The sequence below is a fragment of the Panthera leo genome, chromosome B3 (genome assembly GCF_018350215.1).
Source record: "Panthera leo isolate Ple1 chromosome B3, P.leo_Ple1_pat1.1, whole genome shotgun sequence".
Lineage (NCBI taxonomy): Eukaryota > Metazoa > Chordata > Mammalia > Carnivora > Felidae > Panthera > Panthera leo.
The window spans coordinates 33,586,291-34,615,778 of NC_056684.1; the positions used below are offsets into that span (position 1 = coordinate 33,586,291).

A 1,029,488-nucleotide genomic window follows, 5' to 3' on the forward strand; every position below is an offset into this window, starting at 1 on the left:
TAAAATGCAACATAGTCTAGCACTGGCCAGATCACTGACACCTCCACCCCCCACTGTTGTTCACCACTGTTTTTAGTTCGTCCTTAGCTCAGGGCCAACCAACTTCCCATCTACAACCAAGGGGACCAGCAAAGGCTTCCGGAAGAAATTAAAGGATTCTGTGGCAAACAAAAACGCACTTTTAGGCTGTCACTTTCTGGTCCCAGCTTATCTGAACTAACAGGAAAGCGGAATGGAAGGCCTTTGATTCAGGGCAAGGCAGGTGTCTGCCTGATCAAGTCACATCCATTGTCTAGTTTTCCAGGAAAAGGAAAGACCCTAAGAGAATATGGTCTTAACGATTTTTAATGAGGCAGCGTTGTATCTGTTCTCAAAACTTGGCTTCATGAAGGCAAGAATTAACAGCTGTTTCATTGATAAACTGCCTTCATCATTGGTTGTTGACTAGCCCTCGGAAAGTCGGAAAATACCTTGGAGAAAAATGTAAGAAAAGCTCTAACAATATTGATTTAAATATATGAGGTTGAAAACAAAAGTGCTGATTCCTGCAGTTTATCAACTCTAACACTCTGACTTGATATTTCCTGATGGTCACTTCTACACTAATATTAATGCCTTCTATTCGCTTTCTACTCTCAGGCCTTCGCTCTGCAGGATCCTAGCCCCAACTAAAGTATTCACCTGGCCCCCAAATAGTCCTTTCTTGTAGCCCTAAGAACACAAAGGCCTCGCGCTCCCGCTCCACGCACACTCCGCCCTCCCCAGTCGTCCCTAACCCCGCTCCATTGCGGGAGCCCTTCCGAAGGCGACCTCCAACCGTCCCAGGAGTCTCTATCTCTCCGCACCTTCTGATCCCATCTCGGGCTCCCTAACTGCCTGTGCGGCACGGTTTCCGAGGTGTGTGCTGGGGCGGGCACCCGGAGGGATGGGGAGTCGCAGGACAGGGCTGGGGGAATGCTGCCGAGGATCCATAAATCTCGCACTGCCCGGTTAGGCCAGGACAGCTGGGGCAGCCTGGGCCGAGGGTCAAGAGAAGAGCCCTCGTCCAGCACTCCAAGCTGGCAGCAACAGGTGGTGGCCCCGGGGGTCTGGGAGGGAGGTCCCCGGAGCTCCCGGGGCGGGCCCCGCTGCCTCGCCACTTCCTCATTGGCCTGCGCAGAGCGTTCCTGCCGAGACTTTTATGTAACGTGTCCTTCCGCCACGGAATGTAGTCCTCCCCTAAAGGGCAACCTGGCAGCGCGTTGGGTGCCGCGGCACTTCCTCCTGAAGGTGACTGCGCCCCGCGAGGAAGCGGAGGGGCGGGGCCCGGCGAGCCGGGAGCCAGGATTGGGTGCGGGGCGGGGCGGCGGAGGGATTGCGGCGGCTGCAGCCTGGATAACCTTGGGGCTCAAGCGGCCAACTCCCGCACAGCAGCGTCGCGTCGCGAGCGTCCAGACCTTTCTGCAGCCGCACTGCAGCTCGAGCGGGACCGCGCCGGAGGTGAGCGGGGCAGAGGCTGGGCCATCCGTTCCCACCAGGGTTCCGTGCACCCGGCTAGTGCGGACTCCCGGCCGTCTGCGCACTCAGGGCACTTACACTGGGGCCGGCGCAGGGTCCTGGGCATCTTGCACCCGGTTGAAGTCGGGAGAGGGAGCCATCTCGCGCCTAGGGTCTGCTCGTCAGAGCCCCCAGACCCCCAGCTCTTGTTTGTTCCACAGCCGGCCCTCCCCTGCCCCAGTGCTCCCCCCCATTCTGGTCCCATCCTCGCCTCCCTCTTCTCGATCTGCTTCCATCCTCGCCTTCCTTCCAGTATTCCCTCCTCGGATTCCTTCCTTTCCTCCCTTACCCCCTGCTCATCTGCTCGCCTCCTCCCCTGGCCCCTTAATACTGTACCATTCCCCCTCCCTGGGCCCTCAGCCCGGCCCTGCCCCCCTCATTCGGATGCTTTCCTTGTAATCTCTCCTCGAAACCCGTTCCCCAGCTCCCCCCCCTCCCCCGTGCCGTCTCCATTCAGCTTCGCGTGCTCTTCCCGCGTCCTTGTCCCCCCTCGTGCCTGCCCCTTCCCCCATTCATGCCCTGGTCCCGCCCCTCCCCCTCCATTCTGGTCACGTCCGCTCCTTCGCATCCCTCTCCTCCGCTCTCTGATTCGCTCAGCCCGGGTCCTCGCCCCTCCCCTCTGTTCTGGTCACGTCCGCCTGCACCCCCCCCCCCCCTCGCCACCCCGCTTTCTCGCCTGGTTCCTGGAGCCCCGGGCCCGTATCCCCAGCTCACGGCCCTAATCGCAGTGGTCTGCGGATGGGCTGGGCCGGCTCCCGTGCCGCCGGGGGATGCAGCGGCGGCCCGCGGCCCATTTGGAAGGTTATGTAACCCTCGGCCTTCCCGCTGCATGGGGAGGAAAGGGTGGTTGCCCCTGTGGCGCATTCTTGTTTGGGGCCGCCCAGATTCGCCGCGCTGGCTCCGAGGGGGGTCCCGGCGCTCCCTCCTGCCGCTGCGGGGCTGCATGTAGCGGACCGGGACCCGCCCCGCCCCTCCGCAGGACCGGTGCAGCCTCGCCTCTGCCTCACCTCGCTGAACACATACTCCCCGGTTTCAGAACACAGAGATCTCGGGCTGGGTGGGAGCAGGTTATGGTCAGAATAGAAATATGTCAAGAGCTTGACGCCACGTACCGCGTTCACTCAATAAAATCTCTGTGTGCTAAGCTGTTTTTCTATGACCAGAAAGGTCATAGCCCACAAAGCTCATAATGTGATTAGGGAACCAACAGTGGTAACTGCTGCGAGGAAGGGATCGCTTCCTGTTGGGTGAGGGATGGAGAAAGGCCACACGAGGTGGCATCACAAACTGGGTTTGAAGCAGAAAAGTACCTTCCAGTAGTAAGGTTATTTAAAAGTCCAGTCATGGAAAGGCATCCCTTGGTTTTTATCTGTATTCTTCAAACCTAGGACATTGATCCTCTCCTGTCCACGTGAGCCTGATGGGTAAAGTCCAGGCATGATGGACAGAGGCATTGGGAAGTTAATGGGCTTTTAGAATCGGGTTCGACTCATTAACATCTGGAATGAGAGAGAGAATTCAGCCCCAGAACCTCAGTTTCCCATGTATAAACTGGGAGTAACATTTTCCTCCTAATGGTTGAAAGGATTGGTCACTATATACCCAGTTACATGAATATATGGTGAATACTCCGCTCAGTGTCTGATCTCTAGTGAGATGTCCAGGAGAAATGCCTTCCAATGTATTCTTCGTTCGCTGAGCACAATTACTTAAACCGTAATTGAGCATGAGGGATCATCTTCTCCATGCCATACCCAAACACGTATTCCTAGTTAATCTTTGGAGCCATGATTAAAATGCAGACATCTCCTGGAAACCAATCCCTTAAGGCATCTTGGTACAGTGTTTACAAAGTAACTAATAATGTTACCTTGCAGCTCTCTACTTGCTGCAGTGGCTCTTTGATCTCCTGAGAATAGGGACCTGCAGAGGAAGGAAGGCAAGGAGGCAGAATTTCAGCAATTGATGTTTGGCTAGGAGAGTAGAAACAAACTTATAAACTGAAATCTTCACTGTTATCCCCACCTACGCCAGGTGGAGTTCTAGGGTTTGCTTTACCAGCTGGTGAGTGGAGGTTAGGATCCCAGGCAGGGACTGCAGCCTCCTGTTGGCAGTACTGAGGGTGTGGTCACTCCTGGGGTACAGAGGCTAGCCTAGGTCAGGACTTCTGCTCTGCAGCATTATTAGCAAATAATTCACTCTCCTGTTGGCCTGAGGATGCTGTTGGGAAATGCAGTGGGGCTGTTCTGAGGGGAAGGTATGTAACCCAGCACCAGGTCTGTGGTGGAGGGGGGTCCTCTGTGGGGAAGATGACTCAACCTTTCAACTTATCTGCTTTTGAGAGAATTCTCTTCATTGGGTGAGTGGGAAACTGCACTGTGGTCTTCACAGGTTTAAAAAGTCCCTTCTCCCTATTCAGTGAGTCAAACAGTGAAGCATGTGTTTCCCCCAAGTTAAAAATGGTTTCGACTAAATGAAAAATAGTTGTCCAGGTCCCCCGGCTCTCTGTACTGCCCTAAGACCTTAGGGTGCAGCATGGCAGAACCCCGGGCCCAAGTAACGTGGCCTGTGTCCCTGCATTCCTGAGACTACTCTGGGGCCATGGCTCCCTTTGTGGGAGGAGGGCTGTAATGGTCATGAATAATGATGACTGAAAGAATGTCCTTGAACTCACTTCTGAGTGAAGTTACACTTCTAAGTACTGCATTAGAATTTTAGTGTTGAATTCATAGTGTAGCAAAAAGCATTATTGGGTCTCTGAGACCCAATAATTTGCCAGTGACTTGGCAAATTTGGTAGCTGGGACTCCAAACAGCTAGCACCTTGTAGGGAGTTGCTTCTGTGCCTTGAATGTTGTGACATTAATGGGGGTGGGGGTGGGGGTGTCACAGGAAAAGTCATTTTATTTCTTAAAGCCGTTTCTTAATGTTGAGGCAATGGAAGAAATGAGGAAATGACTATGAGCTAGAAAGTATAAAAAACGCAACCCGTGCATTATCAACTCACCCTAAACTGGTTCTAATTTATTTTGCTTCAGCTTGTGTGAAGACATGTCAGGATGTGTTATTTTAGCCAAGAGCTAAGACCGCTCTAGGTAGGGGAAAATGACTCATTTGACATTTAATTTCTGAATCATTCCAAATGTCCACAGTCAAATCTCAGTTGGTTGTTACATCACAAGAATGAGTTGCCAGTGTGAGCAGAGTTTTCTTGCAACCTTGTCGAGGGTCTTGTGAGATGTTTAAGTGATTTGGTAAAAGGTCTTACAGGAGGGGTGCCTGGCTGGCTTAGTAGAGCATGCAACTCTTGATCTTGGGGTCGTGAGTTTGAGCCCCATGTTGGGCATAGAGATTACTTAAAAAATATATATAAATATATATATGTGTGTGTGTGTGTGTGTGTCTATGTATATACGTATATATGTATATATATGTGTGTGTGTATATATGTATATACACACATACATATATATTTTGGTCTTACAGGACCCTGAGTCATCATTTTAACCTCAATTCTGGTACAGATAGGAACAGAGCTAAGGGAAGACTCTTCTTAATACTAGCATACTTTCTGGGAACTTGGATTTTTCACCAAAAGCCAGTCTTAGGCTAGATAAATGAATAGTCTGATTATTTGGGGCTTTGTTAGAGAAGCTGTTTTGGGGACAGTGAGCCAGGGTGCGTAGTGGATGGTGCCATGCAACCTCTGTTGGGCCTTTTTGCCTCCCGGTCTGACTGCTCAGTTCAGAAGGTTGGCAGGGCCACCAAGCAGCGTGGCCCCGCCCCTGCAGTGGTTTGTGCTGGTCTGCACGTAGGAGGGCAAGCCAGGCTGCAGTACCTCCGGTGGCCTCTGAGACTTACCTCCTCCACTTCTGTCCATAGGAGAAGCTTTTGGGGAGCTCTAACTAAGCCTCTCTCTCCTGATGCCAGCAAGCCTTGTTTTGGATGTTAGGCAGGGGCTCTGGGGTGGAGATGCCAAGACCAGCTATGATAGCACCCAGCTTAGCTGATGCAGTCCAAAAAGTTCTGTGAAAAGGCCCCCGTTCCTTCCAAGCCTTTGAAATCAACCTACAGCTAGTATTTATTTAATTTTAGACAGTTGGTGTCTTCCTGGTTTCCAGTGATGAGTGCAAGAGAATTGCCCAGTAAGTGAGTCAGTCATGGTATAGGAGACAAAATCATGGACACTTTTGGAAGAGCCCTGGGAGCTTTGATCTAGTTAGAGGTAGGGAAGTAGAGACTTTGGATATCTGGTATCCCTCTTTTGTTACTACATTAGAAAGCAGGTTAATAAACCTATCTCATGGATGGACATTTTAAAGCTCTCACAATATTGAATGTTGGGCAGAGGTATAAGAGGGCAGGAGCTCACATTACTGGTTGGTTGTAAATGGAGAGCAGTTCAACGATATTTAGTAAAAGAGAAAATAAACATACCCCGTGACTCATAAATTCCATTTGTGGAAATACAGAGAGAGGAGTTCACATTTGCACAAGGAACCATGTACTAGGATAGAGTTGTCTTTATACTGATTAATGGTGGAAAAATTGATTCAGTGGGAGGAGGAGGATGGCCAACCAGTAAGAGAATACATAATACATAAGTAAATGATCTAGTCATGTAGTGGACTAGGACAGCAGTTCATATGAATTCACCAGATCTTATGTACCCACCAGATAGGTCTTAAATGTGCTGAAAAATGCAAGTTGTTTGTTTGTAACAGTATACTACTTAGAACATTGTAGAAAACAATATCATGGGGGTTGGTATAGATATAGTGACACTTAAATGAATTAGAAGGATAGAAAATTCCTGACAGTAGTTGGGTGTCAGAGTTCGTGACAGGCTGTGGAAGGGTTGGAGGGGTGTGGGGGTGGAGGGAAAATGAACTCTACAAAATGCATTTTTTTTTTTTAAGCCTAAAATTCTGGCTGTTAGTAGTCAGTTCTGGGTGGTAGAAATACAGCTGTTAATTATTTTTTTTCCTTAGTTCAAAATAAAATAGAAGCAAATCTGTGAAGGTCACTGTAGGAAGACCAGTCATACAAACTAGGTCAGTGCTCTTAGAGAGCTGGTCCTGCCATTCCTCCTCCCATCTCCCCTTTCCCCCTTCTCCTCCCTCCAACTGTGATGCAGGGCAGCTCTTCCTTTAAATGCTGAGCTAATGCCTCCCTCTGGAGGCTGTCACCCGTCCTGGTTGTCCCTGACTTGGGCCCTAAACTACAGGGTTCCAGGTCCCTTGCTGCTTCCAGAGTATGAATATCATGCCCTAAAACACTGCCTCATTATTTTAAGCCTAGTAAGGAGACATCATAACACAGGACAACAAAAGCTTCCTCCGGACTTCCTCCTTCAGGCTGAAACCAGTTCTCTGCTCTGAGCATCTGTGGTCAAACGAGGACGTGGGATGTTTCTCTGACTTGGGACTTAGCTGCCCTGGAGTTGAGTGGTCCTTTGGGGGGTGGGCCCATTTTGTGTCTGCCTTAGTGCCCTCTTTACACTCAAGTTTGAAATAGAACCTTAGGCCCCTGCTTGTAAAGTATAAGTCCCTTAGTTGTAGCCCTGAATAAATAAAAGCAAGGGAATTTTACTTGAACCTGCAAGGGGGCTCCTTTTTGTTTTATGTAAGTAACCAGGTAAACTAGACTTGGCTTTCTATTACTGGGCTTGCTGAGGGTAGATTGGACTTGAGATTCACATCTCTTAGCTAGAAATGTCTTTTCCTCCATATCCTACTCCGTATGTAAATACATGATATCATTACTGTAAGTGAATATAAGGACAAACAGCCATTCAGTCTAGACCTTACTAGGTTCTGTAGGTGGCCCGGCACCTATTTTGATGTCGGTGTTGTCATAGTCAGATTAGGGCCAGTCCTGGGATTTCTATTGCTCTGGCATCTAGGAAGAGAGCTCCTAGAGAGCAGGCTGGCCTGGACACCTTGTCTGAAGATTGGGGAATTGAAAGGCCTTTGTCATGCTGACCTGGAGGTGCATTTAGCAAATTGATGTCAGAGCAGGGAACACAATCGGGGGCACCAGGTGCCATCATAATTGGGTTACTCTGTGTGGTGAGGTTTGGCATCAGGACACACTTGGTGCAGAGTGCCCCGGCTGGTTAAAAATTGGGTTATGCACATACAGGCCCATGGGCCAGGCTGGTTTACTAGGGCAGAATGATTTGGGCCTTTGTGAAAGAATTGGCGAAGCGTGAAGCCTTCCCGGCACAACTCGCCAACAGTACTGGCTCTAAGAAGAGGCATGTCGTATTTTTTGGATGCTCCTTCCTGCTCTGGTTTCTGGATAGCGGCCAAAGAATCGTTTCTGGCACGAATGAAGCTAGAGAACCAGGAGCTGCTGGAGACGAGAAGAAGGAGAGGTGGGAGGAGGGGTGCATGGAGCTGAGCTGTGAGCGTAGCTACTCCAGCCCCTCAGCCTGCACTGAGGCTCTGACGCTGTCTCCTTTCTCACAGAGGAGAAATGGCTGTGAGGAAGATCCTACTGCAGGGGCTCGTGCTCACGAGTAAGGTTCCCGCACCCGAGCACAGCATTTGCCACCATCAGTGGGTACGCCGGGCTTCCACTGCTGGCTGGAGGTTGGCTGCGCATGTGTCTGCCTCCCAAGGAGGAGGATGCAGTAGTGAGTCAGACGGGCACTGGCCTGGCTGCATGTCCTGGCGGGCACTGTCCAGCCTGAGGGGCGGGGAGCTCTTCCCAGAGGCCCGCCCCGAGAAACCGGGCTGGGGCTGCCATCCTGGGGCTAGGGGACAGTCGAAGGGTGTTTAGGAAGAACTCCGGTTAGGTGGTTGGCAGGGTGGGCAGCTTGCGCTCAAGAGAGGCTCATGGAGGACCTTGGCAGCAGAGCCCTGACCCTCCGCCAAAGGAGGCTCTGGGGCAGAGCCTGAGGCAGGAGACCTGCCGGTGACCTGGGGATGAGACCTGAGTTCTCTGGTTTGGTAGGGGTCTTTAAGGACATGTTGAGATACCGCACAGGAGTCTGGACAAGCAGGCTTTCTTTTTTTTTTATTGCTGGCATGTAAATGCGCTAAAATGCCAAACAGATTTTCATTTATTTTTTGTGTGTTTAATAGCCTGGGTGAGCAAAAGATCAGAGCTTGCAAAAGCTCAGATTTAACTTGACATGGTGACATAAGATTATTGTTTGAGCCCAATATAATTGTATCTGCTCCTGGCCTTGGAGACAGCCCTTCTGTACCAGAACATCCCTGTCACAAAGATTTTGCCGTAAAGATTGAGGACAGACTGAACAGGAAAAAAAGTTTGCTGGAATTGGGTGCGTGACTAATAGGTTTTTTTGCATAGAATTGTCCTGCGGACTTTATTAACTTAGGGCCTAAGCTGTGTTATCTCACCTCTGCCCCGTTTAAGCAGAGTATTCCTGAAATGCATAGAGCAGTGGTTGATTAATAAAACCAGAAGCTTCTAACCCTTTTAATTCCAACACTTTTACCAGGAAACTTGTAAATGTTATCATTTTCAGGAGAGGTACAGTTGCCATTTTTCTTAATATGGAAATATTTCATTACGGGTAAATTAGTAAAAGGAAGACAAAAATTTGCTGTAATCCTATCACCAGCTGATGTGCTGTTAATATTTTGGTAGATATTTTTCCAGTTAAATGTATGTTTATTTTATTTTATTTTTTAATTTTTTTTAACGTTTATTTATTAATTTTTTTTTCAACGTTTTTTATTTATTTTTGGGACAGAGAGAGACAGAGCATGAACGGGGGAGGGGCAGAGAGAGAGGGAGACACAGAATCGGAAACAGGCTCCAGGCTTCGAGCCATCAGCCCAGAGCCTGACGCGGGGCTCGAACTCATGGACTGCAAGATCGTGACCTGGCTGAAGTCGGACGCTTAACCGACTGCGCCACCCAGGCGCCCCAAACGTTTATTTATTTTTGAGACAGAGAGAGACAGAGCGTGAATGGGGGAGGGTCAGAGAGAGAGGGAGACACAGAATCCGAAACAGGTTCCAGGCTCTGAGCCATCAGCACAGAGCCTGACACGGGGCTTGAACTCACGAACTGCGAGATCATGACCTGAGCCAAAGTCGGACGCTTAACCGACTGAGCTACCCAGGTGCCCCAAATGTATGTTTATTTTAAAGTTTGTTTATTTTGAGAGAGAGAGAGCGCGCCCCAGTGCAAGTGGGGGAGGGGCAGAGGGAGAGGAAGAGAAAGAATCCCAAGCAGCACCCGTGCTGGCAGTGCAGAGCGCAGTGTGGGGCTCAGTCTCACGAACCATGAGATCAAGTCCTGAGCCAAAACCAACCAGGTTCTTATATAGAATAGTGAAATGTTAGTAAACCCCCAGGCTTAAAGAAAATTTAGAGGGAAGGTAATCTGGTCTCCACTAGGAGATAAAGCATCACAGAGGAGCCAGTAAGCACTTAACTTTTACCTGCAAAGTTTCTGTTACCAGTTTCTTGGTATTTCCTCTGTAACATAGCTGAACCTCTGGGAGCAGCTACCACCTGGCTACCTGGTTACTAAGGTAATTTTTTCCATTGCCCCAAAGAACTTTAGTTACACTCAGCTTCTGCCTTGATCCTTGTACAGCTCTGCAGAGCAAACTTTACTCAGCTCCGAGCGATCTTTGCAAGTGGGGCCAAGGAGCCACCCTGAGCCAAAAAAAGAGCATTATGTCATCGGAAGCCCAAGCCCAGAGAACACAAGGTATGACCCAATAACCAGTGGCCCCAGCCAGGTCCTTGCAAGGAAACCCTGATGTCTCGGGTCTAGAGAAGAGGCAGCTGATGCTGATGATTTTTTGATTTTTTTGGTGGTGGGGGGGGGGGGGGGGGGGAAGGAGGGTTGGTTTTTGTTTTTGACAGCTGATGGTTTTTAAGAAGATTGGGGTTAGTTACTCCAACCCATTCATTCAGGTCTTATTTGGTTCATGATACAGTCCTCAAACTGGATGGTGACTCCACTTGGAGGCCACAGCAAGGCCTTTGTGTTCCAACTGGGTTCGTGTGCCCCCTGGTGCCATCTCTTCAGTAGTGTTCCCTTCACAGCCAGACTTAGCTAAGCCCCACCCGCTGTGTGCTCTGCAGGCAGCAACCCTGACTCCCCATGAGTGCAGGTAAAGGAACCCTGCCTGCCCAGGCAGTACCTTCAGTAATTCCTCAGTGCTTCAGATTCAGGGAAGGAGGGGAAGGGGGGTAGAACTTTGACTTCGGCAAAGAGGTGTTAAGATACACTGAAAGGTCATTCAACAGACACTGGAATACCTCCTAGTATTAGATGTTAACAGATATAAAACCAAATAGGTCATGGAGGAGAAGGTTGATGTTTTCATTTTGCTGCCTGGTATGTTGTATTAGAGAGTTAGGAAATGCACACTGAAGGGAACAGTGCATTTGTCATGTGGAATAGTTAGCCAATGTCTTACTTCCCCAGTTTTAAAGTTTTGGCTTCTGTAGTTGAGGACTGGTGGTAGCCATTTGTTTTCTTTCTTTCTTTCTTTCTTTCTTTCTTTCTTTCTTTCTTCAAAGGTTTATTTATTTTTGAGAGAGAGACACACACAGAGTGTGAATGGGGGAGGGGCAGAGAGAGAGGGAGACACAGAATCCGAAGCAGCCTCCAGGCTCCGAGCTGTCAGCACAGAGCCCGACGCGGGGCTGGAACTCACAAACTGTGAGATCATGACCTAAGCCGAAGTCAGATGCTTAACCCGCTGAGCCACCCAGGCGCCCCTCCCTCCCCCTTTTTTTTAAAATGTGGCAACCATCCATTTTCAGTAGCTGACAGGTTTGCTCATACCTGGTCACAAAGCTTCTTGGGCTTTTATCACAATTCTCGAAGGTAGCAGAGGTAGGTTTAGATGCATGGTCTACTCGAACTACCCAGAGAGGCCACCAAGTCAAGGATGGAGAAGGAGAAAGATTGTAAGAGTGATATGATATATCAGGGTGCCTTAGATTTATAGGAAGAGGAGGGACAGGGCTGAAGAGGGGCTTGTTCCAGAGCCTGGCCTGAAGCCTCTAGGCTCAAGGGTTTTAGAAGGAGTAGCCCTTGGTCTGAGAACTTGAGAGGGACAGCCTTCTGATGAGGAGTGTCCAGCTCTGGCTCGCATCCTTACCTGATGGTTCTTAAGACACTGCCCGGAAACTTCTCAAGTCTTTGTAATCAGCTAACTAACCGGCTGAGTGAGTTTAGTTGTAAGTCAGTAATGAAGAAAGCAAAGGTCGGGACGGTTGTCAGGATTGTGACCTGGCCTGGTTAATTACCTGAAACACAGATGGTCTTTGTTACTGAGGGTGGTGTACTTGTCAGAAAGTTGAACTGGGATGGTGCATCAGAAAATCAGTTGGGAAAAGGATTTGGCAAGCAATCTTAATTTCCTCATGTTGTGACTGTCCTGTTAAAGTTGCTGTACTAATTTTAGAATGAGACCAGTGCCCTTTGGGGTTATCCTTGAATTTATGCAAATTACTTTGTGTGTCCTAAAGTGCTGCTGACCAAAAGTAGATGTAGTTTTTAGGTAGACTCCTGGGACAAAAGATTCTGCATTCAGCGTTTTGGATCAACTTTGCTTCCTGTCTAGGGACTGGTTTCTACTGTCTGTCTGTGAGCTCTCCTGCTAGCGTGAGTCGAGGAATGAACTTGATGTGTGCCCCGTGTTGGTGAAAATCTAGTATCCCAGAGCTCAACGGACTGCCTGGTTGGTGGCTGTCTTTACAACCAGGAAACTCACTTTGCGTTTGGGTGGGGATTGTTAAAAGCCAATGTGGATGCCCTGCCCTGTAGCAGACATTTATAGCTTTGAGATAGCTTTTCATACAAAGATCTAGATTCGCCAAGGTACTAAACTGGGATTCCATTCTTTACCTCACTGGAAGATCAGTTACAATTTTCTTTTGGGGAAGCTCTTTCCATGCCTGTGACATGTTGTTTGTAGGATGGACAAGAAAGCTGTCAAGGTAGATATGAGCTGTTGTAAGGGGGGGTCTGCTTATAGCAGGTACTTGGGAAGTACACACATTGGGTACGAGGTTTTAAACTGTTCTTTGAGGTCCTTCCCACTTGCTCACGGCCGTGTGAACCCTATGCCTGACTTGAGGAGCACCCACATGGCCAGAGCGTGGCAGGGCTCCCTGTGGCTTGTGTGCAAAGTGTGCTTATTGAGTTAATGTGTAAGCAGGAAACAGCCTCATGTGCCAAGTGGTATATTAACTACCTGGGCTTCTCAGACTGATACTCTCTCTTCAGTTCTCCTGGACCCAGGACCTCAGCAGCCATGTCAAAGCCCCATAGTGATGTCGGGACTGCCTTCATTCAGACCCAGCAGCTGCACGCAGCCATGGCTGACACGTTCTTGGAGCACATGTGCCGCCTGGACATTGACTCGCCACCCATCACGGCCCGTAACACGGGCATCATCTGTACCATCGGTGAGTGAGTGTGCCCCTCAAAACGAGGGCCTGTTATGACAGTGATCTTTTCTCTCCTGAAAAGACAAAATAAATGTAGCAAACCTGGTTGCTGAGCGAGAGGCTACACAGATTCTTGTGGGAACTCAGGTCATAGGAAGTTGCAGTAAGGAATTAGTATGCTCTGTTTTTGCTACTAAAGGCGAAATTTAGACGATGTCTTCCTTAGCACCTCTTTTAGGAGCATCTCAGAAATCTTAGGAAGATCTTTTTTTTTTTTTTTAAGATTTTAAAAAATGTTTTAGTTTTGAGAGAGAGGGAGAGAGCAGTGGAGGGGCAGAGAGAGAAAGAAGAAGACCAAGGATCCAAAGCGGGCTCTGCACTGACAGCAGAGAGCCCGATGTGGGGCTCAAACTCATGAACCATGAAATCATGATCTGAGCCGAAGTCGGATGCTTAACCGATTGAGCCACCCAGGTGCCCCTCTTGGGAAGACCTTTTTGACATGGCTCTGTGCAACCACACTTCTGTGGTTGGACATCTGGCTAGCCTTCAGGGAGAGCAGAGAGGGCTGGCCAAGTCTTACTTAGGCTTTCCTAGTTAGATAGGAGCCTGTAGAATTTGAAGGAAATAGGAAAAGTGACCCCTTAAATCAAGAAAGTGGGCAAACACAGTAACAGCTATGTATATGCTTTTGAAAGAATTTTGAGCTTTTTGCAGGAGGGAAATTTAGGGAAAAAGAATATCCAGCGTTCTTCAAACTCAAGTGTTCTTCCTACTTTGAATAACACTTAGGCTTTAAAATTTTTTTCACTAGGTCCGGCTTCCCGATCTGTGGAGATATTGAAAGAGATGATTAAATCTGGAATGAATGTGGCTCGTCTGAACTTCTCTCATGGAACTCATGAGGTGAGCCTCAGCTGGACAGTTTGGCCACTGGGAGAGCATGTAGGAAATTGGGTGGGAGTGCGGTATTCATTTAACCACAGTGGATCAGGCAAGAAAGAATCTGGGGTTTACAGCCAATGGGGAGATCATCTTCACTAGCCTATCCCTACTCTTTCTTTCCCCATCTCCTGCTATCTCAACTGGCCAAGTCTCCTTCCACAAAGAAGATTTGTTTTGTTATTGGCCGTGGTTATCCCACACACCTGTGTTCACAAGAGTGTGGAAGGTTTGGGGTGCCTGACTGGCTCAGTCAGAGGAACATGCGACTCTTGATCTTGGGGTTGTGGGTTTGGGCCCCAAGTTGGGTATAAAGATTGCTGGGAAAAATAAACTTTAAAAAAAAAAGTGTGGAAGGGTTCTACTGGAAAACCTTGTAAGCCATTAGGTATCATGGCCACAGTGCTTGACACCTCCTTACCCTTGGGTTTCTGTAACAGTTCATACTGAGGTGATGAGCCAAAAGGTCACCCTGCAGATTGAATTCTGGCCTAGGTTAGACCAAGATAACTGAGCAGGTACAGGAGAAGTCCTTATTGCAAGTTAAGGACTGAGTCTCATGCACTAACACTTCTTGGCATATAATACCCCCTTTCATCAGCATTGTGTTCCTGGCCTGTGTCTTCCCAGGGGCTCTGGTACATTAAAATAAAGTCTGCACACTTCTCCAGCAGCGTGGTAGGAATGTATTTGTGCTGAGGCTGTTTATGAGCTGACTTGACCTGTGGACAGAGGCTTTACCTAGCTACTGGGAAGTGCTCCATTCCTGCCTGCTTCTGTTCCCGAACTCATTTTGAGGGAGGAGTTGAGGTTCCCTGACATACAGTTCCTTTTAAAAACCATCAGCCTTACTCATAAGCCATGAGATTTCATACTGGCATTGGTACGAAAGTAATGGATGGGTCAAACTCCCCTCACTCTTCTGTTTAGAAAAAGGAAAATGCTACCCTGTAAGGGCAAGTGGTAAGGGGTTGCCCTCTGGCATTTGGAAGCTGGTGTTAAGTTTAGACTAAAAATAAAGCCTCAGGAAGTACAGTCCAAGAGGCGAATTTCTCCTTTCTGGAAACGTGAGACTCTCCATCGTGAGTTCCGTAGCCCGTGTTCCATAAACAGCCTATGGCCTGGCAGGCGGCCAGCTTCCAAATGTCATGGAGGCCTGACCAAGTTCAGAGGAACTGTGCTCAGCCGGCACTTTAGGCAGGTTAAGACAGGTCTGTGGTGACATTCTGTAATTTTCCGATGTCGGGGTCCTTGGCGGAAGTCCCTGGGAATTCCTGCAAGTGTTAGCTTAGCCCAAAGACAGAGCTAAAGATACCAGTGGGGATTGGTTCACTATTGATCCCTGCTCCTGGACCGTGCCAGGGTCTCCTCTGTGTAGCAGAAGAAGCAGAAATAGATTTTAAGAAGTTGACCTTTAACTAGGCTTGTGGCCTCTTCCATCCAGTAAAATAACACCACTGCAGCTCTGAAATGGCAAGGCTGCGTGCTGTCTACTGCACCTGCTGGACGGGGGCTGGCTCAGGGATTTTGGTCTTTTTAAACTACAAGACGCATTTAGAGATAACCTCTGCTTTGACTCTTATTCCTAAGTTAGAATTGGGACTTAAAAAAAACCCAGCAACAACAAAACACCCCCCAAGTCTCTCTAGTGGGTTTATTCTGCGGTTTTTGACCAGGATAAGGTTGTCTCTGGGATCAGGGTTTTGGCTCATCTGAAATTGTTCTAATATTATATATATTTATATAATTTAATATTACATAATGTAACGTGAACAGTTTTAGTTTTGACTGCATGTCAGAGCTCTTACTTCACATGCAAGTTTGACTAGATGCTATAGCATGCTTTCCCAGCTCTTGACAGTTTTTAAGTACTCTTTTAAAACGGAACACTGAAATTGTTTTCTCTCCCTCTAACAGACGGCCATCTACTATCTGCATCTTACCTTTTTGCCAGTCTCCCTAACCCCACTTGTAGCAGTTCACCTGGGCAAGATGTGTTCTTACTGAACATGTGGTCCCAGTGATACTGACATTTAAACAACCTAAATTTAGAATCTTCCACAAGGACAGTATTAACTGATGGACTTCTTTACCACTTGTTACCATCCAGCAAAACCACAGCCCTAGCGGAAGACTTCAGTACACCTTCCAGCAGTGTACCAAAAGATAACTGTAGATATATAAGACCTAATAATCTTATTGGTATGTATATAAATAGATGACTTTCTGTCCACTCAAGACCAAAACACATATTTATTTAAAATGCTTAGGATTTTAAAATTTATAAGGCCACCAAAACCCACCCCTCAAGTTCCATAAAATGGAAATTATATAGGCCATATCCTCTGGCATATTTTTTTGTGGAAACTTTAAGTCTTAACACAGACTTAAATGTACTTACCAGAAAACAAAAGTCCTAATGAAAGTAAATGAAATAGTTAAAATACTAGTAACCAAATAATCTAAAAAGGGTGAACGGAAAGCATTGATTTAAAACCATAACTTCATGAAATAAAAACTAAATTTGACAAACCAAAACACCCCTGTAGCACAGAAACTTCTGGAAAACCTGGTCCGGAATCAGGATGCACAAATAAAAAAGAGTAGGAGAAGGGAATATTTCCTATGTATTAGAAGAGAGTTTGAAAGTCATAAAAAGACTTCTACTTTAATTTCTATACATTGAGATGAACTTGACTCTTTTCCAAGAAAAGGTAATATCCAAGATTTAGAAAATATAAATAGATGAACAGCCTGAAGAAATTGAAAATGTGGCCATTAGCTCTAGCTCTGGTTCAGAACACAGGCCTAAATGACTTTGATGACTTCCTCCTGACTGCCTTGAAGGAGCAGTTAGATCTTCTGTCACACTGTCCCAGAGCCTAGAGAAGTACAGAAGTCTTCCCAGTATGTTCTTTGAAATCAGCACGCCCTGACAGTAAGATGAGCCAAGGACAGTACCCGAATCAGACAGGTTAGCACACGAGGCTTGTTCCCTTAGAGGCAGAAAGCACAAATAAAACTTCACAGCCAAATCCAGTTGTCTACTAAAAGAATGCCCTGCCTCATGACCAAACACAAAGTGCATATTGGATGAAATAGAATGGTCAATAGAAGATGATGGTAATGCTAGGTAACAATTATTAAGTGATTACTGTTGTTCATCTCTGTTCTAAATACTTCATGGATTCTTTTACGCCTCACATCAGCTCCGAGGAAAAGGGATTTGACCATATGAAACACCCATTTCTTTGAAAAGTTATCTCTATATTCCATTCTCTACTGTTTTTATTGTGAGTCAGCAATAGAAAGAAATTTTTATAACTTAGAATAAGGGCCTCTGCCCCCAGAAAACAGCCGTTGGTCCTCATTAGATAGTATAATTAGAAGCTGAAGATTTTCAGACACAAGCTTCTGGCAGCACTGTCCTTGTTCCGGCTCCCCTGCAGCCTCCTTGTGGGTGCTACTCTCCTGGACCGGGTGGCTGAAGGACAAGGCCTGCAAAGTGCTGAATTGGGTGCTTCTGTTATTAGCAGTGTCCTGTTGATTATACTAAGCACTTTTGACATCTTGGCTTTGAGTCTCCTTTTAGTCAGATGGTAGCAACAATTGGAAAAAAGAAAGGGCTTAGGAAAAAGATGGAAGCCAGGGCATTTAGTTCAGAGAGAGGCATATTCCCACCTTTCCCTAGACTGCTCCGGAAAGTGATTGTAAAAACCAGGTCTGCCGGACCTTAGCAATGAGTTGTGTAGCTTGGCCATTGTAAGCTTAAGTAAATAACTCTGGAGTTTGAATTGTACTTGGAATCAGTAGAGGAAAAAGCTCAGAATTGCCAAATCTATCAGAATCTGACACTGATTGCCGGACCAGCACTGTGCACACATAAATGCAAGGTCTTTTATTCCAGTTGCCTGTTTTATTTGCCGAGGGAGAGTAATTCCTAGGTCCTAGAGAAAATAAGACACGCTTCTTTTTATGTTGAGATGTGTTTACACCATACCTGTAGTGGGTTTGGTGGCAGTGTTCTAAACTAAGATTTGCTCATGAGCGAGTTAGTGCTGTGGAAGAAGTGGGCAGAAACCAAGGGGATTGAGATAAGGTTGAGGGTGCTCAGTGAATGGATGACACTGAGGCTAGCCAAAGAAGGCAGGGGTCTGGAACATCCAAGGCTTTTCCTTGAGGGATCAACTTCAGTTCTGGGGCTAGCTCCTCATGTGGGAGGACACCCATCATTCTCCTTCCTTACCCCCAGTACCATGCTGAGACCATCAAGAATGTGCGTGCGGCCACGGAAAGCTTTGCTTCTGACCCCATTCGTTACCGGCCAGTTGCTGTGGCCCTGGACACCAAAGGACCTGAGATCCGAACTGGGCTCATCAAGGGCGTAAGTATCACCGGGAGTGGGGACAGGGAAGGTACAGGGGGCGGTGGGCTCTGGAGGGCCGTGTCTGTGCCCTGCTCGGAGGCCATGTTCCTTAGTTTAGATCTAGAAAGGAGAGTTCTATTCACTGTAAACGATGTTGATTTGATGTACTTTGCTAAGAAATGATACCAGAGAGGAAGCTTTTTTACTCTAAAAACCTAGTTCCAAGCCTCTCTTCATCCCTTTTCCCCTGTCATTAAATAGTGTGACTAAAACGTTGTAGGTTTTTCCTGGATGACTTCTTTGAGATAAGTTTGAGAAGAAGATCATTTATTCCCAAAACCAGACGCTTTATTGTACTTCTGGCTGAGATTTGAGCGTTTTTCCCAGGAGGGAAGAACTTTACTTTTCCTGCCATGAGGGCTGGACTCATGGCAGTAAACTGTTTTGTCTGTAGAGTGGCACCGCAGAGGTGGAGCTGAAGAAAGGAGCCACTCTCAAGATCACCTTGGACAATGCCTACATGGAAAAATGTGATGAGAACGTCCTGTGGCTGGACTACAAGAACATTTGCAAGGTGGTGGAAGTGGGCAGCAAGGTCTACGTGGACGATGGGCTTATCTCTCTGTTGGTGAAGGAGAAAGGTACTGGAGTCAGCATCTCATTGTCTAAAACCATCTCCCATTCTTTAAATTTCCTTTAACACAAGGAACACGGGAAGTTTGTTTGGCTGACAGCAAGATTAAGTCTATTCTCAGGAATTCCTCTTTTTTTTTTCCTAAGTTATTTATTTTGTGAGAGAGAGCAAGTGGGGAGGGGCAGACAGACAGACAGACAGAATCCCAAGCAGGCTCCACGCTGTCAGAGCCCGATGCAGGGGTTGAACTCACAAACCATGAGATCATCACCACCTGAACCAAAGTTGGACGCTTAATCGGCTGAGCCACCCAGGTTCCTCTATAATTCCTTATGTTGTTTTTTAAAACAGACTTCAACTTAATCGTGCTTTTAGGAGATACGAGATTTTTTTTTTAATCCATCCTCACTGTTAGAAAGCCTTTCTGCTTTCTGTCTTCCGTCAATATGATATGTGCAGGACTCTAGTATACTTGGGAATGATAGCTGATATTTAAGTGTCCGGCACTGGTCCTAAGCATTTTACACGATAATTTGTGTAAATTTTAAAACAGTCTTATGAGTATCAGATACTATTATCGCTATATAACAGGTGAGGAAACTGAGGCACAGAGAGGTTAGTTGACTTGCCCAAGATTATACAATTAGTGAGGTGGTATTTGACTTCTGGACATATGGCTCCAGTGCCCACAATGTACTGCTTTCAGTTCCCTATACTGGGGAGAGCCTGCTTCCTGTTGAGGATGTTGTGCCCTCATTGCTCTGCCCCCCCCCCCCCCCCCCTCTGTTTTACACAGGTGCTGACTTCCTGGTGACAGAGGTGGAGAATGGTGGCTCCCTGGGGAGCAAGAAGGGTGTAAACCTTCCTGGGGCTGCTGTGGACTTGCCTGCTGTGTCAGAAAAGGACATCCAGGATCTGAAATTTGGGGTAGAGCAGGATGTAGATATGGTGTTTGCATCTTTCATCCGCAAGGCATCTGATGTCCATGAAGTTAGAAAGGTCCTGGGAGAAAAAGGGAAGAACATCAAGATAATCAGCAAAATCGAGAATCATGAGGGAGTTCGGAGGTAAGTGCCCCCCCCCTTCTGTCTCCTGCCTCCTTCAGCCCCACTCCCCCCCCGCCCCCCCCACCCCCCGCACTTTCCAAAAAGGGTATATCCTGTGAATATCCAGTTCCCAAACCTGGTGACCAGCCTATCAGAATGCAGACTCCCTAGCTTAGGCCAGACCCATGGAGTCCGTCTTAAGCGGGGAGAATGAAAGGCGTTGGTTATTTTTATTCATGCATGTAATACAGTCTCTACACCCAGCTTGGGGCTCAAACCCACAACCCTGAGACCAAGAGTCGCACGGCTCTTCAGACTGAGTCCGAAGGTGCCCCAAGGCATTGGTATTTAAAAAAAAATACATATATATCTTCCCGGGTGATGGGCATGCTGGTGCTTCCCAGTGGTGATTGATACTGTTCCACAGGCCCAGGGACCAGCGTTGGGAGTGGACAGGGTCACTGCTCACAGGTCAAGGGCCATTATGCTGTCCTAATAAGGAGCACTACCTATGTTTGCCGGAATAAGGGGACATTGCCCCTCCACCCCCCCACCTACACCACCATTTTTTCACAACAGAAGGAAGATAGCAGGCCCTTAGGAAGGGGCCCTTTTTAGCCCCTCACTTGGGAGGCATGTGGAAGCTCGTGATGTCCTTATCTTCGCTTAGAAAGCAGCTGGCCTGATGTTTGGGCTCTGGAATGTTACCAGCTTCCTGGAGGAAAGCATGTGCCTCTCCAGGTGTATTAGATGGTCCCATCTCCGTTTCACCACCTCCCCAGTATTCCCCAGGTTGAGCCGAGTGGGTATGACCAGCTCCGTGACCTCTGTTCCTCTCCAGCTCCCTGCTAGGAACATAAGCCGGCACAGCTAAAACCCTAGATCTACTTGTGTGGATTAGGCATGTACTTGGGGAGGGTGGGTGGAGTGGCCCCGCCCACTGTTTGACCTTGCCATCCTTAACTTTGCATAGACGTCCTTTGTACTGGGATCCTGCCATCCTGATGAGCCACGGGTGCTCGCTGACCCTGGCCACAGACCAGGCAGAGCCACAGCTATTCTTGCCTTCAGCACGTTGGGAGGGGGCCACCTCAAGGAGCAGCCCTTCTGGCCAAGGACCTTTATGTCGTGAGCAGTCAGTTGGCCTCGGGTTCTCTTTCTGCCTTGGAAGTGCTAGCTAGAGTGGAGACGGTAGAGAGATGCCTTAAGAGGGGGCCTTGAGGTGCAGATGGAGAGGAAATGAGCCTACAGGGCTTTGGAGGAAACCTTGCTCTCCTCCCTGCCCCTTCAGTGAAGTTCTCATGCTAGTGCTGAAGAAGCCAGGGCAAGTGTTCGCCTAGTTTGGGGGGCGGCTAAGGTAGCTGGAACACCCCGTCGCCTCTTTATATGCGTGATGAGGTCATAGAACCCAGGAGAACTTCCTGTGTGCAGTAATTAATGCAGTTGTGGCCTTGTTCCATGTAACCTCTCTCTCTGTCAGGTTTGATGAAATCCTGGAAGCCAGCGATGGGATCATGGTGGCTCGTGGTGATCTAGGCATTGAGATTCCTGCAGAGAAGGTCTTCCTTGCTCAGAAGATGATGATTGGGAGGTGCAACCGAGCTGGGAAGCCTGTCATCTGTGCGACGCAGGCATGTGCCTCTCCCTGCTCTCATACGCTTACAGGGAGGCCACCTGGGCTCTCCCCAGGGCCTGCCCCATGTCTCTCAAGCACACACACACCCTTCCTTCCCCTCATGTGCAGACACGTATCCAGGGGGTTAGCTGGTAGACCTTCATCTCTGAAGACTGCCGAGGCTGCATCTCACTCATGCCCTGTCCCCCTCCCAGATGCTGGAGAGCATGATCAAGAAGCCCCGTCCCACCAGGGCTGAGGGCAGTGATGTGGCCAATGCGGTCTTGGATGGAGCCGACTGTATCATGCTTTCTGGAGAGACCGCCAAAGGGGACTACCCCCTGGAGGCTGTTCGCATGCAGCACCTGGTGAGTTTTCGAGTCTCCCCACCTCCGCAGGCTCAGGCCGGGCCCAGGGTGGAGGCAAGCTCTGGTACAGAGTGACACCTTTGAGGCGTCTGGGCCCTCGGTCTTTGATGATCCTCTCTAAGTCACAATAAGAGTGAGGAGGTGTGTGCTGGGGAGAGGGGTACGTTGGGTTTTTTCCTCCTCTGCCTTCCCTGCCCACACTCCCTCCTCTTTCCTCTGCTCTGGAGGCGTCCTCCATTAAAGCGCACTTCACTTCTGGCTTCAAGGCTGTGAGTCCGTCCCTTGGTTCAAGTACTAAGATTACTTGTAGTTTTCCTCTGGACAGCCCGAAGGACCCCTGAGTATCTCTGTCCCATTCTGGAAAAAGCCATAGGCTCCTGTTCTCAGCCGATCTGTTTGGGGTCCATTTGATTCCCCACCTGTTCCACATCAGGTGCCACCCCCTCCCCACCCCCGGGGCCCCGGGTGTGCTTGGGGGTGGTGACCGAGCTCTCCTTGCATGGCGCCTGCAGCCGGGCCTGCTTTGCTGAGCTGCTGCACATGCCTCAGGCTAAAATGTGGGTTTTAGTGACTGGCAGCAGGTCCACAAATACAGGCAGGAGGAGGGCTGGGCCTATTGGGCCTGCATCGAGCATCCGGAGGAGTCCTGGACGCGGCTCTTCTTTGAGCTAGCTCTTCAAGGCTCTTTGGCTCGGCCATGACCCGCTGCTGGGCTGCTTCTCCGTTCCTCTGCCTTGTCTGGTCCAGCTCTAGACTTGCTCAAGAGTCCGCCCAGGCTTCAGTTACCAGGGCTCCTCAGGCCAGGGAGAACCGAGTGTTGTAGGTTCACTTTCTCAACAACAGCCCCATGTCAGTGCTCATGATGTGTGTGGAGCTCAGCGAACTTGCCTCTAATTCTGAAGTGGGTTTTTTTTTTTAACCTTCCTGTCAGCAAAGGATCCTCATGCCCTTTGTGTGACACACCCTCCCCTGCACCAAATTTAAGCAACACCCCTCCAAAAAACCTTCCTTTCCTCCTTCCTGTGTGTCTAGTTATTAGGTAGTATGGATTGATGGAGTCTTCATATCCTCTGTGTGATAGATGTCAGCCCAGCTGATAGATGAGGATTGCATGATGATAAAGCCTCAGTTTGTATCCAGATCTGCTGTCTCCAGAGCCAGTGTTCTCCTGCATTGCAGTGCTTTATCTAGCAGGAGATAAAGCCATGTCTCTATTAGGGGCCTGTATTGGGGGCAGAGGCTAAGAATCAGGCTCTGGCCTCTGAATTCCAGTTCTGCTTTTCCATACCCCCAGTCTTCCCTGTGAACAGACAGACACCGTAGAGGGAACCGCAGGGCTTGGATGGCACTGCTCAGAAGATGAGTTATGGGGTCTGGGCTAAGTGGTGCAGGCTTCTCCTTTCCATGTCCTCAGTTAACACTGGCTAATAGCTTCTTGCAGCTGCTCACTGCTTTCTCTTGTGTCTGAGGCAATGAATGACCCATGACTAAGGGCTAGGCAGTACCAGGTATGGTTCTGTTTCCTGTTCATGTCTCCTCGTCTTTGGGCTGCATGCACCCAATTCTCAGAGAAATAAAACCTGTAACCTAGTAAATCCTGCCACATGCCTGCTTATACATACTGTCCAATTAATGAGATGTTATTACTGATTCTCCCCTCCCGCATCATTCTCTAAGATGCTGCTGGTTGCATCATAATCTTCTGAAGCTTAAATTTTCTAATTTTTGATGTTATCTGAGCAGGTGGTCTGTGAATAACTGAATGGCTTTCTCATGACTGTGGTAATCCTTACATGTTAATAATCAAATGTCATCTTAAACTTACCTGTGTGCTTCCACAGGCCATCTGTCTCTTCACATGGCTGTTCAGTGTGACCCTCACAAATCTGCCATTTCTCCACCTTCGTGCTTGGAACACGGTTAAGCTGTGTGGCTTTGGCTCTGTCTGACCCCAGCTTTCCCACGGTGTTCAGCGTGCAGGGCATTTGGAAAGGCTCGTAGCAGCAGCCCTGTGCCTGAAGCCAAGCAAATGCTCCGTGTGTGCATGGAAGCCCATGGAGGAGCCTTGTGGTAACCAGACAGCCATGTGAGGAGGGAGGGCCTGTTTCTTCCCATAAGCTGTGTCATGAGGCAGCATGGTCAAGTCCTGCCAGGGAGTGGCGTGGGCCCAGCCTGGGCATGTTTCTGTGCCGAGGTGCTAGAGCCTGCCGCCATGTTGTCTCTCTCTACCCCCACCCCCACTGAACAAATCCTTCCAGAATGGAAGAACCGATTTTTCCTCTCTTGGAGGGGAAGCAGCAGCAATTGGTGCTAGAATTCTCCACCCATCCCTGAGCAGTTGGGCTTTCATCATGCTGCCTCTTTGCGTCTGCCTGAAGGACAGATTTAGCCAATTAACCTAAGGTTACCTTCCTCTGATTAATTCCCCATTCTGTCTTTCCATGTGTTGTCTCTCGTTTTTTTCCCTCCTCCTTCCCTCTTCCTTGCCTCTCCTCCCCCCCTAAACCTTACAGATAGCTCGTGAGGCTGAGGCAGCCATGTTCCACCGCAAGCTGTTTGAAGAACTTGTGCGAGGCTCAAGCCACTCCACAGACCTCATGGAAGCCATGGCCATGGGCAGCGTGGAGGCTTCTTATAAGTGTTTAGCAGCAGCTTTGATAGTTCTGACGGAGTCTGGCAGGTAGGGCCCCAAGGGCAGGTAACTCTGTAGGATAACCAGCCTCTCGCTCCAGCCGATCTGGAAGACCGCTAGGGCCCAGCCCTCTTCTCGTCTGCAGGAAGCCAGCCAGGGAGGTCAGGGCAGGGCAGGATCAAAGGGTCCTTTGGCTCAGTAGGCACAGTGGATGTCACAGGCACCTGGCGAAGGACTAGTTCCTGTGAGTCTTGATGTCGCTCGGCTCAGCTTCTCTAGTAGTTGGGCTCCTCTTGGCCTCGCATCCAGGGACACGTTCCTCACCAGCTGTCTGTGCGACTCTTCCTCACCCTCTCCTGTTGTGACACAGCTCTGACAAAGCTCTGTCCCCCTCTCGTCCCTCTGGACGGATGTTGCTCCCCTAGATTGCCCGTGAGGCAGAGGCTGCCATCTACCACTTGCAATTATTTGAGGAACTCCGCCGCCTGGCGCCCATTACCAGCGACCCCACCGAAGCCGCCGCCGTGGGCGCCGTGGAGGCCTCGTTCAAGTGCTGCAGTGGGGCCATAATCGTCCTCACCAAGTCTGGCAGGTAGGAGGTGGTGGCGGTGCCCTGGGGATGCCCTGCTCGGGGACACCTCTCTTGGGTGTCCTGAGAGCAGCGCATTGAACAGGGCTCAGATGGCACTGAGCCAAGGTAAGACCCCTCTGCCTGCCACCAGGGCCCAGAGGATTCCAGGCAGCCCTCCTAAGTGACGTTGGATCATTTGGATCCAAAGCAAGTTTACCTCCTCCAGAGAAACCAGAGACTTAATCATAGAACTACAGATAGACCGACTACAAGTGGTTCTTTCATATCTAAAAGCTAATCTTTTAAAAAAGTAGATGGCCATTTTGTTCATTCCAATTACTGTGTACTCTTTAAAAGGTCAGTTTGGAAAATTAGTGCTGTTCGCTGATATGCTGTTTGGTTGGTGCACCTGTCCCTGTCGGTCTTTGAGCCCCAAAGGCAAGTGGGTTCAGCACCAGGAAAGGTCACCGTGATGTCTTGCTAGCTCTCTGGTGCCGTGCAGCCATGCAGAGGCCTGTGTTTGGCCTTGGCCTTGGGATCTTTTCCTAGTCCGGGAGATTGAATTAGCCTGTGTCACTGCCCCAGTCTGGGAGTGTGCTCCCCATCCCTGACCTTAGGGCCACGAGGGTTTTTTGGAGGGCGGGGGGGGTAGAGGGGAGCAGATCAGGCGGTCCCCGTGCACTGAGGAGTGGCAGGTGGGGCTTTCTGTAGAAGCAGGACATGAGATCTGGGCAGACTCCCTTGGCAGAGGGCTTGGGATAAACAGCTCCAACCATTAGGGTTGACCTTTGTGAAAAGGTCCATCCTTTGCTATTTGGCTATTTTTAGCTCCAGTCTTCTGGGATTTCACCCTTACTAGTCCCGACTTCAGCACTTGCTCCTCTGAAAGCCTTGTATGGGGGCCAGGTCTTTAGCAGGGCATTCTCTGCTGTGACATGGCTTAAGTTTCCTGGACACCTGTTGAGTGTCCTTACAGTTTGCCCTCTGAGGCCCAGTGCCTCCTGCAAGCAGGCCCACCTCAACTCCTGAGAGACATCTGCAGCCCAAGTGTGCAGTGTCCGTGTTCCAGGAAGCACCTGGCCCCGGGGCTCAGGGGGCCCCCCAGCCCTCCATAGCCTTCACAGGCAGACCCACTGGCACTAACCTTCCCATCTCCTGGTCTTGCCTCCTGGGTAACACCCAGATTTCTAAGCCTTGCTGACATACTCCGGGTTGGCTCTAGAGCCCAGTTGCTGGGACTGTTTCAGGGACTTGGGGGCCATGTGGGCTGGGGAAAGGGCACAGCAGTAGGGAAGGCTTATGTTGCAGAGTCCCAGGGGGGATGGTGGGCTCTGCTCCTGTTCTTTGCAGATGTCAAGAGTCAGGTGCTATTCACATGCTGCTTGGCTTATAGCTGTTGTTGGCAGCGAGAGGAATGGGTGCTGGTGAGGTTGGGCAGCGCTGTATCTGTGCCAGAATGGAAAAGTTCAGAGGAGGGGGTTCTGCCAGCTATGGGGCATGTCGGGTGATAGGGTGAGACTGACCATGCTGGGCTGGTATGACCCTGGGGCCCGAGGAAGGCAAGTGGGTAGCAAAGCTAGAGATGTCGTAGTAGAAGCGTAGTACGTGCTGTGGAAGATACAGGATGAGGGTCTGCCCGGCTTTGGGAGCAGATGCTAAAATGGTAGGGTCACAGGCTGGCAATAGTGAGTTGGATTAGAGGGTGAGCTGTTGCTGAAGGCTCTCCAGGGCTTCCTGGGAGGCTCCCGGAACACTGTTTAATGGTCTCTCTTGCCCGTCCATCATCCTGTCTCAGGTCTGCTCACCAGGTGGCCAGATACCGCCCCCGCGCCCCCATCATTGCTGTGACTCGGAATCACCAGACTGCCCGCCAGGCCCACCTGTACCGCGGCATCTTCCCTGTGGTGTGTAAGGACCCAGTGCAGGAGGCCTGGGCTGAGGATGTGGACCTTCGGGTGAACTTGGCCATGAATGTTGGTGCGTGGCTGGGAGCAAGGGCTAGAGCTTGGAGGGGTGGGGAGGATGCTTGAGCGCTGGTCTCCCTGGGATCCTATAGAAAGGGGAACATGCTGACCTTAGGGTGTGCAAGAACCCTAGCTGTCTTCTTGGGAATGTTCTCTGAACCCTCCATCCCATTCCCTCAAGTTCTGGGCCGAGCCCAGGAGGGAAGAGGAGCCTTTTGAGTTTTGGGGCTCAGTTGCCCACTGCCTCTCACTGTCTTCCAGCGTGGGGCCCAAAGCAAAGGATCCTGGATAGTCAGGGTTGTCTGCTCTTTGGCATCTGCTTATTACTGAGGGCTAAAAAAAAATTAGAGCTCATACACTGCTGGGTGTCATACACACAGATTATGTACTCATGACCTTTGTCCCTGATAAAAGTAAGATGTCAGTGGATGAGCGGAAGCAACTAGCTCTGACTTTGGGGAAGGCTCTCCACCCTCTGGAGTATAAAATGAGTGATGTCCAAAGGTCCCTGCCAACTCCGATTGATAAGGAAATATCTGGGCCTCCCTCATGCATCCCCTTTGCCTGGGCTGTGATGCTTGCGCCACCTTGTGGTGTAAGGAAGTAATGATGAGCCAGCCCTGCTTGCTCCCCCTCTGGCTGCGGGGTAGTCAGCCAGGTGCACATCTGCCTGGCTTGGCTTTTACTGACCAACCTTTCTTCTCTTCCTTTAGGCAAGGCCCGAGGCTTCTTCAAGAAGGGAGATGTGGTCATTGTGCTGACCGGGTGGCGCCCTGGCTCCGGCTTCACCAATACCATGCGTGTAGTGCCTGTGCCATGACAGGCCCCAAGAGCCCCTTCTCCAGCCCCGTCCCATCCCCTTCCCCCAACCCATCCATTAGGCCAGCAATGCTTGTAGTGCTCACTTGGGGGTTGTAATGTGGCACTGGTGGGCTGGGATGCTAGGGAAGAAGATTAACGCCTCTGAAACATGACTTTTTTTAAGACCCTGTTCGGGTGAGGTAACCCAGAGCTGGGTTGCACATCATGTGACCCCACCCAAGCCAGGGATGAAGGGAGTTTGCAGGACTGGAAGCCCCAGAGCTTAACAGAGGGCAACCGCTCCTGCATCTCCTTTTTGTGTATTCCATTCAGTTCCTATAGAAAATGGATACCCAGACAACTCCCACCCCTGGCCTGGCATCGAGAGACCGCCAGCAAGAGTTGTGGCACAGGGCAGTGGTTCCAGTTTAAGGAGACTGGCCCGGGCCCTTCCTTGCTCCCCCATCCCCCTCAGGCTCCCCTTTTGTCGTGCATTGTGCACTTGTGTTCCTACACTCCACTCAGCTGTTGCAGGCAAACGCCCCCCACCCGCCATTTTCCCCACTACTGCAGCCACCTCCCAGCCTATTGCTATAGAGCCTACCTGTGTCAATAAACAACAGCTGAAGTACCGGTTTCCTCTCTTTTCTGATGGGGGTGGGGTGGGTGGGGTATGTGTGTGAGGGTGAAAATGGTAAGGGCCTTGCGCCCTGATGGTTGCTCCTGTGTGATGACCCAGGTCACCTGCCATCTTCTCTGCGGGATGCAGAGGTGCTGGGAAGGCAGTAGCTGTCGAGGATACAGGTTACCCCTTATCCTCAGGCACCCTGAGGAAGTGGTGGTAGCTGGGTTTCTAAAAACTGCAGCTGGGGACATTTTACTGGCTTATTTGGACCAAAGAGTAGACCAAAGGCAGCAACAAGGGCCCCTCCCTCCTGCTCTGGTGGGTAAACTGAGTGATGTGGCCATTGCCCTGCACCTCCCCTTATGTCTTGTGCAGCAGAGGCCTCTAATGTAAGGGTACTGTAGGGAGACACCAGCTACGGCTCCCAGTTTCCAGAATATTTACCTCTGGGTTCCCTTTGTCCCCTTCTGTTTGCCAATGTCTTACCCCCTTGACAAAGCACTGAGGGGTGGAGACGGGTTTGGAAATGGGACTGAATCTTATCTCTCCAGACCACTTCTAAGAACCAAGCCCTACCTAGTGGGAGGAGGGTAGGGTGCTGCAGGCCAGGTAAGATGGGATAGGGCTTTGGCCCCATTCCCAAGGCCCAGGTAACTGTCACATCGCCCCACTCTGTCTTGCTTCCCCACTTGATTTCTGGCCATCTTCAGTCCCTCCGTAGGACCCAACTCTGGGAAAAGCATGAAAGCTCCCTGACTGCCCCACTATGCGGTTCAAACAGTTCAAAATACCTCGTTCCCTACTCCTGTCCCTTAGCTGCTGTGGGGAGACGCTGAAACCTGCCCTGGAGCTCAGAGTCGGGAGGATTTGGAGGAGGTCGGGAGGAGGTTGCTGCAGAGGGCACCGAGCTCCGAGACGGGTAGGGCCGAAGAGGAAGAGCCTGGAGGGGACCCAAGGCCTGTGCTCTGAGGAGCAGAAGGTGCAAACCGAGGCCTGGCCCCCGAGACTTGCAGGTCGGGAAGTGGGAGCCTTAGAATCTGCGCAAAGCTCGCGGCGTTCAGGAGGGAGTAACGGCCAATGGGCGGGGCGGTCCCGCCCAACAGCCAATGGGCGGGCGGAGGCGGGCCCTCGGGGCGGAGGCGGGCCCTCGGGGCGGAGGCGGGCAGGCAGGCGCCGGATCTGGCCGCGCGGTCCCCGGCTCGCGCTGGAGGCGCCGCGATGACCGCTCTGAGCCGGGGTGAGGCCGCCGAGGCGGGCAGGTAAGGGGCTGGGGCCAGCGGGCTGGGCTCGGGGCTCCGGAGACCGCCGCGAGGGAACGCTTCCCCGCGGGGCGAAGCGGCCGTGGGGAGCCCCTGCTCCTGGGTGCCTTCTTCCCGCGGGGCAGGCACTTCCCGGCCACCGGAATTTGGGCTCCGCTCCCGAGCTGCGCTGCGCGGGCCCGGGCGCCTCCGGGGGGCTGCGAGGTGTTGGCTAGGGGACAGATGCCCCTGCTGTCTGCGCTCCGTACCTGGGGGATGAGCGAAGTCCCGGCGGCATCAGGATGGTGGAAGGCACCCTCCTTGGGACGCCTCTTACCGCGTCTCCGACACCACAGCTATTCATTCATTCGTGTGTTCGTTCATTCATTTACTCATTCATTCATTCCCCAGCCAGATCGATTCCCTAGTCCTGACTGCCCCTCACCCAAAGTCTGGTGCTTCCCTGCTGGCCCTCGGAGGGGTCAGCCTCTCTCCTTTCCCAGCCTGGTCTGCAATTGTAATGGCCCGAGGCGGCCCAGGCGGCAGCGTGGAGCTGTCCCAGCACGACTCGGCCGCACCCGTGCGCCAGGCGCGCTGGGGCCGGTCTCTTAGCCTGGAGATCTGATCCAAAGTCGCTTTGGGAGGAAGGAAAGTTCTTGGAGCTGGGGAAGGAGCAAGGAGGCTGGGCAGGCTGGGGATGGCGTTTCAGGTGACAGCAAGAATTGTGGCCTCTGCCCCTGGAGGTCTTGGGGTGCTGCGGGCTGAGATTATTTAGGGAAGACAGAGGCAGTGAATGAAGCTGTAAGTTCCTGCCCTTGCCCAGGTCCCAAGCCCCACAATCTGAGCTCTGGAGGACAGTCTGCTAGCTGGCCAGCTAGCAATGGGGAAGGTAGGGTGAATGTGTGAATCCTGTGCCCACCCCACACAGATTTTTGGAACTGGCTGAATACTTTGGGGCTCCCTCCGTCCTGTTTTCAACCTCTGTTTTCAGAGGTTGATGCGTCTCTACCCAGCTGTAATTTGCCCTTATTTGCTTTGCTGTCTCCCCTGTCCTCGTGATTGTTTAAGGGTGCCCCATCCCTGCAGGGATCAGGTTCCTAGAGAATAAGAGAGCGCCCTGACAATCTGTGATGTCTTTGTCCCATGTACACCTCTAGCTGGCTCTGAAGTCCAGCTTCTTTCAAAGATTTGTGGGGTTGCAGGGAGAGGTGGAGTAGAGGGTGTCCCTCCCACCCTGCAGTGAGGGGCCAATATACCTCCCTCCACAGTCCTCTGATTATGGTGGCTAGAATCCAGTCCATGCTGACAGACACTCTTAGGTTTGAGGTTACAGTTCAACAAGGCCACATAAGCAGTGAGCATCTCTGGAGCAAATGGGCAGGTCTGGGAGCAAAGCTGACAGACGCTGCCACTGAGCTTCAGGAGAGTTTCTGTTGGGACCAAATCCAAGCTCTTCCTGACTTGCCTTAGGGAGAAATTTCTGAATACCCTAGAGGCAACAGCCTGGGCCCGATCCACGCCTTGATGTTGCAGGTTACTTTCAAGTTTCTGAACTTGGGCAAGTCCTCAAAAGGCTTAATGCAGACCAGAAAGACCTGTGTGCCAATTCATCCACCTAAGACAACCAACCTGAGGTTGAAAGTCAGCAGTACCTGAGACGGGTTTATGCCAGCCATCCTCCCTGAAGCTCTTCCCAGTGCCTACTTGGGTGGCTCCACCCCATCCTTAACCTGGTTAAGCTGTAGTTTTGGCCCCTGAATGCCATATTTATCAGACCAGCATGAAGACTCTTGCTCTGGGAATCAGAAGTGAGTTCTAAGCCTCATGCTGTTCCTATTTTGCTAATACTTGGGGAAAAGTCAGACCCCTTCTCTGGGTCTGCTTTGCTATCATCATAAGGTCAGGAGATTGGACTGTAGGCTCCCTGAGGGCCTTCTCTATGCTGTCATTCAGTGGTTCTGCTAATTAACCTCAATTTCCCCTCAATTTCCGGAGGTATTTTATGTCTTCACATAATTTCTTCTTTGCTATGACTACCTATGGAGCATGTGACTCTTGATCTCAGTCATGAGTTTAAGCCCCATGTTGGGCTTAGAACTTACTTAATAAACACACACACACACACACATACACACATACACACACACACACACACACACACACACACACACACACACGCGAGAGCCCATGAAATAAAAAATGGTACAGCATTCCACTTTGTTGTCCTGTGTCTGAGTTTGGACACCAGAAAATAACTTGCTTTTCTCTTTTCTTAAAAAGTGAAAATAAGCCCTACAATTCTGCAGCCATCTCTGGTGCCAAGTGTAAGTTTGGCATGAAGTCAGGCTTGGCCACTGTGCTGCTATTCACCTGGGTTGCAGGGCATCAAGCTGTCACCACCTGTTATCACCAACCTTTGAAGCTTTGATTAATCCCCCAAGTATTTACTAATATGGGAAAGGAAGGAGGAGGGGAGGGCAGAAGCCCCTGGGAATGGAGCTTCCTATTTGATAAGAAGTAACTACGCCCCCTTCCCTGCATACCCCCCCCACACACACACCCCAAGGAGTACCTGCCTGCTACAGCACAGATTCCAGAAGGAAGGCTTTTTTCCCTAAGAATATAAGCCTCTACAGGGTACACTGGTTCCTCCCTTCTCTCTACCACAGCTAAACATTTTTATTGGTTTAGAAATGCTTGGTCATAAATTAGGACTGGAATTTTAATAACCCATGGAGGTTAGGGCACCTGGGTGGTTCAGTCGGTTAAGCAGCCAACTCTTGATTTGGGCTCAGGTCATGATCTCACAGTTGGTAGGATTGAAACCCTGCATTGGGCTCTGTGCTGACAGCAAGGATCCTGCTTGGGATTCTCTCTTTCCTTCTCTCTCCACCTCTCCCATGCTCGCTCTTTCTCAAAATAAATAAATAAATAAACCCTAAAAAAATCCTATTAATAACCCACGGAGGTTATTAATATACTCTTCAAGTCCTAGTCCTAAAAGAGTGTTTCCTTGTGGGCTACCTGGGTGGCTCAGTCAGTTGAGCGTTCAACTCTTGATTTCTGCTCAGATCATGGCTCAGGTCATGATCCCAGGGTTGTGGGATCCAGCCCCACATCGAGCTCCTGGCTGAGCATGGACCCTGCTTGGGATTCTCTCTTTCTGCTCCTCCTCCCCACTCACACACTCACTCTCTCTCTCCATCTCTCTCTCTCTCTCTCTCTCTCTCTCAAAGAAATAAAATGAAAACAAAACAAAACAAACAGTGTTCCCTAATATCCACTGGAAAATCACATAGTGAATTTTTAATTTAATTTTATATTTTGTATTTTGTGGGGTTTTTTGATATAATTTATTGTCAAATCGGCTTATATATAATACCCAGTGCTCATCCCAACAAGTGCCCTCCTCAATGCCCAACACCCATTTTCCCCTCTCCTCCACCCTCCATCAACCCTCAGTTTGTTCTCTGTATTTAAGAGTCTCTTATGATTTGCCACATAGTGAATTGTTTTTAACAGATGTCAATTTCTGGTTGGCACTATTTCTTTTTTAATCTGAACTAAGAAGCACATAAAGAATTAGTTTAAATCAAACATGAATTTCTTTGCCTCCTAACGGGTTGACATGGCACATCAATGGTATATTAAATAATTGTCAAAATCGTACTGTATGTCATTTCATTGGCATCCCTTTTGTCTCTGACTTAGGGTCGGAGCAGCAGTGTGGGTAGTATGCCTGAGCAAATAACTGTAACCAATTATACAGATTTTTTTTCTCTCTTCTGTAGAAAAAAGTTTAAATATTTCTACTATGTGTTAACATTAATTGGATTACTCAAAACTTGCCCATACCAACCCAGGCCACACAAAATGCTATTTAAAAATAGTTATATATATATTATATATATAATATATATATAATATATATAAAATATATATATTATATATATATTATATATAATATATATAATATATATATTTTATATATAATATATATAATATATATAAAATATATATATACTTTATATATATAAAATATATATTATATATATAATATATATATTTTATATATACATTATATATATAAAATATATACTTTATATATATAATATATATATTATATATATTATATATATATTATATATATATAATATATATATTATATATATATAATATATATATATTATATATATTATATATATATATAATATATATAAGGGACACGCCCATCACCCAGCTTCAACAATTAACCAGGTTATGGGGCAACCTTATTTCATTATTTCATATATACCTTTCCCCTCTCTCACTCCTAGATTATTTTGAAGCAAATCTAAGATATTATTTCATCTACAACTGTTTCAGTGTGTATCTATAAAAGATAAACCCTTTAAAAAATATAACTATAGGGGCGCACCTGGGTGGCTCAGTGAACTGAGTGACTGACTCTTCATTTTGGCTCAGGTCATGATCTCACAATTTGTGAGATTGAGCTCCGTGTCTGGTTTTGTGCTGATAGTGTGAGGCCTGCTTGGGATTTTCTCTCTCTCTCTCTCTCTCTCTCTCTCTGTCTCAAAATAAATAGATAAACTTAATATATATGAGATATATATATATATATATATATATATATATATATATTTTTTTTTTTTTTTTTTTTTTTTTTTTTTGAGAGAGAGAGAGAGAGGCAGAGGGAGAGAGAGAGAATCCCAAGCACACTTCATGCTCAGTGAGGAGCCCGATGTGGGGCTCAATCCCATGACCCTGGGATCATGACCTGAGCCAAAATCAAGAGTTGGTCGCTCAACCAACTGAGCCACCCAGATGCCCCAGAGTCTATATTTTCAACACATTTTGGTGCTGATCAAACTAAAGTTACGTTGCCTATCATTTTGAAAATCATAGGCTACATTAAAAATGTAATAAAAGTGAAATGCTGTCTTTCCAGAAACATGTCCCTTTGTTCAGACACAACAATTTTGCCCCAAACCCCAGGAATTCACAGACCCTCCCTGCAAGCCTTGCCTGGAATCCAGGATCCATTAGACTGTCACTGGGGCCCATAATGATGGAAGAAGACTTGGGAGGACTAGAAATAACCATTTTGCCCCATATGAATGTAGCAAGTAGGGACAGCTAATGGGTCTTGTAATATGAGACCCAGGAGAAGAGAGGTCAGGAGTGGTCATGGCATAGTCTCTGCCCTGGTCACACCTACAGTGGAGATCTAGTTTTACCAAACTAAGATGACAAAGGTCTGTTCCTTGGTGAAGGATCACTTGTTAGAATGAGGACCATTTGGGTGTTGAAAAGAACTTTCCAGCAGAACTTTCTGCATGACACGCCTGATGGATGATATTCACATGTAGGTACACATTTTTAAATTCCTTGTGCCTGATTGCAACTTTACCTTTTTTTTTTTTTAAATTTTTTTTTAACATTTATTTATTTTTGAGACAGAGAGAGACAGAGCATGAACGGGGGAGGGGCAGAGAGAGAGGGAGACACAGAATCCGAAGCAGGCTCCAGGCTGTGAGCCATCAGCCCAGAGCCTGACGCGGGGCTCGAACCCACGGACTGCGAGATCGCGACCTGAGCTGAAGTCGGATGCTCAACCGACTGAGCCACCCAGGCGCCCCACCTTTTTTTTTTTACTCACTGGACTATTTATTTCCTTATACCCAGTTTCTTGATATGGGTAACACTGAATAGTTTTCTTTTTTCTTTTAAGTCATTCCCAGATATGTAGTCACTGTGATAGAATGATAGGAAGGGGCTGAGCCAAAGACCTGGATTCAAATCCTTTCTCCACTGCTGAATTACTACTGGTTCTGAGCCTCCCTGTCTTCATCCATAAAACAGAGTCATATCTGGCCCACTTCAAATGTTCTCAGGCTGTGTAATGGCCTGAGACACAGTAGGTTCTCACCAAAAATTAGTTTCTCTGCAATGCTTCCAGCTTTGAGAATCTGAGACCACACCTCTGATGATCCAGTCCCAGCTTTGAGAAATCTTGGTCTGTTTTCCTTTTAAAAAATTTTTTTTAAACATTTATTTATTTTTGAGACAGAGAGAGAGAGAGAGAGCATGAACAGAGAAAGAGGGAGACACAGAATCTGAAACAGGCTCCAGGCTCCGAGCTGTTAGCACAGAGCCCGACACGGGGCTCGAACCCACAGATCGCGAGATCATGACCTGAGCCGAAATCGGACGCTTAACCGACTGAGCCACCCAGGCGCCCCTCTGTTTTCCTTTTAAAGGTGCAAACTTTATTTTTCTGAAATGAACTTTATACTTGGTGATAATTGTAGATTCACATGGTCTCATGTACCTTTCACCAATTTCTTCCAGTGGTAACTTCCTGCATAACAAGAGCACCATAACACAACCAGAAAACTGACATTGACAGAACCCATTGGCCTTATTCAGATTTCACCAGTTTTACATGCACTCGTGCGTGTGTGTGCGTTTAGTTTTGTGCAGTTTTATCACATGTGGGGATTTGGCAAAGTTCATTTTTAACATTTATTTATTTTTGAGAGAGACCGAGATAGTGTGAGCGGGGGAGGGGCAGAGAGAGAGGAAGACACAGAATCTGAAGCAGGCTCCAGGATTGAGCTGTCAGCACAGGGCCTGACGTGGAACTTGAACCCATGAGCTGTGAGATCGTGACCTGAGCTGAAGTTGGACACTCAACCAACTGAGCCACCCAGGTGATCCTAATAAGTAAGTTTTTAAAAGTATATTTATTTTGAGAGAGAGGGGGAGGGGGGAGGGGCAGAGAGAGAGGGAAAGAGAGAATCCCAAGCAGGTTCCATGCTGTCAGCGCAGAGCCCAACAGGGGGCTCAGTCTCACAAACTGAGATCATGACCTGAGTCAAAATTAAGAGACAGACATTTAACTGACTGAGCCTCCCAGGCACCCCAATAAATAAGTTTTAATAAATAACTGGATAAATATCATTTTTAAGGGGTGCCTGGGTAGCTCAGTCAGTTAAGTGTCTGACTCTTGGTTTTGGCTCAGGCCATGCCCTCGTGGTTGGTGGGTTCAAGCAACAAGTCAGGCTCCAAGGTGACGGCACCGAGCCTGCCTGGGACTCTCTCTCTCTCCCTCTCTCTCTCTGCTCCTCCTTCCACTGGTGCGCTTGCACTTTCTCTCTCAAAATAAATAAATAAACTTAAAAAAAAAAAACATTTTAATTGTCACATAGCCTTCCCTTCCATGAATAAACCACAATTTCTTCATGCCCTATTGTTTTTTTCCTCTAACTACACTTCATTGAACATTCTTATACATTTAAATTTGTGTCCAGTTATTTCCTAAGAGTAAATTGTTAGAGGTGGAGTTTATGGGTCTGACGGGTATCTACTTATAAATGTATGTACCTTTTCTTTTATTGGTGTAGAAAATATTTGGATGTTTAATCTTGGAATTTATTTTTGTGAATTGTGTAAGATAGCCAATTGCCCCAATACCATTTATTGGACAATCCATTCTTACTTACTTGAAATACCTTCTTTATCATGTAGTAAATCCTTAGATACCCATAGATCATGTTCTGGACTCCCTGGTAGGACTCTCTGTTGGGATCTGTTAATCTTTCCTAAGCCAGTAAAAGCATGGTATTTTGATTGCTCTAGCTTTGTAGTTTCTTCTGACATCTGGTAAGGCAAGCCCTTGCATTAAATTTGAGATAAATTAGCTTCTTTAAAACTTTGAATCTTCCCACTCAAGAACATTTATTCGAGTCTCCTTTTTTTTTTTTTTCTTCGTGCAAGTCTTCTTTTACGTCATTCAAAAAAGTGTTTGTTGTTTTCTTCTCCTGGACTTTCTACATTTTAAAAGTTATTTTGGGGGCACCTGAGTGGCTCAGTCAGTTAAGCATCAGACTTCAGCTCAGGTCATGATCTTGTGGTCAGTGGGTTCGAGCCCCACTTCGGGCTCTGTGCTGACAGCTCAGAGCCTGGAGCTTTGGATTCTGTGTCCCCCTCTTTCCTCTCTGCCATTCCCCTGTTCATGCTCTGTCTCTGTCTCAAAAATAAATAAAGATTAAAAAATAAATAAAAGTTTATTCTTGGGTTTGTTTTTTTTTTTTAATGTTTATTTTTGAGAGACAGAGAGAGACAGCAAGAGCAGGAGAGGGCAGAGAGAGAGAGTGGGAGACCCAGAATCGGAAGCAGGCTCCAGGCTCAGAGCTGTCAGCACAGAGCCCAATGAGGGGCTTGAACTCACGAACCATAAGATCATAACCTGAGCCGAAGTCGGACGCTCAACCGACTGAGCCACCCAGGCACCCCTTGGGTTTTTTTGTTGTTGTTGTTACATTTATTTATTTTTGAGAAACAGTGAGACAAAGCATGAGCGGGGGAGGGGCAGAGAGAGAAGGAGACACAGGATCTGAAGCAGGCTCCAGGCTCTGAGCAAGCGGTCAGCACAGAGCCTGATGCAGGGCTCGAACCCACGAACTGGGAGATCATGACCTGAGCCAAAGTTGGACACTCAACCGACTGAGCCACCCAGGTGCCCCTATTCTTGGGTATTTTATTTTATATATATATATATATATATATATATATATATATATATATATGGTAGGTCTACAGAGAAATGATTGACTTTTATGTTCATCCTGTAATAATGGATAGAATAATAAACTCCATAAGAGTTCAGTATGTGTCTATTCCCACCACAGCTCTGCCTGGTCCAGCCCCCAAGTATAAGAATATCTGGGCCACTTTCTTATGTTTTTTTTTTTTTTTTTTTTTTTTTTTTTTTTCAGTTGATTACATGTCCTCAAGACAGTTTATCTTACCATCTTTCAAATAAAAATTCTCTCTTTTTGAGGGGGGGCGACTGGCTGGCCAAGTGGGTGGAGCATGAAAGTCTTGATTTCCAGATGGTGAGTTCAACCCCACGTTGGGCGGAGAGTTTATTTAAAAAATAAAAAAAATTAAATAAAAATTAAATTCTTTTTAGTGTCCAAACCTTTTCTTATGTTTTCTTGCCTTTGTGCAATGGCTAGGACCTCCAGAACACTGTTGAATAATAGGGGCGAGAGCAGGCATTCCTAGGGGGTTTCCACCAGTTAGACAATCTGAAGTTCTCCCTAGAGGAAGAGGTCCCAGGACCCAGCAAGCTCCTTAAGACTAGGTCATCGCTCAGGAATCCCACTTAGCGGCAGCACAGCCGAGTTGTTCAGAGCCCGCAGCGGGGCACCAGCCAGACCCCGCTTCGGAGCGTCCCAAATCCAGGCCAGCGGCCGAGTTTCGTCGCGGTCACCGACCCAAGAGGGGGATCTCGGGTGGGCCGCTGGATCCTTTGACAGGGAGGCCAGGAGGTGCCGGCGCAGCGGCTGCACTCCCGGCAGCGCCCCCCGGTCGGTGTAAGCGTTTGCTCTTACGCCCAAGGGCCCATCAGCTCCCTCAAAAGTTGGGTCTGGCCGGCAGGCGGGGTCTCTGGCGCCAGGCCGCCGCCGTGGGGAGCTGGCGCGAAGTGCGGGGCTGGAATTCTGGGTGTGGCTGCCCTCCCGCGGCGCCGGGTGACCCTGGGCCTCTCAGCTCTTGCTGAGGCAGGCGCCGTAATGGACCAGTGGTTCTCGCCTGGGGTGGAGGAGCAGCAGGTGAGGGTGCTGGGGAGGGGTGGACCCGGGAGGAAGGTTGCGGGCCACGGCAGCCCCCCTCCCCCCAGGGCACCAGGATGGGGGATGTGCAATCCCTTCTCCTCCCCTCCTCCAGCGTCTCTGCCGTCTTTCACTGGTGGGAAGGCGGGATCTGACCTGTGCGGAACAACATCCTCACTTGTAGTCACAGGCCTGTCCTCACGCTACATCCCTAGGATGCAGTCACCACCCTGGGAGGGAGGGAGGAAGGAGGAGCAGGCCTTTAGCACCCGAGTCCGGATTCATACCCCCCTACCCCGCCAAGATTGTCCCTGGCTGGAGTTACCTATCTTGTCCTCGGCTGCTGAAGTGACTGCCTTCACTCTTCCTCCTCCTTGCCTCTCAGCAAACTTCACAGATTCCCATTCCTCCTTTTGAAACAACACTCCTGCGGCCTCCACTGACAGCCTCCATCCCTGGCTTTCTTTCTACCTCTTGGCTCACTCTCTCCTAGTCTCCTCCTCCCGGGGACACTCTCTTCCACACAGTGGAAGTGTTGTGCTTCTTCAGATCCCAGATTTATCTCCTCCCTCTCCCCCTCCTTGAGATGCAATTCCCATGCCATAAAATTCATGCTTTTAAAGTGTACAATTCAGTGGCTTTTAATGTGTTCACCAAGTTGTGCAGCCATCACCACTGTCTAATTCCAGAACAGTCTCATCACTCCAAAAAGAAACCCTGTGCACATTAGTCACTTCCCATTTCCCCTTCCCCCGGCACCTTGGCAACCACTAATCTACTTTCTGTTTCTATGGATTTGTCAGTTCTCGACATTTCCCGTACATGGACTCATAACAGTACGTGGACTTTTGTAACCGGCTTCTTTCACTTAGCAGAATGTTTTCAAGGTTCATTCAGATTGCAGCTTGTATCGATACTTCACTCCTTTTTATGGCTCCATAATATTCCATTGTGTGGCTCTGCCACAGTTTATCTGTTCATCAGTTGATGGGTATTTGGGTTGTTTCTATCTTTTGGCTAATTATCATAACGCTGTGAGCATTCTTGTATGAGATTTTGTGTGGACATGTTTTCAGTTCTCTCAGGGTGTATACCTGGGAGTGCTATAGTAACTCTGTGGTTAACCATTTGAGGAACCACCAAACTGTTTTCCAAAGCCGCTGTTCCATTTCACATTCCCACCAGCAACATATGAGGGTTCCGATTTCTCCACATCCTCACCAGCATCTAATATCGACTATGATCTCCTAGTGTGTGTGAGGTGGTATCTAATTGTGGTCTTGATTTTGCATTTCCCTGATGGCTAAGGATGTTGAGCATCTTTTCATGTACTTTTTCGTCATTTGACATCACCTTTGGAAAAATGTTTATTCAAATATTTGCCCATTTTTAGTTGGGTTATTTGTCTTTATTGTTCAGTTTTAAGAGTTCTTTTTTAAAAAATTTATTTTAATTGTGGTCAAGAAAAGCACATAAGATTTACCATCTTAACCGTTTGTAAATGCATTTGTGCAGTTCAGTAGGTGTTAAGCATATTCATATTGTTGTGCAACCAGTCTCCAGAACTTTTTCATCTTGCAAAACTGAGATACCCATTAAATACCTCTCCATCTTCCCCTCTCTCCAGCCCCTGGCAACCACCATTCCGCTTCCTGTTTCTTGGATTTCGATACTCTAGATACTTCATATAAGTGGAATCATATAGTTTTGTCTTTGGTAACTGGCTTATGTCACTTAGTATAATATTTTCAAGATTGTAGGAGTTATTTAATTTTCTGGATATTAGTCACTTATCAGATACATGACCTGCAAATGTTTTCTCCTATTCTGTGGGTTGTCTTCACTTTCTTGGTATCATTAGCTGCACAAAATTTTGCAGTTTTGGTGAGGCTCAATTTATCTTTTCTTCTGTCTTCTGCTTTCTGTGTTATATCTTAGGAAAAGGTTGCCTAATCAAAGAACACAAAGATTTACACTTGTTTTCTTTTTTTTTTTTTAAATGTTTTAATTTATTTTTGAGAGAGAAACACAGAGTGCAAGTGGGGGAGGGGCAGAGAGAGAGGGAGACATTAAAAGTCTGTGTTAGCTCTAACATTTTTGAGCTTATTTTTATATATGCTGTGCAATAGGGGTCCATGTTAATTCTTTTGCATGTGAATATCCAGTTGTCCCAGCACCGTTTGTTGAAGAGACTAATTTTTCTCCTATTGACTTGGTTTTGGCACCCTTGTTGATTCTCTTCTTTGTGTATCCACTTTCCCTGGGGGATCTTGTATTCATTCATGGGCCGATAACTCAGGAATTTATCCCTTTAGTCTTGACCTTTCTCCTGAGCTCCTTACTCACGTATAGCTTGACATCTTCACTTAAATGTTTCTCACACATCTTCAAGACTGAACTCATGATTGTTTCCTTCAAATATGCTCTTTTTACAATATGTTTTTCCCTGTTTCATCTTAGCAAGGCAGAGTAGTATTCTACTTGCTTAAGCCAGAAATCTACAGTAATATTTGGCACTTTTTCCCTTATACCCCATATCCAATGGATCACCAAGTCAGGTTGATTTTTATTCAGAAATATATATCCTGAATCCATCCCTGGCCCTCCATCACCACTGCCACCAAGTCTGAGACATCATCTCTCTGCTGGAATACAGTCTGCTAGCTGATTTGTCTCCACGGAAAATTTTCAACATATACAAAAGAGGAGAGATTGCAGGGTGGGTACCCATGTATCCATCACCCAGCTACAATACCCATCAACAGAAGATTGCCCCTCTTTCATCAATATTCACCTCTACTCCCCCTTTCCCACCTCCTTTGGGTTACTTTGAAGCAAATCTGTGTGTCAGAGTGACTTTTTTTTTTTAATTTAAGTAATCTCTGCACCCTACGTGGGGCTCAGACTCACCACCCTGAGATCAACAGTCACGTGTTCTTCTGACTTATCCAGCCAGGTGCCCCTCAGAGTGATTGTTTAAGATACAAAGTTGATTGTGTATTTCCCCATTTAAATCCCTTTATTGATTCCCTGTTGCTTTTAAGAAAATAATAGAAACCCTTACTGGGGTCCACAGGACCCTGCATGATCTAGCCCTGCCACCCTCTCCAGCTTCATTGCTCATCACTTCAGTACTTCCACCCTCCAGACACAAAGGCTCTGTTTATGTTCCTCATACATGTTACACACCTCTGGCCTCAGGGCCTTTGCACATCCATCATAAACCCTCTACAATGACCCCTCTGTCACTCTCTCATTTTGGCTATCAGCTCAAAATGCTACTGCTTCTTAGGGAAATCTTCCCTGTTTTCCACAATTGAGTCTGGACTCCCTGATAGAGGTCCTCTTAGGACGCTGTGCCCTCCTTTTATAGCATATATTACACAGTTATAATTATGTATTGATTTATGTAAATATTTGCTTCATGTCTGCCTCTCCCACCAGGCATTTTGGGGATAGTAGCTTGCCTTATCCCTCTTAGTATACACAGCACTTACACAGAACTGAGCGAATAGCAGACATTTAATTGATGTTTGTAGGAGTGAGGCAGAGAGGCTGGTGGCCTTTGAGGACTGTTATCCTGCCAGCCTCTCCTAGGATAGGGGTTCTTCTGATCACAGAAGGGTCAGTGGCCATTTGCAGTTCACCCAGTTCCTGGCTCTGCTTTGTTTTTCCCTCAGACAACATTTGCTTGCCTTCCTGGGGTGAGGCTTTATCGCCCTTTTGTAGAGAGTAACTAGGTCCAGAGATAGAGTGTGTCTTCTCCAAGGCCCCTCAACAGTGAGAGGTACTTCTAGGCCTGCCTCTCTGTCTTCCTGCCCCCAAACCCAGGCTCTTTCAGGACCCTAAGTCTCCTTCAAACCTGCCTGTGTCCTGAGGAGAGCCTGGAGGATGCACAAAGCCAGAGGGATTCTGAGGTGGCTGTGAGGATGGTTGGAATGGGGTGCGTTGGATGGCATCCATGGATGGACAGAGCAGACTTGTCCCAAGGATAGCCACGCCCCCTGGCAGCCTTGAGTGGGGGCGTCTGAGCAGCTGAGGCTGCCTGTGGGCCCTCCCACAGCAAGCCCGGCGGAGGGTGGCCACCAGGAGCACAGGGGTGCTCTGTTTCTTAATGAATGCAAGTCTGTTTTTAGACCTGAATGACCAGCTTCTTGTCTGGAAATGGCCAGGCCCTAACTGGCTGGCCCAGAAAAAGTGGTCTGTGACCAGGTCCAGGGATGCCAGCTCAAACAGATGCTGCTGTAGCAGTGGGCACTATGGGATGAGGCCAGCTACAGGCAGATTACTCTCTGCAGAACCAGCTGCTTGCTCCATGGTGGCCTGGGTTTCATGAGAAATCCTGGACATCCCCAGGAGCAAAGCTTCCGTGTTTTAGCTGTTTGTCCCGTATGTCTCCCTGGTGACTGTTCTTACTCTGTAGGCCTTTGAGCTCTGGCCAGGAAGGGGGCAGCAACTCCTGGCCTCAAAGCCTTGGTGGAAGGAGGGTGGGGGAGGGATGCTGAACAGGGTTGGGCCTGAGTTGTGAGAGAGCCTCCAGCACTGCCCCCCAACCCCCTCTCCCCAGCCCCCCCCCCCCCCCGGGTGGGAGCAGTTATTGGGTGTGGCACAGGTGCAAAGAGGGCCCTGCCCATGGAGGCTCTCTGGCTGAAGTCCCAAGGAAAAGATTCAGTCATGCAGAACATGTGTGGAGCTTCAGGGTGCAGTTTGGGGCCTGGCAGTGCACCGTCTCTGCAGCTACACCTCTCGACATCCTTCAAGGGACATGACGGGATGCAGAGCTCTTAGTGGGGCTGGCAGGGGGTTGGAGGCTCAGTGGACAAGGCTGTGAGGACCGGTCCCCTCCTTGGGGCTAGGCCATGACCTCTCAGATCCCCACAGCAGCCCTGAAGATTTTCAGGTCAACAAGGGGATTTTCCCCATTTTATAAGGGAGCAGACCCAGAGGAAGGGGACTGGAGGCCACCTAGGAGGTCAAGGGCAGCCAGAAGCAAACTCAAGTGACTTGCTCTCACTCCAGCTCTTGTGTTTATGTTCCAAGGTCCCAGTGTGGCTGAACAAACTACACAAAGGAGCTTTTCAGCAGGGAGTGTTTGTTTATTCAGTACACAGATATTGAGCACTTACTGTATGCCTGAAGCTGTGTGTGGCCCCAGGGTGAGAGATGAATAAGAAAGATAGTCTAGTGGGGAGACAACCACATAAACAGGTGATACAACAGTGAAGATATCTGAGCAGACGGTGAGTAGAGACAAGGTGGGAGGGGTCTGCTCTCCCAGCCTACCAGCTGGCTAGGCTTCAGGGAAGTGTTGGGGGATGAGAGAGAGAGGGTCTCCATCTTGGGCAGGAGCAGGTTAGCTAAGCAGGACCCAGGCAGAGCTGGGAGGGCAGCTCATTAGCACTCCTCCTGAATGCCCAAGAGGAGTCAGCCTGAGCACTTTGATCCTGAATTCCATCCCTGTAAGGACCTGGGCCTTTCTAGTGTGCTGGGAGAGCCCACACCATGGGGGAGAGTTCTAGGAGCAGGGGAGAGTGGGATTGGAGCCCTTTAACAATTTAACCTCTAATTAGGGCTTGGCTAACTAGCTCTGGGCTCCACAGAGAGACCTGGGCAGTGGGCAGCATCTTGGCTGCCAAGAGTGGGAGATAGAGCCAGCCTTGCTCTCGGCCCTCCCAGCTCCCACTGGGTGGAGGGCCCAGAGGGTTCTGAGATCCCTGTAGGTAGGAGTTCTTGTAGGCACCAGAGCTCAAAGGGGTCCTTGTTCAGGCTGGATGCAGCCACCTCCAGAGGGCTATGCTAGCTCATATCTCCTCCTGAACAACTAGCTCTCCCAGTTTGTTTGGTTCTTTGAGCAGAGAAGATAAAGGCTTGGAGAGGGGTGGGAGGGTGGGAAGGGTTCTGGTCTAGGGAATCCTACTTCTCAGAGGGGCCCCTGCATGGCCATCTCAGCCCAAGAGACCCCCTTCAGTCTCCCCTTTTCCCTGTCTACTGGAGAAGCTTCAGGAGAGGCAGTGCTGGGGCACTGGCTGCAGAAGTGAAAATTAATGGGCTGAAAGGGGGGCAGACCTTCTTTGCTCTCTCCCAGCCCATGCACCCCTGCTGGTCTCTGCTCTCTGCTCCCTTTTCCCTTGTTCTAGACCCAGCTCCAGGGGCACCCGGAGGTTCTGCTCCAGGGTCCCTGCAGTATACCTCCCTCCTGCCTGTTTACTGCCTCTGGCTGCACACCTCCTATCTCTTATGTCCCCATTGGGATCCATTAGAAATGGAATCGTATGGGCCAAAGTTCATCTTTTCCTCCAAAGAGGCTGCTGGTCAGCTTACAGATGGCTTTGTGTGGGTCTAGAGCACACCATGGTTCTGCTGGTGGCAGCCAGGGTCATTTGGTACAGACTGTGGCATCTTGGGAAGCAGGATGCCTGGCCCTCCACATCCCCTTTCATTTCAAAGCTGCCACAGTGAGTAAAAGGGAACTAAGCACATTGCTGACCCAGGTGTTCTCAGACCTGCCCGTGGGAGGCAGGGTTTGTGCCTGCGCTGGGTGCCTGTCCCTCCTGAGTCCTTGGCCAGGGCTGCTGAGTGGGACAGCTGGATTGGGACCCAGTGTGTGGCCCCCAATTCACTGAACGCCACCCCCTTACACAGGATTCTTTCCCCATTTCTTGTCAGCAGAGACAGCAAAGCAGTGGTCCTACATAAGGAATATTTGCTTAGAAAATAAAGTGAGAGGCAGCTTCTGTGTAAAAATAACAGAATTATTTTTTGCAAAAGATTACCTTTTATCTTCATTTTATTTATTTTTAAAATTTATTTATTTGTTTTGAGTGAGAGAGAGAGAGAGGGCATGAACTCGGGAGCAACAGAGAGAGAGGGAGAGACAGAATCCCAAGCAGGCTCCTCACCATCAGCGTAGAGTCTGATGCAGGGCTCAAACTCACGAACCACAAGATCGTGACCTGAGCCGAAATCAAGAGTTGGATGCTCGACCAACTGAGCCACCTATGTGCCCCAAGTTTTATTTATTTTTTAAAAATAATTTTTTCAACATTTATTTATTTTTGAGAGAGAGAAAGAGAGAGAGAGAAAGAATGTGAGTGGGGGAGGGGCAGAGAGAGGGAGACAGAGGATATGAAGCAGGCTCCACACTGTGAGAGCAGAGCCTGACTCCGGGCTCAAACTCACAAACCCACCGTGAGATCATGACCTGAACCGAAATCAAGAGTCGTCGGCTGCTTAACCGACTGAGCCATCCAGACGCCCTATCTTCAAGTTTTGGAGTACTGATGATAAGCCTGACTCTATTGACATTATTCCAGTTTCCTTTCGGCAGAGCTCTTTTCAACTGGTTTCTGGGCTGTGTGTCAGGACTGTGGCCCTGGGAGGACGTAGGGAGGCTTTCGGGAAGGACACAGAGCCAGCCTCTGCCGCACGGAAAGCTGCTCTTACTTCCTTGGCACGAGCTAGTAAATGTGCTCTGTGACCTTAACAGATGAAGGAAATCTCTATTAACAATGTGATTCCTGTCTTGCCAAGGGTGTTCCTGGAACTTTAGAGGGGCAGGGTGAAGGCATAGGAGGGTCAGGGCCCTAGATCCAGAGCCCAGGCAAGAGGATTGGCCCTGAATTCCAGGAGCCATGCTTCTCCCTCTGAGCCACAAAAAAAGGAGAGAAGTGGGGGCAGGATTCATGCACAGCAGTTTCTTAACACTGGCTGCATGTTTAAAATCACCTGAGGGGCGCCTGAGTGGCTCATACAGTTAAGTGTCCAACTTCAGCTTAGCTCATGATCTCACAGTTTGTGGGTTCAAGCCCCACATCAGGCTCTGTGCTGAGCCTGGAGCCTACTTCAGATTCTGTGTCTCCCTCTCTCTCTGCCCCTCCCCCACTCATGCTGTCTCCTCTCTCTCTCTCTCTCTCTCTCTCTCTCTCTCTCTCTCTCAAAAATAAACAAACATTAAAAAAATTTTTTTTTAATAAAATCACCTGAGATCCTTTAAAAGCCTGAAACTGAACATATGCCTAACTTATGACCCAGCAATTGAAATCCTAAGTGTTTGCCCACAGAAATGAATACTTGTGTCCACACTACAGGTGCTGGAATGTTCCTGGCCACACTTTCATAACAGGCAAAAACTGGAAATTTCCCAGAGGCCCATCTATAGTAAAATTAACAAATAAGTTGTAGTATGTCCGTGTAATGGAATTCTAAACATTGGTGAAAATGCACAATAGCTACACACAACACTGTGGACGAATCCCACAGATGCATTGCTGGGTAAAAGGAGCCACATAAAAGGGTATGTATGGTATGATTCCGTTCATAGAAAGTCCACAAAGAAGAGGCAGAGGCAACCTGTGCTGTGGAAACCAGGGTGATGGTTATTCTTGTGGATTGTGGGTTGTGGGTGGCAGGTTGGGGGTGGTGGTGAGACTGAAAGAGGCAGGAGGGGCTTCTGGGGGCTGGTTTCGAAGTGTGTTCTATTTGTGAAATGCATTGAATTGTACATTTATTTTATGTACTCTTTTTTTTTTTAAGTTTATTTAGTGTGTGTGTGTGTGTGTGTGTGTGTGTGTGAGAGAGAGAGAGAGAGAGAGAGTGTGCAAGCAGGGGAGGGACAGAGAGAGAATCCCAAGCAGGCTCTGAGCTGTCAGCCCAGAGCCTGACATCGGGCTCAATCTCACAAACTGTGAGATCATGACCTGAGCCGAAATCAAGAGTCAGACATTTAGCCACCCAGGCATCTCTCCTACATATACTTTTCTATGTGTAAACTATACTTCAATAAGAAGTTGAAAATATATAGCTACCTACATGCTACTCCCAGAGATTCTGATTTAATTGGTCTGAGACAGGGCTCAGGCATCATTTTTTTGTTTGTTTTCTTAAAAAGCTCTACATGTTGGGGCGCCTGGGTGGCTCAGTCGGTTAAACGTCCGACTTCAGCTCAGGTCATGATCTCGCGGTCTGTGAGTTCGAGCCCCGTGTCGGGCTCTGTGCTGACAGCTCAGAGCCTGGAGCCTGTTTCAGATTCTGTGTCTCCCTCTCTCTCTGACCCTCCCCCATTCATGCTCTGTCTCTCTCTGTCTCAAAAATAAATAAACATTTAAAAAAAAAAAAAAAAAGCTCTACATGTGATGCTAATGTGTACTCAACAGGCTGCACATTAGACTTGACCGGATGGTCTCTCTTCTCCATGACGAAGGCGGTGAGCTGTGTGCTAAGCAAGAGGTCAAGGTAGAGATGGGCCATCTTTGTGGTCTGTGGGTTTGTGTTTTCAGGAACGTGTTGCTAAGGTGTGTTTTTTGTTTGGAGGAGCTCTCTTCTTGGAGGTTACGGGGCCCGGCGTCCTGGCCAGCTGCTGAAGGGGTGGAGCTGTTGCTGGGCCCGGCCTTGAGAAGGGCTGGCAGGTCCCACGTGATGCTCTAGTATCTCAAATGTCCATGAGAAGTCAACGTGGTAGACTCCCCCAAGTTGTCCCGGGGGACCCGCCTGTGACCTTGCAGACCCAGCCTGGCTTTCTGCTTCAGCATGGCCTGGGTGCTGCTCCTGCCAGGCTTGGAGGAGCCTGAAAGGAGGTTTCCCCTGGGGCTAGGGAGGCTTGAGTGTGGGCACAGGACAGTCCAGGAGCATGCCAGTCCAGTGAACACAGCAGTGGAGGCCTGAAGGGTCCGGCTTGTGCTTTCCCCAAATACCACATTGCATCCCTTCTGAGCCACACTATCCTTTTTCTTTTGTCTCTCCCTCCCACCCGAGCTCCCCCTTTGATCAGTCAGCCAGCATGGACTGAGTGCCTGGTAGTGCTGGGTCAGTGCTGACTGCCTGCTTCACGGGCAAGGCTCCTGGAAGGGACCGGTCTGCAGGTGACCCCCATTGCTCCATTCTATGTGCCTTTCCCTTCTACTGCCTTGATTTATCCCTCCCCTCTTCCCTCTTGGAGTGTCACCATCTCTCTTTCTCTGTCTGCTTCCCTCACAGTAGCAAACACTGGGTGCCTGCTGTGTGCTGGGGATACAGAGATGTATAAGACACACCCCTGGTGGAGCTCAGAGGCCACTGGGGGCAGCTGGATGTGTAAACAGACAAGGACAGTCTGGTGTGGTAAGTGCTGGGACAGCACAGCAGGACAGAGGGGACAGGGGACCACAGAGGAGGACTGACCAGCTCTGCAGGGGGGAGACCAGGGAGGGCTTCACAGAGGAGGTGACATTTGAACTGGGACTTGAAAGATAAGTGGAATTCTCCAGGTAGACAAGCATGGGAAGGAATTGCAGGTAGGGAAGATGTGCAGGTGCGGAGGGCTGCGGCAACAAGGAAGCTGGGCTCAGGTGAGCCTCAGGAGTGAGGCTGGGAAGGGAAGCAGGAAGCTCAGGAAGGCCAGCTGAGGAGGCATGAGGGAGGTAAGGTCAGCAGCAGAGTGGCAGGATCAGTTCTGGGCCCCAGGTGGCTCTGCTGGTGGTGCAGATGTGGGGGAGGGCCAGGCATGGTGAGGAGGCTGCTGCCAACATCAGGGAAAGGATGATGGTGATCAGGGCTGGCAGGTGCAGCAGGAATGGAGTAGGTGGTGTCCTGGTGTCATAGGTTCAGCTGGGGGAAGGCTCTTGGGCCTTTGGGGATTGAGTGCTGTGGGGGGTGGGGAGGAGAAGGAGGTGAGGCTTCTGCCTTGGGTAACCATGGAGGAAGGAGCCTTTCAGGGATATTGGGTGCTCAGAAGGAAGCAGATTTGGGGGGATGACACTGAGCTCACCTTGATGGATACATCCAGATGGCTGAAGCTCAGGAGGAGAGGAGGTGTCAAGGTTAGAGATTTAGAGATTTCGATTTGGGAGTATCTGCCTGGTGGGTGTATTCTGAGCCTGGAGGAAGCTTCCAGAGCAGAGTGTACACATGTCAGGTGTCCCGTGAGGCCTGGTGCATGGGTTCTGCAGGAGGCAGCTCGACTCTTGGACCTCTGGGTTCCCTCCTTATTGTCTCTCTCTCCCTCTCCTACCCTCTCTGTGTTCCCCCCCACACCTTTCTTGACTGGCCTGGCTCCTCTGCTGACACCCCCAGTGCTAGCTCCCCCCCCCCCACCCCACTGCTCTTTCAGCAGCCCCGAGTGGCAGGCTGCACCCTGGGCTCCTGGTGTGATAAGCTCAGTGAGTATTTGGAGAGGGAATGAAGGAAGGCTTGCAGGTAGGGCAAGCAGCTGTTGTGTCCACTGGAGAGGCATCCTGCCCCGGGATCGGGCTCAGCAGGGCGAAAGGGACTCATCTGAGGAGTTCCCCAACCTTTTCTACCTCCTCTAATGTCCAAAATATTGGGCCTCCCCTGCTGCATCCCCTTGATAACAAGAATATTTTTTTGTGGCTCTGATGGAAAAAACAGACATGGCTTTGAGGACCCCTGATACTACCCCACAGTCTGCAGGTGGAGGTAGGAGTGGGACTTGATGGGCAAGGGGGTTAGTTCACAACCCACAGAGTAGGGGCAACTGGCTTGAGGAGGTCTGTGTGGGAACGCACAGAGGCTGCCAGGAGAGTGGGGGCACCCAGGCTGGTCCCCATTCTCCAGCTTCCTGCTCTTGAAGCCTCCTTCCTGACCTTGTGCAGCAGGGCCCAGTTGGTCCTTGGGTGCTCCCCACTTTTTGGTTCTGTGGTGACCACTCTGCCCCAGACCTACCCTTGTATCTGATTTTGCTCCCATTTCTTTATTTTTACTCACTTAAATACTGTAGACTAATTAGTAGAAAATCTGACTTGATGGTTTTGCAAACCATGCATTTCGGCCACAGGCAGAGTCTCTGTATCAAGAGCATTATGAGGACAGCCAGGAGGGACTGGCCTTAACAGATGGACAGGTGGGAATGGCTTGTAACCATCTTGTTCATCATGCATAAAGGAGTTGCTTTTAAGTTTAAAGATACTTGAAAGTCATTTCCCCCACCCCCAGTGACTGTGTTTTACCACTGTTCTTTTCTTCCTGGAGATGCTGTGGGGAGAGCGAGTGCACCGCCTTCTTTTGTTTTTCTCATGGTCCGTCGCTCCTCCAGCCTTGCTTACTGACCCCACACTGTCATTCCTCAAACATATCGCGTGTGCCTGCTGCATGCTGGCCTTTCACCCAGCTTGTGACCTTCAGGGAAGGAGGAGGCAGAGTCCCTGCCATCTTGGAGCCCCCGGAGATGAGCAGTTCCAGCACTGACCCAGTGTGAAAAGTGCTAAGAGGGAGGCCAGGATTGGGGTGTTGTGAGTGTCTGCAGGGGGGGCTCCTCACTAGGTTGGGGGAGGGCTGAGGGCAGGCTCCTGTCCCTGAGCAAGACACACTGGACCTAAGGATGACTTCAGTTTAGAAGCCATGCAGAGGAATGATCATGAACGCAAAGTTAGATTATGGAACTTTTGCAGGATGACAGTCTTACCCAGGTGGTAGGGTTGGGATTCCTTTTCTCTAGGAGCCTTTCTGTGACTCTCACTCTGTCTGCCTTCTGGGCTCCTGCAGCCCTGATAGCTCGAATCACCCTTCCCAATGCCCGAATGACAGGCTCCCTGCCTCTGTGACCATGGCCAAAGTCCTTCCTGGGGTTTCACTCTATCCATGGGCCTCCAGGTTAGAGTGTGCTCCTTAGAGCAGGCCCCATTTCCTTCTCTTTCCTTGTGGCCCAGTATGCTCACAAGCTGCAGGGTCTAAGCTCCCCAAGGACTCAGTGGCTTGACTTGTACAGTCTCTACCTCAGGGGCCTCTCCAACCAAAGCACTCAAACCAAGTGAGGAATCAAGAGATAGAAGACCTAGATGGAATTTGCCACACAAAAACTGAATAGTACCACAGCAAAACTAAAAGGCAAATGACAAACTGGGGGAGATGTTTGCAAAAATGAGAAATTAAGGATTAATATTCTCAAAAAAATTTAATACAAATCAATAAGAAAAACGTAAAGACCCTCACAGACAATTCACAGATGAAATTCTGGTGGTTAATGTGTATATATGGGAAATATTGTTGAACCTATCAGGAAGCAGAAATAGAAAATAGCATACTTCCATGTATCAAACTTGCAAAAGTGAGAAAAAGATAATAGGCAGTGGATGTAGCCCAGATGTAGGTAAGCCGGTACCCTCATGTAGTGCTGATGGCTGTGGTCACCAGTAGAACATATGGAAGCACTTTGGGAGTGAGTCTAAAGAGCCCAGGAAACGAGCATTCTCCACCCACTAATCACACTTCTGAGACTCTGTCTCAGCCATGGACAGTGACATGGGGAATTTCTCATGAAATCATGTTAAGCAACAAAAGTAGAACATACATATTATAATGTATACTTCTACTTACATGAATTCTATATTTATGCATAAATCTTTTCTTTGGGTGATGTTTTAAGGGCATTTGCTTCTTGGTGATTTTGATCATCATATTTTGTTTTTCTCACATTTTCTGTAATGAGAGGAACAAAAGTCAAAAGGGGGGGAACCCTCTTGAAATATGAAATGAGGGGACCAAATAAATATAGAAATTAACTTTGGGAGTCAACAGGGTCAAATCACTAGCAAAACTTGTCACTTTGCAAGATTCAGGAAACATATGTTGATGTGTATTTACCAAAATTCTCCAGAAGACTAAGGGCAGAGGCAGAAATCACCAGGCCACATGGCTGTGGATGGGCTGATTTTGTGCGTGAGGTTACCCGGCTCTTCACTGTGTGATACTAGGTACAGCCTGTCCCTTGGCAGGGGTCAGTTTCCTACTCTTTACACAGTATATTAGGGGGTCAGACTAAATGACTCTGAGGGTCTTTGGCAGATCTCGGCCAACTCTGTTCTTGAAGAAGAGAACTTTGACTTGCACCCACAACAAAACTGAGAAGGACCAAGGGTTGGTATTTGCAGGCCTCGGGTTCCAGCTCCTTATCTGCCCAGAACCTTGTTTCCTGTTTGTGACCACCATGATGCCCTGCCTTGGCCCCGCTTCTTGGCCACCTTCTCTTCCTGTCAGCTTCTGGGCCCATTGAGTTGGGGGCTAGTTTGAATGCTCAGGCTTTATTGATTCCTAGCCTGTGTGTTGGAGGGGCAGGAAGGGGGAAACCCTATACTTTGGAGCTGTTTAGTAGAGGCATGAATTCAAAAGCCACTGGAGAGCCCCACTTGCCCAGGGAGATGGTGTCTCCTCCCTCCAGGGCCCTCTCTCTGGCACATTTTTGAGACAGTATGGCTCTCAGGGCCAAGGTGCCCTGATTGTCTGAAGGCCACCAAAGCCACTTCATGGTGTGGGGCTGCTCCTCCCCTCCCAGCCCACGGTCACCTGTGGGTTGACTAGAGCCCCTCCCACACCATTAGTGGCCCCAGATCCTCAGCTCTGCTAAGGCCTCCTGTGCTCAGCATCCTTTCCTTAGCATCCTAGGATTGCGCTGAGAGCTTATGGTAATGCTGCCCGGGCACCTCAGGCACTATGGTTTCAGCCATGAGCAAGTCTTAGAGTCCTTCATCCGGATGTGCTTTCTCAGGGGTGGGGCCTAGGGCTTAACCTCCTGGTGCTCCACTAAGGCAGGCTGATTTTCCTTCCCGCCCAGGAATAAACAGATCTGCAGGCTTCCAGGAAGGATGGCGTGTGAGATTGTCCCTTCTGTCAGGGAGCACAGGACTCCTGCCTGAGCTGCTGCCTCTGGACTCTGACAGCTTCAGCCTCACCCTGAACAGCAGGGCTGGTCTTGGGTGGGGGTGGAGGAGCTGCCCTGGGGATGGTGATGCTGGTCGGGAAAGGTGTCCCCATAGAGCCACCCTTCCTGATGCAGGCCTGTTTCTGCTTAGCAACCAGCAGATGCATGGAAAGACAGCTTCTCTGAAGAGCCCTGTGTCCTGCACAGAGAAACTAGCCAGGGTTCAGGCACCCCTGAACTCCAGGTGAGGCCCTTTCCACTGGTCAGGTATACATACCGATTAGGGGTGGGAAGCCCTCAGGAGGACCTCAGAGACCAGAGCAAATAAAAAATAATGAAATCTTGCCATTTGCAATGACATAGATGGAGCTAGGGTGTATTACGCTAAGCAAAATAAGTCAGTCAGAGAAAGACAAATACCATATGATTTCACTCATATGTGGAATTTAAGAAACAAAACAAACGAACAAGGGGGGAAAGAAAAGAGAGAGACCGAGAAAGAGAGAGGCAAACCAAGACACCAACCCTTAACTACAGAGAACAAACATCAGTTTGTTACCAGAGGAGAGGGGGCTGGGGGGATGGGAGAAATAGGTGATGGGGATTAAGGAGCGCAGTTGTGATGAGCACCGGGGGATGTATGGAAGTGCTGAATCACTGTATTGTACACCTGAAGCTAATAGTACACTGTGCTCACTAACGGGAATGTAAATTTAAAAACTTTAAAAAAATAAAAAAAGGGACAAAAGGGTTAAAGAAAAGTTAGAAAGGGGACCTTGCGTCAGGTGTTAGTTTGGGCACAGGCTGCTCCCGGCCCCTTCCTCCCATTCCCAGGACTGTCCCAGCACACAGGGACCTAGCAGAGTCTAGGCTTCTCAGGTTACCAGCCTCCTCCCTGCCCACCTGTCCTCAGGCCAACCTGGCCAGGGCAAAGGTTTGCGTTCCAGCACCACCCCTCTCCCTCAGCCTTGGTAGCCTCCATCAGGTCAGGTGAGTCTGCTGAGCTCCAGGCTGCCAGGAGGAGGCTTCCAGAAGGGCATTCCTGCTGGGATCATGGCCCATAGCCAGGCCCCGGAGCTGTGAGTCTGACATCTCCACCTCACCCACTCCCCAAGCTGGTCCCCATCCTTGTGTCTCCTACTCATTTGTCCCTGGGTCTTCTCCTCTGCTTATCCTTTGGCCAGAGAAGTGGGAGAGGGTTTTTGACACTTGGGGGTGGGAGGCTCCTAAGCACCTCCAGGAGGCGGAGGCTCAGGCTAAGCGAACCTCCTGGGGAGCCACTGCCCACAGCTGTCTGGGAGGAGGGCTTGTAGCCTGCAGGGTCAAGCTACATACTTGCTGTTGCTTATCACTTTGCTGTGGCTCCTAGAGAAGGGCCTCAGTCTCCAATCTCTGCTCTAAGCTTCTGGCTTGAAGCCAGGGCAGACCTGGCCCTGAGGATGTATGGGCAGAACTCAAGGGTTCCTTGTCCCTGGAATGGAATGTCTCCTTTGCAGTCTGCACTGGCCAGAAGGCTTGAAGAGTGAAGAGATCAAGAAGTGTGGCCGAGAAGGGGTAAGTGTGTGGAGGCTGACTTTTCACTGCCCACCAAGGGAGGGGCCCAGGGCTGCCTGAATTTAGTGACTGTTGGTTCCTTGGCCACCAGGCTTGTCACCAGGGGAAACCCAAGTGAGTGTCCCCCTCCTGGGTGGGGGTGGTGTGTCCCCCTCCAGTCATAGGCTGCCCATTAGGATCTACTGTCACCGAGAGATATGCTGTGCTTGGAACTCAGCCTTTCACCCCCACTGGCTGCTTACTGACTGCTTCATACCAGAGGCCCTGCCCCTGTGGCATTATTTCCTGGTGGCTGGTGCAGGGCCCCTTTAGTGGTCTGATCCCCCAGGACTTCTCAGCCCCAGCTCGTGTGTTTGCAGACACTACTGAGTAAATACAACCAGCAATACCACAAGCTGTTTAAGGACATCCCTTTGGAGGAGGTTGTTCTCAAAGGTGAGCTATCTCCCTGGTGTGGCTGGACAGGTGCCTAGAGTGCCTGAGGCCCAGGTCCTCTCCTCCAGAGCCTCCAAGGCACAATTTCGATACGGGAACTAACTGCCCTTTGGATGTGGTTGGGCCTGTTTTCTTCAAAAGTATGAGAAGACTGGGTAGATTTGGGACATGAAATGGAATTTATGAACGTTTTCTTGAGGCAGTATCAGGGCTTCCAAATCTTATTTTTGTTCTGCTCTTATCAATGACTGCTCTTCCCTGCTCTCAGTGAGGCCTCTCAGTGAGCAAGTTGGAGCATTTGCACAATCGAGGCTCTCTCTCCAGGGCAGGGCTGAGCAGGGCAGGGCAGGGCAGGGTAGGGCAGGGAGTTTTGCCTGAGGGAGCAAGAATCCAGGCTTGGGGAACCCTGTGAGACATGAGTGGCGAAGGAGGGAACCTCTAGCAGTTTGGTGGGGTAGGGTGGGGCAGTCAGGACTCTCAGGAAGGACTCTGGGTTCTGGTGGAATGGGTGGTTTGGGGCCTGGGGTCAGGAAGTGGGATTCTGAGGAAGGCAGTCCCTGAGGCTGGGCTCTGGACTCCTGAGTGTAGGACCCAGGCCGTGGAGCTTCAGGGTTGGCCTTGCTCATGGCAATCTTCTTTCCCGTGACTTCCCAGTGTGTTCCTGTGCCCTCCAGAGAGACCTTCTTCTCCAGGGCCGGCTCTACATCTCCCCCAACTGGCTCTGTTTCCATGCTAGCCTCTTTGGCAAGGATATCAAGGTAGTAATAAGTGGTAAGGCCTGCAATGGGCCCATGAGGTCCCAGCCAGGGAAGATATAGGCCCCTCCCGTGCAGGCATGCAGGCCTGTCACTACAAGGCATCCTACCTGGTGTCTGGGGAGGGCCCCCAATCTAGACTCCCCATCTGGCCTGAGCCGACCTGAACAGCTCATAGCAAATTTATTCTGCCTATGGGTGCCTCTGAAATGCCTTCAGAATCAGAGCGGGATGCCACATTTAGAGGGAGCCATAATTGTGGCCAGGTGGTAGCTCAGGGGACTCCATTACTGGAGTATGGGATTCACCAGAGCAGCCGTCCTTGGCCTCCTGGATAATAGGATGAGAGCCCAGAGTGGTGTGTGCTGTCAGAGCTGGGGCAGGTTGGTAGAGCTGGAAGCGGAGCCTGCATGAGAAAGTGGATGGTTCAGATATTCTTCAGCATAGGGCCAGGCTTCTGCATGGTGTCTATGCTTGGCTGATTGCCAGTTGTGGCTGGGGCCCTATGCAGGAAGCAAAGGGACCATGTCCTTTGGGGTGGATCCTAAGAGAAGCACTCCTCTTCCCACTCAGGTGGTCATTCCTGTGGTGTCTGTGCAAATGATCAAAAAACACAAAATGGCCCGGCTCCTTCCCAATGGCCTGGCCATCACCACCAATACCAGCCAAAAGGTCAGTGAGTCTCTGGGCCAGCCATCCCTTGTTAATTTCCCCAACCCAGCCCCAGGATCCTGACTCTGGCACTCACCCCAATCTGTTCTTACCCCACCCTTTTCTGTTTTCTTTCTCTGTCCCAGTATGTCTTTGTGTCACTGCTTTCCCGGGACAGTGTCTATGACATGCTGAGGAGGGTCTGCACACACCTGCAGGTATGGAGCTCAGGGGCAGGAGCTGGCCCAGGGAGGCTGCTCAGGTCTGGACTGAGGTCTTGGGGCAAGGCTGTTGGAAGTGGTTGGCCCATCTCTCCAACACAGGGACCAAGCGCAGGGAGAGGGGAGTAATAGGCTCAGGTCCAGCGTATCTGAACTTAGTCCTTGGACTGGGTGTTTATGCTTGTGAGCATGTCCCTTTGAGGCCATTGGCCCTTGTGTATCCCCTGTATATGGCCTCATTGGGCTTCCTCGATGTACAGACAGAAGCTTGTGGCTGCTTCCCAGTGTGCCTACAGCTCTCTCTGGCCCACGGTAAGGAAGTGGGGGAGGGGCAGGAGCTAGGGGAAGTATGTTGCCTTGGATTTGTGCTCTGCTCCAGCATTAGCCCCTGCAAACTCTGGGAGTGAGGCTCCATCTGACCCAAGGTGGCTTATGTGGAGGTAAAGCTCTCTTGGAGAGTACTAACACCTCTTCACCCCTGACCTTGGGTGTTCCAATGGACAAGTGACCCCTGTTCCCTTTCTTCCTTAGCCTTCCAGCAAGAAGAGCCTGAGTGTAAGAGAATTTCCAGAGGAACCTGAGTGCGAGTCTCTGGTGAGAGCTGAGGCTGGCAGGAACAGTTGCTGGCATGAGGGAGCCTATGCCTCTGAGGCTTCAGGGCCTCCCAGGAGGGTCTACAATGCAGAACTTGGGCTCCAGGTTCAAGAGCCAGTGGCCACGCTCTGCCAGGGGGTCCCCTAGACCCACCATGCTCCATACCATGTAGAGCCACTAGGTCCTGGGCAGCTCTGTGGACTTTCTGAGCAGAACAGATGTCCAGCCCCCAGAACACCACCCAGGTTGGATCCCACTTCTGTATAGACAGAGAGCCAGTGACCCACCCTCTTTCCTTTAGCAGGATCAAGAGGGCCTTCCAGGGGATAGAGATATCCACAGGGAAGAACTTCAAAGGCTATCGCTGTAGAACCCAGACAGACTCATTTGAGATTTGCTGCAGCCCCAGCAGTCTCCTTTGCTGCTGGGGTTGTGGGTAGGCAGAGCTGAGTTTCTAGAACAGTGATGCGGATGGAAATGACCCCAGGGTGTTTAAAGCCTCCTTCATTAATCATTAAGCGTTTAGCCAAGCATACGATATGCACACTTCTATGCAGGGGATAGAAGGTGATGTTCCCATTTTTGTTGATGGGAATCCTAAGTATCCCCTGCTAAGGTCAGTGATGTCCTTAGGGTTAGAGTCCAGATTAGAAGGACTTATCCCATCAAAATTATATTGTGCTGAACTTTCTTGGACTCAGCAGATCTGAACATATACCTGGGTTAGCTCGAGTCTTAGATCCCATTCTGGTTCTGTACTAGCAGTCTTCGGAGACATTGTTCCCTGGAAGAATGGCTGGTCACAGCAAGGGAGCAGATACGAGAGACATGTGGTTGCTATGGTAATGGTTTCTCCCCTTGTGGGTACCTGACATCATGCTCACTAGGATTCCATATTGGTAATATCTGGAGAAGATGTGATAAACCTAGTGTGGGCCCTTAGGACAAGTAAGATCCCAAGGGTCATAGATGATTTCTCCCGCCTTCTCTGCAGGAAGTCCTCATCCCTGAGATGAAGTGGAGAAAGGTGTGCCCTGCCTCCAGGTCCCTGTCCCTTCCAGACAACATCCCTTGTATCCCTCAGGCATCCATGGACTCCACCGACAGCTTCTTTCCCTCCAGGAAGCCTCCAGGCTCTGGTGAGCTCAGGGGGCTTGTCCATGATCACATTTGTAAAGACCAGGCTTTTATTCCCCCTACTTCTGCAAAAAGGAAAAGTCACAACTAGCTCTTCCTAAAGCTGTTTCTTACTTTCTTCAAATCTATAAGGGAAAGCAGCGTCCAAGGAGCTTCAGAAAATGGGGGGGTGGGGGGGCGGGGGGGAGGTGGGCATGCTCCTTGCTGGCTGGGCTCCTGCCTCCTGCCCCCAGAAGATGCCTAATTGCTCCCCTATCACAGAGAATGCTGTCTGTGAGAAGGAGAAACTGAAGGAGTTGCCCAGGAGCGACGGGGAGCTGAGGCTCTGGGATTGCCAGCTCCTCAAGGTCATCTTCGTGCTGTAGGTGACTATATTGGGCGGGGGTGGGGGGGGGTGTCAAGCTCACCTGGGTGTCTGGCAGGGGCCTCTGTGTGTGGGGAGTTCCCAGGTCAACTGAAAGTCCTGGGCGGAGCCTGGAGGCTACATGGCAGGCCCTTCTGAAGCAAGACAAAATATCTCCAGTTTTTATTCATACAACCCTGTAATTTAGGATGAAGTCTGGCAGGATATGAAACTGTTGAATAAAAGTTGCACAGGACTGGGGAGGGGGAGGGCTGACCGAATTGGAGAGGGCCATCAGATAGACTAGGGGAGAGCCACAGCTTTCCTGCTACCTACCTTTAGAGCAGTTTTTGGAACCCCAGACGTGTCTGTAATTTGGCCTGAGGGCCAGGAGAGCGGTGAGTATGGTGGGGTGTTTCATGAACAGCCAGCCCCTGGCTTCCCCTCACCTTACCTCATGACCTTCCTCTGGTTCTGCTGGCTGAGTTCTGACTGTCAGCTTCAGCACTTGCTGGGGGAATGTGGACCTGCCTCCTTAGGGGATGATCTCTGTGGTCTTGAAAAGGAAGCACGGGATCAAGGTGGCCAGTCAGAGGGAGGGTGGGCTCAGTTTAAGGACCTAGAATTCTTGCTGGGCTTTGAGGACACCTCCATGGGGATGAGTCTCAGGACCCCCACGTGGCCTCTCAGAACAAACATGTCCAGGCCTGAATGTAGCTAAAGGGCAAGAGTTCTCTAATTCCTCCAAGTACAACTGGAAGTAGCTTAGTCCCCACTCCTATTTCTAGTGAGCCTCTAATAATGCCCTTTTCCTAGATAAGATATCCTTCTTATCTCTCTTTCTCCAGGATCTGCTTCTTGGTCATGTCCTCATCGTATCTGGCATTCCGCATCTCCCGGCTGGAACAGCAATTATGCTCCCTGAATTGGGATGGCCCAATCCCTGGGCACAGGTGATGCCCTGTCTCTTGCTAATGCCTCTGGGATTGAGGGTAAAGGATAGGAGCCAATTGCTATGGCCGGGCTGCGTGTTATCCTGGTTGGACTTGGCCCTGCCCTTGCGCTGGCTTGATGGCCCTAAGCAAGGTTGGACAGAGTGTGCAGGGTGCACAGATCCCACCCTGACTCACTCTTGTGGGGCAAGAAAGGTTCTACTGATCTGTCTGTCTGCCTTTTAGGCCCTTTCTCTGATGTGGGCATCTCCTGTGTACAGGTAACAGCCACCTGGCCTTTGTCCCTACTTCTCCATGAAGAATGCTGTGCGTGCTAAGGTTCCACCAGTGATCGCCGTGGTTTATGCTGCTGCTGCGCTGAGACTGAGTATGAAGGAACATAGTCCAGATCCTTCCTCCTCCCCCTCTTATCTCTCCTGTTTACAAAGCTCCTACAATTTGGGGACTCGGACAAAGAGCCAGATTCTTGGAACAGCTGAGAAATTCTGTATACTAAGCTTCAGCAAGCACTTCAGTGAAAAAAGAAAATTAACTTGTTCCTTGGAAACAGCCTGGCACAGGTGCAGAGCACTAGGAGCCACCGGAGGGACAAAGGCCATGCTTTGGTTCCTGGAATGTACCTCTCTAACTGTCACGCGGCTCACTGCCTCAGTGGGACAGAGGCTCTAACCCAAACCACCAGTGGGGCTCTGCTCTCTCCCAACATACTGTGCACTCACTTGCGCCCCTGAGTCTCTGTTCCGGGAGCCAGGCCCCTGTCAGGCCAAGGGCAGACTGGGGGAGAGGAGGGGGAGGGGGAAGCTATGAACAAGGAGAGGAGGACGTGTGGCTATGATTCCAGCTAGAGAGGAACGTTTGTGCCCTGTGCTGAGGCTCTATCCTGGCCCTTCACAAAGAGGCTGGCTGAATCTGGAGGACAGTACTTGCAGCAGAGGATGGTGGCAGGGGCTGTGAAGGAGAGCAGAGGTCCAGGATTCTGTGTCCTGAGCTGCCACTTCCTGGTGAGACAGGCGGAGCGGGGCCTTTGATCACTGTGGTCACAGACCTGGTACTGTGTCTTCCCCTCGTGTGCTCAAACAGTTCTAAGGTCCCCCAGGCGGGGAGTAGGGGCTGGGGCTGGGGTGGGTGGGAAGGTTGGTGGCTTTGATTTGAGATTTTGCTTTGTACTCCCTGGCCGACTGCCTGAGAGGCCATGACCCATAGCAACCTGTCGGGAGGTGAGGCTGGGCAGTTGGGCACAATGGTATAGGGCCACTGCAGGGCAAAGCTCACTCATGTCACCAGAAATAAGTATGTTGTGGGCCATGGGGGGAGGCTTCTCCATTCTATGAATAAGGTAGAGGTGTCCAAGGTGGGCCTGGTACAGTGCAGGGACCAGGCCAAGGGGTTCTGTCTGATATATCTGGGGACAAGAGAAGTAGGGGATGAGAAGAGTAGACACAGTGGTAGCTTTCTCTTAGAGATTCCTCCACTTCTGCCTGTTTTCTAAACAGCTTGTCTATGCCTCAGAACTCTGCCTGCTCTTCCTGGGACTCCCATCTGCTAAGACAGTGCCTTTGGAGGTTCTAGAGGGGCCTCAGTGAAGAGGTCAGAGGTATCAAAGGAAAGTCACTGGTGATGGGGTGAGTGGTGTCAGAAATAGCCACTGTTTTTCCTCCTTCGGACACCTGAAAGGTTAATCAGGGAGAAATCCAAGCAGAAATTATTTATTGCGGGGCCATGATTGTCCTATTAGGACAAACCCAAACAAGAATTGGAGGGACTGACTGCAGGTGACAAGTCCCAAAGCTCAGACTAGCAGTCTCTTCATCCTCACCCCATTGCAGGTTCTAGGATTATGCTTAGAGCCTGGGGGGGTTGCTTGCACCTCATCTGTATGTATCAGGTGAAACTCATTCCATTCTCCCCATAGCACCACAGTGGGGAAAACCCCATCCTTTTTTTGGAACCAGCTTCATCACTGGTTTCCTTCATCACTTCTTTCCATCACGTCTTCAGGGAAATACTTGCCCCAGTGTCTTCCGGCCCTGGTCCTTGCCGAAGGGCGGGGAGAATAGGTCCATTCTCTGAGCCTTGCCAGGTTGAGCCAGGGGCTCATCAGGGGCCAGCAGAGGTGCCAAGTCATGGGTAACGGTGCCAAAGTGCTGGTGAATCTAGTCTCCACCTGTGCCGCAGGCTCAGAAAGGGCTAGAGGCATGCTGTAGGGTGGGGTGGCTCTGGAGGCCCTCTTGGGTCCAGGGATTTCAGTGGTATGAGTGTGCCTGTCGCTTTGGAGGGCCCTGTCTCTGTTTCTCCCTTTGATTCCCCAGCCTGGTCCTCTGGGGCCAATGTCCCTTTGGTTGTGCTCATTTGTAAACTGTGTATTTGTACAGACCTGCTTGCACTGGCTGATACTCCTTTAATTCCCTGAGAGATTGGTTCAACTATCCTTGGGTTGTTCCACCATAGCATTAGCCTTTGAAAATATTTTAAAATACAAAAATTTGATTTTTCTAGTGTCCTGTGGTATGGAAAGTTCGTTTTTTATCTTTTGACTACTCACGAAGGGTATCCTACTGACACATTTAGCACTCAAGAGACTGATGGAGCCCAAGTCATTCCCGGAATCCTCAGTACTCTGCAAATCTCACACGACTTTAGCTGAGCTGCCTCATACTTCAGGCATAATGGGAAGGGGAAGAGTGGCCACAGCAAGCCTCCACAGCCTTCTGCCTCTGTTGGGTGGACACTGAGAATGCTTCCCCACTTCTCTGGGGCAAATCCCAAGCAATGTCCCTGGTTCAAATAGTCCTGTGCTTTTTTCTGACTCAGCAATTGAAGTGCAGAACTCAGAACCAGAAAATTCCTGTGTCCTTTTCTGTGACTTTGAGCCTTGATCAGGGAGGTTAAACTCCATTTTGGGCCACATCACTTTTTCCCTAGGATGCCCCCTCTAGTAGTGATTCATTCATTCAGTAAATATTAAAAAAAAATTTTTTTTAACGTTTATTTATTTTTGAGACACAGAAAGAGCATGAATGGGGGAGGGGCAGAGAGAGAGGGAGACACAGAATCAGAAGCAGGCTCCAGGCTCTGAGCCATCAGCCCAGAGCCTGACGCGGGGCTCGAACTCACGGACCACGAGATCGTGACCTGAGCTGAAGTCGGACGCCCAACCGACTGAGCCACCCAGGCGCCCCTTCAGTAAATATTAAGCGCAGACTATGAGCCAGGTACCATGTGAGGGACTGGGGATAGAGCAGTGAACACGTCAGGCAATGTCCCTGTGTGCCTGTGGCACCTATGTTCCATGTGGACATAAGTTCCAGGTAAATATGTAAATAAACAAAGTAACTACAGATTGTGAGTAGGTTCCATGAAGGAAAGAAACAGTGATATGAGAGTAAATAGGGAGTTGGCTGTGGATGGCTGGTCAAGAAAGGTTCTCGGAAGTGCCATTTAGGCTGGTGAAAGGGCCAGCTGTGGGAGGAGAAAAGAGAATTTCCCAGAAAATGGATCAATAGCTGCAAAATGTAGGAAAGATGTATATGTCCCTGCACAGACTGTCCACATGACTCTGGGTACTAATCAGGTGGAAGAGTGATGTGAAAGAGGTTGGAGAGGTCAATGCCAACAAGACATACAACCAAGTAAAAATAGGTAAACAAACAAACTTGAATAGACATTTCTCTAAAGAAGAGACACAGATGGCCAACAGGCACATGAAAAGATGCTAAACATCACTAGTCAATAGGGAAATGCAAATCAGAACAATAATCAGATACACTTCATACACGTTAGGATGACTACTCTCAAACAGGATACTAGTGTTGGTGAGGAGGTGGGGAAATTGGAGCCCTTATGCACTGTTAGTAGGAATGTAACTTGCTGCAGCCACTGTGCAAAACAGAATGTGCAAAACAGGTTTTCAAAACATGAAAAGCAATTACTTATCCAGTAATACCACTTCTGGCTATATACCCAGAAGAACTAAAAGCAGGGTCTTGAAGAGTTATCTATCTACACCCATGTTCAGAGCAGCATTATTGATAACAGCCGAAAGGTGGAAGCAACGCAGATGTCTATTAGCCAATGAATGGATAAACAAAATGTGGTATATACATACCATGGAATGTTATTCAGCCTCAAAAAGGAAGAAAATTCTGACACACGCTGCAACGTGGATGGACTTTGAGGACATTCTGCTAAATGAAATAACCCAGTCACAAAAAGACAAACACTGTATGATTCCACTTCTGAGAGGTTCCTAGAATAGTCACAGTCATAGAGACAGAAAGTAGAATGGTGGTTGCCAGGGGCTGGGGGGAAGGGAAGTGAAAGCTATTGTTTAATAGGCATAGAGTTTCAGTTTTACAAGACGGACGGAGTTCTGGAGACAGTGATGATGGTTGCACAATAATGGGAATATACTTGACACTATGGGAATATACACTTAAAAAGTATCAAGATGGTAAATTTTATGTGTATTTTACCACATGTGTGTGGGCATGTGCACACACACACACACACACACAGAGGTTGGAGAGGTAGGCAGGAGAAGGGAGTTTGGATTTTATACAATTCCTCAGTACTGCCAACTGAGATCTGAAAGTTTGGAGCTCATAGGCTCGGTGGTCCTTGAAACCAAGTGCTTTCTTTTGCTAGAGGAAATAAACCCATGGATATAATATGCAGAAAAATATGGCTGATAATCTACATGGTAATATACCCCCTATTCATTATTCTCAGGCTGGCTCATAGCAGCATCACAGAGAGGGCAAATAATCTTCATATTTTTTAAAGTTGAAATGAGCTAACTATAAGGAAGAAACAGCTGCCTTAAATTTGGAGAAATTGAGGGAAATATATAATGCAGGGTTTTGCAACATGCGTGTAGCCAAACGAGAGAAGGTCATGAAAGGAGCAGGGGCTCTGGTGAAAAGGGCATTCAGGAATGAGGGGACTTCTGGCAGAACTGCACCCCACCAGGGCCTCCTGTAAGACTGCCCACCCTCCTGCTCCCAGCACCCAGCCAGCTAGCCTCGGCCTTCCTACCTGGCATTAGGACACCTGTCGAGCTGGGTGAGGTCATGAACCTATGCAGCTCCTCTCTCCTGGCTGCTGGGCGTCAGAAGCAGGGCGTCCTAGGGTAGAGAATCTTCTCAGGGCTCTTCTGTTTGCCTCAGGCGGGGACAGAAGCCAGATCCCCAGGCTGGGCTCTTTGAAGGGGAAGAGATGCCTTCTGGACCACTAGGTGGCAGCAAAGTCCAGCAGGAACTGGAGCCAAGGAGGAGAGGAATAAACTTCAGTTTCCTTTGTTCCCTTGCGGGTGAAAATGGGCCAGGACTGTCCAAGTCCAGTGCACATTGTCTATTCAGTGGCAGAAGGGAAGCTCCTGTGGCCATTTCTCTATGGTCCCCTTTGGTCCTTTCGCTTCTCCTTTCATAGCAGGATGGGGGTGGGGTGGAGTGGACCGCATTCCCAAGGGCTCTCCAGACCTTCAGTAAGGCCAGTATAGAGGCAGAACTGGCAGGTGTGAAGAATAAGCATGTCTTGTTTGGGGGATGGGGGGAGTGAGGGTGCAGGAAAGGGAGAGAGGGCAGCTCTGCTTCTCTTCCAACAAGGACATAGAAATCCCAGGCTTTCCCCCTGACCTGCCCTTGTTGTAGGTAGCCTCTTAGGGCACAGAATTACAGAAATCTGGCTCCAGCAATGTACGATTTCAGGAGGCCATAACACTCTTTCTCCTCCTACCTTCATTTGGAGAGAAGGGGCTAGACCCCAGGGGAAACAGAGGTTTAACACTGCTTTGTCCATCTAAAGTGAGAGGGAAGGAGGGGTTTAAGCCTCTGAAATGATAATCCAGAGAAACCCGAGTGCATCTGCCTGCGTGCCTGACCTCCACAGAGCCAAGGAGCACCTGGCGCCCAGCAGGCCCAGCTTGCTGGGCAGCCTTTGTGTTGGCAGGGCTCCTTGCCTTCCCGGAATGTGTTCCTTCTTGTTTGCCACTCAGTGCTTGGCCCAAAGCCAAACCTGGGCTGCTCAGAATACCATGACCCACTCTCTCCTCTCATAGGATCTGAGACAAGGCTCTCTTCCATTTGGGGAAAGGCCAGGACCTCTCTGCAGCCTCATCCCACTGGTGCCGACTTCTCTAGGGATATCAGACCCCCCAGCTGCTAAGAGCAGAATCACTTAGGGAGGATACAGCTGGGACCCCAGCAAAGCAGAATGTGGCATACTGATATCCTATCCTATTGGCAGCCTTCTAAATAGGGCCAGAGTGGGCAAAGTGTTACTCATAAGCTATTCATTAACTTGTTAAATGCAAAAGGTTGGCTTAGGCACCACTTTGAGAAAATGTGACACCCACTGCTCTTGGATTCACTCTAGCATGAAGGCGTGTTAATTGGTGTAGAATTTCTGATGCAAGTTTTTCTTTGCTGTTGGTTCCAAATACCAGGCTAGTCTGTATGCATGCTCTCTCTAGTACATAAATACTATTAAAAGATTTATTAAGCATGTTCTATGGGTTCCCGATTGTATGCTTCTATAGATGCTATAGTTTTCTGAGCAAGCACTTAACTGGGTGCAAGGCCCTGTACAAGGTACTTTTTATATTTATCTCATTTGACTCTTGATACAAGAAACTCTCAATACAACAATACAGTTTTCACACCTTAAACTGAGACGGAAAGACCAGAAATATAATATGGAACCCTTTAGGGAGGTTATTGAGGAAACAAGATAGAGGGAAGAGCCATATAACAGTGAGCCCACAATAAGTACTAAAGGTAGTGGTACAAAAGGAGACCAACTCATTGGCAGAGGGGTGTGCAGCATGTGTGGGCTTCAAAGAATGAGTAAGATTTGGATCAGAGGAGAGATGTGGGGAGGATCCTCACAAGGTACATGTTTGGGGGTAACATCGGTAAAAGCATGTGTGTGGAAGATGGTGCAGATGAAAGCTTGGGAAAAGCTGAGTTCCTGTTGGGGAATGAGTACATAAGTGGGCAAAATCCCTCAGGATTTAAATGCCAGGATGAGAAGGAAAGACTTGGTCTTTCAGGCAATGGGGAGCTACTGGATCTTAGGAGTGAAGGATACATTTGTTGGTTTAGGAATCCTGGTTTGGCAATGGAGTATAAAGCAGACAAAAAGTATAGCAGCATAGTCTAGATCATGGCTTCCCAACCTCAGTACTACTGATATTTTGGGCTGCATAGTTCTTTGTTACAGGGGTTATTCTGTGCATTCTGATTGTCTACATGGCAGGAGATTAGGGTTTGGGCCTCAGAATATTGGCAGATAGTTTTATAACCAACTGCGTCAACCTATTGACTTTTAGAATAGCTGACAAAAATAAAAATGGTTTCTTTGCCACAGGAAATTCATCATCAATGCTTGCCAAAGAACTTAATGGCCTAGAGAAAAGAGGTCTCAGAAGTAGATCATTCTGCATATTAGAAATCTCTAGAGGACACTCCCAAGCTACAGATAATGTGTTCTATACTCATTAGTGAGAAAGAGGCTGATGTCAGGATTTTTCTCCCTACCCCCCACCTCCAAGTCACGTATTGCTCAATGGCCACTTTGAGTAAGGAATGCCCAATCTGCTGCAGACAGAGAAGCTACTGATCTGTAATTCTGCTAGGTTTGCATTCACCTTTCCAAAATTTTGTTTTTGGCAATTGATAACGTAGATGAATGCAGTTTAGCCTGCCAATGAAGAGCTATGATTTACCAAGATATATCTTTGTCTAAAGGAGAATCAGTGAAGTACAGCCCACTGGTTGGCTGCTTATTTTTGTAAATAGTTTTATTGGAACACAGTCATGCCCATTTATTTATACACAGTCTCTGGCTACCCTGGAGCTCCAAAGGCATAGGTTGAGTAGTTACCACAGAGACCATATGACCTATAAGCCTATAATATTTAATCATATTTAAGAAAAAGTTTGCTGATCCCTGGTCTAAAAGAAAATGCCTATGTTGTACAAAATTGTGGACTTAGATTCTCATTCTGTTGCTGGGGATGACAGATTTCCTTTTTTTTTATTCCAATAATTATCATTAAGTGAGTTAGGCATTGAGTGACTTAGGCACAATGCTAAGTGCTTGGGGTATATTAGTGAACAAGGTTCATAAAGATCTTTACCTTCATTGAGCTTATATATTATAGTGGTGAGTGAGGGAGATAAGACAATAACAATAAATTACATAGTATGCAAGAAGGTGATTAAGTGCTAAGGGAAAAAGAAAAAGTGTAAGGCAAGAAAACTGGGATTGGAAATACTGATGAGATATTGCAATTCAAAGAGGATGATGGTTATGCACTGTTGGTGGGAATGCAGACTGGTACAACCACTGTGGAAAACAGTATGGGGTTTCCTCAAAAAATTAAAAATAAAATTACCATATGATCCAGTAATTCCACTATGGGGTATTCACCCAAAGAATATGAAAACACTAATTCATAAAGATATATGCATCCCTATGTTTATAGAAGCATTATTTACAATAGTCAAAATGTGGAAGCAGCCCAAGTGTCCAATGATAGATGAATGGATAAAGAAGAAATGGTGTGTGTGTGTGTGCGTGCGTGCATGTGTGTGTGTGTGTGTAACAGAATATTAGCCATAAAAAAGAATGAAATCTTACCATTTGCAACAACGTGGATGAATCTGGAGGGAATAGTGCTAAGTGAAATAAGTCAGAGAAAGACAAATACCAAATGATTTCACTCATCTGTGGAATTTAAGAAGTAAACGAACAAAGAAAAATAGAGACAAAGCAAAAAACAGACTCTTAATAATGGAGAATAAACTGATGGTTACCAAAGGGGAGGTGGGTATGGGTTAAATAGATTTAGAGGATTAAGAGCATACTTACCACAATGAACACGGAGTAATGTATAGACTTGTTGAATCACTATATTGTACACATGAAACAAATATAACAGTGTATGTTAACTATACTGGAATTAAAATAAAAAAAAAGAGGATGATGGTTGGGGAAGGTCTGATGTTTAAGAAAAGATGTAAAAGAAGTGAGAGAATATGCTTTGTGGGACATTCCAGGAAGAGTCAATAGCCAATGAAAAAGTTCTCAGGTGCCTGACTGTTCAGTAACAGCAAGGATGCAGGTGTAGCTGAAGAGAGACAACAAGAGGACAGGACTAGGAAGTGAGGTCAAAGAGGTAACGGTGGGGCAGTGCAGGGTGGCGGGGGACAGGGAGATCACAGAAGACTGCTGTAAGAACTTTGGCTTTTACTATGAATGAAATGGGAAGTAGAGGAGTGAATAACAAGTTTTTACTATACAGGTTTTAAAAGGATCACCCTTAGCTGCTAGCAGGGTAAAGGTGGAAGCAGGGAGGTCTGTTAGAGACTATTATGGCAGTCCAGGTGAGAGATGATGGTGGCTCTGATGAGAGTGGTAGAAAAACAAGTGGTAGAAATGGGCAGATTCTGGATATATCCTGAGGGCAAAAACAACAGACTTCCCTGTTATACTAGAGATGGAATATAACAGAAAAAGAGTTATAAAGGATGACTCTGTGTTTTAGCTTGAAAGGACGGATGGAGTTGCCATCCACTGAGATGGAGAAAGCTATGAGTGTTGCAGTTTGAGGAAGGAATATCAGAAATGTAATACTGGGTGTGCTGAGTTTGAGATGAGCTTTGGATATCCACGTGGGGAATGTCAAGTGGGATATATGGGTTTGGAGCTCTGGAGAGAGGTCTGGGAGATAAATTTGGGAACTGTTGACAAAGGGATGATATCTAGAAGCATGGAACCGGGTGAAATATCATCAGGGACTGAGTATCTGTGCACAGAGGAGAGGATGGAGGACCGCGCCCTATAGCACATCATTGTAAGAGATAAGGAAGCTAATGACCATATATCAAGGAGGTGGCTGATAAATGCTAATAAATCATTTTTCTTTTACTGTGGCTCAACAAAAGTACTTTTTCCCTTGAATGTGGCCCAAAAGTTTACAGTCTGGAAACTCCAAACGATTTAATGTTTAAAGGTCAATCTTTCAATACAAAAATGGCCCCTGTCTCATATCCGACCACTTTGGGAAGTCCTGAGACTTCAGTTTCTCCGAGTTGATTCTCTATCTCCTGGGTCAGACTGTGATGCAGTCTTCTTGTCTCCTGTTCCTTTGGCTATCGCCCTCTTGCCCGTAATGTGCCAGTCCTCTCCCTTCATTCCTCCAAATGGCCCACCACCAAGATGGTTGGGTGTATCCAAATTGCACACAAGTTTTAGAGTTAATGGAAGGCTACAGCACAGAGCAGAAAACAACTCCAAATTCAATGCACACATAGAAATGGAAAGCTCATAGAAATGGAAATCCATTCTCCACTATTTTGGAAACTTCTCACTGGCCATCTCCAATAGGCCCCTGCCTCCTGCTATGTTTCTGGCAAACATCCCATCTCAGTTCTTTTCATCCACTCCCCCCCCCCCCCCCCCCCCCCCGCTTCTTTCTTACCAAGGCCTCATTCTCTTTTTCTAGGGCATCCTATGAAAATTCATATTTCTTTCATTTTATTATTTGGAGTAACTGATCTTTCTTTGTGTCCCCCTGGCCCACTCAAGCTAACCCCAGGGAGTTGACTTTTCTCAACCCCAAAAGGTCCATCTAGATATTTAGCTCAACAAACAACAAGCTCTCTAGCAATACATTATGCCATACTCCTGAAATCAGAAAAGTTATTCCTTTTGATAAAATAAAACAGAAAAAAAAAACCCCACTATCACTAACAAGCATTATGGTGGTTAAGAGTTCAGGTTCTGGAATCAGTACATCTACATTTAAACCTCATCAATTTACTTAACTTGGGCAGTGCTAAGCCTTAGTTTTCTCTTTTCTAAAAGGGAGATGGTAATGGTATCTACATTACAGGTTTATGTGATTATTGAATGGGAAAATTCATGCCAAATCCTTAGAAATCCCCAGTGTATAGAAAGAGCTCAATAAAAGTTATTATCTTTTAAACTTCAAGAAATAAATTTAAACAAAGATAAAACTCAATGTTGGAAGGGCTACATGGGATTAGTTTTTATGTTATATATTTTTAATGGTACTAAACATTGATTCTTATGAGAACTCTCTGGCTATCTATATGAAGGGATAAAAATTGCTCATATACTTTGCTGGTCCAATTCCACTTTAGCATTCCTCAAGGAGATAATCTGACGTGAAAAAGTTACTTATGAAGAGTTTGTAGCACTACTATTCATAACAATATCAGAACTAACCAAAAAGCCTAGCAGTGGAGAAAGCTAAGAAAATCATGACCTATTAACTTGATGTAATCCCGAGTTACCTTTAAACATAACAAGTTGACAATGATTTAGGGTGGACATTTGTAAAAAAGCAGAATTAAAAGTGCTTACGCATGAGGTGTCTGGCTGGCTCAGCTGGTAGAACATGCAACTCTTCTTTAGGGGTTGTGAGTTCAAGCCCAACGTTGGATGTAGAGCTTACTTAAAAAAAAAAAAAAGGAAAAAGTGCTTATGCAGGGATTACAACTATGTAAAATGTGAAAACTTCAAATCAGCAGAGAAGTTGAAGAGATGTGCATATTAGAGTTACATGTTTAGTGAGTTTCTCTTATTTTCTGTCAGGTTGCTTAAGTTCATCAACCTCCCTACCCCCACAATAGTTTGCTCTTATACAAGCATGAGATATTATGCTGATAGCATGGTATTTTGATTCCGGCTGCAATGCCATGGTAGAATGATGGGCTGTTTCTGATAAATTGCTTCTATATTTGCATCCTTTCATTCTACAAATAACACCCAGTGTCTATGTGCCAGGCACTATATTAAGCAGCAGGGATTCAATGATGAAAAAATCAGATATGGTCCCTAGCCTCTAGGGCATCGACAGTTTAGTGCGAAGAGAGATATAACACCAAAAATTATATGTGATTTGGGCACATTGAAAGCAAATTAGTCTGGTGCATTAGGGAAGATTTCCCTGAGGAAGAGATTACATGGGAATTTCCCTGAGGAAGAGCGTGGGGGAGTTAAAGGGGGAGAGAACAGCAGGTAGGAAGGCTTTAAGGGGAGAAAAGAATGGGTTGTGTTGGAGGAACTATAAGAAGGTCTGCAGAGTTGGAGTATAGTCAAGTAGGGCAAGGGTGGTCTAGCTCATAAAGAGCAAGAAAAGCAGGAAGGGGCCAGATTATGCTGAGCTTTAATATATGGGCAGAATATAAAATGGACTGAGGGATGGAAAGTATGCATGAATACTGGAGACTACCCTAGAAGCCATTGTGGCAGTCCAGATGAAAGCTGGCGGTTGTTTGGACTGGAGTGGTGGCATTGGCAATAGAGAGAAATACACATATTTAAAAGATATTTAAGATATGGAATGAACATCACTTGGAGATTGATAGATGTGGAATCTGAGAGAGACGCACACATCAGGGACGACTCCTAGATTTCTGGGTAGAACTGGGTGAGTAGTGGTGTCATTTTCTGAGGTAGAGAATACTGATAAAGTAGGTTTGGTGATGGGGGAAGAGGAGTTGAGCTTTAGGATTGGCTGGGTTCAAGTTGCTTATGAAATATCCAAGGGAGATGTCCAGTAAAAGGATATACAGGTAGAATTTTGGAAAAGTTCAGGAGAGAAGTGTCCAACTCTATCATTAGCCTGGTGAATGGCTGGGAGAGCCTAAACCCTGAGAATCTCTAACAAGTTGAGAAGAAACTGGCAAATAAGAAAGAGTGGTCAGTGAAGTATTAGGAAAACTAGGTGTCACATCAATTAAAGGAAGAGTGGTTTGAAAAGGAGGGTTTAATGTTGCTAGGAAGACTAGTCAAATAAGAACCGTAAGTGATCTTATTGAGAAGTTTTTGTACAGTGGTGGGAACAGAATCTAGATTAAAGTGGTTTGAGAAGTGGGAGGGAGGTGAGAAATTGTGACACTTTAGATTTGGCTGTTAAAGAGGAGGAAAGCAAAAGGTCAATATCTAGAGGGAGACATGAGGTTATGCTTTTATTTATTTTTAAAGATGGAGAGATTTAATACATCTATACATCCAGGTGCTATTGGAAAGTAGCCAGCAGAGAAGAGTGGAGATGATGATGATGGTGTGTGTGTGTGTACGTGTGTGTGTGCCGTTTGCACAAGGTCCTGTGTACAGGTTAAGGGATTAGCCTTTTCCTTATGAGAGTCACTGCAATAGGAGTGAAGAATGCTCAAAAGTGGTATAGATACAGGTAGGTTCATAGATTTGGAGTCAGGAACGTTGAAGGGGTACATGGTAGTTCCTGTTTTCTTTCTGAAGTTGCAGAGTGAAGGAGGAGGTAAGGGCTTTGCAGCCTTGTGGAATGTAGACTGAGGTGGCAGCAGCGGAGAGCCAGAGTGTGAGCTGGCTGGGGAAGCACAGCCCAGTGCAGAAAACTTTGACCCAGCTTGTGTCATGGGGAGAGGGTTCCAAACAGGTTTCTTCATTTGGGTATCTAGAAGGAAAAGAGGCACAAAGTAATCCTTCTCTCTTGTCTTTTAGCACAAACCACAGGATCTAATTATTTTTTTCTAGTTTCCTGATAACTCTTCCTACTGCTGACACTGAAGTTGGCTTCCATTTCCTTTGACACTCTGACATGTTAGCTTTTCCCTACATAAGAAAACTTCATTTACGTGCATTTAGCACCAGATTTTTCCTTAGTGGAATTTCTTTTGTCTCATTTTCCCCACTTGCGTACAGAGTGCTCCATCTTTGCTTAGTTTTATTTGTTGGTTTTTTAAAAAAATTTTGTTTACATTTATTCATTTTTGAGAGACAGAGAACAAGCGGGGGAGAGGAGAGAGAGAGGGAGACAGAATCAGAAGCAGGCTCCAGGCTCTGAGCTGTCAGCACAGAGCCCCATGCGGGGCTCAAACTCACAAACCACAAAATCATGACCTGAGCCAAAGTCGGACGCTTAACCGACTGAGCCACCCAGGTGCCTCTTTGCTCAGTTTTACTTGTATAAAATGAAATTCCTTTAAGCTCTTTTTTATGAGATACCCAAGGCTGCTGTTCTCTTTCTACCTCCCATCTTTCATATGCATGGAATGTGAAAGGAAGTACAATGTAGGGCTTTTAAAATGCATTAGATCGGTAGATCAATGTCAGGAGCTGATCCAAACATGACCTAACATATAAAGCAAAGCCAGTTATATAGGTTCTGCTACCCAGCAGTTAATTGAGATGACAATTTCTCAATATTGCTGTCTGTAATATACCAGCTGAATTTATGAAATGTATAAAGTGAGAGATTACTTAAAATGTTCAAGTAAGGAGTTCTGGTCACTCTCAATCATGTGACTGAACTTCTCTGAGTTTGTTTCTTATCTATGACTAGAATAATGATACCTGGCAAAACATGACAATTAAGTGAGATTATATAATTATAATATCTAGTAACATAAAGTAACTTGTACATTATAAAGTGATAGGAAGATTAGTTGTTGCCATTTACAATCCTTGACTAAGTTTTTAACTATCAGGCCATTTTTTATACAGCTGTTTAGTTACAATATAACTAAGTTTTCAGGTGCACCTGGTTGGCTCATTTGGTGGGAGTGTGTGACTCTTTAATCTCAGGGTTGTGAGTTTGAGCCCCACATTGGGTGTAGAGATTACTTAAATAAAATCTTAAAAAAACAACTAATTTTTTGAACTTGTTGCTAGACTTAAAATGGAACTCGGTAGTGAGATAGATGGCAATAGGTTTATTTTAGTGTCTACTGTATGCTTTACCTATAATATTTAATCCTTATAGCACTTGCTTAAACACACTACTACTTTCATTTTGCAAATGAGGCTACTTAACCTTTTTTTTTTTAAGTTTATTTGTGAGAGAGAGTGAGAGAGAGAAAGAGTGCAAGTGGGGGAGAGGGGCAGAGGGAGAAAGAGAGTATCCCAAGCAGGTTCCACACTAAGACTTGATTTCAAGAGTTGAAATCAAGAGTTGGCTGCTTACCAGACTGAGCCACCCAAGCACCCCAAGGCTATTCAATCTTAAACCTGCCTGAGGCTGTACATTTATAACAGATGGGGCTTGAATTTGATTAAAACACACATGTTCTTTCCCATAAGCACAGCATGTAAATTTTTGTATTTTCTCCTTTTCTATTTTAAGTGATGGAAGAAAAAAACTTCAGTATCAGTAGATAACCAAGACTAAGAAATTCTACTTTGTCATTTTAATGAAATATATATTATTAAAACATATGGTTAATATGGAGATAGTAAAATTTATAGTAAAAATAATAAGGTATTCTGATTATATCAGAAATATAATCCACTTGTGGTTTTTTCATTATTCTGATCCAGTTAGGACTAGTGTTTAGGAACTTTAACAGCCATCTAACAATAGAGGAGAAATATTTATGATTTGAACGGTATTAAATATCTGTATTAATATTAATCTGTATTAATATTATTATCACTGTATACCTAAAACTAATGTAACATTATGTGTCAGCTATACTCAAATAAAGAAAAAAGCCCATTGATAATTTTTTATTTTTGACCACCATCTATAGCTGGGTTTATAAGTGGTAACTTTTCTAAATTCCAGGAGACATGGGTTGGACAAGTATGAATATACTTTTGGAGCAATACATCAGGGTATTTGAAAGCAGGGAAGTTCAGTGTAACAATTGCTCAATCCAGTTCTAAAAATCTTGCTTTCCTTTTGAATATTTTGAAGCTGCGTTTTGCAGACTGGATTCTTTTGACTCTGAGAAAAGGAAACAATACCACAAAAGATCTTTTCCCTATTTTGTATCACATAGCATCAATGGTGTATGGTCAAGCAAGTACATGACCTATGGCTATTAAAGTATCTAGTGAAATGTTACAAGTCAACTCTTAAAGTCTCCTGTCACTTATAATGCTAATACTTAAAAATGCCATACTCAAAAGTTTTATAGAAGACTAACTTGTAGCACAGTCCAATCACGTTATTGATTTGGAAAAGGAGACCTTAGATTTTTTTTTTAAGACTTTACTAGTTTAGTTCAAAATGTAATTTATTTCTGGTATGACTTTTAGGGAGTCAGGAAAGATTGCTCTCATATGTATTAACTTATAAGAGGGAGACAATCTGACATTTAAACAGACATACTTTGCATTATAGAAACAACTTTTCCCAGAGAGCATTTGCCTTTTTCATAGTCTAGACTAGATACCTAAGTCAACAGTTACTAAAATAATATTGTCTTCTTATCTTTATCTACAATCATGGCTACAGCATTCCATGTCACTTCTCTTACTCCCCTTCCCTCCCTATTTCACCTCGATGGCTGATTGCCAGTTCCTAATCTTTTTTTTTTGCCTGTTCCCATCTTCATTAGGTCTCCTTTTTATCCAAAACATACTGACTTGAAATGGAAACTTTTTCTGTAGCTTTCTCAGACTTTCAGTTTCAACTCATGTTCACTTGGGCCTGCTATGTAACCTGTATTACTTACACTGTGGTTTCCCCCCACTCCCCTGACTAAAAAGAATGGAGTTACTGCCTTTGTGGTTACTGAGTGGTGAGATTATTTTGGGCTATGAGGGCTGGGGGCAAGGTTAGGTTGGGGAGGGAGGTGAAATAAATTTCACAGCTGAAACTAATCTTTGGTTTTTAAGTCTCGTAAGCACTGCAATCTAGTTTTCATTAGGAATAGAATTAATGTGTGTACCCAACATATCGGGTTGTTAATTATTTGAAACAACTCAGAAAAAAACACATCAATGATTTAGGAGGGATAGCATTTCTTTTTATTCTTGGTTCCATATTTTAAAAATTACATTGTCTGCATTTTGAATTAAGTGAAAGGGTTGAGAAAGCTCACTTTATCTGCCTTATAACTGTAAAAAAAAAAAACAAGCCAACTTTCAGTTTGCAAGTTTCAGATATGATAATAGTCCTGAAATCACCATGGTTGAAAACAATTCTGCCAGATTATGGATAAAGAGGAAAGGAAAAACTATGACTATTAGAAAGCAGCAATATTTATTAGAAATAACAGGCAACCTTGGGAAGTTATTGGCTATGAGTTTTAAAACCACAGAACTTTGGATATAAAAGGAAGGAGTGTTGCATGGCTAACAGACAAGGTGAAGAAAAGCTGTTATCAATGCAGAGTAGCAAGTCAACCCATTCACTGAGCAAACTAAAAGGTCCAACAGCCATTTATTTTAATGAAGTTAAAGATTCCCCCTTTCTTAAAACATTCCAGGAATAGAGTGGGGGAAGATGGGCTAACATCATCTTTATCAAATATCTGCAAAGGTTACAAAGATAGCTGGGAAAGCCTCTGCATGGAGAATGGAAGAGGTATCACAGAACTGAATAACTGATCCTTAGAATATTTAGATCTTGAATTAGGTTAGATCTTGACCTGCTTCTAGCCAGTTGATCTCTTTAAATATGCAGGGCTGTGCAATAAGTTTTTGATTCTTCTATAATGTTCTTCTTGCATTCTTCTGGATATGACATACACTTGGTTTCTTTAAAGATCACTGCTTTTCCTTTGAATAAGCCAATAGGAATAAGGGAGACAAAAAGGGAAATAATAAATGTTCAGACAGCGTGATTTTAAGGTTTTGATGCATAACTTCAAGACATTTTCACAGAGCATATTGCTCTCAAGTTAGGGTTAAAGTGATCCATGTGGATAATGCAGAAGATGACATTCTTCCAGGGAAAAATAAGATACCAGGCATCTTCCTTCAGGCACTGAGATTACAGCCATCCAATAGATGGGGATGGGCAGAAAGAGGAGACTTCAACAGCCGCAAATATTCTTTGATAGCTAATTTTTGGCAAGTCTGGCAATGAGATCTTTCCATTCCCCCCTTTTCTTTGTGATGTATGTAGGAGTGAGTAGCTGCAGTAGTGATTCTGGCTGTTGCCTAAAGAAGTTCTGACACAAGGCCTCAGTGTTACATATCACATACATCCCACAGTCATAGCTGTTTTGTTGAGCAGGGGCTCTCTCTTCCACAAAGGCTAGTTTGTCTCCTTTTCTGCCCAAGAAAGCCTCCAGTTTCTCTGCTACCTGCTTTGCATGGACTGAGTTGCTTCTGCTATGGGAATCATAATGAAGAAAGCTATTTTTATCTTGGACATAAACCAACAAACTCCAATGGGTTCCCCCAGCTGCCTCATTGGAATTATCATTGATGGCTAAAAATACAACTCTCTTGTTGGGGAGGTCTAGGGGTTCAAGGAACATGGCAATCTCTGCTTGGTTGCTAGTGCACTTGATGAACTGGGTAACTTCGGGACTGATGAAGCAGACATGGTCAGAGCAGTCATGAAACTGACTGTTGGCAAAGTACTCAAAGGCAAATCCAATAATATGGTCATTGAGCCAGCTTGGAGGATCCAACAGCGAGACATCTGATTGCCGCAGTAGACTGTCCATGTAACTCAAAACTACAGGGTCCATCTTGTCCTGACCAGGGCTGATCAGAAATTCCAGTAGCTGAAGGAGAGGCAGAAGATAAAATTTACTGCTGAATATGATACCTTGCTGTAAAATCGGGATCATAAATAGTAGCTACTCTTACAGGTTTTTTTAAAGATTAAATACAATTGTAAAGTTTTTAGCAATAATGCCTGCCTGAGAGTAAACATTCAACAAACTCTATCTTCTGGATTGTGTGTTAACAATTAATTAAAATGAAAACTTTGGAAAATTTTCATGCTGAAACAGTAAGCATGAATTTTTATCTTCCTCTTTAAATGCAGAGATTGGTTAAAATTATAACAGACATTTATCAAACTTCCTAGCATTAACCCTATATTTGGTCCTTTAATGAATATGCATGATAACAATGGCAAGTTATTTTTACATTAAAGTGAATTTTCAAAGAGTCTGAAGAAAAATGTTGCTTATTAACAAGGGAAATAGTTTCCATTTCAACATTTATTTTTGAGATAAGATAAAAATATTGCTTCCTCATTCCATAATGGAAAGTGACAGTGATTAGAGCTGTAGTTAAAAGGAACTACAGGGGTGCCTGGATGGCTCAGTCGGTTAAGCGTCTAACTTTGGCTCAGGTCATGATCTCATAGTTCATGGGTTTGAGCCCTGCGTCGGACCCTGCACTAAGAGCTCAGAGCCTGGAGCCTGCTTCAGGTTCTGTGTCTCCCTCTCTCTGTCTGCCCTTTCCCTGCTTATGCTTTCTGTCTCTTTCAAAAATAAATAAATAAACTTGAAAAAAAGATAAATGAAAGAACATTTCAAGAACAGAAAATCATGAGTTTTACAAATGAAAATCATTCCTGATTCTGCTCGGTTTTGAGTATGAGTGATCTAGTTTTCCTCATCCATTTCTCATCTTTAACTTCAAGGGGTAAGATAAAGATTATGTAATGTTTATAAGTTAGAAATTTTTATCACTGAAAGGTAGTTAGGCACAGGAATCAGAAGACCTGGATCTAGCCCTAGTTTTATCACAAAATTTAAATGATTTTGTCTTTGCTTTGTTGTCTGTAAAAAGGGCATATATCTGCTTACATGCCTCAGTGAGTTGCAGAAAGGCCAAATAATTTTACTTGAAGTTATTAAAAGAACATAAAATGTTGTTCCAATAGCATTTATATTATTAATTAAATGGTATTAGTAAGATGATCAGAACATCTACATAGCGCTCCACACCAGTGAAAGCAAATGAAGTTTGGAAGCAAATATCTCTTCATATTATCTTTTGCAAACAAAAGCATGACTTAGAGTACAGCAACACAAAGTATATGATAAGATTAATATGCTCATGATCACCGAAGGTAAGGTGCTAACAAAGACAAGAAGTCTGATAAATGTGCAAGATAACATAATATTTAAGCCAGAGAGAGTTAACTGCTGTGCATTGACCTGACAGCATTACAACATCACTAAAAATCCAAAGCAATAAAAGGTCACATGCAGACTGAGAGTATAAAACAAAGCATATTATAATAATATCATTTCTGTGAAAGACTGGGCTAGAATAATCAATTAATTCTAGCCATTAATAATCAATTCTGGCCATCAGACCAGGTATTTTACCATTTGATTACACTACTAAAATAATAAAATTTTGTGGCACAGACATTTTTCTGTAATCAAAAGTCTGAAAAACCTGTAAGAAAAAATAAATATACCCCTCAAGAAAAAAGACCCTAAAGTAAGTGAGGTAATTAAGAAGCACCAAAGATGGTTTTATGTGCATATAGTATATAATAATCTGAACTATTTCAGAAACAATATAGGGCTGTTTATGAGAAATATATGTATATACACATACATATTAATATAAATATACAACATAAGATCGAATGAAAATATCTTTTTTTTTTTTTTAACGTTTATTTATTTTTGAGACAGAGAGAGAGAGACAGAGCATGAACGGGGGAGGGTCAGAGAGAGGGAGACACAGAATCCGAAACAGGCTCCAGGCTCCGAGCTGTCAGCACAGAGCCCGACGCGGGGCTTGAACTCACGGACCGTGAGATCATGACCTGAGCTGAAGTCGGCCGCACAACCGACTGAGCCACCCAGGCGCCCCCGAATGAAAATATCTTAAGATTTTCTTTTCTTTAAAAAAAGGTTTTTTTAAAATGTTTATTTTTGAGAGACAGAGTGCAAGTGGGGGAGGGGCAGAGAGAGGAGACACAGAATCCAAAGCAGGGTCCAGGCTCTGAGCTGTCAACACACAGCCAGATGCAGGGCTCAAACCCATGAACCATAAGATCATGCCCTGAGCTGAAGTTGGATGTTTAACCGACTGAGCCACCCAGGTGCCCCAAATCTTAAGATTTTCTTGAGAAAAGAGAATAACTTCAGGAGAGACATAAACTAGAGACTGGAACAAAGTTTAACGAGGCATAGAGCACATTTGCTATGGGTGGGCCACAAATTTGGCTCTAAGATTTTTGGCAGCTAACCAGAGACTATAAAGTTAAACATTCACAATGTCCGTAAGGTAAAAATAAAGCAATTGCTCAGGAGAGGTAAAAGCATTCTTTGTATTAAGGTTAGGCAGGTTTTTTTTTCAAGCAATTTTCATAAAAGACAAGGTGTATCATAATGAATAATGTCCCTCAATATTCTTATGATAGATGAAGTTGTTTCTTATAACGATCCTTCATATCCAGTCTGATGGCAAATGAATTAACAGCAGTCTAGTAAAAACAAGTCTATGGAGGCTAGGTTCTCAGCTTGCTGCTGATGTGACTTAAGAGTAAATTAATATGAAAATGGAATGACTGCTTGTGCATCAAGCAAAGCTCCCCCAATCTCTTCCCCCTGCTCTCAATGAATACTATGTAGTGGTGAGTACCAGATTTTACTGCCTGGCAAATACCTGGAGACCTACTCTCTACACTGAAATCAGACCCACATATTAATAGCCAACCCAACAAGGGATAGAAGCCTACAAGGAGAAGAGTTCCTGAAAAGACAGGCATCTCACCTTGGAAGGAGTGACATAAGTGGCCAAGATTTCCTTCAGAATATATAGTTCTTTTTTTTTTAAGGGCTTAAATTTTTTTTTTTAAGGTTTATTATTTATTTTTGAGAGAGACAGAAACAGCACAAGTGGAGGAGGGGCAGAGAGAGAGGGAGACACGGCATCTGAAGCAGGCTCCAGGCTCTGAGGTGTCAGCACAGAGCCCAACACGGGGCTTGAACCCACAAACTGTAAGATCATGACCTGAGCTGAAGTCGGACGCTTAGCCGACTGAGCCACCCAGGCACCCTCAGAAAATGGTTTTAGTGTTCTGTTTGATTTTGAAAATATCCAACATCCAGACAATGGGTCAGTCAAGGATCTAGGTCTATTCCACCCAGCATGGTAGCAATAGTTTAACCCCAACAATTCTAAAGCAAATGGAACCAAAGGAGCCTTTGGCCAAAGCATTGTTAGCGAAGAAAAACTCTAAACTTAGCATCTGAAGACTTGAATTTTAGACTCAATTCTGTTACTCATTGGCCGTATGATCATAAATAAACTACTCAATTTCTTTAAGCCTCAGTATCCTCTTCTGTAAAGTGAGAATATTAATACATGACCTTTATCCTGGAGTATTTGTCAATATAAAATGAAGAAACATTGGTAACTAATATTTTAAAAAATATAACATAAAGTAGTATTTCCAGACATCATTGTGTCTCAAGGAAATTTATATCCCAATAACTGATAACTGTGATGTATTTCATTTAACAAATGTTTACTGAGTGTTTCCTTTGTGCTAGGGGTTGAAAATACAGAATGGGAATGAAATAGTCATAGTTCCTACCCTGACTGAGCATAAGCCTATTATGTTATAATGAATACATAGTGAATATACAATTCTTTTTACTCAATAAGCACCTACTGAGTACCTAATAGCTGTTGTGGGAGATACCAAGATGTATAAGATGGCTTATAGTCAATAAGATCAGAAACCCACAAGGGGCAGAAATAAAATGTATGGGAATTCAGAAGAGTGAACAATCACCTCTGGCTAAGAAAGGGAAGGAGACTTGAGATCAGGAAAGACTTCCAGGAAAAAGTGGCATAAAAGCTGGCTCTTGAAAGGCATATAGAATTAGATGCATGGAGAAAGGCATTAAGAAGGTAAGAGAGGCAAGGGAAGTGCCCCTAGAGGCTCATTCCAGTCTGGCTGGAATGAAGTAGGAATAGGGGTACAGATGAAGGTCAGAGGCAATTATTAGAAGCTAAATGGTAACAGACTGAAGTCCAGGTGAAAGAATTTGGAATTTATACTGAGGAAATGGGAATCCATTAATGGCAAGGCTGGTGCTTTAGGAAGTTTAATAATTCAGCCATAGTACATAGGATTAATTGGTAGGGAGAGCAACTGGAGGAAGAGATCAAGTAGATTTTTATTGAAAGTGAAAGTAGGAGGAAATGGCCTAAATCAGGGGAAATGGTAGAAATGGGGAGGCAAGGAGGAAAGGTATTGTAGACAGAGACTCAATAAGTGATTAGAGAACAGTTGGGTAAAAGAGAATCATTAGGAAATTGTCTGTGGGTTTTAGTTAGGGTGACCATAAAGGATGACGATCCCATTACTAATGGGGTGGGGGAAAAGGAGACAGAAGGGGATCCAGCAAAAGAACCAAGAACCATCTAGAACTCTCCTAGGGATATTTCCTTTCTATACAGGGAGTACTGTGCTTGGCACATCTGAGGTACAATAAATATTTGCCAGATGAATGAAACATTTCAAAAAAGGAATCAGAAAATATAGATTAGGGGTAAAAAGAGAAATAAGTCCTCTTAAGACGTTTGCATTGTTTGTAACATCCCCCTTTCTGCTTTGGTTTTGTGTTTTGTCTTTTCTCCTCTTCACTTAATAGTAAACTCCTTCAGAAATAAGAAGACCTATGTACTTGGCCTTGGTGGATGGTAAGGAAGACTGAAGAGTGAACTGGGGAGACAATAACCTCCTCATAGTTGTATTTGTAAAGTTCTACAAAATATATTTTAGTTCTACATTTTGGGGCTAGGAGGCTTTGGGTCCAGGCTCTACTTTGCCACTTGCCTATCTGTGTGAATCTGGGCAAGTTATTTATTCTCTTTCTGGGCCTCATTTTCCTCATCTGTAAAATGAGGTAATAATAACACCTGCCTCATAGACTGTTACACAAAATAAAAACATAAGTGAAAACACTCAGCATGTCATCTGACATATATAGCGGACTCAAAAAGAGTTGTCTTCCCTGCTCCCTATATTTAGGGTGGTAATAATGGGCCTTAGAGATTTCTTGAAAATAAAGCACATCTGTCTTTTTTATAAGGCCACAAAGTCATCAAAGATAGATTTAGCTAGGGCATGACTCTGCTCTGTGCTTTACCTTTGGCAGAAGAAGGGTGAATGCTAACTCCAGAGAAAATTGTTCTCTCGACCTGAGTGGAGCAATGATGTTAATTGTGTATTGTCAGTATACACAAACCCTGCAGTAACAGTTTGTAACATCTTCCGACTTCTGTAGCTAAATGAAGCTAATATTGAATTCATAGTATAGAACAATTCCTAAACGAAGGCTTAATTTTAGCAAAAGGAAGAGACTACTTTTTCATCTTAATCTTGAAATCCTTAAAATGTATATTACTGGAATATTTGTTGTAAAAAACAACAAGGTAATTACATAAAAGGTAATAAAAACTACCTTAAAGGGAAAATTTACAATTCAATGGAAGCCAATCTGATACAAGTAAGGGAAGAAGCTGCTGGTTCAGTAGAAAACCAATAGGTTGGGAGTCAGTTTCAATGAACTGTGTTCTAAAAGAGTGCTGTCCAATAGTACTTTTGATGATAATGGAAATGTTCCTTATTGGCAATGTCCAATACAGTAGTCACTTGCTACATGTGGCTACTGAGCACTTGAAATGTGGCTCATAAGGCTGTGGAACTGAATATTTAATTTTTAATTAAACTTAAATCTAAATATCTACATGTGGCTATTGGCTACTATTTTGGACAGTACACTTCCACAGATTTCAAAGGTATTTCTTGAAAGAAAAAAAATAAGATTATATGGTTAAATAAGTTAGGGAAATGCTTCATCCTAAAAGTCCTCATTGGAGGTTCATAATGCACACAATCAAATTAGAGGCTAGAAGTTTTGTAATAAGGAAATGTAACTTTTCTTGGTCTTATTTTTTCCCCCAAACTCATTTGACCATGAGACACTTTTTTTTTCCTTTTAAACAGAATATCTATTAACACCTTATTGGCTGTGCAGTGAAGTTTGGGACGTGCTTGCTGAGTTACTTAATAAATGGCAGTGAGGCAACATGTTAATCATTTGATAAAAAAAAAAAAAAAAAAGAAGTTAGATCTCCGCCTCATACCTTATATGAACTCATATTTTAAGCGGAATAACATTTAAATGTTAAGAAAAGAAACAAAAATATTAGAAGAAAATGGAGCTTAATACATTTATGTGGCCAATAAATGCATGAAAAGATACTCAACACTTTACTAGTAATCAAAGGAAATCAAGTTAAAGCAAGATTTAATTTTTTACCTATCAAATTAGCAAAGATGAGGAAAACAGGTAATAACTAGCATTGCTGAGAGACCATGGGAAAAACAAGCATTCTCATTGTTGACAGGAGTATATAAACATATGCAAGCTTTTTGAAGGGTAATTTGCCATTATATTTTAATTCTTAAGAAATGTCTATGTGAAGGTATGACACTTTCAGAAATTTATCTTAAGGGAAATATTAAGGATGTGTGCAAAAATTTATGAAGGATGTTCATCACAGCAATATTTATAAAAGAACTACTGAAACAATCTGAAAGTTCAAAAGAGGACTGATTAAATAATAGATTTTCATACAATGAAATATTTTCAGTCATTAAAAAATAAAGTTGTAGATACCAATGTATTGACATGGAAATATGTTTATGATATGCTACGAAAAGGAAGTTTATATAAAAATTTATACAAGAAAAATATACACGAAAAAAATCAAGAATGATAGCCAAAGTTTAAATATAGTTTTAAAAAGAGAATTATTAATGCTTCTTAGCACTTTTTTCCTTCTACCTTTTAATGCTGTTTGCTTTATATTTTTCCCCTTTCTTTTTATAATAAGCATATAACCAATAAATACAGCTATTTCCATTCAGGAAAAAAAAGGATATACCATCTCCCACTCTTACACTGACCTAAAATATGTCTGTTCTTTCAACTCACTGGTCTCTTCTGTCCTCTGGAAAGAAAAGAAAAAACAAAACAGAGAAAGTCTAATATCTCTTCTATAAATATTCAAACACAAAGATGTAAAATTAGATTATGTCCAACTTCTAATGTATGATTCCATTTGCAATTTCACAAAAAGAATCAAATCCAAAGACCAAATGTGCTTTTCATGGCAGCATAAGCAGAAATATTTTCAGGAAGGAAGTTCAAACTTTTTTTCTTGGTTTCAATTTCCCCCTGTTAAACGTTTCCTTTTAATGCTAGCCTAAACCTAAATATATGTATAAAGTAGAATGTAAAAATTACCATCAAGATTTATATATCCCTCTTGAGGGCAGAAATTATTAGATTTTATGCATCCCCGTTTCTTTAGTGCTTGACAAACTGGAGAAAATTTAATAAATGTTTCTCCTGAATAAAATATAGAAGTAAAATACATTTTGAAAAACTCCTAAAAACACAAAATTGTTATAAACAGGAAGATTTCTCAATTGTATAAATTATTTATAAATTGAACAATATTCCTCTTGACATCAATATTTTACAAATAGAGGAATTCAGCTCTCAAAGTAGAAAAACTACTTGGTATGATGATGATGCCTGTTAACTCTCCTACCAGAATATTTAACTTTAAAGTATTTTAAGTATAAATTCCATTTGGTCCTGCCTTGGGCCAGGAAGATAAACTAGAAGACTTTCTAGAATTTCTTCTAGCACCAAGGTTCTCTATTTACTGTTCTGTTACTAGGCATGGCTATCAATGGCTAAGATGTCATTGACCATGAAAATAATTTTATTTTCAGTCTACTGTTTCTAACTCAAAGTTCCATTTCTAATTGTACTACAATTTTTTTTCCTTACTATAAACTTGATGTAAACACCAGCCTTTCCTTAAGCTGTGTTTTGCTTAAAATCTTCCGAGAAATGACTTTGTACAAATGCAAAATTTGAAATACCTGGGGTTGTAAAGACAGTGTGTAGGGAGGCCAATAGGTTCAATGAGGGGTTTGAGCAAGATAACATTTTATGAAGGAGTGGACAGAATTTTATCATATGTATAAACAAATTAAAGCTAATAAGGTGTGATCAAGCTGAAGTTATGATCTGCCTGATTTCATAAATAACCACTGTGTTCAGCACACAATAGCTATATGCAAACACAGTTTGAAAGAGTATGAAAAACTCATCAGGTTTTAATCTTATTTGTCCTGTAGATTTCAAAGCCTGGTAAAGTATTTTTTTCATAGATAGTTAAGAGGTAAATTGTTATTACAAACTCCTAATTAATGAGTTTCAAAAATGTGCTTGGCACATAGTAGGGGCTCAATGAAAGTTTTTAAAAGTTTTTTTATATATTGCTCAGAGACAGAGCAAGTGGGGGAGGGGCAGAGAGCGAGAGAAAGAATCCCAAGCAGGCTCCACAACTGCTAGTGCAGAGCCTGACTTGGGGCTGGAACCCATGAGGCTGAGAGATCATGACCTGAGCTGAAACCAAGAGTCAGCTTGGTTAACTGACTGAGCCACTCAGGGGTTCAACAAATAATGAATGAATGAAAAAAATAATGAATTTATGTTTTACTGTATTGTGCTGATAGGAAAGCAGGATCTGAAGGGATCCAATAACACATAGAGAATTTTCTGTCTTAGCAATTTGTCTTTAAATGTTAATTAATACAAAATATTTGTGAACTACCTAACCAAATTTTAATTATATGCTATTAAGTAGGGCTAAACATTTCCAGCAACTATTTATTTTAGCTGCTAATGTAAAGTATCAAGTTGCTACAACAAATAGTAGTGAGAAAATTAGAGCCAACTAAGGTCAGAAATCTCCAAGCTATTGCTTTGATGGAGGACTTGAACCTACCACTCTACTATGAGAGAGTATTTATTTATTCACTGGCCATAAGGGAAGGAAGTCCTCAAGTTTTTTAACCTGTAATCTAGACGCTCGAAAATAATAATTGTAAATGGGACAATTTTTTTCAGTATCAGGACTGTGTTTGGTGCTTTCATAACAGATAAAGGTGTGGAAGGGGTAGTAGCTGCTTAATCAGAAGCCAGAGAAAGGAAATTTCTGAGATCTTTTGTAATAAAAATTCTTAAAAAGCTTCAAAAATTTCCAGTATTCTTTCTGCTTTCAGATAGACCTGTTTCCTGGTTCCCCTAAAAAGGAGACAGATAGATGAACCTTAGCCTCTACATAAACTTGATTTTCAGTCTGTTAAACCATATTGCTGTCCAAATGTTCTCCAAAAGTTAGACGGACAAGATCAATATAGCTAGTCATGCTGAAGAAAGTAGTCTCTCAGAGAATCTGGTTCAGAAAGTTAACTTCACATTACTTATTTGGATTAGTAATATTTGGACCCCATAATTAATTTTTTGAATATATTTAAAAAAGCACACAAGTTGGGAACTAGGTGGAATTTGGGCAGTAAATTTCACATAGTTTGGTATTGATCAATTTCTAATGAGACAGGTTATCTGGGCTTCAAGGACTTCCTTCTTGTTTGCTAATGCATTTTACTCATCCAAGAGGTTTAAGGGATTGACAAGGAGACAGAAATCTTGACCTTAAAAAGTCAGAAATGTAGGATTTAACACGTGTAGATGGAATTTAACTAAGAAAGGCCTTAGCAACACCTGGGAACCTATATATGTGGTAAAGCCACTGCCTATCAAAAGTACTAACATTATCACTTATAATACAAAAGAATGGGCTGGCCTCTTGACATGTAAAATGCTAATGGACCTCCACACTGGTAAGCACATCTCTGTAGAAAGGTATGTAATTTAGTTCAATCTATGTTTCTTTAGACTGGTCAGTCACACTGGGGAAACAAAGTAACTTAACAGACCCTTTAGAGATCACTTTATACTAAAATTTAGTTAAAGATTATTTATTGGTCTAGTCTCTTCATTCCTATCTTCTGACAATCCAACCTACACATTACTTCTAGATTAATTTTTCAAACAGAACTCTAATAATTACATTATTCTACTCCAAAGATTTTAACATCTCTCCATTATCTACCAAATTAAGTACAAATTACACCTTGACATTCAATGATTTCCACAAAAAGAGCCCCAGCCTATCTTTCCCAATTTATTTCCTAGTACTGCTCCTACATACATAGGCACAAGTACAGTACTCTTGCAGGCCCAAATTATTAGTCAACAGTGGATTAATTAGTACTGGTTGCTGCCCCTACCGTATAAGAGGAGAAGAAAATAGCCAGTTCCCTACTTCCACAGAGAGGCTGGGAAGTGAAAACTACTCTAGTATTTTTCTGAAACAGAGAAGTGATCTATCATGCTCTTGTTTAAAAAAACTATTACAGTCAGCTTTTTATAAATCTAGGGTCCATGGGCCAGGATGCAGCTAGAATTAGGGTTCCATGAACTTGGACTGGGAAAAAAATTGCATTCTGGATTTTTACTAATCTCTAGCTGAAATTTAGCATTTTCTTCAATAAGTATAGGCAATAATCCACAGCAGTATTAGCAGTCCCTATGTCTTTGTCACCAATAGAAATATGATATTTTAATATCACATTGAAGTTACTATGAGTATCTCAAAATATAATTTATATGCATCACTATTTTGAAATTACATAATTAGGCCTGCTGCCAGATATTATTTAATGCATAAAGAAGCACATATGTAACTACATCATACAGTTGTTTGAATATTTTAAAACTTCCAATAAAATTGATTTTATTTCTATGCATTTTATTTTATATATTTAAAAATATTATTCTGAGATAGGGTTCATAGGCCAGGCTGCCAAAGAAGTCTGTGGTGTAAAAAAGGTTATTTTATCTTTGTTTTTTATACCTATTAATTGCTTATAGATTATCTAAACACTTTAGCATGGAATTCAAGGCTCTTCATAATCTATTCACACCCACTTTATCGCCTTTATCTCTGCCCCACCCCTACTCTCCATATTAAGCCCTAGTCATACCAGACAACAGTAACTGTCTTTTATCTGGAGGCAGATAGACTGGTTTTTGAATTAGCCCTAGTTAATAGTCAGTAGCCTTGCACTCACTGGCTTTGGCATTGCCTTATACAGACCTCTCTGCTTGCCAAGTGAATTATTCATTTTAAAGGTTTGTTTTCCCTAATACTATGAGGTCTTAATAGGGCTATATCTTTAAAAATTTTTAATGTTTATTTATTTTTGAGAGAGAGGGAGGGACAGGACAGAGCAGGGGAAGGGGCAGAGAGAGAGGGAGGCACAGAATCCAAAGCAGGCTCCAGGCTCTGAGCTGTCAGCACAGAGCCCGATGCGGGGGTCAAACTCACAAACCGTGAGATCATGACCTGAGCCGAAGTCAGACACCCAACCGACTGAGCCACCCAGGTGCCCCTGAATAGGGCTATATCTTAACTATCTTTATATCTTATTCCTTAAATGATTGATGAAATGAATAATAAAAGATTCTAAATTGGCAAGGCACTGTATGCAGTAATTTCCAGGGGAGTAAAGTTAGTCTTTGAATCTCAAATTGACTTAGCGCTGATCTTTTTTGAGGACATAAATAAAGATACCCTTGATTCAGCCCTAACGTTGGATCCCCAGCTGATAAATGCTGGATGGTAGGGAAAGGGAGAGTAAAGAGAGCCCTAACTGAGGTGGACTTCATTTTACATCCTCAGATTGAGGGATGTAACTGTGTTGAAGGGAAAGGCAAAAATGACATCTTTTTTCCCATTTCCCAGAGTGGTTACCCAAAACTTCCATCACTCTGCTCAAGCTTCTCATTCCAGCCCCAACTCTTTCATCAAATAACTCCCACCTTAATGTTACAGAGCCAACACCATCAACTTCCTGCCCCTCCTTACTTTCCCATCCTTTATTGGTTCTCAACCGTCAGCGTTAGTCACCTCAGAAACTTTTTTTTTAAATACTGATGGCCTGGGCCCTAGTCCCGGTTTATTCAATTGGTCTTGGGTGGAGCAACAGTATTTTTTTTTTTTTTAAACTTCTCAGGTTATTCTAACATGCATACAAGGTTGAGTTCCACTAGTGTTCCTGAAGCTATCAATCAGCCACCCTTATCCATGAATTGTCCACTTCGGGTTCCACGGTGGACCACTTCTATGCCTAAGTCTCCCATCTTTAAAGAAAGCATTCTTGCGGCCCACATTCTCGCCCCTTAACTTTCTCACAATCTTACTATGATGCTTCTTTTTAAAGGGTAATCTACATAGCTTCCACCAGCTATATTCTATTCCTCTTTTTACTCTTAACAGCCAATACTATGATTGGCTTTTGTGCCCGTCATTCTCTCTGCTTGTCTCATGTTTCTCTGACCAGCTACTGCTCACTGGCCTTTTAACACAAGAGTGGCCAAAAGGTCACCTTGGAAAAGATTTCCCCAAGTCGTTCCACACAAGCAGGGGCCCCTCTTCTATGCTCAAAGAGGACCCTGTGCCTTTTTTTTTTTTTTCTATTATAATTTTACTTTATTACCACTGCGGATTCTCTCAAAGTCTCCCATGTAACACAGCACTTCAGAAAGCTGAAATGGTTTCATTTGCTTCTGACTTCCTGGAGTCTAAAGCACCAGAAAGCACTCAGTGAAAAAGTCTGAGGAATGAATGGAAAGCGAGACTAGGAAACGGAGGTCGGGGGCGGGGAAATGCGAGGGGAGAGGGCGTGTGTGTGGGAAGGGGCGGGGGCTAAGAGGGGCGGCGCTGAGAATCCTGCGCCAGAACGGGGGAGGGGGCAAGGACACGTTAAGTCGGCTAGGGCCGCAAAGCAGCTCCCTGACGGGACACACCGCCTTACCAACCAAAGTAGGGAGGCGGCTTCTTACCTGCCTCGGGCCTCACCACCCCAACCAACCTTCAGGCACCTCAGTATTGGCCGGAAAGCGAGAGCTACAGTCGTAAACTCAGAGTTTTCTACCCCAACCTTGCGACATTCCTCTCTAGTAGAGTGAGAATCCGAGGCAGCGTTCCGAGCTCTGCCGTAAGGTGAGGAAGAAAAGTTTGGGCGGGGCCGCCTGGGGCGGACGAATGGGGCGTGCCCGCGCAAGCGCCAGCCGTTCTCTCCGGCGGCGTCACGTGCGGGGGCAGGGCCGGCAGGCTGGCCGGCTCCGGCAGGCGGTAGGGGGCGTGGGAGGTAAGTGCGCGCGCGCCTGCTCGTCTGCAGCCGAGGAGTCGCTCGGGGCGGGGCCGCGTGCGCGGGGTCGGGGGCGCGCGGGCCTGAGCGGACGAGGGACGCGGCGGCGGTTGGCGGTGGCTGCTGAGGGTACCGCAAGGACTGTGAGAGGCGGCGGAGGAGGCATCCGCGGCACCGGCAGAGGCGGCGACAGCGGCTGAGGCGACGGTCCGACGCGTGCTCTCTGGGCGGGGTGCGGCGGGGGATGTGCCCTCGCGGGCCGGGCGGAGTCTCTCTGACAGGGCGGGGGATGCGCGGCGGCCGCTCTCCCGGACCCTGAGGCAGCTGGGCCCACCCTCCTGGAACCGTTTGACTCTTGGTGGCCTCAGCCTCTGCGGTCTCCGGCGCCCTGACCCTGGGGCCGCGGGTAGGAGGTGGCGTTTCCCGAAGAGGAGGGGGCTGCAGTGGCCACCGCGGCGGAGCCCGAGGTAAGACCCGCCCAAGCCGCCCAGAGGCCCTGCCGCCCGGCCCGGCCCACGTCTCGGTCTCGCTCTTTGGCTCCTTTGGGGCAGCCCCGCCCCAGCGGAGACGCCCCGTGAGCGGGTCTGCCTAGGAGCCTCCCAGACACCGGATCGCTGCGCTGGGTCCCCGGTAGACCCCACCCATCGTATCTTCCATTGGTCAGACACCACTCCGGCCCGCCAGCTCCCGGACGGTTCTGTCACGGCCCCCCATCCCCAGCACAGCCCGTTAGAACCCCCTTCGGACTCTCTTAGGACTCCTCGTGGAGCCTCCAGACTCCGTTACGGCCTCCCGTAAGCTGACCCGGTCACAGTTCCTCTGACACCCAGGCGCGGCCGCCCCCTAACCCAGAGCGACCTTGCAGCCCACCCCCTGCCTGCGGACCCCTCCCAGCTCGCTTCCCGTCAACCCTACCCTCCTCGCCTTGCGGGTAGTCTGTTCTTGATGCTCTCTCCTCCCAGTGGATCTGGTGTCAGCCCCTCTGTAGACACCATCAGACAGCAGCCTCTCCCCCAGTCCTCTCAGGCAGACCTTGTTATCTTTCCCTTTTCTTTGGTTGGAAGAGTTTTGCCTTTAAATCCTGGAGGGGTGTTTGCTTAACCTAGTGTACTCCCTACTCCCCCCACCCCGCCCTCCCCCCCGTGGGACCTAAGGGGACTAACTGATACCCAAAGGAGGGAGGGACAGGGAAGAGTGCGGGCCCAGGGCAGGGGTGTGTGTGCTAATATAAGGTCATACAGCCTGCTTCTCATCTTGTCTCTTCTGCAGAACGTGTGAGGTAGTCCAGTCTGACATTTAGGGACCTCTATAAGAATTAAATCACATTACATTAAGGGATGTGACTGTGTCTCCATGTAGTATCATTTGCTTCCCTTTCTGGAAGATTTTTACACATTTTTTGTTTTGTTTTTGAGTGACACAAGGGGATTGTTTTTTTTTTTTTTTTTTAACGTGTTTTTTGAATTTTCCGGAAAAATAAGACTTGTAGCTTTCCTTAATCCCTGAAGATTTTAATGTCAATTTAGTAATAAATTTCTGCTACCTGGTGCTGCTCCTTTTCCAAGGAGCAAGTACAGTTATCATGCAGTGTTGACTGATGTCATTACCAACAGCCTTCTCAGCAGTAGTGAAATAGTGAATAAAATCTTGTTTGTGGAAGTTGAACTCCTGAGTTTTCAAGAAGGAAACGTAATGATGCACTAAGTGATCAGTACCTAGGGATGAAGTATATAGTGAGGTTTTTGTAGTTAGTACTTTAAAATTTTTTCTTTTGTGTGTGTGAAACTGAAGCGGGAGAAAATCATATTAAAATTACAGGTAATAACTAGACATAGTATACAAGTCAAAAGGTTCTAAAGAGTATGCAGCAAAAAGTTTCTCTTCCCCCTTTATCCTCCAACCACCTGTTTTTACTTTTTAGAGGCAACTACTATTTCCATCTTTATGTGGGTCCTTCCTGTGATTTTTAAATTTATATTCTCAAATATATTCTTAAAATGCACCACAAATGCTTGCAATACTATACACTCTATACCTCCCCTCACTGCCCCTCACTTGATAGTAGAGCCTAGAGCTCATTCAATTAGAGTACATATGGACATGCCACATTCATGGGCTGTATAGTATTCTCTTTTTATGATCTTGACATTATTTTTAGTCTTTGCTTTTACAAACGGTCTCATTTGCTTTTCTTTTAGTGTATCAGCTGTTACATGTATGTTGTAAATAATTATCAGGATTTAAAAAAATTTCCTGGTGATTCTTTTGTATTGAACCTACAAAAAAGGATATAACTATAGTTCTCATTGAACCTCCGAGCTTTCACGGAGTGATTCATTAGCTTTGATGGTGATTATAATATTTATCAAATAAGTTATTGAAGGATATAAAGTCGGGGACTGAAATGATCAGATTTGCATTTTTAAAAGGTCACTGGCTGCAGTGAGGAGGGTGGATTAAAGGGTAGTCTAAGGCTAAGGGCAGGAATATTAGGCAAATGATGATAGGGAGTCTGGATTTGGGTATTGGGAGTAGAGAGGACTTGGTGATTTCATTGGGTTTGGAATTAGGGAGAAGGTTCATAGAAGATTTAGGTTTCTAGCTTGTGCCTTTCACTGAAGTGGGAATTGATAGAAGGGAGGAATGGGATTTTTATTTTTGTCAAAAAAGAATTTGTGACAGGTTGGATTTGGGTGATTATATTTCTGTCAGATACTGACGGCCAGGAGGCAGCTGGATTTGTGTCTTAAGCTCATTATCAAATTCTGGATTGATAGTAATAGATTTGGGGGCAAAAGGTATAAATGAGAGGAGAAAAGATTATAGGACAGAAATCCAACATTTACATTACAGATAGAAGTTGAATGTCTAAAGCTAGTAAAGTAAGTGATTAATTTTTTTTAAGTTTGTTTATTTTGAGAGAGAGAGCCCACAAGCAAGGGAGTGGCAGAGAGAGAGATAGAGGGTGACATAGAATCTGAAGCAGGCTCCAGGCTCTGAGCTGTTAGCATAGAGCCAGATGCTGGACCCGGCTTGAACTCGCGAACTGTGTGAGATCGTGACCTGAGCCAAAGTCAGATGCTCAACTGACTTGAGCCACCCAGGTGCCCCAAGTGATTAAGTTCTTTAAAAAATCTTATTAGGGTTTACGTATCAATAGTGAGGTTCACAGTCTAATGTGATTTAATAGTTTTTTCCCTTAGTTAACAATAATGCCTTAGTTTATGAGGGAAATGGGAGTAAAATTAGATTTTTTTAAAAAGTAAAACCTCCGTAGAAATTAGTACTATAAACCCATCTTTTCTAATCATTTGAATTTTACTATTGTAGATGTTTGTTCAGTCTTCTTTGTTTGTAGAGAAGTGTAGGATATTTGAAAATATGGTTTACCAAGAATAGTGTTTCCTAGTTTGCATGATTTTTTAGTTGTATTAACTTAATTTAAAATAAATATTAGTCAAAAAATTTTGGTTCATGTTTAAAAAAATTTTTTTTAATGTCTATTTATTTTTGAGACAGACAGAGCGTGAATGGGGGAGGGTTAGAGAAAGGGAGACAAAGAATCTGAAGAAGGCTCCAGGCTCCAAGCTGTCAGCACAGAGCCTGATGCGGGGCTCGAACTCATGGACTGTGAGATCATGACCTGAGCCGAAGTCGGATGCTTAACCGACTGAGCCACCCAGGCACCCCTGGTGGTTTATGTTTTAAAAATCTAACATTGACTTTTTTTTTTTTAATGTTTGTTTATTTTTGAGAGAGACAGTGACAGTGTGAGTGGGAGAGGGGCAGAGAGAAAGGGAGACACAGAATGCCAAGCAGGCTCCAGGCTCTGAACTGTCAGCACAGAGCCCGACGTAGGACTAAACCCATGAACTGTGGGATCTCACATGAACTGTGAGATCATGACCTGAGCTGAAGTCAGACATTCAACCGACTGAGCCACCCAGGTGCCCCCCCCCCCCCCCCCCCCCGATTCTATGTATTTCTAAGTTTAGAGCTGCTGTATAGATCTCTAACTTTTCCTTATGAATCACTGCTAATGGATATCTCCTCTTGGATTCACATTTCACAAGCACTTCAAATGTGTGCAAAATAAAAACTCTTCTCTGCTTCTCTTTCTTCCAAAAAGGAGAGGGGAGAGGGAGACAAACTGCAACAAAAATTTTTGTTTTTGATTTCCTATCTTGGTGAATGGCGCCACTCTCTCCTGGAGAAGTCTTCAGGAACCTGTGAATCATTGTCCACTCTGTACCTTACTACCAACGTCACTAAGTGCTCCACATTCTCCCTCATGATAATTTCATATTTATTGTTGTTTTTGTTGTTTCTATTTTATTTTAACCAGGAATGTCTCTGGTGCTCCTGTAATGTGTTCTAAGCAGTCTTGTTGCTTTCTCTTTTCTGCCTCTTGTTTTGTCTTACCCTCCAATTCATTCTCTGCACTGCTGCCAGATTAGGTGTTCTAAAATGCTCTTTTAGTTAGAGTCTTTCATTTGCAAAGAGACTCAAGTTACAGTAAGTAGTGGAGTGCTTTTTAAAAGGAAACATGCAGAAGGGAACCTAGGAAAAGTTGAACACCTTGGTCTCAAGAAGAACAGGAGTTTAATAAAACTAAAAGCAGAAAAATACATATTTCACTCCTAGTGCTCTGTGGTTAATGTGTCTTAGATACTTTTACGATTTCTCTTTTTTTCTCCCTACTCCAGTTTTTCCTCTCACAGCTTCCCTTTATTCCCAATTTATGCCTCCTTATAACTACTGTGTTACTCCTGTGCCAACATTTTGCCTCCTGGATGCTGGCATTTTAACTTGAGCTGTTTGTTAACTTCTTCCTTTTCCCTAGGATTTTCTGGTTTGAATTTCTAAGAAACCATCTCTTGGGCTCAGCTCTTTTTCTCATGGGCTACTAGTAAGCCTGTGTACTTGGGACATGTGATCAGTCCTGGCCATTTAGTGTTGGCCATGTGTTTATTTGTGCATGTGGGTGTGGGGCAGGATCATAATGGTGAAAAGCACAGGGCAGTGTGTGGGCTAATTTCTCACAAAATGGGATTGCAAGCATGGCAGACACTATAGTTGACATTTGTAGTACAAATACAAATCTGATCATGTCCTTTCCTATTGAAAGATCTTCAGTGTCTTCTCATTGCTTTCAGGATAAAGCTTAATTGTAGCATGGCATATATGTGAGATTCTTTATGACCTATTACTTTTCTAGGCTTTCCTCCCATGCTCTCTTCCTTAAATTCTTTGATCCACCCTTATTGAACTTAGGCTTCCGCCCAGATAAGGTGCTTTTTTCTCTTGTCTTTGCATCTCTCTTCCTTTCCTGTCTTTCCCTTCACCCATTCTTTGCTTGGCTAATTCCTATCTGACCTACAGGATTTCTTTCAGGTATATCTTCAGGAAGATTTCTTTTACTTCTTCTAGATTGAGTTAGATGCCACTCCTGTGTGCTCCTCCTTAGTGCTTATGTCTATCATAGCTCTCAAATGAAATTCCTAATTACTTGTGTATTTAACTTCTTTTTTTATCCCTACTATATAGGAAGGAAGACTTAGATTGGGGATTAAAAAAAATATGTATGTGTGTGTGTGTATAATGTTTTTTTTATAAATTTTAAAGTATACAAAAAAGTACACAGATCCTAAGTGAATTTTCACCAAGTAAACACACCAGTGTAACCAACACCCATGGTAAAATGCAGAATATTTCTACATCTCCGTAAGCTACCTCATGCCCTTTTCTAGTTACTAATCCAGTTCAAAGAGGGTTTAATTTTAAATGGGAAAACTCTTTTAATGTTTTTTTCTACATATTTTGTGTGTATCTTTAGACATACGAGAGACAGGTATCGGGATTGTGATCCTGTAGAACGAATATAATTTGTTATATTACAGAAATGTAATTTTCGCATACTTACATGCAACAGACAAATTTGAAATCACATTCTACTAATATTCTAATATTCAGTTGTGGGATGTTTATATTTAAGTAGATTTTCTTGTTTATAAGTTTAATATTTCAGAGTGGTAGAAAATAATATGATAGATCAAAGAATATTTGTTGAAAATAGCCTATTAATTTTGAATGGTGAACTTGATGAAGATGTGTATAGTAAACATGTAAAACACTTTCCAAATGGCGTTTGGCCTCTGAGTTTTAATGTGAATTATGTTGCTAGCATATTTTGGCAGTGGGGTCATCCAGCGGGCAACCGGAGTGTAATTTTACATGTACAGTGAGGAAAGTACTAGCTGTCCTATGTCATAGACAGCTGGCTTGCTAAGAATTTTTTTTTTTTTTTTTACAACCAGCAATCATTTTAGAGTGTATTTTTTCTTTTTCTCAGTTTTGATTTTTCTTTGACATTATGTAGCTCTTTGAATATGAAGGTATTCTTTTAAACATACTTTTTCCTTAGATGGGCTTTTCTGTCTGCAAATATTAATTTAAGTCCATTAAGGCCAATCAAGTAGAAAGAATATGGACTTTCAAACCTGGATTTCCAACAACCTCAATTCAGTTTCCAGCCTCATCATTTATAAGCTGTCATTTATAGGCAAGTCACTTAACATTTCTGAGCTTTAAGAATGTGCATCTCTCAAATTGGAAATACTTACCTGACACAAGATTATCATTTAGAGTTAAAAAAACTTTGTGTAAAGCACTAGGCACATAGTTGATATTCAACAAATTTTCCTTTTCTCCTGAAAATATGTCTATTTCTTGTTATATTTAAATATGAGGTCAGGAATTTAAAGAATTCATTGTGTGGCGTTTAGAATAAATGGCTAATCAAAATTTGTTGCTAATAGAAGTAAATCGTAGAAAGTCGGCTAGCTGTCTTTCAACTGTGATAATATTTTTGAATTCAAGAAGTTTCAAAGAAATGCTTTTCTTGATTTCTTACTATATAAGTTTAATGGATGTTAGAATGTATTTTGATTCAATGTGTTATGATACTTCAATTGAGGTATCATAAGACAATGTTCTGTTTGCCAATGACAAACATTCCTTAAATCATTGACAGATTGTAGTACTACTGCTATTTGTAATGTGTAAGTATTTGTTTGAAATCTGTTTACTTATATTGATCAGATGATAGTGGGTTGAGTAATCTCTGGATTTTTTTTCTTTAAAAAAATTTTTTTTAATGTTTATTTTTGAGAGAGAGCGAGAGAGAGGGAGAGAGAGAGAGAGAGCGCGCATGCACGCTACTTGGGAAGGGGCAGAGAGAGACGGAGACACAGAATCTGAAGCAGGCTCCAGGCTCTGAGCTGTCAGCACAGAGCCTTTGGGAGGCTTGAGGTCATATCACGATCTGAGCCGAAGTTGGATGCTTAACAAGACTGAGCCACCCAGGTGCCCCTTTTTCTTTTTAAATATAAAGAAGAAAGTTCTTCAGATGACTGTGTGGATATGTGTTCATAAATGATTTTTAGATCGTATTTTTTCCTTACTTTCTTTTGAAACTCTACCTTCTTTTGGTTCTCTTCTAGCCTCTCCCCTACTTTTTTTTTAATAATAAAAAAACTTAGAAAATAATGAAAAAATTGAATGATTAGGACAAAGAACATTGATATGTCTGCCACCTAGATTCAGGTTATCAATGGCCCATCCGTATTTGCTTTATTGTTCTTTATACGTATGGACATGTGTATACTTTCACTGAGCCTTTTGAAAGCTGTGACTATTATGATGTTTATCTCAAAATACTTCAGCATATATCTCCTAAGAAAATAAATATTCTTGGGGTGCCTGGCTGGCTCAGTTGGAAGAGCATGTGACTGACTCTTGATCTTTGGTTTGAGAGCCCCATGTTGGGTGTAGAGATTATTTAGATAAAACTTAAAAAAAAAAAAAAAAAAAAAAGATATTCTGTACATCACCACAGTGCCATTACCAACACCTAGAAAAATAAGTCATTTCCTAATAGCATTTAATATTCAGTCTATATTTAAAATTTTCCCATTTGTCCCATAAAATGATTTTTTCAAACCAGAATTCAGTCAAGATTTTTGTATTGCATTTGATTATCTTTTTAGTCTCTTTTAATCTAGAAAATTTCCTTCCTCCACTCCTGTTTCTCTCATGATTGACATTTCTTTGAGAAGACGAGATCATTCTTGTAGAATGGCCTGTTTTCTAGAGTTACCTGATTGTTTCTTTGTGCTTTTGTTTAACTTATTCCTTTGTTCACTGTCTATTTTGTAAATTGGAAGTTATATTTTAAAGGCTTGAGTTAGATGCATATTAAAAAAGTTTTGGCAAGAATACTTCATAGGTGATGTTATATTTCATGTTGCATATTATGGGAGGTACATAATGTCACTATTAGTAATCTAAGTTTTATGAAGTTTAAAGTTGGTGTTTGCTGACTCTCCATTGTAGAAGTGTATTTTTCCTACTGTGATCAAATACAATAATTTGTGGGGGTGATACTTTGGTACCATAAAAAATTCCATTATTCAGTGTGCCTTACCTCATAATTTTAGCATCCTTTGTTGAACCTTAGGCAATTCAGTTATTTAATTGAAACTTGAAAATTAGTGATTTTTCTAATTCTATTATTTTTTTTTACACTTACTAGCTATCATTCTTCAGTTAACAAGAGCTTTATAACCTTCCAGCAACTGGGAATGAACTATAGTTCTTCCTAAAGGGCAGAGTAAATAAATGCTTAATTCTTTCTCATCTAATTTTCAGAATGAGAAGTTGGTCTATGAGTTATTACAATGGTAACAAATGAATGTTGTTATGATCTCTTGGATTTTTCTTTGTTGAATTACAATAAGTTACAGACATTATTCTTTTTGGTGCTCAAATGGTCTCAAATAAGGGCATTGGGAGCCCCTCCAAGCATAGCCCTCAGTTCTTTTTGCATAAATGCATTATTAGTCATTGAATGAGTCCTTACTTTTGAGTATTAGATACCTTGGCTCACCATGGACTTTTCCTGCTTTAGATTTCAATTAGCAGTTTCTCTTCAGGAGCTCTGTCTCCTTATAATGGAGGATGATATTTAGAAACCAATATCTGGATGCTAAATATGCTCCTTTTTATGGGGATGTCACTACTTCTAGGCCTTGCCTTGTCTGGAGGGGAAAAAAAGCATGAGGTCATATTGATAATTCTAATTCAAATTTAACTCTGTGGGTATTTCTTTCCTTTTTTTTTTTTTTTTTTAAGTTTAATCTCTTTTACATTGAAAACCTTAGTTTTTCTTAACCTTTATGTATATGTATATATTTAAAGTACACCTTAAATAGTTTCAAGATAAATAAACCTACTCAGTGAAGCTTAAAATTTTTTTGCATTTCATTTTGTCCTTAGAATGTATCCCAATAAGGATATACTTATTGTTAGTACTATATTTAAAAGTCACTTGAAATCATTATTTTCTCGGTGTGATTGTTACCAATTTGATAGGTATGTAGTTAGATCCATTTGTTTTTCATTTTAGGGTTTGCTCCCCCCCCCTTTTTTTGTTTTGTTTTGTTTGTTTAATATTACTCTTTGAATATATGAAACACTTACATAGTTCAAAGGAGAAATCAAATGAAAAGGCATATATAGAAATCTCATTTTTATCCCTGTCTCTTCTATTCTGTTTCCTCCTTGCTCCTGTAAAGGTAACATTTTTGTGAGTTTTTGATCAGTCATTCCGGTATTTTTTCTCTTTGAAAAATAAGATGTATGTGTGTATTCTCCCTTCATATGCCAAAGGTGTGTGTGTGTGTGTGTGTGTGTGTGTGTGTGTGCACATGCATGCGTGCATGAGCAATATCTATATATACTGTTCTGTAGCTTTATTTTTCTCCACTTAATATATTCTGGAGAGCACTCCATATTGGTACATTCGGATCTTTCTCATGGAGGCATAATATTCTGCTGTGCCATAATTTTAATGAATCTGGATCTGATGGATATTTGTGTTTAATTTTTTGGACTGTAAGTAATACATATGGAATAAATTAATTAAAAAAAAAGTGTCTTCCCCAAGTAATTGAGAAGGAGTTGATTTGTTCCAGAGAGCTATAGTTTGAGTGGGCTTTGTTGTGTTTTGTTGTTGTTGTTGTGAAGAGAATTTCATGGTATGTTTTGGGACATAGTATACTTTCTTCCCCTTGTATATTAGGTCATTGGTGTTAATGTTAATCTGCTTTTATTGTTGTATGATACGAGGGTCAGACAATAGATGATTCACTTGCTTTTTCTTCCTCTGCTTCTTGGCTTCTTTAAAGCATTGGAACTAAAAACCTGATGTCCTGGGTGTTTTCATGTAAGGATAACTCAAGTTTGTCTTCACTTTTTTTCTACAACTTCCCCCTCCCTCACTTTAGCCTTTCTTCTTCTTTTCTGCCTTAAATCTCTCAGATTTTGGGATTCCAAGCATTTTGTGACAGTTGCGTATAGTCTGATGTATAATAAGATGTATACTATGAGTATAAATAAAAAGTAAGAGATCAAGAATACCAAAGGGAAAGGGAAGGGCACCTGTTAGGATAGAAGGAATTCAAGCTATGGGGCTTGTGAAATAGAAATTGGAAGTTAGGGAACCTAGCCATTCAGATCTAAATTGTCTTTTACTCCAGTGCTTGAAAGTAATGTTTCGTTTATTGTTTTTTTTTTAAAATGGAAGTATAGTTAATATGCAATGTTGTATTAGTTACAGCTGTACAGCGTAGGTGATCCACAATTCTATGCAGTTACCCATTAGGCAGTGTTCACCATGCTAAGTGTGTTTATCATCTGAATTTGTTTCATTTACTGAACAAAATTTTTCAGTATCTACCATAAGCAACTTTGGGGAAATACTAAAAATTATATAATTATAGTAGCCTTTTTTTTTTTTTTTGAATGCGCACTAGGTACCAGACTTACATAGGTTGCTTTATTGTTTTTTTTAATTCTTTAAATGTGTTATTTATTTTTGAGAGAGAGAGAGACAGAAAGTGAGCAGGGGGAGGGGCAGAGAGAGAGGGAGGCACAGATTTGGAAACAGGCTCAAGGCTCTGAACTGTCAGCACAGAGCTCCGTGTGGGGCTGAAACTCAGGAGCGGTGAGATCATGACCTGAGCTGAAGTCAGATGCTTAACCGACTGAGCCACCCAGGTAACCCTGTGCCCCATAGGTTGCTTTATTGTATTAAATTACTATAGCAATGGTATGCAGTTTACTTTTCCTTTTATTCATATATATAGGAGAGTGAATAAAACTTGCAATTTAAAGAAAATTTTGAAGTAAATATTTGTGTTGTCATCACCCAGGCCAACAAATCAGGATTGCCTCTCCCTTCCCTTTTTAAAAAAAAATTTTTTTTTAATGTTTTATTTATTTTTGAGACAGAGAGAGACAGTGTGTGAGCAGGGGAGGGGCAGAGAGAGAGCGAGACGAATCCAAGGCAGGCTCCAGACTCTGAGCTGTCAGCACAGAGCCTGATGCAGGGCTCGAACTCACGGACTGTGAGATCATGACCTGAGCTGAGATCAGGAGTTGGACGTTTAACTGACTGAGCCACCCAAGTGCCCCTATTCATTCTATTTTTGATGGACATTTGAGTTGATTTCATTTTCTTGCTGTTATACAAATAATTTGGTGGTAAGTGCTCTTCTACCTGTTTCATATTTTCAAGTGTATAAATGTTTCTCTAGAATTTATAGGAATGGAACTGCTAAGTTGTGAGGTATGCACATGTTCAACTTTGATAATGGCAACGTGTTTTTCAGAATTATTTTAATTTATACTTTCTCCAACACAGTATATAAGTTCCCATTGCTCTGTTGTTGTTGTTTTTTTTTAAAGATTTTATTTTTAAGTAATCTCTACACCCAGTGTAGGGCTTGACCCATAGCCCCAAGATCAAGAGTTGCATGCTCCACTGACTAAGCCAGCAAGTTGCCCCTCCATTGCTCTACATTTTTAACACTTGGTATTGTCAGACTCTTAATTTTTGCCAGTGTGAAGGGTGTGATGGTATGCCATAATTTTAATTTGCATTTCCATGATGGCTCATTAAGTTGAACATCTTTTCATAGATTTGAGTTTTCTTTCTCTCTCTTCTCTTTTTCTTTTTAAAGTTTATTTTGAGGGTGGGGAGGGACAGAGAGAGAGGGAGAGAGACTCCCAAGCAGAATCTGTGCTGTCAGCATGGAGCCCCACATGGGGCTCGAATCCACGAACCGTGAGATCATGCCCTGAGCCAAAATCACGAGCCAGATGCTTAACTGACTGGGCCACCCAGACACCCCCATTTGAGTTTTCTTCATATGATGTGCCTGTTCAAGTTGTTTGCCCAGTTTTTTTCTGCTTTTCTTACTGATTTTTAGGAATTCTGTATGTGTTTTGGAGACTGGTCCTTCAGTTATACCTGTTACAAGTTATGTTTTTGACTTGTTGGTGCTTGTTGATCAACAGAATTTCTCAGTGTTAACATAGTTGAATTTATCAACTTTGGCTAGTACTTATTGAATCTTTTTAAAGAAACCCTTTTCTAGGCTATGTTAAAGATGTTCTTGAATATGATCTACTAAGAGCTTTCAAGTTTTAACCTTTCACAGATTTGCTCTTTATTTGGGATAGACTTCATGTATAATGGGAGGTCCCATCCCAAATGGATACTTCCCATTCTTTCCCATCCCAAATGGATACTTGATTGTCCTAGCACTGATTTTGAACATTTCATCTTTTCTATACTGATCTCAATGCCACATCTGACCTATATCAAGTATCCATATTTGTGTAGGTCTGTTTCTGGCCTTGTTCCTCTGTTCTATTGGTCTGTTCCTGTACTTGTAACATACTCTTTTTTTTTTTTATTCAAATTGAAATGCTTTTATTAGAATACTAATAATTGAAGATAGAAGAAAACCATACACACGGAAAAAGGAAAATACTCAGAAATGCTATTACAGATTAAGCAAATTACAGAAAATTTCTTCAGTGTATGCAAAATGTAAACATTTTCCCTGGGATTCCTCATAGATGGCACAGTCCACAAAGACTTATTTGGAACAAGAATCTATCAAGTAGTCTACAGTATAGCCTCTAAAATGTTTCTTAACTTCCTACATTAAACTTAAAGTTCCTAGCACACCCAAAATTTTCTATGCAAAAAACTAAATGGCTCCCAATCATGTAGCATACTCTTTTTTTTTTTTTTTGTAATTTAACTTTATTTTTTATTTTTAAAAATTTACATCCAAATTAGTATATAGTGAAGCAATGCTTTCAGGAGTAGATTCCTTAATGCCCCTTACCCATTTAGCCCAACCCCCCTCCCACAGCCCCTCCAGCAACCCTCAGTTTGTTCTCCATATTTATGAGTCTCTTTTGTTTTGTCCCCCTCCCTGTTTTTATATTATTTTTGTTTCCCTTCCCTTGTGTTCATCTGTTTTGTCTCTTAAAGTCCTCATATGAGTGAAGTCATATGATGTTTGTCTTTCTCTGACTGCCTAATTTCACTTAGCATAATACTCTCCAGTTCCATCCACATAGTTGCACATGGCAAGATTTCATTCTTTTTGATTGCCGACTAATACTCCATTGTATATATATACCACATTTTCTTTCTCCATTCATCCATCGATGGACATTTGGGCTCTTTCCATACTTTAGATATTGTTGATAGTGCTGCTATAAACATTGGGGTGCACATGCCCTTAGAAACAGCACACCTGTATCCCTTGGATAAATGCCTAGTAGTGCAATTGCTGAGTTGTAGGGTAGTTCTATTTTTAATTTTTTGAGGAACCTCCATACTGTTTTCCAGAGTGGCTGCACCAGCTTGCATTCCCACCAACAGTGCAAAAGAGATCCTCTTTCTCTGCATCCTCGCCAACATCTGTTGTCGCCTGAGTTGTTAATGTTAGTCATTCTGACAGGTGTGAGGTGGTATCTCATTGTGGTTTTGATTTGTATTTCCCTGATGATGAGTGATGTTGAGCATTTTTTCATGTGTTGGTTGGCCATCTGGATGTCTTCTTTGGAGAAGTGTCTATGCCTGTCTTTTGCCCATTTCTTCACTGGATTATTTGTTTTTTGGGTGTTGAGTTTGATAAGTTCTTTATAGATGTTGGTTACTAACCCTTTATCTGATATGTCATTTGCAAATATCTTCTCCCATTCTGTTGGTTGCCTTTTAGTTTTGCTGATTGTTTCCTTCACTGTGCAGAAGCTTTTTATGTTGATAAGGTCCCAGTAGTTCATTTTTGCTTTTGTTTCCCTTGCCTCTGGAGACGTGTTGAGTAAGAAGTTGTTGGGGCCACAGTCAAAGAGGTTTTTGCCTGCTTTCATCTTGAGGATTTTGATGGCTTCCTGTCTTACATTTAGGTCTTTGATCCATTTTGAGTTTGTTTTTGTGTATGGTATAAGAAAGTGGTCCAGGTTCATTCTTCTGCATGTCACTGTCCAGTTTTCCCAGCACCACTTGCTGAAGAGACTGTCTTTATTCCATTGGATATTCTTTCCTGCTTTGTCAAAGATTAGTTGGCCATATGTTTGTGGGTCCATTTCTGGGTTCTCTATTCTGTTCCGTTGGTCTGCGTGTCTGTTTTTGTACCACAGTTTTGTTTTGTATTTCTAAACTCTGTTTCTTGGTTCTATTCCTTGTTGGTAATGCCTTTTATTATTTTCTTCTTGGTTTCCTATTTTGCTTAGGATCACCAGTATAATGTTGATAGAAGTAGATAATGGCCATCCTTATTTTGTTCCTGATACCAGAGGAGAAATGTTTAGGCTTTCCCTGTTAAGTATGCTGAAGGTTTTTGTAGGTACCTTGTATCAAATTAAGGAAGTTTTCTTCAATTTCTAGTTTACAAAGACTCCTTTTGAGACATGAATAAATATTGAATTTTTATGGATTTCTTGAAGCATGGTTGATTATATTAACTGGCTATCTGATATTAATATTGGATTTGTCTTTGCTTTCCTGGGATATGCCTAACTTGATGACAGCATATTATGATGCTGGTTTTTGTTTGCCAGTATTTGTTTTTAATTTTTGCATACCAGTTCAGGGGTAAGATTGGCTTAAGATTTCTCTTTCTAGTCTGGTCCTTACCAGGATTTTTGGTTTCAGAGTTATGCCAGCTTCATAAAAAGAATTGGGAAGAATTTATTTAAGATTCCTTGAGTATTTGGGAGAACTTGCTGGTAAAGCTCTGGAGTTTTCTTTGTGGGAAGATTTTTTTTTTTTTTTTTTTTTTTTTAGAGTCATTGTGTTTTGTTTTTTAATGGGACCATTTAAATTTTCTGTCTTCTTGAGTAAGTTTTGCTGAGTTAAATATATTTCTAGGATATTTTTTCAATTTCATCTGTATTAAAAAAAAATCCTCTTACTGTTGTAATGTTTGCAGCATTGGTAGTTTTTGTCCCTGTTGTCATTTCTGATCCCTTTCCCTTTCTTTTACTCAGCATTCTTGCCAGAGGTTTGGCAACTTATAGTTTTTACAGAGACCCAACTTCTGGCTTTGTTGGACCTTTCCAATATATATTTTATTTTATTTCTCATTTCTATTATTTTCCCATACTTGTTGTAGGTTTATTTTGCTATTCTTTTCCTATTTTCTTGAATAGACAATTCCTAATTATTTTTTTTTGTTATACCTATTTAGGGTTATAAATATCCCTGTCAAATATTGCTTTAGCTGCATCTCATAAGTATCTTGTTACAGTCTAGTCCAAAATATTTTCTATTTAGTTATTTGTCACATGGTTTATTTAGGACTGTTTTATTTTTTATTATTAAAATTTTTTTTAATGTTTATTTATTTTTGAGAGAGAAGGAGACACAGAGTGTGAGTGGGAGAGAGGCAGAGAGAGAGGGAGACACAGAATCCGCAGCAGGCTCCAGGCTCTGAGTTGTCAGCACAGAGCCGGATGCGGGGCTCGAACTCAAACTGAGAGGTCATGACCTGAGCCGAAGTCAGATGCTCAATCCACTGAGCCACCCAGGTGCCCCAGGACTGTGTTTTAAAATTTACAACTCTTCTGAGGATTTCCTTTGTATGTTAATTATCTGTTGTGGCATAACAAGTTAAGCCCAGAGCGTAGTTACCTGTTTACAGTTTTTGTGTGTCAGGAATTCAGGAGCAGTTCAGTTTGGCAGTTCTGCCTCAGTTCCTTTCCATGTGGATTTTTCCATGGAGCTTTTAAAATGTTGTTATAGTATGACCACTGGAATTCCTGAGGAAGAAAATGCTAGGTAGCAGCCATGTTACTGTTTTTGAATTAATCTCAGAAGTCACACAGCCTTACTTTGTTGCATTTTGTTGATGGAGACAGTTACAAAGGTCCATCCAAGTTCAATGGGGAAAGAACATAGGGAAGAGTGTGAACATTACATTGTAGAAGGATATGTGGGATGGGATATATATTGGTGTGAAGGATACCATTTGTTACTCCTAGTCATCTTTTTATTACTGGCTTCTATTTGAAAAGAACATGATATTACAATTTCAATACTCTTTTCTTTTCTGGATCTCCAATTTACTTGTCTATTAACTTTTTTTCTTACGTGATCTTTTTAAAAATATTTTTTTTCTTTTATTATGGGTAATTTCTTCTTCACTGTTCCAGTTAGTTTCAACTGTGTTTTACAATTTTATAAGCTGTTTTCTGTATTTTCCAAGTCATTTTGTATAGTCCTTGTTCCTTTCAAATATTTTCAGGCATGTTTATTGCTTTCAGCATTAGTAAGCGGTTATTTTATGTTTTGTGTATGATCATTTACAATATCTGATATTTTTGTACATCTGGGTTTTTTTGATGAGAATATTAACTTTGTTGGTTTTTTTTTTAATATAATTTGTTGACAAATTGGTTTCCATACAACACCCAGTGCTCATCCCAACAAGTGCTCTCCTCATTGCCCATTACCCACATTCCTCTCTCCCCCACCCTGTAGATCTGTTTCTAACCTTTGTTTGCTTATTGTTCATGGTGTTTTGCTTTCTTTGTGCTTGGTCTAAGTAATGCCCTTTCTTGGGACATTATTTGTGACATTTGCACAGGCATGTTCTAGATGCCTATAACCTGTTTTTTTGTTTGTTTTTTTTTTTTTTTTTGGGTCATACAAGTGATGTGAATTAGGGCCACAAATCTGTGTGTGTAGTCTAGTGGTGCCTTAGATGGTGGTGTGTCTTATGGTTACAACCCAAGGCAGACTGTGCTCTGTGCCACCTGGTTTTTGTAAGGTTGAAAGCTAAGAATGGTTTTTACATTTTAAATGATTGGCAAAAAAAGAATAATATTTTGTGACGTGAAAATTATATGAAACTCAAAATTTCAGTGCCCATAAATAAAGTGTTATTGGAATGTAACATGCTCATTTGTTTCTGTATCGTTTGTGGCTGTTTTCAAGCTACAACAAAGGAGTTTGAGTGGTTGTAGCCTCCAAAGCCTAAAGTACTTACATCTGGTCCTTTACTGAAGAAGTTATAACTTGACAGGAACTCTGCTTTCCCCTTTTCTGTTACAGTTCAGTGCCAAAGCAACTTTCTTTGCAGTTTTAAGGGGATGGGTTAGAATGGAACAGGTTTTCTTTGGTTGATTTAATGGGTTCCAGTTGTATGGTGTAGGGTGTCCTGTCAGACTTACTGCCTTGGGTGGGCCCTGGGCTACTATCTTTATGAGACTGTGATAATCAAAGTCCAAGTTTGGTTTTGATTAGCGGCTAACCTGGCTTTAGCACTCTGCTTTCTTCTCTGAATTCCTGCCCTTTCTTATGTTTTGACCTTATGGTTCCCTACTATCTTGTCACTTTTTGATACTTTTACGAATATGTGTTTTCTGTTTTATTTAGTTTTGAAAATCTCATTGCTTTGTTCCAAATAACTGGCCACATTATTGGAGATTGATGTTATTTTTTGTTTATTTTTTGGCTTATTTTGAGAGAGAGATAGCAAATGGGAGAGGGGCAGAGAGAGGGTGACCGAATCTCAAGCAGGCTCTGCACTGTCAGCACAAAGCCCAATGGAGGGCTTGAACTCATGAATTGTGAGATCATGATCAGAGCCGAAATCAGGGATCAGATGCTTAACTGAATGAACCATCTAGATGCTTCAATATTATTTTTTGAGTATGAAGAAATTAAGGCTCAGAGAGCTAGACTAGCTTGCTTCAAAATTATATTACTAGTAAGTAGCGGACAGAGACTTTGACTTTAGAAAGCTTATTTGTGATCTAGAGTGTGAACACTTAGGTTTGTACATTCTTTTCCATGTTCCCAGTACGGTCTTAGGGATTTCAGCTGCTTGGGCCATGCAGGAGAAGTCTCAGTTATAGAGGACAAGAAAGGCATAAAATACTCAAAAGCTGTTTGGTGGGAGAAACTAACACCATATGTAGATATACAGAACTTAAAAATATTGAAAAAGAAATGGAAAATTTTGTTGGCTGTACAAAAGGTGATAAAATTCAGCAAATATGCCACATTAACTTCTGTAAATCAAAGATGAAAGTACACCTTTTAATTGTGCACCTACTTTGTAAGAGTCATTGTGTTTTTTTTGTGAAATTTTTTTTTTTTTAATGTTTATTTATTTTTGAGACAGAGACAGAGGATGAACGGGGCAGGGTCAGAGAGAGAGAGGGAGACATGGAATCTGAAACAGGCTCCAGGCTCTGAGCTGTCAGCACAGAGCCTGACACGGGGCTCGAACTCACGAGCCGTGAGATCATGACCTGAGCCGAAGTCGGACGCTTAACTGACTGAGCCACCCAGGTGCCCCGAGTCATTGTTTTTTTTATGTCTAGTATCACATTTAACTTCATAGCAACTGTGAATTAGGTGATCGTGGTGATTTCTTTTAACTGCATGCAAACTTTTAGGGAAGATGGCTTATTATTTACCTAGGACTGTACAACTAGTAAGTGCTAAAAGTAGGATCTGAACCCCTGTGTGACTATAAAGCCCATATTTCCCCCATAAAATTATTTTGGAAAAAGTCTCTAAATGGTTAATGGAGATTTCATGAAATCTATGGTTAACATTTCTGTACTTGTGTGACAATCCCTTAGGCTTTCATTTAGAGGTTAGTCTTATTTTAGACAATTCAAATAAGTATTTGGTTTCTAAGGCCGCATGGATTAGAAGCAGCAGTGAGAACAGAGGGGCATTTGTAGGTTGTTAGGCTGAAAGCATGAAAAGCTTTTCTATAAACTAAAAGTAAGCCAATCTGTTGATACTGAGATAGGGACAGAGAACTTTGCTTACGTGTGTCAGTAGTTTTTATGAATATCACTATCATATAAAAATTGACATTTACTACAAGATTCCAGATTCTTAAGAAATGTGTGAATTATATTCAGTATACTCTGCTTTAAAAGATATAAAGTTAGAAATATGTTGTGGAGGGGTGTCTGTGTGGCTCGGTCGGTTGAGCATCCAACTTTGTCTTAGGTCGTGATCTCACGGTTTGTGGGTTTGAGTACTGCATCAGGGTCTGTGCTGACAACTTAGAGCCTGGAGCCTGCTTCAGATTCTGTGTCTCTCTCTCCCTCTCCCTCTCCCTCTGTCCCTCCTGTGCTCGTGCTTTGTCTTTCTCTCAAAAATAAACATTAAAAAAAATATGTTGTGGAAATAATTTCATCCAGAGTATTTGAAAACAACTTCTAGTGCTTAATTAAAGAGCTGAAATTCCAGTGTTGGAAAAGTTGGATTTCTAGAATGACTTCTCTAAAAATTCAGAATAGCTGAGATTTTATTGATGTACTGGTAAATAATTTGTGACTCGCTATATGTCTAATTGCCATGCAGTAAAATAATGATTAACTTGAACTTTTATTTTTACATAAAACTGTTAACTTACCATGAATACTTATTCCTTATAAGTTATTAATTTAGAATTGTTATCTCACAGCATAAAAAAAAAAAGAATCCCACTTGGGTCATTGGCACAATATGGTTTTTGACACATAGTGAATGAAGGCACCCTTTTAATAGGATCAAAACCTAAGAAAACTTTTAAGATTAAACTTTTTTTTTAATGTTTATTATTTTTGAGAGAGAGAGAGAGAGAGATGGAGCAGGAGCAGGGGAAGGGCAGAGAGAGAGGGTGACACAGAATCTGAAGCAGGCTCCAGGCTCTGAGCTGTCAGCACAGAGCCCGACACAGGGCTTGAACTCATGGACCATGAGATTATGACCTGAGCTGAAGACGGAAGCTTAACCGACTGAACCACCCAGTTCTGCAAGATTAAACTTTTCTATAAATGATCTGGCAGTACTGTGTTGATAAAAGTCAAGATCTTGAAGGAATAAAAATGATACATTTTTCCGTAATGTTTGACTTTTGAGGCAATAAGGCAATATTTGATGAGTGCGTATTTTGAAGTATTAACTTAGTTGTTTGCTGTACTACTGTTCTAATGAGAACAAAATTTTAGGCTTTATTCTTGAGCAAGTTGGTAAGGGATGCTCTTATCTGAACGTACTTGTATTTTTGGAATGCTATTTCTTTGTAGAAAGGCACCACATTGGTCAGAGAAGGGAGACTGGATAGCTATGGATAAATGAGCACAGAGCTATCAATGTAAGTAGAAAAATCAACTTGTAGCACATGTTTTGTTGATGGAAACCAATACAGCTAGTCTCTTTGTAGATAATATTTGAAGAGCAGAGTTTTTCACTTTAATAAGCTTACATAGAGTTAAACATTTGAATTTTCCCAACTCAAGGAGCAGTTGCAACACTCAGAGATAATAGCCTACTGGTGTGGGCAAAAAGATAAATAATAGAAAGCACCATGTTATTGTTTTGTTCATGGACCAGAAGTGCTCTCATTGGTCAGTGATGCTTCTGAATGCCTTATGTCAGTAGTGCCAAGGCTGAGAAGTGTATGTGATGCAGATTGTAAAGGGCTGGGTGAGAGAGGGGAAAAGGTGTCAGAGTGGCAAGTGACAAATATGTCAGGTTACATTTTTGAGTGTGTTGGAAAGGAGATGCCTGACTGTGGTAAATAAGAGTAGAAATCAGAAATTATCACAGTTGAAGGGATGGAAGAGAAAGGAGGTTGTGTATATTTCAAGCTCTGATGGAAAAAGAAAGCCATGCATATACTAGGCACAGAGGGATGGCATTGTATTTCTTAGGCAATGGCAGAAAACTAGAGTAAGTATCCTATAGAGTTCATTATAATACAGTGTGAAGTTTTAAGGTGTATTGGTAATTGTATATCAAAAACTGCTGTATAGTTGTACTAGTTTGCTAGGGCTGCCATAACAAAATCCCACAGACTGGGTGGCTTAAATAACAGAAATTTATTTTCTCACAGTTCTGGAGGCTGAAGGTCCAAGATCAAGGTGTTGACAGGTTTGGTTTCTCCTGAGGTCTCCTAAGCTTGCAGATGTCCACCTTTTCATCGTGTCCTTTTTTTTTTTTTTTTTTTGGTGTCTCTTCTTTTTTTAATAAGGATGCCAGTCCTATTGGATGATCTCATTTAACCCTAGTTACCTCTTTAAACATCCTATCTCCAAATATAGCCACATTGGGGGTTAGGGCTTCAGCATATACATTTTAGGGGGATACAAGTCAGCCCATAATAGTAGTGTAAATCCAAATATCAGAACAGAATAGAAGCTAAATCTTGTCTAGAGAAAGCCATAGTGGAAAAGAGTATAAGAAAGAGAAGACAAGTATAGGATAGTTTTGATGGATTGGTATATTAGTTTATTCATGTCATAATATCAATTTTTTGCATATTCAGAAATAATGGATGCTGTTGAATAGATTCACTATTGTCTCTCAGGGTGTCAGACTCTATACTAGGTTTCTTTGTGGGGTTTTTTTTTTTTTTTTGAGGGGGTATCTAGGAATCAGCTAAGTAGTGAAAGAGGAGGGTGCAATGGAAATACCATAAACATTGTAAGGATAAAATTATTGATAAACAGAAATCAGCAAATAGTGGTTTTCTTTGCCCAATCACAGTTGAGCAACTTAAAATTTCTTATAGGTATGAAAATATTTGCAGATAAAGATGTATGTCTAATGTTAATTTATGCCATGGCTGTGTATTGCTAAAGGTTTAGAAAACATTTTGAAATTATGTTTGTTTTCTTCATTTGTACAGATTGAAAAGGTGGTATCCTATTAAAAAAAAAGTTTATTTATTTTTAGAAAGCTAGTGAAAGTGCATGCACACGTGGGTAAGGGGCAGAGAGAGGGAGAGCGAGAATCCCAAGCATGAGGTGCTCTATCCTACCAACCGTGAGACTGTGAACTGAGCCGAAATTGGGAGTTTGCTGCTCCTCTTAACCTACTGAGCAACCCAGGCACCCCTCTATTAATTAATAGTATTAACAAGTTTATTGGTGTGGCTATGTGCCTTTGCTTTCATTCTCATTTCTAGTGAAGAGGACATAAACTATATGGAACATGATTAATTTTTTATTATTGTACAGGAATGTCTAGTCAAATCTAAATTTTCATTAGTTAATTTTGGATTTCAGCTTTTATGAGTAAAGGGCAGGTGATATGAGGGTAAGTTTTTATTTACAGTTGTTTTTGGGCTACAAGGGCAGAGTTGGGTAGTTGGGAAAGAAACCATAGGACCTGCAAAGTTTAACATACTTACTGTCTGGCCTTTTACAGAAAAAAATTGTGGACCTCTGCACAGACCATGATTAAATGCCAATGAATAATATTGTGAGTTAAATAATTTGTACAGGTCACACAGCTACTTTATTTTTGGCTATCCTTTTTCTTAACTTTTTGGAGAGCTTTTTAATTTCAGCAGACTGTGGTACCAAATTTACATATTATTTGTCATTGTTGGCATTTCCAGTTTGTTGCTTTCTGTTAGAAAGCACCTCAATTCCATCTGTAAAAGGTCACCAAAATAGAGGAAGATTATATCAGTGCTGGGTTGTGTTTGTTTTTCAGGCTCCGTAGGGAGCTTTTTCTATAAAATCAATGCCGTGCTAGACTCTTGCTAAACAGCTAATCCCAGCTATAGTTTATGTATTTATTTGTTTCAATCAAGTGATTTCTTTGTCTTTTCCTCATCTAAATTTCTTTTTTCAGTTTTTATGAGACTGTCATTGATATTTTAATTTAGATTCCCTTGAGATATGAATAAAAGTGATACGTTGGCTCTGTGGAATAAATTTAGAAGAGCAGGGGTATGCTTAGATCTAATGACTGTAGCCAAATGCATGACTTGGCTGTGCTTTTTTGATGTTCCATGGATCCTTATTGCAGTGGTAGTTGGTTGAGGTAGGTATACTTTCTAATTGATTCATCATTGATTTTTAATTATCTGTGGTAAATGTTGCAAGTTGTTGATCTTGATATAGGTACCTCTTTAGAGGTAAATACAAATTTATGTAAGGTCACTCTTGTTGGGTGGTTAGTAGTGGCTTAGCTTTAACTTCTGGGAACAAATGGTTTGCTCTATCTCCATAACGTCTTAAATATTTATATTATTGGAGAATGATCCTATAAAAATAGATTACTAACCATGAATGATTTATAATAGGAAAGATGAGTTGTCTGTTTATAGGTAGGTAATGGAATACTCAACAATAACTTATTTATCTTTCACACCTCACCCCATGAGGAGATTGGGGTACATGCCCAGATGCAACTAGTCACAAACATCAATCAGATCTAGAATGGTCACAGATGATTTCCATGGTTTCAAATCCATAGGTCATTTCTCTATTCAACTTCATTTGCTGCTGCTTGAAATACTTTTCCTTCATGAGCCTTCATTTTTCTGGTGGTTTTCCTCTGCTTCGATATACCATCTAAAGCATGTTGTTTATCTGCTGTTCTTCAGTTTCTTCATTTGAAAATTGTGATAATAGTGCTGTTTAGCTCCACAAAATTGTTCTAAGATTGAATGACTCAAATGAATAGTTTGGCACATATCAAGTATTGTTGTTGTTGTTTTTTTTAATTAAAAAAAATTTCTTTTAACGTTCATTTCTGAGAGACTGAGAGAGAGCCCAAGTAGGGGAGGGGCAGAGAGAGAGGGAGACACAGAACCTGAAGCAGGCTCCAGGCTCTGCGTGCACTGTCAGCACAGAGCCCGACGTGGGGCTAGAAGTCACATGCCGTTAGATCATGAACTGAGCCGAAGTCAGACACTTAATCAACTGAGCCACCCAGGTGCCCCACATATTAAATATTCTAAGGGTTAACCATTATTATTATTATTACTACTACTGCTGTTATTACTGTGTGTTTTTAAGTCATTAGCTGCTCTATTTTTGACTCTCATTCTTCTCTGCAGGACCCCTAACCGCTGATGACCCACAGGGCTTAGTCATAGTTCTTCTCTATCTGCTGTGTGTTTGTACGTGAGTTCATCTACTCTGATTGCCTAAAGTGCCATCTATATGCTGATGGTTAGCAGATGTGCCTTATCTTTAGCCCTTTCCTCATTTGTTTTCCAGACTTGTCTATCTAGTTGCTTTCATAATATTTTCACTTGCATATCCTGTTAGAGTCCTAGACTTAACATGGCCAAAGACATACCACAGCCCCCAGCCCCTAACAGCAACAAACACACCAACAACAAATGAACATGAACAAACCTGTTTTTTCCCCAGGTTTCTATTTCTATTTTAGTAAATAGAACCACTGTTTACCTGGTCCCTTTCAGTCAGATGAACCTAAGTGTTGTCTTTGTTCCCACACCTAATCAATTCATCATTGAGTACAGAATACATACCCAATCTGTCCACTTCTTTCTATCCCCAGCTGCTACTATTTTATTCAACAACCATTACCTTTTGCCTAGACTGCTATAATAGTCTCTTAACTGGTCTCCCTTCTTCTACTCCTTCTTCCCTCCCTCCTCTAATCCATTCTCTTTCAAGTAACTGGAGTAACCTTTTAAAAACATAAATCAGGTTATATTATTCCTTGTATATAAACAATAAAATAAAACAATACCCAGAGGCTAGTACATTAGAATGAAATCCCAGACTGTGAGGTACGATCAAACTCCTTTCTATCTCTGACCTCAACTTTCTCACCATTTTCCTTGTGGAATACTTTGTTTCAGCCATACTACCCTAACCTCCTTTCTGTTCTGCAACCATACCAAGTTTGTTTCTGATTTAAACATTTTGCATTACGTATTCCTCTTAGCCTGGAGTATTTCTCACATATGTTATCATAGTTGGCTTCTTCATTTCATACAGGTTTGTTACCACCTCCCTGAGGCTTCACTGCCTGCTACTGATAACTAAAATAGCATACGTAAGTCTTCTAGTATAATGATAGACAAACTGCTGTCCACAGGCCAGATCCGGCAGGTGGCCTGTTTTTGTTCTGTCTGAGAGCTAAATATGGTTTTTACATTTTTAAACATTTAAAAGAGTAAGACAAAACAAAAACTCCAAATATGTGATCCACAAAGCCTAAAATATTTATACTCTGGCTCTCTATAGAAAAAGACCATACGGTTATCCAAAATTAGTTTGTTCATTTGTTTCTTTGTTTTTGTTATTTATTTATTTATTTATTTATTGTTTTGTCCTCAGGATGCTTAATTGTTGAAGAGTTTTAGAACATTGGTTAAATTATCTGGAATGGAGGAATTGAGCAATAGTTAATACAAGGAACATTAGTATTATTGAAGAGTAGAAAAACAGGGCAAATAAAAAATGTAGTAGGGACAAAGACTAAAGAGACTGTGGGACATCTCCCAAAGTGGACAAGAAGAGATGATCTGTAAGAAGGGTCTCCTGCTCACACGACTCTGAAAGCCTCTCAGAATCATTCATACAGAGGATTCAAATCTGAGTTTAAAGTATGCCTGTAAAACTACTCAAGTGATTAAGAGTATGGTTATCTGAAAAGTCATTCACTACCTGAAAGATGTCATATTATAGAAGTGTGTTTCATAAACAGAGTAGTAGGGTTGAAAGATACCCCTAGGCCCACCCTTATAAATAAATGCTGAATTCTTATTCCTCAAGCTTAAGAATGTGGAAAGTGAGGCTGAATCGCAGCATTTTGTATTTTATAGTCATTGAGCTTATCTATCTTGTCAACAAGACCTTCAAAATATTTGGACATTTATGGAGTTTGTAAGTGGATCAACTCCCCAAGTCTCTAATTCTTATTGAAAATTAAAGGAAGAAGTGCTCAGAAGAAGGTTATCTTAACTGAAGGGATAAAAATTTATGAATGTGTAAATTAAGAAAAAAAAGTCTCTCTGCTTTGTTCTCATATTTACTACTGGGTATAAATAACATATGTTGCTATTGTCTTATATGTTTCTATTGTCTATCACTACCTTTCCCTGCTTTTTTTTCTACTTCAACAGCCTGGTAAGTGGTTTATCACAAATTGTAAAATTGCTTCCGAATCTGTTTTATATTATTGATTCTATTGATAGTGGCTATTGTGAGGTAAAACACTTTATAATAGTTTCACATATCTATTCAACAAACATTTTTTGAGTACCAAACATTGTGTAGCAGATATAAAGACAAATACTCTTCTTCAGCAAGCCTGTAGACTGGTAGGGGAGACCACCAAATATGGACTAAGCAGTTGACAACACAATTTGGGAGTTCAGTGGTAAGGCTAAACTCAAACATCACTATTGCAAAGAAGCCTTCCTTCGGACCCCAGTGTGCCTCCTAGTCTCCCTTTATTATTACCAGTTCCTGTGCTAAATAAAAGCTAATGTTGAGCTGCAGTGGGGTCAGAATTGATCTCTGCTCCATAAAAAGCTTATGATTTCATAGAGGAAATATGATGTGTAGCTTTTCAACTACAACATGAAGCAGTTTATGAAAGGCAAAGTAGCATAGTGTTTAAGAGCACCAAGTCTAGGGCTAGACCACTGAGGTCCAAATCTTGGCTTTGCTGTGTAACTAGCCGGTAACCTGAGACGAGTGTCAATCTTCATGTGCTTCAGTTTCTTGATTCGTAAAATGAGGATAGTAATATACATTTGATTACGATTGTTATGAAGATTAAATGACTTAAGCACAGAGTAAATGCTGAGTGTGTTGCCATTGTTGTCATCATCATGTTTCTTATTTGTGCTAAGTGTAGCATATTGGTTAAGAAATTGGGACCTGGTTTCTTTTTTTTTTTCTTCAATATATGAAATTTATTGTCAAATTGGTTTCCATACAACAGCCAGTGCTCATCCCAAAAGGTGCCCTCCTCAAAACCCATCACGCACCCTCCCCTCCCTCTCACCCCCCATCAACCCTCAGTTTGTTCTCAGTTTTTAAGAGTCTCTTAGGCTTTGGCTCTCTCCCACTCTAACCTCTTTTTTTTTTTTTTTTTCCTTCCCCTCCCCCATGGGTTTCTGTTAAGTTTCTCAGGATCCACGTAAGAGTGAAAACATACGGTGTCTGTTTTTCTCTGTATGGCTTATTTCGCTTAGCATAATACTCTCCAGTTCCATCCACGTTGCTACAAAGGGCCATATTTCATTCTTTCTCATTGCCACGTAGTACTCCATTGTGTATATAAGCCACAATTTCTTTATCCATTCATCAGTTGATGGACATTTAGGCTCTTTCCATAATTTGGCTATTGTTGAGAGTGCTGCTATAAACATTGGGGTACAAGTGTCCCTATGCATTAGTACACCTGTATCCCTTGGGTAAATTCCTAGCAGTGCTACTGCTGGGTTATAGGGTAGGTCTATTTTTAATTTTTTGAGGAACCTCCACACTGTTTTCCAGAGTGGCTGCACCAATTTGCATTCCCACCAACAGTGCAAGAGAGTTCCCGTTTCTCCACATCCTCTCCAGCATCTATAGTCGGGACCTGGTTTCTAACCCCAGATCATCTGTATCATCTTGGGAACATCACATAACCTTTCTGAGCTGGTTTCTTCATCTTTAAATGAGGATAATAGCACACGTTTCTTATTAAATGGGGTAATGCATATCAAGCATATAGCATAGTGTCTAACTATATATTATCAATAAAAAGGCGTTAGTCTTCCTAAAGCTGTGAATGAAAATGTTGTCGACTTTTAAAGAAATGAAGTGCTGCTGAGATGTAGCACATTCCTGAGCTCGTAAGAGTCATTAAGTGTGTGTTCACTTAAAACATTAATTATTTAGAGATTGGGAGCCTAGAGAGAAAGCTGTTTGATGTACAGTTTTCTTTCTGTGAGGACTGTGGAAGGGTAATTTGATAATCTTATAGGCAAATATCATTGAGCTAGTAAAATAAAATCTATGAATAAATGATCTGGATAAAAAGCAGGTATAGGGGCGCCTGGGTGGCTCAGTCTGTTAAGCGTCCGACTTCGGCTCAGGTCACGATCTCGCGGTTTGTGAGTTTGAGCCCCGCGTTGGGCTCTGTGCTGACTGCTCAGAGCCTGGAGCCTGTTTCAGATTCTGTGTCTCCCTCTCTCTCTGACCCTCCCCCGTTCATGCTCTGTCTCTCTCTGTCTCAAAAATAAATAAACGTTAAAAAAAATAAAAAAATAAAAAGCATGTATAGTTTTTTTTTCTAATTACAAATAGAATTTTTTTTTTCCAGAAAGAAAGAGTGCAAGTAGGGGAGGGGCTGAGAGAAAGAGAGAGAGAGAGAGAGAGAGAGAGAGACAGGGGGAGAATCTTAAGCAGGCTCCACACCCAGCATGGAGCCCCGTGCGGGACTCAATCTCCCGACTGTGAGATCATGATTTGAGCCGAAATCAAGTTGGATGCTTAACTAACTGAGCCACCCAGGCACCCACAAATATAATTTTTTGTATTTTCATTAAGAATTCTAAAGAATTGTAAGGTTCTTTTTCTGTAAAACTTTGTGCATCATATTGTAATTTTGAGTCAACTAGTTGGGTTTTCTCAGAGCAGAAACTTTGCTGTGTAAAACTATATACAATTTTTTTTGTAGCCTTAAAAGATTTTTATTAGAATGAATAAACATTTTGAAGCTTTTGGAATTTTGTTAAGTGGATAAAAGCACAGAAACATCATAATTATGTCATCCATATTGGTGTATTAAGAAAAAAATCTGAAACTAAAAATAGAACTACCCTATAATCCAGCAATTGCACTATTAGGTATTTACCCAAAGGCTACAAAAATACAGATTCAAAGGGGTACACTATGGAGAGAGCCCAAGTGTCCTCTGACTGATGAATGGATAAAGAAAATGTGGTATAGGGGCGCCTGGGTGGCTTAGTCAAGCATTCGACTTTGCCTCAGGTCATGATCTAATGGCTTGTGGGTTTGAGCCCCATGTTGGGCTCTGTGCTGACAGCTCAGAACCTGGAGTCTGCTTCAGATTCTGTGTCTTCCTTTCTCTGCCCCTCCCCTGCTTGTACTCTGCCTCTCTTTCTCTGTCAAAAATAAACAAACATCAAAAACAAAAGAAGATGTGGTATATATGTATATACAATGGAATATTACTCAGCAATGAAAAAGAATGAAACCTTGCCATTTGCAGTGATGTGGATTAGCTAGAGTATATTATGCTAAGCAAAATAAGTCAATCAGAGAAAGACAAATACCATATGATTTCACTTATATGTGGAATTTAAGAAACAAAACAGATGAGCATATGGGAAGGTAGGGGAAGAGAAGAGAGGGAAACAAATCATAAGAGACTCTTAATGATAGAGAACAAACTATGGGTTGATGGAGGGAGATTGGGGGGAGATGGGCTAGATGGGTGTTGGGTACTAAGGAGGGCACTTGTTCTGATGGGCACTGGGTGTTGTATGTAAGTAATGAATCACTGAATTCTAATCTCCTGAAACTAATATTGCATGGTATGTTAACTAAAATTTAAATAAATTTATTACTTTTTTACATTTATTTATTTTTGAGAGAGAGTGGGGAAGGGGCAGAGTTTAGAAAGGGAGACAGAGGATCTGAAGCAGACTCTGCTGACAGTAGCAGGGCTTGAACTCAATGCAGAGCTTGAACTCAAGAACCATGAGATCAGGGGGTACCTGGGTAGGTCAGTTGGTTAAGTGACTGACTTTGGCTCAGGTCGTGATCTCATGGTTTATGGGTTTAAGCCCTGTATCAGGCTCTGCACTGACAGCTCAGAGCCTGGAGCCTGCTTTGGATTCTGTGTCTCCCTCTCTCTCTGCCCCTCCCTTGCTTATGCTCTCTCTCTCTCAAAAATAAATAAACTTAAAAAAAAAAAAAGTGTGAGATTATCACCTGAGTGGGGCTTGAACTCATGAACCGGGACATCGTTACCTGATCCAAAGTCAGATGCTTAACCAACTGAGCCACTCAGGTGCCCCAAGAAAAAAATACTATTTACAAACACTGGAGAGCTATCTTATAGAGGGAGTGATTTTAAGTTATTTATGTTTTGGTCATAGTCTGGTCTCTGCATGGAGTCTTAATTGAATGGCAAATGATTAGTGTTTTTTTGAAGCTGTTAAAATAATGTAATTAAAAGAATAAATCTTTGGATTAATATTTAAACTAGATGCTAGTTTTTATACTTTCCCCAGGTATTTAATGATTATAGTAAAGTTTAATTTTGAAATATTCTTAAGTTATATAGTAAATTATAATACTGGACTGATAATATTTATTACATGGAATACCACTTTAGCTTCAAATAACCAATCTCATTAGTTATACTAAAGTTTTTCCTTTTTATTATTGAGATATACAGTGAAGTGCAAAAGTCTTCAGTGTTCACAGTTTAAATATTAAATACCTGCTTATCCAACACTCAGATCAAGATAAAGAGTGTTTATAAAACTCTATGAGGATTCCTTTTGTGCTCTGCCTCCCACTCCTGAAGGAAACCATGCTTCTGAAGTTTATAACCATAGTTTTATCGGTGAACTTAATATAAGTGGGATAATTTTGTTTATATCTTTCTGTATCTGGCTTTTTTCACTCAATATTTTGTCTGTGAGATTAATTGTTGTTTGTATCAGCAGTTTGTTCTTTTTTATTGCTGTATTGTATTCCATTAATTAATTTTATTGTTGATAGGATTTTGACTGTTTTTATTTCTTTGGTTATTTTTGAATGAAGTAGCAGTGAACATTCTTGTATGTAGCTTTTAGTGGACATAGCCAATTTTGCTAGAGGTTTGGTAATATCCCATTGTGGTTTTTATTCTCATTTCTCAGATGACTAATGATGTTATATTAGTCAACTGATAATCCTAAACAGACAATTTGAAAATTGCCAGTGGTGTACAATAATATTTATTTGTTGGTCATGATTTTGTGGGTCTCCTGGCATAGCTCTTCTTGTGTATCTCATCTTCCTACTGGGAGTAGTAGGCTAGATAATGCATATTCTCATAGTGGTGGCACAAATGCAAGAAGGCATACCTAACTGGGCAAGCATATTTTAAGATCATCACGTCTCCTGACCTCTCACTCTTGAAATTAAGTCATGTGGCTTAGTTCAGTTCAAGGGATGAGGAGGTATACTTGACTGGACTTGAGGATAGGTAGTGAATAATTTTTTTTTTTTTTTTTTTAAAGAAGCCTCCACACCCAGCACAGAACCCAGCGTGGGGCTTGAACTCACAACCCTGAGAGCAAGACCTGAGCTGAGATCAAGAGTTGGACACTTAATCGACTGAGTCACCCAGGCACCCCAGGTAGTGAATTTTTTGAACAATAATCTAATTCACTGCAGATGTTGAATTCTTTTTCATATCTTTATTGGCCATTTAGGTATTCTCTTAAGAGCCATCTTCTTTTTTTTTTTTAATGTTTGTTTATTTTTGAAAGAGCACAAGCGGGGGAGGGGCAGAGAGAGGGGGACAGAGGATCCGTAGTGGGTTCTGCTCTGACAGCAATGAGGCCAATGTGGGGCTCGAACTCACAAACTGTGAGATCATGACTTGAGCCAAAGTAGGATGGTCAATTGACTGAGCCACCCAGGTGCCCCAAGAGCCACCTTCTACATATATTACTAGGCACACTTACTCTATCAGCAACATTGATTAACTCCTTAGGAAAGAAATTTGATACTCATTTAAATTTTTAAATTTTATTTATTTATTAAATATTTTATTTTTTAAGTAATCTCTATACCCAACGTGGGGCTTGAACTTACAGCCCCGAGATCAAGAGTCTCCTGTTCTACCAACTGAGCCAGCTAGGTGCTCCTGCTTGCTCATTTTTAAGGCCAGATATTGTTGAGAACAGCTCTTACAGGAAGTTAAATAAAGTGGTGTATATAGATGAAAATAGATGAGAAGGTAGGAAAAAGGGAAAACAAACTATTAATAAAATGACTGCCTTAAGCAGTAAAAATGATTTCTAAAACACATGAATTAATGCGTATGTGGATTTATTTCTTTAACAAATATATTTTTGAGCTGTGGATACCTATGAAGAAAAAGACAAAAACGTTTTAGTGGGGAAGTCTTCCAATAGACAAAAAAACAAATAAATAGTAATATAATTCTAGGTAGTGTATCAAGTTCTATGATTAAAAATAGATCAGGACAAGGAGAATATAGCAGGGAAAGGGGGTTATTTTACATAGGTTAGGAAAGAAAATCCTCTCTGAGGAGTTGGCATTTGAGCAGACACCTCAGTGAATGAAAGAAGGTCCAGGTAGAGGGGGCAGGAAAGAAGTGTAAAGGTCCTAAAGCAGGAATAAGCTTAAATTCAAAAAAAGACCAGTGAGGGTAGAGGTGGAGTAGAGTGAGGGAAAGATGAAGTTAGGCTACAGTAAGAGGTTACAGTTTTATTCAATTGTGTTATGGAGAGACATTGAAAGTTTTGGTAAGAGAGTGACGTGATCTGATTTACCTTTAAGAAGGGTTGACTCCCCTGTTAGGTGTAAACTAGACTGTAGTGGAGCAATGGATACAGGCATATCACACTCTTTCACTAATTCAGATGAGAGAATGATAAGGGGCTTGAACTAGGTGGTATAGATGGGAATGGCAAAAATGGTTAGATTCGGGATATATTTTACTGGCAGACCAATAGTGCTTATTGTTGGATTGGATATTGAAGAATTTCCTTATGGGGGAAGTTAGAGCATTTCTTTAGTAATGCGTTAGTCAGGGTAGACTAACTGCTATTACTAAACAGCCTCCAAATATCAGTGATTCTACACAATAAAATTTTATTTCTTTTTCCATCATAGTCCAATGTAGATGGGTGAGGATGGGGTGATGGTGGGTGTTCTTTGTGTGGTCATTTGGGATCAGGGTTCTTCCATCTAGTGGCTCTGTATCCCATAGGACTTTAGAGCTTTCCCCTGGATCCTTTCCATTTTCTAGTAGACAAGGAAAGGCAGGCCCTCCCACCCCCTTTATTTAGGGGCTCTTATTGGCTCAGCCTGAAAGGACATCACCCCTGCCCACTTACCATTGGCCAAGGATTCAGTTGCATGGTCCCATATAATTAACTGCAAGGAAGGTTGGGAAATGCAGTCTAGCTGTGTGCCCAGGAAGAGGAGGAAATGGGTTTGTAAAAAGAGTACAGACTTTTGAAAAAAAAGAGTATTATAAAACACATAGTTGGCAAAGTTTAAAAATATAAATATTTACATATTTAAGTAAGTTATGTATTTACTTGTGAATTCAGTTTTTTTAATTAAGTTACGTATTTACTTGTAAATTCAGTTTTAAGTACTAAAATACGAAGAAACATGAATATTAGCTCTTGAACACTTCCTCCAAATTATTTTTCTAAAATAAACTCAAAATATTTAATAGCTTTCTCCCCATGACATTTACAACTGTATACAAATCAGTATTGTTTTCTCGAATGGACCCTGCCTTGATAGTAGAATGTTCTCCTTTTAATATCTACTGGTGAGATTTTTGCTTTGAGTTATTTTCTCTGTAGTGAAGCTAGATTTTTATTTTTTAGATATGAATTTGCCTGATTTCATTCTTCTCATGTTACTGAATGTTAGTGTATGATCTTACTAACATTCATTTGTAGATCCCTGTGATAAAGTAAATATAAAGAGAAAGGATACTTCTTTTTTTTCTTTTTGGAAAATGACCTTGAGAACTTGGTAAAGAAGTAAAAGCAGCTATAAAAATTTTTTGAAAATTAAATTTTATTAGTACACAGATGCAAAATATGACATTAAAAATCTTTAGTTACTTCTTTTTTTTAAATGAACTTCTAATTTAAAGGAAGCTCTGTATTCCCTATTTTCATTCTTCACCACAGTTTTCCTCTATAATTAGTTTCTTCTCAGACCACTGAATAACAGCATAAGCTGGCCTATTCTGAACCACACCCTACTGACCACAGCAACTGTCTGACCGCATTGTTTCCCTCTGTTAGCATATACTTTTGAAATATTACTTTGGGATAGGGAAAAAACATATTAAATAATTTTATTTATAACTGGTACAGCTATGTGTAATTGTTCCATAAGTGCCAGTAAAGTGCTTAATTCTTTATATGCATAATATAAGTTATTTTATTCTCTCAATCAGTCATTTATCCATACTCTTTTTATCTGCTGGTTTGAAATGCTATCTTTATCATAAGGTAAATTTACATAGACTTTTTTGCTCTGTAAGCCTTAATTTTCTAATTTGACAGGTATTAACTTGTTACCTGTCTCAGAGATTTCCTGTTCAACTCAAATGAGGTAATGCACATCAAACTTATTTTTGATGAAAACTATAAAAAGGAATTTTGAAGATTACTCAAAAGTCTAATATATTTGTCCTTATTTAATATATATATGCCTTTATATATAGTTTTATATTTTAAGTTTTTTCAGTTGACATCATATTATACATCCCTTGCCATGTTTCTTTTGCATGACTGGCATTATAGGTATCATTCACCATCTAAATCTGTTTTACCCAATCTTTAGTTTGGATAGGGAATTTGGATGTCAGGGGGTGCTGCCCTATTTGAATCTATTTGGTTCCCCAAGTTTGGATAGCAAATAGCATGATTGTGAAGTAAGCACCTAAAAGTTTATTCAAATATATTTGGTTCCGGAGCTTAGACTGTGAAATTTAAATTAAAAAAATTTTTTTTAATGTTTATTTATTTTTGAGAGAGAGACAGAGACAGAGCACACACGGGGAAGGGGCAGAGAGAGAGAGAGAGGGACACAGAATCTGAAGCAAGCTCCAGGCTCCGAGCTGTCAGCACAGAGCCTGACATGGGACTCGAACTCACGAACTGCGAGGTCATGACCTGAGCTGAAGTCAGATAATTAACGGACTGAGCCACCCAGGCGCCCCTATTTAAATTTTTTTTTTAATGTTTACTTTTGAGAGAGACACAGTGTGAGCAGGGGAGGGGCAGAGAGAGAGGGAGACACAGAACTCCACGTGTGCTTCAGGCTCTGCACTATCCACACAGAGCCTGATGCGGGCTCAAACTCACAAACTGTGAGATCCTGACTTGAGCCGAAATTGGATGCTTGACCAACTGAGCCATTCAAATGCCCCTAGACTGTGACATTTTTAGATATCAGTAATTTGGATAACAAGAGATACCTAAATTGTGAAAGGGTATTGCACTGAAGTGTTACCTATTAAAGTGAGTTCCTTTGATTGCAGAGAACAGAAACCCAGCTCAAAGTAGCTCAGGGTAAAAGGGAATTGATTGTCACACTTAAGGAAGTTTAGTGGTGGTGTTTATTTGAGGCACAGCTAGCTCCAGTAGCCCAAACAATGTTGATTAGGTTTTGCTGTATGTATTTGTTCATTTTCTTTTACTGGGTAAGGACTTCTGTGCATTCAGGAAAGATGGCTGCAAACAGTTTTAGATTTACATATTTCTGGATAACCAGCCCAGCAGAAAAGAAAATGCAGCAAAGTTCCAATATGGAATCTCTATGAGCAGCCGCTGTTGCCAGGGGGAATGGAATAATTGATTAGCTGGGTCTGGGTCATGACTAATACCACCCTTCCTCCCCTAGCTAGGGGATGAGGTTGGTCTATTCAAAGTGTGCTGTGTCAAATGGCAAGGGAGGGGTAGTAGTTCTTCAAAGGCAAATGCAGTACTGTACTTTCATTAGAAGGGCCGGATGACCTACTGCACAGATGAAACCGGTTAGCTGTCCATGTACCTATCTATAGTGTGTCATCTGATAACTAATTTATTCCATCACCTTTTCTTTAGTTGAAATATTACAAAATGTATTTTCTTTCAGCACTCAATTTGGCTTTTACTTGGCATTGACCTACTATAAGTAAAACTGGGCTCCTATGTGCTATCTAGTTGTGAAGATGAGCTAACATGCACATTTGTCACATCTTACCTAAAAAGCTTTTTCTCAATCTTTTTTTTTCTTTAAATTCTTTAAGGAAAAGAAAAGAGTATGTTTTTACTTTCTGAGAGATGCACCTGTCCATCTTTGACCTAAATCTCATTCTCATTTAGTTTGTCTTATTGAAGAACCTTGGCTCATCAGATAGACCTTCATTTTCTTAAGTTTTCAGTTTCTGCTTCTCTACTTGATTCTATTTATAACCATAAAGATGTGCTCCCAAGCCCCCTAACAAATGATTCACTCATACTTCTCCCTTTTTTCTTTATAGCAGATTTGACCAATGTCTGCTAATTTACTTGCCAATCTGTCTTCTCCCACTTCTTCCTTAACTTCTTACTTCCTACTTTTCAGAGTCCCCAGTAATATCCAGAGACCTTCATTTCAGGCCTAAACCTAGAATTACAGTATGTAAGGGCTAAAAGGGACCTAAGAGATATTTAACTCAACTTTCTTTTTTTATTTTGCTTGATGTTATTTTGATTGTACTGACTTTTTTTTTTTTGTCTAGAATTTAGATGGTATATGGAATTTTTTTAAACTTTCAGATCTTGATCAGATCATAAATGCGTGTTTATTAAAAACAATATAGTTGGATTTTAAAAATCTCTTGGTAATCTTTTTCTTTTAAGTGGAGCATTTCCATTTAATGTAGTTATTGATACATTTAGTTTGCTTTCCATTTGTTCCATCTGTTCTGACTCCACCCAGGACCCCCTTCCTTTTTGCCTTCCTTTGAATTGATTATTTTTTAATCATTCCATTTTTTTCACAGTGTTAGTTGGGAAGTTATACCTTTTTTCTAATTTTTTTAGGGGTTAGCCTAGAATAGAAGTTGGCAAACTTTTTTTTTTTTTTAAGTTTATTTATATATTTTTGAGAGCGAGCTTGGGGGAGGGGCAGAGAGAGAGAATCCCAAGCAGTCTCCATGCTGTCAGTATGGAGCCTGATGCGGGGCTCAATCTCATAAACTGTGAGATCACAACCTGAGCTGAAACCAACAGTTGGTTGCTCAACCGACTGAGCCATCCAGGCACCCCAACCTGTTTCATTTAAGGGCCATATAGTAAACATTTTTGGCTTTGTGGACCATATGGTCACTGTCATTGTAGTGCAGAAGCATCCATTGATAACAGGTAGTGGTATAAATTACAGACAGTGGATTAGATAAAGTCATTTAGATAGAAGAGCACTGGGTTGAGACCAGAAACTGGGAGATTTTTTTGTTGTTGTTGGTATTTTTTTTTTGAAATTGAGGTCATGGACAAGAAGCTCTGAGAGTGAATCAGAAAAAGAGTGAGCCTATCAGGAAGATTACAAGAAAAATAATTATCATGTGAGGGCAGTTTCAAGAATGAGAAGATGGCTTTCTTAGTCAAATGCTATAGAGTGCCGTGTTAAGATGAGGATTCAGAAGAGGCCGTTGGATTTGGCAACTTTATGGTAATTGGTGACATTTTCAAAGAATATTGGCAGAGCTTGCTATGTGGGAAGAGTGGTAAAGGAGTGGAGAGTGGAAACATAAACCATTGATTGTCAAATACTATTTTTTGGACCAGCAGCAACAGAAGTGCCTAGATTTCCCAATCTCAGAACCATTATTGGGCTTAGAAATGTATATTTTTAAAACATTGCCCAGATGATTTTGATAAACGCTAATGGCTTGCTGTCAAGATGTATTTGTTAGTGATATTTTGAGGCAAACCCTCTTTTCCAAACACAAAGCTATGACTGATGAAGCAAAAAGAAAAATCAAGTTGATATAAATGGGGTGCAGAAAAGGTAAACATTCCTATGTTTCAGAAAGGCAGTAGAACACAAAGCAGTGAGTAGGGCTGTGGCTGGGACCTTGCAGGTACAGAAGCTGAGGTTTGAGTTTCTTTGAGTGTAGGACATATCTTCTGATTTGAACAGACCGCTGGTAAGAAACATTTATGAGATAATGGGAAATTGAACATTGACCAGTAATATTAAAAATTGTTAATTTTTAAAGGTGTGATTAATGGTATTGTGGTTATATTAAAACAAAGTAGTAAATAGTAGGTTCTCAGTAAATGTTTATATGAAAAACAAAAAAAAATTTCCATCAGAAAGTACACCCGTACATCTAAATTTTCAAACAAATTAGCCATCTAGTGCCGAGAATGATATGAAATAAATCTGAAGAGCAGTTTACTCTGGATGACATTAAAATGCTTCACTGAAAAAAATAAAATCTTATATTTAGTATTTTCAAGAAGATGAGTGAGTAATATCCCTTAAATTAAAACAATTATGGGGCGCCTGGGTGACTCAGTCGGTTAAGCGGCCGACTTCGGCTCGGGTCACTATCTTGCGGTCCGTGAGTTCGAGCCCCGCATCGGGCTCTGTGCTGACAGCTTGGAGCCTGGGGCCTGTTTCGGATTCTGTGTCTCCCTCTCTCTGACCCTCCCCCGTTCATGCTCTGTCTCTCTCTGTCTCAAAAATAAATAAATGTTAAAAAAAAAAAAAAAAAACAACAATTATGGGGGCAATGGGGGGGGGTGCTCGGTTGAGCATCTGACTTGATTTTGGCTCAGGTTATGATTCCAGGGTTGTGGGATTGAGCCCTGATTCAGGCTCTGTGCTGAGTGTGAAGTCTGCTTGGAATTCTGTCTCTCCTCCTTTACCCCTCTCCCCCACTTACGCTCTTTCTCTTTCTAAAATAAGCCAAACAAAGCAAAAAAACCCAGTTATGACACTTAAGGTAGAAAACAGATCAGGTGGATATGAAAATGACAAACTTTAGAAGTGAAAGCTAGTGTAAAAAAAATAACAGCGTGATTTTCATGAAAGGGAAGTCAATAGGATGTCTGTTTTCCCAGTATTAATCTATGAAATCAGTGTAATGTCAGTCAAAATATCAGAAGGTTTTGGGGGTGCCTGGGTGTCTCAGTCGGTTAAGTGTCTGATTTTAGCTTAGGTCGTGATCTCACAGTTCATGAGTTCCAGTACCATGTCGAGCTCTCTGCTGTCAGCACGGAGCCTGGAGCCCCTGCTTCAGATTCTGTGTCTCCCTCTCTCTGCCTCTCCCCAGCTTGTGCATGTGCGTGCTCTCTCTCTCAAAAAAATAAACATCAAAAAATGTCAGAAGGTTTTTTTTTTTCGTGGTAGTGGACATGCTGATCTTAAAATTCTTATGGTAAAGAGCCAAAGTAACATTAAAGAAGAACAAATTGAAATGATATGCCTTCCATCAAAACTTATTATAGAGCTATAGTAATTAAGATAGATTCAGGGATGGACAGATAGACTACTGGAAGAGAATACAGAGCCCAGAACACCTTGATATTTATATGGAATTAGCTACATGACAGAGGTGGCATTATAAATCAAGGGAGAGATTGGACTCTTCATTGAGGTGCTGATTAAATTGCTAATCTGATTTGGCATGAAAATAAGAGCGCTATGGAAATAAATTCTGTGTGGATTAAGTACATAAATGAGAAAAGAAAAACCTTAGGCCTTTTCGAAGAAAATGCAGGATGGATAACTTTATGTCTTCAGGATGAGGAGGGATTTTTAAAAACTATGCCAGGAGATAATGCCATGTAGGTTTTAGAGCCAGACTAACTGCTTCAAATATCAACTTTATCACATGCTAGTTATGACTTTGGGCAAGTTATGTAATCTTTCTTGTTTTCTCATTTGTAAAATGAGGATGATAATGGTAAAAACAGCCCTCAGGAATTGTGAGAAATAAAATGTGAAATGCTTAGAAAAATGACTGGTATAAATAAACACACAATAAGAGTTAACTACAATTGTTGTTACTGTAATTTACTAAAAAAGAAACAAATCATAACCTGTAAAGGATTGATAAATTTGACTATTAAAAACTCTATGACAAAAGGCATTGTGAATAAAATAGAAAGCTAAGGCACTAATAGGTAGGAGATAATTATCACACATTTAACTGAAAATTGATTAGTATCCAGGCTATATGAAAAACTCATTTAAACCAATAAAGAAAAGACAACTCAAAAAACAGAAATGAATAAGCAACATAGTCCAAATGGCAAATGGTAAGTGTTGCTCATCCTCATTCTAGTAAACAGGGAAATGCAAATTAAAGTAATGAGATACCTTTTTACACTTATACTGGCAGAAACTCAAGTCTGACAATACTTTTATTGGTAAGGAGGCAGAGAAACTTGAGCCCTTCCTACACTTGCTGTGAAATAGTTGGTACAACTACTTTGGAGAGTGTTTTGTTAATATCTAGTAAAGTTGAATGTGCTTAAAACCCAACAATTCTAGGTGTAAAGCCCAGAGAAATTCTAGGAAAGACATACGAAGAGACATGTATGAGATCTGCAGCATTGTTTTAATAGTGTAATATTGGAAACATTCCAAGTGTTCACTAGAAGGACAGTGGATTGATAAATTGTGGTATAAATCATCCAATGGGATTTAAAAACAAAGACCTTGCTTTTAAGAGCAGTTTTAGGTTAGGTTCACAGCAAATTTGAACAGAAGATCCAGACCCCCCCAACATCCCCCCATACATACATACTCTCCCCCAATATCTACATCCCCCCCCACCCCAGTACATTTGTAACAATTAATAAACATTAATTGGCATATTATTTGGCAGTTAATGAACTTTTACTTGTATCAGCACTTATAAATAGAAAAGACAATGTTAACGTGAGATGCAGACAATTAAGTATGGTATGACACCATTTTTTTAAAGGCTAAAAGAGTGAAACAGTACTATCTATAATTCATGGAGACCCACATGTGTAATAAAAATATAGAAACAGGACAGTGGTTCTCTCTGCAGAGCAAAAGAAGGAGCTTTATCTCTAATATGTTGTTTGTAAACTGATCTGGAGTAATTACAGCAGTTTTCAAACTTGTTGAATTCGATGGTAGCTATATGACTGCTTTTTATATGTTCCATAATATTCTCTGTGTTTGAAAGGTCATCTAGGAAAAAACAAAACAGAGTTTCTTCATTTGAGAACTTTTACAAATATATAATATTATGAGAGAGAAGTAACTGAAGGTATTTTAAAAAAATAACAGCATCTTTGTATGTTAAAGGATGAAATAAAAAAGGAAAGTGGTAACATGTGAGGATGATTCTCTGATGGGGCAAGTTTGATGGAGATGATAAGAAATAGGTTTTGTTAACCCTGGAAAGGACATGGGATATATTTTCTTTGTAGACTAGAATGGAAAAACTAAGATGAGATGAAAATAGGGATACATTTTGAGTTGGAGAATGCTATTTTCTCAGTGGGATGCCAAAGTTGAAATCATTCTGGAGGTGTTATGTATATGGGGTTTGAGAATATTGGAAGGATATGCAGAATACGTGTAAGAAATGAAATAAGGTTAGATAAAAAGGTAACCTTGAAGGAAAAGGGAAGGTTGAATAAAAGTTATAATAGTATCATCTATATAATTTTATCAGCGAGCCGGGGGCAGGATCTTTTTGTTGTTAGGAGAGGTAGAGAGAGAGCCCAAAAGTCCTTGAAAATATATCTATTCTATAGCAGGTTTCTCTCATATTTTCTTAGTTATAATTTCATCTAGTTTGATTTTTTTATTTAATCTCATCTTCTTACTGTTTTTTTTCAAGCTTTTATTTAAATTCCAGTTAGTTAACATACAGTATAATATTAATTTCAGGTGTAGCTTTTTGTGATTCAGTTCAATACCTAGTGCTTATCACAAGTGTCCTCCTTGATTCCTATCACCTATTTAATCCATCCTCCCCACCCATCTGTTTTCTGGTAACAATCAGTCTATTCTCTATAGTTTAGAGTCTGTTTCTTGGTTTTCCTCTCTCCCCTACATGTTCCTTTGTTTTGTTTCTTAAATTCCACTTATGAGTGAAATCATATGGTATTTGTCTTTCTCTGACTTATTTCACTTAGCATAATACACTAGTTCCATCCACATTGTTGGAAATGGCAAGATTTCATTCTTTTTTTATGGCCGAGTAATATTCCATTGTGTGTATGCACGTGCGTGCGTGTGTGTGTATCTCACATCTTTATCCATTCATCAGTTGATAGATATTTGGGCTCTTACCATAATTTGGCTATTGCTGATAATGCTGCTGCAAACATTGAGGTGCATGTATCCCTTTGAATTAGTATTTTTTTATCCTTTGGGTAAATAGTAGTGCTGGATCATAGCGAAGTTCTATTTTTAACTTTTTGAGGAACTTCCATACTGTTTTCCAGAGTGACTGCACCAGTTTGTATTCCCACCAACAGTGTTAGAGCGTTCCCCTTTCTCCACATCCTCTCCAACACCTATTATTTCCTGTGTTGTTAATATCATCTTCTTACTGTTTTTAATTTCACAAAAATTTGGCTTCATTGATGGCATTGTTTTGTGTTTTTGCTTTATCCATAAGAGCTTTTGGGTGCAGGGTGATCTGTATGATTATTCTGCCCTTTTTAATCTAGTCTTTGGCAAGTCTCTTTAAATATAAAGAAAGAACTTGACTCTAATCTCAGGTACTTTGGAAACATTTGAGATAGAGTACAAAATAATTTTTATTTGCACTCTGGATTTTGCATTATTAGTATGCTAAAACATGGAAAAATCTTTGGCAAGTTGCTTTTGGAGAAAGTGTCCAGATTTGGGCAATAAAATGTAATATTACGTGGTCTCAATGAGACTGTTTTCAAGACTTTCTAGACTAAGAATTAGGATCTTATGTTCTAAAAGATGTAATCAACATGATTTAAGCCTTTCTTGAGCATCAGAAGGTAAAGATTGTTTATATGATTTCTAAATGTTTCACATCTTTTATGTTACAGTTCTTTTGCCATGAAAATGGTTTGCAGGGTCTTGGACACATACTATCCATGCTGATGGGACAGGATCCAATATGAATATAAATGATGGAGGAAGACGACGCTTTGAGGATAATGAACATACGTTACATATATATCCTGGGACAATTTCAGAAGGGACTATCTACTGTCCAATTCCTGCCAGAAAAAACTCCACAGCTGCTGAGGTGATTGACTCTCTTATAAACAGACTTCATCTTGACAAAACAAAATGTTATGTTCTTGCAGAAGTAAAGGAATTTGGTGGAGAAGAATGGATACTCAATCCAACAGACTGTCCAGTTCAGCGAATGATGTTGTGGCCCCGAATGGCTCTGGAAAATCGCCTGAGTGGAGAGGACTATCGCTTTCTTCTGAGAGAAAAAAACCTTGACGGATCAATCCATTATGGTAGTCTGCAGTCATGGCTACGGGTAACAGAAGAACGTCGTAGGATGATGGAGCGGGGTTTTCTTCCACAGCCTCAACAAAAAGACTTTGATGATTTATGTAGCTTACCTGATTTGAATGAGAAAACTCTCTTAGAAAACCTACGAAATCGCTTTAAGCATGAAAAAATTTATACCTATGTTGGCAGTATTCTAATAGTTATTAACCCATTCAAGTTTCTTCCTATTTATAATCCCAAATATGTCAAAATGTATGATAACCACCAATTGGGAAAACTGGAGCCCCACATTTATGCTGTGGCTGATGTAGCTTATCATGCCATGCTTCAGCGCAAAAAGAATCAGTGCATTGTGATTTCAGGAGAGAGTGGTTCTGGGAAGACTCAAAGCACAAACTTTCTTATACACCACCTTACTGCACTCAGTCAGAAAGGATTTGCCAGTGGAGTGGAACAAATTATTCTTGGAGCTGGACCAGTACTTGAGGTAAGTGTGTAGAAATACTTTTCTTACTCTTAAACATGTCTTTGAAAAAATTTTTTGTAAATGTGAGAAAATGTAATGAAACCACAAGTATAGATATCATTTTTAGTTACCAAGGAAAACTGGAAGACGGGAAAGCAAAAAAGGCAGCGTGGAAGATTAAAGGGTATGACAGTGGCAGTATATTTTTCAAAGGTGTTTTTGGGTCATAGTGATGAAGTAAGAGATGATTGGAGTCGTATGTATCCCCCTGTAAAGGGAAATAGCCAGCACAGGACTCCTGTCTGTAATTGGGTTGTGGAATTAGGTGTTGGGGAAAATATTCTCATCAATCTATTTGTATCTTTGCAACTTTATCATGTGTGCCTAGTATTGAATTCTAAGGGTTCAGTTTTGAAAATGTAGAGAATATGGGAAAAAAAGTTTTAGTTCTATAATGTTTTAGAAGTAATAGTACCAAAGGTAGAAAGGAAAAAGAATACACTTTTTGTTTTAGAGTTGAAAGGAAAAGGTAGTATTACCTATTTTTTTTATTAAAAAATTTTTTTTATGTTTATTTTTGAGACAGAGAGAAACAGAGCATGAGTGGGGGAGGGGCAGAGAGAGAAGGAGACCCAGAATCTGACGCAGGCTCCAGGCTGGGCTGTCAGCACAGAGCCCGACGCCAGGCTTGAACCCATGAACCGTGAGTTCATGACCTGAGCTGAAGTTGGTTGCCCAACCAACTGAGCCACCCAGGCGCCCCAATATTACCTATTTTTTAAAAGAGATTTTGTGAGGTATAACTGGGATACAGCAAACTGCACATATTGGAAATGTACAATTCGATAAAATTTGACATGTATATATACTAATTAAGCCACTGTCACAGTCAAGATACCGAATACATCCATTATTGCCAAAGTTTCTTTGTGATTCACAAAGTATAAGTATAGTGTAAGAAACCACTTACACACTTACACTATAGATTAGTTTGTGATTTCTATAATTTTGTATAAATGGAATCATATACCATGTACTCTTTTATGTTTGACTTCTCTTGGTATAATTATTTCAAGATTCATCCAGGTTGTATGTGTCAGTAATTCATTCCTTTTGCTAAGGTAGAATTCCACTGCATGGGTGCATGATGCTTTGCATTTATCCATTTACCTGGTAATGGACTTTTAGATTATTGCTAGTTATTCACTGTTACACATAAAGCTTTATACAAGTCTTTGTGTGGACATACACTTTACTTTGGGTGAATACCTAGGAGTGGAATGACTGGGTTATATGATAGGTATATGCTTAACTTTTTAAGAAACTGCCAACTTTTTCTACAGTGTTTATACTTACATTTTATATTCCCACCAGGCAGTGTGTGACAGTTCCAGTTACTCCATATTCCTGCTAACCCTTGATATAGTCATTCTTTTAAATTTTAGCCATTCAAATATATATACAGTGGTATCTTACTGAGGTTTTAATTTGCATTCTATAATGACTAATGCTGTGAGCACATTTTCATGTGTTTATTTGCCTTCTATATATCTTCTTTGGTGGAGTATCTGTCAAAATTTATTGCCTAATTTTTTATTGGATTTTCTTAAATTTTTTTTAATGTTTATAATTTTTGAGACAGACAGATGCCAGTTGGGGAGGGACAGAGAGAGAGGGAAACCCAGAATCCGAAGCAGGCTTCCAGCTCTGAGCTGTCAGCACAGAGCTCAGTGCATGAGATCATGACCTGAGCCAAAGTCAGATGCTTAACTGACTGAGCCACCCAGGCACCCCTCTTGTGTTTTTGATTTTAGCCATTCTGATAGGTGTAAGGTAATACCTCATGGTGGTTTTGATTTGTATTTCCCTGATGATGACTGATGTTGAGCTGGATTTGATTTGTATTTCCCTGATGATGACTGATGTTGAGCATCTTTTCATGGCCATTTGTATGTCTTCTTTGGACAAATAAAATGGGTCCTCTGCCCATTTTAATTTTATTTTTGGCTTTTTTTTTGTGTGTTGATTTATATATGTTTTTAAATATATTTTAGATATTACCTTATTGATATATTATTTGCAGATATTTTCTCCCCCTCAGTAGGTTGTCTTTTTGTTTGTTGTTGGTTTCCTTCACTGTACAAAAGCTTTGAAAAAAAAAATTTTTTTTTATTGGTGTGGTCCCAATTGCTTATTTTTGCTTTTGTTTTCCTTGCCTTATGAGACATATCTAGAAAAATGTCACTTTGGCTGATGCCAGAGAAATTACTACTTGTGTTCTATTTTAGGATTTTTATGGTTTCAGGTGTCACATTTAGGTTTAATTCAGTTTGAGTCTATTTTTGTGTATGGTGTCACAAGGTGGTTCAATTTCATTCTTCTGCATGTAGCTGTCCAGTTTTTCCAGCACTATTTATTGAAGAGAATGTCTCTCATTATATATTCTTGCTTCCTTTGTCATAGATTAATTGACCATATAAATGTTGGTTTATTTCTCGGTGCTCTATTCTGTGCCATTGATCTGTGTGTCTGTTTTTGTGCCAGTACTGTACTGTTTTGATTATTACACCTTAGTAGTATATCTTGGAATGTGGAATTGTGATACCTCTAGCTTTGTTTTTCTTTGTCAAGATTGCTCTGGTTATTCCAGGTCTTTTTTGATTCTGAAGAGATTTTACTATTATTTGTTCTAGGTTTTAAAAAAAATCCTGTTGGTATTTTGATAGAGATTGCATTGTATGTATAGATTGCTTTGGGTAGTATAGACATTTCAACAATATGAATTCTTCCAGTCCATGAGCCTGGAATATCTTTCCATTTGTTTGTGTCATCTTCAGTTTCTTCAATCAGTTATTTTGTAGTTTTTGAGTATAGGTCTTGCACTTCTTTGGTTAAGTTTATTCTTAGGTACTTTATTATTCTTTTTGGTGCACTAGTAAATGGTCTTGTTTTCTTAATTTCTCTATGTGCTGCTCTGTTATTAGTGTATAGAAATGCTACCAATTTCTGAATATTAACTTTGTATCATGCATCTTTACCAAATTCATTTATTATTTCGAATTGCTTTTTGGTGGAGTCTTTAGGATTTTCTATGTGTAGTATCATGTCATCTGCAAATAGCGATAGTGTAACTTCTTTACCAGTGTGGTGCCTCTTCTTTTTCTTGTCTGATTGTTGTGGACAGGACTTTGAGTACTGTGTTGAATAAAAGTGGCAAGAGTGGACATATTTGTCTTGTTCCTGATCTTAGAGGAAAAGCTCTTTGTTTCACCATTGAGTGTGATGTTAGCTGTGGGTTTTTCATGTATATAGTCTTTCTTATATAGATGTATGTGCTCTCTAACCCCACTTTGTTTAGAGTTTTTACCATGAATGGAATTTAAATTTTGTCAGATGGGTTTTGTTTTCTGCACCTATTGAGATGATGATATGATTTTTATCCTTTGTTTTGTTGATGCTGTGTATCACATTGATTTGCAAATCTTGAGCCATTCTTACATCCATGGAGTAAGTCTTACTTGATTGTGGTGAATGATCTTTCTGATGTATTGTTGTATGTGGTTTGCTAATATTTTGTTGAGGAATTTTGCATCTATGTTTATCAAGGATATTGGCCTGTAGGGGTGTGTGTGTGTGTGTGTGTGTGTGTGTGTGTTGTTTTTTGATTTTTATCATCAGAGTAATGCCTTGTGAATTTATTTGGAAGCTTTCCTTCCTCTTGTATTTTTTGGTATAGTTTGATGAGAATAGGTATTAACTCTTTTCTAAATGTTTGGTAAAATTCGTCTGTGAATCTGTCCTGGACTTTTATTTTTTGGTAGTTTTACTTGTAATTGGCCTCAGATTTTCTATTTCTCTTTTGTTCAGTTTTGGAAGATTATATGTTTCTAGTAATTTATAGACTTCTAGGCTGTCTAGCTTGTTAGTATATAATTTTTTGTAGTATTCTCATAATTCTTTACATTTCTGTGATAGTTGTTACTTCTCTTTCATTTCTGCTATTACTTATTTGGGTCCTTCCTCTTTTTTTCTTGATGAGTCTGGCTAAGTGTTTTTCAATTTTGTTTACCTTTTCAAAGAACCAGCTCTTGGTTTTATTGATTAAAAAAATTTTTTTAATGTTTATTTATTTTTGAGAGAGAGGGAGACAGACAGCACAAGCAGGGGAGGGACAGAGAGAGACAGAGACACAGAGTTTGAAGCAGTCTCCAAGCTCTGAGCTGTCAGCACAGAGCCTGACGTGGGGCTCGAACTCACAAACCATGAGATCATGACGTGATGCTTAACGACTGAGTCCCTCAGGCGCCCCTACTGATTTTTTTTCTATTGCTGTTTTTAGTCTTAATGTCATTCATTTCTGCTCTGGTCTTCATTATTTCCTTCATTCTATTTACCTTGGGCTTTATTTGTTGTTCTTTTTTTTTCTGGTTCCTTTAGTTGTTAATGTAGATTGTTTGAGCTTTTTCCTTTTTCTTGAGTTAGGCCTGTGTTGCTATATAATTCTCTCCCTTTCTCTCTTTCTCTGTCTCAAGAACCAGCTCTTGGTTTTATTGATTTAAAAAGATTTTTTTTTAATGTTTATTCTTGAGAGAGAGAGAGAGAGAGTGAGTGGGGGAGAAGGGCATAGGGAGAGAGAGAATTTCAAGCAAGTTCCTCAATGCAGAGCCTGATGTGGGGCTCTATCCAATGATCCCAGTATCATGACCCAAACTGAAGTCAAAAGTCTGATGCTCAACCAACTGAGCCACCTAGGTATCCCTAATTTTAAAAAATGGTATTCATCAGGCACTTATAAATATTTGTAGATTGCTTTGGGGTAGTGAGGACATTTTAACAATGTGAATTCTTCCGTGAGCACATAATGTATTTCAATTTATTTGTGTCGTCAGTTTTTGTCATTAATACCTTTTGGTTTTCATTGTACAGATCTTTAACCTCCTTGGTGAAATTTCTCTCAAATATAACCATCTCTCAGTAGTACCTTTTGAAGAGCAGAATTTTAAATTTTGATGAAATCCAATTTAACCATTTTTTTTTCTCTTATGGATTGTGTTTTTGGTGTCATATTTAAGAAAACTTTGACTAAACCGTGGTTGCAAAAGTGTTCTATGTTTTGTTTTGTTTTTTCATTAGTTTTGTAGTTTCAGTTTTGCATTCAGGTCTATGATTAATTTTGAGTTTATTTTGTATATGGTGTATAGATCCAGTGTTTTCCTATGAGTATCTAATTGTTTCAAAACTATTTTTTGTTGAAAGACTATTTTTCCTTTACCTCGTTTGCCTTTGTGTCTTTGTCAAAAAAATGGTACATATATATGTGGGTTTATTTCAGCATTCTGTCTCCTGTTGATTCGTTTTTCTTCATGACAATGCCATGCTACTTTCATTATGCAGCTTTATAATAATTTTGAAATTAGGTAGTATTAATCCTTCTTTTGCTTATTTTGGATATTCGAGGTCTTTGCATTTCCATATGAATTTTAGAACTAAATTGTCAGTTTTTCTATAAAAGTTTTTTGGGACTTTGGGATAGTGTTAAATCTATAGTTTAATTTTTAGAAAAGTGATATGGTAACAATATTAAGTCATCTGACCCATGAACAAGTTTATTTCTCTACTTATGAAGATCATCTTTAATTTCTCTGAGCAATATTCTGTTGTTTTTAATGTATAGGGCTTGAACATGTATAGTAAGATATATTTGTCAGTATTTATTGATGCTTTTATAAACAGTATTTAACATTTTTCAATTGTTTCCTAGTATATAGGGATACAGTTGAAATTGGTACTTTGATCTTGTATTGTACAAGCTGGCTAGGTACAAATATTAATTTCAATTTTTTTAAATTTTTATTGGATTATCCACATAAGAAGTCATATTTGTGAACAAAAAGGCAGTTTTATTTACTTTCTTCCAGTTGGAATTTTTTTTCCTGCAGATTTCACTAGTTACTCCAGTATGAAGAGATGCAGTGAAAGTAACATTCTTGTCTTGGGGGAAAGCATTTAGCCTTAAACATTAACTGTGATGATAGCTGTTGGTTTTGTGTAGATGTTCTTTATTAGATTGAGGTCCATTCCCTTTCATTCTTACTTTGTTTAGAGTTTTTATCAGGAAAGGTTGGATTTTGTCAAATGCTTTTTCTGTGTCTATTTGAGATGGTCATATGGTTTAAAAAAGAATAGTTTGTTAATATGGTAAATTATATTGATGGATTTTTTAAATTTAATTTATTTTTTAAAATTTATATCCAAGTTAGTTAGCATATAGTGCAACAGTGATTTCAGGGGTAGATTCCTTAATGTCCCTTACCCATTTAGCCCATCCCCCCTCCCACAACCCCTCCAGCAACCCTCAGTTTGTTCTCCATATTTATGAGTCTCTTATGTTTTGCCCCCTCCCTGTTTTTATATTAGTTTTGCTTCCCTTCCCTTATGTTCATCCGTTTTGTATCTTAAAGTCCTCATATGAGTGAAGTCATATGATGTTTGTCTTTCTCTGATTTTGCTTAGCATAATACTCTCTAGTTCTATCCACGTAGTTGCAAATGGCAAGATTTCATTCTTTTTGATTGCTGAGTAATACTCCATTGTATATATATACCACATCTTTATCCATTCATCAGTCAATGTGCACTTGGGCTCTTTCCATACTTTGGCTATTGTCGATAGTGCTGCTATAAACATGGGGGTGCCTGTGTCCCTTTGAAACAGCACACCTGTATCCCTTGGATAAATACCTAGTAGTGCAATTGCTGGGTCATAGGGTAGTTCTATTTTTAATTTTTTGAGGAACCTCCATACTGTTTTCCAGAGTGGCTGCACCGGTTTGCGTTCCCACCAGCAGTGCAAAAGAGATCCTCTTTCTCTGCATCCTTGCCAACATCTGTTGTTGCCCGAGTTGTTAATGTTAGCCATTCTGACAGGTGTGAGGTGGTATCTCATTGTGGTTTTGATTTGTATTTCCCTGATGATGAGTGATGTTGAGCATTTTTTCATGTGTTGGTTGGCCATCTGGATGTCTTCTTTGGAGAAGTGTTTATGCCTGTCTTTTGCCCATTTCTTCACTGGATTATTTGTTTTTTGGGTGTTGAGTTTGATAAGTTCTTTATAGATGTTGGTTACTAACCCTTTATCTGATATGTCGTTTGCAAATATCTTCTCCCATTCTGTCGGTTGCCTTTTAGTTTTGCTGATTGTTTCCTTCACTGTGCAGAAGCTTTTTATGTTGATAAGGTCCCAGTAGTTCATTTTTGCTTTTGTTTCCCTTGCCTCTGGAGATGTATTGAGTAAGAAGTTGTTGTGGCCACAAAGAGGTTTTTGCCTGCTTTCTCCTCAAGGATTTTGATGGCTTCCTGTCTAATGTTTAGGTCTTTGATCCATTTTGAGTTTGTTTTTGTGTATGGTGTAAGAAAGTGGTCCAGGTTCATTCTTCTGCATGTCACTGTCCAGTTTTCCCAGCACCACTTGCTGAAGAGACTGTCTTTATTCCATTGGATATTTTTTCCTGCTTCGTCAAAGATTAGTTGGCCATATGTTTGTGGGTCCATTTCTGGGTTCTCTGTTCTCTTCCACTGATCTGAGTGTCTGTTTTTGTGCCAGTAACACACTGTCTTGATGCTTACAGCTTTGTAATACAGCTTGAAGTCTGGGGTTGTGATGCCTCCTGCTTTGGTTTTCTTTTTCAAGATTGCTTTGGCTATTTGGGGTCTTTTGTGGTTCCATACAAGTTTTAGGATTGTTTGTTCTAGCTCTGTGAAGAATGCTGGTGTTATTTTGATAGGTATTGCATTGAATATGTAGATTGCTTTGGGTAGTGTTGACATTTTAGCAGTATTTGTTCTTCCTGTATATTGATGGATTTTTGATTGGTAAACCATTTTGGCATTCTGGGGATAAACACCAATTGTCATGATACATTATCCTTTAATGTATTGCTGGATTTGGTTTGCTAAAATTTTGTTTAGAATTACTGATATGTGGTCATGAGAAATATTGTTTTCTTTAATGCTTTTTTTTTTTTTTTAAATCAGGATGATTCTGGCCATATGGGAATGAGTTGGGGTGTTTTATATTTTTGGAAGAGTTTGTGTAGAACTTCTTTTTTCCTTCTACTATCAGTGTTAGGATTGATATGATGGAATCCAGGCCTGGTGTTTTCTTTGTAAGAAAGTTTTATGTATTTATGTATGTATGTAATTATCTATTTAGAGAGAGAGAGCAGGGAAGGGGGACAAAGGGAGCAAGAGAAAGAATCGTAAGCAGGCTCCACACTCAGCATAGGGCTCCATGCGGGTCTTGATCTCACAATCCTCGGATATATTGGAAATTCAACTTACTGAACCATTCAGGTACCCTGCAGTAAAGTTTTAAACAAAGTTTGAATTTTTAAAGTAGATACAGATCTACTTTGAACCTGTTTGTGTCTTTGCACCTGAAGTATGTCTCTTGGGGAAAGCATGGAGTTGGATCATTTAAAAAAAGAAACATCTTTTCTGCCAGTTACTTGCTTTTTGACTGGAATGTTTAAGCCATTTACAGTTAATGTAATTACTAATGTAGGATTTGTGTCTGCCATTTGATTTTTAAGGATTTGTGTCTGCCATTTGATTTTTAATAATTTTTTTAATGTTCTTGTATTCTTCCATTATTATCTTCTGTTATGTTAAGGAGATGTTTTCTAGCATACCATTTTAATTTTGTTATCACTTGTTTGTTTGTTTTAGCAGTATTCATGAGCATTCCAATTAACATAACAATTCAGTTTGGATTACTACCAACATGTGTTCTTTTTTTCTTCATATAGATTTGCTTTATTAAGTGTCCTTTCATTTCAGCTTATATTACTTCATTTAGTATTGCTTTGTAAGGACCATTTGCTGCCTAATGAATTCTTTTGGTTTTTGTTCATTTAAATATCTCAATTTCTCCTTTAATTTTTTTTTTTTTTTTTTTTTAACGTTTATTTATTTTTGAGACAGAGAGAGACAGAGCATGAACGGGGGAGGAGCAGAGAGAGAGGGAGACACAGAATCGGAAGCAGGCTCCAGGCTCTGGGCCATCAGCCCAGAGCCCGATGTGGGGCTCGAACTCACGGACCGTGAGATTGTGACCTAAGTTGAAGTCGGATGCTTAACCGACTGAGCCACCCAGGCGCCCCTCTCCTTTAATTTTTAAAGACGGTTTTATGGGACACAGAATTCTTGGTTGACCGGCTTGTCTCAGTGCTTTGAATATATAGCTCCACTCTCTTCTATTCTTGATGTTTTATTTGGAGAAATTCGATGTTATGCTTATTGAGGAACCTATATATGGTATGTGTTGCATCTCTCTCACTGCTTTTAAGAAACACTTTTTGTCATTCAACAGTTTGATCATTATTTGTCTAAGTACTTATTCTTCATACTTTGAATTTGTGAAGGTTGTTAGATATATAGATTAGTGTTTTTCATGAAATTTTGGAAGTTTTGGGCTATTCATTGTTAAAATATTGATTCTGTGTTTTCCTCTCTATCCTCTCCTTCTGGTGTTCCCATTATATACATATATTGGCATGTTTGATGGTGATCCACCCGTGTCTGAAGCTTGCTCTGTTCATTTCTTGTTTATCTCCCCCCTGCTATTCCTTAGGTATCATCTCAATTGATCAGTGTTCAAGTTTCGTGATTTCTTCTACTTGTTCATATCTCTACTTGAGCCTCTTCAGTGCATTTTTTATCTTAGTTAATTACTTTTCAGTACTGGAATTTTTATAATTTCTCTGCCTTCACTAATATTCTCTATTGTTAAGGCATCTTTGTCATATTTTCCTATAATTGTTTGCAAGTATTTAAAACAGTGATATAAAGTTTTGGCTTTGGAGGTCCAACATCTCGGCTTTTTCAGAGACAATTTCTGGTTATTATGTTTATAAAATTTTTTTGTGTCCCTACTTTCTTTCTTTTTTGCATGTCTTATAATGTTTTGGTGAAAAGTGGGCATTTTTATTAATACAATGTGGCAGTTTTGGAAATGGGGTATTTACCTCCTCCCAGGATTTGTGGTGGTTGTTTTGTTATTGCTGTTTGGTTGTCCATGACTTCTTTGAAATTAGTCTGTGAGGTCTGTTCTTTTTTTCTGTGAGGGCTTTACATTCTCTCTTCATTTAGCTTAGTGGTCAGGTAATAATTGGACAAAGATTTTAAAAAAATATCCTGAAGCAATAAGGTTTCCAGTTTTTGTGTGTGTGTGAAGTTCTTAAGTTGTTTGGTTACCTCATTTTTTGCCCCATTCTCCTATTTGTACCTTAGGCAGTTGCAGTGTTCTAATCAATTGCCTCTGATTGATTTTAACAAATATACATGGGTGAAAAGGCTGTTCCCTGTGAGTGCTTTCCAAGTCATTTCAAGTAAAGATAACCCTTTGAGTGAGGTTTTCCAGTGAAATACCATGTAGCTCAAATTCTGACAGTTACTTGTGGGATGGGGCTTTGGCTATAATTCTGTTTTGATCCTTCAATGGCTTTTAGGCTGCCTTTGAAACAGACTGTAATTATAGGGCATTGCTTTTCTCTTCAGCATGGAGCTAGGGAGAGGGAGATGGTAATTGGCTAAGTTAAAATGCCACAATGCCTTTTTTCTTACTGAGATTCATCTGTTTTCCCCTCAAAGGATTATTGCAAGCCTTTGGTTAATTTCTAGAGTTGTCAAAAAGTTGAAGTGGATAATTTTTTTGGTTTTATTTCTCATATGAAAAAGAGGATTTTCAGAGTTATCATTTCTCTGACCTTACTTTCAATGATCTTTTCAGGAGATTTAAGTAATAAAAAATTCTTTCTATATTTACCTTTCTGGTTACCATTTCTGCTGTTCTCCATTCCTTCCATATGTTGATCCATATTTGAATATGATATTTTCCTTTTGCATTAAGGACTTCCTTTAATGTTCCTTTTAATGTGGTTTGGCCTACGATGAGTATTTTCAGATTTAGATGTCAGAAATGGTCTTTCTTTGGCCTTTAAAATTAAAAGAATAACCTTATAGTAAAATTGTATGAATTTTAAAACCTGTTAATTTTTGTAACCATCTGTATACAATCTGAGTACCCATTACCTCTTGAAACTCCCTCACACTATTCTTTATCTTCAAACCCTCTGACTTCCCTCCAATACTCCCATAATCCGTGAAGACTACGTGTCCCCTGTTGTTGTTTTGAAAATGTCACAGAAATGGAATCACACGCTAAGTACAGTTTTGGGACTAGCTTCTCTCATTCAGCATTATGTCTTAAAGATTCATTCAAGTTGTTGAATATGTGAATTCAACCAGGGATTATTTCTTTTAAATTTAAATTTTAATAAATTTTATTGGGATGTAACTTAGAATAAAATGTAGCCATTTAAAATTTATACTTCAGTGATTTTTGATAAATGTGTATACACTTAACGTAACCATCATTATTACACAATGAAGCTGTAGAATATTTTCATTACTCCTTGTGCCCTTTTGTAGACATTGCCTAACCACACCCTCATTCCCAGACAACTCTGATCTTCTTCCCATTACTGTTTTGCCTTTTCTAAAATTTCATATTACAATATGTACTCTTGAGTCTGATTTCTTCTACGTGGCGTAATGTTTTGATATTCATCAGTGTTGAAGTATCATCTTTATTGCTGGGTAATATTCACTGCATTGTGTATACTTTGGTAACAATATATTCTTTTATAAATAGTACTATAACTTTATTTTAAGTTGATGTAATAACGTGCAATACATTATGTAGTGAAACCTTATTTCATTTATACTATTCCAAAATTGCGATTATTTTTTTTAAATGTTTATTTATTTTGAGAGAGAGAACACACGTGAGCAGGGGAGGGGCAAAGAGAGAGAGGCAGAGAGAGAATCCCAAGCAGGCTCTGTGCTGCCTCTGAGCTCAGAGCCCAGCATAGGGCTCTATCTCATGAACCATGAGATGATGATCTGAACTGAAATCAAGAGTGGCCACTTAACCGATTGAGCAATCTAGGCACCCCTGAAGTTGTAATTATTTTGATGTAATTATTCTGCTTCTATCTCCTTGTTATTTAATTTAGTAATATCTAAAAAATTATATATTGAAATATAGTAAGAAAGTTTCCTGGCTCTGGGATGTAAAAGTTAATTTTAAGGAGTGTTAAATCTTTATAATTAAAATTTATTTATTAAACTTAAAAAAAATAATTTATATAATTTATATATATAATATATATATTTATTATATATTATAATATATATATTATATATATAATTTATTTTTGAGAGAGCATGAGCTGGGGAGGGGTAGAGAGAGAGGGAGACAGAATTCGAAGCAGGCTCCAGGTTATCAGCACAGAGGCTGACATGGGGCTCAAACTCTTGGACTGTGAGATCTTGACCTGAGCCAAAGTCTGACAATTAGCCGACTGAGCCACCCAGGCACAATTAAGATTTATTTTACTGAAAAGCATAAAATACTTGTTTTTTCAAAAATTTTTTTCAACATGTATTTATTTTTGAGAGACAGAGCATGAATAGGGGAGGGGCAGAAAGAGAGGGAGACACAGAATGTGAAGCAGGCTCCAGGCTGTCAGCACAGAGCCTGACATGGGACTCAAACTTGTAAACCGTGAGACATGACCTGAGCTGCAGTTGGACACTTAACCAACTGAGCCACCCAGGTGCCACTCTTCCTACTTGGTTTTATTTCAACTATTAGTTTTTCTCTTTTACTTTACCTAAACCATAGGAGTCTGAAGTTAAAGAAAATTGCTTTTCTACTGTCTATTGCATTTTGTATCTTTGAGCTGACCTAAGTAAGATTTTCCATTTTTAAAATGAAATTAACAAGAACTATTTATTTTGACAGGCCTTTGGAAATGCAAAGACAGCTCATAATAACAATTCAAGTCGTTTTGGCAAGTTTATTCAAGTAAATTACCAAGAAACTGGCACTGTACTTGGGTAAGTAGCAGTAATAGGCTTTGGAGTATGTTTGTATTTTTACCATTGTCTCTTCATAATCCGTAGATTATTCATTTACTCTTAATGAGCATAGTGAAACTGGTGTCTACTAAGTTTTTTCTTCTAAACTTTTTTTTGTTTTGGAAAAGTTCAAGCCTGAGAAAAGTTCAAAGAATTATATACCTTTTTTTAAAAAAAATATAACTTATTGTCAAATTGGCTTACATACAGCACCCAGTGCTCATCCCAAGTGCCCTCCTCAATGCCCATTACCCATTTTCCCCTCTCCCCCACCTCCCCACCCACCCTCAGTTTGTTCTCTGTATTTTAGAGTCTCTTGTGGTGTGCCTCCCTCCCTCTGTGTTTGTAATATTTTTTTCCCCTTCCCTTCCCCCATGGTCTTCTGTTAAGTTTCTCAAGATCCATATATGAGTGAAAACATATGATACCTGTCATTCTCTGACTTACTTCTTTCACTCAGCATAATACCTTCCAGTTCCATCTACGTTGCTGCAAATGGCATGATTTCATTCTTTGTCATTAGCACTTACATATCCTTAATGTAGATTTATTAATTATCAACAATTTGCTGCATTTGTTTTATCTCAGTGTGTTATGCATACATTCATTTTTTAAAATTGTTTTTGAGTAAGTTGGGCATATAATTTGACCCCACACAGGAATCACAGCCACATTTTCCTATATAATACTTTTTAAGAAATTAAATATGTTACAATAACATTAAAAAAATTTTTTTGTAATGTTTGTTTATTTTTGAGAGAGAGAGAGAGAGCCAGAGTGCAAGCTGAGGAGGGACAGAGAGAGAGGGAGACACAGAATCCGAAGTAGGCTCCAGTCTCTGAGCTGTCAGCACAGAGTCTGATGTGGGGCTTGAACTCAGGAAATGTGAGATCATCACCTGAGCCGAAGTTGGACGCTTAACTGAGTGAGCCACCCAGGTGCCCCTCCAGTAACATTTCTTATATAGTGTGTAATCAGAGTACCTCTGGTTGTGTCAGCAATATACTTCCTAACTTTAAAATAACTAATAAGTTGGGGCGCCTGGGTGGCGCAGTCGGTTAAGCGTCCGACTTCAGCCAGGTCACAATCTCGCGGTCCGTGAGTTCGAGCCCCGCGTCAGACTCTGGGCTGATGGCTCGGAGCCTGGAGCCTGTTTCCGATTCTGTGTCTCCCTCTCTCTCTGCCCCTCCCCCGTTCATGCTCTGTCTCTCTCTGTCCCAAAAATAAATAAAAAACGTTGAAAAAAAAAAAAAAAAAAAAAAACTAATAAGCTTTATTTTTAGAGCAGTTTTAGGGTCACAGCAGAAATAAGTAAAAAGTACAGAGTTCCCATATACCTCTTTACTCTATCCTCCAGTTTCCCATGTTAAGAACATCTTGCATTGGTGTGTTCCATTTGTGTTGTATATTCTGTGGATTTTGACAATTGTATAAAGACATGTATTCACCATTACAGTATCATATGGAGTAGCTTTACTGCCCTAAAAATCCTGTGTGTTTTGCTTGTTCATCCCTTTTTACTCACTAACCTTTGGCAACCACTTATATTTTTATAGTACCCCTATGTTTTGCCTTTTTCAGAATGTCATATAGTTGGAATCATATAGTGTATGGTCTTTACAGTTTGGATTCTCTGCCTTAGTACTTAAAAAAAATTTTTTTTAAATGTTTATTTTTGAGAGAGAGACAGAGAGAGAGGGTGGAGCCGGGGGGGGGGGGTGGGCAGAGTGTGAGAGGGGGAGGAGCAGAGAGAGGAAGACACAGATTCCAAAGCAGGGTGTAGGCTCTGAGCTGTCAGCACAGAGCCTGACGCAGGGCTCAAACTCATGAACCTTGAGATCATGACTTGAGCCTAAGTCGGATGCTCAACTGACTGAGCCACCCAGGCACCCCCTTTGCCTTAGCACTTTGTATTAAAGTTTCTTCCACACCTTTCATGGCTTGATTTTATTGGGCTAATGTTAAATGTATGTATTAATTTGGAGATAATTGACATCTTGGGCTATTTAGAAATGCTTTTAAGTTTTTGTATTTCTTATTTATTCCTAAGTATTTTAATGTTTTGTTGTTATTAAAAGTGTGATTTTTCTCTTGCATTATATCTTCTAGTTGTTTGAAGATATATATGAAAGTTACTGATTTTTATATTCGTATCTTATTATCTTAGTTATTTTATTTTTTGCATTTTACTGTCATATCTCTTACCTTTTCTTGGTATATATGCAAAAATAGATATTTTTACCTTTTTTTCTGCTCTTACATCTTTAGTAATTTTCTCTCTTGTCTGATTCCAAGTAATTTTGTTTCAGACCTTTATATGAATGACTTTACTTTTTTCCACTAAGTAAAATACTGGTTTTAGGACATTTTATCACATTAATGGATTAGTATCAATTTAAATTTTCTGTGAGTGGTTTTCTGAGTAACAAAATGATATTGCATTTTATCAAATGCATTTTTCACATTTGTGGAGATTAGCATAATCTTCATTCTGAGATATATCAGTGTTATCATTATTTTCCTAATATTGAATCATTTTGTGTTCCTGGGAAAACAGTCCCACTTGGTCAGTACAAAAAGATACGTACACACACACTCACATACATACGTACACAAACATATTTTTGTAGACACATATAAATTGGTTCTATTCTGTTTTCTAGTTTTTATGAGTTTTGCGTCCATATTAATAAGTGAGATTGGTCTTTTTCTTTTTTAGGCTATTTTAATTATGCTTACTATTTTACTTATTTTGATTTTAAAATTTTGACCAAAACTATGTGCATTCTCCCCCTGCCAACAAAAACAAAACAAGAAGGATAAATCCTTCTTCAGTGATAAGTTTCATAACTTATTTCCTTTCTTATTAAAACTATGTTTCCAAAGGTACAGTTGGTACTTCTACTAATAAAAATGGGATGTAGTCAAGTTGTCAAGTTGTACTTTTCTAGTATTTATGATTGTGATGCAGGAGAGGTTGATAATAGGTACAGTAGTATGTATTGCTTTGTAACTTACAAAATATCATTATATATATTCATTGATTCTTAAGACAATTTCATGAAGTAGGAATGGCAGATGTTTATTTTCCCATTTTATGAATGAAATCCTGGCTCTTACATGTTAAGTGATTACCTAAAATGGTTAATCTTTTCTCTTACAACAGTGATGAACAAAAATCTTTATCTTGAGTAGTAAGTTAACAGATACATATTGAAAAAATTTTTTTTCATTTCAAAAATTTCTAACTCTTAGCAAATATGTGTTAAGCATTTTTCTTTCATTTTATCATTCATTGGGCAAACATTTATGGAATTCATTTCTATATGTGCCAAGTGTTGAGGACAAAAAAAAATATATACACTTGTCCTCTGCCATTAAAATTCTCATAGTCTTTTTGGGAAGACGTGTTTACATAAGAGGATTACAGTAAGTGAGGTAAGTACAGTGATTAAAGCACGCGTCTGGGAGAGTTCACAAAAAAGGATTTTTATCTTGGGTCTTGAAAAATTGCTAAGAAGAAAAAGTGGTAAATCACATTATTGATTGAGGAAATGAATGGAATCATAACAAGAGCTTGGTGTACTTGAGGAGCAAGTTCAGAGGCTATAATGGTCAATTGGTTTCAGATTCTGAATAAAGCTCCAATGTTTATAATTTATCCTTTTGACATTGGGAAGGAGATTTTAAAAATTTTATTATATAAAATGTCAAACATAGAAGTAAAGAGAATAGTAAAAGGAATGCCCATGCCATATATACTTCCATCTATTTTTTTCTTTTTCTATGCTGATGTATTTTAAAAAACAGTCCCAGGTAGATATAACATCAGTTTACCCATACATACTTTAGTATGAGCAACAGTGAATGAGGAATAAAATGAGTAGATCTTATTTTATAGGTAAATAACTCTCAGAGCAGTATAACTTATGGATTGGAGGGGAGGAAGGAGAGATGTCTAGGAGTATGTTGGTATAGCTGAAAGAGAGAGGCTTTTAGTTAAAATAGATCTGGTATCCAGTCATAGTTCTGCTGTTTACTAGCTGCATGATCTTAATATCTTTGAGCATCAGTTTCTCCACTTATGAAATAGGCAGTAATATTTGCCATGCAGAGTGGGTGTAAGGATTTCATATACTATGTAGAATCTAAAACACAAATGAGTAAACAGAAAGCAGATTTATAGCTATAAACACACAGAACAAATTGATGGTTGCCAGAGGGGAGGAGGATGGTGGAATGGGCAAAATGAGTGAAGGCTGCCAGTTATGATTGAATAAGTAAGTCATGGGAATAAAAGGCATTGCATAGGGAATATAGTCAATGATACTGTAGTAGTGAGGAACCGTAGCTACACTTGTGGTGAGCATAGTATAATGTATAAACTTGTTGAATCACTATGTTGTACACCTGAACACCTGAAACTAATGTAACATTGTCAACTAAATGTTGACATAGTCAAATAAAATAAAAGAATTTAACATACTAGTTTATGTTAGTTCCCTTTGTCCCATCTTATACAGATAAGACCCTGTTTTAGTAGTTTAGAGGTGATGATGTTTATTCAGAGGAAATGATGCATTTTAATTGCTGGTAGTGGTAGTGATAATGGGCTTACAAAGAAGGCACATTTGAGCTTCATTTTCATTTTCATTTCCATCCAATGGATGGAACCTATTGGATAGAGAGTGGGTATAGACTGTAGAATTAAAAGTGGAAAGAAGAGCATGAACAATGCAGTCAGGAGTGAATGGTGTGCTTGTGGAAATAACCTGTATGTGGGAGTGACTGAAATACTGAGCATGCAGTGGGAGGGAACTGATGGCAATAAAAGCTCCAAAGTCAGATTTTGACCCCACAGAGGTTTGTGCTAAGTAATTTGGATTTAGTAGGCTAAAGCTTTTAAATTTCAGACCATAGGAGCCTCTTTTGCAGTGGAAGCTTAACTAATTGCTTCAGTTTGGTAATAGGTATTGAAGACTTGAAGTGGTGGGGTACAGGCTGGATAAAGAGAATAACGTATCAGATGTTTATGTTTCAGTTTCTCATTACTTTTAGGATAAAATCCATTCTTCTGGCATATGGTATATTGGTTCTTCTTGATCCACTCCACTTGTCTGTCTCATTCTTTAGCCATGTTAACTAATTATCTTCCTTGATGTTAAGTACCCTCCTTTTATGCGTTTATACAGTGCAGTTCTCCTTGCCTTCTTCTGGTCAGTCTTTCAGATTTTAGAGTCATTTAGTCAGTCATCAAATAGTTTTTGTGAATGTTTACTATGTGCTGGGAACTCACCTCTATATGAATTGTTCCTTATGTAATTTTTTCCTTCTTGGATTGAGTCTTACCTATCTCTCTTGGTATATCCATAATATCGTGGTCATTGCTCTATAATAAACCCTATACCAACTCAGTATGATAGCTCCTTGTTTACATATTTCCTCCACTAGTTTGTAAGCCTCTTGAGAATAGATAGTACATCAGTATTTTCATATTTGAACAGTGCTTAGTACAGTGCCCAATTAATGAATACTTACTGAGTAAATAATAAATGAATAGATTCCAGAATGTGGTAGTAGCATGAGTATGTTAACAAATGTGTCTGAGCCTTATTTAGGCATCTGACGAAAGTATAATATCTGAAAGAATGTGCAGTGGCGTGGTATCTGGGTGGCTGAGTCAGTTAAGTGTCTGATGTCAGCTCAGGTCATGATTTCACGGTTCGTGAGTTCGAGCTCTGCATTGGGCTGTCTGCCGTCAGCACAGAGCCCGCTTTGGATCCTTGGTCTCCTCTCTTTCTGCCTACCCCCTTCCCTGCTCACACTCAAGTGCGTGTTCTATCTCTCTGTCTCTGTCTCTGTCTCTCAAAAAATAAACATTAAAAAAAACACAAAGGGTTGCCTGGGTGGCTCAGTCAGTTAAGCATCCCGACTCCTGGTTTGGGCTCCCGTCATGATCTCACATTGGTGAGTTCGAGCCCCATATCAGACTCCATGCTGAGAATGTGGAGCCTGCTTCAGATTCTCTTTCTCTGCCCTTCCCTTGCTCATGCTCTCTCTCTCTCTCTCAAAATAAATAAACTTTAAAATATTTTGAAAAGAATGTGTAGTGGTATATGAACCTGGAAAGAAAGTCTATGCCATGGGTGGGTCTTCTGTGCCATGTTTTGAACTTGTGACTTTATTTTGATTTATTGACTCCCCTCTGCCGAAGACTTAACGAGTTTATGAATTTAACGCAGATAACATTGCCAGCATTTATAAAACAGTTGTAATGGTAAATGTACTAAAATGATATGGATAGTATTCTTTGTACTTTTGCATCTTCTATGAAACAGTATTTATCTACCTTAAGCTTTATTGTTTATATCAACCAATTTTATTTTTCTTCTAGTGCCTATGTTGAAAAATATCTACTGGAGAAGTCCAGACTCGTTTATCAAGAGCATAATGAACGGTACAGATTTTTATTAGTATAATTTAATTAAGTTAACATTTGTATTATGCGGATCAACTTTTAGGATGTTTGTATATTATGACTTTTAATTCAGTTTATACTGTGTAATCCCTTTATGTATAATTGCTGTTACTATCACTGGCAGAACATTGCACTTTTTCAGAGGCTGCTAGGAGTTGTTTTTAACGGGTACAAGCATACCTTGTTTTATTGCACTTCATAGATACTGTGATTTTTACAAATATGTGGCAACCCTGTGTTGAGCAAGTCTTTTGGCACCATTTTCCCAATAGCATTTGATCACTTTGTATCTCTGTCTCAAATTTTGGTAATTCTTGGAATATTTCAAACTCTTACATTGTTATTATATTTGTTACCATGATCTGTGATCCATGATTACAACTAGCTGAAAGCTTGGATGATGGTTAGCATTTTTTTTTTTTTTAAGCAATGCAGTGCTTTTAAATTAAGGTATGTACATTGTTTTTTAGACATAATGCTATTGCATACTGAAAAGACTATAGTGTAGTGTAAACATAACTGTTATATGTACTGGGAAACAAAAAAAAAATTATTTGCCTCATGTTATTTTGATATTTGCTTTATTGTATGTAGTGGTCTGGAACTGAAACCCACAAACAATTATCTTCAAGATGTGCCTGCACGTGGAGCTGTTGCCCTTTCTAAATTCTAGGCAAACTGTCCAAACAGGAAAACAGTGGTATCTCAGATTATTGCTTTTTGTGAGCATTGTGCCTTTGGGCTTTTCCCCATGTCTTAGTGTTCTATTTCTAATTTGAGAAAATTTTTAATAAGGCACTTAATTTTGTTATAATATATGAAGTATACGGGCCTTCAGAGATGATATCTGTAACTTTGTACGGATGAAGAAACCAAATGTCAGGGGAAAGAAAGACCCCAAATGTAAGAGCAGTAAATAATTTGCTTCATGCTACAATGAGCCAAAATAAAGTTAAGAATCAGAGTTTGAAGTTAAAGAGACCTACATTCAGGGGCACCTGGGTGGCTCAGTCGGTTAAGCATCTGACTTCAGCCCAGGTCATGATCTCACAGTTCGTGAGTTAGAGCCCCGCGTTGGGCTCTGTGCTGACAGTTCAGAGCCTGGAGCCTGCTTCAGATTCTGTTTCTCCCTCTCTCTCTCTCTCTGCTCCTCCTCTACTCATGCTCTGTCCCCCTTCTCTTTCAAAAATAAATAAACATAAAAAAAAAAAAGAGGCCTACATTCGAATATTGACTATGCCTTTGGCATCTGTTTCTTTGATATTTATTCCCATTATACAGATAGAAGACAAGAGTTATTTGGAGGAGTAAATGAAATAACATTTATAAAGTGTTTAGGAGCAGCTTGGTGGCTAAGTCAGTTGAGCGTCTGACTCTTGATTTTGGCTCAGGTCATGATCCCAGGGTTGTGGTATTGAGCCCTGCATCAGGCTCCGTGCTGAGCATGGAGCCTGCTTGGGTTCTTTCTCTCTCTCTATCCCTCACTTGAGCTTGCTGTCTCTCTAAAAGTAAAAATAGGGGCGTGTGGGTGGCTCAGTCAGTTGAACGTCCGACTTCACCTCAGGTCATGATCTCATGGTTCCTGAGTTCAAGCCCCACATCTGGCTCACTGCTGTCAATGCAGAGCCTGCTTCAGATCCTCTGTATACCTCTCTCTGCCCCTCTGCCACTCTCTCAAAAATAAATAAATGAAACATAAAATAAAATAATTAAAAAAAATTTAAAAAGTAAAGTGCTTAGTGTGGTCCTTATATATAATTAAAGTTCAGTAATTAATAGCTAAAATTATTGTAATGAATACCTTCCAGGTTAGGACTAGAACTCAAGACTGTTAATTTTTCTGTGGCTAGCAGATGAGGAAATTTAAATTAGAAGTTTTTTGAAATGAGGGGAAGGGAGTTTTAGGAAGGGAATAGCTTCATAAAGATTTGTAGAGCTAAAAGATACTGCCATGAGAAGATTATTAGTAACTTTTTCTAACACATTTTAATGGAATGGTAGGGATATAGCATGGTTTCAACAATGGGAGGGAGATAAATAAGATCCAGAGTTTATAAACTAATTCACTATTATTTTTCTGGATTCTATTTGTGGATAGATGTATAATCTTTATTATGTGTTGCTGCGTTTGGGTTGCTAGTATTTTGTTGAGGATTTTTTTACGTCTGTATTCATAAGGGATATTGCTGTAAGTTTTTTTGTTTTTCTCCTGATGTCTTTGGTTTTGGTATCAAGATAATACTGTGTCATAAAATGAGATGGGAAAAGTTTGGGAAGGATTGGGTTAATACTGTTTTAAATGATTGGTAGAATTTACTAGCGAAGCCATCTGGTTCTGGGGTTTTGGGGGAAGTTTTGATTATTAATTCAAACACTTTAGTTATTATAAGTCTCTGTAGATTTTTTGTTTCCGTTTTAGCCAGGTTTTAAGGTTTTTATCTGTCAAGGAATTTGTCTGTTTCATTTAGTTCATCTAATTTGTTGACAAAAAAAAATTATAGTATTCCCTCATAATATTTTTTATTTCTAAAAGACTAGTAATAATGTTTCCCCTTTTCTTCTTGAATTTGAGGTTTACTCCTATCTTTGTTTGGGCTGCTATAATAAAATACCTCAACGTGGGAAGGTTATAAACAATAGGAATTTATTTCTTAGAGTTCTGGAAGCTGAGAAGTCAATGATCAAGGTGACAGCATGGTTGCATTCTGGTTAGAGTTCTTCCTGGTTCATTACTCATACCTTCTTGCTTGGTCCTCATGTGGTGGAATGGGATAGGGAACTCTGTAGGACCTCTTTTATAACATTACTAATCCCATTCATTAGGGCTCTACCTGTCATGACCTAATCAACCCCAAAGGCCCTACTTCCTAATACCATTACCTTTTGGGGTTAAGATTTCAAGATAGGACTTTGAGGCGCACACATTCAGACCATAGCAATCTCCCCCACCTTTTGGGTCAGTTTAGATAAGAGTTTGTCAATCTTGTTGATTTTTTGAAAGGACCAAGTTTTGGTTGATTTTTCTCAGTTTCCTGTTGCCTATTTTATTTCCCTTCTCATGCTTATCACTTTGTTCTGCTTGCTTTGGATTCATTTGCTCCTCTTTAAATTAAAAAAAAAATTTTTTTAAGCTTCTTAAGGTGAATGGTTAGATTTGAGTTCTTTCTTCTGTTTTAATATGGGTTTACAGCTAGCTATAAAGACCCACTGAACATTGCTTCAGTGGTTCCCATGTTTTGGCATGTTGTATTTTTGTTTTCATGCATCTCGGTGTATTTTCTAATTTCCTATGTGATTTCTTCTTTGAACCCATTGTGATGTAGGAGTGTGTTTGTGAATTTCCTTCTGTATTTTTGAATTTTGGAAATTTGTTATTGGTTTTTGATTTCATTGTAAGGTCGTTAGAGAACATAGTTTGTATGATTTCAGTTTCCTTACGTTTAAACTTTATTAAAAATTTTTTTAAGGTTTTTTATTTTTAAGAGACAGAAACAGCACGAGTGGGGGAGGGACAGAGCGAGGAGACACAGAATCCTAAGTAGGCTTCAGGCACAGAGCATGATGTGGGGCTCAAACTCACAAGGTGCAAGATCATGACCTGAGCTGAAGTCGGACGCTTAACTGACTGAGCCACCCAGGCACCCCTATTTAAACTTTATTTATTTATTTTGAGAGAGAGAAAGAGAGGGAGGGAGAGAGACAGAATCCTAAACGGGCTTTGCATTGTCAGCGCAGAGCCTGATGTGGGGGGCTCAAACTCATGAACTGTGAGATCATGACCTGAGCCAGAATCAAGAGTCAGACACTTAATGAGCCACCCAGATGCTACAGTCCCCTTACATTTATTGAGACTTGTTTTATAGTGTAACATTTTTTTTTTTTAAGTTTATTTATCTTAGAGAGAGTGAGTGCACAAGCACGCTTGGGCACAGAAACAGGGAAGAGCAGAGAAAGCGGGAGACACAGAATCTGAAGCAGGCTTCAGGCTCCAATCTGGCAGTACAGAGCCTGACCTGGAGCTTGAACTCACAAACTGTGAGATCATGATCTGAGCCGAAGTTGGACACTTTAACTGACTGAGCCACCCAGGCACCCCAGATAGTCTAACATTTTCTAACCTGGAGAATGTTTCATGGGTAATTATCCTGCTGTTGTTAGATGGAGTATTCTATAGATGGCTGTTAGGTCTGGTTGGTTGTTAGTATTTTTCAAGTTTTCTTTTTCCTTGTTGATCTTTTGTCTTGTTCTGTTTATTATTGAAAGTGAGATGTTGGAATATCTCAGTACTATGTTGAATTGTTTTTTTTTTTTTTCCTCTTTTTTCAGTTCTTTCAGTTTTTGCTTTATGTATTTTGAAGCTTGTTTTTATATGTATTTATATTTAGAATTGTTACATCTTTTTGACCAATTGACCCTTTTGTCACTATAAAATGTCCTTTGCAGCTAGTAATAATTTTTGTCTTAAGGTCTATTGTATCAGATGTTAATATAGACATTTCAGCTTTCTTTCACTTATTTTTTTTGCATGGTATTTTTTCCATCCTTTTTACTTTAAGCCTTTTTGTATCTTTTAATCTATAGTGTGTCGGTTGTAGATAGCATATAGTTGATTTTACTCATCTTTGGACTCGAGTGTTTAATTAATTTATACTTAATATAATTGCTAAGATAGGATTTATGAATGTTATTTTGCTATTTGTTTTATATATTTTTATGATGTTTTAGTTCTTCTATTCTCCAGTTACTGCTGTGTTTTGGATAAATAGATGTTTTCTGTGTACTGTTGGCATCTCTTATTACATATTTCTTAAGTTATTTTATTTAAAAAAAATTTTTTTTACATTTATTTATTTTTGAGAGACAGAGAGAGAGAGAGAGCACAAGTTGGGGAGTGGCAGAGAGAGAAGGAGACACAGAATCCAAAGTAGGCTCTAGGCTCTGAGCTGTCAGCACAGAGCCTGACGTGGGGTCTGAACTCATGAACCGTGAGATCATGACCTGAGCCGAAGTTGGATGCCCAACCGACTGAGCCACCCAGGCGCCCCTTAAGTTATTTTCTTAATGCTTCCCCTGGCAATTACAGTTAACATTTTATCAATCTTCTTTGGAGTAATAACTTAATTTTGATAATGCACAAATAACTTTGCTCCTGTGTAGCTCTGTTCCTTTCCCTCTCCTTTGTACTATTATTATCATATAAATTACATCTTTATAATGGTAGATCCATCAATACAGATTGGTCATTGTTTTTTGGCTGGTGTCTTTGAGATCTAATAGGTGGGAAAAGAGTTACAGACAAAAACCTTAAATACATGCTATCTTTTATATTTACTTACATAGTTGCCTTTACTAGTGCTGTTTATTTCTTCACATTTAATTGAAAATTGTCTGGTCTCCTTTCATTTCAGCTAGAAAAAGGCCCTGTAGCATTTCTTATGGGACCCATCTGCTAGCTATAAAGTCTCTTAATTTTTGTTTATCTGGGACTATCCTAACATCTCCTTTATTTTTGTAGGATAGTTTTGTTGGACATATAATTTTTGATTGGTAGTGTTTTTAGTCTCAGTACTTAAAAGTGTGTTATTCTTCTGGTGCCATGGTTCCTGATGAGAAATCTTTTATTAGGATTCCTTGATTAGCATATCTTCTCATGGTGCTTTGAAAATTTGTCTTTGTGTTTAAATAGTTTTAATTTGTCTAAATGTTAATCTCTTCAAGTTTTTTTCCCTGGAGTTTGTTGAGTTTCTTGGATGTGCAGTTGTTTTTTCATCACATTTGGAGAGTTTTTGATCATTAGTTTATCAGATATTCTTTTTGCTCTTTTCCTCTCTTTTTGGGACTCCTATTATGCGTGTGTTGGTGTCTGCTTAATGGTGTCCCACAGATATCTGAAGCTCTGTTCAATTTTCTTCATTAATTTTTCTTTCTCTTTAGACTAGTTTCAAATGACCTGTCTTCAGGTTCACTGATGCCTTCTGCCCACTCAGGTCTGCTGTTGAGTGCTTTTAAGTAGTTTTTCATTTTAGTTATTATATTTTTCAATTCCAATTCCTTTTTGATTATTTTTTTAAGTTCTATATATTTATTGATAGGCTCTATTTGATGAGACACTATTCTACTTTCCTTTAGTTCTTTCACATGGTTTCCTTCAGTTCTTGGAACGTATTTAAAATAGTTGATTAAAAATCTTGTGTACCAAGGCTTCCTCAAGGACTGTTATTATTGATTGTGTTTTTTCTTTTGTATGTGCTATACTTTGTTTCTTTACATGCCTCATACATTTATTTGAAAATTGGACATTTCAAATAATAATTGGACATTTAAAATAATTGTGTGGCAGCTCTCGAAATGAGATTCTCCTGTTCCTACTGTTTGTGGTTGTTTTTATGTTTGTATCGTGACTTTTTGAACTAATTTCATGAAGTCTCTAAGTGTGGCCATTCAAGTATCTGCTTGGTTAGCTTAGTTGTCAGCTAGTGATTTGATTAAATGCTTAGAAACTGTAAATCTCTTAGTCTTTGCCTCAGGGAATTCTGTTTGTATTGATTCGTTCCTTTAATACTCAGGCATTTTTTTTTTTTTTTGATATCAAAATAGATTTTATTTTTTTATTTTAATTTTTTAAAATTAATTTTTTAAAATTTACATCCAAATTAGCATATAGTGCAACAATGATTTCAGGAGTAGATTCCTTAATGCCCCTTACCCATTTAGCCCATCCCCCCTCCCACAACCCCTCCAGTAACCCTCAGTTTGTTCTCCATATTTATGAGTCTCATCTGTTTTGTCCCGCTCCCTGTTTTTATATTATTTTTGTTTCCTTTCCCTTGTGTTCATCTGTTTTGTCTCTTAAAGTCCTCATATGAGTGAAGCCATATGATTTTTGTCTTTCTCTGACTCACTAATTTCACTTAGCATAATACCCTCTAGTTCCATCCACATAGTTGCAAATGGCAAGATTTCATTCTTTTTGATTGCCGACTAATACTTCATTGTGTATATATATACCACATCTTCTTTATCCATTCATCCATCGATGGACATTTGGGCTCTTTCCATACTTTGGCTATTGTCGATAGTGCTGCTATAAACATGGGGGTGGCATGTGTCCCTTTGAAACAGCACACCTGTATCCCTTGGATAAATGCCTGGTAGTGCAATTGCTGGGTCATAGGGTAGTTCTATTTTTAGTTTTTTTGAGGAACCTCCATACTGTTTTCCAGAGTGGCTGCACCAATTTGCATTCCCACCAGCAGTGCAAAAGAGATCCTCTTTCTCCACATCCTCGCCAACATCTGTTATTACCTGAGTTGTTAATGTTAGCCATTCTGACAGGTGTGAGGTGGTATCTCATTGTGGTTTTGATTTGTATTTTCCTGATGATGTACACTCAGGCATTTTATAATTCTGCCTTTGCCGTTACTTCCTGCATGTGTATCCCTTCAAGGTTAGCCAGAGGTGAGAGTTCAGTACCCTCTTTGGTCTTTGCCAAGAAGACATGAAGCCCTGGGCATGTGCACAGCCTTACGTATGTGCATGGCCTTCTCGATTCCTAGGAATGTAGAATTAGAATTAGAATATAGAATTAGAATATTAGAATATAGAATTAATTCCAATTTTAATTGGAATTAAAAGCTGGTGTGGAGATCATATTTCCCTTTAAATTTTTGTTAACCTGTTGTTTGTCCCAGCATTTATTCATTGTTTAATGTAGCTGATATGTTTCAAAAAATTGCCTATAATTTTCTACCAATGCCCCTGGGGAAAAGGTTTTCACACTGGGCTAAGTGTGAGTAATGTCAATAAAGGCAGTTTTGAACTGTCTGGCTTCTTCCAGGGAACCACCAGATAGTTTAAATAATGATATTTCTCAGAGAATGAGGCTTTTCAATGAGCTCTAACTCTGTTCTGCTCTCTTTTGAAAGCTGCCAGGCTATTGGTGTCCATCACCATTATAAGCTAGTGGTTTTGAAGGCTACCATGGATCTGGTGAACAGGAGATGGAATAGGGCAAGTTAAAAGGCTACAAAGGTTGGATTTTTTACTGAGATTGGGCTGTTTTTCTTATGTAAACACTCCTTGGATTGCTTTAAGCTTTGAGGTATTTTCTAGAGTTCTGAAAAAGTTGATTCTGACAAATTTGCCAGTTTTCTAATTGGTTTTATGAAGGAGAGAATTTTCAGGTCTTAACCTTTGCCATATAGCTGCCTTCACCCCTCTCTTTTGAATTTAGCATCCAAAACATCATTTATTTTGTAATACTTAAAATATTGAACTTACCACTTTTGCATTAAAAAATGAGGCAAAGTCCAGGGCGCCTGGATGGCTCAGTCAGTTAAGCGGCCGACTTCGGCTCAGGTCATGATCTGACAGTTAGTGAGTTTGAGCCCTGCATCAGGCTCTGTGCTGACAGCTCGGAACCTAGAACCTGCTTCAGATTGTCTCCTTTCTCTCTGCTCCTTCCCCGCTTTCATTCTGTCTCTCTCTCTCTAAAAAATAAATAAACACTAAAAAAATTTTTTTAAAAATGAGGCAAAGTTGAAACATTTTATTAACATTTGCTCTTTTTTTCTGATAAATGACGACTATAGATCATGTCCATTCTAAAGCCATACTCTGTTTCCAACAGGAATTATCATGTATTTTATTACCTCCTGGCAGGAGCAAATGAAGAAGAAAGATTAGCATTCCATCTTAAACGACCGGAAGAGTATCATTATCTAAATCAGGTGAGGATTCATGAAAAGTATTTTGAATGTTGGGCATTATTAAATTTTAGCTCTTGAGAAAAGTTTTCTTCTTAATACTTTGTTCTCTGAACCTGGTAATAGACATTAACTAGCATTTTCATACATGCTGTCTAAAAGTTTATGTGATGCGCTTCTCAAATTTAAAAATTATTATTATTTTCAGTTGTAAGAAGTTAGTTATATGTGTGCCCTTTGCTTTTTGTGAGACTCTTTCAGAGAATAATAAACTGTTTATATACATACTTACACCTTAATAAAATGGGTTGGTCTTTTCCAAGTTGGTAAATCACTTGATTTACCTTTTATTGACAAGAGCATGCTAAATGTCACTAATAATTAATGTTTGTCCTTTGCATGGGATTACTTGAAACTTTTTTGTATGTTTTGAAGTCTAATACATATGCCTCTTTGCATGATATTAAGCTACTAACTTAAAGTATGATTTTTTTTTAATTTAGTGAATGATCCTATTTAGTATGAAATTCATCAAAAAGAATGACTTACAGAATTTGTATCTTTCTCTGAAACTCAAAAATTCACCCCTAATTAGGGAGTAATTTCTCCCAGTTTTTCATTACAGTAGTTTCTCCAATTTTATTACTTCTCATATTAACAAAAATCCTAGAACCAAAATCAATGAAATTGGTATGACAGTAGATCACTTAACAGAAAGACATTCCTTGTTTTTTTGGATCAAGACAAGATGTAATATCCTTGGAAATAAATGTCTTTATGGTAATTTAAAAAATGTTTGTGGAGCTTTTGTAAAGAAATTGACATTTGATGATAGTTTGTAGTAAGGTTATGAAATGAGTATCCTAGACTTTTCCCAAGATACACAGCATGCTGTGTAATGATACTTCTTAGTTTTGAAACTACCTATTTTATATAAGCTAATATAGCTTTGTTATCAAATATATCAATTTCAAGATGATTTAAAATTTCACTTCTTGATATAAATACTAAACATTTCCACTGTATAAAAATTAAGTAGATTTAAAAAGTTACTGATTTAGCTTCTGACCTTTTTCTTTTCCCTGTTTAAACAATTTGCATATATTTGGGTGATTAAATATTTTCTTTTTAAAAACTAATAATTACCCATAAATGAGCTGATAGTATTATAGAAACCCAGAGCTTATTAATTCTTCTTCCAGATTTTTTTTTTTATCGGTGTCCATACCACACATATTCTTGTCCTAAAGGGGTCAGTATTCATAGAATGTAAGATTGATCAATTAATACAAATCTCAGAGTTGCTGGACAACAGCATGTATGGATTCGTTGTAATGATATATGATCTCCCAGAATCTGAATGTTCACCTAGTTGTTTCTTGTTTTATGCTGCTACACAAAATAACTTTCTTTGGGTAGCAGCAGTGGTAACTGAATATTATTTCTAAGAGATAATTAGAGAAGAGTAATAACCATTACTTCTACCTAACTAATCTGCCTTACTTTCAGATAACAAAGAAACCCCTCAGACAGAGCTGGGATGATTATTGCTATGACTCTGAGCCGGTCAGTACAAGTACCTAAATATTCTGTGTTCCTGTTAAAGGACCCTCACTCACCTTGCTCATTTGCATCTATCTCATGACTTAGAAAGAAAATCAGCTGAAATACAAAGACTCTAGGAAAGAAGAGAAATTAATGTTTAATTTCTTTGAATTGATTTATTTGTATGTGTATAGTGTGTGGATTAAAAACCAGTCAATTTACTTTTTAAAACTTTATTCTTTTGCTGCTCATGTTTAGTCTATATTTATTTTGACAATAAATTGATTTGCATTCCTGATTTCAACATTGATGTGGATTCTTATGAACTACAGGGTGTTTTTCCTTGAGATATATTTTTTCAGTATTTTTTTTAGTGATTTCATTACTCACATGTTGTGAGTAGTATGTATTGTTTATTTTAAAAAGTTATAGTCTTCCTGTTTTATGTGTCAGTTAACAGTCTTTTCACATGATGGATGCATGTACATTTTTCTTTGAATTTTTTTTAATAGCAAGAGAGGCTATCATTTTCCAAATATTAAGAATTGAAATTCTTATAAATAAGATAAATAATATGTTTAAATTAAGTGATTTAAGGGCATATATGATGTAGGGCATATATGATGTATGATTTAAGGGCATAAAATGAGTAGGTAAATTTAATTTTATTTGTTACATTTTATAAAGGCAAGTTTGTAATTATAAAGAGAACATAAAAAATCTTTTTCCTGACATTCCCTTTGTAATGAGGTCAGATATAAAAGGCTGAGAATCTGCACTCGTCTATATCTATTAACTAATGAACTAATTTATTAACTATTCCTTCTGGAAACATATCTTTGTCCTTGCTTTAAATAACCATGACTTTAATTTTCACTGCATGTGTTTACAACCTCCAGTAATTATACAACTGTTTCAGAGAGTTGGGAAGGATCAGGAATTATGGACATTAATTTTTTCCTTCATACAAAGTTTAATTGCATTACCTTTTCATTATATATCAATTAATTTATGGTTTCAGATTTAACATTATGGAAAATTAAATTTAGACATTTAAATTTATAGATTCTGATAAATTTTAGTAGGAAAAATTATGCTGTTTTGCCACTCTTGAGAAGTTTCCACCTTTCACCTATTACATCAAGTGACTGATCTGTTGGGAAGTAGGTAGGAGACTGGTAGACTCATATAGTAAATGTAAGACTTGATTGCCTGTAAAGAGCTTATTGTGACGTTATGAACTGATCTGCTGTTATTTAGTCTGAGTCATGCTTCGGGATTTGGGCTCTGAAGCAGACAGACTTGCCTTGATGACTGGCTTACCCATTTACTAGATTTGAGAACCTGAGCAGGTCACGTAACTCTTTTGTTTCCATCGTCTGTCTAAAGGGATAACAATGTTCTTTAACTTTTGTGAGTATTAAATTAGTGCAGGAGTGCCTGGGTGTTTCAGTTGGTTGAGCGTCCAACTTTGGCTCAGGTCGTGATCTTGTGATCTGTGAGTTCGAGCCCTGCGTCAGGCTCTGTGCTGACAGCTCAAAACCTGGAGCCTGCTTCCGATTCTGTCCCTCTCTCTCTGCCCCTCCCCTGCTCACACTCTGTCTCTCTCTCCCTCTGAAAAATAAACATTAAAAAAAATTAAGAAATAAATAAATTAGTGCATCTAATAAACAGCTTGATAGAGTGCTTATTAGTACTTCATAAATGTACAGTACATGTTCCCAATGTTGCTGCCACCTTTGAGATCATCATTATCTCCATCTTTTCTTTTTAGAATTTTATACCCAAATTCTTCTACTCCTTTTATACCTTTCTTTTTTTTTTTAATTTTTTTTTAATGTTTATTTATTTTTGAGACAGAGAGAGACAGAGCATGAACAGGGGAGGGTCAGAGAGAGAGGGAGACACAGAATCTGAAACAGGCTCCAGGCTCTGAGCTGTCAGCACAGAGCCCGACGCAGGGCCCGAACTCACGGACCGTGAGATCATGACCTGAGCCGGAGTCGGACGTTTAACTGAGCCACCCAGGCGCCCCTATCCTTTTATACCTTTCCTCACTAGCCTGTTGCTGATGTTTTCAGTCTATTATAGTTTGAATAATTTCTGTTGCTTTTTCTTACAAGTTAATTGATGAAAGCAAGCAGTCAATCTGAGAATCTTTTGGTTTATCTTCCTAGCCCTCCTCAGAGTATATTTGGGGCCAAACTAAACTTTGTGTCCCTCTGAGTTATGAGAACTTATGTGACTTAGCATTATAAGAAGAGAGATGTTTTTTTTTTTTTTAAATGTCTTATTTATTTTTGAGAGAGCGCGAGTGGGGCAGGGGCAGAGAGGGAGGGAGACGGAGGACCCAAGGCGGGGCTCTGTGCTGACAGCAGTGAGGCCGATGTGGGGCTCCAACTGGCAGAATCATGAAATCATGACCTGAGCTGAAGCTGGACACTCAACTGACTGAGCCACCCAGGTGTCCCGAGAAGAGAGGATTGTTAAGGATTGTTTTGTAATGTGTTCTGTATTATCATACATGTAATGGAGTAGTACAAATGATCCTGAGGAGAACTGTGATGAGAAAATTGCTTTTAACAAGGGACCAGTTGTTGCCCATTTTATGTTGGTTTAATTCCTATTAAGAGGTATCTTATTAAATAAGCTCAAGCAACTGGTGTTGCATGAGGGAGTGCAGAGGATTTAGAACTGGATAGATTTTCATTTGGCCACTCCTGTCATTTAGGTGAATTATTTAATCTCTGAGCCTGTTTTCTTCCCAATTGAATGTATATACCCCTAATTGCCTCCTTGTGTTTATATTTTAAACTATATCTAGTTTAACTCATTCTTACAGGGTTGAAAGGGTATACATGCTAGATACTTGATAGTCTAAAAATAATAAATGAGTACTTTCTCAAAAAGGAATATTTCATCTAATTCAGTACTTGTTCAGTAATTCACTGACTATATATTTACCTTAATGATTATCCACTTTTTTCTTGGCACTGACTTGATGCTAGAGATCTTCAGTGAATAAAACAGATTAACAGTTAATGCATGTATTGAGAACTTGATGCAACCTTCTACAGTATCTTCAAAAAGTAAATATGTGTGAGGAGGTGTTTGAAAATGTAGGTGTAAGGGAATGTGAGCAAAAACAGTAAAGGGCTCTAAAAACCTATTTGTTATTTTAAAGATACAGATTATGTATATGTTTGACTTTTTTGGTAACTGAAATGCAAGGATTACCCGACAAAAGTAGTATTTTTTTATTTGGTAGTTCACAGCTATTTTTATGCACTAATATGTATTCTTTGCACATTTTTAATTTTCACGTATACTTTTTTTGCTGATTGATAATCACATTTATATTATTTCATTAGGAACTATTTTTATATCTAATACTGATATAAACATCTTTATATAAAACTAGGCTTCATTTCTCAACTAAATTACTGCCTCTTCTAAAATTTATTTTTGTGTCTCAGGATCTTGTTTAGCATCTTGCATAGGGATAGGTATTTATTAAATATTTGTTGATTAAATAACATTTGTTTGTGGAATTGAGCTCTCTTAAATGCTTCGGATCTTCAGGACTCTTCACCATTCAAAATCAAACTTGGTATCAGAACATTTTATATTGCTAGCTCTTTATCTTAAGTTGCTTTGAGATCCTTGTCTTGGTGATTTGTGAAAGGAAGAAAAAAAGGTGACTTAATTGTTATTTTGGTAGGTATGTGTTGAGTTTGCAAACCTGTCATAAGAGTTCTAATGAATTTGGCTGTGTCTAAATATTTCACCAGCTCTAATTTTTATACACAGGTATACTTACCTAAGTTACTATTATTTCTGAGTGGCCTACCTTATATTTCAATAGGTAATCTTGATTTCTTCCCCTTTTTTCTTTAATAAGCAGGATTGCTTCTCCGTAGAGGGGGAAGATTTGAGGCATGACTTTGAACGCTTACAACTGGCCATGGAAATGGTAGGATTTCTTCCCAAGACACGAAGACAGTGAGTTTATTTATTGTACTCTATACCATTGGTAGAGAACAAATCACAATGTATGGTTAAGAAGTTCCTCTTCCTTGGTCCTTTGAAAGAATTTTCTAATGGATATTGCTGAGCTAGTGCTTCCTTCTCCCTTGTTAAGCATTACTTAAAAGACCTGTTATGAATTGCTTTTTTAATTATAAATTCTTTGAAAATCTCTTAAAAGTTGGAGCTCTTCTTCCTGTAAAATGTGCATCCATAAATATTTGCATGCAATTGTGGGAATTCATGGTGCTCCTAAAGCCTGTCCATGGACCTTATTTAAAAACTTGCTTTAGGGGCGCCTGGGTGGCGCAGTCGGTTAAGCGTCCGACTTCAGCCAGGTCACGATCTTGCGGTCTGTGAGTTCGAGCCCCGCATCAGGCTCTGGGCTGATGGCTCGGAGCCTGGAGCCTGTTTCCGATTCTGTGTCTCCCTCTCTCTCTGCCCCTCCCCCGTTCATGCTCTGTCTCTCTCTGTCCCAAAAATAAATAAAAAACGTTGAAAAAAAAAAAATTAAAAAAAAAAAACAACTTGCTTTATAATGCTATTTTTATAGTTTCTTATTTTCTGCGTCATTGAGCTCTAATCCTAAGGCATGTGTACCTCTCAATAAAATATAATTTCCCTGTTTTTCCTCTGTAAATTTATTTCTGTACTATTGTACTAAACATATTTTGTTCATTATAAACAAAATAGCAATGTAAAAAGGTTGAAATAAAGATGAAGCAAATTATATTTAAAATAAAACAAACTTTTTAAAATTAAAGACAAATAACCTCTCACCAGAAAAAAAAAAGTAACAGAACTATTTTTTTGAGACAGGAATTGAATTAGTTATGTCAGATGTGATTATATTGTCAACTTTTAATCTTATACTAAAAGTAGAATAACAGCTCTGCTGTTTTCTTGTTTACTTGTGATTACATCATTAGTATGATCTTCAGTTAGATTATTTGCCAAAATGATTTTTTGCCAAATAGTACAATATGTAAATATGCAAGCCAATTTAATTAGTCACATAAACTGCATTTCACTGAAAGTTACTAAGTAAATGAGAGTACCACTATAGTTCCTCCATGCTATATTATATTCGTCCCTCAACATACCTCATGTGATACCTGATTGACATATATGGACCAAAGTGTCAGTCTATATATTAAATAATAGTGAAACTGAATTTCATTTTTTTAAAGGTAACATACATTGGAAATAAAATATTTCTCATACACCAAGGGATTGTGTGTCTTTTACACTTTCTGATATCACTGTGTTTCATATTGGAAAACACTGGAAAAAGTATGTTCTTAGTAGCCTGGCCTTAATTTGACCTTTCTTTATCTTTTAGTATTATCTTCAGATACTCCCTAACACAAGTTTTGCATTTTAACTAGGCTGATGGTGTGTCCTAAAACAGTATGTTGTATTCTGAATGTTCAGTATTTTCCCAATTCCTTGAAGGACCCACTTAAAAATTTTTTTTCTTCATTTTATTTTAATAATAATAATAATAATAATAGTTATGTTTATTTATTTTGGGAGAGAGAGAGAGAGTAGGTGGGGCAGAGAGAGAGGGAGAGAGAATCCCAAGCAGGCTCTAAGCTGTCATCGTGGAGCCTGATGGGGGGCTCGATCCCACAAACTGTGAGATCATGACCCGAGTGAAATTGAGAGTCAGATGCTTGATTGACTGAGCCACCCAGGTGCCCCTTCATTTATTTAATTTAGAGAGAGAAAGAGAGAGAGAGAGAGAGGGAGGGAGAAAACAAGCTGGGGGAGAGGGACGGAGGGAAAGAGAATTCCAAGCAGACTCTGTGCTGAGCACAGAGCCCAATGTGGGGCTCTTATCCTATGACCCCAGGATCGTGACCTGAGCCAAAATCAAGAGTTGGATGCTCAACCAACTGAGCCATCCAAGTGCCCTGAAGGACACATCTTTATCTCTTTTTCAGTCATTCACATACTTTCAGTTCTTTTTTTGATAACATATCATATGTACTGCTATTCCCCTCTCCTGTGACCATGATTAATTATCTGCTGATAATTCACAAAATTCTTTTCCACTGCACTCAGATCTAATCCAGAATTATTCTTTTTTTTTTATCAGCAGCTTTTTTTTTTTTTTTTTTTTTTAACGTTTATTTATTTTTGAGAGAGAGACAGAATGCGAGTGGGTTAGGGGCAGAGAGGGAGGGAGACACAGAATCCGAAGCAGGCTCCAGGCTCTGAGCTGTCAGCACAGAGCCTGACATGGGGCTTGAACTCATGAGCTGTGAGATCATGACCTGAGCCGAAGTTGGTTGCTCAACCAACTGATACACCCAGGCGCCCCCAGAATTATTCTTAACACAGCCCTGTAGGCAGCCCAAAATTTGGTATATTAATTGAAACCTGTTTGCTTTAGAGTACTGTACATGTCTTCCCTTTTTGTTTAAGTAATTTCTATACCCAGTGTGAGGCTCAAACTCATGGTCTTGAGATCAAGAGTCACACACTCTTCCTACTGAGCCAGCCAGTCACCCCATGTCCTGTCTCTTTAGTGAAATTTTTCTTAATTGTGTATTGTTTCTGCCTTCAGTATTTTAGTATACCCTGCCTTACAGTTTTTGAGTCTGTGTTTTCTCCTATTGCAAGATTATAAGCTTTCTGAGAACAGGGATTCTTATTCATATTTGTAAATCTTTTTTGTGTTTAATCATTGTACATGAGATTGTTATGTAACATTTATTATTGGAGACTATGCATTATGTATTTGTGTGTGAGAAAACATTAATGTGCAGATTATTGAACCCCATATTCTGAAACAATGTAATTAGCAACTACATAAACTCCTACTAAAAATAGTTTTTAATAAATGGCCCATGAATTTGTGTTTTTATATATTTTGGCTTCCATTAGTCTGTATAATGATTCAGTTGATACTGAATTTCCTCTCTAACCCAGAGTACTTTTATAAATTATTCCTTTATAATTGGCCTGTGTTTTATTTGAGTCGTATTAATGATTCAGACATTTAAATTTTTAAACTTTATTTATTTTTGAGTGAGAGACTGAGAGAGTGAGCAGGGGAGGGGCAGAGAGAGAGGGAGAGAGAAAATGTCAAGCAGGCTCCATGCTGTCAGCACAGAGCCCGATGTAGGGCTCGAACTCACAAACCACGAGATCATGATCTGAGCCAAAACCAAGAGTCGGATGCTTAACCATCTGAGCCACTCAGGTGCCCCTCAAACATTTAAAATTTTAAATTGTTTGAAAAATTAGATCAATTAGTTGTTGATTCAGGGATTTTGAATGTATAGGTTAGATTCCTAAAGCAGTATCTTTATTTTATTTAGAACACTTAGTAATTTTTGGAAAACACACTAGTTAAAATTTTACAGGTAGGACAGGTTTATTATAAGGAAACAATGGGACAAGCCAGAAAGATGTGTATATATGTATGGATTTCTAGGAAGGGCTTTTAGATGGAAGGTTCAGCTATGTTAAATGCCTTTGAGGGATCAGGTAAGTTAGGACACAATATACTTTTCGTGGTTTAATGGAGGTCATTGGTAGCTTCAATGAGATATTTTAATGGAGTCAGATGCCAGAATGTGATAGTAAACAGGGAATGACAAAGTGAAGACAAGTGTGTAAGTTAACAGTTTAAAAAGCCTGTTTGTGAAGGGAAGGAGAAGATGTAGGATCTAGGATGGGTTATTTAAAGAGAAAAGTGAACATGATATTATTTTGGTAGAAAGTTCTTGTAGGTTCAGGTAAGATATAGGAAATAGGTATAATAAAATTAATGAGTCAACTGGAGTTCCCAGGATGCAGAGCACAAGTAGAGGTTTAGTTGTTGACTGGAGAAGGGTCGTGTGTTCCTCTTAGATGTGAGGGAAGAATGGAAAGGAGTGTCCAGATGTAGATGCTGTTTTTATAAGAGGGGCCTGATATCAGGTAATTTACCCTAATGCCCTCATAGTGTATGTTTTAAAAGCATTTATCAAGGGCACCTTAGTATGATGTAGGAAAACATTTCAAAGATGTAACTAATAATGAAAGATCACCTAAGCTACTTAGTTAAAAAAATACAGATTCCAAGGACTTGCCTTTAAAGTTTCTGATGCAGTAGATCTGAAATATACAATGTAGGGAAAGGATACAATTCCAGGCAGGATGAAAAACATTTAGAGAGGTATGGATTTTGAAACACTATAGCAGATTCAGGCAATAGCAAGTCCTCTTCTAACAACTATGTTTGAAAAGTGATATAGTACTGAAAGTAAGGTTATGTAAAGCACTTTGTGAAGTACCTGACATAATATACATAATTTTTATTATTTTAATTAGTATTCCTATATTTTTTTATTTTTATAATGATTAGATACTTCATATTTGTAGTGGTTAATGTGCTTGATTAGAATTTTGCAGTGAAGTAAGTGTAGAGAATGCACATAAGCAAGCTGTAATTTATGTTTTTATTTTCACAGGATTTTCTCTCTTCTCTCAGCAATACTACATTTGGGTAATATCTGTTATAAAAAGAAGACATATCGGGATGACTCCATAGATATCTGTAATCCTGAAGTTCTGCCTATTGTCTCAGAATTATTAGAAGTGAGTGATTATATTTTCAGTTGTCATTTCTCAAATACTGGGGTAACTGCTCACTTTTAATTTTGTGTAACTATTTGGTTAGGTGTAAATGGGTTAATGCTTTTTATTATGGTGTTTCTTGGAAAGATGGAATTTTTGCTATTACCAGAATCTCTAAAAGGCTTGGGTTTTCTTGCCTGTCTCCCTTTGGCCAGATATCCATAATCCCTCAATTTGCTGGATAGGATCAGTATTTCGCTCTAGACTGTATCATGTTCTAAGCCATTAATAGTGTTTCTCCCTCTATATTTGAGATTTGTTTCTTATACTAAGATTTTGGTTAGATTATTTATTTGAAGATGGAATATCTGGATGAGTGAAGAGAAAAGGGTACTTACCTTTTTTCTATTCATGTCTAAATAGGAGCCAAAGGTCTTAATTTCCTACCATGCTTCTTCCTATAATCAAGGTCTTTATTGCCTCATTCTTCCGGGAGTGATGATTTCCCATGTTTTCCCAGCTCACTTCTCATCTTGCCAGATTCATCTCAAAATCATTTTACAGGCCTTCTCGTTTGACAGAGCAAGGAAATACATGTGTGTTTACTAATCCATGTATAGTCACATACTACAAATGTTTTTATATATCCATGTATATCTATATAAAGGTAAACCTGAGGTCATACTGATGTTTCTAACTAATACATTATCACATGTATCATCCTAGCCTTCTTCCCTTATATAGAAACTCCCACTTTAACAATAAGGAAGCTATCTCCTACCATCTGCCATTCATTTATTTAATTATTCAATTTCAGTATACAGTTGACCCTTGAACAATGCAGTGGTTAGGGATGCCAGCTCTCCTGGGCAGTAAAAAAATCTGTGTATAACTTTTTTAAAAAAATTTTTTATTTTTAAAAATTTACATCCAAATTAGCATATAGTGCAACAATGATTTCAGGAGTAGATTCCTTAATGTCCCTTACCCATTTAGCCCATCCCCCCTCCCACAACCCCTCCAGTAACCCTCAGTTTGTTCTCCATATTTATGAGTCTCTTCTGTTTTGTCCCCCTCCCTGTTTTTATATTATTTTTGTTTCCCTTCCCATATGTTCATCTGTTTTGTCTCTTAAAGTCCTCATATGAGTGAAGTCATATGATTTTTGTCTTTCTCTGATTGACTAATTTCACTTAGCATAATACCCTCCAGTTCTATCCATGTAGTTGCAAATGGCAAGATTTCATTATTTTTGATTGCTGAGTAATACTCCATTGTGCATATGTATATATATATATATACACACGCACACACACACACACACATGTATATACACATATATACATATACATGTATATATATATACACACACACACACACACACACACATATACATACACACACACACCACATCTTCTTTATCCATTCATCCATCGATGGACATTTGGGCTCTTTCCATACTTTGGCTGTTGTCGATAGTGCTGCTATAAACATGGGGGTGCACGTGTCCCTTTGAAACAGCACACCTGTATCCCTTGGATAAATACCTAGTAGTGCAATTGCTGGGTTGTAGGGTAGTTCTATTTTTAGTTTTTTGAGGAACCTCCATACTGTTTTCCAGAGTGGCTGCACCAGCTTGCATTCCCATCTGTGTATAACTTTTAACTCCCCCAAAATGTAATAGCCTGTTGTTGACCAGAAGCCTTATTAAACAGTTGGTTAATACATATTTTGTATGTTAGATCTATCATATACTGTATTCTTACAGTAAAGTAAGCAAGGGAAAAGAAAATGTTAAAACCATAAGGAAGAGAAAATACATTTACAGTATTGTATTTATTGAAAAACACCCGCATGTTAAGTAGACCCATGTAGTTCAAATCCACGTTAAGTGTCAACTGTCCATGTATGGGAATGTACATATATGTATGTACACATACACTGATACGGGAAATGACTATCAACTAGAGTATGGTGTTCCTTCTGCTTTTAGTTTTTCTGACTCCATTCATCCAGAATTAATTTAGGTTAGCACCTTTTTCTCCCACTCCCTTCATTTAGGTTGTTTCATATATTTGTCATACAGTTAGATTTTCTTGTCATGGTCTGCATTCTTTCCTAGGATCCCTCAGTGTCTGAAATAATTTTCTAAAAAATTTGTTCTTTGTACTTCATGGGTTATGGCAAATGCATAATGTCGTGTTCTTCCATTATGTTACTATTGGTATAGAATAGTTTCATTCCTAAAAGCCTCTTGTATTTCACCTGTTCAACCTCTCTCCCCAAACTCCTAGCAACCACTGATCTTTTTACTATGCCTGTAGATTTGCCTTTTTCAGAATGTAACATAATTGAAATTATATAGAATGCAGCCTTTTCAGACTGATTTGCTTCACTTAGCAGTATGCATTTAAGATTCATTCATATCTTTTTTGTGACTCGCTAGCTCATTTCTCTTTATTGCTGGGTAATATGCCATTGTATGCATGTACCATAATTTGTTTATTCATTCACCTATTGAAGGACATCTTGGTTGTTTACATTTTTTTGCAGGTATAAATAGCCTGCTTTTTTATGTTAAAATATTACTTATCTTTCAAATTTTGGTTCATTTGCCTCTTCATAGAGATTAACCTTATTAAATGCTGTAAGCTGACTCCATCAGGATAGAACATTTGTGTCTGCTTAGCCTAATTTAATTTTGGTTTTGTAGCAGAAAGTTATTTAGTGGTTTGTGTTCATTATAAGGCGGCAGTGCTTTTTGAGGGCAATGGATGCCTCTTTCTTATTTATCTAACCTTAGAGTGCTTATTTTGCACGTGCCTGGGTGTTGCTTATTAACTTAAGTGAAATTAGTTAGTCTGGCAGAAGGGGCAGAAGAGGATACACGGAGTTGAAACTAGACTCATTCATTGAAAGAAGTTTTACTAGGATGTGGAGTGTGGTATCTGAAGGTGGTAATTTTGAAAGTCATGAGGTTGACAATAGGTGAATGAATAAACAATTTCAGTCAGGCATTTTAGGTGATATTTTAGTCAACATGTAGTCAATAAAAACACTTAGTATGGTGCTAATATAGTGCATGGCAGCTAGTGGGTTTACTTGTAAGTTCAGGCATTCAGCAAGTACCAAGGCTTATTGTCCTAGTGCGGTATTCCTTCTTTGGTTAGAGACTGGCAAGAGCAATTCAGGTAATTCAAAAAGGAGCCCAGGTATTGGTGAAAAGGAGAAATCCCATTCTGAGAATGAGGCTTACCAGTGTCAAAGTTAGACTAACTCCAAATGTGATTTGATAGGAAATCTCCCATTTGAACCCAAGCTTCTTAACCATCCTCTTGTTACATATAGTTTGAACAGGTTCTAAGAATGGAGGGTTGGTAGTAAGTAGGAAGAAGTTATCTTCAAAGTTTGAGGAGCTATAGAAGTACTGACAGGACCTACCATAGTATCATGCCTGTATTTAGTTCTTAGAAATTATTTTTAAGATGATTTCCTGTAATTGGTTAAAATTGGTAATAATAATTGCAACCTTAAGGCTTTTGTTGAGATAGAATTCAAAGATAGGAACAGTAACTGGTTTAATTAAAATATAAACTCTTTAGTTAAGATTTTAATTTAATTCTTCTCCTCACAGTGGTTCAGTTCAATGATAACTTTAGATTTATTTATTTTTTTTAACTATTAATGTTTATTTATTTTGAGAGAGAGAGAGAGATGGAGAGGGTACAGAGAAAGAGGGAGAGAGACTTTTAAGCAGGTTCCATACTCAAGCTGGAACCTGAGGCGGGGCTTGATCCCATGAACCATGAGATCATGACTTGTGCTGAAATCAAGAGTTGTACGCTTAACTGTCTGCGCCACCCAGGCACCCCTATATTTATTTCTTTGGAGGAAATGTTTCTGAAATAATGATTTAATTTTATTTTTTTAATTATTTTTTTGTAGTTGCCTCAGGCAGCAATGAATATTTTCAGTCGTCTGTTTACTAAATTCTATTTGGGATATATACTTGTGAAATTATTGAAAGGTGAACAAGCTCCAGTAGATTAATTGTAGAGCATATTTTTGTTGCATATTTTGGAGCACATTAGAACAATCATCATTATCAAAAACTGTTCAGTTTTTAGCAGGTTTATGTGTTTTGAATATGTTTTAACATCTGTTAAAACAATATAAAGAATGGGTTTTTAACACACGTATCAGTTTCTCAATTATGTGAATATGAGAAACATTGTAGACTAGATATTGAGCTATCCGTAGTTATTTTGTGTTAATAAAACTAATTTTTTAAATTAAAAGTCATATGTACAATTAAGGATATTTGGGAAATTACAGAGATGGCTGATTAAAATACCGTGAATTCAGTCATTTTCTTCAGGATGTTTATCAAACATAAGCAAGATTTGTGTGTTTTGTGTGATTGTGCATATGTGTCTAGATCTGTGTACGATCATTATTATTACTAGGTTTTAGTGCCAGTATTAAGCCAGCTCCTTAAAGTGAATTGTGTAGTTTTTTATCCTTTCAAAATGTTTTCTGCACTTAAAAGAAGAATAATTAGCCAAGAATAATATGTTCCTTAAAAATTTGAGAGATATCAACCCTGTATTTGTGATCAACAATATTTGTGTCCTTCCTGTTTGTTTTTCATTAATTTTTTAGGATGTGTTTTTCTAGGAAATCATATGTTGATTAAATGTTTAAAATTTTATTTTGCATTCTTTGTAAGTATTCTGTTAATGTTTAAAAACATTTTCTCTATTGTGTTAGGTTTCTGTTTGTATTTCTTTTTATAATTTTTTTTTAAGTTTATTAACACTGAGAGACAGAGATAGCATGAGTGGGGGAGGGGCAGAGAAAGAGGGAGAAAAATAATTCCAAACAGGCTCCATGCTGCCAGTGCAGAGCCTGATGTGGGGCTTGAACTCATGAAACTGCAAGATCATGACCTGAGCTGAAACCAATAGTGAAATGCTTAACTGACTGAGCCACCCAGGCGCCCCTCTGTATTTCTTAATGTTTTTTTGATTTGGTAAAAGTTGTCTTTCATTTCTTATTTTGAAATAATTGGCCTTTAGATTTATTACTTCTGCCATTTTACTTATTATGTATTAATTTCTGTTTTAATATATCTTCTTCATTTTTCTCTGTTAAATTATGAATGGTTTTCTATACACAATATAATAAATACCTGTGTACTCACAACCGTACCCATGTAATAAAATACTGCATATAATTGTAGCTCACTTTGTACTCTGCCACACCATAAGTAAACACTGTTATGAATTTGGTGTTTATAATTCTCAGTTTTGTTTTTATATTTTCAGAATAGATGGATGTTTACATAAAGAATATATAGTTTTTAGGGCACCTGGGTGGCTCAGTCAGTTAAGCGTCTGACTTGGGCTCAGGTCATAATCTCACGGTTCGTGGGTTTGAACCCTGCGTCAGGCTGTCTGCTGTTAGCTCAGAGCCTGGTGCTGCTTCGGAATCTGTGTCTCCCTCTCTCTCTCTGCCCCTCCCCCACTAACGCTCTCTCAAAAATAAATAAACATAATAAAAATTAAAAAAAGAATAGTTTTGTTCTACATATTTTTGTCCTTTATATATATATAAATGTTTTAATGTATCATTCTAAAACTTGACTTTCTCATTTTATATCCTGTTTTTGAGAGTTTTCAATACTGATTTAAATATTCTAAATGATTCTTTTTAGTTGCTTTATAAAATTTCATTATATGAGTAAAACATCTTTTTTAGTGGAGATTGAGATTTGTAATTTTTCATTTATAGATTGTATTATGATAGACATTTTTGTACATGTCTCCTTGTTAACATGTGTGGGAATTATTCTAGAGTATAGTCCAAGGAGTATAATTTTTGGGTTGTGGTATACTCACATATATAGTTTACTGATACTGACAGATTATTTCTATAGTGGTTGTACCAGTTTATACAAGTGTATGGAACTGACTTTTGCTCCACATTGTTGCCAGCTTATGTTTGTTTGTTCTTTTAAAAAAATTTCTTGAGTCTACTGCCTAGATCATTTATTTAATAATACTCACTTTTAGTAATAACTGCTTAACCTTACCAAACAACAGTGGTTTTTATCACATACGTTTTTTTTCTTAGTTTTATTAGTTTTGTCATATTTGTGTAATCTGGCATTGTTTAATTTTTGTTTTTCAAAATATTGTAAATATAGCTAAAAGCTTGAGGTCTTTTATTTAAACTTTGGTTATTTATTTGTAGTTTTTCTGCATTTTGTAAAGATAATGGTCCTCAAATTTTTTCCAATTTGTTTTGAATTTGAAGATTGAGCAGTGGATGCTCCAAAAGAAGGTATATTTCCTTTATGGTATCATCGCATTAAAAAAAAAAAAACGATTGATCTATCATGACTTGCTGGTGGTAGGGTAATGCTTCACTCTATTGTTTTGTAACTCAGTTTCTCTTTATAATCAAATCTTTTTTGCTTGATATACTTTATATCATACTGTCTACATAAAATTTTGTGAGTGTTTTATCTTTTTTATGTGTGGATGCTTTTATAAAACGCCCTTGTTTTGCCATTTCATGATCTCAGTGTGGCAAAAATCAGCAGTCTGATAATACCAAGTATAGTCAAGGTTTGAAGAAATAGGAATGCTCATTGCTGATGAGAGAACAAATTGGTGAAAACCACATGCAATAGTTTGGCAATATCCTTTAAAGATGAAAATGTGTATGCTACAACCTAGTAATTCCCCTTTTAGGCTTGTACTTCAGAGAAACTCTTGAACTCATATGCAAGAGTATTCACTTCAGTTTACTTCCTAATAGTGCAAAATGGTGGATATTGTAAACTCCTACACGTAGGATAATGGGTTAAACACTGTAGTAATTTATATACTGGGAATCTGTACAGCAGTTAAAATGAATAAGCTTGATGTAAATTATTAACATAGATTCAAAAACTTATGGGCAGTATGATGCCATAGATTTAAGAGTTAAATAAACTTGGCAGTATAATGTATTTACGAATACATCTAATATATATAACGTCAACTGAACTGAATGATACTGAACTTAAATGATGACATGTCAAATTCATGATCATATTTGCTTCTAGAAAGAATGAGAACAAAGGAAGCATTAACTTTCTTTTAAAGTTTAAATGTGCAATAAATATCAAACCTCTGAAACATAAATAAGTACTCACTGTAATGCTTTTCGAATTCAAGAGGTGTTCTCACTTTTTAGTCCTTGCTTGCAAGTTGTGGCATTATTGTTGACCATCTTAAAATGTTCTTTTGCACTATTCTGTATTTTCCATATTCTGCACAAAGAAACATGTTTTTCCATTATGGTCAGAAAGAAAACTTTAAAAAGACACATCTGTCTTACGCCCCTTCTCTTTTTGGAGGTGGGCACTGGGAAGTGGGGTGAGTGGAAAATTTAACTTTTACCATGGCCAATATTTAAATTGCCCAATGTATTGTCTTTGTTTTTTCGATTGTATATTTGCTAATCTCATTAAGCATTTTTTTTCTTTATTTGGCTTTTCAATAAATACATTGTCATAAATCTTATACATTTAATTTACTTTTCTGTTGTATAGGTTAAAGAAGAGATGCTATTTGAAGCATTAGTTACAAGGAAGACTGTGACAGTGGGAGAAAAACTTATTTTGCCATACAAGCTGGCAGAGGTATGAAAAGATTTTCTTCTCCTTTTTTTTCTATTTTTTCTTTTCTTTTTTTTTTTTAATTTGAGAGAGAGTGTGAGTGGGGGAGAGGGAAAGAGAGACAGACAGACAGACAGACAGACAGACAGACTGGGAATCTTAAATGGGCTCCATGTTCAGTGCAGAGCTGTCCTTATGATCCTGGGATTATGATCTGAGCCAAAATCAAGAGTTAGAAGCTCAACCAACTGAGCCATCCAGGTGCCCTTGAATAGATTTTCTTGAGATCAGAGTACTCTGAACAGTTTTAGAAGTTTGAGTTTGTACTTTGTTTTAACAGAATGAAAATAACAAAAAAGAGTATTGATTGAAGTATCTTCTGAGCCCTTGAAATTTGGTTGTGAATTTTCCCTTAACTTGAAAACTTACTTGAATGTGATTTTAAGCAGTAGGCTTATATTTTTCTCCAGAGATCTTAATTTGTTCACCATTCTTAAGTTTTATATTATTAATATAGGGTGAACTAGATAGAGTTACAAATGAGCAGTATTTGATCCAGTTGATTATTTCTTCTTCAAGTAGTTTCTTATCTTCTAGTACATCATACTTTTCTGGTTCACTTTTTCATTGTTGGCCACTCATTTGTAATTCTTTTTGTTTGCTGTTTCTTTTCCACCTGACTTCTAAAAGATGTAGTGCTCCCTACACAGTCCTTGTCTTTTATTCTCTATATTCCTTATCTAGGTTCTCTCACCTAGTCCCATGGCTTTAAGTATCATCTGTATGCTGAGTATTGCTGTCTTTGCCATTATAATTATAATAATATACTATTCAGGTGTGTATGAGTGGGAAAATTATTGAAAAGCCTACTATTTTATAGTACAATTTAATGAAAATGATGAGAAATGAAACTATGACAGTTATTATAAAAATAGGACAGGAATGTGAGATTAGAAGACACAGAGGTGGGGAAATAGTGATAGAACTATTTCTATCTAGAGAATGCTTTTTAGGCTGACATTGATCTATTTATACCATCTTTTTGGGTCCTTCTAAATGTACCCTCAAGTCTGTATTTCTTCATTATGTCATGTATCTTATGTCATAGTCTCCCAACTTTTAGAGCTCTTTTCTTTTTCTTTTTTTTAATTTTTTTTAATGTTTATTTACTTTTGAGAGAGAGAGAGAGAAAGCAGGGGAAGGGCAGAGAGAGAGGGAGACACAGAATCTGAAACAGGCCCCAGGCTCCAAGCTGTCAACACAGAGCCTGACACGGGGCTTGAATTTGCGGACTGTGAGATGCGGACCTGAGGTGAAGTTGGATGCTTAACCGACTGAGCCACCCAGGTGCCCCCAAAAGCCAGACCTTTTACAGGGTTTTGCCCTTTTTTTTGCATAAAGGTTTAGTACTTTTATATTTTGTTTTACAACTTTTTTCAATATAAAATATTTCCTTATGTTTATTTACATTTTTAACTGAAAATTGAACTTTCTCAGATAATTTTTATAGCTCCTGACTTATTTTTGTTTGCATTTGTTTAGTGTATTTATTTATTTAGTAAATATTTGAAAACCATATTTGTGTCCAGAAATGTATTAGGCATTAAAGGTAAAATTAAGGAGCAGTTCTTAAGAATTTGTGTATTTTAAGGGGCAGCTGGTGGCTCAGTCAGTTGAGCATCCGACTTCGGCTCAAGTCATGATCTCACGGTTTGTGAGTTTGAGCCCCACGTGGGGCTCTGTGCTGACAGCTCAGAGCCTGGAGCCTGCTTCGAGTTCTGTGTCTCCCTCTCTCTCTGCCCCTCCCCGCCCCTGCTTACACTCTGCTTTCTCTCTCTCTCAAAAATAAATAAACATTAAAAAAAAAAAAAAAGAATTTTTGTATTTTAAGAGCAATGGAAAGTTCTTAAAATGTTATCAGCAAAAAAGGTGTCTTTGATTATTTTTTTAAAGGATCAGTCTCACAACAGTTCAAAGAATTAGAGGAGAGTGTATTGGTTTTCTATAATTTTGTAACAATCTTAGCAACTTAATGCAACACAGATTTATTTTCTGACAGTTTCCATGGATTGGCAATCTGGGCACAGGTTTGTTTTGTCCTCTGCTCATGGTTTCACCAGGCTGAAGTCAAGATGTCTGAAAAGGCTGTGATCTCATCTGTGACTCAGCATCCTAGTTCACAGGTTGTTGACAGGATTCAGTTCCTTGCAGTTATAGGATTGAGAGCCCTAATTTCTTGTTGACTGTCAGGAGCCATGCTCATCAGAGTCTACTTGTGGTCCTGTATACAGTATAGCAGTTTGCTACTTCAGAGGCCAGCAAGGGAATCTCAGATGGAAAGGCTCAGTCTCTTTTAGGAGATTTTGCTGGATACTTTCTTTGATTAATAAAAAAAATCAGCTGATTTTGGGCCATAATTATGTCTTTTAAATCCTTTTGTCGTGTAACAAGATAGTTACTGGAGTGAAATTCATCATATTTACAGTCCTGCCCATGCCTAACAGGAGAGGGTTATTCAGAACGTGTACACAAGGGGATGGGAATCTTGAGGACCATTTTAGAATTCTAACACAGAGGACAAGAGTGAATGTGGAAAGATGAGTTGAGGAGAAAGAGGTTTATTGCTTTGTCTAAAATGGTGATATATTGATAGGGAGAAATGGATATTTAAAAAGAAAGAAATTTAGATGGTAAAATCAACAGCATCTGGTAGTGATTTGCTTAATGGGAAGCAAGGAGAAAGAAGGAGATGTTAAGGATAAATCCTAATTTTCTCGTTCACACAACTGTAAGAGTATTGGTACCATTCACTGAGATAGGAAACACTCAATGAGATCTTGTTTGGGTTGGAAAATGTTAATTGGCATATGGGTTTATTGAGATTAAGCTGTGAAAGGACCACATTTCAGAGAAAAAGGGCTAAAAGTATAATATTGGGAGTTATGGGGTAAATAAGTATTATGTTGGTATAATTTGGTATATCTGGATTCTGTCTGTTACTTTATAAAAATAGTGGCTGTTTAATGTAAACCATAAGTGAGTTGTAGTTTTTAATTTAATATGAAGGTCTGTCTTCTCACTAAAAAATTCAACCCATTTGTATATTTTATGCTAATATGTTTTCTTATTCTGTGTTTTTGTGACTTATGCTTGTGTATGTAGTTTTAAATCTTTTGGGGTGCCTGGGTGGCTCAGTCGGTTATCTCGCAGTTTGTAAGTTTCAGTCCCACATTGGGCTCTCTGCTGTCAGCAACAGAGCCCACTTTGGATCTTCTGTGCACCCTCCCACCCTCCCCCCCCCCCCCCCCCCCCCCCCCCGCCCTTCCTTCACTTGTGCTCTCTCTCAAAAATAAATAAACATTAAAAAAAAATAAAACTTTTTACTTTTGCTAAGCTAGATCAGATTGTCTTCATTTTGCACCCTGGGAAAAATTGAATGGTTATTCTCTCTGTATATTCTATTTGATTTTTTTGAATTTTAAAGATAACTTGCCTAAGTGTAGAATTCTAGGGTCACAGTCCTTTTTCTTTCAGAACTTATAAATGTTTTCCAAGTATTTTCAAGTTTCTGGTGTTAAAGGTAGAGAATTTGATAGCCATCTTTTCTTTGCAGGTAATGGTTTAGGTAGTTATTTTTTGGTCTAGAAACTTGAAACTTGTTTTTTTATTCACCAAAACTGAGAAATTAATTCATCATTTCATGTGGTAGATTGTAGTATTATCTACATTTTACAAATGCATAAGCTGTAGCTTAAGAGTTTCAAGTATCTTGGTCAAGGTTACACAGCTAGAATAAGTAGAGAAACTGGGATTGGATGATAGCCTAGCTTTTAATCATTATTCTCTATTTCCTCTAAAGGTTAGGACAGATATATAAATATGTACCTGATTCAGCTTCAAAATAAGTCCCTAGATAGCAAATATATGTTATTAGGACTTATATTCTTCTAACTACTAGGACTCAATTCTCTATGATATGTGTCCTTCCTTTTTAGCCTGTAGTGCTTTCTAAATGTTGAATTTTTTTTTTAACTAATAGATGTTATTTTTTTACAGCAATTTTGGACTTACAGAAAAATTGAGCAGATAGTACAGAGGGTTTCCATAAACTGGGGAAAGTTTGAAGTGAGGGGAAATATAAATTGTATTACTCCATAATGAAACCATTACTCTGGTGATGGAGAAACCCTAAAAAGGTTAAAATGGATGACAAGTTGAAGACGACTAGGAATATCATTGTTTTGATTATGTTTTAAGAGTCTGACTCCGACTAGGATTCCACAGATAACTATAACTGATGCCTGTTTTCCAACAGATTTATTCCTCTGCTTGGAATAGTCTTCCCCACTTCAGCTGGCAAAGTTCATTTGTTTGTAAACTTCCTATAATACCTTCTTTACTAGATAAAATGTATACCCCAATTTTCAGTAAAACTGTTTAGAACTGACCTATATTTTGTTTCTTGTACCTTTTAGTCTACTTTACCTGAGTTGGACTAGGTAAATGAGTATATGTATATGGAAAACTTCAATTATAGGCTATTTATGTTGACAGAAAATTAAATTTCTTATTCAGGATAAGAATTCTTGGATATTTCTTGATTGATCGAGAGAAAAACACACTTTGTTATAGTATCTTAGATTATTGCCATTTTCATTTGTTCTCCAACCCTTTTTCTTTTTTTTCAGGCTGTGACAGTGAGGAACTCCATGGCTAAGTCTTTATATAGTGCCCTATTTGACTGGATAGTTTTTCGGATTAATCATGCACTTCTGAATAGTAAAGATTTGGAGCAAAATACGAAGGTAGACATACACTACATTATTATATATTTTTCTTGGAAACCTATTTTAATAAAATAATTAAAAGATGAAATTTAAAAACACAGAATTATGTAGAGTAATAAGTAAGAATCTGTGTTTATATGTATTCCCTGCTCTTTCCTCTTTATGTCTGTTTTTTTTTTTTTAATTTTTTTTTTTTTTTTTTCAACGTTTTTTATTTATTTTTGGGACAGAGAGAGACAGAGCATGAACGGGGGAGGGGCAGAGAGAGAGGGAGACACAGAATCGGAAACAGGCTCCAGGCTCCGAGCCATCAGCCCAGAGCCTGACGCGGGGCTCGAACTCACGGACCGCGAGATCGTGACCTGGCTGAAGTCGGACGCTTAACCGACTGCGCCACCCAGGCGCCCCACTTTATGTCTGTTTTTATAGACATATAAACCCTGTTCAAGGAAACTACTGTTCTGTTGTCTTTCCAGACCTTTTTCTTATGTACATTTCTACGGATATAGACTATACAGAGTTGCTTTTCAACATAAAAATAGAATTATGCTATCTGTATTGTATCTAACTTGTATTTTTTTTACCTGGTATGTCTTGAAATATATCTGGACCTTATTATTTTTAATAACTTTGTAATATTATATAGTATGTGTACCTGTATACCATAAATTTCCCCATAAAAACGTTGCTTTTTTTTATTGTTAGAAATGATGGTGTAACAAATATTCTTTGTGCACATTTCTCTAGGATAAAATCCTTAAAGTAAATTGCTGGATTAAAGAATATACATTTTCAATTTTTGGTAGCTACTGCTAAATTGCTTTTCAAAAAAGACTACACTCCACTGGTAGTGTATGAAACTGCCTGTTTCCCTACACCTTTACTCATATTGGATATTATCAGTCATTTCATCTATGCATCTGATTAGGAGGAGTATCCCATTTTATTGTCTGTTTTTTCAATGATAGATTAAAATTGAGCATCTTCTCATGTTTTTTCATTATTTCATTATATATTTAGCCTTTTTGTTACTCCTTTTTTGGAGTCATTGTGGATATTGCAGAGACTTATAGTTTGATATATATTACAAATATTTTCTCTTAACTTTTATGTTATGTTTATGTTATATATCTGGGCCTGTATTTTTTTTTTTTTTTCTTTTTAGAGAGCGAGTGGCCAGGAGGTAGGGAGAGGGAGAAGGAGAGAAGGGGAGGGAGAGAATCTTAAGCAGGCTCCACACCCAGGGTAGGAGTTCAACGCTGGACTCAGTCTCACAACCCTGAGATCATGACATGAACCAAAATCAAGAGTCGGATGCACAACTGACTGAACCACTTACGTGCCCCTGGCCCATATGTTTTAAGTTTTTGTGCAGTTAATTCTGTCATTCTTTTCCCTTATTTTCCAGAGTTGTATTTATTTTTCTTACATAAGAATGCATCTTTCACCCCAAGATTATAAAAATATTTATTCTCATACTTTTAGAATTTAATTTTTTATATTCAGGTTATTTATCTGGTTGAAATTTATTTATTTATGTATTTTTTAAGATTTTATTTTTAAGTAATCTCTACACCCAATGTGGGCTCAACCTCAACCCTGAGATTAAGAATCACCTGCTCCACCAACTGAGCCAGCCAGGTGCCCTTGGAATTTATTTTTTAATATGGCAGATTTTAGATATTCAAATTATTTTAAATCCATTTTTATTTCTCAGCAACTTTATGGAATAGTCTGCATATTCAGGGTAATTAAAAATATCATCTTTATTACTTAATTCTCCTGTCTTAAATGTGTAATTGCTTTTATATTAACTTTTTATGATTTGAGTAAGCCCACAGCCATAAAATTAATTGTAATAGTAATCTAATTTACCAAATTGACATATTTTTAAAGTTCATTACTTTCACTGTTTTTCATAAGGGCTTAGAATTAGAATCAAAGAAAATACTTTTTTTTAAGAGAGAGAGAGAGAGCATGAGTAAGGGAGAGGGGCAGAGGGGAAGACAGAGAATCTTAAGCAGGCTCCATGCTCAGCGCTGAGCCTGGTAAAGGGCTCGATCCCATGACCCTGGGATCATGACCTGAGCCAAAATCAAGAGTCGGATGCTCAGCTGACTGAGCCACTCAGTTACCCCAAAGGAAATATTCTTAATGGAGACTTAAATAAATCTCTCACTATTTATCACTCATGACATTAGTTTGCCCAGTGTCTGTCTTAGCAGCGGTGGAGAAAAGTTGTTTTTATTTAACCAAAATTGTCTTGCAACTCTATTTTAAGAATGAGGTGAGGTGGTGAGAAAAATGTTGGTTTGGGGGCATTAGAGCTGAATCCCTATTATCCATAGTAAGAAGTTAGAATATAATTTGTAGAAATAAAATATCAAGACATAGATGAATGAGCACTTGTATACTGTACTGTACTATTTTATACCAAATAGCTAAAAGATTTGAGTGTGTGGATTTTAGGGAGCAGAAGTTGACATTGAAGAAGGGATTGCTATTTTTTGTTACAACCTTTTAGAACTTTTTAATATCATGAACCTTGTATAATTTTTTTGATGAAAACTAAAATTTGAAAAAACCATATTCTGATACCCAGTTTCATTTTTAGTTTGCACAAGGCTGATTAAACATACTTCTTAGTTTGGTTTGTGAAGCAGAATTCTGTTAGGCTTTAGAAGTCAAAATAGAACTTGCATGGTGTTCTTTGCATAAACATGAATAATCACGAGCAACCTAGCTTTAGGTTATTTTTTATTTCCCCATTGGTGGTTCTTTCTATTTCCTTGTCTCTTGGAGTTTATGAATTTCTGAGATTGAGGTAACAGGTCACTAACCCTGCTTCAAGCATTTCTGTAAAGTAATCAATGTATTACATGTGTTAAAATTTTGTATGTATTTTTATAATTGGGATAAAAAAAAAATGAAGATAAAGAGAACTAAGATGCCCTTTATTTTTGGACTATTTTGGTTGAACATTGGCCCCCCAGAATTTCCTCTCCACTGCTCTAGAAGAACTTTGAACATTTTGTTACTTATTTTGTGGATATTATTCATGAAATAAATTTGAGCATATTTTTTTTCCTGTTTTATAGACTTTGTCCATTGGTGTTCTTGATATTTTTGGGTTTGAAGATTATGAAAATAATAGCTTTGAACAGTTCTGTATTAATTTTGCTAATGAACGTTTACAACACTACTTCAATCAGCATATCTTTAAGTTGGAGCAAGTGAGTACCTAAATGCATGTATGCTTGTCTTAACCACTTAACCTTCACTCACGTGTATACACATAACATTTTTGAGTCATAGTTACAGGCATTTTAAGTCTTGTACTTTCATGCAGATATTACAGTCTTCACATAAGTGTCAGCAAATTAATACTCAGAGCATAGTTTTTGAGCCATGTGATACAGGGTTTCCTATTTTTTTTTATAAACCTCAAGTAGATTCAATAATATGTGCTTGCTTAAGTATACCTTTCAATATAAAGATGCTTGGGTTTGGTTTGGTTTGGGTTTCTCTTGATTTTTAATTGTTGCCATGTGCTTGGCCAATTTGTGTAATGCTAAATATGCTTGTTTGATTGCTTTGGTCTCTTAGTTTCAACGCAGTTGCTTGCTTTGGTCTCTTATTTCTTTATCTGTGGGGTGGAGGAGCTTATTAATAGAATCTTGAATCAATTTAGAGTATGGATACAGAGAAATGGGATAGTTTACAGAGACCAAAATAGGTAACTAGATATTTCTTGTGAAACACTCAAATTGATTTAGAGTTAAAGTGCGATCCATCAGTTTCCCTGAGAATACTTAGAATAAATACAGGGTCAGAGAAAACGTGGGCTCTTTCTCCAAGCCAGATTTCAAGTTAGTAACGAGTTGAGTTGTGGCCAACAATTTCAGTTTGTATAGGAAGATACAAGCAGAAGCAGGGTTCACTTTGAAATGCTGAAGAAATGAAATGGACAAGAGGATGACAACACGTCTACAAAACAGAAAGAATCTTTCTGTCATTGAGGCTTTTTACACTGGGTCCTAGCTTTAAGCACATTTACCTTCTTAAAGGGTTAGGACAGTTGCACAAGCAGCACTAGTCCTGGCCATCTTGATGGTGCTTAAAATGTTTAGCATATTCAACCTTTTAGCTAGACTCTCTGATGGAGCTGTTAAAAGATAGTACAGTATTATTTGTTACAATGTTAGCTAACATTTATGTAGTACTTACTATTTATCAGGCAGATACTATTTTTATTCTAGTTGTGTAGGTGATACCTAAGCCTAGTATTCAAACCTTAACACTCTGGCTCTATAATTCTTGCTTTTAAAAAGCTGAGCTGGGATTGATCTACTAGACTCAGTCTAGTGTTCTTTTAACTAGATCATGCTAAATTAGTTTTTAAATGGATATATGTATTGGAGGGGTAGAGAAATGTGTTTTGTTGACTATGTGCTGTATTTTACAAAGCAAAGCATCAGTTGCTCTCTGGATCATTGAACAGAAGAGTAAGTAAATTGCTTTTGAAGAAAAAAGGTATTCTCTTACAATTATTGAAATTATTCTTACCTTTTCTAGAAGTGTAGGTTAGACATGGAGGAGCCACAAGAAATACTTTGACTAGAAACATGTATAAAAACATGCCTCACAGTTCATGGAAAATGTTTTTGGGACTACTTGGCTGGGGGTGATCTTTATGTATTTGCTACTCTGAATATCATAGTTTTGGGCAATGTGGTGGAATTATGGATCAGAAGATTTAGATTCAAAGATACAGCTTTTTCCTTTCAATTTTTAATATTCCCTTTTGTGATTTAGTGTAATGGGTATACTTTTGCTATAATTTATAGAAAGTTTGGAGACCTTACACCTCTTTGCCATCTCATCTATTTTATTCTTCCTTTCTCTCCCTTCTGAGGTTTTTCCACTTAAAATGGATCTGCTGGGCCATAAGAGATTTAAGGCAGTTTAAATATTGAGTGTTTTGTTCATTTGTGTATCATTGGTACCTAGAATGAGATGGGTACACAGTGACTGTTTGTTAAATTCAATTGAATACAACATCAGTTAAGTAGATAAAATTTGTTGAAAATGAGGATAGAAGTAAAAAGCTATCAAATATGCTTAGGGAGTAAACATCTGTACTGAAGTAAATTTTGTCTAAAAATTGTGTATGGACACATAGAATGGGAGACAGGTATAATAACTGCCCTGTAGGATGGGAAGTGTGAAAATCAGATAGAAGGTTAAAGTAGTGATATAAAGGATGAAGTTGATTAGAACTTCATGAAAGTCTACAAACATTTCCCAGGGGTGATTTGGGAATATAGTTTTGAATAGAAGATTGAGTTTACCAGATTGTCAATGGGGAAAAGATATTTTAAACAAAGGTAACAAGATCTTTAAAACTGTGAGGCATAAAACAGCATGGCACTTTAGAGGAACTGAAAATAGTTCAGTGTAAGCTAAAATACAGGATATAAGGATAGAGACAGGGAGGAAGATTAGTTTATGAAATAAAGGGTCATATAGTTGTGAGCTTTATATGTCATGCAGAGAAGATTGGAATTTTTCTTTTGGAAAATTAGGAGGTATTTGAAGTATATTTAGCAGAGGATTTGAACTGTGTAAGATAGACTGGTGGAAGTGAAATGGAGGGAAGGACGTAATCCTTGAGTTAAAGTAGTGTGAGTGTGATTGAGTTCTGAATCAAGTTATATGTAAAGATAATATGGAGTAGGAGACCAGAAAAAGTTTCTGTGATTTGAAAATATACTTACAGTTGTCATTTATAATACTGTTCTCTTATTTCCGTTACTTGCTCAGAATTATCCTTGAAGTCATTGGCTCATCACTAAATTGAGTAACAGTTGTGTGTCACGCATTGTGCTAGCCACTGAAGACAGCAAATTTAGAGCACAGGGATCTTATCTGAGGAATTTATAATCTAGAGAGTTTTTCTCATCTCTGTCGCTTCTGGGGATATCAAACTAGGAAATTTGCCTTTGTAGAACACCTAAAAAAAAATGAACAAAATATATTTAAAGGCATTGAGTTACATTTAAATAAGTGAAGTTCTACAGGGCTTATTATATCTGCAAGAGGGAAACCCAGAGAGATGAGACCAGCATTTTTGGACAGCTTTGCCTCTAAAGATATTTTTCTATTCTGGTAGAGGGCTGCCCAGCCTTAAGAATCTGAGAAGCTGAACAGAGTTTCTTCAGATTTAAGAACAAGGAAGATACTCCTGGTAATTCCTACAGGCTTTATGCTTGAGACCTTAAGGATTATGTCTTAGAAGTAAAGATAAACCAGAAATAGATCATGCATCATAGGGACTGAAGCCCAGTTTAAGATATTCTTAGTTCCAGTTTGGTTGAAAGAGTATAGAATTCCTAATGTTCTCAGCCACGTGCAAAGAGCAAATTCACTCTCCAGTGGAGGAAGAGATCATCCTAGTGCTAAAATTATCTGTATGATTTTTCATATACAGGAACAAGAATTCAGTTTTTTTTAACTGAGAATTCGTTTTTTAAAAACATACAAGGAGAGAAACCAACATGAATAAAAAACAAGAGAATGAATAGATTATTCCACAGGAGATCCAGGAAATGATGTTATCTGACATGATCTTTAAAGTAATAATGGTTTCAAGAAATTTTTTTTTAAAAGCAATATTTTTATTGAAGAACTACAAAGAGATCCCAAGTTTAGGAAAATCTAGAACTAAAAGGGAGAGTGAAATTAAGAACATAATGATAGTTTTTAACAGTTAGATATAGCTTAAGAAAAGGTTAGTGATTTGGAAGGTAGGCCAGAAGAAGATACCTAGTCTGATGAAAAAATAAAATACAAGTAATAAAAGGGACATATGGGGTACAGTGAAAAGGTTTAACATAAGTGTAAGAGGAATTCTGGAAAGATGTACATGAGGAAAGAGAGAATATGGTAGGTGCTATATTTGAAAAGATAATGGTTGAGAATTTTTCCAAAACTCAAAACAAAAAACAAAAAAAATCCAGTAAGTGCACATTTGAAAAACTCTAAGAATTCAAAGTATGGCAAGTATAAAGACAGTCATATAGTAAACCAAAGACAATGAAAACATCTGAGAGGCAGTCAGGGGTTGAGGGCCAGGCATTAAATGCCAAGCGATAGAAGATTTTTTTTTTTTCCTCCCTCTGTTAAACATTGTTAAGTAAAGATATGTATTATGATTTTAGGATAACCACCAAATAGTAAATGAATATAAAATTGTCAAGTTAATATAGGGAACAAGTAAAAACTCCAGTAATCCAAAAGAAAGCAAGAAAGAAGAATAAAAGCAATACTGAAGCAGGACAGATAGCATATGGTAAAATGGCTGATTTAATCCCACAATTATCAGTGATTGTGTTAAATATACATGGATTTATTACTCCAAGTAGAAGTGAAATAGTGTCATACTAGATAGAAAACAAAGGTAAATTGCTGCCTATAAGAGAGATTCTTTAAATATAAACATATTAAAAAGTTAAAAATAAAAGGATGGAAAAAGCTTTAATAAACCTGAACAAAAAAGCTAGTAGGTAAGTATATTAATATCATGCTTTAAGCATTGCCGGAGATCAAAAAGAATATTTGATAATGCAAAAGGACGAGTTCATCAGGAAGTATACAATTCCAAATTTATAGGTTACTGATAACATAAATTCAAAGTATATAAAACAAAAATTAAAAGTAAAAAAGAAACATGTAACAGACCTTCCTGAATAGCTAACAGAATAAGCACACAAAAGAAAAAACCAGTCAGGGTATAGACTATTTAAAGCACCCAGAGGATGTGGCAGATGCTTTTGTGGGTGCTCAGCCCTTCTTGCCTTTAGGTTTGAATGCCAGTTTACTTGGGCCTGTATCAAATAAGGATATATAAGGTTTTTTGTTTTTATTTTTGTTTTACTTTTGGATATGGAAGATTTTTAAAGCAAATACTTATTTGACATGGATAGTTAACTAACTGCAAATTTACAAAATGTATAAAATTTGTCATTGTACTGGACCATAATAACAAAGGTCAAGTTTTGGGATTGAAATCACACACATTTTAGTTCCATACAGAAATTATGCCCGAAACCAACAACCAAAAGATAACTGGAAAATCCTTTTATGGGTAAAAATTAAGAAATGTCCTTCTGCATAGACTAGAAGTTGAAGAAAATAGAAAATATATTGAACTGAGTGAGCATGTTGCATACTAAAACTTGTGGGATGTAACCAAAGGTGTATTTAGGGAAAATTTTATAGCTGTTAGAAGATTTTAAGATTGAAGAGCGATGATAAAAGTATCCCTCCCAACAAATTGGAAAAAGATATAAAGGAAGTATAAACCAAAGGAAAGTATAAAGAAATAATAAAGATAAAAGAGGAAATTAAATAAGAGTGAAAACAAATATGCCATGGAGGAAGGTCAACAAAGTCAAAAGTAATATATTGAAATGATGAATTAAGACCCCTCAGAGGGGTGCCTGGGTGGCTCAGTCAGTTAAGCGTCCTACTTCAGCTCAGGTGATGATCTCATGGTTCATGGGTTTGAGCCCTGCATCGGGCTCTGTGCTGACAGTTCAGAGCCTGAAGCCTGCTTCAGATTCCGTGTCTCCCTCTCTCTGCTCCTCCCCCGCTTGCACTCTGTCTCTCTCAAAAATAAATAAAAACATTAAAAATGTTTAAAAAAAAAAACCCTCAGAAATTCATCCAAGGGAGTGACAGAAAAAGAGAGGGATATAAATAATCAGAATTCCAGTTTATAAAGAGGACATCACCATGGATCCTACACACATTAAAAAGATAATAGGGTACACTAAACAACTTTATGTCCGTAAGTAGACTTATCAAATGATATGAAAAAAAAAAATTTCAAAACTGACACAGAAGAAATGCAAAATCTGATTCTTATAACTATGAAAAAATTTCAATATGTAATTGAAAGCCTTTCCATAAAGAACATTGTAAGCCACATTGGCTGCAGTGGTAAATTCTGCCAATACTGAAAAAATTAGTATCAGTTTGACATAAATTCTTCTGTGGAGTAGAAAAAGAGACAATTCACAATCCGTTTGAGGGGCCCAAGATCTGTCCAGATCCAGATCTGTCAACGATATTATTAGAAGTGGAAATTAAAGTGAATTTCACTCATAAACATAGATTCAAAAATTTTAAACAAATATTATGAAATGAAATCCAGCAGGATACACAAAAGGATAATATAGAACCAAGTGGAGTTTTTTCCTGGTGTGTGTTACATCTAACCATCAATTGATTTGATTCATCTATAAACAAAACAAGAAAAAAAAACTTATGGTGATCTCACTAAAAGTATAAAAATCAGTTGATAAAATTACATAACCATTCATGTTAAAAAAAAGTCCTTAGCAAATTAATTGTAGAGGGCATTTACAGAAACCTGTAGTTAATATTATACTTAATGGAAATAGGCTGAATGCTTTCCCCTAAGGCATCTCCTAAGGTAGTTTTCCTCAGAGTTTTTTATTATGAATGTAGGCATGTGAGGACATCCAAATGGACTGACTGTAAACATAAGAAAAGATTTTTCACTTATTATCAGGGAATTAAAATTAAAACCACAGTCAGATACCCCTATGCATTCATCAGAATGACTATAATGAAGCAGACTGATAATACAAGTATTAGAGATACTGTGCATGGGGGAAAGTCCCATTTACAGGTGGTGGTTACATAAATTAGTACATCTGCTTTAGCAAGCTGTTTGGCAGTATCTGCTGAGGTTATACATGTGTAGTTTATAAGCCTGTGTTTTCACTCTCAAAATGCATATACACATACCAAAAGTTTTGTGCGTAAATGTTAACAATGGTTAAAAACTAGAAATAACTGTAATGTCTATCAGTAGTGCAGTGGGTGAATAAATTGTATGTAAATACTTTACAGCCAATCAAAAGACAAGGTATCAGAATGGGTAAAAAATCAAGGTTCATCTATATCCTACTTACAAGAGACTCACTTTAGACCTAAAGACACCTACAGATTCAAAGTGAAGGGATGGAGAGCCATATATCATGCTACATGTTAATGGATGTTAAAAGAAAGCTGGAGTAGCCATATTTATATCAAACTAGATTTTAAAACAAAGACCGTAACAGATGGAGAAGGGCATTATATCATAATTATGGGGTGCCTCCATCAGGAAGATCTAACAGTTGTAAATATTTATGTCCCCAACTAGGGATCATCCAGGTATTTACATCAATTAGTAACAAAAAGAAACAAACTTACTGATAATACCATTAAAGTAGGAGACTTTAAAACCCCACTTACAACAATGGACATATCATCTAAGCAAAAATAAACAAGGAAACAATGGCTTTGATGACACACTGGACCAGATGGACTTAACAGATACACTGAGAACATTTCATCCTAAAGCAGCAAAATACAAATTCTTATCAAGTGCACATGGAACATTCTCCAGAAAAGATCACATACTCGGTCACAAATCAGCCCTCCGCAGGTACAAAAAGATCGAGATTATACCATGCATATTTTCAGATCACAACACTATGAAACTTGAAGTCAACCCCAAGAAAAGATTTGGAAAGCCCTCAATATATGGAGGTTAGATAGCATCCTACTAAAAATGAATGGGTTAACCAGGAAATTAAATAATTTTTTTTAATGTTTATTTTTGAGAGAGTGAGAGAGAGAGCACAAGCAGGGGAGTGGCAGAGACAGAGGGAGACACAGAATCCAAAGTAGGCTCCAGGCTCTGAGCTGTCAGCGCAGAGCCTGACGCAGGGCTTAAACCCACAAACCATGAGGTCATGACCTGAGCCGAAGTCGGATGCTTAACTGACTGAGCCATCTAGGCACCCCTGTATGGTTCTATTTATATTTGTAAACATATGAATCTTAAGTGGTATGAAAAGTTAGGAAAATGGTTAAATTTGGCAAGGGGTTTCTGAATTGTAATTGGGAAGAGGAGATGGGAAGGATTTTGGACTGCTATTAATGTGTGTAAGAATCCATATGTTCCTGTTAGGTAGCGTGCTTGTTAACCATGCTACAAAAGAGAAGAAACAGAATCATACAACTCCTTGGGGGTGACCTTCATTTAGCAATTACTTCCTTGTGAAATTATTAATTAAAAGGAAATAATAAATTATCTTTTCAGATTTGCATGTCATCCTTGCACATGTGCCATGCTAATCTTCTCTGTATCATTCGAATTTTAGTATATGTGCTGCTGAAGTGAGCATAAGCATATGCCTTTCCCAATTAGCATAACTATCACTTATACACTACCATTCTTCTTTACAGGTTAATTATAATAATAATAATAATAATACCCAAAGAATGATAAAAATCACAAAATCACCAATTTGCAAAACCACCATATTTGCAGAGAAGTGTGTGAATGTTATCAGTGTATTTCCTTGGTGCCTAAATACTGCTGTGTAGAAACTTATTCGGGGGCCTCATTTTGAAAAACAGTTTAAAAGCAAATATTTCCCAGTATAGAGAAAAAGTTAAAAACTTTTAACTTTTTATTAGGGGCTTAATGACATCGTTTTAGTTGCTCAAGGCCTGCGCTTTGACTTTTTTAAGTCTTGAAATTTGAAACTATTTTTTTTAACGTATTGTAGGAGTTCCCTCCCCCCCCACAACTCCACCAAGGGTTTTATTTTACCAAAGTACAGTGTGTATGAATTCCATATGATATCAGTGAATACTGTAGGTGATGGTTTTTTTCTTTTCCCAGACATTGCTTCATTAAATTCATTGTTGATAATCCAACAAATACTCAGTTCTTTTTGATGATTTAGGGTAATGTGGGAGAAATTAGGCTTCTTCATTTTGCATTTTTCCTTGGTGCAGTCCACAGATAAGGTGGCTAAAACAAATTCAGCCCTAAATTTTCACCTGAATGGTATTACAAATAGCATTCTAACAAAAAAATTTGGTTACATGTATGTTTTAATGAAAACAGACATAGACTGTATGAAGGTTTTATACCACCGAAATTAAACATTCTTCTATTGTGTAGATTAGCAATTTAAAAAAGAAAAGTTTAGAAAGTTCTTTTAAGCCTGGCAAAAGCTTTCCAGTCTTTATTATATACCAATTATTTTCTGCGAGATGAATAAATTATGAATTTATTTCCTAGGAGGAGTATAGAACTGAAGGTATCAGCTGGCACAATATAGATTATATTGATAATACCTGTTGCATCAATCTTATTAGCAAGAAACCAACAGGACTGCTCCATCTTTTGGATGAAGAAAGCAAGTGAGTATGATTCTTTCAATTTTGCTGTTGGCCATTTGGGATTTTCATGTCTTTTTATTAACTGTGAAGTTTTCTTCTTACATAATGAAATAATGAGCCAAAGTTTCCCTTGTATGCATTTTATTATGTGTGTGTGTTTCTAGGAAAATTGGATGCACTTCAGCATTGAATGCATTCTTTCCTTGAGTTTTTCCAGATTTCTTCTACTGAGTTTCTTTGACGTTAAATTTGTTAGCATATTTTTTGTTGTTTTCCATGTTCTTCTCTTCCTGAATTGGGTTTTATATAAGATATGTTTGTAGTTTTCATGTTTATCAGCAAAGAATATCATGATAGATTAGTGATGTCTGTCACAGCTGTGCAACTGTAAATAGCAATATAGGCCAAGTATTTGACATCCTTTTTACCACTGTGTAGTATACCAAACTTATATATAAGCTTCAGAAATAAAACTTCATATAGCATCCTCCACAGTGTTTTCAGTGCTCTATAAGATATTATCTAAAGTAAAATTTTCTTATGAGATGGCGAATCTAGAACTGGAGAAACTGAAGTGATGGGGAGTATTTAAGTTTTCTGTCACTTTTCAGTAAAATGTTTAGTAATTAGGTCACCTGATGTCTAGCTTAGCTTAACATTACACCCATTGAACTAAGATATAAAATATTGGGCATTCACTATCATAGGTGGGATGACTATACATCATCAGGCTTGAATAGGACAATCTGAAGTTTATGCCTGTTGTCCAGTTTAGTTATTAAAGGTGCCTACTTTTACTTACAGATATCCTGGTTTGTATGGTAGGTTGTAGGTCACGCTACTAATATGCCATAAACATTCAGAATTGCTCTCTACCAATCTCATGGTCTTTAGATTGAGCCTGTGTCAGCCTCCAGGCTGAGCGTGTAACTTGTTAGGGATTCTCTATCCTCCTCTCTCTGCCTCTCTCCGCCTCTCTCCTGCAACTACGTGCTCTCTCTCTCAAGATAAACATTAAAAAAAAAAAAAAAAGAATTGATACCCAAAAATATAAAGTAATACAGCAGATTGCAAAATAAATTGAAAAGGAGAATGTTACCAGTTACACCTTCCTACTTTATCACTAGTCTGTTTCTATTAATTTAAATGAATTAAAATACAATTAACACAAAAATATTTTATATCCAAAGTTGTGTAAAAGTTTTTTGTATTGTTCTATATGTCCTGAAACATATACTATCTTTTATAAAATTGTAAGGTCAGTGGTTCTTAGTTGTGCTCACATACCTTACCTCTGGTGTATTTTATTTTGGAAAGCTTCATAGGTGATTTTGATATTCGGTGTTGAGAACTACTGTGGTTGATGTTAAAATGCAGTTCTTTTTTTGAGGTATTTTATGATAACAAAAAGAACAAAGTGTAAGCAATTCTAGAAAAAGATTATACAGGTATCAAATGATGGATTTGAGATTCAGATACTCCAGGTATTTCTAACTAATTAGCTTGTGCTTTTAAGTATTGTCCTATAAAGCTTCTTCATAATGCTCAGGCTGTAGAGTCAGAATTTCGAGGTTGCATTCCATCTCTATTAACTGCCTTTGGCAAATCTCTGAATGTTCTTGGTCCTTGTTTTTTTTCATGTAAAAAGCAGATGATGATGAGAAATGATAATGCTATGTGCTATATATCCTAAGGTGGTTGTAAGTAGCAGTTGAGATAGTGTATAATTAAAACATGAATGGAGAAAAGGGTTGTTGTCTGGCCTATCATTCTTTACTCAAAATATTTTGAGTTCATATCTTTACAAAGACTGTATTTTCCTGGTCAGTTGCTACCTCCCATAGATATAAATATTACCCAATAAGAGACTGTCAACTCTTTGCCATTACTCAAAAGTTCCTGGGTGTAAGCCATGTGGCCAGAAATTACAGAGAGACAGATTTTGGCTCAATGTAAGGAAGAACTTACTAGTCAGTAGAGCTGATTAGCAGCTGCTTTATAAAGTAATAAAATTTCCCAAAATCATAATTATTTTGCATCATCTGTAGTTGGGAGACTGGACTGAATAACCTCTTAATTGTCCCTTCAGCTATACTTCTATATTCAGTCCTCCACAAAATTTTTTTATAAACCCTAGTATAATTTTCTTCATTTCTCTGTCAGTCCTGTTGTTCTTACCTCCTTTTGTAAATGGACCACTTTGTCTCTATGTGTTAACATCCCAGAAGATGCAAAGGCATGAAATGTTTTCTCTCTGCCAAAATGGGTTGAAAACAGTCACATTTAAGAAGAGCTATTTGGGGACCACTTTATAAAGTAGTTTTCTTCTAAGAACTGTTTTGTTCTATAGGGAGTGTATAACTTGAAATCTATCCTTAGTGGTGTTTCTCCTTCATTCAGTGTTATTTTACTGCTTTAGGTGAATGGGTTTGAAGTCAGAAGTCTTGTTTAATTTTGTCTTGCTATCTCTGGGCTGTTTGACCTGGGCGAGTTATTTAAGCTTGATTGTAAAGGATGCAGTGCGAAGTTTAGAAAGAAGGAGTAGAATAAGCAAAGTTAGGTATGAGCAGGATGTTAGGAGTGTTACCAGTCTTTCCTACAGTATTCAAAGTGTGATCTGTTGATGGCAGGACTCGCAGCACCTTGAAGCTTGTTAGAAATGCAGAATCTGAGACTTCGACCCCAGACTCTTTTAACAAAATGAAGTTAAGATCAGAGCATTCATTTAGGACAGCATTTCATGAGTCTTGCCTGCTCATAAGAATTACCTGGAGAACTTGGAAGTAGTACTGATCATCACCACCCTAGCGTCAGTTCAGTAGAATCACAGGAATGGGGTCTAGGCCTTGGTATTTTTGCAAGCTAAAGACACAGAGAGGCACTAAGGCTATCCTGGCAGATAGCCTTTGGGGAACACTAGATGGAAGAGCTTTGACATGCACAATAATGTATGATATTTGTCTCTGTTCCAAGCTCTTTTGCTTGATATTGTAGTGTGTATCCATAGGTGTGTATTGAATGCAGAAAATATGGAGAGCTTCCCTTTCTATCTTTCCTTGTTTGGAATAAAAACTGTTTTCATGTATGTTTTCCTTTGAAATTTTTTTTTCTCCATTTAAAAGTAGGAAAAAAATCATAAGCTTTTTGATTACCCAGGGGATTATCCAGAGACCATGAGGTGTGAGTATCCTTTCTGAAGAAAAGCATCCTGTGCTATGGATAGTGAAGCATTAAGTTTGCAGAGTTTGAGTTTGTCTAGGGTTAGGAGCTTGGATTCTGTCTCTTTGCCTTGGTGATCCATAAATTTTCCTGAGTAGGGGAGGCACATGATTAAAGCAGTATTCTAGGAAAATTTGTTATTTTGGTTTGGTGACTTGAAACAAAGTTTAAAGTCACTGACACTTGTAGAGGCTGTTGCTGTACTCTCTGTTTGAAATTGTAAAAGTTATAGTCCATTCTAGAATGGCTTTAGAGTTCTAGAATGGACAGGAAGAGGTGGACGGTGGAGATGTTTTGAGGAAGGGTTGGTATTGAATGCAAAACCAGGCCTAGGTGGATAGAAAAATGGCAGTGTTGGCAACTTAAGAAATGAGGTGACATTTGTGTCCTTCCTATAGGATGCCAGCTAGTGTTGGATGTTTTTACTAGTTTTATTTGATTCTGCTAACACTGTGATACCTCATTGTACTCATTTGTGGAAGCTAGCTGGTTCTTGAAGCTTACTGAATTCAGGTCACTGACAGAACTGGTAATCTAAACAATGACTAACACCAAAGGCCATTCTCCTTCTTCATTTTAATACATTTACATAATTATTTTCCTTATAATTTTGGAATCCTTTTTACACATTAGATTTTGTATTCATCATCTTTACAACCTCATGTCACATTATTTCTCATTACTTCAGCTACTATTAAATGAAACTATTCTCTGAAAGATACTTGCTTTTTCTGTTTTGTCAGTGATATTTCCTTTATTAATAAACTCCACCTTTAACATTTAGCTCATAATTGCCTCGTGTATCTTCGTTAAACCTTTCCATTATTTCCAACCACTAGTGATTTTTTCCTCTTCTGAGCTTTTATATTCTTGTATTTGCTATCATGTATTTATTTCCTTTTCTTTTTCTTTTTTTTAATTTAATGTTTATTTATTTTTGAAAGAAGAGAGAGAGAGTACGAGTGAGGGAGAGGCAGAGAGAGAGGGAGACACAGAATTTGAAACAGGCTCCAGGCTCTGAACTGTCAGCACAGAGCCTGACGCAGGGCTTGAACTCTCGAACCGCAAGATCATGACCTGAGCTGAAGTCAGACGCTTAACTGACTGAGCCACCCAGGTGCCCCTATCATGTAATTATTTTTAATAGGTATCATTTGAATGATCCCTAGATATGAAATGCTCATCAGTGAGTATAAACCCATTGATGTATATTTGAAATAATAATAGATATAGTATAAAATTATATAGTAACTGATATAGGTATGAAAATTGCTACTTAATTTATATATCAAGAAATAGGAAAACAGAAAATGACTTATGGATTTAAAGGATCTATCAAAACTGGGAGATCATTTTGTTTTTGGAAGTTCTTGGCCCCAAACAGTGGATCATTTGAGTTTTATTTGGTGAGTTTAATGGTAGTGTCACACAATGCAACCTAAGCTAAAAGTTTAAAGACTTGAGTTTATTTCTCAGTTCTGCTACTTGCCAAGTGTGAGTTTGGGCAAATCATAAATTTTGATCCCTCATCTATAAAACATCAATCCTTGTTACATTCACTTTTTAGCTTGTTATAAGAATCAGATTAGAGAATATAATTTGCTCTTTGTAATTCGCTAAATGTGTTAGATGGCAATGTAATTATAAGGGTTTTTTTTTTTTTTTTAAGATTATTAACTGTTGCATCTTTCTTTAGTATTTTTGCTTTTGTTTTTAATTCAGCTTTCCACAGGCTACAAATCAAACATTGCTAGATAAATTTAAGCATCAACATGAAGAGAATTCTTACATTGAATTTCCAGCTGTGATGGAGCCTGCTTTCATTATAAAGCATTATGCCGGGAAAGTAAAATATGGGGTAAAGGTCAGTAAATTTCTCATTAAAATGCCTTCAGGGTAAAAGTGTGTTTACTGTATTATCATTCCTGTCACACTGCTTTCTTTGTAGTTTATGGAACTCTTGATCAGTAACAATTAGAGACATTTTGTAAGAATACTACTAACCCTCGTATCCTACCTTGCAATATATTACTGTCTTATGTGATATTTTTCTTGGCTTCTTCCTATAGATAAACTTGATATCAGTCCCTTCAAATAGTTTTCTGAATATAAAAGAATAGGTAGCATAAATATCTCTTAAACCCACTATTTCATTAAGTGGTTTGATGAATTTTTCTCTTCCCTACATCCATGAAGCTTGACAGAAGATTTTGTCTTCATGCACCATTAGGTATTTGTGAGTTTGCATTCCTAATGCATATATTGAAACTCTTAACTCCTGCAGAGGGGAACCTTCATAATTGTGTCCATTTCCTGTTTGTAATTAGTGAGCCCATTACCCTTCAACCACTTGATGTTTAAGCCTACCATTTAAGATAATTTCCCAGGCAAGGCAATGATGTTTTGGAGAAAAGTGGAGCAATAAGCTTTCTCTTGGGTCTTGAGATTAGAGTCACAACTGAGATCACTCATTGATTCATCAATGATTCACTTATTTAGGAAGTGTCTGTTAAATACAGGCTGTGTGTCAGACACTGTCCCTGGTGTTTGGAATGGCTTAGTGATAAACTAGACAGACCTGTTCTTGGCTCATGCGTGTGTGTGTGTGTGTGTGTGTGTGTGTGTGTGTGTGTGTAATATAGATAAATGGGTATTGCTATAAATAAATGAATGAGTTCTATGAGAACTAGTAGTCAAATAGTGGATTTTGAATTTGGAGATCCATGAATACCTCTCTGAAAACTTAAATATTGAGAGTTAACCTGAAACAAGCATTACCTTGGTGAGGAGTTGAGATGATGAATATTCTAGGACATGAGGTGGGAAAGAATTAGTATGTTAAAATAATTGAAAACAGGCTAGTGTTACTAGATTATGGTAAGCAAGGGAGATAGTGACATGAAATGAATTTAGAGAATGGACAGCAAGTTAATTCATAGCTTTTAGGACAAGTGAAAGGTGTTTGTTTTTTGTTGAACTTATTATGGGGAGCAATGAAAAGATTTTAAACAGGATGTGATTCGTGTTTTTTAAAGATTGCTTTGATTCCTTTGAGGAGAAGGAATAGCAGAGGATGAGAGAGGAAGCTGGGAGATCAGTTAGGAGCTTTTTTAAATAGTTGAGGTGAAATGTTAAGGTAAACTGAACCACCAGGGTGACAGTAGAGATGTAGGAGATCTAGATGATTAAGAAAAAATTTTGGAGGTGTAATCAGTAAAACCTGATTGATTTATTCTAACCTATCAGATAGGTTGAAAGTAAGTGACTTCTGACTGTAACTGATGGGTGAATTTGAGGTGCTGTTTCCTGAGATGGAAAAGACAGGAAGGAACAGATTTTAGAACAAACATAAAGAATAACAGAATAGGGGTGCCTGGGTGGCTCAGTTGGTTAAGCACCTGACTTCGGCTTAGGTTATGATCTCACAGTTCGTGAGTTCAAGCGCTGCGTGGGGCTCTGTGCTGACAGCTCAGAGCCTGGAACCTACTTGGGATTCTGTGTCTCCCTCTCTCTCTGTCCCTCCCCTGCTCACACTGTGTCTCTAAAAATAAATAAATATTGAAAAAAAAAAAAAAAAAAAAAGAGTAACAGAATTGAGTGGTGGCTACCAGGGCTGGGGGATGGAGGAATTGAGATGTTGGACAAAGGATACAGACTTGTAGTTAGAAGATGAATAAGTTCTGGAGCCCTGATGCACAGCATTGCAATTATAATTAACATTGTAATAATAGCATTGTCTTCAAAGTTGTTAAGAGACCAGATTTTAGATGGTCTCACCATAGAAAAGAAATGATAAATTACATGACCTGATGGAAGTGTTAAGTAATGCTATAGTGGTAATCAAACTGCAGTGTATAAATGTATCAAATTAACATATTATATACCTTAAACATTACATGTCAGTTTTATCTTATGTAAAAAAAAGATTTTAAAAATACAGTTTAAAACAAAAACCAGAAATCTTGAGCTATATATAGTGAGGTGCATAAAATACATAAATCTAAAGTATACAGATTTCTATCAGGCCCCTCCCCAGCTCATTCTCCCCCACTTAGAGGTAACCACTATCCTCATTTTTTATCCTTTGTTTTACTTGTTATTAAATTTCATATAAATGGAATTATATATACACTTGTATGGATTGTTCATCCATATTATCAGATAGGTTGAAATTAAAAGTATGGAAAAATATATACCACACAAACCCTAACTAAAAGAAAGCTGATGTATAATTATGTTATTATCAAAGTAGACTTTAAAGCAAGAAGTATTACTAAAGATAAAGAGGCACATTTCATAACAATAAAAGGGGCCAGTTTGACAGGAAGACACAATCATCAAAAGCTGCATGTACCTAATGATTTGATTCGATACATAAAAACCAAAGTGAGAAAAAAAGTAGAACTAGAAAAATCCATCTGGTTGTAGATTTTTATACATATCTCTTAGTAACAGAATAAGCAGACACAAAATCAGTAAAAACAGAAAAATTGAAAAACATTGTTAAAAACTGACCTGCTTGGTATATTATAAGGATAAGTAGGCAGTCTTTGGGTGTTCAGAAATTAAGCACAGTCCTTCTATGTAACCCATGAGTCAAAAAAGAAATTACAATATAATACTAAGTTCAAACTGAGCATGAATGAAAATACAACATATCAAAATTTGCAGATTTGATAGTAATTGGTAGGATGCATTTAAAGCAGTGATTTATAACTTTAAATGCATATATTAGGAAGAATGATTGAAAGTAATTAACGTTCCGTTTCAAGAAACTAAAAAAAGAACAGGAAATTAACCCTACTGCTCCAAATTAGAAGGAAATAATAAAGGGAAGATCAGAAATCAATGCAGTAGAGAACAAACATACAAGAGAGAAATTACCAAAGCCAAAAATTAGTTTCTTAAAAAGATAACAGAAAATAATCTAAGTAAAAGGTAATAGAAAATAACTGATAACAGAAAAATATTTAAAAATTACAAATATCAGAAAAGAAAAAGAGGACTTAACTACATACTCAACAGATATTAAAAAGATCTGAACATATTTTGCCAATAAACTTGTTAACATGAAAATGGAAAATTCCGTGGGAAACACACATCATCAAAACTGACACTAAAAATACAGGCAAACCCGGGATTCCCACTTCTGTTAAACAATTTAAATCAGTAGTTTAAATCTTTCCCACAAAGGAAATTCCAGGCCCACATGATTTTACTGGTGAATGCTTACAAACATTTAAGTAATACTAGTCTTGCTCATTCTCTTTCAAGTTTGAGATCCCTTTAAGATGTATAAGTGGATCTCAAACAAGAAAGATCTGAGGTAGAAATACAGATTTGGGCCTCATCATATAGATAATGTTTAAGGTCATTATTATGGTTGAGATCAATCACCTTACATCAGATAAGAATTTCAAAAATGGAACCAGCAGTAGGGACTGAGAATGCACAGCACAAAAGGTAAGTAGTAAATCACAAGATGTGTTGTTATAGAAACCAAGAAGAAAATGTCAAGAATGATATGATCAGTTTATGAAATGTACTTAGAAATCTGGAACTCTGAAGACATAGGAGACCATTGCATTTGGAAAATGACGGTCTCCCATCAATATTTAACAGTCATTGTGGAAAAGATTTCTAGAATTTTATGTTGTACCATATAGTTGTTAATAGGATGGGATGGTCTTTGGTATAGAACAGACTAGTGTTTCAGTTCCTGTAGTTTGACCTTCTTTATCTTTCTATTTACTTATCAGTAAAGTATGGTTTATAATTATTCTGTGTTATTAAGTACTTGTTAGAATTGAATAAGTTATGTATAGTCCTTAACTTAGTGCCTGGCATCTTGTCTCCCATTGTAGGTATTAGCTGCTGCTGGTGGTGGTGGTGATTTGAATTTGTAAATTCTAACTCAGTTTTACTAACTTTTATAATATATACTTCTGCTCAAAAGATGGTTAGGGGAAAGCCAAGGACCAAGATTTCTGGCTTGTTTTCCCTGTTCTATTCTCAAGAGAACAAAGAACAGGAAAAGAAACCCCTAAAAGTTAATAGGATGAGTCCACACTGCCTTCTAGAAAACATCATACTAGGCGTGCTCCTCGTAGAAGTCTGAGTTAGAGCTGTTCTGTGAAGTTGCACCAACTCCAGGTGATTTACTCACCAAGCTTTAATCCTTTAATCTGGGTGTGTTGGACTATACATATCAGTCTAGAACCTTCTTCCATGAGTATAAGCTTTTTGTCCTCTTTATCTTTGTGTGGAGTATTTTAACCCATTTTCTTCTGATATTCCCTCCGACCTCCATTGGCAGGTGGTTTTTACTGCCTGTTTATGCTCTTTAGGTAAAAACTCTGTGGATAATGATATCCATATGTATTTTCTGAAGTCTGTATAGGATTCGTAGATGCATATATTCATCTGCCTACTTGATGTCTGTATGCAGACATAGTACAGTGGTTATGAGTGGTTGTCTTTGAATCCCTGTTCTACTTACTGTGTGATAGGGACCAAGATAGTTAACCTCTTTGTGACTAAGATTCTTCATCTATAAAATAGGAATAATAGTAATATTCTCTATCTTAAGGAGTTGTTAGGTGGATGAAATGAGCTTAAATGAGATAGCACATGTAAAATGCTCAGAGGAGTGCCATGTACATAATAACCATTCAATAAATGTTACTTACTGCTATCTTTATCCTCACCATCTCAGACTTCACTTGTACAAAACTAATCTCTTGGTCTCATTTCCTTTCCCTAAACCTTCTCTTTTCTCTGTGCTTATCCATATCAATATGGCACCTCTATCCACCTAGTTACTTAAACCCAAAATATAGGTGTTACGCTTATTGCCTCATTTTCTCACTGGGGCCTAATCCACCAGCAAATTACCAGCCTTACTTCCAAAACATATCCCAAATGCAATAACTATTTTCTCTTTACAGTATTACCACCAATGTAGTCTAAAGTCACAATTAGCTCTTACCTGGAATATTGTAGTAGCTGTTCTCCTTTTTTTAATTCTTTGCACAAATTCATTCCCTCTGCAACATCCAGTGTTGTTTATAAAACAACATTTAGCTTATGTTATTAGCCTTCCATTGGCTTTCCTTTACACTTGAATAAAACCCAAACTCCCAACTCAGGCTTACGTAACCTATTTATTTGCCAAATCTTCCACCACTCTCACCCTTGCCCAGAATGCTCCAGCCCCTGGTTTTACTGGTTATCTCCTAACTGGTCCAGTTCATCACCACCTATGGGTAGTAGGTGTTTCCTTTGCTTAGAACACTGTTCCTTGTCTTATGTCTGCCTCCTTTTTATTGTTCAACTCTCTGGTCATTTTATATAATACCCCTTCAGAGAGGCTCAATGTTTAACAAGCTGCAATAAAATAATTGAATATTCACTCTAAATGAAATGTATTATAGAATTCAGTAGTTTTAGGGTTGGATGGGACTTTATAGAAGGTATCTGATCCAGTTAGTTACCTAGAACAGAAATCACTTCTATAGTCCTTATTTAGCCACTTTTCAGACATGTCACCCATTGTCTTCTTGGTTTCATATTTTTTTCAGAAATAACATTGGTACTTTTTTCATGTAGGATTTCCGGGAAAAAAATACAGATCATATGCGCCCTGACATTGTAGCTCTTCTGAGAAGTAGCAAGAATGCATTTATCTCTGGGATGATTGGAATTGATCCTGTAGCGGTTTTCCGATGGGCAGTTCTCAGAGCTTTTTTCAGAGCCATGGTTGCTTTCAGGGAAGCTGGGAAAAGACACGTTCAGAGAAAAACTGGTAAGCAGTAGATATTAGTATTCTACCATATTTCATCTTTTAATTTTTTACCTTTTTAAAATAGAGATATCATAATTTTGTTCTCTTCTGTTTTCTTACCATATCCTAACATCATTTTCAGATCTTATTAGTTCTAGTGAACTTTATATGATTAAGTGGATATATGGTGTTTGTGTGTATATATGTGTTGGTACATTTTTATTAATAAATCCTGAGAGGAGTAATGTATGTAAGACACCTGGTATTTAATAGGCATTTAGTAAAACATTGGTAAAATTTTTCAAGAAAAAAACAAAATGATACTTACCATTATTTATATAGAATTAAATATTGATACCTTTTTCTATTTTCTTCTTAGGCCATAGTTTTTACTCCAAATGAAACATAATTTAATGTGGAAGAATAAATCAGGAGATAGAAAAATTGGGATAGAGGTAGGGTAGTCTAGTTAGAGATAACCTGGCTTCAGTAATCAGTCAAGTGTCATTTCTTCTCTTGAAGAAGGTTTTGTGACTATTTGAAGAAGTTTTTCTTCAAAATATTGCCTTCAAAATTGCGGGGTAAAGTCAGATAATAATGATACATATAAAATATCTGTTTACAAATGTTACATTTCTTTTCTTCCCACCCTTTAGTTCATTGAATTTTACTTTGAAATTTAGAAATGAATGAAGCAGGATACTTTTTCTGTGTCTTTTCCCCTTAAATCATAAATGCCATATTTCACATTCTTCGGGAGGACATCTTCATAAGCACTTGCCACTTAATGGAAACCACACTGTTGTTTGCTGTAGCTCTAGCCTTAGATAGACCATTGCTGCATAGTGAGGATTTTCTAATATATATGTAGTGATTTAAAATAAGTTTTTCTGCCCAGAGAAGCTTCAGTAGAAGTTCTCTAGGACACATCTGTGCTTTCAGGACCCCCAGACTTACATATATGGCTTTTTGGTATGTGTACTAGCAGTAAAACTTTTAGGTTCAGCTTTTATATATTTCAGGTGAATACATATATTTGGGAGATTGTATTTCTAAAATGAGAGAAAAATGCTAATTGAGCTTAGCTTCTGTTTTTCAAATTATAATATGTGCAAACTGGCCTTTGTAGGTAGAGAGAAATACAGTTTTTTGGAAAATAAAAGGACTATCTTAAACCTGCTTTGTCTTTTACAAAATTATTTTTAAGAGGCTCTCTTTGAAAAAAGCTTTAAGGAAAGATTTTTTTTCCTTTAAGATATGTTCTTATTTATTACAATTGATTTATTAATTTTGAAAATTTTAAAAATTGGTAAGTATCCTGCTAAGGTATAACTAAGCGAAGAGACTTTTCTTGTATTTACTATTGAAAATATTGCTTTCTGTAAACATTATTCACATTGTTTGTATGTTCCTTTGGCATTTAAAATATTATTTGTGAAAGCTGATTGTAGGTTTATTATTATCAATTTGTACAAAGATATGTAATGTTATTAATGATCAGCAAAATGATACTGTGTTATTTCTACTTTGATCATTTCTAAATTCTTCTTATTTTTTAATCTATTTTTCCTTTCTGGCCAGCACAGAGCTTCCATATAATAAACTTTTTGAAAGCTCTTTTATTTTGGGATATAACATGCATGCATACCGAAAAGTGTGCCCCCCAAAATGTATAGCTCAATGAATTATCACAAAGTGAAAACACCCCTGGAACTACCACCTAGATTAAGAAGTAGAATATTACCAACAACCCAGAAATCGCATTCGATTAACTTCTTAAATTTCATTTTTTCTCAAGAAAAAGAAATTCCATAGTTCATTTGTATTTTGAGGCAATGATGGAACAGACTTGTTACAGGAAATAATTGTATTACAGTATATTAGTGTCAGTGCAAGTATTTAGCTTTTTTGCTCCTTCCACATCTCTCACCACTTACTGTTCTCTGATGGGTTTAGGATAAAAGGATGCCATTAAATTAGAACATTGTAGCATTGCAAAATGAAAACTATTGGAATAACTGAAAATGGATTAGTAGTAGATTCAGAACTTTTATAATGACCATAAATAGTGTGCAGACATGTGAAAATGAAATAGGAATTAGAGATTATTTAAGTAGAAGTGGAATATATGGATGGCAGAAGGTAATCAAGTTCAGATTTTGAATAAGAGGTCAAAGATAATAATACTTTAATGAAGAAAGAAGATGTAGACTGCAGAAGTACAATATATTTTTCACTTCCTTTGAGAGTATCTGTATAAAAAAATTTTAGTGACTCTTAGCTAAACTGGCAACAGTTTAACTTGATTGCCAACAATAGTTGATGGTAAACTAAAAAATTTTGGATTTTCTTATGGAAATCCCTGACATCCTTTTTCATCATCAAGCAAACCAAACACAAATGAGAATATCAAATTAAAATCTACTTTTTGACTATTGTATACAGACTTCCAAATGAAAGGACACAGTGCTATTTGTTTAATACTTTTAAATAATAACTAATTCAATTTAACTATTCTTTTCAAGGATAAATTTGTTAAAATTGTGTAATGTATATTATGCTAATCAGGAAACCATAAAATGTCCTTAATGGAGTCTATAAGTAGGCCATCTGAGTAAAGGTACATGTTGGCCCTGAGAAATAGTAATGATTTGTCTGGTCAGCAGTGAGGTATGAGAGAACAGACATTCCAGTAGTGTCATTCACCTTGCCTCTTCCTGAATAAGAAAGATTCTGGAAGAGAATAGGAGAGATCATAACTTGACCATGAATTATGCAGTATGTAGAAGCGAGTGCAGTGATGTTTTATGTAGCTCTTTTGGAGAATTTTAATCAATCTAAAACAGCTAGACAGAAATGGGGAGTTCAGTTGTGGTATAGGGAAAAGAGGCAAGAACAAGAGAGTTCAAAGTGTAAGTTTTTTCTTCATCTACAGGAGAGAAGCTGAAGTCATTCATATAGTTTTCACAGAGAGCTATAATGGTTTCCACATAACCTGCCCCACATAACCTGTTCCTTTTCCCCACCCACTCAGTGGATTGCATGACTCTAATGTGCTATCATTTCTTTCTAAGTGGGAGAAGGGTAAGGGTTCCATGGACCATCTATTTCCAGAAATGACCAGGTACTAAAACTGATTTTGATATCACCAAGGGTCTAGGATCTCTATGCAGTACTCTGTCCACAGTTCTTTCCCAAATTTAAATGTACCCTTAATTTAAGACAATTAAATGGATTTTTATGAACAAAATAAACTCTGAATATTTTTTATAAATCACTTCTGTATCAGGCACTGTAGTATGGTGGTTTAAGAGTAGTGTCTTAGATGGAATGTCAGTGAAATGGTAGAATAGGAACCTCTTCCATAAAAGCAACAAAAATACTTGCAGAAAATGTCAGAATAACTTTGTCAGAACTCAGGAAATTTATCAAAGGCCTGTAGTAATCTAGAAAGTGTTTATGCAAGAAAAAAGGCTGAATATTGGTAAAGACAATGCACTTTGTAGCCTTTTAATTTACACTGTTTGCATTCTTCCCTCCCCAGCTCCCCATGATAGCCTTGAAAACCAATAGGTCAGAAACACATTGAATATCATCAGTTTGACAGCCATTACAGGTAGTAGATGGAGGCTGGAGGTCCTTCAAAAGCCCCATTTCCAGAGAATTATATTCAGCATATTAGGTGGTTCCCTGGAAAACCTGACACCCACTTGCTTCTTTAACCTGACTCAGAGCTTGCCCAGTGTGAATAGCCTTTTATGTAGGGGTGATGTCCAAAAATAATCAGAAGTACTTGTTGAACAGTGCAACTCCCTGCTAGTAGTAGATAGCAGTTGGGGCAAAAACTAAAAAACTTAAAAGGAAAAGCTGGGAAATGAGGTCTCCATAGTAATGGCTTTGAAAATTTCCTGTATCTTCATGGAAATCTAGATAGTCGTGTACATACATAGGGCTGTGTACATGCCCAGTCCTATGCATATGCTCAGGAAAGACCCAGGAAGATCCTTCTCTCTCACTTCTATGACCTTCAGGCTCTGTGCAAGCAGGAAGTAAAGGTGAGATCATATAAGACAGTTGTAAACTGCCTAGCAGATTAGCAGGGTGTTGAAGGTGTGCCCCAAAACACATGCACAGTGAACTTTGACAAAGACGGGGAGGTTTATTGCTTCCAGGCATGTAGAAATATCTGCCTTCAGTAATTAGCTGAGCACCAAGCAGACTGATGAGAGATTTCTCTGTGGTCATATATGACAAAGAATACAAACTTTACAGAATTGATTCAGGAAAGTCCCAGACGATAGCAACAGTTACATGAAACATTAAATCCTGGGAAGAAGGGAGAATCTGATTTCCAGAATTGCCGTGTTGTATTTTTAAAAATATTTGTGTTCCTACTCTTAAAAGTGTGAAGATATAAAAATATGAAATTTGTTATAAATTTGTTGCAAATTAAATGTTTTAATAAAACTCACAAAAATAATTCCTGTTCCTTGAGTGACATGTAAATGTGAAAAGAAGACCTTGAATTATTAAGTAAATAATTAAAAATATTGTTTAAAAAAATAAAGATGTTGTTCCACTCTCAAAAAAAATATCTGGTGTTCTATACACAATTATGGGATGTGCAAAGAAAAAATATGACTATTTTAAATATGTTCAAAGGCAACCATGTCTGAAGACTAATGCAAATTTTGAGAACAATGACCAAATATAAAATATTAATTTATGTATGTATGAGAAATTCACTAGATTCAGCAACAGATTTGAACAGGCAGAGGCCAGAATCTGTGAACTTGAAGACAGATCAGTTGAGATGATCTGTTCTAAGGAACAGAAAGAAAAAAGAATGAATAAGAATGAGAAGAGCTATGGGACACCAGAAAGTACATTGATTTCTGGTAGTCCAGAAAGATAAGAGGGGCAGTAAACATTTCAAGAAATAATGCCAAAAACTCCTCAAATTTGATGAGAAAACTAATCTATATATCCAAGAGGTTCAAACTACAATGGTGAATTCAAAGAGATCCAAACTTAGATACATCATAATTGAATTGTCCTGAGAGAAAATATTGAGAGCAGCAAGAGAGAAGTAATTCATCATGTACAAAGTATTCTCAGTGAGAGTGACAGTTGATTCATCATCAGGAACCATTGAAGCTAGAGGGCGGTGGCTTGATATATTCAAAGTGCTGAAAGATAAAAGAGAGTCAGTCAAGAATTCTGTATTCAGCAAAATTGCCCTTCAAAGTGATGGTGAAATTAGGACATTCCTGGATAAACAAATCCTGAGCTACTGTTACTATCAGATCTGCCTCACAGGAGATACTACAGTGGGTTCTTCTGGTGGAAATGAAAGGAAACTAGACAGTAACATGAAATACTAAAGAGCACATTAAAGACAACTATAGAGTTAAATAAAAAATATAGTAAAAGTATATTTTTTACATTTTGTAACTCCCCCCCCCCCCCCCAGTCTGATTTAAAAGACTGGTACAAAGCAATAATTATAAATCTCTGTTGATGGGCAGGACATTTAAAGGTGTAAATTTGTATGATAATAGCATAAAGGAGGAGGAAGGGAATGGAACTATATAGGGGAAACATTTTAAAAAATCAATCAATTAATTATTTTTGAGAGATAGAGCATGAGCAGGGGAGGCTCAGAGAGAGAAAGACAGAATCCCCAGCAGGCTGACTCAGCATAGAGCCCAGCACAGCGCTCAATTCCACAGCCATGAGATCATGACTTGAGTGGAAACTAAAGAGTCAGAAGCTTAACCAACTGAGCCACCCTGGTGCACCCTGGGAAACATTTTTATATACTACTGAAATTAAGTGGTTTTTAATCCAGACTTGATTGTTATAAGATGCTAATTCTATATTCCCTTGGCATTTGTTAAGAAAATAACTAAAAAATGATGGTAAAATAAATGACAAAAAAGTAAGAATATACTAGAAAACATCTGTTTAATACAAAAGAAGATAGTAATGAGAGAAGAGGAGTGCAAATAATATGTCGTAAGACATATCTGGAGGGGCACCTGTGTGGCTCAGTAAGTTAAGTGTTTGACTTTGGCTCAGGTCATGATCTTATGGTTCATGAGTTTGAGCCCTGTATCAGGCTCTGTGCTGACAACTCCGAGCCTGGAGCCTGCTTCAGATTCTGTGTCTCCCTCTCTCTCTGGCCCTCCTCAACTCACACTCTGCCTTCCTCTCTCTCAAAAATAAATAAACATTAAAAAAAAGACATATGGAAACTCAACAGCACACTTCTAAAAGTTTATTTTTATTTTGAGAGAGAGCACATGAGTTGGGGAGAGGGACAGAGAGAAAAGAATCCCAAGCAAGTTCTACAGAGCTGGATACAGGGCTCAAACTTACGAACTGTGAAATCATGATCTGAGTTGAAATCAAGAGTCAGACGCTTAACTGACTGAGCCACCCAGGAGCCCCAAAGGAAGAGTTCTTTTTTTCTTTTTCTTTTTAAAGTTTTATTTTGAGACGGGTGGGGGGGGGGGGCAGAAAGAGAAGGAAGGAGAGAATCCCAACCAGGCTCTGCAGTGTCAGTGTGCCACTTGAACCTACGAACTTATGATCATGAGCTGAAATCGAGAGTCTGACGCTTAACTGACTGAACCACTCAGGTGCCCCAGGGTTGTTGTTGTTTTTATATTTATTTTGAGAGAGTGTGTTAGCAGGAGATTGGGGAGGAAGGGAGAGAAGGAATCCCAAGCAGGCTCTGTGTTGTTGGCACAGACATGGGGCTCGATCTCACGAACTGTGATCTCACTTCTTAATTACCAGTGGGTCAAGGAAGAAATCACAAAGGTAATTAGAAAACAGTTTGATGGTTATATGCTAACTAATTTGGATGTTAATTAAGGGTGCCTGGGTGGCTCAGTCGAGCGTCCGACTTCAGCTCAGGTCATGATCTCTCGGTCTGTGGGTTCGAGCCCCGTGTTGGGCTCCGTGCTGACAGCTCAGATCCTGGAGCCTGCTTCGGATTCTGTGTCTCCTTCTCTCTCTGCCCCTCCTCTGCTCATGCTCTGTCTCTCTCTGCCTCTCAAAAATAAAGAAACGTAATAAAAAAAAAATTTGGATGTAAATTTGAAAAAAGAAAGAAAGAAAACAGTTTGATGGGGTGCCTGGGTGACTCAGTTGTTTGAGCGTCCCACTCTTGATATTGGCTCGGGTCATGATCTTGCAGTCTGTGGGTTTGAGTCCTGTGTCAGACTCTGCGCTGGTAGCACGGATCCTGCTTGGGATTCTTCCTCTTTCTCTGCCCTGCCCCTGCTTGCACTCTCTCTGTCTCTCAAAATAAGTAAAAACTTAAAATATTTTGAGATGAATGGAAGAAAATATACACCAAAACTTACTGGGATGCTGCTGAAACAATGCTTAGAGGTAAATTTATAGCTTCAAATATCTCTTAAAAAAGAAGAGGGGTGCCTCTTAATTTAACAGCTCCCAGTTGGAAACACTCAAATATCCATCAGTGGAAGAAAGGATAACCCATATTGTGATACATTTCTACCATGTAACATTATTCCTCAGTAAAAAAGAACAAACTACTCATACTCATAATGAGTCACAAAAACTGAGCAAAAAAAGCCAGGATATAACGCATATGATTTTGTTTAGTTTAAGAACAGGCAAAATAGTACATAGTGATAGAAACAATAACTTGATTGTTTCTGGGAGGACAAGAGTGGTATTGATTGGAAGGGGATGAAATAATGGAAATATGGATAATAGAAATCCTTAAAAAAATTTTTTTAATGTTTATTTTTGAGAGAGACAGAGACAGAGACAGAGTACAAGCAGGGGAGGGGCAGAGAGAGAAAGAGGGAGACTTAGAATCTAGAGGCTCCAGGCTCTGAGTTGTCAGCACAGAGCCTGATGTGGGGCTTGAACTCATGAACTGTGAGATCATGACCTAAGCCAAAGTCGGACACTTAACTGACCGAGCCACCCAAGCGCCCCTGGAAATCCTCTTGATTGAGGATTACATGGAAGTAAATATTTGTTTAAGCTTATCAAATTTAAACTTGAGATTGGTGGATTTTACTGTGTATGAGATATACCTTTATTATGGCCATAAGGCCCAGGAGCTGGTATTACAGAAACTACTTTAGGATCAGAGATATGGCTTCAGATTTGAACGATTAGCTAGGATTGAGTTCCCATTATGTGGTAGTATCTTAGAAGAGCATGGACTTTTCTGTCGCTGAAAAGATAATTGAAAAATTCTGTCCATTGGCCTTGAGCATAGAAACAAGAAGGACCTTAGCAATCTGTGTTAGGCTTTAGATAAGATTTTTCTTTTTCTTTTTTTTTTTTTTTCAATGTTTTTATTTTATTATTTTTGAGACAGAGACAGAGCACGAGCAGGGGAGGAGCAGAGAGAGAGGGAGACACAGAATCCGAAGCAGGCTCCAGGCTCTGAGCTGTCAGCACAGAGCCCAATGCGGGGCTCGAACTCACAGACTGTGAGATCATGACCTGAGCTGAAGCTGAAGTCGGATGCTTAACCGACTTAGCCACCTAGGCACCCCTAGATAAGATTTTTCTTAAATTACCTGTAAAAAAATCAGTGCCTATGTCTTTACCATGCACAGGTATGGGATCTGAATTTATGCTGTGTTTTTGATGCATGATCTCAAGCTAAGAAATTATCAAAATTAGACCAGGAACTAGCGTACACCAACATTAATAAACATCTTTTAAGAGTTTATGGGACTCCTTAGACAAGAAGACTCACTGAAAATGTATTTCTATACTTATCCTAGGAAGCCTAACCACCTTAACAGGGAGTTGTTACACACAGCAAACAAGAGGAAGGTCAGCTTAAGGTTTCGAAATAGTATTATAGTCTAAAACAAGAGTTAAAGCATAGAAAGCAGAATGAAAGAAGTTTAAAAAAAAAATAAGGTAGGTATGATGGTGAGACATAAACCTGTCACAATTATAAAATTAACGACATTGCTACAATTGAATTAGATAAAAGAGTGCGCTGGCTGTAGTAATGTCAAGTGATTTCTTCAAACTGCTTACTAATTTAGTATATTTAATACCTGAACTTTTACATAAAATGCTTTAATACCGTAATCTCCTTAAAACTATTTTTGACTGGCAGATTATTAAGATTGCTATTGAAAGGCCTAAAAGTCTAGTGATAACTTTTTAAAATTACAGTTTGGAGGGAGTATAAATAGAACTCACCACGTGTTTGTTTCTCCCCCCCCCCGCCCCCCCAAATGGTCCCCTTCAACTGATACTTACCTTCTATCACCAGCAACTAACCAAGTACAGGCTAGTCTCTTTGCCTAAGCATTCTTTCTTCATGTAGCCCATCAAACGTGGTGGGGAGGATTATTGGTAAAGTACAGGCTAGTCTGAACCTAAGCATTCTTTCTTCAAGTAGCCCATCAAACACAGAGGGGAGAATTATTGGTAATGAGTGTAGAATATTTTTACTGAGGTATTCTTTGACCTAGAAATGATAGATAACTTGATAATATTTGTCTCTTTTTGAAACATTGAACATTTGCAGCTGTGGGCTCTCCACAGTGGATGAGAGAGTGTTTTATTCGTTTACTCTTTTAATATTGGATGTGAAAATAATTTTCACATCTCTTTCATTTTTAAAAGCCTGCTATTTATGTGTTTATTCTTATATAATGTATGATAAGATTCCATGTCTTTAGCTAAAATGTAGATGCCTTTTCTCTGGATCCAGTTTAAGGAATTATGGTTAGACTGAACCATGCTTTGCCAACTTGTTTGAACTACTCTGCCTCTGTTTAACTTTTTAAGTGATCCTGTGTTGAGAACTGTTCCTACATAGTATCTCATTCCAAATTATAGAGTAAATATGCACTAATGAAACTTTAGTTCATTGTGTTGCTTACTTTGCCTCTGTTGTTAAACCATTCCCTTTTCTCCCCCCTTTTGTTTTTTAAAGGCAAACCTACACAAATTTGAATATAACGTCTTATCTCTAGAGATGTTCTTTGAGTAAATGATACTCAACACCACCTCCCAAAACTGGCGGTGCCTATTCTCTTTTAAATCCGTCTGTTGCTAATATTAATGGTACTGACATCCCCCAAATCCTCATCATTGCTAGAGTGACTCATGGTTTCAGTAGCACTAATCTGGGGCTTTGGTCCTTATGTGAACATGCTCTCTTCCGTTTCCCACCAGTAGTTGATCCTGTCTCACTTGACTAAGAAGTGGTGGTGAGGTACATTTTCCAACTTTCTTTTCAGATTTATAAATACCAAAGTGCTGCTGGGTTTTCCTGCTCTGTTTTGCTTTTCTTCCCGCTCTTTAAACATTGACACACTTGTTGGAATTCCTACAAGTGTGGTTTATTGCAAGATTTGTGAAAGAATTGTTTAACTTTTGGTAAATTGTTTTGGGTATGTTTCTCTTTGGTGTTCCATCATTGTTCCTTGCATTGTTGCCAACTATATGCTAATTATATTTCAGACCTGATAAAAATGGGTCAGTTAAAAAAATAGCTAAATCATACAAATTGTTTTGAAATTTCCCTAATATTTTAAATTAGAAATTTTCAGTGTGATGTTATCTCACAACACTTTGAATACTGATAAGGATACTTTGAATATCTAAAAAATACCTTTATGTTTTCCTTTTATTTTTGTGTAATTTCCACAAATCAATTTAGAAAAATTACTCACATTTAACTCCTATTACTTGATACACTTATATATATTCTTAAGATAGTTGGCAGCATTGTCCTTGAATCTCTATTGGTTTGGGCTTATGTAATCTTTTTCTTTTCTCCATTTTTTGTTTTTCTTTTGCTTCCTAAGGACATGATGATACAGCGCCATGTGCAATTTTGAAAAGTATGGATAGTTTTAGCTTTCTCCAACACCCAGTCCACCAGAGGAGCTTAGAGATTCTGCAGAGGTGCAAGGAAGAGAAGTACAGTAAGGCTGCAAATCCTGATAAACTGTGTGTCATCACATATCTGTTTGGAAATGGAAACCAGGAGCATTTTGCACCAGGGTGGGACATAAATTGCATAGGCAATATGACCTCCATAATCGTTTGACCAGTCTCAGGATACTTCCATTGAGACTTAAGTTCTTTCTTTTGAAAAAGTTGATATACCTCTTCTTTGAACTTGGACGACTCTTTGCCTGTGATCCATGAGTTGTTAATTATACTTGGTTATAGACTCTGAATTTGTTTCCACTTTTGTCTTTAAAGTAGCTGAGTGATGGGTAAAAATGAATAATGATTTTTTCCCTGCTAATTTTTAAAAAATGCTTTATTGAAATCTAGTCGAGATAAAATTGCATGCAAAAGCATAGAGTTTGGTAAATTTTGACATATATATGCACTTGTGAAATCATTAACATGATATAGATAATTACTATATCCAACACTACCAAAAGTTTCCTCTGCCTCTTTCCAATTTTTGGCTGATTGTTATGCTTGCTTATGCTTGAATTTCAACATCAGCAGTGTTGCTTTTGTATATCATTGCTTAATCCACTTAGTTTGATTGCAGTTCTCCTATCAGACTTTTCTGTGTCTGGTTTAGAGAAAAACCACCATATTAATGTTTTGGATTAAGGAAGAATGATAGAATCATAGTGGATATTTCTTTTTTTTCTTTCTCTTCTATTTCTTTCTTTTTCTTTTTTATAAAATTGGTGTGAAAAGATGCCCGTGGTCTCCATTTCCTCCTTTCTATTTGTTATACTCATTCTGAATGAAAATAGATTGTTTTGCTTATTGTGGGATTATAGTTATTTTGCTACTGCTATAGTGAGAATAAAGAGATCCTTCAGAATACTCAAATACTCAAACCCCAACTTAGCAGTTTCCATATAATGGACCTAAATTACTTACAGATTCTGAGCTTTTTACAAATTACCACAGATTTACTTTGTTGATTTTACAGTTTTGTGATTGAAATTCCATGAAATTTTAGTAAGAATTTGTAAAAGCAAAATGTTGTGGATTCTTTTTTCAGTTCTTACTTTTGCTGTCTTGGTATAAGGAAATGTGTAATGCATTTTGAAAAATACTATTAAAAATGCTTTCTCATTTTAGAAAGAACAAAGGTAAGTATTTCATTTTAAACAGACCATCCTTAAGAGTTACAATGAATTAATTGCTATTGTTTCTAAAAGGTTTACAATAAGTTTTATTTCAATTACCCATCTTCCTTTTTAAATCTTTTAATCCATGGGACATTATTTAAACCAGTTTACAAATCTTTTTGGGAGTTTAATTCTTTTTAACTTTTAAATAGTTGCAAGTGGTTTATTTGCTTTGTTGATTTTCATCATGTTCTGACAACCCTAGGCCTGATTGTATTCCAGTTTAGTATATATGGGTTCGGAATAGGAAGGCACCATGTACAGTATAGGCTGCGTGAGGAAATTGTACATTTGTTCTGTGTTTACATGCAAATTGATTTTTACATTTATGGAAGTTGGAGCTTTTCCATTATTTTAAGAAGTTTATTCCATTTTATATTATAGTACCACCAATAATTAGAATTTTATACTCTATAAAATTACAAATTCAATTTTGGGAGATTGTTGTTAAAAAAACAGGGGACTACCAGCTTTAGGTAATGGATAATTGGCAAGGTGAATGAACCCTTCCACAGGTAACAATGATAAAACCTGGAAAAATTTTTATTTTATTTATTATTTTTTTTTCCTATGTAAAACTTTTTTTTTTCAGTATATGAAATTTATTGTCAAATTGGTTTCCATACAACACCCAGTGCTCATCCCAAAAGGTGCCCTCAATACTCATCACCCACCCTCCCCTCCCTCCCACCCCCATCAACCCTCAGTTTGTTCTCAGTTGTTTTTTTAAATTTTATATTATTTATTTTGTTTTCAATATATGAAATTTATTGTCAAATTGGTTTCCATACAACACCCAGTGCTCATCCCAAAAGGTGTCCTCCTCAATACCCATCACCCACCCGCCTCTCCCTCCCACCCCCCATCAACCCTCAGTTTGTTCTCAGTTTTTAAGAGTCTCTTATGCTTTGGCTCTCTCCCACTCTAACATCTTTTTTTTTTTTTTTCCTCCCCCTCCCCCATGGGTTCCTGTTAAGTTTCTCAGGATCCACCTAAGAGGGAAAACATATGGTATCTGTCTTTCTCTGTATGGCTTATTTCACTTAGCATAACACTCTCCAGTTCCATCCACATTGCTACAAAGGGCCATATTTCATTCTTTCTCATTGCCACATAGTACTCCATTGTGTATGTAAACCACAATTTCTTTATCCATTCATCAGTTGATGGACATTTAGGCTCTTTCCATTATTTGGCTATTGTTGAGAGTGCTGCTATAAACATTGGGGTACAAGTGCCCCTATGCATCAGTACTCCTGTATCCCTTGGGTAAATTCCTAGCAGTGCTATTGCTGGGTCTTAGGGTAGGTCTATTTTTAATTTTTTGAGGAACCTCCACACTGTTTTCCAGAGTGGCTGCACCAATTTGCATTACCTGGAAAAATTTTTAAAATAACAAAATGATTTGAAAGCATTGGAAAAAGACCAAAAAAAACCCCACTAAAATACCATAAAGAAGCAGAAACCAGAGGAGAGTTTATTCTTTGAAGTAAGAAAATTAGTGGATAAGAATTGTGAATCTGTGGATTTTTGTACAAGGTCCTTCCCCACTCTCATAGCCCCAGAGACGGAAAACCACAACCATACTGACTTGAGGTATCAGAGAACAAAGTTGAGGACCGGCAAAACAACTTGGAATTTAGGAGGAAAATCTGAAACTGAGAAAGCTGCCAGAGGGCTAAAACCCAAAGTTAGAGTATGAATTCTACCAGCCGTACCTGGCTGACAACTATGAGTACACAGGGAAGCCTGTCAGCAAAGCAGTGCAAACCAAATAGGAGACAAACTTCGAAACACACAACTGTAGTAGGTGAGATTTGCAAGTTTGCTGCTTTTTTGACACACACTTTTTGTATCTGTGTGTAGCTCCTGTGGGAGAAAAGCTGAATTCTTCCTGCCTTAGTTGGAATCCCATAAGTAGAGGGGGGGGAAGAAAGAAGCAGAGGAATATTTGAAGAAATAATGGCTGAAAACTTTTTATATTTGTTAGAAACCTGGCTTAGAGATCCAAGAAGATTAATGATCTCCAAGTAGAATAAATACAAAAGAAAACCATAATTAGGCACATTGTAGACAAACTGCTAAATGTCAAAGACAAAGAGAAAATCTTGAGAACAGTGAAGAGAAAATATGGCCTATCAAATACAGGGGAATAATGATATGATTAACACCTGACTTATTAAAGCAATGGAGATGGAAAGATGTTGAAAAATCATAATTAAAATCTCGCCCTGGCCCAAAATAAACCAGAACACAGCTGTTTCCTACCTCCCAAACAAATCCCAACTTTCAGGCAAAATTTCTATATTTTTAGTTTGGGTCCAGACAAGTTAACTATCTGCTGAAAGAAAAATCAACAGTCTTCAGAGGAACATAACAGAATTTAGTGTTGGCACAATGTATTATCCATAATGTTAAGCTATCAGCAAAAATATTCTTAATATAAATGAACCTTAAATAAATATGTTTTCAGATAAAAAGTATCTGAGAGAATTTGCCACCATAATGTGTATTCTATGAGAAATAATAATGGAAGTTCTATAAGCTAAAGGGAAATGGCACCAGGGTGCTTGGGTGGCTCAGTTGGTTAAGCGTCTGTTGATTTGCACTCAGGTCATGATCTCATGGTTCATGAGTCTGAGACCTGCGTCGGGCTATGCACTGACAGTGCAGAGCCTGCTTGGGATTCTCTCTCTGCCTCCCGCTCTGCCCCTGTTCCACTTGAGTGTGCATGTGCTTGTTCTCTCTCTCTCAAAAACAAATCAACCAACTTAAAAAAGTAAAATAAAGAGAAATGGCACCAGATGGTAATGTGGATGTGTAGTAAGTGTTGGTAAACTTTCTGCAAAGGGCTGGAAAGTAAATATTTTAGCCTCTGTGGGTCTTATGGTCTCTGTTGAAACAACTCAGTTCTACTGTGAAAGGAACCATAGATAATACATAAATAAATGAACATGGCTATGTTCCAATAAAACTTTACTATGGGCACTGAAATTTAAATTTCATATAATTTTCACATTTCACAAAATTATTTTTCTATTGCTATTTTTTTCCTTAACCATTTAAAAATGTAGGGGGCACCTGAGTGCCTCTGTTGGTTAAGTATCCGACTTTGGCTCAGATCATGATCTCATGGTTCGTGGGTTTGGGCACTGCATTGGGCTCTGTGCTGACAGCTTAGAGCCTGGAGCCTGCTTGGGATTCTCTCTCTCCCTCCCTCTGATACACCTCACCTTGCTGACAGTGCTTACCTTAAAGTCCCTGACCTCAGGCCCACAAATGTGTGGGGTCCCACAAATGATTGAAAATTTAATCTGGCCAAATACAATTAATGGAATTCCATTGTGGAATTTCAAATGAAATTTAAGTCTTACAAAAATGGAGTTAAAATAGAAATAAGTAATAGATATCTGAGAAATACAAGTATATTTCTTAACTAATCTCTACACCCAGTGTGGAGCTTGAACTCACAGCCCTGAGATTAAAAGTCACATGCTCTTCTGACTGAGCCAGCCAGGCACCCCTCAAGAAATCCTCAAATATTTTGAAAATAAACAACATGTATAAATGACTCATGAGTTAAAGAAAAATTTATAAGGGCAACTTGAAACTACTTCGATCTGAATGAGAATAGAAATAACATAACTTGCATAATGCAACTAAAGAAGTACCTAGAAGAAAATTGATAGCTTTAAGTCCTTATGTTAGGAAAAAAGGTCAAAAGTCAAGGATTTAAGCTTTTACCTTATGAAGCTACAACAAGAAGAGCGCATTAGACCCAAAATAAGTAGAAGTGACGAACTACAATCCATGAATACAAAGCAGACCAACAGTAGAGAGTATCAGTGGAAACCAAAAGCTGATTTTTCTTTTTTTCCAGTTTTAGAGGGAGAGAGAGAGACCACACATGTGCATGAGTAGGGGAGAGATGCATAGGGAGAGAGAGAATCATAAGCAGGCTCTACACTTAGTGCGGAGCCCGATGTGAGGCTTTATCCCAATTCCCTGGATCATGACCTGAGCCAAAATCAAGAAATGGAATGCTTAATCAACTGAGCCATCCAGGTGCCCCCAAAAGCTATTTTTTCAAAAAGAGCAATGAAATTTATAAAGCTCTGGGTCAGTCCATTAGAACTTTCTATAAAGATGAAAATGTTCTCCAACCATGCTATCTAAAAGCCACATATGGCTGTTAAGCACCTGAAATTTATTTAAAATTGAGAAACTGAAGTTTTAATTTGATTCAGTCAAATCAAATTTGAAAGCCACATGTGGCTAGTGACTGCGGTATTAGTGCAGTTCTAGCCATTCTGATCAAGAAATAAGAGAGAAGAAGACACAAATACTGTTATCTGGAATGAGAAAGGGACACAGTTATATATGATAGAGACCTCAAAAGACTGAGGAGAGATTATGTCAATAAATTAAGCAACTTAGATGAAATGGACAAATTCCTTGAATGTCAATCAAAATTGACCCAAGGAAAAATAGAAAGTTTGATCACTCCTATAAATGATATTGACTTCATAAGTAAAATCTTCCCCCCACAAAAAAGTGTAGGCCTACATAGCTTCCATAGTAAATTTGATTTAAGAGATGTTTAAGAAAAGAATAATACCAGTTCTCTTCAACTATTTCAGAAAATATAGGAGCAGGTAACCTTGTACAAATCTTATGAGGCCAGTATTATTACTCTAATACCAAAAGCATACAAAAACATTACAAGAAAACTATGGACCTCACAATGATGGGTGTAAAAAGGCTTAACAACATAAGGGCTAACTGAATTCAGCAGTATAATAAAGGATAATACATGAAGCCCAGTGGAATTTAAGGTTGAATGAATGAATGAAAGGAATGAAAGTTTGGTTTGATAATAGAAAATCAATCATTATAATTCACTATATTATCCTTCTAAAAAAGAAAAAGCATATGATACCTCAGTAGTTGGAGAAAAAGATTTTTTCATAATTTTTCACTCATTTAAACACCTTTAGGAGCCTTGGAATAAAAGGTAGCCTTCCTCAATTTTATAAAGAACATGCATGAAAATCCTACGGCAGACTTCATATGTAATGATGAAAGATTGAACACTTCTCTGACATTGAGACAAGGCAAAGATACCTGCTTTTGACACTGATATTTAACATTGTACTGAAAGTCATACACAGTGCTATAAGGCAAGAAAAAGAAGTAAAAGGTGCATAGCTTGAAAAGGAAGATGTAAACAACATATGGTCCTCTATATATGAAGTGTTAAGGAGTTTGATATATGCTCTTTGATCTAGGAAGTAGATTCAACAGCCTCTCATGATACCAGGTAAACTTACAAAATTATACTATTTTAGCCATGAAGACATAGAAAATTAAATTTATGAATTTTATGTATACATCTTTGGCAGCCAGTCTCCTAGATATTCTTGGTATCCCCATATTATGGTATTCACAACCTTGTATAGTCTTCTGCATTTTTCCTGTCTTGGTCTGTGAGACTTATAGGACATGGCAGGAGTGATAGTATGTCAATTCCTAAATTAAGTTATGAAAGACTGCAGTTTTCATCTTAGGTAATTTCTTACTTGGTAGCTCTATCTCAGATCACTGTCTCTAGGAGAAAGAAGCAAACTGTCATCTGTGAGTCGCCCTGTTGAGAATCCCACTGAAGCCACTGGTCAACAGGTAGTGAGAAAATGATCTTTGCCACTAACTACATGAATGAACTTGGAAGCAAATCCTTCAGTTCCATTCCAGTCTTTTTTTTTTTTTTTTTTTTAAATTCAAGGTAGTTAACATATAGTATAGTATTGATTTCAGGAGTAAAACCCAGTGATTCATCACTAACATATAACACCAAGTGCTCATCCCAGCAGATGTCCTCCTTAATGCCCATCACCATTTACCCCATTGCCCCACCTGCCTCTCCTCTAGCAACCCCCAGTTTGTTCTGTGTATGTAAGAAGCTCTTATGGTTTGCCTTCCTCTCTGCCTTTATTCTTACTTTTCCTTCCCTTCCCTCTATATTCATCTCTTGTTTCTTAAATTCCACAAACGAATGAAATCATATGATATTTGTCTTTCTCTGACTTATTTCACTTAGTATAAACACTCTAGTTCTATCCATGTTGTTGCAGATGATAAAATTTGATTCTTCTTGCCCCTGAGTAGTATTCCATTGTATATTTATACCACATCTTCTTTATACATTCATTAGTTGATGGACATTTGGGCTCTTTCCATAATTTGGCTATTACTATAAAATAATAGCATTATTGATAAACATTGGGGCGCATGTGCCCCTTTGAATCAGCATTTTTATATCTTTTGGATAAATACCTAGTAGTATAATTGTTGGGTTGTGGGGTAGTTCTATTTTTAATTTTTTGAGGAACATCCATACTGTTTTCCAGAGTGGCTGCACCAGTTTGCATTCCCACCAACAATGCAAAAGTGTTCCCCTTTCTCTGCATCCTTGCCAACATCTATTGTTGCCTGAGTTGTTAATTTTAGCTATTCTGACAGGTGTGAGATTGTATCTCATCGTGCTTTTGATTTGTATTTCCCTACAGTGAGTGATGTTGAGCATTTTTTCATGTGTCTGTTTGCCATCTGGATGTCTTGGAAAAGTGTTTATTCATGTCTTCGGCCCATTTTGTAACTGGCTTATTTGTTTTTTGGATGTTGAGTTTGATAAGTTCTTTATAGATTTTGGAAACTAACCCTTTATCAGATATGTCATTTGCAAATATCTTCTCCCATTCTGTCAGTTGCTTTTAGTTTTGTTGGTTGTTTCCTTCGCTGTGCAGCAGCTTTTTATCTTGAAGTCCCAGTACATTTTTGCTTTTGTTTCCCTTACCGCTGGAGACGTGTTGAGTAAGAAGTTGCTGCGGCCAAGGTCAAAGAAGTTTTTGCCTGCTTTCTCCTTGAGGATTTTGATGGCTTCCTGTCTTGTGTTTAGGTCTTTGATCCATTTTGAATTTATTTTTGTGTATGGTGAAAGTAAGTGGTCCAAGTTCATTCTTCTGCATGTCACTGTCCAGTTTTCCCAGCACCACTTGCTGAAGAGACTGTCTTGATTCCATTGGATATTCTTTCCTGCTTTGTCAAGGATTAGTTGGCCATATGTTTGTGGGTCCATTTCTGGGTTCTCTATTCTGTTCCATTGATCTGAGTGTCTGTGTCAAATTCCTTGATTCTCTTTCTGCGTTTCCATTATTGATATATATAAATGCAACCAATTGCTGTGTGTTGACTTTATATCCTGCAACTTCGCAGATTTTTTGTATCATTCTAGCAGTTTTTTGGTGGAGTCTTGTGGATTTTCCACGTACTATCCTGTCATCTGTGAAGAGTAAAAGTTTGACTTCTTTGCCAGCTTGTATGCCTTTTATTTCTTTTTGTTATCTGATTGCTGAGGCTAGGACTTCCAGTACTATGTTGAACAACATTGGTGAGAGTGGACATCCCTGTCGTGTTCCTGACCTTAGAGGAAAAGCTCTCATTTTTTCCCTGTTGAGAATGATATTATCTGTAGGCCCTTCATATATGTCTTTTATGATATTGAGGTATGTTCCTTCTATCCCTATTTTCTTGAGGATTTTTATCACGAAAGGATGCTTTTGTCAAATCCTTTTTCTGCATCTACTGAAAGAATCATGTTTCTTATCTTTTATTAATGTGGTGTATCACACGGATTAATTTGCAAATATTGAACCAGCCCTTGGCCCAGGAATAAATCCCACTTGATCATGGTGAATAATTCTTATTTTTAAAAATTTTTTTAAGTTTATTCATTTTTGTGAGAGAGAGAGAGAGAGAGAGAGAGAGAGAGAGACATAGTGACATAGCACGAGGGGGTGGGAGGGGAAGAGAGGGTGGGAGACACAGAGCAGGGTCCAGGCTCTGAGCCGTCAGCACAGAGCCCAACACGGGGCTCGAACCCATGAACCACGAGATCATGACTTAAGCCGAAGTTGGATGCTTAACTGACTGAGCCACCCAGGAGCCCCAGTGAATAATTCTTTTAATGTACTATTGAATTAGATTTGCTAGTATCTTGTTGAGAAATTTTACATCCAGATTCATCATGGATATTGGTCTGTAATTCTCCTTTTTAGTGAGACTTTTTTGTGTGTGTGTGTGGTTTTCGAGCCAAGCTGGCTTCATAGAATGAGTTTAGAAGCTTCCCTTCCATTTCTATTTTTGGAACAGTTTGAGAAGAATAGGTATTAAACTCTTCTTTAAATGTCTGTTAGAATTCCCCTGGGAAGCCATCTACACCACCCCCCCCCTCCCCGGACACTTATTTGTTGGGAAACTTAAAGAAAAAAAAATTCTTTTTAACATTTATTTATTTTTGAGAGACAGAGACAGAGTATGAGTGGGGGAGGGCAGAGAGAGAGGGAGACACAGAATCTGAAGCAGTCTTCAGGCCCTGAGCTGTCAGCACAGAGCCTGATGTGGGGTTGAACCCATGAACCATGACATCATGACTTGAGCTGAAGTCAGATGCTTAACCGACCTAGCCACCCAGATGTGTCTATTGGGAAATTCTTGATTACTGATTCACTTTTTTTGCTGGTTATGGTCCAGCATTTTCTGTTTCTTCCTGTTTGAGTTTTAGTAATGTGTGCCTGTCTAGAAATTTGTCCATTTTGTCCAGATTGTCCAATTTGTTGGCATACAATATTCATAGTATTCTCTAATAATGGTTTGTATTTCTGTGGCGTTGGTTGTGATCTCTCCTCTTTCATTCGTGATTTTATCTATTTGGGTTAGAGCTCTCTCTTTTTGAGAAGTCTGGCCAAGGGTTTATTGGTTTTCTTTATTCCTTAAAAAAAAACCTGCTTTTAGTTTCATTGGTATGTTCTATACCGTATTTTTTGTTTCTATATCATTTATTTCTGCTCTAATCTTTATTATTCCCTTGTTCTGCTGGCTTTGGGCTTTATTTGCTGCTCCTTTTCTACCTCCTTTAGGTGTCTTACTTCTTGAGATAGGCCTGAATTACAATATACTTTCCTCTTTGGACTGCCATTGCCATATCCCAAAGGGTTTGGACTGTCGTGTTTTCATTTACATTGGCTTCTATGTATTTTTTTTTTTTTTATTTCTTCTTTAATATCCTGGTTAACCCATGCATTCTTTAGTAGGATGTTATTTAACCTCCATGTATTTGAAGGCTTTCCAAATTTTTTCTTGTGGTTAATTTCAAGTTTCATAGTGTTGTATTCTGAAAATATGCATAGTATGATCTTGATCTTTTTGTACCTGTTGAAGGCTGATTTGTCACCCAATATGTGATCTATTCTGGGCAATGTTCCATGTGTACTCAAGAAGAATGTGGATTTTGCTGCTTTAGGATGAAATGTTCTGAATATATCTGTTAAGTCCATTTTGGTACAGTGTGTCATTCAAAGCCATTGTTTCCTTGTTTATTTTCTGCTTAGATGATCTGTCCATTGCTATAATTGAGGTATTAATGTCTCCTACTATTATGGTATTATTATCAATAAGTTTGTGCTTGTGATTAATTGATTTTTATATTTGGGTGCTTCCACATTGGCATAAATATTTATAATTGTTAGGTTTTTTTTTAAGTTTATTTATTTATTTTGAGAGAAACAGACCACAAGTAGAGGAAGCCAGAGAGAGATGGGGGCAGGGGATCTGAAGCAGGCTCTGTGTTGATAACAGAGAGCCTGATGCAGTGCTCACACTCATGAATCATGAGATTATGACCTGAGCCAAAGTCGGATACTTAACCGACTGAGCCATCCAGGCACCCCAATTGTTAGATCTCCTTGATGGATAGACCCCTTAATTATGATATAATGCCCTTCTTAGTCTCTTATTATAGTCTTTGTTTTAAAATCTAGTTTATTTGATATAAATATGGCTTCTCCAGCTTTCTTTTGAGGTCCATTATTATGGTAGATGGTTCTCCATCCCCTCACTTTCAATCTGCATGTGTCCTTAGGTGTAATATGAGTCTCTTATAGTAAGTATATGGATGGATCTTGTTTTTTAAATCTGTTCTGCTACCCTGTGTGTTTTGATTGGAGCATTTAGTCCATTTACATTCAGAGTGATTATTGAAAGATACGAATTTAGTGCCATTGTGTTAACCTATAGAATTGGTGTTATTGTTCTTTGGTCCATTATAGTCTTTGCTGTTTCCTTTTTTTTCTCCACTCAGAGAGCCCCCCTTAGAATTTCTTGCAGGGCTTTTTTTTTTGTGGTCACAAACTCCTTTAGTTTTTATTTGTCTGGAAAAACCTTTTTCTCTCCTATTCTGAATGTCAGCCTTGCTGGATAAAGGATTCTTGGCTGCTTGTTTTTCCTATTCAGCACATTGAATATTTCCCTTCTAGCCTGTGTAGTTTCAATGGACAGGTCTGCTACTAACCTTATGTGTCTACCCTTGTAGATTAAGGACTATTTATTCTTAGCTACTTTCAAAATTCTGTGTTTATCCTTGTATTTTGCAAGTTTCACCATGATATGTCATGGTGTTGACTTGTTTTTATTGATTTTGAAGGGAGTTCTCTGTGCCTCTTGGACTTGGATGCATGTTACCTTCTCTAGATAAGAGTTTTCAGCTATAATTTGTTCAAATCCATCTACTGCCCTTTTTTATCACTCCTCTTCTTCTGGGACCCCTATGATACAGATATTGTTTTGTTTTATAGAATCAGTACTCTAAATCTCTCCTCATGATCTAGTAACATCCTTTTCTTCTTTTTTTCAGTTTCTTTATTTCCCATAATTTTATCTTCTATTTCACCTATTCTATTCTCTGCTTTTTCAGTCCTCACTATCACTGTATCTAGTTTGTTTTGCATCTCAGGTATAGCATTTTTAAATTCATCCTGACTAGTTCCTAGATCTTGGATCTCTGCAGAGATCTCTGCTTTGATCTCTGGTGTCTTCTCTGTGTTTTTCAAGGCCAGCTAGTAGTCTTATAACTGTTGTTCTAAATTCCATTTTAAATATATTGTTTTTATCTGTTTTGAGCATGTCCTTGGCTGTGATTTCTTCCTGAACTTTCTTTTGGGAAGAATTCCTCCATCTTGTCATTTTGGCTAAGTTTCTGTCTGTTGCATGTTTTAAAAGCTTGTTATGTTTCCTGCACTTGAGAGTACTACTATATTAAAAAGGGGTCATACGTTGTTCAGGGCCTGAGGGACACCTGGGTGGCTCAGTTGGTTAAGCATCTGACTTCAACTCAGGTTACGATCTCATGGTTTGTGGGTTCGAGCCCTGTATTGGGCTCTGTGCTGACAGCTCAGAGCCTGGAGCCTGCTTCGGATTCCGTGTCTCCCTCTCTTTCTGCCCCTCTCCTGCTTACACTCCGTCTCTCTCAAAAAATAAATAAACATTAAAAAAAAAATTAACATTGTTCAGGGCCTCACACTCCAGGAAGTGTTTCTGGTGTATGCTGTGTCCACTCTGCTGTTGTGTTTTGTCTGCTTTTTCCCACTGGTCAGTCATTTGCAGAGCTCCTCCTTGCTTGCAGTGGTGGAGTGTTTGGACCTTTAACTACATACACTTTGATTTGTTTGTTGAAGTAATCCTGGAATAAATCTAGAATCAGTGGTAGGCCTGATTCTAGAAAAAGAGAAAAAAGAACAGGAACAGAAAAAAAACCAAACAATCAAAAAACTATCTTGCTGATTCCAAGGAAAAACAAAGTGGGGAAAAAAAGAGAGAGAGGAAAAAAGGCAGAAGCAAAGGGAAAAGAAGAAAAAAGAAAGGAATAAAAAAGCCTGATTAAAAAAAAGATGATGAAAGGAAATGACAAAAAATAAATCAGAAACTATGAGCCTGATTCCAGAAGTAAAGAAGACTGGTAAAAAGGAAAGAAAGAAAAAAGCATTATTTATGTCTTAGTGCCTGGGGGTGGAGGTAGTTGTGCTTGTTTGGAGGAGAGGCCATCTGTGTTGTCTCAGTGTGAGTCTTGCCCCAGTAAATAAGCATTTGCAGGCACAGAGGGGCAGGGTTTGGTGTCAGCAGGTCTTGCCCACTGGGCGCTCTGTGTTGGTCTCTGAAGTCCCTCCTGTTGGTGTTGGGGAAAAATGGTGCCACCCCAACCCCTCGTCCTCCAACTGGGGATCTCAACCCCTGTTGTTCAGGCAGCCCTCAAGGATTAGTGAGGGAAGCTCACCCTGCGCCAAAACTCTCTTGCATTTTTTTCTTTGGTGCACGGCTGGGATTCAAAACCCAAAGTTTTAAAGGACCTGGCACTTGGCACGCAGCTGGGATTCAAAACCCAAAGTCTTAAAGGCCTGGCCTGGCACAGAGCCTCTCCTTTCCTCCGGAGTAGAGCCCCTTCACCCTGATCATGAAAGGCCTTTGGCTGGCACTTGCAGGGTCTTTTGTACTTAGGGAGGCAATAAACCTTCTTCAGAAGTACTCCAGGAAGGGAACTTTCTCTCCCAGTGCGCCCTGGAGATTGCTACACCACACTAAGGACTCTCGGGGCCAGGTCCCTCTTCCCCAGGAGCGTGCACCATGGCTCTGCTTTGCAGAAAGTCATATACTTCCAAAACCTCAGGGTTTTAGCCCCAAAAGATCCAACCACTTCACATCTGCCAAGCTGTCTCCCTTCAACTTTGGAGATCCTTCTATGTCTCTACAGATCGATTTCCTGGGTGTTCCAAGTAATCTGACCTCAACATAGCTGTGTTTGAGGGATGAGCAATACCTGGGGTTCCCCTACTTCTCTGCCATCTTAACTCCTCCCCAGTTCCATTCCAGTCTTGAGATGACCATAGCCTTGGCCAACAGGTTGAATACAACCTTATGAGAAACCCTATCGGAACCTCCAAGCTAAGCAGCTTTTGAAACCTGTCTGTCTAGAAAGTCTGTGATTATGATAACTGTTAAAGTGCTAGGTTTTGAAGTGCTTTAATATGCAATGGGTAATAATACACCAAATCATGAAATATATAGGGATAACTTTAATGAAATACATGTTAGACCTGTATACAACCAAGGGGAATTGAAAAATAAATAAATGGAGATACATGTTTTTCTTTTTCTTCTTCATTTTCTTTTTCTTTCTTTCTTTTTTTTTTTTGAGATACATGTGTTTCTATTGTTGAGATGTCAGTTCTTCCCCAGTTGGATCAATAGTTTGAATGCAATTCTGATGAATATCACAGCAGATTTTTTGTAGAAATTCATGAGCTTATAACTAAGATTTATATAGAAATATAGAATACCTAGGATGACAAAACAATTTTGAAAAAGAGCAGTTAAGCTGGAGAACTTATACAATACGATTTCAAGACTAAAATAATTATGACATTGTTCTCTTATTCTTAAGATCAAGATATCACTAGAACCAAATAAAAATCCAGGAAAAGATGTACACATAGAAGTCAATTGATTTTCTGCAAAGATGTTGAGATAATCCAGTGGGGTTGACTATAGTCTTTTGAATAAATCACATTGGAACAACTGGGTATCTGTATGTAACAAGAAGACTTTTACCTTATATTATACATAAGATTGAACTCAAAGTGGGTCATACAGCTTTTCATAAAGAGGAGAACTATTAAATTTGTAGAAGAAAACCTGAGGAAAGTCTTTGCAGTCAGGCAAAATCTTTTGCCAGGCAAAAGTTTCTTAGATCGGACATAAGAGCATAAACTGTTAAAAAAAAAAAAAAAAAAAAAAGATGGAGTTCACCAAATTGAAAATTTCTACTTTGAAATAGATCTTAAGAAAGCTAAAAGCATACCACACCCTGGGAAACAATATTTGTGTAATAATTTATGATACTAATAACTGATAATGGATTTGAAAACAATATTTTCAAAACCCCTGTAGTTAATAGGATCAACAGTTCAGTTAAAAATAGCCTAAAGATTTGAACATGTGCTTTAAAAAAAAGAAGATCTATGAATGATCCTTAGGCTAATTAAAATTATCAGTTTCATTCATCATTAGGGAAATGCAAGTTATAATCACAATGAGGTCATATTAACACCCTGTGACATGGCTAAACTTTAAGAAGTTGACAGTACTAACTGATGCTGAAGATGTGGAGCAACTGGGGGTACTTATTTACTGCAGTGTAAAATAGTATAATTGTTTTGGGAAACAGTTTTGAATAAAGGTGCGCATGTACTTCCCATATGTTCCATTAATACCGATCCCTGGTATTTACCTGAGAGAAATGAAAATATGTGTTCATGGAAATATTTTTATAGATCAATTATTAAAATAGTATGCTGAGTTAAACCTTACACAAAAGAGAACATACTGTGTTACATTCCATTTATGTCAAATTCTAGAATATGCAAACCAGTCTATATGCATAGCAGATAAGTGGTTTCCTTGATCCAGGAAAGGGGTTGTAGGGGTTGTCTAAGAAAGGGTATGAGGGAACTTTTGGGCAATGATGCAGATATTCTCTGTCTTCTTTTGGTGGTGGTTTTATCTAATCTTACACAACCATATACTTAAAAATGCATGGATTCTATATGTAAATTTTACCACAATAAAAATCACATATCATGAAGCCTGACAAAAGTCACAAATGTATAGAAAAGACTATTTTGCATGGAATTAAGAATATAAAAAATAAAAAAGTGTATGATCAGAATTCCTGTTTGAAAATGAATAGAAACATGCAGGAAGTGCTAGAGTGTTACTTTGTTGAAGCTTGCAGGGAAGTCAGGAAGCTATCTTTTTCTTGAATTGGTAGAATATAGATATTTATCAAAGTTGGTAAATCAGTATGGGTAAATAAACATGAATGTGTGCTTTATAGGCAACTACAATAGTAAAAAAATAGAAACAAGTTTATCTTTTACAGTAGCTTAAGAAACCTTTAACAAATGAAACCAAAAAAGAGAAAAAAATGAGTTTGAGTGAGATAAATGAAAAATATGAAATAAAATACAAGAAACAAGTACTGCTACTTATAATTACTAAAAACAGATTAACCTCATCACTTAAATTCCCAAAATGAATTTTTCAAGAAGTTCAATTAAAGATTCTTAAAATGATGAACATAGAAGGGTGGACAAAGATAGACCATGCAAAGATGAACAATTGTAATAAAGTTAGATAGTAATCTGAAGCTCTACACTGATAGAACTTACAAAATGGTTTAGTTGAGAAAGACAAAACCTGACCTCACTGGCAAGTTTTGAGATCTGATAAAGAAATATTAAATAAGTGTATAAATCTAAGTAAATATTTACTTTACAAAACTTAGTAGTAAAGCTTAATTTCTTGATTCATGGGAAGAAAACAAGGTAAAAATAAGTACAGGGTAACAACATCTGAGATGGGAAGGGGATAGCTAGAATCGGACCTTTCAGAAATTCTTATACTCTTTTTAGGGGAACCTGGTGGCTCAGTTTGGTTGAGTGTCAGACTTCAGCTCAGGTTATGACCTCAATGTTTGTGAGCTGGAGCCCCACATGTGGCTTCCTGCTAGCAGCCTGTCAGTGCACAGCCTACTTTGAAGTCTCTGTCCCCTTCTTTCTGCCCCTCCCCCACTTGCATTTTCTCAAAAATAAGTATATTAAAAAAAGTTTCTGTACTTTTTAGAAAAAGGGAAGAGAGAATTTAGTTTAGAATTCATGGATATGTTAAAAATTCAAGGATAATCAAAGAAGAGAGTATAACTTCCAAAACAAAAGAAATCAGAATATAAAGAAAATAATTCAGTAGAAGTCTGGATAAAAACATATAATAATTAGGGCGTAGAAGGCATAAAATAAGTTAATAAAAATAGAAATAACAGTAATATTATGTTGGGCCAAACTAAATAGTTAAAAAACAGATTATGCAGTTAAGAAAAAGAAAACTCGGGGCGTCTGGGTTCAACTTTGGCTCAGGTTGTGATCTCACAGTTCATGAGTTCAAGCATTATATCTGCTGTCAGCATAGAGCCTGCTTCAGATCCTGTCTCTTTCTCTCTCTGTCTCTCTCTCAAAAATAAACATTTAAAAAGAAAAAAAAAGTAATTATAAGATGTTTATACAAGAAAAACCTAAAACATGAACACGAAAAGATTCAAAATGAAATACTAGAATAAAGTTGTATCAGAAAATTTGTTCTTGCTTTCTTGTATATTTTCCCACCACCTTTAGGCAACTCATGTTAAGATTTGTTACTATAGTTTTGCCTTTCCTAAAAATTTACAGAAATGGAATAATTCAGTTTGTATTCTTTTGCGTTCTGATTCTCTTATGCAATATAATGGTAAACATTCATCTATGTTGTTTCATATTTAAGTAATTTGTTGCAGAGTTATATAGGTATAAACAATTGTATATCATTCGTTTCTTGATGGATATTAGGGTTATAATACTGTTTTGAGCTGTTGTGAGAAGCCCTGCTATAAACATTCAAGTCATTTTGTGTACTGCATATGTTCATTCCTCAGGTAAAACTTACGGGTTGTTACTGTGTCATAAAGTAGACATGTTTAATGTCATTAGGAACTATCAATCTTTCAGCACTTTAAAGATACTTCATTCTGAGGGTGCCTAGGTGGCCTAGTCGGTTAAGTGTCTGACTTTGGCTCAGGTCATGATCTCACAGTTCGTGGGTTTGAGCCCCATGTTGGACTCTGCTAACAGCTCAGAGCCTGGAGCCTGCTTTGGATTCTGTCTGTGTCTCTCTTTGCCCCTCCCCTGTTCACACACACACATACTGTCTCTCTCTCTCTTTCAAAAAATAAACATTAAAAGTATATACTTCATTTTCTCCTTGTTATGTATTATTTGTGATGATCAATTCAGATGTCATCCTGTTGTCATTCTTTCATGCCTAATGGACCTTTTTTCCTCTGGCTGCTTGACATTTTCTCTTTGTTTTCTGGTTTTCAGTAATTGTGATTTCCTAGATATGATTTATTTTTATATTTATCCTGTTGGGGATTTGCTGTAGCTTTTGGACCTGTGCTTCAATTGTTTTTTATCAAATTTAGGAAATTTTTGGCTAATATTTAAATTTTTTTTTTCTGCTGCAATTTATTTTCTTTCTGGATGTCAGTTACATGTTTTTAGCATATTTGATATTCTCTCAGATTCCTCATACTCTGTTCATTTTTCTTTTATCTTCTTTCATTCTTCAGGTTGGGTAATTTTTATTTATCAATTTCAAGTTCATTGTGCTGTTTAAAGTCTTCTCTTAAACCCATAAGATGAATTTTTAATTTTAGTTTTTAGTTCCAGAATATCCATTTAGTTCCTTTTTACGGTTCCCTATTGTTCCTTGAGATTTGCTGTCTGTTAACTCATAAGACAATCTTCAATGTGAAGTTATTGAATATTATGATAGCTATTATAGTGTTTTGTGTTGTTTTTTTTTTTTTGTGCTAATCCTGACAAGTAGGCAATGGTGGGACCTGAAGCTGTTGTGATGGGATCAGGAGAGAGGTGCACAGGCCTTCATTTTCTGAGTGATCAGTTGCCAGTGTTCAGTGTATTATCCCTTTTAATGTTAAACTATTTAATAATTGATGTTGAAAAATCATCATACAGAGGGAAATAAGAAAGTGAGTTAATATGCATAAAAGAACGACCCTCAAAGATATGCCCTATTGTGTTTACAGGGAAGATACTCCAAGAAAGAGAAAGAGATTTCCTGTGAGTACTTTATAGTTTAGAAGCATTTAATAACATGAATCCAGTAAAGCAGCAGTACAAATTTGAGAGTATAAAATACCAGAATGATACTGAAAATAGGTATTGAACTACTAAAGCACACAGAGGCATAAAGCTAAATCTGTATGAGTTCAAAAAATAGGGGAAATAGCTGAAAATTGAATTACTGATATTGAAGAAAGTTCTGGGATTATTATGTTTCAATACACAAAAGAAAATAATAAATATGGAGGATAGAAAGGGAGAATTTGTCATAGGGATAATTGGTGCCTATAACTAAACAACTGATTAAATAAAACAAAAACAATGAATTCAAATATATAAGAAAATAAAGTCATTCAAAGTTCTAAGAATTTGTTGATCTCAGGATATATTTCCAGTAATAATTTATTGGAAATTCTCCTGGGGATTTACTTAGGAGTAGAATTGCTGGGTCATATGGTAATCTTATGTTTATTTTTTTGATGAACTGCTCGAGTGTTTTCCAAGGTGTCTGTATCATTTCACATTTCAACAGTGTATAAAGGTTCCAATTTTTTCGTGTCCTTGGGAGCACTTATTATCTGTCTTTTTGATTATAGCCATCCTGGTGGTTGTGACGTGGTATCTCATTGTAGTTTTGATTTTCATTTCTCTGATTACTAATGATGTTGAGCACCATTTTGTGTACTTATTAGCCATTTGCATGTCTTCTTTGGAAAAATATTTATTCATATACTTTGTTCATTTTTAAATTGGGTTGTCTTTTTATTGTTCAGTTGTAAGAGTTCTTTTTATTTTCTGGATTCAAGTTCCTTATCAGATATTTGATTTACAGACATTTTCTACCATTCTGTGGGTTGTCTTCCTACTTTCTTGATATGGTGTCTTTTGAAGCATAATAGTTTTACATTTTGATGATGTCTTTTTATCCATTTTTTTTCTTTTGTTGCTTATGCTTTTGGTGACATATCTAAGTAATTTTATTGTCTACTTCAGTGTCAGAAAAATTTACTTCTGTATTTTCTTTCAAGAGTTTTATAATTTCAGGACTTATATTTTGATTTTTGGTCCCAACTTCATTCTTTTGCATAAGGATATCTAGTTTTCCCAGCACCATTATTGAAAAGATTATTCTTTTCCCATTGAATATCTTGACACCGTTGTCAAAATTCAATAGATCTTAAATGTAAAGGTCTGATTTGTATTCTCAGTTCCTTTCCATTGATTTATTTGTCTTTGTTTATGTCAGTACCATAATGTCTCAGTTACTCTGTCTTTGTAGTAAGTTTTGAATTCAGGAAGTGTGAGTCCTCCAATCATGTTCTTCTTTTTCAGCATTGTTCAGGTGGTCTGGGTCTTTTGCATTTCCATATTAATTTTAGGGTCAGTTTATTCATTTCTGCAAAAAAAAAATGCCTCTGGAATTTTAATAGAGATTGCATCAGTCTGCAGGTAAATTTAGGGAACATTGCCTTCTTAACAGTATTAAATTTTCCAACCAATAAGTTTGAAAGGCATTCCATTTATTTAGGTTTTCTTTTAATGTTTTGTAGTTTTCAGTGTAGACACTTTATACTTTTTAAAATTTATTGTTTAATATTATTTTGGTCTTATTAATGGAATTGTATTCTTAATTTTATTTTCTGATTGTTTATTACCATTGTATAGAAATAAAATTGACTTTTAAGTATTGATCTTATATTTTATAATTGTTCTGAACTCTTTTATTAGTCCTAATAATTTTTTGTGAGTTACTTAGGATTTTCTACATTTAAGATTGTTATCTTGAATAGATACTTTTATTTCCTTTCCATTGTATTTTACCTATATTAAATGTGTGTTGAAAATTCGTGGCCTTATGTGTATAGAGCTTCAGTGTTTATCATATGATTTAAAGTAAATTATAACTTAAAAAATATCGGTAAAGGAAGTAATTTATTGTTTTTGTTTCTCAGTGTCTATACATAAGATTAATTGATCTCTAAAATCTATGGTCCATGTCAGCAATATAATTATTGCTGAAAAATGATGCAAAGGAATAATTAGGAATTTTTTGAATATTAAAATAAATGAGCATATACATTTCTAGACCTTCAGCCCAGTTACCCTTGATTTTCTGATAATGTTTAAATGAGAGAACAATTAAAAAGATTTATTATTTAATTCCCTAATTGGGTTCATTGTTGATTAAGTCAGATTTGTAAGTAACAGTCATGTGCCTTGGTTCACATTCTTATTTTGATATTTCTGACATGTTTAGCAAATATTTACTATCGAAGTACATTAATTTCATTTGCCCTTAGAAAAATTGTTTTATGTGTAGTTTCTTTTAGCATTGATTTGAAAATATCTGCTTTTTATATGTTAGGTATAACCCGGAAAAATCCCAGAACACCTCTTTCTGATCTCCAGGGCATGAATACTCTAAATGAAAAAAATCAACAGTAAGTATGTTTGGTTTGTGTTTTCAAAGAGGTATAGAAGAAATAGTTAGAATTCTTATTAATACTTATGTGGCTTTAAAAATATGAAGCAAGGTGTAGTTTGTTTTTCTTTCTTGAAGCTTTTATAAATGGTATAATAAGGTTTGAAACTGGACTAAATATGTGTAACTAGTCATAGTACTCTTTGCAACAGCAGTAGCTATAAGAGGTTAAGACTGAGAGGATTTGAAATGGTGTATAGTAAGTATGATATACATGTTTAATGGGAAGCTCCTATTCCGTCTTTATACATTAATGTAGACTTTGCTATAAGAGAATATGCAAACACTCATATAATTAGGAAGCACACAAACAAAATGAACCTACCACCCAAGTTCAGAACTAGAAGATTATTAATATTGCTACAGCTACTTTTATATTATCTGATCATTCCCTTCCTCCCACCCCTCAGATAACTGCTATGTAGAATTTTATGTTTACCATTACTGTACTCTTAAAAAAAGTTTTACAGGGGCATCTTGGTGGCTCAGTTGGTTGAGTGTCTGACTCTTGATTTCAGCGCAGGTCATGGTCTCACAGTTGTGAGATGGAGCCCTGCATTCGGCTCCATGCTGGGCATGGAGCCTGCTTAAAATTCTCTCCCCACTACTCCTCCCCCTCTCATACACGTTTGCACTCTCTCTCAAAAAAGTTTTATCATAAATGTATGTTTTTTCTAAGCCATAAATTGTCTTTGCTTGTTTTTAAGTTATACAGAAATATTAGTATATAGTATGCTGTCTTCTATGATTTTTTCCCTTCAGCAATATTCATCTAAGATTCATCCATCTTGTTGCATACAGTTTATTCTTTTTAGTTGCTGTATAATATTGTATGCTATTGGGGGGGGGATAGGGAATTCCTGTTTAATGGATGCAACGTTTCAGTTTGGCTAAAAATTCTGAAGATGGATAGTGGTGATGGTTGTAGAGCAATGTGAATGTACTCATGCCAATATACTCATATACAATGTACACTGAAAATATTAAAATGGAGAGAGAACAGATTGGTGGTTGCCCATGGCCTGAGTAGGGGGTGGGTGAAATGGGTGAAGGTGGTCAAAAGGTACAAACTCCCAATTACAAAATAAATAAGTTCTGGGAAGTAACAGATAGTATGTATAGTTGCCATAGTTAATAATACTGTATTGTGTATTTAGAAGTTACTAAGAGAGTAGATCTCAAAAGTTCTCATCACAGAAAAAAATTTGTAACTGCGTATGGTGACAGATATTAACCATAGTTATTGTGGTGATCATTTGGCAGTATATATAAGTACTCAGTCAGTATGTTGTAATATAATGTGATGTGTCAATTATTTCTCAATAAAAAAGTAATAGTTAAAATGGTAAGTTTTGTGTTATGTATTTTTTATCAGTAAAAGAAAATATTTTATCACATTAAAAAAATTATTGTGACACTAATATACCATAATTGATTTGTCTCTCAGTGGATATATGAGTGATTCTTTTACTATTAGAAATGGTGCTACTTTAGGGGTGCCCGGGTGGCTCAATTGGTTGGGTGTCCGACCTTGGCTCAGGTCATGATCTCATGGTTTGTGGGTTTGAGCCCCGCATCTGGCTCTGTGCTGACCACTCAGAACCTGGAGCCTGCTTTGGATTCTGTGTTTCCTTCTCTCTTTGCCCTTCCCATGCTCATGCTGTATTGCTCTCTGTGTCAATAATAAATGTTAAAAAAAAAAAATTAAAGAAATGGTGCTACTTTATTATTAAAAATTTTTTAATTAAAAAAAATTTTTTTTAAATGTTTATTCACTTTTTGAGAGACTGAGACAGAGTGCGAGCAGGGCAGGGGCAGAGAGAGGGGGAGACACAGAATCCAAAGCAGGCTCCAGGCTCTGAGCTGTCAGCACAGAGCCTGACGCGGGGCTCAAATTCACAAACCGTGAGATCATGACCTGAGCCTAAGTCAGATGCTTAACTGACTGAGCCACTCAGGCACCCCATATAATTTTTAATTTTTTAATGTTTATTTTGAGAGAGAGAGCAGGTGTGTACACATGTGTGTTGGGGGGATGGTGGGAAGAGAAAGGGGAGAGAGAGAGAAGCCAAGCAGGCTCCGTGCTGTCAGCCGAAGCCCAATGTGGGCTTGGTCTCATGAACCGTGAAATCATGACCTAAGCCGAAATCAAGAATCAGATGCTTAACCAACTGAGCCATGTAGGCACCCTGACTAATGGTGTTATTTTAAACATGCTCATACCAGTCTTCTGGTTCACCTATTATTACATTGCTAGGATATTTACTTATTAATGGAACTGTTAATTCAGTGGGATATGTGCATGATAGTTTTATAAGATAATCCCCAGTTTTTCCCCCAAAGGAGTTGTACTAATGTACACTAAAAGTGGCAGCTAAAAGTTCCCTTTGCTTCGTTCCTTGCCAGCACAACTCAGCTGACTGTCTTCTTAACTTTTGATAATCTGGTGGTTATAAAATGCTATTTTAGGATTTGCTTTTCCCTGCTTATTAATGTTGTTGAACAATTTTTATATATTTTATGGCTATTCATGTATTTTGAAATATCATTTCTTTGTCCATATCTTTTTTAAAAAGTATTCGTTATAAATTTTATGTACTGGTGCCATTTCACTTATGTTTCAAATGTATTCCCCCAATTTGTAACTTATCTTTTTACTTTCACCATTTTTAGCAATCTACGCATGTCCATATATAGACTTTTGCAATTGTATCCCATATATACAATTATGTAATCAATGCCACAGTCAAGATACATACCTTTTTCATAATCACAAAAGAATTCACTAATGCTGCCTATTTGTATTTACCCCTCTCCTTCCCTGTCCTGTCCTCTAGCAACCTGTGGGCCTCTAGGGCCTGTGAATTAAATTATGAAAGACAGATTAACAGGAGAAAAAGTATATAATTTTTATTAATGTTTTACATGCATGAGTATTCACAGAAAAGAAGTGAAACTTAAAGAAGTGGTGTCATACTTGGGGGCTCATATACTCTTTTTTTAAAGGAAAGATGTTTTCGGCTTTAAAAGGGATTATAAAATGTGGGGTAGTGACTAGGGAATAGATGGGGGAACTAATGGAAGATGAGGGTTATTTTAGTAAGGTTTATTTAAGCAAACTCCTTTCAGTTCCTAGTCTCTTATTTCAGGTGATAAAAGCTGCTCTTCTCTTCCTTATAGGGGAGAGGGGGACACTTTTCACAAAGGGAAATTTATGCCCTACTTTTAGGAAGTTCAGGGGACGGGAGAGAACTGACTCTTCCTGTGTCTGTTGATTCTTATTTCCCTTATGTAGTGTAATTTGGGGTGACATGTCCTAATCCCCTTCATAACTTTGAGATTAGCTCTTTAACGTTAAAAGTGGTGCTTAATTCATTAGGTTATTAAATGTATCAGTAGTTCATTTCTTTTTATTTCTTGAGTAATCTGTTTTTTAGTTGGGTTGTCTTATTATCAGGTTGTAAGAGTTATTTATATATTCTAGATCTAGGTCCCTTATCAGATACATGATTTCAAATGTGTTATTGGAAGTGTGAAGGTTTTAATTTTGAAGAAGTCTAATTTATCTATTTTTATTTTTTGCTATACTTTTGTTGTATTTAAGAAATCATTAAGCCTAAGTCACAAAGGTTTACTCTGTTTTCTTTTAAGAATTTTATAGTTTTAGCTTTTAAATTTACATCTGTAATTGATTTTGAGTTGTTTTGTATATGCTAAGAGATAAAGATCCAGTTTCCTTCTTTCCCATGTGGATATTCAGTCACCTCAGTACCATTGGTTGAAAATACTGTTATTTCCCTGTTGAATTGTCTTGATACCTTTGTCAAAACTCATTTGACCATAAATAGAATTGTTTATTTCTGGATTCTCAATTTTATTCTATTGATATGTATGTATTTCCTTATGCCAGTTCCATGTTGTCTTAATTACTATAGCTTTATAATCAGTTTACAAATCAGGAACTGTAATTCTTCCAGCTTTGTTTTTTTCAACATTGTTTTGGCTATTCTAGATTCTTTGCATTTCCGTATGAATTTTAGGATTATCTTGTCATTTCTGCAAAAAAAAAAAAAAATCAGCTAGGATTTCGCTAGAGGTTATATTGAATCTATAGATTAATTTGAGGAATATTGTCATGGAATATCTTTTCACTTCTTTAGATCTTTAATTCTTTTAACAATATTTTTTAGTTTTTAGTGTACAAGCCTTACACTTCTTTTCTCAAATTTACTCCTAAGTATTATTTTTCATGCTTTTATAAATGAAAAATTTTTTGCTTTCATTGTCAATTGTTCATTGCTGTTATATAAAAATTTAATTGAATATTTTAACCTTGCTTAACTCATAAGTTCTCATAGTTTTTTAGTGGATTCCTTAGAATTCTCTATATGTAAGATCATGTCATATGTGAATAAATATAATTTTACTTCTTCCTTTTCAACTTGGATGTCTTTTATTTCTTTCTCTTACTTACTGCCCTGGCTAGAAACTTCAGTACAGTGTTGAATCAGTGTGGCAAGAGCTCACATCCTTGTCTTATTCCTGATATTAGTGAGAAATCTTCCAGTGTTTTTTTTTTTTTTAATCATGAAGCATGATGTTGACTGTAGGGTTTTTTTTTTTTAGATGCCCTTTCTCTGATTCTTTTTTTTTAAAGCTTACTTATTTATTTAATTTATTTAATTTTTAAAAGTCTTTTGATGTTAATTTATTTTTGAGAGAGAGAGAGGAAGATTGTGAGCAGGGGCAGGGCAGAGAGTGAGGGAGACACAGAATTTGAAGCGGGCTCCAGGTTCCGGGCTGTCAGCACAGAGCCCCATGTGGGGCTCGAACTCATAGACTGCAAGATCATGACCTGAGCCGAAGCCAGATGCCCAACTGACTGAGCCACCTAGGCGCCCCAAGTTTGTTTATTTATTTTGAGAGCGAGACAAAGTACACGAGTGGAGGAGGGGAAGAGAGAAAGGAAGAGAGAGAGAGAATCCCAAGCAGGCTTTGCCCCACCAGCACAGAGCCTGAAGTGGGGCTCAAACCCACGAACTGTGAGATCATGACCTGAGCCAAAATCAAGAGTTGGACGCTTAACCAACTGAGCCATCCAGGTGCACCTGATTCTTGAGCCTTTGTAATACAAGTGACATCTCTCCTCTGTACTTAAGTACCAGAATTTTGTATGATCTGTCTAGAAACTCTTTTGTTAAGTTTTGAGTCTACTTGATTGATCTATTTTGTTAATGATTTTTCATGTTGTTTTGCTTTATAAGTGATTTCTTCCACTTCCTTATCTCTAAGTCTTTTCTTACTGGTTTAAAATCTTGAAGTCATCCTTAATTCCCTCTGTCTCAGACACTCCCCATTCAATCCATCAGCAAGTTACATTGGCTGTATCTTAAAATGATATCCTGAATCTCACCATTTCTTACTACTTCCACTGCTATTGCCCTGGCATAGATTATTATAATAGCTTCCTAAAGTAATGTCCCTGCTTTTGTCCTTGGCCCCTCAAGCAGTATTCAATATAGAAACCAGATCATTTTAATATAATATGTAAATATATGTAATATAAAATACATTAAAAAAAAATTTTTTTTTTTAACGTTTATTTATTTTTGAGACAGAGAGAGACAGAGCATGAACGGGGGAGGGTCACAGAGAGAGGGAGACACAGAATCTGAAACAGGCTCCAGGCTCTGAGCTGTCAGCACAGAGCCCGGCGCGGGGCTCGAACCCACGGACCGTGAGATCATGACCTGAGCCGAAGTCGGATGCTTAACCGACCGAGCCACCTAGGCACCCCTAAAATACATTTTAATATAAAAAAGCTGATTCATGTTTTGCTGAAAATCCTTCTTTGTCTTTCTTTCTCATTCTCATTAAAACCCCAAAATTCTTACATTTCCTAGAGGGTATATGTGACATGGTTTCCTCCTTCCTAACTCTGACTTGATCTACCATTTTTCCCCTGTTTACTCCACTCCAGCCTTGCTGATTTATTTAATATATCTCAGACTCATCAACAAAATTCCTGCCTCCCAAACTGTGTGTTTGCTCTTCTCTCTGAGTAGAGTGCTCTTCTTTCAGATAATTGCTTGAATTGCTTTTTATCTCCCTTAGATCTCTGTTTAAATGAAATCTTCTCCATCATGCATCTCCTTGACTTCCCTATTAAAAAGCCTAGTGTCCTGGCATTCTTCTTCTATGTTTAAAATTTTTCCTTGGCACCTATTATCTGACATACAATGTGTTTTTTTATGTGTTTGTTTTCTTCCATTTGAATTTAAGTAATATGAAGATGCTAGAAAAAATTGACACTATTTGGTGCTCAATAAATACTTTTGAATGAATAAGTATATTCTGCATTTTTATTGGTGTTACATCTTTAATTTTTAGGACATTTTTGTTACTTTGTTTTCTCAATTTTTTAATTTTTCACAGCATCTTATTTTATAGATGCAATATTTTCTCTCTTCTCTAAGAATATTACTGAGGGCTTAAAACTTTTTTTTTTCCGCCTGCCTGATCTTTTTTTCCTTTAAGTTGTTTATGTCATGATAGTTTGTTTTGGTCTCTGTTTTATGCTCATGGCTTTACTCAGATGTCTGATGAACCTTGGTTGACTGTTAATATTCATTACTGAAACACTGAAAGACTAATTGCAATCTGATTAATTGGGTGTGTTGGCAATGTATAGAACATATTGGTATCTTTGGGTCTTTCTTCCTGGGATGGCCACCTTGCACACAAAAGTTTATTCTGATTTTCTCCCTGAAGGATATAGTCTTAGCTGCTAGCATTCTGGAGCCAGTGGGGTAAGAGGGTTGAGAATCTATTTTCAGTATTACCTTTGACTTCTATATAGTATACTCATCCTCTGTTGTGCCTGGTGCTGCCTAGTCCATGGTTCATGGACTCCTCTTTCATCCTCTTGCTTAGGTAAGGGATGGCTATCAGGCTTCATGGAGTTCTAAATGCTTCTTTACACACACACACACACACACACACACACACACACACACGTATATGTATACATATATATATAATTTATTGTCAAATTGGTTTCCATATAACACCCCGTGCTCATCCCAGCAGGTGCCCTCCTCAATGCCCATCACCCAATTTCCCCTCTCCCCCACCCTCATCAACCCTCAGTTTGTTCTCAGTATTTAAGAGTCTCTTATGGTTTGCCTCCCTCCCTCTCTGTAATTTTTTTCTCCTTCCCCTCCCCCATGGTCTTCTGTTAAGTTTCTCAGGATCCACATATGAGTGAAAACATATGGTATCTGTCTTTCTCTTCCTGACTTATTTCACTTAGCATAATACCCTCCAGTTCCATCCACATTGCTACAAATGGCCAGATTTCATTCTTTCTCATTGCCAAGTAGTATTCCATTGTATATATAAACCACATCTTCTTTATCCATTCATCTAACTGCTTCTTAAACTGACTTTCAACTAGTGCTCTTGTTTTTAACCCACCTTCCCCACCACTTCCACAGGTACTTGATGGAACTCCAGAAACTCTGGAGCCTTTGAGAGTTCTGTAAATACAGATGCTTCTCATTCTTCCTCGTAGCCAGTTTAAGATTGCTTTCTGTATTCCTCTGTTTTCCATATTTCAAAACTGTGTTACTCTTGTCTCTTAGTATATTTTCTTTATTCCTAAGTGTTTATTCCTTTAAAAGTTATTTTATTAATGTTTTTATGGGTTTCTGGAGGAATCAAAAAATGTGGTCAATTTGCTGCTTTACCTGGAAAGCCCTCTATTAACTCCTCATATTGTAATCACTGATAATTTTATCTGTTTTGTTCACTCCTCTATCTCCAGTGGCTAGAATATTGCTCAGCCTATAGAAGATACTTAGTAACTTTGGTGGATGTGTGTGTAGTGAGTGAATGTGTGAATAAGACCTCCCAGGAAGAAATTAAATATTCCATAGAATGGGACAGCCTATTAGGATTGTAAGTTCCTTCAATAATATTTGGAAGTTCTAAAATCTAACAAAGACAAAAACCATTATGTTACTATAATAACCTTTTATTATTTACTGATTGTAAATAGTTAATGGATTAGATTTAAAGATATTAGCTGTATGATGTGCTCATCTACATGCACATTTGTATGTGAATGTGCCAGAATCCATAGAAATTCTTTGTTCTGAATGAGGAAAAGATTAGATTGATTGGTAATCTCTGTGCTAAAACCATTTTTTGCTGGGTTAGCTCTTTTTGTAAATTTTAACTTCAGTGTTGAAAGTTTTAAAATTTACTTATTTAAGCAATGTGGGGAGTATTGTAGATGTCTCAGTTAACTAAAGCAAATTATACCGTATTTAACTTTTTACAGTGATACATTTGATATTGCCTGGAATGGCAGAACTGGGATTCGCCAGAGCAGACTGTCAAGTAGCACCTCCTTGCTTGATAAAGATGGGATATTTGCTAATTCAGCTAGCAGCAAACTCTTGGAAAGAGCGCATGGAATTCTCACGTTAGTATTGATCAGAAATGTGGATTGGTTTTTATGACTGGTTTAAAATTTCTGGCTAAAAAAAGAAGAGGGGTGATGGTGAATCATTATTTTCATGAGGAGAATTTTGAGTGAAACAAGTGAATCAAAAATAGTATTGAGAGCTGTGAATCTCCTGCATTAAGAAGCTTGGCGGTTTGTTTGTTTTCATCTCCCCAGGAGAATCATGGTTGGATGTACTTACGGAGATAATTCTTCATTAGTCTTTGACAGACCCTACATACAAATAGAGTAAAACTGTTCACACTTTTTATGATTCTCAGTCTTGAATTGCACTTGTCCTTTAATTTTGACAGTCCTAACAAATTGGGCAGTAAAATCCCCTATGAAATGGGGACTGAGACTATACATAGTGATATATAACCTTTATCCAGCCTGCCATTCTTCATTACCTAATTATAGGACTGCTTTGAGGGTATAGGTTTAACTATGCAAGGTGGACCAGTAAAAAGTTCTTAGCTACCTGTATCCATGTATTTCAGGCATTATTTCAAAACATATTTTTTGACCACTAGCTGGTGTGACTGAATTGGATTCCTTAATCCCTAAGTCATCACTTAACACTGCTAATAGGCTCAATTTATTTAAGTTCCGCGATGCTTCAGAATTATAAATTAACTCATTTAATCCTCACAACAACCAAGAGGTTGGTGGTATTATGATCTTCATTTTACATTATTACATTCTACATTATCTTACATTATCACATTAGTGAAACCAAGACTTAGAGAAGTTAAAACTCCTACACTAGTAAGTGCTAGAGTTTTAGATTCAAGCTTTGGTCTTTCTGACTCCCCAGCTTATGCTCATGAGCTCTGGGCATTATTCCTTTTATTTCTTTAGCCGTTAAAAAAAAGTCTTGATGTGAATATAATATTGGGTTATAAAGAAGAAAAAGAGCAGAAGAGAATTTTTAATTCAAAAGGGAAAGATAAGAATTTTTTGATACGTACATTTTAAAAATCTATGAAATTAGACATCTCTTTAAAGTCTTAAAATGACAGAAACAAAGTTTCTGTAGGTATAGGAAAGCAGAATTCTATTAACGTCCAAAAGGAAACAATTTTAGTTTTGAATGTATAACATTATGTTACTGATTATCAGGCTTGAATCTGTTTATACCTATATTGTAGAGCAGGTATCTCTTGTTCCTTTTCCCTGCTTATATTTCATTCCTAAAGGTGCCTGCTTAGTTGAACTAGACAGTGTTTTCATATAGAGGACCAGTATCTTGGAAATGGGTATATAATCTATTGTTTTACCAGAGACCTGGAAAGGATTCATCTGTACTGTCATTATTTCTAATATATGATCTGTCTTATAGGAGAAGCAAAAACTTCAAACCCAAGCCTGGACTTCCAAAGGTGAGTATTATGAAAAAGAATTTTTCTGTTTGTGCCCTATTCTGTAATATTTTTTTTTATTCATGCAAACAATCTTTAATAATCCCAGATAAGCAGTACCTTATTTGTACCCAAAGTAGGGATTAATTTTGTATATTCAGTTAAATCTGTTTTAGAAATAACACTGGATGTTAGGAAATGGCCAGGCTTAATGGTTCAGGTAAATATTTGTGATATATCTCATATTTCAGTGTTTGAAAGGCTTTTGAATTACAAATGTTTTTTGTTGAGTAATTGCATCTTTACATTAGATCTTTTCATTTATCCTTAAGCCAGGCTAAGGTCAAATTTTGAATTTTACCTGATTTTAAATAGTTTCCAATTAGGGGCACCTGGGTGGCTCAGTTGGTTGAGTGTCCGACTTCAGCTCAGGTCATGATCTTGCGGTCCGTGAGTTTAAGCCCCGCATCGGGCTCTGTGCTGACAGCTCGGAGCCTGGAGCCTGTTTCGGATTCTGTGTCTCCCTCTCTCTCTGACCCTCCCCCGTTCATGCTCTGTCTCTCTCTGTCTCAAAAATAAATAAACGTTAAAAAAAAAATTAAAAAAAATAGTTTTAATTAGTGTTTGTCTAGCTTATCATCATTAGCATTAGTTAGCCAAGTTTTTCTATAAAGGCCCAGATAGGCTGCAGGTCTATGTTGTAACTACTTAGCTATGCTATGGTAGCACAAATGCAGCTATAGACAATATGGAACTGAATAAGTGTTACTATATTTCAATAAAACTTTATTTTTAGACACTGAAATTTGAATTTCATATAATTTTACACATGCCCTTAAGTATTATTTTAATGTTCTTTTAACCATATAAAATCAGTGAACAGGATTTGGCCCATGGCTGTAATTTGCCCACCCTGATCTACAAAGTTTATGCTGAGATGGCATTCCAAAAGTATTTACTTAATTTACTAAAGAAAGAAAAATCTTACTCTTTCTTCCTCTTGTACCCCCCTAAAGAAGTTCTGTCACTTGTAACCTTTTTGGTGAATTTCAAAATTTTAAAAGAACTGAGAAAGAGCTATTTATCCTCAGATTTTCTAGTTCAAAAAACAAAAAACAAAAAAATGAAGTTATTATTTCCTTCTACTTAAGCCTCTGTGGCTTCTAGAGAAAAGGTAATGCAATGCTTCTGTGGTTTCTGGTAGTGGTAAATAGTTTTAAAGCACAAAGAAAATTTATGTTAAGTGGTTTGTACTTTGTTCTTATCATGAAAAGATTTTATGTAGAGAAAAAGGCTACCACTTTCATTATCAAACATCTTTATCTGTTCATTTGTGTTTTCTTTTTCCTTCATTGTCTCTTTAGCCATTTAGTATTTTGTTTTTGTTTCAAGTTTTTATTTAAATTCTAGTTAATTGACATATAGTGTAATAGTTGTTTTAGGAAAAGAATTTAGTGATCCATCACTTACATAGAACACCCAGTGCTCATCATAACAAGTGCCCTCCTTAATACCCATCACCCATTTAGCCCATCCCCTGCTTCCCTCCACTCCAGCAACCCTGTTTGTTTTCTATAGTTAATCTTATGGTTTGCCTCCCTCTCTTTTTTTCCCTTCCTTCCCCAATGTTCATCTGTTTTGTTTCTTAAATTACATGTATGAGTGCAATCATATGGTATTTGTCTTTCTCTGACTGAATGACTTCACTTGGCATAATACACTCTACTCTAGCTCCATCCATGTCATTGCAAATGGCAAGATCTCATTCTTTTTGATGGCTGAGTAATATTCCAGTGTCTGTGTACACATACACATATATACAAGATTTATATATATACATACATATATATGTACAGTGTGTGTATAAATATGTAAGTATATATATATTATATATAAATGTATATATATACATTGTGTGTGTGTGTATGTGTATATGTATGTACTTTAGTATTTTGAATGCCAGCACTGAGTCTAGCTATTTGTACCATTCTTTTTACTCTCCTCAAATGGATAACCTCTCTTTAAACTTCATATGGTTTAAAAATATTCATGTTGGCTACACCTGAAATAATTCTATTCAACTATCAGTGACGGGAATCCCATCTATTTCTCTATTTTTATTTATTTATTTTTATTGGCGTATATACAGTGTTATATTAGTTTCAGGTGTACAACATATTGATTAATTGATTCTACACATTACTCAGTGCTCACAACCTGTCACCAACAATGTTATTACAGAATTACTGACTATATTCTTTATGCTGTACTTTTCATCTGTGTGACTTTTATTTTATAACTGGAAGTTTATATTTCTTAATCCCCTTTATCTATTTTACCCCTCCCCTCCAGCAACTATCACTTTCTTTTTTTTTTTTTTTTTCTGTATTTGAGTCTGTTTTTCATTCATCTGTTTTGTTTTCTGGATTCCACCTATACATGAAATCATGTGGTATTCGTGTTTCTCTATCTTACTTCACTTGACATAATACCCTCTAGGTCTATCTGTGTTGTCACAAATGGCAAGATCTCATTCTTTTCTATGGCTAAGTAGTAGTCCCATTGTGTGTATATGTGTGTGTTTGTATACACACACCCCACATCTGTATTCATTCATCTGTTGATAGACACTTGGATTGCTTGCATTATCTTGGCTGTTGTAAATAATGTTGCAGTAAACACAGGGATGCAAACATCTTTTCAAATTAGTGTTTTCATTTTCTTTGTGAAAATACCCAGTGGTGGAATTATTGGATCATATGGTATATCTGTTTTTAATTTTTTGAGGAACCTCCATACTATTTTTCTTAGTGGCTGTACCAATTTAGATTCCCACCAACAGTGTGTAAAGGTTCCTTTTTCTCCACCACTTTGCTAAATATTCACTTGTTATTTCTTGTCTTTCTAATGCTAGCCATTCTTATAGGTGTAAATCAAAACCTCATTGTGGTTTTGATTTGTGTTTCCCTGATAATGAGTGATGTTGAGCCATCTTTTAATGTGTCTGTTGACCGTCTGTATGTCTTCTTTGGAAAAATGTCTCTTTGGTTTTCTGCCCATGTTTTAATTGGATCACTTATTTTTTGGCATTGGGTTGTAGAAATTCTTTTTACTAACCCCTTATTGGATATATCATTTGCAGATATCTTCTCCCATTCAGTTTGTTGCCTTTTCATTCTGTTTGTGGCTTCCTTTGCTGTGCAAAAGCTTTTTATTTTGATCTCCCAGTAGTTTATTTTTGCTTTTGTTTCCCTTTCTTGAAGAAACCTATCTAGAAAAATGTTATTATGGCTGATATCAGAGAAATTACTGCTTGTGCTGTCTTCAAGGATTTTTATGGATTCAGGTCTTACATTTAGGTCTTTAATCCAATTTGAGTTTATTTTTGAGTATGGTGTGAGAACGTGGTCCAGTTTCATTCTTCTGCATGTAGCTGTCCAGTTTTCCCAATACCATTTATTGAAGAGATGGTCTTTTCCCCATTGTATATTCTTGTTTCCTTTGTCACAGATTGACCATGTAGTCGTGGGTTTATTTCTGGGCTTTCTATTCTGTTCCATGGACTTATGTGTCTATTTTTGTGCCATATTGTTTTGGTAGTACAGCTTGGTAGTATATCTTGAAATCTGAGATTGTGATATCTCCATTTTTGTTCTTCATTTTTCAAGATTTCTTTGGCTACTCAGGATCTTTTGTGGCTCCATACAAATTTTAAGGTTATTTGTTCTAGTTCTTTGAAAAATGCAGTTGGTATTTTGATAGGGATTGCATTGAATCTGTAGATTGCTTTGGATAGAATGGGCATTTTAACAATATTAGTTCTTCCAATCCATGAGCATGGAATATCTTTCCATTTGTGCCACCTTTAGTTGCTTTCATCAGTGTTTTTTAGGTTTCAGAGTATAGGTCTTTCACCTTCTTGGTTAAGTTTATTCCTAGTTATTTTATTCTATTTGGTGCAATTGCAAATGGAATTGTTTATTTATTTTCTCTCTCTGCTACTCATTATTAGTGTATAGAAAGAACTGATTTCTGCATATTAATTTTGTATTCTATAACTACTGAATTCATTTATTATTTCTAATAGTTTTCTGTTTGGAGTCTTTAGGGTTTTCTATATGTAGTATTATATCATCTGCAAATAGTGTCAGTTTAACTTCTGCTTTACCAATATGGATGCTTCTTATTTTTTTTCTTGTCTGATTGCTGGGGCTAGGACTTCCAGTACTATGTTGAATAAAAGTGATAGGAGTAGACAGGGTTGCAAATATTTTTCTGTGTCAGTAAATACAGGTTACAGTATATTTATGAACTGTATAGAATTTAGTAGTGTGACTAAAGCATGCTTTATGAAAATAATTCCTTATAATTGCATATCTCTGTTGTTTTTCACTGTTTTCTGAAGCATTGTCAAAAATAACTTTCAGATCTTATTTGATAGTCTCCTTAAATAAATATCTAGATGTGAAATTGTTTATCAGGAAGGCTATACTGATTTGCATTCTTAAGAACAGTGCATAAATATGTCTTTCTTCACAACCTCATGAATATTGGGTTTTGTCAGTGTTTATTATGTTTGCCAATCTGATATGCAGAAAACCTCTTTAAAAGAAATGTGCTTTTTTTTATTATACATCAGGTTGATTGATTGTCATCATGTTATATGTCATTTATACTTTATTTGAGAATTGCCTGTTTCATGTCTTCTGTTCATTTTAATTTCAGGATGAATTTTTAAAGGAATTTTTACATTTCTTATGTACAGATAATAAGTCTGTCATTGCTAGAAAAATTTTATTTAGTTGTATCTGTTAAAATATCTATTGTACTTGTTGCCACTTGAAGGTTTATATTTTTAAGTGTTTATATTGTCAAAATTAATATTTTTAAGACTTTTAAATCTGTTGTTTTTAACTCAGTTCTGTGCTTCTCATACAATAAAATGTTTAGAGCTTTTTGAATAACATTATATAGTTGTACATATGTATCATTATATATTCTTTCCATGGGCAAGCTCACTTCCATAAATATGGTATGGTTTAAAAAGTTGAGGCGCCTGGGTGGCTCAGTCAGTTGAGCATCCGACTTCAGCTCAGGTCATGATCTCATGGTTCATGGCTTTGGGCCCTGCGTTGGGCTCTGTGCTGATTTGGAGCCTGCTTCAGATTCTGTGTCTCCCGCTCTCTCTGCCCCTCCCTTGCTCGCACTCTGCCTCTCTCTCTCAAAAATAAATAATAAATATTAGAAAAAATTACTTTTAATTGTAATTGGCTGCAAAAGCTCTCAAATACTTTATTAACACCCCATTTTGTATTATTTGTATTTGCTTTATGTGTAACTCCTATCTTACTATTAAGATTAATAATTAATTTGCCAGGATCATGGTTAATAGGGTTTATGTTTTATTTTGTTTCTGTGTATGTTTCTGGCACACCCTCTGTAGCCCTGGGATTAAATTTATTGTCTCTGTGAGTCAGGATTCAATTACAGTTAGCAATAATAAGTGTAGATATTTTTAAGTAGAAAAAGACTTAATTCAAATAGGCACTTACAAAATCATTAGAAGTTTTAGAGTTTCAGAGTATTAAAATAGCAGTGCAGAACTGACCCCAGCTGTAATCAGCTAAGAAAGCAGGAAGCTGCCATTCCAGCTGCTGCTTCCAGGTGCATACTACCTGTGGTGTAATCCAGGAATCAGGAGGAAGCTGCCACAACTATTGGCACCAGGGTTAAGGTGCATTTACTAGAGTTGCAGTAACAACACAAATTCCCTGTGCTCTGCCTCTCAACTCACAAAGGTGGTGCCTGGACATTAGGATCACAGAAAGCTAAAGTACTTGGGTATACATGGTTGTCAGAAGAAACAGAAGCTAGTAGCCAAAGTCTGCCTCAGTTATACCTTCCCAATTTCATGCGTTAGAATTTAAATGATAAACTTAAATCCTATCTGGAACCCAGATGCAAGAGAGTTTGAGAAATGCAGTTTTCTTTTTAGCTGGAAAGCTTCTGCGAGAAAGCAGGAGGGTGAGATGGATATTGAATATCAATTTCTAATATTCACCACAGTCATTATACATGGGTGATAATGAAAACTGGCTTAAAATTTTGGTTTCCCTGTTCTTTAATTAATTTATGTGAAGAATTTGATTTTTCTTGCTTGTTTTCAGCACTTGCTAGAGGTAAATTCTTTAAAGCACCTGACAAGACTGACACTACAGGATCGCATTACCAAGTCTCTTCTTCATTTGCACAAGAAGAAAAAGCCTCCCAGCATCAGTGCCCAGTTTCAGGTTATTTCTTTTGTTATCTTTTTATAAAAAAATTTTTTTAAATCAGGAATCTGTTTCATTCAGATCAGCATTGAAAGGTCAAAATGATCTGCAAGGTACCTGAATGGAATATGATTCATATGACTTAAAAGCCATTTTATGGTGGTCATTTTGGAGAAAAGTTACAGTGGTGGAAAAAGTCAGCTGCCTTTCTTTTTCATTGTTGTATCTGTGGATAGTGGATATCCCAAAGAGTAATTCATTGCCTTCAATGTGAGGAGACAGGCAGCAGGAAATTGCTATTATAAACAAAATCTTCCTTTTACCCTATGGCCCAGATATAGTCACTGTTAACATAGGTGTATGTTTTTTTTTCCTATATGTATTTTTAAACTTCATGCTTCTGCTATCGATATTTAACTAAATGAGATTGTAGTTTTTTTCTGGTTTTATTTTAACTTTGTGTACATAGATCCATTTCTTTTTGTTGTGACTGGACATTTGGGAATAAATATCACAATAAATTAAATAACAGTTATATATAATTGTCAAGCTGACTTTTATTCTTTGAACGTATATCTGTGTCTTAAGTTTTTTACAGTACCTTCACATTGGTTTTATAATCAAAGGAAAATAAGTCTAAAATGGGCTATTTTTTTCAAAGATGGTTTGTTTATAGCAGCAGGAATCAGATCGGTGGTTTTCTGGGACTGTCAGCAGGAAGAGTTATTAATTGCATATGGGCAGGAGGGAACTTTCTAGGGTAATGGAAGATTTCTATATCTCATCTAATGTGATGTTTGCACAATCATGTAAACTTACTGAAAATCATTGATCTGTACACTTATAATGGGTACATTTTTATAGTATTTAATTTGTATTTCAATAAGGTTAAAAACAAAACATCACTCTTAAGAGAATGAAAGTGCAAGGTACAGGGTGTGAAAATATACTAGCAATATATCTGAAAAGCACCTTATATATATAGAATTAACAAAGAACCACAAATCAATTTTTAAAAAGACTGACACCCTAATACAAATGGTACAAAGCCTTGTGCAGTCAAAACTGTCTGAAATCAAAAGATGTAATTCAGAAGGCCAGTGAGCCTATTAAATACTGGCCCAACATTATTATTCATCAGAGAAATGCAAATTAACTACACACTTGCCAGCATGGCTGAAATAAAAAAGACTGATTATACAAAGTGTTAGTGGGGATGTGGAGCAACCAGAAGAACTTTTATACACTTCTATTGAGATATAAACTGATGCAGGTATTTGGAAATAGCTAAAAGATATGTTGAAGAATGGCCACAGCAATTTTATTTATAACAGCCCAAACTGAAACAAATATCTACCTTAAATGGATTATTTAATTGTGGTATAGTCATATAATGAATCATTACTATATAGCACTGAAAATGTACATAATGTATGCAACAAATACAAGCTCGTACCTAGTATGTCTTTTTTTTTTTTATATGAACTCATATAGCAGACAAAACTAAGTTGCCATCTTAGAGATTAGGGTAATGGTTACCCTTGGTTCAGGTGTGGAGGTAGGTAATTTATGTACAGTGACCTTGCTAAATTCAATGGGATGGGATAGAAGGGCTTCTGAATTTCTGGTAATATTTTGTTTAATGATTTGGGCTTTGGTTGTAAGAATGTATTCCCTTTGTGAAAATTCATCAGACTGTATACTTATGATTTAAGCATTTTATTTTATGTATCTTGTACTAAAATAGCATATACAAGAAAAAAGAACACTTAAAAGTAAAAAAGTTGTATGTTGCTTATATATGATGGTAATAATAGGAGTCTATATGGTTGTAAGGCTTTTAAGTTTTACTTGAAGTCATAAAATATTAACCCTAAGTAGACTATGACAAGTTAGGTTTGCATATTGTAATCCTTAGAGTAGCCACTGAAAAATACTACAAAGAAATATAACAGAGAAGCCAATAGATGGAATACTAAAAAACAAAATATGTTATCTGAGCATAAGATGGAATGAAACTAGAAATCAATAAAGGAAAGATAACAATCCCCAGGTATTTGGAAAATAAAAAGCAGACATCTAAATAATACATGAGTCAAAGAAGGAGGAAGATTTTAAAAATATTTTAAATGAAATGAAAATATCAAAGTTTGTGCAGTGCAGCTAAAGCAGTGCTCCAGGGTTCATTGATAACATTAAATGCTTTTAATGAAATGAGAAAGGTCTCAAGTCAATAATGTAAACTACTACTTTAGGAACCTAGCCAAAGAAAAATATATTAAACCCAAAGCAAGCAGATGGAATGAAATGATAAAGATAAAAGAAGTCAATGAAATTGAAAACAGAAAAATAATAGAAAAAAACCAACGAAACCAAAAAGCTGGTTCTTTGAAAACATAAAAAAATTATAAACTTCTAGCTAGACTAGTCAGGAAAAAAAAAGAGGTAAACTACAAATTATCATATTAAGAATGAAAGAGGGGATATCACTGACGTGAACACTGAAAGTGGGAGAATATTAGCTAGTGGATACCCTACCGGATGATTTTCCAAGTTGTTCTAGGAATGCATGAGTTTGAATAAATTGTTTCATGAAATGTGAAGAAAAGTCTAGAATTAGGAGGTCATTCTGTAATATATATGCAGTATTTACTATTGCCAAGTTATCAGCTTTAAGATTAAACTACCATCCTTAAATTACTAAATTACCCTTAATCAGTATGGAAATAAATTTGCTTTTCAGAAAGAAAGCTATTCCTGTGTATACCAATCATTTCTGCATAGTTTGCCAACATTATTTTTTGTACCTATAAATTATTTCCTGCCAGTTTGGAATGGGAGAAAATGCTAATTACATTGCTTTGTATTGCAGGCCTCATTAAGCAAACTGATGGAGACACTTGGTCAAGCAGAACCATATTTTGTGAAATGCATTCGCTCTAATGCTGAAAAGGTAAAAATGTCCTGTAAATGAGAGCTTCTAGCTCAGCTTACTTCAAATCAGGCTTTACTTTTTTTTTTTTTTTTTTTTTTTTTTTTTTTTTTTTTAAGGAGAGCAAGTGGTAGGGAAGAGCTATCTATAATCTTTTTAAGGAAAACCAGGTTCTGTATTTTCTGTGGATGTCCTTTTATTTTCTGTATTTACTTGCCTATTCCGTGTTTACATGCACTTGATTCAGTGTTTCCTAGAATCTGAGAAGCAAATATGTTTTGAAATTCCATCATAAAAAAGAGTTTTATGCAACTTTTGTTACCCTGAGATTAATCTTTCTTGTTTGTATATAACCTGTCATTCTTAAAGAATTTGTTTAGAGCTTTTTGCCTCTGTAAAATAAGGAACGTACTGTGGACATTCTTGATTCCTTCTGCTTTCGATAATAGGTCTCCTAATTACAGCTTTGCAGAATATACCTAATAAATATAAACATTTGTCATATTCCTTTATGTTCATCATAGGAAAATATAGTTCCTAGGCTGAACAGCTAAAAATGTGTAGTTCTATAGTACTATAAATGTATAGTATGAATTGTGTCCAGCTTTCTTAATTTTTAGGAAGCAGTCTTCAACTGCTGTTTACAAGCTTTGTGAACTTAACCATTTCTGTGACTTTTAAAAGTTTTCATCTTTGTAAGAATATACTATAATTATAGGACCAGACTCACAGTGTTTTGGAACTAGTATACCTGAGTCACTACCTGCAAAGTACTTAAAATGTTACTGGCCCATACTAATTGTTCAGTAAATGTTAGCTGTTCTTTTATGGTAACAAAAAAGGACACCTTTTTATTTACAGTTAAATAGAACCTTTGAGTCCTTATTATTAATGAAGACCTTGTTATACAGAGAGTTCAATTAATGAAGTATTTCAGGGCACAGAATAAGTACTAAATAAACATTGACTATTATTAACATAAGTTGCATATTTGATTTTTTTTCTTTGATAGCTGGTATGCCCCATTTCCCTGCAGGAAAATGTTTGGGATTGCCTTTGCGGATCATTGAAAATAGTATTTAGAGAATAGGGAGAAATACCAGAATATCCAAATAATATCTTTTGAATATCGGAAAACATGCCTACTGAGATACCTACAAGTGACAGGGTGTTGTGAATGGTGATGAGTGACTGCCTCCCATTAGCTTCTTCCTTATCAATGCTTGTGCATTGAGGAGGTCAGTTCTCAGGGACTGTAGGAATTTTTTGTTTTTCATTGTATCCTACTGGTATTACTAGCAAAAAGTGTTTAGAGAAAAAACTGCTCTTAACCTTGTACTAGTCATTAAATGAAGAATCTGTCAGCTCTCCATTAACCAAGGCAACTGGTAGAGTGGAGTAGGTGGTTTCTGATTGAAATTATAGAGAGAAATCTTAATTAAAAACAAAAATACAGACACTCTTGACTACATATATGTAGATTAATCTTGTTACAGATTTTTATAGGGACTAGACTATGTCTGCTCCTCCTGTGGGTAGCTGCATTCCTTTTTAGCTTTGAAGGTCCTCTCCCTCTACAACTAGAGAGAGGCTGGAAGCTTGGTTTCTCCTTTTTCCCTAGGGTCAGGCATTTAGAACTTTTCGGAAGCTACCAGCTGGGGAGGTAGATTTTCCTGTCACCTCTGTTGTGTCTTAACCTGACAATCTCCAATTTTTAGATACTCAAAAGTTGACTATACTTATGAGGAAAACATTAATTTGGAGATCTCTTCTTCCCGGTTAATCTGTTTTTTTTTCCATTTGCTTTGATTTAGCTGCCATTAAGGTTCAACGATGCTTTGGTACTTCGACAGCTTCGGTACACTGGGATGCTAGAGACAGTTCGAATTCGCCAGTCTGGATACAGCTGCAAATATTCTTTCCAGGTTATGCTTTTATAGTGATATTTAAATTTATATACACATAATTAAGTGATTCCTGTGTCTTGTTTTTCATTGGGGGCTCACTTGTTTATTTCTCTTATTTCTTCCTTTCCATTCCATCTTTTGTGTACAGAATTGAAGAGGGATAGAAAGTACTCACTTCCATTGAATGGCAGCAATCTTATGTGTTGTAATCGAATCCAGTTCCTGGCTATTCTTATTTGATCTGAATGTTTACTAATACTAAGTTTACTTGTAACATAGTAGTTCCTCCTGCTGATTACTCCAGTAATGGAAATAGTTCAATCAGAGCTACCTGGTTCAAGAGAAGATTCTATTTAGGTTTATGTAAAGTTTTCTCACAAGATTTTCTTTTATAGTAAGCTGCCAGCAAGGTTCACAGGTATTCTCATTAGCTACTGCTGCTATGGGTATAGAAATTATGTTGAAGCTTTTCAGCAGCTGAACAGATTCTTTGCTGTTTCTGGGCGGGAACGCTTTGTTCTCAGTTATACCCTGTAATAGCTGACACCTTTGCATGTTTTTTTGCTAAAAATTTCAGTTCTTATTAAATAACTTTTTCTTTGGTCTTTAACACAACTTTCTCAAAAGGGATAGTTTCTGCTTTTTTCTTCTAACATTCCCTTTTGATAACAAAATATGTAGAACTCACTATCTTCTCTCCGCCCCACCCCCATTTTACAAATTAACTGCTTTGTAGTTTTTTTAATTAAATACTTTCTTGGTTTCAGTCTGTTTAGAAGATGAGAAAACGATCAGTAAAAGGACAGCTAGCTAATTTAGACCCATGTTTACATTTTACACATAGTTTAGACATGTTTATAATTTTCTTGTGATTTTACAACATTTTTCTTTTCATTTTTCAGGATTTTGTGAGCCACTTCCATGTACTTCTTCCCCGAAATATTATTCCATCCAAATTTAACATTCAGGATTTCTTCAGGAAAATAAATCTTAATTCAGATAACTATCAAGTTGGAAAATCCATGGTAAATATAATATATACACTCCTTGTCAAATTTGAGTGAATTTTTATATTTAGATAATAATGGCGATCTTTGCCCCAGAGAACATTTCTGAAAAAGATACTGTACCAGTTATCATAAGGAAATTGAGATATTAAGATTAAAAATATTAAGATTTTTACTTAATATAGTCAGTATTAACCAAAGAGCTTCTGGCCAGTGCTCTAGGTCTGCTTAAGGTTTTTAACTGCCTAAAAACAATGACTCCCTAGGTATTCTACTGTAATCTTCTACTCAACTTGCCCAAAGTGACCTTATCCAAATTACCCTACTGTCCTTAATTTTCATCTATTCTTTTCTCTCTCATCCTTCTTCTAGGTTCTTAGGCTAAAAACTGTAATGCTATTTGGCCTGACCCTTCACCTTAATCCTTTTACAAAGTTCTGTGTCTTCTCACAAATGATTCTCACGTCATGCCCCTTTTCTTCATTCCTACTGCTGGCATTTTAGCCTGTTCCTTTGCTCTCAGTTATAGTTCTCTTACAGTATTTCCTCATCCGATTTCAGTCTATTTGTCATTCCATTTAAGTCACTCTACCCATAGTATCAAAACCATCATCTTAATATACTTCTTTCTTTTATGTTGACTTTCTGCTCAATAATAATCACCTGATAACCTCCCGTTAAATTCAAACATCTTTCTCTTCTTCAAGAACCTCCATATTGTGACTTCACATCATTTAATATTTTCTTTATGAAGATTATTCGGTTGTCTCCTGTACATGCTGCCATGTACGTGTACATTTGTTATTATTTCCTGCTCCTTGTTTTGCTTAGGTAGAGCCCTCTGTCTTTTGCCTTACAGTTTACTGTTTTCCTATTTGTGTATCTAATATCTCTTCTTTTTTAAAATAGTGTTAAATTTTTTGACAGAAGGGAGAGGTGATGGATATCAATTAGTTGGTGGTAATTACTTCATAATGTATACATACATCAAAATGTCACATTGTACACCTTAAAGATATATATAGGTTTTAATATCTACCTGCTTTTAAGGGTGAAGTGCAAATTCTGTTTTCAGAGGGACTATGTTTAAGTTATATTTGTTTCCTCCTAAACCCCTAAAGATTTATTAATGGCATAAAATAGTAAATAAATTGATTAATAGCTTTGGGTAGCAAGAAGCCTTTGATGCATACTGGGTTTCAAAAAGACTGTTATTATTGGTTTATTCATATTATGATCATCCCCCCACCCTAACATCCTTGAACAATATGACCTTTTACCAGTGGTACAAGTGGTTCATGATGGCAATGAATCTCTAAAACTGGGAATTTTGTATTCGTGTTCACTGTTTCATTTCCCCTTCTATGTTCTAATGTCTCTTTCTATATTCTAATGGCAATTTTTTTTTTTTAATTTGAGAATGACTTCTTTGGATATATTGATAGAAATATTTATCAGTACTGCTTTTCATTTCTTCCACTGTATTCTTCTCTAAAGAAGCTTACCACAGAGGGGCGCCTGGGTGACTCAGTCGGTTAAGCGTCCGACTTCGGCTCAGGTCATGATCTCACGGCTCGTGAGTTCGAGCCCCACGTCGGGCTCTGTGCTGACAGCTCAGAGCCTGGAGCCTGTTTCAGATTCTGTGTCTCCCACTCTCTCTCTGACCCTCCCCCGTTCATGCTCTGTCTCTCTCTGTCTCAAAAGTAAATAAACGTTAAAAAAAAAAATTAAAAAAAAAAAAGCAGCTTACCACAGAAAAGATGATTCATGAAATAAATTTCTCATTTCTTCATAAGCTGTATTCCTCATCTTTCTTCTTTTTGGTAGGTGTTCCTAAAGGAGCAGGAACGACAGCACCTACAAGATCTGCTTCACCAAGAGGTGCTGCGCAGAATCATATTGTTGCAGCGATGGTTCAGGGTCCTGCTGTGTAGGCAGCATTTCCTCCACCTGAGACAGGCATGCATCATTATCCAGGTGGGAAGTAAAGGATTTCTTGCATGAGATTTGCTAGTTTATTTGGCTTTTATTTTAGTAACTAGAATTTTACTGTGAAACATTTGAATAAGAATATAAACTTCTTCATTGATGAGAATGTGTCCTATTCATTTTTGAAATGTTCATAGCATCAAAAGATTACCTGGCATATACTAATAGACCATTGATAAACATCGATGGAGTTGAAGTTAAATTAAATTGAATTTATAGCTGTAATGTCTTGTACACTATGGTTAGGGGCAAAGGAATTATGTGCCTTAATTTTTGTTGCCTTAGTTATTTTTATTTGATTGTTTCCTGAGTGATATTTGAGAGTTATATATACATTGCTCTTGCTCTGTACTCCTCTTGGATGATAGGTATCTTATTTCATATTTTATCTGTTTTATTTTTTCCTTCACTGATTTATATGATGACCGTTCTGTTCTCCTCCATAGGCCCTTTTCTTTTAATACAAGAAAATTTTTAGAATATTTATCTTTGAAACATGTGCATGTTGACCTTAAACCCATTAATATTGGCAAAACTATAGCCCAAGAAGATAATGTAATTTGTTAAAGCATCAAAAACTTTTAAATTATTTTAAGTTCTATAATTAACTTCATCGAGGTTATATTCTCTAAGAATTGTTTTAGCCAAGCATATCTGGAAAATAAAGCTTTTTTTTTTCACTTTAATCAGGCACAATTTAGCTATTTAGCCACTTAATCTCTAATTACAACACAATAAATTTATTATTTTTCTTTTTTCTGTGAAAATGTGGTATAAGATATGACAGCCATTTCTATTGTTTTGTCTTCCTCACAGCGATTCTGGAGGAATTATCTAAATCAGAAGCAAGCCAGAAATGTAGCTGTGCAGAAGGATGCTTTAGTTTTGGCTAGTGCAGCCACGCTTCTCCAGTCTTCCTGGCGTGCTCATGTGGAGAGGCAGCGGTATTTGGAGCTCCGGACTGCAGCCATCATCATCCAGCAGAGATGGAAGGAATGCTATAGGCAGAGGCACATGGCTGCTGTCTGTATTCAGGCAAGATGGAAAGGCTACAGAGAAAGTAAGAGGTATCAAGAACAAAGGAGCAAAATTATCCTTTTGCAATCAATATGTAGAGGATTCAGAGCAAGACAAAGGTAATTTGTATTGTTATGATACTTACTCCTTTCCTCTTCAGCTATTTTGTTTATATCTTTGCTCTTAACATTTGCCTAACTTGTATTAGAATTGGTTATGTACAATTTCGTCTTCTCCACTAGGCTGTGATGTTCCTAGCAGTTTTAACCCATATTGTATGGTCTCTAAAAGAAGCTAAACAGATACTTATTGAATTAAATTGGATTGAAAACCTACATGGTCTACAGTTACAACCACTAAGAATTGATTTTACATTAGGTTGAGTCTTTAAAATTTGGCAATATTCAGTTGTTTTTATCTTCAGAAACTTTAATTTCATTATTAAGGTTTACCTTAAAATAAAGTTATTTCTAAAATGAGAGCTTTACTTCTGAGTTAATTTATGTTTTGACTAGGATGCCCTATTAGGATTAATGTACTTAATAAAATATCTCACTCATAGAAATAGAATAATGAAATGTGCATCCAAGTTAGTTTAAGAAGAAAATTTTGAAACTTTCAAATTATTTCTTAAATTCTCAGTAAAGTGTATTCTCTCCAGTAGTAACTAAAAAATCTTTCTAACCCATTTTTTTTTCCTGTTGTTATATAGATTTAAAGTTTTAAAAGAACAAAGACTGAAAGAAACAAAACTAGAATTTGGATTGGCAGATCCTGAGCCATATGGAGCTCTGGAAATTCAGGGCTCAGACCCTTCAGAATGGGAGGATTGTTCCTTTGACAACAGAGTGAAAGCTATAGAGGAATGTAAATCTGTGATAGAGAGTAATCGAATTAGCCAGGAGAGTTCAATGGACTGCTTGAAAGAGTCCCCAAACAAGCAACAGGAGAGAGCCAGAAGCCAAAGTGGTGTGGACTTGCAGGGAGAAGTGATTGTAAGAGAGAGACCTAAGTCCTTAGAGGATCTCCACCAGAAAAAAGTAGGTCGGGCCAAAAGAGAAAGTCGGAGAATGAGAGAACTAGAGCAAGCTATATTCAGTTTAGAATTGCTAAAAGTTCGTTCTCTTGGTGGCATGTCTCCTTCAGAGGAACGTAGATGGTCTACAGAACTGATGCCTGAAGGTCTTCAGTCTCTACAGGGTACACCTGACAGTGAAAGCTCTCAAGGAAGTTTGGAACATCTGAGCTGTGAGGAAAGCCAGAAGAGCAAACTTGAGTCCATAATATTAGATGAAGGAGACTTGCAGAGTCTGTTGCCTAAAATATCTAGCAGTCCAAAATTTGATTCACAGGACAATGCCCTCAGTTCCTCAAGTGAGACTAACTATACCATGATTGAAAAGGGAACACCCTCTGACTCAGTGCATTTGAAGAATGGGACTGTGAAGGAAAAATTGGTTTGCAGTTCTGAATCTATTACCTGTAAGCCACAGCTGAGAGACCCCTTTATTTCAAATAGTCTGCCTACATTTTTTTATATTCCTCAACAAGATCCACTGAAAACAAGTTCCCAACTAGACACAGGTATCCAGAGAAACAAGCTATTAGAAAGTGAAGAAACACTTTCAGCTCTTACTTTGGATATCAACAGGGAAGCCAGCAAGTACCACTCCTCCGGAGAAAATCAAGTTGTCACGTCTTTGAATACAGATTCTTCTAATACTGTGCTGAAGAAGTTAGAAAAGCTAAACACTGAGAAGGAAGAAAGGCAAAAGCATTTGCAGCAGCAGAATGAAAAAGAGATGATGGAACAGATTCGTCAGCAAACAGATATTTTAGAGAAGGAGCGTAAAGCCTTCAGGACCATTGAAAAGCCACGAACTGGGGAGTTGTTCCTGGCACCATCTTTCCATCCATCAAAACAAAGAGTAGAGAGGCCGTCCTCTCTCCTCATTCTGAATACCCCAAATAAGGAAGAACCCAATGTACTAGGGCCTCCATTAGTAACTGTAAAAGAGGCAGTTCTTCCAAAAGACAGCACTTCTGCTCACCTGTCCCAGAAGGACCGACCTGTCACCTTATTCTTTGAAAGGAAAGGAGGCCCATACCAATCTGCTACTACCAAGGAATTATCCAAGACAGACAGAATGTGTACCCAAATGAATGTAGCCTGTAAACTTTCTAATAATCGTGTTTCCAAAAGAGAGCATCATAGGCCAGCTCAGTCTTACATCCACAAATCTGATGGCCCTTCCAGAGATGGAACTACTAGGGTCATTTTCTTCACACCAAAGGACAATATGAGTATTTCCCTGTAAGTGAAATGATATTTATTTTCTGTGTAAATGGGAAACTTTTTGGAGAATTTTGCTAAGTTGCTTTAATCTACCTCAACTATTTGTATGGGTGCTGCCGAAATGAGCCATTTTCTCTGTGTAAAAAAATTCCCTTAATGTTGACTCTAGCAGGGTTCCTGAAATTGGATATAATTATACCATAGGAATCTTTGACTAAGCATAGATGGAGTTTTTTGGTTTCTTCTCATTAAGTGAGAAAGCATTTGTGAAGGTCAATACAGTGCCTATAAACATAGTAGGCTAGGCATTCGGCAAATGCTGGTTGTCTTAGATTTTTCATGTGAGGCAAGTCCAGGTTTTTATTGTCACACTTTAAAGTTAATGTACTTTGTCCCAGCTCTTGGCCTATTGGGTCTTCACTGAGTACTTTATACATTTTTGGTGTGTAGTAAAAAACACAAAAAGAATAAAATTTACCATCTTAACCATTCTTAATTACATACGACAGTAGTGTTAACTATATGCACATTGTTGTACAGTGGATCTCTAGAACTTTTTCATATTGCAAAAGAAACTCTGTTACCTATCAAACAGCAACCAGCCCTTTCCCCTTACTCCAAGCCCCTGGTAACCACCATTTTTCTTTTTTCTTTTCTTTTCTTTTTCTTTTCTTTTCTTTTTTATTTTGAGAGAGTGTGCATGTGTACTTGAAAGCTGGGGAGAGGGGTAGGAGGAGAGAGAGAGAGAGAGAGAGAGAGAGAGAGAGAGAGAGAGAGAATCTCAAGCAGTCTCCTTGTTCAGCACTGAGCCCAATGTGGCTCAGTCCCACAACTCTTGGATCATGACTTGGGCTGAAACCAAGAGTTGGACACTCAACTGGCTAAGTCACCCAGGCGTCCCTCCTTGTGACCACCATTCTACTTTGTTTCTAAGAGTTTGACTACTTAAGTGGATGCCTCATATGAGTGGAAGTTCTTTATACTTTTAAGTTTTCTTAACTTGTGGTCATCATGAGCATCATGAGAAAAGCACTTTTTAAGTGGAACATAAAAACAAAGATGATAAAATTTAAGAAATTTTATTAAGTCTTTGTTGTATAGTGGATTCTTTCAGTTCTCCTGGGACAATGTCAGTGTTTTGTTTTTAAATATTTTTATTTTGAGAGAGAGAGAGAGAGAGAGCGAGTGCACAAGAGGGGGGAGGGGCAGAGAGGGAGAGAGAGAATCTCAAGTAAGTTCCACACTCTCTGTAAATGTGGAGCCCAACATGGGGCTCGATATCACAACCATGAGATCGTGACCTGAGCCAAAATCAAGAGTCAGATGCTCAACCAACTGAGCCACCACGGTGCCACAAGAATGTCAGTGTTTAAATGAAAGGAGGGTATATATCTTAGAGCTAAAAAAATTAAATTTCACATTAACTATGCAAATAACCTTTTCTCTCTTATCATAGCTTGAGCTTTTAAATATTTTTGTCTGTAAAATTACATACAGATTTTATAGAAACTCTTTGTAAATACGAGCAAAAAATCATTGGTATTTTTTTTTCCATTAGGGGTTTCTGTATGGTATTATGAAACGCAGTTGGACTAAATGACAGCTTGAGGTCCTATACCTACCCATTAACCTAGAGATTGCCCAAAAGTTCAAAGACTTTGTATAAGCATATATAAGCCCATCAGAGTGTTAAAAACATTATTTCCTGTCATTCTGATTAAGCTTAGTGATGGGAGGTGTGTGTGTTGTATGTTTGTGTAGTTGTTGGATCCATGAATCAGTTCTGTGAAAGGCTTACTTATAGATTTCAAAAACATTAATCATTCTTGTGAATCCTTGTAAATTACTTTTGTCATTTTCCAAGATAAACAATCTTAAGGGTACTTGATCTAGTTTGCTTTGCCTCATTAAGATCTATTTATCTTCAAAATGATTATGTGTTAGGTTGTTTCTGTGAAAGCTTAAATAAAATTCATACTTTAAGTCTTCTTTTATTGTATAAGTAATACTATAAACCTTAGCACTTTATAGAATTGCAAATGTTGGTAATTCTAAACTATTTTGTCCAGTTGCCACACTATTATAGATGAGCTCACTAGGCCTATAGAGATGAAATGACTTGTTCAAAATCACATACTGAGACAAATAGCTGGGAATGGAACTTGAGTTTCATGATTAGGAATCACCATTGGATTTCATGATTAGGAAGTAATTTTAGATTAGTGTTCTTTCTGTAGAAAAGAAATGCACTTTCTATAGATAAAGTGCATTGTGGCCTTCATCTGGTTAATGAAAGAGAACAAAAAAGAAATCATGGAGAAATATAAAGAAAATGCTGTGAGTTTAAAAGTTGGCTAGGGTGTTCAGATGCTATCAAACATTGTTTTCTTGTTTTGAGAATAAATCAAAGGCCAATAGGCTTAACTGTGGCAAGACAGATTTTGATGAAAGGGAGTCTTTTAGGATAGCCTAGGATTGCTAGGTTTGATCGTGGGTTGGTCAAAAAGGGAGATACCTGAGACGCCTTTAGCTAGGAAAGGTTGCCATCTATTTTGGTTTGTTTAGGGATTTATGCATAGGGTAAAGGACAGTATAACTTTTATGGCCCCTTGGTCTTCACTTATAAAAATTAAATGGAAGATTTTGCATGAGAGCAGTTAGTCTGCCAACTTGTATTATAAGTTAGTGTGTACTTTAAACCCACCACTATGTTAGAAGGTAAGGTATGATTCTCAGTGAGCTTATAGTTCTAAGGAGAGGATAATGGTATGTTGATAAATTTTAAGATTCATGGTTCTGAGTTAAGGTAGGTAACAGAATTTAATGATAAAGTAGTCACATCATGTGGTTATTCAAGCAAAATTAAATTTTCATAAACTAACACTGTGCTATTTGTATGGCATACCTCTTTTAACTTAATAATTTCTTATCCTTCTAGTGTTGACTTTGTTCTGTATAATAGTTAAAAATTTTTTTTAACGTTTATTTATTTTTTAGAGACAGAGTGTGAGTGGGAGAGGGGGAGAGAGAGCGAGGGAGACACAGAATCCAAAGTAGGCTCCAGGCTCTGAGCTGACAGCACAGAGTCTCATGCAGGGCTTGAACTTATGAACCATGAGGTCATGACCTGAGCCGAAGTTGGATGCTTAACTGACTGAGCCACCCAGGCACCTCACTGTTCTGTATAACAGTTTTAAAACTAAGATAGTAGATGAAAGCTACAGAGGGATTTCAGAAAGGAAATTTGCTAACCAGGAGGAACCATCTCAGTATAAAACAAAGTAATGGGATCTTTATCACTTAGTAGCTACTTATCAGGTATTTTATAATGATTAGAATAAAAGGTCCCTTCTAAGACTGATTTTAAAGATTTGGGGATGTAGTATTTTCCCTTATCAAATCCATCTGTTTTCTTGAGCTAATTCTGCTGCTACTATTCTTAAACATATATCATAGTAGAATATACCCAGTGATTATCAGGGACAGGCTTCTAATTCAGTCACATATGTTAATTCTTGATAATGCTATTAATTAGGATAGGCAGAAAAACATTGATACGTTGTTTTAGGAATTGGGTAAGATCTGGAAATATTTATGTGATTTTCTAGAATTCTTTGACTTGGCTTGTTAGGCTATATTTCATGTTGTACTTTAAGACTGTTGCCATGGGATGTCTGCTCGGAATTGAAATGTAATCCTGTTGTTTTATCTTAAGTGTCAACAAGGAAGCCTTAAACAGTGGAAATCCTCTACTCCATAAACAAGATGAACCAAATTGGAAACCTGTGAAATTAACTGGGCCGGGCCAAGGAGAGGTAAGTATTGAATTTTATCTCTCTTATGCAAAATAGATGCACCTATTTTGGAAATTATTATTCTTATAAGTAGAGCACCTCATTTATGCATTTACTCCCAAGTGTTTATGGGAAAGAAGCAATGAGTTAAGTCTCTTATACTTAGGGAAGTGTACTTTAGGGAGGGAATGGTGACTCAAATCCCAGATTATGTTTACAAAAAAGATGTTGCTTAAAGAAAGAAGGCAATTTATGCAAGTGGCTTTGGTGACATATTATGGCGGTGAAAGATGACTTCCTTGGCGATGGAGAACAGTGTAGATTTAGCTTCCATTTGTGTTTTGTCCAGAGTAATGTATATGGATTGCTTTTGGTTATCTCTGTCACTTCTAGAAGAGAGGATACAGTGGGGTGGAGGGATGGTTCAAGAGACTCATGAGCTCTCAGATGTCTTTCATTGGCATCGTCTCCAAAAAAAACCAAAACAAAACATTGTTGTGTTATTTGTTTTATCATTTGGTCAAGCAGGTTGCCAGACCGGCCCATAAAAAGAAAGCTCGAATGGCGCGGACGCGCTCCGATTTCTTGACTAGAGGTACTTTTGCCGATGGGGAGGGGGATACAGAGGAAGATGATTACGATGACATTATTGAGCCCCTTCTCTCCCTTGATCAAGCTTCTCACTCTGAGCTAGGGCCTGCACCCAGCCTGGGTCAGGCCTCTCACAGTGACTCCGAAATGGTAATTTTACAGCAATATAAGAAATATAGGGAACAAGCAAATCTGATGGGAATAGTGAGTAGTCTTTGCTAATCTAAAGCTAACCTTTGTGGCTTCTTCCTTGTATAGTGGTTTGTACACGGGAAACCTCAGTGAACACAGCAATAAAACTAAACCTTAATTTAATAGGACCAGATAAAGGGCACTTTAACAGCATATATCAAATCATAAATTAGGGGAAATTAGGGTTATTTAATTTAGCACTAATGTAGAGTTTTTCTATTATATCTTAAAAGGTCTAGATCAGGGGCCCCCAAATTGTTTTCTGTAAAGGGCCAGATAGTAAATATTTAGATGTTGTTGGTCAGCTCTGCTGTTGTAAAGTGAAAATAGCCATAAATAATAAGTAAACAAATAGGACTGTGTTCTAGTAAAACTGTTTACAAAAACAGTGGGCTGTATTTGACTTGCTGGCCGTAGTTTGCTGATTGATCCTTGGTCTCGTGAATAGGGTATGTTGTTAAATAATCCAATTGCTTTTAACTGAAATGGTACTCTCCTTTTTTTTGTTTTTGGCCTTTAAGCTTGCTTCCCCTCCACCATTATTTAGTAATAGAAAATAAACATGATTTTTTTTAAGTTTGTTTATTTTGAGACAGAGAGAGAGAGCACACACAAGCAGGAGAAGGTCAGAGAGAAGGAGAGACAGAATCCCATGCAGGCTTCTCACCATCAGCACAGAACCCAATGCAGGGCTTGAACCCACGAACCGTGAGATCACAACCTGAGCCGAAATTGAGTTGTACACTTAACTGACTGTGCCACCCAGGCATCCCTAAACATTAATTTTTAAAAAATGTAATGAACAGTGCCAAAAATGTTTTCTTGGACCAACCTAACCAGGCAGAAGTCTATATGTAATGTGAATTTGAATTAATCACAAATTATAACATTGGAGTTATGTTTGAATAAAGCTACACTTAGTCAAAATATTTGACCAAGAGTATAACTTTATCATCATATTTCATCCAAAATTAGGTATATATAGTTTGACAAGTATGAATGTATTTATGGATATAAAGTATTTGATTTTGGAATTGTCCTGGAAAATATACTATATAAAGAGTCTGTTATGTCTAATATGTACTAAAACATTATCACTTATCAAGTGGAGTGATATATGTGGTTTATTTCCATGCATATCCTTAATTAAGTTGGGTTTCTAATGTTATTCTTTAGTATATATTCATTATGGGAGAAAAATTTTAGGTTGGTCTTTTGACATATTAAATATTTCATTTTTGAACTGTTGTAAGCTGTTTGTGCCAAAGAATTAAATCTTCTGCTAATTTCTAGAATACCCTCCTTGTCTTTATCTTCCGTTAGATAGACCCCATTTTTAAATGATAATATTGATAATCTAAGAAGAAAAAATAAAAATAGAAAACTGTATGACTAGGTCTCTAATTAGACAAATGAGTCTTTACCCTGAGCTAAACCATAGGGCTATAAAAGTTAGAAACAATCTGTGTATCTATTAATATATATAACTAGAGCCAAAGCCCTCTCTTCAGTGTAAGGTAAAGTAACTCCATTTTGGAGGTGCCCTGTTTTTGAGTTATAAATAATGAAACTTACTCTACCATATGATTAGTGGTTAAAGATGAAATTATGTTACAGAGCAACTAATTTTACTAAAAAGTATTCTTTTTTTTTTTTTTTTTTTTAGTGTAAATAGGGAGCATACTTAAATTATTCTCTAAAGCGTACATAGAATTTTAATTTGTGGAAGAACTTAGCATTGTAATTGCTGTTTTGTTCCTGAGAGTTTGCTTTGTTACAAACCTTAGTCCTTTTGGTGGTAGAATTCTTCCTCACTGAAAACTCTTACTGAGATGAGCTGGAGGTTGGGCTTTCTGCTTGGAGCATTTGGCCCCATTAAGGGTTCTAGCTGGTAGCCTCTGCCTATGATTCTGTTCACCTGCTTTTGACGGTCACTGCATGCCAGTAGTTGTAGAGCACTCTGTATCCCTGCACAGTGTATATAGCCCCCTTTCCAGCTTTCTCACTGTCCTTCTGTTTCATCACTAGCTATTTTAGGAACAGGTGGTGGTGTTTGTTTCTGGTGGACACTTGCATGAAGCAGCTTTGCTTTCTAGAATATGCTGATAGATAGTATTGGGGTTGGGGGTGGAAAGGGTGGAGACAGTTTAAAATGTGTTTCTGTTTGTTTATCTTGAAAATATGCCGTGTTCTAATGTTATCTGATACTATGAAGATGAAGACTAATTGTTTGTAAATGGGAATTCTCAAAAATTCAGGTATCTCCAGGATTTTAAATAGGCTTGATTTTCTAGACACATGGGTTTTTAAAAACTGGATTTTTTTTTTTTTTTTCCTGGACAAAGTGACCCTGTCACTTGCGACATTCTCTAAAAACAGTGTCATTCAATCTTGGAAGAAGCCGTCTTACCTTTCCACTTGCAAAATAACTGATCCAATAGGATAAAGACAGTTATAAATGAATTACCTGAAGAGGATTTGATAAGCACTACCTCCTGAATTCATCAGTGGTTAATTAAATTAACATTAATTAATTGTTACCTGCTAGGAGGAGTGGAAAGAGTAGCAGTTTCCTTTTTTTTTTTTTTTTTTTAACTTTCTGCCTTTAATTCTGCCATTTGAATAACTATTTACTCTCTGTATGCTGCTCTCGCTCAGTTCTTCTATCCGTTGTGTTGGCTTTTACCCAAGAAGAATATGTTCTGTCACGTAATATTTAAAAAAAAGTTTATTTAATGTTTTTATTTATTTTTGAGAGAGAGAGAGCGCACAAGTGGGGTAGGGGTAGAGAGCGAGGGAGACACAGAATCAGAAGCAGGCGCCAGGCTCTGAGCTGTCAGCACAGAGCCTGATGTGGAGCTCAAACTTGTGAACCGTGAGATCATGCCCTGAGCTGAAGTCGGACACTTAACTGACTGAGCCACCCCGGTGCCCCTGTCATGTAGTATTTTTAAAACCAATTTTTATATAGTTTTTAGTTTCTCAATATTCTAGATGGTAAGTGAGTTAGTCACATCATTTCTATTCCTTATTGGTAGGATTGGTATAGGTAACGTTATAGTTTCCTCTCTCATTCCCTAGATGGAAAATAATCATCTCTGTGGGCATGATTCCTAAATAGCTCTCCAAAATTTGTCTTCTTTATCTCCAGTATGATAAATTTCTCATTTTACCCCAAACCTGCTGTCACTTCCTGTTTCTGTTTGTTATTCTCTGAGATATTCACTAGTCCTTGTCTTTGTTGAATTTTCCTTCTCACCACCACTCTCTCCACAAAAAATTGCCAGAAAAACCTGTAGATAGAGCAATGCTAAGGTTTTTAGCTTATTTTACAGTAAAGGAAAATCTACCTTGGCTAGGCCTCAGAAAGGGGAAGCCAGGAGAGGATGTTTATAGAATTTTAGAACCTAGGCTGGTGATTTTGAGATGGGTCTTGCAAATTAGAAATCTGGTTGATATTGAACAGTTCATGACATGAAAGGTTTGGATTGGCAGTCCCAGCACAGCAGCCATACTGTTGAATATACTTAGGATTTATATATGTATTCCCCCCCCCCCCCCCCAGAAGTTAGGGATGGTTCATAGCATCGCAACTCTCTGCTCTTTAAAGATTTGGTAGAATTTCCCTATGAAACCATCTTGGATTGGTACATTTTTATGGTGTAATTCGTTACTTCTATATTTCTTCTACAGAAATTAGTCTTACAAACTTTCTATCTAAAGGGGTCAATTTTGGTAAATAATTTCTCTTATGAAATTATTCATTTCATCTAATCATTCAGATTTATTTGCATAGAGGTCTGGAAATAATCTCATGATTTTTAAAAATTTTGTTTCAATGGTTATTTCCCTTTTGTCATTTCATATTTTATAGAGTTGTGTTTTTTCATTTTTTTCTTTAAGTTAGCTAATCATTTGTCTTTGTTACTTTTTCCCAAAACAACAGGATTTTTATTTATGATACCTAGTTCCCCACCGCTTCCCCGTTCTCCACTGATTTCTGCTTTTACCTTTATTATTTATTTCCTTATATTTTCTTTTGGTTTACTGTCTTATTTTTCTACATTTTTTGTGGGGAATTTAATTCACTTATTGAAGTTATTTTTATTGATACAGGTTTTTAAGGCTGTGAATTTTCTTCTGATCACTACTTTAGATATATCTTGTTTATTCTAATGTGTTTAAGTCTTCAATTACTTTTTGAAAATCTGTAATTTCAGTTTATGTTATTTTTTACCCAAAACCTGCTCAATAAAAATCTTTTAGTTTTCAGAGGAAGAACCTTTTTCTTTTTTAACTTTTTTTAATTTCTAGTTTTATTGTATTGTGATTAAAGAGTATTTGTAATGCTTCTAGTTGATCAAATTTATTGGTTATATTCTTTATTACTTAATATGTGGTTAGTTTTTGTGAATGCACCTTGTGCATTTTTTAAGAAGGTATATATTATGTATTCAGAATGTAAAATTTCAAAATATAACCATAATTTCTTCCTTACTGATTAGGTTGTTTACCTTCTATATACTTACTATTGTTTATACAGCTATCTTATACAGAGACTGTTGTGTTAAAGTTTCCTATTATTCATTGTGAATTGTGGCTTTTGGTATCAAAAAGTGTCCTTTGTCACATTCAGTGCTTTTTGCTTGAATTCTACTTAAATAATAGTATTATAGCCTCTGTTTTCTTAATTATTTCCATTTGCCTAGAGTACTTTTACTCATCCCTTTATATTTAGCCTTTCTGAACCCTTTTGCTTTAGATGTGTTTTGTATGCATTATAGTTGGTTCCTACTTTGTGAGCCAAATTAAAATTTTTTTTACCATATCGATGAGTTAAATCTATTTATATTTATTGATATAACTGATAGCTTTGGTCTCAACTCTTATAATTTTATGTTGTTATTCTGCATTATGTTAAATTTGCTGTTTGTTACTTTTTTATTTCACTTTTTAAAATTTCTTTTGATATGAGGTGGTGTGTTCTTTTCTTTGGGTTTGTATATAACTTTAAAAAATGCCCTTAATTTACCATATTTTATTTTATTTTTATTTTTTTATTTACTTTTTAAACATTTATTTATTACTGAGAGACAGAGAGAGACAGTACATGAGCACAGGAGGGGCGGAGAGAGGAGACAGAATCAGAAGCAGGCTCCAGGCTCTGAGCTGTTAGCACAGAGCCTGACATGGGGCCCGAACTCACAAACCATGAGATCATGACCTGAGCCGAAGTCGGACGCTCAACTGACTGAGCCACCCAGGCACCCCTAATTTACCATATTTTAATCTATTATTCTCCAGTTAGTCATTTATAAAAAAATATTTTTTAATTCTCACCTGTTTTGGCACAACTATCAAATTATTCTGGTCTCTACCTTTCCTCTGTTTTTTAGACTTTTACTTCTACTTTGTCAGAACATTTAATTTTACATATTCTTTCACTCTAGTGTCCATCTTTGTTTTTTGTCTGAGATCTATTAAATATCTGAAATGATCACATCAAATATTTTGCTGAAGTTTCCATGTTTATCTCTTGATTGGTTGTAGCTCTGCTCCTAATACTTTACTCAGGAAGGCTCATAGCTCTGGAATTCCCTTGATATTTGAAGGGACATCTTGGCTACATATAAAATCCTTGATTCATACTTTACTTGATTTATACCTGAGGTTTTGAAAATGCTATTTTATTGTCTCACTTTGTTATTTTTGGAAGTCTGTTACCAGACTAATTCTCTTGCTGTTTCAAAGAGTTATTGGCTCTTTTTACTTGGAGACTTCCAGAATTTTTTTTCTTTATATCTAAAAGTTAGGATATGTCTTCAACTTCATCATCACAGGTGAGTTATCCCATATACCTGCAGGACTTGTATGTGTGTGTGTGTGTGTGTGCGCACAAATTCAGGTTTTGCCTTATTCTTGAAACTCTTGGATTACAGTTTTAGATATTGTGTTCCATCCATTGTTTTGTTTTTCTTGTAGGGACCCCAATTATAAATGATTTTTTCTTCTTTTCTTGTCTTCCAACTCAACTACCTTCTCTTCTGACTCTTTTCACTCATTTCTTTATATCACTTTACATTCTTTATTATCTTTCTGCCTTTGTTCAGTCCCTTTTAAATTTGCATTTGTGTATTTTCTCCCTTGGGCATCTTCTAAGCTATTCTTTACTATCTTTTTATTTCTTTCCTGAGTTCATTTGACTCTTTTCACTTCTTCCTGGTTTTTCTAGGAAGGGGGGAGCTCATTTCTGTTTTTAATTTTTGAATTTCTGATTAATATGGTATTTCATATATGAAGTTATTAAATTCATTTTTGATTTACAGTTTTCTACTTCATGCTTGGTTTTGGTCAGTGGGAGATGGGTTAATCAACTGCATTGTTTTGGTTTTAATTTTCTTTGTTTTCTTATTGTAGCTTGTGTAGATTTTGTATGTCTTAATTTCTGCATATTCATTTGGGATAGTTTATAAGTAACTTGATTTCAAAAGGGCTTCCTCTTCTGTCAGTGTAACAAAGAAAAATTTATTTTACAGGCAGCCTCTTTTGGGTCTGGTAGGTGTGTGAGTGCGTGCGTGTGTGTGTGTGTGTGTGTGTGTGTGGTGAAGGCATAGTTGTGTCTTTCGTTTGTTACTTTTTTTTTGCCTTGCTAGATTCTAAATTTTACCCTTCTGCTTCTTTTCCTTTTCACTACTCAATCTCCAAAAGGCACCCCTTCCTTCTTTTTTACCTTCATTTTCCTCAGAAGCAGTGATTTTAAAAATATGTCACCTTGGTGGCACCTGGTGGCTCAGTTGGTTAAGCGTCCGACTTTGGCTCAGGTCATGATCTCGCGGTTTGTGGGTTTGAGCCCTGTGTCAGGCTCTGTGCTGACAGCTCAGAGCCTGGAACCTGCTTCGGATTCTCTCTCTCTCTCTCTCTCTCTCTCTCTCTCTCTCTCTCTCTCTTTTTTCTTTCTCTCTGCCCCTCCCTCACTCATGCTCTGTCTCTCTTGCAAAAATAAACATTAAAAAAAAAAAAAAGTCACCTTGAATCCCATGCAGTTTTAAGTCCTTTCTTTTTAGTCGGTTCTCTGATCTCCTAGTGCTCAATATTTGCGTCAGTTTTGAGTCACTATAGATGGATTGATTTTTTTTTCCTCCTTGTCAGTCATATATATTCTTTGCATGCCTAGAAATAGGCATTATTGGATGCCTGACATTGTGAGTTTTGTCTTACTGGGTGCTTACTGGGTACTTTTGTATTTAATTAATATGCTGGAGACTGTTATTTCCAGTAATGTTCTAGAGCTTGGTTCTGGAAGCAATTTGTTCCTAAGCAATTAGGTCTTCCTTTTAAGATTTGTTAGTTACATTGTATTGAATATTGGAAATTTTCTAAAAGAGTAGCTTTCAGGTGCTCTCACTGCCAAAAAACAAACAATGTGAGGAGGTGATATGTTAATTAGTCTGACTGTAGTAATTTTAATATTTATATGTAAATTGAACTATGTTCTATACTTAATATACAATTTTTATTAAATAAAACAAAGATTTGTTAGGCTTAAACAGAGCAATAGTTCACTTAGGGCTCATTATTGACTATTGAGGCAAGATCCTCTGTGTACTTCACCCAGTGCCCTGGGAATCATAAAGTTATGTATTCTGGCTCTTGGGTACAGGCACTATTACTGGGATTTCATAGGTGTGGGATTCTATTTCCTTTAAACCTTTCAGGTGATCCTTTGCCTGGTCTTGGGTAGTTGTCTGACATAGAACTATTGATTAGTACTCAGCTAAATAGTTTCTGAAGATCTCTAGAGTTCTTTATTTGTGCATCACTTTCCTCTTCAGTACTCTGCCTTTTGGTCCCTAGTCAACCTTGGTCTCTCTGGACTTCAGCTTCATGTGTCCAACTCAGAGAGTCTGACAGGGTTCACCTGGATTCCCCCTCCCTGTGTAACAGCCTGGAAACTGTCTCAAGGCATTAGGCTGGGGAAAATGAAAGACTTTACTTCCTTTGTTTCCCATCTCTCAGGGATAACTGTCCATCATCTTGATAACTGCTGGTTCTTACTATTTTGTGTGAGTTTGTGTTTTGTTTTTGTTTTTGGTTGTTTCAGACAAGAGGATAAAACAGGTCCCTGTTAATTCTTCTTGGCCAGAAGCAGAAGTCTGTTCTTTAAATTTTAGCAATCCATGTTATTTTCTATTTATGTTGATAAGGCCATAGTCAAGCAGACTAAAAGGCTAAAGAAAAGTACTATAATTATAGAAAAATGAAATACTAGGAAATGATTTGAATAGGTAACAAGAAATTTTCTCCTCCAAATTTTAAAGGGGCACATTGTAAACAAATGGAACAAAAATTGCTGATTGAAATTCAGGCCCCAGTTTGATAAAGCCGTGTAAGTTGTTTGTATAGAGCATTAGTGGTGATAATGATCTTTAATTGTTTGGTCTTTGTTTTTGCTTTTGTTTTTTTTTTTCCTTCTAGATTTTTAAAATCCTTGACTGAGTATAATAAGAATCTATAATAGCAAGTTAGGCCATAATAATTATTAACTTACAGGGACAAATAAAAGGCATGAAAGACTGTACTTAGTATTCTAGATTTATCAGATCCTGGATCTTTTGTCTGTATCTTTAGTTGGCTTTGACTTCTTTCATACCTTTCCATTTGATATTCATTGTTAAGTTGTCAGAAAACATGAGCTGGTAGGTCCTATTCAGCATTTCATTGACCCAAGTTCTTTTTACTTCAGATTAGGAAGTTAATAGAGTTTTTACTAGGTTATTTTAGTTCAATGAATTGCTAAATAATATGAATGTATTTTTATATATTTTTCATAGATATAATTCTCAAATTCTATAACTTGAGTTTTAATTACAGTGCTGTTATAGTTACTTGGTTTTAAAGTCTTCCATATATGTAATTATTACAGACATCACAGCGATTTTCTTCAGTTGATGAAGAAACAAAGCTTCATAAGACTATGTCTCAAGGAGAGATTACAAAATTGGCAGTGAGGCAGAAGGCTTCAGATTCGGATATAAGGTATATACACCAAGTTAATAGGGGTGATATCATTTTATTTACTAATCAACTATAGTTTATACTTAGCCTCTTTTAAAAAGCATAGTTGATAGAGCAGCTAGTTTTGAAATTTATTTTTCAACAAATATTAAGTACTTACTATGTGACAGGCATCTGATAGTTCAGATTTACATGATGAGCTTTATGTTTCTGTATGTTTAGCAGTGTGATTTGGACAAAGTCTTTAAATCATTATACAACTTGTGATCTTTTTGTTGTCAGAAAGGGAGATTAGACCAGATGAGAGTGACAATATTTTCCAGCTTTGGATTTGGATTCTGTTCTCTGAGTTAAAGTGTTTTACAAACAGAACTGGAAAAGACTGTCAGGAAATAATTCTATTCCCTTTAAGAGAATATATGGAGTTCTTATTTGACAAGTAAATATCTTTGTCTCTTATTGTGTTACAGAAGGCAATTGGGCCTTCACTGAACACCTGAAGATTACATTGAAATCTTTCTGGTTCTTAGTCCTACTAAAGACCACTTCCTAAATGTCTATAGAGGCATAATCCAAGATAATGCAAATCCTGACCAGATTATGTTAGAGATCAAATTTTGGGAAAAAGATATACCATAATAGAAAGAACCTACGGCTGGAGATAGCAGATTAAATATATAAATTTAATTTCTACTTCCTCCTCCAAAATTGTTAAAATGATAAAACCTGTGCAGGTCAAACAACAACAAACAATAAAACAACGAGAGACAACAATAGTAAAATTGTGGAATCCAAAAAGGAAATAGACAAATTTTAAATGTCTTAATAGAAGAAAGCTGAATCATAAACCAACTGGTCAGACCTGAGAAAGAAGCCTCTGGCTGACTGATCTTCCCCAATCATAGCAGAAAGCTAGAAATTTATTCTCTGGAAAGGATAAAATAGAAGATCTCTTTACTTGGAGTTCTCAGATACATTTGAGGACTGGGGTACATATTTGGAATAAGGAGATTTAATGAATGTTTACATACTGAATATTAAGATTCCACTCAGTTTCCGCATTTCACATATCCCCTTGACAAATCGTTCAAAAAGTCTTTGGGACTTTTGTACAACTCCTAGGAAAGACCAGAGGTATTGGTATCAGAGGCTCGCCCTACAAAATAGACTAGCCAGATAACCATACAAGGAAGACCAGTTCGGAAGCTCCACCAATGCACACTAGAACTTCCAAATAGTGCTTTTTCTCAGCCCTGTATTTTATCACTGCATTTGAAGAAACATCTTAATTTTTTTTTTACATTTATTTATTTTTGAGAGACAGAAACAGAGCACAAGTGGGGGAGGGGCAGAGAGAGAAGAAGACACAGAATCCGAAACAGGCTCCAGGCTCTGAGCTGTCAGCACAGAGCCCGATGCAGGGCTCAAAGTCACAAACTGCCAAATCATGACCTGAGCCGAAGTAGGACATTTAACCGACTGAGCCTCCCATGAACCCCTGAAGAAACATCTTATATTAAAGAAACTAAAACTAATGGATATAATACAACTTGGAAAAAATAAACTATGCAGGGGAAAGGGAACTTCAAGACAGACAAGTGAAACTAATCAGCAAACCTGTATAAATAAATATAACTGCATACATGGAACCAAACAAAGTGCATGAAAGACAAACATTCATTATTAAAAGAGCCTTTGAAAACTAAAAATATGATAACATAAAGAAAGAACTAGAATAGTTGGAAAGAAAGTTAAGGACATATCTCAGAAGGTTGAAGAAAAAGACAAAGAGATGGAAGACACAAGAAAAGGTAAGAAAATCGCTTTGGGCTGTAATCATCAAAACAATATGGTACTGGCTCAGGAACAGACACATAGCTCAGTGGAACAGATAGAGAACCCAGAAATGGACCCACAAATGTGTGGCCAACTAATCTTTGACAAAGCAAGAAAGAATATCCATTGGAAAAAAAGACAGTCTCTTGAGCAAATGGTGTTGAAAAAGCTGGACAGCAACATGGAGAAGAATGAACCTGGACCACTTTCATATCATACACACAAGAAAACTCAAAATTAGTGAAAGACCTAAACGTAAGACAGGAAGCCATCAAAACCCTAGAGGAGAAAACAGGCAACAACTTCTTTGACCTCGGCTGCAGCAACTTCTTACTTGACATGTTTCCAGAAGCAAGGGAAACAAAACAAAAATGAACTATTGGGACCTCCTTAACATAAAAAGTTTGTGCATAGTGAAGGAAATAATCAACAAAACTAAAAGGCAACCTATGGAATGAAAGAAAGTAGTTGCAAATGACATATCTAATAAAGGGTTAGTATCCAAAATATATAAAGAACGTATATAAAACTCAACACTCAAAAAATGAATAATCCAGTTAAAAAATGGACAGGAGACATGAATAGACATTTTTTCCAAAGAAGACATCCAGATGGCCAACAGACACATGAAAACATGCTCAGCATCACAGATCATCAGGAAATACAAACTAAAGCTATAAGGAGGTATCATCTCACACCTGCCAGAATGGCTAAAATCAACAAGATAAGAAATAGCAGGTGTTGGTGAGGATGTAGAGAAGGGGGAACCCTTTTACACTGTTGGTGGGAATGCAAACTGGTGCAGCACTCTGGAAAACAGTATGAGGTTCATCTAAAACTTAAAAATAGAACTACCCTATGATCCAGCAATTGCAGTACTAGGTATTTACCTAAAGGATACAAAAATACTGATTCAAAAGGATACATGCACCCTGATGTTTAAAGCAACATTATCTACAATAGCCAAATTATGATAAATAGCTTAAGTGTCCATTGATGATTAGATAAAGAAGATGTGGTATATATACACAATGGAATACTACGCAGCCATCAAAAAGAATGAAATCATGCCATTTGCAGCAATATGGATGGAGCTAGAGAGTACTGTGCTAAGTAAAATAAGTCAGAGAAAGACAAATACTGTATGATTTCATTCATATGTGAAATTTAAGAAACAAAACAAATGAACAACAGGGAGAAAAAAAAAGGGAGACAGACTAAGAAACAGACTCTTAATTATAGAGAACAAACCAGTGGTTACCAAAGGGAAGGTGGGTGAGGAATGGGCGAAATAGGTGATGGGATTAAGGAGTGCACTTGTTGTGATAAACACTGGGTGTTATATGGAAGTGTTGAATCACTGTATTGTACACCTGAAATGAATATTGCATTGTACGTTAACTGGACTTTAAATTAAAAAAAGAAAAGATAAGAACATAGAGCAGTTCAGAAGATCCAGTGACCCACATTAATAGGAAGTTCAGAAAGACTGAACAAAGAAAATAAAGAGGACCAATCATTAATAAAGTAATTTAAATAAGTTTCACAGAACTGAAGGACATGGGTTTCTAGATTGATAGCGCCCAATGATTGGCCAACATAATGGATGAAAACAGACCCGTACTAAAAGACATGTCATTGTAAAACAATAGGGACAAAAGGAATTTACATAATGATGATGATGAAAGTAGCTTTTCAAATGATGTTTGTACAAGTACTGAGGGAAACCATGCCAAATTAGAGCAGATTAGAAGGCTCTGGGAGAGATTTCTTAAAGAAATGGAGTACTTACTGTGTTTGAACATGTTGAAAAGAGATGTACACAACTAGGAAAGCATTTCGAAGTGAATTGTATGTGGATAAGTGAGCAAATGTAAAGCAAAACCTTAACTCTAGAGAAAAAAATAGGTTATGCAGGGAATTACATGCCTTAGTTGTGAATATTATTTGTGTAATAAAAAGTGGCTGTTACAAGAAAATATTATATATTGAGCTAACTCAAATTGCCATTTGATTCTGTTGGGGGCATACCTGTCTGTGGAGAGTATAGAACAGGAGTGTTGGAACATGCTTAATCATTACTTGTGGTCACAAGGATGGCAGCAATATAAGTATGGTAAATGTTAAAAAGTTAAATCAATTCAAAAGGGTTGCCTCCAGGGATCAGAAAAGGAATGAGATGGCAGAAGGATGCTGTCCTTTGTAATAAGCCTTGTAGAACAACTTCTCTTTACAGTATATGGATGTGTAAGTTTAGTCATAGGCTTTAAAGAAAGGAACAAAAGAAAAAAGAATGTGGGTTTCAAAACCAGATAGACCTGTTTTTAACTTCCAGCTTCATCAGTACTCTGAGCCTCAGTTTGCTCATGGGTAAAAAGTAAGGATAATAATAGCTATTTATCATAGTAGTTGTGAAAATTAGGTATATCATAAAGGCATATCATGCTTGACTCCTGGTAGATGCTTATATTTATTTTGATTGAATGAACATAAAAGGTAAAAAAAGAAAAAACAAAAAATGAATGCGCAAATAAGCTCTTGGGGTATGGGGTTAGGATACATGATGTATGGTCAGTAAATGTGCACTGTTATTATCCTACGGTTTTTTTTTTTTTTAATTTATATGATAGGAGAAAGTATATAAGCAATAATAATGAGGCTTATATATAAGCAATAAGAATAAGGTAGTATAACAATCAATATAGTTATGATTTTCAACTTCATTACTCACTGGCTGTGTAGTCTTGGGAAAGTTACCTAATGTCTAAGCCTCCAGTTTTTCACTTATAAAATGGTTTTTGTAGTTTGAAAGTAAACTTGTTTTTATAATTAAATAAGGTAAGCCAGTGTAAGCACTTGTGCCTAGAGAAAAATAACAACTCAAATAAATGGTAGCATTTGTTAAATAATAGTATTGATAACTTTTACATATAAATCACATTAAAATATTTTTTATATAATGGTAAGTGGAAAGGTTTAAAATTGTATCTTCATCGGGGCACCTGGGTGACTCAGTCAGTTAAGCGTCTGACTTCAGCTCAGGTCATCATCTCACTGCTCATGGATTCAAGCCCCGCGTCTGTGCTGACAGCTCAGAGCCTGGATGGACCATGCTTTGGATTCTGTCTTCCTCTCTCTCTTGCCCCTCCCCTGCCCGTGCTCTGTCTTTCTCTGTCTCAAAAAAAAAAAAAAAATTGTGTCTTCATCATGATTACAGTGGTGTAAAAATAAATGGGCATACTTATGGATAAAGACTTGAAGGGAATTAACAAAAAAAAAAAAACAAAAAAGGTAAACTGATACATTTTAGAGTGATGGGATACCAGTGAGTTTTTAAAAGGTATTTTCTTTGTTGTTGTTTGTGTGCTAAATCCAAGCTGGAAGGAGGACAAGAGTGAAAAGATACCAGTTTAGGAATCAGAAAACTTTAGTTAGAATTCTAGTTTTACTGCTTTGTAGCCATTTCATTTTCAGGAATTACTTAACATCTCTGGGTCTTATTATTTCCTGTATTCAAGATGAGGAAACTATCTCCCTTCCAGAAGTTTAAATGTGAAATTGAAGGTTAAATATGATTAAACTTAAGTGTGAAGGTTATATGAAGTCATACACATGAAAGGTTTATATGGGTTAAAGTGATGTAGATATTATCACTGCAACATACTAATTTCTTTCCATTTTTACCTTTATTTTTAAAAATAGACCTCAGAGAGCTAAGATGAGATTCTGGGCCAAAGGGAGACAAGGGGAGAAGAAGACTACCCGAGTGAAACCTGCCACCCAACCAGAGGTGTCAGCATTCTTTGCTGGCTCAGATATGATTCCAGCTCATCAGTTTCCAGATGGTAAAAACAGATAGAGGGTGGAGATTGTCTTTCTAATTTTCTACTCTTTCTGAGACTTCACTGTTCCTGTTGGTCAGATATTCTATGAGATAGGACCAGGATTGTTAAATCCTTCCTTAACTTTATAAAATTACATTGTACCTATAATAGAAGTTCCAAGGAAGTGTACAAAACGGTGAAGTAACAACTTCAAGAATGATGGTGATTCTTCGGTTAGCCTCAGTTTTCTACAGTGTAAAAATTTAACTGATATTCATTCACTTAACAAATTTGTGTTTTAGTAAAAATTAAGATAATAGCAGCTAATATTTGAGTGCTTACCATATGCAAGGCACTGTACTAAGGATGTTGTATGTATTAACTCAATTGATCCTCACAATTTTTTGAGGTTGGTATAATTATTATTCCCAATTTATTGATGAGAAAGCTGAGGCACAGAGAAGTTATTTGCTGATACACATATTGTAGTTGGCAGAGCTGAGATTTGAATTTAGGTAGCCTAGCTCCAGGGGCTAAACCCCTGTGCTATATATTAAGTATGTACTATACTGTCAGTGTCTCGGACCTTATAAATGTAGCTGTTATTTTAACATTTTGGACATCAGTCACAACACACTTGGAAGTACCCAACAGTGAGTTCATCTGTTGAGAAAACTGGCCTTTCTAAATGCTAGAATTACTAACTTTCCAAGGATTCCAGTAATTCCAGCATTAGATGATTATGCCATTTCCCCCCAAGCCTTTGCTCAAGCACGTGTGAGAGTTTTTAATCATTACGTAAAAATGCCAGCTATCTTCAGCAATGATGGGCTATATACCAGAGATGAGTGTGTGGTAATGAGCGGATGAAATACCAGTGGGTAAGTGAAATATCAGGATTGAATAAAATAGAAAGTGGATCTAGGAAGAAAGTTATTATCTCTAAAGGAAAGATAGAGCAGACCCAGTTAAAAGAGTAGACAAAACTTCTCATATCTAGGGTAAGATAAAGGGACAAGGAGAAAAGATCATCAGGTTTCACATAGGAATGGATGAGCCCAAGCAGAGGCAGTTGTGCATCAGGGGAAAAAATGGTAGAGCTGTAGTTAGAGCCCTATTTTTGCATGTTGTGGCTTTGCTCCTATCATTTAGCAACCTGATATGGATAAAACCAATAATAAATTAAATGAATACTACAAGTTCAGTTTGGAAATTTGGGAAATTCTTACCATTACATTACTAAGAGGATCTCTTTCCTATATCTTATCTGGTTTATAGTAATCATTCTAAATTTTTCATTTTTCACAGCTCTATTCTCAATGGCTAATTCTCAGGAAGGAAGCATAAGGCTCTTTAGTTGATGCATATATTATTAGCAGGCTTCACTGTGTGTTGCTCCTTAAGGATATGTATATAAAAATTAAAATTGTAGCTTTTTACTCATCTTTGGGTAGCAATTTATTAAGGTAGCCCTTGTTTTTAATACCGAAATAGTATTATAATTTCTACAGTAATCATTATTTTATTTAAGAAAGATATTGACTTTGCTAAATGAAATAATTAGATACTTATATGTTTAGGTTATATAATGGAATTAAAGTCAGTTGATACTAATTTGCACATACATATATCCTATATCTTTATAATTTTTATTGTGGTGCCATATCTTAGATTGGGTTTGCCTTTCTGCTTGAAGTGGCATTTAGCATGTAGGAGGCTACTTTTTTCCTTCATTATCAGAATTAGCTTTTAGAAGGAATGAGGACATACTATTGGATAGGTGAATATGTGTCAGGGAAACAAACTGAAATGTGAAGTGAGAAGGGGCCAACATTCTTATCAAGCCCCAGGTAGGGCTTTGGCAAACCCAGTATAGTTCTGGATTGTGATGGACTTACATGGAATCTAATTTCGCTGTTGTAAATAGTTATTAAGAAGATTTGTTGGGCCTTCCAATATTATATACAAATCTAATGCACTCCAGGAGATTTCTCAGAGAATTCTAGGAATCCTAGGATTCCTGAGAAATTTAGTTATTTGGGAGATATGTAAGACAGTCGTAAATACTAAAGAGACCGGGGAGAAATGAGCCAGTTTGACTTAACCTGGCTCCCTAGACAGGTTGCCAGGCTAACACCAGATAATATAACTGGAACATTTATGGCTTTAGACCCTAGTAATGAAATAATAATAATTAACGAATTTCACTGGTTTGCTGGGCTCATATATAGCTGAATGTTCATTCAAACTAATATAGTAAAACTGTGACTGGGTTAACAGCATGTAATGTGCCAGGGTGATTACATCTTCTTTTTTTTTTCTTTGGGACTGTGGTATCTGATTCCAGGCTTCAGTTCTACCAGACCCCTCTATCCAGGTTTTTGGTATCAGACCTTAGCCCCTTGGGAGACATGGTGGCATTTCCTTTCGAAAAGTGATAATTTTAAAATACATTTTCTGTACAAATATGCAGTCTGGATTTATTGCTTAATTGCCTAACCTCAGACATTAATGTTACTTGGCTTTTCAGATACTTACATATGTTTCCTTCAGTGACTTACTAAAGGAAGTTAAACTTAGAAGAATATGGAGATTTCAATATTTTCACTAAAAATTTTTTTTTGGATACTTATCTTGAATTGTAGAATTAGTTCAGTATCACTCGACACCTCCTTTGAGCCCAGACTTGCCTGGTAGTTGCCGGAAGGAGTTCAAAGAGAACAAAGAACCTTCTCCAAAGGCAAAGCGGAAGCGAAGTGTGAAGATCAGCAATGTGGCTTTGGAATCTGTGCACTGGCAAAATGACTCTGTCCAGATCATAGCAAGTGTCAGTGATTTAAAAAGTATGGATGAATTTCTTCTGAAAAAGGTACACTCTGCACGCTGAGTTAAGCCCCTGATTGGTTTTGACTATGGAATACGTGTGTATATCAGAATATGGCCCTCATAGATCAAAGTTATATATGCTTCAGTAAGTTAGATGGTCTTTTCTTTATCAAAAGGTACAAATAATAGGATATACATTACTCAGACTGGGTGGACAGGATTTAAGGTTTTATGCTTTAATATTGACTTCCATTTTACTATAACTGTCCCATTATATTCCATTGTAAAGGTGAGACATGTCATTGCATACTTGGAGTTTTTTCTCAGGTGACAGAACAATAGAATAACACAGTGTTAGAAGGATCTTAGAAATCATCTAGTAGTAATAAAACATTTGCTTTCTAGTCATGATTTTACCTGGGACCCATAATATCAGGAGCTTGCACTTTCAGAACCATCAGGACCATCATTGTTGAAGAACCAATCAATATCACTATTGTGTTCACCTGTTTTTAATTAGTTGATTATATGCAAAAACTCTTTCTGTGGCCTCCAGATGAATGACCTAGATAATGAAGACAGCAAGAAAGACACATTAGTGGATGTTGTATTTAAAAAAGCCCTAAAAGAATTTCGGCAGAATATCTTCAGCTTTTATTCATCTGCCTTGGCGGTAAGTTGGACTGTGTTAGGAGATACTCAGTAGTTCAACATATGAAAATTTGGCAGTGCTGCAGAAGATCATACAGAAGCTGTGTTCAGTGAGAGATTTCTCAAATTCTTTGTTTTTGTTTTAGGAATAGGTAGGGAAAAGCATACCTATGGGTCTTAGATTAATACCTTCCTTCAATTTCCTTAAGTAGGTTTTTTTTCCCCTCTTAAGATATTGAATCTTCTTAAGATGATGAATTCAAATATTCTAGATGTGATTCTGTGGCTCTCTACTATTTTGACTTCTCATAATCCTTTTAGCTCTAGCTTTAGCTTTTAATTCTCACATGTGTGGAATTATATATTTTTCCCCAGTGGAATTAGAGCATTTATGTTTGCTGATTTATATATATCAGTTTATTTCACTTTCAGACTTACCTTATAATTTTATGTGATATTGGTTATGTTTTAGAAAATTTATTTTCATGCTAAAGTATATAATATAATTCTTTGATCTCTACAATCTATGAATTCTCACATTGTATAAATAATTGTGTTTAATCATTTTTCTTTGTTCAATCTGTAATTTATTGTGAAAAGAGAAACCAGAACTTTCTTGTGTACCCTCTACTTTTTCTTTCTCAATATAAGACTTTTTGATTTTTTAGAAACCTCAACCATGCAGTCTGAGAGAATAGGAATTTCAAGACCATAGTAAGAGTAGTAATCAGGCTATGGCAAATGACTAGGTTTGGGTGGAGACAACGTTGGCCGTATTTTTCTAATCCTGCTCAGCTGCTTATTATGCTCATGTCTTTCTCTGCTTCATACCTGTATTTCCTAGATTAGGGACTCAGGGTTGTTGGGTGCTCCAGTACACTTAAATTACATAGGAAGAACCAAAATTATAAAGCAGAGCTTAATAGTGGTTTTCTAACCCTAGATCAAAAATGTTCAACTTACTTTGAGGAAGTGAAGGAGAAACAAATTCTAAATGTGTTTAACACTTTTTGGTCATTTAAAGCCCCTTTCTTCTCATAAAGATTCCAGACCTTATTTAAATAAAAAAGTTAATTCCATGTAGATTTCTGTGCATGTAATACAGTGTTAGTCAGGGCATATCACTCTTTGGAAAAATAAAAGTTACCTAATGTATCATTAGACAAGGATTCAAGTATTCATTCTTTCAATTTTAGAGTGGAACTATCCAAACAAGGTTCATCTTTGAAGCAATGGGTAATTAAAAGGGATGCAAATAATCTTTATAACTAATTATAGTTTATTGGAAAGTTTCCAGGACTTTTTCAGATTGTTATATTGTTTAAATTGTTAGGTATTTGACTCAAATTTAATAGGTTTTATTTGGCAGACATTCCAAGTAGAAGAGTTTACAAATACCACATGAGTTCATGGGCATGCCCATTAGAAAGGATCCTAATCTTTATTCTAAGCACTACCTAATACAAGTTCAATCAACTTCTATATTTATAGAATTTCTTTATAAAACCTTAACATTTCTTCTCTTATTGCTTATTAGGTAGATGATGGGAAAAGCATACGGTATAAAGACCTCTACGCACTATTTGAACAGATTCTGGAAAAGACCATGAGACTTGAGCAGCGTGATTGGAGGGAATCTCCAGTCAGAGTTTGGGTTAACACTTTTAAAGTGTTTTTAGATGAATATATGAATGAATTCAAGACTCTGGATTGTATACCCACAAAGGTAAATATAATATGTTTTGATTTCTAAAAAGGATTCAGTTAAGAATTTTTAACAGTCTGTTTGACACAGTGTTTGAGAAGAACATTACAGGAAACATGTCAACTTAGCACTGCTTTAGATTCAGCAAACTTAATTCTGTCTTGTAAGTTTATCAAGCCATTTTATCTAAATCTTCTGCAATTAATATATTCTTTGCTTAGTTACAATATAATGTGTGTCCTCAAAATTATACCTTCTACTTTGATAGAGTTCACTGCATGAATTTCCTTTTGAAAAGTCGTGGTTAAAGATATGATTCATTGTATCATTTGATGGCCTTTATGTAAGGAACCACAGATTATATTTCTTCTTAAATTAGGTTTTGAGAGGGTGTGTGTTGCTAGAAATCTATAGAACAGTTAATAGTAACATTTATTTATTGAATTCCAGGAATTGTACTAGGAGTTTGATATTTAATTCTTGTTTCAGTCCTATTAAATAACTATTATGAAATCCCTATTGCAGAAAAGATAGCAAGCTTAGACAAAGTTATCAGTGTTTCATTTTAGTACCCCAGCTGAAATAAATAGGTCTCTAATTATTAGATATCAGGAATATTATTAATCCTTTTTATTGATGGGGCCTTATTTTCAGTTATTCTAGTTTATATGTGTGTAGATTTATAAGCCATTTTAACTCATTTTTGAAGTAGTCAGGTATAAGTAATACCTTGAAAGTTCCTCTGTTCCAAGTCAAGGTTAACTTTATATTATGCAGAAGAAGATTTTTAGTAGGCTTATACTGCCTTTGTTTATAATTTTAAAGGTTAGGTTTAGATTGCTCTATACTGTAATTATCAGGAAATGTCATATATAAAAGAGCTTTCCATATCCCTTGTGAAACCTTTTTATATTTAACTCTGAGATGGAGAGTTTTTTAGAGACAAAATATGGAAAGTACAATCTTAAAAGTTAATAATCATTCAGTTAATGATTAAAATAAAATTATTTAAATTAATATGGAGTGGCTTCTGGACAGAACTAATGTTTAATAAGACAAGAATCCCTAAAGTGTCCTTTTATTCTGTTGTTTTTATGAGCACTGTGTTTTACTAAATTTATTTATTTATTTTTTTAATTTTTTTTTTTTTTAACGTTTATTTATTTTTGAGACAGAGAGAGACAGAGCATGAACGGGGGAGGGGCAGAGAGAGAGGGAGACACAGAATCGGAAACAGGCTCCAGGCTCTGAGCCATCAGCCCAGAGCCTGACGGGGGCTCGAACTCAAGGACCGCGAGATCGTGACTTGAGCCGAAGTCGGACGCTTAACCGACTAAGCCACCCAGGCGCCCCTGTGTTTTACTAAATTTAAAAGTTTTCTCACATTTGCTTACTAGCACTGCACACTTTGTCTTGAAGAACAAAGAGCTGCTTGCTCTATTACCTGTGAGCAAAAATCTCAGCATTTGCACAGAAGCAAGAAAGTATGTTTGTCTTTGTTGATATTACAGTTTCTGTATTTCTCTCCCATCAGGTGCCAAAAACAGAAAGAAAGAAAAGAAGGAAAAAAGAAACTGATTTAGTAAGTTATAATCTGTTTCTTATGTTAGCAAGAAATAATTTTTAGTAGTCTGAAGTATATTTTACAGTATTTCTGTGGATATATGTAAGGAATGTTTATCAGTTGCCTAAGGGGTTATCATTTATGTCTTTACAAAAATTTACAATGGCAAATGTGTCTTGAATTCTGTGACTTGCTATTGGTGGTGGTTTCCTAAAATGGCAGAAAAGTGAAAATGTTTACTCATGAAAGGTACAAATACCTCTTCTCAGACATAGGAGCTGTTTAACTTCCCCTCATTTCTAAAAAAACAAAAACAAAAACAAACAACTGAGGACTCTTAAGGGTTTTACAAATATAACTACTTCTAATTCAAAAGACATTCTCAAAGTAATTTCAGCATATTTTGCCATTGCTCATGTTCTTAATTTGTATAATGTATCTCTTATTAACTGTAGCTATCATACTGTACATTACATCCTCCTGATTTAATTATTTTGTAACTTTAAGTTTAAATAAATAATAAATTATTTTATAACTGAAAGTTTGTACAGCCTTCCCTGCCATATATTTTAGTAACAGGCAGTGTTGCCAGTCATCATCAATGATACTCTTGGTCTAGTTCTGTTTGCCAGCATAATCTCTAAAATTTTTAACTAGTTTTTATATTTGAGAAATTCATAACGTAATTTAAAATGATATTCATTATAAAGGAAACTTCTTTCCCGGTCCTTTTTCCTTAGGGGCACCTGGGTGGCTCAGTTAATCCTCTGACTCTTGATAGCAGCTCAGGTCATGATCTCTCAGTTGTTGGATTGAGCCCCATGCTGAGTAGAGCATGCCTGGGATTCTCTGTCTCCCTTGCGCTCTGCCTGTCCTCCGCTGGAAGTCTCTCTCAAAATCAGTCAGTCAATCAATTAATAGACATAAAAAATTAAATGTATATATTATTCCCCTTCCTTTTTTAGGATATTCTGACTTGAATTATCTTTTTACTTTATTTATAGTTGATTTGTTTATTATGGAAATACAAATTCACCAGATTTTAAAAAATGGTTTAAATGTTTTTATTTACTTTTGAGAGAGAGAGAGACAGAGCATGAGCAGGGGAGGGGCAGATAGAGAAGGCAACACAGAATCTGAAGCAGGCTCCAGGCTCTGAGCTGTCAGCACAGAGCCCCATGTGGAGCTCAAACTCATGAATCATGAGCTCATGACCTGAGCCAAAGTCAGAAGCTTAACTGACCGAGCCACCCAGGCACCCCTCACCAGTTATTTTATGTTTGAGGTTTTTATCTTTCTTAGACAAATAATTATATAATTATTACAAATAATTTTTCACTTTTCCCTTGCCTTTTGCTCATACATTTATTGTTTCATTTGTTTCCTATAAAAATTTTTAATCATCTGGGATTTATTTTAGTCTTGAATAAGGTAGGGATCAAAGTCTGATTTATTTTTAAAAGCATGTCAATTCTCTGAACTGTATTCAATGATGCATTTCTTTTGCAATGATTTGAAATATCACTTTTGTAATATACTTCATTCCAAATGTATTTGGGTTTAATTTTGAACTTTCTCTTTTTATTCATTGATCTGTTTATACACATATCAAATTTTTTAAATTACTTTTTATGTTATCAAATATATGTACATGTATACCCCCATATACACATGATATACAAGACTCTAAAGTCTTGAAGGCTTTTCTCTTACTTTGACTAAGTTTTTATTTTAATTCCAGTACATTAACACACAGTGTTACGTTAGTTTCAGGTGTACAGTGTAGCGATTCAACACTTAACATACAATAGCCAGTGCTCATTACAAGTATACTTAACCCCATCCCCAATTTAATCCAGTTACCACCCTTTCCCCATCCAGTAACCATCAGTTTGTTCTCTATAGTTAAGAGTCTATTTCTTGGTTTGCCTCTCTATTTTTTTCTTCTGTGTTCATTTGTTTTTAAATTCCACATATGAATGAAATCATATGGTAGTCGTCTTTCTCTGACTGACTTATTTTACTTGGCATAATACTCTCTAGCTCCATCCATATCGTTGCAAGTGGCAATATTTCATTCATTTTTGTGGCTAAATAATACCTATTGAATATATACATGCCACAGCTGGTTTATCCATTCATAAATTGATGGATATTTGGGCTCTTTCCCTAATTTGGCTATTGGTTGATAATGCTGCTATAGACATTGGGGTGCACGTATCCCTTTCGATTAGTATTTTTGTATTCTTTGGGTAAATACCTAGTAGTGTAATTGCTGGATCATAGAGCAGCTCTATTTTTTTTTTAATTTTTAAACATTTATTTATTTTTGAGAGAGAGAGAGAGAGAGAGAGAAAGGGGAGAGGGAGGGAAAGAGAGAGGGAGACAGAGGATGGATCCAAAGCAGGCCCCATGCTGCAATCACAGATCTCACACGGTGTGAGATCATGACCTAAGCCGAAATCAAGAGCCAGCTTCCCAACTGACTAAGCCACCCAGGCACCCTGGGCAGTTATATTTTTAACTTTCTGAGGAAGCTCCATACTGTTTTCTAGAGTAGCTGCACCAGTTTTTCATTCCCACCAACAGTGTAAAAAAGGATTCCCTTTCTTTACATCCTTCACCAACTCCTGTTGTTTCCTGTGGTGTTGTTAATTTTAGCCATTTTGACAGGTGTGAGGTGATACCTCACTGTAGTTTTGATTTATACTTCACTGACGATGAGTGATGGTCATCTTTCCATGTGTCTGTCTGTTAGCCATCTGTATGTCCTCTGGAAAAATGTGTTTATTTCTTCTAATTTTTTAACTCAATTATTTGTTTTTTGGGTGTTTAGCTTTGTAAGTTCTTTATATATTTTGGATACTAATCTTTTATCAGATATGTTATTTGCAAATATCTCTTCTCATTCCTTAGGTTACCTTTTAGTTTTGTTGATTGTTTACTGTGCAGAAGCTTTGTATTTCAATGTAATCCCAGTAGTTTATTTTTGCTTTTGTTTCACTTCAGGAGACATCCAGAAAAATGTTGCTATGGCTGATGTCAGAGACCTTACTGCCCTTGTTCTCTTCTAGGACTTTTATGATTTTAGATTTCACATTTAGAGTTTGATCCATTTTGAGTTTGTTTTTAGTGATGTGTGGTGTAAGAAAGTGGTCGAGTTTCATTCTTTTGCATATAGCTGTCCAGTTTTCCCAACATTATTTGTTGAAGAGACTTCCCTTTTCTCATTGGATATTCTTTCCTACTTTGTCAGAAATTAATTTACCATATATTTGTGGGTCTATTTCTGGATTTTCTGTTCTGTTCCATTGATCTGTGTGTCTCTTTTTGTGCCGGTACCATACTGTTTTGATTATTACAGCTTGGTAATATAACTTGAAGTCTGAAAGAGTGGTGCCTCCAGATTTGCTTTTCTTTTTCAAGATTACTTTGGCTATTTGGGGTCTTTTGTGGTTCCATACAAATTTAGGATTGTATATTCTACCTCTGAAAAATGCTGTTGGTATTTTGATAAGGATTGCATTAAATGTGTAGTAGATTGCTTTGGGTAGTACACACATTTTAACAATATTTGTGCTTGTAATCTATTTCTTTGTGTCATCTTCTATTCCATTTCTTTCATTGGTGTTTTATAGTTTTTGGAGTATGGGGTCTTTCATGTTGTTAGTTAGGTGTCTTACTATTTTTGGTGCAATTGTAAATGGGATTGCTTTCTTAATTTCTCTTTTTGCTGCTTCATTACTGGTGTATAGAAATGCAACAGATTTCTGTACATTGATTTTGTGTCCTGCAACTTCACTGAATTTATTTGTCAGTTCTAGCAGTTTTTTGGTGGAGTCTTTAAGGTTTTTCCATACATAATATCATGTGTCTGTGAACAGTGAATGTTTTCCTTCTTCCTTACCAATTTAGATACCATTTATATCTTTTTGTTGTCTGAATGCTATGGCTAGGACTTGTAGTACTATGTTGAATAAAAGTGGTTAGAATGGACATCCTTGTCTTGTTCCTGATCTTAGGGGGAAAAACTAAATATGATGCTAGCTATGGGTTTTTCATATGTGGCCTTTATTTATTATGTTGAGGTATGTACCCTCTAAATCTACTTTGTTGAGGGTCTATCTCATGAGTGGATGTTGTACTTGTCAAATGCTTTTCTGCATCTATAGACATGATCATGTGGTTTTTTTCCTTTCTCTCATTGATGGGATGTATCACATTGATGGATTTGTGAATATTGAACCATCTTTTCAACCCAGGAACAAATCCCACTTGATTGTGATGGGTGATTTTTTTTAATGTATTGTTGGATTTGGTTTGCCTGTACTTTGTTGAGGATTTTTGCATTTATGTTTATTAGAGAATGCTGGCCTCATAGAATGAATTGGGAGGTTTTCTTCCCTTTTCTATTTTTTGGAATAGTTTGGGAAGAATAGGTATGAACTCTTATTTAAATGTTTGGTAGAGTTCACCTGTGAAGCCATCTGGTCCTAGACTTTGTTTGTTGGGAATTTTTTCATTACTGATTCAATTTCTTTGCTAGTAATCAGTCTGTTCAAATTTTCTATTTCTTCCTATTTCATTTTTGTTAGGTGATATGTTTCTAGGAATTTATCCATTTTTTTCTAGGTTGTCCAATTTGTTGGCATATAATTTTTCATAATATTCTCTGTGTATATCTGTGGTGTCAGTTGTTTTTTCTCCTGTCTCATTTGTGATTTTATTTGAGTCCTTTCTCTCTCTCTCTCTTTTTTTCTTAATAAGTCTGGCTAGAGGCTTATCAGTTTTCTTGATTTTTTTTTGGAGAACCAGCTCCTGGTTTCATTCATCTGTTCTATTAATTTCTTCTTTTATTTTCTGGGTGACTGATTTGTTGTTTAGTAGCATGTTATTTAACCTCCACATATTTGGTCTTTCCAGAGTTTTTCTTGTGGTTGACTTCTAGTTTCATAGCGTTGTGGTCAGAAAAGATGGATGGTATGACTTTGATATTTTGGATTTGTTCAGGCTGATTTTGTGGGCTAATATGTGATCTATTCCAGAGAATTTTCCATGTGTGCTTGAAAAGAGTGTGTTTTTCAGCTGATTTAAGATGAAATATTCTGACTATATCTGTGAAATCCATCTGTTCCAGTGTATCGTTCCAAGCCATTGTTTCCTTCTTGATTTTGTGTAGATGATTTGTCCATTGATGCAGGATGCATTGTTAGCAAAATTGGCATTGGGCCACTAGTTTTATGATGGATCCATGAAATGGCTGCAATGGCTGGGGACATGAGGCCTGGTGTGGCAGTGCACTGTGGCTGGTGTGGTTGGGCCTGATGCTGGATGGTGGCTGGGGGTGCATGGCTGAATGCTGCTGTTGGGTGCAGTGTATGGTAGCAGCAGCACACCTGGTGGGTGGGTGGGGAGCATGCAGCTTTAACGAAATGTGCCCTGAGCCCTGGGCCAAGGCTGCAAGTGTCTGGGTGTACAGCTCCTCATCCTGTAGGTGGCTCTGTGTTTGTGCCGGGGGCCAGGGGAGAAAAATGGTGACTGCCAGCTCCCTTGTTTTCATAGAAGTCCCCCAGCTCACTCCAAAATCAGCTTTAATTTATCTAGCTCCCATTTGCCCCCCAGTATTGTGTAAACTGCTATTTTTATGTCCTCTCTGTGCAGGTTACTATCTCTTTAAGGGATAGTATCTCAGCTATCAGTTGCCCTCCCAGCTCACCCTTTGCTGAGTCAGCTGACTTTTTTTTTTTTTAATTTACATCCAAGTTAATTAGCATATAGTACAACAATGATTTCAGGAGTAGATTCCTTAATGCCCCTTCCCCATTTAACCCATTCCCCCTCCCACAACCCCTCCACTAACCCTCTGTTTGTTCTCCATATTTAAGAGTCTCTTCTGTTTTGTCCCTCTCCCTGTTTTTATATTAGTTTTCCTTCCCTTCCCTTATGTTCATCTGTTTTGTACCTTAAAGTCCTCATATGAGTAAAGTCATATGGTATTTGTCTTTCTCTAATTTTGCTTAGCGTAATACCCTCTAGTTCCATCCACATAGTTGCAAATGGCAAGATTTCATTCCTTTTGATTGCCGACTCCATTGTGTGTGTGTGTACACACACACACACACACACAACATCTTCTTTGTCCATTCATCTATCCATGGACATTTGGGCTCTTTCCATACGTTGGCTATTGTTGATAGTGCTGCTATAAACATGGGGGTGCATGTGTCCCTTTGAAACAGCACATCTGTATCCCTTGGATAAATGCCTAGTAGTGCAATTGCTGGGTCATAGGTTAGTTCTTTTTTTTTTTTTTTTTTAACGTTTATTTATTTTTGAGACAGAGAGAAACAGAGCATGAATGGGGGAGGGTCAGAGAGAGGGAGACACAGAATCTGAAACAGGCTCCAGGCTCTGAGCTGTCAGCACAGAGCCTGACGCGGGCTCGAACTCACGGACCGTGAGATCATGACCCGAGCCGAAGTCAGCCGCTCAACCGACTGAGCCACCCAGGCGCCCTCTATTTTTTTTCTTTAACATTTATTTATTTTTGAGAAACAGAGTATGAGTGGGAGAGAGTGGGGCAGAGAGAGAGGGAGACACAGAAATTCGAAGCAGGCTGCAGGCTCCGAGCTGTCAGCACAGAGCCGGACGCAGGGCTCAAACTCATAAACTGCGAGATCATGACCTTAGCCGAAGTTGGACGCTCAACTGACTGAGCCACCCAGGTGCCCCAGTTCTAATTTTAATTAAAACATTTTTGTTCAATGTTTATTTATTACTGAGAGACAGACAGCGCATGAGCACGGCGGGGGGGGGGGGGGGGAGGGGCGCAGAGAGAGGGGGAGACACAGAATCCGAAGCAAGCTCCAGGCTCTGAGCTGCCAGCACAGAGCGTGACATGGGGGTCGAATACATAAACCGTGAGATCATGACCTGAGCCAAAGCCGGACGCTTAACCAACTGAACCACCCAGGCGCCCCTATTTTTAATTTTTTGAGGAACCTCCATACTGTTTTCCAGAGTAGCTGCAATCACTTTGGATTCCCACCATCATTTGAGTCAGGTGACTTTTAAAGATCCAGGCTGATGGGGTGCCTGGGTGGTTCAGTCGTTTGAGTGCCTGACTTCACCTCAGGTCATGGTCTCATGATTCGTGGGTTCGAGCCCCACATCAGGCTCTGTGCTGACAGCTCAGAGCCTGAAGCCTGCTTTGGATTCTGTGTCTCCCTGTCTCTCTGCTCCTCCCCCACTCACATTCTGTCTGTCTATCTCTATCTTTCTCTCTCTCAAAATAATAAATAAGCATTAAAAAAAAAAACAAAAAAAAAAAAACACCACTCCAGGCTGCAAGTCCCACTGGTTTTCCAAACTCACTGAATTCAACTCCTCCTGGGTTTTAAAACCAAATGTTATGGGGATTATTCTTCACCATGTCAGCTGCCTTGGTGTGAGGGCCCATTTCTTTGCCCTCTCTGCACGGGTAGCTCTTTCCCTACTGCAGGCAGCCTCCCTCCACTTTTCTGACTTTCCTAACCTTTCAGATGCAGTTTCTTCTGTGTATCTTGTTGTGGAGTTTGTTCTGCTTGTCTTCAGTTCACTCTCTGTTTATTGACCTGAATGTGGGTGATAACGTAGATGTAAATGTGGGACAGGATGAGCTCAGAGCCTTCCTACTCCACCATCTTCCCAAACTTTTTGTTTGTTTGTTTGTTTTTTAAAATTTTTATTTATTTATTTTTAGTTTTCAAATTTGTTTTTGAGAGAGAGACAGAGTGTGGGGTGGGGGGCGGGGGGCCAGAGAGAGAGACACACACAGAATCCAAAGCAGGCTCCAGGCTCTGAGCTGTCAGCACAGAGCCCAACATGGGGCTCAAACTTGTGAAACGTGAGATCATGACCTGAGCTGAAGTCTGATGCTTAACCGACTGAGTCACCCAGGTGCCCCTGTTATAGACTTCATGCAGAGTAACCATCTTTGGTTAACATATTATTTCTTGAGATGGAATAAATATAGTTACTAACATACAAGCTTTCTGAATTAAACTACGATTCAGTTGTGCTTCCCTGAATTTTAGCAATTAGATTTTGAATGATTATAGAACATTCCTTCTTTTTGTTTAATATTTACAGATACCCATTTATTTATTTTATTATTTGCTTTTATTTTTTAATTTACATCCTAGTTAGTTAGCATATAGTGCAACAATGATTTCAGGAATAGATTCCTTAATAACCTTACCAATTTATCCCATCCCCCCCTCCCACAATCCCTCCACCAACCCTCTGTTTGTTCTGTATATTTAAGAGTCTCTTATGTTTTGTCCCCCTACCTGTTTTTATATTATTTTTCCTTCCCATCCCTGTGTTCATCTATTCTGTGTCTTAAAGTCCTCATGTGAGTGAAGTCATACGATGTTTGTCTTTCTCTGACTGACTAATTTCACTTAGCATAATACCCTCTAGTTCCATCCACGTAGTTGCAAATGGCAAGATTTCATTCTTTTTGATTGCCAAGTAATACTCCATTATATATATGTATATGTGTGTATACATATACATATACATATATATGTGTGTGTGTGTATCTACACACACCCCCCACATTGTAAAAAAAATTTTTTTTAATGTTTGTTTATTTTTGAGAGAGAGAGTGAGCAGTGGAGGGGCAGAGGGAGATGGAGACAGAATCTGAAGCAGGCTCCAGGCTCTGAGCTGTCAGCACAGAATCCGATGTGGGGCTCGAACCCATGAACCGTGATATCATAACCTGAGCTGAAGTCAGACGTTCAAAAGACTGAGCCACCACATCTTCTCTTTCCATTCATCTATCAATGGACATTTGGGCTCTTTCCATACTTTGGCTATTGTTGATAGTGCTGCTATAAACATTGCAGTGCATGTGCCTCTTCGAAACAGCATACCTGTATCCCTTGGATAAGTACCTAGTAGTGCAATTGCTGGGTCATAGGGTAGTTCTATTTTTAATTTTTTGAGGAACCTCCATACTGTTTTCCAGAGTGGCTGCACCGGTTTGCATTCCCACCAGCAATGCAAAAGAGATCCTCTTTCTCCGCATCCTCACCAACATCTTTTGTTGCCTGAGTTGTTAATGTTAGCCATTCTGACAGGTGTCAGGTGGTATCTCATTGTGGTTTTGATCTGTATTTCCCTGATGAGTGATGTTGAGCATTTTTTCATGTGTTGGTGGGCCATCTGAATGTCTTCTTTGGAGAAGTGTCTATTCCTGTCTTTTGCCCATTTCTTCACTTGATTATTTATTTTTGAGGTGCTGAGTTTGATAAATTCCCTGTAGATTTTGGATACTAAATCCTTTATCTGCTATGCCGTTTGCAAATATCTGCAACCATTCCATTGGTTGCCTTTTAGTTTTGCTGATTGTTTTCTTCGCTGTGCAGAAGCTCCTTTATTTTGATGAGGTCTCAGTAGTGCATTTTTGCTTTTGTTTCCCTTGCCTCTGGAGATGTGTTGAGTAAGAAGTTGCTGCGGCCAAGGTCAAAGAGGTTTTTGCCTGCTTTCTCCTCGAGGATTTTGATGGCTTCCTGTCTTATATTGAGGTCTTTCATCCAATTTGAATTTATTTTTGTGTATGGTGTAAGAAAGTGGTCCAGGTTCATTCTTCTGCATGTTGCTGCCCGGTTTTCCCAGCACCACTTGCTGGGAGACTGTCTTGGTTCCATTGGATATTCTTTCCTGCTTTGTCAGAGATTAGTTGGCCATACATTTGTGAGTCCATTTCTGGGTTCTCTATTCTGTTCCATTGATCTGAGTGTCTGTTTTTGTGCCAGTCCCATACTGTCTTGATGATTACAGCTTTGTAATACAGCTTGAAGTCTGGGTGGGATACCTCCTGCTTTCGTTTTCTTTTTCAAGATTGCTTTGGCTATTCGGGGTCTTTTGTGGTTCCATACAAATGTTAGGCTTGTTTGTTCTAGCTCTGTGAAGAATGCTGGTGTTATTTTGATAGGTATTGCATTGAATATGTAGATTACTTTGGGTGGTATTGACATTTTAACACTATTTGTTCTTCCTATCCAAGAGCATGGAATCTTTTTCCATTTTTTTTTTATGTCTTCTTCAATTTTTTTCATAAGCTTTCTGTAGTTTTCAGTGTATAGATTTTTCACCTCTTTAGATAGATTTATTCTTAGGTATTTTATGGTTTTTGGTCCAACTGTAAATGGGATCGATTGGCGTATAGGAAGGCAACTGATTTCTGTGCATTGATTTTATATCCTGCAACTTTGCTGAACTCATGGATCAGTTCTCACAGTTTTTTGGTGGAATCTTTTGGGTTTTCCACATAGAGTATCATGTCATCTGTGAAGAGTGAAAGTTTGACTTCCTCCTGGCCAATTTGGATGCCTTTTATTTCTTTGTGTTGTCTGATTGCTGAGGCTAGGACTTGCAATACTATGTTGAATAACAGTGGTGAGAGTGGACATCCCTGTCTTGTTCCTGACCTTAGGGGGAAAGCTCTGTTTTTCCCAATTGAGGATGATGTTAGTGTTGAGTCTTCCATATATGGCTTTTATGATCTTCAGGTATGATCCTTCTGTCCCTACTTTATTGAGGATTTTTATCAAGAAAGGATGCTGTATTTTGTCAAATGCTTTCTCTGCATCTATTGAGAGGATCATGTGGTTCTTGTCCGTCTGTTCGTTCTTTCTTTCTTTCTTTCTTTCTTTCTTTCTTTCTTTCTTTCTATGTTTATTTTTGAGAGAGAGAGAGTGTGTGTATGTGTGTGTGTGTGAGTGGGAGAGCGTCAGAGAGAGAGAGGGAGACATAGAATCTGATGCGGGCTCCGGGCTCCGAGCTGTCAACACAGAGCCCAATGCAGGCCTCCAACTCATGAACGATGAGATCAGACCTGAGCTGAAGTTGGACGCTTATCCGACTGAACCACCCAGGTGCCCCTCTTGTCTTTTCTTTTATCTATGTGATGAATCACATTGATTGTTTTGCGGATATTGAACCAGCCCTGCATCCCAGGTATAAATCCCACTTGGTTGTGGTGAAAAATTTTTTTAATGTATTGTTGGTTGGCTAATGTTGAGGATTTTTGCATCCATGTTCATCAGGGAAATTGGTCTATAGTTCTCCTTTTTAGTGGGGTCGTTGTCTGGTTTTGCATCAAGGTAATGCTGGCTTCATAGAAAGAGTTTGGAAGTTTTCCTTCCATTTCTATTTTTTGATACATCTTCAAGAGAATAGGTGTTAACTCTTTCTTAAATGTTTGATAGAGTTCCTCTGAAAAGCCATCTGGCCCTGGACTCTTGTTTTTTGGGAGATTTTTGATTACTAATTTGATTTCTTTACTGGTTATGGGTCTGTTCAAATTTTCTGTTACTTCTTGTTTCAGTTTTGATAGTTTATATGTTTCTAGGGATTTGTTCATTTCTTCCAGATTGCCCATTTTATTGGCATATAATTGCTCATAATATTCTCTTATTATTGTTTTTATTGATCTCTCCTCTTTCATTCTTGATTTTATTTGGGTCCTTCCCTTTTTCTTTTTGCTCAAACTGGCTAGTGGTTTATCAATTTTGTTAATTCTTTCAAAGAACCAGCTTCTGGTTTCATTAATCTGTTCTTTTTTTTTGGTTTCTATAGCATTGATTTCTGCTCTAATCTTTATTATTTCCTGTCTAATGCTGGTTTGGGTTTTTATTTGCTCTCCTTTTTCCGTCTCTTTAAGGTGTAAGTTTAGGTTGTGTATCTGAGACCTTTCTTCCTTCTTTAGGGAGGCCTGGATTGCTATTTATATTCCCTCTTATGACTGTCTTTGCTGCGTCCCAGAGGTTTTGGGCTGTGGTATTGTCATTTTCATTGGCTTCCATGTACTTTTTAATTTCTTCTTTAACTTCTTGGTTAGCCCATTCATTCTTTAGTAGGATGTTTTTTAGTCTCCAAGTATTTGTTATCTTTCCAAATTTTTTTTTGTGATTGATTTTGAGTTTCACAGTGTTGTGGTATGAGAATATGCATGGTATGGTCTCGATCTTTTTGTACTTATTGAGGGCTGATTTGTGTCCCAGTATGTGATCTATTCTGGAGAACGTTCCATGTGCACTGGAGAAGAATGTATATTCTGCTGCTTTAGGGTGAAATGTTTAGAGTATATCTGTTAAATCCATCTGCTCCAGTGTGTCATTCAAAGCCATTATTTCCTATTTAGAAGATCTGTCCATTGTTGTAAGTGGGGTGTTGAAGTCCTCTACTATTTTAGTATTACTATCAATGAGTTTCTTTATGTTGGTGATTAATTGATTTTATTTAGGTGCTTCCACATTTGGAACATAAATGTTTACAACTGTTAGATCTTCTTGGTGGATAGACTCCTTAATTATGATATAATGCCCTTCTTCATCTCTTGTTAAAGTCTTTATTTTAAGGTCTAGATTGTCTGATGTAAGTATGGCTACTTCAGCTTTCTTTTGTTGACCGTTAGTATGATAGATGGTTCTCCATCCACTTACTTTCAATTTGAAGGTGTCTTTAGGTCTAAACTGGGTCTCTTGTAAACAGCATATAGATGGGTCTTATTTTCTTATCCATCTGTTACACTGTGTCTTTTGATTGGAGCATTTAGTCCACTGACGTTTAGAGAGAGTACTGAGAGATACAAATTTGTTGCCAATATGTTTTCTTGTAGAGTTGGAGTTTCTGGTGGTGATCTCTGGTCCTTTCTAGTCTTCGTTGCTTTTGGTCTTTTTTTTTTTTTTCCCCCTCTTGTCTTTTCTCCCCTCAGAGAGTTCCCCGTAAAATTTCTTGCAGGGCTGGTTTAGTGGTCATGAAGTCCTTTAATTTTTGTTTGTCTAGGACCACTGATTTTTATAATTTAAAATGCTGATTCAGAGTCATGCAAAACAGCTCTTGTATGTTTGTAGCATTCCTTTCTGTTTTCATACAAGTTGATCTTGTTTCTCTAATAGATTGTTAGCTTTTTGAAAGTAGGGACCACATATATTGCCTTTATTTAGTTTCTCAGAAGATCATATTTACTCCTGGAGTAAATGCCCATTGAAGACTTAACAAGGGATTGAAGGATTTCCCATTGGCTGACTATGTTAGGACAGCATTTGTTATGTTGGCTTTAACATAAATGCTATGTATTTTTTTTTTTATTCAGGTAGAAGAGCACAATGGTCACATCTTTAAGGCCACCCAGTATAGCATCCCTACATACTGTGAGTACTGTTCTTCCTTGATATGGATAATGGACCGAGCCTCTGTTTGCAAATGTAAGTATGAGTGATCTTTTTTTTTTTTTAAAGGAATCCATCTAGCTTTACTACAGTAATTCCAAACATTTCACCATGAACCTCATTTTTGCTATATAATCTTGTCACATGTGGCAGAACACATGTACTTTGTCAGACACCCATCTATCCGTTCTTTGAAGTGCAAAATAAAGTACAGAGACCTGAACTGACTTCTCTAGGTTCTCAGGGGTCCCACTTTAAACTTGTGGCTAAGAAGGGTCTGGGCCCTGCTGTCAGGACTCACATTGAAAGCCACTCTTCCAGAAACTTTTTATCTACATTTAGTAGCCTGAGGAACCAATTTGTGAGTTTCTTCAAAGAGGAAGAGCTCTTCTGAGGGAAGACAATTACCCTCAGAAATTATAGTACTTTTATTTAGCCAATATGAGTGATCTTTGAGAATTTTTTTTGACCCCTTGATATTTCTATTTCCTAAGTTTACTTACATTTTTTTTTTTAACATAAAGGAGTAATTCACACTTCCTGATTCTTTAACCTCATTTCACTGTACTCTTTCACCTACTCCCTGTTGCCAAACCAGATATTTTGGTGTTGTTTGGTCATTGTACTTGCAGCTTACTTTATCTGAAATACTCTTCTCCCAGACGTTAGTATGACTTACTATTTCAGTTAATCTATGTCTTCACTCAAATGTTACCTCTTAGAGAGCTCTTTCCTTACTGTCCTATCTGAATGCCACTCTGTCCCCTAATTTTTTGTCCCTTAATTCTCTGTCTCCTTCCTCAGCTTAATAGTCTTCATAGCACTTATCACCACCCAAGGTTATATTAAGTACTTATTTTCTTGTTTGTCAGGCTGTCCCACTAGAAAGACATATAAGGTCAGGAAACTTAATTGTTTCTTAATACCAGATCACTTGAAACTTAATACCAGATCAGTTCTGGTATTACAAATTTTGATAAATATTTGTTAGGTAGATGGACCTATAGATGGATGGATGAATTAATGCAAATATTATTAGGCTATAACCAAAAAAGTACTTTTTTTCTACTTGTAATCTTCTTTGTTAAACTTTTTTTGTGTGTGAAAGTTTATTTATTTTGAGAGAGAGAGAGCTGATGGGTAAGTTGCAGAGAAGGAGAGAGAGAGAGAGAGAGAGAGAGAGAGAGAGAGAGAGAATCCCAAACAGGCTCTGCACTGTCAGCAGAGAGCCCAGCACGGGGCTCAAACTCACAAACTGTGAGATCCTACCTGAGCTGAAATCAAGAGTCAGATGCTTAACCAACTGAGCCACCCAGGCACCTCTGTAATGTTCTTAAAAAAAAAAAAGTTTATTTTGAGAGAGAGGGAGAGAGAGCGTGAGCATGCAGGGGAGGAGCAGAGACAGAGGGAGAGAGAGAATTCCAAGCAGGGTCCATGCTGTCAGTGCAGAGCCCAGTGTGAAGCTTGATCTCATGAACTGTGAGATCATGATCTGAGCTGAAATCAAGAGTCAGGGGGTGCCTGGGTGGCTCAGTCGGTTGAGCATCCGACTTCAGCTCAGGTCACGATCTCACAGTTCGTGAGTTTGAGCCCCGCGTCAGGCTCTGGGCTGATGGCTCAGAGCCTGGAGCCTGCTTCCGATTCTGTGTCTCCCTCTCTCTCTGCCCCTCCCCCATTCATGCTCTGTCTCTCTCTGTCTCAAAAATAAATAAACATTTAAAAAAAAAAAAATTAAAAAAAAAAAGAGTCAGATGCTTTACCGGCTGAGCTGCCCAGGAGCCCCTCTACTGTAATCTCATCAGAATATATAAGTCTGTGAATGTGAATAGAGATTTTTTATAGGTCACCTTGGTTCTGGGTTCTGGCTTACAGAGTACCTTCAGATTCTTTTCCTGTCATGCCATACGTCTACTGTGGTGCTTTCAGTAATTCTTGGAGGTTTTGTTTCCTAGTGGCCTGGAATTGAATGACTGAAGTATTAGGAAGGGCTGTGTCCAGTAGGACAAGGATGAAAGTCATGGTCACCATTGTGGAATCACCATTATTAGATATGTTCATTTGTTCTGTCATCAACAATGGTTTCTTTTTGTTTTATTATTGATAATCTAAAAAAATTACAGTAAGAACAAAATAGGAAGTAGTTTGCCATTAACTTGACTGTTTGATGTTAGTCTGAGTCCAGTAGGTTTGGTATAAATGTCTCTGTGTTTTAAAACTGAAAATGGAAAAAAATCTGCTTTTTATGACTTGGGTGGGCTTGGTTTGATTTCTAAATAGAATTAACTGACTTTGTGATTATACTGGTGGTTTCACCTGCACAATGAGATAGCCTCCCCTATTTGATCTCGGTCTTGAAAACCTCACAAGTTATGTTTTAGAAGCTCAAAAAGAATACTTAGGTGTTGATATCAAGGGGTAGAACTGGTGTAGCAAAGTGACACCGGTCAGGTATGTTTTCAGTATTCTCTCACTGCTTCTTCCCACTACCAATTGCCTAACAACCCTTTTCTCTGCTGCTCCAGGGAATAATTTCTCCTCTGAAACTTTTCTTTATCTTTTTTCTCAGTCACAACTGATATTGTTTATATTCTGGTTCCTCAGAGCTCTATTCTGGACTTTCTAAGATAGTAAATAAATAAAGCCTTTCTTAGATCTTAATGTGCTACCCAACGTACTTTCATTTCAGCAGGAGTCTTTGGTGGTAATACGTTTCTTCCTCCTTGGAATGATTCTTAATAGGTATTTTTGACACTTTAATAGATTGCAGAGCCAGATATATTAGGAGAGCATAAAGACTAATTTGTGAGTCAGGTCAGAAAGATAGAAAATATTCTGTAGGAATATGGCAGGTGCAGGGAGGAGGAGTAGGCAGTGATGAAAGATTAAAAGCTTTTTCATAGGCAGTAGTTAGAAATTTTAGGCATGTTTTTCAGCTTCACTTTTCTAAATAGAATGGGTTAAAATGCTTTTTTATTGTTTTTTTTTATATGAAATTTATTGTCAAATTGGTTTCCGTACAACACCCAGTGCTCATTCCAACAGCTGCCCTCCTCAATGCCCATCACCCACTTTCCCCTCCCTCCCACCCCCTATCAACCCTCAGTTTATTCTCAGTTTTTAAGAGTCTCTTACGGTTTGGCTTCCTCCCTCTCTAACTTTTTTTTTCCCCTTCCCCTCCCCCATTCTAATACCATATGAAACATATATATGATATTATAGCAGCCTCAAATTTAAAGAAAATATTTATGTCTAAAACAAAGTTGTAAACTTTTTAAAAAAATTTTTTTTATGTTTATTTATTATTGAGAGACAGACACAGAGTGTGAGCAGGGGAAGGTTAGAGAGAGGGAGGAGACACAGAATCCAAAGTAGGCTCCAGGCTCTGAGCTGTCAGCACAGAGCCCAATGCGGGGCTCGAACTCACAAATTGCGAGATCATGACCTGAGCCGAAGATGGTTGCCCAACCGACTGAGCCACCAGGCCCCCCTAAAGTTGTAAACTTTTTCAGTTCTTGTCATTGACGTACAGGCTTTTAAAAATACTGCATTCTTAATCTGTTTTTCAGTATGTAAATATGCTTGCCATAAGAAATGCTGTCTGAAAACCACAGCCAAGTGCTCTAAAAAGGTAAGAAATTATCACCTATGAGTAGTAAATAACAGATATATTGGTCTTTTCTACCTCATGAAAGAAAGCAAGTCCTCTTCAATGGTTTTATAGAGGAGTGGTTTTCAGACTTTTTGATCACAACTCACAGAAATACACTTTATGTCATGATCCAGCATACATATATATATAGGGATAGGTATATAATTGGATTGATTTTCCTGGAACTATATTTACCTTTACTATTTGGGAGAGCTATAAAACTGGTTTCACAACTGACAGTTTATTAAAACACTGCTTTTAAAGGTTTTCCACTTCATTAAATGCTCATAACTCTTACTAGAAATTGTCTTGAAAGTGGTAGGCTATAGCTAAAGATTTTAACATTAACAGCAAGATTCACCAGCCCAGTTGGTGTTTTTACATAATTCAGCTTGGATACACAGAGATCTAAAAGGTATTAAACATGTACTTTGACACTTTATTTTAAAGGAAGCAATGATTTTTGATAGATTTCAGGCTTTTTTTGCTATATAATCACATTTTTTTTACTTATTAGTCACATATGGACAGTTGTAACAATACTATACAAATCTGAACTGTAATATAAATGTGTGTGTATTGTTTACAACCCAGGTACAGTATTTGCATCTGTTCCAAATTAGTAGACAAATCATGGCAAGGTGTACAAGGAGAAATTTTATTCAAGGCTTAAAATCCAATGAAGGTGAGACATTTGCTTTGAGCTTAAATAGCTTGTGACAGACTATTACCCATGCTGAGAATAAGTGAAAAAAGTGTTGCTGCACATCAGAGAGCTAGCTGCCCAGGAAAGTTGGACTTTGTTGGAATGTCGATCCTAGAGAGAAGATAATTGCATGTTAGTGAATCTGTGTCTGTGAGATGTTTTTCTCCTAGTAGGAATTTGTCAATTTTTGCTGTAGAACAAGAAACCACAATTTCAAGCAGAGGACCACATTTAAGAGTCAGAGAAGTCAGCACAACTTTTAGGAATCTCATAGGGCAATGGAGGCAAAAGTTGGAATTTGGGATTGCCAAGACCAGGAATTTGGGATTGCCAGGATCATGCATGATCCAGGTGTAACCCTTAAACTCAGAGGTTTTTCCCTCAAGACATTCTCTGAATTCTTAAGCTATATGGGGTAAAAGGCTAAAAAGCTAAACTGGAAAAAAGATCAGAGTTCTCTGCAATTTCACACTGTTAAGGAAAAAAAATTGGAGTTCTGTGATCCACCTTCAGAGAGGGGCCCTACTGAATGTCCTACACTTGCACTGAGACCTCTGAAGAGCTGTACTCTCAGAAAGGGAGTGAGTCATTAATAGGCTGGACGTTATAAAAGCTGAAGACGAGCTTTAAGGCATTCTTTGATTAGATTAAGATGATCTGTTCCTTAATTTGGCTACCCATCAGAGAGAATAGGGTGAACCCTCTCCAAAGAGACATAACATCATCCAACGTTTATATTTTATCTATATATAATAACAGATATTAAGAAATGAGACAGAGAAAAAAACACATAGACAATGTCAGTAGACTCATAGATGACCCAGTTACTGAATTTTCAGACCTGGACTTAAAAACCTTTTTTATCAAATATGTTGAAATATAGATAAAAAGAAAATTTATTTTTTATCAAAATCTGAAATATACATTTAAAAAAGAGGCAAATGGAGATTCTAAAAGTAAAAAATGCAATTGGAATTATAAACTCAAAAGATGGGCTCAACAGCATATTGGTCATAGGAGAAGAGAAGATTGGTGAACTAAAAGATAGGTCAGTAGAAATCTATAAGTGCAGAGAGCAAAAAAGAAGGGGGAAATACAAAGATAAACACGAGAAACATCTAGGAAAAGATGAAAGGTTCTTAAATGTGGGTAATTGGAGTCCAGGAAGAAAGGAAAGAGAATAAGGAAAAAGCAACATTTTAAGAGATAATGGCCAAGACATCAAGTCACAGGTTCATGAACCATTTTTAACCTAAAGCGGGATAAATGCAAAGGAAGCCACACCAGATGGACACTTTTCCAAATGAAAGGAAAAAAAAATTCCTTAAAAGCAGTCTGAAAGGAAAAAATAAAAGCACTGCTAAAGCAGCAGTGAAAAAAACTGACAACTGGCTTCTCAACAGAAATGATGGAAGTCAAAAGACAGTGGCCTGACATGTTTTGAGTGTTATAATAAAATAAAGCTAACTCAGAGTTTTGTACCTTGTGACACTAGCTTTCAAAAATGAAAACGGGGGCACCTTGTTGGCTCAGTCAGTTAAGCGTCTTGATTTTGGCTCAGGTCATGATCTCATGGTTCATGGATTGAGCCTCATGTTGGGCTCTTTGCTGACAGTGCAGAGCCTGCTTGGGATTCTCTCTTATCCTCTCTCTCCCTGCTCCCCAACTCGTGCACGAGCACTCTCTCTCTCTCAAAATAAAGAAATAAACATTGAAAAAAAAAGTGAAAATGATGTGAAATTATTTCTAGACAAAGACTCAGAATATGTCACCAGCAGCCTTGCACTAAAAGAAATACTAAAGGAGGTACTCCAGGCAGAAGGAAAATGACATTGGATAGAAACAGAAACATAGGAAAGAATGAAGAAAAATGCATAGAGTGAATAATATTTACAAATCTAAATGAATATGACCAAAAATACAATAATGTCTTTTATAACACTTCAAATATATAGTTGACCCTTGAACAACAGGGGTTTGAACATCATGGGTCCACTTATTTGTGGATTTTTTGATAAATACAGTTATGTAAGTGTATTTTCCTTATGATTTTATTTTTTTAAGTGTTTATTTAATTTGGATAGAGTGCACAAGCTGGGGAGGGGCAGAGAGAGAGGGAGTCAGAGAATCCCAAGCAGACTCCATGCTGTCAGCACAGAGCCCAATGCTGGGCTTGATCTCATGGATCACGAGATCATGACCTGAGCTGAAATCAAGAGTTAGACGCTTGGCCACCTGAGCCACCAAGGCACCCCTTCCTTATGATTTTCTTGATAACATTTTCTTTTCTCTAGCAGTGTACTTCATTGTAAGAACACAATGAATAATACATATATAACATAAAAATGTGTTGATTGACTGTTTATGTTATCAGTAAGGTTTCCAGTCAGCAATAGGCTATTAGTAATTAAATTTTAGAGGACTCAAAAGTTACATGCAGGTTTTTGGCTACATAGGAAATTGGTGCCCTTAATTCCTACATTGTTTGAAGGCCAACTATATAGAATTAAACTGCCTGACAACAATAACACAAAAGTTACTTGGGTAAATAGAATTAAACTATAGTAAGGTCCCTGGGTTACTTGGGAAGTGGTTAAATTGTTCAAAATACATTAGACTTAAATATGTTATGGATATTTGTTTTAGTCTTTAACCACTAACAGAAAAGCAAATGAATATATGTCTTAAAAGCTAATAAAGATGGGAGAATGGAAAAACGAAAAATATTTGATCTAAACAAAGACCAGAAATGAGAGGAACAAACATAAATTAGATCAGAAAAGAAAATACATAGCAGATTGGTAGGTATAAGTCCAAATATATTGGAGATTACATTAAATGTTAATAGGTAAGATACTTCCAGTTAGAAGACTAGGTTAAAACCAACTGAAAAATCTCAATGATATGCTGTTTACAAGCATTCTTAAATATAAAGATACAGAAAGGCTGAAAGCAAAAGGATAGATTTGTATGCAAAGACTAACAAATAGAAAGGTGGTGTATGTATACTAGTACTAAAGTGTATTTTAGGGCAAAAAACATTTCAGATGAAGATGTTTTGTAATGATAAAATGGTCATCCCATCAGGGAGATATAAAAATTCTAACCTTTTTTATTTTTTTAATGTTTATTTTTGAGAGAAAGAGTGTGCACAAGTGGGGGAGGGGCAGACAGAGACAGAGACAGAGATAGAGACAGAGAATCTAAAGCAGGTTCCAGGCTCTGAGCTGTCAGCATAGAGCCTGATGCAGGGCTTGAACCCATGAACTGTGAGGTCATGACGTGAGCTGAAGTCGGACACTTAACTGACTCAGGCACCCCCAAAAATTCTAACATTAGGAGAGACTTGATATTATTGCTTTAATACCTAGAGACAAAAATTTAATAAGGGTGCAAATGATAGGAAAACAAGATGAAAAAACTTGGCCTAGTTGATGTGTAATGAATCTTGCAGTCTTTTCAAGAGCACATGGGGCATTTGAGAAAAATTGATTATATGTTGGGTTATAAAGCAAGTCCCTACAAATTTCAAGAGGATTGAAAATGTTGAGAGTACATTTTTTGACCCAAGTGATATTAAGCTCTAAATCAACATAAAGATAACTAGATAGTCTTCAAGTACTTGGAAATTAAGCAATACTCTTATAAATTACAATAAAAATGAAAAAATATTTTGAACTAAATGATAAAGTATGACTAGGTACAAAAGTGTGGGTACAGCAAAAGTTGTGAGTAGAGGACTAATTATAGCTATTTTAAATGCATACAGTTAGAAAGGATGTAAAGAAAGAAATGATCTAAACTTCTATCTCTAGAAGATGGGGAAAAGTAACCTCAGCAAATTTAATCCAAAGGCAGTAGAAGGAAGATAATAAAGAGAAATAAATGAAATCAAATCTACAAAGCCAAATTTTAGCGCTTTGGAAATACTAAAACCATGGATAAACTCTTAACAAGAGGGATTAATAAAAATAACTTCTAAAAAACAAATTGTCACCATAAAATAATTCATGTATCATTGCAGATACTGTATACATTAAAAAGGCCTTTAGTTAAAGGCTATTAATGGATACCTTGATGCTAACAAATTTGACAATTTATTTAAACTAAGAAAAATAGAAGATCTGAAGAATCATATCAATTAAAATCGAGTTAGTAATTGAAAATCTTCCCACAAAGAAATTCTATGTCTGATCTTTGCTTAATTAACTACTTCCCAAAATTTAAAAAAGAAACAACACCAAATTTCTATAGATTCTGCCAGTGAATGGTGAAAGAGTGAATACTTCATAACTTTTCCCCCCAAACTGACTTACGAAGATAGTGAAACCTTAAAGTCAAACATGAAGGGATATTACAATAAAGGAAAATTGTAGGTCAGTCTATATCATAGCATAGATATAAAAAAATCTTAAACTATTAGCACTTAAATCTGTGTTAATGGAAAAAAATGAAAAAAAAACCTTTGTGATAAAGTTGGTTTTATTCTATGAATATAAAGTTGGTTTGTCATTCAAAAATCAAGTGACGTGAACTTCCTCTGAAGATGGTGGAGTAGGAAGATCCTAAGCTCACCTTATCCCATGGGTACAACTAGATCACACCCACATCAGTGTAAATAATTCAGAAAATGACCCAAAGACTGGCAGAACGTGCTCTCCACAGCTAAAGGTAGAGAAGAGGCCACATGGAAGAGGGTAGGAAGAGAGGAACTGTGGTGGGATCTAAGTGGACCCATAAGACTGTGTGAGAGAGAGGGACTCCATGGGCACACAGAGGGGAAGGACCTATGCCAGGCACCCCAGGCACAGGGTACTCACATGGGGAAGACAAATCTTCATGGCATGTGGCTTTGAAAACCAGAGGAACCTAACAATCAATGGGGCTTAACACCAGTAAATTTAAAAACCAGTGGGTTGGCTCTGGGAGAAGTGGGAGAGTAGAGCCCCCACCCTTAAAGAGACAGAAGAACAAACAGTCCTACTGAGATACAGCATAGAAGCAGCAGTTTGAAAAATGCATGGGGTGTATGGGAAGGATATTTATTTACTAATCTCAGAACATGTGCTGGAGAGGAAGGGATCTTTGGCAGACTTCTCCAAGAGCAGAAGAGCTGGTGGGTGCCATTTCCCTCTCTGCCCCCCAGCCTAGATATACAGGCTGCTATGAGAACCAGCACTGCAGCAACACTCTCCACTTAGCTTGCTGGCAGCACATTCTGCCCCCATGTTCTCCTGCAGAAATGCCCCCTCTAGTACATCCTAGGTCAGAGCCCATCCAAAGTGGTGCCTTGAGCCTGGCAGTGTGCAAGCAACACTGACAGGGACCGGCACCACTCCAAAGTGACTCCTGCCTAAAGGAGAGTAGAAGATAACCACATACATCAGTACAGCTGCAGCCCAGCAGTGGGCTGAGGTCAGACATCGGGTCTGACTGTAGTCCCTGCCAACCAACGAAAACTTTTCAGGGGACAATACAAGGAAAGCAGCCTGTAGTTTGGTGCTACTGCATGTTTGGCCAACTCCTGGTCTGAATCAACTTAAGGCCAAGGTGGCCCTAGACTGGCCCACTAACAATACATGGGCCAAACCCTGCTCACAACAGGCAGTGAGAGCCGTTGCAGATGAATGGACTGAAGGCAAACACGGCTTAGCTACAACAGCATGGTGCGTGCAACATACATAGGAGACACCCCTGAAACATCAGGTTCTGGTGAACAGGGGACATTGCTCTGTAGGCCATTACAGGACCTCTTCTTCATAAAGTCATCAATTTCAAGAGTGGGAGATGTAGCAGACTTTCTTAACACATAGGAACAGATGCAGAGAGACAAAATGAGGAGACAGAGGAATATGTCCCAAATGAAAGGACAGGACAAAATCACAGCAAGGGAGCTAAACAAAACAGAGATAAGTAATATGTCTGATAGGGAATTTAAAGTAATGGTCATAATGATACTGGATTTGAGATAAGAGTAGAGGAACTCAATATGACCCTCAACAAAGAGATAGAGAACATGAAAAAGAACCAATCAGAGATTAAGGACCCAATAACTAAAATTAAAAATAGATGGAATAAATAGACCAGAAGAAGCAGAAGAACAGATCAGCAGAGGTTAGAGTAATGGAAAGCAACCAAACTGAACAGGGGAGAGAAAAATACTATAATAAAAAATGAAAATAGACTATGGGAACTAAGCAATACCATCAAGTGCAATAACATTTCCACAATAGGGACCCTAGAAAGAAAAGAGAGAGAAAAGATGGCAGAAAATTTATTTGAAGAAATAACAGATGAAAACTTCCCTAATATGAAGAAGGAAACAAATCCAGATCCACAGAGAGCCCCCAACAAAATCAACTCAAGGAGGTCCACATGAAGACACATAATAACTAAAATGGCCAAAAATATTGTTAATAGAGATAATTTTAAAAGCAGCAAGAGAAAAGAAAATAAATACATACAAGGGAAATCACTTAAGGCTAATAGCTGATTTTTCAGCAGAAACTTTGCAGGCCAGAAGAGAGTGGCATGATATATTGAAAATCCTGAAAAAACAAAAACCTGCAACCTGGTTGCAGAATTGTATAGAATACTCTATACAGCAAGGCTGTGATTCAGAATAGAAAGAGAGATAAAGAGTTTTCCGGACAAACAGAAATTAAAGGAATTCATCACCGCTAAACTAGCCCTATAAGAAATGTTAAAGGACAGAAATGTTTCCTTTCCTTTGTCTGGAAAGAAAGACCATAAGTAGTAGGAATAAGAAAAATAGGAAAAGCAATAAAAATAAGTATATCTGTAAAAATCAGTCAAGGAACTGACAAAATTAAAGATATAAAATGTGACACCATATACCTAAAACATGGTGGGAAGGAGTGAGGAATAAAGTATGCGGTCAAACTTAAGTGACCACCAATTTAAAGACTGCTAAATGCATAAGATATTAAATATAAACCTAATGGTAACTACAAATCACAAACTGGTAGTAGATATCCAAAAAATAAAAGAGAAAGGAATCCAAGTATATCACTAAAGAAGGCCAGCAAATTGTGAGAGAAGAGAGCAAGGGACAAAAGGAACAGAGAACTACAAAACAACCATAAACAAGTAACAAAATGATAGTAAGTACCTACCTATCAATATTTACTTAGAATGCAAATGGACTAAATGTTCCAATCAAAAGACATAGAGAGATGGAATGGATAAAAAAACAAGGCCCATTATATGTTTGCTACAACAGACTCATTTCAGACCTGGAAACACCTGCAGATTGAAAGTGAAAGGTAGAAAAGCATTTATCATGCAAATGGAAATGAAGAGCCACGGTAGCAATAGTTATATTGGACAAAATAGACTTTAAAACAAAGACTGTTAACAAGAGACAAAGAAGTACACTATATAATCATAAAGGGAACAGTCCAACAAGAGGGTATGATAAATATAGGGGTGCCTGGGTGGCTCAGTGGTTAAGCATCTGACTTTGGCTCAGGTCATGATCTCATGGTTTGTGAGTTCAAGCTCTGCGTTGGGCTCTTTGCTGACAGCTCAGAACATGGAGCCTGTTTCAGATTCTATGTCTTCCTCTCTCTCTGCCCCTCCCCCACTTGTGCTCTGTCTTTCTCTGTCAAAAATAAACATTAAAAAAATAAAAAATGAAGATATAACAATTGTATATATTTCTTCGCCTTTCTACATAAAGTAGCTGATAACAACCATAAATGAAGTAATTGATAGTAATACAATAGTAGGGGACTTTAACAACCCATTATATTAAGGGATAGATCATACAAACAGAATATCAACAAGGAAACAGTGACTTTGAATGACACACCAGACCAGATGGATCTAAAAGATACATTCAGAACATTCTATCCTAAAACAGAAGAACACATACTCTTTTTTTTTTTTACACATATTCTTTTCAAGTGCACATGGAGAATTCTGCAGAATAGGTTACATATTAGACCATAAAAAAAGTCTCAACAGATTCAGAAAGATTGAAGTCATACCATGCATCTTTTCTGACTACAATGCTATGAAACTAGGAATCAACAACAACAAAAAATCTGGAAAGAATACAAATACATGGAGGTCAAATAACATGCCATTAAATGATGAATGGGTCAACCAAGAAATGAAAGAGGAAATCAGAAAAACTCATGGATATAAATGAAAATGAAAACACAACAGTCCAAAATCCTTGGGATGCAGCAAAACTTTCTAAGAGGGAGGTTTTGAGCAGTACAGGCCTACCTCAAGAAACAAGAAACATCTCAAATAAACAACGTAACCTTATACCTAGGAGAGCTAGAAAAGAACAAACAAAACCCAAAACTAGTAGAAGGAAAGAAGTAAAGATTAGAGCAGATAAAAGGAAATAGAAACTAAGAAGACAGCAGAACAGATGAATGAAACTGGGACCTGGTTCTTTGAAAAGATCTAAAAATTGATAAACTGTTAGCAAGACTCCAGAAGAAAGGACTCAAACAAAATCAGAAGTGAATAACCACTGACACCATAGAAATACAAAGGATTATAAGAAAATATTATGAAAAATTATATGCCAACAATTTGGGCAATCTAGAAGAAATGGATAAATATATAACCTCCCCAAACTGAGTCAGGAAGAAATGGAAAATTTGAACAGACCAGTTAGCAACAATGAAATTGAGTCAGTAATTAAAAAAAAAAAAAACAACAACAAAAAACAAAATCCTCCCAACAAACAAGTCCAAGACCAGACAGCTTCATGGGTGAAATCTAACAAACATCTAAAAAATAATTAATACCTATTCTTCTCAAACTGTTCTAAACAAGAAAAAAGAAAGCTTTCAAACTCATTCTATTAGGCCAGCAATACTCTGAATCAAAACCAGATAAAGACAGTACAGGAAAAGAGAACTACAGGTCAATATCTCTGATAAATATAGATGCAAAAATCTCAACAAAATATTAACAAAGCAAATTCAGCAGTATATTAAAAAAATCATTTGCCATGATTAAGTGGGATTTATTCCTGGGATGCAGGAGTGGTTCAATTTTTGTAAATCAATTAATGTGATACATCACATCAAGAAAAAGTATAAAAACTATGTGACCATTGCAACAGATGCAGAAAAAGAGTTTACTGAAGTTATACCATCCATTCATGATAAAGACCCACAACAAAGTAGGTTTAGAAGGAACATACCTCAACATAATCAAGGCCATATATGAAAAATCTATAGCTAACTTCATAGTCAATGGGGAAAAACAGAGCTTTCCCCCTAAGGTCAGGAAGAAGACAAAAATGTCTACTCTCACCACTTTTATTCAGCATAGTATTGGAAGTTTCAACCACAGCAGTCAGACAGATATGGAAATAAAAGGTATGGAAATTGCTAAGGAAGAGATAAAACTTTCACTATTTGCAGATGACATGATACTATATATAAAAAAAACTAAAGAGTCCACCAAAAAGGTACTGCTAAATAAATTCAGTAGGATTGCAGAATACAAAATCAATCTATGGAAATCCACTGCATTTCTATACACTAAGTAGCAGAAAGAGAAATTAAGAAAATATTCCCATTTAGAATTCTACCAAAAATGATAAAATATCTTGGAATAAACTTAACCAGAGAAGTGAAAGTCCTGTACTCTATTAACTGTAAAACAATGATGAAAGAAATTGAAGATGACACAAACAAATGGAAAGATATTCCATGTTCACGGATTACAAGAACAAGTTTCGTTAAAATGTCCGTACTAACCAAAGCAATCTACTGGATTTAATGCAATTCCTATTAAAATGCCAGCAGCATTTTTCATAGAACTAGGACAAATAATCTTTTTTAAAAGTTTATTTATTTTGAGAGAGAGAGAGAGTGGGGGAGGGACAGAGCAAGAGAGTGAGAGAATCCTAAGCAGGCTCCACACTGTCAGCACAGAGCCCAATGCAGGGCTTGAACTCATGAACCATGAGATCATGACCTGAGAGCCAAAATCAAGAGTTGGATGCTTAACCAACTGAGCCACCCAGCCACCCCACGACCAAGTTAGAAAAAGAGAATGATGCAAGAGAAGGAAAAGAGAAGAGATTTATAAAAAAAGATCTGAGTCTCAGAGATAATACCTGGCATTTTTATCTTCTGTGAATTACTTCAAATAATCTTCAGGATAAGCTGTTCTTTTACAATCATGTAAACTGTAGTTAGTAGGATTATGATGTCAGATACACTATTTTTTTTAAATGTTTATTTATATTTGAGAGAGGGAGAAAGAGCATGAGTGAGGGAGGGGCAGAGAGAGAGAAAGGGAATCTGAAGCAGGCTCCAGGTTCTGAGCTGACACAGGGCACAAACTCCTGGACCGTGAGATCATGACCTGAGCTGAAGTAGGAAGCTTAACTGACTGAGCCACCCAGGTGCCCGCAGGTACACTAATTAAAGTAAGAAAGAGCTTGAACACTAATCATGGGTCAGTCTGTGTGTGCTTCTGCCTTTGCCTATGATATTGTTCAGTTAAACATCCCTGAAGTTGGGGCTTCCTGGGTGGCTCAGTCGGTTAAGCGTCCGACTTCGGCTCAGGTCATGATCTCGCGGTCCATGAATTCGAGCCCCGCGTCAGGCTCTGTGCTGACCGCTCAGAGCCTGGAGCCTGTTTCAGATTCTGTGTCTCCTTCTCTCTCTGACCCTCCCCCGTTCATGCTCTCTCTCTCTCTCTCTCTCTCAAAGATAAATAAACGTTAAAAAAAATTAAAAAAAAACAAAAAACCTTCCCTGAAGTTTACATAAACATTGAAGCATTGTTAAGCATCAGAAATTACTGGCAGCTCTAATTCATATCTAATCAGACTTTCTATTGGTGCTTGGTAAATGTTTAGCACACAGTCTATTCCCTTTCTCCTTTGTCCAAATCCCAACTTTATGTGAAGAACTTTTTAATAGGAAGGGGAACATTGGCCTGTTGCCACTGTCGTCATTCTCTACCACATTATATTTTGAGGGGATTCGTAGTGGTAGAGGATTGAAAAGTACGTCTCACTTGATATATATTGTCAGTGTTAACCAGAATTCCCTTTCCCTCCAACTCCTATAACTGTGTTCATGAAACTTCAGGGAAATAAAAAGTAGTTCCTCTTAAGTAACTGGTTAAATATGTTTAAAGATGTTTGAATGTATTTGGAAACAGAAAATTATCTTCCATTTAGTATGATCCAGAGCTGTCATCTCGACAATTTGGGGTTGAATTGTCCCGTTTGACCAGTGAAGAACGAACTGTTCCTTTAGTGGTGGAAAAGCTCATAAACTACATTGAAATGCATGGACTGTACACAGAAGGTATTTACCGAAAGTCTGGTTCAACTAATAAAATCAAGGAGCTCCGACAGGGTCTAGATACAGGTAAGATAGTGCTCTCCAAATCAAGACCACATGCTTTTATTTAAATAGGTCATTTTACACTCTTAAAGTTTTCATTACATGTTGCCTTTTTTTCTCGTAGCCAAAAGAGTGCAATCTTTTCTGTGGTGCTTATTCATTTTGTGGCTTTCTAAAGAATCTTTGTTTTTATGTGGTCAGTTCAGCAAACACATATTGAGTGTGTCATTTATACAAGGCATTATTAGGTACTTCAGACAGATCTCATTTAATCTTAACAATTTGGTATGGTCATGATATCTGTAATTTACAAAGAAGAAAATAATTTAAAGAAAATTACATAATGATCTGTTGATGATGATGTAGAGCGGTGTGCCAATGTTTTTATTCTAATCTTCACAACAGTCCTATGATTTAGGGATTATTATCCTACTTAAAGAAACTGAGGCTTACAGAGGATCTTGCCCAAAGACTCACCACCAATAAGTGATCAAGCTGGGATTTAACCCCAGATGTTCTGAATTCATAATCTAAACTATCGCCTATTAGTCTGTTATTTTGACTCCCAAGTGTGCTGTTTCTGATGCATGTTCTCACCTTCCTATATTGATGACATAATTATTTAGTGGATTAAACATGTACCTGTGTAGAACTGTAGCCTCAGACCCGGAATATATCAGGAGTTTGACTTTGGTTTCATTGTCAACTTCTACTTTTTATCACTATTGGGAAGGAATAGATCATTTTGAATCAAACATAGATACAAAGCTTGTCTCTGTGTCTCCAGGAACCTATCTACGTGCTTTTTCTTTCTAGTTGTTTTGTTTTGCTGTTGTTGTTTTAATGGGCAAATCAGGGAGAAATTAGTATGGAAATAACAGAAAATGTTTGGTAAAACTCAAGCAGGAACTTCTGCCTACCAGAGACTCCATCTACTCCAGTTTAAAGGCAGTTTCCAACTTGTGTCTTGCACCTTGGGTCAGCACAAATGAAAAATCATTCATCCTATATCCTCCCAATCATTTCCTTTGTATAACCTTTGGGAGTTTATAAGTGAAACAGAGTAAAGATATGTCCTTTACATTTCCTAAGTTCAGTTATTGCTGTCCTTTCATCTTTAAAAATGACTTAACACTAGCCTTATTTTTAGAAAATGTCTTCTGGGCCTTTTCCCCATGTGTTGTCCAAAGCATTGCTAATGAAAGTGTGGCTCACAGACCAATCTACAAGATAAGTACAAAAACTGAGTGTAAGCATTTAGAAATACTTACAACAGTATTTAACAGAGCTTTGACATGAAAGCATATGATCTTTTATTTTACTTATTTAGCAGTCTACAACAGATTTGGAAAACAAACAAAAAGCTGTTCCTTTACCACTGTTAGAAGTGCTGTTCTAGAGCAAACAATTAGATTGTAGAAGGTATTAGTTCAATTAAGAACATGAAGGCTTCCTTGGTGATGATAGTTTTTAAAATGAATTATTTTAATTTCTTTGCATGTTTTGGCTTTGTTATCTAACTCTTGTCTGTAAACAGATGCTGAGAATGTAAACCTGGATGACTATAACATACATGTCATTGCAAGTGTATTCAAACAATGGCTTCGTGATTTGCCCAATCCACTCATGACCTTTGAGCTCTATGAGGAATTTCTTCGAGCTATGGGTAAGCACAGGCTTCCTGGATTCCACGGAAGGGCTATACTTGGGAAAGGAATGCTATCTTCATTATAGATTTATTTAGTCATCCTCTAGTGGTTTAGTCCATATAGGTCCAAAAGTAAGCTTTTGACAGTCAATACAGAACTGCCACTGTATTCTCACCTATTCATTTGTTGATTTTTGAGAGCTTCATTAAAATGTCAGGATCCTAAAAGTTTTCTGAGTAAGTCAGTTAGTTGCTTCTCACAAAGAGATTGAAAGACTAAGATTACAAATTATAAACACATTAGAAAACTAAATAGATTTAAGGGCCAGCTTATATTCATTTAAATTGTGAATCTAGGCAAGATCTCTGCTATCTATTTTATGCCAGGCCTACTAGATGATGGAGTTTAGTTTTTCAGCACTACAGGTATGTAGGGTGTTGCTGAAGGCCTGCCTAGACATGTTTAGGCCCTGAGGCATTACTCCTCAAATTCCTATAAGACCAATTTATAAATTACATGGCAATTAATTAATTTTAATGGGGGAATCCACCTGCCACAAAATGCCTAAAAAACTAGGCCGTCTCTTTCCCCTTGCTGTAATAAGGATTACTGGGATATAGATTAAAACCAGGAGACTGCTTAGTGAATATAGAATTCAAGCAAAGGAAGATTAGTAGTAACTGTGAGTTGCTTGTTTTCTGTCATACAGGTACAACTATCTCTCCTAAAACTTTAAAATTTAGAGCCAGGCTGCCCTGCTTCTATCTGTTCAGGAGGAAGATACAGCATATAAGAGGACGTATTCAATTTTATTTGCTGTCCTTACTCTTTCTAGGCCTTCAGGAGAGGAAAGAAACAATCCGTGGTGTATACTCTGTGATTGACCAGCTCTCTCGAACTCATCTCAATACACTGGAACGCCTCATCTTTCATCTAGTCAGGTAATTTCAAGGAGCAAGGAAAGATATGATAGTTTTGGGTTTTTTGTTTTTTTTTTTTTTTTTGATTCTTTTAAATGAGGGAAGAACTCCTTCATTTGGAAAACTGACAGATCTTTTTTTTCCTATTTATAAAGTCAGCGACTCAAACAGGGGCTTACAGTTCCTTGGAGCAGAAAGCCTCAGCTGAGTTGGACTGCATGACAAGTGCTTCTCTGCCCTGTTTGAGCCATGTAACAACTTCAGCCTCATGGTGGCACTATGTAGCCTAGCCTGTTATCTCATTCCTGAATTAGGAAATAGACCTAACCTAATTCAAAGGAGGTGGGTTCAAATGGTGCTTGAGAATTGACTGACCAGAGACTTCAGGAGTGGTCTCTCTTCTCTGAGTATAAATATCTGCAGTAATTGGGTAGAAAGTTATGTTTATTTTTATTAGATAAGTATCTGGTAAATACTAGATAAATGTTAGATGAATATCTAATATGACTATCTGAAAATGCCTTAAAGTCTCTGCTGTGCATTCTTCAGACACGTTTATCAGGTGTATGGCAGTGGGTCAGAAATTTCCCTTGATAAGCTATCTGCTAGCCTATATTGCTTCAAGTAAGGGACAGAGTGAAAGTGCATTAAAAAAAAAAAAAAAAAGTATATTTTCCAGAGGCAAAGGAATAGCTTTGGGAAAAGTCTACAAGTATCTTCTTTCAACTGATATGTATATCCTTCCAGTACTACGTGCTTGATGTCATACGTCATCTTTTTCTCATATCCTCTGCCTGTGTCCTTAGTATTTACCCTTTTTCTCTGAACTTCACTTGGTTTTTTTATTCCTTAGGATTGCTCTACAGGAAGAAACTAATAGAATGTCTGCTAATGCTTTAGCCATTGTGTTCGCACCCTGCATTCTCCGCTGCCCTGATACCATTGACCCACTACAAAGTGTGCAGGACATCAGTAAGACTACCACGTAAGGCCTGTTGTTAACACCTCCACAAGACCCCAGAAACTTCTGAGTCAGCGTAGCCACTTTATCCAGATATCGAACATAGTGAATGATTTCATAAGTTCAGATGTTTTTAAGAAGATTGTTAGACACCATTGGGTTTTCTTACGCTGAAGATGAAAATTTTTTTTTAGATTCTATTCAACTGAACACCATTTGTTTTGAAGGATCTTACTTTTTAAATTTAGCTTTTCTTTAGCAATGCTTGTAATCTCGAAAAATATTTTAGAATTTCATTTTACCAAATTATGTATACTTGGTATCTTCCCATAATTAGTCTAACTGGCTCCGAATCCCTTTGGCCTTAGTACTTCAGTATTTCTGCATTTTACTTTAACCTTTTTTGGTGGGCCTCTGGTTTCCTTCTAGATTGATGGTTCTTAACCTTGACTGCAAAAAGAGCTTTAAAAAAAATCCTGGTGTTTTTGTCCCATCCTAGAGAGTCTCATTTAATTGGTCTGGGGTATGGCCTGGGCTTTGCGACATATAGTCACTCCTCGGGTGGGTACTGAAGTACAGCCAAAGTTGTGGACCACCATTATAGAAACCTTGTCATAGAGCTCATAAAATAAGGAATGTTGATTTTTCTTTCATTCTCCAACCATCTGCCACATTTAGCTGAAAAGCAGTCTGTGGATACTACACTTTATTTGACTTACTTCAGCTCCTAACAGTTTTCTCTTTTTCCTCCTGTTTCAGCTGTGTGGAGCTGATTGTTGTGGAACAAATGAATAAATACAAGGCTCGTCTCAAAGACATCAGTAGCCTGGAATTTGCTGAGAATAAGGCAAAGACCAGGCTGTCTCTGATTCGTAGATCAATGGTAAGATACAAGATGTGGAATCACAGGGGAAAATGGGAGCCTTCCTGGGGCTTTAAGTGTGCATTTATGGTGTAAAGAGAGATTATTCTCCAAACCTTTTTCACATGGAATGAGTAAAAAGAAACCACTTTAACTCAGGGTAATATAGATGCCTCATGTTTGATATTTTAGCCCTCTTTAGTAATATGTACAGAATATATATAGTTAAATGTGTAGAAGTTTTTAAGTCAAGTATTTGGGTAAAATGCTGGTGGTTTAATAATCTGTCCTGTTTTCTTTTCCTGTCCTTTCTGTGAAAATTTAACCTATCCTAATTTTTTTCTCTACTTCGTTCCACCATCTGTTCCCACCCTCAACCATGTCACCTTTGATGTTCCTGTTAATACTTGTGTGATGTAGAGAACTTAATCATTTGCAAGAATGTGATTCATAAGGAAATGGAATTCCATCTGTGAGTCTACTATTATCAAAGATTTCTTTAAGGATTTATTATTAGGTTTTGAGAAAAGCCTGGCAAAAATTTAATTTGTTTTCTCCATTTGCCTACTTTTCTGTTTAATGTCTTCCTTTGTAACCAGTGACCTATAGATAGACAACTTCAGTTCTCACTGACCAGTAATCAGTAGGATCTGGGTAACTGGGATGCTACTGCTGCATTAAAGTCCTATCATTTGCTACCATTCCCCTCAGCTGCAAAACAGAATTGTAGCAATGAAGACCCAGTCAGATTCCCAGTAAATCTCTAAAGGGAAGCAGGCTTCCCTGTCATCATGCTCGTGCTTTTCCAGGAGCCCAGCAATACTTCATCTATATCTTCGTGATTTATACTTAGATTAACATTAAAATAACTCTGTTTCTTTCTTTAGTGCTTAAACTGCCTGGCACAGAATAAGTCCTAACAAATATGTCTGTTGATTTAAATTAGTGAAGGGTCTTCTCTAAAAATAAGTACAAACATAGACCTTTTCCAGGCAGTCAAGTTTCTAAAGAAAGTTAATTGCAGGACACTATCTAAATCTTTTCCCTAGAAAATGAAAACAGAAACACTATTGAAAAGTGAAACCCTTTCTGGTAGTCTGAATTTTCAGGAGCTCAGTTCTAGGATGCCCAATTTAGCAGTGCCCATCTAAGAAGGATGGGGAGAGACCTTTTACTCTAAAACTGCTTTTCAAAGCAGCTAGACAAGCTGTGCTTTTTTTCCCCCTGATGCTGCAGAAGACAGATATATTCAGTCCATTGAAAGATTAAACCTTCTCTTTTAATGGGGCAATGACATGTACATTCTAACCTTCTGCTTTCCTTTTCATGTCCTTCCTAATCCAGAAACCTGTACTAATTGCAGTTAGATTTATGAGCATTACCCGCAATTCAGTCTCGGTATGTATTAATATTGCAATGTGTCATAGCCACTTTACATTATTGTCTACCATCCATCCAGAGTTGTTCTGCTCTGTCTATCATCCATGCCTGTCCACCTTCCATGTACCGCCCCAGTTCAGGTCCCACTTCCTGACCAGCCTTCACTTGTTTTTCTCTTACTCTTTTTCTTTAGAACCTTCCCTTTTCTTCCTTTGTATCATGCAGCTGAACAGTGTCCATTTATAATATACTGGTTTTGCTCTTTGTCAGATAAGCCTCTTTGTAGATTTCTTCTTTGGTTGGATCATTAAAAGGTAACATTGAAAGCGGCTTTGAGGTATCAAATTAATTTCTGAAGAACTTTGTTCTCATTGGTCCCCTTCACTTCATTACTTGAAATACCTATTACTACTACTAGCATCCTCCCATCATTAGTGACGCTTATTTGTCCATTCATATCTGTGACTTTAATGGTGACTTCCCAGATATAGAATAATAGCTCTCATCTGCTTAGCATTTTTCAGACAGAGCAGCAAGCAAATGGTAGTGAAAAAATTGACAGACTGGTTCTAGACTTCATAGTATAAATATCATAGTATAATAGAGCTCATACCAGGATTTCATTTATTATACAAAAAAAAAGAAAGGAGAGATGGAAAGCTAAGAACACCAGTATATGTGGAAACTAACTTCAGAGGCTATCCATCTGTGGTTAACTAGTTCATTGAGGATCTCAATTTGCTGGGATATAAACACCGATCAGTTTTGCTTTTTACCTAGTAACTGCCTGCCAACTCTACCATGTCTGACTCCCCTTTCTGATTGGATGTCAACTGCCTTCACAGTGTCTTGTCACTATTCTGCAATTTTTAAACACTCTTGTCTTCATGGCAGTATTTAAGAATCAGTTTTCTCCATATTATAACTTGAGTCACAGACTTGATTCAGTTACTGTTTTCATTTTCTCTCAGGCAAACTAGACTTTAATCTGGGGCTGAAAACTTTTGGGGTGGGTAAGTAGGTTCCTTTTATTACACATGTCCGCCTTCCCTTTTTCTTGTGATTTTTCTTCCTCTAGTGTTGAAACTGGGAGGAGTGATACCGGGGGCAAAATCCTACATGATATCCCACTGTTGAGGTGGCAGTCCTCTTTCTTGGTTGTTCAGCACTGCTGTTCTAGCTCATTGTCAATAGCCTAAATGTAGGTGAGTGGGAACTTCCATTTATCCTGCTAACAGATCAGTCCTATCCCATGTTTACAGGCATTGGCAATCCCTTGGAAGATTTGGTTACATCTTTGGACTAAACCTACTAATGGCATTCACACCATGGGACTCTGTATGTCTTTTTTTGCCTCAGGACTTTACAGTCAAATCTACCTCCCAGTACCAGTTCTAGGGCCTACAGGCACATTAGGGGAAAGGTTACATTTTTCATACCTCTTGGAACCAGGTTCCAGGAACCAGGCCATTGTCTTTCCTGTCTTACTATCTCTCACTTCCCCCACCATACGCTCTCCTTATTTCTCTTTTCCCTTATGTATATAACAGAGGGGTAAATCAGTAAGTCTTTTGCCTATACAAATAACCAAATAGGGAATGAAATACCAGTCTGACTTTCTTTTAGATGACCATGATTCTTTCCCTCTGGATTTAAATATGACAACTTCTTTTTTCTCCAAAGAGGAAAGGAATGTCCTATTTTCATAAACTCTGTGTTCCCCTTAAAGTCTAGTAATCCTCTTTTCTTTTCAGCCTTTTTAGATTCACATTGAGGGAAGGTGTTAGGATATTGATGGTAGGAGCTGTCTCAATAAATTGGTATCTCTCAGTTAAACCCTTAGAGAAGAGTCTGGTACCAACTATGGTTGGCTTCTTAAGCTAGTAGATGGAGTACTTCATTATCCTCAGCTTTGGGCCTTAGCCACAATTTTGGAACAGGAAGAAAAATGCAATGTACTATTGCATTTGCATTTAGCTGTAGTAAAGGCTGTATATAGGCCCAGTTCTTAAGAGTATGACTGTGTCTAGGGAATATTTGGTATTTAGTAAGTATCCATGGAATTGAATCTAAGAATTAAATCTAGGGGAGATAGCAGTGAGTTTTTAGGATAACCATTACAAATAGACTAATCAAACTCAATAGTGTTCATTATTCATAGATGAAAAAAATTACTATTCCATAATTAAATATAGTAGTGACTTTTCTGAAATGAAGAGTAAAATATATTTATGAAACGTATGTTGTATTATTGCCAATGTGAACGGTCGTCTTGAGTTGGGTGTTGAAAGATGAATAATAATTTAACAAATGGAGAAAAGAAGGAGGGGGAAAAGAGAATTCAAGAAGGAAAGAAGCATGAAACAACAATCTGTGAATAATAACTACCTGGTATAGCTAGAGCTGGGGTAGGTGGTGTAGAAGTGGCAGAATAATTTGGAAAGTAGATTGGAACCAGATGTGCAACATTAAGAATTTTTAATTTCTGGGGTGCCTGGGTGGCCCCGTTGGCTAAGTGTCCAACCTCGGCTCAGGTCATGATCTCACAGTTTGTGGGTTTGAGGCCCGCATCAGGCTCTGTGCCAACAGCTCAGAGCCTGGAGCCTGCTTTGGATTCTGTCTGCCTCTCTCTTTGTCACTCCCCTGCTCGTGCTCTGTCTCTCTCTCTCAAAAATAAATAAACATTAAAAAACAATTTTTTTTTAATTTCTTGGGGCTCCTGGGCGGCTCAGTTGGTTAAGCATCTGACTCTTGATTTTGGTTCAGGTCATGACCTCATGGTTCATGAGTTCAAACCCTACATAGGGCTCTGCGCTGACAGTGCAGAGCCTGCTCAGGATTCTCACTCCCTCTCTCTGCCCCTCCCACACTCTCTCCCTCTCTCAAAAAAATAAAGTTAAAAAAAAAATGAATTTTGAATTTCCTGCTTTGAAGCATTTGGGAGCTATGGAAAGGTTTTTAAATGAGGGAGTGTCACCATCAGTGTGTCTTTTAGAAGATAACTGGTAGCATTCTAAAGAAGAATAGATTAGAGATAGGCAAGACTAGCAGTCATGTATCAGAAAGCTCTTGACTCATAAATCACTGAAATAGGTTGAATGCTGATCATTTCATTTTGAAATGATGTGGAAAATCTTTCTGCTACCATGCAGAAAGAAGGTCATTAGGTTTATGGAGCATAATCTTTGGCTAGGACACTCCCAGACTAGGATTTCAGAATATGATATGCTTCTAGTCTCATCCAGCTATTCCTTTGCTATAAGAAGTGGTTTATTTATTTATTTATGGCATAATTCCAAACATAAATATTGATTTAGCACTATTTATGTTAATATAATATGAAGAATACAATTCGAAATAAATTTTACTAATCTGTAAAACTTTCACAAATCATCATCTTGAAAGATGTTACACACAAAAGTTTCCATAACCAAACAAAGTTGGGGATATAATGGATAACACTTCCAAAACTTTGACCATGGAATTCTTTTCTTCATAACGTATCTAGCTGAACAAGCATTCTAAGAAGGGCATTTTAAAAAAATGAACATTCTAATTTTTAAAATAGTATCAGTTGCTACTTTATTTACTTAGTTTGAAATTTATAAATTGCTCTAAGTCTTTTCAGAGATTTTACTGCTGTACTCATAGTGGCAGACCTTGTGAATTTTGCCTGTTGTAGGCTTATTAAAGAACTTACCTGCATGTCTCTTTTAGAAGTTAACATACCTTTGATTCTGTATTAACCCGTATAGGTAGATCTGCAGCGTTAAATTTTGCAGTTGACTACACCAAAAGAAGCTAGAAATGTCCTTCCAAAAGTTAAGTATTAATAATTGGAAAGCCAGAAATCAATTGAAAATTGGCAGCTCTGAATGGTTCCAAAGGAAAGAAATATTCCAAGTGTGGACTTGCTTTCCTTCCAGCGAAGGGTTTTGTCATTTCCTTATGTTAATAATGTATAGTATCTAAGTCTGCTGTTCACATTCAGGTGACTTGAAATAATAAGAATCGGATTCAGAGAGTGAAGATTTTCTCAGAATATAGAAGCATTCTTATTGTTTCTGGTACTGACCAGCAGGTATTTTTATATTGTTGTCTTTTTTTTTTAAAGATATAATTGACATGTAATGTCATGTTAGTTTTAGGTATATAATATAACAATTTGCTAAAAGTATATATTGCAGACTTTTATATGATGATTTGCTATATGTATATATTACAGAATTTACCACAACAAATGTAGGTTACATCACCACACAGTTATAAATTTTTTTCTTGTGGTGAGAACTTGTAGTGTTGTCTTTGATAACACCACACCCAGAAGGACCCTATTCTTTCTATTTCTCCCTAAGCCCTTTCCAGAGATCGTCATGGTATGCATGAGGTATTACTTAGATCTCTGGAAAGGGGTTGTGGGAAATAGAAAGAGTAGGCTTAGATCTGCATGCAGTAAATGTGCAAGGCCAGTGACAAGGAGGATACACAGGACCTTCTTGGGAGAGTAGGCAGAAGGAGAACAGCATTTGTGTTCTTTGTGTATTTGTGAGAAAAGCACCTCTTTCAAAGCTTTGGAATCTTCTCTCAAATGGGGACAAATGAAAATTATGTAGGGAATTATTGTACATAGAATTGCATGGAAATGGAAGAACTACAGTAATATCTGGGAAGGAACTTAATTCAGGAAGCCTAACAATTAGGTTTGAAGAATAAAAGGCAGAAGATAGGAAGTGAGAAAACATTAAGGATTATTGTGGTTTAGAATGATGGGGTTATATGTGAGAAAAGAGAGGTGAAAAGTTTACAAAACAGTAGAGTGATCCTGGGGGGTTGTGGTTAAAGAATAAAAAGTACAGAATGCTAGACAAAAATGAATGCTGTTGGCTCCCTGTGTAATTTTTGCTGCTAGAAGGGGATTACCTACCATTTATATTCTAAAACTCGACTGTTAAATAGTCTCAGTTCACTCTTGTATCTCCTTTTTTTTTTTTTTTTAATTTTTTAAAAATGTTTATTTATTTTTAAGACAATGCGAGAGACAGAGTGCAAGCAGCAGAGGGGCAGACAGAGAGAGACACAGAATCTGAAGCGGACTCCAGGCTCTGAGCTGTCAGACCAGAGCCCGATGTGGGGCTCAAACTCATGAACCGTGAGATCATGACCTGAGTTGAAGTCAGACGCTTAACCGACTGAGCCACTCAGGCGCCCGCTCCTTTTTTTTTAAATGAGATTTGAAGCTTCATTCTAGTTTTGTGTGTGTGTAGTAATGTACTTAGTGGTTTTAAAGAAACTATTTTCTTTTTTCTCACAGAACTTGGAGCTGAAAGATAAACTATTTTGTGTTTACCACTTTCAAATCACTGAAAGGTTGTTTTTTTTTTTTTTTTTTTTTAAGAGAAAGAGAATGTATGCCAGTGGGGGAAGCAGGGCAGAGGGGGATAGAGAGAATCTTAAGCAGGCTTCAAGCTCACCACAGAGCCCAACCTTCATCCTACAACCCTGGGATCTGATCTTAGCAGAAATCAAGAGTCGGATGGCAAGTGAGCCACAGAGGCACCCCTGGAATTCTTTTATAGTATGTAATGTCTTTTAAAATTAGCCATTTGATATATTTAAGATCACATATTTTTATATAAAAGAGATTCACATACTTTTTTCATGTTCATTGTGGAAAATTTTAAACAGGGTAGCGTGTAAAAGCAGGAAGCAAATCATAGATATCTATTAATATTTTAGAATATTTGTATTTCAGAGTGCCTGGGTGGCTCACTTGGTTAAGTGTCCAACTTTGGCTCAAGTCTTGATCTCACGGTTTGTGGGTTTGCAAACCCATTTGCACTGAACAGCTCAGAGCCTGGAGCCTGCTTTTGATTCTGTTTCTCCCTCTCTCTCTGCCCCTCCCCCGCTCATGCTTTGTGTGTCTGTCTCTCTCTCTCTCTCAAAAATAAATAAACATTAAAAAAAAAGAGAATCCTTTAGAATATTTGTATTTCCCTCGAAATTTTTCCTTATGTATATTTGATGAAGTTATGATAATACTAGGTATCATAGTTTTATATTTCTTTCATTAGGAAGACTTTCGTAGAGGTAAAACGTAATCTCAATTCAGTATTCTTAATCTATTTAGTAAACTTTTACAATTTTACTAAATAAAAATGAGACTACTTTCAATTCGTTTCCTTAAGGATACTTCTCTTTGTAGGCTGCATCTTAGACACATCTTTTTCCCTTCCCATTTTCTTCTGCAGATGATACCTATCCTCCTAATCCCACTCATTCATTCTATTTCATTTATTTGTATGTTTTCAACAAAAATAGAACAGTTCTGCCATGTTTCAGGCACTGTGCTGGAGGTATAGAAATGACAGTATCTCTGCCTTAGATAAAATAACAATCTAGCAAACAAATACATAATTGCAGTTCAGTTTACTAAATCTCGTCTGTGCAAAAAGCTGTAGCAACATAGAAAGCTGGTGACTAGTACTGCTTGTGAAAGTTGAATGAACATCAGTGGCCAGAATGGAAGATTTCTTGTTAAGAATGAAGGAAGGGGAGAGTAATAAGATATAATGAGTTAGTAACATTTTGGGCTCTTAAATTACAGAATCAGGAGTTTGGATTCAATTCTTTTTAGGTCTTGAGAGTCTGTCAAAGGTTTTTAAGCCAGGGAATAATACTACCAAACTTTTACCCATTACCAAAGACTTTCAAACCTTTTTAGGGAAAGGCAATGACTGTACTCAAGGGTAGCTTCCAGAATGTGACTATTAGGTATACATGGAGTAGCCTAAGTTATTGGCTGTTTTCAAAATAATCCTATATAAAAGCACCCCACAACTCATTGGCTTAATGCAAGCATGTATTTATCACTTAACACATCTGTGGGGCAGCTGAGGTTTAGCTGATTTAGGGTAGACTGCAGGTTAGGTCCAGCTCTGCTCCACACATCTCTGATTCTTCTTGTACTATTGGACTCTTTGGGATATTTTTTTTTTCATGATGTCTTCATCACGTGAATTGGTAAGCTCAACTGTGCATGTTTTTGCTCCCATAATGTCTGCTAATAAATGTCCAGCTGGTCAAAGCAAATCATATGACCAAACCCCAAATCAAGAAGGGGAGAATATACTTCACCTATCCTGAGGCCATGAGGAGGGTGCAGATATAATTCTATTCGGAAGGTTGGAGAATTGGAGCCAGTAATTTAGTCTGTCATGATCTTTGATACTTCTGACAAGGCCAGGAGGAAAGCTCAGGAACATGTTTCTTTACAAAGAAAGCAGAGTTTTTCCTTCATACATCCCCTCAAACAACTTAGTCCTTTTTTCCACCTAATGTGCCTGCTCAGCATCTGCTCATGATCCAAAGCTGAGTTTCCTTCTCCTTCATAGACGTTGGCCTTATGGAAAAAGGAGCATTAGTTCTGCTTTTACTAAAGGGAATCAGCTTACAGCTCTTTTAAAAATGCCATTAAGAGATGCAATCTTAATTCTTATTAAAATGACTTACCACTGGCTGTGGTATCTGGAATGAGGGAAGATGTCACATCTGGTATAGTCAATATACTTTTGATCTTATCCCTCAGATGATTTTGGATACTGTGGTCCTTCACCCAAAAGCAAGAGTTTTTAGTTTCTTACAAGTTAGTTGCAATATAGAATATGAAGCTACATCAACTAACATTTCATATTCTGGAATAAGATATTTGCAAATGACATCTGATAAAGGGTTAGTATCCAAAATCTGTAAAGAGCTTATCAAACTTAACACCCAGAAAACAAATAATCTAGTTGAAAAATGGGCAGAAGACAGGAATAGACATTCCATAGTCTTCCAAAGAAGACACCCAGATGGCTAATAAATACATGAAAAGATGCTCAACATCACGAATGGCTAAAATTAGCAACAGAGGAAAAAACACATGTTGGCAAAGATGTAGAGAAAGGTAAAATCTCTTGAACTATTGGTGGGAATGCAAACTGGTGCAGCCACTATGGAAAACAGTATGGAGGTTCCTCAAAAAGTTAAAAATGGAACTACGCTACATTCCAGCAATTGCACTGCTAGGTATTTACTCAAAGGATACAAAAATAGGGATTCAAAGGGGTACATACACCCCTATGTTTATAGCAGCATTATCAACAATAGCTGAACTATGGAATGAACCCGAGTGTCCCATCAACTGATGGAATGGATAAAGATGATGTGATATATATATATATATATGTATATATATATATATATATATATATATATATATATATATATATATATATACACATATATATACATATATGTGTACGTATGTATATGTACATATATATATATAATGAAACATTACTTGGTGATGAAAAAGAATGAAATCTTACCATCTGCAATGACGATATGGATGGAGCTAGCATGCATTATGCTTATTTAATAAGTGAAATAAGTCCATCAGAAAGACAAATACCATGTGATTTCACTCATATGTGGAATTAGGAAACAAAACAGATGATTATATGGGAAGGGGAAAAAGAGGGAAGCAAACTGTAAGAGACTCTTAATGATAGAGAACAAACTGAGGTTGATGGAGGGAGAGGGGTGGGGATGGACTAAATGGGTGGTGGGTGTTAAGGAAGGCACTTGTTGTTATGAGCACTAGGTGTTCTATATAAGTGATGAATCACTAAATTCTCCTGAAACCAATATTACAGTATATGTTAACTAAAATTTAAGTAAAAATTTGGGAGAAAAAGTATATTCTGTGACATTAAAATCCATTGGTTTTTTATACTTTCAATGGCTTTATAATGTCATAGGTGGGTCATTTGGGAAATATTGGATCACTAAGTTAGGCAGATCTTTCAAAAATTTTTTTTGTTGAAGTATTGTTGACCTATAGTGTTGTATAGTTTCAGGAGTACAACATTGTAATTCAGCAATTATATACATTACTCAGTGCTCAAATGTTTCCCAATACAGTATCAAAAATCACATTTGTTAGTATTACCACCAGTCTCTTCAGACAATCTTTTAAGTACTGGGTAGCTATCAAACTCACAGAGCAGTTACAAGTTTTCTAAAATTCCAATATTTGTTTGAAAGCTTGAAATTTTATTATAGACAACAAATATGGTCATGTATTTCACTTGAAATGATGAGCTCTCCTCATACATTTTTAAAGTAAATGTCTGCCACATATCTAAGTTTGAATAATCCTACTTTGTTGATTTTTATAAGCACTGTTTTATGAATAAAGCAGTTGTAATTCAGCTTGCATTTGAAACAATTGCACTCATATTTTTCTGAAGATAACTGGTCAGTATGTAGCAAGGTCCTTTATATGTACTTCCCATTTTATCACACAAAAAATAAAAAAAAAATAGTGAACTTAAGGGTTAGGAATTAATAAAATCAATTCATACTACTTGATTAATGAAATGAAATTGACTTTTTAAAAAAGCTGCCATAGTAGCAAAAAATACCATGATTACTAATATAGTTTGGTACTGCTGCCTTGGACTCATGCAAAAATGTTAGCAGTTTTACCTACAATTGCTTTTGTGCAATTAGTGCAAATGTTAACAAGTGAGAAGGGCAAACAGCAACTTAGTATCTTGATTTTGATACTGCAGACCCTTTTAAATGGGTTTAGAGATATCACATAACCCCTGCCAGGGATCCACAGACTACTACCTAGCCTTTGGGAAACCACTGCTCTACATACAATACTGCTGACACACTGCATTGTACAGAAATATTTGACGTGGGTAATTCCTTTTCATGTGCAAGATACAAATACAGTCATATACTGGCTGTGTTTAAAGTACTTACTAATTCTTATGATCTGATGAGCCATAATTACAAGCATTGGGATTTTTGATCAGGCCTGTAACCTAATTATAATACCATTCAAAGTAACCAATATTCCAGAAAGCCTTGAATATAGGACCTGTCCTTATCAGGAAAGCAGACTCCTCAGGAAGAGGTCTGATAATTCACTTCCTTGCTTCCTATTTTTGTTAAGATCACTCACTATTGATATTTCGTCTTGGCCCAAAGTGCTATTTTGGGGTAAAATTTCTTCCTAAGAATTCTGAAGTTTTTGTTTTAGCTAGTTATATACAGTCCTGTCTAGATGATGCATATTTTCTTCTCCTTATATGTTCAACCCTTGGGTATATACTTTCCTTGGATCTTCATAAAGTATAATGACTCCATGGTGAGGGTAGTACATGTCTTTCCTCACATAGTCTTCAGGTTTTGTAAGGGCAGTGCAATCTAGTCCTTTATAACCACCACAAGTATCTCTGTCTTCATCTGTCTTTAACTATTTGGGCTTACTTTGACTCAGCATTGAATTTCTTTGTGCCTCATCGATTGTGCCTTGCCATTCCTTCCTGCATATTTCTGCCATCATGAACCTTAAAGCATTTTCAGAAGATATCAAAACTCTTTCATAGGCCTTATTCATTTTAACACTTTGCTATACCTTCTAGTCATATTGTTATCTCTTCAAGCCTTGGGAGAAAATGGAAATGTTAGTATCTTTATTTAGATCCTCCACATTAAGGCATTTGGTTCTCAATATTTTTGTTATGGTAAGGAGCCTTTTACAGACTGGTCTCACAGAGTAAAGAAACCTTTTATGGACTCACAGAATTCTGATCCAAATGAAATAATTAAGGATTTTTATTTCAGAATATCATTCTTAGAAAAAGTAGATAGTAGAATCATATAGACTTTCTCAGATAAAATATGGCAAATATATGTGATTAGATGACTGAATTCACGGGTATTAGAATGTTTTAAGGGGCTCCTGGGTGGCTCAGTTAAGCATCTGACTCTTGATCTCAGCTCAGGTCATGATCTCAGGATCGTGAGTTCAAGCCTTGCATTTGGTTCTGTGCTGGGCGTGAAGCCTACATTAAAAAAAAAAAAAAAAAACATTCTAAAAGAAGAGAGGGAGGGATCAGATAGTACTGTGTATTATGTGGTGAGAGTACTGAGGAAGAAATATTTAATTCTGCCTGGGCATACTGGGAAGGCCTGTGAGCCAGATAGTAAGGGAAGGTACAAAGCATACATGGTATAAAATATTTCTTGTTAGAAATTAATTAAAATAATAAGTCTGTGAGAAAAAACCAGGCCACAAGAAAAATCTCAAAGGCACAGAGAAATTATTGAGTAATTTAAAAATAACAATAAAAACACTATCTGAGTCTCTGGGACATGTACCTAAAGTAATGTTCAAATGAAATTGTGTTGCCTTAAAAAACTTATAAAAAGAAAAAGTAAATAACAAAATTAACTTAAGGAAAGCAGAAAGAAGAAAATAATGAAGGTAAAAGCAGGAAATAAATTAGAAACAACAAAAATGGTGAAACAAACTTGATTCTCTGAAAAACAAATCATTAGCTAATATAATTAAAATGGGAGTAGGCACAAATTTACAAGTAAGAAATAAAGATTATCATGGATAACTGAAAATTAAGAGACATAATTAAGACTACTATTGTTTTAGTCATCTATTACTATGTAACAAATTACCAAAAAGCTTAATGGCTTAAAGCAATAACAAACATTTATGATCTCATACATATAGTTTTGTGGGTTAAGAATTCAGGGGGCACCTGGGTGGCTCAGTCCGTAAGCGCCCGACTTTGGCTCAGGTCATGATCTCAAGGTCCGTGAGTTCAAGCCCCACATCGGGCTCTGTGCTGACAGCTCAGAGCCAGGAGCCTGCTTCCTATTCTGTGTCTCCCTCTCTCTCTGCTCCTCCCCCACTTACACTGTGTCTCTCTCTCAAAAATAAAGAAACATTTGAAAAAATTTAAAAAAAGAATTCAGGAGCAGGTTATCTAGGTGGTTCTGGTAAGATCTCTCATGAGCTTGTGTCAGAATGCCAGGGCTTCATTTATCTGAAGGCTTGACTGGGGCTGTAGGATTTACTTTCTGTAGGTCTTACTCATATTGTTAGCTTATTGGTGTTTGTTGTTGGCAAAAACTCTTACTTAGTTCTTTGCCATATGGATCACTCCATAGGGCTACTTGAATGATTTGACTTTTTCCAGAGCAAATGATCTAAGAGACAGCCTAGGCAGAAGCCTACAATGTCTTTTGTACTCTAGCCTCAAAAGTTACACTGTGCTATTTCTACGATAATCACACACATCAACTCTATTCAGTGTGGAAGGGACTACATAAGGAAATGAACACTGAGAGATACGAATGATCAGGAACCATCTTGGAGGATAGCTAATGCAATTTTATTCAACTCTGAAATACTTTGAAATACAAGGTTTTCTAAGAAGCTGTCCTATGCCAAAGTGCCTCTAAAAGAAAGACTATCAATGGACCAGTTACCAAAGAAAAGATAAAGTTGTCTGAGAGTTTCCTCATATAAAAACACCAGACAAAAACAGTTCACAGAGGAATTTTACTAACCCTTTTAAAGACATAGTTACAATACAATTTAAGCTGTTCCAGAGCAAAAAGGGAAAAGGCCTTTTTTTGCGAAAAGAGTATAACATTGGTATTCACTCCCACTGCCTCCCCCCCAAAGAAAAACAAAAATTGCACACAAAAGAATTAAAGGCAGCGGAGTACAGGATGGGCTCTGGACTACTTTTGTGTATAAATCCCAGCACCAGTGTACTAGCTGTTATGTGATGGGCAAGTCATTTAATCCCCATGCCTCAGTTTTCTTTATAAATTGGGGTTAATAGTACCAAACTCCCAGAGTTAAATGAGTTCCTATTCAGAAAGCCATAAGAACAGCACTTGATACATTGATATATAGTATGTATGTTTATATGTATGTATGTATGTATCAGTAAAATACTTGATATATAAATGTAGAACTGTGTCATCTGTTACAAGTTAATTGCAAGTTAAAATACTAGCAAGAGTAATTCAGTAGCTAATAAACATAAACCTTGACCAAGTGAGACTTAACCTAGGAATAAAGGGATGATTCTATATTAGGATAGCTATTAACATAACTCACCATGTTAATTGATCCTCATAGATATTTAAAAGGCATTTGAGGGGCACCTGGGTGGCTCAGTTGGTTAAGCAGTTAAACTTCCAACTCTTGGTTTCGCCTCAGGTCATGATCTCATGGTTTTGTGAGTTCGAGCCCTGCGTAGGGCTCAGTGCTGACAGTGTGGAGACTGCTTGGGATTCTCTCTCACTCTTCCTCTCTCTGCCTCTCCCCCACTCATGCTGTCTCTGTCTCTCTCAAAAATGAATAAATAAAAAAAAATTTTAAATAAATAAAAAGCATTTGAGGGGTACCTGGGTGGCTCAGTCGGTTAACTGACTTCAGCTCAGGTCATGACCCCATGGTTCATGAGTTTGAGCCCCACCAGGCTCTGTTGACAGTGCAGAGCCTGCCTGGGATTCTCTCTCTCTCCCTCTCTGCCCTTCCCCCACTTGTATGCACTCTCTCTCTCAAAATACATAGATAAAAAAAAAGGCATTTGATATAAGTATGTAGGTATTTTTTAAATTCTTATTAGAATAAGGATATATCTCTAATTCCTTAGCATGGTAAAATATATCTGTCTCAGCCTCAAAGCCTGCATATTATTTAATGGAGAAACACTGAAAGCATTTTAATTAAAATCAGGAAAAGGCAAGGATGTCCATTATCCCCACTGTTATTTGACACTGATTAGAGAGGTACTAGCTAATGCAATTAGATAATAAAAGGGATCACAGGTATAAAATTTAAAAGAAGAGTTAAGATTATCATCATTTGTCAGGGCACCTGGGTGGCTCAGTCAATTGGGTGTCCAACTTCGGCTCAGGTCATGATCTCACAGTTTGTGGGTTCGAGCCCCGCATCTGGTTCATCTGGTGTGCTGACAGCTTAGAGCCTGGAGCCTGCTTCGGATTCTGTGTCTGCCTCTCTCTCTGTCCCGCCCCTGCTTGCACTCTGTGTCTGTCTTAAAAATAAATAAACATTAAACAAATTTTTTTAAATAAAAAATTATCATTTGTCTTCTGACTGTATATATGCAAAACTCAAGAAAACTAAAAATTTATAGGTTTTAAGAGAATTTAATAAGGTGGTAGGGTGCAATTAATAGTTAATAACTTTGATGTATACAGCCAGTTAGATGATATAACGAAAGAAAAATCCCCATTTGTATTAGCATATTTGTACACACACGCACACACACATACACACATTAACATACACAACAGCAACGTAAAATACCAAGGAGTACACTTAATGAAGAAATGTGGGAAGAAGAAATAGGGAAGGTCGCACAAAGAAAGCCTTAAAACCCCAAGAATTACAAAAGAAGGCTTTAACAGTTGCATTTGGAAAAGAAGACTAAATTTTATAAAGGTGTCAGTTCTTCCTAGTCTATTCCCATTCTATTGTTGTTCTAATACCCAACAGCACAGAGAAGGGATATCTTATCAGATGCAGCTTTCAGACTGGTAGGGCTACCATGGGCTACACTTGGCATTAGAATCACTTAGAAGGATGTGGGACAGGAAGCACAGTATGCCACCAGACAATTTAAGGTCTTCTTCTTCTGCCAGAGTCCTTGTAGCAGTCCATGCTGCCGTACAACTATCAACGATTTAGTTATCTTTAGCCTCCCAAGTCACAGCTCTGAAAAGAGAAGATCTGAATCTAGTGACTGAGACCCATTCTGCCTTAGAAGTTTCATTCCTCCACAAGCATCAATAGCTTTTGTAAAATTCTATAGACATAGTTTCCAGGGTCCCTGCAAGGAATATGTCTGATTACAATAGACTCTACACTCAGGGAAGTCCAAATGTGTGGCTTCCAACCAGATATTTATAATTTATTATTTCTTCTTCTCTAAATGCAACTTACCAATCAGGGTAATTTTTTTCCAGAGGCAATGTCACTTAATAACCTCATTTTCATGCTGTCTTTACCAGGATTCCAGGGATCCCTCAGCTAGAACATTGACCAAAGATCAGATTTTCACAAATAAGGGAAGAGGTTGTTTTTGTGGTTGTTGTTGTTGTTGTTGTTGTTGTTGTTGTTGCTGTTGCTTTAGGTTTTTATTTTAATCACCCAGTGGTCATCATGACAAATGTACTCTTTAATCCCCATCACCTATTTCACCATCCTCTACCCACATCCCCACTTGTAACCATCAGTTTGTTCTCAATAGTTAAAGAGTCTGCTTCTTGGTTTCTCTTTTTTCCTTTGTTAGTTTATTTTGTTTCTTAAATTCCATATATTTAAATTCCAAATACTGTATAGTATTTGTCGCTGACTTATTTCACTTAGCATTATACTCTTCTAGCTCCAAGTTGTTGCAAATGGCAAGATTTCATTCTTTTTTATGGCTAAGTAATAATCCATTGTATTTATATAATACATCTTCTCTATCCATTCATCAATTAATGGACAGTTGGGCTGCTTTGGTATCTTAGTTATTGTAAATACTGCTGCTACAAACGTAGAGGTGTATATATCCCTTTGAATTAGTGTTTTTTAATTCTCTGGGTAAATACTCCATAGTGCGATTGGTGGATTATAGGGTAGTTCTAATTTTTAACTTTTTGAGGAACTTTCATACTGTTTTCCACAGTGGCTGCACCAGATTGCAGTCTCACCAACACTGTACGAGGGATCCTTTTTCTACACATCCTCACCAACACCTGTTGTTTCTTATGTTTTTAATTTTAGCCATACAGACAGATGTGAGGTTATATCTTATTGTAGTTTTGATTTTCATTTCCCTGATGATAAGTAATGATGAGCATCTTTTCATGTATCGACTATCTTTACATCTTCTTTGGAGAAATGTCTGTTCATGTCTTCTCCCTATTTTTTAATTGGATTATTTGGTTTTTGGGTGTTGAGTTGTACAAATTCTTTATATATTTTGTATACTAACCCTTTATCAGATATGTCATTTATGAATATCTTCTCTCATTCCATAGGTCCCCTTTTAGTTTCATTGATTGTTTCATTGTGCAGAAGCTTATTTTTATGAAGTCCCAATAGTTTATTTTTGCTTTTGTTTCCCTTGCCTCAGGAGATATATCTAGAAAGAAGTTGCTACAGTGATGTCAAAGAGGTTACTGCCGGTGTTCTTCTCTAGGATTTTTATGATTTTAGGTCTCACATTTAGGTCTTTAGTCCATTTTGAATTTATTTTTGTGTATGGTGTAAGAAAGTGGTCCAATTTCATTCTTTTGCAAATTGCTATCTAGTTTTCCCAATACCATTTGTTGAAGAGACTTTCTTTTTCTCACCAGACATTATTTCCTGCTTTATTTAAGATTAATTGACCTTATAATTGTGGTTTATTTCTGGATTTTCTGTTGTGTTCTACTGATTTATGTATCTATTTTTGTGCCAGTCAGCTTTGTGATACAACTTGAAGTCCAGAATTGTGATGCCTTCAGCTTTACTTTTCTTTTTCAAGATTGCTTTGGCTATTTGAGGTTGTTTGTGGTTCCATACACGTTTTAGGATTTTTCTAGTTCTGTGAATAATGCTGTTGGTATTTTGATAGGGATTGCATTAAATGTGTAGATTGCTTTGGTTAATAATAGACATTTTAATAATATTTGTTCTTGTAATCCATGAACATGGAATGTCTTTACATTTCTTTGTGTTGTTTTCCATTTTCATCAGTGTTCTACAGTTTTCAGAGTCCAAGGTCTTTCACGTCATTGGTTAGGTTTATTCTTAGGTATCTTACTATTTTGGTGTAACTGTAAATAGGAATGTTTTCTTAATTTCTCTTTCTGCTTCATTATTGGTATATAGAAATGCAACAGATTTCTGTACATTGATTTTGTATGCTACAACTTCAGTGCATTTATTTATCAGTTCTAGCAGTTTTTTGGTGGAGTCTTAGGGTTTTCTATATATAGTATCATGCCATCTGCAAATACTGAATGTTTTCTTTCTTCCTTACCGATTTGGATGCTATTTATATCTTTTTGTTGTCTGATTGCTATGGCTGGGACTTCAGTACTGTGTTGAATAAAAGTGGCTAGAATGGACATCCTTGTCTTGTTCCTGATCTTAGGGGAAAGGCTTTCAGTTTTTCCCCATTGAGTATGATGTTAGCTGTGGGTTTTTTATACATGGCCTTTATTATGTTTGAGGTACCCTCTAAATCTACTTTGTTGAGGGTTCTTCTTATGAATGGATGTTGTACTTTGTCAAATGCTTTTTCTCCATCTATTGGAATGAACATAGGGTTCTTATCCTTTCTCTTATTGATGTGATACATCACACTGATAGATTTGTGAATATTGAACCACCCTTGCAACCCAAGAATAAATCCTACTTGATTGTGGTGGATGATTTTTTTAATATATTGCTGGATTTGGTTTTCTAGTATTTTGTTGACAATCTTTGCACCTATGTTCATTAGAGAAATTGGCCTGTAGTTCTCATTTTTTAGTGGTGTCTTTATCCAATTTTGGTATCAGGATAATGCTGGCCTCATAGAATGAATTTGGAAGTTTTCTTTCCTTTTCTGTTTTTTTAAATAATTTGAGAAGAAAAGGTATGAACTCTTCTTTAAATGTTTGGTAGAGTTCATCTTAAAACCATCTGGTCCTGGACTTTTGTTTTTTGGGAGTTTTTTGATTATTGATTCAATTTCTTTGCTGGTAATTGGTCTGTTCAAATTTTCTATTTCTTCCTATTTTGGTTTTGGTAGGTGATATGTTTCTAGGAATTTGCCCATTTCTTCCAGGTTGCTCAGTTTGTTGGCATATAATTTTTTATAATACAGTGAAACTTGGACTGTGAGTAACTTGTTCTGTAAGTGTTCTGCAAAACGAACAAACATTTCTAATAAATTTTCACTTGATAAATGAGCTATGTCTTGCAATATGAGTAGTACGTGATGCCAAACATCTCATGAGCACAACTGAGCCAATGGTTCTTCTCTCTCTCTCCCCCGCCCACTGCGGGATTGTGGATAATCGTCTCCCATACTTGGATGCTCGGTCTCAAGCTGCGGTGTTTGGCAGAAATCTGTGATTTTTCAGAACATTGGAAGGTGCCCACAACTGGCACTTGTGTATTTTTTTGTCACTTCAGATTACTTATAGACAGTCCTTTGCTTTTCCATACAAGATTAGCTTATGAATGCTTTGCTTCATTCTAGGTCAGGCTGCCTGCAGATATAGACCGTTTCCTCTGCTGCCTTATTGCCAGTTACATTAAATACAGTTTATGACAAGAGTTTATTAATACTGTACTGTAGTCAGCATCTATGGGAGCATATACAATGGCCCCCCATGCAGAAGAAGATTGAAATGAAAGGCAGTTAAGAAGAAGGAGATGATTAAGGTGGAGGTTAAGGAAATCATGGAAAAGTGTGAATGAGGTATGCGAGTGGCCGAAATTGCAAGATTTTATAAGAAGTCCACATCTGCATCTCGTCTGCAGAGGAGAAAAAGGAGGAGGAATCCCTCATGTGACATGAGATTAGGGAGATTTGTAAAATGTGGGAAACAGTGCAAGATTTTGTGGAAAAGCACCACCCGAATAAGGCTGTAGCAGTGTGAGCAATGAATCTGTTTAATAACAATGCAATGCCCCATTTCTGTGAAATCCTCAAAAGGAGGTCAAAGCAAGTATCATTGGATAGGTTCCTTGTTAAAGTTGCAGGAAAAGAAAAAGATTCCATTGAGCCAATAGATAGCAATGATTCTGCTAGTGATAGTGAAAGTTGTCCTACACAATAACCCTCCTCTCTCTTGTCGCCCTCACACTAGCCACAAAGGTTTTCAAAGGTAAGTGCAGGTTAATTTGTTTACTTTTCTTTATATTTTGTATTTTCTTTCTTATTTTGTATTATATTACAGTATTGTAATCATTTTTATACGGATATTTTTGGGTTGTGGAGCAAATCATATGAGTTTCCATTATTTCTTACGGGGAAATTCACTTTGATATACAAGTGCTTTGGGTTACAAGTATGTTTCTGGAATGAGTTATGCTTGGAAACCTAGGTTTTACTGTATTCTCTTATAATCCTTTGGAGATCTGTGGTGTTGGTTGTTATTTCTTCTCTTTCATTTGTGATTTTATTTATTTGAGTCCTTTCTCCTTTTTTTTGCCTTTCTCTTTTTTTCTTGGTAATTCTGGCTAGAGGTTTATCAGTTTTGTTGATCTTTCCAAAGAACCAGTTCCTGGTTTCATCCATCTGTTTTTTTAGTTTCTGTATCACTTATTTCTGTTCTGATCTTTATTATTTTCTTATTTCTGTTTGTTTTAGGTTTTGCTTATTCTTTTTCTAGCTCATTTAGGTGTAAGTTTAGTTTATTTATTTGAGATTTTTCTTGCTTTTTGAGGTAGACCTGTATTGGTATAAACTTCCCTCTTAGACTCTCTTTTGCTGTATCTCAAAGGTTTTGAATTGTTGAGTTTTCACTTTCATTTGTTTCCATGTTCTTTTTAATTTCTTCTTTTATTTCCTGGTTGACTGATTCATCGTTTAGTAGTATGTTATTTAACCTCCACATATTTGGTTTTTCCAAATTTTTTCTTTTGGTTGACTTCAGTTTCATAGGGTCAGAAAGGATGCTTGGTATGACTTCAATCTTCTTGAATTTTTTAAGCATTTTTTTTTTACGTTTTTAATTAAATTCCAGTTAACATACAATGTGATATTTGTTTTAGATATATAGTGATTCAGCACTTCCACTCAACAACTGGTGCTCATCACAAGTATACTTGTTGAGGCCTATTTTTGGGCTAATATCTCTTTTGGAGAATGTTCCATGTGCACTTGAAAAGAATATGTATTCTTCTGTGTTAGGATGGAATGTTCTGAATATATCTGTTAAATCCATTTATTCTAGTGTGTCATTCAAAGCCATTGTTCTCTTGTTGATTTTTTCTTTAGGTGATCTGTCCATTGATGTAAGTAGGGTGTTAAGGTCCCTTACTATTATTGTGTTAGTATCAATTAGTTCCTTTATGTTTACTTGCTGCTTTATGTATTTGGGTTCTTCTAAATTGGGTGCATAAATATTTACAATAGTTTTATCTTCTTGTTGGATTGTCCCCTTTATTATTATATAATGTCTTTCTTTGTCTTCCCTTCACAGTCTTCATTTTAAAGTCTAGTTTGTCCAATATAAGTATTGCTGCTCTGGCTTGCTTTTGATATCCATTTGCATGATACATTTTTCTCCATCCCCTCATTTTCAATCTGCAGGTGTCTTCAGGTCTAAAATTAGTTTCTTATAGGCAGCATATAGATGGACCTTGTTTTTTTATCCATTCAGTCACCCTGTGTCTTTTGATTGGAGCATTTAGTCTATTTACAAAGTAATTATGGATAGATATGTACTTATTGCCATTTTATTACTTGTTTTGTGGTTGTTGCTGAAGATTTTGATTGATCCTTTCTTATCTGTCTTTCATGGTTTGCTTATTTACTTTAGTGATATATTTGGATTTCTTGCTCTTTATTCTTTGTGTATTTATTAGTTCTTGATTTGTTATTATCGTTAGGTTGTATATAACCTCTTTTGCATATAAAATGGTGGTCATTTAGGTTTGAATCCATTCAAATTTACTCCTCTTCTCCCCATGTTTTGGTATATGGTATGATATTTTACATCCTTTTATTTTGTGAATGCCTTGACCGATTTTTTTTAAAGAAATATTCATTTTTACTGTTTTTGTGTTTCCTGCCTTCATACTGTCTTTTTGGTCTTCCTTTCCACTCAAGAGTACCCTTTAATATTTCTTGCAGGGCTGGTTTAGTAGTGGTCATGAACTCCTTAAGTTTTTGTTTGTCTGGGAAACTCTTTATCTCTTCTTCTATTTTGAATGATAGTTTTCCTGGATAAAATATTCTTGGCTGTAGGGTTTTCCCATTTAGCACTTTGAATATATCATGCCACTCCTTTCTTGCTTGGAGTTTTTCTGCTGAAAAATTTGCTGATAGTTTTATGGGATTTCCTTTGTATGTAACGGTCTTCTTTTGTCTTGCTGCTTTTAAAAAAGTTTTTTCTTTATCACTATATTTTGCCACTTTAATTACAATTTGTCTTGGTACAGATATGCTTTTATTGATTTTGTTGGGGGTCTCTGTGCCTCCTGAATCTGGATCTATTACCAAAGTTTTCAGCTGTTATTTCTTCAAATAATCTTGCCCCGTTTCTCTCTCTTCTTCTTCTGGGACTCCAAAAGTTATTATATTTGATGGAGTCACTGATTTTCCTAAGTCTGTTAATCAATTTGCATAATTCTTTTTTCTGCCCCTTTTGTTCAGGTTGATTACTCGATTTTCTAGGTCTTTAATGTGTTCCTCTGCTTCTTCCAGTCTGCTGTCATTCCATCAAGTATACCTCTCATTTAATGGTCTCACTGATGTTCTCCACTCCTTTCTCAAGTCCAGTGAGTATCCTTATGATCATTGCTTTAAATTCTCCATCAAGCATGTTACTTACATCTGCTTTGCCCAGATCCCTGGCCACGGCCTTGTCCTATTCTTTCATTCAGACAAATTCCTCTGTCTTTACATTTTGTCTAAGTTCCTGTGCCCATTTCTCTGTGTCAGTAAAGTCAGCTGTATCTGTTCTTGAGGGTAATAGCTTTATGAAGAAGAGTCCTTTAGTCCCTGTAGTATAGTGTCCCCTGTTCCCCAGGGCCTGGTGCCTCCAAGAATTTCTCCAATGTGTGCTGCATGCACTCTGTTGTTGTGTGTTGGCCAGTCATCTGCAGATGCAGAGGTTCTGTTTGCCTGTTATAGGCAATGTTTGTTCCCTGACGTGAGTGTAGCATGTTTAACTAGGTATGCTCTAGTCTGCTAGTGAAATGATATCTGTAGCCACTGCCATGGGAACCAAGGGGTTGCAAAACTCCTTCACTGGGAGATGAGGTATTGCCAGGGATTTGGGCCAGTCTTCTGGAGGAAGAGGCCATCTGCACTGAGACAGAGGCAAATGTGACTGGGTAGGGTGGTTCTTCTGGAGTGTAGAGTGGGATGGGCAGACTTGATGTAAGCAACTTAGGTAGCAAGTGTTGGTGCTGCACTGGTTCTTGGTGCCCTGTGCTTATGCTGAGGGATGGGGGAGAGAAATGGCACCTGCCAATTCCTTTGTTCCTGGAGGGGTCTCTCCATGATCACTGGCCCTCTTGGACATACTCAGAGATGAGAAACTAACCTCCCACTGTGTCCTGGTGCTTTTCAGAGTGCTGTCTCCCTGCTATATTTTCATGGGCTGTTTGTCCTGCCTTTTCTGCAAGTGCAGCCCCCAAATCCTCTGAGCTCTCCCAGAGGCAAGAATGTTGACCTTTAAAACCAGGCTTTAAGCCTCACCGGTTGCAATAACTTTAAAAACTCAAACCCTCTCTCTTTAGAAAGAGAGCCAATTGCTATGGGAATAATTTTCTTGGTGCACTCTCCTGTGTGTTAGTCTCTCTCTCACCCTTCACAGCCACAGCTCCTCCCCATTTGCAGCAGCCACAATCCATTTCTCTTCCAAGCTGTGTTTCTGCACTTCCTGCCTCCTTCAGTGTCGTCTCTTCTCTTCCTGTGGAGTTTGTTCTGCCAGTCTTTACATCGATTTCTGGGGATTTTGGATGATTCGATAGCTGTCTAGTTCTATTTGTGAGATGAGGCAAGCTTAGGGTCCTTTTATTCCTCCACCATCTTCCCTCCAAGGTCAAGGAAAGTTTTGTAACCCTTTACCTACAGATGTGATCTGAGTAAAAATAGCAAAATAATATTTGGGGAGACTTTAACAAGTTGATACTAAAATTCATAAGAAAATAAAAGAAGAAATATCCTTAAAAAAGAAAAAGAACATTAAAGTGAGTGACATTTTAAAGATATATTATTCAATAAATAGTGAAGGAAAAATGGGTACCATATGGGAAAAAAACAAGAATTAAAATACTGATTCAAGTGAATCAAAGACTAAAAAGTACAAACTAAAGGTACTAGAAGTATATAGTTGAGGCATTCTAGTTTTTCAGGGCTGCTCACTGCCCTGCATCCTGCAGTTATTAAAGCATCCTACTCTTTACCTTCACACTGCCAAAATATCCAAGAGGAAATTCAATTCAGCTGAAAGGGTAGTTGTAGAAGAGCCCAAGAGGAAATCAGCAAGGTGGTCAAATAAAACCTCTTCCTACAAAAGTTGAAACCAAGCCATTAAAAGTGGCAGAAAAGGATCAATCTTTGGCGGGGGTGGGGGGGGGGGATTGCAAACAAAAGGGAAAGGGGGAGCAAAAAGAAAACAGACTGAAGTGGCTAACCAAGAAACTGAAAACATCTTCAGAAAACAGAGAAACTGAGGCTAAGTACAATGAAATTGATAGCATTTATCAGGTAAGTGATCCCTGTATTACACTTCTTGTCCAATCCAGAAGGATTTTTTTAATCACCATTTTGTAAATGTGAGTTTTTTAGAACTCTAAAAACATGTGTTTTGTTCCCCCCCCCCAGGTTTATTGAACTATAATTGACATATAACATTGTGTAAATTTAAGGTATACAGCACAATGATTTATGTATATATCATGAAATGATTACCACAATACACTTAGACATTCATCACCCCACGTAGTTACCTTTTATGTGTATGTGTGTGGTTAGAACATTAAAGGTCTACTCTCTTAGCAGCTTTCAATATACAATATAGTATTGTTAACTGTAGTCGGCATGTTGTACATTGCATCCCCATAATTTATGCATCTTATAACTAGAAATTTGTACCCTTTGACCAGTATTGTCCATTTCCCCTATGCCCTCACCCCAGCCCCTGGCAACCACCAGTCAATCTACTCTGTTTCCATGAGTTCAGTTAAAAACACAGAAGACGGGACCCTGACTAGGACAATATATTTTCAAAACACGTATGTGAAGAAAGATTTGCTTGAAAAATATTAAATTAACTGGGAAACTCTACAATAAGAAAACAAACTCTCCAAATTAAAATAAATAGGGCAATATGAGTAGACACCTTACCAAATAATGTACATAAGTGGGAAATCAGTATGTGTATGTTGCTCAACTTGGGGAATTATTAGAAAATGATATGGATTGTCCATTAAGGAAAAGCAAATTAAAACACTGGTGAGATTCTCTATCCATCTATCAGAATGGCTAAATACCAAAACTGACAATACCACTTGCTGGTGAGGATGTGGGACAAGAAGAAATCTCATTCATTGCTGATGGGAATACAAATGGTACAGCCTCTTAAGAAATCTTGCCAGATTCTTTTGAAGCTAAACATAGTGTCACCATATGGTATAGCAGCTGTGCCCCCAGTGCATTTACCGAACAGGCGTGGTAACATACATCCACATAAAACCACTAAGAGCATATACAAAGCTGATTTATGAAAAGAAGAGAATCCCATTTCCTTCCATTTTGAAATCATGAAATCAAATGCTGTTTATTTTTTGTATGAACTAATCATGGTGAGCATTAAGTAATGTAAAGAATTGTCAAGTCAATATGTTGTACACTTGAAGCTAATATTATATGTCAGTTATACTGCAAAAATAAACCAAAATTATATAGTGTAAGAGGGTTCCATTTTCTCCACATCCTTGTCAACACCTGTTGTTTCCTGTGTTGCTAATTTTAGCCATTCTGGCTAAAGTGGTGTGAGGTTATCAATATCTCATTGTAGTTTTGATTTGCACTTGCCTGATGATGAGTGATGTTGAGCATCTTTTCATGTGTCTATTAGCCATCTGTCCTTTGGAAAAATGCTTTTCATGTCTTCTACCCATGTTTTTACTGGATTATTTGTTTTGGGGATATTGAGTTTTGTAAGTTCTTTATATATTTTGGATACTAACCCATTATCAGATAGGTCATTTGCAAATATCTTCTCCCGTTCTTTAGGTTGCTTTTTAGTTTTGTTAATTGTTTCCTTCACTATGCAGAAGCTTTTTATTTTGATAAAGTCCAATAGTTTATTTTTGCTTTGTTTCCCTTGCCTCAGAAGACATACCTAGTAAGAAGTTGCAGCTGCTGACGTCAAAGAAGTTACTGCCCTCTAGGTCTTTAATCCGTTTGGAATTTATTTTTGCATATAGTGTAAGAAAGTGGTCCAGTTTCATTCTTCTGCATGTTGTTGTCCAGTTTTCCCAACACTATATGTTGAAGAGACTCTCTTTTCCTTTGGATATTCTTTCCTGCTTTGTTCAAGATTAATTTGATTATATAGTTGTGGGTTCTTTTCTGGGTTTTCTATTCTGTTCCATTGATCTATGTGTCTGTTTTGTGCCAGTACTATACTGTCTTGATCATTACAGCTTTATAATATAACTTGAAGTCTGTAATGGCGACGCCTCCAGCTTCACTTTTTTTTTTCCAAGATGACTTTGGCTATTTGGGGTCTTTTGTGGTTCCATACAAATTTTAGGATTGTTTGTTCTAGCTCTGTGAAAAATCCTGGTGGTACTTTGATAGGGATTGCGTTAAATGTGTAGATTGCTTTGGGTAATATAGACCTTTTAACAATATTTGTTCTTGTAGTCCATGAACATGGAATGTTTTTTCATTTCTTTGTGTCATCTTCAGCTTCTTTAATCAGTGTTTTATACTGTTAATGGGAATGCAGACTGGTGCAGCACTCTGGAAAACACTATGGAGGTTCCTCAAAAAGTAAAAAATAGGTCTACCCTGGGGTGCCTGGGTGGCTCAGTCAGTTAAGCGTCTGACTTTAACTCAGGTTATGATCTTATGGTTCGTGGATTTGAACCCCACATCAGGCTCTGTGCTCTGACAGCTTGGAGCCTGATGCCTGCTTCAGATTCTATGTCTCCCTCTCTGCCCCTCCCCCACTCACGCTCTCTCTCTCTCAAAAATAAATGAACATTAAAAAATATATACAGCTACCCTATGATCCAGCAATTGCCCTACTAGGTATGTACCCAAAGGATACAAAAATACTGATTCAAAGGGACACGCACCCTGATGTTTATAGTAGCATTATCAACCAATAGCCAAGATACGGAAGCAGCTCAAGTGTCCATTGATTGATGAATGTAAAAGATGTGGTATATGTATACAATGAAATAATACTCAGCCATAAAAAAGAATGAAATCTTGCCATTTGCAGTGACATGGATAGAACTAGAGAGTATTATACTAAGCGAAATAGGTCAGAGAAAGACAAATACCATATGATTTCACTCTTGTGGAACTAAGAAATAAAACAAATGGATATGGAAAAAAAGAGGCAAATAAAGAGACAGACTCTTAATTGTAGAGAACAAATTGATGGTTCCTGGAGAGGAGGTGCGTGGGGGTGCGGGGTGGGGGGAGTAGGTGAAATAGGTGATGGGGGTTAACGACTTGTTGTGATGAGCACCAGGTGTTGTATGGAAGTGGTGAATCACCAAAGTCTACACCTGAAACTAATATTATACTGTATGTTAGCTAATTGGAATTTAAATTAAAACTTGGAAAAAATTTTAATGAAAAAAATGCATACTTTAAAAAAAAATTAAAAACAGTTACCTGTCCATAAGTATGATAATGTCTTAAACTGTTCCCTGATCTATGAGAATTGTGTGTTATCTGTGACACCTTTGGTAGTGGTAGTCCAGCTTTTCCTAGGAACTTGGATTTGAAATTTTGAATATTATATATCATATTAAAACATGGATTAGTTGGATTTCAGAGCTAACACTTAATCAACATTTGAAGATAATTATAGTTGGTATCCTAATTTTAGGAATAATTTGTCCCTAAAGTTTAAGCTGGAAAATCACTGAAGTAAGTTCTCCAAAAAGGACTACAATATGGCTTTGTATTAATTAAATAATAATTAATGCAAATGGGTCCAAATTGTTCATAAAGTATGTGATCAATCCAAACCAATAAAATTCCTTTCGTGATAGAAAAATACACTGTAACCTTGGAGTAGAGAAGGTTTTCCTATTACAAAAAAACATGAAAAGAAAAGTTGATAGGTTCATCAGCATAAATACAAAGTATTATTACTGAATGATAGAAATGACCATAAGCAAGGCACAAAGGAAATGACACATCCTAAGAAAATAGTTACAACTCATATCACAAGGTCTAATTTTCCTTAATCAATAAGGAGAAACTCCTATAAATAGGAGAAAGACTGGCTACCTAGTGAAAAATGAGCAAAAGATTCTACCAACCACTTCTCAAAGCATTAACTGCTGACTGTTTGAAAGTACAGAAAAGTGTAGAGAATAAAGGATATTATTCCACTCAAGCTACTGTTAATAATGTGGTATGTTTAGATTAAAAAAAAAAAACCCCGACAGTATACAAATTTATGTCCAGTTTCTAACACAGTATTAGCATTTTCCATGTTTCTAAAAGCTCTATGTAATCAACTTGAAAACTTAATTTTTTTTTTAGGGATACACTCATTTGTAATTTTAATATTAAGCTTTGACCTTGTAAGACAACTCTGAGCTGTAGGGGCTTCAATTTCTACTTCATCTTTATTTAATACTGATTAGAGATGAGGCCTGTAAGGTTTGTTTGATTTTCTTCAGCTCTTCTAAGTAATTCCTAGCTAAACCATAGTGAGCTACTCAGTCAGCTAGGTGATGGTATGAACGCTGAACAAAGGCAACTCTTTTTTGAATATTGGCGTGTACCGGGAATAAATTCATAGTTTTCAGCTTCCTGAGGCTTTTGTATCACATTATGTTTTAGTCATTCATTTGGCTTCATTAAAATAGTCAAAGTCAAGATGTCCTGGAATTTATAATGTGATTCTGACTGGTCATGGACTGTCAGTGGACTTTAGCACTGTGTTGATACTAACTCTAAACCCCGTTCTCTGCTTCCATTCCACAGTGCCATCTTCTTCCGAGTCATCCTTTGTTAAATTTACAGACTGATCTTCTGGTTTTAAGGGCCTTTTTCTTAATATATTCTTTACTTTTTGAACTCAGAACTGAAAGTGGAATAGCAATCTTGTAATGCTCTTGATTTTCATCCTGTTGTGTGTTTTAGAATGCATGAGTTTGGAAGAGTTAGCATGAATTTCCGTAGAGCTGCCCTCCACTTTACCTTAATACCTGGACTAAATCAGTAGTTTCTCTTTCTTAGACAGTATATCTTCCTTCTTTCTTCCCCAAATCAACTCAGAAATCTATCATTTATTGTCCTGTGCTATTCAAAAGATATTGATATGTTTGCATAAAGTGCTAACTTTGAAAAGGACCTCTTAAAATATCTTTTTTATTGTGAAATACAACACATATGGAAAAGCACAGAAACATACATCTATTAATGAATTATACAGTGAATATCCAAATACCACCCATAGTTCAAGAAGTTGATTTCTAGCACTCCCAGAAGCTCTCCTCTTTCTCTTTCCAAACATAATTCTTTCTCTCTGTCCCAGGGTAAGCGATAATCTGAGTTTTATGTTAATCACTTACTCTGTTTTCTTTGTTGTTGTATGTATCTCTGAACACTATAGTTTTGTTTTGCCTGTTTTAGAGCTTTATAAACATGGATTCATATAGCACATATTATTTTATATCTGACTTATTTCACTCAATGTTATATGTGTAAGACTTATCCATATTGTTGTGTTTCGTTGTATCTTGTTAACTGTATAGTATTCCAATGCATGTGTATACCACAATTTATACACACAAATGTCCTAATGTTGAAGGACATTTGGCTTGTATTTGGGGGAATTGTGAATACTGCTATGAACATTCTGATACATGTATTTTTGCTGGACACATGCACATATTTTTGTTGGGAGTATATGGGAGCACAATTACTGGGCCATAGATATATGTATCTGCAATGTTAGTAAATAATAGCAAACTTTTTTCCAACATGGTTGTACTATACTAACAGTATATGAGGGTTCCCAGTTGTTCTACCCCAGTATGTATATTGCCAGATTCCTTCATTTTAGCCATTTTAATGGGTGTGTCAAAGTGGTCTAATTTGTATTTTTGTGCTGTGACTCTAATGTGCTTAAGCACCTTTTCATACCGAAATTGGCCATTTGGACAATGCAAACTGTTGCAGCCACTCTGGAAAACAGTATGGAGTTTCCTCAAAAAGTTAAAAATACATAATACATTACAAATACAAATACAAATACATAAAAATACCATACATTCAAGTAATTGCACTACAAGGTATTTACCCAAAGAATACCAAAAAATACAGATTCGAAGGGGTACATGCACCCCAATGTTTATAGCAGCATTATCAATAATAGTCTAATTATGGAAAAAGCCCATGTGTCCATCAATTGATGAATGGATAAAGGTGTGGTACACACACACACACACACACACACACACACACACACTGGAATACTACTCAGCCATCAAAAAGAATGAAATCTTGCCATTTGCAATGACTTGGATGGAACTAGAGTGTATTATGCTAAGCAAAATAAGTCAGGCAGAGAAAGACAATTACCATATGATTTCACTCATATGTGGAATTTAGAAGACAAAACAGATGAACATATGGGAGGGGGAAAAAGATAAGCAAACCATAAGAGACTCTTAATGTAGAGAACAAACTGAGGGTTGATGGAGGAAGGTGGGTGGAGGATAGGCTAGATGGGTGATGTGTGTTAAGGAGGGCACTTGTTATGACGAGCACTGGGTGTTATGTAAGTGATGAATCACTGAATTCTATTCCTGAAACCAATACTACGCTATATTTAACTAACTAGAATTTAAATAAAAATTTGGAGAAAAAATAAAGTTTTGTTTGTAGAGATTTTACACATCTTTAGTTTGAATTAATACTAGAATTTTAATATTTTTAATACAGTTTAAATGTTTAAAATATTTATGTTTTTTGCTCATTACATACAGTTGATTTTGGTATTTTTCACCTTGTATCCAGCAGCCTTGCTGAACTCACTTATTCTAATAATTTTTCTGTGCATTTCTTTAGATTTTCTACCTCTACAATCAGGTTGTTCATGAGTCATGATAGTTTCATTTGTTCTTTTATAGTCATTATGCCTTTTATTTCTTTCTCTTACATCAGCTAGAACCTCCAGTACAGTGGTGGTAAGGATCCTTCTTGGCATGTTCCCCAACTCACTGGGAAAGCTTTTAATAGAACTTTTGTAGTTTGTTTTTGAGATTCAGTACGTTCCCTTTTATTCTTGGTTTTCTAAGAGTTGTTACTATGATTTAATGCTGAATTTTATGAATTGCCATTACTATATGTAGTTTGGTGTTCATGAGACTTTTCTATTTTACTGACATGTATACACACATACAGTGGATTTCTAATGTTAAAACTATCATGTTTGCTAGTAAAATCATCTGGGCCCAGAGTTTTCTCTCTGGAAAGGTTTTAATTTTTGGATTAAATTTGTAAGATTATCCACATTTTTGGGGTGCTTGGGTGGTTCAGTCAGTTAAGCATTCAACTTCAGCTCAGGTCATGATCTCACAGTTCGTGAGTTGGAGCCCTGTATCCAGCTTTGTGCTGACAGCTCAGAGCCTGGAACCTGCTTCAAATTCTTTGTCTCACTGTCTTTCTGACCCTTCCACACTCACACCCTGTCTCTCTCTCTCTCTCTCTCTCTCTCAAAAATAATAAATAAATATTTTAAAAATGAAAAAAAAGATTATCCACATTTTAAAATATTTTCTTTAATGGTATTAATTACTTGGGTTTTAGTAGAAATTTCTCCACTCCTTATAAAATTTCAGATTTACTGACATAAAGTTGTTTATAGTAGCCTCCTAACCTTTTCATATCCTTTTCACTACTACATATTTATAGTAGTGCCCCCTGTTTCATTCCTGCCTTTGGTTATTGTAAATTCTTAATTTTTCTTTCTCAGTGTTGCCAGGTTTCTGATTTTTCAAAAAGTTACATTTGGGCTTTGTTTTTCTCTATTCTGATGTTCATTTACTCTTATCTTTATTTCCTTTTTTTCTCCTTGGGTTTGTTTTTTTGTTCTTTATCTAGCTTCCTGAAATTGATGCTTATTACCTCATTAATTTTTAGCCTTTCTTCTTTTCTAATGTATGCATGTAAGGCTATAACTTTAAGGTAGACAGTGTTAAACTGTATCTCATGTATTTTGATATTGTTATTTAGTTCAAAATAATTTCTAATTTCCTTTGTGATTTCTTCTTTGTTCATGGATATTTTAAAGTCTCTTTAAAGTTTCTTAATTTCTGAATATATAGGGACTTCTAGTTTTCTCTTTGTGATGACACTTTCAGGAAATTATTTTAAGTTACTTTAAAGAACTTGGAAATATATTGTCTTTGTATATGTACTTTAAAATAATGAGTATTCTGAAGTCGTTAGATACTGAATTCTTGTTTGTCTATTATATCACTTAACGTTTATCAAGTTGTTCCTTTCTTTAGCTTTATTGGTTTGTGTGTACACATTTGTTTTTTCTGTGCTGATTATAGCTTGGTCTGTTTCTTTGAGAATTTCTGTCAGTATTTTACTTTAAATTTTTGGAAGCCATTTCTTAGGTACTTCCAAATTTGGAAATCTTCTGTCTTCATAATTTGAAATTTTGTCATTGTGAAATACCCCTCTTCATCACAGGTAACACTTCTTACCTTAAAGTTTACTTTGTGTAGAATTTATATAGTTACACCAGTTTTCTTTTGATTAGACATGATACGTCTTTTATTCCCATATTTTTACTTTCAGACTTTCTAAATTCATTTGCCTTATAAACTTCATATACTTGGCTTTTCTTTACTAAGACAATCTGACAGTCTTCAGATCTTAACTAGTACATTTAATCTGCTTACACTTAATGTAATCACTGATATATTGGGATTTAAATCTTATTTTATTTTGTGCTTTTTATTTTTCCTGCCTGATATATGTCCCTTTTCTTTATCGCCTTTTTTGTTTTTTTGTGTTTTTTTGCCCTTTTCTTCTTATTACTTTTTATCCCATTTTTTTCTTTTGTTAGTTTCAAGTTTTATACTCTTTTTTTTCAGTAGTTAACATAAAGATGACCACATAAATATATGACTATCAATTAAGTCTGTTAATTTGTGCTTTTATTTTTTTCTCAGATAATGCAAGGACTTTAATGTGCTTCAGCTATTTTATGGTATAGTTGCTAATGTTGTTTTTAATTTTCTATATACTTTAAATCCAACACGTTATTTTTATGTTTTATGCAGTCAGTATTCATTTTAACTTGCTCATATCTTTACTCTTTTACTGTTTTCCTTGCTCTTCATTTATCCCCCGACTTCTCTTCATTTTTTATATGCCCTTTAGTGCAGTTGTGCTGGGGACAGATTCTCTGTCTTAAGTCAGTCTGAAAATGTGTTTATTTCAACTTTGTTCTTGAAGGTGGTTTTGCTATCTGTAGAATTCTAGGTTGGCAGTGTCTTTTTCCTTTCATCACTTAAAAATACCATCTATTGTGTTTGCCTCCCATTATTTCTGTTGAAAAGTAACCTTTGAATCCAGTAGTTTCTTCTTTGTTGCATATGTGTATATATTTTTCATTTCATAATTCAATTTAAAAGTTTTTTGAGTATAGTTGACACATAATGTTACGTTAGTTTCAGGCATACAACATAGTAATTCAACAATTATATGTTGTGTTATGCTATGCTCACCACGAGTGTAGCCACCATGTCTCATCATGCAGTGCTGTTACAATATCACTGACCAGATTCCCTATGCTGTACTTTCCGTCCCTGTGACTTACAATTCCAAAGCTGGAAGCCTGTATCTCCTGCTTCCTCTGACCCATCGTACCCATCCTCCCACTCCCTTCCCCTCTATCAACCACCAGTTTGTTCTCTGTATTTATAGCTCTGATTCTGCTTTTTGTTTATTCATTTGTTTTGTATTTTAGATTCCATATATAAGTGAAACCATGGTTTTGCCTTTCTCTGACTTTTTCACTTAGCATGATACCCACTAGAGCCATCCATGTTGTCACAAACGGCAAGATCTCATCCTTTTTTATGGCTGAGCAGTAGTCCACATATGCGCGCGCGCGCACATACACACACACACACACACACACACACACACACAACATACCACATCTTCTTTATCCGTTTATCAGTCGATGGACACTTGGACTGCTTACATAATTTGGCTATTGTAAATTAATGCTGCAATAAACACAAGGATGTATATATCTTTTCAGATTAGTGTTTTCATTTTCTTTGGGTGAATGAATACCCAGTAGTGGAATTACTGGATCATATGGAATTTCTACTTTAAAATTTTTGAGGAACCTCCATACTGTTTTCCAAAGTGGCTGTACCAATTTACATTCTCACTCACCATCAGTGTAAAAAGGTTCTTTTTTTCTCCATATCCTCACCATCATTTGTTATTTTTTGTCTTTAAGATGCAAGATGATATTTCATTATGGTTTTGATTTGTATTTCCCTGATGATGAATAATGTTGAGCATCTTTTCACGTGCCTGTAGGCTGTCTGCCTGCTTTGGAAAAATGTCCATTCAGGTCCTCTGCCCATTTTTAAATTGGATTATTTCGTTTTTCTGGTTTTGAGTTGTATAAGTTCTTTATATATTTTGGATATTATCCCCTTATTGGATATATTATTTGAAAATATCTTCTCACATTCAGGTTGACTTTGTGTTTTGTTGCTGCTTTTCTTCACTGTGGAAAGGTTTTTTATTTTGATGTAGTCCTAGTATTTAGTTTTGTTTTTGTTTCCCTTGCCTAGGAGACATAACTAGAAAAACGTTGCTATGGTCAGTGTCAAAGAAATTACCGTGTATGTTCTCTTCTAGCAGTTTTATGGTTTCAGTTCTCACATTTAGGTCTTTAATCCATTTCGAGTTTATTTTGGTGTGCTAGAAAGTGTTCCAGTTTTTTCTCTTGCATGTAACTGTCCAGTTTTCCCAGCGCCATTTGTTGAAGAGATTCCCTGTTGTGTATTCTTGCCTCCTTTATTGTATTAATTGACCTTATAAATGTGGATTTGTTTCTGGGCTCTCTGTTCTGTTCCATTGATTTATGCGTCTGTTTTTGTGCCAGTACCATGTTCTTGATTACTACAGCTTTGTAGTATGTCTTGAAATCTAGAATTGTGATACTTACAGCTTTGTTCTTCTTTCTCAAGATTGCTTTGGCTCTTTGGGATCCTTTATGATTCCACATAAATGTTAGTATTTGTTTTAGTTCTGTGAAAAATGCTGTTGGTATTTTAATAAAGATTACATGGAATCTGTAGATTGCTTTGGGTAGTATGGACATTAAATATTAAATTTTCCTATTCATGAGCATGGGGTATATTTTCCCATTTGTTTGTGTCCTCTTCAGTTTCTTTCATCAGTGTTGCATAGTTTTTGGAGTACAGGTCTTTCACCTCTTTGGTTAAATTTATTCCTAGGTACTTTTTTCTTTTTGGTGCAATTGTGGATGGAATTCACAATGGTTCTTAGCTATTCTGTTTATGTATGGACTTATTTTTATTTATCTTTCTTAGAGGTTGAAAGCTTTCTTTCAGGTTGATAGGTTGATATCTTTAATGATTGGTTTTGAAAATGTTCTGCCATTATCTCTTTAGTGTTCTACAGGATCCTTTTCCTCTTCTGGTATTCTTTTATATATATATATATATATATATATTTATATATATATATATATATATATATATATATATATATATATATATATAGCGTTTGTTTAGCGTTCTCTGCTTGATTCTTTATATTTTCTTCTGACATAATTAACTTCCAGTCTACTATTTTAGCGATGTCTTTCTGTCTCCTTCAGCATGGTTATTTTAAGTCTGTCTGATAGCGACAGTATCTGGAGTCATTGAGGGTTTCTGGGTTCTGTTGTTTTCACTTACATTGTCTTGTCTCCTTTTGTGCTTGGTTACCTTTGATTATGTGTCATACATAGTATTTGAAAAACTATTTATAAAAATATTTTGAAGCCTGAGGTGATATTACTTTCTTCCAAGGTGTTTCTGTTTTTTCTCTCAGGTTCTAGGGTACTAGCAATCTGGGATTACTTTAATCCAGTTTTAGGAATTACAATTTTCTGGACCATTCAAATGACTGGAAGCTAGGCTACAATGTCCACAAAGACTGTTATTTCAGTTAACTCATTTAGGTTGCAAACATTGGGGATCCCAGCATCAGGCATGGAAGTTTTACCAGGCAGCAGTCCATACTCTTACGTGGGTCTGAACTCCAGTTTTTATTCTCTACCCCAGGGGTTGGCAAACTTTTTCTATAAAGGACCAGAGAGTAAATAATTTAGGCTTTGTGGACCATACAGTCTTTTGATGCAACAATCAATGCTGCCATTGTTTTTGAGAAAAGCCACAACGTGTGAATTAATGAGCGTGAATGTATTTCAATAAAGCTTTATTTACAAAATCAGGCACAAGGCCAGATTTGGCCCAGGGCCATAGTTTGTTAACCCCTGCTATAGTCTGTCAAAAGCTCTGCTCAGATTCTCAGCCACCTCTTCTTAAATTTAGGTTAGCCCTGAATGCTGATCTAGCCTCTCTTTGGTCTGCTGTGTTAAATAGCTCTCTAATGCCTTCAAGAATATTTTGGGTTTTTTATGTTTTGCCCAGTTGCTGTCAGCAGGAGGTTTAATCTGAAATACCTAGTCTGTGGTATTATCAGAAGCTAAAGTCATATACAAAGTTAACCAATTTAACAGCAATGAGATTTTTTTTTCCTCTTTGATCTCAGGAAGGAAATTTCTTGAGGTGTTCTCAGAGAATCTCTCTCACTGACATCCTTTGATATATAAATGACTTTTTCTTTAATGAAACTGACTTTTCAAGACATGTTTCTGTAGTCTTCCTAGAGTGATTGTGTATTCCAAGGTTAAATTTATAGAGCACTGTTGTCCATCAGAACTTTTCTGTGATGATGGAAATGTTCTATATCTTGCACTGTTCAATATGGTAGCTACTAGCCACCTGTGGCTATTGAGCACTTGAAATGTGTCTAGTGCAAATACCAAACTCCAATTTTACTTTACTTTTATTTAATTTTAACTAATTTAATTTTAAATAGCCATGTGTGGGTGGGTACTTAGTTTGGAGTGGATAAAGCTTAGATTAAATGAAGAATCTACTCTCAGTGCAAAATGTGTTCTTACAGTCTCACCCACCAAAGTGTCCATTTTCTAGTGCTTTTGCAAGAAATACTTAACCTAAATATATTCAATGGTCAGTAGTATCTCTCTAAATATCTTAGGGCTTGCAGAATGTTTCCATGTATTCCTACCATTCACCTGGTGTGATGGAAGTACACTTGCTATCCTCAACAGGCCACATAAAACCAATGCAGTCACTCAATTTAGTTTCTAACACATGTTTTTCTTTGCAGGGAAAGGGGCGACTTCGCCGAGGAAACTATCCAAGTCCATCCTCTCCTGTGGTAGTTCGGTTGCCCTCTATGTCTGATGTGCCAGAAGAGACCTTGACTAGTGAAACAGCTGTGGAGACTGACATCACAGAACAACAGCAAGCAGCTATGCAGCAGGAGGAGAGGGTACTGACTGAGCAGATTGAGAACTTACAGAAAGAGAAGTGAGTTTTCAGGAGGAAAGGGAGTGACCAGTTATTACCTGTTTTCCTTTCCTTCATTCTGTGCTTTCTTGATTTTTCCTTCCTTACTAAATATCTCCTATGTGTGAAGCACTGTATCAGGTGATACAGGGCATGCAGACATGTTACCTGGACTCGGGTAACAGCGTGAGAGTTGTCATTGTATTGACGGAAGCTCCATGAGCAGGGAGACCTGGAGATGCTGAACTGACACACTGCAACACGGTGTGTCAGTCTTAGCCAAGATTCCTCACAGGTCTAAGACCAGCCTCACTGACTAAATTGGTCTTTAAAAGGAGGAATGAGGATTCCTGGGTTAAGGCAGAGGCCCTTTCAAGAATGGGTATTACCCAGAACTCCCTAAAGGAAGGTTATTTTCTGAAGATCAGTGTAGCCATGGGGCCAACAATTAGATGGTCAGGATAAGGCAGCAGCTCTAGTGGGCGCTGGGATACTATGTAGGGAAATTGGTTGCAATTTAGGAGAGAGACAAATAGTCAACTCTGTGCCCTCCGCCATCCCTGGAGAAAGGGTAGGTAACAATAATACTATATTTGGGGGGATAATGTGGACAAGCTGTGGCTCTTTTTGAAGGTACTGTGTACTGGTTCTGGTTGAAAACGAAGACTCTTAAGCTTTAAGGGCATTTTTGTTCCTCAGTCTCACGATCCCAGGTCTGAGAGTTTGATGCATTAGGGAATATGGGAGTCTGTTGAAGTACTTTTTGCCTATCAGGACTGATTCTAGAATTTAGGCAAGCTAAAAAAGCAGCTGGGGCTCAGATATGCAGAACATGATAAGGCAGAAGTAGTATACATTGACCAGGGGCTGGTATTGGAGGTACTGAAGGATGAGTAGTTCAAGCTTGGTAGAGTGGAAGCAAAGCTAAGAAGGCCCTGAAGGAGAAGACACTTGATGTAAAAGGGAATAAGAATTGGAAGGATAAGGAGGTTGTGGGCTGATGTATTTCCAGGTGTAAGATCTGCCCATTGGAGAAAGTTGCCCACATAATGTGGAGGAAAGGTGGTTAGAAGTAGCAGACATAGAGGAACTTTTGTCTTAGAGGACTGAAGTGAGCTTTTACGAAGACGTTAATTGACACAGATCTGAGTGACATCAAGCAGTACTGAGAAAGCAAGATTAGGAGCCATGTACCAAAGACGTGAGAGAACAAGGGGGCTGAGAGGCAGGTGGGTGACTGATGAAGAGGAGCAGAGAATGCTGTGAGTGGGAGCAGCATAAGCTGCAAAGAACAGAAAAGATCAGTCAGCATTTGACTTCATCAGAGGCCTCTCTGTGTTTAAGGTGAGGATATCATCTATAGTGTAGTTAGTGCCTGTTTCATGGGAAATAGTTTAAGAGCTGGAAGGAATCTTAAGAGTTTATCTCATTAAATCTCTTTGTTTTGTGGATGAGGAAGCTGAGGTCCAGAGAGAGGAAAGTACACTCCTGCTGCATTATGTATGAGTTTAGAGTGAGTTTAGAACCCTGATCTGATTATCAGTCCCAAGTTCATTTTACCAAAATATCTTATAGCTGCAGCATCTTTTCCTACCTCACTCTTTGCTCTATTATAGGTCCCAGACTTTGCTGTTTTTAACCTTCATCATTACTGTGGCTTCCAGGTCTCCATCGCCACTTTGGTTGAGAACAGTAGGAAATGTGACTGTTTTTGTTACTTAAATTTCTTGCATCATAGGTCTTTTTTCCTGTTGTCTTCTTTCCACTTCTTATCAAATGCTAGTGGATTTCTTGATTATATCTTACAGGGAGGAGCTAACATTTGAGATGCTTGTATTGGAACCCCGTGCCTCTGATGATGAAACCCTGGAGTCTGAGGCCTCCATTGGGACTGCCGATAGCTCAGAAAATTTGAATATTGAGTCTGAAGGTGCCATCTCTGAGAAATCAGGTAAATGAACATACTAGACCAAAGTCTCCAGATTTTTTTTGTGAAGGAGGAGTAAGGATTCCCAAGCTAATAAGACAAAATTCCTTTCAAGAATGCCTAACCTTATGTGAGAAGGTGACAAAATCCTAAGGAGTTAAATATGTACTGATCTTTGTGAAACTTCCATTATATACTGTTCATTAGACCAAGCCTTTAATGCAATGCAGCTTTTTGTCAATTTAATGTTTTCTCCTCGATCTACCACAGAGAAAAACCCATAGTAACAACACATGTCGTCTTACCCATGATCCATGTTCCAGAGGTGGTTAGCAGGCATTGTGCCCTGCTGAGAGATGGGGTTATACCAAAGGAGGTATTTAACCACCTGGCATGTGTCAGGGAGACGAAGAATTACTACATACCCTGGCAGTTTTTTAAATGACAGTGACAGTTGTAGGCCTCTCCTAATGGCATAGTCGAACTCCAGACTTCTTGGGGTTGATTCTGAAATGACCTACATAGAAATGGATAGCTTCTCGAGTTATGACTGTGCACAAAGTAGGTCAGCTTGGACCCTTCAGACCTCAGCCCACCCAATTTCACATGGGAATGGTGAAACTGATTCATTATGGAATGATTTGCTTTAGAGAAAATTGTCATTTATAGCTTTGATCTCTTCTTTGAATTAGAGAGAAGCTTAGCCCTTAGCTCCCTGAAGGCAGCTGGCAAGTCTGAATCTTCAAGCAAGTTCCGAAAGCAGCTAAAAAAGCAGGAAGACTCTTTGGATTCGATGGACTCTTCAGTCTCTACTTTATGTTCGTCTAGCACTGCATCTTCTCATGGGACCAGAAAACGATTTCAGATTTATTCTAAATCTCCATTCTACCGAGCTGCCTCAGCTGGGGAGGTCCTGGGAATGGAAGGGCCACTGGGCCAGAGCAGATCCCTGGAAGACAGGCCTCAATTCATCAGCAGAGGAACCTTCAACCCTGAAAAGGGCAAACAAAAATTAAAGAATGTGAAAAACTCACCTCAGAAAACCAAAGAGACCCCAGAAGGGACAGTCTTGTCTGGCCGCAGGAAAACTGTGGACCCAGACTGCAGCTCCACCCAACAGCTAGCACTCTTTGGAAATAACGAGTTTATGGTCTGAACTGGCAGCTGTATGTCCCGTCATGGCTGCATAGTGGTAAACACACCTCCTCTTCGGGGCCTCTTCTCATCACCTTGTCCACAATAGTCCATCCTAATTGTGGTCCTGCCTCTTGCCCAAGCATACAACTGAGAACTTGTGTGCTAATTTCCTGGGCCTCCTGCAGAAGCAGAAAAGCCCCTTTGAAGCCTGCTGGGGATGGTGCCAGCTGTGCCTTGGCTGCTGTATTTGACTGGAGATTCCACCAAACAGAGCCATCAAGGGCCTGGGGATTTGGGCCAGTTGTGAGGTCTTTGTAGTTGCCTCTCCTCCGTCTTCTTTTCCTTCCCAGATGTGGGTGTTGAACTGGAGGGGACATGGTGGGCCTGAGGGACCCGCTGATTTCTGACATTGAAAGAAAACATATAAATCTTTCTTAACCATGAAAGCAAAAGCCTTTGGGTTTATTTTGGGATAGTTAGGAGCTGGAGCAGAATATAATTTTTTTCCAAGGATTTATAAACAAAAAGCCTAAGCCCTCTATTTTAAGATTTTTGAGAAACACTCCATGTTATATTTTGGGGAAAGTAAAAAAGTAATTGTTTCCATGAAGCCATCAGAGCATGCCTCAGACATCTGGTTACACAATGAAGAAGAGAGTACATGTTTTGTTTTTTGATGATGTTCAGTGTCATAATAATCAATGCTGGTTTCACTCCTGGTTAGTTCTTGCCAAACATATTGCATGGGCTAAAGTTTCAGTAGCCTACTTTTCTCATATTTCCTGGTGCTAGGATTAGGTTCCTCTGATTTTTTTTTAAAGTCTCATCAGAGACATGGTGACCCCTAAACATGAGGGTTTCATCCTAATCCACCCAGGCCTTTCTCTTCGTATAGATTAAATTGAAGATCACAAACGAACCTGTTCATTTGCTGGTGGATTTCCACCATAAACTCAGACAAATAATGTGACCATTTAATCACTTCTCCCAAAACATTTATACACAACACTGCATGAATAAGTGTTAACAGAAAGCTGCCAAAAAATAAAAAAGTTTTTAATATAACCATCTAACTATTATCTTCTTTTCCTCAGACCATCAGTATTAAATAGATGAAAGAAAAATCAAGGACTACTTGAAGCTATTTTTGTTAATATTCTGGTTACTGAAGTTTACTGTAAATATATATGTATAGTACGCATATTTCTTTTTAACTTTATGCTTCCCTCCTTCCCATGGAATTTCTTCCCACAGATTAGGGGCCATTGGATAGGGGTGAGAGCCACTATCCCTGGGTTGAGGGAAAAATCAAACCATCTTTTTCACCACTGGGTGTCTCCACACACCTGAGCTATAATAATAGTATTTTAAGCTTCTTAGCATTGTGGGATTAGAAATCTGTTTTTGCTATTTATAATATATGGAAAATGAAACATGATACTCTTTCTTGAGATAAGTATGTGAAAATGTTTATTTTTAAAGTTACTAAATGCATCTTGTCTAACTACCACATGCACTGTTCTGAAAAAGAGCCTTTACCATCTGTAACCTGAATTTTGGTTATTCTTTCTTTTCATACTTCTTCAATTTGAAGTTATGGAAATATTTAGACTTTTGTTAAGGCAGAGTCTCTCCTGTTACACAACACTGAACCTCATGTCACTGCCTCAGTGGTTATTGTCAAGCCCCAGAGGTCGGACTTGGAACATCATTCTGAGTGGCAGCTAAAGGTAGCAGGAGTCTTACCTCTCCCTGGTTTGGTTTCAGAAATGAGCTAGGGAAAGGAATCTTTTTAAATCTCCAGAATGATGATGGCTGTGAGTAAATGTTAGATTTTATATCCCGCAAACATCTGCCACCTTGTTTGTGCCGAGGAGTAATAAATTTAAAGCCTTTAAAAATCTGAATTTTGGAGAATCTCCTAGAGGAAAACCCAGCCCCTCAGCGTGGTCATGTCCAAGTGGGATTGCTGGAGCCTCAGGGCCCCTTGCCGGGCCACACAGGTCTGCTTCAGGATTCCGGGGAGAGGAGTGTCCTCCTGGGCATTCACAGCTACTCTCCACTTGCTCCAGAACATTGGTTAAATACTATACAAAAAAGATATTACCCTTGTCGGATAGTCCTTTGGCCCTGAGGAACAGCCTGGAGGACACATCTCAGCATATGTTCTCCCTTCTAAATCTTTGCGGATTTTGTTTGTTTGCAAAATAAGTTTTTGGCAGTTAAAAAAGAAACTACTCCTTGTAGGTAGGTCACTTTATAGGAACTAGGCAGTGGATGATAAGAGACTTTATAATTTTTCTCAGGGACCTGAAACCTGAATTTGGATAAAATTAAATAAAAAATACTTGTTTTTCAGTTGCTAGATTTGTGGATTTCTAGTTATTTAACAAACTGCCAGAATGGAGGATGGTGGGGAGGAGAGATCCACACAAATGTTAAGAATGGAGAGCAAGTGTGGGACCCTCCCTTTGAAGGAAAGAAAGCTTTTCTTCTCGTAGGATAACAGGTGTTGTTGGCCTGATAAAGAGTTGAAGCCATAATTCTTAAAAGCTGTCAGAACCAAGTGCTGTATCTTCTTCCATCTGATCTTAACTGGTCCTCTCCATGGTTCAAGTTGTCACCACAAAGCGACGCTGTATTACAGTCACTTTCAGTGAAGATGTTAACCCTTAATATGTGTCAAAGTCATGCTTCCTATTGCTTCTCCTTTGCTTTTCTCTGCTCTCAGATGCCACAAACAAAATCCCTGCGTGGCATCAGTGGGGCAGCCCCCCATCTGGAGCCCGTACTCCAGAATACAGAGAAATTCTGTTCATATCACACATTCCCAGCCCCAAACAAAGCCCAGATTTTCACTTCTCCCCATTAAAGCCAACATATCCTTTATCATGGAAAATGTAATAAAAGCAGAGAAGTATAATTTTAGGGTTAGGTTGTGTATCATTAAGTGAAGCAAATCTGTTCAACAGCAAGGATCAGGCAGGTGGCATGCTTAACGCACTCTGTACTTCCTGCCATTTTATTTACTTTGCCACTCTGGCCTTCTGGAAACACAAAGGGAGATAGAGAGTTCCCAGTATAGGCCTTGCACAGACAGGGACCTGAAGAAGGGATGGGATACCAGACCCCTACCTTCTCATGCTTTGGAAACCTGGTGCAGCTCTTACCCTGCTGGGAGGTTAGTGGAGACTTCCTGTGTTCCGTGACAGTAGGGTTGTTTTCACTGTCAAAGACCGAGGACGGGGGGCCTAGAAGAAAAGAGGAGCTCCGGCAAGGTTCTGCAGGCCCACTTCAGTGACCGTGGGCCATGATATTTTAACTGTAACTAACGAATGTGTACCTTTTATAAGCACTTTGGTGAACTAGAGAAGAAAGTATTCTCAGGATGTGTTCAAAGCTAAGAGGGTTTTTATTTTAAAATGAAACACAGTCCAGATGGCTTTCCTAATCCTCCTCTCTTCTCCCCTGTGGTGGGAGCTAGGCATGGGGCATGCGTCATTCTGTGTTGACAAATGTGTTATGTCTGTCCATATTTTGTGACAGTTCCCCAGCACTGTCCCCCAACAACACCATGCTAGCCTTGGTGGTAAAAGTCCCTGGTGTTTGAGGAAGTCCTCTGTTCTTCTGTGCCCCTAAAATATTTCTAACCACTTTTCTCTGGAACCACTCCCACATTTGATTTGGTGTTAAAGGAAACAGCAAGATGAAGAATGTGGAGATGGATCTATTTGGTCTTGTTGGTCTCTTGGCTAAAACTGTTTAAGGGGCCTATCACCTTGCTATCCATCTATATACTTAATGCCTGTTTATCAGCCCTCTTAGGTCATATAAAAGTTGCACCTTTTGAACCAAGTAATTGTATTTACTAGGGGAAAGGTGTGGATTACAGATTAGTATTATATTATTTTAATGGATTTAAAGTAATTTATAAGTATGCTGAGTGTAAATTTTTAAGACTATGTATTGTAAAAGGACATATCCTGTGAAATATATCATTTTACTGTTTAACAGAATAATTCTATAAAAAGAATGATTTATCTCACCCACGGAACTGATTACATTCCTGATGCAATCAACAGGCACTTTGTAATTTCCTTTTCGGTTGGTTTTTTGTTTTTTTTTTTTTTTTTTTTTTTTTTTTTTTTTTTGGAGGTGGGGGAGCAAGACATCATCTGTATGAAGTGCAGTTTGTGTCACTCAGAATATGCACTGTATAGCTACACAAAAGCAGCTTGATGAACAAATCACCCCGTGGCTCATTAAAGAACAAAGCTTCCAGAAGCAGCAATCCGTGTGGTTTGTTTTCTGACCATCCTGGCTCCCACCCTAACTCACTCCAGTCCCACTCCAATGGTTTTTGTTTAAGGAAAGGACTGAGCAGTTGGCAAAGTACAGAAACAGTAATTACTGGAACTCAGCTGAATTCAAGTGAAGGGTGAGATTCAAGCTGTTAGTTTTCTGTAATGGATGCTAGCTGCCAGCTGTTAAGACTTCCATTTAATCAGCTCAGAGCTAGGTGGACAGCCAAGACCGCAAGTCTACATTTAGGATCCTCACCAAAAAGACTGTGAAGAAGTAGCAATATCTGCTGTGGGCCCAGGAATTCAGGCCTAGGTTGTGCTTTTTGTTCTGGCTGTGATTTGGAGAAAGTTGTGAGCCCTTTCTGGGTGTCAGTTTTCTCATCTGTAAATGAGCTCCCTTCCTCGGGTTTACTTCTCTGTATAACTCCTGCTGACTCTCAGGTGTCCGTGTAAAGGGAAGTTTACTGGAAATTTACGCCTCCCCCTTGAACTGGGTTAGACGTCTTGTATTCTCAACAGAGCCCAGTATTTGTGCCATCAAAAATCTGTTTGATTAAGCTTCTCAAGGCAAGAAGTGTGCCTATCTTGCTGACTCTTAGATCCCCAGCACCTAACAAAAAGTGCCCTTGCTTAGATATTGGATGAGCAACGTGAAGGAGATTGGGGGTTCCCAAATGCCAAACCAGGTCGAAGGTGAAATAGAAAATTACTCAGTTTCTAGTTAGAATTCTGAGATCATCTTCCCATTTCTTTTTGCATTGTTTATATTTACATTTTTGCAATAAGTTTACATCAAAATGATAAGGATGGTGAATTGTTTCTTAAAATGTCTTTAGTTGGCCAAATAAAACCTAGAAATGCCATTAAAAAATTTTTTTTACTGTTTATTTCTGAGACAGAAAGAGCATGAGTGGGGGCAGGGGCAGAGAGAGAGGGAGACACAGAATCCAAAGCAGGCTCCAGGCTCTGAGCTGTCAGCACAGAGTCTAACGTGGGGCTCGAACTCACACACTGTGAGATCATGACCTGAGCTGAAGTCGGTCGCTGAACCAACTGAGCCACCCAGGCGCCCCAAGAAATGCCATTTTTAAGACATCCCCTGTGATAGCTGAATCTACAACAAACCTCCCAATTATGAAGAAAGCAGAAAGGTGTAAGGAGACAAGTTCTAAAGAGACCAGAGCCTTGTGTTTTTGTTTTTTGTTTTTTGGGTTTTTTTTTTTTTGTTTGTTTTTTTAATTGTTCTTCTATATTGGGTAGCAGTACAGTGTCTAAGAGCCAGGGACTTAACCATGAAACCAAATCAGACACATGTAATATCTGATTGTTGAGTCTGTGGGCATCTCGGATTCCTATCTGAGTATGTCTCCTCCCAGTTCTGGGTGGCCATTTATCCATTCATCCAACAAATATTTGCTGAGCACCCATAAACACTGTTCCAGGTATTTGGGGTAAATTGGTACAAACAAAACAAAGCTCCCTAACCCTGTGGAGCTTGAATTTTGGGGGAAAACAATGTCCACAAGATGGAGACTAGTCATCCACAACACCTGGATTCCACAATCAGGTTATATTTATTTATTTGAATGGTGCTTCTTGGCATCTTTGGGTCTTTCTCTGCCTTTCTTACCATGAAAGTCCCTTAAGGGTGCAGGAGGATGAGTGTCCCTCCAATCTGCAAACTGCAGTTGAAAAGAAAGGCCCAGATAGGCCCACAGAGACTACCTCCATGTGCTTCATAACCAAAGACATTTCTAGATTTGAGGGCAAAAAACCTTTCACAGTATCCTCTTCCCTAGCAACAGCCCTAAATGCAACGAAGGAGAGCTCTTTTCCATCCAAATTTCAGTGGGGCCAATTTACAGCAAAATGTTGAGTAAATCCTTGAGATCCACTAAGCTCTATATTGTATTAGGAAAACAAGAGCCACTCAGTGTATTTCAGGTGAGAAGGATTTAAAAAGGAATCAGGGTTAAGTTTAACAGTAAACATTGGAAGGACTGGGAAAACAAAGATCAGAGAAGCTCCTGCAGAAGGTAGAGAAAGCCAACACAGATCTCAGCCACAAGATCCAAAGTTAAGAGCTTGCCTCGAAGCTGCTGCAGTTCTAAGGAAGACTGCCTGAAATCTCCATCTTCCCACACAGCTGGCTGCAACTGCCTCCAGAGAATAATGGCTTCCTCCTTTACCTTCCTAGGCCCCTGTGAGTGCCTGCCTTTCATGAGCGAGCCTTAGGCAAAGGGATCCTGGGAAATGTAGTTCCTGGTGTCTCCGCAACCAAGACAAGACCTTAGAAGGGGGGGTGGTGTTGATGCCGGTTGCCAGCAGATAATTCAGTTTATGTAGCTCCTCTAATTCTCCATGACTTCCTCCTGGAGATCTCACTCTCTCCCAATATAGAATTGCTGTGCTCACACATCCCAGACACCAGCCTGTGAACTTCAACAGGCCACCTCCGCACTCCTTTATGTTCTCAGGGGCATGGCTGCAGGGTACATGTCCAGGGCGTATCTGGTCCTATTTCACCCTTGTGTCTTGTTACAGTGCCTTTGCTTGGACTTTCTGTTTGCAGGCCTTTTAAACCCTATGGTTAAAACTTTTGATAAGCAATTAGATAGTAAAATGACACTGTAGGCATTAAATGGCCTGCATAACTGAGGCATATCTGATGCTTTTAGAAGACCCAGAGTAGTTTGAGTGCTCAAGTGGGAAGGGCTTAAGCTGGGCAATATTTGCCATACTCTTTCCTCTCTGGGCACTGGCCTAGCTATTGTCATTTCCAGAGCAGAGTGTCCTGAACCACCTCCTTCCATCAAGGCAGGATATCTCTGCGAGCTAGACTTCATAACACAGGCCAAAGGGCAGGGAACCCCTAGGATTTCACATATTTCTCACATGACCTTTTCCTTCTTGACTCCAAGCATTTCTTCTGTGGGGACAGGAAATGCAACAGCGTTGTTCAGCGATTCCAGGAGTGGAGGGGTGTGGTGGGGTGGCAGTGCCGGAGTTCAGAGGAGTTGAGTCCCACTAAGGTTTGTGTTCCCTCCAAGCCTCAGGGTTTTCATTTATCAATGGGGATGATAGGTCCCTGTCCCAGAGCTAATGTGAGGATTAAATAACATGGGCATTCAGCGTTTGGTTCACTGCCTGGTGTAAAGCAAACTTTACTACCATTTTGTAGGTCTTTTGCGTCTGCCTTTGAAAAGGATGAGGCTTGGCTGAGCATTTCTCCCTAAGGAATTAAGAAGTGTTAGAGATTCCCCTTCCCAAAAAGTGCCTGTAGCTGCCTGGTTTTGAGTCAGATGGGCTCACCTTTGTTTCTAGAAGGGTGAGGAAGAACAGGAAGAGAAAGGCTGAGAGAGCCTGTGGGCTGGCGGGCCCCCATCTGGAGAGAGGCTGGCCTTTTTACTCCTGTGGGAGTTTCTGAAGCTAGGCTTGAATTTGTTGCACCTGGACTCTGACTTGGCATGGAAACCAGATGGAACACGAGTCTGTGCTCATTCCTTCCATGTCCTCAAAGGGAGAGCCTTTTCCACATGTGTTTTCTTTTTGTTGTTCACTTTTTTATTGAGATTTAACATAATACAGTAAAGTACACAAATCTTAAGTGCATGGCTCAATTAATTTTTATGAATTAGTAGATTTGTGAAACCACCACCTGGGTCAAAATAAAAACCATTTCTAGCATGCCAAAAGGCTCCCCTGGGTCCTTTCCCAGCCAGCCACCTCCCTCCCCCTGAGGTAAGTACTATTCCAGCTTCTGTCACCATCCGTTAGTCTTGCCCGTTCTTGAACTTTGTATAAGCAGAACCTGTGCCTGGAAGGGTTCTTCGGTTCCACTTTTATGTCTGTGAAATTCATCCATGTTGTCACATGTGTTGGTAGTTCACTCTTCTTTATTGCTGTTTTCCATTAAATGAATAGATCACGATTTATTAATCCATCCTATTGCCAAAATACAGTTTGGGGCTATTAGGAATAAAGCTGCTATGAATATTCTTATAATCTCTTTTAGTGGACATTTCTGCCTGGTACGTGTGTACCTACAGGTGGAATTGCCGAGTCACAGGGCAAATGTTTGGCTTTGGTAGATTGTTTTCCAAAGTAGCAGTGCCCATGGTAGTTCCACGTCTCTCAGTTTTTGAACATATCACAGAGGAGCTTCTCCATTGGAGTATTCCCTATGGTCTTGCGGAAAAAGAGGAGCTCAACCCGTTCAGAAGTGATAAACCTCAAGGATGGGAGGAGCAGGAGCAATTTCCCAAACCTGAACGGGAGAGAGAACAACATCAGTTTTATTGGCAGCTTCTGAGCACGAGTCATGGGGGCGGTGGCATAAGAAAGGGTGCGTGAATATTGTTTATTGTGTGTAAAGATTGGAAAGTGAGGAGTTATTTACATTAATACTTTTACATTAATATTTACATTAATCACATATATGATTATTATGATAGCTGTGGTCAATACTATAGATATTTGAGTAAGAATATAAATTCCCCTGTGTAAGCCCGTTAGGACGATAGAGTAGCCATTAGTGAAAGTGTTCTGAAGTTGAAGCATCATTTTTGTGGTGAGATACTCCTCCAGAAGCAAAACAACTGCAGTTTTCAGTAAGAACCATTTGCCAGGGCGAGGGTCCCCAGTGCAAAGAAGGAAGGTGGATGGCGAAGCTCCACAAGACAGACGGGAGGGATCAGCAGGGTTCAGTGCCCAACATCAAGGAGGCCGCTCCAAAGTGGGGCAGCTCCACCCTCAACTCCCACCATGGAGGTCTGTGGGAGGCCTTCCCTCATGGGCCAGGTATCCGTGGGACTTGTTCTGCCCACCCAACCCGAGGGCTTCCTTTCTCTTGCGGACGCCAAGTGGGTGGCACCCCGCAGTCCTGCCCCTCTCCCTTGCTCCTTCCCTTCTTGTTCATCTGAGTTGGGGAGTTTCAGGAAGAAGTAACTAGAAAGTCAAGTCGAGAAACTGTTTTTCAAACTGCAGGAATTCATCCCCTAGTGGATCTGAAATTAAATTCAGTGGGTCACCACAAGCCTTAAAAAAAAAAAGAGAGAGAAACGGAAGAGAAACGGAGTAAATTACTGTCTGCAAAGTAAGTGCAGGTACTTTTCGGTGGGACTTTGTTTCAGTGTTTGTGTGTGGACTGGGTTGTGATGGGAACTGTATTTCTTCCTGCCTATTGCAGTTTCTAAAAACTGAAATACACGGACTTAGAGAACCGAAAACCTCTCTTTCACTTCTGTCTGTAGTTGATATTGAACTGCTAAGAGGTGACGTAGGAAATCTTAATCAGAATTGGAAATCTGACACCAACCCAATATGCCCGGACATCTCTGGGAGCTGATCCCAGTAGAAAGTCTGGGAGGGCTACTGGATGTGTTGAGTGTCTGGGATGACTGTGCTTAGGACACTCTGTCGCACCTTAGGAACAGCTGTTTCTCCCCATGCTCACAGGCAGCAGAAATCTTTCTGGACAACACCATATATATTCCTTGTATACTTTGACTCCTTTAAAGGGAAATTACCTCCTGACATCATTTCTCAGATCAGAGGTGATTTGAAGATGTTCATGTTCACCTAACTTCTTCAGAGACAGCTGCTGGGCACCCCAAAAGAATGCAGATAATAAGGTCTAAAATAGCCAGTAGATGCCTGGAGGTCAAGTGGCCCAATCTATGCCGAGGCTCCACTGCATCTACTGGTGTTGGATGAACCTGGCCCCTGCCCCCACGCTCCCCCAGCCACGCTCTCAGCCTGGAGCTCCTGCCCCCAAACCCAGCCAGGGCCGGGCCATCATCCGTGCACGTGGCTTAGCCCAGTGCATCCTGACAAGATGTTACCCTGCAGCTCCAACAGACCTGGTCATGTTCCCTAAAAACTATCTCTGCCCGACTTCCCCTTTTATTTCTTGACTCCCTCTTCTGCCCGAGAGCACCTCTTCTCTGGCTCCAAGTCCGACCCATTCTGACTCCTAGAGGCTCCTGCCACTGTCCTCTCCCTTCCACTCCCTATGGCCACTTCTGGAGAGCAGGACCCCAGGGACTCCCCTGGATGAGGTCAGCGTGCACCGCCCTCCCCGATCATATTCTCTGTACTCACTCCGGCTCTGTGCACAACACCCTTCTGCTCAAACACATACGGTGGCTCCGTCTGCCCGCCAAATCACATATGGCCTTTGGCTGGCATTCAAGTCCTGCACAGGCTGGCCCCAGAGCACTGTTCTGGCCTAATCTCCCACCTCCTCACTTGGCAGCAACCTGGTACACCTTCCGAACTGGGCTCCTGTCCTAGATACCTACATAGATACATACATAGAGATACAGGTATCTGAACTTCAGTATCTGACTAGGGTGCTTCTCGTCTTCAGTGTGCTCACTGGGCGGGGGGGTGGGCATCCTTGGAAGGCAGCAACTTTGTCTTATGCTCATTTTGGTCCCTACTCCTAGGGCCTGGCACACAGTGGATGTTGGATTCGGGCCGGATGAACTCAGACCTTTGAACCATCTGATCAGTGCAGCCCAGAGATGATGTCAAAGCGGTGGGGGGAGGGTGAAGAGGAGAAGGGACAGGTGGGCAGGGAGGCACGCGCTCAGGTCACCTCACAGGCTGGCTGGGGTGGTGCGCCTTGCTGTGCTGGCTCAACATCACCTGGGACTGGTCCTGCAAGGCCTCCACGTGCTCAGGATCCTTCAGGCCTCGAGTTTCTGGAGAGAAACAAACATCGGCAGTGAGCTCCTCTCTCAGCCTGCCCTCCGGTCCCTCCGCCCCCACAGTCAACCAGGGCCCTTAGGAGGGATGAGCCGGGCCCCGTGCCTCTCTCCTCCTGCCCCCCAGGGAAGAAGCCTCCGCCCACCTGGGGCTATGTGGGGCCGTGGAAGCAGAGCGAGAGGCAGAAGGAAATCACTGGCATTGTCGTTCTTTGACCCCAACCGCCTTTCTTTAAGGCCTGGGCAAAGACTGGGCTACCTGGTTTGAAGAGGACCAGGGCCTTCATGCAGGCGAACTCCGTGGGGTCCACCGCCAGCGCTCGGAAGCGCGAGATGGTTTCTTGCAGCACGCGGCTCTCCGCGCTGGCCAGTGCCAAGCGGCCCTGGGAGCTGCCGGCAGCGGAGGCCTCAGGTGCGGCCAGCAGCGGGCAGCTGTCCAGAGGCAGGGACCACTGTATGGCTCCGAGGAGGAAGAGTTCACTCCATGCCTCTTCCAGCAGGATCACCTGTGCTCAAGAAGGAGCGAGTGTGATGACTGAGAAACGACCTGTCCGGCTCAGACTGCAACCTCCGCCACCTTCTCTGGGGCCCTAGGAAAGGAAGGGCTGGTCCCGGATGCCCAGACCTCCTCCTGACCTCTGCCCGACACTGGCCAGGGGCCCAGAGTTCTAGGATTTGGTATGATCTGGCCCAGCTGCGTAGGCTCCAAGACACTATAGCCTCCACCCAGAGGCTCAGCTGGAACATTTGGGAAGTTCCGAGAGCCGAGGGAAGTTGGGCCGCCTCGGGGGCACACCCCACGAGCATCCCAAGTTGAGTGCGTTCAGCAGGCTCTGCCTGACTTCTGAGCCGCTCCTTGCAAACCGCTGGCCAAGGACTCAGACCCTCAGAGTGTCTCTCTTCCTGGGTTTATCGTGACACCTCCGCTTGCCCTTGAGACGCTCAGAGGGAAGTCCTACAGGTGAAGAGGTTAGGCGGAAACTGGAGCTCTGAGGTCAGAGGCACTCGTGCTCCCGGGGAGCCCAGAGTCACCCGCTCGCGCCGCTGATGGGAGGGCAGACTGCCCTGTCACACAGAGGGACTGTAGGACCTGAGGGTGTGGCTAGGGGGAGAGAGGACCCACGGGGCCATAGGCATTGCCTTCAAATCCCTGGTCTCTGCGTCACCTCCTAGTTGCACGTCCCACCACCATCTCTGCCCAGAGATGTGAGCGCCCCCAACGGTCACGTCCCTGAGACGCATATCCCTGACCAACACGGACTCAGAGACATGTGCCCCCACACCGTCACCACCATCCCCAGGTTTCAGGCCCCCCGCCCCCAACCATCGCCTGCACGACGGTGTATGTGCCCCCAACCCGGCTGACCCAAGTGCATCCCCTGACACGTGTACCTGATCCCGGAAGGGCAGGTTGGAGAACACGGGCAGGTTCTTGGCCCACTTGACAGCCATAAAGAGAAGGCGAGCCGATGTCTCATGGATGCTGTCCAGGCCACACGGGGATGAGGAGGAGTATGGGGATGAGGGAAACTCGGGATCATTGCTGGTGACATCAATATTCTCATCGGCTGTTGGAGGAGGAGGCTGCTCTGTGGCAGGGGCAGGGGGCGCTCAGGGCCACAGGGGTGAGGCTAAAGCCTGCTGCGGCAGCACCCAGCAGCCAGCACCCAGCCGTCCCCCCACTTACCGTCCTCTGGCTCCAGCTTAGCACACGTTTCGGCCGTTATAAGGCTGGCCATGAAGTGGTGGTGACCTGGAGGTGTGAGGGCCCCGGGCCCCAGGGCTCTGGCTGCAGAAACAGGCGTGGGGCCCCGTGGACTGGGCCCTGCCGGGGCCAGGGGGGGCCCCAGGGGCTCCAGCCGGTGCTCCGGATCTAACTCCATGCTGGCCAGCCGGACCTGGGCTGTGCTTCGCGGCTGGCGTTCATTCTGCACAGCTGGGGAGGCAGGAAGGGTCAGGAACCCCCATCAGTCCTGTGCCCCCGTCTCTGCTGTCATATAGCTCTCCGGGCCGGCTCCCCGACTCACCGTCCTGGTTCATGCCCTCCTGCAAGCACTTCTTCAGCCGGCAGGCCTGGCACTGGTTCCGGTGGGCCTTGTCCACCGGGCACATTCCTGCCCCCACCTGGCACCTGCAGGAGGAGGCGAGCCCCAGGGTGTCAGTGCCCCACCCAGGCCCTGGACTGTGGCTTTGGGACACGTTTGCCCCAGTCCCTTCTTCCTTGGACGTCCTCCACCCCTCCCCGGGGGTCCCCCCGCCCAGGGCTCACCCCGGTGGGGGTCCTGCCCCGCCCCCCTCACCGGTAGATGAGCCTCCGCCTCACGCTCCTCTTGAAGAAGCCACTGCAGCCGTTGCAGGCATAGATGCCATAGTGCTTCCCGCTGCTGCTGTCACCACACACGCGACACTGGAGCGAGGGGCCCACGCCTGAGGGGCAGGGGCAGGGCTGGGTCACACCCCTCCCTCCCACCTTCTCTGTGAGCCCTCCCCCCCTCCTTCCCGTTCCGGTCCCCACCCACATTTAAACACACTGGCACTCTCTCCTCCTTTACCTACACCCCCCCACCCCCCCAGCCAGCTTCTGCTCTCCCACCACCTCCTCCTCGGGGGGGCAAGTTGGCTCCAAGAGCACGCTCTCTGCCTCCACTGCCCCGGCTCCCATCCCTTCTCTGCAGGTGACTTCAGGCTCTGGCATCCCACAGAAACGTTCCTGACCACATCCCTGGGAGCTCGGCTGCCACACCCCAAGGCTGCTTCTCTCTCTTTTCCTATCAGTTCAGCTGTCCCATCCTGACTCTGCTGACCGCCCCCCACCCCCCCACCCCCACCCCGTTTCTAGGATTCTGGGTTTGCTGGCCTGTCCCCTCACTCTTGCCCACGGACCTTGGGGCTCTTTTTCATGGTCTCTGCAAATCTCAGGTCCTCAACACTCCACTCCCCCAAAGGCCCAGATGCTGCCTCCAGGAAAGCCATACCTGCTGGCTCCTCTCCCAGGCCCCATGTGCCTGGAGACTCCTTCCGGGAAGCAGCTGCAGTGGCTGGCACAGCTGCAGCCATGTTGGCGCTCATCCGCAGGCAGTGGGCCTGGTGCTAGCAGGGCCCCCGCTTCCTGCCTGAGGGAGGCCTCCTGAGGGGGCGCAGCCGTGCTCCCCCTCTTTCCACCTCTGTCCCTCTCTTGGTGCCCCCGTCCCTCTTCTATTTCGACTTCTCTGTCTCCCTGGCCCTGGTGGTCTCCCTCTGTCTTTGTCTCCCTCCCGAGTCTTTCTTCTCTGTTCTGTCTGTCGGTCTGAACTCAGGAGCTGCCCCAACTTCCCCTCACAGCAGCGGCTCTGGATCTAGGAGATTTCTCCCAGGGCAGCACTGGACGTAGCTTATGATCCTCTTAATCTTTACTGTCTCCGCAGGGGATCAACCAGCCACACCTGCAGCGTCACCAAGGTGCCCGCTGAGCCGGTCGATCTTGCTGCCCCCACACCAGCCCCCAGGCTGCCCAGGGTCCCCTGGTCCCTTCCCCTCTGTGCCCTCAACCTGCTCACCGTTCAATGCCAAATCTTGAAGGGAGGTGTGGACTCCAGGTCCCCTAGGACTTTCAACCTTTTGGAGCTGCTTGGCATGTGTCTGGGAGCAAGTGTGTGTCTGGGAGGTATGTGTGCGTCTGTGTGTCTGTGTGCCTCCATGTGTGTGGTGCTCACTGTGGCTCCAGCTTTCCACCCTCATGGTTCCCACCCAAGCCCTCGATAAGGGTCTCGGGTCCCCTAGAAGGGGGCTCTCCACACGTCCAGCACAGAGGTGGCTCCCGTCACGCATGGGAATGGCTCTAATGTAGGGTCTGAGGCTGGCCTAGAGGCAGGGAGGCCTGAGGCCCAAGGTGGAGAGTCTCCTTCAGGTCTGTGAGGAGCAGAAGAGGAGCCGTAAACATTTTCCTCACCCTCCCGGGGAGCAGGGCCTGCAGGTTGGGGGGTGTGAGGACACAGCTCCTGAGCCTGGCAATGGCGTCTCGGGTGGCCTCTCCTCCTTTCCGACTTGGCCTCACGGTCCTAGGCGGGCTGGCCTCCCTGCTGTCCCCAGATCCAGGCTTCCCAGCTCGAGCCCAGTGTGGTTCTGAGGTGAGGAGATGGAAGGAGGGGTCTGCGCCTCTGTGAACCAAGCCTGGGGTTCAGAAGGAGCGTGGAGAGAGCCCAGACAGAGCCATATGTAACCCCTGCTCCCGCACAGGCCAGCCATACGTCCCTGAGCGAGTGATCTAGGCTTTCTGAGCTTCAGATTCCTCGTCTGTGAAAACAGGTGACAAAACTACCTGTCTTGCAGTGTAGTGGGGAAACCAAGAGAATTCCCAATGTGTTTCAGTGCCTGGTACTCAATAAGAGCATAATAAATGATGGGGGCTGTTATTATGATGATTTCTCTGAGGAGATCACAGAGCAATCCCCAGGAAATAGCCTTTCCTGTCCCCTGTCCCCACGTCCATTCTTGCCTCCTTCCTGGGATAGAGCAGAGAGCCCTGCATTGGTCTGGAGGGGACCACCCATCCTCAGCAGACCTGCTCGCCTCTGGGGCTTAGAGCCCAAGGGGAAGGGGGACAGTGAGAAGTTTCTGGAAGGATCATGGAGTGAAGGGGATGGGGGCGGGGGGGGTGCGGGGCCCTTATGTATGTGGGGTTAACCCTCACTGTGACAGAGAAGCACTACTGGGGATTTGGGAAGTCAGCTCGAGGGGCTTTGCAGGGTAATCCGCTTTCCCAGGCCTCAGAAGATCGAGGCCACCAGGCCGAGGCCCCACACCTGACCTCCTCTGCCTCTGTGCTCACCTGCACCCCTTCCTGGCAGGCAGCCCTCAGGGCCCTCTACTGCACAGTCCACAGCTCCACCTAACCTCCAAAGCCACGGGCATCTCCCTTGAACTTGATTGACCGGTCTCTCCTTTGGGAAGCTTGTCTCTCCCACTCCGGAGCATGTCTTTACCATCGCCCTCCGCACCCTGAATGGTCATCACTCAGGGCGCCCCAAAGCACGCCCCAGCCGACCTTCTCACCCTGTCCTTGGGTGATGATCTCACACGCCTGTGCAGCTTCCACGACCCCATCACACCTGCCTGGATCTGGGCCGGAGCTTCCACCCACAGACCCACTCAGAGTTCAGGTGTGGAGACTGACTCCACACGCCCCAACGGGCTCATACCCGGCTCGTCCACAGAGACGGTCACTGAAGGCCCTGGATTGAGGGCCTGCCCTGATCAGGCATGCGCAGGGAGGAAAGCACCCTAGGCTGAGCTGAGGACCTTTGACCCTGGAGGTCGGGGCCAAGGAAGAGCCCCTGGGAAAATCAGGACAGCGTGGGGCGTGGGGGCCAGGGAAGGGGAGGATTCGAGGGTGGACCCATCCATCCACCAGGCCAAGTGTCCTGTGATGTTTTTGCACCGTTGCTAGTGAGAAGGAGACAGCGAGCAAGACGAGTGCTTGCACAAATGCTTGCAATATCCTATCCAACACTCACAGCAACCTTCAACCCAGAGGTGAGGAAACTGAGTCTCAGAGAGGTTAAGCAAACTGCTTCAGGCCACACAGCTGCAGAATGGCAGAGGAGCCTGGGGAAGGAGACAGGGCTCTCAAACCGATGTCAGGTCCCCACCATGCTTTCCACCATGGTGCTCTCCAAGGAGACCGGGCGTCTCTTTGGCTTTAGCTGGCGCTCACGACGAGCGCTCTTCCCAGGAGAGGGAGAGCGGACCACCCTGGGCGGGAGAGAGAAACTCCAGGGCCGGATCTTGTCCTCACCAACACTGATGAGCAATAATGACCAACCGCAGGTCATCTTTCTCTCCTCGGTCGGTCGATGGAAGATTCCAGGGACGGGGTTTGGAGCCTCAGGTCAGCCGGGCATGTGAATGACAAGGTGCTTAAAGGACACTGGCTCATTTTTAACTTGTCTTTGCTTTCCTCGTATTCCGTAGCGGGTATGTATTACTTAGAATGGAAAAAATAAATCCATCAGAATAAAAGATACTAGCAATGTTTGACGTGCCTGTTCTTAACACTGTGTTGACACCTCACGTTATTTTGGTTTCGGGCTGGCTCCTCTGTCACCCTGGCCCTCCTTTCTTCGGGTTCTTTAGCGGGTCGGCCCCAGCCGGAGCCAGGACTGTGCTGGGGGAAGGGTGGGGGGAGCATGACAGCCCAGCGGGGCTGGGGGCAGGGGCTCTCTCCCGATTTGTGACCACCAGCTGCTGGGGCAGACGCCAAAGGATTACCGGGCCCAAAGCCTTGAATCTGCTGACGAAGCTGCCAGAGGCCACCTTATCACTAATACAATTATTCCCCCAGGGAACAGGTCAGCAACTTCCTTCTGACTCCCTGGAGGTCTGGGGCAGGTGGGGAGGGGGTGAATGGTAAAGGCTGCGGAACTGACTTTTTCCAGGTAAAACCCCCTGCCCCAGCCTGTCTAGGGCCTGCCATACCCTGTGTCACTGAGAGATGACCCAGATGTAGTCAGGAGGACGAGTGGCTTCTGGGATGAGGTCTGGTTGGCTGGGCTGAACACCACGGTTCCAGGAGCCACGGGCTTCTGGTTTGGGGCAAGCTGCGCTCATGGCATTTGGTCCTGGGACCATGTTTCCTGGGAGTTTTCAAAAATTCTCTTTATTCCCCCACCCATGCGTCTTCATGACCTCAGAGAAGGGATAGCTAGTGATGTGTTCACAGGCTCAGGAACTCAGGACGCCAGTTCCACTTCCAGGAAACTATCCCTTGGAAAATTTCACAAAGATTTAATTGTGGGGCTGTTCCCTGCGGCAACTGTCGTAAAACACCCCTCTGGAGACAACTGGCCGAATACAGTCTGCTCCATCCCGACAGCGGAATGCTGAGCAGCCTTTGCAGATGGTCACGTTTCTGTATTCATTTACACGGAAATATGCCCAGTGTTTCAACTTGAAAGCCAGCTACAAAACAGCATGCACAGTTTGATTTCATGTGTTTCGGGGGAATTTCTGGCCAAAGATCATGAGACTCCTTTCTCGTTGTTAGGACCTAAATTCGTCAATAGTTTCTTTTTCTAGAGCAGTGAGCGGAAGATTCAGGACTTGGGAGAGGCAGACACCAGCAGGAACGTTTCTCAACAAAGCCTCTTTCTTTTCTTTTCCAGATAACATTTAGAAATGATCAGATAGTTCTCCCAGCCTTTGGCTTGTGAAGTGGTTCTCCCAGAATCATTTTAGAGGTCCGAGCAGAAGTGGAGAGGCTCCCTCTTCCATCCCAGGGGAGCAGACAAAAGGCGGTCTGTCCAGGACGCGTCTGACAGCTCCAGCTAGGGTTGACCCCTTCCTCTGTCCCTGATGACCGGTAGTGAAGGACGCCTGTTTAACTTCTCCCCCCCCCCCCCCCCAGCTGCTGTGAGAGGTGGGCTTCTCCCGTCTCTAGCAGAGCTATTATAAAGATGCCACAAGCAGAACTTCTCGCCACAAAACAGAAGTCTGGCTGTTTTGTTTGAATGTTTAATAATGAACATGTATTACAATTATAAGCAAGATAAAGCTCTTTTCATTAAAAAAAAAAAAAGGAATGGCTAATTTGAAATAAATACTAATACTACCACTAACAATAATTAATAATAATAGGAAGTACTTACAAAGAAATTGTTCAGCATTTCTGTGTGTAAGAATGAAATGCTTCTCAGGCCCTCGATTTCGCTCCCTCATTACTGGAGGGGAAGGTTAAAATCTTGAACAGCAGGTTGGGCCTGAGCCCTGCCTCAACAGACAGCTACAGGTGGGTGCAGCCTGGTCCTGGAGGCGCCCTTTCTCTGTCTACACCTGCTTTAGCCCCATCCATGCTGTGCTGGGGAGGCACTGGAGGCTCCCTGCCCGGGCAGGGGCAACTGGGCTGGGGAGAGCTCTTGGAAAACCAGTACAAAAGTATTTTAAAAGTTTAACAAGAGGTAAAACCATACCAGTGTATTCTAGCTGACTGACTCCTGGTTCTAATATTTATCATCTCCGAGAAATGAAACAACCTAACACAGGGGTTTTCAACTTGGGCCCTATTGACATTTGAGCCAGAAAATTCTGTGTCGTGGGGGCTGTTCTGTGTGTTGTAGGGCATTTAGCAGCACCCCTGGCCTCTCCCCACTAGATGCCAGTGGCGTCCCCTTCTCCCCAGTTGAGACAATCAAAAATGTCTCCAGACATTGCCAAAAATGTCCCCCGAGGGGCAAACTTGTTCTTGGTTGAGAATCACTGGGTCTAAGCCGTGTTATTTCCTGCTTTCCTGGAGACAGTTCGCCAAGTCTGTTTTTACAGATGCAGGAAGCACAGCCCAAGACAAATGTCCACAAGGAGCCCCAGGCCGTCGGGCATGTAACATTATCTTCGGTATGCAGACTCAAGAACTATCTGGAAGGACGTTCAAAGTGTTGACAGAGGTTTCTCTGGAGGAGAATTTTACTATGTTATTTTCTTCTTTATATTTATCTGTGTTGTTTGAATGTTTAATAATGAACATGTATTGTAACTGTAATCAAGATAAGGCTTTTCGTGTTTTTAAAAGAGACCAGCTAATTTGAAATAAATATGACCTGTAATAATAACAAAAATGGGAACTCTTTATTAAGAAATTGTTGTGTAGCAGCCAGAGTTCTAAGTGTTTTTATGTGTGAACTTTTTAAATCCTCCCAATAGCACTATCAGACCGATGTTATTGCTCTTGTCCTCTCGTTACAAAACAAGAATGACAGAGAGGTTTAGCGACTCATCTAATGTCACACAGCTAGTAGGTGATAGAGCTGGGATTCAAACCCAGGCAGATAAAGTGGTTATTTTAGGAGAATGTGTCTGCCCAAGGGTAAGGGGGGAAAAAAACGGGAATATCGTATTTCCGAAAAAAAAAAAAAAAAAAAAAAACAAAACCCAAACAAACCCCAAAACAAAAACCATCCTCATACATTTAATAAAGAAAATCTCCAAGACACATTCTGTCTCCAGGTAAGTTGAAAGAATAAAGTAGATATGCTGGGCTATGGAAAGTCACTTTGAATTGGCACTTCTGTTCCCAGCTTTTCTATGGGATGCAGAGTCTTAGATTCAAACTACAATACAAATCAAAGAGGAAAGTGAAAGAATTATTCTACAGGAAATGTCTTTTTTTTCTATGTTTGCTTTTAATGCGATGGCTGGGGGGGCGGGGGGGGGGGCTTCACCAGGTATGACGACATGACTAGTAGTGCACATGCGTGAAGGTGTGTGTGTGTGTGTGTGTGTGTGTGTGTGTATAGAATCCGGCCCTTCTGTGACAAAGGCAGGCTGAGATTTGTTATATGGACGCAAAGCTGCTGTCTCTCCCCGTGTCTGTTGTGGTTTATTCTTGAGGTCCCAGACAACGTCATGACAGCCGCACAAGCTTCTAGAAATTTCCCCCAAAACAACTCTTCAGACGAGCAGCTGTTCAAATGTAAACTTGGCACATTTTCCTTCTTGACTTTTGATATGGACGGAAGCTGTATTTTCTGACCTTAGCTATATTTATTAATTGGTGAAAATGCTAAATTGAGGTAATAAATATCCAGTGTCTCTCCACAGAGATGAAGGAGGTATTCTTTAGAATGGCCTCATAGAAAATGCATCCGCTCCACGCAATTCTCCCTACGATGTCATGGTACAGGAGGGGTCCCGGAGTAACTGGCCACTGCCCAACTTGTCAGCTGGGCTGTGAAGGTCTCCTGGGTCCCTGAACACAGCACATTCCCTCACAGCCCGTGGTCTTTGCATATGCTGTTCTGGCTCCCCAGTTATCTCCGAAGGGGTTTGAAAGACCTGCCCTTTAGCAGAATTTCCTACACAGACACTACAACGTGATATGTCAAGATGTTGCTTTCAGTCATCATGCATTGGAAATAGCTCAATATATATATTTTAATGTAACAAATTATGGCACTTTTCCAAAATGGCTCTTTGCCACTGGAAGGGGTTATATGGAAAAATGTTATGATGAAATAGCAAGCGACAAAATGCCACAAACACGAAGGCATTTGTGAACAAAACTAAGCTAGTTCTGCTAAGTCAGAGGCATTCTGGTTATTAAATTTAATATGTTTAAATTTTTAATATAACATAGCATTTAATAGAAATTAGCATTATTGTACTGAGCGTTTATGTTGTCATACTGTCTCTTCAGCATGCTTATCTATTTATTTGATGGTCTATTTCCAAAGGTAATTTCTTTAAAAACATTTTTTTAATGTTTATTTTTGAGAGAGAGAGACAGAGAGAGTGAGTGGGGTGGGGCAGAGAGAGAGGGAGACACAGAATCCAAAGGAGGTTCCAGGCCCTGAGCTGTCAGCACAGAGCCCGATGCAGGGCTCGAACTCATGAACCATGAGATCATGATCTGAGCCAAAGTCAGACACTGAAGTGACTGAGCTACCCAGGCACCCTCAAAGGTAATTTCTAACTAAGGCTGTGATCTATCATTTTGTTCCCAGACACAATTTCAAGGTGAGATTTCTGAGTAAGACACTGAAATTTAAAATAACTTTTCTGGAAGTCTGAACTTATTTCAAAAATAAAATGTTAAAAAACACATATGTTAAGGACTTGTTTTAAATGTAGCTTGTTATGACAGGGGTATCGTGCTTATGCTTAATGAAAAAGTACCTTGGTCTGTTAGAAGCTATCCCAAAGTATTTACTGGTGAAGTGATTCAATGTGTTGGGTTTGCTTTTTAAAAAATATAGCACAAAAATTTTGTTTCATAAACGAGTGAACGGAAGGAGGAAGTGTGTCAAAGCAGAACAACTAAAGTTGATGGTTGATGATGTGGGAGATGGGTCCATGGTATTTCGTTGAACTATTATCTGTAATTTTGTCTATGATGGACGTTTTATATAATAAAAAATTAATTTAAAAACATACACACACATTTTTCAACACGAAAACTGAAACCAAAAAAATGTGGTTGATGGCTTTGGACATACCCTCCAGCCTAAATCTTTTTGCTTTCTCCCTTTGCTTCCACCACTCCCACCCTAAATCTGTCTTCACTGACCCTTTCGATCTCGCTATGTAGTTTTGAGGAGCTAAGCTGAAGGGGGTGATGCCATAGAGGAAAATTCCAGGTGCTGGCTTTGGATGAGGTTGGCTATTACACGCCTCAGCGCCCCCTCCTGGAAGGAGAAAAAGGCAGCGGTACCCTTGAGCTTTCTCACTGTGTCAGAGTGCCTGGCTTTAAAAAGAAAAAAATATTGGGGCACCTGGGTGGCTCAGTCGGCTGGGTGTCCAACTTCCGCTCATGTCATGATCTCACTGCTCATGAGTTCGAGCCCCGCATCGGGCTCTGTGCTAAGAGCTTGGAGCCTGGAGCCTCCTCCAGATTCTGTCTCTATCTCTGTGTACCTTCCTTGCTCTGTCTCTGTCTCTCAAAAAATAAAAAAAATAAAATAAAAAAATTAAAAAGAAAAAATATTATGGTGCAAGTTTGATTATTTATGTATTCACTATTAAATTTTTTCCAGCTTCGTTAAGGTATAACTGACATATAACATCATGTAAGTTGAAGGTGTACCACGTGTTGATTTGATACACTTATGTCTTGTGAAATGGTTACCACGGTAGTGTTAATGCCTCCATCACCTCACATAAGGACCACTGCTTTTCTGTGATGAGAACATTTGAGATCTATTCTCCTGGTCTTATAACTGGAGGTTTGTACCCCGTTGACCAACATCTGCCCTCTCCCTCTTCCTCTAGCTGACCCTTCCTCACGCTTTGAGACACAGCTCCAATCCTCTTCTCAGACCAGACTCTCTAACATCTCTCCCCACATCCCAGTCACAATCAGAAATAAGGAGAGCTTGGGTGACTTTGTCGGTTGAGTGTCTGACTCTCGGTTTCAGCTCAGGTCATGGTCGTGGGATCAACGATCCTAGGGTTGTGAGGTCAAGCCCCACGTTGGGCTGAGCATGGGGCCTGCTTAAGATTCTCCCCACCCTCCCTCTGAAGTAAATATATTTTAAAAAAAGAGAGAGAGAGAGAAAGAAAAAGAAACTCTTCTAGTCATCTATTTGTTCAATTAGTGTCTGTCTCCTTCAACCAGAATGTAAGCTTTATGAGTCCAGAAATCTCGTCTATCTTGCTTAAGGGTTTGACACATGGAAGGAGTCTGATAATTATCTGCTGAACGGCCGACCGGACGCATCAGTGAAAGCTTCCCCTATCTCTCTGGCAGAGTTTGCTGTTCCTTTCAGGTATAGGACAATGGTTTTCAAGGTGTGCTGAGTAAAGGGGCTGGCAAGGGTGAGCCCTTCTGTGACTTCAACCAGAACACCTCCAGATTTGTGTCTTATAATTGGTAGAAATTAGTTTGAAGAAAGGTTTCTTCCTAAAAAGTGACCAGAGGATTGCAGGTAACCTCAGGTAAGATACTCTGTTAGCTGTGTGGCCTTGGACAAGCCTCTTAACTTCTCTGGGCTGTTATAATAAAGCAATAGCGGTGTTCATAAACCTTACCTGTTTGCAGACAGGAAACTGAATTAGAACACTTTTCGAGTCCTCTCCCAGATCCGCGATGGTAGCAGTAGTCAAAATATTAAGAGGCAGCTTGACCTACTTGCAATAACCAGAAAGGCCACAAGATGGAGGTGTTACTCCATGAGAAAAGCTTTTCCTGCTCCCTGGAATGTTTCACTTCCCCAATTCTAGCAGGAGTGAGAGATTTGGGAATTTCTTCTTTGAAATTACAGAGAAGAAGCAAAAACAATCAGCACTCTCAACTTCAGGCAGAGGATTTAAAATCTTTTAGCGATGAATCCTGGCAGAGTTACCCAGTGTGGAACGCAAAGCTTTGTTCTACCAAAGCATCCAAGAGGAGCTTCTGCGATGGAGGAATGAGCTAAATTTGGTTCCTCTGTGTTTTAGAGGCAATCGCCTCAAGGGCCAGATTACCAGAGTCTGGGAGGCACTGAGCAGGAAGGACATTTTCTGCATTAAGGTTGTGGCAGGAATCTTTGTCGTGTCATACTGTATTGGTAGGAAAAGAAAGGGTGAAAGCACCAGATTAGGCAAAAATACAGTTGATCCAAGAGGACACGTCTCACTCAGCAGACCTTTGGGGCGGAGGTGGGATGATGCGGAGGAGACTAGAGTGTTGACTGCTTGCTGCCGTGGAGACAGGGAAGCTGGAAGGGTGCTCAGAACAGGTTCGGAAGAAGGCGATGACTGACATCCCCTGGGAGAGGGTCTGCGTGAGAATGAAGAGTGGAAGTGAGCCTGTAGATCTGCCTGTTGTTTCCCCCAGAATGTGGTCATCAGAATAAATGAGCTGAACATTCCTGAATCCAGGCCAGACCCACCTGTCAGGCCTGCTTGTGGATGGAGGAGGCTTGGTGACCTTCATGCAGAGACCTGGGCGCGTCTGCTACCTTGCCGGCTCTCCTACGTGCCTCCTGTAGCTGGGGAGCACCCCCCCCCCACCCCACCCCCCCCACCTTCCCGAGGGCCCAGCCAGAGAAGGAGCATCGGGAAGGCTGCTTGGAGTCACCCCAACCTCTAGGCTGCTTGCGCTCAAGTAACGTGCAGACAGCTTTTTATTTTATTTTAAAAATGTTTATTTATTTAGGGGCGCCTGGGTGGCTCCGTCGGTTAAGCGTCCGACTTCGGCTCAGGGCATGATCTCGGCGGTCCGTGAGTTCGAGCCCCGCATCGGGCTCTGTGCTGACAGCTCAGAGCCTGGAGCCTGTTTCGGATTCTGTGTCTCCCTCTCTCTGACCCTCCCCCGTTCATGCTCTGTCTCTCTCTGTCTCAAAAATAAATAAACATTAAAAAAAAATTTTTTTTAAATGTTTATTTATTTATTTGAGAGAGAGTGTGAGCAGGAGAGGGGCAGAGAGAGAGAGAGACAGGAGAGAGACTCCCAAGAGAGAGAGCCCCAACACAGGGCTCGATCCCACAGACCATGAGATCACGACCGGAGCTGAAATCAAGAGTGGGACGCCTCACCGGCTAAGCCACCCAGCGGCCCCCAGACAGCTTTTCAAAGGAACGTCATTATTCCTTTGAAGTCCGACGCTCAACCGACTGAGCCACCCAGGTGCCCCTGTACGTGGCTGTTTTTAAAAGATTATTATTAACATAAAAACACAAAATGAAAAAAATTACTATTGGAAACACTCCTGAAATAAACAACCACCATTTAATTAAGTTCTCTCCCCAGGATGAATTCCCAGTCATGGGATTAAGTGAAAGGGTGTGGTCAGCGTTGTGGCTCTTGTTACATTGTGTCAGTGGACTTCCTTAAATCAACATTTTCAGTGAAATGGTATTTCTCAGCTTGCCTCAGAGGCTGATGGTTTAACCCAGGAAAATAAGCGTTTGGGGCACAGTTAACACACATGCACAGCTCGTGTCAGGCTGGGGACCTCACTTGAACCCCGTCACTCCTCCCCACAAATGCCTGATTGGCTTCTTCTCTCACCCAGGGTGAAACCAAAGTCTTCCCCAGGCCCCCAGGGCACCTGACCTCATCTCCTGCTCCCCAAGTTCTCCCACTGCCTGCTTTGTGCTCTCCTGGAGGCAGAGCTCTTGCACCTTCCTCTGCCTGGAACATCCTTACCCAGGTAGCCACGCGGTGGGCTGGCTCCTGCACCCCCTAACCATCCCGTTTAAAATCGTACGTCCCGCCCATCCCTCCCGCTCCCCATCCATCTTCCCAGCTTTGCTGACATATTACTGACATGCCACACATCAGTTACCTGCGTCTTTTTTCTGCCTCCCCCATGAGCACGTAACCTCTCTGAGCTCTTATTCCACTTGGTATACTGCTACATATTCACCCCCTAGCAGAGTATCAGGCAAAGAGTAGGTGCTCAATAAACATTTGTTGAATGAGTGAATGAATGACTGTCATGACTGGGGAGGCATAAAGGCAGGTGATAGAAAGTTAATTTCACAAAAATGAACTATTGGGACCTCATCAAAATAAAAATCTTCTGCACAGCGAAGGAAATAATCAGCAAAACTAAAAGGCAACTGACGGAATGGGAGAAGATATTTGCAAATGACATATCAGATGAAGGGTTAGTATCCAAAATCTACAAAGAACTTGTCAAACTCAACACCCAAAAAAACAAATAATCCAGTGAAGAAATGGGCAAAAGACTGGAATAGACTCTTTTCCAAAGAAGACATCCAGATGGCCAACCGACACATGAAAAAAATGCTCAACATCACTCATCATCCAGGAAACACAAATCAAAACCACCATGAGATATCCCCTCACACCTGTCAGAATGGCTAACATCAACAACTCAGGCAACAACAGATGTTGGCGAGGATGCGGAGAAAGAGGATCTCTTTTGCATTGTTGGTGGGAATGCAAGCTGGTGCAGCCACTCTGGAAAACAGTATGGAGGTTCCTCAAAAAATTAAAAATAGAACTACCCTACAACCCAGCAATCACACTACTAGGCATTTATCCAAGGGATACGGGTGTGCTGTTTCTAAGGGGCATGTGCACCCCAATGTTTATAGCAGCACTATCAACAATATCCAAAGTATGGAAAGAGCCCAAATGTCCATCGATGGATGAATGGAGAAAGAAGATGTGGTATATATATATATGTGTATATATATATATATATATATATATATATATATACACAATGGAGTATTACTTGGCAATCAAAAAGAATGAAATCTTGTCATGTGCAACTACGTGAATGGAACTGGAGGGTATTATGCTAGGTGAAATTAGTCAGAGAAAGACAAAAATCATAGGACTTCACTCATATGAGGACTTTAAGAGACAAAACAGATGAACATAAGGGAAGGGAAACAAAAATAATAAAAAAACAGGGAGGGGGACAAAACAGATGAGACTCATAAATATGGAGAATGAACTGAGGGTTACTGGAGGGGCTGTGGGAGGGGGGATGGGCTAAATGGGTAAGGGGCATTTAGGAATCTACTCCTGAAAGCATTGTTGCACTACATGCTAACTAACTTGGATGTAAATTAAAAGAATAAAATAAAATTAAAATTAAAAAAAAAAAAGTGAACTTCAGGGCGCCTGGGTGGCTCAGTTGGTTGAGCATCCGGCTCTTGATTTCAGCTCAGCTCATGATCCCAGGGTCATGGAATCGAGCTTTGCTTTGGGTTCCACACGGAGTGTGGAGCCTGCTTAAGATTCTTTCTCCCTTTCTCCCTCTGCTCCTCTCCCCCTGTCATGTGTTCTCTCTCTCTCTCAAATAAAAAAAAAAAAAGTGAATTCCAAGGGAGAATGCCTGAGTTGTGAGGTCAGGAACAGGTTGAGGGGTCTGCCTATGTCCCTTCCCTTGAATCTGGGTAGGCCTGTGGCAGGCTTTAACCAACAGAAAGAGGCAGGAGTGATGCCTAGGACTTCCAAGTCCAGGCCTTAAGAGACCTGGCAGCTTTCTCTTTCTCTTGCAGGCTCTTCCTTCTCCACCTGCCACGTTCGAGAAGCCCAAGTCCCTGTGGACATCACCCGGAGAAGGAGCCGTCCTCAGTGGGCCCTGAATTCCTGACCCATGGAATTGTGAGAAATAAGAAAATAGTTGCTGTTTGAAGCCACTGAGTTTTGGGGATAGTCTGTTACACGGCAACAGATAAGACAAACAGGGTCATTACCTGAGAGTGTAAACTGGGTGTGAGGGGCGCCAGAGTCCGAGCTCATGTGAGCCACGGGGCAAAGATGACAGAAGTCAGGCCCCTCCGGGACTCAGGTGAGGAGCCAAGAATTCTGTCTCGACTGGGTGAGAGTAGAGGCTGATTGAGGGTGTCGAGTTCAGGTCGATTTGATCTTTTGTGTCTCACTGCTGTGCCCCTCCGACCCTGGCTGGCCTCCAAACAGGACTGACTCTGGGCTTAGAAAAACAAATGTTTGGAATCCACTCGGGAAAGCAGGACAGAGAAGTAGAGGTGCTTCCTTCGAGGCAATGGTGTGTGTGTGTGTGTGTGTGTGTGTGTGTCTTTGTGTGTAACTGTCAGAGAAGCATGTCCCCGGGCTCTCCACCTGGAGCCGGAGAATCTTTGTGAAGCCACGGTCATCAGCAACAACCTCTGTGACGCACACCGCACGCTCAGGGAGTAAGTTCTGGCCCACGTTTAGTTTTAAAGGGACTTTCGTCTTGCAGATGCGTTTATGCAATTCTTGCGGAGGGCCAGTGCCACGTGGAGGAACAAGCACAAACAATGAAGGTTAGATGGACCTGGGTTCGAATTCCTCAGCCACCAGGAGCTGTGTGATGGTGAGTAAATTTCCTAAACTGGTGAGACCTGGCTTCCCCAGCTGTAAAATGGAGAGAATAGTACCCAGCTGTCAGGATGGCTCCACGTATTAAATACTGCCACGCAGAGGAGGCTGTCGCATCCACACGACTCCTGAAACAGAATGTTACGGGCACCAGCGACAGTCACAGCAAAGTTTGTTACGAGAGGCAAGGCCGACCGATTGGGACCAACACTCTTGGTGAGAGTGCGGCCCCGAACAGCCAGGGTACAGAGTTTTCATGGCCGATCACATCATTTTATCATCACCTGGGAACAGAACAGAGAAACAGTTCCCAGACGAGTTAGAAACAGTTGCTGGATGGGGTGATTATTTTAGACTTTTTGCCGCTAAGTTGCAACCAGTGGATCTCCTTGACCTTGCCTCTGATGCTCTTTTCTTTGAGCTTTTGTTTCCTTCATTGGTGAAGCCTGATTTACAAGAGTATGAAGCATAATTTACAAGAGTAAAGCAAGGCTGTTATCTCTTGACCTTCAGTGTCAGAACAAAGCTGTTATTTTTCAAGCTGCACGTTAGCCTTACGCTACAACTTAACCCTTACAAGGCTAAGCGTGAGTTCCCTGCCAGTTATTAAGTAGAGCCCACGCAGTAATACCTGTTACGGCTCTTAGAAAGCCAAATCTGATGTCCGTTTATTTGCAGCTCGTTGCAGAAGCCTGGCCGCATCCACTACGTCCGAACCCTGTGGGCGTCTCCCTATCTGCAAATGTTCCAGGTTGCACAGCATTTTGTAAAGTCCACGGGACTGATGTATCCCCAGTGCCCAAAGCAGTGCTTGGCACACAGTGTGTGCTCAAGAAGTACTTGTTGAATAAACGAGATGGACAGCCTAAGCCCATTTGAAGGAGTAGCCCTCTAACAGGCCAGAGATGAGCCGAGGCTGTGTGTTTGAACTTCCATCACTACGGTCTGGAAGTCAGCACTCGCTAAGGGCGGACATCATTGGTGGCCTCATCCATGTTTGGCCCCTCCTGCGTCTCTGCTCACAGAATCCCGATTGTGCCCAGAGCAGCGGTGTGTCCAGCCCCCGGTGGTGGATCCTGACTGGTCCACACTAGTCATGACGACCCTTCATCTTCCCAGCCTCCTTTGTGGCTAGGAATGGCCATGGAGCCTGTTTTGGCCAATGAGACCAAAGTGGAAGCCTATTGGTTATGGGAAGGGTTTCTGGGAAAGTGTTAGCTTTCTTGGTAGATGGAGGCCAATGCAATTGCACCTGTCCTTCCTCCTTCCTCCGCTGAAGGTGGATGTGATTGCTGGAGCAGGAGAAGCTGTCTTGTAACCATGAGCAAGAGGCCAAGAGAACTGCAAAGAAGCTCTGAAACTTTTTATAACTTCTTATTATAAAACAAAAACAATTCCCCAAGTCAGTATAGTCAGGTTTTCTTTTACATGTGGCCAAAGAAAGCCCAAATGATACACAGGTTGTCTGGTTGAAAAAACTGAGTCATGTATGACACATGAGCACGAAGGCTTAAAAGAATTTCAGAGCCCTTAAATGTCCTTGATTGAAGGGGTAAACTGGTAGATTAAGTCCAAGAAACTGAATTTTATAGAAGACTTTTATAAAGAGTGTCAGGAGTCATGTGCTCAGCTTGTCAATAAAAACAAGAAAATCTGCAACTTTCTTAAAGTGTTGATTGCCTCATTTTCTAATCAAGAGCTTTCCCCAGGAACTTGTTAGAAATACAGAATCTCAGGTCCCACCCAGCCTTTGCCGGCTCAGAATCCTAAATTTAACAAGAGCCCAGGTGATGCAAACACACGTTAAAGAGGGAGATGCGCTATTCTTGGGGGTTCTCGGCCCGAGCTAGAATTTCTTGCGAATGCCTTAAACCCACCGATGCCTGGTTCTCACCCCAATCAACTGGAATATCTGGGAGTGGGGGTCCCAGCATCACTGAAACAAACAAAAGTTCCAGTTGATCTCATTACACAATGAGGTCTACAGAAAACCCGAGACCGCCCCTGGCCACCCAATAATCCTGTCTTTGGTCGGGTTACTTACTCTCTTTGAATCCCAATTTATTTATCCATAAAGTGGCCACAAAATGAAGCGCTTGCTCAGCAGCGTTGCCATGGAGATTAAGTTATGGGATGTGAAGGACCTAGGGGACATGTGGCACACTGCAGGTGCTCAGTAAATGGGTGTGTCTCCCAGCCTCGGTGCTGATGAGGTTCTTTACCTGCACCCGTCTCTTTTAGAAAATTTCAAACCTCAGAGAAGCATAATATGACGAATACCTCATACCCTTCACTGCTACTCACCAAAGTGCATTTTGCTTGATTTGCACGTGCTCGCTCGCTCTCCACCCATGTGCACGCACACACACGTGTTCTGACCTACCTGACAGTGAATTGCAGACATCGTGACCTCGATCCCTAGATACAGCCGCAGGCACCTACTCCTGCTTGACCAAACACTAACATCACACCCAAGAAGTTTTACATGGATTCAACTGCATCATCTTAAATACACTCCATATTTGAATTTTCCCTATGCTCAAATGTTCCTGGTTGCTCTTTTTTTGAGGGTCTCACAGTCTGTTGAAAAACCTTTTCCGATCGTTAAGCCTCCCTATCATGGAATCACGCCTGACTCGCTGTGTCTTCTCTGCTGACCCGCTGGAAGTATCCAGTTTCTTTTCTGCTCTTAACTGCCCTTGAGACGTCTGGAGAGGGCGGAAGACATTTTCCTTTCCAGATCCCTCCCACTGCTATCCTGGTCATCATCATCTGGGCTCTTGCCGGATGGTCAATGAGCTTGTATGGCGTGTGGTGCCTAAAATTAGAGACCGAGGTTTCCAGCTTGGGTCTGACCCCCTTGAACAGAGTGGAATTGTTGCCTCTCTCTTGGTTTCATTTGTGCATCTTCAAATGTAGCCTATTATCCCGTCGGTCATATTGAGCCTGGGGATCCTACACTTTTTCATCAACAGCTAAGCACACCATCTAGTCCTTGTGCAGTTAGGTCCATAGGTTGGAGTTGACGTGGGAAAAGAGAGCGGAACTAATATATGCTGGGACCATAGAACATGCCAGGCCCCGCTGAAATGGAGCTGGAAGAGGCAGAGCCCGCCTCGACGGGGAGCTGACTGTAGAACCCTAGAGCCACCGAGGGGTAGCTGGAGACTGAACCCCTCTGAGTGTCAACGCTCTTGTTTCCAGAAGGGGATAACATTACAACTTCCTAGGTCTGCTATGAAGACTTAATAAAAACCCTCAGCTCAGTGTCTGGCATATGGTAGACTTCTGGTTTTGGTGTTGAAGAAAAAAATGGAATTTGGGGGTTAAGGAGAATGTTCCAGTGATGGCTGTGCCACACTGTGACTGTATTAAAAATCGGTGAATTGTACAGTTCAGAACGGTTAACATAGTGGGTTCTATGTTAAGTGAATTTTACCATAATCAAAAAGAAGAGAGGATATACGTGGAGATGTTCCAGGCTGAAAAGGTGGGTGGGAGGTGTGGGAAGCACATTTCAGGCAACATAATAAGTTTCTGAGAGTTACTGATGCAATACTGTGCAGGACAGAGTCAAGGACAGACTCCTCCAGAGACTCTCTAGTCCGGGACGGCTCTCACCGGGCATTCTGACCTAAGTCATACTTCACTTTCCTATGCACCAAGAGAACCTGACAGATTTTGTCAAACACTTGGCTAAACTCAAGACCAAGGTGAAGTCAGCCCAAGGGGAGCTGGAGGAGGGCTTATTGGGTTGAGAGACGAGCCAGATGGAATCTGCACAGTGGGCTCCAGTCTTTCCTGTCTCCTGGGGGAGGTTTAAAGAAATACCCGCAAATGTGCAATCCCGGGGGTGCACGTGCCTGAATATTTTATCTGAAGCTCCTCAGGCGATTCTAGCATACAGCGGAGGTTGAGGACCAGGGTGAAGCTAAGGTGCTTTGTAGCCAAGGTGTTCCCTGTGGCGAAGCGGCCCCGCCCTGTGCAGAGCGCTCAGAGCCATTAAGACAAGCCAACGGGGCCGCTCCAGGGCTTGGTTCTTTTTTAAAAGGGGCTGCTTGAAGCAACGTGAGCAGACATGGAATCAGGCCCGAGAAAGCACAAATGTGTTCACAAAGCTCATCTTTTAACCAGTTTATTGCATCTTTACAATAATAAAAATAAATTAGTCATACACAAAAATAGTTGTCATTTTTGCCGAAAACAGACTGCATTTGCTCACATAATTCACCGTCTCCCCCTCACCTCCTTAAACAATAATTTAACACTTGTAAGGCCGACATGGTGACAGTGGAGTATTTATATTTAGTAGGTAGGTTCCTTGCTCCTGGCTAAGCAGGTGGCGGGACAGCCCAGTGCCCCTACCCCAGCGGTCCCAGCGGCGACCCTGGAGGTGTGGTCAGAGCTGTGAAGGAGCCACACCTCTTTAAGCCCCTCCCAGCCCCTGCCAGCGGACCCTGCCTCACCCACTGCTCTGACCAAGCCTTCCGAGCAAGTCAGTGTTGGCGAGCCTACGAAGGAGGCAAGACGAAGAGAAGGGACGAAGAAAACCCTCCTGATTCCTTCTCCAGTTGGGACGAGGAGAGGGCAGATTATATGAGCAAACATAATATTTAAGATGGAAAGGTGGCGATGCAGACAGGCTTGTGTCAGGTACAATGCCAGGGGTAAAAGTCCCTCCCTGAACGAGTCAAAAAGCAGAGTAATTTATATTCGATCTTAAAACCCAAAGAATTTGGCTAGTCAGGATACTACATCGTAACTATGAACTTAGAATAAGGCATCATGTAGCAACTTTGCAGGAAGCTGGGTTAGTAGGATCAAATGATTTTACACAAATGTGGATTGCATATGTAAATAAATACCTATTAGGTCCCTTTAAAATTAACATATTCTAAATAATAGAACTATTTTGGTGTAGTGACTCATTCTGCCCATACAGTTCAGAATACACATTTCCTATAAACATCTTGTATTTACAAAGAACAAAATAATAAGTTATAACAAAGTATATCCTTCTGTCAAACTGAACCAGGGGTCAAGGACATGGAAGTTCGCTTATGTAACAGAATGGCTTTCCTCTCACTGAGGCAAGGGGCTCACCCTCTGGGAGATGCTGAGAAAGTTGGCTGCGAGTTCCCACCCTCTCGTGGCCACGTCGATTCTCCAACTGTTACCCACTGAACAGAACCAGGAGTGTGGGATGGTTCGGGGTGGAGAGAATTACTTTGCTCCAGTAAAGGTGCAGTAAAGCGAGGCGAGTTGAGAAAGAGAGCAGGTATTTGGAGGGTCCTAGTCTAGTCAAGATACTTCCCCAACAAGGTGTGTGACCCTCCCTGGGCAGAGAACTAGCCATCGGAATGTTCGGTTACTTGTCTACAAAGCAGGACTTGACAGGGCAGCTTTGGCCAAGTTGCTAGTGGTTCTGAGATATGAGGCCACATTCAGCTCAGGTGAGGATGCACCACTGGGTTCAAAATGGGGGACCCAGAAATGGGAAGTCCACGTGCCGTGGTTCAAAATGGGGGACCCAGAAATGGGAAGTCCACGTGCATGTACTTGCCATCCCAGACCAGGTGAATCACTCAAAGCTGCTCTACCGACAGAATCACCAAAGCCTAGACTCCGAAGGGACCTTAGACATCATATTGCCCGAGCTGAGCGCCTGAATCCCCTCTCCAGCATCCCTGACAAATGGCCATTCAACCTCCACTGAGACCTCCCAGTAACGGAAGAGCCCTCTACCTTCAGGGAGCTCTCACCTTGGTTCTTCTCCGGGAGCTCAAGTCTGCTTTTACTTCCTGGTCTTAGGGTCACTGTCCTTACAACACTGCCCCATGTCTCTTCTCCAGGCTACACGTTCTCATGACATCCTCTCCACCGCTCCTAACTGTGTGCGCCCCTCCTCAGGATTGGGCGTGCTCATCTGAATGTTACACACTACCAATACTCTCCAAGTGTGGTTGCAGCAATCACAACGCAATGTGGCAGACTGTCACCAATGTTTTCTCCTCATGTAGCCTGAGTGTCTCATTTCGGGTTTGTGCGTGTGTGGGGGTGGGGGGTGGGGTGCTGGAGGGGAGCCTCCACCCCTTTCTTGACTCACTGAGCTTAGTCAACTGGAATTCTCACATCTCCTCCACCTTGTATTTGTATAGTTTTGGGTTTTTTACTCATTTATTTTCAGAAAGAGGGAGAGAAAGAGGTAGAAAGAGAGGGAGAGAGAGAGAAAATCCGAGCCTAACATGGGGATCTAACTCAGGAACCAAGAGACCGGAACCTGAGCCGAAATCAAGAGCTGACCGAGCCACCCAGGCACCCCAGTCTAGTTTTGTCTTTTTTGTTTTAATCCAAAGGTAGACTTATGCTGCTTCCTCGTGAATTCCTAAGATCCGGGTTTTGTTCTAGTCTCCCAGATCTCTTTGGATCCCGAGCCTGTCACTGTCACCAATTTCATGTCATCTACCAATTTCATCAGTAAGATGTCCAACTTCCCATCAAAGCCATATAAAGATATGGCAAGGTCAGATGTTGGCCTCCACCTGCCAGACTGATACAGGTTCCTTCAGGTTTGATTATTCAATCTGTTTTAAGGAAAGACATCTATCTTTTTATCGCTTATATTTATACCTTCTACACTAGAAAACCAATATTCAAATTCTAAAATGACTGTATTGAAAAAAAAAAAAGGAGAGCCACTGGTTTAGAAAGGTACTAGTCCTATCCGGATTTCTCTCTCTGTCACACAACTTGAGAATAAACTTAGTATCTCCCACCCATTGTTCACCTCTTTGGTAAGGCCATTCTTTAAAAAAGTTTTTTTTAATGTTTATTTATTTATTTATTTATTTATTTTAAATTTATTTATTTTTGAGACAGAGAGAGACAAAGCATGAACAGGGGAGGAGCAGAGAGAGAGGGAGACACAGAATCTGAAACAGGCTCCAGGCTCTGAGCTGTCAGCACAGAGCTGGATGCGGGGCTCGAACCCACCAACCGCTAGATCATGACCTAAGCAGAAGTTGGACGCTTAACCAACTGAACCACCCACGTGCCCCAAGGCCATTCTTCTTAAAGGCAAGTGTCAAATGCTAAAGACTTTTAGGATAAGCAGATGACATGTACTCAAGGAAATGAAGCAGTCACAACATTCCAAGAGCCCTGAGCAGAGAGGCAAGGGGAAAAGGGACAGATGGGGACAGTTCTGAGAGCTCCTGCCAGCAGTGTCGCTTCTCGAGGGCGGGGACAAGCCTCACTCCTCTTGGTTTCCTTACTAGCTTGAGGGCAGTGGCCCAGACGCACCTGTAAAGTGCTCAGCTGACTCCCGTCTCCACCTAGTGGCTAGGTTGACAAGCTTTCTTTAGTGTCTCTCCTATGCTATTCTGGGGCGGGGGAATCTGAGTCAGCGTGAAGGTGGGAGACTGGAGTGCATTGAATGTCCTTTGCCTGGACTGCAAGGAAAACACTTTCCTTTTTGCAATGGGTGAAGTAAAGTAGCAAACTCCTTCTGTTTGGAGATTGTTGGCTTTTGTGAGAAAAACATAGAACATCTTCAATTCGTCTAATTTTAAAATTCAGGGCAGGGAACGAGGCGATTCAGTACACAGGAAGAAGAAAAGCAGAATTAAAATGGAACTTTCAATTCTGCACGTCCCTGGTTGAGGGAACATGAGTGGGCGGAGAAGGCGCCGGCAGATAATGGGAGAAGGAGGGTGAAATAAGGGAGTGCCAGGAAAGGGAGAAAGAGACCTATCTGCGGGGAGAATCATCAAAAGATGAGCTTTCCTCTGACCCCCTCCAGGAACTTTATCGCTGGAAACACTGAGGGACCTTATCATAAGTGTTGTGCCAAGGACAAAGGCATTCAGGTGTTGATACAATAAACCAGGAAATGAGTGAAAACTGGATTTCAAAGACAAATAAGCCGCTAAACCCCCTGTTCTAGTAACTTATAACCTTTCCATTCCATTGGAATAAATGAATTCCAAGAACAGCTCAACTATTTGTTGGAAAAGAAAAAAGACGCTTAGTTTAGGTACGTTTTCTCCCTGAAGACAAAGGACTGACCCATTTGCTCCTACTCAATTCCGCCAGAGGCAGGATGGCCATTCTCACAGGAAGATCACGGTCTCTAGCACAGCTGTTAGGTAACGTTTGGGGGCCCCAGGACACCAAAGAGATGTCAAAGAGACAAAGCCAGCATTGATGCAGCCAGTCATGAGAATCTAGAGTTGGACCATCCTGGGGTGGTGACTTGCTTGATGAAGAAACCCCCGTTAGGACGGAAAGTCGCCCATGTAGGGTGGTCCAGACCTCTGTGGGGCAGCCTGGATGGCTCCAAGGTTTCCCCTCAATTTGAGTGAAATCAGCCTTTCTGCTCTTTTACCCACTGATCTTGCCCTCCACCCTCCAGCATGTAAAGAAAGCTTCCTCCAAGGGACCCTTCCAATCGGGGGCTTGTTCCTCAAGGTCTGAGAGCAGCTGCATGAAGGCAACACTTCTCTTGTGACAAAATGCAAAAGTAGGTGGTGACAGGGAGAGAGAGGGCTCTGGACAGAAACCACCCGAATGCTTGGTTTCTCTGGTCCTGCTCTGCTTGGTGGGCATGGGAACCGGGGTCTCTGCCCGGCAGCTCATTGCACGAGTTACACTGTGTACAGATGAGGAGAGAAGGGTGTGCTTTTGCAAAATGGCGGCTGGGCTCTCCAAGAAGAGAATAAGACCCAACGAAAGGTCACACAGAATTTCTGAAAGCCCAGGGGTAGTGGCAACTGAACACAGTGTGTCAGAGTGGGCTGGCGATACTGTTTCCAAAAGCTTTAAGTGACCGTCAAATTAGCAGATTTTTGGGTTAAAGGGCTCATGGGAGAAACTCAGTTACTGAGAATCCAGGTTTGCTTTGAAAGGGAAATAAGCCCAGGACCACGGTACTAAATAAGACAGATTTTCTATAAGCTTACAGTTTGTTTAAGCCTGAAGTTTTTCTTAATTGGTGAAAGAATATAAAACCCTTGAACAACATGGGTTTGAATCTCATGGGTCCGCTTATACAGAGATTTTTCTTTCCGATAAATACCGTACAGTATTGTAAATGCATTTTTTCTTTCTTGTGATTTTTCTTTTCTTTCTTTAAACATTTTTTAGGGTTTAATTTTGAGAGAGAGAGAGACAGAGAGAGAAAGAGAGAGAGAGAGAGAGAGAACGAGTAGGGGAGGGGCAGAGAGAGGGAGACACAGAACCCGGAAGCAGGCTGCAGGCTCTGAGCTGTCAGCACAGAGCCCGATGTGGGGCTTGAACCCATGAGCTGTGAGATCACAACCTGAGCTGAAGTTGGAATCTTAACCCACTGAGCCACCCAGGTGCTGCTCTTGTGCTTCTTCTAAATGACATTTTCTTTTCTCTAGCTTACCTTATTGTAAGAATATAGTATATAATACATAATACACGTAAAAATATGCGTTGATTGCGTCATGGGTAAGGCTTCCAGTCAATGACAGGCTGTTAGTAGTTGAGTTTTTGGGGAGTCAAAGGCTACACAAGGATTTTTGACTGCACAGAGGGTGGCTGGCAGCCTAAGCCCCCTAACTATTCAAGGGTCAACCATATATATATATATATATATATATATATATATATATATATATTCTTTTTAATTGGCTTTTTAGGTGGTTTACCTTTCCCTATGCACTGCATCCCCCTTGCAGCCCGAGCCCTCTAGAACTGCAGAGTCAGGAGAAGGGCATCGGGGAGGATCCTGCCACTGTGGCTGTCACTGAAAGAGCCCACTGAAGGAGACCCTTCTGGCTGCTATATGAATGCAGATCTTAGTGCTCAAGTCTGGGATGGTGCGTATAGGTTGTGAGTCACAGTGGGAGGGAGGGATGGGAAGTCAAAACAGAAACCCATAAATCAAACTGGAAAAACCAAAGGGAGACTCTTTCTAATATAAACACAGGTTTTATGCTGAGACACGTTGGTTAGACTCTCCACTGGGTGATGTGTGGTGAACATCCCAGAAGTGACTGCGAAAGGAGGGAAAGCCCAGAGCCCAGAGATATGACACAAGGGCTCCGTGGCCAAAGGGACCCTGGTGTGCAGTTCCCTGGGGGTGGGGGGGAGGACACATATCACTGGGGAATGCACTCAGAATTTCAGGCATCACCTTGCTACCCCATTGACTTTCTTGTCTCATGGACAATTCCGTTAAGGACGGGGTTTAACAAAACCTGCGTAGGGTCCTGTAATGAGGATCTGTGACTTTGTCAGGGAAGGGACAAACAGAAACGGACTTTGGAAACAACAGAGTGCAGTGGATACAGTCTTGACCTTTGGCCAGAGGAAAGAATTCAAAAACTGGGTTTTGTTTGCTGAGCGGGGAAATTTCTCAGTCACTTGGTCTGAAATGAAGCCATGTCCTGTAGACCTAAGGCTTCTGGGCAGGCCTTGGGGTGAGTTGTATGGTCAGATGACAGGGGTCGGACTCAACTCTGCCACCGAACGGGTGAATGTACCTGGCAGGTCAGTTACACAAATTGAGCCTCAGTTTCCTTGTCAGTAAAATGGGGATAATGATTCGTTCCCTGGCTTCCATTCTGGGGCTTCGAGGGCCGCTAATGATCTAGTACCTGTGAATACACCTGTGAAACAATAAAGCACTATATTGACATGAGATATTTGTGTCATAAGGCAGGAAAAAGCCTAATGTCTTTGAGAATAAAAATAGGCACAGCCAGGCTGAGGTAACAGTGGGAAGCAGGCGTCTCAGCAAGGCTTGGTGGGGCTCCGGGGTGGGAGCTGCCTCTTCTGACTCCCCAAGGGGCCCCGATATTGAAAAGGGCAGTCGCACCATGGACGAGGCAGCGCCCCTTCAGTGACTTAGAAAGTGCTGGCACGGGAGTTGACTGAGAGCTACATGCACCCCGCCCCCCACTGCGTGGTTTTCAGATGGCACCTTACCAGGCGCCAGGTTTCCCAAGGAGGGATCATCAGTTTATGGTGACGCTAAAGGACAACCGTGGCCTGGCTCCTGGGCACGACGTGTCCGCTTTGCCGAAGGTGGGGTGGTGACTACGCTGGCTGGCGGCCTGGAAGCCTCTGGCGGAGCAGCGGCCAGCCAGTCCCACCGCCGACAGACTCCCCGACCACCCGACTGCCGCGGAGCGGGCGTGTTATCTGCTCCCCAGGAAGCCCGGGTGCCTGTTGGCCACACGCGTGCAGGAGGCACAGCAGGCCGTCTTGTAGTAGTTGTAGACACACAGTCGCGCCTGGACCACCACGTTGCAGTTGTAGTACCTGTCCTTGCAGTTTTCATCTGCAGCAGAAGAGAACAGAAAAGACTCTCTGAGCACAGAGCCAGCCCGGACCCATGGGAAGAGAAAGGACAGTGGACTTGGCTTTCCATCCTGGTCCTGCTTTAGTACCCATGGGAGGTGCAGGGTGGGCGAGGAGCTTACGTTTATCTTTTCTTTAAAAAAAAAAATTTTTTTTTTAATGTTTATTCATTTTTGAGACAGAGAGAGACAGAGCATGAACAGGGGAGGGTCAGAGAGAGGGAGACACAGAATCCAAAGCGGGCTCCAGGCTCCGAGCTGTCAGCCCAGAGCCTGACGCAGGGCTCGAACTCACGGACCGCGAGATCATGGCCTGAGCCGAAGTCAGACGCCCAACCGACTGAGCCACCCAGGCGCCCCTATCTTTTCCTTTTAAACATGGTAACAGAATGGACGGTGTCCTCCCTGCTCCCCAGCAGAGACACAGTTCCCAGAGTTCACTCCGCAGCCACGTCCCCTTTCTTCTCACCTGCCCCTGAGGTCATCAAACCCCACATTTGGTATTTATTATCCCCAATCCTTTCTTCATATGCGAGCTGTGAATGATCGTGCCCCAATCACTATGTGGCATTTAAACTTAAAAAAAAAAAAAAAAAAAAGATGCAGATTGTATATATTCCTTGGCGACGTGCTCTACGTCGACTTTGTGTGATTCGCTCATGTTTAATGAATGCTCTGCGGGAGTTCATTTTCATCGTACGTGCCGCAACTTATGGATCCATTTGTTGTTTTCAATTTTTTAAGACCGCAAACACTGCTCCTTTCAACAACTGTTACACATCCCCTTCTCTGGGTCCTGCTGGGTCACAAGGTAGATGCAAACTTACTGGATCCCATCCGATGGCTCTCCCAAGTGGGTGCAACAACCGACATTTTTGTCAGTGGTACAGACGAATTCCCTTTGTGCCGCATCTTTTTGCTGATCTGGCGGATGTGACATTATCCCCAAATGAGGTCGAACCTGTCGTCATCATACGCATACTGGCCATTCTGGCCATTCAAGTTTCCTTTTCTGTGACTTGCTTTTCCCATCCTTTGACCAATTGCTAATTTGGTTAACTTAAAACAAATGATTCAAGGACATTCTTTGCATATAATGGATCTGATCCTTTTTGTTCATTGTATGTGTTGCAACTATCTTCTCCACGCCTGAGGCCTTTCTTACCAGTTTGCCTAGTGTTGATTGGCAAATAGATTTTATTTTTCATATAATAGGCATTATAACATTTTACTTTGTGGTTTGGGATTTGTGTTTCTCATCGAAGAAATGATTCCCTATGCTAACAGACGTATTTCCGCTTATTCTCTTTTAAAAGTTACAAAAACTTCTCTTCACGTTTATTTCCCTAATTCACCCAGAATTGATGTGTGGGCATGTGCGGTGACAAGGAGGAATTCAATTTGGATTTTTTTCTCTGTGGGTAAACAATTGTTTCATTACCATTAACTGAACGTTCGTGTTTCCTCCCCAGATTCGTAATGTTAACTTTGCCCATGTATCACAAGCCACGCTATGCTCGAGTGTATATGGGGAACTCTATTCCGTTCCTTTGGTTTAGTTACCTATCCTTGTGCCAGTATCTCCTGATACATCGTAGGATATGTTCCCCAACATTGGTCATTATCAAAATCACCTTGCCTATTATTATTTCTTTGCTTTTGCTCTTCTGTGTAAACTTTAGACACTGTCTGTTAGATTTTTCTATGAAAAGCCCTGTCTAGATTTTGATTAACGTTGCTTGAACTTACAGATTAATCAGGAAAATAACTGACATAATTTCAGATGCTTGCTTTTTGATATGCCTCACAAGTATATTTAATCCATTTATGCATCATGACATACAGCTTTACCACATTCTTTTCAAGACGTCAATTCTGTCCTATGTGCAGTAGCATAATCAGCCATTTCCTTCTCCCGGTAGAAATGTAATTGCTTCCGATTTCTATGAGTCACAAGAAATTCTACAATTCAGTCACTTACCAATTCTACACAATTTTCTGAGCCCTATTCCTCATGTATGTGCATATCCATACATTTTTGAGAGCAAAGCTTGAGTGTAAATTTCTGGAAGCAGAGTCACTGAGTCAAAGACACCGAATACTTTATGTATTGAATGATAGTGCCAAAGTTCTCCTAGAAGATTACATTCCCCCCACAACTTTGCCAACAGTGAATACTGTCCAATTTTTAAAAGTTTTCCAGTCTTAGGGAAAAACACAGACTACCATTATTTTTAAAATTTGCCTTTTTGATGTGCTAGTGAAGCTGATTACTAACTCTGCCTCTTCCACTATGTTTGTTCGTATCTTTTATCCTTTATAAAATTGGATCACTTGTCTTGTCACGTACACAGCAAAACTGAAGGAAAGGTACAGAGGTATAGGGATTCTTTTCTTTGTGAGACAGAGAGAGACAGAGCACAAGCGGGGGAGGGGCAGAAAGAGAGAGGGAGACACAGAATCCTTAGCAGGCTCCAGGCTCTGAGCTGTCAGCACAGAGCCTGACTCGGGGTTTGACCTCATGAACCATGAGATCATGACCTGAGCTAAAGTCGGATGCTTGACTGAGCCACCCAGGAGCCCCTCTTATCTCTTTAAACTAATTTGTGTGAGTTTTATGTATATTAAGGATTTGACTCTGCTTGAGTGGCATTTATTTGATTCTTTGATTCTAAGATACGGTCAGTTGTGAGGTGATTTAGTAACGGCTCTCTGGAATTAAGTGAAAGATTATAAAAATGTATGTAGATTTCAAAAACCTGATAACAGCATACATTTGCCCATGTACTCACACACTATTTTCTTCTCGAGCATTATAACCAAATGTGCACCCGAGCCATCTTTGCTCTCCCAGTGTATACAGATTCTTGCTGGGTGCAACTGTCTGGGATACACTTTGTGCTTCATAACTCTGGCTCACAGCCTGGACATTTTTAGTACCTTTAGCTCTGATGGTGTCGATCGGGATCAATCTGAGGCATATGAAAGAATACCACGGTTTTGCTTACATTTTCTCTTTTGTTAAATCTCATAGTTTCCCTTTTCCTGAATTGAATTTTCTATAATTGGAAACTAAACGGTTTTTTTTCTTGTCCTTGCAAAGACATCATAGACAAGTGGAAAAGAGCAAAGCAGACTGGTAAAAAATTTCTATCATGTCAAATTAGTTAGAAACCTGGAGGAGATGTCTGCTAGCTGAGGGCTAGCCCTTCAGAACACACGAACTGTTTATACCAATCACTCCCAGCCTGCAAACTGTACAATCAGTTCTATGGGTCTGGTAATTTTGGCTGTCTTTAATTATCTTGGGCTGGCCCGAGACAAGTAGACAAGTTTATATACACAACTTTTCTTTCCAGTGTTGCATTACTTTTTTTAAAAAACAATTTACCTAACAATTTAGGATCCACATTTAAATGAATGCTTTAATTATGTGTTGCCAATGTAAGTAAGTTGATGGAGGCGACATCTAGGTGAACATGTTTGTGTGTATGAATCGGCAATGGTACTTCTGTCACTCTGGGCTCTGGCTCCTGGCTGGACGGTTTCCTCTCATATTGATTGTGTCACATTGCAGTAAGGTATATTTCACATTGTCTCACAATCGTTCCTCATTCTCTCTCTCTTTTCCTTTCTTTGCTTCTTTCAACTTGGGTTATGATGTCTGTGATGGTTCATTTTGTGTGTCAACTTTACTAGTGATGGGGAGCCCAGATTGAAAGTGATTTCCGGGTGTGTTTCTGGATGAGGTTGCATTGGAACTGACGGGCCCTGTAAAGCAGGTGGCCCTCCCCATTGCAGATGGGCCTCATCCACTGAAGGCCTGAACAGGATGTAAAACAGAGGAAGGAGGACTTTGCCCCTTTTCTGTCTCACCGCTTGAGCTGGACATTTCATGTCGTCATCTCGGCTCTTGGACTGGGATTCACGCCATCAGCTCCCCCTGGTTCTCAGGCCTTCAGACTCAGATTGAATTACACCAGCAGCTTTCCCGAGTCTCCAGCTTGTGACAGGTAGATTGTGGGGCTTCTCAGCTTCTACAGTCATGTAAGCCAATTACTCATTTCTCCCTTCTTTTCTCTCTTTACCTATCTATCTATCTATCTATCTATCCATCTACCTATCTATTTATCTATCTATCCATCTATCTATCCATCTATCTATCCATCTCTCTCTCTCTCTCTCTCTCTCTCTCTCTCTCTCTCTCTATCATCTATCATCTACCTATCATCTATCTATCTGTCATCTTTTGTCTACCTACCCACTTATCCATCCGTCTATCTTTCCTATTGGTTCTGGTTCTCTAGAGAGCCCTAATACAATGTTCTTAACAGAAAAATGTTTTTAATTAATTATGTTTTTACATTCAGCAATGAGGCCTCTGAGTTTTGGGTCTAGTTTATGAAGACTTAACCAACTCTGAGATACCTTTTCTCTGGCATTTTTACAGTATGTTTTTTTTAATGTAAGGATCTTCAATCCATTAGGCACTTGTGTTTCTATATGGCATAAGGCAAGATTTAAGATGCTTTTCTTTGTTTTTCCAAATGGATCTTCAACTATCTGAATACAGTGGAGATCTCTCCTTTCCGTACGTCCTTAATATTAGACTATCATACTTCACTTCCTTGGTATAAAGGAATCTGTTTCAGAATTATGTATTATAACATTGATATGCCTGTCTCTTCCTGAATCAGTAGCATATAGTTTTAATTTATGTAGTTTTATAATATGTTCAAGTATATGATAAGGCAATATATTAAATTTTTTTAATGTTTATTTATTTTTGAAAGAGAAAGGGAGGGGGAGAGAGAGAGAGAGAGAGAGAGAGAGGCACAAATGGGGAAGAGGCAGAGAGAGAGAGACACAGAATCCGAAGCAGGCTCCAGGCTCTGAGCTGTCAGCACAGGATCTGACTCAGGGCTCAAACTCACAAACTGTGAGATCATGACCTGAGCGGAAGTCTGATGCTTAACCGACTGAGCCACCCAGGAGCCCTGGCAATCTATTTGAACATATTATATGCTGAACCCCATGAACCTTATTTTATCCTCTTTATAGTATTGAGTGTTCCCACCCAGGAACAGTTAGTCTCTCTATTCACTCACATTTCCTTTTATGTTCTATACCAAGGTTTTCTTATTTTTAATTATTATTTAACATTAAAAAAATAGATTTAGACCTTTCTTATTAATTTTCTTCCTTACACTGACTTGTTCCCACAGTTAAAAGTTGAACTCTCACTACTTTGACCTTAAAGATAATGGAACCGAATCTCTGAAACCATTAGCATTTTAATTAGTTCGCATTTAAGTTTGGAGGGTGTTTTGGATCACCATCCCTGCTATGAACAGTCATCTTAAACTGTGAAACTTATCACACTGAAAGTATTTTGACCCCCTGAACTCCATGACTATGCACAAGGTCATGGAGAGATCTAGATGGGCTTGGCATTTTCATACCAGAGAACTTGATGGAGTTTAAGAAGGATGTATCTTTTCTCCTAGAAAGGAATCCCTACTTACCAACTTCAGGGACACAGTCCTGAGGGTTACAAGATTCTTTCTCTTCTGGTTTCAACTGAGGGTCACAGAGATTGCTTAGGGTCATGTCATCTGACAGGCAGCGCACTTCCCGGACCCGGAAGCCACCTTGGCAGCTCTTGGAGCACTGCATGGTGACAAAAGGAGAGCGTTAAGAGATTTTTGACAGCCCATTAGCCTAGCACATTGGAGGCGCAGATTTTCGAAGATTTGAAACATCTTCAAAAGGAGACCAAATACTAAAACAAACTCCCATGCGTCCAGCAGCATCAACAACCATCAACTCACAGCCAATTATGTCCCAACTATACCCCAACCACGTCCCCTGTACAACAGCATTTCTCAGAATGTCCAAGGATACCTGCATCCAACTCACCTAAGGAACTTGTTCAAAATGCAAAATACTTGGCTAGGGTGGAGCCAGAATCCGGTCTTTCCAAACAAAATGCTGGTTGATTCTTTTGCACACACTAAAACTGATGGGGTGCCTGGGTGGCTCAGTCAGTGAAGTGTCCGACTTCAGCTCAGGTCATGATCTCCTGGTTTGTGGGTTCAAGCCCTGCACTGGGCTCTGTGCTGACAGCTCAGAGCCTGGAGCCTGCTTCAGATTCTGTGTCTCCCTCTCTCTCTGCCCCTCCCCCACTTGCATTCTCTTTCTCTTTCAAAAATAAATAAACATTAAAAAAATTATTGGGGTGCCTGGGTGGCTCAATCGGTTAAGCGACCGACTTCAGCTCAGGTCATGATCTCACAGCTCGTGAGTTTGAGCCCCGCGTCAGGCTCTGTGCTGACAGCTCAGAGCCTGGAGCCTGCTTCGGATTCTGTGTCTATCTCTCTGCCCCTAACCCACTTGCATTCTGTCTCTGTCTCTCTCAAAAATAAATAAACATTACAAAAAAATTAAAAAAAATAAAAAAATAAAAAAATAATTAAAAAATAAATAAATCAAATTGAGAGTCACTGCTTTATGGCCTCTTCAGTTTAGAGATCAAGATGGTCCCAGCCTTTGGCTCCTCCCACCAAGCAGGCCCCAACAGCCACTGTCTAGAGTAGGTCACTGTAGGGAATCTACTCCAGGGCTGAGCCCAGTGCCTGCACACAGTAGGTGGTCTGGCTGTCTATGGGAGGAAAACAAAAGCATGATGTACTAATGTGATGTCTATAAAGAGCACCATGACTTACCATGCTCCATTCTGTGCTAAACCATTTGGCCCCACAAGGCTTGAGGTGGCATGACTGCTGGCGGGGGGGTCTTTCCAGGAAGGAACATTCATATGGGTCCAACACTTCAAAGGTGTCTACGTTCTTCCTAACACAAATCACCTCCCTCTGTTGGGTCCCGCTCCCACACTCGATGGAACACTGGAGAAAAATCAGAGAAGGATGGGTGTCACATGACAGAAAGGGGACGAGAACATCAAGCGGTGTCTGTTTGAGTGCTTTTTATCATCAGTTCAGTGGGGATGAGCCCAACGGCACCTGGAAAATATTACTGGACGAAAAGTTGCAGGTGGATTCCAATTTTCCTAACAGCTCTGTGTTTGGAATGGAGAGTAGGTGCCCTGGGTTATCACAGCGCCAGGATTGTGGTGCCCTCTGTGGTGAGACTGAAACGGTTTCTTTTAGACCACCTCTTTTATATAACCCCTCCCCGGGCACACAGGCAGGAACACATCAGCCTGTCAATTTGGTTGTCCCTGTCCGGTAGATTCTGACACTGCTCATTGTAAAACAATGAACCAACATTCTGATGGCTTTGCCAGGTCGCAGCGCGTGGATACTGGGAATGAAGTAGTCTCTTAGAGCCCACACACCTGTGGATGAAGGGCTAAATTAAAATTCTTTGGGATGCACAAACGTGAGAAGATCCAAGACTGGGGACAATGCCCCCTGTGGTCAACCCTCCCCTCCCAACAGGTGGCCAGCAGGAAGCTTTGACGTTGGAGTTCAAGCCTTTCACTTCCCAGCTTGGTGGGAAGTGTGCAGGGGGTAGTCACACAAAGAGGGTGGTCAGACAATTACATGTATTGGCGTATTTTGTTAGTTTCCACGAAGACGATGCATATAACTGCTCACCAATTATTCTATTTAAGTATCTGTTACTTTGTAAAATGTTTTCTGTTCACGTTTGGTTGACTCTTAACACTTCTTGATTACAAAAATTTTAAACTGTGATCTATATTCTTCTAGAGACTTTAAATAATCTACTACCTGTATAAGAGCCTCTAATAATTTCTTCAGTTGAAACTCTTAACTTTACCTTTACTGTCTGTATGCAGGAACATAATCGAATTAAAAAAACGGGGGAAAACCCACACATATCTACAGAAAAAAAAGACAAACCCCAAACCAATAGACTATGAATTAAGCACACAGGACATCATAAGCATCACCCTCAGCAATTTCCCCTTTGTGCCCTTTTTTGGGTGGGCGGGGCATCCTCATAAGACATCCAGAGAATACGTCTTCTTAGTTTGTTTTTCCTATTTTTTTCCACGATAGTTTATGATTGATTTGGAGTATATTCAGGTTTTGTCCTTTTCTTACAAATGCTGCAGACAATGACAGCACCGGAGGCAGGGGAGGAGCCTGACCAGGCTGCCAGGCAAAGGTCTGGCCTCCCCTGCAGGAGGAGTGAGTGTGCGTGTTAAAGCAAGGGTGGAATAGGAGACGTGGAAACTAGTCCAGACATCGTCACTCAATAGCTCTGTGACTTTAGCCAAGATATTGCACTTCCCCATGGCTCTACTGTCTCACTTGCAAAGTGGCGGTTTGGAAACCTAATCAGAAAGACTCCTCCCCGCCATGACTGCTCTGAGGGTCTGTGTCTGTACTGAGTGCTTGGCGGAATAGCAGAGTACAAACCTTGACCAAAACCTGAAGTTATTTGATGCTGTTTTTAGAAAGTCCTTGAAGAGATTAGGTAATTAAGGGAGAATGAGTACATAGCTCAGCCTTCTACCCTCAATGCCCAGAAATGGCAGAATATTTGCGTTAGGAACAAGTGAATGTATGTGTGTATGGCAGGGGCGGGAGGGGGTGTAATATACGTGTGCATGCACAAAATAGCATTTGAAAACAAGAAAGGATACTCATCCTTGGTGGAACGGAAGTTATGGGGGATACTAGAACGGTGAAAGGCAGCTGAGACTAAATTGAAGAAGCACATCATAGTTCCAAATGCACACGCAGGAGGATGCCTGGCAAGGAGGAGAGTTCAGGTGCTTTGGGTGAGAAGGAATATGAGGAGCAGGAGAGAGGACTCAAGGCAGGGAGAGAGTGGCCGCTAAGGTACTGACCAGGAACAGCTGGGCTGGCCTGACTGTGCCCGGGTGCCTGACAGTAAAGACATCTGCCCCTACTGTCAAAGGGCAAAGTGAAGGCATTCTCAGATTTTCAATGGCTCAGAAACTTACCACTCATGATCCTATTTGAAAGACTTACTGACTAACGGTCTCTAACCAGATAAAAAAGAACCTGGAAGAAGACACACCAGCAAGGACATAAAGCAGAAGTTGGCAAAAGCTGTTGTTAATAATGGATACAGGGGTTTCCAGGGATGATGAAGATGTTCGGGAATCAGACAGTGGTGGTGGCTGTACAGTTTTGTGGATATACTAAAAACCACTGAATTGTATACTTTTAATTTTTTTTTTAACGTTTTTATTTATTTTTGAGACAGAGAGAGACAGAGCATGAATGGGGGAGGGGCAGAGAGAGAGGGAGACACAGAATCGGAAGCAGGCTCCAGGCTCTGAGCCATCAGCCCATAGCTCGACGTGGGGCTCGAACTCACAGACTGTGAGATCGTGACCCGAGCTGAAGTCGGACGCTTAACCGACTGAGCCACCCAGGCGCCCCTGAATTGTATACTTTTAAAAGGGTGAATTCTGGGGCGCCTGGGTGGCTCGGTCAGTTGGGCGTCAGACTTCGGCTCAGGTCATGATCTTGCAGTTGGTGATTTCGAGCCCCACGTCAGGTCTGTGCTGACGGCTCACAGCCTGGAGCCTGCTTCGGATTCTGTGTCTCCCTCTCTCTCTGCCCCTCCCCCGCTCATGCTCTGTCTCTGTCTCAAAAATAAAGCCACATTAAAAAAATTTTTTTAAAGGGTGAATTTTATGGTATGTGAATTATATTTCAATAAAAAGAACCTTTGGGTGGGAGAAAGCTATTTTTAAACCTAAATTTTCTCAATGTTCAGTATTTTCTATAAAATTAGTTAAATTAATATGCAGCTGGATCCAGATGATCTCAAGATCTTTTGGGAGCTATTGTGGATGGAGAAAGTGGAGATAAATAAATGAGGACTTAAGGTTTCTGTTTTCTTTTGGGGGAAGATGTAGTTATAGATAACACAGATAGAAACATAAAACTTTAAAAACTGCTAAATATTTGAATGTTATTACCAAATGAATAAAAATAGAATTTATAACTTCCAAAATGTTAGAGGGAAAAATGGAATTAGAGAAACCTAATCAATGCAAATGTGCAGAAAGTTAAGAAGAAACAGACCCAGAAAGCATGGCAATAACCTAAACAGGAAACACAAGTTAAGATGGCAGGGGAAAGTCCAAACATATAACTGATTGCAATAAATGTGAATGGTTAAATTTTAATTCTTAAAAAAACAGAGACTTGCTTGGGGCGCTTAGGTGGCTCAGCTGGTTAAGTGTCTGACACTCGGTTTCAGCTTAGGTTGTGATCTCACTGTGAGATCCACTGTCAGCATGGAGCCCGCTTGGGAGTCTCTCTCCTCCTGCCCCTCCCCCACTCCCTCTTGTTCTTTCTTAAAATAAATAAACATTAAAAACAGCTCCAAACCACACCAAACCAAAACTACAGAGACTTGCAGGTTGGGTAAAAATATAGTCTTGCCTACAAAACACATACCTCGGAAAAGTACATAAGAAGGTGACAAAGATGCACCAGGTGAAATTCGACAATGAGAAATGAGAGTAATGCAAATATCAGGTAAATTATAATTCATGGCGAAAAGCCTAGAAGAGCAAGTGGTATTTAACAGGGATAACTACTTCCACTGAGCAGTGGGAGCGATTATGTGTGTTTGTACACCCGAAGAATTCCTGCAGTTGTACATTGGTGGATCACTGATCCAAGACCAGATGAGAGTGGAGATATCTGCTCAAGATATCCGTGAAATCCAGACAGATAGGCAGACAAGAGGGCTGCTCTCAATGGCTAGAGACTGTGAAAGACCCCCCAGAACAAAGACAATGTACAGGTGAAGTAAACCCAGAACTGGCGGGGAAGATAGGAAACATCTGTGGTCCGTCTAGGCACTGATCTAGATACTGGTGGAATACCCTGAGTAGGAGTTGGGCTACTTTGGCTGCAGGTAGAAAAGAGACTCCTTAAGCTTGACAGGTGTCCTTCTCTTGGATTGGCTTGCTCCACAAGCCTCAACAAGGCCGCTGCTAACACCCGTGCTCACGACTTCCCAGGGAGTCTCTTCCCCCTAAGTCCACACTAAAAGTCCCAGAGAAAAACTCTGCTTGGCTTGGCTTGGGTTACACGTCCCCCCTGGACAATTCACTGTGACCAGGCTAGTGGGGTGTTCCAGATGCAACTATCGTTCAAACCACATCGATGGAAGCAACATTTATTTTTATTTTAGTTTCAATAAATAAGCATGCTCTACTTCATTTTCTCTGGGGACAACATCAGATTCCCAGGGTATGGAGGTGCCAGCAGACCCCAACATCCTTATAAATCCAGAACGAAAACCTTGTCACATTCAGTCATGTCCTGACCCTTTTGGACAACAGGGCAATAAATTCTGTTTCTAATCTTGGCAGAAACAAACACTGCCTTCACCCAGATTCACATCACTCTCAGTTCTCTGAGTAGGTCAGGAGTCAACGGGAGGCCTGCCAGGAAAAAGGACCCTGAGTCCTGCTCCCCTCTCGTCTTGGGAGATTGGTAGACATTCGAGTTGAATTGTACTGCTCATCCTCACCATGTGAGGGCTGTTACAATTTCCCATAGGGCTCTTCCCATTGCCTCGGTTTCTGTGGGTACGTTGTGTAACACAGCTCCTTCTGAATTATCTTTGGGATTCAGGTCCCACGCCCTAAGTGTTTTGCTATCAATAATGACACAGAAATAGCCGGCAGACAAAATCATAACCATGGGGAAAAGGGAACTACTATTTATTAGTTGGTATTCTTATCCTCATGTTTGGATGGGGAAACAGGCCCACAGAGGTTAAGCTGACTGCCCGGAGTCAGAAGAACTACAGAGAAAATGGGCTGGGGTCAGTTATCAGGTGTTATCTGCCTCTGATACCCACTCGGGTAGCACTGGAAGTACTTGGATTCTCTTTCTTTCTGAATTTTCTATATTTTACCGTTTGTATTATAAAAACATTAAAGGAAACTTGAGAAGAAAACATTTCCCCATGTTGTTCATATAAAACCCTATTCTTTGAAGCGGCTGAGATGACATTCATGTATTTTCTTATTCTGGTTTTCACTTGCCACTATATCATGTGTACTTTCTACGTCTCCCTAATTATCACTGTTGTTGTTACATGATATTGTAATGAGTTATGATATACCATAATATGCCTACGTGCCCTGCTGTCATGAACACCTCTGTTAAAAAATGCCTTTTTTGCCCCCCCTTCTGGTAATTATTTTCTTAAAAAGAATCCCCAGAAGCAGAGTGACTGGTTAAGGCAAATGAACATTTTTATGGTTCTTGACTTTTATGGCCAAACTGCTTTCCAAGGGGGTTGTATCAGCTTACAAGGACGGGGCAGTCCATTTTTTCAGGGTCTGTTTTTAAGGATACTTAAAAGAAATAAAATTCTATATGGAGCCAGAGGTCCTGATAATGTATAAATCAGGATCATCAGCCAAAAACGTCTGGGAGAACCAGCCAGCCCTGAGAGCCAAATGCTTAGGGGCCCAAGAACTCAAAGTACTAATGTTAATCATAACGGGGCAGTAAGAAGGAATGATCTTTTTTCCACATTTTCTTAGGGAGCCTGTGTTCAATTCTGGAACACTGAGGGGGAAAAAAAAATCAATTGATCAATTCAGTTGCTTTCTTAAAGTATTTGGTATTATCTGTTCTTTATAAGGAACAGCCTCAACTTTTTCTACATGAGCTTCTATTTTCTCCTGTTATTGAGACATAATTGACAACAATTGTAATATATTTAAAATGTACTCATGATGGTTTGATGTACATATGCATTGTGAAAGGATTCCCACAGTCAAGCTAATCAACACCTCCATCACCTCCCATATTTCTCTCTTTTGTGTGTGAGAACACTTACATTGTATCCTCTTAGCAAATTTTGACGATACGGTATTTTCAGTTATCCTCATCGTGTTATACATTAGATCCTCAGAACTTTTTTTATCTTACAATTGAAAGTCTGTCTGTTTTACCCACCTTTCTCTATTTTCCCCACCCCACCCCCACCCCCAGGCCCCGGCAGCCACCGTTCTGCTGTTTCTCCGCGTTCCAGGTTTTTTTTTTCAGATCCCACACGTAAGTGACACCATGCAGTGTCTTTGTCTGTCTGGCCTATTTGATGGCCTTCGGGTCTACCTGTGTTGCAACAAAGGGCAGGATCTCCTTCTTTTTTATGGTTGAATAATATCTATCCTACATCAGTTATATGTATCACATCTCCTTTACCCACCCACGTCTCAACAGACACTTAGGTTATTTCCAGATGTCGGCTATGGTGTATAATGCTTCTACGAACACAAAGGTGCAGGTATCTCTTCGAGACACTGATTTTGCTTCCTTTGCATATATCCCCACAGGTAGTATTGCTGGACCCTATCTATTTGTGCTTCTGACACTCAAATACAGAAATACAGACAAAACTGGCTTTACTGTCGATAATAATGGCAGCGGCAGCTATGATGTAGAGTGTATTTGTTGTATGGCAAGCAAATGCGCTGCATTCTTTATACACATTTCCTTCTTCATTTCTTCTAAAAAGAACCTCATACAGTGCGGTCATTAGCAGCATTTTATAGACAAAGAAACTATGCTAGACCATACTCTCCTGAGGGCAGGGATATTTGTTTTGTTCATTGATGTAATTCATGTGCTTAGAAGAGCACATAGTAGGAGCTCAAGAAACACTGTTGACTGAATGCAGCTCCAAGAGCATAAGTAGCCTCTCCAGGGTCACGGGCAGCACTGCTGGGATTCAAGCCCAGGATGCCTGGGCTACTCCCACTTCTGGTTCCTGACCCCTCTGCTATTGATGCTCTTACCAGAGACAGACAAACACAGTCAGTTCTGGCCACTCACCTGGCTCCAGCTCCCCGCAAACCACTCCACCTTGCCCGTGCAGGGCCCATTGTCACACGGGGTGGCCTCCGCTGGCCGGTTGTTCCCACAGCCTTCCAGGGGCAGGCTGCTGACGTGGTTGGTCATGCACACCACTGAGCGTGTCCGCACTCCAGCCCCACACTCCGCTGAGCACTGAGAGACAGGAGATAGTTCCATTAGAGGGGACACCCCTACAGGCTCGGAAACCACTTTCAAATGATGTGAAGGAGAACTGAACATCTCATTTCCCTACCAACTCTTTCCCTTCGGAGTCTCTGATCACTTTTCCCGCATAGCCTACTCCATTATGGAGTACCAGTAGGGCAACCCCGCCCCCCCCATCTTAGATTTTCTGGGACAGTCTTCTTTCCAAATATCCTGTCCCACTATTGGGATTCATACGCTTACACACTTGTCAGACTGCCTGTCTTGGCTTTTGCTTTTGAAAACATATCCAGTAGCAGAAGAATGAGAGAGCATGAACACTTGGGCCTCTGTCTACCTGCTGGTAGCCGACATTGGGCTAGTCTGGGGAGACTGGGGAAGTGAAGTCTGTCACCTCATCATTGCCGCCTGCTATTAAGTCCCTGAAGGCCACAGCTGTGACAGTGTTAGGAGACAGCTTGGTATAGAGGGAGAGCTTGGCCCGGGAACCAGGCACATCGGTGTTAATATGTCTACTAGCTGGGTGGCCTGGGGCAAGTGACCCAGCCCCTCACGTGTTTGGCATACTCACCTGGACAGCTGGCATAGGACAGGTAAGGAATGATGCGCTCTGCGTATAGCAGATGTCCAAAAAATGGTATAAGGGGCTTTAAAGGGTCAAGTCCTATATCTCCGCTCTAAAATAGAGAAACTGAGGCAAGGTCTTCACTTACAGCCACAGAACCACCAGGATTTGTCTCCTATAATCACACTGTTCTCATCTAGTGCCTAGTAAACACATTCCTGAGCCATACCCTAAAGCTCAAAGAGCGTTCTCCATCTGTCTTGAAATACTTTGGAATGCTGCCTTATTTTGCTTCTCATCCTGTACATGCAGACATTTTCTGGACCTCTCTGTCTGAGTGTTCCCCAGATACCTCATGTTCAGCATGTAAAATAATGGAACCCTGCCTTCACCACCAACCCCATTGCTACTCTTGGTTTTCCAAGTTGTGCTCAAATTTCTACCAGGATTCAAAAGTTGACTGTTCTTCTGAGTTCTTGCTTCCAACATCTAGCCAACCATCAGGTCTTACAGATGTGGTTTGACCACATTTTTTCCTGTTGTGTTCCTTTCTGCCCACGGTTCCCAGCACTACTAACGTTCTTCCCCTGGACTGTGGTCACAGCCTGTTACTCAGCCTCATCACCCTTTCTAATTTGTTGGGCTTCCAGGTGTTGGGACTGCCATGCTGAAAGTCCCCCTGATGCCATCCCATTCCAACATGGATTTCCCCACCTGACATCAAAGCTTTCCTAGAAGAAGACCTCAGTCAACCTCAGCCAACCTCAGTCTTCTAGGCTAACTCACCATTATTCTATCCCACACACCTCATGCTGGACAGAGGCAGGGTCCTCCATTCGCCATCGCATGAAGGGCTCACTGGACCTTGGCCATGCTGTTCCTTCTATCTACCTAGAGCGCTCTTCCCCTTCCCCAGGACACACCAAAATCTGTTAAGGCTCAGCTCAGATGCCAGTGAAAACTCCCTGGATTGCCTGATTCAATACTCTCTTTCCAGCCTCAGGATTCTCAAGGCACTCTGCATTTTACCGTCTTCCTCTACCGTTACTTATGTCCTACTTTGCTTTATTCTTTCCTTTATAGAAGTAGGCTCAGTGAAGGAAAGGACTATGGAATCATCTTTAGTTCCTTCTCAGGTCAGCACCTAACTTATGGGCAAATCCATGAATATCAGTTGAAGAAATGAATACAGACTTGGGTCCTTCCTTGCTCATTTCTCTTCTGTAACCAGCATGTTCCAACCAGGAAAGTGGCCCTTCAGAGCTCAACCAAAGCCTGTTCTAACGGTTTCTGCTGGGTCTTCCCTTAAAAACAGAAGGGAAATTTGTTTCACTAATGTTACTGTTTTAAAAAATAAGCAAAAGCGATGTGATTTAGAAAAAATTTGAGGAAAGAAAAAAATACAACCCTGTTTCCTTATCAAAATTTTCATTTTCTTTTTTTGTACATTGCTGTCTAGTCTTGCAAAATCACAGCCCAGGATGAATAATCAAACATTTATATGACCACTGCTGGGCTGGGCCTGACTCCTCAGGGAGGAAACTCTTTGTAGCTTGAAGGGGATTAGAATATGCCACCCCAAAATATGCTGCTTTGACCTATTTTTAATTGAAGGTGATTGAGAAACATCAGATCCAGGAAGGGCTCTCTGCCTTCCCCCTTCCTGCCTAAAAGCAGTGCATAAGTTTCCTGTGAGAAATTTCTGCCTAGTACCAGGAAGAAAACATTTTTTTTTTGAGGGAGGGTACAGAGACAGAGGGAGAGAAAAAGTCTTAGCCAGTCTCTATGCCCAATGTGGGGCCCAATGAGGGGTTTGATCTCATGATCCTGAGCTGAAACCAAAAGTCAACACCCAATCGACTGAGCCACCCAGGTGACCTAAAGAGAACATTTTTATAATTGCCATTGGGGAGCTAATGCCAAGAGGAATGTAGACAAACTTTACTAAAATAACTCTAATCCTCCATTAGTTTCCCCCATTTATAGACAAACTTAACTAAAATAACTCTTATCTTCCATTAGTTTCCCCCATATATTTCTCAGCCACTTTCCTACAATTTACTGTCCTGGAAGCCCCAACGCCTTTCCTTGGTCTAGTCACTTCTTCAAAATTTACCACTCTTTGTTAAAATGGTATATAAGCCCTCAGTTCTAGCTGCTTCTTTGGGATTTTCACTTCTTTCTTATTAGGCTCCCTGTGCCATGTAAAAAAAAATTAACATTAAATAAAATGTGTTGGCTTTTCTCTTGTTAATCTGGCTTTTGTTAGTTTAATTTGTAGGCCTCCATTGCAGAACTCAAGAGGGTAGAGGAAAAGAGCCTTTCCTACAGGCTCACAAATGCTTTGCATGACTTATACTCTATCTGCACTGTTATTGGGAATTTGAGCTAATGAGTCAGTCCTTTTTACAAAAAAGAAAATCTTTTCTTAGAGTAATTGGAATATTCTAGGCTAAGGGGTTTTTTTTGTTTGTTTGTTTCAGCTGTATATTATCTGGTCTCTTTCTTAGCCTCAAACACTCAAGATAGTTAAATCCTCCTGAAGAATACAAGGTGAATTGAATCTAAGTTATCTTCCTGTTTCAAACCCTAAGAATATTTCTCTCCATGTAGTTTCCATTTGACCTACTAACTTAATTTCTGCTTTCCAAACCAAGTCATATACACGCATCTGGGAAAATGTCCTCAGACCCCCATGTGCTTAATTTAAAAGAATGTCACGGGTCGAGCCAAGTACCCAATGAGAGAACATTACAGGGATGAGCCGTATAGAGGAGCTTGACTTTAGCATACAACCGCAGCGAAAAGCACAACACATTTCGACTTGAAAGTAGGTACCCACCCCAAACCTGGCTCAGGAAGTCTCTCAGCAGGAATCAGGGGGAATCATGGATCCCTACCAGGAAGCACAGACTACCCTTCAACTTGAGGCACCGAAACACACCCACTCACTGTCCCTGAAGGATGTGCCTAAAAGGGCCAGATCCTCTTGGTAGTCAGAAAAGGACCTGACTCCTAACTGAACCTCTGGGCCGATAAAACACTGAGAGGCATCATGAAATGCCTAAGCAGCCCTGTGGTGAGGACTGTCCTCTCTCTCCAGCTACAGCCGAAATGCTAAACTTGGCCCAACTGGGGCTTGAGGGACTAAGAGGCCGTAATGACTATTCCTGAACTTCAGGTTCCTGTATCATCTTCTGTAACAAAAAGCTCAATGTTTTGTTTCTTCTCTTGGAAAATGTCCTTAAGATATGAGGGTGGTGGACTTAAAAAAATTAAAAAAAATTTTTTAAACGTTTATTTATTATTGAGAGACAGAGAGAGAGCGTGAGCAGGGGAGGGGCAGAGAGAGAGAGCGAGACACAGAATCCAAAGCAGGCTCCAGGCTCTGAGCTGTCAGCACAGAGCCCAATGTGGGGCTTGAACCCATGAACCGTGAGGTCATGACCTGAGCTGAAGTCGGAGGCTCAACCGACTGAGCCACCCAGGCGCCTCCCCCCAATTTTTTTTCTGTTGTGACTAAATATTGCACGTGTGTTTAAACTTGTCACTAAAGTTTACTTTTTGAATTAAAAAGTCAATGATGCCGATGTCTCATAAGGTCCACCCTCAATTAAAAGGAGCTGCAAGGATATTTTTAAGGTGAGTCAGTGAGTCAGAAAAACTATATATCCCTGGAAGTTTAAGAGAAGATTCAGATGTGAGTTTACAACCTCAATTCAATCAGGTAGAGATTAATTAACTTTATTTGCAATCGGGCAATAGGATGTGTTCTGGATCCTTTAAGTGTTTGTAAACTTCACTCACACTTTCTCTAATCTCTCCCACTTGAGCTAATTAAATGGAAGCTGGATCTCATTCATGCCTGGCATTAAGTGCTCAACATATGTGTCTTCCAGTTGCAAAAAAAATTGCCTGGTTGAGACTACAGCTTAACAGGGTTGATTGTGAGACCAAGCCACTACTCACATGTGAAAGACTGCCACCAGCTGGTCATTCCTGGGGTCTGACCCTTTTTGTGAGGCTAAGTCGTGACTCAAAAGCCCACTCAAGGTCCCAGTCTCATCTAGGTCATGGTTTCGAATATGTTATCCCTTAATGCTCATTCAGCAACGTTACCAATGAGGAAACTGAGGGTCAGAGAGCGGCTTGCTCAAGGTATAATGAGAAATAAGCCCTTGGGGGAAGTGATGCCACAGCCAGTGCACTTTCCCTAAAGCCAACTGCACCCCCTTCCCACTCATCCACAAACATTCAGGAATAATGACACATTCTAGGGGTAGATAAACCAAATTTCTTACAACACAGCGCTAAACTCACATGGCTTAAAACGTCTTTCCAAAGAAGAACAAAAAAGTTCTCTTAACAGAAGAATGAAGTGGTCACCCCTTCCTCCATTTAGAATTTTAAGGCACGAGTTAGATCCATCAAGTACTTATGTTAAAATGGAAAGTAAATTTACATTAGAGGGAAATTTACAAGTCTTTTTTGGAAGGGAAATAAAGAATAGGGGTCGATTCAGTTATAGTAGACAGACAATAGCTGAGTCTAATTAAAAGTCATGCTTTAAAGGTTTCTAATGCCATCAACATGTTTATAATTAATACATACGTGAAAAAAGAAGGCTACCAAATTATACATATGTAGTATTACGATTTGTATCTTTCAAATATGAATGAGTACAAAAGAGATATGTATAAAGGGCGCCTGGGTGGCTCAGTTGGTTAAGCTTCTGACTCTTGATTTCAGTTCAGGTCACGATCTCACGACTGTGAGACTGAGCCCTGTGTCGGGCTCCATGCTGAGCGTGGAACCTGCTTAAGATTCTCTCTCTCTCTCTTTCTCTCTCAAAAAAGAAAATTCTCTCTCTTTTCCCCTCTCCCCTGCTTGCATCTTCTTTCTCTCTCTCTCTCTCTGAAAAAAAAAAAGCTATGTATGTAAAGTATGTTATGAATAGGAAAAAGCTTGACAGTAGCTTTTTTTTAAGCTTACAAATCTTAAATTATTATCTGCTAGTGAAGAGATTATTGGTATACTTTTCTGATTTTTTTCATATTTTTTTATAATAGTATATGTTACTGTATGACCAGAAAAAGTGAATATTATTTTTTGTCCATAACTACATTAGCTCTTTAATTGGAAATACATATTATTTTTTTAAAGTTTATTTATTTTTGAGAGAGAGAGAGCCCCCATGTGTGAGCGGGGGAGGGGCAGAGAGAGAGAGGGAGAGAGAGAATCCCAAGCAGGCTCCACACTGTCCGTGAAGAGCCCAACATGGGGCTCGATCCCACAAACCTTGAGATCATGGCTTGAGGTGAAATCAAGAGTCAGATGCTCCACTGACTGAGCCACCCAGATGCCCTGGAAATCCGTATAATTTAAGTGAAAAACTCTGTGAGAGAAAATGTTTGCAAATGCACATTAAAAAAGCAGAAAATGGCATTTTTACTATTTTATTAAGTGGAGGTAAGTTATTAAGTGTGTAGTCATATAAGAACTTTGATTAAGGGGCGCCTGGGTGGTGCTCTCTCTTTCTCTCTCTCAAAACAAATAAGTGAACACTAAAAAAGAATGATGATTAAATATTTTAGATTAAATATTTGAAATGCATTAGAAACTCAGTTGTCTTGCATTGCCTATCTTTGCATATAGCCTATTATTAACTACATTGTTTTCTGTAAATAATTTTCTTTGCATTCTAGAATAATGACTGATCAAGACGAAGCATTTGTTGAGAAAATAATTTCAGCTATTTTAGCCTTTACACAAGCATTCTGAAACTTTCGTTTGCTCTAGGGAATGTGAACCTTCAGAAAAATTTCTAAGTTTCTAGTCTGTTTGGACATATAAGTCATTGGAAATTCATAGAAGAACTTATTACCTTGAGCACTGCATATTCTTCATGAGGTTACATACAATGGATTAAGGATTAAAAGGGTTTAAGTGCTCCAGACTTCAAGCTATTTTGTTCCTTTGTTTCATAACTTAAATTGGTATCATAAATTCTGTTTGTATCATAAACTTTTGTATTATAGGACACCGATATTTTAGCTGAAGGTTTTATGTATATTTGACAAAAATTATTTTCATCTAATGTTATTAAAAATTTTTTTTCAAGTTTATTTATTTATTTTGAGAGAGACAGAGACAACGTGAGTAGGGGAGGGGCAGAGAGAGAGGAAGAGAGAGAGAGAGAGAGACAGAAACCCAAGCAGGCTCCTAGCTGTCAGTGCACAGCCGGATGTGGGGCTTGAACTCATGAAACTGAGATCATGACCTGAGCTGAAACTGAGTCAGATGCTTAACTGACTGAGCCACCCAGGTGCCCCCATCCAACGTTATTTTAAAGTCTTCCCTACAGAAAAATGAAAGCCCAGCGTCATTCTTTTTATTCATCTGCTTGTGCACTAAGTTTGCCCAGTTTACTCTGAACACAAATGAGTTCTGGGATGGCTAGAAATCCAATACTAAACTCACTAATATTCATTGGGGTGCAAAGGAGAACTAATATCCTTTCACACCCACTGCTCCCTCTTGGAGCCCCTCGGTCTTCCTATAAGGATGGAAAGCCCGCGAGAGGTCGTCTCTGGGCCTTTTCCCCAAAGTCAGAAATTACCCTCGTAATTTTTAGTAATCCTAGTAATTTCTAGTAAGTCTAGTAACTTGTAGTAAGTCTCGTGGTTTCTAGTAAGTCTGGTAATTTCTCGCGGGCGATTTGTCTTGGTGGTGTTGGGGCGCCCGGTAACACGTGGACCCTGGGCCCGGCTCCAGAACCCAGTGTGCGGCCGCCATGCTCACCCTTTCGCCCCACTCGGTGAGGAACCAGCTCTTCGCGCAGGGCCCCATGTCGCAATTCTCAATGTCGTTGGGCCGCAGCTTCATGTTGCACTCCTCATCATCAACCACGTCCCCGATGTTGCTCACACACTTCACGTCTCGAGTCCTCTGTCCCACCCCGCAGGGCACTGAGCACTAAAACACAGCAAGATCACGTCAGTGGAATGGGTGGTGTTACCTCTGGGGGCCTCTCTAGCTGTGGTGCCCCCATCCTGGTCACCTGCCACCTGAGCAGGGGACCCACTGTGTGGTTGAGTTCCTCTTTCCCCCTCCCCCGCCACGCAGTGCTGTCCGAGGGGAGGGGGATCCCAGCCCTGAACACTTCACAAGTTTTTTTCTCTAAGACCTTCTCGGATGTCCTGCCTACTCTGCTGCTCTGGGCCTCAGTTCTGTCATCTGTAAAACGGGGGTGCAAGACGGGAAGGACCTGGCTTCTCAGGACACGCGAGAGTGATGAGACGTGTATGCACGTGACTCGCGTGGGTTCACCCTTCAGGTTGGCCGTGGGTGGCTGGAACACTCTCCCAAGCCATCGGTCTATTCTGTGGGTTGCACAAAAGTCCTTCCGGAAGCACTCGGAGGGGTTCCCTCCAGGAGACCTCAGGGCTGTCCTGATAGGTCTGGGGTGGGGGCGGGGCGGTGGGGTGGGGGTGGGGAGGCAGTGAGCGCTGCGGGGCGGGGGCGGGGGAGGGGGGGGTGGGGGAGCTCTGGAGCGGCGCCCCGCCCCGCCCCGCGTACCGAGGTCCAGTCTGTCCGGATCTGCCACTCGCTGCAGATCTTGAGCTGGCAGGTGCTGGTGGTCTCGGGCTTCTCCAGGTGCTGGCAGCGGTAGGGCTGCACCGTCAGGCTGCGGTTGGCATACACCTGGCGGCACAGAACCTGGCGATGCTGCATGCCCAGGCCGCAGGTCTTGCTGCACTCGGACCACTCTCCGATGTCCCAGCTAGCTCCGGAATGACAGAGAGCGACAGGGACGGGTCAGCGTCGGTCCGCAGGAAGACAGCCAGACCCCGCCCGAGCCAGCCTGCACGGCCTGCACGGAACCGTCAGAATCCTTCCGGGTGAGGCTCGTCCTAGAGCATTCTTAATGGTCGGCCTGAGGGCCATCGGACTCCGTAAAGGAAAGTAACCCACTTTGGAACTTAGAAATCTTATTCCAGTATTCCTTTTTTTTTTTTTTTTTCTAGTTACTTGTCAGTTTCACAATCCTCTGCTTTGTCATTCGGTTAAATAAGACATGGGGCGGGGCGCCTGGGTGGCTCAGTCGGTTAAGCAGCCGACTTTGGCTCAGGTCATGATCTCATGGTTCCTGAGTTCCAGCCCTGAGTCGGGTTCTGTGCTGACAGCTCAGAGCCTGGAGCCTGTTTCAGATTCTGTGTCTCCCTCTCTCTCTCTGACCCTCCCCCATTCATGCTCTGTCTCTCTCTGTCTCAAAAGTAAATAAACGTTAAAAAAATTTAAAATAAATAAATAAATAAATAAATAAATAAATAAATAAATAAGACATGGGTGCATGCTCATTACCTATGAGAATGTATCTGTTACTTTGAAGATTACGTTTGGACCCTTCTTAGGGCCCTTCCCCCATCCTTCTGCAAGTGTCCTATTTATCATTCAATAGCCAGCCCCGACCTCTCCTGAGACTCTTTACCCGACTCCTCCTGGCTGGTGTCTTTGTGACTCGCCTTATTCTGTGTACACAGCTCACCTACCTCACTGACCACGCTGGACTGTAATTCTCTGCTTCCCTGTCTCCTTTCCTCGCCAGGCTAAAACGTAATTGCTCCTAATCACCAAAGGCTGGCTGGTCAGGGCTGCAAGTTAACTGCGTGCATCCCAAGACAGGTGCGCGTGTTGAACAGACTGCACCTTATGCACAGACCAAGTCTCATGTTCCTACATCAGATGTACACAGATTTAAAAACCGGATTGTATCTGCGACTGAGGTCCTATGCACGAGCAAGCAGAAGTGACCCGACAAAAGGCCACCTGCACCGAGAGGCCATCTTACAAGGCTGGGCAAGGGAAGATGTTGCAGGGTTCCTCCTCGGGGGTCGGCTTCATGCTGGAGTCACAGTAGCTCTCGGGAACCTCTTCGTGGGTGTTTCTGTGTACACAGCGAAAAATCGGGAACTGCGATCCTGCAAACACAAGAAGAACTTCTGAGGGACCGTCCCGCACACTTGAATGGTGGACTCTGGTGAAGATGCACAGAGATACCCAGGTACCGATGAAGAGAGGCCACAGAAACGGAACAATCCATACGCACACACATGGGCCGCCAGGCACTGTGGGTGCAAAGAAGGGTAGGAATAGTCACTGCCCTCGGAGAGCTTACGATCTCTTTGCGGACACAGCTGCTAGAGGCAGGCAAAAATAGTTTTCGTAACAGTTCAAGATAGCACTAGGCAGGAGAGAGATTGTGAGCACTAGCAATAACCGTTTGCAGGTTTTCTGGAGACATCACAGAGAAAGGGTCCCAGAAGCCCCAGCTGGATCCTAGAGAACGGTTGGGTTTGGGCAGCTGTGTGCACATGTGTCTTGGAGGGAGGGGGCCGTCCAGGCAGCTGAACGTGTGCCTGTATGATGAAGAGGCAGGCTGAAGCAGAGAAGTAGGAAGATTTAAGACAGGCTAGAGGAGCAGCTGGCTTCCCCTTTGGAAAGCATCTCACACATTCCCCGAATAAAGTACTGATCCAATGGTATTTTTAGGTATTTGAGTGGATGTCTGCTTCCCATGAGACAGTGAGCTTCTCAGAGACAGAACTCATTCTTGTCCATCCCTGTAATCCCAGTACCTAGCAGAATAACAGCTGCTCAATAAAAATGCTGAATGGCTACTTATCAGAGATCTAATATTTGTTTTTATTACTTTGCTACAAAAAATCATACTAACTTCCTCGGGGTTTTTGTTGTTGTTGTTTTGTTTTGTTTTAAACACTTTTTTAAAAAAGTTTTTATTTATTTTGAGAGAGAGAGAGAGAGAGAAGGGGAGAGGCAGAGAGAGAGAATTCCAAGTGGGATCTGCACTGTCACTGAGGAGCCAGACTCAGGGCTCAGAGTCACAAACCGTGAGATCATGACCCGAGCTGCAACTAAGAGCCAGACGCTCAACCGACTGAGCCACCCAGACGCCCCTGTTGTTTTGTGTCAAATACACAGCTGAGTTTCACTGGCTTCATGTGGATAAATCTGTCTTGGAGAGAAAGTCAGCATTTGTTAAGTGAGATCTGTCGCTTTCAAAAAAAGCCCTTTCAATTCTGCCTTCCTCTCTCTGCTGCTCCCTGGTGGCAGCTCTGGAGTATTACTAGTGAAGGTGTACAAAGAGAAATGTCATCAGGCCAAACAACGGTCTGAAAAATAAGATGCTTCTTCACAAATAATTGCCTGTCCCCGCAGCCAACCCCCAGTCGAGGCCACTACACAATTCCTGCTGGGCAGAACACTATCACTTATTCTACAGCTCTGTCTTAGCTCTGTTGCTAACTGGCCAGGCGTTCAGAGTTGCTGAACTTCCAACTTGCTACAATTTAATTGAAACTGGAGGGATAACTTTTAACATAAAGGTCACAGTGTTTCATCAGCCGTGAAAAGTGTGTCAATGCTTGTTTCAGCTGATCTTGTGTGATGACAGGAGCCAGAGGGAAGTTCTCGTAAGAAACTCGACAGTTTGTAAGACAGTTCTGAATCTGAAATGGTCATGTGTTTCAAAACCACTCTGCTAGTAAAAATTTCTAATGCGGCTATTCCTTGAGACCATTATTTAAAGTCATGTCTCAATTGAGTATAATTGTTAGCTGAGTAAAAAAGCAGTACTGACTTTTCCCTTAAATTAATTTAATTAATAGGAAGCAAACAATTTTTGTGGAATTGAGTTTTGTCTAGTGACATACCTGCTTCCTTTAAGAAGAGATTTTTAATTAAATTCAACGAACATGAAGCACATCGTGCTCACTTCACAAAGATGAATAAGATTCCATTCATGCCTTGCAGGGTATCCATTTGGGACCCAGCTATTAAGGGATTAAGTAAAAATCTTATTATTTATCCCTTCGGACCATGTGGGTCTAACTTTTCTGCTAGCAAGTTTGTGAACTGGAAAGCAAAAGTAACTATTCCAACGACACGGCACGCAAATGAGGGGGCAATTTAATATCTTCAGCTAGAAGGATGCAGGTAACCATAGGAATGCTCTGTGCCTCGGAGAGATGGGTTCTGCTTAGGGCTGTTAGCACATGGCCACTGCCTGCCTCCCCCAACCCCTTACGGCCTTTACAGAGCGCTTGTCCACCATGCAGCTCCCGTGTTCAGTTGAGGACATGGGTTCAGAGGCTCTCTCTCTGATGGTGAGAAGGCACCAGAGCTCTAGTGACTCCAGTGACCACAATGGTTTCTTTCTTTGTTGATCTCTGCAGAGAGGGGGACTGTCACTCAAAATGGCACCTGGCCATCTCTTCACTGTACAGCGTGCCATTCAATTATGCCTCTAATTGCTGGCAAGCAAGAATGGGGTGGTGAGGTCAGGTGCTGGCTGGGCTTCAGGCAGCAGGGAAAATCTGGGATCGTTTTAGTTGGGTTTTGTGTTGTGTGTGTTGATCAAAACAGGACTCCGTTATCCTGGAGGAGGGGACGGTGCCGCAGGTAATCCAAAATGAGTAACTGAGGCAAGTCAGTGAATTCAGGGGACAGTATATAGAGGCTGGTGAGGCACTGTGGAGAGAGGGACAAAATACGGAGCAAGAAAAAAATTAAATCACCCTAGTCGTGGTACCCTAGGAATCAACGGGGCCAAGCCAAAATTTTGACCAGAGGTCTGGGCAAAATGCTGGATGGAGTACAAGCCATCTGGGATGCTCGGGGCGGGGCCCCTCTCTGTGATGGTGATATCGTGATGCTGAAAGCATTTCTCCAAAAGGGAGGTTTTCACACGAGACGTATGGAAACGTGTGGTCTGGTGAGCTCCACCAGGACTGGAGGAGGTCTGTGTACGGACAAGTGGTGAGGTTGCAGGGGGCGTGGATTTGTGTTGTGCGTAAAAGAGCTGGGCGGCACCAGTAGGCTCAGAAGGTCCTGGTCCCGGCACATCTGTCACTACTGCTGAGCAAAACACTGCCGCATCCACGCTGCCTCGTCTGTCCTACAGGTGTGGCCACTGCTGCCGGGAGCAAACCTTCCAGGGAGCCAAGGAGGGGCACCCCCGGCTGCTGCCATTTGTCACGAGGGAGAGCAAAGGGGCTGCGAGTACAAGTTGCGGGGGTGGGGGACAGTACATCTCTGCTCTTGTTTGATTTCCGAGGCACGTCTTCCGTGTCTCTTTGACTGGACAAGCCGTGCTGTTTATCAGGGTAAAGAAGAGAATGCACACGTCATCCCGGGCATCCGAGGGGCAGATGACGTGTGTATATGTGTGTGTGGGTCCACAATGCAAAAGAGAAAGACTCTATTAAGGACGTTAAACAAGATAATATGGAAATCTAGAGAAAAAGATTCTTCGGTTTCGAATACATAAATCCACGCTCTTTCAGCTACGGATAAAACACAAGTAAGGCAACACTAGCCTTGCGTATCTAAGATATAATGACGATGTAAAAGCCACTCTTACACGCTTTCTAAAAGCTGTCTACACCCCATTTGAGATGTGGTGACAATATATTCGTTAATTCAAGAATCACCTGAGGGGTGCCCCCGTGCGTGCTTGGTACGATCCCAGGTGCAGGCAACGCAAAGTGTGTGTACACGCGGGGGGACCGCTAGGCCACACGGAGCTGGGACAAAAATGTGTCCCGAATTGCCGGGAGGTCCCATGGAATAAGTGGGACCTTGCAGAATTGGGAAGGGCTTCCCAGAGGAGATGTATCTGTGCCAAATCAGCAAGTGTAAACAGTTTGCTGGCTCCATACCAGAGAATAATAAGGGAGGCAGATTTTTTATCTCAGTGCGGATCACACAGACTGGGGTTGGCTGGGGGGAAGATAACCAGAATCTTTGGAGATGGGGTCCCTCCATCATGCCTGGTACAGAGCAGATAAGAGACCCGTTGAATGACCACCAGGGTAAGTGGCATCTATTCAGTGAACACAGGACTGTGTGAGCAGCATGAAGGGGCAGCTGGCAAATGGCACAGCTATGTCCTTATCCTATTAAGTCCCCAAGGCAAAACCGAAAGGTCTCTGGACAAGGCTACATCGCACCCTCCTGGAAAGGCTGGGCCAGGCGATCTTTACGGACGTGAAAGGGAAGAGAATCTCCCATACATGCCATCCTTGAAATAAAACCACATGACAACAAGTTTTATTTTTATAACTTTCCCTCGTTTTTACCTAGCACAAATGTAAGCAGTTCCTCTAGTGGGCACCACACCACTAACTACAGAGTATTTGGTAAGAACACACTTGGACCCTGAGTTCCTACGTCACCTGCATTTTTGTACCGCTCACCTCTTCAGATTCATGGATGGGTCCTCACTAAAGTGGTTTTGGCCTTAATGTGTAATCATCTCTAGCTTTCTGCCTCTGTTAAGACACATTCTATAGGCATTTCATTTTTCCTCGGAGAGCTTGAAAAAGAGGTTAGCCCGGCGAATCTCCAGTCCATGTTCTTTGCACATCAACTAAGTAAAAGCACGATAAAACCTGCACAATACCAGCCCCATAAATCAGTTCTCTGGTTGTCGGTCATCATGGGACTGGTGGGGTTCCAGGCGGGAGGGGCTCCGGCTCCCGTGAAGAACACCCAAATCCCATTCTCAAAAGCCACTAAGCCAATGTGCTTGGGAAAAAGATAAAGGCTTTGAGGCGGTGGCGAAAGGCTTTTCCATGCACAAATTCTGTCAAAGTTTCCGGATTTTGTGCCTTCAGGTACAAGCCTCTTGAAGAAAAGAAAAGAAAAAATGTCCCCAAACCAATATTGTCAGTGTGCCACAGTTTCCTGTCCGCAGAAACTTTCTGAGATACAGCCTCCCGGTTTCTGTGGTAACCTCCCCTCAAAGCACAGCTCTTCCAGGGTCACCAATAGGACTTCATTACAAACAGAAGGCTATTACTATGCATTTGGTATCCCTGCATCACAGTTCCTGGATGGTCCCAGGCAAATCCTTGCCCTGGGGATCTAGGCCACCTTGAAACTGGGAAACAGCATCCATTTCCAACCAGGTGCCACAGGTTTGAGAAGGGGTTTCTGGACACCACATTCCACATCTACCTTAGCTTTGGGTCTTTCCAGGAGACAGGGCCCTGGATCGCCTTCACAGTTCAGACCGAGACTGATACTGACCCGCTCGCACACAGCCACGCTTTGTTTTGAGCCTATCACGACCAGCTTTACGTAAATTTCACCTGCACACCATCCACTCTTCTCTCCAGTCCTGTAACTCTTCTCTTTTCTTTGGTTTAGGGAGATGCCCCGGGTGCCCTCTGGTGTGCGGTCTCCCTTCCTGCAAGGAGTCCACAGAGCTGGCGACATTGGGCTGCAGGCTTGTCCCTGGGGTCTCAGCAGACGGGGTCGGGATAACGGGATGATACAGGATGAGGATTTTACAGAAAGGAGAGAGCTGTGAGTGCTGGTGAGCCTGAAAGCCAGCTAACACCTCAAGCCCAGTCAGCATGCTTTTTTCTGGAATCTCAGATGTGAGAATGAGTTTTGTCTGGTATTTGTGTGACCTTACGCTTTGTGAGCACATTCTGTGGCCATTAATGAGTGTGGCATGCAGGAGAGGGTTAACTCAGGGTGCTCGGACCCTGCACACTCCAAAGAAAGGCCCATCTACAGGACCAGCCCCTTGAGCCCGTGGAATATCCGGCTGACAGGGTGTTTCTCTATGTCTTGGGACCACGCTGTATCAGTGTGACAAGAGAGTTTATGCCAACAATGCGATTCGGGTGAGTGCCTGTTTTTCTGTGCCTGAGGTCTCGGGCCATGTCCTGTCTCTCAGTTTGACTTCTGGGTGCCAATGTCGGTAATGTGGGGGCTACGTGCCTATGCGACTGAGCCACAATAAGCCCCCTGTACACCAAAGCTCGAGGGGCTTCCCTGGTTGGCATTACTTGGCTCCTGCGGTCACCCCTCATTGCTGGGAGAATTCAGTGCATCCATATGCAACTGTCTTGGGATGGGACACCTGGAAGCTGGCCCCTGGTTTCTCCTGGACCTGGCCACATGCGCGTTTTCCCTCTGATGATGCCCGTCTGTATCTTCTCACTGTGAAAGTTGCAAGCATGGCAGCTTCTCTGAGTCTTGCATGTCCTTCTCGGGGATCATCAGGCTTGGGGGGGGGGTCCTCGGGAGCCTCAACACAATGTCACACCAGTGACCAATCCCCCAGTCAGGCTCAAGGAGGGGAGGGTTTGCCGCGTGCCTCGAGCCCAGCTACGCGTTCCTCACCGGGTGGCGGGGGCGGGGGGCAGGGATCTGCGGACACCCTCCCAGCCCACACTCGAGCTCACCTTTCCCACAACTCGTTGAGCATTCTGTGGTCCCGAGCTGCTTCCAGTTGTGGTCCCGGCTTCGCCGTGGGGACTGTGGTGCCGCCGGCACCAAATCGTCCAGTCGATGGGAAGAAAATCCATCGGGATGCCTGACTGGGAAGGCCTGCACTGATCCTGAGGTGAATACTTCAGGCGCCCCACCATCTCCTTCCTTCTCCTCGGTCCTCTCTTTCTCTTCTCGCTCCTCCTGGCTCCTCCCATCCGTTACCAGCTGGCCGTTGAAGGGCTCCCCTAGGAGAGGCAGGTGCACACACAGAAGAGAGATCGGTCTGGACACTGAGTCCCACGGAGGAGATCCCTTCAACATTAGAAATTATGCAGAATACCACCGTTTCCAATTCACAACACATGTGTTTAAAACATGCAGATGCTCATTTCCCTAATATCCAAACCATTATTAAAAGCGAATAAGAGAAAGACAGATGTCTCAGGAGGAGAAGCAGGCAAGGGCCAGGAAGAGGCAAGTCACGTAAAAAGAAATGCAAACAGCCAAAGGTCACACAACAACGCTCAACTTCACTCATAGTTAAAGAACCACATGCGAAAACAAAAACCACCACCACAACATTATTAGCCTGACAGTAAGTATCAGAAACTTTGGAGACCCTAAATTCCTAAACCCCTCATGGAAAGTACAGGGAAATACACCGGAGAAGGGGAGGGTAGATAGACACAAATTTTTGGAGGGCAATTTGGTCACATCCACCCTCGTTTTACACGCACGTGCCTCCTGACCTAGTGATTCAGTTTCTAGGACATTCATCGTGCAAATATTCCCATTCTTTTGCATAAAGCTGCATGTACAACCATGGCTAGTAAAGCGTTATTTGAAATAGCCAAACAGTGGAGTGGATTTAAATGTCCACCAGGGTCCTGGTTAAAAACCATCATGCTACAACCATGAATGGATGCTAGGTTACTTTTTTTTTTTTTTTTTAAGAATGGAACAAAAAAAACGGAGAAAATATATGTTGTGATATGGAAAGATGACCGATCTGTTGTTTGATGAGAGGAAAAAGCACGGCAGAGTTTAGCCTGCAAACACATACACGCCGAGGTGTGGCCGGACACCTCCGGAGATTAAATCTGCTTTCTGCCCCTTGTGTCTGTTCCTCCTCCTCGCCCAGTCCAAGTGGCCAAGCCCTTAGGTTTTCTGGCCTCGGAGTTTTGCAGGAGAGAGAGTACAAGCTGCTGAAAGTCAACAGCTCTTCCTTCCTACAGTGAAAGCCTGAGTTCTCAGGGAGGATAAGGAGGCCCAGATACCCAGCCATTCGAGGGAAAAGAGGAAAAGAAAGGAGGGAAAGGTGGAGAGCATTTTTTGAGAGACACAGGGAGAGGGAGAAGTATTTCCAAGGCGAGGAGAGGGTGGAGTCAGGGGGCTGGGGCTTCCTGAGCACCGCAGACCTTACTCATGGTGATCTTCACTCCTATCAGGGGTGTGTGGGGGGCCCCCATATTGACTGAGATCGAACTTTCTACAAGTTTCAAATAGGTTTGCAGTTGAGGTGAGATCTCAGTTAGACTTCTGGAAAAGCCCAGCATGCAATGTCCCTTGTACACTTGGATTGCAGGCAAAGGTTCCAAGTGGCTGTAAGCGTGTTTCTATGTGCACAGGAAAGGGCTGTGTGGAATCCCACCAAGTTGTAAAGAGATATTCCCTCTTGGGATGGGGTGGGAGGGATGAGGTCGGGGCATATTACCTTTTCTTTTTTTTCATAGACATTATTCTTTTTTTAGAGCAGTTTTAGGGTCACAGCAAAATTAAGTGGAAAGGTTCCACATCCTCCCTGGCCCCACACACGCACAGCCTCCCCCATCAACATCCTGCACCAGAATAGGACAGCTGTTGCCATCCACGAACCTGCATCGACACACCATTATCACCCAAAGCCCATGGTTTACATCAGGGCTCAGTCTGGTGATGTACAATTTATGGGTTTCGACAAATGTGTAATGCTATGTACCCACCATTACGGTAGCATTGAGAATAGTGTCACTGCCCTCAAAATCTTCTGTCTGCCTATTCGTCCCTCCCTCCCCCTTTGCCCCTGGGAACCTGTTTAACGTCCTCATAGTTTTGCCTTTTTCAGAATGTCGTATGGTTGGAATCATGCAGCGTGGAGGCTTTTCAGATCGACTTCTTTCACTTTAATAATGCGCACTGACCTTTCTTCCATGTCTTTTCATGGCTTGACAGCTCATTTCTTTTTGTGCTGAATAACATTCCACTGTCTGGAGGTACCAGACAGCTTATTCATCCATTCACCTAACGAAGGATATCTTGGTTGCTTCCAAGTTTGGCCAGTTATGGAACACTTGTATCTTACTTTATATATTTCTATTTTGACCGAATATTGTTCAAGTTCGATACAAACTAAGGAGGCAGATCCCAGAGTTACTGTAGAATCCAGTTAAAACTTAGGGCTCTCCCACCCTTCACCCATATTTCTTATTTAGTTGGCTACTTAAAATATTTTGTGGCTTAAATTATATGCAGTTTAAATCAACAGAATCAAGACTAGTCATCCCGCTATAAGTGAGACTAAAATGTTACCAGACAAAAACATTTTAAAATCATTTGCGTACCTCGCATACACTGGGCACCGTGCCGGGATGGATACCTGATATTCAATCCTTTTCCACTGCCTGTCGCCTCCAAAAAAATCCTGGGAGTGTAGGGTTTTTTCCCTCACCATTTTGTAGACTGGGGATGTGCTCAGAGAGTTTCTGACTTGTCTGAAGCAAGCCAGCAGAAACCAGCAGAGCTGAATTCGAGTTCATGGAGGGTAAAGCCGAATCCCAGAATGTTCCTCCTCACCAACTTTCTACAACTGACTCCTTCTGGGCCTGCCTGTCCCAGGTCATCAATCCCATGCTACCGATCAGCTGAGACTCATCAGGCTTGTTATCAGTCATCATCACCTTATATGATTTCAAGTAGTCTGTCCAATTGCCTTATCGATCAGCATCAGACCTCAGTAACCTCAATATTCTGCCATCTGCACTTGGTTTCTCAGACTATGTATCGCTCCTGCTGTGCTGATTTGCTGTTTGGACAACACGGGCACCCCATAGGCTGGGCACACACCCTGTTGTCTCCATGCAGCCAGGTGGTTTCTGCCTGACCTGTGACAATCAGATACCCTGGTCATCCATCTGGTGGGCTGGAGAAGGATGGTGGGCCGGGCCTCCCGTGCCCTCACTTCCCAGGACCGTTGTCAGACCAGGTAACTCAAAGAAGCATAACAGTTACATAGTCACACAGGCTGGCCTGAGGTCCCTGTGGGACCTGGGCAAATAAGTCAATCTAAGCTTCCATTTCCTTACTTTTAAAATGAGGCTAATAATAGCGCCTTCCTCTGAGCACTACTGTGATAATTTGATGAGTTAATCTGTGTGAAGGGCTCAGCAGTATCTGGCACAGAGCAAGGACTCAGTGTGTGGGTGATGATACCATTAATATTTATGCAGACCTTCCTGTTCAAAAGATGGAAAAGAAAGTCTCCATTTGGGTGGTGGGCTCCATTATCATTTGGTAAAGAAATATCTGTGGAGTCAGAGGGCTGCCTGCTGTGTCTATCAGCAAAGCCTACGGGAAAGAGGTAGACAGCTAGGCGTGAACTCATTATTCTTTTCTTAGAAGACAAAGCAGTGTTGACGGAAGCAAAGGGGACCAAGAGAAAAGGCATGAAGTAGACAGAATAATGGCCCTCTGAAGATGTTTGCATCCTAATCCCTGGAACCTGTGAATATGTTACCATATATGGTAAAAGGGACTTTGCAGATGTGAGGAAGTTAAAGATTTGGGGATGGAGACTTGTCTTGGATTGTCTGGATGGGCCCGATGTCATCATCTGCATGCTCACGAGCAAGAGGCAGGAGGACGAGAGTCAGAGACAGAGATGTGATGACGGAAAAATGGGGTCAGAGCCCAAGATCTGAAGGTGCTACTCAGCTGGCTTTGGAGATGCGGGAAGGGGCCCGGAAGCAAGGAGTTCAGGAGGCCTCTTGAAGTGGAAAGGGCAGGGTGACAGAGCCCCCTAGGGCCTCCCATAGGAGCATGGCCCACCGACACCTTGGTTCCCGCCCAGCAAGACCCGTTTTGGACAGATTCTGACCTCCTGAACCGTATGATAGCAAATTTGTGTGGTTCTGAGTCACTAAGTTTGCGAAAATTTGTTAGGGCAGCTGTAGGAACCTAATACGAGGTGCTTCCAAATCTCGAACAGGAAAGATAGATTCAGGATGTCCACCTCATTTTTGAATCAAGTGAATGAGACACGCTCATCAGCAAAGGCTCAGACAAATAGTAAAGCATTCTCTGATATCAAGTGCGTGCCCGTGGGTTTTCTCCATGTTGACTGAGAGACACAAGGGAGATGCATAGGAAGAGACAGGGGGGCTTTAGAAGGAAATAGCAGGTATGCTTGGAAGAAACACAAGAGATTTTACCTGGTCTCCTGTGAGGAGGCACCTGGGGGCTGATGGCGTTGGTCCCCATGATGACATACTCATAGTGGACTCCCGGATTAGGCTGCTGGTGTATCATCTGACAACACAAAGGTCAATGTCACCGCACTGTCACACACACCTTGCCTGTGGGCCAGGTTTCCGTGGTATAAATGGCACTATCTATTAATGAGTGGGTTGATTCAGATCTGATCATATTAGTGAACCTGTGGCAGATTAAATGAAAGCTCTTCCTGGATTGTTTTTTGTTCTTTGCTTTTGAAGAATGAAGAACTTGGAAGAAAACTAGGGGCAAAGTCAAGATTTTATACATTCCAAATAGGAAGATGGGACCGATGGTAGCAGAACCTTTCTGTTGGCTCTCAACCATCTTATACCATAGCTTAGATTGTGCTCAGTGCTCTCAAAATAGCCCAGACAGCCATGTCTATGCTACAGGGGAACACATTTGAACACTAGGTGGCGAGAGAAAATCATGCAAAGAAGAGCCAGCCGCCTTGGGCAGAGCCAGCCTGGCATCCCTGAGGTCCCTTCAAAGAACCCTATGTGGCCATGAGGCTGGCTCAGGAAAGGTCTGGCCCACCTTCTCCCTCGTTCACCTCTGGATCTCATCCCCTCTCATCCAAGGAAAGCTCCAGAGCCACAGAGAGATGTGGGGGTGGGGGGTGGTCAGGAAAACAGGTGTAAGGGAAGTAAATCTCCCTGGTTCCTATTCTCTCAGGAACCAATGACAAAAGCAGGATATCAAGCAGGAAGCAGCAGAAGTCAGGAATTAAACACCGTCTCGGACAAAAACCACAAAATCAATCAGCAGGCCTTTGCAGAAAAAATCCCTCCCTATTGGCTTTGGAACACAGAGTCCTTTGTGCCTATGGCCTTCCTGGCGAGGGGCAGGGCGCTGGGCTAAATGGAGCAGCAGAATGGGAATCCTCAGTGTAAATGCAAGCCAGGCAAGGAGACACTGTCCCTACTGCTTTATAAAGGGGCTCTCCTGTTGGCCAGTTGTATACCCTAGAGCAAGTCCCATGGTCTCACGGTTTTTTGATTTCTTCATCTGGAGCAAGAGGTTAGAATCACAACTATCTCTTGGAATCTTTAAGCCACAAGCGTCTCTGAGTCACTCCTGCATGGTGGGACCTGTTTTGTTCATGAGGGTGTCCATTCTGCCCGCCATCATCCCTTACCTTCTTCCTACATGTGAAAAGGGGCCTCCATTCTACAATCACCCGTGGGAAGGCAGACGTGAGAACCACTGACCTCCCTACACCCAGGAACCATGGTGGTGAGCACAGAGCCCCAAGGGGGGAAGTGGGTGACCTCTGTTTCCCACCATCTACCCCTAATTCTCTCGTTTCTCTTTCCACATAATTTAACAGTGGGTCTGAGGCTGGAAACCCTCCCTGCCTCCCCCATGCCTCTTCTACACGAGCATTCTGCCAGTGCAAACCCTGTCCCATTTATGAAATTATTGTTGGCCACCGAATCCCAGACCACCCACACCGGGCCTTTAACAATCTGGGTTTTTACCCCTGATGCCATTGGAAACTTACCCAGAGTCCAACAACCAACTGGACAGTCTTAAAAAAAAATATTCAAAATTAACTATAACAAGGCTTCTTTTATAGTTTCTAGTCTATGAGCCACTAGGCCCAACAGGAATGAACATGTAACTGTACAGCTGGAGAACGAATATTTATAGAATCCTAAGAGCAAATAGCATGTAGATTAGCATGGCTTTAGAGATGGGAAGACAGTACAGGTCTGTGGCTGAGCTCGTCTTTATCAAAACCTGATTTGAGTTTTATGTCTTGTCACCTTTTTGATTTCCTGAGAGTTTTAAGAAGACTGGATTTTAGTGGTTTCTTTGAAAAATAAGGACCATTTTATATTCTTGGGCAACCTAATAATTTAGTTTCTTGTAAAATAAATCCCGAATTGTGTCTTCTGTAAGGCAAGGAACTTGTAGTAAACGTCTGTATTGTTCCTTCAAGCTTTATTGCACATCGTCTGGAGTACTCTGCAGTTCTCGTTTCTTCCTTTGCTTTCATAGAATTTGAAGAGGGCTGGGAACTTGAGCGGTCTTGTCTTGCCTTGGGCATTTGCTTTCTTTTGCCATAAAAAGAAAACATGCCAAATTAGCATTAGGAAAAAAGTGCCGGGAGCGGAGCCAATGCTCATGAAATAAAGGGTATGTTTTGCCTCTGATTTGGTTCAACAAGTAAAAATGGTTTTAGGGGGTCAATAAACTCTGAGGGTAATAAGCATCTGGCAGAGTTTAAGGTTTCTATGAGCTAGGTACATTTGGAGGTGAATGGTGGAGGTGAACGCCAAGCATTTAGGCACCTCAAAGGCTCAGCTCAAATGGTTTTATTGAGCACAGGCAATGATCTGTTGCTTATTTGCGCTCAGGGTGGGACTTAGAAGAAGCAAGATGCAAATTCAAACAGTCCAGAAACATCCAAACTCACATAGACATCCAAGATCTCATTAGTGGGGCCTTCGGCCAAAAAGGATTCTCCAGCGGTGCTCGAAATCTCATTTGGACGCTTGTAGGTGAACATGGTCCCTCCACCTTCGTATTTTCCTGGCCGGTCAATTGCCCAGTTCCCGTTGATGATGGAGCGGCCAGAACGACTTCGCAAAGCTGTCAAGAAAAACGAGATGATTCCTCGGGTAAGGGCAGGGTATGCACAAGAAAGTGAAGTGACCCCACGTCAAGTGTTCCATTAGGACCCACTATGTGCTAGGCACTGATCTAGGCCCTGAGGGAAGTGAGGCATCTAGATCACATCCCTTCGGGTTTCTTCAACTTCTTGGTTCACTTCTTCAACCCATTCAATGCCTTCCACCCCTTGAACTTAGGATAGAAAAGAGGGGCAAGAGTAGTCAGGAGAGAAGAATGTGGAAATAGAGAGGGGGGTGGGGAAAGTTAGAGGAAGAAGAGAAAAGGACGGGAAGGGAAACCGTAGTATATCCCGTTATCTAGGTGAGAGGTTGCACATTGGCAGCCCGTGAGCTGATTTTGGCCCACAGATAGGCTTAGTTTGGCCGTCATAGTGTTTTGTTTTGTTTTGAAATAATTGAACCCAAATTCAATTTGGGTTCTGTAGCTTCTAGCTTCTCTTGTAAAACAAGAAGACATGTTACCATTGGCTCTACGATCTGTCATGGCAGGAACCAGCTGGAGCTGAGGAGGACCGCCCCTTAGATGGGGTTTGTGTGCTCTGCTTTGTCCTAACCCCCACTCCCTAATACTCCCCCACACTGAGGCTGAGTCTCAGTGTACTGTCCATTTATTGATGGCTATGGGTTATTTATTCCATTTATGATCATGCCTGCATTGTTATTTGTCTTACGGAAATAGAAACTTGCTTATAATTCTTTCTACTTGTGTGTCTACTAAAAGTGACAAAACTAAAGATAGGTCAAGAGGGTCACACGATTCTCTCCTACCTGATCACCTTCATTCATTTGTATGACCTTCCTGACTTCTGTGGGCTTTTGAGGCTGGGAGCCATGCTGACCCTCCCACATACACGGTTAAAATTAATCCTCATGACACAGCTAAGCAGGTGCATGTCCCTGTCAGAGCGTTGATCAGAGATGGGAGGGAACTTGTTCAAGTTGGCAAAGGTGAGAAGTGACAAAACTGTGTCTGTGCTCAGGAGGGGAGGTAAGAGAGGAGAAGAGCGGCAAGGAACAAGGTGCTTGTGTTTATGAGAGGACAAAGGACAGCATGTGAGAGCTGACTTTCCTCCCTTAGGGCATCTGACACCATGAAATTCAGAAGCCAATGGTGGATTGGGTTGAAAGGAGACCCCGTGGTAAGTGTCATATACACAGTGGGCCTGTGATGGTCACTGGATCTCTGCACCCTCACTTTCACAGACTTACTAAATTTAATTTTGTACAATGTATTATGGAAAAATTTATATAGCAACAAAAACAGTGAGAACAGTATAATAAACCGTATACCCATCACCCAGCGTCAATAATTATCAACTCATGGCTTATCCTGTTTCCCTCTGCAAATCCCAGACCCCCTTTACCCTTATATTTTTCAGGAGGTGTCTTGAAAATATAAGGACTCTTTGCTTCTTTTTTTTTTTAAATTTTTTTTTTTTAACGTTTATTTATTTTTGAGACAGAGAGACACAGAGCATGAACGGGTGAGGATCAGAGAGAGGGAGACACAGAATCTGAAACAGGCTCCAGGCTCTGAGCTGTCAGCACAGAGCCCGACGCGGGGCTCGAACTCACGGACCGCGAGATCATGACCTGAGCCGAAGTCGGCCGCTTAACCGACTGAGCCACCCAGGCACCCCAAGGACTCTTTGCTTCTTAAATACATTTTCAGCAGCGTTTCTACAGTGGGTCTCTGGGGTCCAGCAGAGTCAGGCTGCTCCAAGGGGTGGCAGAACCTCCTGTTTAGAGGTGGGTATACCCCCATTCTCCCCACCCGGCAGACTCCATCCCCGGTTGGCTGGTTGCCATGGCTACAGGGAGACCACACCTGTGGAACACCGAATACCAAATTATAAAATCAATTCAGCTTACTGAGTGGCAAAGAAGGTCAAGAGTAGAGACTAAGGAAGAATAAGTTTAGAGCTGTTTTCTCTCAAAAACCACACTTGAGAGTGGTCTATATTGCCTCTCCATTTCCTCACTTGCCATTCACTTCTCAACATCTCCAACCTGACTCCTGCCCCCACTATGCCACTGAAACAATTATAATTAATGTCACCAGGACCTCCATGTTGCTAAATCCAATGGGCATGCTCTAGGCCTCCCCTTGCTAGATGTCTCAGCAGCATTCGGTCCTACTGGCCCCTCCATCCTATTGGAAACATTCTTGGTCTGGGACACCACACTCAGCTTGCTGTCCTCCGGCTCTTAGGCTGCTCATCTGTTCTTTCATTTCTGTGTCATCTTTCTCTACTCAGCTACTGAATATTAGCATTCCTTGAGGATTAAGAGTAGACCTGATTTGGGTGCCATACTTTCATGGGCAAGTACACCGATGCCATGGCTTTAATTACTGTATTCCGCTGGCTTCCAAATTTCTGTTTCCAATCCAGACTTCTTTCTCTAACTGCCTACTTGACAGCTGCCCTCAGACGTCTGAACTCGCCCTTGACCTCTTCCAGCATTTTCTCTGTCAGTAAGTGGTACTACCATCTGCTTCATTAGAAATGGAGGAATTATCCTGGACAACTCTCCCTTCCTCCTCTCCTGTATCCAATCCGTCATCAAAATTTACTTGACCTCCTCCATATTTCTTGAACCCATCTACTTCTCTCCATGTCCGCTGCCATTATCCAGGGCAAGACTACCACCAGATCTCATCCAGACTAACTCAAAACCTTCTAATTGGTCTACCTAATTTCCCTTCTTCTCAGCCAGAGTAATCTCTTCAGAATGCAGATCTGACCATCAACTATGGCTCAACATCCTTCAACGGCTTTCTATTTCTGTCAAGGAAGAAGCCCTTAATCCTTGATGGGTGACGTGGTCCACGGTGATGTGGTCTAGCCTCACTGTGCACCACTTTTATTCTTCTCTCTGTGCTCTGCTCCCTGGCCTTCTTTTAGCTCATCTAATACCTCATGTTCCCTCCACAATCTGTTCCTTCTTCTAGAAGGTGTTTCTCTGAACCCCAAATCCAATTTGTTCTTTAGATGTCAGCTCTTCCCCAACCCCCAGTCAGGTCTGTCTTTTCTTTCACATGTTCTACGAGATGCCAAAGCCTCTCATCCAAGGCACTTAACTCTGTACATACATCCATTCAGAGTCTGACTGGACTAACGTTTGTCTCCCGGAACACTGCCGGCTCCAAAAGGTGTTTCCTCACTGTTACAGGTCTAGCGATCAGCAGAGAGCTTACCACCTAGTAGGAATTCATATTTGCTCAAGGCAAAGCTGGATAGCAGAGAAAGGCACCAGCTCAAAAGAAAGATAGGCAAGGAATGATCAACAGGCAATTTAAAGAAAACCAAGTCCCGATATTTCATAAGCAAATGAAAAGCTGCTCTGCCTTACTTATAATTTAAGAAATGCAAATCAAAACCACGATGGGATATTCTTGACCCACCAGAATGGCAAATGTTTGAAAACCTTTACTATTGCCGGAATTGGCAGGTGTGCGAGTAAGCAGGCATCCATAACATTGTTGGTGGGAATGTAAGCCAACTCAACCATAGTGGAGGGCAGTTTGGTTACATTGCTAAAACTTTAAATGCCTACACACTTGACCCAAGAATTGTACTTGCAGGAAACTACTTTGAGGGATATACTTTTATAAGGACACACAAGCGTTTGTAACAAGGATATTCTCTGCAGATTTTTTTAAATAGAGAAAACCCCCAAACAACCTAAATACCTCAATCCTCAGTAGAGGATTATTTACATAATTTGTCATACTGAATGTCCACGCAGTGGGATGCTAGGTGACCGTAAAAACGAGATAGGTCTGTGTGTGTGGGTATGAGAACTCCGTGATAAATTTTTATTTAAACTTTTTAAATGTTTGTTTTATTTTTGAGAGACAGAGCACGAGTGGGGGAGGGCCAGAGAGAGAGGGAGACGCAGACTCTGAAGCAGGCTCCAGGCTTTGAGCTGTCAGCAAAGTGGGGCTCGAACTCATGAACTACGAGGTCATGACCTCAGCTGAAGTTGAATGCTTAACTGACCGAGCCATCCGTTTTGTTCAAATGAAACAAAATGCAACATAGTGTGTTTGGTATGATCTCATTTGTATACACTTTTAAATAAAGGCATATACATAAAACACATACGCCCATGCATAAAGCTTTTCAGAGAAAGTCATAAAACCGTTAACATTTGGGGACAGGAACAAGGGTTTAGGTTGGGATGGGAGATGAGAAGGGAAACATTTATTTCCCATTTTATATCTTTTTATTGCCATTTAGAATTTGTTTTACCATATGTGTATATTACCTTCTTTAAAGCTTCAACATTTTTCAGTTAATTTAAGGGACATGGTACAAGCAGAAATACTCCCGAGGGATATACACATTTTCCCCTTTTTACTGGTTCTTCTTAAAATCTCATTCAGAGCATCCAAAGCTCAGAACTGATTGTAGGTTCTGGCTAAGGTTTTATTGCTCTTAATGGCAATATCGTAGAAGAGGTTGTTATCTGGAAACCAAAAAGTCCATTAAAAAAAACCATCTGAAATACCACGTAGGAGGGAACTGTGAGGGTTTCCCAGGAACTAAAACATGGGGACCCCAAATCTTTTTACCATCTACTACTGTTACCCCTGCCCTGCTCTCCGGGTTTAGGTGAATCTTTCACCATATAATAGCAAAGCATTAAAAAAAGCCATGTGAGGTTTTTTAGCAGACATGGGCCTGATTCCATATGCCCACAGGTTAGCTTCTGAAACGGCTCCAGAACTAGTCCCACCTGGGCTTGCATATTGAAAGCAGCTGCACCCACAATTTACGTGCCTGTAAGCAGTTTCCAGGGCTGCGTAATGGTGTCCAGAACTACCCCACAAAAAGGTGCAGGTGACTCATGGCTCTTGCTAGCGGGTGTGTTCATGGAAGGTCAAGCTTTGGCGAAGCTTGTCACAACTGTGTCAATAAGAGGAAAACCTCCACTCTCGTTTGACATATGCCTTTCGTTCGTTTTAGCTGCCAACTCTGGGCATCTACGTCTGGCCTAAACTATCTGCACCAACAAAGCCCTTCTCCAAGATTCACATAGGAATCGCTTATAGAACTAAGCCCTGCTTCTCAGGCACCTTATCCCACAATCTTAATGCCTGCTGCCGCCGGGCCGAAATGCCAGGCCCGCGTCCAAACAAGAAAGGTGGCCTCCTGACAGCCAACAGATCACTGCGAGCTTGTCGTGTTTCTCCCTTTGGGAAATGAGAACGGAGTTCCTCCTAACAAAATTCCAAGCTTCTCGATGTTTCGGAAGTTCTAAGAAGCTGTCTGGGAAGTGGCAGACCAGGAGCAAGGACGAAAGGGTCAGACATCACCGGCCGCCTGTGATGCCAGCTGGAGGTCTGCGGCCCTGCCATCGTCGCCCAGTCTATGGGCTTCCACGGAAGCTCACGTGTGGGCACAAACCCAAGTGAGTCTCAGAATATGCTCGCTCATCTGGATATCCTGAAAACGGAACACACCTACTCACCTCGCACTACCTCCTTGGAGGGGTCAGTTACATCCTGAGTGTAGGGTTCCTTCTACGATAAATTCAGCCACCAATCCTAACAGTATCAGCAGTACTTGTGCGCTGTATCCTAATGGAATTAGCAGTTTCTCTGGTGACTTTGTCACCAATAGGAATCACCTATGTATTCACAGGACATTACAGATGTTACAGGTAGTCTGAAATATTGTTTAAAAAACCTATCACTATCCTGCAACAACAGAGATGATTAGACTCCCCGTGAGATCTCCTATCTTAAAGACGCACATGCTGCTAAAAATTACTAAGAAGCAAATCTTTTTCTAAAAATATTTTGATAATTATATTTCAGTGCAATTGGTTTCCACTGTACTCTTCTGTATCTTATTTTATGGATTTAAAATCAGTGGTCTGAGAGGGGATCTGAGAAGGGAGTCCACGGCACAAAGAATTGAAGACCTTCTGGTCTAATGATTTATGGTTTTCAAAACAGAAAGGAATTCACGTAATACCAAAGCCAGTTGCATAAGGCAAACAGGACACAGAGTACCTTTGTTACACAGAAGAGGAAAGAGGCTCAGGGAGATTAAGTTGCTTGCTCAAAGTCATAGATTATTAGTGGAGTTCAGGACTTGAGCTTTGATGCTCTGATTTCATATTCTTTTCATTCTACCAGTAGTTCTCAAAGTGTGGTCCTTGGACCAGCAGCACCAGCACCCCCTTGGAAGCTGGTTAGAGGTGTAGCTTCAGACTGGCTGAACCCCAGGCTCTGGGGTGGGGTCCAGCATATGGGTTTCACAAGCCCTCCAGGTGGTTGTGGTATATTGAAAGTTGGAAAACCACCCTTACTTTATTATATTTTAATTTTTATTATAACCATCTCTTACTTTCGAGTCCTGATCAACAGGGAAAGCTTCTCGATCAAGGCAGGAATGGTTTCATGTGTCATATCTGGCTTTGCCTGGACAACAGGGCAGACGCTGAGAACAGGGAGGACAAAGGGCCAGTCTGGAGGTTGTGGCTGTATTCCACCCTACCAGTGAAGCTGTCACCACGACACCCGCCCTCCCCGTCTGTGGGCATTTAGGATTCCCAGCGCCAACCTTTCCAGGGATTTCGTTATCATTAATTGATTCTAGAGGGCACCTAGATTCATGTGACTTTATTTACAAGGCATACGCCATGACGGGTTTGAGCGATGACTGGCCCTGGGTGGGTATGGTGTAAAACAGAGTCCAATTCAGCTCAACAATCAAAAATTATCTCAAGACACCGGATAAGCCCACATACTGTGTTGTTAAATCCTAGGATGCACAATTCTCCCCATTCTTACATTATGGACATGGCATGTGTCTTACAACAGAAGAGCAGTAGCTGCCAGGCAGATGATTAAGCTCTGATGTAGTCGTCATTTCTTGAACACATGTGAGATTTGTTTAATTCATTTCAGTTGAGCGAATTTCCAGCAACCCAAACTGGTAGCTGTATCAATTTTTTTAAAAAATTAGGATATAATTCATACAGCAAAGTATTTTAAATTCTATGTTTATAGCCTGATGACTTCTTATCTTGGTATTACAACTGTGTTACTACAACCCAAATAAAGATATAGACCATTCCAGACCCCATAAGGCTCCCTCCTGCTCCCTCAAAGTCATTACTCTGTCCCCACAAGCCTCCAGGGTTATCACTACTCTGCCCCTCTAGCACCAATAATTTTGCTCGTTTTTGTATTTTGAGTAAATGGAATACTATTCTTTTGTGCTGGACATCTTTTACTTAACTTCATGTCCATGAGATTCATCCAAACTGCTGCATTTATCAGTAGTTCATTCGTTTCCACGGCAACTTAGTATTATATGAATATGCCACATTTATTTGCTTTTTCCATTATTGACTGGTCTGGGGGTTGTTTCTAGTTTTTGGCTCTTATAGGTAAAGCTGCTATAGACATTTGTGTATGCTTTTGCTGGATATAAGTCCTCATTTCTGTTGGGAGATGTCCCCAGAAGTAGAATTTCTGGATCACGGGCACATGTATGTTTAATTATAGTTTGTACTGCCAAACATTTTTCCAAAGTGAGTACCCGGAGTTGCTGTTGGAAGCCAGAGATCTCGTTGTGGAAAAGGAGACATAGATATGGAATGGGAGAAGGCCAGACAGAACACTGTGGGATGGATTTTGACTTTGAGATAGTGTAAATTTCATGATCTTGAAATTATGTATGTGCGTGTTTATATGTACTTGTGTGTGCACACATTTTTATGTGTGTGTATGCATCTGGACATATACATGCATATACCTCCTGGCTCTGTCTGTCAAGAAGGCTAAGAGGCAGAAACATGGGGCACCTGGTGGTTCAGTCAGTTAAGTGTCCATCTTTTTTTTAATTTTTTTTTTAATGTTTATTTATTTTTGAGACAGAGAGAGACAAAGCATGAATGGGGGAGGGTCAGAGAGAGAGGCAGACACAGAATCAAACATGCTCCCGGCTCTGAGCAGTCAGCACAGAGCCTGACACGGGGCTCGAACTCACGGACCGCGAGATCATGACCTGAGCCGAAGTCGGACGCTTAACCGACTGAGCCACCCAGGCACCCCAAGTGTCCATCTTTTGATTTTGGCTCAGGTCATGATCTCACAGTTCATGGGATTGAGCCTCATGTTGGGCTCCGTGCTGACTGCGTGGAGCCTGCTTGGGATTCTCTCTCTCCCTCTCTCTTTGCCACTTCCCTGCTCATGCTCTCGCAAAATAAATAAATAAAACATGAAAAAATTAAAAAAAAAAAGCAGCAGAAACATGCTTCTAGCAACAAGCATTACTGGTATTACTTAATCTTGATGACCCCATCTACTTTTCAAAAGCTTCAAGCTAACTTTTAGGAGATAATAGCTAGAAATTTGATTAAGGGAAAACAACGTGTATAATCAAACAAGAAATTGGGTCAAAGCCCCAGCATTCTTTGACACGCTTTGAATTTCTACTGCCAGGTATAAATATGCTAAAGGAAGGCTGTGTGCACGGCTCCCACAAAATCCTGCCACCCTGTCGCTGTGATGCCCCACAAAACTGCCAAAGGCTAAAAGTGGTTCCGAATACGTTTTAGGATTTGAATACGAATAAAGCTGAGGGTCCAGATCTGATGGGGACAGAAGGAAGTAGCATCTAGACAAACAAGTATGTCATGGCTGGTTTCTATTATTAAGTTTATTTCCCTGCCTTATGTTATATATTTACGTACCCACCTCCCTTGCTAGAAGTTGAGTGCTTTTAAAAACAGATATTGTGACATATACATTTTTGCCCACTACTTGGTGCTTGGTTGGCACTTAATAAATGCTTGTTGAATAGAAGTAAATTATGAGCAGTATTCTTCTGATCTACCATATTTTAACTTTGGAGTTGAGATAAGAGATTCTTGGGACTCCTTAAAGTCCTATTTGTGTCTGAATATTCCTGTTTAAGAATCCCAATCTCAAAAATGCCCTCCCTGCCTCCTGACCAAAATGGTAAATACACGCAGTGATGCATAAAAATGCTGTAAAAAAAAAAGAAGCACAAATATTTCTTTTTAGGTAGGATCCAGGTCCAGCTTAATATAGTATCCAAATTACAGTTTCTGTTAAACAGCTATATGCACATATCACCAGTAATTTTTCAGTTCAGATTTGCTTTGGCATTTTGGAAAGAATTGAGCCTGTGTGATTTTCTAGAACATGATGTAACACAGTTGGACTGAAAATCAGAGTATGAGAGAAAGAAGGCTGGCTCTCTTTGGCACTCTATGATCACAGGTTGAATAAAGGAAATGCCAAGTCTTTGTTCTTCTTTCATTGCTAAATTATAGTAAGTAAGGTGAATTCTCGTTCTTTAAAATATTAACATTTGATTTATTTGACTCCAGATTTCCTTTGATACTTACTAACTATAAATAAACTTATGTGTTTTTAGGCCTCAAATAATGTATGAAATAGATTCCGCCTATGGTTTAAGTAAGAAAATAAACTGGGCAAAGCACTGGGGGTGGGGGTTATAAAGCGAAGACAGCCGACAGTTTCGGGTGCTCAGACACGTGCTGATACACGTGAACTGAGAGGCTGTCAAAATTTCCTTGGAGTGTAGAGAATTTAGGAGAGGAGGTGACATATGAGAGGAATTGGCATGGTGAGGAGTTCACCAGTCAGAGGACAGGGGGAAGGGCATCTGGGGACAGAGAAAGGCATGGACAAAGGCAGGGACAGGAACGGGCATGACCTTGGAGGGGTGGGGGGACAGTGTGGGGGTGCTACAGCAGGGGCATCCTGGGGTGCTAGGGGCTGGAGTGGAGTGGGTGTGCAAGGAGTGCCCTTGGACATGAGGTGGGGAGGGGCGACTTTGGGCAGACTGTGGGGCTGGGTTGTGGGCACTGGGGAGCCATGGAAGGATTTAGATCAGTAGTGACAGTTGCCATCTGGTGCTAGAGATAACACTGGCTGTTGAATAAGAAGTCCCAAAGTTCATTCACACCACATTTCCTGAGTACCTATCATGCCTCTTCCCGCCCCCAGGGGGCAGCAGGTCTGCCCCTGGGGTCTGCCCAGGGGTCTCAGGGCCACATTCCCCTTCTCGGCTCCACTGTCTACTCCCAGGAGCAGGGAAGCACCATGTTTAGGACCTTCCTTTAGAACTGAACTCCAGGAATGTTCACCATAGCTCAGTTTATCTACGGATAAACCCAGTATCTTTGTCATCCTAAAATGAGCCTGCTTCCTAACCCTCCGTTGAAAACATTATTCTCCCATTACTCAGATTCAAGTTTTGGCAACCATCTTCTGCTCTTTCCTAGCTGTCTTCCTGTTAGCTGATTGCTCATCAGGGGTATCATCCCCTTTGCTGCCCTTTGGGCCCCTCCTTCCCTCTCCTGCTCAGTGGCCTCCTGTCTCATTCTCTGTTTGCCCCATAGCTGGACCACAGCAGAGAGTCAAGGATCTCCCTGCATGCTACTCTAGAGGTGCCTTGGTAGAGCCCCTTTCCTCCAGTCTCCCCACCGTCTCTAAATTTCCAACCTAAAGGATAAAGCCCAGCCCCCGATTCACAGTCAAGATCTTGTATGATTTGCCCCTATCTTTAACCACTTCACAGAGCCCCTTGTCTGCATTCAATCAAATGTGGGAAATACCAGTAATTTGTATGTCTGCTTTTAAAAACAAATTCAGTTGTGCCCTGTCTTATTTATACCTGACAAAAAGACCCTCTGATGTTGCTGAGTATGGTTAGCAGCCCCCTGCTCATCCTGAAGTTCCCATTCGAGTGTTGCTATTTCCTCTCTCCAACCTCTTAACCCTACTCTTTGTGTCTATGCCTGTTTTCTGAGACTTAATCCATTGCTGTCTTATTTATTTATTTATTTATTATTTTTTAATGTTTTATTTATTTTTGAGACAGAGAGAGACAGAGTATGAACAGGGGAAGGGCAGAGAGAGAGGGAGACACAGAATCTGAAGCAGGCTCCAGGCTCCGAGCTGTCAGCACAGAGCCTGACGTGGGGCTCGAACTCACAAACCGTGAGATCATGACCTGAGCCAAAACCAAGAGTTGGATGCTTAACCAACTGAGCCACCCAGGCACCCCCGTTTTACTACTCTAATTGCTGATTCTAAACTCTGCAAGATTTTTTTTAACTTCAGGAGCAGAAGGTTGAATTAATCCGACTCTGCAGCTCATGACGCTTTTGCTTCACATGGCCTACTTCTCTTGCCTTATTTTGTTTTTCCTTCATGCTGGATTCCCATTGCCGTCACCCTGCCAGTCCCAGCAAGAATCTACACTAACGTGATATATATGTGTATGCATAATTCATGAAAACATTACCGTGTTTCCAATAACCCTTTGCTTTTAAAATCTACCTTTGTTTCTGTAATGACTGTCATTGTTTTCTAACTGCTGCATAATATTCCGTGGTATACACCTATGTCAGTTTACGTAGCTGATCTCCGAGTCCTGTGGGGACTGGTTATTAAATTTCTTTTTATGGTCCATAGTGTCAGCCGAGAGCTGGCACTTAGAGAAAAACTCAGTGAGTATTTGTTGACAAAAAGCCCAAGCCAAGAAGGTCTATTTTTAAAGACAGCACCCCTATCAATAGTAAGAAGAGAAGCATTTTATCAGGGCCCACATATGTTGGTAAAAGGCAGCAATGTGTTTGCAAGAATGCATCCTCCCCTGGCACAGACGGGGAACACTGGAGCTGTCTGAAAAATAATTCGTCAGAGGTGAGATTAGAACCCAGCTTTTCCTGCCTCCTGGTCCTCTGGTCAGCTTTGTCCCAAAAGTTCTCACTAAGGAACATCTGCGGTGACCTCACGGAGTTGCATTAGGATCCTACGTTAGGATTCCACGTGGGTGATCATAACACACAACAAAGGAGCATCTGCATGTGCAGTGAGAGGTGGAACCAGCTTGGTCTGAGGGAGGAAGGCCACGGCAGTCAGGTGGATGGTGCTGTGTATGTAGGATGCTAGTCCGCCCGCTGGCCTGGCACCAGCCTAACAGCAGGCCGCTAGGATTTACAGCACTGGTCACTCGACTGCAAAATAACCTTCCCCCCTAAAACCATAACAAAAAAATGCAATGACAGCACAAGCACATGTGCACACGCACGCGCACACACACTCTATAAAACAGAAAGTGCCCTATGAACAAAGAGAAGAATGTAATGAATACTACTGGGCAGGTGGACATGCTTCACATTTGCACAGCCACATAGACAATGCACAGCGTCTCCCCAAAACTCATGTCCACCAGAACCTGTGAGTGTGATCTTATTTAGAAATAGGGTCTTTACAGAATTAAAAATAGAAATACCGTATGATCCAGTCACTTCCTACTGGTAGAAAGCAAAAGAAAACAAAAACACTAATTTAAAAGACATGTGTACCCCCCATGTTTTATGCAGTATTATTTACAACAGCCCAGATATAGTAGCAGCCCAAGTTTCCAGGGATAGATGAATGGATAAATATGTGGTGTATATATATGTGTGTGTATATATATAATATATAATATTATATAATATATATTAATATTTATATAATATATATAACATTAATATATAATATATATTAAACATTAATATATAATATAATTATATTATATTTATTATTATTTTTTATTTATTTATTAGTTTATATTATATATAAATATTACATATTATAATATATCATATTATATATATTTTATATATATATTATATTAATATTATACATATATTATATATTATAATATATTATATTATATATATTGTATATATATTATATATTATATTATATGTATTATATTATACATTATATATTATATTGTATATATATTATATTATATTATATTGTATATATATTATATATATATTATATATTGTATATATATAATATTCCATTGTGTATATATATATATATACACACACACACACACTATATATAATATAATATAATAGATGAATGGATAAATATGTGGTGTATATATATGTGTGTGTAATATATATAATATAAATATTATATAATATATATTAATATTTATATAATATATATATAACATTAATATATAATTATAATATATATTAATTATTATATTATATATTATTATATATTATATATTATATATATAATATATATATTATATATATTATATATACATTATTATATAATATATTATATATAATATATATATTATATATTATTATATTATATATTATATATTATATAATTATATATTATATATTATATTATATATTATTATTAATATATTATATATATTATAATTATATTATATATTATTAATATATATATATAATTATAATATATATTAATGTTATATATATTATATAATATTAATATATTATATTATATTATATATTGTATATAATATATATTATATGTATTATATTATACATTATATATTATATTATATTGTATATATATTATATTATATTATATTGTATATATTATATATATATTATATATTGTATATATATAATATTCCATTGTGTATATATATATATACACACACACATATATATAATATAATATAATATAATATAATATAATATAATATATAATGTATAATATAATATATAATATATATACAATATATATAATATATATACAATGAAATATATATATACATATATATATATATATATATATATATATATATATATATATACAATGGAATATTACTCAGCCATAAAAAAGAATGAGATCTTGCCATCTGCAACTGCTAGATGGATCTAGACAGTAGTACACTAAGTGAAATAAGTCAGACAGAGAAAGACAAATACCATATGATTTCAATTACATGTAGAACCTATTAAACAAACAAACAAAGAAACAAAGAAACAAATAAAAAACCAGACTCTTAATACGGAGAACAAACTGGTGGTTGCCAGAGGAGAGGTGGGTGGGAGGATGGGTGAAATAGATAATGGGGATTAAGAGGTATAAACTTCTAATTATAAAGATAAGTCATAGAGATGAAAAGTACAGCATAGGGAATACAGTCAATAATACTGTATGGTGACATATAGTGCGTACAATAGCTTTGCATGGTGACAGATGGTGATTACGCTTATGAGAGCACTGAGTAATGTATAGAAATGTTGCATCATTATATTGTACACCTGAAACTAATATAATAACATTGTATGTTAACTCTACTTCAATAAAAGAGTTGGTGACCAAAAATAGGAAGGTTCAAGCATGACTTGAATCCAATGAAAAGATTCAACAATGCAAGAGAAATTCCCAACAGCTGATCTGATGGCATTGTTGCCGAGGGTTCCAGGATGGTGGCACTAATTCATCCCTAAGTAGAGAACTGGTAATGGCAAAAGAAGTTAGTCTAAAGAACACAGGATGTACTTAGATACTAATTTAGTCTAAGGGTTTTATTGTACAGAAACAAAGAAAACCTTGGTATGGTTTTTGAGTATAAGAACTCAGAGCAGTGACTGTATATCAGTTTTAATGTCCTTGGAGAGCAAACGTATGGAAAGAAACTCCTGCTTAATTATTTTGACTGTTGAGCATGATTCTTTCATGTGATACTTACTCTAAGACTGAGCCACTTGTGCGTCTGGGGTTCTAAGGGTTACGTATCTAATGATGGCAGCTTGTCCATCCATGAGTTGAGTAGGTGCCCAAGGAAACATTTTCCCGTGATGATAATAATTTAAAACATGATCTCTCGATGAAACTAACATTCCGATGTATGTTCACATTTGGCAGATAAAACACAAAATTTCAAAGAAATTTGGACTTGCAGTAGAACAACACTGGGCTCACTCCCTAGTCTCTAGAAAGTATTAACACTCTAGAAAGCATTTCCTAGGCTAGTAGGGGCTTAAAGAGAAAGTCTAAGAGGCCCTGGTGAAGTGGGTTGTTCTCCAGCCATCTTGAGAATTTGCAAATAGTGTTTACGTTCTCCTCTAGCACGCACACGTTCATCTTTTGCTGGGGCCCCTCTACTTTATATTCTCAGGAGACTCTCTTAAAAAAAGCACTTTGTTTAAAAAAGTGGAAATGTCAAACAGATTAAAAATAAACAAAGCAGTACAATAAAATCTCATGTACCCATCAGCAAACATCAAGAATGATCAACTTAAGCCATTCTTCATCTGTGTCTCTCTAATTGCTTCCTTACCTTTCTTACTTTTCAACACTTCTCCTGGGGGGGGGGGGGGCGGTGATAGTTTTGTTCCTTCTTCCTGGAAGTAGTCACTCGGTTCAGACTCCAAGAATACAGTCGATTTTTTTTACTTCTCTGCTTTAATTCCACTTCCAAATTGGGTTAAGGAATGCAGCAGAGAGCTCAGAATGGAATTAACCCCATTTGGTTGAGTGTCATTGTGCTTGGGGTATCGAGCACCAAGCGATGACAGAGTCCAGTTTGGGTGGCACAGGTCTAGAGCGTGGTTTCCAAAGCCCGGTACCACAAGTTGGAAGAGCTCTGCTCTAGACGTTGGGCTAACTTGAGACATGAACAGCAGCAAGCATCAGGGATGTGACATTCAATCTACACTCTCTGAACATCTGTGTGAGTGTGTGAGTACACGCATGTGTACACACGCACACCTTGCACGTAAGCATATTCATATTTAAGGTAGCCTAAAAATTTATTTCTACGTGAAAAATGGGGAACAAGCTTGATATAAACAATGTGATGCAAACAGAGGGAACTCCCTGGGCAAAACTTAAGCATCCTTGTTCTATATTTAATCTTATTAATTCTGCTTTCAGATTGTATTGTAAAGTATGTGCAATAGACAATTTTGACACGTTGTGTTTTCACTTTCATTCAGTTCAAATTATTTTCTAGGTTCACATGAGACTTGTGGTGTTTCATTTCTATGCGTTGTTTACTTCAGGTATTTGGGAAATTTACAGATCTCTTTGTAACTAATTTCTAGTTAAATTCTATAATTGGTCAAAAAAAGCACATTTTATATGATGACAATTGCACTAAATTTGTTAAGGTCTGTTTTGTGGCCCAGAATATGGTTTATCTCGGTGATTGTTCCATGTGTACTTGGAAAGAAAGTGTGTTTCTGCTGATGTTAGATGAAGTATTATATAGATGCAATGAGGCCAAGTTATCTACTTATTCTATTAATTATCTTGAGAGGAATGCTAAAGTCTCTGAGTACAATTATGGAATTGTCTGTTTCTCCTTTCAGTGCTATCAGTTTTTGCTTTATGTGTTTGGGGGCTTTTGTTTAGGTGCATATGCATCTAATACTGTTATGTTTTCCTGCCATTTTCCCTTTCATTATTATGTACTTTCCCACCTTATCTCTGGTCATTTTTCCTCGCACTTAAGTCTACTTTGTGTAATGTTGGTATTGCCACCTCTGCTTTCACTTTCTTTTGATTAGTATTTCCATGGCATATATATACACGCATATATATATGTATATATATATATATATATATATATATATATGTATATATATATATATATATATATGTGTATATATATATATATATACCTTTACTTTTAGTCTGCTTATATCATTACAGTTAGAGTAAGTTTCTGTAGATAGCATTTGGTGTTTTGCTAAAAATCCAATTGGACAATATTTATCATTATTTGGTATTTTAGGCTATCTACATTTAACGTAATTATTGGTTGGATTTAGCTCTATCATTTTATTAGTGTTCTATTTGTTTCCTCTGGATTTTGTTTTTGTTTTTGTTTTTTTTTTCCTTTTGTTCTTCTGGCCGCCCTTTTCCTTCCTTCTTTTGGATTTGAATAATTTTTAGATTTCCATATAATTTATCTATTGACTGGTCGCATCTCTTGTGCTATTTTTTAGTTGTTGTCTAGGGATTATAATATACAAGCCTCACCTGTCACAGTTTACTTAAAGTAAATATTTACCACTTCAAGTAAAATAAATTGTACAGTTCTTGAAGGCGTATAGGTCCTTTTATGCTCTCCTATTTATGTTATATGCGCCTTGTATTCCATCTACATACAATGAGATCCTTCCAATGTTACAATTTTGCTTTGAACAATTGTGCATATTTTATATAACTTAAAAGGATATGACCTTGGCTTTTTTTTTTTAATGTCACAATCCACAATAAGTAGCAGGTATTATGAGTTCCATTTTAGAGAGGAAGAAATGGATAAGTTAGGTGACTTGTCTGCATGCGTACAGTTGAATGATAGCAGAACCAGGACTCCACCCCTTTACCCCCATCTCCTATCCCTTTCCCTTCTACCAGGCTGTGTTTTGCCGTTCACACGTAAGTTCTAGCTTTGGTACAGAAACTAGAGTCTGCACAATGCAAAGCTTGAGAACTTCCAACAAATACTGTTTAAGCATTCTTCCTTTTGGAAACACCTCGGTGAGCTGGAGGAAGTGCCTCTTATATCTTATGTGTGGCACCAAGATAATAAGCAGAAAGATCTGGGTCTAGCTTCCAAGGCACTGCATTAACCACACACTGGCTGATGCCCCTCATGTTCCCAGCTAGCAACTAATTTAGGTCCGTGGTCATTTACGTTGGCTCTCCTCCCTTTGGAATCTGCTTTCTAGCCATCACAATAATCAGGATTCCAGCTACAGATGGCTGAATGCAAATTTCATTTCTGTGGAAGTCCTATTTCCCTTCCCTTAAATTTGTGGTTTTTAAAAACTGCGTGTTCCCTGGAGTCCTAGAGATTTTCTTTAAGTTCCAGATTTCCATGAAGTCTCCTCAGGGCTCAAATGGACTTGGGTAGGTGGATGGGGTCGTGGGGAGTCCACTTCCTTCCTCTTTTGTTTGTTTTGAATATTTTATTTCATTTGGACAAATAGTTCCTTGGAACTGTAAAAGGAATTTGAAAACCTTCACCTCAGACCCTGGACCCAGCAGCCTCTCAGGATGGAAGGGAATTTGAGGTTTGTCTACTTTAGCCAGCCATGGAAGGCTTGAGCTCATCACCACCGTGTGATGCCCAGCCTGGGTCTGAGCAGGGAATCTCCACATCTCTAAAAGCTCACCCCTTCTGTGCTTGGTTCGGATGTTCTCAGCCCTTCTGTTCATCACCGCTTGCTGAACTTGGCTGCCCACTGCAATCCCCCGAAGAGTTTTTAAAAATACTGATGCCTGGGCCCCACTCCCAGAGCCTCTGATTTAATTGGTTTGGAGTGCAGCCTTGGAAATGGGAGATTTAAACGTTTCCTAGGTGATTCTAATTTGCAGCAAAGTTCAGGAAACACTGCCTCAGATGAGCTGAGACCTGTACCTGTGTGTGTCCCCACCCTCTCCTGGAAGACACCTGTCACCAGAGCCATCTTCCTGACTCCTGCTGCGACATGTTATCTGGCTGTTCCACATATCTCTTAGTGAGGTGCCTCCCTGGAATGCGATAGGCTGGGATGGATTCGATCATCACACAGGAGTAGAACCAGGTATCCCTCCTCCATACTCGACTTGGATTCCTGCGTTGCCTACGTAGCCCCAGCACCCGGGTGATTTGATAAAGAGCCTTTTTTACAAAGATGCTGCTGCTAAGCTCCTTTCTCTCACCTCGCATATCCACATGAACTATTAGTTACTGACCATGGCCTGAGGATAGCCCCAAAACCAAATTAGCAGAGCCTGCAGATAAAGGAGGAAATACATCTCGCAGCCTTTTACAGTTCACAAAGGGAGTTCACACACCTCATTTCAATCACCCCTCCCCCTCAGCTGCCCTTACTCCAGTTCTACTGTTCAGGTAAGTGAGGTGGTTGTCCCACAAAGAGACAGACCCCAAACTACCAAACCATGAGGTTAGTAAGTTAGTAAGTTAGTAAGCAGAGCCGGGGTGGGTGTGGGGGGTGTCATGCAAAATGCCTGCTTCCACAGTCAGCAACCTGTACACCAGGCCACACTACCTCCCATGCAACCTCACAGTCCACGGCAGGCCAGGAACAGGACCTCATGGAATGTTCGCCTCCGGTATCGCTGCTGCTTGGCGTGGCAGCGTTCCAGGGCCACCCACGCTTTCTGCACCATGAGTGTGCAGCAGCATAACCACAGGACAAGGGTCCCTGCCACAGCGTTGAGAAAATAAGGCCAGGTTTCAGGCAACATTAACATACCCCTCGCTCCAAATGCTGACAGAAATTATGTGGTGGCTTAAAAACCTCCTTGGAGAAAGACAGCCATATGCATGGCTGAACCAAAACCAGGACCAGATATAAAAAAAATCCGCCCCCCCCCCCCCCAACAAAAACCAGACCAGGCCAGAGGGTGGCAAACTGTGTGGCAAAAATTCATAATCTATCTCGTGATGCATTACTTCCTGTATATACGTGTGATGCTTCATTCTTTTGGTTCCTGACTCACCTTTGCCCTGGGACTTAAAATCTCTTCCAGCAACTGACGCTTTCACTATATACTCTTTTAGTTTCAGGCTCAGCTCCTACTCAGGACTTTGGTTTTCTTGTCGCTATTTGAATATTCTCAGGACTTTCTCCTTTCTTTTTTTTTTTTTTTTTTTTTTTTTAACGTTTATTTATTTTTGAGACCGGGAGAGACAGAGCATGAACGGGGGAGGGTCAGAGAGAGGGAGACACAGAATCTGAAACAGGCTCCAGGCTCTGAGCTGTCAGCACAGAGCCCGACGCGGGGCTCGAACTCACGGACCGCGAGATCATGACCTGAGCCGAAGTCGGATGCTTAACCGATTGAGCCACCCAGGTGCCCCAGGACTTTCTCCTTTCAAACTCACACTACTGACCCAACTCTGGGTCTTAATTTTACCTATTTCATTGATTGGACTAAAGACAGTGTGACATCCGTTAGCTGGGCAGTGGGCGAGGTCTGTCCCAGGTGCAGGCAATAAGAATGTGCATTGTCTGTAGAGGATTTGATTTAAAAATGTTAATGAAAGCATCTAGAAGTTGATGCTGTTTATCATTACCACGATGAAATGCTACCCTCTGCGGGTGGGAGGACTTCTGCTGTCCCTCCTTTCCTGCCTTGGTGTGCCACTGGTAACATTCAGTCACAGATGTCTATCCCAACCTGCCTTAGATGTCCTTCCCAACTTGGCCTCCGTTTCTGTCCTGTCTGTTGGGCAGGACAGAAGTCACATCTAACAGGCTTAGGGGGCTACTCCAGAACTTCCTGCACAGTTAGTTGAAAGGGAACTCTGTTAATTCTGTTAGAAATGATATGCCCCTAGAAGATAGGGCAGCTTCTATGGCAGAAGTTGAAATCCAGAGAAAATGGGCTTTAAACATCTCTGAGAACATAGTCTTAGATGACACTGGTTATTTCCAAGCACTGAGAAGTATCCTGCTGGAAAAAGAGGGCACGGAATTGTTTTTATTTGAAAGGCATTTGTTTGAGAAAACGATGCTTTCTCCAAGCAAAATGTTAGCTTGCCTGGTTAGAAGTTAATTACAGTATTTATTGCTTAAAGCCAGCCTGGAATTTTGGCTTGAATTCTTACAAGCTTATGATTCAGGGGGGGGAAATTACCTATTCAACCCAAGGCTAGCGAGCTAAAGGTTGATCTGATAACTGCCCATTTCAAAAGGACCCAAGAGATAAGAAGTAAGACCCTGAGGGAGGAAAAAACAAAACTGAAGTTTTAAATCCAGGAACATTATCTCCGAGCTACGGGAACGTTTGTTATCGAGGATGGAGATAAATGAAGAAATGACGTAAAGGAATAAAGTGATTAGCTGCCTTGGTTCTCGAATTAATAATGACCTTGTTCTTTTGATGTCTTCACTAGTCACATATTGGTTTAATTATAGTATTTGGAAGTGGAAGTCCAGTGTAAGCAGAGAAATCATGCGTTTCATATACTGCTATGGACTTGACCTTTATACCATTCTAACTTCACTCAAAAGCAAACGTCATTCTTATTGGTCATCCTCCTTCAGCTCTGTCTTTAGGGCTGGGTACCACTGACTGACTTGTTTGTGCCTCTGGACACCACGACGATGTTTTTCAGCTGTCCCCTCCTTGGTGCCTATTTGACCTTGAACTTTGAGCCTTTCCCAAGGTTCCGGCCTCAGTCCTCTGATTTTCTTTCTGCACGACCGAATTGATCGGTGGGGCTTCGGTGCTCACCCCTGTGTGACTCTCCAGCCTCTCCCTCCCACCGCAGCTCAGAGACTTTAATTCCAAATGTCAACAGGTCATGTTCTTGACCTTAATCCCTCCTGCCTCCTTCCGCCCTCCACCAGGCCTTCTTTCTCCCTTCCATCTCTTATCGCTCCCTCTCTCTGCTAGCTCTCTCCATCTTCCAGGAAACATGTTTAAGTCTACCCTAGCCTTAAAAAGGGAAAGAAAACCACATCTTGCCTCACCCCTGGCACCCCTTAATCTCTCTCCTCCTCTTCACTGTCAAATTTCCTAAATAACATTGACTCTGGCTGCCTTGCACCTGCCAAGGTCAGGGGTAATGTTCTAGTTGCTGGATCCAGCTGTGTCATGCTTGCAGCGTGTTAACCCTTTGTGCTAGGACAGAGACTGCTCCCTGTGGAACCTCTCCCATCCCTCACCTCTGGGGTTTCGTGTCCCCTGACCCCTGCCTACCTCTGACCACGCCTCAGGTCCTCTTCTGCCTCCTGCTCTCCAAAGGGTGCTGTTGCTATATAGTCTTTGGTCAGCTTCTACTTGCCCTCCATTCCATCCCTTGGGCAACCCCAGCTCTCCACTCTGAAGAGATGACTCCCAATGTCTATCTTTGGTCCTGATCTCCTTCCTGAACTCCAGCACCTGGTTTTCCATGGCCTGCTAGAACTTTCTCTGGTATATTTCATGAAGGCTTCAGTTCAACACGTCTCAAATCACACACACCATTCTGTCTCCCAGCCCTGCTTCCTCCCTGTCCTGGCCCAGGTGTCTTCCCAGTCATGGGCTGGACCCCTTCATTTCCCCCCAGCTTTTCCTTTAGCCCTGGTATCTAATCAATTATGAAATCCTATGTTCTGAGCAAACTGCGAAACTTACTCCACCATATGCATCCAGAACTTTCACACCTCTAGGCCCCTGCTACACTCTGTTCTGTCTGGAAGGCCTGCCGCTTGTGTGGACAGAAGCTACCTGGGCCTACTAAGCTAGCCTGGGGCTCAGATTCCCCACATGCAAGATAAGGGGTTAGAAAGACAATCTTAAAGCTTTGTGATTTTCTGGATGAAATTCCTCATCATGTCTACATGTCCACTACCTGCTTCTCTTTCAAGATCCATGGCAGCTGCTGTCTCCTTCCAAAGCCTTCTCTGACTCCCTCCCTGCCCCGTCTCAACTAGAAGTAACATCTCCCTCTCTGGATTCCTGTAACACTTTATTATATATTTCTTTTAGGGAATTTATCACTGATTACTACTTATCTCCCTCATTAGATTAACTGACCACATGCTCTTGGAAGGGAAAGGAGAATGTCTAGTGTTTTCTACTTTAAATCCTTCTTGTGTATAGTAGGCGACCATGAAATAGTCGTTAAGTAAAGATATGAATGAGTACAAAATCCTCTCCCTTGATGAAAACCCACAATAGCTTCTAATTTTTTTTTCTGGCTGCTGTCCTGAAATAAGGCTGGAGTAGCCGGCCTGCCCTGAGAGCTAGAATGAGGACTGGGCCGGCCTGGCTGCTGCTCGGGATGTTAATGGACAAGGAGCTGGGAGACATCTCTAGGGCAGCAACGTCTTACCAGAAACGTAAAGAGGAAGGAAATTTTAGTTATGTCAACTCCTCTCAGGGGCTCCTGTGTGTGGCAAGAAGACCGCCCTAGATAGGCAGTCTGGGTTAGAGGAGACCCCTCTTCCACCACGGTGCAACACCTCATTAGCAAGGGAGGCCACTCAAGTGTCTTCCAAGGAAAGTGGGTCTGGGTCTCTTTGGGGTTTTAGTTTTGCTTAGTTTAGAATAGGGAAACTGAGGCACTGCCCCCACTGGCCATCCTTTTCTCATGCGGGGCTCTACCTGTCCTCAAAATGAGAATTGAGTAAAGGCTCAGTATGAGGCCTCTGGCTGGTCCTGGGCACCCACCCCTCTGGCCCTGCTCCTTCCCAGCAGGAGCCTTCACTCACCTGTCCTGCCAGCATCCTGACTGTGGCTTTAGGACTGACTACCTGCACTCTTCGGCTTCTGCTTTTCCCTTCCAAATTCTCCGCTTTCTTCAAGGCTTGACCCATGTTCCTCCGTGTCTCCCCCTGCCCGCCCCCGCCCTCCCCCCCCCCACTGCCGATTACTCTACCGATCTCTGCTTTCTTTCTTCTTTGAAGACCCAAAGTAGACATCTTATACCCAGGCCAGGCTCTTTAACTTAGAGCCCACGAAGATGGCATCACTATCCACTTCTCACTCCGAGCTTCTCTCGGAGTAAGAAGCTAACAACTAACAGGCATTGGGGTCTGGGTTCAAAGCCAGGTTTGGGGCCCAGTGCTCTTGTGACTTTTATTTACTACTACATCGTGCTTCTCCCGGTTCCATCATGTAAGTCATGGCAGGTAGGGGCTGTATCGAGCAGCCTTTGGATCTCCAGAGTCCAGTACCTGGTTCATAGTGGTTGCTGGATAAATGCAGAATAACTAAGTACTTAGCTCCCAATGATGTCATTTAATTTGAACTTACGCACTACCTTCATCTTGTCACTTGGCAATTTCACAGTAAGAGAACTGTTTTTTTTTTTTATTATTTTTTTTAACGTTTATTTATTTTTGAGATAGGGAGAGACAGCATGAATGGGGGAGGGTCAGAGAGAGAGGGAGACACAGAATCTGAAGCAGGCTCCAGGCTCTGAGCTGTCAGCCCAGAGCCTGACGCGGGGCTCGAACTTACGGACCGTGAGATCGTGACCTGAGCCGAAGTCGGACGCTTAACCGACTGAGCCACCCAGGGCGCCCCGAGAACCGTGTTTTTAAGGGTGAAATCACTTTAAATTATGTTAAAAACTTTTTAAATTTTTCATTAAATAATTTTGGCTAAAATTTGGGGTGCCTGGGTGGCTCCGTTGGCATCCAAAACTTGATCTCAGCTCCGGTTTTGATCTCAGGGTTCTGAGTTCAAATCCCGGGTTGGGTATGGAGCTTACTTTAAAAAAAAAAAAAAAATTGGCTAAAATTTGCCAAGATCCTTGCCCCTCACCAGAGAGGGCCGAAGACAGCACTGACAAGGAAGAAATGAAGGAATGTCTCTAGAATTACAGCTTCTCCAACCCCTCACGCCCCAGGCAGTAGACGACCTGAGGTTGAGGACCTGCCCTGACTTCAGACACACTTCTCTTGTGCCATCTGTCTACACTGCAGGCCCAATTGAGCTGTCTTCCGTGGAAAGACCAGCAAGAGGTCAAAAGGCAGGGCTGGCTTTAGGCATCTGTCAGAGCACAAGCCCTGGGGACCCTGTCCCTTGTGCTACTTAAGACCTCCTTGAAATCCATCCCTTCCCTCTGCCACGTGCCTCGGGTTACACACACTCGCACTCCCTGCAGACTCAGGTCACCACCCAGGAATGATTGAGTGAAACAGTCAGGTGTCAACGGACAGCTGAGCAAAGGACACAGCTCATCGAAGCTTGTTCAATCTCCCTTGTAGACCTTCAAATTAAAATAATAAGGCTGTATCATCACTTTTCACTTCCAAAAAAAAAATCAAATTATAATACACATTTCCTGGACTACATGAGGAGACAATCCCATAAGAGCAGGAGCCAGAAACCTTTCAAAATGGGTATCAGCCTTGCTCATTCATTCACTTAGGCTCTTTCTGAGCACCTACGATGTGCCCTGTGCCGTGACGGCACAAGGGAGACTCGGAGTCTGTTTTCCTGGATGGTTAAGGGTTGTTGGGAGGGCAGGTCTAGTCCACATGCAGTGGTCAAGGAAGGCCTCTGTCAGGAGGAGCCTGCCTTGTGAAAAGCAGGGAAGTGCATCCCAGAAAGAGGGAATAGTCTGTGCAAAGGCCCCTGGTCCGAAGAACTTGGTTTGAAGAAATGACAAGAGGTCTGGCTGATGACTTCTGTTCTCCTGAAGAGAGGTGACTATGGTTGCCCTTTTGGAGGTAGACAGGCAGGAGGGTGGCAGTAATGTTCTCAGATGGTAGCAGACAGGCAGGAGTCAGCTCGCCTAAGAACCAGGAAACTTACAAGGCTGAGTTGCCAAATTCAGGGTCTTGAATTTAACACAACTTATTTTTTTTTAATGTTCATTTATTTTTGAGAGAGCGAGTGGGAAGGGGCAGAGAGAAAGGGAGACAGAGGATCCAAAGCAGGCTCTGGGTTGACAGCAGAGAGCCCGACGCAGGGCTTGAACTCACGAACCATGAGATCACAACCTGGGCAGAAATCAGATGCTTAACCCGCGGAGCCACCCTGCCGCCCCTTAATACCATTTACTAACGCTCCTTCCCTGGACCTCGGATTCCTCATCCATAAAGTGTTAGGATTGAACTAAAAGATCTCCCATGCCCCTTTAAGTGAAAATTTCCCTTCAAAGATTAAATTTAATTAAAATAATGAATTTGAAAGGATGAAATGGATCCATTAACTAAGAATTTAAATATGACGTTGCCCTCCAGAGACTTACTGGCGGGCTCCTTCTGCCTTTGCCTTGGGCCTGTGACAGGTGAGGCAGCTCCCTCAGTCAAGAACCGTGAACAGCGGGTGAAGCAGTCCCATGGGAAAGCCTGACCCTGGGAGGAAAGTCACAGCCAGCCGAGTTCGAGAAGGCTGTCAGTTCAGAATACCTCAGACGGGGAGGAGGTCTGGCGGGGTGCACCTGGTCCGAAGATGCTTTTCAGATTTGATTTATCGGCTGTACGTGAGTGTTACCTCTGGCAGTTTTATTTTCCATGTGTTTTTCATCAGAATAATTTGATTTTTAAAAAAATCCCACAAGTAATTATTCATTAAAACAAAATTAAGCATCTTAAAAGTAAGAAGCCAATGTTCTCACTCCTCCCATTAGCCCCAATCTCACTTCACTCCATGAGGATAACCAAATGTAACAGCTTGGTGCATAACCTTCCAGACCTTTCCGTGCATGTGCAGACACAGACCTATATAAAATTATGTATAATTTCATACAGCACATTTTTTAATACAAAAATGGGACCCCGTTATAACTTTTTTTTTTTTTTTTTTTTTAAGCCCAGCATCCTTTCAAGGATCTTCATTTCATGTCATGGAATGTAGAGTGACTCCGGTATTTTTAATGGCTGCAGAGTGTCTCAGAGGATGGAAATATAACATTTAATCACTTTCCTTCTGTTGGGTGGTTAGACTGCATTTAATTTTTTCAGCTTATAAAACTCATTGCAGTAGACATTCTTGCTCAGGTCTTTCTTTGTAATCTTAAAGGAATATTTTAATAGGGCAGCCAGCAGTGGAACCACTAAGTCAAAGGCTTGCACGCTGTGGTGTTACACACTCGAGAGTTACCCACTAGTTTGGCCTCGTCTACTACACTGTGTTTAAAATGTCTGCAATCTGCAAAAATTGTACTGTGGCACTTTGCATTCTCCTGACTACTAATGGGGATAGATAGCTTTTCGTACAGTTTTTGATCATTGGCATTTTTCCCTCTGGAGATCACTTGTTTATATCATTTACCTGTTTGCATTGGGTCGTTTTATCTTTTCGTAGTGAATTGTAGGAGCTTTCACCAATATTAAGGATATTAGTTAGTCATGAGCCCTTTGGTATCTATCGAAAATAGTATCTTTCAGTCTATCACTATTTTATTTTATTCTATTCTTTTCTATTCTATTCTACCTTATTCTATTCTATTTTGAGAGAGCACATGAGAGTGGGGGAAAGGGGCAGAGGGAGAGAGAGAGAATCCCAAGCAGGCTTCACGCTCAGCAATAGGGAGGTGGGCACCTAGGTGCTTCCATTATATTCAGCTACCTGGAAGTCCCCATGTTTTTTTTTTTTAAATGATAATAGCTACCAGGGCACCTGGGTGGCTCAGTTGGTTAAGCATCCAACTCTTGATTTTGGCTCAGGTCATGATCTCACCGTTTGTGAGACTGAGCCCTGAGTCAGGCTCTGTGCTGTCAGTGTGGAACCTGCTTTGGATTCTCTCTCTCTCTCTCTCTCTCTCTCTGCCCCTCCCTCACTCTCTATGTCAAAAGAAATAAACAAAAAAATATAATAGCTACCATAAAGGAACGGTTTCAATAGACCAGTTACTTATATACTAGCAGTAAAGCTACCTACCATTTATTGAGGACTTACTATGTGCCAGGCATGTCCTAAATGCTTTCTGTGTATTAACTCATGTAATTATCCAACCACCATATCAGATAGACAAAGTAACTTGCTCAAGGTCACAGAGCTACTAAGGGGTGAAGCTGGGATTTGAACTTGGATCCAAAGCCATTCTCCCTCCTTGTGAAGGAAGAAGAAAGCAGCACATGTACTGGACCCAGTGGGTGCAGTTCTTAGACGTGGGGACTGTGACTCTCCAGACAGGGTGGGAGTCAGAACACCTGTCACCAGCGTCTGTTGTGGTCCCCAGCACCTCTCCCTTCATGAGAGGGCCCAGGCACAGTGGTAGGAATAGCAGAAGAGGGGCCTCCTTCCCACTGGGAGAGGGTCCTCTGCCTTCACTGAGCTATGGTCTGCCTTCTGTTGGGGCATGTCCAGGTGGGTCCCTCTCCTGGAATGGCAAGGATGGGCAACAGACACAGGAGGGGGCCTCAAGGAGAGTTATGAAGGGGAGAAGCTACAGTTTGCCAGCCTCTTTGCTGAGCTTGATCAGTTAGAGAGATACCAACATAGGAGCAGCATCTCACTCAGGGCCCTGAACCTGACTCTAACCTAACCTTCGATCCGGCTGCCAAGTGGCAGAATGCAGAGTATAGAGGAACATTTTAAACTGCACCGTGACTGGGCAATCAGCAAAACTCACCACTATGGGAATCATGACAATCAAACACCCTGGGTCCCCAACAGTACATATACAGAAGAGAGAATCTGTACATGAAGAGATGCTTACAGGATCTAAATAAAAATGGGCAAGACTAGGAGAACCTGGGTAGCTCAGTCAGTTAAGCATCTGACTTCAGTTTAGGTCATGATCTCACAGTTCATGAGTTTGAGCCCTGTGTCAGGCTCTGTGCTGACAGCTTGGAGCATGGACCCTGTTTCGGATTCTGTGTCTCCCTCTCTCTCTGCCCCTCCCCCACTCATTCTCTCTCTCCCTCTCTCTCTCTCTCTCTCTCAAAAATAAGCAAACATTAAAAAATTTAAAAAATGGGCAAGACTAAACCATAAGGTTCAGGGATGCACACTTGGGCAATAAAATTGTGAATAAATACAGGGAAGTGACTTCTATACAAGTTAGGAGAGGGAGTGAGGGAGCAGAGATTGGGACAGGGCATGTGGAGGGTCTTCTGGTCACTGGCAGACTTTACCTTTCTTTACCTTACAATAACTCACTAGGTTCTGTACTTGTTCTGTGGGATTTCGGGGGGGGGGGGGCAGGAAGGAAGTTATGAAGACAAGAGGTACAGAAGGAAAAGTTTAACTGTTAAAAAAATTTTAATTTATTTTAGAGAGAGAGAGCAGGGGAGAGGGGCAGAAAGAGAGAGAGAATCTTAAGAGTCTCCACTCAGCCCGGAACCCCACATAGGGCTCGATCTCATGACCCTGGGATCATGACCTGAGCCAAAATCAAGAGCCTGATGCTCAAACGACTGAGCCACCCAGGGGCCCCAAGAAGGAAAAGTTTAAATTAAGAGATGAGGGTGGTAATTACACACACACCAGCTCCTTAATATACCTCTCTGCCCCCCCCACCCCAAACCCTCCACTTTTGGGCTATCCTGGCTGCCAGGTGCACGCACGCTCTATGTGGATGCCATGGGGTGTTCTGCATGTTTTGTTGTGGTCCTGTGGGGGTCTACTGGGGTGGTCTTCAACACTAGGGGCTGCTCGGAGTTGGGCTTCTCCTGACAAACCATAGTTCTGACAATAGGTCAGCAGGTCCTGAAAACGCAAGACCGAGGGCATATGTGTGTTTCCTCGGGACAAGATAATACTGGCAGCTATCGTTAGACTCTTCCATTTGTCTGTTTTTTTTTTTTAATTTTTTTTTAACGTTTATTTTTATTTTTGAGATAGGGAGAGACAGAGCATGAATGGGGGAGGGTGAGAGAGAGAGGGAGACACAGAATCTGAAACAGGCTCCAGGCTCTGAGCTGTCAGCACAGAGCCCGACGCGGGGCTCGAACTCACGGACCGCGAGATCATGACCTGAGCTGAAGTCGGCCGCTCAACCGACTGAGCCACCCAGGCGCCCCCCATTTGTCTGGTTTTAATGACACTTCGTTTGGGAGCAAAAGGTTTCAGTCTGTTAAAAACTGAAATACCACTCGTAGCATATCTCACGACTGAATATGAATCCACAATTACTTCAACAGAAATGTCAATTAAACAGAGGAAAGGAAGAGTTGTGAGGAAACTTGTTGAATAAATGGAAGGAAAAGGTATAATTCTGGAAAAGCTTAACCACGTTGAAAGAAAATAAGATAACTTAAAGTTATGCGTACAGGGCTCCAGGCCTTTGTCAAAAGTCCTCAGGAACTGTGATATGGAGGTCACCGATGAAAAGTTAACCAGGCTGAAACCCGTACCGTCGAGGGAAGTATAAAGTAAACAAAAAGTGCAAGAGGAGAAATGGAAACATTTGGAGCTGGATGAATTGCCGTGACAGCACAAGAAGAATAAAGTCACTAGGACATAAGTGAAAATCCATTCAGTGGCAGATGGCTTTTCTAATGAGGACACCTAAGGGACAGCCTCTCCCAGATGGTCTTCACCAAAGGGTCAGCCTTCATCTGAAAGGTCTTTGCCTGCGTCTCCGCGCAGAGTCCCAAGCTTGACACCTGCCGTGTTCCTCCCCTTCCCCCATCAATTCAAGATTGTTTGTTGCCAGCGGACCCAAGGAGACAGATCACGGGACTTGGACCTCCTTGGCTGCTGCACCACCAGAAAGCATGTATGGACGTATGGATCGTCCCACAATGCTTCCCACTAAGGGATTTTTCTGGCCTTCCACATCTTCGATAGCGATGAGAAATTGCCTGGCTACTAAGAGGAGGGTGGGTTCTTGCTTTTCCTCTCCCATAGGCTGTATTTTCCTCCACCATGCCATCCTGAAATCAACCTTGGGTTAACAGCAGGGTTGATTCAGTCTCTAAACGAACCTATGACCAAACATCTAGAACCACAGCAAGAAATCTGACACTTTTGTGTTGCTTCAAAAGCAATGTTGGAATTCCCTCTCATTATTGGTTTAGGAAACTGCCTTCTCTTCCTTAAACGTTTCTTCTTTGCCCAGTTGCAGATTTGGGGAATTATAATTCCAGGGTATGGACTTGGAAATAAAGTTTACTCAACCACTTAAAAGGTAGATTTATTTTTTTTTTTAGTTAAAAAAATTTTTTTTAATGTTTATTTATTTTTGGGACAGAGAGAGACAGAGCATGAACGGGGGAGGGTCAAAGAGAGGGAGACACAGAATCTGAAACAGGCTCCAGGCTCTGAGCTGTCAGCACAGAGCCCGATGTGGGGCTTGAACTCACGGACCGTGAGATCACGACCTGAGCCGAAGTTGGACGCTTAACCGACTGAGCCACCCAGGCGCCCCAAAAGGTAGATTTAAATATGAAATGTCACCCGGGTTAGCATTTCCAAAGTGTCTTCTTCACTGGAAGTGAGTCCCTCCAGATACCAGGATTTAGCAGGGTTTCTTACTGCTGGGAGCTGAGCCAATGAACCTGGTCTGCAGCTACTGAGTATTACTTCTCTCCCCCCACTTTCTCCTGCTGCTTCTCTAAGATACCCTCAGATGTCAGAGCTGCACATGAACTCAGATCTCCGGGTCCGATCCCCCAGGCACAGAGGAGGCGGAGGGGGCCAGCTAGAGAGATTGGCTCTGACTGCCGAGCTGAGCTCACCATGGCCGGCTCCTGACCTCCAGCTTGCTAGTAGCTCCCCACATACTGAAGAGCTAAATCTCACAACGCAGTGAGTGGAAAAAAAATCCGGTGGAAGAATACGGGTCCCGTTATCAAGTGCAGCTTTTGTCTACCTAAATCTCCTTGGCATCCAGCAAAGTAAAAAAGGAAAAAAAAAAGTTCTGAAGTGTTCTGAAGGATGGCCTGGGAGTATACTTCCAGTAAGATGACCTCATAATCTCTGTAATTCTCAAAACCCAGAGCAGCCATTCCATTTAGAATAATGGAAAAATAAAAATTAGACTCAAATGTTCCCTTACACGTGCACATAGATCCCCGTGTCATTTATCAGTTTGTGCCTGGATGTTCTGGAACACTCATTTGTATATATCTATGTCTGGGTATTTTGTTACTTTTAAACTAATCATATGGGACACTGACTTTATTGAGGCCCTGGTCACTTGAAAAGAGAACGCACCGTGTTACTTTGGGTGAAGGTCCCAGCCGGAATTTTGTTGGGATTTTGTTACCCCTCGTGGAGAGGTCCCAGCCCAAGCACACCTCCAACTTGCCCTTGCTTAGGCTTTCACCTGGACGGCATGTTCTTTGGGAATCTCGATCCTTGTTTGGTTTTGACCTTCCCGGGTACGTGCACTGCCAAGATTTCATGTGTTCACTGCCCTTGGAGAAGGGACTGTCCAGCTGCCCTGAGTTCAACTGGTGGTCCAATAACCTGCGGTGTTGTCACTAGGAACCCCCAGAGCAAGGCTACCCAGCGCTAGACAGGGAAGAGAATGTCAATTTCCCACACCCTAAAATAGACACTCTTCCCAAGGGAGGGAAGGAGAAGAAGGCATGCTTGAAGGCCTCAGGAGTAGATGAGGTCATGTGTTGAGAGCCCACGAGGTGCCAGGTGCTTCACTATGAGTGCCTGATGCAGTTTCATTCTTACGTGATACCCATTTTATAGATGAGGATAATAAAGGTCAGAGAGATGAAGTAATTGGAATAAGGCTGGGCAGCCAGGGAGTGATGACACTGGAACTCATCCAGCTCTGCCCGGATTCAATGTCTGTGCTCCTTTCTTTCCAGACAAGCTGCCTCTTAATGACGAGTTAACACCTTGGCAGTCTCAGTCTTTAGCCAGGCGACTGTAAAGAATGACACTCCCACAGTGAGAAGTGGGTTCGGATGATAATCAAGGAAGGGGAGTGTGTTAGTTTCCTACTGCTGCTGTAACAAATCACTATAAACTCAGTGGCTTAAAGCATCACACATTTTTTACCTTGCCCTTCTGTGGGGGAGGGGGGTCAGAAGTCTGAAATGGGTCTCATTGGATTAAAATCAAGGTGTTGGCAGGTGCTTCTTTATGGAAGGTCTAGGGGATAACCCATTTTCTTGTCTTTTCCAGTTTCTAGAGCCACATTCTTGCACTCCTTGGCTCGGGGCCCTTCCATCATCAAAGCCAGCAGTGAAGCACCTTCAAATCTGTGACTCCAACTTGTCTGCCTCCCTCTTCTTACAAGGACTTTGTGGTTACATCGACCCACCTGGATAATCTTGTCACAGAGCTTATTAAAATTTTTAATCCCATCTGTAACTTCAATGCCCATTTGCCAAGTAACCTACCAGGTACATGGGTTCCAGGGAATAGGTGGGGGCATCTTTGGGGGGATTATCAATATGACTGTCACAATCTTACTTGAGGTTGGGTGATGGTGGCCCTCAGGTCCCCATGTCTGTCCCTGGCATGTTCACTGACCCCTGGCTCCATCCTGCTAGGCAAATTTGTGAAAGTCTATAAACATAGATTCTAGCATCATCCCAGCAGGTGAAGAGCATGAACTATAGCTCCATAAAGACCCAGATCTTCAGCAAGGATATTCTGAATTACTGAACCACATCCCAGAGAGGGAGCCAGCAATGCCAAAGAGGACAGTTCTGCCAAGTGGTCTTAAGAATGGGACATTCTCCTGAATAGCCAAAGCAATCCTGAGAAAGAACAAAGCTGGAGGTATCACAATTCCAGACTTCATGATACGTTACAAAGCCACAGTGATCAAAACAGTAGGGTACTGGCACAAAAACAGACACAAAGATCGGCAGAACAAAATAGAGAGCCCAAAAATAAACTCACATGTATGCAGTCAATTAATATATGACAAAGGAGGCAAGAATATACAATGGGGACAAGACAGTCCCTTCGATAAATGATGTTGGGAAAACTGGACACAGCCACACACAAAAGAATGAGACTGGGCCACTTTCTTATACCATATACAAAAATAAAATCAAAATGGATTAAACACCTATATGTGAGACCTGAAACCATTAAAATCCTAGAATAAAACATAGGTGGTAATCTCTTTGACATTGGCCTTACCAACATTTTTCTAGATATGTCTCCTGAGGCAAGAGAAACAAAAGCAAAAATAAACTTTAGGGCCTACACCACAATAAAAAGCTTCTGCACAGCGAAGGAAAAGAGGAGCAAAACGAAAAGGCAACCTACTGAATGGGAGAAGATATTCGTAAATGATATATCCATTAAGGGGTTCATATCCAAAATATTAAACAACTTATACAATTAAGCACCAAAAAAACCAAATATTCAATAAAACGGGCAGGACCTGAACAGACATTTTTCCAAAGAAGACACAGATGGCCAACAGACACGTGAAAAGATGCTCATCGTCACTCATCATTAGGGGAACGTAAATCAAAACCAGAATGAGTTACCAGTTCACACCACTCAGAATAGCTAGAATGAAAAAGACAAGAAAGAACAAGGTGAGGATATGGAGAAAAAGGAGCCCTCATGCACTGTTGGTGGGAATACAAATTGGTGTGGTCACTATGGAAAACAGTATGGAGGTTCCTCAAATATTAAACATAGAAATACAAAATCATCCAGTAATTCCACTACTGGGTATTTATCCAGAGAAAATGAAAACACTTAATTTGAAGATATATATACCTCTGTGTTCACTGCAGCATTATTTACAATAGTCAAGATATGGAAGCAACCTGAGTATCCACTGATAGAGGAATGGATAAAGAAGATATGGCATGCACACACACACACACACACACACACACACACACACACACTATGGAATATTACTCAGCCAAAAAAAAAGAGAACAAGATCTTGCCATTTGCAACAACATGGACGGGCCTACAGGGTACTGAAATAAGTCAGACAAAGAAAGACAAGTACCATATGATTTCACAAATGTGTGGACTCTAAAAAACAAAACCAAAGTGGAAACAGATCCATACATACAGAGAACAAACTGATGGTTGTAGGGTTGAGCAAAATGGGTGAAGGGGAGTGGGAGATACGGGGCTCCAGTTATATGGTGAAAAAGTCATAGGGATGAAATTTATGCATAGGGAATATAAGTCAGTGGTATTGTAATAGCATTGCATGGTGACAGGTGGTTACATAGCATAATGGAGAGACTTAGTGAATCGCTGTTTTGTACGCCTGAAACTAATGTAACACTGTGTATCAACTGTACTTCAATTAAAAAAAATAAAGGGACAGAAAAAGAGACATGCATGTATTATCCACCCATCACAAAGCTTCATTTACATCACGAGGGCCAAGACAAAGGGTAAGGAGAGAGCCCTTCTGCAAATTTCCCTGTGGCTGACCTTTTGATTTATTTTTCTCTTTATTTTTCCCTTAAAGACTGACTTCAGTGCTTAACTGAATCTGATTCAGCTGGCATAAAAAAACCTTAACTGGAGAGCGGCTTGGGCATTTATCCCATTTTACGGATCACCAGCGGGAGGGTTAAAGAGGCAGGTTTTGGTTGCACATTGAGAGCTGGTCATGGTTAAAGAGGCAGCCTCAGGAGGAAGTCAGCTCTCTGCCTCTGTTTGTGCTCACGAAAGGTGGGCATGGGGGAGCGGGGTCCAAACAGCTCCAGACAGGATTCTAGACTCATAACCCAATGGAGAGCAGCAGCACCTGGAGAGTCCTCTCCAGATGAGGTGTGAACACTCCTACCCGCACCCTCTTCTTAGTCCCCATGACCTCAATGTGGGTGCTAGAATACCTGCTCCACTTTATGGAGGAGCACACTGAGGTGAGGCAGGGAGACTTGCCCCAGGTACCTAGCTCGTCCTCAGGCACGCAGCACTAGGTGGGCAGCCCGGTCTCCTGGCACCCAGGCCCCACACGCCTTTCTGGCTGGGAGTGAAGCCTGGATGCCCTTGGCTCTCTGTCCTGGCTCACTGATTTTATGACAGCACCTAGAGTTATATAACATCTCGTTTAAAACTCTCGCCTCTTCTCCCATTCCCATGTGCGGAGAAGGAGAGTCACAGAGTTCAAGTAACGTGCCCGAGATCACAGAGCCGCCCGGGGATGGATGCAGAATTCCAAGACCGACTGAGGCTCCACTTCTGGGGCTCTCTCCGCTGTCCCTTCATGGATGCTGCTTCTGGAAGCCCAGCTCTCCCCAGCACCCCAAGGAACCGGGTGGTGGCTTCCAGAGCAGGAAGTCCGTGCCAGCACCAAAATCCATCCATGGTCTGACTCTACACATCCACTTGAGGATCCCAAAGGGATAAACACTTTGTGAGAGTTAAAAGCACTTTATAGAAACTTCCTGTAGGAGGAGGATTACTATTACTTTTTTGGTCGTTTCAGACACTTGTTTATCAGAATCTCAGTGAGGAGGAATTAAAATGAAGGTCTCTGCATGTCCTTATGGGCAGAGCTTCAGGGTGTATGGCCCCTGGCCCTGGCCAGTCACCCACCGATGGACAAAAGACTTTCATGTGCGTTATCTCATGGGCTGGCCGGGATGGGGAGATGGCAGTTAAAGGACCCTGCTCTCCAGAAGCACCAGATGCATGTGGTTCTGGAACATCTGTCACCACTGGAAATGGAAACGTCAGAGTGAATGACTAAAAATAAATAAATAACGGACAGGGTGTGATTATTCCAAGATGTTAACATTTTGCCCTCGAAGGTAGGTTTTTAAAAATTACAGGCAGCTCACAGAAAGAAAAAAAAAAAAAACAACTAAGAGTATTAAACAGGTAACTTAATAGAAAAGCGTTATTCTTTTTAATTATAAAGGTTTTCATTTCCCCCTTTCCCTCCATTATTTCAGCTAATAAGCTTGTCGATGGGGCTGGAACTGATTATGAAAGGCTGGGAACAGATTTTATTACCTGGAATAACCTTTTTTACACATTAGCATTTTACTTTCAGTTTTATGAATCAAATGCAATATGGAGTCTCTAAAAGTTAGGACACGATTCAGGTATTACCTCAGGATTACTTCATTTGAGCATATAGTAGATAAAACGCATCTTTAGGGTGAAGTCTGGGTCCTGGTAATTCTACACAAACCCTTAAAGGCAGAAAGGAAAATGGTCTTTGCAACCTTTGGGTACTATGGGGAAATCAGGGGAAGAATTCTGGATGGGGCGTAAGATAGAAGGCTGGATTCTAAAGGCTTCCCAGCAGCTGGGAACTCTGGAGATTCATGAAGAAAAGGGAAAATGCAGACTTTCACTCAAGGAGCTTCTATTATTAAAAGGGAAGGTAGAAGAAATTATTACATAGAATATGTATGAACACATGTGAACAAAACAGACATTTACAAGAAGCTATAACTGAAGTCGTAACTGTCACCTAAAGCAGACTTAGCTCCTAAGAGACTCAATAAATGTCTAATGAATGAATGAATGTGCAAGTGTAATCTGCATACAGGCACTCAAATATTTTTGACTGACTGATGGTTGATACAGATGAATTTCTAAGATGTTCATTAAGGTTAATTTGTGAGCTCTGTCCTTTAAGTGGTGACTCATTTTTCTCTGATGGCCTTTTCCTAAAAATAGAAAGTGCTGTCAGGAGGAAGCAGGAAGCAATATTGCCCTGGTTATGGCCTCCTGGTCCAAACAGGCAAGACCCCACAATTTTGAAAAATTAAGGTAGATCAGCATAATTTTTTCATATAAAATAAAGTTCTTATTTAAAACAGCAGGATAGGGGTGCCTGGGTGGCTCAGTCAGTTGAGGTCTGACTCTTGATTTGGGCTCAGGTCATGATCCCAGGGTCATGGGATCGCACCCTGTGTTGGGCTCCTTGCTGGCCGTGGAACTTGCTCGATATTCTCTTTCTCTCTTTCTCTTTCTACCCCTGTCCCTCTCCCCAAGTCGCATGTGCTCTCTCTCTCTCTCTCAAATAAAAAAAAAAAAATAGAACAGCAGAACATAACGACAGTAAGAGGTAAACTAAATAGTCCTAAAGAGCCACAGCAATTTCTTACTCAATACGTCTCCAGAGGCAAGGGAAACAAAAGCAACAATGAACTATTGGGACCTCATCAAGATAAAAAGCTTCTGCACAGTGAAGGAAACAATCAGCAAAACTAAAAGGCAACCGACAGAATGGGAGAAGATAAATATCTTTATATATATATATATATATATATATATATATATATATATATATATATTTATATTTATCTGATAACAACGTATCAGATAAAGGGTTAGAATCCAAAATCTATAAAGAATTTATCAAACTCAACTCCCCAAAAAACAAATAATCCAGTGAAGAAATGGGCAAAAGAATGGAATAGACACTTCTCCAAAGAAGACATCCAGATGGCCAACCGACACATGAAAAAACGCTCAACATCACTCATCATCCAGGAAATACAAATCAAAACCACAGTGAGATATGACCTCACACCTGTCAGAATGGCTAACATTAGCAACTCAGGCAACAACAGATGTTGGCGAGGATGCGGAGAAAGAGGATCTCTTTTGCATTGTTGGTGGGAATGCAAACTGGTGCAGCCACTCTGGAAGACAGTATGGAGGTTCCTCAAAAAACTAAAAATAGAACTACCCTATGACCCAGCAATTGCACTACCAGGCATTTATCCAAGGGATACGGGTGTGCTGTTTCGAAGGAACACATGCACCCCAATGTTTATAGCAGCACTATCAACAATAGCCAAAGTATGGGAAGAGCCCAAGTGTCCATTGATGGATGAATGGATAAAGAAGATGTGGTACATATATACAATGGAGTATGACTCGGCAATCAAAAAGAATGAAATCTTGCCATTTGCAACTACATGGATGGAACTAGAGGGTATTATGCCAAGCGAAATTAGTCAGAGAAAGACAAATATCATATGACTTCACTCATATGAAGACTTTAAGACACAGAATAGATGAACACAAGGGAAGCAAAAATAATATAAAAATAGGGAGGGGACAAAACATAAGAGACTCTTAAATATGGAGAACAAACAGAGGGTTACTGGCGGGGTTGTGGGAAGGGGGTGGGCTAAACGGGTAAGGGGCATTAAGAAATCTAGCCCTGAAATCATTGTTGCACTATATGCTAACTAACTTGGATATAAATTTTAAAAATTATAATAAATAAATAAACTTAAAAAAGTTAAAAAAGAAACAGTCCTAAAGGACAAACAATTAAAGAAAACGAACATCTAAGATGTTGGCAGCTTAATTTTTGTTCCCTAGTGGTCGCTGTCCTTCTACCCGTATGCTTAGAATTGACTATGAAATTTTCTCAACCGAATGCTGGAATGAGGAATGAGCCCAGTTTTGGTACTTGTTGATAAGCAGTGTCTGCGATTGTCTGTTGCCTTGGTTCATCTGGGTGCTGGCAGAATTTTCCTTTAAGATGATCAACTGAAGGTGAAGAATGAGATACTCCTAACTCGTAGCTAAGTTTTCAGCTGTACCAGGCATTAGTGCAGAGCAGGTTGGCAAATGATAGCCCACTGGGCCAAATTTGGCTTGCTGTCCGTTTTCATAAATGATGTTTTATGGGAAACCTATCACTGCTTCTAAACTACAACAGCAGAGTTGAGTACCTGTGGCAGAGACCATACGGTGTGCAAAGCTTAAAAATATTTACTCTCTGGCCTTCACAGACAAAAATGTAGTGTAGCGGTGCTAGGAATCTTCCCCTTACCCTAATGCCACTTTTTTTCTGCACAGAGTGAAACAATGGAATTCATATCACTGTCGCTATCACCTACACCAACATCCTCACTATCACCATCATCACCACCACCACCACCGCCAAAAATACAATTTCACTTTCTAGCAAGCATGGCTCCAGGGATTTCTCCTTTCTCTGTCCTTCCAACCTGAGCTTAGTTGCAAGGTGTTCGGTGTTCGTGGGTAAAAGACCACCATCGTCACTCTCTCTGTCCCCATTGTGTGCTGGTTTCATGGTTTATACAGAAAGACAAGTACTGATGAAGTGATGAAGGAAGAGCCCTCTGGCCATCTCAAGACAAAGGCACTCTTATGTAGAGGGACGGCTGTCACCTTCTTGGTTTGGTACAAACCCTACAGCTCTGATTCAATCAGTACAGAGAAGGAGAACAGTTTTCCTACTGTTTTTACTCACTCCAACTCCTGAAATTACGCAGATCACCTTCTCCAAAGCCATAAAATCAGAGATGGACAGCACAAATGTAACCCTTACACATATAAATAAACGCCTTAAATAATTTGGAGTAAGAAGTAAATCAAAATGATACCTAACGGATAGGGAGTTTCAGTTTTGGAAGATGAGAGAAGTATTAGACCTGGATGGTGGTGGCTGTTGCACAATAATGTGACCACACTTAATGTCACTGGACTGTACCTTAAAATGGTTACAATGACAATTTTACTTTATAGATATTTTACCACATTAAAAAAAGCTAACATTAGGGAGGCAAGGTAAAGGGTATATGGGAGCTGTATTACCTTTGCAATTCGTCTGTAAATGTAACATTATTTCACAATAAAAAGCTTTTAAAAATTATATATACTCCATTTGTTTAGAATAGCATTTCTCAAAGTGTGGTCGCTGAGACCCTTCCAGGGGCTCTGTGATATCATGTCTGCTTACATAATACCACTAACATGTTATTTGCCCTTTTTTCCCCTCTCACTCTTTCATGAATGTCAAGGGCATAAGTAGGTTATTGATATGGTTTCGGATTCAACACTGCAATGAATCTTTAAGAAGCTACCACTTTTCTAGTCTGGCATAGTATCAAAAAAAAGATCCACAATTGTCTGAAAAGAGTTTCCAACTATGTATCTATATGAAGCCAGATTTCATTCACGTGCTTCAGCCAAAACACGTCATAATGGACTAAGCACAGAAGCAGTCATGAGAATCCAGCAGTCTTCTTTTAAGCCAGATAGTAAAGGAGATTTGCAAAATTGTAAAATAATGCCTCTCTTCTCAAATTTATCTCAGTCTTGGGAAATACTTTTCAAAAACATTCATTTTTAAAATGAATCAAGACATAATTTTTGAAGTTCAGTTTAAGTTTTGAATACTAAAAGTATCAATACATACAACTCATACACACAAAGGTTCTTTGGGGTCTTTGATAATTTTAAGTGTGTGAAGGGGTCCTGAGACCAAAACATTTGAGAATACTGACTGACAAAATAAAAAGAAAATGGGCACATACTGAATTTATGAGATGTGGTCAAAGCTATCAATCCTTGTATTTCTTAAAAAATTGAAATCAAGGTACACATCTTAGTTTATGAATGAAAAAAATACTTGCATTAGAAACTGAGAACTGGTTCCTCACAACAGTTTTTGTTTTGAATTGAAGATTACGACTGGACCCATGTTTAAAAGCAAAGTATACATAATATTTTATTATGTTAGTTTCAGAGGTACAACATAATGATTAAATATTTGTATATATTGCAAAATGATCACCACAGTAAGACTAATTCACATCTGTCACCATGCACAGTTACAAAATTTTTTTCTTGTGATGAGAACTTTTAAGATTTATTCTCTATATGAAATACAGTATTTAAAAAATTTTTTTTAACGTTTTATTTATTTTTTTGAGACAGAGAGAGACAGAGCATGAACGGGGGAGGGGCAGAGAGAGAGGGAGACACAGAATCGGAAGCAGGCTCCAGGCTCTGAGCCATCAGCCCAGAGCCTGACGCGGGGCTCGAACTCACAGACCACGAGATCGTGACCTGAGCTGAAGTCGGATGCTTAACCGACTGAGCCACCCAGGCGCCCCTGAAATACAGTATTGTTAACTATAGTTGCCACTCTGTGCATTCCATCCTCATGGCTTATTTTATAACTGGAAGTCTGTACCTGTTTATTTATTCATTTATTTTAAATTTTATTTATTTTGAGAAAGAAAGTGTGAGGTGGGCAGGGGCACAGAGAGAGGGAGAGAGAATCCCAAGCAGGCTCTATACTGCCAGCATGGAGCCCGATGCGGGGCTCGAGCCCATGAACCGTGAGATCATGACCTCAGCCGAAGCTGTATGCTTAACTGACTGAGCCACCCTGGTGCCCCTGTACCTTTTTAATAAGCAACTTTGAAAAAAGCAATAAAACTGAAACAGATGACATTACAACTAAAATAAAACAAAGCATCAGGACATTTAAATTATAAGTGAATTTTACATGTAATTCTATACTATGACATTTGAAACTCTCCATGAAAAAAGATACATTAAAAAAATTATCAAACTGACTTAAGATGAACAAGAAAACATGACAGACTAGTAACTGCAGAAGAATTTTTTAAAGTTACCAAAAATAATTTCTTCCAAAAAGATTCTAGGGCCAGATGTTTTTTATTGGTGAGTTTCCATCAAAATCTAAAGGACTAGGTAATGATATAAACTTTTCCAGAGCATGTAAAAATTGAAAAGCTAACCTAACCTAAGCTTCAGAGATGTGGTACAAAAGAAAGCAATAGGCCAATCTCAGTGATGAATAACGATTTAAAAAAATCCTAAGTAAGGTACCAGCACACTGAATTCAACAAACCATTAAAAGAACCACTGAGCAAGACGAAGCAGGTTGTCTTGGAAGGCTGTATTCCAGGAATGTAAGGATGATTTAATATCGGAAATTTTTAAGAAAAAATAATTTAAATAGATGCCAAAATGACATTGAAAAGTCACCCTGGTAAAAACATTTACCAAATTAGAAACACACTTTCTTAATCCAATAGTAAGCATGTAATCATAAAGACACTCAAAATATTTATTGAACATACATCTATCTTTCTTGATAGTGAAAATGAGAGGTATTCACAATAAAATCAGAGGAAGATTAAAGATGTCTGCTATCACTCATTTAAAATAGTTTTAAAAGTGTGGGTAAACTTTTGGTAATGTATCACGAAAAAGAAATCAGAGGCATGACTATCGGAAGAAAAGAGGCAACATTACCATTATTTCCACATGATATGATTATATCATTAGAAAATCATGAGAATCAATCGCTAATACTCAGAATTAATAAAAGTTCAACGAAGTGGCCAGATAGTGATAAATGTAAGAAATCTGTAACTTTTCTGGAGACGGATAATAATTTTGAAAAGAAACTAGAAACGTATTTCAGTCTCCATCATCATCATCATCATTATCATCATCATCCCACAACAAAATACAAGTAAATACTTAAGACCAATCTTCACAACTAATACAGAAACTCTACATGAAAAACATCAAAATTTTAGTGGCAGATATAAAGTATTTGAATAAGTGGAAATAAATGCTATGTTCCTGGCCTGGATGTTTTAATGATTTTAACTATTTTATTGTTTAACTAGTCCTCCCAAACTGATTTATAGATCTAAAATTTATAGATGTATAGATCTCCCGGCATTCTGTAGGTGCCAATTTAAGTGTGAGAGACCTTCTCTGACCACCTAACTCGAGTAGCACCCTGCTTCTCCAGCCGGTCTCGTGTTCACCTTTGTCCCAGTTTTATTTTCTTGACAGCACAAATCCCCACCCGAAATTATCTTTTTGTTCTCTTGACTTCAGTCTCCCCGACTAGAATGTAAGTCAACAAAGGTGAGTGTGCCTTTGTTCTCTGTGGTGTTATCAGTGCCTGCAGAGCCCGGCAGACAGCAAGTGCTCAATACGTGCTTACCCAGTAGATTTAACACAATCTCACCTGAAAACGCTAATAGGATTTTTTTCCCCTTGAATGTGACAAGATGGTTCCAAAATTGACCTGGAATAGAAACCTGCTACGTTGTCTAAAACATTATTAAAAAGAAGCAAAAAAGGGTAACTTGCCCTGCCAAATATTAAAGCACATCTTAAGACTGCAATGGTCAAAATGTGGCGTAGAAATTACATGACAGATAAATGGAACAGAACAGTTACAGAATTGATCTAGGATAAATATGAGGACCTAGCATATTCTAACTTTCCAGTATTAAATAAACAAACTATTTTGTTTTTGAGGTTAGAAAATTGGCTCAATATCAGGGGCAAATCTTTATTCTCATTTTATGCTATACTCGTAACAATGTTCAGCAATCCCCCCACCCTAAATAAAGCCACATACAAAAGAGTGTACGTAGTGTTATATACCATTTATATAAGGTTTTTTTTTAGAAACAGGCAAAACTAATCTATGGTTTTACCAGGGTAGTGGTTCCTTTTGGGGGTGGGGCAGATTAGTGACTGAGAGGTGGACACTCTAAGGGGCCCCTGGAATGTCAACAAAGTCCTATTTCTTGATCTGGGTATTAGTTATGGGAGGACGTTCACTTCGTGAAAATTCAGCAAAGCTGTACAATTTTGGACCGAGGGCTTTTCTCTATGTGTTATACTTCATTCATCAACAAAAAGCTTATTTTTTCGAAATAAGTGAAATGAGTAAGTGTTACGCCAGTTGATTGCTCTGGTCAGAGATTAGGTTTTCTGCATTTAAACAAGCATTTCTTTTTCACTCGTGCTTTCAGAAGAGGAGATAAAGTTCTATGATGATAAGTTAAACTTATTTCATTGTAATCAATTAAGGAGACCGATAAAGACCTTGGGTTGAAAGGTCTCCATCCTGTCCAGGAGCCATCTGTATCATGGTCTGTCCCTATGCTGAGCAACCCTGAGGGTGTATGTCTTTGGCTCTCACACATTCACAGCAGAAATTGTTCTGTGGGTCTCTGAGATGCAGCTGGACATTTTATTTTTTTAAGACACTTAAAAATTATTGTTAATGTTTACTTTTATTTTTGAGAGAGAGACACACAGCATGAGCAGGGGAGGGACAGAGAGAGCAGGAGACACAGAATCCGAAGCAGGCTCCAGGCGCCGAGCTGTCGATACAGAGCCTGACGTGGGGCCGGAACTCACGAATCATTACCTGAGCCGGAGATCATTACCTGAGCCGGAGTCAGAGGCTTAACCGACTGAGCCACCCAGGCGCCCCTTTAACATATATATTTTTTAAAGTTTATGTATTTATTTTGAGAGAGAAAGAGTGGAGGAAGGGCAGAGAGGGAGAGAGAGAGAGAGAGAGAGAGAGAGAGAGAGATTGAGAGAAAGAGAGACTCCCAAGCAGGCTCCATACTGTCAGCACAGAGCCCACTGTGGGGCTTAAACCCACAAACCATGAAATCATGACCTGAGCCAGACGCAGACACTTAACCGACTGAGCCATCAAGGTGTGCTGTCAGCTGAACATTTTAAAGAATCCGATGCATTACAGAACAGAAAGTTAGTATTCACATTAAAAGTAGACTGTCTCAAAGCCCATTCCTTGTTCTTTGCCCAGACCTTATATACGAGCATTGATCAGCTTCTGACTGCATCTACGAACATCTTGGGAACACCTCAAGCCAGTGAGTCGAGTTAGGGGACACCCCAGTGACTGGATACAACCCAAACACCTCTTCTCTAGTTCTAGTTCACTATCAGTTATAAAAGCATGTGCTATAAAACTTTGATTTTCCTACTGGCTTGATATGGTTAGAAAAAAGTCTTTTGCTTTTGTAAAGGTATTTATTGTCCAGACAAAACCTCAAAGCACAAATATGTGGCTCTATAACCGTGCAATCCTGGACTAGTCTATGTAATGGTAACAACCATAAAAATAGTAATAATAATACTTATTACTAATAAGTATACTAATTAGTATAATAATAATAATAATAATAATAATAATACTCATTGAGTAAGTTTTTCGTGCCAGTCACCGTGCTAAGTGCTTTACCAGTAGTATCTTATTTAACCCTCTCAATGACCCTATAAGTATTATTGTCAGTTCATTTTATAGATAAAGAAAATAATATATGGAGAGGTCAAGTAATTGACTGGAGGCCACAGAGCCAGAAAGTTACATTGTACAACTGACACAATCGTTCTTCTGTTGAATTGTTTGAGATTTTGAGAATGTGTGCTGGGCACTTTTGCCAGTGAAACTGCTGACTACCGATTTTTCTTAAAATTCCAGGTTAGTTTTAGCCACTTACATTTTGTAAGTAAAGAAGAGGCTAACTGCAACGTGGAGTATTTATTTAGAAGAAAACTTAAGTCTATGGATTAGATCCTTTTTCTTTGATGTACAAATTTCTACCATATTAATAAAAAGTTACCTTAAGGGATGATATTGGTCTTCCCAGGAATTCTGGGAACTCATTAGACATAGGATGTGTTAGGGATCATTGAAAATTCAATTTAAACAAAGCATTGATGAAGGATGGGGGTAGGCTCTCTGCTGCCCGATGAGAAATTGCTGTGGGGATTAGGTCATTGCCACAGGTGAAGGTCGAGATGACCACTGAGCTCTGGTGTCCCCAGAACTCACCAAGGACAATGAGACTGAGCTAGGTTTCCAGAATGCTCTATCAGAGAAGAGGGAAGAAACTTAGCTTCTCTCAAATACAACTCATTTGCATATTATCTACTCACCCCCAACCTTTGTCTTTTAAAATTGGATTGGTCGCTTACATTTCCAACTCCTGAAAGTAACTCCTCTGTCTCCTCTACTTTCATTTGCTTCAGAGCAGCTCAAAATGCCAAGTGTACTTTATCATTCTGTGATCCAGCAATACTTTGATGTGTTGTATGTTTAATAAGATACATAAGATGCTTAGCCTACACTCCGGGATTAAAGAAACGTACTTAAATTCTGGTTTTTAAGCAAGGCTCAGTTTGGAATCACCGAGCCCACTGATATACTGATATCTTTGTTTATCCATCATTTCCTGTCATCAGACTCTTCGTATAGACCTGGCCTTTCTAGAACAGTCACTCTGCAATTCCTCTCCTTCCCTACTGCTGTCTTTATAGCAGAGGTATGATCCTGTTGCAACATTCCTCCTGTCCAGCATCTTCAGTGGCTGACTACTGCCCAAAGATCCATCCGAAGGATGGAGTTTGGAATGAAAGGTCTTCCATAGCCTTAACCTATAGCTAGCTGTAGCCTCAAAAGTCAAGGCTGCCCTCACTTTCTTATAAGATGCCATGTTCAGACATGCCTCACATTTCCTCTTTCTCTGTGGCTCATGTGGCTCCTTTGGACTGGAATATTCTTTCTCCTATTTTTTTCTGATAAAATCTTATCCATCCTATAAAACAGGGGTTGGCCAGCTACGGCATGGGGGTCAAACTTGGTGACTGCCGTTTTTTGTAAATCAAGTTTCACTGGAGCACAGCCACACCCATTCACACCCATTCACATACGCCCATGGTGCTTTCTTCACTAGGACAGCAGAGTAGACGCAGTCAAGACCAAATGGCCCGTGAAGCCTAGAATATTTACTAGGTGGCTCTTTCTAAAAGCAGGTTGCAAACCCCTGCTCTAAAAGCCCAGTTTAAACACCACCTCCTCATGCTCCTCAGAGTATACTGTTAGAAGTGATTTCTCCATCCTTTGTACTCCCATACTGCTGGGTCTCTTACCAAAATCATCAAAGGATTCTCAAATGGCTTACAAATGCCTGTGGGGCAGGGGCCATGCACCGTTCAACTTTATGTCTCTGCAATGCACTGCACACAGTAGGTGCTTATAGACATTTGCTGAAATGTTTTAACTATTTTGCTTGAGTATTGAGTCAGATAAAGAGCAATGTTTGACCTAATCAGATTATATAACTACTAGTTTTACTGATTGAGGAGATCAGTAAATTAGGCTCCCAAAGCACAATAAATATAAGTGTGACTGCCAGGCCACAAAAGAGGATGGGGTGGGAGGCTGGGGGGCCTATGTGAAAGTTTCTTTTCCGAGGAAGGACATGAATATTGACTTAGAACTCAGACAGAAGCAGGAGATCTTTTTTATACTGGCCTTTATATGATTTTGAATCCAAGTGTCTGGCTTGGGAAAAGGGTAGAGCAGGATTAGGAGAGGTGGATAGTTCTTCTAAGAGCTGTTGATGCCTGGTTGAAACAGCTGGAAGAGAGGTAGTAGGGGCAACCCAGAGGGGAAGGAGGAAAGAGGCTTGCCTTCAAAGCACACCCCTTCAGGGATTTGTTAGCAAAAGGAAGAGCAGCTCTCACTGGAGATCTGCTTGGTGACAAAAGGGAAAAAAGATGTTCAGCTTCTCCTGTGGGAAGGCGAGACCCGGAGAGAGGAGGGGACGGTCCCGGAAGGCAGATTTCCCATTTCCGAAGCTCTAACCCTCAAGAGAAGATAAGGGACATTCCAAAAGATGGTATGAACCTGGAGCGGCCAGGATGGGTGGCCTGGAGCTCCTGGGTAAGAAAGCCTCAAGGTTACTGTTTTTCTCAGCTATCCCTTCACTTTGAGTCATATGTTGAATAAAGGTTGTTTAAAACCTTAGATATGTCTTCCTTATCTTGTATTAATTCCCTAACGTGGAGGCTCAGCGATCTAACACACGGCAGAAAGCCAGACTTTGATTCAGAGAGGGAAGGCTTAGCGGCACTTCCAAGTGGGTTAGGGAATGGGGAGATTTGGGACGACATTATCCACGCCAGACTCACAGACAATGGGTTCTGAGTTATTGCCCCGATCTAGGTAAGAAACCTGGGAGCGATTAACAGCCCTGCAGACGATCTTCTCCAGAGGTGTTGCTGCCCAGAGTGGGCTGGGAGAGAATCCTATTCTCCCTACAGGGACAGGGCTGTCAAATCACTTCCATAAAAATCCAAGACCCAGCCCCCACTCAGCAGCTGTTTCCTGCATTTGAGGAAAGCATCCCATTAGGTACAGAAAAGCAGGTGTGGGTGCTCCGCATATGTCTGCGACAGATGATGCAATTAGAAGGAAAAAAAAAAAACCCAATCACAGCTTAACTATTCCCCATAAAACAAAAGGCAAATCTAAGTACAAACAGGCACACTCATGCTTACATTTCCAGGCAACTAGGTGCTACCTAAAAAGCAGAAGATGAGAAACAATAATGAGCATAAGGGGCAGTTGATTTCATCTTATACCACCGTATCTGAAAGCTTTTCAAGGCAGAGTGACTGCAGAAGTGAAAAGAAAGTCCACGTAAACAGACACAAGGACATCAGAGCCTTTCGAAATCAAACGGATGTGAGCTGTCAGACGCCAGGTGGAAGGGTGTGATGCAAAATGAAGTCCAGGAGGGCTAAAACCAACAACAGCATCTTCCCAAATCACAGCAAGATTGCACAGGATCTTTGTTTGCAAAGATTTGGTTTTGGACAGGAATCATAAATGCTTGCTGCTGAAGAAAAGGTCAGAGCTGAGTCCAAATAACAAAATCAAACACTCGGTGACAGCCTTTTCATGCTGTCACTAACGAGGAACATCCAGCCATGACGTGGTGTTTGCCGTCTGACCGTCTCCCGGGGCTGCCATTACGTGCAGAAGGTAACTGAGGAGGGTCACAAGCCCGTCTCAGCATCTTGTTCTTATGCCCGAACGCAGACCACAGAGGCATGTCTTACCATCTGCTTAAATACTCTTAAAGACATGCTTGATGTGTTGGCAAGGATGTGGAGAAGCTGGAACCCGTGTGCATGGCTGGTGGGGACAGAAAATGGTGCTGCCACTGTGGAAAGCAGTCTGGAAGTTCCTCAAAAGTTAAACACAGAATTATCGTACGACCCAGCAATTCCGCTCCAGGGTATACACCCCAAAGAACTGAGAGCAGGGACTCACACAGTTACCTGTACTCAATAGCCAAAAGGTGGGAATAACCCAGCCATCCATGAACAGATGAGTGGATAAACAAAATGTGATATTATACATAAAAGGTACAAGTTTCTGACGCCATCCAACATGGATGGACCTTGAGAACCTTATGCTAAGAGAAATAATCCAGACACAGAAGGACAATTATTGTATGATGCCACTTGTATGAGGTGCCTAGAATAGGCAAATTCATGAGACAGAAAGGAGAGGAGAGGTTACCAGGGATTTAGGATAGGGGGGAATGGGGCATTATGGTTTCTTAGGTACAGCTTTTGGGATGATGAAACAGTTCTGGAAATGGATAGTGGTGATAGTTGCACAGTAGCATGAATGTATTCAACGTCGCCCAATTAAATGTTTAAAAATCATTAAAGCGAAAAGTTGTATGTTATATATGCTTTACTACAATTTAAAAAGAAGAAAGAAAACGAGGATGTTTCATGTCTCCAAAATATTCTACTCTTTTTAAGAGGTGGCTGTTCTTTTAGATGCTGGTTTCAGAAGAGCTCTGCTAAGGCAGATGGTGAAAGTCTAGTGACTAAGGCATAACTATGGCAACCTAGCCCGTGGGCCCTTGGTGAGGGCAGGCCTGATGACTTTCATCAAGCAGGAGGTAGTAGTGGGGGGAGGCACGGAACAGTGTGGAGGGGACAAAAAGGCTGCATGGAGTTTGAATATATCTTTCTTCTACTGCTGGGGGGAAGGGAGAAGGCACAGTTTCTCCCCTACGTCTCATCCCCTGGCCACATTTTTCTTGCCAACGGCCATGAGCAGGGACAATGCCTGACTCAGCCACTCATAAATTGTTCACCTCGGCAGGTCTCTCAACCACGCTGGGCTCAGCGTCCTCAGCTATAAATGCAGGTGCTGATACAACACCCCACCCCCCCTTCTCCAGTTGTGTAAGTGCTGTGTGACACAAAGAAGGTGGCCCCAGGATTCCAACAGCCTAGGAGCGAAACATAGGACTCAAGTGCCACGAAGAGGTCTCGTGATGAAGGTAGGCTAACGGTGTCTGAGCACAGGCCCCTGAAACAGGCTGCACAGCACATGTGTAGTCTCAGGAGAACCTTGATTTCTGTATGTCACCACTCAGCACGGTTGTAAGCACACAAAGGGTACTTGAGAGAAGGAATGTCTAAGGCTGGAATGTCTTCAAAGAGTACACAGCCTAACTGGGGAGAACACATGCATAAATTACGGTAAAACATGGCAAGTGCCAAACTGGAGATACAATCAAGGTCTTACGGGACTTCAGGAAAAGTCTAACTCTTTGCTGTTCCTTTTCTCAGTCTTTTATTCTTTTGCCATGCATTAAGAAAGCAAGCAAGGGTTCTGAATGCCGGAAAGACAGCCCGCAGGAAGGTGCTGTAAGCCGGGATTTCTGTTCCTGGGGTTGCATGCAACTCAGGGGCCCATGGCCAACAGACTGGGTGAAATATTGAAGGGAGATGGAAGGAAGGGGCTTAGATTGGAAACTAAGAATTCATAGTGAGTTGATCAATGCAAACTTACTGGTAGATAGAATTGTCATCCCAGTAGCACCTTTGACATTTATTATTATTATTTAGACATCATTCTTAAATAACTGACCCATGAAATTTTAGCCCCAAAGGGATCTGGGTGAGCACACAGGCCAGGGGTTCTCCTCTCAGCACCACTGACATTCGGGGCCGGACAGTTCTTTGTGTAGGGGCTGTCCTGTGCATTGTAGGATGTTCAGTGGCACCCCTGGCCTCTCTTTGGATTGGGGGAACAAAATAGCTCCTAGTTGAGATCCAGTGTAGCACGGAACAGGTCTTTTAGCCTGCAAGGACATGGGAGTCACCTAGGGAACTTAAAAATTCTGATACCCAAGCTGTGCCCCAGGCCGATTCAATTGGGAGGTAAGAGCCAGCCATTGGCATATTTCAAATAGGCCTCAGACAGCATACCTCCTAGGATTCCAGTGTGCATCCAGGATGAGAACCACTGATCTAGAAAGATTAGGGAACAGTTTTTGAATACCTTTAAGATGGTAGGTATTTTACCTACATCTCACTTAAAGTCAACAGCTCCGTGAAACTACAATTGTTTTCCTAATTAACCTGTGAGTAAAGGGAATCTCAGAAAAGTTAAGGAACTTGTCCAGGAGCATCCCAGCTGGAATGGTGGCTCTGCAAAAGGCAGTTTCAGTGGGCAGAGGTGGGCTATACCTGGAAGACAAAGCCAAGAACTGGAAAGTGGACAGGAGCAGAGCAGAAAAATGCACTCAGAGCGCAGGATGTAGTCCGGGGCGGGAGGGGTAAGCCCATGGTTACAGATGTGGACCTCAAAGAAGCCATTTTCTGGTTAGAATGAGGTCAGCACAGGGGAGAGACGGAACACACACATCCATTCGTTTCCCTCTTTGCTCTGTGGGGAAAAGGAACCAGAGAGACAGGGACACAGAAGCCATGGGGACACAGCTAGAGCAATCAAGTGAGATCAGGTAGGCTTTGGATGTCTAAGAAGAAAGATACAAAATGTTATACTCGAGCTTGGATAATCCTGGAAGCCTCTAGCAGTGGGGTGGAAGAGAAGGCTGTTTCCTGTTGAGCCATTATAAGGAAAACTTGAGACTTGGTATAAGGTAGGTTAAAGGTAGATGGTTCATGTTTATTATCCTATTGAATCCTTGCATATCTCCAAGAGACATTGGTTGTCTGTCTACTCCTTGTCTGCCCCCTGCCGATACACACTCAGAGGAGGCTTGTCAGACAGCACGCTGACACCAGAGTGCCTCTGCTCCATTTGAAGGAACGGCCTGTTGTAGAGACAGATTCAAGTCACTTAGTCCACTCGAGCTGCTATAACAAAATACCACAGACCAGGTGGCCTGTAAAGAACAGACATTTACTTCTCACAGCTCTGGAGGCTAGGAAGTGTAACACAAAGGATTCTGCTTCCTAGATGGCTGTCTTTTCCCTATAACCTCTCATGGCAGAAGGGGTCAGGGATCTCTCTGGGGCCTCTTTTATAAGGATACTAATCCCATTCATGAGGGCTTTGCTCTCATGACCTACTCACCACCCAAAGGCCACATCACACCTTGGGGGTTAGGATTTCAATAAGTGAATTTGGGGGAGCCACTGTAGTAACTGGAGGAAATCCACTTAATAAGAAAATATCCACGAACTTCATAAATATAAATTGAGAAATGAGAATAATCAGACACTGGGGAAAGGAAAAAACAAGAGCAGGTTCTAATAAAAATTGTTAAAAGCTGGTTACAGAAAGAAAACTCCTTACTCTGATAAAAGTTACATATCAGAGAACTCTGCAAACGTCTATTAGAAGCATTCCCAATGTTGGAACAAGACAAAAAAAAAAAAAAAAAAAAACAAACCACTGACATTATTATTCCAAACTTCTGGATTAGTCCAAAATTTTTTAGAGGTTTAAGCTGTTAAGTACCACAAGACAAGAGAATAATAAGAGGTAGAATATGCATTAGAAGATAACATTATTATTATTATTATCTATAGATGTCAAGATTTTCCACCTAGAAAAATCCATGTTAAATAAGTGAAAAACTATTAGAATTGTTAAAGGAGTCTAGCAAGATGTCCAGGTAGAAAATAAATACATGATTTGATACATGCTGGCATGACTAACTAGAAATACAGTGGAAAGATCTTATACTATATTAGCAAAAACTATAAACTACCTAGGAATAAACCTAATAAAACCTATGCAAACTCTAGATAAAGAAATTTTATGAAAGAACACAAAATGGGAAGATATGCTATACTCCTGACTCAAAAGAGTCAACGTTAGGGGCGCCTGGGTGGCTTAGTTGGTTAAACATCTGACTTTGGCTCAGGGTATGATCTCGCAGTTCGTGGGTTTGAGCCCCACGTGGGGCTCTGTGCTGACAGCTCAGAGCCTGGAGCCTGCTTCGGATTCTGAGTCTCCCTCTCTCTCTGCTCCTCCCCCACTCAAGCTCTCTCTCTCTCTCTCTCTCTCTCTCACAAATAAACAAACATTAAAAAAAAAAGTCAATGTTATGAAGCCATTTCTTTTATTCTTCAAATTAATCCATAAATTCATTGCAATCTCACTTGAGAAGCAGACGTTTTATGGATTTTGACAATTTTGAAGTATATGTAGAAAAAATGTACAAAAATACTCAAGGAAATTTAGGAAAAGAGCAAAGTGTTTGGGTAGGGAATTAGAGAGGGAGAAGAAAGTTGACCTACAAAAGAATGAAACCTAAAACTACAGTAATGAAAACGATATGGTACCAAAACAGGAAGAGACAAATAGATCAGTGGACTTGAATCAAGAATCCACAAGAATACCTACATATATTTGAATTTAATATATGGTAGAGGTGGCATTTCAAATGAGTGGGGAAAATTTAATAAATAGCTTTGTGACAACCCTACCTCACACCACACACAAAAATTAATTTACACAAATCAGTATTTAAATATACAAAATGAGTATAAAAATAATAGAAGAAAATTCTAGAGACTAATTTTATAATGTGGGAGGTGGGCAAGTCTTCCTAAGTAAAACAAACCCCACAAGCTATAAAAAAAAAATGATTGACATGTTTGACAAAAAAAAGATTAAAATTTTTCTCCACAGAATAGTAGATATGATAAGCACAGTTGAAACACAAGATAAAGACTAATATGTATATGAGCAGAAGATGGTTACTATCCATAACTTATATGAGTTCTTAAAACCAGTAAGAAAACCACAAACACAATTTAAAAACAGAATATTCATAGGAGTACAAATCACAATAAAAATGAGTGGTCAGGAAAATGCAAATAAAAAAGATATAGTAAAAGTTAATAAGTACATTCATAATATTTTGTGTTGGTCCAGGTTTGGAGAAAGGCACTTTTGGTGGGGGTACAAATTGGTACAACCACTTTGTAGAGGAATCTTCCTTTCTCTCTCAGTGTTCATTCCATTTGACCTACGAATTCTATTTCTAGGAATCTATCCTACAGAAATATTTACATAAGTATGAAAGGATATACCTATTAGGATATTCATGGAAGCATTACTTGTAAGAAGACCTTTATTTAAGTTTTCTTCTCCAAGAATTTGCTCTTTTTCTTCTAGAAACAACTTTTAAGTTATATATCTTGGCTTTTCTTTCATGGTATGGGCTTAAAAAAATGTCTACTGATCCTTGGTTGTCCACTTATGTTATTGTCTATTGATGTTTAAGATGAAAGCAATGGGAAGGCTGCTTGAGAATTCTGTACACGTTGGCAGAGCTTGTCAACAGGCCAAATTTTAGAGGGTGAAAAATGGGGCACCGGTCATTCAGTTGCTTCTTCCTCCAATTCCACAATGGTTACTGAGGTCTTGGGGGCACCAATCCTCACAGCCACGTTCTAGTTCCCATCAGCTTTTGGATGAGGAGGTTGAGGCCAGCATTCTGAATGTGCGTGCTGGGGGGTGGGGGTGGGGTGCCCGTTCATATATTCCTCCATTTTTCAGTTCCATTCTCTTCTCCCACCCTCCATTTTATCTGCTGCCCCCAGACCCGGAGGCTGCTGGGCTCTGCATACGGGCTGGCCCCTCCTCATTATTATCCCCTCAGCTACCAAGGCTATGATTTCCTCTGCTCTATTAGAGAACATTCTTCCATCTGCTTTCAGAAATGTGTTCCAGAAATTTGTTAAAATCATTTCACAGATGCCCCCCCCCCCTTCTTTTCTTGGTGGTTGTAGGTTATATCCTGTCTTATTCCTTTCGTATCATTTTGATGGAATCTTGGGAGGAAGGGGGCAAAAGAACCCTCATGTACTCAGTCTGCCATCTTGAACCACAAATCAAATGTATTATTTGCAATATTAGAAAATGAGACAATTTAAACATCCCTCAATAAGGAACTGCTGAACTAGATTATGTTACTTCTGTTGTATGGAATACTCTGCACTCAGAAAATAATGAATTAGCTTTATGTAGTAATATGAAAAGGTATCATGATATAATACTAAAATAAAAAAGCAAATTGCAGAAAGTATGCATAGTGACACCACTTTTAGAAGATCCATTTTTTTTGTACTTCCACAAAGGACTGATGCACACGGAGCTGGTAAGGGTGGTCATTTATGTGTCTTAATTAACACCTGAAGGCAGCGGACCCAGTATGGGGTTGGCACAAAGAAGGAATCTCATCTTTTTGCTCTATATCATCTGTATTGTTCAAAATTTTTACAATGCATGTGACAGATCTTTGGGATTAACTATCATATGGATGTAAGACATTCTGTTATCTAAATACTCCAACCTTTCCCATAGAGAGAGCAGCTCAGCTAATAAATGAAAGGTTTGCAACCTACAGACGATCCATGATACTTGATGTTTTAAATGCTGGTGATTATTATTATTGTTTAAAACCTTTAAGAAAACATGCTTAAAAGTAAAGGTATTGCCAATTTATTTTTTAAAGCTTACAGACCTTTAACAAATTTCTTCCAAGTCTCAGGCTCTATGACATGTAGCATGTTGGCAGGTAGAACATGTCCTGTAGAATCAATTTTGCTTGGTATGCTTTTATGTCTGATTTCTGAACTGTTACATAATGACATTAGTAAGCTGAGCTAGCTGCACTAGCCAAACTTTGATATTTCAGGTAGAATAGTTTTACAACATCTTATTACTAAGGAAGAGGTAAGTAATATAAAATGTCAATCATTTTAATAAAATTAGGTTTAACTTTTTGTTTCCAAAGAGCAGGGTTCAGAATAACTCTCATGCAAAAGCACAATAGATAGCCTTTAGCATATCCATGGATTCCAAAGCCTTTTCCATTAAAAAAAAAGATATCTATCTATCTATCTATCTATCTATCTATCTATCTATATCTATCTATCTCTATCTATCATCTAGGAATCTATAATGCACCAAATAGTATATATTTTGGAGCATGTGGACAAATTCAAATAAACACTAAAAAATGGAGCTTGGGACGCCTGGGTAGCTCAGTTGGTTAAGTGTCTGACTCTTGGTTTCAGCTCAGGTCATGATCTCACAGTTTGAGAATCTGAGCCCCACATCAGGCTTTGTGCTTGCTTGGGATTCTCTCTCCCCCTCTCTCTGCCCCTCCCTCCCTCCTCTCTCTATCTCAAAATAAATAAATAAACTTAAAAATAAAAGTGGAGCTCAGTTCTGCAAAAATTCATTGGTTTCCAATCTAAAAGGAGACAAAGGGTCTATCTCCTGAAATCTGTGCATCATTAAAGGTCACGGTTTCTCCAGCTTTGCCCAGAGAAATAGTGGGTGTCACAAAGTGCTGAGCTGGCCTGTTGCCCCAGCTCCAGGTGGGTCTGTCCCCTGTGGGTTATGGCAGGACCAGGGCTAGAGCTCTGGCCTTCGGAGTCTGCATCCTAGCAGGACCAGCTCTTTTTTTTTTTTTTTTAATTTATTTTAATGTTTATTTATTTTTGAGAGAGAGAGAGAGAGAGACAGAGGGACAGAGAGACAGAGAATGAGCAGGGGAGGACATAGAGAGAGGGAGACACAGAACCTGAAGCAGGTTCCAAGCTCTGGGCTGTCAGAGCAGAGCCCGACGTGGGGCTCGAACTCATGGACTATGAGATCATGACCTGAGCCGAAATTGGATGCTCAACTGACTGAGCCACCCAGGTGCCCCTAGCGGGTCTAGTTCTTGATGGAAAAAACCAAACTCAGCGTCTGGTTGAATGCACCAAATTCAGCCATAAACTCAGCGTCTGGTTGAATGCACCATTACTATTTACATATTAGCCAAGATTTGGGGGATGTATGCCTCCTTCTTCCGCATATGTAGTTTTGATTTTTAAATTTCAATTTTCACATCCTCACTCTATCATTGCATCTTTAGTAATTCTAGATCTTTCTCGAAGCAAGCAAAGTAAAGAATGCCCAATTTTAAAAATCAGAAGGCCATGTACGTCAAAATGCTTGGAGACTCTGGTACTTACCATACACATAGCACGACTGTTATCATTAACTAAGCGACTGGCCTAGAAAAGGCACTTACGTATTAAGGGTTTTAAAATTAAAAACCTTTTAAAATGAGGTGATAAGACCATCTTTTCCAGCAGTAATAATATAAGTCCTTCTGTTTTCATAGAAAGCGATTTTCCATTTCTATCGAGTTTGGAGAGTTAGTCATTAAAAAACACCAAGTGTTTCACAAGAAAAAGTTTGATTTGCATCACAAATAACTAAAGGTAATTCTGAGAAACAGGGCAACTGAAAAACTTTGAAAAGCTGTGCATGGTTTGAAAGCAATGACACAAATTTGAACTATTCCTTCCCTCTCTATTGCCAATTCTACAGAACAGCTGTACATGAACAGCCAAATCAATTTTGTGCATCAAGTCACATTTTTACACAAAATAGTTTTCTTAGCCAGGAATCACACAGTAAGAAAACCAAAACCTTCACCATTACCTGGAAAATTGTAGAGAAATCCACCACATATCTCTTCAAAAAACGTTTAAGTGTTTGAAAATGTGTAATGTAAAACACAGTCGTTGAACAGTTCAAAAATAGCCAGAGACACCTGTGTTCTAATGACTTCTACACAATCTCAGGCAATCCCATGCAATTTAACTTTTAAACTATACAGACCCGACAGAATAGGAGATTTAGCAGGATAGGTGGGATAGCTAAAGAGAATACTTGTGATCAGAAAAATACCATCCGAACCACTCTACACTTTAAAAGGTTGAATTTTACGATACATGAATTACATGTCAATAAACATAAGAAAAAAGGAGGAAAAAAAAGCATTGCACGTAGTTTCAGTGCTGCAGACAGAAGGTCCCATTCATCACCTCTGGAACCTACTTTCTCTGTGGCCTGTTCTTCTGTTTCCATTCTCCCTCCTTTGCCCACATGCCATCCTATAATATTGGCAAAGGACTCTGGATTTCTCATGTACCCAACTGCTCTCTGGGCATACAAGGTTGAATTTGACTTTCTGAATCATCACCCTTTCATTGAGCCTTTTTTAGGGGGAGAGGGAATTTTGATTCCACGAAGCTCTGATGTACTAAAAAGGTCTCGGAGACAAAGGAAAGGGAACGAACATTGGTCAGTTGCTAGTAAGTGATTGGGTTCTGAATATCTGTTATGCTGTTAATTGTCCTGAAAACTTACAAGGTCAAGATTCTTCTTCCCATACTCTAGATGCAAACACTGAGGCTCTGAGAGCAGTTTCCATTCAGACATCCAGTGGATATTCACTCAGGGTTTTCTCTTCAGAGGGCACAACTTAAAAACTGTTTGCCGAACAGGACTAATTTGAGCAATGAGAATTTACTAAAAACAACACAACGCTCGTGAAAAGTGGCATTGTTTTCTGGTGCACTTGCACCCAATGACGCTTCAACTAATCCCCTGAAGAACATTTTCCACTCTAGAAGATGGGATGTTTATGGAGATGTGATGTTCTAATATTAAAAAAAAAAAAAAAAAAAAAAAGGAGTAAACACACACAAGGACTATCTTCTCACAACTAAAAATAACACACAAACCACTCATTGGGAAAACTGGGCTTATTGTCACTTTGGTGGCTCCTGGGCTTGCCAGAGCCAATGGGTCAGCTCTCCACTTTAACTGGACTTGTCTCAGGGTCTCACCTGCCATTCCTTCCTCCTCCTGCCAATAAATCCAGGTGAAGCTAATTTCAGTTGCATTTTCCTGGGTGCAGAGAGAAGAGCTGTGGGATTTGGAGTTGTCGGGTCCGGATTTATCTTCGGGGGTGTTCCTGGTACTTGAAATTTGCAAACTTAACCACCTCTCTCAACTGCTGCAACCACTGACTGCTGCATGGCCAATGGTGTACCAGAAGAACTCTGAGAACTGCTCATGGGTATTATATCTTGATAGACTGCTATGCTTGGAGATAGACTGCCTGGGTTCGAATCTCAGCTCTACCTCATCCTTGCTGGGCGATGTTGGCAAGTTACATAATCTCTCTGTGCTCATTTCCTTATCTATAAAATGGGGATAGGAACTGCTCCTATCCCTAGGGTTGTTGAGAGGGTTCAATAATTTAGTAGAGGCAAAACACTAAGAATGGTGTCTGGCACATAGTGTCTGTGCCATTTAAGTGAAAGACATAATTAAAAATGAAAATGAATATTGCCTTCATGAAATGACTCAGGAATTGCTTTCCTTGTGTTATTTTGTTGGTTAATCTGCACATGCTTACCTAAAATTGGTAAAAATTAATTTGTATGGCCTGATTGGCTTTGTGTAAAATGCAATCAGCCAGAAACCCAGGAGGAAGTATCAACAAAGATCTAACTTTCAGTAGGAAAATGGGTTAAAACGGCTTCTTGATATTGACGACCTTGACCAAAGTGACTGCAGCTGTTAAGAAGATACATACATGCTCTACACATCCTGCTGCCTCAGGCAGATGAAGCAGAAAGAAGAGAAAAAACGGTTTTACTTTAGACTTGTAGGGAACGAAGCTCCAGACAGGGTCATCAATGGCCCCTGGCCACCTTGAACTCCCAACAGAACAAAGACTGGCACATACCCTGGCTTTTTATAGAGCCTCCCCCATCTCAGAGAAACCATTTAGCCCATCACCTGTTTCATAACCACGTTGCTCTTGGAAGGAACAAAGGCTGGCTTAAATGTGTAGGTATTAAATATTTATTTGCAAGGACTTTTAAAATTTTCTCCACCCACGCTTCTCATTTCAAGGGGAAGGCCAAGCGGTGCTTTGGCGCATCCCAGTGGCACCTTCTACGTGTCTACGGACCTCTGGACACTGCTGTGTCACGATCCTGGGAAGGAACGAATCATCCGGTAGTGACAGAGGGTTTCCTCCGGAAAAAGACCAAGCTTACCCAAATAGTTGTTGCTCTTGTACATCTCGGTGATGTTGATTTTGGTGGCTCCTTGGGGAATCTCGACAACTCGGTGGTAGCCCAGGCTGGTGAGGGCATGCTTGAACACGCCTGACACAACCTGACAGCCTGTGTTATCGCCTCCACACACCCCGCATTTGTCCACAACTTTGTCGGAGCCTAAGTAGTCGTCACAGCCAATGCTCTGTGGAGAGGTAGAAAACAAAAGACTCTTGTAGCATGTAACAGGAGTGTGAGGGGAGACGGGGCGCGGGGGCGATGGAAGATCTATTAGTGGGTCTCGAACTGACCTCCCTCCTGCCCCCATTCAGCCCCTGCAGGTGAGCAAGTTCATTCTTCCTGCACTCGATGGATAGTCACAAAGCACCGACTCTGGGCAAGATGTGTATGAAATGTACACTCTAGGGGTGGGGTGCAGGCCCCAGACAGTAGACAAGACAAGCAAATCAAACAGTACGCTTGGTGGTGGCAAATTATAAGGAGAAAATTAGGCAGAGAGAAGGAACAGGGAGGGTGTGGGGGCCGGTCACTTATTTATACTGGCCGGACAGTGAAGTTGTCCTGCACATCCATCCCCCTATGGGACTCAGAGGGGAGAGATCATCTGGGATTTCTATACAAAGTTCTTTGGCTCCATGATAAGTATTGCACCAAAAATTGGAGTTTGTCCCTAAGTCTTGTGTTCTAAATGACAGACCGTATAAATGCTTAGCAAAGTACCCTGAGAAGTGGTACTCGCAGGCTTAGCCTCTTAGGGCATTAAGTCAAATTGGTCGAGATCTGGGTCTCTGCTGGTCACTGTGGCTCTGAAGAGCTGAGCAGCAGGATTTGGCTTGGCTCCCCCAGAGCATTTTTCCTGGGGGAAAGCGGGGAAGGAGGCAAAGGCCCGAGACGCCAGCGAGCTGGACGATGATCTTCCCATGACTCAAAGATTTCTTTTGCTTTATCTTTCCCCTCCCTGTTCATGTTTCCGTTGGGGCCATTTTATTTTGCACTTGGAACAAAGTGCAAGGTCATTACCTTTATACAGTCTTTTCCTACTTCTGGGGCTCATGATCATGCTTCCTGCATCTAAGATGTGGGCATGTGGTTGGGGCAAAGAATTCTGTCACATTTCTACGGGCAGATGGAAGTGAGCAGATGACAGCTGGGCAATGAAGCGCTGTGATGACAGGATTCATTCACTGGGTTATGGGGATAGGGAACGGTACTTGAGATCAGAATGGTACTCTAAAACTTGAGACACATGTTTGCGGAATCACAGGCTTGTGTTGGTTCTTTGAATTCTAAAGAGCACTCATCAGACCCCATCCCAGGGGGGCAAAGTGGTCGGCAAACCATCCAAAATCCACTTGTGATTTTGTGAAATAACGCTGGGTCTGTTCATATGGGCCCTACAGGTCAAATCCTATATGCAGAGTCAAATCAGAAGGTTTTCAGGCTGTCCCCTCCAACCTCACGTTTGATTGACATCTTTCTGTAGACACTGTACCTCTGCATTATTACTTCCATATTCCTGAGTGCACATTAGTCCATCAATAATAACTGGTCTCTCTTCACAAATAGCTTCTCTGTAAAACATTATTTCTGACAGTAACAGAACATCATCTCAATATGTTCATCCACATCCAATTAACCTCTCAAAATGCCATGTTTGCTGTGTATTTCTCCTCCCTCAAATATTTCTTGCCCCTGCCCCAAGCACATTTTAGCAGAAAAATAAGGAAAATGTTTTCCATGCATGATTTCTATCTCTGACCCCTTGGGTTCTCCTTTGCTTTGAGAAAAAAAAAAAAAAAAAAAAAAAAAAGAAACAAGCAAAATGCCACATTGCCAAAGCAAGATTCCAACCAAATTAAGGACATGCCTCTGATTGTCACTGATGGGGACGATGGATAGAAATGTTGGTCAGCACACAGTCCTTGCCCTGTCCAGCAAAATCTCACTCTCCTCCCTTTCCATTTCTGCCGTCCCTGGGCCCGGTTTGTCCCAGACTGAGCTCCTCCTCACGGGGGATTCCAGGAAAGGGAGCACTTCATACAAAGGCAGAGAGGTAGGAAAGCATGTTCACAGAACAACACGGCTCAAGTGTAGGGTTGCTGGGAGGCATGAAATCAGGCTGGAGAATTCAGCTGAATGGTTTAAGAATCTTGTTTGCCAGGAGGAAGAATTAGAATTTTATCTGAAGGCATCAACAAGCAACCCCTGGGTGTCGAGAAAGGGAGGGCCATGCTCAGATTTGTTTCTCAGACGATAACTTTGGTGTTGTGGAGAGGGTCCCAGAGTGAGGAGAACAGGCAGCCTAGCCCATCTCTCTCTTCTAAATGGGGTATAGGGGACATTTCAAGGATGAATGAGAGCCTCCAAAGACAAGGACAGACATCACATGAATCCTTAGCCCCCAGCCCCATTAGAGCGGGAGGACCAACAAGAAAATTACAAATTACACAGCCACAGTGGGCTTCAGACAACCACAGACACAGAATAAATGCCATTTTATCTTGTGAAACAGATTATATTGAGATGTTCTCCACAGTCCCATGAATGCCACCCCCACACGCCAGATTTCCTATGCAGCACAGCCACTCTGCAGGAAGCTAGACATGGGAGGGAAGGTTGTAACCTTTTCTCCTGCCGGATGTCCAAATGGCCTACAGGTTGGCTTCGGTGAAGCATGTAGCCACACAAGAGACGCCAAGAACTACAGGTGACACCCTGTTTCCTCAGGGCTTCATGGCCACTTCCTTCTGGGCTCAGCGCTGAAAACATCTCCACCACCGTCCGGGTCTTTCAGGGGACGATGCCCACAAGTGAATTGGGTCTGAATTCTGGCTCGCACTTTAGGAAGCTGGTCAGCTGGTCTCTGATGGGGATAACTTAATGCACTGGTCTCTGTTTCCAAACTCAGAGGCGCTACCAAAGTGCTATCACTAGGTGCTTAAAAAAAAAAAAGGGCACTGGAGTCTGTGGACCCGGGTTTTGTGTTGGCTCTGCCTCTTAGGAGCGCTGACCTTTGGACGCACCAGTTAGCCATTCTGAGCCTCTGGTTCTTTTTCTGTGGCTGGGGTTGGTACGGTGTCTACCCGACGGCAATGTCGGGAGGACCTAAGCAGATAAACAAGAAGGTGCCTGGCAGCATGGGTTTGGTTAATTACGGTCCTCATATACTGGTTGCATCTGGAATCCATCCATTTCGAAGTAAATTCCACCATCGTATAACCACAGACCCACTCCTATTTCTACAATGCTCTCCATTACTTCTCAGTCACAGATACTCTCTTCTTCATTTGGAGAGAGTCAGAGACATCCAAAGAGCTGAGGAAAGGCCAGCGTTCACCGTAAAGGTAAGGCACGTTGCTGGGCCCCTTCACCCTTACTGCGCCAACAGCACCTCGTGAAAACGGACAGGATGAACATCTGCTCCTTGATCTACCTTTATTTCATGTTTTTTTCTCACCACGTACCGCAGTTCAGAAGAGACATTTCTTGCGGTGACAAAGACAAGTGGACAACTGGACAAATACCCTTAGTATTCTTCCAGTGAGTTTTGCAACATGTTGTAGGAGAATTTTACGCGTTGCAAGCCGTCACAGAAGAAATTGCTCAAGAATTGCCCCCAGTTGTGTGCCGAAATTAACCTAAGTGAAGTTTCCTGAGGGAAATGAGCGATCTGGATGACATATCTGGTGGTGGAGTTCACAGGGAGGAGGCCTCCGTACATCACGGCAGGGCAGGCTGGTGCCTGGTGTGCAGATAGGGGAGCTTCTGATGCCCTAATGGGAAGCAGATGTTTCTATGTGTGCTCAATAAACACACCCGATAGGGTAACCTCCACTGGTTGGCTAGATGACACGGACAGATAGCACAACGCGCCTTAATCATCACGCTGTCACAACAGTGTGGGAGAACGTTATTATTAAAATGATTAGTAGCTAACACCAATTTGCTTTTGTTTGCAGTAAGCTAATTCGTGGAAATACATATGGATGCCAAAACTTCTATTCATGACATTCTGTTGAAAGAAATCCTTTGCATAATGATAAATCCCTCCCTCTGATTACGTTAGGAATGCACATCGATACCACCTTCCTGGAAAGCAATTTAGCAATATATACTGTTTGATCCTATTTCTTCTTCTAGGAATTTATGCCAAGGAAATGATAAATGAGGCTAACACTTTCTGTATGAAGGAACTCATCACAGTCATTATTATTAATAAGAAACAATTGGAAGAGTCCTGAATGTCCAACACAGGAAAACAGTGAAACAACATATAGAAATTCTCTAGGAAATACTGGATGGATCTTTTTCCAGCCATTATGCTCATTAAAATCTGCTCGTACTTGCACCTACGTGATTGGCCCTCAACACAGTTCGGGAAATATTTTCTGAGGCAACCCCTACTATGTGCCAATAGGGTGTTAGGCAGGGAGACATGAAGGTAAAACACACACAGTTCTTACGGTCTACATCAGGGTTGGCAAATGACAGTTCGCAGGCCAAATCTGGCCCATGACCCATTTTTGTAAACAAAGATTTACTGGAACACAAACATGCCCATTTGCTTGCCTACTGTCTAGGCTGCTTTTGTGCTGTAACAGTGGGGTTGAATAGTTGCGACAGAGATAGTATGGTCCACAGCACCCAAGATATTTGTGGTCTGGTGCTTTACAGAAAAAATGCCAACCTCTGGACTAAACTAGAAGGCAGATGTGATCCCGTCATTCAACATAGTATATATACTGGTGGGAGGGCAAGACTGAGGCTCAGGCTGAGGCTTCCAGATAAACCTCTGATTGCCCTCACCTGCTTTCTATACGCTGCCCACTTGACTTGTTCCAATATGTTTTAACCCTAAAACATAAGGCAAAGAGTTGTCATCTTCTACCTCAGTAGTCTTCAACAAGAGTTTTTTAAGGAAAAAAAAAACACATACTTTTTAAACAAAACCTCATGCAGAAATGCTGAACTCCAATATATAAAATGAGGCCGGGTTTGGAAGTTCAGCATGTCACTTCCTTACCTTCTTGCTCCCGGCCATGGTTTCTCAACCATGGCTCTAGGGACATTTTGGGCCAGATGGTTCCTGGTTGTGGGGGCTATCTTCTGCACTGTAGGATGGTTGGTGACATGTGACACCCTCTCCTCAGTACGACAAATGAAAATGTATCTAGATGTTGCCAAATGTCCCCAAATGATCTCCAATTGAGAATCACTGCTGTAGCGTAATCTTCAGCTCATGGGATACCAGAGACGAACATGACAGTTCCCCCAGAAAGCATTAGAACAACGGCAGCTCCAAGGAAGTCAAAAACAGCACTCCGTCAATGTCAGAGAAGCTAATGAGCAAAGAATACTTAATTATCCAGTTAAAACAACAACAACAACAACAACAACAACAACAACATTTCCTCACCACCATCAACCAACCAGTAGGCTAGGGCTCTTTAAGCTTGCCATTTGGTCTAACTTCAGTATGGACAAGATTATGTTCCAGAAAGAACACAGTGCCTAGTATACAGTAGGCACTTAGTAAGTGTTTGCTGAATGAAAGAGCAGCTGGCTGAGGCATCAGGAGATCAAAACTACAGGACCAATTTTCTCTCTTAACTGGATCATCTCTAAGGTATCTTCTGGTGCTAAAATGTTTCCGGAAAAAAAAAGGAGTTACAGCCCTGATGTGAGGAATCCTGCCATGTCTCAAGTCAGAGGAATTTTCTATACGTAGACAAAATTAAATTGGAAACAGGAACCAATGGGAAACAAACTGACAATGTCATTCATTTGAAGAGAAGAAATGGTCTACGGGATGAAAGGTATTTTGGCTTCCCTAACGAAGACAGTTGTGAAACTAGCGATCTGGTTTTAATCAAGCTTATGGTTGTCGCTTTTCAGTACCTCATCCTATTTCATTAGAGAATAGCACCTTACCAAGCGACTTAACTGGAATAAAATGCTGGCACTCTTGTAGGATAAAATTGGATGAAGGTCAACTGCAACAATGCTTACAAATCTGATGAAAGAAGCCCCGAGAGGGAAACGTTTCTCACGCCGTAAGAGAATTACCACCCTCCTTGCCACCAGGGTCGTCTCTCCCTGGAGAGGGGGGATATTCCAAACCCTCAAATTCCCATGCTTTACTTTCATGGTTTTCCTCCCCGAATGGCTTAAAATGGGGGGAGGGGGCATGAATGAATTATGACAATGATAACCGCTTTATTATAAAATAAGGTATATATATATTTTGTATAGAATCGTAGAAACCTCTGGACCTCCATTTTACTCTTAAAATGTAAGGCTCTCTGGTGAATTTTCTATTGAAAGAGAATTCTGTTTTGGGGCACCTGGGTGGCTCAGTTGGTTAAGCATCCGACTCTTGATCTCAAGATCAAGCCCCTGTGTTGGGCTCTACGCTGACAGTGCAGAGACTGCTTGGAGTTCTCTCACCCTCTCTCTCTTTCTCTGCCCCTACCCCACTCATGCTCACTTACATTCTCCCTCAAAAATAAATACAGTTAAAAAAATTTAAAGAGGATTCTGTTTAAAATACTTGGTTGGATTGTTTGGAAACTCTATAGGGCCCCAGGAGGGGCTCATACCATGTGGGAGAGGTCTGTTAGGTGCTGTAGTTTTAGCAGCTGAGGGGTCAGGACTAGGAAGTTTCCTGCAGAAAGGAGAAGACACAGTCTATATTCTATATGGTGAAGTTCTGGAAGCAAGTATTAGCAAAAAGGCAACCGTGAGTTGGGTTGGCGAATGTGCCCCAGGATGGAGGCTGTTTGCACTTTGGCCACATTTACACGGTCCCTCCTGGGCTCACACAGCCTGAGTCTGCAGGTGTGGGTCCAACCAGAAGGCCCTCAGAGGACTGTGGGTGAATCCAGTGACCCACCAGAAGGCAATAAGGGAGACTCATGCGTACATTCTTGTCCTTTCCTTGACACACAGCTTCTCTCCAAACGTGCCTGTTTGCATTTTTCTCCACAAGATGGCACCTACAGGCCTTCGTAAAAGGGTACTCACCTAAGCAGCTAGTTTAGGGACAGGAAAACGTGGTTAAACATTTAAAGAATGATAGTTGAGGAACACCAGAAGGGTGGGCTCAGCAACTCAGGCGGATTGCATATTTACTGTTGTTAAGGTACGACTTTCACTTTCCCAAACATTTTTGTGGAGCATTTAAAAATGTGAGTGAACTAATCAGGCCTTTTACTTTCGCACTGTTCAAGGAAAATGCTTAGAAATCTGTGTAAATGTGTTAAACTTTGGGAGTTAATGGACTTTTTGGATGCCCAGGGATGGCTGAGAAGACTGGCTGGTTAGTTGGTTGGGGTGGGGAGATGAAAAGGGAAAAGGCTGGCTATACTGAACATTAGGGGGCTTGAGTCCCAGGGCTGTGGAGTCAGGGAACAGCACACGGAAACACGGTTTTCAGGAGATGCTTAGCAGACACAGGCATTCGGGAGAGATGGGGAGACTAGAGGCTGAGAAGCACAAAGACAGCTACATTTGGATGGGCGCAGAGGTAAGGGGGGCCTGGATGGGGAGAGGGAATTAGAATGAAGGGCAAAGTCACACCAAGCTACACTGAAGTAATGCCCTATGGACTGAAGAAGGATGCTCCATTAAAGGTAGAGTAGGGGAGACTTCTAGGTCCTGGGAGAACAGCAGTGTTGTCTGTTTCAGGCAGAAGCCTTACTTGGGGGGAGAGGGGGAGGCAGGCCTTTGAAGGAATCATCTTAGAGCAAGGATCGAGGTGTATATCTTGGTTGTCATTGATTTCCTCATTGGATTCAGTCATATTAATTCTCTCTTTCATTGGAACTTTCTTCTAGCACCGTAAACATTTTCATTGGAGCTGTCTGGATGGAAATCCTTCCAAAGTTTATTTTTTTCCTCCTCTGTCTTAATTAAAAAAAAAAAAAATCAAGAATAATAAACATTAGTTGATCCTTTCTAGACCGTTGTTACTTGTCACTCAAAGTGTGGTCCGTGTACCGGCAGCCTAGGATCATCTGAGAACTTGTTACAAATCATGGCCCCCATCCCAGGCTTACCTGAATTGGAATCTGTGTTTGAGTAGCATCCTTAGGCGATTCCTGTGCAATCTGGGATTATTTGGCTTTTGGATCACTTTTTGTTTACTTCGTGCTCTTTCTACTTTTCTCAAGGTGCACACCAACCCCCAAGTGACAGCCAACGCCCCGTCCAGGCAAAACAAAGACAGCGCAACACTATTCCCCTTTTGGTTACAAACTGGAAAGAAACAATACCTTGAGAAAGCTTTTCTCTGTGAGATTTGTAATGGGGGCCAGGGTGAAGGTAAGGTGCATATTCATACACGGTCTCCTGAGAATCCCAGTGCTGGATGGCGGGAGAGGCTCTGGGGGCGCCAGCTCCTTGCCTCACCGAAGGAGACCCAAGTCCTAAGATGGCAGAGAGAGAGGACTTCCTGATAGGGACTCCTTTTCATGACACTCCAGATGCCCTCCTGCTCCTCCTGAGGCAGGGTTTTACTGTCTCCTCACCTCAAATGGTCCATCTTCCTTTCTTTGGGCTTATTATGTCCCCATAACCACACGAGGATGCTTTTATCTACCAGCCAGACTAGCAACTCCTTTTAACAAACTGTCAGTGTGTAAATCTTGGATAAACTGCTTGGGGGTGGGGGGTGGGACCCTGAGGCCTGGGGTCAGCAGAAACCAAGGCAACAAGAGACAATGGCCACACTGAGATACAGCCAAATAGGAGGAGTCTGGTGTTGCTTCCAGGGCTGGAGAGAGAAGAAAGGGACAAGGAAGAGGAGTAGGAGAGAAGCTAGGAGATGGTGGAGGGCTGATGAGAAGCCCTGAGTGGGTAGGAGGACCACTGACGACTGACCTTGCATCTGGAGCTCACTTGCGGACATTTAAGCCTCTCTCCGTTCCTGGCCCTCCCACATATTTATTGAAGTTCTACACCTGCTTTATGCCTCTTTCCCGGCCTTTAGAGCTCCTGGTTTAGATTCCTTGAAGCTGCCATTCTTTCCATTTCCATAACCTGGGATGAAAATTTCTATGTTCCCCATCTCCAAAAGTCTTTTCTTCTAGACACATACAGGTTTGTTTGCCTAAGAGCATCCCCAATGCGCTCTACACCCGCAAGTGACATCATTTTTCTGAGCCTTAAACAAAGCCGTGAAGGTATAATCGTCACATCTTTTGTGACGCTTCACTGAGAACATGCAGATGAAGGCACCTAGTTCAGAACGGGCTTGTCGTAGGGGCTGGAAAAACGTCAGTACGTTTTCCTTCTTGAGGGAGTGTGTGCCCCACTTCGGTGATGCCCCTGGGCACGTGCAGGCATCCTTTCTCTCACATAAGGCACACGCATTTCTACACTCACAGAGAAGCCTGGCCTGTTTGCACTGTCCACTGAAACCTCACTTCTATTTACACACGAGTCTCAGGCGGGGTTTGAAGCCACAGCTGTAATAGGTCAACGGCTACGATCATTTGCCTTTCCATGGCGTTCTGGGACAACGGTGATCAAGATTTTCAGAGATTTTCTTATAACTTGGTTATCCCTCTATTTTTTTTTTTTTAAATGTGTTTCCTTTTATTAGTCTTTCCTGGCTTGTGTTAAAGACCAGCTATGAAAAACCTCAAGAACCGTAAAGGGGTTATGTTCATTTTAGAAAGAGAGCAAGGGATGGAGCTTACAGCTTGGGCATGTTGGAGCCCAGTCTTATGGGAATTGTGGGTGGAAAACAGATGCAGGTAGGGATGCAAGCAGTTTGCAGGGAGGCAGGCAGTAGGGAGCCCCATGTTATAAGTGACAGCGATCACGAAGAGAGCACTCACCACTCGCGAGGCATCTTCTACATGGTAGCCTGTTTAATGATCTTGACTATCCCTATTTCATTGAAGCTCAGAGAAGACAAGGTCACACAGAGGTGTGATAGAGGGTTCGAATGAAAAGGCTTTCTGTCTCTAACGCCCAGGCTCTCTTTCCTCTGTTGGTTGCATAGTCTCCTAGTCCAATGGAAACCTTTCTTGTAAGGACAGGGCCTGTGGCGCTGGGTCACATATACCAATGGCTAGAATGACGAAGAAATCAAATAGCGATAATTCCTTCTTACTGCCTCTATCACTGGGGGCTGCTCTCTGGCTTTCCCTAAGACCCTTCCAAGGGGGCCCTACCTGTAGTCTGTTGCCTGCTCTTTCACAAGGACTAACAATTGATTCCACATCTCCGGTAGCTTCTCTTTCTTCTCCTGCTCTCCCATGTTGCCTCTTTCCAATCATTCAGTGTGCATTCACCCAGAGTCGGGAACATCTATAACACTACCCTTTCTTTTACAGCAAATTCCTCAGTGCAAAATTATTCATTGAGATACTAACTATTTTTCTCACGTGTCTTCCTGGGAATGGAAACTATTGGTTTACCAAGCTGGGAAATATTTATGACTCAAGGAAAAGCATCATGTTCCACAGAATATAACGTTATTCAATCCAAGAGTTTGTTCCTTGGTACTAGAAGGGCCAAGAAATCAAATAAGGATACCTTCTTAGTCTCCCTTCTCACCATCGATGCATCCAATATGAATATTCATTTCATTAGGAAATGAAGACATTGTATTCTATGCATGCTCTGAAGGAAGAAATTTGGCTGAAATATTTAAACATGAAGGCTCCTTCATGCTTCTTTTGAAGGATGGCTAAGAACAGGGTTATCTGTCAAACTCAATGTGTTCCATAACAATAATTCAGGTGGCAGCCAGATGAATAATTCTCATGCTTGCAGAGAATTTCCCTCCTCTTGCAACTTTAAACCAAAAGGTAAGGCAAGGGCAGATGTGATACATGGCTTCCAAGTGACCACGTGAACAACATGCTCTTGTATATGTAAATATTTAGGACATGCAAACCAGTTAGATAAATACTGATCCTTCACCTTCTTTTGTGGAACCTTGAAATTCTTCATTTTCACCAGCCCCTTCCTTAAACGGATCGTATCTATGAGCTTTTAAATCACGCCCCCCAGATGCGTCAGCATAAGAAAGGCTAAAGCTGTGGTTTCAGGTAATCTATCCTGCATGTGGCTGTGAAATTTATCTTCTCGAGATACTGCTGTCATCATGTCATTCTTCAGGCTCAAAAGGCTTCCTGATGTCAGCTGTCACTTAAACAAGCTGATTATTTCCTCCCAGGCATTATGCCTCTATTTGAGTCCCTGATTCCAGGTGGAAAGGAGAGCCTGGGGCTGTAGCAGCCCAAGAAAAACTCTACCCCAGGTGCCAGAAAACTGAGTGAAAGTAGGGCTTTTGAAAAAGATCCAGCCTCCTTCTGTTTCAACAGCAACAGTACTTTGTTAAAGTGACAGTACATGTTAATTAGTAACACTAATTATTAATTATGTATTCTAATTTATTGGGTTGGTTTTGTGATGCTAAAGGGAGATAAAGTTTGCAAAAAGCATCTGACACATGAAAGGTACCCAATATATGTTAAGTTTTATTTAAAGTCAAGTTAAAGATAACATACAGGGCACATTCAATGAAATACAAACAAATGATACTCATTCCAAGCTTAAACAATAGCCTCCTTGGAATGTTATTTAGTGAGAGAACGGCCTGCATGTACTTCAAAGAATGTGGAATGGCAGCAAATATGGAAGTAAAAAGAAAAGCATTTCTCTGGCACAGTAAAATAAACCCTAGTTAGAAGAAAGCCGGAGCCAAAGTCAAAAAGTCAAAAAATTCACTTTTGACAGTTGATGGGACTCCCTGGGCGCTATGAGAAAGGTGTGCTCTCATGACTCAGAGAGGTCTACAGAGGTTCTTATGAGCACCAAGAAAAGCAATAGAAAGAAAGGAAACTGGTGCTTGTTAAGGCTCTCTTAGGGTGAAAATATTTACTACCATTTTAACAGAGGAGGAAAGAGGGAAGTTAAGTGACTCACCCAAGGTCACATAGCCAGGCATCAGGATAGAGACCATATCTATGGAGCTCAAGAACACCGAAGCAGGGTGATAAGGTGGAGGCCAAACAGGTGAGGTTAGCACAGTGATGAGACAGGGACTACAGTGGTGAACAGTACATGCTGACAGGCGAGGAGCAGGGGCTGTAGGAGGAGGGGGTGTGAACAGCTCTGGAAGTGGGTGAACACGGTGACCACAAAGGCGAATGTCCACTGAATGAGGACAAGCAGCCTGGGGTTGACAGGTGCTAGAGGGAAAGGTGGCTTTGGAGAGTTTGCTCTTCCCTGACATTTCATGGAAAGGAGTATCTGAATATCATCTTGGACTTCCCCTTCACACTCACGGAAAGCTCCAGGTCCCCAGAAGCGTTGAGTCCTCTCTTGTCCATTGACTCTGTGTGCTGCCAGAAGCCTTGGGGCTAAAAATTCTCCCAACCACTTTTTCCTGTTCTAACAAAAGGATACAATGGAGGCTTTCAATCCAGCGCAGACCCAAGGGTCTGGGACATTAAATCCTTTGGACAGCTTCTGTTTCCTATGAGGTTCACTCAGTCTCAGTCTCAGTCTCCAGAAAGTTCTTTGATGAGCAGAAAGGGAGCCATGAGCATATAGGTCATGGTTTCTCCAAGACCACCTTTCCTTTGGGTTTATGTGATTCATCCTGGTGATCCTGGGGATTTTCAATCCCTTTTGAAATCTAAGGTCACCCTTTTTGAGACTGCCTCCTATATGGGTTTGAGGGTTGTGAAGAAATCACTGTATAACTTCAATTTTTTCAAGTTGTGTTTTTAAATGATAGGAAACAGCCCTTTAAGATAAAGAAACTTCTGGAGATCTTGAGCAGAGGAAGGCTATAAACCTATAGCTCAATAGGTGTTCATGCAGAACACTGATTTTGAGTTGTTAATGCCTCCTTTGGGTTCTGTGAGTTAGCCAAGGCATTAACCCTGAGATAAGGAGTGAATTGGACTGCTTGAACAAGCGTCTACTTGAAGACTGGAAAATCCTTGCCTCAAGTAAGCTGGTAATGGTGACATGGTTAACACAAAGCTATTGAAATAGGAACTAGCAAAATGATTTATTTGCTTCTTAGAATGGCTGGAAAACCACGTCATTAGCTTAGGTGAGGATGTTTGTCTTCCTCTCTGCTGTGGCTCAAAGTCAATAATAAATTGAACCAGGTTTTTTTGATGGAAGCTAAAATGTCAGGGAACAGAACACACACAAGGGGGGAGGGGTGCATAGGGCATTGATCTAGCTGGCCATGAAAATCAAATTTGAATTTCCTTATAGATTTGGACCTTATAGTTACCAATGAGTGTTAGCAAAAAACACTCACTCTCTTTGCTGTAGAAGACCGCAGTTCTCTACTTTTCTCAAACATCACTAGACTGGATTTGAAACAAAGGTCATCAATCCTTTTCAGAAAATCTAACTTTGAAATTTTTCATAACAGATTTCTGTAATAGAGAGAAGAATAAAATGGCCCAACTAGTAAGATGGGGAAGAGGCTCATCATAGTACAATCTGGCATATTGGCAAGTATTCCTGCCACGTACAGAATGCTGGAACCACAGAATCTTCGAGTAGAAGAAACCACAGAAGTCATGTGGTCTAAGCAAGGTCACAGGAAGTTCTGTTGGGGTCACGTTCCACACCAGCATCAGCCTAGGAACTGGTGTTCCCTGTGTAGACCCTGGACAGGTCACAGGACTAACTGAACTTATAAAATGTGTTTGCTGGATGAGATAGGTCAGTGGTTTTCAAGCTATTTTAAGGTTTTAATCATTTTTAAAACACATTTTTAAAATAGGAAGAGCTAGAGAAACACCATCCTCAACTGTGGTTTACACCTAATAACACGGAATGCACTGTATGGACTTATTTTTAATTTTTTTTTTTTCAACGTTTTTTTATTTATTTTTGGGACAGAGAGAGACAGAGCATGAACGGGGGAGGGGCAGAGAGAGAGGGAGACACAGAATCGGAAACAGGCTCCAGGCTCTGAGCCATCAGCCCAGAGCCTGACTCGGGGCTCGAACTCACGGACCGCGAGATCGTGACCTGGTTGAAGTCGGACGCTTAACCGACTGCGCCACCCAGGCGCCCCTGGACTTATTTTTATGCAGCCCTTGGGACAAACTGCTTCCATTCTTACTGTAAAAGAGATTACCTGTCTGAAATTTGCAATTTGTTGTCTGCCTTAACCAAGGACTCCTCAAGAGTTGTAGACGGAAACAAAATTCAAAAATAAATTGGATGCTCGAGTATCTAAGCCATTTTCCATATTCCCTGTGCTAAATTTTCTATTCAACAAAATAGCTACATGCTCACTAATTGCCAGTTAGATGTTAATGTTTTAATTAAAAATTAATTTATGCTAATAAAACAGTGGGTTTTTTGCAAAATTTGGGTTTAATGTATTGGAACCACTCATGCCACTTTCTTTGGGAAAAAAGAGCATTTCTGCTAAAAAGCAAAGACTATAGACTATAGTCTTCCCAGAACCCCAAGAGGTAGATGATAGTATTATTCTCATTTTAGAGATGAGAAAATCAAGGCACAGGGAGGTTGAGGAAATGGTCCATGATGAACGGGCTGTCAAGCAGGGATGGAACCTGGGCAGTCCCAGCCCAGAACCTGGACTACTAATGCTCACTGCATCTCCCATGACTTCACGGGTGCCTGGTAACCCTGACTTTGTAAAACATTTCCCTTCTTGGCAAGAGCCTTGTCTATCTGGCTTTGTTTGAGCTTCTCCCAGTGTCAGGGAGCTCCCCACCTGCTGGGGAAGCTCATTTATCCCTGAAAGGCTCTAACTTGTAATGAATCCTCCCTTCCAGCCACTGGAAACCTCTCTGTGTACTGTCCACTACTGTTCCCTGTTCTGATCTCTGGAGACCTCTGGACACTGGTCTGTGTCACTTCCTTTTTAATATTTTCCATTTGATTTGATGTATTTGCCTAAAACAGGTTTTTTCCTCCACATTATCCCTCTTTGTCAGGACTGTAGGATGAGACCCTGGTGCAAGGAAAGCCATGGGTGTCCAGCTCTAAAGCTAAATGATCCGGAATAACTAACTGTTGTGTACATATGAAAAATACGTTTCTAGCATTTGGTTTTCCTGAGAAAACAGTGGCTTAAAAATACCCCTTTCATGAATCTGCTTTCTATATGATAAGGTATTTGACCTTTTTGATCTTTTATTAAACAGGTGACATAAGGAATTCTATTCTGTTAAAAAAGATAAAATCACCATTAAGTAGCACTGATACTGAGTAATAATTAGAAACTCTGTCTTTGGAATCATGCTCGCCTGGGACTGCAGTTCTGTTCGCCACTCACTGGCTGTGTGACGTTAGGAAAGGTGCTCAAGTAAGAAAAATTACAGTAACGTAAGCCACAAAAGGAAAACATTTATCAAAGTATCAATAAGTTTGTGACTGTTGTTAACAACAGCATAAGGGTCTGGGTTTTTAACAGGCAGAAAAGAAGACAGACGTGACGATGGCCCCAAATATTGGTGGCTCTGTCAGACTGAAGAGACACTTCCTTTCTGTGGTCCCAAGAGAATGGACTGGGGCAAGCAGGGGGATTGTACACAGGAACTACTGCATTTACTGATCCCCAAATGGAATCCCGGCAAATGCTTGTCTCACCAGAATGCTGTGAGGGTTGAATGTTATAATCAGTGTAAAGGGCTTAGCACTGTGCCTGGAACATAACAGGCACTCAATAAATGTCAGCTATGTTCAGTGTTAACAGACAGAGTTGACTGAGGATGGAGGGATACGGAAAGATTTAAATCATCAAATGAGTTACGACATTAATGAAAGATTAACTGAACACCTAGCATGTGCCTAGCACAGACCCATTCCTTTAGAGACATCAGAAACGGCACTAGCCAGGGGGACAACATCCATGAGCAAAACAAACGAGACTGGCCATATGGTCGGTGAAAGAGAATCTGGTGAACGAACTGGGCAGCAGCAATGGCTAACGACTTTACAGATGGCTTCATGGCAGAATTTTATTTGTAAAATAAAGAGTGGATTTTTAGATTCAAATGAAATGAGAAGAAATCAAATTTTAAAAATGTCTAAATGTCTAATGGAGTGACCTAGTTGAGTGACCTCAACTTTACATCGTGGAAATCAGCCTTATTCTGGGCAACCCCTGGGTAACCCTCGGCCCTCCTGTCATAACTCATCCACAAGGCTTTGCCACTGTCTGCCCCTCTCTTTACCACACTGGATTGGAAAGGTGCCTTTGGTACCGGTTTTCAAACATGCCCACAATACTACTATTTGGTGGCTAAAAAATAGTATCATTTCTTTCTTGACCTGTTCCCACTGAAACAAGTCAGTAATATATACATTGTAAGATGCATTATTCCTCATGAAGCCAAAGTAAATTTTATTTTGAATAAGAAAAAAATGAACCTGAATACGTTTTCAAATTTTTCCGGCTTGTTCTTTTTGCTAAATAGGTTACTCATAGTTGGCTCAGACCATCCTACAAGAATTAGCAGATGACACTCCCCAGGGATATATGGGCAATGGGTCAGGGTGGCACAGAGCCACAAAATAAAGATCATAATTCTTTGTTGATTAACAATTCAATAGCAAATTGTTTACGATATGTAAACTCTAACATCATTTGCCTTGTATCAAAGTTACATCTAAGTGTGTGGATCAAGAACACATAAAAGTCAACTCTACATTCCTTCTAAAACTAGCACATATGAAGTGATAACAATTCTTGAATTAGGGAGAATTCCGTGGCTGTGGCTGGGCTTCCATTCCAGTTCAGAGAATGTCACATTTGAAGAATGAAGAGATTAGAGCCTGGTGGAGTAGAATTCTGTGGTTTAGTGCCTTTTGGATCTATATTATAAATGTGGTGTTTAAATCAATGAGATGCTCTCCTAGCTTAAGTGAGTGTCACTCCTGAGGTAAGCCCTCACGGCAAGCCACCAGAAATTACTTCAAAAGTACAGCTTACAAAGTTGATCAAAGTGCTTATCTTCTCTTCTTAGACAAAGGGAATGGTAGGACAAACTTCTGTTCAGCACTACTAATGTTTCTCACTATCTGGTTCTTTGCACTTCTAAGTAAATGGAGGATTGCCGTTTCCCCTCTGGAGTTAGGTGTGACAATGTGCCTAGGCAAGGTCAATGGGATGTGAACGGGAGTGGCACCTGTCACTTCCAGGCTGAAGCATTTAATTGCTGGTGCTCAAACTCTTCACCCTTTCTTCCTCTGCCACAGCAAGTGTTGGGGACTTTGGGTGAGATGGCCGCTGTCCAAGATGGTGGAACCAATGCCAACCTGGATTTGAGGGGCTGTGATGAATAGAATCCCTCCTGGCCCTTTAAGGACCAGAAAGAAAAAGGAATCTGTTTGAAGCCACTGCTATTTTGTCATTGTCATTCAGGTATAACACAGACTATTCCGACTGATACAGAACCTCCGGGTACATTCCTAAACCTACAGCCAAAACATTATGTAGAATTTCATGCTAGGTGACAAAGACTAGATCAGATGAATTTCTAATATCTGCTGTAGTCAAACTATCTTCTGAATCCCTATATAAAAGTGTACTATCGCTGTATCAATATATCTTAAAGGAAAAGTGTTGTAACTGGGAGAATAATAAAGTTTTAAACTGAGTAGTTGGAATTGTTTTAAAAGATTTTTTTCTTTATTGTATAGAAAAGACAAACTGCTAACAGATACAGAAGGCTACTTGCCAATCTCATGCACACTTCATTATTTTCATGTATCATGTTAGTCTTCAAGGGTTCAGAACTGACCTCTAACTTGGTGTTTCTGGGTTACGAGATATAGTTTGGAAAGCCCCACAAAAGACCCTGTGGGGTATCTACAGCCTATTTTATCCCAACTTTTATGTATCACGCAAAGCCAGAGTGAAACACAGGCCCGTAAGTATCTAAATGGCCTTCAATCTTCTGAAAATACAACCTGGAGAATTCTGCATTCCTTTGTCCACCCTGCTTACTATGCGTGCAACATGATGGTACATAAGAGTATGTCCTACAAACGGCGGGTCAAGATTACTGAGGATCTTGACCTTCACGACAGCCCCAAGCTTGATTGTGTCACCACAAAGTATCTCAAATAAGCACCGATTTTCGGACTATCATGTCTCCTTACCCTTTGGCCATGGAGGTTGACCTCCATGGATGGTGACCTTACCAGGTTATGGAGATTTTCTCCCTCAATACTAATGACTTTACTTTCTCTGAAACAAACGGGGTCAGCTCAGTTCTTAATTGTTCACAAGGGCATTGCTCATGCCTCGCCTCTTGAATTACTCTCTGCCTCTGTGTTCCATGACAGTGGCCACCTTGGCCTTCCATGTTCTCCTTCCTTCCTTGCCTTAACTTGTCTCCTAAGTGTGGGCTTCCAAAGTCTCGGTTCTTGACTGCACTTTCCCAATGCATACAGCTCAAGATGTTTTCTGAAAGTGAAACTTTTTAAAGAATTTGTTCATAAAGGGGTTTCAGTTTTCATCTAAAATTTCAAATGTGTTTTGGAAGTAAATGAGAGATTAAAAATCTGTAAACAACAGTTCCAAAGAGTTCATCAGACTTGAAAATAGCAGTGACTCCACGGACCCCCTTCTACATCCAATAGCAGGTGTTCTTACAAGAGCGCGGTTCGCCCTCAGAGTTTTCTATTTATTCTTTTCTCATCGGTAAACTCAGTGGCTGCTTTTCTCACCTGAACTCCTAATTCAAAAGACCTCTGTCTTAAGGAGTCCTTTATGTGTTTGTGTTTTCCAGCTAAAGTCCCGGGGTTATATTTGAAAAGCATTCTGTTAATTATTATCTCTTGTCTTTTTCACTCATCCTCCAGGAGAGTCAGAAAAGATACTAAGGCAGGAATGCCTAAGTTTCTCAAGGAATAAAATCTAAATCTGGAAAGCAGTTTTGAGGGAGAAAATCGCTGTGGCTCAGAGCTCTCCTCTGAGGAAGCTGCTTACAGGTGAGAAATCCCTGATTAGAAGGGAGAGCTGGGCCAGCAATCAAGCCCGCAGTTTCTCCCTCCCAGGCCCTCCTTCGTTCAGTCATGTCATGGGACTCTCAGAGAGGTGGGAGCTCCTGATTCCTGGGGGAAAGCTGGGGTCAGGGGATGGAAGGCACAGCTATAGGACTGCTAGGAAGAGCTAAGCAAAGAGCAATTTCTTTGTGTTGGGCTCCGTGATGAAGAGCCAAGAACAAGCCAAGAATTCAGGGATAATGTAGCAGAAGATGGTGGGAGCTTCAGTCCAGTGATGGGACAAAGAAGTAACTGGAATGAAACAAAACAGAGGAGGTGGAGGAACTGACATTTGTTGAGTACCTCTGGAGTTTATTTATCTGCAATTTCACTGAATCTTTATACTGCCCTGAGGCAGCCATTATTTTTCACCATTTTGCTTCAGTTGAAGAACTGAGGTTCAGAAAAGTCAAGCAGTTTGTCGAAGGTCACCCAACAGACACGGATGAAACCCTGGTCTGTGTGCAAAGCCCATACCCTTCCACTGAACCAGGATAACAGAAGGTGGGACCTTCAGGGCAGACAGACCTCACTGAGATCCGAGTTCTGACCCTGCTCTTCCCCAGCAGGGTGACCTTAGGCAAATTCCTTAAGCTGGTAACGCCTTGGGTGACTTATCTGCAAAATGGGCATATAATAGCACCTATTTTATAGGCTTTTAAGAGTCAAATGAGTTCCTGCGTGAAAATTCATACATTTAAAATGCCACAAGTAAAGCACCTAAAAACATTAACTTCATTAATATTACGATTGTGATTATTTTCAGTATCACCTCCGCCATCACGCTCCTGCTCCAAATCACATTTCTCTAATAACTGGCAATCTCTGTATAGTATGCTTTCAATTCTCTGTTGACTAAAGCATTTGGTAACCAGAAGATCATGTGTTCCAATCAATCCATGATGTGTTTCCTTTAGAAAAAGGTAGATATAAGAGAAAATAGACAAGTCTTTCAGCCTTCTAGCAAAGTCACGTTTGTAAATTGGGTCCATTTTTGCTTTCACGGAAAACCGAGCTGTTATCATCAGACCATCTTCTCACATGATTACTTTTCCCAGAGAGCTTTTCATTTTCCAGGGTGCCTCAAATAAAGCGTGTGTGTGTGTGCGTGCGTGTTTGTGTGTGTGTTCCCACCCTATAAATCTGCTTGGCAGAGAGTGTTGATGGTTTCTGTGAAAGGGTCTTTGTATCCCTTTTTGTCTAAGAAGCTTTTTCATTAGAAGCCTGGAAGTCAAGGTAAGTGCCACAGGGATTCGAGGATCTCTTGGTTTTTCTCCGATGTCCAAATTATCTCCTGGAAAAATAAAGTCCTACATTCCCTGCACTCAGTTAATAGAAGTGACAGCTGTGAGAGCTTCAAATCTGGCCTTAATTAATGGACCCTGCACAAATGTGACCAAAGCATATTTGCAGACAAGAGGCTTTAAATAGCATCACATGTTTGTGAGCACGAGGCCATGCAACGGCAGGAAATATCTGACCATCTTAATGGGATCAGGCTTTTGTGTGCAAACAATGGTGAGCAAACCACAGCCCAGCTGCCTGCCATTAGAATGGAGTTCTCATTTGTGGTGTGTGCAGAGGCTCTTAGATCGCTGCTAATCAAAACAGAGGAAAATGAACTATGTCGTGATACAACTGTAATACAACAGAGTGCCCACCTAGGTGTTTGTGCAATGTGCATGGAGTGGTCTTCCCCTGGAACTTGCTGCTACCGTGGCCACAGGGGAGCATTACCTCCCTCAAGAAACTCTGCCCTTCGCCTCTGAGGCTAGTTTCTTTTCCTCTCAGTTCTGACCCATCTTTCCCCAACTTGTTCTTCCCAACCCTTCAGTCTCAGTGACTCAAAGTGACTGGTCAGCCTCCAAGTGACTGTTCTCTGTTCACATTTGCTGTGTGAATTATTCCCCCAAAGAGACTCCTTCTTTCGAGTCCTATGGGGATTTAAAAATGTCACTTGTGGGGCGCCTGGGAGGCTCGGTTGGTTAAGCGTCTGACTTCGGCTCAGGTCACGATCTCACGGTTTGTGAGTTCGAGCCCCGCATCGGGCTCTGTGCTGACAGCTCGGAGCCTGGAGCCTTCTTCTGATTCTGTGTCTCCCTCTCTCTCTGCCCTTTGCCTCTTGCATTCTGTCTTTCTCTCTATATCTCAAAAATAAATAAATATTTAAGAATTTGAAAAAAAAAAAAAGCCACTTATCCAGTTGTGGCCAAAGTACCAATGTGCCAATGGGTCGCAGACGTGCTCATACTTATCTAAATACTTATAATGAAGACAGCAAAGACCTGAACATGTGGTCATGACGTTCATTGATTCATTTCAGACACTTTCATTTCTAGATACTGATCTAGATGCTGGCGATGCAGACAGAAGAGTCCATGTTCTCAAAGAACTTCTAGAAGCCATCCCCATCCCTGCTGGCTGAGCTGGGTTGGGCAGGCCACGCACTCTGCTAGGTGCTTTACTTATGTGATCCCATTTAGTCCCCGGAACAACCTAGCGCTGTGGCTACTATTATTCTTTCATCTGACAGACGATAAAACTGAATTTTGAGTGAGAACGCGATCAGACAACTTTCCCCCCACCGGGGAGCTGCTGAGCACAGAGGCAGGGCTGAAATCAGGCTTATCTGGTGCTAAGTACCACATCCTTAAGCATTGTGCTGTGCTGCCTTTCCTCTCTCTTCATTTGCCTCCCAGTCCATGGAGGGAAATAGACAAATAAGTTCACAATTGTTGATCATTATAATCTAGCAGGAAACCGAACTAATAGGAAGACATATATTAAAACTCTATACCAATACCCGGGTGAGTTGTTATGTTCAAGAAATCAAAATTTGTCCCTTCAAGACAAATACTGTTCTTTTTTTTTAATGTTTATTTATTTTGAGAGACAGAGAATGAGAGAGGGAGAGGGAGACCAGGGGAGGGGCAGAGAGAGAGAGGGAGGAGAGAGAATCCCAAGCAGGCTCTACACTGTCAGCACAGAGCCCAACACAGGGCTGGAACTCACGAACCAACCGTGAGATCATGACCTGAGCCGAAATCAAGAGTCACATGCTTAACTGACTGAGCCACCCAGGCACCCCAAGAGAAATACTGGTCTTGATTTCAAGTCACCATGTTTCTCCAGTCACACCTGTCTTCACCCTCAGGGGGAATCATTCTCACAGGTGGGGCTTGTCATTTGTACACCTGCCTCAGAACACGAACCTCAAGAGTCCAACTTTTGGGGCAATGAACCAAAATATTCCTGGAAGTCTTTTCCTGATGAGAGTCCACACACACCCAGGGGTTCCAAAGAGTTTGAGTTTGAAGAAGTTTGTCTTTTAGTTGCTTTTCTTCCTTAAGCCCTCTTTCCTTTCCTGTCTTATCTTGACCCCCAAAGAAAAGAGCAAGCTATCAGGTAACTGCCAAACCGGGGAGATGTGGCGTGAAATGTCTGTTGCAGTAACGGGGAGACCTGGTGTAGCATGAGGCTTGGACAAGAGCTGAAAGAACCCAGATTTCAATTCCCTCCCACTCGTGAACCAGCTTTTGTCATCGGCCTCTGTGCCCACAGGAGAGAATTTCACATGTAAGCTGTTTGTATAGTCTTCTTATTAATACAAATAAACAAGACCCTACATGAGATGCAAAAAAGAAATTAATCAGGACCAGGCAATGTTTCCAAATCACTTACAGTACTTGCTGGGAAAACAAAACTTTATATTTAAAACATAACAGGAAAAAAATGTGCAACACTTCAGGCCAAGATATATAAACTGTGGACAGGGGAGTTCATTCAACTAATACTTAGAGTGACTTGAAAACACGCAGACATTTAAAACACAAGCAAGGAAAGTCAGTCAACACTCTCTGGTCGTGGGAACCAAAACTAACGATTCCGAAACACTGGGAAACCACAGGGTGGCCAAAGAAGTAGGTTCTGGCCATATGGCTTTTGGAACTCACCCCGTTGGTGGCAAAGAACCCCTGGAAATTTTAATCAGGAGTCACATGAGCCTCGTGACTCCTGAGAGAGGTTAGCTGGGTGGCAGAGGAAGGTAGCCCCGCCAGAAGGGGTGCCCAGAGGCACACGACTCAGGCCATACCAACAGAGATGGACTGGAGGAGGGCATATTTCCAAACGATATTTCCAAGGACTAGGTAACAGGACTTCTTGACCCACTAGATTTTGGGGCCACAGAATAAATAATGACAGCAGCTAATATTTAGTGAGCTCTGCACTCAATGCTTTTCATGGATTATTTCAATCTAATTCTTCTGCCAGCTCTATGAGAGAGGCATGATTATTACCCCCATTTTACAGATGGGAAAACTGAGGCCAAGGGTGGTCAAACAGGTTATTTCTCTAAGGTCTCTCAACTAGTAAGCCACGGAGTCAAGAATCGAATACAACTCTAGTCACTCCTAAAGCTCATGCCTTTTTAAAAAATTTTATTCACTTAAATTCAAGTCAGGTAACATATAGGATAGTATTGGTTTCAGGAGTAGAACCCAGTGATTCATCACTTACATATAACACCCAGTGCTCATCACAAGTGCCCTCCTTAATGTCCATCATCCATTTAGCCTGTCCTTCTACCCACCGCTCCTCCAGCAACCCTCAGTTTGTTCTCTGTATTTAAGAGTCTCTTCTGGTTTGCCTCCCTCTCTGTTTTCATTAAAAAAAAAAAAAAAAAAAAAAAGTTCACGTCTTTAATCTCCCTGCTGTACTAGAAATCAGAACGCAAAATGACTGGAGACTTTCTAGCTTGGGATGTTAGGTAGGATAATAGCATCCTGAACTGAAGCCTATGCTAAAAGTCTGACATTAAAGCAGCCCATTGCTTTTCTTACCCCTTTAGCAGAGGATTCCTGTACCACAGGGGAAAGCGGAGGGACATTACGAGACCCCTAAGCCAACGCTGCTGAAGCTATTGCCCGACCTTTGGTGGACTAGAGCCAAGTGGCCAAGAAGGACTGACTTGTCCGCCCCAGGGCTGCTTCTCCTCCTGGCCTCTCTTTCCCTCTTCCCATGGGCCTCAAAGGCTCAGCCTACTTTTCCTTTGTAAAATCTCCAGGACCCCTTCTATCCTTTATGATCCCTCCTCTCCCAGCCGGCTGTGGGGCCTTACCGGCTGTGCCAGCCCTCCCCAGCACGTCTAAAGGCTCCAGCAGCCACTAAGGAAGACACAAGCCATCTCAGACTCAGGCTGGTTGTTTGTCCGTTCTTGGCCTTTTCTGCCCGACTCCGATGAGACTGAGATGTCCCAGGGCCACAGTGCCTTTCACCCCTTCAATGGAGGTCATGAAACAGTCCCTCCTTACAAAGCTCTTTCTCTCTTAACCCTGGGTGTATTTTAGAGTCACTTGGGGGGCCTTTAGAAGCTACCGATTCCTGTCCTTATCCTCAAGACTCTCTGACTGGCTTGGTCTGGCCCAGGCTTGGCCACTGCAACTCGTTGAACACCTCGCAGGGCTGATAACGCTCTCCCGTGGGGACATTTGGAAACGTGTGGAGACATTTTTGATTGTAACTGGTGGAGGCAGGGGGAGAGTACTATTGACATCTGGCATGTGGAGGCCGGGGAGGCCGCCAAACGTCCTACATTGCACAGGAGAGCCCCCCCCCCCCCGCCAAAATTATTGGTCCAAAATGTGAACAGTGCCACTGTTGAGAAACCCCGTTCTACCAGAACTGGTGACACACACTAGCACATTCAAACGCCCTCGCGCCTCGGAGAGGATCCCCAGGGCCGCGGGAGGCCCCTTTTGGAAGGTCTCATTCTTTGTGAGGCTCCTTCTTTCCTGGACAGCTGGGCTGTTATTACCGTTCTGGAAACACTACAGGAAAGCTGGGGGGGGGGGGGGGGGGTTGGTGTTTTTTTTTTTTTTTTTTTTTAATTTTTAAATTTTTAAATATTTTGCCATCTCCTTATGGACTCTGTGCCTGAAAGATGGGAAGAAACCTTACTCTGTCCTCAGGGGAGGGAAGCACGCTTTGTGTTTCTAGTGCACAGAGTCATGCTAGAGTGCTCACACCTCTTTAATTCTGTGAGGAAAGTTCTCAAGGAAAGCATGACAAGAAACAAGAACCCTGAAATTGGGGGTAAAACATAAACAAATGTTTTGGCTGATGTTCTGCACATTTTTTAATCACAAAGTGTGTTTTCAGAGTGTACTGGGCCTTGCCTAGAATGGCTCTAATTAAAGATCAAAGGCTGTGCCGTGACAGCCAGAGCGGAACGCCGTGCCAATTCTGCACCCCTGCTCCTCCCTGGAAATATCCATGTGCCTCAGAAGCGCTTGTCTGAAGGGCCAGTTCGGCGAGCAGTGATTCAACGGTTTTGTTTTGTTTTGTTTTGTCTGTTTGTTCTCTTTTTTTTGGGGGGGGGTGCGGGACTTTAAAATGTGGTCAGACAGCAACACGTTTTTCAGAAAAGTAAGAAAGTGACTGAGAGCCAGAGCACAAAGACCTAAGTTGGGTGCTTGGAAGGTGTTCCCGCTTTTATCGAGAGATTCCAACGTAAAGCGGCAGGAGGGGAGCTGCCCAGGGGAGATGGCGGCCCCTCATGGGGCACCTCACAGGGGAGCATGACCGTGTTGGCTTGGGGGCGCCAAGGCGCCAAGAAGGGTCCCAGAGCCTAGCCGTCACCTGTCACGCAGGCAGGGCAACTCAAGGAAGCAGGCTCCCGGGAGCTGACAATGGACCCGACGTACCCCGAGTGAGGGAAGTGCACATGAAGAACCCTCTAGCAGCTGCAGACAGGATGGATTTGCTTGGGGCCCGGGGAGGTAAACAAACAAAGAGAAGCTTACAGAGAGGCTGACACCCCAGTCTCGGGTGTGGAATGTGAGGTGGGGCGGGGGCTGGATGAGGAAAAGGCAAGCCCAAGGAAGAATGTCACGAAGGAATGACTGGGAGGTCCTGAGAATCTTCTTACGTATCAAATCATCTAGAGCTGAGCTTCTCAAACTGCTGTCACAAAGAAAGACAAAAAGGAGGTACAACCACACAGGTGACAAGAGCTAAGGAGGAATGAAAACCCGGACAAGTGGTGAGAGTACTTGGGGAGGCCGCTTTAGCTTGGCTAGTCAGGGGGGTGTGATGTCTGAGTGTGGCCTACAAGACAGGAGTCAACTCTGGGAGGACAACGGAAGGGGCTCAGAGGTGGAGGGACAGCTGGGGAAGGCCCTCAGCGTCCCTCGGGCTCTCCGTCTGGAGGCAAGATCAATGCAGTTCTTTCAACAGGGCTCGATATGACATGGTTCAGGTCTCCTCCCCTGTCTGGCTGCTGTCCCCTGGATGTGGCCCAGTTTGTCACCGTTCCCGCTGAGATAGGTCCCAGAGATCTGAAGCCAGTCATCCAGCTGTGGGCTGACCGGGCAGAGAGAGCTGGTTCAGGACACGTCTATTCATGCAGACAGAGCCTCCATTAGTTTTCTGGCCGTTCTACTACATTGTTTATTCATAGTGAGCCAACCTGGTGACAGATTGGACATAGCGGCTGACAGAGTGAGAAAAGTCAGGGTATTTCAAGGGTTTGGGCCAGGAAAACTGTGAGGTAGACATGTAACCAAACCCCATGATAACCGTTTTGGTTTGGGCTCACTCCACTGGGTTATAAAAGTGCCTTGTTTATCTTTGCATTTCAAGCGCCTCACTGTGGGCGCTCAATAAATATTAGTTGAACGATGGGATGACCGACCCTATTTCTGTCACTGCTAGCCCCGTAGGCAGACGTGCACTGACACCAGGGAACATCTCCCTCTTTCTTTTGCTCTTCGTACCTGGGAAATAGAGTCATCAAATCCACGTGTCATCCGACTCCTGAACAACTTTATCAAGATCATCTATACCCGCAATACTCAGAGCCTCCTATAGACCAGCAGCATCAGCATTACCCGGTTCTGCTTGTTACATGCAGAACCTCACGCCCCACATGAGACCCCTGAAACAGAATGTGCATTTTGACAAGCTTTCCAGGAGACTCCTGTCTGCGCACCCAAAATGGGAGCAGCCCTGGTCTCTGTCCAAATGGGCTCAGCCTTGGTGGACCTTGGTTCAAATCCCGGTTCTATTCCTTAGGTGCTGGGCAACTTCAGGCAAACTATTTAATTTTTTGGATCCCTGGTGCCTTCATATTTAGTATGGGGTAAGTACTGCGCAGGGTTGTTAGGAAGCATGAAGGAGGCTGTGGGTATAAAACTATCCAGTGCAGAATCTGGAATATGGAAGAGTCCAGGGAATGTTCCACAGGTGACCCTTTCTAAAACGCCTCTTTGAGGGCACAGGCTGCTAGCAACCCTCACTTGAATTTCAACTTCATTTTCAAAATTGAATTCCTGCCTTGCCCCAGGAGATGCTCTGCTTGAAACCTCCACATAAACTTTTCCAGCAATGGAGGACTCACAGCACAACTGGAAACATCCCTCCTTACTCTGAACTCAAATCTGTTTCCCCCTACCTTCTGGTACCACATAGTACACTGGAAACAGTCTATTACCTGGCCCACTCAATGGGGATTCTTTAAATATCAGAGGACATCTGTCATGCCCCTGACCATCCTTTCCTGCCCAGCTCCAACAGACGGTGCTCACATGAGATTTCTGGACCCTCACAACCCTGGCCAAGCTCCTCTGAAGGCCAGATTCTGGCTATTTGATATACACATGTCCTACAAGCTACTATTTCTTAGCTAGTGAAGGGTTTACATGCAAACTCAGACTCTCCCTGAGAGTCTTAGCTGGTCCTCTGCTGCCTGAGGCCCAAGTCAATGATCCAGAAAAGGTCAATGCCAGGAGGAAGGACTATCAGCCCCAGTCACAGATAAAGATGTCAGAGAGTTCTCAGTCTGCACAAACCCACATGGGCTAAGTATGTTGCCTCTTGAGGCCCCCTCCTTAGGACAAGTAGGACACACTGGTCAGAGGAGGGGCATTTAAGTCCCCTTTACACTGACAGTGTATTCTAACAGTCCTCTGGCTCTTTGTTCTTGTATAAGCTCTTGGGGCACAATTTCTCCTCCTGTAACACCCAGGTGGACACCTTCCTTTTCTCCCATGAGCACCTAAATAAAATGGGTCCCAAGACCAACACACAAGAAACAAGACTTATCTAGACCAATGGCCACTAACTAAACTGATACAGTAATAAAGGAATCTCCCTCTGCCCCCCCCCACCGCCCCGCCCCAAAGCACTAGGCTTAGATGATTTTATGCGTAAATTCTACCAAATGTTCAAGGAACAGGTAATTTCCACTTTATAAGTCATTCCTGAGTATAGAAAAAGAATGAAAGCTTCCCATTTCATTTGATGACCTTAGTACATCCTTGATTCCAAAGCTGGATAAGAACAATGAAAGAAGATAAAATAATAAGCCTATGTTCCCTACTTTAATATGCACAATCTTGAATAAAATACTAGCTAATGGAATCCAGTAGTGAATTAAAATGGCAATAATTGTAATCAGATGATTTTATCCCAGAATGTAAGGATGACACAAAATTTGGTAAATCTATCAATGTATTTATTCCATCATTGGCACTAAAGAAAAAAAATCATACAGGCACTTCAAAAGATGTAATTTATTTTATTTATTAAGTTTATTTATTTATCTTGAGAGAGAGACAGAATCCCAAGTAGACTCTGCATGATGTGGGGCTCAGTCTTATGAACTATGAGGGCATGACCTTAGCTGAGACCAAGAGTTGGATGCTTAATTGACTGAGCCCCTCAAAAGTGCAATTTAAATAAAGCATTTGTGAAAATCCAATTCGTATTTAAGATCAAACATTTCTAGAAAAACGTAGAAAGGTGCTTCCTGAACCTGGAAATGGTAATCTACCAAATCTTCCCAGAGAAAATATCACTCTCAAAAGAGAAAATCGAGACATTCTGTTTAGGGTCTGGGAGAAGACAAAGATGCCGACAATTATCGCTTCTCTTCAATAAGATATGGGGGTCCTGGCCACTGCAATAACCCACAGAAAAGAAATAAGAAATACAAGGATTGGAAAAGATGTGACAAGACTGCCATTGTTTGCAAATGATGTTTATCTACTATCCGAGCCCCTGTGCCTCTTTCTACCTTAGTGCTCTATCTTGTGTCAGTTTCCAGCACCTTCGGCTGTGAGCTCCCTTCCTGTTTCTGCCCTGCTAACGTTTGCACAGTACTTGGACTATAGTAACTGCTCAATTAAGGCCGTTACATGAATGAATAAGATCCCTGCTTGTGTGCTCCCATTTATTTGCTATCCATCAAGGTAAACACAAGGATCATCTTCATTTAAGGGTAATGGGTAAGGTAATGAATGTAAATAAGAGGAAGTTACAGAAGATCTACGAATCTTCATGGTTTTTCATAACAACTATCCAGGTCTTTAGTTCCTAATTCTGTGACCTTTTATCCTTGTCTTTTATTTGAGTGCAGAGTTTTCAAACAACTCTTTACCTTCTTTCTTATTTCCAGATGATAGTCCCCAGTTCCTCTAAGATCTTTCTTTCTGAGATTTAGCCTATTGAAGACCCCCAGCACACCCAACAGGTGGTCTCATCCCCAAAGACTCCCATAGAATATACTGATTTATCAAAGGTCTCCACTGGCACACTATAAAGGGTTCTCCAACTCTGGTGAATCTCCTAGGCTGTTAAAAAATAAGTACGCCTGGGGGCGCCTGGGTGGCTCAGTCAGTTAAGCGGCCGACTTCGGCTCAGGTCACGATCTCGCGGTCCGTGAGTTTGAGCCCCGCGTCAGGCTCTGTGCTGACAGCTCAGAGCCTGGAGCCTGTTTCAGATTCTGTGTCTCCCTCTGTCTGACCCTCCCCCGTTCATGCTCTGTCTCTCTCTGTCTCAAAAATAAACATTAAAAAAAAATAATAAGTACGCCTGGATCCCACTCCAGCCACCAGGAATCAGATTCTTTAGGGAGGTGAAGTCCATGTATGCATGTATTTTGTGTGCATGTATCTAATACTTATCAAGATCAGCAGCGGTATAATGGAGTGTTTCCTAGGTGACTCTAGTGCATGGTATTGTCCACACACCTCCTCTCTGCAGGCAAGCCTGGAGAGGTCTTTCTGATGGACTTGAAGGATGACTTCATGACACTGTATGAGTTGGATTCCTGGCCAATGTTGACCATGCCCTTTCCTTAGTTTGAAGCAAGAAATCCAGACTAGACTTCTTTTATGAACAAGGCATCATAAAAAAGAGGGCAGGTGTGAAAGCAATATTGGATTTACACATTAACACCAAATGGGTCCAAAACACAGTGTTTCAATTAAAACACACACGCACCAAATGCCTCCCATATTGATAATTTTCAGCTAGAACTAAGGTCACTTCACTCCATGGCAAAGAAATGTACTGACAGATTTATTGGGTGTCTCCTTTCCACCAAAAAGTACTTTAAAAGGGAGTATTCCCTAAAAATGTGACTTAAGGTGTTTACATACTGAAGGGCAGATAATTAAAAAAATATAATATGTTCTTATGTTTTGTTGTAGTGGCTGCTGTGATATATTGTCCAGATTCCCTTCAGGACTGAGGCTGGGGACTCACAGCTGGGTCCCTACCCAAGACCTGTCATCCGTAGAAGGAAGTTGCTTTGTTCAAAGGTGATCCTCCCTTCCAGGGGTAGCCAGCATCTACTGACTGCTTGATGAAGAAGTATAGAGGCCTGGCCCCCTTGCCTTATCGGGACAATCTGAAGGGTCAGTCTAGCTCTAGAACCCCCTATAAGATCAGTTGAAGCCTCTGTTCTATCTGCCCATTCCTGCATCCCTCACCTCTGGTAGATGTTGTTCCCAAGTACTCTCTCCAGTAAGACTCCTGCACCCAAATCCCAAAGCCTATTTCCTGGGGACCCAACCTATGATGTCTCTCTGATTCATGTTGTAGGATTCTCTGATTGGATTTTAAACTCTTAAAATGCTGGGTCTTAACCACTTAAGATGTTGTAATAGCAAGACCAATGCAAAATAAATATTGGCTAGTCCTCATTTCTACCCTCCAAATGGTTCTAATGTCCTTCTCTTATAGCATGGGTTCAGGTATCAGGAAATTCAGGTCGAGATTCTCACTCTACCAACTACTTAGGGGAAATCATTTAATTTTTCTAAGTCTCAGTTCCTTCATCTGCAAAATGGGATCCATGATAGTTCTCATCTCGTAAGGTGGTTGTGACGATTAAATGAAGTAATCTTTGTAAATCACCTAGCAACAATGCCTGGCACAAAATAAGCCTTCAATGAACGGTAGCTGTAGTTATTAATGGCACAACACTAGTGTTACGTCTGGTTATGTCCGATGACCTTCATTGTTACATTGTTCAACCACCACCTTGCTTTTTGCTATTATAATAGAAACTGGTTTTCCTGCACCTCAGTTTTCCTTATCCTTCCTTCTTCCTTCCACTTCTATCCAATGCTACTGAATTATTTTCTTCATTATTTGCTTTCATTATACCAATTCTCCATTTGAAATTCTTCAGAGGCTCCTGATTACCAAGACCTTCATCAACTGGCACTGCTATGGTCATCCAACCATCATTCCAATTCCTCTCATGTATGATTTTTTAATCAAGCCAAACCCTGTGTAGTTCAGAGTGGACCCCCTCAATCAAACTGCCTTTCAGTTTAAGTCCCTGGCTACTCCTGTCCTAAGCCGTCACGTACCCTAACATTCTTCCACGCTTCCAATACTGAGTAGTTAAAGACATCCTTAAAGTTCGGGGTTTTCCTCTGGTTTCATAATTGGGTCAAAAACTGTCTTGATAAACTCTTTATCAGGAACTCCTACAAAGGCTGCTCTTCTGAGGGTCTCCATTGGTCCTTAGGTACATTTCACATCATTAAAATTTACAAAAGGATGACAGTAAAAAATAGAGTGGACATCTCAACAAAACAAAACAAAACAAGATTTAGAAAAGACTCCCACCTATAAAGAATACACAAGACCAAATGCTGAGCTGCGATGAGGTAATAAGACATATGGAATTTGTCTACAAGGAGTCGACTGGCTTCCAGATTTGGAAGTTTGATGCCTCTGAGTTATTTTTACTGGTAGAGATTCCATTTTATGAGTAATATCTGGAACACGGTATCAACAGTCAACAGTTCACAAACTCTTTAAAAAGTCTCCCAGCAGAGAAGGTTTAATTAAGCTTGACAGAAACTATCTAGCAGCTTTTGTAAGTAATTGCTATGACCCAAAATAGGACCAACTCATAAACTGCATGATTTCAGAAATGATGAATCAATAAAAATGTTTATAGAAACAGCATTTTGATTAATTCCTTCAGACTAACAAATTCATGGCACATGCGATAAACTGAGACTTCTACTGTCAATTAGGGAAAGCCAGAAATCAAACCCAGCCCTCAAATACCTCCTTTTGGATAAATGATCCCAGATTCTGGCATTGGGAGTCACTTTTTAAGCAGCTCCTCCAAGATCAGCTGCACCACACCCCTGGGCCGTATTCTTGGGACAGTCAAGTTCAAAATCGCTTCAGTTCTCAGCCACGCTGAGTCACAGTGGGAGACTGTCTACAGACAACACGTGTTGTGATCATTATGAAGGCTTGGTAAATGAAGCAACAAGTCTTCCATAAGTAACTAATGGGGTTTCTTTTTATGCAAACTCAACAGCAACCAAAAATCACTAGCAGTTATAATCAAGTAAGATCTCCTCTATTACTAGGGTAACAATTAACATGGAAGTTCCAGTTATCTAGAGTAGAAAGAATAAATATCTTTTGTTATATGACGCGATGCTCATAGCAAATGACCTTTGAGTTTCTGTAAGAATGTAAAAATGTTTTTAAGCCATCAACAAATACAGAATTATTTTCACTATCATTTTGGTGTCCAAACGTATTTGAAAATAATCAATATGTGATGATTATAACACTCAGCTGATCAGAATATCAGGAACTTAAACATCACCATGGAAATTTACATGTAATTACTTAATAGGTATTTTATATCTAATATATTCTATAGTTACGTAACAAGTGCTCAAAATAACCAACCAAACAACTGAAATAAAGTTAGTGAACCAGAAAATCTCAGGGCTGAAAGGGACCTTCAGGGACACCCGAACAAATCCCTCCTGTGGGACAGCTGTCCTAGCAGCTCCTGGGTTGTTTTCTGTTGACAATCTCTACTGAAGTTACCCGGGTTGTACACTCTCATTTTCAGTCAATATTTTGACAACAATTTTCAGTTTTTCCTGTGGAAACTCTTGACAAAATAGCACTTATTATGAGTACTTCTCCCACATTTAGTACCGTATTTCACAGCAATCTAAACTGCCATCAGTTGAATTGGTTTCTCTTCAGATCACATAAATCTTTCACCTTCTAAATTACCATCAATTTTAAATTACATATCCTGACATCCTAGATGTTAAAATATGAAAAAAATGTGCATTTTAGAATATAACACATGGTCGTTTTAGTGTTTAATCATACTTGGAAAGAACAAGAAATCACAAACATGCAGGACACTGCAGGGAAAGTGTTCCAGAAATCATCTAGTCTAACATCCTGCATTCTCTATCCTTAAAGACCAAGAGATTTAGAGCCAGGAGGTTATTTGCCCAAGCTGACACCACGGTGGGTAGCTGATAGGGAGACTGGAAGCAAGCTAGACTTCCAGACCATGGACCTCACTGCTTGTTAACCTTTTCTTTTTTTTTTTTTCTTTTAATGTTTATTTATTTGTGAGAGAGAGAGACAGAGTGTGAGTGGGGGAGGGGCAGAGAGAGAGGGAGACACAGAATCTGAAGCAGGTTCCAGCCTCTGAGCTGTCAGTACAGAGCCCGACGCAGGGCTCGAACTCACAGACTGCGAGATCATGACCTGAGCCGAAGTCGGACGCTTACCGACTGAGCCACCTAGGGACCCTGCTTGTTAACCTTCTCAACCCTCATTCCACCTGAGGGCTACCATGTGCCCCCACCAGTAACGGGGTCACTAGGGCACAGAGCCCCAGCTGGAGGGATGGCATGGCACATACAAATGTCTGAATTTGTCCACCCAAAGTTTCGCTTCTCAAGCCTTCAACAAGGTTACACACAGAATCCACAGATCTGTGTTCGTTTGATACCACAATCATCGCTAGGATTGCTTTCGCGGAGTTATTTGGCTAGAACACTGAGCTAATCCTGATGTCCTCCTGATGACAAATCATCATGCAAGAAGATGACCTTTGTTTCGTAAAAGGCACAGGGATAGTTACAGCCCCCAGGTAAAACCTGATATGCCAATCTGACCAAAGCTGGACCACCATGTTTGTTATATTAAAGCATTGTATGCAAATCACGTGTCTTTACAGGTAACTGTGGCATTCACATAGCTCTACCTGCGTCTTGTGTCAGGGACAAGGAAGGGGAGGCTGCAATTACGCTTTCAAACACTAACAGTATGTCAGGCACTGCAGTGAGCAATTTATATTACCGATGTCCCTTAATGACTCCATAAGGTAGGAATTGCTAACCTCACTTTCTGGATGAGGAAACAGAAGATCAGAGATGTTAGGCCACTTTGCCAAGGCCTGACAGGTGGTAAAGTGGCAGAGCTGGGATCTCAAGCCCTACTTGTCCAACCCCAAACACTGGTTTGTTTCCTCAGTGCCTCCCTCTCAGGACTCTCAAAGGTCCTGAACCTCAGCACCAGTACAACGTGCAGTGCATCCAATGTTCTTCTTCAAGGTGACTCCTGGGAATTGCACATGAATTTCTGGAGAGCTCTGTGTAGTTCTAGTCTTATAGGCTGGTCACTCTTGATAGAGAAGATGCTGAATAGATACTAGCTAAACAGAAGTAATATTAAGTAACATTTAGAGAACCTCATCCCTTGGTCAGGATTTCCAATCTGAATTTGGAAAAACCAGCTGGAATTTCCAACTGAGTTAGGAAAATGAACTGTTAGGGTCAGACGGACCTCCTTCCATGTGTAGATATCTTTTTCCACTTAGTAAATTTCTATGTGATATAGACAGCCGGTTGTGCCATTCACTTGTATGTCCTGTTTGGTTCTATACATTTGAAAATAATGTACAGACAGAAGAGGTAACTTGAGCCCCAGAGTAACAGAATAAATAGGAGCAATGGAAATTTCGACCTATATTATCACCAAGTAGGAATAAAACATCTGTGCCAGGTGAGTGGAATGTGACCAGGAAGTGAAGTCATTAAACAAGAAGCATTTATGGAGTCTTGGGAGCAGGCTGCTGAAACAGATAAGAATAAATTGGTTTGAGCATAACTCTCCTCCTACCTCTGTCCTCTCCAAAGACTGGGGTCTCGGCTTATTTTCCCAGATGCCAACTATCCCTGCTCTGCTGGGTTTGGAGAGAGACCCTCTTGAGTGCTTGATAGCACTTGTTCATCCTTCTTGTTTAAATCCTAGTTTGGGCTTTATTTTTAATTTGTAGAACATGTAAAGCTGTAGAAAAGTATAGAAAATAATACCCAAGCACTCACTAAATTTTTTAAAAATTTGATATATATACATATATATATAAATTTAATTTGCTATGTAATTATATATATTACCTATTATACATATATGTATATATACGTATATATCTATATATACACGTATATACACGTATATACATATATACACGTATATGTATATATATATGTATATATGTATATGTGTATATATGTATATACGTGTATATATATATTTAGGGAAGCACAACATTATCGATAATATTGAAGAGGCTTTGACATCCCTCCTTACCCCCATCTCCTCTCCTCTCCCACCTCCTACCTCTCTGAAGCTGAGGGGTATCCCTGCTCATACACTGTATGTTTTGTGTTCTATTTAAAAATCTGCATGGTGGTGACAGTGTCTTTAGCAGCTTGTTTTCTCCATTCCGTGTTCTTGAGATCTATCCGTGTGGACACATATGCATCTAGTTTATTCATTTTAACTGTTGTTAAGTGTGCACATGTGGGAGAATTGCCCTAAAGTATATACCTAGAAGTAGAATTGCTTGCTTTTATGGTGTGTGCATTTTCAGTTTTACTAGAATGCGCCTCTGTCTTTAAATTGCGCTTATCAATACACGCTGTTTCTACATTTAAATAAAACTGCCTCCAACAGCACTAAGCTAAGAGAGAAGTTCCATGAAAATTTAAGTGGGGTTAAACGAGCATCATAATTTTCTTCAAAAGACCACTTTCGGTACTTCTTGGTTTTAGATCTTTCCATGACTGAATGTGTTTCCAAGCTTTGGGCTAGGACCAGAGATGGAAAATAAGGACCCTTGTTGTTCAGAGCTGTGTGCTGATTGTTTGGGGTCTGTGGACATCGGCTCATGCCAGCCGGGTAGGAACTGGTAAATGGCTCCTTTGAGGAAAAAGATAAACAGAAATAAATGTCAGAGCTAACTGGAAAATTGTTCTCATAATTCAGTGTTGTTTTACATAACCTTGCTCCCTAAATGTTAGCAATTTAGCTGAAAGAGCTATCGGTATTATTAAGTAGTCACTAAGTGCGGTGAAGAGACAGCTCAGCAAAACTCATGGATGGAGAAACCGTTTTATGACCATTGTTTCACCTCTGGGGGTGGCTCGCCGCATTTTGTTCCAGGTCCCTAGGGCCCAGAGGTAATAACATCTGTATTTTTAAGACCCGCTTTGCGCCACACCTGCATATCAATTCCCCCTTTCGACTGCTGCCTCTAAACCAGGACCAAATGTTTGGCTACAGATTTGGTTTCCAGGGTTCGGCTGAGTAGTAAATGCAGCAGCTCCGAAACTTCTCTGGTCCCACAAAAGTGTTTTTAAGTGATGTTAATTGAGTCCTGGGAAAGTTTAAAAAATTTAAATTCTTAGAGGAAAAGGAGATGAAAGGAAACGAAGCACAGGGAGAAGAAGAAAAGGGGCTGGAACGAGAAATTACTGACAGAAATAGAAATTAAGTCTAAATGATGGTGGAGAAATTTTAAACGAAAATAATTTAAGAAAAATTACTATAGTCTAATTTTATTATAGTCTAATTTCATGTACTGCCACTGATTTATTTCTGGCTGGTATCTGATTTTATTTTACAAAGTAGAAGAAGTCAATGTTCTAAAAAACAACCGGAGGAGAGGAATACGAAATAAGGAATTTGAGGAATTCAGGACATCTCAGACTGGAGTTTATAGTTAGCTGATTTATTGCGATAAACTTCTGCTGACATTTGCCATGATATCATACGATGCAATGTAAATCAATTCTCTGACTTACAAATTATCTTCTAATGATTAGAAGTAATTAGAGATTGGTCACCCCCTGGTGACAGGCAGTACGTCACTTAGTTAATGGCTAACCTCTTTGGAATCCCTATGATAGGCATGGGTTACTCTGAGCGGTTGACCTGAAAAACAATGAATGGAGACTCCAAGGGGCTTTGCTGCGTAGTGGCCCTCGTTTGGCAAGGTTTCTTGAAGAGAGTCAATCCTATTCATGATGAATGAAGTGGGACCGTCACGGGTCCTTGGAGTTGAAGACCACCCAGTTCAAATCTCTTGCCCAATGCAGAATTCATTGGCAGCAGCTTCCCTGAACAGGTCAGCCGGCCACTGCTGTGGAACATTTGCAGGGAAGGGAGCTCTCTGTAGCTGGAGGCAGCAAAATTCTGGTGTTTGAAGTTGGGCTCTGTATGACTTTCACCCATTGTGCTGTTGTGAGGAGCAGAGGAGAGATCTACATCCATTTTCCAGAACTTTGAAGGTGGCATTGTTGCCTCCTCCTGCCTACCTCTGCTGATGATTCCCCAGGTGAAACCATTCCAGCTCTCTCAACTGCTCATTGGACAGGGACAGTCATGACTGGTCCTGAGTCCTTAGGACCTTATCAGGGCCTTATGACCCAGAAAAGGGCCTTATCAGAGCCCTTCTTAAAATGAACTGCTCAGAACAGAACATACTGTGGTCTGGCCAGCAAAACACAAAAGGACCATGATTGCTCACGACACTGTATTTCTATTAATGCAATATACAATTAGACTCATTTTTAAAATCTTTTCATTGCACTAGTGGTTTTTAATGAAGGTCCGTTCAAATTCATTTCTAGATGAACTGCAGATTTTTTTCAAATCAGCCATTTAAGTCTGTTCCAGATTTTTATTTATTTATTTACATATTTATTTATTATTTTTTTTTGTAACTACTATCAAGGTCATATGTTTGTAGTTTCCAAATTTTACCCTTCTTCATTCTGAAAATGTAGACATTGGTCCGTCTCTAATCTTGGCACATTCAATTGGCACATTTGTATTGTGTGTCTATTCTGAGCCAGGTGCTGTGCCCAGAGCTGGGAATGGCAGTGAACGAGACATAGTCTTTACCCCTCAGGAAACTTTATGCAGTAGAATGAGTCCTCTGAGCGAATAGAAGGTTCCAGCAGCCCAGGAACAAGTTGCTAAGGGAATACATGGTCATCCACACTGAAGGGCATCTCTCCCTCCCTTCCATTTTAAAAGGAGGAAGAACTAATCCCTGAATTTCCTAGTCTCCAGTTACTGTTCTCTTCAAACATATATTCTCCTTCTCCACTCAAAATCCCATCTCTTTTAGGAAACTTTCACAATGCTCTAACCAGCACCGACCTCTCTCCCTCCTTTCTATACTTGAAGTATGTCTTCCAACTAAGCATTTCTGGATGTAATTAAATATTTTCAGAAACCGTTATTTAAACATTTCAGATTTATGACTCTTCTTTCCAGTGAGATGATCCTTTGTGAAGTCAGAACCAAATCTTACTCTGCTCTTCTTCTAAAAAACCCAGTGCAAGGAGGAGCCGGGCAGTGAGTTAACCTCTGTTCTAGGCTTACAAAATCTTTAACAGACGTGACCACTCACCACAAGATGGCTACCAGAATTGTACGTAAAAGGAAGGCTCTGATAAAACATGTATGTATTTTAGATGATAAAGCATACTGTAGGGGAGGAAAGCTTTTCCCTTCTTCCATTCTAGGCTCTTTGGCCGATCTAATAATGAAATCGATATAAGGCAGATTAATAGGAGAAAAGCAAATTTAATTTCGTATGTATAGGAGCTCATAAGACTATAAGACTGTAAGTCTCATAAGTCTATAAGACTCAAATAGGTGCCAACGCAGGCCCCTATTATACCTTTGCTTTTTAGACAAAGAAACAATAAGTTTGTAAAGAATTGACAAGACAGGGAAGTCTGGGCTTGGAGTAGTAAATTAGGGGAGAAGTAACGAGATTTGTTTATACAGCCTTCTAGGTCCTTAATTCTCTATCTCTGGTGATAAGGATGTCTCTCTTTCTCCTGGTACAGGGAGGGAGCCATCCACCTGGGAGATTTATTTCCTGCTTTCAGGGGGTCATGGAGGTCAGAGTGTCCTTCTCGTGTTGGCTCTTTCTTAAGTAACTTTAATTCAAAATCATCAATATGCCAAAGTGGCATATTCTGGGGAAGTCTGGCCTGAACTGCACTGATACGTATCAGGAAATCCAGGAAGCATCTTGAAGCAATGTATGAGAATATCAGAGAGCAAGGCAGCTTCACAGCATAAAACCAAAATGAGTTAAATGAATTCCATTTATTTGAGCAGGGTACAAAAGAAATAAATGATCTTTTACAGATCTGCCCTTGTGCTTCCTAATTTATGACACAGTCACAAATGTCACAGGAGGTCAGGGAGACGGGGAAGTCAAAGCTAATCCTGATGTTTTAGGTTCCATTGTCTTGGGAAATTTACGATTCCATTTAGAGAAACAGCAACATTTGGAGGAAGCAACAGGCTCAGTTTACTTGTTTGTTTATCCCCTGCAGCATTCCCAAAGGACCGGAGGTGGCATCACAACCAGCAGGTAGCTGGAATACATGAGATAGATGAATGGGAACATTCCATGTGGAAGATGGAGACTGGACGGGCTGACTTGAGGACAATGTGCAAGGACCTGGAGAACTCAGCGTCCTGTAAGTCAGGAGAATAAAATTCTCAAGAACTCTCCAAGCAGGTGGGAAAAAACCCCCGTGAGAATGGCAATCAGATACGAATCTCAGGCAGTTACCAGTGTCCTTGAGAGTAAGGGTGGCTGATCCCAGCCTGGGATGGGTAAGAGAATGAAGTAAATGGTGGCGAAGAAATGCCAAGAGATGGATAGAGCTCTTCCCAAGCACTTTTGGGAAGAAGTGCTTTATCTGGGGCAGAGAGAGAAAAATATCTAGCCAAAGCAGAGTAGCTGGGTTTTGGGAACAAGCATTTCTACTTTACCATTCTGATGTCCAGCCCTCACCATAGAATTTCAATGTCTGAAGCTGGCCTCTATGGTCCTAAGTTGCATTAATAAATATTCCCTGGAGTATGGGGAAGACGGGGGAAAGGGTCTATTTATTCAGTGAGTTTATGGTCTGGTCTACATGCAGCAAACCCCCAGTCAGACCATAGATGGGTATCGGTTACACATACTCGAAGCCCAGATGAGCTATACTTACACCCCACATAAAAGGAGGTATATTGGTCAGCTGGGAATTTGGCCCAAATGTGATACTACATTTCACCTAATCAGGACTGGTTTATTGGAGTACATAGATTCTGCACAGATTTAGTGGTTTAGATGGGATCTAAACCACCTAAACTCACATGTGGGTAAAAGAACCCTTCAGAGCACAACAGTCAGTGTGGACATAGGTTCATAAACAGGTTGCAGAGGGAAAAACTGATACAGTCAGGCCAGTGTTGTTTGGGTGGATGTGGGCAATTATAAAAACCAGAGGGTCTAGATAAGGAGCAGAGGTTTGGAGAGAGAGATTATGACTCATTTATATATGTGTCTCCATATATATATTCTGGCTAAAGATGAACTAGTTCAACCTTGTCAAAAGTAAGAAAAGACAACTAATAAATCAATAAATCCTATTCCTACTTATGTCTTAGTTCTCCAAATCAACCTTTCCTAAAGTTGTTCTGAATATGCAGGATTTTAAAAGATGTTAAAAATGGAAGAAAAAAAACCCCCAAAATAATGGCTCCATGGACAACAAGTTTGGGAAATGTTAAATTATAAAAAGTCAACCAGGTTTCCTTAGTGTAAGTTATCTTAGAGTCTTTACTATGCCAGAGGGCCTTATGAATGTCTAAGAAGGGTGTATTATACACAGCATTTCTTGAATTCATTCACATATAAAACCCTTCTTGTTCAGGACTCTCACAGGACTGAAGGTACTGGAACATGCTTTGGGAAAGAAAGGCTGCTCTTTAGCAGCTCTGCTTATGCAAATGCCATGCCTGTGACTACGGCCATTGCAAGTAAAAGTGCATTTGCTTTTCTAACAAGTCAAGGTGAATTTCACCGTGCTTTTTCACTACGAAAGCAGACCCCACAAATGCTTCACCTTGGTTATTCATGCGACCAACTAACAGAGGCCTTCATGAAATAAACAATAGCCCTCAAGATAGAATTACTGCTAAAAGCATAATTTATGAGTTTGCTAACTCCTTCCTACTGATGGCGATAGCATTCATTCAGCAACAATCAGAAAGGAAACTTCAGAAAAGCCACAGCTATCGTCTACCTGGCTCTAAGCTCACTGGACAAGCCTGGATTGGGCCTTTGGAACATATCAGTGCTCTGCTGACTCTGTTGGGAAATAGTTTCACAGCTGGGGCCTCTCTCTAAGGGTGACCTTTTCAATTGTAGAATTCAGAAGGCACAGCAGATGTGATGAGAGAGGAAGTTGAATGGCCTCCTATCCCCGTCCCATAGCACTGTGTCAAAAGTTGAAGCAGCTGCATATCCCTCTTTTCTCTGTCAACAGCTGCAGCCACGGAACCACCCCTTTTCACGGGTGTTGGCCCAGAAAACGGCCATGCAAAACCTTGCACAGGTTCACACACTAATAATCCAAGCAACCTTGCAGAGCCCGGGGCATCATTCTGGCTTCCTGCAGGCTGCCCTCTCAATTCCAGATCCTGCGTCTCCATACAACTGTGTTCTCTGTGGAATACCCATTTTCAGAAATTCTTCATGTCAAGGTGCCATCTTACAGAGAAGTCTACAGAAGAAGTTCTGGCATCAACCCCACTGGGGGATGGTTAGTTGAAACTGTGAGCTCATCCAACCTCAGAAAGCCTCATGACTTTGTAACGACATGGATGGAGCTAGAGTATAATGCCGAGCAAAATAAGTCAGAGACAGACAGATACCATATGATCTCACTCATATGTGGAATCTAAGAAACAAAACAAACGAGCAAAGGAAAAACAGAGAGCGAGAGAGAGAGGCAAACTGAGAAACAGACTCTTGGCTATAGAGAACAAACATGGCTACCAGAAGCGAGGGGGGTGGGGGATGGGGGAAGTAGCAAGTAGGAGATGGGGATTAAAGAGCACACTTACCAGGTTGGGGGCTTGTGGAAAGAAAGCCTCATTACCTCTTTTACAAAAGGCTTTAAGCCTCCTTTAGTAATGACACTGACAGAAACACAAAGATATTGGTCATTCCTGACCCTTTTCCAAAGGTCTTCCGACCTTCTGGCCCCTCCCTGGCCATAGAGCTAGTGTTTCCCTTCTTGAAGCCTGTGCATTTCCAGAGAACAAGTTAAGAGGGGCTGCCTTTCAAACGACCAGCACTCCTGGGGGCCCATGTATCTTCGCCACAAATGCGACACAATACCCACGGACTCAATGCCTCTGTACAGCAGCTACACTCGGCCAAGAATGCTCACTCAACGTCTGCTCAGCTCAAAGCCTTCAAGACCTGACCCCTGCCTAATTTTCCAACTTTATTAATAGCCCTAGCCCACTCCTCAACTTACATGCCCCTCCAGCACCCCCAGGGATCCTGGCATTCCAGACGATTCCCTGTCCTTTCACCCTAACATGCTGTCGGATCTGACTCAATTGCCCTCACTGGCCTGGCAAGCAAAAATCACCCCTTAAGTTTCAAATGTAATGTCATTTCCTCTGAAGGGTCCCCTGACCTTCTCAGGCAGGGTTCCTCTTTCTCTCTCCTCTGCACATGACATCGACGGTGCCCCTGTCACAGTATACAATGGTTAGCTGTCAGTGATCTGCCTCGCCTACGTCCATGCTGTGAGCTCCTGAGAGTTCCCCGTGCTTAGCACAAAGCAGGTGTCTGTAGGATGCTCACTGAAGAAACAGAACTCCTAACTTTCCACTATGGCTGGGCACAGGGGATACTGAAGGAGAGTTAGCTTCCACAGGAAGTGTTGGGAAGTAGGGGACAGCAAAACGGAAAAAGGCTGGCCTGGACCACCCTGAATCTAGTTCCAGAAGGAAAATGGCAATTCCTTCTTTTCCAGTGAAAAACCCAGGACCATGTAAACACCTGGTGCAGAAAACAGGAGATCAGCACAGCAATACTAAGAGATGGAAAGGCTAAGGAATACAGAAGGGCAATGGCATCGAGCCACTCGAACGAACTACCTACTTAGCCTATTTACTGACTGCACAACTGGTAAGGTAGTACGGCTGAGGCTTGGACCCAACAGTCCTGGCTGGACGTCTGACGCTCTTCCTTTCAAGGTGTCTAAGTGCACTTTTCAAATTGCCAAGGCCTCCGTAAGTAGTTGTATGCTCAGCACAGAGGTCCGCGTGTTGTTCATCCGTGTGCTCCTCCACACACCCCAGCCTTTCTCTTTCACTCTCTCTACACGTACACACACACACACATGCACACGTATAAATGCATATGCACATATATACATAAACATGCGGACGCATACGTACATACGCATCAACCCACCCAGGGCACCTCTCTAGCCTTACTCCCATGACATAACTGTTCTGTCTGCTCTATGCTCTCTGCCCCCTTCCAATTTATATTTGGGGAGTGACTGGTAAGTGTTACCTTGCCTTATACAGGCAAAGATGCAGGAAGACTGGCCAAGTGTCATGGATTATGAGAACTATGGGAACAGCCCAAGTATCCATGGATAGATGAATGGATAAAGAAGATGTGGTATATATCCCCCCCACCTTCACATACATGTATGTTGGAATATTACTCAGCCATAAAAAAGAATGAAATCTTGCCATTCACAACACGATGGATCTAGAGAGTGTTATGCTAAGCGAAATAAGTCAGTCAGGGAAAGACAAATACCACATGAGTTCACTCATATGTGGAACTTAAGAAACAAAACAGATGATCAAAGGAAAAAAGAGACAAACCAGAAAACAGACTCTTAACTACGGGGAACTGTAGAAAACCAACCAGAGAGGAGGTGAGCAGGGGGATGGGCAAAATGGGTGATGGAGATGAAGAGTACACGTATCATGATGAGCGCTGAGTAATGTACAGAATTGTTGAATCACTAGACTGTAACCTGAAACTAATATAACACCGTATTTAACAGATCAATTAAAATTTTTAAGAAGACTAGCATTTTATACAACATGGAGAAGGAGAGTCCATTAACATAGAAGTATATTCCAGGAAATATGTATAGAAATGCATGTAAATCACCTGAGTATATTCTTGAGCACAGAACGTGTTAGTAAATTTCCAGAACCAGAAGCGTCCTGCACACCTCACCCTGCTAAGTGGAGCCTCACTCCACAGTAATCGCCCTCCAGCCGCAGGACAGACTGTTTCTCAAAGGGCAGTCCCTTTGCCAATTTGAGCCCCGTTTCCACAGGAGTTCTATGGTGAAAAAAATTACCATTGCCTTGTGCCTTCCTAAGCGCCTTCCGAAGGACTGCTGGTCTCTCAATGCTCTGTAGCTCACACGCACTTAGGAAGCGTGGTGTTTTAATGACAGGAGCAATGAAGGAAACCAAGGGGGAAGGATGGGAGAGGGCAGAAGAGGAAGAGAACGGGCTGCAGTGGGGGTGACCCATCCCTCTGGGCAAACTGCCACCACCAGGCTCTGCCTCTCTGCAGCATGCATTACCTCCGAGACATGCCCGCGGTCACCATTACCAATTACTTGTCAGTCTGATGCTTTCCCCTATTTAACAGCAGTATGCTCTTCTTTAGGGAAGGAATGTGCGTGACTCCATGTGCCTTGAAACAGATTATTTCAACCCCTTTGCAAACAGTTTTCACCTCTTTATTGCCAGTGACATTCTTGGACTCCATGCAAGGGAGCCTGTGTTTCTTTCATTTGGTTTGCTTATTGGGCTCCAAGTGTGCCGGAGGGAGTTCATTTTCTCTAAGTGCCTGGCATACAGTAAGCGCTCAATAAATGGTAGTTCTGATTGTAACTTTTCTTATACTCCCCGTGTGTGATGAAGTGAGATTACTGGCCAAGGTGGGTCTTTCGAGAGACCCAATTAAATCCACGTGGCTAAGCTGGCCACAGCCTGAGTTAAATCCTGAGGTGACCCTGAACCTGGAGGAGCGTTACCTCTGACCTGAAGGCCTGAGAAGGTGAAGCGATTCAGGAGGAATCAGAGATATGGCCAAGCTGAGAACACCTCAACTTTGTTCCTAGCGAAATGACCCCTCTGCCATTATTAACTATACAACGCTGTTTAGGAATGACTGTCGCGGCTCCTGTTCGTCAACTTACTTGTAGGAACTCACATATGTGTTACTTATTAACATTAAAAACCCGCATTACATTTTCTGTCCTTTTTTTCCCTCTCTCCATGTAATCAGTCTTCAGCTCCTAAATGCCTGAAGTACAAGAAGCAGCGTGTTAAGAAAGGGTTCTCTCGTGTCACTGGTAGGTAATCTTTAGCCTCATGACCACTATATAAGGCAGCACTGGGTACAGCAGCCAGGAAGACGCGGGGCGTCATGCTGCTCTCTGGGTTTAAAATCTCCAGCGGGGCCCCTTACCTGCCCGGGGAGAGTGAGGTGGGTCTCAGATGAGCCAGACCTAGTGCTGGTTCTATCTCTGTGCCTGATTAGCTATGTGATGTGGAGCTGGCAGCATAACCTGTGGGCTTCAGTTTCCCTTATCTGTAAATTGGGGAGAATGCTCATTTCGTGAGAATATGACAAGGATTAAGTGATAGCAAATTTTTGATGACAACATCTACTCTTGGAGAGTATGTGGTGAAATGCTGCCAGCTGAAACAGAGATGGGAAGGACTTTTTGGAGGGGCGCCTGGGTGGTTCAGTCAATTGAGCATCTGACTCTTGATTTCGGCTCAGGTCATGGTCCCAGGGTCGTGGGATTGAGACCTGTGTTGGGCTGAGCATGGAGCCTGCTTAAGATTCTCTCTCTCTCTCTCTCTCTCTCTCTCTCTCCCTCCCTCCACCACTCTCCCCTGTTTTGCCCTCTCTCTCTAAAAAATAAAAATAAAAAAATTTTTGGGGCGCCTGGGTGGCTCAGTCGGTTGAGTGTCCGACTTCGGCTCAGGTCATGATCTCGCAGTCCGTGAGTTCGAGCCCCGCGTCGGGCTCTGGGCTGACAGCTCAGAGCCTGAAGCCTGTTTCAGATTCTGTGTCTCCCTCTCTCTGACCCTCGCCTGCTCATGCTCTGTCTCTCTCTGTCTCAGGAATAAATAAACGTTAAAAAAAAAAATTAAAAAAAAATAAAAAAATAAAAAAATTTTTAAAAAAAGAAGGATTTTTTGGAAAGCCATTTGGCAACAGGGATCAGGAGGCCTAAAATGCTTGTGCCCTTTGACCCGGTCATTCCAATTATGGGAATCAATCCTAAAGGCATAATCTAAAACAAGGTCAAAGACCTATATACAAGGATGCTTATCACAGCTTTATTTATATTGACATAAAACTGGAAATGACTCAGATGCACGGTGCCGGGGGGAATGATTAAATACGTTATTGCATATTTACGTGATGGAGTATTAGATAGTACTTAATGTGATGTCTAGAAAGAATTTTTAATCTTTATAAAATCCCCTTTAAAATGTTCAGTGATAAATGGATGGAAGAGAAATTATAGAATATCAGGAAGAGGCACATTAAGACGCTCACAATGGAGGATTGTGTTCATTCCACTTTTGGTGTTTTACAATTTTTTTTTTTTTTACAAACAGCACTTTTTTTTTTTAAGTTGGAAAATCACAACTAAACTTAAAAATATGAAACCCTTAACTGAGGGCATGTTACCGATGTAGACGCATAGATGTCAGTCCTATTCTCCTCCCCCTTAGTATGTTTACTAAGCCGCTGCTAAGCTCAGTGCCAGCTGTGATCTGGACTCTAGGTGCTTCCATACCTCAACTCCCTGCACCTCCTCTGACCTTTCACACTCCTCCACACACCCTGGAGTTCGCACCTGTTGGAAAATCTTGCAGGTCTCTCCTACCCACACTGACTTAAGTCCTGTTCAGCATGACTTTAACTGTAAAGCTCCACTGAGACGCGGGGTTTGGTTAGGTCTGTCCCCTCATTACCCAGTTACACCACTTATCATGCTCTGTGCCGTAAGGACGACACCCTTCCGCTTCAGCAAAATGACAATGAGGGGAGTACATCAAATATAGGTCCCATACCTTTCTCACCTTTGAATCTTCGGTGCTGGGCATGATACTTGGGTCTTAGCAGTTAGTCAAATGAGTACGGGAGTGAAACACTATTATTCCAACACCTTATCTCCCTTTGGTCTCCTCTCAAGGTCCTTATCATTTAGAAATGCCATCTGTCCTCACCTCTGAGCTGTCTTGCAAGTTGGATCATCTGTCTTTGTTTTGTTTTAAATTTTTTTAATCTTAAAAAAAAATCTAAATTAAAAAAATTTTTATTTTGTTTATTTTTTATTAAAAAATTTTTTTAATGTTTATTTATTTTTGAGACAGAGAGAGACAGAGCATGAGCAGGGGAGGGGCAGAGAGAGAGGGAGGCACAGAAGCTGAAGTAGGCTCCAGGCTCTGAGCTGTCAGCACAGAGCCCGACGCGGGGCTCGAACTCACGAACCGTGAGATCATGACCTGAGCCGAAGTCGGAAGCTCAACCGACTGAGACACCCAGGCGCCCCTAAAAATTTTTTTAAATAAAGATTTCTGAGACAGAGACAGAGACAGAGAGATACACACACACACACACACACACACACACACACACAGAGAGAGAGAGAGAGAGAGAGAGAGAGAGAGAGAGCAGGAGAGGAACCAAGAGAGGGGGAGACACAGAATCCTAAGCAGGCTCCAAGCTCAGAGCTGTCAGCACAGATCCCGATGCGGGGCTCAAACCCAAGGATGGTGGGATCATGACCTGACCCGAAGTCAGATGCGTAACTGACTGAGCCACCCAGGTTCCCCTGGACCGTCCGTCTTTGACCTTCCCCATTACTACTTATTCCCAAGACAGCTGCCTTTCTTTCACCTTTGCAATGGCTCCTAAATCTGCCTTTTCTATGAAACAGGACTTCCTCTGCCACTTGCCAGTCAGGACTCCTGGATCCACATGTAGCCACACTGGCTCTCCGGTCTCAGTGTGTACTCAGTGACAGACCATCTCCATTTGTATCTCTGGCAACAGTCCCAGAGTGAACTTACCATGTTGCCCTCAGCTGGCCCCTCTTCTTCCCAATACATTTCTGCCATGGCCCTGCTCAGTCTTTGGCTCCCCCAAAAGCTTGGGTGATTTTCGCTCTAATTTATCCCCCAAAGCCAAGCTCTCATCTAGCCCTGCCTTTTCTCCCCACTCCGGAATGTTTTCAGATTTTGCCTCCCAATTTTACAATCGCCACTTGAAATGTGTTACTTCTGGGAAGGCTTTTTCCTTTGTGCAGTTTACCCTGTCTCCTCGTTGGAGGTTGTGTCCCCTGAATTGCATTCATTTGCCGCAAGAGCTTAAGTGACAAGGAACATAAAATGAATTATCGCACCCCCACAAAATGCCCCACCCCCAAAAGGAGCCAGGTGCCAACAACAGAAAACCATATGTTTTATATGCATAAAACCATGTACAAAACATAGAAGAGGTCTCTTGGAGAAATTTCCCTTGTCTTTTGCTTTGCACAAGGACCTAGGAGAGTGTGAGAGAGGGTTCAGGAAAAACAAAAATAAAGACAAAACCAAAAAATGCCCCATAAAAACAGGGCTAATGCTTTCTCTTGAACTTGCTGCCATCAGGCTTCTGCCCTCACTGTGTACAGACATGTCCACTGTCACGGTCATCAGTGACTGCCACGTGACTAGATCTAATGGCCAATTCTGAGTCCTTGTCTTCCCTGACCAAACAAAAACACCTGACACAGCTGATTCCCCCACCTCCTCGAAATACCTTCTTCAGTTGGTCTCTGGCACTGTCCTCTCTCTTGGTTTTATTTCTGTCTCCCTGGTGGTGGCTTCTCAGTCTTATTTGCTGTCCTAGCCATTTCATTGCCCTCACACATCATAGCATCCAGGGCTCAGTCCTTCAACCATCTTCTCTCCTCCATCTACACATGGTAGGTGCATCCAGTCTCTTGGCATTATATGCCACACTTACATCTCCAGCCTGAAGCGCTCCCTGAACCTCTGAGTCCCATACATGCTCACTCTCTGGTATCTCCACTGCAGTGTCCAAAAGGCACTGCCAACTTCACAATCCAAACCCTAGTCCCTGATCTTCCCTCCCAGGTCTGTTCCTTCCAGAATCTTCTCCATCTCAGCTGTGGGCTACTCTATCCTTCCATTTGTTCAGGCCAAAAACCTTGATGTCACCATCTACTCACCTCTTCTTTCCACACCCCACGTCCAGTAGGCCATTCTTCCTTCAAAAGACTTCCAGAATCCAGCCACTTCTCATCCTCCACTGCCATCTTGTGACCCAAGATTCCCTCCCTTCTCACTTGGTTAACTAACTGGAGTCCCTTCCATTCTCCACAAGATAGTCAGATGATCCTGTTAGAGCTAGAACTCTGGCTGAAACCCTCCAGGGGCCCCTACCCCAAAGCGTGTAAGAGCGATGTCTTTAATGACCTATACTTAGGGTTACCATTAAGTTTCTCTTCCACACCAGGACATCTGTTAGAATAAAATAGTATCAAGACAATACGTATACATTTGATTTGTCCCAGGCAAACAAGATATATACTTATCCATCCTACAATCGCTCACACGATCTGATCCCCTGTCAACTTCATGAGACCATTGCTTCTCTTCTTTGATCCTTTGGCTCCCCCCACACTGGTCTCTTTGCTGTTTCTTATACATGTCAGACTTGCACCCTTCTCATGGTCTCTACTGGTGATAACCTCTTTCTGGGGATGTTCTTTTCCCATTTGTTCACATGGCTCACCCTTCACCTCCTTCTCGCCTTTCAACAATTGTCACCTTCCCAGGAATATCTTCCTTGACTATTCCGCTTAAAACGGAGGCCCCATTCCCCATACATTTCTTACCAGCCTTTCTTGCTTTATTTTTTTTTTCTTCATGATATTTCTTCTGCCATCATTTCTAAAAAAAGTTTTCATTTTTTGTAGAATCAAGGTTGACAATTTTTTTCAGCACTTAAAGACATGCTTATACTATCTTCTGCCTTGCATATTATGACTGACATTTTATACACCTTAAATGACTGAAATAAGTCAAAGACAAATATCATGTGATTTCATTCATATGTGGAATTTAAGAAACAAACAAATAAAAAATGAGCAAAGGGCAAAAAAAAAAAAAAAAAGAGAGAGAGAGAGAGAGAGAGCGATAGTGAGAGAGAAACCAAGAAACAGACTTTTAACCACAGAGAACAGACTGATGGTTTCCAAGGGGAGAAGAGTGGGAGGATGGGTTAAATAGGCGATGGGATTAAGGAGTGCACTTTGTTGGGGCCCTGGGTGGCTCAGTTGGTTGAGCGTCCGACTTCGGCTCAGGTCATGATCTCACAGCTCCTGAGTTCGAGCCCTGTGTCGAGCCCTGTGTCGGGCTCTGTGCTGACAGCTCAGAGCCTGGAGCCTGCTTCGGATTCTGTGTCTCCCTCTCTCTCTGCCCCTAACCCACTCGTATTCTGTCTCTGTCTCTGTCAAAAATAAATAAACATTAAAAAAAAATTAAAAAAAAAAAGAGTGCACTTTGTTGTGATGAGCACTGGGTGATGTATAGACTTGTTGAATCATTATATTGTACACCTAAAACTAATATTATATTGTATGTTAACTGTATTGGAATTTAAAATAAAATAAAATACAATAAAGTAAAATTAAAATAAAATAAAATAAAATAAAATTAATAAATGATCAACGCTGAATAATACATACACATTTCCCAGCCTTTGCTTGCTAGAACTTTTCTGGAGCCCCCATATGTGTGACTGAAGCATTTGTTGATTTGATGCAGGTAATATACATTTCACCAGGCACCAGGGGGACTGTCTCATCTTGAATCCAAATATCCAGGGCCTTTCTGATTCTGCTTGGACTCCCCATGTCACTCAACTGAGGTCATCTCTTGGATTTAAGTACATTGGATCTGAAATCCTCAAACTGCTGACTGGAATGCCATGGTAAATCCAACTATGCAGGTTCACGCAGGGCAAATTCACCATTGGGGAGGGATTATGATAAAACTGTCACAATAAATCAAGTAAAAGATATCAATGTCATCTGTAATTATAAAGTATTACACAAATGCCCCGGTTTGCCAGCGTTACTACTACTCTTTTGTATTTCCTACTGGCACAGCGTTCAGATCTCGCCTTTGTAAAGTGGAAGGAAGAGAAGAAAGGCTGCAAGTGTCTAGGCTGAGGACTTCTTGATACTTGTTCCTATGTCACTACCTCAGACTCATTAGGTCCCCAAAAATTATTTTCTTATCTTCGCTTCCTTTCTATTTCATGTCCATCCTGAGTACCTTCAAGTTTCTAGTCTTCTAGGCTATAAAACCAGGAGCTAAAAAGGAGAGAAACTTAGTAGAGCTCTCTACCACTATGGCTGTTCCCTCTCCTTCATCTGTGGCAAAGGCTATCATTTGTTTTCTAAATATTATCCTGCTTCACTCCCCTTCTCCATTTCTACTACCAAAACCTTGAACTACAATCTTCCCAGCTCATGTCCGGATTGCTACAGCTGGCCTCCCTGACACACGATACCTTCACACGAACCCACTTTTTTTTTTTTTTTTTGAGAGAGAGAAAGAGAGAGTGCAAGGGGAGGGGCAGAGAGAGAGAGAGAGAGGGGCAGAGGATCCGAAGTAGGCTCTGTGCTTATAGTAGTAAGCCCGATGTAGGGCTTGAACTCATGAATGGGAAATCATGACCTGAGCCGAAGTCAGATGCTCAGTCAACTGAGCCACCCAGGTGACCCACACACTAACCGACTCTTATAAATTGCCTGAAGAAGTTTTTGGTAACGATTGACTCTCTAATACACCACTACTCACTGACCAAATTATAATTTCCCCATTACAGGGGAGGGCATTTCAAACCTTTTGTGGTAAGGCCCCTCCCAAAGACCTTACCTGTCACAGCCCACCAGCTGCAGGCTCCAACAATACCCCATCACAAGGCCGAGGCTGTCCCCGGGTCCTTGGAGCCAGCATAGCAGGATCCTCATCCTGATGTCAGACGGGGTCCAGAATTCGTCTTGCTATCCTCAGAGCCAATATCTTGTGTGTTACCTCCTTCTCAAAACTTTACTATCTGTCTCACGACCCACAGCTTCTACACTGTATCTGTCAGACAGTATTATCGAATTTGTCGTAAAAATACATTTTACTCATTAATCAAAAGTTTGTGGCCAACCTCATGGCTACGCCTTCATAGGGTCCTGAAATGACAGAAGGCAGCACCATCTAGGGGGATAGGGCACAAGCTTTGGAACCAGGAAGGCCTGGTTTCAGATCCCAGTTTGCTGACTGACCTCCAGGTTCCAGACCTTGAGAATGTCACTTGCTCTCTTCAAGCCACAGCTTCTGCCTCCTCTTTTTGAGGCATGATCATGTCCTACAAATCATACCATTTACCATTTTAAAGTATACAATTCAGTAGTGTATTCACAAAGTTGTACATTCATCACCGTGACTTAATTCCACAACGTTTCCCCACGCCAAAAAGAAACTCCATACCCATTATCGGCCACTCCCCATTCCCCTCTCTCTCAGATGCGGTCAACCACCAATCTGCTTTCTGTCTCTGTGGATTTGCATGAGCCTCAGTTTTAACGAACTCCACACTAAGCATAGCACTTGCCTTTTAAGATGGCCGTGGCGGGGGAGGCAATTTTCGCAAAATTTCTAGTTCAGTATTTGGCATCTAAGAGGACTTTAATCGGTTACTAATAGTGTGGTAATTATTTCTCTCGCTCCTTCAGATTCCTCAGTATGAAACCCTTAGCTGCAGCCAACTTATCTTCTTTATCACTGTCCTCACCTTGCCCTCTCTGTTCTTACCTCTTGGCTCCTTTCAGTCTCCCAGATTCCTGCCTCTGCAAACCCAACATTTAAGATCCAGCTGAAATCCTACCTCCTAAATGCGAAACCTTCCCTGGTGTAACGTCTGTTTTCATCCCCTGGTTTTCCTCAGCTACCATGGAGACAGGAGAAAAAACCTTTTCAGGCTTTTCAGCCTGACTTGAAACGTTTCCAATATAGTGAGATTCTGGCCACAGCTCCAAGCTAGTCAAACTTGTATTTACTCTAGATTTTGCTTTGTGACACATACAGGGCTGCTCATACACACAGCTGCTTTGTCACAATAAAGAAAAACATTGCTACGGTATTTTGGGGAGAAATTTCTGATCTTGCACCCTAACCTCTGTTACGCGATGACGTTGAAGCAATAAATAGTGACATTTTAGTAGCCTGTACATGGCAGCTATATTTTTCCACATTCTTAGGATTCGTAAATTTAGAGCCATCAAAGATTACACCCTCTTCAGAGTTTATTTGGTCTTGGAAACCTTCTTAATGAGTTTGACATTTTTATTAGGCTCAAAGTCTTCCACCAAAGCCTGGTGTAATTATAGTCATTTATAAAGTAGCCAACATGAAAAGAGCCTTGGCAGCCCTAAGACAATGCCTCGCGAAGTCCAGCAGCCTGGGAATATTCACCCGGTTCTCCATTCCCTGTCCTGGAAGCACCATGGAGGCCAGGGGGGTAATCACCGGGGCTGGGGTAAGAGTGGACGACCCACAATGCTCTTTCTAGCTGTGAAATGCTTTCATTCTAGGCTGACTTCACAAATGCATCAATTCTTCCCACCCACCACCCCCATCCACCCTTGAGGGAATAAAAGAACCTGCCCTCCCACACAGTAGGAATTGTTCAATGATTGTCTTTAGCATAACACAATAGTTAATGGCTCCCACTCTGTAGCCAGATGAGGCTCTGTCCAAATCTCGCTTCTATCATTTACTCCTTTCAGACTGTGGGCAAGGTATTTATTCTCTTTAAAACCAAGTTTCCTTATCATTAAGGTGGCCGTAATATGTAAAGTGATTATCACAGTGTCTAGAATACAGTAAGCATTCAGTCAGTGATGGCCATTGTTACTATTTTAGGTGTCATCCTCTTCCTCCTCCTCCTCATCAGACAACATACTCATGAACCAGGTGTGGAGGTCATTAAAAATGGTTGAGTATGGGTACATGCTTCCAGTTATAAGAAAGTTCCGGAATGGTGACGATAGTTAACAATACTGTGTTGTATGTCTGGAAGCTGCTAAGAGAGTAGATCTTAGGCATTCTCATCGTACACACACACAGTTGTAACTATGTGAGGTGAAGGATGTTCACTAAATTTATTGTGGCAATCGTTTTCTGACATATACACATATCAAATCATTATGTCGTACACCTGAAAATAATTCAACGTTATATTTCTTTTTTTATTTAAAAAAATTTTTTTAACGTTTATTTATTTTTGAGACAGAGAGAGACAGAGCATGAACAGGGGAGGGGCAGAGAGATAGGGAGACACAGAATGTGAAACAGGCTCCAGGCTCTGAGCTGTCAGCACAGAGCCTGATGCAGGGCCCGAACTCACGGACCGTGAGATCATGACCTGAGCCGAAGTTGGACACTTAACCGACCGAGCCACCCAGGTGCCCCTCAATGTTATATTTCAATAATATTTCAATAAAGCTAAAAACCAAACCAAAGCAAGCAAAATGGTGGAGTATGAGTCATTCAAATAATTCCCAATCATTCCTTTTCTACTTCAATGTCCCAAATATTTAGAAGGTACCTCGTGTTAGGCACTGTACTAGGTACTATGGAAATTAATAAGATTTGACCACTTGAAGGCTGGCCGACAGGCACTCCAGGAAGAGGGCAAGGCTTGGAAATCCAGACAGAGCTTTCTGTGTGAGTGTCAATATCGTACAGAATACTGTCTAATCCACAGAACTGACTGTAGCTAATTAGCGGTATTTTCCCAAGGCCACATTGCTATAAAATCTTAATTGCTGTTTTAGTCTTAAAAAAAAAAATAAGCTTTTGCTGCTCAGATCAGTCACTTCAGAAGGGAAATTAAATAGGTTTTCACCAGACGGAGTCATAACGGAAAGATGACACTAACCAAGCCTGCATGTTGTAGAAATTGAGACGGGAGAGCTTTGGGGAAAACAGAGAACCAAAGTATGTATCAGTGAGATTTGTGGCTCAGTTGCTAAAAAGGACCTTCTCATACTGGGGTGCATTGTGGGGAAGACATTGGGGCTTTATGTGGCTCCCAGTCTTCAGGCACAAAGGGAGCCTCGCCACACAATGCAGGGAGACGACATTTGCCCTTGAATGCACACACATTCCTCCGGGCCTGCGGCCAGCGTCCACCAGAGCAGCTGAGTGGCAGAATGTAACAGTTCTTACTTTAAAAAATGCTCTTCATCAGGTTGTACGAAGCCAATGGAGCGGGACCGTGCCCGGGGGGAGGGGGGTGCATACCACCAGACCGATGGAGTGTAATCACCCTGCATTAGGATTTGGGCAGCGTTCCTGGTTTTAGGTCCTTCTTAGCCTTGAGAGACTCCACGGCATTTCTGTGACCACACAGGTGAAGAAGATCTGATCAGAACAGTAAACAGTTTGCAAAGATCTGAGCCTCAAGTTGAGGATCTACGAGAGCACATAATGATGCGTATGAGAAGGGCCTGGCGTAGCAGGGGCTTCGTGCATGTCTGGTGAGCATGTGACGATGTGAAGGAATGTACTGACAGAAAGCAGGCTCTGCATATGACATCAGCCTGGAGGCCTTGGACTCTCCCCAGGGACAAGCATCCATATTTTCACTCGGTTGGAAAAAACCTCAGCAAATGCATCAATCAAGTATTTATCTTGTACATACTATGCAACCAGCAGTGCACCATGCTCGCCTCCAATCAGAGGCCCAGATTGCAAAGAAATACGAAATGTGGTCCCTGACATCAGAGACTGACAATTTAGTTCGGGAGACAAAACTAAGCCACATGAGATAAACACTCGTACCCCGTATCAATAAGGGTTTCGCGAAGGTTTTCAAGTGGTCTCCGCTGTAAATATTGACTCTGAGTACAAGTGGGATTCAGGGAAAGTAAAAAGGTCGGAGCGAGTCTGAGGAGTTGAAAAAGGTGCCACGAGGGGGAGGCGGAATTTCAGCTAGGTTGCCCCTAACGGGGTGCCACACACCTTCACCAACCTTTAAAAAATAACTTCTGAGAGCAACGGGAAGAACTCTGTTCATTACACTGTCTCTAAGCACCGAGCAATCCTGTGAGATGGTTGCTGTCCCAGGTTGTTTGGTTTGTCAGAGGTGAGAGGGCACTGGAACCCAGGGCTGTTCCTGCACCTCACGCAGCTGCACAAGCACGGTGGAATTTGCCTAAGCCCTGTCCTCAGTCTGTATGCTAAAAATATGGTCCTTTCAGAAGCCTGTTCAGAATACTGTGGCTTTTCTGGATCCTGCCTGAATTCCCTGGCTGGCAGGGAGGGAGCACAAAAAAAAAAAAAGCAGCATTCAATGGAACTAATCTATCGTGCGTTGGCACTAAATTGAGAATTTATGAAGGAGGTTTGTTCTCCTGCTCGGGAGCTTAATTATGGAAATATTGTTCTTGGCATTGGCCTGAGGCGTCTGCCATCTTGAAGACTGTAAGCAACTCGTTTAGCCGCGACATGGACTATAGAGACGCCTTCAAGGAGTCGCATGGTGCTCCTCAGAGCACGTGGTGGGGTTCTCTCGAACGCAAACTCATGGGCCCGGTCGTTCTGGCTTCAAAAGACTATCTGAGTTACCATTAAGACCCCTGGCTCCCTGGGTATGAGTGGAAAACTCCAGCAAAAAGCACAGGGGAAAGGAGAAGGGGTGAGTGCCACAGGGCAGGAGGGAAACAGACACAACAAAATAACAACCCCTCTCCTCAACCTGCAGTCAAACCCTGGCCTTCACAATAATCACTTGGTTTGTTATACTTGTCATGCACACATTTCAGCCTTCCTCTTCTCAACACCCATCAACGCGTACAGATTAAAGGTCAGACTCTTAGCCTGGGGATGTGTCCTGGCTGACTTCTCAAGTCTCCTGATGCAGCCCACCAGCCAAACCAGTATCTTCTAAATATAGCATGGGCTGGATATCTTCTGCCCTTGCTTCTTGCTCTTACTCCCCGGGCCTAGAAGGCCCTCATCACTGACCTACCTGGTCAACTCTTACCTGTCCTTCAAGGACTATCCCCACAGTGACCAGCTCTTTGAACCTTTGCTAACCCCCATGACTTCGTCCTCTGGAACAGCCCTTCCTACGTGTCGTTTGCCATTCTCTTTGCTCAGCTTCGATTGTTCTAACGAGCACTTGTCTCTCCCCAGCCAGGCCAGGAACACCTTGAAGGCCTAGATCATGATTTATTCATCTGGAGGATGCTGGGTTACAGGACAGGACCTGGCTCACAGCAGGCACTCGCTAAATGTCTGAGGGAAGAAAAGCAATTCAAGGGGGTGCCTGAACTCACTCCCATTGGAGCTGTTCCCTGGTGAGATGCCCTGCAGAGCCCCGGGGGCTCAGAAGCTTTGCCTGGGGTTTAGGTAGTGAGATCTGCTCTCCCACTCAAGGAGGCCATGGATGGAAGAGGCCGCTCTTACATGGAGCACTGAGCTTGTGAAAAACCCACAAGTATCATCCAATGACTTAGGGGGGAAAGTATGCAAGAGAAACTTGCATAATTCCTCAAAGCTCAGTGGTTTGACCAGTGAGATGTTCATCTTGGTGTTCCAAGTGAAATATGAAAGACGTATTCTCTGTAAACATGCTTTTTGGTGAAAACTCTTCTCTCTATAGACCTTGTTATCCCTATAGTGACTTCTCTTATTATGCTTCTTACAGTGTGTGTTGTCTACTGGAAGAACTAGCATAAATATTCTGTATTAAGAAGTCAGAAAGAGTCGCATCTATGTTAAATATATATAATCTATTCGGCGACTCTCTGGAAATTTGCAAAATACATACCAGATGTTAAAGAGCCAAACTGTCAGTGTTTAGCCAGGTTGTTTTTACACATTCTTGCCTATTTGAGAACGGAGATTCTATGTAGCACCAAAGAAGGCCTATGATGGAAAGCATAGCCAGGAATCTGAGAAATTTGATGCTATAATTCAGAAATAATCTAAATAGTCTATGTTCCACCCAAAAACAAGATTAAAAGAACAATATTGTTGGAACATTAAGAAAAGAAACAACTTCAAAGCTAAACCTTCAAGCAAAGAATTTGGACTGAAAGAAAAAAGTGAAATGTAGTCAAATATTTTGGTTTAGCAATAGTTCCTGTTTGCCTCGCCCAGCCCTGTTCCCTAAAGCTTGTGGCTTCAATGTTTCTTGGCCGCTTTCCTTCATCCCCACCCCCCCTCTCTGGCGGCAGCTCTTAAACAACAGCATTCCAAGCCAGGAGGGCCAGGGTCACCCCAGGGCCCAACGAACCCCCACCATTCGTCCACCCCCTCCGCTTCAGCTCTCCCTGGACAGAGCACGGTTCCCCAGCTGGGAAGCCGGCAGGGTTCTAATGCCACCATGCGCCACAGGAAACGAGCAGAAAATGGTCCCATCGTTAACAGGTGGCCCAGACTGAGTCTGAATAGCACTGTCCAAACAAGAATCCCCCTAGGCCTCTTCAGCCCCAGGAACCTTTAGAATTCAGAGTCCTCACAAGTGTCTCAATCTGGAGTAACTAGATAGAACTGGCTTTCTTAGCTGGCTCCCACAGAGCCAGTCTGAGGTAGGTACTATGGACCATCCGAATGGCAATTCACAGTTTATAAAATACACAATTCTTAGCAACAAGCTTTCACAGCACCTTCTGGAAGGTGGACTACTTGATGCATTTATTGGGTGAGAGAAACAAACGGCTACTTCTGGAATGTGGTGGAAGAATGCGTTCTTTTTTCCATTAAAGAAAAAGCACCTTTGGATAATTATCTTGTGTTTGTACTTGGAGAAAAGAGTTAGAAAGAGAGAAGACCACAATGAGGCTGTGATTTTGACTAGGTATCTACCCATAGAGGGGCGGCCCACACCGTGTCATTTGTGAAAGGCCACTCTCCCCTCAAACCAGTCAGCAAAACAGAAGTCACCTCATCGTTTTACCCATCGCTCAGCGATTTGTCAAAGACATGTTTTTAATAAAGGATGGAATGAATACTTACAAGAAACGAAAACACAAACAAGGAATACCTCAAGGACATTCTGGTTGTGATTTAAGAAACAAAAAATTCTAAACAGAACCTTTGTTGGGAAAGGAAAGTAGCGATGAGGTTGGACAGAGGACTCATGTCCCTACTTTAAGGGTTAGAAGATGCTGAAACAGTCACCCAAAAAAGCTGTGCTGTCTCTCTCAGTGAAAACAACATGTGCAGTTATGCAAACACAGACTCAAACCTTTCTCTGCCACTTACACTGACCTTGGGCAAGTTTCTTAGCCTCTTTGGGTCTTGGTTTCCTCATCTACAGAATGGGTATAACTACCTTCCATGTTTTTTTTTTTTAAAGTGTATTTATTTATATTGAGAGAGACAGAATTGGGGAGAGAGAGAGAGAGAGAGAGACAGAGAGAGAAGCACAAGTGGGGGAGGGGCAGAGAGAGAGGGAGAGATTGAGAATCCCAAGCAGGCTCCACACTGTCAGCGCAGAGCCCTACGCAGAGCCGGATGCAGGGCTTGATGCAAAGCCCGATGTGGGGCTTGACACCGGACTCAATGCGGGGCTCGAACCCATGAACCACTGTGAGATCATGACCTGAGCTGAGACCAAGAGTCGCACACTCAACCAACTGAGCCGCCCGGGCACCCGAGTACCTTCCATCTTTAAAAGGAGGGTATTGAACTAGCAGATCTTGGGGCAATGAGGGGAGGGGATTCTTCTGCTCTAATAATTCAGGGGGAATGTTCTCCATTGCAGTACAGTTGCAGTTAATTATTAATAGGACTCTTCGGAAATACAATAACCAGGAAAGGATGCTATCTGCTTCCCTTGGACTTGCATACACGCAGATGTAATTTTAGGTACTTTGAACTTCCAAAGCTCTAACCGTACCACTTAGGACATAAGCAACTTTTTAAGATTCACACTGTCTGACTTCCAGGCCGTTCTTCTAGTGTCCTCCCAGCGTCGTCCAATATCTACACAGAGTTACTACTAATCCAGGGTACAAGCTTCCAATCCTGATGTGATTAAAGAGAGAAGCCCATACCTTTAGTGTGGTAATCATATCACCCAGCTTTCTGAACCAAGCCGATTCCTGTCCTCTCTGCTCTGGCAATACAGACTTTTCTCGTTCCTACCACACCTTCCCTCTTAACTCCCACCATTGGGACTGTCCATGTCCCTATACAGCTGGTAAATGCTTCCTCCACCTCCAATGCCCAGCTCCGAAGTCACCTCTTCAGAGAAGGCTTCCCCAATCCCCTCCCTCCCAAAGAGACCTAGCCACTGCCCCACCTGTTCCTAAGCTCTTTGTGCATCCCCGTTTACGTCTCTCTTTCTTTCCACTACGAGTTCTTGCAGACCATGCCTAGATCTTATTTCCCTTCACACTCCAGCACATCACACAATGCAGCAGTGGGTTAAAGCAAGGGTACTAATGACCTGCGATATCAGCTTCACACGTCTGCTGCCCAGGCTGGGGACGCCACTGAGACTCCAAGGAGGAGGCCTACGATCTCTCCACCTGAGGCAGCATGGGAACCTCTTTGGTTGGGGAAGACTGGATCGCCTGGTCGCACCTGGCTCAGGTTGGCTCCTCCTGGACTAGGGCAGAGGCTGGTTCACAGAGGGGCAGAATCGAAGTAGAAGGAGATCCACGGACTGGATGTTAGGAATGGACGGGAGCAAATGGTAACAGCAATCGGGTGGGTCCCTGGGCTTCGGGGCCGAGGGTGCAGAGGGAGGTGCCAGGCAGGGACAGGCAAGCCCCACACTGCTGTGCTCAGCACCCGACAGAGTCCACTTCCACCTGCCCACCTCACCGCCTTCTCATGTCCCTCCCACCTACAGCACCTTCCCCTTCCCTCTTTTCCACTGGCCCCCCTCCCTCGGTGACCTTTAACAGTCACCGGTTTGGTATAAGAATCTCCAACTAACCACAGAGGACAGAAAGGGAGCGTGTGACCGGATAGCGTGTCAGGGAAGGGGCAGGAGCAGGTGTGAGGGGTATTCCCACCCTGCTGGTGCTACTATTTTGTCTCGAGCCACTTAGTGTGGTTTTAAAAGGCTACCCATGAAACTTTCTTATGCGCTCTTTCTATCACAATGACGCTAAGGGACAAGGCTGGGGCCAGGAAGAGAACCTCCACTTATGTTTCCTTCGATCTAGATCTGATCTGACTCCTGCCAGAAAGACCTTGAGCTTCAGACCTCAGCTCTCCCCAGCTGTGTATTCTAATGTGGTGGGGACCTCAGACGTGCCCAGAAAAGCCAATCGGCCCACAGTAGATTCTGTCAATGTTCTGGAAACCAAAGCCCAGACCTCAAGGAGGACATGGTTTCTGCGGGAAAATGTGTTCTGAATTCCACCTTGTGATGCCAGGCAAATGGCTTCTCCCCCTGCTCCTCCACAAAGATGTAACTGCTCGGCTCCCAGGATAAGCAGGGCCATGTGGTTGTGCACATGCTCAGATGGTTCCTATGGCGGCAGGGGGAGGGCTCTGCGGGACCCCCACAGCCTCCTGCTCTCTGCACTGCTTCCCTTGGGCATTCCCCTGCTGGATGGAACAGGCAAGAACAGAGCGTTCACCTGGGCAATCCTCTGCTCAGCAGCCTTGAATGACTTCCTTGTCGACAGATCTAAATTTCCTCTTCCAGTATTCCTGGTCCTCTCAAATCTACTTCTTCCCACGGTAACCACATGCTGGCTTATAAATGCACGTTCTCCGCTCTTTCAGGTTTTACTGCTGCACGACCCAGAGGAAACACTGTAAGCTCTGAAGCAAAACCCTAGTTCAAATCCCAGCTATATCACTTGCTAGCCAGTAATCTTGGGCAAATAAACTCATGCCTTAGCTCTCCTTTCTTTCTCTTTAAACTGAAGGATATTAACACTCGTTTCATAGGACTGTTGGGGAAATTATCCGAGATAAGGTTCACGAAAACCTGTCACGGGGCCTATCACACATGAGGTCCACACACACCTGTTTTTGTCTTTTCTTTCATGATTTATATAGTGAAACCACTTCTGGCCAACACCATTCACATTTACTTGCCTTCTTATTACAACTACTTTACTTGCCTTCTTACTACAACTACTTTTTTGCCAGTTCTTGGTATATGGAAGATGCCTGGCTTTGGGGCGTGTGTGTGTGTCTGTGTGTGTGTGTGTGTGTGTGTGTGTGTGTGTCTGTGTGTTTTACTAATGAAAACATCTGGCTGGAGCCTCAAGCTCTCTCCCCACAAAGGGGCTGCTTGCAAACATTCCTGCCGAAGGTTGCACCAGGCCTCCCTCCCCCAGTGACAGTCCCTGCCCTTTGACAATCCCTGATGCCCTGCCATCACGTACCCCCCCAGGTGCTCGCCCTCAGAGTCTCTGTTTCGGCGTCATCTGTCACACATGAAACGTGCCACATGCCCAGCGGGGAAGCCGGGTGATGACCCGCTCCTGCACCTTGACAACTGAGGTTGGTTCTCATCCAAGGAGATGGTTGCAGCAGTATTCTTGCTTCCACGAGAACCGAAGACGTCTCCACATTAAAAAGCCTTTTCGCACCTGGTCATGTGTTTGTGACACACACACATGAGAAGCAGAGACTTACAGAATGACACCTGGGCTTCGGTCAAAGGTGGGCCAACGTACCAGTCTCGAAAGACTGACAAAGCCACAGGCAGACCCGACTCAAGTGCCTGCCTTGCCACACACTCCGTACGGCCTCCCCTCAGGCCAGCCTCGATGTCAGTTTTCTGAGGTTTACGTTAATAAACGACTGTCCTGCCTACTTTGTGACAAGAAGATGAGAAGATGTCTATAAAAGGGCTTTTCGATGTTGAAAAGCCCTTCCATAATGCAAGGCCTCATTCTTACTCCTCCTGTTACACACTACTGTACGAGGGTTGCCAGTCCTCAGCCCCCACGCCGGGTCCAGGGCCACACTGTCTCCAGGTTACATCACTGCCTGTCTCCCAGTCAGTCTCCGCCCAGCGCTGGCTCACAAATTAACCTCTGATTCGGTTCTACACAAATGCACTGAGGACTATCTCACACCTACAGACGAATCAAGAGACTCTCGTGTTCCCACCATCCAGACAGAGCACAATGTCCTTCTCCTGATCCCACCCTCTTCTCTCCTTCATCTGCCACAACCTCTCTCCTCGATTACGTGTTATTATCGTCATGCATATGCTTATACACCTATTAATATTTATAGAACCATAGGTAATGGGTTTTTTTTGTATTTTACGTTTTTAAAGTTTTTTTTAAATTTTATGTTAGAGAGAGAGAGCACACATGCAAGCAAGGGAGAGGCAGAGGGAGAGAATCCTAAGCAGGCTCCACACTCAACACGGAGCCTGACGTAGGGCTCGATCCCACGACTCTGGGATCGTGACCTGAGCCGAAATCAAGAGTCAGATGCCCGACCGACTGAGCCACCCAGTTTATATCATGATATTTTAAAAATTTATTTTTAAAGTTTATATCATATTATACATACATAATTCAGAAGCCATCTTTGTCCTTTATCTTTGATTTTTTTGTTGTTGTTCACGACGATACATTTTGAAGTGCTGCTCTGTGTTTCATTACATGCGTAAGCCTCAACTTACTGATCTTTTCTCCCGAGGATGGACGTGGAAAGTGTTTCCAATTATTCACAATTATAAATGGTGCCGCCAGAAATATTTTTGTACTTGACTGTGAGTATACATATGTGAGTTTCTCTGGGCAATAGTTTTCAAACGCTTTTGAGCACAGCCCCCAGTAAGAAATATCTTTTATATCACAGTATACTAGACAAAACATAAAATATCCACACACACACACACACACACACACAAGTGGAGCTGTTTCCAGAAATAATATCCTTTCTGTGTCCTCATCCTTTAATATAAAACATTCCATTCGATATTTTAAATGCCGGTCAAAACCCACTAAATTGATTTCATGCACTTTTAATGGGCCTAGGGTACCTATCTAGGCGTGGAATTGCCAAGTGGATGGAGGGCTATGTGAACTTTCAACTCCCCATTAAAACATATTTTAAATCACTCTCCAGCTTAAAAAACACAAGAGTTCTCTAATGTCTAACACCCCACAGCAAATTCCTGGGTCTCTTTGACAGGTTTCCCTTTTGCCCCACTACATACTTTGCTTGTTCCTGCCTTTGTTACACAGCTCCACCTGCCTGCCCTTCTCCCTCTCCCCTGCATAACGGTGCCCATCTCCCCCCCAAAGATCCTAGGCTACCCCTACCCCACACTGCCCTTGAACTTAAGCTGTATTAAAAACACTATTATGATATTTACTCTTTAATTTTCAACTGCTTTCTGTGTCTCACTTTGTCTCCAAATGACAAGATTCTTTTTCTTAAAGTTTATTTATTTATTTTGAAAGAGAGAGAGAGAGAACATGCATGAGTGGGGGGAGGGGCAAAAGGAGAGGGAGAGAGAGAATCCCAAGCAGGCTCTGCCCTGTCAGCACAGAGCCAGTTTCGGGGCTGGAAATGTGAGATCATGACCTGAGCCGAAACCAAGAGTCAGACGCTTAACCAAGTGTACCACCCAGGAGCCCCGAAGATGACAAAATCCTTGAGGGCGGAGCTATATCACTGCAAAGCTTCTGGTCTGAGAGCCAGAGGAGCTCGCCCTGGAGTTCGAAGTCCCAGCTCCAACTCACTGGGTTGTTACCTTGATCTTTTAACCTCTTTGAGCTCTAGTTTCCTAACATATAAAATGAAAATATGGTAGAACTTTTTTTTTTTTAAGGGGAAATCATATCTCAGCTGTGGAAGTGCTTTACAAACTGTAAAGGGGCAGAGAAGGGCTGGTGTGCATTTCACATCCTCCACAAGACCTCCGCAGTGGACATGATGCTTGTCGGTTGTGACAAGCAGCCTCCCTCAGGAGATGCACACAGCTCCATGAGGGAAACACAACAGAGTGGTAGGTAGAATTCTACCTGAGCATGTGATAGATTTTACTACCATGATTAGGTCATGTTAAATGGCACGGCTGACTTTAAGATAGAGAGATTATCTGAGTGGCCTGACCTAGTCACAAGAGCCTTTTAAAAGCAGAGAGTTTTCTCTGGCTGGTTGCAGATTTGAAGCATAAGAAGGATCTGTCATGCTGCTTCTGGCTGGAAGGTGGAGAGGTCTCGTGGCAAGGAATGGGGGAGCCCCAAGGGCCCCCAGTTGACAGCCAACAAGGAAACGGGGACCTCAGAAATGAATTCTGCCAACAACCAGGGAGCTTGGATGATCACTCCAGGCTCCGTATGAGGATGGCAGCCATGGGAGACACCTTGATTTCAGCCCAGTGACACCCTGAGCAGAAAACCTAGGCATGCCGTGTCCAGACTTCTGAGCTACAGACATGATGATGCAATCAATACACAATACATACCATTCATGTAATATGCATGTATCTGTATATAATAAGGAAACTATGAAATAGTACATCTGTGTTGTTTTAGGCTGCTAAGTCTGTGCTAATTTGTTACAAAGCAATAGAAATCTAATAGAAATATACATAGAACTGGCAGGTTTAGCCGCTGGCCAGGTTTTCCATTCCTCTGCCTGTAAAATGGGTGCCTCTCACTTGCTGTTTTACCTTCCAAATCATGGTGGCTCAGATACTTTAAAAGTTATGAATGGAGGGGCGCCTGGGTGGCTCAGTTGGTGGAGCGTCCGACTTCATCTCAGGTCACGATATCACAGTTTATGAGTTCGAGCCCCGCATCGGGCTCTGTGCTGACAGCTCAGAGCCAGGAGCCTGCTTCCAATTCTGTGTCTCCCTCTCTCTCTGCCCCTCCCCAACTCATGCTCTGTCTCTGTCTCTCTCTCAAAAATAAATAAACATTAAAAGCATTTTTTTTAAATACATAAAAGTTATGAATGGAAAATAAAAACCAAGGTTGAGGGTAGGGAGAGATAAAGGAACAAATCTGAGGGGTATACACCATGTGTTGGCAGGTACAACAGAGGAGAGGAGAATCATCACCCAGGAGTATAGTAGCAGTCTCTTTGGAGTGAAATTACTTGGATAAAATAACAAACGTTTTGAACTGCGTTCAGGGTCGGAAAATGAAACCAGATGGTTGAATTATTATTTTTCACACATATGCTTTCTCTCTTCCGGGCACTTGTTTACCTAAAGGTATTTCTAATTCCTTTTGTCATCAAGACCTCCACAGACTTTCAACAGACAGATCACCATGGGAAAAACTTGGGGCCCCTTTCAGAAGGACAGCTAGCTCCAGGTACGGCTCTCTCAAACGCCAGCTGGCCTGAAGCACGTTAACAGTAGGTACTGGATGCGTGTGAAGAGCCAGATCTTATGGAACACCCAAAAGGAATAACATAGCAATATTCTCTTACCTAAGTTTAGTTTATCCCCAATTTGTAAGGGCGAATGATCTTAAACTGAAAACATAATTACCATTAATTTCATAAGAAAAAAGTCAACACAATCCAGAGCCCGAAATTAAATCAATGTAGGTAAAGACAACACCACGTTATCACTAAAATGGTCTTAAGTACTGTACTAGAAAGCATTGGTGTCATAATAGAACTTAACCAAGTGCTTTTTTTGTTATGAGTTAGTCAAACAAACAACTGTTTATCTGTTCTTGGGCTATAACCCCCTGAATACTTAAGACTAGACTAAAACAACAAAACATGTACAAAGCACTGCAAGGTTTTTTTTTTTATTAAAAAAATTTTTTTTAATGTTTATTTTTGACAGAGAGAGAGAGAGACATAGCATGAGCGGGGGAGGGGCAGAGAGAGAGGGAGACACAGAATCTGAAACAGGCTCCAGGCTCCGAGCTGTCAGCACAGAGCCCCCGATGCGGGGCTCGAACTCACGGACTGCGAGATCATGACCTGAGCCGAAGTCGGACGCTCAACTGACTGAGCCACCCAGGTGCCCCAAAGCACTGCAAGTTTAAATAATACAACCTTTAATTTAAGAAACGGTAAGTCAAAAGAGATCAATGAACACAGTGCAAAGGACATGGTGCTCATTGAGCAAACCCGGCATCGTAATGAACGGCATCCTTGCTGTAACTAGTAAATCGGGAGCCGTCCGGAAAGGGGCTTGCTGAGCCAGATGTTGGTCCCATCTGCACCACTGCCCAGGTGGCCCCTTGGAGGTCATAGCTGCTCACGAGGTGCACCAATCCAAACTGGCTTTCACAAATACGAAGACAGTCCCCTCAGGGCTAAATCGGGGGCCCAAAGTAGAAGTCTTAGTAAAGCCAAATGGTTGTAAACTGAAGAGGCATAATGATACGGCACTTTACAGTTTGCAAAGCACTGCTCCCATCTTGAAAGCTTCTCCACATCACCACATTTGTTTTTACCTCCATGTGTCTGACAACTGTCATTCACCACCTTCTACAGCGTCTTGTACTCCTCCTTAACTAAGACTGTAAAGTCCCAGAACGTTAAGAGACCTTGGCCATCATGTTTAACATTTGAGAAGCCACAGATTAGGCGATCATCCTGCCTTCTGTCCATTTCCTTGCACCTCATCTAGAAAAGCTTTTCTGATTCCTCTAGAACACACAAATCCGTGATTTAGTCAATCAGCATGTATTCATCAAGCATTCCTTATGTCCCAGCACTGGTCTCGAGGGATTTAAAACAACATATTAAACAGAGTTTCTTGCCCAAACAGGGTACATTCTAGACCAGGAAACAAGGCTTACGCATGTGATAATTTTGGGGCACCTGGGTGGCTCAGTCGGTTAAGCGTCCGACTTCGGCTCAGGTCATGATCTCGCGGTTCGTGGGTTCGAGCCCTGCGTCGGGCTCTGTGCTGACGGCTCAGAGCCTGGAGCCTGTTTTGGATTCTGTGTCTCCCTCTCTCTCTCTGCCCCTCCCCAGATCGTGCTCTCTCTCTCTCTCTCTCTCAAAAATGAATAAACATTGAAAAAAATTTTTAAAAAACGTGATAATTTTGAATAAAAGGATACTAAATGGTTTTTTTTTGTTCGTTTCTGTTGTTTGTTTGTTTGTTTGTTTTGTTGTTAGGACAGTCCTGGAACATACTCTTGGGGCATTTATTTGCAGTTTATATTGACTAATCCAGTACTTCCCAAAAAAAAAAAAAAAAAAAAAAAACAACAACCAACCCATTTATTATACAAAAAATTCTATTTAGGTTTAAAAGTATTTGTATAGCACTTCAATATAGGCTTTGGCAGGGGTTATAATAAAAGACATTGTAAGGTTGATAAAAATTGACGAAGAAACCAGGAACCTGAAAATACCAATCTTAAGTGGCTTTGGTTGAGTATAAAATCTGAATTTGAGACTACTGGCAGCCAAGGCAAAAAAGATAACATGTTACCTTGTTATCTGAAAGAAGGAGAAAAGATAGATCCACAAGGCATTGGGAAGGGTCCTAAAACGTCCTTACATGGAACTTTGGGGTCTACTGTGCAGTATAAGAGGAAGTGTCCTTAACATCAGGTTTAAAATAAAACAAAGACAGAAGTGGTTTTTTAACTGATTGCTTCCATCTTTTGATCTTTCTCACCGGGTGGATTCAGAATTCCCAGTGAGAGGGAAGGAAGGAGATTATCTTTTAGACTATTTTGCTAAATACAACCTTTTAAAAACATGGCTGGGCTGTAAATGATAGGAGATCAGATTTTCTGTTAAGGACCCAACACATACAAATGTAGTGAAAAGGATGATATTAAATAATTCTGTATTGGTTTCCTTTCTTACTCAACCACAAGTTTCAGAATTTTGGATTTTGTAGGATGTAATTCAAAAATTCCTAAAAAGAACTTGGAAAGCTCTATAATCTGTTCACTTTTTAATATCAATTAAGATCAATTTTTGTGTTTTTTTTTTACAAAAAATGGGAAACTGTCATCTACTCCTTTTTTAAAAGTTTATTTCTTTTGAGAGACAGAGCACGTGTGTGTGTGCAAGACTGAGGGCGGGAGGGGCAGACAGAGAGGGAGAGAGAGAATCCCAAGCAGGCTCCATACTGTCAGCGCAGGTCCCAATGTGGGGCTCAAACTCACAAACCATGAGATCATGACCTGAGCCAAAGTTGGATGCTTAACCAACTGAGCCACCCAGGCATCCCGTCATCTACTCTTATTGTTATTCCTTTTTTTTTTTTTAATGTTTGCTTATTTTTGAGAGAGAGAGAGAGAGAGAAAATGAACGAGAAGGGGAGGGGCAGAGTGAGAAGGAGACACAGAATCTGAAGCAGGCTTCAGGCTTCGAGCTGTCAGCACAGAGCCCAACGTAGGACTTGAACTCACGAACCATGAGATCATGACCTGAGCTGAAGTTGGATGCTCAACTGAATGGGCCACCCACGTGCCCCCACCCCCCTGCCAAGAGACTTTTTAACACCAATGAAGTAGAAAGGACAGAGTATCCTAGTCAAAGAGAACTTTTAACAGTGAATAGATTTAGCTTCATGCAAAGCTTTCTATGACGGTCTTCGTTTCCACATATTGTTCAGGCACCCTGAAAATGGAGGTTAGGAGGGCTTTAGGAACCTCTGACCTAGACTGGAAGCATCTTGCAGGCAGCAGCTAGCCCACACACAGTGACACCATCCCCTCAACCTTCTTCATTCAGTTGCCAAATATCTGCACATCCAATCCTACCTAAAAGAGACAAGTTTTATGCCTTAGTGGTCCATTCAGAAATGTCCCTCAGTTCTCTGCAGGGCCACCCTAGAGATGACAATGAAGGAGTGTCATCTAGTGGTATGAAGGGTAACTGCAGGCATTCTAAAAAAAAAAAAAATCTTTCTAGAAGATGTAATTTCCAGGTATGAATTTTTTGACTCAATGTAGGACTTCCAATACAACTTATTAAAAATAGATTTTAAAAACCCACCCTGATTTTTAGTACCTTTCTGGGTGTATGAAGGCGCTCTGCTGACTCACTCATTCTTTCATTTTATTTATCATCTACTATATTCAAAACTTTCAACTTACAAAAAAATACACGATGCAATCAAATAAAACAAGAAGCCACAAGTAAGTAGGGAGGAGGTACGTTGAAAGGAACAGTAATACGAATTTGGAAGTGAAATCAGCACCAAAATATATGTCACAAGGTCTTTGCATTTGTTAATAGTGGATCACATATTCAGTTTTGAGCTTTGTGGCAGACAACTTGAAGAGCAAAGTTCATTAGTTGCCTGAGCCACAAATCTGTAAGATTTAAAACCAGCCCAGCTCTAGAAAAGCCCAGGTGTGCCTAGTACGGAGAGAAGACAGGAATCTCTCCCACATGTCCTAACATGGACAATGTCTTCAACTAGAAACTGGGAAGAAATATTAAATAAATATAAATAAAACAAGCTATGTAGTCCAGGTTTTTGTAATTTTCCTTGCATATGGCTGATGCGTCACTGAAGCCCCACTAGTAAAAGTATAACACAACATAATACAACAACGCTACGGTTCAGGTATGGAATCAGTCTGGCTCGATCCGAAGATCTTCTACGGTCTCTAGAGAAATGGGCTGACTAGATCAGCGTTAGGCAATCACTGTGGTTGCACTTATTCTGCTTCCCTGTGTCCGCGCCCCTGGCATTGTGACTTTGTAGCCCCTCCCATGAAGAGAAGGAGTCTATCTCTTTACCTCTTGAAAGTCCTGCAGGTTGCCACTCACAATCTTGGAATGCTAACACTGTCACACGAACAAGCCTGGCTAGCCTGGTAGAGGATGACGGCCCGGTCCATTTACCCTTGTCACGTTGGTGGATAGCCAGGCAATTGCACGACGTGAGTGTGAGGCTCTCTAAGCTCAGCCCCCTCCAGGCTGACCACACATGCGCGAGTGAGCCCAGCCAAGGTCAGCATGCGCGACCCAGGTTGGCAGAACCCCCCCGGCTGACCTTTACACTCGAGGACAATAGTGAATGGCTGTCATTTTTACAGCCCCTCTTTCCTGCCTCACCTTGCACCAATCCTCCTGGCCAGGTGATTTTCTCCCTAACATTCTTGTGTCGAGCTTCTCCTCTTCCTCTGCTCTGGTGCCTCTCAGCTCATCACCCTCACCTGGGCACTGCGCTCCGAGGCTCAGAGACAAGAGGGGACTGCGGAGGGTCACAGGGCAGAAAAGCATGGGGCTTCGACATCCCGACACCCCGCCTCATAGCCACCACGCCTTACTTAATTAGCGAAAGGAGATCCAGAAGCCAGTTTTGGTACCATGAGGATGCAGATAAGAGAGCCAGCCTCCCCTTTGATAACACCACCTCGGATGAGTAGCTTCGTGTTTCCGAGCCTCATTTGGCCCATCTGCAAAAGAGGATGATAGTAATGCCCACCAGGGTGGTTTGCAAGGTTCAAAAGGAGGAAGCTCTTTTGAATCTAAGAAACACTATGAATGTTTGCTATTGTGCCGGTACACCGTGGACGCTCCAGAAAGGCTGCGTACGTGAAAGGCTGCATTATTGTCTAAGGCACAGGCTGGAGCTAAGAGCCCTGGCTCACCATCAGACATGGTGATGGCAAGGCTAGTCGGGCAGCAGACATCCATGGAGTGCGTACTAGGTGCCAGGGCTCCGGGAGGAAGTGGTGGGTTAGAGCAAGTCCGTGTTACTTTCTCAAGGACTGAGTTGTAATGTCACCTCTTATATGTTCATGCCCCCCTGGACTGCACAGTTCACGCTGACCTCTCTAAAACTTCTCCAAGAAGCATTTTTGAAGGACTGGAAATCCTCCTTTATTCAATAGACATTTATTAGGCATCTTGCTTGCTCTAGGTACTCTAGTTAGTGCTACGGATACCGTGAAAATCAAAGGCAATCGAAGCAACACAATTAGTATTAAGTTACTCAATGAAGTCACGATGAGTGAGGTTGCAGGAAATCAATCAGAGCTCATATTGACATTTATTATAGCTCATAATCCTTCAGAAACAGTTGATTCATCACCTACCCTTACAGCAATGTGAAGCCTGTGAATGGAGTACATTGTATAGGGGAAATTAGATTATCCTGTTCCCGAAAGAGTAATTAATTTATACAGTGGATTTGAGGAAATATTTTTACATTAAAACAGTATGGTGTTTAACTTATTTCACAGGTGGTATTTCGGGGAAAAAGGGACCCATTGAATAGAACCAAAACTATGTAATTCACAAAGCAGAGATCTGAGTTCCGAAGGGTCTAGAAACATTTCATTGGTTGCCTGGATCTTAAGTCAAATACTTTTTCAAAAACCACATTCTAGTTTTTGCTCAGGGATAAAAAAGAAGGTCTGTTGGGGTCCTTGGCTTTAAAATCAGTAAATTGGGGGCGCCTGGGTGGCTCAGTCGGTTAAGCATCCGACTTCAGCTCAGGTCATGATCTCGGGGTTTGTGAGTTTGAGCCCCGCATTGGGCTCTGCACTGACGGTGTGGAACCTGCTCGGGATTCTCTTCCTCTCCCCCCCCCCCTCTGCCCCTTTGCAATTCACATGTGCTCCCCCCCCTCTCAAAACAAATAAATAAACTTAAAAAATCAAATCAAATCAGTAAATCGCATCCATGCCCCTTCCCATATGTCTTTCTCGTAGGACCTCTCCCTTCTATTATCACTGCTGTCAGCCTCTGCATTCCCTCCCAGGATCCCGCAACTTCCCTGAAGTGCATGTCTGCTGAGTGCAGGCCTCTCTGTGTAAACTTGGTGGCCTCACTATGTCTTCGGGATGAAGTTTCCTCTTTGGTGGGACATCAAGAGCCTCTTCGGACGTGTCTCCTGTGGGCATTTCCAGCTGCAGCCCCTGTCACACCCTCAGGGGCATTCCACGCTCAGTCCCGGCACATACCCAGTCCTGCCAAGCTCCCTTTCTTGGCACTGTTTGCCTCTCCTGGAACGACCTCTTCCTTCCTCTCCCAACCTTCTATCCCTCACCCGCGTCACTTTGTTCTTCAAGAAATAACTCAAGAGTCAGCTTCTCTTGGGGAGCTTTCTCTCCGCCCCCCTCCTGAGACCACTTTTCACACTTAGAAGACAATAAAGATTATACTGAGGGGATGGTTCCTCATAGTATGTATCACATCAGTAGATGTGACATATGCCCAGCGTCAGTGCTCCTTACCCCCTTCCCTGGGGGGGCAGGGGGTGGGGGCAAGCTGGCGTCTTTTCTGTCTTTATCCCCAGATCTAGGCCAGTGCCAGGCATGATAATCTGGATACTCTGTAAGTGGCCACCATGGTATAGCTACCACCTGAAAGGTGGGTTTGAAGTAAAAAGGTGGAAACCATCTACAGGTCCAGCACAAGGAAAGTGTTTGAATGTTTATTTATTTATTTTTGAGAGAAAGAGAGAGAGAGAGAGAGAGAGCATGAACAGGGGAGGGGCAGAGAGAGTGGGGGAGACAGAGAATCCCAAGCAGGTTCTGCACTGACAGATACGGGGCTCGAACCCACGAACTGTGAGATCTCATGACCTGAGCCGAAATCAAGAGTCAGTCACTTAACCAACGGAGCCACCCAGGCGCCCCACAAGGAAAATGTTTAAAATAACTCTTCACTTCATCCATACAACCGAATATTATACAGCTGTTAACAATCAAGGTTTTGAAGAGTATTTGATGATTCAGAAATATTGCTCACTATATAACATAGTCACTATCCTCCAACTGGAGATCCCTATAATTAGCAAGCATTCGGGATAAATAACTTACAGGCAAGCATAATTTTGTAAATCCAAAATATTAACAGCAGTAAATGGTTGTGGTGGGATTCTATTCTTTTGCTAAATTTCCCTCTGCAATTTCTTTCTGTTGCTATCTCTCTGCTACTCTCTCAACAATGACAACAAATTACTTTTATAATAAAAGACAAACATTTTAGGAGGGAGAGCACTTTAGGGATGGCAGAAACAAGAAGCAAGTGAAAAAACCCAATCTTTGAAGATGCTGGAAGAAAGCAAACACAATTCCTAGAGAAATTGCCAAGGCAGGTCCTCGATGTGGAGTTAGCCAGTGAGATAAGCTGTTTGTGGCCAATCCCAGAGCTGAAACTTCCATCATCATAGGGAAGGAAAGACAGCTACACAGAAGTGCTGCACTGCATAGTATAAAATATCCTCATGCAGGGCTGAAAGCTTGTCTGCAGGCTAATATGCTGAGACTTCCTACAGATTCTGATGCAACCTTTACAACTAAATTATAGGGTGGGCTTTGAGTTTCATTCGGAGACTCTGTCTCCTACAGGGCTCAGAGGAGAATCCTGTCCACAATAGGTACTCAAATGCATTCTAGGGGCTAAATATAGGCATTTTCAGAGAGCATACCAGACATCTGGGGATTTGGTGAGGCAAACTTGCCTTAATGCAATGGGAACATGGAAATCACATTTTGAAATATAAGCTCAGGGATCTCTTTTTTCCATTAAATAAGGAATTTCTTGGGATTTGCTAAACATTTCTGTTTTATTCAATACAGAAACGTTTAGGCAAAGGGATGCCAGAAACAAACCTGGAGCCTAAAGCTTAGGACAGGGTTTATTTATTTGGGCACAGGAAGCTAACACACAACATTCTACCCCCCAGGGAAGCCCTCCACAGAGACATAGCTAAGTTGGAAGAATCCAAGACGTGTACATGGGATCTTTGGGCTCAGAAGAGGCTTAAGAAGGAAGGGGGGTGGGGAAAGTTGAGTTCTTGGCCAGGTCAGGATCACTTTCCGCTTTGAATCTGATGAAGTATCAATCATATAAATCTGATGAAGAAGCAATGAAAACACTGCTAATACTGTGGAAACAGCCTATAGGACACCGGGAGCTCAAAAAGAGTTCCGTCTTCCTTCAGCCTGAAGGCGCAACCCGCAAGCCCAGGCCCCAAGCAGGCTGGGACAATGGCGAAGGTTCAATGGCCCACAGAGGTGCAGCCAGGCTACCGCAGAGCAACTGCTAATGTGAAAATGACTAGGAACACTCTGGAGTGTAGTCTGGGAAACCGCCTGGAGCCACGGAAACCCAGAGATGAACAGGCTGTCGCAGCTGGAATGAATCTTCCCAGAGAAGTCATCAACCTCCTTATTTTCCAGCTGAAGACACTGCAGCTCTGAGAAAAAGAAAAAGGAGACGTGCCCAACACCACACAGCTAGTCAACAGTGGGCTTTGGAGTATATACCTCACGTGAATTCAGCCTGAGATCCTAGAGCCACATATCCATATTTCCATCACCATGGCTCTGCCCCCTAGATCAGGGAGTAACAGAAAAGGTGTATCTGAAAAATCTGAATTTACGTTCCAGGCCCATCGATTATTAGCTATAGGACCTTGCTGTCCTCGAGGAAAAATAATGTCTTTCTGACCAATATCTCACCGAGTTATTATGAGTAGTTGAGTAAGAAGGCAAATCGGAAGGTCTTTTGTAAGCCATCGATTCTTTTTTTTTTTTTAATTTTTTTTTTAACGTTTATTTATTTCTGAGACAGAGAGAGACAGAGCATGAACGGGGGGGTGGGGGGGGGGCAGAGAGAGAGGGAGACACAGAATCGGAAGCAAGCTCCAGGCTCTGAGCCATCAGCCCAGAGCCCGACGCGGGGCTCGAACTTGCAGACCGTGAGATCGTGACCTCAGCTGAAGTCGGACACTTAACCGACTGAGCCACCCAGGCGCCCCTGTAAGCCATCGATTCTACTTCTACAAATATAAGCAGTTGTACCGAACGCACGGAGTTCTTGTGCTATGGTTGCATTGGGGAGGGGAGCTCTTGGCATATAGGTACTCAGCTGGGGTTAGCTATTATTATTATCACTAAAAATAACAGTAACCTGGGGTGCTTGGGTGGCTCAGTCGGTTGAGCATCTGACTTTGGCTCAGGTCAGGATCTCACGGTTCGTGAGTTCGAGCCCTGTGTCGGGCTCTGTGCTGTAAGTGCAGAGCCTTCTTGGGGTTCTCTCTCTCCCCCTTCCCCACTCATGCTGTCTCTGTCTCTCTCAAAAATAAATAAATAAGCTTAAAAGTTAAACGTTAAAAAATTTTTTTTAAAACTTATTGCAGTGTTGACTGTATTTCCTATACTGTACTCTTTATCCCCACAACTTATTTATTTTACAACTGAAAGTTTGTGCTTAATCCCCTTAACCTTTTTGGCCTGAGTATTATTGTTTGTCTGAGTGAATAGTGGCGTTCAAGGACTTTCTGAATTCAAGGGCTAATATCTGTCAGCCTCTTTGTATATATTCTTTGCAAATACATCCTTCAATATCCCATCCCAAATGAATCACCTTTCTTTTTTAAACCTATGAGTCCCATATTTGATTGTGTTTCCTTCTTTGCTTTGGCTGCTTTGAAGACTAGGGTGAAATTTCTGACCTCCCTTCAGTAGGACTTAATGGCAAGGATTTTAGATGCCAGCCTTATCCCTCTTATTTCTCCCATCCCAAGTTTTCCCTTTGCTCCATTTTCTTCCCTTACTTGTTACCTTGTTTGTATATTACATCCACTAAACATTTAAAGGTTATTTTACATTCTCTTTTAGAATGAAGGAGTCATAAATAAATAACTTTGAGAGATGCTTGTTAACACTGCTGATTATTGTAACACACAAGAGAGCCTAGAATTCCTTCCTTTCCTCCTTCCTTCCTTCCTTCCTTCCTTCCTTCCTTCCTTCCTTCCCTCCTTCCCTCCCTCCTTCCTTTGTTTTCACTGTGACATCTGGCTTAACATTTTCCTTGAAACAGGAAACCAAATGGCAAAGAAATACGTAGTGTGGGTCTCACTCACAACCATGAATATCAGAGGACAGAATCTTCATTTCTTCAGGGCTTCTGACCAGCAAAGAAAACAACCAAAATCTTAGATTTCTGAGTGGCAGGCCACATTTTACCTTGGATGCTTCTAGCAAAACGTCTATTTTTAGCGAACAAGACATTTGGGGGAAATGTCATGATTAAAGAATATTCAGATGAAAGAAAATGTTTTTTTATTTTCTCCCTATTTGAAGTACATGCTCATCAAAGAAAAGTTGTTATGTACTGTATGGACAAGCAGTAAAAATATTAATCAATAGAAATGCATAGGAGGAGATATTTTAAATATCAGCCTAAAAAAGAGGTACAAATAATAGCTATTAAAAGTTCTGGAGGCTGCTTCTGCTGTATTTGCCTTCATTTATTTTTCTATTTTCCATGGTATGAATAGGGTCCCATATCCTGACTCAGCAAAACTTTGAACCATGGGCTCCAATGTGGCCTTTGGGGACCTCTCATCACATCACCCATGTGATTCAGGAATCCATTTTTTTAGCATTGTGGGCAGGATGAACATCCTCTTTCTGTGGCCACTTTGAAGACCCATGTAGTTTCCTTTGCTTGCAGTTCTCTGGTGACTCACGACAAACCTGACACAGGGGCAAGAATTCTGTGGTCTCCCATGCAGTCGGGACCTTCATGTGGAGACCATGAAGCTCTGATAAAAAATCTCATTGAGGTAAAACAGCCTGGCAGGTGCTTAGGACTAGTCCCAGGTTTGTCTTTTTTTAACTGGGTAGCCTGTTTTTGTATTTATTTGTACCCAACTTATACCAGTACAGGGATTTAAGGAGGAGGAGCTTTTTTTTTTTAATGTTTATTTTTGAGAGACAGAGAGAGACAGCATGAGCAGGAGAGGGCAGAGAGAGAGAGAGAGGGAGACCCAAAATCGGAGGCAGGCTCCGGGCTCTGAGCTGTCAGCACAGAGCCCGACGCGGGGCTCGAACCCACGAGCTGTGAGATCATGACCTGAGCTGAAGTCGGACGCTCAACTGACTGAGCCACCCAGGCGCCCCAGGAGGGGGAGCTTTTAAAGGCATGCACAAATAGGATAAGAATAAATATACCAAAAAAAGCTGAGGCAGAAGGAAAATAGATAAGAGAAGGGAAATAAAAAGGTAAGGTTGGTACAAAGATTGCATTCCTGTAAGGTCTTGTCCAATAGCTGGAGGGAGGTTATAAATTGGTCTGAGCTTCCAAATTGCCAAGACTGAGAAGCAAGCAGGATGGGCCATCAAAATCAGTGTGTGTAATTCCAACACACACACACACACACACACACACACACACACACACACACACACGTGTGCCCTGTGTCCCGGCTTTCCTGGTTCTGACTGCTGACGGAGAATCTTCTTGGGGACTGTTGCTGAGTCTGCCTGTGCCCTTCTTCATTCTTTCCACACTCAGTTTGCTGCTCTGAAAGTGCTGTGCTGTGCTGTGCTGCCCAGTTGCTTTGTTCTCACTGGGAATGATCTGGAATGATCTGCAAGAGCTGCTGAAGCAGCCCTCAACTAATGATGAAAAGGAGGGCCAATGAGCCAGCTTCCTTGATCCTCTGTTGGATAATTCTGAGTTATGTGCTACCCTGACTCCCAGGGGTCCCTCCCAGGATGGAATCCCAGGTGCACACAGTAGTCACTGGCTCCGTAACACAACTGTCCTGGGTGCCTCCTCTCCCCACTACTGGGGTTTCCTGAGGCCATCTGCCAAACCAATCATTTGCACACAGGGTGCATTTGCTTGGCTCAGGGTCTGTACCTAGGGGAACCAAACCAAGATGGGGACGTGATGGGATCTAGTGAGATGAAGCAGACTCAATGACAATTGTCACGTGCTGCCTCTTATAAGGACCTCTAATATAGCCAAGGGCAGTCCTGCACACTCAATGCCACGGCCACCCACTTACTGCTCTGGGGGAGGTCCACTTGATAGAACCCACTTTTGGCATTGCTGTGTGAGGCTGAGGCAATAACTATTTGCCCACAGATTTCTAATCCCTCACAAGACAGGGGTGGTCCACTGATCCCCTCTGGTTCTCAGATTCCTTGACATAAAACATGCCACACCTACATACGCTTAAGTTTTTAGGGAGAAAACAAATCACAGTGCTCCCTGCTGAAGTGGAATTTTTCAGAGAGTTCCAGCCTGTTTTGTTCAAGCCCCCAGGCTCGGAAGACGGAGGGGTCTTGGAGGAGAGAAGAGTCAGTGTCTGCAGCAGCCATCACATCTCTCCATGTCATGACCAAAGAGGTGGGAAGGGCACGGGGACAGAGGGAGCAAGGACGAAGGGGGGCCTTCTAGGAAAGAGGACAATTTATAAACCAAAAGAGGAAACAGTGAGGCCTTCTGGAGGCATAGTGAGTCTATTATAACCAACAAGCTTTGGCTGCAGGGTAGGAAGGAATTATGTGGCAAAACGGTCTGAGAGATCAGGTCTCTATTACAGAAACTCAGGGCAGGATGGTCTCAGCCAGTGTGGCTGGGGAACAAAGAGAAATCCCCGTTGCAGCCTTTACAAGTTATGTTCAGCATGTTGCTGACCTGCCTAGCCCTGCTGTCTCATCCAAAAATGGGAAAATAATTCCTACCACAGAGGACTCTGCTGGGATTAAATTGAGAGTCTCTAACACCCGAACACAAAGTACATGCTCAGTAAGTACTGCTGTGGCAATCTGTTGACCGATCCTGAATTAAAGAAATACACGGACATCTCTGATGACAAACCTCTCAACATTTAGAAAGTGGGCATCATTACTCAGAGCTATTTCAAAACCAGTGTGCGTTTTTGTTTGACTAAATCCCATAAAGAGAAAACACACCCAACATTCAAACCACGCACTGTTATAGAATGACAATGCCTGAAGGGTCCTTAAACTCACTGTTGAATTTCAGCAAAGAAAATTCTAACAGAAAACTAAATGAAACGGTTTCCCTGTGACTTTTAAGTGCTAGCTGTGGCTTTATCGAGCTATTCCTCTCCCCGGACCTCAGATTTCCCATAACCAACCTCGAGGGGCACTGGGCCAGATGCACTTGAGTAGCCTATTCATGTCTTCGGTCTGTTTTAATTCTAGGACCCCCTGGGAAAGCACAGAACGGAGTTCTTTGTGTGGCCACAGAGTTACTTCCGTCTGTCATCATGACGCTTGTGTCCTGAGCACCTCAGAGGCCGGCTTAGAGCATCTAAACCTTAATGACTCCTTTGCTTTTCTTCCCTTGTCAATAAATTACAGGGTAATGTTTTTCTTCTTGTTACCATTCTCTATAATTTATGTCCTGTGGTCTCAGAGGTTCCTTTAAGGCCCAGGAAAATCTGCCTATTCTGTCCTCAAATTCAACGTTGGTTTGCAATTAAAGTTACAGTGGAGTCCCTGCAGCAGACACCAGAGACAGAAGGTCTCTCCCGTCACTTCCAACGAATCCTTCAGGGCTCAGCTCCAGCTCTCTGTTCTTGTGAAGTTCTGGCCTGTTAATGTCTCTTACTTCTCTAAGTCATTTCAACTGATGGGCTTTCTGTACTCCGTGTAATTAGCGCCTTATTATATACTTTGCTAGGTTCTAATTGTCTGCATCCTATAATTGAGCAGTGGGATGCATGGGGGTAGATTATCTTCACTGGCGTGTGCGAGCAAACTAGTCTAGTATGGGCTTTGGAATCAGACAGAAGGGGTCCGAGGCCTGGTTCTGCTCTTAGGACTGTGTGATCTGGGCCATATGATGTGGGCACATCTGTGATGTACATATAATGGACATCTGTCATTTTTACCTGCCGACTAGACGTGCAAGTCAGACTACACCTCCGGGGACTGGCGCATGGCTTCAGTACACATTTGTCACATAGGATGAAGGGTTTAGGCACCAACAGGATACATTTAAAGGAGACGGGAGCATTAACTAGGAAGAAGGAATGCTGGATAGCAAGGATACTCTTTTTGAGGCTGGACAAAGCCATCTCTGTTTAGGTTACTGACAGATACACTATAAAACACGGAAACCAGAGGCCATGTAAGTACCTATGTTAACCCAATAAAAATGCGTGGACTTAAAAAAAAAATGTACTGTCTTTCTACTTCAGTGTGCTTTCTTTCTCAGGAATGAAAGCCAAAATAATTAAGCGTTATTTGGCTTAACCATTATGGTGTGTATCCGGCTTTAAGCCTTGGCTTAGAATTCTGTTAATCATCAAAATGCTTCATGATTAGAAGGCTCCCTTCATCCAACAATCCCAAGTGCTTACTCATAGTTCTTAGATGTTTTCAGTGGCATTTGGGATTTCAATTCCCTTTGAATGGGTTTTCCAGAGCTTTTAGAAAATATGGTTCCAAAGGAGCCGCCTCCGGGGTACTCGCTGGGTCTTCACTACCTGAGGCTCCGGGGGGAGATTCCTGGAGTGGTTTTGCTAGTGGGGCCCCCGGCAAGACTCTGCTGCACCTCCTGTCTCTGAAGGGTGCCCTCATCAGTCACGACACAGCTTTTCTACTCCAGTCTGACATGAAGGCTCAATGAATGTGTGCCACATACGTGTACCTGGTGTTCAGTGCTGTGCTCCACAGGACCAAGCAGGATGCAGGAATGGTTTCCCAGCCTTGGCTTACCGGGAGACCAGATGTTCATGGGGGAAACTCGGAAGACAGCAACTGAGATCAAACCAGATCCGAGGCTTAATGTTACAGAATGTGCCAAAGCAGGTGGGGCTCTGGGACCAGATAGTGTGCAAGGGCATCCTGGAAGAGGTGGGATTGAAATGGGGTCGGGGGAGGTGTGATGAAATGGTCACAGCACCACATCCAGTCACTGCTTTACTGCTACAATTCCAGGGGCAAGAATGCTAGAACGTGAGGTCAGGATCTTCGTCCGGTTGGCTCGCTCACTGATGCATGCCAACCACTTAGAACGGTGGTTTTTTATTTTATATTTATTTTTTATTTTATATTTATATATATATATAATATATATATAAATATAATATATTTATACGGCAGGCTCTCTGTAAATAGAGTGTTGATGAATGCAGTAGAGGCCTGGGATCCTCCCCTTTCCCCTAACTCCCCACCAACCTTCCAACAGACTCAGATGGTTGAGGTACAAATCCAACCATCCATCCCTATGGGGTCAGCATACTTGGGGAACAAACTGTATACAGCTGAGGTCTCTTACAAATAGCTTTGAACACATTTAACATGTCTGGTTTAACTGCTGAAAGCCACAACCGCTCTTTCAAGTTACCCCCAAGCTTTCACTCGCCCAGGCTCTCAGATGCTACAACTAGGCCCATCATGCTTATGTTGCTTCTAGACCATTTGCCCTCCAGCTCTGGGTTGAGCAACTGTGTGGTCTTGAGCCAGCCGCATAACCTCTAAAAGATTCATTTTCCTCCTATGTGAAATTAGTGGGTTGGACTACATTATCTCTAAGGTTCCTTCCCAAATAATGATTCAAGAGACTGGAATTTGGTATTTAACACCACTTTCTGGCTCTCGGGAAGAAAGCATGTGTTTTTTTTTTTTTTTTTTTTTTTTGAGCTCCAGATCCACCCTTCTGCTGAGAAAACCACAGGGACCTCCTAGCCCTCCTTCACCAGCTGGGGAGGTGTGGCCAACCTGTTCCGGCCTTAGGTATTCTGCGTTTGCTCTCTCTCCTTTTGCCACCGCCCATCCCCATCTTCCCATTTTAAAGCATCCTAGATCTTTTCTTCTCCTTTCTCTTGCACTCAGAGCCCCTGACTCCTTAAGATTTGGTTAAAGCATTGGGGCCACATTTTGGAACCCTGACTCTAAACCTCCTGCTACTCTGTCTGTTTTCATGCACACTCCACTCTCCCCAGCTCCATATTCGTTCCCTCTCATTCCCCCTTTCACTTTATATTCTGCTTGCCTGTGAGGACTACCTCCTCGTGGCTTTCCGCAATTCCTCTGGCCTGACCGAAGAACCCTCCTCCACTAGGCTTTAGAGATCGGATGTTTTTACAAGGACAGCTGCCGGGCACTGAGCATCCCCTGTGCCCAGAACGCTTTTTGGAGATTACCTCCTCGATCTTTGCTAAAACTGTATGATGTTCACATAGTCCTCACCATTTTAAAGATGACACAGTGATGCTTAGGGAAGTAAGTCCCTCAGCCTGCCTACGTGAGAATAGGCAGGACTGGAGATTCAAGCTCAGGCTTGTGTGCCTCAAAGCCCGGGGGTCTTCTCACACTCTGCCAAAGACGTGAACCCTGTTCAGGCAGGGGTTTGCGATACGCACTTATCTTTTCATGGTCACTCCTAGATCCAGAGAATTTTAAAGTTGAAACATATTTAATAAATCATTTAGTGTTAGTGACTCCTAATAGAACCTAAGAAATATAAGAACATACCCACACAGAAGGAAGGAATGAAACAATTACATGGAAGAATGCACACAGATTATAGACATCTATAATAAAAATGTAAGTATATCTTTACAAGCTTCCATGGCACATTTATAAAAATTGATATACCGGCTACAAAGAAAGCCTTTTTCTACGGCTGAAACTGTACTGTGCACAATATATCCTCAAGCTGCATTATTTTCCGCTACACGCACTTGATGTTCCAGCCAAAAAAACAAAAAAACAAAACCACCAGTATTTACCATGACCTAAATATGCCCTTATCTTTCCCAACTGAAACACCTTTCTTTATTCATACTGTTTCTGAGACTTGAGATGACTTCATCCACTATCTTTTTAGGGAACTCCTAAACATTTTTCAATCCCGTCTTAAATAAGGCTGTTCCTAATTCTCACGATAGGCCATGATACGTTTATTAGAAGAATTTGTACCTCAGCTTTAACATACTTGTTGGTACCCACCTTTAGAGGACAGATTTGGGGGGGGTCTCGCCTCCTTATGAATACCACAGCACTTAGCACAAACCTTATGCACAAAACAGCACTCAGTATACAGTTGCCGAATTTAATTCTGAGTTACTTACTTTGCCTTGGTGCAAAGTGGAAATAAAGAAATAACAATTGTAGATAGGCAGATTTGAGTACATTCTAATATAAAGCACTTGGTCTCTTACATCAGTTACTCGTTCTGTCCCTTAAATACGCCTGGGTTGAAATGTTAGCATTCTTTCTGTCAGTTCATATGAACTTTGTAAGCTAAAGTAAATAAATTTATGAATATGCTGAATCAGGAAATATGGGTTTTTTTAAGTAAAAAAATGTTTTTAAAGGAGAAATGCCTAATTAAGTATGCATGCCAACAACACAGTACAAGAAAAGAGGGAAGAAAAAAAGACACCCACTCTAGCATTAGTTTTGAGTCTAAATAGATTTTTCCATTTATTTTGTGACTTTCTATTAAGGCAGTAATTTCTAGCAAGCAAATTTTCTCAAAAAGCATCAAATAAAATTTTGTTTGAGCCTCTCATCATATGCCAGCCACAATTAATCACTCTTCTCTAATGTAGCTGAGCTGCTTAATAACATTAGCTACACAAGAGGAAAGGAAAGTTAAAGGAAGGTGCTAAGGTCACCCTCTGCATTGGTACAAATCTTTACAGTTCTACAAAGCACTCGCATTGACATGATCTTATTAATATTCCTTATATGCCATCGAGATAAGTATTATTGCCATCCCCATTTTACAGATGAGGATATAGAAGTCTAGAAAGATTATTTTCCCAGTAGACATATGTTGGGAGAAAAAAGGAAGAAAAGAAGAAAAGATAAAAATGTATCTCACAAAGGGTAAAGATGACAGGCTGAGCAGAGGCATTTGTTTTTCTCTTTCCTTTCCAAAATGCCATTCAAATGGCAGAAAAGATTCATGTGTTGTAACAACAACTATAAAACAAGCAAGCATACAATCAGCAGGTTAATTTTTTGAGGAATTTTTGGATATTAGAAAGTTTATGCTGGCAAGAGACCACAGCAGAAGAAATCACCAAAACACACTACCGCAGAGTTAGAAGAATTCTAAACTCAGAAACCACAGGTACAATGAGCAGGAGGAGGTGCTATCAAGTCAGAATGGTCATTCATGTCAAGGACAGGACTTCCTACAGAACAGTAAGGTGGGTCCCACCCCATCTCCCCCAGAGGCCAAGAGAGCAGCTGGTGGGAGATTCAACATGTCTGTCTCAACTACTGACAGATGAAGCAGGCAAATGTTAGGTAAAGATACAACAGACTTGAACAACTCCATCCACAACCTTGATTCAACAGATAAAAGTCCCTGTACCCAGTTATCGGGAATGAACATTTTTTTGTTCTGCTCACTTGGAATGTTGACAAAGACTGTCCATATACTAGGCAACAGCATAAGTTGGGACAAATTTCTAAAAGTCAATCTCACAGATACCATATCCTCTAATTGTGATGTGACCAGATTAGAAATGAACTTGGGCCATACATCTGAAAATATAACTAAATAAAGCATGGGCCAGAGAAAATATCATAAGGACAATGTTTAAAACTACTTAAAGCCAAATAATAATAAGACAGGCTACTCTTGAATATTGATTTTTAAAAAGTCCTCTAAACAAAACAGTCACATGTAGAATTAATTTAATAAAAATAGAAATATATTGGGATGTCTGGGTGGCTCAGTTGGTTAAGAGTCTGACTTTTTATTTTGGCTCAGGTCATGATCTCACGGTTCATGAGTTCAAGCCCCACATCAAGCTCTGCATGGGCAGCATGGAGCCTATTTGGGATTCTCTGTCTCTCCTTCTCTTTCTGCCCCTCCCCTGCTTGCACTCTCTCTCTCTTAAAAACAAATAAATAAACATTAAAAAAAATAGAAATATATCATAACCAAGTTGGATCCATCTCTGGAATGCAAGGATGGTTTAACATTATATAATCTGTGAAATTTATCATACTGACAGAGTATAGAAGGAAAGCCATATGTTCCTCTCAACAGAGAGAGACCATGCATTATATAAAACTCAATACCTGGGGGTGCCTGGGTGGCTCAGTTGGTTGAGGGTCTGACTTTGGCTCAGGTCATGATCTTACGGTTTGTGGGTTCGAGCCCCACATCAGGCTCTGTGCTGACAGCTCAGAACCTGGAGCCTGCTTTAGATTCTGTGTCCCCCTCTCTCTGCCCTTCCCCCTCTCATGCTCTGTCTCTCAAAAATAAATGTTAAAAAAAACTCAATACCTGATTATGATTAAGAAATAAATCTCTTGGCAGACCATGAATAGAAGAGGATTTGTCAACATGATAAAGTACACAACCAAACACTTGCAGCTAACTTTATTTTTTTTAGCTAGCTTCATTTTTAATGGCAAAGTATTAAAAGAATTCCCTTTAAATCAATAACAAAATAGCATTACCTCTATTAAACATTTTACTGGAGGTCCCCACCAGAGAAATAAGAAATTAAAAAAAAAAAAGACCATAGGTGGGGTGCCTGGGTGGCTCAGTTGGTTAAGTGTCTGACTTCGGGGCAGGTCATGATCCCACCATTCCTGGGTTTGAGCCCTGTGTCAGGCTCTATGCTGACAGCTCAGAGCCTAGAGCCTGCTTCAGATTCTGTGTCTCCCTCTCTCTCTGCCCCTCCCCTGCTCACACTCTGTCTCTCTTTGAAAAAAAAGCATTAAAAAAAAAGGCATTGGGTGCCCGCGTGGTTCAGTTGGTTTAGCTTCTGACTCTTGATCTTGGCTCAGGTCATGATTTCATGGTTTGTGAGTTTGAGCCCTGCATCAGGCTCTGTGCTGACACCATGGAGCCCGTTTGAGATTCTCTTTCTCTCTCTGTTTCTCTCTCTGCCCTTCCCCTGCTCACATGTACTCTCTCTCTCTCTCAAAATAAATAAATATTAAAACAAAATTTAAAAATTAAAAAAGGTACAAGAATTGGAAAAAAGAAAAACTCAAAATGGTCATTATTCACAGATGATATATAATTATGTACTTAGAAATTATAAAAGTTCCCATAGGCAACTGATTTATATTAATAAATGAGTTTAGCAAGTTGCTTGGGTATAATATCAATTGTGATTCTAAGCATTAGCAAAACAAAAAATTAATTTAAAAATATAAACAAAACTTACAATACCAAATGATAACAAGATAGCTAGGAATACATTTAAAATTAAAGATGTACAAGACCTTTATGTAGAAAATTGTAAAATTTTATTGAAAAACTTTAAAGAAAATCTAAACTAACGTAAAGCTTATAGTATGCCCGTGGATAGAATGGCTCAACATTGGAATGTTAGTGATTTCAAATTGATTTATAGGTTCAATACAATTCTGATAAAAATTTCTAAAGGATTTTTCAAGGGAAATTGGTAAGTTCAAATTTCACAAAGAAGAGCAAACGTCTAAAAATACCTAACACACTCCCAAAGAATAAGTAGAGAGATTTCAATAAAGGGCTCTACAACAATTGATTACCAGTATGAGGAAGAAATAAAATTACCCCCAATATTCACATCATTCACACATTATTCCTATGGAAAAAATTCAGTTCTAAGTGTATCAAAGACATAAAGGCAAAACTTTAATAATTTTATAAAAGAATATAGAATAATATCCTTATAACCTCGGAACCAATAATTTCTTTTGTAAGACACAGAAAGTGTTAATATACGATAACTGTTAAATTCAAGCACGCTAAAACTGAGGACTTCTGTTTATCAATAGATAGTACGAAATTTTAAATTCAAGGCACAAACTAGAAAACATTACATGGAATAATAAGCAAAGGATGCATAATCAAAATATATAAAGAACTAAATCAGTAGTGAAAAAGAGAAGAACCACATTAAAATCAGGAAACAGACATGAACAGGCAACTCATAGGAGAAGAAACATGAATGGTTTGTATCCATGTAAATATCACACTACAGCAATAGTTGTTCATCAGAGAAATGTCAACCAACATACACTAATAACATGTTATACCTAATGTACCAACAAAAATTAATCTGTCTGATGATGCCAAATATTGACAAGGAGGTAGATAACTGAGAACACTTAAACAGGGCTAGCAGAAGTGAAACCTTATACAACCACGTTATATATCAATTTGATATTATCTTGTGGAATTAAACACATACTGTCTGACCTACTAATTCAACTCCAAAGTATACACCCTAAAGGAATCCTTGCACATATATGTGAACAGATGTTTTTTCTTTTTCAATATATGAAATTTATTGTCAAATTGGTTTCCATACAACACCCAGTGCTCATCCCAAAAGGTGCCCTCCTCCATACCCATTACCCACCCTCCCGCCCCACCCCCCCATCAACCCTCAGTTTGTTGTGAACAGATGTTTTGAATTGCTCCTAGCAGCATCATTTATAACAGAAAACAAACCAACCAAGAAAGAACCCAAATATCTATCAACAGAAGAAAAGATAGTTTATCATAGAGAATACTATGTAGCAGTGAAAATGAATGAACTATAATCCTTGTGTTGAATAAAGGAAAACAAGATACTATGTTTATATAACTCAAAACCAAACAAAATCAAACAATATATTCATTAGAGATACATATGTGTATGATAAAATTACATGTATATAAATATTGCATATATATTATAAAATTAAATATATATATATATATATAATATATATACAATATATATATTCAAGGCAAGAAAATGACAACCATATTTTCTCTGAGAGAAAAGAAGAGAATGGACTGGGGCACTAGCATTGAGAATGTTTTACTTCCTTAGTTGGGTGGTAAGCTCAGAGGTATTTGTTTTATTATTTTGCTTCATAACTCACTTGTATGCTACATGTATTTTCCTATATATATTAAATATTACACTTTTTTTAGAAATAAAAAGGAAACTAAAATAGGTACTCAAAGACCACCTCTCCCCACAAGGGCTGGCCTTATGATGGAGTTCAACAAACCTTCAAGAAGACGCTGATTCTTCTGCTTTTCAAACTGTTTCAAAGCATGCTAAAAGACAAGAAACTTTTGAATTTCTTTCACAAAACTAGCAAAATCCTTGTCTAGCACAATAAAAGAGAGCCATGAACAGGAGCACTCATTAAAAAAAAAAAAGACCAAAATTCAAAATAAAATATTCACAAATCAAATCCACTAGTGAATTTAATGAATAGATCACCACGATTAAGATAGATAGTTCCAAGAATGTAAAGAGACTCCAACATTAAGAAATGTATTAATATAGTTCACTTTTTAAGTAGATTAAAGGAGAATACCACATCAGCACTTCATGAAGGTAAACAACGTTTAACCAAACTCAGCAACATTCCTGATAAAAACTTAGAAGGGAAGCTGTCCCTGGATAAAACTGATCCACCTACAACATCTGGCAGGCCTCACACTTAGTGATGAAATATTAGCTTTCCCATTTAAGTGTGAAAGACGAGAATGTTCACTTTCATTGCTCTGATTTAACACTGTATACTGGAAGGCCTAGCAATTGAATGAAGACAAGAAGTAGAGATAAGAGGTACCAGGTATCAGAAAAGCAGCAGCAGAATTGCCATTATTTGCAAGTTATAGGCACATTCACACATACATATGTAGGCATATACAAACACACACAGAGACACATAATACACACCCTTATGCTTATAAGTGTGTAGGAATGGGTCCGGAAGAACAAATGCCAAACTGTTAACAATGGTTTCATCTGGGGAGGAAGGAAGGATTGGGAAGGGAGTGACGGTAAAGAGGAACCTTTAACTTATGCTTCGCATTTCTTGAATTTGTTTTTATAACAATAGCTTTCCTAATTTAAAAGAAAATTCAAAATGTTGAAAGTCATACGGCTGGACACGGTAGACCCAAGGCTCAAACTCAGGTGTTTCATTGCCAAGTTAGTTCCACACGGTTGGTTTTTCACTTTAGATATCAGAAAGCTGGAGAAAGGTTGAGGCACTGAGAACTGTGCACAAAGAATCAGTAATTATGGGCATTACACTGATACTTCATTTCTATTTGCCACAAATAACCCTCCAGGGACTAATAATAATGGCTAGCTTTTTATAAAGGCTATCACTGCTTACAAAGCAACTCTACAGGGCTGCCTGGGTGGCTCAGTAGGTTGAGTGTCTGATTCTGAGTCTCAGCTCAGGTCACGATCTCACAGTTTGTAAGATTGAGCCCTGCGCTGGGCTCTGCGCTGACAGCATGGAGCCTGCTTGGGATTGTCTCCCTCTCTCTTCCTCTGACCCTCTCTCTCACTCACATGCTCTCTCTCTCTAAAATTGAAACAAAGCAACTCTACATTCATTATTTAAATTATTTTAATCCTTAAAAAGTAATTTCAATAATCCACGAACATGAAAATGTCCCACAGTGTAATCTAAATGACATGTCTTTAAAGATAAGATTCTTATTAAGACTGTAGATACGTAGGGGTGCCTGGGTGGCTGGTTAAGTGTCTGACCCTTGATTTCCACTCAGGTCATGATCTCATGGTCATGAGATCAAGTCCTGTGTAGGGCTCTGCACTGGGTGCAGATCCTGCTTACGATTCTTTCTCTCCTTTTCTCTCTGCCCCTTTCTCGCTCCTGCTCTCTCTCTCTCTCTCAAAACAAAAACGAAAACAAAAAAACAACAAAGACTGAAGATATGTCATTTCTGGAACTTTCAAAAGCACACAGGAAACTCCAACCCTAGGGATCCAGGTAACTGATAAACCTTCTCCCACCACATTTCCTCACAGTATATGCTTCTGTAATCTGAACAAAGCTTTGTTTCCAGAATATGTCATGCTCTTTCTTATTTCTGGGGCTCTGTAGATGCTTTCCTTCTTCCTGGAATGTCCTCCCTCCCTCTTTTTCCACTTAAAATGCCTACTCATGGGGCGCCTGGGTGGCTCAGTCGATTGAGCATCTGACTTTGGCTCAGGTCATGATCTTGTGTCCGTGGGTTCAAGCCCTGCATCTGGCCCTGTGCTGACAGGTCAGAGCCTGGATCCTGCTTCAGATTCTGTGTCTCCCAGCCTCTCTGCCCATCCCCAGCTCACACTCTGTCTCTCTCTATCTCTCAAAAAAAAAAAAAAAAAAAATGCCTACTCATCTGTGCAGAAAAGAGTTAACATAGCAGACCTGAGTGCTCTCCTTTAAAAAGATCTGCTTATGAGGTTGGTCACAGACTGACGCTTGGAAATGGATTTGGGGAGGGTTCCCACCACTCCCAGAACTGGTAAAAGTGGCTAACTGTGCATATACTGTACTAATAATAAGGGTTTATGCTGAACATCCTGTCTAGCAATCTGGACTGTTGGTACACGGCAGGCAAAGGGTGCTTATGTGGCCAGTCCCCCCAAAAACCGTAAGTGCTGGGTCTCTAATAAGCATACCTAATTGACAATATTTCACATGTATTGTCACAACTCACTGTGAGGGGAATCAAGTGTGTCCTGTGCGACTCCACTGGGATAGGACCCTTGGAATGTTGCCTGGTTTCCTCCAGACTTTACCCATGGAGTTTGCTCTTTATCCCTGCCCTAGAGTGGATCATAGCTGTAAGTGCAACCACACGCTGAGTCGCTGAATCGCCGTTAATCACTGAACTTGGGGATTGTCTTGAAGGCCCCCCAAGACACAGCCCTCCAAGCCTCAGTACAAACACGACATTGCAGAGTTTCTCTTCCCTTTGTTAGGCAGGTTGCGTTGCTTCCTTACCCCTTTGCCTCTGCTCTTGCAATTAAACAGAATTTCATATTGCATGATCATCAACTCTGGGCCCTTTTAAAAGTGTAAGCTCATCAAAGACCTTATCTTTTCCTTCTTTCCTCGGCATCCAGGTGGCATATCCTGGCAGCACCTGGACAGTAACTGTGGTGACAGCCAATCAGTGCTGTTGACTATGTGCCCAACACTGTAAGTAGGAGCTCTGCACATCCTATCACATTTAGCCCTTCCAACCACCCCTTAAAGGAGCTACTATTATTATTCTCATTGTAAAAATAAAAAAAACCACAGAGGCTCTAAGGTTAAATGAATGAATGAACCACCCAAAGAATATATCATTCTAGCCCTTAAGGAATCACTTTGCCACATGGCACTCTAGAGCTATGGCTATTAATTCACATGCACTGTGTGCTATGAGCTTCGCCGGTGGTGTTATCTATTACATCATGTGTTATACGCAGTACGAAGTATTTTTTTTATTATAGCGTATATTTTGTTATTATTGTTTACTGGCTAAGACAGGTCTATCGTACACAGTTCAAAAGGTACACAGGTGTACAGGGCAGTGGAAGTCTCTCACCTGCCTCCACCCCCAGCCACCCCCTTTCCTCTCCTTTGCTGTATATCCCTCCAGAGGGGGGATGAACAAGTATGTTAACGCCTTTTACACAAAGAGTAGCATCTCATACATGTTGCTCTGCAACTTGCTCCTCTTACCTGACAAGACATCCTGGCGGTCATTTTCTATCAGTACATATAGAACTGCATCATTCTCGGGGCGCGGTTAAGCGTCCGACTTCGGCTCAGGTCATGATCTCGCGGTTCGTGAGTTCAAGCCCCGCGTCAGGCTCTGTGCTGATGGCTCAGAGCCTGGAGCGTGCTTCAGATTCTGTGTCTCCCTCTCTCTGGCCCTCCCCCCGTTCATGCTTTGTCTCTCTCTGTCTCAAAAATAAATAAACGTTAAAAAAATAATTAAAAAAAAAAAAAGAACTGCATCATTCTCTTTGATCACCTGCCTTGTGTCTCTTATTGAGGGACATTTAGGTTTTTGCAACAGACGGATAATGAAAAGTGGTTCAGAGAGCATTCTGCACACTTAGAGTGGATTTACATGGTGAAGTATTAGAAATGGAAAAGCTGGGTCAAAGGGCTATTTATTGTTTATTTTTAATGTAAAACATCGACTTTAGAGTTTTAATTTAAATTCTGGTTTGTTAACATGCAGTGTAACCATAAGTGTGCAATATGGTGGTTCAACACTTACATACACCACAACAGAAATTATTCATAAAGCATAACATTTGCTTTTTTAAAAGGTATAATTCAGTGCTTTTTTTTAGTACAGTCACAAGATTGTGCACCCCTCCCCACTATCTAATTCCAAAATATTTTCATTGCTACAAAGAGAAACCCTGTCCCCACTGTATTTAATTTTAATTTTTAATTTTGATAGGTTTTGCCAAATTGCTTCATCAAAATTTAAAAAAAAAAACAAAAAACATTTTTGACCCACTTCTAGAACTGTGTCAGTTTCTAAGGTGCCTTTCCTTCCCCCTCCTCACATACAACAGTATCTCACTGGTCTTATCTGAGGAGGTTAAGTCCAAATTCAGGAAAGACAAGGCACACTCCCACCCCCACACACCATTCTGCTGCGTCCTGCAAAGAAACTGGATCCTGGCATGTTTCGCACACGGACAAAAGCCCCAAAAGTCCAGCTTGACTTCGTGGCCCTTTACATTCTTTAGGGAATGCGTGCAATCTCTGCAAGTGAACGCGGCCACTCTCCTAATTCTGACAAGACCAACGGCGTTCTAGTGACCTCAATGTTTTTACAAGGTCCTAAGAACCTAAATGCTCCTGCCACCGGAAAATCAAGGAAGGAACAGGCCTTCCCCGTGTTCGTTCTCAAACCCATGCACCAACCCCAGACCAGGTTGTTTGTCCTTGGCTCACAGTTACCGGTGCCGACAGTGTCAGCGACAGGACCCCAGATAAGGCTTGCTTGGCATAAGGCCCCCTCCTCCCACCACCTGCCAGCCCCTGCTTATCTGGGAAACCGACCCTGAGCTGCTACCCAGAGTCTGCTGTGCGGCCTCCAGCCCCACGCTGAGCCACACCAGCTAAACAACACCGGGAGCACAATGCTTTCTTCCCCCTTTTTTCCTTTTCCTCATGCGTTTTTATGAACATCCACAGGGAAGATAATTAAAACCTGCAAGGAAACCAGCTGGCAGCGAAAAAGAAAATCTTGGTGACTTGGGGACGACGCCACATGTTTATGGGTGAGTTTTGTAAGCAACAGGCCTATAAAAAAAGGAGGCTCTTATAAATAAATGCCACATTCTTCAAAGCTCTGTATAAACTACATTCTTTTTAGGGAGGGAGGGGGAGCTACCGGCATATTCATGTTCCTTCCTCGTCATTTCAATTCCAACGAGGGGAAAGGAACCCTAATTGTACCATTTCCTAGGAGCACAGCAGTGATGTCGCCGAGGCTCTGCACCGGTGTGTGCACGGGTGTAGGTGCACACACACTCAGAAGAGGGACAACAAGGGAAGAGGAAGAGGCACATGAGGGTCTTTATTTAGCAAAGCGGAACAGAACAAAGGAGCCGGAGAGTGGCACCGCGTCACCTCTGATTGGGTTTTCTGGCTACTAAGCGCGTAGACCTTAACTCGAAAGACAGAACTTCTGCCTTCCTCTCCCGAGTGCTGAGTGTTGTCTGAACGGCATCAAGATTTGGGGGAGCCAGTGTAATCCCCTTTCATTTTTCATCTGCCTTGCTGACTGCAAAGAGAAACAGGGCCGCTCGCCTCTCCGCGTGTGACACCGGGCTTGAGGCACGCACATTCCAGAGTGGCCTTCCCCAGGAGCCAGCTGTGTGCAGGTAACTGAAGCCTGCCCTTAGCCTTGCTGTTAATAAGAGTAATTGGTACGCCACTGAGGGGCTGCTGGAGCGCTGCGATTCGCTCTGCATGGGGGGGCTCCCCATACCATATGCGCATGCAGTGGTGATAGAAATATTTTCCATATGAGCTCTCCTCACACATGCTGAAGTGCTCCAGGCTGAGTTAGGCCGGCCCATTTGTCATTTACTCCACACAGTAAAAAACCAACAGGGAAGTCGCAAACTCCAGCCACAACTAGAGGGCAATGGTCTGCTCTCAGCTTTCCAGCATCACAAACCCATTCAGTCCCTCCAGCTCCCATTCAAGACCCCGACCCCCGCACAGGCCCAGAAAATATCTGCAGAGCAGAGGACACGGGTAACTAATAGGCTAAAAGCCTGAAACAAATGACCCATTGCTGCACACCTCTGAGCCACATGTCTGTTTTGAACCGACCGGAGAGCCTGCTGCTGATAGAGCCACGGCTCTACCCGAAGCCTGGCTTTGGGAGCATTCTTGCTTCCACTGCAGAGAAGGGAAAGTAATCACATTAAGCTTTCAGAGCCCGCTCTGTCCTGACAATGCCAACAAAAGGCAAAGCTGCGATGTGGCCCCTGGCCTTTTTAGGAGATGGACTTTTCACTTGGCCTTTCAAAGAGGAAGAGGAGTTCGGGAAAGAGGCTGTCTTTTCATTCATTACTCGGGCACTGATCGGGCTTGGAGACCTTTCGTCAGAGGAAAGAGCAAAAGGAGCGGACGAGCACATTCGTTGCAGGCTTGTTTGCAGGTGAGGGTAGATACACCTAAGTGCTTCCCTCTCCAGGCTACACGGTCCCCCTCCAGTCTCTTTGCCCGCATCAAGACCTGGCTCCCAGAGCATCTATGATGTTCAAAGATGTATTCAGCACACACAGGAGCTAAACCCGTAAGAATAAATCATCCTGCTGGGCCTTAAACACGCCTTCCTGCCGTAGTAGATCTGGGCATAGTCCTAGCCCTGTCATGTATCGCTATTCCTCTTCAAACCTATGACATAAAGTTAAACACAGATTTTTTTTCAAGCACATCCAGGCAGAAAGGGAGGAAAATGTGATGCAAAAGCAGTCAAGAAAAGCAATATTTCTAGCATGCGTATCCTTTCTGCAACACTGGAGGAAAATTCTCAAAAGGTAACAGTCCCTATCGGAATCTGACACGCACATTTTTTTTTTTTTTTCCTACAACGGCAGGAGGAGAAATGTGCACGCTGCAGGCATCTGTCACCAAGGCCATGCCAACTCCCCAGTGGGGCAACTGTACAGACAACCTCAGAATGAGATTTTAGAAATGATGGGATTCTCCAAGAAGAAAAGAAGTCTTTCTGGAAGAAAAGGCAGAGCAAGCCTAAAAAAGCAATATAAAGCATTCCTCTTTGCACCCCGTAAAAACCCAGCCCCTCTTCCCTCTTGGTAGATAGAAAAGGAAATACCGTGCTGACAAAAATACAACTTCTGACAAGATATTTTATTTGGCTTACCTCTCCCCCAGGTCTTGCTAACACTGCTGTTTGAACGTGGAGCAGTGTTAATATCAGGTAGCTGACAAACATTATTACCCAAAGTTAGAACCACCCTAGAGGAGAACTCCGTCTGCCAAGTGCTAACAGCTAGCAGATGCACTTGTGTCTCGGGATTCCAGCCCTGGAGTTCCGCTAGGCACTGCGCTGGTTCCCTCCGCTCTCCCTCACTGTACTACCCGGAGCTCCGAGCTCAGCCTCTGCTCTGAAGAAAACTGGTAAGCTGATCTCTTCATGTAATAACTTCTCCCGGCTGGGGGAGGGGACAGGAGCCAGCTGGGAGCTGGGGGGCTGCCTTTAACAGAAAGCAGAAAGGGGAGGGACAGAAATGATCAATGTGGAGCTCTGCATCTGGTCTCATTCATGAAAAGGGCCCCAAGGTAAGCACTCCGCACGCAGGGGGAAGACCCCTGCTTCATCAGGCGGCAGGGAGCTCTACAGCCGTGAGCTGGGAGACCTGAAGCCTTCCCGGTCCGGGGTCCGCTGCCGACCGACAAGCTGTCTGCCTGGGTACACTGTCAACCCATTCTGGGCCTCAGTTGGTTTTCCTGCCGGTATGATCAAGGGTTGGGTAGATGACCTCGGAATTCCCTTTTGGTTCTGATTTGAAGGCTGCAGGAATCCAGGCAGTCCAAGGCTGGCTGTGTTATCGAGGGCAGCCTCGAAGGGGAAACACGTCATAAGGGTGCTGTGCGTTCGTGCACTGACCATAGGGGCACGATCGGATGGGAACTGAAGAAGCCACTCTGTCCCCCTCTTGCGATCTCCCTGGGGCACTGTGCCCAACCAAGAGCTTGAGGAATTCTTACAGACTGTGTAAAAATAAATGGTAAGGTGGGAATAATGAAGCCCAGGTGCTAGACGGCACTGGCAGAGAGCACGGAAAATCGTGATGGTTTTCGAGAAATACCTCTGGGTAGCAAGCATCAGCTTGACCGTCAACGTGGGGCTTGGGGACAGAGGGAGCATGGGAGCAGGCTGGGCAGTGGGTCTTGCAAAAGCCTACGGTCTCCTTGTGACGCACCCGAAGTGGCCTGTTATTATGAACTAACGGCTCGTTGTTTAAAATAGGTTGAGAACCCACCAAGTATTAGATTCTGCTTAGCATTCTGATGCAGTGGAACAGCCTGGGCCCTGGAACCAGGGAGATGTCAGTTCAAACCCCAGGTCTAGCACTAACTCCCTGGGGGGTCTGTGGGAGGGTATTTGAGTCCAGTGAGCCCCAGCCGCCCCACCTGTGAAATGGGGAAAGGCCACCTGATGGTTTTGATGACAACCCATGAGATCAACTAGGCCCCAAACTTGGCACAGCTCCTGATGCACAGTAAGGGCTGAAGACATCAGCTTTCTCTTTGATCTGAAATAAATATCGACATTCAGTCCCAGAAAGGAAATTAACTCAGGTTGTGGACATTTTCTTGCATTCATTAGGGAACTTCAAACCAACTGTAGTTTGTAATCACCTCGGAACGTTTATTATCTATCACTAGTCACGTGACAAATTACTAGTGGGGAGTTTTTTGGGGGGTTGGGTGAAGGGACTTAGAATCCCTTTTTCCAAGGCTAGAAGAAACAGAGAGTATGTTGGAGATAGTATCTCCAGTTAGACAAAGGAAGGATGGAATTTCTTCTCTTCTCCCTCCTCCTCTTCTTCCTCCTTCTCACTCATTATTATTATTATTGTTCAGCCTCGGGTGTGTTTTTTTGCTGCTGACCGAAGGGGCGCTGTCGTCTGCTCAACAACCTCATCAGAAATGCAGGCGTCGTCCAAGGAAGCCAAAGCTCTTGAAAGACCAGGGGGTCTTGTCCAGTCCAGGGTTTGGGAAACTTTCTGTAAAGCGTTCGATAGTAAATATTTTTGGCTTTGCAAACCATGTGATTTCTGTGGCAGCTATTCAACCCTGCGGTCCCAGAACATAAGCAGCCATATACAAAATATACACTAAAGGGCGGGGCTGTGTTCCAGAAACACTTTACTGAAACAGGCAGGAGGCCAGATTTGGCTGTAGTTTGCCAGCCCCTGGTACAGACAACTTCCCAATCGTCCTTCAACCCACTGTAATCTGGCTTTTGACCTCTGCTCCACTACAAGGGCTCTGGAATTGTCTCCAATGGCCCCTGTGTCATAAAATGCAGAGGCTAATTTCATAGGGCTTATCTTATTTGACTTCTCTGCAGCATGAACCATGTCCTCGATTTCTGAATATGATGGTCAAATATACACAACATAAAATTTTACCATTTTAACCATTTTTTAGAGTACAATTCAGTGGCATTAAAGTATGCTCCCATGGGGCTCCTGGGCGGCTCAGTCGGTTAAGTGTCCAACTTGGGCTCAGGTCATGATCTCACGGTTTGTGGGTTCAAGCCCCGCATCGGGCTCTGTGCTGACAGCTCACAGCCTGGACCCTGCTTTGGATTCTGTGTCTCCCTCTCGCTCTGCTCCTCCCCTGCTGACGCTCTGTCTCTCTCTCTCTCTCTCAAAAATAAACATTAAAAAAAGTTCTTTTTAAAGTACGCTCACAATGTTGTGCAACCATCACCACCACCCATTTCCAGGACTGTTTCATCATCTCAGGCAGAGGCAATAACTCCCCAATTCTCCTTCCCCCAACCCCTCGTAATCCCCCCCTGCCTCTCTCTCTCTTTTAAAGTGTATGTATTTATTTTGAGACAGAGACAGCGCTAGTGGGGTAGAGGCAGAGAGAGAGGGAGACAGAGAATCCAAGCTGACAGTGTGGAGCCCGATGTGGGGTTCGAACCCACAAAACTGTGAGACCGTGACCTGAGCCAAAACCAAGAGTCGGATGCCCACCCGACTGAGCCACCCAGGTGCCCCACCCCTGGTAATCTCTATTCGACCTTCTCATCTCTCTGAATTTGCCTACTCTAGGTTCCTCATCAAACTGCAATCATACAATATTTGTGCTCTTGTGTCTGGCTCATTCCCCTTTGCGTAACCTTTTCAAGGTTCATCATGCTGTAGCGTGTATCAGTACTTCGTTTATTTTAGGCTGAATAATATTCCATTATATGCATATGCCACATTTTGTTTATCCGTTCCTTTGCTGGCAGGTGCGTGGCTTGTTTCCACCTTTTGGCTCCTGTGAAGAATGCTGCTCTGAACATGAGCGTACAAGTATCTGTTTGAGTCCCTGCCCTCAGTTCTTTGGGGCACATACCAAGGAGGAGAAGTGCTGTATCATACGGTAATTCCACGTCTGACTTTTTCAGGAAGACCAAACTGTTTCCCACAGTGGCTGCATCATGTTCTACTCCCCGCAGCAATGCATGATGGTTCCAATTTCTCTGCATCCTTTCCAATGCTCATTATTTTCCACTGTTCTGATAATAGCTATCTTAAGGGGTATGAAATACAGGCCCTCCTTTCTGAACCACCCTCTTCCCTTAGCTCCCAGACCACCACTCTCGCTTTCCTCTGCCTCCAATTAGCCAGCATTCCTCTAACACCAAGAGTCCCAGCTCTATTCTGGGAACTTTACATATAGTGTGCGACATGCTCCTGACAACAGCCTTATTAGATTAAATAGCTTTGTTCCATGTCACAGAATGGGTGGGTGGGCAGAGCCAGTCTTCTGGGCTCCTAGGACCTAGCCGTGAGTGCCTACGCTATGCTGTCACCACCTCTCTGGGCACGCTCCAGTCCCCTTGCCCCATCCTGGGCCTACCCCCTCAATGGTTGTGCTCATGCCCTCTCTTCTCTGTCCCCTCTCCTTGGGTCATGTCATTCTTTCACTGGCCTCAACCACTCTTTACGTGCCAGTGACTCTCCACATCAGTCTACGGCCAGCTCTTCCTCCTGACCCGCCAGCCCGTAGATCCCGTTGCCCCGTGGGTACTTGGATCTCTCAAATGCACTCCAAACTCAGCAGCACTAAAACCAAACTACTGGTTTCCTGACACCCGTTCTTCCTGTTTTCTCCACTGATGACGTCAGTGGATGACATCATTACGCATCTAACTCCCAGAAAACTGGGTGTCATCTTGAGCCCGCTACTCCCTCACTTGCTTATCTAAACCATCACCTGGTCTGACTTGAGTTTTCTCCGATAGATCTCTCCAGCTTGCCCAAGGCCTCGGACTCCTGCTGTCGCTGTTCCCATCTGGGCCTCCATCATCTCTTCCTGACTTTTTGTAGCACAACCTGGCAAGGTCTCACGCTGGTCTTTCCCCTTCCAGCCTTCTTTTCCACCGCAACCATTGGGGTTCATCTTCCCAATGAATCTAATCATGTCACTCCTCTAATTCTCTTTTTTCCCCCCTTTTTATTTTGAAATAATTTTGTATTTATGGGGCAGGGGCAAGACAGCACGGAGTGTCACGGTATATCTTCACCCAGCTCCTTCTGATGTTAACATCTTAAGCAGCTATGGTACATTCATGCAAACCAGAACATTAACACTGGTCTGGTACTATCTAAAATAAGGACTTAATGTTAATTTTTTCTCAGTATCCTCTGAAAGTCCCTTTTCTGTTCCAGGACCCAACCCAGGATCCCACACTGCATCTAGTCAGCGTGTCTCCTCTGTTCAGTGACAGTTTGCTCACCCTTTGTTTTCAAAGAGCGTTTTCAAAGACACTTTCAAAGAGTCCCGGTCAGGCATTTTGCGGAATGTCCCTCAATCTGGTTTTACCTGATGTTTTCTCACGATGAGACTGAGGTGACGGGTTTGGGGGAAGAATGCTGCAGAGGTAAAGTACCCTTCCCATCACGTCGTCAGGGGTAAACTATATGAACATGACATTATGGTGATGTTATTAACCTTCATTACTTGGTGAAGGTGGTGTCGTCCAGGTTTGCTCATTGTGAAGTTATTATTTTTCCTTTTCTATACCCTATTCGTTAGAAGTGAGTCAGTGAGTCCAGAGGAATTAAGCTCCACTTCCTGGAGTGGGGGGGGGTATCAAAGCACGTTTGGACAGATGTTAAAACCATCATGATAATTAACACATACTTTGGGGGAGATACTTTGAAGCTAGGCAAATATCCCGTTTCTCAGAGTTTTGCCCACTATTTTAAATATTCAGCAGCAGCTCTTTCCTGCAGGAATTATTACTGTAGGACTCTAAACGCTGATTTTCTGTTTCCCTCATGCCTTCTACATATCTATCAATCAGAATCCATCAGTATAGATTATTTGTTCCTCCTCTCGCCTTTATGCATTAATCCAATCATTTATTTATTCTTCCCTGCTTCTTACAATCTTTTGATGGCTCAGGTATGAAGTCCAAACTCCTTATTATGACACTTTGCGATCTAGTCTCTTCTTGCCCTTCTAGCTTCCTTCCCCTCTCATCTGTTCACACACACTCTACCCTGCAGACATCTCCACACACAAGACATTATCCTCAAATGCCATGTGTCCTTGTGCTCTGTGCATTCATGTTAGTTCTTTTCTCTAGAATGCCATTCCCCCATCCTCTGTGGGTTAGCTCCATCACTCTCTGCCTCTTTGAAAATTCAGCTCGAGTTGTTTATAAGCACCAAATATTGGAAGCCACCTAAATGTTCACCAATGAAGACTAAAAGAGTAATTTGTGACATCCATAAGACGGGATATTCTACAGCAGGAAAAGAAATAAACAAAACAGGAAAAACATGAACGTGCTTCCTTTGGAGTGATGTGAAACATTTCCAAGATCTATTCCTTAGCGAGAAAAGGTAGGATGCACAGCAATGTGACTACTGCTCTATTATTTGCACATGTATGTTTACAATTGCTGGTATACCTATCCACCATCTGTGGAAGAACATGCTAGAGACTAGCAAAACATGGCTGCCTCCAGGGAAGGGAAGTCAGCAGCTTCAGGGCAGAGACGGGAGGGAAACTGCTTACTATATAGTCACTTAGTCACATGTGGCTATCGAGCACTTGCAATGTGGCTGTTCCAAATTGCGATGTGTTGTTATATGCGAAATACACTTTGTACCCATTCTAAGCCTGGTACAAAAAAAATGATCTCATTAATAGTTTTTATGCTGATTAGATATTGAAACGATAACTATATATATCTGGATTAAATAAAATATAGTATTAAAACTAATTTTACTTGTTTTGTTTTAATTTTTTTAAATGTGGCTACTAGGAAGATTTCAATCACGTCACATTTCTATTGGAGGGCACTTTTATAACCTTTTCATACTTACTGAATTGTCAAACATGTGAATGAACTGCTATTCCAAAAGTAAATAAAAATGAAAAAATAGGAATAATAACAGTTAATGATATAAATAAATGCACACATCCCCTCCCCCAATGATCTGCTTAAATGTCACCTTTTCTGGGAGTTGTGCCTTGCCGGGCTCCCTGCCAAGCTGAGGGCAGTGCCCCTGGCCTTGGTCTCAGGCATCCCCTGATGACCTACAACACTGTGTTTGTCCTACTGTATTGTAATTGTTAACTAACGTATCTGCCTTCATCTATAGAGGGCAAGGTCTTGATGACTGGCGACGTGTCCTTTTGTGTTCCCAAGACTCTGCACATGGACAGCCTCATACAGTGTGTGCTGAATAGGGAAAGGAGACAAGGGAAGGTCCAGTGGGAAACTCTCGTCAGCTTGTGACAGGTCTTCTGATGGTGCGTTTTAGAAACCACAAGAGGGAAAACGAAAAGGAGAAATTCTCAGAAGGTACATCCCTCAAGGAAATGCCAATAATTTCCAACCTAACTTTTGGGTGACCTACAAGAGGGAAAATATAAGTGATAGGGAAAACACATGCAAGAATCGGAAAGTCGGGAACCAAACATTTTCCTGATGCCACACATTTCACGTTCAATATAATCATGTCCTTCTGTCTTAATAACAGCAACAACGAAAGAGCAAACCTAGAGCAGATAGCACCTCTAAGGCTATTTTATTTCCCTCAAAACACGTCTGTGCCTTTATGAAGGAAGAAGTGAGATGCAGCCCTCTCCACGGAGGTATATACTGTATGTCTAAATTGTTAAAACTATGTCGATTTCCTTAAATATGCTTACATCGTGGGGACGAGGTGGGAAAAGTCTCGGTCAAGAAGTTGCCTATGGGTCTGGGAGGAGAAGCAGGTGTTAGTAATTAACTCTCCCTTTGTGTGGACCAAGGAGCCATTAAATAGCCAAGGGAGCAGGAAATGAGGAAAGCAAAGAGGAGTTCTCTGATCCCATCGCTGGAGAACAGAAGGAAAGTCGCCAGAGCCTAAAGCAAAGGGAGTCACTGCATTCTTCCCTTTCTCTCATTTCTGCCTTAAAGGGCCCGAAGCATGGCTGCACAGGCACCTGTCACCAGCGGGGCAGCTATGCCGTTAGGCTGAGCACCTCTCTGGGTTGCTGGAAGGAGGGCTATGTTCCCCTGGATCAGCTCTGAAGTAGTTCCAGGAGCAGGGCCAGAGCCTGTCACGGAGGTGCTCACAAAAAGCACACGGGGCAGGCTCATCTGACGTCTGAGGGCACACTGGGAAATTAATTCAGAGAAGGCATCTGGGCCACTCCCAGGTTGACCGTAGTCTTTACTCCATGGCAGAGGTTCTCAAATCGTGGTCCTTGGATCCACATCATCAGGCAACTTGTTAGAAACGCAAACACACTTACTGAATCGGTAACAGATGGGGGCCCATCGATCTGTGTTGGCACACGCCCTGTGGATACCCGCCCAAGTTTGAGAATCGCTCTGAGCAACAGTTCTCTGTCTAGTAACCCTTAGTTCAAATCGTAGAACTTAAAAATATTACTTAATAAAAATGCATTTGCTTAGAAAGTGTGACTATCAGATATTAAAACATAGTCTAGAGTTACAATAATTTTTTTTAACATTTATTTATTTTTGAGACAGAGAGAGACAGAGCATAAACGGGGGAGGGTCAGAGAGAGGGAGACACAGAATCTGAAACAGGCTCCAGGCTCTGAGCTTTCAGCACAGAGCCCGACGTGGGGCTCGAACCCATGGACCGTGAGATCATGACCTGAGCTGAAGTCGGCCGCTTAACCGACTGAGCCACCCAGGCGCCCCTAGAGTTACAATAATTTTAAAAAGTGGCAAACACTGCCAGTGTGGGAAAGACAGACTATTTACACAACTAAGCATGGAAAGAATTTAATGTGTAGTCAACGAGTCACCTCAAGTCAGCAAAGGAAAGGATGGAAAGGGTTGAGAATACTGCTAACCATTTGGCAAGAAAATAAAGTCATCTTCCTAGTTTATAGCATATGCTAAAAACAAATGGCAGGCAGATTCAGTATTTCAATGCCAACAAGAGAAGTATAAAATCAATAAAAGAAAATAGGTCAACATTTCTACATTCTTGAAGCCACGAAGGACTTTTAAGCATGGCTCGAACAAAGGCAGAAACCATAAAGGAAAAGATTTATGCAAATTTTTAGGGTTCTGTGAATTAAAAATACCATAAACTAAATGAAAAGTCAAATACCCAGTAGAAAATGTATTGATCTTGTTCCTTTGCTAAGATATCAGTACCTATCATGCGCTAGAACCCGGAGTGTAGATACCAGCAAAAGCAGAGTCCGTTCCTATCTTTATAGACCTCACTCGCTGGTGCAGGAGGCCAAATTAATGAAATCCACAAAGTAAATCTAAGCCTGCAGGTGGAATGGGCTGAGGAGGGAAGATGTGTGGTGAGCTAGAGGCCTGTCCCCATTAGGGAGACTGCCTGGCAATGGCAGCAAGTGGTGTTCAAGAGGATCTGAGAGGAAGCAGGTGTGGACAGATAGAGTAAGCAAGTGGAGGGGCCCCATGAGATTAGGCGAAGGCCAAGAGGGGGCAGTGACAAGGAGTTTTGTCCTTTTCCTACTGAGGATCTGTTTTAAGGACAGAGGTGGCAGTTACGTGACTAGATTTGCATTTTCAAAGTCCACTCTGTGATGGAGAAACAAACTGGAAAGAGGCAAGATCGGAAGCTGGGAGACCAGGTGGAGTAAGGCTGTGGCCCAGATGAAAAAAGAAGAGCTTAAACCAGGATGGTGGGAAGAAGTGAACATTTTCGATGGCAATGTACAACATAGATAATGGAAAAGGGTTTATGCCCATAAAAAGACCCATAAATCAGATAAAGGCAATTTTAATAGTGAGAGCAATGGAGAAACAATGTAAATTCTCCATGGTGTATTCAAAAAGTGAAATCCTAGTCAGTTAAGCATCTGCCTCTTGATCTTGGCTCAGGTATTGATCTCACGGTTCGTGAGATCGAGCCCTGAGTTGGGCTCTGTGCTGACAGCACAGACCCTGATTCTCTCTCTTTCTTCTCTCTGCCTCTCTTCTACTTGCACACAACTGCTCTCTCTCTCTCTCTCTCTCAATAAATAAATAAACTTAAAAAAAATCAAATGACCATGTTATATATTGATGGATATGGGTACATTTTGATGTTAAGAGAAAAATAGGCCACATAAATGGAAGGAGAATCTTTTCAGCAAATGGTGCTGGATAACTGGATGTCCACGTGCAGAAGAACGAAGTTGGGCCCTTACCTTACACCACACACAAAAATTACCTCAAGGGGCAAATGGGCGGCTCAGTAGGTTGAGCGTCTGACTCTTGATTTCAGCTCAGGTCATGATCCCAGGGTCTTGGGATTGAGCCTCGCATGGGGGGTCTGAGCTCCAGCTGAACATGGAACCTGCTTAAGATTCTGTGTCTCTCCCTCTGCCCCTCCCCTCTGCATCCATGTGCGCTTCCTCTCTCTCTCAAATACAATTTAAAAATTAACTCAAAATAGGTCACAGATTGTGGCAGATAGAATATTGAATATGTTACATTGCATGGCAAAGGGAGTTAAGATAGCAGAAGGAATCAAGGTGGCTAATCAGATGATTTTTTTTTTAATGTTTATTTTTGAGAGAGAGAGAGAGAGGAAGAGGAAGAGAGAGAGAGAGCACAAGCAAGGGAAGGGCAGAGAGAGAGGGAGACACAGAATTCAAAGCAGGCTCCAGGCTCTGAGCTGTCAGCACAGAGCCCGACCTGGGGCTTGAATTCACGAACCATATGATCATGACCTGAGCCGAAGTCAGCCCCTTCACTGACTGAGCCATCCAGACGCCCCTCAGATGATTTTAAAATAGGCATATTATCTTGGGATATCCAGGTGGGCCCAATGTAATAACCAGGTCCTTAAATGTGGGAGACAGAGGCAGAAGAGGAAGTCAGAGTGATTTGATGTGAGAACGCAGCATGCCATCACTGGCTTTGAAGATGAAAGGGAGCCATGAGCCAAAAGAGGTGGGCCAACTCTAGAACACAGAAGAGGCAAGAAGGCAGGGATTGATTCTTCCCTAGAGCTTCCACATGGAATGCGACCTTGTCGACACCTTGATGTTAGCCTAGTGAGACCTATTTTAGACTTCTGACTTCCAGAGCTGTAAGAAAATCAATTTGTGTTAGGTTACTGACCCAAACGTAGAAGCTAAAACTATAAAACCCTTAGGAGAAAACACCAGAGTAACTTCATGACCTTGGGTCATAATTGGTTTCCTAGATATGACATCAAAAGCACAAGTGTCAAAGGAAACAAATGGGACTTCATCAAAATCGAAGACTTTTGTGCTGCAAGTGATCACATCAAGAAAATGAAAAGAGGGGCGCCTGGGTGGCTCAGTCGGTTGAGCGAACGACTTCGGCTCAGGTCACGATCTCGCGGTCCGTGAGTTCGAGCCCCGCGACGGGCTCTGTGCTGACAGCTCAGAGCCTGGAGCCTGTTTCAGATTCTGTGTCTCCCTCTCCCTGCCCCTCCCCCATTCATGCTCTGTCTCTCTCTGTCTCAAAAATAAATAAACGTTAAAAAAAAATAAAAAAAAAAGAAAATGAAAATACAACCCACCAAATGGGAGAAAATAGTCACAAATTATATGTCTGATAAGGGATTTGTGTCCAGAATATATAAAAAATTCTTACAACTTAATAAATAACAAAAAGATAATCCAATTAAAAACAGACAAAGGAGGGGCGCCTGGGTGGTTCATTCGGTTAAACGTCCGACTTTAGCTCAGGTCATGATCTCACAGTTCGTGAGTTCAAGCCCCACATCGGGCTCTGTGCTAACAGCTCGGAGCCTGGAGCCTGCTTTAGATTCTGTGTCTCCCTCTCTCTCTCTGCCCCTCCCCTGCCCGCACTCTGTCTGTCTCTCTCAAAAATAAAATAAAAACATAAAAAAAAAAGTAGACAAAGGACATTTGCAACTACGTGGATGCAACTGAAGGGTATTATGCTAAGTGAAATTCAGAGAAAGACAAATATCATATGACTTCACTCATACGAGGACTTTAAGATACTAATAGATGAACATAAGGGAAGGGAAGCAAAAATAATGTAAAAACTGGGAGGGGGGCAAAACATAAGAGACTCTTAAATACAGAGAACAAACAGAAGGTTACTGGAGAGGTAGTAGGAGGGGGGATAGGCTAAATGGGTAAGGGGCACTAAGGAATCTACTCCTGAAATCATTGTTGCACTATATGCTAACTAACTTGGATGCAAATTAAACAATTAATTAATTAATTAATTAAAAAACAGGCAGAGGACTTGAATAGACATTTCTCCCAAGAAGAAACACAAATGGCCCATAAGCACATGAAAAGATGCTCAACATCATTAGTCATTAGGGAAATGAAAATCAAAACCACAATAAAACCACTTCATACCTCCTAGCCAAAAATATAGGTAGTAAAAAATGTTGGTGAGGATGTGCAGAAATTGGAGCCCTCACGCACCACTGGCGGTAACGTAAAATGGTGCAGCCACGGTGGACACCAGTCGGGCAGCTGCACCATAAAGTTAAGTGTAGAGTTATCCGGCAATCCTCTGCATCTACCCAAGAGAAATGAAAACACACGCCTACACAAAAACTTGAACACGGATGCTCATAGCAGCAATATTCATGATAGCCAAAGAGTGGAAACATCTCAAGTGCCCATCACACGACAAAAGCATAAATAAAATGTGGTGTGTCCAGATATGACGTATTATTTGGCCATAAAGAGAAATGAAGTGCTGATACGCACTACAACGCGGTGGGCCTCGAAAATACCACACTAAGTGAAAGAAGGTAGTCACCAAGGTCACTTGGTGAAGACCACCTATTACCCATTTAGATGACATGTCCAGGAGAGGCAAATTTATAGAGACAGGAAGTAGACGGGTAGTTTCCTAGGCCCGAGAAGTGTGGGGAGGAGAGGGGGACAGGATTTCTTCTTGGGGGATGAACATCTCTAAAAATTATATTGTGCCAATGGTCGCACAACTCTGAATATACTAAAAACATGGCATTGTACACTTTTCATGGGTGCATAGTATATGTGAATTATTTCTTTTTTTTTTTTAATTTTTTTAACGTTTATTTATTTTTGAGACAGAGAGAGACAGAGCATGAACGGGGGAGGGGCAGAGAGAGAGGGAGACACAGAATCGGAAGGAGGCTCCAGGCTCTGAGCCGTCAGCCCAGAGCCTGACGCGGGGCTCGAACTCACGGACCATGAGATAGTGACCTGAGCTGAAGTCAGAGGCTTAACCGACTGAGCCACCCAGGTGCCCCATATGTGAATTATTTCTTAAAAAAATTATTTATTTTAATGTTTATTTCTTTTTGAGAGAGAGAAAGAGAGGACAAGCAGGGGAGGGTCAGGGAGACAAGGAGACACAGAATCTGAAGCAGGCTCCAGGCTCTGAGCTGTCAGCACAGAGCCCGACGTGGGGCTTGAACCCACAAAACCGTGAGATCACAACCTGAGCTGAAGTTGGATGCTTAGCCGACTGAGCCACCCAGGCACCCCACTTAAAATTTTTTTTTAAGTTAATGTTTATTTATTTTTGAGAGACAGAGCATGAGTGAGAGAGGAGCAGAGAGGGAGACACAGAATCTGAAGCAGGGTCCAGGCTCTGAGCCATCAGGACAGAGCCCGATGCAGGGCTCAAACCCATGAACTGTGAGATCATGACCTGAGCTGAAGTCGGACACTTAACTGACTGAGCCACCCAGGTGCCCCTAAGTGAATTATTTCTTAATAAAGCTGTTTTCCAAAAGCAGGCCATAATATGGCCCCTTTAATATAATTCTATTTGGGGTAAACAGGAGCGGTGATGTATGACATTCTTGTTCTTAAAATTTTAGTCATGCTGAAGAAAATTTAGTTATTCTTTTTCTACGATGGGCAGCAGAAAAACAGAGTAACAAATCCAAAATTATTCTCACTTGGAAGAAATGATGCTTATAACAGTAAAAATGGGAAAGACTGTGAATAGTGGGCTCACAAATGAAGCTATACAGATGCAATATGAAAAAGGAATAGGAAAAACAATTTAGCATCAGTGGTAGCCGAAGTGTTACAGAACCAGATAACTGGATGCCACGTTCACATAACACCCTAGGAAATAATCTTCATGAACGACAGTTGTCATTGGCAAGGGGAGCAGGTAGTCTGACATAGGGCTGATGAGAATGAAAAGCAGAACAGGTGCCCTAAGAGCTGGGCTCCTAAAGCTCTGATGTGCACACGAATCACCTGGCCGCCTCACTCAGCGAAGACCCACCAAAGTGACTTCTTACCCTGGGCCTCCTCTCCTGCTTCAGTCCCCACCCCCCCTTGCTCTACCTCCCCCCTCTCTTTCTTCTCTCCCTCCCACCAGCGAAGGTGCTGAGTTAGCTGGCAGGAAGAGCAGCAAGGCCACACCTAGTCTGGGAGTTGTGACTTCTGTTAACCTCAGTTTGCTGGAACCAGTCGTGATCTTGGCATTGACTGTAATGGGCCCCCAAGCCGCTGAAGCAGCCATTCTGGTGGCTAGTGATCTGTTCTGCCAAACTATTCCCTAGCTTGCATACAGAGCTTGTCCACCTTTTATCAAGTGTTTCTACCAGGGGTGTTTGATTTTCTTCTCTCCGTAGAAAAAGATTGGAAGAGGAGGTGAAGGTGTAGTCAGTAAAAACCAGCAAGAAGAAGTCAGTAAAAATTGTAAGAGTGGATACCACAGCTCAAAGCACTGCCGTCCAGCTCCAACTGATGTTGGGGTAAGCGGCCAAAGATACTTTACAAGTCTCCGAGGGCGAAAATTTATGTTCCTAAGTGTAATTCCAAAGCAAAATCCAATAAACCAAATCATTACGAAAGAGGTCAAGGTTTCAATAGTTATTGTGTGTATTATTTAATATTTATTGTGCCAGGCATTAGGCTGGGAGGTAGACATGATCCCCATTTAATCCTCAAATCCTGTGGATTAATAGTCCCTCATTTTATGATTGATGAAGCTGAAGAATGGAAAAAGTAAAACTATCTTCAGTATACTTTACTTAAGAAAACACGGATGTATATAGGATGCATTAGAAAAAAATTAATTTTCTAATTTCTGAATTTCTAATAATTTAGAAAAACAGAATTATTTTATTTCTTCTGTCTTTATTAAGTTCCTCCTTCCTAGCCCAGCACCTGGCATCAGGAGTGTTTAATCTAATTTAAAACAGAATAAATGTAGTTAATCACGAACCCTGGCTTTCAGCTAAAACTATTAGGCAAAAAAAAAAAAAAAAAAAAAAAAAAAAAAAAAAAAATCAAAGAGACCTCTTGTTGACAGAGAACTTTGTTCTGTATTTCTCATGATTAATATACACCGCCTGTTTTGAACAGAGACCATGTAGTTCGTTTTGAAGCAATTATGAAATTTGTTTTCCCCCAGTAGCAAAATACAAAATGGTGCTGTCATGTTCAGAAGGGTGTCAAATGCCAGCAGAAAGGAAAGTTTTAAACATTTACCCCTTGTTTCGTCAAGATTATTAGTTAAGGTAATGTTAGCGGCTGTAACAGATAAACCTTCAGGTTTTAATGGCTTAAAAACACAAAGAGTTCCTCTCTTGTTTGGGTAAAGTCCAGATGGTGAGGCAGGCAGTGTTCTGTTCCACACAGCCCAGGCTGTCGGGGGCTCCGTCCGCTTCAGCACGTGGTTTCCAGAGTCGCCCTGGACATTGACATCCATGTGGCAGGTGGGGAGGGGAGAAAGTAGAGGGTCACCGGACCTGGCTACCTTCCACTGGCCACGTGCAACTGCAAGAAGGTAGGGAAATATGACCTAGCTGTCCAGGGCCCAGGAAAAATGAGTCATGGGCTTGGTAAACAACAAAACAGTCTGCCATCGTAGACAGGATGGGCTGAAGGGGAGAGTTCATCGCAGTTTCCTGTATTATATAAACTGTGATATATGTTTATAGGAAGGTGACTCCAGATAGCCCAGACTTACACCCTGCTATTTACACCCTTAATACCTGCTTTACGTTCAGATTTGCCCCCCTGCCCCTGCTTCGTCTAAGACCAGCCAAGAAACCTGATGGACACACTAAAGAAGCAGCATCATCCCCACCAGTTGATGTACAGATATTCCAGTTCCAGAAACAGAAGCTGCAGCCCCATGAGAGAGTTATTGCTCATATTATGGGGTAAAGAGACGCAAGGAAATGAACATTTACCAAGTGGCTGCGGTAGCTGGCGCTTGACAGACATTATCTTATTTGATTTTAATAACTGCGGAGGAAGGAATTTTATTTCCATTTTCCACAAAGGGAGGAGGCTGAGGCTCACAGAATAGGCAACTCTCCCAAGGTTGCAGCAGTAATAAGAAGGGGGCGGTGCAGCAGTGTGGGTGCTGCCTTATAGCGCGTGTACTTTCCAGCACAATCCCGCTCCTGCAGAGCCAGGGGCTCGTGGGTGACACTGTGGAGCTCCCGAAATGGGAAGTTCCCGACGATACCCTCCACGGCAGCTCCCCACGCGCCTAGGGGCCACAACTCTCAGTGTTAAGGAGCCCCACGTACCACAAAAATACCCACAACATATGGGCCAGGACACTTGTCTCTAATCCTCATCACTGACCTTGATAACGGCAGAGGGGGAAGGACAAGGGGGTGTTTCCAGGTTAGCTGTCTTCCACTTTCAATTTTTGTGGTTTCCAGGAATAATCGCTTTGGAAAGTTGGGTATATGCCTGAGAGCAAGAGAGGTTGGCTACTGTTCAGTCTTACTGAAAGCAATTTTCCTAGGCTCACGCGTAGGCTCTGTCAGGCAAAATATTATAGTATAAACAAAAACATGGGTGGAAATCAACAAAATCTGAAAAATCTCAATGAAGAGGAGCGGCACGATTTAAGAAAATCCAAAAGAAGAATCATAAATGTGAACGGAAGTAGGTGTGTGTGTGTGTGTGTGTGTGTGTGTGTGTGTATTAGAGCCTAACTGATATTCTTGGGTACAGATCAGTGGTTTGTGACCTTTTTGTGTGTGTCTGTAGCACACTTTCAAATACCCAAATTTTTGGCTGCACATTTGAAGGGCTTTGAAGGTAAACACTGATGAGGAAAAACCAAGCTTCAAGAAGTTCCAAACGCTTCCCACATTGTCACATGATTTATTTGTGTCTCCGCCGCCCCCCCCCCCCCCCCCCCCGCCATTTGAGAACAATTGTTTACCACCCTGAGCAACAGGCTTCTTTACATTCCCAAGAAGTGTCTGCATATCTCAATAAAGGGCCATTTTCCGTACGTGCTAACTTGATGTGACGCTGTGGCTCTTACCTCATGGCACAGAAAACTGCCCCCTCATTCTCTGTCACATCCCCTTAACCTGCTCACTTAAACACATCTGACGGACTCTGTAAGAGAACCCATTCAAGTTTGAAGCAAAAATGACTTTCACATCCAGATGAGCATTTGGCAGAGTTCTTGGGGTGCCAATGCTATGCGACAGCCCAACACAGGCTCTGGGGAGTCACATCAGCTAATTGGAAAGGTGTCCGGTAAAAGTCACGACATTTGCACAAGTGAGATACTAAGCCCCCTTTCGCACACACAGTCCTTCACCCAGCCCATAAACATGCCAAGAGAGGGTTCAATGTCCTGTTTCAAGTACAGCGCTGAAGAAACAGTTTCTTTCAGGAAAAATACAAACAAACCCAGCTTTAAAAGAGAATCTCTAAACTAGACCTAAGAACGGTGCAATAAAACTGCCAAGAACGACAGCATTTCTGTCTACTCGGTAGGCCTTCAAGGGACTGTCTCCTAACGAGAAAGAAGTCACTCGAAAATATTCCGCCTGTGCCAGTGATGTGTGATTTAAGAGAGGAAATACTCAGAGGCTTAAGAGACCTTTGCAGGGAGCCTGGAAGCTGGCTGTAAGTTTGAAGACATTTGCATTCCCTGGAATCCAGGCTCATTTATCTCTGGGAACCACCAGGATGTAGAGTCCATAAACTGTGATTTTAGAAGGTCCCCAAGTGAGCAATGAATCAGAACAAAATGAAACTCGGCGCAAGTAGGTAGCAATTTATCGTGACTTTGTCCCCTGTATATGAGGGAAAATTCAGACATCTGCAATGAAATGGGGATGGGTCAGTGAAAACACTTTACACTTTGATAACGTATCCAGGAGCAGAATGGGGCTGAACAGGATTGGTTCTCATTTTCTCAGCTCAGTTGATGCAGCTGTTTCCTGGGCATCTGTGGGCATCCGTCAGAAGCTCCTTCAGGAGTGAGAGCCCTGCTCCAGGGTCTTGAGGTCTCGAGGGAACAGGGAGGGCACTGAGTGTGAGGTCAGGGGTGCTAAGGCAGAGCTACCGAATGTCAGATCTCCTCACCAGGGCTCACCGACGACCATGGTTTTCTCCCGCACTTAAGGGACCAGAGAGATTTCTGCTTCTCAAAAATCCCAACTGCTTCTGACTTTTCAGCATGATTTAGGACATATATTTCTGTGTCTGGGTTCCATTTCCTCAGAGTTGGAATGTTCTGTCCATGGACTGTGATAATAGTAGTCAGTTATTTCTAACTCATGGCTTGGGAAAACATCCCATGAATACATAAAATGTTTGCATGACGTTCTTTCTGCGTTGTAAATCTGTATAATTGACTCTCAATCTCATAGTCTGAATAAACTTATCCATGGGCACTTTTCAACCACCATCTCCCCCGATGGCTCTGAGCCCAGGCCTGGCCTCGTCCAGTTGTGTATCCTTCACTGCCTCACTGCCTTCTGCGAGTTTCCATTTCCAAGTCTTGCCAACATTAGAAATCCAAAACATCTATAATTAAATTCATAATCTGGTGGTTATGAATGTCAGTTTTAACTTTAGACTGCCTGGAGTCAAATTCTGGTTGTACCACACACTAGCTGTGCGTCCTTGGGCAAGTAACTCCAGCTCCACGTGCCTCGCATTCCCCGTCTAGAAAAATCTGATGATTGATGTTACCTATCCCTTAGGGCTATCATGAGAATTAAATGAGATATTACACGTAAAACACTTAACGTGGTGTCTGATGCATACTAAGAGGTTAGTAGACATTCGCTCTTTTTACTCTGCATTGCAAAATTGATGTCTATATTTCCGTCATGGGTACCAGCCATTCTCTACACGAGGCAGGGAATGCCGAAGACCGCAGAGTCCACGATTACCGCAGCGGTGGGGGTTCAGCTGTGCTCTTGGATGGTCCCTTTTCATACAAGGAGAGGGAGGGCGGGGCAAGTGGGAAAGGCAGTTCTTCCCGATATAAAGAAGGAAGGGCCCAGAGCTAATCCCCACCCTCCTCCTGTGGTCACAGTCAACATTGCTAATCATCTATGCCACTCTTCCCCAGAATCCTTTCTCCTGGGAACATGAGAGTTGCCGTCTCCTGGGTCAGAGTTGGCACAATGGCTGAAACTTGTGCTCCACACTTCCTCTGTAGCCAAAGCTTCTCCCGTCTAGAAGAAGGTACCATTGAGAGAAGAACCTACCCCACAGGACAGCCCCACATACTATTCAAGTCGAAGAGGGTCGCGCAAGCCTTTGAGTGGCTTCTACCAACTGTTACCAGTCCCCGTGGCTCTCTCCTGGTGTGGGCAGGGGTCTGGGAAGACAACCCTGGCCCTCAACAATCTCTGGGCTCAGTTCTTCTTCACTCCGTCCTTCTGGCCCTCACTTACATTTTCTTTTCTCTCTGATCCCGATCTCAGAGGGCAGAGAGTCTAAGAGCAATCGTTTCCAGAGGTGTCTGGATTTCTTGTCCTCCAGGATAATCTAGGTCAAGCAGCTCCACAGTCAGATAGGCTTGGGAAAGGCTGTCCTCCAGAAACCTGCCTTTACAGAGGCACAATATATACGCACGTGCTGAAGGCTTGGAGAAATCCTGCAGAGGAGAAGCCTGTTTGACCTTGTCTGATCAGTGTGTCCCCAACGTGTCTGTCTCTGGCACCGTTTCCCCAACGTGATACCGACGGATATGCCAAGATCCAATGCCCTACAGCACACGTTTTGGGGAAGCACGCTTTCCAGTCAAATCTATAATTTCTCTTTCTCTTATTCATCACACCAATTGGTGGCCAAGTCCTGGCAAATTCTTTCATCAAATGTCTCCTGACTCCACCTCCTCCCCTCTATTCCCATGGTTTCCACCCTGATGTAGTTGTTCACTTGCTCAGTCCTGCACTAAGGTCTGAGCAGCCGGTGAGCCCAATGTCCCTCTCCTCCCCTCCCCTCCCTCCCCTTGCCATCACACTCCCCCTGTCAAACTGTCTTGCTAATACACCCATGTCATTGTAATGGGCTGACTGGTGGTCTCCTCAGTGATACATCCAAATCCTAATCCCCAGAAGCTGTGAATGTGAATGATGGGGTTGAGGACACACACACTACCTCAAAATACGGCACTTGAGCACATTGACTGGAACTTCACACAGGGAACTTGAGAAATGGCAGATGCAGGAAGGACTCTGATCTCCTCCTGAAACAGGTCATAGGACCCTCCTGTGACAGGTGCCCTCCCTCTACCCGGAGGAAAGGGGCACCTTCATCCCCAAGATGGAGGGACACCCAGAGCAAACTGAACAAACAGGCCTTGCTAAGTTGCCGCCAGTGTACCACTCTTGGACCCCTCGGTCCTACGTCAGTTCCCCACCGCTCTCCATTCTTCATCAAACCTGGTGTAGAGACACTCAGGTTGAACCCTTTCTTTGGGTCTTCATTTCCTTAAAGGCCTCCGTGTCACGTAAAACTTGTGCTAAACAAATACGTATGCTTTCCTCTCATGAATCTGCCTCGTTCAGCTGTCAGAGCTCACAGGTGAGAATTTAGAAGGGTAGAAGGAAAAGATATTTTCCCCTTCCCAACGTGACTGTACTTGGATAAAGCGACTTTACAGGTGCAATTAAGAATCTCAAGAGGAGATCATTCTCGGTTATCTGCGTGGGCCCTAAATACAATTACAAGTGTCCTCGTAAGGGATAGATAGCAGGAAATACAGAGGGAAGAGGAGGGCCAGGGGCAGAGCGAGGCAGAGATTGTACCGTGATGCAGCCACAACCTGAGGAACGTCCAGGACCATCAGAAGCTGGAAGGGGCAAGGGTTCATTCTCCTCTAACGCCTTTGGTGCAGTTCTGCTGACACCTTGATTTCGGGTGTTTGGTTGGTCTCCAGAACTGGAAACAACAGATTTCTGTTGTTTTAAGCCACCGAGTCTGTGGTAATTTATTACAGCCATAGGAAACAAATAAAATCGTCATGACGTCTTTTCACTCCTCTCCCAGAATGAAGCAACACGAGCCAGTACTGATTAACCTTAAAGTGTGGACGGCTATGTTCCCGTCATATGCCCAATAACAAAGTGTGGCCATCATGGCGGTACATCCATGTGTGGTGCTGCAGTGCAAGGGAGGCTTCTAGAAGGCTGGCTGCCCTTGCTTCAGGTTCCAGACTGGAGTCTGATTACATTGTTGGCTCTTAAAGCCTCTGACTTTGGAACTTACTGGATCCTTCTTCTCGCCTCCCTGGTTTGCCCCCAGCATGCCTGTTCCCTCATCGAATAGCATTTGAAAGTAGACACCCATAAACTCTGCCATTAAACGCTTTCAGTCCCACTTGAAGACAAGAAGGTGTTAAATCACATATTCCAGGGAGTGCACAGAAAGTAAACGAAGATTCTGGGTTTTCTTGTTGTCTTTGCTTGTATTTCTCTTCCCCACATTCATTCAACCAATGTTTACTGAGCACTTGCTAAGTGACACCCACTATTCCCAGAACTGGTTATGTTTAAGCATGAAATTCTGAATACATCTTTCAGTCACTGAGCGACATTTTCTGCTTTTCCAAATGCTCAGGCTGAAACTTCACGTTCCTTTTATGAAAGCATATGTCCTAGACCTCCCTGACCCCGACTCCTAACCCCACACCTTCGAAGAGAACTATTTTGGACGGGTGGCCTGTGTATGCCTTGGACTGGGGAGGCAGCCCAGAGGACAGCTTTGAGTTCACTTCTACCAAGACTTTACAGTACAGCATGTTGGCTAATCTAAATAAATACTGGCTGTCAATAATAAATAATAATAAATAAGTAATAATACTAATAAATTGGGGGAGGTATAAAGACATATACAAAATGTACACCTAACACAAAGGGTTTTATTTTAGATGGGAAAAAGTGCAGTCAAGTAGGCATTTAAGGTTCAAAATATGGCTCCGCCATTTTCTAATTGGGTGGTCTCTCTGGATTCCATCACTCCATCTAAAGAGTAGGTAGGCCTCAATGACTGGCAAAGCCCAACTCTTTGGCAACTGTAGGGTTACATTATTTTCACATTCTGCCAGCAACGTGGATCTGAAAGTTATGTGAACGTGTTCAAGACGTTAGGCCCCAACTCTCAAGAAATTTGTCATACAAAGAGATACAGACTGGCTGTCCACACCGGTGGCTCTTATCTGCCCCTTACCAATTTTTGGAATAACTCCTTTGGACAATGATTCCCCGAAGAACAAGGATCTCATGTTTTTGGATGTTTGCAGTCTGGAACACAATAGGCAAGCAATGCACTTTTGCAAAAACAAGTCGATAAATGTCTACTACTAATGATCTTTCTCTTCAAGGAGCTCAAAGGAATGTTTGGTGAGAGCAAAATCTGATCCACCAGGGGAATCAAAAGAAAACAAATTGATTTACAGATTAATGAATTTTTTTGTTTATTTATTTATTTTGAGAGAGAGAGAGAAAGCGCACTTTCGGGAGAGGCAGAGGGAGAGAGAGAGAATCCCAAGCAGGCTCCACACTGCCAGTGCAGAGCCCAATACGGAACTTGAACCCACCAACCATGAGATCATGACCTGAGCTGAAGTTGGATGCTTAACCAACTGAACCACCCAGCGCCCCTAATGAATTCTTTTAGAGTACAAATGAAAGACCTGGAGCGACCCATGAAGCCTTCTCCTTCCTCACGGCCACTTGGCAGAGACATTCATGGAGAGACATTCATGGCTCTTCCACAGTAGCTCACTGGTCCAGCAAATCTAGGTATTTTCAGGTTGGAGAAGCACACATATGATTTAAAAGTGTCTGTGCCAAGATCACCGAGCCTAAGAAAACTGAGATCAGATTATCCACCCGTTTTTTGGATAGGAATAGATGAATGTCGAAGAAAACATATTTTGAAAAATTACAAAATGGATTCATTAAATATGATGCCTAAAGAATCTTATTTCATTTATTTAAACAATTTCCTTTTAAAGACACCCTGCATATTTGTTTTCTTTTTAAAATCATGGAAAACTGAAATAACTTACCAAGAATTATCCATAATCCCACCACTCTCCTTATTTGGGCGGGGAGAGTGGGGAGGTCCGTAGCTTTTGAGGTGTTAATTGAGTAGAATTAAAAAGGGGGAAAAGTGTTCTTTGAGTTCTGACACTTTCAGACTTAGTAGAAGACAGGTAAGTAGAGTAATGATTTCTTTCTCTCTAGTCACATCAACTCCCCGCTTCCCAGCCCTGTTTCCCCCAAGTTTATCACTTTCAGGTGCTCTCTGATCCTGACAGCTGGTCTGTGGACATTTCAAAATCAGTGTGGTCATGGGAGACCTGAGCAGTTCACCCTTAAGATCTCTCCTCCACCATGGTGTTGCTACACTCACTCATTCTTTGGGGGGTTTACGAAGATTTCCTGGGAAACACTGGCCCCAATCCAGCACACGTATGTTCCTCACCTGAGGCAGAATGATTAAGGATTGACCTCTGGGGCGCCTGACTGGCTCAGTCCGGGGAGCATGTGACTCTTGAGCTTGGGGTTGTGGGTTCAGACCCCACATTGGGTGTAGCGATTGCTTAAAAATAAAATCTTTAACAACAACAACAAAAAAGAATTGACTTCTGGTACCAGATTGAAAGGGTTCAGATCTTGGGCCCACCATTCACTGTTAACTTTGGGCAAGTTATGGGCAAGAGAGCTCAGATAGTCCATCTGAAAAGGGGGGGAGCAAAAATAGCAGCTCTGTCAAGACTGCTGTGTCTGGGGCTCCAGGGTGGCTCAGTCGGTTGGGCGTCCAGCTCCAGCTCAGATCATGATCTTGCACTCCGTGAGTTCGAGCCCCGTGTTGGGCTCTGTGCTGAGAGCTCAGAGCCCGGAGCCTGCTTCAGATTTCTGTGTCTTCTTCTCTTTCTGCCCCTCCCTGACTCTCTCTCTCTCTCTCTCTCTCTCTCTCTCTCAAAAATGAATACAGATTAAAACAAAAAAGACTGTTGTGTTTACTGAAGGAATAATACATATCTCGTGCTCATCATATAACCTTATAGGTAGGAAGTGCTTAATTAATCATAGTGCAGGAATTATTATCTCCAAAGAAGACTCACAGTAAAACATCCCAGAAATATGGAAGTATGAGCATTGTCCCCACCCAAGAGCAGTAGGATTAGAGAGGTCAAGACACCGTCTTGTTTAGATGATACTGTTCTTCCTAAAAGCTGCCTAAGAAAGCAATCCCAGGGAGGAGGAGGAGGCCCTGGCTCGCCCTGTGGCTCCACTCCATCCACAGGAGAGAGCGTTGCTCAGGGGCTGCAAGCTTCCAGTCTGTACGGATCAGGAAGCTTCTTCCAGTGTTAGTCAGGGCAGATGGCATCAGGGAACAAACTTGCTTACCCTCGTCCCTACCTCCCAGATCACCTTTGTCATTTGGGTGCCGGCTCCAGACCAGTCCACCCCTCTCTTAGAGAGCTCACTCTCCAACCTTCTCTGACAATCCCTGAACCTTGCCACTCTCCCTTCCGAAATCCAGAATCTGTCATGCCAGCCCTATGCAGCCCTAGTAGCTACAAGTGTCTTAACTCCTCTGTGTCTCAGCTTCCTGTGTAAAGTGGGGCTAATAACAGTACCTACACTTTAGGATTACTGTAGGGACTAAAGAAGCTATTCCAAGGAAAGCGTTTAAAATACTGCTAGACACATAATACGTGCTCAATAAAACTGGCCCTGATTACTATGATTTGCCACCACTGTGTGAAGAAAGATCTTTACAGCTTCATCTTTTCTGAACGTTCCCTGCCCTTCAGCCCACTGATTGGACCTGGCTGGCCCCTGTGCCTCCCTCTTCACAGCATGGGTACCTGAGGGCTGGGATGGAGGCAGAGTTAAAAACCGTCTTATAACCACCACTCTGCTGTTTGCAAGGCACTGTCCTTTTCCTTTGAAAACCTCCAGTCCCTCTGGAGTTCACATTCTTCTAAATATCTCCTCCACTTCCTGTCTTGCTCCTGTACCCACTATTCCCCACACAGAAACTAGAATAATCTTTTAAAAACTTAATTCAGATCCTTTTCTTCTGCCGCTTAGAATCCTTCTGTGGTGTGTTACTATACTTGGAACAAAACCCAAAGCCTGTCTACATGTCTGACCTTATATTCTATCCCTCACTCCCACTGGCTACACGGCAACGTTGGCCTTCGTGGGTCTTGAAACGCGGACACTCAGTCTCACCCCAGGGCCTTTGCACTTGCTGTTTCTGCTGTCCTCGACACCTGCATTCTGGATCCTTCATGTCATTCAGGTCTGAGTTCAAAGGTCATCTTGTCAGAAAAATCCTTCCAAGAGCTCCCGGCATAAACAGCCCCACATTCATTATCCCTTTACTGCGTCTATTGTTCTGAAATGATCTAGATTCTTTTTTAACTTACTCTTTCTGCATTTCTTCTCTAGGATAGAAGTTCCATAAGATCAGGAATCTCTTCTTTATTGTTCACTGTAGAGGCCCCTGAGCCTAGAATAGTGCCCAGCCCACAGTAAAACCTTCAAAAAACATGGTGTGATGACAAAATACAAAAGAACGGGGTCCAAAACCACAGAGCTCTGGCACTTTTTGGCTGTGTGATCTTTGGCAAGTTGTTTACCTCTATTAGATTCAAAATTCGTCAAACTAAAATATGGGGGAAGTGGGTCCACACTATCAGGGCTGTGACAAGAATTAATGAGATGAGGGGTCTACAGCAGCTAACACATCGCTGAATTCCACGCATTCAACGAATAGTTGTTAGGGTTATTATATGCCAGAAGACAACACAGACTTTAAACTTTAATAAGATTAAGGTTAGTTAAACTTGGATTCGTTTCTCTTTTTCAGAGAGTGGAGCAGTACGGAACCTAGCCAGAAGGAGGCTTCTATGACTCCCACCCAGGCAGGGACTCTGTATTTTGGACAGATGCCTCCCTTTGTCTGAGAAAGAGAACAGAGCATCACATCACCTTTCTGGGAATAATCAATCCCATATTTAAGGTTTAAAGCTGACAGATGAAGGATCCCAAGGTATCATAACTTCTTGTATAAATTAGCAAGAGGAGCTAAATTTTCCATAGCCTAATTGAATGCATTTAGAATGAGGAAACAGGAAAAAAAAAAAAAAAAAAAAAAGGAAAACACATTTCCTCGCAAGGAATAAGAGAAAGTCGCAACTTTGTCCACCTAAGGAAGGGTCTGTTTTGTGCAATCAAGCAATGCATATATGTTCTCCAGTGCATTCTGCACTTGTGAGAGCTCTCGGGCCCAACTTCTCCTTTCCTCTCCTGCCTGAGGTCTCTGGATCATTACAATAAGGATAAAAGTGTCTGGTCTGTTCTCCTCAACATTCATGGCCAACAGACAAAGCATACACATGTCTATGCAGCACTTCCCTCTCTTGGGGATCCTTTTGAAGCTTTCCAAGCTCTAACAGGGTCATTTTTTATTTTAAAAGAAGTTGCATCAAGCTTTTTAAGTGATTCCCAGCTTGTAGCCTGCTCAACAGAGGTAATCAATGCCACAGAGGGGGCTTTGGGCTGCTCTTCGATGGGCTGAAGAGAAGCATGACCAAAAATTCTCTTGTTCTTAAGTTTTTTTTTTAACATTTATTTATTTCTGAGAGAGAGAGAGAGAGAGAGAGACAGAATGTGAGCAGGGTGGAGCAGAGGGAGAAGGAGACACAGAATCTGAAGCAGGCTCCATCCAGGCTCTCAGCTGTCACGGGGCTCTAACTCACAGACCGCGAGATCATGACCTGAGCCAAAGGTGGATGCTTAACCCACTGAGCCACCCAGGTGCCCCTTGCTTTTAAAAATTTTTCTAATTTAAATTAATTTTATTATTTTATTTACGTTTTAAAAGTTCTCTTGTTCTTTTAAAGGTGGCTTTGGTACTCTGGAAAACAGTATGGAGTTTCCTCAAAAACTTCAAAAAAAAAAAAAAAATAGCACCACCCTATGATCCAACAATTGCACTACTAGGTATTTACCCAAAGGATACAAAGGTACAGATCTGAAGAGGCACATGCACCCCAATGTTTATATCAGCATTATCAACAATAGCCAAACTATGGATAGATATTATCTATATAACTATAACTATAACTATACACACACACACACACACACACAGAACAGAGTATCACCCAGCCATCAAAAAGAATGAAATCTTGCCATCTGCAACAATATGGATGGAGCTAAGCAAAGTAAGTCAGTCAGAGAAAGATACCATATGATTTCACTCATAAGTGGAATTTAAGAAACAAAACAGATGAACATGGGGAAGGGAAAAAAGAGACAGAGAAGGAAACAAACCATAAGAGACTCTTAATGACAGAGAACAATCTGAGGGTTGCTGGAGGGAGGTGAGTGGGGGATGGTCTAGATGGGTGATGGGCATTAAGGAGGGCACCTTGTGATGAGCACTGTGTGTTGTCTGTAAGTGAGAATCACTGAATTCTACTCCTGAAACCAGCATTGCACTGTATGTGAACCAACTAGAATTTACACAAAAGTTTACAAAGAAAAAAAAAAGGTGGCTTTGGATGAGGAGTAGGGCCAAAGCAAGTAGTCAGGTGTCGTTACATCAGTGAGGGGCAGTCAGGAGTTTGCGTGGGAAACGGTTTAGTTTTAGGCATCCTGACAATGACGTGCCGGTGGGCTTCCAAGCAGAGGCGTCCAGTGTGTGGCTGGTCACATCTCCACGGATACCGCTAGGAGGTATCCCTTATTCACGTTACAACTGAGAATGCCCTTTGGTCTGAAATTATTGTAGTTGAAGAATAATTTACAAAACGAAATCCAAATCCACGCGGATTCTGAATGAGGGAGGTTTCTGGCTGGGAAGGTGAAAGGGAGAGAAAGGACAGAAGCCAAGAGTGAACGCGAGACTAGGACACAGGGAGATGGAGAGAGAGAGGCAGAAGGAGCAGGAAAGCAGAAAATACACAGAGCTGTGCCCAGAAAGGAGGGAGGCAGACTGGGAGGGCGGGGTGGGGGACATGAGGGTGACAGGGTTAGGGACAGAGGGGGCTGCGGGAGAGAGGTGGTTAACAGCATATGGAAGCGGATCTGTTACTGGAGTCCAAATGCATCTACCTGCCTTGCTGCCTACTTGGATAATGGCCAGTGGAATAAGCTATTATTTGACATTTTTGCTAGCAATTCCTAAATTAATCACTACTCACAGTCCTTTGGGTAACCTTGCCGCATATTAGCTTAGCTTGAGCCAATGAAAGCAGTCAACATGCCCCAGGCAAATCATAGCCAGAGGCATCCAGTACAATTTTCTCGGTCTGCACTGTCCCAACATGGCAACGGCCAGCCACCGTGGCTACTGAGCACTTACAATGTGGCTACTTCAACCAAGGAACTGAGTGTTAACTTTTATTTAATGTTAATTAATTTCTCAGAGTATGGCAAGTGTTATCAAAGGGGGTATAAACAAGACACAGTACTAGCATACAAATCAACATTTGAGAAATTTAATGGTTATGAAATTAGATGAACATTTAAAAATGATAGCTAATTATTTTAAGATATATTAGAAGACTATCTGGCCCATCAAATGGGTGATTTCACAGATACTGCAGTGCTTAGAATAAAAAAATGATTTAGTCCATTTATCGGAAGACAAACATGAAATAAATAATAGGACATGCGGTACATGAACTTGGCATAAATCCTGAAGGCTGAATGACTGAAGTCTGGGAAATGCTAGACTGGGCCATGTTTCCCAAGCACATTATACTGCAGATTGACAAATGACTAATTTGTTACCACAGACTCACAGCAGAAGAAAGAAGAGATGTTTTTCAACTGTTGCCATAGATGAGTGAGACAGAAGAGGAAGGAGGTGAGAGACTGCAAAAATCTGCCAAGAAAGCAGAGATTCAATTCAGATCAATGTGATTGGGCCACTCCTGCTCTTGCACCCGCTTGCTGGGTGGACTGGGGACAAAATGCCGGTGATGATACCCCAGAGATATCGCATAGAGTAAAGAAGGTAGATAAACACAGGCTATCGAGAACCCCGTGCCAATGTTACTCCATTTCATTCCCGGCTCACTTTTCTTAGCTGCCTCTCCTCTTCCGGGACCCTACCTGGACCCCATCTCAATGGGTCCCAGATAATTTATTAAGGCATACTAATCAGTTTCTATGCTTTTGGCTCCCCTGTATCCTATACGTTGACCAGAGTGTTTCCACTTGTCCCAAACCCCTGCAGAGGCCCAGGGTCAGTGGTCCATTCTAAAATGCAGGTCCCTGACTACGGGTCCAATTTGGGTTATTAACTGAGGGTATGTGTCATCTTGCAAGGGGAGCAACAGCCAGCTCCCTGCATCTGCTGACCCTCTGAAAAAAAAAAAAACAAAACCCTGCCAGGGCTTTGCCAGAGTGTGCCCTGAAAAATAGCCAAGGCACAAATTAACACCCACTTTCCGGCAACGGGAACAATTCCTGAAAAAGCCACTTCCGCAAAACCCGAGGCAACCTGGAATAATCCGGGAGCCAAGACACAATTTATTACTTCACAAAGAACATAGGATTTCTGATCCAGCGGCAAACTAGCTGCTGGGTTTTTTCCTTTCCCACACAAGCTGCATTTCAAAGGCCTGACACTTACAATTTACAAGCCCAGCCTTCCTGAGGAATGCTTTAAATAGCCAAAGATGTAGAGAATGTCATAACTGAAGACAACACAGAGACTGGGCGCTCTTGGGTCCCTCATCTTAGACATGGGGCCACGGAAGCCTGGGCAGGGCAAGCAAGCCACCTGCCTAGGATCACACACCGCGACAGGCGATGATACAGCCAGCCCTGAAACTGAGGTATTTGGAGCCCATGATCTCTCCTCTCTCCAGCTCATCCAAGTTTTTGACTCCATTTGAACATTGATCGTGTCCTCAAATTAACATTTTAAGACAAATAGTTTTCATTTTCAAACTAGCAGAATCCAAAAGGGGATTCAGGCATTGCTTAGGAGATGGGAGCCAGACAGCATCACAGGTTAATTTTTAACCCTGACAGACCATGGTTCCATGAAAAGAGGTAGTCCCTAACACAGGGACTAAAGTTACAGTGTGCATTAGGGAGACCCAGGATAACACATGAAATCACTGCTGGTGAGAATGGAAATTGGTAAAACCATTCTGAAAACAAAAAATGGCAATATGCATTAAATGCCCCAAAGATATCCAAACCTCAGTTTTGACCCAGAATTCCTAGTGTTAGGAACTTTCCCTGAGGGAGTAACTAAAAAAGTAAGCGAACACACATGTAGGACAGGTTCTCCTGAAGGACAGTAAACACCTGGAAACAATGTAAGTAATAGCAAGGCTTGGTTAGATACATTTGGACACACCCATCCATGGCATGTTATACACCCAAACGAAAGGTTATCTATTTATATCTTCTAACAGAGAGATGTGCATGATGTGTTCTTTAAAAAGCACATTACAGGGACGCCTGGGTGGCTCAGTCGGTTAAGCGGCCGACTTCGGCTCAGGTCATGATCTCAAGGTCCGTGAGTTCGAGCCCCGCATCGGGCTCTGTGCTGACAGCTCAGAGCCTGGAGCCTGTTTCAGATTCTGTGTCTCCCTCTCTCTGACCCTCCCCCGTTCATGCTCTGTCTCTCCCTGTCTCAAAAATAAATAAAACGTTAAAAAAAATGTTTAAAAAAATAAATAAAGATAAAAAGCACATCACAAAATGTGGCACCTATAGTACGATCCCACTTTTGTTAAACTTTTCATTTGTTAGCAGACAATAAACCATATCTGAGATTACCGCAGGATAAAGGGGACCTAGGAAGCTTTGAATTCTTCTCCTTTTGTTTGTAGTTTCTGTTTTCTTGTCACGGAAATGTATTGATTAATTCATAGGTTTTTGGGGTTTTTTTTTGTTTTTGTTTTTTTGTTTTTGCAAGGTCTTAAAAATGAAATGAGTGTAGGGGCGCCTGAGTGGCTCAGTTGGTTGAGTGTCCAACTTCGACTCAGGTCATGATCTCACGGTCTGTGAGTTCGAGCCCCGCGTCGGGCTCTGTGCTGACAGCTTGGAGCCTGGAGCCTGCTTCCGATTCTGTGTCTCCTTCTCGCTCTGTCCCTCTCCACTTGTGCTCTGTCTCTGTCTCTCAAGAATAAATGTAAAAAAAAATTTTTTTAAATGAAATGAGTGTATTATTTACTACCCAAGGTGGATACCCACAAAAGAATAACCTTAATACCTTCTGTACGGGCAAGATCCACAAGGCGGATGGTGATGCTTATCTCCGCTCCAACATCTGTCAAGCCCTCCTAATAACTCCTGCAGGTGGCCAGATGGAACTGGCTCTTTCCATCACAGGTCATTACTAGCCGCCTCGTGCCCAGGATAGAAATGTGACCTCCGTGATTGCTGCCCTTCCTTCCCTAGGTACAAAGAAGTCTTTTATCTGCTGCCCTGCAGACGTGCTCAGCTATTTTTCACCTTCCATGTTCGCTCAGAGAAGGTGATGTGGCCAAAGGGGCCAGGCTCTGACAATAGGGCCCTAGCTCTCGTTGGCCTAGAGTTCAGGTACTGGCTTTGCCATTTATTTGCTGCCTGACTTTAAGCAAGCATCTTTATTTCTCCCAACCTGAGTTTCTTCCTTGTAAAGATACAATTTACACATACCAAAATGCACAACCTTTAAGCGTACTGTTCCCTGAGTTTTGACAAACATTTACAAATATTAACGATATTTACACTCATGCGTCCACCCCATAAATCAAAGTATAGAACATTTCCATTACCTGAGAAAGCTCCCTCCTGCCCCTTTCAAGTCAATTTCTGTAAACTGAGACCTCCACTTTCTGATTTCTGTTACCCCAGCTTAGTTGCCCCTGTCTTAGAACTTCATATAAACCGAATTCTGTAGATGAACTCTTTTGTGTCTGGCTTCTTTGGATCAACATAATGTTTCTGAGCTTCAGCCACGTTGTTGTACGAGTAGTATGTACCTTTTTGTTGAACGTATCTGCTGTGTGAATACACCCCGATGTGTTTCCACTCACCTATTGGTGGCTATTTGCTTTGTTTTGTGTTTTGGGCCATTAGGAATAGAGCTGTTAATATTCTTGTTTGTGTTTGTGGGTGTGTGTCCGTGTTTTGGTTTCTCTTCAGTGAACACCCAGGAATGGAATTGCTGGATCAATTCTCCAAAGTGGTTGTGCCATTTTACACACCAACTGGCAATGTAGGAAGGTTTCTGTCTCTGCTCCTCACCAACACTCTGTATCATCAAGTGGAGGTTTTAATTTGTGCCTTCCTGATGATTAACGATGTTGAGCATCTTCATGTAATTATTGGCCATTTATGTATCTTCTTTTGCTAAGTTTCAACTGAAACCTTTTGCCCATCTTCGGGGCGTCTGGGTGGCTCAGTTGGTTAAGCGCCTGACTCTTGGTTTCAGCTCAGGTCATGATCTCACGGTTCATGGGTTCTGGCTGTGCATCAGGCTCTGTGCTGACAGTGCGGAGCCTGCTTGGGATTCTCTCTCTCTTTCTCTCTCTCACTCTCTCTGCCCCACCCCTGCTCTCTCTCTCAAATAAATAAACTTTAAAAAATTAAAAAAAAAATTTTTAAATGTTTATTTCTGAGACAGAGAGAGACAGAACATGAGTGGGGGAGGGGCAGAGAGAGAGGGAGACTCAGAATCCGAACCAAGCTCCAGGCTCTGAGCTGTCAGCACAGAGCCCGATGCGGGGCTCAAACTCACAGACCGCGAGATCATGACCTGAGCTGAAGTCGGACACTCAACCGACTGAGCCACCCAGACGCCTCAACTTAAAAAAATTTTAAACCTGTTGCTTATTTTAACAGGTTGTTAGTCTTATCATTATTAATATTATGAGTTCTTTATATATTCTGGGTATAAGTCCATTGTTATGTAAAATGGTTTTAAAGATACTTTGCTACGTGTCTCAAACATTCAACATCAGTAGCAAAGTAGACAATGCTGTGATGGCCTATGAACGCCCAAGGATAGCCTTCCTTAACACAGAAATCACAATTCTATTTGTAAGGAACAGTAAAAGGAGGGCTAAAAACATTGCAAGATGGCACATCCCCCACGTACAGAGATGACAAGAAGCCCCTGGCTTTGTCTCACCACCTTGGAAAACCTCCGGCACTCTGGTCTACCAGCCGGTTCTCTTGAGTCTGTGGCCTCCCAAACACTGCTTCTCTATCAACTCATGTCCTGATTATCATTCCCTTGTCTGTGTTTAGATTTTGGATCCATTTTTTTTGCTCGGATCTCTGACTGCTTTCCGTGTTCCTGAAATACTGGGTTGTGAGCTTCCTGCAACCACGGTTTATGTCATTTTCTTGTGTGACTTATTGCTTATCCTGAATTCTGTCCTTTGCTCACCTTCCTTCCTGTCCACCCGGTCTTGCTTTTATACCAAAAGTCAAAAGGTTCTTGTGGCTTGTTTATGTGGCTTCAGGCCCTTGTTCTGTCCTGGGTCCAGCCCACTCTTTGTTCTCTGCATATCTGGGCTTGCCCATGATCTACCGGACTTGGTTCCTCATTTCTTACCCTAGAAATAATATTGCCCGAATGTCTATGGGGTAAGAGGTAGATTCTGTTTCCCAAGATAAAATATTAACATTGGCGTTGGCAATAAAAGTCTTTAATAACTGAGTTCCTATCATCTTTCCCTGTCTGGCTTTCATTGTTTTTAAAATAAATTTTCCAACAGGAAAATGTATTTCTATTTTCCCCATTAAATTAAAAAGACCAATATAAAATAATAAGCAAGGATCACAAGAGTTGACAATTCATTGCTTTTTTGATGACCAGTTACTCCTTGCTAGAAGAATCTGGGCTCATGGGATTTTTTTTTTTTCACTCCTCCATTCATTCGTTCACTAAGTATTTACTGATCACTTGCTAGATGTGAGTTTCTGTGATTGGAGCTGAAAATATAAGTAAGAGTCGGACACAAAGCCTTACTCTGAGATGTTCACTGACTGGTGAGGAAAGCCAACAGGGAAAGAATCTTCCTTCTACAAAATGGGAAGTGTTCTAATGCAAGTACAATGTGCTATAGGAGTTGAGGGGAGAAATGGAATATTTATTCCAGAGGCCGTGGGGATTGACCACGGTGGTGATGTTTCACAGAAAAAGTATATTTGAGCAGTGCATTAAAGGATAATTAGAAATTTCGCAGACAGACAAGGAAGATAGGGAACAGTGTCAACAGAAATGTATTTCACCAGACCCTTAATCTCCACCATGCTAGAAACAACCCGGTTACAAAAATGATAGCTGGCCAAAGAAGAATGTTTAAAAATAGAGACAAGGGCACCTGGGTGGCTCAGTCCATTTAAGCCTCCGACTTTGGGTTTTGGCTCAGGTCACGATCTCACGGTTCATGGGTTCGAGCCCCACATGGGGCTCTGTGATGACAGCACAGAGCCTGCTTGGGATTCTTTCCCCCTCTCTGCCCCACCCCTGCTTGCTCTCTCTCTCTCTCTCAAAAATAAGTAAAAAATTTATTTTTTTTATTAAAAAAATAGAAAAAGAGGAAGGAATAAAGAAAATAAGTAATGCCTATTTAGCGATAAAAAAAGAGATTATACCTAGGTCAGTCATGCTGGGGTGGTCTATCTCCCCCTGCAGTACTATCTGAGGTGAGACGGGGAAAGACAACACTAGCAAGGAACACATCGTCTCAACTGCAGCGTGCCCGGTACTATTCCTTCTTAACGCTGGCCGATCTAACATCTCCATTTTGCTCACTGCTATATCCCCAGGGCTGCGTCCCCCTCCTCCCCGCGCTCAGTATTTACTAACGGGATGGAGGCAGGAAGCCTGAACACCAGGCAGCCTGAGGGTGGCGCTGCTCCAGCAGGCAAATCACGCACCCTGCGTGGCTGGGTCGCCTACACCCAGATTCTCGTCTTTGTTTTCGGCCTGTGTTAACATTTTGACTCTTCCGCGCATCGCTTAAAGCGTTTCAGTTTAAAGGTGATCTTAGGATATTCTGGGCCTGCTTGAGAAAGGACCCTTGGGGAAATTCTTTTGTAACAGGAGATTTTGAAAAGGGTTTCCTTACCAGCGGAGCTGCTCAAACCCCTGTTACTTACAGAGACTGTTTGTAGGGGAAGGCGCTCTGCCTAGGAACTGGGACCCAGAAAAAGGATAAATGTATCTAAGATCTAACCGGACGCCAAATGGTTAAACGCTGTCGCCTCTGGAGTCAGTTCGTAGCTGTGCCACTGAAGTAACTTCTGTTATTTTAATTTTTTTAATGTTTTTTAATTTATTTTTGAGACAGAGAGAGACAGAGCATGAACGGGGGAGGGTCAGAGAGAGGGAGACACAGAATCCGAAGCAGGCTCCGGGCTCTGAGCCGTCAGCACCGAGCCCGACGTGGGGCTCGAACTCACGGACCGCGAGATCATGACCTGAGCTGAAGTCGGCCGCTTAACTGAGTGAGCCACCCAGGTGCCCCATCTTCTGTTATTTTAGAAGAAACACCTAAAATGCTACCTGGACTTTTCTTGCCAAATTGCATCCCCAGGGCACATCTTACCTGTGGAAGGAGCCCACACAGAATGCGCATGGACAGGGGCAAAGAGCGACTGACTCTAGGAAATACTGATCAAGGGTGCCTGGATGGCTCCGTCAGTTAAGCCTCCATCTACTTTTGGTTTGGGCTCAGGTCATGATCTCATGGCTCATGAGTTCAAGCCCCCCATCGGGCTCTGCACTGACAGTGTGGAGCCTGCTTGGAATTCTGTGTTTCTGTCTCTCTCTGCCCCTCCCTGCTTGTGCACGCACGCATGCTCGCTCTCTCTCTCTCTCCCTCTCTCTCAAAAAATAAACTTGAAAGAAAGGAAGGAAGGAGGAAGGAAGAAAAAGGAAGGGAGGAAGGAAGGAAGGAAGAAAAGAAAGAAAGAGAAAGAAAGAAAAAAAGAAAGAAAGAAAAGAAAGAAAGAAAGAAAGAAAGAAAGAAAGAAAGAAAGAAAGAAAGAAAGAAAAAGAAATGCAGCTCAAAGCCCCAGTAAGATACTGCCTCACACCTGCTAGGATGGCTACGATCAAACAGGCAGATAATAACAAGTGCTGACAAGGATGCAGAGGCTTCTGGGCGATTAGAACCCTCATGAGTTGCTGTTGGGAATGTTACACGGCGCACCTGCTCTGGAGAACAGTCTGGAGTCCCGTGAAAGCTTAAAGGTAGAGTGAGCACGTGACTCAGCGATTCCCCTCCTAGGTGCGTCTCTCAGGGAAACGAAAACACACATTCACACGAAAACTCACACATGAGTGTTCATAGCAGTATTCATAATAGCCCCAAAGCGAACCCAACCCAATGACCATCAACTGGTGGACGGATAAAGAAAGCAGCACATCCATATAACGGCGCGGTATTTAGCAATAAGAATGAAGGCTGTGCTGACACACGCAACGACGTGGATAAACTCTGAAAACATTATTTTCAGTGAAAGGAGCCAGTCACAAAAGACCACATCTTTCATAATCCCACTTATATAAAATGTCTAGAGTGGGCAAATCTATAGAGACAGAAAATCGATCAGTGGTTGCCAGGAGTTGGGGGTGAGGGTTTGGGGAGAAGTGGGGGGTGACTGCTAATGGGTGCAGGCTTTCTTTTTGTTTTAATGCTTATTTTTGAGAGAGAGACAGAGCATAAGCAAGGGAGGGGCAGAGACAGAGAGGGAGGCACAGAATCCGAAACGGGCTCCGGGCTCTGAGCTGTCAGCACAGAGCCCGATGCGGGGCTCGAACTCACACACTGTGAGATCATGACCTGAGCCCAAATTGGATGCTTAACTGAGTGAGCCACCCTGGCGCCCCGGGTACAGGCTCTTTGGCGTAATGAAAATGGTGGCAAATTGATAACGGTGATGGTTGCACAACCTTGTGAATATAGTACAAACTATTGAATTGTACACTTTCAGTGTGTGAATTGTATGTGATGTGACTTCTATCTCAATGAAATTGTTATATATATATATATATATAACAATATATATATAACAATATATATATAACAATATATATGCTACCAATATATATGCTACCAATATATATGCTAAATGCTTGCCACATTCCAAGCATTTGACAGCGACGTGTTCTTGGTAGGTACACCGTGCAGATATGGAACATTCCTATCATTTAATTCTTATCAGACAACACTGCTCTCGATGGCTCATGTGGCTGCTTGGCGGGGGGTGTGGATTATTTCCCACCAATTCTTTTTGCTCTCTGTAATTTTTTTTAATTATTTATTTTTGAGACAGAGACAGAGCCTGAGCGGGGGGGGGGGGGGGGGGGGGGGGGCGGGCAGAGAGAGAGGGAGACACGGAATCCGAAGCAGGCTCCAGGCGCTGAGCTGTCGGCCCAGAGCCCAACGCGGGGCTCGAACCCACGATCCGTGAGATCATGACCTGAGCCACCCAGGTGCCCCCTTTTGGCTCTCTCTAAAGCCTAGAGTTAAAAGAACTCTTTCAGGTATTGTTGCCGGTAAGAATCTGTGCCCAGGCCAGGCAAAAAAGCAGGTCCCTGCAAAGAACAGAGCCACAGCCAGGCCTACTCCCATAAGGGCGTGTCAGTGAACACATACGCCGTTGCTCTGTCCTGCTGGGGTACTGGATGCTTTTTATTTCTTAAAAAAACAGCACAGAACCAAGCAAAGAAAGAAGGAAAAGAATTCCAATATTGTTTTTACAGTACCAGTGGAATAATAAACAACTATTTAATGTTCTGAGCTGTGAGATTAAGCCCCTCGGGGAACAGGAGGGAAGATAAATCAATATTTACCAGTAGTCCTTATCCTACATTAAATATTAGCTTAAACCGAAAAACCCACGTTTTTTTTGTTGCTGCCTCTCCTTAAGCCCACATTTCACCGGTCTCTTGCTCTTGTAGAGAAATAATCATTTCAGAAGCAGTGGGGAATATTTGAACAATGACATGACATACGCTTTACCGTCATCTTGGATAGTTACTGTCAACGTAGGGGTTGCTGGAAAACATTGCCTGATTGAAACGGTTCAACCTTTGTACCACAGCAACACATAAATGTCAGTGGGAGTCAACTGACATTACTCATAAAGCCGTAGGGTGGGTAAAATGAAAAGCAATTGACTAGAGTTTTTGACAAAACCTGTGAGCTGAAGCTGGGGTCTTGCATTTCATAGATTTGCATTAACCCTCAAAACTAGAGGCATTAGCAATTGTTGTGAGTCCTACACGGACATAATCCAGATCTCCACAGCAGAGGAAGAACGTGCTGGGCGTAGAAGCTACCATTTGTTCAGCTTGCCCAGCCACACCCCTGGTCTCTCAGCCGCTGGGGAAAGAGCAAAATTCAGTCTCCAGAGAAGCCAGAAGAAGGTCTCAGTAGGGAATGTGGAGCCCAAACTCAGGTCATTATATAACATTGGCTGGATGGTCCAAGCAGCAGACTTCGTATTGCATAATAAAATATTCACGGGTATCGCCCTCCCTGGAGTCTCCAATAAAGATCCTTTATAAACACTAAGTGAATGAAATTCCCGACACCATCTCCATGGGGGGTGTATATTAAATACCAAGCTTTTCTTATCAACGGTCAGGCTAAGCCCTGAGAGGTGAAATAACTTGCCTTAAATCACGGCGCGCCGGGAGGAGCCCAGGTGTGCTGGCATCTGAACGTGCTTTGTAAAACCTCATTATAATTTGTATGGAATATGACAAGAAATACAATCATACAAAGAATTTGGGAAGTTTAGCGGTTATTTAATCAAAGTCACTTAAATGATTTATGGTTGGAAGGATCAAAGAATTAATGTTACAAAATTAAGCAAAAGCCAAAATGAAAGCAGTGGGGGCGGGGGGGGGGGGCGCGAGGGGATTTGGTTTTCCCACGTTTTAATTCTTTTGTGAAAGTGAACCCAACGGATGCTTGAATATTTGCAGTGAAAGTAAATCTTCCCCTGCACACCCCCCTCCCCGGGAGGAAGGGAAAATGACAATAAAATTGGTGTTGTTCAACCCAGTGAGAAGACCCGGGCCTTTTAAACGTCTCCTAATCCTCCCATCTTCTGCTAAGAAGGGGAGACATCTACTCCTCTTCCGTCAGTCCTCTAAGCCAACAGCTGAGAGACACAGGCTGGTGTTTCCAACTCCCACCTCAGCCCAACACCAGGCGTCCCTGGCGATGCGCACCGTGGCCAGCCTGGTGGCCGGTTCCATAAACAATATATAGCCGGCATAACTTTCTTTCCCTTCCTCCTTGTCCCCCGCCCCCTGCTTCCCAGGATTTGGCCCTCTCTTCATCTGACTCCCTCCCCTGGGAACAGAGGCCGTGTTTTATGTCTCCTCCCCCCCCCCCCCCCCCCACTTCTTACAACAAAACGTGACTCAAATCACACACCACCAAGCATAATCACACTCCTCCTCTGGTGTCAGAGCCTGGCATGGGGGAAGACAGATGCTTATTCAGTTCAAATGGAAAGAAAACTTTCTGCCTCTTTGATGGCCACCTGTGGTGAATGACGAGGACTCGAACGGTCCATCCACAACGCAAAGGCTCTGCCTTCTGTCTCCATGCGTGAGGATCCTCCCCGGGGCTAGAGGTGAGTTGGGTCCAGAGAGAGACCATGGTCCAAAACAGAACATGAGGCTGGACTGCAAGGAATCCTGGTTCTTTTTCACACCGCTCTCATGTCTGTTGGTAATCCAAGCAGGATTACCCACACCTTCCCGAGATACCATCGCTGCGCAAAGGCTTCCTCTGACCATGTAATTTCACAGACCACCCCCCACCCCCGCCCTCTAGCCGCTTCTTCCTGTTCAACTCTTCTTCAGAGCAGTTATCATCATTGCTACTCTGTCTGCCTCTAGAACATAAGCCACATGAGGGCAGGAACTCCTGTCTTGGTCTCCGCCATATCCCCGGTGCCTAGCAGTATCTGTCCTTCCAGCAGCCATGCAATTGATACTTAAGGGAATAAATGTGTGGGATGAACAATTAAGTGTTCCCACACATTCATTGGGAAAGCATTTACCAAGGACCTAATCATAATTTCTACCAGTTACTGAGTGCGGAGAGTACTTTTCGCAAGCTCAATGGGTATTCCATCAACACGATGATTTTCTGTCAACGGGAATATTCCATTTTTAATCAGTAGAAAGTCTCCTGCAAGGAGCTGTGATGTAAACTGTGTCCTTTGTGTGATAATGATGTGTCAGTGCAGGTTTATTAGTTGTAACAAATGTACCACCACTTGGGTGGGGGGTGTGGATGGTGGGGGAGGACACGCGTGGGTCATGGGGTGGGATATATGAGAAATCTCTGTACCATCCTCTCAATATTGCTGTGAACCTAAATCTGCTTTAAAAAATGAAGTTTTAAAAAGTCTCTTGACCCAGTATAGCAACGGCACATGTCCTTGGGGTTATTACCTTACTTCTCTTCTCACCAGCCTGGAAAGCTGATAATTTCTGCCAATGTAGGCATGAGAATGATTCCTACTGTGTTCATTTCATTTTTAAGAATATCCATAATATTTGTGCACTGTAGCCTGCTGGAGAAAAAATTCTTTTTAAAGCCAATAAAACACCCCAACAACCAGATTTAAACGCTTTCATTTAATCTAAATAAACCAGTTGTGCAGCTTGGTAGATGAATCCCCCAAATAGGTAACAGATGGTAAGCTTTCCAGGGAAAGTAACTTCAGACCTAACATCTAAGTGGGACCAACTACTTTTCTTCCATTTGAAAGTTCTCAGTTAATTTCATATCAAGTGGTTTCTATGGGCTAGAGGAAATGGTATGGTGTGTGTCTGATATGGTGAAAGCAGCCAATAAAATATATGGGGTTTGGAATCCAACAGATCCAGGTTTGATTTCTAGCTCAACCCTGTAAAGTTAAGCAAGATGCTTAACTTCTTAGAGCCTAAGTGTCCTTGCTGCTCAACTGTCATCATTTAACTAACGTGTAATAATTGTTTGGTCTGGGGTTGACTTCATCCCACTTACAAGCTAACGAGTTAAACTACTGCTGGCGGAAGATATAGATTCCCAAGTCAGAGGCCAAAGACTTTATGACTCGCAGACCAGCAAGCAACATGGACGTGAGCACTTCCATCAGTTAGCCTCATGGCCAAGTCCACGGGGACAAGGTGGAGGGGTGCAGACAGATAGTGCGCCTGCAGTGGGTTTCCACTGCTACTGAGGGACAGTGCACTTGGGGAACACACTGTGTTGTTGTTTTTGTTTTTTAATTCATTTTGAGAGACATAGAGATGCAAGTCAGGGAGGGACAGAAAGAGGGAGACAGAGAATCCCAAGCAGGCTCTGCACTGTCAGCACAGAGCCCCCAACTCATGAAACCATGAGATCATAACCTGAGGCGAAATCAAGAGCTGGATGCTTAACTGACTGAGCCACCCAGGCACCCCGGGAATACACTGCTTTTAAAGCAAGCAGTAAGCAAGCCTGCCCTTTGTTCTGTAGGCAGCTCTCACTTCATTTCTCAGGGCTGCTCACTAAAAACACAACCCTGAAGAATGGCTCAGGTAAAAAGCAGTCATGGCCTCATATATTCTTGGCACAGATGTGTAAGAGCAGAAGAGAACCATGGACTGTCTCCTAATATTAACATGATCAAACTATGCACCACAGTGCCTACAACATGGTACCCAAACATGCTACCTCTTTCTTTCCTCCCTTTCTCTCAGAAAGGCATCCTCTTTTTTTTTTTTTTTAATCTGTCACCACTCAAAGAATTCCAAAATGTTTGAGCTGGAAGGCATTTTGGAAACCAAATGGTTGTGAAATTTTAGGAAGCTATTACAAATTACACACACACACACACACACACACACACACAATTTTTTTTAATGAATACAGAAGTGTTTCATATAATGTTAGAAGAAAAAGCAGGATCCCAAATTTTTTAATATCCGAAAATACTTTACATATGCATGATATTTTTTCTGTATTTTACAAATTCTACAATGAAAAGGTGTTATATCACCTCTATTCAGAAAAAAAGATGCAGGGGCACCTGGGTGGCTCAGTCGGTTAAGCGTCCCACTCATGATCTCAGCTCAGGTCTTGATCTCAGGGTTGTGAGCTCAAGCCCCACGATGGGCTCCACGCCGGGTGTGGAGCCTACTTTAAAAAAAATGCAAAATGTTTTAGTTCAGCCCCTCCAGCTCACAGATGAGGAAATGAGAAGCAGACAGGTTAAATGGCCTCCCCCAGACCCTTGGCAGGTCCCTTGCAGAGCTGATACTGGGCGCACACCCTCTGATTTCCAGTGCTTCAGAAGATTTGCAAGGGGCACTGGGGCTGGGTATGCAGGGTCTGTCAGGGTAACCATGACCCTCTAAACCTGGGCAAAGCAGTTTGTGGCATAGTGAACGACTGATGGAAGCTGGACTCAAGTTCATCCACCCATTACTACGGTGGACATGAGGGAGAAGAGGAATCCCTTTAGGCGCGAGCTTCTGATGGTAAGCCACTCGTTGTTAATAGTTGGCAGTGGGGCGCCTGGGTGGCTCAATTGGTTGAGCCTCCAACTTCGCCTCAGGTCATGAACTCGTGGTTCGTGGGTTCGAACCCTGCGTCGGGCTCTGTGCTGACAGCTCAGAGCCTGGAGCCTGCTTCGGATTCTGTCTTCCTCTCTTCTCTGTTCCTCCCCAGCTCACACTCTGTCTCTCTCTCAAAAATAAAGTTAAAAAAAAAAAAAAAGTTGGCAGCCAAGTGAGATGTGGCTTAACCCAGGACAAAACAAAGCCCTGAGACTCCAGTAGGCAGGACTGAGGTTGAGGTCTGGCACAAACCCCTGAAGGGTTGGCTTCAGCCTGAGCTATCTGAATTACTTGTCTAGACAGTTCCCATTTCCCTGGGTAATTTAAGTGGCCCTCCTTCTCCCTGAGCAATGTTCACGGCTCACATAACACATCTTTCTCAGTCACGTACTTATCTCTTTCTCCCCCCCACTATTATTTTCAAATGACATTTTTGTACCCTTGTACTTTCTATTTTATTTTGTGGTAGCAATGAGTTTGCCATTTCCTATTTAGGAGAACAGCCCAACATAGGTTGTTAAAAGATCTAACTGGGCTATTGGTCAGCTAGCTCAGCTGAGTTAGAGGGGGCTGGCTGGAGCAAAATGGGGTTATCTCTTCAAGTCTTACAGTGTAATTCTGGTCCTGTTTCCATGGGGAGTGTATTTGGGGAGTGCTTTCTGACACCTGTTACAGACAACTCGAGTTAACATTCCAACACTGAGTCCGGGCTTTTCTCTAGGCACGAGGGATACGGAGACCAAAGATGTGATGTCTGCCTTCATGGGCTTTGCGGTCTAGAGGGAAGTAGATGAAGTCCGCAATGACAATTCATTGAGGTAAGTGCTGGGAACTGCATGACTCTTCCCCACTTCTCCTCATCCCCTACCTTTCAAACTTCAGGACAAAGGAGGGAGCAGTGAGTGTCCCCAGCTGAGAAGACCTCAGAGGGAGATCTGAGTGTGGCTGGAGGAAAGCACACAGCTGAGTATAGGTTTCTGATATGCACTCCTGAAGAACCTTGTTTTCTGCCATAGAGTCCCCTAAAACTTGTAGCTTATGGAAAAACTAAGGACCAACCACTAAAACCTATGAAACTTTGTGACCAAAAGTCAGCAAAACCAATAAGCGTTCCCGGGATGTAATTTAACCCCCCAAGTGGGAAGCTCAGAGTTCTGGAGTCTGCCTCAGGGGATATTAAAAACCTACAAAGACCGGAGAGGGGCAGTGCTGGCTTGTGGGTGTTGAGGCAAGATGGGGAAGCAGAGTTCTGAGCCACAGTGCGGCCATTCGAGGGCACAGAAGGTGCACTTCTTGGGGAGGGGTCCTAAACCCATTTTTAATTTGCTAAAAATAGGCCTCAAAAACCTCCTGCCAATGCAGCACTCTACGGAAGGATTTGAGTTTTTTGGTTTTTGTTTTTTGTTTTAAATATATTTTGGTCCTGTGGAAGTTTATAAATCTGCTTCCATTATCCCACATCCTCCCGCCTTGGAAAAGTCATCGATGGATCGATTTAACTTCCATGGTGTATTGACATCATTCCTCCTGTTACGAGTCGTGTGTGAACTGACCAAGGTCACAACAACATGACTGCTGAGTGTAGAGCACAACCCCCCAGGGAACTGGCAGAGAGGTCTGGCCACGGCAGAGGTCTTGGGCCATTTCTGGTCAGGAAAGACAACCTGCTCTTCAAGCAACCGTAAGTAATGGAAATGGGAAAACTAAGAATGATGGGGATGATACCGTGGGACACTTATGTCCTACATGCAAGCTGAGGGTTTACTGTATTCCACTGTTTTGTGTGGATCACACAGATTTTTTGTGACCTCATCTTGACACTCTCGCATGGGATAGAAGGTCCAGCGTGTGGCCCTTGTGCCGGATGGGACCGCCGTCTGGACATAGCTAGGCTTGTCTGGCATGGGAGTTACTGAATACAGGCATCCCATCAAGACACACTTGTTCATGGAAACACATGGGGAAATGAGAGAGAGGGAATCGGGACAACCAGTACTTAACCTGGGCAGGGGGTGGGGGCAGGTGCTGAACAGGTTGCTCATCCCGATGGGTAACACTCTGTCCTAAGCTGACACGGTGAATGATCTGGCCTACAGCAGGAAAAACAAAACAAAACAAAACAAAACAAAACAAAACAAAACAAAACACAAGCCCAAATCCTGCTTGAAAAAGAGATTTGACTCCCAAGATCTAAACCAGCAAAAGTGCAAATGGGAGGTAAGGAATAAAATGGATGGCTACTAACTAGACCATAAACCTGGAGCAGGGACCAATTCCTGACACTGAGCAGAGAAGATACACAATACATTCTTTTGAGTGAAAGAAAATATTCAATAGGACGTTGTGGGCAGGAGCCACATTTAGAAGACAGAGTCATGCTTTCTTTTTCCCCCCTCAAAAACAAACACACAAAAACCGTTCGACCAACTTAACTTTTTGTGAAGATGAATTTCAGATTTCTTTGTTGTTTGTCTCTCAGAACAAAACGGTTCTGTTTATACAAAGAAAATAACAGGCCCAAATTTGAGCCCTCTGGACGGTCCTCCTCGGACCTCGTCATTAAGCCCAAGCTGATCGTTATTAATCACTTTGGGGCTGCCAGAGGCTTCCTGCCCTTTCCAAATTGCAGTACTTTCCTTCTGTAAGATCAGATAACTGTGTTATTTGGCTGTTCATTAAAATTTGCCTTACCTATTTGAAACATATTTTTTCCATCTATGTTTCTGTTCCCATACAAACTCGAACCACTTAAATTTCCTCTGCTTTTGCAAAATTTTATTTTAAAGTTGGAAAGTTTTGATTTTTAAGCTTTTGCTTTTGAGCACTACTTTTCCATTTTTGCATTTGCTATTTTAATCACAAACGTTGCCCCTGTTTGATTTGGCTGTCGACTCCTGGCTGACATTTTTCTCTCATCTTTCTCTTTTTCTATATCTACTCTTGCATTTCTGCTCTTCGGTTTCCTTCCCCAAACCCCAAGAATATCTTTTCTAAGTGTATGTCTGTTTCATTCGCTCCCTGTCACAATGTTTAAACAGATACTCAACAAACCGCAGAAAAGGACAGATTGTTGCTAGCAAAGCAAAAGAGAATAATCACGAAAATGGCATCTCAGTTCAATGGCAGAAGAGGGTTTTGAGGATGTCTGGAAGGAGCTTCCATGCCACTTAACGTGAGCCTGGAAGGATGGGAGGTTGTCCATAAGGATGGGAATGTGTTGGGGTAAAGGCAAGAACTGTGGTAAAAAACCAAAAACAGTAACAAAAAACAAAAGACGAATCAAGATTAATATCTCCAGGGCACCTGGGTGGCTCAGTCGGTTAAGCATCTGACTCTTGATTTTGGCTCAGGTTGTGATCATACGGTTTGTGAGTTTGAGTCCTGCATCAGGCTCTGTGCTGACAGCTCAGAGCCTGGCGCCTGCTTCAGATTCTGTGTCTCCCTCTCTCTTTGCCCCTACCCTACTCGCACTCCATCTCTCTCTCAAAAATGAATAAATATTAAAAAATTAAAAACAGATTATTTGTGTGTCATGTGTTCCCCCAATAGAATGTGACGAGAGGGGCACTTAACCTTTGTGGCAGTCTTCCCCAAAACCTGGAAGCCCACTTTAACCATGAAAAAAATCTCAGACAAACCCATTTTGAGGGACATTCTTCAACATACTGAATCATATTCCTCAAAGCTGTCAAGGGCATGAAAACCAGAAAAGGCAGGGAAAATGTCATGGGACAGAGGAGGCTAAGGGGCCTGGGAGTCTGGTGCGATGTGGGATGCTGGAGTGGATCCTGGAACAGAAAAAGGGCAGTAATGGAAAAACTGGTGATCCAAATAAAGTGTAGAGTTTAGGTAACAGTGACGTACCAACACTGGCTTCTTAGTGTTGACAAATGTACCTTGGCAATGGGTCATGCAAGGTGTTAACATCAGGCAAAAGTCAAAATGCCTCAGCCATACACAGGCGCTCTCTGTACTGTTACTACAATTTTTCTGTAAAGTCTACAATTTGTCCAAAGAAGAACTTTATTTGAAAACGCAATCCAAACAATAGGCTCTTCTCAAGCTCCTTGCACTTGGGTTTGAACCACTGGCTCCATTTTTTTTCTTTTCTCCATCTTCTATGATTAATTGCGTGCTTTGTGAGATGGTTGTGACGTTACTGTTTATGCTGCCAAGATTGGTTCTTCTGAGGTCACCTGACTTAATTAAGAAGTCTTTTTATCTTTCATCAAATCCTCTGCATAAGTCACTGGCAGTGACAGCCCCCACCTTCAGTCTCAGCTTCCGTAACCCTGCATGCCTACATTCATTCAGTCCCTCGTGCATTCATTTAGCTCACACACACTGAGAGCCTTACGTTAGGTAGGGCCCCGAGTGACCCTCGGGATATGCTGGTGACTTCGAGTCCAGCCCTCAAGTCATCAAGATAAAAAAAGGTGAAGTTCTTCATGACCTGGTCATCATAAAACAAGGGCATGTCCCGGGGGCCTGGCTGAATCTGAAATGCAGGATTTGCTCCGCTGTTCGCTGTTCGGAAAGCCTTCACTTTCCACTCCATTTCCCACCATTCTTTCCCGCCTCTCTCTTCCCTCCCTAAGCCAAGACCATGCTTTATGCCCCCTAAAATCATAACTTACTGAGTCACTGGATCCCATAGGCTGTCTGCATGACGAGTGCCAGTATGAACTGGTTTTTCGCAGTCACTTGCGTTAGGAAATCACGGCACAATGATTCCATTTTCCTGTTTTGTGCATGATTTTCCTCTGTTGAAAAAGATAGGAGGGCTGGCTCCAGATTCTGTGCTTCTCTCAGCTTTACGGTGCCATCTGTCCCTCAAAACTCTCAGTGCACGGCCTAAGAGGAAATTAATAGGCCATGACCCTGGAGGGTGGCATCCTGGGGGAGGGAAGGCTAGGGGGCAGTAGAGAGAGTTCCCCCCCTCCCCCTGAAAAGGCACCACAGTCAGGGAGATTGAGAAGTGCCTCATGTGTGTGGAAGACAGCGTGGCTCTGAGCTGGGGCCCAGGCAGGCCGATGGAGTTCTGCTGGCTCAAGGCCTTCCCAGCCTAAATGGGAGGTCTGCCTCATTTTCACGTAGGGACCGAACTCCTAACGGGTGGGCTCGCAATCCCATGGCAGGACAGCTCCACGGAGAGGCCAGGTCGTGAGGCCTTAGCCAAGGGGTCCTGGGGAGAATAGGAAAGAGTGGTGTATACCGTTGTCAGGGTGGAAATGCTCCCCTTAGGTCCTTGCTGTGGTCTAGAGAGCCCTGAGCCGACTCTCGTCTACACTCCCCACCCCGGCCTCATCTCCAACCACACTCCCAGCATTTGTTATGCTTCAGCAACACCTGTTTTCGATTCCTCAAACATGCTGGGATATTCCCTGCTGCCTTTGCATGTGCTGTTCCCACTGCCTGGAACAGTCTACCTAACAGACCTTCACAAGGTCTCGTGTTAAAGCTCACCTCACACATGTCCTCCTCGGAGAGGGCTTCTCCCCTACCAGTCACAATTACCCTCCGGTACTATCACATGAAACTATTTCAGTGGTTCCCAAACTGTCCTGGCTTTTTGGCATTCTTAACAGGCCAGTAAGTTTTTCATGGCGGACCTAGACCCAAAGAAATATCTGATAGTTTCGTTTATGGAGTAGTTAGGTCCAAACAACGTAATACAACAGTTTTCACAGACTCTGAACAGATACTGTGTTTTACTAAAGGATGTAAGATTTCCTATGGTACCCTTTGAGATTACTGCAGTACCCCAGGGTGCTTTAGCACACAGTTTGGGAAGCATGGCCCTGTTTTCTCTGCCTCATGGCATTTTTCTCTATCTGAACAACCATCTAACTTGCTCACTGGATTTCTACCTGATTTTCTCTACTAGGAGGTGAGCAAAAGCAGGTATCTTGCCTGTCTTGTTCATCTACATATGGAGCAGACACTTGATAAGTATTGTCTGGGTGACTACAGAACAGAGTGGGAGCTCAGGGAAAGCTTCCCAGTGAAGGGGACATGTGACCTGAGCTTGAGTCAGGACAGAGAGTGAACCAGGTGAGAGGTGGGTGCAGACAGCGGGATGTGGAGACATCGTGAGCCTGACGCCTCGAGGCGCTTTGCAGATTCTGAGGCACTGGTTGTGCAGCCCGCAGGAGAGTGGGGGAGCCAGATCATAAAACTCCCGGTGGGCTGACCTTCCGAATCTGCATGTGGCCCTGCATGATGAGCCACTGAAGGGTGTCATGCAGAGGGAGAGCATGAGAGCAGGTTGTTCTGAGATCTCCCTAGCAAGGATGGGGATGGCAGACTGGAGTGAGTGAGAGATAAGAAAACCAGTCAGGAGGCCACTGGGACGCCTCCAAAGTGAAGAGAAGCAGCGTTCAACTGCAGAGGGCAGTGAAGTAGAAAAGAGAGAGTGCAGAAGGAGGCCTTAATAAGTCAGAGGCCACAGGGCTTTGGGAGTCACTGGATGAATCCCATGGATGGAATTACAGGATACAATGGTAGGACCAGACGGGGCTTCCTGGCTGGTGTCTCAGGGGGACGACTGTACCATTCACCCAGGGAACTCCACAGGAGGAACAGAGTTAGGGGAGACTGTTCCAGGCAGTGGGAACAGCACATGCAAAGGCAGCAGGAAATATCCCAGCATGTTTGAGGAATAGAAAACAGGTATTGCTGAAGCATAACAAATGCGTGAGTTTGAAATGGCTGTGGGACATACAGGCGAAGCTGGTCAGTGGACCGCTGGGTATGTAGGTTTCATGCACACAAGGGAGGTCTGGGGTCAGCATCCCTAAAAGTCAATGAGACCTGGGCTAGCTCTGCAGATTCTCCTTTGCTCTCTGGGGGCGGGCATCCCGGTGGCTACAGAGGTTGAGCTGCGTGCTTAAAAGAGCCAGGCAGAAGAAATCAGGTGGGGGTAGACCTCTCCTGCCTGCATGAGCTCAGGGCTTCCTACTTTACCAATTTCCAGACCCCATCTGCCTGGTGTCTGCAGGGATCACTCTGAGGGCTGAGACAGGATTCTCATAGAAGATGGTACTGGGGCATAACTTGTGGGCTGCCTGCATGAAGTTTAACTTGGATCAGAGGCTGAATTCTTACAGAAAATGCTGGTACTGTCTTACTCCATTTGAACTTGGGTTTGAGATGAACCAGTGGAACTCAGTGACATCTCCCTAGTCGGAGACCTCCTACACCTTCATCTAAGTAACGTGCGCGGGGTCCCCAAAGCAGCAAACCTCAGAGCAGAGGAAGATATCCCCGGTGCGTGTGAGTTTTCCACAAGGCTTTTAAAGGCTGGCCTTCCCCCGTGCCTGCAGGTTTTACTTAGGGCAAGTCTGGGCCTGAAGAAGTCTCCAGCTGATAAAGCCACACGACTCCTTAGGACCAGAGCTAGTCACTCCCCGGACTGTTGCCATTGGAGCCCCAGGGGGAGATGCCGGAAGTAGCCAGGCTCAGGAGTCCGGGCTCAGATGCTGAGACACAGAGAGCGCCTATATATGGCCCTGAGGTGGAATTTAATTACTGCACCATAAGCTAGGGCTGAGGAAGCAGAGAGGGCAGCATGCTACATTTAGCACATGGGACCAGGAAGATAAACGTGAGTCAGACCTTTACATAAATGGTGATGGTGGTCAAGCCATGGGTCTAGAGCAGACGCTGCTATCTGCCTACACAATAGGCAACAGTGTAGAAGAAGGAAGTCTTCTTCCTTCCCAACAGTGCACTACACTGGTCTTGCTGGTGCAGATCAGTATGTCTAGCCAAAAATCTACATTTCCCAGCCTCCCTTGCAGCTAGCAGCGTCCATTTACAGCTTGAGCCAATGACATATAAGTGAACATTGCTAGGTGGGACTTCTGGGAAAGATCTTTACGTAAGAACACACTTCTGGCAGCTACATTTTGCCCTTTCTCTTCTTCCCAGTGGGGACGCAGATGCAGGGCTATAGAGGGACAGCTGCCTTGCGATCACATGACACCAGTATGAGGACAAAGCTCACAGTAACGTGCATAGTGGTAAAAAAGAAAGGCACAAGGAACGCACCCTATTTCCTTTGTAGTGAAAGCCAGTCCTTAGCTGTGGTTGGCTCAGCTGTAACCACACAAGCTACCTGAAATCACCTGTTTGGAGCGGGGAAACGATGTCACCTGATGCCCATAGATGCCACCGCAGGTGAGAAATGTTAGAACCTTCTTCAGTCTGGGGCGTCTGGGTGGCGATGTCTGTTAAGCGTCCAACTCATGGTCTCAGCTCAGGTCAAGGTCTCATGGTTGGTGAGTCTGAGACCCACTTTGGGCTCTGCGCTGACCATGCGGGGCCTGCTTGGGATTCTGTCTCTTTTCTCTGCCCCTTCCCTGCTTGTGCTCTCTCTTTCTCTCTCAAAATAAATAAATTTAAAAACAAAAACTTAAAAAAAAAAAAAGAACTTCAGCCTGTGCCACAACTTTATGATATCTTCCCAAGGAAAGGGCTCCATGTGAAGACAGAAACCAGGGCCCTCCACAAACCTGATATGCTCTCACTGATGCCCAAACAGTAGAACCTACCAGAAACCTGATTCTTGGCTTTGTTTTGCTTGATTTTTAGCAGCACTTGAATAGCACCCTTATTGAAAGACTCTCCCCCAGCATGCTGGGGTTTTGTTCACATCTCTTGTAGTTTTTGGTACCCTGTGCTTTTCTGAGTTCGAGGCTCAAACTCACGAGCCATGAGATCATGACCTTAACCGACTGAGCCACCCAGGTGCCCCCTACCCTCTTTCTATCTAAAGATGGACAGTAACTGGAAATTATCTTCTGTAAAACATCTTGCCACTATTCAATATAAAATGTATGTAACAGGGGTGCCTGGTGGCTCAGACTGGTGAGCATCCAGCTTCAGCTCAGGTCATGATCTCGCGGTCTGTGAGCTTGAGCCCCGTGTCGGGCTCTGTGCTGACAGCTCGGAGCCTAAAGTCTGCTTTGGATTCTGTGTCTCCCTCTCTCTGCCCCTCCCCTGTTCACGTTCTGTCTCTCTCTCTCTCTCAAAAAAAAAAAATCATAATAAACAAATATTAAAAACAATTAAAATGTATATAACATATATTCTGAGCCAATCTACTATTTTTCAAGTCAACTGTTTCGGCTCTTATGTTTTACTCACCAATGCTTTAATCATATTTGTCCTCTCCTACCCTCTCTCAAAGTTCCCTTCATTTCTCTATGAAGAGACAAAACTTGTGAAGCATAAAACTTGATACATTATTATTGTACACAGCTAATTTCAAACAAGAAGATTTTTCAAAAGACTTTGTAATTGTTCAGTCATCCTCCGTACTTGCTTTTGGATGAGATAGTGTGTTCTTGTCCATCCGTGATCCGTGATGACCTCAAATTGTTTTCCGCCATAGAAATTCACAAAGAAGCACATCCTATTATTTTCGTTCATTTCCCCACCCTAATTTTCATGAACTTCCGTACTCCTAGTTAATTTCGATAGCATGTAGAAAGTGTTGACATGTATTTTTAAATGCCTTCTGGACTTGACCTGTGTTATATGCAAGCACCTCTGAACATCTACAGTACTAAATGCACAGACTTGCCCTGTGTACTGTTCCTTTCAATAATTACATCAACTCTAACGATCGCGCTATTTAACCCTGTACAATGGGGCTCTAATTAAGGTCCAGTTCCCACAAACGTTCTGGAATTTTATGAAAATATTTCTCTATGAGATCAGTATCGTGGATTAGTTCTACTTTATTCCTAAAATCAATCAATGTCAAAGGCCTCATTCTCAGTTTTATATTTAAACATGTTCCACATTCCTGGGCAGATCTCAAACACAGTTAAATGGGTGTGTTCTCTGCATGATTTGTTCCTTCTTTGGTGGCAGAAATTATGTAACAAGAACTAAACAGAGGCTGCGGCAGAGATGGGAAGGCAAGCCACAAAGAGGACTCAATGACACCAAAACAAAAACGCTCCAGGAGGTTCACAAAGTGTCACAATGGGAAGGGTCATTTGCCTCTTAAACTCAAATCTGCCTTCAACAATCAGCTATTCAAAGCAGACTCACAAGATTTAGTGAATTAAGCCACTGGATACTGGATTGTTGCATCAGCTCAGCCATGAAATACCCCTGCCATGTTGAAATACCCTCATCTTTGGATGGCTAACAATGACCTTGGCATTCCCTTGGCCCTGGTATGAAGGCAGCCAACAGCTTACGTTGGCAGAGCTGGAAAACACCAGCGTGGAAGAGAGAAGAGGAGAGAGGGGGAAGGATGATGATACTAGAACACAGGCTTGGAAGCCAGGCAAGTCCGCTTTGGGCAAACCCAGACTCCGTCAGGTACTAGCAGCATGGCCTTTAGGAACGGAAGTTAATCAGTGTGAGTCCCAGTTTCTTTCTTTGCCAAATAAGGAAACCAAAATTAGTTGTATGGAATAATCAAAATAGAAAGTTTTTGGTACATTGAAAGTTCCAAATATATGTGTTCCTTGCTTGCTTTCTCTCTCCTATCTCCTCGGAGAAAGAGAGAGGAAGGAAGGAAGGAAGGAAGGAAGGAAGGAAGGAAGGAAGGGGAAGAAAGTTAAGAAAAAGAAAAGAAGGAATAACCCACAGCCTTGGTGATTTTTTTCATACCCTTTCATCACTGCCAACAATCTTATTATTATATATGAAGAATTGTGCTAGTCACCTAAGACATATAAACCTAGTCCTCAAATTGCTTAGAAAATAAATAAATGGGAACTATCATACATGGTATCCTATGTGACATAGCAACAATACAAAACAAAACAAAACATCAGGGACAGTACGTGCTTCAAAAACTCAGTGTCAGAGAGACCGCTGCTCCATGGAAAGAGCAAAGGAAGAAGGCTTCCTCCTGGGACTTGAGGGAAGAACTGAACCCAGTAGAGACCCAGGCGGGCTTCCAAGCACAGAGGATGGTGTGAGGCAAAACTGCAAAGAGCAGACAGCAACTCTGGGCATCAGGAACTGTATTGATTAGACCCGGGTGAAGGGTTTGTGTTTGCAAATAATGAGAAGCAAGGTGGAAAAGGTAGGACCTGTTTGATCAACGCCAACCTACAGCACTTTGTCTGCCATCGGTTCAATACTCATGAATGTTTTTGAGCTTGGTAATGAGAGGGCCAAAGTCATGTCATGAGATTAACCTGGCTGCTGTGTACAGATCAATGGAGAAAGTAGGAGCCAGGGGAGAGGGAGCACTCATGGTGGCCACTGCCGTGTCTAGGAAGCAGTGATGACACATGGAAGGCGGAGGGGGATGTCTGTGGTCATGGGAGTGAGAGGAAGAAAGGATTCTAGAGAGATCCTAAGGAACAAGAGCATTCGGAGAGGCAGCCATGGGATTGAGAGAGACAGAGAGAGAGAGAGAGAGACTCCCTGGTTCCCAAGCAGAAAATACTGATCCCCCAACTACTATCAGTAAGATATTATCAACCTACAAGTACAACTGGGGTGAAAAAAAAATTAAAATAGTCTAAAATATATTTAAGGCACTGTTCACATCAGGAATTCTGTGCGTCTCAACTTGCAGTGGGCCCTAAAATGCTGGCTTTTTAATTAGGTGAGAAATAATCAGCTTTCTCAAGAAGAGTGTGTGGTTCTCCTCTTAAAGCATGATAAATTACAATACTATGTGGATTATTCCCATGGATTCTTTCTGCTTAGAGAGTGTTACAAAACTTAATATTGTTTTCAGTAATATAATCCACCAGCAGAATTTCTATCTATTAAAAGCTACTTAATTATGAAATTTGAGGGAGTATTAGATTTCTATCACCAACTCACGTTGGTTTCATGCCATCCCCAGTTAGGATAAGCACCCACGTCATTATAAAATCAACCTAAAACCCACTCTACCCTTGTAAAGAACTCTGTTTCTTTTAAATATAATTTAAACCCAAATATGTTTAACTCCTCACTCTGAAATTTCCACTGATGGATACAGACATTCTATCCACCAAGTATAATGAGTTGACGATCCTGAAGCAATAGTCTACTTCTTTAGCGCGTCAAAACTTTTTTTTTTTTTTTTTGGATAATGGCATTAAAAACCCATTATGCCTATTTAACAAATGAGAAATCTTTACAGCCCCACAGTGATATTCAAAGACTGAAAAACATATGCTGATAAACAGAAAGAAAATACTTGCAACAGACTGCAGTAGCCTGAACACCTTATAACCCAGTGAGACCCGTAATGCTCTTCCCTGGGCAATCTCAGTCCAAAGAGATTAAACTTGATCTCTGGAGACAGGACTCCTTGAACAAAGGAGCAATGTAGTATGCCTCGTAAAATGAATTGAAATACGTATTTTAATATGTTATCTATATTTATATACATAATTTCATGCACATATAAGCCTTCATACCCATGGCCATACTCCCTTTCTCTTCTTATTAACAAAGAGGATGCTGAAAAACACTTAAACTTGTATAACTGCATCCTTTCAGAAAGATACCATTTCAGATGCAACACCTTCAGAACCTGTCAAACATGCTTCCTTTTGCAAAATACTCTTTGGGGGTTAGAGGGCAATGGTAATGCAAAGGCTGAAGTAGGCCCAGTGTTCACGTATTTCCTTCTCTCTGTTTGGTAAGTAATTCATCACCCTGAGCAGGGCACACAGCTTCCAGCAAATGCTCCAGGAGTGGTTTCTCTCATTTGTAGCTGCCATATCCCAGGGGGAAAGGGCTGAGGGCCATAGCACAGTCTTTTCCTTTCTCCAGTATTGCTTGTGACAGCCACTCTGAATCACGAACCTATATTTATCCTCTCATTTTGCCTTAGGACAGAACCCCAGTTTTCTTTTATGCATCGACTAAATGACTACAGTTTCTACCCTCTGTAGGGGTGTTGCTAGGGGTGTCCAACGAGATGTCAGTGGAATTTGTAGGGTGAGTTTCTGGGAGTATTCCTTAAGAGAAGCACTAGTATACTCTTTTCTCTCTCCCCTTCCTTCATCCTGCTGCCTGGCATGTATTTCTGTCAACAGGAGCTCCAGCAGCCACCTTGGACCCTGAGGCAGCCCAGATAGAAAGCTACATGCAGAAGGTCATAGAACAAAAAGACAGAGCAACTTAGGCTCCTCGCTGCCTACATCCAGACTGCCTTGCAGTGAAGGAAAAAGAAAACCATCTTTGAGACTGCACCATGGTTCTTCTGGGTCTCCTGTTCAGGCAGCTGACAGCTGATTCTAATCCTAATTAATACAATACTTCATCCCAACACCTTTCTATCATACACCAAGTCGATTTTTAATACGAAAGACTGATTTTTTTTTTTTTTTATACCAGAGGCAAAACTTGTGTTCAGGAATCCTTACACATCCCTAAATCATCTCAGTTCAGCGAAACCAACAAAAATCTCAGATTCACCCAGGACAAGTGATGTTCTATACTGATCTGTAACTGAAGAAACCAAAAAATGGTAGTTAGCTACAAAGCCATCCCTCCTCCAAGGGAGAAGCCTCTGCTCCAAGTCAGGCAGGCCCCTAGCTTACAGTACAGGGAAGAGATGAGCGTGAATCCCAGTCACCCCTCTTGAGGATACAAGGACGAGGCTCTGTTCTGCCTCCTTCCAGAGCCCGAAGCTCTAATCAGCCCCTCTAGTGACTCTACCACAGTCTTAAACAAGATGCACATTCTTTTTCTGAAGTGAAGCCTCATGAAAAAACTGAGAAATGAGATGGATTGGGTCCTTGGGAGAGTCGCTGGGGGCAGTGAGATGTATTTGTGAAATAAGGCGTCAGGCTTTCTCCTCTATAGCCCACGTGAGAGGTTTCTAAACCCAAGTCCCCTTCAGTTGCAATGACAATCATGTTAACCCTCGTTTTAATCCTTTGCAACCTCTGCAGTCTCCAGGTTTCCCACACCAGCGGCTTGGGCATGTCCTACTTGATTTGTTGGGTATCAGATCCCCCGGGCAAAGAAAAATGCTTCATTTTCTTCTAGATCATATTTCTAACAAAGAGACACTGTACTTTTGAGTATTTTAGTTAGATTTAGGCTGTAACTTGGGAGGGACTGGATATTGGGGACCATCAGCTAACCACAATGGGACGTTCGGAACCCATTCCTCTATTGGGGCAGACATCTGCGCTGGGAGAGGCTGGCTAATGGGCCATCCTTGTCATTGGATCTTCATACTTGAGGGGAGGGCTGGAACTGCTCCAAGCAGTAGGAGGAGGGGTGCTCCATTTTAACATTCTCAAAAATAACCCAATGATTCAAGTATATGGCGAGTAGAGCGAAGTTGGGTTACCATTGGCAGTTGTCAACTTGAATGGTTAGCAGTCTCTACCTTTCGAGGGAACTATGACTTAGGTCACTCATACCATTTCTTCTCCCTCTTTCTGAAAAGCAATAAATTGTCTACATGTCCCAGGCCTCCCTCCTCTCACCCGTCATGGGCCTCAGCCAGGTCAGCTGTATCAATACTTTGGAAGGTGCGTGGACCATTAAGTGGGGATTGAGTGGAGGTCTTTCTACCGGCACTTCATCAGAGCACATAAATCGCTTCCTAGGCCCTGAAAGGGAAACATATGCCAAAAAGATGTCGATTTACAAAATGTTTTCATATCTTTAGGGTATTTTATTTCTCCTGCTTCTTCTGACATAAATAGCACATAACCCTGACCCCAGGATTTTTTAATAACCAGCTGTGAAATTTCACTAGCACTGGCATAAAATCAAGAACTGAAAATAATTCATCCCAATGTATGGGGGCTTCTGTCCTCCTCTGATGGGGCTTTGATTTGGTAATGGTTTATAAAGCCACTCTTCTTCCTGAGCTGAAACAGAACTTAAAAGAAAAATATTGAATTCGCTATGGGCAAGAATCCAGACAGTATTTCTTTTGGGGTCCATGGTGTGGTGGGGGAGGGGCAGGGGGTCAGAATATGGAAGAATAAAGAGGAAACTATGTAAAACATACTGAGGTTGCTTGAAAGGTTTTTAAAATAGTTAATTAACAATCGGTGTCCTGTTGGATTGGAGAGCTGTTTGTGCTTTGTGTGAGCCTTTGCAGTGAGACTCTGGGGCTGACCTTAAACTTGGGACCTCTGACGCATTTAGGTCACAAGGTTTCCCAGCTTGGAAGGTGAGGTTAGAAAGGAAAATGTGGGACAGAGATGAGTCCAGTCCTTTCTTTTTTTTATGTTGGCCTTCGTCTATTTTATTATAATTAAAAAAAATAATGTCCTCCTAACAAGCTCAGTTTGCAAATAAAAACAGTAGGTGCAAATTGAAAAATCGTTCTCCCCAATTTTTTTCATTTATAAAGGTTCAGTTGTAATCTTAAAAGCCTCTCCATACTGCTAGGCATAATTTCCTTAAAAACGCCCTCACAGGGGCTCCTGGGTGGCTCCGATGGTTCAGCGTCAGACTCTTGACCTCTGCTCAGGTCACGTTCTCACAGTTCGTGGGATAGAGAGCCCCATCGTGGACTCTGCACTGATATAGCATGGAGCCTGCTCAGGATTTTCTCTCTCCCGTTCTCTCTGCCCTTCTCCTGTTATCTCTCTCTCTCTCAAAATAATAAAAAATCAACTTAAAAAAATTGACCCTCAGTCTTTAATCAAATTAAAAGTTGGATTACATCTGGGTGTTTCATCACTGAGATGCCACCTGAAAGCAATGCTGTAAACTAGAAAGGTGTGGGTCAAGGGTGCTAGGTACAGCCATGCCCTTGCTCCTAGCACTTACAGCATTAGCCTTACGCTGTCAGCACAACACCAGCACTGGGGCCACACAGGGCTGAGTTCACACCCAGTGCCACTTCTGATGGGCCATGCTGTACTCCTGGGCAAGGCAACCACTCTGGGCCTCCCTCCCCCCAGCTATAATGGTGGCAATAGCCCTTTCTTCCCAAGGCAGTTGTGGCTGACTTGATACACCGTATGTAACACAGCTAGCAGAGCAAACAGTATATGGTGTGAGCTCAACAAATATTTGTCCTCTGGATGAAAGAAGCTGTCCTTAAGACAAGGAGAGTTCATGCCAGCAGTTTCAGGGCAATTCAAGTGTGTTCTCTGTTCACACGGAAGTGTATGGAGTTCTTGGGAGTAAAACTAAAGCCCAGGTTTATATACTAATTTCAAGGCAGACTAGCCACAGGACTCATGTGCGATACATTAAGCTTCTTGGAGCCTCAGTTTACTCAGCTATAAACTGGGGACAAGGGTCAGCTCCATTTTCCTTGCAGATGATAAAGACCACATGAAGGAAGCGCATGGTACCCGGGGGGTGCTATACGAATTTGGGCTAATATTAAGCTTGACTTAATATTAAGTTTGAGTTAGGACTACTGAGGAAATTATCTAAAAATTATTTTAAAAAATCAAAAGAATATAAGAATGAGAGGTAGAGGGAGCACTGATCTGTCAGCCAAGTTTCAGAAGAGACCAGAGGTGGTCTCCTAGCTAAACGTCAACCTCTCTAGCTATCTCAAGAAACCTGCTATCATCTCATTACCTCAGAGCACACAGAGTACAAGGAAGTGAGAGCTGGCTTAGTGTCGGTGTTTTTATGCCAACCTACAGAGTCTTCCCAGACCATTTTTACCCTGAGTAACCCAAGCGGGTTTGTTTACCTTAAGACTGCGGAACAACCATATGGTTCAGAAATATCTTCTTCCCAGCTGGGACGCCCACCTGAATTCACAAACTTTTATTTGGAAAGTCTGATGGCTGGTGTGGTTTTTTAGAGGGGCTACTTTACGCATTATAGTGATTAACCCTTTTTCAACAGTTCATTAACGGTTTCTGAAAAACATAAAAAAGACATTTCATGGAGGGCAAAGGGTTTAAACATGGCATGCTTCAGGAAGAATGCTTGCCACACGCAAATCAATTCCTGCTACCAGGCTCCATGAGTATGGAATTGATTTAGGGGCTTATTTAGGAACAATGGGGAATTTTTCCACTTTGAAGAAGACCCTGGGTTAACTCAGGGCCTGGGAAAATAAAAGAAAGAGGGGTTTGCTTCCTAAATGGCTGTTTCTTTTCCGGAAACTTTCTTTCTCTCACTCTCAGGGAGGTGAAGCCAGGTCTTTAGCAACTTTGCTTTCCCATACAAATATGCTTCCCTTTAGAACACAACGTAAGACTGTAAGAATTGCCACACTCCCTTAGAATAGTGGTGTATCACCCATCGTAGCTGCGGCTGCTGAAAGCACACTGTTTAAAGAAAAAAACAGTTGTCAGTATCCAAAGCATTAAGTGTATGATATCTGTAGTCTTTAAATATGTCTCACAGATCATGAATAAAAAGCAAACACTCCAGCAAGAAAACGTGCAAAGGACATGAACAGGCAATTCAAAAATGAGCTGGAAGTCACAATTATGAAGAAATGTTCCACCTCACTAAAAATCAAAAACAGGCAAACAAAAATAAGATACCATTCTTCAACTTACAAAAATTTGTAGATTAAAGAAATATGATTATGCCCAGTGATGTCAAGGGTGTGGGGGAAAGGCACACTTTAATATGTTAGTAGTGGAATAGTGAATCAACCTTTCTGGTGGATGACTTAGTAAGTGCCATAAAGATGTTCATATTCCTTTGGTCAAAGTAGTTCCCTTTCTAGGGGTTAATGTTGAGAAAATGAACATACATGCATACAAAAATGAACATGGAAAGATGTTCACTGTAGTACAACAGGGTGGGAAACTATTTCTATAAATATTATAGGCCTGGCAAGCCAATCAGTCTCTGTTGCAACTACTCAACTCAGACACTGTAGGGAAAAACAAGCCATAGACTATAATCAACAGGGCATGGCTGTGTTCCAGTAAGACTTTATTTACAAAAATAAGTAGCTAGAGGCTGAATTTGGCCTATGGACTATAGTCTGCCAACCCATACAATAGCATTTATAATAATAATGATAATTTTAAAAAACCAGACTCATCTAACATATAGACATGATAAACTAATTTATTTTATGCAGCTATTACAACTTTTTTCTCTTCAGTGACTTACAAAAATGCTTATTGCAAAAATATCAGGATACAAAACTGTAGGTTTAGAGTGATCCCAATTTTTTAAAGGAAAGAATATGTAAGCATGGAAAAAGGATTAGGAAGAAATACATAAGGATTTTAACAGTAATGGTTTGAATTTTTTTTTTTTTTTGTACTTCTCAGGATCTGAATTTTCTATAATGTATGTGTGCTTTACTTTTAAAATAGAAAAAAAATATTTTAAATGACAGAACTGGGTTTCTGGTGTGAATATAGTTGCATAAGCCAGCATTCTCCCCCTCTTGCTCGTGAAAATAATCCCAAAAAGAGAATGGAAGGAAAAAACTTACCATCTTCCATTTCTAGCAATACCAGACAAACACAACACATTTGTAAGAGGCACAAAAAGCAAACAGATTTTCTCTGGAGCTACAGAGGAGGAAGTATAGAGAATGGGAGGGAGAGCCTAGGGCAGCAGATTTCAGAGACCCCAAACAATGCCCTTCTAAAGGGGGATGGGCACTCCCGAGGGGCAAAGGCAAACCCCATCTTCTGCAAGAAGCGTTCTCTGATGGGGGTGAGCTGGGCAGCAGCTAGGAGTAGATCCAGTGCCATGGGCCTGAAGTGCATACAATCTGTGGGTCCCTTTTATTAGGTACAAATGTATTTATTTAGAATGCACAAAGAAAGGGTATTAAATGTAAAATTTAAGCTGATAAATTCTACACACACACCACCCAAAATCCAGAAAAATAATGTTTCTAATAATTAACTACAACTATCTGCTTGACCCGCCTCTATAATAACCCCCTCTGTGACACCCCATCTCAAAATTCTTCCCCTGTATTTTGTGGCTGCATAGTCCTTGATCACCTCATCACAGGACAATAATTTTGTTCCTGTGAGCTTTCTGAAGAAATCTCTAGAAGAGGAACAACAGCCAACTAAAAGATGACTGGGGAAACCACATCAAAATGACCCCAGGGGCACTCTGAACAGCTTATCTAACATCTAAAACTGTAACAAATTTGAGTATTGTAAGTTAGAAAAGGAAAAAGAAACTAAAGAAAAGCAGAAGAAAGGAATTAATAAAAATAAAAGAAGTATTAGTTAGTTGGAAAATAAAACATAGTAGAACTAAAAGCTTTTTTTGGAAGGTGGGAGAGACAGTTAATCTGCTAGCTAACTCAATCAGAAAAACAAAACAGAAGAAACAGTAAATATACAAAGTAAGAAATATTATAGGAAAATAACTACAAAATCTAAGCAAACTAAAGGGACCCTAAAAGACTACTTTGCTAAATTCGAAACAAATACATTTGTAAACCTAGATGGATAGGCAATTTTTGAAGAAAATGTAATTTACCTAAACTGATACCAGAAAAAGAGAAAATGTAAACAGACCAATTTTCATGGGAAAAAAAAATGAGGAAAGTTGACAAAGAGCCTCATCTCCTAAAAAGTACCAGATCCAGCTGGTTGCCTATAGAATTTCCACCATATATTTCAAAGAACAGGAAATCCCAATGTAATTTAAACTATTCTGGAACATAAAAAATGGAAGAACACCATATTTTCTGAAGTGTGCAACAACAAAATGTAACAAAGATTTCAAAAATAAAGTCACAGACCATCTCTTATGATTACTCGGGCAAAACCCCTCAATAGAACACCAGATCGTCAAGAGTTTAGCTGAACTGCCTCATGGTATTGTTGCCTTGGTATCCATTTGTTGGGCCAAGCGGCCTGCAGGGATTTTAAACGGACACTAGCCCCTCATGAAAGCAGGTGACCTAGATAGCAGCCTCAGAGTCATAGTTACATAAACGAATGTAAGTTCCCATTAAGACTTCCCCAATAGCCCTTGTCATCAACAGTCTCTCCTGCCTCCCAGGGCCCGTACGCCTTACGCGCCTCTTAGATAAGACCATTGTGGGGCTTACCAAACCCGCCGTAGCTTGGGAACCCCTAAGCACTCCATCTATGGACCCTAAAGAAGGCATGCACCCCAGTCATGCCCCTCACTGTCTGTACTCTGCCTTGACCTCCTCCGGTGGCCCCTCAAGGCAAGCTATGCACTTCCTCCAGGACCTGTGAGTAATAAACGTCTCTGTTTTGATTTCTCTTGTGGTCTGTTATTGAACTGTGGCTCACCATCCAACACCCTGTGCTCCGCTTAACAAATGTTAATTTAATGAAGTCATAACACAAACAGAATCCGGGACATTAAAAGAACAAAAGCATCCTAACCAGGTGGAGTTTTGCCAGGAAAACAGACAGTTTAATTTTAGGAGACACATTAATATAATTCATCATATGAACAAGTTTAAGTGGAAAAAGCACAATGCAACATCTATTCTTGATAAAAATGTTCAATGGTATAAAAATGCCCCCTTCACATGATAATAAATCTATTCCTGCCTAACAGCTTGCACCATGCTGAAGAGAGAAATCCCAACAGCACCTTCAATTAAGTCAGGAACAAAACAGGGATACAAAGACTTAACTGTCGTTTAACTCTATACAGGAAGAACTAGCCTATATAATTAGACAAGAAAAAGAAACTAGGGCTAAAAATATTGATTAGGAGGAGGTAAAATTATCACTATTTGCAGATAATAAGGTTGTATACCTTGAACACCCAAAGACAAAAATAATTGAAAGCTACTGAAATAATAAAAGAATTTAGGAAGATAATAAAGTAGAAAAATTGTAAAGAATTCAATAATTTTCATATTTACAAACAATAACCAGATAGAAGATATAGTGGGGAAAAAGATCCCTCACAACAGCAATAAAAAAGATAAAATGGGGTGCCTGGGTGGCTTAATCGGATGAATGTCCGACTCTTGATTTCAGCTCACATCACAATCCCAGGGTTGTGGGATTGAGCCCTGCGTTGGGCTCTGTTTTGGGCATGGAGCCTGCTTAAGATTCTCTGTCTCTCTGTCTCTCTCTGTCTCTCTCTCCTGCCCTTCCCCCACTTGGGCACACTCTCTCTAAAAAAAATAAAATAAAACAAAATACACAGAAATTAATTTAAGAAACATGATTATAAAAATCTTAAAAATATCACTGAAAGACCCAAAATACTATCTGAGCAAATGGGGAGTCACACCATGTTCTTGGACTGGGACTGTATGTATTTAACATGATCTTATTATAAGTATCAGCAGTTTTTCCCCCTTGGAACTAGGCAAAGATCCACATACAAGATACTATGCCGAGCTTCAGGAAGACTGCAAACGTAAGTCAAATAAGAATTGTTCCATAACATGTTGCATGGGACCTCATATTCTTGCATCATGCTGGACATTGATAATTTCTTGTAATTACAACTATCAAAATATTAAAAACAAATCTATATATGCTGAGATTCAGAAAAGGCAACTGGACTTAGTAACAAAGAGGTTACTGCAGACCTTCAGGAAAGTAATAGTGGGGCTGAAAACTAGCCTTGTAGCCCTTAGCAAAAGCCACTTATTTCAATGCCAAAGGAAAGCAATGGAACTTTTCACCTGGTTACAGGGGTTTCATCTTCCTGCTCCAAACACATATTTAAATAAAGTAAAATAAAATACAGCTACACACACACACACACACACACACACACACACACACACACACAATCCCACATAACCAAATTCAGAAGGCATCAGAAGTAAGGAGGAAATAAAAAGTCAGAATGTTGTGCTGGCCTAACGCTGAATTCTTACAGTGTTACCAGACCCCAATTAACCCTGCAGGGATGAGATTTGAACTCAATTTTAATAGAGTCCACTATAGAGACTAGAGTGAACACCCTCTCCAGCTGAAAGGGAGCTGGACTTGAGGGGTTTTCTCAGCATAAAGTTGGAAGCTTTACGAACCGTGGGGAGCTACTCAATTGGTGGTGTCTTCTGAAACTGAGATGTTAACATTAAAACCTCACCGGGGTGCTTGGATGGCTCAGTTGGTTAAGCGTCCAACTTCGGCTCGGGTCATGATTTCATGGTCTAAGAGTTCGAGCCCCGCATCGGGCTCTGTGCTGACAGCTCAGAGCCTGGAGCCTGCTTCGAATCTGTGTCTCTCTCTCTCTGCCCCTCCCCCACTCATGCCCCCCCCCCCCCCTCTCTCTCTCTCAAAAATAAACAAACATTAAAAAATTTGAAAAAAAACCCCCAAAACATTAAAACATCACCAAATGCTGGAGAATCTATAGCCTCCCCCGAAAGGTAACTTCAAAATCTTGAACCCAGGGCTAGTGGGCCTCTCCAGGAAAAGGACTCCCATTCGACCAGCTCACACTCAAAATTGCAAAGCATGGGAGAAACACCCCACCGTGAACGGGCGTCAACACGCACGGCACACACAGGAGCTCACACCCAGGAACTGCAGATGAGAGGCCGATCTGAGAGAGGCTTCCAACAACTATTTCTAAAATGTTTATAGAGTTAGAGGCAAGAGTGGTAAAAAACAAAAACCAGAAAGGAAACTTGGCATCGGGGAGGCAGACAACTGGTTCCAATGAAGGTTTCGGTAAGATGTGAGTGATACCTGCATGCCGTAAACCAAAATGGAAAAACAATAAGGAAGTGGGAGAATGAACACATCTTACGAGCTGTTCACGTACCGGGCACCATCCTAGAATGTAACTTTCTTACAGAACTGCCATGACAACTACCCTAGGGGGCAAAATAATTATCCCTATATATATATATTTTGAACGGGGCCTCAGAGTGTTTAACTTACCCAAGCTCACACAACTCAATAGGAACTGGAACCCCAACTCAGGGGTTCTCCTACCTCTTTAGACGGAGGAACTACAGCTGCTGAAGGGGGAAAAAAAATGTAAAATTGAGGGCTCAGTATCACCGGGGAGGCAGGAGAGGATTCAAGAACATTGATTGTAAAGGAAGGAGGATACTCCTTTCACTCTGTCTGTGAGAAGGAGAAGTATTTCGAGATGAGCAAGGACGTTCAAGGGCACTGAAGGCTAAGTTATCATGCGATGTGTAACACTAAGAACGTCTCCGAACTGGAATCTTCTCCTATGCACGCAATTATTCCAGCAGGGGAGGGAAAAACTGATCTGACTTCAATTTGTTCAACATGCATTTTCTAAAAAAAGGGTATTTGCCACAAGTAATTACTGTGAAGTCGGAGCTATTCCTGGTTAGAAAGTTTTTAATCATGAAGTGGTATTTGACGATGTAATTATTTCCACGGGCCAAAAAAACGAGCTTGTCACTGAACTATAGTAGTAACTGGGTTTGACCACAGAGAAAAATGGTGTGTGTTGCTGATAACACACAGTCACTAAGTTTATGGGAGTAACAGTAAAATATACATTAATGAAGGTTTGCCACTCTGTGAGGGGTATTGTAAAATAACGCTGGAAACAGTTTTATGCTCGATTTTGTTCCTAAAGAGGGGTGACCTTGGGCAAGTTGTCTGGGCTGCAGGCTCCCTTCCGCAGAAGGCGGGAGGAGTCCAGGATCTCCAGGCCCTTCTGACTCCAAATTCCACTTTACTCAGGCCTCCTTCTGCCCAGCAAGGCTGGTAACATCAAATGCTCTGGAGGCAACGGTGAGCTCAGTTTTCTCTTAATGGTCTCAAAACATTTTAAAGATGAATTTGCAATAAGTTCCTCTTCGACTACTGAACCACAATAATTTCGAGCCAAAAGTGGTCAATGATGGTGAACTGTAACTCTACCCAGGGAGGAAAATGAATCACTGAAAAATTCCTTAGAGGGTTTCTCGTTCAACCTCCTAAGCTTATGGATAAGGATCTGAGGTCCAGAGATGGAGAGCAGGATTGCCACTGAGGGCGGACCTTGGCCTGGAATCTGTATCTTCCAGGTCCTCATCCAGGGCTCCATACCATGCTGATGAGAGTCAGGTCAGCCGAATCATGGCAGAAGTACATATACAGCTGTTGAGCTAATGAGGCCTAGAAAAACCCATTAATGTTAATGAGGATAGCAGGAGCGGCGGTAGTGGTTACTCATCAGACACCCTTCCTCAGCCCTGCCCTCTCTTCCAAATCTGGAAGCACTAGCTTCTAGAGCAGCTGAAGAGAAAGAGAGAGGAAAAAATGGCATACTGAAGACACAGACTGGCTGAAATGTTTGTTGAGGGCTCTCTGGACTAGTCAGCAATAGTCAGGAGGAGAGCAGAGGACTCTGGTCAAAGGTCTGTGTCTGTGAAGAGGGGAAGCCTTAAATGATTTCAACAAGAATGCCTATTTTTACCAGTAGAAGCTCAACCCTCTGTCTGTAACCCATGACCTCCTTTAAATTAAAATTTTCCTCAATGTTATGGAGGGAGAAACGTCTTACTTCCTCAGTCGTGAATTCCCTGTGGAGCCAAGGAAATGACACCTCCCTTCTCTATGCCTCAGTTGCAAATTGGGGCTAATAAACTCACAGTTCAGTGAACCTCAGGGTTGAGAAGAGGGTTACATATTTGATAAAGGGTATGCTTAAGGGATGAGTAGAAGGAGCAAGAGGAGGACTTTGGTGTTGATGATGTTCCCTTTGACTCCTGATTGGAGCTGGGGCGAAGAGCTCAGCCTTTGGACAAGGTGGATCTGGTTTAAAAGCTGGGTTCTGCACAATCTAGGGCAAACCACATCATCTTTCGGAGTCTTGGTTCCTTCAAATTTAAATTTGGAATAATGATAGTACCTATCTCACTGGAAAAACAATTTGGGAAGAGACCCAAGGCCAGTGTATTCTTCTGATGTTACTCATGGAAACAATAGCATGTGGGGCTTTCTGAAAGCTAATTTAGAAAAGTAGAACCACTGTCCATGGATGTTCTTCATGATTAAACTATGCCAGTGGCGTCAGTAAAATCACTAGACAGAATTTCCCCCAGTGGTCAGAGCTTAGGAATTTTGCAGCTTCCTTCTGGAAATATGGTCTTGCTTCCATCTCAGTTTCAAATGCTGGGCAATCCCAGGTTCAGAGAAAAGCTGTTTGATGGGCCCAATATGAAACAAACACTCCGCTAACACACACTGGAAGAGCCGTTATTGTTTATGGCACACTTTCTCATCTGTTGCTCACAACCCTAGCAGGGAGGCAGAGTGAATGTTGACTCCATTTCCCCAGAAGAAGACACTGAGGCTGTGCAAGTTCAAGTGAAGCTACTTTCCTAAGTAAATTGCCAACCGATGGAAGGCTCTTCTGATGACACAACACTGCCTCTCCCTCCACCTGACCAAGTTTGAGAACATTACTCTCGCCTAAATCAAATGTCCAGGCAGAAGCCAAATATGCCTAATATTAGTAATCAGTAACATTTTATCCATCATGATACCAACATATCAAATAAGACGCAGACCATAAGTTTACATATATTCACATACATAAAGTATGGGGGAAATTGAAGAAGGAGGTACTCATAAAGTGAGCTATCTGAGACCATGGAGCTGGTCTATGGGACTCGAGACCACAGACGGCCAAACTCGATCTGTGTATTTCCCCTTTTGGGTCCCTCTGTGTTCCTGGATGGTGCTTTTGTGGAGCTGGGCTCGCACTCCTATACTTCTCTCATCACCAGGAGGGGATGAGAGACTGGTGGAGCAGAGTCTCCCCAACCCCCTCTTCATGTATCAGTGCCACACCCTCCATTCTACAAATTCACTGGCAAGATGCAAGTGCTTATTTCTGTGCAGCACTGAGATTTTGAGCTTGTGTGTTACGCAGCATTATTATGACTGTAGTTGACTATACACGAGATAAATGTCGAAAAATAGGGAATTTGATCAATTGCAACACTATTGCAATTGATCAAAGTCACTATTATTAATGATAATGATCTATACAGATATCAACGTGGAAAATATCTAAAATAGATTAAGAAAAAAGCAAGTTATAAATATGTATGTATAGTATGAGTCCTTTCTTATAATATATATACATATGTGTGTTTACATGTACAGGAAAGAGCCTGGAGAGAAACACAACAAGTTTCTCAGTGTTTCTCTCTAGGTGGCAAGAATATACATGTTTTCACTTTCTTCTTTATAAACATCTGTATTTTTTATATTAAAGTTTTTTATTGTTTATTTTTGAGAGAGAGAGACAGAGTGTGAGCGGGGGAGGGGCAGAGAGACAGGGAGACACAGAATCTGGAGCAGGCTCCAGGTTCTGAGCTGTCAGCACAGAGCCCAATGTGGGGATTGAACTCAGGAACCATGAGATCATGACCTGAGCCCAAGTTGGATGTTAACCAACTGAGCCACACAGGCGCCCCTGTTTCTTTTTGTACTAAAAAAAAAAAAAAAAGCTTACAGCAATTTTAAGTCAAAATGAAAACAATAAACTGATTTCATTTAGAAAAGCAATGAAAACTTACACAGAATTCTGGTTATAGTTTGCCAGGTATCATTGGCCTTCGATAGGAAAAGAGTTTTCTTCTCCTAAAGAGTTAAGGATATATATTTTAAAAATCTGGCAACTGAAGGCTGAAGTATACTTCAAAACTTAAAGCAAATTCCCATCAACATACCAAAGACAGACTAGCTTGTTCCCCAAACTTGTCTGTTTTTTGCATCTACTAATGAAAAGTCTTTGTTTCAGACTTTGAGTAGCATATTTGTAAATTAGCCCTCATACAGTTTCCCAAAGGTAAAGTTAACCTTCTCTCCCACCTTTAACGCTTGATGATATATCCTTGATTTTCTCATAAAATCCCCAATCCAGACACAACGATTAAGAAAGTGCAGACTCTAATGAAAATAATTTCATTAGTGTCAGGGAAAGAGAAAGCTTATCCAATTAAAAGGACTAAAGTTTGGTATTAGAAACAGAAGCTATGAACATGATCGATAACATGGACAAATGGGACACAGAGGATGGTCTTTAAGTCTACTGGGAATCTCTGCGAAATATGTCTGCCTAATACCTCATTCAGGTATAGGGGGGAGTCACTGAAAACATTTGACCAAAAAAAAAAAAAAAAAAAAAACCCACCCAACTCTGCCAGTGATCAGCTAGCATTTACAGATCCCAGACATGGCTTGCAAAAAACGCTCTGCCTAATTTTCCTGCAGGTGTTTCTGTTCCCCTAGACTGCCATTGCACTATCGGGGGCCCACTGCTCTCTGGTGTTGAGGATTATGGTTGTTTTAGTCACAAGACACGAAGCAGACCTGTGGTTTCAGGAAATATTAAAGACCTGTTTGCTTGCAGAAAAATGACAGAAACTTTCATCTCTGTTAACCAGCAAGTAGTCCCTTTCTCTAATGGCCTATTAGGAGAGCACAGGGAGGAACAGGTCCTCAGAACACTGTGCCACACAGCCCGGTGCCTGGAAGAAGGCCCATATGGTTCTTATACCTGGTGATCACTGATGTGGTTGCCAGGGACCTCCCATTATCAGAAAACGGTCCCCGACAGCTTTCTGTTACATGTTACATAATTATGGTGAGTGTGTGTGTGTGTTTGAAGCCACATAAAAGTGACTTAAGTTTTGGTTGCTACCTACAACTCAAATGGTCTCTAGCTGAAATTCACGATCCAAATCTCTCTTCACAGTGCTTCATTATTTTATAACAGGTTTCTGAAAGTGCTGTTACTTTGATGTTGTTACTGGTATATATTATCCTTTGTGAAAAATCTATCAAATCATGTTCTCTCCTAAAAGTTGCATCTTTCTACTTAACAAATATATCTCTACAGATACTATGTATGTGGGTTCATTTATAAAAATATGAGAATGGTGGGTAAAACTTTTAATACTTTATATCCCATCTTTTTAAAAAATGTTTATGTTTGGGGGGGGGGAGGGGCAGCGAGAGAGGGAGACCGAATCCCACGTGGGCTCCACACACAGGGCAGAGCCCGATGTGGGCCCCAAACTCGTGAACCATGAGATCATGACCTGAGCTGAAACCAAGAGTTGGACGCCTAACCGACTAAGTCACCCAGGCACCCCTATTTTGTATCCCATCTTAAAGGAGGCTTAAATGAATATACATAGGATTACAAAACGATAGAAGTTAAAATACATAGATGAAGACACAACAAAGCCAGGAGTGGAGTGAACATACGACACCTATTGTGGCACCTTCTCATGTACTTGCTACAGGTACCGAGCTTTCTGCTGTGAGCAGTGATGTGACTCGGGGTTCACAGGACCAGGGGAGCAGAGGACCGGAGGAAGCCGCTTGCTTAGGACAAAGACGGCTAATTCTACTCAGCTAAACCCGAGGGAAACTTCTCCCTGGGTCTTCATTAAGGGGCTGCTGTGGAATGCAACGAGCACATCTTCAAGGAAAACGTTGCACAAAAGCAGCCGGCAGTATCCTGGGGCTGAGTCTTAACAACAGCCCTCAGAGCAGGCTGAGAGCATCAGCCCTGCTCCTTAGGGACCAGAACAATTTGATCGGGGCACACAGTTCTGCTGCATCTCGGCACCCGATCCGGGGACGGATGGATCCGGGAGCAAGCAGAATGACTGTTTGTAACTTTTTTAAAGGCTGCAGAAGGCCGTCTTCCAATGAAGACTTAGTTGGGAGTGGGAAACACAGGAAGAGGAGTAGGTGTGGTACAGCGGACGATGAGGGCAGCTTTAGGGATGCTGCCAGGGGGATGTGCAGCGGGAGACGCAGGGTAGGAGACTGGGACGGAGATCTGGGCTGGTCACGAAGACCAGAACCACCAGCAGGCAGGGCAGGTTGAAACAATGGGAGAAGAGTCAACCCGGCTGAGGGAGTGACAACAGAAGGGGCTGAGGACCCGCAGATGAGACAGCTGCTCAAGAAGAAAAGGAAGCAGCAGATTTTCTTCCTTTTTCCATAACACGCAGAGCGAGGCTCCCAATGTGGCCTCCACACCCCTAGTCGCGCCCCCGCACCTTTCAAGTGTCTCTTGCTATCCGCCCATCCTTTTATCCTCTGGGTACAAGCGCTGCCTTCAGTGTGGGGAAAATGAATTCAAGACCCAGGGCCTGCAGGGCAGCACGTCCGCTTCCTCCACCTCTGGGCTCCTCTGGGCCACTTCTAAACGCCATTTTCCACACATATGCTCACAGCCTTACCATCTGCCCGCTCACGTTCTTCAACTCCACGTGACATACAAGAATGGGTCACGTTTGACGGGGGCCAGGCGGGTCCCCCTCTTAGGCAGCCGGCTCCGGCTGGCTCCCGGCGGGTCCGAAGCTGCTTCTCCATGCCGTGATGTCATGGTTCTGGGTTTTGCCACGTTCCTTTGTCAACCAGGATCTGTACTGCGCATGAGTTGTGTGTTCACCTTGGGCGGGGGGGGGGGGGGGGGGGCGGAGGGATGAATTTGCATACATATTCTCGGGCTGAGGGTGGTTTATGCAGACAAGAGTGGGCATGGCCAAGTTCCCCAGAAACCCTAGTTTAGATACTGCTGGAAGTGAGGGCTCTACCCCTGCCCCAAATGGGAGGATGCCACTGGGAGTTCACTCAAGCTCATCCTGAAGAAAAGAAGGATCAGAGAACTTGCTGATGGTTTTCATTAGGACTAAGACCATCCTAAAGGAAAGAAGAATTCGATGCCTGGGGGGACGGATCTGGCAGTTGGTGCTTTCAAGAACGACTGCTCCGCGGGTTTGGCAATATCATACTATAAGCTCCCTTCTAGAGGTGCCAGAGGAGAGGAGTGCTGGGTCCTAGGTACCGTCTTGAACTGGGGGCTGCCCTGAAGACAAGCAGGGCCTTCTGGAACAACTGCCCGGCAGGGACACTGGAAGCCGTTTGACAGGAGCAAAGGGCAGATGAGTATGAGGAACAGACAGAAGGTGGGGCAAACAGCAGCGTGAGCTACCATCTGTGGAATGGCCATGGTGTGTCCAGCCCTGTGCTAGGCATTGCACATGCGTGTATTACCTGATTTGGTCATCGTAAAATACCATGCTCCAATCTCCATCTTACAGATGAAGAAACTGAGGATCCAGATGATGAAGAAACTTGCCCAAGGTCTCAATTACTAAATGGTTGAGTGGGGATCTGAATCCCAAACTCCCTGCTTAGCCCTTTCTTTATGCTTATTCTCTAACCCCTTGTTATTCAGGACCAGCACAGAGCAGTGTCAGCAGGGAGCTTGTGAAAAATGCACGCCAGACCTCTCAAATCAGAATATACGTTTCAGGTGATCTGTGTGTGCCCAAGTCTGAGAAGGGTGACCCCTAACACTGCAGACACTGCAATGTCTGGTTAGTTCAGTGTCATGGGAATGGTAACACAATGTGGAATAATCAGAGACCAGTTTAGAAAACAGCAAATTGGGACAATGTCTTTGGGGGAATAATTTGGCAGTATCTATTGAAAATTTATTTATATTTAATGATTATTTATTTTTGAGAGAGAGAAAAAATGTGAGCAGGTGAGGGGCAGAGAGAGGGAGACACAGAATCCGAAGCAAGCTCCAGGCTCTGAGCTGTCAGCACAGAGCCCGATGCGGGCCTTGAACTCACAAACCGCGAGATCGTGACCTGAGCTGTGATGCTTAACCGACTGAGCCCCCCCAGGAGCCCCAGGCAGTATCTACTGAAATTTAAAATGTACATTCCCTTTAACCTAGAAATGCTACTTCAAGGAATTGATTCTACTTGTAAACTGACACATACGTGCAGAGATAAACAAAGATCACAATTGTGTAGAATAGCAGACCTAAATGTGTATCAACAGGTGCATCAGGGAGGCTCCCAAGAGGGAAAAAAATGGCATACTCAGATTATGACAATCTGAGAAGGGCTTAATAAAGGGATTATTAGCAAAGCTGTGTGTAAAGCAGAAGAGGAAAGCATAGTGCAATGGTTCTCAAACTTAAGCGTGCATCAGAAGCACCTGGAGGGCTTGTCCAGATGCTGGACCCCATCCACAGAGTATCTGAATCAGTAGGTCTGAGGGGCCTAGAAACCTGCATTTCTAAGTTTCCAGGTCCAGCAGCCATAGTCTAGGAATCGCTTTCACAGGGAAGTAACCTAGGACTAGTAAGAATGAAGGAGAAGCCTCCAGACCCAATGGGACATGGCGAGAGACAAACTGCTGGAACCCAGGAAGAGATGGTCATGTAGAGAAAGCACCCGAGATGACCTGTATGGAGCAAGGCAAGGGGATAAATATCCAACCTCACTCTCCTCCCTCCTTTCTGTCTCATGTTGGGCTTCCCAAGGCTGAACCCAACAAGATACCAGAAGGAAAGGAGGCCTGATGATGCATTATGCATTCCATATAGGGCCTCCTGTATGCAGACAGAGGACGGAAAGGGTGGCTGAGGGGTCTGGAGGGGCAACAGGAAAATATCTGGCATGAGAGCAGACTGGTTGCATGAAGTCACGCAGAGCTCTGCAGTCATGAGCAAGAACAAAGCAGCAAAGGCTGAACGATGAACACTCTGATGCTGCCATTTATGTCTGAATGATGCAGAATATCCCTGCCAGGGCACAAGAGGCTACGAACAGTGGGTGCCTTGGCCTCTGGGGCCCTGGGATTCTGGGAGTGGGCAACGCAACGGAGGAGGTCAGAGGGGCCAGTTGGTGGGCCTGACCAGAGAACCACGTGGGGAGGAGCTGTCAGCATCCAGAGACTGTCCAGCAAGGTCCGGCACCAATGGGACCCGGGAGGGGACCCCAGGCCACCACTGCACACCCTCATGTGAACCGTACTGAGGGACCTCATTGGGGTGGGTCTCAGCCTGGATATACATTCGAACTACCAGGGAGGCTTTGAAAACCGCCGCACAGGCCCTGCGGTAGACGTTCCAATTGACGTGGCCTGCGGTAGGGCTGGGCTGGTAAGTAGGAATGTCCCAGGTGACTGTGCCCTGTGCTGAGTGGTCACTTTCTGCTGACAGCCTTCCCTTGGTGGCAGCCAGCATGACTCTCTGTGTTGTGGTGGCATCCACAGAGGCTTTGCTGGCCCCATTCGAGCCACTCCAGGATTCACCATCCTTTACTTTCAGTAGTCCCCCAAAACAGAGGACAGGGTCCTTGTCACCCCATCTCCTGCCCCCCCAGGAGTAGGGGCAATGGGAAGAGGATGCTGCCTACCTCTCTTCTCTGTGTAAGGGTTGGGGGCACAGTGGGGAGATCACCTTCGCTACGGTGGGATGAGGCACGAGTACTGAGGTTGTTACTGTAATTAGAGAGAATAGTTATTATATTTAGAGAGAATAGTAATTTACCAGCAAATCACCTTGTGGATCTGAAGACCCGGAAACAATGAACACCTCTGAGTAATCCAGAGTCGCGGCTGGGGTGTGGCCTGGAGGAAAGATTGTGACTCTTAAAACAATACTGAATGGAGTGAAAACGGAGATTCACAGATTTAAGATTCACAAAGCTGAATACGCTCAATAAAAATTGTGAAAAACTTTAGAAAACCGAAACCTCCCTAAAAATGGACTGTTTAAAACATCCCTCACCAGGAACAGCGTCTGTAACCAGTTGGCCTGCACAACCCAGGTATTCTCCCCACCAGAGCTACATAAAACAACTCCCACTGCCTCCTCCACTGTTTCAGAGGTTACACTTCCTCCCAGTGCTGTTTTTCTAAATTTAGAATGTGAAGTTGACCACTCACAGAGCTTTAGTTAGGGTGACATGTGTTTTATGAGAATAACATACAGTCAACCTCCTGCAAAATCAGCCTTTCTTAAAGTCAAGATTCCTGTTTCCAAGCGGGTCAGCAAACAGGACTTCCAACGATGCATTGAGAGAGGGTTGCTTCTGGAACATTCATCCTGGAATGAAGGAAAATTCCTCAGGGAGACCATCCTAGTTTGTCGGCGGTGGAACTCTGCCTGTTAGGGTAGCCAAGCCTCTGTCTGCTAAGAAAAGCAAAGAAACCTTCAAGTGGGGGAAGTTCTAACTGGGAACTGTGAGCGAGAGCAGAAGTTAAGGCTTACAAGAACAGTCCGAGCCGTGCTGGAAAGGATCTGGGTCAGACGAATCGTTCACAGACCCTCCCGATAATTACTCTTGAATGGATCACCTCCCACCAGCGGTGATGGTGATAATCAGTGGCAAACAAGAGAGGAGTTTTGAATGAAGTGCATGCTGAACACTTTACTGTGTTGAGTCCAAAGCATGAGATCTTTACAACAGTCCTGTAACACGGATACTACCGTTGTCTCCATGTTACAGAGAAGCCACATGGTCACCGGTTACACGGTTGGACGGTGGCTAAACTGGGGTTCAAACCCACTGTGTTTGATGCCAGAGCCCAGGCTCCAAACTACCACATGGCTGGCTTCTTGTAGCCAAAGTTATTGAGCACTATGGATGATCTGACTCGAATCTTCATGACAACACTACAAGGAAGGTTTTATTGCCCTCATTTTGTAGACGAGGACAATGAGAGATAAATGGTTTGGGGGACTTGCCCAAGGTGACATCCTTAGGTGTGTGGTTAAGCCAGTGTTTAAACCAAGGCACGTCTCCCGACCTTTAGACCAAACTTCTCCCTTCGTGTTGCAAAAGACAAATATCTGACTGAGGTCGGACAAAGGTGGGGCAAGGACCAAGGGCAACGGCAAGGTCGAAACGGGGAGTGGAAAGTGATGGGCTAGAAGGCCTCAGAGGAGCACAATGTGTCACTTGAGACCGGTAGGTTACTTCGGGGCTGGCCGGGTGAGCAGGAGCGGCCACTCGTGAGGTAAGAGTGGGACGTATGCCCTGCTCTCAGGAGGTGAAACAGAAAGGATTAAGCACGTTTACCATCTCAGAGGGGTCAGGACATCCTGGGGACTCTGTCCCCCACCACTTCCTCCATGGATCTGATTTTTGGATACTTTCACCTGCTTGTCCTAGTGTTTAGTTCTGAACCTCCCCGCTCAGAGACCCAGTAAGCTCATGCTCAGGGGCAGCTGGCACGGGGAGCGGGAGCCGGGATGAGCCATAGGGAAGTGGCCAGAGAAGGACGCAGAGGTGGAGAGGGGAGGAGAGCAACAAAGACTGGGGCGCATAGCACAGGAAGGCAAGGGACTACTCTGGATGTTGAGGTCCCAGGGCTTATTCCCAAACTGGCAAGTTCTTTCTGGTTTTGCCCATAATGTGTTCTTCAGTTAGCCAAAAAAGCTCCAAAATAAATAACAAAACAAACAGCCTGATGACTTTAAGAACACGATCAAACTTCTGAACTGTATAAACAGTTTAAAAGTCCTGACTTAGTAGCTTTGCGACCTTGACCAAGTGACTAAATCTCTGTGACTTGGTTTCCTCATCTATGAAATGGGCATAATACTAGTCCCTCCCTAATAAGATTATTATGAAAATTAAGTGAGTCAGCACATATAACACACTTAGACTAGTACCTGGCCCTCTGCCACATGGATATTGGCAATTGTTGTTGCCTTCTAGCTGTGATCATTGACTAAGTTTTAAAATATATTTACATCGAGATTACTGGAGTGCAGCATTCACAAGGCTCTAAGCAGTCAACTTCTAGGAAAGAAATCAACATGTCCAGTTGTACTGCTGATTCTGGCTGGGGAGCGGATAGAACGCTAACGAAAAGACCAGATCCCATTCCACGAATTTTAAATGCAAATCATCCTAAATCAAAGCTCTGGGTTTTGATAAATTAGCAGTAATTACGACACACTTGTAGAAGAAAAAAAGTTTAGTTTTGCCCCCAAAACGACTTTACAGACAACAATGTCTTTAAGTCTGGGGACCTCTTACGTTTATTGCCTGAACATGGGAGGATGTTTCGTGCCTTTACACATTTGTGCCAATTGGTTTCTCTGCCCGTAAGGCGTCCATCTCTACCTCCCCAGGCCTCATAAACTCCTAATCATACATCAAAAGGCAGCCCAGGCATCTCCTCCGTGCTGCTCCCACACTGTGTGTGTAGATTTACACTATATACTTTTCTCCATGATGTAACGGCTTATGGTTAGCTTCCCTCATGAGATTTTGAGCTGTGAGGACAAAAGCCGGGTTCCAATTATCTTTGTGTCTCCATCACTTAGCATAGGGTGTTCATCCATCTGTTCCTTAACAAGAATGCATGGAAAGCCTGCTGTATGTCAGGCACCACGTGAAACTCTGAGGAAGGACACAGCAGTGAGCAAGACCAGGGCAGTGAGGGACACCAGGATGGAGATAACCAGGTTATGAATTTACTACCTTCCTCCCCAAACAGGGCAGCCTTCCGGAGATCTATTAAGATGACCTTGGGAATAGAAGCCAAGCAGGAAGGAACAGGATGAAACAAAGTCTCATATCGAGGACAATAAAACTGCTCTTTCACTCTCAGATTTCTTTAATGTGAGCCAGAAACAGACTCCTTTATTTTTATTTGTATTTATTTAAAAAAAAAATTATCTTTTTTAATTTTAAGAGAGACACAAAATGTGAATGGGGGCGGGGGGCGCAGAGAGAGGGAGACACAGAATCCGAAGCAGGCTCCAGGCTCTGAGCTGTCAGCACAGAGCCCGACGTGGGGCTCGAACCTACGGATGCTTAACCAACCGAGCCACCCAGGCACCCCAGAAACAGACTCCTTCAGATGACTACAATTATTTTTTTTTTTTCTAGGAGAGTTGAATTTAATGTAATGGGGAATAGGAAAAAGGGAGTGGAATAAAGGTTGAGCCCAGCTACTGGACCTATGGTCAATCCCATTACAATCACCTCTCCCGATCATCCTCGTCTCCAGTAAAGTTAGTCAATTCCTGAAACCTAAACACAAGCCATGTGGATTTCTGTGGAAACTGGATTTGCGGGCTCGACTAAAGAGCCCAGAAACCAAGGCAGCACATGAGGATGTGGAAGTGAAGAGGCCAAAGCATGAAAAACAAGGCCCTGGAAGTCTCTGGAGATCATGGGAAATGCTTTGGTGTTTCCAGGCCTTTCCATTTGAATTTCAAAAGATTTCTGGGTTGGGGGTGGGTAATTTGGGGCTCTGGATTATGAATGTGAGGGCAATACCTGGGAGGGAACACCCGATTAAAGGTCTGGAGGAGGAAAGCTGTTTTAGTTGAGCCCATAGGACCTCGAGGCTCTAGGGCCAGAGGCTAGAGCTCTTTGTCTGGTCTGGCGTAGCTGACAGGGAGCTGGGCAGGGCAGGGGGGGCAGGGCTGAGGGATCAGCAGAGGCCAGGTCACAACAGGTCTCAGAGACTTAAGAGGAGGATACTTCATCTTAATGGCAAGGAGGATGGAGTCCCCGCAGGTTTAGCCTGAGGAGTCTGAGATCGGCGCTGCCTTCTGGAAAGACAGCCCAGGCTGCAGCACAGAAAGCAGCTCAGGGACGAGGCAGCATGAAGCAGGGGAGTCCGTTTCCAAGCCGCTGCGACAATCTAAGCCAGAGGTAGTGCTGGCTTCTCCCAGGGGACAAGAAGAGCAGCATTTGAGAGAGCCCCAGAGAGCGGGACAAACACGGAGTGAGGAAGCCCAAGGAAACTCAAAGGAGAGTGGACCTGGAGGTTTCTGCCTCGGGGTCAGAGAAGGGAGGTCTGACAGGGAAGGGACATGACCTTTTTGACCTCTGAGGGCCTCGAGCTGGAGGGCTCGGGGGGGGGGGGGGGGGGGGCTGGTGGGCAGAGAGGGTCTACGGCACATGTGGGTCTGACCCGGTTTCCCCTGGTCCAGCTTCTCCTTTCCAGGCCTCTATTCCCCACATCTAAGTAGGAGAGGGGAAGAAGAAGAGGAAGAGGAAGAAGAAATATCCTTAGACTTCTCAAGCCAGGGTAGGCCAGATCCTTTTCCCCTGCCATCAATTTCAGCCTGGGCCCTGCTTTCTGGACGGACCATTCGCTCTATTGTCGCAGGAAGCTTCAGCACCTCCCCCCACAACCCCCTGAAAGGAACTGCTAACAGACACTGTGAACAGGCATTCTCTTATTTGCCACTATTGTAAAACTCATGTAAAGTGACCAGCATTCTTTCCAGCTCCCTTCCCATTCCGGCTGATACCATACGCTTCACAAATAAGCGAGCAACAAAACAAATTTTGGGAAACTACCCATTAGGTTCAGCTTCCCCCAACAGGGGAGGCACAGCCTGACAATGTAACTGATGAAGTCTGGTTTATAGGTAGGTAACTTGGGTCGCCGGGATAAAAAGCCTGTGCAAATACAAATCTTCAACTTAAATGCACATCACCCAGATTTGAAATAATGAGCCCCCTTTCCTTTGGGCTCATTAAGTCCGAAGCCAAGGAGGGAGGCCAGGGAGAAAATAAACATAAATCTATCATTTAGCTTTATAATGTAGAAAGGACTTGAAACTCCCCAAAAGGTAGCAGGAACTGCTTTTAAATCCTGACTTTTTTCTGCCCCTGTCTACCCCTCACAGCCACCCTAATTAACTGCAGCACAAGTGTCAAACTATGGAACCACAGCCAAAATGCAGTAGGAGCCTGAACCGCGGAGTTCAAAGAGGGCTCATTTGTTTATAACTGTTAGGTAATGATGAGCAGTCACACCGAACATCCTGTGAGAGATCCCACTTCAATTAATAAAAGCCTTGTTTTCTTCAAAGTGAAATGAATGCAAGAAAAGATTAGTACGTTTGAAACTGTGTCTGAACAGGCTCATTTAGTAACGGATAGCGGTGGCTAAAAGCTCAGATTGCCGAGGGTTTAGTGGGCAGAGCCGGGGGCTTGAGTTCTATGATGAGTCACTCACCCACCAGGAAAACCTAACTCGGGTAAGGCCACACGCAAGTACAAATTTTACTCGATCCAGAAAGTTTTAAATGTTCATTTTCACTAGGGGACTTGAACTGACATCAAAAATGCATACGTTCACTTGCCTAAACAGGGAATCAAGGATTTAAGGAAAGAGGTCAAGTTTTCATCTCTTACTTCAGTTTAAGGTTATAGGTTTGGAAGGCCATGGAACTGATTGGAAACTGGTAGGTGGCTACCTATGTGGGGCTTATGAACGAGGATTCCGTGAATTCTTGGGTAGAAACAGTATATATCTTACTCCTAGAACGCAGAGAGTAAGCTCCTTGACATCAGCCTTGGTAATGATTTTTTGGATTTGACACCAAGAGTAAAGGGAAAGAGAAAGAAAGAAAGAAAGAAAGAAAGAAAGAAAGAAAGAAAGAAAGAAAGAAAAGAAGGAAGTAAAAGGAAAGAAAAAAGAAAAGAAAAGAAAAGAAAAATGTAACAGCTGGGACCACACCAAACTAAAAAGCTTCTGCACAGCAAAGGAACCATCAACACAATGAAAAGGCAACCTACGGAATGGGAGAAAATCATGTGCAAAGCATCCATCTGATAAGTGGTTAATAGCCAAAATATATAAAGAACTCATACAACTCGATAGCAAATAAACAATCAGATTAAAAAATGAACAGAGATTAGGGCACCTGGGTGGCTCAGTTGGTTGAGTGTCCGACTTCAGCTCAGGTCATGATCTCTTAGTTCCTAAGTTCTAGTCCTGCATCGGGCTCTGGGCTGACAGCTTGGAGCCTGGAGCCTGCTTTGGATTCTGTGTCTCCCCCTCTCTCTCTGCCCACCCCCTCTCAAAAATAGATAAACATTAAAAAAAAATGAGCAGAGACACTTTTCCAAAGAAGACATACAAATGGCCAATAAGAATGTGAAACGATACTCAACATCGCTCATGATCAGGTGAAATGCAAATCAAAACCACAATAAGGTATCACAGCACACCTGTCAGAATGGCTGTCATCAAAAAGACAAGAGATAACAAGTGCTGGTGAGAACGTGGAGAAAAGGGAACCCTCATGCACTGTTGGTGGGAATTAGCATATTGGCAAAGCCACTATGGAAAACAGCATGGAAGTTCCTCAAAAAATTAAAAATAGAACTACCATAAGATCCAGCAATTCCACTGCTAGGCGTGTATCCAAAGGAAACAAAATCAGTATCTCAAAGAGGTATTTATAATTTCATGTCCAGGGCAGCATGATTTACAATAGCTAAGAGGTGGAAACAACCTAAGTGTGCATGGATGGATAAGTGGCTAAAGAAAACTTTGTATGTGTACACACACACCCAGGAATATTACTTAGTCATAAAAAAGAAGGAAATCTTGCCATCTGTGACAACATGGGTGGTATTTGAGGGCATTATGCTAAGTGAAATAAGCCAGACAAAGAAAAACAAATACTACATGCTCTCACTTATATGTGGAACCTAAAAACAAACAAACAAACAAACAGACAAAAAACAAAAACACTGAAGTCACAGAAACAGAGAACAGATTGGTAGTTAACAGAGGCAGGGGGTGGAGGATGGGAGAAATGGGTAAAGGTGGTCAAAGCTACAAACTTCCAGTTATGAGATTAATAAGTTCTGGGGATGTCATACCTCAAAGTTGCTAAGAGAACAGATCTTATCACAAGGAATAAAGTTTTAGCTACATGAGATGACGGATATTAGCTAAATTTACGGTGATAATCATTTAATAATATACACATATATCAAATCATTATGTTACATACCTTAAACTAATGCAATGTCTACCTCCATAGAGCTGGGAAAAACAAAACAAAACTCAAAAAAGAAAAAAAAGAAAAAGAAAAAGAAATAGTGTATGTCTCCCCAAGTGGGGAAAATATGGCAGAGGAATTTCTGATCTAGAGAGTTTTAAGCTTCAGCTTTAGAGCGGAAAACGTTCAGATGAGATTATGAGACTGTCCTAGAAGACAATGAATGTGTCCCAGGAAAAACTACCAAAGCTCTGTATTTTCCATAAAGAAATGAGGGCAAGTTGATTGAGTATGCTGTTTATAACTGAAAGGGCTGGCAAATCAAGAGACACTGGGGTAATGTAGTTACCTTGCACTGTGACCTTTGATAGTGAGTACCTTTTCACAGGGATCACCAAGAATGATGGTTGGGACTCATAACCACAAATTAGAAAAAGAAAATGTGCAAGTCAGGGCATGAAACCAAAATGAATGAAGAGATCACAGGTCCTGGTACATAAGGCTGGAAGACTCGGATGGGGGAACTGGCATGAGTTTGCAAGAATTCCTAAGGCAGAGAGAGCACAACTGACCAGCATGGCTTGTTATGGATCCACGTCTGGGTAGTTTGGGTAGTTGCGCAGGTGCATTAAAAAGTACCGATGTGGCAAATTTGTGTACAGGAACTTACACTAGGTACTCAAATATTTGGCAATCTGAATTTTGAAAATCCATGAACCTAAGGATCGAAGCGAGAACAGACAAATGAGGTTAAAAGGGGAGGGTGTGATGAACCCAGGATAGCTAGAAGAGAAGTCGGTTGAAGTTAAGAGGACTGGATTCTGAACAGGTTTGTAATACTTGGTCTCCAGGTCTTAAAGGGTCAGGACGAGAGGTCAGTCAGTAGATATATCTTCGGGAACCTGGCAATCCTGTAGACGGATGCAGTTGTTCGGTGATTGGGGAGAGCAAGCTGAGGACAGAACGGTTCCCATCTTGCCCGATTCCATTTCTTCCTGTGGAGCAAGAAGCAGGTCACTGTAACTGACAACTGTGAATGTCGGAGACCCAGAATGTATTGATTAATCAAGGCATTTGGCAAAGTCTCTCAGGAAATTCTTGTGGACAAGATGGAGAAATGCAGACCAGATGACAGTATAATTTGGGCGACTCATAGTTGGCTGAAAACCTATTCTCAAAGAGTGCTGATGGAAGGGGGCAGGGAGGTGCTAGTGACCTGCCAAATAGCTCTGTCACTGGTCCTATCCTACTCCTCATTACTATGAGTGACTTGGATACAAAGATAGAGGGAATGCTGCAGATGACACAAAGCTTTGAAAAAGAACTAATACAATGAAATCAAGATTTAAGAGCTAGCAAATATCAAAATGACTCCAATGGACTGGAACAATGAGCTGGACCAACGAGATGGAATTGGATAGAGATAAATGTGAAGTCTTTCATTTGAGTTCAAAAAATCAATTACATGAAGACAGGGTTGGGAAGGCCTGAACTGAGAATAGTTCCCCTCAATGAAAACTGATAATCTTAGTTGATCACAGCCAAAAATAATCCAATAGTTTGACATGGCTATAAAAACAGCTAATATAATCTTTGGTTACATCAATAGAAACAGAACATCCAAATTAATTGGAAGAAACAGTCCCACTCAACTCTGTCCCATTCAGACATCTGGACTGGCACAGTGCCTTGCCCCTAGACAGCATTCAACAAATACTTGTCACACAAATGAATGGATACCACATTTTCAAATGGACCTTGAAACTAAGATGGTAAGGGATCTGGAGACTGTTCTCAGAAGAGAACGCTGAACAAACAGGGAAATGTTTAACCTGGAAGAGACCAAGGAGACCCACATGAGAGCGGCTTTCAACTATCTGAAAGAATTTCACATTTGGTTTTGCTCCAGAGGGGGGAAAAATGGAAGGTCAATGGTTAGAAGATACACAGAGATAAAACTTGGCTCGAGTAGAAAATGAGACCTCTTGGACAATCAAATGTAGTGTTAGTAAGCTTTCTCTCATTGCTGATATTAAAGCAGAAGTAGGCTGAATCATCTATCACATCCTTAGTATTTCAGCATGTATACCTGTACACGATGCAAGCTAGGTCTGGAAGGTCTCTCAGATCTCTTCCGACTACAAGGATGTAGGAGATCTGATCCTCCAATGCTGCTGGTCTTGTTTCGTTAGCTCCAAATGAGTTTCCAACTCATTGGAGTTGGCTTGCCAACACCCATAGCTTGGTGCCAGGCAATCTTGGCTGTGGATTTCAAAGCAGCAGCTGACAAAAGAACCTGGCCTGCACTGGAAGATGGCAATCCATGAAATGGTAACTTTATGAAAGGAGGTTCAGTTTTGATTTGTTTGTTTAACTTTCCTCAACGCAAACACTAGAGAAGAAAAGGAAATTGACAGTGCCCATATGGCTTCATCATGGTGGAAGAAAATCTTGCTTGGAAATTGTGATCAAAAGTGGACTCTAACCTTGACTTTTCTGGACCGTATTTTTGTTTCTTAACAAACATCAAATGAGATGTTTGGAAGTGAATACCTCTTTTAACAGGACTACATATGACACTGATACTCTTCGATGTATTTAATACTGATGGAACCTACAGATCCCAAGAGCGCCTTTTCGTTCTTTATTTGAAATGGCACTATAGGAATTTTCCTCTCAAGGGGATTGGAAGTTCTGAAAGGCTGTAGAGAATGTGGTAGCCCACCTCTAAGATGCCCCCGCAATAATCCAGGCCTACGGGTATTCATGCCTTTCTACAGTTCCCTCACACACGGAATAAGGCTAACCTGTGTAACCAATAAGACGGTGGAAACGTTGAGGTGTGGCTTCCGAGGCTGGGTTGTAAAATGCATTAGGGCTTCTACTTTGTGCTTTCTTGGATCATTCGGGAAAGCCAGCTGCCATGCTGTAAAGACCTATAGAGGGCCTACAGAGGCCCATTCAGTGAGGAACTGAGGCCTCCTGCCAACGGCCATTGCTAACTTAACTAGTCATGTGAGTGAGCCATCTTGGAAGCAGATCTTCTAGTCCCAGTCAAGCCCTCAGAGGACAGCAGAGCCAGCTAACATCCTGACTGCCACCTAATGAGAGGCCCTGAGTCCGAAGCACCCGCTTAAGCTGCTCCTGAATTCCTGGACCACAGAAACTTTGTGGGATAATAAATTTTATTATTGTTTTTCAGTCACTGAGTTTTGAAGTAATTTCTTACACAGCGAGAGATAACTAACACAGGGAAGTTAGCACAGAACTTAATAGGGACGTCATTAAGGGGACCAATATGGATAAAATGAGGACACAGGAAGCCACACAGAGGACACTGATTTCATTGGGTCGTTGCAGGACTGACTACACCACACAGCGAATGATTCGCGAAGCATCTCTAGCAAACTGTACTCTGGTCATTTCCAGACCCATCTAGCTGGGTGGCAATGACTACACACCAGCAAGGAAAAGGGGACTGTGGCCTTAAGCACTAAAGGTGGCTGCACTGTGCTCAAACAGGGAACATTCATCATTGTCATAAGGTGGCCTTTTCTATTTTCACTAAACAAACAGCCACCAGTCCGGTGAGAGAAAGGCCGGAACCCAGAGAGGGTAAAGTGTCTGCAGACTTTAAATGGTCCAGGATAAATCAGCTCCCAGAGAGTCACAGGCATTGCTATCAGATTCTGATGTGAGCTCAGGACCCGAGGTACCTAAACCAAGCTGTTTCTACAATGTGCAAATACGTCCACATGCCATCCAGCCCTGTTGGCAGGAGTAATAAATCCAATGGGGAATGCACTCTGATCCATTAATTTGGGGAGAAAAGGCACGATACTTAAGTGCCTTTTAATATATCATTTAATCTACTCTTGGGGTTATCTGAGGCCAACGGCATGCTTAAAAAAATAGGAAACTTATATTTCTTCTCCTCCTTGCTTATCTACCTATAGATATTTTTTTAATGCTGGTGGGTGATTTATTTCTTCTATTAGCATGAATCGGCTGAGAACAACTGGCCTGGAGTTTCAACCTCTTAGCCATTCCCTTAGGGAATCCTTTGGGAATGTGCTCAAGAAAGAAAATTCCCATCAGTATTGTGGGCCACAGAGATCAAGGGGTACAGAGAGGACAGCTCCAGAGAAGCACAAAAAAGGGGCACTTCTTATAGGAGAGACATCAGTGTGGCCAGAGGTAGAAATCTGGAGATAGCCCAGAGGTAGTCAGTGCTGGTCACTCTGGGGCCACAAAAGGTATGGCTAAGTATTGCAGAGGACAAGGTACAGATCCAGGCTGTGTGAGACAGACTACATGGTCTTTAAGAATATAACCCCAAAAATAAAAACATGTAAAGCTTACTGGCCTAAATACCTCTCCCAAATTCTTCAATCCATTTGTCACTCTCTAGTTCACGATTATTCACAGTGAGCTATCCTTTCACGAAACTTAAATGTTATTCTGACATAGCATTAGTTTATTACATGAGTCCCTAGGTTATATATATTCACTTCTTATATACATTTATATTATGGGTGATTTCTACTTTTAGGGTACATGCATGTCTCTCTGAATTCTTTCAATTAGAAAGAAATCTAAATAAACAAGTCTCACCTCAAATAGTCTACTATATACAAGAGATACACCTTTCTGAAGAAAAATTAAAGAAGAAATGTTTCAGTCCTCTTTGAGCCAAGCAAGGTGAGCAAACCAAAACCCAACCTGCAACAGTCCTGGGACACTTTTCTGAGTGCCCAGCTCAGAGGTCTGGTGACCAGGCAGAGAGAACAAGAGAAAACGAAAAAGGCTGTCCACCAGAGACAGAGACCCAGAGACAGCCGACACAGGTACAGTCAGGAATCCATGAGAAGTCCCCTGTCGACCCCTCAAATATAATATTCAAACAAAATACAAGACACTCATGGCAGTATAGTTAAGAATTCAACCAGAGGGAGTCTCATGTGAGCATCCAGCAAATGACAGACCTTGGGACTGGTCTTATCTACACTTAGTACCACTGTAAAGAAACAGTAGAGTCAAGTTTTTTGAAGCATCTTAAAAAAAAAAAAATTCTGGGGATAGGTAAAACATGAAGTTGCAGAAACCTCCCAGGAGAAGAATCTCTCTCTCGGTAATGTGAATGCCTTTAACAGGTTTTCCAACAGCGAGTAACAATGAATGGAATATTTTCATCACCATGACTTTTATTTTAGAAAGTTCAGGGACATCTAGGTTTTTGAAACGTGACAGTTACACAATCAGTTAACATCTGCATTATGTTTTATGGTTCGTGAAGTATTTTGGCACCTTACTTTGAGCTTAATAGCAACCCTTCACAGGTGAAGAAATAGGTGTGTATAAGTCAGGTAGTATTTATTGAGTGCCTAACAGGGAAATACTTCACTAAATCCTTTAATATTCCATCACAGGTAGTCCTGAGGAAGTCTTGTTTTTTACTATCCTCATTTTACACACAAGAACACTAAAGTTTAGAAAGGCAGGTGTGTTGCCTGTGATATTATTGTTATAAATATAATAAAATATAAGCTAAGACCAAATGTAAAAAATTAACCTTTTGACTCAAAACCCTAGGCTCTTTCCGCTATATACAATAGATACACAAATTAGATTTGAACAATTAAACCCAATGGGAAATGTCGTCTGATCCATTAATTTGGGGAGAAAAGGCATGATACTTATATGCCTTTTAGTATATCATTTAATCTACTCCTGGGGCTTTCCGGGGCCAATGGCATGCTTAAAAAATCAGAAAACTTGTATTTCTTCTTACATGAGTTTTGGCAACTCATTGCATTTCTCTGAGCTTCGGTTTTATCATCTGTGAAAAAGAAATATGATAAAAATGATAGTAATTTACCTACGGTCACTAAAAAGTTAACCTAATGCACATACAAGAGAGATTTATTATAACAAGATTAGATTTTCACAGGATTGTGTCACTTTTGATAATTCATCCCAGAACTAGAAATCCTCTGGGGTGAAGGATTCTGCTAATTGCAGATGCCACAAACTCCCTGAACTCATTGTTCATTCAATGCGTATGTGCTGGGCACTGTAATGGTGCAGAGAATCCAATGGAGAGCAAGACAAAGACTCTCCGTGCATGGGGCTGACATTCTGGCAGGGATGCTAGGCCATAAACATCGAATCAAATACATACATCACCTTGGGTAATAGTGCTATGGAGAAAAGAAGGCAGTTAGAGGGAGCACAGTATGGCAGGGGAGGTAGACTGGAGGTAGGCCGGTTAGAGAACACTTTGAGAGCAGGTGTGAAACAGGTGAAGGACTAAGCCCTGCAGACATTGCAGGGCCATGTGCTCCGGGCAGGTGTCACAGCAAACGTCCAGCCCCTGAGGTGGGCACAGCTTGGCAAGACCCAAGAACAAGAACGTGGTGGTGGCTGATGTTGACTGAGAGCGGTGGAAAGGGGGGTAAAGCAGGGGGAAGGCGGCAGACTGTAGATTACCCTGGGGTCCACAGTAGGAAGTTTGCATTTTCTTGGAGGTGATGAATCGCCACTTCCTAACCCCAGATTGAATGGACAGGTGGGAAACACCAGCACATCATCAGCTCCTGTAGAGGCCGGGATAGGGTTCCACATACCTCCTGCCTTCATCCTCGTCCAAAGGATGTCCAAGGCTCTCTCCTCATCTACTACTGTAGAATCTTCCACGTCACACCCCAACTCCCTTCTGATTTCTAATAAAGGCTTGCTGGGAAAGAAGCAAATACTGGGAAACAGTGCAGACTCTGGACGGGGCTCTTGGACCCAGAAGACCCCCAGATGAGGTCTGATCCCTGACTCAGCCACCAACCAGGTACCAGTCCTCCCTCGGGCAAACCGCTGTGAGCATCAGGTCCCCTGTGCATAAACTCGGGATCATGACAGAGCCTGCCTAGGAATGCGCTTTAGTAGAGCACCTCACTCATCTCCACTGTGCACGAAACAATGCTCTTCCTTTCTGTTTTAGCGAGTACGATCATTCCAGCATTTTCCCTATCTCACTGACACTGGAAGGGAGCTCCTTTTTGCTACTGGCAAAAATTCTCTCTGGAAATGGAAGAAATTATGTAGGAAAAAGAAATGCATAAGATTGCCTTAAAATCTGAGCTGAAAGGGAATACACAGGCTGGAAAATATATGAATAAACATGGCATGCTGCCTTGGCACTCCCTGGATGCTTAACTGGGGACATTTTCATCTATTTATTTAAGTAATCCAAAAGTAAACCACGAGAGGAAAAGAGAGGAAGAGAAAAGTTCTTTCCTCATACCCAAGCCAAACACCACAAAATAACGCTGCCATTCATACGAAGGGATTCAAATTAAGGGAGGGGAAAAGCCTGACCTTGTTTACAAAAGGGGCCCAGTCTAAAAAGTCAGAGGGTCAAACTGGGCTGAGCTTGACCCTTGACTCTCTGGCAGGCTCAGAAAGAGAGAGAACTGACCTCCACAAAGTGGGGCAGGCATCAACAGCCTCTGTTGCTCAAGGGAAACAATAGGACCTCCGCGAATTGTCGGGAAAGGCACCAAGAGTCATGCTCCTTCTTGCTTCAATCCAGGGCCACCCTGAGGTTCAAGAGGGCAATTTTGTCTCTGACACCTCCCACCTCCCTTTCAGCGTCTACTGTGACAGATTTCTGCCCCCTTCCTCGGTCCTCCTAATTCCTCCCCCACTACCTCCCAACCAAATTGGGGTTCATCTGGAACGGATTACGTCCACCAATTCACTTTCACAAGAGGCCCGGGTGTCATGCCGCCGGGGGGAGAACAGCATTTTATTACAGGCCAGTTCTTTGGGTCAAAGGAATGAATGCCTAATGCTGGGCATGCCGCTGGCATATGGGCCCGCCTGAAGGGCCCAGCTGCCCCCGAGGGTTGAGTGATGGCTGCTTACCGGGAGATGGGTCTCCCCCATCCACAGACTCACAGGCCCAACAGGAGAGCTGGTGGGGATGACCGAGGTTACCTCCATCACTTCAAATCCTGCCCACCCACCACACCTCCAGTTCAGCTGATAGTCTAAGCAAAACCCATAGGCTTCCCAGGACATAGAGCTGGAAGATAAGCCCAGTAACGCCGCCTTCCAATCAGGCTGCCACATCAACCTGATTTACTCACTGTGTTGCCAGTCCTGCAGCGTGGATGCAAGCTTCGAGCTTGGACAGGCTCAAGGCTTCAGTGCAGGGCAGGCGGGGCGGCGGGGGGAGGGGGGAGCCAAGTTCTGCTTTCTTCTGGTTCTTACCCTCCATGTTCTGCGGACCTCCAACGAGCACACAGAGCCACGAAGGATGCCTTGACCCAGAGAAACCAGTTAGGAACTTACTGATGGTAGAAAACCAAGCCCCGCATGATGGGCAGGGCAGGAAGCTAGTTTGGGATGGCAAAGGTGAGTGTGGGAAGGCAGAGGGAGCCTCCTTGACCCTCGGATCAAACCAGAGAAGGTTCTGGCTTTGGAAAGAGAGTGTACTTATTCTTCCCGCCTTGATCCCTTCAACTGGGCTCTGGAGTTTTTATTTATTCGGTCAGTATAACATGTCTCAGTAATCCATTCTTGTTAATTTGGTTCCTCTTTGGAATGACCTGCGTATCAGAGAGAGATGACTGGAGGGAGAGGGGCAGAGGGAGGGGACTGGGCTGCCAAGGGTGCACTGAGAAAGCCTTCTTTTCAATTACCTTCCTGACCATTTAGAATGAATTTTAACGGGCTGTGCTTTTCCTGGGACATTTTTTCTTTGAACTCCCAGACTTCCCTTCACTGCAAGTTGCCATAATATGAACCAGATTTTTTTTTTCTCCCTCTTGTTTGCTTAAAAGGCGTTAACTATAAATTAGAGTATCTCAAGAGCGAGGTGTCACACACGGGGCCTCGGGCTCCTCAGCCCTGGAGCCCCACAGCTGGGAGAGGGGCCAGGCCGCCTCTTTCTTTGGCAGCCGGGCTCCAAGACCCAGGCCAGGGATGATCCCGCCCTCCTTTTCAAAGCTATCCGGTTACAGTGATCTACAGACACGGCCTTGTTTGACTTAAACATCAGGTTTTATTTTTCTTTCTTTCTTTCTTTCTTTCTTTCTTTCTTTCTTTTTCTCTTTCTTTCTTTCTTCCTCTTTCCTTCTTTTTTTTCTTTTTCTTTCCTTCCTTCCTTTCTTTTTTTCTTTCTTTCATTCTTTCTTTTTCATTTCTTTCCAGAGGAGAGGGAAGAGTGGTTTTAAATGTACATTTATCTTGAGTCATATTCCATGTGGTTCTTTCATTGTAAAGGGTATTCACCCACTGTGGGCAGGCCAAGGCTCATTTACATCAAATAATCAAATCTCCCACACTCCCCACCCGGTTGTGGCCATGATGGTCACTATGTAAGAAGGCAATGGCCACCACACCGGCCTTTTTTTTTTTTTTTTTTTTTTTTACCGTACTATCCATTAGATTCCCATCAGAGAATCTTCACAACTGCACCCACCACACCCCTCCAGGTCCAAATATCATGCTTCCCAGGGACAGGGCCACCAACCAGCAGACAACCGTTGTTTTAGTGTAGTCCAGTTTTGGTTTTTAGAACGTTCAAGTTTACAGCTGTTACTCAATTGTCAAGATTCAGAAAACATTCAGAGTCCCAACTGTTTGCCAGGCACAATACTAAACAATTTCACATCTCCTCATGTCGCCGAGTACAATTTAAAATTAGTATCCAATCGGGGCGCCTGGGTGGCTTAGTCGGTTGGGCGTCCGACTTTGGCTCAGATCACAATCTAATAGTTCGTGAGTTCTCGCCCCGCGTCGGGCTCTGTGCTGACAGCTCGGAGCCTGCTTCGGATTCTGTGTCTCCCTCTCTCTCTGCCCCTCCCGCTCACTCTCTCTCTCTCAAAAATAAACATTAAAAAAAAATCTAAATTAGTATCCAATGTATTGTTCCTCCGTGGTAGGGGCCACCACGTTGCTCCACGGCCCTCCAACCACTGAGTCACTGAAGTACAAAGGTGACAGCAGACCAGTTCCTGAAGTTCATCTCAGACACAAGAGTCTGACCGCAGAACATGCCGATGTGCGGCAACCAGGCGCTTCAGAATCGGAGTTCAGTTGTGAATTCCAAAAGGGCTGGGCCCATAAGATCAAGCAAAGTTGGGGTCTGAGCACAGGGTTCGTCTGGAAGCGAGAGGCAAGCTCTCGCATGGGGGCGGGGGGGGGGGGGGGGGGGGGGGGGTCTTGCCACAAGGGGGCGGGGCGTGTCTCAGCCTGGGCTGTGGGACAAAATACCACAGATTGCGTGACTTAAACAACAGACACTTTCTCACAGTTTCTGGAGGTTAGAAATCCAAGACCAAGGTCTCACAGGGTCAGTTTCTGGTGAGGACTCTCTTCCTGGCTTACAGCGTCTTCTTGCCGTGACCTCAGAGGGCCTTTCCTCCATGTGTTTGTGTGGAGACAGCGCACAAGCCAGCTTTCTGGTATCTTTTCTTATAAGGGCACGAATCCCATCATGAGGTTCCTAACCTCGTGACCTCATCTAAACTGAAATACATCACAAAGGCCCCACCTCCAAACACCATCACATTAGGGGGAGGTCTTCCTCATGTTAATTTTGGGAGAAAGGGGCAAAATGCAGCCTAGAACAGGCGTTAGTGTCTTTGAGAGCCGGGAGAGGAACAAGGGGAGACCGGGAGGGGAGGGGCTCAGGCTGCAAGTGTGGCACCCATTCCTTCACCACATGCAGCCCCCACCCAGCCCAGGGCGGGAACACTGGAGGAAGGCATAGAAACCTCCGGAAAGAGCTGGGAACCCAAGGCAGAGGAGATGTGTGCTGTCCTTTCCACGTGGAAAAGTGGGAGCTGGGAGACCCCGTCACTGAGCGTCCTCAGCAACACAGAACGGCTGCAGGAGAGGATGGACAGTGGGGTGGCAGGTCCAAGCAAAGAAAAGACAGTGGTCCTGAGGCCAGCACAGGGCTGCATGAAATGCTGAAGCTTCAGGTGGACAGCCCAGAGCTGGGGGCCTCATGGGCATGCGGGGGCCTGGGTGCACGTGCAGCCAAAATGAAGCTGAGTTAAGGAGGAGGGGCAGAAGGGAGGAATGGAGTCCACCAGCCCTGGGCTGTGAAAATAGCCCAGCAGTTACATCCGTTGCCGTCAGAGCAGATATAGTGAGGACGGAGGGGACACCCAGACAGCAGGCAGTGTGACAGTCAGTCAGCAGGCACTAGCAGGGAAGGACAACAGGGGCCAAACCCTCCTTTACCTCTACTCTCTCCAGCAGAACAGACAGAGAAGGGGGAAGACAAGGGGGTCCTTGAGAAGGTAGGAGGAGCCTGGAGAGAGAGGATTTTTCCCAAAGAGACTGGATGAGTCCAGAAGAGACTTCTAAACCAGAAACGACTAACTTTGACAAGATTAAATGCCACCCCTTCCCCCGGCCCCTGGTGTCTCTGCCCTTAAGTGAAAGGGAGGTCTTGTGAACAATTTGAGCTCAGTTATGAACAAAGGCAAGTCTCCACAGACTCCCATTTGTGGCTGTTTCATTTGTACCTATTACACTGTGTTGGGTGTTACGGGATTTACGATTTCCGTCTTGCAGATGAGAAAACAGAAGCCCAGAGAATGGAAGCAACAACTATGGGCACACAACCTGGAAGAGACGGAGGCTGGGTGTGAACTTGGGTCTTCAGAGCACAAGTTCAATGTGCACCGGGTTTGTGGCCTGTTCCACTCTCTTCCAACCCTGTGAGAGGGCCCAGCTCTCCTGAGGGAAATTCAGGGCAAGAAAAGAGGTCCTCAGCTGCCTGCATCACTTTCGCCCTGGCCCGCAATCACTGGATGAGTGTATGCTTTTTCCCTCAGGCCTGAGTTTCCTACAGGCAGCAACGCCTCCCCCAGCACCCCCCCCGCCGCCGCCATTAGTGGAACATGAGAGGCCATGTGGACACACAACTCCCAAAGTCGTTAACTACAGTGACATGACCTGACCCCGTTTCAGAGAGAAGCAGCAGACCTGCCGCCCCATCGAGTTCGCAAACACACACTGCTGGGCTGATAGATCTAACACCAAAATGCTCCTCTCTTTGGCTCTTCTTTCGATTCCATCCAAATTTGTACCTCACACCTCCCTTAGGGCCATCATGTCCACCTCTTTGCCTTGTCATGTGGCTTTAGTACGGGGAGCAGTTTTTGTCCTACTTTTGAACCAAAATGGGGTTTTCCTAAGTGTCTACAAATTCTAGTATGCCTCTATGGTGAGAGCTACCCAGAGAACGAGGCACTGACTTTGGCCAGCGAATCTCACAGATGCCGGTTGATGATAAAAGGACCTACTTTTCATTTTCTAGTAGTTGGGCATCACAATTTTTGATGCAAGTCAATTCCCCCCTCGTTAGATCTACTTATTTCTAAAATGCCATTTTAACTTGGACCTAGTAATAAGTTTCACTATCAAAGTTTACTGCTTTTGCTCTCCATACTTTTCCCAACTCAGGTTCAACTGATCATGAAATGTCTGTATCAATTGGGAACAACTGGTAAACCTCACGGCCCTTTGTGACTTTCATGAGTTTGGATTAATGGCAATAGTAATAGCTATTTTGGTTTTGTGAGCCTTGATGGTGTAGGCAGATCCTGTGCTATGTGGCTGAGAGAGAATTATCTTACTCAGTCCTCACACTGACTCTGGGAAGTAGGACCATTTCTCTGAGGCACAGAGATATTCATTGATCTACCCAAGGCCACGGAGTAGTGATACAACTTAGACTAGAACCCAGGTCCCTCTAACTCCAAAGCCTTTGTTCTTCACCTCTCTACTGAACTGCCATATAACACATAGAAATAGTGTCCAATATACTTCCAGACAATTTGGTCAATAGAGCAAGAGTCTGATGCCAGTGATGTTGAAGATAACAGCATATGTGCTTATGTCCTTAAGAGTAGTTTAAAAGCAATCGCCTTATTTACTAATTCAACCCCACACATAAGCCTTCTCCATGTGAAGTGACGACATGGCTTGGCAACCGAGTCTTTTCTGTGATGGCCATCTCGGAATCTGTGACCAACGGGAAGAGGCTCCCTGGGGTCCTCTGGGGTTTGTTCCGAGGCTGCCCGCCGGTCAGACACACCCAGATAAGACTGGCCAGTCTGCCTCTGGGTTCGTCTGCTGTGGTAGGCCCAGCAGGGAACCGGGACTGGAAGAATGAACAGAAGGCAAGCAGCTTTCTACGTAATCATCAAATGTGTTTACAGCCAGACCCTGGTTTTCACCACCTCTCCTTTAACCAATCCATTCCTCCAGCCACGCCTGAAAGCCACCTATATTTAACTTTTCACCACCTTGATTCAAGAATTTGTCAGTTTCTACCAGGCGGTTCGTATTACCAGTCAACCATTTTCTGATCAATGTATGAGCGCCATCTAGGTGTGGATGGAGGTAACTTCAGGCCACAGCGGGAACATGTCAACTGCGCTGTTCTTTCCTACATCTTTCTAGAAGCCCTTGCAGAGAAAGTAGGAAGGACCGCATTAAGATGCTCATTACATGACTCTAAACTGGACATTATATCTAGCAAGTCATGCAAATGTGGTTTCTGCTTTTGCAGACTTTGTTATGTACAACTGGAAGAAGAAGTTAATAAAGCTAATTTCTGTTACCTCAAGATCGCAGGCACTGAAATCACTAAATGCCCAGTATGTTCAGAGAGTTAAAACTGAGATAAGGATAGGTTATTCCCTAAGCAATGTCTGCCACCAGATTTTTGAAATTTGGGCAAACAACATCTCCTGGGGCCTTGGTTCTCTCAACACTGCCCTCTCAATATTCTCCATGAGGATGCTGGACAGTGTGATATACGTCATTCTTACAAGGCCCAGCTCTAGGATCTAACAATGCTTCCACTTGACAGCTTTTAATGGCTGTTATTTTGTTTCAAGCTGGCAGATGGAACAACCAATAAAGAATAAATTGTCTAGAGATGCTCTGGAGGTGACTGGGCAGGCACTGCCTAAGCGCATGCACATTCTCCCACTTCCCCATGTTCCTAACTAACAGAACCCTGACAACGTTTGTGTTGGCAATGTCCCCATAAGACCAGACCCAGGTCTCACTAATGAGATGTAACCAGAAGTCAATTCAGTGGAGCTGTTGAGAGAGCTATTGCTGGAGGAAAAGTCACAGGCGTGGCTGACAAGTATGCATGGCCATTCTTCCTGCTTGGAACATGGGCTCAGAGGAACAGAGTAGTCAACCTGTGCCCATGAGAACATGTAGTCACATGCTAAGGAGAACAGAAGAAGACACCAGAAGGAGCGTGGGTCCTTGGCAAGCTGCAAGAGCATCTTCATTAGCTGAGGGCCTCTTCCTCTGGAGTTGGTGTTCCACAGGAAGAACACACCTTCATCCGGTGAGACCACTACTGTTGGGTTTCTCTTAAATGCAGAAAGCCATGCCTGGTACAACAGCTCAGGTTTTTGTCATCATTTTGTTGCTCAACAAAAACGGCCCACAACTATGTGCCAGTCGCTGTGCCAGATACTAAATGGTTTGGCCTTCAGGCACTTGTGCTCTGGTGGGATAAGTTCTACTGCAGTCTAACTCACCAGAAGGCATCAGAGGCAAGGGAGGTGGTCAGAGAAGTCTCCCCCACAGTGACTCCTTAGTTGACTATTCAAGAATCAGCCTGGCAAATTACTAGGAACGAACCTGGTTTAAAAAAAAAAGTAGGAAGGGGGCTATGGCAGACACTTGTTCACCAACCTGATGGGCTTCCCCATCCTTCTCCCTTCCTCCATGCTGAAAATGCCTTGGTTCTCATTCCAGAAAGTGTCCTTCTCTTCTTCCCTCGTGTGACTTCACTAAATCCCTCTGCCGATGATTGACTTAGGAGGGCGTGAGACATGGTCCTGACTAATAAGGCAGGGGAAAAATTCCACTATAAGGACATCTAGAAAAGTTTTGTTTCCTCTTAAAAAGAAGACGCAGAAGAACAAGCAGTCTCTTCTTTCTTCTGCCGAACCTCACGTTTGCCCGAGATCTGCTGATGGCAGACACCCACGAAGGGAGGGAAGCGAGCCCACGCAGAGTTCAGCAGAATGGGAAGATGAAGGGAACCCTGCCCTCAGTGGCAGCACTGAATTGCTGCGTTAGTCAACCCCAGAACCACCAGGGGCTCGGGGTTATGTTCTGTGAGTTGGTAAGTCCTCTTAGGGTTTTAGTCTTTTGGACTGGATTTTCTGTTAGCCTCAGCCAAAAGCAGCCTGCTACAAAGGCGTCCTAGGCAGAAGCAGCAGCATATACCTAGGGAATAAGAGCTGCAACAGAAGACGGTCTCTTCTAAGAACAGGAGGCATGAAAGGTCTACATCTACGGTGAAAGAGTCGTGTGATGAGACGACCCTGCAAAATTAAGCAGAGACCTAAGGGGTCTTCCTCCCCGAGAGGGGAACTAGTGGGAGGTTTCCAGCAGGGGAGTGACACTTTCAGATTCATATTTTAGAAGAGGACACTGGCAATCTGGTATAAGGAGGGGCAATGCCCAAGACAGGAAGACCTTATTCATGTGGTTTCTCTACTTACCACACCAGCAATGATAAAGACTCGACAAAAGCAAGTGGTGGTAAGAAGGAGGATGAAGAGCAAAATACAGAAACCCACCAAGGAGGTGGTTTCCTCGGGACCTCCCCGCCACCGGCTGTGGTGCAGGCAAGGAAAGAGGAATTGAAGATGGCATCCATATTTCTGACCTGGGTAACCAGTTGGGTGCTGTTCATGGAGATACATGAGAAAGTATCTGTGATGGTAAAGCTATTTTCTTTTGGAGGAGCTGGGGGGAATGATAAGAAAAGATTCCATTTTAATGATCCTGAAGTTTGAGGCCCCTGTTGGACGTCTAGGTGGAGCTACTCTGCATGCAGTTGCTAAAGGGGGTAAAATATGGGCTGGTTTCCATGAACGAGCTTGGCCAAATTTCCCCCTGCTTGATGTTTTGATACACAAGGAAAACACATTATCATAAGGAGCTTGTGCATTGTCATGGGTAACATCTGAATCCTATAGTTTTTGAAGAGAACTTTCTGAGGCTTTAGCCATAAGGCTAAATCATTGCTTCTTCCCAGTTAGCCAAAGTAATGATTCTGACCAGTCCTTGAACCTCAGACTCGGACATCTAGCTGTCTACTTGACATCACCATTGCAAATGACTGGAGGATCATCTGAGAAAACAGTGAACCTCCTGCTGATCAAGTCAACGCAGCTCAGAACACGGACCCTGGAGGTGCTGCTGTGACTTACCTGTACTGTGTAGTTGTGCATTCAGGGGATATCCAGGTAAGACGTGGTAAAGAAGGAATAGATCATAGGAGGCCAGTAGCTCCAGATAAACAGTGTTGAACAATCTCCCGGCTCGCTAAATAATAGATTGATTTGTTCATTTGAACAAATATCTTTTGAGTAAGTACTATATGCCTACTCACTGTGCTAGTCAATGGAGAGTCAAAGCTGAGTAAGACAAGGCTGGTCACTAGTTCAAGGTATTTCTGGGCCTATGGGGAGACGCGCAAGTAAATCAAAAAGGGCAATAAAAGAATTACAGGTGTCTCGATAGAAGTCTCTTGGAGGTACAACAGGGAGAGGCATCCCCTCTCTCCTGGGATCAAAAGTGAAGAGGAAATGACACCTAACTCTGAGTCTTGCCTGGTGAACAGCTGTTTGCCATTTGTATAGGGAAGAAAAGATGTTCCAGGCAGAAGAAGGAGGGCAAAGCCCAGAGGCATAAAACAGAGGCCCGGCCTATTCAGAGAGTTGTACCTCGTTTGGTATGGTTGGAGTTTATGCTTTAAGAGAAGTAGGCAGGGAAGATCTGAAATAAAGCAATGGCTTCAAGAAGGCAAGGAAGAAATGGAAACAGGAGACTTCAAGGATGCAGAAGACAGAACTTGACCACCCCTGGATGTGGGGAGGCAAGAACGAGGAAGGCATCCAGCCCATCTGGCTTGGGAGATGAGTAGAATGGAGGTGCCACTTGCCAAAATCAGAAACACACAAGAGGATAAGTGAGTCGGGGGAAATAATAATGAGTTTAGCTCTGATCGTGTTGAGCATCTCCAGAGAAAGATGCATAGTCGTGAGTTAGTACGAGTCTGGAACTTAGGAGAGAGGTCTGGCTACAGAAGACACATCGACTCTCTTGGCAAATTTCTGTCTTCTGATGAAGAATTACACCGATTAACAACCAGAGGAGTTAGGACCTGTGGCCACAGAAGAGACGGTGTCAGTCTAGGACCCCTCAGGTTGGTTTGGCATGTCAGGCTGTCCATTGACTTCCCTGGAACGTTTCATTTGCAGTATCTTACACAGAAAGGGATACAGAAGTGGTCTTGTCCCAACCTGCACCCAACGGAAGCATCCAGAAGCAGCTTATCAGGTTGTCCACACTTTGCCTGTATGTCTCTCTCTGTGCCTACATGCCCACTATGCCCTGGTCACCACACATTCACTAGGCATCCACGCTGCTTTTAATAGGGAAGGCATGACCACGCAAAATGGGCCATCCCAGCGTCAGAAAGTTCTGATTCTTAAGAGCTTTTTTTTTAAATGTTGACAAAAGTCCTATTAGAAAACAGAAAATGCCACCTCAGCCTTGGATAATCATAGGAGAAACAGGTTTTCAACTGAGAAGAAGCATCTGTTCTTTAAGCAATCCGTGTAACAGAAGGGGAGTCTACTTCATGGGGCAGTCTTTACTTCGAGGATTTGCCTCAGGCACTTTCTTCTTTAAAAGGGTATGGGGCACCTGGGTGGTTCAGTCGGTTGAGTGTCCGACTTCGGCTCAGGTCATGATCTCATGGTTCACGAGTTCAAGCCCCACGTCGGGCTCTGTGCTGACAGCTCGGAGCCTGGAGCCTGCTTCCGATTCTGTGTCTCCCTCTCTCTCTGACCCAACCCCCATTCATGCTCTGTCTCTCTCTGTCTCAAAAATAAATAAACGTTAAAAAAATTTTTAAAGGTAAACAAAAGTAAAAAGAAAAGAGAGCATTTTGCAGAGCATTTGTTATACAGTTTTCATTTTGAAATTACATCTGCCCATTGTGCTTTAATTCAGTACAGAGCTTAACAGTTTAACCAATGCTTGCTGCAGAAGGGAATGGGATAGGACAGATTTGAACACATATGCACCTTCCATGCTTTTCTTTTTTTTTTTTTTCTTAACGTTTATTTCTTTTTGAGACAGAGAGAGACAGAGCATGAACGGGAGAGGGTCAGAGAGAGGGAGACACAGAATCTGATACAGGCTCCACCCAGGCTCTGAGCTGTCAGCACAGAGCCCAACGCGGGGCTCGAACTCACGGACCGCGAGATCATGACCTGAGCTGAAGTCGGCCACTTAACCGACTGAGCCACCCAGGCACCCCAACCTTCCATGCTTTTCAAAAGCACAGGGTAAGGAATTTTTTACAAGTGAGCCGGGATGCTGCAGTTCTCCAAGTGTCCAGCAGGGGGACCTGCAAGTGACACATCTAGCTTTTTTGTTTTTGTTTTTTCCTTCAGAACTAAACATGCACTTTCAAAAGGCTGTTTCAATGCTTCCTTTTTGCAAAATTTAACATCCTGCCCCCCACCCCGAATTCCAAAATACATCGTGGCTTCCGAGCAACTACAGAAGTTTTACTCTGAATTCCAGACAGAATGCCAGTTGATCAGAGCCAAATCAGGTAGAGGCATGCGGGCAGAGAAGACAGCTTCACCCTCTGGACACAAATAGTAGTTATGAGCAGCCCAAGCAACCCAGGGAGGCCAGGCAAGGAAGGCGGAAACATATGGCAGATGTCAGAACCAGTCCGCTCTTCTCCAAAAGAACTGCTTTGAATGCAAAAAGGAAAGCAGGCGAAATCTTGCACTTTTTTGCCCTCCAAGCTTATATTTGGAAGAATGACACACCTAAAGGAATAGTTGCACGAATAGTTCAAGAAACATCTGCACACCCATCCCCAAGATTTGGTGCACATTTTGCCATATTTGTTTTACTCTTGCTCCTCTCATCTTCTTCCCCCTGGTATTCATCGATTTTATCCACATTTCTCAAGCACTTAAGCTCAGTCTGTTCTGGGGGCTCACTGTTTACCAGTGTTTACTCACATATGTAGGCAAATAATGACACTACATCTAATGAGAAGAGAGAGGGGTTCAGGACAAGGCACTATGAGGATTGGGGACACAATACAAGCCGTGATGGTGATGAGGGAGCATAAGGCAAGCTGAGGGCAGAGCACAAGCAACCTTTCCCCCCAACAGGAGGGAGATGTGTGACATTCCTCAGGCACTCCTGGCTGCCCAAGAACAAAGGAAAGGACAGAGAACAAATGGTTAGGGGGTGCCTGGGTGGTTTAGTCGGTTAAGTGTCTGACTTCGGCTCGGGTCATGATCTTGCAGTTTGTGAGTTCGAGCCCCACGTCGGGCTGTATGCTAACAGCTCAGAGCCTGGAGCCTGCTTCAGATTCTGTGTCATCCTTTCTCTCCCCCCCCCCCCCCCACCACCACTCGTGCTCTGTATCTCTCTCAAAAATAAATAAACGTTACATTAAAAAAAAAAAAACAAATGGTTAAACTGATAGAGTCTCTATCAGTTTACAAATATCTTAGTAATATTACAAGAAAAGGGCAATCTTATCAATAGCCTAAAGTCCAGGAACTCCCTACTGTCTTAAGGTTAATGCTTTGCTAGAGGGAAAAACAACCTTACCCTGACAATAGCTAGGTCTCCAGTAACCTGTGAGTCTTCTTTAGCATATGGAAATTCCTGTAAGAAACTTCTTGACTTTACCTCCCCCCAACTCCACAGTATATAACCAGTCATTCTTTACAACCCCCAGTGCAGCTCTTTCTGCCCACGGGTCCTCTCCCTATGCTTTAATAAAATCACCTTTTTGCACCAAAGATGTCTTCAGGAATTCTTTCTTGGCCGTCGGCTCTGAACCCCACCATCACTCCAAAACCTCATCAACGGTGCCTCCCAGGGTCAGGGAATGCTTCCCAGAGGTGACCTATGTGGGGCATAGAGGTAGAAAAGGATCTCTAGGGAATAGGGTAGAAAGGTAAGGAGGAATCAAAGAGTCCTGTGACCAAGGGCTGAGCCAGATTTTGCTTGCCCCATTTCTATTCTTCTGCTTCTGTGTCCTGCCTTTAGATAGCAGCAAGAGTTCACAGTTATTGTGAGCTTGCTAATAATAAGCTATGCCAGGGCTTGTGCTGGGGATCTTACAAGCATCTTCTCATTAAATCCTTGCAGCCCTGCCAGGTATCCAATGGGGCTTGGAAAAGCCAAGAAATTTAGCCCAGGAGACCCAGTTGGTGAGTGGCTGAGTGGGTAATTGTTTCTGTATATCTTCCTAAAGCTCTGCTGGCGCCTGGCATTTCCTTCCATCCTTCTCTCCTACACCCCGTATCCCAGGTCAGCTGGGCAGCAGCTCTCTCAAACCCAGTGACTTTTCGGTCCTCGTGGTTCCCTTCATCTGAGCCTCATTCAATCCACATTTTCTGTTCATGTCAGGACATGGCTCCCGTTGCTCGTTACGCCCAAGATCCAGCTCCAATTTCCTAGACAATTTCTGTACCTGGTCCCCGTCTGCCTTTGTCACCCCAGACGTGAAGATCTGTGCAAATAAGCCCCCAGACACATCACCACACCATCACCATTGCCATCGGTCTTTACGCATGAAACAATATTTAATTCTCCCAGAATTTTATGAGGTCATCTCAGCATCTCTAATTTATATTTAAGAGAACTGACTCTCAGAGAAATTACATGACTTGATCAAGGCAATTTGCTTAGTGAATTCACACCCATGCCTGGTTTTGCAAGAGTCAAAGAGATTGAACTAAACCAAGTGATTCAGAGCTAAGACTGAAAATAAACAGTTTACTTTGTGTGTCCATACACAATGGCCCTGGTATTACATAGACTTCTTGGTGTTGTCATCAAGAAGAAATCACCCTTCTAATTTACATTTGTCCCAGTTATTGCCCCCCATTTCTCCACTTCCACTTGTTTTAATTTTGGCTTGTTTAGCCTATTGTCAGCTCTGAATTAAACCGTAATTTATGCTAGTTTATTTTAGGAGAAGCTTTTAAGAAGGACACGTAATTTCAACACTGAACACTAGGTGTCACTGTCAACCAGTTCTGCAAAACCATCCTTCTTAAGGTATTGGAAAAAGTCCTCACCGAGAAGTATTCGAGTCTTATTTACTTGATATTGTGCTACATAATCTATAAAAACTGGAACACGGCAGTAAGACACGGATTTCCATGTACAAAATATTGCATGATCTCTAGCCTCACTCTGTGGGACTCCAATACATAGATTTTTTAAACGCCCGTTTTTCCCCAAGTGAAAAATAATATCGAGAACACATCAAGCACTGCAGGAACACTAGGCGTTGTACTTTACTTATACCATATATTTGAAACCTCACACTGCATATGTGAAGTATTTAGGTGAGGCTTTTAGAAACTAATTTAAAACCCAAAGGATACAAAGATCTTTCACCCAGGAAAAGCTAATCAGCCTTCTCACGAGGAGAACATACTTTACAGCTTTGTCAAGTATGGTTTTGAGAAAACAAGGCAAGTATTTGAACACCAAATGTCTGACTGAGTCCAAGATCTTTTTACGCACATGATTATATTCAGTCCCTTGGCAACCTTGGCCATTACTGATCTTCCTTCCTGAGTCCATTTGGGCCAGTTTAGAGGGAGGGCAAAAAAGAATCTTTCCTGCCGCACCTTCTCAAGGTTTGGTTAGGAAACCAGATCCAGAATATCCTTGAATGCTACAATTATTAGCATGTTGCTGATAACTGTGAAAATAAGACACAGGAAAAATAATCAGGATAAACTAAATTTCAAACTATCAGGAGATGGGTTGATAAGCTTTAAGAAATTGATAGGATCTGTAAAAATTAAAACTTGTAGAAGATATTGCCAATTTACTGCCTGACAGAAGATAGTACCTCAAGAGCTGGGTTGCTCTTAGAAGCAGTCATTTTTTTTTCCTGTCAAATCCAGTTAATTATAAAAGTAAACAGCTGCTAAAGATTTTATTCTGTGTTTTTCAATAAATCTTCTAATTCTCTTTTTCTTTCCCCCAACCATCCATGAGATCTTGACCTGGGCTGCCATGATTTTGTCATTGGGAGTACTTTTTATGATTGTAACTTTGGCTATTCCAGTCCTAAAAGTCATGGAACATTCACTTTTCCATTAAGTAAAAATGTGCTGTGAATATGAAGTCTTGCTAAGGCCTCTAAACACAGATGGTTTTTTCCAAGTGATAGAGAAAGGTTTTCATTCAAAGTCTGTGGGGTGCCTGGATGGTTCAGTCTGTTGAGCATCTGACTTTTGATTTCTGTTCAGGTCATGATTTCACAGTTCATAGGTTCAAACCCCACATTGGGCTCCGTGCTGACAGTAGGGAACCTGCCTGGAATTCTCTCTCCCTCCCCCACTCTCTCTGCCCCTTCCCCACTCACACTCTCTCTTTCTCCAAATAAATAAATAAATAAAAATGCAAGCTTACCATCCATAAATGTAGGGCAACAAAATCTGCCCCTGCAAAATGTGTCTCTTTGACATGTGAATTATTTTAGGCTGACTATTTTTAAGAAACAAAAGATTCAGGGGGTGCCTGGGTGGCACAGTCGGTTAAGCGTCCAACTCTTGATTTTGGCTCAGGTCATCACCTCACGGTTCGTGAGTTCAAGCTCCACATCGGGCTCTGCACTGACCGTGCGGAGCTTGTTTGGGATTCTCTCTCTCCCTCTTTCTCTGCCCTTCCCTGCTTGTGCATGTTCTCTCTTTTCTCCCTCTCTCTCAAAATAAATAAGTAAATAAGCTTTTATTTTTTTAAAAAAAGGGAAGACTCGAAGGTTTTTGGGTTTGTTTGTTTGTTTGTTTGTTTGTTTTGCCTTCCCACTAACTGCCTAAAAGGATTTAGATGGAGGACCTGTTCCATCACCACAAATCACTATAGTTTAATATACACTAGGTATATTTGCAAGGCTTGTTTGAGCAAAGCCCTCTCTGTCCCATTGTTTCTGGATGGCCCAGCAAATACTTACTCTTGCCATTCTTCCTGTCAATTGCCTTCCTTCTCTTTGAAGCCTTAGACCCTTACCCACTTCTCCCTGGTCCAGAATGACATATATATCTCATTTTGGCTGTCTTTGGAATCTCTCGTGTTTATGTGGATTTCCCATATGTACATAATTAAATTTGATTTTCTCCTGTTAATGTTATTTGTGACAATTTAATTCTTGTATCAGGCAGAAGAACCTTGAAGGATAGAAGAAAAATTTTCCTCCCCAACATAAGTTTAAATGCTGGTATATTTTCTCTCTGAAAATGTATGTTCTGGTATTCATGTATGAATAGACATATAGACTAATGGAATAGAATATAAAGCCCCAAATATATGCTTACATGCATACATATACACAGTAATAAAGAGGGAGCCTCAAAATAATGAGGGAAAGATTTATTCAATTATGGTAAAGCATAACTGGGTAGCCATCTGAAAAAAAAGTATAATTAAACCCATACCTCACACAATACGCAAGGGCAAATTCTAAGTGGATTAATATAAAATATAAAATAAAATATAAATATATAAAATAAATTTTATTTAAATTTAAATTAAATTTTAAATTTAAATATTTAAATTGAAATTTAAATTTTAATTTAAATAAAATTTAAAAATAAAATTTTTATATAAATATAAAAATATAAAAGCATAGAGCCATAAATTAGTGAAGGAAGACACAGAAGAATGTTTTAAAGCTTCAGAGTGTAATACGTCTTTCCATGACACAAAATCTAGAATCATAAAAGAGAGAATTGCTAAATTCACCATTTAAAAAATTTAAAACGTCTCCATGGCAAAAAATGACCAAAACCTCATGATCAAAAGCATAAGTCAAAAGGCTACTTGAAAAAAAAAAAACAAAAAACAAACAAACAAACAAACAAAAAAACAACTCTTTCATGTATGAAAAGCTCCTACAAATTAAGGAAAAGACCAACAACCCAATAAAAGAAAACAGATCACTCAGAACGAATATAAATTGTTCCTGGGTCAGGAGGGCAGTACTATCAGGGGCAGAGAATAGAGCAGGGCAGGTGAGGTGCCTAAGGCTCAAAATTGAAGGAGGCCCTGAGAATTTAATTTCATTAAATGCCTCCTTAAATTCTGTACCCAAGGCACCCTCACCCATCCTACTGCAGGTCCCTATATAGTTCCTCAACCCATGAAAAGATGCTCAACCTCACTCAAAATAAGATAAATGCAAATGGAAACTACCCAAAATACCATTTCTCATTTATCAGATTGGCGAAAATCCAACGTAGGACAATGCACCACCCACAGATATCGCTGGTGGGAATGTTAGTTGTTCCAACTGCTCTGGAGAGCAATTTGCCACCCACTGAGCATTAAAATCACAAAGACACACGGACTCTCGACTCACTTCTAAGAGTCTGTCCTGCAGATACTTGCAAACATGTAAAACGACCCCCACACCAGTGTATTTGTTTCAGATTTCCTGGTAATGGTTAAGACTGGATCTATCCTAAGTGTGCATCCTGGTTAAATAAACCATGGTTAATTCATCCAATGCATTGCTATGCATTCCATAGTAAATGGAAGGAGGAGGTCCTTCAGATAGAGGAATGGAAAGCTTGCCAAGTTATGCTAAGTAAGAAAAGCAAGGTCCAGGACCATGTGTGTGGTAAGCTACTATACGCATCGAAAAGAAGGAGAAAATAATATATCGTGGGCTTGCAGATGCATAAATATATCTGCCTTAAAAACGAAACTACCGGGGAGCCTGGGTGGCTCAGTCAGTTAAGTATCTGACTTCGGCTCGGGTCATGATCTCGTGGTTCGTGAAGTCAAGCCCCACCTTGGGCTCTGTGCTGACAGCTTGGAGCCTGGAGCCTGCTTCCGATTCTGTGTCTCCCTCTCTCTCTGCCCCTCCCTTGCTTGTGCTCTCTCTCTGTCTCTCTCTCAAAAATAAATAAACATTAAAGAAAAAATTTTTTAATAACAACAAAAAAACCTATCGAACAATGGTTATTTCTGTTGGGGCATGGGGAGCTGGGTAGATAAGGGACAGGGGATCATATGTTTGATGCCTGAGTCATATAAATGTATTATCTATTAAAAATATGAAATACAAAATGTAAGTATTTTCATCTGGCACTTTTGTCCTCCAATACCTATTTCTACCTAGATGCATGACACAATTGTGGATATTTCTCTAAGGCTTTTCTAACACGCTAGCAGAGCTCCTCACTACTCAGTCTGACCTGACTTTTAGCAGAAATGTAAACGAGATGCCCAAACTTGAGGTTGGGATGGTGGGCTTCCCCTACATATCTTCACTCAGACTTCTAGGCTCCATTAAAGTCATCCTCAGGCTAAGCAGTCTACATGAAAGAAGAAGTCTGATCCCACATCAATATCACCAGTTAAGAATATGAGCTGACTCAGTGAGGACGTGCAGAGGGACCAAAGGGAAAGTAGGCGGCTGTTCCCCTCAGGCTTGTGAGTCTGAACAGAGACTGCCTGGTGTTTCCGTACGCAGCACAGCTTTCTGCATACTTTATATGTTATCCAGGGCCTTGTAGAAAAGTACCTGTGGAGTTGAGCTTTTTGGAATGGGTGTGGCATAGCTCAGGAGTGTCTATATGTAACAGATCATATGCACGTGGTGCTTCTAGTCTGTGACTGGTTTAGGGGTGGCGATGGGTTGCATGGGGGCAGAGAGAGCTATTTGGCCCAGGGGACTCTGCTGAAGCCTCCTCTGAAGTCTCAGTTACAAATGCCAGTCACCATTCCAGCCTATTTAGATAGGACACTTCTTTAAGATCCCTTAGGGGGAATGCTGCCCATTCCTTCAGAAAGCTAGGGGGAAGTGCCCTAAATTCCTCTCTCTGGTACAGACAGACCACCAGGAAGGGCAGGTTGATGCTCTGGATATCCTGACCCAATTTTACCTGGGCAGCCCCTCTTTTACTTGCTTTCGTCTTGGAGATCCTGGCTGACCCCAAAACCTGCTCTTAGTATCATCCAGTTTCCAGGAGAGTCTTTCCGGCAGCACGGAATGACTTAATGGAAGCCTTTCTTTTTGTTTTTTTTTTTTTAAATGATTTTTTTTTTTTTTTTTATAATTTTTTTTTTCAACGTTTATTTTTGGGACAGAGAGAGACAGAGCATGAACGGGGGAGGAACAGAGAGAGAGGGAGACACAGAATCGGAAACAGGCTCCAGGCTCTGAGCCATCAGCCCAGAGCCTGACGTGGGGCTCGAACTCACGGACCGCGAGATCGTGACCTGGCTGAAGTCGGACGCCCAACCCACTGCGCCACCCAGGCGCCCCAAGCCTTTCTATTGCTAAAGCCAGAATGTGTTCGGGAAGACATGTGGGCTCTTTGGAAGACCGAAGTTTGGCACCATAAAGGGGATGCCAGATTAACCTAAGGGCAGAGAGCAGGAAGAAGGCACAAAGGGTTCATCTCCATATCTATCAGCTCTGGAGTACTACGTGGGTCCTGGGTCCTGAGCTGCAGACTTGGTGTACAACTTCTCCCATCCCTGGGGACCTACTAGCACCACCTCCATTTGTTACCTCGACCCTTGCCCTCCCCTACAGTCCATCTAAGGTGGGCCTCCTCACCAGTTCTCCATCACAGTTCCCCCATTAATTTCATAATGCTCGTCAAAATTTGTAATTCTTTTGCCTGTTAACCAACCTTTCCTATTACTTTTTCCATTAGGTTTTAAACTCAATGTGGGGAGGAACCGTGTTAATCTTTTCTACTGTTTTATCCCCCAGGCCCAGCCCAGTGTACATCAGGGAGCAGTTAAGATTATTTTCGGGGCGCCTGGGTGGCTCAGTCGGTTGAGCGGCCGACTTCGGCTCAGGTCGTGATCTCGCGGTCTGTGAGTTCGAGCCCCGCGTCGGGCTCTGTGCTGACAGCTCAGAGCCCGGAGCCTGTTTCGGATTCTGTGTCTCCCTCTCTCTGACCCTCCCCCGTTCATGCTCTGTCTCTCTCTGTCTCAAAAAGAAATAAACGTTAAAAAAAAAAAATTAAAAAAAAAGATTAATTGTTGAGTTAATTAATAATCATACCATAGTGCTTGGGCTGTTAATGCTTAATTAATAAGCATGCATCAACTGAGAAATGTAACCAGAGTTTTTATGCTAGTGGTGGTCCCAATGACTGAAAGTGAGAAAAATCATTGATAATGGGAAAGAAGTACACTTCGTCAGTTTTACTTGAGGTGTCAGTTTCAGATGTCAAGAGGTCCTGAGAACAGGGCCTGGGAGCTAACATTTCAATGCTTCTTTAATCTTATTCTTGATTATTTGTAGGAAAAGAGGTTTACACAGCCAGTTTCTAACTTGTTCTTTCATATGATTTAAGAATATTTACTGAATAATCTTAACATGTTAATTAAGCACTGAAGATACAAATACACAAGACACTTGTTCCCTCTACTATAGGATTCAGACATGTGTCAAAATAACTGTAACATAATATGATACGCACTTTAATAGTCACAAATAGAACACCGTTTGCTGGGGGTGGGAATGCAGGTGGGAGGGAGCCCACAAAGTGTCCCATAAGCTCAGAATTCAAGCAAAGTAAAAGGTCTCCACCTTATTTCAAGGCTGATCATGCAGACGTCTGGCAAAGGGGAGAACATTTTACCCAACACAATTATTCTCTTGGTTCTACTCAGGTAGCAAAAGAACTATAAGCAAAGTCCACAAAAGAAAAAAAAAAAAAAAAGAAGCAACTTAGGGCAAAGGGGCAGAGAAGTGAGCAGGGGGTACCTACCCATTTGGCTCAGGAAAGCACAATATTGTGAATGATGGCCTGAACACACACGAGCGTGCACAAACCCCATTCTGTCATCCTTCCCGGTCAGGGCAGCACGCGGGTCCAGAGCTTATCTCTGAACATTTGGAAACAGTTACCTTGCTTTAATTTACTGAATAAATCTGACACCGTCTGCGGATGTGTCCAGATTGAAGGCGAGCAGTGTCCCGGCTGGGAGAGGAGGTGTGAAGGCCCCCGCTGAGTGCGGGCGGATGGTGGGCCTCAACCAGTGCCCTGCACGGGAGGTGATGACCCACCGGGGACGAGAGGTGGAAGTCTGAGGGCAGAAGGGGTTCTTTTCCCTCCACAGAAGGCACCTTCGGAATGTGTGTACTCACACTTGCTTCGTTCCTTCCTGCCTTTGCTCTGAAGGGACTCAAGAAATTCAGAATGAGCAAAATAAAACAGGACGAGGGATGGAGAGCTTGGCAGATGCCAAGAATTTTCCCCGACCTTTGAGGCCTTGGGTTCTGGGGATCTGGCCAAGGGGGGCTTCGTGTCCTTGTTTTAGCTGCACTCGATTGCCCATCCCAGCCAAAAAAAGAGAAAACTCTGTGCTGGTTACAAGACTAATTTCATTTGTTGCAATCCAACAGACTGAGTCACCAAGACCTCAATTCATTTACACATTTATTTTAAGCACCTTTTCAATGGTAGGCATTTTGCTAAAGCAAAATGGCTAGAATGCCTCCCAGCTTGCTGGGTGGTAGGTGGGGGCAATGGGAACAAACAGTTACAAGCAGTGGGGACAGAAGAATAGAAACAGGGCTCAAGGGGGTCAGCCAGTACTCTGCCCAGACTCTGCTTCTAGGCAGAATCCACCAAGTGGACCAAGAGTGGACACGAGGCCGAGGGGACAACATGTACGTTCTCTTGGACACGAAGCCCTGTTGGCCTGCTCGGTCTGGGGGGTAACATGTCCCAGCCCAGCCAGCACTGGAGGCCCCGGGGGGCCAGGCAGGAGACAGATGATGCAGGACCTAGACTTGATTCCTATAGGCGAGGGGGAGCCACGCATGGAATTTAAGCAAAAGACAGACATGTCCTGATACACATTTCGAAAAAGGAGCCTGTTTTGGAAAGAGGCAGTGAGGAAAATAAACTCAGAAGAGGAGACATAGCTAAATAAACCACATGGGTTTCTTCCCATCACATACAAACGACTCTTCCTATTCTGATGAACAGTTCAGCCTAAAACACGAATTATTGGTAGTCAAACTGCCAGGTAGCCCTTATTGGCTGACTCAGCTCAGCGTTGTAACAGTCTTCTGTAAAATAGGGACTGATAATTCCCACTGACTGAGTTATTGTGAAGACGGGTGGATTAATGATATCATTTTTTGGAAACAGATTCTTTAAAAAACTTTTTTTTAAAGTTTATTCATTTTTGAGGGGGGGGAGAGGGAGAGAGAAAGGGCTACCGGAAGAGGGGCAGAGAGAGAGGGAGACACAGAATTGGAAGCAGGCTCCAGGCTCTGAGCTGTCAGCCCAGAGCCCGACACGGGGCTTGAACTCACGCACCATGAGATCGTGACCTGAGCGCAAGTCAGACACTTAACTGAGCCACCCCGGCGCCCCAGATATCATCTTGAATGTAAAGCACACAGCGCAGCGTCTATAACACAATACACACTCAGAAAAGGCTCCTAGCTAGCCATATCCTCTCCCACATCTTCCTCCTCCAAGGTTTTGCATTGGCCTATTTATTGCAAGGCATCCTCAAGGCCTGTTCCTTCCCCACCAAAGACTTTTTGTTGGGGGGAGGAGAGTGGGTCTTGGGGTGGTTCTCACTTTCAGGACCACTCAAGTCCAGAAGTCAGAGGTTTCTGTAAGGCTGCTCTCTAGGGAGCTCAGAGTGTTTTTCTCTTCTAGTTCTTTCAAATGCCTGCTGTACCACTGAAGAGAAACTTCCATCTAGTTTTATTAAGTTGTGAGCAAAAAGAATGCATGTATCAGCAAACTATTAAAATTCAGAATTATTTAGACAGTTCAAAGCTGTGACCAAGCCAAAAAAAAAAAAAAAAAAATCACAGTACAGTTAACGTGATGCTTAACAGAAATGATTACTGTGCTCTGTTAATTATACGTAAATGCTATTTCGTTCCCATAAATGACAGTAATGACTGGGCAGGACCAGAAGTGCCTTAGAGACTTCTTTGAAGATTGGCCGGATATTCCTATTTGATGTCTACAGGGAAGGGGTCAAGTTGAGCAAGGTATAGGGTCTCTGTGGGCTTCAGATACATTCTCTTCCTTGAGGAAAAGACCGTTCTTTCCCCTCAAAGCCTATCCATATGCAGTCCTTAACCTGAAGACAACTTTTGGGATCCTTCAGTCCCTGTCAAGAAAAGAAAGCATCACCCAGCACCGAGGGACTGGTAAGGGACCCCCATTTTCTGCAGCCCTCCCGCCCCTCACCTGCCAGTTCTGGGATGTCTGCATTCTTCCTGCCCCTCTTCCAACTCTTGGATCTAAAACACAGAGGAGGTCCAGCAACAGTGTAAACACAGGCTGGCCAGGGAGCGCTCTGCCGGCATAGGAACACAGCATTCCAGCTTGCACGGGGTGGGCCTGGGGCCTTTCTCTGGCTTGGTGTCCAGGGGGACGACACCATTCCCTCTCAGCTACTCTTCTGTGGGTTTAGCTCGTACTCTTATTGAATGCTCATTGCCTTTCATTAACTTCCGTAGCAGGCCTGGCTTTGCATTTCAACTTTCTGTGGCCAGCAGAGGCCTTCTGGAGCTATTTCAGATGCGGACGCTCCTGTCCGTGAGGGACAGCTCTCTCAGCCACAAGTCAGTGAGGCAGAGATACCAATGTGGATTCTGGGCTTCCAATCAAATATTCAGAAAAGGACACTGTACCCTTTGAAAGCTGCAAAGTAAACAGATCTTCAGCTTAGGAAGCAAATGTACTTCTGATTATTTAAATTTAAGTTCTAAAGAGGACGGGACAGTCCGTGATTCCAGCAACTTCAGTGAGGGAAGTTTCAGGCAAGTGCACAGAGAACAAATACGTAGCGATATCAAAGCAGTCCTTGTAACATCAAATTCCTATTAATCTGCCCGCATGCTAAGGAATGTCTGTCTCGATCTTTTAGCAATTATCGTCTACAAACTGTGCTGCCCTGCAGCCCGGATGGTGTTCAACAATCAGCGAGGATCCACACCCGCGTCCTTATGAGTGTTTGTTTTTCTTTCGTATCATCAGGTCAGAGACCCTTAAGGCAGCACTGAGAAAACACTACACCCCTGCCCCTCTGGTGGAAAGCTTCCTTCCAAGTCGCGACGCCACTCTGTATTTATGTTTCTGATTCTCTGTTAACCGTATTCTCATCAAAGTATCCTTTAAAACGGTTGCCACTTGTGGCCCAGAAGCCTTAGCATCCTGTTGGAAGAACAGACATTCAGGCCCCTCCCCAGCCCTGCCGAATCAGAATCTGCTGTCCCCTAGCAGCTCACTCTAGAGTGTGGGAACACACGCCAGCGTTCCCCTGACAGAATGTGAGTCTCATAAATCCATAATCTACCAACGAAAAAATAAACAAAGCAAATGCTTTTGCATAGGAAACTCAAATCCAGCAGGACCTCTGTGGACATAAACAATTTATTAATACTAATCAGTGTCAGCTGCTTACGAAATGCCAGACCTGTTACAAGGGCCCTGCATGTATAGGTTCACAACTGTGCACCGAAACACAGGAGGTAGGTACCGCCCTCCTCACGTTGCACAGGCACAGAGAGCTTATATGACCTGTGCGAGATCAACACAGTAAATCACACAGTGGAAGAGGCAGGATTTGAATCCAGGCAGTCTGACTTCCCGAGGGCATGTGTTTAACCATTACCCTACACCACCCCCCGGCAGTGTGCACCTGTACTCAGGAAATGAACAGCAGATTCGGGGCCTGAAAGAAAAAGCTATGTTGCTGTAAGGGCCACCATTTCAGGCTCAGTCACGTTTAGAAGCAGAGACCAGCTGAGCTGGAGATCAAAACCTCTAACAGAACCCTCTTGGGTATTATCTGAAGTCAGTGAGGTGCAGAGAGGATGTGTGGTTCTCCCAAAGGGGTGGAAAATGGAGGCCGGACAGGTCTCAGCCCCGACGGTTCTTCCCGCCACGCTCACTTACCCCTTCTGTGCCACGTCCTTCTTCTTTTGGGGTTTTGCTCTTCCAAAGCCCCTTCACACCCACCAGATACAAAAGTGACAGCTGTTCCCTTCTGAACTTTCATTCAACATCTGAGCGTCTCTGCACTGCTTTAATAAGTCATTTTGCAACCTATTTAAAGCCTCCTCATTAGAAAACGAGTCTTGGGGCACCTGGGTGGCTCAGTTGGTTAAACGTCCGACTTCGGCTCAGGTCATGATCTCACGGTTCACGAGTTCAAGCCCTGCATCAGGCTCTCTGCTGACAGCTCAGCCCCCCCCCCCCCCACCGACCCCCACCCCCTCTCTCAAAAACAAGTCTGGAAAGGGAAGGCTGTGCTTATCGACCATCCTTCAGTAACTTTGATACTGAGCAATTACATACAGAGCGTAACAGGAACTTTCAGAGGTGATAACCAAAGAGCTCTCCTTTGATGAAAGTCAAGCCTGCCAGCTACTGAGTGTTCATTAAGATGAAGTTTTAGTCTGGGCCCCTAAGAGTCATGTACCTGCTAGAGGCTTAGATCCGCCGATACATTGATAGACGCAAGAAGGGTGGCAGTTCCAGGCCCAAATTAAAGCGGCTATGGAATCTGGACCACTTCATCTAAGGTGCCTATTTCTGACCAAATGGTGCTTTCCGTCACTGGTTAGCACCCCACGAGGATTCTCTCAAGCCCCGCGTATTTGCAGAACGCAGGGCAAGGAGTTCCTGGAACACACTTCACGGGTCCGAAGGGGCTGAAAATTCCCGTTTGAGGTACTGCTCTGCTACAAAAGGCAGGGAACACCTTTCACTTGGAAGCCTGCCCATCTGGTGGGAGGCAAGAGATAGAATACACACCATGCCCTTAAAATGCCACCCTCATGATGCCCACCGTTTCTTGACTGATCTGGCAGCGCCTTTCATCACCTCCACTTCAGAGGCGAGGAAGGATCACCGAGTCCCTCTGGATGCACAGGGTGTACATATAAATCACTCAATACTTGAAATACCAGACCGAGCCGTGGCGACTCCCAAGGATCAAAAACACAGAGAGGACCAATCTGCCCTGCTTCTCCCAGAGCTCGTGGTTCCATGCCCCTGTGGGTTGTGGGGCAGCAGTGGGTCACAGCTTGGCCACCCAAAATGGAGTTGGCAGTCTCAGATCAAACACCCTGAGAACGTGCTACAGACACCCAGCCCGGGGCACTTACCTTGCACTGCCCAGACACGCAGATGGCCGTGCCGTTCTGGTCACAGGGGGTACCGTCAATGACCTTCTCGGCTTGCCGGACATAGAAGCGGTAGCCCATCGCCTGGCAGTTCAACTCACACTTCCGATTGCCCTTTACTACCAAAAAGAAAAAAAAAAGAAAAAAAAAAGAAAAAAAAAGCATCTTTTTTTTCTTCTGGTATTCTGCATTGAGATAAAATTCACATGACATAATAACATAAAAATAAACATTTTAGCCAAAGCGTACAATTCAGTGGTGTTTAATCTATTCCCAATGTTGTACAACCATCACCACTAATTCCAGAACATTTCTGTCACCCCCAGAAAACAGCCCTGGACCTGTTCGCTGTCATTCCCTCCAGACCTTGGCAACCACCCATCTACTTGCTATCTATGGATTTGCCTATTCCAGACGTCTCATAATCACACACTTTAAAAAAACTGCATCAGGGGCACCTGGGTAGCTCAGTTGGTTGAGCATCTGACTCTTGGTTTCGGCTCAGGTCATGATCTCACAGTTTCATGAGTTCAAGCCCCATATCGGGCTCTGTGCTGGCAGCACAGAACCTGCCTGGGATTCTCTCTCTCCCCCTCTCTCTCTGCCCCTCCCCCACGCACGCTATCTCTGTCTCTCTCAAAATAAATAAATAAACTTACAAAAATAAAAAATAAATAAATAAAAACTTCATCCAAGTTACTAGATCTCCCCACAGTTGCTGGTCGAGGGAAGGGATTGTGTCTTGATCTATGGGCATATAGTAGGCATTCGATGCTGAGCAGATATCATAAAGGGATTCTTCAAGAATCCCACGATGCAAATAATAGACTCCACTTTTAGAAGTCCTCCCACGTTTTAACATAGTCACAATTATATCTTACTTATCAGCAATCACAGTGAGCACACAATTTTTATGTTCTGCTTTAAAAAAATTGTTACTGAATATCTACGCAATTATATCATCTTTATGTTCTTTTAAATGGCTAGAGTTTCCTGTAATAATTCCTCCATTATGAGACATTTAAGTGGTTTCCGTATCACCTTGGGTTGAAATCCAAAGTCCTCAGCAAGAGATAAACCATCTGTCAAGAACTGAACCTTGCCTACCTTTATAGTCTCATTTCCTACTGTTTCTCCTTACATCCTTGCTGTGTACCCAACTAAGCAGGTCCTTTCTCCAGCTATTGCCTAACTGTTCTTCTGCCTTTGCCTTACTTGGCTAGTACCGGTTTCTACTTTGCTTTCGTTCCCAGGTCACTTCCTCTAGGAAGCCCTCCATGGATCCCGACCTTGCCTGTACATCCAGCCATCTGATCTGGCCCCCTCTACAATAAGGTTAACCAAACTTCACTGAAGCAGAGTCTTGAGGGGCCACAGGGACATGCCTGGCGTATTCACTTTTGTACCGCCAGCATCCAGTACAGAGGCGGGCACAGAGCAAATGCTCTACCAATCCCTGAGGAATAAGAGGAAGGATGAATAAGTAAATACTGGCCTTTTTAAAATTGTATATTTTGCCTTTCTCTCGTCTCCCCCAATGAGATATATTCCCTTACAGAGTCTTTCTCTATATTTCTGTTATTTCACACCGAGCCTGGCACACAGTCAGTGCTCAATACACGCTAATTAATTACTGCTGCTACTAATATCTTCAGAACAATTTAGTTGCCTCCAAAATAAGAATGAGAAAAATTTTCAGGCAAGATGTATTTCCATATCCAAAACAGACGAGCCAAGTACATACTGACTTTTTTTTTTTTTTTTTAACTGTTTTTGGAGACAAGACTAACGCTTTGCTCAGTCATAGACAGCATGTTCCAGGGTCATGCCTTTGTCTGAAAATCTGATTACTGGATTGGATACCACTGACTCTTTCCTACACAACACAATACATCATATTTTCCCCAGTGTAGCTGCCTGACTGTCATGGCAATGAACTTCACTCCAAAGCCATTGAAAACCACGAACAGGAAATAACATGGAGCCTCTGGGACCACATGGTTCAGGGAACACTGAATCTTCTATGTATGTTAAGCTCTATCTTAGAAGTCAAGAGGCAGGGTTTCGTACCCTGGCTGCCCAAAAGATAGAAGAGGTGATCTTGGAAAAATCAAAGAATACCAAAGATGGAAGTGCCTTCGGGAATTATCTAAAACCAAGTCATCATTTCATAGATTAAAAACATACCACCACAAAGGCCTAAGAAAGGAGGTGACAAGTTAGAGGTAAAGTCCCCAAAGCTTGCTTCCTCAGGTCATCTATCTACCTGGACCCTGCTTCTTCCTTCCCAGCTCTTCATTTTCTGAAGTGACAGCAGGAACTATCCAGGTGCGTTGCATTTCAAGTAATAACAGCGTCTGAGAGGCAGCCTCAGGAGGGGCCAGAGTTTTGAGTTCTCACTTCTCCTGGCTCTCTCCCAACTACCTCTAGCCTTTGGGATCCTAGCTTTTGCAGCCACAATTTTATTTCTCCCTATTCGTAACCATACTACAGAACAACATTCTGAGAACATTCTACATACTACAGGAGAACATTCTGGCTGAATGTGGGGCAATTATGGCAGAATCTCCAAAAAGGTACATGAAAGTAACCTGGAGGACTGGCCTGAAGTCTGCACCTCTCCTGCCACTAGGTCTGACCCTCTACCTATGTGGTTCAGTGTCCCTACTGCCTCAGACTTGCAAGAAAGAAAGAGGGGGCTCCTAGCAGATAATAGACCCCTGCGGACAACTGACCGCCTATCAGAACTATCAGACCGCCTGTTGCCTTGGCAATGCTCAACCTAGTGTGTCTCATAAAAGTACACAAGGACTCACTTCTTTAGGCCCTGTGTATACTCCCCAGCCACCTTAAAATTCCACATAAAAATAGGGGCGCCTGGCTGGCTCAGTCAGTTAAGTGTCTGACTTTGGTTCAGGTCACGATCGTGCCGTTTGAGGGTTCGAGCCCCACATCTGGCTCTGTGGTGACAGCTCAAAGCCTGGAGCCTGTTTCGGTTTCTGTCTCCCTCTCTCTCTGCCCCTCCCCTGCTCATGCTCTGTCTCTCTTTCTCTTTCTCTCAAAAATAAATAAACATTAAAAAAAAATCTTTTTAAACTACATTAAAACTATATTTGCAGGGCCTCCGATTAAGTTTTCTCATGGATAATCACTTCATTCCTTTTTTTCTTCTGTGAATATAATTATACTTCTCTATAGAAGAGAAGCCAAGAGCCAAGAGCGTCTTCTCTAAGCAGATCTTGGCTTGGTTTTACCAGCAGAGAGAGAGAAGGAAAACAGAAGAGTGGCCACCAGCGGGGGGCAGTGGGCTGAGAGCAAAGCGGGCATCTCCTTCTCCCCCTGATTCTCTTATTGCTCTCCTTTTCTGTCCTCCCCACCCCCAAAGGGAACACCTTTATATTCCACACACTGAGAGGGTGATTCTGTGTCCCAGGACCAGAAGCACAGCCTCACCTGGGAACTTGTTGAAAATGTAGATTCTGAGGCCACGCCTCCTAGTCCTGCATCAGAGACTCAGGCAAGCTATATTTTAAATAAGCCCTCAGAGTGATTCTGGTGCACAAATTTCACAGCCACTGCTCTAAGAAAAGTCAAGTAGTGAGAGAAGAGCTGGAAGTAGCTGACCATTCTTATTTTGAATCAAAGATGTTCAAATTCCACACCCAAGTTTCAAAGATAATATAAGCACTATCTGTAATTAAACTTAGAATTGCCAGGTATCTGGATCCACGATAGCTAAAAAAATCTCTCTTCTTATTAAACTCTGGAGATCACACAAGAAAATTCAGGTTACTTAGAATAAAACAGCTAACAGCTAAAGGATTTACTCTCAAATACGGTTCAATATTTAAATCACTCTCTGAACTGTGTCCCCTTGGAAAGCCCCCTGATATAAGAGTAAAGACATTTTTCAAGTGATAAAGGGCAAAGGAAACAGAAAAGGAATTAATAGTTACAAAATTTTGGAAGGTGGGAAGCAAACGACTCATGGAAATGATGTAGCAGACCCAAGAAAACTGATCCTAAGCAGGAATTGAAGCATCGAAGCTACCTAGTATTGTTGCATCTCCAAGAGGTAACTTTGGAAATAGGGCAGAAAGAAGGCCTAAAAACGGGGGAAAATCTGTAAGGGTGAATAAGAAGTAGTTAGCGATTCCATTTTCCAGAATGGTTAGCTAAAAGCCTCTGAAAATTAACTCCTTCATAAAAGCAATGAGAACACCGTCAAAAGACAGCTGGAGCAGGCTATACTACTATGAGACAAAACAGACTTTAAGACAAAAACTGTTACTAGAGACAAATAGTAGCATTTTATAATGACAAAAGAGTCAATGAATTAGGAAGACAACAACAGAGCTCCAAAGCACATGAAGCAAAAACTGACAGAACTGAAAGGAGAACTAGGCAATTCAGTAAGAATAGTTTGAAATGTTGATACCACACTTTCAATAATGAATAGAAGAATGACTAGACAGGAGATCAGCAAGGAAACAGAAGACTTGAACAGCACTCTGAACCAACTAGACCTAATAGCTATCTCTAGAACATTCTACCCAACAACAGCAAAACACTCATTCTTCTCAAGTGTACATGAAATAGTCTCCAGGAGGGAACAAATGTTAAATAATAAAACAAGCCTTAATAAATTGAAAAGGATTGAAGTCACACAAAATATGTTCACTTGCCGCAATGGAATGAAATTAGGAATCAAACCCAGAGAGGAGTTTGGGGATTTCAAATATATGTGGAAACTAAACAACATATTTCTAAATAACTGATCAAGAAAAAAACACACACAAGGGAAATAAGAAAACACTTTGAGGTAAATAAAAATAAAAATACAACACACCAAAACTTATGGGATGCAGATATAGCAGTGCTTGGAGGAAAATTTATAGCTGTAAACACCCATGTTAAAAAAAAAAAAATCTCAAATCAATAACCTAATCTCCCACATTAAGTACTAGAGAAAGAAGAACAAACTAAACCTAAAGTCAACAGAAGAAAGAAATCTAGAATGGAAATAAATTATATAGAGCAGGGAGAGGCAACAGAGAAAATTAATGAAACCCAGAGTTGGTCTTTGTAAAGATAAACAAAATTGACAAACTTTTAGATCGACTAAGAATAAAAGAGAAAAGACTCAAAACACTAAAATCAGGAACAAACGGGGAACATTACTATTGATTTTATAGAAACAAAAAGGACTTCTAACCAGGGCAGTTAGACAAAAAAAAAAAAAAAAAAAAAAAAAAAAAAAGCATCCAGATTGAAAAGGAATAAGTAAAACTATCTGTATTCACAGATGACCTGATCTTGTATATAAAACAGACAATTTAAATGCACCAAAAAAGTATTTGAATAAAAAGTTCGTCCAAGTTACAGGATATAAGATCAATACGCAAAACTCAATTGTATTTCTATACACTATCAATAAACAATCTGAACATGAAATTAAGAAAACAGTTTCATTTACAACAGCATCAAAAAGAATGAAACGTTTGGGAATAAATTTAACACAGGAAGTTTAAGACTTATACACTGAAAACTACAAAATATTTTTGAAAGAAACTAATAAAGATCTAAATAAATGGAAAGACATTCCATGTTCATGAATCAAAAGACTTAAGATTGTTAAGATGGCAATACTCCCCAAAGTGATCTATAGGTTCAACACAATTTCAGTCAATATACCAGCTGTCTTTTTTTTTGCAGAAATTGACTGGCTGATCCTGAAATGGATAGGGAAATGCAAGGGACCAATAGCTAAAATAACCTTGGAGAAAGAAAAAGTGGAAGACTCATACTTCTTGATTTTGAATACTACAAAAGTACAGCAATGGAGACGGTCTGATATATAAATTGATGGAACAGAATGGAGAGACCAAAAATAAACCTTCATATATATGGTCAATTGACTTTTGACAAAAGTGCCAAGACAATTCAATGAGAGAAAAATAGTCTTTGCAATAAATAGTGTTGGGATAGCTTTGCATATCTACATGCAAAAGAATGAAGCTGGACCCCTACTTCACATCATATATAAAAATTAACTTAAAATGGAACATCAGCCTAAATGTAAGAGCTAAAACTACAAAATTTTTACAAGAAACCTAGGCATAAGTCTTCATGATAGTCAGTTCATCAATGGTTTCTTAGATAATATGATATCAAAAGCACAACTAACAAAAAAATAGCTAAGTCGGGCTTCATCATAGAACTCCATTGGGAAAATGAATTTCCCAAGTAATGGGAAAAGATTTTTGCAGATCATGTATTAGGGACTTGTATCTAGAATCTGTAAACAACTTTTATAACTCAAAAATGAAAAGACAATTCAATTAAAAAAAATGGACAAAAAATTTGAATAGACACCTCTCCCATAAAGATACATAAATGGCTAACAAGCACAGGAAAAGATGCTTAATATCATTCATCATTAAAGAAATATAAATCAAAATCATGATGAGATCACATTTCACAGACACTAGGATGGCTACAATTAAAAAGACAATAGGAAGAGTCGAAAAGGATGTAGAGAAATCAGAACCTTTGTACAATGCTAAAAGGACTGTAAAATGGGAGGGCTTTTTTGGAATAAATTTGGCAGTTTCTCAGAATGTTTGACACGGTGTTACCTTATGACCCAGCAATTCCACTTCTAGGTATACAGCTATGAGAAATGAAAACACATGTCCAAAAAATGTGTACGTGAATGTGCATAACAGCATTATTCACAATAGCTAGGAAGTGGAAGCAATATAAATGTCCCTCAACTGATGAATAAATAAATAAAATGTGTTTTATCCATATGTGGAATATTATCGGACAACAGAAAGGAAATATGTCCTGATACATGCTACAACATGGATGAACTTTGAAAACAGTGTACTAAATGAATGAAGTCAGTCACAAAAAGTCACCTATTGTCTAATTACATTTATTTATTTATTTATTCATTCATTCATTCATTTAATTTTTGAGAGAGAGAGAGAGCACAAGCAGGGGAAAGGGCAGAGGGAGAGACAGAGAGACAGAATCCTAAGCACGTTTCACACTGACACGGGGCTTGATCCCACAACCCTGGGACTGTGACCTAAACTGAAATCGAGAGTCAGACACTCAGTTGACTGAGCCACCCAGGTGCCCTTAATTACATTTATATGAAATATTCGAAATAGGCAAATCTACAGAGGCAGAAAGTAGATTAGTAGTTGCCAGAGGACAGAATGCAGACCAAATGCTAATGGGTATGGACTTTCATCTTGGGGTCCATACTGAAATTATGTAGTGGTAATGGTCGCACAATTTTCTAACTATACTAAAAACACTAAATTGTAGTGTTTAAATTGGTGGCTTTTACGGTATATGAATTTTATCTCAATAAAGCCGTTATTAAAAAAAAAAAAAAGGCAGCAGCAGCAGCAGTTTCGTAGATCTCCAGGAAATCAACAAATAAATAACTCAAAAAAATTTCTGTTTCCAGAATGAAGGAGCCCATCAAGTGCCCAGGACAATGGTGTTAGGTGTAGGACTTGATTTTACCCTACTTGTAATTAATAAGTTAACCTGTTATGTTTCATGGGTATAGACAGAGGATACAAGACTCCTGAGTCAGAGGGGCACCTGGGTGACTTAGTCGGTTGGGAATCCAACTCTTGATTTCTGCTCAGGTCGTGACTTAACAATTCCGCTCACATGAGCTTGCTAGAGATTGAGCTCCGAGGCGGGCTCTATGCTGACAGCACAGAGCCTGCTTGGGATCCTCTGTCTCCCTCTTTCTCTGTCCCTCCCCTGTTCACGTGCTCTCTCTCTCTCAAAAATAAATAAATAAACATAAAAAAAAAAGACTCCTGAGTCAGAGATAAAGGACTTTATTGCTCTTGGAAGAGCGAACATCACAAGCATTGGCATGTTTGTGTCAGTTCCCCTTGCCCCCACGCCTCACAGGGACATTACACACGTAGGCAAGGAACACTGTGCTTGAGGACCCGATGCGTCTACAGGAAGCAATAAGGAGCCCTGCTCTTTTGTCCTGGATGGAGACGTTGTTCATTCTTCAAGGTTGCTCACTGAAAACACAATCTTGAGAAATGACCTGTTTTAGGGTGGGCAAGGCCTGGCATTCTTGGCATACTCCACAAGACCTATAGGAACCTAAGCAGTGTCTCCCAATGAATGGATGATAATGAACAACACCAAGGCACATGGTTGTGGAATTTTAAGACACTTGGGACAAAGAAAAGATAACACAGGCTACCAAAGAGGAAACAACTAAAATGGTATTGTATTGGGTTTCTCAACAACCACTTTGAAAGCTACAAGATAACCGAGCAATGGCTTGTAATTTGTGAAAGTCATTTCTAGAATTTTACATCAATCACCAGAATTCCATATCCAGTCAAATTATCCACCTTTGAGAAAAAATAAAGGCATCTGCAGAAATTCAATTCTTGCAGAATTTTCCTCTCATGGACACTTCCTGGAGAACGTGTTCTACCACAATGAAAGAACAAACCAAGAAAGTAGAAGGTGTGGGATCCAGGAAATAGAAGAACTAATCCAGAGGGAATGCTCAGGACTAGGGTGAAAGGGGACCTTAACAAGACAAGTGTGTACGAGGCTAGGACTAGAGCAGATCAGAAGGGTCACGGAGAAGGTGAAATGGAGACAATACTCAATTTTTAAGATACTGATATTTTAGGGGCATCTGGGTAGCTCAGTCGGTTGAGTGCCTGACTCTTGATTTCAGCTCAGGTCACGATCCCCAGGGTCATGGGACTGAGCCCCACAGTAGGCCTCTGCGCTGGCAACAGACGCATGTTTGGGATTCTCTCTCTCCGCCCCTTTCCCACTTGTGCATGTATGTGTGCACGTGTGCTCGCTCTCAAAATTAATAAAAACTTAAAGATATTGATAAATCAAATTACTGAAAGAAGATTCACATAATTTCAAAGTGCCTGAGGTTAAATTAGCGTGAAGTCCCTAGAAAAGAAAACAAGGAGAAAAAGGTGTTTATTAACAACAAAGAAACTAAGGATTTCAGGAGGAGAACAGTAATCACAGCGTAGGGAATGGATGCTACAATGTGATGCCCAGATTACCCACCAGCACCACCCAATCCAAGTCAGAATCCCCCCAGCAGCTGGGAGTGCCCCCTGCTGGTAGCTCACAGCTGTGTCTTTCTGGAACTTGCCCTCAGTCTAAGGGACCTGCCTCACGAAAGGTTAAGCCTCTTCCCCAGGGATAGCCAAAGACTGGTCCATTTGCTGGCACAAAGGCTGACCCTATCTCAATTTTGGGTAACTACGCAAGCTAGCCCAGCACAGAGACGCGCCAATCTGCATCTTGCACCCCCGCAGGTGCTGCTGTTCCAGGATCACTCCCCAGTAAACACTGGGCACGAATCTCCGTCTCAGGCTCTGGATCCTGGAGATCTGACCTAAGCTAGTACACCATATGGCTCAGCTGTGAGGAGCGTGCACATAGTCACGCCGTAACGATTCCAAGGTAACTATTCAAAGGTAACTATTCTAGCCTAATTACATAATTACCTCGAGGGGGTGTGGGATGGGGAGTGTGGGGAGTGTGCACACGTGGGGAGGTAGGAGAGGATGATGAAAGCGGATTCCATCCTCGTCTTCAACAGAACATATTTGAAACCCGAGAAGTTCACAAGTAACAATGTAAGCAGTATTCATAGATACGAAGGTAAATCAAAAGAACAGCTAAAACAGCTGGGGAGGAAGAAATCCTGGGGGAGGGGCAACGTTTGTAGAACTATTTGTTTCTGTGAATATACACATGGATTAAATGATAAAAGCTAGGGGGCGCCTGGGTGGATCAGTCGGTTAAGCGTCTGACTTCGGCTCAGGTCATGATCTCACGGTTCGTGGTTTCGAGCCCCGAATCGGGCTCTGTGCTGACAGCTCAGAGCCCGGAGCCTGTTTCAGATTCTGTGTCTCCCTCTCTCTCTGCCCCTCCCCCGCTCATGCTATGTCTCCCTCTGTCTCAAAAATGAAATAAACATTACAAATAATAATAAATGATAAAAGCTAATTTTAAAAACGCGTAAAAAATTCAGGTTCAACAATTCAAGTTCGCAGAAACGGAGTCCTTGTGCACAGTTTCCGTGGATGGTAGGCTTCTTCCCATCTCTGTTCAAAATTAACACAAAACTGTCAGACTTCCCGCCGTCTTTTCGGGAACGTTGCCTAAGTGCGACAGCAAAACAAAATGTTGCTCTCTAGGAAAGCAAAACGTTGTTGCAGTGTGGAGATCCTCGATTTTAGCTAGCAGATCCTGGATTTAAGCTAGCTTTGCAACTTCGGAGGTTTGCATTAGCCAGTAAACAAGAGTGGCAGCAAACAAGGTTCAAACCTTTGCCAGAACTGCACATTCTCCTGTCCTCATGCAGGGAGAAATTTTCGGGTGAAAAGAAGAGAGATTCTGTGACTAAACACACGAGGCTATTCTTAGAGAACAGGTAACATCTGTGCTCAGTTTCGGGTCCATTCAAACTTCACAAGTTCACTCCAAGTGTAGCACCGAAACCTTCAGTTCCCAGGCTCAAGTTCCGTGTTTTTTGGTGGAATATAGGATATCCCTGTTCAAGAAAAGCAGCCTCGTAAACGCAGCTCATAAAACTCGGACGTGTCAGGGTACTTACCTAACACATGCTGATGAGTGAAGTGTAAACGAATTAGAAACACGTGGATGCAATGTCTTACGTGTACGTGCAGGGTTGACATAAAATAAAAGGGGTTTGCTCAAAGGTGGGGGCAGGCTTTGCAGCACTGGCTGGCGGTGAATAATCCAGGGCACAGCCAAGCCAGACTTGACCTCTGCCAACTGCATTATCTATGCAGCATTCCTCTTGTTTATGACAAAGGATCTGTCTGCTCTTGAACTCCGCATTCTGGACTAGACGCGAGTGATTACTATTGAAGCTGCTTTCCCCCAGACTGCATTTTCCAGGACAAAGTTATGGAAAATAAGATGAGGAACATGTCTCTAAGAGCCCAGACGCTTCTCTGGAATTAGAAAACTGGTCTGAAAAACTCGGAAGAGAAGAGCGACGAGACTGTCTAATTCTTAGCCTTTCCTGTTCTGAAAGGGAAACTGTTTGGGGCACACTCTGTCACTAAAACTTAAATGCAAAAACATGCAGCTTATCAATTGCTAATACCCCTAACCTTCTATCCCGCACTTGTAACTATATCATTTAAACTTCAGAAGTTCACATGCAGCGCCCCGTTCAATCTTACTTAACTGACAGCCTTGGAGATCTAAATGACTCACAGTGAACAGAAATGTCTTTTTGTAAATCCTGAAAAAGTATTGGCTCAATGTTCCACAGACGGTAAATTCCTCTTAGCATCGCTGCTCACACTTAAACACAGTTCGAGTGTGCGACACTCGAATGCCAAGTGCCAGCATATTCGGAAATGCCAGCGTATTCGGAATCACCTGGAGGTCTCGCCAAAGCACAGACTGACGGACTGACTCCATGCCTACAGTTTCTGATTGATTAAGTCTGGGGTGGAGCCCCAGAATCTGCATTTCTAACAAGTTCCCAGGCGATACCACTGCTGGAACCACACTTTGACAACCACTGCTCTAAGGGAGGCTATTGAACCAGGAAGGAGAACCCAGCCAGCAACCACACCACTGCTTGACACCCTGGGGATGCACCGCCAAAGGTGCCATAAAAAAATGATGTGCGACTGGCTAAATAAAAGGTTACAGTTCTACCCAGGCAAGCCGGCCCGTCAAGACTGCAACCTTCAGGAGGCCTTGCAAGAAGGAAGTTCCCTTCTGTGCTGTACAGCCCATGCTGTGCAGAAGGCAGAGAGAGAAATGGAGCTTCTCTTTCCTTAGCATCTGCATTTGGATCTGGCTGCCGACCCTATTCCCATCTTTTATAATTTTTGTATACCTACTGTTTATTGAGCACCTACTGAGTGCCACACCCTTCGCTGATCCTAACTCAGCTAATCCTCGCCTACCGGGGATGAGGGTCAGGCAAGCTCAGTGACTTGCTCCCGAAGCAAAGGTGGTGGGCGGCAGAGCTCCGAGTCGGGCCCAGGTCTGTGGGACTCCAAGGTGCCGGTGTTAACACTGCACCACTACCCGCCCACTCTGTGCTGCAGCCCAAACCTGTTCCAAACTGCTGCCCTGCCAATGGGTTACAGCTGTGAACCACTCGCCCCAGAGTCACCTACTGGTGGCTGCTAGCATTTCTTGGCTACCTGAGGACCCTGTGTCTCTCTCAGGATGGCCAGCTAAAGGAAGCCGGTTTCCTGCCTCACTCCAGTGCCTCCACAAAGTGGCCTCGGCTTCTGTTGCGGGTTTCTAAGGCTGAGCACCATGAGTGACTCTCGGTGGGCCCTCTCTAACTTCAGGGTGGGAGCAGCTCACCAGCAAGACCAAAGCATGATATGATTAGAGGGTTGGAACTTCAGCTCCACCCTGACCTCTGGGGAGGGGAAGGGGCCGGAAACTGGGTTAATCACCAGTAGCCAATGATTTTTTTTTTTTATTTTTTTTAATTATTTTTTTTAATATATGAAATTTATTGTCAAATTGGTTCCCATACAACACCCAGTGCTCATCCCAAAAGGTGCCCTCCTCAATACCCATCACCCACCCTCCCCTCCCTCCCACCCCCCATCAACCCTCAGTTTGTTCTCAGTTTTTAACAGTCTCTTATGCTTTGGCTCTCTCCCACTCTAACCTCTTTTTTTTTTTTTTTTCCTTCCCCTCCCCCATGGGTTTCTGTTAAGTTTCTCAGGATCCACATAAGAGTGAAACCATATGGTCAGTAGCCAATGATTTAATCACTCGTGCCTACATAAGGGATCCTCCCTAAAAACGACAGGGTTCAAAAGTTTCTGGGTTGGCGGAACACGCCCTGGTGCCGGGAGGGTGGTGTGCCCAGAAGCTCTTCGCGCTCCTTCCCTCACACCCCCCCCCCCCCCCCCCCGTGCATTTCTTCCATCGGGCTGTTCCTGGGTTCTATCTCCTTTAATAAACTGGTGACAGTAAGTAAGCTTGAGTTCTGTGAGCCATTGTAGCAAATTCTAGCAAATTATCGAACCTGACAAGGGGGGGTCATGGGAATCTCCTACTTGTACCCAAGTTGGACAGAAGTGGGTATAATGTGGTGACCCACTACTTGTAAATGGTGTCTGAAGTGGGGGGCAGGCTTGCGGGACAGCCCCTAACCTGTGGGGTCTACACTGACTCTGGGTAGTAGTGGCAGAACTGAATTCAATTGTTGGACATCTGGTTGGTGTCCACAGAGAATTAGAGAATTGCTTGGTGTGAAAAACTCACACATTTGGTTTCAGAAGTGTTGCGAGTAGAAGCAGATCTTGTGTTGTACCTGCCTTCTTCCCATGGCTTCCAGCTTCCAGTGAGGGTCTAAGCCTTCTGCTGGTGGAAGCCAGGCCATTGGCTGGGTTGCCAACCACTGATACACCTTTCTAGGGCATGCAGTCACTTTCTTAGGGACAGGACACATTTCTGCCAGGGCAGCAAGCACTCGAGAAACCTCTTTCACTCCCTTTATCTGCTCTGCCACCAGGCTGTCATTCATTCATTCTGGATTCTTCTCTTCCCCTTCACTTCTCCTGCCAAGCCCCAGCCCAGGTCCTCATCAGCCTGTGCCAGAAGGGCTTCACAGTCTCCTAACTGGTTTCCCGGATTCGATCTCCCTCCCTCCCTTCTCCCCGTTTATCCATCTTAAGCTATATTACCCCCCAAAACTTCCTTCTTCAGGAAAGAGGCATGACCCTCTCAAGAACCTGTCCTAGCCCTACACTCTTCTCCCACGAATCCTAAATGACCACCCTCCCCACTCCAACGGAGCCCTTTCTCTGAATGCCCCATGCCCCTGCCCCCACCATGGCTTTGCACTTCATCTTGGTGTCTCTCACATTCTATTCTCTGCTTAAACAAATTCTACCTGACCTTCCAGATGTGGCTCAGTCCACCTGCTCCCGGAAGCTTCCCCAGACTATACCCGCCCCACTGATCTAGCAATCTCTACTCTAAACAGAGTTTCACACCTAGAAAGAACCTGACTATCACTTAATTCTCTCAATTTACACAGCAGAGAACGGAAGCTCAGGAAAGGGAACACATTTGCCCAGAGTCATGCTGTTCGTCAATGACCTCAGCGCACTTAAAATGCAGAGGAACTTCCCAATTCATAATAACGATGCCTCACAGGGCCAGTTAGGTAGTACCCGCAGCGTACCAAGTGCTGTGTGAGACACCGCCCGGGCATTATTCCCCCGTATCCTCACAACTCCGCAGAAGAGATATATTATTGTTATTATCCCATTTGACAGGTGTGGCACCGAGGCCCAGAGAGGTTAAGTACCTTGCTAAAACCTGCGCCACTAGAAACTGGTGAAGTCAGCAGGGTTCCAACCCAGGTTTGACCCAGAAGCTGAGTTCTGACTCATTGCCTACCGAACCCTTACTTCTTTCATCTGAGTACAAAATTATCTCCCTAAATGGAAGCTCACTTCTCTGAGGTAAGGGACAGCTCATGGCACCAGGTATGGTGCAATGCTCATCCATTCACCCAAAAAATACTTAGTAGGCACCTACTGTGTACCAGGCTCTGTGCCAGGATCTAGGTATGAGCAAGATAACGAGGCAGAGTCTGTGTCCTCATGGGCAGTCCGCATCCATTCATTTTATGAGTTCGTTCGCTCAGCCAACATTTACTGCGAGTCTACCTTATTCTGGTACTATCGAAAGTACCAAGGAAACGATAAGAAAAAGACACCGAGTCCTTGATCTAGCGCAAGCGCACGACCAAGTCCTTCCCTGGTCTCACAGGGAAGGCAGCCGCTCGCTAGCCATTCACACAACCGTGAGACTGTAACCGGAAGGACGGTTTAGTGTGTGAAGGGGCGGGGAGGAGAGAAGGACCTTCCAGGCAGAGGTATACCCCTCTGGCCACAGCCGAGAGGCAGGAGCATGGCCCACTCAAGGGGTGAGAGACGTCTCCACGGCTGACGCAGAAAGCGAGGGCAGATGTGACGAGATGGGTCTGTGGAGGCAGAGCCAGGCCACGCGAGACCATCGTTCTCACAGAAAGAAGGAACACACGTGTGTAGAGGTCTACGAAGCACCGCGGCTGGTGTTCCTCGCACGCTTCCAGAGAGCTGAACACAGAACAGCAGTAGCTTCCTGTTTGGAGAAAGTTGCTAGACACGTAGTCTCCTGGGAATCGGAGAGGCCGGCGTTGTCCGAGTTGCCCAACTTCTTTCTGAAAGGTTTCCTTTTTTCTCTCTTGTCACAGTAAATCTACAGCTGGAAAAAGTGACTGAAAACAAATCCCACTATGGAAAAAACGCCACGCTGTTCAAAACTCTTCAAGCTGTGGGACACGTAGTGTTACATCTTAACATGTTACATTTAATAAAAAATAAACGTTTCAAGGGCGTTCTGTCAGTAGAAGGCTGGTCCGGCCAAGTGTCAGGAAAGCAGCCTGACAGCTGCCTAGAAGCAGGAGGTCATAACCGGTTTCTTACCGCTTGGGAAAACACACATCTATCGGAGCGGATACGGACATATTAATATACGGAATATACACATATCCCTCCAGAAAAATGATGTGGCTGGGGTTTTTCCTTGTCAAGAACCGAGGACGTTGAGAGTTCTGAGAAGGAACTCAGGGCAGGGAACTCTGGTACAAATGCCATGGAGAGTAGAAGTCTCAGAAGATGGAGAAATCCAGAAGCAGAGGAAACGACTCCACCTGTGCAAGTGATACCCCAAGGAAGGTGGCTTGACTTCCCATCTCCTGCTATTATCATCTTAGCAAAATATGCATGGGCGTATATGCACGTGTGCATATGTGTACATGTGTGTATATGCATGTGTACCACGTGTTACGTCGATGTGTGTATATAATGTACATATGTGGGTGCATGATATATGTATTATGCGTATGTTTGTGTATGTGTGTACCAGTTCGTGAATGTGTGTGTGTGTGTGTGTGTGTGCACATGTATCTTCTAGTCTCATGGCACCAGGCCGAAGCAATCAAGAGTGATAAAAACGGGGTGCCTCAGTGGCTCAGCCGATTGAGCGTCCGTCTTTGGCTCAGGTCATAATCTCATGGTTCGTGAGTTCGAGCCCCATGAGTTTGAGCCCTGCATTGGGCTCTCTGCTGTCAGTGGGGAGCCTGCTTCAGATCTGCTCTTCTCCTTTCTCTCTGCCCCTCCTTCTCTCTCTCTCTCATGGTTAAGTAAACATTAAAAAAAAAAAAAAAAGAGTGATAAGGACACAACATGGGCTGGTCCATAAGGTGGAAAAACTTCCTGCATGAATGTGTGGGCAGATGCAGAAAAATCCCCATGCCTGAAAACCAAGCAGTGGTTCTAACAAAAGCTCTGTCTTCTTAACGCTTCAGAGCAGACATGGTAAAACATTGGAAAGAGGTTTCAGCAGAAAGAAAGTTTTGATGGCTTCAGGGAAAGAATTAATTAGTGTGACAAATTCTCAGAATTCGGTGGTGGGGGGGACCGCAAGGGACCCCAGCTTATCTCTCAACGTTTGACAGAAGCCAGTGAGCTGGGCACTGCCCCTGTGAACTGCCCTTGCTCATTAGCAGATGCCTTGCGCCTGGGAGGCAGCGGGAGCTCAGCAGGTATTTCTTGAAGTGATGCTCTCTCATAGCATGCTCCTTCCCTGCTCTCTGGAGGGCTCTTGGGCTCAGCTCTCCCTGTTAGGGTTTAATAACACCAACCAAAGAGTGACTTTCACCGTGTTGCCATTCTTATGACAGCCTTCCTGAGTTCTTCACTGTCCTCGGAACATTCACCTAACATGGGTTTCAAGGATATTGTTCTCTACAATTGGATGGCTAACTACTTGATGGTTATTTTCACTGTTCTGGAAACACACCACAGGCACTCTCACCTTTGTGGCTCTCTTTCTTTTGTTTACCTATCCAGAATGTCCTTGACATTCCAATACGCCTATAGAAGCCTCACCTTTAACATATGTTTGTGAAATGCACACACATAAAAATTGTGGCAAGTGCTGTGGAGGCAGAGCCCACGAGGGAATGTGGATAGGGAAGTGAGTTCTGAACTGGAATCTAAAGGAAGAGTTAGTTTATTAGGGAGGGGATGGGAAGCAAGTCATCCTGAAGCAGTGGTACCAACCTATGCAAAGGCCCGGGGGCAGGAGGTGGAATGGAAAGAAGGTCAGTGTTGCTGGACAGCAGAGAGTAAGACAGCCAGCAAAGGTGGCTCTCCTTTAAGTCCACAGTCCTCATAACCTCTTTGGAGTGGGCTGCTAGATAAAATGCAGAATGCCCAGGAAAAATTTTCAGATATATAACATATATTCCATGGGATATACTTGTACTAAATAATTTTTTTAATGAGTCTGAAATTCAAATTTAACTGAGCCTTCTTCATTTTTATTTGCTAGCAGCCTTACTCTGGATACAACCAAAGGACATATTTTCTATATAACTCATTTGTGTTCTTCATCACAATGGGTTTTTATTTTTTAGCGGGCTCGATGTCTTTCTGTCTCTGATGACTTCAATCAGAGAACCTTAGAGCAGGAAAGGTCCTTCTGGAAACCAGCCAACCTGACCTCCTAACTCTCCAGTCAAGAATAGGAGGCTTAGAAAGGTACCCGGAGCTGCTCGAGGTCATAGATAGAGACCCCACTAAGGCTTCCTTCATGCCTACCTGCCGTGCCTAGGACAGCCCTGAGCACATTACAAAAACAGCTTCATCAATTGCCCAGTTGAATTAACAAGCTCATTTACATGCCTCTGTACAGAAGGGGCTGAATAGGCACAACCCCAGACAGCCAGGAGCTTTCCAAACAAAATAAACAGCAAGCCAGACAGAGAAGGGGCCATTTGCACATGCACAAACACGGGGACAGACACAAAGGACCCCAGCAAGTGGCTGCTTCAACCAGCTACATTGCTGCCTTTTCCTGGAGATTCTACAAGAGCCCAGAACCAAGTCTCTCTTCCGCGGTGGCTTGGTGAATTCTCTCCTGCGTGGTGGCCCATCGGATTTCCATGGCAAGTGTGAAAAGTGATCATTTTTAAGATGAAAACGGTGACCCTGAAGGGACTCACCAGCCAGCCTCATTTGTCCCTTTCAGGCCCCTGTTATTTGCTAAGAGACTTTTTTTTTTTCAGGCTCTCTCTGCAGGCAGAACACGTCCTGTCCAAATATGCACAACCGCCTGGAGAAAAAGGCAGGGCGGGTCCCTCCACCACTATTTACCAAACGAATGCAGCCCTCCACATTCAACTCCACTGAATGCTGGGGATAATCCCCCTGAGTAAGCTTGGCTTTCATTCCGGGGACTTTAAAAGACGTCAATCCATCCCAATCACAATCAAATGCAAGCATTTCACTTTCCGAAGACAAACAAGGATTTGGACAAATGAGAAGCGGAGGTTCCCTTGTGGAAGCATGAAAAGGGAATTCAGCAGCCCCGGCTCCCTCTCAAAGGAAGCACCGGGAAGGATGTTCTTGCTGTGGCCACACAAAGTGTGGCATGAGCTCATCATGCCAGAACCTAATTGAAACCTCAGGCTGGAACAGTGTTTTGTGATATTTGGGGGGAAAGGATGGGCAAAGACAAAGAGGGAGAACAAAGTATGTGTACAGAGGCAGCATGCAAAGCAGCCCACTTCTTGACTGTGGGACAATTTGGACGGTGGCCACTGAGTTAAATGAGGTGTAGCCTTCTTCCTCTCAAACTCACTGAGACCCAAAGCCGTTTTGCAGAACTCGCTGCTGCCAGCATCATGGCTCCACAGCCAAGGCCTTTCGGGCCCATTAGGACCTTCAAAATGCAGCTGTGTTCAGAGAAATGCAGCAGAAGAGATGCCGGTTAGACCTGTGGACAAACCGCCTAGCATTCGTGAATCTACCGACAGGCTTCGGGATAAAGGAAAAGAGCCGGGATTTTACATATCCTTCACTGGGTCTGAATCTGAGTCCTGTCACACACTAAGCTTGGGCATTGGACACATTATGTCCCTGAACCTTGGGTTCCTTGTCTTTTAAAGCAGGTATGCCAATGCTTACCTCGCCGACTTGCGTGATAATCACGTAAGAGAACGCTTGTAAAAGCGCAGGCACTCAGTGAATATTCACGTCTTTTCCTCTCCCCTGAAACTAGATGCCCAGGGAAGTGGTGGAATGTCTGCTTCTGGAAGCTTTACCCGAATCGCAGACACAGAACTAGCTACCTTTATCTCACGTGGCGACCCCTGGCAGGGGAAGCATGGGCTCGGCGGTAGTCCCCAGCAGTCCCAAGACTTCATTGAAAGTATGCCTTTGCTTGTAGGTCATTCATTGATGTTTGGCGGGCCCCAAACCAAAGCCCTTCTGAGCTGCCTCTTCCGTCAGTGTTCTTCGGTAACTGTCGTAGAAGGATGGCCCAAAGCTACAAAATGCCTGGAGGAAGAGCCGGGAGGAAGGTCCTGCGCTTTCTGGGGGCGGTGCAAGGCTCAAGCTGCTGGGCAGCCAACCCTTGGGGTTTGCCATTCGGGATCTCGTTACCCCATTTTCTTCCTTATGGTTCTTTCAAGTAGCCACCGGCAAGTTGCATTTCGTTCCTGGATGTGCGCAGAAGAATGGTTTTAATCTTCCTTCTTCGGAGCGTCTGCTGGGCTCTGAAGGGCCGTACTCTCCTGCAGTTCAACCATCAGCCACTGACACACGCAGGTCTTGGTGGGTGAACTCTGTCCTCAGTAAAAGTTCTCACCAACAAGCACACTCTGCCTTAATGAAAAATTTGTGAGGACAGACCTGGAAACCTGGAAAGAATGTGCCCCAACTATAGCCATAGCCAGTAAACCTCTGTGATATTGGCTCTTCTCCTCACTGCCCTACTTTACTCTGACCATGTAGCTATATCCTGATGCTCTGGTTTCTTTGGTTAGACTGAGCCATCCATAATTACCTACAAAATCGGGGGAGAGACCAGAAGAAGAGAGAATTCTCCTTAAATGCCCAGTATATTTTAAATGAAAGGATGTGATCTTTTTGACTGAGTGATCCAAGTTATAATCTATCTCTGTCTCACTTTACTCTGATCAGGCTCCAAGAAAAATTCCTGGATAATCCAAGAGTAAACTACTCCTCAGGGCAAAACACTGGCAAATGGGCAAGCACAAGTGTAGACCAAGGACAATCAGAGTGTTGCAGGCCAGGGGGAGGTTATATGACGGAGTAGACACAGGAAAACACAACATGGTAAAGGTTACACAGTAAAGGAAAGTCAAATCTTCCACAGTTTGTCTATGCAATCTGGAAATTTTCCAGTGGTTCTACCCATATTTCTACATCCCCCCTATTCCCCCCCACCCTGCCTTCCTTGTCTAGATAAAGCCATACAAAGAGTTCACCAAAAACAGATAGTTTCATGAAAATCAAAACAGATAACATAAACAGAGAGGAAATGTGACATAAGCTCTCCTAAACCTTTGGCTTAGATTCCACTGTGCCCATCCTGTGTGGTTTTTGATACTGGCTGTATAGCAGCAATGTTAGCATTTCCTGATTTGTATCATTTTATCTGAAAATGCAGGGATTGCTAAGAATACATTGTTCACTCTGTTTTATTATTAAAAATAGACCCAACATCTCACACCCATTGGGATGGCTATTAGAAAGAAAGAAAGAAAGAAAGAAAGAAAGAAAGAAAGGGGAGGAGGAGGGAGGGAGGGAGGGAAGGAAGTTAGGAAATTAGGAAGGAAGGAAGGAAGGGAAAGAAAGAAAGAAAAAAAGAAAGAAAGAAAGAAAGAAAGAGGAAGGGGGAGGAGGAGGAGGGAGGGAGGAAGGAAGGAAAGAGGGAGGGAGGGAGGGAGGGAAGGAAGTTAGGAAGTTAGGAAGGAAGGAAGGGAAAGAAAGAAAGAAAGAAAGAAAGAAAGAAAGAAAGAAAGAAAGAAAAAGGAAGGGGGAGGAGGAGGGAGGGAGGAAGGAAGGAAAGAGGGAGGGAGGGAAGGAAGGAAGTTAGGAAGGAAGGAAGGAAGGAAGGAAGGAAGGAAGGAAAAGAAAGAAAGAAAGAAAGAAAGAAAAGAAAGAAAGGAGGAAGGGGAAAGAAGGAAAGAAAGAAAGAAAGAAAGAAAGAAAAGAAAGAAAGGAGGAAGGGGAAAGAAGGAAAGAAAGAAAGAAAGAAAGAAAGGGAAAGAAGGAAAGAAAGAAAGAAAGAAAGGGAAAGAAAGAAAGAAAGAAAGAAAGAAAGAAAGAAAGAAAGAAGGGAGGAAGGGGAAAGAAAGAAAGAAAGAAAGAAAGAAAGAAAGAAAGAGGAAGGGGGAGGAGGAGGGAGGGAGGGAGGAAGGAAGGAAAGAGGGAGGGAGGGAGGGAAGGAAGTTAGGAAGTTAGGAAGGAAGGAAGGGAAAGAAAGAAAGAAAGAAAGAAAGAAAGAAAGAAAGAAAAGAAAAGAAAGAGGAAGGAAGGAGGAGGGGGAGGGAGGAAGGAAGGAAGGGAGAAAGAAAAAAGAAAAGAAAAGAAAGAAAGGGAAGAGAAAAGAAAGGAAAAGATAAGAAAAGAAAAGAAAAAAGGAAAGAAAGAAAAGGGCAAGTGTTGGTGAGAACAGAAGAAACTGGAACCCTGTGCACCTCTGATGGGAATGTAAAACAGTGTAGTCACTATGGTAAACAGTAAGGCGGTTCCTCAAAAAATTAAAAATAAAATTACCACATAATTCAGCAACTCCACTTCTGAGTATATATCAAAAAAAAGTGAAAGCAGGGTCTTGAACTGATCTTTGTAAACTTATGTTCATAGCGGCCATTACTCAAAAGAAGCAAACAAGTATCAGCAACCCAACATAGAATAGTATTTCCAGGGGTTGGGGAGTGGGGAAATGGAGAGCTATTGTTCAACGTTGAATAGTTCTGCAAGACGCAGAGTCAGGAGAGGGGTTGCACAACGGCGTGAATGTACTTAACACTACTGAGCTGTACACGTAAAAGTGGTTAAGATGGTAAATTTTTGTTATGTGTATTTTGCCACCATTCAAATGTTTTTTTAATGTTTATTTGTGAGAGAGAGGGGGGCAGAGAGAGAGGGAGACACAGAATCCGAAGCAGGCTCCACGCTCTGAGCTGTCAGCACAGAGCCCGATGCGGGGCTCGAATTCATGAACCCTGAGATCATGACCTGAGCCGAAGTCAGACGCTTAACCAACGGAGCCACCCAGGCTCCCCAACCACCGTTTTAAAAACATGGAGGCAACATGCCAGAATTCACTCAAACCTTCCAAAGTCTGCCCCTTCGCATATGGGGTATTCCAAAAAATCAAATGGATGTGGAGAACAAAGGCAAACGAATTATAGATAAAACTGAATTTCCTTATAACCTGAAGCCCCATGACACATACTTGGGGGCCTCGCAGAGTGTAACATTCCTTTAGGAACTCCAAACTCTTTTAATGTTAATGCTTTTCTAGAGGGAAAAAAATGACCTTAGCCTGACAACAGCTAGGCCACCAGGATCCAGTGAATCTTTAACATATGAAAGTCCTTTTGGAAACTTCCCCTTGTCTTTACCTCCCCCAGCTCCCAAATATATAATCAATTGCTCTGCACAATCCCAGTACTTTCTGCCCATGGGGTCCTGTCCCTGTGCTTTCATAAAACCAGCTCTTTGCACCCAAGACGTCTCAAGAATTCGTTCTTGGCCGTCAGCTCCGAACCCCAACATTTCTACATCAAAGTTAACGCTCTAATGAAACTATAAAGTTGTGACCAAATTCCAGTAACTGGGATGATCTCTTAGCAGACCACTCTGCCCTACATAGATTCGCTTGCTGGTTTCTATTCTTCCCCTCTTTGTGTGAGGCTGGGCATATAGCAATAGCTGAATAACAGAGAACCTTTTGGAAGGGTGTGCATCCTGGTACATGGAAAAATCGGTGGTTCTTTGCAAACAGAGAGGACATTACTGACCCCAAACCATTTTAAAGCGTGCCTGAAGGTTGCTGTGTTCCCCATTACTGGGGATAAATTTTCATCACTCCACCCATATCCCCCCTACTATAAAGGGCCTGGCACAGAGCAGGTACTCCATATGGGTTTGGTGAGCAAATTAATGAATCACGGAAAGGCTAAGGGGAGTGAAGCGAGCAGCTATACAGCAGAAACGTAAGAAGCCCTCAAGAGTGTTAAAAACACAAATTGATTGCCTCTTTCTGGACAAATTCAAGAGATGATTTATGTGAAACAAGGTAAAGTAAGTTCTTGTTTAAGTCTCAGGTTTTCCTGAGAATGTGTGATATCCTGAGTCCAGTTTTGATTTGTCTTCTGTGTATGCGTGTAAACCACAAAAGCAGTTAACTGTTGATGGGCAAAATCACAAATGCCTCTGCTTCTCCCAGGAGAGATTAAATAGCTCTGGGTTGAGGGGAAAAAAAAAAAAAAAAAAAAAAAAAAAAAGGAAGATCAAAAAAAAAGATCCAGACATCCCTGGCCAGCAGGCAGCAATAGGTTCCCCCTGGCCAAGGGAGGGTAACCTTTGCTTGAACTTAGTGGAATGCGGGAAATGGGTTCCGGGCGGGGAAGAAAATCTCTACAACACTTCTAAATAGTGCTGACCAGGATTCTGAGCCACATGCCTGAAACTCCCTGACCAGACCACAATATTTACTTCTAAGCCTTTGCTGTGTACACTTCTAATTAACAACAACAACAAAAATGTTTCTTTTTTTCTTTTTCTTTTTTTTTTTTTTTTTTTTTCAAGGATAACACATAAAGCAAACTCGGGTCAAAGTGGCATCTTCGTATGACTGGTCCGATGCTTTTAGTAAAAGAATTTGGATACCAGGCAACACAATGCATGCCCACCGACCCATTCATCGTCCTCCACAAATTATTCTAACATCTAAACGAAGAGTAGAACATATTACGGTTTTCCTGAAGATGTCTTTGAATGAATTCTGAGTTCTTTAAAACAACAACAAAAATTAAAAAATAAAAATAAAAAAATAAATAAAGCAGCAAGAACAACAACAACAACAACAACAACAACAACAACAACTCATTAGGAAAAAGACTTTGGGGAAATAAAACATTATGTCCTTTACCCCTAAAGCCATGTAGTCTATCTATGGCTACCCCCTACATAAGCCCTAATTCATGGGTACCACTTTCTAGGTTTGGAGACAATCACCAACCACAGCATCCTCCGCAGATCTGAAAATGTTTCTCTAATACCTGAGATCACCCAGACAACATTGTCTGTCAAAAAGATCCCATTCTATAGCCTCTCAGACAGGTTTTTTTTTTTTAAATGTTAATGAGTTATGCCTAGCAGCTAGCTTGCAATGCACAGCTATTCAATGCTTCAAATGCAGATAAAAGCATCCTGCCCAAGTCCTCAGAAGCCTCAAACAAAATGCAAGCAAGCTGTGAAAACAACTTGACCCTATGCCCAAGGCCGCCAGGGAATCTCTAGGGACCAGGGAAAAAAAAAAAAAAAAGACAACATAAACAAAAACACAAAACCCTGAAACCTTGACTTCTAAAGTAGCAAGTATTGTAATGCAAATGAATGTTGATTAAAAGGCAAACAGAACCCTTTTCTGCCTCTGGTTTCCAAACACAAAGCCTAGAAAACAGATGATTTTTGCCAAATCCTCCCAGATCCAGAGGGAAACAACTGGCCAAGGCTTTCATTACTTAAAAAGCTTACCCCCACCCCCACCCCCGAATTAGGAACCTAGGTAATGCTGAAATCTTCACTTCAAAAGTGTTATGTACATAAAGATCGATCCGGGTCTATGTATTTTAGGGGTTCTGTCTGTGTCTCACTGTTAAGAAAGGAAACCAGGGAGTCTGGGGCTGGGTCCCCCTGTCCCAACTTCTCTTTCACATGGTAACATCTCCATCTGCTGGAAAGTTAGATGCCTGCATTAAAGGCAGATAATGAGTGTTTTATTTACCTATAAATCTAGGTCAGATTTCCATTTCTATTTCCTGTTTGTCTGTAGTGCTACTTTATTTTATTTAAAACATCTGCCTGTTTTCCTTACTTCCGACACCCCCGGAGACTTGATCCCTATGGCATTTGCAGTATCTCCCCTGCCCCTACTTGGTCCTCTCCCCAGGGTCTGAGCAGGTCCGTGAATCTTTCTTCAGCTGTACATCCCTCCTTCGGTTAGCCCTGAAACCCTTCTCCGAATGTGGATACCACTGACCTGGAGGTCAGGGGTCCCTGTCACCTTTGGGCTGGGCTGGCATTCCTTTGAACTAGGATCTTAGCTGTTCACAGCATGAGCTCTTTTATTTGGCTGGGCAAACTATTGAAGAACCGCCTGTTTTGTCTTTGATTTTAAAAATAAATAAACCCACAAACATTTCGGCTCTGAGGACAGGGCTGTGTTTGCCACTCTCTTGTTTCTGGCATCTGCAAGGTTCTTGCTTTTCAGGACACTGGAGTTTCATCCCACCTTGGCCAGGCACCCACTCTGTGAACAGCCCCAGGAAAGGCTTGTGCACATTGGACACACACACACACACACACACACACACACACACACACGACTTCTTGTCTGTCATTTCTTGTTCTTCATTAGCTCCTTCAGCAGCACTTTCCTCTTCTTCCTTGGGAGCTTCATCGCCACTTGGCCATTGCTCTCTTCAAGGTAAACCGAGGTACGAGTCTGTTCGTGGATTACTGCTTGCTGGTGTTAAAGGCACAGTATGAGCCTGAGCAGGACTATGGGCTCCCATCTCCTTCTCTGTACAGTGAGGGCACTGGGAGGCTCTTGTAGGCCGATGTTATTCATGACGGCAGAGGAAAGAGAGGTGCAGACAAGGGAAGAAGCCATGTGCTTTAGTAGTCTCTCGAAAGCTACGGACTTGACAGAGTCAGAGGTTGGCAAGGAAATAAAAGCGAGGCTAGTCCTGTCCTCCTCTTCAGAATGGAAGGCTGCTGAAGGACCAGCTGGGTACGAGAACGCCTGACTCTAAGAAGCAGTGGTCAGAGAAGCCTGAGCCTAACCTCCCTCCCTCTTCCCCGAAGAGAACTTACACATGCCGCGATGAACAGGCAGGCCTTCCGCTAAAATGTCCCCTGAGAATGGGACAGTGAGAAAAGCCTCAGACCGGCCCCCTTCCTCTGTCTCCCTGTCGCTCTCTGTCTGTGTCTCTCTCCATAGCTGCCAATTCAGAGAAGCCCTACAAAGCTTTTGATCCCCCAAAGTGGTATAAAACTAATTGTCTTCTTCTGCCTGGGAGGTTGATTAAGCAGGGGCTCCCACTAATAAAAGACCCATTAAAATAATGGATCGATTATGGCCAATACGTAAGCCTGTTCCATTAAAAACAGCAGGTTTCGAAGGACTGAGCCCAGGCCGCCAGCACTACGGGCACACGATTTCTGCGTGGCCCTGAACTCCTAATTGTGTGCCACTAAGATGCACGGTTCCCTGGGGGTCATGGAACCCTGTGTTTTGCATCGTTGTAGCCCCGACAGAGGTCCTCTCACACAACAGGTATTTGATAAGTGCGCGTCAAATTGAAATGGACTGGCCAGGGCCCACGCTACAGGTCCGTGAGGGGAGAGAAGATGGCTGGCCGACTACTTGTCAAAGTGCGGGCCCCTCATTCATCTGGTGGGAGCTCTCTCGGCCTCCCTCACGGTGGTAGAAAAAGGGTCCCTTCCTCAACACACTTTACTTCCCCTTGAGATAAAACTGTCATAATGTATTGATATTGTAAAGTCCCTTTACTGCCATCTGCTAGAAACCTGCAATAGTAAATATGCAAATCACTCATCTTTCGAGTCAACACGGCATAATAAAAATACGGAAAAAAAAATAATAAAGATACTTACAATGTAAAATGCCGCTCCCTTAGAGTAACCTGTGCAGTGCACAACCTGAACAACTGTGAAGGCAGCATTTCTTTCAGGCATCTGTGTATCTAGCCTTGAAAAAACGAGCCTACGAGTTGGTTGCAAGTGGTAGAACAATTTACGTTCTGCTGCTTTCATACTGGCTTTCAGAAGAGTTCATTATACAAAGAGGTAGGAGTGTGTTTGTATGTGTGGTTAGAGGGTTGGAAAGGGGGCAAAGGGGTGGTCATGAGTTAGATCACAAGGATTATAAAGGATGACTTCTCTCCCTCACAAAGTTCTCAGGCCCAGCAAGTCTGACCTGCAAACCTGTCTGCGAAAGGACTTCCCTGGAGATAAACTGTTAGTTTAGGTACTAAATAGCTGTGCTGACATATAATGGCCCCCCTGCACTCTGGGTGCTGTCCATCACCCCTGCCCCCCCAGGCATGCTCATCAGGTCTGCTCATTCCCTGTGCTCTCCGCAGCCTACCACTTCTCCCTCAGGGCTCCCCTGTCCACTGCTGTCCCTGCCACTGCGGTCCCCTGGTTGCTCTGCTATTGCGCTGTGCCTTCCCCAGTTCTCCTTCCTCCGGCCGGAGGCAGACATTCTCGGAGGGTTGTGCCTCAGAGTCCGAAGCTCCTTTTCCATTCCCTCCTTTTCACCAGGCTCCTGGGATGGGGAAGACCCACATTCCTATTAACCCCCACCTGGCACCCTACCCGCGGTCGTGGCTCAGCACCTGACCCTCAGCATCCCCACCGGGGTGTTGTGTTTTCACCTCAGACTCAAACTCTCAACTTCCTCCCACCTCTGCTCTTCCCCAGGGGACTGCCCCCATAAGTGTGGGCCGCTGTGATTCCAGTCACATAGCTTCAAAGCAGGGTCACCTTTGACTCCTCTCTCCCTTCCGCCCTGCACGAAGTCGGCCATTCCCCTCAAGGGACTCCCCAATCCAGAGCCAAGCTCCAGAGCTGGGCGGTTAAGACCTTCCACGATGTGGTCTTACCACTTGTCTGCCAGTGTTTCAATCCAGTGTGCCTCAGCATGGGTTCTAACCCAGCCAGGCTGGTCGCCTCCCGGAGCATGATCCTGCTTTTACATTCTGACATCTGTGCCTTTGTTTGCCCTGGAATCCCTTCCTTGGATATGTGGATCAGCATGCAGAGACAGCTAGGACTCAGAGTTCGTAAATATCAGCTGGCCTAGACTGAGAGAAGAGTTTGCAAATGAGGGCAAGGGGGAACGATTTGGGTTTTTTTTTTTTTTTTTTTTTCAGAGCACATCAGAATTACGTATGTCCAAGGGCAAAACCGAACTGGTCTGACCCAGCCACAGGAAGACTTGAGGACAGCTAGAAAAGGATCCCAGCTCAGAATGAGGGGTACGGGTCTGGTCAAACAGTGACAGGGCAGGCCGCCAATCAAGACCAAGAGGGGTGCTGGTCAATATCGCGGGGGGAGGGGGGCGTCCAGTGGCTAGTACTGAAGGCCCAATCATGGAGACACTAGTGTCAAGGGTCAGGATGCCCAAACTGGGCCCTGAGGCTGGGTCCTGGAAAACCAGAGCATGAAGGTCAGAACAGAACCTGTCACCAAACTGTCAGCCCTAAGCAGCACTGTCATCATCTCCCACATAAATTCAGGAATGGCTCCAGATCAGAGGTGGCAGATATAAGGGACGTGAGCCCTCCCTACCCCTGTACCCAGAGCAGACATCACTAATCAATCATGGTAGGTCTTCACTCCAGGCACAGTCATAGCCTCAGAATGCCTCACAAAACATCTCCAAATAGCCACTGCCCATCATTGAAGGTTAGCACATAAATAAATTCCATCTGTACGTGAGAGCTCATGGCCCAGATGCAAATAATACGTTATCACAGCAGCAAGGTATTAGGTGAGTAGTTCTTGGAGTTGGACGTGCACCATGATCACCTAGAGGGTTTACTGAAACCCACACTGCCGGGTCCCACCTCCAGAGTGTCTGACTTAGTAGGTGTGGGCTCATCCCTTGGGGCCGGCTGGAATCCTTTCTCCTTGGCTTAAAATGCCCTCTTCCGACTCCAATCTCAGAGAATATCATCGACACAGTTTATATAAACTGTCGATCACCATGTATTTCGCTGGGATTGACATAGACAGGAAAAGTCCACAAGCACAGAAAAGTCACAGCATGGGGAAGGAAGGCCATAGACAATTTAACAGGTAAGTACAGTTCAGTGTGGGGGGTGCTGCATTGGGGAAGCACAAGCAGCTGTGGGTGCACATAGCCTGGGGACCTCACCCACCCAGGCCTGGAAGGTCAGAGGAGGCTGCTCGGAGGGAAGGCACAGGCTGAGCTGGGGCCTGAAGGGTAAGAAGAAGGTTGGGAAGAGGGAGAGGAAACTCACTTGCTGCCTTAGGTTGTTGACCTTTTATACACACACACACACACACACACACACACACACACACACAGACACACTGCCGTATCTCCCCGACACACACAGACACACTGCCGTATCTCCCCGTCTAGACAGTGACCTCCCCAGACAAAGAGATAATCTTTAATCTACACAGGCATTCCTCAGGTGCTTGGGCTCTAGCCCTCAAGGACATTTTTATTCACTGATTGAATGCATATATTTGCAACAGGCTGGAAGTGTTCTGTATTTAGGAAAGGAGAAGAGACGGATGTGAGGACCAGTGGGTTTGGCTGAAACTACCTGTCTGCCCCCTGCCATGGGCTTTTGGTGATCTCTGTGGCTGTGAGGACTTCTCTCATACCAGGGAGAGAGGGGATTCGACATCCAGCCCCTACCATAAACCCTGCCTGCGGCCCAGTATGTTCGCTTGCACCCAGCAACATATCTGAGGCCGGTGATTAATGGCCCACGGCCCTCTGCAACCCCCACCAGCCCACGCCACCATCTGTGAACGGTCTCCTGCTTGAGTAATAGCCGTGTTTGGCAAATTGTTTTGTACGTTCATAAACAGAGATTGGGCGTTTTCCTCCGCTGCCTTCATTTCAAGTGATTAGGCTGAGCTCGTTCCTGTAAGCAACATCTTTCCTAGAATTCAAAGCTTGAGGGTCAGGGCCACTGCTCAGCCTTAAGACGAATTCTCCAGTGCAGCCTCTGAGGAAGCTGGAGGCAGGCCCAGCACTCTGATGAGGTCAAGGCAGCATCTTCTGACCGCCAAATTGGTAGACCATGACTCCTTCTCCACCGAGAACCACCATTTTTTGATTTGGAAATTTAGATGGCCATTTTCTAACCACGTGTCCTTTCTTACTGCACCCCCTTTATTTATATTTAGAATGCGGTTAGCTCATGTCTCACTTTAGGTGGGATAAGAAGTGACAAATATCCATCGACCCTTCTTGTCTCACATCCGCCCTGGTCTCCCCAGAAGACAACACAACCTGACGTGCACTGAATGCTCAACGGATGGGAAATGATGCAATAATTAAGGCACTGAGTCAATGGTACATTCGAATGGAAGAAAATGAACCCAGGGTATTGTACAGGAGGTTACTTATGCTCCCTCTGCTTCCTCTATTTGAGAACCTCCCTCACCCCACAGTCAAGGGCATCAGGGGAGAAAGTGCAGCAGTGAGTGTGGAAACATTGTTTGCATCACCTGCTGGGAGTACACACAGGTCACCCAGCCCGTGTGCTCGGCCGCTCCAGACAAAGGAAACACGGGCCTGTTCTTCCAGGTCTAACCTCTGACCTAGTCTGTATTTGAACTCAGTCTAGTGTTCACAGAACTTACCAAGGAAAGGGCTACGTTTGTTTTTTGTTTTGTTTTTTGTTTTTGTTTTTTGTTTTTAATAACTGATTGCAGACCACCAGCTCCAGCATTTTAAAAACAATGATTTTGGAGGTGGGGGTGCTTGGGTGGCTCACTCAGTTAAGTGTCCGACTCTTGATTTCAGCTTAGGTCGTGATCTTGTGGTTCATGAGTTTGAGCCCCGCTCTACAGGGCCTGACAGCATGGAGCCTGCTTGGGATTCTCTCTCCCCTCTCTCTGCCCCTTCTCCGAGAAGTTTGATCTCTCTCTCTCAAAAATAAATAAATAAACATTGAAAAACATAAAAATAAAAAGAATGAGTTTGTAATTCTCAGGGACCAGTGTGTAGCATTTGCTGGTATATAATGCTTTTTTCAAGAAACACTCTCAATGGGAACATCCTCGTTCATAAACTGCCCATGACTCACAGGATGGAAAGTCAGAGGCCCACTGTGCAAAGTCTCAGACTTTGAGAAGCAGAACTGACCATGACCATGAGAACCTCGGCCCTGACCCTTCCACTCCATGGGGAGGCAATCTGCCCAGAGGCAAGTTAGTGGCAGAGATGGGCCAAGAACTCACATGTCCTGCCTCACATCCAAAGTTGTATTAGAGGTGGGGGAAAAAAAAAAAAAACCCACACACACTCACCACCAGATCTTATGGATGTAGAAAAGACTCCCTGGTTGGCTGGGAAAGAAATAACAAAAATGAGTTGAGTGGCAGGTATGCAAATGTTTTCCATTGTTTGCTTGTTTGGTCATAAGCATCTCCTGAAAGTTTTTGTTTTAGCCACTGGGATCTTCTGTGTGTAAAAGACCCTGACATAGGAGACAGGAAAGTCCAAGTGAAGAGAAAGCCACAGAACTCTTTACCCAACAACGAAAAAAGCGAACACATTTCTCTTCAAATATCCATGGACCAGTTACTAAAACTGTCCATGTATGAGGCCACCATACAAACCTCACTATGTTCTAAAGGTTGGAACACCTTCAGGGCTATGTTTCTGACCAAAAAGGCAAAGAATAACACTAGAAAATTAATACTGTAGACTTATTTTGTAATCTATCCACTTGAAAGTTGTGTTCCTTTAAATAACTCTTTGATTAAAGAGGCCATCAAAACTGAAATTATGAACTATTTAGAAGAATTAGTTTCCAGTCCCTGTCCTAACTCTATCTGAACACTTTTAGAAAAGTCCTATAATATCTCAATTTCCTTCTTTCTGAAAGGAGGTTGTTGCAAGGATCGAGATAACAACAAAGAGGGTCTAGCATAGGATAACTGTTCAACCAATGTGATAATAGTGGTAAGGCCAAGCTTTTGTAACTGGAAATTTTGATTATGTAGACCGGACACTTTAAATAACTGAATTGAGACTATGTAGTCAACTTCTAGTGGCCCCAGGAATTTCTATTAACTGAGAGTGATCAGAAGAGTCCTGGGGCCTCCTGTGTTTTCAACCAAGGGCAGTGAAAGAATTTCTACTGAGTTGCTTTGAAAAAGGACAGTGAGACAGAAAAAAAGTCGCTGGTAATTATATCCTGTGAGTCTCCTGGCCAACTTGCTGGATGTACTTCCAAGCTAGATCTCTATTCCAACTAGAATCCACTTAGGGATGCTATGACATCAAGGGTTCCGAAGGAATCCAAAAAACAAAGGAGACCACCTTCCATTTTATAAAGTCCCTTCCTTGTCCCCCTCCCAACTCCCCTGTATTTCTATGGAGTATTAGCAGCTTGTGCTGTTAAAGGCTATTGCTGGGAGAGGGGGAAACACACGGTAGAAGAAGGATCTGGAAGACATTACAAGGACAGAAAATGGCTTTTTACTAGAAGGGGAGACGTAGGGCAACTATGACTCAAGGACAACAGGGTAGGGATCCCAGGCAGAAAGAGAGCTTGACGGAGTGGAGAGGGCGCCCTGGAGTTAAGGCTCCTACTTTGAAGTCCTGCCTGGACCACCATTTTGGCAGCCTTACTACTGTTACTTCAGCGACAGTGACTTGAGGTACAGAAGACTGACCACCAGCAGGCAAGCTAAGAAAGCCAGGAGCTAGAGCTTTCTCTGATTCACCTAGAAATCCTCATGCAAATTACTGAAGTTGTTACACAAAGTGGGCCATGGTTGGTGAGCTGTCTCTTCTCTCTCTCACTCTCTCTCTCTCTCTCTCCCTCTCTCTCGCGTGTGCACACACATACACACACACAGAAACAATTTCATGAACTTGTAAAGTGAGCATCGTTTCCAATGGTCTGATAAACGATTTTTGTACTGTTTTGGGGGAAAGACAAAATCTGAGAGATGTCATTTAAGTGCCAAAATAATAGAATTCCTAGGATGCCTTATTGTTTAGGTGGAAGCAATGGGTCAAAATATTTGTGACTAGGGCTGCCCCCAAACCACAATTTAAGAGCTTGAAATAACCATGAATTCATATGTGCAATGTATGTTCCACTTATAAAACCCACTGCCAAATAAGCTTCAAACAATTTCATACAGTTTCCCACTTACTATGCCCCTTACCAGGACATGCTTTAAAACTCAATGTGATACGTGGCTAAGAAGAAAACACAAATGGTCCCAAATGATGTGATCAAAATAAATAAAATGAAACTGAATTCTATCAATGCTGATGATCATGCTGGGAAATCTGGAAATGCTGATGTATTCAACATTTACTCATCCATCAAGACTTGACTTCGTGGTCATCTCCTCCGTGAGGCCTTCCTGAACCCCCAAAGGGAAACTAGTATTTCCTGGAAACGGCCACCTGCCAATTCTCTTAGCAACTCTATGAGGTAGATGCCACTCCCTGCATTTGAACAGATAAAGAAACCAAAGCTCCGTTTGCTGAAGTAACTTGCCCAAGGGCACACTGTCAGCGTCCAGTGAGTGCCCCACGCGGAAGGGGGGAAACTTAACATGTATTACAACTGCTATGAGAGCCAAAATGCTAAGTATTAAGATGTGTGCTTTCTCATTTAACACAGCGGCCTCTAAGGCAGTTCATAAGAGCCCCTAACCACAGGTGAGCAAACTTCCAGTCTTGTCCAACGACGCAGGAATGGTGAGTCGCGTGGCTGGGACTCAGAGGCAGGTCTCGAACTCCAGTCCTGTATGATTCCACGTCACCACACTGTCCCTTCTGAAGCGGCTCCAGAACTGTCCACTGCAAGCCCACCTCTGCTGGCCAGAGGTCAGTCCTCTCCTCAAGTAGTGCTGGGGAACTTCTCTCCTCCCACGCTTTCTCCTTCCTCCTCCACAGCGGGCTCAAGAATCTGCCATGGCTGCCTACCACCCATCAAAGCGAGTTTGAAAACCTCCTGCCTAGATTTTAAGATCTTCTATAATCTGGAGTTTTCTGAATTCTAGTTCTTTCATACAACATTGTGAACAACTCTGGGGAAAAAAAAGATTTCTCAGTATCTTTTCCGGCAAATAATTAGCCATTGTTTCATAACCTTCTCCAGATCATCTAATTTGATAGGTCTGCACCTTTCACTGTTTTTAGCTGAGCCGTTTTACAACTCAATAAACTGCAGAAAACTGATAGTAATGGAAATAGGTTTTGTCAGTGGAAATGCAAATAATAAGCCCTCCTTGCTCCCCAAGAGGCCAGTTTTACATGGATAGCAAATTCCTTTCAGCACCCCTGACGGCCTTCATGTGTGCCTGCTTGCTCCTTTTGAAACAGTTGTAACAACATACCGACTCCTTCGCTAATTAATGAGTCACATAAAGTCTTTGACACATGTTCATTTCATATTTGAAAGAGAGTCATGACTTAACCTTTTCTTAAAAAGTTCTTCCCTAACCTTTTCCTCTGCCTGAGCCACTCACTCTCTAGTCAGGCCTGGATCCCTCACTAATGTAGCAACACAATGTGTCTCTCTTCTTTCTTCAGTTCCCCCTTTCCCAGGGACCCCCTTTCCCAGGTACACATACCCATACACAAATGAATGCACACACACCAGGAACATCAGCCTTTTCCCAGAGGAAGACAGGGAAAGGGAAGAGAGCAAGAGAGAATATAACAATGAATTCAATGATAGAAAAAGCTATGAATTAGGTGATAGCAAGCTATGGCCTTTGGGCCAAATCTGGCTCTACACTCCTTTTTGTAAATAAAGTTTTATTGAAACACAGCCACATGCATTCATTGATGCACGTTACGTAGGGCTTTTGTGCTACTGTGGCAGAACTGAGTAGTTACCACAAGAGACAGATTGGCCCACAACACCTACAATATTTACTGTCTGACCCTTTACAGAAAAAGTTTGTTGACTTCTGAATTAGATACAATCTTTCTCCTTGACAGACTTTATAATCTTATGAAAGGAAGTGATGAGTATACACAGGTGACAATACAAAAATGGCAGTAAGTTAAGTGGGTTCCCAGGGGTGGAGGGTGGGGGTGATAAAACAGAATGAGGTGTTGAGTATGGATGAAAATGGAATTAACTGCCTTCAATAATTCTAATATAAACACCGAAGTCATGCCATGTAAATTATTATTTACTTACTACAATTTTTCTTTTTTATTATAAAATATGAAATAAGCATGTTAGAAGATAGTACGGAATACTTAGGTACTGGGCTTAACTCAGTTTAATATTTTGTCACATTTATTTCAGCTTTTATTCTCCCTGTCTTTTTGTAATTTAGGAAGATTTGGCTGGGTTTCGTCTCTCATTAATTGACTGTAAAATGAAGGGGATCCATGGAATATTTATTCTACCCCCCGATCTGAAGAAACTCTTGGTGGCATAATGGTTTATTTGTTTGAATTTCTTGCCTTTGTTTCACCTCATTTTTATTTTTTTTTAAATAAGATTCATATGGTTCAAAATTCTAAAGTTACAAAGGATTAAGCAATGAAATAGTTTCCTCCTACTTCTGTACCCCAGCTACTCATTATGAACCATATTATAAATTTCTTATGCTTCCTTCCAGGGACATTTTATATATAGTTAAACAAATATGTATGTATATTTATTTTTCCAGTTTCTTTTTCCATTTTTTTCCTACTCATCCAATACTTTATTTGGTAATCCATCCAGATCAGTATATGGAAAGTCTCATTCCCTTTTACCAAGATTTCATAGCATTCCTTTGTACGGATGAAATATAATTTATTTGACTAGTTTTCTTTCCAGAGCATTTAGATTACTTCCAATCCTTTGCGATTATAAACAAGACTACAATAAACGATCATGTGCATTTGTTGCTTCCTCTAGATATAAGAACATCTGTAGGCTGAGAAGTAGAATTGCTAGGTCATTTATAATTTGATGTGCATTTATAATTTTGATGGGTACTGCCACATTGTTTTCCATGGAGAAGGTACCAAAATTACACTTCTACTAGCAATGTATCAGAAAGCTCATACCTTCACCATCTCAGGTGATATTAGCCTTTCTGATCTTTGCTGCTCTAAGATGTGACAAACAGTTATCTTAATATAGTTTAAAATCGCTTTTTCCAGGGCACCTGGGTGATTCAGTCGGTTAAGCGTCCGACTTCAGCTCAGGTCACGATCTCACAGTTAGTGAGTTCGAGTCCCACGTCAGGCTCTGTGCTGTCAGTGTGGAGCCTGCTTCAGATCCTCTGTCTCCCTCTCTCTCTGCCCCTCCCCCACATGTGTTTTCTCTCTCTCAAAAATAAACATTAAAAAGATTTTTTTTTTAAATTGCTTTTTCGGGGCGCCTGGGTGGCTCAGTCAGTTGAGCGACCGACTTCAGCTCAGGTCACGATCTCGTGGTTCACGAGCTCGAGCCCCACGTCGGGCTCTGGGCTGACAGCTCAGAGCCTGGAGCCTGCTTCGGATTCTGTGTCTCCCTCTCTCTCTGACCCACCCCGTTCATGCTCTGTCTCTCTCTCCCTCTCTCTCAAAAATAAATAAAACATTAAAAAATCTTTAAAAAAAATTGCTTTTTCCTTGGTATAAATGAAACTGAGCATCTTCTCATATAGCTAAGTCATTTGCATGTGCATCTCTAAGAACTATACATTCAAGTACTTTTGGTCCATTTATTTTGGGGTTACTGGTCTTTTTTATGGAGGGGGGGCAGGGTGGCCCTTTAAAATCCATCCAAAGTGGCACGGCCATGATACAGTCTGAAGACAGAGAAGGAAGTTGGTCAATAAGCTTTTAAACTCCTTCCCAGATAAATAAACTAGGCTTACCCTTCAGTGGTTCCCTATTACCTAAAGAATCAAGTCATGGCCCTTAGTATGACATCCAGGGTCCTTCATGTTCTAGAAACATCAAATAGCATGTGCTACCCTACACCCCTACCCAGCTCCTGCCTCTTTACCTTTGCTTCTCAGGCCATTCCCTCCGTCCCAACATCCCTCCACTTCTTTGCCCAGATAACTTCAGTAGAATTGAAGATTCAGTTCAAGGGTCACATTCTCTAAGAAATCAAGGAAGATTTCAAATCTCTAAGAATTGATAACCGCAAATCATATTATATGCCTCTCTTCTGTACTCCTATGGGACCATGTGCGAACTTGTATTAAAATTATCTCTAAGGTATCCATCACTCCTAGTAATCTCTTCAAGGACAGGAATTGAGTCTTGTCTCCCCTTGTTCTTCTGGCTGAAGGGAGACAGTTTATAAACACTGACTGACTTGAAACTCCATAAAAAAATTAACCATATAATTTTGAACATGCCCTCTTGGGGTCTTGGTTTCCTCCTCTGAAAAAGGAGAGGGTAAGATTGGATGACTTATAAAGTCCCTCTTGGATCTATGAATCTGTGAACCAATGGATGGAAGAGGCATCTGATGAGGTTTTGTATGCTAGCAAAATACACAAGGGATTAGGAGCTGGGAAGAAAGTCAGAACTCAGTTAGGAGATGCTTGTACTGAACCAAAAAGATGAAGCATGAGAAACTTGGATCCTACTAAGGTGGTGGCGGTCGAACAGAATGGCTAAGAGGGATTTTTTTTCCTTTTAGGCAAAGCATAGATAGGTCCCGACGACTGAATAAAGATGGCAATCGTCGATTACTTCCTCCACTGTGTTCACATGCTGCTTCCCATCTCGAGAGATCAAGACTAATAACTGGTTCCACTGAATCTGGAATGACCTTAGTAACTTGCTCGGCCAACGAAATGTGCTGGCAGTAAGGGTCTGGGATACCTAAAGCTGGACCGTAAGAAGCCTTGTAGCTTTCAATGGGTCTTTTAGAGCTTGCTCCGGGGAACGTCAGCTGCCCTCTCAGAAATCTGAGGAAGCCCAAGCTCGCCACATGCAGGGGTCATGCAGGGAGAAAGACACCTGATCCACCATTTCTTCCTAGATCAGATGCCAAATATGCGAGTGTAGAAACCTTTGGATGACTCCGATGTCTGCCACCATCTGAGTGTGAGTACAGAAGAGACCAGGCAAGAATCGCTCAGTTGAGTGGAGACACCCCCGGAACTGTGAGTAGTAGCAGTGGTAGTAGCATAATAATCATAAATACACTGTCATTTTAAGTCACTCAGTTTTGGAGTGGTTTGTTATACACAAACAGCCAGAACCTAAAGAAACCAGCAGACACAAAACAGCAGAGCGGAAGTGCAGAAGACAGACTCTCACGTACGTGGCTTTCAATCCCAGCTTAGCTTACTACTGAGTAGCCCTCAACAAGGTTCTTAACCTCCTGAAGCCTCAGTTTGTTCATCTGTAAAACGGGATGCTTACAGTTCCTATCTCCCAGGGTTATGGTGCAAAGCACTGAGATGACAAAGTGAAGTCACCCAGCATGGTGACCACGGCCTTCATTCAGGGTGACTGGGAGAACGGTGGCATGAATGATGCGGAGGTGGGGGGTAGGTGGTCAGGAAAGAGTTTTAGGCATGTTGAGCCTGACATGCAAGGAGGAAGTCTCACACATCTCCCATGAGCTCTGGGCCACCTGGCGGTATCTTGGACACATACGAGGTCCTCAAGACTAACCGCCTGACTGATTCGCGGCAGAAGAGAAGAAGCAAAGGGCAGACCTAAAGGCGGGAAAAGGAGATGGCCGTTCAGACTGAAGATCATGTTAACTCGCACCGTATTAAAATACAGAACAAGGACTGTGCTTGCTACCGCAGGGCAAAATGGGTCCCTCCATCCCGCTAGCTGACGGCCTGTACCGAGGCAGGCTGGGTCGGACAGGACAAGGGAACCCATTTTCACCAGGTTTCCACTGGGTGTCAAGCCCTGGGCTAAGCGTCCTCACATCCATTCTCTCTGAATCCTCTCGACAATCCTATTAGCATCACACTCATTTTACACGTAAGGTTCAGAGACTCAAAGGAGTACAAAGCCCCCAGAGAGTGAGTAAAGACGACGATGGCCATGCCGACGATGTTATGTAATACCAGGGGGAGCAGCAGCTGGCAGCGTTCGAAGCACGCTATGTTTATCATTTCATTTAATCCGCACAGCAGCCAGAGAGGTAAATACTGTTTCCCCATCCGTTTCGCGGATGGGGAAAGTGAGGCACAGGAAGTGGCGTCTTTGCCAAGGCCACCCCCCGATCGGTGGCTAAGCCGGGGTATAAATCTATGCCATCTGGTTCCAGAGCTGAAGCTCCTGAAAGCCCTATGCTTGTTCGTGTCTGTCGCCCCGTGAAGCTGCCTCCACACGGACACCTATCCGATGGGATTTCTGTTGGACAGTTGCCCGAAGCCCCATCTTACCGCACTCCACCATTAAAGTACAGTTCTTAACAGTTACTAGATATTCCCTGGAGTGATAATCGAGGGATCTCACTGTAAGGGCAACCCTGTCATGGGAACTCCCCATTAAACCACCAGCAAGAGAGGCCAGGAGCAGAATTCAAGAAACAGCTGAGTGGGAGAGGGAGGGAATGGACAAGACATCGCGAGGCGAGACCGACACCTCTGAGGTCTGTGGCCAAATGTGACTAAGCCCTTCAAAACCCAGAGAAGGGAGGCCCGGGGGGAGGCCATGCTGTGAGGCACTTGTCTGGAAGAGTGGGAGGAGTTAGCCACCCCCTCCTCCGGGGAGGCCTCAAGGTTCTCCTTCCCAGTCTTGACAGACAGCAGAGCCACCTTTAGAGCCTGGCCCAAGTTTGAGGTATTTGGTAGGAATCACAGCATGGGGCCAAAATGAATGCCTTTCTCCCCCCACCTCTTCAAATCAGTAAGGCAATTGGTAGTGTGATGGGGAACAGGAAAAACCTCACGACAGATTATTTTACAGAATAACAGAACTCAATTGTTTTCAGACGGCAGAAAGGGAAAATCCATTTCTCGCCACATTTAATTTTCTCACTCTCTTTGCTTTATCCTTCCCAAATCTCTGTCCCTGCATCTGGAATGTGATCCTGATGTGCACTCCCCGTCCTCTGCCAGAAAGGACTCCGGTTGCTAGATTCTGCAAGGCAGTCAATCCGGCCCCCGCCCGTATTAAACTGCGGGCCCAAGAGCCAGGAGGAGAGAGGGAGCAAGGGCGTGGGGCCCTGCGTGGCCTCGATGCCTCAAATACTTTCTCAAGACCTGGCAGCGGCCCCCGCCGCTCTTGGCTGTGCAGCCCACGCCCTCTCGGAGAAGTGGGGCTGTAGGGCGTCCCCCCCAGAAAGACTTGCTGAAACACACACCGAGGCGTGTGTCAGTTCCCGCCCGCGGCCGGGAGCTGTAGCCAAGGAAACGCACGCCTCCCGGGCTGAGCCGTAGCAGGGTCAGCAACACCTTCATCACCGAGGCACAGATGTCCCGCGGCACACTGCCTGTCCCACAGGCAGCAGCCCCCAAACTGAGGGGCTGTGAACAGTGAGCCAGCTGGGGTGGGAGGCAGGCAGGCAGGAGGAGGGGACGTTCCTTTGTTTCTCTCCACCTGCTACGCAACGATGAGCAGGGGGATGCCGGGAAGTAATGGTCCTCGGCCCAGAGGCGGCAGGACACAAACGTAGCAACTACTGCGTCCTGTGCACCCGACTTAGCACTGGGAGTCCTGACATGGCAACGCTCTTCTCACCCCAAAGGCACGAGGATAATACTTGTGAGGTGGAGACAGCGCAGGCTGAGCTGGGCAGCCCCACCCCTCCGGAGCTCCCCTAGGCTGGCCCGATTGCCCTCCTGCATGCGGTTCCTTGGTGTCTTCGACTGTGTAGCACTGTTAATGTCCTGGGACACCCCAGGACACCCCAGAGGCCCCAAGCAGGGCACCCCAGAGCTTGGACCACTAGGGTCTCCTCTACCTCAGATTGCTCAATACAAGAAGAGTTACTGTCCCTGCTGAAACCTCCTCCCTCCCTCCTTCCCTCTCTCCTTCCCTTTCTTTCCTTCCCTCCACTTTCCTGTTCATCCATTCAACACATTTTCTTTTTTTTAATGTTTATCTATTTATTCTGAGGGAGAGAGAGAGCGAGAGAGAGAGAGAGAGAGCGAGCACACTGGGGTGGAGTAGAAAGAGAGGGGAGAGAGGGAATCCTAAGCAGACTCCACCTGTCAGCGCAGAGCCCGAAGCGAGGCTCAATCTCCTGAACCGTGAGATCATAACTGGAGCTGAAATCAAGAGTCAGATGCTTAACTGAATGAGCCACCCAGGGGCCCCTCAACACATGGTCATTAAGCACCTACTATGTACCAAGTATTTTTCCCAGGCTCTGGGAACACAGTAGGGAATGAGGTTGATGAGTCTCCATGCTCATCAAGTGATGTCCTATGGTGTCCCTCCACACACACACACACACACACACACACACACACACGTTGGACTGTAGTAGGTGTGGCGGAAAGAGCTGGAACAGGGGACCAAACAGGAAGTGACTGCACGGCCACTTTGGTCTGGGTGCTCCTGGAACGTGTTTGGGCCCCAGAAGCAACTATCTGCGGGGGAGACATCAGCCTCACTGGAAGACGACACTAAGTAGAACTAGACAGAAGAAACTAAATTAGAAGACTTTCCCCAGAAAGCCTTATGCTGAGACTTCATTTTTGGCACATGAAGAAAATACTTCTTCATGCCTTGACCCTGGGTCCTGCTGATGGAAACTCAGTCAAGCAAGAGCACCCTTCTTGGGCCCTGGCATCCGAGGCCCAGGCCTGGCCGCCCAAGAGCACATTCCCAGCTGAGCAGGGGCTGAGCCAGCACCTCGTGATCCTTCCCTCTTCCAAGGCACCACTGAACATGACATAATCCCGTGATCCTTGGGGCTATAGGTCCGCACTCGCCACAAAAACAAGAAACATATCTCTGGGCTGAGAGGGCGATAAACCGACAGACATTCATTTAGAGCTTCTATTTTTGAGTATACACACACACACACACACACACACACACACACACACACACACACAGGAAAGAGGCAAATTTCAAACTAGCTGGAGGAAAGCATGTCTTGCCTGGAAAGTCATCAGGTTTGGAGGCCAGTTTCAAATAAAGAAGAGCTCCTTGGTGAGTTGGGTGTGAGGTAGCCAGGATTAACATTCAACCTTATGCATTAAGCAAGTTATATCAGTCTTTTATGGCTCGTGGTTTTGCTCCAGGAATACCTTTATTTGAAACATGATTTGGCCTGCAGTGCATGGAAATCTCCATAAAGAGGACTCTTACCCCAAACGAGGTCATGTATAATGAGAGAATCTAGCACAGGGCTCAGCTTGTGGCCGGCATTTAGCAAATGCTATTTTTGCTTTACAGAATATCTGTACTACTTTTGTGTTGAAACAACAGGATTCCCTGGGAGGAAAACAACTCTTAGATGCCATGCATTTATCCATCCACCAAGCACGGGGACAGGCACCCAACAGGCACAGAAAACACAAGGAAGAACTGGAGGAGTGTGAAGTTTATAGAAGGACATCCTACAAGATGATGGGCTGGAAACACAACCAGAGGTTTATATGTGAAAGGCATTTATTGACCAGTACCCCCTCCACCATCTTGACTGGGCAGTGCTGTAGGATTCATTTTAGATGGGGAAAACTTTACAGATAATCTAGTTCCCAAGCCTCAGGCCTGGAGAGATCATGTGGCCCACTCAAGGCCACGCGGTGGACCTACACATCGTCTGGTAGGTTCACCCGATGCTCATTAGCAAATGCGGGGGTGGAAATCACACTGGAGCCTCAAGTTTCTAAAGGTGAGATCTCATGGACCAAGCTCTGTAGCACTGATGGCTTTGCCAGGTACACAAGTGGCATTCAGTAGGTTTATGTTGAATTCACAGAGGGCATTCAGTAGGTTTATGTTGAATTCACCATTATGTTGAATGCTTTAGCTCATCAACTACTTCCTGAGCACAATTTGGAGGAGTCGGATCTGAGATCGAAATGAAAAGTCAAAGGTGCTTTCTGAGTCCTTATCTCTTATCCAACTGGGTTAGTGTAAACCACTCTGAGCTCCTGCCTGGACTCCCTTCTGGTTTCCCTCCCGGGTCCCTGGCCTTTCCTCAGTCCCCTTTGTCAGTCCCCTCTCCTCAATGGCCCCTTGGATGCAGATACTCCCCCAGGGTTCCAACCTTAGCATCTTCCCTCCTCAATCATTTGGCAATCTTGCCTGCTTTCTCTATTACACGTGTGTGGATCTCATTGTCTGCTCCCATATTTCGCACAGGCCGAGGTCGCATGAGAAGCAAATGGCAGAGGCAGGATTTGAATCCAGCCCCGACTGGTTCTCAACTGCATGGCTCCTGCACCAGAAAGCTGAGTAATGTCTGTTACTCGGTTATGGGACCCTCCTGTAATTTATATCCATACAAAGTCATTGCCAAGGGAGAGACAGGTCTGCTCCTCAGGAAGAATGGCTGGCAAGCATGAGGGCTTCAGATAAACTCAGACCATGTGTCTTCTGCCAGAAGTTTACCTTGTGGACCCATCATCAAAGCTTAACCCCGCTAAGGACTGCACGTAAGAGAAACAGTAACACCAGGCCTGATGGTCCTGGAAGTGTCAGTCTTTCCACATGAACATTCAACATGTTCTTGGTTGGGAAAGGATGCTACAAAAAGAGAGGACAGTAAAGTATCAACTCTGTTCAAATCACCAACCTACCAAAAATAAACGGACATGGTAATCTTTCTTTGTTTGTTTAATTAATAGGCCCCCTCAGGAAGCTAAAGAGGGAAGGTATGAGAAGTACAGGGCTGTCATGATTCTTAAAAGGGGCTTTTATTGGTTAGCTGCACAAATGTATCAAGAAGTTCCAAAAAGAATCAGTGACGGCAAACCGTGGGTGGAAAAGTCAAATGACAGAAAGTAGCAGGCTTCCCAAATGCAGACCAGAGTCGGCAAGTTGCCATGACTTAGCAGCGGACTCCTGGCTCAGTAGGGCCGCTGGAAGGGAGTAGAGAGACAGAAGCAAAGGCTTGGATGGATCGGGGACACACACTAGAAAGGAAACTGGCTTCCATGTTGTGCTGAGTATAGTCTGGCCATGGAGAAAACCATCACCGGCCCGGGGAGAGGAACGAGGAAAACGCCCTCTCCGCTCCCTGGTGAGAATCCCGCTAAGACCCTGCAAATAGCTGTGGCCGAGAACTTGCGGCCTCAGCACAGATCATGAGAGCAAGAGCGTGTGTGAGAAACGTTTAAGTATTATTTTGAGATTATAAAAGGGTTGTTTAGTTTTTACACAAGGTAGAACTACAGAGCAGATGGCTGAGAGAAGCAGTAAGGTTGGAAGTCTCACGAAATCCATAAACTAAGGGAATAAACAGTATTTAGAGGGTAAAACCAATCAAGAGAAGCAATGTAGTTTAAGGGCCGATTGTACATGTCTGTCTTACTTAGGTCTACTTTCGCTAAAGAAGGGATTTTATTTTATTGTATTTTATTTTATTTTATTTTATTTTAATTATTATTATTTTTTTTTTTGGTAACAGTGACATATATATAGTGTGTTACAGTGGGAAACGCAGACAGTTCAGTTCAGCACCAAGCAGCGGATTGGCTCTGTCCCTCACTGGCTGAGTTTGGGCCTTTCCTCCACAAAAACAGACTCGGGCTAGATGATCTCTAAAGCCTCTTGCAGGGCTCACATCCTGCAATTGATTTACCACGCAACATTTCACTGTGACGCGGGGCCCTTTTCCTGTGGAGTATACACAGACTTCTACTGCTCCCCAGCAGTTCCCCAACCACTCACCTGATACCCCAGGACCACAGATGGCCTTGGGAAGCACTTCCCAAACAGAGGTAATTGGTACCCCAGCCGGTACTCAACGCAAAGCTGTTCCAACTGCAGCCTGTTGACAGGCTTGTCTGATTATGCTCCTTGAACGCAGGGACGTGAGTGGCTCACGTATCAGATCAGCTTAAAGGTAATAAAACCACCAATCCTCCCAGTGGTTATTTCTTAGATGAATTACCAACAGGCTTAATACAAAGGAAAGGATGGGAGTGTAGCCACATGCTCTGCCTGCAACTATGCACTTATAAAGGAGAGACTCGGGGCGCCTGGGCAACTCAGTCGGGTAAGCGTCCAACTTCGGCTCAGGTCATGATCTCACCGTTCCTGAGTTTGAGCCCCGCGTTGAGCTCTGTGCTAACAGCTCAGAACCTAAAGCCGGCTTCAGATTCTGTGTTTCCCTCTCTCTCTGCCTCTCCTCCACTTGTGCTCTTTCTCTCAAAAATAAGTAAACAAAAAAATGTAAAAAAATAAATGAATAAAGGGGAGACCCCCCAAATCTGGGGGTGGCCCACCCTTGTCCCCATCTCTGTTCTTTTGTACACTTGCCTTTCCCTCAAGGCCTCAGGACCAGCCCTTCTCTCCTCCTTGCCCTCCGCCTCCTCTTCCACGGACACCTCAAGCTTGTTGGCCATTCTCAGTGGTGGAATTTTTTTGGAACGGAAGAAATTCAACTTTAGAGTTGTGTAAAGGGTTATGTAGGGGAATTTTTATTTTAAGGGATAAGAAAAGAAAAACTCAAGTCACAAAGCGTTCATACTAGAAGTTATAGCACCTTGGCTCCTTATGTCACAGAAACCCAGAGGGAAGATCACTTGACAAGTCAGCCAGCCCCAAAGCAAAACTCAGGGCTCCAGATTCCCAGCAAAGGGTGCATTTCTGTTCCACTGCTCTGCTCAGCCACGAATGACTGTCTGAATTCTAGGACGCTCAGCTCCCCACCAAGAATGCACGCTTCAAAGCAAAGGTGCCAAAAGGAAACATTAAACAGGCACCAAACTCCCCTCTGTTATATACTGGAAAGTGTAACTCCAGGGTATTTTTAGTGAGTGCATGTGGTCAAACTCAGGGACAAAATGAAGTTCAGCTTAAAATAATGAAGCTTAAGTTAATATGCCCCACCTTGTTTTTGGCATCGCGGTTCACTCCCCCCCCCTCCTTTTTGGGACTTTGCAGTTTATATAATTATAAGACTGGAAATCTATCACACCAGCTGGGCAAGGTATACCATAAATGTGCTAGAATAAAATATTGACAGAGATTTAATTATCATGCTGCTCATGCTTTTTAAATAACAGCATGTCAGCACTTCCATAAACCGATTTGCATTATGTTAAAATTAATGGACTGTAAGCTCTGCTCCTGGTAAAATGGACCATACCCTCCCTGTCTTCCTCTCCCACCTAAATGCCTGCCTGAGACCAGCTGCCTTCCTAGCAGGTTCCCTGGATTGGTGGGCACCGAATCTCCCCTCAAGTACAAAGCCCCTGCCGCCTCTAAGAGTAAGGACCCCTGTCCTATTCCAAACAGACACAGCCTCGTCCCGTTTCTCCGAAAGCACGTGAAAGCACAACAAAATGAAAGGCTGATCCTGTGCTTCATCTCTCAGCAATCCTTCTCTTTTGCAGCAGTTTTTGACCAGGGCTGGCTGTGGCCCACTTTCACCTGCGAGAGTGCCGTTGTGTGAAGAAAAGATGCCTCCTCCCGGGGATGAGCAGCTCAGAGAAAATACAGGACTGACAAGGCCAAGGACCTGGGCTGGGGTGTGTGGGGGGGGCACGGTGTGGGTTTGGGGTCGCTGCAGGTGCTTGGCAGGCAGGGAAGTGTTGAGAGCAGTTAGTGGCCATGTCTTCAAGGAGTCTGTCAACAGAGGGAGGCAGGGAGACGGAAAAGCATCTGGAGAAATGAGCAAGTTCAAGTCTCCAGTGTTTTCCAGATAGCGGACATGTGCACATTTGAATGAAGAAGGAAAGAACTGAGCAAGGGAGGAGTTAATACTAAAGAGAGAGCCAGTTAAGAAAGGGAAACATCTTCGGGTGCTTTACTGGCCTGAGCATTTAATCCCCATATGTCAGAGTAGACTCATTTTAAATTAGAACGCCTAAGTTCAGAGAAGTTGAATATTTTGTCTATGATCTTATTGCTGAGAAGCACTGGCCTGGGATTTGAACCCAGGTCAGCCTGACTCTCATGTCCCGGTTTCCCTACCGCTCCATTCTAGAAAGCTCTGGGGGACGGGATAGATGTGAGCTCACGGGTAAAAAGGATGATCTAGAAAAAGAGTATTTATGTCTGAAATCCAGAACGGGTAGATACAGAAACTGCAATACAAGATATGACTGGAAAGGAAAGTAACTTTCATAGCTAAAACACGAAGACCTGTCTATCCATACTAGAGCTCTGCTCCCCTGTGGAGGGCCTTACCTCTGGAGACTGGTCACTCACTCATTGCAAAGATGCTGTTGCCACTCAAAACGTTTATATGACCCTTTGTTAAAATGGAGTTTTGGAACACATGGCACATTCCTTTAAATGGCTTGGTGGTAACAGGTTTTCATCCTTTGGAACCAAATCTGGAGCAAAAGGTTATAGTGGGAAGTGTAAATTTTACTTAAAGGCCATTGTGATTAGGTGTAACTACACAACAGAGAGACTGTATCTTCTATAGTTCCGCCTAGCTCTGAACACAAGCAAGAGCTAAGCTCTGAGCTGCTTTCTGGAGTAGGGCTGTCATTGGAGCATACACTCTCAAAGTATCTCTGTTGAAAGAAGCATCAAGATTTGGTGCGCAGGTGTCCTGTGGGAAGGCAAAGGAAAAAGAGAGGAGAGCGTCGACATTCTCAGATTCAGCAGCTCAGACATCCAGGACCTGTTGATGTGGTCCTCAGACCAGTCACAGCAGCACCTACTGGAGCTCAACCAAATGCAGACTCTCAGGCCCACCCCAGACCCACTGAGTCAGAACGTCTGTAGTTCTGCTGCATGTTAAGGTTTGACAAAGCCTGGAGAAGAAAGCCCTGTGCCAAGGGTTAGGTACTGAGGAACTGGAAAGACAACCTGGAATCGAGATGCCCAGGAATGCCTGAAAAAGCAAGCTTTTCAAAAGCTCAGACAAGCAGGAGTTTGAGGACTCTCATTTTATAACTACTACAGTGATGAGTCCAAGAATGTCGATGACATTCTCAGTGTTGATATTCTGTTGCATTTGCAGACCAGGTATCCTAGATGGTCGGGGGCAGTGAGGATGCACCGATGGGTGTTGTAAATCAGTACTAACAGGCGAGATTAGTGAAGTGAAGTTACTGCCATGTGGGTATGAAGACAGCCTGATTAGCATAAAGGACTGTCAAGTGTTTGGATGGTCTACCTGATCATCTGAATGAGTGACTTCGGCTGAAGTCAGGATGAGGGGCAATCAGGGAAGGATCAACGTCAAATTAGGAGAGAGTGGGTTCACACTGTATATACCAGGCTAACAGAACTGTGATAATGGAAATGTTGCATACCTACACAGCCTGATATGGTAGCCACCAGTCGCATGTGGCTGTTGAACCCTTAAAATGTAGCTAGCACAACTGAGAAACCGAATTTTAGATTTTATTTAATTTTCATTAATTCAAGCTGAAAGAGCTACATGTGACTATTGCCTACCATACTGAATAGCACAGGTATATATAAACACCATGGATGAGAAACCAGCCCTTGTGCCTGCCTCAGGCCCAAGGAGAACCAGCAGGATCCCCACTTAGGAAAGGGTCATTGATAGGACCCTAAAGGAACAGGTCACATTATGAGAAAGGTTTGAATGAGTAGATTTAGACATACAAAAAATGGACGTCATGATAAAGTCAAGCTCTTTGCCTTTAAGAGTGTGTGTTCAGGGGGCCAAGCAAGATGTCCATCTGGTGGGGGCCTGGAGTAAGGCGCCAGAGCCCTAGTGGAAGGAAGGTGGCATTCACATGGGAGGGTGATCTGGCCCTGAATGGACATTTACACAGAGCAGGGTAATGGTGGCAATGGGAAACTGATTACACTCAGGGTGACTGAGCCTATAAGTAAATATATAAGGATAACTGGAGCTGGATTTCTTATCATCAAAGAAGAGAGTTACAAACATGGAAAGAACTTAAAATGAACCTTGTTTTGTTGGACTGCAACTTGAGTTTGAGTGTGAACGCACAATTTTCACTATTGATAGATGTATACAAAAGTGAATATAGATGGAAATATGTGTGTATATTACCTAGTTCTGTCTACTGTGAGGGCCTGGAAGCAGCAACATCCCAATAGCAACAAGCATACCCATTTTCCAGACCTTGGCTTCTAAATACCATTCTTCACTAAAATGAACCAGGTTTCCTTGGGGAAATGACTGATTTCAGGGTTGGGACTCAAAAAAAGTACCATATAAGCTTGTGCAAAATGTACAGTACCTTTTGTGCCAGAAAGTCGAGGAAGTACTTCTAGAATGATGGAGACATGTCAAAAAAGAAGAGGAGCCAGGCTTACAGGGCTACCACTATGCAAACTGGGACAATTTGAGCCCCAAAATAAGGAATGATAGTAACATAACCCACTTGAATAAAAGGGAGATCCATGTGTCCATACTGATATAAGTAAATGACTGAATGAGGGAACAAATGGACATCAGGCACCACCTGTTAGGATACAATAAGAACATACCAATCCTTCTGTGATTTTCCTACCCAAAAAGCATAACCTGAATCTATCATGAGGAAACATCAGATGGACCCAAACTGAGGGCCATTCTACACAATAAAGGGCCTGCACACTTCAAATTATGTCAAGGTCATGAAAGTCAAGAAAAGTCTGGGAAAGTGTTCCGGATTAAAGAAGACCAAAAACATTCACTACTAAACATACCAAGTGATTCTGAATTAGATACTTCTACTATAAAAAAAAATTCTTAGGACAATTGGTAGAACCTGAATGTCTGATGTACCGATTTTGGGCCATTGCACCATAAGGGGAAATCTTGAGAGACATCTCAGAAAGCCGTTCTTCTCTGGCAAAAAGAGAACCATACGCGGGAATCTCTTCCCTTCCACCTGACACGGACCTGTGTATGCTAAGGCTGGTGCCCACAGCTGTGGCAACCCTCTTGCACACAGGGAAATGCCACTAAAAACTCAGAGAAGCCAGGCTGATATTGTTGAGCTACTAAATTAACAAGCCCACAAACCGTCTACCTCCAGATTTCTTGTTATGGGTGATTTACTACCAAATCCAAACTGTTGGAAGTTAAAAAGAAAATGCTGCCATTAGGCAGCACCGGCTCTCCGGTTTGCAGAAAGGGATCAAATAGGGGTGCCTGAGTGGCTCACTTGGTTGGTTGGAGCAACCAACTTCGGCTCAGGTCGTGATCTCGCGGTTTGTGAGTTCGAGCCCCGTGTCGGGCTCTGTGCTGATAGCTCAGAGCCTGGAGCCTGCTTTGGATTCTGTGCCTCCCTCTCTCTCTGCCCCTCCCCTGCTCACGCTCTGTCTCTGTCTCTCTCTCTCTCTCAATAATAAGTAAACATTAAAAAAATTTTTTTAAAAAGGGGTCAAATAATTTAGTGCTTTCTCCTACTATAGGCTGCCGTCCCCCCAGCCAATGGCTCCTCCTTTATTTCAGCTTGCCATCCCCCACCTCCAGTGGCTCAAGACTAGAGTTGCTGACTGACACTTAAAATGCCCTTCCGACTGGCAGGTTCTTAGGGTACAACTCCTCCTTATTCGACGTCAGTCCCTCCCTTCACCCTACACACACACACACACACACACACACACACAGAAAAAAAGTGTATCTTACCGGAACAAGAAATCACCAACATAATGATAGCCAGTCACAGACCCTGTGTAGACTACAAAAAAGTCAAGGATAAAGGTGAAGAAAGCAGTTTTCTTTTGGACTTTAAGTCTCGTGCTCTCTCCTCGGAATATTTCGCCTAGTGTGTAACCTGCACCCTCTTCCCACATTTCTACCTCACAACTGTGTACGTACTCCGAATCCTCGCTCACTTCCCGCCTTAACGCCGAAAGGGCATCTCTCACCTCAGCCACTCTTGAAGGCTGGACCTGAGAGATCAATGCTGATACCACACTAACTTCGAAACCCTTCCCACAGCACTGAAGATTCTGGTAAGCTGAGGTCAATTTGTTGGGGAGATCTCACGTGTAGGAACAGACCCTATGGATGCAAGCATGGGAAATCCTCTTGAACGCTCGTGCCATAAGCTGGCATTTCCACAGCTTTTTTCTGACTATGAAATAATGCCTCTACCCTAAGCTCGGAGAACCTTTCGCTCAATTTACTATTTTTTCCTTTCGCTCAATTTACTATCATGTCTGCCAAGAAACGACCAAAGAAAAGCTAGGTGTCACGAAGGACACAGTGGATAAAGGATGTCAGGAGACACCCAGCTAGCATCCTGCCTGTGTGCCCTGTGAGGCAGCTCACACGTTTCCGGGAGGCTGCCAACCCTTCCCATAAGGTGGGCATAGAGGGTTGAATGCTGCCCCCTTCTCCAAAAATATGTCCAAGTCTTAACCCTGGAACCTACGAATGTGATCTTTTCTGGAAAAAGGAGTGACCCTAAATCGAATGACACGTGTCCTTTTAAGAGAGAGGCAGATGGAGATCGGAGTCACAGAGATACACAGAGGAGAACACCATATGAAGACAGAGACAGAGATTATAGTTATGTGTCCCCAAGCCAAAGAAAGCCACCAGAAACTGGGAGGGAGGCACGGGATGATTCTTCCCTGAGCCTCCAGAACCAACCCTGCTGACATCTTGATTTCAGACTTCTGCTCTCTGAAATGGTGAGAGAATACACTGTAGTTCTTTTAACGTTTAAGCCACGAAATTTGTGGCCATCTGTTAAGCAACCCTAGGAAACTAATATGGCGGGTAAGGCAGGTAATTTAGGGGTGGACTTTGTCCGGAGAGGAAATCATTTTCTCTACCAGTTATCATAACATCAGACCAGTAGGCACGAAGTCTCAGGCTACTTCTCTTCAGACCTTTTTATAGGCACAACTGGAAAATAAGAGAAGAGGTAGAGAGCCCTCAAACAAACTGGGACCTCAAACACATTCTGTGAGGGTCTGACACCAAAGGCACCAGAAAGGAATTCAGCATGGGGAGAGGCACATCTGTTGGTGTCTTGGGTGGGTGGCCAGGGCTGCTTCGGGCTCTGCTCATGACCAAGGCTTGGCTCTTCTGCCCACCACACAGCTACCTGGCACAGCACTCCTGTTTTGAGAACAAAAATCAGGTACATAGAAATCAGCCAAAGCCCCTTTGACCATACTGTGCCCAGGGGCCATTTTGCAGCCCTGCAGGGTCTATCCCTGTGGGAACACCCAGCACACAGGCACAGGGAGACAGACGTGGGCAGGTCGGTGAGAAATCTAGAGATGCGGATACCAGGTCAATGGGAGGGCAAAGGAAGGACAGACCCGTGTGCGGAATCTACACTTCCATGGTCTCCTCTTTCTTGTTCCCTGGTGTCCTCAGACTTGGGGCTCTCTGCAGGGTCTATAAGGTGAGGGCCTTACCCTTGCACACGAGACAGTGCCCTGCTTTTTTATTTGCTTTTCTGTGTACACCATGGATATTTTGCACCTCCACGATGGCCTCTACCACACCAACAGCCTCTCCCTTCTAGCTTCCCAGAGCATACTTTAAAATCTCATCAGCTATGTTATGTTGAAACTCCAGAAAGAAAATGGAATTCAGTAGATGTTATTAAAGAACATCTACTGACCCATTTTTATAAAACAAACAAACAAACAAATCACTTCAGTCAATCAATCACTTGACATATCAGTTTCTACCTCTGGACATCAAACCATCAACCCACTCATCCATCCTTCTGTGTGTGTGTGTGTGTGTGTGTGTGTGTGTGTGTGTGTGTGGGCGTGCGCGTGTGCGTGTGAAACACATGCATTAGAAATGTCTGGAATTATGTTCACCTGCTGTTAACAAGAATTAGCTCAGTGGTGGGATTTGGAGTAATTTTTTACTCTCTTCTTGGCTCTCATCTGGATTATTTGAATTCTTTACTTTGGACACGTGTTACTTTCAGGAAAAAAATTAAGGCATTACAGTCATTATTCTAAAAGAAATACAAAAAAGGCTGTAAGTGCAAATAGAAAAAAAGGAGAAGGAGAAGAGAAAGGAGATGAGGGAAAGTGGAAGGGGAGGGGACTGGAAGGGAGGGAAGCAGTGGAGATGGAAAGCTGGGTGAAGGCATTATCTGCACACCCACTTTAGGAACTCTGGGGCCCTGGGTAGGGCCTCCCATCCCATTCTCACAAGTGAGCCCCCACAGAAAGCTTATGGAAGAGACTATGGAGGCTCATTAAGGCCCAAACACCAACCACCTCCCCTACAAAAGAAAGCCTGGCAGCCATGGCCAAGGGCCATCCAAAGGGTGGTACCCTGGCAAGCTCCCAGTGCTGTGGAATGGGCCCATGTCATGGTTCCTCTAGCTCATTCTCTTGAGGATTTGGTTTGAGAGGCCAGACCTTTTGACTACAGAGTGGATGACATTGTAGACTCTCTAGTTCAAGCCCCCACTCAGTTCCAGGACGACCACCACATCTTGGACTTCAAAGTGATCTTCAACAAGTCACCATACCTCTCTGAGCCTCAAGTTCCTCATCTAGGAAATGGGGACACAAGACCCACTCCTGTAAGGTGTTGAGCCCAAGTGTACAGGCCACAGGCAGGCCCCAAGCCCTTCCTCAGCAAGCACGTAGCCCAGGAAGAGACCCACAATGCAAAGCAAATCAGCACAGATCTACTGATCCCATGCTACGCTCCAAAGCTGTAATGGAGCCTGAAAATTCAGATCGGCATCATAATAATTAAGACCTATCGGGGCGTCTGGGTGGCTCAGTTGGTTAAGCATCCGACTTCGGCTCAGGTCATGATCTCACTATCCGTGAGCTAGAGCCCCGCAATAGGCTCTGTGTTGACAGCTGGGAGCCTAGAGTCTGCTTCGGATTCTGTGTCTCCCTCTCTCTCTGCCCCTTCACCACTTGTGCTCTGTCTCTCTCAAAAATAAATAAAAACATTAATTTTTTTTTTGAAAAAAGAAAAAAAACTAAGACCTATTGAGCAATGATGTGTTTTACACCTTTTTATCATTTAATCCTCACAACTGCCCCAAGAGGTGGGTACTTTTATTATTCCCCTTTTACAAATTAGGAAATTGAGGCACAGGAGGTTAAGAACTTCCCCTGCGTCACAAAGCTGGCAAATGGTAGCATTTTAATAGAGTCAATCCATCCCCTAAACACTATGCCCTATGCTTACTCTAACAAATAATATGTGGCTTTCATTTTCGGTGAGGTTACATTTCTAGATAGGGACTAAGCATGTAAACATATATAAAAGAATGCACTGTCATCAGTTTAAGAAGACATGTGTGCAAAGTACAGAGGTAACTGGGGGCTAATAACCAAATACCCTAGAGGGTCGAGGAAGATTTCCTAGAGAGGGATGAAGCTGAATCTTGGTTTTGAAGGATGAAGGGAAGTTAAAAAAAAAATACACCAACGGGAGGCCAAGACAGAAGCGATAGTTTGGGTAGGCAGAGGAAAGAAGAGAAAGAAAGAAAGAAAGAAAGAAAGAAAGAAAGAAAGAAAGAAAGAAAAAAAGAAAGAAAGAAGAAAGAAAGAAGAAAGAGAAAGAAAGAAAGAAAGAAAGAAAGAAAGAAAGAAAGAAAGAAAGAAAGAAAGAAAAAGAGACAGCATAGAACATTTAAAAAGTTTAACGGAGACCAAATACTAAGAATGTGAACGTGCTGTGTGGAGGACCACACGGTACACAGGGGCTGCGCGCGACACCTGAGGGCTGGAAACAAGGCTGACCAGAAGACGTGGGACGAGGGCTGGACAGGATGGCCCGAGAAGAGGTGAGACACAGAGAGGGACAGCAGCTGGAGCAAGGCCTAGTGTGGCTGCCCTGCAAGGAGCTCAGCTCCCACGCTGCATGCACTGGCCATGCACGCTCCTGTGGCTTCTCCCTAGAGGAACAAAGGAAAGGGGACCCTAGGACAGATGGCCTCTTACTGAGAGCCCAGTAAAGTGTGATAACCTGGGATTCCAGACTCTGGCTGTAGCTCTGGCCTCATCGCACTGGAGACCTTGGTCTTTGCCAGGCCCGCTCTGGTGGCTTGAGCTGGAGGGTTTTTTCTGTTTTGTCTCATTTCCCCCTTTCTCTTACCTCCCACCAAGTGTTTGGTACCTCGAGAGGCTGCTTATGGGAGCCTTGCCTTCTAATAACCCCAGTTTTCAGTGACAGATTAACCAAACTCAAACAATAGAACTTGCCCCCAAACAAAAGACTAAACCCCGGATCTGCCCTGCTGAACACGTATGCCTTTGTAACTCCTCCATGAGCTGCCTCCTGACCTCCCTGCCTTTCTCCAAAGACACCATAAAAGGAGAAATCAGAGCCGAAGGAACCTCGCTGTGGAGCACATCAGCATATTAATTTATAATAGTTCACATACTCTCCGCATTACCTCACAGCCCGATTCTAGATTCGGCACGTGAGTATAAACTGGGACAGCGTGCAGCCTGATCTCTGAGGCCAGTTCAGACTCAGCTCCAAACAAAACGGCAACACGTAAGGAGACTCTCTGCTTTCAGATTCTCCTGTGCTACCGTCGAGAGCCCGGGAGGCTCAGAGCAGGGAGGCTGAGCCATCACCTAAGGAGTCACCTGTGGCAGGGCCTGCCAGGATTGCAGGATTGGCTCTGGCTCACTCTCAGCTCATGAGGGAAACTCGAGAAGTCAAAGCTCGCACTTCTGATTCTTCAAGGTTAAAAACCATACCTCGAGCCCCATTCTCAGCGAAACAAGATACCAGGATTTGAGGGGGTTGGGGGAGTTTAACGATAGCACAAGGACAATATGAGCACCAGCCTTGGCCAGTACCACGGGGTGTTTTACACACATAGTTGTATTAATCTTCAGAGTCCTTCAAGAAGGTTATCAGTACCACCAATTTATTTACACAGGGAGGAAGGAGGTTGGGAAAGGCTCAGAGCCTTGACCACAGTTAACCGGTGCAACGAGAGGCCAGATCAGAACTCAGTCATGACCCAGACTCAAATGGGTCATTCTGCCTACGTGACCTCGCATTCAGGAATCCCTTTACTAACCCTCGTGTCTTCCAGGGATGCCTCTGGGGTGTCTCAGCCCCTCTCACGGGCTCATCTGTGGCACCCAAAGGCCTCCACGTGTCAAGCAGGACCTTATCTCCCAGCCTGGCTGGCGCCTAGACCACAGAGGGCCCAGGCTTCCGTGGCCCTCCCTGGGCTGAATAAAGACTTGGGGGTGGAGCCCCTGCCAGGGCAGAATGTCAGAGGGCTCTCTCACCCCAACCCAGGCTGGGAAGCCTTTTAGTTATTAATCAGGCCAGACCAGTTTCTCCAGCTCCCGGTTAGGACAACTTTTTACATGTCAACCAGTTGATTCTTGTAGGGTTTAGCTCACAAGGTAAGTATTTGTGGTGTTTCTCCTGGGGCAACACACACTGAACAAATAGGGCAGGCTTCCTCCCAGGCACCTGGCTCTGCCCGCTCCTCCCTGCCAGTCCACCAAGGGCCACGCGGCCTGGCTCTCCGCAGGTCTCACTGGACTCTGGTGTAGCTGCTGGTTCTCCGGGCCTCCCTGCTGGGGCCAGTGGTAATTCTACCTCTAGCCTAGCTGCTGCAGCCACCAAGGCCTCCAACAGTTCTCTCTTGGGCTGGGGACAGCCATTTCACTTTTTTTTCTTTTTTTTTTTTTCTTTAGCAGTTCTTAGGGATGCAGCTGGAGAAGCATTGTAGTGTGCAGTCAAGCCACATCCATATCCACAGACGTCCTCTGACTGGCCCAGGCCCAGGGTGGTGATTATAGCCCTTCTTCTTCTCCTTGGCTGCCACCCTGCCCTCACAGACACATGTGCGGCCCCCACACTCTGTTCTTAGGTCTGGAAGGGCTGGGCCCCCCAGGCAAATGAAGCCCATGCAAATAACGCCCTAGCAAACAGGGTCCCCTCTGTGTCCCCAGCGCATATGCTTAGACTTGACTGAAGCCACCTTCGGCTGACTTCAACAGACAGCTTTTTCCCCTGATGAAATTATGAAAGTCTCGCCCATTTTGACGGGCTTGTGTGTCATTCCTGGAATTTCACTAACTTCCTAGAGAAAAATTAGATCGGGGTCAGATGTGTTTGTTGCTTCAGAAACTGTATCTGAATTACCAAACAAGAGGAAATAAGTTATGAATTGGAAAGATGTTTTCAGGAACAGAAAAGATGAATTGTAGGCTGCGGTTTCGAAAGCATGTCTTACAGAAATGTAATATGCCTTTTAAAAATGTCTAATTCCATGAGAGCTATTGTTTCTTTGTCTATGCAGTACCTCAAAACAAGTGGAGACATGGTTAAATGTGGAATATAATTAATGGCCAGTGGTAACACCAATTGTTCCTAAGCCTGGTCTTCAACTTGAAGAAAAACAATCACACCCAAATGACCGCTTTACTTTTCCCCTTAAATGTTAAAAGGACAAAGTATAAAATTCATTGCTATAAATGTTGCTCATCGGAAATTTTAACTTTTCAGTGACTTTAGTTTGGATTGTCTTTTATGTTCAAATAGAAACGGAACTTCAGATTTAACAAAAGTACTGATACATTTATCAGATACCACTTCTGTCCAGGTATCATTAGGCTCTCACTACTAAGGTTGCACATTTTATTTTTATATCCAAAGTTGAAAGGCAACTGCTCTAAATCACTGAACTGATTACATAAGTTCTAGAAGCTTGTGCACTCGTGGGGGAGAGTATGCATGTGTCACACGTGTTAGAAATATGGCAGCCACAGCTCTATTTCTCCGCCCTAAAGGTTTACAGTTGAAAGGCCATCCACTGGGGTGATGTCACCCCGGTTTGAGAATTTTTTTTCTTCTCATTGATTGCGCTTTGTTACGGTCCAGCTACTTTGTTCGGCTTTGCACACCATTCCTCTACAACCCAACCCCCCATGCCCTTCTAGAAGAAGGATGACCTCAAGTGGGAAACAATCTCCAGCATCTGCTTAGGGCTTTGATTTCGTGGGTTTATTTTACACATCCTAATTCTGCAGGAAACTCCCTGCAGATGTGGAGAAGCCCTCGATCACTGACCTCTTGTTAAAAGACAAACAGCCAGAAACCAGAAACATGACCGGGAAGATAAACAGCTGTGCAGGTCTCAGCTGCTCGCCAGAATGGCAACATCTTCAGAAATGAGCCTCATGTTCGTTTTCACCAAGGCTGGGCCTTCATGTTCCTTTGTGTAGTGAGAGATAGTAAAAGCACGGCATACACACCTTCCACTCCTTTCCCACATCCGTGACAGACATCACTAATCAGTTACTGTAGCCTATCCTTTTCCTCGGAGCCCAAAGTCCCAGCATTCTTAGCAAAAAGGAGTCCAGCCAGGCTCCACGGCACCAGATTAAATCTACTCGCCATCCCGGGAGTCTAGGTGCTGAAGGATGAGGATTATACAAAAACCCTCCTGGGGTCCCAGGAAGGGGACACTTCATCCAAGTCCTAAACAGAGTAGGAAATGCTGTTTCATTGGAGTACCATACCTGAACCCAACAACCTTGATTTAAGCAAGAAACCGTCAATTAAAAGAAGATACTGGTGCCGATGACTGCATTCACCGGACGTCAGCTCTGTGCCAGGCACTGCTCTAAGCACCTCGCATGTATTGTCTCATTTAATTAATAAAAGATGACTCTGATGTTAACATGACCCAGGATCCAAGGCTCATTTCTCAGATCCAACATGTTTCACAAATGAATGTAGCAACAGTCACAGGACAGCTGCATGCCAAGAGTGCTCTCACCCTCCCAGGACCTGAGCTCCATTAATTCTGCTCGAGAAGGAGGGTCTTTCTGAAATCCAGTGAAGCCCTGGCCCATCTGCTCCAGTCTGTCACTCAGCCACATTCTCTTTCTGAATGTGCAGCTTCAAAAGGCAGCAGACTCTGTCACATAGTCTGTCTTTGCCCCAGATGGACAGAGCAGCTTCCAAGAAGAGTATACATTTTCCCTCCTCCATCTACCATATCTGCCGACGTTTCTGAGAGCTCCGAGGACCACAAATCTATCTAGCCACAGATCCAGATGATGCCAGGGGCTTAATTTCAGAGAACCGGAGAGAGAAGGAAGCTATTGTGTTTCTTCTCCCAGGCCTGGGTCAGACCCTGGCCTGCTGAATCATTTGCCCCGATGGGCCAGCATTTGGCCATAGACTTGGCCAATGCCAATCCCAGCCCTCGGGGATTCTCCATGGATCCTGGGTAACAGCCTTGCACCAGCTGCCCCCAGAGCTGGGGAGTGAGAAAATAACAAGAATGATGAAAATAATAAAAATGAGAGTTACCAATTTTACTGGGTGCTTAGTAAGTGCCCAGGAAATGTGCCAAAATGCTTCACATACACTCTCATGCTTAATTCCCAAACTCTTCTCTGAACTGTTAATTCAGAAAGGCTGCTGTTGATTATCTCTTGGAGAAAGGGTTCTAGGGGGACCATGTGTTGGTTTTAAAACCAGGGTTCTGGCGACATCCTTTAGCTGTGTTTCCCCATTTGCAAGGAGCGAATTTTCCCCTTGTTTGTCACATGTTATATATATATATATATATATATATATATATATATATATATATATGTATATACATGTATGTCATGAAGGAAGAAAAATGATCATAGCACGTGAACACGCTCTGGACTATTTTGCAGAAAAGAGCGAGTTGAGTTCCTACTTTACGACCATTCCGGTTGTGGACATTGTCCTCTGGCTTCCTGTTTGTTGGATATGGCTTATGTTACTGTCTTCCATAATGTGAATTCTAAATCTTAAAAAACTGTCTTTGTGTAAGTGCCTTCGCCAACTGAATTCACAAGGAAAACAGCGGCTGGGAGGTTACGAGCTTCTTGAGGGCAGAGGTTGTGTCTTAGTCATCTCTGAGTTCCATGCGTTTGGCATAAAAGAACAGAGGAATGTTAGTTGAGGATAAAGGATCAGAGGGTGGGAGCGGAAGGAAGGCAGAAGCCACAACGTTCTGTAGCGGTATCTTGTCAACTAAAGTCCACGCTTTTGCAACAAGCATCGATTAAACCTTGCGAGAGAGAACGGGTGGTGTCTGTTTGGCACAGCCTTAAAAATCGGGTGTTTGACGCAAACGTTACCTCTATGGAGAGGGAAACAGCACTGAGAAATGTCTGAACCAAAGACGTCATAAGTGTCCTCTAGGATAGCCACAATACCTAGTACCCTGGGTCTGGCTGAATCTTGGGAAAGTAAAAATGCCCACGCTGATGCCATGGGAATGTCCCCTAATACCACTGCCCTTCTGCATGGTACCAGTTGCCAGCCACTCAAACTCACACTTTTCCCGTCCAGAACTATAGATGCCAGAATGACAAGGCTCGTGGCCAAGGACAAAGCAAAGGCTCAGCCTAATAAGAGCAAGTGGAGGGTGAGAAACTCAAGCCTGAGAGGCCTGCACTTCAGTAATGGGAAGCAGAAACAGGCAGCTGTTTGGATTCTTGGTGGGCCATCTCCCACTCTCACGACACACTAAAGGTTGCAAGGACAGTACCAAGGGGACTTTAGGTTGGCTGGGACCCATCCCACAGAAAGCATACCTGAAAGCTCAGCCTGGGTGCACTCTTCCTGATGCCCTTTAAGCCTGGAGATCCCCGAGGAAGGAGCCTCAAGCTCTTGAGCAGATGTGCTAAAGCTTGCATCCCATCCTGCTTCTTCAGGCAGGATGCATGATCCGCAGTGGCTCCCTCCACCATGACCTTGCAGCCAGCCAAGAGGGACGATGTCCTTCTCACCCTAGCATCCCAGGCTCCCCCATAGGACCACCACTGTTAGGGAGGTCTAATGGGGAGGGGGGAGGAGTTAATCAAATGGAATCTGGGAGAGCTAGACCACACCCCAGGCTAACAGCTTTAGTCAATGGATTCATCACTGCCGCATTTAGTGGGAGTCTCCTGTGTACCAGGCAAGTTCTAGGTATTGATGAGATGGCAGACAAAAATCAGACAAAAAGCCCAGCTGCCATCAGGGATAGTGATCCCTACCTTAACCTTGTGATGGCCACTGGGTCTCGTAAAATGTTAATGTCACGGGACTTGAACTGGGTTCCAAATCCCAGGCATGGTGCGTGCTAACTGTGTGACCTTGGGTGCCCAACTTCCCTGGGTTGGTAGGGAGGATTAAATTAAGGAGTAATTTGAAGGACCCTAAGCAGGGTCCGGGCCTCCAGATTCCAAGCCTGGGGTTCCTCCTGCTACATCCTACAGCCAAGAGTTCCCATCCATTCCATATCCACGCACACGCATACATCATCCTGAAAACAAGACCTAACGTCCTCTACATCTTTGATCTCGGACCCTCACGGCCACCTGCAGCGTAGGCATTCTTGGTGCCCGTGAGAATAAATGTCCTGTGCAGACCTCCAACTCCAGGAGGCATAACAGACTAAAGGCCCCAGCTGCTGGGCTCTGAAATCCATCACTGAAGCAAGCACTGGCACTTTGCTGAGCTTCCCAGGGGCAATGGCTGAGCCCAGCGGGGGTACTGAGACAAGTCTGTTCCCGGGAGGCACAGATGCCTCCGACAGCCAACTCTGACTCCAGGGCTCCCCACCCAATACAGCCTTGCTGAACACTCCTTGGAAATCCAGGACCCTGCCCCCCTGCCTTCCCTCCTTTCCTCTTTCAATCAAGAACAGACCTGCACTGCTGTCTGACCATTCTCCTCGCCTTCCCGTTTCCCCTAATAAATTCCTTACACATTTAATCTTGTCTTGGTGTCTGCTTCTTGCAAGACTGACAAACAAAATCTTATTATCCCTGTATTACAGATGGGGAGGCTGAAGTTCAAGGGGCAAGTTTTAGCCCAGTGTCACACAGGGGCTGGGAAAAGAGCAATGATTCAGGATCAGCTCTTCGTGACTTTGAGTGACAGATGCCGGCTGCCTCTTCACAGAGAGCCCTGGGGATGGGCTCCAAGGTGTTATCTGTGAAGCTATACACCCCTCCCCAGGTCCCACAGCTGAGAGCAGCGGGCCAAGCCCAAAGCCTAAGTTTTCAGCATGCAAGTCTGGGATTCCTCCTCCTGCCCCGCCGTGCTCCAGAGCCAGACCGCATCGGAGCCATCCCAGCTAGCGCGAGCCTCTGCGGTTCAGCCCGCCCCATGGTGCCTGCAGAGCCACAGCAGGTTTTTGCATTTAGTAAGTGTGTTTGGAGACAATCATTTCATAAAAGCTAATCCACTCTGAGTCGGAGCCAGCCGAGACTGATAACTCCAAGTTTCCCCCAATGCAGAGTTCAGATGCAAAGCCACATTTCTTCCCAGTGATCTGGCCGCCTGAGACCTGACTGTCTTCAGATGAAACCAAGTGTGCGTGTGTCCGCATCCAAATTTTTTTGGCCTGCCCCGGCTGGAGATTTCAGGGCTGCTCCCCCAATGCCAGGAGCAGCCTGACAAAGGGCAGCAGCCCCTCCAACACCGTCACAGGCCAAACACCTAGGTGGCTGGGGGAGACGCCCAAACACCTCAGGAAAACCAATCAACACGGTCTAAATGATTGTAGCAGAGAGATGGCAACGGAGACAAACAGCTTTGCCAGCCAAGGGCCACTGAGAGGCGTGCAGGGAGTCAAGCTCAGGTCTCCGACGACACCCCAGGACACACACAGGCGGGAGAGCAAATTAGCACGGCCTTCCTCCCCCACTCGCCAGGGCCAGACGGCAGTGACCCCTGCTAAGCAGGCTAGTTAGGGACTGGGCCATTCCAACCTCTGATGCGTCAACTGATGTCTGTTTTATTTTAGGTTACTCACTGAACTAGCCTCTCTCTCACTCTTGGCAGCCAACAGAGCATGGCCCAGTGTCAGCTGCAGCCGAGGCAGAGAGAGAAAGTGAGAGAAAGAGAGTGGGTTTATAAAACGGTATTTTAGATCTGAAGGAACGCAGGGCAAGCAGCGCTCTCTTCAACTGGGTCCCAGAAGAACAGAGGAGGAAGGAAGGGAAGAGCTAACAGTGAGAGGGCTTTGCTGTGCACCAGGTCCCATGCTAACCGATTTATAGGCATTATGTCCTCTCACCCTCACAGTGACTCTAGATGGCCGATGCTATGATGACTTCCACTTTACAGAAGAACAGGTTGAAGTTCACGACGGTAAACAGTCCTCTCAAGGCCTCCCAACTAACAACTGGTCAGGCCCAGGCTTTAACAAGTCAGTCTAACTTGAGCGTTTACTCTATTGACCATAATAACGAACCGTTCCCTCTGTTTACTGAACGCCCACTGTGCGCGCTCCATGTTTTAATTACATGAGCTCCTTTACTTCTCCCAATGACCTTACAAAAACTGCTGTCATACCCATTTCTGAGACGAGAGAACTAAGACTCAGAAAAAAGGGGTTTTAGTAAAGGTCATACAGTTAGTAAGTGGGGGGCACACTTGAAACCATGATGAAGTGACTCCACACACCGAAAGTCCTTCTCGCGGGTGCCCCTACCTGAGGCTGCAGTCACTCCCCATGTGGCCCAAGAGGGCATAATACTATTGGCAATTATGCTGAATACCGACTGGGCATTTAAAATGTCCTCAGTACGAAACTCAGCACTTTGTACAGATCATCTCATGAAGTCACTGCCACAGCCCTCGTCAGCGGAGTGGCGTTAGTTACCTCAATGTCACGATCCGAGGCTCAGAAAGGCAAGGCCACCCGTAATCTGAGCAGGGCTGGAGTTCTACCTCAGGTCCGCCATATTGCCTGCCAACGTGGCGTGTCACAGGCGATGACATCAGCTCTTTCACCTTTCCCCTCTAATTAAAGTATGCCTGTTGGCTTAAGAATCCCTTTCAGGCAAGTTGTTAAGGAGACAGCATAGGAAGTTTCTGGGTTTCATTCTGAACAGGAGTCCCTAAAAGAACCTTCTAGAAGTTACGGCCGTGTGGGTCACCCAGAGGCCTGGCCACCTTTCTCTCTAACTTGAACTTTTCTCAGGCCAAAGCCTCCCACAGTCAGCCTCAGATTTCCCGGGATGCGGCTCTGGCCTTTCAAGTCAGTGAGATTCCAGCCGAGCCGAGGCCTGAACTCACACTCAGTCTGGCCCACTCCCTGTCGCCAGGCAGCCTTCTTTTTCCTCCCATGACGATGAATACAACCTGTCAGGAAAACTAGGACTATTTTTAGCTCCTAACTGATTTTTATCTAAATTTAACTTTGGGCCGCAGCAGCAGCAGTTACGTCCAAAGGGCAGCCAGCGTTTTCATGGTGACACATCATAACGGAGCCTTGGTATTTGTCAGATGCCCTGGCTGTGCCTTAAGCTAAAATAAGACACACCGCTCTTGAGGAAAAGGACCCTGACCTTGCAGGGCTACAGTCATCAGACCGCAGAGCTGGAGGGAGCCGTAGATATTACCCAACCCCCTCATTTTACAGATGAAGAAGCTGAGGCCCAGACAGCAGAAGCGACTGGAACCCCAAAGCTTGCTTTTTTACCATGACGCCACATTGCCTCTAGGGAACACAGTGAGCAAATCAGATGCGACGTCTGCAGAGGGCCATGATTTTTTATTTTATAAATCGGAACATCAAAAGCTCAGGGTTTGTTGAACCCTGGTCTCCAGTAAGCAGTGGTAACTGTCTGGTTCAGCATATTTAATAAGCCCATGGAAAGTGGACTTTTTCCAAGGTTCAGAGTTTAAAAAAAGTTCCAACTGAAAAAAGCCAGCATGGTATGTTGTTCTCTCTCCCCTGCTAGAATTTGGCTCCTGGGGAGAAGGGCATTATCACTTTTATTCACTGTTCCAGCTCCAGAGCCCAGAATAGCACCTGGCATACAGTCGACAAGTGATAAATACTTATTAAATGGCAGGCTAAATGAATAAACGAACAAATGAGTAAATATGAGAAAGATAAGCTTTAGGCCGGAACTGATGATTGACAGGTCGGGGAGAACAAAGCCACAGGCAAAATAAAGCGAGATTAACCTTTTCCCTTCTTCCCACCAAGGTATGCGGCCAGTGAGGTCTCGTAGGAGAATCAGATCAAGGGGGTTTGCACGGGCTGAAATAAAAGGCAGCCTGAAATGCCCAAATCGCTCACACAGATGGCTAGCCTGTATGACTGAGGATTGCGCTGCAAGGAAAGAAGAGGGGCGCTTGGGTGGCTCAGTCGGTTAAGTGACTGACTCTTGATTTCAGCTCAGGTCACGACCTCACGGTTCGTGAGTTCGAGCCCCACGTCGGGGTCCGCGCGGACAGCCCAGAGCCTGCTTGGGATCCTCTCTCTCCCTCTCTCTGCCCCTCCTCTGCTCTCTCTCTGTCTCACAATAGATAAAATAAACATTAAAAAAAAAAATAGGACAGAGATAAATTAACCAAGGAGAGTACAAGAATACACTGCACAGTCTGCCAGTAACACTGGGGTTGCAGTGGATTCCACAGCCGAATGCAACCCTGGAGGAGAGCCTCTCCCCGGAGCCGGAGTTCTTCGTGTTTTTAGAGACAGGTCATACCAGGGTTGGGGAAGGAGGATGCGTGGCCAGTCAGCGAGGCAGTTAAGAGAGCAGCTTTACTCTGTTGTCCCTTTCTTCATTTGAGTAACTATAGACTGTATTGGCCTTAGTACATGCGTTTAAATTGAGACACTGCCATTCTCTCACAGACATGACTGAATTAATGAATATATTCTGAGGCTGAAATGGTATCAGGTGTCCCAGGCCCCACACTGTAACACATTTATTTTCACAAGCAGGTCACTAAATATATAAACATGAAAGGTTGTATTTGTGTATATTTTAAGGCACATGATACGGGGAGGGAGGTGAAGAAAAAGCAGCAAGACAAAAAGGAGGATTTATAAAAAAGAAATCCAAATATGGCTTATTTATTTGACACCCATTATATGTTCAGCACTACGCTATAAAGGATAGTGGGGGGCAGGGGGATGCTGGGATTTGGGGTAAGAGAAAGCAGAGGAGATTCAAAAAATAAATATAACAGAATTCTTGACTTCACAGAGTTCTAACTTATTAGGGAGATAAAACAAACACATTCATGTATAAAATAAATATACATATTTAGCATAGTAAGGCATTAGTGAACTGATTTATAAATTATGTGATTCAGAAAGTTCTAAGAAAGTGAGCTCTAAGTGGGTCAGGGTCAGTCAGGGAGGGCTTCCTGAGAGAGGTGACCAGAATCTGGTGGAAGAAGGCCAAGATCTGGACTGGCAGGAGCTGCTGGAAACAATGGTGGGTGGCAGGACACCGTGAGCCCCTCCTCAAGCATGGGAACTCATGCATTTCGCAGGGGGACTGAAAGGCCACCATAAACAATTAGAGGGAGGACATGGAATAAAAAGAGTGGCCTAGAGGAGTGTTCAAGTTGTTAACTGCGTATCCCTTTCATGAACACAACTAACGTTTACGGGGCCTGCCCACCACCAGCTGCTTTCACACATACTATCTCCTTTGACCATCACTGAAATCTGAGGGGAAGGCCCAGTTCCCACTTCATGGGGGACAACTGAGGATCGCGGAGACTGAACATCACAGAGCCGGTGAAGGGCAGAGGCAGAAAGCTGCTCTCGGTCCGTCAGCCTCCCACCCCTCTCCTGTCTCTGTGCTTTCCCGTTGCTGAATGGGTTTCGTGCTGTCCAAAAAGAAACTGCTGTCGTCTTTCCCTGACCCTGCGTCTCAGCTATAGCAAGAGGCACTCCTGATTCATATTAGCAATATCGTCTTTTACTTTTCCATCATCCCCATCAATACCACCACCACCACCGGCATCGCTAACCACTATCATCGTCACCCACAATTCTTTGCGTGTTTGCTCTGGACAAGATACTGGCTCTGGAGCAGGTGTTACCATTAGACCCTTGACATGCATTCACTCACTGAATTCTCGCAACAACCTTGCATGGTATACGCATATCACTCATTATCGCCACTTTGTGGATTAGGAAACTGAGGCTTGGAAACGTTAACTCCCTTGCCCGAGGTCACACTGGTGGCTGGAGATGGGTTCAAACTGTGTCCTTCCTCCTCCCACGCCATCCGCTTCATGCTATACCCAACTGACTAAATTCCACCCCTGGCAGCTCTGCGGAGCAGTTACATGAAATTATTAAGCAGATGTTCTTGCTCTCCCAGAATGCAACATTTATTACCGAGGCGGAAATTGTTAGAGGATTTGCCATAATGTATTTTACATGCATATCATTAGAATTACTCAGGGGTGAGAGGGAAAAGAATTCCCAGTGAAAATCTTTATTTATTTCTGGCTTTGATGTCATCATAAATCCACAGTGTCCCCCTGGACAAACCATCCAGAGTTTCTGGAGAGTTTTTTGCTTAATTAATGTCACAGTCAGAAGTCAAATGGGCTCTAATTTAGCATTTTCTCTGACTTTCCTCTGATTTGGGCTTGGCATTTCAGCAGCTGAGCCCCAACTGCAGAAGGGTTAAAAAAAAATCCCTGTGCAGTCACTATTCCTAGCCCATTTTACAGATGTGGAAATTGAGGTTTGCAGCACTCATGAATCATGTGATCTTGTGCTCTGACCTGAGTTCCAAGGAGGACTGGCGCTATGATATATCCCATGTTTGAGCCCCTTAGGCCCTTCTGAGGACCTCTCTGGGTATCCAAGTTCCCTGCCTCCTTTTCATCCTCACATTTACCTCCTTCCTTCCGGTGGGCATGGGCTCTGGACAGATAAAATTGACTTCTCCGTCATCTATTACCAGTGCCAGACTCAGGGCTGGCCAGCACCAGGTAGGTACTCAGGTACCGCTGAACTGAAGCGTGAAGAGAAAACTCAATGTTGAAATCAAAAGGAAAGGAGGCGACCACGCTGAGGTTATTGATAAAAATCTGATTCCTCTGCATGAGAGCAAACCACACCTAAACATGTGTGAGGAGTTTGGTGCAATCTTGTATATAACAAGTAAAACATTTTCAGTGGGGGGGGGGGGGAAATTCTAGAAATTATTATACACTCAGATAATGAAACACCATAAAGCTATATACAATGTTGCTAGAATACATGCAGTGTCGAAGGAGGCAAACATTTGTTATTTGGAGGTAAAAAAAAAAAAAACAACACCTCAGATGTTACAATTAATTATTTATTCCTTCCAAAGGGCCACAATATATAAACAGATATACAGTGTGTCTATGGTATTAAAATTTCATGCTGGTGTTAAAAGGACTCCTTAGGGGAGCGGTAACAAAAAGAAGGTTGAGAAACACTTCTATAGCAGAATCATGCCGTGACAAGGGATCACGCTGAATATGAGTGCTACATGAGAAAAGTAGGTTTTAAGTGGGAAGACACTACTTTGGTAAAACACATACACACAAAGCCAACATCCACACACACACAGATGGGGAGGTACATACTATCACTGGGAAAAACAGAAATTATAATTTTCGGTGGCATTCTCTGAGTACTGGGCTTACAGATTACTGTGACCTTCTTACTTATGTGCATTTTCTAAAGTTCCCATCGAAAATATATTCCTTAGGCTAAAAGGGGCACCGTGTGCTTTCCAGAAATCAGATTATTGTTCATCTTGTGCAAAACCGGAGGGAACAGCAGAGCCATATGGGCCCTTGATATTTGCTGCTTCATTCTTAATCTTTCTTCCTACCAACAAGCTTTTCTCTTGCCACCTGGGGACACGCATTCAACTTAACTGTAAGGACCACCCATGGCATTCCAAAGGCCAAAGCTTGCAGCACGAAATGACCTTCCTGGGACCCCAACAAGCCTGAGGCTCTGCAGCCAGTTTTCAGGGGGATCTGAGAGAACAGAAGGGGCGTTTCCAACTGCCCCACTTGCCACCCCTCTCCTGCTATGCTAACCCCCCCTGGCCCTGAGTTCCTTGTTGGCTGTCTGAATGATCCACCTTCTTTCCAACTGGCCTCCCTGGGATTTAGCGGGTTCTTTCTCCTTTCCTAAGCTGCTACCATTTGTCTATCTTGTAGGCCTCCTCTCCGCTGCAGGGCTAGAGAGAGCAGACACAGGCTTTCTCTGCTCTCTTCATGACTTTTAATTCTTTGTTGTGGTGGTCAGCCTCCCAAATGGCTCCCAATAACCAGGGCTTTCTCCTGTTTCCACCCTTGCACGGTCTCTTCACACACCAAATCAGGACTCATCTGCATGACCAATAGAGAATGACAAAGGTAACAGTTTACGACTTCCCAAACTAGGTCCCTACGGAGGTTGCACCTTCCACGTTGCCTCTTTGATCGCCTGCTTTAAGGACAGCCAGCACCCATATAAGGGAAATACTCAGCAGCCCCATGAAGGCAAACTGAGGCCTCCTGCCAACAGCCAGCGCCTAACTGCCAGCCCTGTGAGTGAGCTACTTCAGACATTTACCCCCCAGCCCCAGTCAAGCCTCAGATGACCGCAGCTCCAGCCAACTTTGACTGCCGTCGTGTGAGTGACACTGACCAGAACCAGCCAGTCTAGCCACTGACAAATTCCTGACCCACAGAAATTCTGTAAATATACAAATCAAAGCCATGATGAGATACCACCTCACACCTGTCAGAATGGCTAAAATTTACAACACAGGACACAACAGGTGTTGGTGAGGATGCAGAGAAAGGGGAACCCTCTTGCACTGTTGGTGGGAATGTAATTGGTGCAGCCGCTCTGGAGAACGGTATGGAAGTTCCTCAAAAAACTGAAAATAAGGGCGCCTGGGTGGCTCTGTACATTAAGCATCTGCCTCTTGATTTTGGCTCAGGTCATGATCTCATGGATTGTGAGACCAAGCCCTGCATTGGGCTCTGTGCTGACAGTGCTAAGCCCGCTTGGGATTCTCTCTCTCCCTCTCTCTGCCCCTTACCTGCTCATTCTCTCTCTTAAAATAAACTTAAAACACACACACACACACACACACACACACACACACACACACAGAAAACTAAACTAAAAACAGAACTATCCTATGATCCAGCAATTGCACTGTTAGGTATTTGCCCAAAGGATACAAAAACACAGACTCAGAAGAGTACATGCACCCCAGTATTTATAGAAGCATTATCAACAATAGCCAAACTGTGGAAAGAGCCCAAATGTCCGTCAATTGATGAATGGATAAAGAAGATGTGGTGTGTGTGTGTGTGTGTGTGTGTGTGTGTGTATGTGTGTGTGTATATATATATATATATATATATATACACACACACATATATATGTGTGTGTGTATAAACATACGCAATGGAATACTACTCAGCCATCAAAAAGAATGAAATCTTGCCATTTGCAATGACATGTATGGACCTAGAACATATTATGCTAAGCAAAATAAGTCAATCAGAGAAAGACAAAAACCATAGGATTTCACTCATATGTGGAATGTAAGAAACAAAACAGATGAACATATGGAAGGGATAGGGAAGAGACAGACAGGGAAACAAACCATAAAAGACTCTTAATGATAGAGAACAAACTAAGGGTTGATGGAGGGAGGTGGGTGGGGGATGGGCTAGATGGGTGATGGGTACTAAGGAGGGCACTTGTGATGAGCACTGGGTATCATAAGTGACGAATCACACTCAATTCTACTCATAAGACCAATATTATACTGTATGTTAACTAACTAAAATTTAAATAAAAAAAGAAATTTTGTAAGATAATAAATAGTTATGGTTGTTTTTAAGCCACTAAATTTTGGGATAATTTGTTATGCATCGATAGACAGCTAATACCTTTGTGATTATAGAATTCTACTGCTCAATACCACCTGAAACAGACAGGGTTGCAAATTTAAGAGGAAATCACAAGGATTCATCAATACTAGTAAGTTATTCTGGTCTGTTCCTTGGACTAAATTCCTCACTTTTTCCTGACCCTTTTCTTCTGGATGGTTCCGATGACCAAGTATTCTCCAGCAGGCACTGAGTTTGTCCAGTCAGCCCATTTACAATCTCAGCCTCCTGGTCTCTTGACCTCCTGGAAACCATCTCTGTCAACAAATGAGTCAGTGGGTACAAATCGGGCAGACTAGGGGCACAAACCCTCAAAGTTTCTAAGAAGTCACACATGCCGTCCAGGCAGAATTCCACAGCACTGTTTGACCTGGCGTCCATTTTTAAAAACCATTAGAAGGTGCATTTTAATCAAGTCCACGCTTGATTTCAACTTAATCTGACCCATATTAAAACCCAAAAATGAAATCTATGTTATCATTTTACTCAGTTCTAAATTTGCTCTTTTGTTCTAATGGGCTTTGATGGCTTTGATTGTTATTAACATTTGCAATTGTTGACTCTGGCTTTTATTTGTTTTAGCTGCTTTTCAGGGTTTTATGGAAGTAATTTTTTTGCCCATATTAAATTGACTATAATATTTTAAGATTCTTTTCAACTTTGCTCACATTAGCCCATTTGTTGTTTTAACAGATCTTAAGTTGTTTCAGCTGTTTTTTGGTTAAATATTTTCACTTAGAAATTATCATCTGGATGTTAAAGCATTTTAAGAATGCAATTACATTTACTTCAGTGCTTTTGCATTCATATCTGCTTTTAATATTTTAATACCTTATTGAGTTCTAATCTGTTCTTGGAATATGATTACAAAATGCTGTGGGGAGAGGAAACACCATAGTAAGATACTACTTCAACCTTATGTTTCAGTACAAAGGGCCAATACAGAAGTTTTAATGAGGATTCATGGAGGTTCAGAATACCTTGGTCCCAGCTCTGGCCACCCTGGCCAACTAACTGAGTCAAAGTCACTTCGCGGCTCCAATCTGTTTACTCATCTGTGAAATGAGGCATCCTGTATTTGGGGCCAAGTTCGGAAGGTGACATGGCAACCGTTACGGACAGCAGCTGCAATCTTCACCATTCTTCCCATCGCATGGGCTTCTAGAGGTTCAAAATTTTTTAAATTTATTTTCTAGAGAAATCTTATCTTACCATGGTAAGTGGAAAGCCTATGTCCCTTTCCATCAATAAGAGGTCATGGTAAAAATAAATACGAGAGAAAACCAGCAGGGTTACTAAATTCTAGCTAGGTACTCTGAAGGCTGGCCCAGTTTGAGAATTGTTTAAGTACTCAACCGAGGCAGTTTTCTTGATGTTAAAAAAAAGATGTAGTGTGGGGTTGAAAGAGAACTGGAGAGCATAACTTTCTGACTCTGTGACTCAGGGTCATGTAATAAGGTTCCTGGTCTGACCTGAAGTCAAGGATGAGTTACCACCAGCAGTGAGTCTCATACTTTCTGAAAAGCTGGTGTAAGGTATGTGGTGGAACAAAACGTTTACTAATATTCCAGGAACAGGTTTCCTGGCTCTTCAGGTCTTCTCTTTTATGTGTTGTCTCTTTACCCATCCAAGGTGGAATGCATTCTGTTAAAAGGCCAGAAATGTGAGCTGACCTATTTTAAATTTTAGCAATGTCAGGTGGACCTTTGGGATGGGGGGTAATCGAGGATGCAGAGGAGAGTCCCCTCTGCTGGAAGGTGGGTCCCCCCCGGAAAGAGGCCAGGAAAGAGCTCGGGAGAAGGCGAATGGCTGCAATACAGAGACATTCGGCAAGTAATTTAGAGGTTGTTTTCGTCTGGGTTACCTGATGGTCTCTAGTACATTCCAAACATACAAAAGTGTCTTATGAACTCAAATCTTATACCAAACGTGAGGCATTATGGAATTATCCCCTTAGACTGTGATGTGGTAATTATGAGTGACAGCAGGATGACCCTCACATAGTTCACCCTGGTGCGGGAAGGCGATTCATTCAAAGGCCAACTTCAGGAAACTGGGAGTTCATCTAGGGGTGACCCAGTAAAATCTGAGCTCAGCAAACATGAATCCCTGAGTCAGCATTTCCCAAAGCACTTTCTCAAGAATGTCAGGGCCAAGAGAACTCCGTGAAAATGTTTAAAAATTTAAATTTAAAAAAGGCTCTGTGACCCTTTTGGTAAAGTCTACTTACTATACCATTCTCTTAAAAATCTACAGTTCACATTGGTACAGTAAGAGCTCTGAGAAGTCCTGTAATAAAAAATGCACTCACCTTTGTTCAGTCAAGTCTGTAATTTGTTGGCAAACAAGTTTTCATGAATAGCCTAGCAAAACTCGTATTCGGGGCCATCCTGATTTCTTTTTTTCTATTTTTTAATTTTTTTTAATGTTTATTTATTTTTGAGAGAGAGAGAGAGAGAGAGAGACAGGAGACAGAGCACGAGTGGGGGAGGGGCAAACAGAGGGGAAGACATGGAACCTGAAGCAGGCTCCAGGCTCCGAGTTCTAAGCACAGAGCCCGAAGAGGGACTCGAACCCATGACCCACAAGATCATGACCTGAGCTGAAGTCGGACCCTTAACTGACTGAACCACCCAGGTGCCCCCATCCTAAGTGATTTCTAATGGAGCATCAAGACCAACCCAGCACTCTGGCCAGGACAAAGGAAAATACTGAGTAAGAAACAATGTTCTATTTCCTCAGATGCTTTAAGGAAGGGTGGTTTTGCTCTGGAATTAATGTAGAAGTATTCCCTGGAAATTCTTGGGACATATCAGGCATTTTGGTAATCAAGCACTTTGGGCGGCCTCTCATTTAATACCATAATAACCCCATGAGGATAGGCACTATGGTTTCCCCCATGTGTAGAGATGAGGAAAATCAAGCTCCAAGATGAGCAATTTGTCAAATGTCAGTGCTAAGCGGTGGATCCAGGCCTTGAAGCCAGGCCATCCCCAGTCTTCAACTATTCCACAGGCAACCTCTCCTCTGGAAAAGTAAATTTCCAATTTTTTTTTAAAAAAATTAAGGAAACTTTAAGGAATTTTTAAGGAAAAGTAAATTTCCCAATGGGCACATTTTACCATCTTCTCCCCAAATTCCATCCTATGTACGCAGAAATGAGTTCGCAGAAAACAAATACCCTTTTTCCTTCCTCCTAATTCTCTGGGTTACGAATCTACTTCAGAGGGGAAGAGAATGGAGAGCTAGTCACTTCCCAGAGCAGCTAGTTTGGACACCCAGACCCAACTCCGAAACTACCCCTCGGCAGTTTATTCAGACTATTCTTATACAAAGCAAACACTTAGGCAATCTAATCTGTCCAAACATTTACATCCCACCCAATCTTTTAAAAACTTTGGGTTCTGCCAACACTTTTGGTCGGGCCTTGGAAGGCAGTTCCCATGGCTCATTTTGTGTTGCAAGAAAATATAAATGTCAGGATCGGCAATGGTTTATTAGGTCCCACTGATAAATACAACGTACAATACTTTGGGTATTTTTCCAACATGGGCTCTCCCAGAACAGGCAGAAAAAAGGTTTTATCTGAGAGTCCTCAGATTTTGGCCTTATCATCCATTACACTGTCTTCTTAGAACTCCACTGGGAGGCGGGGAACATAAGGCTTCTAGCCAGCTCCTGTTGCTCACTGGGGGCCCAGTATGGCCTAGGCCCAGGGAGCCCCACTCTGTCTGATGGCTGGAACTGAAGGTTCTGTTCTATTCGGTCCTCCGGCCACTGGGAGCCAAGCCTAGAAGCAGGATGGGTCCCCATTCCTACCTTCAATGGGCTTAGACTGGGGTGTACAGCATTTAAAGAGCCAAATGACATGCCGGTCCCTGGAGTCACATTTCTGTATCACCCACCCTCATAAAGGTAGACCTGTGTTTGACCTAGAGACTCCACAAAAGTCTGGAACAATCACCTCAGTAACCCACTGGGCTTCCCTATTCATGCATTCACTCTTGTCAATCTTCCTTTCCTTCCTCCCTCCCTCCTTTCCCACCTCAAGCCTCCCTCCCCCTTCAAGCCTCCCTCCCTCTCTTCCTTCCTTCTTACCTCCCTCCCTTCCTCCCTTCCTCCCTTCCTTCCTTCCTTCCTTCCTTCCTAATTTTCATTAAACCCTTACCATATGCCAGGCACTGTTTCAGTTGCTAGGGAGATGGGGGAGTACAATAAATATGGTCCTGCTCTTATGATGAATCATATCTGGCTCTGAATGAAGGGGACCCTATATTTACTTGTTGTTCACCTAATCCATTTCTTCTCAACCACACAGCTGGACTACATTTCCCAGGATCTCTTGTAGTCAGGTACAGACGTATGACTTGACTGAGTGCTGGCCAATGGAATGGCCAAGGCAGAAGCCATGTACACTACCTCCAGACATGACAGATGGAACCTCCCACCAAACCCCACGTGCGTTCTTCCATCGTATACAGCCCTATGGCAGAGGGCCCACAAAACGGGCGTTAAGTGAGGCGTTAAGTGATAGCAGATCCATAAGGCAGAAGGAGCTAAAGTCCTTGAATCACTTTGTGGAAGTGACTTTGTGGAACTCAGCAATTCCACCTACCCACCACCTACTCACACTGGTCTGTAACGTGAGTGAGAAGTACATCCTGATTGGAGCAAGCCACTGAGATCTGGGAGTTGTTTATTATAGCAGTGAGCCTTCCCTGACCAATATTCAGTCATGAGATTAAGTTACTAATTATACCTTGTTTCTCTGGCGAGGATCCTAAAGAAGTATTTCTCGCAGGAGCATTTACATTTTTGACCAACTGAGGGGTCTCAAACTTAACTTCATTCTTCACGTAAACAGCAGCCAATAGGTAGCAGCTTAGGGTCATTTCTGCAGGATTTAACAAGGGTTACAGCTAACCAAATGGGTATGGGCAGAATCAGTGTGACCAATCAGTGAACGAAGATGGACCACTCAATAAGTGGCTAGGACAACTGACCAACAAGAAGAAAATTAAAACTGGATTCATAGTGGGGCGCCTGGGTCGCTCAGTCAGTTGAGCGTCTGACTTCTGCTCGTGTCATGATCTCACGGTTTGTGAGTTCAAGCCCTGCGTCGGGCTCTGTGCTGACAGCTCAGAGCCTGGAGCCTGCTTCAGATTCTGGATTCTGTGTCTCCCTCTCTCTGCCCCTCCCCTGCTCGCACTCTGTCTCTCAAAAATGAATAAACATAAAAAAAAAAAAACCTGGATTCATGGTTCACATCACACAAAAATAATTCCAGGCCAACTGAAAACTGAAATGTAAAAAGCAAAACCTTAAAGCTTTTCGAGGTATAAACAGGACAAAGTATTTAATACAAGCACTAGGGAAAAACATCTTGAACTGGACACAAAAGCACAACCAAATAGGAAAAGATTGGAAGAAAACTGATTACATTCAAATAAAAGTTCAGCATGGCAAAAGCCTTCACAAACAAAAAGACAAACAATAATCTAGAACAAGGGACAGCCAGCTATAGCCCATGGGCCCAAATCTGGCCCTCTGCCTGTTTTGTGTGAATGAAGTTTTACGGGAATACAGCCATGCTTATCTGCTTATGTGTTGCCTGTGGCTGCTCTCATGCTACAATGACAGAGTTAGAGAGTTGCACCAGAGACTCTGTGGGCTGCCATGCCTAAAGTATTTACTATCTGGCCCTATGCAAAAGGGGTTTAGAAGAAATTATATGCAACACACATAATTGACCAAAAGTTAGCGTGTGCTCAATTCACTCACACATAGAAGGACGCATTGTGTGCTGAGGCTAAGAAATGAAAATAGCACATATGTCCCATCAGCATGGGAACAGATAAACAAACCGTGACGTGCTTACACACTCAGATATGATATAGTAGGAGTGAATTAGGTTTGAATGCATTGACAAAGGCAAATTTCAACTTCGAGTTGCGTACAACATGATATTTTTAAAATACATCGAACAAATACCACATACATTGTTTAGGGGGTGTACACAAGTCATAAGCCACAAAAACATGCAGAGAAAAATATTCCTTGCCTTCAGTGCAGTAGTTTCTGTTGAGGTGGTTGAGGAAGAAGAAGAAATGATGAAGCAGCTTTTGGCTACTTCTGTATCTTTAAACATTTGTATTAAATAAAAAAAAATGGCAGCATGCGTTACATATCAGTGGTGAGTATATCATGTTGTATTATTTTCTGTACTTTGCTCTACATTTAAAATGTTCTACTTTAAGTAATAAGAATGTAAGAGTAGAAAGGTCCAGATCTGTGGATAAGTTATTCTATTGTATTCTATTCTATTGCATTCTATTGCATTCTATTGCATTCTATGCTATGCTATGCTATGCTATGCTATGCTATGCTATGCTATGCTATTCTATTCTACTAAGTTTTTATTTTAACTCCAGTTGACACACGGTGTTATATTTGTTGCAGGGGTACAGTATAGTGATTGAACAATTCTACACATAACTCATTGCTCATCAAGATAAGTGTGCGTTTAATCCCCTTCATCTGTTTCACCCATCCCCACGTGTCTCCCCTCTGGTAACCATCTGTGTGTAGTCTATAGTTAAGAGTTTGTTTTTTGGTTTCTAGCTCTCCTGTTTTTTGGTTTTTGGTTTTTGGGTTTTTTTTTTTTTTTTTTTTTTGCTTGTTTGTTTTGTTTAAGAACCGAGACTCTGCAAATTTAATAAGATTACGCAAAGTTGCACACTGTAAGTGGTAGGGCTTGGTTGCCAACTCACACTTCAGTTATCCTTGTCCAGCAAAACAGCACATGTTGATTACATCATATGCAAGGACAACTTGCTCTTCAAGCAGAATAATAACTGGCTTTCCCTACACGTTATTCCTCTAGGTAGAAGAATGTGGGGACGAGCTACCATGAGTCTTTGGGTCACCGAGTAGTTGCACGTACTACTCTCAGTCATTTAGAGTTCATGTAATCCAAGCCACTAACATCTGACGTCCGCCTCTGTAGAGGAGAACCAGACTCTGCGGTGCTGGGTTGGGACAAGCAACCTCTTTCTAGGGGCGCCGCCAGCGTGGCTACCCAGCCTCCCTCCCTCCTGTTCTGACAGCGCTCCTTTTTTCTGACCTTGCTGTCTTGTCCAATTTCAGCACACTTACTACAAAATTAAGGCAACTGGAGAAAAGAACATGGTCCGCACAGAGAAAGCTGGTTGCACGAGGGAGTATGCGTGGCCATCACACAGCCCCGTCACTTAGCCCAGCAAAGCATATGACACTTGTAGGTTACGTTTGCACACCTGGCAGAAGCCTGACCAGGCAAACCAAAGAGACGCTGCCGCCAGTTACTTGGCACAAGCGTCAATGGGCACATCTTGTTTCTCCTTCAGCAGCTGCATAGGATCCCATTATTGCTAAAGTCAAAAGGTAATTTCTGTTGGCCAGTGTGTTAAACAAAGGCTTTCTCATGGTCTTAATTCTATTTATTCTTTGCCTTGCTATCATAAAAAAAAAAAAAAAAGACAATTCGGCCCAGAAATTTTCAGCAGGCTCTAGAAATATCTCTCCTTCCTATGCATCTGGTCCTTTACTCTTAAAAACCTGTTAAGAAGCCATAATACAAATTCTGGGGTTATTACCGAAAAGAATCTTCAAACAGTTATCACTGAAACAACAAACTGAAGATTTGCTGCAAGATGCCCTGTAAGTTTTAATGTAACTAAACATCAGCCAATCGTGTAAATATTTAATCACTGTGTTCAATACAATCCTTTCTTGGAAAACTTACTCAGGGATTACAAGGGCTACAATATGGTGATCACCTAAAATATGGCGCCATCTTGAAAGTGTACAATATAATGGATGGAGAGCACATGATTCCGCCTCTAAACGTTTCCCAAAGAACAGAAATGTGGTGCTGGTAAAGTACACAGATATCCAACTTTGAAATGAAACTTAGATGTGAAATTTCAAAATGAAAGTCCTTTTGAACAGATCCCACAATATTTCAGTATCTCTCATTTGTACAGAGATTGGATTCCTTTAGCTAGAGCCATGTTCACAAATGTCATCAAATACGTTTTAAAACTGAAGGACTCTTCCAAGATCTTGTGATTAAAGCAGTGTTAACAGAATTCAAACAAGGAAAATATAACCTTCGTGTTGATTTCATGTTATTCCTTTTATGTAGACTCATAGGCCATTTTTAAGCAGAGACTGGTCTGGAAATGGGGATAAAACTCTCTGGGGACAAACCAACAGTTTTCCATACGAGGCAGAAATCATCCTTGGTGGTACAAAGCAAAACTAACAAAGGTAGGCATTTATTGGTAAATACTTCCAGTACATTTCTAAAATTCTCAGGTCTGACATTCAGCCTGTATGGGAATCTGGTTCCAAGACAAGCTCTTGGCTAGGACTGAAGCCACACACCCCCTGATTCTGTTAACAGTAATTTATCCCTGTTGCCATTCCTGGCCTCTATCCCACTTTTGGTTCTCACATCTCCAATTTCTGCTCAATCGTTCTTCTTTAATGTCCCAACTATACTTCCAGTCAAGTACCTCTACAACGAAATCCACCTGTTCAAAACAAACAAACACGCTAACAAACAATAAACAAGGTCTCCCTGCTCCCAACCTAAAGGGAGACATTCAATCTCTTTCCCAATAAACCGTGACTGTTACCAAACCTTTAAAAAGAGCTATGATCATATGACTAAGACGAGCCTTTCTAACTCATCCAAAAACATTCTTAGGGTCAATATTCTCTGAAGAAGATGGGAAAAGCATAGGACTTTCAGCAAGTTTTTATTCAAAACCCCTGCAGACAGAAGAACCCCTTAGTAAAAGCCTCTATATGCCTAGTCATCTGTATTAGGACACTTAGAGCGAATTTATTTTTTTTAATGTTTAATTTTAATTCCTGTTAACGTACAGCGTTACACTAAATAGTAATTCAACATTTCCATTAGAGCTAACTAAAAATTTTTTAATGTTAGAGCACCTGGGTATCTTAGTCAGTTAAGGGTCCGACTTCAGCTCAGGTCACGATCTCACATCACAGTTGGTGGGTTTAAGCCCTGTGTTGTGGTCTATGCTGACAGCCCAGAGCCTGGAGCCTGCTTTGGATTCTGTGTCTGCCTCTCTCTCTCTGTCCCTCCCCCACTCATGCTCTGTTTCCAGCTATCAAAAAATGAATAAACATTTTAAAAAATTTAAAAAAAAATGTTAATGTTTATTTTTTGAGAGAGACACAGAAAGACAGAAAGAGAATGAATGGCGGGGTGCAGGGGGGGGGAGGCAGACAGAGACAAAGACTCTGAAGCCGACTCCAGGCTTTGAGCTGTCAGCACAGGGCCCCATGCAGGGTTTGAACTCACGAGCCATGAGATCATGACCTGAGCCAAAGTTGGACGCTTAACTGACTGAGCCACCCAGGTGCGCCCATTGGCCCCAATTCAAATGATAGCTTTCATTTGCTTCTGTTAGAAACCTGTGCTATATTTTTTCTCGCTACCTGAGTCTTTGTTCTAGTAGAGAGAATTCAGCTAAAAAGAGAGTCATATAGAAAAATGAAACTAGTAATGGCAGCAAAGCCTCAGAGAGCTGGGATCATACTAATCTGCTGAGATGGAGGGAAGTGTGTATACCACAGCCAGGAGCTGCTTGGGGGCAAGGGTAAGTATGACAAGTTGAAAAGTCAAAAATGACATGGTTCTCCTAAGAAACTATTGCAAAAGATGGAGTTATTCCTCCCCTCAAAGCAATACTTAAAAACTTCTGAAATTATCTGTATATTAAAACTAATTTGATCATACACCTACTCATTCATCCCAATGAATATTTATGGAGCCCCCTCATGTGTCAGGTGGTGTTCTAGCTGGTGGGGATATGGCAGTGAGCAAGGTAGAGGAAGACCCTGTTCTCATGGGGCTTTCGTTCCTGCAAATAAGTAAGCCTACTCAATAAATTTCAGACGGTTGCAAGTGCTCTGAAGAAAATAAACAGGGTGACGCGACAGAGTGGTGGGGTATGATAGCTAAGGCCTCTTAAAGGAGGTGACTCTGAAGTGAGGCCTGAATGACAAGGAGGGAACCATAAGAAGATCTGGAGGTCGGATCATTCCAACGAGCATGACCAGCAAGTGCAAAGGTCCTGCCAGGAGAATGCAGAAAGACACCCGTGTGGCTGCAGTGGAGTGAAAGAGGGAGAAGGTGGTATGAGGCCAGAGGCATCGATCATGTGTGGCACAGGAGGTTGTATTAGCGTGCTGGGACTGCCATAGCGAATGCCACAGACTGGGGGCCTTAAGCAACACGAATTTATTTTTCACGGTTCTGGAGCCCGGAAGTCCAAGCTGAAGGTACCGGCAGGGTTGACTTCGTCTGAGGCCTCTCTCCTTGGCTTGCAGATGGCCACCCTGTAGATGCCACTTTACATGGCTACCTCTCTGTGCACACTCATCCCTGTGTCTCTCTGTGTGTGTCCTAATCTCTTATCAGGACACCACTCAGACTGGATTAGGGCCCATCCCTAAAGGCCTCTTCTTAATTACCTACCTGTCTCCAAATATAGTCACATTCTGAGCTACTGGGGGTGAGGGCTTCAATATATGGATCTGGGCGGGGCGTATAATTCTGCCCAGGACAGAGGTCATAGAAACAAAGAAAATTCTGGGTTTTCTCCTAAGCTCACAAGAAGGCCACGGAGGGTCTGAGGCAGGGCGGCATCACAAACAATAACTGCCAGCCACGCTGTGTGGAGAACAGACTGTGGGGAGGAGCTGGTGAAGGTGAAAGCAAGGAGGCCCCTTGGGAGGGTGTCTGCAGCAGCCCCGACAAGTCCTGGTGATGGTGTGCACCAGGGTGGAAGCACAGAGGTGGGAGAGGCCAGACGCAGGATGTATGTGGGAGGTGGAGAAGATAGGACTTGTGGACGGACTGAACATGAACAATGAGAGGAAGGCTGGCCTTGACTCCTAACTGTTGACTTCTAAGTGTTTGGCTTGAGCAACTGGGTAGACAGTGATGCCATTTACTGAGATGGAAACAGATTTTATTACAGTACACACACGCACAAAAGAGAAACATGACTTCAATACATGATGCTAGGTTCATCATTATAAGTCTTGAAAGCGGATGTGTGGAGATGGAAGGCAAGGCCAAGTGGCCAGTTAGAAAGCAAATCAGGAAATCCTTGGATTCGACTAAGAAGGGTAAGAGCACAGCACTTTTCTCATCAGTTCAAGCAATTTCTTGGAAGAGGCTGGATTCTAGGAGTTATTCAAATTATGGGCGTGTCAGAGAATGTTGGATGTCTTCCAAAATCCATGATCTTCCATAATAACAGAATTTTTAGAAGAGCTTATGGCTGCCCCCTCGCAGGACTACGTTTCTGGGCCTTCCTTGCAGCTAGGTGTGGCCACAAGATGCCTTTCTGGTGGATGGAGTATAAGTGGAAGTGTTATATGACAACTTCCTGGAGATCAACGTTAAAAAAGGCAGGTCTATGCCCTTTGCTCATTACTCTCCTTTCTTTGTCAATATCCTACTGCCTGAACTTAAAATGTGATGCCTGGAACTCCAATTGCGTCTTGGAATCTAAAAATTAGGACCCAATTCTAGGGATGGAAGAGTGATGAGGTGGAAGGTTCTGGATCTTGGGAGACTTTATGAAGCAGAGCCGTCACACCAGCATCAGATTATCTTCCTCTGGATTTTTAAGTAAGAAAGAAATCCACTTCTATCTTGTTTAAACCCCTTTGTTTTGGGTCTCTGCTTCTTAATGCTGAACTAAACTTGAACTGACATAACGTGAGAGGGACAGTTGTTGGCATGCTGTGGTGGAGGACAGCCATACAATGTTCCAGCATCCTTTCAGCTTAGTGATACCTGGTTTCTAAAGAATCTCTCCCAATCCCACGGCATGAGATAGTCATAAAGTCTGTGTTCGGTTCTTAAAATAAAATCAAGCTAGGTAGATAGATAGGTAAATATTTAAGAGCAGAACTATTTGGATTAAAAGACGCAGAGCTCCAAGGACCACTATTTGGAAACCACTGCCCTAAATGACAGTGATTCTAGAGTTAGTGACTGGGCTGATAATCGTTCTATGGTCTATCAGCTACAGTTCTCCCTCAAAGCTGATAACAGTTGTATTTTAGGAGTTATATGAATAGTTAATATTTTCAGGGTGAAGACAAGCTACATAGGTGGGGAGCCATCGATAGCTGGGAGGTCTGTTTGACTGTACATGCGGCAGAGAGCAAAGTAGGAGATCAGCATTGGGGCTGTTCTGGGTAGCCTGCGTTGTTAGTGTAGCAGGGCCTGCATACCACCCATTAATCCATCAAGCATATCTTTTTGTTAAGAAGAAAGGAGAAAAAATAAAAAGGTGAAGTAAACCCACATATTGATGATCAACGGATTATCAACAAAGGGGCCAAAATCATTCAACGGGAGAATAATAGTCTTTTCAACAGATGGTTCTGGGACAACTGGATATCCACATGCAAAAGAATCATGTTTGACCCCTTCCTCACACCATTTACAAATATTAACTCAAAATGTATCAAAGAGATAATAAATATAAAAATTAAAAGTAGAAAATCTTAGAGGCAAATATAGGTATAAATTTTCATGACCATGGATTAGGCAGTGGATTTTATTTTATTTTATTTTATTTTATTTTATTTTATTTTATTTTATTTTATTTTTAATGTTTATTTTTGAGAGAGAGAGAGAGAGAGAGAGAATGCAAGTGGGGGAGGGGTAGAGAAAGGGAGACAGAATCCAAAGCAGGCTCCAGGCTCTGAGCTGTCAGCATAGAGCCTGATGCAGGGCTTGAACTCATGAGCTGTGAGATCATAACCCAAGCTGAAGTTGGATGCTTAGCCGACTGAGTCACCCAGGCACCCTGAGGCAGTGGACTTTAAAATATGGCACAAGATGCACATGTAGCAAAAGAAAAAAAAAATGTATAAATTGGACTTCATGAAAAAAAAAAAAAAAACTTCTGTGCTTCAAAGGACACCATAAAGAAAGCTAAAAGATGACCCACAAAATAGGAGGAAATGTTTGCAAAGCATATAACTGATATCTAGACTATGTAAAAGAATTCTTACAACTTAACAATAAAAAGACAATACAATTTTTAAACGGGCCAAGTATTTGAATAGATATTTCTCCAAAAAAGACATACAAATGAAAGGTATTCAACCTCATTAGTGAGTAAGGAAAAGCAAAATGAAACCACAATGAGACACCACTTCACCCCCACTAGGATGGCTGGAGGTCCTGAGTGCATTTACTCAGCCAGCCTTAACGACCGGCTAGTGGAAAAGGGGTTTCAGTCAAGAAAAGCAACTTTCCCAGACCACAACTCCAGAGAATCCTCAAGAAACAAAGGAGGCAAAGTTATCCCAAAGCCTGGAAGAAACATGGTTTCCTCAAGAGTAGGATCTGAGGGATGGCCACAGAGCAAGGCCCGGAGAGAGCGTGGGGCATGCCATATTTATGGCAGGGAGCCTAAATATCTTTCCAGACTTGAAAACAGCACCAACTTAGAAATCTAAGAAATTTATGCTTGACTTGAAGACTCTTATCTCCAATTAGGAGACACGACAGGATATTAATACGTGTTTCACAGACCATACAGAGATCAACAATATGGTTGGAAGACATTGGATTAAACAATTACAACTCTTTTTTGTTGTTTTGAACTGCGGGACATTCTCAGAGGTTTTAATGTGCTAATCTGCACTCTGAATTGTTAAGATAGGAAAATCACACACAGCACTCCCAACTGTATTTGACCACAGAGTTCCCTTTCAGGCAGGATTTCAGAGGTCCACTCTTTCAAGCACTCCATTGAGAAATACTGTTCATTCAGGGAAATGGAAACCCATATTCAGCAAAACACAAGCATGTTTGTTTCAAAAAAAAAAACAAAAAAACACCTCTTTGTCCTGTGAACCTTTCTGCGTGTGTGATGCTTTGCTTCCCTTATTGTCTTAGTAAAAGTACCTGAGAAGCAGGAAGGTATATTGGAATGGGTACAGGCTTTTAAGGAAGATAAACTCGAGTGCGACCTCGGTTTCCCCAGATGTGCTGATCATCACACACCTCAGGGTTGTTATGAGGATAAAAATGAGACAAAGTATTTGAATTATCTAGCAAGGGGCTGGCCATAAGAGAAGGCAACAATAAGTATATAATTCCCTCCACCTCCCTCCTTATCTTTAAGCCCTCAAGCTCTTATAGTTCTGTTCGAGGGGCAAAGTAGGCCATGTCGTAGGTCCTCCAGTGTTAACCGGAAGGTGTGCACGTTGCCAGTGTGGCAGTGGTGGCAAACTGTCCAACTCCAGGACCCAGAGGACCAGGGACTCCAAGATAGATTTGGAGCCAGCCATGAGGGGAGGCCTTTCTCAGCAGAGCAGGCCCTGTGGCTAGTGGCACGTGTAAGCATCCCTCTGCCATTAAACAGCTTTTCCTCCAATACTTCTCCTGGAAAACCTCATTCTGCATTGGTGGGACTCTTTTAAAGCTCCCACATTGTAGCTACATCCTAGGTGCTGGGCAGTTTATAGTAACAACCTCATTAATTCTCCCAGCAACTCAAAGTTCACGAGTAAAGAAAACAGAGTCAGAAAGATAGAAAACCTTTGAAAGTCACAAGATTGGAACCTATAGGTGTAACCCCAGTTAACCACTGCTCTTGGCTCACGATGAGCTCCATCTTCTCTCACAGTGAGCCCCTCTGATATCCAGTCCTGCAGCCAACTCCTGGGGGTGGTCTTGGGAAGGCAGCTCACCCACATCAAGAATGCAGTGTTGGATGGTAATTGCATGTGTCTTCATCTTTCTATCATTCGGTCCTTACATGGCAGATTGCAGGGGGTCCGCAAATACACAAGTGTGTCCTCTGAGGACTGGTAATGTCTTGGGTTGGAATTCGTTCTTTGATGTTTGGGGAAAGAAGATTAATAAGGAAAAACTTCTTGGTTCCAGGCTGGTAGATGATTTGCCGTGTAATTTTCATTCCCCTATCATCCATCAGCTCTGGGTCATGGGGACCTGTCTCCTACCTCCTTGGGGTTTTCCCCAGAATCCTTATCAGAAAACACTTACCCACCTTTCACCAGCAACAGAGTGGTCGGGGATTCAAAAAATATGTGTGGGACCACTGGTGATGGATGGAAGAAAGGTGTTACAAAAAAGCCTGGTGTGTTTATTGCCCGAGCCAAGGAGAGAAAATAGTCTTCATTGGACACATGTATCTGATAGCATCTGGATCCATTTAGTAGGCATATTTATTTCATAACAACATGAGATCATGATGCCAGGATGATTAATGATCTTTTATATTCTACCGCTCTTTTTGCATAAATCCACAAGTCTGTTAGGGAGATTAATTATCTGAGATGGGGCAAGTATGCATTTTGGTTACTTCCAAATTATAGCACCTGAGTTCGTGGAAAATAAGTTCAAGGTTCTTAGGTAATGTTCTTCCATGTTCCCAAGGGGAAATACGGATATAATCCTCAAATTGAGCAAGACACAAAAAAAGGAAGAAAGAGAATTTGAGCTGAAATTTCAGTGATAAGGCTGAAAAATTTACTGCCAAACGCATTTTTAAATATGCAGACATTATAACCACACTGGAGATAGAACACTGGGAAAGAAACACCGTTCTCACTATGGCCAACTTCAGAATAGTGATGTTCGCCTTGAACTCCAGGAGGATGCAGGGTCTGGAGTAACAATTGCCAAGGCACCACCCAACCTCCATAGAAGCGCAAGGCTCTCTCCCTTCATGCCTCACGTGGGAGGGGTGGCCTAGACAGTCACAGCCAGATGGGGTGGGATTTTTCATGTTTCACAGAGCATGAGAGGTCCTGGCCTTTGCATGACAGTCCTTTTGGACTGCCTTCTAGAGCAAGTTCCTCTCCTGGGTGGTTTCTGGAATGAGCTGCCACCGTGGGAGGCATCCTACCCACGGATGGAAAATATGGAACAGGCAACTGGAGCCAGCTCTGCTCTGCAGCCCTGGAGTACTCTTCCCCAGAGACATCCCCTTCTCCACTCTTTACTGTCGGATCCTGAAAGCCCATCTGGAGCCAACCAGGCAAAGGGATCCAAAGGAGGCTGCTCTGGATCCAAGCAAAGGGGTCTTTGTGAACCAAAACGGAGCGGCCCAAAGTTTCTAGTATGAGAAGCAACTAAGAGGGATCTAGAGGTATTAACAGCCAGTGAGTGACAGAGGACCTTCCACATCTGCCTGGTGGTGTTCTCTAGGTAAATGTCGCTGCAGTCAGCACACCAGAGTCACAATGTTAGGCTAGGACCAACCTAGAACACCAGTAAAATATCCTCCCTGAGGTTCCCAGGTACCAGCACAGCACCCAGTGATGAGGCAGTGTCACCCAGGTGTATGGTACTAAATGCAAGACTCCAGGGAAGGAGTATCAATAGTGACATGGAAAAACCTGAAAGGGAGGGTTCTGGAAGAGGTGACACAGTCAAGACCCAATACGAATTCCTATCAGGCCCACAGCCTTGGTTCTTCCTACAAAAACAGAAACAAGAAAGTAGAAACTCATCTAAACTGTACTGCTTTACCCACAGAACTGGCTTGTATGAGTACCACATTTATGAGCTAGCACATATCATATTATTCATGACAACTTTAGAGGCGATTTATCATCTGCCTCCCCATTCCCTCTTTAGCCAAAGCAGACAAGAGTGTCTGCCAGAGATTTGTAAAAACAGCCCATGCTGACTGCCTGCCTCCTGCCCTATAGCTCTCTAATCTGAGTCTACGTGGGCCTTGCCAGGAGCTCAGCCACTGTCCCGGCTGACAGGGGACGTACAGGTGCCTGGAACCAGTGACGCCCATATGTGCTGACTGCCAGAATCACTTGGGGAGGCTTTCCAAACACAGATCCTGGTGTTTCTCCCAGAACTGGCAGATCAGAGTCTCCTCCTGGATGAGGGGGTTCAGGAACCAGAACAGCAAGAGTTGTAAGAGGTACACAACTCATAAATGCAGACCTTACGTCAGGGGTCAGCAGACCTAGAGCTGCACGTGATATTCTTCAAATGCAGACTGCCATCTCTAGGGCCAAACCGAGGCCTCACAGGGAAGGGTGGGCTCCTGAGCCCCCTGTGCAGAGTGGTAGAGGAAGGGGGGCTGAATGAGGAGCCAGAAGGCATAGCAGATCGGGGGCCATGGTGTTCCAATAAGGGGGAAATGGGTACCATCTTGATCAGATGAAGGTAAGTGACTGACATCATTCAGTGTCACTTTCCTTCAGCCAAGGAGACATTGGCTGGCTCAAAGAAGGGATGTGCCCACTGGGCTCAGCACAGGTAGGAGTGTGTCTGGAGACAGCAGCCCTGAATCTTCCTTACCTGTTGCCTTACCACATTCCCCTGGGCAGCCCCAAGCCCTCCCATTGGATCTTGGATGTTAGCAGGCCCTTGGCAGGTGGTGTGCACCAAGCAGCAGCCCAGAGCCTCCCCTTTGGATAGGACTGCTGGCCCTGCTCTTCTCACCTCCTTGACTATGGCCTTTCCAGCTGCATTCTGGCTTCAGTGCCTGTTTCTGGACCTTTTGGTTCTTGTGACTCATTGCCCATCCCTCTTGGGGTCATCGGAGTTTGACTTCTCTCTTTGGGTCTCAGCTCTGTTCTTGCCTACCTCCACCTTCCACCACTTCTGGTGTTCTCTCCAACCGGGTGTAGAATGTATCTATGTATCCTCTGTGTCTGTGTATCCTCAGGCCCGTGGGATTCCCTCAAACAAGGACTGAAAACCTTACTAGGGAAGGGAGACTCGGACAATGATACTTGAAAGCTCATGTCTTGTACGCAGAAAAGATTTGCTGGGTTTGAACCTACCACTTTGAACCTCAGTCTTCGGAAGTATGTCCCCAAATAAATTAGTTCTAATGCTGCTCCAATAGACAGACCCTCTAGTTCTTGCCTGACCGTAAAATCAAAGCATTCTGGAGTTGCTGTGGCAGATCAGTATGGATATCAGGCAGCAGAGGTCACATCCAACAAGCCCCCGCTGAAGGAGGGATCAAAAGGCACCCCATATTTCTTTAAATATTTTTTTAATGTTTATTTTTTTTTTTCAACGTTTTTTATTTATTTTTGGGACAGAGAGAGACAGAGCATGAACGGGGGAGGGGCAGAGAGAGAGGGAGACACAGAATCGGAAACAGGCTCCAGGCTCCGAGCCATCAGCCCAGAGCCTGACGCAGGGCTCGAACTCACAGACCGCGAGATCGTGACCTGGCTGAAGTCGGACGCTTAACCGACTGCGCCACCCAGGCGCCCCAATGTTTATTTATTTTTGACAGGGAGAAAGAGACAGAGCATGAGCGGGGGAGGGCCAGAGAGAGAGGGAGACACAGAATCCGAAGCAGGCTCCAGGCTCGGAGCTGTCAGCACAGAGCCCAACAGGGGACTTGAACTCACAGACCGCGAGATCATGACCTGAGTCAAAGGCGGACGCTCAACCGACTGAGCCACCCAGGTGCCCCGGACACCCCATATTTCTAATGTCATGTACCGTAAACACTGAGTGGTGTTTCCTCTCCTCTTGACAAGGTGTACTGGCTACAGGAGTGGACAGTTAGCTTGCAGGTGTCCACACAGAACGCGGTTCAAAAGCACTGATGCACACATTCAAATTGGAAACCCTGAGTTGCAAACTGAATCTCAAATTACAGGAGGAGATCTCCAGGTAGCCCCGAGAAAAGTGTTAATAAAGGGGATATTAGGGGCACCTGGGTGGTTCAGTTAGTTAAGCATCCAACTCTTTGATTTCAGCTCGGGTCATGATCTCACAGTTCATGAGATCAAGCCCTGCATAGGGCTCTATGTTGATGGTGGGGAGCCTGCTTGGGATTCTCTCCCTCCCTCTCTCTCTCTCAAAATAAATAAATAAACTTAAAAAAACAGATATTAAATTACTTCTCAAAGGAAAGAACAAGACTCACTCTAAGGTTAATCTGGAAAAAGGATAGCCCAGAAAGTAAAGAGAATCTTGGAAAAAGGCAGAGTAATAAAGGGTAATCAGTTGTTCTAGACATTAACACATATTACACAGGAATTATAATGGAGTCATATTAGTAGGATACACTAACTTAAAAAGATATCTCATAAAATATAAATGTGAAAAAATATTTTATAAATACGTATCTTTATATATATTTTTTAAATAAGTTATTGCCAATAAACTCAAATGGTATTGTGTAGGCCTCAAACGATGGTTATTACATAATGAAGCAATTTGGAAAATGGCTTAGGATGTGATATGAAATTTTTAGAAAGGCAGAACAAAAGACAGACAGACACTGAGTAAACTCAAGAAAAAATATAAGTGGAACAAACTGGAAAAAACATGTATCCATGGAAGCACGTATGATGAGTGATACTACTAAGTGGTGGCCCGTCTTTCACCAACCAATCAATGCCTGGGAGGGGGGGCCAGGCTACAGCAATTTGTAAAGGTCCCCAGGAAATTGATTTTCAGTGTTCTGGCATGTTTAGAAACTTCTGTTCCAGAGTTCAGAGCCAGGTAAAGGGGTCCAAAAAAAGAGCCTGGCTTCACCTCCCACCCCAATAAATGAGGGTAAATAAAAATTTTATAGAAATCTAAAGAAGAGTTGTAATTATCAAAAAACATTAACAAACAATTCATAAAAGTAGAATATAAATGGCCAGAAAACCTGGCAAGGTGCACAAAATGAATCGAAGACATATCATTTTTTTTAGAACAGCGAAGATAAAAAAAAATTATTATCCTCAATGCATATAAGTATATGCTCAAAGATGTTTGTTGAAGCATTGTTTTAAAAATAGCAATATTCCACAAATAACCTAGATGGCCATCAGTAGGTGATTAATAAAACATGACGATCCATCATTAAATGGAGTATTTGAAGCAACTAAAAATCATGATCTTAGTCGCTCTCTGTTAGCCTAGCAATACAGGCTAAGCAACATTATAAATTATATGATCTCAGTTTTTGTTAAAAAAATTAAATAATCCATACAATCAAATAATAATGGCAGTTATTTCTGGGTGATGGAATCAGAGCTGATATTTTCTCTTTCACCTTCAGTCCTTATTTCTGTTTTAAAACTTAACACCACCAACAAAACTCCCCAAACTTTAACGAAAAAAAAGTTTTAGGTACTTAGGGAAAAACAACCTCGGGAGCAGAGAAGCAAAGGCACAGCTTATTTTAAATAAAACAAACTCTGTCCAGATTTTCCCTTTCCCTTTAGAAATACTCACGTCCTAAAAGGGGTTATCCAATTAGACAGATACTGTTTTGGACCATGGTCAACTTTCAGAGAAAGAGATTCCCCTGGCTGTGATTCAGAAGGTGGGAGATGGTTCTCTGGGAAGATGTTTATCAAGGCACTTTGTTGCTTTCTCAGAACTTGCCAGCACAATCCATTTATGTTATTATCTGGCTTATGATTTCTTAATTTGGAACTTAATGGAGTTCTCATATATTCTCACTACTGCCAGACATTACACAAACTGAAAGCAGAAAACACAATAAAAAAGAACACATCATCCTCTCTAGATTTTTACTGTTACTTCTTAGTCTTATACTAGTATCTTCCTGGAAAATTTGGGAGGACTGACAAGTGTTAGGGCTATGAAAAGCCAAATGCTGCCGAGAGCAGGCACTAAATGATTTACTGGGAGAAGTGATGAGAAACTTGTATGAACATAGCATCTGGCCTAGAAGTAACAACTCAGCCAATTTCTAACAATCAGCATTAGTAAACCATCCCAAGCTCCCTGCCATCCCTGGGCAGCTCTGAAAGCCTCTTTGAGACAAAAGGTCCTCGTCCTGGAGAGATACTCCTCGGATTCCTATTAAAGGTGCTATTTCTGGGCGCCTGGGTGGCTCAGTTGTTTAAGCATCCAATTCTTGATTTCAGCTCAGGTCATAACAGTTTGCAGGATTGAGCCCCACGTCTGGCTCTGTACTGATGGCGTGGAGCTTGCTTGGGATTCTCTCTCTCCCTCTCTGCCCCCCGCTGCTCTCTCTCTCTCTCTCACTATCAAAATAAATAAAACAAACAAATATATTTTTTAAGTTGCTGTTTCTGTTCTTCTGTTAACCTGGGTAGTTTTTGAAGGTAAAAAAAAAAAAATACATATGAGTGGTATATCCTTGAGGACAGAGTAGATAAAAATAACATTTAAGAAAGGGTCTATTTTGCTAGGTATTTAAAGGGAAACACATCTACAGAGAGAAAAATTTTCCTTATAGGAAAACTTGGCCCTCATTTATACTAGGGGTGAGAATTTATCAGTATGTTCCAGACTGCTCCAATGTAAGAATATATTTCAAAGAGATTTTTAAAAAACTATCACAAGGTACACAGGGGCACCTGGGTGGCTCAGTCAGTTAAGCATTCGACTTTGGCTCAGGTCATGATCTGGCAGTTCACGAGTTCGAGCCCCACGTCGGGCTCTTTGCTGACAGCTCAGAGCCTGGAACCTGTTTAGGATTCTGTGTCTCCCTCTCTCTCTCTGCCCCTCCCCCACTCATACTCTGTGTCTCTCAAAAATAAATAAAAACATTGAAAAATTTCATTTAAAAGGTCCCTACATGAAGATTCCATTTCTTATGCCCTGAGAGCGTGAGAGTTAACATCCATTAGCTTAGGGCTTTCTGGGTAGAGAGAGCACGTACACTCAGCAATTTTCTCTTATAGAATCCATACCCCCACCCTGGGCCCTCAGCTACAACGCGCTTTAAAACTTGCTTTTTAAAAAGGTCAGAATCTCTTCCCGTGCCAGATTAAGGGGCAGGCTAGCCAGGAAGTTGAAAAGATGCCAAAATATAAGGAAAACCTAACTGGAGAGAGGGAGAGAAAGAGAACAGTATTTGCCAGAACTTCTTTCAAAGAGGATCTGTAAATGGTTGAAACTTTTCAGATGAGGGGCGCGTGTGGTAGTCATGACAACAGTAAGAGGTACACTTAAGTGACAGGAGCTGGTCACCAAAATGCTTCCTTGGGTAGGTGGTTCCTGTTAAGCATATTGTTTTTCTTTTGCTCAGTGTGGCCTGCAAGTTTGGGGCCAGAAGTGAAATGGACAGAACACCGAAGGAGCTGTTGTCCCCAGTGACATTCCTTATCTCCCCCATCACCCAGGACAGCTTTTCCTCTAAATAGCATGGAACAAATATTTGAAGAATATGAAAACATCTACAGTCCTTAGCCTGCCCCTATCAAGAGACCGAACATTTGAAATTAAAAACTGTAATATGACCTAAGTTTTATAAATTCAAACTATGGTAAAACATTTAAAACCGTTCCATTAAAAGTCACCCAACTCCACTCCCACTCTTTTCATTATCTTTCTGCTTTGTTTCTCATCCCCCATTGTCCAGCTCAGCAGGATGAAGGACAGCTCAGATCAGAGACTCCCAGAAGGCCAGAGCAGAGTCTGAGAGTGCCAGGCTGGTGCAGAAGGAAGGGACAATGAAGACATCTGGCACCAAAGTGGGCGGTGTCCAGGGTGAAGGCCATCTGGGAAGGAATGCAGTACTCGGGGACTTCGGAAAGTCCACACGATGGGAGGCATCACTGGAGAGGTGGTTGGAGGCTTTTAAAGATATCCAGCAGCTGTGTCGAGGATTCTGCTAGGTAGTTTTCATTCCTTATTTCATCTGATTTGAGTGTTAATCCCACAAAGTCAACCCTGCTCTCCCCACTTCATAGATGAAGAATCTGAGGCTCACAGGGCTTAAGAAATATCCCCAAGTTTGTGCAGTTAGCAAGAGCCTTAGCTAGCATCAAACCTACATTTGTTTGAATTCAGTGTCCATGCTTTTCTCAACAGACAGACAGAAAACACGGCCATCTAGAAAGAGGACAGAGTCACTGGACTTGACATCAGGACATGAGTGTTCTGTCTTGGGTTTCAACTCTTCCTAACTGGGAAGGTCACCTGATCTCTCTGGGGAGACAGTATGTACGTGGGTGAACTGGGAAGGTACAAGAGCAATGACAGTAAAAATGACAATTCTGGGGGCGCCTGGGTGGCGCAGTCGGTTAAGCGTCCGACTTCAGCCAGGTCACGATCTCGCGGTCCGTGAGTTCGAGCCCCGTGTCAGGCTCTGGGCTGATGGCTCGGAGCCTGGAGCCTGTTTCCGATTCTGTGTCTCCCTCTCTCTCTGCCCCTCCCCCGTTCATGCTCTGTCTCTCTCTGTCCCAAAAATAAATAAAAAACGTTGAAAAAAAAAAAATGACAATTCTGATTATAATAAAACCCAAGAGGCTCACTGAGGTCTGACGCAGAGGTATCCAGACTGTGGGAGGAGCCCCAATATCAGGGCACGTGAGGAAGGTAGAAGATGCTGAACAGGGTCTCAGACACCCTGAGAGGGATCCTGAGATAAGGGTCCCTAACCAGGCTGGATGGTCACAAGGGGACAAGTGAGGCCTGAAGCCAACGTCATCCTCGAGACCCGACGACAAAGATTCTGCTTCCCCAACCATGGAGGGGATCAAAATGAAAAAGTCAGCACTGGACCAGAGGCTTAAAGAGAAATTAGGTGTAAAACTCCAGATTGAGGAGAGAGGTGGAGTCTGTCATTTTGAAGGAGGGAATATCTAGGGGATCCTAGAGGAAAAGAAATGAAGCCTCGTCAGGTGCAAAGAAAATAGTGAGATCAGACATGGGTAGCTGCTGTGACAGTACACGTAACTGATAGCCTGGCTGGGCAGCAAAATGATGGGTGTGTTTTTAAGGAGGTACTGCAGAAGACTGGAATAGCCAGTTCATAATGGAAGAGGATCTTGAAAAAGAACAAAACTGGAGGACTCAAACTTCCCAATTTTAAAACCTGCTATGAAACTACAGTAAGGAAGACAATGTGGTATTATCACAAGGCTGCACATATAGATCAACAGAACAGAATTAAGAGTCCAGAAACGAACTGGTATATACACAGTCACTTGACTGTGGACAAGGGTCCTGAGACCATTCCAAGAGAATAGTCTCAACAAATGGTGCTGGGACAACTGCAGAGCCACATGCAAAAGAATAAAGCTGAACCCCTAACTCACACTATATACAAAAATTTATTCAAAATGGATCAAAAACCTAAAATTTAAGAGCTAAAACTGAAATTCTTAAAAGAAAACACAGGGGTCAATCTTTATGTCCTTGGATTTAGCAATGGATTCTTCAACATGACCCCCAAATCATGAGCAACAAAGAAAAAAAATACATAAACCGGACTTCATCAAAATTATAAATTTCTCTGCACCAAAAGGATACTATCCGGATAGTGGAAAGACAACCTTCAAAATGGGAAGAGAAGGTATTTGCAAATGATTCACTCAATAAAGATCTAATATTCAGAATATATAAAGAACTCTTACAACTCAGCAACAAAAAGACAAAAAATCCAATTAAAAAATGGGCAAAGCAGGGAGGGGGGCACCTGGGTGGCTCAGTTGGTTGAGCGAGCATCCAAGTCTTGGTTTTGGCTCAGGTCATGGTCCCAGGGTCATCGGATAAAGCTCCTGGCTCTGCACTGAGTGTGGAGCCTGCTTGAAATTCTCTCTCTTCCTCTGCCCCTCTCCCCTGCTCTCTCTCTCTCTCTAAAATAAAAAAAAAAAACAACACTTTTTTTTTTTTAATGGGCAAAGGACTTGAGGAAACATTTCTCCAAGACAAGATACACAAAAGGCCAAAAAGCACATGAAAAGAATCTCAATATCATTAGTCATTCAGAAAACGTGAATCAAAACCACAATGATATACCATTTCACACACACTAAGATGGCTATAATTTGTTTCAAAAGGGGAAACAAGTGTGGTGAGAATGTGGAGGAAACTGCTTTACTTCAAGTTATGTGAATTTCACCTCATTTTTAAAAGTAATGGAAAAAAGAGAAGACTCAAATAAAATCAAATGAAAGAGGAGACACGACAACTGATACCACAGAAATAAAAAGAATCACAAGATTCTTGCGAACAATTATATGCTAACAAAGTGGATAACCTAGAAGAAATGGAGAAATTCCTAGAAACACCAAAATCAAGATTGAATCATGAAGAAAGAAAATGTCTGAACAGACCTATAACTAGGAGGAGATTAAAGGAGAATAAAAAAAACCTCCCAACTAAGAAAAGTCCAGGACCAGATAGCTGGTGTCACCAGTGAATGCTACCAAACATTTAAGAAAAAATTAATGCCAATTCTTCTCAAATCCTTGCCAAAAAACTAAAGAGCAGAGAACACTTCCAAACTCATTTTATGAGGCCAGCATTACCCTGATATCCAAAGCCAAACAAAGATACTACAAGAATAGAAAATTACAGGCCAATATCTCTGATGAGTACAAATGTAAAAATCCTTAACAAAATGCTAGCAATATTTAAAGGACAATACACCATGACCAACTGGGATTTATCCTTGTAACACAAAGCTGGTTCAGTATAAAACAGTCAGTTAATGCGATTCACCACATTAGCAGAATGAAGGATAAAAAATCATACGATGTCTTGATAAATGCAGAAAAGGTGTTTGACAAAATTCAACACCCTTTCATGGAAAAAAATCTCAACAAACTAGGAATAGAAGGAAATTACCCCAACATAATAAAGGCTATATGTGGAAAACCCATAATAGCTAATATCACATGCAATGTTGAAAAACTGAAAGCTATTTCTCTAAGATCAGGAATAAGGCAAGGCTGCTCACTTGCTACTTTTATTCAAAATAGTACTGGAAGTCCTAGCCAGAGCAAGTGGGCAAGAAAAAGAAATTAAAGGCATCCAAATTGGAAAGGAGGAAGTAAAACTGCCCCTGTTTGCAAATAACACAATCTTACAAAGACTCCACAAAATACCATTATAACTACCAAATAAATTCAGTAAAGCTGTAGGATAAAAAATTAATATATAAAAATCAGTTGCATTTCCATGAACTATGAACTAACAATGAACTATCTGAAAAGGAAAGTGGAAAACAATCCCATTTGCAAGAGTTCCAAAAAACATCCCCAAAACTTAGAAATAAACTTAACTAAAAAGGTGAAAGATGCATACATTGAAAACTACAAAATACTGATGAGACAAATTAAGGAAGACACAAACAAATGGAGAGACATTCTGTGTTCTGGGTCGGAGCACTTAATATTGTTTAGATGTTCACACTACTCTAAGAAATCTCCATATTCAATGAAATCACTATCAAAATCCCAAATTTTTACATTTTTATAGAAATAGAAAAAAAAGTACTAAAATACACAAGGAACCACAAGAGACCCCAAACAGCCAAAATAATTTTGAGAAAGAACAAAGCTAGAGGCATCACCTTTTCCAATTTCAAAACATAATACAAAACTACCATAATTAAAACAGTAATGTACTGAAATAAAGACAATAACATATACTAATAGAACAAAATAGAAAGCCCCAAAATTAAACCACGTATGTAAAGTCATCTGGTCCTCCACAAGAGTGCCAAGAATACAGAATGGGGAAAGAACAGCCTCTTCAATACGCAGTGCTAGGAAAACTGGATATTTATATGCAAAAGAATGAAATTGGACCCTTATCTTACACCATACACAAAAATCAACTCAAAATGAATTAAAGACTTAAGTGTGAGAAGTGAAACTATAAAACCCCTAGAAGAAAACATAGGGGGAAAAGCTACATGACATTGGTCTTGGCAACGACTTCATGCATATGACCCCAAAAGCACAGGCAACACAAAAGCAGAAATAAAGCTTCTATATAGCAAAGAAAACAACAGAGTGACAAGACAACATACACAATGGATGAAAATATTGGTGAATCATATATCAGATATAGGGTTAATTTCCAAAATATATAAGGAACTCCCACAACTCAATAGCAAAAAAACTAATAACCCAATTAAAAATTGGAGCTGAAGATTCAAATAAACATTTTTTCCAAAGAAGACACACAAATAGCATGTACATGAGAAGATGCCCCACATCACTAACCATCAGGGAAATGCAAATCAAAAGCACAATGAGATATCACTTCACACCTGTTTTTCCAAAAAAAAAAAAAAAAAAAAGACAACAAGTATAGGCAAAGGTGTGGAGAAATCGCCTTGCACCCTACTGATGGAAGCGCAAACTGGCATAGCTTCTAGAGAAAACAACATGGAGACTGCTAAAAAATTAAAAATAGAACTACCATGTGATCCAGCAATACTGCTTCCGGGTATGGATCCCAAAGAACTGAAATCAGGATCTCGAAGAGATACTAGCACCTCCATGTTCTCGCGGCGCCCTTCACCAATAGCCAAAATGTAGAAACAATCTAAATGTCCACTGATGGATGAGTGGATAAAGAAAACATGGTATATAAATACAATGGAATATTACTCAGTCTTACAAAAAGAAGGCAATTCTGTAATGTGTGGTAACATGGATGAGCCAACCTTGAGGACATTATGCTAAGTGAAAGAAGCCAGTCGCAGAAGGACAAATACTGCATGCTTGCGCTGATATGAGATACCTGAGGTAGCCAACTCAGAATCAGACAGTAGAACGGAAGTTTCCAAGGGCCTGGAAGAAGGAGAAATGCTGGGTTGCTAATCGATGAACATCAAGTTTCAATTATGCAAGATGAATAAGCACACTGTCGCTGTAATTAATACTATATCACACACTGAAAAATTTAAGAGGGTCGATCTCATGTTATGTGCTTTTGTTACAAAAAAAAATAAAAATTTTAAAAATAATGGAAGATATACAAATGGCCCACAAGCACATGAAAATATGTCTAATGATGGAAAAGGGCACAGGGGAAGAAAGAGGGAGACCCCACAGTGACCTCACAAAAGACCCCACGATGTCAACATCATTAATCCCATTTTGCAGATAAGGAAACAGAGGCTCCGAGCCGTTAAGAAAGTAGTCACAGCAAATAAATGGCAAGGTTGGGTCAAGGCTTTACGATAAGTTACCAAAATGGCAGCACCAATGACTTAACGGAATAGGACGCTTTCAGACACACTGAAAATTGGACCCTTGACTTTATGGCACTTTTACAGTGCGATAACACATAAAAACCTGTGATAAAATTTTACGTCTATAAAGCCATGGACACAAAGCCTTGGCCCGTGTCGAGGATAATGCAGGACAGGTGCTGTACAGATTTATGCGTGTTGTTTGGCCAACTCCCTCAACCCTGCTCTGCATAACTGCTTCTCTGCTCCAAAGACAAACACCGAGAGAGACTTGGCAGGAATATGCATCTTGCCCTAGAGGCACAAACTAATAGAGACAACTGGCCTCAGGGAGGTTTCGGAGGTTACCTGGTCTTAGTGGGTCTGAACACCATCCACTGACCAGATGCACCTGAATCACTTAGGAAGCTTATAAAACACAAATTCCTGGGCTCCACTCCAAACCTCTGGGGAGTAAGGCCCAGACATGAGAATCTTTTAAAAGCTCCCCAGGGAACTCTTCTACATTGGTGGTGGAAACATAAAATGGAACAGTCCCTTTGGAAAACAGGTTGGCAGTTTCCTAAAAAGTTAAACACAGTATTACCACATGACCCAGCAAATCCACTTCTAGGTATAAACTCAAGAGAGATGAAAACATGCATTCCCACAAACACTTGTACATGAACGTTCTCAGCAGCGCTGTTTGCTGTCGGCTAGGTTCTTCAACTGGGTCAAGGATCCGTGAGTTCACGGAACTGGTACATTAAATGTAACGTACAGTGGAATACAAATGAACAATTAAAAGGGACAAACTGTTGATATCTACTGCAACACCAATGAGCCTCAAAGACTTTACATTAAGTAAAAGAAGCCAGATGCAAGAGACCGTGTATTTATGGTTCTATTTACATGAAATGTCCAAAACAGATAAGTCTCTAAAGACAGAAAGCACACAGATTACTAGTTGCTGGGACGGGGGGTAAGAATGGGATTAATGTGGGCACGAGGGATGTTACTGGAGAGATAAAAATGTTCTAAAACTGATCCGTGGTGATAGCTGCTTGAGTTGTAAATTTATGAAAAAAATCATTGACCTGTATGATCTTAACGTGTAAATTTTATATGTAAAATACGCCTCAAGAGCGCTGTTTCATTACCAGCAGATTTGGGAACCACTGAATTCCAATCCACTTATCTTACAATGAGGAAACTAAAACACAGAAGGGGAAATGATTCACCCACGGTCACGAAATGAGTTTACAGAGAGCCAGAAGACCTCTGAGCACTGTCTCTATGAAAGGAAATGGGAGGGCTGGGGGGTGACCTGCTAAAATGAACCAAAGTGGACAGCCAACCTCAGTGAGTCAGTCCCCACTAAACCCTTTTCTCCCCGAATAGCAGGAAGCCGGCTTGTTTTGTTTGAACGATCCAGGAAAGGGGCTCAGGAAGCAGCTGGAAGGCCGTGGAAGGACCAGCGGCTTGGGAGTCAGGAGGCCTGAGTTCCAATCCTGGCCCCCAAACTTAATGGCGACCCTAGGCAGGCATTCCCCCTCCCTGGGTCTCATCTTGTTCATCCATTTGTAAACAGTTGCTAATATCACATTCCCAGGATCACCGTGACACTGGTAAGGAAGATATTGAGTAATCCAGGCAAGAGATGATTCCAGATGAGTTCCTTCCTGCCTAACTGAAACCACAGATGTCCAGCCTAATCTGCTTATCTAAACGCCACAATGAGAGCATCCCTTTCAGCCTTTGGGGCACTCGCAGGCCCTTTCAAGGTTCCCTGACGCAGGCACCGCTCTCTGATCTTGGTCCCAGCCTCGGCTTGATCCAAGATCCCAGGTGCCATAAAACTCTGGAGAGGGGAGACAGGATTGTATTTCTTTACAGATACGACAGCCCCAGACTGAGAACAATATATGTCTAAAAAATAACAACTTTCCGAGTGGCCACCGTTGCATCAGATACTAGATTGGGCGTGGTGTTATTACAAGACCAAGAGAATGTAAAACATCCTGTAATATAGCTCAGCAGAAAATGTTGGCCAAGGGAAAGAAATCTGTATTCTATCTAGGAGGAATGTTTGGTAATTGTTTGGGCCTCGGATAAACTCAGGCCATAAGTTTTGGGCCAGGCGTTTACATTATAGGCTAATCATAGGGCCCTGATGTGGATACAGGCTTTACAGAGCAAGAATAGCGAGTTACCAAGATGGGCCCATCAGCTTTGACGCTCACAGAGAGACGTGCGGCCTGTGTCAGGGTCGGGGAACACTTAGGCCAGGATGCTTTGTTGGAAGGAAAAATGTAAACGCTGGTATCTCCTGACCTGTCTAAGTGGATCCTGAGCTCCCAGCCTGCGCGATCAGACGAGAATGTCAACGTGGCAGAAGGTGAGGGGATGAAGGGATCCATCCAACTCCACTTGCTTAGGCCACGCTATGTTTGCTGTATTAGTTCTGAGGGAAAACTGACTTCTGGGAGGAACCTGTTTGTGTCATTGAGGAGTTAGTGCCTGGTGTCTGAACTAGACAGTGACTCACAGGCATTCTTTGCAAAAGGTCATCTGGGACAGGCCAGAAGACAAAGGGACACAGACGCGCACGCCCGTGACGGCAGAGCAGGCTTAGGCTGGCAGAAAGCAAGCTTCACTTGAGAGCATTTAGCTCAGAGAGGTGTTAGAGACTTGCTGAAAATGTGATTTTAAGCAGCAGCAGAGGATAAATGAGAACAGGGGGAAAGAAGGCAGGAAAAATATGAAGGAAAGCAAAGGATAGGAGGACAAGCATCAAAAACAGGAATGGCAAATATTTAGCAAATGAGCTGCAAGTGACCCTGCCCAGGATTCATGGTGGCCTCGGAATGCCCCGAGGAGCCCTGCCCCCACCGGCAGACACGAGAAGTGTGTTCCCCATGAACTTCTGGGGCCTGAAAGCCTAGATTTTTACTTCCAAATAAACATAGAGGAGTGCCCATCTGCCTTTACTTCCTCTCCCTTCCCAAACTCTACTCGAATGTTAGTAAAGCAATTACAAATAATTTAGACCACAAGGATAAAGGCCACAGAAGGAGACATCAGCAAGAAAAGGTTTCAGCAAACTTGGAGAGGGGTGGGTGACAGAGGGGTAACAGAGGATAAGTTGCAAACTCAGTATCTGCTATGGAGGATACTGCTGGGGCCAGCACCAACTGGCTGATGACCCAACAGCTCACTCCTTGGAGGCACAGTATCACGAAAGACGGGGCCCAGGCACGTGAAGGAGAACACTTATTGAGCATACTGTATGTGGCCAGACCACTTTGCAGCCCCCACCCTCCTCTCCAAATAGGCAAGATGCTTCTTCTCTGGAGAAACTGAGGCGAGGCTACAGACACAGCAAGTAGGTATGGTGGAGAAGAGCGGTGAGGGTCAAAGGGCTCCCATAACACAGTCACACGTCCCTCTCTCCAGGCAGAAGACTGAAGGATTCTTCTCTGGAGAAAATGAACAGCCTCAGAGGAAAGATATCTATACGCTGACATCTGTGTGTGAGGTTTCAAAAACAAAGGCCAGCTCAAAATCTGTTCTCCCCAAGGAAGGCTCATCAGCCAACCACCCTACCCATGCACATAATTTCAACCTGGATTTTAGCACCTCACTGTCAAATACAAATACTCACTACCAATGGACAGACATTCAAGGAAAGCCAGAGACATGAAAGGAACAGTCAAAATAAACAGAAAAATAACCTGGAGGTGAAGGAAATGCAAGGGAGGTAAAAAGAACTTTTAAAAATCCTATTATTGGGGTACCTAGGTGGCTCAGTTGGTTAAGCATCTGACTTCGGCTCAGGTCATACTCTCGTGGTTCGTGAAGTCAAGCCCCACGTCAGGCTCAGGCTCTGTGCTGACAGCTCAGAGCCTGGAGCCTGTTTCAGATTCTGTGTCTCCCTCTCTCTCTGCCTCTCTCTCTCTCTCTCTCTCAAAAATAAACAACAAAAAAAATCCTATTATTTTCTTAGAAAGTGAATGCATTAAGTTATTGCATCCATGAAACAAGAACAGTATACTATGTTAAAGAAATACTCAGAAAACAAGAAAGAGCTCTTAGAAATCACATGATCATGCAAATTAAAAAGTGTAACCGAGAATCTAAAAGATGGTCAGAAAGTAGACCTAAAAATCACAACAATGGAAAACAGGAGAGGAGAGAAAATTTGACACACTATCCAAAAGGAGCTCCAGAAATAAAGAACAGAGGAAAGAAAAGAAACGCGTCAAAGACATTTTAAAAGAAACTACCCAGGAATGAGTTTCTAGGTTGAAAGATCCATCACAAGGCGTGTGTAAGACAAAACGGTCATACAAAGGCCCTCTCCAGGGCATTCTGTTGTGAAGCATGGAAACACCAGAGATTAAGAGAAGACACCTAAAAGCTTCCGGAGGCAAACCTCACATCATACACAAAACAAGGAGAATCACCACGCCACCGGTCTTCCCTCAGGCAGAACGCTGGAAGACGTGATGAAATACCTTGAGAATTCTCAAGACAAATGATTTCCAACACTGATTTCTAAGACTAATTTAATCATAAGCCAACTGTGGGGTGGAATGAACACATTTTTTTAGATAGGCAAAACCCAAAAACATCGCCCTTGCCACCCTTCTTAGAAAGGTGCTAAAGATGTGTTTCAGCCAGGCAAGAAAATAGACCAAGAAAGCAGAAGACTTGGGGACATGGTAGACAGGGGCTATCACAACAGATGATGTTAGCAACGCCCCCAGCCTAGAACATAACCCGTCCATACTGGAGCAGGAGGGTGGAGGACCAAGGGGGGGTAAGAGTTCTGAGAGGAACCAAAATGTAAATGAGTACTTGGAAAAATAGATGTCAGAAAAACACTGCTATAGTTAATTTTACGTGTCAACTCATTTGGGCCACGGGGTGCCCAAATATTTGGTCAAACATTATTCCTGGGTGCATCTGTGAAGGTATTTCTGGATGAGATTAACATTTGAATCGGTACACTGAATAGAACAGACTGCCTTCCCTTCCCTACTGTGGGTGGGCCACATCTAATCAGTTGAAGGCCTAAACAGAACAAAAGGACTGACCCCCCCCCCTTTTTTTTTAACTTCTGTGGTAAAATGGAACCGCTCCAGTCTGACTGCCCTGAGATGAGGCACCAATTTTTTTCTACCTTTGGAGCCAAACAGAAATATCAGTTCTTCTTGGGTCTTGAGCCATCAGCTTTCCGAGGTCTTCAGTTTGCCAACCACAGATCTTGGGAGTTGCCAGCCTCCATATCTGTGTGAGCCAATTCCTCATAATAAACACACACACACACACACACACACACACACACACACACATATACGCACATCCTATTGGTTCTATTTCTCAGGAGAATCCTGACCAGTACAGATATAATATTTAGGAAGTAATATGGTAACAGATGAAAGAACTATAGTGAGCAGTATTTCCATAGTCATAGTAGCATAAATAATGACTACTTAAAAGTTCACTTATAATGACATGGAGCAGGTTAGGGAAAGGAAAGGAAGCTAGGGGGTGGCTGGTACAAGATTGTTCAATCCAGTTACCTTATAACAAGTCAAGAAGGAATATCCAAACTGGATAACTCACATTGCCTAGAAATATGGAGTTAAATGCCAAAAGAAACAGGTCAAGAAATTGAAGAGCACGCCCTCTGAGGAGTGGCTAGGATTTGGGGGGGGATGCTGGTTTTCATTAGAAGCCTTTTAGGACTATTTGAGTTTTAAATTATATGCATGTGTTCATAAATAAAAGTTAAAGAAGGGGGGGGGGAAGGAAACCATGTTTTCAAGACAGATCAATTAAGATGTGATTATACATGTGAAAAATAACTTGATTGGAGTTGGCAGTAGAGAAAAACCTTCCTGCCACCTCTAACACGTGATGACAAGGTTACTTACTTACAGCCAACAGCTCTTTTTATGCAGTCAAGTGTTTTATGGGTTACAAACAAAATACAAAGGTAAGTGATCTGTATGTTATGACTAAAATAGATATTTATAGAATATAAATGTTCCTGAAAGGAGGCACTAATGAATGATGTATCTCTGCTCGTCTTCGTAATCAGAGCCCGAAATAAATCTAATTACCACGCATTCGGCTTTCTTGGAATTCAGCTCTTGGAAGCAAAGAGCTTTTGCAAGTGTTGGGTGTCACTATAAACAGGATCATTTTTAAAAGCGGCCCAGTAAATTGATAGGCACGGCAGGCTCAAAGGGACATTATGGGGCAAATGGGGGCAAATCTAAAGGACATACAAATGAAAGCCTGGGTCTTAGAATAAAACCTCCAGTGGCAGCGTCCTTCCTGGATTTTAACAGTATTCTATTGCGCTGTTGCCAACACAGAGCCCGCCCTAGCTGGTTTAAGCGGAAAATGTATTTAAAGGGTACTGGGCGGTTGACAGAACCTCCAGAAGAACCGGCTGGGAAGCCGCTCAGATGGGAACAGAGGACGTGCTGTACAAGCACCTGCTCCCGGGAAGCCAGAAGACCACGTGCCCGGACACCGTCATGCGCAGTGGGCACCACCAGTACCACCAATGGGACAGGTACAAGGGGCTGAGGCAGTTTGACCCAGAGTGCTCTTCCAATGCCCTGGTCCCTACTCCCTCCCTGGCTGGAAAGAAAGAACTATTAAATATTTTGGGGGATCTGAGGCTGCTCTGGGTGAAGGTGGGCGAGGACGTGCTCAGCGTGTGGATGCTCCCCCAGCGCTCTGGCACCATTCTCTCATTCTGGATTATCTGGCAAGGAGGGATCCTCCAGCCAGAAAAACAGTGAATCCCAGTCATCTGTCCCATCAGGAGGAAGCAAGAGACGTGTCTTGTGATCAAGATGAGCCCCTAACGAGGGCTGAGAAGCCGTTGGGCTAAGGCAATGTCAGGCGGTTTAGAACTCTGCACTCCACTGTTCTTCGTTCTTAACATAGATCATTGTTTCCCTGTTTTCTGAGTCAAGTAGGCATCTAGTTACTTGCCGTAATTAGGTCACTAAAGGGTCCACTTCGTGTCCTCCCCACTCATGTAACAGTTGTCTGATTAGTTCCTTTGAAGACTGGACCTCAAAAGGGAACCCACAGAGGTATGGCCTTGGTGTCTATTCTAGCCTAGGTTTCCTGAAACAGAACGACTACTTCACTCAGAATGAAGGGGTACGGGGAGCGAGGCAGGGAAGGAGAGTGAGAGAATGAGATGGGGTGTGTTCCCAAGCTGACCTCTGCTTGCTGTCCAGTGCAACTCACCCTGGGATCACGCAGGACCGTATTCCCAGAGGCAGCATGAACTGCTATCTCAAGAAGATTCCCATCGCCCATCAGGAGAGGTTCACGGTAGGTACACTACCTTCCCACATCCCCCCCGTGGCACATGCATGAGTGCCTAAGGGCTCCTTGGAGTCTCCTCCTCCTCCGAGTCGACAGGGAAACCCCAGGGTGGCAGATGAGAGGTTAGGAGCTGCTGGGTTGTGTCCACAGAAGGCCGGCTATGGCAGTGACTGAGCCCAGAAGACCTTCAGAGTTAGATGTAGCCAAGAGGATCCAAGGTACACGCAAGTGATGCCTCACACGGTGTCTGGCTCACCCTCAAAATTCTAATTCAAAAACTCTGGTAGTATTTAGCTATTTCCCTAAAAGACAGTGGATTTTGTTTTCAAAAAGCAGCTCTAACAAATAGAGGCCTACGCCAGCTGGGGATCTGCCCACTGAAATGTTCGTTCCTTTATGCAGGAATCCCCCATGCAGACGTCTGCAGCCCCCTAAAAGATCCTGGTATTACTGTAAGGGGAGCCTGAATTCAGGAACTGTCAGCAGACGGCGTCCATAACACATTTCACACGTGCGCAAAGGCACTATTTCAAAAGTATGCGGGCATTGTTGTGATTAATTAGATACTGAAATTTACTGAATGAGCTGACTCACCATTCATAAGCGCTCTTTCCATTAAGGATGTAATAGGTATGCTGGTCATTCTGTTTGCCTTCCCAGACCCATTCTCTGCCTTTCTTTGCCCTGCTTTGTGTCTCAGGAGACAACCCTTCTAGCTGGACTTGACCAACAGGAGATGGGACGGTAAGAGAAGTGAAACTATTTCTTTTGACTTGCGCCTTCTTCACTCTCACCTGTCCTTTGACCTTGGCTAGTCATTAGACACCTCTGGACTTGAGTCTCCCCATCTGTACAATGGAGGGGTTAATAAGATCATCTCTGAGGTGCTTTTCAGTTCCCGTTTTTACTTCGTAGATCCTCAGAAAGAATAGTTATTCACATCTGCCAAATCAAACAGGGATGGATTCCAAACTGATATTCTCTCCTTGCTATCAGGATGCCTCTTCAAAAATGGATCAAAACAAGATAAAAAAAAAGTTTCCGATTTGTCTTTATCTCCTTTCACATGAGGTGTTTACCGTGAACTGATTCCTGTGGATCATCGAAATCTAGCACTGCATTTAGTAAATACCAAGCAAGCAGTTATGCAAGATGTAGGATTCTTTTTTTCCTAAACATTTTATGTGTCTCATTGGGCATAAAGCTAGGGCATCTGCGGTAGGAAATATCACCTCGTGCACTGTGTAGGCGACCTCTCTGTATTTACAGGGCATGCTGCATATATTGTACGAAATTGCCCAAATGTGAAAGCAAGTCGATTTCTTCCCAGAACGTTTTCCCAAGTTGATTGGAGGGCGTGCATCAGCCCTTGGCCATGGAAGTCATTCATCTTGAAACACAGAAGGGTTAAAAATTCCTTCTTGAACTCAACACCTCCTAACACAGTTTATCAATCTAAGAGCTGCACCCAACTCCAGCATCTCAGAACATCAAAGGCAAAAGAGGAAGCATCTGAAATATGCAAGTTCATCCTCTTGGCATTTGACCCCACAGTGGTTCTGGCCTCCTATGTGGCTGGAGGCTTGTCCTCATTTCAAAAGCGTGCAAGACGATTTTCCACACGTTACGTTTGCCTCTCTCAAAGCTGTTTTTTAAGCTATCTGTTTCCCAGGGACATATTCCTACTTCTCTTCACCACATGAAGTTTGATTGTTTTTTCGGGTACTGTCTGGAACCGCTTTGGATATAAAACATCTAAATTTAAAAATATCTTCATGCATATCAAAGAAGAATGTAAGAACATTAATATTATCCCATAATGCTTATTACAGATAGTGCAATGAGTAAAATTCTAGACCTACAGGCTTATATAAAAACACTATGGTATAATAAGCACATTATTTTCCGTTTTTCTTGGATGCTATTATTATTTTCTAAATATTAAATATTAACACAGTATGCTGTGAGATTTGGAGTTTTCTTCCATTTCCTTTTGTGAATACAATATCTGACACGGCTGTATTCAACCATCCAAAAGGATGGTTGCTTCCTAAGTATTTCCTTTTCTCCGGTATAGTTTCCAGGCAGCCACAATTTTTAGTATTAATTTATTTGTGACTGTGACTTTAACTCAAATGCCATGCTTCTCAAATGAGAGCCCGCAGAGCCCTAGAAACGGCAATCATTTGTTAAAAACTGGGAGTTTTCGGATCAAAATGATCTGAAATCAATACAAGTTTTGAAATTTTCTCACTATATAATCAAAAAGAAATAACAATAGCAAAACAACAACAACACTAACAATTTCGATGACCCCAAGCCCAACTTCCGGCAAACGGGTAACAATCCATCTACAATGCAAAGGATGCACGTATATGTCACATTTTAAAAACGCATCCAATGTCTATGTCAAATGCAAGTTTATTACCATGGCAGAGATACAAATGGGCCTAAACCTGACTTTTTTTTTTTATTGTGGAAGGAAAAAATTAGAGTGTCAGCTGCGTGAAAAAAATTTCTTGCCATGATTTATTTAAAAAACCGTGCAAGTTTTTGAAGAAAAATCACTAGGATTTTTTTTCAATTTGATGGAGATGCTGGGATTTGGAACAATCCACTGGAAGACACAACAGGTGAAGCACTAAGTTGCTTGACGCTTTCTTCAGGGTCAGTTTCGAAACGGCTTAGAAGAGAAATGAAGCTCCGTGAAGAGACCATAGGTGAAACCCTGATATGTACACATAAACTTCTCTTGTTTGGATCAAAAAGAGATAGCCAAATTAAAAAGCAATCATATTACCAAACAACACATTTCAAACTGTTCAACAGACACAAGTGAAGGAGCAGTGAAGGGACTCTCCAGCCAGTTGAGAGGTTTGGCATGAACGATTTGTGCATTTAACGATTTGTGCCTCTTCGCTTGTTCTGTTAATAACGTTGTAAAGGCTTGTTAATGTGCAAAATGCTTAGCGGTGAAATATCTGATGAAGTAGGGTTTTTTAAATTTATTACTTTTATTTTTTTAATTTGAGAGAGAGAGAGAGAGTGTGCGAGCAAGGGAGAAAGGCAGGGCAGGGGGTGGGGGGAGGAGAGAATCCTAAGCAGGCTCCACATTCAGCACAGAGCCTGATGCAGGGCTTGATCCCACGACCCTGGGATCACGACCCTGGGATCACAACCCCAGCTGAAATCAGGAGTCAGACGCTCGACCGACTGAGCCACCCAGGCGCCTCTGATGAAGTAGTTTTTAATAAGATAAGATGATTTCATCCCATTCCATTCTGTACCATCCCACTCACAGTAAGGATGGTGCTCACATCTCGGAAAATGTTGAGAGGATAGCTGTTGAGAACGGCAACCTGGATGGGGGCTGGTGGACGTGCCCCAGACTGCTGTGGTTTCCACAAAGAACAACTCACCCTTACAAGGAAAGGATGGAATGCAGACAGTGGCTGACTAGATGACTGTTCTAGACACACTGCTATAAAAAGTGCACCCGAAAACTTGCTCTGCTACCCAGCTGAATCCCAGCTATTGGGGGAGGGGAGAACAGATCATGGGCTCGTGTTCTTAAACTTAATACTGAATCACTGCTTTTTTAATGGAGGAATAACTGGTCTCAAAGTAAAGGCTAAAGACCTGGATGCCCTGCATTATTTTGATATTCACAAGCTGACTTATTCAGGAAAATTCTTTTTTTACGGCTGAAGTCTCTCAAATCACCACTGCAAGGCAGAGCTGACTGCTCCAATAAAAAAAAAGTTTGATTTATATGAAGAGCACGGATCCCAGAGACGATGTGTCTTTGGGACAGTTTATTTACATTAGTGGTCAAAACAAAGAACACCAGTTTTTTCCATTACTGAACTAAAAACTGCTTTCGGTCCACCATGTTATAGAAGCAATCTGGTCTCTCAGCAAGAAGAAACGCGTACTGAAATTTCTATCACTTGCAGCCTGGAAATGTCACATGAAACCACTTCTTTGGCAACATTCTGGGCAACTCCTCCACCCCACAGACTGTATTCCAACTCTTATTGGTATGAGTTTGTGTTCTCAAAATATTAGAACACTAAGAAAGAGAGAGAAGCTGTCGGAACCCAGAACTTATTATTAAACATCATTAGCACTCTTTTATCAACATAAATTTTAAAATATCCAATCAAGAGTATCTCACTTTTACCGCAATGGTAAGCAATAGAAAAGTGTTTTCTATGAAGACAAGCATGCATGTAATATTGTGTATAATGGAAAAACCCACGTGCATTTAGAAGAACGAATATACATGTCTGGCCTTTCTTTGTGTTATTTGGGGCCACACACCCAGGGCTCTCATTCATCCATTCTGGAATTAACTACTCTTGAGAGAAAAGGCATCAAAAGCACTGTACCTCTAGTTTAAGTAGAACACGATGGCACTGACATAATTCAACCCCACTAAAATGCGAAATTCTGCTGAGTATCAATAAAATGCCTTTTTTTTTTTTTTTTGAGAGCGAGAGAGAGGAAGAGTATGCTGTGAGCAGGGGAGAGAGAGGGAGAGAGGGAGATGGGGGGGCGGAGAGAGAGAGAGAGAGAGAGAGCATTTTAAGCAAGCTCCATGCTGAGCACAGAGCCTAAAGCAGGGCTCGATCCCATGACCCTGGGATCATGACCTAAGCCAAAATCAAGAGTCAGACGCTCAACCAACTGAGCCACCAGAACAGGACAGGAACCAAGGTCTCTTTTACCCAAAGTCTCCATTTACCATTCCTGGATACTGTATGTTCAACAGAGCAGATCTGCCCTCTTCCCCAACAACACTGCCCCCTTCCCCAACAACACAGCAATTTAGCCCGTTGCTGATACTGAATTTTAAGGTATAGAGAAGTCTGAATTTGAAAAAATAAAACATACCTAAAGAACGCTCCCAGGGTAACAGTAATCTTTGTGATGAATTAAAGCGATTTACTGGCCCTGTGTGATCTTAGCAAGATGCTAAACCTCTCTGAACCTAAAATTAACCTAAACCTAAAAATGGCACTTATATTATGGAGACATTCTGAGAGCTAAGTGAGATGCTGCTCACACGATGCCTGACACACAGTAAGCATTCGCCAAACATTACCGTTGTTAAGCAACAGGTCATTAGCAAGCTGGATACAGGGTCAAATGCTACTGAGAGGTTCAGCAGTAAAAGACATTTCCCCTGACATCAAGAGTTTTACAGACTAGTTAAGGAGATGATATTAACATACAAGGAACAACAAAGTGCCATAAAACCATGCTTGGGAAACAGGGCCGGTAGACATGGTGAGTTCAAATGTCTCACTGGCTGTATAAGCCTTGGCCAAGTGATCATGTACAGTAGGGCTGAAAACACCTGACCTGCCTATCTCATGGCGTCATTAGGTCATAGCGTCATTAGGAAGACCAAAGAAAAAATGCGAGCGAAAATGCGGGCTAGCGAATTTGATGTGGGTGTTTTGAAATTATTGCTGCGATTTCCAGTAATTATAATGGAGTACTCTGTTACGGGGCCCAGGCTGAAAAAGAAACACAAGCTGACTCTGGAAAAACTGAGTAAGGACTAAGGCAGTCAGGGAAGCCTACACGGATGTGGGTGGGTCCTGAAGACTGGATGGAATTTGGGTCAGTGGAAGTGAAGTGAAGGAGAGCCTAAACACAGTCAACACATGAGCAAATTCGTGGTGATCGCCTGGTTAGAGCAGGAATGGCAGGAAAGCAAGGGTGGGTTAGTTGTGGGTGTTAGACGATCTGGACCCTCAAAGTCAGGGAGCAGAGCTAGATTTGCTATGTCAGAGCCAAGACACCAGTGCACACGCAAGGGGCTGTTGCTGGAGATACGACAGTGACAAACACTAGGATCAACCTAACATTTACATGAAGGTAACACATCTTCCTCGCTTCTTCTTCTCCTTTTCCTTTTTCCCCCTTTTACGTCCTTCTTAGGCTTTGGTACAGTTGCGTAGGGACATCATAAATCAGTGAACCTTTAAAACACTTACATCCAAGTACCAGATAAGGCAGGGTCTCCTGATACTGCTCGACACCAGTCGTTTGAGATGCCAAAAATGTCCTCGTTTGGGGAAATGTACAACAGTTTAGCTATGGAACAGAAATTGAATAAAAAACACTCGTTTGGAAATAAAAAACTGCTCCGCCTGAGTTAACGGATCTCATCTTTGGGACTGGGAAAATAATAGTGATAATATGACAGCTACCATTCATGTGGGTACCTACTATGTGCAATCTGCATGAATTATTTCACTTAATCTTCTCCAAAGAGCTTTGCGGGAATACTACTCTTATCCCCATTTTTTTTTCAATGTTTATTTATTTTTGAGAGAGAGAGACAGAGTGTGAGTAGGGAAGGGGCAGAGAGAGAGGAAAACACAGAATTCAAAGCAGGCTCCAGGCTCTGAGCTGTCAGCACAGAGCCCGATGTGGGGCTCAAACCCACGAACCGTGAGATCATGACCTGGGCCGAAGTCAGACGCCCAACCGACTGAGCCACCCAGGCGCCCCTCTCACCCCCATTTTCTTGACGAAGAATCAGACCTTTGGTCCCAGAGCAGGTAACATCATCAAAGTCAGGGTTTAAAGGCTATTCTACAGGGGCCTGAGCCGAAAGACAGTGAATATGGTGATGACTGAGCATAACAAGGAAGAACCTTTGTCATTAAACAGCTTTGAAAATTAGAACCATCAATACAGATTCCTTGTGGTAAAAAACAAATTGGTAATTACTGAACAAATACCTTTCGTATGTACCAATTAATCTTTTAAGCGGAGAAACGATTATCTTAAAGTTTCCTAACACTAGGAAAACGGGATTCCACTTAACATAATACGTGTGTCCAGAAACAGTTGTATGCACAGAATTTCTGTAAATCAAATACTAACTACATTCACCAAAGGGCTTTTCTACGGTAAATGCACAATAAGTATTTAATAAAATGAAAAATCGTTTGGCAATCTGAATAGTCATTCAATAATTTATCTGTTTTGTGAATTTGGATTTACAGCAGACTCTTGACATTCCTGAGGCATACGTCCGGAACCTTCTCGAATTGCCAGATTCACAAATACAAAAATGTTTATAGAGGTTCCTAGCTTTCTTGCGAATCACATTTCCATGGAGAGTCGTATGAATTTCCTGTTCCTGGCCTTATGCTACACACTACGAATTAATCACACTTTCACGTTTCACTTGAGGTGCATCTCTCACTGTTGCCATTTTTCACAGAAACAAACAAAAAAAATGTCTAACTGATTAATGAACACTCTTACAAATGCACACATAAGTAGAGCACAGCAAAGCAAAATGACCCTTCTCTCTGCATGTTTCTGGCAAGATAAGACTTTTCGGATTTGCATCTCGGTCAAACTTTGTGCCATGGAACCTCAGGGGAACTCACAAAGAGCCACAAACCTGCAAGTTAAATCCATGAACACCTGGAATCTACACACATTTATGAAGCTTGCATGGGCAGGGGCAGGGACCGTGTCTACAGAATCCATAGGAATTCCACTGTTCTTGCTAACCCAAGAGTTAACAGAACTCTGCTGAGCCTTTTGGTGATGAGTCCAGAAAATGTGATTATAGAAACCTTGGCCACATAAATTATAGGAATTTGCCTACTCATTCAAAATACCTATACTTTGTGTGGTTGGGGTTGGCGAAAATCAATGCTGGATGACTTCTCTGCCTTCAGAATGGGGCCCAGTCACAGCTGGCACACTGGAGAGCCTTAGCAGCTGGACCTTCTTGAAGCACCGTCCTGGGACTCTCAATCTCTGGCTGGTTTTGAACCCCGCCCCCCGCCCCCCGCCCCTACCTCCACCTCCGGCAAAACACCCCTAACCATGAAACATAGATGGGAGAAAGGGAAAGCCTGAGTGAATGAGAGAGACAGAGAGAGGGGGAAAGAAGGAACAAATGCAAAAATGAAACAAAAACAAGAGAATGAAAAAAAAAATTGGCTGCTGTGCAAAAAAAAAAAAAAGACATTATCATTTCAAACTATATAGCTTATATATTTCAGAACATATTTGAAAACACTACTGCCAAATTTTCAAATTATTTATTTATTTATACCCTTTCTTGTTCCAGCATTTTGCTGCCAGATTAATTTTCCTGAAGCTCAACTCTGATCAAGTTACTCCCCTGCTTAAAAACCCCAATAGCTCCTCACTGCCTATAAAATGAAGTCCAATTTCCTTAGCCTCCTATTTGAGGGCCTCCATAATCTGGCCCCAAACTTCTAGCCCAACCTTATTCTGCACTTCTTCCCCATTATACACTCTTGGCTCCAGCCAAAATATATTCCCTGACGTTCCCCGGACACTCTCTGTATTCTCTGCCTTTGCACCTTTGCTCATGCTATTCCCTCTGCCTGGAATGCCTTTCCAGACATCTCCATATGCCTCATACTACTCACCTTCCCACACTACACCTGGAGGATGCCAGGCGCGAAACAGGCACTCCGTTATCAGTAGCCGATCTTGCAACCTTTAAACACCTGCTTTATGTGTACATCATGTCACCGGATCCTCACCATTGGAGGAAGTAATTTCGCACAGAACAAAAACTGAGTGTAACGCAGCACAAATCAATGCCAACATGTTGCAGCAATTCTTTCTGAGGGGGAAAAGTGCACCTTTTACCATTTTGCGTGAACTCGAATGCACTTGTCCAGTCCTGAGGCACAGTTTCATTTGGTCGCCCCTACACAGCCCTCACCAGGCTCCATGAGGCAGGACGCTACACTAGCTGATTCCAAAGGCAGAGGCCCCAGAGGTGCAGGGCGCCAGGGTGGGAGCTGAAACGCCAGACGCCCCTCCATACTCCCCCCGCCCCGCGGAGGACAGCCATGGAAGGAGAGTGATAACCATCATAGATGTCAGTGGATTGAGTCTCACTCCTCTGCAACCTAAAACATGCTGAAGGGCTTTTTAAAGGTGACATTTATCACCAAGGGTTTCACAGTGGGCTGCTAAAGCTCCTTATACAACCTCTAGAGCCGGCTTAAACAAACACAGCAACCGTGTGTGGGACAAGGCATCATCACTGATGGATGGGGCTCTATGAAGCATGCAAAGCCGCCCATAGCTACTCGCTCACCGGACAAGGGCCAAAGCTATTACACGATGAGTACTTGTGTAACCTTAAGTACAAATGGAATTCGGGCTGTATGCATCTGAGATGCTTCCCCTTTCTAATTTTCGGCATCAAGAGGTAACATATATGGACTGGAATGCTAGAGCCCTCCCCTCCGTTTTCTCCCCTCTCCTAGGACAGGCAGGCCTAATGATCACAGCAGACATCTCTCATCCCAGTTACTGCAAGTTAACCCCAAACCAAAAGCCCCCATGTCCTGTTGAAATCTGACCTATTTTTAATGGGCAGCTCAGTTAAAACAAAACAAAACAAAACATCCTTGGTTAGAGCATGACTTTAGATGAAACCTGTTTCAGGGATTAACCCAAACTTCAAATCACTCCCTTGGACAAAACTTGATTCGGTCCAATAAATAAATCATGCCTCCCTCCATAAAATTTTAAAGCAAAAGTTTATTCGGGAACCATGTGAAATCTATGATTGCTCTGCCAGCCTCTTGTCTTATCTGTTGTTGACTTCTGGCTTTGCTCAACTCAAGGCAGGGCTGGCGTCTCTGACCCCTGCCAGAGCCAGCTCTCCTGCCCTGCTCTGTCCTTTCCTCCCCAACCAGGGACTGCTCACTGCTGTCCTTGCCTCCAAGTGACATATCTCTGCAGCAAGGTTTAAGAGAAAAACACATCAGCCCAGTATAATGCAGAACTTTGTTTTCCTAAATTTTTCCTGTTATTAATTACTAAGTGGCAATCTTGAGTTAGAAATTCCATTGACCAGCTCCAAAGATGCTAATCAGTTATTACTCACTCACATTTACGAAACTGCCACTTGCTTTTAGCCATCTTTAGTTCAAAACTAGAATTCATGGGGAGCCTTTCCTTGTTTTACTTCTGAACCATTTAAACATACCCAAACACTGGGTGGGCTCAGTCAGTTAAGTGTCTGACTTTGGCTCAGATCATGATCTTACAGTTCATGGGTTCGGGCCCCGTGTCGGGCTCTGTGCTGACAGCTCAGAGCCTGGAGCCTGCTTTGGATTCTGTGTCTCCTTCTCTCTCTGTCCTCCCCTGCTCACGCTCTCTCTCTCTCGGTCTCTCTCAAAAACAAGTAAACATTAAAAAAAATTTTTTTTAAAGAGTAAACATATCCAAATACAAGTTTATCAACAAAGTTATATACAGCTTCTTCACAGGGGTTGTTGGTGGGTGGTGGAAGGTCCATCTGACAACCCAAAATGAGAATGAAAAAATCCAGATGAAAAACTAAGCACTGCTCATGGCAGGGCGAGCTGAACAGGCGGAATCTGATAAAATAAGGTAGTAATGACCACGTCTGCTTTGCCCTGGAGGAGCTACAGAACCCACACCGTCTTAGTCCCAGCACAAAATGGCCAGAAAGGCACGTCTTCTTCAGTGGGCCACCCAAAGACCACGGGACACTACCAGGGGCAAGAGTGGAGAAGCTGACAACCACAGAACAGAAAAGGCAGGGAAAAGCAAAAATCCAGGATTTCTCCCACGTAAACGGAAACGGTTGTGAATGAACAAAAGCCTTATAATTCAGGGTAATGCGTATCACCATTAGCAATCGTAAAGAAAAATACATCCTGACATACACTCGGTTGCTAAGCATTTGGGTTGAAAGGACCTCGAATAGTTAGGTGTTAGTACAGCTTGGGTTTGCGGTACAAAAGTGTGATAATGACACCCGTGAACTCAGGATGTGATGACAAGTACTTTCCACGGTTCAGGCTGGAGATAGCTGGGTTTGGAAGCAGGATAATTCAGATACAAATAATTGCCTCTGTTTCAATTTTGTTTTGCTGGTGGAGACACAGCCTCAGATGCAGGCAGGAAATACAGTTCCAAAAGCAGAATGAAACCTATTTAATATATCGATATCAGACAATTCCATTTTTAGAAATTATTCTTTTTTTTTTAATGTTTATTTTTATTTTTGAGCGAGTGAGAGACAGAGCACAGCGGGAGAGGAGCAGAGAGAGACGGAGACACAGAATCCGAGGCAGGCTCCAGGCTCCGAGCTGTCAGCACAGAGCCCCACACGGGGCTCGAACCTATAAACCATGAGATCATGACCTGAGCCGAAGTCGGATGCTTAACTGACTGAGCCACGCAGGTGTTCCCAGAAATTATTCTTGATTTAATTCCTCCACCTCGATATAGTGTACCCCGGAAAGAATCCCTAATTTAAAGGATCAGTCTGGAAACCAGTCTTGCCCCCCACTATTTCAGCTATCCCCAAGTCTTCCCTTGGAAAATCGTAATCACTTACCTATTGTTTGGTTTTTACTTGTTAAACGCAAACACATTTTAGGGAGAACATACAATGATGTGTGTCCATCATACTTATTTGCATAATTTCCTTGATTACAGAAGCTTTACCCAGGCATTTGCAGCAACACCTATGCAATGCTCGGTAAACTTTTTGAATCGTTTAAGGATCTCCTCTCTGTTCAGTAAAGAATAGGGACTCGGGGCGCCTGGGTGGCTCAGTTGGTTAGGCGTCTGACTTCAGCTCAGGTCACCATCTCACGGTCCGGGAGTTTGAGGCCCGCGTCGGGCTCTGGGCTGATGGCTCAGAGCCTGGAGCCTGCTTCCGGTTCTGTGTCTCCTTCTCTCTCTCTGCCCCTCCCCCGTTCATGCTCTGTGTCTCTCTGTCTCTGTCTCAAAAATAAAAAAAAACGTTAAAAAAAAAATTAAAAAAAAAAAAAAAAAAAGAATAGGGACTCATCCCAAACTTTCAAGCAACTAAAAGGGTGAATTGGCACCTATGCAGCCACAGTTTGAAAGACTGAAACACTGAACACTACGCAGCCAGCAAAAAGGCAGCACAGGGGCTGGGCTGTTTTCTCCCTCCCCGTACCTATGTGAGACATTACTCATCAATCCCGATGACACCCCTCGGTCCTGAGTAGCACATTCCAGCTACACCCAGCCAGAGCTGGCACGGGCTAGGAGACCACTTAGTATGACCCACGGACTATGTTCTAAAGAGGACAGCCACCCTGAGAAGCAAACAGCATGCCCCAACACACAGGGGATCGGTGGAAGGAAACAGAGGTATTCAGCAGGCTGGTAAAACAAGGTCCCAGGTGACAAGACGGCTGCTTTCAAATATCTTGAAGGAGGAGACTGGACGTTTCATTCAATGGAGATCCAAAGGGTAGCCAGGCCATAAATATCATTCCTGGGTAAACAACAGTGACATTTGAAGAACAGATTGGGGCAGTGTGAGAAGTGTGAGGAGGCAGAGAAAAGAGGAAGTTCTGATGTAGGCCCTCTACCTTCTTCCCACGCAACCACAGATAATATACAACAAGTTCTTCCTTTAATCCTTTGTAAACAAGTCCCACTGATCCATGAGATTTGTAAGAAATAGAGACTGACACGTATGGTTGCTGTTTGGAGGCTGTGGGGGATGGGCTATGCAGATGGCAGAGAATTTCTTCCATAAATATGTAAAGGACGGGCTGAATTCGCAATTTAAATATAAACTTGCATATTCACGGATTACCTTCTAGCTCTAAACCCTCTAACTCCAAAAACCTCTTGATGTCTGCCCAGGACTAATTTCTTGACGTCCGCGCAAGGTGCAACAAAATGCCCTAGCTGCTCCTTCAGGACACGTCCCTGCTGATTTACAAGAAGAGACCTCTCTGCTCAGAGGGCACAAGGGATGAAGACAGAGTCCCAGGGTTTCCTGGAGAAGTCTTGGTAGTCTTGATGCAAAAACACATTTGTTTGTTTTTAGAGGAAACGAATCTGTCCCAGCTTGGTTACATAGAGTGGAGCGAGAAATTCTTCTGTAGCCCCTGAGGCAAATGACTGCTCTCAGCCCAGCAGGCTGTGGTTATGTAAGTCCTGGCTTAATCTGATACTTCTATTTTATTCTGAGCCCTGGGGCAGACCATCCATCCCTTAGTCTCAGTTCCTGCATCTGTAGAATAGGAACACCACGGTGACCCTAGACCTTGCCCACCCAGACCAGCCATACTTGAGGAGGGAGGCAGTCTTTGCAGAAAGCTGAGCTTCTTGGAAGACAGAAATAACAGGATTGGGTCTCATAATTTAACAGTTTGCAATGGGTTTAAGCTGTATACTACGTTTCAAATCCTTAAAGTTATTCATATTTAGGTGAATTTCAATCTGCTTACTAGATGTTGCAATCTATCCTGAGGCTTTTCTTTACTAATTACTTAAAATGACATTGGTTCAAGTGCCAGGAAAGAAACTGCTTTTACAGGAATCCTTTCCACTTTCTGGAATATCCTACAGGCAGGAACAATTTTCTCCCTCAAACAATCTTTCCTTTTCGAAATCTTAAATCTCCCAGTGAAAAGACGAACAGAGATGCGTGATTATTATTTGCTCCATTCCTACATTCTCCTTACTCTTCAGACAGAGAGAAACACAGCGTGGATTCAAGAACTAGCCACGTTCCAGAGGCACATCGCATACATAATCCCAGAGGGGAGCGGGAGAGCTAGCCCAGTGACCTGGACTATGCAAATTGGGGGTAGGGGAACCACAGCGGTTACTCCCCTTCACTTCTCCCTGAGATCATCCCTGACACAGGATGCAGTGGGGGTGGTAAAGAGCACCACAGAACCCCAGCCTCTCTCCCATGCCCCTGTGTAAATGCTCCCTGGTCAACTTGAATTATGCTACCAGAATGTCTAGGAGCAAAGAGCATCCACATAGTTACAGGTCATACACATATAAGGAAGCCTATCAGTAGCAATCTTCAGAAATGTAAACAACAAGAATGAAAGAGGGATACCCATATGTTATATTCTAATCCCAATAACCCCTCAAAGGTATTAAGACATGCTGTGTGCCTCTGGATGAAATGAGAGATGAGAATGAGAGAGAAATGACAAGCCAAGTGGGCAGCCTGATTTGTCTGGAGTTTCTGTTGTGGACACTGGTTGGGGCCATTCAAGGTCCACTCTCCATTCTTTTGGTTCAGCATCTGAATTTCCTTTTTAGGAATTAATTCTTGTCTGCTGTGTAAAGTCTTGGTGGGAATGTCAATTGGGGGACCCACCCCTCACCCCTCAGGCCAAGGGGTAGGCTTATGGCCTACACCGAGCTAATGGAGCTCTTACTTGTTTCCAGGGCTTTGAAGCTTGTGTAGAGAAGCCTGTTGGATCTTACCCATTACGGCAGTAGAATGCAAGGAAGATCGTCAGGTCTGTCCACCTGGACCTCCAGAGCTTCCTCAATTTCTGTCCTTCACCAAGTCTGTTTCTGCACACTTCCCGTCGACTCTCTGACCTACTGGATACGTTCCAATAAAACCCTTTTTTTGTGACTTAGCCAAAATCAGTATCTATTGCTTGCGCAAAATGAATGTCAACTAATACAGATGTCCAGCTTCTGGACCTGAGGATTTCTAGGCCCAACAAAGCCCTATGATTCTAGATGATTCTTTTTTTTTTTTTTTTTTTTTTTTTTTTTTTTTTTATTTATTTTTGGGACAGAGAGAGACAGAGCGTGAACAGGGGAGGGGCAGAGAGAGAGGGAGACACAGAATCGGAAACAGGCTCCAGGCTCCGAGCCATCAGCCCAGAGCCTGACGCGGGGCTCGAACTCACGGACCGCGAGATTGTGACCTGGCTGAAGTCGGACGCTTAACCGACTGCACCACCCAGGCACCCCTCTAGATGATTCTAAAAGTGACACTATGCATAGGAGTTCATTCTCCCTAAAATTCTCTTGTTCCTTCACGGTCAGTAAGAAAGAGTAAGTAAAATAAAATGAGAAAGAGAGGAACTAGCAAGTCTTAGAATAATTCTACAATGGTGAAATTTACACTGCCTCTAAGTGTCACCTTCAGGAATTGGACAGACAGAAACAGAAAAGGGGAAAGAGAATAATGGGCTTTTGTTAAGTATTATTTTTATATAATAAAATGCACAAACCATGAGTGTACAGTTCACTGGGGTTTGACAACTGTACACACCTGTGTAACAACCATGTAAAACGTCATACAGAACATTGCCATCACTCTAGAAAGTTCCATTATGTTCCTTTCCAGCTGACCTTTCCCCACTCCCACAGCCAAACACTGGTCTGATTTCTATCACCAGAGCCTAATTTTTCCTGTTCTAGAACATCACGTAAATGGAATCAGACAGAATGTACTCTTGCATCTGGCTTATTTTGGTCAACATAATGTTTCTGAGATTCACCCAGGTTTTTATACAGATCAGTAGGGTGTTCTTTTTTTACCGCTGAGTAATACTCCACTGTACGAACGTACTATAGTTTGTTTATTCAGTGTCTTGTTGATGGATATTTGGGCCGTTTCCAGCCCTGGGGCTATTATGAAAACAGCTGCTGTGAACATTCTTTAATCTTTTTTATGGACACGTGACTACTTTCATTTCTCTTGAGTAAATGAATTTCTATTAAATGGTGAAGGAGCTTTCTTATTATAATACCTTGCAGAGAAGCAATAATATACTTTCTTCAGGATGAAAAGAAAAAATCTATTTTTCTTTTAGGACAGAGTAGTTTCATGGATGCCATTCTCTTAACCCCTGACTCCCTCTCCATACACTTCCTCCTTTCCATCTGCAGACATCCTCATTTCTCTGTTCTAAACAACCTTTCTCTCTCCCCTTCATCTAGCAAACGCTCTCAATAGGCCTTCTTCATGGCACTTTAAAAAAAATTCCCAGTATTTTTGCCACCAGCCCATTGTGGGGTGTTATTTTCTCAGTTCTCATTCTCTCTTTGACCTCTTGCAGTGTTCAGCTTAGTTGGCCGGCACTTGCTCGCTCCCTCTCTCTCTCTCGCTCTCCCGTGCTTTTTAAGAAAAGCTAAACTTCAACTACTGCGTTAATTTTCACAGTGCGAACAAGTACCCAGGGACTGGTCTTAAATGCGCACGACTGTACAAATCCTTCTCTCGGCTTCCATACACATTGACAGTAGTGATTCCGTAGTCACACTCTGAGGCTTGAACCTGGCTCTATCACCTACTAGCTGGGTGGCCCCGGGAAGGTCACTTAACCACTCGATGCCTCTGTTTCTTCTGTAGAATGAGGCTGATAACAGAAGCCACCCCTCAGGGTTGTTGTGAGTGTTAAATGAGCTAGCACTTATAACTGTGCCTGGTATGCAGTAGGCGTTCAATAAAGACAAGCAATTTCTGCTATCTCATTCGATCCTCACTGTGGTGTATGTAATAAGAGAGCTTTATAAAACACAAGAGACTTCATTAGTACAAGAGATGACACCATGCATTGCGACGCCTTCTCTTCACAATGGTTGAGCCTCTTTCCAGTTGAGCCTCTTTCCCCTGTTTCTTTAATGTGAACGCAGTGCAAAGCTGCCTTCTCGATGTCTCTGTCCTTATGATTCTACACTCTCTTGAAGAGTCTTATCCATTATGGTGGCTTTAACTCTCACATCAAGGCCAATGACTTCAACTATAGGTTGGCAACCCTACGGTATCTCCCTTAAATGTCAATTGCTCAGCAGCTTGCTACCATTTACTCAAAGTCAACGTGTATCAAACCCAAATCATTGTTTTGTTTTCACAAAGAGGTTACCCTCGGGATTTCTCTGTCCTCAATGATATGCTCACACTCCAAGTATACAGGGCCTAGTCTTGCCAGGTATTCTGAGGTATAAGACAGCCCGAGAACGGATCTTGTGTGGGTATTACTGGAACGCTCCCCTCGTTTCCCCATGGCCCGTCCTGTCTGCTCAGAAAGGATCATGACTACAGACAGTCTGTGCAGGAGGGGTGGGCGGCAGGGGCGAGCGTTCCAGAAACGTAGGAGTGAAGCTGGTTGGTTCAAACATGAACATCCATCCCAATCCCAAGCACCTGGTCCCAAGCCTTCCAACCTCACGTCCCACGGGTCTTGATAACACCATGGGTGCTTTCATCTGGCAGCCCTTGCCCCATGCCCGAACATGGTGTCCATGCCAGGGCAGACTGCTGGACCGGTGGAGGAACCAGCCGCACACCTGGGCACCTGGGCATCAGTGTTCCAGCTCTGCGCCTCAGAGCTTTAATCAAGGGAAAGAACTTGATCTAAATGGCTGGGGGGCCTGTGGCTATTAGACACTGTGCGGCACCTTTAATATTCCCTGGAGCAAAATCTACTGTTCTTGCAAGCAGCCTAATCAAAGTCACCTGAATGTCTAAGGAAGGCATCTGGGGAATTTTGTCGGAGCTTTCTGCCTGTGCTGGTCCTCAGGGTGGGTCACAGATACTCCATTTCTCCTCTTTTGAGCACACAGTGGCATGGCATCTCCCTGCTGCCCTTGAAGTTAAGTGTGACATGCAACGTGCCTTGGCCAACGAGATGTGAGCAGAAACAACACTGATCACTTCTGGCAGAAGCTTTGAGAATCCGTGTGTGATTCACTTGTTCCCTTTCTCCGCCTCAGTGGGAACCTGCAAAGACGGGCAGCTTCTACCAGCCTGGCTCCCCAGATGAACAGAGCGCACACTACATTACACATGGAGCATGAGCAAGAGACAAACTTTGGTTGGCGAAGTCATTAGGACCAGGCAGTTCTTTGTTACTGAAACATAACCCAGTCGCTACTGACAGATATAGCGGCCCCGTTCATGCGGCCAGCTGGCAACCTCCAACTTCTAACTCAGCCTCGCCTCCAGCCTTTAGATTTCCACTCTGTTTTAGTTCACCCCTCGGGGCCCCAGAGTGCACTTAAGCTACCCAAACACAAAGCTGTCCCCTGATTTGTGGAGTAAGACTGATACCTACTGTTGGGTAGCCCACGGTGACCCAGCAAAACTCTAGAGCCTCGTGCTGCCCAGTCCCAGCGCCGTAGGCATGAAAACAGGTGCCATATTCCCCAAAGTCAGCATCTACGCAAGAGTCTTCCTATTGACGTGTCCCCCGCTAGCTGCGCTGACAGCATCATTTATTGTCCAAAATGGTTCTGAGGGTGAAAGGGGACAGGGCGACGGGTACAAATCTTTCCTGTCCTGGGCACACAAGGACACATGGGCACCCTAACTCTGCCTCCATTGTCTTTACGATGCTAGGTCCAGGGCTACGCGAAAAATTCCTAGAGGCATTATCTAAGGACAGATCGCCATATCCAGGAAATGTGATTAAAGGGCTAAGAGGAGCCATGTGGTGAAATTAATGTGTTTATCAGAGAGTACTCTGCTTTTACTATGCTATGTGGCATTGGACTGAGTGAGTACAGCTGTTTCCCTAAGCAGGTACAGGCGAACAGCAGTAGACATCCAAACAAAACCAAGAGCCCAATGCAAAATCCAGCCACAAAGTCTGAACGCCCTGCAGAAGCATTAACGGCATCTTCCTCCCACAGGTCAGCCTGGGAGTCATTTAAGAGGAAGAAGGACAAAACCAAGAAAACAATCTTAGCAGCAAAAAGAAATATTTAAGCAAAGCCAAAGTAAATGCAATTTCGGGGACCATGGGCTCCTCCTCCTCTGGGCACCGGAGACATAGTAACGTCAGTAAATATTTTCAAAGAACGTTGAATCCTCTAGATAGGGTAACACGTTGTAGAAGACAGCTGATTTTTTTTTAATCTGCTGCCATTCGGCATTTTCCTTGACTTTGTGAAACACCACGATTCGAAGTGGTTCATTTAAAATCTCACAGCTTAGGGGCGCCTGGGTGGCGCAGTCGGTTAAGCGTCCGACTTCAGCCAGGTCACGATCTCGCGGTCCGTGAGTTCGAGCCCCGCGTCAGGCTCTGGGCTGATGGCTCGGAGCCTGGAGCCTGCTTCCGATTCTGTGTCTCCCTCTCTCTCTGCCCCTCCCCCATTCATGCTCTGTCTCTCTCTGTCCCAAAAATAAATTAAAAACGTTGAAAAAAAAAAAAAAAAATTAAAATCTCACAGCTTATAGTCAAGAAGTACGTAATGATTTTTAGTGAGTCTGTTTTTCTGCGTCCCGATCCCCACTCCCCTGCCTCTGCCTCCTGTGATGTGGGCCTCTCACCGAGAGCTGATCACATGACCTGAGCCAGCCCGAGGACCCCCAGCCCCCAAACTCATGAGACTGAAACAGTCACTAGGTGTGTCTGTTTCCTAGGCCTCCCTAACATATCACGGCGAACTGGGTGGCTTAAAACATCAGGTAATCATTCCCTCACGGTTCTGGAGTCCAGGAATCAAGGTGGGGACAGGGCCGTGCTCCCCCCAGAGTCTCTGGGGAAGAATCTTTCCATGCCTCTCCCCGGTTTCTGGTAGCTGCTGGCAATCCTTGATGTTTCTTGGTTCCTTGGCTTGTTTTAATCTCTGCCTCAGTCATCACATGGCTGTCTTCTCTCTGTGTCTGTGCCTGTGGCTTCACATGGTTTCTTCTTTTTATAAGGGCACCAATCATATTGGAATAAGGACTCACCCTACTCCGGCATGACCTCTCCCTTGCAGCTTCATTATATCTACAAAGTCCCAATTTCCAAATAAGGAAAACAGGTACCAGGAATAGGGCTTCAGCATATCTTGCGGGGGTGGGGATGGGGACACAATTCGCCCCATAACACTAGATGAGAGAGAGTCTCTACCACTGCGATTGCAAGCTCCAAGCCTTGTAAGCCTGCTCATATACCGGAGAAGTAAACGAACCAAGAAATGGAGAAAGACAGAAAAAGGCAGGGTCCTAGTATTACTGAATTGCTGGAATGCATTTCTATCTGAAATCTAGTCCACCTCTCGGACTTCCCAGTAACACAAGCAACAAAATATCTTTCTGGTTTAAACACTGGGTTTCTGTCCCTTACGACTAAGAGCCCTAATCAATATATCTACTGAGGAATAATGCTATGTAATGTGAATTCAAAGAGTTCCCCATATTCTGGATGGGGAAGAGAGGGTAGGGTGTACATAAGAAAGATTGGCCATGAGCTGATAACTGTTGAAATTAAGTGATGAGTTTAAGAAGCTCATTATTATGCCATCAAACTATTCTCTCTGTGACTACAGATGTTAAAGCAAGTGTAAAAAAAAAAAAACAAAAAACTCACAGGCCTCACACTTTGAGTCTAGCACAAATCGGGACAAACCAAAGAACAGAAAAGATAGAATCAAACATAAACCAGACGATACCAGACACGCACAGGGAACACCTGTAATACGTGAAAACCTTAGCACTCAAGTTCTTTGCAGCACACAGGGCTTTTGATACTAGACCTGAATCTATCGACGGCCTGACAGGGTCAGGGGATCTTAGATAACCGTGCTGGCAGATGACCACCCCAAACTATGCAGAGAAGGGCCAGCACCGTGCTTCAGCTCCAGGCAAAACAATGGAGTGCAGAGAGCCCTGCTGGAGGAATTCTCTTTCCTCCCAGCTAATCACAATAAAGCAGCTAGTATCCACAGCCAGCAATAAAGCAAGGGTGTGGCTCAGACAAAAGACCAGGTTACTCCTTCTCTAAATGTTCACGGACAACTACAGATGTCCTGATGCAAGAATATATATCACGGTGTATAAAAACAGTCATGATTCTGCCTCAATTTAGGCAAGAGCCACCACCACTTCTGAGATCATGCCTGCCTGTTGGATTAGAGGTTCTCGACCCCAGCCACCCACTAGAATAACTGGGGATCTTTAGAAAATCCCCATGCCCGGGCTGTACTCTAGACCAATTAAATCACAATCTCTGGGAGTGGGGCCCAGGCCTTGGTCTTTCTGGAAGGCTCCTCAGTGATTCTAATGAGCAGCAAAGGCTGAGAACCACTGTCTCAGGTAGACCTAGCTTTGTAAGGTGCTCACTCACCGTAGATCTGTGCCTCGCTTCTCTGGGCATCTCCTGCTGCTGGTCAGACCACCCTTACTTTCTGATCTACTCATGTGGGTAGATCTCAATCAGTCCAGACCCTACTTATTTCCTTTCTAGTAGTTTCCTAGGGCTGCATGACAAAATACCACAAACATGATGGCTTAAAACAACAGAAATAAACTCTCATAAATTCAGTTCTGGAGGCTGAAGTCCAAAAGCAAGGCGGTGGCAGGCCATGCTGTCTCTGAAGGCTCTACCCCAGGATCCTTCATTGTCCTGTCTAACTTCTGGTGGTCGCTGGCAACCCGTGGGGTTACTTGGGTTTGTGGGCACGTGACTCCAATCTCTGCCTTCGTTGTCACTTAGCACTCTCCCTGTATGTCTGTGTCCTTTCTTCTTCTCTTACAAGATCATCAGTCATACTCGATTAAGAGCCCACCCTACTCCAGTAGGACCTCAACCCTTTACCTCTGCAGTAACCCTATCTCCAAATAAGCTCACGTTCTGATACTTTTCAATCCAGCACACTCTTCCTCCCCCATATAAAGCAAGTCTTAGTCTTGATCTTTATCAGAATCCATGTAAGACCTAGCTAACTGGGACCACAATGCCTTTTAAAATAAGTTTTTATTTTGAAATCATTTTAGATTTACAGAATAGTTGCAAAGATCATATAGGGAGTTCCTGTATGCTCTGCACCCAGCTTCCCCTAATGTTAACATCCTGTAAAACCATGGTACATTTATAAAAACTAAGAAACTGTGGCTCCTGGGTGGCTCAGTTGGTTAAGTGTCCAACTCTTCGTTTCAGCTCGGGTCATGATCTCACAGTTTGTGAGTTGGAGCCACAGTGCAGAGCCTGCTTGGGATTCTCTCTCTCTCTCCCCCGCTCCATCTCTGTCCCTCTCCTGCTCGTGCTCTCCCTCTCAAAATTAATAAAGTAAACATTAAAAAAATTTTTTTCACTATTACCACCAGCATGATACTATTACCTTAACTATACACTTTATGCATATTTCACCAGGTATTCCGCCAAGGCCCTTGCCCTTTTTTTCTGTCCCAGGATCCAAATCCGATACCAAATTGCATTTAACAAAATGCTTTTCAGAATGCAAAGGGTCACAGCCAAGCTCTGATTCACAGCAGCAAAACCTCACTTCAGGCTTCCTTCCCTAGTTTACCCTCCAGTCTCTTGGCCACCCTCACATTTGCATCCAGCTGGCTGTACGTTTCATCTGTGCCTCCTTCCTGTTTGGATCTGACCACCCCAATATTTTAGTCAAGCTAGTTCGTGACGGTTTTGAGGTCATGGAACCTCCTTGAGAATCCAAGAGAAGCTACAGACTCCCCTCTGAAGAACTACAAAGACAGAAACAATTTTGTGTCCAATTTCAGAGCAGATATCGATACCGAATAACCCCTCCCACTTCCCCAAGGGTCCCCACCGTAGCATGACTTTCCATAGTCTGGCTTCCCCGGGCACTGATTCTGTAACGAAATCAGCACAGCTATCAAGCCCTCTCTCAAGACAATTTCTCCATAGCTCCTGGACACAGCAGCAGTGCTCTGTACTCTGGGTTTTGACCAACGCCAGGGGCCCCGGCCACTGTCTTGGGCTGGCAATAGACACTGAAGACAGCTGGACTCTCCCTTCTGGCCAACTTGACCGCCAGTATCTAACCTCACAAGTTTTGCTTAACCCATCACTTCTTAGGAGTCCACTTTCTCTGCGATAGAAGAAATATCCCAGAATGTAATACTTCTCAGTCCTAAGGGCATGTCACATCACCTCGGTTTCAACTAAGAAAAGTGACCCTGGGATCTAGAGCAGTATTGGCAAGTTCTATCAGAATCAGATCTTCTGCCATTTTGAAACGGCAAGAACCTCGGAACCAAGGCCAATGCCTGCCTATGGCGTTTCATCCTTGGAAACCGCACGTGAGGCCCTCCTTGCACATAAAAGCCAAATGACTGGTTAATACAACCCTACACGTCCTCTGAAGCCACCACATGAACCCTGGAGCAGGGCCAGGGGAAAGGGAAACTGTCCCCGCTCAATCCTCCGATGTTGGTTTGAACCTCTTGCTCCCCCCAGTTCTTCAAACCCTGTTCGGTCCCACTCAGATGCTGCTCGTTTCTATCAATCTCTCATCCATGTAATAATGGTCCAAGAGTCACCTGAGCTAAACCACCTGTGGGCTCCCCCGTGTCCTGGGGTCACACTTCGCCCCCTACTGCCACTCTGATGAGGCTCTCGCCAATTCTTCCAGCGTTGAGCAGAAGGGAGCAGCGTTGGAGAACAGACAGGCATAATTCCTAAGGCCGGGGCTGTGCCTATTCTTACCTTCTGCAAACGGTTCCCACTCATAAAACCGGCCCATGAATGGCTTGTTGTTGTAGGATGCACACTGAACCTCCCGGATACTTCTACTGCTTTCTGGACACACCTAATAAAGCAGATATTGAACATGCGGTTAGTGTCCGTATCTCTTCACGGCCCCAGTCACACCCCCGGAGGCCTCTGCAACTGTAAATGCCAGCCCTCCTCTACCAAAACCAGGGTTTCTGAAAATGTGCTGATCACCTGCATTAAAATTTTAAATGCAGATCTCAAGGCTTCATTCCAAGTTTACTAAATCAGAATCTTTGGAAGGACACTAAAATTTTAACAAGCTCCCCAGGTTAAGCTTTTGCACCATAATTTGAAAACCACTAACTGAAACCTTCTGCTCCTGACAAATTGGTCTGCTCACCTACTCCAAAAAGGCCATTCATTTCCATCTGCTTGACTTTGTTCATGCCATTCCCGCTCGTGGGATAATATTCACACAAGCATGTACAGAATCCTTATCATGCGCAGGTACTGTTTTGAACATATTACACATACTAATTCATTTAATCCTCATAGTGACCAATGAGGCCAATAGGAGAGTTCTGCAGATTTTTCACAGATGAGCAAACTGAGGCACAGAGGAACCACTCAGCCAGTGAGGGCAGAGGCTGGATTTCAGGCTACATGGTCTGGTGCCCATCCGGATGCATCTCAGTGTCGTTCCCATCTTGTCTACATTCTGGTCTAAATGCTCTCCACGATCTAATGCCAGAGCTCCCAGCCTTTCGCACACAAAAGAATCACCCAGAGGTCTATGGGAAATACAAAGTCCCAGGTCCCTCCCCGAAGGATGGCTAGTAAGTAAGTCTGGTGTGAGATATTTTATCAAATTACCCAGTGATCTATATTTTATCAAATTATCAGGTGATCCTGATATACTAATCAAAGAAAATATCCAGTTCCCTCTAGTTTCTTTCTTATTTACAAATGATAAATATGAACAGAGTGTGACATGAAATAAACAAATGTGAAATATAATAATAAGATCAGAGTCTCTAATTCAAATCATGGATAAAGTGTGATCTAGCTTTTTTTAAAACCTAAGTACGTTCTTATTTAAATGTGTGGGGGGGGTGGGGGGGGCGCCTGGGTGGCTCAGTCAGTTAAGCGTCCAACTTCGGCTCAGGTCATGATCTCACGGTTCATGAGTTCGAGCCCCGCGTCGAGCCCCTCTGACAGCTCAGAGCCTGGAGCCTGCTTCAGATTCTGTGTCTCCCTCTGTCTGCCCCTCTGCCACTTGCACTCTGTCTCTCACATTGTCTCAAAAATAAATAAACATTAAAAAAAAATTTTTTTAATTTAAATGTGTGTGGGGTCAGTGTGTATGTTTTAATAATCAGAGGGAAAGGAATCTGGACCCTTACATATTAAAAGCCCTGTGTATAAGAAGTTTCTGGAATAAACTGCCAATAAGGCAGCTCAAACTCCTGAAGGATTTCTAAAGAAATCCACTGTACGTATCAGAAATGCCAGATCTTTTGGAGGAGGAGTGAACAGAGGGAGGAATAAAACCAGGCAGAAGGGAAAGCATCTCTTGCTTGAAAAAGGACAGTTGGGAGAGGCTGCTGGTACAAACACCCGGGGTGGTCATAACCCTGCTGCAGCCTGAGCCAAACCACATGGAGCGAGAAGCCATGTGAAGCAGAACGTGATAGAAACCGGTGGAGAAAAAAAGGGCCCGGTGGACAGACAGGGTGGGCTGAGCTCTGACAATCAGTGAGAAGCCGACAGGCTGGGGAAGGCTGTCTCCATGGGTTCTGGAAGGCAAGCCTCTGGTGGCCCCCGAGCCAGGAAGCGGGTAGGCGTCCAGCAACACCAGCTGTCTCCCTGAAGGATTTGGGGTTAAGATGCTTCTGACAACCCTTTGGCCAGAACTAGAGCTCGACGGGGACGTGATCAGTTGGGTGACTTGGGAGAAGCTGACATCCTTGCAACAAGAAAGAATCGCTAGGCAGGTTGTTAAAAATACAGGTTCTCAGGCCTCACCCCACTGGGAGGGTAGGGAAAGGGCCAGGAATATATGCTTGGAGATCTGGCTCAGCCACCCTGGCACCGGAACTCAGTGGCAATGAAAAGCCACACCCAAGCCTCAATCTTACTCCATGTTAGTTAATGCCCAATCACAGTATTAGAGCAGGGACAATCAAATCCAACCCTTTAATTCTGATGAGGACACTGAGGCCAGGAGAAGTGGCGTAGCTCCCCAGAGGTCGTAGTGACATAGGGACAGAGCCCAGAGCGCTGACCGCCCACTCTGGCCATAATCAGAAACTAGAGATTCTCAGGGTGCCTGGGTGGCTCAGTCGGTTAAGTGTCCGACTTTGGCTCAGGTCATGATCTCACAGTCCGTGAGTTCGAGCCCCACGTCAGGCTCTGTGCTGACAGCTCGGAGCCTGGAGCCTGCTTCAGATCCTGTGTCTCCCTCTGTCTCTCTGCCCCTTCCCCGCTTGTGCTGTCTCTCTCTCTGTCTCTGTCTCTGTCTCTCTCTCTCTCTCTCTCTCTCAAAAATAAATAAACATTAAAAAAGAAAGAAAGAAACTAGAGATTAGCTACTGGGTTGCATCTTTTCATTATGGAAACAGACCAGAACAAGTGGCCTCAATGTCCCATTCCTCAAATAACCACACCTATGTAAAGCCAGGCTTTTCTGCAATGAGGCTTCAGCCAGAAGCCTCCCTCACTCAACCTGGTGGCAGTTGCCAGAATTGGAAGCTACAGACCACAAACTCTTAGCCAGTCTGCTTAACCTCTTTCTCTTCCATCAGCAAAATATGCTAATAGGCTACACCAGGAACCAGTGCATCTGTGGAATCATTCTGAATCGCTCAATACTTGATGGTCTAAATGTGTATTTCATAGCATGCAAAGCAGTCCACAACCCATTAAGTGAAAAAAGTGCTAAGTGATTGTGTGTGTGTGTGTGTGTCAGTGTGTGCAGAGAAAGATTAAAAGCATTATCTCTGGAAGGTGGGTTTTAGATTTTTTTCTTTTCACAAAGAAAACTTTTGGCTTATTGCACTAATTTTTCTGCAATATATATGTAACGTTTATGTAATAAAAATGTATAATTACTGAATCCTTCCAAACACTTGGCCCTTTGCCAGCTTTGCACGTGCTTATAGTTAATAATCTTATGGTAGATTTTAATGTCCCACTAAAGCTCTTACTATGTCCATTTGCATCTACCAAGCCAATAGTCACCAGTGACAGATCATTCAGGACGCCCTGTCCCAGGTCACCAACAAGTTCCTTATATCTGAGCATGGCCCAGTTACTTCCTGAGGCAAAGGGGCTTCATGTGGCATCCGACCCACAGTGGGGGGGGGGGGGGGGTCAGGTGCTGCAGCAGCAAATCCACTTCCAGTTGCCCAAAGGCAGCTGAGCCCAGCAAACTGCCTATGGTATCCAGCATGTGGCTAGCATGGGAAGATACAGCAGGAGATGACCGGGTGCCCTGCCATGGCCCTGGGTGTCCCTAGCAGGGACTCACATGATGCTAGGGGACCTGCCAATTAGAGGGTAGGAGAGGGACCAAGTCCGAGAAATGCAAGGCTCACAGGGTCCAGCTGTGGTGTGGGTTACTGAGATGAAATTACAGTAAAGACGATCAAAACAGAAGTCTGGGGTCACAGTGATGTTAAGAATAGCTAACTTTGGGGCACCTGGGTGGCTCAGTCGGTTGAATGTCTGGCCCTTTCGATTTCAGCTCTGGTCATGATCTCGCAGTCATAGGTTCGAGCCCCACATCGGGCCCTGTGCTGACAGTGTGGAGCCTGCTTGGGACTCTCTCTCCCTCTCTCTCAAAATGAATGAATAAATAAATAAATAAATAAACAAACAAATAAATAAAACATTAAAAAAAAAAAGAATAGCTAACTTTTACTGAGCACTTATTAAATGTCAAGCACTCTACCGCATGTTTTATGTATATTAGCTCATTTAGTCCCCACAACTATTATACCCATTTTATAGATGAGAAAGTCAAGGCAGCAAAAAGTTAAGTGAGCTGTCCAAAGCCATAGGGCTGATAAGTGGTGAATTCAGTATCTGAATAACACTTTGGATCTAGAACCCGTGCCATTAACCACCACGCTATGGTGGCCCTCAAGACTGGGTGGGCAGCAAAGCTAATTTGTGATGGGTCCTCAGATAAGAGGGCCTTAACTCCTTGACCGAGAAGTCCTGGATCCCAAGGTCGGATCCAGCCTCTAAGGCCTGGGGAAGGGGCCTCAGCTGTAAGGATCGGGCAGTTGCAGATTGAGGATGAAAACCAAGCAGGGTCAGGGAAATTCTGTTTCACATCTCTTGTGGGTTACATCTGTTGGTACTTGTCATACTTTTATCGGTATATGATCTCCTCTCATTTCAACAGACTCCCTGAAGTTAAAACTTCCCGGTTACAGATCGTTTTACATTTGTTGCATTTTAAGTGGGTTGCTTCCTGATGCCACAGACTGAGTCACCCTCACCTTATCAGTAATTGTCTCTATTTTACACAGCAAGTTCGCTTTGGGCAGATTTCCCGCAGCCACTAATCCTTTCCGTGGGCAGAGATTCTTGTCATCTTCAGGCCGGAAAAGTGGGACAAGGGAAAAGCCGGGTAGATAGAGATCAGGATCACAGGATGGGGCTAGCAAAGACCAGAGCTCTATTGCCATGGAATGCCTCTGGGAGATAACCTCCCTTCAAATGACTTCCCTCCATCCCCAAGGGGGAGAGATGTTTCCACTGGTCTCTTATGGGAAAAGGAAAACGATGTGCTTTAATATAATAAATCCTTATAAAGCACTTCAGACCCTGTCCAAAGTTCCATCTCGACAACTGCCTAGGGTTGCTATGCGTTACAAAGAGGATTATGGAAACTCGGGCTGTGTTGTTAGTGACCCTGGTTAATCTGAGGTCACTACGGCCTGCACCTAACTTCACCGTTCAAGGGGCCTCTTGGTGACCACATACTCACCTTCTGATAATTACTTTCAGCTCCTCAGTCAACTGAAGGACTGAAGGGCATCATCCCCAATGAAGGTGGCACCAAGGGACATGACCTTGAAGTCTTCCTGGGTGAGACATGCATTTTTTTTTTATCCTTTGCATTGCTCTGGATTCAATCAAAAGACCAGTACAAACATACAACATGCAATGGATTTAACATCACCCCAGTGAAGAAATCGAAAGAAAGATATCTGGAAAGTGTCCCTACACTGCCATGAGAAAGGGACCTTGGGCATGTGACTTGGGCAAAGCACTTTGCTTCTCTAAACCTAAATTACTGCATTTCAATAACAAGCCCTGAACCACTCCCACCCCGCAGGGATTTTTGCAAAGATTAATTTAGTAATACATGAAAATTTCTAGCTCATAATAATGCCCACTAAATGTTAGCTGAACTGGAATCTAAGTAGACATCAAAGATGACTCCAGCAATGAGGCGCCTGGGTGGCTCAGTCCATTAAGTGTCTGAAGTCAGTTCAGGTCATGATCTCACGTTTTGTGGATTCAAGCCTCATGTCGGGCTCTGTGCTGACAGCTCGGAGCCTGAAGCCTGCTTTGGATTCTGTCTCCCTCTCTCTCTGCCCCTCCCCCACTCAGTCTCTGTCTCTGTCGCCGTCTCTGTCTCTCTCTCAAAAATAAACAAACACTAAAAAAAAAAAAAAAAAAAGACTCCAACAGTTCCAGAAGCTTCAAGCGCCTGACAGGTAGGTGTTCTGAGCAAACACTCCCCTTTCTTTTCCACAGCTGTAAAAAGGGGCTTTGTTTTCCAGCTGTAGAATAATAGAATAATATAACCATGGATCAAAATTTCTTACAAATTATCCAGCACATTTTTCAAATATGTTTCATATCTGCTTTCTCAAGTCACTTGGAACAAATTCAACCTCGCAAAAACTTTTGCCACCTGCTACCACTTCTAGCACTCTCTAGACAGTCAGTAAATTGGTTTGTCCAAAAGGGTTGGGTCAGGGTTTGGATTTAAAACCAAAAACAACAACAAAAAAAAACCCCCAAAATCCTGAGGTTTTCTTAGTATGCAAACACCTTTTCTCCCCCATCCAAGTTCATAATGTTCTCCTACAAAAAGGTGTTTCCCTCTCCTTCAAAGAGCCAACGGATGTTAATATGACTAAGCCCATTTATTCACCCAGGAAAACCACATATTTTTAAGTACTCTGGATAAACGTTCATACAAATCTAGACTTATCCCAGTAGTACTTATTATTTCTCCCTCCTTAGATGTATATATCTCTATGCGTGTAAGAAGATCTAAAGGAGGGGTGCATGGGTGGCTCAGTCAGTTAAGCATCCGACTTTTGGTTTCGGCTCAGGCCATGATCTTATGGTTCATGAGTCTGAGCCTCGAATCAGGCTCTGTACTGATGGCTCAGAGCTCGCTTGGGATTCTCTCTCTCTCCCCCTCTCTCTCTAACCCTCCCCTGCTCGCTCGCTCACGCACTGGCTCTCTCTCTCTCTCAAAATAATTCAGTACGCTTTTATTTCATTTTTATTTTTTAATAAACTTTTAAAAAAGATCAAAACAAGAACATCTTTTTTTTCTAACTAATCAGAAAGTATATGGCAAAATGTAAACTTTTTTTTTAAACATTTAAAACTTCTACTTCCCCTAGTTGTTACTTTCAGGAACACATTTATAAGAGTGGCTTTCTTCCCCTCTGCTATCTGCTAGAAGAGCAGGTGAAATTCCTTCAAAGGCAAATATTCAATGTGGCCCTAGTACTATGTGTCATTACTGCTGTAACCTCGCAGGATAAAGAGAAGAACCCCTCATAATTAGGGATTTCACAGGCCAAGAAGAGAAAACTACATCAGTTAACACATGTAGTTCAGCAAACTGGACATTAAATTTCTAATCTTGCAAAACAAGGAGTTAACTGATCCTCCCTCATGTTGATAAATCAAGAGAACAAAAACTGTGAATATACTACATGTAATTAAAAATACACGGGGCACTTGGGTGGCTCAGTCGGTTAAGCGTCCGACGTCAGCTCAGGTCATGATCTCACTGCTCATGGGTTCCAGCCCGCGTCGGGCTCTGTGCTGACAGCTTGGAGCCTGGAGCCTGCTTTGGATTCTGTGTCTCCCTCTCTCTCTGCTCCTCTCCTGTTCATGTTCTGTCTCTTTCTCTCAAAAATAAATAAATGTTAAAAAAATTTTTTTTTTTTTTTAATATAACTGAGGGGCACCTGGGTGGCTCAGTCGGTTGGTTAAGCGTCTGACTCTTGGTTTCAGCTCAGGTCATGATCTCGCAGTTCGTGAGTTTGAGCCCTGCATTGGGCTCTGTGCTGATAGCATGGAGCCTGCTTGAGATTCTTTCTCTGCCTCTCTCTGTCCCTCTGCTCTCTGTCTCTCAAAATAAATAAATTTGAAAAAAATTAAAATATATATATATATATAATTGAAAATTAAAACCTGGATAGCAGGTATCAGCACAGTGGGAGGGGAAGAGGGTCATTTCTCCTTCTTTTGGAGGAGTTGATGAAGGAAATTTGAAGTTGATGTATCAACAAGCAGAGGTATCAGTATACTATTAGACTTATGAAGAGAATGACCCTAGTAACTAAAAATTCAAAATGACTGACTGCGGGGTACCTGGGTGGCTCAGGTGGCTAAGCATCTAATTCCATCTCAGCTCAGGTCTTGATCTCAGGGTTGTGAGTTCAAGGCCCACATTGGGCAAAGACTTTACTTAAAAATAAAAAGATAAAATACCTAAAAAAAAAAAAATAGCAAAACAGAACAAAACAAAACACCTCATTTCATGTTTTAAAGAAAAACCAGAGGGGTGCCTGGGTGGCTTGGTCAGTTAAGCACCCGACTCTTGATCTCAGCTCAGGTCTTGATCTTAGGGTTGTGAGTTCAAGCCTTGTGTTGGGCTCTGCATGGTATGTGGTGGGGGGCAGTGCGGGGGAGGAGGGTCTGGGGGGGTTGCGGGAGGAATATAATTGATTACAATTACATCTAGGGAGAGGGACTAGGTTATAGCTCTCTCTGCCACTGTGCTATTTCTTAGTATCTGCACTACTTTCTATTATTATTAAGGTGACAATTGTGAACAACTCAATATATATGTGTGACTCATATCTTTCAAATATATTTACATGAAACATATACTTAAATATTTATATTAAATATTTACATATTTAACAAATATATTTAATATTCACATATTTCATATATATGTATGAAAGGCCACTGACGGATCAAGAAAAGGTCAGTAAGAGGACTTTTTTTTTTTTAATGTTTATTTATTTTTGAGAGAGAGTGCAAGCAGGGGAGGGGCAGAGAGAGAGAGGGAGACACAGAATCTGAAGCAGGCTCCAGGCTCTGAGCTGTGAGCACAGAGCCCGATGCGGGGCTCGAACTCATGAACGGTAAGATCATGACCTGAGCCGAAGTTGGACGCTCAACCGACTGAGACACCCAGGCGCCTCAGTAAGAGGTCTTTCTATGGGAAATTCCAAGTGGTCGGAGAAGGTGGAAAGGAGAATGATGCAGAAAGCACTGACACCAGCATATATCCCCCAGATAAGGAGGCTGGTGACAAACTCATAAGAGAAACTTACGTTGAGCCCCCAGTTAGATGGAACTGGTCCCACAGTTCCTGGCAAGTTTTACACCTCACAGAATTGTTCTAAATCCTTGACCTGGCCCATTTGCTAAGTTCCTCCTTAAAAGTGCAGTCAGGAGGTTGTTTTTCCGCTCCTCTTTCCTTCAATAGGAGACTAGAAATAGGCAGAATTAGAATTGGCCTAAAGACATTCTAAAAGCTTAGCTATATTTGAGATTTGTCCAACATCTTCCCTTTGTTTTCACTCACTTCGAGACAGAAACAACTCCACATGGAGAAATCCATTGTCTGAAGTCAGTCCCACTCTAGGGAAATTTACTGGGGAGTCACTGATACCAGAACTCATCACATCCGTGTTTGCTAAAAGCTGCTTTTAGCCCCAGGGGTTTTTCCCCATAACGTTAAGTGCACTCTGTCTAAAGTCAGGATCACGTCTCCTTTGGCAGCGAAGCACTTTGAAATCATAACCCCAAAACTGCCCCTGCACCAGCTGACTCACTACAGCCTCCCTTCACCAGAAGGAGCAGGAGTGTCATTGTTCCCTGGAGAGAAAGCGCTGAATTCAGAGCCCTGAAGAGAAGGTGGGGAGAGAGACATCAAGCCTCCCAGACAAAGGGCATAGGTGCCTTGGTTGTTAATGTATCAGCAAATAATAATATGAACCCCCAAAACAGCTAGTAGGAAGGATTTTAACTGCATCCCTCAGGCACCAGAGGGACTGCCCCTTGGTTCCCTCCTTCCCCTGTTTTACTCTTACCAAGACTCCAGGTCATTTGCTTCCAAGCCCTGGCCTTCAAAGAACTTCCACGAAGAAGAAACCTATTTACTCGATTCCTTGAGCACTCATTATTTTTAGCCATAGCCGAGAAAGCGCAGGGCTGTGGATAAACCAGACCTCCCCATGTTGCCCCTTCACTCCTCAGGAGAAACTCTCAGGGGAAGCCACCGCTCGCAGGAAAAGCTTCTGGCTCCACCAAGAGGTCTCCCGAGACCCCCTTCTGGCTCCTGAGCCCCTATGGGAACCCCTGTCACTCCCTCCTCCCAGAAAATCCTCCCCTCACCTGGATGGCCTACATTTCTCCAGAAGGCCAGGCCAGGCTCATTTCCACTGTCCAGGGATTTCAGAGTGTCGACCCAGCATGTGCAGTGGTGTTTATGCTCTATACTTGTCATTACCTATTTAGGAGTCTCTTTCTCCCACTGGACTCTTAGCCACCTAGAGCCAGAGCTTACTTTAATCCCAGTGTCCCTGACCCACAGCCGAACACCTGATCCCACTGTCGATATCAATGCTGTGTTTCTGGATGCCAACAAGAACCTACGATAGTGAGTGATCTGGCATGTCGTACCAGTAGATGTCTAAAATTGACATCTCTAGCCTGCTCTAAAAGACCTTAAGATTCTCCGGGCGCCTGGGTGGCTTAGTCAGTTGAGCATCCAACTGTTCATTTCAGCTCATGATCTCAGGGTTGTGGGATCGAGCCCCGTGTTGGGCTCTGAGCTGAGCATGGAGCCTGCTTAAGATTCTCTCTCTCGGGGCGACTGGGTGGCTCAGTCGGTTAAGCGGCCGACTTCGGCTCAGGTCATGATCTCGCGGTCTGTGAGTTCAAGCCCCGCATCGGGCTCTGTGCTGACAGCTCAGAGCCCGGAGCCTGTTTCAGATTCTGTGTCTCCCTCTCTCTGACCCTCCCCCGTTCATGCTCTGTCTCTCTCTGTCTCAAAAATAAATAAACGTTAAAAAAAAAAATTAAAAAAAAAATATTCTCTCTCTCTCTCTCTCCCTGTCGTGTGTTCTCTCTCTCTAAAAAATAATACAATTAAAAATAAAAAATAATACAATTAAAAAATTAAAAAATTAAAAATAAAAGACCATAAGATTCTATATCTACACTGGGGTTTGCAACAATGTAAACAAGAAAAAAAAAACTCTCCCTTTTCTTTAAAGCCTACATTCCGAGATCCTTAGTACTGCATCTACTATTGATTTTACATTATTTCATAGAGGAAATCTTACTAAGAGTCAAACAATCCTAAAGACACACTAGAATGCTTAATATTCCCAGATGACATCCCAAGGTAAGGCTTCACATTAAACACACACATTCGAGGGTATAAAGCATTCACTGGCAGGAACTTAATCTATAGCTCTACGTTCTCATCCCTTTACACCTGACCCTAGGGTGATTATACCGAATCTACATCACAGTTGCCCTGTTGGGGCCCTCAGCAATTGTGTTTTATTGTTGGGGAAGGGAAAGAACTCTGAACCCCAGCTAATCCAGAGGACAAAAGGGGAGTCTGAGCAAGTCTGACCATTTCATCCAGTTTCATGACTAAGCACTTGGAAACTGACATGGGGAGACTGTGCTCCACTCCCAGCTCCAGAGAGGCACACAAGCGTGTTCACTCATCCAGGTCAGAACACTTTATTTCCTAACAACGTGTCAGCTCCCTATGCACATGATCAACACTATGGAGTTGGTGTTATTATCACCCCTACTTCATAGATGGTCCCAGGGAGTTAAGCGCCCTTGCCCAAGGAAACTGGGGCTTACATCTAGCACGGCTGGCTCCTGAGCCCGCTATCCTAGACCGCCCTGCAGCCTAACATCCAATTGAACCAGTGGATTAGAATTGCTTTCTCCCTCTGCACTGTGTTTTAAAAGTTTTTCAAGCATCTATCTCGTGTATGAAAGTCAAGCAACACCCATGTGAAATCTCTGTATTTCGAGACGTCAAAGAACAAATTCCCCATTATTTGTTGATTATTCAGGGGCGCCTGGGTGGCTCAGTCAGTTGAGCGTCCGACTTTGGCTCAGGTCATGATCTCACTGCTCATGGGTTCCAGCCCCGCGTCAGGCACTGTGCTGACAGTGTGGAGCCTGGAGCCTGCTTCAGATTCTGTGTCTCCCTCGCTCTCTGCCCCTCCCCAGCTCACATGCATGTGTGCTCTTTCTCTCCCTCTCTCTCAAAAACAAATAAAGATTAAAAAAAAAAGATTGATTATTTGAAGCGGATAGGAGGATGTGAGAGGGAAAGGAAGGAGGGTCTCTACAACCTGGCAAAGCATCATGGCACCTGAGATTCTGGCATAATCCTGCTTCCCCATCTCTGTTTAAGCTGTTTCTTTTGCCCCAGACTGCCCTTTTCTCTTTTTTGGCCACCCTTAGAAGCCTAGCTCAGTTTTTTCCTCCTCAGTGGAGTCTTCCCCAACCCAGTGGCCTCCTCCTTTGTGCTCCCAAAGTTCTTCCCCCTCATGAAGTGCTCCAGCACCAAGTGCAATGATTTATACACTGCTGCACTGGGCTTCTTCACCACTGGACCACAAGGCTGTTGAGGGCGGAGGGGATGGTGATCAGTGATGAGACACCGTTCTGGGATCTGGAAGCCTGCAAAACCATTTCCCCTAATTCACACCTCCCCGTAGATGCATTACTATATACCTCACAACTGAGACCTCCACTGTGAGGGTAGTCTTAGAAAGTAGGACATTCCATTGAGAACCTGGGTGGGGTATACTGGGCACTTAGTTTATGGGATGATGTTCTGAAATCAGGGGATGTTTCCAACCCACCCTGGCCTACTTTCCCTTCTCTTTCTTCTCCCAGGTAGGAACTGGGAGAGATCTCTAAACGCACGTATTCCTTTTTACATCTTTGAAAGACATAAAATAACCTGTATTCCCTATTAGACTCGTATGATTTTTCACAATGCTGCCCTTTACCTCTTTCCTCTTTGAGGAGGAAGATGTGCACAATTTGTAGATTCATGCTATCTCTTCATGTTGCCCATTGGGGCAGATATGTAAATATCCATGTGAGGTTATCCATGCGAAGGTGCCAGAGCACCCACATGGGAAGTGTGCAGGTTAAGACTCAACACAGCAGGACTGAGACAGTTCTCTCCAGACAGGCCTGCTTACAAGACTGGTCCGTGGCTGGCATGCGGGAGCTTGGATTTCAGAAGGGATTCCATCACCCCCTACGTGATAAGAGAGACTCACTATGCCTAAGCTATTTGGACAAGCGCTATAGTTTATGCTGAACGCCAGCTTTCCTGCTGGGAGTCTGGAATTTTGATATGTGGCAGGCAAAGGGTGCCTATGTGACCAGCCCCCAATAAAAACCTTGGGCACAGAGTCTCTAATGAGCTTCCCTGGTAGACGATAGTTCACGTGTGTTGTCACAACTCACTCCTGGGGGAATTAAGCACATCCTGTGTGACTCCACTGGGAGTGGACTAATGGAAGCCTGTGCCTGGTTTCCTCTAAACTTTGCCCCGTGTGCCTTTCTCTTTGCCGATTTTGCTCCGTATCCTTTTGTTGTAAAAAATCATAACCGTGAGTCCTCCCAGCAAATCATCAAACCCAGTAAAGGTCTTAGGGGCTCCTAACACAGAGAGTTTTAAGGTGTTCATGATGTTTGGGGGATGATCCAAGTACCAAGAAGCCATGGGCTTATAAAAAGAAGACAGGCTCTCTCTCTCTCAAAAATAAATAAATATTTTTTAAAAATTAAGAAAAAAAAAACAAACAGGGCACCTGAGTGGCTCAGTCGGTTAAGTATCCAACTTTGGTTTAGGTCATGATCTCGCAGTTTGTGAGTTCAAGCCCCTCGTCGGGCTCTGTGCTGACAGCTCAGAGCCTGGAGCCCGCTTCGGATTCTGTGTCTCCCTCTCTCTCTGCCCCTCCCCTGCTCGCATTCTGTCTCTCTCTCTCCCTCTCTCAAAAATAAAGATTTAAAAATTAAAAAAAAAGAAGAAGACAGGCAGTAATGGGACCTCTAGGGAGTGACATCACTCAATAAGGGTAAGTGGGATGGGTCTCAGGATAATGGGGTTCACTGGGGAGGACACTGTGGGACATGCTGCAGCCAAGAGAAGGGAACTAAAGCTGTATGATCCTCTGTCGACATTCACCTCTCTGTCCTGGGTTTGAGATGTTACTTTGCCAACTGCCAAAATGATGGCCCACGTCATAAATTCACCAGAATTGTCTAAGATTCCTCGCAGGTCAATGTCCTTAGTAGTGGGGTCATCCCAGCACCCAGAGAGGACACAACGTCTACATGGAGAGAGGCAGCCCTGCCGTAGGCAGGAAAGGTCTAGCAAGACCATGCGTGCTTGAAAAGTGTAGGCGAAGTGACAGAAATACGTGCCAAATGCCCTCTCTCTGCTTCCGTCTCTTTCTGGTTTATGTGGTCTTCAAATTTAAGAAATATACAAGTCAATGGGACAACGTGTTCTACTTTAGAAATGAATTCATTTCACTTTAAAAGGAAAGCAAAGATATTCAAGAACAGGGGCCACGTCCGATCACGGACACAAATATTTCTGTTCAATTTATAAAGCCCTTTCTCAATATCACCTCATTTGATCCTCCTAACTCTGTGAGATAGATAATATGACCTTCCTTTCATCTTCCACGGCACCCGGGCTGTTATAAGACAAGCAACGATGCTTAATTAAGACTTAATGGTTGACTGATTAGTAATGGCTTTAGAAAAACGACTGCTTTACAAAAATTAATAATTCCTGAAGTCTGTCAGTGGAAGAAAAGCTAGAAAGCAATCCAGGCATTCAGAGGAATTATTAAAATCACAAATTAAGTCATTTCTATGGACTCTATAGCAGGAAATATATTTTTAATGAGAGAATTGAAGCTAATATATAACAGCTGTCCTGTTACCCAGTAACAGAATATTAAGGTAGATTAAATTATTAATGAAAAATATAGCAGCTTGGAAATCTAACCTTTAAACGTTCTCTTATCCCTTTCTCTTTTGTATACAGGCTTTAAACTGGTATTTTTTTAAAAACCACATTTAGTCTTGTCGGGGAGTTTCCATTTAGAAGTCGCTTTGCCACAGATCAGCTATGCAATCTTTTTTTTTTTTTTTTTTTTTAACGTTTATTTATTTTTGAGACAGAGAGAGACAGAGCATGAATGGGGGAGGGTCAGAGAGAGGGAGACACAGAATCTGAAACAGGCTCCGGGCTCTGAGCTGTCAGCCCAGGGGCCCGATGCGGGGCTCGAACTCACGGACCGCGAGATCGTGACCTGAGCCGAAGTCGGCGCTCAACCGACTGAGCCACCCAGGCGCCCCGCTATGCAATCTTTAGCAAGTTATTCACGATCAGACTTTCTCCGCATACAATATCCAGAGTGCTCACACCTGGGACGGCAGGAGACTTCCTGGATTGGTACTGATGTGAGCCAAAGCTCCCCCCGACTCTTCAGCACCACCACCGTTGGCCCTGAATTAGCCACCCATTTATAAAGTCACTGAGAATCTGGAGGTTGTTTGACATGTTTGACACTGTAGCAACAGTGATTGTCAGTGAGCAATTTAAGAAGTTACTCCTAAGTTACTACAGTGACAACCTGGTGAAAACGAGAAGTATCCACGGAGAATACACGGAGAGAAAAAGGGAGAGAAGATAAAGAGGGGCATTAACATGGCCTAAAAGACCCTGCCTGTGCTGTCTTCCGTGTTTTCGCTGGCCAAGCAGAAGGGGGACCAGCAGCTGTCTCCTGGCCCGGTGTGAGGCAGTGCGTACTCACGTTAGTGTTGCATAGCTTGTACTGCCGATAGGCCCCGATGCAGGAAATGGCTGTGGACCGGGCAGGCTGTGAGAAGCTCTGAGCTGCCCCGTGGGCCCCCATGCCGTGGCTGCTGCTTATTTCCGGGCCATGGAAGAGACTCGAAGCTGCCGGAAAGCCTCCGTCGTGGGTCAAAGGCATCTGGTAGAGGGAGGCGTCGGAGGTCTGCAGTCCAGAGCGAGGGCCACTGTCACTCTGGTACAGAGGCCCGTGCTGGGGAGCCCGGTGGGCTGACGGGCTATAGCCGTGGCTAGGACCAGATGCCCCCTGGGACCTGGAATGCCGGGCCGAGGGCCTCTGCCTCCGAAGCCTCTGCGGCGAGTGTTCAGAGTCTGTCTGCAGTGGTAAGATGTACGGGGCCTTGCCATATCCGTACTTGCCAGGGCCGATGGGACCGCGGGTCCTGCTCCTAAAGAACGACACACAAGAGGAGAGGAACAGAGTCACAGGGAGTTTCATGTTAACCCAGATGCTGTGGTCCATGATAGAGGGGACCAGGTAGGGATGGAGCCTATGGTGGGAGAGGGAGGGCATTTGGGAAGAAGGGAGCGTCACAGAAGCTGGCTCTCTCTGCAGACAGGCTCTTACAGAGGCTGGAAAGTACAACAAAGGTGGGCAATGTGAGTGGCTGAAAATGAGGTCGGAAGGGTAAGCTGTGGTCAGTGTGTGACTTACAGCGGGGACTTTGGGTGTGTTGGTAGGCTGTAGGGAGCCACTGAGGGATTTTTGAGAAGTATAAGGGTATAATTATAATTTCGGCCACAGCAACTTCCTGTTCGTTTGTTTTCTCTGAAAATAATCTGTGGATTTTTTTCTCACTCAACTGTGCCTGATGTTTCAGACCGGTTTCCATTACCATTCATGCCCAAATAGCTTTTCCAGGTAAGTGGAGCTTAGCTAAGCAACCACACTCTAGTGCAGTCCTGAGGCCTGACTTGCACTGGGTCAAACTTAATCCCTGAAGAAATTAGAAGAGGTTGAATAACTGGCTACCCCATCACTCTGGAGGCAACCCACGCTGAACGGTGGGTAAACGGTCATCTCCACGTTGGTATAATCTTTAGATCGTCAAGACCTGTTGCCTTGTGAGACCTGAGAAAAATCATGGAAACAGTTGTGTGCTGCTAAGTGTTTAATAACTGGCTTCCCGGGGGAGGAAAAGCCCTTATTTGTGCCATCTGTCTACATCCAGGGTGTAAGTACTTCCACCGTGGCCGATTTCAAGCTGCCACTATGAAGACCCAGTCAGCTCTAGTGAACGGGATAAAGTAGCTCCTGCATATCATACTGCATGTAAATTTATTGTGCACCTATGGTTTACAAAATACAGAGCCAGGAACAGTCAAGAATACAGAAGTGAATCAGATATGCTTCCCAAGCCCCCAACCTCACAACGGCAAACAACCAGGACATAATGCAAGGTGAGGTAAGGCCCCAGGAGCACCAACACAGGATGATTTGGGGATTCTGAGGCCAGGAGAAGTGCTCCCGTCTGCAGGGATGTGAGAAGGGTTCGCTGTCACTGGTCTGAGCTCGGGAGCAAGGTTCCAATACGCTACTGACGGACTTGAAGAAATCATCCAACTCTTACTTACTTCTAAAATGTCTGAGCTGGATCTAATAACCACGAAGGTCATTCCAGCTCGCAAATTATATGCTTCCATAATAATTAATTCTACATTTCTGTAAAATTGGAAATGTGCCCAAGGGTTTCTACAGGATGGCCCCATTAAAATAAGCACATTAAAATAGCAATCAAAGTGAAACATTAATTTCTGTCCTCATGAGGAAATTCTTTCTTCACTCTATGTAACCACTGAATATAAAATTTAACAGACCACAACTAATTATTAACATCTTTATCACTAATTGCACCTTCATTCTTGGCTGATATGGTTTTGAATTAAACTGTACTACAGTGTTTATTTTGCCTTTCGGCATTTCTCGATTAGTCTTGGCAACACTTGGGACTCTGTTAATGATTGGGGGGGGGGGGGGCTGGATTCCAGTGTGCTGCTTTGAGAGATGCAATTAAGAAGTTAGTCTTAAAAATATATAGCTTGGATGCAATTTGCCATTTTCTTTTTTGCGGCAGGCCAGGTAAAATGAATGACATCATGTAAAGGTGAGGGAAAGAATTTCTGTACGTGTGTGCATCTTTTCTTTTTAAGATCAGAAAGCCTACCAAAAATTCCAGCCTCAAAGCCAGCGTTGGGTGGAGACCCCAGCTGAGGGTAATAGAGAAATGAGGACACGTGGAGCAGTGCTTCTCAAACGTGGAGGTGCACTGGAATCAGCGAGGGATCTTGTTGGAGGCAGATTCTGATTCAGCGGGTGTGGGGCCAGGCCTGAGATTCTGCATTTCCAATGAGCTCCCAGGGGATGCTGGTCCAGAGACCCATAGCTTTGAGGAATTGAAATTCCAAACAGAAGGGTGAGAACGTGACCACGAAAGTGATCATTTTTGATGGAGGATGACAGCCATAAATTTTCTTTAAAAACCTCTGCTTTGGGGATATAGCCAAAGTCTGCTGGCCTGGGCCAGGTTCCCCGCTAGGGACCGACTTGATCCTGACCTTGGGGAACAGAGGCTGCAGAGGGAGAACATGATGACTTGAGTGAGCGTCTTTCCAAAGGCCGCCTATCACCCCGAGGAGGTTAGGCATACAAGTGCCGGTGGACATTTTTGTATTCACATCACCTTACGGGAGCCTCGGCCTACACCACAGAGCCATCCCAAACCCACACAAACAGCAGCACCACTGGAAAGATGATGTTTCAAAAAAAAAATGACCAGCAAACTCTGATACACAGGCTAAAGAGAATGAACAGCCAGTCAGGGTGTGATTATGAGAGATGTGATTCCTGAATACTTGACTCGGGACCCTGGAATCAGGGGCAGACTCACCCCCACTGGGCTAAGAGAGCATGTGTTTTCCTTCCAGCGGCCAGAGCTAATCATCCTGATGGTTCGGGATGGCCTCTTCCCCACCAGGACAGAGTCCATCTGGCCACTGGCAGGGTGGCCTGCAAAAACTAGGCAGATTTATGCAGAGTTGGGATAATAAGCACAGATGTGGCCAAGGGAAACCGTGTGGTCAGTTAGCTCTTCTGGGAGAATATGTGGTAGGTACCTGGGAGGCTGAGGTCAGTTAGTTCTGTTTGCTCTTCCCATAACCCATCTGTGGGATTTTACTTTGGATTCCTCACTCGTCAAAGTTCTGGCTAATTTTGGAAACTCCGGTTTGAGAAAGAAATGGAAAAGGCCCAGCTTGGACATCGAAGGCCTAGGTGGTTAATGACTTGAACTCTGAAGCCAGGTTTCCTGAATTGGAACCCCAGCTCCGCCATTTAATAACTAATGCAACTTTGGGGAAGCTACTCAATCTTTTGATGCTTCAGTCTCTTCAAACAGGGCCGGAACTAGAATGAGGCCAGGGAGGCACAGGATGAAACCTTTAAGGGTCGTCCAGGTGCTGGTGGAATATGACAGTGATATCTCCTTAAATGTTGGGCCCAAGGGCCCCACTTTAGGCCCAGTCCCACCCTGTATGCATTTGTAAACAAAGATGATAACAATACCTTCCCTACACAGAACATACAGCATGTATTTGCTTTTTTAAGAGAAGTTCTAGCTTGACCATTTACTAGCTCTAAGAACCTTGGCAAACAATGTACCCTCCGCTTTCTTACCTATAAAATACACCTACTAGGAGGGCTATAATAAAAAGGACAAGTAACAACAAATGTTGGAGAGGATGTACAGAAACTGAAACCCTCACACATTCTCGAAGGGACTGTAAAATGGTGCACTTTGGAAAGCTATCTAGAAGTTCCCAAAAAGTCAAATGCATTGTTACCATATCACCCAGCAATTCTAATCTTGGGTATATGCCCAGGAGAAATGAAAACATATGTCCGCACAAAAACTTGCACATGAATGTACATAACAGCTTTATTCATAACAGTGAGGAGACAGAAACAACCCAAATGTCCATCAAGTGATGACTTGGGGGAGGGAACAATAGAGAGTGACAGCTAAAGGGTATGGGGTTTCCTTGCGGGGTGACGGAAATGTTCCGTAATTAGACAGTGGTGATGGTTGCACAACCCTGTGAATATAATAAAAACCACTGAATTACGCACTTTAAATGATGAATTTTATGGTATGTTAATTATAAAAACTTAGACCATGAATAACTCCTGTCTTATCTACTTACAGTGATGTCGTAAAGAGCGAATTGAGGTTACCAATAGGAATGCACTTTTTGAATCTGAAAGCAAGATTTTTAAAATTATTTTTAACGTTTATTCATTTTTTGAGAGAGAGAGAGACAGAGACAGAGCATGAGCAGGGGAGGGGCAGAGAGAGAGGGAGCCTCAGAATCCGAAGCAGGCTCCAGGCTCTGAGCTGTCAGCACAGAGCCCAATGCAGGGCTCGAACTCATGGACGAGATCATGACCTGAGCTGAAGTCAGACACTTAACCAACTGAGCCACCCAGGCACCCCTGAAAGCAGTTTTTATCATTTTGTTTTCTATCATCTCTTTCAACAACTGTGGACAAACCTGTGTGGAGTGGATTCTATGAGCATCTACTGAGCATGATGGGTAATGTTTTCTCTGCTAGCTGGCTTTTCGAGCACTGACAACATAAGTGAATGCGGAGCCTCCCTCCCACACAGGGCGGCTTAATGACAAGAACTTGACCGTAAGGGCTCTGACACCAGGTTCCAGTCCTGGTTCTTCCAATGACCTACTGTGGGTGTCTGGGGAAACTGTTGTTTCTTGAGATAACGGCTGCAAATAATGTTTTCCTTACAACAGGCTGGCTGTCATCCAGGGCCTCATTATGTGTGATGTTGTACAGCTTTGTGACGTTAGTCCTGGCCAGTGTGATGATTTGAGCACAGACACCACCCCATATTTCTACTGCCTGGCCAGACCCCTCTCCTGAGTATCAGCCATATATACCCCACTGACCTCCAGACTAGAGTCTGCTTCTCACCTGGGACATGCACACAAATCGCCTGGGGATCTTGTCAAAATACCGCTTCTGATTCAGGAGGTCTAGGTGGGCCTCTGATTCTGCACTTATAACAAGCTCCCAGGTGATGCCGATGCTGTGGGTCTTGGGATCACGCTCCACCTATGCATTCCCACAAGACATTGCAAACTCAACACATTCGAGCCCAAATTCATCATCTTTCGCCCTATAACACTGTTCTCTTAGTTCTTCCTATAGTCTCCAGCTCGGCAATTCTCAAACCTGGGCAGCATCGGAATCACCAGGAAGTCTTGCTGAAACAGGCAGACCTATCTGCAGAGTCTGGCAGCGGAGATCTGGGGCCGGATCTGAGAATCTGCGTTTCTAGCACGTCCCCAGGCAACGCCGATGCTAGTGGTCTGAGGACCACAAAGTGAAAACCACTGCTCTGTCTCACGCCCAAGTACCACACCATCCCCCGAAGCCGGCTGGCACTTCCAGTCTCCCCACATGTCTGTTTGAAGTCCACACTCCTGGGCTTTGCCACCCAGCCTGCACAACACGGCCTCTGCTACATCTCCCAGGTCATGGCCCTGGCACCCCATGGACCACCCCCACCACGCTCCGGGGAGGTTCCCAGTGGACCAGCCCAGTTGATTCCCCACGCTCTGCTCATGCCACTTCCTCTCTAGGCCGCCGTCCCCACCACCATGTTCTGGACTAACTACCTCTTCCCCCTTCAAGACTCAGCTGAAGCACCACTTCCTGAGTCATGCCTTCCCCGGTTCAAACTCCACCCCATCCCTTCGCTGCATAAAATCGAGGTCCTTCTCTTTTGTCCTTCCACTGGACCCCATGGAAGTGTCACAGCACAATCATCTTTTACAAGGCTGACTTGTTTAGTCTGCCTTAATTTTCCAGGCTGTAGGCTCCCACAGGGCAGGGATACCTCTTATGTGTCTTGTATCTCTAGAACCCGGCACAATGACACGGTAGGTGTTGAGTAACTGTTGAAACACCGAAATAACAAATGCACGAGTGACTCAAACCACTATTGCCAAAGGAAGGAAAATCCCCCTTCCCATTAACGCATGTTTAACTTTTTCTATATGAAATATTACATTTTATTAAAAGACTGTTAAACTATGGTGGCACTGAGGCTACGACCACTTCCCTCTACGTAAGAATAAAAGTCTCATCCACCGGGAGAGGTCATTCCTGGTATCAAATACCTGGAGAAGGAACAGGTTCTCAGAATGTCAAGGGGGACTCAGCAGGGGCTGGGACTCGGCCTTCATGCACCGAAGGAGGGAAGAATTATGGGGTCAAGGGTGTGCCATGCATGACTGTCAGAGCTGGAGAGCCACCCAGGCAAGGCTGTGGGTCAGCTGCTTGTGGCTACAGGATGGCTTCCCACTTTTTTGCTCAGTACAGAGTGGGATGGGCAGAGAGAGAGGAGTCTGCCCTCCAGAAGCCAGGCTGTTTGTATTTCTTATACTCTCCATGTTTATTCCCCTTTTGTTTTGCCTTAGAGCTCAGACAAGTCCCTGTGAGGGGCTCAGCCTCTCTCAGCTGTGCTAACATGAACCACACAGGGGCCGCTGTATCCAGCAGACCAGCAGCCCCTGGCACTGGCCTGTGAGGAACCCCAGGAGTCTGAGCCTGTGCGCTCTGGGGAAGCTGGACCTCCGTGAAGGGAGCACACAATGAGGCCAACTACCCCTGCTCCAGAGGAAGGTCTCCTTGCCCTGCTTGATCCTGGAGGCTATGGGTTTCACAGCATTGAGAGAAGTGGCATTCCTTTGCATCTAGGTACCTGAGTTGAATGGCCAGGTAAGCAGAAATCAATTTCTCCATAGGGAAGATGGGAGGGAGGATGGTGAGATGGGAGGTTATTTACTACTGGAGATGGTGGACAGAAGCAGGGGTGGTTGGAAGTCCCTGCACCAGATGCTTCTGAGAAAGCCTGAGATCCTACCGATTCCTACTATATCTAATGAGTAGTCTCCACATGATTTCAAGGAGTCCTTTATGCCACCTTTGCACTTTATGCTGCTATCATATATCAAAACCAAACTCTTACCAAGCCAATGTTTTGGGGGCACATTTAGCTGGCCTGTCTCCACACCTAAGACAGGCCTGAAGAAATACAAAGCTAAGTATCACAGACTCCTGGTTACAAACTGGGGGGGTGGGGGGGGGGGGTGGGGGGGGGTGGGGGGAGAGTGGGTCGGGTGCTGCATCTGATGTTTGCCTCCAAACCAAACCCCCAAATACGCACATTCTTCCTCCCTTTCTCCCTTCATTGAGGAAACAAAGCATTTCCACTTGGTGCCTTAAGCTGGGGGAGAGGGGAGGGCAATGTCATTTGCAATTACTATCAAGTGAAATGTTTTTCCAAAATCCATCGGTATGACCAAATTCATCTTTTCAGAGGTTTTTATAAACATTTTAAAAGATGCTAGGCAGTAGGAATCATACCTAGGAATTATCTTTTCTTTTTTTTTTTTAATGTTTTGTTTATTTTTGGAGAGTGTGCATAGGGGAGAGGCAGAGAGACAGCAGGACAAAGGATCCGAAGTGGCTCAGTGCTGAGAGCAGTGAGCCCGATGTGGGGCTTGAACTCACAAACCATGAGATCATGACCTGAGCCAAAGTCGGACACTCAACCAACTGAGTCACCCAGGTGCCCAGGAATTATGTCCTCATGTGCTTATAGAAGTACACAGAGCCAGGGGCTCAAGGGTCCACGGTCAGCCCTGGTGAGCCGGCAGGACACCAGAAACAACCCTGGTAGGACAATGCTTCCAGGAACCAGCCAGTGCATTAGACCCTCTTAGTAATCCCTTCTTTTCCACATAGTGCTTCTGGAATGACCTTGCTGAGTACAGCACCAGAGAAAACCCAAAGATCACCATAAGGGGAGAATCTGAAAAGCTGAGCTTGGTCAAGAGCCGAAGACTGGGGCATGGAGAGCAGGCTTACAGTTTACACTGTAGAATGTGAAGAAGGTGCTATGACCTTGGAGTTATCTTCTCAAACCAAAGGAAATTAAGAGTTCGATTAGCAGGCAGAGGAGGAAGGAAATGAGAGGCAGTGACGAGAGACTAGGCCACAGTGCTCCGGCTTTGGGGTTGGGTACAATAGAAACTCCAGATGCATGTAGGAACCTGAGACGGAAGGGACCTGCCAGCTTCGTGGAGCACCTGAGCAGGACGTGGGAGGGAGGCGTCATGGCAGAGGGGCTCACCCCAGGGGTCATCCCGGAGGATCCTTTGTGGGACGTTAGCAGCACTTACTGCAAAGGGTGGAAGGCAGCCGCTGAGACACAGCAGACGCCCTGCTCCCCTCAGCAAGACTGCACAGGAGCCCCTCATCTGGGAGCCACATCCCCCCCATGCCCCGGGAGAAGGGTAGAATGCAAAGAATGGGGAGAATCCTGACTGAACTAAGCCTAAGCCCTGAACCGATCACGTTAAACATGCGGTGTCTGAGCATCCGAATCTCCGAAAACTGGCAGCTGTCCTACAGCAGCAGACACAGGAGCTCACGAACCACGTCTGGTTATAGAAAAATAAATGGCATTTTGCATATCTGTGTTGTAACTTATAAATTACATGCTTGAAGTACAACCCAGGCGTCCTTAAGCGGGAGAACGAGGAGCTAAATGACGGTGTGCGTAGACACTGGAGGACTATGAGGCTGTTTAAAAGAAGGAGGCAGATGCATATATACTGATACAGAATGGTCTCCAAAACACAGTTAGGTGGAAAACAACAAGACACAGAAGACACTAAACCGAGGGTATCCATGCTCCTGTCTGTGTAATAAGAAGAAAAAGAAGAGAGAAAAAAAATGTATCAAGTATATGAAAATGCGTATATGCAGGATACATTCCTGAAGGGTACAAACGAAACCTGGGGAATGATTTCCACTGAGAGGCAGACCCAAAGGGGAGGAGCTGAGGCGGACTCATTTGTCATTTCTTATCCTTTGTACTACCATGAACAATGTTTTTTCTGTAGTATCCAAAATATAGAGAGAGCTTATAAAAGTCAACACCCCGAAACAACAAATAATCCAATCACAAAATGGGCAGAAGGCATGAACAGACATTTCTCCAAAGAAGACATCCAGATGGCCAACAGACACATGAAAAGATGTTCATCATCCTTCACCATCAGGAAAATGCAAATCAAAGCTACAATGAGATACCACCTCACACCTGTCAGAATGGCTAAAACCAACAACACAGGAAAATAACAGGTGTTGACAAGGGTGTGGAGAAAAGGGAACCCATGCGTACTGTTGGTGGGACTGAAAACTGGTGCAGCCACTTGCAGAAAACTGTATGGGGGTTCCTCCAAAAGTTCATAGTAGAACTACCCTACAATCCAGCAATCACACTGCTGGGTATTTACCCACAGAATAAATAAACACTAATTCAAAGGGATGCATGCACCCCTTTGTTTATTGTAGCATTATTGACAATAGCCAAGATACGGAAGCAGCCCAAGTGTCCATCAACTGATGAATGGGTAAAGAAGACGTGATATATACACACAATAGAATACGACTCAGCCATAAAAAGAACGAAAATCTTACCATTTGCAACGACATGGATTAAGCCAGAGTACGATGCTAAGCAAAATGAGTCAGAGAAAGACAAATACTATATGATTTCATTCATATAGGGAATTTAAGAAACAAACAAGAAAAGGGAAAAAAGGAGAGAGAGAGACAGGTACAAATCAAGAAACACTCTTACTTTGTATAGCACTGATGGTTACCAGAGGTGAGTGGGTGGGGGAATGGGTGAAATGGGTGATGGGGATTCAGGCGTGCGCTTGTTGTGATGAGCAGTGGGTGATGTGCGAAAGTGTTGAATCACTCTGTTGTACGCCTGAGACTAACACTATGTGCTACCCACATTGGCATTAAAATAAAAAGGTAAAAAAATGTTTTTTTCTGCCTTCTGCACAGGCTTTCAATATATGAAAGCAATATAAAAAAGAAAGACGCTAAACTGTTTTTCCACTGCATTTTTAAAAGCGTGTCTGTGTATGGATGTGGGAGGATCGTAAGGAGCAAATACAGAAACCTCCTCTCACAACCCTCCCTGAGGCTATGTCTGCTAAATACACAACACTACAAAGAGAAAGGAAGTGAGGAACTTAAACATGTAGACATTTTGATGGGATATAAAATACACACTTATAAATAGGCCTTAAGCCTCAAAGACTGAGGGGGCAGAAATCATCAGGGAACCAAATGTTCTTCTGAAATGTCACTGTCAATAACTGACAGGTCATACACTCCCAGGAAGATCTGAGATCCTCGAAGGCCATCGCCAGCCTGATGTCCATGCAGGGAGCTTCTTTAGAGTCTGGACGTGCTTGGGCAACACAGTCTATGTAAGGAGTAGCAATGACAGTGATGCCCAATGTGGTACTTTCGGTGATGACAAACACCCCCGTGCATATTCCCAGGCTGCCTAACACCACTTCCACCCATCAGGTACCCAAGTCAGGATCAGCAAGCTCATGCACTTTGACTTCTCTCTCCACTGGATTTATGTTTCTTAACACAGCCCTGGCCATTACCCTCTATTTCAAAAAAACAAAAAAACAAAAAAACAAAAAAAAACCCTCAGAGTGCCTGGGGGCTCAGTCAGTCGGACATCCAAGTCTTGATTTCAGGATTGAGCCCCTCATCGAGCCCCGCACTGGGGCCTGCGCCGACAGCTCGGGGCCTGCTTGGGAGTCTCTCTCTGCCCCTCCCCCTGCTCGCATTCTTTCCCCCCACCCTCAAAATAAAGTAGTAAACTTTAAAAAAAACAACAACAACCCTCGTGGCTCAGCTCGGCCTAGAAAATAAAGTTCAAATCTGGAAGGTTTTAAGGAAAATCAGTAGGTCCTATGTCGTGTTCTTCATCATCTGGTCTCAGTCGTACCAGATTCAACTCCAATCTTCATGTCCGCCTCCTGCCCCCAACCCTCCATTTTCCAGGCACAACAGATCACTTAATGCCTCCCAAACACACCGAGAGCTCTTGTGTCTCCAAGGCCCCACCTGGAATTCTACACTTCCTACTTCTGCGCCGGTATAGCTTTCCAAGCTCAACATGAATATCAGTGCCTCATGTGCTTCCCCTGAGCTACCCCACACAGTTAGACCTCTGCAGGGGCGGGGGGGGGGCAGCCCACACACCCATCGGGGTAGCAGGAACACTGAATCTTAGTAACATCCTTAGGTAAGGGGCCTGGCTCCCTCACGAGTCTTCTGGGTCTCCAGGGCAAGGTGTGTCACCTTCTGACCCTGTGTGCATAATCCCCGAGATCAGCAGCAGCCCCGACCCCAGGCACTCTGGGAACATCTGTCGAGATAACACACGTGAGAGACCACAGCTTAACTGCTCCACGTTCTAACCAATGGGCCAATAAAGCCTAGCTCTGTGGGTCAATTAGTAGAGATGAAAAGGTTCTGAGTTCCTCTAAGCAAGAAAGCAAGACAGCCCCACACATCTGGTGGGGAGCAAAGGAGGCTGGTGAAATTGAAAGTCAGTTACCACTGGCCACCACCTAGAAAGCCCCGCGAGCCCAAATTCCAGGGGAGGGAAAATGTAAGGGAACAGCAGCTGGAGAGCAGACCCGCGTGTTCACCAAGGAGCCACGTGATCCAAGGCAAGCTGGACAGAAAGGAGTCTGCTGCCTAAAACTGGAAAGAGAGCCCCGGGGTCCTGAAACTCACCCTGCTCCATTGTGAGCAATGCAGCCTGCCAAAGGGAGAAAGGATAGCATGTGCTAAGTTCAAAGAGGCTGGGAGCAAGTGGTTTAGGTTGAGTGCAAATGTCTTCTTGGAAGTTCAGAAGACTGAAACTCCTGCCAGAGCTGTTCCAGGCAATGCATTATCTGGGATCTGCAGGAGGTAAGAGGCGAAACTCTGACCGCTTAACAAAATAAAAATTAAGATGATGAAAACCAAAGCTTTCTTGGTTGCCTACTGTGTGGCACACACCGTCACGTACGTTAGCCAGTATGGCCGGATCTGTTGCTGTTCTTCGGGAAGTCCTTAAGGCCTGCATTTAAAGACCAGCATGAGAATCTGAGGACAGGTTTGCTCTGAGTCTTCCGGGAAGAAGGATCTGGAAGGCTTATAAATGGGGGAGGGATGGCAGAGGGAAGAAGAAGGAGAAGGTACACTTGTACTAACAAGAGAAAGGAAAGAGGTCTTTTCACAAATGGATTCAGGAACACTACGAGGACCCCAGAAGCAAGCAACCCAGTAAAGGAAGCAGAGAGGTGGTTTTAGAGCAGCTGTGAGTTTGAAAGGTCTTTTTTGTACCAGGAAGCCAAGTCTCAAGAAGACCCTGTCCCCAATGACCCATCTGCTGGCCTCCTAGGAGGTGAGGCCCATAGGGCTGCCCCACACACACCCCTAAAAATAAAACCGAGGAGAAGCCTTCAGAACAGACCCAGTCCTTCTGGAGCAAACCCGGGAGAGGACTTAGATTCTGCTTCAGATGTCATCCCCAGGCTGCTCCGTCTTGTTTCGAGTATCGTGTTTGAAAATCAGCCAAGTGTCCCTAAGAATAAGTCATCATTGCGCTCACTGGTGCTGCTGTGCATCTGAGTGATCTTGGGTTTCCAGGACCAATCGGCAGGTGCTTTTTAGTCAGCGTGGGCTCAGAGAGGGTGGAATAAAGACAAGTGAGTGGGTGTTCAAGCAAACCAGTATCAGACCAACGGAAAGCAACGGTGTGCAGTGGCCCCAGGACACCCCTTACAGGTGAGCAGAGTATTCACCGCACAAGGACATCTGGGGCTTGATATCCAGTGTGTTCTCCCAGTGGAGAAAAGAATCTGCCTAGAGGATCGGGAATCTTTTTGGACTCACATAAAAGCGAAAAATGCACTAGCGGAGGTCCAACAGAAAGGCGTGTCCAGCTAAGGCTAAGTTAACACTAGAGAGCTGGGAGCCAAGATGACGGCCCTGCCCAGTAAGGCAGGGCATCCGTGAAGAGTGAGGAGGGCAAGAAACCGACTACGACAAAAGTGCTAAGATGGGATGGTAGAAAGCCCAGGTGTTCCGTCAACAAGCCAGATCAGCCCCCCTGTGTAATCAGGGGCAAGTCCTTCCACATCACATCCCCAGCGCTAAAATGGGGACAAGAGGGCCTACCTCACGTGACTGCCGTGTGGATTCAATGAAATAAGAAAGCTGAAGTGACTAGCAAAGGGCTCGGCCCACAGTGGCACCCCGAAAACGGTGGTTACCACGGTGGCCGCACTTCCCGAAGGTGAGGGACACAGAGCCTCCGACCTTGCCATGTGAGGGCCACCGCAAAGGCGGAGAGCCAAGTGTGGGCTGAGTGGTACGGAGCCAGCTTTGCGTGAAAGAACAGTAAATGCATTCATTTTTCCAGCGTTAACTGAGAGGAGTCCTCTTGGGAGTCCAACCAGTTGCTGGCGTGGGATGTAATCCGAACCGGAGCAGTCCTCCAGGACTACAGGGGCTTAGGGGAAACCAAATGAGATTACCTGCGGGGCACGGTGCCTGGCCCCGGGCAGGTGCTAAGCAAATGTGAGCTCCTAACCCCTCTCCCCTGGGGACTCTCAAACAGTGCCCCCTGCCCCGGGGGCTGACCCCTGGAAGGTTGAAGCAGGCTGAAGAATGATTTGCTCTATGTCCTGCTGAATTCATTAATGTAATAGCAATCGTGACCATAATGCCACTTGCGTTTCTTGACCCTCTTTAACGTGAAAGGCCCATGAAGTTAGCAATGGCATTTCTCTCCTATTCTAGATGCCTTTCCGGTGCTGTTAACAACCACTTTCTATGTACCCACATACCTTACACCACTTCATTGTTTTCCTTTCTTACGATAAAGAAATATGAGCTATTTCAAGCGCAATAACCACGTGTGAAGATGCATCACTTTCTTCTTTGCACGAGGGCGAGTGTTTGGCTGTAGGCCTGTCACTCTCCGTTAACTGGAAGAAAGAGGGATTTTCTCTGGAGTCTTACTCCAACCCCCAAGATATTCAGCATCATGTATTTAAATAAATTCAGTATTCAGATCTCGATGATTTACGGAACACCTGCTGAATGGTTCACGTATGTTATCCCACTTACCCACCACTGCAGACGGCACGGTGGGTCATTACTGTTATTGTACACACAAGGAAACTGAGTCTACAAGACATGAAACAACCTGTCCGAGCTGTGAGTCTGCGTGAACGGATATTATTGTAATATTAACAAATGTTACTGAATGAATGAATGGTAAGCTCTTACGGAGCTCAAACAGCTGCAATATAGCACAGCTTATAAATACCGAACGCCATTCACAAAGGATTACAGGGATGGATTGTTTGGAATGAGAATTTACTGGAAAACAGGGGGAAGAAATTACTGTTTCCCTCCAAATCCAGAAAGGAATCATTTTCAGCACCAGTCCCCAATGACCTGCGTTCCAATCACTGAGGGAAAGGGAAATCTTAGCTCACTGCTGCTGGGTGCACGTGGCCCACGGGGGACTAAATGTTTCTGTATGGAAAAGATTGACAAGGGAATACAGACAATATCGTGCACCCGAAGTCCCAAAGTCAAACCATGAAGAGGAAAAGGAAGCTCCTAATCTTGACCCAGGCCTGACCTAGGGGGCATTGGAGTGAGAAAGGAGTGAGGGCAGGAAGGGAGAATAACAAAATGGTGAAGAACAGGCTAGGAGCCAGACTCTCCTTGGAGTCCCTACTATTCTGCAGCCTACTAGCTCTGGGACCCACGGCTCATCCTTCGTCTCTCTAGGCACAGAGTTCTACTCATATAAAAAAGGGACTATGTCGGGGCACTTGGGTGGCTCAGTCAGTTAAGCTTCCGACTTCGGCTCAGGTCATGATCTTGCAGTTCACGAGGTCGAGCCCCATGCCAGGCTCTGTACTGACAGCTCGGAGCTTGGAGCCTGTTTCAGATTCTGTGTCTCCCTCTCTGTCTGCCTCTCTTCCGCTCGTGCTCTGTCTCTCTTTCTCTCAAAAATAAATAAAACTTTTTAAAAAATGGAACATACGGCCACTTTATGCATCAGGGCCCTTCCTTATATACCATGTTTTCCCAGGGCTCCCATAACAAACTACCACAAAGCTGGTGGCTTAAAACAACAGAAATTCAGTCTCTCCTACTTCTGAAGGCCACAAGTCCGAAATCAGTATCAATGGGAAGTCGGCAGGGCTGTGTGCTCCCTCAGGAGGCTTTAGGGGAGAAGGAATCTGTTTCCTCGCCTCTTCCAGCTTCTGGCGGCTGAGCATTCCTTGGCTAGTGGCCCCAACACTCCAATCTTCCAGAACAGAATCCTCAAACCTCTCTCTGTCTTCACATCACCTTCTCCTGGCATCAAATCTCCCCCTGCCAATGTCTGAGAGGGACACTCTGGGTCGCATTTGGGGCCCTCCTGTACAATCCAGCCTGAGCTCCTCATCGCAAGATTCTTAACTTAATCACACCCGCAAAGTCCCTTTTTCCAAAGAAGTTGGCATTTGCAGGCTCCAGGAATTAGGACCTGGAATCTTTGGGAGGGCCATTATTCAGCCTATGACACACTGGGAACCTTCAGTAAACATTGCTTGTGACTGTTCTTGTTACTGCTAACAGAGGGGAACCAAAAGCCCGTAAGGAGCTGTTAGCGCTTCGCCACGAGGACCAACAGAGAGGCCACAGACAGTACTTGTGCCCTAGACCCTCTCACGTACACGTGAATCACCCGGGTACACATTATGGGCTTGGAGTGGCAGTGAAAAGACTGGGGACACAGAGGTCAGGCAAGCCTGCATTCAGATCCCACTCTGCCCCTTTCAGGAGCATGATGCCACAGACTTCTCTACCTCAGCCTGGGACCCTTAAGTGTAAAATGGGGCTGGCTGAGGCTCGAATCACACATGTAAATGACGTGGCACATAGTAGGTGCCATAAGACGGTTATCGTCACAACAGCTGAATCAGCAATGTGCAAGGAGGATCCGAGAAGGAGACGACAGTAACCCATGCATCCAGAATGTGTCCCCCATCCGGTCCTCACACGAAGGCATCTCAAGTTGCCACCAGGCATGCATCCAAGGAGAAGCCCTAGGGGTCCCAGATGCAAAGTTGAGATCCCCTTTCTGGGACACACATATTGTAGTCAGATTTTTTCCGTAGCCCATCATATCTTTCTTCTGGAACCTGGAGTTATGAATGACTTGGAGGAAGTTCAATGCAGCATTCTTATGGCAAATGTGATCTCTGTTCTGATAACTAATGAAATACTTCTGACACTTAATGAAATGCCACAAGAAATGAACAAGGGCTCTTTGGAGCCTTGTCTGAGATCAGAGTAACTCAAGCTTAAAATCTGGCTCCAATCTTTCCTAACCTACAGGCAGAAACATACATACCAGTGGGCCCAGCTCTGCTACAAAGCTCTCTCACTGAAAAGGGCCAAGGTTTCTGATTTAGAAACCAAAGCGTATTAAAACACCATTTATCTGGTTAGCATCAACGGGTAACCTCTTGTCAAACAATTCAAGAACTAAGTGGAAATCCTGCTTCGGAAGGTAAAGAAACAAAATTTCCCTGCAGGAGGAAAAAAAAAATGCCAAAAATGCAGAGTGTGCATTTCAAACAGATGTACCTGCTTTGCTCTGCTAACTGCCCAAGATCACGGGGGAGGTTTTCCAAGGAGAAATGCAGACAAGGCCAAAGATTTCCCTTCTCCCTGCCTTGTGGTTTCTGCCTCCCTGTATGTAACAAGACTCCCTAGGTAGCGATGGAGGGTCAGGAGAATGGCATGTGGCTTCCTGAAGTTTAATTAATAATAGCAAGTTTGCCCATCCAGCATCACGAAGGGGTCCACTCGGCTCCAGGGGCCCTCAGGACAGAAATAACATATTGCTCCAGAGTTATTAATGATGAGATGCAAATCACCTCCAAGAAAGTGAGTACAAAAGGAGGAGCTGAAAAAACAAACGATTCCTACCCACAGTCAGGGATAGTTCCCCAGGAAGGCAGAAAAGGGTAGGTAAAGCCTGTGATCTAGGCCTGATCCTGTCTGTCCTGTTTCTAAATGAATGGACCTTCCAAGCAAACACACACACACACACACACACACACACACACACACACACACATGCAAACACATACATACAAACACACATGCATACATGTGCACACACATACAAGAAATTACAGAAAGAGACAGAAGGCTCTAAAACCCAAAGATTATACTGTTTCCCAGAAAAACACAAGAGGAAAAACCACGCTTTCCCCACCCCTCCCTTAAGTGTTCTTCTTTGGACATTCGGTATTAATCAAGGACAGTGACGATAATAAAACTTTAAGTAATAGATGCCCGACAATAAAATGACAATGACAATAAAACAAGCCATGTTGTTTTTAGAACATAGCTTACATTTTTCAAAGTACTTGTACAGCTGTTACCTCTTTGGCCCTCTCAATGGGCCTAGGTGGTAGACAAGGGACATACAATTATCCACATTTAATAGATTAGATTAAGTGATTCCGGAAGGTCATCCAGTTAGCAGATGATGGAGCAGACAGGAAGTGGGATATAATGACTCCCAGCCTGGGGCTTTCTCCCTCCGAGGTAAGAAATGTGAATGCTTTCAATAGAAAAGGGCCGACCCCCAGGGGGAGACCACCAAGAGGAGGTCAGACATGTGGATGGCACTTTTACGAAAAACCCCTGCTATGAGGGTAACGATGTTGGTGTATCTAGAGAGAAGAAAAACCATCACATTCCTGAGCGTGTTTGGGAACATGGTTGAGGACTGTGTCTTCCAGCCGCCTTCTTCTCTTTCCATCACCCTAGATGAACCTCCGTAATGTGCCAATATTGAACGAGAGACCTTAACGGATGGAATAGGGCCCCTTTACGGCACAGACACGCAAAGTAAGGCTGAGGAGGTGACTGGCCTGAAGATGAAAGCATTCATAAGAATTGGGAACTGGACCCTGGACTCTGGATTTGGAAAACAGAGCTCTTTATTCAACACCAGCTGCCTCGGGCAACTATTACCTTCAACTTTATTGCTGTCACTGTCCTTGATTAATACTGAATGTCCAAAGAAGAACACTTAAGGGAGGGTTGGGGAAAGCCTCATTTTTCCTCTTCTTTTTCTTCTGGGAAACAGCATAGCTGAATCTCCCATGGAAATTACCAGACACAATGTGGTGCAGTGGCCAGCAGTCCTGCTAGCACGGAAACTGTCCTATCGCTAGGGTATTTTTGAGATGCCCAAAAGGCAAGTACATTACGGTAGGCTGGATAATGCTCCCACCACCCCCCAAGATGCCCACGTCCTAGCTGCCAGAACCTGTGAATGTTACCTCATGTGGCAAAGGTACTTTGCAGATGTGATTAAGGATGTCACAATGAGGAGATAATCCTGGATTACCTGAGTGTGTGCGGTGTAATCACAAGGGTCTTTCCAAGCAGGAGAGGAGGATGCCAGTTACAGAAGCTGGCGAGGGGTGCACTGATGGCCAGAAAGGCCCACCAGCCGAGGAAGGCAGGAAGACTCTAGAAGCCAGAAAGGGAAGGAAACAAATCCTCCCTTGAAGCCCTCAGAAGGAACCCAGCCCTGTTGATACCTTGATGTTAGACTTTTGGCTTCCGAAGATTTATTCTGTTGGAGAATAAATCTGTGCTGTTTTAAACCACTGATTTTACGGTTAAGTGTTACCGCATCAATAGGAAGCGAATGCAACTATCGCAAAACTAGAGAAGCAAGCCTTAGCTCCTGACCAGTAACCCTGGCTTCTAGGGATTTATGTACATGAGATAGGGGGTGGCATAGCCATTTGAAAATGACAAAGGCATTAAGGAGAGATTCAGAGTGACTATACACGGGAAGTATCGTCACGCTTTTAAATGGAAAAGGGTTGGTCATCTGTATGAACAGGAACTGTCTTTCTCAAAGAAATTCTAGTGCAATCCCTTTAGGACTACTTGATTGATAGTCCCTCCCTGGAAAGGAGCCTGTGGACATTCCCTCATCCACAGCCTGTGCTCCAGCCCCATCAGACTGTTGACGACTTCCAGAACCTGACAAGCTCACGCAAGCCTCCAGGTCTCCGCCCCTACAGTTTGCTTTTTGGAGGAACGCCCTTCTCGCTCTTGAGCTCTGCTAAAATCCTTCTTCCTAGTTCAGCTCAGTCATCACTTCCTCTGTGAAGCCTTCCCTGGCTCCCTCCCTCCCTCCCTTCTCTCTCTTTCCCTTTCCTTTCTCTCCATGCCCTGGGCATCCCCCTTAAGAGAGCCCTGGGCTTGTAAATGGCTGTTTGCTTGTCTTTCTCCCCTCCCCCACCAGCATGAGCCCCTGGAGAACAAGGAGACTTTCTCATTCCTCTTGTGTCACCAAACCCCTGCCACAGCCCATCCATAAAGTACTCTCTAGCTCTTTCCCACCCGAGAAATGCAAACCCCTCCTCTAAGGAAGTACCTTTCCCCACGAAGTTCCCTTGATTCCCCAAGAATGAGCTGCCCCCCTGTGCTCCCATACCCTCTGCTCCCCGACAGGTGCAGCTCCATCATGGTGGTCAGCCGGGGGCTACTTCCTCAGGAAACACGGAGTCCTCAAAGACCACGCCTCCTTCACCTGTCAGTCCTTTTTGTGTCTAGCACACTGCCTGCTTCACAGCCGATACACAAAGAACGTTGATGCAATTAAAATGAAAGCAAAACACGAAAAGGTAATTGCTAGGTCATCTCTACTAATGAAGCCCTGCGATTTCCAGAGGCAGCCTTTAAAAGCAAATACCTTGGGGCCCCCTGGGTGCCTCAGTGTCTGACTTCGGCTCAGGTCATGATCTCACAATTCGTGAGTTCGAGCCCTGCGTCAGGCTTGCTGCTATCAGCACAGAGCCGGCTTCAGATCTTCTGTCCCCGTCTCTCTCTCTGTCCCTCCCCTGCTCCCGCTCGTGCTCTCAAAAATAAACAAAACGTTACATAAATAATAAATAAATAAATAAATAAATAAATAAACAAAAGCAGATAACTTTATGTTAAGGTTTTGCCTAGCCAGCTGCTGACTGTCCCCAGTTGGTGTTTCCCCTGGGCTGCCCACATAGACTTTGGAGCTCACGGTGGAGACACTTACAGTGTGTGTGTGCATACATGTATGTGTGTGTGTGTGTGTGCGTGTGTATGTATATACATGTGTATGTGTGTGTGTATATATATATTTATTACGCTAAAAACTTTGTAGACTGTTTTTTTAATGTTTATTTATTTTTGAAAGAGACAGAGACAGAGCATGAGCAGGGGAGGGGCAGAGAGAGCGGGAGACACAGAATCTGAAGCAGGCTCCAGGCTCCGAGCTGTCAGCACAGAGCCTGACGCGGGGCTCGAACTCACAAACTGTGAGATCACAACCTGAGCCGACGTCGGATGCTCAACCGACTGAGCCACCCAGGCGCCCGTACTATGCTAAAATCTTTGAAGCGAATATCGGAGACAAATGTCCCTCATCTCAGAGAGACATTCGTTTGTAAAAGTTAGCTTAAACAATGAGTGTTCCCTTTAATTTTGAAGCAGGCTTTCTAACAGTCCGAGTGTGACAGGAGCAGGACGCAGCACAGATGGGTTTAAACCCTGACTCTCTCGCTTTTCCTTCTGTGTGACCTTGATCTACGCATGTTCTCTCTGACCCTCGAGTCTGTCATCGCTAACCGGGAACGATAGCGGTCTACCACACGAGCCTGTGACGAAGGTGTGATGGAAAATGTCTGCCAGCGTGCCTGGCATGTGGAAGTGACTCTGCCACGTCACCTGCCTGCTGGCAGGTGACCCCACACTATGCCAAGCACTTTGTATGAATCGTCCAATTCGCGGCAGCCCAGTGGAGCAGGGGTGGGATCATCCCCTTGGGGGCAAAGCTAAGCAATGTGGCAGGACACACATCTAGGAAGGGGCAGGGTTGGGCACAGAGACCAGACCTGACAACTCCAGAGCTGACCTCTTCACTATCAGGCAGTCTGCAGCCTCTCCGGATGTGCTAGCTCCCACCCCCCACCCCCCACCTGGCACCTGAAGGACTGGTGAGGAGACTGCAGTCAGATATCTACTGAGACTGAAGACCAACGTCTGAAACAACGCGACAAAAACAAAAAGCAGCAACTGAGTACTGGCCACAAGCTGCTCCTGAGATGTGGGTCTGCGCAGTCCGGGCAAAGGCCTCTCGGTCCAGCCAGGCTACCTGCTGACGGGAAACTAGCTCCACTTCCCCGAAGAACTTCTGGGAAGCCCACCCTCCCCAACCTTTCTGACACCTGAGGGCTATGACACACCGAGTGCCACATGCCCAATGGAAACAGCGGCCATGATTTTCAAGGTTGTGACTTCCAACGTCCCAGGCTCTCACAACTGTCTCCAGGAGCTGGAAGTTCTCAACTTGGCAACACGTACTGGGGGAGGGGAGGAGCACTCCCTATCTTGAAAAATCTCTCAATTAAAGCCATCAAACATCCCATTCCCCAGATTCCAGCTGGTCCACACACGCAATGATCAGGAAAACTGGCTAATGTAGGCGAGCATGTGGAAGACCACCGGGAAGGAAGGCCTCCTTGTTAGCAGGCTCTTTGGCCACCAGAGCAGTGAAAGTTACTCGACGTCAAAGAGGAGTGGGGTCTATTCTCACATCCTGTCTTTGTGGAAGCTGAGTTAAATGGGCCAATAGACATTCGCCACAGGTTTCTACTAGGTTATGCACTTGAACTCTGGCAGCGGGACTCTCTCTGGGTTTCATCATCACCAGACATGTCGGGAATGAGAAGAAAGCCAGTTGGTTTATGTGTTATAAAAGGGAAAATCCTACAGTAACAGGGCTCCTTCCAGTTCCCTCCAGCCTGTGGGTGCCCATTTCCAGAAATCAAGGGGGGGCGGCTTCTACTGAGGAGCGCCTTCAATTTCGCAGGCGAGCGGCGGCACTGTGGCACTGATGGCCGGGCTCACTTAGCACCCTCCTCTCCCCACCCCTCCCCCTTTAGCTATCACCAGGACACAGACTTGGGCATGGAGAGAGGGGAGACTTGGTGAGCACCATCACGGAACCTGTTGGCCAAGACCTGCAGCCTCAATTCCCCTCCTCCACAAGGTGCTGGTGCTCAGACTGAATCCCAGGAGAAGGCCACCCTTTGTGGAGGGCTTTCCCAAGGTCGCACCAAGACAGGGCAGAAGGAGGTGTGCCCAGGTCCCGGGATCCCAGCTGCACCCAGGCTGCACTGCCCAGAGGCCTGCCCTCCTGGACTAGACCTCAGTGCCTGGCTCCCTGTTTTCCTGTGTGGCCCCAGTTCACCATCAGAGCCTTCCTGCAGAACCAAACTTCTACCTGGAACTCTCACACATGAACACTCAGCCTTTAAAGCCCTAAAGGGAGGTAGCACTACATTTTCTTGAGCACCTACTATAGGCCAGGAAATATGACCCTATTATTTCATTTAACCACTCAACAATCCCCTGTGCTATGGATTATTATCCTCTCGTTTGAAAGATGAAGCCCTGGGGCTTCAGAAAAGTTAAGTAACTTTCCTAAGCTCAGATCCTCGGGAAGCCTCCAATAAATACTGCCATGGTTTCCAAGGCTTTTTAGAGCGTGATTTGCAGTATGTATGTGTATGCTGTAATGAGACAAAGGTGCGATATGCAAGCAAGTAGACTCAAGAGGTTCCCAAATATATTTCAGCTAAGTACCTTTTATTTGTTTTTCAAGCTTGGGTTCAAACCCTACCTGTTCTGTGTGGTCCACCCTGACTGCTCCATCCCGGAATGGCGTCCCATCTTCTGAACTCTAGTCCTATCTCTACGGCTTTCCAGCACGTGTAGTGTCTTGTGGGTTTGCCACCCATCCACCACCACACGGTGTCGGGCACCCAAGGACAGGGTTGTGGTTTCTAATGTTTTGAACTCCCCTTGGCGCCTAGGACTAGCTGCAGAGAAGATTCCCCTGATTGCAAGAGGAGAGTTGAACCCTGCAAGGTTGAGACACACTTCATTTTAAGCCGTGACTCCCATATCCCATCCACTTTTCAAGACATGACTCAAACCATCCAACCTGTAGGCAGCTTCTCTGACCACACCTGCCGTGAGAGGGAGCAGCTTCGATTTCAAAATACCCATTTCGCGGAAGGAAAACCTCCAGATTCATTCTATAAGGCCAGCACTACCTCGATTCCAAAACCAGACAAATATTCCACTAAAACGGAGAATTACAGGCCAATATCCCCGAGGAACGTGGATCCAAAAATTCTCACCAAGATACAAGCAAACTGAATCCAACAGTGCATTGAAAGAATTATTCACCAAGGTCAAGTAACATTTATTCCTGGGCTGCAAGGGTGGTTCCATAATCACAGATCAATCAATATGGTATGCCGCATTAATAAAAGAAAGGATAAGAACCATATGATCCTCTCAATAGATGCAGAAAAAGCATTTAACAAAGCACAGCATCTATTCATGACAAAAGCCCTCCTCAACAAAGTAGGGTCAGAGAGAACATATCCCAACATAATAAAGGCCATATATGAAAAATCCACAGCTAATAGCATCCTCAGTGGGGAAAAACGGAGAGCTTTTCCTCCGTGGTGAAATACAAGACAGGGATGTCATCCACTCTCACCACTGTTATTTAACATAGTACTGGAAGCCCTAGCCTCAGGAATAAAACAACAAAAAGAAATAAAAGGCATCCGAATTGGTGAGGAAGAAGTCAAACTTTCAGTATTTGCAGATGAAATGATACTCAATGTAGAAAACCCAAAAGACTCCAGCAAAAAATTGCTAGAGCTGATACATGAATTCAGCAAAGTCACAGGATACAAAATCAACGTACAGAAATCTGTTACATTTCTATACACCAATAATGAAGCAGCAGAAAGAGAAATCAAGTAATTGGTCTCATATACAAAGGCACCAAAAACTGTAAGATATCTAGGAATAAACCTACCCGAAGAGGTGAAAAATCTATACACTGAAAACTATAGAAAGCTTATGACAGAAATTGAAGAAGACACCAAAAAATGGAAAAAGATTCCACGCTCCTGGGTAGGAAGAACAAATATTGTTAAAATGTCTACATTACCCAAAACAATCTACACATTCTATCCAATCCCTATCAGAATACCACCAGCATTTTTAACAGAGCTAGAACAAACAGTCCTAAAATTTGTATGGAACCACAAAAGACCCTGAATAGCCAAAGCAATCTTGAAAAAGAAAAGCAAAGCTGGAGGCATCACAATTCCACACTTCAAGTTATATTACAAAGCTGTAGTCATCAAGACAGTATGGTACTGGCACAAAAGCAGACAAAAATCAATAAAACAGAATAGAAAACCCAGAAATTGAACTATAACTATATGGTCAACTAATCTTTGACAAAGCAGGAAAGAATATCCAGTGGAAAAAAGACAGTCTCTTCAACAAATGGTGTTGGGAAAACTGGATAAGCAACATGCAGAAGAATGGGAATGGACCACTCTCTTACACCATACGCAAAAATAAATTCAAAATGGAGGAAAGGCCTCAATGTGAGACCTGAAACCATCAAAATCCTAGAGGAAAACATAGACAGCAACCTTTTTGACCTCAGCTGTTGCAACTTCTTACTAGGCACATCTCTGGAGGCAATGGAAACAAAAGCAAAAAATGAACTATTGGGACCTCATCAAGATTAAAAGCTTTTGCACAGCAAAGGAAACAATCAATAAAACTAAAAGTCAGCCTATGGAATGGGAAAAGATACCTGCAAATGACACGTCTGATAAAGGGTTAGTATCCAGCATCTATAAAGAACTCATTAAACTCGACACCCAAAAAATAAATAATCCAGTTAAGAAATGAACAGAAGACATACATGGACACTTTTCCAAAGAAGACATCCAGCTGGCCAACAGGCACATAAAAAGATGCTCAACATCACTCATCATCAGGGAAATATAAATCAAACCTACAATGAGATATCAACTCACACCTGTCACAGGGCTAAAATGAACAACACAGGAAACAACAGATGTTGGTTAAGGAAGTGGAGAAAGGGAACCCTCTTACACTGTGGGTGAGAATTTAAAGTGGTGCAGCCACTCTAGACAACAGTATAGAGGTTCCCCAAAAAGTTAAAAATAGAACTATCCTAAGACCCAGGAATCACACCACTAGGTGTTTACCCAAATGATACAAAAATACCGATTCAAAGGGGCACATGCACCCCAATGTTTATAGCCGCACTATCAACAAGAACCAAACTACGGAAAGAGTCCAAATGTCCACCGACTGATGAATGGATAAAGAACATGTGGCATATATACACAGTGGAATACTACTCAGCCATCAAAAAGAATGAAATCTGACCATTTGCAATGATGTGGATGGAAATAAAGTATATTATGCTAAGTAAAATAAGTCAGTCAGAGAAAGACATATATCATATGATTTCATTCATATGTGGAATTTAACAAACAAAAGAGATGAGGCGCCTGGGTGGCTCAGTCAGTTAAGCATTTGACTCTTGATTTCAGCTCAGGTCATGATCTCATGGTTGTGATATCAAGCCCCAAGACAGGCTCTGCACAGGGTGCAGAGGTTTTCTCTCTCTCTCCCTCCGCCCCTCCCCAGCTCATGTCATCACTCACACACTCTCGTGCTCTCTCTCTCAAAAAAAAAAAAAGAGAGAGAGAAACAAAACAGATGAACATAGGAGAAAGAAAAAAAAGAGGGAGGCAAACCATAAGAGACTCTTAACCATAGAGAATAAACTGGGTGTTACATGTAATTGATGAATCACTACATTCTACTCCCAAAACCAATATTACACTACATGCTAACAAACTAGAATTGAAACGAAACCTTGAAACATTAACAAAATAATAAGATATAAAAACATATATGAATGGAGAAAAAAACCCACCTATTTCACAAATACCTATTTCTGTGAAAAGAACTTGAGTGCCAGACTCCAACAGACCCACTTAGAATTCGGGTTCTGTTGCTTCTGAAGCAGGTGATTTTGAGCAAATCACTCCACTCCTCCGAGCCTCAGTTTCCTCATCTGTAAAATGTGAATATATCCATCTGCCTCATAGGGTTGTATAAACTCTAAATGTCATAATGCATTCGATATGGTGCCTGCACATAAGCCATGGCCCAAAATGGCTTTACTATCATTATTTTATCACAGTACCTTGTATGGAAGACATTTACATCCATGTCTTTTCTAAGCTTCTAGATTAGTGGTTCTCAAAGTCTGGGGTACATCAGAATCTCCTAATCTGAAGCTACTTAGGGTCATACCCCAAACCTACAAAACAGAATTGCCATTAGGGAGGGGAGATCGTGAGGACTGGGCAGCCCCCCTTTGAACAAGCTTCCCCACCCACTGCATTTGGTTCTGATATGTGCTCACCCGCCTGCAAAATTCTGCTAGACGATATTCAATTCCCAAATTCTATTCCATAGAACTCTAAGGTCCCACAGAGGTACTTCCAAACCAATGGTTCCCACCCTCGGCCGGACAGCAATTATATCGATGTGTGCTCACAACCCCTAGAGATTCAGATGTTGGTTTGGGATGTGATCAGGGTGTTGAGATTTCAGAAAGGTGGTTGCAAGATTCTCATGGTCAGCCAAGGTTGAAAGTCACTGGCCCATTGGGATGCCCTGTGTGACAAACTGAGCCTCAGCCTAACACTGATTTTGTAGACAGGATTCTTATGCTGAAAGAAAAAAAAAAAAAAAAAAAAAAAGTAAGTTTGCAAACAGCTGCTCTAGCCTGTCAGTATGAGCCTTCAGCCCCAACCTGGCTTTTAATCACCTTTGTGTCTGTCCCAGGGCCTCACAACATGGTAAATACTTAAATATTTGTTGGAAGGTTGAATAGTTCTGTTTCGTGTGTTATCTGGCTCCAATTAAGTTTTCAGTTGCCTAGCATAACAACCTAACAGTTTCGGAAACATCTAAGCCCTAAGAGCCTTTGCCTCAAACCTCAAACCTGAAACAGAGAGTCTGGCAAGACAGCCAACCAGAGAACACGCGGACATTTCTTCTGGGGTCACATGTACCATGCAAGCTCCTAATGACTGATAAACATAAGCAAATGTGATTTCCGTCAGCCGGGAAGAGCGTGAGGTTTGTCGGTGGCGCAGGCCTCCCAGGCTAATATTTGGATTGTTTCATCTGAAACTGTCAAATTACAAAAGCATGATAAAAACTCGTAGGAACTTCATAGTAAACAGTAACTGGCCCCTTGTCAATAAGTCGGGAGAAAAAAATTTCCTGCTGCCAAAATGCATGGGCCAGAATGCCTGCAGTGTGGGCCTGCGGCCAACTAGAGCCTGTTCCCTGGGCAGCTCTTCTGGGCTCCCAACCACAGAGGCTGTAAGAGGAGTCCCTGAGTACTCCAGGAATCCGGGACCCAGCAGCACCTTCACATCTTAGCTTTTCCACGGCTCTGGGGCCCTGGGTAGTCCTTTCACCTCTTAGAGCCTCAGATTCTTCAGGTATAAAGGCTCTTTAATCAGGTCCTTAGAGCCACGACTGCCTGGGTTTGAATCCCAAGTCTTTATAGACTGGCTGTGTTGCTTTGGACAAGTTACTCTGCTTCTCTGGGCCTCCTTTTCCTCACCTCGGACATGAGGATGGGATTGGCACTATTTCACAGAGTTGTCCGTGTAAAGTGGCAAGAACAGTGCCTGGTATAGAACAGGCATTCAATGAACTTTAGCTATTATACGTCTGCACTTCTCAAACCAGGAGTTTTGGTCTTTCCTTTTCTCTTTACGTTTTAGAACTGGGTTGGTGTCAAAGTTCACCGGGCGGCACACCTGACCTTAATGGACGTAGGACTATTACGATCTTTTTTATCCTCCTTAACATGAACTTTGAAATGTTTCGTGCAGAAATAATAATGCAGTTGATTATGGGATGCCTCCCCCTACCGCAGAAGGAACGCCATTAATCTGCGAAATATGCCCTGAATTACCTTTTGAAAATCTGAGAAGTTCTGAATTCTAAAGGGCGTTGGCCACCAGCATTTCAGGTTAAGGGAATAGAGAGCTACGCTTATGACGGGGTTGTGATCGATAAAAGGGAGGAAGCATCCTCCCAGCTGACCTCTCTTTCCTCTCCCACTGACAGGCCGTGCCAGCCCTCAGAACTCACAGATCGTCCCTTCTTCCTTCCATCTAGCCAAATGTGGTTTATCCTTCAGAATTCGGCTAAAGCACCTTCCCTGTGAAATGGTCCTCTCTGAACTCCTACCGACCATGTCAAGAGCATGCGGCTGGGAAGGGCGGATGGGCTGCGTCTCCTCCACACCTCCAGGTTGCACGGCAGTGACAGTGACAGGCTACTACACGTGGCTGAGAAGGATGCTCAGGAAGCATCTAGCCGCAGTGGGCAAGGGTGGTCATCAGTGCTGATGTCTGAACCCCCAGTGACAAGAGGGGCTGGGCAGCCCCCCCTGGTAGCGCATGCCTTTCCCCAGATGGACACTAATTTGGCTTGATGACTTCCTGTTCCTCCTGTAAATGTTTGCTTGTTTGTTGTTGTGTATTTAAAAACTCCCAAGAATCTATCATGGACCTAGAAGCACTGAACAAATACTTTCGAATGACCACGGGGTAATCTGTAAGTATCAGTGGATTAATTCACTGACAAGCTCTTCTCAGCTGCTGTGTTCCTACCTTGCCCAAGGGCACCGCCTAATTTGGCATATTCATGCTGGGCATGAAGAACCATGAGAGGCGTTTTGGGGCTATACAACTATTTCAATGCTGCCATGCAACTTCTAGAATTCATATTTTATTAAGACTCTAAAAAAAATGTCTCGGTCCTCCATCAGAGATATCCTCAAAGCAGGGTGCTCACCCAAAATTCTGTGCAGAAACTTTCCAGAAAAAGTGCACACAATCCTGAGGTCAACAGTTTGGGAGCACGTATGACACCCGACATTCACTTTGTGCAAGGGCTTGAAATTTCCTCATCGACTCCCCGGTTGGAAGTCCCCTCGTCTTGTGTCCTCTGCTCACATCCACACAGCCTGCGGCCAGGGATCTCCCTTTCCCCGCCCTGCACCGGACCGGAGGTCTCCCCCCACCCTTGCCCGCCTTGCCTCACCCCTCCACAGGGCCTCCCTAAGGTTGATGCCTAAGGGCCTGCTCAGAATTAGCTTCCCTTTGAAGAGGATTCTGAAGCACAGAGTGGGGCGGGAGTGGCCTCAACGCTCTAGAAGGCTGCAAAATAAATCAAAAGATGAAAGGAAATACGCGGAGCCAAGAATTCCTCCCCGGCCCGGCAGAAGCGACGCATTGACCGCGCGATGCTATGGGTGGCGCGGGGCAGCGCGCGGCACGTCGGGGTAGGGGCAGGGGTGGGGGCTGCGGGAGGGGCGGGAACGGGGGGCAGGGGCGGGCGCGCGCGCGTACCTTCTTTCCGCCGTGGGGTCGCGGCCCCGCGCCTGCGGGTGCCGGCTGCCCCTCGGCCCCGGGCCCTGGCGGCTGGCGTCGGGGCCGGCGGGGGCGCGCGGCTCCCCGCGGTCGCGGCTGCGGTGCAGCGGCACCGACGTGCGCACGGCCGACACCACGTGGCCCGCGAAGGCGCGCGGGGGCGCCCCGGGCCGCAGGGCCCCGCGCGCGCGGGACGAGCCGGGCAGGCAGGGCCGCGTCTGCTCCATCACGCCGCCGCTGCAGCTGCGCGAGCAGGCGGACCAGGGCCCCCAGGCGCCCCACACGCCCTGGCCGCCGCCGCCGCCGCCGTCTTCGGGGGCGCCCTGGGCCGCCGCCATCCGCTGCGGGACCTGCGGAGACAAGAGGCCGGTTAGGGGGCCCGAACACTCGCTCCTGCTTCACCCCCCCCACCCCCCCAGAGGCTCTGGGTAACCAGAAAGCGTTATCCCTTAGGCACTAGTAGGCACAGGGCTGGTTTTCAAATCAGAAGAACGAGGGGACTGTAATCCAGCCTAGGTTATATTCGCCTTATACCAATGCACTCATAAAATATAACTCCAACTTTTTTTTTTTTTTTTTTTTTTTATGTTGGAAGGGACACACAAAGGTAGACGTGCCTAAGGCTCACATACATAACTCGGTCCTCGCTTCCGGTGCCATGACCTTGGAGAGCTCAGTGTGGCACCCTCTCTCTTACTGAGGCTTATCCCTCAAGAGTGCCCCTTAACCTCCAACTTAGGTCCTCGGGATTCAGGCCAGAGGGACCGGACTTCCCTTAAGCTGCTGGAGAGGCCGCGTGGCCCAGTCTCCGTGCAGTCCCGGCACTGGGGACACCGCAAGTTAGAGGCCCTGCCCTAGAGCCAGGCGCCTAGGGTCACATCCCTGCCACCACTTCTAGCAGTGTGACTAGGAAGGGGGCCTGTGTTCTACCTCACAGGGATGTAAGGAGATTTAAGTCAGGTCTTCCATGTGCGTAGCAGGGAGCCTGGCACTAAATACATATTTGTTGGTAAGCCTAAAGTGGTGATTTTCCTGCTTCCATAGTAAATCGGAAGTCAGAAATGTCGGAAAGTTTCAAAGTTCTAACCTAGAGGGTGATTCTACACTCCTGTTCATTTAACCCATCATTTCACAGAGAACAGCGATGCCGGGCGCGGCAGGCGGGGCGGGTACGCAGTGTTCCTTCATGGTGCAGACATGCTCTGAGCACCAGCTAAATGCCCATGCTGAGCTAGGCCCTGAGAACCAGCAGGAAAGCACCCCAGCTCCACGCAAATGGCCTAGACCCAGCAGAAGAGCACTGTGCAGCTAGCACAAGACTGGGGGAGGCTCCTGGGGGGACTGGCTTCTCTGGCTGGGCGGGGTGGGGAGGAGAGAGGGATTCAGAAGGCCTCAGAGGGGGTGCCTGATTGGCTCAGTTGGGCTGAGCATCTGACTCTTGAGTTCGGCTCAGGTCATGATCCCAGGGTCACGGGATCCAGCCCCGTGTCGTGCAGCCTGCTTAGGAGTCTCTTGTCTCCCGCTGCCCCTCTTCCCAGCTTGCGCCCTCTCTATCTCAAAAAAAAAAAAAAAAAAAAAAAAAAAAAAATTAATTAAAAAAAAAATTAAGAAGCGGTGCCTGGGTGGCTCAGTGAGCTAAGTGTCCACCTTCGGCTCAGGTCATGATCTTGTGGTTTGTGGGTTTCAGCCCCGTCAGACTCTGTGCTGACAGCTCAGAGCCTGGAGCCTGCTTCAGATTCTGTGCCTCCCTCTCTCTCTCTCTCTCTCTCTCTCTCTCTCTCTCTCTAACCACCCCCCCGCCCCTCCCAGCTCATGTTCAATCTCTCTCTCTCAAAAATAAATAAACATAAAAAAATAAAATCAAACAAACAAATAAAAAGGCGGCCTCAGAGAAGGAATCACAGTAATAGCTGTAATACTCAGGTGCCCACTCAATACCAGGTTAACACATGTAATCTCCGGCCCTCTCAGAGGTGTGGTTTCCCAACTAAGGCTCAGAGATGTGACCTGCCCGGGTCACGTTGCCACAGCAGGGTTTGGAGTTCAGTCTATTCAATTTCCAAGTCCCAGTCCTAATGTGGGACACTGACCAACACTATGACTTTCTTTAGAACATGAGTTTTTCAGTGAACCTCATGCTTCCATCCTAAGTGCAAAAAGCCATGATTAACTCAGCTTGTTGTTGTTGTTGTTGTTGTTGTTGTTGTTGTTGTTGTTTTAGATCTTGGTTTTGGAAGCATTTTTTGGCCCAAAGCTCAAACACTTTTCATGGTTGTGTTCTTCCTCTGTCCCCACAGTACCCCTGAGCAGTGAGAAGGTCCAGGGACCATCCTCCCCTTTGTGTGGCACAAATCCAAGAAGACTGAGCTCCTTCACACCACATGGAAATGACAGGTGGAGCTAAGATGACCTCAGAGGGGGCCTGTGAGGACTTGAGGAGGAAACCTTAATCACTGCTGTGGCTGGCACTGTAGTCACTAAAAGTGAGGGCTTAGCCCTTGGTTAGAGTCCTTGTCCCCAGGTAATCAGTCACCCGGAAGCCTTGGGGCTCGTTTAATTGAGGCCGTTTTCCTTCAACTACATTCCAGGGCAGAGTGGTCTGTGGATGACATCTGCAGCTCAAGTTGGGTTCCTGAAGGTTCAGGGAGCAACGATGGCAGGATGACACAGAGCGGAGGGAACCCAGGGAGCAAATAAGCATCTAATCAGAGGGTGAAGCCCAGAGGTGGATGTCACCCAGCCAGCCTTTGGGAGCCATGTTCAGAGAGCCAAGGCAGGAGGTTGGAGGTAACATGGGGTGGAGCCAGTGGGAGACGGAGTCAGAGCAAGGGCAAGACAGAAGGTTCTGTGACAGGAGGGCTACAGTTCCACATGGCCAGTGCGTGAGCAGCAGCGGGTGAATGGGTACATGAATAGTGAATACACTCAACTCATCGTTACTAAATTGGGGACCCAGGAGAGAAGGCTTTTTGCCTGTTTATAAATACAAACTAAAAGGAAAAAACACAAGCTTTTGTTCTTTCTCCTCTCTTACGTGCCCTGATTTCTTTTTTTTTTTTTTAATTTTTTTTTAACGTTTATTTATTTTTGAGACAGAGACAGAGCATGAACGGGGGAGAGAGAGAGAGAGGGAGACACAGAATCTGAAACAGGCTCCAGGCTCTGAGCCATCAGCACAGAGCCTGACGCGGGGCTTGAACTCATGAACCTCGAGATCATGACCTGAGCCGAAGTCAGACGCCTAACCGACTGAGCCACCCAGGCGCCCCTGCCCTGATTTCTTAATATCAAACTGATCGTGGATTCACTCAGGTGGCTGGGAAAAAATGTGCTTAATCAGGCCACAGTCTTGATATGTAACATAATCCCTGAAGTGCTTGTAGTGGGTTGAATGGTGGCACGTCCGTGCCCTAACCCGGCAAAACTTGTGAATATGACCTTATTTGGCAAGAGGCTCATTCTGTAATACTGATTGAGATGAGAACATCCTGGATTTTCTAGGCAGGCCTTAAATTCAATGACAAATGTTCTCACCCGACACAGAGGAGAAAACGCAGAGGGAAGGAGGCCACGTGACCACCGAGGCAGACCGGAGAGATAGAGCCATGAGCAGGAATGCAGGGAGCCATCACAAGCTGAAAGAAGCAGGAAGGATTTATCCCCCCGTAACTGGAAGAAGTGGGGGCCCTGGAAACACCTTGAATTTGAGCTTCTGGCCTCCAGAATTGTGAGGAAGAAATTTCTGTTGTTTCAAGCCATCAAGTTTATGGTGATTTGTTACAACTGCCCAAGGAAATGAATACAGTGTTTAGTACTTTCAGGACAAGGAAGAAGAGCGGACAGGCATTTTCTGAGCACCTGTTCTGGGTCTGGCATTGTGCAAACCCCCTGGGTAGGGATAGGCTCTACGGCCTAGGCACCACTTAGCTTCACATTACACTTTACAGGGCCCCTCAGCCACCCTGACAGGTTGGTATTATTTTGTCCCCTCTACATGGAACAAGTGAGGCCTCTAGAGGCTACATGGCTTGCCCAGTCTCAGGCTGGTAAGGGGCACAGACAGGACTGAAACTGAGGCCTGCTCACTCCTGTTCCAGGGTTCTTCCCCCCCCCACACACACACCCCTGCAGCATGTTGCCTTTCTGCCTGCTTTTGGTGGAAAATAGAAGGGGAAAATGCGTAGAAATAAATCCACTTTGATAGTTCTAGCAGGATAATTGGGATAAACAAGCAAAGGCAGAAGGATGTGTCTGACACATTGCGGGACTTCAGTTATCCACGGCCTCCTGGGTTCTTATTAACGTTGATAAGGAAGGCACTGTCACTAACATTGGGATTAGACATGCAACTATACTAAAAAGCCACTTCCTAGAACTAATCCCACCCTGAATTTAGCTTCCCATTGCCAAATTGGGCAGGGTCCCTGGGGGAAGAAAACACGAAACCACATTCCAGCCAATTCTATTCACAAGAATTCTCTAATTTATAGTTGAATTATGGTGAGTGACTTTAAATTCCATCTCAGTCCCCATGGTGGGAATCCGACCACATACTCCAAAATTGGATTTTTATACTATGCAGCCAGAAACAAAGAAAAAAGAGACAGAAAAACAAAAGGAAGGAAGGGAGGGGGGAAACAAAGAAAGAGAAAGAAAGGAAGAAAGAACAAAGAAAAAATAAAGGGAAGGGGGCTTTGGAGGTGACAGCACCCCTGAGAGCACCAAACTCCTATCCTCCCCGTACTCTTCCCAACCCTCCCGGTGACCTGCTCCCTCCTTGTTTCCCCATAGTCAAGGAGTTTTCTGTGACACAAGACGGGAAAACTTTCAAGTACCCTGAGACACAGTATTCCTAAAATCACGACTAACTAACAGGACCTCTGTTAGTCAGGGACAAGCATCAAAACCAAAGACTAAATCATGATGAGAGGCCAGAACAAAGAAGGAATCGAAACTTAAAGGCTTGTAATCTGCCGGCACATTGCTCCTTCCCCAGGATACACATGACATGTTAAGACTGAAGCAGAAAACCTGAGGCGCTTCTAAAATACACCCTAAACTGCTGTCTTTTCCTCACTTACAAAGATGGCTAACCAATCAGTAAGGAAAACATGAACAAGCCAACGGAAATAAGGACAAAGGGCATAAGCGTGTGGTTTACAGTCATCAGGGACTGAATGTGTCCCCCTCAAAATTCAAATGTTGAAGCCCTAACCCTCAACGTGGTGGTATTTGGAGGTGAGGCCTTGGGAGTTAATGAGGTTTAGATGATGTCATGTTGGTGAGACCCCATGATAGGGCTCATGTTCTTATGAGAAGAGCAAGAAAGACCAGGAATCTCTCTCTCTCTCTCTCTGTCTCTCTCTAGCATGTGAGGACATAGTGACAAGCCAGTGTCTGTAAGCCTGACAGAGAGCCTTCACGGGCAACCAAATCTTGATCTTGGATTTCCCAGCCTCCAGAACTGTGAGACATAAATGCCTAGTGTTTAAGCCCCCTACTCAATGGTATTTTGTTACAGCAACTCAGGCTGACCAATACAACAGGGAAGTCAATACAATATTTGAAAACTGTTTAACATCACATACAATCAAACAAATGCAGCAACAGAATAAAACAAGAGAATTCCAATTTGTACCTGTTAGATTGGCAAAGAATACAAAGGATGGCAAGATTGATATGATAGGGTAAGAACGTTCACTGCTGGTGGGACGCTAAACAGGGGCAACTTCTTTGGGAGGGAACTTTGCAATACCTATCACAGTTGTATTTTATTTTTGAAAATTTTTAATGTTTATTTAATTATTTTGAGAGACAGAGCCAGGGAGAGGCAGCGAGAGAGAAGGAAAGAATCCCAAGCAGGCCCCGTGCCGCCAGCATAGAGCCCAACACGGGGCTCGATCCCACACACCATGAGATCATGACGTGAGCTGAAATCAAGAGTTGGCCGCTCAACCGACTGAGCCACCCAGGCGGCCTAGCAGTCAAAGTTTTATACTGTGTTGGAAGCATACCTAATCCCCAAACCAAACTGGTGCTTGGTCTATTCCACTGGAGGTTCCAGGGTGGGTGTAGGGGTAAGATAACAGAATTAAAAGAGAAGCTTTTTGAAGTACACATGCCATGCTATGCCCCTTCCCCCAGAGACAATGATGTGTCCTGCCTGGAGTGAGGCAGGGGTCAAGGGAGAAATGTGTATTTTGGATAAAATCCCCCAAACCTTTTAATATCCCCCTTCTCACTTAAAAGCAACTATTTGATATTATGGTGCCTCTCTAAATAGTCAGACTGGGGCATGAGCCAGGGAGCAGAGAAAGGCGAAGCCATTCCGAGAAGTGAGAGAGTCAGGGAAGCTACATTCCTATTGAACTCAACTTGAGCCATGCAAAAGACGAGGTGGTTGCTGAACCAGAGGGAGAACTGAAATCCCCCAAAGACTCTGGGGTTGGAGCTGGATGCTGTAACTAACAACATTTTGGGATCCGTCGTACGGAAGTTAATGTTAGGCAGGGATTTTTGTGTAAATGTGTATCAACAGTAAGACGTGTGTGTAGGGCAGCCTGGCAGTCATTCCCCTTTCCCTGGGTCCTTTAGGAAATCACCCCTCCACACTGAATGAAGTGTGGTGGGAATGTATTCAGGGGCCCTGCCAGCTGAAGCCAAGGTAAGCAATGTGGGCCAATTGGACGCTCCCTCCCTGAAATCTGAATAGCCAGTAAAGGGGCCAAGAGACCACAAATGGCTTCGAGTCCTTCTTCCTGACCCCACTGTTTATTCTCTGAGACCATTTCTTTTGCTCTCTGGCATGCCTCAATGCCCACCTGCTTCCGTTGCTTGCAGTGAAGAACTCTAAATAATATCTAAATGGTTACAAACATTATCATATAAAGTGTGGTAACCAAAATAATGTGAAGTTAACTGGGTCTGCCTTTGGCACGGGATTTGGAGGCCAGAAAGCAGCGACTGGGATGACGAGAAGCCTCGGGGTTAGGGGAGTCCAGGACTACAGGATTCATGGAGACAACAGCTGACCACAGTCTGCATAACCAGAGAACCAAGGTCTCCCTAAAACAGGATGGACTGTTGGAATAGGAGGTTCACAGGGACGGCGTGGGAGCTCAGAGAAGAATAGGGTAAGCGATAATCCAAGCAGCAGTGGCTGTCGTATTTCATCATAGTTTTTTTAAGGGGGATGAACACATGCCCCTTAGGATGGCCAAACAAACTAGGGCTTGATAGACTCAGTGAAACACCATAATCATGAACAATACAGAGCAATATGGAAACAGCCTTGGAATATAATATTAAGTGAAAAGTACCAAATAGAAACTTGCAACTATACCATGATTATAATGATGTAAAGATTCTGTAGGCATATAATAAACAAAGCCTGGAAGGGGACGTGGAAAAATGAAAACATACGACGTGTTACTGAAGCTGGACCCAGGGTAAGTTTTCTTGTAATTTAAAAAAAGTTCAGTGATGGTTACAATATTGCTTGCTCAATAAATACAAATAAATTGGGGTGCCTGGGTGGCTCTGGCGGTTAAGCGTCCGACTTCAGCTCAGGTCAAGATCTCGCGGTTTGTGAGGTCAAGCCCCACGTTGGGCTCCGTGCTGACAGCTCAGAGCGTGGAGCCTGCTTTGGGTTGTGTCTTCCCGTCTCTCGGCCCCTCCCCTGCTCATGCTCTGTCTCTCTCTGTCTCTCAATAATAAATAAATGTTAAATAAATAAATAAATAAATAAATAAACAAACAAATAAATGAAAATTGACTCAATGAAGAAAGATTCCGAGACACAGAGGAGTAAACCAAGAGTCGGTGGTAGTCCTTGTCAGAGAAAGCCCGAGAATTTCTCATCGCCATCAGCAGATCTGTAACTAGGAACACAGCTCTAAATGTTTTCAATGTATTTGGTTTCGGTACGAATGTAAAATCATGTAAGATTTCACTGGTTTCTAATTTTCTTTCTACAAAATTAAACCCAGCATCTGTTCTTCATAGAAAACGAGTCACATGCAAAGTCTGAAATTCTAAAGTCTCGTTCTAGAAGAGACTGGAAAAAGTAGGTTTGCTTTTAGCCACATAACCAAGTCAACACCCTAAAGCAAACATTACGAAAATACACCTTGGATATTGAGCCCAGAGAGCAAAGTTTTGGAGAGCTGAGAGCAAACGAGAGCAGGAACATACAGCTGGCAGCTCAGCTGGGACATTTGTTACCTGAGACCCTGTGTGGGAGCATGGGGAGGGAGGTGCACTTTGATAAAACACACACACACACACACACACACACACACACACACACACACAAAACTCCAAACTCATACCAGATCTAAATGAAGGACCACCACCATGGTTTTCTCCGAGACATAAATTCAACCTTCCATCTCAAACACCTATCTTGACTCTGACACAATACACTGTAAAGGTCCTCTCATCTTACCTCTGAGCATAACGTCCATGCCAGCAGCTATGAGACCAAAGTGAGAACCTTACAGATAGAGGAGACCGGAGCAAAACAGGCTCACCTTGACCATTGCATCAGAATCCCCCACTGGGTAATTTATATCTAAATGAGTTCTACAAATGCATTTCAGAACAGTTAAAAGGCTACACCTGCACAAAGCCATAACAAAGGAGAAGTCAGCGGAGGCCAAGGGAGAGACAGAGATATGTGGAAAGAGAAATGCTAAGCCCATGCTAAAGCATGACCCGTTGACATGCAGTCACCCAAAAGCTAAGCAGGCATGAGCTGGGTTGCTCTGCCCATTCCAGCTCTGTCTGCCTGGCCCTAAGGCTCTCTCTCAATCCTGTGTCCTTCTAGTTGGTGAATCCTTAAGTAAATAATCTCAGACACATCAAAACTCTTCCATATTTGCCCACATATGTGACGTTGAGTACATATTCTGGCCCAAACACTGCAGAACATGGACATAGACTTGCCCTCCGACTCCTGGCCTGTGTAGTTTCTCCATGTGTGACCCACAAGGTACCTACGACACAACCAACCTCACTTGCATCTAGTGACACTTGCAGATTCCTGGCTCTTATGCCAAACCTAGTGAAGAAGAACCTCTAGGGTGGGGCCCAGGAATATGAATTTTAAACAAACTTCCCCAGTGATTTGAATGCGTCCTCTGGTTGGAGAATCACTGGCCACTGAACACCCCTAGGTGAGACTCAAACAAGGAAGCACTCACCTGAGCTCACCCTCGAGGAATTGGACCTCCACCATTCACTGCTACTTCCTTAATCCCAAAATGCTCTGGCCACATTACTTTATTACCCTCAAACTGCCTGCTCTTTGGCCTACGTCTTTCACTCCAGCCATTCAGGTTGAGGCCAGCCTGGAGTTTTATCATATGAGACAGGAAAATATTCACAGACGATAACCGCCTAATACAGGATTCACGTGTTACAAAGCAGACTCCATTTGAAACGTGCTTTTAACATCAGAAGTATAACGGCAACGGCAAGTACGGAAAGATGAAAGGAGAGGAAGGGAAGACTCGTGGGAAACCCAGGACTGGCCCCTGTGTTCACGTCCCAAGTCTGCTGTTATTCACTCTGTGACTTGGGGCAAGTCCACCTGCGGTTCTAGGCCTCAGTTTCCATATCTGTAAAATGAGCCCGTTGGGCTTGATGAGGGCCGGGGTCCCTTCCAGTGCTAACAGGCTCTGATTTTTCCTGGAGGAGCTCTTCCATTCCTTGCCACGTACTGATTCGCTTCAAGGACACCGACACAGGGAGGCAATCTCACAGGTCGTGCCCAGGGCTCCCCACGGCCAGCCAAGGGCAGCCTGTAAGCGCAGAATATCTTCCCTAAGTGCAGTGCACAAGAGGCCTGGATGCATTTCCATGATATTCAAAGGCAGGGCCCAGCCAAAATGATGGAATGAGGTAAATATTTGGATGTGATCTGCATAATCGGAAACAATCCCCCCTTATGAAATTGACCTGACTCTTTCATCACCAGCCACATGGAAATTGTCCTCAGTTGTAACTAGAAAATAACACAGAGCATGTGCCGGGTACCGAAGTCTGCCCCGTGTTGCTGCGCAGTTACCCGGGAAACAGAAGCAGATGTCTGTGCACAGTGCCTGTGTGTGTGTGTTTTGTTTGGTGGCTGGTCCGTTTGGCCTCATGCTCTCAACAGCGATTGCCTATCTCCAACCCCAGCCAACCAGGGCAGTCAAAATAATGAGTAATGCACACGATAAAGAGTGGCGGCTTCTGGGCCCCGAGGTTGACTTGGGGATCAGCAACTTTCCAGCGGAGGATTCCGCCTGGTGATTTGGCCATCTGCATCTGGGTCGACAGCCAGCAGGCTCTTCAAAGGCAGGCGATTCAAAAGCATTTTCCTGGGATATGTCAGCACCCAGCACAGAGCGGAGCACACAGTAGGTGTTCTATGAATATTTTGCCGGTGAACGATGCTGCAGATGGACTGAGATGGGGCGCTACCCAGATTGCCCGCCTCAGTTTTTCCCTTGGCCATCAAGGCTATTTTCTTGAAATCTAGCCCTACTGTGTCACTCTGTTGCTTACCAATGTCTCTTGAATTCTCACTCTCCCAAAGATGAGGTGCAAACTTATTCTTTACCATGGCACTCCAAGCCTTTCATCACCTATGCTCACCCGTCCTTTCTGGCTTGAATTCTACCACTGCTCCCCCTCTGACCCCCAACACTCACACCATGCATAACGTAGGATGTGCCCTTTCTCCCCTCCAGCCTGCATCCTGCTGTGCTGTGACTCAAATGTTCTCTCCCTTCTCCCCTTCTCCTCTTCCTGTGAATTCCTGCTCAACTCCAACCAGGTCCAAGTTTTGAAGACCAGCATCCAGGTCCAATGGTCTCTCTGTCTCATGCTCCAGGGCCATCACCACATCTCTCCGTAGCACTTACCACCTGGCACTAGAATTATCTGTGTATACAACCATCTCCCCAACAACACTTGGAGCTCCCCAGGCAGGGATTATGTCTTCTTTGTGTTCCATCTACGCTAACAGTGCCTCATACAGAGTCTGTCACCTGGCAGGCCCTCAGGAAATATCTGACGGGTGGATCAGATGGGTGGATGAATGAGTGACAAATGTACCAACTGCTTGGTTTCCTGCCCATTTGCTTTGTTAAATGTCAAACACTTCCTCTGTCTCGCAGCCCACGTCCTGGCTGTTCAGCCACTTGGCTGGTCTCTGATGCCTAAATGTTCCATGTGCCTTAATGACAAGAGGCTGGCAATCCACAGGACAGTTCTCCCATCTCTTCAAAGTCATGCACTCAGTATTTGATCCCCTATCTCCTGCTTGTTGGTACTTTCTCTCTCCTTGACTCCAGGACACCATACTGTCCTGGTTTCCTCCTAAACTTTTAGCGGTCTCATCCTCTTCTGTCCAGATAGCTCTTCTTCTGTCTGTTGGCTTCCCCTCTTCTCTCTGCTCCTCGGGTGTTAAGGTTCCATCATAGGCCTTCCAATCTTATCCAAAGCTTCTTACAGAGAAATAAACTGCAGCATCAGCAATAATCTTCACGTTGACATCCCCCTTATTAAGATACTCCCAAGCTCCGGATTTACATTCCCAGTAACCGACTGGACATATCTACCAGGATGATGCATGGGCTTTCCGTACTCAATATGTCATGTAACGGGGACCTGAATACCCACTCCGTCTTCCAGTTCATCCAGATGTGGTCCCATCCAGTACTCCCTTCCTCCAACCGGGCACACGATTCGGGCACTTTTACCACAGAACCATCTCCGGATTCTGTCCCTTTTTGTCTATCCTCACAGCCCATAGTTGGGCCAAAGCCTCACTCCCATTTGCTCTTAGCTGGTCTCTATCCATGCAACACCCCCTCTCACACTATTTCCAGAATTACATTCTTAAAAAATCACATCATCCAAGTCCCATGTTCACTGACCTCCCTGAACTCCCTTCTGCTTCCAGGACTCAATCCAGCCAGCCTGCCCGGCTGACACTGCCCTTTACTTTTTGGTCCCCACAACCTCCCCTGCCAGCACTCCTATTCTTAACTTCTCACTCAACCACACCAAGCCTTTATACCACTCTGTGCCTCCTACAACCCATGTCACTGGCCTCAAAAGCCCTCCCTCACCCTAACCCTACTTTACCTGAGAAATTCCTGCTCGTTCTTCAAGGCCTACTGAAGATTACGCCCTCTCTGCAGACTGCCTGAACTCCCCAGGCAAGGACAATGCCTCTGTCCTGTAAGTACCCACGGCATTTGAGGCACGCTTATAATTTCTGTTTTTATGTGTCCTACACCCCAAGTTGTGAAACAAAACCAGGTATAAATTTTGTACGCTGATTTACAAATGGAGTAACTACAAAACTTACAACCAAAAAAAAAAAATTCAAATCAAGAATATTAATTTAAGGGGCGCCTGGTTGGCTCGGTCAGTTACGCATCCGACTTCGGCTCAGGTCATGATCTCATGGTCCATGAGTTTGAGCCCTGCATAGGGCTCTGTGCTGACAGCTCAGAGCCTGGAGACCGCTTCAGATTCTGTGTCCCCCTCTCTTTCTGCCCCTCCCCGCTTCACGCTGTCTCCCTCTCTGTGTCTCAAAACTAAATAAACATTAAAAAAAAAAAAAAGAATATTAATTTAATGTGATTGATGGTTAATGAGAATTTGAGCACAATGGTCCGTAATTTGAGTTACTTTTCCTTTTGAAAAGTGAGCTTGTTTTAAGCCACCAATCCACGATGTTGATGTGCCAAGCTAGAAGCCTGAACAATTTTAAACGCTGCTTAACGAAAACGGGTCACTACGGTGTACCAACACATTTGCTGCCAATAAGCTACTACGAGTTGGGTGACAAGAGACAGAACCCACGCAAGATAACAGAAGGTGGACATGTTTCTGACCTCTACGGGAGAAGGAGTCTTTGACGACTGGGACCCCATATGGTATCTCAATTTCCCCATTTATAAAAAAATTTTTTTTAATGTTTATTTATTTTTGAGAGGGAGAGAAACGGAGTACGGGCAGGGGAGGAGCAGAGAGAGAGAGAAAAAGACACAGGATCCGAAGCGGGCTCCAGGCTCCGAGCTGTCAGCACAGAGCCCGACGCGGGGCTCGAACCCACAAACCGTGAGATCATGACCTGAGCCGAAGTCGGACATTTAACCGCCTGAGCCACCCAGGCCCCCCATCATTTTCCCCATTTTTCTTTATGGATTCTCACCGAAATGGAGGTACTTGGTTAAGGAATTGCCATTCAGATTATCTATAATAGACAAGTTAATATTTTTAGGTTATCATCAAAATCAATATCCTAAACAAATAATAATAATAATAATAATAATAATAACAATCTAACATATCCCAGACTCCAGGAGGCCATGGGGCCTCAGCTTATAAAACATTTTCATTTTAAAGAAAAATGAACTGATGAGGCTCAGAGCCAGGATTTGACCCCAGTAAGCGCTGGGCTGATTCCAAACCTCAGACTCTTCTCTCTGCCCCATGGTGCTTAATTCTCAAGAATGCTATTTGAAGACCCAAATCCTGGGTACCAAAGGGCTTTGTAAACCGTAAACTCCTACACAGTTGTTGGTTTAGGGTTTGGTTGTTACAATTTATATATGTACAAGAAAAATACTTCAGAAAAGAAGCTGGTACATTTTAGGAGACAGCTGTCTTGCCCAATATAACGGCTCTTTAAGGAGACAATCATTATACCAGTTCTTCACCTATGTTCAATAGGTTACAACTCAAACCTGCTACTATTTTATTAAGATGGTGAAGATCTTATTTACATGCTCCATGGGAGCAGGTGATGGCAACAGGAGAGCAGAACACTTAGGCTTCTTGGGGCACCTGGGTGGCTCAGCCGGTTAAGCATCGGACTCTGGATTTCGGCTCGGGTCACGATCTCACGGTTTGTGAGTTCAAGCCCTCTGTCAGTGAGCAGCCTGCTTGGGATTCTCTCTGCCCCTCTCCCATTCCCAGGCACGTGCGTGCTCCCTCAATCTCTCTCACTCGAAATAAATAAATGACCATTTAAGAAAAAAAAAAAAAAAAAGGAAAAGAAAAAGAAAACTTAGGCTTCTCCACCAAAGAAAAAGATGCTGATAATCAGGGCCCCAGGGATGAAGGCGACAAGAAAAGCCCTCTGCTTCTGCAGGAGCGCCACTGAGCAGGTGTCTCTGGATGGGGTGCGAACAAACCTGGACTGTATCCTGTCCAGAATCCACTTAAATTCCCTGGCTGCGCGTTAGTCATTTCTAACAACTTATAAGCTCTACCTCCCACGTTTAAACGGTATTTCTTTGACTTCCTGAAAGGGAGGCAATGACTGTCTACGAAGTCCCTACCATGTGCCAGGCACTTTACTAACTGACTTCGTCTAATCTGCAAAGCTGGCTTCCTCCTATCAACCGAATCTTAATCCAAACGTCACCTCCCTAACAAGGCCTCCCTGGCCACCGCATCTAGCGTTGGGCTCATATGGGCTCCCACCTACATACACCTCACCAGCACATTGCCTTATTGCATTTTCCTCGTAGCCGTTAGTACAGTCTGAATTGTTCTCATTTGCTTCCTTGTTTCTTGTCTGTTCCTCTCACCTGGAATAGAAATGCCTCACTTTCTGGGAGGGTCTCGTGGATCTTTTTTTCACATCTACCCCCAGCCGCGTGCTCAGTGGTCGTTGAATAAATGCACCTCTGCCAGGGAGGAAATACTTTCCTGCTGTGTTAGCTGAGAAGCTGATAGAATCTGCCTAAAGTTAAGCTGCTAGGAAGTAATATAAGCAGATTTCAAAGTCAGATCTACCTGCTCCAGGAGTCCAGACGGCCACTACCCAGGATTCTCTAACTGAGGTTATTAGCAGTGCACCAAGGACACTGGGACACCCCAGAAAAAATATGTGGCATCTTCCCGAGCTATTAATTTCCTCAAGGATATTTTTTATAAGGGAGGTATGTATATGTGGATTTTGTCCTGATGTTAAGTAATTTAAAGCATTGTTTTAAAAATAAAACAATCAGGGAGCACCTGGGTGGCTCAGTCACTTAAGCATCCGACTTCGGCTCAGGTCATGATCTCACGGTTCGTGGGTTCGAGCCTCGCATTGGGCTCTGTGCTGACAGCTCAGAGCCTGGAGGCTGCTTCAGATTCTGTGTCTCCCTCTCTCTTTGTCCCTCCCCCATTCATTCTCTCTCTCTCTCTCTCTCTCTCTCTCTCTCAAAAATAAACGTTAAAAAAATAAATAAATAAAAAATCAAACAATCACTTATATTTTGGGACAGAATGCTGTATTTCCATGAATGTTTATGGGAATAGCAGACCTCAAGGAAATTGTGAGACTGTGGTAGGCCGCTTTGGGCTACCCCAAAGGCTGCATGTGCACATGGGCGTGTATGCGTGTGTGCATGCATGCACATGTTCACACTCTTCTGCTGGTGAAATACTTGTGGGGGAGACATGTGGAAAGCCTGAACTATACTGGCTGCCCCCCAAAAGCGCTGGGGCTGAAACGATTTAAGCAGAGAGGAAAGTCGTCGAAGGAGAGACACCCTCAACAATGATCTTTGCAACGAGAAAGATCAACAGATCTCCACTAAAGAGGTTTGAGCTAGAAGGCAAAGCACAGACGTCATTAAAAATAGACTCTGTTTCCAAGGACGGTTGTAAAGTCTCCTCCCCAGAGCTGTTCAAAATAGAACAGATTCATCTTTCTGGGATGGCGTGGGTGTGGTCTTGCCTGAAAGAGCAAATCTCTGGAAACGATTTCCATCTCGAGAACTCTACGGTCTAGACCACCAGTTGGCAGCCGAATGGAGAGCTCCCCCCACTGTTTCTGGAATGATTTTTAAAAAAGGGCCTCTCTTTACAGTAGCTGGCTTGATGTGAAACTGCTGCCCCAGATACTCACAGACAAGGTTTCCTGGTCTGGACCCCTTTGCCCAGGCAGGGAACACAGCACTCCAGCAGCGCCCATCCCTCTAAATGAGCTCCTCCTGCCTGTCAGGTGAACGGGAACACCACCTGCCCAGGCTGATGCCGGTCATGTGTTCGGCAGAGAAGGAGCCCCTCTCTGCAGCACTCATAGGCTTCCCCAAACATTTGAAGTCTCCCTGGCTCTGAACCAACAATCCCTCTCCGAGCCAACAGCTTACAGCCCATTAAAACCCTGTGCAAATGCAAACACTCTCTCCATTAGACAAGGAAGAAACAAGAACCACGTCTTGGGACCAAGCTAGCAGTTGTTGAAACTGGACTAGGGGCTGGAGTCTCTGAAGAGGAAATATCACTGTATTAAAAACCACAACTATTTCCAATGCTCACAGTCAATTACATGGGAGACCAAAGGCGCTGCTGGAAACCCCGCGAGGGCAAGCAGATTCTGCCACGTGCGGGCAGTACTGGTTTGGGGAAACTAGAGACGGGTGTGGATTTCAGGGCTGCTTGAGGCTTGAGACCCAGTGTGTGCAACGGTGAGAACACTACCCTGGTCCACGCGTGAGGCCGTTTCATCCACACCCCGAGCCTGTGGTATCAGCATCGTCCTCATTTTATAGCCATAGGAGAGTCCGCTAATCTAACTGGTTAGAATCCCAGCTGCCGACTGGACCACATTTATCGGTGAGCAGAGGTGCCGCTTTGCAACCCTCCACGCTTCTGGCTGTTCCCTCCACCCCACGGGGTCCCCCATCTTCTGCGCACCCACTTGAGAGTGTCGGTCACTGCTCTGGGCTCAAAGAGGTCAGAGGCACCAGGTGGGCCTCACGGCCAAGCTGTATCATACACTTGAGCTTCATCAGAACTCTGCGTTGGGAGTCATTAGGCATTGATCCAGATAAAGGGTTTTCTGGCAATTTACTCACAACGTAAATCTTTATACCGTGAACTGGGTGTAACAGGAACGATTCAAAGGGAGCACAACCACCATCACACAGATATTGGCCAGGTGAGATTCCTGTGGGAAGGCAGCCTGGGGCATCGGAGAAACCGCAGCTCCCATCATATGGCACCACTCTGCTCGGGGCTTTGCCACCAACATGGCGCCTCGCTCTTCTTCTGTTGGTGATGGTTATGAATGGAGCTGCGCTGAGGGTTGATTTTGTGCTCCCCCACCCCTGCCATCTTATTTCAGTTTTGGACTTTCTTGATTACAGCGATGGATTATGATGACAATGGCCTGAAAATATTACCAAAATAGACCTTGTGGCCATTAAAAACACTGTATTAATTACATTCTTACAGAGAGAAATTACTTTGTTATTGTAAGCATAAAACTCTCGAAACTTAATCCTTTTCTTCCTTTGGAACAATGGCTTTGATCACTGAGGTTTAGCACAAGAACTTGCTGGGTCATAACTGATAGATTACAACAAGACACATTGTATTTTGTCTCCCATCTGCTATGTTCTCGGGGGTCTCTCTCCCTTGGGAATGCCACAGGCAGGATCCAGGCGTTTCAGGGTCTCTGGCTACAACATCATTGGGCGATGTGACAAGCTCAGCACGACAGAGTCCTGACATGATACATCAGGTGCTCTAGGTCCCACCACCAGTGAGAGCCAGGACACCAGCCCAGGATTTCTCCTGCTCTCTCCACCTCCCCTCCCCTGAGTCAGCCTGACATGGAAGGTCAGGGAGCTGCAGACCAGCCTGTCTGGGACAACAGGGACTCAGCAAGCATCAGAACGATGTGAAAAGTGATGGGGTTTCTGGCTGAAAGGACAGTCACGGAAACGAAAGAGAAGCAGGCTGGGCCCAGGGATGCGGTGAGAATTCTAGGAAGTGCCCTCCATCACCCCTAACAGGCATTGTGCCTGAAACTCCCAACTGAAGGAGAAACCTGGGGAAGGTTCCAGAGGCCTCTGTGTCTCCTGTATGCGCTGCCGCTGCTGCTGCTTCTAGAACAATAGTTCTCAGTGGAGGCAATTCTGCCCATCGGGGGACGTGAGATGCCTGGAGACATTTCTGGGTGTCACAACTGAGGGGTGGGGGATGGTATCTGGGGGGGGGTACATGCCAGGGGTGTTGCTAACAAGCCACAGGGTACAACATGGTCACCCTCTCCCTTCCCTGCCCCCCCCCACCCCAGTCAGTCATCTGTCCCAAAACGCCAGTGGTCCTGAGGCTGAGAAACCCTGACTTGGAGGAAGTCAGGGACACCTTGACACCTCCCATCCCAACCTTTTTCTCTGCAGAGGCCCATTTCCGGCATGTGCAGCACCAAAGGATCCAGTCCCCAGAGCCGTCCGCATTATAACTGAGAGGAGGAAGGGGATGAGGCACATAGCGAGAGGGAGCAAAGGTCCAAAAAGAAACAGTCCAAAGCAAACTGGACCATGGGGGTGCACTTGTGGGGACCCCAAGTCGCACCGCTGGCCCTGCCTCTAATGGGTCATGACACCCGGGCAAGGAGCCTGTGTAGGCCAGGTGGTTCTTCGTGCGAGACTGGCGGATGTTGATACAGGCTAATTTCAAACAAGGCCATGAATACAATGACACATCAGAGGATTTCCAGTGAATCTATTAACAGGGGAATTTCTTGTGCCAGTTGACTAAACTCAACCCTCCTGAGGTTAAACTGGGGAGATACCCAGACTGGAGCTGGTCAGTTGGGATGCAAAGGAATGCCGCTCTCTCATTAGGTGGTTGAGGCAGGGCCCTTACCATGACTGGGTCATCCATATCAGGGGACGGCCAGGTGCCCCCGCGTGCATGGCCGAAGGGTTAACTCTGCCGAGAGCCTACACATCCCAGTTGGCCTTCTCGGGGGCTAGGGATACCCGGCCAGGTAGAAGAGGTGGACCGTGGTCAGCTGGCAAGCCCCTTGCCCTGGATGGGACCGCCCTCTGATCCATACTGCCCTCCTCGCCCAAAGCTACTCTGTGACACGACAACGCTATGGTTTACATTCCTCCAACCATCTGGGCAAACTGAGGCAACTGTCCAACTGGGAGGAAGGGAGAGGGAGAGGGGGGGCAGGTGACCCCAGAAAGCCCTCCTGGCCTGACGTAAGAATCTCAGCGTCCTGGACAGAGACCCAGGGGAGACTGGTTTCCAGTGCGTGGGGCAGAGCTGCCCGCCAAGAGGGGCCAGAGAAGGAGGCAGCGTCTGGGGAGCACGGCCTGTGACAGCCTCACGGGACACACTTTGGTGGTTTTTCCTGTCTCTGCTTTGATGTCTTCCCCCCCACCCCCATTTCCTCCAGCTTCTAAGTCACGCGTGGATTTCTCTGGGAGCCCTACATGTGGCATCAACTCTCCAAGAGTGCCTGACACCCAAAGGGCCATATTCCCTACCCACCTCTCCACCCCCAGTCCCTAGCGAGGGGACAGACAGGTAGCAGGTATGCAGCAAGGCCTTCAGGCAGATACACCCAGAGCCCTGCGGCCCCCAGTCCCCCAGAGGATAAGGAGCCGGTCCTCACAGCCCACGGTGCCTCCAGCTCATCTGTGCTATCTTAACATTCGGAACCGTCTAGGGACCCTGTCATCTGCCATGTCTTCCCCATGGTGTGCCAAGTGACAACCAACAGAAGGGGGCTCTGGTCTCTGTCTGAACTGGGAGAAGAAAAATGAAAGAGAGCTGTGTCAGAACATCCGGGCCAAAAAACACATTAAAGGACGGGAAGTTCTAGAAATAGGAGATTCTTTTTAGTACTGAAAAGCCACATGAGGCTGCAGAAATCAGGCATGATTGACTAAACAGCCCAGACCACACAGGAAAGGATGCCACTCCCAGGGAAGGCAGGCTTCCCCGAGTCTGGCAGGAAGACCCGCAGAAACTGCCCTTCATTCTCTTGTCATTATGGGTTCTTAGCGTAACCGAGCAAGCACCATTAGGCTCCAAGTACCGTGTAAGTGTTGTGCATGCATCAGTTCTGATTCCCGGAACAACCCCCAGCAACAATACCTGCCTGGGGACAGGGATTTGTATGCCCATTCTACATATAAGGAGACAGAAGCTCAGAGAATAACAATCTTGGGCCAGGTGGGAAAGACAGACACATTTCAACTCAAGTCCATGTCGAGAAGGTCTCCTGAGACTTTCAAGAGCAGGGACTTGCCTTTCTCTATCCCCTGCACCAAATGTAAGGCCGGGCATATGAAAGCTTCCCAGTGAATGTGTAGCGGGTTGAAGTGAGCCCTCCCAAGTTCACGCAAGGGCATTCATTTTGACTTCTCTGACACGTAGAAGTCGCAACAACTCACCCGGAACCAACTCCCCTGCTGGTTTCTGCCGTGCGCACCATGACACCATTTTTTTTCCTTTTCCTGCTTCTCTGACAGCTACCTCTACAGCCATCCTGCATTCTACCTCCTCCAGAATCTCCCTCAACAGAAGATGCTTTCTTTTTCCTGTTTTTGCTCATCCATACCGACGGCTCGCCTAGAATGTGAGTCAGAGGATATGACTGACAATGGCTACCTGGCATGTCGGTCACTCTCTGATTGCCACCTTTCCGAAACTCATCTCAATACCTTCTACCTCAGCCCCTCAAGATCACCTCCTTCTGGTGGCTGGCGGCTTGTAATGCCTTTCTGCCAACCTCCACAAGTTCAAAATGGAGTCATTACTTTTCCCTCTGTGTGTCCTTTGCCCTGCAAACCCGGTCAGTTCTCAAGCTTTATTGATTCTTCCAATCATCTCTCCCATCTGACCCTGCCTTTGATTATAACTCCTCTAATTCGATTCCCAAATTCATAACAGAAACCCCCCTGGGTTTCTACAGAAAGCCCAAACCTGGGCTTTGAAAGAAGGCTATGCTGAGTTCAAATGTTGGTTCTGCCATTTATAAGCCCTATGACTCTGGATGGGCCATTCCACACAGATAAGCCTGAGCTTCTTCGCTGGTTAAAGTTACTCACTCGGTAGGGTGATCAAGTAAGACAGAAATCATATATGTACCATATCTAGCACCTAAGGGCTGCTCAATAATTGGTAAAAAATCATCATCATCACCACCACCACCGCACCCACCACCGGCTTCCTTGCCCCAGTCTCTCCCCATCCCCATTCACCCCACATACACCACAGTTAACAAGATCAATGTCCTCCCTACCTGCCTCCATCTACTGAACCTTCCCGATTCTGCCCTACAAACCACTCCGGACCCCAGCAGGGAGGCTGTCCCTCACTGAACTCAGAAACACTCAGGTGTCTTTTTATCTTCTGGAGTAGAGAATTACGTCTTCATATACATACCTACAGAGTGTAACATTTCTTAGCGTCGCGGGTGGACTGAGGGTACCGGTAGGTACGTTCACAAACATTATTATTGCCTTTCTACAGTGGATGAATGCAACCACTTTGCACATACAAGTAGTCAATAAATATTTACTAATTGGAGAAAATAGCGCCTGTCAGCGTGGGGAAAGTACATCCACAATTTGGGTATGGCGGGGGGACAGCCCCAGTCCCATCCTGGGCTCCTGCATGCCAGGCTGTGTTTTGTTCCTGTTCCTGTCCCTCTGGCGGCCTACACCTCTCCCCAGAGCAGCTCCTCCCATTGGGGTTCCAGACCACAAGGGGACAGCTATCTGTGGTTTCCATGCCTCTGCAGGGAAGCGGCCGCAGCGGGTCTTATAACCCAACGGTGTTAAGTGTGAACCCCCTGAAATGGAGGTCACGGGAGACCAGGAACTGCTGGTGTCCAGAAGGCAGAGATATGCGTGTCTTTTGAGGCACTTAAAGGATACGAAAAAGTAGGTGCGACCTTGGGCTGATAGGTTCTCAATGGGTTTGTGGGGGCCTCTCCAATCGGGGCCTACATTCAGGGTCGGGCCTTGATTTCGGTGAGAAAGTAAGTGAAACAGAAACCAGGCCCAGCAGGGCAACAGGCCAAGCAGGATGGGATCACAGGGAAACTGTCCCCTCATACTCCCGCCGGTGTCCAGAGCCCAGAGCGTGGAAACAGCGGAAGATTCGTCCCCTAGGCCGAGAGCGTGGAAACTGCAGACTATTTCCAGACCCTTCCCTTCCACATGGCTCTCAGTGCAGAGGCCATGGGCGGGCTGTGCCCCTCAGCTGCCACTGCCAGTAGCTGGCTGGGCCTGAGCCAAAGGAGGCAGCTTCTAGCCAGTGGCGTGAGAAGCAACCCGAGCTTGTGAGAAAGGGATGTGGGCATCACTTTTCATCATCTACTAAAGGGAAGAAAGAAACAGGACACAGACTGCATATGTCCTTTAAATTTTTTTTTTTTCAACGTTTTTTATTTATTTTTGGGACAGAGAGACAGAGCATGAACGGGGGAGGGGCAGAGAGAGAGGGAGACACAGAATCGGAAACAGGCTCCAGGCTCCGAGCCATCAGCCCAGAGCCTGACGCGGGGCTCGAACTCACGGACCGCGAGATCGTGACCTGGTTGAAGTCGGACGCTTAACCGACTGCGCCACCCAGGCGCCCCTGTCCTTTAAATGTCCTTCACGGTCCCTAAGCATTCTTACCAACCCCAGCAGTTGTTCCTTCAGGTACCCGGAGACTCCGTGGCACCGGCCTAGAACCACAGTCCCGGCGGTGCAGGATCTAGAGACACTAGCAGTTAGGGATGGTTAGAATTGTGCCAATTGTGCCAACTTGTTTACTTCACGATGTCAGCTCTCTACGCTCTGCGCGTTAATACGGTTAATCTCATTCCGTTTAAGTACTTGTTACCATAATTCACAGAGCTCTGTTCGAGGCACGTCCCAAGCTGCCAACCGGGTCCCCAGCTTGTGCCAGTCGGCGAGAGGCCGTCTGAAGCAAAGGTGGCCCTTCCTGACCGTGGATGCTCAGTTCACCCTCAGATACGGGGCAGGGAGCCCATCGGAGGGGGTGCGCTAATGCTCAGACTCCCCATGCAAGCCCAGGCCCTGATCCAGAGCAGCAATGGCGGCCTGTCCCCCAGGAGTCCCACCCGTTCCGCTACAAGCCATTTGTATTCCTGCGGTTTGCAGCCAGGTTTGGCTGGGGAGGCCCCACTGCTCATTTCTCTCCTAAACCTCCTTGGTGCACAGCCAAGTCTCCATTTTCTTCAAACTTTAAAAACAGAAACGTATGAAGAAAAATGATTCCCACGAAGGATGGAAAACTAATCTAACAAGCGATTATGGCTGTGCAGAGCGCTGGTGAGGGGATCAGGGCACCTTAGCGGAGCAGCTCCCGGAGGGTGGGCGGCATCTCACGGCCTTGCTCACGTGGCCCGGCACAGGCCGCGGTAAGGGACAAGAGATGTCAAAAGGACCCAACGCGGATGTGAACCAGCGCTGCGCACAAGGAAGCGTGCTGGGAGCCGCCAGAGACTGAACCGGGTCTGAGACATAGCTCCTGTCCTCGAGGGTTTAGAACCCATCGGGAGAACAACACTGACATTCCCGAGAAGGGGTCCACAACAGTTTCGCATTAAATAAAACACGAAAGTACACACACACAAAAAAGGCTTCTGAAATTCAGAGGGTCTGGAGAGGCCAAGGAGGCTAAGCTCGGAGAGTGGCGCTGCCCTGGGGACTGGATGTCACGGAGCGGCTGGACAAAACCATAGAGAAGAGAAAGAGTGAGTGACCTGGGGACCCAGGAGTAAAAAGAAGGTAAGACTACAAAGGTGGGCAAGGGCCGATCCAAAGAGCTTGGTCTTTATTCTACACTCACTGGGTAGCCGCTGAGGGCTGGCGGCAAAAGGAGAGGCAGCGGGGTATAGAGGTTAAGAGCGAGGGATCAGGGGCCCAGAGTGAGTTTGCATTCTGTTTGACGCTCATCAGTGGTTAGGAACCTTGGCCTGGTTCCTAAGCATCTCTGAATCTGTCTCCTCGCAGGTAAAAGAGAGATAGTAGGCGTTTACTGATTCATAAGGTTGCAGTCAGGTTGAAATGGATACTAGACGTACGGTGCTCAGCACTAGGCCTGGCACACAGCAGACCCTCCGTGGATGTTTGCAGCCGGAGAGAGGAGTAAGAGTGTACTGGACGTAGGCCTCTGAGAGCCGTGTGCAGACGGGAGGAGAGTGAGGCTGGAAATTAGGGGCTGGAAGCTATCACAATAAGCCAGCACAAGGGAGCAGAGGCAAAGGCAAGGACGGCCATGGCGAGAGGCACCGGGAAGGCAGTGTGGACCAGATGCGGTTACGGAGTGGAAAACGGAGCTCAACACAGCTGAGATCCCGCGCCCGGGAAGTCAGAAGAGACGGTGCTGCCTGGGATAAAAATAGGGGAGACAGGGCTGGCTTGGTGAACACATTTCTGTTTACAGATGCTGTTGGGAGAATGGGCCTCAGCATATGTCAGGCCAGTGCCCTGAACCTGGGGAAGGAATCCCAAGGCGGGCAGGGAGGTGCTAAGGGACCAAGATGGCGGCCCTGGGGACACACTCCCATTTAAGGGGCAAGAGAAGGCAAAGAAGTTAGTAAAGGAAACAGAGAAGGGACACAGAGGAGGAAGAAAAGTTAGGAAGCCGGGAGAGGAGAGGGTGGCCAACAGAATCGGGTGATTCAGGGAGAACAAACAGAATGAGCTTTGGGAGGGCACTGGTGACTTCAGAAGAGGGCAGGATGAGGGCAGCCCTGAGGGGGAGGGTGTCTTGGTGAACGTGGCAATAGGAGCCTGGCACTACTGGAGAGAGAAAACTAGAGGGCTAAGAGCTGGGGACTCTTTACGTGGAAACGCTTCCTTTCTGGGGGACCCCACGCATCCCCAAATTCACAAAAGATAAGGTAACAGAGGAGAAGCAATGGCTCTCGGGTTGGGGTTCAGTTCCTGTGATGCTGCTCCAGAAACACACACCCCTGACTGCTCTGGGACAGCGGCCGCCACCCATTTTGGTCTCTTATCAGGGAGCCTCCAAAACAACAGTGGTGCCAGGGGGCCTTTGGCCGCTTTCCCTTCCGTTTTGTTTGGCAGGAAAATGAAGAGGTGTGCGGGAAGGGGTAGGGAGAGATGGGGCGCTCTGCAAGGGGAATCTGCAGGCAGACGTGGGGGGTTCACGTGACATCTGGTTAACGAGGTGCCTGCACAGCGCTGAGGCCTCCTGACCGCACCTGAGAATCACCTGCGATGCTCACAAGGCCCAGCCTCCAGACACACTGACCCAACTGGGCCGCGAGGGGGCCCAGCATCAATAGTTTCGTTTATTTTTTTTAACTTCCTAGGTGATTCTAGAGTGCAACCAAAGCTAAGAAGAAGTTAGCTTCTTCTCCCCGAGAAGTTGCTTCTAATGAACACACGGGGCACAAGTTCCAGAAACAGACAGACTTTTTAAGGCACTGATTTGGGGAATGCCACTTGGGATGTCTAGCTTTAGCAAACAAAAAACAGGTCAGCTTGTGAGGCAACTCCGTTTGGCTGGGACTGGCAGGCCGCCGAGACAAGAGGGATAATGAACCCTCGGAGCACAGTGACCTTCTCAGGTTGGGGGAAAGGGAATGGCTGGTTACATAGCCATCCTGGGTCCAGTATCTCTAATCCTAGGACCACCTCCACAAAATAGACTCAGACAATTTGGGCATCAGTCAGAGACCATGAGCCCCCCAATCCAGCAGCCCCTGGCCTGGATGAGCATGGGCGACCCCTAGACCAGACCAGGGGGCCAGCACCGTCTGAAATGCAAATTTTCAGCACCCTCCCCCCGCCAATCCCCTACCCCTGCAGATCTCCTGAATCAGAAACTCTGAGGGTGGGGCCCAGCATCTGTGTTATAACAAGTTCTCCAGGAGATGCTGAAATGCCTATAGTCTGAGAGCCAGTACTCTAGGGAGCTTTAAAGACACACACACACACACACACACACACACATTCACATACACACACACACACACACACACACATACACACACACACACACACACACACATAGAGAGAGAGATCCCTAAGCTCACCAGCGATCCAAAATAGAAGCTTTGGGGGGTAGAGCCCAGGAACCTGGATTTTTTTAAGCTCCTTGAATGGTGCTGAATCACATTTGGGCTTGGGCACCACTAACTGGGCCTTGCTTTCTGTCTGATGTTGAATTTCCTCGACAGCACCCCTGGAAAGAATCAGACTATTCACCGACACCTGCTTGGCGATAATCATCCCGGGAGTGGGTTCAACAACACACACGGCTGGTCACCTTGAGCAGCTCTCTTTACCCCCTCCAAAGCTTCTTTTCTTCATCTGTAGAACGGACACGCTCTGATCTCCTAGGATTGGGTTGTTGTTGTGACAGAGAAATGAGAACAGCAAGCTTAGAGTCCGGCCATGTTTGGGGCACTCAGTAAATGGTTTTAGTTGAAAGAAAGAAAAAAGGAATGAAGAAAGGAAAGAGAAGCAGACGGGGGACCAAATGAATAGCTTTGTGGCACACATGGAGCCCTAGCTCGGACCAGAGTCAAGCAAAATTATTAGCACAATGATTACCCACATGGAACACAGATAAACGCCCCACGGTGAGTCATTCTCTGATGGCCCCTGAAGGATCGTACCCGTCCTAACTGTACAGCCTGCTCCTGTAAATGTATGCTTTGGGGTTTTTGCCTGTCAAAAATCACGCTACACTAATTTAACTAATGTTAAAACAGCAAGCTCATGTCAGCTCTTGGCTGGAGGCTTCCGCTTAGAGGGAACAAAGACACCAGAACATCCATTTGCCTCACCCTGTCATGTGCAGAAATGTTAATTTCCCTAGTTAATCGTGCGGGACATGGGAGACAGGCAGGCAGAATGACATGATGGTGGAGAGTGTGGTCGAGGCGCAGCCCCCGCGGCCCAAGTCCCGCACCTGCAACTTGTAGTGGGGTGACCAGTCCTGGGGCAGGACAGCTTAATCCTCCTATTCACCTGGGGCTCTTCAGGCCGGTACCCGTGTCTCCCTCCAGACTCCAGGGCAAAGCTCGCATTCCCTGCCCGCCCTTCAAGCCCCCCAGATCTGTCCCTCCCACCCTCCTTGGAAGAAACCTCCGTTTCCGTGTCTCTGTGGCCCCCTGAGAACCCGGTGCACACACCTCTCCTCGTGCGGCTCCCCCCCCACCCCCCAACCCCCACCCCTGCGCCTTCATCCAGGCCTCCTTCGGTCTTTGTCTGGGGCATTCTCATCCTCGAGAGCCCAGGCCCGCATACGCCTCCGCTGTCAGTCCCAGCCCTGGGGTGGCAACCTACTTCCTTCACCAGCTCCACTCCTCTGCCTCCAGACTCCAGCTTGTTCTGGAATTACTTCCCTTCATACTTTCCATCCCTTTTACCTTATGAGCACTTGACAGGCATGAGTGTAATTCATCGTTACAACTGGATCACATTTGCGAGTGAAATGGGGTACTAGTAATAATTTTATCAGGATAAGAGGCATAAACAAGGACTGTCCCAGACGAGGCAGGATGTCTGGTGACCTTCAAATTAGCCCCATCTTATGTCTCCTTATATTCTCCTCAGCGCCTGGGCCTTATAAACATGAGTTGATACAGTGAAATGCTGGGAACCTAACTAGCTCTTGATGGAGGTTTAGGAAGATTAATCTGGCCGCGCTGTGCAGGGGAGACGAGAGCTAGAATAATAACAGCTCACAGTTATGAATAGAAATGAGTAAGTGACATGCTGCTTTTATTTCGTTCTCTATAGAAATGCAAATGCAGCCCAAGGGCTGATGTAAGGTTGAAACAGGCCTTGCATGAGAAATGCGGTTTGCATAGTTTAATACAATTTAATATCTACTCATGGCCAGCTAAGCATCTGTCTCTAATTCCCAGCCACGGTCCTTTCAAAGTCACTGCCTTTGGATGTAAGTTTCTCAGAGAGAATGAGCCTGTGTCCAATGCCTGGAAAGCAACAGCATTTGGCCACCAAGTTCCCCTCTATCCCCACCAAGCAGCCTTTCCTGTTTTGTTTTTAGCTCCAGGGGAAGGACAATGGACAAGTCAATCAGTGCAGATTACCCTGCACAGGGAGGAGAGACACCTGACAGCCATACCCTTCACGGAGTCGACAGGCACAAAGGCACGGGGTAATCGGGGCTGCATGGGGAATGCAATTCTCATCAACCCTTGGGGTCGCCTCATTGTTTTTGCTCTATTTTCCAGAAAGTCTTTAGAGGAGGAGAGAGGGTGTGGAGGAAGGCAGGGTCTTGCCTATTAGCAGATACTTCAATGCGGTCATCACCCTCCCCCCAACTCAGTGTCAGGGATCAGCTCCTGCAAAGAAGCCATCAGACAAGGCACAATCAGGGACTCTGGGCTTTTCTGTCCGGCTGCACACTCAACCTGCCTTCCCCTGCTGAAAAGGCTGCTTTTCCACTAGGCATGCCCCAGGTATGGAAAAAAGTTCCACCTCTGCTTTGCTCTCATTTGTACCCACCCGCTGTGAGCTAAAATTGCACGACGCAGAGGCCAAGATGCCTTTCCTAGCACAGCTCGAACCTCTGCCAACTCTACATATAAGGACTTAGATCAGTGATGACTAGTTAATTAAGGAATCTTGAGAAGTGAGATGATTTATTCCTTACCTTTCACTGAGCAGCTTAAAGGCTTCCATTTGAACTATAATCAATCACCTGAAATGCCTTACAATAACTGGTATCCCCATTTTAAGGATTATAACGCACCAGTCTCTGCAGTAGGTTCTAGGGATACAGACTTGAGTATCCCAGGGATGGAGCAAATGTCACAGAGGTTAAGTGAGCTGCCCAAGGCCACTTGGAATCCAGCCTGGAAGACTGAGAACTCAGTACCCTTGGGGATCCTGCCAGCCCTGTGACTTTCCCAGAGAGGCCCAGCTGTCCTTTTCCCCAAGCTCAAAGTCACATGAACAGCCACTTCAAGGTTGAGTGGTTCATCCCAACCACACAGGTTCATTACAATATGAAGTGGCCCCTCACTCGAGGGTGGAAGAAAGCCAGAGCGGGGGTGTCGGGAGGCACAGGTTGCTTTTCAGTGAAAACCGGTCACACAGTTAAAAATCATGTAGCCACGGGCAGGACCGGATGATGTGACCCCAGCTCCCAATGCCTCCTTGATACACAGAGATCATCTCACCACTCGTATCTGTCTGTCTTTGTCTTTCCTATTCCCCCATTCCAGAATCTCTGCCTTCTTCTTCTTCCTCCTCATAATTCTTACATGGCTTGTATTTTTTTTATTTTTTTTAACGTTTATTTATTTTTGAGACAGAGAGAGACAGAGCATGAATGGGGGAGGATCAGAGAGAGGGAGACACAGAATCTGAAACAGGCTCCAGGCTCTGAGCTGTCAGCACAGAGCCCGACGCGGGGCTCGAACTCACGAACCGCGAGATCATGACCTGAGCTGAAGTCAGACGCTTAACCGACTGAGCCACCCAGGCGCCCCTTACTTGGCTTGTAAAACTCAAGCTTAGGGAACTTCTCTCGGAGCCTCAATTTCCTCATCTGTAAAACAGGGGTACTAGTCAGTACCTCTATCTCCCACAGTTTCGAGGATTAAAAAACAAAGGTGTGGAAAGCATGGTGCCGAGCATGTAGAACGTGTTCAGTAACTGTTAGTTGTCACCACCAGCACGTCACGCTGCTCTGTGATCCCAAGTTCAACGGCAGATTTGATCACGGCATCTCCCCGGCTGCAACCGGTTATTCTTGTTGCCTCCGTTAGGCTCTGAGCTCCTCAAGGGAGGGGCCCGGGTGTGGCCACCTCGTCCCCAGGGCCTCGTACAGTGCCTGGCACACGGCAAGCGCTCAGTAAGCCTGCTGCACCTGCCTGAATCGTGAACGATTCCAGAGTGAACTGTAACCCCTTCCTGTCGATCTGCGCATCTATGTACCGTGTCTTTCCTGGGAAGGGTGCCGGAGGGGAATAAAGAAAGAGAACGGGATGTTCTCTATGTTACTCGGAAATACTCTCCAGCAAAGATTCTACATTACTCATTTGTACTTTGACATTTTATGACCTTCACTTTCTCTGAGTGCTTTCTACAGAGGCTGATGTTTTTTACGAAAACTGTTAGGACAATGGTCTTAAAGCCAAGGGTTTGAATACAAAGTGGAAAATTAAAGCAGATCCATGTGGCCTCGGTGGGGGGGGGGGGGGGGGGTGGAAAGCAAGGAAGGCCAAAAAGAAATCAGGTGATATATGGATTTCTGGCCCAAATCATAACCTATTAGCATAAACTATCAATGTAATGGGGGGAGGGGGGGAAGACACCATACCTCCCAATGGCCAACACAGTGTGAACAATATTCAATAAAGTAAGATTCTAGTGACGGCCATTTAAATGGTTAAGTTCTTTATTTTCGGCTTATATGGAGTTCTGTGTCTGAGACAGAACCGAAAATATATTAAAAGCGATCACTTTAGAGTTAATGACTTTCAAGAGACTGGCATTAAGGAAATTTAGATGTTGGGACACCTTGTGCCAGCAAGGTAAATTCTGTGGCCTAAGGGCTCAACTCAAAAGTGCGAACCCTGCTCGCTCGCTCGCTCTCTCTCTCAAAATATATAAATAAACATTTTTTTAAAAAAGTGCAAATCCAATTAACAAGGTTGGTTTACAGCCCAGAGAGACCTCCCAGCAGAAACCCACAGTCAGCCTACACACAGGGAAGAAAAGAGTGTGGTTTGCAGCGCAGGGAAAGCAAAGAAATAGGGCTGGGGGCGGGGCAGGTCTCGGGTATGACATCGTCACCGTGAAAACCAAGCCCCACTACGCCAGTCACAGCTCAGGTCAGCATGAGGCTACTGACGGACAGCTGTGTGTCACCAGGATGGCATCTAGGAATTAGGGCTCAGACAGGGGACATTCCGGGAGTGAGCTGCTGCTTTCCAGAGACCAGGGGAAGGTGCAGCCTGAGCTGATATGAGGACAAGCATTGCTGCTGGGCTGGAGAACTCTGGAATCCACCGCCCGGGGGTGGAATCTGTGCCCCCGCTACTTGGCACGTGGCCTCAAAGTTGACATTTCCTCACCTAGGAAATGGGAATAAAAATATCTGCCTTCGAAAGCCAGTGTGAACAATTACAGGCCAATCACTACCAAGCGCTTAGTGCGAAGCCTGTGTGCAGTAATTACCCTATCACAGCACCATCCGTGTTCACTCTGCAAAGGACATAGGAAAACATGGTCCGAGGGCCCGGCCGTCCCATCTCATACGGTATGATCTAGCGACCCCGGCTTGTTCTGCACAGTGATAAGCAGTACATTCCTTTGGCTGCAAAGAGCCAGGGAGCTTGTTTTCAAGGGCAGCCCTGAACAGAAGTGCTGAGAAGACTGTGTCGCCCCTTCTCTATCTAAAGAAGCCCAAGAGACTGAAAAGAAGGAGGATATTTAAAAAAATTTTTTTTAACGTTTTTATTTATTTTTGAGACAGAGAGAGACACAGCATGAACGGGGGAGGGGCAGAGAGAGAGGGAAACACAGAATCGGAAGCAGGCTCCAGGCTCCGAGCCATCAGCCCAGAGCCCGACGCGGGGCTCGAACTCACGGACCGCGAGATCGTGACCTGGCTGAAGTCGGACGCTTAACCGACTGAGCCACCCAGGCGCCCCGAAGGAGGATATTTTAAAGAGGAGCCCCTCCTGCTGAGGAGGCCTCAGTAACATTGTCCCGAAGGTTCCCAACATGTGGTTAAGAGGCACAAGGAAGAGGGAGCAGGGATCTTCAAAAACAAGCTTAGGGAGAAGGCTAACCAGGGGTCTCCTGAGAAAGTGGGCAGAGCCACATTGCTGCCTCTGCAGGAGAATTTTCCAGTCTAAACAGTGGGCAATTTTGTCCTCCAGGTGACACTGGGCAATGTCTGGAGACATCGTGGGTCGTCATAACTGAAGGAGCATCTTTCCAGCGTCTAGTGAATAGACACCAGGGATGCCGCTCAGCTTCTAACGGTGCATAGGGCAGTCCCACAGCAAAGAATTGTCGGACCCCAAATACCAACAGTGCCAAGGCTAAGAAAATCTACGCTAGATAAATCAGGCTTGGGTACAGATAGTGGCCATGACATTAGAAGGAAAATGCTTTGAGAAGAAGCATGTTTAGGTACCCAGCCTGAAGCACAAGGCAGCCCTTGGTCATAAAAACAGCAAACAATGATAATACCACTCATGTAGTATTTATTATGGCGCAGACGACATCCTAAACTCTTCATGTACGAGTCATAAAATCCTCTGAAACAACCTATGTGATAGGTACTATTATCCCCATTTTACAGATGACAAAACCGAGGCACTGGATCTGCCCAAGGTCCAGGATTAAGTAAGCAACTAGATATCAACTAGGCAGGGACATCGACTAGGCAGGCTGGTTTCAAGAGTCCAAGTTCACATAGCAGGCACTTGGTAAGTGTTTGATGAGTTAATAGGAGGAAAAATGAACTTGGCCATGAGTAAAAACATGGACCGAATATATAAACAATACAAAGAGAACAGAATTATGAACAAAAGGATACTGACTTCTCAATTACTCCAAACGAACCAAGGGGTGAGCATCCTGTGGTGGGGAAGGAAGCCAGGGGGCATGTGAAGGCTCCACTTGCCAAATTCCTCCATCATTAAGAATCAGGTAGTTATCATCATCGTTCCAAGAAGAAGGTGGGCTAAACATACACACGAGGACAGTGGCCTAAAGACTTTACAGATAATCCCTGACCTACAGTTTTTCAACTTTATGATGGTGTGAAAGAGATCTGCATTCAGCAACTTTATGATGGTGTGAAAGAGACACCCACTCGGTAGAAACTGTATTTTGAATTTTGATTTTGGATCTCTTCCTGGGCTAGGGATACGTGGCACAAATTGTCTCTCATGATGGTGCACAGGGGCAGTGGTAGCTCCTGGTCTGCTCGAGATCACGAGGATAAACAGCTGAGACGCTTTACCACCGTTCTGCACCCAGACAACCATTCTGTTTTTCACTTTCAGAACAGTATTCAATAAATTACATGAGATATTCAACACTCTCTTATAAAACAGGCTTTGTGTTGGATGGTTTCTCCCAAATGTAGGCTAAAGTCGGTGTTCTGAGCACTTTAAGGTGGGCTAGGCTAAGCTACGACTTTTGGTAGGTTAAGTGTATTAAATGCATTTTCGACTTAGGATGGGTTTATTAAAACGTAACCCCATTGTAAGTCAAGGAAGATCTGTACTATGATTTGTTTTCTTTTCCAAAGACCAAGATTTGTGGCCTAAGTGATAAGTTATTCTGTCTGTCAAAACTTTGTTTTAACTGTAATCTGGCCTGGAAACATAACATAGTGGGGAATTTAGAAGTTATTTTAAAAACACCTTTTTATGGTTTGGATTTTGTATGTGTAAGTGTAGGAGGGAATGGAAATTTCAGGAAAAAAAAATCAAAGTACATAAAATAGTCATTTTTCTTAGAACCATTTATAGTCCCAAAGTCACTGTTAGGGTCAAAACAGACACACACACACACACACACACACACACACACACACACATCTATTCTGTATAACTGTTTAGAGTAAGATCACATTTGAGATATGGGTATTAGTTTTTCAGACAATAATCACAAATTTATAAGGTATTTGTTTTTAAGTACTAGTACAAATGGAACTAGAAATTTCCAAAGGAAAGAATTTATAAACTTGGACTGTGTGTGTTTCTATGAAGCAGAAAAAAATACTTAGAACACAAGAAATATCCACAATATAGAAAACAAGGGGTTTTTTGCCCCTGAACTTAGGGGTAACTAAATACCAAAAGAGTTATTTAAAGAAATCAGAAAACGTGGTGTCATAGGGAAGGAACACTCAAAACTCAGTGGATATCATTTTTGCCATTTAAAATGTTGGGTGGAGGGGCGCCTGGGTGGCTCAGTCGGTTGAGCGGCCGACTTCAGCTCAGGTCATGATCTCGCGGTCCGTGAGTTTGAGCCCCGCGTCGGGCTCTGTGCTGACAGCTCAGAGCCTGGAGCCTGTTTCAGATTCTGTGTCTCCCTCTCTCTGACCCTCCCCCGTTCATGCTCTGTCTCTCTCTGTCTCAAAAATAAATAAACGTTAAAAAAAATTTTTTTTTCTTAATAAAAGAAAAATAAATAAATAAAAATTAAAATTAAATGTTGGGTGGAAAAAAAATGTGGGGTGGTTGCCTCAGTTTCCCCAGCTTATATTATCTATCCCCAGCATCTGCTTCCTCTGATGGTCCCTCAAAATCTTCACAAACTTCTACAAACAGAATATGCAACCCAAGTTCTTCTAGGTCTTTTGTGTTTCATTTCTTGATTTGGAATTTTCCCTCAAGCTAACAATTCCTTTCAAATCTAGAGATGGAGGCATCTGAAGCACGCAAAGTTTCACAAAAATAGTCGAAGGCAGAGCTACCATGCTGGGGAGGAGGATGGCTAGGACTTCCTTCCAGTCTTCCTGGCACCAGGCATGGATGGGTGATACCACGATGGCCAGCACCAAGATTGGAAGGATGAAAAACCAATTCACGTTAAGTCAGCCAAGGACGGAGAAGGGCAAAGAGGTTCCCAAACGCCAGGCAGGCCGCTCTGTCATGGTCAAGGAAGTCAGCAAGCATTAGCCAATACGAAAGCCAGATTCCAGGCAGAATTGTTTATTGTATGTTCCACCATGCCACCTACCAGCAGGTAATAAACGTACTCAAAAAAAAAAAAAACAAAAAAAACCCCAGAGATCTGAAGGGGAATCCTGGCCCTACACAAGGAAGAGGCTAAAAGGCCAGGACGGCCCCCACTGTGCCCCCACTAAAACCTGAAGCTGTTTCTCTTTCTGCTACATTGCAAAGGGCTTTCCAAACACGAAGTCTTAGGCTCGCAGCTCCATGTGTAACAGAAGCAAATTTGATTTTTCTGCCCTTGGACTTGAATCCACAAGATTTGGCACAGCATGAATTAGTGAACATTGACATTCTTCCCAGTCCTTAATAAGGTCTTTTTACTTTAATTTCTTCATTTCTCATAAGTAGAAATACTCTTAATTTTGCAGAAGCACTCAGTTACACTTAGACCATTGGAAACAGAAGGCCTGACGAATACCAGCTGGAAACAACACAGTGCCTGCTTTAGTCAGCTTGCAATTCTGGAAGGGTTCTGTGCAAGACACTCGCTAATGAGAGCGTGCCCTATGCTGTTCTTTGAAGAGCATCTTTGTTTCCTGGTTGCTCTCAAAGGATAATCCCACGCTGCTCCAAAGACTTCCATCACCAGTGCAGTTTGCTACACTGACTTGTCTCCTTCCCTTTCTCCCTCCTTTTATTTTTGTATTGAGGTATAACATACATAAAGTGCATAAAGTATGCTTATTGTAAATATATGACTTTTTTTTTTTTACTTTGAAGTCCTAAATAACCACCACCTAGGTCAAGATGTAGAATATTTCCAACATCCCAGAAGGATTCCTCGTGCCCCTCACTGGTCAGTCTCACCCTACCTCTGTTCGTATCCATTCTTCCGATTTAATTTTCACCACAAATTCACTTTGTTCTTGAATAAATATAAATGCAATCATACGGTAGGTACTTTTGTGTCTGGCATCTTCAGATCAACAAGAAAAATTTATTCAGTGAGTTCAGTGAATGAACCCATGTGAAGTTCATTCAGCGGTTGATTGTATCAGTTTGTTTTTAACAGCTTTATTGAGGTATAACTGACACACGATTAATTGCACATATTTGAAGGGTACAGCTTGATGAGACTACTCGTACACATTCACCCAAGAAACCATCACCATCGCCAAGATAATGCGCATATCCATCACCCCAAAAGTTTCTTTGTACCCCTGGGTTATTTTCCATCCCTCCCCTTCCCTTTATCCCCCACAAACACTGATATACTTTCTGTCATTACAGATAAGCTGACATTTTCTCGAAGTTTACATAAATGGAATAACACAGTATGTCCACTTTTTTGGGTAGGTTCTTTCACTCAGCATACTTATACTGAGATATACGCATGTTCCCGCACGTATCCAGAGTGCGTATCTTTCTACTGTGCAGTAGTATTTCATAGTATGGATGAACTAAGATTTGTTTATTCACTCACCTGTTGATAGACATTTGCATGGTTTCCAATTAATGGCAAATAAAGCTGCTATGAACATTCATGAACAAGTCTTTGTCTGGATGCAAATTTCCTTTCCTCTTGGGTAAATATTGGACCATATGATAGGTACGCATGTAACTAAGAAACTGCCAAATGGCTTTCCAAAGTAGTTTGCCATTTTTATATCCCACTAGCAGTGTATGAGGGAACCCAGTCCTCTACATCCCCATCGGGACTTGGTATGGTCAGTCTTTAATTTTAGCCACTCTACTGGGTGTGTGGTCATATCTCACTACGGTTTCTATATATTTCCTTAACGACGACTAAAGATGATTAGCATCTTTTCATGACCTTACTTGCCAACCATCTTCCTTGGTGAACGTTGTTTTTTCCTTACTATTGAGTTTTGGGAGTACCTTATATATTCTGCAGAAAAGCCATTTATCAATTATATGATTTGTAAATATTTTCTCTCAGTCTGTGGTTTGTCGTTTCATTCTCTTAAGAGTGTCCTAGAACAGTAGAAGTTAGTAGTTTTGATCATACATTGATGCATTTTAAATGTTAAACCAACCTTATTTTCCTGGAATAAAGCCCAGTTCCTTATCCATGATGTAGTGCCATTTCCTATAATGCTGATTTCAATTTGCTAAAATTATATTTAGAATTTTTGTATTGATGTTCATGATGGATAATCACCTATAGTTTTCTTGGAGTAGCTTTATTTGGCTTTGGTATGTAATGTTGCTCTCACAATGACTTAGGAAGTTTTCTTCCTCTTCAATTTTCTGGAAGAGTTTGTATACAATTAGTACTATTTCTTCCTTAAACATTTGTAAGAATTTACCAATGAAGACATCAGGACCTGGAGTTTTTGTTTTCTTTTTGCTTTTGTTTTTTGCAGGAAGGCTTTTAACTACAAATTCCATTTATTTAATTAATATAGAACTATCCTGTTAACCAATTTTGTCTCGAGTGAGCTATGGTAGTTTGCATCTTTCTAATAATTTGTCTTTTTCATCTAAGTTGTTGAATTCATAGCAATAAATGTATTCATAAGATTTCCTTATCATCCTGTTGCTGTATCTACAGAATCTATAGTGATAACACCACTCTGTCTCCTGGTAACAGTAATTTGTGTCTTCATTCTTTTTTTTCCCCCCGATCACCCTGGTTCAAGATTTATCCATTTTATTGATCATCTCAATGAACCAGCTTCTGGTTTAAATGGTTTTCTCTATAGTATCTCTGTTTCTGTTTTATAGTTCACTGCTTTGATCTTTATTAGTTCCTTTCTTCTTGGTTTGAGTTTAATTGCTCTTTTCCTAGTTGTCATGGTGGAAACAGAGGTCATTGATTTGAGGTCTATTTATCTTTATAGGTATTGAGTTACATAAGTTTCCTTCTAAGAGCTGTGTGAGCAGCATTCCATAATTTGTTATTTTGTGTTTTCAGTTTCATTTAGGTCAAAGTACTGTCTAATTTTCCTTTCATTTATTCTCTGACCCAAAGATCACTTTGAAGTGCGTTATTTTATTTCCAAATTTGGGGGGGGATTTTCCAGATACCTTCCTGTTATTGATCTCCAATCAAATCCCATTGTGATCAGAGAACAAACTGCCTGCATCTTGAATCTTGTTATACTGAAACTTGTTTGATGGCCCCCAAAATGACCAAGAACAATTGGTAAGTGTTCTTCGTGCCCCTGGAAAGAATGCATATATGATTTTGTTTGAGGGAATGTTCTACAAATGTCCACTAGGTCAAGTTGGTTGATAGTCATGGCCAAGTCTCCTATACCCTTTCGGATTTTTCTGTCCATATGTGCTATCAAATATTAGGAAGGAAGCACTGAAATCTCTGACTATACTTGTGGATTTGTCTGTTTCTCCTTGCAGTTATATCAGATTTTGCTTCAGTAATTTGAAGCACTAGTCTTAGGTACATAAATGTTTAAGATTATTATGTCCTCTTGATAAATTGACTCCTCTTGTTATGAAATGACCCTCTTTATCCCTAGTAACATTCTTTGCTCCAAAATCTACTCTACCTGATGGTGACAGGGTCCCTCCAGCTTTCTCTTGACTGGTTTTAAGATGACCTCTCTCCCTTCTTCACCTTTTAATCTATTTGTGCCTTTATGTTTAAGTGCATTTCTTGTAGACAGCACACAGGTGTGTGCCTTGGTTTTTTAATCCAATCTTTCAATCTCTGCCTTTTAGTTGAGGTGTTTTTGTGATTAATACAATCATATTTAAGCCTACCATCTTGCTATTTGTTTTTTCTAGTTGTCTCATCTGTTATTTGATTCTTTTTCCTCTTTTTCTGTATTCTTTTGAATTATTTGAAAATAATAATAAATTACATTATTTCCCTTTTTTTGACTGGTGTCACGTTAATGGTTGTTTTAGGGTTTACAGTATACATCCTTCACACATCAGTCTACCTTTAAGTAACATGATACCATTTTACATATGTTATAAGAACCTTATAATATTTCCATTTAGCCTCCTCTGGCATTTATACTAGTGTTGTTGTACATTTTGCTCATACATATCCCCCAAGATGTTATTTTTTATTTAAAGAGTCTATATTTAAGGGAGATTTAAATAATTTCTTAAAGCCTTATACATTTACCCACGTAGTGATCACTTCTGGGGCACTGCATTCCTTTGTAGAGGTCCATATTTCCACCTGATACCATTTTCGTTCTGCCTAAAGAACTTCCTGTAACAATTCTAGTGGTGGAATTTGTTAGTACAGCATTGGTATGTCTGACAAAACGTCTTTATTTAACCTTTATTTTTGAGAGATTTTTTTTTTCCTGGGTGGAGAATTCTAAATTGAGTTTTATTCTTTCAGTGCTTTAAAGATGTTGTTTCCCTGGGTGCCTGGGTGGCTCAGTCGGTTAAGCGACCGACTTCCGCTCAGGTCATGATCTCATGGCTTGTGGGTTCGAGCCCCATGTCAGGTTCTGTGCTGACAGCTCAGAGCCTGGAGCCTGCTTCGGATTCTGTGTCTCCCTCTCTCTCTGCCCCTCCCCTGCTTGCACTGTCTCTCTCTCTCTCTGAAAAGTAAGTAATGTTTAAAAAAACGTTTTTAATTTAAAAAGATAAATAAAGATGTTCTTTCCCTTACATGAGTGACAGGAGACAAGGAATCTGCTGTATCCCGATCTTTGTTTCTGTGTGTGTAACCTGTCTCTCTTTGTTTTAGGAGCTTCTGAATTTTTTTCTCTTCACTACTAGTTTTGAGCGACTTGATTATGGTGTGACTTGGTTCAATTTTCTCCATCTTCTAGTTCTTGGAGCTCACTGATATTCCTGAGTTCATAGTTTTCATATCTTTTCTGTCACTCCCCTCCCACCTCTTCTCCTTTTGGTACTCTAATTGCACATAGATAAGCCCACCCGAAGCTGTCCCAGAGCTCACAGATGCTCTGTTCATTTTTAAGATTCTTTTCTCATTCTATGTTTTATTTCAGAAAGTTTCTAGTGTTACATCATCAAGTTCATTTATCTTTTCTCCTGCACTGCCAAATCTGCCATGAATTGCATCCAGCATATTTTTCACTTCAGACTTCGTCATTTTCAACCTGAGAAATTTGACAAGGGCTTTTATGTCTTCCATGATTCTACTTAACTTTTTGAATCTATGAAATACTGCCTTAATAACTTTTAATATCCTTCTTTACAAATATGAAACTCTGCATCGGTTCTGAGTTGGCTTCAACTGTTCTCTTTATGAAGAACGGTGCTGTTCTTCTGTTCCTGTGTGTGCCTGGTAATCTTTGACCAAATGTCAGACATCTTGAATTGTACCTGTTTGGGTGCTAGATATTTTTATATTCCTATATTCGTGAGCTTTGTGCTAGAATAGTTAAGTTACTCAGCAACAGTTTGATCCTTTCCAGGAGTGCTTTTACGATTTGTCAGGTAGGTCCAGAGCAACACAGAGTCTAGGGTCAATTATTTCCCCAGTACCGAGGCAAGAGCTTCCTGAGTGTTCTCTCTAACATCCCCTGGACTGGGAGTTTTTAAAATCTGGCTGCTGGAAAGAGTCACTGTTTCTGGTGCTGTATGAGGGCTGGACACTGTTCCCTTCAATCCTTTCAGACGGTTCTTTTCCAGACTCAGGCTATTGGCTCGCATGCGTGTGCTCATTGGTCCTGTGTTGCACCCCTGAGGAGAACCCTTGGGGTCTCTGTGTCTTCCCTCACCGTCGCTTCACTCTCTGGTACTCTGTCCTGCAGACTCTTGCCACATGGCCCCACTGGGCTCTCAAGTCCAGGTACGCAAATCAAGGAGTCCAACAGGTTCCGCCCGGGTCCCCGTTCCTTCCTCCACTCCAAGGGTAGGAAATGCTATCAAGGCAGTTAGCTGGGGAAATTTTAGGGTTCAACTCATTTGTTTCCCATCTCCAAGAAATCATTGTCTTATGCTGACCAATATCCACAGTTCTGAAACCACTGCTTCATATATGTTGTCTGGTTCTGTTTTGTTTTGGTTATTTCAGGGAGAAGGTAAAGGGGAAAACTTTCCTTTCCCTATTGCTCTATCTCGGCCATTTTGCTCTCGTTCTCGATGGGAGGGTAAATCCAACACCCATGGTTCCATCTTGGCTGGAATCAGAAGTTTATTTTTTAATTGTTATTTAGTGTTACCGTGTATGGAGATACTATAAGTAGCTATCCATTCTGTGGATGCATAAGGTTTTTTGCATGATTTCGAATTTTGGGCTATTGTAAATGAAACTAACTGCTTGTAACAGTTTTATGCATACGTTTTGGTAGATACAGACACTCATTTCCCTTAGGTAAATACTTAGGAGTAGAACAGCCAGGTTTTTGAACGGGTATATGGCCAGCTTTCAGAGATTGTGCAAAACAGTTTCCAAAGGGGGCCACGGTTTTAAACTCCCACCGGCATCACATGGAAGTTGCAGCAGCTCCCATTCCTCATCAGCACTTGGTACTCTCAGTGTTTCTCATAGTAAGCTATTCCGGTGATATCCCATTTTAATTTGTATTTCCCTAAGGACTAATGATTTTGATTGATCGCCTTTTCGTACGTTTATTGACCAGCCGAATGTCCTCTTACGTGAAGTATGTATTCAAGTCTTCGGTCCATTTTAAAGTCCGATTGCTTAACTTTCTTAATGATCACTACAGGGTTTTTTTAACATGACCCTTTTGTCAAATATATTACGGTCAATATGCTCACCTGTTTAGGGCATATCTTTTCGCTCTTTTTTTTTTTTTTTATGATGTATTTTCATAAACAAAAGTCATCGATTCCAGGGTAGCTCAATTCTTTTGGTGTCTTGTTTGAGAAACTGCCAGTGCAACTCATACAGATATATATTTTTTTAAGTTTATTTATTTTGAGAGAGAGAGAGAGAGAACACAAGCAGGGTTGGGTCAGAGATAAGGAGAGACAGAATCCCAAGCAGACTCCACGCCATCAGCACAGAGCCCGACGCGGGGCTTGAATCCACGAACGGCGAGATCATGACCTGAGCCGAAGTCAGACACTCAACCAACTGAGCCACCTAGGTGCCCCTAATGTAGATATTTTCATGTTTCCTTCTAAAAACATTATGATTTTTTCCTTTCTTCTCCTTGAATACAGCTGCAACGGTATGAGAAACGTTACACAGCTCAACTTCTTTTTGCCCTTCTATCGCCTTTCTGTTCAACATCCAATCGTATGATACTGTCTAGAGGCAATTTGAAGGCATTGGCTGCACATCTTACTACATTAAGAGTAGGTCCTAAACCCATTACAAGGTCCCCTGCTGTTCACCTTGTGACTTGCTAATCAGTTAGCAAAACAAATATTTTACTTCACCCTTACTTCATTCTACAGTGTCTCTGTTCTTTTTGTTTGAAAGGTTCTATAAATAACAGGTTGAAGAGCTGGGGGCCCCAGGGGTGAGCTTTTATTTCCTTCTAGTTTTTCATTGTTTTCTAAATTCTTTACAATACACGTGCATACTTTTAATTTAAAAAGTAAACTTAAAAAAAAACCTCATTGAGCAGTTGTGAGTTAGGTATACGTATGTTTTTTCACTTGTAGGAAAAAACATGTTTCGCAGCTCTTTCCTAAACAGATGACGTTGACTATACATATTACGACTTAGAAAAGCAACTTGCTCAGTCAGTGTCTGTTGGGAAGACAGTAAAACAGTTTCATTAGCTTAAAAGCTTTCTACAATCTACACAGTTTCCCTTATTAATAACATATGATTTTGATTAAAATCTCGGTCAAGTTTTTTTTTTCCCTGCTCTTGGTCTTACCTTATCTGCAAATGAAGCCACAGAAAGTTTTAAAAATATAATCATTTGCCAAGGGTCATTAACAATTACCAAGAGTAGAGGTTGAGCAATCCTTTGTGATAGTGTCCTTGTTGCAGGAGGAAGAGGAAGACAGCTGGATAGAAATACCTGGGGGCACCTGGGTGGCTCAGTCAGTTAAGCGTCTGACTTCGGCTCAGATCACGATCTCATGGTTCATGAGTTCGAGCCCTGCATTGGGCTCTGTGCTGACAGCTCAGAGCCTGGAGCCTGTTTCGGATTCTGTATCTCCCTCTTCTCTCTGCCCCTCCCCTGCTCGTGCTCTGTCTCTCTTTCTCTCTTTCAAAAATAAATAAACATTAAAATATTAAAAAAAAAAAAAAAAAAAAGTACCTGAAAAGGGTTACTTACACTCTGCCCCAGTGTCTGCTTTTCCCGCACTATTGTGGGACAATTTTTACAGAGATGTATCCAGTCACCCGAGCCGCATTTAGAAAAGCATAGTTTACTTGACAGCATTTACAAATCATGTCTTTTCCTCAGAATAACTTACACTGCAGAAATGCTTCCATATGCTAAAGTTGGACATGCTATTGTAATGAAGAAGAGAGATGTCTTTAAGCGGGTAGTTTTCACATACATACTAAACTGCATCATGCACAAATTAGTAATGCTGTCCCTTAAGAGTTTACCATAAATGGTTTTCTAATTCTTTCTGCCGTTCTCTGCCACAGACTGGGAGTGGATTTTGCCACAAAACAATGGGCCAGCAGGACATCAATTATGATTTATCTCAGCAACGAAAGCAATTTGATAGCAATCATAATTCCTACGTTTTAATGAAAAAATACACTTGTTTCTCAAATCTTTCGTGTTCCTTAAGAGTTCCAGGAGGAGACAACCTCCAACTTCAAATTCCAAAACACGTATACTTGTAGTTATCTCCTCTCTATCAGACTTTAGAGTGGTGGTCTGCAAAGTGGGAACCATGGCCCAAATCCAGCTAACCACCTGTTTTTATAAATAAAGCTTTATTGGAACAGAGTTATGCACATTCAGTTACCTATGGTCTATGGCCGCCTTTGTGCTGCAAAAGCAGAGTTGAGCAGTTATGACGGTAACTTTGTACCCCAGAAAGCCCAACATATTCACAACTGGTCCTTTATAGGAAAAAAAAAATTCTGACCCCTGTTTTAATAAGTACCTTCTTATTTCTCACACTGCAGAAATAAACGGATGCTACCATTGCCAGCACTGCTGCCAGGATTTTTAGGACATAGGCAGGATGACAGTCACAGCCCCACAAAGCTTTGATAAGACACCAAGAAGAAATTCAACACCCAAGAAAGCATTGAATCTTTTCTTTAGGGTGGATGACAATGACCTTGGCAGCCAAAATGCATATAATTATATTTGAGAACTGTCCTAAAATGTATGTTCTCCAAGTAATCTATAAATGATTCTAAAAAAATTTTTTTTTAATCTTTCTACTACAAAGTTCTTAAGAATATTTTGAGGCGGTACTATATGCCAAGATGGGATACTTTTCACTCAATTTTAAAATGCAACATTCCAGGGGCGCCTGGGTGGCTCAGTCGGTTAAGCGTCCAACTGCAGCTCAGGTCACGATCTCACGGTCCGTGAGTTCGAGCCCCGCGTCGGGCTCTGGGCTGATGGCCCAGAGCCTGGAGCCTGCTTCCGATTCTGTGTCTCCCTCTCTCTCTGCCCCTCCCCTGTTCATGCTCTGTCTCTCTCTGTCTCAAAAATAAATAAAAACGTTAAAAAAAATTTTTTAATAAAAAAATAAATAAAATGCAACATTCCAAAGCAACTCATAAACCTTTTTTTTTTTTTTTTTCATTTCCCAGAGCAAGTACTTTAAGAAAAATGAAGGCAATACTGATTTGTGAACCTTTTGTTCAGGTACGCACAGGCAAATGTGCACATGCGCTCCCTCTCTTGCTCTCTCTCTCATCAGGCTAACTTGAAAAATTGAGAGAAATAGCAAAGTAAATTGACCATTCATAAAATATTTTCAGTTGTGATGGTCTGTTTTAGCAACAACAACAACAACAAAACACCGGAAAATTGATTCAACTATTAGAATTAATAGCCCTGACAGTTCCAAACAGTAATAAATAATATAACTTAATAATGAAAAGACAGTTGTCTTAGTCCATTCCAGCTGCTATAACAAAAATACCATAGACTCAGTGGCTTATGAACAATGCACATTTAGTTGTCACAGTCCTGGAGGCTAGGATGTCTGAGATTAAGGGGCCGGCGGATTTGGTGTCTAGGAGAGCTCATTTCCTGGTTCATGACAGCAGGTAGGAGGGCTCATTTCCTGGTTCGTCACAGCAAGTTTCTCACTGTGTCTCCACCTAGCAGAAGGGGCAAGAGATCTCTCTGGGATCTCTTTTATAAGGGACTAATCGTCTTAGGACTGAATCACCTCCCAAAGGCCCCACCTCCAAATACCATCACACTGGGGATTCAGTTTCAACGTATGAATTTGGCGGGGGGGAGGGAGGGGCCACATTCAGTCTATTGTATTCCATCCTGGTCCTCCAAAATTCATGTCTTTCTTGTATGCAAGACATCTTGTATGCATCGTCCAAATAGCCCCCAAATTCGTAACCGGTTCCAGCATCAACTTTGAAGTCTAGGTCCAGTCCTATCTAAATATCAACCTAAATCAGATATGAGCGAGGCTCAGGTATGATTTGTCCTGAGGCAGTCTGCTCTCCAACTGTGAACCTGCGAAGTCAGGCATGTTATGTGCTTCTGAAATACAACAGTGAGACAGGCACAGGACAGGCATTCTCATTCCAGATGGGAGAAAGAAGAAAGGAGAAAAGACGGACAAAGCCTAAGCAAGTCCAAAACCCAAGGAGGCAAATTCCATTAGACCTTAAGCCTCAAGAATAATCCTCTTTGCCCTGATACTCTGCTCTCCAGACTCAGTGGGGCAGTGCTCCTGCCCAAGCTTTGCTGGGCTAGGTTGAGGCCCCTACAGCTTTGGGCAGCCCTGTCCCCACAGTGGCTCTCCAGGGTTAACACCTGGGACCATGGCTTTGCTGGGAGGCCTTGTCCTTTGAAATCAAGATGGAGGCAGCCATGCCCCCAAGCTCTGCCAGGCACAGCCCATGCCTTACCGGGCCTGGAACAGCACCTGGGGCAGCCAAGGAAAGAGTGCTGGCAAGTGAGGTGGTCCAGGGAGAGTCAGGCACAAGCAAAGCCTTCTTTGCATTCTTCCATTGTCTTGGAAAATGGTTCCTGGCTTCTTTGAGATGGCTGACTAATCCCCCTATCAGTCGTCTCTTGGCCACACCCTACGTGTTCTCTCCTGAGGACTTTCTCATTCTCTTCAATACGCATACGGATACGCTCAGAATTTTCCAAATCTTTAAGTTCTGTGCTCTGCTTCTTTCCGATTAACAATTCCAACTTTGAGCCGTTTCTCTTTTTTCACATTTTACTAGAAGCAGTCGAGACAAACCAGGCCACTCCTTCAACCCTTGGCTTCAAAAGCGCTTCAGCTAAATCTCTAATGTCATCCCTTGCAAGTTCTACCTTCCACAAAACACTAGAACCCGAACACAACTTGTTTCAAGTGTTTGGCCACTTTGTAACCGGCACGGCCTGTCCTGCAGTTTCCAGTAACATGTTCCTCACTTCGGTCTGAGGCCCCATCCTTCACTAACCACATTCCACCATCTTTCTGTTCAGGATCTCCGTTCTCTGAGCAGAGTGAGGCTTTCTCTACAGCCCTCCTCTTCCCTTTCTGAGCTCGTACCAGAAACACCCTTAAAAGTCCACTCATGGCCTCTTCTAGAATGCACCCCCATCTTCCAGTCTCTGCCCACAACCCAGTTCCGAAGCCACCTCACCATTTAGCCATTTGTCATAGCAGCACCCCCGCTACTCGGTGCCCATTTTTGTCTTAGTCGGTTCGAGGCTGCTACAAGAAGGTACCATAGACTGGGTGGCTGATAAACAACGGAAAGGTATTTGTCACACTTCTGGAGGCTAGAAATCCAAGATCATGGTGTTTTGTTCTGGGTGGCAGACTTCTTATTGTACCCTCACGTGGCAGGCAGCAAGCTCCCTCCTGACTCTAATGAGGGCACAAACCCCATTCGTCAGGGCTCTCCCTCCCCATACCCTAAGCCCCTGCCAAAGGCCCCACCTGCAAATACCATCATGTTGGATACTAGGTTTCAACATGTGAATCTGAAGGGGACGCGAACATTTAAACTATAGTAGTTGTCCTTTCTGATTTCTTGCAATTACGAATGGGGACGATGCAGTGGAGTGAGGGGGGTTTAAATCTCCAAGTGACTCTAAAAAAATGATGCTTAGAGCTCAGCCAGATTTTCTATTCGTTCCTTCAACCATTCATTCAACCAGTCAGTCATCCGACAAGTATTTTATTGAGCACCTACAACACACCAGGCTATATTCCAGGAGCCGGGAAGATGGCAGTCTCACGGAGCCGACAGCCTAGTGGGGGATACAGTACAATACAGGATCATATCTGGCCCAGAAAAACAAAGCCAGAACATAATGCACAGACCTAAAGGAAGTTAAGCTATTCAGACGAGAACATCAAGAATCCTGCCTGAAGGGTCACATCCAGGCAAACCCTTGCACATACCTCTTGTCCGCTCCCCACCCTCCTGGACTTCCCCTATGAAACCCCTCTCTCAGGAAAGGTTCGAACCAAGTCAGTCACACTTCGATACAGATGCCTGACCCACCATTCCTCTCAGAAGTGTCTGCATTTCATGATGTGTAGACATGAGGAGTTCCTAGGCAGCAGGAAGGGATTTTAAGCACCTTCGCAGGGTCGTGCATCTGTTTCCAAGGAAACATTTATCATGCACCTGTTCTGTTGTAGGAGCAGCATTTGGCCTGTTTAGGCAGCAGTGAATAATCCATTTGCTGTGAAACACACAGAGCCTGAAGGGAAGCATGCTTGATACTCTCTGCCCCCTCCAGATGCTCTGTCCACCCTTCTCCGTCCAGCCCTGTTGCCTAGGAGGCTGGCCTCTGAGGACTGCACTGAAGGGCTTTTTTCTTTTTTGTGCGGTACAGTTAAAGGGAGTCCCCAGCTGGAAATGGAGAAGGGGAGGAAAAGAGAGGGCCAGATCCTTATTTCTCTGCTCCCTCCCTGCCTGGCTGCTGGCTGGCAGGGGCTGTGTCCCCCTCCCAAAGATCGTGGCTCCCAATTAGGGTCCCCTCGCATACCTACAGCGACAGCTTTAGCTGGAGCTCTCTCTAAGCATCTCTGCACACCGCCCCTGCAGGTGCCCCTCGAAGGGGTAAAAGGTCCATGCTGGTGTTCCACCACGCCTAGATGGTAGTCTCCTCCCTGCCCTCTCCCTCGCGGCCCCATTCTCAAGGACACAGCCAGCAACAGCAGCAATGCTCTCAGATCAGACGCCGACTCTGGGCACCAGCTTCATTTGTAAGCTCCAAGGCTTAGGAGGGACAGGAGAACTGGTGAACGTTCTATAAATGGTGCTTCCTCTCGAGCTTAGCGGTGACTCACCTCCAAACAGAACCAAACTCGGGGCAGTTACCGGAGTGACCCCAGCCCCTTGTGCAGAGAGGCAAAGCCTCTGAGCCGCCATGGCTTACCTTTCTGTGTTCAGTGGAGGGCTGTGGGCAGACGAGCTGGAATCCAAGCAGCAGGAGGGAACCCAGGACACTGAGAAGGAAAAACAGCAACAGGCAGGGCTGTGAGTATGTTCCAGGAAGCGGCATCCAGCTGAAGGCAGCAGCTCTGCCCCATCGCTGGAAGGGAGAGAACAGTCCAAGCCGGGCCCCGGGGACGTGACCCAGTGAAGGTGCACAGAGCCAGCAGCCTCGTGGGAGGGGAGGCAGCACGGGGCTGTGGGCTCGGCCAAGGCACGGGGCAGATCTGGGATCAAACCCTCTACCACTTACCAGCAGGGTTTCTGGGTCAGGATATGTAACCTCCTGAGCCTCAGTCTCCTCCCGTGGAAGATGGGGCGATGGACACAGAGAAAGTGTTAGTGCGTGCGTGTTCCCACTGGAGCTGGTAAGGTCAGGCTGGGGCTCTGAGCCTGGCCAGGGAAGCCCCTCTCCAACACGCCCAGCTTCCCTGGGAGCCTTTCCTCTGCTCGTCCTTGGCCCTTTCGTGTCACATATGTTCTCCATGGGCAGGATTAGCTGCGTTAAGCCTGACTGTCACCAGCCCTGATTAGGACTTGTCATCAAATAAAGGGAAGGTACGAACAGGAGCCAGCTGGCCCTGAGACAGCATGGTGTGCTAGGAGAGATGACGCTTTGGATTCAAACGCATTGAGGCTGGAATCCCAGCCCCACCATCCCCATCTGGGGGATTCCGGGCAAGCCGATGTCTCTGACTCCCCACGTTCTCACCTTCTGTACGGATCACGGAAGACGACAGAGGTGAAAGCGCCCACACAGCGAGTTAATCACAGGAGACACAAGCACTGTCAGTTCATTTAAATCCCCAAAGTCCCTTGACTTGAAATCAGCCGTGGCCTTGCTTTGAGCATCCCTGTAAAAAGGCCCCTTTTCCTACTTAGCTGTCCTCTGAATCCTTTTTTAAGCTTTAACCCCGAGGACAGTTAAGTGACCCAGTGGTTCTCAACCTTTTTGAGGCTTCCAACACAACTGTGAGATGTGAAACACTGCCCCCAGTCCGAGCGAAACTCACCGTGTGGAGTCACTGATGCGGACATCAAGAACCTCTCAGGACGTGGAGGTTAGGGCTGGTGGAGTTAGAGAAGAGAAAGCTCCCCACCGTCTCTAAGTATCTTCAGTTCTACCCAAAGCCCCTCTTTGTATGAAATCAGCCAGATCCTAGCAGACCACCCAGAATGCCTGTGGACAGACCTGTCAGAGACAGCAACGGGACGGGAAGCCGGGTGAAGGGATACGGAACGAGGTGTCAGATACATCCTTGTCATTGTTTTCTCAGAGTTGCAGCCAAGGCCCCAGAGCTGAGGGCCAAGAGCATTTATTACATATGTACGCACACATTTCAAAAAAGAGGAGCTGCATCGTCTATTCAGGACCAGAAAAGGAAGTGTCCCCTCTGCCCCGCCCCTGTTCCACGTTGTGGCCCCTCACCACCTCCACCTGTACAGGGAACAACTGAAGACTGAGACAAGTTTGCCCTGCGTGGATTTCTTCGAATATTTACACAGAAGTGCTGAGCACAGCCCCCTACTCTCCTCCTGTAGGAGAGGAAAACCTGGGGCTCTCTCCCAAGCCAAACAAGGAGGACTACCATTTAGAGAGCTTTATCTGAGACCCCAAGTTCAGGTTATAAGGACTGGTGCCAGATTCTCCCCCAAAACCTAGCTGGGGTGTCTAGGAGGGCAGAGTGGACAGAGTGGGCTGGAAGGGGAACAGCCCGTATTTCTACAGCAAGCAGGGCCAGAAGATGCGGGCTTTTTCCCATCAACTGTATACAGGTGTACAATGTGTATACAGGTTGCCTAGAAAGGAGCTCATCGAAGGCTGCTTGCCGGGTTAGGCGATGATGTGTGGCGGGTACCTGTGGAGTACAGGAGCTAGGAGGAGGGTCATAAGGGGATGTGCAGCAGGCGACCCCCAAGTGAGGACGAAGTCCTCCAAAGGACCAGCCCTGAGAGAGGAGACATCTGCCGACCTGAGGGCAGCAACACCAGATCACCAAGGGCACCGCGCCCTGGAAAACCTTGGCCCCCTACGTCTCCCTGGCTCCACCCAGGAGCCTCTAACAATGGCAGAGGGAGGGGCTGGGAAGAGAGCTGGGCATGTGGTGTGAAGAAACCAGCCACGCCCCCTCTTCCTGCGACAGGTGTCTGAGGCCCCTCCCAGTCCACGGAGAGGAGAGACTCTGCGGGAGGAAAGATATTACCAATCAATGAGAGACTGAAATTCTTCAAGCTGACTAGACTTCCTTTATAACGTAGCATATCTATACACAAAATCTTTTCAAGCAGGGTGTCTATCCAGAAAAATAGGGTATGAAATCAGTCGCGAAGAGAATCAAAGAGTTGGTTTACGACATGCTTGAGGATCTAGGCCAGGGCTGTCCAACGGAATTTTCTACAATGATGGAAGTGTTCTCTTTCTGCACTAGCCAACGCACAGGTACAGGGATCTGTCCTGTTCCGCAGGCACACGGGGAGCTGGTGGTGCAGGTCTAGGTGGTGAAGTTACTCACGTCGTAGATTCATACCAAAAACTACTGAAGGAAAACCAGAGCTAAAGCTTCTAAAAGAACGGCCGTTCGACCAATGAAGCCATCCCCTCCCACACATACGCACAACTTCTCTGGGCTTTTTGATACTTGAAAACGACACTGCTCGTTAACCTGCACCCAACCAGAAAACTGCCCAAGAGGTCCTCCCGCCACAAGGCAGGGGCATCTAAAAAATGGGTGTGAACACGCTGGAAGGAAGAGAACAGGTATTTTCTAGCTACATCCTTAGTGGATCCAGTTTGTCCTCCAAACCAAGGAACACACGCGTCACGACGAGGGAGTCCCCGCTCCTTAGTTACACAACCTTGGCCAAATCATCCCCATATCTGTTTCCTCATTGGGAAAATGGGAATAATATGACCTGCCCCGTCCACCTCAAATGAGCCACTGCCTGTCATGAACTCGCACCTGCAACCCTGAATCGTAGTAACATGTTCTGGCACTGTTTACTCGTTTAAAAAAGAAAACCGGATGGGCGTGGTTTTGTTAAAAACAAAAACAAAAACAAAAACAAACAACAGCTCCATAAATGTGTTACACCTCAGCCCAAGCCACATATTTGCGATGCAGTCGGGAGCCCTTCTGCATAACGACTCATTCCAGGCTGCCCTTCCCTGACTTAGAGGAGGGAAGATTCTGGGTCATTCCAAGACGCCTGGTCAACTCTACTCCCAGATACTTCTACAGCTCGTTCCCTCCCCTCTTTCAGGTGTCTGCCCAAAGCTGTCCCTTCTCCATAACGCCCTCCCAGCCTGTACGGAAGAACCTTATTTTTCTCCACAGCACTGACTATCGCACAGACTGCATCTTCATTCCTTGAAATCTCCCTCTCCACCCACTAGAACAGAGGCTCCGTGAGATCAGGCAGTTGATTTTGTCACTCCTTTATTCCCCGGCATCTAGCAGAGTGTCTTCTATACAGAAAAAGCTTAATTTAGCGAATTGACGAATGAAGTCACATCATCTTGACAACCTATGAAATCTCAAGATAGATGGAAATAGTGTGAATTAACATATTCAAAAATGCCCAAAGTCACTTTGGAAGGTTTTAGAAGGTATTCTATGAAGGCTTTATAAAAATCAGCCGTGCTTTTGAATTTCCGCGTGATGTCCCCCAAATTTACTCTCCTAGGATCGACATGAGGTATGGCAGCAAAATGTTTGCCAGTGCCTCTTGGTGTAAAAATGCAACTCAAATTGTATTTAGATGTTCAAATACTTCTTTTCTTCATTGAGCTGGGTCCTCGTGAAGTTAAATACATAGGGGTACCCAATAAAATTCATTCTGGAATAAAATCTTAGTTATTAAATGGGCTCTGCTCTGAATGGAATAGAATAAATTCCCCCAGAGGGGAAATTATTCTTTGGGCTGTAATAACAGCAGCCAGAGCAATATATTACCCCAGAGGCCAGATGAAACTCTGCCAAGGGCTGGAAGTTTCCCACCCATGCTCAGTAGGCTCTGTTTTAGGATACCCCACCCTGCTCACACATACCTATCTAATTGGTAGTCCATAGCTGTGCCCACACCGCTTCAAAACACCAACGATCTAGCCCAAATCCTTGTTCCTCCTGACCCAATTCAAAATTAACGTCTGGGGAATGGGACAGCATGTGTATGTCTGTGTGTGTGCAACTCGTGTGTTATTTCACTTTGATAGTTTGCTTTGGCAGACTGCTCCACGCTTGCAACGTTTTGACAGATTGAAGGCTACCAGGGCCTTTGGCAAACAAATCATACACTCCCCTCCAAGCGGCGGGGGAAGCCACATTCCTACCAAGACTTTCTGATTCACCTTGCAGTAGAAACAACCCAACCTTGCACACCAAAGCACACGGGGGGAAAAAAAAATGCCATCTACCCAGTGTCGTTGTAGATTTTAAACACTCCATCATTTCATTTCCTCCTGTAGAAAATAATACTCATTGAAATTCAGTACAAGATTTACATCATGGAACCAGGGCTCTGCTCTGGGCTTCTGGATTTTCCTTGGCCAACCGCTCCCCACCCTCCACATCAACCATCCTCAACTCCAGGGAGGATGGATCATGTCACAACCACTGTGTTCCTAGGATTACCTCAATGAACTCAACACCACTTGAGCATATCAAGTAACAAAACAAGGAAAACAGGGGTGGGGGGAAACCCACCTTACTTCTTTTCTTCTTCAGTTAATACAACCCAAGAGATATTTGGGGAGCAGTTGGGAAACTAATAAAATTATACTGACCTTAGCAAAAGAGAGCCAAAATCTTAGCACTGAAGTGAAATCTCTACCTACTGCTCTCTGGAGCTGAAAAAGTTTTGCTAAGCATGCATTTCACCAGCTTAACCCTCCGCCTTTCTCTGACAGCAGTTAAGAGTAAAGGCAGCAAGAGAGGGAGACAGGTGACAAATGACATTCGACCATGAAGACTTGATGGCTATCCATGATCTCAACGCTTACGAGTATTATTTCATTGAATCTCCACAACCATCCCGCCAGACGCTTTCGTTATATTCACTCTGCAGGTGAGGAAATTGAGGCACAGAGAGGCGAAGTCATTTATCGAAGGGCACACACACCTAAGTGGCAAAGGCTGATTTCAAAGCCAGCAGTCAGACCCTTGGCCTGGACCCTTAACCACCGTGCTCTGGGGCCTCATTAACACAACACACCTTTAAACCAAGCATTTGCATTTCATCACATCAATTTTCTTCCCCGTTCTTACGAGGCTGTGGCTTCACACATCTGTTTCACTTTCTGTCATGCTTGCAAAAATAATCAGAAAGTAAGTACATGTGATAAAACCTGGTTTATCCAGCCTCACAAGAGAACATTCTAAGGTTTAAAATAATGGAAGCCGACCATTTCAATCCCAAACTTACAAAAATGCACTCTATTTATTTTCCTGATTTCTTATACGGAGTATACTGAGCGTAAGTAACCTTTTTTAGATGGCTCAGAATCGCCAGCATGATTATCAAGCCATCTGTGGAGCACAAGGTGGTGGCCTTGGAGCTGAGGAGGTTGAAAGGCCCAGACGCCTGGGATTCTCTGAACCCCCAGCCTGCCCTTCGCTGTCTCCTGCCGGCCATCAGGCATCGCTTGCTGTGCCGTGGACAAGCCTGTGCCCTCTCAACTCGGCTTCCTTTAGGTAGGCCTCGGCCTCAGAACCAAGCTGAACCCAAAGTAAGACCGACAGGCTCGGCGCAAGGGCCTGCCTACCTTTCGTGGGGTGAATGTTTCCAATTTAGAGCATGGATTTACAGACACCTATTGTATGTATATTGGTTTTTATTGCTGATTTCCAGGTTCTCAACCCTTGTGGCCATTTGTGTTCTCTGGACCAGGGCCTCTGGCAAAGTGAGGTGTCTGTCACGGCACAGCTCTTTAAGACCCATCATCCGTTGGTAACTTCCCCTCCTCGATGGCAGATTTCTCAAGGAAATGGTTTCTGATCCATCTTTGCAGCTAGTTGACAATCAGCAGAGCTCTGGTCCCATCTCAGGACCAATGAATAGCGAGTGAATGAAAGAATTGGGAGGATGGAATGAAGTGAGAGAGAAAGAAGAACCAGAGGGAGGGAAGAATGATGGCTCACAAAAGAGGTGCAAAGAGCTCCTGTCATAACACTCCAGCAATGAAGTGTTTTCTAAGTGCATCTCAGAATTCCCTGTTGGGAAAATAAAAGAACAGGAAAAAGGAAGACAATCCTAAATTAGGAAGATTTCCACAAGTCGGCAGTTACGGGTTCCGGTCCCCGGCAGGGGTGGGGGTCAATGTTAACCTGAAGCCTATAAATCCACTTGGGTCCATAAGGAATGGGTAGCTGGCAGCCCAGTGATCACACCTTGACTCCACTGGATGCTTTTGGGTACAGAATGTTCTAGTAAATCCCACAGTCAAGTACTGAGTGATGAGGACATGCTCCAGGTGCAGGGCCGTGCCAGGCATAAAGAAAAATCAATACTGTCTGAATGCCTGCCACCATTTTATAGGTAGGGGTTTGCCAGGGCAGTCCTCCAAAAAACGATTTTATTTCCTCTTAGCCTCGCTGCCTACCATTCAGATGGCTCTCCTACCAGGCTTCCCCTAAAAGATTCCAGCAGGCTCTTCCCCGGCATACTCGTACTGTTCTGCTCCCACCAGAGGAGTTGTCTTCGTACAGGGTCAACTGTGTTCCCAAACCTGTGTGTGCCCGTTGCTTTGGAATCACATGAAAATATCCGAATAGTACACAAACCCATGACATAGAGCGCAAAAAGAAGGAGTCGTTGTTAGTTGTTTCTACGAAAATGAAGCTGAATGCTTTGGAAAGACTCAGTAAAGGCAAGTAGCCAAGAAAAAAAAAAAACTGTTGGCAAATTAGGTGTGGATGAGACAACTGTAAATGATTAGGGGCAAAAATAATAAAATCTAGAATCATCTGAACTCAGATTGCTTTGCAAATGTCTTTAAATTCTCACTCCACGTTAAAGTAACCCAAATGGAAACCTTAGATAATGTTTATGGGTGTGGTTTGTGCAAGAAGGACAATCAGGGGTTCATGCTCAAAGAAAAGTCCTTGGCCCCGTATCAAAAAATAGTGAGTGAATGTACATGTGTTTTAAGTTAAAAATAAACTGTTAAAGGTGTGTGTGTATCATTTGTATGATTTGCTGCTTTAACCTGCTTTTGTAATTAACTAACAATCCTCATCAGGAAAGAAAAACTTTCTACTTTCTTTCTTTTACCCAAAAGATCATTATCAACTCATTCATTCAATATTCAACAAATGTTCATTAAGTATTAACTGGGTAGTGGTTTAGATGCGGGCTACACAAAGTCTGTCCTGCTCTATTAACATGATTTTTTTTTTAATTTTTTTAATGTTTATTTATTTTTGAGAGAGAGAGAGCAAGCATGAGTTGGGTAGGGGGCAGAGAGAGAGGGAGACACAGAATCGGAAGCAGGCTCCAGGCTCCGAGCTGGCAGCACAGAGCCCAACACTGGGCTCGAACTCACGAGCTGTGAGATCATGACCCAAGCCGAAGTCGGACGCTTAACCAACTGAGCCACCCAGGTGCCCCAAACACAATTAAGTTTAATACTAATAATCCAAACCTGACCCCTCCTCCTCTCTTTCCTCCCTCCTTCCTCTACCCTCCTCCTCCCCCTCCCCCTCCTTTCCCCCTTTCTCCTTCCCTTATTTTCTCCTCCTCCACCGCATTTCTTAGTCACTGGCACAGGGACACTGATTGAGCCCATGATCCTTCCCAATGACCACATAGTCCTCCACCCCTGAGGGGAGTCTCCGTTTTCACTGATGGATCATATCTCAAATATCACTATTTTGGTCATCCTCTTTCTTACACACACAGACACATCTTCTCAACACGCTTCTTTTTTCCTTTCTGTATTCGGGATCTTTTTCAGTTGCCCCAAGAACAGCCACCTCTCTCTTTCTCATTTCCTCAGTCCCTTCTGGCTGTATTTCTGAGCGAAGCAGCTGACAGGCATTACAGTAATATTACTGTACTGAAGTGTGTATGAAGGCAAAGAAAAGCCTTACGTTTCAGAAGACTAAAACCAGACACTTGACCTAGGGCCACCAACCTGTAAACCCCTTAAAATGATCCAGACTCCACTTCACAAGACCTATAAAAATCACCATCTACCTCTGTAATCTAATTACGTCTGTATTTCTTCAAACCCTACTCTTCAAAAATAAGGATCACCTAGTCAGCTTTATTTTCTGCCAATTTAACCACTTGTCTGGCATTTTCAACCACTGTGTTTTCCTTTCAAACATAAACACTGTCAACTATACTGAGGCATAGTACGAGGTACAAAATGAGCCCCCGACCATGCAGACCGGCTCTAAATAGATTTTGTTGGCTGGCCATGATTCGTAGCCATCACCACCTGTTATACTAATTCTAGCAGGAAACTGGGTTTGCTTCCGCTCAATCATTGAACAAACACATAGGCTGTAACTGTCATTTAAAAAAAAAAAAGTGTACCATTTGGAGCAAGACTTTAAGAAATATATACACTTTGGTATCACTTAGTGTCTTTTCCTCTGTTAACCTGTAACAGGACAAAGACTTCCTAATGTAGCCTTGACTAATCCTTTGGTCCAAATGGATTTTTCCCTTGCCCTGAACGTTGGGTGGCCTCCAGGCTTGCCCAACGTTCAAAGACAACTCGCTAACCAGCTCCATCAAGAGTTAAAACTTTCGTGTTTTTTCTGCTGTGGGGTTTAACAGCGATTCTTTTTATTACTGCAGACATTGAGCAAGGCAGAGATACTCTTGCTATGCTAATACTCCAGGCTATTTGGTCTTTTTCAATGAGGGGGAAGCTGGCTTTCTGCTTCTCTGTGGCTTGGCAAAAACTGGGGAGGGATTTTTAAACTAAATCTCTGCGTATCAGAATTGTGAATCCCCCTCAGTGTTTTTTCCTCTCAGGGATTTTCTTGGCAGCTGACTTCTAATCTGGACCTGTTGCCCTATAGGTAGAGAAATCTTCCAGCTTTTCCAATTGATCTTTATGCATTTGGTTGCCTTTATTAATATTTTTTTAAAAAAAACCTTAAAACTTGTGTGTGTGTGTGTGTGTGTGTGTGTGATCTACTAATGTTATCAAAGACTTCTAGCTCTTAAAGTAAACATAGCCCTTTCCCCCAGAACATTTTCTAAAGCATTAAAACAAAAGTCATTCTAGTTTTTTTTCAGATTAAAATAGATTTATAAGGCCCTTGAAACAGAATGCAAAACGGTTTATGAGTTTTAATGCAAAACCTGGCTCATGAAGAAGGAGACTTCATGGAATCTGCAGCTGAGCTCTTGCAAAGAATCACCCATCCTCAGAGCCCACATTTTCTCTCCCCAACTCCATTCAGCAGAACTCTTGAAGAAACGTCCTGCTCAGTAGGCTTGTTTAAACAGCCGCTTCAGGGGCCTGGTTGCCTCAGTGGGTTAAGCTTTCGACTTCAGCTCAGGTCATGATCTCACGGTTCGTGAGTTAGAGCCCCACATTGGGCTCTGTACTAACAGCTCAGAGCCTGGAGCCTGCCTCAGACTCTGTCTCCCACACTTTCTGCCCGTACCCTGCTCACACTCTGTCTCTCTCTCTCTCTCTCTCTCTCTCTCTCTCGAGAATAAAATAAACATTAAAAAAAACCTTATAAATAAATAAAATTAAACTAAATTAAATTAAAATAAAATAAACAACCCTTTCAGAAGGACCCTAATCCTGGAGACCTGTCAGGACTTCCAGAGTTCAATCCCAAGGGTAGCAAGGCCACATCTAGCTTTCAACTACTCCCACCCTGCTCATTTCCAACCATGGGCAATTTCTCTGAAATAACGCCCAGCCTGGAGGTGAGCCTCCCCTCGAAGGGAGATGGCTTCCAACCACCAATCAGATTAGGAGAGGTCAACTGTTTTCACAGAGGCATCAATGAAAATTCCAAAATCCCATCAAGGAAAAAACTTGGGGAGTTCTCCCAAGCAATGGCCTTCCTCGGGCAGCCTGGGTGGCCACATTTTTAAGGGTCCTCAGGACCTGTAGAGGCCTTTCTGCTGCTGGCCAGGCTCCCACTTGGGTACCACATGGCGAACCCACCTTTGGTCATCCTTTGCTGCCCTTTTCAATCCAGTTCAATACGCAACTGTGGCTTCCACTTCTCTGTCCCCCATTGGGGGTCCTGGTGCTCAAATATGCTGTGGTTCTGAAGTGACCCAGTGGCCCAAGTGCACTTCTCACTCCCCTGTGGTTGTACAGCATTATTTTGGAGTTTTCACAAACACGATGCATAGCTCATGTCTTGAAATATCTTTTAAATCTATTTTTTAAACTATGGTTTCAAAATGCAAACCTGCTAATTTAGGTTAGTTATCAAATACTATCCCTGAGCAGATGTGGGCTGCCCTGTTAACAGTTGGATTTTGCAGAGACCTCAGAATGGAGCTTTTCCTGACTTCGGTCTGACAGTGACACACTTGTGAATGACACTAATGAAGAAGGCTGTAGCTCTGCACGGGTCTTTGGACTTCAGGCCTGCACATGTCTGTTCATGTAAAATTATACAAGCAACTACAGACTAGGGCGTGCGCACGCGCACACACGCGCACGCACACACACACACACACACACACACACACTCCACTCCACTCAATTAAACGCCAGGCATTGGCCTAAGAGCATCTGCCTAGCAAATGCTCTAGCCCTGGTTGGGCAATCACATGTGGCACCACCGTAATAACATATTATAAGCCATTTTGCTTTTTATTGTAAGTTCTGAGCATTCAGGGCTAATGTATAGTTACAAAAGAAAAAAAAGTACAAGATATCCTTAGTGATTCAACTTTTAAATAAAAAATTCTTCCTTCCCCGCTTTCTAGATTCTGAGTCTACTTATTTAAAGAGCATCTTGAGATTGCAAGATGAACTTCCTTCAGGAACTGCAATTGCTTACCTTGTGGATCAAGATTTTCTTAATTTTTTTTTAATGTTTATTTAGTTTTCAGAGAGAGAAAGAGAGACAGAGCGTGAGCAGGGGAGGGGCAGAGAGAGAGGGAGACACAGAATCTGAAGCAGGCTCCAGGTCTGAGCTGTCAGCACAGAGCCTGACACAGGGCTCAGACTCACGGACCTCGAGATCATGACCTGAGCCAAAGTTGGACGCTTAACCGACTGAGCCACCCAGGCGCCCCAAGATTTTTTTTAATGTTTTAATGTTTATTTATCTTTGAGTGAGAGAGACAGAGTGCGAGTGGGAGAGGGGCAGAGAGAGAGAGAGAGGGAGACACAGACTCCAAAGCAGGCTCCAGGCTCTGAGCTGTCAGCACAGAGCCTGACACGGGGCTGGAACTCACAGACCTCGCGATCATGACCTGAGCTCAAGTCGGACACTTAACCGACTGAGCCACCCAGGTGCCCCAAGGCGCTCCAAGATTTTCTTAATGCTACACAGCTAAAGCAAGTGCAAAATAAGCTAGATGCTAAGGCTGATGTACAAGCCATCATCCATAAATCCCGATTCCAAATTTTGGTGTTTATCAACACAGACTCACTGATCTCATAATATGTAAATATTACAAATCCAAACCGAGGAAACAAATTTAGCTTAATCAAACACTACCGTTAACCATTTTGCATATTGTGTTGTTACAGAGCATTTGGACCGAAGAAGTTTTCAAAGGGTCTATCGGGATCAAATAAAACACGCAGGTGAAGGTCACAGATGTTTTGAGCGGAAGGAACCAGAGATGTCCCTTTTTAAGTACACTGGATCAATTAAGTCCAAGCCAGAGGATAAAATTGGCGTAAGTTCTTCAGGTAATTCCATTGGGCAGCCAGGCTAAATATCCACGCATCCAGGAACGTCTTTATTTAAAAATAAGAATCTGAACCCCAGAGGTCTCCCAGGAACTAGCAGAACACGGGGTTGAACCCAAGTCACTTGGATCTCAGTCCGAGCACCTCCTCCCACAGCACACTACTCGCTAGGCCTCCAGGGCTCTTGTGAATAGCGGACTTATTATACACATGCACGTAGTATATCAACAATATCACTGATGTGCAGACCCTCAAGGCTAGTTACTATAGAGACTGTAGAGTAAATGCAAATATCGAATTTCCTGTTTTCCTGTTGTCTTTTGAAAAGGTTCTCCACTTACCTGAGAGACCGCATGAAATAAGAAACCATGATGCTGGGCGTCCCGGAAGAAGCAAGGGCTCCTCTGAGATGTTACCAGTTTTCCGCAGATGGGAGTGATGTTCAACTCCTACGGGAGGAACGACAATACTAACTTTAGCATCATTTGCTTAAGAAGATCCTGGAGTCTAAGGGGGCCGATGAAACCGGAAGCGAGCAAATGGAAGCCATTAAAATAAAAACGCCACTGTCCAGTTATGGTTACGTTTCCCAATTGAAATCCGAGTATACACGAACATGAGGTAACAGATTTATGGGACATTCAGCACAGGCATTGATCCATAAAAGATGTTCAATAAATTACTATTAGTATGATTATCTCAGACTGGCTAATATCAGAGTCGGCATTAGGCCACCCTGCGTTGGAAATCTAGCTCCATCTATTAAAGGCTACATGACCACAGGAAAGTCACTTCGCCTCTGTGTGTTTTGGTTCCGCCAACTGTACATTTAGGGGTAAAAATACCGCCTAACAGGGGACGCCTGGGTGGTTCAGTCGGTTAAGCGTCCGACTTGAGCTCAGGTCATGATCGCGAGGTCTGTGAGTTCAAGCCCCGTGTCAGGCTCTGTGCTGACAGCTCAGAGCCTGGAGCCTGCTTTGGAGTCTGTGTCTCCCTCTCTCTCTCTCTCTGCCCCTCTCCCACTCGCACTCTGTCTCTCTCACTCAAAGATAAATAAACATTAAAACATTAAAAAAAAATCTTGGGGCGCCTGGGTGGCTCAGTCAGTTAAGCGTCCAACTCTTAGTTTCGGCTCAGGTCGTGATCTCACAGTTCGTGGAATCGAGCCCCGCATCGGGCTCCGTGCTGACGGCATGGGGGATTCTCTCTTTCCCTCTTTCTCTGCCCCTCCCCTACTCATTCTCTCTCTCTCAAAATAAATAAATGCACTTTAAAAAAAAAAAAGAAAAAACATACTGCTTAATAATAAAAAGAAATGATGTACTGATACATGCTACATCGTCATGAACCTTGAAAACATTATCCTGAATTAAAGAAGCCAGCCACAGGAGGCTGCATATTGCACGATTCCATTTACAGGAAATGTTGGGGGTAAGCAAATCTATAGAGACAAAAAATACATGAGCGGCTGCCAGGGTCAGAAAGGTTGGGAGGGGATAAGGGGAGGTGCAAGATTTCCTCCTGGGGTGACAAAAGTGGTCTCAAATTACACTGTGCTGATGGCTGCCTGCCCAACCCGTGAATGTATTAAAAACCATTTAATTGGAGATGTTAAATCGGTGAGGTGTATGCTATGTGAATTACATCTCAATGAAACTGTTTAAAAAAATACTGCCTAAGGGATTGACACAGGTGGTGGGGATTAAGTGGCGGACATGTGCACCGGGCTTGGCCCGTGCCTGGCACCCGAGCGACACTCATCACCAAGTAGCTCTGCTGGCATTGGTGCAGGAAGAGGTCAAGCGACACCTGCAATGTGTCGTCCCAAGAAAAAGAGGAGGGTAGAACCCCCCACCTACAAAAGCACCTCTCCTCGGAAGCCCTTACTACACAGAATGTCTTAACACTGTCAGATGAACCAACGGTTTCAAAGGTAAACTATAAACAGCATCAGAAAGCCTGGGATGGGAGGTTTGGTTGGGATATAATGGAACTTGGGAAGAAAAACCACGGCCCAGTCTCCCCTCTTCCTGTACCTCCTTCTCAGGGAAAGGCAACAGATGAAGCGAGGTTTCAAGCCATGCCCAGGGGTCCGCTCTAATAAAGCCAGTTTTCCAAAATCATCGGTTTCTCCTTCCGATTTCTTTCTTAACCGGAAAAGGGGTGGAAGTGGGGATGGCGAGATAAATTATAAGGACTTAAGAAAAGACAGTGATGCGAATCAGAGCCTTCCACTTGCAGGGGAAAATAATCAAGATTTTAAAAGTTACCACCAGCCCTTTCTGGGGGCTATTAAGAAAGTAAAGCCTCTTAACTGTAATCACCCCTAATTAGCCATCAGCAACTCATGAAATTACTCATGGCATTGAAGACCCTGAAATTCTTGGGTCTCGGCCAGAAGTTACACTGAGATCCACCAGGAAGAAGGCCAACAAGCGTAAATTGGAACAGTTAAAACTCCTCTGAATCCAAGGCATTGTCTTCTTGGCCGGGCAGTGGGTCTGTGTGAAGACAGAGAGTAGGACGAAATCTCTGCCAAGCTCCTAATAATGATCAACTAATCAATAATTATTTACTTATCATGAGACTCAAGAAAAGGATGAGTCAGTGGTCTCCCTTTACAATCTAGCTTAGGTGGATAAGATTCAGGGACTTGGAACTGTCAGAGGAAAGGATAGCGTTGTCTAGAACAACAGGTGAATAGTGTTATACAGAGACACTGGGCACAAACCAAGCTAGATCAAGAGAAAAATCGCTGTAGAGGGCTGATCAGACATCGTCAAGGAAGATGGGACTTACGGTCAGCCCGTAGTCTACGCGGGTTACAAATGAGCAATCTAGAGTAGCCGGTAAAAAGTGCACACGCTGTAGCCTCAATGACCTAGGTCTGAGACCAGGGGCCTCATTTATTAAGCAGGTAACTTTCGGCATTAACACTTCTGTCTTTCAATTTCCTCGGCTGTCGGGGGGGGGGGGGATACCGCTTGGAACTACCTGTAGGGTTGCTGGGAGTATTAAATATTTATCAAGATGGTGTGAACTGGGTGATAGACACACACATGCGTGCACGCACACGGCACTGTAGGCACGCTCCTCAAGGAACTTAGAGTCTAGGTGTAGAGGACTATACACTTTAAACAAACTGAAACATAAGTATAAAAATAAAATTGTTATAGGGGGCGCCTGGGTGGCTCAGTCGGTTGAGGGTCATCATCTCGCGGTTCACGAGTTCAAGCCCCACGTGGGGCTCCATGCTGACAGCTCAGAGCCTGGAGCCTGTTTCGGATTCTGGGTCTCCCTCTCTCTCTGCCCCTCCCCTGCTCATGCTCAGTCCCCCCCCCCCCTCAAAAATAAACAAACGTTAAAAAAATTGATGAAAATAAAATACAATTCTTTTTTTTTTTTTTAATTTTTTCAATGTTTTTTATTTATTTTTGGGACAGAGAGAGACAGAGCATGCACGGGGGAGGGGCAGAGAGAGAGGGAGACACAGAATCGGAAACAGGCTCCAGGCTCCGAGCCATCAGCCCAGAGCCTGACGCGGGGCTCGAACTCACGGACCGCAAGATCATGACCTGGCTGAAGTCGGACGCTTAACCAACTGCGCCACCCAGGCGCCCCTAAAATACAATTCTTACAAGCACCATGAAAGAAAGTCCGAGGTGCCTCAGGAAGTATACCGGGCAGTGGTCTGAGAAGGTCCCTCTGAGGAACTGACCTTTATGCTGGGGCTTGAAGCAGGCGACAGCCAGGCGTGGACGTCGCAGGAAATGGGAATCACGTGTATACAGGCGTGGGAGGAACCGGAAGGAAGAAGGAAGCAGTGTGGGAGCAATGCAGCAATGGGAGGAGAACATGGGGAGACCCGCCCCCCTGTGGGGAGGTAAAAATCCCCTGAATACGGCAAATGAATGGCTGTGGCACGAGGGAAAGAGAAGAGTCACCCATGACTCCCGTCGGATTTCTGGTGGATGGAAGCAGCAAAACCAGGTACCAGGGAGCTTTTCTGGTTTTTTCAGGAAAGGAAGGGCGATGTTGAGGAAAGAAGGTCTGCTGCAAAGCAGTGGTTTCCACAACTGACAAGAAGCCAACCAGAAAAACATCTTAAATATCCAAACAATTTGAAAACAGATTGACAGCCCCTGCTGAGAACCATGGACCCCATCCTCTGGGCATATCTTGCCTTCAGGTATTTGCTGATAATAGAACGAAGCCGTCATGATTAGCCTCTCTCTTTTTTTTTTTTTAACGTTTATTTAATTTTTTTTGACACAGAGAGAGAAGGAGAGCACAAGCCGGGGAGAGGCAGAAAGAGAGGGAGACAGAGGATCCGAAGCAGGTTCTGCGCTGGGAGTGGAGAGCAGGACGCGGGGCTCGAACTCACGAACAGTGAGATCATGACCTGAGCCGAAGTCGGTCGCTTAACCGACTGAGCCACTAGGCGCCCTACCTGTCATTTTAAAATAGGGCTTTTTTCCTCTTTGCCTCATCTTCTTAGAATTTATATTTTGGGTGTACATCTTATGTGGTCACATAAGTTTTTAACATCTTTAACATTAGTTAAAAAATGATAACCAAACACTATGTGGGAGCTGTACGTGTAGACATTTTTTACCGATGGAGTGTGTGCCATCCAAAAAAAAGTTTCGGAGGCCACTGGTCCAGAATGTTTTTTGACCAACTTCTTAATCAGATTTGACTCATCACTTTTATCTGATCATACGGTTGAGGAGCTTGTTCCAGAGGGACTCTGCCATTTCCTGGTGTTCACCTGTGTTTCCATGATCACTACTGTGTTATGTCAGTTCTGCTTTTCAAACCGCGGGCCGCAACCCCTGTCTGTCAGGAAACAATTCTGTGGGTCAAAACCTGCACTTTTTTAAGTGAAACAGAAAAGAACGAAGGAGAAAGGAAACACTCTGGCGTCTGTTGCACACAGTGTGGGCAGCCATGTCTCGCCGTGGCTCACAGAACAGTTTAAATGCCCTTTTGAAATGCACTGGGAGACCAGAAGGCACGGCAGAGTTCTAACTGGTCAGGGGGAGTAAAATCATGACGACGAGGCAGAGCCACATTGCCCAAGCCCCTGAGAAGCCGCACCGAATTTCGATGAGATGGCTGGGAAAGAGCCATCGTAGGGCGCAGGCAGAGACCTGATGAAAGTGAGGTTTCCCAAAAATTCATTTGGCGGCACTGTGCCGAGCCTGGGGAGCTGAGTAAGCATGCTATCTGTGGGGCTGATTCCGCTTTTTGAGGTTTGCGTCTGTGGATTTATAACTTTTCTTGACAGTGACCAAAAAATCCAACGATGTAGTTGCTGTTAGAACATAGGCTCCCTGGGGGAAGCCCAGGGCCTGACTCTCTCTCCTTTCCACAAAGATCCTGCAGGAAGGCTGAACGGTCACCTGATTTGGGTCAGGCTAGAGTCACAGTCCCCATGCACCAGGAGGAAGTGGCACAGGGTTCCGTGCCAGTATGGCGGAGACAGAAAGACAGTTCCAAGCTCAGTATGGCGGAGACAGAAAGAGGAGCCATGACAGATTTAACTCAGGGTGGAAGGTGGCTCCCAACCCCAAAGATGACAGGGGCACTATTTTGCTGCCCTTTACCAACAGGCCCACCTCTGAGCATGTTTCCTGCCCCTTCTCCTCATGGCCTGACCAGAACTCCTGGAAAAACCCACCTGAGTTCCATGGTCCCCGGAAGAAAAGGATCTGCTCAGCCTCCCAAGCGTGGGTTCAGAAAGGCCCACCTTGAGGCCACATCGCCACGACAGGAGCCAGTTCCACCTCCCCATCTTCCCCCCACACTTAGGCTTCTCCCCCTCTGGAACCCCCATGATGTAAAGCGATCACCCAGACAAACAAAAGCCCTACTCCCTGGGCGGTGGAAGGGACTCACCACAAGAATGAGGACCAGACATTTCAGGAGGCAGTTCCAGACCCCAAATCAGCACCCAGGAACGTGTGGTGGGGGCAAGTCACAGAAGCTGCCCTTCCTTTGCGAAAGCCGCCCCCAGAACGTCCTGACAGAACAAGGGCCTCCACGCTGGGCCTATGCTCCGCCCAATCCCGTCTCCCCCAACATCACCAACACTTCTGCTCCACCGCCATTTCCGCCAACTTTCTTCTCCCAGAACAGTGGCCGACCCTTTGCGGCGCCCCCTACCTGACATGCAAATTGTCTGTGGACAAAAGTACCAGGCTGTAGGCTCCCAACATCGGTGTCCAACCCCCATCTGTCTTCCATTAACAGTAAAGCAGAAGGAGAGTCAGGAACCGACTTTCACTAAGCACCTGATACGGGACATGATATTTAATCATCACAGCAAAACTGAGGCCACACGGCAGGTAGAGGGTAGGCCAGGGACAAACACAGATCGCCAACACCAGAGTTGGCCCTCTTTTCACTGTTAGACTCACTGCCTCTCACCTAGCAGAGAATCATGCTTAGCTAGCCATTCAGTAATAAACACGTGAATGGACGGATGGATGAATGGATGGATGGATGGATGCTTTCCTAAAGGACTGAAGGTGCCTCGTGGATGTGCTAGGAGGTGAAACAGGTAAGGACGTGATTGTTCATTGTGCCATGAACATCACCTAGAGCAAAGTCAGCCAGGATGAGCCGTTTTCATACTCTATCGTTTCTGATCATAATAGTCATGAGGCCAAGGATGCCAGCAAACATCTACTCAGTGGCTACCATGTGCCAGATGGCATTCGATATGCTTAACACACATGAACTCATTTTTAGCCTTACGACAACTTGCCATGGGGAAATGGAGGTAAGGAGAGGTTAAGTCACTTTTCCAAGCCACCCGGTGAGTAGGTGGGGGAGTCAGGACTCAAAACCAGGCAGCCCGAGCCCAGATTTCATGCACTGAATCGTCATTTGACACTGTCTTCAGAAGAGAGGCACGTGAGTTCCACTTCTCAGAAAACAGAGCCCATGTCTGCTCTCTGCTATTGCTGATGTTCAGTAAGTGGCTACAGGCTGGCCTTGAACCAGAATGGAGGCGCTGACCCACCGCAGGCCTGTGCTGCCTCCACAGAGAGGCCCACCCTCCTAAACCCTCCGGGGGCCGTCATCACTTGCCTGCCCCAGGCAGCAGGGTATTCAGGGCCGGGCCCTGAGGAGCCCCAGGCCAGGTCACATTTCCAGCCTCTTCCAACGGGGTGAAGCCAGCCAGAGGAACATCTCCCTCCCAGCCCTCTGTGCTCCATCCTGTCTCCTAGCCCCTTGCAGAACGTGTCCTTTTTCCTCTGTCATCGTCAAACTCGGCCACGTTATTCATTTCTTCCCATTGAACCTCCATTCTGTAAACTGGCTGGCTTACCCAGAGTGACCTGAAAACCCACAGAATCTGATCTAGGAAAAAAAAAAAATGTTTGAAGAGCCATTGAAACTCCCTGGATACTTCCAAGCAAACACATTACAGCAGGTTTGGTTACTCAATTAGGAAAACACCTACCTCTCCTTTCTTACCTGGAGAAATTGGTACTCGGCACAGATTAGTTAAGGCTCTCGATACAAATTGCATCATTTTTCATGGTCATTACCATTGATGTGGTTTATATTTGTTTTCGATCCTAAAGAATGTTTCCCAGGTAACTAAGGAAAACGTTCAAGGTCAGAAATATCAGGAAGGCAAGATATTTGAAATAAATGGGCCATTTATTCCTGCTTCTGTATGAAGTCGGTTTTTCAACTTCAAATGGCCTCATACTACAGATCAAAGGCAGAAATGCATCTGGAGTAAGACCCTTTCTTTCCCCAAATGTTACTTAGTCATTTGATTTACAGCACTTGATAAACCTGGTTAAATGTCTTTACTTCTGTGTTAAGTCTCCAGCAGAGCTCCCATCTAGCAATTGTCACAGTGTATCAATGTAATTTGCATTTGTCTTTCAGCCCTCTTAGGTGGGACTACAGAAGAGTAAAGACTCTTCTCAAAGATTTGCTTTTTTTTTTTTTTATGTTCCTGAAGCCTAGAACAGGGCCTGGGGCACAGTAGGTGCTCTGTGATGACAGAAAGGATTTACATTCAATCTCACTCAGAGGGCCTCTCTCCAAGCATGATCATACCATGTTTCCAAGGTACTGTTGCCCAGCCCAGCATTTAAACAGTCACTTTGCTTCCACAGTAAATGTTAACACTTTCTGAAATTAACACTCTTGATGACATTCTCTGCCCCCACCCCCACCCAAAGCCTCCAACATGCAAATAAGCAGCTGTGATGGGCTGCAGGCCACCCTACCAAGGGATCAAAAACACCGAGACACCACACCGATACAGCCTTCCTCCCCACCTTGAGCACTCCATCTCTCCCCAGCACCCGCTGCCAAGAGTAGTTTGTAATCCCTGGGTTGCCATTAATCAAAGGAAACAAGATCAAACTCCCACAGCGGGGCTCTGCAGGGAGCTCAAATCTGTGGGAACCACAGATCTGCTGCCCAGGCCCTCTCCAAGATGATGATCCAGCCCATTTCAAAGACCAATACATTCTCCAGCCCCCTTGGTCAAAACAGGTGGCCCTGGGACTAATGGCAGCTTTGGCTCAGGCTGAGCCAACCTCCTGGTCCACCTCCTTTCCTTCTGATACAAACTCAGGTCCTGCCACCTGCGGATGGCCTCTTGCCACTCCAGCAAGCACCTGCGTACATCTGTGTGCACACGTGCACACACACACACGTGTATCGGCAAAGGAGAGTGTCCCAGATGCACTAACACTAAAAGAACAGATCCACAGAGGGTAAGTACCACATTCATCTACAAAACGGGTCTAGGGAAGACTTCAGGACTGGGAAGAACACAGCTAATGTGGTATTCTTTCAGGAAAAAAGTTATCTATAAAACTAGACACGTGGGGCGCCTGGGTGGCTCAATTGGTTAAGGGTACAACTCTTGATTTCGGCTCAGGTCATGATCTCAGGGTCGTGGGATCAAGCTCCGCATCAGACTCCGCACTGAGCACGGAGCCTGCTTGGGATTCTCTGCCTCCCCCTGCCCTGTCCCCAGCTTGCACCCCTCCTCTCTCTCTCTCAAATTAAGAAAAAAATTATACATGTTTATATATGTTCTTAAGACAATCCTAGGAGGTAGGTGTTATTGATATCCCCATTTTACAGAAAAGGAAACTGAGGCTGTAAGCACTGAAACAATGTCTGCAGTCCCAGAGCTAGTAAGTAAGCAGCATGATCTGAACCCGAGCCACTTGACCACTGGAGTCATGGCTTGTCTTTGCACTACGTTGAACCATCTCTCAGGTCCCCCGGCACGCTACCTCAAACGTACATTTCCAGGAGAGAGGCTCGCAGTCACATTTACCTGGTGCACAGCATGCAGGCTGCGGCATGGGCCCCAGCCGGGGAAGCTGCTGTGCGTGAGGTTGTGCTCTGCCCGTTCACTCCACGGCGGCTTTGGCCTTGAGTCCAGGTTATTTCCTCAGTCCCCGCATGCGTTTGCCTGTCCAGAACACGTCCCGGCCCAGCATGCCTCGGTCACCATAAATCAGCCAGCCACACGCTCTGCCCTCGGTGCTTCTGAACACCAGGGGAAAGGATTTGCCTCTTTTTTGCTTGGCTCTTACGGCTTCTGCATTGACATTTGAATTATGTCATTATTTTTTTACGCGATAGAAATCTAGTCAATGATCTGTAGCAATCGCTGCCGGGCAGCGTGTGCCAAAAGGCTCCATATATCCTTACAGAAAGCGGCAGAAGCCTAGCAATTAGCCTGACTTCCTTTACACAATTCTGTGATGGGCCGGTATTAGGTAAAGCTGAAATCAGGTGCTGTGATTGAAAGATTATGATAATGTGAAACAGACAGCCATCTCATGAACTAGGAAATGTATTCAAGGCAACCAAGAGAAGCAAGTCGTTGGAGTCAAAGGTCACCCAGAGGTCAATGGGGCAATCAAGGCAGTTGGGTTTAGCAGAATAAAACTGTTAACCATACCCTTTTTCTCTAGCGTCAATGGCCAGGCAAATCTGTTCTCTCCCTGTCACTTCTGTCCGCCTTGTCGACGCTCCCTGTGACCCAAACCAGGACTAGAAAAATATCACCAGTAACCCAGGCCCCACTAATGAGCTGCGTACGCAGGGTAAGGACTCTTACCCTCTGACCTCTCTCATTATTATCTCATGCTCGGGTCTCCAAGGCTCCACATCTCAAGGCCTACCCCTCTCATTCAGACTATTTCCAGTTTCTGCCTGCCGATGACCCACCCAAGATGAATAATAAAAGGAGCCAGCCGCCAGCTCCACACCAGGTCCCCCTCCCACCGAGCCTTCCCATACTTGGGTGGTGATACCACCATCCTTCCCATGAATAAAAGCTCAAAGCTTACCTGGGCTTCCGTGACTTCCCCTCCCGCGTGGCCTAGGCCTGGCCTCTTGCCAACCTTCAAATTTTCATTTGTATTATCCCTCAGATAAACTTCCTTTCCATTCCATCGTCTACCAGCCTCCCCTCGCTCATCAATGAAATCATTCCAGTTGGCGTTTCTCCCATGCCCCTGTGTACCTTTGTCAAAAATCGGATGGGCGTGTTTCTGGGTTCTCTATTCTGGGCCACTGACCTGTGTGCCTATCCCGCTACACGGACTGGATTCCTACAGCTATAGAGGTCTCGAAACCCGGCAGACCAATTCCTCCTACTTCATTTTTCCTTTTCGCCGATTATTTTCGGAGGTTTGACTATGACATATCGTGGTACAGACTTCTTTAGGTTTATCCTGTTGGGAATTCACTAGTGCTTCCTGATTCTGTGGGTTCGTACCTTAGCCTAACCTCAGGAAGTTCTAGTTCCTTGAGCATTTTTCAGTCCTACCTTCTTTCTTCCGTCTTAAGATTTCAAAGACATTATTATAGTCCTATAGATCCCTGATGATCTCACCTTGTTTTTTTCCCTCCCCCAGTCTGTTTTCTCTCTGTTGTTCAGATCAGGTAGTTTTTATTGCTACATCTTCAAGTTCACGGATTCTGTCCTCTGTCATCTCTGTTCTGTGGTTCAGCCCATCCTCGTGAGATTTTATTTCAATTGTTATATTTTTAAATTTGAAGACTTTTCATTTGGAGGACCCCGGACGGCTCTGTCAGTTAAGCATCCAACTCTTGGTTTGGGCTCAGGTCATGATCTCATGGTGTGTGAGTTCGAGCCCCACATCAGGCTCTGTGCTAACAGTGTGGAGCCTGCTTGAGATTCTCTCTCTCCTTCTCTCTGCCCCCTTCCCCCTTCTCAAAAAACAAACAAACATTTTTTTTTTAAGAAAACTTTCATTTGGTTCTTCTTTAGGTCTTCTATTTCTTTTCTGAAACTTTCTATTTTCTTCTCATTTGTCTCAAGCACGTTCAGCACTGCTCGCTGAAGCATTTTATGATGGCTGTTTTAAAAGCTTTGTCAGATAAATCTCACATCTCCGTCACCTCGGCGTTGGCATCAGCTGACTGTCTTTTTTCATTCAGCTGGGGATCTTCCTGGTTCTTGATACAATGAGTAATGTCCAATCACATCCTGGATATTTTAGGCATCGTGTTATGAGGCTCTGGATCTTACTTAAACCTTCCATTTTTGCTGGCTGCCTTTGATATGGCTTCAGCAAGGGAAGGAGGACCCCACCTCATGATGGCCAGGGGTGAGAGGGAAACCCAAATTTGCCACTTGGCCTCCACTGACTTTGGAAGGGAAGGGGGAGCATCATAACTGCTGAGCTCTCCAGCAGGTCCCATAGATACTTCTCTGGCTGGGGAGGTTAGGGATGCCTCACTACCGTGCCTCATCTGGCCTCCATTTGCACCACTGGCAGGAAGGGAAAGGGGATGAATGGCCTCATTACTGCCAGGCGGTGGTAAGAGTCTGGACTCTCCACTAGGCCTCCTCTGACCACCCCAGTGGGGAGGGGGAAGGATGCCTTATTGATGCTGGGTGGGAGTGAAAGTCCAGGCTCCCCACATATCTCAACTGAGAAAAGAGCCCCCAGAAATGGTCTAGGTTGTCACCATTCACTTAGGAATGAAGAATTCATAACCCCAGAGAGTGTGGGAGAATGTGTTGCTGGAGGTTCTATGGCAAGTTCATGCAAAGTCAGGACTCAACACCCGTGCCCTTGGCTCCAAGATCACTTGTGCATAAACCAAAGAGCTCCTAAAGCACAGGAGGAACACCAGCCCCCAGCCAATGTAATAATGAAAAGTCTTCCTGGCCAAGGGATAGCGGCTGCCTCCTCTTACATCCTGCCAGACCCCAGGCCAGAAAGCACACGTGGTTATGCGCCATTATCCTCTAAACAACACAAACACACGTCTACTCAAGACAGGCCTTCCGTCCAACACACACAGCAAGAGCACACTCGCGAGCCAAGAGCTACAGCATCACGGTCACCTTCGGGGCTGGTGGTCTTCCATCTGGAGAGGACCCTGGCTTTCCTACCGTTGGAATCCTTGAAAGCAAGATACACCCAGGAGCTGCACGGCTCGGAGCGGCCAGCAGGCCAGGCGCCCCCCCTCCTGGCTGGAGAGCTGGGTCTGCACCCAGCTGGAGGCACCTTCCTTGGACCTGGGGCCTCTGGTCTGGCCCCGGCCGGGGATCTCAGCAGAGCACTGCTTATTCTTCTGCAAGGGAAAGCCGGTGACCCGGGAGGGGAAACTGCTTTCTAACAGCCTTTGTTTTTGTTTCCATTGAAAAAAGTTAGTGACGTTACTGCATGTGGAAAGAACCAAAGTAACAATTTCAAAGAGGCTCAGCATGTTTTGGAGCTGACCAAACACACAGAAAGTTTGGGTGGGGAGGAAAAGAAAAGGAAGCGAGGGAATAAAAGTTTAATCCACATTCACCATGTGCCAGACATACGCCTTGGTGCTCCTTCCATGCCTTCCCCTGGCTTCTACAGTAAAAATTGCAGCCAAAATCAAGTTCCAAAGCCCCTACCATAGGTCATCAGGCTGTTGAGAGTCAGGCAAAATTGCTAGACTCCACAACACCATACAATAATAAACAATTTCATGGCCCACAACTGGAATCATAAAACAGAATGATATAACAATATTAATAAAGTCATTTGATGCCTAAATTTTGAAAGAGTATGATTAAAATTTTTTAATTCAGAATAACTACTTCAAGAATTATAGGGGCACCTGGGTGGCTCAGTCAGTTAATCATCTGACTTTGGCTCGGGTCATGATCTCTCAGTCCATGAGTTCGAGCCCCACATGGGGCTCTGTGCTGACAGCTCAGCGCCTGGAGGCTGCTTTGGATTCTGTGTCTCCCTTTCTCTGCTCCTCCCCTGCTCGCGTTCTGTCTCTCTCTCAAAAATAAATAAACATTAAAAAATTAGAGAAAAAAAAAAAAGAATTACAAATTGTGTTGAAGTAATTGCTACGTTGGTATCACCCTAGATGGTAAACACCCACAGTCTTTTGATAGAATTTGTGAATTAAGCTCTACACTCTTATGAACACTCAAACTTCTAGGAGTGATTTTGTTAACTATTGGGATATTTTAACATTCACTTTTTATAATTTAAAACAATTTTCAAATACTATAGTCACCTAGGCCAGGGGTCAACAAACTGACCAGTAGGCCAAACCTGCTCACTGCCTGCTTTGTCATGTTTTTAAATAAATTTTTAAAAAAGAAAAAAATTAGGGGCGCCTGGGTGGCTCCGACGGTTTAGCGTCCGGCTTCGGCTCAGGTCATGACCTCGCGGTCGGTGAGTTCGAGCCCCGCATCGGGCTCTGTGCTGACAGCTCAGAGCCTGGAGCCTGTTTCAGATTCTGTGTCTCCCTCTCTCTGACCCTCCCCCGTTCATGCTCTGTCTCTCCCTGTCTCAAAAATAAATAAAACGTTTAAAAAAAGGAAAAAAAGAAAAAAGTTAGCAGGATTCTATTTTATGACATAAAAATGATATGAAATTCAAACTGCAGTGTCCATAAAAAAAGGTTTTACTAGAACACAGACTTGCCCGCTTGTTTATATATTGTCTGTTGCAGCCCTCATGCTCGGAAGGCAGAGGTGATTCGCGGCGACAAATCACCATCTAGCCTGCAAGGCTGAAATATGAACTCTCTGGCCCTTTAGGGAAAAGAGTTTGCCGACCCCTGATCTAGGCACTGTGTCAAATGTTGGTGCCAGATTAAAAACACACGAGGATGATGATGATTAACCACCACCACCCCCAGCAAGGCTATGGAGGGAGCCAAAAAACCGTCATGAGATACTCAGTGAGCAATTTACGAGCAAACCCACTGAGCACGACGTTAGAGATAACCGCGACCCACCACGCGAAAAGCGACGTTAAAGCAAAACTACACTTTCTGAGAATTTCTCAAGCACACCGGCACTCTCTTTACCTTCTGTTCTGTGGGAGCAAAGATGGTCCGTTATGAGAGAAGGGAATCCTGTGAGGTCTTCAACAATGCAGCCCTGCCATTAAACCCAACAGCCTCCTATTTCCTTCCCTTCCGTCTACACGGTTTCCCCGTTGAGGTGTGAGCACCGTCAAGTCTCTGAATTCCCACCAATCGGAGTCTGATGCCCCTCGGCCGGGCCCCCAGCCTTCCTACTGCACAATGCTTACCACACCCATCATTCTCTCCACCCGACCCCTCTCCCCAGGCTGTAAGTACCCCCCAAGGCAGGAACACCATCTTCTTTAAGATGGACAGATGTTCCTGCACTCAGTAAGGCACGTGGGAGGCCCTTCTTTCATTGTAGGGCTGAACAAACACCATCTCCCCTGACTCCGGTGGCATCTACAGTGATTCCTGGTCCATTTCACAAGCGAGGGGGGGGGGGGGGCGGGGGCAGAAATAACAGCAAACTGAACAGTGATTGATGTTGGTAGTACTAGATCTTTTTTAAATGTTTGTTTGTTTTGAGAGAGAGAGAGAGAGAGAATGTGAGTAGGGTAGAGGGGCAGAGGGACAGAGAGAATCCCAAGCAGGCTCCATGGGGCCCCGACATGGGGCTAGATCTCAGGACTGTGAGATCGTGACCTGAGCCAAAATCAAAACTCTGCTGCTTAATCCGACTGAGCCACCCAGGCGCTCCTAATTTTTTGATTAGGGAAAAACAAGGAACAAACCCAGACCATTAACTAAAATGATGGAAACTGTCATTTATGTCTAAAAATGGGAAGCCTGACAAGGTCAAGAGGAATGTTTACACAAAATCATACTCTGTTAAAAAGACAGATGTGCAAATATCAAGCAGAAAAAAGAATGCTGTAAACAGTTAGTATCCTATGCAGATGTGAGGTGGGGAGGGGAAGAGGAGAGGGAGGAAGGGGAGGGGGGAAGGGATGTTTTGGTAAAGTTACATGTACAGTAAAAGTCAAGTTAAAAGATAACACATTTGTGGAATTATAAATTATACAGTCTTTCTGGGAGGCCAATCAGACCGTATGTATCAAATACCTCTGGAGTATTTATATCTTTTGTCCCCAAAACAGCACTATGCATTAACAAAAGTACAAAAAAAAAATGCACAAGAGCAGTTTTATTTATAAATAATATTGAAAAATTGAAACCAACATGTCCCCAAATAAGCAAACATTAATGTTTTTTAATAAGGATTTTTTCTATTATTTTTTAATATTTATTTACTTATTTTGAGAAAAAGAGACAGCATGAGTGTACACGTCGGGGAAAGAGGCAGAGAGAGAGAGAGGGAGAGAGAGAACCCCAAGCAGGCTCCTTGCTGTTAGCCCGGAGCGCGACACGGGGCTCGATCTCACAAACCTTGAAATCATGACCCGCGCCGAAATCAAGAGTCAGACGTTTAACTAGCTGAACCACCCAAGCGCCCCCAAACATTAATGTTTTTAAAAATATTCTGCCACCATTAAGATAACCATGTTTTGGAAGAATATTGAATATTCAGTACCTAGGGGAAATGTTTATGGTTTATTGTTAAGTGAAAAAAGTCTCGAACAAAACAAGATGTTCAGCAAGATACCAATTCTATAAAACTGTGTGTGTGTGTGTGTGTGTGTGTGTGTGTGCAGAAAGAGAGACTACAAAGACACACATTAAAAATAATGGTCATCACTGGCTGGGGAATTATGGATAATTTTTATTTTTTTCTGTGTTTTTCCACATTTCCTAACTTTTCTACAATAAACGTATCTTCCCTTTGTAATCAGAAAAAAAAAAAAAAAAAAGCCTTGTATCCAGAAACTTAAGCAAATCCGCGGTGCTGTCACCAGCATGCACCTGCCACCACAGTCCCCCTGAAGTTAGAAGGGACGCAGCAGACTGTGCAGCCACTAAAATGTCCATGCGGCACCCACACTGGACAGTCTATGGCAAAGAGCGCTCCCAAACCCCCCTGCCCGTCTCTCGGGGGGTCGGCCCACTGCACCCACACCACCTCTGCAGGACGGATCCCGACAGACCTCGCCGCAGGCACGAACACCAAGGTGTCTGGAGGAGCGCAGCTGGGCACCCCTGCTACTCCCGGACGCAGGAACCCAGCCAGGCCCGCACCTGCTTCTGCCTCCACCTCCACGCCCGGCAGGAGCGCTCGCTCCACCTGCCCCTACTTTTAGAATCCTCTCACGTCTGCCCACAGTAAAGACTGAGGGCCCCTTTCTTTGCGCTGCATCTGTTTTGGGACGGCAGCTCCCCCCCTTTTCTAAGCAGAAGAGCCTTCTATTTTATTTTCAAAGTGGGTTACGTGGTGATAAAAAGGAACGAAGCACCGATCTGTGCTTCAAGACGGATGAAAACATTAATCTTAGTGAAAGAAGCGAATCACGGGAGACCACATGTTGTAGGATTCCATTTATCTGAAATGTCCAGGATCCATGGAGACAGAAAGTAGATGAGAGGTTTCCAGGGGTTGCTGGGGAGAAAGGACGGGGAGTGACTTCGAAAGGATATGGAGTTTTTGCAGGTGATGAAAATATTCTGGAATTATATAATGGGTGATGATTGCACAACTCCGTGAATACACTAAAACCACTGAATTGTATACTTTAAAATGGTGAATTTTATGGTATGTGAATGACATCTCAATTTTTAAAAGGTTTTAAGTGGGTTACAGTTAGACTTTTAAGTGGTTACCATCAGACTTTCCAGTGGGTTACGATTAGACTGAGGCACTAACCAGCCCATGAGTTCCCATGACGCTTTGGAGTCAGATGACTGGAAATTCAAACATCACTCTGACACCTACTTGCTGTGCGAGCAGGTGCAAATTCCTTAACCTCTCTGTGCCTTGGTTTTCCAGGCTGTAGAATAGGAATAATCATGTCTAGCTCACACGAATCGTTGAGAGACTGAAATAAATCAACGCAGGCAAATCCCAGGACCTGATACAGAGCTCTGTAAATGGCAGCTCCTTCTCTTTAGCTGGCCGGAAGATTCCTGGAACTTCAAGCAGAATGAAACCTGGGCCTTCGCTAAAACGTCAGTAAAGTCAAGCAGGCCCTGGGCACTTGTCTGTTCTCACAGAGATACAAACGGGCTCGAGGGGCTAGATGTCAGGGCACACCCCGTTATCAGGCTTAAGGCCTGCCTTGTAACCAGCAGTAAACTCCCCATCACAGTCCAAAGCGCCTCATGTCCACGGTCGGGTTTGACCTTCTCTCAACCATTAGATAAGTGTTACTATTATTAGCCTCAATCAAGGATGAGGCAATGGGAGCTGAGAGCAACCAGAAAAGGGGACAGCGCTGTGACTGGCATCCAGATCAGATTGTCTCCGCTGTTCCTAATTTTGCTCGCAAGGCAGCTGCCCTCTTCGTCCTCAGCCGTCAGGTCACGGCAAGGCTGGCCGTGGGCAGAACTGGTGCAGAAGTGGCCGTGCCATGACCGGACCAGGCAGGCGTCACTGCCCTGATGCACCACATCCGGCCACCGAGCATGGAGGCAGGGGGCAAGGGGCAGGGCAGTGTAATCCAAAGGGCAGCTGGAGGCCAGAGGGCCAACAGCAAAGGGAGGGGAAAGGAGGATCAGAATTCAAGGCATGTGAGGGTCAAGGGTCAAACAAGCGAGATCAATCAGAGGGTACGTCATCAATTCAGCCAAAGCAATTCACCCATTCTCAGAGACCCTGCAGAGTAGCTGCTTGTGCCCTTCCCGGAGAAGGTCTGGTCTCCCGGGTTTAGCCAGAGAAGCGAGAAAAAAACGATGGCACTTCTACAGGTCTAAGGCTGCTGTAAGCACTTCACACTCTCGTGACTCTCACCCAGGGTCTGTATTATTCTCACCCTCATTTCGCAGACGGGAGAACCACAGCACAAAAGGAAGCTAGCTGTCCAGGAACCCACAGCTTAGTGGGGCCAAGGCCTGAACCCAGGGAGCCAGCTCCAGGGGGCGCCCACCCTCAGCACCACTGTGCTCCTGCCCGACCCAGGAAAAGGTGGATCCTACCACTAGAGCTGTGGTCCAGCGGGGCCACACCCCCTCCTCTCTGCCCTGAAATGACATGTGACCCGAGGCACTGTGTTTCAGGAAGAAAGGTCTGTCTGGCAACTACCAATTTGTAACTCGCTGATACGATCGGAAGGTTTCCAAGAAGGAATCAGGTAGAGCGGCCTCCCAGCTGTCCACGCATCCATGTTCGCAAGAAATTAATCTCTCTTGACTGAGCCTCCAAGAAAAATGGTTAAGTCAAAGGCGTGGCTTGTCACCCCGCCCCCCCACCCCCCTGGGTGTCTTGTGGCTGCATCCCTGCCATAAATCAAAGGCCGTGCTCCCCTTTCATCAGGTGCCTGCAGATAATTCCCTAGCGATTTCCCTGCTGGGGCTCAGAGGGCCATGGCCTAAAGGGTTAACATCTCATTTCCTCTGTCTTTCAAGCCTTAATCCCCATCCTGAGCTGGGTGCATTCCAAGCCCACCTGGAGCAGGTCACAACGAGCCCCAGCCCACGGCTGGCCCTTCATTTCCCCTGGCAGGAGATTAGATGGGGCGCCCATTAATCACTCATTACTTGGGTCCTCACTGCTGGCCAGCCCTCAGGCAGCCAGCCAGCTGGCTGGGCGGGTGGGGCGGGCCCGCCTGCTGCCCAGCCCAGGTCGCAGGCTGCCCGGTGTCACTAGACAAGACACCACAGCGTCAGCCCGGCTCTCTGTCCTCGGGACCGCGCCCAGGAGGAGAGGGGCCCAGGGAGAGCACTGTGGGGCACCGCATGAGTGAGCGGCTTCTGCCAGGCTCGTTGGAGGGACGTGCGCAGCACGTTCAGTGGAAAGATGAGGTGAAAAGAGTTGAGCAGGCAGAGGCCGCTCTGCCGGGACAACTAACCACGAGGAGGACACTTGCTCCCTGTCTGGATCTTAGGTTCTTCCTTGAGGATTCTAATGGGAACCCGAGGAGGGAGCGGAGAGGGGAGAGGATGTTGAGTGGACAACTCACTATTATTATTATTATTATTATTACTGCACAGCGGAAGGGGTTCATTCGCTGGATTGGAATAAAAGGTTGCAATATTTGGCCCTTCAGACACAAACCCCTGGACTTGAGGGGGCCTGAAGTTTTATATATACACATATATACTACGTGCATATTTATATATATGTATATAGAATATATATATAATTTATATATATTATAAGATAATATATATTATTTATATACATTTTTTTTTCTAGCACACAGTGCCTGCCAAGCCCTGACCGGGTACAGAGAAGGTAAGACAAATAGGATGTGGCCTGGCACTGAGCACCCAGCGCCGGTCCCCCCACCAGCCCCCCCAGGCTTTGGCCATCCCTTTGTCACACGTGGCAGAGACCGAAGAAGGGTGCAAAATAAGGGCTTGTAGAAGAAAAGGGATCTGTCGGTGAGCAGACCCCACTCAAGAGAGGGAGAAAGTGGCTGGCACGACACGGTCAGCCCTATCCGGGGAGTCCCAACCCACTTCCTACCCTAGGAAACTTGGGGCTCTGGAACCAACCCACCTGACCCTTCTCCCTCAACACTGGCTCAGGCCTAGAAATAAATTCACAGTGAGCCTCATGGGGGCTGGGCTTGCACACCTTTGCGGGGAGAGGTGGGGAGCACGCTTCCAGGAGTGAACTCAAGACCCCTTTGACCAAAAGAGGGCTCTCTGCCTGGCCTGGGCCATGACAAACCAGCACTCCCTCCTTAGAGTCAAGGTCAGAGCTCCTGTTAAAAAGGACCATGCGACCTGGGATAAAGCGGCTAATATTATTAACTCACCACCTGTCCCTGGATCCTCATTGTTAAGGCAGCCGAGGGCAGGGGTCCTCAAAGCCAGTCTGTAGAACAATCACTGAGGCAGTCTGACAAATGCCAACTTCCAGGCCCTGCCTCCACTCTGGAATCTGAGCGTCCTCCCAGCAGATCCTAATCCTGACTCAGATGTTCCAAACACAGCCCTTTCAGGAAACAGGGATATAGTGGGAAGAGCACCTGGCTTAGAGTGCTGGGTTCTAAGGTTTAGGTTCAAAACCCGAGTTGTTGACCTAAGGCAGGTAAGCTGGAGTTTTCTACCTTGTAAAATGTGGATTATGCTCTCTCCCTCGCAGGTTGGTGGGAGGATTAAGGCACCAGGCGTAACACACCCCAGTGCTCACGAACCACGACCTGAGCATGAGAGCATCAGGCCAGCGAGGCTCCGGAAACCAGAGAAGTCAGTTCTGAAGGGCCCCGGAGAGAGAAGAAAGGGCAAAGAGGCCCAGAAATGACGCCCCCAGCGTCAGTCCACAGGTCCTGCAGGAGGAGGGGAGAGGGGTACCGAAAGAGGGCAAGAGGCCGCCCAGAGCTTCCCACTGACGTTCCGCCTCCCCAGCGCCAGCCTGTGGTAGGCGGTAGCTCCTGGCCTAACGCTGCCAATCCGTTATTTTCACAGACAAGAGTCCAGACGGACGCGAGAAACCTTTGCATCCACACCTACGTACATAAATACCACAGTTCTGCACGCACAGAAAAAGATAAAAGGTGGGAGAAGTAGAGACAAGAGGACAAAGAAGGCAAAGTGGGACTGGAAGGTCCAACCCAGTTGCATTTCCAAGTCACCCGGTGCTGGTCGCGGGCTGGCACTGTGCTACGCAGCCCGGAAAGGTGGAGGGAAGAGAAGCCTCAGGGTGCCTGGGACAGGCGGCTGGCCCGCTAGATCGTGTCCAGGCTGAACACACGGTCTGTGCAAAGGCGGCGGGGGAGCGGGGCACCTGGGTGGCTCAGCCGGTTGAGCGTCCAACTTCGGCTCCTGAGTTCAAGCCCCGTATCCGGCTAGCTGCTGTCAGCCTGGCAGCACAGAGCCTGCTTCGGATCCTCTGCCCCCCCCTTTCTCCGCCCCTTCCCCCGCTTGCACTCTCCCCAAAATAAATAAATATTTAAAAAAAAAAAAAAAAAAGGAGGCAGGGGAGCACTTCAGATGGGTTCAGGGAGGAGAGAGACGGGTGTGTGCAGGAGGGGCTGAGGCACACCTACCCAGCAGAATTTAGAGGAGCAGACGGGAGGTATGAATTTCTGAGCGGCAGTTAGAGAGCATACAAGACCACCATGAAGACACTGGGTACATCAGGCAGGTAGGAGGTGCGCTGCTCTTGGATCAGCGGACTTGAATTAAGACAAATCCTAACTGTCCAGACGAAGCCTGGCCTTGTCCTGGCCTATCACGTCCATTCCAGCACATTCATATCGCTAGGTCTTTGCTGGAGCTCTTCCCTCTGCCCGGCATGCCCCCTCTCCTCCCGGCTTTCCCATCTCCTTGAACTCCTCCTCAGGCTTCAAAGCCCAGCTGTAATTTTCATAGCTCCTCGCATGCAGAAAAAAACTTCTTCCTCATCTGTGTCTCCTTGATATGTTGCACATCACCAACGTTTTGCATTAGTTTCGCGGTGACTTTTTTTTTTTTTTAAACATCTTTTTGTCTCCCTGGGTAGCCACTTATCATCTGTTAGCCTGTCAACAAATCCAGGGCAAGGATATTGTCCTGTGCTCGGTTTAAGTCTCAGCACATAGTAATAGTCCCTCGAACACAGCAGATGCCCAAAAACATCAGCTGGAGAAGAATTAAACAGAAGTGAATGCAGGGAAGGGGGGGGGGGGCCGCGTTGTGATTTCTTGAGAGGAATGATGTGGCGAAATCAGAATTTTAGGAATATTAATCTGTCAGCATGAAAGGAGATGGATTAAAATGAAAAAAGTAACTCGTGGCTGGGAGTCAAGAGGCGAGATGATTACTGTAATGTGGACAGGGTTTATGGAGGGGGCAGAGGGAACGGAGACAGGAAAATGAACCCCTGTGATATCACAAAAGAATGTGGACAGAACTTGGTAATGAATGTGCTCTAAACGTGGGGGACAGGATGGGGCTCTCAAACCCTGAGGCTGCCTGCCAACTGGGAGGAAGTGGTGCCACGGAGGGAAATGTGGGGGACCGAGAAGGATGGGGCAGTGCCCAGCCACTCTTTAGGATAATTGGATGCAATCACAATCAGATTTCCAGGCAACACAACAAAACAAACAAACAAAAACCCCAAAAAGCCTCCAAGCCAAAATATCCAACCCTGATCTTACAAACCCTGGACTGTATGTTATTTTATTCATTTTTTCCTAGCAGCCAGTTAGATTTCTTACTGAAAGAAAGACCTGCTGCCTGCTCCGGTCTGGGCGTGGAGGTGATCACGGGAGCTCATCTGACCAGCCCTCTTCACAAGACGGCCAGCCAGGTGGCTTGTTCAGTAGAGGCTCCAGTATTCTGATCACCCAAACTCATTTCCCAGGCCGGGACCTCTGGGAAATCCCTGCTCCAACCCTGCAGAGCTTTATAGGAAAGTCCCAGGACTCCCATCTGCTTCCTCGAATTAATTCCAGGGCTAGGATTTTGTTTTCTAAAGGAATTCAACTATGGTGCCAACAAAAATCTATAGGAATTGAGTAGTACTGTATTTCAATCACGTTCTGAAAATGTTTGCATCTTTGTATATCGAGACCCAGTAAGATCCCATAAAGCCCTTCATCACCCCTTTATCAATGAAGTAAAGACATATGCAGGTTGTGCAGGTTTTAAGAGCTGTGTGATCTTTGAAAAATCGTTACATTATAATTCTGTGCCTGGGTGCCTTCAGCTGTGCAGGACAGTTGGACAAGATGATTCCTTAGACTTGCATGTCTCTTATTCCAAATTCCAACAGGCATCCCACAATCGCTTCAGCTACCCAGGTCCGAGGCTTCAGATTCGCTTACTGAGCGGAATGGGGTGGGGGTCGATCACAAAGGAGGCAGAAGAGACACAAGCATGCACATTTAACAGGCAGTAGGGAAGGCCGGTGGGAGGGGGCGGGGGGGGGGGGGGCGCTGGGTGTGGGCTGCTTAGCAAACACCAGACCCGCAATTTCCAGATGCTAAGTGGGCCTGAGAACGCCCTGAAATCCCCTTCCCAAGTTAGGGCTGATGTTATTTAGAAGAAAGAAAAAAAAAAAAATACTAAGTTCCAGATCTCTAAAGCTCCACGAGCTACTTCTGCAAAAGCCAATCCTATAAACGCGCCAAGGGGCTGCAGGTACTTGGGCTGCATTTGAGGAAGTGTCCGGAGTTGGCGGAAACAACCCATCCACTCCGGCTCTCGCTGGCGCGGGGCTGCAGCGGCTTAGCTCAGACACACACCAGGATTTGAGGCTTTCTAGAAAACGGCGTGGCCGAGGCCCCGGGCTGGGGCTCGATGCGCGCCGACCGAGACCGGATCAGCTCTCCGGCCCGGGGCAGAAGGAAGGCGAGGCAGGGGTCGGGGCGCACGGGCTGGGTGTGCCCTCGCCGGCCCCCCTCCGCCCCGACCCGGGGAGCGCGGGGCCCCGACTACAGGACGGCCCAGGTTGGCTGTCTCTAGAGTTTCAGAGTTGGAGAGTGGAGGAGTGCGTGCTGGCGCCGGGACACAGCAGATCCCCCGGGAAGGGAAGAGAAGGGAAGGGACGGAGAGGCGGCGCAGCCGTCGGCTGGGACCAAGCGCGCGCTGGCTCCCCAAGCCCGGTGCGGGCGCAGCCCCCCGCTCCCCGGACACACCCACTGCGCCCGCCGCCCGCGCCGTCGCCCCGAGGTCCAGAGCGGGCCCGGGAGGAGGACAGCGGCCGGGCCGGGTCGGGGCCGCGCGGGCGGGGCGCAGGGGGCGCGGGCGGCTCTGCTCACCTGGCGGTCCGCGTCCCGGAGCGGCCGGCGGCCGCCTCGCCTCGCCCCCGCGTGCTTCCCGGCGCCGGGCAGCCCCGAGCCCGCCGCATGGACGGCCGCCGCCTCCGCCCCGCGCCCGCCCTGCACGGGCTCCCGCTGCGCCCCGGTTCGGCGTCGGGCTGCGCGGGCGGCCAGAGGCTCGGGCGCGCGCGGAAAGCTGTGGCTCGAAGTTTGCGACCGGGAGAACCGGGATCCGCGCTCCCTCAGTCCCTCCTCCCTCCCCCACCGGCGGCCTCCCGCTGTCATCTGGAGCCGCTCCTGCCGCCCCCTGGCGGCCGCCTCGGGAAGGAACGCCCTCCCCCCCAACCTCCCGCCGTGACCCCGGAGGGGGCCCTTACAAACAGGAGCGGGACTGAGCCCTGGGTCCCTGGGCACGGGGAGAACAGACGTCGTCCAGGGAGGGTGGCGAGAGTGGAGTGGAGTGTGGTCCGGGCCGGCCAGGACCCGCTGAGGGAGAGGAAAAGGGCTGAAACCAGGAGGTAAAGCAGGGCCAAATGGTGGAATCCCTCTTTCATCTTCTCCTGGGGTTTGTGGGACCATTGAAGGACTGGGGTTCAGGAGGGACGGGGCATCCTTGTGTTTGGAACAACCATTCCAGCTTCAGCAGCCGGGGGCTGAGGCTGGAGCAGGGAGCCAGCACGGAAAATTTCTCTGTAAACCAGAGCAGAAGACATGACTCTAAGGATAGGGAAGGAGGAGCCCCCCTCCAAAGGGCACACAGTCACACTCACTCACTGCTCACTCGCCAGGTAAGACTCGCTGGGCTCCTGAAGGCAAAGGAACAGGACAAGAGCCTTCAGGCTCTAACCAAAGTTCCAGCGCTCATTGAGGGGAGAGATGAAACACAGTCCGGACAGCCAGGGTGATTCAGCCTTGTTACTTGTCTCATTCAAGGTACTAGTGTGGGAAGGAAAAAGCTGGCGGCAAAACCATCATCATCGTCATCGTCATCAAGCTTTGGTCTGTGTATCCAAGCCCTTCTTTTTCGTAATTGGGCAATATTGTCCCAAGAAGGGCCTGAGGACAGCTACTGAACGGCAGGAAAAGTACCAGAGCCCGGTTTCTTGGTTCCTAACGCCGTGCGACATTCTTTACATCAAACTGAGATGTTTATGGCTAATGAGGTAGCGACTGAGAAAATGTCGCCTCCTCTCCGCTTCCCCGGTGGGGGTGGGATGACCTCAAACATCTGAAGAGGCTGCCCAGCTATAGGTAGTCTCCCTCAATACCAGTCGGCCTGTTTATCCCGCCTCCAAAGCCTGTTTGCAAGAGCTGTTTTGAAAGTGCAGGTGCACAGTGGAACAGTGACGGTGACGGCAGAAGCGAGCTCCCTGCCCCAAGCACCCTGGGATGGGTGCGGTGTGTGGGAGGAGAAAGGAGAGCAACAAGGCAGGGAGCCCCAGGGGAAAAAAAAATCACCAAAAGAAAGTGGCAACCCAAGAGATCAGGCCAAAGAAAGGAAACCAACTCTTGAGTGTCAGGAGCCTGGGCAGAGCCAGTCCTGACTGATCCGCACGGGTTCAAATGGGAGGAAACAGTTCCACACTTGATCATGCAGATTTTGATGGGAGGCACCTGGTGGGAGTGGGATTAAATTAGTTCTGGGTGTCACAGGTCCCATGGGTCCAGGGTAAGCAGCTCTAACAGCTCTAGTAAATTCTGACCAGTTTAAATCATTTAAAATGATAGAAAAGTTAGACCATCTTGAAATGTACTTAATGCCATTGAATTGTATGCCTAAAAATGGTTAGAATGGTTATTTTTATGTAATGCATATTTTGCCACATTTTTTAAAGTTTATTTATTTATTTTGAGAGAGACAGTATAAGTTGGGGAGGGGCAGAGGGGAGACAGAGAGAGAAAGAGAGAGAGAAAGAGAGAGAGAGAATCCTAAGCAGGCTTTGAGCTGCCAGCTCAGAGCCCATTGTGGGGCTCAAACCCACGAAGCCAAGAGATCATACCTGAGCCGAAACCAAGAGTCAGACGCTTAACCGACTGAGCCACCCAAGAGCCCCTTTGCCACAACTTTTGAAAAGAAAGCAAAACGAATAAAAGTTGTTCCCATTGGGTGGATCCATTTAAAAGACATGTACAGACTGCAGGAAGTGAAATGAAGAAAGTTCCAGTCCCAAAGAAGCTCAGAGTGAGGTGAGAGAGGCATCACACAGCCGGGAAATTATTCTAGTAGGTGGTGTACCTGGGGGATATGCAGAAGTAGCTAAAGACTCTTGGGAGGGGAGCACAAGTGTAGTCCGTTCTGCCTGAGCTGAGTCTTCAAGGCTGGGGGTAGTTTCTCAGGCAGGTATGAACAGGCCTGAAGGCTTGACCCAGCTGACCTAGGCTGGTTCTTCAGAACTGATTCCGATCCCCTTCAAACTTGGTCAGATCGTGGTGGCTGTGTTTTGCTGGCCTGTCACAGAATGTTCTCATTATTTAAAGTCAAGGCCAGGGTGGTTCAGTCAGTTAAGCGTCCCACTCTTGATTTCGGCTCAGGTCAGAGCCTGCTTGGGATCCTCTCTCTCCCCATCTCTCTCTGTTCCTCCCCCGTTTGTGCTCTCTCAAAATAAATAAATAAACTTAAAAAAAGAAAGAAAGAAAGAAAGAATCTCAATGCCATACTGTGAAATTCAGTCTCGTTTTATTTTATTTTATTTTATTTTATTTCATTTCATTTCATTTCATTTCATTTCATTTCATTTTATTTCATTTTATTTTAATGTTTATTTATTTTTGAGAGAGAAACAGAGACAGAGCACGAGCAGGGGAGGGGAAGAGACAGAAAGGGAGACACAGAATCTGAAACAGGCTCCAGGCTCTGAGCTGTCAGCACAGAGCTCGACTTGGGGCTTAAACCCACGAACGGTGAGATCATGACCTGAGCCGAAGTCGGATGCTCAACGGACGGAGCCACCCAGGCGCCTCTCCAATCTTATTTTAAACAAAAAGGTATTTACATTATGCATAGGCACCAGTGAATATTAATTACATTAAAACAGCAAGTTTTCAGCTTTCAGTCCTGCTGGAATTTCACTTTTATCCAAGTGTGGATGTATGTGTAAATCGGATTGGCACGGTTCGGTCCTCGTGTATGAGATAAGCTACTGAATCTCACCAATAAAGAAGGCAAAGGAGAGTAGGGGCCCCAGATTAGCTGGGGTCATCCTATCCGGAGTGTCTTCCTGGTGCATCAGTGTCTCCCATATACAACATCTTGGAGCCTGAGTTGTTAGTTACGCTCTTGCGTATCTTCAGTGACAAAGTGCTTACTACTTCATAAAATAGCTCAGACTGTTAGTGGAGGCTCCCTGTTAGAAAGCCCCTTTTCATTTTGAACTGAAACCTTTCCCCTGTAACTACTCCCCATACATCCTATTGTAGGACAGTCCTCATTTATACCTGTTATCCTGGCATAATTATCAATTAACAGTGCCCTTTCACTCTGTGAGTCCCGGTTGTGACGGTAAATGATCCGGCCACCCTACGGAAGACCGCCACTGCCCCACCTCACTAAATCTGTCCCCTGCTAGAACCACATCTCGCATGGGCCATTCCTCCCAAGGGGCCCCAGGCTGGAGCCTGGTCCACAGTAAAGACCCCCAAATGCTTGAGGAAGAATGGCAAATTGCTGAGAGCAACGTCCTGGGATTCCAGAGCATGTGGAACTTGAGTAAGAGCAGAGTGTGAACAGATTGCAGGAAGGCAACTCAGGACAACCAGACCTTTGTCGGGGAGACTTATGAGTAACACGGCTTCCGTACTTCGCTAATAAGCACCGACCACGAATCCTTTTACCAGCAGAACATTTCTTGGGGCTAGAATTCCAAAAATTATGCTTTGAAAAAATACTGCTTTACGCTCTTGACAAACACTAGTGTTTTCACCCTAATGGCATTTCAGGGGGTTGTGTCCCAGCAGGGAAGGAAACCCCTGTATTATCCCTACTTTGTTAACATTTGGAGGTGAAGGGAAACAGACACATTTTCAAACCCCTAATTTCAGGCTCCAGCGAGGTACCAGGATCCATTACAATGCTTATAAAATCGTTCCTTTTATTTTCTTGGTTGTAAACCTTTGTAGACTGTAAAGTCAAGGCAAGCTTGTGCCCAACGAATAATAAGTAAGGGAAGCGCAATAAAATGAAAACACAACACAACACAACACAACCTGTTGTGAGCTGGAAACTTTGTCCGATGTTTTAAGCTGTTTCTGAGTGCCTTGGGTGAGTGTTAAGGAGCCTTTCCTCCCCTGCTTGCCTCATTAACTCACTTCATTCTCTTCCTCCTCCAGGGGATCTGGGATGTCAGCCTGAAAACTGAGTCCCGAGTTCCCATGCCCCCGCCTGGGGCTGGCCCCCTACTTGACCTATGTATAATCTATAATTATGCAAGAGAAGGGCTGAGGCCACAAGCTTGGAGGACAGAGGCAAAATGGCTTCTAATGGCATATCAAAGTCTCCTATCAAACATTAGAGGTGACCGGCTCCGTTTCAGAGTGCCCAATTCTTGTTCCCTCTCTCCCTTCGCTCTTTCTTCTTCTTATCCTACGTCTGGTCAGAGGAGATAGGAAACTTCGTGTTACCTGGTACAAGACAACTTTTGGAATCCCAAATATTCAGATTATTTCTCTTTTCCCTCTTTGCAAGTGATAATACTCACAGCTCAAAGGCATCACCCAGATCGAAGCCGCTTCTCTCCGGGAGTGGCAATGCCGAGCAAGAAGAAAAGTGGGCATCTTGACCTCCAGGTTCACACCCCTTTCTCCTTCCGGCACCGATTACCTAGATGAAGACAATCGTCATCTATGGGAAAAGTCCACTTGCAAGTGCTTCCTCTCAAACACGATTGGTTGATCATCTTCTTCATCCAGCCAACCTATATTGATTGAAGCTCACAGTGAAGGATTACAGGGAGGATGAGAAAAGTTAGCCAGAGTAAAAAGAGGACAGGGTGGGAGAGGCTGTTCTAGACAGAAGGAAACACACTTTGCAAAGCCCCCGAGGGAAGCGACACACACATGGAGCAGAAGGAAGGGGGATGTGGCCAGGACTCAGAACCTAAGACAGAGAGAGGGAGGTGGAGGGGATGGGCTGAGGTCTGACTGCGCCGAGCCCTGCAGGCATAGTTAACAATCCTTTGACAACCACAAAAACAGGGTTGTCCCATCAGAGCACATACAAGGAGTGGGGTCCTGGAGCCCCCTCCTGTCCTAGATACTGGATTGGAGGGTCTAGGGATTCCAGATCAGAAGAAGGGAGGTGACTTCTATACCAATATAGAAGTAAATCATTTTGTAAATGATTGGGAGAGCTGTCCTGTCCAAATCTGTTAAAGGTCGGTGATGCTTATGACCATTTTTGTAAGTTGGCTTATTTTCAAATGAGCCTCTGAGGGGGTTTAAGCAGCGGCTGACACCATCAGATCTGTGTTTATCCAAAGAGAGAGGGAAAAAAAAAATCCCCTTTGTTATTAAAAAAAAAAAGGTAATGCAAAAACATCATTCCACAATTCTTTTGTAATGAAAAAATAAATGCAAAATAAAACAAATCCATCATTCTAAAGGAATGCCCTGTGTTTCCCTTCCCCTGTTCCTGGGAGACTCTCCTAACACGGTCTTGTCCTTTGCCCATTGCCCATGCTGACCTTGTGACCAGGTGCTGCAGGCCTCCAAGATGGCCTGGGGGTTAGGGGTCTCAGTGTAGGAAACGGCTTCTCTGTTTGAGGCTAATCACCTCACACGGTGCCTGAAATTGCCATCACCTTGACCTCACTGGCAGTTTTCCCTCTTTAGCAAACTGGCTCTCTTGTTGAATTAATTCATTTTTATAACGTCTCAGAGATACTGCATAGCCACTGAACGCTGGCCAGATACGGTTTGTATATAAACCCAGGGCACCACGGGCCACAAGGTCAGCCTCCAAGTTCATTGCTTTACCTTGCCTATTTTCATCTTGCCTCTCTTCAGTATACAGAGACCCAGCTAGGTGCCAGTTGTGACATCTTGCCAGACTTTGCTGCCAAGATGTTCGTGGCTCCTACGTTCTTTTTTCCTTTTTTTTTTCCTTTAACGTTTCCTGTCTCACTGCTCTCTGTGTGATAAAGGAATCTTCTGCCTACAAGGAGCAGTTCCATGCAGTAAAAGCAATCAGCCAAACCCCCAACCTCTACACCAGCATCACCCACTGGCCATGTCATGATAGGAATCACCAATCTCAGAATGGCAGTGGCCTCGTCTATAAAATGGGAAGAACATAGTTATACCTGTTGGAAGAAATGGAGACTAACTGACTCACCCCGAGATTTGAAGCCCCTCCCAGCTCTCAGATCTCTGATTCTCTCAGAAACTCTGCACCAGGGAAATGATGTGGCTCATTTCGGATCCATCTGGGAAAAGATGACATACACAGAAAAGTATGTGACTTTTTTTTTTTTTTTAATTTCAAGCTGCATTTGAAATGGTTTCTTTCATTTCCACCCCTCATAAGTCCATGGATGGAGGACACTGGGGGGTCTCGTGCTTTCGGAAACAGCCATCAAAACCACGAACATCATCTTGAGTTCCAAATCTCATACACACCGAGGCTGAGGATTTCAGGCCCTACTCAAAGCACGTTGAATCAAGTGGTGTTTTTTTCCTTCTTTGGAGTTAAAACAAGAACACGGCTAAGTGTCCTTGATGGGCTGGTGCAGAGGCTCAGCCCAGCAGAACAGGCCCAAGTTTCTACGACTACCTATGCCTCTTCCTAGAACTCTTGTGTAGATTCCGGGTTTGTTCAGGAAGTGTTCTGAGACCTGAGAAGCATTTCTTCTAGAGCACTGGGGGACCTCCTACCTCCAGGGCCCAGCTGCCTGAGCAGTGGGGTCACTGCCTCACCTCTTATGTCTCTGGCGAAGGGCCACACCTATTCTCGTAACCACCAGAGAGCAAGTCATGTGAAGGCAGAAGTCTTTAGACAAGGCAGAGCTCCCCCTAGTCAGCTGGTATACTTAACGGCACATTTCCCAGGAGTTGAAGGGCAAATACAAGGCTGCAGTGTGGAGTGGACAGGAAATTAAGCTACGATTCAGAAAAAAAGAATCACAGCTTGTCGCTTTAATCTGGTTTAATCACTTAACCTCTCTGCGCCTCAGTTTCCTCATCTGCAGAGTGGGACTACGCACTCACTGCTGACTTCTCCCAAGTGGGCAAATGGGTTGCGAGTACTCTCATGCCCTGTACCTTCCCACTTAGAATTGTAAGTCTGAGAGAAGTTGGGCTGAGTGCTTGGTCTGTCCCTTCTGTCTGGCTAGCTGTATGGCCATTCTTCCATTGTCATGGGAACATTCCACAGGAGGAGTGAAGGGGACAGGATCAAGCAGAGAACAAACAGAAGCAAGAACCAGTGTGTAGATTAAGATACAGACTTCTTCGGACCCAGTTCTGTGAGTGGAAAATACCACACAGTGAGAAAAAAAACAAATCGCCCTGACATGCAATTAGGTTTTGTGGTACGGGTCAGAGGTCCACCCAAAGGGCTCATTTTTTTTTTTTATTCCTCTTTTGTCTTTATTTTTTCTTTTCTTTTTTTTTTAATTTTTTTTTAACGTTTATTTATTTTTGAGACAGAGAGAGACAGAGCATGAACGGGGGAGGGGCAGAGAGAGAGGGAGACACAGAATCGGAAGCAGGCTCCAGGCTCTGAGCCATCAGCCCAGAGCCCGACGCGGGGTCGAACTCACGGACTGCGAGATCGTGACCTGAGCCGAAGTCGGACGCTTAACCGACTGTGCCACCCAGGCGCCCCTATTTTTTCTTTTCTTCTTTTTTTCCCCCTTCTTCCTTTTTCTTTTTCCTTTTTTTTAAAAAACAGTTTGTTTGAAGAAGAGAGAGAAAAGAAACACATTTTCACAAGATTAACTTTAATCAGGGGTCAAACTTTTTACTTGTCAGCATCTGAAATTCCCTTGAAGCTAATAAGAACCATCTTCTGTGTAATCGTTTCCTGAAGAGGAGACATCTGACTTGTGGAAGATGCGTGGGTTTTACAGTTAAACAAGTATGCACCTGGATCCTTGCTCTGCTGACTTATTACCTGTGTGACTTTGGAAAGGTGACTTAATGGAGTCTGAGTTTTTCAATTTGTAAGTCGAGATAACAACTCTGGAGGGTATGGTTTGGGTAGTCATTACCGAGATTCTCCATTTCGCCCTTAGGGGCAAGAGAGGATTTAACTTCCCTGTCTCCTTGTCCTCAAGTTAAATGTGGCCATGTGGCTTGCTGTGGCCAATGGAATGTGACTTCTCTAAGAAAGAAAAGAAAGAAAGAAAGAAAGAAAGAAAGAAAGAAAGAAAGAGGACGGGAGGGAGGAAGGGAGAGAGAGAAGAAAGAGAAGAGGAAAGAAAAGAGAAGAAAAGAGAAGAGAAGAGGAAAGAAAAGAGAAGAGGAAAGAGAAGAGAAAGAAAAGAGAAGAGGAAAGAGAAGAGAAAGAAAAGAAAAGAGAAGAGAAAAGCTAGCAGATGCTCTAAGTCTCAGTGTACAAATCATGTCCCCTTCCCACTGGCGCTGTGACTGTGAAAACAATGGCGAAGATGTGGCCTTGGTTAGCCTGGGTCTCAGAGGTCTCTGAAGAGCACAGCACCCACCACCCCTTGTTGTGTAAGCACGTGTAGCATCTTTTGGGGTGTTAAGCCACTGAGATTTGGGTTTATTACTGTGGCAAAACCTGGCATACTGGGATTCATACAGTGGTTGTTCCAATAACATATGGCAGTGTGTCCAAACACAATTTGGCAAGGGTAAAGTGTTTGAAAAGTCTTGTTACTTCACCATACAGAGGGAATTGTGCCGATTAGGAGGCCCAGGGAAATTCTTGTATGGGTCAGGCAAGCCACAGAAAGGTGCAAGTTCACCCCAGACTGTCTCCACTAGCAGCCAGAATCAGGGAGATCCTGAAAATCTCCCTCAGTGGATCTGCCATGGTGACCAAAATACCACCTCTGCCTTTGAATAAGCTCCAGATAGAGGGCCAGTCTCTGCCCTGAAAGGGGGGACGCTGAGGGGGAATTCGCCAGGATCTGGGGGGTGGAGTGAAACCAAGGAAGGGTAGGAAGGCACAGCGGTGGGAGAGCTTTGCAGGGCAGTGATACAGAAATGAGGCCAGCACCATGGGGGCAAGTCCTGGGCCGTGGGAGGCTTAAGCACATCTCTGTACACGGCCCCTGCCTCTCCTCTCTTGCCACGCTGCATCGTCTCCCCTCCCATCATCATTTTCTTCCTCGCATCTTCCATGATAACTTCTTGGGGAGTGATTCTTGCTACCACCTAAATCTGACCTCTGCCCCTCAACTCCAGGCTCCCGTTGCCTAGATATTTTGGCAGGCTCTTCCTGTCAATGTGTGATGAACAGAACACAGAACATATCCCCGTCCCTCCCACCCCCCCGAACCTGTTTCCCACTCTACACTCCATGTCTGGGTGAAGGGCACCTTCTCCCGGCCACTCAAGCTCAAAATCTCAGAGTTTTTATGGCCTTCTCAGAGCATTTTTCCCCCATTAATGTGAAAAGGGAGGATGCAAACAAGGAAAAGCACTGAAAGTATTATGCAGGCCTAATGAGGTTGTGGTTCAATCTTCATGTGAATGTGTTCCTTTGAGAATTTGTCTTCGGGAAAAATGCCTCTAATTGTGGATTCAGAAAATAGAATGTGGACAGCCTAACTCTTTTAGGCCATAACAAAGAGCTATTACCGAAAATTTTAAAATGCAACTCTTTTTTTGCAATAAATGCCACGTATAAAGATAGCATTTTCCACACAGCAAAAGATCAGTGATCTCAGAAGCAAAAGGAGATGCTAATTCCAGAAAAACATAGAATAAGGGAAGGCACACTGAATACAACTATAAATCCTGGACAGAACAGATGGAGTAGGTATCTGAGGGCTCTGCCACATAGACTGTAGCAGGCAGGTGAGGGAAAGAGACCAGAATGCAAAGTTGAGCTAAACCAGCAGTGAGCTTGCCATTTTTCTTTCCCTCCAGTGTTGCCCCACCTGGACTCAAAGGCAGTCAGAAACTCAGAGGTGTGCACCAGAGGCCGAGAGAAAGAGCTCCAAGAGAAGTCCTCTCTTTCTGCTTCAAGAAACAAGAAAGGAGACTCCTAAGAGTTGGGGGGAGGGGGATGGAAATCATCTGGGTCTGATTTCTTTTTTTCCCAGCCGTGCCCACAGACAATATTGTGGCAGCAGTGGTAACGGGCAAGCACCTAATGGGTGGAATAGTTCTATTCGACCAGAGGAAAGGTGATCATAGTGTGCCGTATTCTTTTTGTGCTTCCAATCTTTCTTCCCACCACTTGGCTTTCGATACAGAAAGTTACAGGAAGCATGTGGCAGAGCAAGGAAACCAAAGCCCAAGCTTGCTGGCTGGAGGGCTTGGAGTGGAGGCTCCACGAAGCCAGACAGCATGGGGGAGAATGTGGAGAATGGAGGGATTAAGAAGGAAATCTCGTGAATTGATGTATGAACTCCTGGGCTTCCCTCCAAGCTGCACATGTGTGGATCTGACACTGAACAGCATACCATACAGATTTTGAGGACTGAACTATAGGATAGACCCTGATCCAGGCCCAAGACTGACCACTGGGTTGCACACACACTGGACTCATCGGAATGGCAATGCACTTTGAAAATAGAACTGACATTGAAACCATAGCCCATGGAGGCAGGTCAGAACTTACAGCCAGAATATAACCTGGTCCATAGCCTGATTTAAAAAAAAAAAAAAAAAAAAAAATCAATGTTCCTTTTATGACTTACACCAGACTCAGAGTCTCACAGCATAATGTTTGAAAGGTCCAGGATATAAACCCAAATCACTCAGCATATAAAGACCCATGAAATTCACAACTGACAAGGAAAGCAACAAGCAACAGATGTCAACTGTGAGAAGATTTTTTAAGGCAGTGATTATAACCATGCTCCAAGAAGTAAGAGCAAGCACTCTTGAAACAAACGGAAAAATAGAAAGTCTCTGCAAAAGAGAAGATAAAAAGATAAACCAAATGGAAATTCCAGAACTGAATAGTACAGTAACTGAAATAAAGTCTGTGAATGGAAATAAACTTAAGATAAATCAATAAAAAGTATCCAATCCAAATAACAGAGGAAAAAATTGGGGGAAAAAAAACCCAATAACTAACAGCGCCTGAGGGATCCCTGGAACAATATCAAGACATTTAATATTTGTGCTATTAGACTCCCAGAAGGAAAGAAAAAAGAGTGTTGAATGGGAACAAATATCTGAAGAAATTATGGTAGAAAAACTTCCACATTTCACAAGAGACATAACCATACAGCTTGAAGAAACTCACTGAACTCCAGAGAGGATAAATTCAAAGAAACCCAGATGTCATAATCAAACTGATGAAAGACAAAGACAAAGAAAAATTCCTGAAAGCAATCAAAGACAAATGATGTATTTCATACAGGGGAACAAATGTTCACATGACTGCTTGTTTCTCATCAGAAACCATGGAAACAGGAAGGAAGTAGAATAAAATTTTTGAGTGGTAAATGAAAAGAACTGTCAGCCCAGAATTCTGTATCCAGTGAAAATGTCCTTTAGGAATAAAGATGGATGGGGGGGACCAGGAAGATGGCGGCGTAGGAGGACGCTGGGCTCACCGCGCGTCCTGCTGATCACTTAGATTCCACCTACACCTGCCTAAAGAACCCAGAAAACCGCCAGAGGATTAGCAGAACGGAGTCTCCGGAGCCAAGCGCAGACGAGAGGCCCACAGAAGAGGGTAGGAAGGGCGGCGGTGCGCGCTCCACGGACTGGCGGGAGGGAGCCGGGGCGGAGGGGCGGCTCGCCGGCCAAGCGGAGCCCCCGAGTCTGGCTGGCAAAAGCGGAGGGGCCGGACGGACTGTGTTCCGACAGCAAGCGCGACTTAGCGTCTGGGAGGTCAGAAGTTAACAGCTCTGCTCAGAAAGCGGGAAGGCTGGAGGACAAAGGGAGGGAGAGCTGCTGAGCCCCCTGACGACAGAGCTCAGTTTGGTGGGGAACAAAGGCGCACGCCAGCGCCATCTCCCCCGCCCATCCCCCAGCCAAAATCCCAAAGGGAACCAGTTCCTGCCAGGGAACTTGCTTGCGCAGCGCAAACACCCAACTCTGTGCTTCTGCGGAGCCAAACCTCCGGCAGCGGCAGCGGATCTGACTCCCTCCCGCTGCCACAGGGCCCCTCCTGAAGTGGATCACCTAAGGAGAAGCGAGCTAAGCCTGCCCCTCCAGCCCCCGTGCACCTTGCCTACCCACCCCAGCTAATACGCCAGATCCCCAGCACCACAAGCCTGGCAGTGTGCAAGTAGCCCAGACGGGCCACGCCACCCCACAGTGAATCCCGCCCCTAGGAGAGTGGAAGAGAAGGCACACACCAGTCTGACTGTGTCCCCAGCGGTGGGCTGGGGGCAGACATCAGGTCGGACTGCGGCCCCGCCCACCAACTCCAGTTATACACCACAGCACAGGGGAAGTGCCCTGCAGGTCCTCACCACTCCAGGAACTATCCAAAATGACCAAACGGAAGAATTCCCCTCAGAAGAATCTCCAGGAAATAACAACAGCTAATGAACTGATCAAAAAGGATTTAAACAATATAACAGAAAGTGAATTTAGAATAATAGTCGTAAAATTAATCGCTGGGCTTGAAAACAGTATACAGGACAGCAGAGAATCTCTTGCCACAGAGATCAAGGGACTAAGGAACAGTCACGAGGAGTTGAAAAACGCTTTAAACGAAATGCAAAACAAAATGGAAACCACAACGGCTCGGCTTGAAGAGGCAGAGGAGAGAATAGGTGAACTAGAAGATAAAGTTATGGAGAAAGAGGAAGCTGAAAGAAAGAGAGATAAAAAAATTCAGGAGTATGAGGGGAAAATTAGAGAACTAAGTGATACACTAAAAAGAAATAATATACGCATAACTGGTATCCCAGAGGAGGAAGAGAGAGGGAAAGGTGCTGAAGGGGTACTTGAAGAAATTATAGCTGAGAACTTCCCTGAACTGGGGAAGGAAAAAGGCATTGAAATCCAAGAGGCACAGAGAACTCCCTTCAGACGTAACTTGAATCGATCTTCTGCACGACATATCATAGTGAAACTGGAAAAATACAAGGATAAAGAGAAAATTCTGAAAGCAGCAAGGGATAAACGTGCCCTCACATATAAAGGGAGACCTATAAGACTCGTGACTGATCTCTCCTTTGAAACTTGGCAGGCCAGAAAGGCTTGGCACGATATCTACAGTGTGCTAAACAGAAAAAATATGCAGCCGAGAATCCTTTATCCAGCAAGTCTGTCATTTAGAATAGGAGAGATAAAGGTCTTCCCAAACAAACAAAAACTGAAGGAATTTGTCACCACGAAACCAGCCCTACAAGAGATCCTAAGGGGGATCCTGTGAGACAAAGTACCAGAGACATCACTACAAGCATAAAACATACAGACATCACAATGACTCTAAACCTGTATCTTTCTATAATAACACTGAATGTAAATGGATTAAATGCGCCAACTAAAAGACATAGGTTATCAGAATGGATAAAAAAACAAGGAATAAAGATGGATGAAGACATTCTCATACAAAGGAAAAGGAAGAGAATTCATTGCCACCAGAACTATTCTCTAATAAGTGCTAATGAAATTCTTCATAAAAGGAAATTACAGCAGAGGAAAATTTGTAAGAACAGTAATGAAGGCAGAACAACCAAAATGGAAGATATCTGGGAAATATAATAGGATTGAAGTTTTTAAAATATATATGACAGTTTAAAGCAAAACTTATAGCTCTGTCTGATGGAGTCGTCAATGTATGTAGATGTAATACTATGATGTGTACAATACGAAAGGGGATGCCAAAGGCACTTACACGGTGATAAAGTTTCTATAGCTCACTTGAAATTGTAGAATAGAATTCCAGATAGGGTGTGAAAAGTTAAGTATGTATTCCTAGAGCAACTACTAAAAAGGTTTCCTTTCAAAGAGCTATAGTAAAATTCTCAATAGAAAATTAAAACAGAGTACAAAAATATTCAAGTAATACAAGAAAAGGTAGGAAAGGGAAAATGAAAAACAGAAGAGACAAACAAATAAAATGGTGATCTAATTACCAACCTATCTTATATTAAATATAAATGGTACAAACACATATACCAGTTATTTGTTGCTGTGAAACAAACTGCCACAAACTTAGCTGCAATAAATATTAATTATCTCACAGTTTCTGTGGGTCAGGGGTCAAGGCACGCATGGCTTAGCTGGGTCCTCTGCCTTAGTGGCTCTCGTGAAGCTTCAACCAAGATGTTGGCCAGGAATGTGCTCTCATATGAAGGTTTGACTGGGAAGGGATCTACTTCCAAGCTCACTTACATGGTCATTAGGATGATTCAGTTTCTTTTGGGCTGCTGGACTGAGGGCCTCAGTTTTCAGCTGGACGTTAACTGTCATGTCTTTTGCCATGTGAGTCTCCCCAAAATGGCAGCTTCCTTCATCAAAGGCAGCAAGGGAATGAGTCTATCAAGATGGAAGTTATAACCTCAGGTGATGTAATCAAAAAAGTGACATCCCATTGCCTTTGCCACATCGTATTGGTTAGGAGCAACTCACAGGACCTTTCCACACTTAACCAGAGGGGATTAAGCAAGGACATAAATTCAAGATACAGGGATCACTGGGGCCATTTTAGAATATGTCCATCAGGCCTCTCAGTGAAAAGACCAGGATTTAAAGAATGAATTAAAATAATAATAATAAAAACAAGACACAACTATATATTGCCTAAAAGAAACCCACATTAGATATGTTGATATAGGTGTGTTCAACACAAAAATAAGGAAAAAAGACAAACCATGCAAGCACTAATCAAAAGAAACCCATAATGGCTATTTTTATATTAAAATAGGCATTGGAACGTGAAAAATTACCAGGGACAAAGAGGAGACGTTGCATAACGATAAAAGAGTCAATTCACCAAGGAGGCAGCAATCCTCAATGTGTATGTACCCAGCAACAGGATTTCAGAATACAAAGCCAATAACTGATAGAAACGGAGAAATGACAAATCCACAGTTAGAAATGAAGACTTCGAAACTCCTCTCTCAGTAACTGATAGTGTAAATAGAGAGAAAATCAGCAAAAATGTAGAACTGAACAACGCACCAACTGCTATTTATAGAACACCTGACAGCAGGACACACATTCTTTCCAAGTACACACGGAACACGTTGGAGCTCCTGATGCACAAACAATTCTTCCCAAAGGAAGCCAGAGAAATAGAGAAGAGGTGGGTGGGTGGTAGGGCGCAGAAGGAGAGGCGTTCTCTTACTTTACCAGCCGGCTACCTAGGGGACATCGTGGGGCCATGGTCAGTGCAGACACTGAAGTGAAAAGGCAATTCTGATTTTAATCCAGTTTAATCTAGCAGTTTAAACAACTGAGAACAAATTTCACTTGCACAGAATTGCTTAAACAAGTTTGATCTGACCAGACCTAGTTTGCAGGCCGGTAGGTGTCCAGTTTTGAAACACAAATTCCAACATTTTGTCTGGGAAACGTATGTGGTGTTTTTTTTTACATGTTAATTTCTTTTTGAGAAAGAGAGAAAGAGTGCACGTAAGTGGGGGAGGTGCAGAGAGAGAGGGGGGCAGAGGATCTGAAGCAGGCTCCATGGTGACAGCAGCAAGCCTGATATGGGGCTCAGACTCATGAACTGCAAGATCACAACCCGAGCCGAAGTTGGACGCTCAACCGACTGAGCCACCAAGGCACCCTAGAAATGTATGTGTTTTAAATGTGGTTCACATAGACATGAATAGACACTTTTCCAAAGGACACATCTCGATGGCCAACAGACATAAGAACGTTGGCCCATCATCAGGCAAATACAAATAAAAGCCACACTGAGATACCACCTCACACCAGTCAGAGTGGCTAAAATGAATAAATCAGGAGACTATAGATGCTGGCGAGGATGTGGAGAAATGGGAACCCTCTTGCACTGTTGGTAGGAAGGCAAACTGGTGCAGCCACTCTGGAAAAAGTGTGGAGTTTCCTCAAAAAATTAAAAATAGATCTACCCTATGACCCAGCAGTAGCACTGCTAGGAATTTACCCAAGGGATACAGGAGTACTGATGCATAGGGGCACTTGGACCCCAATGTTTATAGCAGCACTCTCAACAATAGCCAAATTATGGAAAGAGCCTAAATGTCCATCAACTGATGAATGGATAAAGAAATTGTGGTTTATATATACATGGAATACTACTTGGCAGTGAGAAAGAGTGAAATCGTGCCGTTTGCAACAACGTGGATGGAACTGGAAGGTATTATGCTGAGTGAAAGAAGTCAGTCCGAATAAGACAGGTATCATATGTTTTCACTCATGTGTGGATCTTGAGAAACTTAACAGAAGACCATGGGGGAAGGGAAGGGGAAAAAAATAGTTACAAACAGAGAGGGAGGGAGGCAAACCACAAGAGACTCTTAAATACAGAGAACAAACTGGGGGTGGATGGGGGCGGCGGTGGGGGAGAGGGGAAAGTGGGTGATGGGCATTGAGGAGGGCATTTGTTGGGATGAGCACTGGGTGTTGTATGTAAGCCAATTTGACAATAAATTATATTAAAAAAATAAAATAAATGTGGTTCACGTAAATTACCTTTCCACTTCAGTTTTACTGTTCATTGCAGTCCAACTTGTATTCTCATTCATTCTCCACATCTTTTCTTTCTGCTTCTGTACTGGTTTGCCATTTGGATAAAGAAGTATGATTTATGTATCAATTCAGGTGACTTCTAGGCAGTCAACATAGTTTTGAATTCATTCATGTTCACACTGTCCATCAGTCAGGAAATGAGCTAAGCAAAAGTGTCTAATATCCCTATATCAAATAAGACTCAATTCAGAAATTCTTTGAGGAAAAAATATGTAAAGGTGTTTAATTAGAGAGTTATATTCAGAATTTGGAAGGATGGTCAGCAGTTCATATAGTCAACATATTTTCCATAGAAGCAGTACCACCTGGGACAGAGCCCTCAAAGAACTGGGGACATCTTTTCTCTTTGAAAGTGTGTCTTATTATGGTTCTGGCTTTTGATAAAGTAATTCAAATCTTAGTGTTCTCCCAATGAAAAAAAGAGGTTTCCCCAGAACAACATTGTGAGAAGGTCAGTCATGGTCATGTACAGTAGCCTCCCCCTACCCATAGGGGATACGTTTCAAGCCCCCCGGGGGATGCCTTGAAATGGTAGACAGTGCTGACCCCTAATATATTGTTTTTTCCTATACATGCATATGATATAATTTAACATAAATGAGGCACAGTAAGAGATTAATGACAATTAATAATAAGATAGAACCACTGTAATAAAATATAGTATAATAAAAGTTATGTGAATGTGGTCTCTCTCTCTCTCTAAATACCTTATCGTACTGTACTCACTCTTCTTCTTCTCATGATGTGAGATAATAAAATGCCTCCACGATGAGATGAAGTGACGTGAATGACGTAGGGGTTGTGACATAGCCTTAGGCTACTACTGACCTTATGACCTACATTAGAGGAAAGTCATGTGCTTCTGGATCACACGTGACCAGGAGTAATGAAAAGTGAAACCAGGGTGGGGGCAATAGGTTCACTCCCACTGATGGACTCTCATCTCTATATAATCAGAAAAAAAAAAAAAAAACTGCTTTGTTTTTGCAAAGAAACTGCCCCAACGTGATTAAAACCTGGAACACTCAACAGTGTAAGAAATCACTTTTTAAAAATGTTTATTTACTTTTGAGAGAGAGTAACAGAGTATGAGCAGGGGAGGGGCAGAGAGAGAGGGAGACACAGAATGCGAAGCAGGCTCCAGGCTCTGAGCTGTCAGCACAGAGCCGGACATGGGGCTCAAACCCACGATACCGTGAGATCATGACCTGAGCCGAAATCAGATGCTTAACTGAATGAACCACCCAGGGGCCCCTGTAAGAAATCATTTTAAGGCTGGGGGTAAGCTATAGATCAATGAACATTATAAATACTGTACTGAATCAGTAAAGAGCTTGCTTTGGATTTTTTTTTTTTTAATTTTTTTTTTAACGTTTATTTATTTTTGAGACAGAGAGAGACAGAGCCTGAACGGGGGAGGGGCAGAGAGAGAGGGAGACACAGAATCGGAAGCAGGCTCCAGGCTCTGAGCCATCAGCCCAGAGCCCGACGCGGGGCTCGAACTCACGGACTCACAGACCGTGAGATTGTGACCTGAGCTGAAGTTGGACGCTCAACCGACTGAGCCACCCAGGCGCCCCTGCTTTGGATTTTTAAAAAATATGCCCTTTAATGATCTATATAAGCAAAATGTAAGATACAATAGGTAATGGGATCTATAACCTATCTGTCTCTTTTTTTCCCCCTCAAATAGTTAATATACTTTTGAAGCCATCTGGCAATGCCGCCAGATTGATCAGGTTTAAACCGGCCAAAGTTGGTTTTAATCAGCAAACGCAAAACTATTGACATTAAAGCTGATTTGATCTAGTTTGAACTAGGCTACTTTGACAAATGTGACTTTAAACTAGTTTGATTTAGTTAGAATCTCTTTGTTGAGAATCATTCATCGTCCTGCCAAGAAGCTTTTTACACTATTTTCTCCTAACACAAAGCAGTGTCACCTGGCTGAATCCAGTTTCCTCCTTCTGAACCGTTGTGATCGTGTTGGTCTGACCCAGTAAGGACAAGTGGGAACCAGGTTTATCTGGTCTCAATCAGCATGAACTGCTCTCAATTTGATTTGTCCCAAGTTGGAGCGTTTTAAACTATTCATTTGAACGGGCCTTATCCAATCTGATCCAGGAAAGTTGGTTTTGACATGGATAGAACCAGTTAAAAACTGATGTTGGGGCAGCTGGGTGTCTCAGTCGGTTAAGCATCTAACTCTTGATTTGGGCTCAGGTCATGATATCACAGTTTGTGAGCTCAAGCCCTGCATTTGACTCTGCACTAAGAGCGTGGTGCCTTCTTGGGATTCATCCTCTCTCTCAAAATAAATAAACTTAAAAAAAAAAAAACACAAAAAAACCCTGACTGTAACCAACTTGGAATCCATTTGCTACTATGATAGCTACTTCCCCTTAGAAACCTGACATTCAGACATGGCTTAGCTAGTCTGAGCCTACTGTGAAGCTACTGCCCCGGATGAAATCAGTTAGAACTCTTCCATGTGGCCTGAAACACCTAAAGAAAATGAGGATGGAAGAAATCCAGATTTCACAGGTTAGGGAGAAATCCAGGTTATGGAGAAAAGGCAGAGAGGGGGGAACGGAAGGTGCTCTATCTATACTCTTCTAGATACAGGTCGACATGGAGAGTCAGGATCAAGAAATGATTTTTTAAGGAAATATGGATCAAGACCCCAGAAGAGGTAGGAAGGCATAGAATAGAGGGACTGGGTCGGAAACAAAGTAGGGACAAACGTATATTGTAATTAAATTGGGGGAAGAGGAGAATCATATGGATGTGGTAATGGTTAGTTTTAATATCGTGTGAAGAAAATTTTAATTTTTATCATGTAATTGTAACTTTGGTTAAGTAATTTATGTAGCTGACTGTAGTCTTTTGATAATTCTATCAATTTTCCAATCGTCATTCCCCCACGTGCCCTGAGTCATTTGGAGAGCACGTGCACCTCTGTGTCCTTCCTCACCATAGCTTCCTCATCACCAAGGAAGGACGCGAAAACAAGCAAAAGGCTGGGGGACTTTGCTAGCCACGAGAAGACAATTTACAAAAGTTACAACAGCCCCTCTGAAGACCCTACCAAAAGGACACATGTTCTGGGCTATAGCAAGCGACTGCCTCTTTGCCACTTCCTGCGGTCATATAACATGTGTCAGGGCTGTGCCAACGGCAGTCATCACCCAACCCCTTCAACAGAGGTGACCCTACTGTTAGGTGACCATATGTGTGCCCAAGACAATCCTGCTTTCCATCTGAGGTCCCAATGTCGTTATTTATTTATTTTTTAACGTTTTATTTATTTTTGAGACAGGGAGAGACAGAGCATGAACAGGGGAGGGTCAGAGAGAGGGAGACACAGAATCTGAAACAGGCTCCAGGCTCTGAGCTGTCAGCACAGAGCCCGACGCGGGGCTCGAACTCACGGACCGCGAGATCATGACCTGAGCTGAAGTCGGCTGCCCAACCGACTGAGCCACACAGGCGCCCCCCCCCCCCCATGTCATTATTAATAGTGGCCCCTTTCTCTCTCAAACTTGTTCCATTTGGGGCAACAATTATATGATCAAGCTGCCTAAGGCCCAGTCTCCTCCTGTCTGTCTCCTCTCGCCTTCTCTCTCTTCTCTTCCACAGAGATTGCATGCATTCTCGTAATTTAAAATTCTGTCTCTTTGAAGATAACTCCAGAATTTTCATCTCCGTCTTTTTTTTCTTGAGTTCCAGTTCATAATCTCCACTGGGATATTAAAATAGTAACCCACTTAGTACTGGTGGAAATGAGACAGACTGACAGGTATTGCGTTAGCCTCGCTGCCGTCATCCACCCCTGCCACCCAGAAATGTGTCACCTGAGTGGTTACTGAGAGCAGCCTCCACACCAAAGAAAGATAGGAAATATGTGTTCCCATGTTGGAAAATAAAAGGGTATTTGCGCATGTTGCCAGGGTTCCTCTGGAAAGCATCCAGGAATCGTTCCAGAAATTCCATTTCCAGGTGTGTGTTTCTTTAAGGAAACATTGTGCAGCTGAGAAGGAACACCCTGCATGGTGCCACTTTCTGTAGGCGTTGCTATGGCAGATCGGCCTTATTGTGGAATAGCAAAAGGAGTCATGGGGAAAACTCAACATGAACGGACAGAGCATACCCTCCACCCCGAGGAAGCCACAATCAGGTAGCTGACATGTGTTTCAGAGTGAGCATGAAACAGATCGACTTCCCCGGCTGCAGACCCACAGCAAGGACCTGCTGGGTGGGGAGAGGTGCTCCACTCTGGGATCAGGAGCCCGCCCAGATTTCTGCTTGGTCCCGGGATCCCACTCCTGGCTCTTTTGTTCCAACCTTACCCTTGAGAGAACCGGGTGCCTTCCCTCTTTGGGAGCTTCCGAAGAACCTTGGAGACAGGTTAGAATCCGTGGTCAACAGAGGCTGACACTCCAGCCCCGGAGATGGGTGGCTTGTCCAGAGTCAAGGCTCGGGCTGGTCCATCCGTAAACCTCATCTGTGGGGAGAAAGGGGAGAACTGTGAAGAACCTCTGAACTATGTGCATCTATTCACCTAGGAGAAGGAAATGTTTGAAGTACATCTATTTTTTTTTTTTTTTTTTTACGAAGTATGGACCAACTCCATTGACAAAATGATTTTAAGACCACTTACTGGAATAATAGAAGAAGAGAAAAGCAAACTTAGGTGGGTCAAACACTGTCTTGGGTGGGGTTTCCCCAAAGGCAGACCCCAAGATGAGGATTCCAGGACATGTAACTTGAGAGATAATCTTGGGAAGCACTGGACAGGGTGTCGGGGGGAGGGACAGGAAAAAAAGGAAAGCCGATGGAGGGTGTGTTGATGAGTAGATTACCACTGTGGACACTGGCGTTCAGCCCTGCTGGGGCCCCTGTGGGAAACTGGAGCACTCTGCAGTGTCCTCCTGCCAAGAGCAGTGGGAGAGAGGTTTCCATCCACCAACTCCCATCCCTCTGGGGTAGTGGGTCATTCTTGTAGCGCTAACTCACTGGAACCTCTGGCCTGTTGCCCACCAGGAGGAAGTGCACTCCTGGGCTGGAAACTGCCCTTAGGTGGAGAGATCCAGGAACATTCTTAGGTGGGGAAGGACCTCTAAGGCAGACCAAGGAGATGTGATTGGAGGACCAAGATCGTCTCCTAAAGAGAACCTCCGCACCACCACCATCCAGAAGAGGACGAAGGGAGGGCAGCAAGAGAAAAGTAAAGCGGGAGGATGAAGACTGTAGGAAACCTGGCAGTGTTTGCCCCACATCAAAGCCTACACTTGGAAGATCAGACATTTCAGCTTCCAGGGTGAACTGCTTCTGTCCCGTTCCACTTGTGCTCCTCCTCTTCCCCTCCCCCGCCCACAACTGAAATATGAATCCACTTCCAGGGGCTGGGCAGGAGAACTGGAGGCTGAGAATATCCTCACGACTCTTCCCTAAGCAACGATGGCTCTTTCCAGTCCCGTTAGACTGGCAGGAGCATTATGGCGGCCACATGCAGAATTCATAAGCAGGGGACCTCAAAATGGTTTCACTGGGACTTTAACTGATAGGAGAGCAGCCCTCATCAGGGGCAGTAGAATCTCCTGCAGTGAGATGGAGCTGGGTGCAAGGTCTGCTCTCATCCCCTGCTCGTGTAATTTCTTAGGCAAATTTCTTCATCTTTTTACGCTGATGTTTACTCACCTATGAAACTGAGTAAAATAATAGTAAACCTCTCATAGGGTTGCTTGAGAGTTAAATGAGACAAAGCATGGAAAGCCCTTATCACAGTATCTGGCACATAGTAAAAACTCAATAAATTCTAGCTATTATAATTTCTCACTCATTCAACAAGTATTTATTAAGTTTCTCCCCTGTGTCAGATCCTATTTCACTGATGTATCAGTGAACAAAACAGACTCAACTCTTGCCATGAAATGTGTATTCTACTGCCTTAGAGAAGGTGAGAGGGAGAGGCAGCTGTGATAAGGAATTTGGATTTCATTCTAAGTTTTGAGCAGGGTTTGACATGACTTGATTTGCACTTTTAAAAAGTATCTCCTGGTGGGGCACCTGGGTGACTCAGTCGGCTAAGCTCCTGATGTCGGCTCAGGTCATGATCTCACGGTTCGTGGGTTCGAGCCCGCGTCGGGCTCTGTACTGACAGCTCAGAGCCTGGAGCCTGTTTTGGATTCTGTGTCTCCCTCTCTGCCCCTCCCCTGCTCACACTCTGTCTCTCAAAAATAAATAAAAACATTAAAAAATAATAATAGTAAAAATAAAATATCTCCTGGCTGGCCATGGAGAAAAGAGACTGGGAGAGGGATAGCAGGAGAGGACACAGAGGTATGAGCTCTGAGGCTATTGGAGCAGGTCCAGAGAAAGATGGGGGTGGTTCAGATGGGTGACAATAGTAAAGATCTGAATATGTCAAAATGTTGAGCTGTGGTTGAGTCTGGCATGTATTTTGCAGATGGAACCAACCACACTTATTGATGGTTGAGATGTGGAGTGGAGTGCAAAGAGAAAACTCGGTTAAAACATAGAGGCTTCGAGCCTGAGCATCTGGAAAATGATGGTACCCTTGACTGACAGAAGGTCAAACTAGAGAAGACAGGTACAAGGGGAGGGGGGAAGGGTTCTTGTGGGAAATCCAGAATTCTATTTTGAACACGCAAACTTTGACCAGTCCAGTAGGTGTCCAAGCGGACATGGTAGGAAGGTAGTTGGCTTAGGGGGGAGGACTAGGCTGGATAAATGTTTGGAGACCCTGTGCACAAGTGGCAGGTTGTCCTGAACAGAGGCAGGGACAGGTCATCCTTTGCAACAGGAAGAAATGCAGAGGCTAGAAATACAGCTGCATGAAATATTCCTGGATGCTTAGGGCAACTGCTTCTTTTTTCTAGAAAATCCCCCCCAATTCAACTTAAGAGCTTATTAAATGGCTCAGCAGGGGCTGGAGGTTTTGTGCTGCCTGCCAAGCAACGATTTGGGGTTCACAGCCAATCCCAAGACAGTGAAAGCAGGGAACATGAGGTCAGAGAACACATTTTTTCCCATCCTTGTAGGCCTTCAATAAAAATTGGATTGACTTGAATTATGAGAAATTGAAATTCATTTGTTGAAGACCTACTTAAAAGATACTTACGAATGGTGCAGAAAGCCATTATTCTGAGGAATTAATATAGCTTCCACAATCTTCTGAGCAAATCTGTCCACAGATGGAAAATGCGGAAGGACAGAACCCTCTACCGTGAAGAACTGGGATTGGTTCACTGACTTGGCCTCTGTTAAAATATATATATATATATATATATATATATATATATGGCATCTTTTTGGCTAGTATCCAAAATATATAAAGAACTTATACAACTCAACACCCAAAAAACAGACAAGCCAATTAAAAAATGGGCAGAAGACATGAACAGACATTTCTCCAAAGAAGACATACAGATGACCACCAGACACATGAAAAGATGCTCAATATCACTCACCATCAAATCAAAACTACAATGAGGGATCACCTGATACATGTCAGAATGACCAAAATCAAAAACACAAGAAACATCAAGTGTTGGTGAGGATGTGGGGAAATAGAAACCCTTGTGCAGTATTGGTGGGAATGCAAACTGGTACAGCCACTGTGGAAAACAGTATGGAAGCTCCTCTAAATGTTAAAGATAGAACTACCCTACCATCCAGTAGGGTAGAGTCCATACCATCCAACTGCATTACTGGATATTTACCCAAACAATACAAAAACATTAATTTGAAAGGATACATGCACCCCTCTGTTTATGACAGTGGTATGTACAATAGCCAAGATATGGAAGCAGCTTAAGTGTCCAACCATAGATGAATGGGTAAAGAAGATGTGGTGTATAGATACAATGGAATATTATACACCCCTAAAAAAGAATAAAATCTTGCCATTTGAAGCAACATGGATAGGTCTAGAGACTATACTGCTAAGTGAAATAAATCAGAGAAAGACAAGTACCATATGACTTCATTTATATGTGGAATTTAAGAAACAAAATAAACAAACAAAGAGGGGGGGGGAAGAGAGGGACAAACCAAGAAACAGACTCTTCACTGTAGAGAACAAACTGATGGTTACCAGAGGGGAGGTGGATGGGGGATGGGTGAAATAAGCGTTGGAGATTAAAAAGTATACTTATCATGATCAGCACTGAGTAATGTGTAGAATTGTTGAATCACTACATTATACACCTGAAACTAAAAAACACTGCATGTTACCTACATTGGAATTAAAATAAAAAACTTTAAAATATCAGAGCAAAACATTTTGGTAATCAAATCACCACAGGTTGGAACATTTGATGATAATAAAGATATTTGTATTAAAAAATATGGCATCTTTTTAGTCCCACTTACCAATCCTAACGTGTTAGATTGCAAGCTCCCTGAAAAGAAAGAGGCCAGGTCTTAGTCAATACTCTTTGGCTTCCCTAACTACCCAGGTGCTTAGCCAATGTGTGTTAGTGGACATGATGGGGCCTGCTGCTCACAGTCATTAGAGATTTAGAGCAGATCCCCCGGATACAAAAGGAGACCCTCTTCATATCACATTCCCTTGAAAGCTTATCACTGAAACCCCAAGCCTAGACCCCAAATGACTCTGATAGACTTTTGAAGTTAACAATGAGAAACAGCTTCCATATGGGAAAGTCTGGAGTTCTGGTATATTTCCCTGGCCATGTAATACTTCCCACAGTGGCAATTGTGAGACTTCCCTACTAAACTCATTATGTTGGGAGGATGAGTAATGCTTTAATCCAAAGTTTTACTCTCAGCCTATCCATCACGCTGAAGCAGATCATTCACTTTGTATCTGAAGCCACTTAACAACAACTCACTGATAGCAACCTATGAAGGTCCACACTGGGTCAACAATCATGCATGGTTCCTTGATCCATTGGGATGATAAGACTTTAATTGGGGGGGGGGGGTGGCGGGGGAAAGGCCCTGGGATTTCCTGGTCCCTTGCCTTGAGAACTGTCTCATCCATAGACACTCTCTCCTTCCTTTTCCCACCACTCCCTTGGGTCTTGTTGCCACTTATAAACTCTGTTCCCTCATTCCCATTACCTCCACACCCAGGAGTTCCATTTCTTTTTGGCCTTCTATGAGGGCTATCAGACCCATGGACTATTTTCTCCCAAGGACGAGCTAATGAGAGAGAGGAAATTTAGAAAACCAGCCCTCAGAATTAAAGGTCCACAAGATAATCAAATCTCCCAGACTTCCAAGAATGACCTCCTATGTACTGCCCAAGCCCTCTTCTCATATCTCCATGGGTATATGTTATGAGTGCAGAAGGGGGTGAGGCTGGAAAAAAAGTCCTGTAGCCCCAGGAAAACCTCCACATCTGAAGGACTCTATTCGCCCAGAACTGGGGACATGGCAAGTTGCTTTCTATGACCCTGAACAGCACATACAAACTTGTTTTTCTCTATGGGATGGTCCCAAAAGGGCACCAGGCATCAAAGCAATTCTGCGTACATACTGAGCCAGGGGGATGGACACGAGTGAAAAGTGCCCTCAAACTTGGATCAAGTTGCTCTTCAAGAGTCAATTCAACACATCAGGTGAGTGACAGACACTGACATCTTTCACAAGGTGAAGCCCACAGGCCAGAGCAAGACTCTGAATAAGTTACCTATTACATTAGCATATCTAAAGAAAGAATGTGTGAAATCAAGTGGAAGTAGGTCAGCTTGCAATCTGGCAAAAACCTCAGTGAGAAAGGTACACTTAGAAGTGCACATCCAGGCCTTGCTCCCAGGGGGGAGTCCATCTTGAACATCACCTGTGGCCATTTCCTCACAGTCACCCTCCCACTGATGAAGGGGCTGACCTGAAAACAGCTATGGAGCTCCCAGAATTAACCACTGACAGACCCAAATACTCCTTCCTCATCTCTGATCTGCCTCTGCTCCGGAATAAGAAAATCAAGACTGAGATCTCATGGTTTGTGGGTTTGAGCCCCGCATCGGGCTCCACGTTGTCAGCTGCTTGGGATTCTTCTCTCTCTCTCTCTCTCTCTCTCTCCCTCTCCCTCTCTCCCTGCCCCTCTCCTGCTCTCTCTCTCTCTCAAAATAAGTAAAATTAAACAAACAAACAAACAAAAGATTGAGAATGATGTGCACACAGGAGGGAAGGTCCTAGTACAGGGAAGCAATGACTCTATGAGATGGGACATGGGACAGGAACAGTTGGGGTCACCCAAACTAGGCTCAATAAAACTATCCAGACTGGAACCAACACCCCCCTTTAACTCCACCTGGTTAGAGAACTTTTTAAATTACTTAGTGCAGAGGAATCTTTGTCATTAATTTTAGAACCCGACGCTGGAGCATGTATGGTTTAGTGTTGGGTCAGAGTCCTCAAGACTACCTCCAGGGTCAGTGATTTGCTGGAAGGACTCACAGGACTCAGCATATGGTCTCATTCACAGCACACTCGTGGGATTTATTACAGTAAAGGGCTAACAGAGCAAAATCAGCAACGGGAAAAGGTTATGGGGAGAAATCTGGAGGAAACCAGGTATAAGCTTTCAAAAGTCCTCTCAGTGGAGTCACATAGGACGAGCTTAATTCCTTCAGCAATGAGTTAGCATCGCATAAGAAGCACTGCCTATCAGGAAAGCTCGTTAGAAATTCAGTGTCTAAGGTTTTTATTAGAGACTGGTCATATAGGTACTTGACTGTACCAAAATTCCAGACTCCCAGAAGGAAACCAGGTGTTCAGCATAAACCACCACTGTATAAATAGGTAGGTACATTTAGGGAAGGCTTTATATCAGTTCAGATACCTGTTTAGTGGCCACGTTCCCACACACCAGCCAAGGGCCAACGTTACTCAACTCTTCCGTAGAGTAACAACGTAAAGTCCACATTCAAGAGTATGGGTTCAAACGTCATCAACAAATCCTTTGCTGTCTTCATAAAGTCCTAAGATAAAGCACCCCTCCAGATATTGATGTGGACTTATTTTTCTACCGGGAGGACCCCACGTGCCATCAAGATTCTAGTGCTCTAGGCTGGCAAAACAGAACACACCCCATACCCCATCGACAGGTACCCCTTCCTTCTACCACTACCATGTGCTGGGAACCCTTACTGAGTTAAGCTTCAAAGCAGCCCGTTTGATTTAGAGTGCTAAATATTGTCACAAATCATCCATTTCTCACCCTTCTCCAAACCAAAATTTCCCAGCACGGTGGTCCCAAGTCCTGGTTCCCAGAAGTGCAGGGGGTCACAATCTTCATCCTGGAGAACTGTTTCAGGGACTCACCTGGGGACAGCATACAGTGAAGCTCAGAGAGGAGCCCTTTCTTCTGAGTCACATTAAAGCACCTTCACGCATCCTTCTCCTTTCCCTATGCAACGGTCTGTACTCCCACATCCTTCTACAGTGATATTATTTACTTATTTTCACCTTTCTGAAGCAAGCTACGACCTTGGCTCAGGCTGGGTCACAGAGCAATTTTCTTTACACAGTTTCTCAAATATCCTGTGATCTATGAACTCAACTACCCTGAAGTCAACCTTGAATGTATGCAGTGGTAATGACTCAATTGCGCTTAGATCAAGGAAATCCTAATCCCTAGACCCATTTGCCCAGTTCATTTTTCTTTTCTTTGTCAAAGGACAGAATTTAGGGAAGCAGTGAGAAGAGATTAACCCTCTAAAGTCTACTGGCTCAATCAGTCCACTATGGAAGCCAGATTTGGGTGCCTCTCTCTACACAGAACATTACCCCAGCAGGAATTCCCCTTCTGGTTTTTGTTTCCTTCCAAATTTAGAATCTGGGCTGTCTATGTGTGAGGCTGGCGGGAAGGGGTTGCTCAGGACAAATGACATCATGTAGGCCCACAGGAACAGATGTTCGGGCTCTCTGTTCTCCATGAACTTAGTTTCATGCCATCTACTGGAATGGAAACTCACCAGGCCATCCAGAGGGAGTTTCTAAGATGAGTGGGTGGAGCTACATTGCTTTCCTTTCATTAAGACAGGAAGGGCCTGGGCTGGAACATGTTAGTGAGGACATCCAGAAACCGGCATGGAAAGCCAGTGCTCAAACCCACGGTAGGTAAGGACTCTGGTCCACTGAGCAGATTGGTAAGTGAGATGCTGAAATAATTTTTCCACTCCACTGCCCACCTCCCCCCCACCTCCAGAAAGGCACAGGATATTTTTAGCAGGAAAAATAAGTGCCCCATAAAAATGAACATAAAAATACCATACGGGGGACAGGGTACCCTCCCACCCGTTACCAAGAGATCCCTGGAGTGAGCATTAAATTAAATAGGCTTCAAAGCCAGTATTGGAGAAGTGGACGGGCGCAGGCCAGCCAGCACCGGTCTGGAAAGACCTGGTAAGGAAAATGGAAAAAAAGAAACAAGAAACTGGCCCGAAGAACCCCACACGTAAGCAGGGGGCGTGTGGGACTGGGCGGAAGTGCACACCGCACGCTGTGGCCTTTTCCGTGATCTCAGGGCCATTCGTTTGCAAATCCTATGACCTCCTCTCCAAGTTCACTCCCAGGCCCTTTCTGTGGGATCCGACGTTGTCCTTCTCTCCCCGGCCTCTGTGGAGCCGTCCTACCTTCATGTCTTCCTCATCTCTGCCCCAAGCTTACCCCAGGCCCTTGCTTTCAGCCCTCAGGGAGAGTCACTTCTGGCTCGGGCCCAAATCCCGGGATCCGCCTTCTCTTCCTCTCACACCCCATGTCCAGTCTGCCAGCAAATCCTGTTGGCCCAACTTTGCGAATATGCTGAGGTCTGGCCGCTTTCACCCCCTCCGCGGCTGCACACTGCTCCAGGCCACCATCGGGTGTCAGCTGCCCCGGCTGCCCGATTCCTCACCCCGCTTTGCCCTTGCCCCTTTGGACCATGGACCCCAACACAGAAACCAGGCAGACATTGTTGAAACGGAAGTCAGATGAGGTCACTCTCCGCTCAGGACCTTCCAAGGACTTCTGATCTTACATGGAGGGAAAGCTGTACTCGGGATGGCCTTCAAAGCCCTGTGAGGTCTAGCCCTTTCTCTGTTGCCTTTTCCCTCCCAGCTACCTGCAGGAGCTCCATGCTGGCTCTCTGACTCACCAGGTGCACTCCTGTCTCCAGCCCTTGCCCTTGCTCTCCCTTCTGCCAGAATTGCTTTTCCCCAGAGGTCCCCAGGTTTTCTCCTTCCATTTCTTCAGGACTCCACTCGAACGCCACTTTCTTGGTCACTCCACGTAAAACTGCAGCCACCTTGATGTCTCTATGCTTCTTCCCTTCTCTCCACAGGGCTTATCACCCTTTACCTTTCCATAGAGTGGATTCTTTATCTTATTTATTATCTGCACCTCCCCACTACGAGTAATTTCCATGCGAGCACAGATCTTCTCTTTTTGTTTGCTTTTGCCGCTGCGCCTCTAGCAGAATCTTTTACTGGATACATTGAATGAATGAATGAGTTAAAGTTCCATGCTAAACATCCACAACCACTCCTGAGTTCCCTGCTTTAAAGTACTGACACCACTACTTGTCCCATGGTCCCGACCTGCTCACCTCTAAACCGACGCTCAGTTGTGCTCTTTGCCCAACAGGGGTCGTATTTATGATGACTTAACTCAGTCTCTGCTCAAGTCAGAAAGCCATGACAAACCTCTCAGAGTGATACAAGGCAAATGGCTTTCACAAACTCCAACCCTTTACTTCCTTCTTTGTGAAATGGGTGTAAAAACACCAACTTCCGTTAAGTTGCTGGGAGGGCAGTGAGGTGATTGGCCAATAGCACTTCTCCTGGCGCCTGATACAAAGCAGGTGCTCAGTTAACACCGTGTCCCTTCTCTCCTGTGTTTGTGTCTTCTGAATGCCCCGAAGGGCTGCTGGACTCTCTTGAGGGTCCCTCCCTCCAGTCTCTTCACTGAGCAATCGCTTTGTTTATGACTACACTATTTTTCTCAGGTTATGCTCTGGTTCAAAAATCCACACTTTCCTTCTGAAGAGGCACCATTTCATTAAACCCAACTGAACAGAGTTCAAATACTACCAAACCAAGTGAAATCATTCCACGAGGCCAGCCTAAGCAAGCCAGTTTCTTCCGAAAGTCTTCTCAGTAAACACTTGAGCGAGGATGGGGGTCCAGCCCACCACGAAATGTGGCGTCAGTTCATCAGCCGAGCCCTCTGGACCACTTACTGACCTCTAGGCCCCACTGGCTCTTCCTGGTCTCTGAGCCATTGCGAAAGCTGCCTTCTCCCCAGTCTAGAATGCCTTATGCCTCTTTTCCTCCTCCTCCTCACCCATCACCTATAACAAGACACCTTCAGGACCCTTAAGGCAGCCCTCCTTTGAAAAGCCCGTTATGTCCCCTGTCAAGGCGGCTTCGCTGCCCTTCTCCTACGCTCCCACCACATCATCTGTTCGTCATGGCATGGACCACGTGGACAGGCATCTGCCTGTGTAGTCATCTGCCTCCGCAACCAGGGCTGTGAGTCCTGCTGGCCAGGAACCGTGTCCTATTCATCTGTGTGAACTCAGTACTTAAGACGGCACATGGCATGCGGTAAGTGCTGAATAAACGCTTACTGAATGAATCAGCAAGTGAGTAAGTGAAACGGTAGCCGACTCAACAATAACCGAAGAAATGCAACACACTACCGGCCCAACTGGAGGTGTGTGAGGCATGAAGAGGCTGGAGTCACACGCTTCTTAGGAACAGACCCAGGATGGCACCACCCCGCCAGCCTCCTGCCCCAGGTCCTCTCCCCTTCTCCGTGCACGCACTTGTTCTCGCTGAGCTGCCTCACCCATCCCGGAGGCTGCCGTTCTCTTCCCGGTGCCACTGGGTCCCAAAGCGATGGTCCTAAATTCTGTGCCAGACTTGAGGCAAGTTTTTCCTGCCTACAGCTTTTTCATTTAAGTTGTTACAGCCGTCGTCCCCTTCCTCCACGAGAGATCTCTTGCATCTCTGGACTCAAGGAGTGTTTGCATTCCAGGAACAAGCACCCTGGCCCAAGATGCATTCTGATCCTCCCCAGTTGAAAGGCCACTGCTGCTACAGCGTGTTCCAGAAGGATTTTTAGCAGGTTTGGTAAAGGTAAATGCATCCCAAGTTGCCATGGAGATGTGGCGTTTCATAGTCACCGAGGACAGAGAAGCGAAAATTAGAGTTACTTGCCTTGAAATGTAGTAGAAAATGTAAAAGTCCAGAGTCTAGATGTGTAGGGCAGGTGTGGGGGAACTTCTGGCCTCCAGCTGTTGGCTCAATTTTCTTCCAACCTTTGGCAAACACAACAAACTGTGGTTACATTAGCGAAGAAAGATGCTTATCAGTCAGATACCACTGTCTGGAAATTACCCAAAGCCAGTTGGAAGGCACATGGGCGGTGACACACTTTACAAGCACCTTATCATTGTCCCACTCCATTTCAGAATTCATTTGGCCTTCTTACCTTTCAGATCAACTCTCTTTTTCTCCAGAACCTGTGCGAAGTTTGAGAGGAAGTCTTTTTGCTTTGTTTTATATTGTTGACTGAAGCCATAAAGTCACTAGACGTGCGAACTGGAAAGATCCTTAGAGATTATCTGGTCTAGCCCCCTCGTTTTATGGGTGAAGAAACTGTCAGTGCTGACTTTAACTTTGAATTTTATGAGGCCTATTTGTGTTGACAACATGATTGATTGCTCTGCTTCTGAGACTGAAGATTTGCAAGGGGAAATGGGGGGGGGGGGGGATGTCAGAGCTCTTCCTGATGTGAGGGAGAATAAGGTAACAGCTTTCCCAGCTGTAACCTTCCCTGGGCCACATCCACCGGATATAATGCAAGGTCTCTCCACCTGGTGTAAGCCAACCACCATTGGAATGCCCACAGGAGGAAAGTATTGAAAGGTTAGAGGTAACTCCCTGTGACCTATGAGAAAGGACTGAAGAACTTTGAAGCAATAAGGTGTCCTGTCAGTGGGCGGCACTCACTATTTCCAAAAGGGGAATTCTCTCAGGGGTAATGGCTACCTGGACCTCTTGAAATGAACCTGCTCCTGTACTCTATAGCTGTCCGATCTCCCTCCCTATTGAGCAGGGAGGCCACAGAATGTGGCCAGAGAACGTTCCATGGCAGTGAGGCATGGCTTGGTTTAGGAACAGCATACACCTTAGGCTGTGGCAGATGACGTCAGGGGGCTGGAGCTTGAAGTCATTCTGGAAAAGGCACAGAGATCAGAGCTAGGAAAGTAAAAGTGAAATCTGTTTGCACAGCCAATGGAAAAGATCAGGAATGGAAACCTGGTTTCAGATCAACTCTAGTTGATTGGTAGTGCCGGCCTGGAGTACCGTATCTTGAGGGGTTGGGAGGCTGGGGGTCAGCGGAAAGGAGCGCCATTATGGATTCGTGATGCCTGCATTAGGCACAGGATGGGGGGGGGGGTGAGGGGAGGAGCAAGCATACTGTGTCTCTTCGTTTTCATTTTAGATTTAATTTTATTTTACAAAAGAGTTACATGTATACAGCTTTAAAAGTCAAATAGCGCTTCCAAGGTTTATAATGTAAAGCAGCGGCCCTCTTCCCACAGTCTTGTCAATGAACTTGGGTTAGAGAGTGCGTGCCATGGAAATAGTAAAGTATGGAGATTCCCATGTGAAAATTACGGGGGGTTTGAGCATAAAAGCAAGGAAGCAGGTATTGGCCCTGGAGCACATAGAAACTAAACCACAAACCCACTTTTGTAATCCATCCAGGATGACCAAAGAGTGGGGTGGGTTGAATGGTAAACAGTATTCATCTGTCTTAGCAAAGCCCTAGAATGACCACTTAGCCATTATCAAGCAAATGGGTAGGGGAGTATGTCAGTGGTGAGGGGGGAGGGGGGTGTCCGTTCCACTGACTGGGGGAGAAGCACCTGGCTACCAGAAACCCTGGCTACCAGAAACCCTACCCTACCAGAAACCTTATTTGGTCATGTCAGTTGATGAAGCCACTAGCCAAAACTAGGGACTAAAACTCTGATGGACTAGGAAGCAGGTGGGGTCACCACACAGAGCAGGTCTGGAAAGGGCTGATAATGAGGCAGAGAGAAGCCCTCTCTGTTCACTCCCTGGAGCCAGCCCAGAAGCAAGACCCCAGGAGCAATCTGGATATCTGTGAGGAGGGATGACTCTTGTGGTCACTCTAGAGCCTGTTAGGGTTCCTCTCCCCTGATGTTCCCCTGCCCCTGTCTGGGGACCACAGGGGAGGCGATGATGGCATGAAGTAACTTTCCTGCATCTACTCAGATAATCATCTGATTTTTCCTTTCTAGTCCATAATATGGTGAGTTACATTGATTAATTTTTCAACTGTTGAAGCAACCTTACTCTCCTGGGACGAAATCTTCTTGGTCATGATATATTATCTCTTTATGTAGTATTGGATTTGATTTGTTAAAATATTGTTAAGAATTTTTAAAATCTATGTTCATGAGGGATTTGGGATTGTAATTTTCTTTCTTGTAATGTCTTTGGTTTTGGTATCAGAGTAATGTTAAAGAATAAATTGGGAAGTGTTTTCCCCATTCCAATTTTCTGGAAGGATTTATTTAAAATTAGTGGGTTTTTTTCTTAAGTATTTAATAGAATTCACTAGTGATGGCATCTGAGCCTAGGGTTTTCTTGGTGGAAAGGGTTTTAAGTAAAAATTCAGTTTCTTTAATGGATATAGAGCTATATGGCTTATCAATTTTTTTCTTGAATGAGCTTTTGCAGTTTGTGCCTTTCAAGGAATTGGTCCATTTCATTTATGTTGTCAGATATGTGTGTAGAGTTGTCTGTAGTATTTCCTTATTGTACTTTTAATATTTGTGGAAACTGATTATGTCACTTCCTTCTTCTTGATAATAATGAATTGTATCTTCTCTTTTTTTCTTAATCTGACTCGAGATTCATCAATTTTATTAACTTTCTAAAAACCAAATGTTTGTTTCCATTGGTTTTCTCTTTGATTTGAGGTTTAATTTGTTCTACTTTTTAAAGGTGGAAACTGAGGTCATTAATGTGAAAGCTTTCTAATAAATTCCCTCTCAGTACTACATTCCCAGAATCCTACAGTATTGATATGTTGTGTTTTCATTTAGTTCAAAATACTTTTTTTAAAATTGTTTTTAATGTTTATTTATTTTTGAGAGAGACAGAGACAGAGCATGAGCAGGGAGAGGCAGAGAGAGAGGGAGATACAGAATCCAAAGCAGGCTTCAGGCTCTGAGCTGTCAGCATAGAACTCAACGCAGGGCCCGAATGCACGAACCATGAGATCATGACCTGAGCTGAGGTTGGACACTTAACCAACTGGGCCACCCAGGGGCCCCTAATTCAAAACACTTTTTAATTTCACATTTAATGTCTTCCTTGACCCATGGGTTATTTAAAAGTATGTTAGTTTCCAAATATTTGGATTTTTTTCAGATATTTTTCTCTTATTGTTTTCTGATTTAATTCCATTGTAGGCAGAGAACATACTTTGAATGAGCTGAATTGCTTTCAATTTATTGAGGCTTGTTTTACATCTCAGAATATTGTCTTAGTGAATATTCCCTGTGCACTTGTCAAGAATTATGTTATTGCGGGGAGTGTTCTATAAATATACAAATGCTTTGGTTTGTAGTGTTTATTGCGTTTTTCAAGTCTGTGTCTTTATGGATGTTCTACTTGTTCTATCGATTGTTAAGAGAGGACGTGGAAAACTCTGACTGTAATTCTAACTGCCAATTTCTCCTTTCAGGCCTATCAGTTTCTTTAGTTGATGTGTTTTGATCCCCTGTTACTTGGTGCAAAAACATTGAGAATTGTTATGTCCTCGGGTGAAATGACTCTTTCATAATTATGAAATAATCCACTTGCCCCTTACTAAGATTTGTTCTGAAACCTACTTGGTCTGGTGTTAGTATAGCTACTCTTGCTTTATTTCGATCAGTTACTTCGGTGGATCATTTTGTATCTTTTGTTTTTAATCTATTGTGTCTTTATATTTAAGGTGGGTTGCTTATAGGCAGCAAATAGTGGGATGTTGTTTTATTATTCAATTTGACAGTTTCTGCCTTTAAATGTGGTATTTCCATCATTCTCACCTTATGCCATTAGTGACATGCTTCCGTTTCCCTGTTTGGTTTCTATTTTGTTCCATCTCTTATTTGTGAACTTTTCCCTATTGCAATGTTTTTTTTTAATGTTTACTGTTTATTTTTGAGAGAGAGAGCGCTGACAGCATGGAGCCTACTTGGTATTCTGTCTCCCTCTCTCTTTGCCTCTCCCTGCTTACTCTCTATATCTCTCTCAAAATAAATCAACTTTAAAAAATAAAATTTCTTATGCATTTGCAGTTATTTCCTTTCTATCGTTTTGCATTTTGTTTCTTTATATGATCTCTCTTTTTAATTTTTTTTAATGTTTATTTATTTTTGAGAGAGAAAGAGACAGAGTGTGAGCAGGGGAGGAGCAGAGAGGGAGACACAGAATCCAAAGCAGGCTCCAGGCTCTGAGCTGTCAGCACAGAGCCCGACGTGGGGCTCGAACCCATGAACTGTGAGATCATGACCTGAGATGCAGTCGGATGCTTAACTGACTGAGCCACCCAGGCACCCCTCTCTTTTTTTTTTTTTTACCAGTCTTTGCAGAAGACTATTCTGATCTTCTTTCTTTCTTTCTTTCTTTCTTTTTTAAAATCAGCTTTTAATTTTGCTGATCTCCCTTGTTTGAGAGAGAGAGAGAGAGAGAGAGAGAGAGAGAGAGAGTCAGAGAGAGATCAAGCGAGCAAGCAGGGGAGGGGCAGAGAGAGGGGGAGACACAATCCAAAGCAGGCTCCAGGCTCTGAGCTGTCAGCACAGAGCCCGATGCAGCACTTGAACCCACAGACCTCGAGATCATGACCTGGGCCAAGTCAGACGCTTAACTGACTGAGGCACCCAGGTGCCCCTCATGAGTTCCTTTTTAATCTAAAGCTTGTTTAGTGGTACACTATTTCATATGCAGACTTCAGGGATTTGTAAAAGTTATTAGCAAGAGCTATGAAGACTTCTGGGTTTTACCCTACTTGTAAGCTAGTCACAGTTTCAAAAATGCTGGCAGACATGAGCCTCCTAGATCAGAAACAAAGGACTAAATTACTTCATTGTCTTATTGGCTCACCTTCCCTCCTAAGCCCCACGAGAGTGATGTATCTGTGGGTCCAGGAGGATGCTGCACCTGCACAAGTGAGGGGCCTTGAGATTAGGAAACTCTCATCTTTTATAAGGGGGTGTAAGCCAACCCACCCAATCTGTGCCCCTGGATGAGACATTATCTTCATTTTACTAGACAGCAGACAAACCTGCCCTGTACCAAAGAGGGAGATACTAGTCTTTACTTTCCAAGGCTATTTGCTTATATGCACATCCTTGAAAATACAGTCCAGAACAAAAGCTGACAATGTCTCTACTCAGAAGACATACAGAAACATAAGAGACCCACGGAGAATCATCATCCAACAATTATTCTTTTGTAATTTGTTTCTAACATAATTGTGCCGTGATCAGAGAACATAGCCTGAGCATAGAGGAGGCCTGGAAAGGTCTCCAGGAATGAGAGCACCACACATCACAGACCGTGCAGACCTAACACCATTCCCAGTTCCTTCATCAGGCATTGCCTCCATTCAGAGAATCTCCCTTAAATTCTTGGGGAAAAGCAGATTAACTTAGGTTGCAATCCACTGTCATTGAGGGGATGGGGAGAAAGGGAATGAGGAAGCAAATGCCTTAATGCAGCTAGTCATTATACATGTGTTCTCACCAGATTCTCAACCTGGCAGGGTCGGGAAGCTGCCCCGATATTCTCCCCGCCCCCCCCCCACGTCTTCAACACTTCCCCTTCCCCCACATGCACACCTGACATCTGGACTGCTCTCGCTAATTCCCATTCTACAGAGGGGATAGAGCCACAAAAGAGCCTGCAGAATTTTCCCTACTACTGCCCTACTATGTCCACATCCCATACTGCCACGAGCTTCTGCGGCCAGCTCACAACTGTCTCTGGTCTCCTCAAGACCTTCTCCAAGTTATTATTATTTTTTAACGACCTTCTCAATGTCTTTATGCTAATGCCATAGACTCTGACTTCTCCTCTATCAATTTCTCAACCCTAGGGGCACATTAATTGGATCTAAAGAGTCTTTTAAAAACACCAGTGTCCAGATTCTGTTTCTGAAATCAATCGGTCCAAGGAGGACCCCTGATTGTCAATAGTTTTTAAAGCTCCCTGGGTAATTCTAATGTGTAACGAATGTTTTTAATCACTGTCTCTAATTTCCTCCGGGATGATTTTGGGGGAAGGGACCTCGCAGCCCAGGTTTTTTAATTTTCCTGTCAGGAGCTGGAACTTGTATTTTGTTTAATGTCCAAATTATTGAACTCATCTACCTAATAAACAACTATTAAAAAAACAAATTATCCTGGAAATTTGATTAAATTCTCTTAAATCATTTAAAATGCAATTACGTATTTACTACGGCTGACTTTTTGAACACTTCGAATATCATAAAACTTTCACAAATGCAGTGACTACAAAGCTTATTATTATACTTACACTTGAATGTATTCTAAATCCTCAGAACAATGGACTTATTCATTTCTTTGATAATTTATGTGCTTGTTTTATACCTTCCTAGGGGATATTAGTATACTTATTTTAATATCTTTCTAGGGTTTCAGTAATATATTTTTATTTCTTCCCAGGGGTGGAGTAATATTACTAGACCTGAAAGAAAAAGTACACTTGCTCAGCCCAGCCAAAGCTACAGGGTCTGAGTTACTGGCTGGTCCAGTTTTGGTCTGGGTACAGGATTCATCATCAGCCTGCATTAGCTTCCAGGGTTACCACCACATGACTTTTAAAGTCACACCTCCACTTGGGTTTTATTTATTTATTTATTTATTTATTTATTTATTTATTCATTCATTCATTCATTCATTTATTTATTTATTTATTTTACAATATGGTGTCTTTCAGGAAATGATGTACTTTTAAATCTCACTTTGCCAGATTTACAAAACCCAATGCCTTACTGGTATGATATATTGACTTGGTTTGTAAACAAACAAACAAAAAATCATGTATTCCTTACTTGTGTTTTGTCAAAATGAGTAGGGCCATCTAGTGGTTTCATTTCCTGTGAGATAAGGCATTGGGCATTGGGTCTGGGTAGTGTATTCCTCCATTTGGGGACATTTGACTAATTCATCTTGTTGGAAGACCCTGTTGAAACTTTCTCCTACTTGGCAATTTCGTGTGATCACTGATCCTGATTAAGTGGTAGAACTTCTTTCCACCTAAATTAGTATAAGTTAATCCTCGTGCCAACCAAACAGTTCTCCCTCTTCTTGATAGAGTTTCTGTTTTTTCCTAGATTATTGGTTTATTTAGTTCCATAATTCTATTTTTTCCTTATTTTTGTACTTATGTGCATAAATATTTATTTATTTATTTAAATTTAATTTTTTATTTTTTAAAATTCACATCCAAATTAGTTAGCATATAGTGAAACAATGATTTCAGAAGTAGATTCCTTAATGCCCCTTACTCATTTAGCCCATCCCCCTTCCCACAACCCCTCCAATAACCCTCAGTTTGTTCTCCATATTTATGAGTCTCTTCTGTTTTGTACCCCTCCCTGTTTTTACATTATTTTTGTTTCCCTTCCCTTATGTTCATCTGCTTTGTCTCTTAAAGTCCTCATATGAATGAAGTCATATGATTTTTGTCTTTCTCTGACTAATTTCACTTAGCATAATACCCTCCAGTTCCATCCACGTAGTTGCAAATGGCAAGATTTCATTCTTTTTGATTGCTGAGTAATACTCCATTGCATATATATACCACATCTTCTTTATCCATTCATCCATCGAGGGACATTTGGGCTCTTTCCATACTTTGGCTATTGTTGATAGTGCTGCTATAAACATGGAGGTGCATGCGTCCCTTCAAAACAGCACACCTGTATCCCGTGGATAAATGCCTAGTAGTGCAATTGCTGGGTCATAGGGTAGTTCTATTTTTAGTTTTTTGAGGAACCTCCATACTGTTTTCCAGAGTGGCTGCACTAGCTTGCATTCCCAATAAATATTTATTTTTATAAAAAACAGTAATTTAGTGGGAGAAACAAAATATCCATATATAAACAATGACTGTTAAAATCCATTAACAAGAAACAAATCCATAATTGGTTATCCATTTTTTGTGTTACAATATTTTTGTACTCATTATGTTAACTTTTCTCTTTTGCGAATAATGATGAAGTTCATGGTCTTTCATAGACTCAGCTTGCTCCAAATGGCCATAATAACAATATTATTTTGTGCTTAAATTGTTACGACTTGGTCAATGGAAACCCTTAAATTTGAGTCCTTTGGCCTTTTGATGTTGCCCCTAAACATATTTTAATATAAGATTCTTGCTTTCTGATGACAACAGGATATTCCAAGCTCATTCTGATTTTTTTCCTCCTTCCCAACACAAGATGCTATTTGTCCTCTGGGAAGCCCTGTTTTCTTTTCCTTGAAAATAGGATTAGGATAGTGGCCATGGGAGGATGCATATGGAAGGCGAACAAAAGCTCCACCACTGCTGTTGAGCCATTGGCCCTGGAAAATGTGACTTTAAAAAATAAACCATGGTTTCCAGTGATTTTCAAATTTAAAGATAGTAAATGGTATCTCCTGATACGAAGACTTTCTCCTCAATAACAACAACCAGTTCATTAAATATATGTAGTCCTAATCCAGTCCAAACACTGTCCCTACTTTGAGGAATTCACAGTCTAGTAGGTGATAAGCTGGATGTAACTTGTCTCTGCTCTCTTTGCCATAGGGCTTTAGACATTACTTGTCAGAATATTTCCTTTCCCTTGGCACGTATTACTCCTGAGAGTAACTTCACAGAGATTGAGATCAATACAGAGATTTTGTTTTTTTAATTTTTAAAGTTTATATTTATTTATTTTGCCAAAGAGAGAGAGAGAGACCACAAGCTGGGGAGGAACAGAGGCAGGGGGATGGGGGGAGAGAGAATCCCAAGCAGCATAGAGTCTGATGCAGGGCTTGATCCTACAAACCATGAGATCATGACCTGAGCCAAAACCAAGAGTCAGACACTCAACCAACTGAGCCACCCAGGTGCCCCCGGAGATTTTTAAAAATAGCCGCAGAGGTCTAGAAAGGCTGAGATAGAAAGAAGGTGGCTGGAGATATTCAGAAACAAACAAAACAGAGACACAAAGACATTAATGGAATGAGAGGGAAGAAGAGGTGTGTTTTAGTGAGGAGAAGTGTGGGAAGAGAGAGAACACTGAGGAGGTGAGGCAGGGAAAAACAGAGAGTTCACAGAAATATTTGGAACAAAAAGTAACAGGAATAAAATGGAGGGAAAGAAGACAGATCTGAAGAAAATAATCGATTTTGAGCAAGGATTTACAGCAAGATGTGAGAAGTGGGGAGAGATATAGAGACGGTTAGGGGGGAAAATGGACAGGAGGAGACAGAAAGGTAGAAAGAAAAGCTTACTTAGACCATAGATATAAGCCATAGATTCATTGACAGAAAAAAGCCCCAGCAGAATTGGAATGGTTTTAGTTGAACCAAAATTAAGAACTAAGCTCCATGGGATGAGTGCCATTTTGCATTTCCATTCTCAGTTTTGCTGGATTCTTTTCGGCACTGGTCCTCCAGTCATCACGTTTACTACAGCATCTTCACGTCTACCTTTTGACCATCTTTTAATTTTATTTCTTATTTTTAATGCTTATTTTTGAGAAAGACAGAGAGAGAGAGAGAGAGAGAGAGAGAGGGGAGGGGCAAAGAAATCTGTAGCAGGCTCCAGGCTCTGAGCTCTCAGCACAGAGCCTGACGCAGGGCTCGAACTCATGAACCGTGAACTCATGACCTGAGCCGAAGTCAGGTGCTTATCCAACTGAGCCACCCAGGCGCCCCCATCTTAGAGTAGTAGGTAAGCTTTGTAAGTTCAGCTACTGGATCTAACTTCCCACAATCTGTGGTGTCGAAAATCTCCGCAATCATACATTAAGTGCTAGGATTAGCTGGAAGTCAGCAGTCTCACTTGCCCCACACCCTGGCTGTCAGTCCCATCCTGTCACCATTTCCATTGTGGCCAGCAGTCCATTCGACAGGGCAGAAGCCAAAGTGTTAACTATTCTCAAGAATACTCAAAGCCTTCAGTCTCTGCATTACAATCTTACAAAAGGCTCTGCCCCTGGCCACCTGTCTCTTCCATTCGTCCAGTTTTCTATTCAGCCGGACTACGTGACCATGGCTGCAAGTAAAAATGTTGTTGGAAGAATGGCTACCCGGTCCTGCTATTCTGATGTCAGCTTAGGGAGAAAGGCAGAGACCTCGGACACTTGAAAATGCATAAAGTTAGCATTTGCAAAGTCTATTACAAAAACTTCCCTTGGATTCTTCTTATTTTCTTGTTGTAAGCCATTTCTCCTTGTTAATATGGGCTCATATCACCTGGGGTCTGATCAGCGTGACTTTCTCAGGGTGAGGGGCTAAAGTGGATTCCTTTCCGGACTGCAGGCATAGGCCAAGGGACTCGTGGCTCCAATGTCAGCATCTACCAAAGCATTAGTCCAAAATTCTGGTATGCGGAAGAGTCATCTGGGAGCCTATTAATAACGCTGGGATCCATCTGCAGGGATTTGGTCCAAATAAAGGGGATGGGGGCAGGCATCTGAATTGTAAGATTCCCACATGGGATTCTGATATGGGCATCTCCATGCCATTCTCTGAGAAATTTTTCCCAGAGTAATGTCAGTAGGTCTTTGCTTATGTTTTAGAAGGTATCTTGCCTGCTTGTTAGGCACAGATGCATCAACTCTTCAAGTCTTCCCCCAGGCCACATGTCCTGCTGTCGCCATATTCAACATCAGATCTCAGCCTGGGTAACCTGTTACACTTAACCTGCAGAGTTGCTATAATCTAATTACGAGCTTCACGTCTTACTTAAGATAGGCATTCCACTCGTTTAGTACAGAATATGTCCCTATAAGTCTGCTAGAAAAGCAAACATTCAACAGGGGCATTTATATAGCGTGAGGGGCTTCATTGCCAGAGTGCTTAAAAAAATTATAAAATCCATAGTAACACCCTGCCTTTCAGATTCCATCTTTGATGACATACTTTCCCAGCATGTTGTATATGTTCTTTACATGTTGTCCTTTTCTTGTTCTTTATGGCGCTTGCATCATGCTTAATGGTTTCCATCTTTGACTCTGTTGTAGTAGCTGTGGGGTTTCATTTCTTATCACTAGTATTAGAATTAACATATTTTTTTCTGTTTTCACTCGCTCTGCTGTGCACACATGGTGATGCTTATAAGACTGAACAGTTGGCTGCCGAGCACAGCCACCATGAGGTAGCTCAGAATGTTCTTTGCCGTTCGGCTTATAAAAGTCTAAACTTTACATCTGGAAGGTGCGTAGAGGTGTCAGAGCCAAGGGCTCAAAACTGCAGGCGTAAGGATATTAAAAGTCAGAGGTGGAGGGCTGTCACTAAAGTGAGGATCCAGTTTAAATGAAACTGGTTTACTACACAAAGCCCAAGATAAAGCTTTATTACTCATCTCACTATTTTGTTAAATATACCGGAGATACAGCCAGGATGACACGAAGGAAGACACGGTCAGGAAACTCACAGACTGATGGACGCCATAGGCAGGTTAGTGAGAAGTAAACTCTATTGCAGAAATACAGGGTGCTGTGCGCATGTTTGTAGGGACACCTCACTCAGAGGTTGAGTATGGTTTAGCCAAGTGAAAAAGGTAGAGAGACATGTTGTAAAACACCCAAGGCCTTAGAGACAAGAAATAGCATGATATGTGTGGCAAATGATAGTTTTCAAAATGGCTGCAACATTATTTCCCATTCTACGTGCTTCTCTGACAATGTGGCTTTGATATTCCACTGGTCCAGAGCTGAATCTATATGATCTCAGATCTGAAAGTAACGCCATGCAGCTGCTAAGGCAAGGTCAGAAAAGATGAGAGAGCTTGAGATGCTTGCCCTTGGAACCCAGCCCCCATGCTATCAGGAAGCCCAGCCAGCCACTTGCAGAGGACATACGTGGGCGTCTGGGTAACACCCAGAAGATGTCCTGGTCAGTAGCTGGCATCAACCACCAAACACACGAATGAATAAGCCTTCAGATTATTCCAGACTCCAGCCTTTGCATCCTTCTCGCTCAGGCCCCAGATGCCATTCAACAGAGAAAACCTTCATTAATAGAGAAGACTTCAAGGATGGTTTGAACAGGACTCCTTTTCTACTTCTCTTTAATTTCTCAGCTTTCCTCTTCTGGGTGTGGCTGGATTATTTCATGGTATTAAATTGCTGCAGAAGCACCAGGCTTCACATTTTATATCTTGTATTCAGAGCAAGAGAGAGAGCTCTTGGGGCACCTGGGTGGCTCAGTTGGTTAAGCATTCAACTTCGGCTAGGGTCATGATCTTGTGGTTTGTGAGTTGGAGCCCCGCGTCGGGCTCTGTGCTGACAGCTCGGAGCCTGGAGCCTCTTCAGAATCTGAGTCTCCCTCTCTCTCTGCCCCTCCCCTGCTCAAGCTCTGTCTCTCTCAAAAATAAATAAGCATTAAAAAAAAATTTTTTTAGGGGCGCCTGGGTGGCGCAGTCGGTTAAGCGTCCGACTTCAGCCAGGTCACGATCTCGCGGTCCGTGAGTTCGAGCCCCGCGTCAGGCTCTGGGCTGATGGCTCGGAGCCTGGAGCCTGTTTCCGATTCTGTGTCTCCCTCTCTCTCTGCCCCTCCCCCGTTCATGCTCTGTCTCTCTCTGTCCAAAAATAAATAAAAAACGTTGAAAAAAAATTAAAAAAAAAAAAAAAAAAAAAGAAATTAAAAAAAAAATTTTTTTTAAAGAGAGAGAGCTCTCTTATGCCCAACGATTCAAAACAAAACAAACAGAACAAAACAAAACAAAACTGCACTTCTCTCTGGTTGGTCCTACTTAAGCCCGTTACTGGTGCTAGAGAAATTCCTTACATTGATTGGCTTAGGGCTTATTCAGCACTCAACGGTCGTAGCAAGAAGCATGCAAGTATGTTAACCAGTTTGTCAGTCAAGGCCCATCCCCAGGGCAAAGAAGTGAAATCAATCCTACCAGCCCAAATTCTGCTACACTGCTAGAGGGGAATATTAACAACAACAACAACAAGAACAACAACTATATGTTTATATATCCAACCATTGTCTCTAGACCGCTGGTGGACCCCAGCAGTATGAAGGAGTGGCCTACGGATAGTTTGGTAGTTTCAGAGAGGTCAAACTACTTTAAACATTGTTTTTATATTATATTCCACAAACTTGGAACATAAAATTAATTATTTTCACAGAAGTATAGACATGTTGCCATTTTTATGTTCCTAAAGATTATCCACGTTCCAATCAGTTGTTTTCTGGTGAGAATGAGAGTATAATTCTTTTGGGCTAATGTAGCTTCTCATCATTCACATTGTTTTGTCCACTTGACCACAAATTTGATGAGGCCGCATCTAATATTGCTTACTTTTACTTCCCTGGCCACAGCACAGTGCCTGGCATTTACTCATGAGTACTAAGTAAATACTTGTTGAATGAATGAGTTTCCTTAATTTGCATACTTATCATTTCTATTACGGTGTGTTCAGCCTCAAATTGCAAAAATGGCTTACTGAAGGTCAAGAATAATGATGAACATGTTACATTAATGCAAATAACATAAACTTAAATAGGGAGCTGATTTCAGTGTAAATACAGGCTAAGAAAATGAATATGCTGGGCAAATAGAATCATGTAAAATAATTTGGCGTGAATAGATAAAAAATAAAAGTGTGACTGTGAGGTGTGTACATTAGTCTATATAAAATTAGTGAACTGGTGATGCTTTTACTCCTAGCTCTCAGTTCGTTGTCTATTATAGAAATACAAATATATTTATATTATATATGTTGAACGTTCTTCGGAAATCACTAAAAAAAAATAGAAACAGAATGTATAACTTCTAAATCCATACAAGGAAAATGTATGGCTAAAAAACACCCAGTAATTCAAAAGGAAGCAAGTAAAAAGGAGAAAAAAAAAATGACAAAATATGGAATAGGTGAAACAAGTAAAAGCACAAATTGAGGTGGTTAATTTAAACTCAGCTAGTTTTATAATTACAGCAAATGTAGATGAACAAAACTTACCTTTTAAAAGGCTAGATTGAGCACTGGGTGTTGTATGGACACCAATTTGACAATAAATTTCATATATTGGAAAAAAAAACAAAGAAAAAAAAGAAAAACAAACAAACAAACAAACAAAAATAAAAGGCTAGATTGTTGGATTGGAAAGAAATATAAATTATCGGCTATTTAAAAGAAACACACCGCCTAACACTTATGGATATAGGAAGGTTGAAATTTAAAGCATAAAAGATCTCATTCAGGGCCCCCTGGTGGCCCAGTCAATTAAGCCTCTGACTCTTGATTTCAGCTTAGGTCATGATCTCGTGGTCATGCGATTGAGCCCTGCATTGGGCTCTGTGGTGACAGCACGAAGCCTGCTTGGGATTCTGTCTCTCTTTCTTTCTGCTCCTCGCCGCCCCGCAAGACAAACAAACAAACCTTTTAAAATCTCATTCAAATTTTAATAAAAAGAGAGCTAGTGTAGTTACATTAACATTGAACAAAATGGACTTTAAGGCAAAAAATATTTCTAAAGATGAGAGTTACCTCATAATGTCAAAAACATCACCTCAAGTAAGATGTGTCAGTTTTTAATTTGTATGCATCTAATAACATGCCCTTAAGTATATATAGCAAAAATAATAGAACACAAAGATAAATGGACAAATCTACAATCTTAGTGGGAGATTTTGAGCCTTTCAATAATTGATAGACCAAGCTCAGGGGAAAAAAAAAAAAAAGAAGATAGATGATTTGAACAATATGCTTAACAATTTTGACCTAAGCTGATATATATAGATGGCATAGTTAGTCACCTTTCAGAAATAAGATGGAACTATCAGTCAAACTCTGGTGCAGATGTTGATACTGATGATATCACACATACTAACAAAACATGAAAAGGTTTATTACTCACATAATGGGGCCACATACTTGGAAACCAAACAACACACTTCTAAATAACCTCTGGGGTCAAAGAATAAATCACAAGGAATTTTAGAATATATTTCAAAGAATATGGTTCTTCTCTGTGCCCCCCCTCCCCCCTGCAGAAAACAGAGTAGAGGGGAATACTTTCCCACTTGTTTTATTAGGCCAACTTAGCCCCGATATCAAAACCTGAAAAAAGATACAACAGAAAAAATAGTACAGACCAATATCCTTAATAAACCTAGACACAAATACCTTTAAACAAATACTAGCAAATAAAATCTATTAGTATGTTAAAGGATATAATTCTATTATTCCAGTAATGCAAGGTAGGTTTAACATTAGGAAATTGATCAATGTAATCAATAACACGAATAGAATGAAGGAAAAGAGCCATATGATAAGGAAAAGAACCAGTTGATGCAGAATAATATTATACAGAAGTCAATATTTATTAATGATAAAAACTCTCAGGAAACTAGTAATAAAAGGAAATTTCCTCAGTATAACAAATGCAATCTATATAAACCCACAGCTAACCTTATAATGGTGAAATATTGAACACTTTTACTGTAAGATTAGGAACAATGATAAACACTCTTACCATTTCTGTTAAACACTGAACTGACAGTACTAGCCTATGCAATAAAGCAAGAAAAAGAAAAAAAGGTATAAAGACTGGAAAGGCAGTTGTAACATCATATTTGTAGACTAAGTGCTTTTTCATGTGGAAAATCCTAAGGAATCCACAAAAGAAACTGTCAGAATTAATAAAGCATACATATGAGGTCAATATAATATATTCTCATTGTTCACTGTAGTTATGTTCTACAAAGTTGCTGGGAATAGCAAATTAGTTATTTTCTCCTAAGGAAAAGAGAGGGTTAGATTCCTGCGAGCCTCTTAGCAAATTTTTGTCAATCAATCAATATGTAACCTTATTTTATTTAGGGGTTTTTTGCTTGTTTGAAGACATCTTTTAAAATGTATATTGTTGATTTATTAACATTGAACTCATGGCCAACAGCATTATAACTTATGCCTGAACAAAGCTTATCTGACACATGTATTTTCCCTGTAAGGTACATCACAACCTTTTTGTGCTTAGAAACATGAGAAAGCAGTTCAGCATGATCCGTGGGGCCATTTTAAATAACAAAGTTACCAACAAAAAAAATAATAATGCAACAAAGGTGACACTAACTATGCCATGAAAAGGACACTTGTTTACATTATGACAACCAAAAAGAGAATGTTACCTTCCTTGACATTAGCTGGAAACATGTGCTCATGTTGGATGGCTCAAATTTTTCATCACTCTGCTCATGTCTGTGAATGAACATGAAAATACTGTGAGTATTGATTTTGGGGTTACAAATAAACTTTAGCAAGGAGGTAAATTTGCAAATACAGAATCTACAAATAATGAGGATCGACTGTAAATAAAAATAAATTGTATTACTATATGTTAGCAAAATAATTAGAAATGAAAATTTAAAATACCTTTAAAATATTTTTAAAATGAAATGCTTATGAATAAATTTATTTCAGAATAAAATTTAAACTGAAACCTAAACAATTTTGCTGAAAAAAATGATAAATAAAGAAATATCTTGTATATGAATAAGATTTAATATTATGAAGATGTCCATCTCCCACAGTTCATTTATTGATTCAATACAATCCCAATAGTAATCCCAAGTCTCTTTCTTTAGAGAAATTGACAAGCTAATTCTAAAATTTATATGGAAATGCAACCACCAAGACTAGCTAAAACAATTTGTTTTTTTAAGATTTTTTTTTAAGGTTACTTATTTTTGAGAGAGAGAGAGAGAGAGCGCAGGGATGGGGCAGAGAGAAAGGGAGACACAGGATCGGAAGCAGGCTCCAGACTCTGAGCTGTCAGCACAGAGCCCAACATGGGGCTGGAAGCCATGAACTGTGAGATCATGACTTGAGCCAAAGTTGGATGCTTAAATGACTGAGCCACCCAGGTGCTCCTAAAACAATCTGTAAAAGGACAAAGTTTGAGTTATATCACCTGATTTCAAGACTCACTACAGAGCCACAGTAATCATGACAGTGTGGTATTTATGTAAAAATAGAAAATAGAAACGAATAGTAAGTTTAGGAAGAGACTCATATATATTTAGGTCAGTTGATTTTCAAAAATAATTGTCAAGGCAATTCGATGGAAGAAAGGCACTCTTTGCACCAAAGAAAATGAAGTTTGACCACTGCTTCACAGCATTCCCAAAAATTAATTCAAGAAGGATCACATTTCTGAATAACTAAAACTATAAAGCTTCTAGAAAAAAAGCAGAGGAGAATATCTTTGCAAACTCGGGGCAAGCAAACCATTTTAGAAAGAACATTAAAAAGCACTTGCCATAAAAGAGTTGATGAATTGAACTTTATCATAGTTCATAAAAAATGCAGTATGTCTAGAGCATATAAATAATTCATAGAATTCAATAATGAAAAGACAATTCAAATTTTAATTTTTTTTTTTTAACGTTTATTTATTTTTGAGACCGAGAGAGACAGAGCATGAACACGGGAGGGGCAGAGAGAGAGGGAGACACAGAATCTGAAACAGGCTCCAGGCTCTGAGCTGTCAGCACAGAGCCCGATGCGGGGCTCGAACTCACGGACCGTGAGATCATGACCTGAGCCGAAGTCAGACGCTTAACCGACCGAGCCACCCAGGCGCCCCACAATTCAAATTTTAAAGATGGGTACCGGACCTGAACATTTATTCCACAAAAGAATATGTATAAATGACCAAAAAGCCCATACAAATGTGATCAACATCAGTAGACATCAGGAAAAATAAAATTAAATAGATAAATAAAGGTGGCTAAAAAGCCACACTAAACACCTAAAAATTAAAAAAACAAAAAAGCTTCACAATAACAAATGTTAGCAAATGTGTGGACCGGTTGGAACTCTCTATGCGTTGCTGGAGGGAGTATAAAATACAACTGCTTTGTAAAAACGTATAGCAGCTCCTTATAAAGTTAACTTTAAAACTGTTCACGGCCACTGAACAAAAAGTCTCGTGTAACCATGTCTTTATTCGTAAGAGCCCTAAGTTAGAGACAACCCAATAGAACGCATAAACACATCATAGTATCTTCATACTATGCTATAAAAAATCATCAATTATGAACATGTGAAACTATATGGGTGATTCTCAAAAACGCTATGTTGGGTAAAAACAGCCTGGCACAAAAAAGTGTACGTACTCTATTGTTACATGTATAGAAGTTCTAGAACAAACAAAATTAATCAATGGTGAAAGAAATTAGAAAAATAGTTGTTCATGGGGAGAGGCAAGGACTGATTCGAAGAATTTTCCTGAAACAATTAAAATGTTTTATATCTTAATCGAGATGTTGAACATACTTTCAAAATTAATCAAATTATACACTTAAGTGCATTCCACTGTATAGAAAATTCATCTTTTAAAAAGGCCCTAGAACAGTCTCTTCTGGGCAGACACACCCTTTGCATAATATAATCAGATTGCAAATATGAAAATCTAATTGTCATTGTTGTATGTGGAAGAACTGGAAGTTGTATTCTCTGCTATGGGAATGCCAGCTGATACAAATCACTTCAGAGAGCAATTTGGCAATATTTAATATAGTTGACTGTGTGCATATGACCCAGAAATTCCACTAGTAATTGTGTACTTCCTAAACTCACACATATATTCAAAGTATATTCAAAGCATATATATTCAAGTATATTCAAAACGGCATTGTATGTAATAGTTATAAACTAGAAATCAGTCAATACTCACCAATAGGAAAATGGATATATAAACCCCATATGGGACATACAACTGAATAGCAAACAGCAGTAAAAAAAAAAGGGATAAAATAAAGTAGGATTGCTCCCATCACTTATGTTTCTGAGTACCTTTACTCAGAAACAGAAAACTGAATGGGGGGAAAAAGAAGGCACAGAAAAATATACACTGCGTGATACCATTTGTATAAAATTTGAAAATAAAAAAATTCAATAAACTCCCTATGCATAAATGCACAAATACAAATGCTATGAAAACATGAATGAATAATGAGCATACAATTCAGAATAGTGGTTACCTCTGGGGAAGGAATGAAGTACACAGAGGCTCTATCTTTACTTGTGAAGCTTTATTTTTATTTTTATTAAAAAAAAATTTTTTTATGTTTATTTATTTTTGAGAGACAGAGACAGAGTGTGAGCGGGGAGGGGCAGAGAGACACAGAGAAAGACACAGAATCTGAAGAGGCTCCAGGCTCTGAGCTGTCAGCACAGAGCCCGACGTGGGGCTGGAACTCACAAGCCGTGAGATCATGACCTGAGCCGAAGTCGGACGCTTAACCAACTGAGCCACCCAGGCACCCTGTGAAGCTTTATTTTTAAAATCTAAAGCAAGTGTGGAAAAATATTGACATGTTACGATTGGTGGTGGAAACAGGGTATTTATTTGAGATACTACTACTCTACATGCATGTCTATATGTTGAAATATTTCAAGATAAAGAAAGGGAAGAAGTCAACTTTCCAACTCAAGCTTCCAGAGACTGGGTAACGGATAGATACATAGTTTCATTGTCTCCTGAAGAGAAAGTGCAAACTATCCCATTGCCCAAGAAATATAGGAGTCATGTATTCTTTTGAGCTTTGAGTATACTTTAGCTCATTTATATACCCTTACTCTCTTTCCACAAAGGATTTAAGGTAGCTTGCAACAAAAGACACAGACATTGAGCCAGGAAAACATAAACATAACTAGAAAATCAGGATCAAAGATAACAAATATTTCACCCATACTGGTTAACCACGGTTGCTGTGATCAAATTTCAAACTTGGCTCTGAACTTCTTGGCAATAGCACCCAGCATCTATAGCTGACCCAGAAAAGGTTACAAAAACTAACCTTTGTTCTTCGAGATTTAAACTTAGTATTTTCCTAAGCAGTCTTTCTGTATTGTTTTGCATTTTGCCTCGCTGACTAGTCAGGTTCTCCTTGCATTTTTGTTCTTTTGTCCTCCCTGGCTCCCATCCTCCTTCCCTCCCTTCTTTTCTTCCTTTCCTTCCTTTCTTTTCATTCTTTCATTTATTTGGTTCAGATGCCAGATCCTTACAACGACCAGTGGTTATGAAAGCGGGTCCTATCTATTATTGGTTGGCTGAAATACCCTTAGGTGAGGTTTTCAACCTCTCTGTGCCTCAGTTTTCAGATGTTCATGGGATAATTATCACATGTATATGACTGTTGGGAGATTAAATGAGATAATGCATGTAAAGAGCTTAGAATAACACGAGATCTTAATCGATCTGAGTTGTTGTTATGATTATTGTTAGTCAGTGGAGTACCTGAATCCCGGTGGATTCCCTGCCCTGGCCGGGAATAGATGAGGATCAGGGTAAGGCTTGGTGGTCTCACATGCCAGGCCTTCAGTGGAGGGAAGCTCGGGAAGGGGGAGGCTGATACCAGCACCATCCTCGGACGGTAGCACGGTTAACTAGCCTCAGATCCAACGGTACACCTACCAACCATCCCCACATCTAGCAGCACATTTAACCACTTAACTGCTGAGCCAGAACATGGGGGACAGTATCTCTCCAAATGGGGGGATACTAGCCATTTTTTGCTTCTGAGGCAACCACAAAGTTGTTTCCGCTTGAGAATGCTTTTGGAAAAAAGGAACCCTTCGGCACACACTAGCCTAGATGGCCTCAGACTGTGGGGTGTGCATTTCCTCCTTTCCTACAGACCCTGGAAAGCCCCACGTAGAGAGGACAACTCGTTCCAGGGATCACCACTAACAACATAAGACCCTCTCTGGATTCCAGACCCAGTAGACTCGGGTTCTCTTGTCCTTTCATCTGGGGATTATCTACACCTAGGAACTCCAGTAAGCAAAATGGACTGGGGGGGGGGGGGAGGGGTGTTGAGCTGGAGGGGATAAGAATTACAGGGGAGGACACAGCCATTGGGAGTTTGGGACCAGGCAAAATAAGGATTCAAGAAATAGAAATCAATCAGTGTGGATAGTGGGGGCAGACAAGACAGAGCTCAGGTACAACGGGATGAGAGACCAAGCGACTAAAGCTGGGCCATGAAAAGATGTGGTTTCAGGAACAAGACAGAAAGCCTATGACTAGGCCTGAAGCAGAAGGTCTGGGTAGAGCCCCTGTGCCTGCAGGCTTGCTGCCAAGCCACTGAGTGCTGACCCAAGGTTCTTAAATTCCCAGAATAACCGGGGAGGGCCAAGAATGCATGTGAATATGAGGGTCAGATGCCTTTAGCATCAGGGATGGGAGGGCCAGGGGAGAAGAGGCAGCATTCAGGAAGCCAGACAGATGACTTATTAAACAGCCAGGCCATTCACCTGCAAAACCTCGAGTGAGCAAGCTCCCCACATGCCCAAGGTGTCACAAGCTCTGGCCTTCCCTACTTACTAAAAGCCCGTGAACAAGACATCTTTGTTTCTCTTCTCAACATCACCTGCTAGGTGGGATCTCATTTCCATATCAAACAAGATAGACCCCCCCCTCCCCCGAGAGAAATCACCCTTTACCAGCCAGATGAGAGATGGTTCAGATTTTAATTCTGAGAGACTGCAGGAGCATCAAGAAACCCTAATAGTTGTTCCCGTCCAGGAGCACCAATTCTGTGGTTCAGTCTGTTTCTAGAAGAATAGCTTCATTTACTGGTGTTCACTGTGTGCCAGGTATTATGATACATGCTTTGAATGCTTCATCTCATTTGCTCCTCACGACACTGTTATAAGCTGGGTAGTATTATGAGGCAGGCGTGGTTCAGATAGATCATAGGCATGGAAACTGGTAGCTTGAGCACCAAGATACAAACCCAGGACAGCATGACTCACAAGGTCACGTTCTGAAACGTTATGCTAACCATCTAACCTTGACCACTGCCTCTTGGGCGAGCTCTTAAGGAGGTGGGTGTTTCTCAGAACTGCACAAACAACTTACCTAGCTTCCTTCCAAGCATTTCTGTATGTACTCTGGAATACATCTGTATCTCTGTCATCCTGTAACTTCCGCTGTTTTCCCACATCCTGGTGGTCCTGCCAGGCAAAATCTGAGCAAACTGGAGAATTCCAATTTATTGACCTGTAAGGTTG

The 1,029,488-nt window shown here is 42.7% G+C and overlaps 6 protein-coding genes, 3 long non-coding RNA genes and 1 other non-coding gene across 28 annotated transcripts; 3 read left to right on the forward strand and 7 right to left on the reverse strand.

The window, feature by feature from the left end:
• Window positions 1-327: 327 nt before the first annotated feature.
• LOC122221834 lies at window positions 328-1,352 on the reverse strand. Its single transcript, XR_006203455.1, has 2 exons — window positions 846-1,352; window positions 328-470 (listed from the first exon to the last, which is right to left on the reverse strand). It is a non-coding gene; the product is annotated as an uncharacterized LOC122221834 (long non-coding RNA).
• Window positions 1,353-1,362: 10 nt separating this feature from the next.
• Window positions 1,363-28,507, forward strand: PKM (pyruvate kinase M1/2). 3 transcript variants are annotated; one of them, XM_042941502.1, is made up of 12 exons: window positions 3,749-3,895; window positions 10,119-10,235; window positions 12,774-12,955; window positions 13,752-13,843; window positions 18,132-18,263; window positions 18,700-18,886; window positions 19,676-19,946; window positions 21,406-21,556; window positions 21,756-21,908; window positions 24,966-25,132; window positions 26,907-27,088; window positions 27,789-28,507. In XM_042941502.1, the coding sequence occupies exons 1-12, from the start codon at window positions 3,846-3,848 to the stop codon at window positions 27,893-27,895; spliced, it is 1,791 nt and encodes a 596-aa protein (XP_042797436.1). In that variant the 5' UTR covers window positions 3,749-3,845; the 3' UTR covers window positions 27,896-28,507. The 3 variants fall into 3 exon arrangements, with proteins under 3 accessions (XP_042797435.1, XP_042797436.1, XP_042797434.1); XM_042941501.1 differs by lacking the exons at window positions 3,749-3,895; window positions 10,119-10,235 and adding an exon at window positions 1,363-1,479; XM_042941500.1 differs by lacking the exons at window positions 3,749-3,895; window positions 24,966-25,132 and adding an exon at window positions 24,422-24,588.
• Window positions 28,508-29,670: 1,163 nt separating this feature from the next.
• On the forward strand, window positions 29,671-63,126 carry GRAMD2A (GRAM domain containing 2A). 9 transcript variants are annotated; one of them, XM_042941503.1, is made up of 14 exons: window positions 29,706-29,760; window positions 49,332-49,454; window positions 53,899-54,040; window positions 54,137-54,229; window positions 55,482-55,539; window positions 55,878-55,974; window positions 56,629-56,732; window positions 57,303-57,401; window positions 57,527-57,598; window positions 58,133-58,195; window positions 59,190-59,334; window positions 59,594-59,693; window positions 60,524-60,628; window positions 60,889-63,126. In XM_042941503.1, the coding sequence occupies exons 2-14, from the start codon at window positions 49,373-49,375 to the stop codon at window positions 60,890-60,892; spliced, it is 1,164 nt and encodes a 387-aa protein (XP_042797437.1). In that variant the 5' UTR covers window positions 29,706-29,760; window positions 49,332-49,372; the 3' UTR covers window positions 60,893-63,126. The 9 variants fall into 9 exon arrangements, with proteins under 9 accessions (XP_042797443.1, XP_042797439.1, XP_042797442.1 ...); XM_042941506.1 differs by having other exon boundaries at window positions 29,708-29,760; window positions 55,899-55,974; XM_042941504.1 differs by having other exon boundaries at window positions 29,717-29,760; window positions 49,335-49,454.
• Window positions 63,127-73,240: 10,114 nt separating this feature from the next.
• Window positions 73,241-92,386, reverse strand: SENP8 (SUMO peptidase family member, NEDD8 specific). 3 transcript variants are annotated; one of them, XM_042941512.1, is made up of 3 exons: window positions 92,161-92,386; window positions 86,295-86,338; window positions 77,383-79,107 (listed from the first exon to the last, which is right to left on the reverse strand). In XM_042941512.1, exon 3 carries the CDS (start codon window positions 79,069-79,071, stop codon window positions 78,433-78,435), a length of 639 nt encoding a protein of 212 aa, XP_042797446.1. In that variant the 5' UTR covers window positions 79,072-79,107; window positions 86,295-86,338; window positions 92,161-92,386; the 3' UTR covers window positions 77,383-78,432. The 3 variants fall into 3 exon arrangements, 2 of the variants coding, with proteins under 2 accessions (XP_042797446.1, XP_042797447.1); XR_006203457.1 differs by lacking the exons at window positions 77,383-79,107; window positions 86,295-86,338 and adding an exon at window positions 73,241-74,096; XM_042941513.1 differs by lacking the exon at window positions 86,295-86,338.
• Window positions 92,387-92,536: 150 nt separating this feature from the next.
• MYO9A (myosin IXA) lies at window positions 92,537-375,361 on the forward strand. Of its 7 annotated transcripts, XM_042941518.1 has the most exons (44): window positions 123,963-124,005; window positions 135,434-136,344; window positions 149,191-149,285; window positions 155,701-155,763; window positions 164,414-164,513; window positions 165,999-166,055; window positions 169,939-170,036; window positions 174,527-174,653; window positions 182,236-182,325; window positions 186,990-187,106; window positions 190,187-190,321; window positions 199,264-199,385; window positions 204,306-204,447; window positions 210,192-210,387; window positions 221,208-221,327; window positions 242,496-242,571; window positions 250,957-251,100; window positions 252,464-252,503; window positions 258,650-258,772; window positions 261,627-261,707; window positions 263,501-263,611; window positions 264,496-264,618; window positions 266,428-266,577; window positions 267,406-267,725; window positions 268,319-269,920; window positions 273,618-273,717; window positions 274,225-274,291; window positions 274,373-274,437; window positions 283,403-283,515; window positions 289,033-289,175; window positions 291,800-292,023; window positions 292,537-292,653; window positions 294,169-294,357; window positions 295,871-295,918; window positions 309,051-309,162; window positions 312,693-312,754; window positions 324,676-324,868; window positions 326,382-326,510; window positions 327,329-327,434; window positions 328,267-328,398; window positions 329,134-329,257; window positions 366,913-367,115; window positions 368,903-369,045; window positions 369,714-375,361. In XM_042941518.1, exons 2-44 carry the CDS (start codon window positions 135,505-135,507, stop codon window positions 370,175-370,177), a joined length of 7,806 nt encoding a protein of 2,601 aa, XP_042797452.1. In that variant the 5' UTR covers window positions 123,963-124,005; window positions 135,434-135,504; the 3' UTR covers window positions 370,178-375,361. The 7 variants fall into 7 exon arrangements, with proteins under 7 accessions (XP_042797449.1, XP_042797452.1, XP_042797448.1 ...); XM_042941515.1 differs by lacking the exon at window positions 123,963-124,005 and adding an exon at window positions 92,537-92,935 and having other exon boundaries at window positions 274,225-274,437; XM_042941514.1 differs by having other exon boundaries at window positions 274,225-274,437.
• Window positions 181,282-201,215, reverse strand: LOC122221840. The gene is made up of 3 exons (XR_006203459.1): window positions 200,657-201,215; window positions 192,866-193,101; window positions 181,282-181,953 (listed from the first exon to the last, which is right to left on the reverse strand). It is a non-coding gene; the product is annotated as an uncharacterized LOC122221840 (long non-coding RNA).
• On the reverse strand, window positions 198,249-198,355 carry LOC122223288. The gene has a single exon (XR_006204173.1). It is a non-coding gene; the product is annotated as a U6 spliceosomal RNA (small nuclear RNA).
• Window positions 375,362-378,596: 3,235 nt separating the features above from the next.
• Window positions 378,597-384,255, reverse strand: NR2E3 (nuclear receptor subfamily 2 group E member 3). The gene is made up of 8 exons (XM_042940486.1): window positions 384,148-384,255; window positions 383,473-383,599; window positions 383,200-383,303; window positions 382,860-383,108; window positions 382,565-382,740; window positions 381,432-381,678; window positions 381,064-381,169; window positions 378,597-378,729 (listed from the first exon to the last, which is right to left on the reverse strand). Exons 1-8 carry the CDS (start codon window positions 384,239-384,241, stop codon window positions 378,597-378,599), a joined length of 1,236 nt encoding a protein of 411 aa, XP_042796420.1. The 5' UTR covers window positions 384,242-384,255.
• A 23,815-nt stretch (window positions 384,256-408,070) lies between these two features.
• Window positions 408,071-951,717, reverse strand: THSD4 (thrombospondin type 1 domain containing 4). The gene is made up of 17 exons (XM_042941521.1): window positions 951,618-951,717; window positions 939,361-939,430; window positions 891,481-891,851; window positions 861,986-862,433; window positions 846,792-846,894; window positions 717,577-717,713; window positions 506,533-506,737; window positions 446,610-446,785; window positions 444,124-444,220; window positions 439,630-439,902; window positions 433,200-433,329; window positions 431,927-432,131; window positions 431,150-431,323; window positions 423,598-423,771; window positions 416,479-416,658; window positions 415,279-415,423; window positions 408,071-409,734 (listed from the first exon to the last, which is right to left on the reverse strand). Exons 1-17 carry the CDS (start codon window positions 951,644-951,646, stop codon window positions 409,592-409,594), a joined length of 3,060 nt encoding a protein of 1,019 aa, XP_042797455.1. The 5' UTR covers window positions 951,647-951,717; the 3' UTR covers window positions 408,071-409,591.
• Window positions 951,718-980,084: 28,367 nt separating this feature from the next.
• On the reverse strand, window positions 980,085-982,329 carry LOC122221167. Its single transcript, XR_006203111.1, has 3 exons — window positions 981,987-982,329; window positions 981,703-981,793; window positions 980,085-980,190 (listed from the first exon to the last, which is right to left on the reverse strand). It is a non-coding gene; the product is annotated as an uncharacterized LOC122221167 (long non-coding RNA).
• Window positions 982,330-1,029,488: the final 47,159 nt, after the last annotated feature.

Excerpts from the sequence above, each read along its gene's own strand:
- PKM (XM_042941502.1), top strand. The coding sequence starts at position 3,846 with ATGACTCAACCTTTCAACTTATCTGCTTTTGAGAGAATTCTCTTCATT. Across the intron at positions 3,896-10,118 it reads GAGAGAATTCTCTTCATTGG|CTCTGCAGAGCAAACTTTAC; the intron begins GTGAGTGGGAAA and ends ATCCTTGTACAG. Across the intron at positions 18,264-18,699 it reads GAACTGGGCTCATCAAGGGC|AGTGGCACCGCAGAGGTGGA; the intron begins GTAAGTATCACC and ends TTTTGTCTGTAG.
- GRAMD2A (XM_042941505.1), top strand. The coding sequence starts at position 49,373 with ATGTATAAGACACACCCCTGGTGGAGCTCAGAGGCCACTGGGGGCAGC. Across the intron at positions 55,540-55,877 it reads AGAAGTGTGGCCGAGAAGGG|CCCCAGCTCGTGTGTTTGCA; the intron begins GTAAGTGTGTGG and ends AGGACTTCTCAG. Across the intron at positions 58,196-59,189 it reads AACCTGAGTGCGAGTCTCTG|GAAGTCCTCATCCCTGAGAT; the intron begins GTGAGAGCTGAG and ends CCTTCTCTGCAG.
- SENP8 (XM_042941513.1), bottom strand. The coding sequence starts at position 79,071 with ATGGACCCTGTAGTTTTGAGTTACATGGACAGTCTACTGCGGCAATCA.
- MYO9A (XM_042941515.1), top strand. The coding sequence starts at position 135,505 with ATGAATATAAATGATGGAGGAAGACGACGCTTTGAGGATAATGAACAT. Across the intron at positions 242,572-250,956 it reads CTAAATGAAAAAAATCAACA|TGATACATTTGATATTGCCT; the intron begins GTAAGTATGTTT and ends AACTTTTTACAG. Across the intron at positions 252,504-258,649 it reads CCAAGCCTGGACTTCCAAAG|CACTTGCTAGAGGTAAATTC; the intron begins GTGAGTATTATG and ends GCTTGTTTTCAG.
- NR2E3 (XM_042940486.1), bottom strand. The coding sequence starts at position 384,241 with ATGAGCGCCAACATGGCTGCAGCTGTGCCAGCCACTGCAGCTGCTTCC. Across the intron at positions 383,600-384,147 it reads CCTGGGAGAGGAGCCAGCAG|GCGTGGGCCCCTCGCTCCAG; the intron begins GTATGGCTTTCC and ends CCTGCCCCTCAG. Across the intron at positions 382,741-382,859 it reads TAAGCTGGAGCCAGAGGACG|CCGATGAGAATATTGATGTC; the intron begins GTAAGTGGGGGG and ends CTCCTCCAACAG.
- THSD4 (XM_042941521.1), bottom strand. The coding sequence starts at position 951,646 with ATGGTTTCTTATTTCATGCGGTCTCTCAG. Across the intron at positions 444,221-446,609 it reads ATGAGATCTTGGATGTCTAT|ATGATACACCAGCAGCCTAA; the intron begins GTGAGTTTGGAT and ends TTGTGTTGTCAG. Across the intron at positions 423,772-431,149 it reads TCACCGAGTGGGGCGAAAGG|TGCTCAGCGGAGTGTGGGGC; the intron begins GTGAGCATGGCG and ends CCTGTCTCTCAG.